The sequence below is a fragment of the Phymastichus coffea genome, unplaced genomic scaffold (assembly GCF_024137745.1).
Source record: "Phymastichus coffea isolate CEN01 unplaced genomic scaffold, Cenicafe_Pcof_1.1 PCOF00026, whole genome shotgun sequence".
NCBI classification, from domain to species: Eukaryota; Metazoa; Arthropoda; class Insecta; order Hymenoptera; family Eulophidae; genus Phymastichus; species Phymastichus coffea.
Window position 1 is genome coordinate 3,280,778 of NW_026706837.1, and position 1,007,765 is coordinate 4,288,542.

The following is a 1,007,765-nucleotide window of genomic DNA, read 5'->3' on the forward strand; positions in this document are numbered from 1 at the left end:
GTGAGAACGGGAACTGTACTCGTACGCGGATATTTTTTACATTAACTTGTGCGATTTGACAGTTATAATTTCCTTTTAGTTAGGTCTTGCAGTGGTGAAACGATGATTGTTCTTTACTGATTGGGTCGCCTCAAAATGTAGGTATTGATATAGTCATGGTGTTAAATAAAAAAACTATACAAAGATTTGAAAGTAAGCTCTTCATAAATTACATACGTAACATTTATTGTATTTATGATAGTTTGCCAATAACACAGGCCGACAAAATTTGACGAAAGTCCAGACCCAGAGACCAGACCTAGTATATTCGAAGGAATTTTATGCGCTGAATTCGAATCTAGCCTCAGAATCGATCCATCACCCCTAGTTTCTGAGATATCCTAACCTAAAAGTGCAAAAAAATCTTTTCGCTGTTTTTAAACTCTTTTCACATCGCTAATTTCCATTTTATTCAAAAACTGAAAAGAGCATTCGAAAGGGCAAGTTGTTTACTTTAAAAAGCACTATCTAATTTTTTCAATTAGAATTTTTAAAGTGGCGATATCGTTTTTTGAAATAGAAAAAAAAGTGTAGCGAAAAAAGAAATTACCGACGTGAAAAGAGTTCAAAAACAGCGAAAAATAGTCGCTTTTGCACTTTTAGGTTAGAATATCTCAGAAACTGAGGATAATGGATCAATTCTGAAGCTAGATTCGGATTCAACGCGTCACATTCTTTCGGGTGCACTATGTCTGGTCTCTGGATCTAAAAACTGTCGGCCTCTGTAATTAGTGATCTCATTGGATCTTCAGTGACAAACATATATTAAATTTTTCAAATAAATATGATTATTTTAATTGAATTGTAGCTATATATTTTTATTTAAATTACAAGTTTAAATTAGACATGAGGTTAAGAAAATACAATAGTCTACTCACAAACAAGTCATACTAATCAGTGAATCTTCTCGCCATAGTACTTGGCATTATACTGCAGCAAACATCAACATGTGAACTGTCATTACCTTTCTATCGAAATTACAAACATTCTTACCGTTACATCCAATCATGTCGTATAATATGAAAACAATTACTTAAAACCTCTAAACGGAAACATTGAACACCACAAAAAGTATGCACTATGTGAATAAAAATTACAAGTTCCGTTATATATTATTGTGTCAAAAGTCTATTGACTCTCATATATTAGTCACTTAAAAATCGAATGTCCTTCTGTCTGTATAGTGTTACTAATATTTTTAATAAATAACATTTCGGCAATCATTCTCTTGTGATCACGATATCTCTATGTCCAATATTTCTACATTAGCGAAATTAAAATTATAGGATTATTTTGTAAATTAGTTGGAATAAGTAGACTTATCAAGTAGTGTCTTTTTATGTTTCTTAATACGTTTTCAAAGTATCTTTTCGTTTTTTTCTTTGTTTGCTCTATGTATATCGATGAATATTTAACACATTGAAATATGTAAACCATGCCTGTTTCTTCCCATATAAATGTTTGATAAGTGCTTGATCTGTGCAAAACGAGATTTATTCAAAAGTAGTAGTGTCTTGTCTACTAAATTGTAACATTAGATCAGAGTTGTATAATACGATTATAATACTATTTATACTATTTGATACTATTTATGATACATCCTCTGTGTTGCGATAATGACAGATAAACTTAATATTGTAAGATTAGACAAGATCTTATTAAACAAATGGGAAGAAACCGATTTCATTTCAAAATTTAAATGTTAGAATTGTAATTATCAGCGATATACATAGAACAAATGAAAAAATGCCTTAAGAAACTTATTAAGGAGCATGAAAAGACATTAGTTGATAAGTCTTTGCCTATATCAATTCATTTAAAAATAAACTTGCACATAGATTTGATTACGCTAATGTAGAAATTTTGGACAGAGAGAATCATGATCATAAGGGAATAATTGCCGAAATATTATTTATTAAAAATATAAGTAACACTATAAACAGACATGAGGACACTCAGTTTCTGAGTTCAATATACGAAAATCAATAGATTTTTGACATAATAATACGAGGATCGTTTGAAAAGTCCGTGCAAAGTCAGAGAAATGGCGATATTGGTGCGTATCGAGGTTATTTTCAGTTTTTAGTATACGAGGGTGGTCCGATAAGTACTTAGCCTTACCGCCCGATGGCGCCACTCTCGCAAAAGAAATATTTTATCACAAAGTACAACCTTCTCGATGGTTACTGTCAAGATTTCAGCTGGATCGGAGTTGTAGTTTATCTTTGAGAGCGTGTGAAAGCAAGTGTGTCCGTTGATTTTTGAAAAATGGAAAAAGAGCAGTATCGGTCGGTGATTCGATTCTTGTTTTTGGAAGGGAAATCGCTCAGCGAAATCAAAAAGCGCTTGGATGCTGTGTACGGTAACTCCTCCTTCAATGGCGACCGTCAAAAATTGGTTTAACGAGTTTCAACGTGGTCGCACGTCGATTTTTGAAGAGCCACGTCCAGGTGCTCCGAAAACGGCTACCACGGAGGATAACGTGACAAAAATTCACGATCTCGTATTGGCAGATCGACGATTGAAGGTGCGCGAGATAGCTAAGATCGTAGGCATCTCAAAAGACCGCGTGGGTCATGTCCTGCATGAAATTTTGGGCATGAGAAAGCTGTCGGCGCGATGGGTGCCGCGTTTGCTCAATCCAGACAACAAGCGCAACCGTGAGACAACTTCAGAGCAATGTCTGACGCTGTTTAAGCGCAATCCGAAGGAGTTTCTGCATCGTTTCGTGACAGTCGACGAAACATGGATCCACTGGTATGCACCAGAGACCAAGGAACAGTCGAAACAGTGGACTTTACCCGGCGAAAGTGCTCCAAAGAAGGCGAAGACTGCCCCATCGGCCGGAAAGGTAATGGCAACCGTTTTCTGGGATTCACAAGGCGTGATCTACATCGACTACCTCGAGAGAGGCAAAACGGTCACAGGGCTGTACTACGCCGAAATATTGGGCCGATTCGATGTCGAATTGCAGAAAACATGGCCCCATTCGGCGAAGAAAAAAGTGCTCTTCCACCATAACAACGCACCGGCTCACACCTCCGCCGTCGCCATGGCCAAATTGGTCGAATTAGGCTACGAACTGCTGCCCCACCCACCGTATTCTCCAGATTTAGCCCCGTGCGACTTCTTTTTGTTTCGAAACTTGAAAAAGTCACTCGCCAGGCAGAAATTTGAGTCGAATGAGGAGGTAATCGCTGCCACGGAAGCCTACTTTTCAGACCTCGAGGAAACGTATTTTTCAGACGGGTTAAGGAAATTAGAGCATCGCTGGGCCAAGTGTATCGAACTAAAAGAAGACTATGTTGGAAAATAAAACGCCACTTTTCCAAAATTTTCGTTTTTTTTTGTAGGCTAAGTACTTATCGGTCCACCCTCGTATTTTGTAAGAGCACACATCAAAAATCAGCGAGATCGGTTCATTACTTTGTATTTAACATTCGCTTAAATCAAAGAAATCGAGTGGTTATAAAAAAATGAACGAAAAAGAATTTCATATGTTGTCTAAACATTCGCTGTTTCAGCGAAATCTGTAGGACTTTAAGCATCGCTTGGCTTCTGCACATTAAACATCGATACACAACTATACTCCTGAAACTAAAGAACAATCTAAACAATAGGTTGCCAAGAGGGTATCTGCACCGAAAAAGGTAAAGATCATTTCTGCGGCTAGAAGGTTATGGTGACTGTATTTTGGGATTCGGAAGGAATAATCTTTATTGACTATCTAAAAAATCGTAAAACTATTACAGGTGAATATTATTCATCATTATTGGATCGTTTGACAACCGAGTTGCAAGAAAAATGTCCACACAAAAGTCCTTTACCATCGCGATAATACACCAGCTCACACCGCAGTTATGGCCGCAAAAACAGATGAAAATAGGGTTCCAACTCATTTCATATCCCCCCTATTTTACAGACATGGCTTCGTCATATTATTATTTGTTCCCTAATATGAACAAATGGTTGGCGGGAAAAGATTTTACTCGAGCGAGGAGGTGATTACAAAAACGAAAACCTATTTTACAGAGTTAAATAAATCTTGTTATTTGGAAGGCATCAATAAACTATAGAACAGCATTGAATAAAGTATATAAGCCTAAAAAGTGACTATGTTGAAAATTAAAAAAGACAACGAAACTTGATTCGCATATTACATAATTATCATGTTGTTCGATATTTCTGTTTAGAGGTCTTTAAGTAATTGTTTTAATATTATATGGCATTGTTTGATGCGACAATGAAATTGTGTAATAAGAGCTGACAGTAAGCATGCTCCTCATTCACCTTTCTTCCTGTCCCCTTGATCTCGGCAAGGCATACTGGTCAGCGTTGGGGGTATAATCAGAATACGCCTAACTATTGACCTTTTTGTTTCAGCGCCAATGATTGCCGAGGAACGGCTGAGTCGGCCTGAAAACGAGTGCAACGAAAAGAGAGAGAGAGAGAGAGAGAGAGAGAGAGAGAGAGAGAGAGAGAGAGAGAGAGAGAGAGAGAGAGAGAGAGAGAGAGAGAGAGAGAGAGAGAGAGAGAGAGAGAGAGAGAGAGAGAGAGAGAGAGAGAGAGAGAGAGTTACAGAGAAAGAGAGAGAGAGCGTGGCACGTACTATGCAGGTTCGGGTGACCGATAAGCGTTGTATCGCACACCGCTTCAAATTTAGGTCAAGTGAGGGGAAATGAAAGCGCGACCCGACGACTGCAAGCAGGTCATGGCTGGCAGATTAGTACTAAGGACGCTTCCTATTGACTAAGTCACAAGTTCGTTCTCGCCCGTCCTTTTGACGAGATTCATTTATTGCGAGAGAAAGAAAGAGCGACAGAGAGAGAGAGAGAAAGAGAGAGAGAGCAATTTTCTGGGCAACTTTAAAATCTATTTCCACGGTCACCGCGTATTTACCAACCTGGTGCGAGCATTCAGTACTGAATAATGTGATGAGGTCGGCTAGCTGGTTTGTCCGAGCTGTCAACGTCCCGGGACAAAATAGAGAGATGGTCAAAATGATGTAATTGTCCGCTATAGTTTTGTTAAAATATTTGTAAACTAAGGTCAAAGGATCGTGCTCATAATTTCGCGAAGTAACTTTATTTTTCGTGTTTTCTTTATTGTCTGCCAGTGAACTTTTCTGAGTGGATAAATCAGATAACTGCACGTGCCGCGGTGAGTCGCCTTGATACCAGATGTGAACATAGTACCGCTCAAATTTATTTATTTCGGTAGTAAGAAATTTTACTTTTACGATTTATTTCTTAGTTGCATGGTAAATGAGTGAATTTCTGATATACAACGGTTTCTTTCTTTAGGCTTAAGCGAGGTGATCTTTCGCTGGCTCAAAGCCTAGAAAAAAAAATATTTACCGTGTTTCGTGAAATGTCAGATTACGTAGTTCGTAGTTGTGGCATGATTTGCCTTCTAGCTCACGTTACAGTCTGCATGAAAAAATTTTTTTCCAGCTTAAGATATCTTATTTTACGTGATATTATCATTAGCTTGTAGAGACATAATAATTATGCGAAGACTGTTATGCGGTACAGATGCAAAAAGTTTCAAAATCGACTCAACAGAACCGGCCGTTCTGTTGGAATTGATACACTATCGCGGACTTAGCTTGCGCGGCGATTTAGAAAAGTGCGGGTCCTATATTTGCAATATATGCTCTTAAAAGAGCGGCCGAATTTATGGCCACCACTACTTTCCGACGATTATGCGTCGGGTCGACTACTAGATTTACTATATAACGAGTAGCAAGAAGCAGTAGTATGCAGCGCGCAAAGCATAACTCACGATTATGAATTTGCGATGGCTTCTGTGCAATCGGCGGCTGGATTGCAGCATGAGCGAGAGCAGGCAACGTCGATGAGAACAAATTTTGACACTCCGCATGATCAAGCCCAATAGCCGGGCGTAGAAGAATCTGTGGCCAGTAATGATAAGGCATTGTCGATAGCATGCTCGTCTGCTGTTGGATAGTCTGGCCAGGCGTGCTCACGAGTTAGATGCGGGTGATCAGGGTGAGATAGCACCAACACGCTAGAAAAGGTGGCTCTTAAGTAAGAATGTGGTAATGAAAATGTAGAGATCGAACAAATAGAGCAACTCTCCGCGAGTAAAGTATATTAATGGTATACCTGCAGGTGGATTGTGTGTACTCAATACCTAGTCCTTTCATATTACAGACAAAAACGATATAAACGTGTTGAGTTTTTTGTCGGGTTTGAGCAATTGCCGACGTTATTATTGCATGTCTGATGGAGATATGCTAATAGCAATAGGCACCGCATTCCGCAACAAGGAGCGTTCGAAAAATGAGGTTAATCACGATAATTGGAAAAAGCTTAAAGCTTTTAGAAAGAGTTTTACTAGCGAATTCTGCCAGCGATTTCACCAGAAGTAGCTTTACGGCAAATTGCGTCAGAGAACGCAAGGCGAAGGCGAAAAAATCGCAGATTATGTCCGGTATGTCAGACGATTTTGCGTCGATTTTATCTGCCAGTTTCAGTGAAGCAACAACTAATGATACTCGTTTAAAACCTATATCTGAGATATAAGTGGTATCACAACACTAAAACTTTTAATGACTTCTATGGCTTTACAGAGGTGGTAATGACGTTAGAAGATCTAATAGCCGATTGGAATAGGTGACAGTGACCACCAACAGTGGATGCGATGTTGATACCGGAATCTGCATACATTAGGACCAAAAAGTCTTAGGGTAAGCAGAAATTGGTAGAGACTATTGAGGATCTTAGCGATTTGATAGAAAAGGTTTTGGCGATCGAGCCATTAAAAAAAATCACAGAAGCATAAAAAAAGCAGGTAAAAAAGGTGAAAAGTAGGAAAATGAAGTTGCCTTGGCTGCGGCTTAGAAGCAACAGCTGTCGGCGATAAATCAACCTGCGAAAGAAGTCGCGCCTACTCAGCACGGCGCACAGGCTTCGTTAGCCCCGATTGCAAGCGTAGTCCCGAGTTTGATTTCGTAGTAGTACGATTTAAGAGTTGACGCGTTTAGAGGTAATTTAGATAGGTCGTTTACAAGAGTTTGTTTTAACTGGAACACGGTAAAACGTGGGAGGACACAATGTCCAGTAGCTCCGTCGACCGCTTGACGACTTATGCCTAAAATGGATCAAGCAGACAGTAGAGGTAGAAAAAATGCTTTACGCGAAAATTAAAGGTACTGCAGGTTAGTGCGAAATACGGCAAAACCTCCCGGTTGTACGCCTCCTATTTTAGATAGGGTAGTAGAAGGATATTTAAATGAGATGACTAAAGTTAAGTATATTTGAGGGTGAGTTTCTTATTTCGACAATAGAAAAATTTCAGGCGCAGTCTAGCGTAAGCGTAGATTTCTATAGTAAGGCCAGTAATGGATCCGAACAAGTAAATAAACGCCACTCAGTACAAAGAGGCGTAAAGGTTTGTTCGAAACGTGAGATGCCAAAACGCGTAATTTTTTACCAACCGAGGACGTATGGAATGCGATTGTTTTAAGTAATTTGTACGCGGCGATTAGCTCACCCGAAAAATGTGAAGCATGGCAAAGTGAATAGTTACCGTTACAGTGCACGAACGCGAGAAACTCATGTTTAGGTATTCCGTTCGCGAAAAGGCAGGCTTCAAAACAGGCCGTCGTCTTATGGAATAAAGATAAACTTGCGACGAGTGAGAAAACGAGCTAAAGTGCTACGCTTCCGTCGGAGCAAGCTTTGATAAAGGTTGCAGCTACACGCAATCGAGATGAGTTTGCTGATGACGTGTTGAGTGGACGTGGTTGTATTGAGTGGTCGTTCGGTTGTTGGTACCGACGCATCATTCATGTCAGTGTGGAGAGAGCCTGAGTGGAACTTAGGGCTACCAAGCCAACGGAAAACGAGTCTGACACAGCGCACTAGTCACGGTAGTGAAGAACAGGTTCTTCATTAAAGTTTACATAGGCGATGAGGTCTATACAGCATTATTAGACTTAGATGCGTAGGTATCGGTAGTAGGGCCGAAATTAGGATTACGATTTCAGGATCGCTTGAAGCCGCTTACCAAATTCGTGCAAAGTATCACAGGTGAAAAATTGCGAACGTTAGGCGACTTAAAGTTAAGTATGGAAATTAGTGGTAAGACTGATTGGTTAATTACGATGGTAATGTGTATGCTTAGGTATGACTTGATTTTATCTGAATGGGATATCAACATTAATTACGGGAATCGTGTTTGGCGGTCCAAAGAAATTGGTATTAGTTGGCAAAAAAGGATAGCAAGGCGGTATGTGGAGATTCAACGTGAAACAATCATGTCGATGGTTCGCCGGATTGTCCCGGAACCTGGTGAGTCATTGATGGTTACAAAGGTTACCGAGCACATTATTGATGTAGATGACGCGCGCTCGATAAAGACACCGATGAGTCAGATATCGCCTCCTATATTTGCGTTTACGCAGAAAGAAACCGTGCCACTATGGTAAGCGAAAATAATCAAGTCGTCAGTCAATGGCGCGACGCGCCAGTGATAGTGCGTAAACAATACGGCGATTATAGGTTTATCTCAATTTTATACCGATTAACGAGGTGATGAAAATAGACGCGTATCCGAAGCCTTGTATAGACACAATTTTAGATAAGTTGCGCGAAGCAGTATATGAGTAGACTTGAGAGTAGCACTTTGGCAGATTTACAATATACGGACCTTGCGGTTCCGGGTTTAGGCTTGTGGGAATTCGAGCAAATTCCGTTCGGTTTAGTCAGTGCTTCGGCTACATTTACATGCCTTATAGATAAGCTTTTTGGTCTAGAATACGAGCCGGGAATTTTCTGGTATTTAAATGATCTCCTGGTAATTATCGTAGATTTCAATAGCCATAGAATTAGGTTAGACAAGATTTTTAAACGTTTAGTAATCGTAGAGTTAAAAATCAATTGAAAAAATTCTGATTTCTTGAACAGTGAGGTGACGTATCTAGGTTATAGGTTAGATAGTGAGGGCTTGCGTCCGGACAATGGTAAGGTGAAGCCTATAGATTATCCTGCGTTAAGTAATATAACTCAATGGCGCCGTTTCCTAGGTATGGCAGAATGATAGGCGCGCTTAATGGAATATGAGTGTTAGATTAAATGAGTTTAGTCCCGTTGACTAAACTTATTCGAAAGGACCGACTGTGGAAGTGGAAAGAGGAACAATGGGTAACTTTAGAGAGATTGAAGCGGGCATTAACAAAGGCGCAGATACTTGTGCATTCTGATTTTCCATGTCCCTTTTATCTGCACTACGATGGCTTTACCTTAGCCGTTGACGCATATTTGGTACAGATATTCAACGACGACGAACATCCACAATTTAATGCTAAACGCGCACGAGCGTAATTACACGGTAAACGAAATCAAATGCTTGATGGTACTTTATGCATTGAGAAAGTATCTAGCTGGTCAAATATGCCCCCAACGATTTTGAAATAGTAACTAGGGCATTCTGTTTATCACATACAAAATTTCCTATATTTTCAAATCCCTAAATCCATGTGGGGCCTTATACAGCCCAATTTTGTGATTTTAGATTTTTTTACTATATCTTAGTCAATTTTTGAGCTAAAAAGAAACAAAAAAACCAAATTGTTGGGTTTTTTAAATCCTACAAAGTTAATGATTGTTAAAAATTCCTGCGAATTTTTTCAGATTTTTAAAAGTGGTGCAGTGATCTCAATAAAAACCCTGAAAATCCCAGTTTTTTGCTTCTAGTCCTTCTAAGATTAATATTACGGTAAAAACAATAGCACCATTGTATTCTACATAAAAAAATATATCAAAAATGTGTCACGATTCATCATTCGCACCATCAAATATCATATCATTGGACGATTGAACTTCTTACCTTCGCTTATTCATATGTAATGCTAAGAAAATCGAAGGTTGGGAATTCATTTCAAGATTCATTTTCTTATTTCTCTACATTTTATTATATTGACAACCACATTTTAACAAATATTTGCATATCAAAAAATAACAATATATTGGAATTTATACTTTTACCATTTCAAAATAAATAGAAACTCTGATACCGCTTGTAAGATTTGTATTACAGAATGTTAAATAATTCATTTTACTTCTGAATGATGAATAAAACTCAATATATCAGCAAAGAAAAGAGTAAATAATGTTTTGTTTCAAATTTTAAAAATTTATGGTAATTTATTAAAATACAACAATAAAAAAATATATTTAAGTTTAATAATCTGTGATCATGGAGCTTATATCAGTCTTCGTTATTGTCTTTCTCAATAACTGGAACGGCATGCTCTCGTTTATAAACCGTGACAAAAACTAGATAACAGCAGCCACATGAGAGCAACAGTCGATCGTTCTCATGCCGTTAGCACATTCGCAGTAATAAGGTGCAATCCCAACATATCCAATCTTATCAGGTTTATAATGAACATAGCAATTATAAGTTGTACTTTCCATATGTCTAGATCTCACTTGTAATTTAAGAATGTCAAGTACTTCAGAGGACTTCAGTTTTTGAAATAAACTCTTTTTTCAGCTCCATGTTCGAGATTGGACTTCTGTGGCCAAGGTATTTTTTTGCTATTTTTTAAAATAATCGAATAAAGTACTTCATCTGTAGAAGCTTTTGAGACGAGTCGTTTTTCATGTTTTTATTGAAAAACACACTATTTTACAGTAAAGTCCAGTTTCAACCAGGTACCGATTATCCAATTGATGGTGAAAAAACTTATATTTTTGAGCTATAACGCCATGCACATCATCTACAATCCAATGAATTATTGTGATACGGCGTGACTTATTTGCTTCTTCTGCTGATAGTTGATTTTGTCTTTTTTGCTTTAATAAGAGACAAGATATTTTTTTTCTAGTAATTACAATTGCATATCACGAAATCCTCTATCAAGCACAAAAACATCATTCTCTTTACATATTAGTTTCTTCAAGTCACTGTCCTTTTTCATTCACTATACTTTGCAAAATTTTATCGTCATTTCCTTTGTCATCAAATGATCCTAATACATCAATGACAAAACCATCATTGCTATAAATTATAAAAGGCTTATATGAAGAAACTTTCTTATGACCTGAATAAGATTTTTTTGATATTCGTTGTTGCAACTCTTTTGGTATCTCAAGTAAGTTCCGTTTGTAACAGCTTTTTCAGGGGAATCTTTGAATGATTTCTATTCAAGTCATCTCGATATGCTGCTTTCATACTGAAATGAGAAGGCAACACGTCCTTATCTAATGAATTCAAAATAGACCTTGAAAATTCAGATACTTGCTGATGGCGCTCGAGCCCAAGAACCGAGCAGATTATCTCATTCTAATTTCTTATGCGTAATCTAAATAAAAAAAGACAAGAGCTTATATTAATATTCAATTGTTCGAATTCTTTAAAGAAATTGTCATTTCACGTAACCGAATCAACTGTTCCCCCATTCAAACCAGTAAATGTGCAAATTCTTTCTTCAGAGATAGAAAAGTCACGAATTCTGTTGTGCAGCTCTTTATTTGAAGTAACAGTTAAAGCTTTAAATAATTTCGTTATATCAACACCCGCTACAGAGCTTTCACGAGAAACTATTCTGAATCTTCCCATGTCATTTACATAGAATCGTTTCTTTATCAAATGTTTTGAGTAGCATCGGATATTCTTTGGAATAAATATTTATTTTTCAACAAAAACTTATTGACATGCTTCAAAATGAATTATAACTAGTGCAGACGTATTTTTACAGATAAAATAATATTTGTGTGTACAAACGACTCTTTTTACAGACAATTCAATAGTTTCATCTTTAACCGTTTTTGCTTATTCTGGTTGATAAATTGGATCATTTGTAATAAGCTGTGATACTGCTTCTGAAGATGAAGTCGAATCTTGACTTCCTGGTTGAGGAGTTTTTTCGTTTAAACTTTGCTAAACAAGTGATGCTATTGCAAGTGCTAGATAGAATATTACCAACTACAACTGTTGTAGCAAATTGCTTCACCATCCGTATCGACAGTTTCTTTCTATCTGACCATTTTTTTCTTTAAAATACCACAGGCCACACATTTTTCACTAAAATAAGAAGACATGGTAACTAAAGACTGAACAAAACAATTCATTATTAATTTCAGATGTTAATTAGTGATCGCGGAAATGTAATGTTACAATAAAAAAAATTGTCAATTCTTGATGAATCATACTCGTAACATGTTTGAATAATTTTTATGAATAATTGCAAACAAAAAAATACGGGTATAGCCTTAATGAGTTAATTTTGTTTTTATATATCCTCATTTATATCATTTTTAAATTCCTATTTACATTATTTTTAACACTCTTGGCTATAATTAATAAAATATTACTCGACACTCGATATTCGATAAATTTTCTTTTTCTACATTTTCAGACAAAATAAATTTTTTTTAATTCATTTCTTCTTTAATTTCTTTTAATAATTATCTTATTTTATTAAAAATACACCATGTAATTTTTATAAAAAATATGGTAATATCAGAGCAATTTCAAATAACTGCAGTTCTAAAAAATAAACGAATATATCCCGAAAGAATGAAAGGTAAGGTGAGCTAACTAAGGGGCATAATAATATAAGACTAGTATGAGTTTTCCGTAAGATTAAAAAAATCCTTAAATTGCAATGCAGATTCATTACGGCACGCACAGATTAATTAGTTTTATGACATTATTTAGGTTACTTTTATTCATTCTATTATCAATAACACAGGAAAATTCACCTTGTCTTATATTATTGCAGATTATTCAATAGATTTTCAATAGATTTAAAAAATATATAGCCTCGAAGAAGAAAAAATTAGATCGTTTTTATTAACTCTGATTCTTTCATGAGCATTAAATCATGAAGTTATTTAATTCAATTCAATTTTATTTACTTATTATTTTGAACGATATCACATACGCATTTGTTTATATGGGAAAGCGAATAGTACGTCAGACTTGAATCGAACACGACTAGTAGTACTTTGAAAAAAGTCCAGGGAAAATGTGACCAATGCATCTACTATATAATAAAAAGTGGATCGCACTCGATTTTTCAAGTGTCACGTATGGACGGAACCAAGGATAGGGAGTTCACTCGTATAACATACAACGGTGCTAATGATAAAAATGTGACACATTTTTTATATATTTTTTACATAGAATACGACGGTTTTATTGTTTTTATCGTAATATTAATATAAGAAGGACTAGAAGCGAAAAACTTGAGTTTTCAGTGGTTTTTATTTGTTTGAAATCATTCACTTTCAAAAATCTAAGAAAATTCACAGGAATTTTTGAGCTAAAGATACGTGAGATATATTTTTTCCGGCATTGAGTATGTCTTAGTTTTCTTTTTAAATCGAATTTGAAAGTTTTAGATCGCTCTAAAAATTTGAATTTCACGCCAACAATTTTTTGACCTTATTAACATTGTGTAGCTTGAAAGATCCTATAATGTGATTATTTTATTTTTTTTTCTAGCTCAAAAATAGACTGAGATATCTTTAAAATAGCTAAAATCACAAAATTGGGCCGTATAAGGTATAACCTATATAGGTTAAGGGGTTTAAAAATATACGAGAAGTGGTTTTTGTTTATAACAAACACAATTCACTAGTTCCTATTTCAAAATCGTTGGGGATCAATTTGACTATCTTAGCCAGCTAGATCCAGTAGATCTTACACAGAAAGTTCGCATGTTATAATTGTTACGAACCATAACGCAGTCACTAGAACATTGAATAAATAGGGATTAACAGGTTGTTTAACCGGAAATTAAGCGTTACATGCCACCACGTAATATAAATACGTAGTTTACCATCTAAGACCGGTACAATAACGTGTGTATATATATATATATATATATATATATATATATATACAGGGTGGCCCATTTTAAGTGATCCACTCAGATATCTAGATTGGAGTGAGTTTTATCGAAAAAAGTTTCAGACAAAAGTTACTCAACTTTGAGAGGGCCATGTTTCTATGACCTTGGATTTGACCTTGGAGGTCATGTTCAAGGTCATTTCAAGGTCAACTTTGTTTTTTTAAATAGGAACCCCCCATTTTTGACCCCGGATTCGGAAAGAGCGGGAAATTTTACGTCCAAAACGGTATTTTAAAATTTTTTTTCATGGCCTAGAGGAGGTCGATTTAAGGTCAAATGCTTGAAAAACTGCCTAAAAGCGTTTTTTTAATTTTTAAGATATCGAAAAATGACCTCTACAAAATTTGTTCAGAATAGAGTGGGCCACCCAATGCACCAAAAACCTTTGACCTTTAACCTCATTTTGAAGGTCATTTCAAGGTCGAAGTGTTTTTTGTAATGGAAACCCCTCTTTTTGACCCCGGATTCGCACATAGCGCGAAACTCAACACAAAACCTTATCCAAACGTCGGATTTCGCGCTATGTGCGTATCCGGGGTTAAAAAGAGGGATTTCCATTATAAAAAACACTTCGACCTTGAAATGACCTTCAAAATGAGGTTAAAGGTCAAAGGTTTTTGGTGCATTGGGTGGCCCACTCTGTTCTGAACAAATTTTGTAGAGGTCATTTTTCGATATCTTAAAAATTAAAAAAACGCTTTTAGGCAGTTTTTCAAGCATTTGACCTTAAATCGACCTTCTCAAGGCCATGAAAAAAAATTTAAAAATACCGTTTTGGACGTAAAATTTCCCGCTCTTTCCGAATCCGGGGTCAAAAATGGGGGTTCCTATTTAAAAAAACAAAGTTGACCTTGAAATGACCTTGAACATGACCTCCAAGGTCAAATCCAAGGTCATAGAAACATGGCCCCCTCAAAGTTGAGTAACTTTTGTCTGAAACTTTTTTCGATAAAACTCACTCCAATCTAGATATCTAAGTGGATCACTTAAAATGGGCCACCCTGTATATATATATATATATATATATATATATATATATATATATATATATATATATATATAGGTAATAATAAAATCCTTTTGTTTTCTTTATTTTTCTTTGAATGGTCATGATTAATGTGCTAGGTTATCGATTTCTCTACAAGGAAAGACTATTTTGGTTTTTCTGTTTTACATAATTTTATTAGAGATTTGAATGTTCAAAGTAAATTCCGACTTAGAAGTTGAAAAGTTTGCCCTTAGTTCTGACCTGATTGCTACTAAACTAGATCTAAGCTATTAATTTAAGATAGGTTAAGATTCTAATATTGAGCATTATTGTAAGAAATCTGTTACTATCGAAAGAGGAGGAGAGTTAGAGAAAGAGAGTCAGACCGTTCACAGGTGCGAAACTTATCCTTAGGAAGGGATGTGACAAAAACAGGCAGTAAGCCTGGTTCTCGTTAACCTTTCTCCCTCTCCCCCCTGTTCTTGGCAAGGTATACTGTCCAGCGTTAGTTGCCAAATTTTGGCCTTTTTGTTCCAGCGCCAATGATTGTCATGACTAAGTCGGCCCAAAAATGACTGCAGCAAAGAAAGAGAGAGAGAGAGAGTGAGCACGTAGCAGACACTATGCAGGTTCAGACAAGCGTATGGCGTGTGACCGATAAGCGTTGCCGTCTAAAATTTAGGTCACGTGAGAAGAAATGAGAGCACGACCCGACGACCCTGAGCAGGTCACGGCAAATAAGTTCTGAGAACGCTTCCTATTGACTAAATCGCAAGTCCGTTCTTGCCCTTTGACGAGATTCATTTATTGCGAGAGAGAGAGAGAGAGAGAGAGCAATTTTCTGGGCAACTTTAAAATCTATTGCCACGGTCACCGCGTATTTACCAACCTGGTGCGCGCATTCAGTACTGAAGGAGGTGATAAGGCCAGTTAGCTGGTGATAAGGCCGAGCTGTAAACGTCCCGGTGAATTTTTAAGGTCAATGGATAAGAGCGAAGACTCTGCTCATAGCCATGTGCATTTTCCAGGCAGTGTCAACAGAAAGGTCAAGTTTTTCTTCTCGCTCTCTCTCTCTCTCTCTCTCTCTCTCAAATACTTCTCTTGCTCTCTTTTCATGGCAGCTTCTTCATTGGTAAATTGTTAGGTAAATCAAGTAACAAGGGGTTCTTTTGCCAGGTACTTGACTTTCTTTGTTCAAGCAGCGGTTCTTGGTTAGGCAGCCAATTGTCAGAGCGCTCGCTTGCCGGACAATTCACTCTATCTTCGCCATAGATTTAGTTTGCGGTATTTTTATTGTAAATAGTAGCATCATGTTCATTCATTAAGATTTAAGTTTTCTTTTGTGTGTGCTCTTTAGTAAATAAGATTGAAAGTTTCGGATTTAAAAACGTAGTGTGTAATTATTTTTTAACCTGTCCTTTTACACATGAGTATTTTTTTTTACTTGGACGTGTAGGCCTGCGTGAGTGCTACTGGAATTATTTATAAACTTATTTTAACTGAGAAAAATTGGCTCTAAAAGTTCTTTCAGACTGTATTGCTAGTTTTAAGAAAAATTTATACTAGTCTTGCAAATATCACGATAATTTACCTCTAATAATTCTAGTCTCATATCTAGTCAACTTAATCATAAATTATTTGTGTTTTTCATATATATTGATTTTAGGTTTTGACAGAGGAAATCTCTATACACAGAATTATTTATTTATATTTATTTATATTCATACATTTTAATATTACATCTCCATGTGATTATATATATAGTGTGATATGTGATACGTGATATTATAATTAATAAGATACCTTGACAAAAATTTTGAGAAATGAAGAAAATACAATATTTACAAATGGTATTGTATATTTGTATTTTATATTTTATTAAACCGTAAATAAAGAGGCATCTATCTCTTTCTTCCTTCCATCGCTAAGGGAAAAAGATCCTCTCTTATCCCCCTTTATTAAGTAATTGATGGCGACATTGCGCATTCATTACAAGTGTTTCCAACCTCGATAGAAAAGTAATGACGATTGGCATGTTGATGTGTGCTGCAGTGTAATGCTAAGTGCCGTGGCGGGATGACTCACTGACGATAGTAGCATGACTTGTTTGTAACTAGAGAATTGTATCCTCTTAATTTTATATCTACTTATAATTTCAATAAAAACATATATTTAAGTTTCAATTGGACCATATTTACTTGTAAAAATTAATTTTATGTACATGCTCTTGTATATTTTTCGATTACCAATAAAGATCTAAACTACTTACTTACTTTATAAACGACTAAATCGATTTAAAATCATTGTATATTTTTTTTATTTAAAACCATGGAGAGTGCAAGAAGAATGTATTCGATGGTGATTTATTATGAATAGGAACATTTTTTAAACATATAAAGATACAATAGAGAGACTTGACTCTTATGGGTCAGCACCAAATCATCTCTGGTATGCCAGGCTATCGTTGCTGTCCGCTCGGCGACCTCTTTCCTTCCAGTTAAGGCGTGCTGCCACTATCGCTGTATGCATATGGAAGCGGGATCATGAGTGGATCGTATTATCCCCGGATAGTATAAAATATTGTAGTCCTCTCATTGGTCTCTCAACAGCTTGCTCGTAGAATCTCTCTCTCTCTCTCTCTCTCTCTCTCTCTCTCTCTCTCTCTCTCTCTCTCTCTCGCTCTTTCTCTCTCTCTCTCTCGCTCTTTCTCTCTCTCTCTCTCTCTCGTTTTTTCTCTCTCTCTCTCTCTCTCTCTCTCGTTTTTTCTCTCTCTCTCTCTCTCGTTTTTTCTCTGAGTGATTTATAGATCATTTCGTCGAATGGTGATCAACCAGATAGAAGCTCAACTTATCTTTCATCACCATGCTGATGTTTATCGGTATAATATATGTGCTGTCCATAGTCGGATTCACGTTCACGACCATGTTCATATCAACGGAAGCATATTGTTTAGCGGTCAGAGTAAAGCATATAGTCGCGATGGTCGTACATCGTTGCAACAATCTAGGGCTTAGAGTCGGTACCTGCTCACCATGGTTATAGTGTGCACATAGCTATGTCGGTGCTCTATCGTCTTTGGAAATTTCCCTATGGCCTCTAGCCCGCACACAGTAAACTGCTTTCTGTAGCTGAGTTAGAATACCCGTGTTTGCCTTCACTTTAGCAACCTTCGCTCAACAATGGCTCATCATTCGCGCATTGTCGATATCAGGAAATAGGCAAAGGTATGAATTTTGCAGATAAAAGTCCAGCTAAAGTCATGAAGATTTTATTAATCAAGTAAAATACGCTCATTGTAACCCTCGGTTAATTAAAAGGTTGAGATACCGGCTGTAGTAATCTTGTTCAAGTCTGTTTCCAAGTACCTCTTATGCTCTTCTAGCGTATTTTCAAGGATACTACGATTACGTTGTAATTATTATATACCATTTCCGCAAACAGCCGCCAGGTAGCCACACGTTTCCGTACGCAGAACCCTTACTTGTGAAAGATATACCCGCCCGGCGATAACTGAATACGGCAAGGTCTAGAGCATCCTAACCTCCGCACTATAGGGAAACAATACTCCAAACCGAGGTGTTCGGGTGGTTTCGCCCCTACGCCGATTTTTTCCCAGTCTTAGGGAGTTGACCCTCTGATTCTCCCTTGAGTGTGACCACTCACATAGCCAACTTATCGGCAGGCTGAGACTTAGCTTACGATACCAACTTATCCCCTCACATTAATGGTAATAGGAGCCAACACCGGTCAGCTGCCACAAATCTTTACCGACAGTCGCTGTCAATACCTGATCCTCGATGTGGTCGCACTCTAGTAACTAGGCGCACTTTACAGACATTCAATTGTGTGATAGCCGGGGTTCTTTTTCGTTTAGAGAATCGCTTTCTTTCAGGAGACGACTATAATGCGAAACAACTATGGTGAAGATCAAGATCAATAATCCAAAAGAAGCAACTCTATATACAGTAATGAAATCTGAAAACTTAACACTAATATCAACAGGCAAATCTATCTACTGGACTTAAGACATGAATAAACTACGAGACCTAATAATTTTCTCCATTATTAAAGGCTTAAATACTAAACATTTAAAAGCTAAATTGTTTTTTGACTTAACATCAGATTATTTTCCGACTATTATTGAATTTGTCTATGTAATTAAATTAAATTAAAAAAATTTACCTCTCTATAATAAAAAACAAATTAGAATTCCTACAAAATAATAAAATAATAATTAAATAAAAAACTTCCATGTTCTTTCTTCGGCATCAAGTCTAGCAAACTGTTGCTGTACACTTCCTCCAAAAACAAACTCCAGGAGCGACGGAGATTGTTTTGGCTTAATTTCAACGAAATCAACAGCACTTGGTTCTTCTTGAATTCTTTTGTTTGTAGTATTCGACCTTGTATTAAAATGGCAAAGTCTACCAGTATTTAGAATGACCTTTAATTATTCATCATGCTTATTACAGTATCGTTTTCGATTGAGAATATATTTCCCTGCGAATTAAGTCTACTACATTGTATTCTTCTATTCAATTCATTTTATACTCTTGTAATATTTTGAGTGTCTGCACCTACCATTAACTGTTACAGAGGGTACTTTTTCTTCATTGGCTGTGTTTTTGGAGGAGATTGAAGTTATGAATTGCGATCTCAGTACTGGTTTTCTTATTGAACTATGTCTCCTGTGATTTGTTCAAAATCCATAACTAAATGCTCTCCTAACAGCTCTAATATTTGCATTCGGCCTACTCTTGAAAACTTGTTACCGTTTGTCTGTTGTTCCAGTTTTTATAATTACTCCTGTAGTCGTTCTGCTGCTGACTGTGTACAATTTTCTATTGCTATTTACATCTGTCATTTTACTACTATCGTTATTAATTAATTTTATTTTTCATAAATACAATTAAGGTATTAACTCAGTACAATTTTGCCCTACTCGCGTGCACTCAAATTTCAAAACCTTATTTACATGCAACTACGTGCTTATATATTTGTTATTATTATTTAAACTAATTATGTTAATTATGACAATAACACTTGTGTGATTAATCTATTAATTAAATATTAGTATATTATATTAGTATATATTAGTAATAGTATAATTAACAGATTAATCAATCAATTTTGTGACTCATTTATACGCTAAAATTGTCTTACCAATTGTTATCGTTTATTGTTCGCTAACATAACGACATTAATGGAGCAACTGCATTAATAAAACGAGTTTTTTCTCACATACGTGAGTCAGACATTTGCTTGTTTTCAAAATAAAATAATTAAATTACTCTTTTAATTACCAAATAGATCTGCTAGTAAAAAAATGTAGACACATTCATATGTCTTCAAACCATTACAATTAATTTACAATTGATTTATTATTTTATACAACAATTTTGTCCAATCTTTGGATTTTATTTTCTAAAAAAATCAAACTATCAAAATGTAACGATTGATATTTCACATTTTTAAACAAAAATAATATTTATTTAATTGACTGTTGCACTATTTAGTATATTCCATTAAATTAATTATTGTATCATTTTATACTGCAGTATACTATTTCTCATGCACGTAAATACTCAAGTGAATACTAGGTACTACGGCGACGTTCGACTATGTTCGCCACTGATCGGCTTCTTGTTTGCTGATATTGACCGTCGTAGCTTACTAGTAAATGCGCGCTTCTATTGAATTTATATAGAATATATTCAGTCACACAATTGGTCTCAACATAGAATTTATTATTATCGACAAAACTTACTGCGTTTTAATTAACACGTGCATTAATTTCCAAAATTCACTGACCAAAATCGTACACGTATTCGTATATAATAAATATCTACTCTCACTGTCTCTCTCTCTCTCTCTCTGTCTCTGTCTCTGTCTCTCTCTGTCTCTGTCTGTCTGTCTGTCTCTCTCTCTCTCTCTCTCTATTTATCTATCTATATCTGTCTCCCTTTCTCTCTCTCTCTCTCAAGTCGCACACTTTGATTCGTATTGTCGGCTATGATTACGTAGACTGAAAATCATAATTTCACTAAAAGACCATAAACTTTTTCACTCGTTTTAAAATCAAGTTAATTATACAAAAGGGCCAACTAGAAGCATTCATACTATTTGCTATTGTCGCTCCCTAATCACAATCGAGCCAGGTTAGAAAGAGAGAGAAAGAAGGAGAGAAAGAAAGTTGCAGCACATTGTGATACTGCGCTCGTATTATTTCGCAAATGGAAGAAATTTGATTAGAAAAAAGCAATTGACTTCGATTTTGCTTCATTAAAAAATATTAATTGAAACCAAAAATAACACTAGAAAAAAACTATGAGGGGTAATTTTCGAGGGTGGCTTTCACCATTTAGAAAACTTTTTTCGAAGATTAAAAGAAACATTTATCTTTCATTTTTTATCAATTCAACAAGCTATAACATATCCAATTTGTAGTAAAATCGAAGACAGAGGGTCGAGAATGTTCCCTTGTCAGACATAGGTGTTCCCTATTTGATATATCCTTATAAATAGAGACATAGAAACATTAGAACAGCATTAGTTATTGTACTTCTATATTTATGCTACTGAGATTTGAAATTAATAATAATTTATAATTGAGTCTTACGTTAGTAAATCTGTAATCGTTGTGCAGGATTCATGCGAAAGAAATTCAGAACTATTATAAAGAAAATTCTGTAAGAGAAAGAAATGTCTGCATTATCCTGACACCAAAGACAAAAATAGGAAGTTTCATTTATTATACGAGGTGTGCTCAAAAAATACCCGGAATTTTTAAATTTAGCGGGTCTGGAGAGTCCGATTGTCAAAATTTTTTTTTATTGTGTTGGTATACATGCCCCTGAAGTATGATAAAATTTTCAGCTATATTCACTGTTTACTTTGTCTGCGGTAGTCGCTAAGGTTTGACGTGTTTTTATGAGCTCGGCGATTTTCGTTTTTTATAAGAAATAGATCAAAGAATTTGTATTAAATTTTGCGTAAAAAATGAAATAAAGTTTAACAAAGTGTGTGAAATGTTACAAAAAGCCTATGGTGAGTCTGCTATGAAAAAATCAAGTGTTTACGAGTGGTATAAGCATTTCCAAGATGGCCACGAAGATGTTGAAGATGACGAACGCTCCGGTCGACCCAGCACGTCAACAATCGATGAAAATGTGAAAAAAGTGGAAAAAATGGTTCTGAATGATCGCCGAATCACAATTAGAGAAGTTGCTGATGAAGTTGGCATATCAATTGGCTCATGTCATAACATTTTTTCAAATGTTTTGGGCATGAAACAGGTGGCAGCAAAATTCATTTCAAAACTGCTGAACTTTGACCAAAAAAACAATCGCATGAACATCGTTCAACAGCTGTTAAACGACATCAACGACGATCCAATTGCTTGAAAGGGTCAAAACTGGTGATGAAACATGGGTGTACGGTTATGATGTCGAAACCAAAGCACAATCGTCCACCTGGAAACATTCAACGTCACCAAGAGCGAAAAAAAGCACGTCAAGTTCGATCAAATGTGAAGGTTTTGCTTACAGTTTTCTTTGACTGCAGGGCCGTGGTGTGTTCCGTCGTCTCATATGTGTGTATATGTGTGAGCGTGAGAGCCGAGCTTGAGTGAGAACTGCAGGAGATGGCGCCACCAACTGCGCATGCTTTCGCGGTTTTTTGATGAGTTCGCGCCAATTTAACCGCGAGCACGTAGTCAGTATAGCTCGAGCGGCCATTGCGTGCAGGGCTATCGCGAATTTTTACCTTCGTTTGCATCCGTGAAATTCAACGTAATCCGGTTCCATTTGTGATCGTGATAACTAAAATCGTCAACGATTAACAATATCAAAGACGCAAAACAATGTATTGCGCAAATCTAGTGTTTACTATCTATAACAACAACAAATAAGTGGCCCTTGCCACGCGGTGATTACAGGTAGTAATCTACGAACCCTTTCCTCTATCTACTATTGCCTTTGTATGATATCACCGATATCAAGCTGATTTCATCAGTCTTGTCAATCTTATTTTCATTTTGTATGATATCACCGATATCAAGCTAAATTCATCTCTCTCTATAATTATCTTTGTGTGGTACAATCGATATTACCAGCAACATTTATCTAGTGTGTGAATGTGTGTGCGAAAAACATCCGCGCCCGCACGCGTAGAATTTATGTGAACACGTGGTAGTATCTTGCGAAAATAATTGCGACATTTGTGCGTGTCACTATGTGCGGCCTCACTCTATTATCCTTACATTCAAATTCATCCGAATTTATCCAATCTGTATTATTTTAATAAATTGGGTTTTTTTATGCCGAAAGGCTTTTTTCCCACAAAAAAATAGTGTTGTTTATTTTTTACCAGTGCTACATTAACAAACCATAGGGACCAGTTTTGAATCAAAACCTTAAAGGTTGATTCATTTGTAAACTTAAGGGTTAGATCACGTGAAATTAAGTTGTTTCATTAAAATCATTTCCTTTTCAATTTCTTTCGATAAAAAATTGCTGGAATGTCACCTACGGCATTTCAGAGGTGAACCTTTCAAGACAAAACATGGTGCCTCCTGTAAGGTTGAACATAACCTCATCCTTTGTTAGGAAGTGACGTCATCCACACATAAGTTGACACGCGCATGCGTACCGAACATTGCATAACTGTGCAGTTCGTGCTGTGTTTTATTGGACTAAAAGACTGGCGAATACGCCACCTCTGAGCACTTTGTCAACTGGTCGCCGATTACGTTGAACAAGGACGTAGTCATCTTATCAACGTCCAGCTGTCACTCCCATCCAAGGAAGCCTCGCCGCCCAGTGGTCTCTGCATCGAGGGACAGGATCCCAATTATGATAAGACTCTTGTTCTCTCCCTTTTTTTTTATCTTCTATGTATTTGAATCATTCCATTCCTTTAACTTAATCATAGTTTCTAAGAATCAGCGCGCCTTTTGAAATTCATTTATTCGTTAATTACTTAAATCTCGTGTTCGCTTGTCGATAACTTATTGTTTTTCGAGACGGTAATTTATTTCTTTCGGCCATTAAAATAAATTAAAAATCTCTCGTCATGGCTCCAGCCGCAGCTCAAATCGTTAGAGCGAAATTCATCGCAGCGAAATACCAAACCTTTGAAAGGGGAGTGAATGCTCTAGCGACTTACGTTACTGTTGACCCAGACGCTATTACTGCCAATCTACGACTCACTAACTTGATGACATAAAGAACCGAACTGGTGAATCTCATCGACGAACTGATTAACATTGACCCAGAAAATGAACTCATAATCTCATTTGACAATCTGACCACTCGATACTATGACACTGCTACTATTGTAACCAAACTGTACAATGACGCTCACCAACCACGACCATTACCCAACCCGTTAGCTAATTCTACTATGACTGCCACAAATATCACTGTAAGCGAACAACAATTACGAGCGAGTTTGACGGTTCTCGTACGGAAAGTTTGACGGTTCTCGCGCGAAGTGGGCTTCTTTCAAGAGCCAATTTACCGCTCTTGTTCACAATCAAAATGCACTCTCCAATGATGCTAAGGCTCATTACCTATTCACGAGCGTGATAGGCAGCGCCCGCGCTAAGATCGATGAGTATGAGATGAATGCGGAAGATTATCTCAATGCGTGGCGAGCTCTCCTCGATTTTTACGATTTTTACAAGCGTATCGTAGCCATTCGGCATCTGAATGCCGTACTTGATCTTCCAAAGGTCGGAAAGCACAAGGACCAAAAGGAGGTCACTCTTTCTGAATTGTACGATTCGGCTCGGCAACATATTAACGTCCTCAAACGCCTCGATGTAAATTATGGCGAGGACCTGGTGGTTCGTTGTATTGAAAGACGCCTCCCTCCTTATCTTTATGGTCGTTGGAACGACAAGTTAGATGTCAATGAGTTACTATCGTTGGACTTTTTGTTCAAATTCATCCAGAGAGCCATTTTCAAGCAAGAAGCTTTTGATGAATCCAATGCTTATCAATTTAACTCGAAAAAGCGACCCGCTGCTTCTAATCCTCAACGAGCTTCAAAAAGCTCCAAAACCACTGCCACCTCTTCCGCCACCACGCTCTCTCAGCCGTCGACTTCGTCAACACCAACGGCTCGGACTCCTCTGGTGTGTCCCAAATGTAAAGGTTCGCACCAACTTTTCAAATGCGAAGCTTTCAAATCTCTTGACGTTCAATTACGCTGGGATTTCGCGAAGAATAACAAGCTTTGTTTCAATTGTCTCTGGGCCCATAAATTCCCGTGTGGTAGCACGAAAACTTGTAAAGAGTGCGGCAAAAGACACCACACTCTTCTCCATAATACTAGTATGTCCAAACCAAGTGGAAATAAATCCTCCACTCCCACCGATACTTCGAGTTGACTAGTTCAACGCACACTTACTTCAGTGGCTTTTCCTTCAGAGTCACAATTGATGACTACAGCTGTGGTCAAGGTCAAAAACAATCGGGGTAATCTTGTTGTGGCACGCGCTTTATTAGATTCTTGTTCAACTGTAAATTTAATTACCGAAAATTTTGCAAAATCTTTGCGTTTGTCTGAGTTTCCCTGTTCAGTCAGCATTGGAGCAGTTGATGGTTTAGGCACTGTTTCACAAAGGTACATTCAAGCTAGTATCCACTCTAAATATAACGACCATATTCAACAAATTCAACTTTTAATAGTTCCAAAGATTGCCGAAGCCGTGCCTAACGACGTTTTTCCACGTGAGTTCTTCGACATCCCCAAAAACATAAAACTAGCAGATCCTCAGTTTCATTTGCCCAAGTCCATTGATGTTTTGCTATCATCCGGTGTCACCTTATCAGTTCTAGCCGTTGGTCAGATTAAACTCCAACGGGAAAATTCCGAGATCATTTTGCAAAAGACGAGTTTAGGATGAATTGTAGCTGGTGGGAGCATTGACCAGTCATCTTATAGTTCTACGTCTTGTCACATGGTTAAGTTAGATAAGCTCTTCGAACGTTTCTGGCTGATCGAAGACCTTGATCATGAGCCCAATAAATCTCGTGACGAGGTTGCATGTGAACAACATTACATTACTCACACCCAACGTGATTCTTCTGGTCGTTACATCGTTCGTCTTCCATTCAGAGACTCCAAATTTGATTTGGGTAATTCTAAGTCTCAAGGTCTCAAACGTTTCGATTCCCTCCAAGCAAAATTTGCTAAGAATCCGTCGCTGAAGATTGAGTATTCCAAGGTGATGGATGAGTATATTTCTCTGGGTCACATGACTCTTTGTGAGGATAACCAAGATGGTTATTTTCTACCCCATCATGCAGTCGTAAAAGAATCTAGTGAGACTACTAAGGTTAGAGTTGTTTTCGACGCTTCTTCTAAAACTTCTACGGGCATTTCTCTCAATGATACGCTCATTGTAGGCCCAACTATACAAAACACTATTTTTGAACAAGTTCTTCGTTTTCGTACTCACTCTTTTGTGATCACTACCGATATCGAAAAGATGTATCGTCAGATTTTAATTCATCCCGATGATCGAAAATACCAAAGGATTCTCTGGTATCATAAAGGAGAGGTCAAGACCTTCCAACTCAATACAGTTACCTTTGGAGTAGCTGCAGCTCCATTCCTTGCAATTCGCACCATTCAACAACTTGCTCGTGACGAGGCCAGAGATTTTCCAAGAGCTAGTAAATTACTCTTTCGTGACTTTTATGTCGACGACTTTATTTCTGGTTTAAATACTCTTGAAGAACTTTTGGCAATTCGTGATGAAATGATAACTTTGTTGCGTCGAGGTGGTTTCATCATTCGAAAATGGGCTTCAAATCATCTATCTGCTTTGAATACCATTGACAAGAAGGTGTTCGATCTTGACTGTGTTGTCAGAGAAGATCCCATTCAGAAAACTTTGGGTGTCGTGTGGGATTCTCAAAGGGACATCCTGCAATATTCTGTGAGTTGTATCGATCTTCAAGCTACTTCAACCAAAAGACAGCTTTTATCTGAAATCTCAAAGATATTTGACCCTTTAGGTTTATTAGGACCGGTCGTATTGTTTGCCAAAACCTTGATTCAGGATTGCTGGAAGGCCAAGGTTGGCTGGGACGAATCACTTCCTCAAGATATCCATACCAAATGGAAATCCTTTGTTCTTCAATCACCATTTCTGAAACAGGTCTCGTTTCCTCGTCAATTTTTAATTCCAAATCCAACTAGGATTGAACTTCATGGCTTCTGTGATGCCTGCAACTACGGTTATGGTGCCTGCTTGTTCTTGAAATCTGTAGACTCCTCAAACAACGTGATAATTCGCTTAGTTTGTAGTAAATCTCGAGTCGCTCCCGTGAGCGGCGTGACAATCCCTCGATTGGAATTGTGCGCTGCTTCCGTTCTCAAAAAACTTTACGTCGATACTAAGTCTCAATTCGATTTCCCAATTGATCAAACAATTTTTTGGTCTGATTCCACTATTGTTCTCGCGTGGTTGAAAAATGCTCCTTATCTCCTCAGAGTTTTCGAATCCAATAAGGTTGCTGATATTCAAACGTTAGGTGAACAAGTTTCCTGAAGACACGTCCGTTCAGAGGACAACCCTGCAGACGCCCTTTCTAGAGGACAACTACCAGCCGACTTTCTAGACAACTCATTTTGGACTTCAGGACCATCTTGGCTTTCCCTGCCTTCACAAGAATGGCCCAAATCCGTTGAAACTTCTCCTAAAGAGCTTCCTGATCTTTAGAAAGGAGTGTGTCTGTTGATAACGCCAAGTTCATCATTCAGCGAAATCTATTCACGTTTCTCCGTCTACGGTCGATTGACTAGAGTAATAGCATATGTTCTTCGATGGAGACAAAGGTCTCGTGATCAAGGTAAGACAACTCAATTGTTTCCCGACGTCGAAGAATCTTCAATCAGGATGAAGAAAATTCTTCAGTTAGTTCATCCCCTTCTTCCGTCGGAAGTCATGGCTTCCGAAATTAGCATCGTTAAGTCGATGCAACAAGAAAGGTTTCCCAATGAGCTTCGTAAATTGTCTCAAACTTCTAATTCCTTCAAACGGGGAACTAGTTTCGATAACTTGGCTCCCTTCATAGGAGACGATAAGGTTATCCGTGTGGGTGGACGTTTAAACAAGTCTCAGCTTCCATACAATCAAAGGCATCCGATTCTTTTGCCTCAGAACCATCATATTACAGACTTGATTATTCGTCCGACTCACCTTTCCAACCTTCACGCTGGTATTTCAACCACTCTCTATGCTGTTCGCAATAAATTTTTCATCTTGAATGGAAAAAATCAAGTTAGGAGAGTCATTCGACGTTGCGTAGATTGCATTCGTCAAAAACCACCGATAGCTCATGCGCAAATGGGAAATTTGCCGGAGCCTCGAGTTTCAGAATCCCCTGCCTTTGATCGTACAGGGGTCGATTTCTTTGGTCCACTTCTCATCAAGGAGAAAGCTCATCGTAATAAGTCCTTCCTCAAGGTGTATGGCTGTGTTTTCGTATGCTTAGCATCAAAGGCCGTTCACATCGAACTAGCTCTCGATTTATCCGCTCAAGGTTTCTTAGATGCCTTTGATCGTTTTATATGTCGTCGAGGTCTCCCTAGTCACATGTATTCTGACAACGGTACCAATTTTGTGGGAGCAAATCGTGAGCTTCAGGAACTCTACGATTTGTTAGAAAGCCCGGAATTCCGCAAACAAGTGGGAGAAAATAGGATTGCGAAACGTGTGGAGTGGCACTTCAACCCTCCTTTATCACCACATTATGGGGGTCTTTGGGAAGCGGCCGTTAAGAGCTTCAAACATCATTTGAAGCGCGTCCTAAATCAACAGCTCACTTATGAGCAACTAGAAACCTTTCTGATAAAAATTGAAGCGATCTTAAACTCGTGACCTCTTTGTGTTCTCTCCGCCGATCCGAATGATCCTTTAGCAGTTACTCCAGCTCACCTTTTAATCGGTAGACCTATAAATGTCTTACCCGAAAAATCTCTTTTATCAGTTCCAGATAATCGTCTTTCCACCTCCAAGTTCTTGATCAAGGCCCGTCAGAACTTTTGGAACAAATGGCATAAGGAGTATTTACACGAACTTCAGATTCGGCAAAAATGGCAAACCTCCAACTCGACACTCCAACCTGGAATGATCGTCCTTCTCATGGACGATCTCACACATTGCGCAGAATGGCCACTGGGAGTGGTCCTCGAGGTCTTTCCTGGGAGTGACAGCATCGCTCGGGTTGCGTCTGTGAAGACTTCCTCAGGCGTATATAAACGCAATATCACTCGACTCTGCGTGTTGCCGGTGGTTCAAGATGATCCGCCTCTTTTAAAGTCTCAACAACTTCAGGGGGTATGATCGATGAAAGGAACGCCCCAGATGTGCGCGCTTTGGCTTGCCATAATCGAGTCGAGCTACGGCGTATTCTGGAAGAGCGATGAAGCCTGGTCCGAGAATGGTAGAACTCAGAGAGTTCTACAGCCAGAAGGCCAGAAGGGTAACTTCTGGTTCGTGATATCTAATCCGGTACATTGGATCCTGGGGAAGTTGAGACTTCGAATCCTATCGTGCAATTGTTGTATTTAGAGTAGTTGTACGTTTTGTTATAAAGACATTATCTTTGTTCAATCTAGCTTAATCCCGATATGTGATCAACCTAATCAATCAAACATTCCCTCCAACGGAAAATGTTTGTCGCTACTTGTCTAGTCCGTTCACAAGTAACCAAAGATTCTAGTTGCTAACTAGCTTAAGTTGTAAATATGTTATCGTTCTGTGATTGCGTTAGTCATTTTTGAATTAAGAATCCTCTGTATTTATCTATAACTTCATTGTATTATTAGCGTAATCTGCTTCATAGGTTAAGTCTAACTTCTATTTCGCAGCGTCCGCCGGGAGTATGTTCCATCGTCTCATATGTGTGTATATGTGTGAGCGTGAGACCCGAGCTTGAGTGAGAACTGCGGGAGATGGCGCCACCAACTGCGCATGTTTTCGCGGTTTTTTGATGAGTTCGCGCCAATTTAACCGCGAGCACGTAGTCAGTATAGCTCGAGCGGCCATTGCGTGCAGGGCTATCGCGAATTTTTACATTCGTTTGCATCCGTGAAATTCAACGTAATCCGGTTCCATTTGTGATCGTGATAACTAAAATCGTCAACGACTAACAATATCAAAGACGCAAAACAACGTATTGCGCAAATCTAGTGTTTACTATCTATAACAACAACAAATTAGTGGCCCTTGCCACGCGGTGATTACAGGTAGTAATCTACGAACCCTTTCCTCTATCTACTATTGCCTTTGTATGATATCACCGATATCATGCTGATTTCATCAGTCTTGTCAATCTTATTTTCATTTTGTATGATATCACCGATATCAAGCTAAATTCATCTCTCTCTATAATTATCTTTGTGTGGTACAATCGATATTACCAGCAACATTTATCTAGTGTGTGAATGTGTGTGCGAAAAACATCCGCGCCCGCACGCGTAGAATTTATATGAACACGTGGTAGTATCTTGCGAAAATAATTGCGACATTTGTGCGTGTCACTATGTGCGGCGTCACTCTATTATCCTTACATTCAAATTCATCCGAATTTATCCAATCTGTATTATTTTAATAAATTGGGTTTTTTTATGCCGAAAGGCTTTTTTCCCACAAAAAAATAGTGTTGTTTATTTTTTACCAGTGCTACATTAACAAACCATAGGGACCAGTTTTGAATCAAAACCTTAAAGGTTGATTCATTTGTAAACTTAAGGGTCAGATCACGCGAAATTAAGTTGTTTCATTAAAATCATTTCCTTTTCAATTCCTTTCGATAAAAAATTGCTGGAATGTCACCTACGGCATTTCAGAGGTGAACCTTTCAAGATAAAACATGGTGCATCATGAGTTCTTATCACAAGGTCGTACGGTTAATAAGGAGTATTACCTTGAAGTTATGCGACGTTTGCGTGAAGCAATCCGAAAAAAACGCCCCGATTTATGAAAAAACAATTCATGGCTTTTGCATCACGATAACGCACCTGCTCACTCGTCGTTGCTTGTTCATAATTTTTTGGCCAAAAATAATACCGTAGTCGTGTCCCAACCTCCATATTCACCAGATATGGCTCCGTGTGACTTTTTCCTGTTCCCAAAGTTGAAGAGACCCATGAAAGGGCGGCGTTTTTCCTCGATTGAAGAAATAAAGGCCGAATCGCTGAGAGTGCTCAAGGACATACCAAAAAGTGAATATCAAGAGTGCTTCGAAGATTGGAAAAAACGCTGGTATAAGTGTATTATATCTGGGGGGATTACTTTGAAGGGGACGACATTGATGTAAACGAATAAATAAATATTTTTTTGGAAATACGATAATTCCGGGTACTTTTTGAACACACCTCGTACTTCCTGAACATTAATGCAGATATTGCATTTTCATCGATTTTAATGGATTATCGAAAGGGAAATTGTCAGGGTGACACAGCGTTAATTTATAGAATTCTATCTATAATTATGAAATAGTTACTTTAACATAGATCCTTATTTCGTTAGAGCGTATTGAAATATTTACGTTACGTACAGAATGGTTCAGGGTGAACAATATAAGTCAACTTCAGGTACTGTCTTGATCGATTAAATGTTATTTGATTTTATTCATTAAATAGCTATCTTCTTGAGGCTAGCTCTCGGTAGGAATATATGTACTTTATGAGTACTCACCTTTAGCTCGAGATGTTTCCATACAGCCTCTATTTTATTCTTATCATAAACTTACAGGAAGGTACTCATTTAATACTACCATATTTTTTGTCATATTAGAAAAGTTTATCAAGGATTATGTTATATGTTTTTACCACTTAATTTGAAACTATGACAGTGTATTTCGTGCATTCTTGCATAACTAAATATTTGTTCGTTCCAGGAACCAAGCATGAAGGAATTGAGATACTACTATAAAGGAATTTCTGTAAGGAAAGGGAATGTCCACATTATCCGGTTATGGAACACAGTGGTAGAAAATGTCATTTTTATTATACTTCATAACAACCAATACTGGTATGGTAATTTAATTGACTGCGACCGATAATCGGAAGAGAAATTTCTGGATCCATAGAGCCATCACGGCTACTAACGCGATCCTGCGATGATGCAGAAGGTTACTTTGTAAGTAGATTCTTATTAAACGAGTGCGTACTAGAATATTTAGGGTATATACGCAATGGCTTAGCGTGAACGATATAAGTTAAGCTCTGTCTTGGTCGACTGGATAGTTATTCGACCGGACATTTAGTTTCATTAACGAAATAACTATATTCAGTATTAGAATTAGATTCACTCACGATAAAAGGAAGTTAGTCATTTGATAATGCCATATTAATGGAGATATTGGGACAACATATCAAACTTTGTATTTTATTATTTATATTACGGCTAAGATTTGAAAGTATGACTGTGTTTACCATGCATTCTAACTAAATATTTGTTCGTAATTAACTATCTGTTTGTTCAAGGATTCATGTGTGAAGTATTTTAGAGACTACTATTAAGAAATTTCTCTATGGGAAGGAAATATCTGCATTATCTGGTTATGTAAAAGGAGGTAGAAGTATTATTTACTTTACTTTGTGAACATCAATACAAATATAGCAGTTTAATTCATTGCGACCGAAGATCAACAGGAAAATTGCAGATGCTATACACGGCTTCATGTATTCATGTTCCTGTAATATTGAAGAATATTACTCGAATAGTGGATCCTCATTGCATAAGAGTGTATTGCAATATTTTCGTTACGTATGGAATGGCTTAGGGAAAACAACATATGTTAATTTCAAGTTCTGTCTGAATCGACCGGATAGTACCGACAATTAGTTTCCCTTGAACTTTTATTCGGTTCTCATCTCAAGCTTAGAAGTTACTCATTTATTATTACCATATCAAATGAGTCATTAGGAGAGATAATTGCAATTATCAAAAATTGCATTTCTATATTTTTATCTACTAAGATTTCAATATATGATAATTTTTTTCATCGATTCTTGCGTTATCAAATATATGTTCGTTCCAAAAGTTAAGCGTAAGAAAATTCAGACACTACTATAAGAAAGTTTCGTCATTGGTAGAGTCTTATTACATAAGTATGAATTAAAACATTGGCGGTGCCTACAGAAATGTTGAGAGATGGATATATATATTATAACGAGTTGAGTTTCGTTATGTCTCTCTCTTCCCTTAAGTCAATTGTAATTTATCAATAACTGTTTTATGTATCCTTCCCTACCTAGCCGCAGCTCCTGACGCTGTACGTGGTAAGTGAGAGAGCGCCGAGCAGAGAGAGAGAGAAAACCGCGTGTATGCCAGAGTGCGTGGACGCATGAGTGTCCCGCGCGTTGCCTAATTGGCTGAGGCGCGCCGCTGCCGAATAACCAAGGAGAGAGAGGGGGACCTCTTCCGCGTGCAAAGAACAATTAACTGCCCGCTGCCACGAGGAACGCAAGCCTAGCCGTCAACGCGCAATCGGTAGATGCCTTTGTGCTACGTAGCCTGCGTTTTTGTCGTTAGGTACCGAGAGTGCAGAGTGTGCGCGACCGCGTGAAAGACCGTGGCACCGAAATGCATCCTGCGGACTGTGTGCTGTGTGCGTGCGTGCTGACAAGCTGTTGATCGTGTCAAGAAGGCTGCCCCGAGGCCGAATATTCGTGCGTTTCGGAAGCGAGCTCTAGGCTACTGCGAAGCCGACGTGTAAGTACTTGCTCGATTATCTATCTCTCTCTCGCTCGCTTCCTGCTTGTCTCTCTCACGGCGCAAATCATTTGTACGCCTCCTTATTTCCTTCATTTTTAGTAAATGCTATTTCTCTTAACCACTGTGTCTTTCCTTTCGACGCCCTCCCCTCCTGCGCTATGCTCACGTGCTAACTCGCACCGCCAGCAACTACCTGACCTGCGACGCTCTCCGCGGGCCGAAAGCAAGGACGCCTTCAAGTGGCATAGCTGAGTCACTGGGCTGGGTTCCGCGTAACCCCATACCAAGTCTGCAACGAGCCGAGTAGCTATTTAGCTTCACCCTTCACGGGGAAGTCTGAACCCCCGTTACATTATGGCGCCCAACCGGTATAGGGTCTGTAGTTAGCTGGAAAATTCGCGAGTCAAAAAGATTCAAGCGCAAACGCGCGTGCTAGAGAGCGAAAGTGTACAAGAACAGGCACACGAGCCGCCGCGATTACATTCCGAGTGTGAGCGCGCGATGTAAATAAAACGGTGACTACAAAGCAAGCGTACACACAAAAGAGCAACATAAGCAGCGTCGCAACTTACGAAAAAGACCGTATTGCGAGTAAAGATAACAGTAGCAGCTAATTTAGGCGTCCGTTTACAAATATAACGCGCAACATTACAGATTGTATATTCGCCACGCAAAACTTGTAAGCGTCGACGAAACGTACGTTACGCGGCTCACTAGTTAGAGTATTTACAATTTGTGTTTATAGTTAGACAGCGTCATTGCCCAGCGTCGGTTGAGAATTTTCGACAAGTTACGGAGCTCTACTAATCGCCAAATTCACTTATTTATTTATTTTTCTTTCTCTTCCCTCTTGCTCGTGGTCCGTATAAAATTTTCTTTTCTTTCGGTTATTTTGCTGTTTTTTACAAACCCCACGATGGTTCGATATACGAAAGGGGAAACAGATTGTACCGACGACTGAACGGCCACTACACTGAGAGAGACTTTATACAAACGCGTTTCGATAATCCTACGTTAGCGGAAGAAAGGCAAAACGATTTAGCGTGCACCTTCTTCCGGTCGGAACTCTTGCTGGACGATATACACTTCCGCCCAATAATCTTTGCCCATCTGAGAACAAAACGACTATAACTTTGAAACTCCATATCTCGGCTGGAAATACACCTACAGAGCTCTGCAGGGGCTCATTTGAAAGAGTTTTTTGAGCACTTTTCAAAGGTGTATATTAAAATCATGCTTAGATATTTCCCTTGCAGATAGGACGGCGAATATCAAAACAAAAATTACGAAATTTTTGCTTTTTCTTTAACCGCTTGTCATTTCGAGAAAAAAAATCGTAGAATAATTCTAAACATAGCATTTTTTAGCTCTTTTTCTGCACTATCCAAAACACTCATTCAAAAATAATTTTCGTCTAAATTCAGCGATTATATGAGCATTTCATTCAAAAACAGCATCTATATTCATTGCTCTGTATCTCGGAAAATTCGAATTGTAGAAAAAAATGCTCTATTTTGTAAGTAGAATACGTGAACGAAATTTCATAATCATATGAAAACATTTTTTTTTCAGTCGTAATATTAAGTAGTCTAATTTCTTCAATATTTCACTTTGGAATAATAAAACAGATCATTCATATTCGAAGCTATTCTATTAATTGTAGACAAATTTTAATTGTATGCAAATCTCGATCAACGAAAAATCTAAGTAGAAAAATTAATCTAATCTACCAAAACTGACATAACTAATGATTAGTGAAAAAAATTTTTTTTTAATGTTGTTCTAATCTTCTAAAAAATTGTTTACCATAGTAACATATTATTGAAGTATGGCACCGAGAGATTTTAGTAAACGTTATCAAGTTATTGGATTTCACATAAATGGTAAAAGCAATCGTCAGATTGCTAGTATTCTCAATATTCCTCGTCGAACCGTAGGCTACAATGTAAATAAATTTAAAAGTAGCGGCAGTGTTGAAGACAAGAAGCGCTCTGGTAGACCGCGGAAATGATTGCTTTTACCATTTATGTGAAATCCAATAACTTGATAACGTTTACTAAAATCTCTCGGTGCCATACTTCAATAATATGTTACTATGGTAAACAATTTTTTAGAAGATTAGAACAACATAAAAAAAAAATTTTTTTCACTAGTTATGTCAGTTTTGGTAGATTAGATTAATTTTTCTACTTAGATTTTTCATTGATCGAGATTTGCATACAATTAAAATTTGTCTACAATTAATAGAATAGCTTGGAGTATAAATGATCTGTTTTATTATTCCAAAGTGAAATATTGAAAAAATTAGACTACTTGATATTACGACTGAAAAAAAAATGTTTTCATATGATTATGAAATTTCGTTCACGTATTCTACTTACAAAATAGAGCATTTTCTTCCAAGAAAATTTTTTTCTACAATTCGAATTTTCCGAGATACAGAGCAATGAATATAGATGCTGTTTTTGAATAAAATGCTCATATAATCGCTGAATTTAGAAGAAAATTATTTTTGAATGAGTGTTTTGGATAGTGCAGAAAAAGAGCTAAAAAATGCTATGTTTAGAATTTTTCTACGATTTTTTTTCTCGAAATGGCAAGCGGTTAAAGAAAAAACAAAAATTTCGTAATTCTTTTTTTATATTCGCCGTCCTATCTGCAAGGGAAATATCTTAGCATGATTTTAATATACACTATTGAAAAGTGCTCAAAAAACCCTTTCAAATGAGCCCCCGCAGAGCTCTGTAGGTGTATTTCCAGCCGAGATATGAAGTTTCAAATTTATAGTCGTTTTGTTCTCAGGTGGGCAAAGATTATTGGGCGGGAGTGTACTTAACGATATTTGTACGGTGTTAGACGCGGAAATGACGCTAGGTACCAAGGGCGAAAATGAAGACGACGAAGAGCAATTAGGCTTCGCGGCAAGCTCGCCGCAAGAAGCCGCAGGGCCGATCGACATGTCGCTCACGTTAGATGCGAACCCCTGTTACAATATTAATATGGTTCTGGGACATTCACAAGTTTATGTGATATCCCTATATTTAAATATAATAAATTCTCAGACGGATTTTTGTTCTAGGGTTCAAGCGGATTTTAGGCAAGGGTAGTTTATTATAGTTAGAATTAATTGCAGGATTTGTAAGAGCAAGTTTTTCAATAATATAAGTGCAGACCCTGTTAATTTTTGAATATCGATTATTACTTTGTGTTACTATGTTTTTCAATAATTTGATAATATTCATGATTAATTTCTTTTGTAGGTATTGTAACTTTGTTTAATTATGGACAAATAACTCGAAGAAATTAAAAGTAGAAAATTTTGAATATGTAATATTTTGATATTTTATTTACCATTGATTACACGTTGTACCAGCCTACACCTACACTCCCGGTTACTTACTTTTACACCCCCCCCCCGGATAAAATTATTAAAACTTTGAAATTCTCTATTTTTGGTGCAAATTAACGTATAGAGTCGGGCGGGGGCGCATTTGAAAGCTCTTGAAAAGCGTGTAAATCATCAAGCTGGTGTAAATCATGGATATAATAAAATTTTTTTTTTTTTTCAATCGATAATTAAAGACTGAAAATTATAAAAATTCTTGTTCATCTTTGATCTCCCGCCAAATTTCGAAAATAAATAACATAAAAATTTAGAGCACGATATGTTGTGGGTCTTTCCAAACCCTATCTAAATCACTCGTTCAAAAATTATTTTCATCGTATATGATGCAAGTGTCAGCTGTTTTCCCAAAATTTTAGGATGATTTAGTTGACAAAACATAACTAGTCATCATAAATATACATAAGAAATTCATTTTAAAATAATTGCCTACTTAGTATATAACACGCTCAAGAATACTGAAGGTGTTTACAATTACAGTATTTACCAAACCCCTACTCTGATCAAATCAGGTATACCTTTTCAAATATTTCTATACTTCTGGCTATAAGCGTATCATTCTGTACTTAAAATTTTGAGCATGAATAACGAATTTTATACTGTGTAGCGATCATGGGGAAATCGAGAAATTTAAGTATCCATGAGCGTAATAAGATTATTGCCCTTTATGAACTCCAAATGAGTTATCATGCCATTGCAAAAAAATTGAAAATGGATAGGCGCACGATCGTTTATGATGTTTGAAAATACAGGGCAACAGGTAGTGTAGAAAATAGGCGCCGAAAGCTAAGAAGAAAAACTACAGCCAAAGAAGACAAATACATTTACCAAATGAGTTTGCGAAATCGAAAAATGACCGCCTCAGAACTTGCCGCCGATTTTAATGAACGTGCACGAGGAAAATCGGTAAGTGTGAGTATAGTGAAAAGGCTTTTTCGTGAGAAGGGACTTCTTGGTCAAATTGCTGTTAAAAAGTCACTACTACGAAGAATTAATGAAAAGAAACGTCTACAGTAGGCAAAAAAACATAGAAACTGGGAAATTGATGATTGGAAGAAAGTGCTTTGGTCCGATGAATCAAAGTTTGAAATTTTTGGAAATAGAAGAAAATATGTAAGAAAAAGAGTTGATGGAAAATATATCGATGATTGTTTCGTTCCCAGTGTGAAGCATGGTGGTGGTTTAGTCATGGTATGGGGTTGTTTAGCTGGGTCAAAAGTTGTCGATCTGGTTAAAATTGATGAAATTTTGAAAAAAGAAAGTTACAAAAACATTTTACAAAAGCATGCAGTGACGTCATACTTACGATTAGTTGGACGACAGTTTCAATTTCAACATGACAATGATCCCAAACACACTTCCATATTATGTAAAAATTATTTGTTGAATTTAGAATGACAGAAAAAGCTGAAAGTCATGCAGTGGCCACTACAATCGCCTGATTTAAACCCTATCAAGTTACTTTGGGAAGAACTTGATCGATCTGTGAGAAAGTGTTGTCCAAAATCTGCATCTGTTTTATGGGAAATTTTACAAAAAGAGTGGAAAATTCTTTCCCACTCAACATTGGATAAACTGATTGCAAGAATGCCAAAGATATGTCAAGCTGTAATCAAACACACTAAGGAGGACATTTCGATGAGAAAAAAGTTTAATTTTTTTATACAAGTATAGTTTTGTTGTGCAAAATGTGTATATTTTTCAGTAACTTTCGTTACTTATTATTGATACATCATTTGGTGCATATACTTATTTTTAAACTGTTTAGTTTGAAGAATATTTTGTGAAAAAGTTATTTAGTTTATGCTTTTATTTTAATGTTGATGAACAGTCTACCAAAGGTATTTCATATGAATATCTTATTTGAATTATGATACCTACTTACTTATTCGTGCAAATTAAACGAGTTACCCAATTAAACAAGTGTTTTTATTTAAATCCTTTATAACGAGTTGAGTCTCGTTATGTCTCTCTCTTCCCTTAAGTCAATTGTAATTTATTAATAACTCTTTTTTGTATCCTTCCCTACCTAGCCGCAGCTGCTGACGCTGCACAAGGTAAGTGAGAGAGCGCCGAGCAGAGACAGAGAGAACAGCGTGTATGCGAGAGTGCGTGGACGCATGAGTGTCCCGCGCGTTGCCTAATTGGCTGAGGCGCGCTGCTGCTGAATAGCCAAGGAGAGAGAAGAGGGACCTCTTCCGCGTGCGAAGGACAATCAGCTGCCCGGCTTCGCGAGGAACGCAAGCCTAGCCGTTATCGCGCGACCAGTAGGTGCCCTGTGCTACGTAGCCTGTGTTTTCGTCGGTAGGAACCGAGAGTGCAGAGTGTGTGTAATCGTGTGGAAAACCATGGCACCAAGTGCATCCTGTGGACTGTGCGTGTGTGCTAACTAACGGTTGATTAGGCCGAGGGAGTTGCCCCGCGGCTGAATAATTGCGTGTATCGGAAGCAAGACCGAGGCTACTGCGAAGCCAACATGTAAGTACTCGCTCGATCATTAGTCTCCCTCTCGCTCGCTTCCTGCTTGTCTCTCTCACGGCGCATGTCATTTGTATGCTTTATTTATTACCATCGCTTTAGTAAACGCTATTTCTGTTAACCATTGTGTCTTTCCTTTCGGCACTCTCCTCTCCCGCGCTATACACGCGCTAACTCGCACCACCGGCTGCTACCTGACCAGTGACGCTCTCAGCGGGCCGAAGGCGAGGAAGCCTTCAAGTGGCATAGCTGAGCCACTGGGCTGAGTCCCGCGTGACCCCATATCGAGCTACCAACAAACTGAGTAGCTATCTAGCAACACCCACCTCGGGGAATTCTGCATCCCCGTTACACCTTATACTATAATTTTGTGACCGAAAATTATTCTAACAATATTATTATTTTATTAACCAATTAATTTTTGTCACTGAAAGAAGACAAACATTTTTTTGCACATATTGAAATTTTTTTACGCAAATTGCTTTAAGAGTGAAAAAGAACATTTTTATGACTCGGAATATTTTTTACATTTTATCTGATTTATGGGAAATTTAAAAAAAAGAGTGAAAAATCTTTCCCAAAGCCAAAAAAGTCGAAAAATTGTTTTTCAAAAAAAAAAAAAAAAAAACAAAATTTTCCGTTATTCTATGTAAAAAACGAAACATTTTTTTTATATAAGTTTTTTTCTATCAGTTAAATGTACGGAGATATGAAAAGTTGAAGAAAAGTTTAACATTTTGGGAAAACAGCTGACACCTGCATCATAAGAGGGTGGTCCGATAAGTACTTAGCCTACAAAAGAAAAACGAAAATTTTTGAAAAGTTGCGTTTTATTTTTCAACATAGTCTCCTTTTAGTTCGATACACTTGGCCCAGCGATGCTCCAACTTCTTTAACCCGTCTGAAAAATACGTTTCCTCGAGGTCTGAAAAGTAGGTTTCCGTGGCTGCGATTATCTCCTCATTCGACTTAAATTTCTGCCCGGCGAGTGACTTTTTCAAGTTTGGAACAAAAAAAAGTCGCACGGGGCTAAATCTGGAGAATACGGTGGATGGGGCAGCAGTTCGTAGCCTAATTCGACCAATTTGGCCATGGTGACGGCGGAGGTGTGAGCCGGTGCGTTGTCATGGTGGAAGAGCACTTTTTTCTTCGCCAAATGGGGCCATTTTTTCTGCAATTCGACGTCGAATCGGCCCAATAATTCGGCATAGTGCAGCCCTGTGACCGTTTTGCCCCTCTCCAAGTAGTCGATGTAGATCACGCCTTGTGAATCCCAAAAAACGGTGGCCATCACCTTTCCGGCCGATGGGACAGTCTTCCCCTTCTTTGGAGTACTTTCGCTGGGTTAAGTCCACTGTTTCGACTGTTCCTTGGTCTCTGATGTATACCAGTGGATTCATGTTTCGTCGACTGTCACGAAACGACGCAGAAACTCCTTCGGATTGCTTAAACAGCGTCAGACATTGCTCTGAAGTTGTCTCACGGTTGCGCTTGTTGTCCGGAGTGAGCAAACGCGGCACCCATCGCGCCGACAGCTTTCTCATGCCCAAAATTTCGTGCAGGACATGACCCACGCGGTCTTTTGGGATGCCTACGATCTTAGCTATCTCGCCACTATCGAGCCACTGGCTGAGTCCCGCGTGACCCCATATCGAGTTACCAACAAGCTGAGTAGCTACCTAGCAACACCCACCTCGAGGAATTCTGCATCCCCGTTACACCTTATACTATAATTTTGTGACCGAAAATTATTCTAACAATATTATTATTTTATTAACCAATTAATTTTTGTCACTGAAAGAAGACAAACATTTTTTTGCACATATTGAAATTTTTTTACGCAAATTGCTTTAAGAGTGAAAAAGAACATTTTTATGACTCGGAATATTTTTTACATTTTATCTGATTTATGGGAAATTTAAAAAAAAAGAGTGAAAAATCTTGCCCAAAGCCAAAAAAGTCGAAAAATTTTTGTTCAAAAAAAGATCAAAAACAAAATTTTCCGTTATTCTATGTAAAAAACGAAACATTTTTTTATATAAGTTTTTTTCTATCAGTTGAATGTACGGAGATATGAAAAGTTGAAGAAAAGTGTAAAATTTTGGGAAAACAGCTGACACTTCCATCATTTACGATGAAAATAATTTTTGAACGAGTGATTTAGATAGGGTTTGGAAAGACCCACAACATATCGTGCTCTAAATTTTTATGTTATTTATTTTCGAAATTTGGCGGGAGATCAAAGATGAACAAGAATTTTTATAATTTTCAGTCTTTAATTATCGATTGAAAAAAAAAAAATTTTATTATATCCATGATTTACACCATTTGAATGCGCTTTTCAAGAGCTTTCAAATGCGCCCCCGCCCGACTCTATACGTTAATTTGCACCAAAAATTGAGAATTTCAAAGTTTTAATAATTTTGTCCGGGGGGGGGGGGGGGTAAAAGTAAGTGACCGGGAGTGTACTTGCTAAAGTATACAACTGTATGCAAGCTGATATAATAAATAAAATTATAAACTGAAATCGATTTTTTAAAACTACTTTTTCTAGTCTATTTCTTTGTGAGACAATTCATTTCCTTGTTAAATATTTTCGGAATATTTTAGTTGTAACATACTGATGATTACTTATTGCGATTGATCCTTAATGTAATTAATTTATGCGACTTCCCCGTTTGAGTCCAAAATATATCACTATTTTAACATATTTATAAGATAGTACTCTTTCAAGGGGCTTGAGCTTTATATAAATTTTCAATATATCAGAAACACTATTATGATAGGAACTAATAGGCATATATACTATGGCAATATTTTACGGATACTTGGTGGTAAATTCAAAGTGCTTTTACGATCACGATCAATATTTCCAGTTTGCTTGAGATCTACTCGTACTTCACCAAAAAATTTTTAAAAGCATTGACAATTTTATTCAGAGTATTATGATACATAATGTCGTATTCAATTGTTGGTATTTTATTTCCTTTTTTCTGTTTTCTGTTTAATTTATTATTGATATATCTCCATATACTTTTCCTTACTAAGGCAGTTGAATCGTGACAAATCCTCTTTGTGTTGCAATGGTAGTCGATTCAATTAGTCGATCCGTTCGCGATTATTTTACTCGCGTGTTAGTTCGAATGATTAAGAGAGAGAGAGAGGGCGCGCGAGAGTTTGAAAATAGGCAGTTAAGCCTTAGCTGCTTTCGCGAGAATACCGCCAACTTGTTTTGAACTGTGTTTCGCCGTTTCTATTAAAGTTTTCTGGGACTATTGTATACGTGCGTGTGTGCAACAGCATTATAGCGGCAGCAAGCAGCATTATAGCAGCAGCAAATAGCAACATTATAGCAGCAGCAACTAGCAACAGATTGGAGAGCGAGGCAGCGCAGCTGATCAATTTGAGGAGCATCGACTGTTGATTTTCTTCAACAACAGTTACGCCTGATCACCGTAATTGCACCGCCGGGTAGGTGCACCTCCCTTTATTGTTGCGCGACAAAATACTTTCGAAAGTATTTTGTCAATCGCGATCTTAAATTTTTGTATTCGCACCGAGCGTTAGTTTTCGCGGCAATTTTCGAATTCTCTCTCTCTCTCTCTGTCTCTGTCTCTCACTCTCTCACCGAATATTAATAATTAATTGTGAATTGTGAATCATAAGACCCATTTTTTCCGGTTATTTTTTTATTTTTTCTCGATTATTTTCTTGTTGCGGCATTCAAATCAATATTCTATCAACAGAAATCGCGGTCCCGATATTTGAGCTTTCAGAAATCGCCCGGGGAAATTTTTTTTTCTTCCAGCATTTTTACAAAATGGCGGTTTTTTATGGCAGTGCTCTATGAAAGTTTATTTTTTTTCTCCAAAAGTATCAACTTTACAAAAAAAGTTAGTACTATACGAAATACTTCAAATTATTCAAAGAATACATGTGAATTTTTTCACAGCCGATTAAAAAAATTTTTGCTTTTTTTATTTTGACCATATTTTGAAAAATAAAAAATTTACGTAAAAATTCTGAAAAAATTCCAGCGAATTAACTTATGAGAAAGAACTGAAAAAAATAATGTTTTCTCGTTCTTTCATAATCCTAATAAAAGTTTTTATCACTAAAACTGTAATTTTAAATATTTTTTATTATCATTTTTTAAAATATTTTTTAATTTTTTTAAAATTTTATATTTCAATTTTCTTTTCTTTTCTTTTTTTTTGTAATTGTAGATATTTTTGCAATAATACTATATGTATTACTTTTTGATATGAACAGATTCAAAACAATTTTTGCAAAAATATAATTTGCACTCTTTGCAAATCTTTCTAGTCCTTAAAGAGCAACTTTAATTAGAGCAATTCTTTTGATGGGGACTTTGTTCTGCAACGTGAAGATTTTTTTTTGAAGATTTTTCTTTCAGATAACTCTTAGCAACAGCTAAAATAAGATCCTTTGTTCCAATTTTTTTACTTTTATTTTCAATTGCAGTATTCAATAAAACAGTAGTATTTGTAGTTGCCATTTGGATGCATCTAAGAAAAATTACCCTAGTCCACTTTTTTGATTTTTTACTTTTTTTGGATAGCTGGGATGGAAAAAAAATAAAAATTTATATGAAAAATTTGTTGACGAGCACGGTAATCAAAGTTGTACAGTTAAAATTATTCCTCCTAGCTGCACAGCTTATGCTCAACCTTTGGATATTTATTTTTACAGACAAGCAATAATTTTAATTAAAGAAATTTACAATTCAACATACCTTAAACAAAGAGAAGATCAATTAACGTCAAGATATGATGTAAAAATACAATCACTTGTACACAATCAATTATCAGCTCCAATTATTAAAGCAATTATAACATATGCCTGGTACGCTTCAAGAATGTTGGATAATTGTGACGTCTTTATGAATGTTAGACAAGTTTATTTCCCATTTGAACAAGGTAAAGGTAAATGTAAATGCATGATGTCAATTTTCGTCAATTGCTCATGGTGTAGAAAACCGCTTTGTTTTGATTGTTATTACATTAAATATCATCTTAACGATTGTGAAAAATTTTTAGAATTCGGATACAACCATAATGCAAAATCAATTTTGTAATTCATTCTATATGCTAATTTCTGTACTGTTTAAACACCATCTAATTAAAAAATGGTTGTCACAAGTTTGCTTAATTTTAATATCTATCAATGAAAAAAATTTCCAATCTTCAGTTATTGGATTATCAAGTCTGAAATGTTGGTGGTCCTATATTATATATGTATATATAATTGTTAATATCAAAATTATAATTATCTTAATAATGTTGGATTTATCTAACCTAAACAGCTAAACGATCAATTAACCATTCAATTTTCAAAGATTCTGATTGCAGTTGGTCTGACGATCAACTACTCATTTCGATAGTAGAAACTACTGCAAATTTTGTACATAATCCATTTACAGAATAGAAATATACATAAATTGTAAATAATTGAATTGAAACAGTGTTTTATTTCTTAGTTTATCTAACGTGAAAAAACCCTCATTTTTAATGAATTGGAATAATTTACATTGTGAAGCGTAAACAACTTATTTTAATGATAATTTTAACGGTTTTGAAAATTTTTTTCATCGCTAAAGCTTCCATACTATTTTCCTATTCTTACTTAAGTTATATAGAGACGAACATTGAAAACACGTATTACACGTTTTGAACAAAATTATGAGTTGTCGTGAGAGATTGGCGTAAAATCAATGTCTTCGATGTTCGTCGATAACGGACAAGGGACGTCGAGTATTATTTTAAGGTCTACAAAAAGTAATTTACAAAAGTATAATATATAATGTCGATGTAATTTTTTATGTCGAATACGATGGTGCTATTATATTTATCATCAAACCTATTCTGTCAAACGCTAGAAGAAAAAAACTACAAAAAAAACCACTAAAAACCACTAAGAAATTCAGTTTGTGGCTTTTAGCACTTGACAGGGTAAATTTTATGATAAATCTAATAGAACCATTGTATTCTACGTAAAAAAATATATCGAAAATATGTATCACACATTTGGAAATAACTTTTTGTAGTCCTTAAAAATAACATAGTATTCGCTACGTCGGCCAAAGAGAGAAAAATGAATATATATGGGTAATTGATAAGGAAAGCCTATTCAGAAAAACTAAGAGACACGTGTCCAATATTTTCGACTAAAAAAGGTGTGTGCAAAGTTTCATAAAAATCCGTGACGCACAAGGTTAGCACTCTCCTTGTAAGTTGATTCGTCCGGCCAAGTCCAAATAAAAACAGGAGAGTCCGAGCCCTACATGACGTCACAGGAGGACCCATTGTTACGACCACAACTTGCCAAAGCCTGACATGCACCGCGCCCACGAGAGTCACAGCCAACAACTTAAGCATAAGGGAGCCGATCAACGTTTGAGCCGTTCGGACAGCAGCTGTAAGCGGGACAGCTCAGTACGCCGCCACAGACCAGCTAAAGCTCATTCACGCCACCGACGCAGATACGATTGCAACTATTGCCGAGAATCTGAGCGCTGCACGTCCGAGACAAGTGAATCCAAGTACTCGAACAACCTTCGGAGCAGCCCCGACCGACAGTGTTCGCACCGGCATAGACATACAGGTGAATACGACCTAGCTAAGCGTGACCTAAGGAACATCAGAATATTAGGAAGTAGGAAGATCAAGTATAAGGGAACAGATGGCCCGGAGGAGTTCATTGGTCAAATAGAGGAGGTTTAGGCCCGAACTAGTATGATTGGCAATGATTTGCTGCACATGATATCGTCTGCATTCACCAAGAAAATCGTATCCTGGTACCGTAGTCTGGCCAGAAAGATACACTGCTGGAAAGACTTAAAGCAAGCCCTGCGGTACCATTATGGACGCCGATTGACCGACGATGATGTAGAAGAGGAGCTGCGACGTAGATCACAAGCTCAAGGAGAGACTATCACTGACTACCTCGGTGCCCCCCCCCAGGGGACATGTGCGTTATCGCATATGTTCGGGTCTGGCGCACACGGGGTCCCCTAGCTGGGAGCAGATGATCGCCATCTGCTTCCTAATTCTGCAATCCCTTCGGTCGCTTCAAAGACCTCAGTAAGGCGTAGCTGGGAGATGTTGCGGCTGAAAGGGACTGGAGACTTGGCTTCACCACCCGGTCACGCGGACAAGGGGACCGCTATAAAAACCCCCCGAATCCCAAGTTTTGGTGTGTGGCGAAGAGATGTATGGCTCGACGGTATTCGGGTCTCTAGCACACCATCCCCGGTACTTGTGGCGAATTCTGGGGTGTAAATTGCTTTACCGGGTACGACGCACTGCCCGGCGGACCTTTTAAGTCGTTCAGAAAGAAGATCCTCCTCCTAAGGGAGTATGGGTCCTTGACTCGTTCAATTGATAAAGAGGGGGGAAGAACCAGATGATAACACACACCAACAAAAAAGATAAAAACAAAAATAAGAAAAATAAAAATGAAACAATAAGTCTCCCGCTTGGGGTGAGGATAATACTGGGACTACCACCTCCCACACTACTTCCCACTCTAACTAGAATGGAAGTTCGGACGAGAGGTCGAGATCTCGATCTCCCGTTGGTCGTAAAAATAAAGGAGGCAGTCATCCGACTGCTACTCTTATGATTGCTTCGGGAAAGAAGCAAAAGGAAAACAGAGAAAAAAGAAAAGAGAAGATAGTGATGGACAGGATGAAACAAAGGAATGAGAATGTGGTAGAAACGGAAGGTGAGATGGATGACGATATGGAGATTGAAATGGTTGCGAGTGAGATACGGAAGCGGAATGCGGAGCGGATGGAAGGTGAAAGGAAAGATCTGTCTGTGGTCTGCGAAAAGATAGGTGATGGTCCAAAGAAAGTAAAAGTAGAACCAACCGGGAATGAAGTTGGCGATAAGACGAATGAAGTGAGTGAAGGGGTTGGTGGACGGGAAAACGTGAAGAAAGTGTGGAAGAGTGCACATCTGCAGGAAGCAGAACGGAGAAGGATGACTGAGGCGACTACTGTCGCCCCAAGAAGCAAGCTGGATGAGATGCGGTCTGTCGCCCACGACCTTAGACGCGTCGTCCTTAGCGACGCAAATAAGGTCACCAATTGGGTTGCTGACTCCGTCTTTCAGCAAGCTGCCCGTTACGAAGATATAATCCAGCGACTCGTTGTTGAGAATGCACGTTTGACGGGTAAAATGGAAGCTTGCGAAGTCATGGAAGAATGTATAGAACGTATGTGTGGTGGTGTGACGAATGTTGTGAAAGTTATGGATGAGAAAATGGATGCGAGTATCAGACGTATGAATGAAGTTTGTACGAATGTATCGAACGTAATTGAAGGTGCGAATGCTGACGGAGTGAACGATCGAGGAAATATACGTGGCAAGCCAGTAATTAAAAGCTATGCTGTTGTTTTGAAGGGAGCAAATGAGGATCTGACGAGTAAGGAAGTGCAGCAGCGAGTGAATGAGGCAATAAGGCCTGATGTATATGTGCGGGTGAATACGGTGCGTCTTGCGAAGAGCGGGGGTCTAGTGGTCCAAACCGCTAGTAAGGAAGACAGAGATAAACTTGTTCGATTTTCCGGTTTGGTTGATGCTGGTCTCACAGCTAGTGAACCTAAGACGCTGCATCCCCGTCTGATGCTCTACGACGTACCGTGTGGAATGAGTGAGGGTGTGATTATGAAAGGTATGTATGAGAAAAACTGTATGGACCTTATGAATGTAGATGAATTTAGAACGAATGTGAGAATCGTTAGGAGAATGGAAAAGACAAGTGCGCATGTAGGAAATGTAGTGGTGGAATGCACGGCGAATTGTTGGGACAGAATGGTGAGTCATGGACGGGTGTATGTGAAATGGTCCAGTTTTAAGTGTGTGAAGCATGTAAGTGTGCTCAGGTGTTTTAAATGTATGCAGTATGATCATAAGGCGAGTGAATGTAAAAATGAAAGGGTGTGCTTAAAGAGTGGAAAGACGGGGCACTTGGCCCGAAACAGGGTTCCATCGCAGGACCGTTCCTGTGGAACTTATGTATGAATGTGCTGCTGAATGACTTGTGCCGAGCGAATCAGGAAAGAATAGGAAATGAGTTAGAAGAAATCAATATGGAGAATAAAGAGAGACGCACGAAAGGTGAGAGTGAACTGGTGCCGCGCTACTTCGTGGAGGAGGACTTGACTTATGCCAACGATCTCCTCCAGATCGTGGAGGGCGATACTAGGAGAGAAGTGGAAAGTGTGGCTGCGAGGAGAATGAAAATTGTATACGAATGGGGTAGAATGGTCGGAGTGGATGTATCCGATAAAAAACAGTGGGAATGGTTTTGAAAGGAGGACTCGAAATGATGAATAGAAGAGTGCATGTTGAGTTGAATGAAAATGATGTGAGAAAAATTAAGTTTGCAGAAGAAGTACGATATTTGGGGATGAAAGTAGGTACGAACATGAACTTTAGTGTGCATGTCGACGGAATGAATGAGAGAGTAACTGGGATAGTGTGAAAACTAAAAAGAGTGCTTAGGAAAGACTGGGGCTTAAATAAACGGACATTGAGTGTGCTCGTGAAAGGCTTGGTAATACCTGCTGTGATGTATGGTGCGAGTGTGTGGCATGAATGCTTGAGCTTAGTCAAGAAGCGTGAATTGTTGGTTAGATGCCAGAGGAAAGTCTTGTATGCGTGCACGAGAGTATGTAAAACGGTATCTACGGATGCGATGCAGATAATCTTTGGATCGCTTCCATGGGACCTAGAATGTATGAAACACGTGTGCATGTATAGAGCAAGGAAAGGCTTGAGTATGGGTCTGAATGGACTGGTTACGGATGAGGATGTGAAAGATATGTGTGTATCTGATATGAAAAAGCTAGTGAATGACAGAGCGAATGAAGTGTGGCAGAGAAGATGGGATGTGAGCAGTAATGGACGTGTCACGTATGAATGGATAAAAAATGTCACCTTTGCAGGCGGGGCGGAGAAATTCGACCCTGGCCTGCAGGTGGCGTATATTTTGACGGGGCACGGGAGTCTTAATTCGTTCCTCTACTCGAAGGGCCTAACAGACTCTCCGGAGTGCATGTGTGGATGGGGTAATGAAGACTGGGTACATGTTCTGTGTGATTGTGAGATGTATGAAAGATTCAGAGATTTAGATGGCATGAAGCTATTTAGAGCCTATAAGATGAGAGCGAGTGTAATTGAAAGAGTGATGCGTGATGAGGAATAAATGGGAAACCTACCGCAGGAGGGTCCTAGCTCCCTGGTCTCTCGGGAGAGAGACTATGGAGAGTTATGACCTTCGGGCACAGCGAACCCGCGGATCCGAGCTGGCCGACCGGTGCCCGGGGTGGTAGGACCCCCAACCGGAACTCATACCAGAGTATAAACGATACCACGGGTGACCGGGGGCCTGCGGGGGACTGATGTCTCCCGTCCCGGTCGCTACGTTGGACTCGTGGTGGCAGTGGTTGAAACTTTATATCGCGGGGTAGTAGTCGGGGGGAGTGGAAAGCTGCTTAGGGTGTTAGGCACCATCGGCAGCTGGAAACTCTCTCTGACTACGACGTGTGAGTTGCGGTCTCAACTCGGGGAGCGGCCTGGATAGCCGTTAGTGATTTAGATAGGTCCCGATCCCCACCGTGGGTCCTCCGGAGACTTACTCTCTCCGGAGGTAACGGTAGACTCTGAGGCCTACTGGCCTTGGGGTCGCGATGGCCGGGCGTATCCCGGTCTCGTTACGCACGTAGACGTGTGGTGTGGTTAAAGCCTTCGAGGCAGGTACCGCACCTAAAACAATAAGGGAGCTGACTACCTTGGTGCCTTCCGACATATCACAAGCTTTTTCAAGCACCCGCTGCCCACATCGACACAGATAAAGATCGCCCAACATTATGTGTTGCTGGCTTACCACAAATACATAGTCGATCAGCACATACGGCATTTCAGCGACCTGATTCACTTCGGGCGTAAATGGGAGAACCTCGAGGAAATAAACGACCAGTACCACCCTCCGTCAGGCAAAACACGATTTCCGGCAGCTGCGCCGAAAACCAGTAAGAAAGAAGCCAAAGTCTCCTCAGTCCTATCTGATAAGCTTAAGTTGAATAAGGACCGTAAGACTCGGCCTGACCCGACGTCAGAACAGGACCAGAAGCCAAAAGCCAGGAGCCCGTAAAAGCCAGAATGACCAGGACGCTCATCGAGTCTCCTGACACACCGATGCTAGCCCAAGTAATGTCGTCAGTGTACCCGAACCAATATTTAGGGTTGCTACTGGTACCTCCGACCGTCTCAGTTCCTACCTCGAACAGCATGACGAACTCAAATGCAACCCAGCTGAACCAAGGGTATAAATCTAGATGGTTGTAGCCATCGTTCTATCCCTACGATCTTCCGGCAATTCCCAGCCGCCCCAGCCAGACCACCCACCTCTTAGGCCAGAAATATGCAGAGCATATTCTGATGAACACGATTATAGACAATGCCCGAAGCGAAGATGTTATTTCTGCTATGAGCCAGGACACATGGGGAACAATGTCTAAAAAGAACCGCTCTTTTCCGAGAGACCGATCGCGAGAGCAAAGAGGAATATTTTTCCATGTATGCAAGCTACCAGACGCGCTGTTTGATTTCTGCAAGATCTGCAGCGGCCGTCGTACCAGGCTTCTGGGAAACGAGGTTTCGGGTTGGCAGGGGCGGGGTAGTTGGGGGGGGGGCAACCCCCCTACTTCCCCGAGCCAACAATGACATACAATAAAGCGCTTCTAAAAGGATGTAGAACGGCAGGACGAGACAAACCGATAACGGACGCGGAATCAATGGAACGGACCGTAACCAAGACATCTCAAGTGATCCTACAGACGAGATCTAAGGAGTCAGATATGCCCATCGACCAACCTGCTGCACTCCCGATAAACGCCCGAGTATCTAGGCGATGCCGCGAAGGTCAGGCGACACTCCCGATAAACGCCCGAGTATCTAGGCGATGCCGCGAAGGTCAGGCGACACTCCCGTTGATACGCGAGTATCTAAACGATCGCGCGAAGGTCATGCGGCACTCCCGACAATTCCTGGTTCGGTTATCGATCGCGAATAGTCAAGCGGCACTAAGGTCAGTCAACAGCGGACTCGATTACGGGTGGGCGCGAATCAGCAAGAAAAGAGAGAAGGAGGTGTACTCACTCACAAAGTTATCCCTTTGATTGTTAACTCGGCTTTTATTACAATTAATGCTGCTGCTGCTGTCAATTAATGCTGCTACTGCTGCCAATTAATGCTGCTGCTGGTGTCAATTAATGCTGTTGCTGCTGTCAATTGATGTTGCTGCTGCTGACTAATAATGCTGCTGTTGCTATCTCTTTGTTCATTTTGTTCACTGTCACTAAGCTCTCTGGGCCTCCACGCGCAACCAGAGCTCTACTAACACTGCCGCGGCTTTTCGCGGCCTCGCGTCGCGTCTGCTCGATTTATCTTCCCTTTTCATCGTGGGTATTTATCTGATTGGTTGATTTTGTTGCTAACCCGGTCATCAGCGCCGTCTATATTAATGTTCTAGCTCGCGCAATTTTACTACTGGCCGGTTTTCGGCGCCTAATTTCCCTATTTGTTGGTCAGATAGCGTCGGATTTCCTCTATTTGTCGATCTACCCCTATCTTATTACCGATTGGTTGGTCAAGTCTCGCGCGTCGGTTGGCTTCGCGTCGTTATCAACTATCTCTTTCTCGCATGCGCTCGTTAGCCCTACCGATTTCCCCTTGCTCGCGTCCGATGGCTCTCCCATCGGTTGTCTCGCCCACTCTCACGCGCTCGGTTGCCCCTCTCTCGGTCTAGCTCAAGCTTGCTATCGGTTGTCTTGGATCAGCTGATCTTGGCTGCGATTTTTTTCGTTGTCTGGCTTCCTGGGGGAGTGTCGGTCCGGGTTATGAGTGTGCAAGTGGTTGTACGCGGGCGTAACGGTCGTGCGCGTCGATTTGATAGACTCTGAGAAGTGTTTTTCGCGAGGTCTCTGATATGCGTGCGTGTGGGCTAGACGGTATCAGCTGATTGGTTCGCATGCTCTTGTCGGGAGAGGATTTCGCGCGAGCTGAGTAGGTCCATTTTACTGTAATGACGCATCCCGCGTTTTAAAGTGAGGTCTCTTTGAACGGCAGACCTCACAAGTGCCAACTGCTCCGCCTCAACGGGGTGACGCGGTGAACACCCAGAAGGGTGGCCAAAAGGCGGCTCTGGCTAAATTTGAACGCGATCAACCCTGTTTTGACCCAACGACAGAGTTTTGAAAGATCTGACTTTGGGACGGAACGGGGCAAAAACAACCTTTCGAATGACGGATACCCACCAGCGTGAGCGGGTTGGACCGAAACGCAATGGGGAGACATACCTCGGTATGTCGAAGCGATGGACCTGTGAGTCGTGGGAGAAATCCCTTAATACAGGTACGCAGGGTGGGATGTATTTTGAACGCGAGCCCAGGAGGGGGGACTTAGTTGGTTGATCGTCCTAGGAATCTTCCTCTGGCTGTCCTGGCTGAGTCTCCCTTCTGACATCCCAATTTGGGTTGGCCTCTGCGGGGTAGTGGTACCAGGTCAAGCAAATCTCGTAAGATTTGTATGCTGCGTGCTTCCGACGTAGTAGACGTTGGGGCAACTAGAGTCCCGTCGCGCCCAAACCGAGGGTCAAACCTTTAGTTCCGCTCTCCTTGAGCGTTGAACCGTGAAAAGATCGGTACTCCTTCCGAGGAGGTCGCCGCCTTAGATTAAAAAGGTTCCGACTCGCTGAGTCGCGCCAGGGATGTCGTAGCAAACTTGACTTCCGGATCCCCAATATATTTGAAAGCGAAGGGGTGAAAGACAGTGGGCTATGCCAACTTATTGGCGCCCAGAGAGAAGGGTGGTCATGTCTTGGAAGACGCCATATCACCCTCAAATCGGAAAAGTGTGAAACAACGCAAACACTAGCTGTAATGACGCATCATCACAATATGTTTAATCCGATTGCTATCTCTTTCTTCGTTGACGCGAACGGCCCGCGCCTGAATTTTCTTTATAGTGAATACTTTTAATTTTTATAACTTAGGATGAACACTATTAGAAATTTTCTAATAATAAATAATTAATATTAATAATATACATTTTCAAAAAATCAAGTCTAGTAATAGCAATTGTTAAATTTGATAGACTACAGCGTTCGCTATGAATGAAATGGAGTTGCGTGTTTTTGTTTACTTTTTAAAATTAATTTGTGGTATTATTTTTGTGATCACGTTTCCTTGAATCCTATAAATTTTATTAACGGTAAGTATTTCATTTTATTTATGAAGCAAAAATAATTATTTTGAACTGAAGCGTTCGAATTTGAAATTTATGAGATCGATATTTTCGTCAACATGTGGACTATTCAATTGTTTGGCGAAGCAGTACGTCTTTCATCAGTAGCCACGTTTGTCACCTTTGTGTGGTTTTTCGTTACATTATGGCTCGTCGAAATCAAGGTGCATCTTATACTACTGCCGAGTATATCGATAGGTTAATATTATACGTTCAGGCAGAAAATAACGCCAATGCAGCGTCCAGGCTATATGCCGAGATGTTTCCCGATCGAAGGCTGCCTGGTCCTTGTATAATTCTAGCCACTGTATAACGAGCCCGTGAAAATGGCAATGTTACGCCTGTTCAACATCGAGGAGGCAAGAAGCATTTGTGAGGGCTCTTCGCAGGATGAGGAATGTCGCAGACGAAGGTGTTGTGTTGGACTGTCTCGATGAAGATCCCAGAAGAAGCATACGAACAATAGCTGCTGTGCTTAAAATATCATATTCGACAGTAAGCAAACTACCGATTACTATCTACTACGATAATTTTCCTCTTTTTCTATATTGTTATGGTTGAGGTAGGCTGGCATAATAAACAAATTTATTTCCCTTTTTTAGTATTTTTTTCTTTTGTTCATTGAAAAAAATAAATTACATAAACTGAGAGGCATAAAAAACCTTGTAGATAAGGAAAAAGTTGCGTTTATACTAAAAAGTTTATGTTGCGTAGGACTAGATGAAAGCAAGTGACCTGTTTATTCGCTAGCTGTCCAAAAAGTAGACTGACTTTTTCTATTTCTGATGAGCGCCTCCGCCTTCTGCTCTTCCACTTCTGTAAAATTATCCGCACGGTCTTAGTATTACTACGGACCTCGGGATCCATGTTTATAAATTTTGCTGTCTTGGCGCGTGCATACGCAGTCAACGTTATAGTTTTTACGGTCGCTAAAATGAATCTACCATATAAAAAATTTTATGTACTTCCTTTACTCAAATTTAATACAATGCAACAAGAATGCGAGTATTTAGATCCTTCTAGATCTAATTTATTTAAACGGCTAGCTTATAATCGGTAGAGACTGTGACAGACTTAGGAAATAAAACTACAGCACGGCGAAGACAAAACACACGGTCCGCATTTTAAAGTTCTCGGCGATCTTATTTTCCATGAAATAAATATTTGAATTCTCATCATCATACATTCACGCATATAGGCGCATGCTTATTTAGATAATAAGTTCGATTAGCTCTGTGAAACGCTATATATGAGAGGCCCACCCGAGAGCGGTGGGATTTTTTTGGTTGTTCCCAGTCCGGTGCCGGGGCCCCCTGCCAGGCCATACAGGATCAAGTGTTGATTTGGTGGTTTTTCCCGTCAGCGCACTGGAGTGTCGAATATCTTCTACTTGTTCCTTTCATGCTCAACCAATTTATATGCCCGCGGCTCTCGGCTATCCGCACGCGCATTCCGTAAATCCGTTGCGTGGCCCGCGCGTCCCGCTAATGGCTCTCAAATACAGATTTATCCGTTTCAACCATTAGATTTTCACTAGGACAGTTGACAGTGCTGATTGTACAAATATTTTTTTCTTACTTAGGTACAAAGAATTATTAAAGATAACCGACTTCATCATTATCACTTCACCAAAGTACAGTAGCTCAATGAATAAGATCATTACTTGCTTGTCGATTTTTACCAAAGAATGCTACAGAAGCTGGAAAATGATTTTTGTTATCGTATTCGGCAGAGATGGAAATTTCAACATGCGTAACAATCATTACTACGCCGAAGAAAAGCTAAGACTAGTTATTGTTAACCGGCACCAGAACAGATTCTCAAGAAACAAGTGGTGCGGTATCATTGGTAATCAAGTGATAAATTAATAATGATTTATAATTAGAGGATGTATGTGAAATGAGTTTCAATTGGTACTTTTTTTAAAAATAATTTGTGATCGCCGTATCATTAACCAATTTTTAACTAGCTCAGCACTATAATTTTATCAACTCCGCGATAAAATTATTTTTCTTTTTACTTTAATATTTAGCGGGAAATAGATTAGGAGAATTAATTATCCGCGCGTACAAAAAATTCGTGCAGGATAGGTTTTCGTGATAACAATAATGCAAAAATTCTTGAAAATTTGTTTAGTTTTCTTTAGATCAAAGTATTTATACAATCTTTGATAAACATTAATATTATTTTATATCGGTCCAGTACAAATGCCCAACAATATGAACGGTGCAAACTATCTTGATTTAATAGAAAATCAATTACCACATCTGTTGAGTGGCTTGCCTGATAAACTACGGCAAAATATGTTGTTTTTTATAATGACGTTTTAATAATAAAATAATGCATAAAAATAAATTAAAAAGCATAAGCTAATGAATGAAATTAAATTAAATGCATGCGTTTCAATTACGAAGTTTACGAGCTTGCTTTCTCAAGCGTGCGTAAATCAAGTCTTTGCGCACGGAACATCGAATAAATACAAGGCAGTACTGCTAACGAATATCATATTTAGTTAACAATATGAAAATAGTACAAGTATAGCATACTGTACTTTATTCATGCGTACGATTTACGCGTATGTATAAATTCTATGGTGTGAATTGTGAATGACTAACTAAAATTACAACTCGCTTTATTCTTGATACGTTTGTGTTATTAAGCATAATTACAGGATTAAAGGTAAGTAAAACATTTTTTTAAGTAAAGAATACTATGGAAAAGATAGCTTAGTTAGTTTTTACATAAACTATGTTATTTATCTTAACTTTTTTTATTCTTATCTAACGTAGTATCAATACTAATCAATATTAATGTCAATACCAATGTGCTAAAGTGAGTGTATTAATAAATACAATTACAGAATTACAGTATATCGATGTTTCCAAGATTTTTTAACCCTTAGAATTGAGCCCTGAAACTCTGCGACCGTTCGTTTTCTTTCTTTTTCCGAGCTCTATTCCGAGCTCTATTCCGAGCTCTATTAAATGGTCCTACTAGTTTATTTTTTGCGAATGTTTAAACCACCCTTTCGGCGATTTTTATTCCTCAAAGGAGCCTCTCACCTCTGGATTTTCAATTTTCCGAATTTTCGATAGTATTTTCTTAATCTCGACCAATATTCAGAGGGCTGTAAAGAAACTCTTTTTTTTGAACTTTGCACTCTTTTTCCGAGATAATCGCCTCTATAAGGTTGATTCAAGAGTTTGGTAGCATTGAATTCGTCTTAAAACATTGAATAAGATGGCAATTAATTTTTTCTTTATAATTAGATAGATAATCGGTATTCAATGTTAGCCAATCAGCGGTTGATTACGGCCGACGACGGCGGTTTATGACGAAGTAGGCAAATTGACGCGCGCATACTAATCAACACGTTATTGCGTTGCTCAACTCGATTACCACTGCGTATTACATTACTGACTGCGTATTATAACAATTTCTTGATAATATTATACTCATCGCAAATGACAAAAATAAATTGGTTTAATTTTTACATAACAAAAATTATGTTTAATTTTACTATTATTAGAATGAATTCGAATTCATGGAAAAAAACCGAGTGTAATAAATATGAATGTAAATACGAAATTAATAGAAACATTAATGAAATTCGAAATCGGTGTAAATGACTAACAAATTGCCAGCAACGGTAACTTTACATTATTTATCCAACTTAAAATTGACAAAACGGGGTTAGTGTATTGTATTCACTGACAACGAAATGTTCTCCTGGGCATTGTGGAAGTCGTGTATCCCGGCGGAATTTAGTCTTGTGGCGTCAAATAATGTAAGACGCTTCAACGGAAAACATGGAGTCAAATTCGGGCGAAAATGGTTCAACGTAGATTTGGTGACAACGAACGGTAAGTAAATATAAACATACACGCGCACAACATGTAGGATGTACGTGCTTGTGAGTTCACATACCACGCACCCGTCTACACTCGCACGTGCGCGAACCATACACTTACGAGGGTGGTCCGATAAGTACTTAGCCTCACCGCCCGATGGCGCCACTCTCGGAAAAGAAATATTCTATCACGTAGTACAACCTTCTCGATGGTTACTGTCAAGATTTTAGCCGGATCGGAGTTGAAGTTTATTTTTGAGAGCGTGTGAAAGCAAGTGTGTCCGTCGATTTTTGAAAAATGGAAAAAGAGCAGTATCGGTCGGTGATTCGATTCTTGTTTTTGGAAGGGAAATCGCGCAGCAAAATCAAAAAGCGCTTGTACGGTGACTCTTCTCCTTCGATGGCGAACGTCAAAAATTGGTTTAATGAGTTTCAACGTGGTCGAACGTCGATTTTTGAAGAGTCACGTCCAGGTGCTCCGAAAACGGCTACCACGGAGGATAACGTGACAAAAATTCACGATGTCGTATTGGCAGATCGACGATTGAAGGTGCGCGAGATAGCTAAGATCGTAGGCATCTCAAAAGACCGCGTGGGTCATGTCCTGCATGAAATTTTGGACATGAGAAAGCTGTCGGCGCGATGGCTGCCGCGTTTGCTCACTCCGGACAACAAGCGCAACCGTGAGACAACTTCAGAGCAATGTCTGACGCTGTTTAAGCGCAATCCGAAGGAGTTTCTGTGTCGTTTCGTGACAGTCGACGAAACATGGATCCACTGGTATACATCAGAGACCAAGGAACAGTCGAAACAGTGGACTTTACCCGGCAAAAGTGCTCCGAAGAAGGCGAAGACTGCCCCATCGGCCGGAAAGGTGATGGCCACCGTTTTCTGGGATTCATAAGGTGTAATCTACATCAACTACCTGGAGAGGGGCAAAACGGTCACAGGGCTGTACTACGCCGAATTATTGGGCCGATGCGACGTCGAATTGCAGACAAAACGGCCCCATTTGGCGAAGAAAAAAGTGTTCTTCCACCATGACAACGCACTGGCTCACACCTCCGCCATCGCCATGGCCAAATTGGTCGAATTAGACTACGAGCTGCTGCCCCATCCACCGTATTCTCCAGATTTAGCCCCGTGGGACTTCTTTTTATTTCCAAACTTGAAAAAGTCACTCGCCAGGCAGAAGTTTGAGTCGAATGAGGACCATTTTTTACCCATAATAACCTCATATTCCTCTGCCTTTTCTTTCCTCCTTATACGTCTTTCTCTAGCCTCTCTTTCCCTTTCCTCCTCTTTTCTTTCACTTTTCCCCAACTCGAAAATTACTGGTAAGTGGTCAGATTCTATCCGGATTACTATTTCTGTCTCCGTCACTATTTTTGTCAGCCCAATTCCTCCTTCTATTACCAAATTGAGGACCGATGAGCCCGCATCCCCAATAAAAGTAATTCTCCCCCTTTCATCTCCATTGATACATCTGTTTTTTATTTCCGCGTTACAGTACTTCAGGCTTTCTATCAATTTTATTCCCTTCCGCGTCGTTTTTTTATCCTCCTAATTTCTCTTTCTACCCTTACTTATCTGTTCGCTTCCCACACTTACATTGAAATCTCCTGCTATGAGAAATTTCTTCCCTTCAACTAAACTCACCTCTATTACCCCTTTCAATTTGCTGATCATTTTGCTCGATTTCGCGTTGTTATAATTCGTTATAACATTAATTTTTTCTTTCTCCATTTTTCCAATTTCCTCGTTCAATCTCTCTTTTTGTCTCTCTCCTTTTCTCCCATTTGTTTTATCAATTCTGACATTTTTCTATCCAACCTCTTCACCGCTAGTCTTACCGTTTCTTTCGCCATTTCTACTGCTTGAGCATCAATTCTTCTTTGCTCTTCCCTCTCCCCCATTCTATCCGGTATTTTCTTCAATTTCTATCCTACTCTGCTTCTCTCATCCTCGCTTCTCTCCGTGCTCTTGTCTGTATTTACATCCGTCCCTCGATCTTCTATTCTCCTTGCTTCATTTTCTTCCTTATCGGCCTCATCTCTTTACCATTCAGCTTCTGTGCGTCTTTTACCTCCAGCTTCTTCCGTATTTCCTCACTTTTGTCTTTCGCCGAATTTTCTTCTTACCTTTCCTCAACATCCTTCTCCTTCCTCACCTCATCTTGTTCGTTTTCCTCATCATCGTCGGCCTCTATTTTCTCTGCCTGCTCAATTATTTCACTGTGATTTTTTCCTACGCTACCGTATGACCTTTCATCTGGCTTCCTCGGTGGTATATGTACTAATTTGACACTTTTTGCAAAACCTATTTCCTTACTATCTTTCTCCCTTTGCATGAACTTTCTTATATCCTTTTTCCCACTGTTTTCCTTCTTCTCGTTTCCTACTTTCTTTGGTCTGCCCCGGCCCCGCTTTGTCCTCTCTTGCTCTCTACTACTCGTTTCCTCCTTCCTGCTCGCTGCCGCCATAACAACACTTTTGCTGATCTTCGTACTTTCACTTATTTTCTTCTTACTCGACTTTATCTTCCACTTCTTTATCACTCCTTTGCAATCTACCCTCTCACTCCTCCTGTTAGTCTACTTTTCAATTGTTTTTTCTCTCCTTTATCTCATTATCACCACCTGAATTGCTATCGTACACCACATACGTCTTTCCCGTCCGAGATCTCGACCGGAATTCATTTGTACATATATTTTAACATCTCAAAAATATTTACTAGATTAAAATTTTTGCTAAAATTGAAATCCACAAATGCGTTCATCTGATAATCTGTCGATAATGTTTTGATTTACGTCAATGAAGCTGGCACATCTCAACATCTCCTGCAAACATTAATAGAAGCAAATGTTTTCATAGAAAAATAATGTTCAATTACCTCAAAATTAGAGGTTGAACTCATAATTCACCAAATTATATGATGCAATGGCTTAATTTTTTTTCAGCTATTTTCATGAAAAGTACGTTTATAGTTGAAAAGCTATAATTGCTAGATGAAAACAAATTTTTCCAATAGAAAAAAATGTTATTTAATATAATTTCCAATAATTATTTTAATTTTAACTTTATCATAAAGAGTAGTAGATAGTTAAGGCCGGTTTATAATAATAACTATTATATCATATTATAATGGTTACTCTGTATACTACGATCAAGGGAATTTTCTAAAGTCCAGTTAAGATTGTGGAGTTTATAGGAAAAAAATATAATCACATACTCAACATATGAAGTTGAAAAGAGTTTTATAACCAAATTTTTATTAGAACGATTTTTGTATGATAACGAATACAATTTATAATTTTTCCTATTTAACACTGAAAGGTACATAATTTTGAAGTTTAAGACTTGTTCTTTCCAATGGTAAATACAATTAATTGAAAAAAATTATTAATTATAAAAAAATTCAGTTAAAAAGAGCATGATTTTTCGATCATTTTTTTTGCATGCGAGTTTTGAAAGGATTTCCGTTAGTCAACGACCTAGAACATTTTCAACTTGTTAATAAATTTCTAAACTTCAAGAATATATAATTCAGAAAATAATTTCTCATTTTTGTATTTACAAATGGGTGCTCATATTACAACATTTTCAAGAGTACATTCGTGAATTTTTGGTCAGAAAATATGAACAAACCAAAGAAATCACTAAGAATAAAAAGTTTTTATTTCAGAATTATATTTCAGAAGAATACATACAATTTTTTAACCAATCTTATTTAGAGAAAATTAGTAATATTATTTGCTATCTTGTAAAAATCGTCTTAATAAACTTATCTATAGGAAAATCTTTCTATCTTAAAATATTCAGTAGAATCTTTCATTTTCTTTGTTGCATTTCTAAAAATCTGTGCTCCATAACATCACTATTTGCATAACATCTTATTTAATTTAAAAAATATAATTTACCACAAGTTTTAGAAGATCAGAGTAAAAGGAGGTAGATTTAGAAGGGTCATGTTCGAAAAAATTGTTTTTTTATGTTTAAAAGAATTTCTTTGCATATTAGAGGAAAAAAAATTTTATTTCGAAAAAAGTGGTTTTAAAACATGAGAAAGTCCTCTTAATGCATGAATAAATGAAAGATTCTACAGATGCTTGAATGAATAATTTGACATATCGATGTAATTTATTAGAACAATGTTTACAAGATATTAAATACTATAGTAATATTTTACGATCATACTAAGGCTCGTCCATTTGAAACTAAATGTTTGCTAAAACAATCGCATCTGTTCAATAATTATTCTAATAAAATATTTGTATTATAAAGTGAAAATTTTCAATTCGTAATACGAAGGATTAATTCCTCGTTATTCTCGTGTATATCGAATTTAATATTGAATTTTCTTATGCTTACAAAAACAGCAGTGGCAAATTAAGTAAGAGTAATAGAGCGAACGAAAGAGCTCTAAAAAATGTATTTTTTTCATTCTAGCGTTCAAACGCGCGCACCAAGCTATTGTTTAATAAATAATTAAATATTAAAATAATTAAAGATTAAAAATAAGCAAATTGAGAGTTTTCGCGTTAAGGTGTTCTGTAACCATTGCTGCAGTATGTACCGCTGCATCATCTTGCATAAATTATAAAATGATTCTGTTCTCGAAGCGTTATATGATTATCGGAATTATGAATGTCGTGAACAAAATATTATAAAAGTGAAATTAAGACAAATGGTGTGACAGCTATATCTGCTGATCTGCCACCGTTGCCACGATCGTTTCGAGCGTAAACTGCTTTCGTTGCCATAGCTAAATGGAGAGAAGAGCGGCAATCGAGGGGAAAGCGGTGATGGAGAGGAGAGCATCATCGTTTCTCGGAGAATATCTCTGATTAGCCGAAATAATTAATTTTCAAAATTAATTATTTCAGTAACTATTAAAGATAGACACTTTTTGAAATCGCCATTCGATTCAAAAAATTTTTTTTTACAAGGGGTTTTCGGGAACTACAATATTTTTGAATCACCCTATATATATATATATATATATACATATAAAGTGGGGTTTCGATTCGTGGAGGGATGTGGACGTGTCTTGGTTGTGAATTCGAGTTTCTGTGAGAAAGTTAGAGAGGAAAAGTATTTGAGGGAAGAGGTAGAGGTGGTAAGAAGCTGGAGGCGGAAGAGAAGTAGAGGAAAGAGAGAGAGGTTTGGAGAAGAGTAAGAAAAAGCAGAGAGATAGGAAAAAAGAAAAGAGAAAAGTTGAGGTTACGAGAGAAAATCAGGAAGCGGGAAAGGCTGGTAGAGAGGAAGGGCAGTAAGAAGTAAATAAGAGTAAAACTAGTGTTGAGTGATAGAAGATTTAAATTGCGAGAATTAATTGAGGCCACAGGGGTATCAAAGAATACAACAATTTCACTTTTGCATGAAACATTGGGGATGAAAAAAATATTAGCAAGACGGGTACCGTCTTTGCTCACTGCTGAAAACAAATGAACCCGCGTGGCGACCTCTAAGGCTCTTTTAGCACGCACACGTCGTAATTCGGAAGATTTTTTACGTCGACTCGTAACTGTAGACGAAACATGGGTACACCACTATACTTCTGAAACCAAAGAACAGTCCAAACAATAGATTACTGCAGGAGAACCAGCCCCAAAGAAGGCAAAGACAGTAAAGTCAGCTGGCAAGATTATGGCCACAGTTTTCTAGGATGCGTATGGAATCATCTACATCGACTACTTGGAAAAGGGCCAGACGTTCACTGGAAAATATTATGCGTCATTATTAGGTCAGCTGAATGAGAAAATCAGAAAAAACGTTCTCACTTGAACAAAAAAAATGCCTCTTTCTTCAAGACAATGCTCGAGTTTAAACGTGTGCAGTTTCAATGGCAAAAATTAACAATTGAAAGTTCGAGTTAATTGACCATCCACCATATTGGCCTGATTTGGCTCCGAGTGACTTTTTCTTATTTTTTAACCTCAAAAAATGGCTTGCCGGACAACGATTCACGTCGAATGAAGAAGTCATCGCCGAAACAAATGCCTATTTTGAGGGTTTTCAGAAATCATATTTTTCTGATGGCTTAAAAAAACTGGAAGGCCGTTTCATAAAATGCATCGACCTTCAAGGAGATTACGTTGAAAAATAAAAAAAATTACATACGGAAAACTTTTTCTTCCTTCTTTTTGTATAGACTTATTGCCCCCCCCCCCCTCGTAGTACCAATATACGAGGTCTGTCCGGAAAGTATCGGGCCTACGTTTAAATCTTCGCGCCATAGTGTTCGAGCGACCTCTACCGGACAGAAACGTCAACAGTAAAGTCTCATGAATCTACTGGTTACTTACTAACACCTGCCGGACGTATAGTTCATGTGCAGCGTGTCTTTGTTTATAGTGCCTTTTTCGCGTTCGTCGGATTTTGATATTGTAAAAAATGACTGAAAAACAAGATCAACGAATTTGCATCAAATTTTTCTTTCAACTCGGAAAAACGAGTTCGGAAACTATTGAAATGATGCAAAAGGCCTTCGGAAGCGAGTGTATAAACAAAACACGAACAAAAGAGTGGTATAAACGCTTCAAGGATGGTCGCACTTCTGTCGATAGTGATTCTCGTTCCGGCCGATCTTCGCGACAAAAACCGCAGATAATATTGAGCGGGTGCGACTTGTAATTGAACAAGATCGTCGTATGACTGTGCGAGAACTAGAAGAAGACCTTGGGATACCAAAAACTATCATTTCAGAAATTTTAACCGAAAATTTAGGAATGAAACGCGTGTGTGCGAAATTCATCCCAAAATTGCTCACAGCAGAGCAGAAAAACATTCGCTTAGAAATCGCTCTGGACAATCTAGAAATGGTCAATAATGATGATAATGTACTTAGAAAAGTTATTACAGGTGATGAATCATGGGTTTATAGTTATGATCCTGAAACAAAGCAACAGTCTTCACAGTGGAAGCATTCTGAATCGCCAAGACCAAAAAAAGCACGTCAAAGTCGGAGCAATGTTAAGGCAATGTTGATTGTTTTTTTCGATTGTGAAGGTGTTGTACATTACGAATATGCACCAGCAGGACAGACAATCAATAAAGAATACTACGTTCAAATTTTGAAACGTTTGCGTGATGCAGTAAGAAGAAAACCGCTGCACTTTTGGGAAAGTGGTGACTGGCTTCTCCATCACGATAATGCGCCAGCGCATTCATCCAATCTTGTGCAGCAGTTTTTGAGCAAACACAATATCACATTGCTTCGACAACCTCCATACAGTCCCGACATAGCCCTTTGTGACTATTGGCTGTTTCCGAAACTAAAAAAACCACTCAAAGAACACCGATTCGATGACAAAACAACGGTTGAAAACAATGCGACGAGTGTACTTAAGGCTATCCCTAAAAGTGAGTTCCAGGACTGTTTTGAAAAGTAGAAACATCGATGGAACCTTGTTATTCAATCAAGTGGGGATTACTTTGAAGGATGCCATCTACTAGAGATAAAGAATAACGCTAACACGAAAATATAAAGGTAGGCCCGATACTTTCCGGACAGACCTCCTATAAGAAAGGGAGGAAAGAAGAAGTAAAAACCTACAGAGGAATAACACTGATGGACACGGAATATGAAATATACGCGGAAATATTGAGGAAAAAGTTGGTAAGAGAATTAAAAGCGAAAGAGACGCTAAGCGATACGCAGATGGTATTGAGGAAGAAAAGAGGAACAATGGACGCAATATATATATTAAAAACAATAATAGGGAAAGAAATAAGGGAAAAAGGTGAAAAATTGTACGTATTCTTTGCCAACATGAAGGCCGCTTTTGACAAGATAAAGAGGAAGAAAATATGGGAAATCGTGAAAGAGAAAGGGATAAATGGGAAAATCAGGAAAAGAATAGAAGAAATTTATAAGAAAACAGGGAGTAAGGTAAAAGTTGGAGAAGGAATAATTGGGGAGTTTAAGACTTACAAAGGCGTAACGCAAGTGTGCCCTTTGAGCACCACGCTATTTAATCTTGTCTTCGCCGACCTAGGAGTCAAGATCAAACGGGTGCAAGAAGGAGGAGTAGTGATAGGAAGGAAGAAAATATGGACATTGGGATATGCAGATGATATAGCGATGATGGCAAAGAGTGAAATTGGAATGAAAGCGATGCTGAAAAAATTAAAAAGATACCTGGAAGAAAGGGGATTAGAGCTAAATGTAGGAAAATCATAGATGATCAAATACAGGAGAGGAAGACGAAGGGAGAAGGGAGAAGAATTCGAGTGGAAAGGTGAGAAGATAGAGATCGTTAAAGAGTACAATTACTTCGGATATGTGATAAGCAGAAATAACGGAAATAAAAAGCAGATAAAGAAGGTATAAGGGAAAATAAATATGGGACTCCGAAGACTATGGGGGCTAGGAGAAAAGCTATTTAGAGAAAATTGGGAGCTAAGGATGAACCTGTTCAACGCACTGGCGAAAAGCGTGATTATGTATGGAGCAGAAATCTGGGGATGGAGGAGATATGAAGAAATAGAGAGATTACAACTAAAATACATAAAGTGGATATTGAAATTAGATAGAAACACGCCAAGTTACTTAATACGATGGGAAACAGGAAGACAAGAAATGAAAGAAACAGCATTAGAAATAGCAATGAGGTATGAAAGCAAAATAAGAGAAGAAAGAGATGACACAATAAAAAAAGAAGCATGGAGAGAACTAAAGAAAAGGGAAAAAAATGAAAAAGATAAATAGGGTAAAACGAGGAAAGAGAGGAAAGGCTAGAAAAAAGTAAAATATATAGAGAGAGGGAAGAGGGAGACGAAATGAGAGAAGAGTTTTGGGATGAAATAAGAGAAGAGCTAAAGAAAAACGAAGAAAAAGAACTAGAAGAAAAGCTAGAAAAGCCAAGATGCATAAATAAGTGGAAAGAGCTGAAAGAAGAAATGAAAAGGTATAGGTTAAAGGAAATTCAAGGAGAGGGAAGAATAAAAGCCTGCAAATAAGGGAAAGGTTTAGGTTAGGTAATGAAACGAGAGGAAGCAGGTATTGGGAAAAAGAAGAAAATAAGAGATGCAGAATGTGTATGAAAGAGGAAGAAAATTGGAAGCACATAGTAGAAAAATGTGAAAAAAGCAAAAAGGAAAGGGAAGAATGGGAAAAAATAATAATAGGAAGCAAAGAAAAGATAGCGTGTATAATGGAGATATAATGGAAAAGAAGAAGAAACGAAGAGAAGAAAGAAAAAGAAAAGCAAGAAGACGAAGCTGCAAGACCCTAAGGAGAGACGAAAACAGAAGACAAAGAAGCAAGACTCGCAGACACATCTACACACACATACATACATACACATACACACAAAACACGAACACACGCGCAAACATAAACATACACATGCACACACACACACAAGACACAAGTAATAGTGTTACGTCTCGTGCATCAACTACGAATAGCTAATGAATGAGACGTTCCAATATGTTGACTAGTGGTCGGATATGTCTCACTTATAATAAATATATGTGGAAATGTATGTCTGATGATTGTACTACCTTGATAATCGTAGCCTTTAATTGTTGATAAAATGTAGCAGGCTCTAACTGCTTGTTGGATTGTATGAGTGTAGCAGGCTCTAACTGCTTGTTAAATTGAATAAATGTAGCAGGCTCTAACTGCTTGTTGAATTGAATAAATGTAGCAGGCTCTAACTGCTTGTTGAATTGAATAAATGTAGCAGGCTCTAACTGCTTGTTGAATTGAATAGGATAGGTTTGAATAATACTTGCACGATATTACTTGTAACAGTCGCGAGTTTATTAAGAAAAATGATCACCAATTGTCGGACCGGTGTGTACGGAGTAAAGATAATTTCTGCTCACCTTTCGGGTGGTTCGTCTTATATACATAAATTTGTGCTTAATAAATCGCTGATGTTTCTTGTGTAGTTGAGTAATTTTCTTTTTGAGTTCATTGTGTGTTGTGTAATGCTGAGTATGGTCTTTGTGTTTTGCTGCTGTATCGTTTTCTGGTGGACGTGTATATAGTTTTGATTTTACGAAATTCGGGATTGCACTTTTAAAGAATGTAAATGAGTAAAGATACGTCTTGAGACGTAACACCTCGGGGCATAAGATATTGCAATTAATATGTATTGATTGCAATGGTTGGTTTTCGGTGAAAAGATTATTTCGTTATGTGCATTTCCAAGTTTCGGAAGTGTTGGAATTTGATGTGTAGATCATCGATACAATTGTAATTGTATATAAGTGTAAATGTAAACATAATTGTAATTTTGTAAAAATATATTTTTCTTTTGTTTTTTTAGATAAGGAATTTGTTTTTAATTTAGATTCCTAAAGCGAATATCTCGCTTCCCTCCCCGCTTAAAATGTGGCCATGACGTAAAGCATTTGGGGTACTGAACGACATGACAATTAGATTTTTGTTGAAAATAGGTCATGTTTGTATTTGATTATTGTTGATTCGAGAGGTAAGTTTTGTTGAGGAATAGGACAGTGGGTATCAGGGTAGATTTGTATCTTGACGTCTGTGTCGTTCAGGTTTGTGTGTATTGTGTCTAGTTCAATTTCTGCATTTTGTTTATTACTTTTTGTCATACTGTTGTGGTTTTGTCGTCCTAGTATCATTAGCAGGTGGGTTATTGAGCTGAAGAAGGCCCATAGTAGGTTCATAGACCAACCATAAACCATGTGCAGCATATATCCTTTGATGATGGTGTCAATCGTCAGTTTTATTATTTGCAGTAATATTAATATCATTATGATTACTGATGAGATTGATCTGCACGTGATTAGTTTATTGAATATGTGATTCCACGTGCTTTCAGCCAATTTTGTAAGTGTATTTTCTGTAAAGATGTCCTTTGTTGTTCCTTCTCCTGATATTTCTTTAGCTATAATATTTAACAGAGATGCTTTTTCCATGGGGAACATTATTTGTTGTTGTAATTGGTCTAATTCTTGTTGTGAGTATATGCCGCTAGTTGCTAATGAATCTATGGATTCAAATTTCCATTTTATGTTTGTGTTAGGTTTGAGAGCTTGTGGTGGTATTGTTTCCATTGGTTTGGGTGTTAGTTTTATCCATTTGCTGTTTACTTTGTAGTATGTAGGTATTATGGAGTTGCAGTTCATTGGAGTACCTCTTCTTTTGAGGATATGAGTTTTTAGAGTAAGAAACCAGGTTTCGTTGCCTGAAATTACTGGTAATTCATTGTTGCATTCGTTAAGGTGCTGTGCCTTCACTACAGTAGGGGTGCATTTTATGACATGAACTGCTTCTCCTGCGATCCTGGCAATGTATCCAGGTTTCTTATGATGTTGTATGCGAATTCGTCAGGGGAGAAGGTTGCAAGAAATAGGGAGTTTTGTATTGTTTTCCTCTCTACTTCACACCTATCTGTAATGATTTTTCTGTAAAGATCGTTCAGTTGTCTGCCCAAATGCTTTTCGACATATACAAATTTAGAATTTACATATGTGAATAAATCTATGTTGACCTTGTTTTTGCTAGTAACAGTGTCTTTATTGAATTTGTATTTGTTGAAGTTATTGTTTTCTTCCGCGATAAAGAGTTTTGGGTGTTCTGTTCTTATGAACTGTCTGTAGCATTTCAATATTTTATCTTTGGCTGTTAAAGCAAAGGTCGTGTCGCTAGTATTTACCATGTATATTATGTCGTCATTGTGTGTGTTAAAGTATTTTGTTACTGGACCTTTATATAAAATATCGTAAGTGTTAGTAAAACATTCTTCCTGAGGTAAAATGTCCCAAAATGTATAACCCCCGTCAGAGTCTACGCAAGTTGTGTCTGAAAATTTACATATCGTTCCTGAGCTTAAATGTAATTTATCATTACTCAGACAAATTTTCGCATAGGCTTGTATTAATGTGATTTTAATTGTGCCTTGAACAAGTACCTTACTCCATGATCCGAACCTGTCTGCGTAGGCTACGCCGCTGCAGCTTCCTGCATCGCCAGCGAAGTCTATGCCTTTGGTTGTTGTGGCGTTTATTTTTAAATCAGCAATCGTATGAAAATTGTCATACTTAAAAATTCTCGTTTCGTGGATAGTTTGGCATTGTTCATGGCTCAATTCATACAAGTATTCCTGTTCTCCGTTTTGTTTAGGTTCGAGGCGTCCGAATAGTCCGCATTGGTATACTGTCCGATGGATTTCAATTTTGCATTGATGTACTGGAATATTTCTAAATTCGGCTGCTTGGATAAGTTCTATATTTGCTATTGTTGAGTTTATGGTTTCGGTTTTAAAGTCGCATTCGTCAGCGTCCAGTAGAGAGAATTTTTGTGTTTGTGGTGCCGCAGTGATATCCAATGTATGCATAAGTAATTTGAAAAAATGTAATGAATAACGTTATTTTTGAATACATGATTTGTATGTCCTAAAACAGAGAAAGGTTTATCATTTTATATACTTTTGTGTAATATTAATTTATTTGCATGAACTGTATTCCGTTTTCCACCCTTATTTATTGTTACATTATATTTATCTGTGATGTTTAATATTTCAAAAGGACCCAGGTTTTGATTCTTTTCTAATTTTCCTGGTTTAGGTTCTTTAATGAACCACACTTGATCTCCTATTTTGAAATTGCAAGGGTTTATGTGGCGATCATAATATTTTTTTGATTTTTCTTTTGCTATTATGAGGTTTTCCCGCGCTAAGCATGCAATATCCTGCATGTTTTGTATAAGTGTGGATAGATAATTATTAAATGTTGGCAATTGTTCTGAAGTTTTTAACGGTTCACTAGATGGTAACCGTGGTGGATAAGCGAAGACCAGTTCATGCGGAGTAAATTTATGTGCGCTGTGAACGCTTGTATTGTAATGAAATTGGGCTAATTCTAATAAATTGTCCCATTCAATTTTTTTACTAGAAAAATTTTTTAAATATTCACAAAGGGGGTGATGTGCTCTTTCTAGGGAGCCGTTTGATTGTGGTGAAAATGCGGTGGTTTCTATTTTTGCAAATTTAAATCTACGAGCAATGGCTTTTAAAATTTTACTTGTAAAGTTTGCTCCTCTGACGGTGAGGACTACTTTTGGTGAACTGAAAATACATATAAATTTTTTAATTAGGGCATCTGCAATTGTTTCTGCCATTTGATCACTGAGTGGAACAACTATTATGAATTTTGAGAGGAGGTCTTGTATAGAAAGAATGTATTTGTTCTGATAATTAGTAACGTTTAGAGGTCCTACTATGTCCATTGCGATTTTGTCGAATGTTTTCATGGGAGTATCCGTTATTATCATTGGTTGTCTAGTTTTTATTCTTTTTAGTTTGTTTCTTTGACAAATTTCACAATTTTTAATACGGTTCTCTATATCAGTTTTCAGATTTTCCCAATAGTATTTGTTCTTTATTCTGTTCCATGTTCTGTTGATTCCCGAATGTCCTCCTAGTGCGCTTGAGTGATATTGGTCGAATATATTGTCTCGGTCTGTGAGTTTTACGTAGTCGATGTAATTTAGGCAAATGATAATTTTAGTTTTAGAATTTTTGAATGTTGTTGCTAGAATGTTTTCTATTTCGATCCAGTGTATGTTTTTTAATATTAGGTCTTTTGAGATGCTGAATGTTTTTATTCTCTTGCGAATTATTAATGTTCTTAATAATTTGAAGAGACTTTTGAGATTTTTCTTTATCCTTATAGCGGACTGTCTTGTGTCAAGACAGGCTATGAAGATGTTTTTTGTTCTTGACTGTATTATTTCAATTTCTTGGGGCTGTAGATTTTTGTCTGCTTGTATATGTTTGATTTTCATTAGACTTTCTGTTGTGTTATCTAATGATTGATGTTTGTAATCGATAAAATGTATAATGTTGTCTTTTCTTGATTCGATGGGTTTTTTCGTAAATCTTATGTTATGTTGTTTCTGTGTTGTATTTTCGTCATTTTCCATATGTACTTGTGTTTGTGTAATATTTTTATTTCTATTTCTTTTTTCTTTGTCTTGTTTTCTTATTATTTTGATTTGTTCCTCTTGTTTTTCTTGTTCATTTGTTACTATTTCTTTTGATTCTTGTTTTGCTTTTTGTGCTCTGGTAACTGCGTTTATTTTTATATTTTCTATCGGATTTCGTGAGAGTGCATCGGCATTTGTATTTATTTTGCCAGGTTTGTAGATAATGTGATAATCATAATCTGCCAGTTTTAGTCTCCATTTTTGTACTCTTGAATTGTTGTCTGCTGATTTAAAGGATAACAATGGTTTGTGATCACTAACGACGGTAAATTTGTTTCCATATATGTAATTCTTAAATGTTTTTATTGCGAATACTATGCCAAGTGCTTCTTTTTCGTATGTATGGTATTTTTTCTCTGCTGATTTTAAGATTCTTGATGCGAATGCTATTGGTTTGTCGTCACCGATCTCTCCTTGAGAGAGTACACAACCCAGCGCGTAGTTTGAAGCGTCTGTTGTAATGATGAATGGTTTTTCCATATCTGGGTATTGAAGAACTGGAGTTGTGCATAGGGCGTTTTTTAATTTTTCAAAAGCTTCTTGTCTTTCTTCAGTCCAAATAAATGGTTGTTCTTTTTGTAGTAAATCTATGATAGGTTTTGCTATTTGTGAAAAGTGTCCAATAAAGCGTTTATAATAGCTTGTTAGGCCTAAAAATTCTCTGATATTTTTGATAGTTTTCGGGATAGGAAATTTCTTTATTGCTTCTATTTTCTTTGGGTCTGTTTTAATACCTTCTTCACTTATAATGTGGCCTAAGAATTCTACTTCCTTTTGGAAAAATTTGCATTTACTCGTTTCAATTTTTAATCCTGCTATTCTTAATTTTTCTGCTATGAATTTGAATCTTTCATTATGTTCTTCAACTGTATTTGCAACGATAATTATATCATTGATGTACAAGTAGCAGAACCCTTTTTCCAATAGGTCTCCGAGTACTTTTGTTAGTGCTCTTTGGAAGACTCTAGGTAAGTTTATTAGTCCGAAAGGTAATACTTTGAATTCAAAACGTCCCATGCCAGGGATACTAAATGCCGTTTTATGTATATCTGACTCTTTCATTTTTAGTTGATGAAATCCGGAAACCATATCGATGGTGGTAAAAACTTTGTTTTTTCCTATGCAGTCGAAAATTTCCAATATATTGGGTATAAGATATGGATCTGGAATAGTTTTTGCATTCAATTTTCGATAATCTATCACCATTCTCCATTTTTTCTTTCCGTCTTTTGTTAATCCCTTTTTTGGCACAATCCATACTGACGCGTTATATGCACTTGTTGAGGGTCTAATTAAGTTATTTGTAATTAGCTTTTTTGTCTCATCACATGCGATTTGCTTGAGTGTATATGGCAGAGGAAATTGTTTAACATATACTGGTTTATCATCAGTTAAATTGATTTCGTCTTCTTCTATGTTGCATTGGCCAAGTTTATCTCCTTCTAACCAGCATATATCTTCAAATGACAGTATTAAATTTTTTATGTTTTCTTTTTTCCGTTGAGTCAGGTGTTCTAAATTTATTGTATCTATCAGTTGCTTTCGTCGTATTGTTATTTCGTGTTCTTGTGTCTCTTTTTGTGTAATTTCGTTGTGCGTTGTTGTAAATATATTTGTCGATTTTAAATTAGTGAATTTTTCATTGATATTTTTGAAGTTATTTTCTATATCATTTATAATGTGAAGGTTCGTCATTTTGTCATATTTTCTGTCGATCTCTCCTGCAACGTTATCTCTCAATGTGTCGAAAAAGTTTGAATAATCGTTAATAGTATAGTGCTCCTTGGTTTCATTAGATTCGTCTTCCAGGGCTTTATTAATGTTTCCAATAAATTGTGTCAAGCTTGAGTTATAGTTAGGTTGAGATATTTTTGTTTCTGGATTCTCATATATTTGATCATTCGTACTATTTTTCGTTTCTTCTTGTATGTCGCTTATTATATTTAAGATTTGAATTACATCTTTATGTATTGATACTTCTTTGCTGTGTGTAATCGTATTTGTTTCAATATCATTTTTGTTTACTATGTGTCTTTTATCAAATGCTATGGGTTTCCATGTGTCATGATGTTCATTAATTTCTTTTGAGGTTTGTATTGTAAATGTGTTTGTTTGATTTCTGCTAGTGATTTCTTTTAATGGCACTTTTTGATTATTTATTTCCAAGTATCCTCTGTCTAATCTTAATTTGTGTTTGGATAAGGCGTTTATTCCTATTATTCCATCGTAAGGAATAGAGAAGTTATCTGGTGCTACATGGAAATCAAATGGTTCATCTGCAATATACATTTGTGTTGAACCTATTGTTCTTATTGCGTCTTCTGTGATTCCTGATATAGATATTTGTTCATTTCTATTTAACTGCTTTTGTGGAATGCTACTATTTTTGATAATATTTAGTTGTGCTCCACTGTCTACTAGTAGTTGCAGTTTATTATTCGAATTTGGTTCGACTATTTCTATGTACTTGAGCAGGTTTTTCAATTTGATAATGTATATTTTGGTATAATCATTTGTAATTTGTTGGTTAATATCAGTACTATTTTTAGCTATATCTGTCTGTAGCATGGTACTCTCTATTTCCTTTATATTTTCTTTGAATTTGCTGTATGTATCTATGTGATGTTTTGTTTGTGTTGGGAGAGTGAGTGTTTTGTCGTGGAACGTTTTTGTCTGCTCTTTCTTTAGGCGTTCCTTCCCAAAGGAGCTCCAGAGTTTTCCGAGTTTGTCCCATGTTTGCGACATTGTTCTGTTGTATGACCGACACCTTTACAGATTCTGCAAAATATTCTTTCTTCTTGTAATCTTTTAATTTTTTCACAGTTATCTATGTTATGTCCAGTTTCGTTGCAACCTTCGCATGTGATTGAAATAATTTGAGGTGGATAATTTTTTAGTGCTTGTAGTTTCCTACATTCACTTGCTGTGTGACCTATATTTTTGCAATAAGCGCAGAATTTTTTCCTTTGATCATTGTTAAAATTGTTTCTATATCCGTTGTTGTGGTTTCTATTGTAAGTGTTATAGTTTTGCTGATTTTGCTGAGGGTTTGCAGATTGTTGTGTATTCGCGATTTTTCTGCAGAATTTTGCTGTGTGACCTAATTGATCACATAATTGGCATTTGTAACTTGATTTATTTCTTTGTTCTGTGAAATATATTCGTGCTTCTTCACAATCTTGTTCTTCGTGTCCCTGTTCTTGGCATAGGGTGCATATTCTATAAGGTGATCTATTTTTACCTGTTGTGCAAAATTTGATAGGGTGACCTTTTTTATTGCATTTTTTACAAAAGACCTCAGGGCATTCTTGCGTTGAATGACTTCCTTCGTCACAAATATCGCATTTGTTTACCTTTTGTGTGATCTTATTTTTACACTTAATGGCTTCATGTCCTGTTTCTCCGCATTTCCAGCATTTTATGTAGTCAGCAATGTAGGGGCATTGACCTACCTCATGTCCTAATTCTTGACAGTATTGGCAATGGATATTTCTTCGTTTATTTAGTGGGCAAGCGCTTATTGAGTGTCCTTTTTGGCTACAGTATTTGCATATCAAATTGATTTTGTCTACTGAGTTTTTACAATTATTAGAAAAGTGATCTGATCCTTTACAATAGACGCATGCTGCAGAATGGCAAAATAGTGCTTCGTGTTGAGGGTCATGGCAAATTTGACATATCATGATTTTTTTTGGTAATTCAGGTCTATAATAATCATTGTATTCTGCATATGTGTTATTAATTGTTATACTATCTGTTGTTTTTCTAATATTTTTGTCATTTTCAATTTCTATGGCTTTTTTGGACATTTCTTGTAATGTTGTCTCATTGCCCAGTTCGTATTTTATTTCCGTTCGCATTCCTTTTTTAAAACATTTTGCTGCGTCTGCATCTAATTCTTCGTAGAAATTCTTCCTGGCTATTTCATTTGTTTCTTGTATTCTATATATTTCTTTTATTTCTAATACCAATTGACATAATCTATTTGTGTATTGGATAACTGATTCTGTAGTTCCTTGTGTTATTTTGCGTATCCTAGCACGCAGTTCGTGTATGTCTTCTTGAATTGGGTACAGACTTCGTATTGCTGTAATTAATTCGTCTATTGTTTCTACACAGCTGTTTCCTAAAGCTTCTTCTGCCTCTCCCTTCATTCTCACTTTCAATAATTCTACTACATTATGTTCATCTTGGTCATCTACTAAATTTTTTACTCGTCGTAGTCTTCTGATGTACTTTGCGGGTGGCATATTTTTGCCATCGAAGTCCGAAACATAATTTACCAATTCTTTGAGTGATAATTTGATTGGGTGTGAATTTGCCATGTTTATTGGGTTTGTTGCTGGACTTGTGATACGTTGGTTTTCTTGAATTTGTCTTTGAATTTGCTGAGTGTTTCTTTCACTGTCCTTTTCGTTTATGTATTGTGTTTTGTTTATTTTTCTAATGTCTTTTTTTGAATCTTCGATGTTCTGTTGTTGGTTAATAGGTTCGTCAGAGTTTTTTGGTAATGCGTATTTTGTGTAGACAGATTCTTCGTCTGTGTTTATGCTAAATAATATATCTTTTGGTGTCCCTAATATTAGGCTTTGTTCACCTAAAAATCCTCCAATGTCTGAATATTTATCGTGTTTTTCTGAGTCAAATGTGTCAAACGTCTGGTCTAATAGTGAATATTTGTCTGAATCAGTGCAGTCGGTTTTATTTGTTTGTTTTTCTGTTAAATCAACTAATTGGTCAACTGTTGGTATGATTTTCTTTATTGCTCCTGTGTTTTTTTCTTTTCTTACGATTTCTTCTTAAGTCTTGGTCTTAATCGGCGATCTTTGTAGCTTGTTACTCTTTTTGAAAGCTATCTCATCCAGTCCTTTTTCTAAAAGGTCTTCTAATTTTGGATTCTTGTCGATTTGTGATCGCGTAAGTTTCCTAATTATGGAGGATGTGTCCTTCGTTGTATTGGACTTCTTGCTCATTTATCGCACTTTCGTAATAAACGGAATAAACAAAGGTAATTCGACAAAATCAAAATAGAGTGAAGCAGGGAAAATATATAAAATAAGAAAAATTATTGTTAGCAAAAAAAAATTATGGTAGAAGTATATGGAAACACAATTGCTTATTGAGATGGCAAAAATAAAAGGGGAAAAAGAAAAGAAAAAAAAGGAAATTCTATCTACATATGGTATTTGACCTACTGGCTGAAAATTATCTCTCGGTCACTTATTTCTGCTGTTGTCTTAGTTTCATAATTTTGCAAGATTGCAATTTTTGAAATTCGGTCACTATGAAAGAAAGTGACGTGTGCTGTTTACTTCTGTAATACAACACCTACTCGTATATCCGCGGTTTTCGAACTCTCTTTTTCCCGTTTGATGCGTTAATTCATTAATAAGTTTTAATATGTATAAAAATAATTTTCTTTATCTCAATCGAATGTATTTTTCGTACCGGAACCAATTGTTACGTCTCGTGCATCAACTACGAATAGCTAATGAATGAGACGTTCCAATATGTTGACTAGTGGTCGGATATGTCTCACTTATAATAAATATATGTGGAAATGTATGTCTGATGATTGTACTACCTTGATAATCGTAGCCTTTAATTGTTGATAAAATGTAGCAGGCTCTAACTGCTTGTTGGATTGTATGAGTGTAGCAGGCTCTAACTGCTTGTTGAATTGAATAAATGTAGCAGGCTCTAACTGCTTGTTGAATTGAATAAATGTAGCAGGCTCTAACTGCTTGTTGAATTGAATAGGATAGGTTTGAATAATACTTGCACGATATTACTTGTAACAGTCGCGAGTTTATTAAGAAAAATGATCACCAATTGTCGGACCGGTGTGTACGGAGTAAAGATAATTTCTGCTCACCTTTCGGGTGGTTCGTCTTATATACATAAATTTATGCTTAATAAATCGCTGATGTTTCTTGTGTAGTTGAGTAATTTTCTTTTTGAGTTCATTGTGTGTTGTGTAATGCTGAGTATGGTCTTTGTGTTTTGCTGCTGTATCGTTTTCTGGTGGACGTGTATATAGTTTTGATTTTACGAAATTCGGGATTGCACTTTTAAAGAATGTAAATGAGTAAAGATACGTCTTGAGACGTAACAATAGCAACTACACAAGCGAGAGGAAGCAGGTGTTGGAGGATGGAGCAAAATGGAAAAGAAAAAGAATCGAAGAAGAGAAAGAAAAAGGTAAACTAGAAGACAAATCATAAGATACTAAGGAAAAATATGTGAGGTTGAAGAAAGGAAAGGCAGAGGGAGCAATAGGAAATAAGAAAAAGGTGTCAAAGCCCTAATAAGGAGAAAGATAGATGAAATGATTAGCAAGAAGGAGAGTAAAAGCAAAGGAAAGGCAAAGGTGAAAAGGCAAAAGAAAGTAATAAAGGAAAATCTGAAAAGAAAATATGCAAGAAAGAGAAAAAAACAGAAGAGCGGAAAAGGCAGATCTTGGAGAGAGAGAGAGGAAGAGAAGTTAATCAGAAGAAAAATGAGAAGAAAAGAGAAACAGACAGGCGCAGAAGACAGGGACACAAGAGTTGCAGACACACCTACAAATGCACATATTTACACAACAAACACACACACACACGTACGCGCGCACCCACACACACATACACACACACACACAGAAAACACATACATAATCAACTACACAAACTGGATACGAGACACAAATAGTAATATAAGAAATGAAAACCAAATGTAACATATAAGTTGTAAATAAATAAACTAACTAAACTAACTATATAATATATGTATGTATGTATATATACACACCTGAATATTTCGGAAAATGAGGGTAATAGAAAGACTTTAAGCATGATAACGGCAATCGAAAGAGCAGGAAATTTTACGCCTAGGTAATCTTCTACCCCCATCTCCACCCCTTTCCCTGATATCCCACTTATTAACCTAGAAAATTTCCATGTTATTTTTGAAAAAGGGTAAGGTCATTTTTTTTTAATTTTTTGGGCATTATCTTGTGATGTTCGTATATTTGTATACAATCGCGTAAACAGTGAGGTAGCGCCGCTTGATGTATTGATTTGAATAAACAGATAGATGCGTTAGACTAGTTGCAGTAATTCAGTGATTTAATAAATAGCTCATAAATAGGACCATTACATAGCCCCCTCATGAGACTGAATGATTTCTGATAAAGAAGTCTCATGAATGAGTTCCTTATGAGCTTTTTATTAATATTTTTGTTTGTTTGTTTGTTTTTTTTGTTTCCAGGAGTTGGAGGTCGTTCTGGATGCGCTGGTGAAATCGATTCTTTTATTTCCTTAATTTTCTCCTCCGTCTTGGTAATTTTTTCAGCCAGCTTCTTGATTATTTTCTGGATCCTGCGCTTCCGCTTTCTCGAAGTTGTTGGTAAAGATGTAGAAGGCACAGGAGCAGCAGGACGTGGCACGTTGGAAGGCAGGAACGTAATTGTAGATTGGTTCCTGGATTGACTTTTATTTTTCGCCTTTGCCACCCAAGCAGGCTTGGATGGTGTCTGTGTGTTTTTGCACAGAGACCAAGGCACCATATTCTGGGATGGTACAAAAGGTCTGGCTGATGGTGCTGGAATGTAGTGCTTTAAGTCAGACGTATTGGTCTGAGTGCTTTCACTCTTTCCTACCATCTTTCCAAATCGTTAGTCTACTCTCTCCAGTGTTTACATATATCAGATCAATATGCAAATTTGCTTGGAGAAAGAATGTATCCCCTAGTGTCTAAATTTGGTACGGCTTTAGTAGAGAAGTATGAAATACACCTCTATCTTTACCTTTTTTGTATTTTAATAAGTATGTATCTAAGCCGATTATGGATTTAATTATGTACGGGCCTTCATATAAGTTTAAGAATTTCTTAATAATTTCTTCTTCTTTATTACTTATATTTTGACTCCGCAATAATACATAGTCATTAACTTTATATTGATAATGACGTATATTTTTATTAATATTATTTGCACGTTTTATAAGTTTATAGTGCATTTTTTTCTTGATATCTTCTATTTGATTGTAATTTGTTGGCAACTTTGTTTTGATATCAGGTATCCATCGATGTCAAAATCTATCTGGTTTTATATGGAGGTGTGCTTCTATAGGAGTTATTTCAATCGTTTTGTGATACACACAATTCATTATTTGTTGTATTTTGGGAATTAATGGAGCCCAACCTTTATGATTATTATTTGCATATGCTCTTAAAAATCTTCCCAGTTCTCTATGAATTCTCTCCACGTATTGCTGTGTGGATGACGAATACTAGAAAATATTAATTTTATATTGTTAGCTAAAAGCTTTTCTTTCCATGCTTTAGCTGTGAACTGTGTTCCATGATCACATATGATTTCTACTGGCTTTCCTTAATTTGGTATGTAATGTTCAAATATCTTTTTTATAGTAGGATATGTAGTTGATTTTTTTATAGGATACATTACTACAAATTTACTAAAACAATCTATTGTTGTTAAAATATATTTGACTCCTCCTTGTGAGGTTGGCAATGGTCCATAAAAATCTATAGATAATAGATCGTTTGGTTTTTCAACCAATATAGGCTGCATTATTGATGATATCTTTTTTGTATAATATTTCGTACGTTGACAAAGATCACAACGATTTATAGTTTTTGCTACTTTCTTACGAAGCTTGTAGATGTAAAAATTTTCTTGTAACATTTTCGTAATTTTTCTAGATCCAATATGACCATAAACTTCATGTATTTCTTGGATCAATTCTTGAACAATTATTTCAGGCAATAATAATTTATTGTTAATTTTATCTTTTTTATATACTAAATTGTTATAAACTATATATCTATGATCAAAATTTTCCTTATTTCTTAAGTTTTGTATAAAACTATCATTTTGTTGTAATAACTCCATATTCTTGAAATATTTAATTAAATCTCGTGAAGGTTTTTTCATCAACATAGCAATCTGAATTTCATCCGTATAGTTATTACTGCAGTCTGTGATATGTCTAGATAGAAAATCAGCGGCTTTATTCTTATTCCCTGGTAGATACTTGTAACAAAACTCTTTCCTTTGTTACCAAATTCTTTTGCGGGGTAAGTGAGGCACTTTCGCTCATGACAATTGAGGGAAAAGAACGAGGGAAGGTTGATAAATAAATTATAGAAAGACAGAATCAAATCTCACTTACAACCTATTATTATTAATAATTATTCGCACAGAACATACGCGCGCAAAACACAATCTAAATTACCGACCAACAAACTGCAAATAGAACAATAAACTACTTAAGATAATCACAAATGAACATTTCGCATTTCTCTAATACCTAATCGCGTACTTAACCTATTACAAACTTACTTAAAACTACGCGAACTAATACCGGGTAAATTGCCCGGCACGTGGGCGCCTGGACAATTCACCGGTCGCAGCTTACGTCACTATGAATTAAATCTAGCGCGAACCTTCAGATAGCCGGCACGTGAGTACCAGGCTATCTCTTTCCACGCGCACCGGTCGTCGCATCAACAGAGAGAGAGTGTAGAGAGAAAGAAGAAAAGGAAGGCTTGACCTTTTATCTCCTGTTCCTCGCAACGTCGAGAATCCTGAGCGATACGCTGCCGCAGGAAGTACCGGGTGTCGTCGCTGGTCAGATCGTCGCTAACCACTGTCGCTGACCAGGTATCCGTAGGCGACGTTGACTCTCCTAGCAGGTGGGATGGCTGCAGTTGCTGGCAAAGCCGTTGCCGGTAGGGTTGATCTTCCTTCCTTCCGGCTATCCCAAACTGCTCTCTCTGCTGAGCTCGGACTTCCGCACTCTAGTAGGACTAGGCTTCGACTCCCTCACTCTAGTAAGACTCGGCTGCGACTCCCTCACTCTAGTAGGACTCGGCTGCGACTCTCTCACTCTAGTAGGACTCGGCTGCGACTCCCTCACTCTAGTAGGACTCGGCTGCGACTCTCCTCACGCACTAATTCTTGCACGCATCTTGCAGCCGCTCAGCGGCGCTCGCTCCTCTCCCTACCTTGACCTATTAGTTAGGCGGCACGCGACGCGTCGCTTATCGGTCACGCGTTGCGCGCCTGCCAATCCCTGCATGGGCCTAATACTCTCTCTCTCTCTCTCTCTTTCTCACTCTCTCTCTCTCCGCGCTCTTCAACTTTTCTTGCGCTCAACTGCGCTGGCTCGTCCTTGGCGCTGAAACAAAAGGCCAAGTGTTAGACGCATACTTAAATGCGCCCAACGTTGGCCAACACGCCTTGCCGAGTGGGGGAGGGAGAACGCAGACGAGAGACCGGCACGCGGCCTGCTCTCGTCACATACTCATACGTAATATTGTAGTCTTGAAGAAACAAGCACCACCTCACTAATCTCGCATTTGTAAATTTACAAGTTGTTAAGAATTTCAACGCTTCGTGATCTGTACGAATAATTATTTCTTTCGCACCTCTTAGATACGTTTCTAATTTTAAACATGATCAAGCTACAGCTAATAGTTCTTTTTCAGTTGTAAAGTAATTTAATTCTGCTCCTTTTAGAGTTCTAGATATAAATGTTATAACTTCTTCATCACCTTCATTATTTAATTGTGACAAAGTAGCGGCTATAGTATGATAACTGGCATCAGTAGTTAATATGTAAGGTTTATTGGGATCAGGAAATTTTAAAGTAATTGTATCAATAAATATTTTTTTCACATTATTAAAAGCTGTTTCATGCTCAGGTAACCATTGATAGCCTCTACTCTGTTGCAATAAATTCATTAAAGGTCTACATATTTCAGCATAATTTTTTGCAAATTTTGTATAGAAATTAACAAATCCAAGAAAGCTTTGCAAGCTTTTTAAATTTTTTGGAGCTTTATAATTTTGAATTATTTCTAATTTACTTTTTTGAGCTTCTATACCTTGTAGAGTAATAGTATGTCCTAAAAATTCAATTTCTTCTTGAACTAATTTAGACTTTGAAAATTTCAATGTATAATTATCTCTCTGACAACATGTAAATAATGTTCGTAAATGATGAATATGTTCATTGAAGGTTTTAGAAATACATAGTATATCATCCACAAATGGTATAATGAATTGTTTTAAATCGTTAATTGACAGATTTAAAGCTCTTACTAAAGCCGCTGTACTAGTACATGAACCGAAAGGAACTACATTAAATTCGTAGGTATTACCTTCGATAATAAATATTTTTTACTTTCTTCTGTATATTTTTTACTTTCTTCATCGAGAGGAATTTGCCAAAAACTACTTGTCAAATCAAAACTAGAAATAAATTTTACTCAGAAACAATGTTGAAAAATATCATCCATATGTAATGGGGCTTCATAATCTTTAACTAATTTTTTATTTAATTTTCGAGCATCTAAACAAAATCGCACTGATCCGTCTTTTTTAATGCTTATAACAATTGGATTAATATAATTACTAATTGATCGACGAATAACGCCATCTCTTAGCATTTCTTTGATTGCAATTCGAACATTTTCTCGATAATTTAACGGTATAGGATACTGTTTTGAAAAATATGGCTCTTTATTTTTTAAAATCAATTTATGAGTATATACTTTCAATAAACCTAATTTTTTACGCAATACATCTCTAAATTCGTACACAAGCGAAGCTATCTTATTTTTTTGAGCATCGGTAAGGTTAGAGCTTTCATCTACTTTCTCATCAATTTCCCCTCGAGTTAGATTCACAGAATCATAATTTATGATGCCTGCATCTATTTCATTACGAGTTAGATCAATGAGTGATGGTATGTCATCCCCAAAATCCAAGACAGTATCATACTGAATAGTTAAGCTTTGACATGTACTTTCATCTATAAATGTATCGTTATATTTCATGTTTTCTAGAGTATTATTAATTTCAAAATAAATTTGCACATTATATGTGTCAAGTTTAAGCTTTATATTTTTCATAGTATCATAACCAATAATACAATCTTTGATTAATCTAGGAATAATTATGCAGATAATATCAATATATTTACTACCCCATTTTACATTCAAATAAATTTGTTTCTTCAATCTCACCGATTTTTGGCCTGTAGCTACCTTAATAACGTGTCCACTAATCGGAAGAGTAGGTTTATCTTTAAAATTACTTAAGTTTTGATTGTAAAATTCCTCTGAAATAGCAGAAACTTCACTACCCGAATCAAGTAGAGCTTTTACTGGAATGTTTTCTAATAAAAGAAATATTTTAGGACAAATTCTGCCCCCATTGTTATTATCATTATTTGATAATTCACCATTAATTTCTTGTCTAGGATCTTCAAAAATAGTCAATAATTCTTTCGACACTTAATTGTTACTTAATTTTATTGTTGCAACTCGTTGCAAGCTTTTGCGTTTATCCGATTTCCGAGAAGCAACATTTACTTGTTTCCCGAGGAAGTACTTGGTACATCTTGTAAAATCGGTTTTGAAATATTTTTATTTTTATTTACTTTATTATTCTTATTATTCGACTTACTATTTTCAATTGTTATGCTATTAATTTGTTATTCTCCGCCGCTATCTTTTTAAGTATGACGTGAACTAATATAATCATCATTATCTAAAGAAGATAAAACCTTAATAAATTCTGATATCTCTTTTATATGTCTATCTTGAACTAATAAACGTTCATCTCTATCAAAATGTCGAGACAATTTATCTATTAATTCTTCTTCGTCTAGATTTTTATTTATGGCCGATTCTATCTCAAATCATACGGAGCTCCATGGGCACCCATGAGCAAACCACACCAAACTATTTTTTTGAGATTCTATGATGAAAATAAAGCGACACGTATTTTTTTTTTTTGCCTTAGACGCATATTTGATTTAATATTGAATTTTGAAAATTCACTTCTAAAATTCAAAGTTAAAAAAAAATTTTGAGAGTTGGATTTCGACTTTCTACTGCTCGGTCATTATTAGTCCAAATTGGATGAAACTTTTTTCATATTGTAGCAAAATTGAAGACCTTCAAATGTACGTGATCAAAAATGTGCATAAATGCATTTTTCAGATGATTATGCACTTTTGCATAAAAATTGCATCCTGTAAAAATACCGATTTATCTCAAAAAGGCCATCTTTTTTTTGGCCCATTTTTTTTTTGTAGATTCGTTGTACCATCGTGTTCAAACGTATACCAGTCCGGTTTCCGGTTTTTGCTTTTTTATGGAGAAAAAAAATTAAAAAAAAATTTTTTCTTCCGTGTCGAAAATTTGAATAATCTATGTAAATGTATATTACTTTTATAAAAAAAAAGGTTCAAAAGTAAATAAAATAATGGTTCACATTTATTTTTTAATATATCTTGAATCTATTCTTTATTTATTTTTCTTTTTTTTGTTTTATCGCCTGTTATTCACTTTCTTAACTTTTCCTGATAAAACTTTATTTTTCTTTTGACGTACTTGACCATATTTTCCTCTTTTAGCCGAAGTTTTCTTCACCTTGACTTTCCTTTTAGTCATTTTTACTTTTTTTTCCATCTCAATCCATTCATGTACTACAATATTGTCTTCACTAAGTGTGCTTTCAATTATATCAATAATTTTTTTCATCGCTAATAAAGCATGACAAAAATCATGTTTTTGGTCATCGCTGACAACAATCATCTGAAAAATGCATTTATGCACATTTTTGATCACGTACATTTGAAGGTCTTCAATTTTGCTACAATATGAAAAAAGTTTCATCCGATTTGGACTAATAATGACCGAGCAGTAGAAAGTCGAAATCCAACTCTCAAAATTTTTTTTTAACTTTGAATTTTAGAAGTGAATTTTCAAAATTCAATATTAAATCAAATATGTGTCTAAGGCAAAAAAAAACATACGTGTCGCTTTATTTTCATCATAGAATCTCAAAAAAATAGTTTGGTGTGATTTGCTCATGGGTGCCCATGGAGCTCCGTATGATTTGAGATGGAATCGGCCTTATATCAAAAGTTAAATTAATTTTACGTATAGCATAATTATAACGTGATAATTTTCCACCAAAATATTTTCCAAATTCTATTTCACGAGTAATATTTCTACGTATTTCAGCGTTCTAAAATTTTTCTTAAAATAATATTTCAAAATCTTCAAAATTTCTAATTTCACGCTGTACTAAGTCGTACCAAGAAGAATTTACTCCTGTCATAGATTGAGATAACAAACATAACAATTGAGCAGTGTTATAATTACTTGCTTGCAAATAACGTTTGAGATCATTTAAATATTTTACTGGTCGATATTTATAACTATCGTCAAAAACTGGACACGTTAAAGCAGGTTGCTTAATTGTTTCAATAATAGTTTCATTAACAATAGATCTATTTTGATCATTTTTCTTAATTTTATCAATATTCTCATGAAGTACTGAAAAAGTTTCATTCATTTCCATGGTAACATTATTTTTCGCTCGTATAATATCATTGAAGTTATCTTCACATATATCTTTTAAAATAGAAATAATTTCAGTTGACTTTTCTAAATTTGATTCTAAATCCCTAATTATTTGATCTTGTTCAACTATTTTATTCGTCAATCTATCAACTTTATTACTTAAATTGTTAATAGTTTCACAAATTGTTTTAAAATCATTTTGCAACTTAAACTGATCAGTATGAAATGTCTTTAATTCATCCACTACAGCTCTTTCCCATTCGTGCGTTCTTTTTTGCTGCACGGTCAATTCCTCACCAATTAGTGATTCACTAAGTTCGTTTAGAATTTTTTCGGGAGCACATTCAGTAGAGTTATACATTGGACGTTTTTCGTTTGACATTGTAATATCAACTAAAAAAAAATCGAAGGTATATAATTAATTCCAAAATAATATATGGATGATATCGATTAATCAATTTCAATAATATATAGGATTTGACAAATAATCAAACAAATTCAAATTGTATATTCTAATTATAAAATTTATTATATAAGTAATGATACAAATTATGCGCCTGGAGCTGGCCTAGATGCCAATATACGTATGCTCCACTGTATCGGCTAAATGATTCAAATCAGAACTTATATTCCTTAAACTAGTATCAAATAATCTTATATTTTTTTTATAATTATTACCTAAATTAACAAACGAATTTGCAAGTTCCATATACAAAGTACGCAGTTCACTCAATTCTTTTTTTAGTGACGCATTTTTACATAGTATTGCACGCACCTGTTTGTTTCTTTTTGGCATAATCAATAAAAACTTATAATAAATTAATAACAAATACTTAACACTAACTAACGTAACAAGAGTCCTGTCACGGTTGCCAAATGTGATGTTCGTATCACTTATAAATAATAATAATTCGAACTCTCGTATCTAGCTAATGAGTAAGAATTTGTTTCCAATAATTTTACTCTACTTGTCAATAAAATAAATAGATAAATCAAATGTATTCTAACAATAATAAATAAATCAAATATATATAAATAAGTACAATGTTTCAAGGAAAGTCAGACAATGCCTTAGTTTTTTATGGTGCGAATTGTCCCATAAGCAGAGCTAAAGTCTTTCTTGGATAGGATATAATTCGGCCCAAGTTTCTTATAGCGCGAGATGTTCTATAAGTCGAGCTCGAATTATAAGGAAGGAACAGTCTTGCTCAGTTAATTACAATGAGAGAAAGAACTTAGATATTAGCCAAGTTTATTCAGACTCATGCGCTCACCTTGCAAGGCTAGAAGTGAATATAGCCTGTGCAAAGGTGGGCCTATTTATACACAGATTTTCCCGCTTATTTTTGCAGGAGAGATGTCATCGAACATTCGAGAGACATTCGCGAATTTTGAGAAATGAGTTTTCTTAATTTACAAGTAAATAACCATTAATACTAAGCTTTTTACATATGTAAGCTTTACAAAATTTGTTATTCGTTGATTTTATATAATATATAATTATCGCAAATAATGTCGTCAAAAGTTATTAACTAATAAAGTTAATTAACGTGATATTACAATATTTACAATAGAAAATTAATAAATTTTTATATAACTTTATAGTTGATTTAATTTAGAGGTATTTTCCAAAAATGAATCTTTATATTAGTTAATAACATTTGAATTATACCTAATTTTTCATATTTGTAACGGTTTCTCCTAATCTTATAATGCAATTATTAGATTATTTATCTAAGATTCCTAAATTATAAAGCTATCATTTTCAAGTATAAAATTAATACTTTCGTTCTATATACAGCTTATTGTTTAAATAAATTATTTATTGTTTATTTACTAATAACAGTTATTATTCAGCTGTTATTAATGAAACCAATTCTTACTCATGTTCTATACTTATTCACTTTGCATATTTACATTTTTCTAATAATTCATATTGTTAGCGTAATAAATAAATCAATTTTGCATATTAAAATTCATTATTATTTCATAATTAAATGCAATTTGTGTTATTATATTCTGAATCTACGTACTTAAATTTATATAATAAATACTTTGTTATATTAAAATTATCTCTAATTAACATATTTTTCTTAATATCCAAAATCATTGTATCTATATCTATTACTTTGTGACGTCACGCTGTTTATTTTGATTCGACTCTTATTTGTATACAATCGCGTAAACAGTGAGGTAGCGCCGCTTGATGTATTGATTTGAATAAACAGATAGATACGTTAGACTAGTTGCAGTAATTCAGTGATTTAATAAATAGCTCATAAATAGGACCGTTACAATCTTCAACGTTATTTCAGGGTCAACTGCAAATATGCGTAAAAGTTTATAAAATTGTAAAAATTGGAAATATGCCAAAATCTGGATAAAAGCAAGTTTTCAAACATTTTTAAAAGTTTTCATAATTTACAAAGCTCTGCAAAAATTTCAATTATTCAAATTACAAAAATTTTGAAAATTGCAAAAATGTGCAATATAAAAGAATGTAAGGGTTACTTCATCGGTGATACTCTATTGAAATCATGATCTCTGATTCATGTGTAACAACCCAAAAAATCCATTGGTTAATGTTTTTATTGTTTTTTCATCACATTCACATTTTTCATCTTTATTATATGGGGTTCTTTATAATACTGTGAATTAGTGGATCACTGAATTCACTTTCACAGCATCCCGAAAATTCTGTCGTACAAGGTTTAAGCCACAATCACAATTTTAAGAAGAAAAAGCTTAATAATTCATACAACCTGTCTTTCCATCTGAAACTAATTATTTGTAGTTGAATGTGTATCCTTACTCATTGGCATGTGAAAAAGATTTATCAAAATTTGAATACTCCTATTGTATAAATTTTGGTTTGAATGTTTTCCATATTTTTTTATTCTGAATTTGGTCTATTAAAACATTGTTTCTTCTTTCTATTATTCATTTAATTCTTAGTTTCTTAGCTTATTTTTAGTTTCTTCTTTTATCACTGAAAATGAATTGCCTTACAGAACATAAACGAATAATCAATCTGATGATAAAAGGATGGGGTAATATGGTCAAGTCATATCGTTGAGTTCCAGCTCTGTATCATGCAGTATATCGTACACCATTGCAACTAGGACTTTCACAAAAAATAGTAGGAAAAACTGTTTCTTGTTTTGAGTAAACTGGTAATATCAAAGATCTCCCTAAAAGTGTAGAGCAACTGATAAAGAATCCTCATTGAATGTAGCATTATCTTTCGTCGAGAATCCTGTATCTTATGGAACTAATGTTAGTAGAGGTTCTGTTCACTAAACAATGAAATTGCTGAATTTTTATCAATATAAAACCAAATTGTTACAAAAATTGAATGAGGATGATTTCAATCGAAGACTGGAATTTTCACAATTAATGATCAACCGTATAGATGCGTGACAAAATTTTTTAAACGAAATAGTTTTTTTCCGATGAATGTATCTTTTAATTTGATGGCAACTTTAATCGTCATAATTGTAGATTCTAGGCACCGAAAAATTGACTGGTTTTTGAAATCACATACACAACATCCTCAGAAACTAAATATTTTGGAAGTTATAATAAATAATAGAATCGTAGGGCCATTATTCATAGAAGGGAATTATACTGGAGAAAAGTATGCAGCAATGTTGGAGAATCAAATCGTACCTGCAATAAATGTAATTATCGGCGATAACTTTAACATCACTTCCAAGAAGATAAGGCTTCCCCTCATTGTAGAAGAAGTGTACGAAATTATTTGAATAAAATATTTCCAGAACGAGTGATTGGAGGCAGAGAAACTATTGAGTGTCCACTACGTTCTTTTGACAATTCGCAACTAGATTACTTTTTGTGAGGCTAAGTCAAAAACGAAGTTCATGCTACAAAACCTGCTAACTTAAAGGAATTGCGACAACGCATTGTTGACACGATTCAGGCGATCCCAAATGATATGATTCAAAGCGCATTTTCAGCATTTTATGATCGCATCGGACATTGTCAACTGAAAAATGGAGTACATTTCAAACAAGAACTTTAATTATAACCGAAAATTTCTAAAAGATTTTTTATATTACCTCCACCGGCCGAACATCAGCATTTCTCGCCTTCACCGGCCGGACATCACTCCATTTGTAATAGACAAAGGGACTCACGTTAATCAGGCACCCTAAAGAAAACACAGTTTACTACGTCCACATCATTGTTTCTGGATAGCGCCAAAAGTAATGATAATAAATTTGAATACTTTTACTTACTGAGTACTTTTGTAATATTTAACCTTGATTTGAATTCCTTAAAGTTAAAACAACAAACTTTAAAATATCATTTCTAACTTTAGATTTTTCGCTCTTTCGATCGCCATTGTTAAAAATATGAATTCTCATTAAATAAAACAAGATTGGCCTTGAAATAACTTTGGACGCTGTGCTCAAGGTCAAACCTAAGGTCATTACCAGATGGCCCATTTGATTTCGTAAAACTTGCATATTTAAAGTTTTCTTCTAACACCCTTATTTTCCGAGATATTCAGATGTATCCCTACTTTTGGAAAACCCGGTATATACGAGGGGTGTTTAAAAAGTAAGGTGACTTTACAATTTTCGCGCTCTACGTGCATTCAAGTTTTGAATTTTTGTTGTTATTGTGTTGGTATACTCACTACGATAATATATTCATAGTTTTGACTGTATAGCACGTTTGGTTTTTCTTGCAGAGGCGTTAGCGGTTAGAAGTGTTTGGTCTGCTCAGCGATTTTCTTCTATCGAAATGAGTGGGACAAAGAGTTTGCATTAAATTTTGTGTGAAAAATGGCATTCAGTACTCTAAAGCTCTTGAAATGTTAACAATTGCATACGGCAAGTCTACTCTGAGTAAAAAAAATGTGTATAAGTGGTATATGCTGTTCCTTGAAGGGCGAGAGAATGTCGATGACGAACCTCGCCCTGGACGTCCCAGCACATCAAGAACAGATAAAGGTGTTGAAGCAGTGAAAGAAATTGTGTTCAAAAATTGTCGAATCATCATCAGAGAACTTGCAGAAGATGCTGACATATCGGTTGGTTAATGCCAAGATACGAGGGGGGGTCAATAAGTCTTTACAAATGTAACGGTGTAGGCTGGTCATGGCCTACACCGTGCGTCCCTTCTCTCTCTCCGACATTAGCAAGAGCTCATGGCAGGCATCTGGCGCACGTATATTTTTTGTGCCTGATGCCAGCCTTTTGTTTCAGCATCGGTTTCTCTTTTCCATAAGAAAGAAAGAGTAGCAGCAGTACTAGTAGGCAGGAGCGCGCAACAACTTATGCTCTCGTCAGTCACCGAAAGTGAGAGAGAGAGAGAGAGAGAGTGCAGTTATAGTGCGGCTAGGCGCGCGCGGCACTTGCCACGCTTGGCGGTGCCGCGTGCCGCCGATTAAGTAAGTGTATGGTGGGGAGGGCGTGAGAAGCAGTCGCTCACGCACTATTGAGTCGTCTCTCGTGAGCATTAAGGAAGTGACCTCGCGAATGAGAGTATACCAGTCTAACGCACCGACACAGTATTTTCGAAGGCGGCCTTTGTCCATCAGTCACGCCATATCTCATGGAGTCACCAGCCGGCAGAAAAAGAAGATCAACGTGCCAGACCAGCGGACTTCACCAATTACACAGATCATCCTCTCTCCTGTCGTTTCTCTTTCTTAATCGGTTTAACCCTTTTTGGCTATTGGCGACTTGTGCGCTGTGCCAGGCTCTCCCGGGTCGGCACGGCTGAATTAGTGGTTAAGTTTTCATTTTATTATTGTGTATCGAGTCGGTAATGAGATGGCAAGGCGCTCACGTGCCGGCCATCTCATTTAGTTGATAAGAAGTTCTTGTGTATTAGGTTAAGGTTTGATAAATTGTTTTGATCGTCATCGCTCGAGGTAGCGATTTTATAATAAATATATTCCGTTGGTAAAAAGGAAGAGTAGTTATTGCGATCGCCTTTCCTCTACTGCCTTGCAGGGAGCGATATGCTGTCTCCCTTACCTCCTCCTTGAATAAGTAAGTAATAGCGGGAAAGAATTGCCGGCCAAGGACGGCCGACGCTATTACACGAAAAGAAAGAAAAAAAAGTTTTGCGTATGTAATTTTTTTTATTTTTCAACATAATCTCCTTGTAGGTCGATACATTTTATTAAACGGCCTTTCAGTTTTTTTAAGCCATCAAAAAAATATAATTTCTGAAAACCCTCAAAATACTCGAACTTTAAATCGTTAATTTTTGCCATCGAAACTGCACACTGTGAACTCGAGCATTGTCTTGAAGAAAGAGGCATTTTTTTTTTGTTCAAGTGAGGACGTTTTTCTCTGATTTTTTCTTTCAGCTAACCTAATAATAACGCATAATATTGTCCAGTGATCGTCTGGCCCTTTTCTAAGTAGTCGATGTAGATGATTCCATACGTATCCCAAAAAACCGTGACCATAATCTTGCCAGCTGACTTTATTGTCTTTGCCTTCTTTGCGGCTGGTTCTCCTGCAGTAATCCATTGTTTGGACTGTTCTTTGGTTTCAAGAGTGTAGTGGTGTACCCATGTTTCGTCTACAGTTACGAGTCGGCGTCAAAAGTCTTCCGGATTACGACGTATGCGTGCCGAAAGAGCCTCAGAGGTGATCACGCGGATTCGTTTGTTTTCAACAGTGAGCAAACGCGGCACCCATCTATCACTCAACACCATATCGTTGATTTTGTTGACCATTTGGGGCATACTCACTTCCACAGAGCGTTCTGAACAAGCTTCATCTTTTGTTGTTGTACGGCCGTGTTTAAATTCATTTACCCAGTTATAAACAGTCTTAAACACAGGGACAGACTTACCATGAACGGCGTTCAACTCAACTGTGATTTCTTTTGGTGTAAGTCCTTTCAAATAAAAATGTTTTATCACCGCTCGAAACTGTTTTTTCCATTTTTCAAATAAACCAATAACTTTTTGTTCAACCAACGCTCACAAAAAATCGACTTAATGAATCGAGCTGAAAATTTGTACGATATCTAGTTAGTAGTATTGCTTGCCAAAAACATCATAATTTAAACGTAACGAGCGCCAACTCTTGGATTTTGTAAAGACTTATTGACCCTTCCTCGTATTCTTTTGGATGTTTTGGGCATGAGACGCGTGTCAGCAAAATTCGTTTCAAAATTGCTTAATTTTGATCAAAAGAACCGTCGAATGATCACCGCTCAGGAGATGATGAATGAAGTCAATGAAGATCCTGATTTTCACAAAAGGATTATAATAGGTGATGTATTGTGGGTTTATGGTTATGACGTCGGAACTAAAGCCCAATCGTCCCAATGGAAGACTCCAGAAGAGCCAAGACCGAAATAAGCACGTCAAGTTCGATCAAATGTCAAGAATTTGCTCACTGTCTTCTTTGATTACCATGGTGTAGTACATTAAGAGTTTTTATCACAAGGACGTACGGTCAATAAAAGGAGTATTACCTTGAAGTTATACGTCGTTTGCGAGAGGCAATACGTAAAAAACGTCAGGAATTTTGGAAAAAGAATTCGTGGATTTTGCATTACGATAATGCACCTGCTTATTCATCCTTGTTTGTAAGAGATTTTTTGGTCAAAACCAACACTACAGCCATGCCTCATCCTCCATATTCACCGGATTTGGCTCCCAGTGACTTTTTTCTTTTCCTAAAACTTAAGAAACCCATGAAAGGACATCGATTTTCAACGATTGAGGAGATAAAAACTGCATCGCTAAAAAAACTCAAGGCTATACCTCAAAATGATTATCAAAAGTGCTTCAATGATTGGAAAAAGCGCTGGCACAAGTATTATATCTAACGGGGTCTACTTTGAAGGAGATAACATAAATTTTGACCAATAAATAAATATATTTTGAGAAAATCATAAAGTCACCTTACTTTTTGAACACCCCTTATATATATATACATACATACATACATATATACATATATATATATTGCCTTGTAGTTATTTTCATTCTCATTAACAAAAAGACCTCTCAAAATGTTGCATGTGAACTACAACCACACATAATCGGATAACAACATCAATAGAAACACCAAATTGGGTAATGATGCTGTTGAAGTCACTATATTCAACGATTTAGAAGTGAATGCCTTCCTCGACCTCGATTATACGCGGGACGCATTCTCTACCAGTGCGGTGGCTTTAGACTACCTAACCGTCGATTCCCTATCGCTTGTTCTTATAAAGGTGAATTACGCGATGGACCGTCTCGATCCACGACATAATACGATAATGGCTCATTTCCTCGAAATTATCTATAAGCACACTCAGCGTACATTGGATTTCGTTAAGGGACTGTGTGCCGGCGATCCAACAGCGCCACCCCGATTAATATTTACTGAAGGATTAGCTGCTAAAAGCTCTACAAACACCACGTCTACGAACTAGACGGCCTCGGTTATCGAAAATCCACGCAAGGAGTAAAACGGTATAGTTGCAGAAAATACTCTTTACAATAGCATTAAATCGATGTTGCACCGAGTCAACAAAGTCCTCCAAAAGAGTCAATCATCAGGTGAATACGGCGGTCGCAGAAAACTAGCTGAACATGCAACGCCAAAACCATTTCGAGAGCCAACAATAAATCTAAAAATGCCGCCTTGGTCGAATCGGAGTATCGCCGCTTCATTTTATCATTGAACAGATATTCCGCCCGCTAATAAAATATCAAAATTAAAATTTTGATATTTTTACACCAACAACCAGCGTAAGTAAATCCACAGGGAATAGGGCTTAACACTGCATCGAGTCTTTAACATAACACCGTCATGTAACGGCAACCCTAACATACTACAAAATGGTTCGCGATATATTTCCAACCTACGGATTCCAGAGCGAGCAGTGGGTAATCAATAGTTTCGCTAGAAAGCTCCGCGGCAAGGCGTACCATGGCTATGCAACAGAACTATCGTAATATCGTTCTGTGGCTAGACTTCTCAACAACATGACCATACTTTACAGCAGCCCGGGGGGCGCCGACGGAAGATTAGCTGAATTAAAGGTAGTGCGTCAACTCCCTAGTAAAAGCGGCGCTGATTACGGAGCGCGCGTTCAAGTTTTTCACAAGCGACTTTTAAATATCTACGACCACGACATCAATATATCTAATTGGGGAAGGGATCCAAGTACATGTAGGGCCGACCAAAACATTCTAGACTAGTTTCTTTTCGGATTAGAAGGCTTATCAGAATATCAGATGCATTTGAAGAACCCTATAACGCTTCGCAATACGATCGTTGCAACCGTAGCATTCGAAACTAAAATAGGGGCCCGCCTATTTATAGAAAAATTAAACAAAAGTCAGTCTGCCAATAGCAATGCCCTGCCGGAATGGACATTGGAAATTCTGTTCCATCTCAGGCAGCGCACTTTAACATTGGCAACAGATCCTAACGGAAGACCCCGCGACTTATAATGCAGTCACCAGAGCCACACAATAGTCCAATGTATGCAGGTACTGTGGCTCAGATGGACACCAAGATGCTAGTTGCAAGAGAAGGATAAGACCACACGCTAGTCACGTTCACAACGAATACAACTCACTCGATAATGCCGTCATCGATGGCCTAATCTCGAAGAAAAAGGTTGGGTTGCCCGAACCTGCCGCCCACAGTCAACGATACTAACCTGCCATGTATACTCCAATTCCGGAGCCCACAGTTATGCAAATGCCCTGAGCCACAATGCCCACTGCGTCTCCTTCATTTGTACCAATACATATCGATCCTCAGGTGGTAAAAAACTATCAACAAAATAACAATAACTATAATGGACACGGTAAAGGCAATAATAACTACCGGGGTAACGGCTGAGACAATTATCGCAACAACCGAAGCTGTGCACAACAACAGAGACCAGATTTATAATGATTGTGAGGCAAATAACTACAACACACCACGCGATAATTGATCTAGAAACTACAACGATAATAATTAAGATAAGGGTGATCGAAATAATTATTGCGACGAATACAACTCTCAACGAGAGAACTGGTATATAACCAAGGCAATTATAATCAGAATGATTAATACAGCATGGATGGGAGAGGCCTCTAGCAAAAGGAGCCTTGTAACAATCAACTCAACCAAATTAATACCACGAAGGAAATCGCGCGGACCAACCTAACAACGAGCCTTTAAACTTTCAAGATGTAGAGGATGTCGAGCATGGCGAGAATCAAGAAGTACAAAATAACGCATGATCAGTAATTTTAAGTAAGGAAAGTGTAAGCTGGTCGGGAACGCCAAAGCCAAAACAACAGGTATCTAAAGTAAAATTGATAGAAGTCGCACAATACATGCGAGAAATTCTACTAGTCATTATAAGAAAGCAAAATGAAACAAAGCATCAACAAAATATGCAAGAGATATTCAGCAAATACGATGATGAAACTAAAAGAATTAATTTAGTAAGTAGATATTTAATTGAAGAGGAACGTATAGAGTTCCTTAATGAAGATGACCATGCCCCTAAGGAGCAATCTCATTCGTAAAAATTTATGTCAAAATATGATTTAATTATACCAAACCACGATCTGTTAATTCCAAACCCAGTTGCGTCGCAGATAGGACCTTCGGATATCAGAATTGTAAAATATATCAAAGATATTGGAGTACACAGCGAAGAAACTCAGTCGTCAGATAAGAATGAGGCGACACATATAAAACCGATTTGACCGGCACTGCAAATTCAGCAAGAATGAAGAGACGATCTTCAGCATATAGAAAAGGAATCGAAGGAGTCGTTACCTGCGGTGAAAGAGTACACTATAAATTATTCGGTAAATTACAGGGATAACTCCTAAGATCAGAAATTTAATAAAATAAAATCATCAAATATCAGGAGTGAAAACATAAGAATTTTTTATAGTACACTATAAAGCTGATGGGAATTAGAGGGTGATCTATAATAGATGTACAATGTCAACATTTGAGAAGAGGTCTTGGTCGATTTTACATCGATACAGAAGCCGGAATATCAATTATAAAATTAAATTGTACAGAAAATAATGCTCCCATCGATCACCGCTAAGTGGTCACGATTTCGGGCGTAATCCGCAGAGCCCGTATACAGGGTGTCCAAAAAGTAACGATACACCTGAGAAATTTTCTAAGCCGGTTATTTTTTTAACCGGGTGAAGGTTGTTCTTGAAGTAACTTTTTACGAGGAATCCGATGGTAACCTTGGATTTGACCTTGAATCTCATTTTCAAGGTTATTTTGAGGTCAACCTCATTTTTTTAAATGGAAACCCCTATTTTTTATGGCGGAATCGGAAAGAGCGGAAAATTTTACGTCCAGATATGTATTGAGGTATGAGGTTGAGGTAACCCCTAGAGGTCAACTGGAGGTCAAAGTATGAATTCTTAAAAATCTCGCGAATTCAGAGGTTAAACAAAACAAACAAAAGGATAACCCCAAGTAACTTTCAACGGTGCTCTTTAATTTGTCCTTGAACCTCATTTTCAAGGTTATTTTGAGGTCAACCTCATTTTTTTTAATGGGTACCCCTATTTTTTATGGCGGAATCGAAAAAAGTGAAGACTCTCACGTATGGATGAGTTGAGGTTTGAGGTTAATGTGACCTCTAGGGGTCAGATGAAGGTCAAACTGTGGCTTTGTAATAGTACCGGGATTTTAGTGGTACAAGGAAGCAAATAAAGATCATGGAAACCCCCATTTTCGACAGCGGCAATCGAAAGAGCGGAAAATTTCACATCCAAATATCTACTTAGATCATAAGTCAAGGGCGAACTTAAAGTTTAAGGTCAGTCGAAGGTCATCCAAACTTAAAGACGTCCTAAAATTTTTTAAAGTTTTTTTCATAATGGAGAAGGGTATTTATTTAGTAATTGCCCATCGGAGATCCGTGACCTTGAATTTAACCTTCAACCTCATTATCAAGGTTTTTTCAAGATCAATTTTTTTTACTTTTAGCCTTACCCAGGAACAACGACGTGGACGTAGTAAAATCTGTCCCCTTGGGGTGCTTTATTTTCGTGAGTTCCCCTCGCCTCTCACGATCGGGGTGCTTGATTTTCGTGAGTTCCCCTCGCCTCTCACGATCGGGGTGCTTGATTTTCGTGAGTTCCCCTTGTCTTTCACGATCGGGGTGCTTGATTTTCGTGAGTTCCCCTGGCCTCTCACGTATGATTTATCTTACATCAGCATATCTTATTTAAATGCTCAAATTGTTCACCGTTCACTTCTTGACAGTAAGCTAATCGGTGGTAAAAAGCATCAACAGCATTTTGGATCATTTCAGTGGGAATGAGAGCTGATTCGTCTATGATCCTTTGACGTAATTCGTCCAAGTTTTGGGGTTTAGTTTTGTATACCCGATCCTTTAGATAACCCCAATAGAAATAATCTAAAGGCGTCAAATCGGGGGACCTAGCTGGCCATTCAATTGTGCCTCTCCTTCCTATCCACCGATTATCAAACACCTCATCTAAGTAAATTCGAACGTCTCGTCCATAGTGAGCTGCAGCACCATCCTGCTGATACCATGTATTTTCGAAGTTGTCTCCGACTATTTCTCTAATTGCTGGAACTATTTGATTACGAAGCATCTCTTCATAATTTTTAGCGTTTAAGTTACCATCAATAAAGAATGGCCCTATGATTCGATTATTTACTATTCCAGCCCAAACATTCAACTTCTGCGGATATTGCGATTTATCTTCTCGCATCCAGTGTGGATTTTCCGCAGCCCAGTACCTGCAATTATGTCGATTTAATGTTCCGTCAAGTTGAAAAGTTGCTTCATCAGAGAAAACTATGTTTGATGGAAGATTTGGATTTTCAATTATGCGTGCCATCATATCTTCACAAAACTCAACACGACGATCGAAATTGTCTTCATTCAACTTGTGAACCAGGTGTACTTTAAACGGATGGAATTTTGCTGTTTTTAAAATGATATGTACGGACGATGTACTTATGTCATGCTCTTGAGCAACTCTGCGGATGGAATTATGTGGATTTTCAGTGAATGATAATAGAACATTTAATAAATTCTCTTTATTTGTTGCTGAGCGTGGTCTGCCTGACTTAGGTAGATTTCTGACATGGCCAAAATTTACAAACCTTGAAATAGTATTCTGAACAGTAGACACAGCAATTGGAGTTCTATTAACCCGAAATGTCTCATTAAAAAGATTTCTCACTGCCCTGTAAGATCTTTCTACTCCACCCCAGCCTCTCATCATAAGAAGTGATATTCTTTCTCGTTCAGTGAGGCGTTCCATTTTAAGTCAGCGAATCGAAATTTACTCAAAAATCAATCAGAATTAAAAACAAAAAGTTTGCAACCCAAATAAATGTTTTCAAAAAATGAAAATTATAATTTGAGTACTTTTACAAAAAAGTTCTACTACAGTCCGACTAATGCACTAATGCTTTATGGAGATTTTCGAATATTAATTTTTGAAAATGCAATTGTCCCGAAGAATAAGCTCAAAACGATAAAGTTAGGCATAGTACATTTCCTAAGGATAGAACCAAGTGAAATTGTTAGTGGATTTTCAATGAATAGGTATGGGATAGTAACCTTAAAAAGTTTAACCGGCTAATCAAGTTATTAAGAAAATAAGCGTAAAAAATCATTGTTGATAGGCGAGGGGAACTCACGAAAATAAAGCACCCCAAAGGGACAGATTTTACTACGTCCACGTCGTTGTTCCTGGGTAACGCTAAAAGTAAAAAAAATTAATCTTGAAAAAACCTTGATAATGAGGTTGAAGGTTAAATTCAAGGTCACGGATCTCCGATGGGCAATTACTAAATAAATACCCTTCTCCATTATGAAAAAAACTTTAAAAAATTTTAGGACGTCTTTAAGTTTGGATGACCTTCGACTGACCTTAAACTTTAAGTTCGCCCTTGACTTATGATCTAAGTAGATATTTGGATGTGAAATTTTCCGCTCTTTCGATTGCCGCTGTCGAAAATGGGGGTTTCCATGATCTTTATTTGCTTCCTTGTACCACTAAAATCTCGGTACTATTACAAAGCCACAGTTCGACCTTCATCTGACCCCTAGAGGTCACATTAACCTCAAACCTCAACTCATCCATACGTGAGAGTCTTCACTTTTTTCGATTCCGCCATAAAAAATAGGGGTACCCATTAAAAAAAATGAGGTTGACCTCAAAATAACCTTGAAAATGAGGTTCAAGGACAAATTAAAGAGCACCGTTGAAAGTTACTTGGGGTTATCCTTTTGTTTGTTTTGTTTAACCTCTGAATTCGCGAGATTTTTAAGAATTCATACTTTGACCTCCAGTTGACCTCTAGGGGTTACCTCAACCTCATACCTCAATACATATCTGGACGTAAAATTTTCCGCTCTTTCCGATTCCGCCATAAAAAATAGGGGTTTCCATTTAAAAAAATGAGGTTGACCTCAAAATAACCTTGAAAATGAGATTCAAGGTCAAATCCAAGGTTACCATCGGATTCCTCGTAAAAAGTTACTTCAAGAACAACCTTCACCCGGTTAAAAAAATAACCGGCTTAGAAAATTTCTCAGGTGTATCGTTACTTTTTGGACACCCTGTATATACATTGGGTACTGTTTATCTCAATTTACAAGGAATGCTATAGTATACTTCACGACTTTACGATCGAAACGGAAGGATTATTAGGACGGGATACTCTGACACGATTCACCGGACAAGTTAATGCTGATGAGGGATGTATCGAATTCGGTCGTATGAAAATCCCTTTATGCATAATAAAAAAATTCGTAATACCGGTATGCACGAGACAGGTTATCTATGCTCGTGTTACAAATTCAGAAGCTATAGGTTACATGCTCTTTCAGGATGTAAAGGAAGGGTTACTATTCGGTAGCTTCGTTGGCACTAATAGAGATGAAAAGATCTGTGCCATGTACGTTAATACGATGAATGAAAAAATAGCAATCAATCCTCCAACAATGAGCTTGAAGCCATGCGAAACTATTATTAGTAAGGATGAAATTTTTAATTTGGTCAAGGATGATGACGGCGCTAATGAAATTGCTTACATTTTTAAAGTCCTAGTAGATGATAGTATAGAGCATATGGATATGTCGTGTGAAAATCAGAGCGAAGCGCTGCAAGAAAAAAGAGTAAAAAGAATTTTCTAAGAATTCCACCCTAAAATATTAGAGGAAAAAACGAAAGCAGAAATATTGCACATGGTAAGATACCGTCTGTATGTATTCAGATTACCACTGAATCCACTCAAAACTACTCATGTAATTCCGCATGCAATTGTATCGCTCCATGACTATCCGATTCGGGTAAAGCGTTATCGCCACCCACCTGTGCTAAGTGCCGTGTTGGATGATAAAATCAACAAACTAATCGAAGATAACACAGTTAGACCCCTCGAAGTTGCTATAAGATTTCCCGATGTGGATCGTGCCAAACAAAACCCGGGCCTAATGGCGAAAAGAAATGACAAACGGTTAGAGATTTTCGCTCGCTTAACGGTATAACAGTCGGAGACAGTTACCCGCTTAATTACCTTAACATAGTCGAAAATGTAGCCTCGGCACAATTTATCTCACTAATAGATCTAAAAAGTGGATTTTTTCAAATCTCCATAGATTCGGCGGACGCATATAAAACAACATTCCCTGAGCCCTGCAACGATTTTCAGTACAATGTATAGGGATGGGGTTGAAAAATATCCCCTAGAACGTCCAACGCTTAATGGATTTCGTCTTGGTGGGATTTTGAGGCAACAAACTCTACGTTTATTTCGACGACATAGTAGTGTTCTTCCAGACGCTGCAAGAACACGAAATGCGGTTTAAACGCCTCTTGAAAAGGCTAGATCAAGCCAATTTAATGATCGAGCCAATGATCGAGTCGCGAAGTATTAATTACTAAAACGCTAAGTGACGGTCCTCGACCACATTGCCAAAAACGGCCTTATCAAACAAAACCCAAACAAAACCGAGGCCGTCGCCAAGTTTTCTATGCCGAAAAATTCCAAGAAGACGACGTTATGGCTTGGCATAACTGGATCTTACCGCAAAGTTATAAAAGGTTACACAAAAATTGCGAAGCTCTTCTACATAGTGACGTCTTCAAGTATTGAATTTAAATGGGAGACAGAGCAGCAAAAGGCGTGTGAATAGTTAAGAAAAATCGTATACAGCGAACCGCTGTTGATAGCATTTGACTTACTGAAAGATTTTAATGTCACTACCGCCGCGTCCGATTACGCCTTGGATGCTATTCTGAGTCAAGGACAGCTTGGTTACAACAAAACATGCATTTACGCTTTAAGATGCTTAAGAGAAGCTGAATTACGATATTCAACGTACGACGGGGAGCTTTGCGCCACAGTTTTCGCTACGGAGCAATTCAGGCATTTTTTGTGCGAGCGCAAATTCGCTGTTGTTACTAGTAGATAAGTAATGTAGGTCTTATTAAGATCTGTCCCTAGATTCTAGGGACCTTAAGAAAAAATGAGAACTCCTGGTTTTTATTTCAGAGATGGAAAGAGCGAATAATTTTAAGTTCAAATATGAACTTGACCTTGGGTCAAAGTAACCCCTGAGGGTCATTTCAAGGTCATATTTGATTTTAATGACGAATTAAATAAATGGAAGAACGTGTGACGAGAGCAAGCGTTGCGCTTGTTACCTGCCTTAAGTACGATCGGCAGTAAATTTGTTAAGGTAGCGTACCGTCCAGGCGATCCTTTCGCCGGGCGGCTTTCTTTTTTAGTTTAACCCATTAACGACCAAAATGCTCAATTTTTTTGTCGATTTTCAACGCGTTTTTTTCGGTAGTCATAGGTCTAAGAAATTTTTGCAAACACGTATTTGGATGGAAAATTTAACGCTCTTTCAGAATCTTTTTTCAAAATTGCGATTGATTGCGTTATAAAAAGTTATAGCCAATTAAACAATAAATATCTGAAAAATTTTGCGAAAAATCAAGTTTGCGATTTTTTCAGCCACTTTTTTGAACCACTTCTTCCAACAAAATGGTGGCAAAATAAAAAAAAATCCATAAAAAACATTTCTCATGGTTTATCTCGGAAACCATTAAGTTTAGATGAAAAGTTCATTGAACAAAAAAGTCTTAGAATTGATCAAGGAATATGCCTGAATTTTTTCAGAATTTTTGGAGATGATTTTCGAAAAATGAATTTTCCGTATTCTTCGAAAATTCAAAAATCGCCTCGGAAAATTCTGAAAAACTTCAGGCGTATTTCTCGTTTAATTCTAAGACTTTTTTATTCAATGAACTTTTCATCGAAACTTAATGGTTTCCGAGATAAAAAATGAGAAATGTTTTTTATGGATTTTTTTATTTTGCCACGATTTTGTTGGAAGAAGTGGTTCAAAAATTCCACCAAAATTCCTGGAGATACTTTGATAGTCGTTATCACCTTTGATCATATTTGTTTGATGATTTTTTAGCGGTAACATTGCTAAAAAAATCGCAAACTTGATTTTTCGCAAAATTTTACAGGTTTTTATTGTTTAATTGGCTATAACTTTTTTATAACGCAATCAATCGCAATTTTGAAAAAAGATTGTGAAAAAGCGTTAAATTTCCCATCGAAATACGTGTTTGCAAAAATTTCTTAGGCCTATGACTACCGAAAAAAACGCATTGAAAATCGACAAGAAAATTGAGCATTTTGGTCGTTAATGGGTTAAGTAAGCTAACAAGTAACCCTACCCAAGTGTCACTCACCGATTTTAACCAAACTTGGCACATCGTTAGAGCACTAAAAAATATTGAACCCGTGTTTTTTTATTTTGGCCGAATCCACTGTTAAGGGGTAGAAACCACCCCTAATAGCCCCTAACCAGGCTAACCCACCTAACTCCGGGTAGAGCAAGTTTGATTAATTATTTTTTCACAAGAAAGTTAACTTCTCAACCCGGATAGGCTAACCCATTTATAACCTGATATAACCGATCCCCACAGATCACTATATCCCTTATACACCATCCCTATCAACCCCTAAGCAGGCTAACTCACCTAGCCCTGAGTAGAGCGAGTTTCATCAGCTGCTTTTCTATAGGAAAATAAAGATCATAACCAGAGAAAGGTCAACAAAATTTTACTTTGTAATAAAACTTTTGTATAAAAAATGAGTTAAAACCTGTAAATTTCATAGAAATAAATAAAACCGCAGCCAACTCGTTGAAAGTAAGCTTCTTCAAATAAAATGTTCATTCGCAAGCTTTTTTTTGTAACAACGACTATACTTTTCTTGTATTATCTTTGTATTTTTTTTAAGGTTTAAAAAGTTGAAAAAAATCTTTTGACCTCAAATATTTTGAGAATAACAGTAACTGTGATTTGAAATTACTATTTGAAGAACCGTCGTCATTAGCGTGACCCAATGTGCACCGCGTGGAGGTTATCGATCGGATTTTGCACATCATTTGGCCATGAAAAGGGCCGTTTGAAATTTTAAAAGATTTTTTATAGTAAGTGGAGTTCGTTTAAATATCATAAAATTAGTGAAGACAAATGTAACACGAAACAATAAAAAATGTACTATTATTTAAAATATAAAATATTCATAATGAAATTACTATTATTATTTTAATATTTATGTGGAATTAACGTATTGCTTACAATAGTGTGGTTTATCGACATTGTCAAGAGCAAAAAAGTGGTTTATACAAAGACATTTGGTGCACCATGCACATGTGACAATCCCAAATAGCATACAAAAGTGGCATTTAACATCAGTATGTTGAAAACAATACTGAACAGGGGTTTGCCAACTATTTGGTTTTTCAAGTACGTAACCACTTTTGTACCATCCATATTTGAACGTGTTTGTAAATCGTGGTGCAGAAAACTGGTTATGCGTAAGAGATTGTAATTTTAAAATGTTATTACGTAAATGTAAGTTAATGCTAAAATTGTACAACATAACTATATCTGAAAAGTTTTTTACAAAATTTTTCCAAGGTCTAAATCCATAGACATCTAAAGGCTGTATCATTCCCGTCGTTCCAGCAGGTATAGTTTTAATTTGAATATTTTTCATACCTGTATCCAATTTTTCAAACACTTTTTCATTTTGTCCAGTCCAAGAATCTAAAATTAACAAACTATCCGTATCAGCTGCAAGTAAAAAAACGTTTTTAAACCATTCAGTTACAATATCAGATGTTAGTTTTCCTGATTTTGAAGGTATAACATAAATATTATCTGCTTTATAAATAGTAGATTGTACCAATGGTCCAAATTTACCATCAGGTTCTTTTAAAACTATTAACAAAGGTGAGTGTAGTTTTCCATCTGCTGAAACGATTGGTTGAATTGTATAACTATGTGTTAAAGAATTTATTGACTGTGCTAGACATTCTACTTTTTGGGTGCCTATGATTGATAAAGTACGGCCAGCGTGAACCTCTAGATTAAACCCTGATTGGTCAGAATTATAAATATTTTTTTTACCTCTTGCTTCCACTTCTGACCATACCTCGTCTACAAATTCAGAAGCTGCTTGTTTCAATTCGTATTGATTTGTCAACTGTGCAGTAGTAACAAACTTATTAATTTTTCTTGAAACTATTCCATGTTTCACTTTAAAATTATGCACCCATTTTGGCGACGCTTTAAAATATTTTGAAGCTAATTGTACACTTTCTTTTGCCAATAACCCCCATCTTTTTAAATCGATATCATGAACAGGTAAACGATTTTCAGTAGCATTATTGAATTGCTGTAAAACGTATTTTGAAATATTGCGTAACTTTTCTAATCTGGATCCTCCTTCTTCTATTTCTTTTTCCCATCTGTACAGCATTCTCTCATGTTTTACCATCTTAAAATTTTTCTTTACTGAATCCAAACTTCTCCTTTTTTAGTACTACTTTTACGCCAAAAAGTAACTGCTCGTTGTTTATAATCCAAATCGACATCCTCTGATTGGTCAGAAATTTCTTTTTCTTCATAGTCATCGAAATCTTCTTCTACTTTATCTTCCACGCTTATAGCATTAGCTTCTACGCTATCATCATAGTAACATAAAGTTTCGTAATTTTCAACAAAAATTTTAGTATTCGATGAAACTTTTATTAGGTCTGTTAAATACGAAGCAAAAGATCGTTCTTCATCTGTTATTTGACTTTGGATATTATATGCTGGGTCATTAAATGCAGAATACAATAAATACAAAATATTTTTTGGGTTCATCAGCATGGTGGGCTATTTGAATTATTATTGAATAAAAAGAAAGAAAAAGATACTCGTAAGTTATCAAATTATTTACTCCACACGGTTCTTCTGTTTCTCTTTGAATTTATTTCTTGTAAGTTGATATAAAAAATGATAGTAGATAAATTTAAATTATGTTCTGTTTTTAGTTGGTATAGGTATTTTAAATGATGCTTAAGGTTGACGTTTCGATATTATTCCTTAGAATCAATTAATATCATCTGATTGCGCGTAAACTTAACCCTGAAGGTACATACAGGACTTAAATACCCGGATGTAAAATTGAAAAATGTGTGAAAAATTCACTTTTGATCTTGTAAATCTCTAAATATAATATTTATACTTTAATAAAAAAATGTTTGTCATATTTCCAGAAAAATTTACTTTTGTTAAAAAATATTATATTTAATAAAATATAAAATATATTTAAATTTAATAAAATAGAAAATTAATTCAAGATACGAATTGTAAAAGAGACCGTAAATACATCCACAGTGTACCAAACTGAAGCTTTAGGATAGTACACCTTAAAGGTTAATTTAAATTAAGTTTTTTATATTTTTTATGTATTGTGCGGATTGTGCGGATTTGTGCGGATGAGGTACATCAAGGTTCAGGTTGTGTTGGCCTATCAGTGGTTATGATCTTAATTTTTTTACAGAAAAGCAGCTGATGAAACTCGCTCTACCCAGGGCTAGGTAGGTTAGCCTGCTTAGAGGTTGATAGGGGTGATTTATGAGGATTTAACGGGTTTTTTAGGATAAGATATATCAAGGTTAAGGTTGTGTTGGCCTATCAGTAGTTATGATCTTAATATTCTTACAGAAAAGCAGCTGATGAAACTTGCTCTACCCAGGGCTAGGTGAGTTAGCCTGCTTAGGGGTTGATAGGGATGGTTTATAAGGGATATAGTGATTTGTGGGGATCGGTTGTATCAGGTTATAAATGGGTTAGCCTATCCGGGTGGAGAAGTTAACTTTCTTGTGAAAAAATAAATAATCAAACTCGCTCTACCCAGAGTTAGGTGGGTTAGCCTGGTTAGGGGTTATTAGGGGTGGTTTATACCCCTTAACAGTGGATTCGGCCAAAATAAAAAAACACGGGTTCAATATTTTTTAGTGCTCTAACGATGTGCCAAGTTTGGTTAAAATCGGTGAGTGACACTTGGGTAGGGTTACTTGTAAGTAGGTTCGTCATCATGGCGATCACCTGCCGGGCGACACGTTCTGTACGTCGGTTAAATTTGTAAGCTTGTTAAATTAGATAATTTGTTTTTTGTTCTTCTATTGTAGTAGGCGTTAAGAAAACCATTGTGTTTTGTAGAGTTAAGACGTGTTTGTAACACCGTTGTGTTCATTAGAGGTTAAGAGTTTGTAAAGATGGTTATAAGTATAATTATACGGTTTGTTATTTACGGTATTTAAAGTGATTTGTTGTGATTTTTGGATTAATTTCATTTCTTTACCTTTCCCCCCTTTGCTCCCTCCTTGATTGCTATGAGCAAGTGCGCCTCACTTGCCCACCCTAAAAATTGATAACGAACGGAGCTTTCGTTACAAACGATATTAAATATTAAAAAAAAGAATATTCTTCGTTTAAACAACAAGTTGTGAGAAACATTAAATATTTTAATGCACGTAATTTAAATGAAAAAAATAATGTCTTATGCTAAAACTAAGGATGAAATAAATAAAAATGTAACATCATTATTTTCACAATTTTATTCTTTAAAAACATTAGTAGATATAATAGAATAGTAGTAGATACTATAAATAAGTAGATACAATAGATGAGTACAAATAGATAAATAGCGAAATATTTGATTATTTCAATAATAATAATTCATCATTATTTAATGACATATCCTTTTGCCTCTCATATTAAAATAATGATGTCTCATAAGAGCATATGTTCGAAAACATTATTTTCAGCTGCTTGGCAGAAAGCTATCCTATCATAAAAATGATCCACCGCCTTCCGTATTATTTCAGCATCAATAAGTGCTGCTTCTTGAATAATTCTCTGCCTCAATTCTTCTAAGTTTCTTGGTTGAATTCTGTAAACTCTTTCTTTCAAATATTCCCAAAAGAAGTAATCAAGCGGAGCTAAGTCTGGTGAACGCGGTGGCCACTCAATTTCTCCTCGTCTACCAGTCCATCTATTAGGAAATGTTTCATTCAAGAATGTTATAACGTCTCTTCCAAAATAGGCCGGAGCGCCATCTTGTTGAAACCAAATGTTCTCAAAATTTTCACCTGATATTCGTCTAATTTCCGGTAATATTTCATTTCGTAACATTGTCTCATAACTTGCAGCATTTAGATTGCCATCAATAAAAAAAGGACCAATTAATCTATTATTTAAAATACCAGCTCAAACATTTAGTTTCTGAGGATATTGCGTATGTGCTCCCATCATCCAATGAAGGTTAACGTCGAAATAGTAACGAAAATTATGTTTGTTTACATGTCCATTTAACTCAAAAGTAGCTTCATCTAAAAAAACAATATTATAAAGAAAACCATTATTATTATCAATATTCATCATCATTTCTTCGCAAAATTCCATGCGCCGATCAGGATCGTCTTCATTTAGTTGTTGCACTAAGTGCATTTTATAAGGATGAATAGGTATTAATTTTAAAGTTCTTTGCACAGACATATGACTTACGCCGTGCTGCAATCCTGCTCGACGTGTAGAAAGATAGGCATCTTCCACAAAAAAAAGTGCAATATCTAGTTGCGTTTGTTCGTTGGTAGCCGATCGCGGCCTACCTGTTCTAGGTAGATCTTTAACATTCCCTGTGTTAGTGAATTTTCTTATTAAACTTGATAGTCATCTTAGAAATGGGTGTAGCATTTATGCGGAAAGTTTCATTGAAAAGCTGTCGTACTTGATTTAGAGATCTTTCCCTATCACCCCATCTGCGCATCAACAGAATAGATGACCGCTCTTGTTCACTTAAACAAACATAAGCCATTTTTTATTGGAAATTAAGGGTAAGTACAAAAACTAAGTACAATAAGAAACTTAAAAATTTTATTTTACTGAAAATTTGAGGTTGTAGAAAATGAATCTATTATCAGAATTTAGATACTCAAAATGGCGAATACTAAATTGCGGCCGTGAACATCTGATTTCATCAAACAATGCTGAAATCAAGTTAGAAAGTTATACTCGAGAGTTTTTAAATTTACTGAAAATGAACAATTATCAGAATTTTGATATTCAAAAAGACAGATAATATTCAACTGCGGGTAGATAGGGTTTGGAAGGTTTAGGAGCTTGTGATTAGGGAATTCTTCATTTATTGAAAATAAAATCTAAATCTAAGCTTTTAAATGCTATCATGATTTACTAATCAACTTATTTTTCGCACACAAGCAGTACTAAATTTAGGGTGGACAGGGTTTTTTAATTTTATTTAAATTTTTTGGTAAAATCTATGGTATATAGTCGCTATTTTGAATCCGCTTTCTGATATTATTCCATTCATTTCCAAAGTCCAATAGTTTATTCAATTTCAGCGACCTCAAAAATTCTCGATAATGAATTTTCAAAATGATTTGAGCATTTTTTTATGATATCGCCTGTTCACGGTTGTCATTTTTAATATCGAAATTCTGATAGCACGTTAATTTTAAATGACTCCGAAACCCCCGAGAATAGTTTTCCAAGTTCCGCTCTTTCCATTTCTGAAATAAAAACTAGGGGTTCCCATTTAAAAACTTAAAGTTGATCTAGAAATGACCTTCAAAAATGACCTCAGGGACAAGGTCAAGATCATTAGTTAATTTCTTGGACCAAACCCTATAACTTCCGTCTGCAAGATCATTCGTAATGCGACTTACTTCGAGATTCACCATTAAAATCAAATATGACTTTGAAATGACCCTCAGGGGTTACTTTGACCCAAGGTCAAGTTCATATCTGAACGTAAAATTATTCGCTCTTTACATTTCTGAAATAAAAACTAGGAGTTCCCATTTGAAAAAAAGTTGACTTTGAATGATCTTGAAGGTCAGCTCAAGGTCAAATCCAAAGTCACCATTGGATTCCTCGTTGAATTTTACTACAAGAGTGACCTTAAGTATTTATAAAAATATTGTAAGCTGGAAAATTTTTTGGGTGTATCGTTACTTTTGTTACACCCTGTATACATGACGTTTTTAATGGCAAAGATAATTATTCTCTTAGTGGTGGACATCTCATGTCACTTTGAAAATCCCAAATTTTTCTGTAAAAGGAAAACAAGTTTTTAATCAATAATGATTTTAATTTCTGACTATGTGATAAAAAAAAAGTTTTTTTTTCATACTTTTTTTCAGGTAGTATTTTTAAAGCCATAGTTTCTTTTACTATCCTTTTATATAAATATTTCTAGAAATGTGTAAATGATTGCTTATAACACATGAAGTATATAACACTTCAAAGAAAAGTACAGTTAGAAAAGTATCAAATTCTAACGGTAAATAGGCAAGTTCTTTACATACAGAAGATTCGTTTAAGCTCTGAAAGCCTTGAATATTTAATACGTAATACATTTGAAAAGATGAAGATGTTAATGTGAACTCTACGAGATACCAAAGCCGTTATGAGAGTACATGCATGTATTTGTTCTATATAAAGCCCATACCTCACCATTCGGAAGTAGAGGACGTCATAATCATCATACCCCCCCCCCTGAGTTATATGGTATGATTAAAAGTAGTCTATATTAAATTCCAATAATGTATATATTTTATTTTTTTTTATCGAAAAGCATTGTATACATTGATTACAAAAGGTCTTGTTAATTTTAAACTAATTTTTTGATATCACCACTAATGCTATTATATAGTACAATACGATCGTGTAATATTAAGCAGTAGGCCGCAATATCTTTAGGAAAATCGGTCCGAGTTTCAAATTCTAGGCGAACATCAACTGGTGCGCTTTTTAATGTTTCATTTTGTTTGGAGCAGTTCATAATTATTAGTGGTACTTTATTAATGAAATCTTTTTTATTGAGTAACAGCTCGTTTTCTTTACCATAGTAGGTGTTTTAAAAATTATTATACATATCGTAGAGAACAGCATACTGATTTTGATTGATATTCAAATTGAGATTCAAATTGAGATACCAAAGCCGTTATGAGACTACATGTATGAGTTCGTTTTATATAAAGCCCTTATCTTACTACCATTTACAGTCGCCATAGCCCCCTAACTTTTCCATTTTGTTACCTCCTCCATAGGCTACTGTCCCGAAACCGCTGTTTACAGCATCATCATCTTGCTTAAAAAAGTCATCCTTGTTCGATAGAAGGTGCATTCTGTTTCTAAGAGAGCCAGCGAATATAGCTCAGTTAACCTCATCCTTCCTCAGAAGTACTACTACTAGTAGTGATCGTAGTAGCAGTAGTAATAGCAGTAGTAGCAACTCTAAAATAGATATCAAATTCGATTGCAAGAAGATACAGACATTTGATATATCAAACTAAATATTCGACTAAAATACGCGGGTGGTCGGATAAGTACTTAGCCTCACCGCCCGATAGCGCAACTCTCGCAAAAGAAATATTCTATCATGTAGTACAACCTTCTCGATGGTTACTGTCAATATTTCAGCCGGATCGGAGTTGTAGTTTATTTTTGAGAGCGTGTGAAAGCAAGTGTGTCCGTTGATTTTTGAAAAATGGAAAAAGAGCAGTATCGGTCGATGATTCGATTCTTGTTTTTGGAAGGGAAATCGCGCAGCGAAATCAAAAAGCGCTTGGATGCTGTGTACAGTGGCTCTTCTTCGATGGCGACCGTCAAAAATTGGTTTAACGAGTTTCAACGTGGTTGCACGTCGATTTTTGAAGAGCCACGTCCAGGTGCTCCGAAAACGGTTACCACGGAGGATAACGTGACAAAAATTCACGATGTCGTATTGGCAGATCGACGATTGAAGGTGCGCGAGATAGCTAAGATCGTAGGCATCTCAAAAGACCGCGTGGGTCATGTCCTGCATGAAATTTTGGACATGAGAAAGCTGTCGGCGCGATGGCTGCCGCGTTTGCTCACTCCGGACAACAAGCGCAACCGTGAGACAACTTCAGAGCAATGTCTGACGCTGTTTAAGCGCAATCCGAAGGAGTTTCTGTGTCGTTTCGTGACAGTCGACGAAACATGGATCCACTGGTATGCACCAGAGACCAAGGAACAGTCGAAACAGTGGACTTTACCCGGCAAAAGTGCTCCGAAGAAGGCGAAGACTGCCCCATCGGCCGGAAAGGTGATGGCCACCGTTTTCTGGGATTCATAAGGTGTAATCTACATCAACTACCTGGAGAGGGGCAAAACGGTCACAGGGCTGTACTACGCCGAATTTTTGGGCCGATTCGACGTCGAATTGCAGAAAAAACAGCTCCATTTGGCGAAGAAAAAAGTGCTCTTCCACCATGACAACGCACGGGCTCACACCTCCGCCGTCGCCATGACCAAATTGGTCAAATTAGGCTACGAACTGCTGCCCCATCCACCGTATTCTCCAGATTTAGCCCCGTGCGACTTCTTTTTGTTTCCAAACTTGAAAAAGTCACTGGTCGGGCAGAAATTTGAGTCGAATGAGGAGGTAATCGCTGCCACGGAAGCCTACTTTTCAGACCTCGAGGAAACGTATTTTTCAGACGGGTTAAAGAAGTTGGAGCATCGCTGGGCCAAGTGTATCGAACTAAGAGGAGACTATTTTGAGAAATCAAACGCCACTTTTCCAAAATTTTCGTTTTTCTTTTGTAGGCTAAGTACTTATCGGATCACCCTCGTAACATACAGTTATCCTATACGAGGTCTGTCTGGAAAGTATCAGGCCTACCTTTATATTTTCGTGCTAGCGTTATTCTTTATCATCTGGTGGGTGGCATCCTTCAAAGTAATCCCCACTTGATTGAATAACATGGTTCCATCGATGTTTCCACTTTTCAAAACAGTCCTGGAACTCACTTATAGGGATAACCTTAAGTACACTCGTCGCATTGTTTTCAACCGTTGTTTTGTCATCAAATCTGTATCCTTTGTGATGATTCGGAAACCCGACGGCGTATACCGATTTTGTGTGGATTACCGGAAGGTGAATAGCGTTACTCGCGTGAACGCATATCCGCTGCCCTTTATGGACGCGATATTGCGAAAGCTCCAGCACGCCAGATTTGTGAGCGCAATTGACCTCGCGAGCGGATTTTGGCAGGTCCCTCTTTCGGAGAGGGCCATCCCGATAACTGCTTTCACCGTCCCAGGACTCGGGCTATTTGAATTTGTTCGGATGCCCTTCGGATTGGCTGGTGCCCCGGCAACATTTCAGATGTTGGCCGACAGGCTCATCTCGCCCGAGATGGAGCCTTATGCCTTCGCGTATCTTGACGACGTGATCATCGCTACTGAAACGTTCTCAGAGCATGTCCGCTGGCTCACGCATATTCTAAAAAGAATACGTGATGCTGGCCTTACGATCAATCGCAAGAAGTCCAGGATTTGCATGACCGAGATGCGTTATCTCGGCGTGCTGGTAAATCGCGATGGTACACGCCCCGATCCTGAACGAGTCGCACCGATACTCGAGTACCCAGCCCCGAAAAATCTTCGTGCTTTGCGCAGATTCTTGGGCATGGCCTCGTGGTATCGAAAATTTCTAAGCGATTACGCCACGATTTGTGAGCCGCTTAACGCGCTCACCCGCAAGGACGCCAAATTTGAATGGCAGGAGGCGCAACGACAAGCTTTCGAGTAAGTCAAAGCCCTTTTGGCAACGGCCCCTGTCCTAGCCAGGCCCAATTTCACTGCGCCGTTCATCATCGAATGTGACGCGAGCGATACTGGCCTTGGAAGCGTTCTGCTGCAGCGTATAGACGGCGAAGATCGAGTTCTGTGCTTCGCGAGCCGCGCCTTGACGACTTGCGAACGCCTCTTGTCGGTTACTGAGCGTGAGTGCCTCGCTGTCGTCTGGTCGACCGAAAAGTTCCGACCCTACGTGGAGGGGTATCACTTTACAGTTGTAACCGACCACCAGAGCCTTAAATGGCTCACTAATCTGAAACACCCAAACGGTAAGCTTGGTCGCTGGTCCCTCGCGTTGCAATCGTATGATTTCGATATTATACATCGCAGGGGTAAGGACAACGTCGTGCCTGACGCGCTTTCACGCATGTTTGAGGCCGACGAAGACGAGCTCGCGGCTACCGCTTCGTTGACACTCGACGAGAGCACTAACGACCCGTGGTATCGCAAGAGGATGCAGGAGGTCCTCGAGCGGCCCACGGATAACCCCTATTGGAAGGTTTTAGGCAGCCGGTTATATATTTATAAGCCTGACCCCATCGTCGACGACCTCTTCGGAACCGATGACGACGCTTGGAAGCTCGTTATCCCAAAGGAAGACCGAGCACGAGTCTTATCCGAATGCCACGAGGAGCCGACGGCAGGACATCTTGGCCGCTACAAAACCCACAAGCGCGCGAGTCTCCGCTCTTATTGGCCGATAATCCATCACGACGTAGGATACTATGTCAAGAATTGCCAAATCTGCCAGCAGGTCAAAGCCTTACAAGTCACACCAGCAGGATTGATGGGACGACACCTCGTCACGCGACCATGGGAAATTGTGTCCGGCGATACCATGGGCCCTTTCCCGCGATCCGCGCAGGGCTACGAGCACTTGCTCGTCTTTCTCGATCTCTTCACTCGTTGGATCGAATGTGTCCCCCTCCGTAAGATTACTGGGAAAATCATCCGATGCCAACTGAAAGAACGTGTGTTTCTGCGTTTCGGGATCCCTAAAAAGTTCTTGTCTGACAACGGTACTCCGTTCAAGAATAAAGTTGTCGACGACTTTTTGGACTCGTTCGGCGTGATACACGCGACATGCGCCCCGTACTCGCCTAAGAGCAACCCGACCGAACGCGTAAATCGCACGCTCAAAACGATGATTCGAGCGTTTATCGAGGAAAAGCACTCGACGTGGGATGCGCACATAGCAGAGTTCGCGTTTGCCTACAACACGGCAATACACGAAGCGGTGCGCACGAGCCCCGCTTTTCTAAATTACGGACGCCATCCCGAGCTGCCAAACTCGAAGAAACGAGAGGAAGAACGCGCCGTGGCTCGGAACCTCGAGACGGCCGCGGTCGCCGACTGGCACGCTCGAATTAACAAGCTTGACGACTTCCGAGCCGTTGCACTGCAACACTCGCGAGAAGCCCAAGATAGACAGGAGATGTACTACAACGCTAAGCATCGCGACGTCAAGTATAACGTCGGTGATAGAGTCTGGGCGAAGAATCGTATGCTGTCCTCCGCCGCTAACCAGACGACCGCGAAACTCAGCCCGAAATACGTGGGCCCGTTCATCGTTACCGCACGCCTCGGTCCCAACTCATACCAACTCCAGAACGAAGAAGGTTGTGACGTTGGTAAAATCGCCGTTTGCGACTTGCGCCCGTGTTTCGACGGAGCCCAGTGCCCCGATGATGCAGCTGACAGTCCTCTCCTTGAAGGAAACGAAAACGACGAAACGATGTCGTTGAAAGGAATTTTCTCACCCGATCGCACGCAAGAAAGCGACGAGCGCGATACCTCGAACAACGACGTTTCGGTCACGAAGGTTATAGGGCCAGAGGCCTCAGCAAGCCCACGACAGGACCTTGCGCAAGGCGAAATACCGACCGCCCCAAGGAGAAGAGGTCGTCCTCGCAAGCAGAAAATGCATGCTCCCGTCGACGTATCTCCTTGGCGCTTGCGTTCCAGGAACTAACACCCTACGACTTTGCTTGTTTCCTCATTTTCTTTCTGCTTATCTCACCTTCTATGCTAATAAAACTCTGTTACTGCTTCAAAGCTTCCTGCTTCCCTAGCAGACGCTATCGCTTGATGCAGCTAATCGAGCTCGTTTTCTTGCTTAACATTACGTATGCTTCGCCCTGTAGAGGATGCTGACCAACGCCGAAATAGCTCCCCTCGCCGTATGGATAGAAGAAGTGCTGCATGATGCATTCACGGCGGCCGTAGCTATTGCATCGCGCCGAAACGCTGCGCCGTCGACGCACAGGGACGCCACTCCGGCTCCAGCCCTGGCCTACTCCAACGTGGTAGAGGATATCCCAGCCAACAAGTCGCGGGCCTCGTCAGATGATGACAGCGACGCCAGTTCCGCGGAGACTACCGTAGACCTCCCCCAGAGGATGCTACGCAGGCCGAGACGGCCGGAAGACGGTGCGGCCCGTAAGGGCGAGGATTCGCCGGACCGCAGCCTGAAGCATGCCAACGAGTCTCCTTGTTCCGCCATGGCGGCCGCCGAACGCTTGGAGGCCATCCTGCGGCAGCGCGGCTACGGCCCCGAGGAACGCAACGTCGCTACGAGCCTCAAGGCCAAGGTAGACCCAGCCCCTGCGACGAAAGAGCCACCTACCCTCGAGGAGGAGTGGAAGGTCCTCCAGGCTCATTTCACCGCCTGCAGAAAGGCGCGGTGAGCCGCGGAAAAGGAGGAGGAGAAGGCCTACCGAGACGGACTCGCCTTCATCGACCGTCATGGGCCCCGCGGTCTCGCTATCGCGGGAACCTACGCGACCAGACTGCAGGAGTCCATAGAGCTCAAGGCCTACCTCCAGGAGGCGATCCCCGAATGGCGGAAGGAACGCGAGGCTCGCAAACAGCGCGAGGAGACGCGGCAACGCTTACGAGAGGAGCAACGTCGAGCCCAGGAGCACCTCGAGACGGTGAAACGGCAGCTCGCAGCCTTGGGCGACCCACCGACGTCCCACTCCCGTCGAGCTTCCAACCAGGCCATCCCGAACGACCGGACACGCCAGGCTATTTTGCCCTGCAAGGAGCCGCGGGAGACGAGCCGTGCAACCGCTGGGCCGGTCCCCGTCCCGACCTCTTCGGCAAGCGGGCTTGCTCCACTTGCGGCCTCACAGGAGTACCTCGAACCTCCGACTGCCCGAATTGGTCGAGGCACGAGCTTTGGAGGAGCGGCGGACAGCAACCGTACTCGTACAGCACGGTCGAAACGCGTCAACGCAGGGAAGCCTTCCTTCGAGATCGAGAGGAGTCGTCGGTCACCCACGCGGACGACGGCGACAGACGAGTTGCATCCGGACACTAGATCTAAACCTAAGTGCTACGACCATCCTCGCGACCTCGCCCTCGAAGTTTTCCCCCAAGAATCAGGCATTGACGCCCATGTTTTTTTTTTTCTCTTCTTGTTTTCCTTTTCTTTTGTCACGCGTTATTAGATTTGCGATCCGCGCGAGTAGAGAGAGTCGCGGTAAGCTACATTCCACCTAGAGTTTCTAGTGTATAAATAAATAAAACATATTTTTTTACCACTACGATGTCTTGATTTTTTTTTATCAATTAATTTTCCTTGCTTGGTGGAGAGAGACAGGTTTTTCGACCTGGTACGCCCTGCTACCCAGTCTGGGGAAGGGGCATATAACGAGCGGCCAGACCCTCGTTATGTCTCTCTCTCCCCATAAATAATTATAATTATTCTTATGTATATAATTGTCTTATATTTATCCCACATGTATGGCAGCCAAAGGTAAGTCAGAGAGAGCGCTAATAGAGGGCGAGCTAGAGAGAGAATTCGGGAGGCCGGCGCGACGCGTGCGAAGAGAAGAGTTCGGAGAGGCGCGCGATAAGGATTCGCTCTTGTACCGGCGACTGCGAAGCACGTGGACGTGTGACGAGCGGCTATACTCGTGCTTGCGATCTCTTTGTTATCCGACTTTACGCGACTGACTTTTGTGACTGATATTTCGGTTGCCTGCGAATACGCGAGTGTCCACTCGGTGTGAGATATCGGTGCCGAGATTGCCCCTAGTGCCTTTGGCGGGCTAGTTCCTGCGACCGCGCGTGCGAGCCTTTAAGGCCGCCCGCCTTTCGACTGCACCCGAGCTGTACACTGCGCGTCATCGCGAGCCACGTGCGAGGCTGAGGATAGCGCCTGCAGGGCTAACGCCGAGATATTATTGTAAGTACCTTCTCGAATACATGTTTCTCTCGCTAGCTTTTCGCCGCTCTCTCTCCCGCTTACGCTGCGTATTAATTTTGTATTACTCTCCGTAGTAAACTCGACGTTATTTGTATATATGTTTTCTTCTTTTGCGCATCCCTTCACCTATCGTAATCAATCCCGTTCCGTCCGGCTTTCGCACCTAAATTTCGTGATTATTCCAAAGCGCCCATAGGACTACACGACGCTCTCCGCGGGCCAAGGTAACAGACGCTGCACCACGACGTTCCTGTTGCCGCTGGGCTAGGCTTTGCGCAGCCTATTACGAGGCCCACACCGAGCTGTTTATTCCCCTCGTAATTTATATAACGAGTGACCCGCGCTGGGTCAAAACCCCGTTATAATGCTTAAGCATAGGAAAACGACAGACCCTATATCACAGAGTCCCTAGTTCCTATAAAAAAGAAATCAATCTCTTTATAAATTAATTACAACTATAAAAAATCTAGGGACAAATCTGTCCTGAAACATACATTACCATGAACCACTTTATCTTTTTCACACTACTCAAAAGTTGAACTTGCTAATGCACTGTCGCGTAACTCGGCAATAACTGAGGATAAAGTAAATTTGGAAAAGCCTAAAGTAGAGCTATACAAACTGGCTAAGATATAATGACTATAGGAAAACTTGCTCGTTCTGAATACCCATGCATATATCACCAAGCGTGCAGTGATCAATGCAGCCTGCGAAAACCGTAATGAGAATGAGCGAGACAAAAAAAAAACAAAGTGGTCACGAATATATTAATTGGGAATTTTCCTATCATCGCGAGTAATATTCCATGGCAAATAACTCATCCTCGAATGACTAAGTCTCTTGACTGGAGTAATCGCAGAAACGGTCTCGAGGAAACTCGAACGAGGAAATTTACTACTACAAGGGTAAGTTTCTAACAATGTAAAACACCAACAACGATTTATATCTATGTCGAATACTGCAAAACGTTTTGAAAACCGAAACCGGTATTAAAATTGAATGGCTCACGAAAAGCGCCACCAAATTAAACATTTACAGGAACGACTACCATGGCCAAATTGACTTCACTTGTATCCTGACTAACGTGAAGCGGAGAAGTTTGTTTTTCTTTTTATTTCCAATATTATTTACAATCTGTCTATTGAACAATTAGTAAATGGTATTATAATAATCAGCGATTAATTACAATATTTATTGTACAATAATAATAATTACAATAATACTTCATGTAAGTATTTCACCAATGTCCTGTACTACTGCGTTGAATATTGTATGCTATATTAGCTTTTTATAAATGGAAATTTATAATTTTTTAAACTTGAAGTTATTGGTGTTGTGTGCATTAGTTCCTTGGCTCGGCGATTTGAATGCTCTTTTATCCTGCTGGTATATTTTCTGTGAGCTTCTGTTATTTCTTCTTTTACTGTTTATATTGACATCTTTTTTTATATATTCGTTTGTGACAAATCATGATGCATTTGTGATGGAATGTAATGTTTTATTTTTAAACCTTTCTATTATATTAATATTGAATTTTATTGCTGTACTCCAAAGTTTTATGTCATATGTCCATATTGGCTTAATTATAGATTTATATATGAGTAGTACATTTTTAATTGAGAGTTTGTACTTTCTTTCATGAAATCAATAATATTTTCTTATCTGATTAAGCTGTTTCCATTTGGTCCATGTATAGTCTCTTCTGTCAGTTAACGATCTAGATGCATTCCAAGATATTTTGCTTTGTCTTCTTATGGGATTGGCTAATTATTCATATGTACTGGTGAACAAGTTTCTTTTTTTAGGTATATGTTACTTATTTGACTTGATTTCATTTATCATCATTCTCCATTTGTTAAACCAGTTTATTGTTGCAGCCAAGTATTTCTGCATATTATAGGAGGCTATTGCTTCATTAGCATGTTATGTTAGTATAGCTGTATTGCCTGCGTACGTGGAGATGTTGACGTTTTCCAAGAATGAAAGATTATGATTATATATTAAGTACGTATAATATAGGACCGCGAACGCTTCCTCGAGGGACTCCCGGTTTATTGGATATAGTTCAGTTGTTTCATTGTTTATTCTTACTTTAAAAGTTCTAGAGCTTGTAACAGCTGTTTAATATTGCCAATTGTTTGATTACACAGGCCTGCAAAATAGAGAGTCGTCACTGTTCTTTTACAACTTACGGTCATTACCGAAGTAATTTTTGGCGTAGAATTAGAATCCGTCGTCAGAATTGCTTCATCACGTCAGGTTTTTGAGTAATCGTCCCCTAACGGTCGAAAAAACACGTTTTTTGGCCATATTCAAGGCTTGATTACATCGTGAGTTTATATTCTTTTCAAAAACGGTTGACGGCATCTTAAAGAAGCACTCTTACCCTTCAAAACCCATTTTTCAAATTTAAGATATCATTTTTTTTCATCAAGATATCATCAATTGAAGTTTGCCATTTTTGAGGTTTCACCATGAGCTTAAAAGTTCGGCCAATTTTCCTGGAAGAATACGATATATTTCTTAGTTTTTTTTTTATAATGATTCTAGAATCAAATAATTTAATAAATAAATTTAATAATTAACACATTAATGTGCATCAGAAGCATTGACTTTGATCGTGTTTTCGAAGTATTTAATGATTATAATTCACATTTGAAATTTACTTATGAGACAGAGGTTAATGGTTCTATTAATTTTCTAGACATATCAATTACTAGAAAAAATAATGGGATTATTACTAACTGGTACCAAAAACTAACTATGTTGGGACGTATTTTAAATTACAACTCAAATCACACATTAAAACAAAAAAAGAATATTGTTAATAACTTGATAGATAGATCGATATTGTTATCTGATGAAAGTCACCATGACAATAATATATCTATTGTAAGAAACATGTTATATAACAATGACTATCCAGAGGAATTTGTTGATGTGTGCATCAGAGACCGCATTAGAAAATATACTATAACGAGTGAGATTGCCAACCCGTTATATATCTCTCTCCCTAGTAATGATATGTAAATATAACATATTTCTCCGAACTTATCCTATATATTTATGAATTTATTATGTTTATATTCATTTATTATTAATATCTGTATATGTAATTACCCTTCGGTTCGAATATAAGGTAAGAGAGAGAGAGAGATGCGAGTACGCAGGGATACTTCCGTGCGCGACCGCGAGGCGCGGAGAGAGAGAGAGAGACATAGTCGCGCCTTAGCGAGTGACCGCGGGCACTAATCGACTATAGACACAGAGCAGAAAGAAATCGAGAGCCGAGCAGGCAACACGCTAGAGAGTTGCTATCGTGCGGATTTGTCAGCGGGCAGGTAGATTCCTTTGTCTCAACGACTTTCCCTGCTCGCATCTTCGTGGTGACCTGGTGCTTCCCTCTTCTTCGATCTCGGAGCTGGGGCCTTTATCCAGAGAAGAATTGCGACGTCGCCCGGCCCAGTAGAGGATCTACGCTCGCGTGTTGTAACTGGTAGAGCAGGATTTCGTCAGGAGGAAACGAGCCGCGGAGTGCACGTGGTGCCCGATAATTTGTGCGTGTGCGTTGACGCAAACTGTGCGACTCGTTTGCGTATCTAGAGGACGAGCACCGTCATTGTAAATACCGGCTAGTTGGTTTACTCTCTCTCTATCCGTTCTCTCAGCGTACTCTCTCCCTCCTTCCGACCACTTTTGTTAACTTCTACTGATTAAAAATACTGTTTACCGTGAGTCTCTTTTATTTAATCGTATCCCGACGCCTTATTCAAACGCTCCGCCCTTTCGCGCCTACACCCGCTTTCGAATCTTCGGCTTTTGCCTTCTTCAGCCAACACTACGAATCTGCGCGGATCCGGCTGTCCTGTCACCGGCGTGACGAACACCGGACCTGAGAAGACGGACAGTCCAGGAGGCTCCAGACTTCGCTCGGATATTCCTCATTTAACATTAGTTATTTCCTTTTTTTTATATTTACGGGGCTAACTGGGCTAAATCCCCGTTATATAATACATATAGTCATAACAATACACAGAATAAAAACAATAACGAAAAACCGACAATTTACTTTCCAATTCCATTTAAAGAAGAATTTTTCTATAAATGCAAATCATCATTAAAGAAGAGTAACATTGTATGCATACCAAAAATGACAAGCAAGCTATCTAATATTATTGTTCTAGGCAAAGATAAATTAAAGAAATGGGAGAAAACAGGCACAATTTATAATATTCAGTGTAAACAATGTCCATCGAATTACATCGGTGAAAGCAAAAGGGCTCTCAAAAATAGAATTAGTGAACATAAATATTCCGTGAAAAAAACTATTGAAGATCCAGTCAACTCTAGATTAAACTTTTATCTATACCGGCCCATATCGTGAATAATCCGGAACATGAATTTGATTAGGAGAATGCAAAAATCATGCATTTAGAAGCTAATTACAGAAAGAGATGCATCGCAGAGTCAGTGTATATTAAAATTACGGATAATACCATCAATTCACAGGAAGATACAAAATATTTAAACAATCAATACTCAAGAATACTCAACATCATAAAATCTATTTAGTTTCAGTACGAAAAATAAACATAGATATTACACTACATCACTAATTCCCTTTCCTTCCAGTGTTTCCCCCACTCATCAAGTACACTCTTTCTCTTGTTGTGTCTCTCTCTGTCTTTCTCTTTTATTTCATATACAGTACGATATGTTATTATATACATAACAGTTACTTACCTTTAATTTGCGGATCATGATGTGTTTTTACCTAATTGACAAACTATGTTTTTACCTAACTGACAAAAGATTGTTATTTTATTTATATTTATTATTAGACAGAAAAATTAATATTTATTTAATTAAAGTGTAATGTTTATAACAGACTATATATGTGCGGAAGAACTTTTAATTTATTTAATTTTATCTACATTACAAAACGTATGTTTATATTATAATACAATACTAATATTGAAAGAATTCATTTATTTATAATAATATATATATTCAACAGATGTACTGAGGTGGCAATAAATAAAATTGCGAAACGATTATAATAAAATAAGTGTGTAGTTTATTTATAGGGATGACTCCTAAGATCAAGATTATTAATATAATTATCAAACATCAGGAGTGGAAAAAATTAAGAATAATTTATAAATATATGGTTATCACCGTAGTTAGCATATTTGACATTTTTTGTCTTTGTTTTTATTGGGCAAGCTGACGTGTAGTGATTATTTGCACATTTCACGCAGACATTCTATGACAGTAATTTTTCGTGTGTCCATATTCCTGGCAATTTGTGTCTTTTTTTATGTGGTTCTTCGAAAAATATTATTTGATTTATTAATTGTTAATTTTATATATTTCATTACTGTTGTTGATTTTTATTTTTACAAAAAAATTGGTACTGGTTATTTTGTTGTTTTATGTTTAATGATAAAAATTTTTATCACATTGTAGTTGCAAGATTCTATTTCATTTTTTAGATCATTTACGTTAACTGACGGGTGCACGTGTTTAAGTGCGGCTTTGAAAGATTTTTACTTTATTTTGAAAGGTGTAAAAGTCCGCTTTTTTTCAGCGAATACTTCCAGGTTATTTATTTGAATTTTAATTTCATTATTGTTCAAAACTTTAATCGTGTACTGATTTTTCGCGACTTTATTAAGGTCATTTAAAGAGGTAATATTTTGAATACCATTTATGAATATTGGCGGAGATTTTGACTGTTTTAAGGACGACGGTGTTACTGGTACTACGTTTTTGAAGCTTGTCTCATTTATCTCCTTTACTTCCAGTGCTTTAAATTTGTTGCTTACTTCTACAGGTATATTGTTCGAAGTTCCTAGCCAGAAGTCTTTAATGTTTGTTTGTCTTTTTTTGTTTACTATTGTGACAAAATTCTCTCCTTGTCACCAATTCTTTTGCGGGGTAAGTGAGGCACTTTCGCTCACGGCAATTGAGGGAGAAAAGAGAGGGGAGGTCAATAAATAAATTATGTAAAGACAGAAATCAAATCGCACTTACAATCTATTATTATTAATACCTATTTACATAAACATACGCGCGCATACATAATCTAAATTATTCACCAACTAACTACAAAATAGAACAGTAAACTACTTAAGATAATCACAAATGAATATTTCGCATTGCATCCTAAGTAATACCTAATCGCGCACTTAACCTATTACAAATTTACTTAAAAATTACGCGAACCTATACTGGATGAATTGCCCGGCACGTGGGTGCCTGGACCATTTGCCGGTCGCAATTTACACTACTACGAATTAAACTTAAGTGCGAACCTATAGATAGCCGGCACGTGAATGCCTGGCTATCTTATTTAACGCGCATCGGTCGTCGCATCACCAGAGAGAGAGAGAGAGAGAGAGAGTAGAGAGGAAGATGAAAAGAAGATTTGACCTTTTTTTTGTTAATGTTCCTCGCAACGTAGAGAACCTCCAACAAAGCACTGCTGCAGGGAGTGTCGGTCGTCGCTACTGGTCAGACTACCGCCGAACGATGCTGGCTGTAGTTGCTGGCCAAGATCTGCAGGACACGTCGGTCGAGGTTGTAGACCCAAAATCTGCAGGCGACGTCGGTTCTCCTTGCAAGCGGGACTGGCCGTAATCGAGGATAAAGCTGTTGCTGGTAGAGCTGGCCTTCCTTCCAATGATCCCAAAACCTGCACTCTCTGCACTCTAACTAGACTGGACTCGCGCACGCACTTTTTTTCTCTCGCTCGTCTCTCGGCCGCTCAGCGGCGCTCGCTCTTATCCCTTCCTGACCTATTAGTTAGGCGGCACGCGACGCGCCGCTTATCGGCCACGCGTCGCGCGCCTGCGTATCCCTGCATAGGCCTAATGCTCGCTCTCTCTCTCTCTCTCTTTCTCACTCTCTCCGCGCTCTTCAACTTTTCTGCGCTCAATTGCGCTGGCCCATCCTTGGCGCTGAAACAAAAAGGCCAAGTGTTAGGCGCATACTTTAATGCGCCCAACGTTGGCCACCACGCCTTGCTGAGTGGAGAAGGAGGGAGAAATGCAGACGAGAAACCGGCACACGGCCTGCTCTCGTCACACTATGTTTAATTCTGGACTATCTTATGTTCTATTGTTCCACCTATGGAGGAAAGATATTACCTTATCAAGGTGTGACGGGCGAATCGATCATTAGATTCGATCGCCCTGTTCGCCTCTCTCTCTCTTCCGCGTGCCTTCCCCTGAGCCGCTGCCACATCGGTCTTGGTTGAGTAAAACCGAGTATCGACGCACGATGTGGCTTTGTTACAGGTCTGATTCCTGATCGGCGGAGATGCCTGGCGCTGGAGGGATAGGCATAGGCGGAGAGCAGAGGAGGAGAGAGAGAAATAGTGTCGCCGGCATGAGCCGCACATGTGTGCGTAGCCGGCGGCGCTCGGCCGTTGAGTACCTATAGGGAGGGGCGCGTAAGAAAGCGCGGAAGCCGCGAGACCGCGGGCAGTATAGTTCTGACCGGCAATTAATTGCCAGCTATTAGAACTTCGCGACGATAACGGGTTTTTGTGCGATTAAGTGCTGTTTGGAGACCATCAGCAAGAGGGAAGATCGGCTACATTGAGAATCCTACCTTGCGAAGACTACATCGCTCGCCCAGAGGACGTGGACTTCCACAACAGCGCTCCCTCTCAAGGTCAGGTACCCTTTTTAGTTTATCGGTGCACGCCTCGATTTCTCTCTCTCCGAGCATCATATAGGCCGGACGCGGACGAGTGGTTAGATGCGTAAATTCGCATCGCCCTCGCGGAATTCGCGGGATGAATTGTAAGGTGACGTTCTGTTTCCTGTGCGTTCACTCGCACGGAGCGAACGTAACCCGGGCTCGGCCGACGCACACGTCAAGGCCGAATGTATAAAATTGTTGTAATAAAGAGAAAAATATTAGAATTGATGAGTTCATTCTGTTAAACCTGTCTCTCTGTAATTGATTAAATTGCGATTATCGATATTGCCGGACGATATAGCCCTCGTTAAATTTTCGCGACGAAGCGAATGTGCCTTCCGAGCCTTTCCCCCTTAAATAATTTGTGACGCAACGTTGTTCGGGCTTAAAACATTAACGTACGTGTTACAAAGGAATATCATGAATCGACTATGGCTATTATATCATAAGGGTACTACGAAAACGTATTTACGAATAGCTAATGATTTTTATTCTAGAAATAGGTAGGCCAATATACATCAGTTCATACGCGCTTGTAGTGACTTCCAAATCATTAAATTAGCACGTCGAAAAACGAAGGAATCAATGATAATTACAAACGCGATGCCGAAATCATTCATGCAGTTAAGTATGGATTTTTTCAGGCCTCTACGCGAAACTGAGCATAGAAATAATATTCTATGTATTATAAGTAATATTCTAAGTATTATATTCTAGCGGCCGTATAGGAGGCTAGTGCCCGAAAAGTAACTCGCGTAATGACCAAAAAATTAATATGCTATTTTGGGCCACCTGTCACCATCTCTATCGACCTAGGTACTCAGTTTCTCAACAATTTATTGAAGAAATTCGCCATGATTTTCTGTATTAGAAAGTATAATAGTACCGTGATGCATCCGTAAAATCAAGGGGGAGTAGAGAAACTAAATGCGACCCTAAAAAAATACATTAAGCTTTATTTACAGGATAATCCGCAGTAGAATGAGCTGGTCCCCCTAGGACAACACGCCTATAATATAGCGATTCCTGAATCGATTGAATATACCCTGCATGAAATATTATTCGTCAAGGTTTCGACCAAAGGAGGACTTAGGAACATGACGATTACTTAGCCGAAGCAGCAGCGAATTTATGTCAGCTTCGCGCTATAGCAGCCGTAAACTTGGTTCACTCAAAATTCCAGTCTAAATGCTACTATGACAGTCTCAACATACAGCACTTCTGTGTAGGCAAGCAGATTTATTTTATAAAGCATCCGAAGAAAGACAAAATAGATAAAGAATACATATGCCCCTATGAATTATTAGATATATATCAGGATAGGCACAACGTTAAAATCAAAAAAGGGAAAAGTCCCGCATAGTTCGTATGGACTGTATAAAGAGGGTCATAATCATGACATGTCCGCGGGATTTATTGAATTGGAAAGCGTTTCAGAAGAATCCAAAAAGAAGGCCGTGCAAAAAACCAATAGTGAAGAAAATTCCACGTAAGATAGCTTCATCTCGATCAATTCTCCGTGGCCTCCAGTCGCGTAAGCCACGTGAGGAGAAAAAAAAAGACAGAAATTCAGATGCAGCACCACTGCAAAATAAAATTACTTATGTATTTTTCTAACGAGTATTACCGAATTACGGCATATTACAAAAAAAAGGGGTTTTTAAAATAAGAAAAATTTGTTCTTAAAATAACAATGCAACAAATGTAATAATTTTTTTTTATAGTGCAATGAAATCAATTTACGAAGCGTAAATCGAAGCCATGAGAATCTATTCTGGGTTACTCATGGAGCACTTGAACATCATTAGAATATCTTCGATGTCATAGGCAATAATAGAAAAGATAAATCTATTGGTGAAAAATACAACGAGACGTAAGCTCAGCGTCTACAGACTATACTTTGGTTCTTCTTCAGTAGAGTGCAGTTTATTCCTATACCTGGATTTTATTACATCCCGTCTACGAACCCCAGGGGAGAGGGCTATAAGGCCTAGACGTTAGTCCGGCAAAGATCACCGACCAAAGCAGTTCGCTACCCACGCTTTCGCTTCGCAAATTTGCTTCTTTGTTATTTTACTCTTTTGTTCACATTAATTAATTATTCAGCTCTTCATAATATAAGTGATTTACATTGTTTGGCTCAATTACTTTTACCTTTCTCACTAGTATACTGTAAACTCTGTATTTGTGTATTGTGTGTTTCATTTAAATAAAGTACATTAGATAAATATACAATATTGTATATATACAGGGTGTCTAAAAAGTTCCGGGACACACCAGTAAGTCCTGAGATATAACTATTTCCGAGGAGATTAAGGTAATTCCTGTAGTAACTTTGAACGAGGAATCCAGTGGTGACCTTGGTTTTAACCTTGAGCTTGACCTTCAAGGTCATTTCAAGGTCAACTTTTTTTTTCAAATGGGAACCCCTATTTTTGACAACGGCAATCGAAAGAGCGGGAAATTTTACGTCCAAAACGGTATATTAAAATTTTTTTTCATGGCCTTTAGAAGGTCAATTTAAGGTCAAATGCTTGAAAAACTGCCTAAAAGCGTTTTTTTTAATTTTTAAGATATCGAAAAATAACCTCTACAAAATTTGTTCAAAATAGAGTGGGCCACCCAATGCACCAAAAATCTTTGACCTTTAATCTCATTTTAAAGGTCATTTCAAGGTCGAAGTGTTTTTTGTAATGGAAACCCCTATTTTTGACCCCAGATTCGCACATAAAGTGTGTAAACGACAGTGAAAAAACATCGACCATAAAAGTGCACGATGTGCTGTACGTTCCTGGCTTATGAGTAAATCTGCTATCCGTAAGAAAGCTAATTCAGGAAGGGTATCACTTTGTTTTCGGGAAAAACGCTTGAACGATCATAAATGAAAAGAACGGAATAAAGGCGGCGAAGGCGACCTTGGTTTTAAATTTTTATGACTTGCAAATAGCAAGAGACCTCGTAGTTCAAGAAGCATCAAGCAAATGCTGCACCGAGCATTGCCATCACGTGTGGTACAGACGTTTTGGACATCGCTATATGACAGCAATTAGGAAATTGGCTGACAAGCAGCTGGCTATCGGCATCAGGACTGTGGCAGGAAAACAGTATGCGAGGACTGCATCAAGGGAAAGCTGGCTCGCATACCGTTCCCGAAAGAGTCGCAAACTCAGACGTACGCACCTCTTGATTTAGTGGACACAGATATCGGCGGACCGATGCAGAAGCAAACTCCGGGCAATAAACGATACTATTTAACGATCATTGATGTCCTAGGTATACTTTTGTATATTTATTGACCCATAAAGGAGAGGCCACCTTTTTCCTCAAGCAGTTCGTGAAAATGACAAAAATACAGTTCAAAGAAGTGCCAAAGATTATCAGATAAGATCTAGGAAGGAAATACGTTAATAACGATCTTCAAGATTTTTTGAGGAATGAAGGCATTCGCATGCAGTATACTGCACCTTCTTCCCCACCGCAAAATAAAGTCGCCGAACGAAAAAATAGATCATTACTCGACTGTCGCGGTCTATGCTTTTTGACGCCAATCTAGACATAAAATACTGGGGCGAGGCTATCCATACAGCAAATTATCTACAAAATAGATTACCAAGCAAAGCCACGTCTAGAACCCCTTTCGAACTGTGGCATTCAGAGAAGCCCAATTTGAGTCATTTACAAATTTTCGGTACGACTGCATACAAGAAAATTCACGAGGAATATCGCAAAAAGTTAAACGTAAAAGCGATAAAGTTGATTTTTGTAGGATACTCTGAGGAGTCTAAGGCTTATTGGCTTCTAGACACACAAACCAACAAGATCAGCATAAGCAGAGATGTGATATTTCTCGACAAGCGAGACATAAAGTAAGACTCTCCGCTTCATGGAAAATGCGAAGTAATTTGGAATAAACAAGAAGCTCTCAATAAACAGCGAGATATTTTCAGTGAACAAAAGGCTCTTGATAACCAGCAAGATGATAACGGCTCGATTGCACCATCAAATGAAAGGGACAACAATCATGAAGACAGCAGTTCATAGGATTCGGAAAGCAACAGCAACGAAAATTAAAATATACCTGAAGTGAACAAAGAAGTGGCGCCCAGGCGCTCTGAAAGGTTCAACAGGGGTGTGCCGCCCAGCAGGTATATGGCTGCGCTAAAGCTGGCAAGAGAAGAATCCGAACCAGTAAACATAAAGGTTGTGTTATCAAGGTCCGACAAAAATAGCTGGCAAAAAGCTATGGACAAGGAAATCAACTCACTCAACAACAATAGCACATGGGAAATCGTGCTACGACATCATGACCTGCAAATGGATCTTCAAGACGAAAACAAATGCTGAGGGGCACGTAGAAAGACATAAAGCCAGGCTTGTCGCACGCGGTTTCTCGCAAAAATATGGAACCGACTACGATGAAGTGTTTGCGCCTGTCGTAAAACAAACGACCTTCCGCACACTTCTAACAGTAGCAGGAAATACAGGTATGCACGTGAAACATTTTAATGCGAAGACTGCTTTTCTCAACGGAAAATTAAAGGAAGTCATCTACATGCAACAACCCGACGGCTACATTCAAGGAGGAAAAGAAATGGTCTGCAAGCTGAAAAAGGGAATTTTCGGTCTAAAGCAAGCGGCAAAAGTTTGGTATGACCATTTAAGTAAGTATTTAGCAGAATGCGGATTCGTGCAGAGCAAATCAGATTTATGCCTGGAAGACGGCGGCGAGAAAACATATCTCATCGTATACGTCGACGATTTTCTTATAGCTTGCAAAGAATGAGCAAAATCGATGAAATTGCAAAGCGCTTATCTCTCAAGTTTCATCTCAAGGATCTCGCCTGTTTAAGGTACTATCTAGGCATCGAAATAAGAAGAAATGAAGGTAGTTTTTTCGTTTTGAAGCAGTCCTATTACATCAATAAGATTGTAAATAAATTTGGATTACAGGGCGCAAAAGTTTCAAACGTGCCACTTGACCTAGTATATATGAAGCACAGAGATCACAATCAACTGATAATGCCCGAGAGCGAGAGATATCAACAGCTAATAGGAGCATTGCTATATCTCGCCACAAATACAAGGCCCGACATTACGACCAGTGTCACTATTCTCAGTCAGTACAATGAAGCCCCCACCACAGCTGATTGGCATGAGACAAAAAGGTTCGTTCGCTACCTAAACGGCACAAAAGATGCTGAGCTCACATTAGGAAAGCAGAGTGGAGTTTCCACGCTTACCGGCTATGCAGATGCAGACTGGGCCGAAAATCGCATTGACCGTAAATCAAACAGCGGCTACTTATTCCAGTATTACGGCTCACCAATTAGTTCGGCTTGCCGCAAGCAACCGTGTGTCTCATTTTCTTCAACAGAAGCGGAGTTTATTACCCTCGCCGAAGTAACTCAAGAAGGTATATGGATTCGACGCTTACTCGAAGATATTACCGGAGAAACACAAGGAAAAACAGTAATGTATGAGCAAAATCAAAGCTGTTTAAAATTACTAGACAACAAGAAGTTTAATCATCGTACGAAGCACATTGATAAAAAGTATCACTTCATCAAGGATATAAAATGTCAAAAGCTTATGGAATATAGATACTGTCCAACAACAGAAATAATTGCCGACGTTGTAACGGTCCTATCTATGAACTAGTTTATTATGTCACTGAATCACCGCAACACGTCAAACGCATCTATCTGTTTACACAAATTAGCACCTTAAACGGCGCCACTTCACCGATTATTCGATTGTCTTAGTACAAGAGTCTAATTTCATAACCAAAATAAGGAGTGTGACGTCACAAAGTAATAGATATAGATATAATGATTTTTGTTATTTGAGAAAAATATATTAATTAGATATAATTTTAATATAACAAAGTATTTCTTATATAGATTTTAGTACGTAGATTTAGAATATAGTAATACGAATTGCGAATTTTAATATGCAAAGTTAATTTATTTATTACACTAAAAATATGAATTATTAGAAAAATGTAAATAGTCCATATTCAAAATGAATAACTAAAGAACATGAGTAAGAATTGGTTTCATTAATTACAGCTTAATAATAACTGTTATTAATAAATAAACAATTAATAATTTATTTAAACAATAAGTTGTACATAAAACGAAAGCGTTAATTTTATACTTAAATGTTATTAACTAATTTGGATATTTCTTTTTAGAAATTACTTCTAAAATTAATAAACTATAAAGTTATGTAAAAATTTAATAATTTTCTATTGTAAATATTGTAATATTGCATTAATTAACTTTATTAGTTAATAACTTTTGACGATACAATTAGTGATAATTGTAAATTAGACTAAATCGACAAATAACTAATTCTGTAATGTTCACATGTATTGAAAGTTCAGTATTGATGTTTACTTACTTGTAAATTAAGAAAATTCGTTTCTCAAAATTCGTGAATGTTTCCCGAATATTCGAAAACTTCTCGAAGGGAACTCTCCTGCGAAAATAGGCGGAAAAATCTGTTTATAAATACGCCCACTATTGCACAGGCTGGTATTCACTTCTAGCCTTGCAAGGTGAGCGCATGAGATGGAATAAACTTGGCTAATACCTAAGTTCTTTCTCTCATTGTAATTAACTGAGCAAGACTTCTCCTTTCCTATAATTCGAGCTCAACTTATAGAACATCTCGCGCAATGAGAAACTTGGGCCGAATTATATCCTATCCAAGGAAGACTTTAGCTCTGCTTATGGGACAATTCGCACCATAAGAAACTAGGGCATAGTCTGAATTTCCTTGAAACCTTATTCATATTCGCATATATTTGATTTTCCAATTTATTATTATTAGCTTATATTTGATTTATCAATTTATTTTATTGACAATTAGAGTAATTTTACTAGAAACGAATTTTTACTCATTAGCGTAACTAGATACGAGAGTACGAATTATTATTTATAAGTGATACGAACATCACAACGTGTTAACAAAACCATTGGCAAGGATCAAATTAAGGACTCTTTCGGAAATGTGCGGCTTGAACCTCAGTTAATTCATCATTGGCATCGCATCATCAAGGAAGGGTGTTGAAAAATACAACGAGATGCAAGCTCAGCGTCCACAGACTATACTTTGGTTCTCCTTCAGTAGAGTGTACTTTATTCCTATACCTGGATTTTATTGCACCCCGTCTACGATCCCCAGCGCAGAGGGCTATAAGGCCCAAACGTTAGTCCGGCAAAGATCACCGATCAGAGCAGCTCGTTACCCACGATCTCTCTTCGCATATTTGCTTCTTTATTATTTTACTCTTTTGTTCACATTAATTAATTATTCAGCTCTTCATTATATAAGTGATTTACATTGTTTGGCTCAATTACTTTTACCTTTCTCACTAGTGTACTGTAAGCTCTGTATTTGTGTATTGTGTGTTTCATTTAACTAAAGTACATTAGATAAATATATAATATATTCACTATAATAAATCTAACACCTATGATAATATTTTTACAGAGATTTTAGACTATTAGATGTATGGCAGGTAATATCCAATCTTGTTTCGCGTCAGAATCGACTTGCATGTATAAGCAATATTTAAGAACATTGGGCCATCGCATATCGGATACAATCCATGATACCGACGGCATCGCAAAAATGTAAAAAGACACGACTTCAAAAAACAACTGCCCACACGAGCATGATTCTCAGGTATAGGCAAAGTCAGCAGATTTCCATTTGGAACACTCGACAAAGAAGTTGGTGAGGAATTAAAAACAATAATAGAGATTTCAGTCAATGACATTAAAAGCCTCTCTATCTTCTAGTTAATCACATCTGAGTAATAGCGGAAGAATTCGGATCGGTACAAGACAAACTAACAAAATTATAATAAAGAAGATGTATTATGAGATATACAGACAAAAACGGAAAAAACTGAATTATTTGCAGCAGCAATTGAACTATTTATAGAGAATGTATTACAGTGTGAGTTGGATACAGAGATATTGACGGATGCTATCCTCTTTGCTGCCGTACAAGGCGTTATTCATCCGGAACTCGTAACGCCGGAGCAGATTAAAAAATCGGCTGAATTAATTGCAAGATTAGCAAACTCTCTGCAGTTCCCCATTATACAGAATCCGTATTCATTAACAGAACTAACCACGATTTCAAGGGTAACAATAATGTTCACAAATTCCAGCTTAGTATATCACATAGCTATACCATTATTAGATCGCAGCGACTGCGAACTATGCAGAGCAGTACCATTATCGATACTGCAAAGACCATTTAATACGACACCGACTTACATTATATGAAATAATCTTATGCTGTTTGGTTATTTAAATGAACATTCACTACGAGTAAAAACGACACTGAGATAATTATGATGTTTCATAATACTGAAAATACAATATAAAGGGAATAATATGCTTTGATACTTTGATACTTTGATAGGAAAATTTATAAACAAGCAGCCACTTAGAAATAATTGTGCTGCACAGAGTTACTAAAATGAAACTGTCAGTGAAATTGAATTGATTTGTATCAAATCGAGAAAAAATAAAAAAATTAAAATGAGAAAAAATGAAAATAGATTAGATATAATTAATTATGGGTATGAAAAGTCAGTTTTAGCTTTACATATACAAAATAGTTACCATAATGTTGATTTTGATAGCTTTAAAATTTTAGATAAAATAATAACAAGAAAAAACTACAGTTTAGTAAGATGTTATACACACACACGCGCGCGCGCGCGCGCACACACACACACACATATATATATATATAATAACACTCTAAATAGAATTAATGACACAGATTATTTAATGAATAATTATAAAGTATCTATCAATTTATTATAAAATCATAATTTGTAATTATAATCTTAACAGCAATAACAAGTAGTTATAATAACAGTGAAATTCATTTTTTATATACATATACATATATTAACATTTTTCATTTTTCAGAAAATGGACATGATTAAAATACTTGGTTTTTGCATATTAACCTATTAACCGAGCGGGACGTATAAATACGTCAAAAGTAAACAATATCTGGTACGGGTAGGACACTTGAATACGTCCTCGATATTTATATTGCGCCCTGGAACGGGCGGGACGTATATTTTACTACTACTATGGTAATACGTCATTCATACGTGTCTTAGTGGAAAAGGACGCGCCCGTTATATATTGCGTAATTAGAAAGGGATTTCCCCGGTTAACAGGTTAATTCTATCCACCACTCTACCAGGTGACCCATTTTAAAGGAACCACCCCGAAATTTTCTACGGTTGGCAATCTACAAAAAAATTGTTCAGGTAAAAGTTTTTTGAGACAATGAGGGACACCTTTCCCAGGAATCGGATTTGACCTTGAGATTTATTTTTAGGATCATTTGAAGGTCAAAGTCATTTTTTGAATAGGAACGTATAATTTATATCCCGGATTTGAAAAGAGCAAGAAATTCTACGTTCAGATAAGGTATGTGTGGGGTGCGGTCAACCCCCCTCCGTTCCCACCGGGGCAAGGGTGAGGTTAATAATAATACTAATAATAAAAATAATAATAACAATAATAATAATAACAATAATAAACAGCACGGAAGACGCTGACGAAAGCAATACGGGACAGCAAGACGCGATGCTGGAGGAAGCTTTGCGAGGAGGTGAACGAGGATCCCTGCGAAACCGGCTACATGATCGTGACCGGGAAACTAGGGGCCCAAGTCTCACCCGAACTTAAAGATGCCGAAACAGCAGGACGGATTGTTGACGGATTGTTTCCGACGCACCCGATTAGGACAAACGTGATGGATGACGTGAACGCACAAATGCCCCCCGCCTTTGCTGCTGGGGAGCTCATCAGAGCAACGAATGCGATGAAGACGGGTAAGGCACCGAGACCGGACGGAATACTATCCGAGATCTTCCGGCTTGTGGCTCGTCTACGGCCGGTGATACTCCTCGACCTGTACAACACGTGCTTGACGACAGGAACGTTCAGCGATCGGTGGAAGGTGGCAAGGCTTGTTCTTATCCCAAAAGGTAGGAGCGATCCTGGCAAGCCTTCGGCTTACCGACTGTTGAGCTTACTTGACACGACTGGTAAACTCTTTGAACAACTGATCCATCAGTCTGAGAACGAGACTGATGGATGCGATACAGACCGGAGGGGGTTTATCAGATTTGCAGTTCGGTTTCAGGAGGGGTCGATCGACGATTAGACCGATCCAAAAGGTGGACGACTCTTTCCTGGAACTAGACAGACACTGCCACGCAGCGCGACCTATAGTGTTGCTGGCGACGCTCGTCATTAGGAATGCTTTTAATTCGGCCAGGTGGAAGGATATCTTGGAGGCGCTGAAAAGCAACTTCGGGATCCAGCCATACCTACTTCGAGTTGTGGAGGATTACCTAAAACACAGACGGATAATGTACGAGACGATCGAAGGACAAGTAACGAGACAGGTCACCGCTGGGGTGGCACAGGGGTCGATACTAAGACCTGACTTCTGGAATGGCTTATACGATAGCTTGCTTCGGCTTGGGATGCCGCTCGGAGTGACCCTCGTCGCCTATGCTGATGACGTGACGGCGGTGATTACGGAGAGTTCCCCCGAGCTGTCGCAGTTGGCGTTGAATCAGACCATGAGACGAGTCGGACGATGGATGACAGACCACGGACTACAACTCGCAACGGAAAAAACGGAACTGATGTTTCTCACGAGAAGACGCATACAGACGATACAGCATATGAGGGTGGGGACATGCGAGATGGAGACCAAGAGGGAAGTCAAGTATCTTGGGGTAATCCTCGATATACGAAGATGATCTTCTGGCCTCATATACCGAAAACAACCCGGAAAGCGGCAGAGAGGATAGCATCCTTGAGTCGCCTGATGGCAAATACGACGGGACTGAGATTGGGAAAACGACGACTGTTAATGGCGACATCTCCCTCGATCCTTCTATACGGCGCGGAAATATGGGCAGACTCCCTGAAGACAAAGAAATACTGTAAGTCAATGATGATGGTACAGAGACAGGGCGCACTGCGAATCGCTTGCTCCTACGGAACAGTCTCTGCACAGGCTGTTTTGGTGGTGGCTGGCGTAATATCCGTGAATCTTCTGGCCTTTGAACGCAAAAGGATCCACGGGAGCAGAGCGGAAATAGGACGAAAGAACGCGACAATCGCTGAGCGCGACAGAACAATTGACATTTGGCAAGGCCGATGGACAGAGGAACGAAGTGGTAACTGGACGAGACGATTGATACCCGACTTGAGGCTGTGGTTCGGAAGGAAATTTGGTGATGTAAATTTCTACGTCACCCAGCTCTTGACGGGCCACGGGTACTTCCGATGGTACCTTTACAATATGAACAGACTATGAAAACCCGATTGTAAGTACTGTGGACACGAACGAGACGACGCGGAACACACGTTTTTCGCGTGTGACCGCTGGACAAGACTTAGACAAGAACTGGAAGAAACGGTCGGCAGCATCACTCCCGATAACATCGTGGCTCTGATGCTGCGTGAACCCGAATGGTGGCGCTTAGTCGCTACCTATACGGAAACTATACTGAGACGTAAGAACGCGAACGGCTGCCGGACAGATGACTGAGCAGACGAAGTGACGCGACGTAACGAAATACGGAGGAACGACACGAACGGACGAACACAGACAGAACCTTCAGTCAGAAGTAATATCAACATAGTCCCTGGCTGGGGAAAGGACACCAAGGAGATGGCAGTTTAGTGGGTAGGCCTATTTTTTCTTCGGGGAGTCCTACATAACCCCTCAGTCAGAAAAACTAAGGGGAATCCGCAAAAAGGATTCCGCAACTCCTTGTAAAAAAAAAAAAAAAAATAATAATCATCATTATAATAATAACCCGATACCTAAGATAAATAAAAGTTCGATTATCAAGGTCGTTTTTTATTTAATTTTCACGTGTTCGTGCCACATTTAGTAACGTGAACCAATCTAACCAATGTATGCAAAGAGGAAGTGTCCAGTCTATCTAGGCAAGGTGAGAATGCTGAGCCGATCAAGACAAGACGTTGGCTACCCAGCCCATGAAGGCAAGGTATTAATTGCCCAGCAAATTAAGGCAAGGTGGGAATGCCCAGCTAATGAAGGTGAGGTATTAATTACCCAGCCAATTAAGGCAAGGTGGGAATGCCCAGCCAATGAAGACAAGACGATGGGTACAGATACGAGTAGAGTTATCGTCAAGGTTGTAGCACAAACATATACCTCATAAAATGTTCAAAAATACCGCCGTTCAAATTTATGCAGTGTTGAATTCTACGTTCGAAGTTTTCAACTGTGGACAACAAAACGTGACTGCGGAATAGCTCTACAAGCTTGTATGATGCGTTGCATCATATCTTGCCGTGTTGTTGGTTACTGTATATAAACAAAACTTTTCAAATAGCCCCATAAAAAGAAATCTGGACTTGTTAGATCTGGTGATCTTGAACATCACTCAGTAATGTCACTATCAATGACTATCCATCGTCTTCGGTATCGTTGGTTCAAAAAGTGACGAACTATTAGTGAGCGATGACACGGTGCACCGTCCTGTTGAAGCCATTATCATCGTCTTGTTTCCAAGTCCACATCTTCCAATAATTCCGGTAATTCATTCTGCAGGAAATTAAGATATGATGCGCTATTGACATTCCTATAAAAAAAAATAAGGTCCTATCAGATAACCATTTATTATACCACACCAAACTACGAAGCTCCATCTAAGCTGATTATCAATCAGGGTCTCTCAATGAGGGTTCTGGATAGACCAATAATGACTATTATGGCGATTGAGTTGCCTATTACTATAAAATGTAGCTTCGTCCGGAAACATTACGTATCTGAAAAATTCAGGATCTTCACGAATCCTTGCTTGTGCCCAATTACAGAATTCGAGTTCGCGGCGGAGATCGTCTGGCATCAAAGCATGAGTCAAAGTTATGTGATAGGGATGAAATCTATGGAGTCGTAAAATTCTACCGGCTGTTGTTCTTGGGATTCCAGTTCCAAAGAGATATGATGATCCAAATCAACCATTGCCAAAACAACGAGAATTCGTGGATCATCGTTGTTCTGTCTCATAATGCGACGACAATTTCAGCGTATTCGTGGTCGACGTCTCTCTCTTCGATCGATGATTCGGATTCTCACGTGGTTTGGGTACCGAAGCCTCTCTGGGTAATTTTGACGGTAATATCTTGCTGCAGAACGATATTGCCTTGCCATGCCCCAAGAGATAACAGAATGTCAGCAATTTCTTTTCTCGAATAATCTGGCATATTTGGCCATTTCGAGTCGCTAGACACTATGAAATTTCCACGTGAACTATCCTAAGAAGGACTGTACACGAGTCACCTCTTTCATAAATAATACTAAAGAAGTGTTATTTTCCGACTTAGTTGAAACTCTGTAATCTTATCCGGAATCACACCAGAAAAGAGAATAAAATTAATTTATTTTCCTACAAAATTATTTTCAAAAATTGATTCTACGGGAAAAAATATGAAAGAAACGTATGTAACGCTTTTTTGTCAGACTTCAAATGATTACCTTTTGATAATTTGTTTAAATAACTTTTGATAAATAATTGTAAATGGCAAAAGAAAAAACACGGGTATTTTTTTTCGATTTATCTACGATTGGCATAGTTAGTTTGGCGCTATCTTGCCCAGGTTTGGCAAGGGCCTTAATGGATTAAGACAATGTGGGAGTGACCAGTTTAACTTTCTTTCCAAATTCGAAATAAAAAAATGAGGTGTTTTGAGTAACCGACTTGGTAGCCAGCCAATTTAGGCAAACTTGTTAATAATAACGGAAGCTTATTTTCCATTTTTTATCCATTTTTCAAGGCTTTATTCAAGGATTTATTTAAGATTTATTGAAGATTACGTACAATTTTATTTCACTTAATTACGAAAGCTTATTATCCTTTTTTTAGCTTAGACTCCGTGTAAACTTCCTAATTCTTGACATTCTGTTATCTCTTGAAGCGTACTCGTGGTTGACGTCTCTCTCTTCGTTCAATGATTCGGATTCTCACGTGGTTTGGATACCGAAGCCTCTCTGGGTAATTTTGACAGTCACGGCCGATATCGTCCTGCAGCAAAATATCATCGTCCAGTTATTGGGTTGGTGGAGCAAGATATTACCAGCAAGTTATTGGGTTATTACAATTAATCTTACCCTTGCCCGATCATCCCTGTGCATAGATGAAGAAAATAATAAATTTGACGCCTACATGACCTTATATGGGGGGGGGGGGTAAACCGCACCCCACACATAATACCTTATCTAAACGTAGTACCTTATCTGAGCGAGAATTTCTCGCTCTTTCCGAATCCGGGAACAAAATTATAGGTTCCTATTCAAAAAATGACTTTGACCTTCAAATGACCTTGAAAATAAATCTCAAGGTCAAATCCGATTGCTGGAAAAGGCGTCCCTCATTGTTCCAAGCAACTTTTGTCTGAACTATTTTTTTGTAGAGCGCCAACCGTAGAAAATTTCGGGGTGGTTCCTTTAACCCTTTGAAGCACAGTGTCCATCCTGATGGACACATTGATTTATTGCTTCTCTTGCCATTTTAGAACAACATTATGGATTTCAACAGGGGCTTTTACATTCTTTCAGTTCATTAATAGTTCAAAAACATAATTTTGCAGTTGAAATCAATATATTGGGTTATTTTTTAATATTTTTAAATGAACAAAGAAGAAAAAAATTGAATTTTTGGGGAGAAATTCATTATTGACGCGAATAATGAAAGTATCCCTTTCAAATTTGGTATACAAAGGTTTTTGGGGTCGCTGAATAATAATTTGACATCAGATTTCAAAAATTGTGTATCCAAGATGGCGGATCTAAAATGGCGGGCAAGAAGATTTCCTATATTGATACCAATACTCTAAAATTCATATCTAAAGGGTTTTAAGGGTTGCAGATAACGATTCTGATATCAGGTTTCCGAAATAATGCTTTCAAAATGGCGGATATGTATATTTTTATATTGGCTTGAATACTCTCAAACTCATATCTAAAGTGCCTCAATCTCAGTGATAATCAATATCATACTAGTTTTCTGAAATTCTGCAGCCAAGATGGCCAAAGGATATGATTGATGTACATGCTTATTTGCATGACTTGAAAGTATAATATCTCAGAATAGTGGATACTTCTTTCACTCATTCTCGGCATGACCCGGAGCTTACGACAAGGACGTGATGAGTTCAAACTCCATTTACATTTTTTTTTTGTATTTTTCATATTTTATATTTTTTTTTGTATTTTTTATATTTTATATATTTTTTTTATTTTTTATATTTTATATTATTTTTTATTTTTTATATATTATTTTCTACATTTTTTATGTTTTATTTTAGTCAATGAGTGTCAACAAATATATGGATGACTCCAGAAGCAAAGAGCCGATCTTTATTTATTTTTCGTAGGTCGGGGGTTGAGGGCCTTTTGGCGATTTGTATGAGCACCAAACACTTTGTATTGAATGTACTCTCCATGAGTCTGAGGGCCATATATATATATATATTTTTGTTTTTTTGAGAGATTCATTCACCTAATCAGAAAACAAAATACTAGAATATTTGAAACAGAATACTAAATTATATTATTAGATTTGTTATCAGCACGACCGAAAACCCTTAGAAATTACGTTTCATGAAAATGAAGTCCCTAAAAATGAAATTTGATATCCGAATTTTTGGATCCGCCATTTTGGATATATTATTTCGGAAATCTGATATCAGATTCGTTATCAGTGACCCCTAAAACTCGTTAGTTATGAATTTTAAAGTTTTCAAGCGAATATAGAAAAAAATCTATGTCCGCCATTCTGAATCCGCCATCTTAGATGCAAAATTCGAACAATCTAATGTCAGATTCATGATCAGCGACCTCAAAAACCCCTATATATAAATTTTCATCTAAATATCCTGGAGAGAAAAATGTATGCTTCAAAGGGTTAAAATGGGGGACACCCTGTATATCAAGGGCAAGTCATCATAGGCTATGATTACGGAGCACGGTCATTGAACATCACCACCGTTTCACTGCTTAATGTAGAAGAATGCAACATACCCTCCGGAAGAATCAATAGTACCCAGATCCATTTACAATTATTGCAGTCAAACCAATTTTAGGAACTACACGTTATTCAATGCAAAATTTAACTACAACGTCACAACTACCATTGCGGCATGCACTCTCATAGTTCAGCTGTTAAAGACGGAATGCATGAGTATATATGCTCAAGGTTACCCAAAAACGTTGTTAGGACTTATATAGTAGCGGTACGATATATTTCGATCATATATTTCGATGACATTCGTGTACGTACATGGGCTATTCTATATGAATTAAACCGACAAAAAAATTGTTCGGTTCGATTTTTTTGAAATTTCATTATATCATGTGTTAAATTTTATGAGACACGTGTTTCTTTTTTTCTTAAAAACGTTTTTGAGGTCATTGGGGGCGGGGTCAAAATTACCACCTTAAAATCGATATACGAGGTGTGATCAAAAAGTAAGGTGAATTTTTATTTTTCTCAAAAAATATTTATTTATTCATCAATTTTTATTTTATCTCCTTCAAAGTAATCCCCCTCGGATATAATGCACTTGTGCTAACGCTTTTTCCAATCCTCAAAGCATTTCAAAAAATCATTTTTTGTGATCTTGTTTAGTTCATCCTTCGATGCCGTCTTTATCTCCTCAATGGTGGCAAAACGCCGTCCTTTCATGGGCCTCTTCAGTATTGGGAACAAGAAGAAATCACAGGGGGCCAGATCTGGGGAATACGGTGCCTGTGGCATCGTTACTGTGTTGGTTTTAGCCAAAAATTCACGCACAAGCAACGATGTGTGAGCAGGGGCGTTATCATGGTGCAAAAGCCAATTTTTATTTTTCCACAAATTCGGACGTTTCTGGCGGATTGCTTCGCACAAATTGCGCAAACTTGCAGGTAATATTTCTTATTTACTGTTCTACCCTGTGGCAAGAACTCATGATGCACCACGCCCCTGCAGTCAAAGAAAACTGTAAGCAAAACCTTTACATTTGATCGAACTTGGCGTGCTTTTTTTGGTCTTGGTGATCCAGAATGCCTCCACTGGGACGATTGAGTCTTAGTCTCGACGTCATAACCGTATACCCATGTTTCGTCACCTGTTATAACCCTGTTGAGTAAATCTGGATCATCGTTGACGTCATTCAGTAGCTCTTGGGCGATGCTCATGCGACGTTTCTTTTGGTCGAAATTGAGCAATTTCGGAACAAACTTCGCTGACACACGTCTCATGTCTGAAACACTCGTCAAAATTGATTGGCACGAACCAAATGAGATGCCAATATCATCAGCAATTTCTCTAATGGTAATTGGACGATTTCCCAACACTATTTTCTTCACTTCTTCAACATTCTCATCAGTTGTTGATGTGCTGGGGCGTCCAGAATGAGGTTCGTCGTCGGTGTCTTCTTAGCCTTCTTGGAAGAGTTTATACCACTTGTAAACATTTTTTTGGCTTAAAGTAGATTCACCGTATGCCACTTTCAGCATTTCAAGTGTTTTGGAACATTTGATTCCATTTTTCACACAAAATTTAATGCAAACTCTTTGATCCATGTTTTTAGACAGCAGCAAATCGTGGAGCACGCAAAACACTTCTAACCTTGATGCCTCTCACAAACAAACCAAACATACTACAAAGCTGAAATTTGGAACGTATGTTCTAGACGAGTGTACCGACATAATCAAATAAAAAAGTCGAAGATCAAACGGACGTAGCCCGCTAAATTTCAAAATTCACCTTACTTTTTGATCACACCTCGTACGAGAAATGAAAATGTGCTATAAAAAATTTTTTTTTCTTCAAAATGTGGGGAATATAATCATCTTTCAAGTGATTTTTTCAAATTCTAAATATTTTTAAAAACAACTACGTAAAATGGATAAATCTCAAAAGTCATTTTTTTTCAAAATCGATTTTATCAAAAAGTACATCTTCAATTTGCGCAAATTTTTTAGATTTTTCAGGATTATGTAAGTTACCTTCTGGCCAAATCGCAATATACCTTCTTGCTCCGTTTACGAAATATAGCTTGACAAATATAACTTTACCGTTCACATTTACGAATTTATAAATTTTCAGTTATTGGTTTCAATGATTCAAAAAGTTGCGGATAGTTAACTGTTTTTTTATTATGACCATGTGTGACTAATAACTTAAATTGGTTTTTAAAAAAAAATTTGTTTTCAAAACATTTTTAACTTAGTTGACAATTTTTATCGGTGATTATTAACGATAGACTTGGTGTATTAATGTTAATGACCAAATAACTAATTAGATTATACATGAGTACTAAATCGTCCAACTTGAGTTAAGTAATCTTATGTCACTTGTGAAAAATGTAACTGCAGGGTAAACTCACATTAATTATATTTTTATCAATACGACTTAATCATTGTTAATCTTGTAACGGTCCTATCTATGAGCTAGTTTATTATGTCACTGAATCACCGCAACACGTCAAACGCATCTATCTGTTTACACAAATTAGCACCTTAAACGGCGCCACTTCACCGATTATTCGATTGTCTTAGTACAAGAGTATAATTTCATAACCAAATAAGGAGCGTGAGGTCACAAAGTAATAGATATGGATATAATGATTTTTGTTATTTGAGAAACATATATTAATTAGATGTAATTTTGATGTAACAAAGTATTTCTTATATAGATTTTAGTACGTAGATTTAGAATATAGTAATACGAATTGCGTTTAAATATTAAATAATAAGGAATTTTAATATGCAAAATTAATTTATTTATTACACTATAAATATGAATTATTAGAAAAATGTAAATAGTCCATATTCAAAATGAATATCTAAAGAACATGAGTAAGAATTGGTTTCATTAATTACAGCTTAATAATAACTGTTATTAATAAATAAATAATTAATAATTTATTTAAACAATAAGTTGTATATTGAACGAAAGCATTAATTTTATACTTAATAATGATAGCTTTATGATTTAGGAATCTTAGATAATTAATCTAATAATTGCATTATAAGATTAGGAAAAACCGTTACAAATATGAAAAATTAGTTATAATTCAAATGTTATTAACTAATTTAAATATTCATTTATAGAAATTACTTCTAAAATTAATAAACTATAAAGTTATGTAAAAATTTAATAATTTTCTATTGTAAATAATGTAATATTGCATTAATTAACTTTATTAGTTAATAACTTTTGACGATACAATTTGTGATAATTGTAAATGACACTAAATCGACAAATAACTAATTCTGTAAAGTTCACAAGTGTTGAAAGTTCAGAATTGATGTTTACTTACTTGTAAATTAAGAAAATTCGTTTTTCAAAATTTGTGAATGTTTCTCGAATATTCGAAAACTTCTCGAAGGGAACTCTCCTGCGAAAATAAGCGGGAAAATCTGTGTATAAATACGCCCACTATTGCACAGGCTGGTATTCACTTCTAGTCTTGCAAGGTGAGCGTATGAGATGGAATAAACTTGGCTAATACCTAAGTTCTTTTTCTCATTGTAATTAACTGAGCAAGACTTCTCCTTTCCTATAATTCGAGCTCAACTTATAGAACATCTCGCGCTATAAGAAACTTGAGCCGAATTATATCCTCTCCAAGGAAGATATTAGCTCTGCTTATGGGACAATTCGCACCATAAGAAACTAGGGCATAGTCTGACTTTCCTTGAAACCTTATTCATATTCGCATATATTTGATTTATCAATTTATTTTATTGACAATTAGAGTAGATTTACTAGAAACGAATTCTTACTCATTAACGTAACTAGATACCAGAGTACGAATTATTACACAAGCCGACAAGGAAAAAAACCCAGAAACCAGACAGTACGTTCCCAAAGGTTTTTGGTGCGCTGAAACCGAATCTGACCTCAGAATTGCTCCATCACCCTAGGTTTTCGAGAAATCCTAACCTAAAAGTTCAAAAAACACGATTTTTCACTATATTTCGCGTAGTATTACGTCGTAAGCCAATTTTATTTTAAAAAACGAGTAATGCTATCTCAAAGTACTACTCTTACCCTTCAAAAGCCTTTTTTCAGATTTAAAAAATCTCTTTTTTCCATCGAGATATCGTAGATTGAATTTGAGTGATTTAGCGATTTCGTTACAGCACGAAATAGTGGCGAATTTCCGAATAAGGAGTTATAGTGTAATTATATGTTTTTTGGGTCACTGAATCCAAATTTAACGTCAGAATGACTCTATAATCTCAATTCCCTTAACCCTAGAGCCCCATAACCTGCGACGCTCTAACCCCTGACCGACATACTCCAAAGTTCTTAACTCTCGAGCCCTTTAACCTGCTGCGGTATAACCCCCGACCCTCACACCCCAATTTCCTTAACCCTCGAGCCTTTAACCTGCGAAGGTATAACCCCCGGCCCTATCGAGGGTTAAAGAAATTCGAGTTTGGTGGACGGGGAATACCGCTGGGTCAATGGAACAACGATAGACGTCATTTCTGCGGTAAAAGAAGGTAGAAAAATTTGTGTCTGTGATAGGAAAATTCATATTCAACTTACGTATACAAGTACAATTTACGTTTACATACATGTGTCTATAACTTGCGAAATCGATCAGCTAGGATTTTTAATCTTACATTTTTCTGGTCTACTAACGATGAAGAAAGTATCTACGTTAGCAGATATCGGATTCACTTAGGGCCTACATTTCTGATTTCATTAAAGATCAGTTTGAAGAATGTTACGAGACACCTATGAAGAATTTAGACAAACCATGGGTTCCTAAATATATTTGTGAAGACTGCCGCCGAAGTTTGAAAAACTGGAATAAAACTAAAACCGAAGTTGTTCTCCAACCAACAATATGGCGTGAACCTAAAAATCACCATGATGACTGTTACTTTTGTAAATGTGATACTTTAGGTTTTAATCATAATAACAAAGCTTGTCTCCTTTATCCGAACGTTTCTAGTGTAACAGCAGCTCAGTATGAAAAAATAGAAAGAACAAAAAATTCTGATTCTGAGCCAAAAAAACTTCAACCAATAGAAGTTCCGGTAACAGATAAAAGCAGCAGTAGTGATGAAAAAGATTTTTCTGACTCAGAAAAGCCCAAACTTTTCGACCAAAATTCTTTGGATGATCTGATCCGTGATTTGAATCTTCCGAAAGATTCTTCAGAACTCTTAGCTTCAATACTAAAAGAAAGAAATCTTTTATTATCTGAGACAAAAGTTTCTATTTACAGGAAGAGAGATATTAAATTTCGGCCATATTTTACTTGCGTGGATAACCTTGTTTACTGCAAAACTATTGTGTCGACAATGCTACAGAATATTCAAAAATTAGGGTGTTTGATGAGCCTGAAAATACACTTTTTTTTTCACATTTGGAATACTTTCCGGACAATGTTGGGGCGTTCAGTGAAGAAATGGGTGAAAGATTTCATCAAGATTTCAGAAACAAATAGGAACATTATCAAGGTAGATGGAATGAGAGCATGATGGCTGACTATTGCTGGGCTCTACACCGACACGATACATTGACAGATCATCATAGACGCAAATCTCTTAAACGTTCATTTCAAGATAAACGACAGCGTTTTCATAAAAAAAAGAAGTGAAAAACTGTAGGGTTGCAGATATTCAGATGCAACACTCACAAACTAAATAAATAAGATTTAAAACGCGTAATTGAAAGCTGCGTAGAATACAAGGCTTGGATATTGAAGGGATTGAATTGTAGAGACATACGGTTATACGATAGCAACTTGAAGTGCTGATTGAGGAAATTCTGGCAAAGGAGTCTGAGGTTGCAGCTTGCAGGGCTCGGGGGTTGAATATAATTTGGAGGCTTGAGCTGTGTAGCGAATTTCGGTATGAGGGTTGGGGGTTATAGCGTCGCGGTAATAGGGCTCGAGGGTTGAGGAAATTGGGGTGTGAGGGTCGGGGGTTATAGCTTCGCAGGTTAAAGGCTCGAGGGTTGAGGAAATTGGGGTATGAGGGTCGGGGGTTATACCGCAGCAGGTTAAAGGAAATTGGGATATGTCGGTCAGGGGTTAGAGCATCGCAGGTTATGGGGCTCTAGGGTTAAGAGAATTGAGATTATAGAGTCATTCTGACGTTAAATTTGGATTCAGTGACCCAAAAAACATATAATTACACTATAACTCCTTATTCGGAAATTCGCCACTATTTCGTGCTGTAACGAAATCGCTAAATCACTCAAATTCAATCTACGATATCTCGATGGAAAAAAGAGATTTTTTAAATCTGAAAAAAGGGTTTTGAAGGGTAAGAGTAGTACTTTGAGATAGCATTACTCGTTTTTTAAAATAAAATGGGCTTACGACGTAATACTACGCGAAATATAGTGAAAAATCGTGTTTTTTAAACTTTTAGGTTAGGATTTCTCGAAAGCCTAGGGTGATGGAGCAATTCTGAGGTCAGATTCGGTTTCAGCGCACCAAAAACCTTTGGGAACGTACTGTCTGGTTTCTGGGTTTTTCCATTTTTTAAATTTTGTCGGCCTTTGTATTAATAAGTAATACGAACATCACAATCCTCGAATAATATTATATTTATTATAAACTTAGATATAAGAATCTTGTAGAGAGAGAGAGAAAGAGAGACAATTTTTGACAACCTAACAAGACCAAAGTCAACAAAATGTAAAAGAAGCAACAAGAACTACTTATTACGTCTTTGATAGGCATTGTCAACATCCGATTACGAACGATGAGGGAATAGCTCCCAAATTATCTACTAACCGCTCAGTAATACAACTATTTTGATCCTCGCTTGTTTTAGCGCCGGTCGTTCTGTTCGTTGCATCTTCGTTGCAGACGACGGATCATGGCCTCGAAGGTGTCACAGGTTATATGTTCCCATCTAACCGCTTTCTTCAATTCGCTACCGAATAAATTGCAGATTACAGCACACTACGTACATCTAGCACTTCGAGTGTTGACTCGAGAATGCCACCTGGCAACAGCGTTCGCACCTCATTCATTTTTTTTTGCCGCGAATCCAAAACGTAACCCGGCAACAGCGATTCCGACAAACGCATTCGCGACCACCACGTTTGTAACTGCCACTTGAAACGCTGCTTCGCATAGCGTTTTTCGTTACATCAGGCTTCCTCGTCATCGTCTCGGTCTCAATCATTCAAAGTGCAATATCAGCACAACTCTTCCACGAGCGCAAAGGCGACGAAGCCAACGCTTCTTCAGCCGCATTAATGTTGAATTGCAAGCCACGTGTTGACGACCCGACGAGCAAGGGTACATAAACGCGCAGCGATCAGACACTCAAAAGCCATCAAGCAACTTATACAGATTTGGCACGCACGATATCGCGAGATCTTATTGTTTCGCCTTTTACCGCTAGCATTAGCCAAAGACTTTTGTGCCACCAACGCGAGATCTCTCTCATAAGTTATTGGAAATATACACGTCTTTTAATAATTACGTTTCTATCTTTATTCCACCTTTATAATAACCTCGATCTTTCTCGGAAGATCGAGCCTATTCAGCAACAGAAATCCTCCACACGCGACAACGCTTAATAATTATATTCAGTAGTGCTCTACACCAGATCGCCAGATCTCATATAATTTGTTTTACACGAAACAGCTATGCCTTTGATAATCCACATACTAACAAATATTTTGTTTATGAGTTATTTACTAGAATGGTGGTTAATTGTGCTATCATTTTTGATAATATTTAACAATGTGTTACAAGCAGTTTCACATTTAACTTGACTCTATTGGCAAGACTTTTTAATTTTTTGTAATCGATTCCTTTGAAAACAATGTCTTTCGTTCCTTTATCATAATTCATGTTTAAGAATGTAATAAGTGAGTAGTGTTCCGTAAAAGATTTAGTTATTTCAAATGAATCATTCGCGATATCAGATTTGACGAATAGATTGTTAATGTATGTCTCTTTATGGACCTTATTTGGATTGGGCATAGTAGTTTTATCATAATTAGGTATAAATCGAGAGATAAATAAAATTGATTTCAATTTTTTATTGCGAATGTGGATTATTAAATATTAAGCGGGTGAACATAAAACGCGAAACAAATTTATTTAAAAAGTGCAGTCTTTATTTCACCTTTCGACGATGTCAATAGAAAATGAAATACTGTTCAGGAAGTTTAGATACACGCAATAACACAAATATCAACAAACGATTGCATTTGTTAATCGCAACGACAAGTGAGATAAAGTACAAAACCAAAGTTAGACACGAGTTATAACGGTCGCGACAATTGCAACAATGAAAGCATTCACGAAATACTCCATTTTCACCTACCAAGTAATCGTGATTGTTATACAGATAATAATGTTATATTGTTCTGGTAGATGAACGGGAGTTGCCGGTGCCGAAAGGTAGGCAAGAGTTTTTGGTGGTGGCGGTGATGTCAAAGTATTCGGGTAATGAAGACCCTGACGGCTAGTTTTCTATCGTTCTCGACGTCGAATGTCAAGTTTCTGACGGACATATTTTCCTATCTAATTTTCTCACACAACTTAACACCTGCGAATTGCACTGCTCTATAAGTTCAAAGATACCAGAGAAGCATTTTTCTCTCTATCTTTTCAGCTTCTTTCTTGTCAGTCGAAGTGATACTAATTCTGCTTCGTCCCCCCTCCATCGTGCATACGTATACTTCCCTTCGGTGTGCTCACAAATTTTCGGCGTCTCTCTCACGTTGACGCTCGCTATTGCTCATCACGGTTACTCTTTAATACCTGAATATATGAGCGCGTCTTAACGAATATTTATTCATAACAGTACGTATGTAAAGTATACAATAAAATTCCCTTATCCTTGAATTTATTTATATTTACATCCTCTTTAAGTTCTACTGTAGGTAGTACATTATCTAATTAGATAATTATTAGTATTAGGTTTAGTGATAATTTTAGTAACTTTCTGTATCATATCGAAATTGTTACCAATTTTGTTACATACTTGATTTTCGTTTTTGTAACCTTCTTCACATAGTTTATAACAACAGACCTATATTTAATTTTTTTAAGTTTTTTCACTGAACAATAATTTTATTGAATACTTAACAACCATTTTATGTATCACATTTTCTGTACATTTCAGTCTTTACCTTAATTAGTAAAGACGAATTATGTTCAACAGCAATAATCCTTAATTTTGTGACATCGCATATGTAAGCAATTTCTTTAGAAATTCCATTTTTTTTACCTTAAGTTCATCTTTTGTTTTATCAAGGATTTCCCTTAGTATACTATTCATAATTAAGTTGATACATTAGATAAATTTCAGCTTTTAACACTGATGAATCATTCTCGGTACGTGTCTTACCTACTAAAAAGTACATAAAGGAGTCGGCCTCAAAACTGACAGAGATAACCTTAAAATATCCCATTGAAAGATCGACTAATATTGACTTGAAACACATATTCAAACAAAAGTATTGCCGATGTCAATATGCCAATTTTTATTGTTCAATTGCAATGCGTCATTAAGAGCAATTCCATGAAATCAAAGTATTTTTTATTTAGATTTTAGGGCATAGATTAAGATTATCATATTTTCAAGTACTTTTAACTATTGAATATTATTGAATCTTAATATACAAACGTAATTTATTTATAAGTTTATAAATATTAATTATTGTAATAAAGCGAATACTCTAAGCTCGAGATAACAATCCTAGGGACATGAATATGAATTCGTTTTATTGATAGCAACTTAGTTACAACTGTTATCAATAAATAAAAAATTAATAATTTATTTAAGCAAATAAAAGTATATTAATCGGAAGCTTTGATTTTGTACTTATTGACAAAATTGTTAGAATTGATAATTTTTAATTAACCGATTTTATATTTATATTAGAAGATTTGACCAAAAACATAAATTAATTATTATTCAAATATTATTAAATAATTGAAGTATTTCTTATTAGTAATGATGCTTATAAGCGATAAATTATTTTTCTATGTAAAAAAATTTAATTATTTTATTATAAAATTTGCGCATTGAATTAACTAACTTTGTTAGTTAATAACTTTTTACTACGATTTTTGCGATAAATGCAAATTATGCTTAAATTATCTATTGCAACGGTAGTCGATTTAATTAATCGACTCGTTCGCGATTCTACTTCTCGCGCGTTAGTTCGAACTATTGAAAGAGAGAGGGGGCGCGCGATCTTTTGAATAAGCAGTTACGCCTCAGCTGTTTACGCGAGTTTACCGCCGATTTGTGTTTTGCACTTTGATTCGCAAAAATAATTAGTTTTCTGAACAAATACGTGCGTGGGTGCAACAATAATGTTTCAGCAGCAAGCAGCGATGCAGAAGCAGCAGATTTGCAGCATATAAAGGCGAATTGAGGCAGTGCAGCTGATTAATCGAGGTGCAGCGGCAGTTGATAATTTTGCAACAACAATTACAGCTGATCACCGTAATTGCACCGCATGGTAGGTGCACCTTCCGTCATATTAAGTGAAACAAAATACATTCGGTATTTTGTCTATTCGTGATAGCGTTATATTTTTTGTATTCGCGTCGTGCGTTAGTTCGCGGTAGAATTCAAATCTACTCTCTCTCTCCCTTTCTCACCGAGCATAATTAAATTGTAAAATCCTATTTTCGTGCGTCAGTCTTTCGGCCCGACAAAGACTGTAGTGATTTTTTATTAATTAAAGTCTGTTAAATTTATTCGCCGTTTTCGTCGTTTGATTTTCCTAGTAGCTTAAGTATTTGAAACAGGCTTAGGTTTTAATCCAATTACATCTAGGGGATTAAGAAGATTAGGAGTAAAGTCGCTCACACTTAAAACTCATCAAGTGTAACAAGACACATGACTTAAGGTGAGTTCAACTCCGATCGATAGAAGACAACTAGGATAAATCATCTGACGTTAAGGCGAATACACGTATTATCATACGTGTTTAACGGAGCGGCGGTTTGCTCTGCATCGTGGGAGTTTGTTCTTAAATAAATTTCCCATTTTCAGATTTATCTCCCCCGTTACACTATATTACATTCTGTATTTTTTACACTTTTTAAATTTTCTTTAGTGCTGTCCATTTTATTGTAAACAAGAGAAAATGATGTTGCACATTTGCAGAAACAGCGTGAATAGGATTATCCTACGTAAATGGGGCTCTAAAATTTGCGTAAAATAGGCTCAATTTTGCACGGGTAAAAGGTATTCTGTCCTAGCCTTGTAAAGTGAGCGTTTGAGATTAAATAAACTTGGCTTATATCTAAGTTGTTTCTCTCTTATGGTTAGCTAAGCAAGCCTTCCCTCTCCTATTACGATGTATGCTCGACTCATAGAACATTTCGCGCTATGAGAAACTTGGGCTAAATCACATCCTTTTTCCAAGAGAGACTTAGGCTCTGCTTATGGGACACTTCGCACCATAAGAAACTAGGCCAAAGTCTATCTTTCCTTAATTCAATACCAAATAATTATATATATTTTATTGCATAAGTTTGATTTTCAAATTCAATATTAATATCATTACTTCGATTTCAAACGAATTCTTACTGAATAACGCGACAGACCACGAGAGTAAGAACTAAATACAAATAATAGGTGATAAGTAACATCACATATTATTACATTTATAACATCATATTTATATACAAACGGTCCAACCGGGTAACATAGTTGATTTTCCCACCAGGCAATTTGGTATAAGTAGGTATATTATCTTATTCCATATAAAAAATGGTACTGCCCTACCAATTTTTAACCTTAAAGACCCACGCTCATGCCCAGAATCTTAATTTTTCGTGATTTTGATTTTTTTTTGATCATATATCTGTCAATGTTTTTTTTCGAAACATGTTTTTTTCGAAACTTTTTTAAATTGTAGAGATTTCTAAGACCTACAAAATTGTTAGACTCAACAAATTTTTAAGCGCACAATTTAAATTTGTTATCGGTTTGAAAATTAAAAAATTAAATATCTCGAAAACGAAGACAGATGTATCTTTGAAAAAAATAACTTATTTATTTTTCCTCTATGAGTATGTGCAAATTTTTTCAGATTTTTAGAATTGGAGTAAAGCGTCCAAAAAATTTAAAAACCGCATTTTTACTTATTTTTGCCTATACTTCGGTTTTATTTGATCTGTACTTCTTGTAAATAAGGCATTAAAACTTATTTTCACTTACTTAACCTTTTTTCTCTATTGTAAGTACGATATAAGCTATATGCAAAAGGTAAGCCAATATTCTGAAGCTTTGGTTGGTAAAAGTAGCCTGTGATTCAAACTGCTTACGAAGGTAGTCTGCGTACAGAAATATTTACAACAAAAACTAATTTTTGTTCAATCTTTTTTAAAATAAGATCTTATGTGAATTTTTGTAACAAAGTAGTAATCAAAATTTCAAATATATATCACTTGTATGTATGAAATTGTTAGACAGTTAATCTTCTTCGCTATCTTCTTCAATAATTGGCATCATGTAATCTTGCGTAAATGTTAATATTTTTGTTCATGCCAGTGGGTAGATAGTGCAAGATCCCATCCATTCGCGCCGCAGAATGAAAATCTAATCGCACCGCCGGAAGTAAAATGGCAAGCCCACGTGTTTCAATTTAACGAGCTATGGCTTTGTAAATTTTTGCCTCCCTAGGTATGAATATACTCTTTTTACAAGTCCTATAATTGTGGAAAGATATTTTGTAATCGTTGCTAGCGCCACTACACGGATTAATAAACTTGTGTCGAGAGATTTACGGAACCGACTACATAACATGTGGTCCGTGGGCCCGTGTCCCTTGTCATTACGAATATATATTCTTTAAAGCAAATATTTTTTTTACATAATGTAATCATAAGTAAATACCCTGTCGTTTTCTTTGAAGTGGAATAGCTCAATTATTACTGCGTAATATTTCAATCCTAAATAATCAACGATAGATTAAACATTACTTATAAACTTATAAAAAAAGAACACTAGATAATAGAAAGTGCCGGGAAAAAATGACCAATACAAGTATATATTATTTGTGAAAATTAATAGTTTTGATATTTACAATTTTAGTAAACAATAAAAAAAGATTACAAAAATGTAAACATTGAAAAAAAGTATAATCTTATTTTAGGTTATGTACAAAAAGATGTTATGTGATCTTAATATATAGAAAATCTTTAATAAACTCTAAAATTTGATGAGTTTGTAGCTTTTAAAATGAAATCCGTATATTTTTTAATGAATACTACATAAAATGTGTAACGAAAGCTCGTTCGTAACTATTATTTAAGGTGGGCAAGTGAGACGCACTCGCTCATGGTAATTGAGGCGGGAAGGGGAAAGAGGCAAAGAAATGAAATGGTTAATAAATTTATACACACAAACACATTCGCATTTAAACAAATATAATTTCCATCAATTCAAGGTTACACTTAAATTTCGCAATTACCACACATTAACAAACCGCGTAATGATACACCGCATTAGACATACTCTTAACCTAATAAACATAATGACGTTCTTAACACCTATTACAAAAAGAAAAAACTAACTTATCGCTCCTACAAATCTATAGAAAACACAACGCGAGTCACCCGGCAGATGATCGCCTTGACGACCAACCGACTTAAGCTATTTAGCTAAAAGAGAAAGTCGCCCAGCGAGGAATCGCCTGGACGATTTCTCTTTGCGCGATTTATTGCCCGACCTTCATAGGGCAGGTAGCCGGCGTGTGCACGCCTTGCTACTCTCCTAATATTAAAATTACGCGCAGTGCCGTCGATGAAGAGAGAGAGAGAGAGAGAGAGAGAGAGAGATAGAGAGAGAGATTAAATTGTAAACTAGACCTTGGATGTTGGAGCGGGAGTCCTGGCTGCACCCTGCGCACGGTGTTGCAGGTTGTCGCTGGGCAACTCCTGCCGGCTTCCCAGTAGCGTCTTGAGTAGAACTTGCTGGAGCAAGTCGTCCTCCGTCCTCTCGGTCCTCCTCTACCTTGTCGGTGTGTGCGTTCGGTTGGCCTCTTTTGTCCTCAGCTGCACTTTGCACCGCTGACCGTCTGCTCAACTAGAAACCTCCTTACTGACTCTGCCCTCGACTTACTACTCTCTGGTTTTCCTCGCGATCTATAGCTTCTTCCGTCGTTCTTTTCTCTCACCACTTGAACTATTTATTAGGCGGCGCGCGACCAATGCGCTAATTGGTTCTAAACGCGCGCCTGCCTAATCTTGCCTAGGGCACGCACGTCCCCGACTATTTCTCTCTCTCTCTCTAACATCTCTATACTCTCTCTGTCGCTAGCGTAGCCGCTTCGGGCCTGCTCGGCCCCGCTCGACAATCTCCGTCAGCTGAAACAGAGACCATGCATTAGACGCATTCTTAAATGCGTCTAACGCTGGTCACCATGCCTTGCCGAGAGAAAGGGGACTTCGGAAAATTCCGACGAGAACAAGCGCAACGCTTGCTCAAGATACAGTGTAAGATAAAGACAATTAGATAGCTGGCGTAGCAAAGAAATGGGTTGTAGGCAGTTAAATTTTTTACTATGGTTAAACTTTTTAAAATGGTTGTTGGTTGCTACTTCCTGGAAAATACACTAAGTGTTATATCATACTGTCCTTCGGTACCTGTGTCTTGGTGTGTAGTCACTGTGTGACCTTAGGGAACCTTGATGTCACCTTGACTGAGTTAACTTAAATGTTTAATAGTAGATACAAATTTAAATCAGATTAGCATTCACTTTGAATTATTAACCTACTGTTCATAAATATAATAAACAATCTGATTCAGAAACATTGAATGAAAATTAGATCACTGGATTCGCCTCGAAAAGTTATATAAGAAAGTTAAATAGGTAATAAAATAATTGGTATTAAAGATCAGCCAATGAATAAATGCCATTACTTGGTAGAATGCATCATCGCAAGGAGCTACCACACACTCGCTCTGACTTACTGAAAGTAGTTCTCAATTGCATTGATGAAAGGCATGAATATTATTTCATGTTTTACAACTGGATTATTAATTTCTCATTAAGATTAAGATTCGAGAATATCAATCGATAAAATGAAGATCTTTTAAAAGAGTTGTTATTTTTTGGATAGCTACATTAATTCTTAGATTTAAACGTAATTTTCCAGTACATACAAACAGCCTTAAATTTTTGTTGAATGATGTAAAAATCGATTTCAATATTTTGAAAAATTGTTACACGTAGATAAACATAGTATGCTTGGCAACGTCTTATTATTTATAACCAAGTTATAATTAGCCAGTTTGAAATTTACCTATCTTTTTCTTTGAACATTATCAAATCAATCTAACTAAGTTGTAACGGAGAATCTCGGCTAGGCCGATCTCGTCCGTTTGGCTCTCGCAAATGTCCGTGCGCCGCGCCAGGCTGAGAGTGTGTGCGTTTGGTACACACACTCATGCTTGGAACTTTTGTTTACGAAGTGCTGAACACGGGCTAAGCTGACGACTGGAGTGATGCAGATGGCGCAGAAGAAGAGAGAGAGAGAGAGCGCTCGAATTGGAGATCGCCGCGGAAAAGTTCGGAGAGTTTCTGCTAAGCGATGAGCAGAGGAAGTCGCGCGTGCGGATAAAACTGAAAGGTCACGGTTTTTCCAAGTTAGCCTCGTGACCTTGTCGACAATCATTCGTTTCGGAGACACGCCCGGTGCGCAGACGAGTATTGGAGCGTGAGGGTGGGTCGCACCCAGCCGTGTCCCGAAGTATACCCGGCACCGGTGCGTGTGGGTAACTGGTGAAGTGCGCGGGTGCGCGCGCGGGCAGTCCGGACGTGCTGAAGTACCGAGCGACAAAGAGGCGGCAGAGACAACAGCAACAACAATCAACGAACGAGAGGACGAGAAGGAGGAAGATAGCGACGACAAAAAAGGAAAATACCAGCGAGACGGTCAGCGAGGAGCACACCAGTGACGTCACGGTGCAGACCGCTCTAGCCGTCGGAGAGGCTGAAGGTCAAGGTCGGTGCCGTGTTTTTCTCTTGTCTCTTTCTCTTACATGTTTGGGCGCCAGTTTATGGCTGGTAGCACGGCAGACCTGCTGGCTACCTGTTGGTAGTCTATCGGCGAAAAGTGTTTGTCGGGCATTTGTTATAATATTTAGTTTTCACAAGGGAGTCGGTCGGCTGATCAGCCACCGATTCACCTTCGCGTTGGCGTTTGTTATTATGCCGCCTGTAGTGTATAAGACCGAGGTCGCCGTATTGTAATCGATTGTTGACAATTAAATAACTAGTGTGTTAATCCGCTGTTTTGTTTATTCCCCGCTGTATCACTCCTCATTCCGACTTCGAATCTGTGCGTTTAACGTGTTTATGCTCGACGCGTTACTTAGTCGTGGGAACGTCTTTTGCTTCCCGAATCCCCGAATAAATAATTTATGCGGACGGTCGCGAGTAACCCAGACGGGTACGGCTGGAATTCTCCGTTACAAAGTACTAAAAACACTCAAAAATTCTTTTTTTTTTTATCATCATCTTTCTATGCTTGTTTGCTTTGGTGCCAATATCGTAATGTACAATTTTATAGTAAACAATTTTATTGTTTGTTTTTTATTATACCCACTGTTATATGCACTTACGAGCGCATGCATACACGATTACACACAATAAAAGTGATAAAATTTATTTTAATAGTTTATGCTTCCTTATTAGATTTTGAATATTTGAAAAATTTGGAAGTATTCGCAGATCGAACTATAAAACCGAAATATACGGGTTTGTTCATTTTAGCTTTTGTTATTGAATAATTAATTACAACCTAATCATAATTATTACTACAGAACATGATGAAGTCGAGACTGAATTATTTAAAGAGTAATCTCATCAAAATTGTTTAAAAAACGAATTTGCATCATGTATACTACGGAAAGACAAGGTACATTTTTCAAAATTAGGACTTACAAGTACACACATACACATACCCAAACATACATACAGTTCTAAAATTGAATAATAATTTGTAGTTGCTTTTAGTAGACCGAATTGAGTGGTATGTCCAAGATATCGAGTTAGAGGAGTTAAAAAAAATTCAAACATCAAAATTGTAAATTGGTCTATACTCTAATGAATATTACCATTAAAATGGAAATTGAAAAATATGACGCCAACGGGCAAGAAGACACCAAAGATTCCTACAGAAATTTACGAAGATGTATTCCTTACGTATAAAATATAATCTCCTTTAAGGTATTATCTAGATTGAATTATGGGGAATATAAAATATTTTTTGAAAGAAAAAAGCCTTTTCAAATTTTCCATGATTAATACTAGGTTTTGTCCTTAAAATAATTACCAATTATAAATTGTATTATAGTAGCTCTAAATCATGCAGGTTTTGTAAACGAAAATGTGGACGAGGCTTATCAAATTGTTCGAGCAGATTATAAAAGACCAATAACGAAAATGTATAAGAATCTACAATATATAAAAAATAAAGTAGAATACAAATGATAGGGCTGTCAAATTAATATGGAATGATTTATCGAAGAAATTTTAGAGTAGAGTGGAAGGATTGTTAGAGGACAATTGTAGGAGTTTTGAAGGACTTTAGTAGGACTTTTGCAGGACTTTTGAAGGACTTTTGCAGGTTCTGTAAAAATGTTACTAAAGTCCTTCAAAAGTTATGCAAATGTCCTACAAAGACTTCTGAATTTACAGGACTTTTACATCACTTTTCTAGAACTTTTACCGATCTTGTCAAAATCCTACAAAAGTACTTCAAAATTCCTACAAAAGTCCTACAAATGTCCTACAAAGACTTGAATTTACAGGATTTTGGCAGCACTTTTTGCACTTTTGCAGGACTGTTGAAGGAATTTCGAAGGACTTTCGCAGTTCTTGTAAAAGTTCTACTAAAGTCGTTCAAATGTCCATCAAAAGATCTGCGAACGCCCTTCAACTGTCCTTTATAAGTCTTGCAGAAGTCCTATAAAGGCTTTTGGACTTGTCAATACTTCTAAAAATGTTTGAAAAGTACTTTATAAATTCTCTCAAATATTTGCAAAAGTCCTATAAAGGCTTTTGGACTTATCAATACCTTTTAAGGACTTTTCTAGGACTTGTATTTTTTATTGATTTTGAAGTTCCTTAAGAAGGTTATTAAATAAAATGCATTCTATATATCTTTTATTTGTTTTTATAAATCCTAAACCAATTTAAAACTAATAAACAAAATATATACATAATAATATTTACATCTATTTTCATTTACTTATTTTCATTTTTAAATATTTACATACTAAAGCTCGGCACGTACTTTTGCCCACCCTGAGGCGAAATTTGTTAAACTTTAAAGTTTTATATCTGAGCGAAAAAGAGTCGTAGAATAAAAAACTTGACGCCATTTTAAAGATAATAGCAGAAGCTTTAAGTAACATAAAGATAATATTGTTTGTACCAGAATTAAGTTTTTTATGCTCAAAAAATGAACATAAAAAATTTCTTTTTTTTTGCCCATGTACAAATTTATTTATTTGCTACGCAACTCAGCAGATCATTAAAAATCCAAGCAAAATTAAAAGGCGAAATGTTTCTCTTTAAAATAAGTGCGATAAAACTCGTTTCTGATTTTTTTATACAAAGATATAGCTTTTTTTATAAAAAAAAATCTTTTTTCTTCATCAGCTCATATTTTGATTGCTATGTATTAAAACTTTAAAGACAAAAGTTGTTTCTTTTTTGGTAAAAAATACAAAAATAATGTGAAAACTAATATTTGGAACAAATTTTTTTTTCATTTTTTCACGCTAGCCATATTTTTATTTTTCACATTCTTTATTTTTTTTATATTGAATTATGATGAAGAGTCTCCAACAAATTTTCAATAATAAATTTTTAGTTAAGTTTACCAATAAATAAATAAATAAATAGAAATAAATAATTTCTAGACACTTTTATAAAGTAATATATACTTATTATTTATTATTATATTATTATTATTATGTAAATATAATTGGCATCTGAACCTTCAATTATAAACGTAGTATTGTTAATTTGCACTAATTTTTATATTAGATAGTGTTCATAACAATTAGTAAAGGTAATAGGTATATAACAAATAAGTTTGTAGGTACTTTGAAATAAAGTTTTTGAATTTCTTTATATTTGACACATGAATTGTTGGGGACCGCCACTACCGAAACGTTTGGTGCTGCTGAGGGACAATTCAGGACGTCGGTGATCCATCAGGATGAAATTCATACGCTGCGTCATCTTTGATCGCTATCAACTTGAGCTCTAATCAAGATGAACATCTTTTAATTTTACTTTCTTGTGTAAATTTATTAACGGAATCGATTAGTGATAAAATTTTTGATAATAAATTGCCCTTTTCGATGATAAACGCGATATTTTATTTTGTTATTAATGATGAATTTTTTATAATTGAGTAAATCATTATGATGTATTTTTTTAATTACAATACAATTTTGTACATTTATTTTGAAAAATTTCATTTCGATGCGACTGATGGTTTCCAAGATATAGTGTTTAAAAAAACAACTTTTTTTTTAATTATCCGAAACTTGTTGAAAATTATTATTGAAAATTATATTTTGATATCTTATTTAGATCAAAATATTGTCTTAACATAAACAATCAATATGCCAAATATAAACAAAATTCAAAACTTTATTCCAAAGCACTGACAAACTAATTTGTTTCATGCCACACTTATCGAGCTCCTGGACGCGCCGATAGTGATATAGATGTTGGCCATCATCTTTCATGATCCCCTACTTAGTGGTGTACATGCATCTCATATTGAGAATAACTCATATATCACACGCGACTTTACGCAAACCGTTGGTTGAATCATCGACAAATATTTGCACAATAGGATTATGAAGGGTGTCGCGCAGATCTCTGGCGCGACCACCGTCCAGATTTCGCACAGTTATGCTGTTGGTCTCTCGTAGTCTGCGCTTTGTCACCTCGAAGGTGTTGGCAGTAGTCATATTCTTGCGCAGAACTTCGAAACGTCGACGGTACTCCCGTGCTGCTCATTCCCGGTTACCTTCCCCCCACCCGAAGCACAATACCATATCGGTATACTCGGTTAACGTATACGTTAGACGCCCCATTATAACATTTAATGAATGAAAAACGACCAACTCAAGCTACACTAATAATGTTGATTAAAATTATAAACAATTGAATAACGAGAGCGCTGAAATCCATATGCTTTTGAATTCGGACAAACTTTATGCAATTTTTTTTTTACATTTACAAGATAAAATTTAGTAGACAATTTATTATTTACCTCTAATAAGCATTAATATATTTGTAGTGTAACATTTTACATATTTGATGATAATTCATAACAATAAAACGATGATCAGTTTTTCATATGAAAAGATTTAAAAAAAAATTAAAAAAAAGTAATTTAAGTTATTCTGTGCTTTATCAATTTACAAGCAAACTAATGGTTTTAGAATAGTGCTGATTTTTTGATAGACAATTTAATATGCTATAATCTTTATTTTAAGCTTTTCCCGCTTAAATTATTTTTAAAATCGCAGACGTGAATATAGCAGACGCAGAGAGGCAAAGGTATTACAACAAATTTTAGATATTTGATCGTTTCTCTTTCTCTCTCATTTCTTTCTCTTATTTGTCCGAAGAATAATACCAAAATTAAGTCTAGACCTCGAAATTTATTTATTCTTCCTCTGCGAGATCAAACACCCTTAATCCCCCCTTAAAACAATCAGTTATAGTAATATTTTAATAAGATTTCCAAAAGATTTTTCTAAAATTATAATCAGATGGTTTTTATGGCTGTTTCCGTAAAATTCAGTCAAACTAAAATAAAGTTCCAATACAATTGTGACGGCGGACGCCTTTTCATTTTTTTATAAGTTTTATGTATCTCTAAATTTTAAGATTTTATTTATAAAATAGGGCAAGTAGACGATAAGTTGAGAGCCTCTCATAAAGAAAATATCAAACGAGATGAGAACCGTGTAACCAAAAATTTCCAGAATCCGAGATGGAAAAAGCAATCGAAGGCCACTAGGAAACCCTATATAAAAAAAACTTGGGCCGATGCGCTCGCATGCATGTTTGCCCTATATGCAAGTCGTAAAATCGCGAGCTGCATCCTGTTGCCGCATTTTTCCCTCGAAAACTCGCTTTATAAATCTTGTAAATTTTAGCATTGAAATAAAAATAGGAATGAATATTACAGTACTCCGAATATTTTTATGTCATTTTATCAGCCGCGACTATGCCGATTGATTACCTCTTTTCGATTTTTTTATTCTAAGTATAGTTAAGTCAGAAAAATAGAAAAATACGAGCGTAATTCCTTTGATTTATATTCGATTTACGCAGTATTAATATAATTATTCAACTTTTACGTAATTCAAGTTATCTTCAAGTTCGAGTGTATGAAATTAGTGAAGATATTGTTCAATTTTCCCTAAACTTTTGCGCTAATTATTTTATAATGATTTATATGTTCGTATAAAGTAAATATTTTACAATTAAGTATATTCACATTTCTTTCTGTAAAATTCCTATTGTAAAAATTAAGTTTCTACGTTAGTGACAGTAAACACTGCAAAATTAATGTTAATCATCTTAAACGAAGAATATGGTAGAAATTTCATGTTAATTAAGAATCCTTCTTTCCTTAGACGGAAGCTCGCGAAAGCATTGAGTTTTTTATGATTTGAAATTAATTAAACCATAATAACCTGTTAAATAATGAATAAACGCGTGAACTTCGGACCATATTTATTTTTTTTATTCTGACGAGAGCAAGCGTTGCGCTTGTTCTCGTCGATATTTTTCCCCAATTTCCCCTCTCTCGGCAAGGCACGGTGACCAGCGTTGGGTGCATTTAAGAATGCGCCTAATGCATGGTCTTTGTTACAGCTGACGGAGATTGCCGAGCGGGGCCGAGCAGGCCCGAAGCGGCTACGCTGGCGACAGAGAGAGTATAGAGATGTTAGAGAGAGAGAGTGAGGGGCGTGCGTGCCCCACGCAGGATTAGGCAGGCGCGCCACGCGTAACCAATTAGCGCATTGGTCGCGCGCCGCCTAATAAGTAGGTCGAGTGGGGAAAGAAAGAGCGAGCGAAGAAGCTGTCGATTGCAGAAGCAAACGAGCGGTCAGACGGTTTTTAGTGGGTCAGCGGTGCAGTTAGTTAAAGAGCAGAGTGCAGAGGTCAACTGAACGCAGACGCCGCCAAAGACCTGAAACGAGAAGCCAAGAGGAACAAAGGATAAGTGCCTTATTACCAGCATCTTTCCAGGGACAATACCAGGAAGGAGCCGGCGAAGAGTTGCCCAGCGATGACCAGCAACACCTTCCGCAGGGCACTGCCAGGCCTTCCCGTTCCGGCATCGATAAGGTTAAAGCTCGTTCTCTTATTTCTTTCTTTCTCTCTCTTTCTTTAGTGGTATGACACAGCGAGTAGTTGTAAGGGTCAGGTAGGTAGCAAGGCGTGTACACGCCGGCTACCTGCTTTAATTACGCTCAGCATTAATTTTGTTAAGGTAGCGTATCGCCAAAGCGATCCCTCGTCGGGCGGCCTTTTTCTCTTAGTTTAAGTAGGCTAAGTCGGTTCGTCGTCAAGGCGGTCACCTGCCGGGTGACGCATTATGTGCGTCGGTTAGATTTAGTAAACGCGGTTGATATTAAATAATTTGTTCATCGTTCTTTAATTTCGTAGCATTTGTTAAAAACACCGTTGTGTTTAGTAGAGTTAAGGGGTATTTGATTAATTATATTCATTAGCGAGTAAGGTTTTGTAAAGTTTTTAGTTCGGTATTAATAATATGGTAAATTTGTTCTAACGGTATTTGAAGTGTAATTTTTGGTTAATTATATTTCTTTACCTTCCTCTCCTCCCCCTCCTCGATTGCTATAAGCGAGTGCGCCTCACTTGCCCATCTTTAAAAATTGATAACGATAAAGCTTCGTTACTTTATAATACAATACCATCATAAATTCCTATGTTTAGTTTTAAGTAGATTAACTAAACGTAGTTTTGTGCGCAACTAGGACATCACAGCGCGCTTCGCGCGCGCAGTTAATGTCAATGTTAATAATTTAAATGTAAATGAATAATTCAATAAAAATCAATATAAATTGTTTATCGCTCATACAGTATTGCAAATTATAATGTTCTAATGTACCAAAATAATTAATTAATATCATATAACTCTGTGTAAACATAATTTTTAACAACTGAAGTTTGTCTTTGATTTCCTAAATATATTTTTAATGAATTCCACGATCTTACTCGAGATAGTGCTACATAAAGTTGACCATGATTAAAAACGTCTCTTCGAAAATCTATACCAATTTTGTCTGAAGTTTGTCCTTGTGATTTATTTATCGTCATAGCAAAAGCTAATCGGATTGGAAATTGTCGCCTTTTAAAAGTGAAGGGATATATATTTTCACAATACAACGTAATGCGATTAATAAAAACTATGTTGTTTCGTTTATCTCCAGTTAATATTTTACATTTTAATAAATGATTTGAAAAATCCATTATTTGTAATCGTGTTCCATTACACAATCCTTCACTGAGATTAATATTTCTGATTAACATAACAATGCAAAATTTTCTTAAACGTAATTTATGAGGTGGAAAGTTAGGTGGGTTTAATGAATTAAGATGTTCAGGTAAAAGAACTTCTCCCATGTTTCCATTGTCACAATTGTCGATGCTGTCTATGCCGGTGTATATATATGTGTTCAGTATTTTTATCTAATTACAATATCTAGTAGACGATCTTTTTTCAAATCAAAAACTCTTGCTACTATATCAGGCCTGTCAGCGGTCTGTTGACCTGGCAACAAATTTTCTGTTATTTCTGGCCAATTTGGGTTGCATGTCATTGTTAGGAAAATATCCGGTTTTCCTGTTTCATTTACAATAGCCATAGCATCTTGATAACATTGTTGCATGTGCCGTGGAGAGCCAGTAAACGATGAAGGAAGAATTACAGTCTTGCCTACTTGACCAGTTACATCATTTGCACAAATCCTCATGTGATCATGTAAACCTTTATACGTATCAGCTCGTATTTCTTTTTGATGACTCTTGCAATATTCAATTCTATCTCTTTCAATTTTTACGTAACTATCCACAACCCATTGTTGAAATAACCTGCGTCCTCTTATAATCGGATTGAATTCATCTTCTCTAATAGCTAATCTATGTCTAGTGTAATCTAAACGTGTAATTTTACGATTATTATTTACGCGAAACATGTTACGATGCCAACAGTGCGGATCGTATGGGTAGAATAGAGGATAAATCCATGCTTCTACATTAGGATCTAAATAATTGTGACGGTAAACGTCAAATTAGCGCTGATTATTTAACTTAATTGCTGTCTGTGAGGGCAGCACCTCCCGGGGGGACGAAATAGGTAACGAAGGAATTCGGCACGCGAGCAGACGGAACGCGCGCGATAGAATTCGAACTAGTGAAGCATAGACCATTGTCGTGTCCGCCCGCTTTCGCTACCGCATCTGCCGATTCACGTGCCCTTGTCAACTATACGCCAGCTCAGCAATAACCGAGAGTGCCAGATAGCCGTGACAGCTGCCTCCAAGGAGCCATCCAGCCGCCAGCTTAAGGCCAAGCAGTGTGTGTGTGTGTGAGGTTTCGCCATCGAGGGCGAAACCACTCCGTGCGCGCATCCGCGACCCGCGGCAAAACAAAACAATATAAAAACTGTTCCGTGCTGTGTGAGTTGTCGCCGTTTTTCTCTGATCGCCTGCAAATATAAGGTAAGCTGGCCAGCTTAATTTCGCGATCGCGATCATATGAATAATAATTTGATTCTAACATTCGATGCGTGCATGTAACGGCTCTAATAACAAAGAGCAGCGAGCATACCGGCAAAGCGTGTTGTCGACGAGCGAGCGTTCATGTAAACAAACGCGCGGGCCGACCTTTTGTAAATTTTGAGGAATAATAAAGGATACCATTCATATTACTAACAAGTGCTTTTCGATCCGCTTTTACCTCATAGCTTCTACTCACTCCCTATTGAATATAGGTTATTTACACTTTCCTTTGGTAAGAGAACATACTGGTTGACTGGCGACTATCTTTACATGCTCTCCGATTTGTGTACTGAGCATAATTAACCGCGCGCGTCCTTTTAGAGTATTTACGCGCATAAAATAATTAAACGGTTTTACCCCGTTACAGAACTTACTGTTTCTAATTTTTTTGTACTTTTATTCCTTATAGTAATGTACGATTCAGGAATTTCTCCATCAGCAGTTGTTGAAAATATTGCAGCAACTTCATTTACTCGTTGAAAATTGTATCTACGAATGTCTTGTCCTGGTTTTAATGAAAATAATAAATGCAGTTCTGAAAAATTTGATTCATGCCTCATATTTGTTATTATTTCTTGTATGCGTATTTCATCTTTCATCATTTCATAGGATTTTGCATAAATGTTATTAGCGCGTATGATGCTATCTAAAATTGTCATTAATTCATAATCTATTAAAGGATTTTGTTGAATTCGATAATCCAAAGCTTCGTTTTGATCGATAAAAAAAAGTTGACCATATGAAGGATTTTCGTCATGGGTAGGGTATAAAGCTGTATTCATTTGATAATATATTTGTCCTTGAATTTTGAAACAGTATGGACTTGATCTTCGCGTTTGAAAATTAACTAAATTAGCATTGAATGATGCGAAAGATAAAGAGCTATTGTAATTACGTATACGTTCGAAAAAAATTGAGGATTTATTATGTTCTCCATTGAATAAACTTGAAAGATCAGGAGGAAATTCTGGAAATGCATCTAATTGAATAGATCCATGGCCACAGCAGTCATTGAAAGATAATTTTTTGTTAGACACTTTTTCATCTTCAAAATGTTTAGCTTGGCAATGTTCACATACAATATTCATTACTCCCAAGTAATCTTTTTCAACTACGTCAACATGCTCTTGTAAAAGGCGATTACGATCAGTAATGAGTCCTGAATTTTGTCGTCTACGTCGTTGATTTTCCGTGTCTCTGCGTCGCTTGTTTTGTCGAGCAATCTCAGCTTCAGCATCTGTATTTTTTCGTCGACCCATAATGTATATTTGATAGCAGTACTAAAATCCGTTAATCGCTCAATTAATGTTATGAATGAATTTTTTGCAATTCTACTGTAATCATAGAACAAATGATTAGTATTGTTTTCAAATTTTGTTTGCAGTAAATATAATTGGTTTTTTTGGTATTCGGTATTTTGGTTTTGGCTGGGTTAGGTTTATTTGGCTTGGTTGGGTTTGGTCTGTTTAGTGTAGAAAATATATGTACGTTAATAATTATATTTTATTTTTTGTAATACGATGAGTATGAATTTCAAAATTTCGGATATATACGACGATTGATTGTTGAAAAATCTCATAACGTATATCGTGTGCGCCTATGAAGCCTGCAAGGTGACGTTTTTTCGTGCTTGCTCAAAACTTGCAGTGTGAATAAATAGAGAACCTGAAAAAATAAATTTGTAATGAGGAATCCGTTGCATGAACAAATTTTACAATAGTAAAATGTAAATCAACTCACCAAAATGCAAACTGCAGAATGAATAAAATGGATTTCAGTATCTATGGTGATAATCTATGACACCGCCACGTTGTATAGCCAAAGGAATTTTAAACTGTGGACGTTATAAAATACTATTAATTATCATTGTTTATTGATTTCCATATGATGTTAAAGATATAAATTCTATGCAATCAGTTAGCATGACGTAGAAAGTCCTATTTTTTTTATTTAAACAATCATGATTTCTAAGTAGTTAAACAATTGTATACATCTAATTGATTTAATTTGACCATTTTTAGTAAAAACACTTAGATACAGCCTTCACCGTCCATTTTGATTTTTTTTATTATCATTCTCATATCAAAAAAAAAAATAAGAGGTAATAGTAAATTCAATTTCAAAACTTTTTCACATCTTATGTTTTTCCTGTAGAATGAATAGTTTCAGAGAAAAAAATTCATTTCAGTTTTGGTCGGTTCATTCATTTCGAAGAACCCATTGAAGGGAAAATGAATTTTTTTCTCTCTAACTATCCATTGTACAGGAAAAACATAAGACATAAAAAAATGTTTAAATTGAATTTACTATTACTCCTTATTTTTTTTTTGACATGACAATGATAATAAAAAAAATGAAAATGGACGGTAAAAGACTCATGTCACTTTTTAGATATATTATCAGTACGAATAAATTTACCTGGAAGTTACAGATGATATAAGTTGACCTTGCACTTTAATGTTAATAAAATATGTAAAATCTCCACTTATGACAAAGGGACAAAGTCCGGTCAATTCCAGAGAAAGCACTAAATAATTGATAATCAAAATTGACTATGAACTTTCGAGCACTGACAAATAATGTTATCTGGAAGTATAATTCACAAAGTCATTTATATCATGTTTATTTTATTTGGAAGTACATTCATATAAAAAATACACTTACAACCAATGTTGCTGTTGAAATTGCAAAGCATATGCATGCAATGTGAAAAACTGAAGTAAAGTTGCATAAACTGCAAGTTATGACGTACTACAAATCTTAATTGTAAAGATTGCTGAGAAGTGAGAAACTGAATTGGAAAATGTAGGTGTGATCAACTGATCTCTGATTCTCATGTACGTTTTTAATATAGGTTAATTAAATAGCACGTGTTGATGAAAAAAAAATTTGTTATACGTTTCATAAGATAATCGTTGGAGGACGTTGTACATTAGATGCAGCAGCAGACAGCACTTATAGTATATCTGTCATTTAAATTATATACATACATAGGGGAGGGCGCTTTAAAATTGATGTAGCAGTAGTCAGCTTTTATATATATAAAAATACATTTTATTTCACTTGAAATTTTAGAACTCATTATACTTATTACACGTAACATCTCGCGAATATGTTTACATGATAAGCTTTAAGAAATATTAGAATGTTAAAAAATGTACAAACTTAACGTATTTTAGTACTAATATTTTAATACATTACATGAATTTTCAGTCTGGCTTTTACTTTTCTTAAAACAAAATTATACTTAATATTTGCTTATAAGTTATCAGTCTGATCCTTAAGTAAAATTATCTATCAAGTAGGTGATTTTAACAATATAATAATTTAATGTGAAAGGATGTTGAGATGTCAAGTGATCGAATAATAATTTTTCATCATTTCTTAGAATCAAAATTTCTAAATAATTTAAAAAACAAACTTCAAATATAAAAAAATGAACATATTTGAATATGCATGAAATATCGTTTGACAGAAGTTAAAAATGTAGTAGTATGAAAAAAAGAAAGTGTCATTAGACAGAACAATTGTTTTCAAAATTTCTTAGAATGAGAAATTTTAGAAAAGACGAATGTCAATATGAAGTATCAATAAGAAAATTGAATGTCATTAAACCGAAGTTAAAAAGGTAGTAGAAAGTAGAAAAAAAAAGTGTCATCAGATAGAAGTTATTGCTCGTGTCCTCGTTTCGGAGTCTTTACACCACGAGCAATTTGTGCAGCTGTCATTGATGCACCATTATCAACTGGAACGACAGCGCTGTCATCTCTGCATACAATTGTAACCGGTCCTGCATCTAAAAATCATAAAAATGAATTTATAATCAACTTTTTTTATAGCACGAAAAGAAATGAATAGCAGTATGAATTTTTTTTTTTCTTACCGGATATATCCACTTCACCAACCACTTTTACTCTAACTCCTTTTTCCAAGTTCAGATTTGTAAAATTGACGATGTGAATGTTAATCTTGTATATTCCGTCAGTGATAGCTCCACACCCATAAACTTCATTTTTGAATTTGTTGTCAGCTTTGAAGAATTTTACCTTGACATACCCTTCCAAACCTAGAAAAATAAAAATTTTAAGTGTGTATATACATATAGTTTTCTGTGCCAAATCAAATTCATGTGGCCTTTATCGTCCATTTTCATTTTTTTTATTATCATTCTCATGTGAAAATAAAAAAATAAGAGGTAATAGTAAATTCGATTTCAAAACTTTTTTATATCTAATGTTTATCCCATAGAATAAATGGTTAGAGAGAAAAAAATTCATTTCCCTTTCAATGGGTTCTTCGAAATGAATGAACTGACCAAAACTGAAATGAATTTTTTTCTCTCTAACTATTTGTTCTACAGGAAAAACATAAGATATGAAAAAGTTTTGAAATTGAATTTACAATTACCTCTTATTTTTTTTTTGACATGAGAATGATAATAAAAAAAATCAAAATGGACGGTAAAGGCCGCATCAAAGAATTTTCTCAAAAAATGTTCAATGTTTTTATTAACATTCTCATGTAAAAAAAAAAGAGGTAATAGTAAATAAACTATAGTACTTATACACTAATCCTTTTGCTTTTCCTACATCTTCAAAGGAAGTTTCAACAGGCTCAGCATTTGTCTTGCCGTCGATCTGGTCATGAGTCCCAATACACTGAATTGTAGTTCCATCTTTTATCAATAACTCGAAAGGCACCAAATTTTGTTCTGCTTTATAAAAATTCATAAGGACAGCTTTCGTTACTGCACCTTCAACATGCAAAATCTGGAAATATAAATAATATATTCAACATTAGTATGTTATAATGCATTATAGTAATAACAAATTAATAAATTTGTAAACTTACCTTGCCAACAGCGATCTGTTCAACATATTTTTGGATCAGCGTCTGTCCCCAGATTAAACAAACAATCCGTTTGGAACTGCCATTGTTCAACACAAATTTGAACAAATGATATTTGACCTTACTTCCAACAACAGACGGAGCATGAACTTCGTCGACATACCCTACGACTTCTTTGCAAAAAAAAAAAAAAGATTATAAAAAAAACATGAAAAACATCATAATTTTAAAACAAAATTAAAAGGCAATCCATTTCCTTACGTTGTTTCATCTTTGTCACGAAACTCAGCTAAGTCCTCGTCTGTCGTGAACATCGGTTGATTGCATTCGCTGGCCATAATAACTGTATAAAAATCAATGTATATGCATTTTATGAATAAAAAAATATTTTTAGTTCTCAAAATTCAACACGCGGTTTGCAACTTCATATTATAACCTAAATAAGCGAATACGTATTATTCATCATCATATTATAACAATGCATGCAAATTATTACGATAAAAATAAATAACACCGCAATAAAATGCATATAAATTTATCGACGTTTAAAAAAAAATTAACATAAAAAATTCAACTCCAAATGTTAACACGTGAGTTAACCTCATTACCCGAACATATCAAAAAGATAGCGAATAATATAAGACATAACTTAAAAATAATTTATATACTTTTGACTTTCGTAATAACACTTACCTTACATTGAATTATCGGACTGACAAAGACTAAAAATCAGCAGATGGAAGTAGGTGATTAACCGAATAAATTTTTCCACAGCACCGAGGATGTCAATGGCAAGACAATACATTGACCGGATTTGTACATTGACCGGATATGACCTCTACCCTTTCTTTTCCCACTTCACTCTTACACGCATGTGCTGCCAATGTACAAACATACACACACACACTACTACTTACCACAGCATATAACGTCACGTTCTCAGCCAATCAGCTTACGAATAAGACGCGCTCACTCATGAGTCTCAGCCAATCAGATCACGAATAAAACGCGTTCACTCATCACTCATCTCCTTTTAGAAGTAGGATTGTTATTAATAATAGTAACTAAAATTTTGACCAAAATGGTATGAGTGGATCCATCTCTTACGAAAGGCCCAAACCTGAATTTTCACTCCGCCCCGCTCATCTCGGAAAACGCACGCCTCCAGGCCATTTAATGCCGCCAAAATTGGACAAGAAAATTCTCCTGCCAATGAGGAAAATGGGTCCAACTTTATAACGAAGTTTTTTTGAGAGGGGATGAGGAAGTGAAGATTACCTACCATTTCCCCGAATACTTTTCCCCGAATCGCCAATCCCCTGAAAAACTCCCCGAATGACGAATGCCCCGAAAACGGAACCCCCGACGACGTTTCCCCCGAATAGAAAAAAAAACGAATTTCATATGTTTTGTTATTTGCCGATAACCTAATCATATAAAATTAGCAGTATAGGCGGCGACAAATTATCAGTGACAAGAACTCAAAATTTTTAAGTAAAATGAATAGTGAACCGGAAATCATTGTTTTTGGTCGTTCTCATCGTTTATTTTTGGACGGTTTCGTGTACGTGAAATCGAAAGATACCGGTGTACATACGCATTGGGATTGTAAAAGAGTAAGGAGTAAGGAGTGTACAGCCCGAGCCGTGACATTAACTCGGAGTGCAGGAGGGCAAATTGTAGTAATACAAAGCCCGGATACATCACCGTATGAGCATCCCCCCAACCGCGAAGAAGCTGAAGGGGAAAAACGAAAATTTAGTTTAAAACGCAGGGCTGAGACTCATCCAGACCCCCCAGCTGCAATGTTGCGAGAAGAACTGGCAGGAGTTGCATCTGGAGTACTCAGTCAGCTTCCCGAGAGAGAACATTTGAAAAGAATGATTCGCAGAGTCAAGAAAAAGAATGTGCCGCCTAGTCCAACTTCACTCGCGGATTTGGATGAAATTCCTGAAAATTATAGAAAAACGGCAACTGGTGATCAATTTTTAATTTATGATTCAAGAGACGATAATGAGCCAGCAGAAAGTCGAGTCCTTGTTTTTGCAACACAAAAAAATCTCGAGCTATTGTCGTCAAGCCAAATGTGGTTCGTCGACGGAACATTTAAAGTACGTAAACAAGGTTATTAAAATGAAACTATTCCTACAATAAACTTTTATTTTATAGGTTGCTCCTCATATATTCACCCTATTTTCACAGTACTGGGAACGGTGTCGAGAGCTTCTGATGGAGGCGAACGAGAGGTTGTTGCATTGCCATTTGTGTATGCACTGCTCTCATCAAAAGAAGGTGAACAGTATGCATCGGTCCTACGTGCCATCGTGTCAGCAGCTGAAAAGTACGGTATCCGAAATTGTGCAACCGAAGCAATCATGTGCGATTTTGAGCTTGCGATAATAAACGCCTGCAAAGAAGTATTTCCTTATGCGGCGCTATGTGCGTGCTTTTTTCACTTGGGCCAGAGCTTGTATCGACAAATTCAAACAAAAGGTCTACAGGCAGCCTACAATGATAAAGAAGATAGATCCATAAAAGAGTTCACGCACATGCTTGCCGCTTTGGCATTTGTGCCAATCGGTGATGTAGAGTGTTACTTTGCAAGCTTGAAAGGCAGCGCTCCTCCGGACATGAAAGAGTATGTCGAGTACTTCGATGCAACTTACGTTACCGGCATCCCACGCAGAGGCAGACGAAGAGCAGTGCCACCAAGATATCCTATACACATATGGAATCAACATGACGCCGTGATAGAAGGTCAGGCTAAAACGAATAACGTGTCGGAAGGGTGGCATAACAGATTCCATCTGCTAATGAGAAAGAACCATCCCGACATATATTCGTTTATAAAAGAGGTTGTGAAAGAGCAAGGTGACACCGACATCGCAGTTGTTGAATTGTCTCTCGGACGAAGAATTAAAGCAGCACCAAAAAAGAAATGGGTCGAAGTGCAGGCAAAATTGCGCAGAATTGTATTGAACTATGAAACGTACGAGATACGCGACTATTTGAACGCCATTGGACAAACAATTGTTCTGTAATAAATAAAATCAGACTCCTATATACGTTTATCATATTTATTCGGGGAAAAAGGATTCGGGGAAAAAAGGATTCGGGGATTGGGTTTTCGGGAAATAATAAATTCGGGAAAAGTGCAATTCGGGGAGCGGGATTCGGGGAAATGGTCGGTAACGGGAAGTGAAAAACCACCCAACCGCCCCCAGGTACAAAAAGGCTCTGCACGGTCCTGGAGGAATTGATTCTACCGTCTGCTCTTCAGCTCAGAAGCAAGCCCTAGACCAAGCTTGCAACCATTCCCTTACGTTAAGCAACAACAGAAGATTTGGAAGACAAATTAAAACTTATTATAAGCGCGCAAAGCTACGATAAGTGAAGTGTATAAAATAAAAGAAAATAATAAAAGTCAAAATAAAATCATATCATCTTTCTCTTTTTCTATTTAGCATTAGCGAAGATATTTCCCCTCTTTAAACGTCGTTGTGGCAAGAGTCTTACTTCGTTTGCCCTTCTGCATCCGTGGTACTGTTGCGTTTAATTCGCACTTTACCAAAATTAAAATCACGCGCGCCAAAACTTTCTTCGAACCTACTTCCTCCTTCGCTAATCTACTTTTCCAATCTGTACAATTGCTGAACACGTTTCACTAATTTAAATGTATGTTGCACCCTATCAAAATTTACAGGTCTGTTTTTATTACTATGCCAAAAATTAACTGCATTTGTTTTGTATTCTAGATTTATGCATATTTTTCATATTTTTGTGAATAAATGAACCTACTCTATCGCGGCTAATATCGATTGTCCGTAATAGATTGAATATATGTACATATATGTAAATAATTTATAAAAATATATTTAGTTATAAATAAGTTTTTTTTCGTCGAGAATATGATGAACTACCAAATTATTGTACTACTTATATAAAAGATAAAGCTAAAAATAGTTTAAAGTATCTTATATACATGTGATAAAAGTAATCTGAAAGTTACAGGATGAATGGCGATTCACACTTGAGTAGTGTTACTTGTAAACTTACTTTTAACTTTTATAATGTTGGCTGCGGTGAAGGCAGCTGCTTTCTCACCAAAACTACTATCTTTAGCTAGCACTCTTTCCCAAGATTTTTTACCTAGAATTTCGTTAGCTTTATTTCTTTTCACAATATCCCCTCCATTTTACGAATAAGTGATATCGTGTTCTTTACAAGAGATGCCTAGTGGATTTTTACCAGCATCTCAACGTGCCAATCGTTTATTCAATTTAGTATCAGATCCACAATACTGATATCTAGATAAGAGAGCTTCGACAGGTAAGTTATTGATAATCTTGTTCACTAGACCACCACCAGACTTTCTTTTACAGTACGTGATCATACTTCTTCGAAAGACAACATGTTAATGAAATAAAAGATATATAAGTAGTCTCTTTATACCAAACAAACTCATTCATCGATGTATCAGTAACGTGTAAATAAAATGGATATCAAAGAAGAGCTTCTTAAGCTTCAAGTCGTAAATTTCGATGGAGTGGTAGAGACGGAAAAATAAGAAAAAATACATGGTGAACTATTACCGCACAGTATACGCGCCGTTTTCTAAGGACCTAGTAACTACGGAAATACTGATTGTTTATTAACATTTATCACTCATCCTCATGGTCTTAGATTTAAAAACATGTCTACTCAAAATCTCTTAACCAACCCAAGTATAAATTTTTAAAAGATTTCTTAGAGCCTATTAATAGAATAGAGTATTATGCTTTCAACAAGCATGAGACAGTTATTTCACCAGATAAAACACGACCAAATTCTATAATGATTTTTGACGATAAATTCACTGATAAGCAAGATGACGTAAAAGCATTCTTCTGTATGGGAAGACATAAAAAAGTAGATAGTTTCTATCTCCATCAATCATACGCTCGCATTCCAAAGCATCTAATTAAGATAATGTGAATTGACTAGTTTTAATTCGACAAGATGACGTGAATATTAAACACATTTACAATGATCACGTTAACTCAGATACGAGGTGTGTTCAAAAAGTAAGGTGACTTTATATTTTTAAGAAAAAATATTTATTTATTTATCAATATTTATGTTGTCCCCTTCAAAGTAATCCCCCTCAGATACAATACACTTATGCCAACGGTTTTTCCAATCCTCAAAGCACTTCTCATAAGCACTTTTCGGTATAGCCTTGAGCTCTTCCAGCGATGCAGTCTTCATCTCTTCAATCGTTGCAAATCTCCGTCCTTTCATAGGTCTCTTTAGTTTTGGGAACAAGAAAAAGTCACATGGGGCCAAATCCGGTGAATATGGTGGCTGAGGCATGATTGTGGTGTTGTTTTTAGCCAAAAAATCTCTCACAAGCAAAGATGAGTGAGCAGGGGCATTATCGTGATGCAAAAGCCATGAATTGTTTTTCCACAATTCTGGGCGTTTTCTTCGTATTGCTTTTCGCAAACGGTGCATAACTTCAAGATAATACTGTTTATTGACCGTACGTCCATATGGTAAGATCTCCTGATGCACCAAGCCATATTAATCGAAGAAAACCGTGAGCAAAACTTTGACATTTGATCGAACTTGGCGTGCTTTTTTCGGTCTTGGCTCATCTGGGCTCTTCCATTGAGACGATTGGACTTTGGTTTCGATATCATAACCATATACCCATGATTCGTCACCAGTTATGACCCTTTTGAGTAAATCTGGATCGTCGTTGACGTCATTCAACAGTTCTTGAGCGATGCTTATGCGACGGTTCTTTTGGTCAAAATTTAGCAATTTCGGAACAAACTTTGCTGACACACGTCTCGTGCCCAAAACGTTAAAAAAAATTTCATGGCACGAGCCAAGCGATATACCAACATCCTCAGCAACTTCTCTGATAGTGATTCGACGATTTTCCAGAACAATTTTCTTCACTGCTTGAACGTTTTCATCAGTTGTTGACGTGCTTGGGCGTCCAGAGCGAGGCTCGTCATTGGCATCTTCCCGGCCATCTTGGAAGAGTTTGTACCACTTGTAAACATTTTTTTTACTCAGAACAGTTTCATCGTATGCCACCGTCAACATTTCAAATGTTTCAGAGCACTTTATTTTATTTTTTACACAAAATTTGATGCAAATCCTTTGATCCATATTTTTCGATAGCAAGAAATCGCCGAGCATGCAAAATACTTATAACTTTTACACCTCTCACAACCAAAAAAAAATGCTATACACTTGAAACTTGGTACAGATGTTCGGGAAGAGTGTACCAACATAACAAAACAAAAAAATCGATAATCGAAAGTACGTTGCCCGTGAAATTTGAAAAGTCACCTTACTTTTTGAACACACCTCGTATGACTTTTGAGAAGTTTAAAGCAATTTGTTCAAACTGTTGAAGAGACAATAATTATGGATTTTTGGTTATCGATAGACACAGACCAATAAATCATGGACGATATAGAAAGGGATTTGATTCATTGCTATAAATATAGCGGAGTGAGCGGATTAAGATTATTTAACTTTATAAATTACGAGCGTCAACATGGCTGATTTGGAAAGAGAAAAGAAGGTGCTCCAGTAATTATCGGAGGCTCGTGATGCCATAAGACACAAGTATCAACTAATAAAACGTGGCAAAGCTGATTTAAAAAATATATTGCATGAAACTTTTAAATCTATGGTTCATCCATTGAAGAAATTTGTAGAAGTAACTAGTGATAAAAGTAACGCTACTAATACTACTACAACTGAACAGGCAACGAACTTCAATGAAATTGTCAAGTCAAAAGTAACAGCTGACACTCCTTATAAATCTCGATATTTCAATAGTACTTCTAATGAATTAAATCCTAGATTACAACCGCTTGATACTACATTTGAATCCGCTATTTCTATTGATGATAATGATGATGAATATGATAAGACTACTGAATAATTACTTGATACAACTGCTATAAATTTGAACAAAATTATTTTAAATGTAACTACAGAATAAATAACAAAGCTATTGGATGATTTGATTGTAGGAATGTTCGACTATTGCATGAACCTCAGCAGAAAAGTAATTTAGACGAGACATTTGGTGTCTGCCTGCAAGAAAATACAAATTTCATAGGCAATTCTTCAATTTACTTCGAAAACGATTATGTATCTGTGAATGATAAAGCATACAGCAAGACGCCTGGTTTAATGGAACTTCTCTTTCGTAAAGAACTCGATTCTAAATTAATTAGCTCATCGGATATTGAAAATTATATAAATATTCTTGAAATCACTAACGCTTATCGTAAGAGATATGAAGCCAATGGAGAATATCGCAATAAGCACATAAACAAATTCATAAAGTACATTGTTCCAAATTTAATTTTGAGCGATAGCGTTAAGAAACGTCAATCGACTAATGATGGAAGAGGTCTTTTTTGAGGGAAGTACGAGTAGGCCAATCCTTTTTAACATAGTGCTACTCCCTTTTTCTGCCATCCCATAAACATATGAAATACGGGTGCTTTATAAACCTTGACTGTTGTCCAAGAAGCATACCAGCGATTTTCAAATCTCCACATACATCTCATTTGTGATTTTCATATTCAATAGCTTGGAGAATAATATCTACATTTTCATATGACTCTTTCAAGTGAGTGGAATGAGCAATAGGGAAAGGAGCATATTTATTAGAGTTATGTAACAAAACTCCTTTCAAACTCCTTTTGCAGGAGTCGATAAATAGCCTCCTATCAGCAGGATCATATGTCAGTTCACATTTTTGCAATAAACCATGAACATTATTGGAATAAACATAGCTCTCACCTTCGGAAAAAAACGGAGTAAATGACTTTTCTCAATGTCTCTACCAAGAAAATGTAGTTTCAGGGGAAAGAACATTTCTCTCTTATAACCGTGAACCCAGTAGTTCAGATTTGTCTTTGGGCAAGCCTAAGTCACTAAATGACATACATTTACTGCAGCTTGATTAAAAAGAATCGGTAGAGATTTAGAATCTTGATACTCTTAAGAATCACTATCTGCAAACTCTTGGAGATCTCTTTTTTCACCACCCATATTAGTATCAGCATTTTTCTTCCAACTTGGAAGTTTAGGAGGGATATCGTCAGGTCTCATTTTACAGGTTTCGCAATACTTGACACATTTGGATACACTATTTTATGAGAATTTTTAGAATTGAAGCCAGTAGTTCTAGTTAAACAAACATATCAGTTATCGTGACGAAAAGGCTACCGCCATAACATTGGTGTTTTGAAAGGCATGGGTGTAACTGTGTCTGTGGCATTATTCCAGCGTCTTAACCCATTAACGTCCAAAATGTCAAAATTTCTTGCACGTTTTCAAAGTGATTTTTTCCTATGTAATTGGCGTTGAAAAAATTCTTGAACCACATATTCTGATGTAAAATTGCATGCTCTTTCAGAATCCGTTACTAGAATCATGATAAAACTCACAGGAAAAGAGATATGCTCGATTGAAACATAAAAAACACCTAAATTTTCGAAAAAAAAAATTTTTAGGATTTTTTTTCGAAGTGTTACGGTGAAGATATCACCTTGCGACCGTGATCAAAGGTGATCATGGGATTTGAAGTTTAACAGAGAATTTTTTTGTTTACCTTGAACCATCGCTTCTTTACAAAATGGCGGAAAAAACGAATTTTTTTTTTTTCAATCTTCATCAACTTTTTTCTCAAAATCTATGGTCTTTAGAAAAAAATTCATAAAAACAAAAATGCCTTAGAATCGCTCGAGGAACATTCTCAAATTTTTTCAGAATTTTTTGAGACAATTTTTGATTTTCCGGGAAACTTGGGAAATGGAATTTTCAAAAATGTCTCCAAAAATTCTGAACAAATTTTAGGATGTTTCTCGAGTGATTCTAAGACATTTTTGTTCTTATGAATTTTTTTCTAAAGTCCATAGATTTCGAGAAAAAAATTGATAAAGTGAACATAGCGGCCGAAACGAATTTTTATTTTTTCAACGCCAATTACATAGGAAAAAATCACTTTGAAAACGTACAAGAAATTTTGACATTTTGGACGTTAATGGGTTAAAGTTTCAACACAGAATTTACAAGCTTTGTGTGGAACCCAAGGTTTCATTGATGTTAATTTTTTACTTCCAAAACATAAAACGACCGCAGATGTAACAAAAATTGTCTGGGTCATTTGAACACCTACGAACATCCATTATAAAGAAAATGAAAATGTGAAAATGGTTTATAGAATATACTATAAACAATTCAAGGTAGCTATGAGAACGTCTGATAAAGACTTTAAAGAAGAACTCACAAAGAGCAGAGTCGTGAAAAAGACTGATGAAAACTGTTCGTCGATAATTACTCCTTGGAAAGCTAGCCGTGAAAATGGTGTTTTTAAACTGTTTAGAAAAACTCTCTGTGGATGACGTCACAAAAATAAAAGCAGCTTACCAGGTAATTTTATTGCATGTACAAGGTTATGAAACTAACCCAATAAGCATCGCAGGTTACAGGGCTCGAGGATTAAGAAAATTAGAGTTTAAGGGTGTGGGGTTATGCGTCATAGGTTATAGGGATCGAGGGTTAAAGCGATTAAGGTATAAGGATTTGAAGTTATAGCATTGAAGGTTACAGGGCTCAAAGCTTAAGGAAGTAAGTATTTAAGGGTCTAGGGTTATAGCATTGCAGGTTACAGGTCTCGAAGGTTAAAGAAATTAGGGTATAAGAGTCTGAGGTTATAGCGTCACAGGTTACAGGGTTCGAGGGTTAAGTAAATAGGGGTTTAAGGGTTTGGGGCTATGGCGTCGTAGTTTACAGTGCTTGGAGGTTATGGAAGTTAGAGTATAAAGGCATGATGGAAATACATATACCATATGTGCGCATCCGGGAAAATAGCAGTATCGGGACTGTTAAAAAATTTGATTTAAATTAACAATATCTCGATGAAAAAAACAATATCTCAAATCTTGAATGTGGATTTTAAAGGGTAATGGTATACTTTTTAGATAGTTTACCCCGTTTTCAGAATAAAAATTTTTCCGCGTTGTTATGGGACCTCAAATATACCAAAAAACTGCCTTTTTTGCCCTTTTAGGTTCGGATATCTAAAAAACTTGACATGGTGGACAAATTCTGACTCCAGATTCGAATTCTATGCAAAAAATTACTTCAGAAATGATCTTCCGTTGGCCAACAACAATCACATACCCTTATTTTACAGATCTGTGCTATCTTTCTAAAATTCTCGCTATACAATATCTAGCCGAGGTAAGTAATATGGTAATTTATCTAGAGATGAGAGCATAAATCGAAAGGAATCGATGAAACGAAAGGTAATTCGACTGTTTGCAACTTCTTTTGAGAAGGATCTGTACCATTCCTAGTTTTCAGCGAGAACAAAGATTTTTCATTCAAATTCTGAGCTAGTAACAATTTCTGTTATAATAAAATGAGAGTTATAGCCTGTAAAGTTATGAAATACGACTGGTATAAAAGCGACGTTTTTATAATATAAATTGCAATGGTTGTGAGCTGCACCTCTAAATTTTCTTGTTAAATGAAAATGATCTTGAACTCGTTTTTCTTTCTCTACGAAATATAATTAAAGATATGACATTTTCTTGCCGTTATTAATGCCTATTCATTCATAAATGATAAACCCATTTCTTTAGCATTGTTTTTTTTTGTAATTCAATTACTAAAGACTTAAATTGCTTTATAAACCACGATGCTGGTGATTCGTATTCATTTAACTTTTTTCTATATGATTTATACGTAGACTTACTTTCATCATAACAGCATTTTACATATAATCCAACACTAAATGCTTCATGTTCTTCGAAACGATATTTCTTAACATAAAGCTTTCTATTCGGATCTTCTACGTTTTAATAAACATTCAAAATCAGCGTATATAACAAATGGAACCTTCTCTTTATGTTTATAATTTTTAAATTCTAGAATGGGGTCGTCAGTTAAATTAATGCGATACTTATTTATTTTAGAACAGTCGACTTCATGAGATATCAAATTTTCCTCGTTAGTAAAATAGTGAAATCAACGTTCAGAAAGATAAATTTTTCCAGTATGTCGAGTAATTTGATTACGAAGAAGAGCAGATAAATATGTAATCTATACGTAATGAGTTCTTAATTTGTATTTTTCATCATCTATTGGTATATAAGGTCTATTCGTATTATTTTCATTAATATATTCGTTCTGTAATAAGAGTAAGTTGACATTTTTTGGTTTTTTTTTATTTTGTTATATAGCATGGTGAAACTCCATATTTTGAGCCATATTTTTTAAGTATATGTTAATTTATAGTTATATTACAGGCATCCCTCGTTATACGCGGTAGTTACGTTCCGAAAAAGTACCGCGTATAACGAAACCACGTATAACGAGACCTTACGCTTATGGGAAATTAGGGGTTACGTTCCAAAGAAATCAAAATATATGATTCAGTACTATTTATTTTGAAAATAATCAGTCAATTTTGCTTGCTTAGCTCTTCTCAAAATGTCTCTATATAATTCATCGTAAATCAATATAGCTAAATCGCATTGTCGTTTGAAATTTAAACTTCTAACCATTATCGGATCTTTTTGCACAGCTTGTTCAGATGCCTTTAGCATCGAAAATGGTTTCGGACGTCGTTCGTGTAAGGCCTTCTTCAGTTTCTTCTTCAGGCGGATTATTCGAAAGTACTTCGATTTCTTCAGGTGTCAAGTCAGTTCTTTCTTCCACAAGATCTAGAACCTCCGATTCCTCAAGGTCTTGGAACCCTTCACCTTCGACTTCTCGAGCCAAGGCTATGACCTCTCGCACTGTGTCTTGATAATTTGATTGCTGCTCGGCGTCACTTGCTGCAACTACTTCCGGTAACAGCTTTTTCCAGCTTTGGTTTACAGTGGTCAATTTAACTTCAGTCCAGGCCTCTTCAACGAAGTTGATTGCATCCATGATTGAAAACATTTTCCAGTATTGTCTGACAACATTGTCGGGAACAAAATTGTCGCAAGTCCGGTGAAGATTTACTTTTTGGACTAATGATTTTATAACACGTCTTAAATAATAAGACTTGAAAGTTGCTATGACAGTCTGATCTAGCGGTTGAATCAATGACGTTGTGTTGGGAGGAAGGAACATCACTTCGACATCAGGATGAGCTGTTTGCAAACATCCATCATGGCTCTTGCAATTATCAAGCAGTAACAAAACTTTGAAAGCGAGATTTTTTTTGGCTAAGAATTCTTTCACTTCTGGAATAAATGAATGCAAAAACCAAATCTCAAAATTATTTCTTGTTACCCATGCAGTTTTGTTCGAAGTCCAATGGACGGGTAGCTGTTCTTTATTTTTTCCTTTTAATGCTCTAGGATTTTCTGAACGATACACGAGCATAGGTTTGCATTTTAAATTTCCAGTGACGTTAACACAGAATAAGAGAGTAAACCTATCTTTCGCTACTTTGAAACCTGGCGCTCTCAATTCTTCTTTCGTTAACCATGTTCGAGATGGCATTCTTTTCCAAAAAAGTCCAGTCTCATCACAATTAAAAATTTGATCGGGAACAAAATATTTTTCAGCAATAACTTCTCGAACTTGTGCTGGGAATACACGAGCAGCTTCATGATCCGCACTAGAACTTTCACCTAAATATTTTGATTTTCATTCTTATTTTCAAGTTAAGTTTTTATTTTTTATTTATATTTTATTTTTACATTCTATACCTGAGAATTTGACATTATGCAGCATGAATCTGGCTTTAAACCTTTCAAACCATCCTTTACTCGCGTTGAACTTCTCAGTTTTATTGTATTTTTCACACAGGTGAGTGTGAAAAACGATAGCTTGATCTCTAATTGCCGCTGTACTAAGAGGAATTTTTTTGTGTATAAGATCTTGAATCCAAATCATAAGCATCTCTTCTGCTTTTTCAATGAAATTATGACGAACAACTTTTGCTGCCTGAGCATGCTGGCCCAAAATTTGTGCACTTTCACGAATTTTCGCTTCGCTATCCCGAATCGTGCGAATGGTTGATTCATTTACTTCGAAACGTCTAGCAATTGCAGCAACTTTATCTCCGTCTCGAAGTGAATTTAAAATTTTTAATTTATCTGCCAAACTCATTACTATTCGATTTTTCTTTAAAGACGTTTTTCTTGGAGTTTTCATTGGAGTGCGTGGTGGTGCCATGATTTAAATTTGGAAATACTATTGACGTTATAAGAAAGTAGTGTGAACCAAATAGAAATGTACAATGTTAAAGGTTATGAAAATTTATAAACAAAAACAAAAAAATTGAACTGAACATTGCGTCGAGTAAACCGCGTATAAGGCTGACTGTTACCGCGTAAAACGCGGGACGGTCACAAATCGCAATCCGCGTATAAGGGTAATCCGCGTATAACGAAACCGCGTATAACGAGGGATGCCTGTATTTAAATTTTCAAATTTAGGAATACTTTTTGTTTTTATAGGGAAGCTTATACCGTCAAAATTCAATTCTTTCGCATAGGGCTTGGAATTACTCTATAAGAATGTTGTTCAACTGGATGAAGGCATGAAACTATAGCCCATTTAAATATTCATTATTTTCGTTTTCCACGTTAACACATGCTTTTTTTATTATTTAAGCTTGACGGTAATGGAATATATGAGCATGGTCAAAGAGGATTATACTTATCTATATTAATAGTGAGCCCAACCACAGTTTTCAACGACCAGTTTGTGTCTCTTGTTTGAAATTCCTCTATTTGCTTAAGTATACGAATGTAATGTCTTTTTGAAAAGCTATTTTGAAACTATCTATCTAGATCAGTCGTTTTATAAATGCAAATATTGTTTGTATTGAAATACTTGATTTGAATATCTTCTTCTTGATTTTTCTTTACGATAAATTGTGTTGTCATTTCTGTATTTATCTTTAAAGTATTATGAATAGCAAGAAATTGTGGTATTTGAATTTATAAGAGTTGATTTGCAGCAACTAGAAACGTTTTTATATCTAAGTGATGTTGATTAACTATACATGCTGAACTAATTCGATTTTTAAATGCTGATTGAATTAGTCTCCAAACAACTCCAGCCATTAATAGCTTTGTACTTCCTGCAACTCTTATAGAATTACTTAAATTAACTTCAATAAAATTCAAATAAAAAGCACAAGTTTGTCATCTTTTTCGAATTGCCCTAATTATATCAGGCCGTTTCATAAATTCATTATATGAAATTATAGCAATAATTGCTAGATTTCTCCATCTAATATAATCATCTACATACTATATAAATCTTCCGAATGTTAATAAGTTTCCACAAAATACTTTGTTAGTTATCTCGTTTATTGTCTTGTAGAGTCATTTGTTAGTAGTTGTATAAAGGACTATTATTATTATTAGAGGATGGAAAGGTAGCGAACAGCTCTGAAATGAACTCATTCTCAGTAGGTAATTAATATGAATTTGTTTAATGAATCAATAAAGACTCAATCAACTACTAAGGAACTACTTGCAAATGCAGTAAGGTAAGGCAAGCTTAGCTCGCAGCCTATCTTGAGAGACTGGACTCTTTTGCTAGGTCGAAGCGGCTTATAAAGGGTGCTACCAGCAAAGTAAGGGTGCTACCAGCAAAGTGAGGGCGCTACTAACAAAGTGAAGACGCTGCCAGCAAAGTGATGGCGCTGCAAGCAATTAGTTCTGTAGGTAGAATATGGAAGAGATAGCTAAAGCGAAAGACTGGGGGTGAACCTACTGTAGCACCCTCTAACTTATTAATTTCGTATTAAGGGTTTATGTAGATCTGTAAAATAAAAATATAGTTATTATTGCTTTGAGATACGATTCAGCTCACATATCTCAGAGAATAATTGGATTTATACTCCAAAATGGACTATATTTTAGATATTCAAGGCTTTCAGAGTCCTAAAATTATTTTTATTTCTAAAGAGTTTGCTTATTTCCTAGTATATTCTAATACTTTACCTACAGTACTACTTTTTATACCCCCGCATCATAGGCTCAAACTTCCTATCGAATATCAAAGTGTTAATAAATGGCTAGAATTACATCATCATGGTATTTTTATTTTATTATCGTTAATTAACATTGATTTTATTTGAAAAAATTGATATATTCAATTTTATACATATATTATGGAGAAATGGTACGAAGGTCGCTCAATAAGTCCTTAGAAAAACCATGAGATAGCACTCTAAGCATCTCAACTTATGTTGCACCAGCAAGCGTCACTATTAAATAGAGTGCTGTCGAAGTTTCAACCAGATCCATCGAGTAGTTCCGTTTTTATCGTCGATCAAAGTGAACAACGTAACGACTTTTGTTTCTTGTTAACAATGGGAAAAAGTGACTTCTAAGCGGTGATAAAATATTTCTATTTAAAGGGCTTTAAGACCGAAAGAAATCAAAGCTAAGTTAGATGCAGTTCATGATGTATCTGCCCCTGTGTTTGCAACTGTTTACAATTGGATAAATAAATTTAAATGTGGCCGTACATTGACTGCAGATGAATATCGTTCAGGCCGTCCTGTAGACGTGAGCACTCCGCAAATAATCAATAAAATCCACGACATGGTGTGGAATGACCGAACAATAAAATTGCGTGAAATAGTTAAGGCCACAGGGGTTTCAAAAGGTACAGTCATTTCGATTTTGCAGGAGAAAATAGACATTAGAAAAATTTCTGCAAGATGGGTGCCGCGTCGAGAACTGAAGCAGTCGAGTGGTGACCGCTGAGGCCCTCTTGTCACGCATCAATCGTAATCCGGACGACTTTCTGCATTGATTCATAACAGTAGATGAAACGTGGATACACCACTATACTTCTGAGACGAAGGAATAGTTAAAATTGTGGATTGTGGAAGGTCAACTAGCTCCGAAGGAGACGAAGATAGTGAAATCAGCTGGCAAGGTATTGGTCACTGTTTTTTGGGATGCACGTGGAACTAACTTCGTCAACTATTCAGAAAAAGGACAAATAATCACCGGAGAGTATTATGCGTCGTTTTTGGACCGGTTAAGAGAGAAAATAAATAAAAAACGTTTGAACATTTGAAAAAAAATAAAAGTTTCATCAAAACAATGTACGAGTGCATACTTGCTAAAATTAAGTAATTGAAGTTCGAATAGTAGATCATTTACCGTATTCATCATTATTTCGCCCATAGTGACTTTTTATTCCCAAACCTAAAAAAATGGCTTGCCAGTCCATGATTCATCTCAAACGAGGAGGTCATAACATAAACAAATGGCTATTTTAAGGGACTTCCAAAATTATTTTTGTCTGATGGCTTAAAAAAACTTTAAGGACGCCTGAAAAAGTTTATCGAACCAAAAGGAGATTACGTTGAAAAATAAAAAAAAATCTACTAAAAAAATTGTTTTTCTTTGTTTTTCTAAGGTTTATTGACCCACCCTCGTGCATTACCATACAATATTTTAAATTGTACTAGACGTAGTTATTTACATGATTGTAGAAGTATTTATGTGAAAGGATTACAAAAGAAGCAATGGCTCTAAAAAATTATTCCTGCAAAGTACGCTAAATAATTTACAGTAGAATGTTATTATAAATTAGAATTTAATTATTCTTTTTAATTACAGAAAAATTCTAGATATTGAAACTGAAATGAGATGCTCGCCATTGAAAGATTCAAGTCTTAAATTTAAATCATCATGCTATAACGTGTGCGGCTGCTACTCGTTATGTCTTTCTCTCCCATGTCCTAATATACTCTTGTAAATTAAGTCTATATTAATATGTATCACTTAAGTTTCAGCGGGCTGAAGTAGGGTAGGTAAGAGAGAGAGAGAGAGAGAGAGAGAGAGAGTGAGTTGGACAGAGAGAGACGGGTTCGATTATCGAACGCACGGACCGCGAGGAAGGCGCTCAGTTTCTTGGTGCGAGAGATTCTACTGTTAGATTTCGACGCGGGCCGCACGTGCTCAACTAGCGATCCGATCCCCTTGGTCTAATTCACCGAAACCTTCGTCGACGAGAGTAACGACGAGAATCAAGGGAGAAGAGCTTGGAGAGACGACGCATAGAGGAAGAGAGCGAGAGTGTTATGTGTGTGTTGTGTGACGGCCTTCTGCCACTAGCGCCTGCCTCGTCGGGGCCTTTTCCTTTGTTGATCGAGCGCCTGCTGCGAACCGACTTCTACGGGGCAGCGATCTGTAAGTACCGTCGCGTAACTTATCTCTCGAATTGGCTTCTTGCTCTCTCTCTCTCTCTCTCTCTCTCTGCTTAGCCGCACTTGTATATATTTCCTTATTATTTAATGTAACGTCCGTGTTATCGCCAATAAATACTGCGTCTATTGTTCACGCGCGTTTGTCTTAATTCGATATTCCGCCTATCCCGTCGATCCCTCGAATTTCGCGTTTAGGCGTGCGGGTCTAGCGCCCCAATTTGGCATTGGAGCCATGACGCCCCGACAACACCTGGTAGACGGTAGTCCCAGGTAAGAGACGAGCCGAGTCATTCAGTCTAACCGAGCCCAGATTCATTTCGTTTACATTTACTATTATTAATTCTTTATGTGAATGGGATAAATCCCCGTTACAAAGCATATCATAGTCAAGATTGAGAGAATGTATGTGCTGCAAAAAATATACAAAAGATATTCGATTGGAAGATGGAAAGACAAAAACAAGCAAAATCAAAAAGGGTTGATACAGTCGAAAGATTTACAGACGACTATAATTTGTATAGAAATTCAACTGAATATTTTAAAATAGCTATGTCGGATACTGAACATAAAGATTATAGGCACAATGTACTCTACTCAATGTATAATTAAAAATAATAAATATTAAGTAAACAATAAAAATATGAACTTATTTAACTAATATTTAACTAATTACAATAATAAAATAATCATGTGTGAGAAGGATAGGATTATCTCTTAGTAGAGACATTACATTTCAGGGAGTGAACAACCAAGCGATTGCAAGAAAGAGTGAACGGATGGGAATAATGTTCTCTCCTAGAAGAGATGTTTAGAAGAAATATCTCAAAGAGTTGACAGTCAAGTGATATAATAATTAGAGGCTATACATTGCACTCAATATATGGATTCTCGACATATTTGCTAGAAGCACTGTTTAGCTCCATGACACACCTACCCGTAGCACTGAACAAGCCACTCGCTAAGCAAAAGTGCAACAACGCAGCAGAAAACAACGATTATGAATTGAATCAAATAATAGTTGACCACCTAGAAGTCACCATACTAAAACCATCCCTATACTTCCAAACCACATCCAAACTCATACCTTAAACACCGATTCCAAACAAAATTTCCCATATAAATAAACAAGATAATCCAATCTTTACATTAGACTTGCATTAATTATAACTACAAAGATAATATTAATAAAGATCTAAAATGAAACTCTACTACACTATAATTTTATGTAATCTATATTTTATTTATGTAACGTTATTATTATTAGTTGTAACGGTCCAGTCTGATTTGTCTCCTATTTTCCTCTGCAAAACGGCAACCCGTCACACACGAGACTATTAAAGAAAAGCGGTAATTGAGCGTAGGCGCTTTTCACACGTATATGCAAATGTGTTAGGGCAACTCTGCGAAAACATTACCATATAAGGAGCGTGACGTCACGACCGTGAGAAAATTTATTGTTTACAACAGAAAATCGTCAATTATAAAGTTTTTTAAACGAACAAAAGTATTTCTTAGTTAAATTTGATGCGCTGATCCTGAATTTCATGTTGTTATAACTCTCAAATCGATATTTGTTAGTCAAATCTAATCCACAAGTTAATGTTGTTAGTTATTTTGCAATAAACAACGATATTGTTATTTCGAGCATGCGATTACAACCTCGACGTATTGAAACAGAAAAGCAAGAATTTGACACTTTGATAACTAATTATTCACTAAGTTATCAATAAATAAACAATTTATAATTTTTTTTAACAATTAAAATAACACTGTTAGATAGCAAATCGATCATACGTATCTGTAAAATTCATAATTATGATTGTCACTAATTTGCTGATTTTTAAACCGCTAAAAAAGAAATTTGCAAATCTGTTTTTTAATTATTATTCAAAATTAGAGAGCAACATTAATCATCTTTTATTTAAATAACATTCTTCTAACCACAAGCGATTTTTTCATGTAAAAATTTTCCATAATTTTATTGTAAAAGTGGCGTAATTTGATTGTTAAATTGTATAACTTATAACTTTGAAAGGCGATTTTTCCTCGAGATGTAATTTATGTTAAAAAATTCATCATTTCAAGTTTAATTTTTTAAATTGTATAATTGCAATTTCGATCGAGCCATTTGGCGATAAAACATGTACAAAATTTGCGTCAATAACAAAAATAGCGTTGTAGGGGCTACCAAGCGTAGAAAGGAGCCCATTTCGCATGTATAAATTCGCTCGTCGCTGCGGCAAGAGGACTCATTTTCCTACCTTGCTTAGCAGCGCGAGCACTGTTGTAGAAATAAAGCCTCAGCTATTTCCTGAGACGAATTTCTTGTTCAGTGGTTAGCCTGTTAAACTCCCATCCTACAGATCTCTAAGCGCTCAACTCATGAGACTATTTTTCTCATGAGAAAAAAGCAGCCTTAGATATCTTCCCACCTGAAACATACGAGTATTTGCTGTTGAGAAATTAAATTGAGCAGTGATCGCGGTGCTGTCGGACCTCTCCCCGATAGATGCGATTGCTCTCAATTGCATTTCGAAACAATTCATCGAGTTGGTAAGCCTCGTGGTTTGCTACTCGAAAGATTTTCTTTTATTACTTAGATTACGCGCGTGTCAACTTCTTGCTTTTCTCGGAGACGTAATTGCGAATTCAATGTAAAGAGTCCGAACTATTATTTTCATAACGCGAGATAGATTCAAACGTTACATAGTCTTAAGACAAAATTTGTATAAAATTGAGCATAATTGCCGAATATCTCAAAATTCATATAAAATTAACTATATCCTCTTTTTTTTTCTATGTTAATATCGTACCGATATGCAACTATCTAACCAAGGAGATGTTACGTCCTGATACGTAAACTCTATTTATTTTGAGGTCAGCGGCAATGAAGCGAGCTCAAAGTAGCAAAGTAACCCAATCCCATATTTTTTCTCTAAAATGTATTATACCTGTATGAAACACAAAATTGTCAAACTAACCGAACTCAGCAGAATTCCAACACTGACATATTAATTAATGATTACTCGATAAATCAATGTCGGCTAATGAGTCAATATATAAAAGAGCATACCGATTTCTTTAGGAGTTGATTCGCGACGCGCGACAATTTCATTGTATTAATTTAATTATCTCTCACGGAGTGAATTCAATTAATCAAATTAAGTGAAATTTTACTAGTGTTCTTAAATATTGTGTTTAAAATTCATTGCTACCACTTTCATTGAGATTAATAGGAAGATATCCATCAACGAAAATAAGAGTTGAAAATATTTCAATATTTGAAAATAATATTCCTTTCCTTTGATAACCAACAACTCAGGTAAGTCCTGACATCATCTATATATATATATATATACTTATTACATCACAATCATACCGTCTTAAATTGAAATTTATTGATTTGAATAAATACATGATACGACTACGGAGTCGCGACATAACAATTACATGTGTTATGCAATTTTGAAAATCAACATAAAAATATTGCGTTTATCGAAACTCCGGGAAACAAATTACATTAATATCGATTTTTCCCTCAACTTTCGATCTATTTTATTCGTTCTCATGGCATTTTATAGCGTTTTAAATAAGTTATCCATTTCTGTAGTCAAAATGTAAAAAAAGTAAAAAACGAAGGAGATATAGCTCTTTTTCGAAAAAACACATTTTTGCATTGTTCTCAAAAACCCCATCTTTATTCTCTAAAAAAATTAGAGATGATAGCCCTTTATATGTACTTTAAAATGGTATAACTCTTAATATGGTTTTTTTTTGTTATTTACCAGTCAAGCACGAAATCCTTTGGCTCGTGGCTCGTTTACGGCCAGAGATACTTCTCGACCTGTACAACGCGTGCTTGATGACAAAAACGTTCAGCGATCGGTGGAAGGTAGCAAGGCTCGTCCTTATCCTAAAATGTAGGAGCGATCCTGGCACGCCTTCGGCTGACCGACCGCTAAGTTTCTTGATACGACTGGTCAACTCTGAATAATTACTGAGACCGGAACTAACAGACGCGATACAGGCCGGAGGGAGTCTCTCGGACTTGTAGTTCGGTTTCAGGAGGGATCGATCGACGTTTGGAGCGATCCAAATGATGGTTGACTCTTTCCTAGAACTGAACAGAAACTGCCACGCCGCGCGACCTATCGTGTTGCTGACGACACACGAAATTAGGAATGCTTTCAATTCAGCCAGGTGGGGGGATATCTTGAAGGCGCTGAAAAGCAACTTCGAAAGCCCACTATATCTAGTCCGGATTGTGAAGGACTACCTAAAAAACAGACGGATAACGTACTAGACGATCGAAGGACAGTTAATGAGACAGAACACTGCTGGAATAGCTTAGGGGTCGATACTGGGACCTGACTTCTGGAATGTTTTATACGATAGCCTGCTTCGGCTTGGGTTGCCACTCATAGTGACCCTTGTCGCCTACGCTGATGACGTACCAGATCACGAAGAGGTCTCCCAAGCTGACGCAGCTGACGTAGAACCAGACCATGAGACGAGTTAGACGATGGATGCAAAAACAAACATTTTTTCTCCTATACATTTTTTTGGATTTATAGAATTTTCGGAGATCAAAAATGTTTAAAAAAATCGTCACTTCCTGGAAAAACTTCCCGTTTGCGCGTCGGTTTTGATAAAAATAATTTTTTAACCAATAATTCAGATAGAGCTTGATAAAAGTTAAAAAAATGTTCTAACTCAAATTTTTGTAAGATTTTTTCCAGATTTGGGAAATTTTCAAAATTAGTAAAAAGTTTTCTGAATTTTCAATGTTAAATTATTCCTTGCAACAAATTAAAAAAACAATCGATAGCATTCATGAGTCAAACCATTTTAAAGCTCTTAAAAAGACCTTTCAATCGTGCCCTCGGGGGATTCTGTACGTTAGTTTTTACCAGCAACACTGATCTTTAAAGTTTTGACTAATTTTGTGGTTAGGGGCCCAAAGTAGGTGAACGGCAGTGTAGGTGTTGTATACAGAGATTGTGTAATGTCTACTCGCTGGCTAGTTTTTAACTTTCATGAAAAGTGTGTGAGGGTGTGTGAGGGGAAAATAATTCATTAAAGGTACTAAGGTTTCAACCAATAATTACGCTGTAAGATAAAAAACTATGTATATAAAAATAATATGACTATGAATGCTTAAAATTTATTAAATAAAATAAATATATATTAAATAAATATTCAATAAAGAAATAAAATTACTTAAATTAAAAAAATTATTAACATAACGTTAACATTATAATAAAACAATATTACAATAACAGAAAACAATATATTATATGATATTTACTTTGATATAAAATTAATAAATTATATAATCAAAAGTTAAATTAAAAATATATTAATTTAAATTAATATAATAACAAAATAACGTAATTTTTTAAACTTAGTATGAATAAAATTAATAGAGTTATGGTAACAGTGCTGTTTTCTTTCATTTCATTTCAGAGTTTGACGTAAGTAACCAAAAATGTAACGTAATTTTTTTTTAATTTATTTCCAAAACATGTTTACAGTCTGACAACATTAGATAAAAAAACAATAAGTAAATTATTTTACTAAACAGAATTTTCTCATGTTATCAGCAGAGTACTCCAATAAGTATTCTATCTTGATGTAATTAAGAAGTGCAACTATTTGTCTTGAGTTAGATTATGTTTTCATTATTTTATGTTTCTTGAGTCTAGTGTTGGTAATCGATTCCGAGAGAAGTTTACCAATAAGTTTCTTTGTGTGGTTTTGTAGTTTTGTGTAGTACTTTGCGAAGAAAATTTGAATTTCTTTCTACACTATTGCAATCTGTAAATCATTTCTAATAATTTCGTTTGGAACGAATCACGACGCGTGTATTATGCTACAAAGAATTTTCGATTGAAATCTTTCTAGAATTTCGATGTTCGAGTTCGAAGCGGCTCTCCATAGTTAGATGCCGTAGGTCCAGACTGGCTTAAGTACTGCTTTGTTTAGTAGAAGTTTATTTTCAATTGTTAGCTCCGATTTTCTCCCAATAAGCCAGTATATTTTCCTACGTTTAAATCCTAGTTTTTTCCTCTTGATCAATATATGTTCTTTCCATATAAGCCTTCTATTTAAATGTACTCGTATGTCTAAGTATTTGACATGGTCTTTCTGCGGTATGTATTTATCGTTCAACGAAATACGAGGGTGGTCCGATAAGTACTTAGCCTACAAAAGAAAAACGAAAATTTTGGTAAAGTGGCGTTTTATTTTTCAACATAGTCTCCTTTTAGTTCGATACACTTGGCCCAGCGATGCTCCAACTTCTTTAACCCGTCTGAAAAATACGTTTCCTCGAGGTCTGAAAAGTAGGCTTCCGTGGCAGCGATTACCTCCTCATTCGACTCAAATTTCTGCCCGGGGAGTGACTTTTTCAAGTTTGGAAACAAAAAGAAGTCGCACGGGGCTAAATCTAGAGAATACGGTGGATGGGGCAGCAGTTCGTAGCCTAATTCGACCAATTTGGCCATGGCGACGGCGGAGGTGTGAGCCAGTGCGTTGTCATGGTGGAAGAGCACTTTTTTCTTCGCCAAATGGGGCCGTTTTTTCTACAATTTGACGTCGAATCGGCCCAATAATTCGGCATAGTACAGCCCTGTGACCGTTTTGCCCCTCTCCAGGTAATCGATGTAGATCACACCTTGTGAATCCCAGAAAACGGTGGCCATCACCTTTCCGGCCGATGGGGCAGTCTTCGCCTTCTTCGGAGCACTTTCGCCGGGTAAAGTCCACTGTTTCGACTGTTCCTTGGTCTCTGGTGTATACCAGTGGATCCATGTTTCGTCGACTGTCACGAAACGACGCAGAAACTCCTTCGAATTGCGTTTAAACAGCGTCAGACATTGCTCTGAAGTTGTCTCACGGTTGCGCTTGTTGTCCGAAGTGAGCAAACGCGGCAGCCATCGCGCCGACAGCTTTCTCATGTCCAAAATTTCATGCAGGACATGACCCACGCGGTCTTTTGACATGCCTACGATCTTAGCTATCTCGCGCACCTTCAATCGTCGATCTGCCAATACGAGATCGTGAATTTTTGTCACGTTATCCTCCGTGGTAGCCATTTTCGGAGCACCTGGACGTGGCTCTTCAAAAATCGACGTGCGATCACGTTGAAACTTGTTAAACCAATTTTTGACGGTCGCCATTGAAGGAGAAGAGTCACCGTACACAGCATCCAAGCGCTTTTTGATTTCGCTGTGCGATTTCCTTCCAAAAACAAGAATCGAATCACCGACCGATACTGCTCTTTTTCCATTTTTCAAAAATCAACGAACACACTTGCTTTCACACGCTCTCAAAAATAAACTACAACTCCGATCCGGCTAAAATCTTGACAGTAACCATCGAGAAGATTGTACTGCGTGATAGAATATTTCTTTTGCAAGAGTGGCGCCATCGGGTAGTGAGGCTAAGTACTTATCGGACCACCCTCGTAGGTGGACAAGTATCTTTACGGAGAGTAAATGTGGTGTGAATTGATTTACTCTCGTTTACTATTATTCTCCATGAATTTAACCAATTTTGGAGATGGTTATTTAGATAATTTTGTAGTGTTTCCGATGCTATATTTGTTTCTTGATATGTTGTTAATATTGCTGTATCGTCTGCATATGTTGCTGTCAAAATATTTCGAGATTCTGGTAAGTCCAATGTGTACGAGTATAACAGATATAGCGTTGAGTCTAAAACACTGCTCTGTGGTACTCCTGCTTTTATTACTTGCCGTGTTGATACTTTATTATTAATTTTTACATGAAATGTTCTATCTTGAAGGTAAGATTGTAGCAAATCACTGTAACATTTAGAAAAAAATCCTTTCAGTTTGTGTAGAAGCCCCTTGTGCCAGACTTTATCAAAGCTTGCGCGACGTCGAGAAGTATGCCTGTACAGTATTGTTTATTTTCTATGGATTTTCTCGCTACTGATACTATTCTATTTACTTGTTCAATCGTGGAATCCTTGACTCTTGAGTCCAAATTGGTGGTTCGGGATAAGTTTTCTATCTATTATAATTGGATTTATTCTTGCTAATATGAATTTTTCATAGATTTTTAAGAGTACAAGCCGTCGAATAATTGGTCTGTATGAGGTGACAAGTTCATTTTCATTACCGGGTTTTGGTATTAAGATAATCTCTGCTACTTTCCATTGAGAAGGAAAGTAGGGAAGACGGAAGCATGCATTAATATTGTTGTGATATATCGAATTGTTATTCTGGGAAGCTTTTTAATAATTTTTCCTGTAACGATATCATAACCGCGGGCTTTTCTTTATTTATGTTATTAATGATTTTGAGTTCTTTCTTTTGTTTAACTAGTTTGGATAAAGTGCTGTCCTGTGCGTTATAATCTTCCAGTAGGATTTCTTCTTCTTATTTAGTGACTTTCCGTTGATGTGGTTTTAACATTCCGCTTGGATGATTTGCAAAAATTGCCATTTTTTCTTCGTCCGATGTAGCTCATGTTCCACCGTTTTTACTTATGGGTGGTATAAATGAGGTTGGTCTGTTTAACCTTTTTGTCGCTTTCCACAGTAAGATGTCAGTTGCTTCAGTTGGGCTAAGTACTCTAAGTTTCTTATGTATTTCTGCATTTTTCTCTACGAGCAATACTTTCTTCAGTTCTTTAACTGCTCTATTTAGATTTGTTTTATCCTGGCTCGATCTTGTAATCCGATAACTTTTTCTCAATAGTCTTTTCTCTTTGATTTTTTGTTCTACCGTAAGAGGTATAATTCGTTGAGATTCTCTCTTCGTTACAGTAGTAGAGCATTGGTTAATGGCTTTAGTTAGGAGTGAATTGAATGTCTGTATACTGTTTTCTATGCCAGTAGTTGATTTGAGAGGTACATTACATTTAATACATTCCTCTATGAACGTGTATATTTTTTCCAGTCTGTTATTGTGAGGTTATTAACATTTTTGTGCACAGTAGAGTTCAGAGTGACTACACAGGCCTGCAAGGTTTTGTTCTTTTGCAACTGAGGGTCATTTCCGAAGTAATTTTTGGCGTAGAATTCGAATCCGTCATCAGAATTTCTCCATCACGTCAGGTTTTTGAGTAATCGTCCCCTAAAGGTCGAACAAAAACACGTTTTTTGGCCATATTCAAGGCTTGATTACATCGTGAGTTTATATTCTTTTCAAAAACGGTTGACGGCATCTTAAAGAAGCACTCTTACCCTTCAAAACCCATTTTTCAAATTTAAGATATCATTTTTTTTCATCAAGATATCATCAATGGAAATATATTTCTTAGTATTTTTTGGATAATGATTCTAGAATCATTATCCAAAAAATACTAAGAAATATATCGTATTCTTCCAGGACAATTTGCCGAATTTTTAAGCTCATGGTGAAACCTCAAAAATGGCAAATTTCCATTGATGATATCTTGATGAAAAAAAATGATATCTTAAATTTGAAAAATGGGTTTTGAAGGGTAAGAGTGCTTCTTTAAGATGCCGTCAACCGTTTTTGAAAAGACTATAAACTCACGATGTAATCAAGCCTTGAATATGGCCAAAAAACGTGTTTTTTCGACCTTTAGGGGACGATTACTCAAAAACCTGACGTGATGGAGAAATTCTGATGACGGATTCGAATTCTACGCCAAAAATTACTTCGGAAATGACCCTCAGTTGTAAAAGAACAGTGACGACTCTCTATTTTGCAGGCCTGTGCTATTATCGGCGAATGATCTGATATAAAGTCTAAGCACGAGGAAGCTTCGACGTGTGTTTTATTTATACCTTTAACTATTGCGAAGTCAATCAGATGTGAATTCTTAAACATATGTGTTGGCCAATATGTTGTTTCACCATTGGAAATTGGAATGTATTTGTTTATTTGTAATATTTCGTATAGTACTTTGCCTCTGTATGTTGGAGTTGATGATCTTGAACCCCACCACGGGTGTTTAGCGTTATAGTCGCCTCCTGTTATAAAGCGATTTCCTAGTGAATAAAAGAAATCTGTCCAATTTTATTTCGAATACAGTAAACAACTGATATTTTTATCGGGCCATCTTTATCCTTGATGATTACATTGGTTGCTTGTAGGTAATTACGCTCGTGTGTGTGTGTGTGAACGTAGTGGATTATTTTTGTTTTAATTATTATTGCACTTCTTCCGTGTGCTTTATCGAGTGGGTAATTCGTTTATGTACGGTGTAGTTTGGTATACCGAGATAGTTCTTGCTTGTAAAGTGTGTTTCTGATATCAACGTGATGTCTATATTTTCATAGATTAAGAATGATTTCAAATTCAAGTACCTTTGCATTAGACCATTTTCATTCCAGATAGCGAATTTTAAGCTGCTCATTTTGCTAGTTTGTTTACTAATACAGTCAAGAGATTGAGCATAGTGTCCATTCTTTGCATCAGCTTCTCCATTATGTGTTCTAGTTTATTTGTGTTATTGTTGTTATTGCTGTCGTTGGAGTGTTTACTTAGATCGACTTGTGTACTCATTTAATTTAATTTTGCCGTTACGTTTTTATTGTCTTGTTTTGATAACACTTTAGCATTTGTTATGTTTGTTTTGATTCTTTTGGAATTGAAATTTGAATTAGTATCAATATTATTTTGAACTTGTTTACTGTTTGGAACACAAATTTTTTCTCTTCGTCTGGGAAACAGTTTTTGCTGCATTTGTTTGCGGGTTGGACAACCTTTATAGCTTGCAGTATGGTTACCTTGGCAATTTGCATAACTTACTTCTTTGATTTTTTCCTTTATAGAACAGTTTTCTGTTGCATGTTTTTTTGCACATTTCACACAGATTGCACTTTTGTATGCCTGTATTCTTAGCATTTATAGCACTGTGGAATCTTTATTACAGTGTTTAATAGTTTATTCACCTTATAGATGCCTTGGCTCTTCTATTCGTGTTCGATTTCCACTGTAAATAGTGGTAGTGGAATTTTTGTCATCCGATGCCTAATGTTCCGGGTGCTCATCACCTCATCACCTTATGTCCGTATTCCTCAATGGCAGTTTTTAATTCTTCAGTGTCAACGAAAGAATGCATACTTCTCAAGATTATTTTTAGTCCTTTATCTTCTTTTCTCTGGTATGTGTAGACTTGGGTGTTTTCTCCTTTAATGCGTTTATGAGGGGCAGGTATTTTGCAGCTGTTGATGGTTGTATTTTTATTTTGTTTTACCCTAAGACATTCAACGTATAGCCATCTTTGGCTATGTCGTTAAGAAGTTTTTCCAGCGGTCTAATATTTTCTACAATGTAAATACGTTATATAATTCCTTCGCCGTTATAATCGAGAGGATTATTTGGTTGACTGTTCGTCAAAAAATTATCAGTTAAACGTCACAAGGCAAGTGCAATGTCATGTGTATGGCCAAGCCTCGTAACTCGCACTTACAATATATTCGCCTTGTAGCCTGCGTAGAGTGTCGTGGATTGGCGTAGCTGAAAGCGCGAAATATACGAGGTGTGTTCAAAAAGTAACGAGAATTTTTAAATTTCGCGGGTTTGGAGAGTCCGCTTGTATAAATTTTTTTTTTATTATGTTGGTACACATGCCCCTGAAGTACGATAAAATTTTCAGCAATATTCATTGCTTACTTTTTAAGTGGCAGCCGCTAACGTTAGACGTGTTTTTCGAGCTCGGCGATTTTCGTTTGTGAAAAAAAATGGATCAAAGAATTTGTATTAAATTTTGCGTAAAAAATGAAATAAAGTGTAGTAAAGTTTGTCAAATGTTAACAAAGGCATATAGTGAGTCTGCTATGAGTAAAGCAAGGATTTATGAGTGGTATAAGCGTTTCCAAGATGGCCACGAAAACGTTGAAGATGACGAACGACCCGGACGCCCAAGCACATCAACAACCGATGAAAACGTGAAAAAAGTGAAAGAAATGGTTATGAACGATCGCCGAATCACAATCAGAGAAGTCGCTGATGATGTTGGCATATCAGTTGGCTCATGCCATCAAATTTTTTCGAATGTTTTGGGTATGAAACGTGTGGCAGCAAAATTCGTTCCAAAATTGTTGAATTTCGAACAAAAACAGCGGCGAATGGAAGTTGCTCAGGAGTCGCTAAATGAAGTCAATAACGATGCAGAACTACTAAAACGTGTAATAACAGGTGACGAAACATGGGTTTACGGATATGATGTCGAAACTAAGGCTCAATCGTCCCAGTGGAGGCATTCTGGATCGCCAAGACCGAAAAAGGCTCGACAAGTGCGGTCGAATGTGAAGGTTATGCTCACTGTGTTCTTCGATTTTAATGGCATAGTGCATTATGAATTCTTGCCACAAGGTCAAACAATCAATAAGCAGTACTACCTACAAGTTCAACGTCGTTTACGTGAAGCAATCCGAAAAAAACGCCCGGATTTGTGGCAAAACAATTCATGGCTTTTGCACCACGATAATGCGCCTGCTCACACTTCATTGCTTGTTCGTGAATTTTTGGCCAAAAACGAATCTGTAACGATGCCTCAGCCTCCATATTCGCCAGATATGGCTCCATGTGATTTTTTTCTATTTCCAAAAATAAAGAGAACATTAAAAGGCCGTCGTTTTACAAGCATAGATGACATTAAAAGCGAATCGCTGAAAGAGCTAAAAGCTATTACAAAGATCGAGTTTCAAAAGTGTTTCGAGGATTGGAAAAAGCGTTGGCATAAGTGTATTGTATCCGAAGGGGACTACTTTGAAGGCGACAACATTAATGTAGATGAATAAATAAATATTTTTTTCATAAAACGAAAATTCTCGTTATTTTTTGAACACACCTCGTACATACACGAGCGCAGAAAAACCGCAGGGAAATGGGAAAAGATTCAGACAATTAAGAAAGACGCAACAAATGCAAATAACATCGGCTTTATATAAAAGAAAATATTTAGAGCGTATAAGGCGTCATGCGTAAACAACGCAGTAAAGAGAGAGAGAAAGTGGATAAGCGGAGAGAGAGAGAGCCTAATTACGAAATGGTACTTACATGCTCGTCGGCTATGCCCTTTGTAAATAGCGATGCCCTAGTATCTACACTAAATCGCCTCGCGGGTTGAAGAACTGGCTACAGAGGTGGCGGAGTGTATGGCTCTGGAATTAGTTCAGACGCTCCAGCACCGTCTTGACAAAGGGACCATTCACCACTGCACTGGTGAGAAAAAGGCACTACCACAAAGTAATCTATTTACTGGTTTCTTAGCTAAGTCCATGTAAGGCACTGCCGTACAATAAAGAAAAAGACTAAAGTTATCCGCGCGAGCAGAGACACGTGTTGTTGGCCTCAAGTCCACCAGCTAATTACCGCTCGCGGTGTCCTTTCTTTCCCTCAGTCATAGTCACGCGCGTCCTGACCTGTCGAAACGCTCTCCGCGCGATGTATATGTTAGGGAATATCGCTCTCTACCTCTTTTTCTTTAACGCGAATCTCTTTTGCTCTCTCTCTCTCACCTTTTGGCTGTGTCGACTGCTGCTATATATATTAAGTATAATATAATAGTATAATATTTATATTAATACATAAGGGAGGAGAGAGAGACATAACGAATAAAACTTAAATTCGTTATAATTGTAGACAAAGATAGGAGGCGATTTATTTTTCGATGTTTTGATATCATTTTCTATTTTCATTTCTATATGTTCACTGTCCTTAAGAACTTCAAATGTATTGACGGATTGACTCAGCCAGAAGTCTGCTAGCTTGGTTTGCCGTTTATTTTGAGGTCTATTTATATCTGGGTTATTACTTTCTTCTTCTCTCTATCCTCTTTTTTGCTGTTTTTCAGTTGCCATTTTTCTGTGTTGTTTTGTACCGGTGTAGACATCGTGTCTCTTTCTTGTGTGGCCATTTAGCCGTTATTTTGCTGATTATTATTACTTGAGTAATTAATTTAAGTAAAAATGTTTCTTCCCTTGATTGGTTTAAACTCTTGATTTCCGAGTAGAGCGCAGCACAAAACAGGTCCGCTTCACTCGAGGACCAAACACTGGTAACGTAATATAAACGGTATTTTGATAAACATCTGGGAAAAATTATTATAAATATTAATTATTATAATTTGACAAAAAATTAAGAGAATTTATTCTTGAATAACTTTTAAAAAACACCAATAATCAGAATGACATTTTTTTTGAGGCATAGATGTTATCATCAACTTTTGATTTGACTAATAGAAAATCAGAAGGTTTACAGGGAAATAGAAAAAAAATAAAAAGATTTCAGTTGGCTCGAGAACAGTTATTTTACTGTATAAGTAGTTTCCGTCAGATGGAGCTTCGGCCAAATTTATGCCTACTCTCCTACGCCTGTCGACTGAGACCCTTGATCGCAAGAAACAATAGGTAATTAACTTCGAGTCACAAACGTAAACAAACTATTTTCTACTCATCTTTACCATGTACCATGAGGAACCATAAAGAACCATGAATACGTCGACATCCACAAAACAACATAAAACACGATGAAACACCATTAAAACCCTTCAAATACCATGAAAACCTATGGAGTCCATGAATTCTATATCCGTAAAATGCCATAAAACACCCATGGTGTACAATAAGGAATAATCGAGAACCATAAAATCTATCGAGATCTGTGGAACATCTTAAAAGACTATGAAACCCGAACCAATAGAGTGCCAGAAGGAACAACGGAGAACCATGGCTCCATCAACAACGTAACAACGTAAAATACCATACATCTCATGAGCAACTATGGAACATAAGAAATTCATCGAAAACCGTGATATACTATAAAACACCAGAAAACACCATGAAACACCATGGAAACCCATGGAGTACGATGAGGAAACATGGAAAAGCATAAATTCATCAATATATGTAAAACACCATGAAATACTATATAAACACTATGGAGTCCCATAAGAAACAATACAGGACCATGAATCCATCAATATCCGTGAAACAGCATAAATTCCATGGAATACCATAAGGAACAATGGAGGACTATGAATCCATCAAAATGCGTCGAACATCTTAAACCATTTTGCAAAATCATGGAGAACCAAGGAGAACGATAAATCCATCGAAATTCTTGCAACAACATTAAATACCATAAAATACCATAGAATCTCATGGGGATCGTAGAGAATCAGAAATTCATCGAGTTCCGTGATTAACCATAAAAGACCATGCTAATTCATGCGCAACCCTGGAGAATCAGAAATTCTTCGAGATCCATGGAATATCTTGGAAAACCATCTAATCCACCCCATAGAGTACTATAAGGAACAATGGTGAACCATGAATTCATCGAGATACATGGAAAACCATAAAACACCATGGAATACCATAAGGAACAATAGAAGTCAATGAATCCATCAAGATGCGCCGAACATCATAAAACAGCATAATACCCAAACCCATCGGAGCTCATGAAGAGATCCACGAATCCATCAAAATTCGTGAAACATCGTAAAACTCCTTAAAACACCATAAAACCTTGGAATCGCATAGAGTACCATGTAGAACCATGAAGAATGATGAATCCGTCGAGATGTACGAAACACTAAAAAACACCATAAAACATATTACAAATTCATGGAGAACCATGGAGAATCAAAAATCCATTAAGATACATGGAACTCCATTGAACACCAGAAAACAACATAAAATACCATGGAAACTCATGGAAAACCATGGAGAACCACAAATCCATTGAGATTCGTGGAACACCATAGAATATTATTAAACACCATGGAGTACTATAAGGAATAATGGAGAATTTAAATCTATCATGATTTGTGGAACACATTTAAATGCCATAAAATACCAAATAATCTCATGGGGAACCATGAAGAACCCTGAATCCATTGAGATCCGTGAAACACCACAAAACATTATAAAACACTATAAAATAGTATAAAATACTATATAACATCATGGAAGCCCAAGAAGTACCATAAAGAACAATAGAGGACATATAACACTATGGAAACCCATAGAGCCATAAAGTACTATGTATATCAGTCGTTCGTCTGTCTTCTTGATCATAAATTGATTTTTCCACAACGGTTTCTACATATTACGAGGTTCAAACGGTGAATTTTTAAATTGGGCAGGCTACGTAGATTCGATCATCGATATTTTTTTTTATTATGTTGGTATATATGACCCTCACATATGCTCACAGTTTCAGCCAGTTTGTATGTTTACTTTTTTTTGCGATACAGAAACGTAAGACGTGTTCTTTGTGTTTGGCGATTTTCTGCTGTCGAAAACAATGGATCAAAGAGTTTGCATAAAATTTTGTGTAAAAAATGGAATTCAGTGCTCCAAAACACTTGAAATGTTGATAGTGCCATTCGGTGAGTCTACTTTAAGTCAAAAAAATGTTTACAAGTGGTATAAGCTCTTTCAAGATGGCCGAATAGACACTGATGACAAACCTCGCTCTGGACGCGCCAGCACTTATTTTCTTTGATTATCGTGGCGTAGCACATCAAGAGTTCTTACTACAAGGTCGTACGGCAAATAAAGAGTATAACCTTAAAGTTATGCGCTGTTTGCGAGAAGCAATACGAAAAAACCTCCAGAATTGTGGGAAAACAATTCATTGATTTTGCTTCACGATAATGCACCCGCTCACTCATCTCTGCTTGTCTCGAACTTTTTAGCCAAAAACAAAACCACAATTATGCCTCAGGCACCATATTCTTCAGATATAGCCCTATGACGTTTTCCTGTTCTTAAAACTCAAGAAACCCATAAAAGAACAGGGGTTTAGAACGATTGAAGAGATAAAAAAAATCGCTGAAAGAACTCAAGGCTATACAAGAAAGTGCTTACCAGAAGTTCGTTGAGGATTGGAAAAAAAGTTGGTAAAAGTGTATTATATCTGAGGGGGATTACTTTGAAGGTGACAACATAAATATTGATGAATAAATAAATATTTTTTCATAAAAATAAAAATTCACCTTACTTTTTGAACACATCTCGTACGTATTTTTTCATCACAGATACATTAAAAAACAGTTAATTTAGTTTTAGAAAAAAATGCTGACGTAAATGACGTACGAAATAATGTAATATATACGGAATTATTATTCAACTACAAAGAATTATTATATCTATAAGTGGTTGTTGTGTAATTATGCCTTGTCATTTATTGGCAACATCATCAATTATTATTTTTGTACGTGAGTAGTACACATAGTATACGTAAAAGACGTAGAGACGTATAAAAATAAAACAAAGCGTAAGAAGAATCTTAAAATGGCAGAAAAGCAACATTACTCAAAACTTCAAACTCAAATAACATTCTCATATCAAATACTATTGAAGTAAATCTTTTTTCGGATAATAGAAGAGAAACTAGATTTTCTAAACTATATACCACATTAGAAAATCAATACGTAGAAGCATGAAAAATTACGTATATTCTGTTCGTTAAATCTGACTTTTCTTCATTTTACTATATAGAGTATTGCGGCCGGCCAGCAATCGTCGTGGCCACTTTGTACCTACTCGCCTACGGCTCTCGACCGCGACCCTTGACTTTAGGAACAAATGTCGAATTGCATATTGCTTGGATCCTGTTCACTATTATATAACACCCGGATTAAGTTGGGATGCTATGTTAAAATATGTAGGCGTAAAATTGGAGCTTCTGACGGATATCGATAAACTTATGTTTATCGAACGCCATATTTGTGGAGGGATCAGCCAGTGCTGCAACAGGTATGTCGTCGCTAATGATCCGTACATGGACACTGATTATAATTCACAAAAAGATGACAAATACGTTATGTATTACAACATAAATAATCTCTACGGGTGGAGTGAACCTCTTCCATAAGACTGTTTTAAATGGTGCAAAATTAACTCAAAATTTTCTTTCGATGTTTCGGATGATTTACCCTTTGTATATGTACTCGAAGTTGATTTAGAGTATCCGATGGAAATTCACGACACACATAAAGACCTTCCATTCTGTCCGAAACATAAATCTGCTCCAGAATCTAAACAGAAAAAACTCATGACAACTCTGGATGATAAAGATTGTTACGTGATTCAATATAGAGCATTGAAGCAAGTAATAAAGCATGGTTTATATTTCAAGAAAATCCATCGAACTTTGAAATTTGATCAGAGTGCGTGGTTGAAGAAATATATTGATTTGAACAGCGACATGCGTAAACAGGCGAAAAATGAGTTTGAAAAAATGCTATTTAAACTATTCAACAATCCCGTGTACTGGCAGACTATGAAAAATGAAAAGAAACGCATCGATGTGAAATTAGTAAGGAAATAGGAGGGGCGATATGATGCTGAAGCTCTTACAGCCAAATTTCCATAGTCGAGATATTTTTGACGATGAGCTAGCGGTCATTCAACTCTTGCGAATGTAACTAACAGTGAGAAAATGCATATACATCATTCTTGTTGTCCTAGACCGTCGAAAACTATCTTGTATCGATTCCACTATGAATATATGGCTAGTGCTGCGGGTGAGCATTGCAAATTGTTATACGCTGACACGAAAAGTCTGGTATATGAGATCAGTAATACTCATATATATGACGTCATGCATCGAGATATTCATGAATTTGATACCTGAGACATTGACGAACAAAATCAGTTCAATATTCCAGAGCCAATAAAAAAGTGGTTGGACTGATGAAAGATGAGAACAACGGTAATACTTGAGCTTGATTCACTGTTGTAACTTGAATAGTTTTCATACCAATTGTTCTGTGTTTACAATTCCTGTAAGCAGCAGTGAGCTTTGGTAGTATATCCACCCATTTGTGATTGCCGTGTCACTAAATTTTATCAACATAGCATTTTTCAACGTACGATTGAATCGTTCACATATTGAAGCTTTGAATGAACTATAAGTCGAGTAGAGATTGATGTTATATTTTTTCACGAAAGCTTCCAAAGTTGCATTGTAAAATTCCTTACCTTTATTTGTGTGAAGATTATTTGGTACTCGAACTTTCACCAAAACAGATTTCAGTTCCGCTGCTACATCATTACCGGTTTTCTTTTTCACTGGCACGGTGTGATGTTACTTATCACCTATTATTTTATATAGTTTGTACTCTCGTGGTTGTTACGTTAATGTATAAGAATTCCTGAGAATTTTAAAGTATTTAATTTGAAAAATTATACAATTTTATATATATAGTTAGTTAGTTAGTTTATTTATTTACAACTTATATGTTACATTTGGTTTATATTTCTTAAATTACTATTTGTGTCTCGTATCCAGTTTGTGTAGTTGATTATGTATGTGTTTTGTGTGTGTGTGAGTGCGCGCGTGCGCGTGTGTGTGTGTATGTGTTGTGTAAATATGTGCCTTTGTAGGTGTGTCTGCAACTCTTGTGTCCCGGTCTTCTGCGCTCTTCTGTTCCTCTTTTCTTCTCATTTTTCTTCTGATTAATCTTCTCTTCCTCTTTCTCTCTCCAAGATCTGCCTTTACCGCTCTTCTGTTTTCTTTTCAGCTTTACCTTTATTAATTTCTTTTGCCTTTTCACCTTTGCCTTTCCTTTGCTTTTGCTCTCCTTCTTGCAAATCATTTCATCTATCTTTCTCCTTATTAAGGCTTTGACACCTTTTTCTTGTTTCCTATTGCTTCCTCTGCCTTTCCTTTCCTCAACCTCACTTATTTTTCCTTAGTATCTTATGATTTGCCTTCTAGTTTGCCTTTTTCTTTCTCTTCTTCGATTTTTCTTCTTTTCCATTCTGCTCCATCCTCCAATACCTGCTTCCTCTCGCTTGTGTAGTTGCTTTTACTTGTGTCTTGTGTGTGTTTGCATGTGTATGTTTATGTTTGCGCGTATGTTTGTGTTTTGTGTGTATGTGTGTGTATGTATGTGTGTGTAGATGTGTCTGCGAGTCTTGCTTCTCTGTCTTCTGTTTCCGTCTCTCCTTAGGGTCTTGTAGTTTCTTCTTCTTGCTTTTCTTTTTCTTTCTTCTCTTCATTTCTTCTTCTTTTCCATTTTATCTCCATCATCCACGCTATCTTTTCTTTGCTTCCTATTATTATTTTTTCCCATTCTTCCCCTTCCTTTTTGCTTTTTTCACATTTTTCTACCATGTGTTTCCAATTTTCTTCCTCTTTCATACACATTCTGCATCTCTTATTTTCTTCTTTTTCCCAATACCTGCTTCATCTCGTTTCATTACCTAACCTAAACCTTTCCCTTATTTGCAGGCCTTTTATTCTTCCCTCTCCTTGAATTTCCTATAACCTATACCTTTTCATTTCTTCTTTCAGCTCTTTCCACTCGTTTATGTATCTTGATTTTTCTAGCTTTTCTTCTAGTTCTTTTTCATCTTTTTTCTTCAGCTCATCTCTTATTTCTTCCCAAAACTCTTCCCTCATTTCATCTCCCTCTTTTTCTCTCTGTATATTTTACTTTTTTCCAGCCTTTCCTCTCTCTCCTCCTTCTTACCCTTTTTACCTTTTTAATTTCTTTCCCTTTTCTTTAATTCTCTTCATGCTTCTTTTCTTATTGAGCCATCTCTTTCTTCTCTTATTTTGTTTTCATACGTCACTGCTCTTTCTAATGCTGTTTCTTTCATTTCTTGTCTTCTTGTTTCCCATCGTATTAGGTAACTTGGCGTGTTTCTATCTAATCCTAATACCCACTTTATGTATTTTAGTTGTAGTCTCTCTATTTCCTCATATCTCTTCCATTCCCAGATTTCTGCTCCATACATAATCACGCTTTTCGCCAGAGCATCGAACAGGTTCATCCTTAGCTCCCAGTTTTCTCTAAATAGCTTTTCTCCTAGCCCCCATAACTTTCAAAGTCCCATATTTATTTTCCCTTCTACCTTCTTTATCTGCTTTTTATTTCCGGTATTTCTGCTTATCACATATCCTAAGTAGTTGTACTCTTTCACCATCTCTATCTTCTCATCTTCCCATTCTACTTCTTCTTCCTTCCCCCTTCCTCCTCCTCTCCTGCATTTCATCGTCTTTGATGTTCCTACATTTAACTCTAATCCCCTTTCTTCCAAGTATCTTATTAATTTTTTCAACATTGCTTTCATTCCACTTTCACTCTTTACCATCATCTACGCATCCTAATGTCCATATTTTCTTCCTTCCTATCACTACCCCTCCTTCCTGCACCTGCTTGATCTTCACGTCCAGGTCGGCGAAGACAAGATTAAATAGCGTGGTGCTCAAAGGGCACCCTTGCCTTACGCCTTTGTAAGTCTCAAACTCCCCAATTATTTCTCCTCCAACTTTTACCTTACTCCCTGTTTTCTTGTATATTTCTTCTATTCTTTTCCTAATTTTTCTATTTATCCCTTTCTCTTTCATTGTTTCCCATATTTTCTTCCTCTTTATTTTATCAAAAGCGGCCTTCATATCTGCAAAGAATACGAACAGTTTTCCTCCTTTTTCCCTTATTTCCTTCCCTATTATTGTTTTTAATATAAATATCGCGTCCATTGTTCCTCTTTTCTTCCCAAATCCCATCTGCGTATCACTTAGCGTTTCTTTAGCTTCTAGTTCTCTTTCCAGCTTTTTTCTCAGTATTTCCGTATATATTTTATATCCCGTATCCATCAGCGTTATTCCTCTATAGTTTCCTACTTCTTCTTTCCTCCTTTTCTTATATATTGGTACTATTATTCCCTTCCTCCATTCTTCCGGATATCCTTCTCCGTTCCATATTCCATTTAAGCATTTTGTCATATCTTTTATCAAGCCTTCCGTGCCTTCCACCCACGCATTATTTGCTATACCATCTTCTCCTGTCACCTTTTTCTTTTTCATTTTTCTTATTACCTCTTTTACTTCTCTTTCTTTGATTTCTTCACCTTCTTCTCCTTCGCTATCTTCGGTTTCTTTCCCTTTACTTTCTTCCTGTTCTTTCTCTCCCAATTGTTCCTTGAAGTGCTTTATCCATTCTTCTTTTCCTATATTTTCGTTTAATCCAATTCTTTTCTTCCTATTGCCATTCACTATCTCCCAGAATTTTCTTCTCGTCTTATCTGTTCTTATTTCTTCTGCCACTCTTTTCCCTTCATCTTCTTTTGCTTTTCTTATTTCCTCTCTGTATTCTCTCTTTGCTTCTAAGTATTTGCCTCTGTCTCCTTCCCCTTTTCTTATCTTATTTAACTCTGCCATCACCCTATCCCTTTTTGCCTTACATTCTTTTCTCCACCAGCTTCTTTTTGATCCTTTTTTTCCTTATCTTCTTTTTTACAACTGCGTTCTTCACTCTATTTTTTACATCTTTCCATTTATCTGTTCCCTCTATTGCGTCTATCCATCTCTGATACTCCCTTATACCTTCTTCACTCCAGTCGTCTATCATTCTTTCTTCCTCTTCTTTTCTTTCTTCCGCTATTTTGTCTCCCAGTTCCACCTCTATTGGTAAGTGGTCCGACTTTATCCTCTCCTTTATTTGAACCTTTTTTATCGCCTCATCACCTTCCTCGTTACCTACTACATAGTCTATCGTTGACATTCCTCTCGCTCCTATATATGTTATTTCTCCCTCTTCATCTCCTTCTTTTCTCCCATTCGTTATCACTAAGCCCATTTCTCCTAGCCATTTTATCATTTCTTCTCCCTCTGCGTTTAACACTTTATCCTTGGCCTTAATTTCTTCTAGGTTTTCTTCTGCCTCCCATTCCCTTCCTTCGTTTCCTGTTCTTGCGTTGAAGTCTCCTCCTATAACTATTGTTTTTCCTCTGTTCTCCTCTATCTCTTCACTTAGGTATTCATAGTTATCCTTCTTCTCATGTTGCATATACACCGATGCTATCATGTATTCCCTCCCTCCGATCTTTATTTCTCCTACTATTACCTCACTTGTCCTTTCTTTCTTCCATTCAACCTTATTCATCCCTTTCTTCTCTCTTACCGCCATTATTCCTCCCCTTATTTCTCTCCCCCTTCTTCCTTCTCTTCTTGAATCCCTCCAGTCTATGCCCTTTCAGTTGTTTCTCCACACCAGTTCTTGCCCCTTGCCTCTTCACCCAGGTTTCCGTTAGCCCTATTATGTCGAATTCCCTAACATATTCCCAGTCATCTTCCTCCATGCTCCTCACCCCCGCTACGTTCCAGAATAGTATTTTTACTGCCTTTCTTCCCTCTCTCTCCCTTCTCTTCTCTCTCTCTCTTTTATCCCTATTGTTTTCTAATCCCTTCCACCCCCTTTCCTACCATTTTTCCCTTTCTCTCGCTCCACCACCATTCTTCTTCCTCTGATTTCACCCCGTTATGCCACATCATTACCTCTTTACCTTTACTTCTTATTTCTTTCGCTTTCCTTCTTACTTCCTCTCTTATCCTTCTCTGCTTCCACGTCCAGTCCTGATCTATGTATATCTTTTTCTGTGCCAGATTCTTTTTCTTCTTCATATTTTCTTATTTTTGTTCCCATGACGCGCATCTAATTTGCCACATGTTTTTTCTTCTTTCTCTCCGACCATCTCTCTCCGCTGTTCCTCCTATTCTTCTCAGATTCACTATCTCTCCTTTCATTTTTAGTACATCCCTTAACCAGACCTCTGCCTCTCCCTTCTTTTCCCATCTTAACTCACCCTCTAAATCTGTTACTACTATATTGTTTATCCTACTTTCTCTATCCATTTTTTCTCTCATATGCTCTAATTCTTCCTTATTGCCTACTTCTGTTCCTCTTTGCTTCTTGTTTCCTCCTTCTATGATTTCTTTTAGTTTCACGCATTCCTCTTCCAACTGGTCCATCCTCTCTCCCCATTTTTCCTGCAGTTTCTTTTCTCTACGTTCTGCTTTTTCCCTTTCTTCTTTCGTCTCTTTCTTTCTTTCTTCTCTCTCTCTCTCTCTCTCTCTCTCTCTCTCTCTCTCTTGTTCTTTCCTAACTTTTCCTATTTCCTTCTCCCACCTTTCTTCTCTTCTTTTCCCCTCTGCCTCCATTCTTTCCATTTTTCCCATTATTTCTTTAAACATTTCTGTCCATTCTTTCCTTTCCTCCTCCCATACCTCTCTTAATTCCCTTATGTCTGTCCGTATCTTTTCCATTATTTCTTCTGCACCACTACTTTTTCCCACTTCTCTTATCGTGTTGTCCAATCCTTCTCCCCCTCCCCATCCATCTCACTTCCCTCACTCTCACTCTTGCATCTCCTTGCCTCTCTCATTTCTCCTCTATTATTCTCCCTCTGCCCCTCCCCGCTCTCTATCCCGCTCACCACCTTTACTCTTTTCTTTTTTTCCTCCTCTGGGCCTTTCTTATCCAACCTTCCACCTTTATCTCTTAATTTTTCTGTTGTCACAAATCTTTCCATCCTATCCCGTACGCCTTAATTCGACTCTCTATAACTACCCGTGATCCCACCTTTATTCCCTGTCTTACCTTTTCTGTCTCTGCCTTTACTTCTTACCGCCCCTCCTCTCTGCCTGCCTTTCCCGCTTTCTGATTTTCTCTCTTAACCTCAACTTTTATTTTTTTTCTTTATTCCTTTCTCTCTGCTTTTTCCTGCTCTTCTCCAGGCCTCTCTCTCTCTTCTTCACTCCTCCTCCACCTCCACGCTCTTTTCACCTCTATTTCTCTCCTCAAGCACTTTTCCTCTTTGACTTTCTCACCAAAACTCGCGCTCACATACAAGACACGTCCACACTCCCCTCGAGTGAAATCTAACCTCACAATTTTATATATATATATTTGAAATAGAATCAAGAATGAACTTTACTCTAGTTTCTTATATCGCGAAATGTTCCATAAGTAGAGTCTAAGTTTTTTTTTGTGAGGATGTGATTTAGCCCAAGTTTCTCATAGCGCGAAATGTTCTATGAGTCGAGCGTAAATCACAATACGAAAGGAAAGGCTTGCTCAGCTAATCACTCGAGAGAGTCAAATTAGGTATAAGCCAAGTTTATTTAATCTCAAGCGCTCACTTTGCAAGGCTAGGAGAGATTACTTCTCACCTGTACAAAATTGAGCCTATTTATACTCAAATTTTAGAGCCCCATTTACGCAGGATAACCCTTTTCACGCTGTTTCTGCAAATGTGCAACATTATTTTTTCTTGTTTACAATAAAATGAACAGCGCTAAAGAAAATTTAAATAGTGTAAAAATTACAGAAGATAATATAGATAATTTAAGCATAATATACACTTATTACAAAAATCGTAGTTAAAAGTTATTAACTAATAAAGTTAGTAAATACAATAACGCAAAATTTACAATAAAATAATAAGAACTTTTAAATATAAAAATAGTTTATCGTTTGTTGGTATAATTCCAAAAAAGAACTACTTTAATTGGTTAATAATATTTGAATTAAAATTAATAAATTATGAAAATTTTATCATTTGTAACGGGTTGTGAATCCGTTTTATCTCTTTGTTTCGCTCGACGCGCAATCGTACCGGAATGCGCGCGGCGAAATCGAAATATTCACGTTTGCTAACCGGAGAGCAGGAGGGAACAGACATCAGTCAACCAACTTACTACTAATGATAACAGTATATTTTCATTACAATTAAACCAGGACGAGTTTATTGTTAATAAACTCTATAGTACGTTTGGCCCGCGTGTTTATGTTTATACGGCGCGTGCGTCAATATCATGTATCGCTAGTTCGTTTACAATTCTTTATTCGCAACGTTTGTTTGCATGCACGCTACCGATTTTCTTATGATCGACAAAACGAGGGGAGAGTAATTAAGCGCGGTCGTTTGTCAGAAATCGCGATGTAAAGCTGGCCAGCTTACTTTAAATGTACGGTCGCACTATGAGGGGAGGAAAACAGGCTATTGTCGTGTCCGTATCTCAGGTTGCCGCCTTTCTTGTGATCGAACGTTTACTTTAGCGGGCGGGGTGGTTCCACGGCCTCGTGGTTGGCCTACGATGGCGCTGACACCACTCACTTGACACGACAATAACGGCAATTATCTACACACTCGCTTTCACACACTTACTTGTTCGTATCTGCGTCCGAATTGATCTGACTCTTCGCTGCTTATGCTCGGATGGCTAATCCTCGACTGGTTCTTTCACCTTCTCGCGTGTTCCGTCCCGTATCGTACCGAGTTCCCGTTTTCCGTTTTCCCCGGCCGGTAGGTGCTGCGCTCATAGGCAGCCGCGTGATTGAGACGATAACGCAAACAAGACGTTTACTGTCACACATTATTTACAGGATTAATGCTTTCGATTCATACACTTTTATTTGTATAAATAAATTATTTATTCTTTATTTATTGATAACAATAATAATTAAGTTGTTATCAATGAAACGAATTCTTACTCATATTTCTAAGAAAGTCATCTTGAGTTCAGAGTATTCGCTTTATTACAATAATTAACATTTAAAAAGTTATAAACAAATTAAGTTCTATATCTATAAACCATCATATTTTATAATACAAATTTTCAGAATCTAATGATTATATACAGGGTGTCCCATTTTAAAGGAACCACCCCGAAATTTTCGACGATTGGCGTTGTACAAAAAAATTGTTCAGACAATAGTTGTTTGGGACAATGGGGGCAACCTTTCTGTGAAATCCGATTGACTTTGAGATTTATTTTTCAAGGTCATTTGAAGGTCAAAGTCATTTTTTTAATAGGATCCCATATTTTTGATCCCGGATTCGAAAAGAGCGGGAAATTCTACGTTCAAATAAAGTATTATGTGTGGGGTGCGGTTAACCTCCCCCCCATCCCACCGGGGCAAGGGTGAGGTTAATAAGGTATTGATTACACAGCCAGTGAAGGCAAGGTATTGATTATCCAGCCAATGAAGGTAAGGTATCGATTACCCAGCTAATGAAGGCAAGGTATTGATTACCCAATTGAGTGCTGCGGGTAATACCTTGCCGCAGCACGATATCGGCCTTGACATGCCCCGAGAGACAACAGAATATCAACAATTTCGTTTCTCGAATAATCCGGCATGGTCCCTCCTTTTAAGTCGACTAAGAAAATTACACTTGAAATATCCTGAGTAGGACTGTTCGCGAATCACTATTGTCATAAACAATACTAAAAAAGTGTTATTAAACAATTTAGTTGAAACTTTGTAGGCTTGTCCGGAATCACACCAGAAAAAAGAATGGAAATAACATGTTATCCCACAAAGTGGAAAATGATACTTCTCATGAAGGCTTTGAATACATGAAGTCGACTTTGAAAATCAACCTGAAGTTTAAGCTCAAGGTCACTGTTGTTTGACCATATAATTTTTTGGGATATTGGGGTTATTGAATTATTGGGGTTATCGGGTTATTGGATTATTGGGTTATTTGGGTTATCGAGTTATTGGGTTATTACAATTAACCTTACTCTTGTCCGATTATCCCTGTGCATAGATGAAGAAAATCATAAATTTGACCTCTACATGACCTGAGGCGAGGGGGGGGGGGGGGGGTTAACCGCACCCCACACATAATACGTTATTTAAACGTAAAATTTTCCGCTCTTTCCGAATCCGGGATCAAAAATATGGGTTCCTATTAAAAAAATGACTTTGACCTTCGAAAGACCTTGAAAATGAATCTCAAGGTCAAATCGGTCTTCACAGAAAGGTTGCCCCCATTGTCCCAAACAACTGTTGTCTGAACAATTTTTTTGTACAACCCCAACCGTCGGAAATTTCGGGGTTGTTTCTTTAAAATGGGACACCCTGTATAAAATAAATCTGTACTTTATCTACAGTGCCGGTCAGCCACTTTTACCCCCCCACGGGCAAAATCAGTCTAACTTCAAAGTTTTATATCTCTGGTAGAAATTAACGTACAGAGACGCGCGTGGGTGCGTTTGAAAGGTCTTTCGGAGAGTTTTTAAATGATATGACTCACGGTTGCCATCGATTGTTTTTTTAAATTTTGCAACAATTATGCAAAATTGAAAATTCTGAAATTTTTTAATTATTTTTGACAATTAGCCAATTTTGGAAAAAAAATCGTACGAAAATTTGAAGTACACCATTTTTTAGCTATTACCAAGCCCTATCTGAATCACTCATCAAAAATTTATTTTCGTCAAATATGACGCGCGCACGGGCATTTTTTCCTGGAAGTGACAGTTTTTTTCAACATTTTTTATCTCCGTCAAATTGTAACAATCGAAAAAAATTTATAGGAGAAAAAATGTTTGTTTTTTCACGTAGAATACTGCAATAATTTTTTTTTCGGTTTTTCGAAAAATTTTTTTTTTCGGTTTAAATTATTTTTCAAGGTCGAAAAAAAAAAAGATTTTTTTTTGATGTAATTTACGATACTTGTTATGTAGTATTATTGAATGGGTGGAAAAAAATTTTTTTTTGTGGTTTCTCATCATTTTAGCGTACCGACTGTGAGAAAAAAAAATTGAAAAAAACCGAAAAAAAAAATTTTTCGAAAAACCGAAAAAAAAATTATTGCAGTATTATACGTAAAAAAACAAACATTTTTTCTCCTATAAATTTTTTTCGATTGTTACAATTTGACGGAGATAAAAAATGTTGAAAAAAACTGTCACTTCCAGGAAAAAATGCCCGTGCGCGCGTCATATTTGACGAAAATAAATTTTTGATGAGTGATTCAGATAGGGCTTGGTAATAGCTAAAAAATGGTGTACTTCAAATTTTCGTACGATTTTTTTTCCAAAATTGGTTAATTGTCAAAAATAATTAAAAAATTTCAGAATTTTCAATTTTGCATAATTGTTGCAAAATTTAAAAAAACAATCGATGGCAACCGTGAGTCATATCATTTGAAAACTCTCCGAAAGACCTTTCAAACGCACCGACGCGCGTCTCTATACGTTAATTTCTACCAGAGATATAAAATTTTGAAGTTAGACTGATTTTGCCCGTGGGGGGGTAAAAGTGGCTGACCGGCACTGTATAGCGATCTCAAAATATGTACTTGTGAACGTTGAAATCAGTCATAAATATATTACGTGGAAAAAATTCAGTCCGTGAGGAAATTATAAGTAAATTAATATTCTACCTACTTACTTGAATTATACAATAATTTCAAACATTTCACGATAAATATGAAACGAAGAACTAACGAAGAAAAACACAATACTAGTTTTGAAAAAACTCTGTTATGACATCCGAATGTTCGAGAAACCAAAATTCTTAGTAATTGATAAGGTATGAGTCAGCGGGTCTAAACATATTTTCAAAAAAGCACATGCCTAACTGGTCTATGGAAATTGTTACTATTCATCGCATTGCAAAGACAAAGTCTGTTATATATCATCTTTTAAATTATAAGGATAATCGCATTACTGGAAGTTTTTAACTGGACTTTCTGCGTGGTCAGCCGATCGTGACGACAATTTTTTCGAGGGTTCTACATGCAAAAAAATGCTTTTCCTTATCTCAGATTTCATTTCAAACACACACACACACAAATTTAAAGGCCCAGAAAAGGGCCTTTTTTAAGTAATCTGAAAAATCGTAGCTTCGGAACTTTTTAAGATATTTGGACGGGCGACATTGCATTCGCTTTATTTTTTCATATACTTTTAGAAAAAAAAATTGTCCAAAACCTGATGAAGTGTTCTGTTAGTACTCTTAGGGAATAAGTGCTCTCAAATAATTGATCTTTTAGCAATTTTTTCGCCATTTTCGAGGAGTCGTAGCGTCGTCAGTTTTGATGTTTCGAAAAAACGACGAATAGGTTTTTGGTTTGTATTGAAAAGAGTTTTAATTTGCGTCCCCACTCGTTTCTGTAGCTTTATTTGAACTAGAGATATGTGAGTTCAAAAATCGGTTTTGCGGCTAGTATAGCGAAAATTTCAATTTTCAAAGTTGATTTGAAAAATACCTTATCAATTTTTTTCAATTTTAAGAAAGCCGTTCGATAGCTCTCGAGTAAAGGAAGGTTTATTTTCTTTTTTTTTGCGTTCCCTTTGATAGATAGAAATCTGAAAATCGCAAAATTTCTAAGTCCGAAGAAACCGTGATCCTTCAAGTCTCACGTTTTAGGTCCTAATTCATCAAATGTGACTGGCAGGGAATGTAATTACAGGTCTAAATAAGATACATAAAACAAAGAAAAATGTAAACTACGCTCAACAAGTTTCAAATGTCACAGACATTCAACATTTTTTCTTGAATTATGCAAGAGTTTTTGCGTATATAGTGCCACTCATGAGTGTCATTGTGATTTGTTTATAAACGGATAAGTTCTATTATTTCCAGTGGCTGCAGTGATGAGAATCAGGTGACCCATAATTTGCTTGTGTTAAATTCGGCGAATTCCTATGTTCATTCATCTATCTATGTCCGCCATTCCGATACTTTTATTAGCTTGAGGAACGACGGCCATGAATATGTAAATGATATAGAAATGTTACGACTTAAGCAAATACAAGTCAAATCTTGAGTAACCTCATTCTCATTGTTGAGCAGCTGCTCATTTACCCTCTCGATTGCAGGGCCGTGGAGATTTATGGAAACTTTTTTGTAGACCATTAAGAGCTTTACCTCCCCCCCCGGGAGATTCAAGATCTGTATCTATCACTGTGATAGGACTCCAATCGCAACCCATATATTACTATATAGAATGTTCAAATGATCTGTGTATACGGTTGTGAATACGTCTACACACTAACTAATGAGAATACTTTTAATTAGTAAATTCTTAACGCACATACATGTTGAGGTGATTATTGAAGTTTATCTTCATACACACAATGTAACGGGACGGTAAGTTTGATTATTGTTGTAAGTCTGATTTTTGCACAATACTCTTTCAGAACGGCATATAAACTATTTGCTTGTATACAGTATGATTCTGTTTTGAATGCTTTGTACAATTTTGGGAAGCTCAATGCTGATGCAATAACTGTGAATTATATATATAATAAAGCTTTATACCATTTAAAAAGCTATTAGTCATTTAACGGAAGTATCAGTTGGATATATTAGTGAAAACATTTAGTAATAACAACTGGTAATACAATATAGCCTAATTACTGCAGTTGTAAAATTTGAAGTTTGAATAGTAATAAGTTAACTTGGAATAGATTGTATTGTAACGGTCCTATTTATGAGCTATTTATTAAATCACTGAATTACTGCAACTAGTATGACGTATCTATCTGTTTATTCAAATCAATACATTAAGCGGCGCTACCTCACTGTTTACTTAATTGTATACATATAAGAGTCAAATCAAAATAAATAGCGTTACGTCACAAAGTAATAGATATAGATATAATGATTTTGGATATTAAGAAAAATATGTTAATTAGAGATAATTTTAATATAACAAAGTATTTATTATATAAATTTAAGTACGTAGATTCAGAATATCATAACACAAATTGCATTTAATTATGAAATAATAATGAATTTTAATATGCAAAATTGATTTATTTATTACGCGAACATTATGAAATATTAAAAAAATGTAAATAATCTATATGCAAAATGAATAAGTATTGAAGATGAGTAAGAATTGGTCTCATTAATAACAGCTGAATAATAACAGTTATTAGTAAATAAACAATTAATAATTTATTTAAACAATAAGCTGTATATAAAACGAAAGTATTAATTTTATACTTGATAATGATAGCTTTATGATTTAGGAATCTTAGATAATTAATCTAATAATTGCATTATAAGATTAGGAAAAACCGTTACAAATATGAAAAATTAGTTATAATTCAAATGTTATTAACTAATATAACGGCCGGGGCCGTTTTCGCGGAAGATTGTCCGCGCGCGAGGCCGAGCATGGCCAAGCGGGCGAGCGAGCGAGGAGTGAAGATAGAGAGACAGAAGGAGACTCGATCAGGCGTGTGCCGTAGCGAGAGAGTGGGGAGAGAAAACAGTTTTCGTGGACTTGGACTTAGACCGGCGAGCTCGAAGGATCGTCACGTACGCGCACGAACGAAAGAAAAAGGAGAGCGACCGGCAAGAGACAAAAGTGAAAGTGCGCAAGGAAGTAGAGACCATCCCCGAGGATCGCCGGAACCTGTAGATCGTCACCTCGAGTGGGCGATCATCAGGGGCAGAACTTGCCCGCCCGAGCAAGGGCGACATCGCGGGCGACTAGCGAGGGGTAGTCTGTCTGCAGCAGCTACTTCACGGTGAGTTTCGTTGCGTTTGCAAGCGATTATTTAGCGTGCGATAGTTGCGCGAGCGAGCGTCTCTCTCTCTAAAATAACATTGATAGCGAAATCTCGGCACGCGATATTGTGTATAAGATTTGCCTAAAAGAATAAAGCCCGATTTGACCTGCACTAGTGTTGTCGTTGTGTTGGGCGTACCTAGGAAGGCACCTCTGTCCCTTCCCACGCCCGTGATTAGATCCCACGCACGCTCTCGTGCTTAGCCGTGCTTTCGCGATCCCTTTTCAGGGCAGCGCGTGCCCGCCCGTATTCGGCGGAACGCCAGGAAGCGGCTAGCTGATCGGGGCGACGGTGAGCCCCGCACCGAACAGCGAAAACAAAATTCTTAACGGACCGCGAAAATAATTTGATTATTTCACTGGCCGTTACACTAATTTAAATATTCATTTTTAGAAAATACTTCTAAATTGAATTAACTATAAAGTTATATAAAAATTTATTAATTTTCTATTGTAAATATTGTAATATTACGTTAATTAACTACAGTGCCGGTCAGCCACTTTTACACCCCACGGGCAAAATCAGTCCAACTTCAAAGTTTTATATCTCTGGTAGAAATTAACGTACAGAGACGCGCGTGGGTGCGTTTGAAAGGTCTTTCGGAGAGTTTTTAAATGATATGACTCACGGTTGCCATCGATTGTTTTTTTAAATTTTGCAACAATTACGCAAGATTGAAAATTCTGAAATTTTTTTATTATTTTTGACAATTAGCCAATTTTGGAAAAAAAATCGTACGAAAATTTGAAGTACACCATTTTTTAGCTATTACCAAGCCCTATCTGAATCACTCATCAAAAATTTATTTTCGTCAAATATGACGCGCGCACGGACATTTTTTCCTGGAAGTGACAGTTTTTTTTCAACATTTTTTATCTCCGTCAAATTGTAACAATCGAAAAAAATTTATAGGAGAAAAAATATTTGTTTTTTCACGTAGAATACTGCAATAATTTTTTTTTCGGTTTTTCGAAAAATTTTTTTTTTCGGTTTAAATTATTTTTCAAGGTCGAAAAAAAAAGATTTTTTTTTTATGTAATTTACGATACTTGTTATGTAGTATTATTGAATGGGTGGAAAAAAATTTTTTTTTGTGGTTTCTCATCTTTTTAGCGTACCGACTATGAGAAAAAAAAATTGAAAAAAACCGAAAGAAAAAATTTTTCGAAAAACCGAAAAAAAAATTATTGCAGTATTCTACGTGAAAAAACAAATATTTTTTCTCCTATAAATTTTTTTCGATTGTTACAATTTGACGGAGATAAAAAATGTTGAAAAAAACTGTCACTTCAAGGAAAAAATGCCCGTGCGCGCGTCATATTTGACGAAAATAAATTTTTGATGAGTGATTCAGATATGGCTTGGTAATAGCTAAAAAATGGTGTACTTCAAATTTTCGTACGATTTTTTTTCCAAAATTGGCTAATTGTCAAAAATAATAAAAAAATTTCAGAATTTTCAATTTTGCATAATTGTTGCAAAATTTAAAAAAACAATCGATGGCAACCGTGAGTCATATCATTTAAAAACTCTCCGAAAGACCTTTCAAACGCACCCACGCGCGTCTCTGTACGTTAATTTCTACCAGAGATATAAAACTTTGAAGTTAGACTGATTTTGCCCGTGGGGGGGTAAAAGTGGCTGACCGGCACTGTATATTAGTTAATAACTTTTGACGAAACTATTTGCGATAATTGTATATCGTATAAAATCAACAAATAACAAATTTCGTAAAGTTTACATGTATTAAAAGCTTAATATTAATGATTATTTACTTGTAAATTAAGAAAATTCATTACTGAAAATTCGCGAATGTCTCTCGAATGTTCGATGACATCTCTCCTGCAAAAATAAGCGGGAAAACTTGTGTATAAATAAAAATCTTTGCACAGGCTAGCATTCACTTCTAGCCTTACAAGGTGAGCGCATGAGTCTGAATAAACTTGGCTAATACCTAAGTTCTTTCTCACATTGTAATTAACTGAGCAAGACTGTTCCTTCCTTATAATTCGAGCTCGACTTATAGAACATGTCGCGCTATAAGAAATTTCGGCCGAATTATATCCTATCCAAGAAAGATTTTAGCTCTGCTTATGGGACAATTCGCACCATAAGAAACTAGGGCATTGTCTGACTTTCCTTGAAACATTGTATTTATTTATATATATTTGATTTATTTATTATTGTTAGAATACATTTGATTTATCTATTTATTTTATGAACAAGTAGAGTAAAATTATTGGAAACAAATTCTTACTCATTAGCTAGATACGAGAGTTCGAATTATTATTATTTATAAGTGATACGAACATCACAGTATAAAGTGATGACAAATAAGGATATTACGTAAACCTTTCGCTTTCCGATGACGATTGATGACGAGTTCACCGTGTTGACGTTTTCTATTTCGGTCAACGACTGATGGTGAGTTTGCATTTTTCAGTGCTTATATAGCCCCTACCACTCTTTGAATCGTAAACAATTCCCATCATACGCTTTTGAGGTGTAATCTGATGGTTATGACTTCACCACGAAAATTAATTAAATTTCCGTCTTGATCGATGATGCGTAATTGTAAATAATCTACAGACGTTTTCATAACTGGAAGATAAATCACGTGAGAGGGAATTTCAATAATTTTATATACAGGCAGTACTGCTGGAAAAAATTAGTGAATATTGTGAACAGTGTTTCCGTTCAAGTAAGCGTCAGCGGTTATGTTACACTGGATTCTTACAGCGTTCACCTTGAGAATACTGATGGGCAGATCAGAGTTGTGAGAAACGTTTGCCTCTAATGTACGTTGTGAAAAACCCAACAATCGTCCAATAGAAATCTGCGGATGAAAATCGATAGGTTCAGAACACTTGATTGTACAATGCAAGGTGTTGTTGTTTGGTTTCAAACTTAATGTTATATTATTATTATTATCAGTGCGGAGACGCTGCACAGCTCTGCGAAGAAATTTATCAATGTCGTCGATTTCGTAGGTCCCGACAGGTATGTCGATAATTAGATTTGCGACGTAAAATTTATTATTATGTACGTCAATATTAGGTATCGAGTTTAACGTTAGGAACTCGCCTAAGTCCAGCATTTAATGTTTATGCTGTGATAGTTTAATTGGTGGGAAATAGTGCGCTTCCAATAGTGAAGAATTGCCTGAGAGACTCAGAGTTAACGAATCCTCCATGACTGTCCAAACATGACTACCAATATTTTCACGTTGTCTTTACTTTTATACCCTCGCACAAAAACTGTAAACAAAGATGACCGCATACGTGAGAATTGAAATCTTGATATATTTTCGTATTATATTTGATCTCGATATCACCATCATACATTATTAAATGAATAGTAAACAAAATATTAATTTTGGAGCTCAAGAGCATCAAAGCTATCAAAATATGTGACGTTTTTTCCGATTTTCCGATAAGCCACCCAGTGCGTTCCTGTTCTTTCGACGTCATCAAGATTGACTATAGCTAATTCAAGATAATATAGTCCAGAACTCGGTAAGTCATTTCTCATGCAGACTCCGCGAAAATTTGGTATATTCAAAATTTTTTCATACTTCATCAAATCAGTGTTTGTGAGGGCTCTATCCGGTAGATTTATTTCGAACTTTTTTTTTCATACCTGATACCAGATAAGGTTTAAGATAAAGTCCATAGCCTTTATTATGAGGTTTGAGATAGAAGCCTTTTTCCAGAGTAATGGTCTCCATCATTTTGTTGTGTCTCTTATTCACTTCCAATTGCTGTTTTGCAGACTTTGCATTGTTCACAGCCTTTGCGATTCCCGCGTCGCCACTAACTAGAGCATCAGTTGCACTCAAGCCTGCAAAAAGTGTTAGTTGATATTGGCAGAATTCATGGAAGGTCGATGTTTGCTTTTTTAACCAGCTTTTTTAACGGTTGTACGAGCTTTTTTCAAAGCAGAACCGGTGATTTTGCACGCTAATTTACCATTGGACCATTTGAACGAGGCCGCTTTGATCACGTTTTTCAAATTAACTAACTTTTTAGTTTTCGTGCGTCCTTTTGGCTTGATCCTTTTTTTTCTCCTCTTGAGACCCATACCAAACTTTGATTTTAATTTCATGGCGTTCGATACAGCGTAAGCAGCTACTTTCTCATCAAAACTAGAATCCTTAGTGAAGACTCTATTGAACGCTTTTTCAGCTAAAATTTTGTTTGCCATATTTTTAGCCTGTGTATTTTCTCCATTTCTCGAGTACGCTATATCATGTTGCTTTCAAGCTGCATCGAGAGGACTGATTCCTGGATCGCCGCGAGCTGAACGTGTCTGTAACTCAGTTTCTGGTACGCAATATTGATAGCCTGGAATATGAAGCTCAAACGGAAGTTTGTTGATGATATCATTGACCAATCCTCGTCCTTTCTTTGTTCTTTGATGTTTGCATGTGATCATCACTCGATCAAATCCAATACACAAATAACGTTTGAAACTATAAAAACAGGTATATATATAGCCATGTGGCCAGTTATCGTTCGAATTTTGTCTCGTGCGTATGAATTTCAATGAAAAAGCTGTAAAACTTCCCGTAGAAAATTTTGACGTCATCGTGCGGGAGGATAAGCAACCAAAGCGTCACGGAAATTTACTGTTAAATAGCATCAGAGTTATTTTTTGTGGTCCGTCTGACTGTGGTAAGACCAACAGTCTTTAGGCTCTAATCGCTCATCCCAACGGTGTTAGATTCGAAAATGTTTACGTGTACTCGAAATCTCTCAATCAGTCGAAGTATAAATTATTGGAAGAGATGTTAAAGTCGATAGATGAAGTAAAGTATTTTCCGTTCAAGGAGCACGAATCCGTGATCGATCCCAAGTATGCACTGCCTAACTTAATTATGATATTCGACGACATCTCCTGTGAGAAACCGGACAACGTGCGTGCTTTCTTTTGTCTGGGCAGACATAGAAGCGTCGACTGTTTCTATCTCTCGCAAACGTATGCACGTATTTCTAACCATCTCGTGAGAGATAACGTCAACTTATTGACAATTTTTCGACAAGACGAAGCAAATATGAAACATATATATGATGATCATGTGAATTCTGATATGACTTACAATCAATTTAAAGAACTTTGTGCAAAATACTGGTTGGATGATAAATATGGGTATTTCGTGATCGACAAAGATAGAGCTATACGACGAAAAGTCTTATAGAGACGAAGTCTCGAATAAGACATTCAAACCAATAGTCAAACCTCTTAAAGCCGTAATAAGTGAAGTGAATCCAATAAAAAATTTAATAAGTAAGAAGAAAAATCCTCTCGAAGCTCTTGTTACAGTTAAAAAGCCGAAATTTCTAAACAAAAAAAATCAAAATACGAAATCAATTATTCTGCTGATAACATCGATAAGTATGACACCGCTCAGTCTAGTGGTGAAGATAGCGATGCTACTGTCACGCACAATACTACACAGATTTATAATAGTTTATCCGAGCCGAGCGAGGATAAGCATTTAGCTGGCGACAAGTGCACGAATGCATTGGATAAAAGTGATTCGAATTTTGTGGACTTGATTTATCGAGTACGTTAAGAACGAAATGGATTATGCACGCTTGGTAAATCTATAATGATTTTTGACAAAAATAACGTAGACGTCAATGGTTCCAAGTATCCAAAAACACTGGGTTTAATGGAGTTACTAAAGCAACTTAATCAAAGTTTAATTTTTTAATACGTTCTCTTAGTTCGAATGATCTTAAGAGCTACAAAGAAATCATGGAGATATCTAGTATTCATAGGAAGAAATATAATCTAAACGTGGCTATACGAGCACACAATAGTAACAAATTCAATAACATAATTTTTCCGTTGTTCAGTCTGACTGAAAAGACAAAAGGAGGCGAGGGGCTACAGACTGGTACGTCTTTGCCTATCTACTCGTACAAGGTTGCGCGAAACAATACTTATATGGATCACGTATACTGGGATGATCCGAATGAGCTCGTTAATCGTCTTCGATTTTTAGTGGTTGAACAATCAGCTGGTAACAATAATCATATCAATGAAATTCATTCGATAATCGAAGAATTACGCGAGAGTGGATATATATATATATATATATATATATGTGTGTGTGTGTGTATGTGTGAAATATAAATAAATCATATTTCTAAAATTTTTAATTAACTTGTACAGATTTTTTTTTATCAAAATAAAATTTAACATTCAAATACAAAATAGTAGATTAAAAGTACACAAAAAAAGTACACAAACATTTTTTTACAATAATAGGTACTTTATTAAAAAAAAGAACAAATTTACGCAAAATAAGCGTGAACACGCTTGGTAATACTTTGACGATATATTGGACAATCATGAATTCTTGATGTACATTCCATGCATACAGCGATATGTCCACAAGGTAAAACGAGTACAGCAATCCTAGCATCCAAACATATCTTACATCTAATAGTTTCAAGTTAACGCAAAATATTGACTATATCTCGTTGCGACTGTTCAACCCTTTCACTAATTTTATTCATTTTTGCATTCTGTTTGTCAATACTATTCTTAATAAGTTCTTCATAAACAGATATCATCCTCATGACTGCATTCGATTCGCTTTCCAATGCATATTTCTCCGTCAAATGTAAGTCAGAAAAAAGTTTTGTAATAAGACTCTTCATCGATGATAACGCAGACTTGTCTCTAGACGCATGCGAGTTAGCAGAAGGTACGCTAGCCGTTGCGCGCGTTGGCTCTTCCCACGTTGTTGCTGCCAGATATTCGAGCTTATACCGTCCACAATCATCTCTTCTTCTTCGAGGACGTACTGGTACGGGGCTCAATCGGATCGGCACATTACCGCACCTTCTGTTGCGAATGAAAAGGTAGCGGCCAGTCCAGCGCTGATGTTCCGTCATAGGGTCGTCATTTTCTTCCCAACGACAGACTTCCAGATCATATTCAAAACAGCATACTCGATCAATCTCCTCCGTATAGTAAAAGCCGGCCGCAGCAAGATCTGCTGGTGTACGTATGCGCATGTCCATTGAGACGTGAAACTATTCAGCGTCGCTTGCTCAACAATTACAAAAATATATTAAAAATATATATATAAAATGTAAAATATTCTCTATAAACCATAAAAACAAATAATTACCTATAGTCAATCTTGCTGGCGCTCATTGTAGAATCCTCGTATTACCTTTTTCTTTCTTTCACACTTTACACGCTACGTAGTACACGCTCGATGCGAATACAACTGCAAATGAGATGCAAATTACTTTTATAGTGGACGGCTGAGATTTTCCTCTCTATTAAAAAAAAAATTCCATACATTCCATTGAAAAATTACAAACTTTGCATACATTACAGAAAAAAAGTCGATATTTTTTAATATTTTTTAAAATAAATTTTCAAAATTTACATAAAACCTATCGTTGGGATTCAATTAAGTAATTAAAATAATTTTTATTTAATTTTGATACTACGGAAAATCGAAACTGCGCTCCGAGCATCCGCACGTCAACGCTGTACCGCTTGACCTATGACAACTCTTATAGACGTAGAGTACGTGCTGACTATATTACTTTTTAATTCAGCAAATAAGAAAAGAATCATTATCAATTGTCTTTAATACAATGAATATAACTTAAATGAACCTTATACTTAACTGCTGCCTCAGCTGAAAACAAACATAATATGGATAAATAAATAACGGAAGATTACAGTTTACCAATAATTATCTTTTTTTGTTTTGTTCATACGTGTAGCACTGAAAAGTGCTGTTCTTTTTAATTATAAATTTATTATAAAATTTATTATAAATATATAAATAATAATCGATGATAGTAATTAAATGAACCGATGCAGCTTGCCACTGTGAATGGCTTGCTATCGTCTGCGGCTCGTCCGTTGCCATTGACCAATTTAAATGCCTTGCGTGTTGAATGAAAAAAAACGCAAGTACGATCGCGATCGTGTATCAATACACTGTCGCGTCTCTGCTCCGCACTAATCACTATGATTTCCCTAGTTACTCCCACCACTATATTTTAAATACTCCCACCGCTGATTATGATCGTCTTATTTGCGCAACAAAAATCAGAGCAATTGCGTGTTCTCCCACCTCTAATTTTCAGTCCAATGACCGATGCCCGATCAGTATTTGCGGAAAGAATAAAAAGTGAATTGATTCGTCAATAATTGGCTATTCGCGACTTGTGCGCTGTGCCAAGCTCCCGCGGGCCGGCACAGCTGAACTAGTGGTTAAGTTTCTTTCTTTATTGTGTATCGAGTCGGTAATGAGATGGCAAAGCGCTAACGTGCCGGTCATCTCATTTAGTTGATAAGAAGTTATTGTGTATTAGGTTAAGGTTTGATAGGTTGTTCTGTTCTTCATCGCTCAAGGTAGCGATTTTATAATAAATATATTCCGTTGGTAAAAAGGGAGAGTAGTTATTGCGATAGCCTTTCCTCTTCTACCTTGCTGGGAGCGATACACCGCCTCCCTTACCTCCCCCCTTAAAGAATTTGGTGATAGCGGGAAAGGATTATCGGCAAAGGACGGCCGACGCTATTACATGCCATCCCTTGTGGGGAAAGGCGAGGCAGTAAGAGCGGACGATCATTAGTACGCGAATTATTTAAATAGAGCAAATTAGCGAACGCGAGTGATTTCTTCTTTTTTTGTGTGCAAAAAGATGTGTGTTGGAAAACAACGTGCCACCTTGTAAGTATAAGTCTCAGATATTGGCTCGTGGCGTGGCGGGGTTGTTCGCGTCGTGACGTGTTCGTGTTGAGGAATTCGGCTAGTGGAGATGTTCGCTTACTACCGGGTGATGCATTCCTTTGTCGTCTAATGCTAGGCGATAACTTGTTAGTATATGACGCGGGGAAGGCGCGGTTAGCTTAGTTTTTGTTTCGTTTTCTCTCATTTCTTTTTTTTGTGTGTTGTGTTGTTCAATTCCTAGCGTATTGGTTATCGCGTTTCATGCGCTTGTTTGACTGTCCGTCACCACTATAACAGAGCCGATAAAAGAAATTTTTTTTTTTTTTGTAATATGCCGCTCGCATGCAAAAATCGGCTTACGATGCGTAGGTTGCTTCGCGACGCCCGCGTTAAGGAAGTCAAGCGCCGCATCGATTCTATAGAGCCGAACGCTCTGCTTGAACTAATGCGTTACCGTAGATCAGCGTTGCACGGCGAGATGGATGAACTTAAGGAAAGGTACTTGCGTTTCATGATCGCGTTGGAGAGGCCAGAGCTTGGGTCACCCTTACAGCCGAGCGATTTTACGTCGGGTTGCGTGCCTGATCTATCGCGCGATGAATCGACGCATACGGCAATTAGCAGCGACGAAAGCGAGAATAGGACAGTTGAACCGGTTAGGATCGCATCGCCAAGAGCGACAGAGTGGCGATCATCAGGACAGACGAAGCGATCAACAGAAAGCGTTGCCGTCCTGCCTGAGCTAATTCGGTTACCGGGCGATAGGGTTATCACTCCCATTACTGAGGAGGAAATTTTACCAGCAATCGTCATCGCTGATGCAGTAACACTAGAGGTAGGTGTACGTACGCCGGCTGCGCCTGAACTAGAAAGGCGTAGCAATGGTACATTTAGCAAGGTTTGGGGTACGATAGCAGCGGTCCCGTGATGGATTTACCGACGGAAAGTGCAACAGGGTATCACTGATGGTACCAATGCGGTCTATAGGGTAGAAAGAGAAGCAATGCAGGGCGGAACGAATCAGGCTGCGTAACAGGCTCAACAGCCGCTGCAAGCCGATCCGTCGGCTGGCCGCGGGGCGCTCAATGTGCCAGCGTTTGCCAGTTCTGCCCATCAGGTTCGCTCAAGCGTTCTCCAGCGCGAAGAAATACCAGTAAGACAGGTACCCTTTCCGAATAGTTCTCTGGAGACTATTTATAGATCGCCCCCGTTACCTGAAACAGAAACATGGATTCGTGAATGGGAAAGGGCTGTGGGTGCACCTTGTATTGAACGCGCACACGCTTCAAAATCATATAGAGGAGACTCGGGCTTGGAGTCTAGAACTTCGACGAGAGCGTCGGAGAGTAGGCCGGTCAAGGCGAAAACGAAAGTTATGTCGGACCATGGCAGCACTGTTGACCTCTCGAGCTCCTCCGAGTCTGAGGTAGAGGATCGGAAGAAGAACATGTCGCATAACGGCGACAAGCCGGTAAAAATTGATAAGAAAAAGAAAAGCCTGAAACGCGTTAAGTACATAAATGGCGTGCCGGCCGATGGCGTTAGTACGTTAACTGCTTGGTCACTTCGTTTCTCTGGCGATGATGACATGAGCGCGATGAGTTATTTGTCAGGATTAGAGGACTTTCAGCTCTACTATAGGATTTCGGATAAAGAAATGCTAAATGTTATTGGCACTAATTTTCGTGGCAAGGCGCGTTCGTAGTACGAACTTAATCATAAGCAGTGGGCGACTCTTACAGAATTCAAAAAGAATTTTTCGGCAAATTTTTGTCATCGGCTTAATCGCGAGCAGCTGTATAGAGAGCTAAGACAGAGATCACAAGGAGAGCGTGAGCGTATCTCTGATTATGTAGCAGCTTTTCAATCGATTTGAGACGCTTCGATCCTCTGGTATCTGATAAAAGACAAGTAGCTATCATATTGGAAGGGCTACACCCGCAGTACAAGCGTTATTTAGAGACAAAAACTTTCAAAAATTTAAGACAATTCAAGGAAGCAGGCTTAGCTCTAGAAGACTGTATGGCGGGTTGGAAAATCCACCGAGTGCGGACGTTACGCTTGTGCCGGAGTCTGCTTATACCGAACCTAGGAAACTGATCGGGAAGAAAGCAGTCGCGGCGGTAGAACAGGTAGCAAATGAAATAGATGAGATTTTGACGTTAGAGCCAGCTAAAAATACGCGCGCGAGCAAAAAGAAAGTAAAGGCTAAGGGCAATGGGCCGAAGGGTGAAGTTGCCGCGGTTGCTGCTCAAGGCGCCAAGCCGCAGGCGACGAATTGCTCTTCACTGTAGGCAATTTAGCCGAATGTTGCAGTGCAGCCGTCGGCCGCCCAGGTGCCAATATTTTCTGGGCCGAGCTTAATTCCTCAACAACGAGGGCGAGCGATCGGCAGCTCAAACAGACAACGCGAGAGGATAACGTCCTTTCGCTGGCGCGTGTTTCGCGTGTGGTCTGGTTGGCCATCAGAGGTCAAGGATGCGCGGCCGATCGTTTGTTATAAGTGCAAATAACCCGGGCACAATGCAAACAGTTGAGGCCGACGGAGGTTAAGCCAGTATGTCAGGTATGCAATACCGTCGGGTTTGTCTTCCGAAACTGCCCAGTTTGCAATCAAGTAAGACAGGGAAACTCGGGTGCGGGAGCCGTCGACCGCTCAGCGACTGCTGCTTAAGGCAAATTAAACAGGCGGTATGGATAGAGGCGCGATTAAAAAGGAAAAGTAATTGGATTGACGCGTCGAAAATAAGGAATTTCGATCGCGCTGTTAGTAGTGTGTTAGGTGAGAAGTCGGGTGCAAACGAAAGAAAATAAGTCGTTTGTAGGCCGGGTAGTGAAGTCACTTACTATGTAGCTGACGAGAAGCTGGAGAGATCAGATCTCGTAGTTAGTGGAGAGTTTATTTCCTCGACGTTGGACGCGCTTATACAGCCAGAGAACCAAAAATCAAGTAATTCGCAAGGCTAAAAACACTTGGTTCGCCGTGTTAGTTCTAGGGTCAATAATAAACAACGGGACGAGGCGACAAGCGGAACATTGCTCAAGTACGATGCGTGGGATGCGGCTGGAAAGAACAAAGTTCAGCTGAACGTGGACTCTTTCACATCTAATGACGTAGAGGGCTCAATAAATTCGCGTATATAAAATACATAAATATTTAACGAACCCGCTAACACTACAGTTTTGGGTAAGTTTCTGGTCTGTACAGACGCACCGTCCATTTGGGTGAGGAGAGAGACTGAGCATGGCTCAGATGTACCTTTGCTAACGATGGAAGAGTCAAATCAAGCGCTAGTACCCGTGGTCGAGAATAGGTTTTTCTTGAAGGTGAAAATAGGCAATGAAGTCTATACCGCGCTGTTAGACTCGGGCGCTCAAGAATCAGTTGTAGGACCCAGGCTTGCACAAAGGTATGAGAAACGTTTAAGGCCGCCTACGATATTTATTCAAGGTATTTCAGGTGAAAAGCCGCGAATATTGGACGATCTTAGACTGTGCTTTGAGATTGGTGGTAGATTCGCTTGGCTTATCGCGACAGCCGTGTCAACTTTAAAACACGACCTTATATTAGGCGCAGATTTTTGTAATAAATGAGATATTAACATTAATTTCGGGAATCGTGCTTGGTGGTCAGGCGATCAAAGCGATTGGTGTCAACTGACCGACACGAATAGCGAGGCAGTTGATGTGTACGCAGAATGCGCAGGTCTGAATAGATATGAGGAAACTCAACGCGAGACGATCATGGCGCTCGTTCACCGGATCGTCCCTGAGCCCGGAGACTCGCTGGCCGTCACAAGCGTTATCGAGCATATCATCGATGTCGCTGATGCGCGCCCGATTAAAACAACAATGCGTCGAATGTCGTCGAAAATCTTGGCTTTCACACAGGAGGAAACAATGCGCCTGTGGAAAGCAAACATAATCAGGCCGTCCAACAGTTAGTGGAGTAGTGCGCCGGTAGTTATACGGAAACAAGACGGAGGTTATAGGTTATATCTAGATTTTAGGACGGTAAATAAAGTGACGAAGATTGATGCGTATCCAATGCCGAGCATGGACTCAATCTAGGATAGGTTGCGTGGCGTAGTTCATCTTTCAAAAATCGATTTAAAGTCAGCGTTCTGGCAAATTCTACTCTCGGAATCGAGCAAGTAGTACACAGCTTTTATAGTACCGGGATTAGGTCTATGGGAGTTTGAAAGAGTACCGTTCGGTTTGGTGAACGCGCCGGCAACGTTTATGAGAGTCATGGATGCACTTTTCGGACCTGAATATGAACCGCATGTTTTCTTGTATCTTGACAATTTATTGGTAGTTAGTGCTGATTTCGATAGTCATGTCGTTTGGTTAGAAAAAGTCTTAAATAGGTTAGTAAATTGTGACGAGAGCAGGCCGTGTGCCGGTCTCTCGTCTGCGTTCTCCCTCCTCCACTCGGCAAGGCGTGTTGGCCAACGTTAGGCGCATTAAAGTATGCGCCTAACACTTGGTCTTTTTGTTTCAGCGCTAAGGACGGGCCAGCGCAGTTGAGCGCAAGTAAAAAATTGAGGAGCGCGGAGAGAGAGTGAGAAAAAGAGAGAGAGAGAGAGAGAGAGAGAGAGAGAAAGTATTAGGCCCATGCAGGGATTGGCAGGCTCGCAACGCGTGACCAATAAGCGGCGCGTCGCGTGCCGCCTAACTAATAGGTCAAGGTAGGGAGAGGAGCGAGCGCCGCTGAGCGGCTGCAAGACGAGCGCAAGATTAAGTGCGTGTGAGAGTCGAAGCCCAGTCCTACTAGAGTGCAGTAGTCCTGCTAGAGAGTGCAGTTTGGGATAGCTGGAAGGAAGGTCAACTCTACCGGCAACAGCTTTGTCTGCGACCGCAGCCAGCCCACCCCTGCAAGGAGACTCAACGTCGCCAGTGGATACCTGGTCAGCGATAGCAGCCAGCAGCTAGCAACGATCTGACCAGCGACGACGACCGGTACTTCCTGCGGCAGCACATCGCCCGGGATTCACGACGTTGCTAGGAGCGGTGAACAAAGGTCAAGCCTTCTTTTCTTCTTTCTCTCTATACTCTCTCTCTCTGGTGATACGACGACCGGTGCGCGTTGAATAGGATAGCCAGGCATCCACGTGCCTGCTATCTAAAGGTTCGCGCTTAAGTTTAATTTGTAGTAACGTAAGTTGCGACCGGCGAATTGTCCAGGCGCCCACGTGCCGGGCAGTTCATCCAGTATAGGTTCGCGTAATTTAAGTAAGTTTGTAATAGGTTAAGTGCGCGATTGGATATTAAGACGAAATGCGAAATATTCATTTGTGAATACTATGAGTAGTTTATTATTCTATTGTGTAGTTGGTTAGTTAGTAATTAGATTATGTTATGCGCGCGTATGTTTAGTGTGAACAATGATTAATAATAATAGGTTGTAAGTGAGATTTGATTTCTGTCTTTATATAATTCATTTATCAACCTCTCCTCGTTCTTCTCCCTCAATTGCCTTAAGCGAAAGTGCCTCACTTACCCCGCAAAGAATTGGTAACAAAGGATCGAGTTTTGTTACTAAATGTAGGCTTAGAGATTAATCTCGAGAAATCGGACTTCTTCTGTACCGAAATAACGTACTTAGGCTATCGCTTGGACAACGAAGGTTTGCGACCGGATGACAATAAAGTGCAACCGATTGTAGATTATCCGGCTCCAAACAACGTAGTTCAGTTGCGCCGCTTTCTCGGGATAGAAGGTAGCACGCTCTATAAGTTTATGCAGAATCGCTTGCTCGATCCGATCATAAACAGAGAAGAGTGTTGGCGCATTGTAGTACCGGTTGAGCATAGGGAACGTGTGTTGCGCGACGCTCATTGCGAGCCTTCTTCTAGACATTTGGGTCGAGAAAAGACTTATGATAGCGTAGCACGTGAATACTACTGGCCGGGCGTTTGGTACGAAGTTAGTACCTTCATTTTCGAGTGTAAAAAGTGCCAGGAGTACAAAACTGTACAACAGGCGCCGCATAGTTTAATGGGAAAACGTGCAGTAGAGCGCCCATGGGCCGTAGTAGCCACGGACGTAGTCGAACTACCGCTTAGCAAGAATAGATTTCGGTATATGGTTGTGTTTCAAGATCTATTCACCAAGTGGGTAGATTTGAAACCGCTTAGATCGGCAGACGGGCCTGCTGTGGCCACTGCCTTGGAAGAATTAATTTTATATAGATGGAAAACGCCAAAGTATTTAATTAGTGACAATGCGAAAGCATATAAGAGTGTGGTCTTCCAGGGTATGTTGCGGGAGCATGGCATCGAGCACGTGCTGTGCCCTGCCTAACACCAGCAGAACGATCCAGTTGAGCGTGTCAATAAGATACTAAAAAATATGAACAGTGGTTACTGCGGCACTTCTCTCGCAGGATACCTCACTGGGATTATCCCCCAGCGTCGGAGGAAGCGAATCCACGGGCTGAGCTCCGCTCACCTCCCCTCCGAGCTTGAGCGTGTCCACATGACTACCCGAAGCCAAACCGATAGAACTTGCGTCCTCGGTCACGACCTCGGGCGTCGGGGACATCGACTCTCTCGTTCGCTGTTTCATCTGTAAAGAAAAAACCAACACCGTTACTAACAAATACGCTACATACGCATTAAAGAAAGAGCAAAAACCAATACAGCATACATTAATACATAACACGACTCTACATCTCACTCTAAACGACACGATAATCACGGGATCCGGCCCACGACTCGCGGCGGAATGTATCTTTTTAAATCTTTTACGTGCGCCATCGGGACCTGTCGCTTGTCCTTTACTTTCAACTCATACATGACGTCCGAAATCTTTTTGACTATTTTATACGGACCTCCTAATTCAGGCTCTAGGCTGGCGTTTCGGCCCACCGCCGCACTCGACAATGGACGAAGCTTGCGCCAAACCAAATCCCCTTCACCAAACGTAGCATACCGGCGCTTCCTATCGTACGTACACTTCTGTCGTTCTTGAGCGCTCTCAATATGCTTACTCACTAAATCGCGTAGCGCGTTTACCCGCTGCAAGCAATCTTGCCAAATTTCGGGACTCAATCTGATCACGGGTACTTTCCTCTCTACCTCATGCCTTAGGCTTTTCGCGGGCCGCGGATTACATCGGAAGTTCAGAAATGCCGAGAAAACCTTTGTAGAGGACTGAATCGCGGTATTTATCGCGTGCCTAAACTCATGAAGATATATATCCCAATCTCTGTGATCGTTATCGACAAAAATAGCGATCATAGTCTTCAGGACTCGGTTTACTCGCTCTACCGGATCACGCTGCTGGTGATAGGGAGGATAAAACATGTGTTCCACGCCGTACTCGCTTAAGGTAACCTGAAAAACTTCACTCTGGTATGCTTTCGCGTTATCGCTAACGAGGTAATTCGGTGTTTCCCATCGCAGCAATATTAATTCCTCAAATTAATATTTGCGCGTGCAAGCGACTTTCCGTCCGCCAAACTCAACGGTTTAAGCTCTACCCACTTCGTGAACAAATCCTGAAAAACTACAATATACCGGTAACGATTCTTACTCCTCGGCAACTCCACCACGTCCGTCGCGACCACCGCCCAAAAACGTTTAATCAAGCGCCTTTCCATTAACCCTTGGGGCGCTCGTTGCTCGACCTTGTACAGCTAACACTCTTGGCACTGGTCGACAATGGTCTTCACGTCGTACCAAACGGCTCGCCAGTTATACCACGCAATCATAAGCCTTTTTCTGTCCGAAATGCCATGAGGACGGCGCACAGTGCGCATCTCGCAACACCCTTTCTCTATACTCCAGCAGAACTACGAGTCGCCAATACTCTTTGCGATTGGTAACTGGGTTGAGCAGACGGTTTGTCATGTAACTGTACAGAAAATTATCCTCCACTTTCGAATTTCTGTACTTCTCAGTCCGTTCGAGAACCTCCTTGCGCCTTTGCAGTTACCAAGTATTCTCGATAGCCGAGTACTCGCAAACCTCTGCTGCGTCCTCGAACTCGCGCGAGAGTGCATCTGGGACACGGTGCAAAGCACCTTTCCTGTGCACAATCTCGCAATCGAGCTGTTGGAACTTCAGCACCCATCGCTCGAGTCGCCCCACGAGGTCTCGCTTACTCAACAATCTAGTCAATGCGCTATGGTCCGTTACCACCACGAAATGAAACCCCTCGATATATGGCCTAAGCTTCTTGATTACAAAGCGAACCGCTAATAACTCGATCTCGATAACTGTATACCGACGCTCATGCGGGTTTAGCATGCGACTCGAATAACAAATCGGGTGTTCATCGTCCTCAAATATCTGCACTAAGCACGCCCCCACCGCGTACGAAGAACCATCGCAGTTCAGATAAAATGTTCGTTTAAAATCTGGCCGTTCAAGCACAGGAACCTCCGTGAGCGCTCGCTTTAACCGCTCGAACGCCTCCTGCTGCTCTTCACCCCACACTCACGGTTGATTCTTCCAGATAAATTTCGTGAGCGGCACTTTGGTATCACTTTCATTCTCGATGAATCGCGCATACCACCCAACCATACCCAAAAATCGACGCAATTGCTCTATGTTCCTTGGTGCTAGGTAATCCAGGATCGGCTGAATCCTTTCCGGGTCGGGGCGTAGGCCCTCGCAGTCTAATCGGTAGCCGAGATATGTAACTTCGGTGCAAAAGAAGTCCGACCTTTCAAAGTTTATCTCTAGGCCTACCACCAATAACCTACGCAACACTCAACCTACCCAAGCTATGTGATCCTCGAAACTCGTACTCGCTACTAATAAATCGTCCATATACCAGAATACATTCGACGAGTACTCCGGGTCAAACAAAGCGTCCATAAATCGCATAAATGTTGCGGGGGCATTTGACACCTGTGCAACCCCAGCGGTGACCTGTCTCGTTACTTGTCCTTCGATCATCTCGTATGTTATCCGTCTTTTTTTTAGGTAATCCTCCACAACAGTAAGCCTGTCTTAAAAAGAGCCAGACTCAGTCCGTGGTCCGTGATCCACCCATCCAAATACCTTATCACCTGGCTCAGTTTGAGCTGAGCCAGATATGTGTCGCGGGCCGTTATTACAGCTGCTATGTCGTCAGCGTAGGCGACCAGATGCGTGTCCGGGGGCATGTCGAACATTATTAGTCCGTCGTACAGTACGTTCCAGAGGTCGAGACCCAGTATGGATCCTTGTGCCACCCCCGCTGTAATTTTCCGGTACTTCCGTCCTTCCGTCGTTTCATGCGTCAGTCTTCGAGTCCTTTAAGTAATCCTTTAAGACTCTTAGAAGGTAGGCGGGCATCTGAAAGACGTCTAGTGCTCTCAGAATATCCACCCACCTAGTAGAGTTGAAGGCGTTCTTTACGTCTAATGTTACTAGGAGCGTTATTGGTCTGGCTCCGTAGCAAATCTCGTTCATTCTGTCAACTACCTGTCTCACGTCTGTGATTGCTCCTATTGTTGAGCGTCCTTTCCGGAAGCCGTGTTGTCGGTCCGATAGGTCGCCAGCGGCTTGCACCACCGCGTTCAGTCTTGATCTCAGTAGCAGTTCGTATAATTTGCCGGTCGTGTTGAGGAGGCTCAAGGGCCTATACGAATTCGGCTTATCGGGGTCTCCCTTGTCTTTGCCAATGAGTACCAACCTCGCGTTCTTCCAAAGTTTACTGAAAACACCCGCTGTCAGGCACCGACTATACAACTGGAAGAGTATGTCGGGCCGTCGAGTCGCTACATACCGTAGCAGTTCACTCCGTATACCGTCTGGTCCAGGAGCCTTGTTCATCTTCAGCAAGGTTGTCGCTCGTATGAGCCCATCCCTTGTGAAGCAAGGACATTCCATTTCTTCGTCCGTGTTCGTGTCATCGATTCTGTCAGGATGTCTTGGAAAAAGACCCTCAACTATCTTTTCCATTGTTCTAGCGTCTTTTGTCACCGGTGGAGCTCGGAGGCCTAGTTTCCGGGTCACAATTTTGTAACTCATCCCTCACGGGTCCGAGTCCACCTCGTCTGTCAGTCGTGTCCAGTATTGTCGTTTGCTGTCCGTTATAGCTTGTCTCAGCCTTTTTGTGGCAAGTTTGTATGCCTCTGAGGCTTCTTCGTCATGTCTGTTTCTTTGTCTTTGTGCCTGTCTATGTCGCCGGTGACATTCGCGTCTGATGTCTGCAATTTCTTGCGTCCACCAGTACATTTGTCGCCGGTCGCGTCCGTCTCGTTTTTTCGGCATCGTAGCTTCGTATAGGTGACAGAGGTATTTTTCCGCCTCCTCAGTTAAGTTCTCCGCCGAGTCTCGGTCCGTACCACTTCGAGTGGTTTCCGTAAAAGGCTCTGCGTTTTGGAGTAGTCTGTCCAGTTCTTTTCTGTCCAGGTGTTTCGTGTCCCATCGTAGAGGGAGTAATACGTTACCTCTTCGTCTAGTCATATTTTCGTCTGTCACATCAAAGATGATGTATTGGTGATAACTGGCAGTCTATTCCTCGATCACTTTCCATCCTCTTATTCGCGTCAGTAGTCTGTCTGTGGCCAAGGTCACGTCTGGTATAGATTGACCCCAGCCCGGTCGTCTGAATGTCGCCGTCTTTCCCTCGTTCACCACTACTAGTTCCAGCCTCGCGGCCATCTCTAGTAACAGTCGTCCGCGTCTGTTTGTCGTGGGCATACCCTATTCAATCGCCCGCGCGTTAAAATCGCCCGCCATCGACAGTGCCCACCCTCACCTAAACATAGTCCGCCCCGGACCCGCTTGCCGATACTCACATTGCTTCGTTTCCGCGTATCCACACCGCCGTCGTGTTCGATTTGCTAGCGAACCACGATGGTTCAGGTCTGTTCTTGTATTGTTCGCTTATAACAAGCACGTCTGCGTTCTTCTTCGTCGTAATTTGAGGGAGGAGTATGTGTGCTACGCTACTCCTGTTCACATTGCATTGTAGTATCGTCAGGGTCATTTTTTTTTATTCGTCTTCAGTTCCATCAGTGTTGCTCTGTATACGGCGCATCCGCCTGATCCAGGCACGTGGGCCAGGTTCTGTCCTTCTATCCCCTTACAGAGAATTCCTTCTACCCTTCATGCTCCCAGAGAATTTTCGGATAGATTGAGGCGGGAAGGGGAAGAGGCAAAGAAATGAAATGGTTAATAAATTATACACATAAATAAATTCGCATTTTAATATATCTAATTAAATAAAATAAAAGTTACATTACACTCAAACTTCGCAATACCGTACACTAATAAGCCGTATAAGAATAAACCGCATTACACACACTCTTAATCGAATAAACACAACGACGTTCTTAACACCTATTATAAAGAGAACAAATTAACTAACTAATCGCGCTTACTAATCTATACAAAACATGATACGAGTAACCCGGCAGATGACCGCCTTGACGACAAACCGACTTAGGCTATTTAGCTAAAAGAGAAAGTCGCCCGGCGAGGGATCGCCTGGACGATTTCTCTTTGCGATATTTATTACCCGACCGTCATTATGGCAGGTAGCCGGCGTGTGTACGCCTTGCTATCCACCTAATATTAAAAATTACGAACACTGCCGTCGATGAAGAGAGAGAAAAAGAAGAGAGATTAATTTGCAAACTTGACCTTTGATGCTGGAGCGGGAGTCCTGGCTGCGCCCTGCGCACGGTGTTGCAGGTCGTCGCTGGGCAACTCCTGCTGACTTCCTAGGTAGCGTCCCGAGTAGTTGCAGGATCAAGTCGTCTTCTCCTCTCGGTTTCTTCTCGGCCCTTTGTCCTCGGCTGAACTTCTGACTTTTTCACCGTTGGCCGTCCACCGTCTTGCTACGATCGACTCGGCAAACCTTCTGAGTCTGCCCTCGACTTACTACCGTCTGTGTCGCTCGTTTTTCCTCGCGATCTACAGCTTCTTCGTCGATCTTTTCTCTCCCTACTTGACCTACTTATTAGGAGGCGCGCAACCAGTACGCTAAATGGTTCGAAACGCGCCCCTGCCTAATATTGTGTAGGGCACGCATGCCCCCGACTATTTCTCTCTCTCTCTAACATCTCTATACTCTTTGTCGCCAGCGTAGCCGCTTCGGGCCTGCCCGACCCCGTTTGGCAATCTCCGTCAGCTGAAACAGAGACCATACATTAGACGTATTCTTAAATGAGCCCAACGCTGGTCACCGTGCCTTGTCGAGAGAGAGGGGAACTTGGGTTATTGGGAAAATTCCGACGAGAACAAGCGCAACGCTTGCTCTCGTCATATACGTATTATAAAACACAGTAAATCCCAACCCATTAATGTTCATCAATATTCGTGAAACATCATAAATTACCATGGAATACCATAAGAAAAAATGGAGGACTATGAATTCATCAAAATGCGTCTAAAACCTTAAAACACCTTGCAAAATCATGGGGAACCAATTCATGGAGAACGATAAATCCACCGAGATTCGTGCAACACCGTAAATACCTTAAAATACCATAGAATTTCATAGGAACCCTAGAGAATCAGAAATTTATCGAGATCCATAGAACACCTTGGAAAACCATGAAACCCACCTCATAGAGTACTATAAGGAACAATGGTGAACCATGAATTCATTGAGATACATGGTAAACCATAAAAGACCATCAAATACCATAAGGAACAATAGAGGACAATGAATCCATCAAGATGCGTCGAACACCATAAAACACTATGGAAACCCGTGGAGCCATAAAGTACTATGTATATCAGTCGTTCGTCCGTTTCCTTGATCATAATTTGATTTTTCCACAACGGTTTCCAATTATAATATATTTTTTCATCATAGCTATATTAAAAAATAGTTCATTTAATTTTAGAGAAAAATGCTGACGAAATGATGTACGAAATAACATAATATACACGGAATCATTACACAACTAGTAAGAATTATTATATCATCAACTGTAAGTGGTTGTTGTGTCATTATGCGTTGTTATTTATTAACCACATCAATTAATTTTGTATGTGAGTAGTAGACGTAAAATACGTAAAAGACGTAGTGACGTATAAAAATAAAATAAGGCGTTAGAAGAATCTTAAAGTGGCGGAAAAGCAACATTACTCAAAACTTCAAACTTAAATAAGTTTTTTGAATCAAATGCTGTCAAAGTAAATCTTTTTTCGGATAATAGAAGAGAATCTAGATTTTATAAACTATATACCACATTAGTAGATCGATACGTTGAAGCATGAAAAAATAGATATATTATGTTCGACAAATCTGACTTTTCTCCATTTTACTGTATAGAATAGAATAGTATATATATATATATATATATATATATATATATATATATATATTGTAACAGGCTGCCGTGTAGTCGGTAATCCTGTAAACGTACCTTTATTTACGACTAGACGACGCCTTGTTATCTCTGTGCTCAAAGCACAGCAACCTACCTTGTCTCGGAGTGCGCCTGCGCAGAGTCTCCTTACTATTCCGAGTTGGGTTCCCCCAACTCGCCGCTTGGCGGCGCTGTCGCCCTTGCTAGTAGCGCTCGTGCGGCCGCCGCTGGAACCTAGGTTGACGATTCCCGCCTATCGTTATTTTCTTGATTCGTGCTACGCTACCGGCGAATTCGAATCAAACGTAAACAAATACTGACGCGACCTCCGGACAAAGGAATAACACAATAACGTTTACTCGATTTAATAAAGGCTAACGTTCACTTTATTAATGCAATTTAATTACACGAGGGTTTTGCCAAGAGATTTACGCACGCTTGCGCGAATGACAACACACGCAGATTGAGAGAGAGAGAAAACCGCGACTACCGCGAACTAACCGCTCGCGCGCAACAATTAATTACCTCGCGCACGCTGCGCGGGATCGCACGCTAAATACAACGGTAAAAAAGGGGAAGGTGCACCTACCGCGAGAACGATGAGGATACGGTGGCCAACCGTATCCGAACAACAAATTGCTGAACGCCGCTTCGCTGCTCGCTGTGCCGCCTCGTATACTGTTGCTGCTGTTGTTGTTGCTGCTACTGCTGTTGCTGCTATTGTTGCTGCTGCTGTTGCTGCTACTGCTGCTGCTGCTGTTAGCACACCGCACGCAAGTTCGCAAAGTCACCAGGAAAAACGCACGAAAAACTCGGAAACGGAGGTTAGCTCGACGCTGACAGACTGAATGGCACAGTCATACTGCAGGTCGGAGCCTCCCTTCCCGGTCATTGCCCCTACGCGCTCTCTCTCTCTCGCGAACCGAACGCGGCTCCTCTCGTTTAGCCGCTCATTAACCTCGCGCGAGTCTGACGATTTTCGGTAATCGTTGCAATATATATATATATATATATATTGCGGCTGGCCAGCAGTCGTCGTGGCCACTTTGTGCCTACTGGCCTAAGGCTCTCGACCGCGATCCTTGACCTTGGGTATTACGGTTACTTGAGGAGACATATATCATTAGCAGCTATAAACTCTTTATCTTTTCAGAAATATAACATCAATTATCAATTATTCAAAGTTGAAAAAATAAGGTTTGAAAAATATAAAAAAAAAAGTGTTGACTTTTTACATTTATCATTGTGTTAAATTTAAAAATTCAAAGAAAAAAAGTAAAATCTTAAAAATTACAAAAGTAACATAAAAAAAATTTTTTTACAATTATTTGCTATTTTTTTTTTTTTTTTTTTGAGGAGAGTCTGAATCCATTAACGGACAACTGACAAAAGCCCGCCAAGTGTGGGACTCAGTAGTAGCTTAGGCCACCAATATTCACCAAACATATCTCTCCTTGTTCGTACCGCAATCAGCCCGGAACTGTTTATCACATTACTTCAGACTGGGCGGCTGTCATTGCGTGTCCAAGCACACATTCATCCCTTTAATACTCATACACTCCTAAATAGGCTCTGAAGATTTATCATTCATCCAATTTTCCAATCATCCATCCATCTTTTAGTTTCGTAACACATTCGTAGCGTACAGCGCAATCTTACACCAGGTGGCGGCTGTTGTTAACATTACGTTCGTCACGTTTTCTGGCGTAATCGGCCCTAATTCTGTCTCCAGTCTCAATCTTTGCTCGGCCCAACGGTCGCACACCAAAAACGTGTGCTCCGCGTCATCCCAAGACCCCCTACAGTACACAGAGTCTGGGGAAATTACCTTACCCATTCTGTGCAGGTACTTTCGGAAGTATCCGTGTCCGGACAGAAACTGAGCGAGATAAAAATCCACCTCCCCGTGTTTTCTGTCTTTCCATGGACCAACGTCTGGTATAAGTCTATGGGTCCATCGTACTTGACAATTAATTGCTATACTATCATCAAGTATCATCATAATAAATTGACTTTTTTAAATACACATAATTATCTAGCATTTATATTGAATTTATTTAAGAATTAGTAATACATTATTCTGTTTGTTTACTTAATTAGAAACAAACAATATCGAATCACATTGCTTTAGTATTTTCGCAGCGACAAAAATTACTCAAGGACGTTTAACACTAGAATAACTTACAGCGAGACATTGGTTTTTTTAGCAATCGCAGTGAAGATTTCCACAAAACCTCATATAAAATCAATAAATAATCAGTTGAATAGAGCATTTGTATCCAAGTCGTGTGTTTGTCGATATAACCGCGCGACATCGTACTCCACAAAGCAGTCATTTAATAATCGATGCGCTATTATGGCGAGCGCGCAATTTTAATGAAAACCCTGTATTTAGTGAATATCTATTAGATTAATCCAAGATTTTGTTAAAATCTTTTTTGATAATAGATGTTATTCTGATATCAAACTTTCCTACGTACTTTTAGTCGCTAAACATAACAATGTAATTTGACTCGACATTGATTACCGATAATTAAATAAATTAATACAATTATTCCACTTTCACTTATGCATATGTTCAACGTGAGCACTAGATAATTTTATAAATTAAAAAAAATCGGATCGGATGATTTAGAAAGAATATTGATTAATTTGAAAAGAAAGTATTGTAAATCATTTTCGAAATTTCGAAATTTTATTTTTTTCTCTGACTCTTGACATAGTACAACCTGGTGAAAAGAAGTTTGATATGTACATAACATATTGCATTACAATTGTTCATCACACACTATAATAAAAACATGTAGCGGCAAAATTTTTGATGACTATCAGCCTAAGCTTAGCGGAATTTATTTTTCTTATTGGACTTACCGCTGTTGTTATTTTCGGCTATTTTTAAGAATTATTTGATTTAAAAAAACTGTTGGACCTGCTAATTAGTGACAACAAATCCGGATTCATTAACCAAAATACATAAGTAATAAATAATTTATTTGATAGGATCGACCAGTTAAGCACCGTTTTCAGCCGCGGCGCCTCATAGGCGGCGTTCGTATACTTTCTCGCCTCACCTCTCCGCTCGCGTCACCGAGTATTCGTTTTATTGACCGATCTTTGAAGGCAATGAACTAATTACCTAGTTACGGAAAAAAAAATAAAAATAGTTCCTTGAATAATTTTTTAAGACGAATCCAACAATAACCGTCGTTACATATGTTTTTGAATCACCCTGTATTTTACAAATATCAATTGTAAGAAAAAGTTCTAATAGTTTTCTTGTCTCCTCTCCTTAATTTGTTGGTTTTGAAGTAATTGTGTATGCTGTATAAAGAGTGTATCTATATATTGTATACAAGCGAGTATGAGTATGAGGATGTTATCTCTTATATATATATATATATATATATATATACATTACGTAATGAAACGTAACATAACTAAAATATATAAAACTTTGTAGTTATATAATAAATTCTAAATTGTTTATTACTTAAAGTATGAAACATTAAATTAAAGAAGATTTATTTATCGATCCTGCAAAACAATATTTAAAATGGTAGCAACACATGGTTACCATAAAAGTGCTGTTAAGATAACACGTGGTTATGAACTAAGTGAAAAGAAATAAAATAGTAACAAATAAAAAAAAAGACTATAAACAAAAGTGTGATTTAAAATAAAAGGCAAATGGTCTATATATACTTGAGAGTCAAATAGAAATTCAAAATTAATTTTCTTATAATACAAACAAAATGACTGAAAAAGAAAAATTTCATAGAATGCTTGGCCATATAAATTTTAATTATTTAAATAAAATGTGTAAAGACAATTTAGTTGATGGATTACCGAAAAATTTAGAAAATATTCACCTAAAATGTGGAACATGTTTACAGAATAAAATGCATAATTTGCCATTTAACAATAATCGTAGTAGAGCAGGTAGAATTCTAGAGATAGTACATACAGATTTAAATGGGCCACATAGAACTACTGGTTATGATGGCTCAAGTTATTTTTTGACATTTCTCGATGATTACAGCAAATTTTCTATTGTCTATACGATAAAAACAAAGAATAAAGTTTATACCTGTTTTCTAGATTACATAAATAAAGTTGAAAATCATAGAGGTAATAAAATAAAATATCTAAGATGTGATAATGGAAAAGAGTATTTAAATAAAGATATTTTTAACTTGATTAGAGAAAAAGGAATCATAATGGACAATTGTCCACCTTATGTACATGAGTTAAACGGTACGGCGGAACGTTTTAATAGAACGATTATGGATTCGGCTCGTTGTTTAATGTCAGAAGCAAATTTAAATAAACGATATTGGCCTGAAGTAGTTTTAACAGCTAGCTATCTTAAAAATAGAACAATTGCGAACACTATTGAGAATAAAAGTCCTTACGAAATATTTTGTGGTAAAAGGCCAAATATTGAAAATTTTAAATTGTATGGAAGTAAAGTTTTTGTAAGAACGCCTGAAATTAAAAGAGATTCAAAATGGGATCGGAAATCAGATTTTGATATACTTGTTGGTTACGAGAAAGTTGGTTATAGAGTATTAATAGGTAATAGAATAACAATTGAAAGACATGTAGATTTTGTAAAAGACGATGAAGTTTAGTTGGTTTTAAAGGAGATAAAGAGAGCGAAAATGAAACAGATAACGATGAAGTATTCAAAAGTCCAAGTAAAAATAAAAATTTGAAAAAAGTCTAAGTCCAAAAGTTGAAAAAGATAAAAGTATTGATAATGAATCCGATGAGTATGTTGAGTGTGATGAGCAAATTACACCTCGTAGGTCAACAAGAGTAAAACAAAAACCCGACAGATACGGCGAAAGCCAAACATACTATATTTACGTAAATTATGTTAATGCTAATAGTCCAAAAACATATGAAGAAGCTTTAAGCAGTAATGAATCGGAATTGTGGAAAAATGCTATGCAAAAAAAAAATAAATTGTATTAATAAAAATAAAACTTGGAAACTAGTCGAGAAACCTAAAGATAAAAAAGTAATTGATGTAAAACGGGTATTTACAAACAGAGCAAATAATATTAAAAAAGCGAGATTGGTTGTAAGAGGTTTTCAACAAAAAGAAATTGTTAATGATATTTATTCACCTGTTGCGAGAATTCAAACCTTAAAATTATTGTTAGCCTTTTGTGTTCAAAATAAATATCAAATCGAGCAAATGGACGTTGAGACAGCATTCCTAAATGGAAACATTAAATCTGAAATTTACGTTAAACAACCAAATGGTTATGATGATAAATCCGGTCGAGTTTATAGGTTAATAAAAGCTTTGTATGGTTTGAGAGAGAGTCCACGAGCGTGGTATGAATGTTTTGATAAATATATAAGAAGTCTAGGTTTTGTAAGAAGTATCAGCGATTACTGTTTATATATTTTCCATGGAAAAGATGGAGAAAAGATTTATTCAATATTGTTTGTTGATGATTTGCTAATATGTGGCAAGAAAATTGAAAAAATAAACGAAATTAAAATTAAATTACAGAATAGATTTGCAATGAAAGACTTAGGTAAACTGAAAACTTATCTTGGCATAAATATTGAATACAATTTTGAAGAAAATAGAATGACATTAGACCGATGTGAATATATTGATTCCTTAACAGAAAATTACAAGATAAAAGATAGTAAATTGTATAACACTCCTATGGAACAAAATTTGAATTTAGAAATACCACAATCAGCGTCAAATGATATAAAGTATCGTAATTTAATTGGAGCATTATTATATATCAGTACGTGTACAAGATTGGATATTAGTTATAGTGTGAATTATCTGAGTAGATTTCAAAACTGCTACAATGAAACTCATTACAAATATGCTCTGAGAGTATTAAAATATTTATATTTAACAAAAAATTTAAAATTAACATACATGAGGAATTTGAAAGCAGATACTTTAGAGTGCTATGTTGATGCTGATTGGGCTGGCGATTCGATAAATCGTCGTTCTACATCTGGTTATGTAATAAGTTTTTTTGGAAATATAATATACTGGAAAACAAAGAAACAAAGTAGCGTCACAAAGTCGTCGACTTCTGCAGAATATGTAGCTGTCAGAAGCTGTAAGCGAAATTAAATTTATAAAACTCTTATTAAATGATTTCGAAATTGAAATAAATATACCCATTAAAATTTATGAAGATAATTCAAGTACAATAGAAATTGCAAAATTTGGAAATTTAACTAAAAAATCAATATACATAGAAATACATTATCACTTCGTCAATGAATGTTATGAGCGCAAAGAAATTGATATTGTAAAAATAGACTCTAAAAATAATTTAGAAGATATATTCACAAAAGCTCTTGGTAGATTCAAATTTGAAAAGCTGAGATCACTTTTAAATTTGAAAGTCTAAAGTTTATGATTTATTGAAATTATTTATTTAAGATTGATTATGAAAGTGTTTGAGTTATTAATGTTGTTTGAAAAACAATTTATTATTATTAAGAGAAAAATATTATTACTATTATTATAAAAATCAAATATTATTATTGCAATTCATATAGTCAGAAAAATAACTGTACTAAGTTTATTACAGCATACAAAATTAAGGAGGTGTGTTGGTTTTGAAGTAATTGTGTATGCTGTATAAAGAGTGTATCTATATATTGTATACAAGCGAGTATGAGTATGTGGATGCGCACGCAGCGACGTATGTATGTGTAAATAGAGCGCGAGCAGTTTAGTTAGTCTGCCACGTTGCCCTAGAGCGAGTGCATCTCGTAATGGCTCTTATATATATATATATACATTACGTAATGAAACGTAACATAACTAAAATATATAAAACTTTGTAGTTATATAATAAATTCTAAATTGTTTATTACTTAAAGTATGAAACATTAAATTGTGACGGGCGAATCGATCATTAGATTCGATCGCCCTGTTCGCCTCTCTCTCTCTTCCGCGTGCCTTCCCCTGAGCCGCTGCCACATCGGTCTTGGTTGAGTAAAACCGAGTATCGACGCACGATGTGGCTTTGTTACAGGTCTGATTCCTGATCGGCGGAGATGCCTGGCGCTGGAGGGATAGGCATAGGCGAAGAGCAGAGGAGGAGAGAGAGAAATAGTGTCGCCGGCATGAGCCGCACATGTGTGCGTAGCCGGCGGCGCTCGGCCGTTTTGAGTACCTATAGGGAGGGGCGCGTAAGAAAGCGCGGAAGGCGCGAGATCGCGGGCAGTAGGGTTTCGACCAGTGACTAATTGCTAGCTATTCGAGCCTTGTGACTAGCCTCAGTGAGTGTTCGAAGAGTCGATTGCCATTGAATGACCATCAGTGAGTGTTCGAGTGGTTGATTGCCATTGAACGACCATCAATAAGAAGGAAGACCGGCTGCATCCAGAATCCCGCCTTTCGAAGATAACATCGTTTGCTCGGAGGACGCGGACTTCCGCAGCAGCGCTCCCTCTCAAGGTCAGGTACCCTTTTTAGTTTATCGGTGTGCGCCTCGATTTCTCTCTCTCCTGGCATCGTATAGGCCGGACGCGGACGAGCGGTTGTATGCGTGAACTCGCATCGCCCTCGCGGAATTCGTGAGATACGTTGTAAGGTGACGTTCTGTTTCCTGTGCGTTAATTCGCACGGAACGAACTTAACCCGGACTCGGCCGACGCACACGTCAACGCCAAATGTATATTATTGTAGCAATAAAGAGTAAAGTAGTTGAATTGATGAGTTTATTTTGTTAAAACCTGTCTCTCTGTAATTGATTAAATTGCGTTTATCGATATTACCGGACGACATAGCCCTCGTTCAATTTTCGCGACGAAGCGAATGCGCCTTCCGAGCCTTTCCCCTTAAATAATTTGTGACGCAACGTTGTTCGGGCTTAAATTATTAACGTACGTGTTACATGGCATCCCTTGTGGGGAAATCGCGGAAATCGGGTTTGAGATGATCGCGAGAAAGAGAGACAGGACGCGAAATTCTAAAACAGAAAAGTAATTCGCGTAGACAAAAGAATTTGAAAAGGTCGGTTGACGCCGAGAGGGGAGGTGATCGAACGATCGGCCGAGCTGCGTTGAGCCGCGGCTCGAGCGGTGTTTGTTTACATTCCTCATCTCGGGTTCACAGAGAGCGCCGATCGAGAGAGAGATACGAGGCCGAAAATTGTAGCATAGTTGTGTTGCCGTTGCTATACTCAGGCACGGGCGAGTGAGTCATCGACCTAACGTGTCGAAGGCCACTACTCATCATACCCACGGTATACGGCCAGTAAAAGGACGAATAGACAAGTCCATTTAAGAAGCGGGTGTTGTTAGCGTAGTTAGATACGTATGCGAGATGGCCATTGGGTACTAATCTGTTTAGATCAGCGGATTAGAAAGGTGCGCCCTTGCCTGGGAGCCGCGACGAGAGTGAGAGTAGTTAGTATTTGTGTTTTGATTTTGAGTTTTATTTTGAAATTAAGGACGCAGAGCAGTGCGTATAATTCGCACTGCCTGAAAGTTGATTTTATATTGTTGATTGAATAACGGCCGAACGAAAGAAAGCGAATGCGTAGAAGTCGCATCCGCCGTTGATGAAATTGGCCGGACGATAATTAAGGGCAAGTTAGTGTTGGTCGCTGGTGTTTTTTTTTAATTTCATTTTATTATTTGGACAGTTGCGCGACGCGGTCGTCGGTTGTGCCCACATCGCGAGCGTGATATTGGATCGAGCGTTCGGGCGGTGTGAGAAGCAGAGGGGCTTGTAAGGATGCCGCCAAGCGGGACGGCAGGCACGATTATGCGCGAAATATTAAAAGATAGGTCGGTACGGGCTCTTAAGCGGCGAATCAACGAAACGCCGCCCGCGGAGTTGCTGAGTCTTCTTAAGAGCTATGGCCTTAGCGTGACGGGTAGCTTCGGGGTACTTCAGGAGCGCATGCTGCGCTACATGATTTCGCGTGAAAGGCCGGAGCTTAATCCGCCCCTGAGTCCGGGTGACTTTGAGTCGGGCGTTGTGCCGGGCCCGCCGGAGGCTATTCTGCGGGAGGAGTCGCGCGAGGTCAACATGGACCTGCAGCCTGATAGAGGCGAGGTGAGCCGCGGACGTCTGGAGGGCCAGATCGAGCCTGCGTTAATTCGCAGGCGAGAAAGCTTGGCATCCTCAGACGAGCGGCCGCCGCCGGTAGCAGCGCAGAGAAGCGGGCCAGAGCATAGGAGCGAGGACGGGCAGGATAACGCCCGGGTTGCATCACATGAGGGGGCGACGGCGCTCGCCGATGCCAGGAGAGAGTTGGCGTCTCGCGGAGAAGTGGCGTTCCAGGATGCCGCGGGAGGGCCGAACGTTTTTGGACAGGCATGGAACATCGTCGCAAGCCTGCCTGGCTTGGTTATGCGGAGGGAAGTACGTGCAGCATTATCGGAAAGCGCGAATAACTTATATCGCGTAGAAGAGGCCGCGTTGGAGATGCAGGCGGGTAGGCGGGATGCGCCGCGCGCCGAGGACGTAACGACGACTCGGACACCACATAGACGGGCGCGAGAGGAGCGACGATCTCGCTCGGCGTCGCGCCGGCGGAGGGAAAGTAGCTCGCGGGAGCCGGTTTCGGAAGACGAATTTTTCTCCGAAGTGGAAAGCGACGCCACCGAGGAGAGAGTATTGGGGTCGTTCGACCGGAGAACGAGTACCCCGGCACTGCCACGCGAGGTTGGAGAGGCCATGAAGAATTGGGAGGATTTAGTTAGGAAACTGTTGAAGGACGGCGCGCGAGAAAATTACGCTGTGAAAACCGAGGGAACGTCGCCGCGGGCCAGGCCACGGTTTGCCAACCCAGGGGAATTTAGGGAGAGGTATAGGCCGAGGTGCCCATCGGCAAGCGAATGGGAAGATAGTTGGAGCGAGTCCCCGAGTTCGGATGCGGACGGGCCGGATGGGGCGGGGTTGGTCAGTCGCAGACCGAAGCGCCGGAGTACTTGCAGGCGCTCAGGTCTGCGTCAGCCCCGACGTTATAAACCGGTGGACGCGGTGAAGGCCTTTCGTTCTTGGTCGCTGAAGTTTTCGGGTGACGGGGGAGCGGATGTGGACGGTTTCGTAAGTGATATTAGGAAATGCCAGGATTTTTACAGGTTAAGAAATGAGGAAGTACTCCGGGCGGTAGGCATAATATTAACAGGGAAGGCGGCGCTCTGGTACCGTAACAATGAAAATACTTGGCGAACCCTCGAGGAATTTCTTACCGATTTAAAGGAGGAATTCGGAAGGCATTATAAGCGGGAGGATTTATATCAGGAGTTACGATTAAGGACGCAGGCAGAGGGAGAGACGCTGGGTGACTACCTAACCGCCTTCCAATGTATCGTTCGCCGTTTTGATAGGCCTCCTTCGGAGAGAAGGCAGGTGGCGATTTGCAAAGAAGGTTTGCATCCCACCTTCGCGAGGTACTTGTACGGGAAGTCGTTTGCTACGCTCAAGGAACTGAAGAGGGTAGGCTGCGAATTCGAGCGTCAGCGGGCAAGGGAGAAGAGGTGGCGGCCACCTCCGGCGGCCGACAGCATGCTGGTTCAGGACGCGGCGTATCGGAGCTCGGCGGGACCAGCGAGAAAGGTGGCAAGGACCGCGGTGTTAGAGGCGGAAAAGGGCGCCGAGGTGACACCAGAGGACGGATCGGGTACGCGACGTTCTAAGAGGCGGTCAAAGGGAAAGAGTGGCGACGCGTCCAAGAGCGAGGTACTCACGGCTGCCGCGCAGCCCGGCGGGGGCGGGGGGCCGACCTCGGGTTCCGGAACCGGCGGGGGAATCAGTGCGAATAATTCCGCAACCTCGGCCGTTCCGGCGGATCCAGGTGCGGCGCGGACACAGACCCCGGTTCCGCCGAGTTTAGTTCCCCAGCAGAGGGGCGCGCAGCGAGGAGGTGATGGCGCTGGCGCGAGTTCGCGCGCGTTCGGAGGTAATTGTTTTACGTGTGGAGGTAAGGGACATAGGAGTTCGCAGTGTCCGAATCGCGTTAATCGCGACGGAGGTAGGCCGCCCCCCACTTGTTATCGGTGTAGGCAGGCCGGACACTTTGCTAATGCGTGTCCGGGGGCCGTGGTTAGTTGCCAGGTTTGCGGGACCGCGGGGGCGGTCTTCCAGAACTGCCCCACGTGCGCGGCTGGTCTGGCGCAACAGGGAAACTCGCAGGCGGGGGCCGAAACTCGCTCGTCGACCCCTGCTTGAGTCTGCTCGGGCGAGCGCGGTTGGCGCTTGAGCTGCACCGGAACAGGGTGGCTCGCGCAACGAGAACCGGTAACGGGGAAATCAATGGGGGCGAGAAGGTCGGGCCTGGGGAGGCTGCGTTGTTATTCGCGGCCGAGGCGCCGGACCAGAATAAGAGTGCCGCGATTGAGGGAACGGCGCGCGGAGTTGGAGGCGCATATCCGAAAATGGCTAAGAGTAGCTCAGAGAAATTTTGGGATAGTCTGTCGCGCCGTTATGAGCGGTTGAACGTGTCGGATCTCGAAGATGTCCAATTCGGGAAAGCGATAGGAAGCGAAAGAAAGGAAGATTGCACCGTCGGGAAAGGGAAGTTAGGAGTAGTGAGAGAGCGATCCGATCGAGCGCAGGATGAGCGCGTGGCTGAAGAGTCACCACGACGCTCCCCGCTGCTCTCGGACGCGCGCAAAATGAGTGAGCGATCCGAACGAGCGCAGGTTGAGCCCGTGGCTGAGGAGTCACCACGACGCTCCCCGCTGCTCTCGGATGCGCTAAAGTGGAGTGAGCGATCCGAGCGAGCGCAGGTTGAGCGCGTGGCCGACGAGCCGCCGCGACGCTCCCTGGAGCCCTCGGGTGCGCCTCAGGTAGGAGAGGGGTCCGATGGAGCGCGAGGGGGGCGCGGAGAAGCGGAACCACCGCGAGCCTCGCCAAGGCTCTCGGACACCGGTGAGCGGTACAGTAGAGTGATGCGACAGGGATCGGTGGGCGAGGATCCGGCGAGCCGTGCGAGGGTGGCGGAGACGCCTTCCGTAGTAACGGAGGGAAGAGCCGAGCCAGGCTCGGATGATCGGTTAGCGAGCCCGCGCGAGGATGATGACGTGGCCCAGGTGGCCGTAGTAGAGAACAGATTTTTTCTAGCTATCAAAATAAATGGGAAAAATTATCTCGCGTTGTTGGATTCAGGTGCGCAGGTTACGGTGGTGGGCCCAGGATTGGCAAATAGGTTTAGGTCACGGTTGGGGCCGCCAACGATATTTGTAAGAGGAGTGTCGGGTGAGGAACCGGACCCGTTGGGCGATCTGAAATTGTACCTCGAGATAGGGGGAAAGAGCGGGACGCTGATCGCGTGTGCCGTGGCGCAGTGCGCGCACGACCTAATCTTGGGCGCGGATTTTTGGAATGCGTGGATGCAGGATATCAGCATCGAGAGACGGGAATGGCGACCGAGGGGCTCGCGAGAATGGATTCCTTTCGTGAATAATGAGGACGGGACGGCGCACGTATTCGCTGAGTGTGCGGGACTCGTGAGTTACGTGAGCGCGCAACGTGAGCGAGTGTTGGCGTTGGTGCACCGCATCGTACCGGAACCCGGAATTGCTCCGGCTGTGACGAATTTGATTAGGCACGTAATAGATGTGGGGGATGCGAGACCGATCAAAACGCCTATACGCCGGATGTCGCCGCCGATCTTAAAGTTTACCCAGGAGGAGACGACAAGAATGTGGCATGCAGGGGTAATCCGGCCGTCGGATAGTCAGTGGAGTAGCGCGCCGGTCGTGGTGAAAAAGGCAGACGGGACGTATCGATTTTGTCTGGACTTCCGTCCGGTAAACAAAGTGACAAAGATCGATGCGTACCCGATGCCCAGTCTCGACTCGATTCTGGATCGATTGCGTGGCGCCGTATTTTTGTCAAAGGTTGATCTTAGGTCGGCGTTTTGGCAGATCCCTTTGGACGAAAACAGTAAACAATTTACGGCATTTGCGGTTCCCGGGTTGGGGCTGTGGGAGTTCGAAAGAATGCCCTTCGGCCTGGTAAACGCGCCCGCGACGTTCATGCGCTTCATGGACGCTCTATTCGGACCGGAGTTCGCGCATAACGTTTTCTGGTATATGGATGACTTATTGGTGGTGAGCGCGAATTTCGAGGACCACATGCAGTGGTTAGAAAGAGTACTGCGGCGTTTAGTTGAGGTAGGGTTGGAGATCAACCTCGAAAAGTCGGACTTCTTTTGTACGCAGGTGACCTATCTTGGCTATAGGTTAGACGGCGAGGGCCTGCGCCCGGACCCGGATCGGATTCAGCCGATTATGGACTACCCGGCGCCTCGTTCGATAGAGCAGCTTCGTAGATTCCTGGGTATGGTGGGTTGGTACGCGCGATTTATCGAAAACGAGAGCGATATAAAGGTACCGCTCACGAAGTTATTGAGGAAAGATCAGTCGTGGGTTTGGGGCGAGGAGCAACAGGAAGCCTTTGAGCGACTGAAAAGGGCGCTCACTGAGGCTCCTGTGCTGGCGAGGCCGGACTTCGAGCGGACGTTATCTGCATTGCGATGGTTCGTCATACGCGGTGGGAGCGTGTTTAGTGCAGATTTTTGAGGATGGGGAACACCCGATTTGCTATGCGAGTCGTATGTTAAACGCGCATGAGAAACGATATACGGTGAGTGAGATTGAATTTTTGGCGGTTCGATTCGCAGTTCAGAAGTTTAGGCCGTATATCGAGGGATTTCACTTCGTAGTAGTGACGGATCATAGCGCGTTGACGAGGCTTTTAAGCAAGCGAGATTTGACCGGCCGACTCGAGCGGTGGGTGCTGGATTTTCAACAGCTCGATTGCGAGATAGTGCATAGGAAGGGTGCCTTGCATCATGTCCCGGATGCACTCTCGCGCGAGTTTGAGGACGAGGCAGAGGTCGGCGAATTTACGGCAATCAAGGACTCTTGGTACCAGCGAAGGCGCCAAGAAGTCCAGGAGCGGCCGGAGAAATATAAAAACTGGAAGGTAGAGGACGGCCTGTTGTATCGCTACATGACAGACTATCTGCTTGATCCAGTTACCAATCGTGAGGAGTGCTGGCGAATGGTTGTTCCGCTCGAGTATCGGGAAAGGGTTTTGCAGGACGCCCATTGTGCGCCTTCGGCCGGACATTTTGGACAGGACAAGACGTGCGATCGGGTCATAAGGGAATATTATTGGCCAGGGGTGCGATATGACGTACGGACGTTCGTAAATCAGTGTCAGGTTTGCCAAAAATATAAAGTCGAGCAGAAAGTACCGAAAGGGTTGATGGGAAGGCGGATGATAGAGCGCCCGTGGGTGGTGGTTGCGACGGACGTGATAGAGTTGCCGCGAAGCAAAAATCGATTTCGGTACATGGTAGTATTCCAGGATCTCTTTACTAAATGGGTCGAGCTCAAACCGTTGAGCTCCGCGGACGGAAAGTCGCTCTCGCACGCGTTTGAGGAAATGATCCTGTTCCGATGGGAAACACCCGAGTATTTGGTTAGTGACAACGCGAAAGCTTATCAGAGCAAGGCGTTTCAGGATACGCTCCGAGAATACGGCGTTGAGCATGTGTTCTGTCCCCCGTACCATCAGCAGGGTGACCCAGTAGAGAGAGTTAACCGGACGCTGAAGACGATGATAGCAATGTTCGTGGACAACGATCATCGGACTTGGGACCGCTACCTGCACGAATTCAGGCACGCGATTAACACCGCGACTCAGTCTTCTACGAGGGTTACGCCGGCGTTCCTGAACTTCGGTCGGAATCCTCGGCCGGTGAAAAGTTTAAGGAGGGAAATGGAGCGGCGTTCTCCCGTGATCAGGATCAAACCCGAAATTTGGCAGGACCGATTAGAAAGACTTAATGCTTTGCGAGACTTGGTGGGACGTCATATCGAGAAGGCGCAGGAGAGACAGAAGAGAGAGTATGACAAGAGGCGAAGGGACGTAGTCTTTAGCGTAGGCGATTTAGTTTGGCGGAGGAACTACTCGTTGTCGTGTGCCGCGATGGGCAGGAACGCGAAACTGGACCCCGAATACACCGGACCGTATAAAATAGTGAAGAAAGTCTCGAACCTAATATACGAGTTGGAGACTGACAATAACTATCGGATCCCGATGGTCCACGTGAAGGACTTGAAGCGTTACGTTCCGCCGCGCGGTGTGGGCAACGGACGGCGACCGACCGCCGTCGGGTAACGAAGTAGACGGGTTGGATCGTGTTTTCGTTTTTTTTTTTTTTTTTCTTCTTTTAATTGTTTTTTTTTTACTGATTTTGACCGAAGAAAGACCAAATGACTAATACGCCTTAAATTTATAGATGGAAGATGAGATTACGACGTTGGCCGCTCTGACAGCCGAAATAGGCGTCAGGAGCGAGCCTTCCCCAGGACGAGACCGGACGGTGGACCCAGAACCCGAGAAAACGGAGGCAAGCGTGGCCGAGCCCTCGTCATCTTTGGCTCGGCCCGAGCAGTCGCTTGCCGGCTCCACGGAGGGTGATGGAGAAGAAGAGCTCCCGGATCCGTGCGGCCTGGAAGGTACGACCGAAGAGGCGGCTCCCGGGACTCTTGAAACCCGGGGTACGCGAGTGCTGAGGCGAGCCGTGGCTATGGTCGCGGAGCTTTCGGCCTATCGCGTCCTGAGCGTCGGCCCGGGGTTTCCTGAAGAGAAACCGGGCGCCGAGGGAGGAGAAGCGGCTGGCCTGATAGTGGACAGCAACGCCGCAGAAATGGAGCTGGAGGAGCTCTTGCTAAGGAGTCCTCCGGCGCAGCCGCAGGAGCTAAGGGGCGAGACGCCTGTGCGTGAATTCGCACGTCCGTCGAACCCTGAGGGCTCTGCGGACCTGCCCGGCCTACCATCATCAGCGGCAGCGGACCGACCCCAGGAGTTGGGCTTTACCAACGGGAGGCTGCAGTTAGAGGGGGAGCCGGTTCCGGGAATTGCGGCGGGCTCGGCGGCGACGACGGCGGTGGTGCGGCCGGAGAGGCACATCCACGAGCCAATGGAGTGGGTGCCTATGCACCAGCAGCAACTGGACCCAAGATACAGTTTCCGCCGACAGGGACCGCCGTCGAGCATCCCGCCTGCCGGGTACCTAGAGGACGAGCGGAGGAGGACCGCGGAGGAGCAGCGGGGCGGCGGCAAGAAGAAGAAGAAGAAGAACAAGGGCCCGGATTTCTCGGCGAGCAACTGGGTCTCGCCCCTGACCGAGGCCAGAGCGGAGGAACCGGAGCAGCCGTCCAGGAGCCACCGCCGCACCGAGGACGCTGGGCCGGGAAATGAGTGCGTAAATTCGCACCGTTTCCATGGCGAGGCGTCCACGGAGGCAATAGCATTGGGGAGGCGTCCGCGGAGGCTAGAGATAGGACGAGCCCGTGGGCTGCACTGCCCCCGTCGCTCCAGGGAGCCGCGTGTTTCGCCTCCGCGTTCCGGTGAGACGCCGATGGCGGGTGGCCCTGATGACCGTGATGGGGGAGTCTCCGCGAGGCCTGCCCTGAAGCCTCGCGACTCGGCCGGTCAGGTGTCGGAGGCCGAGCCGCCGCGTCTGGTGCTCCGGGCTGGGCGGTGGATCCGGGAGACGGACGGGGCCCGGCCGGTTTTGGGCTTCTTTCCCCATCACCGCCAACTGGAGTGGGAGATTCCTGACGAGAGGCCGCCTCCGCCGGAGACCCCGCGCTTGTCGGCTGTGGTCCGACCCGAGCCGCGACGAGGCGAAGAGGACGGGCCGATTGCCTCAAGTGAGGGCTCGCGGCCCCCGTTGCAGGACGCCATTCCCGCCGAGACTCCAGTAGTAGGAGCCAGGGAGGAGGGCGTCATGATGGGCCGATTGACGGGCACCTTTCTGGCCGGCCTGAACTCGGTGCCGTTCGACCGGGAGTTGGACGTGCGGCCGTTTATCTGTTTTAATTGCCGGACTGGAGAACATCGCCGCTCGAGATGCCCGGAGCCGCCGAACCCGCGGGAATGCTGCAGGAATTGTGGGCGCCTGGACGCGACGGTTGCTCATTGCGTGCGATGTGCGGCCGCTTACGCAAAGTATTTGCGGACTCGAGCGGGGGCCGACGCTGTAGCCAGGACGCCTGAGGAGCAACAGCACAAGGAGGTGGACGGACCTCAACCACCGAGTGAAAGGAGTGGGGGGGCTCGTAGCGAGGAGGCCGGGGAAGAAATAGCAGCCGAGCCGCGTAAGAAGAAGCAGCGGCGTGGTGGCCGTCTCCGAAGAGAAAGAATGGAGAGGAGACGAGCTCTCGAAGCTGAGCGGGCCGGTCCAGACGAGGCAGTTTTAAGGCTGCGAGAGGACGCACGGCTGGAACACCAGGCTGCAAGTTCTCTTCAGCGAGACGCCGAGGTTGCCTTGCGGCGCACTCCGCCAGGATCCGGCGACGACGCAGAGAGGGCTGATCCTGCCCCTGGTCCCTCTGGGGAGCCTCTTCAGCCCCGAGCGGAGATGGTGGGGTCGACGCCTGAAGAGCCATGGACGGACGAACAGGCCCAGGAGTTAGGTAGATTGGCTGGGGCGGTTAATCCTAGCCACCCCACCACGGCCGAATACATCAGGATGGTGCGGCTGCGACGCTTCGCGTTGCAAGCCAGCACACCTGATGCCCGGAGTGCCGATTAAGGCAAATGGGTGAGTAATGGTGAAGGTTATTTAATTGGAATGAATGTTGAGTATGATTGTTGGCGTGTGCGAGTGTTGCCCTTATATTATTTCCGTTTTTGTCCCTCTGAGTTTCCGAGGCCGGTGGCGGCGGTGCTAGGGAGGTCGAGGTGGTCGTCCACCGATGATCGGGGGTATCGTTGGACTTGGGAGGGGGTGTGACGGGCGAATCGATCATTAGATTCGATCGCCCTGTTCGCCTCTCTCTCTCTTCCGCGTGCCTTCCCCTGAGCCGCTGCCACATCGGTCTTGGTTGAGTAAAACCGAGTATCGACGCACGATGTGGCTTTGTTACAGGTCTGATTCCTGATCGGCGGAGATGCCTGGCGCTGGAGGGATAGGCATAGGCGAAGAGCAGAGGAGGAGAGAGAGAAATAGTGTCGCCGGCATGAGCCGCACATGTGTGCGTAGCCGGCGGCGCTCGGCCGTTTTGAGTACCTATAGGGAGGGGCGCGTAAGAAAGCGCGGAAGGCGCGAGATCGCGGGCAGTAGGGTTTCGACCAGTGACTAATTGCTAGCTATTCGAGCCTTGTGACTAGCCTCAGTGAGTGTTCGAAGAGTCGATTGCCATTAAATGACCATCAGTGAGTGTTCGAGTGGTTGATTGCCATTGAACGACCATCAATAAGAAGGAAGACCGGCTGCATCCAGAATCCCGCCTTTCGAAGATAACATCGTTTGCTCGGAGGACGCGGACTTCCGCAGCAGCGCTCCCTCTCAAGGTCAGGTACCCTTTTTAGTTTATCGGTGTGCGCCTCGATTTCTCTCTCTCCTGGCATCGTATAGGCCGGACGCGGACGAGCGGTTGTATGCGTGAACTCGCATCGCCCTCGCGGAATTCGTGAGATACGTTGTAAGGTGACGTTCTGTTTCCTGTGCGTTAATTCGCACGGAACGAACTTAACCCGGACTCGGCCGACGCACACGTCAACGCCAAATGTATATTATTGTAGCAATAAAGAGTAAAGTAGTTGAATTGATGAGTTTATTTTGTTAAAACCTGTCTCTCTGTAATTGATTAAATTGCGTTTATCGATATTACCGGACGACATAGCCCTCGTTCAATTTTCGCGACGAAGCGAATGCGCCTTCCGAGCCTTTCCCCTTAAATAATTTGTGACGCAACGTTGTTCGGGCTTAAATTATTAACGTACGTGTTACAAAATTAAAGAAGATTTATTTATCGATCCTGCATAACAATATTTAACAATCTTAAAAAGAATCCACAAAGTATCATATTCTTTATACAATATTGAATGGAATAAAATAAATACTACTAATAAATACTACTAATAAAACAATCCAGTAGTGAAGTTGATGATTTTCATTGAACCTTCATTTTTTCCTTCGATATTCAACATCTCTAATATACACATATATTTACTTTTAACTAATTATATTATTATATTATTCATTTGATATAATTGCTGTGCTACTACTTAAAACTAGGTTATATTTTCAAATTCACCTCATAACAGAAGTTACATGAAAATCCAGATCTGCGCACTGACACTTGAAATTTTGAAATAAGTGGACAGAATCAATGTCCGGCAACTTTGACCAATGCAGCCAATATTACGACCAAATTTTAAGTGGCCCTCTATTGGGAACACACATTTAATAGCAGTAATAGCCAGCGATGAGCATTCGGTCACCCATCCTAAACTTCTTTTTTTCCTATTCGTAACGCATCTAGGTCTGTTGTACACTTGTGGCTGTTCTATCATCATACCGTGTCCGAATTCCGCGTTTCAAGTTCGTTTTGTTTAAAAGAGGGAAAATAAGAAAATTCTCAATTGTACAATACGTAGCTATTGTTTGATATAAATTGATGTCAGCCTCGGGAAGTACTGATTATTTATTTTCAAGTACAATTCGATATATGGGTAATTCTTGGCTATTTCGATTGACTTGTAACCCTTAGGTTACGGATTTTTTTTTCATTTGGCACAATTGTTGTACACATAAAACTGAGATTTTTCCCAAATTTTGGAGACGATACATTAATTATATCAAAAGTTATTAACAATTAAAGAAAAATGATAAAAAATTTTCAAACGGCTATATTTTAAAAACTAATAAAGATATCGAAGTCGGATTTTTTTCAAAATACTTATAATGCCTTAAAATTTCGAAATAATTACAACTATAAACAATAAAAATTTTTTTTCGAAAGTTATTAACTTTTTGTTTAAACAATTGTTAATATCTCAAATAGTATATTTTTTTTTTGAAAAATTCTTGCTCCTACGTATTTCTGAGAATTTTTGCTATCGAAATCAATCATAAAATTCAAGGGCCTGACATATCGGAAAGCGTAGCCCTAATCAAAAGAAGACGCCTCGGCGTAAGGCTGCGGTAGCGCTCCAGCGGACTCACAGTCGAAAGCGACCGGACACCGAGGCATCTTCTTTTGATTAGGGCTACGCTTTCCGATATGTCGGGCCCTTGAATTTTATGATTGAGTTCGATAGCAAAAATCCTCAGGAATACGTAGGAGCAAGAATTTTTCAAAAAAAAATATACTTTTTGAGATATTAGCAATTGTTTAAAAAAAAAGTTAATAACTTTCGAAAAAAATTTTTTATTGTTTATTGTTGTAATTATTTTGAAAGTTCAAGGTATTATAAGTAATTTGGGAAAAATCCGATTCGGTATCTTTATTAGTTTTTTAGATTAAAGCTAAAGTACCTTTCGACCGTGAGTCCGCTGGAGCGCTACCGCAGCCTTACGCCGAGGCGTCTTCTTTTGATTAGGGCTACGCTTTCCGATATGTCGGGCCCTTGAATTTTATGATTGATTTCGATAGCAAAAATCCTCAGGAATACGTAGGAGCAAGAATTTTTCAAAAAAAAAAATATACTATTTGAGATATTAGCAATTGTTTAAACAAAAAGTTAATAACTTTCGAAAAAAATTTTTTATTGTTTATTGTTGTAATTATTTCGAAATTTTAAGGCATTATAAGTATTTTGAAAAAAATCCGACTTCGATATCTTTATTAGTTTTTAAAATATAGCCGTTTGAAAATTTTTTATCATTTTTCTTTAATTGTTAATAACTTTTGATATAATTAATGTATCGTCTCCAAAATTTGGGAAAAATCTCAGTTTTATGTGTACAACAATTGTGCCAAATGAAAAAAAAATCCGTAACCTAAGGGTTACAAGTCAATCGAAATAGCCAAGAATTACCCATATAGCCTAGTAGTAAGAGCAAAAGTCTAAAGAAAGAGGTATTTTAACAAATATAGTTTATATTCTCATACTATTTTTTTTAAGAATTAACAAAAATGTAGATATGTCATAAATTGTCAAATCCTAATTAGTTTATCCTTATTTGAGCTCTGTAAGTCCATAGGTTATATGGTAAATTTAGTAAATTATAATTCTTGTTTGAAACATTTTAAATTCTTTATTATAACTAGACAATGTCTAAAGCATAATACTGAATTAAAATTTCTAGAGCAAACTGAACAGAGTATTAAGAGTTGACTTTATGTTACTGTTATCGTCAGCAGTATGTTTTAACACTTCAGCATTTGGTTCAGACCTGTAATACCTAAATTAAAAAAGAATTGAAAACAATAAATATCAATCTATAAATTTTTAATAATTAAACATACTTTGACACTGTTTCACAATCACTTTCAACATTTTCAGTGTTAGACTCTGTTTGGACCCAAGTCAACTCTTTCCATTCTATTCAATTTGCTCTGGAAATGTCAATTCGGTAATGTGCTCTAGATATAATTATCTTATATTTATTGACTCATTTATTGTCAGCTGTTCTAGTTATAATAAAGAAAATGTTTCAAACAAGAATTATAATTTACTAAATTTACCATTTGACCTATATATGAATTTACAGAGCTCAAATAAGAATAAACTAATTAGGATTTAACAATTTAACATTTTTCTTAATTCTTCAAAAAATAGAATGAGAATATAAATTATATTTGTTACAATACCTCTTTCTTTGGACTTTTATTCTTACTACTAGGCTACATATGGAATTGTACTTGAAAATATATAATCAGTACTTTCCGAGACTAACATCAATTTAATATGCTGATGACCAAACAATATATCTATATATTGTTCAATTGAAAATTTTCTTATTTTCCCTCTTTATAACAAAACTAAGTTAAAACGCGGATTTCGGATACGGTATAATGATAGAACAGTCACAAGTGTACAACACCTAGATGCGTTTAGAATAGGAGAAAAAAAAGTTTGGGATGGGTGACCGAATGCTCATCGCTGGTAATAGCCAGGGAGTAAGAGAGAAGGAGATCCAATTCCATATACGAGAAGTGGCATGTTTCTATCGGCGAAGATCGCCAGACTCACTCATCGGAATAGCTGACACTAGCTAGCGTCAGACCCCTCTAGCGAGCGCCATTCGTACTGCGTAGCAGGTTGATTTTATCTACCGTTCTCTCTCAACTAACATGCAACAACGTATATGAAATTATGCTTCAAAACTATGCTTAATTATGATGACGATATGATTTGAGTTGAGTTGACATAAATGATGAGCTAGCTATCAAGAGACTCAAACTGCAAATCGTATAACCATAAAATTAATCACAAGCCCCTCTCGGCAACTTAAATATAACTTTTGACATTTATACAGTGATGTAAGCACGTTAGCCGAGTGGCTAAGGTTTCTGCTTTGGATTGTTAGGATCGCCCGTTCGAATCCTAAAGATGAATTTTTTTTTCCTATTATGGAGAATATTGGAAGCACATAGTTACGTAAAACTAAATTGAAAATGCAAATAACATATATTTATTGATTCTGGGTTTAAATGATGAAGCACATAGAAAGGAAATTTTTTGAAGATGATATTTAAAAAAATTAGCATAGACTTCCACCATTTTTTCCTGTACCTATTCAAAGTATAAAATGATGGAAAACTTCCGTGAACATTTAAAGAGTTTACTGGGGCATTTTTATTAACAATTTGATATACTTATCTTTAACTAAAACGCGTGCCACAAAAACTAGACTTTAGCGCTTTTAACATGAATGCTGAAAAAAAATAATACTATGGTATTACACGAAAAAATGAAAAATATCGCCGGTTAGAAACATATGTCACATTCTTCAAAATATAAGTTCTTTGCGCTTGAAATTCAAATAAGTAAAACTAACGCATAAACAGGTTGTGCTGTCAGTCCGTTCGGTCGATACAAAAAATCACTTTATTTTCTATATTTTTCAAGAGCTACTGAAAATTATTTTCAATAATGCGACGTTTGAGATCTACTTTTTTGTTATACGATATGATGATATTTTTCGTATATGTATAGATAAACGAATGTTGCAGTGATGTTGTATAAGAAAAATATATTTAAAACAATGGAAATGTTATATGAACATGTGTGTGTGTGTAAAGAAGAACATCTGAAAGCTTGTATGAGCAAAAAACTTTCGCCTATTTGAAATGGTAAAAATTATAATCCAAAATAATGTCGAATGAAAGGGTTGAAAAAGATATTAACCTGCTAACCGAGCGGGACGTATAAATACGTCAAAAGTAAACAATATCGGATACGGGTAGGACATATGAATACGTCCTCGATATTTATATTGCGCCCTGGAACGGGCGGGACGTATGTTTTACTACTACTATGGTAATACGTCATTCATACACGTCTTAGTGGAAAAGGACGCGCCCGTTATATGTTGCGTAATTAGAAAGGGATTTCCCCGGTTAATAGGTTGATGCTAATTTGTCAAATATTCTTTATCATTTTCTACGACTATATACACCTCAAACAACAATCGAAAGAAGTCAATTCCAACTCTCATTTAAATGACAGTTCAAATTAGTTTAATATAATTAACATTAATATATAATGATCATGCACCGATATATACTGAATAAATCGATTGAAAAAAAATCTGTTAACATCTCAAATAAACGTTGCATTATTAACGCGCTAAAAATAAATTTCACTGCGTCTTCGGACGTTTTTTCAATTGTTATTTGAGGTATATAAAGTTATTTGTGGTAGAAAATGATAAAGAATATTTGACAAATTAGTATTAATATCTTTTTCAACCCTTTCACTCTTTACACACACACACATGTCCATATAACATTTTCATTGTTTTAAATATATTTTTCTTATACAACATCACTGCAACATTCGTTTATCTATTGTGACGGTAAACGTCTTGTTTGCGCTATCGTTTCGATCACGCGGCTGCTTACGAGGGCAGCACCTACCGGCCGGGAAAGCGGAAAACGAGAACTCGGTCCGATATGGGACGGAACGGGCGCGAAGGTAAAAAGAACCAGTCGCGGATTAGCCATCCAAAAGTTAAGAAGTGCAGAGGAGCCAAACACGAACATTTAAAGAGTGAGGAAGCGAGGTTACCGATAATTTACATTGTTATTGTCGTTTGAAGTGAGTGGTGACAGCGCCATCGTAGGCCAACCACGAGGTTGTAGAACCCCTCCACCCGCTAAAATAAACACTTGATCGTGATAGAGACGGCAACCTCAGATATCAGAGGCGATAATAACCTGCTCTCCCTGGCAGTGCGACCATTCAAATAAGGTAAGCTGGCCAGCTTTGCGTCGCAATTTTTGTTAAACGACCGCGCTTAATTGCTCTTGCCTCGTACCGGCGATTATGAGAAAATCGGTAGCGTGCATGCAAACGAATGTCGCGAACGAAAGATTGTGAACGAACTAGCGATGCATGATATTGTCGCGCGCGCCGTACAAGCGTAAATGCGCGGGCCAAACGTGTTGTAAATTACTTGATGAATAAACCAGTCGGTGTATGATTTAAACGTTAACGTATTATTGTCATTAGTAGTAAGTTGGTTGACCGACTCCTGTCCCCTCCTGTTAGCAAAACTTGAATATTTCGATCTCGCCGCGCGCATTCCGGCACGACTGTCCATCGCGTGAGACAAAGGAATAAAACGGAATTCGTACCCCGTTACACTATACATACGAGGTGTGATCAAAAAGTAAGGTGAATTTTTATTTTTCTCAAAAAATATTTATTTATTCATCAATTTTTATTTTATCTCCTTCAAAGTAATCCCCCTCGGATATAATGCACTTGTGCCAACGCTTTTTCCAATCCTCAAAGAATTTCAAAAAATCATTTTTTGTGATCTTGTTTAGTTCATCCTTCGATGTCGTCTTTATCTCCTCAATCGTGGCAAAACGCCGTCCTTTCATGGGCCTCTTCAGTTTTGGGAACAAGAAGAAGTCACAGGGGACCAGATCTGGGGAATACGGTGCCTGTGGCATCGTTACTGTGTTGGTTTTAGCCAAAAATTCGCGCACAAGCAACGATGTATGAGCAGGGGCGTTATCATGGTGCAAAAGCCAATTTTTATTTTTCCACAAATTCGGACGTTTCTGGCGGATTGCTTCGCGCAAATTGCGCATAACTTGCAGGTAATATTCCTTATTTACTGTTCTACCCTGTGGCAAGAACTCATGATGCACCACGCCCCTGCAGTCAAAGAAAACTGTAAGCAAAACCTTTACATTTGATCGAACTTGGCGTGCTTTTTTTGGTCTTGGTGATCCAGAATGCCTCCACTGGGACGATTGAGTCTTAGTCTCGACGTCATAACCGTATACCCATGTTTCGCCACCTGTTATAACCCTGTTGAGTAAATCTGGATCATCGTTGACGTCAGTAGCTCTTCGGCGATGCTCATGCGACGTTTCTTTTGGTCGAAATTGAGCAATTTCGGAACAAACTTCGCTGACACACGTCTCATGTCTAAAACACTCGTCAAAATTGATTGGCACGAACCAAATGAAATGCCAATATCATCAGCAATTTCTCTAATGGTAATTCGACGATTTCCCAACACTATTTTCTTCACTTCTTCAACATTCTCATCAGTTGTTGATGTGCTGGGGCGTCCAGAACGAGGTTCGTCGTCGGTGTCTTCTCGGCCTTCTTGGAAGAGTTTATACCACTTGTAAACATTTTTTTGGCTTAAAGTAGACTCACCGTATGCCACTTTCAGCATTTCAAGTGTTTTGGAACATTTGATTCCATTTTTCACACAAAATTTAATGCAAACTCTTTGGTCCATGTTTTTAGATAGCAGCAAATCGTGGAGCACGCAAAACACTTCTAACCTTGATGCCTCTCACAAACAAACCAAACATACTACAAAGCTGAAATTTGGAACGTATGTTCTAGACGAGTGTACCGACATAACCAAATAAAAAAGTCGAAGATCGAACGGACGTAGCCCGCTAAATTTCAAAATTCACCTTACTTTTTGATCACACCTCGTATACGAAAAATATCATCATATCGTATAACAAAAAAGTAGATCTCAAATAAACGTTGCATTATTGAAAATAATTTTCAGTAGTTCTTGAAAAATATAGAAAATGAAGTTATTTTTTGTATCGATCGGACGAACTGACAGCACAGCCTGTTGATGCGTTAGTATTAATTATTTGAATTTCAAGCGCAATGAACTTATATTTGGAAGAATGTGATATCTGTTTCTAACCGGCGATATTTTTCATTTTTTCGTACGAGGGGGGTCAATAAGTCTTTACAAAATCCAAGAGATGGCGCTCGTCACGCTTAAATTATGATGTTTTTGGCAAGCAATACTACTAAATAGATATCGTACAAAGTTTCAGCTCGATTCATTAAGTCGTTTTTTTGTGTGCGTTGGTTGAACAAATAGTTATTGGTTTATTTGAAAAATGGAAAAACAGAGTTTCGAGCGATGATAAAACATTTTCATTTAAAAGGCCTTACACTAAAATAAATCACAGTTGAGTTGAACGCCGTTCATGGCCAGTCCGCCCCTGTGTTTAAGACTGTTTCTAACTGGGTAAATGAATTTAAACGCGGCAGTACAATAACAAAAGATGAACCTCGTCCAGGACGCCCCGTAGAAGTGAGTACGCCCAAAATGGTCAACAAAATCCACGATATGGTGTTGAGTGATAGAAGATTAAAATTGCGAGAATTAGTTGAGGCCCCAGGAGTATCAAAGGGTACAATCATTTCAATTTTGCATGAAAAATTGGGGATGAAAAAAATATCAGCAAGCTGGGTGCCGCGTTTGCTCACTGTTAAAAACAAACGAACCCGCGTGGTCACCTCTGAAGCTCTTTTGGCACGCATACGTCGTAATCTGGAAGACTTTTGGCGTCGACTTGTAACTGTAGACGAAACATGGGTACACTACTACACTTCTGCAACCAAGGAACAGTCCAAACAATGGATTACCGCAGGAGAACCAGCCCCAAAGAAGGCGAAGACAGTAAAGTCAGCTGGCAAAATTATGGCCACGGTTTTCTGGGATGCGTATGAAATCATCTACATCGACTACTTGGAAAAGGGCCAGACGATCACTGGACAATATTATGCGTCATTATTGGTTTAGCTGAAAGAAAAAATCAGAGAAAAACGTCTTCACTTGAACAAAAAAATGCCACTTTCTTCAAGACAATGCTCGAGTTCACACGTGTGCAGTTTCGATGGCAAAAATTAACGATTTAAAGTTGGAATTAATTGACCATCCACCATATTCGCCTGATTTGACTCCCAGTGACTTTTTCTTATTTCCTAACCTCAAAAAATGGCTTGTCGGACAACGATTCACGTCGAATGAAGTCATCGCCGAAACAAATGGCTATTTTGAGGGTTTTCAGAAATCATATTTTTCTGATGGCTTAAAAAAACTGAAAGGCCGTTTAGTAAAATGTATCGACCTTCAAGGAGATTATGTTGAAAAATAAAAAAAAATTACGTACGCAAAACTTTTCTTTCCTTCTTTTTGTAAAGATTTATTGACCACCCCTCGTATAATACCATAGTATTATTTTTTTTTCAGCATTCATGTTAAAAGCGCTAAAGTTTAGTTTTTGTGGAACACATTTTAGTTAAAGATAAGTGTATCAAATTGTTAATAAAAATGCCCCAGTAAACTCTTCAAATGTTCACGGAAGTTTTCCATCATTTTATACTTTGAATAGGTACAGGAAAAAATGGTGGAAGTCTATGCTAATTTTTTTAAATATCATCTTCAAAAAATTTCCTTTGTATGTGCTTCATCATTTAAACCCAGAATCAATAAATATATGTTATTTGTATTTTCAATTTAGTTTGAAAATGCAAATAACATATATTTATCAATAGGTTATATGGATCAAGAAATCCATATAATCTATGGACTTATAGAGCTCTAATAAGAATAAACTAATTAGGATTTGACAATTTATGACATATCTACATTTTTGTTAATTCTTAAAAAAAATAGTATGAGAATATAAACTATATTTGTTAAAATATCTCTTTCTTTGGACTTTTGCCCTTACTATTAGGCTACATATCGAATTGTACTCCAAAATAAATAATCAGTACTTCCTGAGGCTGACATCAATTTATATCAAACAATAGCTACATATTGTACAATTGAGAATTTTCTTATTTTCCCTCTTTTAAACAAAACGAGCTTGAAACGCGGAATTCGGACACGGTATGATGATAGAATAGCCACAAATGTACAACAGACCTAGATGCGTTACGAATAGGAAAAAAAGAAGTTTAGGATGGGTAACCAAATGCTTATCGCTGCCGATGAGCGAGTCTGGCGATCTTCGCCGGTGGAAACATCCCAGATTTCTGTTGGCCGGCCATATCAGTTGGGTCTCCTTCTCTCTTACTCCCTGGTAATAGCACTCACGAAAGGGTGTTCACAGAACATGGAGACTATGTACAGGAGTTGAAGCACAATGTATAGGCCGTCGGCGTTAGAAAGTGCCCAAAATACTCATCGTGTAACTATTGAAACGGGTGCCATCTTCCGGTGGAGCCGCAAATAATGTTAGCGACGGTAGTCGATATGCACGATCGATAATATCGATCAGAATACATATATACCTACATAACATATTATGACTTATTTTTATGTTTACGATGTAACGAGTGTTACAACGAATATCGTACTTTAAAATTAACTTAAACATGAGCTCTGGATAGATCTATGAAAATGTGATTTTTATTTAAGTTATGAAATGAATTCATGATTGTTATTTTAGCGTCATGGGCTAAGGAAAAGTTCGCTTTTTTAATATTTATATAATTGCATTTTATACTACAGAAAAAATAATTTCATATAAATATGATTGAAGTAATAAATAGATTAAGAATATATATAATAAGTAAATTTATTTACGTAAAATCATACATAAACATGTGTAAAATAATTAATTAAGTAAAATACAATGTATAATAGTATAATATATTCAATCGTACATATTCAACATATATACAGTTTAATTCACATAATAATTTAATATATATTCTTACAATTATACGTATCTATTTACAAGTTTTAATTATTACTTACAAGGCACCAGCTTTGCTTGCTTTCTTAAAGCTTTACTTTTTTTTTACGCTCGCTGTGAATGACATTGTGCTGTTTGCACGCCATCTTTGCCCGCCTTTCTAAATAATAAATAATAAACTTAAAGGTTAAATTTTTTACGTGTGATTCGCAGCCTACAAGAATTAACAAGTTTACTGCCTGTATATGCTGCACAATCAGAGACATTACATTTTTACGCATCCCGTTGTTTTGAATGAGTATAAAAGTAATAGCGTTTTCCAACATTTTTATCAATTCAAATACATTGTCGCTTGCCCGAACCAAACCGCCAAAAATTTCTCGAGCGTTAGTGAGTTGATGACGTGGCGATGTACTCGAAAATGCCTCTAATTGCAAATTGCAGCTCTCACAAGGATTTTTTTTAATAATTTCTCGGGTAACCCACTCCGACACATCGGAAATTACCCTTTCGTCGGTATCAACAACCCCGTAAATATGGTCTAAATCCTTGGTTATTGACCTACCTGATGAGTCGTAGTCGTAAACCCACGCTGAGATTGAGTTAAGCAACTGCATTTTATTGCTTAATTGAAAAGCTGTGGATGTTTTGGTCTTGACTAACACTTTTAAGACGTCTCCTTTGACGACGTTGCTACCTTTCGGAGATTTGATTAACCCATAGGTGCAAAATATCTTGAACAGGCAAGCGAATAAAACAGGATCTGGATTATCGTTAGAACCAGCTGCTATTCTTAGGATGCCAAAAAATCTCTGTAAAAATGATATAGTTGTTGTTAGCCTTGATTCCATGTTTTCTCAAAAATTATCATTTTTGGCCGTAAGTTTTTTAGAACGTTTAGAAAAAAATATTAATTTAATTTGCTTTGTATTTTTTTTGTAATTATAAGCACTTTTACTCGTTTTTTCATGCTGTCCGGTTTTTACTATTCTGGCGCCAGGTTTATTTTTTTTTTGAGTATTATATATAAAAAAAACTGACTCTATTATAGGACCCTATTATATACTATAGGAGAAATCTTCAAGGAAGCATTCGGCCAATCTCGTTGGCTACGTATTTTCTTAGTAATTTTCCTTACCTCGATTGGATCAGAGCATAAACAATTGGTCATCAAATACTCATATCCTTCTTCTTGGTTCAAGTAGTCAAGTAATTCCAAGGTTGTTTTGAGAGTGACAATGAATCCTGTATATGTGTTGTTAGTCAAAGGAAATTTGAAATTATTTTCGTGAGCTTTTGACTTCCACTCCTGTAGATATGTAATCAAGCTCACAATTGCCTAAAAATAAACATAAATAAGTGTCGAATTAATGTAAAATAAATAAAAAGTGAATATTAAATCATTAGCTATAATTTTCTTTATTATATTTGTATTATATATTTTTACCTGCCGTCTGGGGCAATTTTCATTTATGCGCAAAGCATCACCTGATGTACGGGATCTCATTGCATCTATGACAGCTTTTACTTTTTTAATAAAAGCAATGGTCGGTCCTGCATCTTTCAATTTCTCATCATCTTTGTACATTTCCATAGCCACAGAAACTCTTTCGGAAAAGATCTGTCACATTTATCGTTTATTATTGGGAGTACAAATAGAAAATCGCCGTTTTTTCTAATAATTTGAGGTTTTATTGTAAAAAACTCGTTACAATCTTATTCTTCAAAATAATTTCCATCCTTAGTCACAACTTTTTTCCATCTTTCTGGCAGCTTCTGAATTCCTCTTCGAAAAAACTGTTCGTCTTTTGACGCGATCCACGAATCGATCCAATTTTTGGTTTCTTCGTAAGAACGAAAGTGCTGTTCGGCCAGGTCATGCGTCATCAATCGGAACAAGTAGAAATCAGAAGGGGCGATGTCAGGAGAGTACGGCGGGTGCGATAGGATGTGCCATTTCAAAGTTTCCAGGTATGTTTTCACGACCTTGGAAACATGTGGCCGAGCGTTGTCATGCAGAAATATGACCTTGTCGTGCCTTTCCGCGTACTTTGGGCGTTTTTCCTTTAACGCTCGACTCAAACGAATCAATTGCGTCCGATAGAGGGCTCCTGTGATGGTTTTGCGTGGTTGCAGGAGTTCATAGTAAATTACGCCAAGCTGGTCCCACCAAATACACAGCATCAGCTTCGAGCCATGAATGTTTGGTTTCGCTGTCGAAGTTGATGCATGGCCGGGAAGACCCCACGATTTTCTCCGCTTTGGGTTGTTATAGTGTATCCACTTTTCATCGCCGGTCACAATGCGATGCAAAAAACCCTTCCTTTTTTGCCGTTGGAGGAGTTGTTCGCACGTGACAAGATGCCGTTCGATGTCCCTCGGCTTCAGCTCGTACGGCACCCAACATCCCATTTTCTGGATCATTCCTAAGCATTTCAAGCGATGGGAAACGGCTTGCTGAGTTACGCCCAATAAATCCGCAAGTTCCTGTTGCGTTCTGCAAGAATCTTCATCCAGCAAAGCCTCCAATTTCGCATCCTCGAACTTTTGTACGGGTCCGGGACGATCCTTGTCATCTACGTCATACTCGCCATTTCTAAACTTTTGGAACCATTCCCGACACGTTCTTTCACTAATACAGTTGTTACCATAAGTTTCTACAATCATTCGACGCGCCTCAGCTGCATTTTTTCCCGAATGAAATGCCAAAAGCAACACTTCCCGCAAATGTCTCCTGTTCGGCTCGAATTTTGCCATTTTTGCGCACGAACAAAACAAAGCACAGTAAAAATAGACAAGCGAGGTGATGAAGAGTTGTTGACAAATGCCTCAGCTGGCTATGTAACGTTCCTGTTAACAATTTTTTACCGACGTGCAATACTGACGCCACCTATGGGAAAACGGCGGTTTTCTATTTGTACTCCCAATATTATTTTTATTTAAAAAAGAACTATAACAAAATTAATTTAGCGTAAATAATTATAATTAGTTTTTACCTGCATAGCCATGAGAACGTTCATCGACATATAACCTTGAGGATTAAGATGATCTGGCGTCAAAAAGTAGGCAATTTTCAAGTTATACTGAAGAAATGATTCATGGTCTAAAACAGCTTGCCAATGAGCTTTTTTTACCCAGCCATCAGGAGTCTAAAAAAATACATACGCTTTCATTATAATTAGTTCAGATATTAAAAGAAAAATAAATATAACATTGTTATAAACATTATGATAAAAATAAAAGAAATTTAAAAATATTTACCCAAAACTCAAGCAGCTTCATAATAAGATTGCGTAAGTTTTTCCATAGATGCGATGGATCTGAAATAAACCATAGTCTTCGTATGTGATTTATCGGATGTCTGCAGCTTACAATATTTTCGTCAATACCCTTACTAGTCCATACTTTTCGATTGACGTTTGCAGCATCCATTCCAATCGCATCTACTTTCAAACCTGTTTTCTCGACACGTGCTATAGCCTCTACTAGTAAATTATCTAATATGTCACTAGTAGTGTTGCTTGCGGCAAAAGCTCCTATTGGCTGTAACATAATATTTCATTTATTTGAATTGCAGACGAAACAGATAAAACGTTTATGAAAATTCCAATTTCTCTTACCTGCATCCACGATCCAATAAAGGGCTTGAACACTAAACAAAGGGCTTTGTTAGCTTGCGTGTTCTGTAAGCTATGAGGTGTCCAGAGTCCGTAGTCGGTATATCCTTGTACTAGCCAATTTTTATCAAGGGCAATAATCTCACTAAGAGCCATTTCGTCTGCCAATATAATCCCTAAAAACAAAATAAATATGTTAATATAATATAAAAAGGTATATATAAAAAGGTATATATAAAAAGGTAAATATAAAAAGGTATATATAAAAAGGTATATAGGATTTATATAGGTATATACATTGATATGGTACATCAAACACGTTTCACAAAAATTATACATTACCTCTTTTTTCATGGTTTTGTAAAACATCTGCCTGCCTTTTTAAACTCTCAAAAACTACATCGTGAAAACCATAATTTGTATTAATGGCACCTGTTTGAGTTTTGAGAGTATTTGGACTAGGAAGAGGGAGAATGCCTCGTTCTCTCATAAATTCGTACAAAGCACTACTTTTCGTATGCATGATAAAACAATCACACATCTATTCGCGAGAATAACGGATTCGATTTTTTTCCAAGCTTGCAAATTTTACAAACATGCCAACAATTTCTTGTTGGATATCGGGCAATTGGTACAAAATGTTGTTCTCCCAGTTTTTTTGCAAGTTGATGATTTCTTCTTCCAGCTGGATGATTCGATTTCTCGCCTCGTCAAGCTAAAAACCAAAATAAAATATATAAATTAAAATAGACATATTTAAATACTTGCAAAAATTAATTAAGTAAAGCATTACCTTTTTACTGCAATAATCGTACTTTTTCTGCAAAGATTTGTTGCTTTTCAATAAATCACTATATTTCTTCTCAATAGATAATTTACTGTTTTCTAATTTAATTTTTTCTCTCAAACAAATTGTACACCTTCCTCCGATGTTATCATTAATGGAACAAGTGTCAGCTCGGCTGGGAAAAAGAAAAAGAAATATTCTTTATTGTCCAAATAGTTTTTACATTTACCGAGAGTTGATAGTTTATTTTTTCATAACAATACCTTTTTTGCGAAATACCAGTGCCCAGACATAAATATTGATCTTCTAAATATTGTAAAATCTGAATTATATCTTCAAATGATGTAATTACGGTTACTCTTGAAAAATTAGCCACCTTTTATTTGTCAGACAGCAAAATCTGGAAAAGTAAGATAACAAATTAATAATTTTATATAATATAATATTTTAAAATTTTGAAAATGTTAAAAAAACTCAACTGTTACATTCATATTTGAATGTACTTGTAAACAACACCTTACTGCGAGTAGGTTGAAATCAGTAAGTGTAAAAAAAATGTTGTTATCTTTTTCCCCCCAAGTCCAATTTTGTCTCAGATGAGTCTTTTTCAGAATTCGCACTATATCCAGTACGCTAAAATTGACGTCAGAATTATTCAACTGCGTGCTAGTTGTAAAATGGTTGCTGGTGATACCCTACAAATTTTTCATCGATAAATTAATGTATTGTTTTGTAAATATATAAAATATAAAATAACAATTATAAATTCATGTACTTACTTTATCGACAGCGTATTCAACATCCATCTGAAAATCCTCTTGATTAATAGTGCTGGTTCGAAAAGCCGTGACTTCTTCCATTTGTACATCTTGCGACACAATATTAACACTGCTGACATGAGGTACTTTCAATTTTTCATTTGTTACCTGCTGGTAAGGCGCTTGGAATGTTTTTATCCTGTTTACGCGATACTCAAGTTCTTGTGCGTTTCTTGCTTCATACTAAAAGAAATATTTGTTGGAATAAACTTATTAATTTTAATATTCAAAAGAGACAGCGGAACAATAACAGGTAGACAAAATTATTTACTCACCACTGAGCTTACATCTCTTAGAGGTACGGCATTATCCTTCATTTGCATAGTCGAGATCATTATTTGAAAGAAAGATTATTGATGAAAATTTATGTGTAACAATTCGCTTGAGATCGAATGCATGACATTATAAGTAATTATAATTACTAAAACTTAAGCCCCTTTTCCCTTGATGAACTTGTACGATATTCATGTCAACGTCGCTGTCTTGTCATGGTAGCTGCGGTAGCTAAGGAGTCCGTATAATTTTGCGATCGCAGGTTCAAATCACATTTTGTTTATTTTTTTTTAATTTTTTTTTTATTTCTGTGGATTTTTGTTGATCAGTTGACACAATAAATAACGATCAAGTTTATTTATATTACTTACTATAATTAATTAAATTATTCACTATGCATAAATGAATAAGTACATATTTTATGGAAATTCAATGACTACTTATCATAATATAACATAAATGTTAAAAAGAATGGTATATTTTACGTATCCTTCATATCAATAAACAATTACAAATACTATTTATAATTATAAAAATGAATTAACATAATATAACATAAATGTTAAAAAGAATGGTGTATTTTACGTATCTTTCATATCAATAAATAATTACAAATACTACTTTTAATTACAAAAAATGAATTATACTATTCACTACGTCATACACTACTGTTATGTTCATTGCTTCGATTTCTTTTTACATAACATAACAATACAATGCTTTACAGTGTCAAACACTGAGGCTTCTTACCTGTGTCGCCTGCTCATTTATATTACTTGATGAGTATGCCGTAAAATTGTTGTCTTTGGAAGAAATACCACTGGCATTTAGACAATAATTTCGGGAAAATGGTTATTTACATATTTATTTTTTTACATATTTATTTATATCGTATGGAAATGAATTATGTTTAGTAGAAATAGATCCAAGCAATAAATAAGTATAGATAAAAATAGTGTTTTGCTTAGGGAATAATACAATTAATTATAGTAAGTAAAATAAATAAACTTCATTTTTATTTATTGCACCAACTGATCAACAAAAATCCATAGAAATAAAAAAAATAAAAAAAACGTGATTTGAACCTGCGATCGCAAAATCATACGGACGCCTTAGCTACCGCAGCTACCGTGACAAGACAGCGACGTTGACATGAATATCGTACAAGTTCATCAAGGGAAAAGGGGCTTAAGTTTTAGTAATTATAATTACTTATAATGTCATGCATTCGATCTCAAGCGAATTGTTACACATAAATTTTCATCAATAATCTTTCTTTCAAATAATGATCTCGACTATGCAATTCTCTTTGGGACAGGTCGCGTCGGTAACGCGGTATCTCGCGTGGTCTGGTCACCGAGAGAGGCGCTGGGGGTAGAGGGTCAGTGCTTGGCTGAGGCTCGGGACTAGCCGGAAATTCTTATACATGGCGCTACCTCTCCTTTATACAGTCTTCATGGTGCTTCCACTCCTGTATATATAGTCTCCATGTCACAGAAGGAATCTGACACTCATGAAATGACACGAATTCTGACATGACAAATATCCATAAAAGGATATTTTAGCTTGAAAAACTCTCGGAATGTTTAAATAATCATCTCAGTAGCATTCTTAAGTATCAATTATGATAATAAAATATCTTAATAATTTTTGTGTGAGCGCAGATTTCAAATTACACAGAATGACATGGATAACCGCTTTCTTCGTGTCATATATATGATTTAAAGACTAACATTTTGCGGAAAGTTGTTATATGTATTCTATTGCTATTATTGTGTTTATAAGATGCTAATTTAAACATCTCGAATATTTTTTAGCTGAATAACAACGTATTACGTACATTCCATATGTCAGAATTCGTGTCATTTCGTGAGTGTTAGATTCCTTCTGTGAACACCCAAATGCATGAATTCTGAATTGACATACGTCATATATGTATAAAACGCCATGTTTTTAAGCGTATCAGAGCTTGAGCTGTTTGAAGCGGTTTAATTTATGAAGTTTAATAAATTATTAATGTTTTATTATCTCAATATAAATATTAACATATATCCAAGAACTTTTCACAATATGTATATTTTTAATTTTTAAATTATATAAATGACAACCCCAGTGGTTATACGTCATTTTGAGTTTTTTGTGTGTGAAGCCTACGTTTAAACAAAAATCATTAAAATATTCTATTATTATAATTTTTTTATAATAATGTTGCTGAAATCGTTATTTAAATATTCTGAGTATTTTTCAATCTACAAATATTGTTTGATATCATAATTCGTGTCATTTATAAGAGTCAGAATCGTTTTGTAAATACTTACAGAGTACTTTTTTATATCAATATATAATAATAAATATATAAATTAAATTTATTATAATTGATTGATAAGTTCACTTTTTGGCTCAGTAATTTAAAAAAACAGTCATTTTGATACTTTTCTACAGCAAGTTAATGGAGTTTTATATTGCACTTATGAAATGATAAATTGAATATTGTATTCAACATGAAATAACTACTGTAAATTTCCTTGTATATATATGTATGTAATGATTTGAATCACAGAATATGTTCAAACTAAGGAATTAAATCAATCAAATTTTTATCATGGAATTTTTTAAAAGTGGTCTAAAGTCAGTTCTGGGTACTTCTAATCTGGAGAATCAACCAACTGGTGCAGAAACTGTGAGAAAGTTGAATTATTATAATATAATAAAATCATTTTCTTTTCTTGTTATGCATCTACACAGTTTAGTTTTATTTGCAAATAATTAGGTAGAACGACTTATAGACAGAGTAGCTTCTTCAACATTATTAAATGATAGAAGAGATGCTTGTCGAGCATTAAAAGCACTTTCTCGAACGTATAGAGTTGAAGTAGGTGCTCATGGTATGGAGGCATTGAAACAAATTTTGGACATGGATAAAACTAACTATGAAATTGTTGGATTAGCATTGGAGATATTATACAATATAACAAGTCCTGATACTTTTGGTCAAGAAGGTAATTTTACAGTAAAAATTAAATTCTATCTATTTAAAAAAATACCTGAAACCACATTTTAAATTTTGCCAAAATGCCGAAATGAAATTAAGATAACAATTTTGTGGTTTGAAAATAAACTTTGTATAAATTGATTAGGAAATAAAAATTCTAACAGAGCTTGGTTTTCAGTTTTGATACGTATTTAAACTGTGTCTGTATTTTATAAGTGACCCAGGTAATATTCATTGCTTACATATCCAACTCAAAATTAAAATCCAACCATTAATCTGATTCTTTTGATTATGTGGAAGTACATATTTTGTACCCAATTATTTAAAAAAAAAACTGTTACTCTCAATTTATTGTATTTTTAGTTTTGTTTGAAAGGTTATCAACACATTATAGAAAAAATAAACTGGATATTTTGTCCAATGATATGTATGCAGTATTTAATCAAAACATGTTGACTAATATTATTCTCTAATAATATAGTTAAAATATTAAACTAATTTTTTTGCCTTTATAAAAATGATTTATTAATAAATAATTTAGTTAGCTTTGAAATTATAACATACTTTATTAGTTCTTAGAATTCTAGGGTTTTTATTTACATAGCTATACATGACTGATTTGATGAAGTAAGCCATCTAGCTTTCCTCTGAGCAGTTCTCTTAGCCTTTTGACTTTCTTATTTATAAATCTAGAAAGTAAAATTCAACTTTTGTAGTTAGTTGTCATACCGTCTTTATAGATCTAACACAGAGATTTGTTTAGTTTTCTTAGTATCTACATATGAATATTTATGAATTTCAGTAACTCTTATGAATCTTAACTCTTTTCTGATTTTCTCAGTTTTGTCCATTTTATAGAAAAATACATATAAATAAAATAAATTACGTTTTTTATACCTTATATTTCAAATGTAATTACAATTTCTTAACTCAATATTGTGTAAATTTTTTGTTTTGTAAAGTTCTATAAATTTACTTTCTCAAGTAATTCATATCCTCTGGTAAATATGGCATCAATTAGATTTACATGCACTTATTTACAAAAATTTTTTATTACTCATGTAAATGCTTTTACTTTGTTTTCCTAAAAAAAGAATGAGTTGTCGATAACCCATCATTGTAATTGATTGATGTAAAACAAAGTGTGAAATCAGTTTGATTGTTGACAGTTACTCAAAAGGTTATTAGTAATTTTTGGAAAGCATAATATTATTTTCATATGAGTTAATAGTTTGCTTTGTTGATTTTTTCAATACTTGATAGTTTGATAAATGTCATGGAACTTTTAATTTGTTAGGTTCTCTTCTAAAAATATTTCATTAATATTTTTTGAAATTTATTAAATTTTATTAATATTCAATCAATTTTTGATAAAATGAATAATTTTCAGTAAATGAGTATCAAAATTCAATTATTTTTAATTAAATTAATTCGTAATCTAATATAAATGAAAATGTGCGATTTCTTTCATTACTATTGAATTACTTTTAACATTATTCTCTGAAATGTATCGTATTATTCTTATACTATGTCATACTCTTTCTCCAATTTTTCTTTCCTCTAATTGACCTCCCTTACCCTAGCCTGCAAAGTGTAATGGACAGTAAAAATAAAAAATACCATTTGAAATATCTAATTAAACCCTCCAAAAATGCTCATTATTTTAATTGAACCCCTTCAGTTATCCCAAAAAAAAATTTTAACTATGATAATTTTTTCGTTTTTTGCAACTGCGATATCCTTAGTAATACTTAATATTTTTGTAAAAGAAACAAGGCAATTTATTAATATATAATAATAAGCAAAATTATTAATATATATGTCAAAAACAACAATCTAACTTTATTGTATGTTCTTTTCAAATAGATTATTAGGTTATTGGGTTATTTGGAAAGAACATACAATAAAGTTAGATTGTTATTTTTGACATATATATTAATAATTTTGAAAAAGTGAGAGGGGTGCAATTAAAACGACCAAAGGTTCAATTTTTTGCCTTGTTTCTTTTGCAAAAATATTAAGTATTACTAAAGATATCGCAGTTGCAAAAAACGAAAAAATCATCATAGTTTTTAATTTTTTTTGGGACAACTGAAGGGGTTCAATTAAAATATTGAGCATTTTTGGAGGGTTCAATTAGAGATGTTTCAAATGGTATTTTTTTTTTCACTGTCCATTACACTTTGCAGGCTAGGGTAAGGGGGGTCTCTAATTGCTTCGTATAGTTGCTACCTTGGAGAGGGCTGTAGTAGTATAGCTAACTATATTCATGCTGGCGGCTAACGTCACTGATATGATGAGAGCTGGCGCGAAATTGATAGCAGTATCAATTGCAATAATTAACTATGTATATGTTCGTCAGTGGTAGTATTATTGATTAGTCTCATTATTAATGAAAGCTTGATATCCGTGTGGCGAGATCAATGTCTATAGTGTAACGTCTACAGCGATGAGAGTTACCAGATAACATTAAATTGTAATGACGATCACTTATCTATAGATTGATTCTTCACACTATGTATATAGATTGATCAGTATAATCAGCTAGGTAATAATGTGATGTCAGAGCGTAGCATAAGTTTACAGTATGCGGGGCCTTGTAGAGTTAGCGTATAGCATATAGCTTGGAGAGCGAAGGAGGACGACCCCCCTTATCCTAGCCTGCAAAGTGTAATGGACAGTGAAAATAAAAAATACCATTCGAAATATCTCTAATTGAACCCAACCCTCCAAAAACGCTGATTATTTTAATTGAACCCCTTCAGTTGTCCCAAAAAAAATTAAAAACTATGATAATATTTTCGCTTTTTGCAACTGCGATATCTTTAGTAAGAGTTAATATTTTTGCAAAGAAACAAGGCGAAAAAATTGAACCCTTGTTCTTTTTAATTGCACCCCTCTTACTTTTTCAAAATTATTAATTTATAAGTCAAAATCAAACAAGGGGTACAATTAAAACGGGCGAGGGTTACATTTTTTCGCCTTGTTTCCTTGCAAAAATATTAACTATTACTAAAAATATCGCAGTTGCAAAAAACGAAACAATTATCATAGTTTTTAATTTTTTTTGGGACAACTGAAGGGGTTCAATTAAAATAATGAGCATTTTTGGACGGTTTAATTAGATATTTCAAATGGTATTTTTTTTGCACTGTCCATTACACATTGCAGGCTAGGGTAAGGGGGGTAGGAGGACGCTAGTATATCGCTACAGAGTTGAAGAGTTAGCATAAGTCTATAGTGTGCAGAAACCGGTGGAGCAGTAGCATGGAGACTACATAGTTTCCATGAGCAGCAGTGATGAGAATCCGTTGGCGCAACAAAAAATTTCATTTTCATGAAGTCGTATCGTATCTATAAGGGGGGGGGGGGTCAATAAGTCTTTACAAAATCCAAGAGATGGCGCTCGTCACGCTTGAATTATGATGTTTTTGGCAAGCAATACTACTAATTAGATATCGTACAAAGTTTCAGCTCGATTCATTAAGTCGTTTTTTTGTGTGCGTTGGTTGAACAAATAGTTATTGGTTTATTTGAAAAATGGAAAAACAGAGTTTCGAGCGATGATAAAACATTTTCATTTAAAAGGCCTTACACTAAAATAAATCACAGTTGAGTTGAACGCCGTTCATGGCCAGTCCGCCCCTGTGTTTAAGACTGTTTCTAACTGGGTAAATGAATTTAAACGCGGCAGTACAACAACAAAAGATGAACCTCGTCCAGGACGCCCCGTAGAAGTGAGTACGCCCAAAATGGTCAACAAAATCCACAATATGGCGTTGAGTGATAGAAGATTAAAATTGCGAGAATTAGTTGAGGCCACAGGAGTATCAAAGGGTACAATCATTTCAATTTTGCATGAAAAATTGGGGATGAAAAAAATATCAGCAAGCTGGGTGTCGCGTTTGCTCACTGTTAAAAACTAACGAACCTGCGTGGTCACCTCTGAGGCTCTTTTGGCACGTATACGTCGTAATCTGGAAGACTTTTGGCGTCGACTCGTAACTGTAGACGAAACATGGATACACTACTACACTTCTGCAACCAAGGAACAGTCCAAACAATGGATTACCGCAGGAGAACCAGCGCCAAAGAAGGTGAAGACAGTAAAGTCAGCTGGCAAGATTATGGCCACGGTTTTCTGGGATGCGTATGAAATCATCTACATCGACTACTTGGAAAAGGGCCAGACGATCACTGGACAATATTATGCGTCATTATTAGGTTAGCTGAAAGAAAAAATCAGAGAAAAACGTCTTCACTTGAACAAAAAAATGCCACTTTCTTCAAGACAATGCTCGAGTTCACACGTGTGCAGTTTCGATGGCAAAAATTAACGATTTAAAGTTGGAATTAATTGACCATCCACCATATTCGCCTGATTTGACTCCCAGTGACTTTTTCTTATTTCCTAACCTCAAAAAATGGCTTGTCGGACAACGATTCACGTCGAATGAAGAAGTCATCGCCGAAACAAATGGCTATTTTGAGGGTTTTCAGAAATCATATTTTTCTGATGGCTTAAAAAAACTGAAAGGCCGTTTAGTAAAATGTATCGACCTTCAAGGAGATTATGTTGAAAAAAAAAAAAAAAAAATACGTACGCAAAACTTTTCTTTCCTTCTTTTTGTAAAGACTCATTGACACACCTCGTATATCGTTTATACAACTATGTCAAGGATTTACAGTCGGCAGTGCCGAGCATCTTAGGCATAGCTGTATAAACGATATAGATAAGGTATAACTTCATGAAAATGAAATGTTTTGCGGCGTCATTAGATTCTCATTATTGCGGTAAAGGTGCTATAGAGTTAATGTATGAGTTCACATAATTTTTCTAACACATTCAAAGAGACATCAATTCTGACACTATCAGATATAACAAGACCAGTGTGCACTGCGCAGCCGTAATTGTTCTACGATCTATAGGAACTTTTACGCATTTTGAAATAAAGAAAATAAAAAATAATAAAACTCAATAACACGATTGCTATATGAAACTAGCCGTATTAATTTTATTAACATTAAAATTAATTACTATATGAGTTTCTCTTCTATAAAAATCATGACTGGATACCAAGCTAAACGCTGTCTAATTGGCAAATGTAGTACGCATGTTTTTCTTTGAATCGAACCTAATCTATTTTAAAAATGTTTCATCAAAATTATGCTAATGTATATTTTCGTTTATATAATTAAATTTATTTTAATATTTTTAATTAAAATTGTTTATATGTATTGTGATGGTAAACGTCTTATTAGCGCTAACGGCCCAACCATGCGGCTGCCTGCGAGGGCAGCACCTACCGGTTGGGAAAAATGTGACGAGGGAATTCGGCACGCGATGGGACGGAACGCGCGCGTATGAAAATGAACTAATCGAGGATTAGCTATCGATATCACCTGACCAGTCGAGGATTAGCTACCGATACGTCCAGTCGCAATCAACCAATAAGGAACGTTTTTCCTGAGTTTTTCCGGAGTGCGGAGACAATTAGATAAGGAGCGACAGGAGCCGTGTCTTTGATAATCGAGACGAGTGTGTGCAAGTGAGCGTGAGTGCGGGGTTTCGCACTCGAGGGTGAAACTAAAAGCGTGAACCGCTCGATCACAGACGCAGATTTCCACGAGACGCTATCACGAACTTTTTCTTTCGTTCTCCGTGCGACTGCTATTAAGGTAAGTTAGCCAGCTTAATTTCGCGATCGCTACGTAATTGACGAGAACTAATCTCTCGTACACCATAAGAAGCATGCATGTAATAACTCGGCGAACAAAGAGCGGCGAGCGACCCGACACCGCATGTTGTTGTCGCGCGCGCGTCTTGTAAACATAAATATGCGGGCCGAACACGGTGTAGAATTAAGAGGCAATAAACGATCTCGCTTGTGATATTGATTGTAATTCTGATGTAGTTATTTCTCACTGGTATATAGTTGGTTGACTGACACCCGTTCCCTCCTGCTCTCCGATTTTCGAATTTGAACGTGTAGATAATCCCGCGCGATCTTCGATACGATCGCGCGCATAAATTAAATAAACGGGTAGCTACTCCGTTACAGTATATAAGTTATATCTTATTTTATAAATTAATTTTTTCATTAATACGTTTTCAAAAAAATGCTATCTCCACCACTCTACTTATTTTTAGAAAGCAGAAAATTAAGAAACTTATTTAAGTAGCAAAAAATTAACAAAAAATGAATTTTAGCACTGGTTAACAATATTTCTTTACAAACTACATTTCAGATATATTTTTTAATGGTAAATTAATTCAGGAAAGCTTCATGCTGTTCATCATAACAAAGATATAATTGTAATAATTTAAGTTCAATCGAGAATATCGTTTTCTGAATATTTTCTCTCAACGTCAAAATATTCCAATGTATCTATAAGCATACCTTGACGGCTTCAAATTCTCAGTATATAAATATTCATCAGTAGGCCTAGCATACGTATTCTTTTCGTAGCAAGTTCATATTAATAAACTGACGTAAAATGTTTCCTAAATATAATAAAAAACTATGCACGCATGAATCAAAATTAATGTATAAAATAAAAGGTGCTATCTTAAAAAGAATAGATAAGTTTTGTTCTGATTACAATTCAAGTGATGAGAGATTACCTGCACTTTGTAGAAGTTATAAATTATAATTGTATCGTTTACATTATTGTACTTAACATTTTCAACTTGTATTTATTTTTCGACACTCCGTGCGGAAAGTGCGTTTTTCCCGCACGCTCGACAAAAAACATGTGTTGAAAGTCGCACTTTGCACACGTCGTATCAAAAAATACGGTGCACATGTTAGGAAAAGAGTTTCTCGTCTTGTGTACCTTTCCACCCTCGCTTCGCTCGGGCGTAAATGCCACGAGAGACAAGAATCTATTTTCCCGCACTTGTATCGTAATGTATTATTTTTGGTCTTTTTGATGCTATTCAAATTTTTGTTTCCACTCAATTGATTTAGATTTGGTACCCTCACTAGTTTACATAATTTAAAATCATATTTCAGATTTGTTGACCTTCTTTGCGATGTTCTTATAATATTATGAAATTCCCTATAACCTGGAAGCGTAGTTTTATTAGATTCCTCAGAACGCAAACGATGCAATGATAATTTACAACTTGTACAAATAACTGCTAGTAATCTCTCATCACTTGAATTGTAGTCAGAACAAAATTTATTTGTTCTTTCTAAGATAGCACCTTTTATTTCATACATTAATTTTGATTTCTTCAAATACAATTAACATATTTTATATCGATTATCTTTATCCGTGTGTAAGTTTTTATCATATTTAGGAAATATTTTCATCAGTTTATTCATATGAACTTGCTATATAAAGAATACATGTTATCTCTACGAACGTGCTAGGCCTACTGATGAATGTCTATGTACTGAGAATGTGAAACCGTCAAGGTGTGTTTATAGATGCATTGGAGTATTTCGACGTTGAGAGAAATATTTAGATTATAGTGCATTACGATACAAGTGCGGAAAAGTAGATTCTTGTCTCGTGTAGCGTTTACGCCCGAGTAAAGCGAGGGTGGTAAGGTACACGAGATGAGAAACTCTATCCCGAACATGTGCCGTACCGTATTTTTTTTATATGACGTGTTGAAAGTGCGATTTTCAACGCACGTTTTCTGCCGAGCGTGCGGGAAAGACGCACTTTGCGCACAAAGTATCGAAAAGTTATTTTCGATTGAACTGAAATTATTTGCTACTTGAATAAATTTTCATTAAAAAACATTTTTTTTTTCACTGAAAAATTTTTTTCTTCAAAAGCACTTTATAAAATATTTTTATGAAAAGCTTAAATGACTGAAAATATGATATAGAATGTGAAAAACAATTAACCCCGAGGGGGTTATTGCGACTCTATATCAAGTACTAATGAATTCCAATGTCTTATTTAAATTTAGTCTGTATTCGCAACCCATTTGATCAATGTTGAAAATAGCTTTTATCCATACCTTCTATTGTATTGGAACGCTCGTCTTGGAATTTTTCAGCTACTGAAAATTTTTTTGTAATTGATTTATTTTCTAGGTTTTACATATCTCGTGACTTTTCTTTGCTTTATTCAGTCATATTTTTTAATTCTGTTTACCCATGATGAAGAAATGCGAAATTAGCAATATTTTTGATTAAATTACATAGCACTTTATAATGTCCATTCATTTAAGTTCTTACAGGAAGTTTTTTTCCTCTTGTATCTAAAAATCTTTAATATTCTATCATATATACTAATCTAGTCAAAAAATAAGATCCTCTTTGTTGCAGAGTGATAAGCGACCAACCAGATTTTCTTTAGCTAATTTTACACATTTTATTTTAATTTTAATGAAACAGCTGAATAATCTTTAACTATTTTTTTTTTCAGGTTGTAATATTGTGCATTACAAGGCTTCACTTGAGAGTATTATACTATTTGTAATATCTCATGAAAGCTATTTCCATTCCTTGCCACCCCGTAACTAACCGAATAATTATTCCCAACTCACGTTCAAACAGAAACATCATTTTAGTTTATAATTCGTCTACCCACGCCTAAGACAACACAGCAATTCGAAGAGCGCGATCTGACGGCTGACAAGAAAAAAAGTCGAGCGTACGCTGAGGAAAAATGGAACGTACGCGTACACACACTCCCGACCACGTGTTGCCGGCTCAAGAAAATGGACGCCAAAAACAAACTGAAAAATGTAACGAAAATGTACGCGAATAAAACCATGGACGCGAGAATATAATTTATTTTATGCTTTTGAACATTTTTATTTTGAAATTTTTTGCTTCAATCGACTTGAAGATTTTTTGAAATACAACCTTTTGTCAATATAAACTTCATAGTATTAGCGACATTTACAGTAGTTTTTTGTTTTATTACCACTACCCAAATGAATAAAATAAATAAGAATATAAAAGATTATAAATTAAGCCAGGTATTTTTAATTAAAAAAAAACAAATTTTTATTTAAAGAAATGTATTTTATTTCCTTATTTTTTCAAAACTAATTAAAGAATTTAACTTCATAAATAATCACTTATGCTGTGCTGAGAGGGAACAAAGGGAACAACTAAAGATCAATCAAACGGTTTAACAATCATACAATTGATCGAACATTCGTAGAATCAATCAATTATTTAATTTAATATTGTATATTTAACATACATTTGAATCTTGCAACTTTATGTGATCTTCATAATAAAAATACGCATAATTTTGTATGAATAATGAAAAATGTATATAAATTGAATAAATGGTTAAATAACGAACTATATCCAAAGTAATTTATACAGTCGATCGAATGATGCCGAAAGTTTATATAATGATACGCCCTGACACGTAAACTTTTTCATTGAGATCAGCAGCAATCGACCGAGCTTAAAGTAGCAAATTAAGTAGCAAAGGTGCCTAACACTTTTATTTCTTGATTGCTCGACAAATTTAATGTATGCCGGAAAGATAATGTGTAAAACAACGTTTCGACTTGTCGGCAGTTGATTCGTGACGCACGAAAATTCCACTGTAACAAATTGCTTGTCACTCACGGAGTTAAATTCATTTCTTAATAAAGTGAGATATTCCATTAGTGTCTTTAAATACTTTGAAGTTTATTTCTACGACGCTCATGCAAAATATCCAATTAACACAATGATTAACCAAAGAAACTACATGAAGATATAAAGGAATAAAAATAAAATTTGGCAATGTATATCTACGATAAATATAAAGATTTATATTTATCGTAGTTTATTTAGTTTATTTTATTTATAAACGAGAGGTGTTCAAAAAGAAAGGTGACTTCAATTTTCGTGGACTACGTACATTCAAGTTTTGAATTTTTGTTGTTGTGTTGGTACACTCATCACGATCATATATTCATAACTTTGATTATATAGCACGTGTTGTTTTTCTGGCAGAGGTGTTAGAGGTTAGAAGTGTTTGGTGTGCTCGGCAATTTTTTTCTATCAAAAAGAATGGAGCAAAGAGTTTGCATTAAATTAGTGTGAAAAATGGAATCCAGTGCTCTAAAGCTCTTGAAATGTTGACAATTGCATACGGTGAGTCTATTTTAAGAAAAACGTGTATAAATGGTATAAGCTGTTCCAAGAAGGCCGAGAAAATGTTGAAGATGTACTTCGCCCTGGACATCCGAGCACATCAACAACAGATGAAAACGTTGAACCAGTGAAAGAAATTGTGTTAAAAATCGTCGAATTGCCGTCAGAGAAGTTGTAAAAAATGTTAGAATATCGGTTGGCTCATGCCGTGATATTCTTTCGGATATTTTGGGCATGAGACGTGTGTTAGCGAAATTCGTTCCAAAATTGCTTATTTTTGAACCGTCGCATGACCATCGCTCAGGAGATGTTGAATGAAGTCAATGAAGATCCTGATTTTCTCAAAAGGGTTACAACTGACAATAAATCGTAGGTATATGGTTATGATGTCGAAACTAAAGTCCAATCGTCCCAATGAAAGACCCCAGAAGAACCAAGACCCAAAAAAGCACGCCAAGTTCGATCAAATGTCAAGATTTTGCTAACTGTCTTCTTTGATTATCGTGGCGTAGTTCATCAGAAATTCTTACCACAAGGTCGTATGATCAATAAGAAGTTGTGATGATGCGTCATCACAGGAAAACTTACGCTACTTTATGCTAGCCCTGCTCCAGCTAGAAATGCGGCCGAACAGCTATTGCCGCATACACCCGCCCACGCATGTCCAGATCTCGCGACCTATGGTCCCCCGAAGTCTTCCCGACCGATACGCACGACCCTTACGCCTGCGTACAACCCCTCGCACACTCACGACCTGGTCCGACACTCCCCCAGGAAGCTGGAAGCCCTTAAAGATTCCAGCTGGGATCGGCTGATCGCAAGCCCCCATTAACTAAGGCAGACCAGGCTAGACTAAAGTAGGGGCAACCGAGCGCGTGAGAGTGAGCGAGACAACCGATATGAGACCGATTGGAAGCGAGTGAGGGGAATCGGTAAGACCAACGAGCGGTAGATAGACAAGGATAGGCATGCGACGCTAACGGATTAGCCAATCGTTATCAGCTTAAGGGTAGCTAGACAAATAGAGTGAAACCGACGCTATCTTCGCAACCAGTAGGGAAATTAGCCGCCAAGACGCGACCAATGATAAAATTACGCGGGCTAGAAATACCGATATAGACGGCACTGACATCCGGCTTAGCAACAAGCCGACCAATCACCTAATCGTTAAGGGGAGATGAACTAAGAGAAGCGGCGCGTCGCCGAAAAACGCCGCCAGTACCCGTTGAACTCTGGTGCCGACCAGAAACTCACTGAGCCCTGGTGCCGACCAGAGGACCTTTACCCAAGTATCCGCTGAGTACTGGGGCCGACCATCCACATAAGTTCGTGAGTGAGTAAAGTGAGCAGCGTAGCCGAGTAAACAGCGAAGCAGAGTAAGCAGCGAAGCAGACAAAGTAAGCAGCGAAGCAGACAGAGTAAGTAGCGAAGCAGAGTGAACAGCGAGTAGCAGTAGCAGCAAACAGCAGCCCAGCAAGCAGCGGCAGCAACAGTAGCGGTAGCTACGGCGGCATTAGCGGCGGTGGCCGCAGTCGCGTTTGTGTCACAAGGGCGCCCGAGTAAGTACGCTTATTTTTTTGTTAGATCGCGTGATTGCTGAACGTCCACGTTTACGGGACTGCCGTATGACCTTCGCGCGTCCGACCGATTCACTTGTGCGCGCATTCTCGTCGCTGACCTTCCGGGCCAATTTCTTTGTTGTGCCGTTGTTCCGTTTAGTGCCCGAAGGCGGAGTCTTCTCGCGCGCGTTTATGTGACGTAAAATTTTCGTCTAACCTTACCGATTTGCTGATTGATAATGAGCTTTTCCCCCGTTTTGCGAGAAACGTAAGATTGTCCGTGTCCGCGTAGTTATTGCCGATTTCTTGGAACGATTTTTCCGTAGGTTGCGATTAGACAAAGCCTGACCTTCGCGTGACTGGCCGATTCACCCGTGTACGCTAGTTGTTGTAGATTCGTTGCGTAATTGTCCATTGATTGCCGAACGACCTTCGCGCGGGCGACGAGTCGCATATGCGACTTATTTATGAAGCCGGTCGGATATATTACGCGAGTCGCATCTGACCTTCGTTCGCCAGACAAGTTTTCCATGTGTGCATCATTAGCCCCTGTTTTCCGTTATATGATTATTGCTTGAGATGCTAGTAACGTCGATAGAGTAGCAACTGACCTTCACGCGACCGACCGATTCTGCGCGTGTGTGTTTACTTGAATAAATTCCTGAGCTTTAGTGCGCGAAGTAGATAATTTGGATGTTGCATAACCGTGCGTTCGCAATCCATCGAGATCGTTCGCATCAACTATCGTCCGCCCAAGTCGACGTCGCATCGCGGTGCGCCACTCTTACCTCTACTGGATTGGATCAGGTAGACCATCGCGAGCGATTGACCTTGGGTTGACCCGGGAATTTCTTGAATTGGTTTAATAAACTCGAGTCCATATTAATTGATTGTTCTTATTGACTTTGCCCGCTTAACCATCTCATCCCCCGTAGCTTTCACGGTCGGTCCTGAGATTATCGAGCGTGCGCGCGCGCACGTATGATTTGATTGCCATTCCGATGATAATCGTTGTCGTACGAACCACGCCACCAGTCGAGGATAAACCGGTAGGGACCTCTCCTATCTACTATCCTGTCAACAAGGCGTCCAGGAGATGCCACCCGATGTACCCGCTCCCGAGGCGAGAGCCTCGTGCCCCGAGTAACACCGATTAGCCGACGAACCGCAGCCGTGGGTGGCTAAAAACCACCCGTTGTCCCCTCTTGTTCCGTTCGGTATTCTCTCGAACAACCCCGTATAGGATTTCGCGCTCCCTCTTTCATCTCCCATAGGTGCTTGCGCGCGAGATCAGCGCACGACGACACGACGACTACGAGGAAGGAGACAACGGGGAAACCATCCGACAAACCCCAGCGACCAGGAAGGGAACGCTGATCGACCATCACCGCATCGACAATCCGTTCCCCCACGACAGCCGATGTTGCAGCGCTACCTGCTCTCCTAACTCGGGAGCACGGTAGCTGGCGCCCAACTCAAACAAATAAAAGCTGCACACATTATCGGCTGACTGCGCCGCTGGCGACCGGTCGAGGCCGGAGAAAGAATTGTCTTGTCTTTAGCACACATTTATTTTTCCCCTCCCTTTGTCCCGTCGCAAAGTATTACCTTGAAGTTATGCGTCGTTTGTAAGAGGCAATGCGCCAAAAACGTCCGGAACTTTGGAAAAACAATTCGTTAATTTTGCATCACTTTAATGCACCTGCTCATTTAGCGTTGCTTGTGAGAGATTTTTTGGTAAAACCAATTCCACAGCCATGCCTCAGCCTCCATATTCATCGGATGATATATTCATCCCAGTGACTTGTTTCATTTTCTAAAACTTGAGAAACCCATGAAAGGACATCGATTTTCAACGATTAAGGAGATAAAAACTGCATCGTTGAAAGAACTCAAGGCTATATCTCAAAATAATTATCAAAAGTGCTTGGATAATTGGAAAAAGCGCTGGCACAAGTGTATTATTTCTAAAACGGGATTAATTTAAAGGGGACAACATAAATATTAACCAATAAATAAATATTTTTTGAGAAAACCATAAAGTCACCTTACTTTTTGAACATCCCATGTATATGTAGAGCAAAAGCAAAGTGCAAATAAGATAGCAAACAATCAGTCTCATTGAAAATAAATTGCCTAGATAAGATCTGCCATTATAATAATCTACATCAACATAAATAAATATATATGCGACGTTCCACGTTAACCGGATCACGTGTATACCTAAAATTTGTGTTTATAAATCTTGACATTTGAGGTATCAAAATGATTGTTTAGACACGATCTTTCAAGTTGCCGGCAAAATTAAAAATTCAAGATGCCTCGGTGTACGTCGCAACGGCAGTGGGACATCTACGTGGTCTTACGCTAACTCATCTTCTTTTGATTAGGGCTATGCCTTCCGATATGTCGGGCCCTTGAATTTTATGATTGATTTCGATAGCAAAAATCCTCAGGAACACGCCGGAGCAAGAATTTAAAAAAAATATATATACTTTTTGAGATATTAGTAATTGTTTAAACAAAAAGTTAATAACTTTAGAAAAAAATTTTTTATTGTTTATTGTTGTAATTATTTCGAAATTTTAAGGCATTATAAGTATTTTGAAAATAATCTGACTTCAATATCTTAATTAGTTTTTAAAATATAGTCGTTCGAATATTTTTTATCATTTTTCTTTAATTGTTAATAACTTTTGATATAATTAATGTATCGACATCAAAATTTGGGAAAAATCTCACTTTCATGTGTACAACAATTGTGCCAAATTAAAAAAAAATCCGTAACCTAAGGGTTATAAGTCAATCGAAATAGCCAACAATAACCAATATACAGGGTGGGCCATTTTAAATGACCCAGTCGATTTTCTCGGAAACTATGGGGGTTAGCGAAAAATAGTTTAGATGAAAGTTGCCCAACTTTGAAGGGGACATATCCCTGTGACCTTGCCTTTGACCTCTAAGGTCATGTTCAAGGTCATTTGAAGGTCAACTTTGTTTTTTTAAATAGGAACCCCTATTTTTGACCCCGGATTCGAAAAGAGCGGAAAATTCTACGTTCAGATCAGGTAATATGAGTGGGGTCACGGTTCGAAATTAGAACAAAGCAAAATTGTAATGTTTATTTTATTGTACCGGAGGATTACAAGGTCAAATACAACTTATGTCTGCTATTTACGAAGTCATTTATTAAGCATATTCTAGATGTCATTCATTAACCTCGAAGCAAATGTTTGAAGTTACCTTCATTTGCTTGGAGGCATAAATCGAACCGCCTCTGAAAATGGCGCACAGTGCCAAGCAAAGTTTCTTTTGGTATTGCAGCGCATGCTCGGCGAATGCGATCCTGCATGTCTTCTCTAGTTGTCGGCTGCTGTTCAAAAACAACATTTTTCAAATAGCCCTATAAATAAAAGTCTGGGGATGTGAGGTCAGGTGAACTTGCAGGCCAGTTAACTGGACCTCCTCGTCCGATCCATCTACCATTATAGTTTTCATCCAAAAAAGCCCGTACAATTCGAGCGAAATGTGGTGCTGCACCGTCCTGCTGAAGCCACATTCTTTGTCGCGTGTGTAAATCAACATCTTCTATCATTGCAGGTAACTGATCTCTTATTAGCTGTAAATAACTATTCCCGTTAATGTTTTCTTCAAAAAAATAAGGACCGATCAAATAACTATTGATGATTCCACACCAAACCATCAGGCTCCAACGCCTCTGGTGATTCACAGTTCTGTGCCAATGAGGATTTTCATTCGACCAATAGTGGCAATTATGTCTATTAAGTTCTCCGTCACTTTGGAATTTAGCCTCATCAGAAAAAAGGACATAGTTGAAAAAAATTGGATCATTCTGTATCATCTGTAAGGCCCATTGGCAAAACGCAATTCGCTGTTGGAAATGTGCAGGTTGTAACTCCTGGACCAAAGTAATATGATAAGCATGATATTTTAGCACTCTGAGAATTCTTAAAACTGTTCTTCTTGCTATACCATGCCCTCTTTCAATTCGGCGACTGCTGGTATGAGGATCAAGCTGAATGATTGCAAGAACAACCAGAACACGTATATCATTCGCGTCATATACGTGACGCTGCGTTGCCTAACCAAACGTCCACGACGAGCTCTCTGAGTTATGCGACTTATTTATCTATGATCTGGGTGTTGTCGGTGAGGAAAGAATTCAGCGTAAAGTCTAGCTGCACACGATAATTATTATGACCAGTCCCTAAAACCAATAACATATTCATAATCTTATTCGGCTGATAGTCAGGCATTTTTAGAGGTTTCAATCACTCAAACAATCATTATCACGTAATTTCAATCGGAACTTCCAAGACTGATGGAAATAGAAAATTTGAAAAATTACTGAAATTTCATGATTAATTTCTTTTTGATGATTTTCCAAAATTTCGAATGTAAAGGAATTGAATGTTTTTGTTAAGTTGAAGAATTTCTTATACATTTGTAGTATGATGTTGCATTAGTAATTTTTTGCAATGAATATTTAATTTACATGTAACATAATTCTGATTTTATGTAAGTACAAAATACAAATAATAACTTTAAGATTATCATCTGAATTTTAGAATGGTGATGTCAGAACATGACAATAAATATCTACATAATTCTTTAATGAGAAAAACATAAAAACGAAAGCTTAGTCTGTAACCGAAGATGAAGGCGGAAGACCTTGAACATAACCTGAAAGTTCAAAGGCAAGGTCATATAGATATGTACCCTTGAAAGTTGAAGAAACTTGTTTGAAGAGTTTACGCTTAACCTTAGGCGTCCCAGATTATTCGGGCCGGAAAAATGACCTGTACATGGCCTTGGGATTCATGCGGATCCCACACATATTATCTTATCTGAACGAAGAATTTCCCGCTCTTTCCGAATCCGGGGTCAAAAAAGGGGGTTCCTATTTAAAAAAACAAAGTTGACCTTCAAATGACCTTGAACATGACCTTAGAGGTCAAAGGCAAGGTCACAAGGATATGTCCCCCTCAAAGTTGGGTAACTTTCATCTGAACTATTTTTCGCTAACCCCCATAGTTTTCGAGAAAATCGACTGGGTCATTTAAAATGGCCCACCCTGTATATATATTGTGACGGTAAACGTCGAATTAGCGCTAATAGTCTAACCTAGTGGCTGCCTGCGGGGGCAGCACTTACCGGTAGACGAAAAATGTAATGAGGGAATTCGGCACGCGACGAGGCGGAACGCGCGTGATTGAAAACGAACCAGTGAAGGATTAGCCATCGACACGCTTAGCCGAAAGTGCAGAATCAGCTACCAATACGTGAGCCAAAAGTCGAGGATTAGAACCCGATCGCAGAACTGCGCTACCAAGACTCTTGACGTTTCCCGAGTTTTTTCCGAGTGCCGATACGAGCCGAGTCGGAGCTGCGACAACGGTGCCTCCGCCTGCCTGAAAAGCGTGTGTGTGAGAGTACGCGTGTGAGGAGTTTCGCCAGCGAGGGCGAAACCGAAAACGCGAGCTTCCTTGTAATAAAGACAGACTTTCCCGCACCGAGAGTGTGAACCGTTTCTTTCGTTCTTCGTACGACTGCAAAAAAAAAAGGTAAGCTGGCCAGCTCAATTTCGCGATCACGATATAATTGCCAAATAACTAATTCCTCGACTAGAGAAAAAGCGTGCATGTAACATCTCGGCAAACAAAGAGCGGCGAGCGATCCGACACTGCATGTTGTTGTCGTGCGCGCGGTATGTAAACATAAATACGCGGGCCGAATACGATGTAATGTTAAGAGGTAATAAAAGTTCTCGTATGTGATATTAACAGTACTTTCGAAGTGTTCATTTCGTATTTGTAGATAGTTGGTTGACTGACACCCGTTCCCTCCTACTCTCCGATTTTCGTATTTAACATAGGTAATTACGTGCGCTTTTCGATACGATTACGCGGATAAACTAATTAAACGGTATTCACCCCGGTTACATGGCGCCCAACGTAAAAGAATCTATGGTGTTTATGATTGTTCAAAACACCAGTTCTTAACATTGACCTTGCGCTCAGTCAAGCAGCGACTTATGTGGCAATCAAGTGTTGTTGTGCACACTTGGTATTGAAGGCCACAATAGTAAACATAGCCTGTTAGTTAGCTTGCAAAGGCCCGCCGCGGCGAAAAATTGTAAACAGTAGTTGTAAGCGCGTGCGAGTGCGACCGTACGACTCTTAGATAAGCGTAAACACCAATAAGTTTTGAAAGTTGCCGCAAATCAATTATATTGTACCCGTTGGCCCGGGGAAAACTAACACCGGCAACTTTCAAACATAAGAAACTCAAATTGATAATTTTATTTAATATCGTGTTGCCTCAACGTAAATGTGTTTTTTTTTAAATATTATTAGCAGCGGTTATTGGTGATTACGCGCAACGCTCGTTATAATATTTTAGATACTAACCAACACAGCCACGCTAACAAACAGTTAGTGCTCCTGATAGGCAGGATCATTATATTGCGCAATAACGAGCGAAGAGTCTTTCGGCAAATACACGATTAAACGCCCTTGATCGAGCCTAGTGTCGGATAATAAAATCTAAATTTTTACTTACGTACGGATTTTTAGTGCAGCACTCGCACTCGCACCACGCGTGGCAAACGTGTAAATTTTTCGTGAAATTAGCCGCAAGACAACTAACAGAAGAAAATGGACTACACTCAAAAAGAGGTAGAAAACTGGGTGTTGACGCTCCAGGAGGCGGAAATCAACGAGTACCTCGAACACCTGGAGCTTAAAACAAGCGGGAACAAGCTCTCGAGAGCTGGCCGACTACAAAACTGGTTGCTAGGCGACTACTCCGCGGCAGATTTCGCAGAAGTCGACAACCAGCACAGCAATCCGGCAAAAAGGGCAGCCCTACCCCGCAAACATTCGCTGTGATGATTCAAGATCTCATTTTCCGATCCAGAGAAAATGAGAAGAAATTAGAGCTGCTAGATTCATTGAGAGTGAATGTGTCCAGTCTAACGAAGGTATTAGACCAGATATATAACAACAGTAGCAATGTCAAGAGCCAACTGGACGACCTATCGGCCAGGATGAACGCATTGGAAAATGCCGAAAACAGAAATGTACAGCAAGACAATGCGAATAATTCCAGCGAAATGCGTCACCAAGAGAACACGCGTAGGAGCTCAACAACCCCGCCGGACGATCCCTTTCGGAGAGGGTGGACAGCATCAACCCAGTGGAGTTAATGCTGAAGTAAATAACCACTCACCGAGCACGTGGTCATCTCAGCCGACACCAAACCCCTGGTCCGCTACAAGGGATGTCGGTCGCATTGTCCGAGGATGGGAACTTAAGTTTTCAGGAGAGGGCTATGCAAGCATCGACACCTTCCTGTCTAGACTAGACAACTTAAGGAGTGGCGCAGGACTCATGGAAGACGAGATGCTCCTAGCCGTATCCGAGCTTCTCGTCGGTCCTGCCCTCGCCTGGTACGAGGCGATGAGGGAGAAATGGCTCTCCTACGCTGAGTTTGAGATGGACGCGAGAGAGTGGTTCAGGACCAGCGTGCAGCAGCAACAGCGCTTAATGAAGGAGATTCAGAGCCGATATCAGGGTCCAGACGAACCAGTGAACGTCTACGTCGCTAACATGATGGGCCTGATGAAGCGGCTGTACCCAAAGATGACGCCTGATAGCCAATTGGACCTGCTACACGCCAACCTTCTCCCGAACATTCAAGGTCAAGTACGGAGATCCGAAGTAAACTCTATACGGACCTTGAACGCGCTGGCCACGGCGGTCCAGAACAGCTTATATCAGCGAAGGGTAGAACGTTTGGTACCAGACCCTCAGTCAACCCTGTACCAGGAGTTAGCGTACCACCCTCGCACCGATGCAAGCAAGGGTCGTAAGGGCAAGATGGCAGCCATGTCCAGTGACAAACCGGAGGTCAGCGACAGGTTGGACCGTATGGAGAAAGTGCTCGAGAAGGTAACGCACCAGGTTGTCTACACGCCGACGCCGTCAGGAGCGACAACTAGTCCGAGCCTGGAGGCGGTCGATGGCGAGAAGAAGGCTCCACCCACCGATATATTGAGCAAAATGCTGCTATCTCTCAAGGAGATATCGGAAGGGATGAAGAATAACTTCGCCGGCAAAAACCTGACCTCCGAGGACCGAGCTAAGAAGCCGGAAGCTCCTCGCAGACGAGAGAGGGATTTCTCTAAGCCACTCAAATGCATCGAGTGTGGTTTACTGAGGTACAGCAGGAAGTACTGTCCCCAATGCAATAAGGGAAACGAGGAAAGGAGTGGTTAGGTGGAGTTGACCCCACTTCTTCATCCCCTTACCCAAACCCTGTGAACGAGATCTCGCGGCCTTCGTCAACACAGTCCGCACCGTTAGTAGCGAGCGTGTTGAGCGATGAGAGCGAGAACTCCCGTGGTGACGCCAATGACGAACGTGGCGGTAGAGTGAACGTGGAGAGAAAGGGTAATGACGTTAGTAAAGCCCAAGACCCTAGTGCTAATCCGGCCGAGGTGGGGGCGAATGGATCGCACACGCCCTCGGGGGCGCGGGTAACGGCAGATAAACCGTCAAAGGGTAACCCTATGGAAACTCTGATCGTCCGAATCGAGGTGGTTCGAACGACAAGTGACGTCACTTTACCACACGAGACATAGTGGCTAGAGCTATGGTATGCAAGAGCAGAGCTGTGGAGCCGCTGAAACTGTTTTCCAATATTCCCCGGAACAGAAAACGCGCTGGTGGCTACCGGTGAAAATAGGAGATTTTCACTTACGGACTCTCTATGATCCCGGAGCTTCCACCACAGCAATGGGTAGTAATGCTCTGCAGATAGCGTCTGTGTTAGGCCTCAGGTTAGATACCACCCACGCGGATACGGCAGGGCTACCCGATGGTCGTAAATTGACGATCGTTGGCCATGCCTGGTTACCGTTCACCGTAGGGGAGATGACAATGCCGATGAGGGTAGCTATCCTCCCACCCTTCGTCGAGGAATGTATCCCAGGAGATTAGCTACGATCGGACTAACCGAGGTGACGGCCTCTCAACAGGCGACATTGCAGAGGACCATCGACGAGGCCTTATCGCAAGTCCCTTTGTGCTTGGGATGTGCGGCAGGCATTGAACACGAGATTCGGGTCCGTGATACGAAACCAATCAAACAGCGCTACTATCCGGTATCACACAAGGTCGAGCAAGAAATGCATAGACTGGTGAGGGAGATGTTAGACCAAGGGGTGATCGAACCAGCGGATAGCGGCTGGTCGAGCCCGGTGGTTATGATACGCAAGAAAGATGGCTCGTACCGATTCTGTATAGACTTTAGGAAGGTCAACAAGATCACCGAGCCAAACGTGTATCCCCTACCGTTTATGCAAGATATACTGAGGCGCTTACGAAACGCGCGCTATATCTCCACGCACGACCTCAGTAGCGCGTATCACCAAATTCCACTCAAGCCCGAATCTCGACCTACCACTGCCTTTACCATACCCGGACTGGGACATTTCCAGTTCGTGCGAATGCTGTTCGGTCTCTCGTACGCCGGCGCCACCTTCCAACGGTTGATAGATAGCGTGATCGGACCCGAGCTTGGCGATTTCGCCTTCGCCTATTTGGACGATATCATCGTAGTATCGTCCAAATTTGAAGATCACGTACAACATCTCAAGACTGGGCTTATTGATTAACCGCGAGGGAATCAGGCCAGACCCTGAAAAGGTACGCTCTATCGTGGAGTACCCACGACCAGGAAACGTGCGACAGCTGCGCACCTTCCTGGGGGTTGCTTCATGGTACCGCCGATTCTTGAGTGATTTCGCCACACACGCTCAACCGTTATCGAAGTTGACAGGGAAAAAGAGCGAATATGTGTGGGGACCGGACCAGGAACAAGCCTTCGCTAAACTTAAGGCACTTATGCTATCCGCTCCATGCCTCGGGTTACCAGAACCCGACGGACAGTACGTGTTGGAAACAGATGCTAGCGCTACGGGAATCGGGGCCGTCCTGATTCAAAGAGTAGGAGACGGAGACCGGATCATCGAGTACGCTAGCAGAGTCCTTAACCCAGCGGAGCAAATTACTCTGCTACGGAGCGCGAGTGCTTGGCGGTCGTATGGGCCATACAGAAGTTCCGCCCATACATAGAAGCGTACCGATTCAGGGTGGTAACGGACCATAACAGTCTGAAATGACTATATAACCTGAAGAGCCCCATTGGACGTCTAACCTGATGGGCCTTGCAACTCGAAGGCCATACTTTCGAGATCGAATATCGAAAGGGGGCAGACAACGTGTTGCCCGACGCGTTATCACGCGCTTTTGAGCCCACGAAGGCTGAGGTTGGAGCAATGAACCAACCGAAGTCAGGGGACGACGCCTGGTACACGGAAGGCGCGTCCACCGGGAAGACTACCCGGACTGGAAAGTAGTCGGCAAGGCGATGTATCACCATAAATCGAGCTGGGACTGCCAAGACGAAGATGGGTACGAGGACGTATGGAAACTAGCGATGTTCGATTATTCGAAAAGGTATTCGATTCCTAATAATCGAATTACCAAAATAATCGATTCTTGATAATCGATTTTATGAGAAAATAATCGATTAATCAAATGAATAATCGATGGTTGTTTTAATTAAAAAAAAGAATAAAGTGCTTATAAATATATGGCAACAATATTATAAAAAAAATAAGTAGGAAATAAGAACTACTGATAAATTGAACAATGCAAATTACGTTCTGATGGTATTTAATAAAAGATCATTGCTTATTTCAATCATTTACAATTTAACAGGCAAATATTCAACATCGTCCAATGATTTCAATAAACTTAGAATTGGTTCTCTTGTCAAAACCTTTTCACAATATTGAACAGCATATTCGTCATTATGTTTTAGTAGAAGATACTGCTGCAGTCGTACGTTGGAAATATGAATAGTTAAATTATAATACACAAAGCGCAGATCGATTCGATTATTGGCCAAAAAAAAATCGAAGCTGTAATAATCGAGTTTCAAAATAATCGAAAAAAATCGAATAATTTGTTAAATAATCGAATGCTTATCGATTAATCGAATATAATCGAACATCACTAATGGAAACTTCTCGTGCCACTGGAGGAACGCAAGGCGGTATTGTTTGAGAGCCACGACCTTGAGACTGCAGGACATTTGGGACGCGAGAAGACCTTCGCCCGCGTCGCCCAGTCCTACTATTGGCCAGGGATATACGCGGACGTCAAGGGTTACGTCCAAAAGTGTCAGGTTTGTCAGCAGTGTAAGGTTGAACAGCGACTGCCGCGCGGGCTCATGCAGAATCGGATGTTGTCCACGCCTTGGCAAGTGGTAGCGGGCGACATTGCAGGACCCTTTCCGAGGAGCCCTCGTAGGCACGAATACGTGTTGGTATTCATCGATTTGTTCACACGATGGGTCGAGTGCATACCCATACGTAGTGCCAACGGCAAGACGATCGCGAAGGAACTCCGGGAACGGGTAATCCTGCGCTTCGGTGCGCCGAAGATCTTTCTGTCCGATAATGGCACCGAGTTCCGCAACCAGCTGGTAGACGGGTACCTGAGAGACCAAGGGATAAAACGGACCTTTATCCCAACCTATACCCCGCAGGCTAACCCTACGGCAAGGATTAACCGAACGTTAAAGACGATGATAACCTCGTACCTGCGAGGGAATCACAAGGAATGGGACCGAGCGTTACCCGAACTCACGTTCGCGTTGAATACTGCCGTCCATAGTTCCACGGTGACCAGCCCTGCCATGCTCAACTACGACAGGCAACCGGAAGCCCCAAACACTCTTCGGAGACGAATGGACGAGCTTGTAGCTCGAGAGGAAAGTTTGCTCCGAATCGGGTAATGGAACGAACATATGCAGAATAACCGTTTCGTTATTCAGCAAGCTCACGAGAGCGCTTCGGATAAGTCCCTGAGGCAGGCGAGATACTATAACGCCAAGCACAGGGCCCCCAAGTTTAAGGAAGGGGGCTGGGTATGGAAGAAGAATCGTATATTGTCCTGTGCGGCGCAGGGTATTTCCACGAAACTACCGCCCAAGTTCATAGGTCCCTTTATCGTCACGAAAGTTCTCGGTGCCAACTCGTATCGCCTTGCCAACCAACAGGAAAAGGTCACGGAATTGATACACGCCAACGACCTCAAGCCCTACTATGGACAAGAGGGCGACTTACCGTAAGATGGGACCCGACGACGAGATGACGACGAGATCTCTACCACCGAGGGAACTAAGACGACGAGCGTCCCGCCTAATGCGAGCGATGCGACGATATGCGGAAATGGGCGCGCCGACATTACGGATTACACACTCCGGAATATTGACGCGACAATTCCAAGCTCACCTCGTCACGCCCGGCCCGATCCCTCCGACAAGATCCCAATAACCACCTCTTCAACTAACGCGGTGAAGCGCCCACGAGGGAGACCGCGCAAGTACGCACTAACCACACACACTACACCACATTGACAGAATCCACGTGTTCCCCCTCCCATCGTCGGGAAAAGTAAGAGAGGTAGACCGCCGAGAACACCGACCGTGGATGCATGAGGTCCAGCGAACGAAGGACCTGGGAGACCGACGCCAAGGACCCCACCTTCAACCCCGGCGACGAAGGCTCTGGGCAGCCGAACAGGCGCCCACCTTCAATATCCGAGCCAAGATTATGAATACTGATGAGTGGGATTGTTACAGGATGCAGTTCACGCTCCAGCAATTCGAGCAGACGGCGGCCGCCCTCATCGGGCTAGATTTGGCCCCCGCCGTAGAAGGGGTGTTCCACGCCGCTCTACACCTCCTCAACATCAGAAAGGAGGAGGAGGAGCAAGCGCGGGTGCGAGCTCACGTGAGCTCGTCATCCGTGCTTATAGAGGAGCTCTCCACAGAAGAGACCACCACGCGCGCGTCGATGACGCCCGGCATCACGCGCGTTGAGACCGTGCCGCTACCTGGACCCCCAGCGGAAGCCATCCCGCTGAAGGCCCCACCAACCTCCGTTGGCACACAAACGGAGGGGGGGCTTCGTCGACGCGACCTGGCGCCCCAGGTTTACCAGCCAGGCATCCTCGCCTGGCAAACGAACCTGGGAGGAGATAGTGGAGGGGTTGAGGGAGGTCGAGCAAGGCTGGACGACCCTCAACACCTTCCAACGAGCCGTATATGTGGAGTACGACGCGTACACGGCTGCGGGACACCGCCCCGATGATATGGATCATTGGAGTAAAGTGGTGTTCCACCGGCGTTAGTTCGCGCAGGCACTAAATGGGGTCCAGCGCTGTCACCGCCAGGCCCTCGAGGGCCTGGCGGGTGACCCAACTATTGGCCTCTCCCAGCCTCCAACCGTCGGAGCCAAACCAGCGGCTCCGGAGACCGAATCAAGGGCCCCGACACACTAGGGTTCGCGGACGTGCGGGGTAAACCTGGTGGTCAATGTGGACGGCAACAATGGGGGCCAAGCAACGGGACCCATCCACATAAATCTTGTGGTGGGGTCCGCGGGTGAGGACCCGACGGTCGAAAGGCCGTTGTGGTCCGCCCCGAACCGGCGGGTCGGGTTGCCACTGACCTCCAGAGAGCGAGGCCTCCCACGCGGCACTCTCTCCCGCGCTCATTGGGAAGGGTGCAACGTGTGCTATTACCCCGGGGTGAGCCGCACAGACCGTTGTCCTCGTGTACGGTAACACGTCGACCTGGTCCAGAAGAGGCTGGGATGGGAGGCACACGGGCGCCCCCCATTAGACGAAGAAGGTCGAGAACAGCCGACAAGACCAGCCAGGTGAGCGATCCCTGCCCCCGTGGGCAGGGCCGCACACACACTTTCACCAAATAAAAGTTGCTCGAAATATCACATGGACTATGACCTTTTATTATCCTTTCTCCTCTCCACCTCAGAAGGGACAGCGTTAATATTGTTATCGTCGAGGACCCCGTAGGTCCAGACTGGAAGGGGGCTATGACGGTAAACGTCGAATTAGCGCTAATAGCCTCACCTAGTGGCTGCCTACGGGGGCAGCACTTACCGGTAGACGAAAAATGTAATGAGGCAATTCGGCACGCGACGAGGTGGAACGCGCGCGATTGAAAACGAACCAGTGAAGGATTAGCCATCGACACGCTTAGCCGAAAGTACAGAATCAGCTACCGATACGTGAGCCAAAAGTCGAGGATTAGAACCCGATCGCAGAACTGCGCTACCAAGACTCTTGACGTTTCCCGAGTTTTTCCCGAGTGTCTATACGAGCCGAGTTAGAGCTGCGACAACGGTGCCTCCGCCTGCCTGAAAAGCGTGTGTGTGAGAATGCGCGTGTGAGGAGTTTCGCCAGCGAGCGAAACCGAAAACGCGAACTACCTCGTACAAAAAGGACAGACTTTCCCGCAACGAGAGTGCGAACCGTTTCTTTCGTTCTTCGTACGACTGCAAAAAAAAAAAAGGTAAGCTGGCCAGCTTAATTTCGCCTTCGCGATATAATTGCCAAATAACTAATTCCTCGACTCGAGAAAGAGTGTGCATGTAACATCTCGGCAAACAAAGAGCGGCGAGCGATCCGACACTGCATGTTGTTGTGCGCGCGGCATGTAAACATAAACAAGCGGGCCGAATTTGATGTAATATTGAGAGATAATAAAAGTCCTCATATGTGATATTAACAGTACTTTCAAAGTGTTCTTTTCTTATTTGTAGATAGTTGGTTGACTGACACCCGTTCCCTCTTGCTCTCCGATTTTCGTGTCTGACGTAGGTATTTACGCGCGCCTTTCAGTACGGTCGCGCGAATAAATTAATTAAACGATATTCACCCCGTTACAATATATACGAGCATCTTTGACTATATAGTTGTAAATAAAAGTTATCTATCTGAATAAATACATGTCACGGCTACGGAGTCACGACATAACAATAAACATTCATCTGGATACTTGGAGGTAGCTATGCCGACAATGAAACATAAAAATTATCGGTAGACTGTTTTATACTCAATATTTAATTAATTTATATAAAAATAAATGAAATTTTATCAAATAAGCCTAGTATTGTATTATTTCATTTATCATTTTAGATATCTCCTAGTATACGCAGCAGTGACCCTACTATACTCCAACTATATATACACTTCTTTCAAATTATACAGTCTTACTATAGTTAACATGGTATATACTATTAATTTTCTTTACATAATATACTAAATACTATAGTGCATAATAAATTTATATAAAAATCTTCAATTATATAATTATATCAATTAATTAATCAATGTTATTTAATTTCAAACATAAAATCCAAATAAAACATAGAATACATGTAAATCAAGAAGGAGAAGGGATGAGAGTAATCCTACTGAAACTAGTTACAGCAGCAGTCGTTGAGCGACTGCGCTTCGCTCAATAAGTATCTCGATATCTTCAATTCCGTGCCACTGGCATTCTCCTTCCCTCTCCAAGCTATCTGCTATACGCTAACTCCCTGCTTACAATAGACTTATGATATGCTATGCCATCACATTATTACCGAGATAATTAGAGAGATCAATCTATACACAATTGATCGTCGCTATCAATTTATCGTCATTCGCTAACTCCCATCGCTCTATCCGCTACACACTATAGACACTGATCACGCTACATATATACCGAGATCTCATCAATAGGGGGTCTGACCAATGGTAGTACCACTGATTAATTTATAAATATTTAATCATAATATTAATACCGCTACTAATTTCTCGCCAGTTCCCATCACATCAATGACGTCATCAAAGGAACGTAGCTATACTACTGTCGTATTCACACATAATGAAACGCAAGCAAAGAGGAGTGTTGGGAAATAAATAGTGGCGCGCGGCAGAGATGAATTGAGTGCACCCACATTTACGGTAGGATTGGAACCTTACTCGTACGAGGTACGAGTCCCGTGAGGTTGTATGCACGTGCTTTCATTTTATTTAACTAATTTTTAAATTAATACATGTCTATGCGGCAACTGATTCACACCTCTTAACACATGAAAACAGTTTCATATCGAATTTTATTTTTATCATTTTTCCATTAAGATTATATTCAGTTATTACTTATAACATTTATAAACAAAATATTCCTACAGCGAATACTCACACTACTTTCTGTACCCTCCATGTCCAACCGAACCTAGACCTACTACATTCGAGGTGTGTTCAAAAAGTAAGGTGACTTTGTATTTTTAAGAAAAAATATTTATTTATTTATCAATATTTATGTTGTCCCCTTCAAAGTAATCCCTCTCAGATACAATACACTTATGCCAACGGTTTTTCCAATCCTCAAAGCACTTCTCATAAGCACTTTTCGGTATAGCCTTGAGCTCTTCCAGCGATGCAGTCTTTATCTCTTCAATCGTTGCAAATCTCCGTCCTTTCATAGGTCCCTTTAGTTTTGGGAACAAGAAAAAGTCACATGGGGCCAAATCCGGTGAATATGGTGGCTGAGGCATGATTATGGTGTTGTTTTTGGCCAAAAAATCTCTCACAAGCAAAGATGAGTGAGCAGGGGCATTATCGTGATGCAAAAGCCATGAATTGTTTTTCCACACTTCTGGGCGTTTTCTTCGTATTGCTTCTCGCAAACGGCGCATAACTTCAAGATAATACTGTTTATTGACCGTACGTCCATATGGTAAGAACTCCTGATGCACCACGCCATGGTAATCGAAGAAAACAGTGAGCAAAACTTTGACATTCGATCGAACTTGGCGTGCTTTTTTCGGTCTTGGCTCATCTGGGCTCTTCCATTGAGACGATTGGACTTTGGTTTCGATATCATAACCATATACCCATGATTCGTCACCAGTTATGACCCTTTTGAGTAAATCTGGGTCGTCGTTGACGTCATTCAACAGTTCTTGAGCGATGCTCATGCGACGGTTCTTTTGGTCAAAATTTAGCAATTTCGGAACAAACTTCGCTGACACACGTCTCATGCCCAAAACGTTAGAAAAAATTTCATGGCACGAGCCAAGCGATATACCAACATCCTCAGAAACTTCTCTGATAGTGATTCGACGATTTTCTAGAACAATTTTCTACACTGCTTGAACGTTTTCATCAGTTGTTGACGTGCTTGGGAGTCCAGAGCGAGGCTCGTCATTGGCATCTTCCCGGCCATCTTGGAAGAGTTTGTACCACTTGTAAACATTTTTTTTACTCAGAACAGCTTCACCGTATGCCACCGTCAATATTTCAAGTGTTTCGGAGCACTTTATTTTATTTTTTACACAAAATTTGATGCAAATCCTTTGATCCATATTTTTCGATAGCAAGAAATCGCCGAGCATTCAAAACACTTATAACCTTTACGCCTCTCACAACCAAACAAAAAATGCTATACACTTGAAACTTGGTACAGATGTTCGGGAAGAGTGTACCAACATAACAAAACAAAAAAAGCGATAATCGAAAGTACGTTGCCCGTGAAATTTGAAAAGTCACCTTACTTTTTGAACACACCTCGTATTATTGTTGTACATGCTTCAAGATGACTCATCCTTAAATGGAAGAAAAATAGATAACTAAAAATTATAAAACCTACAAAAATACAAAAAGAAATACATAAAAATATATAAAAAATACAAAAGTATTAAAAAAATACAAAAAAATATGATTCTCAAAAACGTTTCTTTGCTTGGCCCACCTACGATTGTACAACGCCATCGAAGCGTACTGAAGCGCCAGTCAGTTTTCTTTTTAACTGAGCATAAGCAAGCCGCAAGGTTATACCGTTGAATCTAGTTTCGAATGTAAGTTATTGAGTTAGTAAAATTATTTAAAGTGACAACACATAATGTCACTGCAAAAAATCTCTGGTATTCTATCCATAATAAAAAAAGTTTGCTGTGTGATAGTCATAAAAGAAAATGTAACATTTATCCTGCGTAAAAATTTCTAACAAAAGCAATGGATAATTGCAAGCCGAATATATATTCTAAAATATCTGAAATGGAAGTATTAATTCTATTGCTGTGATGTTACTAATCACCTATTATTTTATTTTGTTCGTACTTTCGTGGTCTGTCGCGTTAATGAGTAAGAATTCGTTTGACTTTGAAAAATATATATGAATATTTATTTTGAAAGAAAATCATATAATGAAATATCTATAATTGTTAGGATTGGACTTAAGGAAAGATAATCTTTACCCTAGTTTCTTATGGTGCGAAGTGTCTCATAAGCAGAGCATAAGTCTCTCTTAAGTCGGCTTGTAGACGCCGAAGAGTGCGGACGTGTTTATGCTGTGCTCGCGAGTGTTTACGCGGTCTGTACAACTTTGTATTGAAGTGCTGTGAAATGACTAGTGTTCCAGGTGAAAAGCGTTCCCTTGACACCTGACTCTTTTCTTTTTTTTCTCTTTCTCTTTTGTCATTCGCGGTAGCTTTTGCCTTCAGGGGCACTTGCATTAATCCGCTCATAAACCATCATGTTATCTCAACAGAAAACCCAACCCAAGGTGTCCTACTCTCACGCCGCTCAACATGTTCAGGTGCCCACCAAAGAACAAGCAATAGTTTTGGACTCCATCGACGGAATAGCAGTACATGAGTACACGAAAGCCATTGGCAAACTTATCGACCCAGCATTCATTAGATTTGTTTCTCGCATTTCTCATTCAAGAGTATGCCTATATCTAAATAGTAAAGACACTGCAGACAGGCTGACTGAAAACAGAGCAAAAATTACTGTCGGACCTCATATTCTAGAAATCAGACCTTTAATTTCCAAAGCAAAGCGAATCATCATCTCAAATGCTTGCCCCATCATTCCGAATGAAATCATTCTCAACGAACTGAAAAAGCTCGATATCTCGCCTTGTTCACAAATAACATACATACGCGCAGGCTATAACGAACCCGGCTTTTCACACGTATTAAGTTTCCGACGACAAATGTATGTAAATCCAGACGACATTGCTAAAATTCCCCCATCGATCTGCATAAACTTCGAAGGAACGAATTACTTCATTTACCTATCAGCCGAAAAACTAACATGCTTTCTCTGCAAAGAAGAAGGACATCTCGCAAAGCACTGTAACAATACTGAATCAGCAACTCAAATTTCTCCAGAAATAAACACTCAAGACATACCAGAAAATAATACGCTAGCCTCATCAGACATTCTTTCGCAGACACACGAAGCAAACACGTTTATACCTGAGCAATCCGCACAACAACAACAGTCAATTACTCCGAACTCTCATCAAGAAAATATTCTGGATATTGAAATGAATGAAATGAAACCTCCGCCTTCAATTCTTAAACGTCCGCTTCACTCGAATTCCATCACTTCGATAAGCACTGATAGCAACTTAAATAACACAACCCAGGGTGTAAAAACAAGTAGAAAAATAGTAAAAAAAATCAGAACCAGCGAAAAAGTAAGAGCCGATCCGCAAGAGGTTGAAAGTCAAGTAAACCCGGCTAAAGAATTCATCAACAGTAAACAAACGGAATTTCCCATCAACTATGAAGAGCTCAAACAATTTTTAGTCGAATTTTTTGGAAAATCGAATATTCCTGAAATTGCGTCGAAATATACCGATAACATGATCGCTTTCACACAAATGCTTTTGGAAGTCAAAGAGAAAATTACTGATACCAACTTAAATAGCCGAATCGACAGAATTATGAAGCGTATAAATTCAAGTCACAGTGATACCGACAGCGAGTAAAACAACACAGCCGATAACTAAATTTTTCTCAATTTTCTTTTTGAAATGAATTCACAAAAAAAGTCTGAAAGTCGGAATTTACGAATCGTCTATTGGAACATGCGAAGTTTCCAGAAACAGCGTCAAGAAATTGAATCTATACTCACAGACTTGGACATATTTATTGGTGTTGAAACCTGGTTATCTCCCAACATCCGTGTACAATTTCCTGGCTTCGTCACCTTCAGGCAAGACAGAACTCACTCAAGGGGAGGCGGGATTATATTCCTTATACGTAAAAATTTAGCATTTATAGAACTAGAAAACCTTATTTCTCCGTGTCAATCTGTTGAGTTATGCGGCGTACATATTAACAATATAAATCCTTCTCTCGATATAATTGCATGCTATCGAACTCCCGGTTTCATACTAAGCCAAGATCAATGGAATTCTATTACCACCAATATCCGACCAAATAGCCATTGTTTATTCTTGGGTGACTTCAATGTTCACAATAAAAATTGGAATTGCCGAAAGACTGACACAAATGGTATTAGATTCGAGAACGCCGTATTATACAATTCCAATCTCTTTTTACATAATGCCGACTCTAATAGTCATTGGGACTCCCACAGGAACCTTTATTCAAATATTGATCTCATCTTCTCTACTGTCAATCTGAGTGACAAAACAAGTGTCTTGGCTCACGATGAAAACTGGGGGTCAGACCATTATCCCTTCTTTTTAACTATTAATATAGATAAAAACACCTATGTTAAAAAGTCATTTAAAATCAAAAGTGTCCGCGCAGACTGGAATTGTGTTTATAAAAATCTTGAAAGCAAATACGAGCAATTTTTACTCGATCACTACGAATCACTTTCACCCCCTGGTAAATACGACTTTTTTACACACATTGTTATGGAATCCGTAAAGCTTGCTACGCCCACATTGAATAGTTCTGCAAAAAATGTAAAGATAACTAACCCTGTTCCTTGGTGGGACGATGAATGCGATAAAGTCAAAAGATTGCGCCGTGCATCATACAAAAAGTGGAGGATGTATCCGGAACTAGACAATCTCATTTTGTATAGAAAACACGCGGCTCTCGCTAGACGTACGTTTAAAAAGAAAAAAAAGGAATGTTTCAGGAATTTTGCCGAGACTATAAATTTCCACACTAGCCAAAATTATGTTTGGAATAAAAGCAAAGTTTTAAAAAATAAGTGGGTGAAAATTTCCAATAATAGTTCAAACTAAAACCTTCAATTCACTGGATGCATCCAAAAAACCTTGGACAAAATATGTTCTCCATATCGCCCAATCAACCCAAGCTTCATTCCAAAATGTAATGATAACGAATTTTTAGATGCTTACTTTGATTTTATGGAGCTAAATATTGCACTCGATGACAAAAATACGAAATCCTCTTGTGGCATGGATGGGCTAGATTATGAAATTCTCCAGAAACTTCCAGTCAAATTTAAACTCCTTCTTGTCGACATCTTCAATCAAATGTATCAGTTTAATGACTTCCCCGCCTCATGGAAAGACTCCTTTATTCATTTCATACCCAAGAGCAATGACAAAAACGTCCGCCCTATATCGTTAACTTCTTGCGTATGCAAGCTTTTCGAAACAATGGTAAAAAATAGACTCCAATGGTGGGCTGTGCAATATAATCTTCTTCCTGCTAGTCAACACGGCTTTCGTAAAGGACATTCGTGCTCGGACAACCTGTCAAATCTAATCCTCAAAGTCGAAGAAGCTTTCGTAGAGAAAAAAGAAGTTTTAGCCGCCTTCTTAGATGTACGCGGTGCTTTCGATAATGTCAAAATTGATATTTTACTTAATAAATTAGCATCAATCGGCTGCCCAGAGAAACTCCTAATATTTATTAAATTTATCACTTACGAAAGGCTAATATATTCAGATTCATGCCCCAACAACCCCAGACTTGCCACTAAAGGTGTTCCTCAAGGCGGAGTCTTAAGTCCGCTACTTTACATTCTTTATGTTAGTAGTATAACAGAAAACTTGCAAAAAAGCGTTGAAGTGTAACAATTCGCAGACGACATCGCGATCTACATCAAATTCACCTCGCTAAAAAGAGCCAAGAGCATAATTCAAAAAGCAATCCAAATTATTGAAAACAATCTCAAAAAGCTAGGATTAGAGCTTGTGCCAGAAAAAACTGATCTTATTCATTTCAACAACAACAACATTCTTCCTGGCGAAACAGTAATTAAAGTTGGTCCTAACACCATAAAATCAAGCGAATCAGTTTGCTTCTTAGGAATTATTTTCGATTACAAGCTTTCATTTTTCCGACAAATTGATTCAGTTCACAAACGATGTTCCAAAGCACTCAACATTATTAAGTTCCTCTGTGGAACTTGGTGGGGAGCCGATCCCACCACGCTCCTCACCTTCTATAAAAGTTTTGCACGGTCTATAATCGACTTCGGATCCTTCATTTATTTTCCTTCTCGTAAAAGCGCTGTTGATAAACTCGAAAAACTTCAGTTTAGTGCATTGAGAAAAGCTCTCGGTCTTCGCGTGAGTACTCCAAAAAATATACTAATAGCTGAGTCTAAGATATCTCTCCTTGAACACCGAGCATTTTACCTTTCCAACTGCTTCTTGGCTAAAACATTCTCTTGTCATGATTCACAGACCTTTAAATCAGTGAAACGCTTTTACTATATAAATAAAAAACACTCCAAAAAACCCAAAAAAATCATCAGTCAAAGTATTATCAACTCAATGGAACTAATTGGCAAAATAATTAATAAAGGAAAGACGCACTTGTACTGTCACAACTTTCGTGATCAAATTATTAACATCTCTGTGAATATTGAATTTGGCGAAAAACTGAAACATTCCTCCGACCCAAATAAACAAGTAGCTGATTTTATACAAGAAAATAGCGCCCTAGCGCTGTACACAGATGGCAGTAAAACCTCTCACGGCGTAGAAACCGCATGCGTTGCACTGGAAAATCATTTCGAAGTGAAAAGAAGAATTAACTCTCTATCATCGGTGTATACTGCCGAGTGTATAGCGTTGAGCGATGCGCTTGATGTAACCGCAAATAGCGAGCATAGTAACATTTTCATTTTTTCTGATTCGCTCAGTGCTCTCACTTCTCTCGCGTCAAAAAAACTCAGTGTAAAAACTAATCCGTACATTCTCGAAATAAAAACTAAGCTAACGAATCTCTATCTAACTCAACCTCACAAGTCTACAAACTTTTTCTGGATTCCGTCACACCGAGGCATTGAAGGTAATGAAATTGCCGACAGCGTAGCAAAAGCGGCCACTGAATGCGAACTTACTGATACAGGAGAAGTTCCTTTTACAGACTGTTTCGAAAGCTTCAAATTAACTTGCAAAAATCAAACTAAAGAAGTAATAATAAACCAAGCAAGCTCGACTGGCAAAAATTTTTTTAAAAACTTCTACAAGGAAGCGAAATCCCCTTGGTTCAGTAAATTCAAGCTAAAAAGGGAACTCATCGTCACAGTCAATCGCATCAGAAGTGACCACTACAGGTTGTAGATAGCCCATTATGTAAATGTAATCAAAATCCGGAAGACATCAATCACATTCTCTGGCAATGTAATTTATACAACTCCCAAAGATTGTCCCTTCTGGCTAATCTCAAAAAGTTGCAGTATCAACTACCCTTAAATATAGAGTCCATTGTCGCGAACCCTGATGTCAATGCGTGCGAACATATACTTTCCTTTTTAAAAAAATGTAATATTAACATTTAAAACCAGCAAAATGTAAAATCCCGCGAGATTTATGTATAAATCATAACAAAGTTTGTATACATCATAACGAACCCTGTACATACTAAGCGAAAATAATGTAAAATGTTCTGTATATAACACTTATAGTATAGCTGTAATAAACTGCATTGCAGTTGATAAAGCTCAATAAAAAAAAAAAAAAAAAAAAGTCTCTCTTAAAAAAGGATGTGGTTCAGCCCAAGTTTCTCATAGCGTGAAATGTTCTATGAGTCGAGCGTAAATCACAATAGGAAAGGAAAGAACTGATTAGTTAATCACTAAAGAGAAATAACTTAGATATAAGCCAAGTTTACGAGTATTCAATCTCGAGCGCTACCTTCGCAAGGCTAGGAAATAATACCAGCCTGTGCAAAATTCAGCGTATTTATACACAAATTTTCCCGCCTATTTTCGTACGACAGCCCTCTTCATGCTGTTTACACAAGTGTGCAAAATTACTTTCCCTTGTTTACAATAGAATAGGCAACACTAATGAAAATCTGAATCATGTATAATATACAGAAGTTGATATAGATAATTTAAGTATAATTTACTTTTATCGCAAAAAGTTGAGTTAAAAGTTATTAACTAATGAAGTTAGATAATAGAATAGCGCAATATTTACAATAAAATAATAAGAAAATTTTATATATAAAAATAGTTTATCGCTTGTAGAAGTAATTCCAAAAAAGAACTACTTAAATTAATTAATAACATTCAAATAATAATCAATTTTCGTATTTTTTCAAAATATTATAACGTAAATATAAAATCGGTTAATTAAGATTACTAAATTATAACAATGTAAATTATAACAACAATTGCTCTAGCACTAATATAATCATATAATATGTGAGGTAGCGCCATTTAATATACTAATTGATATATGTAGATTCATGAGTTTAGCGGGTTACAGTAATCCAGTGAAAATAAGAGAAGAGCTTATAGATAGGACAGTTACATTGCAAAGTATGTTGAATAAATGTGTGTAAAGATTATGTGAAGGAGTAGTTAATGACTGGAATGAATATGACTTAGTTAATCTGGAATTTATAGTAACTTTGGTTACGATAATTCACCAGACCACATGAAGTCACAGTAGAAGTGTGAGAAAAATGATAATTCAAGTTCTACTGCAGATTATTCACTTTTTGTTATCAACATGACATTAATAAAACTACGGAGTACAGTTTCTGATCAATGTGTTTGAGAAAATCTAATATTTCAAAGTATTCGATTTCGTTGTCTTTTGAAGATAGTAATTTAAAAAGAAGATACTCATGCAAGTAAGTTGGAATATGATCATTTGCGTGACAGCATTCAATTTCTTAGAACACACACGTTTCATTTGAAAAATGGAAAAAAGATTATGGTTAAATACAATGTTTTTGAAACATCATTTGATAGAAAATGCATCAATGCTATTATAGGTAATAACGCTACAAGCCAATGTCCAATGTATTTGCAAACTACTAATCAATTCAGAAATAAGACTAATATACCGGGAACAAAGTGAGTTCCCCTGTGCTCGGCCAGTCTGTCCTCGATCAGAACCAGAGCACTCCGAAATCCTATGGCCCTCTCCATTACAGCCATAGCATCGACCCTGAAGAACAGCTCTATCTTGCTTGTTTCTTGGGTTATTCTGACGTTGAGCAATCTACATATTTCCGCCAGATCTTCCCTGGTCTCGGTGGATCCTAGGACTGGGTAATTGTACTGGTACGGGCTGCATAAAACTGCTCGCCGCGGACTGATACACTCCCGAGTCGCTGCCCGACGAATGTCCAGACGTGGCAGTGTTAGAAGCATTCCTCTTCCCTTGCTTCTTCTTCTTAGCCTTCGACTTCCCCGCCGGAGACACATCTCCTTGGGCAATCACAGCACTGACTGCCTTGTAGCTCTTCTTGCCCTTTCCTCGATCAGCAGCGTCCTCAACCGGCAAGTTGTCCTTAGCAGAAGGAGGATGCCACCTCCTCTCACACTTACGATGATTCTCCAGCTTCTCTCCGAATATTCTATATCGCGCAGAGTGCATACCGTCTTCTCGCGAATATACCCCCGGTACTCCGGGTTCAGTCCCGCCTTTGCCAATTGGACCTGTTTTCTCTCTGACGGAGGAGGCCTCATTCGCCTTACGACGTTCTCGAACGCAGTCAGGTAATCCCCTATCGATTCATCCTCACCCTGCGTTCAACGAGCCAACACGTCGTAAATTCCTCCCTCGATAATGTCCGGCAATAGTGATGATGAAAACTGGAAGCAAACTCTCGGAATGTACGCCACGTTCCAAATTTGTTGGACAGCCACACCTCTGCGCGATCGGAGAAGATGTCATACAGAGCTGGAAGCACTTCGCGATCTGGAAGCTTGTACATTTGTATACAGCGCTCCAACCTTTCCAAGAAACGCTCAGCTGACGATCCTGAAGCTCCGGTGAATCTCAGGTTCCATGTACGGAACGCAGTCACCGCATCAGCCCGTCTCCCATTCAAGCGCCTTCTCTCGCCTCGAGGGGGCCACTCAATGGAGCTCAATCTCGCTCGATTGTCACGGTGTGACGTTGGCAACAAGCACATGACCTCTCGTCTTCGCTGGTGGAACTGATGTTACTCGCCTCGCTCGACTCTGAAGAGCTCACGTGCCTATTTCGCTGCCTCCTTCCTGGCCTCCGCCTGTGACGTGGTCGCCTCTGAATCGTCTCACTAGACGAAATCAGCGAAGACCCAAATTTCTGGCTGGTCTCGCTCGACGCTCCCTATCACTCGTCGCTGAAGCCACTGATCCCCATCCCAGCTTCTGCGAAGGTCTGTCAGGACCTGAAAGCTGGGGTAGCCTTGGCAGACTCACTCTCTACTGCGACGCGATTCCCGCACGCGCCGACGACACTCGAGAAACGATTGAGTCGGTGGGAGCCTGCGCCGCCGGAGCCATATTCCCTGCCACAGGTCGACCATCTACACCGAACCCGAACGCCTGCAAGACCAGCACTACCTGATCAAGCATTGCTGGGTCCAACTGCGCGATGGCCGGCAGCAAAATAGAGCTCGGCAGTCCCAACACCAGGATCCGCCGCACCACCCCGCGGCACGACCGAGGCAAACACGGACGTCTCGTTTCTCCTCTCGACCTCCGATGCGTTCGACTCGCGTTCAGCACCCTTTTTAACGAAGGTTCGCTGTGCGATGTCGGATGGGTCAGCCGACCCTGAAATCGGAATCGAGTTCTCCATTCCCTTACACCCGGAAGGACGAACCAAGGAGAGTTCATCACTTCTCAAGGGATTCGAGTGAGTCTCACGCGTCAACGCCTGCTTTAGTACGTTAGGCAAACTCAGATCCGTCTTCGTATCCTCATCGTCAACGTGGATGGGCTCCGGCAACCGAGTAGACAAGAAGTCCTCGGAGTACAGGGGAGCGCCGGTCTCCGGTCGCGATTTCATCACGAACGTGCGGAAGAAGCGATCCTGAAGAACGACTAGCTTCCCTTTCGTACTCAAGCCCTCCTGGAGCATCACCTCGGTCAACTGTTGTGGCGACATTTTCAAAATACGTGCCCGCAAATGCTGAAGCTCCGGCTGCCTCAACAGGTGCCGTATAAAAAGCTCCGGCTTTCTTGAAGTTTGCGGCATCTTGATTTGTCTTCTAAGGGACCCAACGCGTCAACCAACTCACAAACCTCAGAAAAACAACCTAAAAATCCTAAAAAACTACTACCCCGCAGGACGGGCCTTCCCCTAGCTCCAGCAGTACCCGCTCGGCCCTGTGCAGCAGTGCCCCAGTCACCACGCACCGCAATGACACGTCTCAGTCGACATTTAGGCTAAAACTCCACTGCGTACGCGCTTGAGCCGCTTGCGCACACCCTAGCTCCAGCTGTCACCTACTCAGCCCCCTGCGCACTCACGGCGTACGCGCCCCGTCCAACCGTCGTCAACTGGGATACTGCACACCGCAACGGCTGCACCATACAACTATGCGAGCTCAAAGTGCCCCTGCACTCAGGCAACCACGATACACTTCGGTTACCTAGTGAAGCTTACCACCACCCTAGGAGAAAACCCCGGCCTCACGACGATACCACGCCCATGCATACGAGTCGCGATCGTACAATCCCCCGATCATCCGACTCAATCGCGTGTCCGAGCAACTGCCACTCCTCAATCGAACTTCATCCACGAAATCTTATGCGCGTCGTGATATCCCCACAAGGGATGCCATGTTACGGAGAATTAGAGACCGTTCCCGTTTGGGTTACTCGCGGCCGTCCGCATAAATTATTTATTCGAGGATTCAGGAAGCAAAAGGCGTTCCCACGACTGAATAACGCGTCGAGCATAAACACGTTAAACGCACAGATTCGAAATCGGGATGAGAAGTGATACAGCGGCGAATAAACAGAACAGTGGATTAACATACTAATATTTTAATCGTCAACAATAGGTTACAAGACGGCGATCTCGCGCTTATACATTACGAGCGGCACAATAACAAATGCGAACGCGAAGGTGACTCGGTGGCTGGTCAGCCTGCCGATTCCCTTGCTAGAACTAAATATTACAATAAATGCCCAACAAATGCTTTCCGCCGATAAACTGTCAACGGGTAGCCAGCAGGTCTGCTGTGTTACCATCCATAAGCTGGCGCCCAAACATGCAAGAGAGAGAAATAAGAGAAAAACACGGCACCGACCTTGAACTTCAACCTCTGACGGCTAGAGCGCTCCGCAGTGTGACGTCACTTGTGTCTTCCCCGCTGACCGTCTCGCTGATGTTTGTTGTCCTCCTTCTCGTCCTCTCGCTCGCCCCACAATACTGCCTCAATCCGTAACTCGCTCGTTGATTGTTGTTGCTCTTGTCTCCGCCGCCTCTCTGTTGTTCGGTACTGCAGCACGTTCAGACTGCTCGCGCGCGCACTCACGCACCTCGCCGGTTACCCACACGCACCAGTGCCGGGTACCGTTCGGGACACGGCTGGGCGCGATCCAGCCTCACGTTCTAATACTCGTCCGCGCACCGGGCGTGTCTTCGAAAACGAATAATCGTCGACAAGGTCGTGGGGCCATCTTTGGAAAACCGTGACCTTTCGGTTAATCTGCGCGCGCGATTTCCACTGCTCACAACCTAGCAGAGACTCTCTCGAATTTTCCGCGGCGATCCGCAATTCGAGCGCGCTCTCTCTCTCTCTCTCGTTCTCTCCTTTATTCTGCGCCATCTGCATCGTTCCAGTCGTCAGCTCAGCCCGTATTCAGCACCTTGTAAACAAAACCAAGCATGAGTGTGCGTACCACACATACACACTCTCAGTTTGGCACGGTGCACGGACATTTGCGAGAGCCAAACGGACGAAATCGGCCTAGCCGAGATTCTCCGTTACAACTGGGTAAATGAATTAAAAACATGGCTGTACAACTACAAAAGATGAACCTCGTTCAAGACGCCCCATAGAACTGAGTACGCTCGAAATGATCAACAACATCCACGATATGGTGTTGAGTGATAGAAGATTAAAATTGCGAGAATTAGCAGCAAGATGGGTGCCGCGTTTTCTCACTGTTAAAAACAAACGAACCCGCGTGGTCATCTCTGAGGCTCTTTTGGCACGCATACGTCGTAATCTGGAAGACTTTTGGCGTCGACTCGTAACTGTAGACGAAACATGGGTACACTACTACACTTCTGCAACCAAGGAACAGTCCAAACAATGGATTACCGCAGGAGAACCAGCCCCAAAGAAGGCGAAGACAGTAAAGTCAGCTGGCAAAATTATGGACACGGTTTTCTGGGATGCGTATGGAATCATCTACATCGACTACTTGGAAAAGGGTCAGACGATCACTGGACAATATTATGCGTCATTATTAGGTTAGCTGAAAGAAAAAATCAGAGAAAAACGTACTCACCTGAACAAAAAAAATGCCTCTTTCTTCAAGACAATGCTCATGTTCACACGTGTGCAGTATCGATGGCAAAAATTAACGATTTAAAGTTCGAATTAATTGACCATCCACCATATTCGCCTGATTTGGCTCCTAGTGACTTTTTCTTATTTCCTAACCTCAAAAAATTGCTTTCCGGACAACGATCCACGTAGAATGAAGAAGTCATCGCCGAAACAAATGCCTATTTTGAGGGTTTTCAGAAATCATATTTTTCTGATGGCTTAAAAAAACTGAAAGGCCGTTTAGTAGAATGTATCGACCTTCAAGGAGATTATGTTAAAAAATAAAAAAAAATTACATACGCAAAACTTTTTTTTCCTTCTTTTTGTAAAGACTTATCGACCCCTCCTCGTATATATATATATATATATATATATATATATATACACACACACACAATAAAGTGACTACTAAACGACAAAATGAATGACGGAGAAATATAATTGCAGCCTGACTATTCGTGCGCTCATTGTTGACTGACTCTCCTGGTTCTCGCTATTACTTCGCCCACTTTGTTTCTCTCTCTTTTTGCTTCACACTTTCTCTCTCTGATTCACGCAATTTTTATTGGTTCTTTAGTCCTAAGTAAATACGCTGACTGCAACATGCTATAACAGCGCGCTCGGTCTTTCCTACTCGTTCTCGCCAAGGGGCACACACATGTGCTGCTGACCATAGCATCACTATGCGCTTGCCCTTGGCGCGACGCAAGTGAAGCTCTTGCAAGCGAACTCTACATAAATACATACGAGCATAGAAAATGGTCCGTCATATAATATCCCTCCTTCCTTAGAATCGTTGCCGTCCTTAGTAACGTTAGTTAGAGGTCCATGACATAATAATTTAAGAAGAGGGGAAAAAAATTAAATACAATCACGAGTAATGTTCATGGTCCGCTTTATTGGTATACAAAAGAAAAGAATAATAGAAAAATGGTGAAAAAACTATAAAAGATAGTGAAAGCCGAATTATGGTCACGGTGATGTCCTTGGTCTTCGTAGTGCAAGCTGGCAGGTCCTTTGTCTGACAGTCATGTCGATTTCTTCTAAATCTTGCGAATAAGAGGTTTAGTCCTTTAATAGATCCTGGTCCTGAGAGTGATTGATAGAAGGGTTTTTGAGAAACAGGGTGAGCCTTTCAATATCACTATAAGGGGCCCATTATAATTGTAAGTACTTAGATTACAGGTCTTCAGATGATGGTGCCAATCAATGAGGTAAATGCCTTTTCCACAACACCAATGGGTCGGTAGCATCTTACAGGGACCTATTTCGAAGGTCCGCTGCAATATGGCGAGGTCGGCAATGTTTCGCTTTGTAACACTTGTTGGAATTTATCAGCGCTGAGTTGGCATGTGTCAAAAGATATACTTAATGACCCCCATAGGTCCGCAAGAATCCTGCCATATCTTGACATAGTCAATTGGGTCAAACTTCTTAAAATCGCCTTTCACCTGCTGTTTCGGACACGGTCTTCCTTGTTCATCGCGATGCGGAACTAGAAAGTGCAGACACCTGTCAACGTCATCTTCTTTTAAATTGACCGTTTTGCTTGCGTGCGGTGTCCGTATCAAGAAGTCCTTTTCGTCATGGCAGTTATCCTCGTCCATAACTAGTTCGGTGTCGTTGTCCTTAGAGCAGGTCCCCACGGTGTATGAAAAGAATTTCATTACCGTGGTGAGGTACTCGACTTCGGTGAAGTAGTCAATGATTACTTCCCCTTGCTTTGAAGAATACCATGGTAATGATACCGTTTCAGCCGATCGGATAATTTTCACAGTACTAAATAATCGGATGTCTGTAGCTTCCTGTTGAGGATCATCATACGACGTGTGTTCAAAAAGTAACGAGAATTTTTAAATTTCGCGGATTTGGAGAGTCCGCTTGTATAAAATTTTTTTTTATTATGTTGGTACATATGCCCCTGAAGTACGATAAAATTTTCAGCAATATTCATTGCTTACTTTTTAAGTGGCAGCCGCTAACGTTAGACGTGTTTTTCGAGCTCGGCGATTTTCGTTTGTGAAAAAAAATGGATCAAAGAATTTGTATTAAATTTTGCGTAAAAAATGAAATAAAGTGTAGTAAAGTTTGTCAAATGTTAACAAAGGCATATAGTGAGTCTGCTATGAGTAAAGCAAGGATTTATGAGTGGTATAAGCGTTTCCAAGATGGCCACGAAAACGTTGAAGATGACGAACGACCCGGACGCCCAAGCACATCAACAACCGATGAAAACGTGAAAAAAGTGAAAGAAATGGTTATGAACGATCGCCGAATTACAATCAGAGAAGTCGCTGATGATGTTGGCATATCAGTTGGCTCATGCCATCAAATTTTTTCGAATGTTTTGGGTATGAAACGTGTGGCAGCAAAATTCGTTCCAAAATTGTTGAATTTCGAACAAAAACAGCGGCGAATGGAAGTTGCTCAGGAGTCGCTAAATGAAGTCAATAACGATGCAGAACTACTAAAACGTGTTATAACAGGTAACGAAACATGGGTTTACGGATATGATGTCGAAACTAAGGCTCAATCGTCCCAGTGGAGGCATTCTGGATCGCCAAGACCGAAAAAGGCTCGACAAGTGCGGTCGAATGTGAAGGTTATGCTCACTGTGTTCTTCGATTTTAATGGCATAGTGCATTATGAATTCTTGCCACAAGGTCAAACAATCAATAAGCAGTACTACCTACAAGTTCAACGTCGTTTGCGTGAAGCAATCCGAAAAAAACGCCCGGATTTGTGGCAAAACAATTCATGGCTTTTGCACCACGATAATGCGCCTGCTCACACTTCATTGCTTGTTCGTGAATTTTTGGCCAAAAACGAAACTGTAACGATGCCTCAGCCTCCATATTCGCCAGATATGGCTCCATGTGACTTTTTTCTATTTCCAAAAATAAAGAGAACATTAAAAGGCCGTCGTTTTACAAGCATAGATGACATTAAAAGCGAATCGCTGAAAGAGCTAAAAGCTATTACAAAGATCGAGTTTCAAAAGTGTTTCGAGGATTGGAAAAAGCGTTGGCATAAGTGTATTGTATCCGAAGGGGACTACTTTGAAGGCGACAATATTAATGTAGATGAATAAATAAATATTTTTTTCATAAAACGAAAATTCTCGTTATTTTTTGAACACACCTCGTACCTTACACGTAGAGCAATAGGGTAACCTTCAATAGGTCCGACGGCTCTGAGGCGTATTTCACCGATTTCTTCCATCCTAAAGTGAAATATGGTCCAGTTAGTGGAATGGTAGAGAGAGAGAGAGAGAGAGAGAGAGAGAGAGAGAGAGAGAGAGAGAGAGATATATAAGAATTTATTCACCGTGATGGCAAAACATAAAATACAATAATATATAAATATATACAGTAATTGTCACAGCTTTCAGTCAGTTTACATTATACCGTACAGGCATCACATTTCATCACAGTTCGATTACAATTGTAGTTCCTCAGTCAATAAATAAAATTATGATTGTAGTCATTACATTAAAATAAATAGACTAGGATTTGACTAGTTCACAGTTCGATATTCCAGAGGAAACAATAATTCTTATCGCTACAGTCTAGCTTGCTTATCTTAAAACTAGTAATGCAGTCAAAAGTTTAGACTAGTTTTCGTCATACAGACACGAAACAGCACAATAAATAAATAAATAAATATAATTCACTACAAACACGTAAATAAATAACTGTACAAACATTTATACAGTAAGCTAATAGAAATAAAAATACTCCAGTGGTACCACCCTACGCACTCAATGACGCAAAGTATCCGCGTGCCCCCCTCTTAAAGCTGCTAAGCGACGGCGCATGCCGCAGGTCAGATGGAAGAGTGTTCCAGAGATGGGCACCCATCACCTGGAAAGACCTGCGAGCCGTCTCCGTTCTAACCTTAGCAACTCTAAGCTCAGCCTGCCCCGCCCTACCCGGATACCTTGACTTGTGCCCTATGAAGAGCTCAGCCGGGTAGCCAGGCTCACGCATGGTCAAGCACCTGTACATTAGCAGAGACATAAAATATTCCCTGCGCACATCCACGCGAAGCCAACCCAAACGCGACCTATATGGAGAGACCGAGACATCACGCGGGATACCATAGATGTATCTTACGCACGCGTTGCTCAGTCTCTGCAGCCGAGAGAGAGAGAGAGAGAGAGAGAGAGAGAGAGAGAGAGAGAAGTTTATAAGACCAAGGTTAGATAGAGAAGACAGTGGAGAAATAAATCAACGTTTAGTAAGTCTCGGGTCCACTATAATTAATTACAAAAAAAAATCTCCGACAGCAGAGTATTTTAACTACAAATATAGCTTTTAGGTTGGGTAACTAACCTAAGTAGCAAAAATAAAAAGAAATCATATATGTTTACTTTAACTAATGAAAATATAACCCCAAAAAAATTTCAACATAAATAATTTCTCTCGTATACTATTGATTATAAATTATACGGTGAATCCATCTTCAGGATTGATTGCCGTTATAATAACATCATCTTCCGTGAGGTCAAACCGTCGTACTTTTCGTAACGTTGGCCGTGGGGCAAGGATAGGATCCAATGGCTTAATTATTTTCAGCGTAACGAGGTCCGTGGATGTATCTGTGTTGATTCCCGTACCGGACCGGTTCATTTTGGCAGATTCTGTATTGTTTACCTTCTTTACTTCTGACTTAAGATATCGTCTCTTGACATTTTCTTCTCTAAGTTTCCTATGATGTTACATACGAGTACAAGTAGTATCGTGGTCTTTGTAGATTGATACGTCTATCCATTCATCACATAATTAGTGGTGTCTAGTTTCATTACTTTGGTTCCATCTTCTTTTCCGTATCTCGGCATATCTAGCGCAATAGATAGGGTCACATTCTTTTAATGCTTTTACCGCGTCGACAGCTTTATAATATTGGGCGTATGCAAAAGCGACAGCTTCTTTATCATCTCCTACCACTTTATGATATAGTAAAGGTGCAAATTGCATGAAATGTTGAAAAAAAGAAACTTCCCTATAGTTTTTTTCTATTGTCCAAAGTAGTCGACAAAAGAGTCTAGATTTTTCAGTGGATCTCGTAGCGTTCATTCTTGATGTTCTGGGTTTTTCGGTATGGGATCGGTCTTTAATTGTGTTCAGGTTCCAGTTTTTTACTGTCCTTGCTTTGATTGCGTGTTCAACCCGAGCACATTTACATAAAATAGTTAATCTGCTGCTATTGGTAAGATATGGCAACAAATAAAATTCGTGTATTGGTCCTATATTTTCTAAGCGTGTTAGAAGCACTCAGCGACTTATGACTTAAATATTGTATTTTGATACATTTTGGTATATTTGATATATTTTGGTATATATTTGAAATATTTTATATATTTTGGTATATATTTGATGTATTTGATATATTTTAGTATTAAGTACTGAAATAAACAATCAAAAGATTATTGGTTAATTTCATACGGACTCCGCCGTTTGAGTCTGTAAGCTCGCTTCATTCTCAGGTTCTATCAATAAGTTAGGTTTAGTCGTGGAGGATTTCAATTTTTTCAATGTTCGATCAAGTGAAACTTCAATTTGAACTTGTTTGACGAACTGTTCTCTGGAGAGATCGATCAGTGCAATTTTGTAATAATGAGCGAAGATCAGCTATATTAGTGGTCCTTGTCAAGAATAAGTTTGTATCAATAGATATGTATATTTTACAATCTGCTCTCTTTATTCTTATAGAATTCATTCTTTCATAATATAGTCCTGTATTACAGTCTAGATGTTCTATGGTGTAAGCTCGGGGGTCCGTAATAGACGGGCAAATACGGAGAGAAAGGAAAATAAAGGCAGATACATATTAAATGAAAGAAGGAATAGTACTTCTTTATTTAAAGTTCTTTTTTTCATAAAATGAAAGAAAAAATAGTACCTGAAAGTTTGGAATAAAGTAAATAATATATATAAAAAAAGGTGTAAAAATAGATAAAATATATATAAATATTTGAATTCATATAATTATGTCCGAAGCTTAAGTTTATCTACATGTTTGCGTATTCATTTTCCGTTAGGTCGTTCTAACAAAACGTTTTTATGATCTAGGGTTTAAATAATCTTTAAGGGTTTCTTGTAATAATTGTCGGGTTTTCCGAACCTGGGCTCATTTAATACCCAAGCATAATCACCAACTTTTCTTTTAAAGAGTCTAGTGTGCTTATCGTATCGGTCGTTAGATTTTTCCTTTTCGCGAATTCGTTTTTCACCCGCACCTATTTTTAGTTCCGACAGACGTAAAATGAAGTCGGGCAGGTATTGGTTATAAATGCCTAGCTTTTCCTCCCGTGAGATCTTTATCGAAAAACGAACAATTCGTCCATAAACTAACTCAAAGGGGGTATAACCGGTTCCGTTATGTATGCTTGTATTATAGGTGAAAGCGGCAAAGGACATTAACCGATCCCAGTCATCAAATCGTTCCGAGTATATTCGTAGAAAATCATTATATATATATATATATATATCGAGAGAGAGAGAGCCATTTGTCTGAGGCTTATATCCGGAAGTCATGACATGGTGAACTTTAAACAAGTGTAGTAATGTCTCCACAATCTCTGAAAGAAAACTTGTCCTGACAATATTACCCTCGGGGGCCCGAATTGGCATATTATGTATTTAACTAGCGCATAAGCAATAGTAGTTGCCCTAAGGTCTTTTATTGGTACAACAATTAGGTATTTGATCAAATTACATTGTATAGTCAGCAGATGACAATTTACACTCGGCGTGGTCCGTAATTTTTCTACAGTGTGTATTAATACTTTGTCGAACGCCTCGATCGGCATATCTGTGATCAGTGTTGGTTCCTTAGTCTTTTGTCGGTCAATTTTCTTCTCAAGACAATGCGGCCATCTCCAGACATGATTTATTACATCTTTTCTCAAACTCGGCCAATAATACCGGGCTCTGATCTTTTGGTATGTCTGATTAACACCCTTGTTTTGGTGGCGGGAAATTTGTCTTCCTATAGCATACAATTACTTTTATAGAGCTATTTTCAAAGGCTCTTATCAGTATTTCTGTCAATAGTCCAGATTCTAGATTATTAGTATAATCTCCCCGTCTAGCAATTCGGAAACTCGTTACAATTTTTCTCAAGCAATACCTTCCACAGGTTCATTAGTTTTACTTTCATAGTTTCTACACTAATAGAGTCATGATACTTATTTTTAATAACAATAGAGAAAATAATATAATTCTTGTATTTAGTCTTTAGAATTTGTCCAATTGTACGGTTTCAAGGTTTTCATGTTTCGCAGATCTATAGTTACAATTTCGCTTAGTAATTTCGGAATAGAGGTTTGATTGCTGCCATCTCGAGACACGAAATGCACAATATTATCCTGTTTATATGTCAAGCACTGTTGATTCGTGCTTACATTATTTTCCAAGCTATACCTCGTACGTCCCAATGATAAATTACCACTGGTGGTATCACTGCTCGAACTTGGACTTTTGTAATTTTCTGGTCTTCTGTATTGGTTGATCGGTCCAGGTGGTGGCAACATGAAAAATATTTCATCGTCCACTGGCGTCTTCGAAAAATGTAACTCTACAGGACTCTCGTTCTTGGAGTTTGATTCCTCGAATATCCCCTCAAGACCTATGAACCTCACCGCAGGTCGAGTACCTTTAACTATAGGGGTGCTTCCGGTCACCAGTGTTTCTGTTTTAATCATCGGGGTTACCGATACCTCACAATATCGTGGCTGCTTTAAGATTTCTTCGGTCTCCTTATCTTTCTCACGACTTATTTCTTTAATAATGTCCCGGTGACGTTCACTTTCGCGTTTCAAGTAGTCTATGTCCGGATTGCTGCTGTGCTGTAGCTGGATCCCTACTAATTTTTGCGATTATTCCACTAGTTTTGTAATTTGGTCGCCATTACTTCATCGGAGTCATTTACTTCATCGCATGGATCAAGGTCCCATAGTGTTTCCTGAAGTTTTTGTGGGGAATCATCGCCATCTGAGAAGTGAGAGGGCATTTCTATAGTTTGGTTGTCTTGAGTGAGCCCCATATTATCCCAATAATATGACATATTGTCCAAGCTCTTATGCCTCCGTAGACTAGCTTCAAGCCTTTCTGCCGATTTCCAAACTTCATTTGGTGGATTCCTCTTCCACAGCTCGTTCCTCGCATCTTTTGGTCGCACTTTCGTTTCCTTCAAACATACCATCATCGGATTCTCCTGAACTCTCAATAGTTTGAGGCCTACTAACTACTAGTTCTATAGGTTCGGTATCAGTTTCACTCGCTATTTGTTCCATACTAGGATCCTCTAGTACACTGTCAGAGTCCGATTGATTACTCTGAATTTTTTCACCTAATTTCTCTCTCGATTCCTCTTCAACTCCTTTCTTTAGTAAAAATTATGTTATAAGCTCATGATTAATTCAGTAAGTTTCAATCCCTCCAAAGAGACTACCAATCTATTCAACCTTAAAATTAAAATGACACATCTTACAGAAACAATCACATAGATATGGTTGTATGTCTAGCACAATTCTCAAACCTCATCAGGAAAACTTCCACCACCACCGCTAGCTGACGTGAACTTTTGCAATACAAGTTTAAGTCCTGTGCACAATGCTTTAGCATTACTTCCTGTAGGAAATTCATTATCGCACTGCTCATTTGAAATGGTACGATTCCATCGAGCTCTAACACGAGCAGATAGTATTCTGGATCAGTATTAATGGCTGTTGGAATACCTTTCTTCTTCTAGCAACACTCCTTCGCACTCAGACGTCGGGAGGATGTTTGCCTGCGCGAAGCGCAGTGCATTTTTCTAGACGCACTCCTTCGTAGTAATTTTATTGCTTCAACGGTCCACCTTCACTGCAATGTTCAACATAGCGAGATCGTTCTCCAACGTGGAGCATAGTACACGGTTTACGGCAGTGTAAGCAACTATCAGCAGTGATACCCTCTAAGATTTCTTCCATAGCGACAACGAGAGAACATCATAAACTTTTTATTTATCTGTGAAAAGAAGTTGAATTTATAACCAAGGTTTTATTCTGGTCAGTCTTGATAACATTGAGAAGCGCTGGTCTGACATATTGCACTATTAGACAGTTTTTTATAAATTTGCCTTCGTACATACCAACTGTGGATGCACCGAACAAAAATCTGTATCATAATTATAATATTATGAAGGAGTCGCATATATAGACTGCAGAGGGAGTGACCACAATGGATCAAATTGGGGTGGTACTGGATAATCGTATTGTCAGCCAGGGAATCTGGATCTACTATCAGAGGTTTGGTTGAAAAAACGTGATACTAACTCAAAATCTTGCTTTGCTGGCAAGATGAATAAGACTGAAGAAAGACAGGATAGTTGCCGTACGTTTTAATTCTTATTGGTCAAGCCAGGATCTGGCTTGAACAATAATACAGATACCTGTCATTCTACGTAGCTTCTATCGAGGTATGGTGTTTACGAAGTTCTAAACTATGCATTTTTTCCCTCGATCTCGAAAAAAGTCCACTTCATAGAAGGTGTATATATACTTTATATCTAAGAATTTAAAATGCAATGATATTAAATTACACAAATTATGATCTAATAAACTCTATCCCAATAAAATCTAGTTCTTACAGGTTTCACTAAGATAATACTGTTCTCAGCTAAACTCAGCCGAGTCATGAAATGAGAACGTAGACTCCATTTTTTGAAAATTTCTTTGTTATTCATTTATTGTATGATTTTATAATAAAACACTTATCAATATACATTAATTTCTTTTTAAAAAATCATTAAATCAAATGTTCGTTTTTAAGCCTGTCGTCTATGGTCAGTTGAAATATTATTTTTCTTTATAGATCAACAGTAGTTTGCAATCATATTTATACTCCACTTATCTTGATGATGATGTTCGCTGTTTTTGCAATCCTGATGAAATTGCTCACCCATTTTTTCACTATATTCACTTCGTTTCCTGTCAAATCATTGGTCAAATTTTTCATACATGTTTTATAAAATTCTGAATATTTTTCTTTAACTGAATCATGAATGCTTCTATCATTGGATTCTGTTTCGAGAAAACCACAAACGTAAAAAAATTTATCGTTTTTGTCTTTGCAAGAAGTTTTGTAAACATAATTTTTAATAATTTTTAAAAAGTAAGAAAATATTTTTCTATAAACGTCGATAATATATTTTTATACTAGCAATTTAATGTAAATAAAAAATACTTATATACACTAAATTTTAATTAAATTTGTAAATTAAACAAAAAAATGTTTAAGTTCAAATCACTAAAAAGTAAAACAATTTGAAATTTATAAATTACTTGAACTTATATTTTTCAATTGAAAGTTATTTTGGATACTGATCCGTTAGTCCGACGATAAAGTATAATCTCTAACACGTATAGTAATAATTGTAAAGCTAGAATTTAGATGTACAACAACCAATATTGCAACACTTTCATGAAACCGTCGCCAATCGAACACTCATCAATCTTAGACGCAAAGATAATTCGGGGTCAGACGGTCTATGCAGTGCAGATTTTCGGGTAACAAGTATAATGGCTCTTCGAGAAAAAAAATGTAAACAAATTTTTCAAAAAATTTGTTTACATTTTCTTTACTCCTATGACATCTTAACCTTGCGTTTAGCCATCGAACTTTTGCGCAGATCAGCTAGATAAAACTGTAGCGCGCACCACTGGCGCTAACGATACCACGAGAAATGTAACCTTTTCTGATTTAAGATCTTGTGGGTAGTAAGTCATGAATCTGAGAACTTAACTCGCTTTTGGTCTCCAAGCATTGTTGGCGCGTTTCGCACAAATAAGCAAGTAAAAATAGCCGTAAAGATGCATGTCTAGAATCGAACATCGTGACGTGTAACCCATTTGGCTAGTTTTTCATCTGCATGCACTATACGGGAGTCTCGAACGGCTAAGCAAGTATGAAGTAAGAGAAAAAGTAGTTAGAAAGTGTAATATATCGGAACTTCGCATTCAGGTATCGAGGTAGAACAGGTAGAGGTGAATAGGTCAATAAAATTGCAACATGCAACCCATTCAGTTCATTCTCGTCCTTCAAGCGCTATTTGCGTGCAAGAAAAATCCAATAGAGAGTGAAATTTACTGGTGTCTGAACTTCAAGATCCGTTAAATTTTAGTTGAGAGTATGTAGGTTTGGTAGTCGTGGGTTTGGAGTTTCTGGATTTGGAGTTTGCGGGCTTAGGCTTTGAAGGTTTAGAATTTGAGGTTTAGAGTTTGGGGTTTTTTATATTATAAATTTCATAACTTTGTTATGTCCTACGACGTCTCTTAACTTTGAAAATAAAGTTCCGAAACTCAAATTCTTTACACGTCAGTAAGAAATCATTGCACTCTCATGAATTATCACCACAAACAGATATGTGGCAAACTAATGTCTTACTCTGTAAATTGCAATGTAGCAAGTAAAATCTACTTAAAACTACAAATATCAAAGAGTATAGAAATTCAGAAGTTATTAGAAAATTTCGCAAGCGTGGTCAAGAGCAGTTCTTAAGAATTCAAGTCAAGGACTACGTCTCAGATCTCCGTACGATACCCGTACGTAAATTCGATGTGTTTATATATTGGGTAACTATAGTTGTAAACGTACCTAAAACATTTTCTTAAATCTTCATTAAACATTACTTGGTTAGCAAAACACTAGACTAGTCTATCCCCGTATTTCCTGATCTGATTTACAGACATCTCAACGATAAGATCCCAGGTATTGTAACACTTATCAATTATTTCTTTGCTTCCTTTTTTGCCTGTATTTCTACATCATAGCTAAATAAATATACTTTTCGAAACATAAGTAAGCCTTTCCATTAGCTTCATATTGGTATCCCTTGTTTATTATTAAATCTAATAACCAACTCGTAACAATTAGTTCCGATACTTAACTATCTGAATGAATTTTTTAACAAATATTATTTAAAATACAGAATGCTGGTAGAAAAATGTTGAACAAATCCTTTTATTACAGATCTTTTTAAAATTTGGTTGAAGAACATTTTTTATATAAATGTTGGGCCTGCCAGTATATTGCTGCTAGATTCTTGGAGTAGTCACTGCGAAAAAGTAATTGAAGAAACTAAATCAGAAAATAAGATCGTTAATATTATGAAAATTCCAACTGGAATTATAGGAAAAATCCAACCATTAAATGTATATGGATTTCGAGTGTGGAAAAACTTTGTTCGACGTTTTTCATATAACATTATTTTAATGGATTACGATATGAATTTATACTCGAGAAATAATATTATTAGGTGTCAGTCATTGATTCATAACCAATTTTCATCACCAAGATATTTAAATTTCTTTAAATATTCTTGGTTTAAAAGTGGATATCTCGAAGAAAAACCGGAAAAATTTGATAATCCGGTTGATTTCAGTTTCGGGGATTCTTGTAATTCAAAATGCGAAATCGAAAGCTCCCAAAATGCTGCTATTATACGTTGTGGCTGGTGAAAAACGTCCCTATGTTTCAAACATTTTTTTGATGATTATCATTACTGTTCAGACTTTAGCAAATAAAAAATGTTAAAAAACTGTTCCTTCTAAATTGTATTAGATTTTATAACAGTTTATATTAGTAAATGTGCAGCACTCTATCAAAAAATTGGTAGAAAGACAAATGAGTTAAAAGTAGCGTCATGGAAGATAATATAGATTAAATATAATTTTCTCTTTATATCGATTCTGTATAAAAATAAGATTTTTTACCAGAAAGGGTTAGAATAGGAATTCGTATAAATTTTTCCAGTTTATTTTCATTAGAAACGGGAGTTGCAATATCTATAATTTAATTAAAAACAAAGAAACTCTTTACCTCTATTTTCTTTCAAAACATAAAGATTTTTTGTATATTCAAATAGGGGTTGTAACCCCCAAAAGTCAAACACACCAGAATTTGTTTTACTTTTTATAAAGAGTACTACCCACATACATTAAGGATTATTACACACTTACTATTACAATTATTTAAAAGCGAATTATTTAATTTTTACTGCTTTATAGATATTATTATAATAAAAATATTCCAAAAACAAATTTAAAGGGTGATATTTACCCTCAAAGTTTACCTCCAAAAACATTTTTTTTCAAATAACTTTTCTTCTAGTCAATAATTTTTAGTAAAAAAAGTGGGTAATGATCCTTATAAAAAGTAAAACAAACTCTGATGTGTTTGACTTTTGAGGGTTGCAACCCCTATTTTTAATACACGAAAAACTAAAGAATTGACATGAATTTTTGCAGTGGAAAATAGTTTAGTTATGAGCAGATGTTTATGTTTTGAAAGAAAATAGAGGTAGAGAGTTTCTTTATTTTTACTTAAATTATAGGTATTGCAACTCCCGTTTCTAATGAAAATAAACTGGAAAAATGTATACGAATTCCTATTCTAACCCTTTCTGGTAAAAAATCTTATTTTTATACAGAATCGATATAAAGAGAAAATTATATTTAATCTATATTATCTTCCATGACGCTACTTTAAACTCATTTGTCTTTCTACCAATTTTTTGATAGAATGCTGCACATTTACTAATATAAACTTTTATAAAATCTAATACAATTTAGAAGGAACAGTTTTTTAACATTTTTTATTTGTTAAAGTCTGAACAGTAATGATAATCATCAAAAAAATGTTTGAAACATAGGGACTTTTTACACCAGCCGCAACGTATATAAGATGACATAATTATAGTTTCCAACATAGTTGAAGAACATAACGAAAGACTCAAACTGCTTGCTGAAAACCTTAAAAAAGTCGGATTAAAACCGGAAACAAGTAAATATAAATTCTTTCAAAGAGAAGTCGAATTCCAAGGTCACATTATAAATAAAGAAGGCATTAAAACAGACTCTAAAAAAAAAGAAGCAATTGAAAGGTTTTCTACTCCTCAGAATATAAAAAATATCAGAGTATGTTTAGGACTAACGAGCTACTATAGACGTTTTATAGTTAAATTCTCTTAGAAAGCTAGACCTTTAATAGAACTTTAATAATAAATCATTTATAATAACCACAGACGCCTCAAATTTTGCATTAGAATGCATACTCTCTCAAGGTGAAATAGAAGAAGACAAACCAATAGAGTTTACTTCAAAAATGCCAAAGCAAGAAAATGATACCATACCTATGAGAGAGAAGCATTAAGAATCGTATTTGCAGTTAAAACTTTTAGAAATTATATTTACGGAAATAAATTTACATATGATAGCGACCATGAACCATTACTGTTGTTCAGATCAGCTGATAACAACACAAGAGTACAAAAGTGGAGACTAAAATTGTGAGATATGATTATGACATGATATACGAGTACAAATCAGAAAATGTTAACACTAATGCAGACGCACTATTAAGAAATACAATAGCTAAAGGCGAAATAAATGTTTTAACTAGGGCTCAGAAAGAAAAAAGAATCAAAAAACAAATAAATACAGAAAAATCAAATGTTAACACGAAAGTTAAAAAAATTGTACAACGAACAATTAAAAAAGCAACATCCATCAAAGCAAATAAAACAGAAGAAAACAATAACGGCAAACGTACTACAGGAAAACACAACAAAATTATTTTTACAAAAATGCCTATAGAATCCAGAAAAGACTACATCATCATTTTATAATAATTTATAATAAAACAATAATAGGTAATAATAGTTTAAGATCAAACGAAATAGAAGTCACGCAACTGGACTCAAAAAAATTATTATTCACACTATGCATTAACACAAAACAATCAATATTTTCAGTAATAGACGATATTAAACAAAGAATCATAACTCTTAAAGAACTTATGATCAAGAAAAAAATCAAGATACAATATTTAAAAAAATATACTAATACGTAATCTTGAAGGGAACACATTAGAAAAAAAATCTTAAAGATATCTTCAAAAGTACAGACATTAATATTATTATATTTCTAAACTATATAGAATATGTAGAAAAAACCAATTGAGATGACACATACAAATTACATTATACATTTATGCTGGGCGGACATTCAGGAATAAATAAAACAATGAACCGGATTAAGTGTTGCAACGATTACCGAAAATCGTTAGACTCGCGCGAGGTTAATGAGCGGCTAAACGAGAGGAGCCGCGTTCGGTTCGCGAGAGAGAGAGAGAGCGCGTAGGGGCAATGACCGGGAGGGGAGGGTCCGACCGGCAGTATGACTGTGTCACTCAGTCGGTCTGCATTGTCGCTAACCTTTTTCTCCGTGCCTTTAACGCGTTTTCGTTTGGTGGTGCTCAAGCGAACGGCGTGACTTGTGTGCGTGGGTGTGCTAGCAGCAGCAACAGCAGCAGCAGTAGCTATAGCAGCAGCAGCAACAACAGCAACAACAGCAGTAGCAGCGACAGCAGCAACAACAACAACAGCAATAGTAATCGCGGCGGTGCGGCGAGCAGAGAAGCAGCGCTTCAACAGTTGGTTGTTCGGATACGGTTGGCCACCGTATCCTCATCGTTCTCGCGGTAGGTGCACCTTCCCCCTTTTTATTATTGTTATAGCGAGCGATCCCGCGCAGCGTGCGCGAGGTAATTAGTTGTTGCGTGCGGGCGGTTAGTTCGCGGTAATCGCGGTTTTCTCTCTCTCTCTCATTTAGCGTGTGTTGTCATTCGCGCAAGCGTGCGCAAGTCTCTCGGCAAAACCCCCATGTAATTGAAACGGTTAAATAAAGTGAATATTAATCTTTATTAAGTCAAGCAGTCGTTATTGTGTCATTCCTTTGTCCGGAGGTCGCGTCGAGATTTGTTTACAGTTGATTCGAATTCGCCGGTAGCGTAGCACGAATCACGCGAATATCGGTAGACGGGTATCGTCAACTTAGGTTCCAGCGGCGGCCGCACGAGCGCTACTAAGCAAGGGCGACAGCGCCGTCAAGCGGTGAGTTGGGGGAACCCAACTCGGAATAGTGAAGAGACTCTGCGCAGGCGCACTTCGAGACAAGGTAGGTTGATGTGCTTCGAGCACATAGATAACTAGGCGTCGTCTAGTCTTAATAAAGGTACATTCAAGAGATTATAGACTAAACGGCAGCCTGTTACAGTGTAAATAATTCTGGGAAAATATGAAAACAGATATAGAAAGTCGTATCAAAAGTTGTAAATGCTATCAAAGAAAAAAACTAAAAAGAATAAGAACCAGACAACTTATGATTATCACAGATATATCATTCAAAACATTTGATAAAATAGCAATGGACATAGTAGGATCGTTAAATATAACAAAACAAAAAAACAAATACATTTTAATAATACAAGATCAACTTTCAAAATTTCTTGTCATGAGCCCGTTTTCCGATCAAACAGTTGAGTCAGTAACTGACGCATTCATCAAAAAATTTATATGCTCAGTTAGCTCTCTAAAAATTTTTTTAATAGACCGCGGTGCAAACTTCACAAGTAAATTATTGAAAGTAATTGCAAAAAGCTTCAAATTCTCAAAAATTGAAACAACAGTATTCTCACCCCAATCGAATGGCTCACTAGAAAAAGCCTATCATTCACTGTGCGAATACCTAAAATATTTTGCTTCAAAGAAAATAGATTAGGATAACCTACTGGAATTAGCACAATTTCATTACAATACAAGTACACACAGCGCACACCAATTCACTCCACACGAACTAGTCTTCGCCTAGCCACTCCGACTACCATTAAATAAACCATTTAAAGCATATGAACAACTCCTAATATTTAATAATTACGTATCACAATTAATCAAAAATATGAAAAATGTTGCTAAGGCTGAACGAGGATATCTGATTCGTAGAATATCCTGGACTTCACGTATAATGAGTCATCTAGAATTTCGAGTTCTACCCAAATTCAGGGTTAAAAACAGTGGTTTCTTTTTATCAAAGTAAAATTGATCTTGGAATAATCTGAAAAATCAAATTCAAGGTCAAGTTTGAGGTTATTATGATTTAACCCCCTCTGAACCATACAACTTTTATTTGAAACATTTTTGGAACACTTTTCAAAGTTTGAAGTTATTTTTCTATCCAATTTAAAGTAGAACATCCTGTATATTAAACATTTTTCTTGACTTTTTGTAATGTAACAAATGAAAGTTATATGTAAATACAATATATTTACTCTTAAATATTTTATTGCTCCTTGACAATCGCAAAAACATGTAATTTAAGATTCCACTTGTTTGCAATTTAATGGTTCTAAGCTAAACTAACTATATTATTTTTTTTACTATTGTTATTATCTACAAAGCTATTCGCTTATTATTCTGTTACTCACTCAATTATTGGTGGAATTATTAAATGAATAAAAAGAACCAAAGAGTCTATCAATCTAGACATCTGTATCCGCTGTTAATATGCGTATGCGTTCCTTCTGCTTCATTAATCTTTCAGTTGTTCATTCACACTTTCTACATGGATTTGCATTTTAGGTTCGAAATTTTCTTAGCATACCATTCTTAACAATAGTCTATTCAGGAAAATTTCAAACTAAAGTTTTTGAATGATTGATTTATTGAGAATTTAGTTATTAATAATGAAACTTATTTAATGTAATACTTCTATAAAATTAATAATAAACTCAAGTAAAAGTTCGAATTCTGCAGATTTAACTTTATGTACCAAATAAGATATAATCTCAATATGAACCTATTCAGGCCTATGCAAAATCTGGATAAGATAACAATAAAGTAACTAGGCCATCCTTTGCATAATCGAAAAATAAAATATACGTATTTTTTCTTTTGCCATTGCATTTTTGTAATTGTTTATAAAAAATTATTTAAACGAATTACTGGAAAATTCCTATTTTTAGAAAACTGAATGCAGCAATAACGGGAAAAATCATGACAAAAACCTATGTAACATTATTTTGTCTGAGTCTAATTTGTTAGTGTAAAATGATGATAAACTTCCCACGTTTCAAAGTATTTATTGTTCTGTATGAAATGTATACTTGTGTGTGGGTTTCTTGGTTTTATAATAAAGTTGGATAAATATTTTTTATTTTCCGAATACTTTCGCATTAGAGATCACGTTTGAGTGGCGGGTTAGTAGTTGGATGCAAAAATTACAGAAACAATTTTTGAACCGAAAATTTTGGATAAGCTGTTCTGTTTAGAATTTTATGATACGTAGTATATATTTTTTGTAAATTTTTTACAAAAAAATTTAATTAGTAGCAAACGTAAGTCTTACTATTATTGTAACGCAACTAACAATGGCGAGACAAAGACTTACTGATCTCTCTGATTAAGTTGACGATTCTGACATTGATAGAAATAAAGATATCGATATAGCATTTATTCCTGATGAATATGAAAGTTTAGATGGAGAATCGGATGGTGACCTAGATGAAAATACATTGTCTCATCACCTTCCTACAACCAGTTATCAACATGTGGAAAGTACCTACACAAGTACTCAAAAAATGGTTGGAGCCCAATCATTTTTACAATTGGATAAATAATGTTTTGAATAATATTTTTCCTAATGACGAGTATAATTTCGATATTTGACCTATTTTACCATTATTTCCTAAAAATTCTTTTGAATTATTCTAAATAAATTTGCAATGTCTTATGTAAATCATTTATGTATGAATGCAACATCAGTTTCATATTATTTGCCTCGCATCTCTTTCATTCCCGTGATAAGATTGTTTATTCTCATTATGAACTGACAAAATTGGACTCAAACAAAAAATGTTACATAAATTTTTGTTATGATTTTTCGCGTAGAATTGATTGCTGCATTCAGTTTTTCAAAATTAGAAATTTTTTAGTAATTTGTTTAAGTAATTTTATATAAACAATTGCAAATGCAAAAGCAAAAACACATATATTTTATTTTTTGATTATGCAAAGGATTGCTTAGTTACTTTGTTGCTGTCTTATCCAGATTTTGCATCCGCCTTAATTAACAGTTTTATTTTAATATTTAATAACTAAAATCTATTTAAGACTTAGAAATTGACAGAACTTCTTTTCAGGTAAAGAACCAGAATTAAAACATAATATTGGAGAACAGTTTACTGAAATTTTGATTAAAAAAGAGGGTTATGTTGCACTAATCCTAAAGTTTCTTGAAGAATTTGATTTTAGAGTCAGATGGCCGGCTTTAAGATTATTGAGAAATTTATTAACTAACAAACTTAAAAAAATGCAAGAAATTATTTTAATCAGTCCAATGGGAGTTTCTAAATTGATGGATATGCTTAGCGATAGTAGGGAAGTTATTCGAAATGATGTAAGTAACGATTTTTATAATTTTTCTTCCTTTTTAAAATTATAACAATATATTTTCGATATATAGGCTCTCTTGGTTCTTATTCAGCTAACAAAAGGAAATACTAATATCCAGAAAATTGTTGCATTTGAAAATGCATTTGATAGAATTTACGAGGTTGTTTTAGAAGAAGGAGGTATGGAAGGTGGAATAGTAGTTGAGGATTGCTTATTACTGATGATTAATCTTCTGAAAAATAATTACAGTAATCAGAATTTTTTCAAAGAAGGTAATTATTTCATTAAAACTATAATTTTCTATGAATGTCCTTAATAAACAACATAAAATTATTATGATAGTAAATAGTGATGAATTGATTATAATTTTTCTATTCCAATAGGAAATTATATACAAAAACTAACATCAATGTTTAAATTTTCATTTAATAATAATGATGATAGTTTTTTTGAATGGAGTCCACAGAAGTTATCTAACGTTCATTGCATAATTCAAGTAGTTCGAGTACTTGTGGCGCCAAATGGACCGGTTTTGGTAAGTTTTATTTAAATGTTATTAATATAACTTAAGACTAAAAGATAAATAACTGATAAATTGTTAGTTAGTAAATACTTGTCAAAATATAATGAAAAAATGTGGATTATTGCAAGCATTGTGCAACATTTTGATGATAAGTGGAGTACCTGCTGATTTATTAACTGAAACTATCAATGCGGTTGCAGAAGTCATTCGAAGTAACGCATCTAATCAAGATTTATTGGATCACGTCATGGCTCCTAGTAATCCGCCCAGGTAAATTTCAAAAAACCTTCATATAAAAAAATTCATTATTTTAAAATATATAATTGTTACAAATAGATCCTCTTAGTGGAGTGATTACTCAACTTAGAGTTTCAATATGTCCACAATCATTATTGTAAAAAATAGCACTCTTAATGTTACTGCTTCTAGGTATTAATTAAAATAATTAAATAAGAAGAATTTCAATCTGAATTTATTGAACGTTCTATTCAGTTGAAGTTATTTTGAATTTAATTATTTAATTATATCACAGTCGTCGATGGTATTAAGCTCTATCGAGTATATTAATTATTTCTAAATGGAAAAATAGAAAAATATTAGATTGATGTTTACTATCCACATAGCCAACTTTTAGGCACTATAATTTCTAAGACGCATTATATTTGCTAAACAAAAGGTATTGCTTATATTCATTTCAAGAAATCCATTATAGGTGTGCTTTAGACTTATGATTGATTATTAATTTTATAAGTTTCTTCATTAAGTATAAAAAGTCACATAAATTACACGGGTCAATATGAAATTTTTCAAAAAATACCAGTAATATATCCTGAAGAATTTCGATGCGCTGAACACGAATCTGTCCCTAAAATTGTTCTATTGCTTCACACTTTTAAGATATTCTAACCTAAAAGTGCAAAAAACACGTTATTTTGGCTATACATGGCGAGCCTAAACTAACTTATACAAATTCAAAATAACCAAGATTTTCTTATTGGAATGTTTTCTAGCATGAAAAACTAGTATTTTAAGATCGTGATTAAAATCATCCATACATTCCTTTTTGAACACATTTAGCTGGTACAAAATGGGTTTATTAAAGAACAAACTCCTACGATGCAGAGCTAACCGCCGCTCCATTAATTACGTATGAGTATACATGTACAAGGGTCATTTGAAAAGTCCGTGCAAAAATAAAAACTGCTTGATTTTTTTAATAAATCTTTTTTATTTTTCAACATAGTCTCCATTTAGGCTTATACACTTCATCCAACGCTGCTCTAGTTTGTTAATCCCTTCCAAATAATAGGATTTGTCCAATTCTGTAAAATAGGCATTCGTTTCTGCAATCACCTCTTCGTTTGAATAAAATCTTTTCCCCGCCAGCCATTTTTTCATATTAGGGAACAAATAGTAGTCCGACGGCGCCAAGTCTGGAGAATAGGGGGGATGTGAAACGAGTTCGAACCCTATCTCCATCAGTTTTGCGGCCACAACTGTTGAGGCGTGAGCTGGCGCATTGTCGTGGTGGAAGAGGAATTTTTTGTGGACCAATCGTGGACGTTTCTCTAGCAACTCGGTTTTCAAACGATCCAATAACGATGAATAATATTCGCCTGTAATGGTTTAACCCTTTTCCAGATAGCCGATGAAGATTATTCCTTCCGAATCCCAAAAGACAGTCGCCATAACCTTCCCGGCCGAAGGAATTGTCTTCGATTTTTTCGGAGCAGATTCCCCCTTGGTAACCCATTGTTTAGACTGTTCTTTGGTCTTAGGAGTGTAGTGATGTATCCATGTTTCATCTACAGTAATGAAACGACTCTTAAAGTCTTGCGGATTTTGCTGGAACAGCTGCAAACCATTCTTGCAATACTTCACACGATCTCGTTTTTGGTCAATCGTGAGCAATCATGACACCCATCTAGCGGATAGCTTTTTCATGTCCAAATGTTGGTACAAAATATTATGTACCCGATCGCTCGAGATGCCTATAGTACTAGCAATCTCACGCATCTTCACTCTTCTGTCAGCCATCACCATATCATGGATTTTATTAATGATTTCTGATGTGGTAACCTCAACAGGGCGTCCAGAACGTTCAGCGTCTTTTGTGCTCATATGGCCACTCCGAAAATTTTGAAACCACTTATAAACCATTTTAATCGAAAGTGCACAATCACCATAATGTCTATTAAGCTTCTGTTTAATCTCCTGAGGCGTTTTGCCTTTGCAAAAGTAATGTTTAATCAATACACGAAATTCTTTTTTGTCCATTTTTTTACAACCACTCGATTTCTTTGATTGAAACGAATGTAAAACGCAAAGTAATTGGCCGATCTGGCTGAAACTTGGCGTGTGCTCTTCCAAGATATGCCACTAACTGAAAATAACCTTGATACGCACTAGTAGTGACATCTGACTTTGCACGGACTTTTCAAACGACCCTCGTATTTTCCTTTACGTTTGATACTTTCGTTCCAATGTCTCCTTTTCCAACAGAGTTAAACTCACCTGAAGTCACTTGACTTGTAACACTTAATCTATCTTAGGTGTGAATAACTTAAAGTTTACTCCAACTATCCCCTAGATGAATTCAGTTTAAAAAATAACCGGCGACGTGTCCATTAAACTAAAAGGGAACGAAATAACGTAATGTGATGAATAAAATTAAGATCGTTTATGATTAAAAACTACAGTCTTTTACGGGCCGAAAGACTAACGCACGCGAATAGGATTTTACAATTATTAACAATAATACGAGAGAGAGAGAGAGAGAGAGAGAGAGAGAGAGAGAGAGAGAGAGAGAGAGAGAGAGAGAGAGAGACAGAGACAGAGAGAGAGAATTCAAAATTTTACCGTGAAAACTAACACTCGGCGTGAATACAAAAACGGTCGTGATTGACAAAATACTTTCGCAAGTATTTTGTCGTGCAGAAAAAGGAAGGTGCACCTACCCTGCGGTGCAATTACGGTGATCATCCGTAATTGTTGAAGAAAAACGAATTCTTTCCCTGGAAAGATTGTGTTGGTTCTTCTCGCTACAAATTGGCTGTTGCTGCGCTTAATGCTGCTGTTCACTTGATGCTGCTGTCATTACTGCTGCCCTTATTGTCTACTTGCGATCACTTGAAAATTTTTCATTCCTCGGAATTTATTATTTTGCAATGCATAACTATAAGATATTTACATCTACACTTTTTTGCATTGAAATTAAAATTAAATAAATTTAATAAGATCTTTAGTTCTTCAAGATAAAACCAATAATTTTCAATTTATTCATTTTTCAAATCGAATACGGTTAAACAGCTACATATGACTAATCGCATGAATTGAGAGGGAGGGAAAAAGAGGAGCGAGATAATACGAGAGGTTGGGTAGGGAAAGGGATAAGTAATGGAGGGAATGGAAAGATGAGGGTGGGAAAAGGAAAGGGGAAGGGACAGGTCGATATTTTCTTATTTAAGTTACTTTCGAGGTCAACAGTATCACACTTAAGTTAACATATTTCAAATAGATACTTTCACAGCGACTGCTTCGTTAGAGAACTTAAAAAAACTACTATCCAACTTTTTAAAATTTTGCTCTTGAATTAACCCTCCGAAAGTCACAAAAATAAACCTTTGAATATTATACCAAATCCGGTGTGAGGAATAGGAGTTTCCATTAAAAAAGGAAGGCTAACCTTGAAATGAATTTGGGAGTGAGGTAGGGGTCATGCGGACTCCATTAATATACCATCATCTGAACGTATAATTTCACGTAGACTTCAAACCTACGACGAAAAATGAGGGATCCCTTTTAAAAAGTAAGGTTGACCTCGAAACGACTCGGGATGGACGGACTTAAATGGTTTCAAAGAGGCGGACATGGCGTTAGAGGATCGTATTGCAGGTTGGAAAAGGTGGCAACGGACATCAGCCACAGACGCGACGTTGGTACTGGAATCTGCATATACTGGAATACATACCAGTATATACCACGGTATATGCATATACCGTGTCTTAGCGGAAAAAGTTTTACTGTTTGATCCACCTAAAAAGAAAGCGCAACAGCCGAAGAAAAAACAAGGTAAAAAAGGCGAAAACCAAAGTGGTGAAGTTGCCGTGGCTGCGGCTGGTAAACAGCAGCCGCGAGCGGGAAAACAACCTGGGAAAGAAACCGCGCCTGCTCCGCAGAACACGCAGATTTTATCAGCCCCGGCTACAGGTGTTGGTCTCTAGCCTGATTCCGGAGCAGCACGATCAAAGAGATGGTGCGTTGAGAAGTAATTTATATAGGCCGTTTACGGGGTCTGTTTTAATTGTAACGCATTAGGAAATAGGAGGGCTCAATGTCCAGTAGTTCAGGTATATTCACGGTAGTTTGCTACAAATACCTGAAAACAGGGCTTTATGCTAATCATTGCTCAGTGCAAATTACCGAATCTACACCGATGTGTCAAGTTTGCGGGACCGTTAGATTCAGTTTTAGGGATTGCCCTACGTGTAATCAAGTAAGGCAGGGAAACATTGTTGCGGGAGTAGTCGACCGATCGATGATTACTGTCTAAAATGGATCGCGCAGGTCATTCAGATAGAGAAGGTGCTTTGCGCAAGAAGCACAGTAGATAAGAAAATCGAGGTTTACGTAAGAAAAAAATGTGAGAATAAGCCAGATATTGACGGTCCTACATCTTCTTTCTTAAATAGGGTGATTAATAAGTATGTGACTGAAGGTGCTAAAATCAAGCGTGTATATTTCGTAGAATTTAAGGATTCGGAGGAAGATAGTACGAAAGTCGTAGAATCAAAGATCGTGTTTGAGGGAGAGCTTCTTAGTTCGACTTTAGATAGAAACCAAGCGCAAAGTAGCGTAGCCGTAAATTTCCTCAGTAGAAACAGTAATGGTTCCAAACTGGTAAATATACGTGATTTGGTACAGAAAGGCCTAGAGGATTTTTGTAGCTGTCGAAATAAGCAGAAAATTTTATGATAGAGATGCGCAGGATGCGATCTATTTCGATGGGATTTTTGTGTCGGGAAGCTCGCCCGAGAAATGCCTAACGGAGCAAAGTGAGTTGCCGTCGTAGCGCATGAACGCGAATGAGGCAGGTTTCAGTATTTCGCCCACGGTAGGGCAGGCTTCAGAAAAGGCCGTCGCTTTTAAAAATAAGGATGAACCTGCGGTAGATTTTTCATATGAGAAAACGAGCTCAAGCGCTGTGCTCCCGTCGGAGCGAGCTTCGACAAAGGTCGCGGCTATGTGCGGTTTAACTGAGTTTGTTGATGATGTGATTTTGTTGAGCGAACGTTCAGTTGTAGGTACCGACGTACCATCCATTTCGGTGAGGGGAGGGTCTGAGTCTAACTCAGGACTTCCTAAGCAAACGGCAAATGAATCGGATACAACGTTAGTTACAGTAGTAGAAAATAGGTTCTTTATTAAGGTCGATACAGGCGGGCAAGTCTATACAGCGCTGCTAGATTTAGATGCGAAGGTATCAGTATTAGGGTCGAATCTTACGGTTTAGAGATCGGCTAAGGCCGCCCACGATTTTCGTACAGGGTATCTCAGGTGAGAAACCGTGAACGTGGGGCGATTTAAAGCTTATGGAAATCGGCGGTACGATTGATTGGTTTATTGGGACGGTCTACTATGAGGCACGATTTGATTTTAGGTGCGGACTTCTGGAATAAGTGGAACATAAACATTAGTTATAGTAATCATTAGTTATGGTATCAGTTAGCAAAGAAGGATATTAAAGCGGTAGATGTTTACGTACAGTGTGCAGGTTTGAGTAACGATGAGGAGGCTCAGCGAAAGACAATCATGGCGCTCGTCCGCCGGATTGTTTCGGAGCCTGGTTACGAAAGTTATCGAGCACATCATAGATGTAGGTGATGAGCGCCTAATAAAGACAACGATGCGTCGAATGTCATCCCCGGTATTAGCGTTTGTAAAAGAAGAAACTATGAGGCTATGAAAGGCGAAAATAATTAAGCTATCGAATAGCCAATGGTGTAACGTGTCGGTGATCGTGTGTAAATAGGACGGTGATTTAGGTTTTCTCTCGACTTCAGACCAGTAAATAAGGTAACGAAAGTAAACGTGTATCTAATGTCTAGCATAGGCGCTATTTTAAATAGGTTAAGAGGAACGATTTAGCTGTCAAAAATAGATCTACGAGCAGCGTTTTGGCAGTTTTCGTTATCGGAAAACAGCAAACAGTATACGGCGTTTAAGGTTTCAGGTCTTGGTTTATGGGATTTTGAGTGAATGCCGTTCGGTTTAGTAAATGCGCTGACTACTTTTATGCGCCTTTAAATGTACTTTTCGGTCCAGAGTATGAGTTTCTGATATCTTGACGATTTGCTGGTCGTACTTTGGCTAGAAAAGATTTTGAAGCGTTTGGTCGGAGTTTGGTTAGAAATCAATTTTTTAGATCAGATCTAGAAGTATGCGTGTTTGATAAGATATAGGATGCTTGTTATCTACAACACGTGAGAGATGTAATCCAAAAGTCGAAAAAATTCGAAAATTGGAGGGTAGAAAATAACGTTCTGTATCGGTTCATGCGCGATCACCTACTCTACCCGGTAACTAATCGCGAGGAGTGCTGATGCATAGTGGTGCCGCTCGAGTTTAGAGAAAGGGTTTTGAAGGATGCACATTGCGAACCGTTTTCTGAATACTTCAGCCGGAAAAAGACTTACGATTGAATAGTGAATTTAGAAAAGTATTACTGGCCGGGACTGTGGTATGACGTGAAGACGTTCGTAGATGAGTGCCCTCAATACTAAAAATATAAGGCAGTTCACCAAGCGCCACAAGGTTTAATGGGTAAACGAATAGTAGAGAGGCCATGGGTAGAGGTAGCGATTGATGTGGTGGAGCTGCCCCGTAGCAAAAACAGATTAAAATCTATGGTAGTAATTTAGGATCTATTTAATGAGTAGGTTGAATTGAAACCGCTACGGTCGGTGCTGAATCGCACTCAAGGAGCTAATTCTCTTCAGGTGGAAAACTCCGGAATATATTGTTAGTGATAACGTGAAGGCGTATAACAGCAAAGTGTTTCAGGACAGGTTGCAAGCATACGGTATTGAACACTTGCTTTGCATTGCGTATCACTAGCAAAGCGATCCGGTAGAGCGTGATAATCTTACTTTTAAAATGATGATAGCAATGTGTGTAGTTGCCGATCACAGGAGCTGGGACAGGTATTAGCATTTATTTTGTCATGCTATAAACACTAAGACTCAGACATCTACAAATGTATCGACAGCGTTTTTAAATTTTGGTGGGAATCCATGTCCAGTAAGAGTTTGAGACGCGAGATTGAAGTAAAAGCTCCAATTGTTAAGCTAGATACCAAAGTATGTGAAGATAGATTACTGCGTTTGAATGCATTACACGACTTAGTAGGTAGACATATCAACGAGGTACTGGAAAAGCAAAAGTAATACTACGACAAAGGTAGGCATCAAGCGCTTTTCCAGGTAGGCGATTTGGTTTCGCGCAGGGTGCATATGATTTTGAACGCAGCCGCTGGTAAAAATGCGAAACTCGATCCGAAATACGACGGACCATACAAAAATATTGCAGCGATTTTATCCGAGATTTACGAAATAGCCACAAATAGCAAGCATCGTAACAAGGATTCATGTTTCCGACATTAAGCGGTACGAATCGCCGCGGAAGGTAAATACGTAATCCACTAAGTAGTATAGGTGTCAAATAAATGTGTTTTGTTTTTCTATTAAAGATTCTAAAGGTACAACGACGCCAGGTGATGATGGCTGAGCAGACCAGAGAGTCGAGCCGTATTACCGAGATTGCTTCGGTGGAAGACCCTTTGGGTGTTTTTACAGAATTGTTGCATTCCCAGAAGACTGCTGAGGTTATGGTGGTTGACCAGGTGATGAGCCTCGCCGCTTCAATGTTAAACGCTGGGCGGGCGGCTTCGGAAGCTTATGGTCACCTCTTGCACCTCGCAGTTGATCCAAGTATTCGTCCTTGATTCCGTGTGCAAGCACGCGAAGGATCGTCCTTTGCCACCATCTCTGCCTTCGCAGGCGATACCCTTTTTGGTTGACAGGCGAGGAGTATGGCCGTTGACGAGAAATAGGAGCGTGAGATCCACTATACGTTTAGTAGCATCTACACATACGTGAGACGAGGCTATGTGCCGATGCGCAAATTTCCATCTCACGTCACTGTGTATCCGCGAGGCGATGGATAGATCGCGGATTATAACAGCAGCAAGAGGGATTATCTTCCCACTGAAGGAAGTGAGTGGCTCTAGTGATACATTTCCGAGCCCTGAATTCGCCGTGGCAGAATCTCCTTCCAGGAGGGTGGCAAATCAGGGTCGCAAGCTTCGACCGATGATAGGGCGGGGAGGCGTCCGTTATTCGCTACAGCTTGCTATCAACGATATTCTGCAGGTGACCTTGAGCTTGAGCTACTCGGAGGATGAGCCCGCGCGATATCCTCCGGTAAACTACGTGGAGGATGAAAAGAAGAAGGAGGTCGAGGCCTGTCAAAAAGTAAATAGAAGGAAACACACTATGCGTTTCAATCTATTCACGTGTAACTTCGAGAGGCCATTCTCAGGGCAGGCTCTGTTGTTGTCTTGGGTGACGGAATTGGCTGTTGAGAGGGTGGTGGTGGAGGACTGGAGGAAGATGGCGAGGGTAAGACTGACTGCACAGAATTTGGAACCAATATCGTCTACAATGCCAGCCCTTTTACAAGTCCAAGCTACTCTGTCCTCTCAGTCGGCGAGCTCAGCCTCTTCTTCTAGGAAGCGTACCTGGACGAATAGATGAAGTGAGTAGGAATTGCCCCTTTTTCGCTGAGAGGGTGTTGTTTGTAGCACGTTGAGATCGCATCACAGGTGGAAAACGCGCCCGTATCCACAGGGCCGTCAAACGCTGATCCCTCCGAGGTTGCCGGATCTGGGGTGATGGAGGTTGCTGACCATCGACTCTCTTGGATTAATACGTGATCACCGATGGTAGAAAAATTTCGGGCGTTAAAGCACCGATACTTGGATTCGTTACCGAAACAAAACAGGTCCTAAAGGTAACTCGTAATTTTATTTGCTTTGGTGGGAGTAGCGATCGACATCATTTGGGTTAATGTTTCCTTAGTGAAGAAGAGGAAAAGAGTTCTGTTTTCTTCTAATATATTTTGACGATTTAAGTTACAGTAGATAAACCGCGAGCGTTTTACCTTTGGGTTACTTTCGGTTGCTATCCAATTAAAAGATAAGATTTTAGATAATATAGATAAAGGAATAATACTTAGATTTAGTTAAGTTATTTCATATACGTTCCGTGCTAGCTGATGGTTGTCTGTCAAAAGACTGAGAGAAAACAGAGTAAGGCCGTTCGCTTCAGATCGAGACAAGCATGTGACACGCGACCAATTAACGATATCGTCGTACATCACTTAATAAGTAGACTAAGTAGGGATAGCCAGAGAAAAGTGTCACTGGCCGCGTGCTGGGTACTGTGATTTTTTTTTCGAAAGTCTTCGAAAAGAAAATAAAGGAATGGACAGAACACGAGTGCCTCTTTATTAAGATGAGCACAAGTACAACTCTGTATGTATAGGAGACGTCTCACTAATATAGGAACAGATCATACCGACCATGCGATATCATGCATGGACTATATACCTGAAGTAGAAAAAAATACACGAGCAAGAGTGCGATCTCAGCGCTCACACGACGTATATTCAAGCGTTAGTGAGAAACTATCTCTAACAATCGTATGCAGCACTCCACTCTTCACTCTCCACCCTCTCTACTCCTGCAGCAACAGCGATTGCGAGAAGTCCAGCGGCAGACTCATCTCGCCGCTGTAACCTCCGTCTTTCGGGGATCGTCAAGAAAAAACGGTCAGGTCATCTCTCTCTCCCTCCCCGTCGTTCTTTCTCTGTCGTAGTAATCTGTAGCCGCGCGAACTTATAGGTAGCTCGGCGATCACTTGCCAGCTACCTTTGTTCAACTCTTCGCCGTTATTATGTGTATTGCGTAATTTGTTGTTCGCAGGCGTTCACTCGCAGGCTACTTCGTGAGGCTTTCCATGTTAGATTAAATCGCGTTTGTTGTTCGATTAGCGTGCGTAATTTTATATTTGTGTTCAATCTAATAATAAGGTGTGTCAATTTGAATAATCGAATGGTAGTTTATTTTCTCGCCTTCTTGATCCAATTGCTATTAGAGCTAAAGTGCTTCTCTTGCCCTTCCCTTTTTAAAAATAGGTAGCGGCGTGTCAATTCTGTTACAAGTATCTACTGAGTAATGATTTACACTATATGAAACAAGTCACTGAAACAAATTTGAACATTGTAACAGAAACTAAAAATATAGATAAATTATGGGTTTACACGAATACTAGTGTTGGCATTAAATTTAATTTTTAATTTAATAAATAATTTAATCAGTTCCTAATATATATTAGAAATAATAATTTAAAAATTTAAATGATTTTAATGATTTATAATGAGGGTTTGGCTCGATAATGACTTGCAATTTTTTTACCAAATAAACATGTACTTATTGTAACGGGGTATCACCGTTTAATTATATTTTTATTCGCGCGACTTTGTTGAAAGGGCGAACGTAATAATCTATGCTCAAAATGTAGTCCGGAGAGCATGCGGAGACAAGCGTCAGCCAACCAGTAATTCTAATTAACCTATAATAAAATGAGTGGAAGCTATAAGGAGTAAGTGAGTCGAAAAACACTTGTTAGTAACACGAACTGAACCTTTTATTATTACTCAAATACTACATAAGGTCGGCCCGCGCGTTTGTTTATATCGACGCTCGCTCATCGACAACACGTATTGTCGGGACGCTCGCTGCTCTTTGTTATTAGAGCCGCTACATGCACGCTTCGAATGTCGGAAATTAATTATTAAACATGCAATCGCGATCGCGAGATTAAGCTGGCCAGCTTACCTTATTATTGCAGGCGTACGGAGCGGACAAAAAGTAGTCGCACTGCGCGGAACTGTTTTGTCTATTTTCGCCGGTCGCGAATTCGCGCGCACACGGTTTCGCCCTCGATGGCGAAACCTCACACACTCTTCTTCGTCGGCTCGGGTCTCTCCCTTCTGCAGACGTGTGGCGCCTTGGCAACGGCGGTCACAGCTAGCTGGCACTGATCTGTATGTTCTTCGCTTATCGCGTTGGCGTTGACGGCACGAAGATCGGCGATTGCGGAAAGAAAAAACGGGCGAACACAATGATGGTCAGTGCTTCACTCGTTCGATTTCAAGCGCGCGCGTTCCGTCTGCTCGCGTGCCGAATTCCATCGTTACCTTTTTCGTCCCTCGGTAGGTGCTGCCCTCCCAGGCAGCAATTAAGTTAGATTATCAGCGCTAATTTGACGTTTACCGTCACAATATTCATATTAGAATTTGCTTCATTAAAATACATTGTAAGTTGTATATAAATAAAACATGTAATTTGATTCAAAAACCAAATTGATTATCCATAAAATATTTTTTCATTGAAGGAAATATTGAATAAAGTTGAAATAAACTTGGATTCGCCGAGAAATCTACCTGAATTTTTCACAAAATTTATTTGAAATTGTCAAGAAAATCCACGTGCATTTTTAGGAAAATCCAGGTGAATTTTGCATAGAATCTACTTGCATTTGCCGAGAAATCCACCAGGAAATATAAAAAAATTCACCTGGGTTCGCCAAAAAATCCACCTTGAAATATCAAAAAATCCACTAGGAATACATATAGAATTTATCTATATTAAAGAAAAACCTACATTTACATAGAATCGACCTGGATATCCCGACCTATAAAATCTATCTATATCTGCCGATGAATTCATCTGGATCCAGTTGAATATCCATCCTGGAAATCCATATAGAATCTACATCAATCCACATGGATGTCCACAAGCTGAATGTCTATGTGGAAATTCAGTCTAAATTTCTAGCTGGAATTTTTCAACAGATAGAACCTACCTGGATTTTACATAGAATCCACCTGGATTTCAACAGGTTTACAGGTTATTTTCAAAAACTTTAGATTTATCATAAAACCATACCCTGTCAAACGCTAGTAGCAAAAAACTACAAAAAAACACTAAAATATAGTATGAAACATTCAGTTATTCGCTGTTAGCGATTGACATGGTCGTATTCAGAGTACCTGAGAGAAATATGTTCAATATTTTTGACTAAATAAGGTGTATACAAAGTTTGTTCAAAATCCGTGACACACAAGGTTAACACTAAGTGCTATCCTTCCTATACCTGATCTCAAAATGCCACTGCTGTATTTCGACCAATCAATATTCCAAGTGATCTGTTGGCTCTGTTTTTGATATCAAACACGACAAGGTTGTAGAATCAGTGACGACTATAAAATGCGTGTTCTTTACATATGGACGAAATTCCTGTACTGCGAAAATCATTCCCGCGCACTCTAGCTCTAACATTAAATTTCCCCTCGTGTTTATTTAGCATTGATCTCGCATAATAATCAAATTGCTCATGCCCTTCATCTACATGTACCAGACAAGCACCGTACGCATGCATCAACGTATTCCAGTGTATGTAAAGTGGTCTTATAAAGTCTGGGCTTCCAAACACTTGTGCGGTTGTCAATGCCTAGTTTAATCGAGCAAAAGCTTCTTGTTGCTCGCTGTCCTACTCACATCGTTGATTTTTGCGCGTTAACTTCGTAAGTAGTCATTATGATCACTCTCGTGTTCGATGAATCTAGCCTGCCAACCACATATACCAACAAACCTCCACAACTGTTTTACCATTCGAAGATAAGCAAGCATTGGCTGCAATCAAGTCACAATGATTTAGTTTATATCTCGTCACTCTTGTTCATAGAGTGAAGATACAAATACAGTTACTGCCGTCACTTTTGTTTAAGACATCCGGTGCATAACTTCATTCATTATTTGATTGATGAGTCAGTTCTTCATCTACACAATCTTGCGCTTCGTTTCCTTCAAATTTTCGAATTACGGGAGATATAACGAAGAAATGGTGTTTTTACCCGTTGTACTCCTTGTACGTCAATATTATGTGTTATCAAAGTCATGCACTTGGAAAACCAACTTTTTTGTTCTTAATTTTAGAAAATGGATGTTTGAACTTTTACCCGTATCTACATTTCGTTACCATGGTACGCTATCATTTTTAAGGCATCTATCACATCTTTTTCGTTTAATCATATTGCATCAGAAATTGTGTGAAAAACCTGATCAATCGTAAATCCAAAACGAAATTTAATGACTATTATTGAATATTTATCTGAAAAACCAAAATCTATTGAGCGACAAGGCTCAACTTACCTCTCAAAGTTTTTAAAAATTAATTTGCCTACCATGCCGTTTTCTGCGTCCTCATATTATTCATTTCACTGTACAACTTTCCGGCGATTCGGATGAAAAACAAAGAATGATTCTTAACAAAGTTTATTGCTCGTAACCTGAAACTAGAGATTCCTTAAAAAAAACTCACAATTTGCATCAATCCCATACCACGCATTTCCGTCGAAATATTACATGGTTTTGCAAGTATTACGTCATTACCTTATACCGCCAACGCGACAAAATAGTATTCACGTAAAATCGATTTCCCTAGACCGTCACTATGCGTGTACAGGCTAAAAAATTGTCTTTTTTCAAAATTATTTTTTTTATAACAATAAATTTTTAGATTGAAAAAATTCACACATATGCTATATAATGAGACAAACTTACCTGAATATTTTTGAGTTACAATACTGGTTGGATTTACTTTAAAAAATTTTTTTAAATAATCAAATAGCAGTTATTCAGCGTCTTTAACTGAATATGGTACATTTTTTAAATTACGTTTTTTTTACGATAAATTTCATGGCGTAATAGCTAGATGTATTTCTTCTATTTTTTTTATTCCTATTCCTTTCTTGAAACCTAACTAACCGTTAAAACTAAAATAAACTCGTGAACCAATAGAATCTTCGGGAATTGTTTTATTGGTGAAAGAAGGGCGATCATGCGCAATACAAAATACTGGATCATCATAAATAATGAAAGATGCGGATTAGCATTATTTACATACAAATATCTCTGTAGGAAATCACAAAACTACTATTTATTTGTAATCTCATATATAAACAATGGTTAAGGAAAATCCCTCATGTAATTAAAACAACACTCTTGAAAATTTCAACGTTTCGCCATAAATTCATGGCCTCTTCAGGAAAACTTTATTAAAAAAAATTATGAACAATTAAAAACTTTTTTATAAACAAATCGACATGATCATAACACTACAGTACACATCTAACAATAATAATAAAATCATTCGTACTCACAACTATAGAAAACCTAAGTCATAGTAATGTTAATTAATAAAATATTTTTACTATTCAGAAACAAACCGAAAAGTCAGAGATATAAAATGAACTGTGAATTTCAAAGTGGTAAAACTGTCTATATACTAGAAATGTCAATATAGTAAGCAATTAAACAACCAATCAGAGTCAAGCACGAAACGGAGATGCCCGAACAATTCGAATCACACAAATAAAATTCAATGACAAGAGCGCATCTCTTTTACAACATTTACAATCCGACAGTATTGTTTATTGAGAAGCTTCACATCTTCTTTCCTGTTAATCGTGTTATCACTAATATTAATATTAATCATCTCAGATGTAATTCTTTTTTTGTAATTTGATTCTCTATCCAAAATAACTGTGTTTTCCCAATCAAATTCATGGTTAGGAAAATTCTCTATGTGAGAAGATACTGGTAACTTATTTTTTCCTATTGAATCTTTGTATTCTTTAATTCTCTTTTTTAAACTACGTTTTGTTTCCCCTACATAATTCGCAGGGCATGATTTACAATTGAATTTGTAAACGACTCCAGTTTCATCCCACTTTGACAATTTGTCCTTGCCTAGTTTAATTATGTTATTGAGTTTTTTGCTTAAAATAGGAACACATGTGATTTTAAATTTCTTAAAGATAGAATTACAATTATAATAAAAATTCTCACATAACGGCAGTGGTAGTATAGTGTCTTGATTATATTGTTTATTATTGTGAACTGATTCAATAATACCTTTGATTTGTTTGTATCTATGTTGTCTTAGTCTACGATTGATATTTGAGTTTATGAATTTAATCGGATAATTATTTTGTAATAATGTTTTTTTTATTTGTTCAATATTAGCATCATGAAAGGTCGGATCTGATAAACGTACTGCTCTATCAACTAAATTAGAAATAATATTTTTCTTCTGTTGAATAGTGTGATTAGAATTGTAATTCAATAGTCTGCCTGCCGAAAGTGGTTTCTGATACCAATTAGTATAAATAGAATTGTGATTTCGGTAGATAGTCACATCAAGAAAATTTATACTGTTGTTTTGTTCTATTTCATATGTGAATTTCAAATGTCTGTTATAGCTGTTAAAAATGTCTAATACTGATTGTACGTGTTCTTTTTTTATACACAAAATTGTATCGTCAACATAACGGTAATAAAAAATTGGAACACAGTCAAAATCCTTTTTAAGTTGATCCAAACAATAATTTTCTAAGTCATCCATGACTAAATCTGCAAATAATGGCGATATTGGGGATCCCATTGGAGAACCAAACATCTGTTTATATATTTTATTATTAAAACAAAAATAAGTATTATTAAATATGAATTTGGTAATATCAATTATTGTATTGAATGGAATTTTTGAGTGTGATTTTATTCTATTGTAACGTTTGTCTAAACTTTTGATAACCAAATCACAGGGAATGTTCGTAAAAAGAGAACTTACATCGAGCGAAAGTAAATTATAATCATCCGGAATATATATTTTTTTAAACTTATCTATCAATGAAAAACTATTTTTAATATATGATTTGGGTGGTTCAATACATTTTCTCAGATTTTTATCTAATACTTTTGAAAGAAAATAAGTAGGGCTATTTATTAGTGAAATAACTGGTCTAAGTGGGCAACCACTTTTATGCATTTTAGGTAATCCATACGCTCTCGCTAAAGATGTATTAGTTTGTGTGAGATTGATTCTATTATATCTCTGATCCAAGAATTCTTCCTCATTTAATTGTGATAATATCTGATAAACCTTTGATTGAAGATTTTTTAACGGATTTTTTTCAACTATTTTATATGTATCTTTATCAGCCGACAATAATTCCATATTTCTCATGTAATCATCCTTATTCAAACATACCGAAACATTACCCTTATCTGATCGTGTGAAAAATAAATTCTTATTATTTTTTAAAAATTCTTGAGTTAATTTGTAATCTTTAGTAATTTTTTTCTCGTATGTACTAATATGATTTGTTTGTCTACAAGCGAATTCAATGTTTTTAATTAAAATGTTTCTCATTTTTGGAATGTTTTTTGGTTCTATGTCTACGTTTTCATCTATTTTCAAATCAGAATTATTATTTCTTTTACTGAATTTACTAACTGCATATTCGAAATTTTTTATACTGTTTATAATGTCTTTTTCCGATAATCTATTTTTCAAATAATGTTTCTCATCTAAAGAAACAATATTTGTGACTTCTTGTGGAAGGCTAACTTCTGACAAATTGATTACCCATTTTTCATTGTTTTGAGGATATACAACTAAATTTTGTTTATTAATTCATTAATTTAATTTATTATCTAACCTCTTTTTTGTATTATTAAATATTTTTGTACTTTTGCTTTCTATGTATTTTCGAAATTTAATTAGCATGTATGAATACCTGTGAAATTCTTTGAAAAGAGAAGCCAATGCATTGAGACGTTTTCTAAGAAAATTAATATGTATGAACAAGTCTGTGATTTCTAGCCTAAGTACACTATTCGAGTGTGAACGAATGAAATTTTCATGATGTTTAAAACCGGAATTACTGTGATATGTGTAACACGTACGTTAATAATTTAAGCCCGAACAACGTTGCGTCACAAATTATTTAAGGGGAAAGGCTCGGAAGGCGCATTCGCTTCGTCGCGAAAATTTAACGAGGGCTATGTCGTCCGGTAATATCGATAATCGCAATTTAATCAATTACAAGAGAGACAGGTTTACACAGAATAAACTCATCAAGTCAACTACTTTACTCTTTATTGCTACAATAATATACATTCGGCGTTGACGTGTGCGTCGGCCGAGTCCGGGCTAAGTTCGTTCCGTGCGAATTAACGCACAGGAAACAGAACGTCACCTTACAACGTATCTCACAAATTCCGCGAGGGCGATGCGAATTCACGCATGCAACCGCTCGTCCGCGTCCGGCCTATACGATGCTAGGAGAGAGAGAAATCGAGGTGCGCACCGAGAAAGGAAAAGGGTACCTGACCTTGAGAGGGAGCGCTGCTGCGGAAGTCCGCGTCCCCTGAGCAAACGATGTTATCTTCGAAAGGCGGGACTCTGGATGCAGCCGGTCTTCCTTCTTACTGATGGTCGTTCAATGGCAATCAACCACTCGAACACTCACTGAGGCTCGTTCGATGGCAATCAGCTACTCGAATACTCACTGAGGCTAGTCACAAGGCTCGAATAGCTAGCAATTAGTCACTGGTCGAAACCCTACTGCCCGCGATCTCGCGGCTTCCGCGCTTTCTTACGCGCCCCTCCCTATAGGTACTTAAAACGGCCGAGCGCCGCCGGCTACGCACACATGTGCGGCTCATGCCGGCGACACTATTTCTCTCTCTCCTCCTCTGCTCCCCGCTCACGCCTATCCCTCCAACGCCAGGCATCTCCGCCGATCAGGAATCAGACCTGTAACAAAGCCACATCGTGCGTCGATACTCGGTTTTACTCAACCAAGACCGATGTGGCAGCGGCTCAGGGGAAGGCACGCGGAAGAGAGAGAGAGGCGAACAGGGCGATCGAATCCAACGATCGATTCGCTCGTCACATATGAATGCATCCTTCTAAACATGTTACTTATGTGTGAAGGCGTTACGTCATTCTGAGGGCAACTAATAAGAAACTGTAATCTTGCGTTAGAATTGGCCAGATCATATCGAAACTTCGTCCACCTTTTTACAATATTAGCCTGTTAATAACCATATCTAATGTTAACATATTTGAAAAAATTATTTATTTGCAATCAGAGAAATTTACGTTACTGGTTTGACTGAACGTTTTGCATATAAACAAATAAAATTGTAATCGCGTCTCTTTTTCCCTTCTACTCAAATATTACGTTACTCAGCTTCTACTTTTAATATAAATAAAAACTTAATATTACAATTCCCATACTTTGCAACGGTAGTCAATTCAATTAATCGAACCGTTCGCGATTCTGATTTTCGCGCGTTAGTTCTAAGTATTGAGAGAGAGAGGGGGGCGCGATCTTTTGAATTAGCAGTTAAGCCTCAGCTGTTACTTGAGTAGTACCACCAAAATAGTTTAGCACAGTGTTTCACCTATTTGCCAATAAAAAGTTTAGCTGGATTTTGGATACGTGTGAAAGGGTGAGCGAGGAAGTAACGACAGTAGCAGCATCACAGAAACAGCACCTAAAACAACAGCTATTAAACAGCAGATTCGCGATCGAGGCAGCATAGCTGATTCTGATCTGAGGAGCACCTTTAATTTGCTTCAACAATTACGGCTGATCACCGTAATTGCACCGCAGGGTAGGTGCACCTCCCTTAATTATCAAGTGACAAAATACATTTGGTATTTTGTCCAACCGTGTTAGCGTTAATATTTTTGTATTCGCGCCGAGCGTTAGATCGCGCCAATATTCGAATCTTCTCTCTCTCTCTTTTTCACCGAAAATTATTTAATTGTAAATCCTATTCGCGTGCGTCAGTCTTTCGGCCCGACAAAGACTGTAGAGATTTTTTATTAATAAAATCTGTTAAACTTATTCGCCGATTTCGTCATATAATTTTCCTAGTAGTTTAAGCAATTGAAAAAGGCTTAGGTTTTAATCCGATTACAGCTAGGGGATTAAGTGGATTAGGAGTAAAGTCGCTTACACTTAAAACTCATCGAGTGTCACAAGGCACGTGACTTAAGGTGAGTTCAACTTCACTTGATCGAAGACAACTAAGTTAAGTCAGCTGACGTTAAGGCTAATACACGTATTAACATACGTGTTAACGGAGCGGCGGTTTGCTCTGCATCGTGGGAGTTTTCTTTTAAATAAATTTCTCATTTTGTAGATTATCCCCCCGTTACAACTTGTAAATTAATAAGCAATGAATAGAAATCTATTTAACAACTCTTCCTAAATATTCTCATATGTTTTGCAATTAAACCTACAGTTTTAGTAGAAAAATAAACCTCTTTATATAAATGCGTTATAATTTTATGTTCGTAAATTTGATCCATGTTTTTATGCAAGTAATCAAAAAATATGTAAAAATCTTCAGAATTTTTAAGTTTTATCAAAGTAAATAATTGTAATCTCTAGTTTTAAACAAGTTTGTAAATAGCTTTGCTCCTAATAGTTATAAATAATAGTATCATTATTGCTCTTGGAAACGATACTTTAAGAAACATTTGTGGAGGAAAATCTCAAGATCAATAGGTTACGCCCACGTTTTCTTAGAAAATTTACGCCGTCCGGCCAATCACAAGTACGATGTAAAATAAGAAAACTTGCCTGGAACGCAAACATTGAGCCGTTTTCAAACCTTAAGCTTGAAAAAATGATTTTCACCAACCACTTCTCTCGGGTATAAAAGACCCTATTCAGCCCTTCAGAGCAGCAGTCGAAAAAGAACCCACAAGTAGGCTAAGCCAAGCAACGACAACATTGTGTTCAAAGGCAGGAATACGTAGTATTAAACAAAAGGTTAGTTTTCAGTAATATCATAACCTATAAAAAAACATTAAAATCTATCATAAATCTTAGTCTATTTTCTCTGTACTTTATTTAGAAGGTTTACTTTAACTCCAATCCCTGAATTACTAGAGACTGTCATTGATTTGCTTCACGCATGTTTCCCTTTAAAGAATCAATAAAAAAATAAGGTTAAATGCGAGCTAATTCGAATCACAGCACATGCAAAAACAAAAGAGATCTCGCAAAACAATTATTGTCTATCTAGTGCTCGACATTGTTGCAGCAGACAACAATGTTATGAAGGTCTGGCAGGCATGCGAAGGCCTGTAGGTTTCACCGAATTTAACCAAACATAATTATAAGGTGAGTGGGTTTCGACTCGTGGAAGAGAGGGGACGTATCTTGACTGTGAGTGGGAGTTTTGGTGAGAAAGTTTGAGAGGAAAAGTGTTTAAGGAGAGAGATAGAGGTGAAAAGAGCGTGGAGGAGGAAGAGAAGTGGAGTAGAGAGAGAGAGAGAGAGAGAGGCCTGGAGAAGAGCAGGAAAGAGCAGAGAGAGAGGAATAAAGAAAAAAAGAAAAGTTGAGGTTAAGAGAGAAAATTAAGAAGCGGCAAAGGCATGCAGAGAGGAGAGGCGGTAAGAAGTAAAGGCGGAGACAGAAAAGGTAAGACAGGGAATAAAGATGAGATCACGAGTAGAAGTAGAGAGATGAATTAAGGCGTACGGAATAGTGATGGAAAGATTTGTGACAACAGAAAAATTAAGAGATAAAGGTGGAAGGATGGATAGAAAGGTACAGCGGAGGGAAAGAAGAAAAGAGTAAAGGTGGTGAGGGGGAGAGAGAGCGGAGAGGGGCTAAGGAATATTAGAGGAGAAATGAGAGAGGCAAAAAGATGTAAGAGTGAAAGTGAGAGGAGCGAAATGAAAGAGGAGGGAGGAGAAGGATTGGACAACACGATAAGAGAAGTGGGAAAAAGTAGTGGTGCAGAGGATATAATGGAAAACATACGGGCAGATATAAGGGATTTAAAAGATGTACGAGAGGAAGAAAGGAGAGAATGGACAGAAATGTTTAAAGAAATGATGGAAAAAATGGAAAGAATGGAAACAGAAGGGAAAAGAAGAGAGGAAAGATGTGAGAAAGAAATAGAAAAAGTTAGGAGAGAACCAGAGAGAGAGAGAGAAGAAAGAAGAAAGGGAAAAAGCAAAAATTAGAGAAAAGAAACAATTCAGGAAAAATGGGGAGAGAGGATGAACCAGTTGGAAGAAACGTGTGTGAAATTAAAAGAAAGTATAGACGGAGGAAATGAGAAGTAAAGAGGAACAGAAGTAAGCAATAAGCAATACTATATGAAAGAAAAAATGGATAGAGAAAGCAGGATAAACAATATAATTGTGACAGACTTAGAGGGTGGGTTAAGATGGGAAAGGAAGGAAGAGGCAGAGAATTGGATAAGGGAGGAACTAGAAATGAAAGGGAGATAGTGAATCTGAGAAGAATAGGAGGAACAGTGGGGAGGGATGATCGGAGAGAAAGAGGAAAAAAGATGTGACAAATTAGATCCGCTTCATGGGAACAAAAAGAAGGAATCATGAAGAAGAAAAATAAGCTGGGGCAGAAAAAGATCTTTATAGATCAGGACTGGACGTGGAAACAGAGGAAGATAAGAGAGGAAGTAAGAAGGAAAGCGAGAGAAAGAAAAGGTAAAGGTAAAGAGGTAAAGATGTGGCATAACGGGTTGAAGTCAGAAGAAGAAGAATTGTGGTGGAGCGAGAAAGAGGGAAAAATGGTAGGAAAAAGGGCAGATGGGTTTCGAAAACAATAGGGAAAAAAGAGAGAGAGAGAAAGGAAGAGAGAGTGGGAAGAGAGGCAGTAAAAATACTATTCTGGAACGTGGCGGGGATTAGGAGCATGGAGGAAGACGACTGGGAATATGTTAGAGAATTCGATATAATAGGGCTAACGAAAACTTGGGTGAAGAGGCAAGGGGCGAAAACTGAGTTGGAGAAGTAGCTGAAAGGGTATAACATAGAGTGGAGAGACTCAAGAAGAGAAGGAACAAGAGGAAGAGAAATAGGGGAGGAATAATGGCGGTAAGAGAGAGGAAAGGGATGAGTAAAGTTAAATGGAAGAAAGAAAGGACAAGTGAGGTGATAGCAGGAGCAATAAAGATCGGAGGGAGGAAATACATGATAGCAACGGTGTATATGTAACATGAGAAAAAGGAAAACTATGAATACCAAAGCGAAGAGATTAAGAAAAACAAAGGAAAAACAATAAGTATAGGAGGAGACTTTAACGCAAGAACAGAAAATGAAGGGAGAGAATGGGAGACAGAATAAAACCCAGAAGAAATAAAGGCCAAAGTTAAAGTGTTAAACGCAGAGGGAGAAGAAATGATAAAATGGCTAGGGGAAATAGGCTTAGTGATAACGAATGGAAGAAAAAAAGGAGATGAAGAGGGAGAAATAATATATATAGGAGCGAGAGGAATGTCAACGATAGACTATGTAGTAGGTGACGAGGATGGTGATGAGGCAATAAAAAGGGTTTAAATAAAAGATAGGGTAAAGTCGGACCACTTACCTGTAGAAGTGGAATTGGGAGGCAAAATAGCAGAAGAAAGAAAAGAAGAGGAAGAAAGGATGATACACGACTGGAGCGAAGAAGGTATAAGAGAGTATTAGAGATGGATAGACGCAATAGCGGGAACAGAAAAATGGAAAGAGATAAAAAATAGAGTTAGGAACGCAGTCGTAAAAAAGAAGATAAGGGAAAAAAAAGGATCGAAAAAAAGCTGGTGGATAGAAGAATGTAGGATAAAAAGGGCTAGGGTGATAGCAGAGTTAAATAAGGTAAGAAAAGGGGAAGGAGACAGAGGCAAATACCTAAAAGCAAAGAGAGAATACAGGGAGGAAATAAGAAAAGCGAAAAGAGCTGATGGGAAAAGAGTGGCAGAAGAAATAAGAAAAGATAAAATGAGAAGAAAATTCTGGGATAAAGTGAATAGCAATAGGAAGAAATGAATTGAAATAGATGAAAATATAGGAAAAGAAGAGTGTTTAAAAGTACTTCAACGGACATCTGGGAGAGAAAGAAAAGGAGGAAAGCAAAGGGGAAGAAACCGAAGACAGCGAAAGAGAAAAAGGTGAAGAAGGGATGATCGGGCAAGACTAAGGTTAATTGTAATAACCCAATAACTCGATAACACAAATAACCCAATAATCCAATAACCCGATAACCCCAATTATTCAATAACCCCAATATCCCAAAACAATTGTAGGGTCGAACAACAGTGACCTTGAGCTTAAACTTCAGGTTGATTTTCAAAGTCGACTTCATGTATTCAAAGTCTTCATGTGAAGTGTTATTTTCCATTTTATGGGATAAAATGTTATTTCCATTCTTTTTTCTGGTGTGATTCCGGACAAGCCTACAAAGTTTCAACTAAATTGTTTAATAACACTTTTTTAGTATTGTTTATGACAATAGTGATTCGCGATCAGTCCTTCTCAGGATAGTTCAAGTGTAATTTTCTTAGTCGACTTAAAAGAAGGGAATATGCCGGAATATTCGAGAAACGAAATTGTTGATATTCTGTTCTCTCTCGGGGCATGTCAAGGCCGATATCGTGCTGCGGCAAGGTATTACCCGCAGCACCCGGCTAGGTAATCAATACCTTGCCGTCATTGGCTGAGTAATCGATACCTTACCTTCATTGGCTGGGTAATCGATACCTTGCCTTCACTAGCTGGGTAATCAATACCTTATTAACCTCACCCTTGCCCCGGTGGGATAGGAGGTGAACCGCTACCCCAACATAATACTTTATCTAAACGTAGAATTTCCCGCTCTTTTCGAATCCGGGATAAAAAATGGAGGTCCTTATTCAAAATATCTCTTGGTTATTGGATTATTGGGGTTATTGGGGTTATCGAGTTATTGGGTATTGGAGTTATTGGGTTATTACAATTAACCCTACCCTTGCCCGATCATCCCTGTGCATAGATGAAGAAAATCATAAATTTGACCCCTACATGACCTTAGGCGAGGGGAGGGGGGGTTAACCGCACCCCACACATAATACGTTATCTAAACGTAGAATTTTCCGTTCTTTCCGAATCCGGGATCAAAAATATAGGTTCCTATTCAAAAAATGACTTTGACCTTCAAATTACCTTGAAAATAAATCTCAAGGTCAAATCGGATTTCACAGAAAGGTTGCCCCCATTGTCCCAAACAACTGTTGTCTGAACAATTTTTTTGTACAACGCCAACCATCGAAAATTTCGGGGTGTGTTCCTTTAAAATGGGACACCTAGTATAAGAAAACAGGGAGTAAGGTAAAGGTTGGAGGAGAAATAATTGGGGAGTTTGAGACTTGCAAAGGTGTAAGGCAAAGGTGCCCTTTGAGCACCACGCTATTTAATCTTGCCTTCGCCGACCTGGAAGTCAAGATAAATTTGGTGCAAAAAGGAGGGGTAGTGATAGGAAGGAAGAAAATATGGACATTAGGATATGCAGATGATATAGTGATGATGGCAAAGAGTGAAAGTGAAATGAAAGCAATGCTGAAATAATTAAAAAAATACCTGGAAGAAAGCGGATTAGACCGAAATGTAGGAAAGTCAAAGATGATGAAATGTAGGAGGAGGAGGAAGGGAAGAGGAAAAAGAATTCGAATGGGAAGGTGAGAAAATAGAGATGGTTAAAAAGTACAATTACTTGGGATATGTGATATGCAGAAATAACGGAAATAAAAAGCAGATAAAGGAGGTAGAAGGGAAAATAAATATGGGACTCGGAAGACTATGGAGGGCTAGGAGAAAAATTATTTAAAGAAAATTGGATGCATAGGATGAACGTGTTTGATGCACTGGCGAAAAGCGTGATTATGTATGGAGCAGAAATCTGGAGATGGAAGAGATATGAAGAAATAGAAAGATTACAACTAAAATACATAAGGTGGATATTGGGATTAGATAGAAACACGCCAAGTTACTTAATACGATGGGAAACAGGAAGACAAGAAATGATAGAAACAGCATTAGAAAGAGGAATGAGATATGAAAACAAAATAAGAGAAGAAAGAGATGGCTCAGTAAAAAAAGAAGCATGGAGAGAATTAAAGAAAACGGAAAGAAATGAAAAGGATAAAAAGGGTAAGAAGGAGGAGAGAGAGGAAAGGCTAGATCAAAGTAAAATATATAGAGAGAGGGAGGAGGGAGACGAAAGGAGAGCAGAGTTTTGGAAAGAAATAAGAGAAGAGCTAAAGAAACAGGAAGAAAAAGAAACTAGAAGAAAAGCTAGAAAAGTCAAGATATATAAACGTGTGGAAAGAACTGAAAGAAGAAATGAAAAAGTACAGATTAAAGGAAATTCAAGGAGAGGGAAGAATAAAAGGCCTACAAATAAGGGAAAGGTTTAGGTTAGGTAATGAAACGAGGGGAAGCAGGTACTGGGAAAAAGAAGAAAATAAGAGATGCAGAATATGTATGAAAGAGAAAGAAAACTGGAAGCACATATTAGAAAAATGTGAAAAAAGCAAAAAGGATGGGGAAGAATGGGAAAAAAAAATAATAGAAAACAAAGAAAAGAGAGCGTGGATGATGTAGCTAAAATGGAAAAGAAAATGAAACGAAGAGGAGAAAGAAAAAGAAAAATAAGAAGATGAAATTTCAAGATCCTAAGGACAGACGACAGAGACGCAAGACTCGCAGACACATCTACATACGCAAATATACACACAAACACACACACATGCAAACATACACACACACACACACATAACACAAGTACTAGCAACTACACAAGCGAGAGGAAGCAGGTATTGGATTCAGGAGCAAAAATGGAAAAGAAGAAGAATCGAAGAAGAGAAAGAAAAAGGAAAACAAGAAGACAAATTATAAGATACCAAAGAAAATAAGTGAGGTTGAGGAAAGGAAAGGCAGAGGGAGCAATAGGAAATGAGAAAAAGGTGTCAAAGCCCTAACAAGGAGAAAGACAGATTAAATGATTAGCAAGAAAGAGAGCAAAAGCAAAGTAAAGGCAAAGGTGAAAAGATACAAGAAAGTAACAAAGGAAGAAGTTGGAAAAAATAAGCAAGAAAGAGAAAAACAAAAGCGGAAAAGGCAGATCTCGGAGCGAGAGAGAGGAAGAGAAGATTAATCAACAGAAAAATGGGAAAAAAAGCTGAACAGATAGAAGCAGAAGACAGGGACGCAAGAGTTGCAGGCATACCTACATACATACACATATACACAAAACACACACACACATACACACACAAAACACATACATTATCAATTATACAAACTGGACACGAGACACAATTGTAATATAAGAAACGAAAACCAAATCATGAAAATGAGGTGCACTTGCAGAATACTGAAAGCGATTGTAATCAACCTCCTACGAAACAAAAATGTCTGCCAAAAAGATCAACTAGAAGAATTATTAAATGGATTAAAAAGTAAATTTGTTTCTTTAGAAAAAAATGACCCTTTGAAGCTTTCTATTCCTACGATCGCTCCTGAGTGTTTGACAATTCGTTAGCTAGCTTTAGAATGTAATGTTCCAAAGCAATAGCCAAATCAACGAAGTTGTTAAGAAAATTAGAGGGTGTATTAGATTTGCCACTTGTAAGAGCTGGAAAAAAGTTATCAGAAGATATTGTGATAAAAGTAAAAAGCTTTTACAAAGATTATATTAATAGTAGAGTGGTACCTCAGAAAAATATTTTATTATTCTATGTAAAAAAATGAATGTAATGAAAAATAGAAATAAACAAAAAGTGCAAAAGTGGCTATTTTTATGTAATATTAAGTCATTACATGAAGAATTTAAGTAATTACATCTAAAACATCCTATTAGATTCACCAAGTTCTCACAACTTCATCCGCAATGGTGTGTCCTGTCAGGTTTAAAAGATACTCACATCTTCATTTGTATAATACATGAAAATTTTAAGAACATGTTTTAAGAACATGCTGCTAATTTGAAAAAGTTTACCATTGGTTCAAATCAACTGCTTATTGATTATTTTTCATTAGTCGTGTGTAGAAAAGTGATGGAATAGTGTTATCTTAGGCATCGACAATCTTGCCCTGACATAGTAAACTTTATAAATTATGTAATTAAAACATTAAAAAAGTGGAACATTTCTGAAAATATGTTTGGTTTATGAGTATCTACAGATAGATGTACTCTTATTAAGTAATCCCTTTCGATCGATCACTTTATATCTGAATTTACAAGACGATTGCAGATATTGATCCCACATCATTAAATCTCTTAAAACTAATCGAAATATATAACAGATCAAACGAATAAATTAAATGAAAATGAAGTTTTGGTTCACACTCATTTTTCAGAAAATATTTCTTATGTTTTCCAAATGGTGCACAACAATTTCATTATAATAACAATCAAGCATAAATTCACCCAGTTGTTATTTACTACAGAAAGAACGAAGAAATAGTTGTAGCAGTGATGTTTTAATTTCAGATTACACAATTCATAACACAATACGAGGGTGGCTCAATAAATCCTTAAAAAAAGATAGAAAAACAATTTTTTTCTAGTAGATTTTTTTTTTATTTTTCAACATAATCTCCTTTTAGCTCGATACACTTTTCTAGGCGTCCTTCAAGTTTTTTAAGTCATAAAAATAATTTTGGAAGTTCCTCAAAATAGTCATTTGTTTGTGTTATGATCTCCTCATTCGAGATGAGTCGTTGTCCGGCAAGCCACTTCTTTAGGTTTGTGAATTAAAAAAAGTCACTAGGGGCCAAATCTGGTAAAGACGGTAGATGGTCTACTAATTCGAACTTCAATTCTTTAATTTTAGTCATTGAAAATAAACAAGTGTACACTCGTGTATAGTCTTGATGAAACAGAATTTTTTTTTGTTCAAATGAGGACGTTTTTCACTGACTTCGCCTTCTTTGGAGCTGGTTGATCTTTCACAATCCACTGTTTTGACTGTCCCTTCGTCTCGGAAGTGTAGTGATATATCTATGTTTCGTCTACAGTTATGAATCGACGTGGAAAGTCGTTCGGATTACCATGGATGCGCGCCAATAAGGCCGAAGTGGTCACCACTCGACTGCGTCTGTTCTGAGAGCAAACACGGCACCCATCTTGCCAAAATTTTTTTCATGTCCAATTTCTCATGAAAAATCGAAATGACTATACCTTTTGAAACCCCTGTGGCCTCAACTATTTCGTGCAATTTTATTCTTCGGTCACTCAACATCATGTCGTGGATTTTATTGATTATTTCCGGAGTGCTCACGTCTACAAGACGGCCTGAACAATGTTCATCTGCAGTCGATGTACGGCCACATTTTAATTTTTTTACCAATTGCAAACAGTTGCAAGCACAGGGGCAGATATACCATGAACTGAATCTAACTCAGCTCTGATTTCTTTCGGTGTAAGGCTTTTTAAATAAAAATGTTTTATCACCGCTTGAAACTCACTTTTTTCCATTCTTACCAAGAAACAAAATTGTTAACTTTGATCGACAATAAAAACGGAACTACTCTATGGATCTGGCTGAAACGTTGGCAACACTCTATTTAATAGTGACACTTGCTGATGCAACATAAGTTGGAATGCTTTGAGCGCCAACTATTGAATTTTCTAAAGAGTTATTGACCCACCCTACGTACTACTACGTACTACAGCAATGTATGTTACAACATGATGACAGTCTCAACCCTGTGAAACGCAGAGAGAGGCAAGATCAGATATTAAAAATATAAACGTAAGATGATTTGAATCTAATCCAGATTTGGATTTAGTGACCTCGACAACATATAGTCGGAGTATTTTTACATGTAAAAAATTTTTTTTCATAATAATTTTACATCAATAAATTCTTTTCATTACAATTTTTCATGCTTTCAGGCGCCATATTGGTATCGTTATCTTGATTACGAAAATTTTGAGCCCTATACAACTTTTAAATCGGCGCGTAACAATTCTGTACAGTTCGATGGCATGTTTGACGAGAAATATCCGATATACACAAACACACACACACACACATAAACACGCGCGCGCACACACTGCTATAGAGGCTCATAAATTATAGAAAAATATTACCTTTGATATGATTTTAAAAACACTTCCGAGTTTAATTCCAAATAGTTCTATGTTTTTATGAAGTTTAAGATACAAGCACATGGGTAATACTACTGAAAACAATTGAAAAATATACTATACCAGAGTGATAGTTTATCTTGAATTTTCATCGAACTTGAAACAAACCAAATTTTTGAAGGTGATATTTAGATTCCTTGTTTCAAGAACATAAATATTAAGTACTTTATTTTTCATTAAAAATCCAGTATCCTAAGTAAAAATGGTAAAAGAGAAAATGACGACTCTAACCTTAAATTTTAAGGTTATAAATTGAAGTTTTTCTTAGCGTGTTATTTTTCCTCAATTCCACATTACTTCAGCTTCAAAGTTTATTCAGAATCATTTTTCTGAATCATTTTTATCTTGAGACATTTGTTTTGGAGACTGATTTTTTTATTTTTTTCAATAGTGCTGTAATTAATGATATGCATATTTCCCCTCTTAATTAAATATGTTTTAAAGCCTTTGTCGCTAAGCACTTGCGTCAATTGATAATTCGTAAATCCGTGTTCCCGCAGTATCCACCGTTCAATCTTTGGTATTAGGGTGTACGTCCATCTTCCGCCGTCCGATGTATCTCAAACTATTTGCCACATTTTGAAAAGAGTCTTCCTTACTCCTTGTGCTTCCTTGCTCCTTCTCATCTTCGGTCAGTTAACCTTGTTTCTATACTTTTCTTACTTCGTTCATATTTCTTTTCAGTTTAGAGCTATTAGTTTTATAGGACCTACATATACAAGCACATTAGCCATATCTCTTGACAGCTATAGCCATGCATTAATTATGTGTAAATTGATTTTCCGCTAAACTGTTCCCATAATTATCCACCAAATAATTTGCGCTATGTTCCGCCTAAATCAAATAGTTCAAAAATCGTCGAAAAATTAGAAAAATTTAAATATTTTGCACTGAACAAAGTATATTAAATTACACTTCAATACTCATTTTTAGAAGAAATGCCGAAAGTTTGAATTCATCGCAATAGTTCTATCTAAGAGCTCCTAGACTATTTTCTCATTTTCACTGTATTACGGCAATCCGCTAAACTCCCAAATCTACAGCTATCAATTCGTATATTAAACGGTGCCACCGCACGTGAATCATATTATATGATTGTATTAGAGCAAGAGTCAAATTTCATAACCATATAAGGAGCGTGACGTCACTCCACTTATAGATATAGATATGCCAATTTTTATTGTTAAATTAAAATGCGTTATTAAGAGTAATTTCAATGAACCAAAGTATTTTTTATATAGATTTTAGGGCCTAGATTAAGATTATTATATTTTTAAGTATTTCTAACTATTGAATATTATTGAATTTTGATATACAAACTTAATTTATTTATAACTTTGCAAATGTTAATTATTGTAATAAAGCGAATACTTTGAGCTCGAGATGACAATCCTAGGACATGAGTAAAAATCCATTTTGTTAATAGCAATTTAGTTACTATTGTTATCAATAAATTGTAACGGGGTAGATAGCTAGTAAATTAGGAATTTATTATCGCATAAACTCCCACGATGCAGAGCTAACCGCCGCTCCGATAAACACGTATAGTTATACGTGTATTACTCAGGTCAGCTACGCTGCCTCGCTCGCTTCCAAATCTGCTGCTTTGCTTCTGTTTTATTTACTGCTACTGTGGTTGCTTTCTCGCTCCCCTTTGCACACATATTCAAAATCCAGGTAAACTTTTTATTAGCAAAAACGGTGAAACACAGTGCAAAACTAATTTGGCGGTACTCTACTAAGTAACAGCTGAGGCTTAACTGAACTTTTAAATTCTTGCGTGCCCTCTCTCTCTCTCTCTCTCTTAGTCTTTCGCTCTAGTATCGCGAGTGTATCGAATCGCGAACGGATCGATTAATCGAATCGACTACCGTTGCAATTTTGGTTACAAAGATTTGATTTTCACATATAAGATTAAAATTATATATCACAAATATTATTAGATATATTTACTTTGAAACGAATTCTTATTCATTAACGCGAGAGATCACAAGAGTACGAACAAATATAAATAATAAGTGATTAGTGACATCACATTTTGAAGAAAATCGTAGGTGTATTGGTTTATTATGTTTGAGAAAAACAGCAACAATAACTTCTATTAAAGGAGCAATAGCTGACATAATAAATTTTTGCCACTGGTAGTATATTCTTCTTGCAAACGTGATTTATATCGGTCAAAAATAACAATATCAGTAAAGTGACTTTGCCTTATGTCAGTTAATTTAAACCGATAAAAAGACCAATAAGAGTAAATACAAATGATATTTGTGATTGTGATTTAGCTCGAAAGCCAACAGTAAAATTTTCAAATTTTGCAAAAGAAAATGTCTCGCCTTGAGCAGGCATACTTGTAAATAATGTAAAGAATACAAAACTTCCTGGTAAATGGTAAATTTTGTACAAAGTTAGTTTTAAAATTCTGAACAGTGTCCGACTACGTAATCTGAATAAGATTTATTTCAGAAAAATAGATCATTGAAAAGTAAGTAGTAAGTATTTTTCAATTATTAAAAAAGGAATTTCATATAAATGTAACTTAACAACGTGTTTGAATGATTTATCATAATTAATCGAGAATTCAGATCCAAAAGTAGTTTCAAAATTATTAAAAAAGTGAAAACTTGAAAACAATACAATGTCTATATCACTTTCACAATCTCATGTTAGACTTTGATAATAATAATTGACGATCAAAACATACCATAATCATCGAAACAGTAGTTACTATCAGTAGGTGATGTGTTAAATATTAAAGTAAGCACGCATCTAATATAGAATCAGATGTATTTGCTTGCTAGGTCGATTTGAATTCCTAAAAATCATTCGAAAATTTTTGAATCATATTTGGAAAAGAAATTTTAAGCAAAAAGCCATTTCCTAAATAAATTTTTCACTTCTACAATATTTTATTCCGTCTCAACTAAAACGAATAAAAATGCTGAAGCTATTAAAACGACAATACATATACAAATACTAAAGATTTAGTTGAATATATGACTAACAAGCGAGAGATAACGGATTTTCGGAACGGAAAAATGGTTTTTTCAAAGTTTGTTTTGTCAGTTCAGTTATATATCAATAATATTAATATTAGCGGCATATCTCACCAAAAGTATAAAGATAGAGTAAATGCCAAAAATATAAAGATAGTGGTGTAAATAAATTATATTGATACTGGCGTTAGCTTAGAACACTTAAGAAAATTACGAAAACACGCAGCAGTTATGGTCTGAATTTAATATAAAACTATTCAAAGAAAGTACTATATAGAGATTTAAAGCTAGTGAATATTTTAGCATGAATATCTCACAGTAGTTATTGTCCATGCACTTGGTGTTTTGCGTCATAAAATGAAACGCATACCTGTGGTGACTGTTGAACTATTTAAAATATTAATGATAACTATGAGGAATGGTTCGATGCAGAAGTTTTTGAGCTAATGCAAATAACTGCAGAATGGCATCTATCCTCCTTTATTGACAGTTGAAAAAGAAGATTGAATCTTTCTAGAAATTATTAGTCCAGCAGAATTACACTTTATAACAGATGTAGTAAATACATTATATTCTAAACCTAACGAAAAGTATAGAAAATACGCTCTTATGTGGGTTTAAGCATGCTCAATAATTCTAAATGTTGAGACCTGCAATGGCTCGTTCGGTAGGACGACGGACTCGCACCCAGAGGCCCAGCTTCGATTCCCAATCCTTGCTGATTGATACAAGCATCACTGAAAAACGTTTCATGTGCTTTGTTCTCAAACACAATGCAAGCCTCCGTCGTTGATTAGCACTCATGGAGTATAAATATAGTGACATTAAATAAAAAAAAATAAAAATTCTAAATGTTCGTCATGACATTTCCAATTTTAATGAGAATACATACAAGATATTGTTGGATCAAGTCGATACATTAAGTTCACAATCTCTTTTCCTAGGTATCTTGGCTTACGTAGACACATTCATAGAGTTTAAGGCAGTTGTACGAACATGATTCAGTCATGACTTCAATCTAGAATAAAAATATAAAATAGCCGAGTTCAAGAGGAGTTATTTACAGTTAAGTATCCCAGGAACCCTAAAAGTACACACAGTATTTTTCCATGTACCAGATTTTTAAAAGAATGAAAAAAGATCTTGGATCCTTAAGTGAGCAGATAACACAGGCCTGCAAAAAAAAGTTTTTGAGTTATCGCAAGAACGCTATTCATGTATTCCAAAGGTTTTTGATGCGCTGAGCACGAATCAGGCATCAGAAATGCTCTATCACGTTACGTTTTCAAGATATTCTAACCTAAAAGTGCAAAAAACACGTATTTTCGCTGTTTTAGAAGCTATATTACACCGCAAAACATTTTTTTTGCTAAAAACGAATTTAACCATCTCAAAATATCGCTTCTACGCTTTCCAATGCACTGTTAAAATTTAACAAATCTTTTTTTTTCGCGGAGATATCATCGAATGAAGTTCACCACTTTAACGATTTCATAATAACAGTACCAACAATACAAATATGACAACCCCACGAAAAAAAGTCATATGTGAACAAAAGTGCAAAAGGTAATACCATTATATTTATGTTTTTGGGGTCGCTGAATCCGAATCCACGATTCATTTGACCCGATTAGCTCAGGTAAAAGTTAAATCAAGGTAAAATCAAGATCATCCCATTAATCTTGGTCCAGGTACTGTTTCTATAAGTTTTTGAGGTCGCTGAATTCGAATGTGGGGTGCGTTTGATCTGGTCGGCTCAGAGTTAAGGTTAGGTCAAGGTAAAATCCAAAAAATTGCATTGAATGAACCCGAATTTAAGGTTTATCTGACGAATAACCCCCTAATATTTCTATGGCAATGTTAGCAACCCCTTAATAACCCTCTAATAACCCCCCTAATATAAACTATTCTGTAAACATCCTAATAACCCAATGGCAATCCTATCAACCTCAAATAATGCAATGGCAGTGCCATCAACCCCTAATAACCTCCTAATACCCGCATTAATAAGACCTATGCTATGAACCCCCTAATAGCTCGATAGCAATCCCATCAACCCCTTAATAGTGCAAAAGCAAACGTTACTCCTTTCGATCAAGCGGGATTTTCACAACAGAATAGTTGTGAGTCCGGTTTCTGTTGATCATACGCATTTCTTTTCAACAGTCCTTTTCAGGATAGTTGAGAATTCTGCTTTGATCCACCTTACGCGCATCTTTTCAACCGTCCTTTTCAGGATAGTTGAAAGATTCGGCGTACTTCTTGCGATCGAGCGGCATTTTCTCGACAGTCCCTTTCAGGATAGTTGAGAATCCTAGTTGAAGTTTCCAGTAATCTTCATCGTCTATTTTATAATGTCTCCCGGAGTTGCGTGAACGATCCTAACAAGTTCTGCAACGTATGTGGACTTTATGCTACTAAAAACGAAAGGAGAAACATTACGCCTTCAATCGAAACTGCTTACAAAAACTATTTTGGCTATTTTATCGTGAATGTAGACAAATCTTGGGTGCCAAACACAATTTGTGTAAGTTGCCATACAATATTATGTCGTTGGAATAAAGACAACTCTTCGCAAAAATTGCCTTTCAGTTCTCCGATGATCTGGCGTGAGCCACGTGATCATAATGACTGTTACTTTTGTTCTATTGACCTAAAAGGTTTCAACAGTAAGAATAAATCTGCAATTTTCTATCCTAATGTCTCATCTGTTACTGAACTAGTTTTACGAGGGACTCTTGTCTGTGAGAAATCATCACCCCTAAAGAAAGCAGAATGTTTACCTACTACTTCCAGGAGCCCAGACGAAATAAATGATATCGAGGTGGATGACGAAGATCCGCAGTCAGATGATAGTGCACATTTCAATACAACCGAAAGTTCTCAATTGTTTACACAAGCTCTTCTAAATAATTTGGTTAAAGATTTGGACCTGTCAAAAAATAAATCAGAATTGTTAGGTTCTAGGTTGAAAGAAATGAGTCTGTTGGCTCCAAAACAACTTTTTCTTGGTACAGAAACAGAGAGCAAGAATATATCAGATATATCGCAGAGAAAGATGGATTGACTTACTGTCATGACGTGACTGGCTTAATAACAAAATTAGGCTTGATATACGTCGCTACTGAATGGCGTCTCTTCATCAATTCTTCTAAAAGAAGTTTGAAGGCTGTCCTCCTTCACAATGGAAATAAATATGCTTCGATTCCACTCACCCATTCAGTGTATCTAAAAAAATTTTACGAGAAAATGCAGATAGTTCTTGAGAAAATTAAATATGAATATTATAAATGGCTCATATGTGGTGATTTGAAAGTAATAAGTATACTTCTTGGACAGCAGTCGGGGTATACCAAATACCTATGTTACTTTTTTTTGTGGGATAGTAGAGCTACACGTCATTGGGAAGAATCTAAGTGGCCACTTCGCACGTCTCTGAAGCCAGGATCACACAATGTTCTCAAAAAACCCTTGTGTGATCCAAAAAAAATACTTTTACCTCCCCTCCACATAAAATTAGAATTGATTAAGCAATTCGTCAAAGCCCTTAATAAAAATGGGAAATGCTTCCACTACTTATTGGATAAATTCCCAGGATTATCTGATGCAAAAATAAAGGAAGGTATTTTCACAGGTCCGGATATAAGAAAGATGATGAAATCGGCTGATTTTCAACAAACGGTGACAAGAAAAGAGAAGGCTGCATGGGTGAATTTTGCAGCGGTTGTAGAAGGATTTTTGGGAAATAGAAAAGTAGAAAATTATCACGTAGCCGTTCAAAATATGCTTACCAGTTTCAAAGAGTTGGGTTATAACATGAGTTTAAAAGTACACTTCCTGAATTCTTATTTAGATTCTTTTCCTGAGAATCTTGGAGCCCTAAGTGAGGAGCAAGGAGAAAGATTCCACCAAGACATCCAAGAGATGCAAAGAAGGTATCAAGGTAGATGGAATGTTAATATGTTAGCTGACTACTGCTGAGCTCTTAAACCTGAAGATGATGGTCTACAGCATAAGAGAAAGTCAGGAACCAGAAGCCTAGACGAAAAAAGGAAAGGATTCCACAAATCAGAAAATTGATAACATTGAAGCATCTGACATAATGTGGTTAATAGCATTGCTATTGGGTAATTAGGGGGTTGCTAGCATTCTCATTGCATTATTAGGGGCTTATTAGCTTAGTTCATATTCGAGGGTTATTAAGGGAGAAGTATATAAGGGAGGGGGGGCTATTAGGGGGTTGATAGGATTGCCATTGAGTCATTAAGGGCATTTTAGCATTGCCATTACGCTATTAAGGGGTTCATAGAACCGTTCATATTAGAGGGGTTATTAGGGGGTTACTAGGGGGTTGATAGCACTGTCATTGCGTCATCAGGGGGTTATTAGCATAGTTCTTATTAGGGGGTTATTAGGGGAGTGAGTTATTAAGGAGTTGATGTTATTACTATTGGGTTTTTAGGGGGTTTATAGCATAGTTCTATTAAGGGGTTATTATAGGTTTATTAGGGGGTTGATGGCACTGTTATTACGTTATTGGGGGTTTATAGCATCGTAATTGTGTTATTAGGGGATTCATAGCATAGTTCATATTAGGGAGGTTATTAGGGGGTTGCTAACATTGCTATAGAAATATTACGGGTTATTAGTCAGATAAACCTTAAATTCGGGATCATTGAATGCATTTTTTGGATTTTACCTTGACCTAACTTTGGCTTTGAGCCGACCAGGTCAAACGCACCCCAGATTCGAATTCAGCGACCTCCAAAACCTATAGAAACAGTACCTGGACCAAGATTAATGGGATAATCTTGATTTGACCTTCATCTGAATTTGACCCCTGAGCTAATTGGATCAAATGAATCGTGGATTCGGATTTAGCGACCCCAAAAACATAAATATAATGGTATTACCTTTTGCACTTTTGTTCACATATGACTTTTTCGTGGGGCTGTCAAATTTGTATTGTTGGTACTGTTGTTATTAAATCGTTAAAGTGGTGAACTTCATTCGATAATATCTCCGCGAAAAAAAAAGATTTGTTAAATTTGAAAAATGCGTTGGAAAGGGCAGAAGCGGTACTTTGAGATGGTTAGATTCGTTTTTGGAAAAAAAATGTTTTGCGGTGTAATATAGTTTCTAAAACACACGTGTTTTTCGCACTTTTAGGTTAGAATATCTTGAAAATGTGACGTGATAGAGCATTTTTGATGCCAGGTTCGTGTTCAGCGTATCAAAAACCTTCGGAATATGTTGCTCATGTTCGTGCGATATAAATCATGTTGACCTGTGTAATGGAATCAGTTCATAGTGATTTTAAGAACACGTGAAAAAATGATACCTTTTCAAGCAACCATCCTAGTTATCCAAAAAATTTCAAACTTACTGTACGCGAATATAACAGTCTCCATTCTTTAAAAAAGATGTAAAAATATACTAAAATGTTTATGTTCTTTGTTTCGTTTTAAAATAAGTAATCAAGATAACTATTCACACTCTTTCTGTCTTTGTTTAAACGCTCTCCAATTAATCGCGTTTGATAGGATCCTTTGGTGCGCTTAATTTTTATGAAGTTTCTGTATTAGGTAGAAAAGAAATAGTTATAGTGTTCTCTAAAGATCTGCTTTTAATGAAAATTCAACAACGCATCATAGTTTATGGGATTTAAATGCTAGACTGTGTATAATTCCATGTTAGAGTGACTTGCGACGTCACAGTATGACGAATGTTTAATTTGTAACAACTTATAATATACTATTGAAACTTGATTACTAATAAATCCTGCAAAATATAAAAAGTGTATAAAAATCAAGGGCCGATTCTATCTCAAATCATACGGAGCTCCATGGGCAACCATGAGCAAACCACACCAAACTATTTTTTTGAGATTCTATGATGAAAATAAAGCGACACGTATTTTTTTTTTGCCTTAGACGCATATTTGATTGAATATTGAATTTTGAAAATTCACTTCTAAAATTCAAAGTTAAAAAAAAATTTTAAGAGTTGGATTTCGACTTTCTACTGCTCGGTCATTATTAGTCCAAATCGGATGAAACTTTTTTCATATTGTAGCAAAATTGAAGACCTTCAAATGTACGTGATCAAAAATGTGCAATGATGCATTTTTCAGAAGATTATGCACTTTTGCATAAAAATTGCATCCTGTAAAAATACCGATTTATCTCAAAAAGGCCATCTTTTTTTTGGCCCATTTTTTTTTGTAGATTCGTTGTACCATCGTGTTCAAACGTATACCAGCCCGGTTTCCGGTTTTTGCTTTTTTATGGAGAAAAAAAATAAAAAAAAAATTTTTTCTTCCGTGTCGAAAATTTGAATAATCTACGTAAATGTATGTTACTTCTATAAAAACAAACTGTAAATCATTGAACACTCATGTTTACAAACACTGCCGCATTCTTTGAGTACGCGAGTACTATCCACATACGCATATCTGGAATTTGACGACAGTAGAAGCTTGGCTTTCTTGTAGTTATCATATCTACTCTCGAAAATTATTCTGCAAAGAGACTGAAATGCCCCGATTATTTTCAAGTTCACAAAAAGTGCGTGTATCAAAGTAGAACATTGAACTTTCAAGTTGTGGGTGATTACGCAGGATTTTTGCAAACAAAGTTTGCAGATGAAAGTATAACTGCTAACAGTAGTGTATGTAGTAATTGCTACAAGCGTATTTACAGAGCTCATAATGATAGTGTAGATCATAATGATACGGTTGAGATCCCCGATTCGGTGGAAGTGAATGTGATTAACGTTGGTGGTGATAGTGAGTTTGAACTGGATTCTTCTGTACATGTTGATGAATTCAATAATGCAGTTATTTCAAAATTGGAAAATCCAGTATCGCCTTTGCGAAAAAAAGGAAATCTTTCCCACATGAACATCGAAACATATGTTCTTAAAAAAAAAAGACAACTCGTGTCATCGTTTACTAAAGCTATGAGCCGGAAGTTAAGAAAAATATATGATACACCACTTGAGGAAGATCAAAGCTATTTGGGTCATATGTCCAAAGAATTAAAGGATAACGTAGCTAAAGCCTTTGATAGTTGTCGGAATATTTCAGACAAGATCAAGCTCTTGACCATTATAGCTCCTATATTATCTAAATGCCAAATCTTATCTTTGTTTCCACAAGTTACGGCTTACATGGTTGATAAAGCAAGAAAAATTTCTTCAAATGAAGGTAACTTTATTTTTAAAATATTCAAAATTAGATATATTTGTTGATAGTTTATTTTAAAAGCAGAAGTTTTATTGTGTAATTTTCGATTATAGGAATTTACAGTGAACCAGATCGCTATAATGGACATCCATTAGAAAAAGAAACAAGTGAAATAGTCATGTAATATTTTTTGAACGATGATTTTAACTGCTCAAGACAAAGTCCTAACAAATGTGACGTTATTACTGTGATTGAACATGGGCAAAGGGTGAAAAAAGTTAAACGTTTTTTAACGAGGAGTATGAAGGAAGTATACAAAGTTTTCAAAGAAGACAATCCTAGTATAAAAATTAGCAAATCAAAATTCTACTCAATGCGCCCAAAATATGTACTAATAGATCCAGTGAACGATGTATGCTTATGTATTTATTGTGCAAATTTTGATCTACTTCTCATTGCTTTGAAAAATTTTATTGGGCAAACAAGTACTAGTCTTTCGAGTATGCGCTCTGAAATGTTATCAAATGTTGTTTGTTCAGCCCCTACAGAGTCTTGTAATTTTCAAGAATGCACTTCATGCCCTGGCGCTAATGGCATCACATTCGACAAATTAAAAATTGACGTATCTGAGGTAGATAGTGAAATATCATTTGCATTTTGGAATAAAGGTACTCTAGAAATGAGAACGGTATCTATTGCTACGTTCAAGGAAGAGATTGCAGAGCATACCATCAAAATTATTTCTCACTTAAGGATTAAGGAAATACAAAGGTTAGAAATAAAATCTGAAAAAGAAGCAGTATCAAAAAACTGTCGATGGTTATTGATGCGTATTGATTTTGCTGAGAATTGGACAGTAATTTTGAAAAATCCCGTTCAAGGAAACCACTGGGCAAACAAACAGATTTCAATTTTTACTGCAGTTATTTATGTAGGAAATATGGTGAAGAGTTTTGTTGTTGTCACCGATGACCAAAAACATGATTTTTGTCATGCTTTATTAGCGATGAAAAAAATTATTGATATAATTGAAAGCACACTTAGTGAAGACAATATTGTACTGGAGTCGATCACCATATTATCGGACGGTGCTGCAAGTCATTTTAAAAATCGTTTTCAGTTGCATGAGTTTCGAAAAGGAACCATTAATAAAAAATGGATATTTTCTACAACCTGTCATGGGAAAGGTGCTGTTGATGGTTTAGGAGGTTTAGTAAAACATTATGCAACGGTACATAATTTACGTTCTTCCGAGATCGACGCTATTCAATGTGTGAAAAATTTGTTGAATATGTTCAAAGCTATACTACTTCAATACAGTTAATACACCTAGAATCTGAAGAACTTTAAAATTTTCGTAACGAGAAAATTGAAGATAGGAATAGTTCCATGAAATTCGATGGTATCCAAAGATGCCACATGTGGAAGTCTGAACCATCCAATGGGAAGAGCAAGTGTTTTATCGCTAGAACTGCAGTACATGAATGGATTGAGATGGAGAAAAAAGTAAAAATGACTAAAAGGAAAGTCAAGGTGAAGAAAACTTCGGCTAAAAGAGGAAAATATAGTCAAGTACGTCAAAAGAAAAATAAAGTTTTATCAGGAAAAGTTAAGAAAGTGAATAACAGGCGAAAAAACAAAAAAAAGAAAAATAAATAAAGAATAGATTCAAGATATATTAAAAAATAAATGTGAAACATTATTTTATTTACTTTTGAACCTTTTTTTTTATAAAAGTAATATACATTTACATAGATTATTCAAATTTTCGACACGGAAGAAAAAAATTTTTTTTTAATTTTTTTTCTCCATAAAAAAGCAAAAACCGTAAACCGGGCTGGTATACGTTTGAACACGATGGTACAACGAATCTACAAAAAAAAAAATGGGCCAAAAAAAAGATGGCCTTTTTGAGATAAATCGATATTTTTACAGGATGCAATTTTTATGCAAAAGTGCATAATCTTCTGAAAAATGCATCATTGCACATTTTTGATCACGTATATTTGAAGGTCTTCAATTTTGCTACAATATGAAAAAAGTTTCATCCGATTTGGACTAATAATGACCGAGCAGTAGAAAGTCGAAATCCAACTCTCAAAATTTTTTTTTAACTTTGAATTTTAGAAGTGAATTTTCAAAATTCAATATTAAATCAAATATGCGTCTAAGGCAAAAAAAAAATACAAGTCGCTTTATTTTCATCATAGAATCTCAAAAAAATAGTTTGGTGTGGTTTGCTCATGGGTGCCCATGGAGCTCCGTATGATTTGAGATGGAATCGGCCCAAGTTTAATTGACAAACCTTCAACTGAATATTTTTTTAAGGTCTTAAATTGTTTTCAATTCATTATAAAAATTATATCTTTTGAGACCCACGATGGGCACTTTTGGATTAAGTTTGGACTAACGCCACCGTGTATTTTCTGGAAAAGTACGATATATTAGATGATCCATAAAATTGTCAGTATCGAGATTTGTGATACTCCTTCACTGACTTTGAATTCCTTGGGTCCATCGTCTGTGTCAACTGTGACATTTTGTCAGTGAAGTAGCTAGCTGGTTACTTTTGCAGGCACTAAGATGAACAGATTAAATCAAGTGCTTCAATGGTTCAGTCCTTCCTTACAAAGTTGAACGCATTCTCTATGTCCAATGTTACTACTGTGCAGTATTACTTCTCACAGTTTTCCCATCTCTCTTCTGAGATTACCATAAAACCCGTACTATCTGTTTGATAAATATTTTTCCGCTATCATGGTATTAATTCTGTATACGATCCATTTATGATCTTGCATGCTGTATCGCACATATAAAAAGGATGGTATGCTGATAGTTTATTCTGTGGCTTGTTCCCTTTTAAGAGGAACTAGCTTTCATTTGCTTGAAAAGTAACTATTTCCTAAGCATCGGTCGTATACGTAGAGCAACATAGCCGATGTTAGCTTTATTGCCGTTTTAGAGCTATGTTTGTGATATTAGTAGGTTCAGGGGCTTTCTTATTTTCAGTTTTTTTACACACTCTCTTAAGCTCCTTCAGTCTTATCGGTTATGTTGGCTCTCTGGTTATCAGAAACTTTGTGGTACAAAACTGAAAAAAAATGAAATATAGATTAGAATACAATCAACTTTATTTAGTGTGGCACTTTTTTACATAATTTATAAAATTCATAGCAATGAGTGCTGGCAAAAAAGAACTACAATAAAATCCTTAACAGGAGAGATATAAACCCTACCCTATGTGCCAATATACTTAATATAAGATTTGGAATGAACTTATTTTCTTTTTTGATAAGTTCTCATTATATTAGCAAATATAAATTATATCTTTAAAAATTTTCTTTAATAAATTGTATAAATTATTAAGTAGCATTGTACAATATCATGTAATTTTCGACAAACTCGTTCATGAAAACAAAAATTTTTGAGCTGATTTATTAATACTTCTCTCTAAAATATTTTAATATGGTAGGTCAGCCATAATTATTCTGTTGATGTCGATGGTAAATGAAAAACAACCTTTTCCTTTGAGATGTGCTGTTTTGTATTGCTTCCAGTGTTTCTTATACAAAAATAATAGCCAACAAGTACAACTTCTACAGACTCTTCTTCCACAAGGAAATGAAACTTTACTAACAACAGGTGAGATTGTAATAATTATTAAGAATCTATTATAAAGTAACTATATAGTACTATTGAAATAATAATTTGTTTTCTATTCATGAAAAAAATTGAAAAAAATTTATTGTAAAAAAGCATTATTATAACATGTACGTTCGATTTTTAATGAGTTAATATAGGCATATAATTGAATCTGCTTATATTGAAAACAATCATAATAGAAACACTCAGAACAAAAACTCTGTTATAGTGCATACAAAAAAATTTTTGAACTACAAGAGGATAGTATATGAAAGGGACTAGTTAGTGTTATACAGTAAAATGTGGACGTCAAAAAGGACCAGTTTCTAAGATGTATAACGGGTTGTTTGTGATCGAGCTGAGGACTTTCAACGACGCTTCAAAATATAAAGATAATTATGTTGGTTCACATAAGAATTTAAATGCCATTTCAGTTATGGCCCTAGCGGGTATTAAGATGCGGAAGAGAATTATCGTTCCTTTAAATAACGGAGTAAACAGTTTGATCATCATCTTGACTATAAGATTAAGTTGCTCATTCACTGCTTTACAAAATAGGTCAATAAAAGACTTTAAAGACACTTCGCCGAAGGTTGGTCGAATTTTTTATTTAGGCACATCTGAACTGTTGCTGTATGGTGTGCCTGAATACTTCCTAGCAACACGTGAAATTTTAAAGACTGAAAAATCCATGTGGGAAGTGGCAACGGTGAAGACGCTTTTTTTTTGTTTTATATTAACGGACTGACTGTTGTCCAATTATTTATTTGTCGTGAACTAGGAAAGTATGTATGCACTCAGACTGTGACGATTCTACTTGGCCGCGGAATTACGTGCAAAAGTGTGGAAGGTAGAGGGAGCGAATGAAATAACACTCACTTTGATCAATGGAACACGAATCACCCGACTTTTTTTTTAACTGCTACAAGCTCGATGCGCGCGAATATAAATTGGTTATTCAATGAACCACGATCTATTATGCTTGCGGTGTGAATAATGAGCAATACTGCACCCTTGCATCGCACCACTGTCATAACAATCGCTCGCGTTACTACAGGTTGGTCGAAAACTGCATGTCAGCCTGTATTGGCGATGATCGTCGAAAATGCGCACGAGAGAGTAAAGAGCCTCATTGCTTCAATTTACCACTGCTGAAATTATACTGCTGGTCGACCGGTAAACTCTCTGATCGCAGGTGATGCTGTTGCTGAACACTATTGTTCGTTCTCATAACCGAGGTAACTTCGACCGTGGTGATCACCGCGCAACGCTGCGCACTACGGTTGTAGTTGCCGCGTATTTGATGTAGAAGATGGTCGCTGTGCCGATTACGATCTGCCGGTGGAGATTGCTACCGCCACGGTTTGCTGAGAACCATGACGCTTCCCAATTCGCGCGACTCTCCCCACGGATGTCTCTGCAAGCTGGAGATCTTAATCAGTCTTACTCAGCTCTCACTGAATAATACATTGGGAACCGCGATTATATCCGCAGTGTATCGGTCTTTACCGACAAGTGTTGGCTAATTGAATTGTCGATATATGCTGCCGATCTTCTTCTCGCAGCGTCATTTCTATGTTGTCGCAATCTCCGTTTTTTCTCTTCTATCTTTCTCTCCCACGCTTAGAGAATAAGTAAAGAAAGCGCGCGCTCACTTTTCGCAAATATTCCGTCCTCTTCTTTCCAGCTGCTATAATGACCGCCACACTTTGACAACGAAAAATCAAAATGTGAGTATGCATATACACGGTGGTCCTCGACGAACTTTAACTCTAAGCGACTTACACCTCCAATTTTCTTTTTCAATATGGTCGGGGATCACTTCCCCAACATATTCCCGTTGCGCAGAAAATTGCAAAGTTAAAACTTTTTTTTTAATCGTCATTTAAAAAAAAAGCATTTTTCCCCGTTAATTTATAATAAGTTATAAATAAAATAACTAAAATAAATAAATTTATTTGTCTATTTACGTTTGTAAATAGACAATCTCGATATTGACTGTGTATATACCGTAATATAAGGCTCACTTTATCCAGTTCTATTATATTTCACTTAAACTCTCGACATACCAACGTTCGCATATTGTAAACAAAAATTAGGAGGTGCAGAAGGTGAAATACCTGAGAATACAAGAAAATAGATATTGAAATATAATTAACTAGTTCAGCTTCGACTGGTAGTAGAGCAACATGCCACCAAAGATTATTAAGAATCACATACTTACACATGAAGAGAATCGGAGTGTAATTTTTTTATTATGCTGGAGCAAGCATAAATCGATGGTTAATATGGAACTGTCCTTCAAATCAAAAACAATTAATCTATTTCACAGTTACGATAACCAAAACGATCGTCTTCTTAAAGTAGCTTGTCCATCGTGCAAGAGGAATTTATACCGTTTAACACTGGACAATAAAAAAGTGACAAAAATAGATTTCTCGAAATTTCACTTGAAGAAAGAAACAAGACTAAATAAAAATGTGAAATGTAATTTTTACTTTTGTGAAATAGCAAGAAAGCATGGAATGAATAGAATTATCTCGAAAAACGTTTTCTCTACTGAACATAAGTCGTATTTGAGTGAGAAAAAACCAAAAAAAAACTACAGTGATAAAAATCTGTTCAAAATGTAAAAGTGCAATAGAGAAAAGGGAAAAGTCATGTTTGTAGAGAGTCGCTGACAGTAAATCATGTGAAAGAAAATATAGCAAATGTTGCGCTGAAAAAAAAGAACAGTTAACATCTTCTCTGTTAAAGATGTTATTGCTGTCAAAAGTAATAGTAATTCAGTGCAATTATTGCAAATTAAAGGTGGAAAACCCTTGAGAGTTACAGTCGGATCAGTTAAAAAGCCAAAAGAAACGTTGTTTACGATGGAAAATTTTCAAAATATTCGTACAACCTTCAATTTAAGTTACAAAGTTACGAGTAGAATTGCGACAGCAATTCGTACAGCAATCAAAAAATGCAAGAATTATTGAACTACATTTGAAAAGGAAACTATGGATAAAAATCACATATTAGATGATTTATTTAAATGCAGAGTTTTTGATTTTAAACGTAACGTTGGCGATATTATTTCTGCTGTTAGTAAGACATTGATATATTGCATTAATTTAGAGAAACTAATTGAACACATTACTGAATCACGCAATATTACATCAAAACACTTGAAATTTGGTATTAACGGTGGAAGTGGCTTTTTGAATGTTTGTTTGAGTGGTCAGTGTACTGTTGAAAATGATGTAAGTGTTTCTGAAAAAAAATGTATTCGTCAATCGTACAAAGATGGAATAGCGGCTAAAAAGTTACAAGACTCAAGTGTAAAAAACTATTTATTATAGGTTTAGCTAAATGTGTTCAAGAAAATTACGAAAACGTAATACAATTATGGTCAGAGTTAAGTATAAATAATTTTGAGGGAACTATCGCAACCAATTTAAAGCTCGCAAACATTCTTGTCGGCGTGATGTCATGCTCAAGCTCACATCCATGTTGTTGGTGCTATGCAAATAAAAATAATCTCCAGCAAGTTGATGAATATATAACTATCAGTAATATATTAAAAAATTATATGGAATGGCATGGTGCAAATGGTAATAGAAAGAAAGCTAGGAATTATAAAAATTGTATATACCCTCCAATCATTCAAACTACTAAGAATAGATTGATTTTGGATATAATTCCTCCTTCAGAATTAGATTTATGGCTAGGGGTTGTCAATACGCTATTCTCGTATATGTTCAAAGCATTTGGAAAAGAATCTAATGAATGGGCTGAGCGTTGTTATGTACAACAAGAAATGAATCATGGAAGTCCTTCTTTTAAAGGAAACAGTTGTAAAATTCTACTTTATAATATTGATTTGTTGAGATCAATCTGTACCATTGGTTGCTTAAAGTTTGTTGATGCTTTTACAAAATTTCATGCGATAATCAAAGCTTGTTTTACTGTAGATTTAAACCCGAAATTCCCAAAATATATTAATGAATTCAAGGAAGCGTACTTAGCCTTAAATATTCCACTAACGCCAACAGCCCATGACATTTTTTTCATGTAAAAGAATTCTGCAGGGTCTAGGCTTTTATAGTGAGCAGGTCATGGAAGTCGTTCATTACGACTTTTCTGCGACTTGGGCTAAATATAAGGTATCATATAATAATCCAGATAATGCCAAAAAATTACTGAAAGCAATTTGCGAATATTGTTAATCACACGTGTAATTTCAATACACACTCCTCATCACATGCTTTTGCCAACCTTAGGAAAAAATCTAGATAGCACAAGTTTTATATCTTGGCAAAAAATTATTGCAGCTTTCCAATTATGCCAATTAATTATCGCATAATTCCAACATGATCATCTTCTGTTAGTCCAAAAATTCAAAAAAATTATTGTGAACTGGAAAAAACTAAAAAAGTTATATTTTATTAACAACAAAATCGAAATATTGCACCCTCATGAAACTATATTTTGGAACCGGTTATCGCATCTTAAAAATGTCAAGGACATTTAAAGCTTATGGCTCTTAGCTTGAAAACGCGTGGTCAAGGAAGTTTATACGTTAATTTTTACCTCTCTTAAAAGTATATTAGTAAAAAAATTGATTATTTTATCAAGTTCAAATATCTGAAAAATCAATACAAATATAAAAAAGTTGTATATACTAAAAACATGACTTTTTACATGAAAAATAAAAATTTTTAGTAAAATAAGGAATTTGGAAATAAATTTTTTCTTAATATTTTCATGGATTTCATGAAAATCAAAATTTACTCTTCTGTTGAAAAAATATTTTAATAGTATTAAATAATCTGTAACGGGGTAATCACCGTTTAATTATTTTTATTCGCGCGATTTTCTTGAAAGGGCGAATGTAATCGTTTATGTTCAAAACGCAATCCGGAGAGCATGGGAAGACAGGTGTCAGTCAACCAGTAATTCTAATTAACCTATAATAAAATGAGTGGAAGCTATAAGGAGTAAGTGAGTCGAAAAACACTTGTTAGTAACACGAACTGAACCTTTTATTATTACTCAAATACTACATAAGGTCGGCCCGCGCGTTTGTTTACATCGATGCTCGCTCATCGACAACATGTATTGTCGGGACGCTCGCTGCTCTTTGTTATTAGAGCCGCTACATGCACGTTTCGAATGTCGGAAATTAATTATTAAACATGCAACCGCGATCGCGAGATTATGCTGGCCAGCTTACCTTGATATAGCAGGCGTACGAAGGTGACACTGACGAGTTGCACAGCAAGAAAATTGTCCTATTGTTTATGTCACGGATCGCGAGTTCGCGCACACGTGGTTTCGCCCTCGATGGCGAAACCTCACACACACTCTCTCGATTGATCGAGTCGGGGACGACGCTTCTCCGTCGGCTCAGGTTTCTCCCTTTGACTGCTGTACGACGCCTTGCTGATAGCGATCACTCTGGCTGGCGCTGATACTCGCGTTCTTTTAACTTTCGATCCTAGCGGCTCACAAATCGGTGTTAGCAAAACAACAAAAGCGAACGAGCGGGACGGTGGTCAAGGCTTCACGGTTCGGTTTCAATCGCGCGCGTTCCACCTGATCGCGCGCCGAATTCCTTCGTTACGTTTTTCGTCCCCCCAGTAGGTTCTGCCCTCCCAGGCAGCAATTAGGTTAGGTTATCAGCGCTAATTTGACGTTTACCGTCACAAATCATAATAATCATAATATACAAACTATTTATTTACAACTAACAATAAAATAAACAAATAAAAAGCAGTAGATAATACAGTAAACAAATAAGTTTTTACAATAGAACAAAAATATATAGAAAGAATCATTTTTCATCAAAGTAACTGCTTTTGCTTTCAAAAATGGGTTTGCAAATTCTTGGCATCTTTCAATAAGTTTATTAAGAGTGGTTCACGATATTTTTTTTGTTTCGCTTTGTAGAGCAATCCACATTGTAAAAGTAGAATAACAAACTTTTGAATTAAAGTATGAATAAAAGAGATAATTTTTCTTTGTATGTATTATATTTGACGAATGGCATAACAGACATATGATCTTACAATATTTATAAATCCTTGTCACGGTCGCAATCCAGACATAGGAATAAACATACAAGCTATCGATATTCTCGTGAATAATGGCGAGAACCGGCACGATACTACTTTGACATTGAAAACTCGGACTCATCTTTAGAAACAGAATATGAGAGAAGACACCGTTCACACAGGTTAAGAGAATGTGACTATGATACTGCTCGATGAGATTTCCGCAACATTAAATTATTAGAAAGCCGCAAAATAAGATTTAATGGCACGGACGGACCTGAGGAGTTCATTAGCCAGATCGAAGACCAGAAGAGACTAGTTAGAATGTCAAGTAATGACTTATTACAAGCAATAATGGCTGTATTCTCCAAGGAAGTTAATTCATGGTACCGAGAAATTTCAAAGGAAATTTATTCATGGCGAGACCTTAAGAGAGCCTTACGAGACCATTACGGCAGACGAATGACCAATGATGACATTGAGGAAGAACTTAGACGCCGAACACAAAACGAAGGCGAAACAATCACAGACTATCTAAACGCCCTTCGATACACATTTAGCCATTTTAAGCATCCTATTTCTCTGCGGCCACAAATTAAAATAGCTATGCGAGGACTTCTTCCAGCACATCGTAAATATATGGCAGACAAACGGATAAAGAGATTCAGTGATCTGACATATAATGGCCGAAAATCAGAAGATTTGAAAGAAATGTATGAACAATACCATCCACCCTCGACCAAGACACGTTTTCCAGCGGTAGCACTAAAAACCAATAAAAAAGCAGCAAAAGCCTCAGCTGTACAAAAAATTTGGTTAACACCTGAAACGACACGTAAAACACTCAAAACAGTAACGGAAAAGACAATACATGTAAAATAAAACAAAATAGTATATAACAGACCAACCAATATGTATACTACACTCATGATGGCACAGATTGCAGCTTACCAAGGACCACATCAATACTTGGGTTTCCCCCCAGTAATACAAGAACGAACCTGGACAAATTAGGACAAAATACCGACGGTGAATAGCAATCAGACCAACGGCAGAAATCATAACCAGGACCAACAAACTCAAGGTTACAGACAAGGTCAACGGCTACTAATATTGAATGGAGTAGAAACAAGATGGAATTTACCTTCACTGATACCGTTTTAGAACACTCAGACAGAACCTAATAATACAGCAAATAATAATCAGACCGACAGACAAAGTAGAGAGCCATGCAGATGCTGCCAAGGTGACCATAACTACCGACAATACCCAAAGAATCCTTGTTTCTTCTGCTATCAGCCAGATCATTACGCGGCAACTTTCCCGAAAAGGAAAGCTTTGTTTCCAAGAACAGAACCGAAAATAAAACAAACTCACTGCTAAGTATGAAAAAATATAGGAACACCGTTCGACTTTTGTAAAATTTGCTAGCATATCCACTCAGAGTTGTTGGGAAACGCGTTAGGTGGGGAGCAGACGAGCCCGTTGCTTCCTTCCGATTACCGATAATGGATCAAAATGACCAAGAAGGGCATTTTTCAGACGAAGATAAAGACAAAATCGAAGAAAGTACCGCTAAAATAAATGGTCAGGAACTGTCTTGGATTGATGGAGAACCACTTAACAAATTGTTAAAACGTCTTAAGAATCATGAAACGTTATTATTTGACATTAATGGGGAGGTATAAAACAGTGAACAGATAGTGGAAAACCTAGCAATTCCACTAGTCGAACGAATGATAATAACTGATAAAACTGACCAAACCCCAGCAATGGCAGAAGAAATAGTAAAAATACCGGACAGCAAAGTAATCACTGACATACCTAAGGTAAAACCTGAAGGTACGCTTATAGAAACACCAAAAGGGATATTAAAAACCATCAAATTTACATACAATGAAGAAATGAAACAAATGAGAGATGAAGTACCGATGATAACTCCAGAATCAGATCTACAAACAACTGACGTATCTGATAAGGAATTAAATGAAACCGTCGATGAAAGTAAAGTCAAAAATGCGACAAATTTATTGACCTCACCTCCACAGTCGATAGAAGGATTGAGCTCAGACAGTAGATGTTTCATACGGATTATTATTGGTAATGTAGCGTATGACGCCCTGGTTGACTCAGGGACGGAACTTTCACTGGTAGGACAGCAAATAATGAATGGATTTAAGAAGAGTATAATCCCGAATTATACAACAATTCAAGGAATTGCGGGTAAAACAGAGAAAACTATAGGTGAGCTCCCATTACAAATTAACTTTGACGGGTACACGCAGAAATTCAGGTTCAAGGCAATGAAAAATTTGCGTGGGCCGCCGATTATTTTAAGCCTAGATTTTCTGATACAATGGAATATGCTCATACTCTTCCGAGAAAGAAAATGGAGAGTACATAATGGCAAATAGCATCACCTACAGCCAAGACAGATATCGCAACGAGAGGCTTTCTTTGCGGAATACGCTGGTCTCACGGAGATAACACCTGACCAAACAAAATGCATTAAGAATATAACAGATCGCTTAATACCACCCATGACTGACAAACTAGGAAGAACACCAATCGTGAAACATATAATAGACGTAGGTGATAGCCAGCCAGTAAGACAAGGATTACGACGAATATCACCAGCAATACAGAAAATAGTACGAGCCGAAATCCGAAAAATGGACGAAATGGGCATTATCCGACCATCCAAAAGTGCATGGCGTAGTGATTCAGTAATGATAAGAAAACCTGACGGTTCCTAGAGATTCTGCATTGACTTTCACGACTTAAACAAAGTCACAAGAAAAGATGCATACCCGTTAACTAATATAGACTCGATATTAGACAAATTGCGACATGCCAAATACATTACTAAGATTGACCTTAAACAGGCCTTAGACGAAAATAGCTGCAAATATACGGCTTTCGTAAACCCAGGAGAAGGATTATGGAAGTTCGTAGTTATGCCATTTGGACTACTCAATTCCCCAGCGATCTGTCAACGTTTAGCTGACGCCCTCTTTGGTGCTGACTGAGAACCTTAGGTATTTCCCTACCTTGATGACATAATTATTGTTACCGAGTCCTTTGAAGAACATACTAAATACTTAGAATTAGTATTACGATGAATTAATGAAGCTGGACTGCAGATAAATGCTGAAAAATGTGAATTCAGCTGCCCTCGCCTAAACTATTTAAGCTTTCTACTAGATCAAGAAGGATTGCGATCTCACCCAGACCGAACCAAAACAGTACTCGAATTTCTAATACGTAAAACAGTGAGGCAACTAGTATTAGCGAGCCCCAGTATTAGCAAGACCAGACTTTGCCCGGCCATTTACGGTTCAGACAGATGCAAACGATTTTGCAATTGGGGCCGTATGGACTCAAAACTTTGACGATGGCAAACATACGATAGTATATATAAACGGAAAGCTGACTGGACCAGAGAGAAACTACTGCGTAACAGAGAAAGAATTACTGTTCATTGTATACGCCATCAAGAAGCTAAGACCTTTCCTTGAAGGATATGATTATACAGTCATTACTGGCCACTCAGCCTTAGTATACCTGTTCAACATAAAAGAACCGAAAGGTAGATTAGGAAGATGGATATGTGACCTAATGCAAGAGCATGTGACCTATAAACACCGTAAAGGCACAATGCATAAAGTACCAGACTCCTTATCACGAATTGATAAAGAGACCAATAAAATCTCAGCCTTCAGAACAGTGTAAGAAAATTGGTACTTGAAAAGGAATAAAGAAGTAAAAGAAAAACCTGACAAATACCCTGCCTGGAAGATGGAAGATAACATGCTGTATTATACAAGACCAGACCCACTAATGGATCCAGTAACAAACGGAGAAACAGAATGGAAACTAGTGGTACCTCATGAATACCAGATGGAAATCATGAAAAATGCACACTGCCCACCTTCAGCAGGACACCTGGGAGTAGAAAAAACGTACATGAGAATTGCCACCAAATATTACTATGAATTTCTCTTCTTCTAATAAACTAACGTCATCTCAAAATCCTCGATCAACTATAATATTATCACCCTCTTTCATCAAACGAAATACACTGTTCGAATCCGCTAAGACTTTTTTCATATCTCTGCATTATTTTTCGTGCTCTCGTAGAGGCCACAAGTATTAACGATGAAGTCATCTGTTACACTGACAGTAAATGGTTTAACCAATAGCATATTTTTTCTATCCTGAATATGCACGACGTTGAAATTCATTGCTAAAACTTTTTTGGTGTTTGAGATATATTCCACCGAATATAAAAACCAACTGATCTTCCTTTAACTTTAATAATTTTTGAGCATCTAATGACGTATGTTTTTCAATTAAATTCTTCCTAGCCTGAGCGCATTTAGCATTGATCATGTTTTTCTTCACTTCAAAATGTGTTGACAGAATATCTTTTTCTAAAGAAGCGATAACATTGCAAAAAATGTCAGAAACTAATTGATCACGATCAAACTTGAACATAGTGCTGATGTTATAATGTGATTCTTCAGTATGTAGTTTAAATAAAAATGTTATTAAAATTTCCATGGCAGTCCTATTACAAGAATTTTTTAATGGTTTCAAACACCAACTCAACTTTTTCAAGTTTTCCGAAGTCAAACCTGTAAGTGCTTTTAATCGATCTTCAGTAAATTGAAATTCTCCAGCTTCATTCAGCAAAGATTTGTTGCTTACTGTCGTTAAATCTTGCATCAGCTTTGTTATTTTATCAATAGGAACTTCTGAATATATGGAATATAATTTAGGCTTACCTAAATCATCATGACAGAATCGATAATTAAAAAAGTGTTTCGGACAAGTTCGAACATTGCTGGTTATGTAAATCTGTATTCTGTGGTAATAATGTAACCTAACTCCGAAAGGCATAAAACATCTACTATGAATATTGCCACATATTACTAGGGGGGGGGGGGCAATAAGTCTTTACAAAAAGAAGGAAAAAAAGTTTTACGTATGTAATTTTTTTTATTTTTCATCATAATCTCCATAAAGGTCGATACATTTTATTAAACGGCCTTCCAGTTTTTTAAGCCATCAGATAAATATGATTTCTGAAAACCCTCAAAATACGCATTTGTTTTGGCGATGACTTCTTCATTCGACGTGAATCGTTGTCCGGTAAGCCATTTTTTAAGGTTAGGAAATAAGAAAAAGTCACTAGGAGCCAAATCAGGCGAATATGGTGGATGGTCAATTAATTCGAACTTTAAATTGTTAAGGGAGTATGGTACGTACGTAGCTAGTTAGTTGAGAGAACTGATCGACTTTCGTTTGACTCGCGTAGAAGCAATCATAAGTTTGGCAACATTGTATACATGCTCCGCTCTCCCCTATTACCGCGTGTTGTTTACGGTGTACGCTCTAATCTAAATTATAGCTCGATCACGGTCGGATCTGAGTGACAATAATAACGAGAAAAAAGTTGAAAAATGGTTCTGGGGAAAGAAGAGAGTGACCAAAAAAGTTTACGACGTCAGATGCAAACAACGGCAATCGGGTAAAAATATCCAAAAAGTGTATAAAGCAAAGGAAAACTCTGAAGAGTGCATAGCATCAATAACATCGGCAAAACAGTGCGATATCGAAGGCCGTCGAATTATTCATCCAAGTACTATGGCACGTGGATTGTTCTGCATAAAATGTGTTTCAATTTTGACATTGGTAGACTGTGTTCAGGAAAAACATCTTGGATTAGCATCTATTTTTTAAGTCAAATGTCGATGGTGCGAAACAATCACTGCAGTGTATTCTGACAAGACTCATAAAAGAAGACATCACGATGTAAATACCAAAACTGTCGTAGGTTCGTATAGTGCGCATAGCGTGCATTTTTTTTTTTTTTTTTCATAAAAACGTTAAAAGTAATTTGACGTCGTTTTAATAAAAATATATTATTTTTTAATAGGTTGTTTGAATGCTGGAATGGGCCACTCACACATCAATAAATTGCTCAGAGGAATGAATATTCCAGAATATAACTGGAAAACCTATAAAAATCATGAAATAGAAGTGGAATTAGGCGCTGAAGAATTGGCTCGTGAGAGTTGTATCCGAGCAGTGTGTTTGGAAAGACAGTTGACGATTGAAAATGCAGACATTATTGAAAAAATCCTGTAGGTTCATCATTGAATATTGAATTCATGTAAATAATACAAATTGGCTTCGAATGAATTGATTTTTTTAAACGTTTATAATTATCATGCATATTAATAAATTTTTTAATTGTATATAATGGTGCCAACGGATTTTCTGTATAAAAAATTTGTATTCATTCTGTGAATCATCGAATTTATATATTGTTATTCGATTTTTTTTATCATCATTGGAATGGATTTGAATGATACGTACATATACAATAAATCTACCTCTATCGCATAAATAAAGTCAATATCAATATTATTTCTTTTTTCAGACCACATCACTTGAATAAATCATTCATTTTCTCTGATACTGGAACCCCATGCTGCATTGAAACTTACCGAAGATAATGATATTTTAGCTACAAATAATATTGAAGTAGGCGTTATCATTACCGATAATGATAGTAGATATCTGCAATGTGCAACTCTCTTAATTATGAAATAATAAGCAGATATCAATCATACCAGCAAAGGAGTTACTAGTGCATTGTATAAGATAGAGAAAAAATTCAAAGAGCTCACATCTGATAGCATTAAATATATTAAAAAATGCTTCAATTATTGCATTTCCCAAAATATTAACGAGCCTGAACGTATGGCTGATGCCATAAGAAACATACCATCCCACGCTTTCAATTTTCATCGGAATTGCGGTTCTTGGTGTCAATTCAAAGAAAATCCAGACACGTATAGGCATAAGACAATTGGCAAAGGTTTCAAAGATCCTCATCTTTTTGAATCGTTGGAAGAAATTTTTAACAATTAAGCAGATAAAGCACCACAGTATTCGGCAGGTGCATCTACTAACTCCAGTGAGAGTATAAATGCCTCAATAGTTAATAAAGCTTCAAAAAATAGGCTTTATAGCACAACTGCATCTGCTCACGTAAGAGGGTCATGTGCGACTTGCAGATATTCCTTTTGATGCCGATTCAATCATAATTCTTTTTGATTTGGAAACGGGTGGTTTTGCTAAAACTGCTGATATCCTACAAATAGCGGCGAGATTCGGTGAATTCGAATTTTCGGCATACATTCAACCGACTCAAGCCATCGATGATAAGGCAAGCCAAGTACATGGATTACGTTTAAATAATGATAATTTGGAGTGTAATGGTAAAATCGTTGAAACAGTCTCACTGACAGAAGGCATTATCGGTTTTTATGAGTTCCTCTGTAGATTCCATAAAAAATGTATTTTAACTAAGCTCATAACTGTAAATTCGATTATCCAAGACTGATTATCGCAATAAAAAAAGTGTTCATGTTAGATCGATTTCAGTCTGTTGTCGAAGGATTCTCGGATAGTTTACCGGTGATTTCAAAATTAAACAAACAAAAGGGCAAAGGTGCGAATACACTGAGAAACATCGCAGCTATGTGTAAACTGACTATAACAAATACACATAACGCAGTGGCGGATGTTGTTATGCTGCAAGGTATTCTATTACATTTTAAAATCCACGATGGAAGATTGCAAAAATCAATAATTACTTGGAGTCAAATTGCGAAAAAAGAAGATTCAAATTTGAAGAAAAAAGCTAATATAGAAAATATTCTACAAAAATTGAAAACCTTCGAAAAACTTGTCAATGCTTTGACAATCAGAATGAAAAAAAAACCATTAGTGCCAATGTTACTATTCAAGTGATCGAAGCAGCTTATAAAGAAAATAAATTTGATGGTCTGTATCAGCTGTTTTTGAAGGAAAATGTTACTAAAAATAAAAAAGTGATTCGTAAGCTAAGTGATTTTCTAGATAATATTCAAAACGATTTATGACTGTTGAAATAATATATTTAAATTATTATTGCTTTTTATATTTTTCCATATGAATGATAACAAATAAATGTTGTATTTATGAATTGCAATTGTTTTTAATCATTCATTTGTTAAAATTATTTTTACCACATTACCTGTCTTATGCGATTTTTTATATCAAAATTACCACAGAAATGTAAAGTACAAGTGCGCACGTCGTTTGAAAATTCGCGCGTAGCTGAGAGCACGCGAGAGACATGCGACGTTGCCGTGTTGTCATTGCGCTCGCGCTAATCACCAATTTACGATTAAAATTGCTCTGGTTAGAGCTTCCTGAAGATGAGTTTGAATGTACTAATCGATTCAAGAATTTTTTTCATATGTTCCAGAATTTTTTCAGATTTTTCTCATTTTTTGATGCTTATAAACGCAGAAAAGTGCTTTTTCCCATAAGAGCCTGTGTTAAATTCAATAATAAATTACTCCCGTTTGAAGTTCCTGAGGATCGCGAAATTTGAACAGGGCATTCAGTGCACTTAAACAAACATTTCCTGAAAGTTTCAAACGATTCTCATTTTTTGATCTCTTAGGTACCATACTCCCTTAATTTTTGCCATCGAAACTGCACACGTGTGAACTCGAGCATTGTCTTGAAGAAAGAGACATTTTTTTTTGTTCAAGTAAGGACATTTATCTCTGATTTTTTCTTTTAACTGTCCTAATAATGACGCATAATATTGTCCAGTGATCGTTTGGCCCTTTTCCAAGTAGTCGATGTAGATGATTTCATACGCATCCCAGAAAACCGTGGCTATAATCTTACCAGCTGACTTTAGTGTCTTTGCCTTCTTTGAGGCTGGTTCTCCTGCGGTAATCCATTGTTAAAATTCCGAGATATGTAATAAAGATATGATGTCAATCTATCTTGAATGAGCCGGAGTGAATAGAAAATATTAATTATTTAGATCGACGGAATAAACGGCACTGATTCAATGCGACCATAGCACGTTTTCTTAGTCCAAATAGTAACATTTTAAATCAAATGGATGGTTTGTTTCTTCATTCTTTATTTCCAAAAAATATATTTTTTGTTTAGTCTATTTCATTTATGGACCTGCTTCATCTTTAAATTAAATATATCAAAAGAGATATATTTCTGAAGCCAATAAAAAAAGACCTTGAAAATAAATATAATAATTATTAACTATTATAAGGAGAACGGCATGGAGATGAGAGGGAAAAAGTCTATATGGTACTAGTGATTAAAAAGTTATAAGAGAAATAAATGATTTATTTTGATTTTTTTTAAATACTGCAACGGTAGTCGATTTAATTAACCAACTCGTTCGCGATTCTGCTTCTCGCACGTTAGTTCGAACTATTGAGAGAGAGAGAGAGAGGGGGCGCGCGATCTTTTGAATAAGCAGTTACGCCTCAGCTGTGAACGCGAATTTACCGCCGATTTGTGTCGCACTTCGTTTTCGTCGAATAATTAGTTGTCTGGGACAATTTCGTGCGTGAGTGCAACGGTATTCTCGAGGTAAAAAGCAGCAACAAGCAGCGATACAGAAGCAGCAGATGGCAGCTGATAGAGGCAGTACAAGGCAGCGCAGCTGATAATCGAGGAGCAGCGGCAGTAGATATTTTTGCAACAACAATTACGGCTAATCACCTTAATTGCATCGCATGGTAGCTGCACCTTCCGTTAGTCTTTCGGCCCTACAAAGACTGTAGTGATTTTTATTAATTAAAGTCTGTTAAATTTATTCGCCGTTTTCTTCATCGAATTTTCCTAGTAGCTTAAGTAATTGAAAAAGGCTTAGGTTTTAATCCGATTACATCTAGGGGATTAAGAAGATTAGGAGTAAAGTCGCTCACACTTAAAACTCATCGAGTGTCACAAGACACGTGACTTAAGGTGAGTTCAACTCCGTTTGATAGAAGGCAACTAGGATAAATTATCTGACGTTAAGGCGAATTCACGTACTATCATACATGTTTAAGGGAGCGGCGGTTTGCTCTGCATCGTGGAAGTTTGTTCTTAAATAAATTTCCCATTTTTCAGATAACCTCCCCCGTTACATGGCGTCCAACTTGTATTAAGACCCGTTTAGTGGGAATAGGATTGTGCGTCGAAGGTAATCGACGCACGAGAGAGAGAGACGATTGCGCGAGCGCTTAGGAAGGTTTGAGCGGGTGGTAGCGCGAGATCGTGAGCGGTACGCTCTTTGCTGGGGAAAAAACGAAACCACTTCGAACCTTTCAATTAAAAATTGTTAAGTTGATTGTACAAAGGGCCGAAAGCAATAATTACAAGTAGGTCGAAGTGATTTCAGATCGTTTGGAGTAATCAGGTATTAACCCATTTTAGACATAGTTTGGTGGATAAAGGGTTGGAAGCACCTAAACGACGATAAAGGCAGATAGCGCGACCCAAGCGTGCAGTCCAGAAAATATTAGCCAGGTGGAGCAAGCAAACAGCAGGCTCCGACCTTAGGTAGGATATTTTTATAATATTAATAGATAGTTTGCGGAGACTGCACGCGCTCATAATCTCGCGAGTTTGTGCCTTATAAAAAGGAGTCATTAAGGGTAGTTACACTAAATAGTGCATACCCCGCTCATACCTTGGGTGATAGGAAGCGGTAGTGGTCGATTAGGTCGATAATTTCAAACCTCGACCGCATCCTACACCCGTGCGGAGGCAAGATGGCTCAGTTGTCAGCTCAGATCGACAATTAGGCATTAGAGCTGACCTCCGCACAGCGCGAATGCTACTTGGCGGATTTAGAGCTGCGCAAGGATGGAAGTGTCATCCAGCAGGCGGCTAGGCTTGGGATATGGTTGCTAGGAGAGTACACCGTCACAGATTTCGAAGAGACCACGCGCAGTAAAAAGGTGGCGGGGCGCAGGAGGCGCACCCGACAAGCGTGGCTCGACACAGTATATGACGGGTAGGAAAACTACAGCGCAGATGAGAACAGCGACCATCCCCTCAGAATCATCAGTAGGGGGGGAATATCCTTGACATATCTGTCAAGGACATTCGCCAGCCCAGATGAGAACTCTGAAGGTCAAGCCAGCCGCCAGGAAGAGGATGAACTCATCCACAAGGCCCTCCACACTTGGGAGCAGGAGGAGAGGGGAGAGGAGACCAAACAATCCGGGTCTCAGGTAGCAGGAATCCTGCATCCGGAAGAAACCTCAGGAAGAATTATCCTTGAATGAAGCCTTCCGGGAAATAGAGTATCTGAAGGAGGGAGTCGACCGCAACCGAAAGCTGCTAGGTCGAATCCTAGAAATCCTTCAGACTCTGCAGGGAATACAGGTGTGTGCAGAGCGCGTGGCACAGTACATGCGCCTACAAATACGAGAGCTGGAAGACACAATGCATGAGATGGCCAATGCTAGCCGTTCTTCTCAGCGCGACTCGGTTCAATCGCGCTCCAGACGTAATGTGGACTTTCAGGACACATTCAGCTGTCACTATGATTCTGGAATTCCGGGAAGCACACCGGCTCCTCCAACACCACTACCCAGGAGAAGGGACGTCACTCCACCGGAAGCCCTCCAAAGAAGAGAAGGTGAAGAGGATCCGGAAGAGTATACTAACTGATGACGAAGTGCTTTGTTCCGTATCAGAGATCCTCGAAGGTAACGCGAGGACCTGGTACGATAACAAGTGCCCCAGTTATGCAGAGTTCATCGCTGACGCCCGGGATTGGTTCGGCACTAGTACGCAACAGCAACAAAGGCTGTTGCAGGAATCCCAGAACCGGTTCCAGGGTGAGAACGAACTAGTGCGAGACTACGTGTCCAACCTGGTGGCTCTCGTCAATAGACTGGAACCACCAATGCCCTTGTAGAGGTTATTAGACCTACTCCATGCAAACCTCCTTCTAAACATCCAAATTCAGCTGCGTCGGATCGAGATGAAGTCGATACGCGAATTCAACAGGAGGAAGACCGAGGTACAGAACACCTTATCTTACGGTCGTCGTCCATGTGTATTCGCCGACCCTAACTCGACGATCTTCCCTCAGCACGCCTACTGGCCGAGCAAAAGAACGGATGGTAATAAATCTCAAACCGCTGCAATGGCCAGCGAAGGGAAGGCGCGTGCGAAAAAGACGGGAGATCCGCAGCGCGGATAGGGCGTGGAGAACCGGCAGGAGGCCTACCGAACAAACATCGGTATCGGCTACGCAAACTTCCACTTCTGATAAGAAGATGGAAGAGCGTCTGGAGGGCATCGAGCGGATGTTGCGCAAGTTGGCCAATGAGAAGCAAGGCAGCCCTCCAGAACAGCGTAAGAGTTGATGGCGTGGGGGAAGGAAAAATTCTCCTTCTCCGATGTCTCCTGGCGAGCGGCGAGAAGGACAGAGGCGAAAGATCTACTTCACCAAGCCTCTTCAGTGTTCCGTTTGTGGCAAATTGGGATTTAGTCGTAAATTCTGCCCAGATTGCAACAAGGGAAACGGCAAGGAGAGCGAAGAGAAGAGGTTATCTTCGCGCCTCCAGTAGATTCGACTTCTCGCTGCGGGTCGCCGATGGGAAACAGCAAGTTGTCGGCGACCCAGGGATCCAAACAGGTCCTGGAAGAGCATCAAAAGATCCCGTGGCCTAGTGGTATTTTGGAGCAGAAGGCGATCGAACCTGATGCCAGCCCTTGGCAGAATAGAGGAGTGGTCATTCTGGAAGGACCAGATGGCCACATACAAATTGTGGAGGAGGGAGAAGACTCCAGGGAGAGCCTCTCCACACAAAAAGCTCCTTTGCCGATGGGATCCACGAGTAGAAGCAAGCCCACCGTCGTTGCAGCAGCGGAAGGCAAAAAGCCGCTGAAAAGCACGACGAAGGGAGGCAAAGGTACGACTCGTGGATATGACAGGTACGGACGTGAGGATGAAACCAGGTGGTGGTTGCGGGTAGACATAGGGGATTTTAAAATTAGAGCACTATATGATACCGGCGTCTCATCCACGGTCACGGGTCAAATAGGGTTAAGATTGGCATCGGAGATGGGACTCGGATTGAATGTGACCAGAGCGGGCGATGTAAGGCTCGCTGATGGGCGCCCATGCCCTATAATTGGTCAGGTGATGTTCCCCTTTAAAGTAGGAGGAGTCACGAAGGAAATCAGAGTCGCCATTACGCCACTGCTCACGGACGACTGCTACGTAGGCGCGAACTTTATAAGAGAGTTTCGCGCAGTTTTGGATCCCGACGAGGATGAATTATGGCTTAAAAACGCCCAGGTGAAAGTACCAATGGAAGTGGTTGTAATTGATGGTACGGCATTTCTCGCATCGGTAGGACTGTGGGAGGCCACGGAGACACAGCTGGAGGAAATTCAAGACCTCGTTAATGGATTGATTCCTGACGGAGGTCAGGCTTTAGGCTGTGCCGTGGGGGTTGAGCACGAAATAGATGTTGGAAATGCTCGACTCATCAAATAGAAATACTACCTAGTCTCTGATAGAGTGCGAGAGGAAATGCACGCGCTAATCAAAGATATGCTGGAAAAAGATGTATTCGAACCAGCGACCAGCGGATGGTCAAGTCCAATAGTAATAGTAAAGAAGGCTGATGGAAAATATAGGTTTTGCGTGAATTACCAAAAGGTAAATGCGATTACCAAACCTGATGCTTACCCTTTAACATATATGAACGTCATCCTAAGACGGATAAGGGTTGCAAAGTTCATATCTACTCTGGACTTGAGCAGTGCGTACCATCAAATTCCCCTAAAGGAAGAATCGCGTCCGATATCAGCGTTTACAGCACCTGGATTAGGGCACTTTTAATTCAAGAGAATGCCCTTCGGACTGTCACACGCAGGAGCGAAATTCCAGAGGTTGATGGACAAGGTGATAAGCCCGGATATGGATCCATTCGCTTTTGCTTACCTTGACGACGTAATTGTGGTTTCGTCGTCCTTTGAGGAGCATAAGCGGCACCTAGAAATGGTATTAAAGAGAATTCCAGGTGCAGGCCTAACCATCAACAAAGCTAAAAGTCATTTAAGGGCATTACTTCAGGGTCAGCACTGATCATAGTTGCCTGAAATGGCTCCACAATATGAGAAATCCCACGGGAAGATTAGCGTGATGGGCTCTAGCATTGCAAGGCAATGTCTTCGATATTGAATATCGAAAGGTGGATCTCAATGTGGTGCCTGGCGCATTGTCTAGGGCCTATGAGGAGGAGGGGATTGAAGTGAGTGCCATAAATAGTCGGCCGGAGACCACTGACGCCTGGTATTTGCAACAATACCAGGAAGTATGCCAAGACCCACACTCTCACCCTACTTGGAAGGTAGTGGGAGGGAGGCTGTATCATTATCAGCCTGATGAGGATGGTGAAGGGTCCATCGACAACGATGAAGCGTGTAAGCTTGCGGTGCCTAGGGAGAAAAGGCACCAGGTGCTCCACGAGGTCCATGATGCTCCTACAGCAGGACATCAAGGACGAGAGCGTACGTTCTCCAGGGCTAGGCGCTTGTACTACTGGCCTAAGATGTATGATCAGGTCAGGGAGTACGTAAAGAGTTGCCAGGTATGTCAGCAATGCAAGGTGGAACAAAGAGCACCTTGCGGGCTGACGGGTCGTAGACAAGTGTCACGACCCTGGCAGGTCGTGGCCGGTGATATCACTAGTTCATTTCCCAAAAGCTCTCGAGGTTTTGAGTACATCTTAGTCTTTGTAGACTTGTTTACTCGCTGGGTAGAGTATGTTGCAATACACAAAGCCAATAGAAAGACAATCGCAAGGGAATTACACGAGAGGATTGTCACTAGGTTTGGCGCGTCAGAGTTATTCTTGTCGGATAATGGAACGGAATTCGAGAATCAGGAAGTCGATTCATACCTCCAGACGAACAGCATCCAGCGCGCCTTGACTCCCGTGTATCATCCCCAAGCGAATCCCATAGAGCGAGTAAACAGGACACTCAAAACCATGATCACATCTTACGTAAGCCGTGATTATAAGAGCTGGGATAAACATCTGTCAAAGTTTAACTTAGCGTTGAACTCGGCAACTCATAGCGCCACGGGATATAGTCCTGCGATGCTCATGTTTGGGCGTTCAGAAGAACACAAGATCAGCAGGCCCTTGAATGTTCGGAGGGTCAAGCTGTGGTGGATTGGGCTGAACATATGGAGAAGCTCCATAATTTATGGGACATGGCCAACTCCAAGTCAAAGGAGGAAGCTGCGCGTCAGGCGGCTTATTATGACCGAAAGAGACGACAACCCGCGTTTAAGGTCGGAGATTGGGTTTGGAAGAGGAATAGGATTCTCTCTTCGGCTGCCCAAGGCATTTCAGCCAAATTGGCGCCGAAATATGCCGGTCCGTACGAGATTGAAGAGGTTTGTGGTTCCAACACGTATAGACTAGGCAATCAGCTGGAGATCCTACCCGAACTCTTCCATACCAAAGAACTTAAACCGTAATACGATCCGGGTAAGGATGAGGAAAGCGAGGAAGTCATCGATCCTCGCGGGCCGCAAAATAACCAGCCGTCGGAGGAGGCGAGCGGATCGAATTAGCAGCCCCCACGGTCGTAGATAATAATCCCACCGAGACGTCGGATTTACCGGTATATGCCCCAACCAAAAGAGGTCGAGGACGACCTCGAAAGGTCCCAGAGACGGTCATCGGTCCAGTAAGAGGCAACAACTCTCCCATGAAGGAAACAAGAGGGAGAGGTAGGCCTCGAAAAGCCGTGCCCGTCGTGCAAAGGACGGTTGGGCCGGTAAACCCGAACGGTAACCGACGAGGGCCAGGACCTTCCCGCAAAGAATCGCGAGGGAACGTATAACTTGGTGGGCTGCGGCGTATATTAGGGTTTTTCTTCGCGCAGAGAGATTCATCCGAGATTTTTTGTTTTGGATGTTTCAGATGGACCGAAGAATCGTCGTCGAAGAGGAGACCTTCGAGGTGGTCCCGCAGATGCTATTAGATCTGCAACTGGGCCCTGATGCGATGCAGTTAATTGAAGATCTGCGGAGCTTCGCCAGGGTCCAGTTGGAGGGACCATCCGAAGGGAGCGCCACAATGCTTCGGTGGCAGACGTTCTGCGGGACTCATCGTTGGTCGCATCGATGAAGTATTCCCGGGACGCTTCGACACATACGGAGGACCAGGACAGTGTCGAGCGTCCCAAGTCCACAGTGGACCAGGGGGTGCAGACCCTCAAGTCCGGCGTATCGCAGACGTCGGACAGTGCGAGCCAGTGCCCAGGACCCAGGGAAACCTGTGGGTCATCGCACTGGGTCTGCAACCACCCCCGTATTCCGGAGCAGCCTACTATCCTCCTCGACTTCAGACACGTACGTCTGGGGATCAACGAGGTGGAAGTGCCTGGCGGTTCGCTCAAGAGCTCCAGATACCACAATTGTGGTCAGGTCGCAAGATGGTCGTGCGACTGCCACGGTGGGAGGCGTCACTATTACCGCCTCCCAGGGAGTCATCACCCAACAATCCCCTCTGACTGCTGAGTAGCCTACACAAGATCGGCAGGCTGCTTAATCTCGATCGCAGCTGAGGGGCTGCTACATCTGTGCGGAGCCTGGGGTGACCAACTCCCAGCGGTGCCCGAAGAAGGCTACACACTGGTGCTACCCGAAACATCGAGCGCCAGGTGTAGCCAAACGGTGATGTATGCCCTGGTGGGCTAATAATAAAATGAGCCGAAATAATGAAGGGAGTTGATTATTTGGTTCCTTTCCTTCTTTACTTTTCAGGTTCATGATGGCAGCGAATCGCGGGTATTCGTCCTGCTCGGGTAGTCAGGACTTGGAGGGGGCTGCAACGGTAGTCGATTTAATTAATTAACTCGTTCGCGGTTCTGCTTCTTGCGCGTTAGTTCGAACTATTGAGAGAGAGAGGGGCGCGCGATCTTTTGAATAAGCAGTTACGCCTCAGCTGTGAACGCGAATTTACCGCAGATTTGTGTCGCACTTCATTTTCGCCGAATAATTAGTTTTCTGAGACAATTTCATGCCTGAGTGCAACGGTATTCTCGAGGTAAAAAGCAGCAGGAAGCAGCGATACAGAAGCAGCAGATTGCAGCTGATAGAGTCAGTACAAGGCAGCGGAGCTGATAATCGAGGGGCAGCGGCAGTTGATATTTTTGCAACAACAATTACGGCTGATCACCGTAATTGCACCGCATGGTAGGTACACCTTCCGTCATTATATGCGATACAAAATACATTCGGTATTTTGTTTAATCGTGTTAGCGTTAATTTTTGTATTCGCGTCGAGCGCTAATTCGCGGTATAATTAGAATCTTCTCTCTCTCTCTCTCTCACTGAAAATAGTTAATTGTATAATCCTATTCGCGAGCGTTAGTCTTTCGGCCCTACAAAGACTGTAGTGATTTTTATTAATTAAAGTCTGTAAAATTTATTCGCCTTTTTCTTCATTGAATTTTCCTAGTAGCTTAAGTAATTGAAAAAGGCTTAGGTTTTAATCAGATTATATCTAGGGGATTAAGAAGATTAGGAGTAAAGTCGCTCACACTTAAAACTCAACGAGTGTCACAAGACACGTGACTTAAGGTGAGTTCAACTCCGTTTAACAGAAGACAACTAGGATAAATAATCTGACGTTAAGGCGAATACACGTACTATCATACGTGTTTAACGGAGCGGCGGTTTGCTCTGCATCGTGGGAGTTTGTTCTTAAATAATTTTCCCATTTTTCAGATAACCTCCCCCGTTACAATACTATTAATTTATACTATACTTATCTTAATAATTGTTGTCTCATCTTAAAGGAATAGCAAATAGAATCTTTTAGCAAACTTTGATAATTTATTAGTTCTTATGTTTTATTCATAATGTGTTATGAGTCGTTTTGTTATGATATTACTCAAAAAGTTTACACAATTTAAATAAAAATGTCCTGCTTTCATTAACTCTAACGTTGTTTTTTATGATATGTATGACTCAAATCGTTTTACTTATATATATTGTTCTTTATCTGGAATTACTCAAATGAATTTATGTAAAAAAAGTTTTTACTCTCGACTTTTAAAGTTGCATGAAAATTACAATTTTAAAATATAGTAAAATTGTCATTTTTTGAAGTTTGCTTGGTGACTTTATGCATATGTATGCACAATATCAAATAGAAATTTTTAAAAATCCGTTGAAATTGAAATTATTACTGATTAAACCGAAAAATAAAAGAAATTACGTTTTACTATGCGCATTTAGCTATGTCATTTGTGTAATGGAGGCTGTAGATGTATATCGCGTATCCGTATGGTCTTGAATCGAGTTTCATAGAACATTTTATTTTATTTTATTTTCATTAAATTTTTGATGAATAATTGAGTGAGAGTGTTTATAATTGTGGCCATACTACGGTTGAGACGATGACTAGTAATATTATGTGGAAAAACATCGATAATGGTGATTTTCCGTTACATTGCTGATAACTGCTCAGAGTGCGATCAGATTTTGCAATTTTTTAATACAATTTCTTTCGTATTTTTTTCGAGAAATCGATTGGTATAAGTCTCCAGATAGCGTCGGATCGACTTCTTGCCAAAAAATGAGGAAAAAGTTAAAAAGATCGGAAAGAATTACTTATTTTCGTTAAATAAACCGTTTTTCAGAGCTCCGTAGTATTGGAAAAAATTCGTAATTATATGTACGAGGGCGGTCCGATAAGTACTTAGCCTACAAAAGAAAAACGAAAATTTTGGAAAAGTGGCGTTTTATTTTCCAACATAGTTTCCTTTTAGTTCGATACACTTGGCCCAGCGATGCTCCAACTTCTTTAACCCGTCTGAAAAATACGTTTCCTCGAGGTCTGAAAAGTAGGCTTTCGTGGCAATGATTACCTCCTAATTCGACTCAAATTTCTACCCGGCGAGTGACTTTTCCAAGTTTGGAAACAAAAAGAAGTCGCACGGGGCTAAATCTGGAGAATACGGTGGATGGGGTTGGGCAGCAGTTCGTAGCTTAATTAGACCAATTTGGCCATGGCGACGGCAGAGGTGTGAGCTGGTGCGTTGTCATGGTGGAAGAGCACTTTTTTCTTCGCCAAATGGGGCCGTTTTTTCTGCAATTCGACGTTGAATCGGCCCAATAATTCGACATAGTACAGCCCTATGACCGTTTTGCCCCTCTCCAGGTAGTCGATGTAGATCACACCTTGTGAATCCCAGAAAACCGTGGCCATCACCTTTCCGGCCGATGGGGCAGTCTTCGCCTTCTTCGGAGCACTTTCGCCGGGTAAAGTCCACTGTTTCGACTGTTCCTTGGTCTCTGGTGTATACCAGTGGATCCATGTTTCGTCGACTGTCACGAAACGACGCAGAAACTCCTTCGGATTGCGTTTAAACAGCGACAGACATTGCTCTGAAGTTGTCTCACGGTTGCGCTTGTTGTCCGGAGTGAGCAAACGCGGTAGCCATCGCGCCGACAGCTTTCTCATGTCCAAAATTTCATGCAGGACATGACCCACGCGGTCTTTTGAGATGCCTACGATCTTAGCTATCTCGCGTACCTTCAATCGTCGATCTGCCAATACGAGATCGTGAATTTTTGTCACGTTATCCTCCGTGGTAGTCGTTTGCGAAGCACCTGGACGTGGCTCTTCAAAAATCGACGTGCGACCACGTTAAAACTCGTTAAACCAATTTTTGGCGGTCGCCATCGAAGGAGAAGAGCCACCGTACACAGCATCCAAGCGCTTTTTGATTTCGCTGCGCGATTTCCCTTCCAAAAACAAGAATCGAATCATCGACCGATACTGCTCTTTTTCCATTTTTCAAAAATCAACGGACACACTTGCTTTCACACGCTCTCAAAAATAAACTACAACTCCGATCCGGCTAAAATCTTGACAGTAACCATCGAGAAGGTTGTACTACGTGATAGAATATTTCTTTTGCAAGAGTGGCGCCATCGGGCGGTGAGGCTAAGTACTTATCGGACCACCCTCGTATTAGTTAGAAAAAGTCCTTTCAAGTAAAATTAGACCAAGTACGTTGAAAAATTTTGCTTTGCGGCTGAACTAGTGATCAAAACATGAAGAAAGTGCAGAAAATCGGCTTTTTTGAATTTTCCCCTGTTCTAATGCATATTAAGAGTTGAAAATTGGTATTTTTCTCAAAGGATGTAAAACAAGACACCATAGTTAGCTTTCCAAAGCGGCAAGTATTGGAAGAACTTAGAATTTTGCGAGGTATGGCATCGGCAATTGGTGCTGAGATCGCGATGTTTTAGTGTTTGTACTCGTTAGCCTCCTTAGCTACTTGCAAGTTCGAATTTTCATTTATAACTCTAAATAATTATGGTTTATATTAAGTAAGTTAGCTGTAACATTGTGTTTGTTTGCCTTCTACACTTAAGCACAATTTGTTAGTTTATTGCATTCTGCATGACCCTTTGAATACTAGTTATCGCTTTCAGTAATATTTATTAAAGTTTTGGCATATGCCTTCTACACATAACTGGTTTTAAATTGCCTTCAGCAATTGAACTTATAAAATTCATTTCATCTAAGTAAATTTCATTATTGATTCAAAGCCTTCAGCTGTAACGAATTATACTTATATTTTTTTCAAATTTGCTTATTAAAATCTTGTTTTTACTTATCTTGAAATTTTATACTTAATTTTTTCAATCACTTAAATAATTTAACTTTGATCTCCTTAACTCAAGAGAAGTAGGATAATATGAACAGAACGAATCTTTGCTTCCGTGATATAAATTTAACTCATCAATATACAGGGTCCGAACTTTTCAAAATAATATACGTAGTTACACTTAAACCTATTTCAAATACCAAAAATCCTTGACTTGTGGAGATGCTTTAAGCAATACTGGATTGGCGGCAGTAGCCTCGTTGTTCTCTCATAATCACGATAAAACGTCTGGGACTACGTTAGGTTTCACTTTCCGATGTATGATACCAAATCTCTAGCAAAAAAAATCAGTGACCAATGCCCAAGCTTACCTTTCAGTAAAATTTTTAAGATTCCGTAACCATTTGAAGCTGTCATGATCGGTTATCACTATAAAGTGAGTCTTCAATATAAGGCCTGCATTTTTCGATTGAGTGATTCTCAACCAAAGCGTTCATCCCAGTAACAAAATATATACTAAAAATGACGTACTGAATATTGCAGTAAACCTTAATCAAAAAAATAATGCAAGTGAAGCTAATTCCTCAAATCAAAAAGAAATATGCTCATCAAATAGTGTAAAACATACAGCAGAATCGGCTCTGATATTTTATTTATAACATGATTTTACAAGAAAGTCTTATAAAGCCAAATATCAAACTATATAACCAAATATCAAACTATATAACACAAGAAAATGTTTCATTTATCCTTCATTTCCAATAATTAGCAAAGTTATGAAAGAATGTAGGTCTGATAAAAATTAGTATGTGATATCCGAAATAGACATTTCTATATCTCTTCAATCCATACTTGATAAAACTGCTGAGCCACTATGCAACCCTACTACACCCGTTTGGAGTAAGAAAGAACTATGGAATATGTAGCTATTTGTAAGTTTAGGATTTGATAATTCTTCTGGTTACAAAAATGTTCATAAATAATGTGGAAATGCAGGTAATGAAAGTAAAAATGCTGAATATTTTTTATTTGTGACAAGTTGTCTGATTATAAAAATTAACAGTAATTCAGATGAGAAATCATGGGTAAATCAAAATAGTAGACTTTGTCAATCAATAAGAATTGCACTTGAAAAAGAAACAGATATTACATCGACTTTAAAATATAAACGAATAAATAATAAAATAGGCAATCTTTTACCTTTCAAATTTCATTTATCAAATATCAAGAGTTCTTGTGTATTGTGTGAAGTCTTGAAAACACTTTCTGATGGTAAATGTGTAAATACTCTAGTTCGTAATACAGCTACCAGTAGATGCACAATTTGTCGATTAACGTATACTTCTGAAAATGTAAGTAATGAGTTCATTCCGATTGAAGAAACGTTAAATTTAGGATTAGGATTATTAGACGTGAAATTTGAAACTTTTGAACACTGTCTTGGTTGATAAGTTATAGAAAAAACCTTCAAATTTGGGACATTTGACAACCTCTGAAATGTACATATATCATATTACTACCACACTTTTACGTGTGTGTGTGCGCGCGCGTATGCGTGTGTGAGTGTGTGTAAACAAAAATATTGGTTAATCGATAGCATAATTATACTTCAATAATAAATTAAAAATTTCACAGACAACTATTAAAAAAGAAAACTGTTTATGCGAAAGAATATTTTTGATAACTGAAGTGAGTTGATCAGAATCTACAAGGTCACGAAACTACACATACCGGAAATATGTCTTGTAAATATTTGGTAAATCCAGAAAAATTTTATAAATATTTCGAAGTAGATTCGAAACTGATCTGCAGAATTACTGATATTATAATTTTATTCAAACGCAAAAAGAAACTGAGATTAAATGAATTAGAAAAGTACTGTTTGGAGACGTATAAGATTTATTATGACTAATTTTCGTGAGCTAGAATATGTCCTACTTTGCACAAGCTTTCGATACATCGTTACAAAATTTCAAGACAATTTTCAATGCCAATCAATCTTGTCACAAGTTGCACAGTAAAAGTTTCATACTACATGCATGGCAGACTAGTAAAGAACATCGCTTTTTGGATGTATTTAATAGAGCAATTTATCTGAGTGATCTAAAGATTTCTTTATTTTTTATTCAAGATCGGCTAAAGAAAGCCAAGAAACATATATTTACCCTAGAGATAATGAAGTTCATAAAAAGAATGTATGTATCCATAGCCTTATTATATTTATTTTATTGGAATTAGTTGCTGCTTAATAACTATTTTTTTTCAGCAGAAAAAAGACTATTATTGAAGAAAGAAGCACAAACAAAAATTATGAAGATTTGATTTTTTATGAGAGTTTCAAGAGTAGAATGAAGTAAAATTACCATAGAAACTAGCATAAGTTCAAAAATAAATATATAATTGTTTAATTATTAGTGCAATGAATAAAATTATAATATATTGTAACGGGGGAGGTTATCTGAAAAATGGAAAATTTATATAAGAACAAATTCCCACGATGCAGAGCAAACCGCCGTTCCGTTAAACACGTATGATAGTACGTGTATTCGCCTTAACGTCAGATGATTTATCCTAGTTGTCTTCTGTTAAACGGAGTTGAACTCACCTTAAGTCACGTGTCTTGTGACACTCGTTGAGGTTTAAGTGTGAGCGACTTTACTCCTAATCTTCTTAATCCCCTAGATGTAATTGGATTAAAACCTAAGCCTTTTTCAATTACTTAAGCTACTAGGAAAATTAAATTACGAAAATGGCGAATAAATTTTACAGACTTTAATTAATAAAAATTACTACAGTCTTTGTAGGGCCCAAAGACTAACGCTCGCGAATAGGATTTTACAATTAACTATTTTCAGTGAGAAAGAGAGAGAGAGAAGATTCGAATTATACCGCAAACTAACGCTCGACGCGAATACAAAAATTAACGCTAACACGATTAAACAAAATACCGAATGTATTTTGTATCGCATATAATGACGGAAGGTGCACCTACCATGCGGTGCAATTACGGTGATCAGCCGTAATTGTTGTTGCAAAAAATCTCAACTGCCGCTGCCCCTCGATTATCAGCTGCGCTGCCTCGATCTGCCTCAATATAACTTTGTTGCTGCTTCTGTACTGCTGCTATTATCTGTCACGGAAATGCCGTTGCACTCACGCACGTAATTGACCCAAAGAAAACTTTACTTTTTGCGAAACAAAGTGCAAAACACAAATCGGCGGTAAACTCTCTTGAACAGCTGAGGCGAAACTGCCTATTCAAAAGATCGCGCGCCCCTTCTCTGTCTTAGATATTAGAACTAACGCGCGAGAAGCAGAATCGCGAACGGTTCGATTAATTAAATCGACTACCGTTGCAATATATATGATGGACCTAAATATCTTAAAAAAGTGACGTTGTGCGAAATAATTGTTCACACGAAAGTTATTCACAACAGTCATCTATGTGTCATGTCAGTGTTGACCTAGAACTTTAATTTCAAGGTCATTAGAAGTGATTTTTTTAAATGGGTACCACTATATTTAACACTGCATGTGAAAAAATGAGCAATTTTACGATTGAAACGATATTAAGAAGATCAGATATCGATGTCAAATGAAGATCGAAATATGAAAAAACATTTAACAATCAACTTAAGTGATTTGTAGTTATTTAATTTCTAATTTTACACTTGCGTTATATCTAGTTGATTTAATTTTACATTTGAAATTTTTTTTTTTTTCATCTAAATTCCAAGATTCCGGGCATAATTTAAAAAATATATCATAGCGGCGATATGCTAGTCGCAACCAACAGTTTTGTTACCGCTCGCACAAGAGCAACAGTATTATGCGATACCATTAACACCATCAATGTGTGAAGAATAGTCTATGTAAGCTTTATAGATTTTCTTTTGATGTGTCTGGATCGCACTTTAAACTTTATAATGTTAAAATGTTACTTTAAATAATGTAACTCGAATGTACTGTCGTCTTGAAGCAATTCAGCTAGGTACGAAGCTGATTATGACAGTCGTTATGTTTCTGTAAATAGCACTTTCAAGTCATTTACTTTTATTTAGAAAAATCTGACAAATCATTTGATCACAATTGTTGGAATGGTACTCTTTTTAACATTCCAATTCTGTTTCTCAACTTCGTCGGCTAGAATGTTTCTTTCAAAATCCTTCGTGAATTTGATTCTGTCAATAATTTGATCTAACATCCCGATATCGGAATTTGATCTTTTGCCAAACATATATTGTAAGAAACAAGCTATTTTATAATATAATCCAGTTTTCGATAACATAACGTTATTATATAAGTGGTTATGGGGATGCTTGCTTTTTTTCCCTATAATTCTATGGATTGCTTCGACGACCTATCTAAGTTTGCTCACCAATCAAGATGAATTTGATGCCACGGTGGTAAGTTGTATTTATTTATCTTTCAAAGCTAGCTTCAAAACAATGAATCCTTTCTCTTCTAATGCATTTATAACATCTCTGAAACATCTATCTAATTTTTCAACATTCTACTTAATCCTTCAAGCTGTTCTAACAATTTCATCAAATTTGGGCATCGTTGAGATTTGCCGTAACAGGTCTAGGTTCATCCACTACATAACCATTTATAGTACAAACGGTAAATGGTTTGCAAAGTGGGTTATTTTGGCCCGAATATGACTTACGTTAATAAAAGTTGTTACTACTTTTTTATCGACGCAGATAAGTTCCATCACATATTAAAGCTTATATAAAATCACATATAAAAACTAAGTATTTCGTCTCTCATATTCTGTAACTATGAGATTACTTTTGATGGAAACAATCTCTTATTTTTATATTTCATTTTTATAGAATTCTTTATTTATAAGATAATTACGATAACATGTATTCCTTTGTGAGATGAAAATGTTTCTTACGAGAAATGCATATATTCAAGCTTCCAACGGCATATTTTGAATTTATCTTTACACTTGTATATGTAACAAAGTTTATAAGTTACAACTACTTTAGTAAAGGGCATAAATAGAATTCAATTGCATTAGATGACGATTCAGCTTTTTCGACTGACAAGAGCTTGCTTGGTTGGTTCTGAAACCTGGTTTCTTGGAATGTGGTAAATAATCAAGATTTTTCATTTTATTTACTACACTTTCAAAGAGAAATTACTGATATTAATCAAAAATATATTTAATACTATTTAAAAAAATCAAATATAATCAATTAACGAACAATGATAAAGGTTAAGTATAATTTTTGGAAAACGTTTTTATATCTACTATAGATCAATGATAAAGCCTAAAAAATACAATAATTATTGTATTACTTCCATAATATATTTATTGTTTTCAATTAAATATCTTCCAGAAAAATGAACAACCAATAAAAAATGATCATTTTGCTTAAAGTTAATTTTGAAAACTTAGATGTTTGGGAAAAATATAAAAATTATTTATCTTTAAAATAAAATTTTATAATGATTAATTTTCTTGAACAATATTATTCCAACCTTTTTTGTTGAATATAATGCTCTAATTATGAGAACAATCAAATTAAATTCATAGCTACTTTTTTATGTTTTTTATTAAAAATAAATTTCATACTTGAATAAAACAATATTTTTTAAAAATTTTTTTTCAGGGACTATGTTGATATTACTTATCACTGGAGGTTCTGTCTGTGTTCGTCCGTTTGTGTCATTCCTCTGTATCTCGTTATGTCGCATCACTCCGTATGCTCAGTCATCTGTCAAGCAGTCGCCCACGTTGTTAGGTTGCAGTAATGTTTCCATATAGGTAGCGACTAAGCGCTACCATTCTGGTTCATGCAGCATCACCTCCACAATGTTATCGGGATGATGCTGCCGACTGTTGTCTCTAGTTCTCGTCTGAGTCTTGTCTAGCGATCACGCGAAAAACATGTATTCCGCGTCGTCTCGTTCGTATCCACAGTACTTGCAGTCGGGTGTTCGTACTCTGTTCATATTGTGAAGGTACCGTCGACAGTACCCGTAACCCGTCAAAAACTGGGTGACGTAAAAATTTACATCGCCAAATTTCCTTCCGAGTCACAAGTCCCGTATTAGTCGTCTCGTCCAGTTACCACTTCGTTCGTCTGTTCATCGGTCTTGCCAAATGTCAACGCTCAGCGATTGCCGCGTTCTTTCGTCCTATATTCGCGCTACTTCCTTAGATCTTTTGGCGTTCAAATGCCTGGAGATCCACAGGTATTACGACAGCTACCATCAAATCAGCCTGCATAGAAACTGTTCGGTAGGAGCAAGCGATTCGCAGTGAGCCCTGTCTCTATACCATCATCATTGTCTTACAGTATTTCTTTGTCTTCAGGGAGTCTGTCCATATTTCCACGCCATATAGGAGGATCGAGTGAGCTATCGCTATTAACAGTCGCTGTTTCCCCGATATCAGTTCCGTCGTGTTTGCCATCAGGCCACTCAAGGATGCTATTCTCTTTGCCGCTTCCCAGGTTATCTTCTGTATATTAGGCCAGAAGGTCGTCTTTGTATATCGGGGATTACCCCAAGGTACTTGACTTCCGTCTTGTTCTCCATCTCGTATGTCTCCACTCTCATGTGCAGTGTCGTCTGTATGCATCTTCTCGTGAGAAAAATTAGTTCCGTCTTTCCTGTTGCGAGTTGTAGTCCGCGGTTTGTCATCCATCGTCCAACTCGTCTCATGGTCTAGTTCAACGTCAGCTGCGCCAGCTCGGGGTACCTCTCCGTAATTACCGCCGTCACATCATCAGCGTAGGCTACGAGGGTCACTCTGAGCGGCATCCCAACCCGAAGCAAGCTATCGTATAAACCATTTCAGAAGTCAGGTCCCAGTATAGATCCCTGTGCCACCCCAGCGGTGACCTGCCTCGTTACTTGTCCTTCGATTGTGTCGTACGTTATCCGTCTGTTTTTTAGGTAATCCTCCACAAACTGAAGCAGGTCTGAGAAACCTCCTTCGGCCTGTATCGTGTCTGTTGGTCTTGGTCTTAGTAATTGTTCAGAGTGTACCAGTCGTGTCAAGTAAACTCAGCGGTTGGTAAGCCAAAGGTGTGTCAGGATCTTTCCTACCTTTTGGGATAAGGACGAATTTTATGGATTCCTTGAACAATTTTATTCCAGTCATTTTGTAGAATATAATGCTGTAATCATAAGAACGATCGAATCCATAGCTACTTGTTTACGTTTTTTAGCAAAAATATATGTTATACTTGTATAACACTGATTATTATAGCTACAACGTCAAATAGGTATGTTGACAAAATATATATGTTAGTTTGTACCTGCAATAAACTAGAGAACGATGTGAAATCACTCATGTATATCAGACGAGTAAATTTATACGATTAATAAGTAACTGTTATATATACTGTAAATTGCCTATTGTAGTGGTTCCTATATTTCCACTATCAATGTTGTTGCTTTTGAATAGTAGAAAAAATTGTAAGATACATAAATATTTTTATGCGTGTTGTATCATCGCTTATGTCGCTTATTTCTAAGAGATTATACTTTCGTTCAATTTCGTTTTTTAACATTAACAATATCATGCGTTGACATGTTTTCAATGGTAGAAACAAAGTTCAAATAAACTTTATAAGAGTACTCGTCTGGACCATCGTTATCAAAATCAATAATGAAACAAAATCGTACATAGCTATGACTATTTTGGTTTGATTCTGTGCCTGATACAAGTATAATATCCAGTCTTTGCATATCTCAATTTATACAGCTAAACGCAATATTTTTTGTACAAGATATTATTGTGCCTTTTCATGTTATTCTGTATTTATAGAAGGAATGAAATATTTTTATTTGTAATATTATGACAATCATACGTACCGTTTTAATCATCTTGATTTTCACACGAGACGAATAACTCTTTCCCGAACATGTGTTCTACTATATTTTTCGATACTACGTGTGAAAAGTATCGTAGAATGTGGCTAATCGAACAGTTTTTAAAAGTTTTTTTTAAATAAAAAAGTAACTTAAACTCAACTAAATAGACCACCTCTCTAAATATGTATAGTCTAGAGTACTTAATCGCTAATCTGATTGGATATAAATCATTTATTAAAAACATAAAACTATTTAACAAGATCTTAAAGTACTGCTCGATTTGCCTTAAAAGGTAGGGCTAAGCGAGCGGAGATATGTAAATTTGATAATGGTTTGTTTAAATGAAACAAATAAACAAGTAAATCATGTATTATTGCTTATTAAACTTTTATACAGTAAAAAACATAAATTACTTACAAGTAGCAATCAAATTTTTATATAATTTTTTATAATTATAAAAAATTATTAATAAATGAAAATTAGTACAACTATAACTGGTAAATCAATTTTTGCAATTTTTTTAAACACATGATATTTAACATGAGGTAGGTATTTGTTTGTATTAGAGAATACGTATATTTTATTTCTGCTACTCTTTATATTTAATTTAATAATATTATCAATACAAACATTTTTAATTTCAAGGGGTACGGGAAAAGTCGAATAAATTTCTTTTCTTCCTTTATTTTTAGACATAAACTCAACTTCAAATGATTCGTGGTCGACATCACTAACTATTTGTCCTACTCTAAAAGACTTTACTTCTTTTTCTACTGCTTCTATTAAAATATAATCTTTGTCCGTTAACTGAAGTAAAGTCTTTTTTAAGCCTTTTATACGACAAAAATAATATTTCAATATTATTGAATATTATGCGGCTCGACTCTCTGGTCTTCTCAGCCATCATCACCTGGAGTTGTTGTACTTCTAGAATCTTAAAAAAAAAAAAAAAACATTTATTTTACACCTGTACTTCCTGGTGGATTACGTATTTACTTTCCATAGCGATACGTTGCACTTAATGTCGGAAACATGCATCCTTGTCGTTCGATGCTTGTTATCCGTGGCAATTAGTAAATTTCGGTCGAAATCGCCGAAATAATTCTGTATGTTTCCGTCGTATTTCGGATCGAATTTACCGTTTTTACCAGCGATCGCGTTCGAAAGCGCCTACCTGGAAAAGCGGTTGACGCTTACCTTTGTAGTAATATTTCTTTTACTTTTCCTGCGCTTCATTGATATGTCTAGTTACTAAGTTGTGTAACGCATTCAAACATAGTAAGCTATCTTCCCATGCTTTGGTATCTAACTTAACAATTGGACCTTTTACTTCAATCTCACGCCTAAAACTCTTTACCGAACACGAATACCTACCACAATTCAAAAATGCTAGATAGATGAATCAACCAAACACCAGACTTTGAACCCTCGTTTTATTGGCTTCATTGGCACATACACACACACACATATACTTACACACACACAGACATGTACTGAATAAAAAAGAACCGTCCCGAGAAGGGGATCATTGACTCATCTACAGAAACGGTCTTTGAGGTGTTATAACTCTTATTACTTGTTTGCTTGATATGGTCGATTAACGGTCTGATTTTGTGGACCTTATCGTAGTTTGGATCAGTTCTTGGGAGCATAGAATCATTATCATTACAATGTATCATTTCCGTCAGCTTAGAAAATCGAGTATAAGGCATAATATTTGCAACACAATCAACTTTGAGAAATGGATCTGAACTCCAATAATTTCTTACTTTTGGCAATTTGTGAATACCCATCAGAATCCACAGTCCTAAGAGAGATAAAACTTCTTCGCTATTTGTATCATGCCAGTTCTTACTTTTTTTTTTGTAATGCATATTTATTAGTCTCAGTTACTACACTGTCTAACAGCGAAGTCGTAAAAATTTGAGAAAATAAAAACGATTCAACATTTTTCTTCGGTATTGAAAGTATATTGATAGTTGAAGGTGAGTCGAAAAAGTCACAATCTTCACCAAAATTGCCTACATTACGAATCCATTCTGAATTTAAAGAATCACTGCCATCATTTTCTGAGTCATCCAATTCTGATAAATCACATTCATCTGCATCGTCAATGGATTCATCTGAACTAAAATCCGACTCTTCTGGATTAACTGAAAGATTGTTTTTTTTGCTATGAGCTCTCTTGGCCATGTTTATGAAAATATATATTATACACTGACACTCGTCATTTGTTACAAAAATATTGAAACGTTATGAAAATTCCGAGGATTCCACTTGACATTAAATACTGAAAATGCGGGAGAGAATAATTTTCTTCTGAGAAATATCTTAGGCACCAGGAGTACCGTCACACTTACGAGTGACAATGTAGTTTACGGATAACGAGCGACTGATTGTTGCTAAATAAATTTTGTGAATTTGTTATTCAATAACCGTAAAACGAATTGGAGAAAACGAAGAAAAATGTTATACAATAATCTGAGCAAAATGCGTATTTTAGTTATTCAGTTGAGTTGACGAGAAGCGTAACTATACAATCAGTTTCCTACTCATGTGGCTGCAACGTTTATGTGCACGAACAGAATAGACGGCAAATAGATCTGCGTTATTTTCAAAGTTTATGAATTTTTTACTAAAGAACTAAGAGAGATATCGAAAAAATACCATGAAAAGTTTCTATTCGTGTTTTCACGTAGAATACAAAAAAATTTTTGTTTTTCAAAATCTCGATTTTTTGACATTCCCGTCCGCCATATTAAATATTCAAAATCGGACCTCGGATTCAGATTTAGCACGGCTCAGGACCCTATGAAATATAAACAGTTTCCCCGCACCATAGCTGTAACTCTTATATGCACGAATGGGTTAAGCATAACGAAATTCATGCAAATACCTGTCCCGTTATCGGCAACTGCAAATATCGCTGTCATCGTTTTCAAAGTACGATTAACATGCTCTATCGGGTCACTTTGCTGGCGATACGCAGGGCAAAGCAAGTGTTCAATACCGTACTGTCGCAATCCTCTAATACTATGTCCTTATACGCCTTCGCGTTATCACTAACAATATATTTGGAAGTTTTCTACCTGAAGAGATTTAACTCTTCGGCAATGAAAGCGGGTCCGTCTGCCAACTGTAGCGATTTCAGTTCGACCTATTTCATAAATAGGTTCTAAAACACTATCATATATTTATATCAGTTTTTGCTACAGGGCAGCTCCATCACGTCAGTTGCTACCACTGCCCAAGGCCTTTCTACTACCCGTTTACCCATTAAACCTTGCGGCGCTTGTAGAACTACCTTATACTTTTGACATTGAGGGCACTCATCTACGAACGTGTTTACGTCATACCTCACTCTTGGCCAGTAATACTCACGAGCTATGCGATCGTAAGTCTTTTCCCGGCCAAGGTATCCAGAAAACAGTTCGCAACATGCATCCCTCAAAATCCTTTTTCTAAAATCTAGCGGTACCATCATGCGCCAGTGTTCCTCGTGATTAGTTACCTGGTCGAGTAGGTGATCGCGCATGAACCGATACAGGATGTTACCCTGGACTCTCTAATTCTCGAATTTCTTCGGCCTTTGGAGAACGTCTTTCACACGTTGTAGATACTAAGCATCCTATATCTTATCAAACGCGCATACCTCTAGTTCGTCCTCAAATTCTCGTGAAAGCGCGTCCAGTACATAATATAGCGCTCCTTTCCGATTCAACTTCTAAAACTCGAATATCCATCTTGCCAAATTAACTGTCAGTTCTCGCTTATTTAAGATCTTAGAGCGCTATGGTACATGACGATAACGAAGTGTGAACCTTATATATAAGTTCTTAACTTCTTTACCGTAAAAAATACCGCCGAGAATTCGATTTCGACTGGTGTAACATGTCGAATGCCCGCCATCATTGAATACCTGAACCAAACATGCATCAACCGCGGAGAAAGAGCCGTCGCAGTGCAGATAAAAGGGGCGCGCAAATACCGGCGCCTTTATTAATGCGCATTTCAACTTTTCAAATGCAACCTGATGTTTCTCTTTCCACTCCCAAGATTGGTCCTTACGAATGAGTTTAGTTAACGGGACTTCTATCTCACTCTCGTGTTCAATAAAATGCACGTACCATCCTATCATACCTAGGAAACGGCGTAATTAGGCTACATTACTCGGCGCAGTGTAATACCGTTATTGCTTTTTGTATCCGAAAAATTGCCAGAATAATTGTATCACTAATTCTTTAAAGAGTTCATAAGGCACAATCGCTTCTAAAATTAAGTGGGCAAAACTTACACGAATAGGATTCGAGTTAAAGAAAAGGTTGGGCATAGTCAATGAATACATCGAAGTTCGATATTCTGGCTATATTCTTAGAAATATCACACACTGTCGTTCATTAGTGACGTTTTGCTATCACAATTTAGATACCTTAACCCGTTAACGTCCACAGGACACATTTTTTAAGTTTGAGTTTGAATTGTTACCTCGCAATGAATTCGAACTCAAATAACTTAAAACTAACCGTACCCTATGTTTTCGAGGGTGCTCTTTCGAATGGTGATGATCAGAAGTCGAAAAAAAGATTTCTAACCTCTAAAAAATCAAAATTATAAAAAAAAACGTGATTTTGAAAAAAAAATTTTTTTTTTAAACTGATTTTCTGGAGCCTATACATTTTTGTATCGGTCTAAAACCGGTTAGAAAGGTGTCCTCGATATCTGAACTAAATGTTAGGATGATGACATTTATTTAAATAATTTTTCATCTCAGCAAAATGGCGGCCGAAATAAAAAAATTTTATTCTAAACTTGATAAATTTTTTTCTCAAAAAGTATAGGTGTTAGCAAAAAATTTATAAGAATAAAAATATCTTAAAATCGGCTAAGAAATACTCTTAAATTTTTTCAAAACGTTTTGAAACAATTTTTGATTTTTGAAAAATTCAAAAAAATGAAATTTCAAAAAAGTTGAAAAAAACATTTTGAAAAAATTCAAGAGCATTCCCTGATTAATTCTAAGATATTTTTGTTCTAATAAATTTTTAGTTAAACTGCATAGTTTTGAAGAAAAAATGTGTGAAATTGTAAAAAAACTTATTTGTATATTCAAAATAATGAGCAACAAATAAATAAAAAGGCCGAACCAACGGGATTTTCGGTTCTCTAATTGTTATGCCTGTTAGCCGGCGATGGTACATCACCGTTGTCCATCTCTTACCACGGGGAGGTCTGCAATAGAAAGAGACATTTTCTTTTTTTTTGTTTTTTGCCTTGTTTTTTTACTTTTTTTTTTATTTTTTTTTTGTTTCTCGCCTTATTCAAATTTTTTTATACTTAAATGTTTTGGATAAAATCTGATAACTAGATTTAATTGAAACTTATAAAATTATTTATGAAAATCAAGGAAACATGTAGAACAAAAATATTTTTGGCAATCAACGCAAAATTGTTGTGTTCTTTTAGAACATTTTGTGAAGTTGAAACATTTCTTTTTTGCTATGACTTTTTCGTGTGTGTGAGATTGTCGATTATTGGTTTCATTCAAGTATTTTGATGCTACAGCTAGTGCAATGTCTTTTATGGTTACAACTTTTTTACCACACACCAAATTCTTGAGTACGGCGGCATTTGTAATTGATCCTTGAATAATTCTCATTAAAACTACCCAAGTCCACTTTTTCGACCTAATACACGGCAACAGACTGCTACAGTAATAATCATGTTGGTCTACTCCACCCATAAAATTGTTGTACAAATTGAAAGCATAAGGACAAGGTATTTCAACTTTACCATGTTTATCTTTAGAATATCGTTTTGCTGAAGACAATGGAGTAATGCCAGCAGCCGTCGAGAGCAATGAGACAATTTTAGAGTCCATGACTGATATGTAGTTGATACCACTATTTTTGTCATGTTTCACAAAATATGTTCCTCTCTTTGATTTATTATTAAGATCAATAGTGACTCCGCTTACTCTATTTGCTCTCACAGTACCTGTAGCTCGAAGACCAATTTTTCGTAGATGAACGAAAAGATCTGGTGAACTGAAAAAGTTATCGAAATAAATGTGATAACGACTGATCTTCCTTGGTGACACAGTTGTTAGGAGCCTCTGGAGCATTTGTAGAACAACGCGGCTACCCAAAGCACAATTTCTTAAATTCTCTAACTGCTTCGAAGGGAGATGGTTTGATCCTTTCCCATAATATATATCAAAATCAAAAATAAATCCTTCTTTATTGCAAATAGCCCACAGTTTCAAACCAAAACGTACAGGTTTACCTTTCATAAACTGTTTCAAGACTGTCCTACCATAAAATTTGATCATACATTCATCAATTGATAAAGCTGTGGAAAAAATCGCAAATTGTTGGCAGTTTTTTCGAAAAATATCTAAAGGAACACGTATACGCCAAGCTCTATCATTTGCATTTTTGTCTTCATTTTTTGATAGCTTTATTTCTGATTTTATTTTTTCAAATTTTTGACGACTCATGGCTAATCACATTCGCAGACTAGAAAAGGATTATTTGACCAGTAATCTCTCTGACTTTTTCTTGAATTAAAGATCGATAAAATAATAATTCCTAAAAATGTGTTCAAGTCTTGTAGAGTAAGATCACCACCATTGCATACTGTTGCTTCTACTATAAATGCCTTTAATTCATCAGAAAAAAATAATTCAAACAAATCAGTCAGAGAATAATCGAGGATCTTTTTACGATCAGATTCTGAAAGAAAAACTTCACTTGTTAACTTTTCCCCATAAACTTTTTCGCCATCCAACCACTCATAAACATGGTTTAGTTCTAACTTCTTTTGATTTTCCGAGTAGCTATCAAGAACTTGATTGTATAAAGTAGTAGGTATAAGATTTTCAAGGAATGAGCATACATCAATGTGATCATTTTCATTTTCTGAATTTGAATCAGACTCAGAATCTTGAGAATCGTCTAAACTGGGAATCATAATGACATCAAAATTCTCGTCATTTTCTTCGGTTTCAATATCATATTGTTGATTAGAATTTTTTGATCGTTTTTTGGGTGGCATTTTTCCGACTTCACAATAAAATAATTTTACTATGTTCTTATAAGAATATGTAATAATGCAATAAAAAATTATTATTTAAGTTATCTAAACAACTAAAAATTGTTTCCGAACTCAATGAAGAAATAAAAAACATTTTTAGAGCTTTAGTAATCATCAAACTACTTAGTGTAAAGATAACATATTTTTACATTTTATACAAAGATTCTTTTATATATTTTCTGAAAGTAGTATAATATTATGTGAAGCTGACAATACGTTGACAGTTAATTATCAAAATAATAATTTAAAAAACTGATTTGAAATGCATGAAGATTAAATTGTATTCAACTATACAAATAAGAAGTGCTTTTTTACAATTTCACACATTTTTTCTTCAAAACTATGCAGTTTAACTAAAAATTTAGAACAAAAATATTAGAACAAAAATATCTTAGAATTAATCAGGGAATGCTCTTGAATTTTTTCAAAATGTTTTTTCAACTTTTTTGAAATTTCATTTTTTTGAATTTTTCAAAAATCAAAAATTGTTTCAAAACGTTTTGAAAAAATTTAAGAGTATTTCTTAGCCGATTTTAAGATATTTTTATTCTTATAAATTTTTTGCTAACACCTATACTTTCTGAGAAAAAAATTTATCAAGTTTAGAACAAAATTTTTTTATTCTGGCCGCCATTTTGCTTAGATGAAAAATTATTCAAATAAATGTCATCATCCTAACATTTAGTTCAGATATCGAGGACACCTTTCTAACCGGTTTTAGACCGATACAAAAATGTATAGGCTCCAGAAAATCAGTTTAAAAAAAAAATTTTTCTTTCAAAATCACGTTTTTTTTTTTAATTTTGATTTTTTAGAGGTTAGAAATCTTTTTTTCGACTTCTGATCATCACCATTCGAAAGAGCACCCTCGAAAACATAGGGTACGGTTAGTTTTAAGTTATTTGAGTTCGAATTCATTGCGAGGTAACAATTCAAACTCAAACTTAAAAAATGTGTCCTGTGGACGTTAACGGGTTAATTGCGTAATTTCGTATAAGATTTCGGCAGTAGATTGCCAGAAACCTCTGCTAATAATTTATGACACGAAATAATCTGTGAGAGAAAGCTCTTTCTTTGTCTACTCGGACTAGATAATTACTAACCTTGTTTAATTCAGACAGCAGATAAATAGAGGTATGACACAGCCTCTTAATATTCGTCTCTTAATAGCTGTAGTCCACTGCAATCGCAGAAACAGCTGAAGGGCTTCATGCACAAACGAAAGACAGCGAACGCAACAAGAGTATCTCAATCGATGCGCGGTCTATCGCTTAGACGCCCGAACCCTTACTGACTCTCTCTCTCTCTTTCTCGTCGTGAATAGCCGCACGCAACTAATTAGACGGGTTTACACTTGCACGATTTTCTATCTCTTTCTCTCTTTCCACAATCTATTGCTGCCGCTACTGTAAACACGGTCGAGCGTAGCTAGGTATCGAATTACCTATGCTCACTCTCGACTCTCGACAAAGGCGTCGAACTTAAAGGGGCAGGTATTATAACATTATGAGGCCGGCTAATTGAAGCCATGGCTATCATCACAGCAGGATAATCTACTATCGGCTTAACCTTGTGATCATCCGGACGTAAGCTCTCACTATTTAACCTATACCCTAAGTACGTTACCTCTGTATGAAAGAAATCAGACTTTTCCAAATTAATTTTTAACCCCACACTGACCAAGCGTTTCAGCACTTTTTCTAACCATAGCACATGCTGTCGAAATTTGCGCTAATTACTAACAAGTCGTTAAGATACCAGAAAATATGTAAGTAGCCGGCGCATTTACCATATCGAATGGCATGCGTTTAAATTCTCACAATCCAAGACCTGGGACCGTAAATGCCGTATACTGTTAGCGTCCATATAACAGAATTTACCAAAACGTCGCTCGCAGATCTATTTTCGACAGGTAAAATGCTCTGCGCAAACTATCTAAAATAGCGTCTGTGCTAGGTATCGGATAAGCTACTTTTGTTACTTTATATACCAGTCTAAAATCAAGACAAAACCTGTAACCACCGTGTTGTTTGCGCACGATCATCGACGCGTTACACCATTACCTATTTGATGGCCTAATTATTTTCGCCTTTTATAGCCACATGGTTTCTTCTTCCGTAAACACTAATATCGGGGATGATATTTGGCGCATCGGCGTCTTTTTCGTACGCGCATCACCTACATCTATGCTGTGCTCGATAACTTTGGGAACCGCTGGTGATTCACCAGGCTTCGGGACAATCCGGCGGACGAGCGCCATGATTGTCTCTCGCTGAGCTTCTTCATAGCTAGTCAAACCTGTGCATTCCGCAAAAACATCTACCGCTTTACTATCCTTTTCTGCTAGTTGATACCAATCGCTTTGGTCACCTTCCCGCCAAGCATGATTACTATAACTAATATTTATGTTCGACTTATTCTAAAAGTCCACACCTAAAATTAAATCATGCCTCAAAGTAAATACCACTACTTTCACCGAAACGGACGGTGCGTCGGTACACCAACGATTGAACGTTTAAACAACACAACATCATCGGTAAGTTCACCTTTATCGCGCGTGACCGTGACTTTTATCGTAGCCCACTTCGACGCGAGCGCAATGCTTGAACTTGCTTTCTAACCCAAAAAATCTACTGCAGGTTCATTTTTATTTTTAAAGGCAATGGATTTTTCCGAAGCCTACCCTTACCTTGGGCAAAATACCTGAACTTGCCTTTCTCGCGTTCATGCACAATGACGGAAACTTACTTTGCCTCGCTAGGCACTTCTACTTTCACGGGTTAGCTAACTGCCACACGCGAATTACCCGGACCGATCGCTTCCTACGCCTTGTCGTTTGGTAAATAATCGTGCGATTTGGAGTTTTACCGTTTCGAGTTAAATTTTGCGCTTTCCTGTACCGCATCGGGGTTATTTACCTGTTCGGACCTATTACTAGCCTTACTGGGGAAATCTACATTTACGTCACTCTAATCCTAATCCTTTCTACTTTCGAAGCTGGAAGCTTACCCTTCAACACGCTTTGAACAGCTTCATGCTGCTCATTACTCAGTCCTACGTACTTTACACTATTTTCTTCCGAATCCTCGTACTCTACAATAATCAAACAACTTTAGCATTTTCACTCCTATTTAAGAGAGGAGGCACTAAACCGATAATTCTTGTCTTGCTCTTGCCTTGCTTTCTGTTGAAATAGATAAATTTATATCTGCCGCCAAGTTATGTTGAAAAGTGCGCATGCACAAAGATGGGATGCGCGCGCTGCGTCGATATAGTGTGTGTGAGAATAGTTGTGTGATAAGTGTGGGAGTTGAGAGAGAGCGGCTGCACGAGGCAGACCGTGTCTCTGTGGTATCCACTCATATTATTTATACTAAAATATTTTAAGAATATATATTAAATAAAATAAATTACATTCCTATTTTTTCCATTATCTTAACATGGTAGCAGAGCCTGGTTGATTTTTCAAAAAGTTTATTGAATAAATGGTTGTCAAAAAATGAAAAGTGAAATAAGAGTTGAAGGGTTGTCAATGTACAGTACTGAATAAATTGTTTGTCAAGACAAAAGATATTATTAAGGATCAGTCGAGATACTATTCAAGAGTATACCAAATAATAAGTTATAGAGGATCATTAAAATTTTGAGGAAGACTGAAGTGGATACGATTTTGAGGTTTGAAACCGCTATGCCTTGAAGGCCCAAACACATGGCAATTTTGAGGTTATCTATGAATAAATGAGCTCTGAAGATGATTATTAAATGCTCAGAGAAATAAAAAAAAAACCAAGGATATTGATAAGTATTTGAAGAAATATAAAGGTAACAAATCTTTTTCTTCTTTTTTTGTGAAAAAAAGTTAAACAGATACAGACAAAACTTTTGATGTCAAAGTTGATATCGAACAAGCCTAAAATTCGAAAAATATACTTGAAGGCTTAAAGTTTAGTGATAAATGAGTAAGGATTATTGAATATTTTTGTTAAATTTCGCAATAAAGTAACTGATGTTAATAGATTGAAATTGAGTAACGAATCATACGCTACACGTGCTAGAACGTGAACTTAGAGTAAAGTTTGTGAATCTAAACTGAGAAATTGAAGAATTTCAAAATGACTGACGACACTGATATGAAATTACCGATTTTCGATGGTAAAGACTACAATTTATGGGAAAAAAGATTATTACTTTGTTTAAAATTTCGTAATTGTGATGAAATAGTTACTGGGGAACGTGATGAAACAAAAGATAAAGACTGGAATAAACATGATTGCAAAGCAATGAATATAATTTATTCTAGCGTGAATAATGAACAATTACAGTTTGTAACTGAAGCAAAAACAACAATCGATATTTTAGAAATATTTGATGGGATTTATCTAAAAAAATCAACTTCTATACAAATAATTTTACGTAATAGATTGGATAAATTAAAATTAAAAGACTTCGATAATGTTGATAGCTTTTTTATTGAATTTGAAAAGTTGATTAATGAATTAAAAAGTGCTGGTGCTAATATCCAAGAACAAGAAAAGTTGGATTATATATTAAAAACATTACCTGATTCACTTGCACATATTGGAGACTTAGTTGACATCTTAAAAGATTCAGAAAGAAATTGCAGTTATGTAAAGAATAAAATTAAAATGTATGAAATACAGCACAGTCAAGATAATAATAAAATATCAAATCTATTTGCAGTAGAAAAAAAGGACATAGAATGTTTCAATTGTCACAAAAAAGGACATATTAAAAAAAACTGTAAATCTAAATCTAAAGCCTTTTCAAATTTCCGAGGAAGTGCTTCAATCAGAGGAAATTGTCGAGGTCAATACAACTCTCGAGAAAACTGGCACAGAGGCGCTCACAGTCAAGGAGAAGACTTCCATTCCTACAGCAACAACAGAGGTTACAGCAACAATAGAGGCTACAGTAACAACAGAGATTACAGTAATTAAAACCGAGGATATAGTCAACGAGGAAGCCATTTTCATCAACAGCGAAGTTTTCATCAATAAGAGAGTCAACAACAACACGACGCACGTTATAGTTACAACAATAGGTATAGTGAAAATATTCCACACACCTTTTATGTAAATAGATATAGAGTAAACAAAAATTATGAAAGTAGAGTAAATTCAATGAATAAAAATCAAAACTATAAATATAATAACATAAATCAAAGTACTCAAATTGATTGGATTTTGGATAGTGGCTGCACAGACCACATAATAAATAATGATGCATATTTTTCATATTATAAAAAGTTAGATAGACCAATTGACGTAACTATTGCGGATGGCAGAAAGTTAAAATGCATAAAAGTAGGAAATATTGTAACATCTTTTTTTAACAAAAATTTCAGAACGGAAATAATTATATCTAAAGTTTTTTATGTAATAGAATTAGATAGAAATTTATTAAGCACATCCAGAATCACTAATAATGAAAATTTTAAAATTTTATCTCAAGGAAATAAATCTGAAATTTTTGATAAAAATGATTATAAAATTTGTACTGCATACAAAGAAAATGGTCTATATAAAGTTTCATCATATGTTGATAGAATGAATATTAGTGTAAATAATTCTGGAATAATAAGCAAAAAAGAAAAACTACATAGAATTCTTGGCCATGTAAATTTAGATTATTTGGATAAACTTTGTAAATATGAACTAATTGAAGGACTTCCTAAAAATTTAGAAAAAGAATATATGAAGTGTGCAATCTGCATTAGAAATAAAATGCATAATATACGTTTTGAAAATAATAGAACAAGAGCAACTGAAATCCTTCAATTGATTCATACAGATTTAAATGGTCCACATAGAAATATAGGCTATGAAGGCTCTAAATATTTTTTAACATTTATTCATGATTATAGTAAATGCACATTGATTTTTCCTTAATAGCAATAAATAAAAAAAAAAAAAAAAACATTGATTTTTCCTATTAAAAGTAAAGATGAAGTTTATAATTGTTTTCTTGAATACATAAATTTGGTAGAAAATTTAACTGGTAAGAAAATAAAAAAACTTAGATGTGATAATGGTAAAGAATATATAAACAATAACGTTTCTGATTTGATAAGACAAAAATGAATATATCTAGAACCTTGCCCACCTTATGTACATCAACTAAATGGTACAGCAGAAAGATATAATAGAACCATAATGGATACCGCACGATGCTTATTTTCCGAAGCGAAATTGAATATAAGATACTGGCCAGAAGCAGTAAAAACTGCAGCGTACTTAAAAAATCGAACGATTGCAAATACTATTCTTAATAAGACACCTTACGAGATATTTTTTTATAAGAAACCGAGTATGAAATATTTAAAGATTTTTGGTAGTAAAATTTTTGTAAGAACTCCCGAAGAAAAAAGACTTTCTAAGTAGGATAGAAAAGCGGACATGGGAATCATGGTTGGCTATGATAATGTAGGATATAGAGTTCTAATGAATGATAGAATTGTAATTGCGAGACATGTAGAAGTAGTTGAAGATGATGTAAAATGGGTAGGAATTGATAGTGAAAATGAGAGCGATAATGAATCTGAAATAAGTAATGAAAGTACAAATGATGATGAAGTATTTTATGAAACTGAGAATAAAAAAATGATTGATAAAGTAAGAAAAAGAAAAAATCTAGTACGAATTCTGATAATACTGATAATGAGAAAGAAAATTTAAATTCTGAGAGGAGAAAGTCAACGCGAAATAGAAAACAACCTGATTGGTATGGTCAACCAGTAACAAGTTTTATATATGTTAATACTGCAAGTGCAAATTCACCTATAACCTATAATGAGGCTTTAAATTGTAATGATTCAGATTTATGGCATGAAGCTATGAAAAAAGAAATTCAAAGTATTGAGAAAAATAAAACTTGGAAAATAGTTGATAGACCAAAAGATAAAAGGATTTTAGATTTAAGATAGACATATACGAATAAAAGTGATGGTAGAAAAAAAGCGAGACTTGTTGTGCGAGGTTACCAACAAGATGAAATAATTGAAGATATCTATTCTCCTGTTGCTAGACTTCAAACTTTGAAATTACTTTTAGCCCACTGTAATCAAAATAAATTACATATTGATCAAATGGATGTTGAGACGGCCTTTTTGAATGGCAAAGTTAAATCAGAAATATATGTAAAAATACCACAAGCTACGAAAATAATATTGAAAATTCAGACAAAGTTTTAAAGTTAGAAAAGGCTTTATATAGTTTGAGAGAAAGTCCTAGAGCTTGGTACGAATGTTTCGATAATTTTATTAAAAGTATGAATTTTGAAAGAAGTGAAAGCGACTACTGTTTATATTATAAAATTGAAAATGGAGAAAAAGCTTATATACTTTTATTCGTTGATGATTTACTAATTTGCTCAAAAAATAAAAAAGTAATAGACCAAATCAAAAAGAAATGAATGAAAAGATTTGCGATGAAAAATCTAGGTAAAATAAATAAGTATTTAGGAATCAATGTTGAATATGATGTGGAAAAAGGAAATTTATGTCTTGATCAAACTGATTATATTAATTCGTTAGGAAATCTTTATAATCGAAAGTATAGTAAATTGTATAAAACTCCTATGGAAGAAAGATTACACATAATACCAGCGCAAACAGCATCTACAGAGATAAAGTACAGAAATTTAATTGGAGCACTACTGTACATCAGTACTTGTACTCGACTAGATATTAGCTATAGCGTAAATTATTTGAATAGATTCCAAAATTGTTATAATAAAACACATTATAAATATGCTCTAAGAGTGCTTAAATATTTGTATTTAACTAAAAGTAAAAAATTGAATTTTGTCAGGAAATTAAGTAATGATAATATTTTATACTGTTATGTTGATGCTGATTGGCCAGGTGATAAGAACAATAGACATTCTACGACAGGTTTTGTTATTAGATACTTTGGACATATAATTTATTGGAAAGCTAAGAAACAAACTAGTGTAGTTAAATCTTCCACAGCGGCAGAATATGTAGCCTTATCTAATGCAGTTGGTGAGATTAAAGTAATTAAAAATATTTTGAAAGATCTTGTAGCAAACACAAGTGGATTGTCTCGAGCTACCTGCGCTCTCCTATGTCTTACCGTGTTACAATTAAAACAGACCCCCGTAAACAGTCTTTTTAAATTTCTTATTAACGCACCACCTCTTTTCCCGCGCTGCTGCAGAATTAAGATAGGAGCCACACCTATAGCCGGGCTAGGAAAGCCTACGCGTTCTGCTTAACAAGCGCGGCTTCTTTCGCAGGTTGGTTCGTCACCGACGGCTGCTGCCTGTCGGCTACAGCCACGGCAATTTTGCCATTCTGTTTTTCGCCCTTTTTACCTTGCTTCTTCTTCGGCTGCTGCACTTTCTTCTTAGGTGATTCGATCACTAAAACCTCATCAATCGCGTCACTCAGGCCGTCAATAACTTCTACCGATTTCTGCTTACTCTGGAACTTCCTCATCCTAGTGTAACAGATTCTAGTATTAACGTCGCGTCCGCAGGCGGTGGTCGTTGCCATCTTTTCCAACCCGCCATTCGATCTTCTAACGCCATTCCTGCCTCTTTAAAACTGTTCAACTTTCCCGAAAATGGCAAGTTGCCATTTATCTGAAACCGGTGCATGGAAACGACGTAGCATGGTCTGACACGCCGTGACGTAATGAAATATTTTCTCGTCCTCACCCTGCGTTCTCTGTCGTAACTCACCGTACAACTGTTCTCTATTTAGTCGACAGTAAAATTCGCTTGAAGATCTCTTCTTAAAGTCCTTTAGCGTTCTCGAAAGCCCGCAATTTACCCCATACCATGAACGCGCTTTGTTGCGGAACGCGGATAGCTTATCACTATCAGCATTTCTTCATCAGAGATACCATAATAACGCTGGTAATCGCTTAAATCCGACAGAAAACTCAACGAGTTCATACCATATTTGCCTGAAAATCGGAGAGACCAGGCATTGAGTACGCTTACTCCATCTGCAGGTATACCATTGATATACTCTACTCGCAGAGGGCTGCTCTCTCTCTGCTCGGCCTCTCTATCTTTTTCGCCCAATCTCTTCTGAATGATCTCTCTTTCCGCGTATTGTAACTATCGGTATTAGACGGACACGTATTCGTATCGCTTACTGTAAGAGTCTCTGTTTTTTCCGCTTGCTTTCGTCTAGGTCCCGTTTCATCTTTAGTAGCTGCCTGTATATTGCGTTCCCAATCTTCAACCCAAGAGTTGACCCTTGGCGCTCGATATCTACTGCTCGCTGACTTACTTAAATCAGCGTATATACGCGAACTACCTGCTTCAGTTATCGGTGCGCTGGCATATGCTGGTTGTTCAGTGGAAGTCACGGGCACGTCTCTCACGAACTCTAAGCGGTACTGTGTCCGCATCTGGCTTCAAGGTGATTTATCGACGCATATGCTGTTCCTCGATTCATTCGATAAGAAGAGGTCACAAAGAAACCCGAACTTTCCAGAAACAACTAAATTTATTCACGAACAAGCGCAACAAGCACGAATTTTTGCCGTTGGTTTACAATTAATATACCATAAATTATTAATGTAACCGGCATTCGCCTTCTCTACCGATTTGCATCCGTCCCCACAAGGGATACTATGTAACAGTTTTGACGCACTGCTACCTATTTTTAAAAAGGAAGGCAAGAGAGGCGCTTTCGCTCTAAATGCAATCGGAAGAGTAGGCGAGTAAATAAACCACTTTATTAGTATCAAATGACAAAACCTTATTATTACCTAATAATTCAAAATAAACGCGCGCTTAAACTAATCAAAAATTCAACGCGCGTCGCCCGCCTGCCTAAAACCGCATAGTGCCTGCTTACGTGCACTCTCTCTCTCTTTTTCTAGTTCTCTCTCTCTCACTCTCTCACTTACTGCAGCGTCTCCTCTCGTTTTCCGACTGCAGCGTTCTCTTCGATCTCCTTAGGCTATCTTAGCCGAGTCTGGTAGTTTATGGTGACTGAAATAGAGGTACAGTATTAGGCGCATGGAGAAAAAGCACCCAATACTAACTTCTGAGCCTGACTGAGGGTAAAGGAGAGAAGCAGAGGGACCGACGAGAAATAGACTACATCGTAATACGATGGTGATCCAATAAGTACTTGGCCTATAAAAGGTAAACGGAAATTTTTGAAAAATTGTGATTTATTTTTCAACACAGTCTTCTTTTAGTTCGATAGACTTGGCCCAGTGATACTCCAACTTCTTTAATCCGTCTAAACAATGTTTTCTCAAGGTTTGCAAAATATGTCTCCGTGGCGGCGATTGCCTCCTCATTTACAGAATTTGTGTCCGGCGAGTGATATTTTCAAGATTGAAAAGAAAAAGAATTCGCACGTGGCCAAATCTGGAGAATACGGTGGATAGGGCAACAGGTTATAGCCTAATTTAATCAATTCGGTCATGGAGACGGCGAAGGTATGAGCCGGTGCGTCATCATATTGGAAGAGCACTTTTTTCTTTGCCAAATGAGCTGTTTTTTCTGCAATTTGACGTCAAATTGGCCCAATAATTTAACATATTTTTCTTTGTGATCGTTTTACCCTTCTTCAGTTAGTCGATGTAGAACACACCTTTTTTCCAATACGCATATGTAGCAATGCGAATTTATATCCTATACTTTAATTTTCGTAACCACTGAGCCCTTTAACCAGTTCAAAAAAACGGTGGCAATTACCTTTTTGGCCGATGGGACAGTCTCCAACTTCTTCTGAGCACTTTAGCGAGATGAAATCCACTGTTTAGATTATTTCTTAGTTTGATGTATACTAGTGGATCCATGTTACATCAGTGGTTACGAAACAACCTAGAAACTCTTTCAAATTGCGCTTAAACAGCGTCAAACACTGCTGTGAAGTTGTCTCACTTTAGTGCTTGTTGCCCGAAGTGAGCAAACACGGCACCCATCGCGTCAACAGCTTTCTTATGCCTAAAATTTTATTCAGGATATGACCCACACGGTCATTTAAAACGTTTACTGTCTCAGCTATCTTGTACATCTTCAATCGACGGTCTATCAATACTAGATCGTGAATTTTTGTCACGTTATCCTCCGTAGTAGCCATTGTCGGAGCACCTGGGTGTGGCTCAACAAAAACTAACGTTCTACCACGTTGACTCTCGTTAAATCAATTTTTGACGATCGCCATGGAAGGAGAAGAGTCATCGTACACAGCATTCAAGTGCTGTTTGATTTCATTGTGCGATTTTTCTTCCAAAAACAAGAATCGAATCACCGACCGATGAGGCTAAGTACTTATCGGACCGGCCTCGTAGCATTAAAATACAGGCTATTTTTCCAATACGCATATGTAGCAATGCGAATTTAAATCCTATACTTTAATTTTCGTAACCATTGAGCCCTTTAACCAGTGGTTTAATAAAAAACCTGCCCTTTAACGTGACGTTTAACCTATATCACCAAATTCCTTAACCTCTGAACCCTGTAACCTGCGACTATACAAACCCAAAACCACATACTCTAATGTTCTCAATTAACGAGACCTGTAACTTGCAATGTTATAAATACAGGTCTCTATGGTTTTTTTGTCTCCATCGTAACCTTCTTTTCTTTCTACATATTATTAAGTTTTTCTATATTTTTCCTAAATTACTCTGTAACGAATGTATGATTTTGCTTCTTCAATGAAAACATTTTTTTTCCCGTCGAACCTATTTTTATGAAATACTTTTGTGAGGAATGAATGTGCCAATTCTTTGAAGGCTCGAACAATAGTCGGCCATCATTCTCTCATTTCATCTACCTTGGTAACGACGCTCTGTGTTCTTCAAATGCTGATGAAAACATTCACCCATTTCTTCACTGAATGCTTAAACATTTTCAGAAAAGTAATCCAGATGTGAATGTATGAAATACATCTTCAAACTCATGGAACAATCTAATTCATAGAAATTTTGCAGCTTGTATTTTGTATCTCGATGGTTTTTAGAAACTTCAATACAACATTTCTGAAATTTGCCCAAGCATTTTTTTTCCAGATCTATCATTGTTGATTCATAACGTTCATCGTTCACTAGTGTTTGAATATCTGGCTGTAGAAATATACCTTCAGAAGTTTAGCATCGTTTATATGTGAGAATTTTGACAATCACCTTCTTTATTCAAAATTTTTACAGATTGATTCATAAAACCAAGCTTGATTATATAACTTGATAACAGAACTTTGCTAGTATCAACGAGATTGTCCTAAATAACGTTGTAAGAGCCAATTGTTATTTCATTTCTTTCCGATCATTGTTTTTATTTATCCAATGTTGCTCTCTATTACGGCTATCCAAAAGGCTGAGAAAGCAACAGTATTTCGTATATCCTCATTGTATACCTACTAAAATAATGATTATATTTAAATCGCCACAAACAACAGTTGTGGACACTTTGAATATTTAATTCATCAACTTAAGCAGCCAGGGCCAGGGATTTCAAGCTATGTGAGTTACTCGTTACTAAGATAAACAGCCAATTGTGAATCAGGCCCCTTGATTGCTTAGATTAGAGCGGACCAGTAAACAGCTCAACATACTCTTGGAGGATGTAGAGGAAAATGGCATATAACAGCATGCAAGCTCAGCCAAAAGTGGACCTGGAAATGATCTTATATAGTTTTTCAGATTCCACATCTGACATATCATCTAAACGTAGCATTTTCAATTCTATTCGACTTGGAGACAAAATAGAGCTTCCCATTACAAAAGCAAAATAGACTGTGAAATGATCTTGAGGGTTCTCCCAGACTCCATGTACGAGGTGTGATCAAAAAGTAAGGTGAATTTTTATTTTTCTCAAAAAATATTTATTTATTCATCAATTTTTATTTTATCTCCTTCAAAGTAATCCCCCTCCGATATAATGCACTTGTGCCAACGCTTTTTCCAATCCTCAAAGCATTTCAAAAAATCATTTTTTGTGATCTTGTTTAGTTCATCCTTCGATGCCGTCTTTATCTCCTCAATCGTGGCAAAACGCCGTCCTTTCATGGGCCTCTTTAGTTTTGGGAATAAGAAGAAGTCACAGGGGACCAGATCTGGGGAATACGGTGCCTGTGGCATCGTTACTGTGTTGGTTTTAGCCAAAAATTCGCGCACAAGCAACGATGTGTGAGCAGGGGCGTTATCATGGTGCAAAAGCCAATTTTTATTTTTCCACAAATTCGGACGTTTCTGGCGGATTGCTTCGCGCAAATTGCGCATAACTTGCAGGTAATATTCCTTATTTACTGTTCTACCCTGTGGCAAGAACTCATGATGCACCACGCCCCTGCAGTCAAAGAAAACTGTAAGCAAAACCTTTACATTTGATCGAACTTGGCGTGCTTTTTTTGGTCTTGGTGATCCAGAATACCTCCACAGGAACGATTGAGTCTTAGTCTCGACGTCATAACCGTATACCCATGTTTCGTCACCTGTTATAACCCTGTTGAGTAAATCTGGATCATCGTTAACGTCATTCAGTAGCTCTTGGGCGATGCTCATGCGACGTTTCTTTTGGTCGAAATTGAGCAATTTCGGAACAAACTTCGCTGACACACGTCTCATGTCTAAAACACTCGTCAAAATTGATTGGCACGAACCAAATGAGATGCCAATATCATCAGCAATTTCTCTAATGGTAATTCGACGATTTCCCAACACTATTTTCTTCACTTCTTCAACATTCTCATCAGTTGTTGATGTGCTGGGGCGTCCAGAACGAGGTTCGTCGTCGGTGTCTTCTCGGCCTTCTTGGAAGAGTTTATACCACTTGTAAACATTTTTTTGGCTTAAAGTAGACTCACCGTATGCCACTTTCAGCATTTCAAGTGTTTTGGAACATTTGATTCCATTTTTCACACAAAATTTAATGCAAACTCTTTGATCCATGTTTTTAGACAGCAGCAAATCGTGGAGCACGCAAAACACTTCTAACCTTGATGCCTCTCACAAACAAACCAAACATACTACAAAGCTGAAATTTGGAACGTATGTTCTAGACGAGTGTACCGACATAACCAAATAAAAAAGTCGAAGATCGAACGGACGTAGCCCGCTAAATTTCAAAATTCACCTTACTTTTTTATCACACCTCGTACAGTGGGTTATCTGGAGACAGAATTTTCCGCTCTATCCGAATCCATAATTGTTAAATGGGTAATATCTTCTATCTTGTATTTGTTTAGAAATATACTTTATGATCTTCTTTGATTTATTATCATGAAAAATTATAGCTTTGTTTGTTATAATTTATTAATATTAAATTTTTTTAATTTATTTAGCGATATATTAGCGCATTTTAAAATATTTACATACGAGGTCTGTCCGGAAAGTATCGGGCCTACCTTTATATTTTTGTGCTAGCGTTATTCTTTTAGGGATAGCCTTAAGTACCCTCGTCGCATTGTTTTCAACCATTGTTTTGTCATCGAATCGATGTCTTTTGAGTGGTTTTTTTAGTTTTGGAAACAGCCAAAAGTCACAAGGGGCTATGTCGGGACTGTATGGAGGTTGTTGAAGCAATGCGATATTGTGTTTGTTCAAAAACTGCTGCACAAGATTGGATGAATGCGCTGGCGCATTATCGTGATGGAGAAGCCAGTCACCACTTTCCCAAAAGTACGACCGTTTTCTTCTTACTGCATTACGCAAACGTTTCAAAATTTGAACGTAGTATTCTTTATTGATTGTCTGACCTGTTGGTGCATATTCGTGATGTACAATACCTTTACAATCGAAAAAAACAATCAACAATGACTTAACATTGCTCCGACTTTGCCGTGCTTTTTTTGGTCTTGGCGATTCAGAATGCTTCCACTGTGAAGATTGTTGGTTTGTTTCAGGATCATAACCATAAACCCACGATTCATACCTGTAATAACTTTTCTAAGCACATTATCATCATTATTGACCATTTCCAGATCGTCCAGAGCGATTTCTAAGCGAATGTTCTTCTGCTCTGCTGTGAGTAATTTTGAGATGAATTTCGCACACACGCGTTTCATTCCTAAATTTTCGGTTAAAATTTCTGAAATGATAGTTTTTGGTATCCCAAGGTCTTCTTCCAGTTCTCGCACAGTCATACGACGATCTTGTTCGATTGCAAGTCGCACCTGCTCAATATTATCTGCGATTTTTGTCGTCGAAGGTCGGCCGGAACGAGAATCACTATCTACAGAAGTGCGACCATACTTGAACCGTTTATACCACTCTTTTATTCGTGTTTTGCTCATAGACTCGCTTCCGAAGGCCTTTTGCATCATTTCAATAGTTTCCGAACTCGTTTTTCCGAGTTAAAAGCAAAATTTGATGCAAATTCGTTGATCTTGTTTTTCAGTCAGTTTTGACAATATCAAAATCCGACGAACGCGAAAAAGGCACTGTAAACAAAGACACGCTGCGCATGAACTATATGTTCGGCAGGTGTCAGTAAGTAACCAATAGTTTCGTGAGGCTTTACTGTTGACGTTTCTGTCCAGTAGAGGTCGCTCGAACACTATGGCACGAAGATATAAACGTAGGCCCGATACTTTCCCGACAGACCTCGTATTTGGGTATTTGGGGATGATAGTATAAAAACATGTGAAACATTATTTATATCTTCGATTTTTTTATTAAAACAGAATAATAAAAAGCTGAAATATGAAAAAAGCGATTTTCGGGTGTAATGGATACCTCGAACCGCCATTTGTGCCCGTTTCTTCTGTCTGCGCGTTATCACCAAACTATGAAAGTGTGTTTGTTTTTCACACAGTAACGCTTGACTTTCTATTTTGTTTAAATTGAAACTATCATTTTGGCCCTTCTTAGTGACCTGGTGGAGAGGAGAGAAGAAGAACGAAGATTCGGAGCGAACGTGTGTTAGCTTTGCTTACACCAGAGCGCGTGAGAGATTACGAAACAGAGAGAGGGAGAGAGAGAGAAAGAGAGAGAGAGAGAGCGACAGAGAAAATCATAGCGTTTCGAAGCCGGCCGATATATTATGAGTCGATCGGCAATACAAACAATTGGTCATCTTAGCGAGAACATACTGTCACTCACCAAGAAGTTTTTCGAAAGTTCTGCGCGACAATATGCACCAGCAGCAGGACGTTGGAAGCAACAATAGACAGCATCATTCACTGTAGATGACGTTGGCAGTATGCAACGATATCCATAATATTAGCTGTCTAAATCAAGGGAGTATGCGAAGTCGAAGGTTATCGATGCATGAGTGTTACTAATCCCTGGAGGCAACAGCGGAGTGGTTAGACGTTTAATGTGCAACTTTTCTTTCTTGTTTGTCTATCTGTCTCTTGCGTTCGCACGCGCGAGCGTTCGGACGTGCAACCTGCGTTAGCACGAATCTGTATTAGCACGGTGAGCTGTGTAATTTTCGAGGGAATAAGTACGCTTTGGCATGGCGCTGGGGCTTTGCTTTTTCAAGCCAGACGCTTGCATTACGGGCCTTCGTATGGTACGTTAGATTACTATTACCATCGATTCTTGTAAATTGTATATATAATTTTTCTTGTAAGTGACGCGGGGGGCTATATCCGGTGAATATGTTGGCTGAGGCATGATTATGGTGTTGTTTTTGGCCAAAAAGTTCGACACAAGCAACGATAAGTGAGCAGGTGCATTATCGTAATGCAAAATCTATGACAAAATTCTCTCGCTGTCACCAATTCTTTTTGCGGGGTAAGTGAGGCACTTTCGCTCACGGCAATTGAGGGAGAAAAGAGAGGAAAGGTCATAAATTAAATTACACTGTGTCAAATTTAGATTAAACTTACGGCTTATAATGACCAACAAATATTGAAATTAAAACATACGCGCGCATAATATTATATATAATATAAAATTATTCACCAACTTACTAAGAAATAGAACCAAAGAGCAACTTAGAATAATCACAAATAAGTATTTCACGGTCTATCCTAACTAATAACTAATCGCACGTTTATCCTATTATAAATTTCCTTAAATTTTACTTGAAACCTGTATCGGATGAATTGCCCGGCACGTGAGCGCCTTGACAATTCGCCGATCGCAACTAACACTAATACAAAATAAAATTAAGCGCCAACCTCTAGATAGCCGGCACGTGAATGCCTGGCTACCTTACTTAATGCGCACCGGTCGTCGCATCGCCAGAGAGAGAGAGTGTAGAGAGAAAGAGAGATTCAGAAAAGAACAAAGAACCTTGACCTTGTTGCGTTGCTGCCTATTCAGTCAAGAGCTGCAATCAGTGAGGTTTCAATCTCGGAAGAGCTGCTATAGTTGGCGGGGTCGCTTTCGAAGGAGAGCTGCTACCGCGGCGAGATCGTTGTCCCGGGAAGCAGTAGAAGCTGTGGAGGCTGCTGTCCCGAAAAGCTGTGATGGCTGACAAGGCTGCTGCCCTCCTCCCTTCTTATTCAGCAGGACGTCGCTATTAGTGAGGCTGAGTCGCCTATCGGGAATTACGATGAGCTGGTTACTGATGCTCTGCCAATCAAGGGTGATGACTCCTAGTTCATTTTGGGCTCTCTTCCTTTCTCACTGCTCGAAACTGGACTGAACTCACGCACGCATTTTTTTTCTCTCGCGCTGACCGTCTCGCGGCCACTCAGCGGCGCTCACTCCCATCCCTTCCTAACCTATTAGTTAGACGGCACGCGACGCGTCGCTTATCGGTCACGCATCGTGCGCCTGCCTAACCCTGCATAGGCCTAATGCTCTCTCTCTCTCTCTCTCTCTCTCTCTCTCTCTCTCTCTCTCTCTCTCTCTCTCTCTCTCTCTCTCTCTCTCTCTCTCTTTAACTCTTTCTCACTCTTCCGCGCTCCTCAACTTTTTCTTGCGCTCAGTTCCGCTGGCCCGTCCTTGGCGCTAAAACAAAAAGGCCGAGTGTTAGGCACATACTTCAATGCGCCCAACGTTGACCACCACGCCTTGCCGAGTAGAGAAGGAGGGAGAAACGCAGACGAGAGGCCAGCGCACCGCCTGCTCCCGTCACAAATCCATAAATTGTTTTCCCACAATCCCGGATGTTTTTTTTGTATTGGTTCTCGCAAACGGTGTATAATTTTAAGGTAATACTCTTTATTGACCTTACGTCCTTGTGATAAGAACTCTTGATGTTCTACGCGACGATAATCAAAGAAAACAGTGTGCAAAACCTTGACATTTGATCGAACTTGACATGCTTTTTTCGGTCTTGGCTCTTCTGGAGTCTTCCATTGGGTCGATTGGGCTTTAATTTCGACGTCATAACCATATACCCATGATTCGTCACCAATTATGACTCTTTTATCATTGACGTCGTTTAATAGCTCTTGAGCGATGCTCCTTCGATGGTCCTTTTGTTTAAAATTAAGCAGTTTCGGAACAAATTTTGCTGCTACACGTTTCATGCTCAAAACTTCGAAAAAAATTGCATGGCACGAGCCAACAGAGATGCCAACGTCTTCAGCTACTTCTCTAATAGTGATTCGACGCTTTTTTAACACCAATTGTTTCACTTCTTCAACATTTTCATCGGTTATTAAAGTGCTGGGGCGTCCAGAGCAAGATTCGTCGTTGGTATCTTCTCGGCAATCTTGTAGGAGTTTATACAGTTTGTTAACATTTTTTTGACTTGAAGTAGACTAACAGTGTGCTACTGTCAAAATTTCAAGTATTTTGGAGCACTTAATTCAATTTTTTTCACAAAATTTTACGCAAACTCTTTGATCTATTGTTTTTGACAGCAGATAATCGCCGAGCACAAAAAACACGTCTAACGTATCTGTCTCGCAAAGAAAAAGATAAACATACTGTCTGAAACTGTGAGCATTTGTGAGGGACATGTATACCAACGTAATAACAAAATTATTGATGATTTAATCTACGTAGCCCGCTCAATTTAAAAATTCACCTTACTTTTTGAACACACCTCGTATAGAAAAGTTATACTCGTATAATGGTTATTTCATTGAAATCAATATATCGGAGATCGATATGCATACACGGTTAACTGTTTTATAAGTTTCACTTATGCATAGCTTGTATATATGCAAATACTTATATACATAAATATAGAGAATGTTGAAAATATCTCTGTAAATATGCTTTTCCGACAGATTATGTCTGTGTGACATAAGTACTTGGTATTAATCGGCATGAATGTTTGTGTCATAAGCGACTAAGATGTTTTGCTTGCTCGATTTATCGGATTTACACTCACTCGCTTCATGCGTATTTTGAATCAAAATATACAATAAGGTAAGGCATTCGATAATTCAAAGCATGTTAGGTGCGAAAATGTAACGGGGTTTTAGCTCGAGGTTATTCAAGGAAAGCCGATACATACATAAGAGGGTCATTGAATTAGTCCCTAACTTTAAATAAAAAAATGCTATTTATTTAAATAATTCCAATTTATTTTTCAACATTGTCTCCTTTTAACTCTATAGATTAATTATAGCGGTGCTTAAACTTTTTTATACCCTCTGAAAAGTAATTTTTATCAAACTTCTCGAAATGGTTATTTGTCGCTGCATTTGTTGGATAAAAATGTCTTACCCGCAAACCAAATTTTCATGTAAGGAAACAAAAAATAATCGGAAAAGGTTAAATTTGGATAATAAGATGGATGAGGATGTATTTCATAGTAAATCAAATAATTCGACTGTTGCAATGGAACTCATGTGAGCTGGTACATTGTCGTGGTGGAAAAGAACTTTTTTTTCACCAGATGAGGCCACTTTTCCTTTAGTATAGCATGGAATCAGTCTAATAATGAGACGTAATATTTTTCGGTAATAGTTCTTCCACTCTCTAGGTAATTGATTAATATTGTACTATTTAAGTCCTAAAAAATTGTAGCCATGATAGTTCCGGCTGATTGTACTGTCTTCGATTTTTTTCGAGTATATTCACCTGGTCCAGTCCTTATTTTCGACTGATTTTTCGTTTTATGGTATTTAATAATTAATCCATGTTTCATCAACAGTAACGTAGCATTGCAAAAACTCCTTTGGATTGCTTTGGATTACAATGAAACATGCTCAAACATTGTTCAAACGCAACCACACGAGCTCGCTTGTTATCAACTGTGAGAAAGCATGGTTTCCATCTTGCTGACAACTTTTTCATATCTAAACATTCATGTAAAATGTTATATGTGCATCCTGTTAAAATATTAAGAGCACCACTAATCTGACGCATTTTTAATCGATGATCGGGAAGTACAATATTACGAACTCTATCGATCAGGTCTTACGTAGTCGCCTTTTTCGGACGGTCAGAACGCTCAGCATCAGTTGTGCTCTTAAAGCCACAATGAAATTCAGTAAACCACTTTAGAACCATGTCACGCGATGAAACAGAATCTCCATAATATTTTCTAAGCTTTTCTACACTTTCTTTGATCGATTTTCCCCGTAGGAAATAATGTTCAATAAGCACACGAAACATATTTTTTTCCATGATTTCGTTTGCACAATGAAAAACTAAATTGAAATGACTATAGAAAATTTCTAAACTAACGTACTGACTTCAAACTTTGTACACGCACTTATACTATATGGGACTCTAACAGTGTAAAATACGTTAGCATAACACCATCATTTATCGAAAAGTTACGAACTTATCGAACGACCCTTGTATTTGATAAATTCGTAGATGAACAACAAAATTAACGATAATTGTTGCTGAATGCGTTTTCCAAGACAACTCTATACGTCTGCGCAGAAGGTGCTTGGATTCAGTTGCGTCAGATTACTTCGTTCTTCCTGGTGAGAACTCGGCTCATGGAAAGTGTCGTGAGCAATGAATGAGCTAATACAACAAAATTGAAATAGACTTATGAGCGACTAATAACGGTATCGTGGAAATGGGAAAAAGGTTTATGACAGATCATTCACAAAAATGTATTACAAATAGATTTATATAATAAAATTAAAAACGGCAAACTCAACTATCAAATTACTGGCTAAGGCAATTCATCAACATACGCAAGGTTTTGCAAGATGATACAAACAAGGAAATCCATACAGTGAACAACAAAATGATCATAGTAAAAAATAAATATCTTCCAATTTTGTGAATATTACATAGAAAACATACGTCCGTCAGAAAATCTGCTGTACAGGGTGTCTCATTTTAAAGGAACCACCCTGAAATTTTCGACGGTTGGCGTTGTAAAAAAAAATTGTTCAGACAACAGTTATTTGAGACAATGGGGGCAACCTTTCTGTGAAATCCGATTTGACCTTGAGATTTATTTTCAAGGTCATTTGAAGGTCAAAGTCATTTTTTGAATAGGATCTATATTTTTGATCCCGGATTCGGAAAGAGCAGAAAATTCTACGTTTAGATAACGTATTATGTGTTGGGTGCGGTTAACCCCTCCTCCCCTCGCCTAAGGTCATGTAGGGGTCAAATTTATGATTTTCTTCATCTATGCACAGGAATGATCGGGCAAGGGTAAGGTTAATTGTAATAACCCAATAACTCCAATACCCAATAACTCGATAACCCCAATAACCCCAATAACCCAATAACCAAGAGATATTTTGAATAAGGACCCCAATTTTTTATCCCGGATTCGAAAAGAGCAGGAAATTCTACGTTTAGATAAAGTATTATATTGGGGGAGCGGTTCACCCCCCCCCCCATCCCACCGGGGCAAGGGTGAGGTTAATACAGGCTTAATATTAGGCTTTGAATATGTGAAGTCGACTTTGAAAATCAACCTGAAGTTTAAGCTCAAGGTCACTGTTGTTTGACCCTACAATTTTTTTGTGATATTGGGGTTATTGAATTATTGGGGTTATCGGGTTCTTGGATTATTGGGTTATTTGGGTTATCGAGTTATTGGGTTGTTACAATTAACCTTACTCTTGCCCGATCATCCCTGTGCATAGATGAAGAAAATCATAAATTTGACCCCTACATGACCTTAGGCGAAGGGGGGGGGGGGGGTTAACCGCACCCACACATAATACGTTATCTGAAGGTAGAATTTTCCGCTTTTTCCGAATCCGGGATCAAAAATATGGGTTGGGTTCCTATTCAAAAAATGACTTTGACCTCCAAATGACCTTGAAAATAATCTCAAGGTCAAATCGGATTTCACAGAAAGGTTGCCCCTATCGTCCCAAACAACTGTTGTCCGAACAATTTTTTTGTACAACGCCAACCGTCGAAAATTTCGGGGTGGTTCCTTTAAAATGGGAAACCCTGTATAAAATAGCGATAGACGGTTATACAGGGTGTACCATTTTAACTTGCCCAGTAGGATACTCAAAACTTGGCAAGGAAAAATGTTTCAAGCAAAAATTGTATGGTTCGGAGGGGGTCAACTTATAATAACCTCAAATTTGACCTTGAATTTGATTTTCAAGGTCATTTCAAGATCAATTTTGTTTTTAAAGGAAATCCCTATTATTTATCCCGGATTCAGATAGAGCGGGAATTATTACGTTTAAATCATGTAATATGTGTGGGGTTCAAATGATCCCCACCCAACCCCCAAAGTCATTTGGAGGTCAATCTTACTTTTTAAATGGGAACCCTCATTTTTTTGTCGCAGGTTTGAATTCATGACTTTGGGGGTGGGGTGGGGGTCATTTGGACCCCACACATATTACATGATTTGATCGTAAAATTTCTCGTTCTATCCGAATCCGGGATAAAAAATAGGCGTTTCCCTTTAAAAAAAACATAGTTGACTTTGAAATTACCTTGAAAATCAAGTTCAAGGTCAAGTTTGAAATTATCATAAGTTGACCCGCTCATAACCATAGAACTTTTGTTTGAAATATTTTTCGATTACCTTGCCGAGTTTTGAGATATCCTACTGGATAAGTTAAAATCGGAGACTCTGTATATTCAAAATGATAGGAAAAAATAAAATAAAAATGCAACTGGCAATGTCACCAAAATATCCATCGATAGTAAACGAATTAAAAGAAATAAATACCCAATGTTATGCGTATCACGGTTAAGAACGGATTTTAAGTAATATCGAAAAGTATGCACCTCAATTAATATTAAAGAGTTAAAAGCCGTCATAGAGGAACACGGACATAAAGTAATCATTATCTTTAATAATCGGAATCAAGTAACCAAAACACCAATATTTTGGGGGCTCGTCCGAAGATTTTCTTGAAGACTACTATGTCCGGAAAAACGCCACGAACACCGCCTCGAGTACCATTTCAAATAAAAACGAGATCTCGAACTGCTGCTGACGCTACTCCTGCTAATGTCGAGGGAGCTGCTGCTGTTACTGCTACCAATGCCACGGACACCGATTTTGCCGCTGCTAATAACCAACAACATCAAGCAGGTACTCTTGACCGTGCACATGCTCATCCAGTGCTCATCGATTTAAACAGTCCACGTGACGAGCTGCACTCGGCGGCTGATGATTCGTGCTCCGATGATTTGCTCGATGGTGCGCACTCGACGGATGGCGCAGCGCCGCCGGCAGTTAGTGCCTCGTTGGCAGCCGCTGACGGCGTGTCGATGGTGCCCAACATATTATCGACGGCGGCCGATGCCTCTCCGCTCGTGCGTGACGTCCCACCACCGCTACCTGTACCCCAACCACCTCTCCTTCGCGAGGCGCTCTTAGAGCTCAACTGACGATGAGGTCATCGAGGGTTGACGCGTTATCAAAGGACTGCAGTCGGAACAACTATCCCTCAAACAACAGTTTGTCCAGCTTCAACAGCGATTGAACCAGATGAGTCGAAACATGATTTCTCTGTCACACACAGAACCAAATACTACAATGACACCAAACAATACCAACAACATTACGTTACAAGTGAACGATACAAGAAATGGTTATGACCCGAGCACTCAATTACACATACCAAATTCAGTTACGACTGTCGATTTAGGGTTAGGTTACAGTCTAAAGCCCGACACTTATGATGGTTCAACCCCTTTGTCTGAATATCTCAATCAATTCAACTTGGTTGCTAGAGCTAATAATTGGAGTGATGAAAAACAGGTAGTCGCTTTAGCCGCTTCTCTGCGCAAACCGGCAACGAGCGTGCTGAATAACTTTAAGAATACAGAGACTTTAAATTTAAAATTACTTCTTGAAAAATTAGAGGCACGTTTTGGTGAAAATTTGGGAGCGAATAGCTATTCATTATTTCAAAATAGACGTCAAAAACACGGTGAAGATCTACCTACTTTGGCATCCGATATAGAAAAATTAGCTGCATTAGCTTACCCAGAATGTTCGGTAGAAGTTCAGGATAAAATTGCTTGTTTTCAATTCATCAATGGAATTTATCACACGGGGGTCAGAGAAACTCTACAATTAGAACGTATTACTTCTCTCAAAGTAGCTCTTGCACGGGCCTTGGAAGTGAAAGTTATTAAAGAACAAAATAAGAATTTGGCTTCTTAACGTTTGAAAGGTTCTACAAATAATAATCAAAATTCTTTACAAAAGAGGTTTGACGATGACGCAAAAACTTCTGACAAACAAGCCCAATCTTTCGATCATCAAGAATGGTTGAAAAATCTTGAATGTGGAGGTTGTCATAAAAAAGGACACACGCGTTCTCGTTGTCCTGAACAGGGAAACTAGCTCGTGTCAAATTTTCAGGGGCAAGTTTGACACCCGATAAAGAGGCTCCTACTGATTTTACTGGTGAATCAGATTATAAGAGTTTGCATGTTTGTAGGGTTCTTCAGAATTTAAAAACTTTTGAATTTGAAGGTAGCATAAATAAAAAATCGTGTATTTTGAAAATTGATTCAGGTTCAGACGTTACTATTCTGAATTCTAAATTTATTACGCCGAATTGCCATCAAATCTCTCTCAATAAAAAAAATTTGAAGTATCCCACTGGTGAAAATGTTCCTCTTAAGTTTAAAACACTTGCTAGAATTGATTTAGGTCAGTATTCAGTTTAGATGATTGTTTTTGTTGCAAATATTACTGACGATTGCATACTTGGGTGTGATTTTTTGAATAAGACTGGAATTACAGAGTCGATGTTTAAAATTTTTAAATGTATCCCAAGTAGAATCGACAGTGATACCGATGAGCAAAAGTGTTACAGAATTATGGAGTGGGCTGGGGAATTACCAGATCTTTTGAAAGATGTTTTTGAAGATAATTCCCGAAATTTGGATTCTTCACAGAAAGAAAAATTCTCTCAGCTTTTAATAGATTTTCAAGATATTTTTCAAGATGATGATGTTGCCGGAAAATGTAATTTGGTTGAGCATAAAATTGAATTGAATGATTCCAATCCTGTGAAACAGCCGGTTCGTCCTCTTCCTTTTCATGTACGAGTAGAAACTGATAAAATGATTAATGATATGCACAAACAAGGGATTATCGAGGAATCATCAAGTTCTTGATGTTCTCCAGTAGTGTTAAAACGAAAGAAAGATGACACTTGGAGATTTTGTATTGATTTCAGAAAGTTGAACGATAAGACAATCAAAGATTCATATCCTTTACCTAGAATCGATCAAACTTTAGATAAGTTAGCTGGTAACTCTTGGTTTTCGACTTTGGATCTTAAGAGCGGATATTGGCAAGTTAAGATTCGTCCAGAGGACAGAGAAGAGACAGCTTTTTCGATAGGTAATGGTTTATGGCACTTTATCGTTATGGCTTTTGGACTATGTAATGCTCCAGCTACATTCGAACGTTTAATGGAAAAATTACTCCGTGATTTTTTAAATAAAATTTGCTTGATCTACTTAGATGATGTCATGGTAATGGCAAAATCGTTCGATGATATGCTTGTTAACTTACGTACAATCTTTACAAGGATTCGAGATGCTAATTTGAAGCTGAATAGGAAAAAATGTGTTTTCTTTCAGCGTGTAATCGAGTATTTAGGGCATATTGTTTCGGAAAAAGGAAAGAGGACCGATCCTAAAAAGATAGAAGCTATGGTTTCTTGGCCAGAACCCGTCTGTAAAAAACAGCTTACAGATCTTCGATACATGCAACAACAGGAGTTACTCCAGCCGAGATGGTTACTGGATTTGACTTACGACTGTGACGAGAGCAAGCAGTACGCTTGCTCCTCGTCTGCCCTCCTTCTCTCTCTCCCTCTTATCGCTCGGCATGGCGACGTGGTCAGCGTTCGGCGCATATATTTATTGCGTCTAACCACTGGCCTTTATGTTTTTCCAGCCGCCGAAGATTGCCGAGCAAAATTGAGAGCGCCCGAAGAAGCAAGAGCGCAGCGACTATGAGGTAGAGAGAGACAGAGAGAGAGAGAGAGAGAGAGTTAGCGAGCATGCTAGAGTGCGCGTCTATGCACGCACTATGCAGGTTTGGACCGGCGTGTGACGCGCGACCAATTAGCGCTTTTGTTGCACACCGCCTAATGAGTGGGCATGGTGGGAGAGCCCGGCGAGAGCGCGAACGCTGACCATGCGTCAAGTCGCGTGAGCCAGTTCCCGGAAGAAAGTTAAGGAGAGAAGTTGGAAGTAGCAGCGCAATGAGAGAAGAAGAAGTACACGTGCAGCAGTGACCAGACCAGGGTGAGCCGAGGCAACGTGTGGCGGCAACACCTGTAGCAAGGCATTCAGTGTCGCCCTCGCCGCCATGCACGGCATGACTTCCAGGGGGTTCACCACGGGCTACGCCGAGTAAGACGTCCAGCCAGCGGCAAGGTCAACTCCCCGTTGCCGGCTCATCGCCAAGGACAAAGGTCAGGTTATCTCTCTCTCCCGGTATTTCTCTCTCTCATGGTGATGCGCGGCCGCGTAGGAACGATAGGTAGCCAGGCGATCACTTGCCGGCTACGCTCATCGTAATGCGGTAGAGAGATTTCGACGTATTCTTTCCTTTGTAAGGAGGCAAATGGTCAAGGCGATTTAGTCGCCGGGCCATTCATTCTCCCGCGTTGGTTTAAGTTGTTCTGTACATGTGCGCGTCATGCAAACTTTATTATAACCGATTTTGTATTTGTTTGTCTGAATAGATTTAAGTTGTATGTTCCAAGTAAGGAAAATTATTTATTCGTTCAACCTATCCTCTCGTTCCCCGATTGTTAAAGAGCGAAAGTGCCTCTCTTACTCTCCCCTTAATAAATTGGTGACGTCAGTGCCGAATAAGGCGCTGCCCCCGTTACACGACTTCCATTGGACCTGATGCGCGGATCTCCACCCACTGATGATCTATTCACCCCCGGAACCTACATACACAAACTCAAGGCCACAGTCAACAAAATCCACCATTTTGCAAGACTCAACATTGGAATTTCTTCTCAAAAAACAAAGAAAGCCTACAACAGAACAGCTCGAAAAGTTTGGTTTTATAATCCTCGTCGTATCAAGGGTAAAACACCAAAACTCCAAAGTAACTGGGAGGGACCATTCAAGATCATAAAGAAAATCAACGACGTAGTGTTTTGCATCCAAAAGACTCCAAAACACAAAACAAAGATAGTCCACATTGACCGATTGGCAATTTATCACGATAGGTAATTCATCTGCTCTGCTTACGGTTATTTTGAGCTGTGGTTTTTTCCCATGAGCCACAGGGCAAATGCCAGAGCAGGAACAGAGTTGTGGTACCACAGCACATCAATATTCCCACTCTCGTTCATAACTTATCAAGTAATACATCTGCTTATAATCACAAGATCAGGAAAGTCTCAGGAAAAGCTACTCGAAACTATCTCGCTTTGATAGCAGGTCCTGTTAGTGACAAGCGATTTCCCCGGAAAATCCTCAGAAAAAGCCTCTGGACAATCCATCGGAATGTCCTCTGAAAAGTCCTCTGGTAAGGTCACTAGAAATGCCTCTGAAAATTCTCTTAATTTGGCAGGTACTGGTAGTTGTACTTCTATTCCTGATAGAAGGCTGGAAGGCTTCAGTGAGATCCGAAGCTTATTGATCCGGTCGAAATAATGGCTTGAATGAGCCAGTGCACTGATCTTTGTACCCTTGTTCAAAGCGCTTAGAGCGCTCTCTCCTATTATGTCATTTGATGGAAGAAGGGACAAAATAGTCCATAAAGAGTCGTCCTCTGGTGAGTTATGAGATTAATTCTGGATGAATTTGTGACGTCAGAGATTTTATTCCAATTGCTACTTGTAATTCCAAATATAAATAATTCTCATCAACAATCGCGTTGTGAGTTAACAAGAAGCAAGATTCGACCTATCTTAATTATACGTAGGTGAGATAGGAAACGAGACAAAACATTTACTTTCAATGTTTGTAAAGCTATGACGTTACAACTGTTTACCATGAATTCCTTGATTTAATCGAAAAAGAAGCCAGTCACACAAAAACCATATGTTGAGGGGAAAATTGAAAAATACAGGCTGAGGCCTGAACAACTGTTAAGAACTCGAGCATACAAAAAATTATTGCAATAAAAGTAAAGTTGGATTGGAATTATACTTGCTGCAATGATGACTGTATTTATACTTACGAATAGGATCCATTTTTACGTTGGGTTGCCCCTGCAACGTTGTTTTTGAAAATTTTCATAAACTTCAAACAAAGTTTGCCGCGAAATCGCGCACGCGAAGTGAAAAGTTTGTCATTTAAAAAATTAAGTTGAAAATGTTGAATTTTATAATAGAATTCACTTCTGGAGAAAAAATCGTCTTCCGAAGTTATAAGTATTTCAAGTTATAAATATATAAACATGTAAAATTAATTAAATGAATAGTATAAAATTTACAATAAAATTATAGGAATTTTTTATATTTGAATATTATTTATGACACACTGAACATTATCCAAATCAAGATTTTCAATTTAACGAACAGAATTCGACTAATAATAAATAACGAAATCGGAAATTATTTCTTTTGTGAACATAAAATCGATAATTTAATAAAAATCGATTTCACTAATTTAACAAGTATGCAATTTGATCGCTATCTTGCTATGTAATTTTAAATGTTCAAATAAATTATTAATTTTTTATGTATTGATAAGTTTGTTAACAAATTACGTTAAATGTGTCGAATTCTTACTTCTCTTTCTTAAGATACTAGTTTCGCTGCATAATATTCAAATTCGCATTATATTGTTTATTGAAAAATTGTTCGTGCTTTCTACTTGTAAATTAAATTTCATTAAGTCTTATATAATTAATACTCATAATAAGTTCAAATTCGAGATCAGTGAAAGAAATTTAACTGAAAAAAGTGCTTTTGTTCATTAAAAATGCTTGCATTTACCAATTTTACATAGTAAATAACAGATTTTCGCATAGGCGTGACGTCACGCTACTTACATGGTAATGATTTGGATGAAGTGCCCTAACATATCTAAACGTGAATGTCTCGTGAGATAGCGCTTAAGTTTTGATAGTAATTTACCTCATTTTCAGATGTGTAGCGAATATAATTAAAATTAAGTGAATTTCCATCTCTCACTATTTCTCTTCTTCCCATAATGACAAAATTTATTATTTATCATGAAACTAGTTGAAAAAGAATTGATAAGTTATTCTCATAAACTTTTTGTTAAACCATCATATTAAAAAATGTAAACAATGGGCTCATATTGATATTAAACTATGGACGAAACTTGATATTGTTCGTATTCTCATATTTTATTACTCATTGCCAGTTCATATTTAGATTTGCCGAATGAATGATCGTTGATTCAACAGGATCAAGTATACAAAATTTTTTAATTTTCTTCCTGTTGTGATTTATTTTGAATTATAAAAATCTATCTTTATCTTTTCTATTATCAAAGTAAGATATTAATATTTTTTAAAGATTTTCAATATATTATTTCCTTCAAGAGAAAATTTTATTTTGGTGAACATTTTCATGAATTGTTTTTCATTTGTTAAGTCTTAAACTTGGTAGTCCAGACTTATTATTATAATGTATATTTCTTACGTAAATAATATAACGACTTAGTTATAATCTATTTCAAGTGACAGGAACTTATCTTGTTTATTTATTGCGGATCGATTGGCTGCTTGGCTATATCTCGATGAGGTTGATAAAAAAGGATGTGCGAACACTCGATATTCGATACTCAAATAATTATTTATGTATTCAAAATATTAATAATCAATTACAAAAGGATAAATTGCGAATTGTTCAAATAACTATTCAGCTGTCGTGCGTCGTGAATTAACTGCTGAAGATCGCGCTGTAGATAGCTTGTAACGCATCAAATGATATTATTATTCAAACGCGTACAAATTTTTTAATATATTTGTTCTTAACCTGTATTTAGAGAGAATTCGAACTCAGTCATATATCATCAATAAATTATTACTTGAAATAAAAAAAATTAATCATTATATAAACATGAGAATGTAATGATGATAGTTGTGTAAATAATGAAAAGCAACTAGCAGTAGCTCCAAAATAATATTTCGGAGCAATAACTAGTTACAGTGAGCCATATAACCAATTATTTCTACCCTCACCGTAGCAAAATAGACTACACAGCATCGGGACATTAATAAAAGGTCACTTTCCCCATTATTAATAATGTGAATATAATTGTTTAATGACAATCTTAGAAGGATACTGTTTCTTGGATAGGAATAAGTATCCGGAGATGATCCAAACTAAGATGAAGGGCAAGGTTCTGCTGAACTGACAAACGGAGAAACAGAATTATTAAATAAAGACTGTTGCCAATCATTTATTCAACATCAGTCCAACTGCCTACGTGATGCTCAGATCAATGCTGATCCTGTAACGGTGTAGGTTGGTCATTGCCTACACCGTGCGTCCCTTCTCTCTCTCTGATATCGGCAAGGGCTCATGGCGGGCATCTGGCACACGTATATTTCGTGCCTGATACCAGTCTTTTCTTTCAGCATCGGTTTCTCTTTTCATCAAGAAAGAAAGAGAGAGCAGTAGCAGTAGTAGTGGGTAAGAGCGCGCAACAACATGCGCTCTTGTCAGTCACCGAAAGAGAGAGAGAGAGAGAGAGAAAGAGTGCAGCTATAGTGCGGCTAGGCGCGTGACACTGACCACGCTTGGCGGTACCGCGTGCCGCCGATTAGGCAAGTGAGTGGGGAGGGTGTGAGAAGCAGTCTCTCACATACTATTGCATCGCTTCTCGCTAGCATTAAAGAAGTGACCCCGCGAGCGAGAGCATACCAGCTAACGCCTCAGCAGAGTATCCTTGAAAGCGGCCTTTGTCCACCAGTCACGTCATATTTGAGCCGGCAGAAAGACGATCAACGTACCAGCCCAGCGAACTTCGCCAATTAACAGGTCATACTTTCTTTCTTTCGTTTCTCTTCCTTAATCGGTTTTACCCTTTTTGGCTATTCGCGACTTATGCGCTGTGCGAGGCTCTCGCGAGCCGGCACAGCTGAACTAGTGGTTCAGTTTCTTTCTTTATTGTGTATGGAGTCAGTGATGAGATGGCAAGGCGCTCACGTACCAGTCATCTCATTTAGTTGATAAGAAGTTATTGTGTATTAGGTTAAAGTTTGTAGATTGTTCTGTTCGTCATCTCTTAAGGTAGCGATTTTATAATAAATATATTTGGTTGGTAAAGGGTGAGAATATTTATTGAGATCGCCTTTCCTCTTCTGCCTTGCTGGAAGCGATACACCGCCTCCTTTACCTCCCCCTTAAAGAATTAGGTGATAGCCAGAAAGGATTATCGGCCTAGGACGGCCGACACTATTACAATTCAAACGACGTACACCGGCCTATTTATACATTGCACAATTCGAGCACGGTCTTTTAAATCGGCCACTCCGCTGCAAGGACACATCTGCGCACGCATGTAGATACATGAACGGGGCGCAAAGAAATAGCCAAAGAGAATTGGTGATATAGGAATCGACGATAAAGGTGGTAGGCGAATGATATAGTCTTATTCGCTGTATTAGAAAATATACCTAGTTACGTGGCACCCAATGTATCAAAATCAAGACAAACAGGGGGCATAGTATAGGAAATAGAGCGTATACAAACACGTAAAATAAAACATAGTTTAGGTGCGACAAAGAGACTAAAGAAATGTGTTCGCGCGCCACTAAGTGCTAAGCTGTGATCTTTCTTTGGTTGAAAATCGTTTACGCTTCAGCCAAATATAAAAATACCACTGAAACTTTTATTCTCAACCGGGAGCAAATATTAAACACACCAGCGCATGTATACAGAATTCGAAACGTAGCACACGATAAATACGCTCGACAATTTTCAAAACCCGCTAGAGCAGAATTGCGAAGGAATACCGCGCGATATTCAAAACGCAAATTTTGTAAACACATTTATGTTAAATATAATAAGCTAATAAAAATTATTATCATAGTTGAGAAATATTCATTCATTCAACTATTAGTCAAAGTTATTTTAATAATAAAAAGCTAAGTAAACAAATTTTAATCATATTAGATAAACTTGGCTGAAACTTACACGCTTCTATCCAAGATATTTTCTTATATCAACTAACACGGCCATGTTAACAAACTGTTAGGCAGGATTTATGTAGCGACTAGGACGAAAACACAAGGTCGCAGTGATTCTGTGAATTTCAATAGTAAATATTATCATATAATTTAATATGTTAATATTATATTAACTTAATTTTATATGTTAATAATTTTAGCTAAATAAAAATTTAGTATTCAGGGATACAGATAAGCACTTACATGTACACAAAATCGCAGATTGCACGTCATCCAATTAGGTTAAAAATCACGTTAAGTTGCACTCCACATATTAGTGCTTATTATATTTATAAAAGAGAATACGACTAAATTAAAAGTTAAGAAGCACCAAGTAAAAAGACCTATATAATGGACAACATAAACATGAATGTGGACATCGAAAAATATGTGCTGTTGCAAACCGAAGAAGAATTGAACGAGCAGTTACTTCAACTGCTCATTGGTCGTCCCAAGCTTACGAAATCCACTAAATATCAGAGTTGGCTGATAGGAAACTACTCTGCAAGAGACTTTGAGAAATCAGCAAATACGGCAAAGGAGATTGTCAGAAGAACGTAGTTGAAGTCGCAGCTAATGACATTATGCAAAAATAGCACAATAAATGAAACATCGGAGGAGCACCCATTACAGGTGCTGCAACAAGACGCAAAAGTATTCACATGTTTGCAAGGAACTGCATTAAATCTGCTAGAATTAATTGACCACATTATAAAAGAAGACCCGAATAAAGTAATAAAAATTACTTCAGGAAATGTTCAAAATTTCGGAATACCAGCAGAATTCGCAACATTGATCTAAGACTTAATATTCCGAACAATAAACTTCGAAAAAGCCCATGATCTACTAACAGTCAGGGAAATAATACAACTGTTGACTATACTGTGCAAAATCAAAGAAGCAATGAAATCACAACTAGACTGTATAAAGGAGCGATTGTCAACAGAGGTACAATAAATTGAAGAACTGAAGCTACTACACGACACAAGCATTGTGGATCCAATGGAATCGGCTAGATCAGAGCGGTGTGGCGTTACATTACTAGACACTTTTACGTGCCACTATGATCAGCAATTGCAGCAAAGTACTCCTACAGCCGTTTGCCCATAGCCTACGTGGGCTGCCTGCATTGGCATCCCTGCGTCGTTTCTCGTTGAGAGGACGGACAGCAACATCGTATAATGTCTGTTGCTAAAGTATCTCAAAGATGATATGACAGCTCCTGGAACCAAAGATCGACGAATCCGTGAGCGGTTGAATGAAACTAGTCTCTTTAAATAGGGACTAAAGTGCATTCGGAACCATGGAATTGACAAAGTTGACAGGAAAGAACGAGGGGTTATTCACTGTTGAAGTAGGTGTCACATGATTTCAATGATTTCATTGATTTCATTGAACTTTAACAATGATTTCGTAAAAGTTGAGATTAAAGATAAATTTGAAATAGGTTAAGGTCTTCAATGATTTCATATGATTTCAAGCAATCATTATCTGATTTCAAAGTATGTTGTGCATGATTTCGCAATCATTTGAAATCATTTGTCATCAATAAAAATAATATATTAACAAGTTAATTATGTAATTATACTCTATAAATAGGTTAATTAAAGTCGTTTAAAGCTGTAGAAAATAAGAATAAGACAGTTTACTTAAAAAAATTTTTTTATTTTTTGAAATAAGGTTGTATTTAACATAATTCCTTCTTTGACAATTGTAGGATTTGATATAGTGCATATATAATTTTTTATGTTAATATATCCATGTTTCTCCATTGGTACTGATACGAAAATATTCTTACTTTTATTATCAACAGGTTCGTACCAGTAACATAAAACTCCAATATCTTTTGTGTTATTTTCGATGCATGCATAAGAACTTGAATATTCTAAACTTTTATTTGTTGGTCCAGCCATGTATCCAAAATTGACAATATGGCCAAGATAGCAATTTTCATTATCTAACCTTTTAAAAATACACCATTCACCTATGTGAATTTCAGAACACTTTTTGCTGTACATTACTTCTTCATTATTTTTTCTTTTACACATTTTACTATATTTATTTAATTCAGAATCTCTTACCCGTTGTAACCTATCACTGCTAAGATCAGTTTTATTTTTGCTTAAAAGCCAGCAAATTGATTGTTTTCTAACAATATGTTCATGACCCATTTTATTTTTGATCAACACAAATTCACTCTTTGGGTTTATTTTATTAATATATTTGTCATACTTTTTAAGCTCTATTTCCCCAGTTATACAAGAAAGTACATTCAAATCGTGAACTAATTCACCATCATCTTCGCTACTTTCATCGATAGCTTTTACTTTTGCATCTTTAGGTACATTCTCAATCGAATCATTTTCAAGATTTTCGCTAGCAGTTAAAAATTCTTCATCATCCTCACAGTAATAGTTATCACAATTTTTAATTAAAATATTTTCACATTTGGTAATATCCATTTCCATTCCTAACAAACTAATTTCAGAGTGAGCTGCTATTTTTGCTTTGTCGATAATTGCAACTATTTCTTCAAAAGTAGGCAACGTAAAAGTTTTAGTAGGTTTAACAGGATTTTGAAATCGTGGAAAATTAAAATCTTTTGTAGAGTTCTCACAAGAGCTACTAGATATATCATTTTGCAATTGTATCCGTTGCATTCTATGCATAGCTTCTAAAACATTTGAATTGACTATCGTTGACAATGTGGAAGACATTGATCTTAATCGACGAAAAAAACTTTCACAAGGCTGACTGCAGAAAAGCCATGGTAAAAATAATTCTGATGAATCATCCGCTTTGAATTTTATAGCAGCATTTACAAGCTCGTGAGCATTTATTTCTATACAAATATATGTATTCAAAGTAATAAAATTATCTATGATTGAGTATTTTTGACCTTGTAACCATGCTCTCCAAAATCGTAAAACAAAAATACAAAACCATGCATTGTGAATTCGCGTTGAAGGATCTAACTGATGGTTCATAAAAGCATTAGTGAATAAATTGATAATTTTTAAATAAAGCATCGTGGCATTACTACCAAAGATGTGTTTTGAAAGTAAATCAAGCACTTTGCAGTCGCTGATTTTTTCAACTGATGCATAATTCATTTTATCTTTTAAAGATAAATCTGTTAAATTTAGACAATGCTCATCTTTTGAAACTGTATCTATTAATATTGACAAGTGGTTCGACGAAATCAAGTAGTTACCCATTGGCAAAATAGTTGACGGTTTTAGCAAACGCGTTCGCAACCTCGCGCCAATATGAATGGTATCTTACATTACAAGTAAATTTGTATCTAATTCTGCACAAAATCCTACGATAGGACAACGATTTTCTTCTGAAGTGAAATTTTGAGGTTCTAATTTACAATGTTCGCGCATAGTTTTATGTAAACGTGGATCTCCATCTGATGAAATGCCCATTACTGTGATATTTTCTTTCTTTAAACAGTCAATAGTATACTTCCATCGTTTTTTCACTATTGTATGATCAAATTTATTGTCAGTACCAAACACACACAAACAAAAAGATGGTCCTTTATCAACTACCGACTGTGCAATAATAACGTATAGCAAAGTGGCGACAGTACCTGTCTGAAAATATTCTTGAATATCATGGACTGATGTAGCATTGAAGGAATCTGTAATGGGCATTCCATTAGCGTCGAATGGCAGTACGAACCCAATCAATTGGTTCGTTTGTTTGTCATATTGTATACGACCTGTGATGCGCGTTGCATCTTCGCTTAGCCATACTTTTAAGGGTAATTTTCTTGAAATCAGAAATTCTTTGAGTTCTTTCGCTCTGCATTGGCCTTCGACAATATAACAACTATATTTACTTGAAGTTCGACTAACCGTACTCGGTGACGGGAGAAATAAATTTGCGTATAGAGTTTCGTACAACAGTCTCCCTCCTATTGTATATAAATAAGTTGCGAAAAGTTTTAAAGACTCATCATGTCGGTATCCTTGTTGTTTTTTGTTGCAATTAAAAACAGCATTGTTGTATAATTTTTTCAAAAAAGGCGTGATAAGATTGTTGCCAGTGTCTATTTGATCTAACGATTTATTGATTTGTGAAGTAGGTTCAGTAGTTGCATCTATAAAATATTGTATTTTTTCACGTAACTCATTATTTTCCTTGATCAACTTTTCTACTTCATTCAAAATAGGAAAGAAAGCAGTAATACGTGGTTGATTTTTAGATGTGGAATCATACATTTGCTTTTTTCTTCGTTTGGACCGCACAAAATCTTCTGAAATATTTCGAACTTTTTTCAAAGAAAAGTCAAAATGATTCGTTCGTTCATCATTTTGACTTGATTTTCCCCCTGCTTTGAAGGACTACTCTGATCTGTTTTAGATGAACATTTTTCTGGTTCTGTTACTGCATTTCCTGTACAACCTTGTGAATTTTCACCAACTACATCGCTATCTATTGAAGTTGAATCAGAACTACTTTCTTTATTTTTATTAGCAAACTCATCTAAATTTTATTTTGTTTTAAGAGAAATTTTTTGGCACGGTCTTTTCAAGACAAAGTCTCTGTGCTGTTCTTTTAAATGTCTTTCATAATTTGAAATAACCTATCGCGAACTTTTTCCTACAGAACTACATTTTGTTAAATTAGTTACGCGCGGGCATAAAGGACATTTAATTTTCGATTTATACGTGTATGACTTTGGTAAATTACTGGAATCGTAAATTTCAGAAATTGACACTGTAACTTCAGCTTTTTCTAAAAGTGACTTTTTATCTTTACTACTTGCCATTAGATTTTTTTCATCAAAAACTATTTTGGAAATACACTTTGCAACTTGCTTTGATAATTGTTTTTGTTCTTCGTTTACATCCAAGTTTGATAGATTCGGTGACTGCTGTATTTTCTTTGATTGTGACATTTGAGAAACAAGACTTGTAATCTCAACACCTTGCAAACTTTTGAAATAACTATCTGGTTTATCATTAACAAATTTAACTAAATCTAAAATCAAAAATCTATCACCGATTGCAAATCTAAAATTTTCTGGTTTTTCATGATGAGGACCAAAATAGGATTCAAAATTTTGATTTGGTGGTATTTGACTCTTAGCAACTTCTTGAGCAAATTTTTCAACTTCTACTAAAACTTCACTAGTTATATTTTTGAAAGCTACATAGTTACCCAAGTTACACAGATCCAACAAATTTTTTATGTATTTGCGAATTTCTAAACCTTTTTCTTTTTCTAGTATTGTCCAAAATATTGATGCACTCTCGGATGCACTATTAGATTCTGATTGTGTCTTGGCCTTTTCACCTGGTTGAGTTGAATTTGTTTCGTCGATTTTCTCCATAATTAATTTCTTGTCTGCATAAACGTTTCCTATAAAATAAGAAAATTATTTTTGTTATCGAAAATTATTTCTGGTAATTTTTTTCTTGTTATTCCAAATCTACATTTCAAAAGTAACAATTCTTATACTCTTATGACGTGATACTTTCGTATTTTTTCTTAACACAAATCAGAAAAAAGAAATACCACATATATGATCAATACTCTTTAAATTATTTCATTTCATTGCAAAGATATAAAAATATTATATTAAAAAATATTGACTTTCATTTTTGAGAAGACACTTTTGATATTAATTTTTTACACAGTTCATAATTCAGATATTTGAAAATAAGGTTATAATCATAGCAACGAAAAGAATTGATAAATAAATCCATTGTAATATGTACGTAACCGAATTGTTATTTATATCCAATAATTTATTATTTACGCCTCAATTCGCGCACGTTACTGTCAATAGTAAATTCAATATGAGCGCGCGCTTGACGGCTCGCATTCCGAATGTAATTTCGATTCTCTTTTAAGTACAAATAAATCGACACTTTTTCCCGAGGTTCTTTCTTAATTGAATAGCACTATAATTTTATTGAATTTTCGTGTATCATTTTCGTAGTAACGGCATAGAACAATTGAGCTTATCTAATTTTCACAATTAAATCTAAAAATTTCAGAGGTTAAGAGATCACGAAGAGATCGTATACGATCGTATATATAGATAGAATGAATAAAAAGCACTCGGAAAAATAGGTACAGTAATTTATGAAAAACAGATTGATTATTTTTAATCAAAGTTGAAAAAAGTACTTACTTGTTTGATTTATAGCCACTTATGAAAGAATAAAATACTCGTTTTGAGAGTATTCGAAAGAATACTGTAATTTTTTCGGTTCTACAGTTGTTACTAATAACTTGAATAATACGCTTAAACTTTAGACATTATAAACAATAACACGCACAAAACACGTGCAGAAAACAGTGCACTTGCCACAAGTTCCACGAAACTAACTGGGTATTAAGCCCAAGTTCTATGACTAAAGACTGCAACGAAATAATGAGTACTGCTTCGGCGAGCTGCGTCTAGTCAAGTGCGGCGCAAGAATAAGAACCTCGATCGATCGCGATCTCGTCAAGTCGAAACACGTCATCTGTGTCCAGGCGCCAAGAAGTTCTTATCCAGCCAAAACATCCGCGTGGCGAGGAGGCGAAAACGACACCACCGGCGCGGCGTTTTGTTGTTCACAAACAAAAAGAGGCTTGATGAGTAATCGTTTGAAAATTGAAAAAAAAATGAAATGATTGCAATGATTTCATGATTTCACATGATTTCAAATAAGGTTAAATCAATTCATTTGATTTCATTATTGATTTCAATTTGAAATTGATTTCAATTGATTGCACGATTTCAAAACAATTCTTCATGATTTCGTAAGATTTCATTTGGAGGTGTCCCATGATTTCACCGGCTGAATAACCCCTCGGGAAAGAACCAAGCATTCAAATGGGAGATTGAACAACAAGATGCCTTCGAAAAGATCAAGGCTCTTATGGTCTCCGCACCCTTCTACGTTCTCCGAAACCAGAAGGCCCCTTCATTATTGAGACGAATGCCAACGCATACGGGCGTCGGAGCAGTATTACTGTTCCAAGTCAACGGTGAAACCAAAGTTATCGAATACGCCAGTCGCGTGCTTGATTCTCCAGAAAGGAATTATTCAGCCACTAAGCGAGAGTGTTTGGCGGTTGCCTGGGAAATCCAAATGTTCAGGCCGTACGTTAAGGTCGTATTTAAGGTAGTGACTGATCACTATAGTGTTAAGTGGTTATGGAACCCTCAGATCCGACTTGATGACTAGTGCGTTAAGCTTTACAACTGCAAAAGCGACATCATTTGACATCGAGTAACTGAAAAAATCCAACAACTTCGTACCGGAGGCGTTATCACGAGCACACGAAATGCCCGAAATTAGCGCAATCGACCATACCAATACAAGAGATAGCTAGTATACGAAGAAATATAAATAAGTGACCACTAGTACGGAAGATTTCCTAACTTGGAATTTGACAGGCGGCCATTTATATCATTACAGGCGAAAGAAAACCTCGGTGGATTGATCGAGGACAATGACTCGTGGAAGCTAGTAGTCCCACATTTCGACTGGAAGCGCATCCTATACGAATGTTAAGATGAGCAGATAGCAGGACATTTAGGAATTAAAAAGACTTTCTTCAGAGTAAGCCATACTTACTGTTGATTCGGATACTATGAAGATATCAGGAATTACGTGCGGAGTTGCTAGGTTTGACAACAAATTAAAGTCAATCAACAAGCGCCCTACAGATTGATAGGAGGTCACGTGACTCATGAACCTTGGAAAATCGTGGCAGGGGATATAACTAATCCTTTTCCCAGGAGCCCGGAAAGGCAAGAGTATATATTGATATCCACCGATCTATTCACTAAATGGATCGAGTGCGTTGCCATTCAAAATGCGAACGATAAGAAGATCGCCGAAAAATTTCAGGAGCGGATAGTATCGCGCACCCAAAGCCTTACTTACGAATAACGGCACAACATTTCGGAACCAGTTAACAGAACACTACCAGCGTAAGAAGGTCATACAGCAAATGTTCGTACACTCCGTAGGCAAATACAACGGAGCGAGTTAATCAAATCACGACGTACACTACCGATCACATATGTTATGATGTAGTAGATCACAAATTCACCGAGAGTGCAGACGCGTTCTGCTATCTATGTAGAGAATTTGAAATTTATAAATATAGGAGAAAGATCAATGGTCATTCGGAATCTCTCTACGGAGATTGTTTTGGTTTAGAGATTGAACATCAGGATACAGCGTGGGTACCGCATATAATTTGCAGTTCGTGTCGTACAATGTTATTACGATATAGAACAATTAAAGAAAAAAATAAGCTTAAATTCACAAAGCCCATGATATAGACAAAACCGATTTGTAAAGATGGTTGCTATTTATGAATGACAAACATCGCAGGCTTCTGTGTTAACAACAAATCGAAGATCAAGTACACTACGGTTTCTTCAGTACAATAGCCGATTAAAACAGTAACAGAGAAAGGAACAGTACATGAACCTATGGATATAGACAATTTAGAAGAGGAAGGTGATGATCGGAATGAGACAAGCTCCGAGGAGGATAGTGACGAAGACGATGGAGATGTGACGAATATATCATATCGAAAATGGCAACCCCTCAGACTTTCACTCAACAGGAATCGAACCATCTCATTCGTGAACTAGGACTGTCTAAGGATGGAGCTGAAAATTTGGCGGTAGCACTGAAGAAGAAAAACTTACTATCGAAAGGAACAAGCGCTTATACTTACCGAAACCGAGAATACATTTTCAGGAAATTTTTCATGAAAGATGATGGAAAGTCATTGGTATATTGTTCGGATGTGAAAGGTTTGGTAGATGAAATTAAACCAAATGTTTATAGAGACGACGAATGAAGGCTGTTTCGACTTCGAAACAAAGCTTCAAAGCTGTTCTTCTTCACAATGGAAATACCTTCGCAGCTCTTCCAATAGCACATTCCACCAAGCTTAAAGAGACGTATGAGAATTTGGAAATAGTTCTAGAGAATATCAAATATGCAGAGCACTAATGGAAAATATGCGGCAATCTGAAGATCGCAACACTTATTCTTGGTCAACAGTCAGGATTCACTAAATATCCCTGCTTCATCTGTTTGTGTGATAGTAGAGATCGAATCAACCATTATCAATAAAAGAAATAGACTAGGACAAGAGAAATGGAACCAGGCTCTAAAAATATTATTCGCGAATCTTTGGTCGAGCCCACAAATATCCTCTTGCCTCCACTTCACATAAAACTTGGTCTTATGAAACAGTTTGTCAAAGCTCTAAACAAAGATGTTAATTATTTCGCATACTTGGGAACGAAATTTCCGGGAATGAACAATGCGAAGTTAAAAGACGGAATCTTCGACGGACCACAAATTCGAACCTTATTTGCAGATCAGTACTTTGTTACGAGAATGAACGATACCGAGAAGAAAGCATGGATTAGCTTTAAAACAGTAGCACAAAACTTCCTGGGAAATCAAAAAAGTGATCAGTATCAGATTCTAGTTAATGAACTGATGAAGAATTACCAGACATTGGGTTGTTTGAATAATTTGAAATTACATTTCCTGCATTCTCATCTAGACTATTTTCCTGCAAACATCGGGGACTGCAGTGAAGAACAAGGTGAACGACTTCATCAGGATATACAGGAAATAGAATGTAGATACTAAGGAAGATGGGACATAAACATGATGGCAGATTTCTGTTGGATGTTAAAGAGGGATACTGAAACCAAAGGAAAAAAGAGAAAAAGAAATCCACTACACAGATCGTTTGAAGAGACGAGGGTTCGGTAAAAAAGAAAAAAATGACGAATTTCTGAAATAAGTTTACGGCTATTTTGATACAGAATCAGTTAATGCAGGCAGAGTAATTTTTTGACTATCAAAATTTTTCTTACCGTTAATTTATAAAGGAAAATCTTTTTCTTTCGAATTGGAATTCCTATATTGTGTTCCGGATGAAGGGACAGTTTTTTTTAGACTTTGGAATCTGCGAGTTTCGAAAATTTCTAAATTCTGTTCTGCCTCTGAGAGTACGTACAATTTTACTCTTTTAATTCAGCATTTGATACTCTGATACCATTACCGCAGTTTTTCGTTTTGACGGGGAATTTTCTATATTAGGGGTGGTTTTCTGCAGACTTAGGGGGTTGCGAATTTTGAAAACCATAAAAGATGTTCTGCACCTGAGTGTACGTGCAACTGTATTTTCTAAGCTTGGCACCGGATGCTCACATTTCGTCAATCCCCGCAATTTTCTACCGTGACAAGAATTTTTCCGTATTAGGGGTAGTTTTATGCAGACCGCTGCATAAAACTACTGGGGGTTGCATATCTCTGACGCCCCAAAATTCAACTTCAGCTCATTAAAATATAGAACTGTGGTTGTAAATATTACACCGGGGTCTAACTTATCTATGAAAATATATTATAAACGGAAGAATTCAAGTTTAGAAGGTATTTTCTGAGTTTTAGAGGTAGTTTACCCCGATTACATATAACTAAAGGGTGTAGGTATAATTCTGATGGTGACAATTCGGATTCAGCGCAAGAAGACGCTCCACTTCGTCAACCAGCAACGTTGAAAGAAAGAGGAAGATATAATTAGAGCTCACAATTTCTGGGTGAGTTTACCAAATGGGAAAACGATGAGTTCCCATCCCTATCGGCCACCCCTGGGATATCCAGGAACTAACGAACTGGTGGATTCCCAGCACCCATCAGGACCGTCAGCATCCCGATCGAGGACGGACTATCTCCACTTACGGCGTCCAGCTCGATCTTTCGCCCGGAAGAGCAGCTCAGCACACATATCTGGAAAAGATGGGCAAAATTGAACAATGCTTCGAGCTGATCTAGAAGGCGTGAACTATGATACTCTAGAATGGAGTATTTGCAACTTATAAATCCTTCCGCCGGAACACAGGTGGAAGGTTTGAAATGGGCGAATGGCCGTTGTTCGTCTCCCTTCACCGGGAGTACGCCCAGGCCATCGCTGAGGTCAAGGCTCTACGCATCCGGGCCTACAAAGGTTCAAGAAATGACGCAGCTGTAGGCCTCGACAGAAATATTAAACCAGCTCCGAAGGAGGTTGTGGTGACAGTGTTAAGAGCTGGCGGCACCTTGGAGCGCCGATCGAGGCACACAGATAGGTTCTACGGGCAGAATCTGTTGCCACGACCATCATTCAAAATCAGACGGACGGAGTGAACGTGACCGTCAACGTAGCGTGGAACAATGCAACACTCAATTCGTGAACGTTCACATCACGCTCTAGATGACCGAGATATCTTAACCATCCATGAGGTCAGCTGCCAACCGTCGGGACTGAATTCCACTCACGCCGAGGGAACGACGATTTACGAAGGGCAACATGTCGCGAGCTCAGTGGGAGAGCTACAACATGTGCCACTACCCTGGGACTACGCGATCGGACCGATGCCAAAAGCCAAGCATTATGAGGCCTTCGGCGGCGAGAGATCAGTCTGGGAGGCAGCTGGCCGTCCGACTAGAATTGACCTTTACTTCCCGGCTCTGTCATTTACGGGTCAACTGGCGCCGCCCAGAGACCGGATCACGCGGAAGACGACGACTTCCGGCTAAGAGGGAGTTGTAACGAGAGTCACTCATTATTGTCCTCTGCCACAGGCCCGAGCATCAGTCAGTATGTATTGCTTACTGTGCGAGACTACGCGTTGCGCGTGCATCGGCGAAAGAGAGACAGAATGCGGAAACTGATATTCGTTGTTATTCGACTAATAAGAGTAGACGACACGAGTTTGTTTTTCCCACGACGTACTGAGTTACGAGAACGGGGTCAATAAGTCTTTACAAAAAGAAGGAAAAAAAAGATTTGCGTGTGTAATTTTTTTTTATTTTTCAACATAATCTCCTTAAGGGTCGATACATTTTATTAAATAACCTTCCAGTTTTTTTAAGCCATCAGAAAAATATGATTTCTGAAAACCCTCAAAATAGGCATTTGTTTCGGCGATGACTTTTTCATTCGACGTGAAGCGTTGTTCGGCAAGCCATTTTTTGAGGTTAGGAAATAAGAAAAAGTCACTGAGAGCCAAATCAGGCAAATATGGTGGATGGTCAATTAATTCAAACTTTAAATCGTTAATTTTTGCCATCGAAACTGCACACGTATGAACTCGAGCATTGTCTTGAAGAAAGAGGCATTTTTTTTTCCAGTGAGGACGTTTTTCTCTGATTTTTTCTTTTAGCTGACCTAATAATGACGCATAATATTGTCCAGTGATCATCTGGCCCTTTTCCAAGTAGTCGATGTAGATGTTCCATACGTATCCCAGAAAACCGCGGCCATAATCTTGCCAGCTGACTTTACTATCTTTGCCTTCTTTGGGACTGGTTCTCTTGCGGTAATCCATTGTTTGGACTGTTCTTTGGTTTCAGGAGTGTAGTGGTGTACCCATGTTTCGTCTACAGTTACGAGTCGACGCCAAAATTCTTCCGGATTACGAGGTATGCGTAGGTATGCGTAAGACACATCTGCGCTTGCACACATATACATTAACGGGGCGCAAAGAAGAAGCCAAGGTAAATCGGCGGTGTAGGAATCGACAACGAAGGTGATAGGCAAATGATATAGTCTTGTAATAGTTAGCACACCCCGTTACAGGCGTTTCTCCGATAGTGTGATATTACTAAATGAAGATTTTTATTTACATTTAAGGAACAAATTATAAAATTAGAAGTGCTTACTCACAATTAACCTATTAACACTCAGGTGATCAGAATTTTTACTTACTTTTCAACGTGTTTATTTATTATGTTATCAGACCAAAAAAATAATGCAATACCACTATTCCTACATGAAATTTGATGTTCTTTCAGAATCTAAGCTCAAAATTTTGATTAGTTACCAAGAACAAATTATATGGCTGATCGAAACGTGAACATTTTCGCGAAAAATTTTTTTCGCTTTTTTTTTTACAATGATACCACAAAAATATTAACTTTTTACTATGATCAGAGGTGATCATGGCACTGAAAAATTAAGAGGAATTTATTTTTTAGAAAAATTTATTGACGTGTTTTTTTTAAATGACGACGAGAATGAAAAGATTTTATAAAAATCTTAATCTATCATTTTTTTAAAAACTATAAACTTTAAAAAAAAATTTCTAAGAACAAAAATATCTTAAAATTAGTCAAAAAACACTGCGAAATTTTTTCAGAATTTTTGGAAACAGTTCTTTGACTTTCAAAAATTTCAAAAAATCCAATTTTTTAAAAATACCTAAAAAATTTTTGAAAAAATTTAAGAATGGTTCTTGACTAATTTTACGATTTTTTGGTTCTCAAAAATTTGTTCGTAGTCTATAGGTTTAAAGAAAAAATTTTTTCTTGAATTATACATAAAATTTTGCTTCTATCTACCACTGCAAAATTCACAACAAACTCGTACATCGTTTCACTTGTGCATCTAGATACATATGTTCTATACAATTTTTACATGGATGATAAGTAAAGCATATAATAAAAATATTGGTTTTCCCTTTTTCAATACACTTGTTATGTCACGAAAATGTTCAAACTCTTCTGCTTCATCGCATGCAGAGTATGAATCAGATTATTCGGATAATGATTCCAACGAAAACATACGAGTATTGATTCCGAATGCAGACAATTCAGACTCCGATAATTTTGATTCCGATCGTGATTCGATATCTTATTCAGATTCTGAATATGAATTCACAATACCGAATATTACTTATAAAAAAGCTTGTGCTACTTATTTTGAAAACTTAGATAAACTTGAAAAAAATCACGAATTCATTTTAATCGATGGCGAGGAGTCATATTCCAAATACATGTGAAGAAACAATATTATTATCTAAAGCTGCAAAAAAGAATATATAAAAATAAATAGGTAAAAATTCCCAAACCGGAAACAAATTAGCAAAATGTGCTTTAGGTACTCCTGTAGTATTGCATTTATTAGAACCTTTTCTTCGGCTAATAAATTATAATAAAATCCCCGCATTTCATTTGTACTTTAATAATTTTTTTACAAATACGGATTTGATTTTACACTTGCAAAAATTACATTTGACATGTACTGACGCTATAAGAGACAATCGAGTCAAAGAAAAGAATATACTTGGAAAGAAAGCTCCACTAGGAGCTTATATTCTGAAACATGATCGAATAGTGGCATAAATTTCATCACTATACACTTCTGCACTGCTACAGGTATAAGTCCACTATTAAATTCGAGAAGATATAGTTCAGAGGCTCGCTCTAAAATTGATATACTTTTTCCGCAAGTTTTTCATTTGTACAACAAATTTATGGGCGGTGGTGGCGTACATGATGGACACTGCAATAATGTACTTCCGAGTATACGTTCCAAAAAATGGACATGGATCGTTTTTATAAGATTTATACAGGCATCCATTACAAATGCTCACATAATTTTCAGTATTACACGTGATGGAAAGAAAAAAGTTGGAATAAAAGAGTTAACTATTTCGATTACTAAATATTATATTCAAAAAGGTCAAACAAGTAAAACAGTTCATACACGGTTTAATAGGGACAAATTAGAAAATTGTTTAAATGAAAAATGTCTAATAAGAACAAGGCTCTATTATGAAAAATGTTATCTATATGTATGCAATAATTGTTCGACAAAAATGCACTTATAAAAGAAATGTTAAAGTAAGAGGCAAGGGGACTCACGAAAAAAATCACCCCGAAATGTGAAAGGCAAGGGAACTCATGAAAAAAAGCACCCCAAAGGAGACAAAGTTTTACCACGTTCACGCCGTTATCTCTGGATAATGCTAAGAGTAGAAGAAAAAAATTTATATGCACAGAATCAGCAAAGAAGTAATTAAAGAATACTTACAAATTTTGTCCAAAATTTTTTAAGTATTTTTAAAAAATTGGATCTTGAAATTTTCGATAATCAAAAATTATCTCTAAAAATTCTGAAAAAATTTAACAGTGTTTTTCGACTAATTTTAAGATATACTTATTCTTAGAAATTTTTTTCTAAAGTTTATAAGTTTTAAGAAAACGATAGATTAAGATTTTTATAACATTTTTTCATTCTCGCCGCTATTTTGAAAAAACACGTCGAAGAATTTTTCTGAAAAAAATTCCTCTTAATGTTGAAGTGCCATGACCACCTTTGATCATAGTAAAAAGTTGATATCTTTGCGGCATCAGTGTGAAAAAAATGTGAAAAATTTTTTTTTCGAAAATATTCACGTTTTTCCCGTTTCAATGGGTCATATTTTTTTTTATCGGTGTCTAATCAAAATTTCGTGCACAGATTCTGATAGAACATCAAATTTTATGTAGGAATAGAGGTATTGCATTATTTTTTTAGTCCGATAACATAATAAATAAACACGTTGAAAAGTTAGTAAAAATTCTGATTACCTGGGCGTTAATGGGTTTACTATCTTCATCTAACTGTGTCAATATTTTTAAGTAAAGTTGATTTTAAATTAGATATATAGATAAAAAACTCATCCATTTTAAAAATCCTGTTAAATTTGTATTTGCATGAATAGATCAAGTTTTATGTAAGGCATCTGTATGTATAAATGTTATTAACTGCTATTAAATGTTTATAGCGTCGAAAATCTTTATGTCTTAAACATTATTTCGAAGAATGTCATTATTGTACAATCTATGTACTATATCTAATAATATTACATAACATGCTTAATTGTTTTACAAGGAATATAATAAAATTTTTTTTATATTTTTTGCTTCCTTGGAAAGGAAGCTTTGTTTCCGGTTTTTTCAATAATTTTTCCTTTTTCGCTGTAATTTTTTTAATTTTATCGTTCGCGGTTCCATTCTTGTTTTTTTTTTTTTTTGATAGATCTACACGTTCTGAAACTGTGTAAATTGATATTTTACCATAGAATTATTGTCAGAAGCTCAGAATCATCGTCAAAGTCATATTTTGATGACGTCTATCCGTGGGGATGTATGAGTGTATGTGTGTGTGTGTGTTCTGTCAATCGCCATGACTATTCCAGTCGATAGATTTTGATGAGACTTTTTTCATATGTTTTGTTATGATGGAAGGTAGGTGGGAAAATATTTTTTAAGGCCAATAACCGACTTAAAAAATAATTTATACCTATTTTTAGGAAAAAGTTGTCAATTTTTAAAAAGTGATTTTTCTGTAAAATTGCTATAACTTTTGATTGAGAACGTATTTTTCGTCATATGACAGCTTGTTTTAAAGCTTTTACAAGTAGCTTTTAAATGAATCATTGATGAATAATCGATGTATATAAAAAGATATAGTACTTAGAAGAAACCTATTTTCAAAAATTTTATAAAAAACATATTTTTTTACATATGTGTAACTTTTCATCGGGATAGGTGGAGAATTTTATCTTGAAGCATATTTTTTTTTCAAATGGTTGATGGCCTGGTTTTTAATATTTAAGAAATACGATAATTTTAAACTTATGAAATTCAATCGATGATAACATTTCGTATGTGTGAGATAACGTAAACACAAACGTAAATAACAAAAATTCCAAGGAAGCACACCGCCAGAGCAGCTGGCAGCGTTTTTTAATCGATAATTGAAGACTGAAAATTCTAAAAATTCTTGTTCATATTTGATCTTCCGCCAAATTTCGAAAAAAATAACATAAAACTTTGGAGCACGGCATTTTGTGGCTCTTTCCAAACCCTATCTAAATCACACGTTAAAAAATAATTTTCATTGTATATGATGTCGGAGTCAGCTGTTTTCCCATAATTTTACACTTTACTTCAACTTTTCATATCTCCGTACATTCAACTGATAGAAAAAAAGTTATACAAAAAAAATGTTCCGTTTTTTACGTAGAATAACGTAAAATATTGTTTTTGTTTTTTTTTTTTGATTTTTCGACTTTTTTGGCTCTGGGAAAGATTTTTCCATTCTTTTTTTTTAAATTTCCCATAATCAGTTAAACTGTAAAAAACATTCCCTGAGTCATAAAAATGTTCTTTTTCATTCTTAAAGCAATTTGGGTAAAAAAAATTCAATGTGTGCAAAAAAATTTTTGTCTTTTTTCGGTGACAAAAATTAATTGGTTAATAAAATAATAATATTGTTAGAATAATTTTCGGTGCCAAACTTATAGTATCAGGATTTAAATAAAAAGACTTGTTTAATTTGCACGAATAAGTAAGTAGGTATCATAATTCAAATAAGATATTCATATGAAATACTCCAATTACTCCCTTAGGTAGACTGTTCATCAACATTAAAATAAAGCATAAACTAAATAACCTTTTCACAAAATATTCTTCAAACTAAACAGTTTTAAAATAAGTAGATGCACCAAGTGATGTATCAATAATAAGTAACGAAAGTTAATGAAAAATATACATATGTTGCATAACAAAACTATACTTGTATGAAAGAATTAAACTTTTTTCTCATCAAAATATTCTCCTTTGTGTTTGATTACAGCTTGACATATCCTTGGCATTCTTGCAATCAGTTTATGCAATGTTGAGTGGGAAAGATTTTTCCACTCTTTTTGTAAAATTTCCCTAAAACAGATGCAGATTTTGGACAATACTTTCTTCCAGATTAATCAAGTTCTTTCCAAAGTAACTCCATAGGGTTTTTCTGCTTCTCGCGCGTTAGTTCGAACTATTGAGAGAGAGAGAGGGGGCGCGCGATCTTTTGAATAAGCAGTTACACCTCAGCTGTGAACGCGAGTTACCGCCGATTTGTTTTCGCACTTTGTTTTCGCCGAATAAGGTTTTCTCTGAGAAAAATACGTGCGGGTGTGCAACGACGATATTGCAGCAGCAAGCAGCGGTATAGAAGCAGCAGATAACAGCTGATAGAGGAAGTACAAGGCGGAGCAGCTGATAATTGAGGGGCACCGGCAGTTGAAATTTTACAACAACTATTACAGCTGATCACCGTAATTGCACCGCATGGCAGGTGCACCTCCCGTCATATTAAGCGATACAAAATACTTTCTGTATTTTGTATATTCGAGATAGCGTTATTTTTTATATTCGCGCCGAGCGTTAGTTCGTGGTAATATTCGAATCCTCTCTCTCTCTTTCTCAAGGAAAATAGTTAATTGTAAAATCCTATTCGCGAGCGTTAGTCTTTCGGCCCTACAAAGACTGTAGTGATTTTTTTTATTAATTAAAGTCTGTTAAATTTATTCGCCGTTTTCATCATTTAATTTTCCTAGTAGCTTAAGTAATTGAAAAAGGCTTAGGTTTTAATCCAATTACGTCTAGGGGATTAAGAAGATTAGGAGTAAAGTCGCTCACACTTAAAATTCATCAAGTGTAACAAGACACGTGAGTTAAGGTGAGTTCAACTCCGTTTGATAGAAGACAACTAGGATAAATCATCTGACGTTAAGGCGAATACACGTATTATCATACGTGTTTAACGGAGCGACGGTTTGCTCTGCATCGTGGGAGTTTGTTCTTAAATAAATTTCCCATTTTCAGATTTATCTCCCCCGTTACATGGCGCCCAACTGGTATTAAGACCCGTTTCGTGCGAATAGGATTGTGCGTCGAAGGTAATCGACGCACGAGAGAGAGAGAGACGATTGCGCGAGGGCTTAGGAAGGTTTGAGCGGGTGGTTGCGCGAGATCGTGAGCGGTACGCCCTCTGCTGGGGACAAAATGAAGTCACTTCGAACTTTTTACTTAAAAATTGTTGAGTTGATTGTAAAAAGGGCCGAAAGCGATAATTATAAGTAGGTCGAAGTGATTTCAGATCGTTCGGAGTAATCAGGTGTTAACCCATTTTAGACATAGTTTGGTGGATAAAGGGAGGTTGGAAGCACCTAATCGAAGATAAAAGCAGAGAGCGCGACCCAAGCGCGCAGTCCAAAAATATTAGTCAGGTGGAGCAAGCAAACAGCAGGCTCCGACCTTAGGTAGGATATATTTATAATATTTATAGATAGTTTGCGGAGACTGCGCGCGCACATAATCTCGCGAGTTTGTGCCTTATAAAAAGAAGGCATTAAGGGTAGGTACACTAAATACTGTGTAGCCCGCTCATACCTTGGGTGATAGGAAGCGGTAGTGGTCGATTAGGCCGATAATTTCAAACCTCGACCGCATCCTACACCCGTGCGGAGGCAAGATGGCTCTGTTGTCAGCTCAGATCGACAATTGGGCATTAGAGCTGACCTCCGCACAGCGCGAACGCTACGTGGCGGATTTAGAGCTGCGCAAGGATGGAAGTGTCATCCAGGCTAGGCTTGGGAGATGGTTGCTAGGAGAGTACACCGTCACAGATTTCGAGGAGACCACGCACATAAAGAGGTGGCGGGGCGCAGGAGGCGCACCCGACAAGCGTGGCTCGACACGGTCTGTGACGAGTTGGAAACCCTCAGCGCAGACGAGAACAGCGACCATCCCCTGAGGATCATCAATAGGGGGGGGGGGGGAATATCCTTGACAGATATGTCAAGGACATTCGCCTGCCCGGATGAAGACTCTGAGGATGAAGCCAGCCGCCAAGAAGAGGATAAGCTCATCCAGAAGGCCCTGCGTACCCAGGAGCAGGAGGAGGGGGAGAGGAGACGGAGTAATCCGAATCTCAGGTCGCAGGGATCCTGCACCCGGAAGGAACCTCAGGAAGAATTATCCTTGAGTGAAGCCTTCCGGGAAATAGAGTACCTGAAGGAAGGAGTCGACCGTAACCGCAAGCTGGTAGGTCGAATCCTAGAAACCCTTCAGACTCTGCAGGGAATACAGGTGTGTGCGGAGCGCGAGGCACAGGACATGCGCCTACAAATACGAGAGCTGGAAGACGCAATGCATGAGATGGCCAATGCTAGCCGTTCTTCTCAGCGTGACTCGGTTCAACCGCGCTCCGGACGTAATATGGACTTTCAGGACACATTCACCTGTCACTACGATTCTGGGATTCCGGGAAGCACACCGGCTACTCCAAGACCACTACCCAGAAGAAGGGACATCACCCCACCGTAAGCCCTCCGTAGAAGAGGAGGTGAAGAGGATCCGGAAGAATATGGGAGATCCGCACCTGTTCGACAGAGGAGTCTAAGCGGATCATCTGGCACCGGTCCTCAACTATCCTCAGGGCTCTCCACAACCTAACATGTTGGAAAAATTGTCCGCGGATGCAAATTGAGGTTTGCGGGCAGTAGGGCACAGAGAGTAGATACGTTTCTGTCATGGTTGGAAGATCTGCGCGTGGGCGCAGGGGTAACTGATGACGAAGTGCTTTGTTCCGTATCAGAGATCCTCGAAGGTAACGTGAGGACCTGGTATGATACAACAGCAACAAAGGCTGTTGCAGGAAGCCCAGAAACGGTTCCAGGGTGAGGATGAACTAGTGCGAGACTACGTGTCCAACCTGGTGGCTCTCGTCAATAGACTGGAACCACCAATGCCATTGGAGAAGTTATTAGACCTACTCCATGCAAATCTCCTTCCAAACATCCAAATTCAACTGCGTTGGAGCGAGATGAAGTCGATACGTGAATTCAACAGGAGGGCGACCGAGGTACAGAACACCTTATCTTACGGTCGTCATCCACGTGTGTTCGTGTGACCCCAACTCGACGGTTTTTCCTCAGCACGCCTACCAGCCGAGCAAGAGAACGGCTGGTAATAAATCCCAAACCGCTGCAATGGCCAGCGAAGGGAAGGCGCGTGCGAAAAAGGAGAGAGATCAGCAGCGATGATAGGGCGTGGAGAACCCTGCCAGGAGGCCTACCGAACAAGCATCGGTATCGGCTACGCAAGCTTCCACTTCTGATAAGAAGATGGAAGGGCGTCTGGAGAGAATCGAGCGGATGTTGCGCAAGTTGGCCATTGAGAAGCAAGGTAGCCCTCCAGAACAGCGTAAGAGCCGATGGCGTGGGGGAAGGAAAAATTCGCCATCTCCCAGATCTCCTGGCGAGCGGCGAGAAGGACAGAGGCGGAAGATCGACTTCACCAAGCCTCTCCAGTGTTCCGCTTGTGGCAAACTGGGATTTAGTCGTAAATTCTGCTCAGATTACAACAACGGAAACGGCAAGGAGAGCAACGAGAAGAGGTCATCTTCGCGCCTCCAGTAGATTCGAACTCTCGCTGCGGGTCGTCGCTGGGAAACAGCAAGTTGTCGGCGACCCAAGGATCCAAACAGGTCCCGGTAGGGCATCAAGGGAGCTCAGAACCTAGTGGTACGTTGGAGCAGAAGGCGATCGAGCCCGATGCCAGCCCTCGGCAGAATAGGGGAGTGGTCATCCTGGATGGACCAGGTGGTCACATACAAGTTGTGGAGGAGGGAGAAGGTTCGACGTATGTAAGGATCGAGCAACCCGAAGACCACACAAAAAGCTCCCCTGCTGAAGGAATCCACGAGTGAAAACAAGCCCATCGTAGTCGCAGCAGCGGAGGGAAAAAAGCCGCTGAAAAGCACGACGAAAGGAAGAAAAGATACGACTCGAGGATATGACCCAAAGGATGAGACCAGGTGGTGGTTGCGGATTGACATAGGTGACTCTAAAATTAGAGCACTCTATGACACCGGCGCCTCATCCACGGTCATGGGTCAATTAGGGTTGAGATTGGTATCGGAGATGGGACTCGGATTGAATGTGACCAGAGCGTGTGATATAAGGCTCGCTGATGGGCGCCCATGCCCTATAATTGGTCACGTGATGTTCCCCTTTAAAGTACTAGGAATCACGAAGGAAATCAGAGTCACCATTACGCCACTGCTCACGGACGACTGCTCCGTAGGCGCGAACTTTATAAGAGAGTTCCGCGCAGTTTTGGATCCCGTCGAGGATGAGTTATGGCTCAAGTGAAAGTACCAATGGAAGTGACTGGAATTGATGGTACGGCATTTATCGCACCGGTAGAACTGTGGGAGGCCACGGAAACACAGCTGGAGGAAATAGAAGACCTCGTTAATGGATTGATTCCTGGTGGAGGTCAGGCTTTAGGCTGTGCCATGGGGTTTGAGCACGAAATAGATGTTGGAAATGCTCGACCCATCAAACAGAAATACTACCCAGTCTCTGGTAGAGTGCGAGAGGCAATGTACGCGCTGGTCAAAGATATGCTGGAAAAAGATGTAATTGAACCAGCGACCAGCGGATGGTCAAGTCCAATAGTAATGGTAAAGAATGCTGATGGAAAATATAGGTTTTGCGTGAATTACCAAAAGGTAAATGCGATTACCAAACCTGATGCCTACCCTTTACCATATATGAACGACATCCTAAGACAGATAAGGGATGCACAGTTCATATCTACTCTGGACTTGAGCAGTGCATACCATCAAATTCCCCTAAAGGAAGAATCGCGTCCGATATCAGCGTTTACAGTACCTGGATTAGGGCACTTTCAATTCAAGAGAATGACCTTCGGACTGTCATATTCGGGAGTGACCTACCAGATGTTGATGGATAAGGTGATAGGATCCCGGATATGGATCCTTTCGCTTTTGCTTACCTCGACGACGTAATTGTGGTTTCGTCGTCCTTTCAGGAGCATAAGCGGCACCTAGAAATGGTATTAAAGAGACTTCTAGGTGCGGGCTTAACCATCAACAAAGCCAAAAGTCACTTCTGCAATACGGAAGTCAGGTACTTGGGAGTTCTTGTAAACCAGGACGGAGTAAGACCAAATCCAGAGAAGATACGACCGATATTGAAATATCCAACACCCCGGACTGTCAAACAGGTGAAGCGATTCATGGGAATGACCTCGTGGTATAGACGTTTTATACCTGACTTTGCCATGATCGCTGAACCTATAAACCGCCTGACAAAGAAGAATGTACGTTTCTCTTGGGAGGAGGAGCAAGAGCAAGCTTTCACGAGGTTGCAGGAGGCGATGACTTTCGCCCCAATACTGCAATCTTCCGATCCTAACGGTCAGTTTATACAACAACCTGATGCTAGTGACAGTGGGATCGGGGCAGTCCTCACGCAAGACGTCGATGGAGAAGAGCGTGTGATAGAATACGCTAGTCGGTCACTCAACAGCGCTGAGAGAAATTATACGGTCTCAGAAAAAAAGTGCTTGGCAGTGGTATGGGCTATTGCAAAGTTCCGACCGTATATTGAAGGGCATCACTTCAAGGTCATCACTGATCATAGCTGCCTGAAATGGCTCCACAATATAAGAAATCCCACGGGAAGACTAGCGCGATGGGCGCTAGCATTGCAAGGCAATGTCTTCGATATTGAATATCGAAAAGGGGATCTCAATGTGGTGCCTGACGCATTGTCTAGGGCCTATGAGGAGGAGGGGATTGAAGTGAGTGCTATAAATAGTCGGCCGGAGACCACTGACGCCTGGTATTTGCAACAATACCAGGAAGTATGCCAAGACCCACACTCTCACCCTACTTGGAAGGTAGTGGGAGGGAGGCTGTATCATTATCAGCCTGATGAGGACAGTGAAGGGTCCATTGAAAACGATGAAGCGTGGAAGCTTGTGGTGCCTAGGGAGAAAAGGCACCAGGTGCTCCAGGAGGTCCATGATGCTCCTCCAGCAGGGCTTCAGGGACGAGAGCGTGCGTTCTCCAGGGCTAGGCGCTTGCTACTGGCCTAAGATGTATGACCAGGCCAGGGAGTACGTAAAGAGTTGCCCGGTGTGTCAGCAATGCAAGGTGGAACAAAGAGCACCTTGCGAGCTGATGGGTCGTAGACAAGTGTCACTTATAGGTGGTGGTTGTTATTATTTATCGTTTATCAGGTGGTGGCCGGTGATATCACTGGTCCATTTCCCAAAAGCTCTCGAGGTTTTGAGTACATCTTAGTCTTTGTAGACTTGTTTACTCGCTGGGTAGAGTGTGTTGAAATACGCAAAGCCAATGGGAAGATAATGGCAAGGGAATTACACGAGACAATTGTCATTAGGTTTGGCGCGCCCGAGGTATTCTTGTCGGAAAATGGAACCAAATTCAAGAATCAGGAAGTCGATTCATACCTCCAGACGAACGGCATCCAGTACGCCTTGACTCCCGTGTATCATCCCCAAGCGAATCCCACAGAGCAGGTAAACAGAACACTCAAAACCATGATCACGTCTTACGTAAGACGTGATCATAAGAGCTGGGATGAACACCTGTCAGAGTTCAACTTTGCGTTGAACTCGGCAACTCATAGCGCCACGGGATATAGTCCTGCGATGCTCATGTTTGGACGTCAGCCGGTACCTCCTTTGACATTCAGAAGAGCCCAAGATCAGCAGACCTTTGAATGTTCGGAGGGTCAAGCTGTGGTGGATTGGGCTGAACATATGGAGAAGCTCCCTAATTTATGGGAGAGGGCCAACTCCAAGTCAAAGGAGGAAGCTGCGCGTCAGGCAGCTTATTATGACCGGAAGAGACGGCAACCCGAGTTTAACGTCGGAGATTGGGTTTGGAAAAGGAACAGGATTCTTTCTTCGGCTGCCCAAGCCATTTCAGCCAAATTGGCACCGAAATATGCCGGTCCGTATGTGATTGAAGAGGTTTGTGGTTCCAACACGTACAGACTAGGCAATCAGCTGGAGATCCTGTCCGAGCTCTTCCATGCCAAAGACCTTAAACCGTACTACGGTCCGTGTAAGGATGAGGAAAGCGAGGAAGTCATCGATCCTCGCGGGCCACAAAATAACCAGCCGTCGGAGGAGGCGAACGATTCCGCGAATGCGTCCGAAGATCCGGGGAGAGATTTATCGGATAGCGAGCGGATCGAATTAGCAGCCCCCACGGACGTAGATAAGGATCCCACCGAGACGTCGGATTTACCGGTATCTGCCCCAACCAAGAGAGGTCGAGGTCGACCTCGAAAGGTCCCAGAGACGGTCACCGGTCCAGTAAGAGGCATCAACTCTCCCATGAAGGAAACAAGAGGGAGAGGTAGGCCTCGAAAGACCGTGCCCGTCGTGCAAAGGACGGTTGGGCCGATAAACCCGAATGGTAACCGACGAGGGCCAGGACGTTCCCGCAAAGAATCGCGAGGGAACGTATAACTCGGTGGGATGCGGCGTATATTAGGGTTTTTCTTCGCGCAGGGAGATTCATCCGAGATTTTTTGTTTTGGATGTTTCAGATGGACCGGAGAATTGTCGTCGAAGAGGAGACCTTCGAGGTGGTTACGCAGATGCTATTGGATCTGCAACTGGGCCCTGATGCTACGCAGTTAATTGAAGATCTGCGGAGCTTCGCCAGGGTCCAGTTGGAGGGGACCACTCGAAGGGAGCGACATAATGCTTCGGTGGCAGACGTTCTCCGGGACTCATCGTGGGTCGCCCCGAAGAAGGCTTCCCGGGACGCTTCGACACAGACGGAGGACAAGGACAGTGTCGAGCGTCCCAAGTCCACAGTGGACCAGGGGATGCAGACCCTCAAGTCCGGCGTATCCCAGACGTCGGACAGTGTAAGCCAGTGCCCAGGACCCAGGGAAACCTGTGGGGCATCGCACTGGGTCTGCAACTATCCCCGGATCCTGGAGCAGCCTACTCTCCTCCTCGACTTCAGACACGTACGTCTGGGGATCAACGAGGTGGAGAGTGCCTGGGGGTTCGCTCAAGAACTCCAGTCTCAGGTGCAGGAGCAATATTTTACGTTATTCTACGTAAAAAACGAAACATTTTTTTTATATAAGTTTTTTTCTATCAGTTGAATGTACGGAGATATGAAAAGTTGAAGTAAAGTATAAAATTTTGAGAAAACAGCTGACTCCGGCATCATATACAATGAAAATAATTTTTTAACGAGTGATTTAGATAGGGTTTGGAAAGAGCCACAAAATGCCGTGCTCAAAATTTTTATGTTATTTTTTTCGAAATTTGGCGGGAGATCAAATATGAACAAGAATTTTTAGAATATTCAGTCTTCAATTATCGATTGAAAAAAATAGAAAAACTTTTCACTTTTCAAGAGCACTTTTCAAGAGCTTTCAAATGCGCCTCCGCCCGACTCTGTACGTTAATTTGCACCAAAAATGGAGAATTCCAAAGTTTTAATAATTTTGTCCGAGGGGGTGGTAATAGTAGGCGACCGGGAGTGTACATGAGCAGATGATCATTTTATAAATTACTGTATAATTATTTTAGTTTATTATTTTGGATTATTATTAATTTTATGAATTACTAAGGAATGAAATAAATTACGCTTTTCGTTTCTGAAAATATTACTACTTTTTATAACTTGTTGCATCAATTTTGTTTTATTTGGAGTTAAATAAATAAATTAATACCGTTACTTTATTTTAAATAATTTATTCTCAATATTATTAATTTCTTTTAAATTGAGGGAAGCGCATTTGCTTGCAGATCTCTTAAAAAAATGCGATATTTATCTATTGCAAATAACATTCAAGTAATCAACAAGGACTATTTTGATTAATAGTTTTTGTTTATTGCTCGGATAGTCTTAATTTTATACATAAATATAAATATAGAAATGGTTCATTATATTTCCGTATTCATTAAGATTTTTACTGCGAATTTTATATGTTTAATCATTGAATGCGCTCAACTTTGCGTTAGAAAATTTAAGAACGGCTTGAACGAAAGTTAATGACTATATTCTGTAACGGGGTAAAACCGTTTAATTATTATATTCGCGCGATTATATTAAAAGGACACGCGTAATTGTCAATGCTCACTACTTATCCGGGAGAGCACGAGAAAGTATGCGTCAGTCAACCAATAATTGTTAATAACCTATATTCAATCGGGAGTGAGTAGAAGCTATGAGGTAAAAGCGGATCGAAAAAACACTTGTTAGTAATATGAATGGTGTCCTTTATTATTCCTCAAAATTCACAAAAGGTCGGCCCGCGCGTTTGTTTACATAAACGCTCGCTCGTCGGCAACACGCTTTGCCGGTACGCTCGCTGTTCTTTGTTAATAGAGACGCTGTTACATGCACGCAGTTAGATTATTCATTAATTAGATAACCGCGATCGCGAGATTAAGCTGGCCAGCTTACCTTCTACTTGCAGGCGATCGGAGAACAACAGCGACAACTCGCACAGCACGGAACAGTTTTTATAGTGTTTTGTTTTGCTCGCTGGTCACGAATGCGCGCACGGAGTGGTTTCGCCCTCGATGGCGAAACCTCACACACACACGCACACTGCTTGGCCTTAAGCTGGTGGCTGGATGGCTCCTTGGAGGCAGCTGTCACGGCTATCTGGCACTCAGGTTATTGCTGATCTGGCGTACGGTTGACAAGGGCACGTGAATCGGCAAATGCGGTAGCGTAAGCGGACGGACACTATGGTGGTCTAGGCTTCACTGGTTTAAATTCTGTCGCGCGCGTTCCGTCTGCTCGCGTGCCGAATTCCTTCGTTACCTATTTCGTCCCCCCGGGAGGTGCTGCCCTCACAGACAGCAATTAAGTTAAATAATCAGCGCTAATTTGACGTTTACCGTCATAATTCATTATAATTAACTCTGATTTTTCAGTATTTCTTAAGGCTTTTTGGTAATTAATTAATAGTTAAGACTATTAATATCTTGTTTGTTTTCAGATAAATATAGTCCTTAACTTTAGTTCTGTACTTTAGCTTTATTATAGATTAAGTAATATTTTTGTAAAATTAGAGTACCATACACACAATTAAATTTAAATAAAATTAGTTTATATAATTAAAAATTTAAATAGTACATAGAGGGCCATCTGTGTGAAGAGGGCCCAAAGCACTTGAATGAGACCACTCCCGCACACTCCGCCCCCGGCCAATAGGGTTCGAATTTCGCTTACGTTTAAGACAGTCCCCAAATTTTCCAACCAATTAAGTCAAGAAAATTTGAGTTCTTCCTGCCCAAAAATGATTTTTTTTTGAAAACTATGAAATTATGGAAAAAATACCAAGAAAAGTAAAATACTTAAAATCAATGTAAGAATATACCTGAGTTCGTTCGACTAGTTTTGAGAAAATTTTTTGTATTTTTAAATGCAACTCTGTAAAATAAAAAATTGCTCAAAATTCTTCCAAATATTCTCATGTATTCTTTGGTTAACTCTAAAAACATTTTATTCTTGACAATTTTCTTCTCAAGTTCATTGTTTACAACAACAAAATTTTCAAGTTTTAATTAGTATCACGAAAATGCATCTATCGTCTGTCTGCCGTAATCAAAGTTTACGTTACCCAACTTTTACCATCGTGAAGGTCGACGAACATAGATAGTCTCTTTTTTATTATGATTTTATACTTTTTTTAATTTTTTTTTACTTTTTTTTTCATTATTTTTCAATCGATCAAGTTTGTGATTCAAGTATTGGACTATTGTGTTTGTGCTCCTTCAGAATGTAACTTGGGAAAACAGTGTCAGCAATAATATTTAGCACAATTGACGCAAAATCCGCTTGTCCTTTGACGACATACTTCGTAGTTACACAGTGCTCTCTTTTTTGATTCGTATTTGTGAGATTTGAAATCACCTAATTTAGCTTTTGATAAATATTTTCTGCTTATCTCCTTACATAAATATTTTGTAATCATGTGAAAATTGTTGTCCTTGTTGCAAATATTCCAAATTATTATGACATTTGTGATTGATGCTTCTATAATTTGTAAAAAAATCTTGAATGGACATTTTTTGGAATGGAGATAGAGAAGCTTTCTTGCAACGAAGATCATGCAAATCCACACCACCCATGTATTTATTATACACAGAAAAAGCGAAGGGAAAACCTAATTCTGTTTTATTACGAACACTCGGTGAATATCTTTGTATTGGTTTGATAAGAGTAACATCAACAGCTGTAGATAGAATAGAACCTTATTCGAATCAATGACACTGATGAAATTTATGTTACTATGTGTATCATGGCTTGCTTTGAACGACCCTTTTGAAGCTTTTTTTTCAAACAAATGCTTTTCTTGTACTCTGTCTTTACAAAGAGTTCCTGTCGATCGTAAGCCACATTTATGTAAGTGAATGACTAAATTTGGACTGGTGAAAAAATTATCCAAGTAAATATAGTAGTCAGATAGTTTTCTTTTTGAAAGGCCCAGTAAATTTATTCCAATGCTTGTATTTAAATTAAATGGATATCCATTTACTTCACATAAGCCCTAGAGTTTTATACCATATCTATCAGGTTGCAAGAAATATATTGTTTTAAGTATGTGCGTCCGAAAAATCGAACCATCATTTCATCCACGGAAAGAGCAATCGAGAAGAAACCAAACTGTTTAATATTTTTTTGAATAAATTCGAAATCTCGCGGACTTTCCAAGCCTTATCAGCATCATTTTTATCACACGGTTTTGAGTATTTTATTTTTGATTTGATTTCGCTAAACCTATCACGAGATATCATTGAGAAAACAGTCGACCACTTGACGAGCGGATTAGATTCCTAATATTCTCTTTGATCATTCGCTACATTGTATCATGATAGCAATAATATCTCTAAAAAAATATCAAATTCGTCCACCGATAAATGCAACCCGTTTTTCTCACTATTTTCAATTATATAATTTTTCATTTCTACAGAGAAAAAAAAGTGCAAATAATTTTACAGGTGAAAGTGAGAATATTCTTTTTTGCACTGCATCATTCAAAAGTAATTTGTCATCTAAATTTTCAGATAAAACCTTTTCTCCATCCTTCCAAGAATACTCATGATTTGGTTTCAACTTTTTCTGAGTTTTTGTATAATTATCAAAAATAAATTGATATGATACACTTGGAATTGAAATTTCTGGCTCAAAGATTTCATCATCTGACTCAGAATCTTCATTAGCGTCTGAATTGTCTTGATCAGGTATTATTACATAATCTTCATCAGAATCTAAATCCTCACACTAAGTTAATGCTGAATCATTTTTATTTGAAATTTCTAGTGCCTTACACTTGGGTATTTTTAAGTTTATCTGAGAATCTAAAATCTTTATTATGAAAGTAAATAATCTGTTACTCTATCCACAGAGAGAATAACACTTGAGGGATTATTTATTGGAGTGCGCCAATGACTTACTCGGCTAAATAACTGTCCTCAGACACGACGTCCTACAAGCAAATTAGGTTCAAGGACCAATCACTAGAACGTAAACTGCTATCGACTCCTAAGTTCAAAACATACAAAGAATTACAAATATGAGGTGTGATCAAAAAGTAAGGTGAATTTTTATTTTTCTCAAAAAATATTTATTTATTCATCAATTTTTATTTTATCTCCTTCAAAGTAATCCCCCTCCGATATAATGCACTTGTGCCAACGCTTTTTCCAATCCTCAAAGCATTTCAAAAAATCATTTTTTGTGATCTTGTTTAGTTCATCCTTCGATGCCGTGTTTATCTCCTCAATCGTGGCAAAACGCCGTCCTTTCATGGGCCTCTTCAGTTTTGGGAACAAGAAGAAGTCACAGGGGGCCAGATCTGGGGAATACGGTGCCTGTGGCATCGTTACTGTGTTGGTTTTAGCCAAAAATTCGCGCACAAGCAACGATGTGTGAGCAGGGGGGTTTTTTTCCACAAATTCGGACGTTTCTGGCGGATTGCTTCGTGCAAATTGCGCATAACTTGCAGATAATATTCCTTATTTACTGTTCTACCCTGTGGCGAGAACTCATGATGCACCACGCCCCTGCAGTCAAAGAAAACTGTAAGCAAAACCTTTACATTTGATCGAACTTGGCGTGCTTTTTTTGGTCTTGGTGATCCAGAATGCCTCCACTGGGACGATTGAGTCTTAGTCTCGACGTCATAACCGTATACCCATGTTTCGTCACCTGTTATAACCCTGTTGAGTAAATCTGGATCATCGTTGACGTCATTCAGTAGCTCTTGGGCGATGCTCATGCGACGTTTCTTTTGGTCGAAATTGAGCAATTTCGGAACAAACTTCGCTGACACACGTCTCATGTCTAAAACACTCGTCAAAATTGATTGGCACGAACCAAATGAGATGCCAATATCATCAGCAATTTCTCTAATGGTAATTCGACGATTTCCCAACACTATTTTCTTCACTTCTTCAACATTCTCATCAGTTGTTGATGTGCTGGGGCGTCCAGAACGAGGTTCGTCGTCGGTGTCTTCTCGGCCTTCTTGGAAGAGTTTATACCACTTGTAAACATTTTTTTGGCTTAAAGTAGACTCACCGTATGCCACTTTCAGCATTTCAAGTATTTTGGAACATTTGATTCCATTTTTCACACAAAATTTAATGCAAACTCTTTGATCCATGTTTTTAGACAGTAGCAAATCGTGGAGCACGCAAAACACTTCTAACCTTGATGCCTCTCACAAACAAACCAAACATACTACAAAGCTGAAATTTGGAACGTATGTTCTAGACGAGTGTACCGACATAACCAAAAATAAAAAAGTCGAAGATCGAACGGACGTAGCCCGCTAAATTTCAAAATTCACCTTACTTTTTGATCACACCTCGTAGAACAGTGTTACTAATCGGTATTGCGAAAACAAGAAAGAAGGTAAAAGACGTTATTTGCGGTTACAGAATTTTTTTATTGAAAAGCAGTGTGTTTAAGAAAAATTGACAAGAATAAAATGTTTCTAAAATTCTCTAAAGAATACATGACAATTTTTTGGACGTATTTTGAACAATTTTTGTATTTTGCAAAAAGTTGTCATTTGAAAAAATAAAAAATTTTCTCAAAACTCGTCGAAAAAATTCAGGTGTGTTTTTGAATTGATTTTAAGTATTTTTCTTTACTTAGCACTTTTTCCATAAGTTCATAGATTTCGAGAAAAAAAATCATGAATTATTTGAAAAAATTTTGCGGTTTGGATGCCATTTTAAAAATTTTAAGGTGAAAAATCGATCTTTAAACCATGGATTCTTAAAGTTCAACCATTTGTTACGCCGGTTAAAAAAGTCAACTCTGAACGTGAAAGTTTTTGAAAACTAGATTTAAAAATAAAATAGAGAAGAAAATTCATACTTTTTTTTTGTTCAAACGCCATTTTTTCATAAATATTAATAATATTGATCAATTTGAAGTTCACTATCAGAAAGGGCTTATTTCAAGCTTTTCAAATATGCCCCTCTCAAGTTTTTTTGACATCTTCAAAATAAGTTACGAGATGTCAAAGACTGGTATATCATGAGTGGCGTTTTTGGCCGAAACGGATTAACAGGAGTTTTACTGTTTATCAACCAAACTCGCTTCCGAAAGTTTGATTTGACCTAGTTGTCTTATTTTAGATAACGAGAACGTATATGTTCTTTCTAACATTCAAGATTTTTCAACCATTTATAGTGATTGAATGGTTAATCCTATTTTTCTTCCTTAATATGAGTTTTGTCTGAGAAATTGAAAATATTTCAAGTACCGTTATTAAGTTTTTGCGAAAAGAAATTTTTATTTTGGTCTTTAGTAGCTTTCATTTCTAGAGCTCGTGCAAGAGCTACTTTAAGTGAAGTAACTCTTTCTAATTGAAGAGTTTCCCTAACTCCTGTATGAAAAGTTCTATTAATAAACTAAAAGTAAGCAATTTTATCCTGAACTTCTACAGGACATTCTGAATATGCTAATACTGCTAATTTTTCTATATCAACCAAAGTTGGACGATCTTCGCCAGGTTTGTGTCTTCGTTTTTAAAATAATAAGTAACAATTTGGTTCTAAGTTCTTACTGAATCGCGCTTCTCATCTTTTTAATAATGACTTAAAATTTAAAGTTTCACTACTCTTAAAACTCGTTAATATGCTTTTTGCCTTATTACGTAAAGAAGCTGCTACAGCAATGATCTTTTTATCACTAGTCCAACCATTAGTCATTGTAATTAAGTGAAACTGATTTAGATATTCAGATAAAAGAGTTGTGCCATTATAAGTGTTAGTTTAAAGATTATAACCTGAACCTAAATCAACAGAATTATTCGTACATATAACTTTCAACGGTGTATTAATATTGGAATTCTCAGTTAACTTATTCGATAGTGTATTTGTATTGTCATATGTAAGTACTATTTGTGTAGAAATAATTCCATCGCCACTTATCTGGTTTAATTGTTGTTTCAATTGAGTAAGTTGTTGTTGTAGAGACTGTTACTCCGTCTATAGTTTCTGAATAGTTCGTCGACTTTCGATGACGTCTGAATCACGCATACAAAACTCAGCCACAAGATAAAAATCTTGTGGCTGAGTTTTGTATGTCGACGTTCACTTTTTCGATCAGCTCGGAAAATTTTCAATTGGTAATGAAAGTCATCCAATGGACTCCTCCTCTCGTTCAATTTGAGGAGCGCGTCACGAAGGGCAGATGGCAGAAAAGTCATCGATGTCGAATTAGCGTTCGTAGACAAATGTTGTTCTCCATTACCAATCTCACATCACTTATAGTTACATTGCATGAACCATGAGAATGTACATCAGTAACCACCGAACGCGAATCATCGGAGTCGCTACCTAAATTAGCAAGACCCGGCTCAGAAACTGTAAGGAAAACATATATATTTGTGACGAGAGCAAGCAGTACGCTTGCTCCTCGTCTGCCCTCCTTCTCTCTCTCCCTCGTATCGCTCGGCATGGCGACGTGGTCAGCGTTCGGCGCATATATTTATTGCGCCGAACCACTGGCCTTTATGTTTTTCCAGCCGCCGAAGATTGCCGAGCAAGGTTGAGAGCGCAGCGACTATGAGGTAGAGAGAGACAGAGAGACAGAGAGAGAGAGAGAGAGAGTTAGCGAGCATGCTAGAGTGCGCGTCTATGCACGCACTATGCAGGTTTGAGCCGGCGTGTGACGCGCGACCAATTAGCGCTTTTGTCGCACGCCGCCTAATGAGTGGGCATGGTGGGAGAGCCCGGCGAGAGCGCGAACGCTGACCATGCGTCAAGTCGCGTGATCCAGTTCCCGGAAGAAAGTTGAGGAGAGAAGTTGGACGTAGCAGCGCAATGAGAGAAGAAGAAGTACACGTGCAGCAGTGCCCAGACCAGGGCGAGCCGAGGCAACGTGTGGCGGCAACACCTGCAGCAGGGCATTCAGTGTCGCCCTCGCCGCCATGCACGGCATGACTTCCAGGGGGTTCACCACGGGCTACGCCGAGTAAGACGTCCAGCCAGCGGCCAGGTCAACTCCCCGTTGCCGGCTCATCTCCAAGGACAAAGGTCAGGTTATCTCTCTCTCCCGGTATTTCTCTCTCTCATGGTGATGCGCGGCCGCGTAGGAACGATAGGTAGCCAGGCGATCACTTGCCGGCTACGCTCATCGTAATGCGGTAGAGAGGTTTCGACGTATTTTTTCTTTTGTAAGGAGGCAAATGGTCAAGGCGATTTAGTCGCCGGGCCATTCATCCTCCCGCGTTGGTTTAAGTTGTTCTGTACATGTGCGCGTCATGCAAACTTTATTATAACCGATTTTGTATTTGTTTGTCTGAATAGATTTAAGTTGTATGTTCCAAGTAAGGAAAATTATTTATTCGTTCGACCTATCCTCTCGTTCCGCGATTGTTAAAGAGCGAAAGTGCCTCTCTTACTCTCCCCTTAATAAATTGGTGACGTCAGTGCCGAATAAGGCGCTGCCCCCGTTACATATTTATTGTTGTTAATTGCGATTTTCTGCATGCATAGGAACGGAATTAATAACATAATGTTCGTTGTAGCAACAAAAGCTTCAACAATAACAGCAGCGGCAGCAGTTTCAGCAGTAACTTATGATATTCTCTTCGTTTAAAACGATACCCGTGATGGTGTACCTGATGCTTTTTTCGACTTATCAAAACCATCTAAATTCATCTTCAACAAAATATCCCGGACAAACCTCCAAAATTGTTCTATCCGTAATAAATAAGAACGCATAATATAATAAACGTTAGTTTATTTTATTAGGTTAACATCATATTCATCAATGAGAAAAAATCATCTCACAAACAATAACAAAACCAAGCAGTTTTCAAACGAATACTCTGAACGTAGTAATAACAACAAGTCGGATAAATCGATATACTACAATATTACCCTTTCTCGCGTCCATTAGTATTTAATTCCTTTAAGTACCAAATTTGTCGTTTTTTTAAGTCTTACACTGACGATTTTAGCGAAGAACATGAATTTTGTTATAATTTCCGGGTTTTCATTGAGTTTTAAACTGTATAGTTAACATTACAATACAGAAATTACAAGTACAAGAAGTATTGTAGTATTTTATACAATACTGTATTATAAATGTAAACACTATAATTGATTATATCAATATATGTTCAATTTGTATAAATGGATGAAAAAATTAATTTATTTCGTGAAAAAAATGGTAATTGGGGTGAAAAACGTGTATACTTTCTTCGTTGATTTTCATTCAAGTAAATTTTCATACTTTTTGTATTAACAAATGTAATCCCCTCGTTACTTTTTGTCGTCATTTTTGTTAAGTTATTTAGTCGTTGAAGCCCTATGAGTACTATCTAAGTCAAAGTGGAATACTCTGAGTTGTCAAACATGAATATCTTAAGTTATTGTTATTGTTATTGTTATTACTTCAAGAACTACGTCCACGTGGAACGCTGCAGAGGTAAACTAAGTACCTGTACGCATTAGGCTTGGTTCCCTATAGTCATTTTATAAAAATAAAATTTATTTTATTTTTATAAAGTATTTTATAAAAATAAACATTAAAGCATCTTCTACGTGTTAGGGGAAATAAATCAATATTACAGACCTCAAATATGTCAAATGTTAATATACTTAACTATTTCAAATTGATAATTACTGATTCAAAAAATACTTTTATACACTAACTCTAACTAAATAATTATTCAGTCTATTTTGAAAATAAAAATCTATACTTACTGAATGAATAGGAAACAATGAATAAAACGTTTTTTATTCGCTGTCTCTTTTTTGAAATTTTCATTTTGATTTTAGGACAACTTTTATGTGGAGGGTTGTTTTCACCAGATCCATTATCTAACTGGCTTTCTGCGATAGCATTGTCATATACTGTAATGGACAGTTCAAATAATAAAGAACAGCTGCTTCGCGTTTTGCTAGCAACGAATATAGGCACACCACCCATAACGCTAATGGAACAATGTGTTATTCTTTTACATCAAAATAGTAATATTCAATCCAAATTAGGCCTTTTGACATTATTATGTACATGGACTAGTTACTGTTCTCTTGCTGTGAAATTCTTTTTAAGTATTAATTCATCCGTGCCCTACTTGATTGGGCTTCTATCTTCTAATGAAAACAATGAAGATATGCAAGAAATGATGCTACGAAGTTTATGTTCTTTCCTCATTGGAATATGTGTCAAGTACAACGATGATACTGTGATTCATTATTCGAAGGTAAGAATTTTCTCAAGAGTTTTATATTATGGTCAAATTAACGCACCTTCTAATTTTCTCTATTTCGGTTATATATTAAAATCTTGAAGTTATTTACACATGTTAAAAGTGGAACCTTAAGGTAGAAGCGTGCTCGTTCACTTATGTACTTTTCATTTACTTAAACCATATTGACTGGCGTTTGCCAATTTATCCCCTTCCCTGACGCCTTTTCAAGTCACCTTTTGTTTTCTTCTCTGCGATTCTCTTTATTTCTCTTCTCACTATTTCGCTCGTTTTTCTGCTCCAAAAAAGCCATTAACTAGTTAAAATTTATATGTATATTTTATATATACATAACGTATTTTATGAGTACTTGACAGATAAGAATAACATTTTACTAGATATTTACAAAACAATTTAAAGAGTTGAGTATTGAAGCTGTAACACAGAAACGAGTAGTGGTGATACGAATCGGTGTCATAAATAGTGAATCCATGTTATATGTAAAAGTATTTCAATTTCATTTCTAATCCTAGAATAACTTATCGATCAATCTATTAGTGGTAAAAAAGGTGTATTTTCGAATGAAGAATATAATTATAATGATTTCATAAAAAAAAATTTTTTTTCATTTTTATTAATTTTGAGTAAAAATGAACAGGGATTTTAACCAATGTTGTGATATCATCCGTTGATATAAATAGAAGTTCCCGCTAATAACACATTATTGTATACCATACTACGATGTGTCTTGTAATTTCTGAATTGTAATGTTAACTGAACATTTCAAAACTTAATAGAATTACTCATTATCCGATAAATATTTTTCGATACATATTAGTATTTACATTTATATATCAGTTTACCCAAAATCAGCGTTAAGACTTTACTTTACAACGTGGCTAGTTTATTAGATACTAGATATTGTTTCAATGTATTTTGTTATCTACAGTACGACAGAGAAAGACATGAAATTAACTATATATATATATTGCAACGGTAGTCGATTGGATCAATCGATACACATACATATATACAGTGCCCGCCACGTACTTTTGCTCACCCTGAGGCGAAAATTTTGTACCAGCTAATACACTCTGTTACATGGCACCCAAGCAGCATTAAGACCCATTTTATGTGAATAGGATTGTGCGTCGAAGGTAATCGACGCACGGGAGAGAGAGAGAGAGAGACGATTGCGCGAGCGCTTAGGAAGGTTTGAACGGATGTTAGCGTGAGATTTTGAGCGGTGCGTACTCTGCAGGGAGAAAAGGGAATCACTTCGACCCTTTTTTGTATAAATTTTAATATTTATTGTAAATAAGGGCCGAAAGCGGTAATAATTAATAAGTCGAAGCGATCCCAAATCATTGTTTATTAACAGATGCTAGCCCGTTTGAGCCACGGTTTAGTGGATAAAGGGGGGCCGGAAGCATCTGAGCGACGATAAGAGCAGAGAACGCAAACCAAGCGTGCAGCCTAGAAATATTAGCCAGGTGGAGCAAGCAAACGGTGGGCTCCGACCTATAGGTTGGGTATTTTATCTTATAATTAGATAGTTTGCGGGAACTGCACGTGCTCATAACCTCGCGATTTTGCGCCTTGAAAAGAAGGCAGTAAAGGTAGTAACACTAATTAGTGTAATATCCCGCTCATACCTTGGGTGATAGGAAGCGGTAGTGGTCGAATAGGCCGATATTTTAAACCTCGATCGCATCCTATACCCGTACGGAAGCAAGATGGCTCTGTTGTCAGCCCAGATCAACACGTGGGCATTAGAGCTGACTTCCGCACAGTGCGGACGCTACCTGGCAGAATTAGAGCTGCTCAGGGACGGAAGCGTCATCCAGCAGGTGGCTAAACTAGGGAGATGGTTGCTGGGTGAGTACAGCGTTGCAGATTTTGAGGAGACCACGTATAGTAAACAGGTGGCGCGGCGCAGGAGGCGCACTCAACAAGCGTGGCTCGATACAAATTGCGACGAGTTGGAAAATCTCAGCGCAGAGGAGCACAGCGATCATCCATTGAGACTTATCAATAGGGAGGGAATAACCTTGACAAATACATCAAAGACATTCGCCTGCCTGAATGAGGACTCGGAGGTTGAAGCCAGCTGCCAAGAAGAGGATGCCGTCATCCAGAGAGTCCTCCACACCCAGGAACAGGAGGAGAGGGAGAGGAGATGGAGAAACCCGGATCTGAGGTCGCAAGAACCCTGGACCCGGAAGGAACCCCAAGGAGAACTCTCCTTGGGCGAAGCCTTCCGGGAAATAGAGTATTTAAAGGAGGGAGTCGACTGCAACCGCAAACTGGTCTACCGGATTCTAGAGACCCTTCAAACTCTCCAGGGCATACAGATGTGTGCGGAGCGGGAGGCGCAGAATATGCGCCAGAGAATACGAGAGCTGGAGGATGGAATGCATGAAATGACCGATGCAGTCCGTTTGTCGCAGCGTGACTCGTTTCAACTGCGCCCCAGACGTAATGTGGACTTCTAGGACACATTCACCTGCCACTACCACTCAGAGATTCCAGGAAGCACATCGGCTTCTCAGAGACCCATCCCCAGGAGAAGAAACGTCACCACACCGGAAGCCCTCCAAAGAAGAGGAGGTGAAAAGGATCAAGAGAATTACGGAAGATCCGCACGAGTTCAGCAAAGAAGTCGAAGCGTATCGTCTGACACCGTTCCCCGTTTATCCTCAGGGCTCTCCATAATCCGAGATGTGGGAAAAATTGTCCGCGGATGGAAATTGAGGTTTGCGGGCAGGAGGGCACAGAGCGTGGACAGGTTTCTGTCACGGTTAGAAGACCTGCGTGTGGGCGCAGGACTAACCGATGTCGAGGTGCTTTGATTCCGTATCGGAGATCCCCGAAGGTAACGCGAGGACCTAGTACGATAACAACAAGCACCAGTGGCTGAGTTACGTCGAATTTGTCGCCGACGCCCGAGAATGGTTCGGCACCAGTACACAACAGCAACAAAGGCTGTTGCAGGAAGTTCAGAACCGGTTCCAGAGCGAAGACGAATTAGTGAGAGATTATATGTCCAACCTGGTAGATCTTTTTAATCGATTTGAACCACCAATGACTTTGGAAAGGTTATTGGACCTGTTGCATGCAAACCTCTTTCCGAACATCCAGATACAGCTGCGTCAAAGTAAGTTAACGTCAATACGCGAATTTAATAGGAGAACGACCGAAGTATAAAATACTTTGTCTGATAAGAAGATAGAGGAACGACTGAAGGAAATAGAAAGGCGCCAGCGCCAAATGGCCACTAAAAGCAGGATACCCCTATAGAATAGCGCAAAAGCCGATGACGTGGGAGAAGGAAGAATTCACCTCCTTCCAGGTCTCCTGGCGAGTGGCGAGAAGGACGGAGGCGAAAGATCGACTTCACGAAATCTCTTCAGTGTTCCGCTTGTGGCAAGATGAGATTCAGCCGTAAATTCTGCCTAGATTGTAACAAGGGAAACGGCAAGGAGAGCGAAGAGAAGAGGTCATCTTCGCGCTTCCAGTAGATTCGACCTCTCGCTGCAGGTCGTCGCTGGGAAACAGCAAGTTGTCGGCGACCCAAGGATCCAAACAGGTCCCGGTAGGGCATCAAGGAAGCTCAGGACCTAGCAGTACGTTGGAGCAGAAGGCGATCGAGCCCGATGCCAGCCCTCGGCAGAATAGGGGAGTGGTCATCCTGGATGGACCAGGTGGTCACATACAAGTTGTGGAGGAGGGAGAAGGTTCGACGTATGTAAGGATTGAGCAACCCGAAGACCACACAAAAAGTTCCCCTGCTGAAGGAATCCACGAGTGAAAACAAGCCCATCATAGACGCAGCAGCGGAAGGAAAAAAGCCGCTGAAAAGCACGACGAAGAGAAGAAAAGATATGACTCAAGGATATGACCCAGAGGATGAGACCAGGTGGTGGTTGCGGATAGACATAGGTGACTCTAAAATTAGAGAACTCTATGATACCGGCGCCTCATCCACGGTCATGTGTTAATTAGGGTTGAGATTGGCATCGGAGATGGGACTCGAATTGAATGTGACCAGAGCGGGCGATGCAAGGCACGCTGATGGGCGCCCATGCCCTATAATTGGTCACGTGATGTTCCCCTTTAAAGTACTAGGAATCACGAAGGAAATCAGAGTCGCCATTACGCCACTGCTCACGGACGACTGCTACGTAGGCGCGAACTTTATAAGAGAGTTCCGCGCAGTTTTGGATCCCGACGAGGATGAGTTATGGCTCAAGGACGCCCAAGTGAAAGTACCAATGGAAGTGACTGGAATTGATGGTACGGCATTTCTCGCACCGGTAGGACTGTGGGAGGCCACGGAAACACAGCTGGAGGTAATAGAAGACCTCGTTAATGGATTGATTCCTGGTGGAGGTCAGGCTTTAGGCTGTGCCGTGGGGGTTGAGTACGAAATAGATGTTGGAAACGCTCGACCCATCAAACAGAAATACTACCCAGTCTCTGATAGAGTGCGAGGGGAAATGTACGCGCTGGTCAAAGATATGCTGGAAAAAGATGTAATTGAACCAGCGACCAGCGGATAGTCAAGTCCAATAGTAATGGTAAAGAAGGCTGATGAAAAATATAGGTTTTGCGTGAATTACCAAAAGGTAAATGCGATTACCAAACCTGATGCCTACCCTTTACCATATATGAACGACATCCTAAGACGGATAAGGGATGCACAGTTCATATCTACTCTGGACTTGAGCAGTGCATACCATCAAATTCCCCTAAAGGAAGAATCGCGTCCGATATCAGCGTTTACAGTACCTGGATTAGGGCACTTTCAATTCAAGAGAATGACCTTCGGACTGTCATATTCGGGAGTGACCTACCAGATGTTGATGGATAAGGTGATAGGATCCCGGATATGGATCCTTTCGCTTTTGCTTACCTCGACGACGTAATTGTGGTTTCGTCGTCATTTGTGAATCATAAGTGTCACTTGGAAAACATATTAAAGGGAATTTTGGTTGCGGGCCTAACCATTAATAAAACCAAAAGACACTTCTGTAAGACGGAAGTAAGGTACTTGGGAGTTCTCGTGAACCAGGACGGAGTAAGACCAGATCCTGAGAAGATACGACTGATACTGGAGTATCCAACACCAAGGACAGTCAAACAGGTAAAGCGATTCATGGGCATGAGGTGGTATAGACGTATTCTACCCGACTTCACCATGATATCTGAACCTATGAACCGCCTGACGAATGATGCAGTAAGAAGAAAACGGCCGTACTTTTGGGAAAGTGGTGACTGGCTTCTCCATCACGATTATGCGCCACCGCATTCATCCGATCTTCTGCAGCAGTTTTTGAGCAAACACAATATCGCATTGCTTCGACAACCTCCATACAGTCCCGACATAACCCTTTGTGACTTTTGGCTGTTTCCAAAACTAAAAAAACCACTTAAAAGACACCGATTCGATGACAAAACAACGGTTGAAAACAATGCGACGAGTGTTCTTAAGGCTATCCCCAAAAGTGAGTTCCAGGACTGTTTTAAAAAGTGGAAACATCGATGGAACCGTGTTATTCAATCAAGTGAGGATTAGTTTGAAGGATGCCACCCACCAGATGATAAAGAATAACGCTAGCACGAAAATATAAAGGTAGGTCCGATACTTTCCGGACAGACCTCGTATAAAGCTTTAAACGAGAAGGGGACAACATGTAAGTTCAGCCACCAACGAAGGTACTATTCGACGAGAGCGCTTCATGCGGTACCTCCATCGTTATGACTAAGCGCGGCGTTCGAGTGGCTTGTAGCTAGCATCAAGTCAACTGTCACGCTCGGCGCTGCATGCGCAACTTCCACAGTGCTAATCGTCTCCAAGGTCCCGTAGTCTAAAGGCTGCGCATATTTTGAAGATGTCACTGAAACAGTTGACCGAGGTGATGTTCCAGGAGAGCTTGAGTACGGAAGGGAAGCTAGTCGTGCTACAGGATCGCTTTTTCCGCACATTCATGATGAAATCGCGATCTGAGACCGGCGCTCCCCTGTACCCCGAGGACTTCTTATCTGATCTGTTTCCAGAGCCCATCCACGGTGACGATGAAGATATAGGGGCGGATCAGAGCTTGCCCAATATGCTGGAGCAGGCGTTAACGCGTGAGACTCACTCGAATCCCTTAGGAGGTGATGAACTCTTTTTGTTCTGTCCTTCTGGGATGGAGCACACGATTTTGATTTCAGGGTCGGCTGACCAATCCGACGTCGCGCAGCGAACCTTTGTTGAAAGGTACGCTGGACGCGAACCGAACGGAGGTCGAGAGAGGAAACGAGACGTCCGTGTTTGCCTCGGTCGTGCCTCGGGGTAGTGCGGCGTATCCTGGTGTTGGGGCTGAAGTTTCAGGATTGCCGGGTCCTACTTTGCAGCCGACCATCGCGCAGATAGACCCAGCAATGCTTGATCAGCTAGTGCTGGTCTTGCAGGCGTTCGTGTTTGGTACAGGTGGTCAAGCTGTGGCAGGGATGTGGTTCCGGCGGCGCACCACCGCCACAGACGTTTCTCGAGTGTCGTCGACGCGTGCGGGAATCGCGCCACAGCAGGGAGTGAGTCAGCCCAGGCTTCCCAGCTTTCAGGTCCTGACGGACTTTCGAAGAAGCTGGGATGGGGATCAGTGGCTTCAGCGACGAGTGATAGGGAGCGAGACCAGCCAGAAATTTGGGTCTGCCGACGTCTTCGCTGAAATCGTCTAGTGAGACGAACTAAAGGCGACCACGTCACAGGCGGAGGCCAGGCAGGAGGCAACGAGATAGGCGCGTGAGTTCTTCGCAGTCGAGCGAGGCGAGTGACATCAGTTCCACCAGCGAGGAAGACAGATCATGTACTCGTTGCCAATGTCGGTCACACCGTGACAATCGAGCACGGTTGAGCTCCAGTAAGTGGCCCCCTTGAGACAAGAGAAGGCGCTTGAATGGGAGTCGGGCTAATGCGGTGACTGCGCAGCGTAGAACCTGAAATTCACCGGAGCTTCAGAATTGTCAGCTGAGCGTTTCTTGGAGAGGTTGGAGCTCTGCATATAAATATACAGGCTTTCGGATCACGAGATTCTTCCAGCTTTGTAAACCATCTTCTCCGATCACGCAGAGGTCTGGCTGTCCAACAGGGGGGAATATGTAGGTCACTCAACGTCAGAATAGCCGAAGGAACGGGCGAGATAGAGATGTTTCTCAGAGACTGGCCAAGCGCAGAGAAGCTCAATTTGTTTCCGGTATCGTCAACCGGGACATTATGCTCTGGGTTGTCCTCTGGGTCGGTCGACAGAGTCATGCCAGAACTACCAGGCGCCGAACTGTACGTTCCGCACCTGTGCGAACTGCGAGCCGATCCGTAGATTAGTGGAAAACCGGTCCACAAGGAGTGGAAGTCCAACGCTCTCAGCGATAGCGGGTGCGTGCATGAGCGGACTTTATCGCTACTGCAGTACTGAGCAACGGCAGCGGAAACAACAACGACAACAATCAACGAGCGGAGCAGTGGATTGAGGCAGCAGTATTGTAGAGCGAACGAGAGGACGAGCAAGAGGAAAATAGCGACGACAACAAACACCAGCGAGACGATCAGCGAGAATGAGCGCACTAGTGAGGTCACACTGCACAGCGTTCTAGCCATCAGAGAGGCTGAAGGTCGAGGTCGGTGCCGTGTTTTCTCTTGTTTTTCTCTCTCTCTTGCGTGTTTGGGCGCCATCTTATTGGTGCTAGTACGACAGACCTTCTAGCTACCCCGTTGATGAATTAACGTCGGAAAGTGTTTGTCGGGCATTATTGTAATAATTTTTCTTAAAAAAGGGAATCGGCAGGCTGACCAGCCACCGATTCACCTCCGCGTTCGGATTTATTATTGTACCGCTCGCAGTGTATAAGCGCGAGATCGCCGTATTGTAACCTATTGTTGACGATTAAAGGATTAGTGTGTTAATCCGCTGTTGTGTTTATTCGCCGCTGTATCACTCCTCATCCCGACTTCGAATCTGTGCGTTTAACGTAGCTGTGCTCGACCCATTATTCAGTCGTGGGAATGTATTTTGCTGTCCGAATCCCCAAATAAATAATTTTATACAGCTACACAGACGGGAACTGTGGCAGATTCTCCGTTACAATTCATAAATATATGATATATTATACACATCATTGTATATATACCTTCTTTTACGATTAACAGAAGTCCATCTTCGAAGTTTTAGACGTTCTGTGAAACAGAAATTGATAAAGAATTAATTAAAACTATTCGAGTACAAAAATTATCACGATTTAATCTATTAAACAAATATTTTCATATCAAGTATTAATATCAAAATATGTTGCAGGAAAATTTGTGCCGCTTAATTGAAAATAGAATAGGATTGGAAAATTTTCAAGAGTCTATTACAAATATAACAAAACACGAACTTTATTCTCGCTCCCTGAAATTACCTCAACCCTCTGCCAAGAATAATTCTGAATTACTATTGGATCATGAATTTTGCAAGTTATTAAAAACTTTAGAAGGTAATAAAGATTATATTTATATTTTCATTATAGTTGAGATATAAAGATCTGAATTCCTAGATGTTATGTTCATTTAAGATATAATTAAGACATAACTTAAATAGTCATTCGTTTTTGAGTTTAGTATAAATCTTGTTTTCAACAACTTTTCCTAGTCATCCCTTTGTAAAATCGGATTGATTTAATAATATAAATAATACTAACAGGAAGCTTGATAACTCAAAATTGATAGGATCAAGCCGAAACTCGACACTAATGAACTATAAATATTATTATAATATGTATATAATCCTATATTATCAACAGTTATACGGAGTATCCTAAAATTTTTGGGACCATTCAAAAACTCAAATGAAATGCATTATCGGGAAAAAAGTTTCAGATAAAGTTTGTAGTTCTGTTATTGACGAACCAGGTAATGATCATGATTTGGATATGAAAGTTATTTTAAAGTCAACTTTCGTATTATAAATATGTTATAGATAAATAAAAATTCTTACTTTTAATGCCAGAGTCGGAGTCAGCGAAAAATATTACGTTTAGATGATCTATCATGTATTGAGTCCAGAAGACCCCAAGATAATTGATAAAATCATGCAGATGTTATTTTTTTTAATATGTGTATTTAAACTATTCTACAATAATATAATTTATCGAAAAATGTTTCAAATCAAAATTACCGGATTTTGAAGGGAAAATCCTGGGGCTTGCATGTAGTTTGTGGAAAATGTTTCTTTGATAATAGTAAGATAGTAAGATAATTTTCAAACTTTTTGTGGAAAAATCAATATGTAGACGCCATTCCTCTGATTTATATAAATTGTCTTCGTAGGAATTAAAAAGTCTTTGATTGACATTACAATATACTAATGCATTTTCCTTCAATAAGAAATCACTATACTTATCACTTCGTGTTCTATAGACTATTGCTTTAAAGTTTTCAGATAAAAAACTCAACTTTATCTTTCGTAAAGTTGAGATCTCGTATCAAATCGTCTAAACTAGCTTAATCATGCAATGTAGGTTTTTCATCACCAGCGCTATCGTCGAAAAAAATTTCTTTCTCTTCATTAATATCTATTGATTTTCTTATTGATTCATCAATATCCTCTATAGATGGACTTATGATCCCCACTTCCACTAGTGTTAATAATAAGATCTTTTTTCTCGTAATTAACAGTTTATGATTATTACCCTAATTTCGGGTGTCATATAAGTTGTAGTACGAAAATAGGATAGGAAAAGGTATTTCTGCATCGAAAGAAGAGAAAGACCCGTAATTCAAGAACCAAATAGATGGCCTGCAATACGGGACGCTCTTCTTTTTGTCACGCATATGCCGACTTTACGAAGAATGATTGTAAAGTTTTTTTTTAACTAGATTTAGATGTAGCGTAAGGAGTCTGCGCAATTTCATCTACATCCTGTATCACGATTTTTCTAACGGATTTCTTCTTATTAGAAATCTAAAAAAATTAACATGGAAAAGAAATTGAGTACAAAATTTGATGTTATCTAGAAAATGGTTAAATCAGTAAATAAAAATAATATTCTTGCTTTAGTAAATAGTCCTGTGTGCACTGTGCGATACCGAATTGAAGTTGAATATTCGATAACTTAATGTGATTTTTATTGAACAAATTAGCTAAAATTAAATAAATTAGCTAAAAATAAATCAAATTAATATGATAATAACTTATTATACGGGAGTTTTAGAATTTATTGCGCGAAACTTGCCCTGAAGGAAAAATTCGAAACACGATTATTAATAACAATTTAATTAAACGCTGTATCACGCTAAATATTAACTTAAAATTGGATAAATATCAACATCTATGTGAATAATTTTGATATAAACTATAATATTAATGCACACAATTAATTCGCAACATTAATAACAAATAATAATGTTGTTTAAAACTGTAATTATGAAATAAAAAACCAAAAACGTAGATTCTGAAATTTTCTCATAGGTATTAATTCAAAATAATTAAAAAAATAATTTTGTTACTTAAAACATAAAAATTTTACATAATTAAGAAAGTTAATATTAATTTAGAAAATAGAGAAAAAATGATACCTGTAGAGCCATTCTCGAGATTGCGCCCATACCTTTAAGCTCACGCCCCGAATTTTCCCACGCATCCGCATCAATTAACACCTAAAAAATAAAAGAGAAAAGTGGAAAGATTGCAGTTAGCCAATTAGAAAACTGCTGTTATATCCACTATCAAAAGAGTGTGCGCGAGCGGAAAGTCAGCTACCGTAACCTACAGATAAAGAAATTAATTTAGTGTCTAAGTTGTAAAGAGGAAAAAAACTCGGCAACAATGAAAAGTTGGATACAAATAATAAAGAAAAATAAGTCGAATCATACTAATTTATTTAACTTCCTTTTTCTCTCCTCTCACTACTTATTATTAGCTTATCGATACAATTTTATTTTGTCTTAGTAGAATAGTGCGGCGTGGTTGAAATATTCTGCCATAAGACAATCGCACCGTTTTAAAGAAAATCTTACTTTGATGAGAGTATATCAGCGAGGTCTGAGATACGCACATACAAAACCCAACTCCATTCTGTCAAGTGTTCGCTGGAAGTCTTGTAGTAGATAAATTAATATTTTCGAGATTCGCGAAATTAGCAGCTCTTCCCTCTCTAATTGCTCATCCTCGTTAAGGCGTCGAAGCGCAAACTGATTCGAGCACCTGAGACAATGTCTGCTTCAGACGTTCCTGAGAAAGTGACTCAGACGTCATGATGCAATCATTTTTTTTTCGATAATTGAGTAATTAGATAATTAGCTTCAAAAATCAGCGCGTAACTTTAGAAGTATATACATTCGATGCCGAGCGAACAGCGGTGTGAAGGGTTTATATGCAGCCTCCACAGCTGAACAGAATCGGTGCTCAATCTTAAGGCGTGTCATGAGATTTCCATGACAAAGCAGTAAAATGCGTTTTTATATTATCAGAAGCAAGATCAATTAATGAAATTAATAAAGCCATATAGACTTTGTAACGAGATAGTACGGCTCGTCACCAATTGTTTAGGACGCGGAAGAGAGGCAATGACTCTTTGTAGACTCGTTAATTCCAAATCTTATCCTATATTCTACAAAATAACTCAACCTACTGTACAAAGAAGCCCGACAATCAGTCAGCCTGGCACGATATTGCCGCGGCAACGGCGTAAATACCGGCACAAAGGACCGTCGCAATAGTTGGCAGATGAACGATTAACTATCGCGGCACCCGTAACGGGCGAGGACGAACGCCACGTCTGAGAGAGATTAGATTAATTCGTTTATTGCGCCAATGAGGTGGAACCCCGTCTGGCAAAAGAGAGAGAGAGAGAGAGAGAGAGAGAGAGAGAGAGAGAGAGAGAGACAGAGAGAGAGTGAAAACTCTGGAAGAGCACTTGACCTTGAATTTACTGCGGCTCCTCGATGAACGGGAAGCTGTAAGTCACCTTTCCTCAAAAGCGCTTCTTTCCGTTGAGCAGCTTCCTCCTTCTGTACTTCTGTACTTCCTACTTCTGCTGTTATCGCTCCTCGCACTATCACTTTGCCGTTGACGTCCTCCACTGACTGATCCGCTACTCGATCGTTTGCATCTTATCTAACTCCCTGACCATTCCTACTTGACTCCCTGACTATTTCCTTAACTATCTGATTATCTATGCTTAACTCCCACTCAACTCTGTTTTTTCTCTTCACGCTTGACGCATCCCCACTTGAGCTACATCTAGAAGGATGTAAGAAATTGCAATAATACGCTGTGGTTAGTGTAAAAAGTCATTATGTTTCAAGCACTTCTTTGAAGATTATTACTATTGTGATACTGTAAAAACTATGGCAATAATACATTTTAATTTACATGTGAGTCAAAAATATAGTCTTTTATAAGAATATTTTTTTAATAAAGTTCATTTGAAAGTAATAAGACAATGTATGATATTAGATACTTATTTTTAGGCGTGACTTTTTTTATCCTAGGTTTCGGTTTGACAATTATTTCAACCAAAAATCAGCGATAAATGGGTTGAGGACAGTAGCCTGCTTGTAGGTTGGTACTAGTATTCTTTAGGGATTCATTAGGTTAAGGGTACAATGGTCTGGTGTTATGAATTGTTTATTATGTAGGAAGATTATAGGGTTAAGGGACCATTACCCTAGCTTGCCGTTTGGAGGCTTTAGATTCCGCAACCATTTAAAGCTATAGTGGTCGGTTATCACTTATCCTTCTATATAAGGTCGGAACTTTTCAATCGCCCATATCACCCCGAGACACTCTCTTTCAGTTATCGAGAGCCTCTACTCGGTAATACTGAGTGCTTGGCTGGCATTAAAAGAGTATTCTTCCTTCTTCGTCTATGTGCTACAAGAGTACGCTGCCCAGTCCCGAATCACTGGTGTCGCATTCCACGAAGTACGGAGCCGCGAAGTCGGATCTAGCTAAGATGGGAGTGGTGGCAGTCAATCCTTTTATATGCTCGAAAGCGTCTTGCTGTGCTTCAGTCCACACATAATTAATGTCATTCTTGATTAACCTGGTAAGCGGATCCGCTATACTCGCGAAATCGAGTAAACATTTCCGATATCATGACGCCATGCCTAGGAACCTATGCAACTGCTTATGGTTTTTAGGCGGCCGATAGTTTATAATGGGCCAAACCCTTCCAGGATCGGGACGAGTCCCATCCCTATTGACTAGGACACCTAAGTAGCGTACTTTAATCATACATATGCGTGATTTCTTACGATTGATGGTTAACCCTGCCTCTTTGATCCTTTTGAGAATAGAAATTAGCTATTTGCGATGATCTTCATAGGTTTCCGTCGCTATGATTAAGTGATCGATATAGACAAAGGCATGAGGCTCCATCTCGAACGGAATTAGCGTATTAGTCAACATTTGGAAAGTCGCAGGTCCACCGCTTACTCCATAGGGCATTCATACAAACTCAAATAATCCTAGCCCCGGGACGGTAAAGGCGTAAAGGCGGAGATTGGGATCGATCGCTCCGTAAGAGGGATCTGATGGAAGGCTCCTGAACAGTCAAGGGCGCTAATGTACTTGGTATGTTTAAATTTTCTCAGATTCACGATGCGCGTTTCACATTGCACGGACGCGTGAGGATTGCGAGTGCCTGCGCTGCACTGACTTGCACGATGCATGCGCGTCATTCTCCGCCTTGTATGCAACTCAGTTTGTTTTGCATAAATATATCGCTCTTTATTTCCAGGTAAATAAGTCATTATATTTCGACTACCATTTCCGCCTTTTCTATAATCATTTGTTGTCAGCACTTAAACCTTCTAGGCGATCGCCCCGAATGGTCGCGTAGTTCACGGCACTCACAGCACTCTCTGCAAGCTGACTTTCTGTGTGGTGAAGAAGGCATTCTGCAGCGGCTGGACCTAGATAGCCCTCATGCGGGAGCACAAACCGCTCTGGAGAACATTATTGCTTACCACCAACCTTGCTAGTGAAATAGTTTTAATATTCCGGATTTTGCCCGCACTTTCACAAGGAACAATCCCGTTATAATATTAAATTCTTCTATTCAATGTTAGAATAAATTCTTGTTTGTCAGTTCGATTTATTTATAAACCAGTTACTTTCTATAAAATATATACACATAGATGTGCAAACAAAACACGCAAAAAAATTATGTGAACACAGAAAACATGAGAACGCAAAATTTTCTAAATACGTCCATATACGCCTGTTTTAGATTTAAAAGTAACGGTCATTGGTTCGGTCGCAACGAGAATACCGAGTAGTTGTATAATGTATATTTTTATATATCATTTCTTTAAACACTGTGCTACAATCATATTCTAATGCATTTAAGATATTTTATTGGATCATAATATTTACCTGATCCGAGCAAACTACAATCATTAACATTGCTAATAAATTTCAAATGATTTCTATGTATATTGGTAATAAACTCTCTATTATCTAGGCCTATTGAAAATGTATTAGCAAATTTCTCTACCGATTTGCGGACTAGAAATTTTTTTGCAATTTAAGTGTGTAACGGTGAAATCCAGTCGTCCTTCAATGGATGGCTCGTGACTGTCCATACAAATTATTTTCGGGGATTCGGGAAGCAAAGATCGTTCCCGCGGCTAAATAACGCGCCGAGCACACGTGTTAATCGTACGCGAACCGTTATATTCAGGATGGGAGTGACGATATAGGTGAAGAAAAAGGGGGGGCGGGAGTAGGTGTAACAACAAGCTTTAATAATAACTGTATTAATGATAAGAACAAAAGAGTAAATAAAGCCAACGCAAAATTAAACAACTAAATCAAATCAAATAATTGGCTAACAAAATATGAAATAAGGAAAATGCGAAAGAAAAAGAAATTACAAAATAATCAAGGTGAATAAATAAAGAAATACAAATAAGGAGAAAATCATAAAATAAAACGAAACTACAAATCAAAGAAAATCGAAATACAAAAAGAAAAGGTTACAATAAAAATAAAACGACCCGAGATACAATAATGAACGACCTCGCAATCGGCAGAGCTGCCGAACTGCGAGGTGTTTATTCGACGCCTCGGACAGAGAGAGAGAGAGAGAGAGAAAGAGAAAACACCACACCGACCTTGCCTCGCGTCAACTCCGTTGTCCGCCTCGGTACTCCTATACTCGTCGACCTCCAAAATACTCTGCAAAATAAAGGCGGGATGTCTAGGTGATCACTCTCTTTCGTATCCTCGTTTCTCTCTTGTCCCTTGCTGCGGTGTTGTTGTCGGTTGTTATGTTGGTGTTGTTGTGAATGTTGCGATTAATTACTGTTGTTGTTATTACTGTTATTACTGCTACTGTTATTTCTGTTGTTGTGGTTGTTGTTAATATGTTTCGGGTGTATTCGTCTGCTGTTGTTACGAGGAGTGTGTGTGTGTGTATATATGTATCGTGCCGTGCCTCGTTCCGCCCAGGGAAGCAGATCGGTACGAAACTCGCACTCACCGGCTCACCAAGATGGCCGCACGCGCGCACACGCCCGCGTCACCTCGCCGGTCGCCCACGTGCACCGGTGCCGGCTTCGCAATTTATACCAAACTTTAAACGAACACTCCGTGCACCGGGCACGTATCACATGTAACTCAAGTCTTCGGCGAGAGCGCGGAAACTCACGAACAAAACAAGATAATTGGGAAAAATTGTGTGCGCGCGGCGGACCGTGCGACTCTCTAGCAGATACTGCCGATCTTCTCTCTTCAAGCCGGCGAGATGCGCGCGCAGGTCTGCCAGCGACTCGCCGGCTTTCCCCTATCTTCTGTCTCTCTCTCTCTCTCGCTACGCTCTCCACGTTGGCTCCCTCCAATCACCGCCGTTGCCGTCGCACCTCGAAAGAAAAGAGCAAGACGGAGTAATTAGAGTGTGCTCAACTGGCGCACTCTCCCAGCTCGGCGAGGCACACGGGGAATCGGTGAGAGCCCGACGGAGAGCAACGGTCGAGCCATGATTCTCCGTCACAGCCCCCCCGAAGCAACCGATCCTTCTACCAGGATCGGGGGCTGTTTCCCCCGCTCTCACCGCCCGGGCGCCGTACTCGAGCTGGGAGGGTACCCAATTAGATCAAATCAAATAAAATAATATTAAAGGATTATGATGATGAAAGAAGAGGGTCAGCTTGAAATAGACCAGAGGAGAAACAAATCGAATGCAAACAAACCAAAAAGAAAGAATAAACAGAGTCAAACATAACTTACCTCGTCGCTTCCCCGTCTTACTGATCTTCCTGACGGGGCGGAGGCTGCGAGAGCTCGCTCGCCTCAGCGACGAACCGCAGCCTGTCCCCAATCGACAGCCCGGCAAGGTATGCCAGGGCAATCGATCGAGGGGAGGGCGGCGACGGCGTCGATGGTTCCGGTGGCGCCAAAGATGGTAAAGTTACCGATGCCACTGCCGGCATGGCTGCCGAGGGCACCGGCGACTGTGCCACCGACGTCGCCGATGGCGGTGGCGACGTCCCCATCGACGCCGGTGACGATGACGTGGAGGGGGTGGTTTCCGCCATCCCGTCGGCGTAACGCTCCAGCGCTTGCCAGCGTGGTGGAGCCCGGCACGGCACTCGGCCTGGTCCGGTGCCGGCCTGTCGGCCTGGTGCCGGTTCGGCCTTTGCCGCTGCCGTGGCTTCCGGCTGGAGCTCCGGCCGTTGGATGGCGGATTCTTGCGTCGACACGGGGAGGGGTGTTCCCGACGCACCCGAGTTGGCGGTGAGAAGGGCCCTTTTCTTGGCCGGACCGCGCTTGGCTCCAGCCCGTGTCTTTCGGCGACGACGGCCGTCCGGATACACCTTCCAGAAGACGCCGTCGTCGTCGATGAACGGGCGCCACAAACGCGTCTGGCCCGACGCCTCCCCTCCAACCGCAGGTCCGTCACCAGCCAGCCCCGGTCCCGGGGGTGAGCTCGACCCGGGGTCCTCCACCTCCATGGGGCCAGGTTTGTCCAGGTTCACCCCTTCGGGGAGAACCGGCTCCGCTCCCGAGGTCTGGGTTTGCCCAACCCCTCCGGACGCGTCTCGGTCCGCCTCACGCCGGCTTGTCGCCTCTACTCTCGCAGTCGGGATTTTCTGCGAGGGCGGGCTGTCGCCGACGTAGCGGAACTCTACGTCCGTGGAGAAGTTGGGAAGCCGCCCAGCTTTCTTCTTCCTCGAGGGTTCGGGGACGTCCTCATCCTGGTACCCCTCGGGGGGGAAGAGACCCCGTCCGCCGGGCCGCATCGGCGGGAGCGCCCTGCGTGGCCTTTCCTCTGGCTCACCCGACGCCGGGAGGAACTGCACCCCGAGGGGGATTTCTACTTCCCGCCTCGGGGCGTGTGTTGGAACCTTTGGTTCCTCCCGGACCGTCGGTGGGGGGCCATGGTCCCCCTCCCTGGCCGCTCCGAATCGCAAACCCGGGGTGCCCGGTTCTATGCGGGTTTGTAGACCCCGGGTGCGGGCGGTTTGGAGGCCCATGGCCACCCCCGCGTAGGCGCGCCCAATCCGAGCGCGGGCCCGCGGTGCCCGGGAAACCAAGTTGGCCAGCGCCTGCTGGAGCGGAAGCGCCTGACGAGCTGGGCCGGTGTTGAGGTGGTTGTCCCACTCGGCCCGACCCGGGTGGGGAACCGACTCCAGCGGGACGAAGTTGGCTTTGAGAGCCTCCTTCTCCCGCTGCTCCCGAGCCTGCCGTTTCAGATGCGGCGGGAGAGGAGCAGCGGCCGGCGGCGCCGAAGGCGCGCCACCACTGGCCTCGCCCATCGCATCCGCGGCCGGCCCAAGAGTAGGGTCGGGCTCCCCCTCAGGGTTTTGCCCATCAGGCCCGGGGCGAGGGGCGAGCTCCCGCACCTCAGGGGGGTCCGCGGGTGGTAGGTCCGCAGCGGCATGGCTGCCAGCTGCAGTTACCCCCGACCCTCTCAGAGACTCTGCGGGGGCCATCGCCTCCCGCCCCTGAGTCGGGCCCACCAGCGCTTGAAGGTGGCCAATCTCCTCCTCCAGGCTCATGTCGAGAACCTCCTGTAAACAGACAAAGACAGAGTAAAGCTCCCACACCGTGCCCCTTTCGCGACTGGATTAGTAGAACTGGAGTTACCCTCCACCAGATTAGTACAGAAGTTAGCATGCAACACTGAGCGGATCGACGACTCAAACCACTTGGCCGTCAACGACCTATCATGGCGATAAAAGGTACATTTCGGGAAAGGGGGAAGGGAGTGGAGCGCGCGCCGTGATCTGCAAGGGTTCCCTAACTAGTGTCCTTCCTCCCTCTTATGTTCTAGGGTTCTCTTCGCGGCGGGACATACCGTTTTAGCTCCTTTACGTGTACGCGATCTACCTGTTTCTTGCTGTCCGTTGTCAGGATATATAATTCTGGGGACAGTACCTCTAGCACTTTGTACGGCCCGATGTACGAGGGGTCTAACTTCGCGTTTCTACCCTTCGCCGCGTTAGAGAGGGTGTGCGACCTTCGCCACACCATGTCGCCCTCCTGGAATTGGGCAAACCGACGATTGCGGTCATAATGCCTCTTTTGTTTGTTCTGCGCCTGGTCAATGTGCCTAAGCACGAGGCTCCGCAATGCGTTCAGGCGCTTCATCCGGTCGGCCCATTCCTCAGGAGCAAGACGCACGAACGGTCCTCTTTTTTCCACTTCCCTTCGTAAGCTTTTGGCTGGGCGTGGCTCTCTTCCGAAGTTCAGGAACGCGGGCGATACCCTCGTAGTCGATTGTACGGCCGTGTTAATCGCGTGTCGAAACTCTTCCAGGTGTTTATCCCAATCGCGGTGGTCATGGTCTACGAAGATCGAGATCATGGTCTTTAGCGTCTTGATCGCCCGCTCGCAAAAATCGGCCTGTTGGTGGTAGGGTGGGCAGGGTACATGCTCAATCCCGTATTCCTTGAGGGTGCCCCTGAATTCGGCCCCGCAATAGTTCTTAGCACTGTCGCTCACTAAATAATCGGGAATCTCCCATCTGAAAAGGATTAGTTCCTCGAGGGCATTCCCCAAGGTCTTTCCCGTAGCGACAGTGAGTGGCTTGAACTCTACCCATTTGGTGAACAGGTCTTGAAATACCGCCAGGTATTTATACCGGTTCTTACTACGGGGTAGTTCGATTACGTCCGTGGCAATGACTGCCCACGGACGTTCGACCACTCGCTTGCTCATTAAGCCCTTCGGTACGTCCTGTTCACCTTTGTAACGCTGGCATAGTTGGCATGCCTGCACAAACTTCTGCACATCGTACCACATACCCGGCCAGAAGTACTCGCGAGCGATGCGGTCGTACGTTTTCTCGCGACCAAGATGTCCCACCGACGGTTCGCAATGAGCGTCTTGCATGACGCGTGATCGACGCTCCTCCGGTACGACGAGTCGCCAACACTGCTCCTTATGGGTTACTGGGTCCAGGAGTTCGTTGGTACCATATCTGTACAGCATTCCGTCGTCGATTTTCCAATGCTGGAACTTCTGTGGTTTTGACTCCACGTCCTTCAACCGTTGGAGGTACCACGAGTCGACAATATTGTCGAATGCTGCTATGTCCTCCTGGACCCCTGTCCCACGAGATAACGCATCCGGGACATGGTGGAATGCCCCTTTTCGATACACCAGCTCGAAGTCCCATTGCTGTAGCTCAAGGATCCAGCGGGCCAACCGCCCCGAAGGATCTTTCTTATTTTTCAACCAAGTCAGAGCCGTATGATCGGTGACTGCAGTAAAATGCGCGCCCTCGATGTACGGTCTGAACTTGTGAATGCCGAACAGCAAGGCGAGGCATTCGAGCTCTGAGACGGTGTAGTTCCTCTCGTGTTCATTCAGTGTGCGGCTCGCGTAACATACCGGGTGGTCGTACCCCTCGTCGTCCTTCTGCATCAGACATGCTCCGAGTGCATAGGACGACGCGTCGCAGTGCACATAGAACATCCGGGTAAAATCCGGACGCACTAGCACTGGGGCCTCGGTCAACGCTTGTTTTAGCGAATCAAACGCTTGTTGCTGTTCGAAGTCCCAGCGCCAGGCCTGGTTCTTGCGCAATAGCTTCGTTAGGGGTACTTTGAGATGTGACTCGTGCTTGACGAACCTGGAGTACCACCCGCACATTCCCAGGAACCGGCGCAACTGTTTGATGTTCCGCGGGGCTGGAAAGTCCAAAACGGGTTTCACGCGGTCGGGGTCTGGCCGCAGCCCGCTCTCGTCGAGAAGATACCCCAAAAACGTCACACTCGAGCAACCAAACTCACTCTTCTCGACGTTGATCTCCAGTCCCGCCTGAACCATGCGCTTCAGCGCCTTCTCGAGCCACACCAAGTGGTCCTCGAACGTTTCCGTGACTATAATCACGTCGTCGAGGTACTTGAACACGTGCGGCTCGAAGTCTGGTCCGAACAGTGCGTCCATCAAGCGCATGAAGGTTGCAGGGGCATTGACCAATCCGAAGATCATCCGGTTACATTCCCAAAGACCGCAACCCGGCGCTCCAAAGGCTGTGTACTTCTTGCTGTCTTCTTGCAACGGTACTTGGAGGTAAGCGCTCTTAAGCTCGATTTTGGAAATGTACCGGGCCCATCGCAACCGATCGAGTATCACATTTACCCCCGGCATCGGATAAGCGTCGATGCGAGTGGTTTTGTTCACCGGTCGCAGGTCGATGCACAGGCGGTAGCTTCCGTCGTGCTTTTTAACGACCACCGGTGCGCTACACCACTCGCTCTGGGACGGACGGATTAACCCCTTTTTGTGCCAGTCCGCAATCTCCTGGCGGATGAATTCGGTGACCTGCGGGGAGTACCTGCGCATCGGTATCTTGATCGGCCTCGAACCCTGTACGTCGATGGCGTGTTCGATCAAGTCCGTCTGCGCCGGTGATTCCTTCGGCACCACTCGCCGCACCAGCGCCTCGATCTGTAGTCGCTGGGGTTCCTGCAGTGTCGAAAGCCCTCCAACTTCCGCGGCCAAGCTCAGGTTCCTCGGTCGGTCGGGAAAGTATATGCGGTTTCCTACTCTCTGCGCAAAGTGATACCACATGTCCCGACCCTCGACACTCCATGTGTCCTCCTTGGCATCTAACCGAAATCCGAACGCACGGATGAAATCCTGTCCCAGAAACATATCGTACTGTAAATCCTGCTCGCACGCATATGCCTCAATCGACCGGACCACCGTGTCGATCTCGATCGTCAGTCGCAGCTTCCCCAGCATACTGACTGATGTGCCCGAGAAACCATTCACCGCGCCAGGGATTCTTTGCACTCGAGCTCGAAAGTCTTGTGTAAGCCGGCGACCCACAACTGATACTTGTGCCCCTGTATCGAACAGGGCACTGTACGCTTTGCCGCCAATGAGCAGTATGAGCAATGGACGGTTTTCCACGATTGCGTCTAGCACGGGGTTCTCACCATCAGATGCAGCAGAACAGTCAGTCGTGACCTCCACGACCACCGCCCCCACCGGAACCGACGAAGCTTCCAGTTCCTTCGTCGCGTTCCTATCAACTGGAGCACACACTGCATCCGATGGTGACCCAGAGGATCCCGGTTGTTCATCAGTGTCCACCGACGTCTCAGACGAGGGGGCAACCCGTGGCGATGGCTCGCCGGCGGGCACTGCCACCCTCGGCCGACGCCTCTCGTTCTCCGGTGCCTCACGCGAGTCCTGGCATTCCTCATTGTCCGTCACTCGCCAACGGCTCTCAAGACGCTCTTCGAGCTCTACCCAATAATCCCCGTCCGTCCCTGTCTCCTCTCGACCTTGAACTCGTACCTTTAGGTCGAATTCATCGTGCCCGAGTTCTGCAGCCCACTGCGGGTTATTGCCGAGAGCGTTGGGCCACCACTCCCCGCAGGCCGGTTTTCCGCCAGCCTCCGTATTGGCTCGCAATTTGCGCAGGTGCGGAATGTGCAGTTGGGGGCCTGACAGTTCTGGCACGATTCTTTCGACCTACTTAGAGGGCAACCCGGGGCGTAGTGTCCTGGCTGATGACATCGGAAGCAGATGGGGCTTCCCTGCACTGGGTTAGTCTGGTTTCGGCCAGGACTTGGGCATTCCGAGATTCGATGGCCTTCTCCATTGCAGGCATAACACCTCCCCTGGAAGTTGGCCCGATCCTGCCCGGTCCTTGAGTTTTGCTGGCGCCTCGCAGCCTGCGTTGGCGCCTCGCAGCCTGCGTTGGCGCCTCGCAGCCTGCGTTGGCGCCTGCAACGATGGGGCAGTTCGCGGGTCATCACCCGCACCCCCGGTGTTCCCCTGAGCCTGGTTGTTGGGGCCTTTCCGCAGTGTGGGCTGCACTGGGCTGCTCGCCGCACACCGCCCCCCCGATTCGCTACCGGATGACCGTCCGGTTGTGGCGGTGCCGGAGGTTTTCCCCTTTCTCTTCTTCTTCTTGGCTTTGGCCTTATCTGCCACAGGCACCTTCGTCGGGGTGGCCACGACATTGGCTGCTACGTGCGCCCTCTTTCCTTTCCCCCGATAGGCGGCGTCTTCCACTGGCAGGTTGTCCTTGACAGACGGAGGGTGCCATCTCTTCTCGCATTCACGATGCTTCTCTAATTTCTCGCCGTAATACTCCAGGTCGCGCAGGGTATGCACGGACTTTTCCCTGATATACCTTCCGTATTCAGGGTTGAGACCCGCTTAGGCCAATCGGACTTGTTTTCTTTCCGAGGGAGGGGGTCTCATCCTTCTGATGACGCTCTCAAATGCGGTCAGGTAGTCGCCAATGGACTCGTCTTGGGCTTGCGTTCGGCGAGCCAATACGTCATATAGCTCCTCCCTTGACAAAGCTCGGCAGTAGTGCCGGCGGAAACTGTCTGCGAAATCTCGGAACGTCCGCCACGTTCCGAGTTTGTTGGCCAGCCATACCTCCGCGCGGTCCAAGAAAATCACATCCAGGGCCGGCAACACCTCGCAGTCCGGGAGTTTGTACATCCGCACGCAACGCTCAAGCTTCTCCAGGAAACGTTCCGCAGCCGAACCCAGTGCCCCGTTGAATTTTAGATTCCAAGTGCGGAACGCTGTCACGGCATCGGCTCGCTTCCCGTTCAAACGTCCCCTGGATGTGCCCCGTCTGGAGTCGCAAGAGCTCGACCTGGCCCGACCGCCCCGACGAGACCGGCATCGGCGACGAGAACGCGATTCCTCAGGGCTGCTCATGGAGCTCCGAGTGCTCTCCTCACTCGACTCCGAAAAGCTCACCCGCGCTTCCCGTCGCCTTCTGCCGAGCCGCCTTCCTCGGCGTAATCGCCCTCGATCCGACTCGCTAGACGACTTTGGCGACGACGCCGGAAAGTCGTGGGTTGGTGTCGGCCTGGGTCGGCGTTTCCCCCCACTTGCGCCGGAAGTGGCTATCATTCGTTCAAGTCGGTCAGCAAGGCCGCCGGAGCTCGAACGTCCGGGGGACTGTCCCCGGGTCTCCTCCTGCCCCATACCAGTCGCTGTGCGCATTGGCAGTGTCCGAGTAACCGGCATGTCAAGGGGGACCCGAAGCGGTAGGGCCTCACGCGTTATTGGGGCCTGACCCCCTGCGCCAAACCCGAACGCTTGAAGCACCAAAACTAGTTGATTCAAGACCGCTGGGTCGATCATGGCGAGACTGGGGGGCAAAACGGGATTCGGCTGTTCGGAGACTGGTTGTGCAGGACCCAAGGGTACCACACGCGGTAGTGTCGCTGCTCCCAGCCCGTCCTTCCTATTCGCGTGCGTCGCATCCACCCGCGAATCTAGCGGACCTAACACGGAGACTTCATGTCTTCCCCTCTTTCGGTGCCCGAAGAACTACTCGCGTCCCCCGCGTCGATCAGGGTACGATTAGCCAAGTCAAACGGCTCCGCTACCCCTGCCGCGGGGGGGGAGTGCTGGACTTTCTTTCGTTCAGAGGGATGAAGGAGGGAGGTGTCCCCTCCTCCCGACGGGTTAACATTCGCCTCCCGTGTCAAAGCCTGCTCCAACAGCGTAGCCAGGCTCTGATCGACCCCTGAGTCCCGGTCTCCTGCCTGACCGGCCTGACCTGATTCCGGTAGACGTCCCGATAGGAAATCCTCGGGAAAAAGGGGAGCATCCGTCTCTGGCCGTGCGGCCATAATGAAAGCCCGGAAAAATCGGTCCTGAAGGACGGTCGTCTCCCCCTCGGCACTCAAGCCCTCCTGGAGCATCAATTCAGTGAGTTGCTGTGGGGGCATACGCAGAATGCGCGCACGCAGCTGCTGCAGTTCAGGGTGCCTCTTAAGGCGACGGATAAACAATTCTTGTTTACCTGGGATGGGTGGCATCGTTATCAGGCTTTGATCTCGAGGCAAAAATGCAGGTAGGCCCCGTTGGCAGTACTGCCACCACGCGACTTGAGCACCTCAACCGATGCGTTTTTCCCCTAGCCACTGGTCTTTCGCGTTCGTAAAAGTCCAAGAATTCTCAGGCGTTTTTTTCGAATTTCCCAACCACAAAGCAACTCACGCCTATCCACTGGGAAACACGGCGCACACACAATAGAAACAATTGGTAACAACAATATCAGATCGCCGCTAGTTACTCCTGAACAAACGTCCGAAAAGGCACACAAGAATACCCAATCACGCGTACGCACCGCTGTTCCCCACAAGGGATGCCATGTAACGGTGAAATCCAGTCGTCCTTCAATGGATGGCTCGTGACTGTCCGTACAAATTATTTTCGGGGATTCGGGAAGCAAAGATCGTTCCCGCGGCTAAATAACGCGCCGAGCACACGTGTTAATCGTACGAGAACCGTTATATTCAGGATGGGAGTGACGATATAGGTGAAGAAAAAGGGGGGGCGGGAGTAGGTGTAACAACAAGCTTTAATAATAACTGTATTAATGATAAGAACAAAAGAGTAAATAAAGCCAACGCAAAATTAAACAACTAAATCAAATCAAATAATTGGCTAACAAAATATGAAATAAGGAAAATGCGAAAGAAAAAGAAATTACAAAATAATCAAGGTGAATAAATAAAGAAATACAAATAAGGAGAAAATCATAAAATAAAACGAAACTACAAATCAAAGAAAATCGAAATACAAAAAGAAAAGGTTACAATAAAAATAAAACGACCCGAGATACAATAATGAACGACCTCGCAATCGGCAGAGCTGCCGAACTGCGAGGTGTTTATTCGACGCCTCGGACAGAGAGAGAGAGAGAGAGAGAAAGAGAAAACACCACACCGACCTTGCCTCGCGTCAACTCCGTTGTCCGCCTCGGTACTCCTATACTCGTCGACCTCCAAAATACTCTGCAAAATAAAGGCGGGATGTCTAGGTGATCACTCTCTTTCGTATCCTCGTTTCTCTCTTGTCCCTTGCTGCGGTGTTGTTGTCGGTTGTTATGTTGGTGTTGTTGTGAATGTTGCGATTAATTACTGTTGTTGTTATTACTGTTATTACTGCTACTGTTATTTCTGTTGTTGTGGTTGTTGTTAATATGTTTCGGGTGTATTCGTCTGCTGTTGTTACGAGGAGTGTGTGTGTGTGTATATATGTATCGTGCCGTGCCTCGTTCCGCCCAGGGAAGCAGATCGGTACGAAACTCGCACTCACCGGCTCACCAAGATGGCCGCACGCGCGCACACGCCCGCGTCACCTCGCCGGTCGCCCACGTGCACCGGTGCCGGCTTCGCAATTTATACCAAACTTTAAACGAACACTCCGTGCACCGGGCACGTATCACATGTAACTCAAGTCTTCGGCGAGGGCGCGGGAACTCACGAACAAAACAAGATAATTGGGAAAAATTGTGTGCGCGAGGCGGACCGTGCGACTCTCTAGCAGATACTGCCGATCTCCTCTCTTCAAGCCGGCGAGATGCGCGCGCAGGTCTGCCAGCGACTCGCCGGCTTTCCCCTATCTTCTGTCTCTCTCTCTCTCGCTACGCTCTCCACGTTGGCTCCCTCCAATCACCGCCGTTGCCGTCGCACCTCGAAAGAAAAGAGCAAGACGGAGTAATTAGAGTGTGCTCAACTGGCGCACTCTTCCAGCTCGGCGAGGCACACGGGGAATCGGTGAGAGCCCGGCGGAGAGCAACGGTCGAGCCGTGATTCTCCGTCACAAGTGCTATGTCTTTTCGACCATTTTTACCTTTGAACTCGATCGATTTTCGTTTTCAAATTTAAATGTGTTGTTTATCCAAAATTGTCCCAAGTTTTTTACATCATCAGCTACATGCCACAATACATTTACATTTTATGTCATACAATTATGACTATACTCATTTTGTATTTTGACCATGAACCTAACTTACGACATATGTGCGTCGTTAACTTCTGATGTTGAAACAGACTGTTGTAAAAATATATAAGTTTCTTTGACATACAAAGCAAAGTGTTTCAGTTATTTTCAAGGTAAAATACCTTTTAAGTACACTAAACTGCACAGCTAAACCCATGATCACCACTCTGATCCGTGCCACAAGTTAGCCTGTTCTATGCTGCGTGGTGTACGTGTAATACATGTCGGCGCTCTGATGTTTAGCAAGCGTTTATTAATCATAGCTATTTGTGCTGGACAACCAACTTACCAAAGTTTGTTAGAATCACCTAAAAGAATAAAAGTATATTACGTAGTGATGCCTCAAAAGTCTCGATGCAATTAATCTAGAATAGTACCCTTAATTAAATTTTTTTTATATTTTTTTTTTTAACGTCGCTCTATTTATGGTCCATCAGTGCTAATCAGCGACGGAAGCTTGCAATGTGTTTGAGAACAAAGCACATGAAACTTTTTTCAGTGGTGCTTGTATCAATCAGCAGGGACTGGGCGAACCCAGGCCTACGGGGTGCGAGTCCGTCGCCCTACCGACCGAGCCATTGCAGGCCTCCTTAATTAATTTAATAAACTTTAAAGTCAATAATATCGATGGACCTGTAATGTCAATTATCGCTTTTGTTCTGTACGCTTTTGTCATCTGTTTTATTGTTTCTTTTTCAGTTCTTAATTCCGGTACATTACCTGTCTCCATTACATAGTTTATCTGTTTATCGTCAGCTGCTCGTATGTCCTTAATTTTTTCATACGCAACAACCAAAATATCCATTAAGCTATTTGATAGATAGGATTTTCGATCTACAGACTGCATTTACGCACAATATGATTGGTAGTATTTTACTATTAACAATGTTGTATTGAAAGTGCCAATTAACGCCAACTGTCGACAAAATATTAGCCTTTTCTACAAAAAGCTTAAGAAACATATTCATTTCCGAAACTTCAAAATCTGCCCATAGTCTAAACAAAACTATAGCTCTGTCTGACGGACTTAGTTTCAATTCGTGTACATTAGCAAAAAGCGGCCATATTGTTGATTTACTAAATTTTGCGGCTGAACACCAATCCGCATTGAGCGTATATTACCGATTGAACTTTTTACTCAATAGTTGGCCTGGTCTCATAAATTTTTTGTGATTGTCATATACATTTTCAATGCCTTCTTGTTGTATTTTTTCTCTATCGAACCTATAATTTAGTTTTGCTTTAATATTTTTGGGTGATTATAACAAATCACGAAATTGTCTTCGGCATTTAATGATATAAAAAATTTGGTTGGTTCTTTATTTACAAATCCACAAGAACAATGAATATTCCGTCTATGCGTTTCGTATACACGTAGGCTTCTTTTCACACTTGACCAATACACATGAAATTTCATGGATTTCTTGCCAATAAGAAAGTATTTATGAATTTTATACTTAGTATCAGGAAGTTTTTTAGGCTTATCATGAGAAAAGCTTGCGACTTTCATAATGTCTTCTAGCTTGCCATATTAAATCATGTTCAAAACGATTTTTCATTATAATTAACAAAAGTTCACTTTTCAATAGATTTGAGCAAGAACATAGTGGTTTTTGAAGTTTTAAAAGTTCTATGTACTGTTTTAATGCCTTAAAAACAAATTAATTTAAAATGATACACTCCTCGCAAAAATTAAGGGAACAAAAAAATTTGTCAAATTTTTGGCTGATTTTCAACAGGCGGTATTTCAGTGAGAAATGATCGTACAGGAAATAAAAAAATAAAGCTGTTAAAGCTTGAAGACTCTAGTTTTTAGTTTTTTCGGTTAAAAATTTTTTGGAGATCCGTATTTCATGCAATCCTTATACAAAGCGCAAAAAAAATTTTATCCAAATTTTTTACATTTAGTTTCTTACTCTACGGGCAAGGAAAAATTTGTTCGAGCTACGTCAATACATAGGTCTTCTAGCCTGTTTATTCAGCTTCACGCTGCTTTTCGCGGAGCTCAATTGCGATCATTTGTCTCCAAGATATCGAACTTTGAATGCAAAAGGATCCTTTTCGATATCTCTGGAACTACTGGTCGCACAGCGAGCGGACACCGAATTTCATCATCTGCATAAAATTTTCGATGAAATACAGTCAAACTTTAGTAAAGAGAAAAATTTTTTTCCATCTCTAACATTGAATTGAAAAAAGTGAAAAAAAGTGACATTTTCCCCTTTTTTGGTTACTTGACTGTATCTTCAGTAATATGGGCGGAAAAGGTACGGTTAAAGAGTAATTTTACAGTCTAATGTCCTCCAAAGAACCCCCTAAATTTTTGGAGCGATCGGTTCAGCGGTTTTTCCGGACCAATTGATCAAAATTTATAAAAAATTAAAGGAACAAGGTTTTTGTTCCTTAACTCGAAGCAAACTTTTTAAAAATAAAAAAATTCCATTTTTTTTCGTCTGATTACACAATCTTTTGTCTGTTTACGATTAATTTTGAAAAAAATGGAAAATAAAAACATTTTTTTTCAAAAATCTAAAAAAAAATTTTGTTCACTGACTATAAAATATTGTTCTCTAGCGATTGATGACCGATTTACCGCCGGCATTAGCGTTATCCAAAGCATACCACGTGGAGGTTGCTCGGTCGGATTTATGCTTCTTTTGTGCTTACGCACGTGTGCGAATGATTTTTGGAAAGAAGAGACCCCGTGTCTCGTCAGCTCCACAGTATTTTACGACTCTAAACTCACTTTCCAAAGTGTATGTGTGTGTGTTTAAAATCGAGTATTTCCGCCTCTACTCTAAATCACAGCTTGCAATCCCTGCCGCATATTGGAAATGCAATGGCGGATCATCCGCTGAGGAATCTGATGCCAAACTCTTATCAAAGCAATCTCTAATTCAGATAAATTTCGAAGGTTTGGGTAACTCTGACGCAATCGTCGGCCCAAAATGTCCCAGACATGCTCAATTGGATTGAGATCAGGACTCACGCAATTTGGGTGTGTGCGGGGTTAGTTTTACTAACTCGGTGGAACTAGCAAACAGTTAGTCCTCATCTATAGGTAGGTAGTTGCGAGGGGAAGTTCTTACTTCCTTAGGGTACGCGGCACCTGCACACACCCACGAGCCTCGTGGATTGTTGCCTTGTGAGTGAAGGCGTATTAGTGTAGTTGCCGGTAGAAATTGCAACACCCCGCTCACGCCTTGGGCGATAGGAGGCGGTAGTGGTCGAATAGGTAAAATAACCTCAACCGTCACCTACGCCCGAGTGTAGACGGTATGGAAGATACCGCCGACGCGATAACCCGATGGGCATCGAACTGCCTTCGATACAGCTTGACAGGTACCTGACGCAGCTGGAGTTGCGTACAGATGGTCCCAAGCTGATGCAAGCGGTTCGGCTGGCGTATTGGCTATTAGGCGAGTATATCGACCTGGATTTCTAAGTAGCAGCGTTGGATAGAGATGCGGCACAACGCAGACGAAGAAGCCGAGAGAGGTGGCTCGAGACCAGGCGACAAGAGCTAGAGGCAGCTGATGCCGAGGATCTTGTCGCCCACCCGCTCATGCTGTTATGCAGCGATGAGGCAGTGGAGGCGAACCTGACGCGGACTCTCGCGGTCTTCGACAACCTTGAGGAGGATAGTCGGAGCGAGATGGGGGAGTGAAAGCCCGTTGAGGAAGCGGAGACCGGCGTGGCCAGTGGGCCCCCGGAAGGGGTCAGTAGTGAACGTAAGGATTCCACCGGATCGCCAGATAGGCGAAGAGCTCGTCGCTTCGAGAACGAGGAGCTACACCCTCAAGAAGACGAGGAGGAACGGTGCGTGACCGAGCGGTTGAAAGAGGAAATCGAGCGCAACCGTGTCGCGATCAATCGCATACTGGAGATGCTAGAGAGGCACGAACAAGTATGCGCGCGGCGGAGCGACCAGGTGACCGCCCTACAGGTAGAGGTCTAGCAGCTGAGGAGCACGGACCCCATGAATCGACGAAGTGTCGCACCGGAGCGGCCCAGGAGAACAGTGGACTTCCAGTCCACATATACGTGTCACTACGATCCGAGGATACCAGGAAGTACCCCGGAACCCACGAGACCGGCCCCTGGTGAGCCTCGAGAGGCCCCTCAAAGGCAAGCGCCTCTGCGGACGGAGCAGCCGCCGCGGAGAGGACAAATAGACGCCAACATTGGTGAAGGGCAGGCGATCCCGGACAGATCAGCCTGGTACGATACCAATGCGGCGTCAGGATGTTACACGACTCGGGACGCGGGTAGAATAGTCCGAGGATGGAAGCTGCGATATTCGGGTACGGCTTCAGAGTGCGTGGACACCTTCCTGTCAAGACTAGAGGATCTACGAGCGGGCTCTGGGCTAACCGACGGCGAAGTTTTGTGCTCTGTATCAGAACTCCTCAAAGGCATTGCGAGGACATGGTACGAGCTCAATAAGCTTAAGTGGAGGAGTTATGCCGACTTCGTAGCTGGCGCTCGCCGTTGGTTTGGGTCAAGCGAATTGCAGCAACAGAGATTGCTGCAAGAGGCCCAAGCTCGGTACCAGGAAAAGGGAGATATGGTAAGAGAGTACGCCTGCCACCTCCTCTTCATGCTGGCCCAACTACGCCCGCCGTTACCAGAGCAGCGACAACTAGATTTGCTGTATGCAAATCTCCTACCCGCCATCCGTATGCAGCTGCGGAGAAATGCGTTCTCCAATGTGGACGAATTTCATGCCCGGGCAACGGAGATCGAGACCGCTATGCGGGACGACGAGCGCCCGAGGACCAGGCTGGAGCCGACGTCCACATTATACCCCGAGCACATGGGTGTGTCAACGAAGGCACCACCGCTCAGGGCAGGAGCCCGAACCGCGGCCATGTCGAATCGGGGTATGGAGCAGCTGCAACCCGAGTCACCGGTGAAGAGCCAAGCCAGGAAACCCGAGGACCGGTCTTCAATCTCCGCAACGCAGGCAACAGACCGTTTCGAAGACTTGTCGTCTCAAGTAGCGACCCTGCGACGCGAAATAGATCGGTACTTCAGGGAGAGGAAGGCTAACTCCCCCAAGCGGCCAAGGGGTCGGCCGCAGGATAAGCAACCCATTAAGTGCTCGGCCTGTGGCAAGCTGGGCTTTACTAGGAGGTACTGCCCGGATTGCAATAAGGGAAACGGGCAGGGAAGCGGAGGACGGAGGTCCCCTCCGCGTCCCCAATAGAGGTGACCTCTCGCCGCGGGTCGCTCAAACGTGGCGGTAGCCTGTCGGCGACCCCAGGGTTCAGGCAGGTCTCGGAAGGGCCATTGAGTCCTACGAGACCCAGCAGTGCAGGGGCAGACGAGGCGACAACAACCGTGCCGGGGCCTCACCTGGGCAATAGGGCGTTCTGTATCCTCGAAGGGTATGGAGGTCGGATTCATGTGGTGGAGTACGGGTACGAATGGGTCGGAGAGGATACCGTCGGCCCCAAAAGCTCCCGGAAACCACCAGACGCTCCCGAGGATGCGCCTGGGACCCAGGAATTAGCGGGTGAGAGTACAGCGACGCGAGTAGCGGCTGCCCAAGGCAGGAAGAGTCGCGAAAGCCTCCGGACCACAGAGAAGAAGGAGACGGAGGAAACTCCCCGTAGTTATAAGCCCGAGGATAAGACTAGATGGTGGCTCCAGGTGGACATAGGTGCCTATAGGTTGAGGGCACTTTACGATACAGGAGCCTCATCGACGGTAATGGGTCAGCTCGGGCTAAGGTTGGCATCGGACATGGGACTAAGCCTTGATGTGACGCGTGCGGGCGACGCCATCTCGCCGACAATCGTCCATGCCCCATATTGGGTCATGTGATTTTCCCCTTCACGGTAGGGGGAATCACCAAGAATGTTAGAGTTGCCATAACGCCACTGCTATCGGATGACTGCTATGTAGGTGCGAATTTCGTAAGGGAATTCAGAGCCAACCTGAACCCTGACAGGGACCATCTGTACTTGGCGAAAGCCAAAGTGGCGGTACCGTTGGAGGTGGCAAGTGTCACAGGTACGTCGTGCCTCGCACCCGTTGGCCTGATAGAAGCCACGGAAGCACAGCGCCAAGAAGTGGCTAGCCTCGTCGATGGATTGATTCCAGACGCAGGTGAGAGTTTAGGCTGTGCTATAGGGGTCGAGCATGAGATAGACATCGGAGACGCTCGACCCTGTAAACAAAAGTACTATCCGGTCTCAGACAGGGTGCGAGACGAGATGCACGCGCTGGTCAAGGCCATGCTGGACAACGACGTCATTGAACCAGCAACCAGCAGATGGTCAAGCCCAGTGGTGATGGTGAAGAAGGCAGATGGCAAGTATCAGTTCTGCGTAAATTACCAGAAGGTAAACGCAGTAACCAAGCCTGACGCCTATCCATTACCCTTCATGAACGACATCCGGCGAAGGATCAGGGATGCCAAGTTCATCTCTACACTGGACTTGAGTAGCGCGTACCACCAGATTCCTCTTAAAAAGGAGTCGCGCCCCATTACGGCGTTCACAGTCCCCGGCCTGGGGCATTTTCAGTTTAAAAGAATGCCTTTCGGATTGTCATACGCAGGCGCGATCTTCCAGAGGTTGATGGACAAAGTGATTGGCCCGGACTTAGATCCTTTCGCTTTTGCTTACCTCGACGACATGATCATTATTTCGCCGTCCTTTGAGGAGCATAAGCGACTTCTGGAGTTGGTTTTACAACGAATTCTGGGTGCGGGCCTCACTGTAAACAAGACCAAGGGCCACTTCTGTAAATCGGAAGTCAAGTATCTAGGGGTCCTTGTGAACCGTGAAGGAGTAAGGCCAGATCCGGAGAAGATCAAGCCTATTATGGAGTACCCAACACCACGGACCATCATGCAGGTGAAGCGATTTATGGGGATGATGTCGTGGTATCGTCGCTTTATACCCGACTTCGCGACAATCGCTGAGCCGATAAACCGCTTGACGAAAAAGAGCATTCCGTTTGCGTGGCAGCGGGAGCAAGAGCAAGCTTTCGAAAGGCTACGAGACGCAATGGTCTCTGCACCAATCTTGCAGTGGCCGGATCCCAGCGGACAGTTTGTATTACAAACGTACGCGAGTTATAGCGAGATCGGCGCCGTACTGACGCAGGAAATCGATGGACAGGAGCGCGTCATAGAGTACGCCAGTCACTCCTTAAATAGTGCGGAAAGGAATTACACAGTCTCCGAGCGAGAGTGCCTGGCTGTGGTATGGGCTATCGGGAAGTTCCGGCCTTATGTCGAGGGGCACCACTTCAAAGTCATTACCGATCATAGTTGCCTTAAGTGGCTTCACAGTATGAGGAATCCTACAGGAAGGCTAGCGCGTTGGGCGCTAGCACTGCAGGGACATGTTTTCGATATAGAGTATCGAAAGGGAGACCTTAACGTGGTGCCAGTCGCTTTGTCTAGGGCCTATGAGGAGGGGGTGGTAGAAGTGCGTGCCATGACTCATCAGCCGGAGACTGCCGATGCCTGGTATCTGCAGAAGTACCGAGAAGTATGCCAGGATCCCCACTCTCAGCCTACCTGGAAGGTAGTAGGGGGGAGACTGTACCACTACAATCCGACTGAGGAGAGCGAAGGGTCCATCGACAACGAGGAAGCCTGGAAGCTAGTAGTTCCTGCTGAGAAAAGGCACCAAGTGCTGGAAGAGGTACATGATGCACCAGCCGCGGGCCATCAGGGTAGAGAACGGACGTTCTCTAGGGCTAGGCACCTGTATTTCTGGCCAAAAATGTATGAACAGGTCAGGGAATACGTTAGGAGTTGTCCGGTTTGCCAACAGTGCAAGGCGGAACAGAGGCCGCCTTGCGGACTGATGGGTCGACGAGAGGTCTCACGACCCTGGCAGGTGGTGGCCAGTGATATTACTGGCCCATTCCCAAAGAGCTCGAGAGGGTTTGAATACATCTTGGTTTTCTTAGACCTGTTTACTCAGTAGGTTGAGTGTGTACCCGTACGCAAGGCCAATGGAAGGACCATCGTGCGGGAATTGCATGAGAAGGTGGTAACCAAGTTTGGCGCGCCCGAGATATTTCTTTCGGATAATGGAACCGAGTATAAGAATCAGGATGTCGATGCCTACTTGCTCAGGAACGGTATCCGGCGCGCCCTCACTCCAATTAACCATCCACAAGCCAACCCTACGGAGCGAGTAAACAAAACCCTCAAGACCATGCTCATGTCATACGTGTAGCGTGATCATAAGAGCTGGGACGAGCACCTGCCAGAGTTCAACTTCGCGTTGAATTCGGCAACTCATAGCGCGACAGGCTATAGCCCGGCCATGCTCGTTTTCGGACGACAACTGACTCCTCCCTCGACATTTAGAAGGGCCCAGGATCAGCTAGCCCGAGAAGCTTCTGAGGGCCAGGAACTAACCGAGTGGGGTGAGCACATGCGCCTATTGCCCAACTTATGGGATCGCGCTGGCTCCAAGTCCAGGGAGGAGGCGGATCGTCAGGCGGTCTACTATAACAAGAGGAGACGTCAGGCCGACTTTAGGGTTGGGGACTGGGTGTGGAAACGGAACCGTATCCTATCTTCCGCAGCTCAGGGCGTGTCGGCGAAGTCGGCGCTGAAGTATGCTGGTCCATATGTCATCGAGGAGGTGTGTGGAACCAATACCTACCTCCTCGGTAACCAGCAGGAGGTGTTGCCCGAGCTGGTCCACGCCAAGGACCTCAAGCCCTATTTCGGTCCATTCTCGGATTAAGACGATGAGGAGCCGGGACGAGGGGATTCGATGCCGCAAGACGAAGAGGAGGGCGCAGGCGACCCGCCCACGAAGGTCGAGAGTCCCAGCGGGGATCCTATGTGTGAGAGCACCGCAGTAGCAGCCCCGGCGAGTGCGTGCGATGAGTCCATAGCGGCTCCAAAGACGCTGACCGAGGCGCCGGCCAACCGAGACCGCGGTAGACCGCGCAAAAACCCCGTAAGTGTGCCTCAGGCGTCGGGTCGCAGTGACCCGAATGGCGAGAAACCAAAGGGAAGAGGCAGGCCCCGTAAAACCGCCAAGCACCTGCGGAAAGTTGTCCTGCCAATTCTCCTCACCGATAAGTCACACGCGCGAGTGAAGCACGGGGGACCGGGACGTCCTCGTAAAATGTAGCGTCAAGCGTGACGCAACGATGGTTAGGTTAAGGGCCAAACCTGAGATATCCCTTGACCACACTCTTCTCTTTTACAGATGGAGACGAAGCTGGTAATCGGCGAGGAGGCCTTCGAAGTAGCCACCAGGATGCTACTCGACCTAAATCTGGGCCCGGACGCCGATCGGCTGATCGGCGAGGTCCGGAGTTTCGTCCGGGCCCAGGTGGCGGTGGCTGCCCGGGAGGATCGCCCACGCCAGCGGGTGGACGACTTCCTCCTGGAAGGGTTGAGGCCGCCGCCTAGGAAGGCGCCAACCCGGGAGGCGTCCACCCAGACCGACGGTCCATTTGAAGAGGGCCGTCGGTCTACGTCCACGAGGGACCAGGTGGTGCAGACCCCGGAGTCGGACAAGCCAGCCGTGGCCGACGGCTCGACTCAGTGCCCCAGGCCAAAGGAGGCCTGTGGCCAGGGGCAGTGGGTCTGCAACCACCCCCGCATTCCCGAGCAACAGGGGCTCGAGAACTCCTGGAGGCACGTGAGGTTGGGCCTCCAGGAGCTAGAGAATGCCTGGGAATTCGTTGGGGACCTTCAACGCCAGATGCATTCGCACCTGGACGAGTTCCTCGACTACCAGGGAGCCCGGGAGTTGCTCGGGGAGTGGACTCCGGTAGTCCGGCGGCAGAAGGCCTATGGAGAGGCCCTGCTGCGGGTGGACCGGGGGCAGGAGTCCTCAGAAGCCGTGGGCCCGCCGGCGGCTGTACAGCCTACGGTTCCAGGGGGTAAGCCCGCGGCCAAGACTCCTGCCAAGCCCCCGGCGCAGGCTCAACTTTTCGAGTTCACGGTCCACGTGGACGGGTCGAAGGTTTCCGACCCTACCGTGGTGGTGCGCACGCATGGCGGACGCACCTCCGCCACGGTGAGCGGCGTGACATTTACCGCCGCCCCGGGAACCTCGACCCCACAGCCCCCTCCGCCGGCGGGGAGCCACGGGCAAGGATCGGCGCCAGGCTCCTCCAGGTCACAGCGGAGGGGCTGTTATATTTGCAGACACCCCGGCATCACCACCACCTCCAAGTGTCCGAACGAGGCAGAACACTGGCGCTACTCCCGGCACAAGGCACCAGGAGGCGCCGATAAATGAGGTGGGAGGGTGATGGCCCGGGTGAGGGCAATAAAGGCGTTTTTTTGTAAGAATGATGTGTGATTATTTCTCCTTTTCCCTCTCCTGTCCTTAGGGTCGCGCGTCAACGAAATAGTTCGGCCCGGTAGTCCAAAGCTAGGAGGGGGCTGCAACGATTGCCGAAAATCGTTTAGACTCGCGTGGGTTACTAAGCGGCTGAGCGTAACATCCGTGATCGGTTTGAGAGAGAGAGAGAGGGCGCGTTAGGGGCAATGTCCGGGAGGGGAGAGTTAGCTAACCAGTATGACTGTGTCCTTCAGTCCGGCTACATCGTGATCGACGAGTCAGAGGCAACAACGAGTCCTTTTGTTTACGAGTGAGATCCAGGGAGCTGTGCATATTGTTAGCGAGTTGTGAGGTAGGAGTGCACACTGCGCAACGTGTGCATCAGCGACCGACAACAGCGATCGGTACGGTAGGACGAGTGCACACACTGCACACCGTCGCCGATAATAACAACTGTGAGTGGAGTGCCGAGTGCGCGCATTGCTGAACGTGTGCGACCTCGGCTTCAGCGAGCTCAACCTCTGCAACTCCTGCAGCCTCGCAACAACAACAGCGGAGCAGCAGCCGCAGAGGCAGTTCATCAGCAACGGGTTTAATCGGATACGGTTGGCCACCGTATCCCCGTCAACTTAGCGGTAGGTGCACAGCACTTTTGCTGATTTGTATTTAGCGTACGGTCCCGCGCAGCGTGCGCGGCGAATTTGTGAAAAGCGTGCGAGCGAATAGTCCGCGACATTTACTCTTTCTCTCCCCGTTCGATTTGCTATATCGAAACAGCGTGTGAAGGTCTGTCGGCAAATCCCTCCCTTGTATACATTTTGAGTTAATAAATCGGTTAGAGATCAATACGAGATTCTCTCTTTATTTTGTCTTCCCTTTGTTCGATATCGGTGTTGTTGTTTACGTTTGATTCGAACGCGCCGGTAGTACAGCACGGATCACGTAAGCAACGAGAGAAGCTGCCCGCCAACCGAGTTGTCAGCAGTGGCCGACGGAGCGCTGTAAAGCTGGCGTACCAGCGCCCCTGGCGGAGAGATCGTGAACCCAGGTTAGATCGGTAAGGGAAGTCGGCGCAGGCGCACACCGGGACAAGGTGAGCAAGTGTGCTAGGAGCACACAGTTAACAGAGCACCGTCTGGCTGTATTTAGGATTGTTATTACCCGAGGGTTGCGGCTAGGCGGCAGCCTGTTACACAACATAAAATAAGATGAGATGATTCTTACTTGTACATTGTTTAGTTTTTTATTTTTCCGTCTTCCTGCGTTACCTGACTCTTCTGTTCAACCCAGGAAGTGATTTACATGTCCGGAATTATTTGAATAAAGTGTAGAAGTTTCTTCATATGATATACGAGGTCTGTCCGGAAAGTATCGGACCTACGTTATTATCTTCGCGCCATAGTGTTGGAGCGACCTTTACCGGACAGAAACGTCAACAGTAAAGCCTCACGAATCTATTGGTTACTTACTGGCACCTGTCGGACATATAGTTCATGCGCAGCGTGTCTTTGTTTACAGTGCCTTTTTCGCGTTCGTCGTATTTTGATACTGTCAAAAATGACTGAAAAACAAGATCAACGAATTTGCATCAAATTTTGCTTTCAACTCGGAAAAACGAGTTCGGAAACTATTGAAATGATGCAAAAGGCCTTCGGAAGCGAGTGAATGAGCAAAACACGAATAAAAGAGTGGTATTGTTATGTGTGGCTCATCTGTAGAGCAAAAGAACGTTTACGTTGCTAAGCAACCTCTCTCTCGTCGGTGTTATGGTTTTTTCAGTTAGTTGTATTAATAGCTCGATTCTAATAATACCTGTTGTTAACCTATTTCTGAGTTTCGAAAATAAAACTCGTTATCATTCTTTCATAATAAAGTTATTATTATCTTTTGTGAGTGTGTGAGTTTAACATTTTGGGGACTCGTCCGAAGATTTTCTTGAAGACTACTATGTCCGGAAAAACGCCACGAACACCCCCTCGAGTACCATTTCAAATAAAAACGAGATCTCGAACTGCTGCTGACGCTACTCCTGCTAATGTCGTGGGAGCTGCTGCTGTTACTGCTACCAATACCACGGACACCGATTTTGCCGCTGTTAATAACCAACAACATCAAGCAGGTACTCTTGACCGTGCACATGCTCATCCAGTGCTCATAGATTTAAACAGTCCACGTGACGAGCTGCACTCGCCAGCTGATGACTCGTACTCCGATGATTTGCGCGATGGTACGCGCTTGACGGGTGGCGCAGCGCCGCCGGCAGTTGGTGCCTCGTTGACAATCGCTGACGGCGCGGCGATGGTGCCCAACATCTTATCGTCGGCGGCCGATGCCTCTCCGCTCGTGCGTGACGTCTCATCACCGCTGCCTGTACCCCCAACCACCTCTCTTTCGCGAGGCGTTCTTAGAGCTCAACGAAGCTAGGACGCAATTGGATGCATACCGACGACGGCTTGAAACGTTGGAGTATATTCGGGAGACCGAACGTCAACATCGTCAGCAACTTGAGGTGACGTTAAAACAACGCATTGAGAAAGAGCAGAGTCCTGCGGCAGAGCTACGCGTGCGTGACGATGAGGTCATCGAGGGTCGACGCGTTATCAAAGGACTGCAGTCGGAACAACTATCCCTCAAACAACAGTTTGTCCAGCTTCAACAACGATTGAACTAGATGAGTCGAAACATGATTTCTCTGTCACACACAGAACCAAATACTACAATGACACCAAACAATACCAACAAACACTACGTTACAAGTAAACGATACAAGAGATGGTTATGACCCGAGCACACCATTACACACACCAAATCCAGTTACGACTGTCGATTTAGGGTTAGGTTATAGACTGAAGTCCGACACTTATGATGGCTTAACCCCTTTGTCTGAATACCTCAATCAATTCAACTTAGTTGCTAGAGCTAATAATTGGAGTGATGAAAAACAGGTAGTCGCTTCAGCTGCTTCTCTGCGAAAACCGGCAACGAGCGTGCTGAATACCTTTAAGAATACAGAGACTTTAAATTTAAAATTACTTCTTGAAAAATTAGAGATACGTTTTGGTGAAAATTTGGGAGCGAATAGCTATTCATTATTTCAAAATAGACGTCAAAAACGGTTCAAGGATGGTCGCGCTTCTGTCGATAGTGATTCTCGTTTCGGCTGACCTTCGACGACAAAAACTGCAGATAATATTGAGCGGGTGCGACTTGCAATCGAACAAGATCGTCGTATGACTGTGCGAGAACTCGAAGAAGATCTTGGGATACTAAAAACTATCATTTCAGAAATTTTAACCGAAAATTTAGGAATGAAATGCGTGTGTGCGAAATTCATCCCAAAATTGCTCACAGCAGAGCAGAAGAACATTCGCTTAGAAATCGCTCTGGACAATCTGGAAATGGTCAATAATGATGATAATGTGCTTACAAAAGTTATTACAGGTGATGAATCATGGGTTTATGGTTATGATCCTGAAACAAAACAACAATCTTCACAGTGGAATCATTCTGAATCGCCAAGACCAAAAAAAGTTGGAGCAATGTTAAGTCAATGTTGATTGTTTTTGTCGAATGTGAAGGTGTTGTACATCACGAATATGCACCAACAGGTCAGACAATCAATAATGAATACTACGTTCAAATTTTAAAACGTTTGCGTGATGCAGTAAGAAGAAAACGGTCGCACTTTTGGGAAAGTGGTGACTGGCTTCTCCATCACGATAATGCGCCAGCGCATTCATCCAATCTTCTGCAGCAGTTTTTGAGCAAACACAATATCGCATTGCTTCGACAACCTCCATACAGTCGCGACATAGCCCCTTGTGACTTTTGGCTGTTTCCAAAACTAAAAAAAACTACTCAAAAGACACTGATATAAAACAACGGTTGAAAACAATGCGACGACTGTACTTAAGGCTATTCCTAAAAGTGAGTTTCAGGACTGTTTTGAAAAGTGGAAACATCGATGGAACCGTGTTATTCAATCAAGTGGGGATTACTTTGAAGGATGCCACCCACCAGATGATAAAGAAGAACGCTAGCACGAAAATATAAAGGTTGGCCCGATACTTTCCGGACAGACCTCGTATTCCACTATACCATAGCGCCTAAACTAAGCAACTCTTTCATCTAAATGGCGGTCGTTTAATGAAATGTAGTAAAAGTATTCAATCATTACTACAATAGAATCAATCATTTCATACATGAAATTTAATTAATGTACATTAATTAATGTACATTATTTAAAAATTATCTCTCTTTGAAAACGTGAAGAAAAAATACTGTATTTTGACAAATTTTAATAAATACATACCAATTTATCAATCCGTTTTTTTTTTTCTTTTTTTGATTAGAAGCTGCAGTTATTGGGACCTTCTGTTTATTTCCAGAATTTATATAACCTTTATACGATCCTCTCTTCACAATTGCCTTTTTATGGAGCTATTTTGGGCCTACGTCACAACCAAAACTGTATGATATAATGTCTATATATTAGCCTGCGCATTATTGGACAATATATTTTTACGCATTAAAAGTAAGTAAAATAATTTTATTCAAGTAAATAAAATACTTTCATTCAAGTAAGAACAGGGCATTATTTATGCGATTATTTGACCCCCAATCAGCTCAGCGTTAAAAATACGGTTTACTGTTTTATCTCATGCGAATAATAATTTCTATTCAATTTTCTGCCAAGAAGCGCATCTAAAAATATTTGCCAATGGACACAGAAAATATAATTTACCTTATTAAATTCACAAATCTCTTTTGCCATTGAGTTTAAACAGTTTTTTTTTTCAAATTATGATTTGACTTTAATTTATTTTGTAAATGTTATAACGACAAATTTTTAATTATAAAAACATAGTTTTTTTACTTTCTGCCCTTTGTAAAACGAATTTAAAAAACAATTATTCTGTTTGAAAATACTTTTTAAATTTAATATATTTATTCACAAAATTTCAATCACCGTTTGCAGTCTTGTTAGAATTCCAAAAAGAGTTTTGTTTAAAGGGCTCGGCATTTAGAAGCAATTTTTTTATATAACGCCAAACTAGAGAAAACTGCCTAGTTTCAAAATAAACAAATGATAATGAAATTTCGATCTGTGACGAGAGCAAGCGTTGTGCTTGTTCTCGTCGGAATTTTCTCAAATTCCCCTCTCTCTCGGCAAGGCACGGTGACCAGCGTTAGGCGCATTTAAGAATGCGTCTAATGCATGGTCTCCGTTTTAGCTGACATAGATTGCCGAGCGGAGCCGAGCAGGCCCGAAGCTGCTACGCTGGTGACAGAGAGTATAGAGGTGTTAGAGAGAGAGAAATATTCGGGGGCGTGCGTGCCCTACGCAAGATTAGGCAGGCAAGCGTTTCGAACCAATTAGCGGATTGGTCGCGCGCCGCCTAATAAATAGGTAAAGTGGGGAGAGAAAAAGAACGACGAAGAAGTTGTAGTTCGCGAGGAAAAACGAGCGACACAGACGGTAGTAAGTCGAGAGCAGAGTCAGAAGGTTTTCCGAATCGATCGGAGCAAGACGGTGGACGGCAAGCGGTGAAAAAGTCAGAAGTGCAGCCGAGGTCAAAGGTCCGAGAAGAAAACCGAGAGGAGAAGACGACTTGGTCCTGCATCTACTCCGGACGCTACCAGCAAAGCCGGCAGGAGTTGCCCAGCGACGACCTGCAACATCGCGCGCAGGGCGCAGCCAGAACTCCCGCTCCAGCATTAAAGGTCAAGTTAGCAATTCAATTTCTCTCTTTCTCTCTCTATTCAACGGCGGCACTGTGCGTAAATTTAAATATTAGGTGGGTAACAAGGCGTTCACACGCCGGCTACCTGACCTAATTACGGTCGAGTAATAAATCGCTCAAAGAGAAATCGTCCAGGCGATCCCTCGCCGGGCGACTTTCTCTTTTTGCTAAATAGCCTAAGTCGGTTTGTCGTCAAGGCGGTCATCTGCCGGACAACTCGCTTTGTGTTTTCCATAGATTTGTAGGCGCGATTAGTTAGTTAAGTTGTTCTCGTTGTAATAGGTGTAAAGAACGTCGTTGTGTTTATTAGATTAAGAGTTTGTGTAATGCGGCTTATTCTTATGCGAGTTGTTAATGTGCGGTATTGCGAAGTTTGAGTGTAATGTAACTTTTATTTGGTTTAATTAGATTTGTTAAAATGCGAATTTGTGCTATGTGTGTATAATTTATTAACCACTTTCATTTCTTTACCTCTTCCCCCTTCCCGCCTCAATTACTATGAGCGGGTGCGCCTCACTTGTCCACCTTTAAATAATCGTTAACGAACGAGCTTTCGTTACATGGCATCCCTTGTGGGCCTAGCAATTGAGGTAACGGGATCGGGAATGATAAATTAATAGATGTTTAATCGGGAATTTTCCGTTGTATACTAAGGGCAAAACGCGCGCACAAAGAAAAGAACCTCTGGTTCTGTGTTTACTTTTCTAGGAGTGTTTTGTCTCGGATTACCAATGACCTTTTCTTAGTAGGGGAGTCAAGTGGTCGCGATTGCGTCATTTGGTTGTTTTGACATCGGACCCAAACTTAAACAGTGGAATTGTGCATATAGCGAGTTTTCTTTGTGAGGTTTACGCAAAGCGATCGCTCGCCGGCTGAAAGCCTGAAAGAGAATTCGAAAATAAATTCGAAAATAAGTCGAACTGCATAACACGCGATAAACACACGTTGCCTCGATATTTTGAAATTTGGTTTCCCACGAAAAATCCCGCGCTGGATTTATAACCGCGAAGTGAGACGGGGTATCACGGATGGCGCGAATGCAGTTTTTAGAGTAGAGAGTGAGGTGGTGCACAGTGGAGCGACTCTGGCCGACCAGCAGGCTCCCTTGCCGCCTCAGACCAAGCCGCTCAGCGATCGCGCTGTGCGAAACGTGCCAGCGTTTGCAACTCAGCTACCGGCTCACGCGAGTGCGCGACATAATTTAGTAGGTAGTGCGTCCATCTACGCCGATTCAGATATATCGGCGAGTACGAAGTACCATGCACCTAGAGTAAGTTCTTGGATAGAAGACTGGGAGTACAGACAACTACGGCAAATGAAACGCGAGTGCCAACCTCGTTAGGCAATGGTAGCGTAGCTAGCGTGAAGCGATCTAAGAGTAGACAAGCTAAAAAGATTCGGGGATAGCAATACGAGCACGTGCCCGTTGGATAAGGATAGTTGTGATACGCGGACAGAAAGATCGCTTAGAAAAAAGGTAGAGAAGCCAAACAGAGGGAACGGCCCTCCGCGAATAAAGTATATCAATGGTATACCTGCAGACGGGGTAAGCGCACTCAACGCATGGTATCTCCGTTTTTCGGGTAAAGACGGTATGAACGCGTTAAGTTTTCTATCGGGCTTAAGCGATTGTCAGCGCTATTACGGGATTCCTGACAAAGAGTTGCTTATCACGGTAGGCACTACGTTTGGCGATAAAGCGCGCTCGTGGCATGAGGTTAATCGCGGTATGTGGAAGACGCTGAAAGACTTTAAAAAAAGTTTTTCTAGCGAATTCTGCCGGCGATTAAATAGAGAGCAACTTTACAGCGAGTTGCTTCAACGGACACAGTGTGAAAACGAAAAGATATCGGATTACGTTGCGGCTTTCCAGACGATTTTGCGTCGTTTTGACTCACCGGTATCGGTAAAACGCCAGCTAGCGATGATCATAGAGGGTCTACACCCAAGATATATAAGCGATATCTTGAAACCAAGACCTTCTCTGATCTAAATAGTTTTAAAGAGGCAGGTTTAGTGCTCGAAGATCGTATGGCTGGTTGGAAAAGGTCACAAAAGTCGCCAACGACCGACGTGACGTTAATTCCCGAATCGGTGTATACAGACACGAAGAAGTCTACCAGTAAACAGAAATCGGTCGAAACCGTAGACAGTTTAAACCAAGCGATTGATGAGGTCCTAACAATTGAACCTTCTAAAAAGAAAGCTCAGCAGCAGAGCAAGAAGCTAGGAAAGAAGGGCAAGAAGCAAAATGGTGAAATTGCCGTAGCTACAGCTAATAAAAAACAGCCACAGGCGACGAACCAGCTTGCGAAAGGTGCCGCGCTCGCTCGTCAGAGCGCGCAGGCTTCGTGGGCCCCGGCTGCAGGGGTAGCCCCTAGCTTGGTTCCGCAGCAGCGCAATCAAGGAGGTATCAATTCAAATATGCCATTTACGGGGGCCTGTTTCAATTGCAATGCGTTAGGGCATACGAAAGCTCAATGCCCTGACGCTTTACTATCAGGTTTGTGGGACAATCGGCTACGTGTACAGAGATTGCCCTACTTGCAACCAGGTGAAGCAGGGAAACCTCAGTGCGGGAGCCGTCGACCGCTCAACGACTCCTGCCTAAGATGGATCGAGCGGGCCATTGAGGTAGAGAAGGTACTTCGCGCAAGGAGCGAAGGCACCGAGGAAGAAGGGAATAGAGTTGAAACAGAAAGGGAAGGCGATAACAAGACAGAAATTGCCAGTTCTGCGCCTCCTCTCTTGAATTTGGTAAAAGAGGAATGCGAGAACAAGGCAAGATCTACCAGTTCTGCGCCTCCTTTCTTAGACGAGGTAATAGGGGAATATTTGAAAGTCAAGGCTAAAGTCAAGAGTGCAGTATTTGTAGAATATGAGGATCCGGAAAAAGGTAGTAGGGAAATGTAGAGTTTCAAAACGTGTTTAAAGGCCAGTTCAGTCGTTCGACATTGAAAGAGTTTCGGGCGTAAGTGACGAGGGTGTGAGTTTCCCTAGTAGGATCAACAATAAATCCGAAAAGGTAAATAAACGCGATTCGTTACAGCAGGACGCGGAAAGTCTTCAAAAAGGTCGATACGCTAATACGCAAGAAATTTTGCCCAATAAGGATGCGCATGATGCGATCGGGTTTAACAAATTTTGCGCGATAGTTAGCTCGCCTGAGAAGTGCCCAGCGAGGCAAAATGAGTTGCCATCATTGCGCACGAACACGAGTGAGACAGGTTCGAGTATTTCGCCCATGGTTGGGCAGGCTTCGGAAAAGGCCGTTGCTTTAGAAAATCAGGGCGAACCTGTGGTAAGATTTGTTGGTGAGAAAGCGAGCTCAGGCGCTGTGCTCCCGTCGGAGCGGGCTGCGACAAAGGTCATGGTCACGCGCGATAGAAGTGAGCTTGTTGATAATAGCGTTTTGTTGTTTGGACGTTCGGTCGTCGGTGCCGACGCACCTTCCATTTTGGTGAGGGAACGGTCTGAGTGGAACTCAGAAATCCCGAAGAAAACGGCAGATAAATCAGACGCAGCGTTAGTCGCAGTTGTAGAGAACAGGTTCTTTATCAAGGTCGACATAAGCGGGCAAGTCTATACAGCGCTGCTAGATTTAGGTGCTCAGGTATTGGTAGTGGGACCGAACCTCGGCTTACGGTTTAGGGATCGTTTAAAGCCGCCTACGATATTCGTACAGGGCATCTCGGGTGAGAAGCCGCGAACGTGGGACGACTTAAAGCTGAGTTTTGAAATTGGTGGCAGGACGAATTGGTTAATTGCGACGGTAGTATCTAAGCTTAAACACGACTTGATTTTAGGAGCCGACTTTTGGATAACGTGGAATATAAATATTAGCTACGGTAATTGCGCTTGGCGAGCAGGTGACCAAGGCGATTGGTACCCGTTAGCAGAGCAGAGTAGTAGCGAGGTAGTCGTTTTTGCGGAATGCGCAGGTTTAAGTAAGTACGAGGAGGCTCAGCGAGAGACAATTCTGACGTTAGTTCGCCGGATTGTCCCTGAGCCTGGTGAATCTCCGGCGGTTACAAGAGTTATCAAGCACGTCATCGATGTAGGTAATGCGCGCCAGATAAAGACTCCGATGCGTCGAATGTCGCCTCCGATATTAGCGTTCACGCAAGAAGAAACTATGCGGCTTTGGAAAGCGAAAATAATTAGGCCATTGAATAGTCAATGGAGTAGCGCGCCGGTAATCGTACGTAAACAGGACGGTGGTTATAGATTTTGCCTCGACTTTAGACCGGTAAATAAAGTCACAAATGTAGATGCGTATCCGATGCCTAGCATTGATGCTATCTTGGACAGGTTGCGCGGAGCAGTCTACCTGTTGAAGACAGATCTGCGAGCGGCGTTTTGGCAAATTCCGCTATCAGAAAATAGCAAACAATATACGGCGTTCGCGGTCCCTGGTCTCGGTTTCTGGGAGTTCGAGCGAATGCCATTTGGTTTGATAAACGCGCCGGCTACTTTCACGCGACTTATGGATGCAATTTTCGGACCAGAATACGAGCCGCATGATTTTTGGTATCTCAACGATTTGCTGGTAGTTAGAGCGGATTTCGATAGCCACGTGACTTGGTTAGAGAAGGTCATGAAGCATTTAGTAAGTGTCGGTCTAGAAATCAACTTAGAAAAGTCTGATTTCTTCTGTACCGAGGTAACTTATTTAGGATACAGGTTAGATAGCGAGGGTTTGCGTCCGGATGAGGACAAAGTAAAACCAAAAGTAGATTATCCTGCACCGAATAACATAGCTCAATTACGCCGTTTCCTAGGTATGGTAGAATGGTATACGCGTTTTATCAAATACGAGAGTGAGATAAAGGTCCCGTTGACCAAGCTTATTCGAAAGGACCAGCCATGGAAATGGAAGGAAGAACAGCAAGATGCATTTGAAAGGTTAAAGCACGCATTAACAGAGGCGATGGTACTCGCGCGCCCTGATTTACCTGCTTTTACCTGCACTTTTACCTGCACTGCGATGGCTCTTCCTTCGCGGTTGGCGCGTGTTTGGTCCAGATATTCGATGACGGTGAGCATCCCATATGCTACGCCAGTCGGATGCTAAACGCGCACGATCGAAATTACACGGTGAGCGAAATGGAGTTTTTGGTAGTACGTTTTGCGGTAAAAAAGTTTAGGCCTTATATAGAAGGCTCACACTTTGTCATCGTTACGGATCATAGTGCGCTCACTAGAATCCTAAATAAACGAGAGCTTACCGGTCGATTGGAAAGATGGGTACTAGAATTTCAGCAGTTAGATTGCGAAATAGTACATAGAAAGGGAGCACTGCACCATGTGCCGGTCGCACTTTCGCGAGAATTTGAGGACGAATTCGAGGTTTGCGCATTTGATAAGATACAGGACGCTTGGTATCTACAACGCGTGAAAGATGTTCTTCAAAGACCGAAGAAATTCGAGAATTGGAGAGTAGAGAATAACATTCTGTATCGGTTCATGCGTGATCACTTGCTCGATCCGATATCTAATCGCGAGGAATGCTGACGCATGGTGGTGCCGCTGGAATATTAGGAAAGGGTGTTGAGAGACGCTCATTGCGAACCATTCTCCGGACACTTCGGCCGTGAAAAGACTTACGATCGAATCGCTCGCGAGTATTACTGGCCAGGAGTGTGGTATGATGTGAGGACGTTCGTAGATGAGTGCTCTCAATGTCAGAAGTACAAGGTAGTCCAACAGGCGTCTCAAGGCCTAATAGGTAAACGCGTAGTAGAAAGACCATGGGCCGTGGTAGCGACTGGCGTGGTAGAGCTGCCCCGCAGCAAAAAAAGGTTTAAATACCTGGTGGTTTTTCAAGACTTATTTACCAAGTGGGTCGAGTTAAAACCGCTACGTTCGGTGGATGGTCTTGCTCTTGTTGACGCGCTTGAGGAGTTACTCCTGTTTAGGTGGGAAACTCCGGAATATATCGTTAGTGATAATGCGAAGGCATATAAGAGCAACGTATTTCAAGATGGTTGCGAGAATACGGTATCGAACATGTATTTTGCCCTGCGTATCATCAGCAAAGTGACTCGGTTGAGCGTGTAAATCGAACGCTAAAAACGATGATAGCGATGTTTGTAGACGCCGATCACAGGAGCTGGGATAGGTACTTGTATGAATTTCGTCATGCTATCAATGCGGCGACTCAGGCGTCTACAAAGGTATCGCCGGCATTTCTAAAGTTTGGTAGGGATCCGCGTCCAGTAAAGAGTTCAAGGCGGGAGATCGAGGTAAAAGCTTCTATTGTTAAGATAGATACGAAGGCGTGGGAAGACAGACTATCACGTTTAAAAGCGTTACGCGACCTGGTAGCTAAGCATATTGATGAAGCTCAGGAAAAACAAAAGAAACACTACGATAAGGGTAGGCGTCAGGTGCTTTTCCAGGTAGGTGATTTGGTTTTGCGCAAGGTGCATACGCTTTCGAGCGCAGCGAATGGTAAAAACGCGAAACTCGATCCGAAATTCGACGGACCGTTTGAAGTTATTTCAGTGATTTCCTCCGAGATCTATGAGTTAGCGACAGACAGTAAACATCGTACTACTTGAGTGCATGTCTCTGAAATTAAGCGTTATGTGCCTCCGCGAAATGTAAAGAAATAGGTTCATGGGATGATTCAGGTGTGATAATTTTTGTTTGTGTGTTTCTTTCCTTTTTTTTAAGGTTTAACGAGTGCAGTGTCGAAAGTGATGATGGCTGAGTCCGGAGACTCAAGCCACATCTCTCACATCGCCGAGGGCCAAATATCTTCAGGCGTCACGACCGCACTAGTAGATTCATCGGAAGCTACTGAGGTGATGGAGGTCGACCAGGGGTCGAGGTCCGCCGCCCCCTTTCGGGCTTAGGACAGGCGGCCTCTTACGACGCCGACATTGTCTCTTGCAGTTCGTAGTTGGCCAGAACGTCGGTCGGTGGAGGCGAGGACGGAAAGGCGAAGGAAATTCCTTTGCCGCCGACTTTGCCCTCACCTCCGACGCCGTTCTTAAGCGATAGATGAGGAGTACGATTGCTAACGGGTAATCGAAAGGCAGCCTCAATAATCCGGCTCGCAGCGCCAACGCGTACCTGGGATGAAGCGGTACATCGGAGCGCGATGTTTAGGCTTACGACGCTTTGCATCCGCGAGGCGTCAGAAAAGTCGAGGGTTATTGCGGCAAAAGGAGGAATTGTCTTTCCGCACGCGGAATCGAGCAGCCGAGACGAGAGATCGCCGGGCTCTCGAGCCGCCGCGGCTGGCCACCTCGTCGGTAGAACGCCGAACAGGGGCAGAAGCATAAGGGCTTCGATTGGTAGAGGGAGTAGGAGTCCCTCATTGCAAGGTGCCATCAATGGTATATTGGAGGTGGTGCTGTGCTCGAGCGACTCGAGAGATGATACCGGCTCGCCAGCTACCTCGAGTAGCTCCGACGCCGCACGTCCATGCTCCTCTCCCATACAAGCCTCTCGCGCATCAGAGGTCGGATCCCGGGTCCGGCCCCGGTCCCCTGTGCCCGGAGTTGGACGTGCCCTCGTTCCGCTGCTTTAATTGCAGAACGAAGTCATATCCCAGATCGGCCTGCAGGGAACCGCATAATCCGCGTCCGGTATGCCGGAATTGCTGGCGACTCGGCGTCCTCGTCCATGACTGTCCGCGCTGCCGCGATGCCTTTAGGGCGGACCAGGCGCGCAGGATGCTCGTAGAGGAGGAAAGAGCTCGGGAAAGTTCCAGTGATCCTGGGGTGAAGTCAAGGGTCTCTGAGGCGAGGCCAGAGATAGCCAGCCCCGGGTCTTCGTCGGGGAGCCAAAGGCGAAGATGCTCCGATACAGATGCGGTAAGAAGCACAGGGAGAGGCTCACACGTAAAACGCTTGCTGCGGAGGGAAACTAAGCTGGAGCCAGTGTGACCAGCACCGCGCGAGTAGAGGCCGCGGCGCGGACGGAACAGGCGCTGGTATCCGCGAGTCTGCCGGTGGATCGTGACACCAGGGTAACTGTACCCGAGGGGACTGAGGTTGCCAGCTGTAGGTTATCCCGATTGAGCTCACCTCCACTCACAGTGAAAGGGCTCCGAGCGCTCAGGCTCCGGTATTTGGAGTCGCTTGAGCGACAACAATAGTGGTAAATTCCTTTTGTCCAGTTTGAGTTTTGGTTAAGTCGCGATCTTTGGGGCATCGTGGATTGGTCGATTCTCCGCGATGACAGGCTTGGTATTTCGATTTGACGTTCAAGGTAAAACGATGAATTTTTGCCCTTGGTCTAATTTGGTTGTTATCAACCTAGACTTAAGTTAAATTAAGCTATGTTTAAGTTGTTTATTTAGGTATAAGCGTTTAACGTTGGTTGCCAGTTGCTAGTCGAGAGAAAGAGATTGAGAGGGTGGAGATTAGGCCGTTCGCAGGTGCGAACTTTGGCCTGGAAGGGGGTGTGACGGGAGCAAGCATTGTGCTTGTTCTCGTCGGAATTTTCCCAAATTCCCCTCTCTTTCGGCAAGGCACGGTGACCAGCGTTAGGCGCATTTAAGAATGCGTCTAATGCTTGGTCTCTGTTTCAGCTGCCGGAGATTTCCGAGCGGGGCCGAGCAGGTCCGAAGCTGCTACGCTGGTGATAGAGAGTATAGAGGTGTTAAAGAGAGAGAGAAATAGTAGGGGGCGTGCGTGCCCTACGCAAGATTAGGCAGGCGCGCGTTTCGAACCAATTAGCGCATTGGTCGCGCGCCGCCTAATAAGTAGGTCAAGTGGGGAGAGAAAAAGAACGACGAAGAAGCTGTAGATCGCGAGGAAAAACGAGCGACACAGACGATAGTAAGTCGAGAGCAGACTCAGAAGGTTTTCTGAGTCGACCGGAGCAAGACGGTGGACGGCCAGCGGTGAAAAAGTCAGTAGTGCAGCCGAGGACAAAGGTCCGAGAAGAAAACCGAGAGGAGAAGACGACTTGGTCCTGCATCTACTCCGGACGCTACCAGCAAAGCCGGCAGGAGTTGCCCAGCGACGACCTGCAACATCGCGCGCAGGGCGCAGCCAGAACTCCCGCTCCAGCATTAAAGGTCAAGTTAGCAATTCAATTTCTCTCTTTCTCTCTCTATTCAACGGCGGCACTGTGCGTAAATTTAAATATTAGGTGGGTAACAAGGCGTTCACACGCCGGCTACCTGACCTAATTACGGTCGAGTAATAAATCGCTCAAAGAGAAATCGTCCTGCACTTAGTCCTGCATCGGGACGCTACCTGAAAAGCTGGCGGGAGTTGCCCAGCGACAATTTCAACACAGAAGAAGATTTTTCAAAAATGTTGTAATTATTTGGAATAGCTACTGTAGGTAGTTTTTGATTTATTGTTTTTTTAGAACCATTCTTTCCTTTTTTATATTTGTTATTCCGTTTGTGTATGTAATTTTTGATAAATTCAGATGGATAATTATTCTTTTGCAGGATATTAGTAACTATTTTTAAATTGCGTGAACGAAATTTCTTGTCAGCAAGTAAAAACACCCGGTCAACAAAATTTGAAACTATTGTTAAAATATGAGTAAATATATCAATCTTGAGCGTATATGTGTGATGATGTAATACAGTGTATATGCATGTACTCGTATAGCATGAGATAGTGAGAGAGATAGAAATACATATGTTCTTTTGCGCTGAAAGTATGCGCACTTGTACAATTATACATGCACACGTATATACTACAGTTGGTTCGCTCCGATCCGTTTTTACGGCAACGTACTCTCTTAGAACAATGTAGTCAATAACTATAATTCAATAAATCTATTATTATTGTTAATTCGATCCATTTATTTACCTCTGAATTTAACATGGTAGTAGAGCGTGGTTTTCAAGAGAGTCAACAGATTTAAAAAAGTTAAAAGTTAAAAATTTGAAAATATTTAAAGGAGCAGTTATAGAGAATAAAGTTGAAAAATTGCGATATATAGATGAAGACTATTAGGAAAAGTGTTTGAGTTTGATTATTTCGCAAAATTGTTGCTGTAAATTAACTAAAAAGGTATAATTAAAGTGGATTAGAAATATATCAAGAACACGTGCTCGTGAACATAGATTTACACGAGGTGTACTTTTACTTGTGTTGGTCAATAAGTTAAAAATTATTGAAAATATATACTTAGAAATATTGTCTTATTGATAGACTATTTGAATTAGTTGACATTTTTGAAAAATTATTTTGGATGTTCAAGATAATATTAGATTTTTTTTGAAAAATCATTGTATAAAGTGTATGTATATATAAACTAGTCGCTTGACCACGCGTCCGTCTGTATTCAAGATGACAAAAATCGATGATGATATTAAAGTTCATATTTTTGATGGACGAAATTACACTTTATGGAAAAAGCGAATGTTATTATTTTTGAAATGGAAAAAGTATGATAATGCTGCCACATGTAACAAATTGGATAGTGAAAAACAAGAAGAATGGAATGAAAAGAACATTAAAGCAATGAATTTTATTTATACCATTTTATCAGATGAGCAATTAGAATTTGTTATTGATGAGAAAACAGCATTTGCAATAATAAGTAAGTTCGACAAAATATATTCAAGAACGTCTACAGCAACTCAAATTTGTATCAGGAATAGACTTGATCGTTTAAAACTCAAAGACTTTGAAAATTCTAGCACCTTTTTTTGTGAGTTCGAGAAGTTGATTAATGATTTGAAAGGTGCAGGTGCTACAGTAACTGAAGGTGAGAAACTTGATTATATGCTCAAAACTTTACCTGATTCCTTGAACTATCTGGGAGATGTAATAGACTCTTTAAAAGATGAAGATAAGAACTGCAATTTTATAAAAAACAAAATAGACATGTTTGAGATGAAAAATCAAGCAAATAATAATAAAAGAAATTCAAGTGTATTTAAGGTCAAAGTGAATGATATTGAATGTTATAATTGCCATAAGAAAGGACATTTCCAAAAGGATTGTACGTCACCGAGGAGAGGAGGTGCAAATGGTAGATTAACTTGGAGAGGAAGTGCTTATCAAAATCAAGGTAGAGGCAGTTACCAATCAAGAGGTAATGGATACAACACACGAGGCAACTGCTTCAACCGTGGAAGAGGAAGAGGCTATATTCAGAGAGGCAGAGGAGGACAGCAAAACTACTATGGTTCGGACCAGCATGATGTAAGGTATAGCAACAGCAATGACAACGAGTATGGAGAAAGGAGAAATGAAACATTCCTTTTACAGGTAGAATCTCAACGCGATTTATATAATAATAACGAATTAAGAAAATTTTACAATAATATCCAAAGTGTAAATAATATTTCCTATTGTAACATGCGAAAAATTGATGGATATTTGATAGCGGTTGTTCAAATCATATTATTAATGATGATTCATATTTTTGCGAGTATAAAATTTTGCAAATTCCTGTAAGAGTAACAGTAGTTGATGGAAGAAATTTAGAGTGCACTAAAATTGGAAATATAGTAATTTATTTTGAAGTATATGATGAAATGATAGAGGTTAAAATATCAAATGTATTTTATATTAAAAATATTGATAAGAATTTGATTAGCTATGCAAAAGTAACTGATAATTATAAATTAACGTCTATAGGAAATTTTTCAAAGATATATAATAAAAATGGAACTTTGATAGCAACAGCATTTAAAAAAAATGGAATGTACAAATTAATTAGTTATATGAAAAGAAATAATTTAGAAGTAAATAGTATTGGAAAAATAACAGAGAAGGAAAAATGGCACAAATTGTTAGGACATATTAATTTTGATTATTTAAATAAAATGTATAAAGATAATTTGATTGATGGTTTACCGAACAATCTGGAAGATATTTTTTTGAAATGTGGAACATGCGTTAGAAATAAAATGCATAATTTGTCTTTTGATAATAATAGAAGTAAAGCAAGTGAAATCTTAGAATTAGTACATACTGATCTGAATGGTCCTCAAAGAAACATTGGATATGACAAATCAATTTATTTTTTGACCTTTTTGGATGATTATAGCAAATGTGCTTTAGTTTATACCATTGAATCGAAGAGTGAAGTCTATAATTGTTTTGTTGAGTACGTAAATTTAGTAGAAAATCTAACTGGTAAAAAATTGAAAAGATTGAGATGCGATAATGGCAAAGAGTACATGAATAATAATATATTTAATTTTGTGAGAGAAAAGGGGATTTTTTTTGAGCCTTGTCCACCATATGTTCATCAGCTAAATGGTACTGCTGAACGTTATAACAGAACAATTATGGATTCAGCTCGATGTCTGATGTATGATGCAAAATTAAATATAAGGATGTGACCCGAAGTTATAAAAGCTGCCGCTTATCTTAAAAATAGAACCATAACAAACACAATAGAGTATAAAACTCCATTTGAAATATTTTTCAAAAAGAAACCAGATGTTAAAAATTTAAAATTGTATGGATCAAAGGTATATGTTAGAGTTGATGAATCAAAAAGAGATTCGAAATGGGACAGAAAATCTGATGTAGGTATTTTAGTGGGCTATGATAACGTTGATTATGTAGTATTAATTAATAATAGAGTAACGATTTCTAGACATGTCAATATTATAGAGAATGAAGAAAATTTAGTGGGTTTTAATGGAAATGATGATGATGATTCTAATTTTGATGAACGTTCTTTATCTGATGATAATGTTTTTGAGAAAATTGAAAATGAAACACAAAAAAATGATATTGTAAAAGATGCAACGATTACCGAAAATCGTTTCGACTCGCGTAGGTTACGGAGCGGCTGAGCGTAGCAGCCGCGATCGGTTTGAGAGAGAGAGAGAGCGCGTAGGGGCAATGACCGGGAGGGGAGAGTTCGTTAGCCAGTATGACTGTGTCACTCAGTCCGGCTAGGTCGTAGCTACTGTTTTTGTGCCGTCAACGAATTGGATAATTTTTGAGTGAGATCCAGGAAGCCAGGGTTCATCGTTAGAGAGTGCTGCAGTGGGTGTGCGCATAGCGAGGCGTGTGCAGTGACGACAAGTGACGATAAACAGTGCGGTGGAACGAGTTCGCGCACTGTTCAACGTGCGTGGCTCCGACACCTGCAATACCAGGACCGAGTTCGAGTGCGGAGCGTGAGTGCGTGCACAGATTCAGGTGCGTGACCTCGACGACAACTTTGGCAGGATCAGCAATCCTGGCAGCAACGCAACAACGAGCAGCAGAGCACAACAGCGGCAGAGTAGCGAGCATAGAAGCGGCCAATCCGCAGCTAGTGCGTCGGATACGGTTGGCCACCGTATCCCCAACAACTCCGTGGTAGGTGCACAATATTGCTTATTGTCATTGGCGTGCGATCCCGCGCAGCGTGCGCGGCGAAATTATTTAAAGCGTGCGAGCGTTTAGTCCGCGACGATCGCGAATTTCTCTCTCTCTCTCCCTTCGTTTGAATTGTCAGTCGAATTCGCGTGCGTGAGTCTCTCAGCAAATCCCTCCCGTGTATTTGATTCAGTTAAATAAAGTGAACAGCAGTTATTCTTAACTGAGGTATTGTTTTGTCTTTCCTTTGTCCGGGGTGCATGTTATTGTTTACGTCCGATTCGAATAAGCCGGTGAAATAGCACGGATCGTGTAGGCATCGAGAGAAGCGACTTGCAAGCTGAGTTACCAGCAGCGGCCGACGGAGCGCTGCTAAGCAAGCGCGACAGCGCCACCAAGCGGAGAGTTCAAGAATCCAACTCTGATTGCTAAGGGAACTCTGCGCAGGCGCACTCCCGGACAAGGTAGGTTAGCGTGCTCACGGCACGTAGCTAACAAGGCGTCGTTTGACCGAACTCATAGGTGTGTTTAATAGGTCGAAGGTTAAACGGCAGCCTGTTACATGGCGCCCAACAAGTTTTAGGACTCACACAGGGGGAGTCGATTTGCAAGAAAAGAGAGAGCGACGCGCGGGAGAGAGAGACGTTTGCGCGCATGCGTATTAAGGTGCGAGCAGGTAAAAGAACACGTGGCTCGTTCGGCACGTGCTCTGCAGTGGGGAAAAGACGCCTCTCCGACCCAATAACACCTGCTTTTGTAAGCCGAGAGCACACTAACCCCAGGGGTCGAAGAGACGTCCGGAGTCGCTCCAACGTAAATAAAAGAGGTGACAAATTGTTTTTTATCGAGTGGTGATCCACACCTTAGAGCTTAGGTGGGGTTTAGTCACTGAGCGACAATATCTGCAGAGCACGCAATTCGGGTGTGTGTAGGGTTAGTTTTACTAACCCGGTGGAGCTAACAAACAGTTAGTCTCCACCTATAGGCAGGTAGTCGCGAGTGGAAGTTCTTACTTCTTTAGGGTACGCGACACCCGCACACACCCACGTGCCTCGTGGTTTGTGGCCTTGAAAGTTAAGGCGTAATAGGATAGTTGCCTGCAAAAGTCGCAACACCCCGCTCGCGCCTTGGGCGATAGAAGGCGGTAGTGGTCGAGTAGGCAAATTAACCTCAACCGTCACCTACGCCCCAGCGATATGGAGGATACCGCCGATGCGATAACTCGATGGGCATCGGAACTGCCTTCGACACAGCTTGATAGATACCTGACGCAACTGGAGTTGCGTACAGACGGCCCCAAGCTGATGCAGGCAGTTCGGCTGGCGTATTGGCTATTAGGCGAGTATATCGACCTGGATTTCTAAGGAGCAGCGTTGGATAGAGAGGCGGCGCAACGGAGACGAAGAAGCCGAGAGAGGTAGCTCGAGATCAGGCGACAAGAACTAGAGGCAGCTGATGCCGAAGATCTCGTCGCCCACCCGCTCATGCTGCTAGATAGAGACGAAGCAGTAGAGGCGAACCTGACGCGGACTCTCGCGGTCTTCGACAACCTTGAGGAGGATAGTCGGAGCGAGATGGGGGAGCGAGAGCCCGTAGAGGAAGGGGGGTCCGGCGAGGTCAATGGGCCCTCGGAGGGGGTCAGTAGTGAACATAAGGGTTCCACCGGATCGCCAGATCGGCGAAGAGCTCGTCGAACGGTGCACCCCGAGCACATGGGTGTGTCAGCGAAGGCACCACCGCCCCGGGCAGGGCCCCGAACGGCGGCCATGTCCAACAAACCTCGGGGTACAGAGCAGCTGCAACCCGAGTCACCGGTAAAGAGCCAGGCCAGGAAACCCGAGAACCGGTCTTCAATCTCTGCGACGCAGGCAACTGACCGTTTCGAAGACTTGTCGTCACAGGTAGCGACCCTGCGTCGCGAGATAGACCGATACTTCAAGGAGAGGAAGGCTAACTCCCCCAAGCGGCCAAGGGGTCGGCCGCAAGACAGGGGGAGGACTAAACCCCCCTGGGTCTCCTGGTCAGCGACGAGAGGTTCAGAGGAGAAAAGTAGATTTCTCCCAACCGATCAAATGCTCGTCTTGCGGCAAGCTATGCTTCACTAGGAGGTATTGCCCGGATTGCAACAAGGGAAACGGGCAGGGAAACGGAGGACGGAGGTCCCCTCCGCGTCCCCAATAGAGGTGACCTCTCGTCGCGGGTCGCTAGAACGTGGCAGAGGCCCGTCAGCGACCCCAGGGTTCAGGCAGGTCTCGGAAGGGACATTGGATCCTACGAGACCCGGCAGTACGGTGGCGTTAGAAGCGACAGTGACCGAGCAGATGCCTGATCTGGGTAACCGGGCATTTTGTATCCTCGAAGGGTATGGAGGTCGAATTCAAGTGGTGGAGTACGGATACGAATGGGTCGGAGAGGTGACCGTCGGACCCAAAAGCTCCAGGAGACCACCCGACGCTCCTGAGGATACGCCTGTGACCCAGAAGCCCACGGGTGAGAGCACGTCGATGCGAGTAGCGGCTGCCCTTGGCAAGAAGAGCCGTGAAAGCCTCCGGTCCACAGAGGAGACAGGGACGGAGAAAGCTCCCCGTAGGTATAATCCCGAGGATGAGACCAGATGGTGGCTCCAGGTGGACATAGGTGCCTACAAGTTAAGGGCACTATATGATACCGGGGCCTCATCGACGGTAATGGGTCAACTCGGGCTGAGGTTGGCATCGGACATGGGGCTGGGCCTAGATGTGACACGTGCGGGAGAAGCAAAGCTCGCCGACGGTCGCCCATGCCCTATCTTGGGTCATGTGATTTTCCCCTTCACGGTAGGGGGAATCACGAAGGATGTAAGAGTCGCCATAACGCCACTGCTGTCTGATGACTGCTATGTGGGCGCGAATTTCGTGAGGGAATTCAGCGCCAACCTGAACCCTGACACGGACCAGCTGTACTTGGCGAAAGCCAAAGTGGCGGTGCCGTTGGAAGTGGCAAGCGTCACTGGTACGTCGTGCCTCGCACCCGTAGGCCTGGTAGAATCCACGGAAGCACAGCGCCAAGAAGTGGCTAGCCTCGTCGACGGATTAATTCCCAACGCAGGTGAGAGTTTAGGCTGTGCTGTGGGGGTCGAGCATGAGATAGACATCGGAGACGCTCGACCCTGTAAACAAAAGTACTAACCGGTCTCCGACAGGGTGCGAGACGAAATGCACGCGCTGGTCAAGGCCATGCTGGACAACGACGTCATTGAACCAGCAACCAGCGGGTGGTCAAGTTCAGTGGTGATGGTGAAGAAGGCAGATGGCAAATATCGGTTCTGCGTAAATTACCAGAGGGTAAACGCGGTAACCAAGCCTGACGCCTATCCATTGCCTTTCATGAGCGACATCCTGCGAAGGATCAGGGATGCCAAGTTCATCTCTACACTGGACTTGAGTAGCGCGTACCACCAGATTCCTCTTAAAAAGGAGTCGCGCCCCATTACGGCGTTCACAGTCCCCGGCCTAGGGCATTTTCAGTTCAAGAGAATGCCTTTCGGATTGTCCTACGCAGGCGCGACCTTCCAGAGGTTGATGGATAAAGTGATTGGCCCGGACTTACAAGGAAACCCCCCCAACCCGACCTCACCGATTTCAATAATCTTTTGATATGTTATAGTTCATCAAAAAATAAGACATACGTTTTTTTTTTTATCGGCGGAAAAACACTTTGAGGGGGTGAAAACAACCCTCAAAGTTCACCCCCAAAAATAGATTTTCCAATGTATCTCAGCATCTAATTGATATTTTACGACCAAACAAATTTCATATCACTTCTCATGTGAAAAGCAAACTAGCACATGCAATTCCGACCACAAGGGATGCAACCCTTATTTTTTTTATTTAAAATACTATCTATTTCATGGCTATTTTTATGAAAAAAATTAAAATAACCCGAAAAAAATTGGAAAAAATATTACCCTACATAAAATACAAAAATAAAGTTAATCTATTCAAGCTTTTTTTCAAACTGCCCCCTTAAAGTTGAAAAACCACCCCTAAAAAATTGTTTTCAATACATTACAGGTGGTATTGATAATTTAGTGTAAAATACGTTAAGCATCATTTATACTGTACAAACACAACTATCTCGTGCAGTTTCGACCACGAGGGTTGCAACCCCTAATTTCTGTCATCGAAATTTTTACCTTCTTTGTACCTATTTTTTAAGAAAAGTTCATAATGAGCTTAAAAAAATTAGAAAAAATATTACCATGGATAGAATAAGAAAAAAAAATTTACTTCTCATTTTTAAAACCACCCCTAATTTCGAAAAACCACCCCCAAAAAATTGTTTCCAATACATTACAGGTCCTGTTGATAATTTACTGTAAAATACGTTGCTCATCACTTATAATGTACAAACACATTTATCTCGTGCAGTTTCGACCACGAGGGTTGCAACCCCTAATTTATGTCATCAAAATTTTTACCTTCTCCATTCCTATTTTTGAAAAAAAGTTCATAATGAGCTTAAAAAAATTGGAAAAAATATTACCGTGGATAGAATAAGAATAAAAAATTTACCTGTTCAAACTTATTTTCAAAACCACCCTCAATGTTGAAAAATCATCCTAAAAAAAGTTTCTGACATATCGTTGCAATCTCTTCTAAATCAAATAAGCTATGATTCCATAGCTATTTTGTTGCTCTCTTTTAAATTTTTTACGTTCTATCGTTTATTAATTCTATCAAAAAATAAATAACTTTTATTATATAAAAAAACAAGTCAAGAATAATATAATATTATAAGTATACCTAGAAGATAAGTATAGTTTCTCGGATGCGCAAAAATTTTGGTATATGAATGATAGTATTATCAGAATTTTATTTACGTCCTACTATCAGCGTCTCTGACGATTGTCTGTTATTTTCATGATTGATAAATATGAGTAAGTAATTCTTCATCAGTAGCCAACACAACTTTCTTGTTGTTGGACGTATTGTATCGACTATTGAACTAACAGCATAATAAATAGTAATAAGAATATAAGATTATAAGTACAAATAATAATAAGATACTATTCCGTTAATTCTTATTTCGTAGTACCTGCTACGTAAGTATAACTATAAAATTAATTTTTATATGCAAATAATTTTACGGCTTTTTAATATTTGTTATTAAAAAATTGAAATTACACTGATTATGAGGATTTATTAATTAATGATGTTTATAATTATTGTTTACTTATTGATTTGTTTATTATTATTGTTTATTAATTAATATGTTTACTTTTTAATTTATTAATTAATTTTTTTCATGAATGTTTTCTATAAGTTTGTTTATCATTATTGTTTACTTATCAATTTGTTTATTTATTTGTTTTTATCCTAATTTGTTTATTTGTTATTCAGTTTATTTCTTATTCCCCAGCGATATCAGGAGAGACCTATACAGAGGAAAAATAAGGAAAAAAAGGGGACGGATGGATGGACGGACGCACGGAGAATTTCGCGTCTTCTGTTTAATATAATAGAAGATATATAAGATATATATATATATATATTTTTTTTTATTTCAGATTAAAAAATGAAAATTAACGCTCTGAATGTTTTAAATTTATTATTAGCTTACTTTCAAACTCTACAAATACCTGAAAGTGAGACAAATTATAAAGAGATTCAATTGTCGGAAAGAATTAAAAGCATTTTAATAGATTCCGTGAATGATTTCAATGAAGTAGATATGATCGTTGAAGATACATTAGATTTTCGAGAAGATTACAAAGATCATGCTGCAAAAATAGTAGAAGATGAAGTTCAACACCATTTTCCTGACGATTTCGAAGCACCCACCGACCATTGTACCAAAGACAATGAAGATGTCAGTTTTGAATATAAGCAAAGAGCCGTAGAATACTGGAGAAGTGGCAAAAAAAAAATTTAAGTGTTGAAAGTGTACGTCAAAAATTTAAGAAAGTTTCATCTGTGAGTCAGTTGAAACGTTGGGCTCATACAGTCAACAAAGGTGGTACTTATAGAGAAAAAATTGCAACAATTTGTCAGTACACTTTTGATAATTTTAAAGCAGCAGTAGACGCTGGTTACATCATTCATGATCGTGACATACGTCGATGGGCATTGCAAGCTCAAAAGATTATAGGATCAGAAGATATAAGATTCAAAGATTCGGATAACTGGCTTTGTAAATTCAAGAAAGCTCATAGAATAGTATCCCGGAAAATAAATAAGTTTATAACCAAGAAAACACTAGAAAGTAATTCAGAACTAACGATTAAAGCAAATACTTTTATTGCTGATGTTAAAGCAGGCATAAGAATAATTGGAATTCATAATGTGTTTAATTCTGATCAGAGCGGATTCCAACTGGAAATGCATTCCGGAAGAACACTAGCGGTTGAAGGAGAAAAGCAGGTACAGTGTTTAGTACAGTCAGTTTCTTCGACAACCCACAGTTATACTATACAGCCACTCATATCAGCCGCAGGAGAATTACTGTCACCACTCTTTTTAGTTTTGAAGGAATCTAGCGGTGAGTTTGGACCCATTGTTGAAACCACTTTATTTAGACCCGAAAATGTTTACGTAGAAGCATCTAAATCTGGAAAGTTGACTACAGGCATACATAATCCCATCTAGTTACAATTAATGTCATTATAAATGATTTTACAAATAAGATTTTTGATTTTAGATCTCTTTAAAATATGGCTGCAAAAAGTATATTTCCCTAATGTAGGTTCCAAGACGATGTTGTTGCTTGACTCCTGGAGCGGTCATTGTGACAGTGCCATAGAAACTGTAACTCCACGTGATAAAATTATAAATTTTAAAAAAATACCGACTGGCACAACGGGAAAAATTCAGCCACTTGATGTTTTTGGATTTCGCATATGGAAGAACTTTGTCCGCCAATTTTCAGATACCGTAATTTTGATGAATTATGATTTGGATTTACATAAAAGAAACAACATCATTAAACTTCAGTCGTTAGTCCACAATCAATTATCTTCACCAAGATATACTAATCTTTTTAAATATTCCTGGTTCAAGAGTGGTTACCTCACTAAAAAACCAGAAAATTTTGACAATCCTGTTGCTTACAGTTTTGGAGATTCCTGCAATACACATTGTGACATAGAAGGATGCAAAAATGTGGCTATTATACGTTGCGGTTGGTGCAAAAAATCATTATGTTTCGAGCACTTCTATGAAGAATATCATTATTGTAAGAAGTATGAACAATAAATCCGTCCTAATTTTTTTGATTGTTTTTAATTGGTAACTGAATGAATTATAGTAACGCATATGAAAATCAATTAAATATATATTACTTGGCAGTTTACAATTTTAGTCACAAGAAAGGAGAAAAACTCAACCAACAAAAACAATGGCAATGCTATCAACCCTCCTAATCACCGAATGGCGATGGTAATAAACCTCCCCCTAATAACCCTCCTAATATCCCCCAATGGCATTGCTTACAACCCCCCATTAATCTCCTAATAACTCCCCCCCCCAATAAGACCCTCCCCCTAATAACCCCCTAATAACCCCAGTAGTTAGCAGGGTTGATAACGTTGCCATTATGTTATTCGGTGGGTTGCAAGCATTGCCATAAGGTTGCAAGGGGGCTCAGCTATGTCTTCGGGCTATTAGTGGGGGGCTAACGGCATTTTCATTGGAGGTTTTTAGGGGGTTATTAGCGGGGGTTGTAAGCATTCTGACAGTGCGGGTTAGTGCGGGAAATTGCCATTGGGATATAAGGGGAGTTTTAGAAATTGCTACTGGGTGATGGATCATTTTTCCGGACAGATTCGGAATCGGCGCAACAAAATACTTTGGAAAAACGTTGTCCCAGTTCTGGGTCTTGTTGGGTGATATAATCTTGAATTGGTACATATTTTTCGTATTCTATCCACGATAATAATTTTTCCAATTTTTTAAGCTCATTATGAACTTTTTTTCAAAAATAGGAATGGAGAAGGTAAAAATTTCGATGACATAAAATAGGGATTGCAACCCTCGTGGTCGAAACTGCACGAGATAAATGTGTTTGTGCATTATAAGTGATGAGCAACGTATTTTACAGTAAATTATCAACAGGACCTGTAATGTATTGGAAACAATTTTTTGGGGGTGGTTTTTCGAAATTAGGGGTGGTTTTAAAAATGAGAAGTAAATTTTTTTTTCTTATTCTATCCATGGTAATATTTTTTCTAATTTTTTTAAGCTCATTATGAACTTTTCTTAAAAAATAGGTACAAAGAAGGTAAAAATTTCGATGACAGAAATTAGGGGTTGCAACCCTCGTGGTCGAAACTGCACGAGATAGTTGTGTTTGTACAGTATAAATGATGCTTAACGTATTTTACACTAAATTATCAATACCACCTGTAATGTATTGAAAACAATTTTTTAGGGGTGGTTTTTCAACTTTAAGGGGGCAGTTTGAAAAAAAGCTTGAATAGATTAACTTTATTTTTGTATTTTATGTAGGGTAATATTTTTTCCAATTTTTTTCGGGTTATTTTAATTTTTTTCATAAAAATAGCCATGAAATAGATAGTATTTTAAATAAAAAAAATAAGGGTTGCATCCCTTGTGGTCGGAATTGCATGTGCTAGTTTGCTTTTCACATGAGAAGTGATATGAAATTTGTTTGGTCGTAAAATATCAATTAGATGCTGAGATACATTGGAAAATCTATTTTTGGGGGTGAACTTTGAGGGTTGTTTTCACCCCCTCAAAGTGTTTTTCCGCCGATAAAAAAAAATACGTATGTCTTATTTTTTGATGAACTATAACATATCAAAAGATTATTGAAATCGGTGAGGTCGGGTTGGGGGGGTTTCCTTGTTAGATCCTTTCGCTTTTGCTTACCTCGACGACGTGATCATTATCTCGCCGTCCTTTGAGGAGCATAAGCGACACCTGGAATTGGTTTTACAACGAATTCTGGGTGCGGGCCTCACTGTAAATAAGACCAAGAGCCACTTCTGTAAATCGGAAGTCAAGTATCTAGGGGTCCTTGTGAACCGTGAAGGGGTAAGGCCAGATCCGGAGAAGATCAAGCCTATTATGGAGTACCCAGCACCACGGACCATCAAGCAGGTGAAGCTATTTATGGGTATGATGTTGTGGTATCGTCGCTTTATACCCGACTTCGCGACAATCGCTGAGCCGATAAACCGCCTGACGAAGAAGAGCATTCCGTTCGCTTGGCAGCAGGGACAGGAGCAGGCGTTTGAAAGGGTACGAGACGCAATGGTCTCTGCACCAATCTTGCAGTCGCCAGATCCCAGCGCACAGTTTGTATTATAAACGGACGCGAGCGATAGCGGGATAGGCGCGGTATTGACGCAAGAAATCGATGGACAGGAGCGCGTTATTGAGTACGCTAGTCGCTCCCTAAACAGTGCGGAAAGGAACTACATAGTCTCCGAACGAGAGTGCCTGGCTGTAGTGTGAGCTATCGGCAAGTTCCGGCCTTATGTTGAGGGGCACCACTTCAAAGTCATCATCGATCATAGTTGCCTTAGGTGGCTCCACAGTATGAGGAATCCTACAGGAAGGCTAGCGCGTTGGGCGCTAGCACTGCAGGGACATGTTTTCGATATAGAGTATCGAAAGGGAGACCTTAACGTGGTGCCAGTCGCTTTGTCTAGGGCCTATGAGGAGGGGGTGGTAGAAGTGCGTGCCATGACTCATCAGCCGGAGACTGCCGATGCCTGGTATCTACAAAAATACCGAGAAGTATGCCAGGACCCGCATTCTCAACCTACCTGGAAGGTAGTAGGGGGGAGACTGTACCACTACAATCCGACTGAGGAGAGCGAAGGGTCCATCGACAACGAGGAAGCCTGGAAGTTAGTAGTTCCTGCTGAGAAAAGGCATCAAGTGCTCGAGGAGGTATATGATGCGCCAGCAGCAGGACATCAGGGGAGAGAACGGACGTTCTCCCGGGCTAGGCACCTGTATTTCTGGCCAAAAATGTATGAATAGGTCAGGGAATACGTTAGGAGTTGCCCGGTTTGCCAACAGTGCAAGGCGGAACAGAGGCCGCCTTGCGGACTGATGGGTCGACGAGAGGTCTCGCGACCCTGGCAGGTGGTGGCCAGTGATATTACTGGCCCATTCCCAAAGAGCTCGAGAGGGTTTGAATACATCTTGGTTTTCTTAGACCTGTTTACTCAGTAGGTTGAGTGTGTACCCGTACGCAAGGCCAATGGAAGGACCATCGTGCGGGAATTGCATGAGAGGGTGGTAACCAGGTTTGGCGCGCCCGAGATATTTCTTTCGGACAATGGGACCGAATATAAAAATCAGGAGGTCAATCCCTACTTGCTGAGGAACGGCATCCGGCGCGCTCTTACCCCAGTTTTCCACCCACAAGCAAACCCTACAGAGCAAGTGAACAAAACCCTCAAGGCCATGCTCATGCGTACGTGGAGCGGGACCATAAGAGCTGGGATGAACACCTGCCAGAGTTCAACTTCGCGTTGAACTCGGCAACTCATAGCGCGACAGGCTATAGCCCGGCTATGCTCGTTTTCGGTCGACAGCCCACTCCCCCCTCGACCTTTAGGAGAGCCCAGGATCAGTTGGCCCGAGAAGCGTCTGAGGGCCAAGAATTGACCGAATGGGGTGAACACATGCGCCAGTTGCCTAACTTATGGGAACGCGCTGGCTCTAAGTCCAGGGAGGAGGCGGACCGTCAGGCGGTATATTATAACAGGAGGAGACGTCTGTCCGACTTTAGGGTTGGGGACTGGGTGTGGAAGCGGAACCGTATCTTGTCTTCCGCAGCTCAGGGCGTATCGGCGAAGTTGGCGCCGAAGTATGCTGGCCCGTATGTTATCGAGGAGGTATGTGGGACTAATACCTACCGCCTCGGTAACCAGCAGGAAGAATTGCCCGAGCTGGTCCACGCCAAGGATCTCAAGCCCTATTTCGGCCCATTCTCGGACCAGGACGACGAGGAACCGGAAGGCGGGGACTCAACACCTTTGGAGGCAGTGGAGGGCGCAGGCGACCCGCCCGCGAAGGTTGAGGATCCCAGCGGGGATCCGATATGCGAGCGCACCGCGATTGCAGCCCTCGCGAACGAGTGTGATGAGTCAGTAGCGACTTCAAAGACGCCGATTGAGGCGCCGGCTAAGCGAGGCCGTGGTAAACCGCGCAAGAACCCTGCGAGCGAACCCCTGGCATCAGGTGGCGATGACCTGAATGGCAATGCGGCAAGGGGAAGAGGCAGGCCCCGCAGAACCACCCAGCACGTGCGGAAGGTAGTCCTGCCAGTCACCCCCGCAAATGGGCCATATTCGCGAGGGAAGCGCAGGGGACCGGGACGTCCTCGTAAAGTGTAGCGTCAAGCGTGACGCAACGACGGTTAGGTTAAGGGCTGAACCTGAGATATCCCTTGACCACCCTCTTCTCTTTTGCAGATGGAAAGGAAGCTGGTGATCAGCGAAGAGGCGTTCGAGGTGGCCACCCGGATGCTTCTGGATCTGAGGCTGGGCCCGGACGCCGATCGTCCGATCGGCGAGGCCCGAAGTTTTGTCCGGGCCCAGGTCGAGGTGGCTGCCAGGGAGGAACGCTCTCGCCAGCGGGTGGACGACTTCCTCCGGGAGGGGATGAGGCCGCCACCAAGGAAGGTGGCAACTCGGGAAGTGTCCACCCAGACCGACGGTCCGTCCGAAGAGGGCCTTCGGTCTACGTCCACGACGTGGTAGGTGCACAATATTGCTTATTGTCATTGGCGTGCGATCCCGCGCAGCGTGCGCGGCGAAATTATTTAAAGCGTGCGAGCGTTTAGTCCGCGACGATCGCGAATTTCTCTCTCTCTCTCCCCTCGTTTGAATTGTCAATCGAATTCGCGTGCGTGAGTCTCTCAGCAAATCCCTCCCGTGTATTTGATTCAGTTAAATAAAGTGAACAGCAGTTATTCTTAACTGAGGTATTGTTTTGTCTTTCCTTTGTCCGGGGTGCATGTTATTGTTTACGTCCGATTCGAATAAGCCGGTAAAATAGCACGGATCGTGTAGGCATCGAGAGAAGCGACTTGCAAGCTGAGTTACCAGCAGCGGCCGACGGAGCGCTGCTAAGCAAGCGCGACAGCGTCACCAAGCGGAGAGTTCAAGAACCCAACTCTGATTGCTAAGGGAACTCTGGGAATATAGATCATGAACAATTTTATTAATCATTAGTTACTAAATAGAATGATTATTTCTGAAAATAATAATATCCACGGAAATTTAGATAAAACGCGAGATCGTTGATACGTCAGTCGATATTACAGGTCAAACGAGATTTTTACTATAACTATTGTAATTTTATCAAATTTTTATCTTAAAGTTTAATGAGTGTAGAGGTAAGTATCCATAAAACCAAATCATACAATTTTGTAATAGGTGTTTTCAGCTTTCGAAAAAAAAATTTAATGATTTTAATATCAAAAGTTGAAAATATTACTTTCAGGAAGAAAAGGCTATCCTGTTCCTCATGGATATTATTGAAATTTCATTTTATTAAAGTTAAGTACTGTGACGTAAACGTCAAATTAGCGCTGACAACCTAACTTAATTGCTGTCTGGGAGGGCAGCACCTACCGGGGGGGACGAAATACATAACGAAGGAATTCGGCACGCGAGCAGACGGAACGCGCGCGATTGAAACCGAACTAGTGAAGCATTGACTATCATTGAGTCCGCTCGCTTTCTTTTCGCTACCGACGATCTACGTGCCGTTAACGCCAACGTATCAAGAGAAGGACGTGCAGATAAGTGCCGGTTAGCTGTGACCGCCGTCGTCAAGGTGCCCTTCAGCAGCCTAGGGGAGAGACCCGAGCCAGCGAGGAAGCGCAGACCTCCAGGAGATCGGCAGAGTGTGTGTGGTTTCGCCATCGAGGGCGAAACCGTGTGTGCGCGCATTCGCGACCGGCAAAGACAAGCAAAAACAGTTCCGCGCGGTGCGACGCTTTATCGTGTCACCTCCGTACGCCTGCAATAATAAGGTAAGCTGGCCAGCTTAATCTCGCGATCGCGGTTGCATGGTTAACAAATAAATTATCATATCCGAAGCGTGCATGTAGCGGCTCTAATAACAAAGAGCAGCGAGCGTCCCGACAATACGTGTTGTCGATGAGCGAGCGTCGATGTAAATAAACGCGCGGGCCGAACTTATGTAGTATTTGAGGAATAATAAAAGGTTTAGTTCGTATTACTAAAAAGTGTTTTTCGACTCGCTTACACCTCACAGCTTCCACTCAATTTATTATAGGTTAATTAGGATTACTGATTGACTGACGCCTGTCTTCACATGCTCTCCGGACTGCATTTTGAGAATTGATAATTACATTCGCCCTTTCTATAAAGTCGCGCGAATAAAAATATAATTAAACGGTTTTACCCCGTTACAGTACATGAATTAATATACATTAACCATGTTTTCGAACTTAAACAATTTGACTCGCATACGTCTGAACGAAGTTATGACTGACAAACCGTTAATTACCTAGCTTTGCTTGGGTCTCCACTAACTGCCAGATACGGTAGCAGCAATAGATGAATTTTTCAAATAAAAAATGTTTCATAAAATCATCATCGAAAATAATTAGTTGCAAAAAAGAAGGCTTTTTAATAATAAATTTTTTAATAATGGAAAAAAGGCAAATAATGAGAGATGGAAAATTCACTTAATTTTAATTATATTCAGCAACATTTCGTCAGCACATTTGCTGACCTCTTCAGGCTTTATTGACAATTCATCAAAAAGTTAATATAGTTGTTAAATTCAGAGGTAAATAAATGGATCGAATTAACAATAATAATAGATTTATTGAATTATAGTTATTAACTACATTGTTCTAAGAGAGCACGTTGCCGTAAAAACGGATCGAAGCGAACTAACTGTAGTATATACGTGTGCATGTATAATTGTACAAGTGCGCATACTTTCGGCGCAAAAGAACATATGGGACGATCCATGTCAACCGGATCACTGCTGTGTCCAAAATTTGATGTGACCAAAAAAATCGTGTAACGACTCATTTTAAAGCTTAGGATATCTATTTTCTGATGCTGTGTGCGCCTTTGCAAAATCCAACATGGTGGCTCCAATATGACGGCTACAAGAGACAAACTCGTAAACAAAAAATTTTATTTTTCAAATTTTTAGTAATAAATGTTAAAAAAATTAATATTTCATATTTTTTATGAAAATCTGGCTCATTTCCTACAAAAAGTAACAGAGACCATTTTCGCTAAAATGAAAAATAAAAAAGTTATAATTTTTTGAAAATTTTCAAAAATAAAAAACTTTGCGATTTTTTTACTCAGAAGGAAATGACTTTGGAAAAAAAATTTAAGGAACAAAATTGCTTGAAATTCATCAAAACACAAGTGTGAATTTTTTCGAATTCCTTTGAGCGATTTTTTGCTTTTTGGATTTATCGGATTGTTTGAAAAATTAAAAAACTTCCCAAGATCTTTTACAAAAATTTATACGTAGTCTACGATTAATTCTAAGAGCTTTTTATTTTATAAGATTGTTTAGTAAAGGCGATCCTTTTTGAGTAAATCGAAAAAGTAACTTGGACCATGAGACGTTGCATAACAGTGCCATTCCGCATCAATTTGAAAATCAGTCTTGTGATGGGCAAGGTGCATCATTTGAGTTCTAATCTTAAAATGTTGCTTGGCACCATCAGATATATGATATGCACTCATTTTTACATGTACACGATTATAAGAACTAACGGACACGGCCTATTTTTGGCAATCGGCTTTTGTGCGTGCTCTTGCACATATCTACACACCACGTTTATTATCTCACATGAATGTTATGTGCAAGATAGCAAATACATTTGGTATTATGTAGGAAAAAAATTTGAAAAAACATCGATATACTAACATATCAAATAGTCACTTCATAGTGGATAATGTAACAAAAAAAAGAAAGAATACATCCTATCGATTGTATCAGAACACGTTATATAGTAATTATTGCCAATAATCAAAAGGAAAATTAATTTCAAACCTCAACGTCTTTCAGCCACCATCAATATTTTTACTTTTAAAAATGTGGAGTTATATTTTCAATAATATAGACAAGAAGTATTTGAAAGTAAAAATTAATATGATCAAAAACTTTAATTATAAAGCATACAAAAAAATAAAACTAAACGGAAAGTAGTATCGTACAATTTTGTGACAGCTGAAGGAACAACTGAGAGATGCCAAGGATTGGAAAGTGATGGTAAGTAGTATTTTGTTCACTTAATAATACAATAATAGTTCAATCAAATTTGGACATTAGTTTTTAAAAGAAAAGCTTTCGAACATTTTGATTTTTAAGATAGATTGTCTTATGGATCTTTCTTCGTGCTCGAAAAAAATGTTTACTTGCCCTTTAGATAAGATCATTGTACTAAAAAATTACTTTTATGTGTTTGTTCACAATAAATTTATTTCTGTTACTTCCTAGCCTTAAAAATAGATTAACTAAAAAAACATTTGTTTTAGCAATGAAAAAAGAGCTCGATAAGAATCTAGAAGCAGCGAGAAAAGGCATAGAGTAAAATAAAATTTATCTTATGATTTATCTTATGAGTATGACCAGAAAGAGATGACCATTGCATCGGCCTCCACAAAGTCAAAACAAAAAGGTAGAGTTAAATTATCGGTGATGATTGGTAAAATGGCTACCGTTAAGAATAGTAATAGCATCAAGAAAAGAAATCTATCAATTCTTCAAAAAATCAAAAATACCAAAAAAAATAGAAAGGTATTCTGTTCGCGTAATAATTTTTATAAAATTATTTAGTGGAGGGAATCCATTTACGGAGGCTATTCTACCATTACCGGTGTATAAGACTTATCAGGCGTGTAGTGCGAGGTCTGGAATCCCCACGAAGCCTCTCCTTCTCGCCCTGGTTTGGATCCCACACTGAAACCTTCGTTACACATTACTTCAGGGTAGGACCAGTTCATCAACGGTTCAGGCTCCCTCAATCTTTGCACCTTATGCCTCAACTCTTTAAATCCTCATCCATCTTCTTCTGCCGTGAAACGGATTCAGCGAACCAAGCAACCTTAATTCATGTCTCTTCTCCTTAAAATATCAGACCTATTATATTCTCAGGTCTAATATACCCGACCTCTTCCTGAAGGTTCCTCTTCTTCACTTCCCACTTTTCGCATACGAAAAATGTAGAGGGTATCGTCGCGTGGGCACCTACAATAGGCACAGTCGGCCTCCATCACCTTTTTCATTTTATGGAGATACGCACGGAAAAGGTCTTGCCCTGATAGGTGAGCTATTAATTTACCTCATCGTAGGAGCGATGGATCCATGGCTTGAGTTGATTTATTGGCCGAGATATCCAATGCCTATGACTGTCCTTTAACCAGCGGTTCTGCCTCTCTTGTACACTGGCAGCTCTGGTGAGCTCTCCTGTAATCTTTTTGTCATGAGCACTTTTTTTGTGGTAGATGAACCTTCGTTCCTTGACCTGGAGGTCAATGGGTACTACACTTGCTATGACTAGCGCCGTCGGTTCGGAGACTGTGCGGTAAGAGCACGCAATGCAGAGAGCCCCTCTCCGTTACACTACGGATATCCTTTTTCGATGAATCTATAACCGCAGCGTATCAGCCCAGATTTTTGCTTCGTAGATTATTATGGACTCGGCAACGCGTAAGAGCAAACGTCTCTTACAGGGTCGTAGGCTACCGACGTTGGCCATTACCCTGCTCAAGTTTGTCGACACGCATGTCGCCTTGTCCTCCGCCTTTCTAATCTAGCACCCGAAAGTGAGCCTATTGTCAAGCATCATCCCCAGGTACCTAACTACTGTGCTCGTCTGGACTGTCGCATCTCCTACATTCATCCCCCATTGCCAAATATGGGCAAATTCTCTGAAGAAAAAACAATACTGTAAGACGATGATGATGTTATAGAGACAGGGTGCACTACGAATCACTTGCTCCTACTAAACAGTTTCTGCGCAGGCTGTTTTGGTGGTGGCTGGCGTAATACCTGTGGATCTCCTGGTCTTTGAGCGCAAAAGGATCTATGGGAGCAGCGCGGACATAGGACGAAAGAACGCTGCAATCGCGGAGCGTGACAGGACAATTGACATGTGGCAAGGCCGGTGGATAGAAGAACGAAGTGGTAACTGGACAAGATGACTGATATGGGACTTGAAGTTGTGATTTGGAAAGAAATTTGTCGATGTAAATTTTTGCGCTGAGCAGTATATATGGCGGTCGGCGAATTAGAATCGCGGGAAGCCGATGCGTTGCTTCGGTGTGGTTGGATCGGAATTGGCTGGGTGCATTGCCGCGTTCAAAAACAACTGACGGTAACAAAATGTTACTGATGCTTGGACTTAGGCTATGTGAAAGCTGAATGCACAGGAAAGGATAGGACGAAATGCTGCCGCAAGTGTGGCACATCCGGACACTACGCGACGGAATGTAAAAACAAGCCGGTCTGCCTACTGTGCTCCGAGGCCGGGCACAGAGACGTCGCCCACCTTACCGGAAGCGGCAGATATGCCGTATTCCGGGCCCCGCTGGATGAGTGTAGGGAACGGGCCGGAGGAAGGACAGAATCATTCAGAGAAACCTGAATCGAAGTAGGACTGGAGACACGCTCCTACCTCAAATAGCCGACGAATATGACGCGGACATCCTGATCCTGAGTGAACTGTACAGGAGAAGGACGACCTAGACATACAGCACAAACGAGACAGAGACCACTGCTATCTGGGTAAGGGGTGGCACCTAATCTAGAGTCTCCAATCGCGGTGTCGGAGACGACTACGTCTGGGTCACAGTTGGCACTGTCACTTACCTTAGCGTCTACTTGACACCCAACTGCACCGCGATGGAGTTCGAAAGAAAGGCGGCACTCCTAGAAGACGGGATCAGAGACCTGCCCGGAGATGTCATCGTTACGAGGATTTTATCCCGAGGGCGACCGAGTGGAGAATGAACGAAACGAATCAACGCGGACGACTACTGCTGGAAATAGCCGCAAGGCTCGATCTAGCAGTGGCAGATGGCGGAGACTCTATCCCCGACGTCACGATGACATCGGACAGAATCTTGCCACGGCTGAGGGGGTGGCGGGTGATCGAAGACTACATAGCCAGCGATCACCAGTACATCGTCTTCGAAGTGGTGGAACGGACGAGAACGAGACGAACGAGAACCCACCAACCCCCGCTATGGAATCTACGTAAACTCAACGGACGAAAATTTTCGAAAGAGCTAATAGCAGCACCGGCTCCAGGGTAGAGAATTCCCCTGAACTAACGGGCCGGCAAAGAGCGGAAAGACTGACAGACGAGACGGCTAAATTAATAGCCATCTTGTGCAGAAGCACAATGCCGAAACGTCGACAGATACAACAAAGACAACCACAATACTGGTGGACAAACGAGATAGCCGAGCTACGCAAGATATGCCTGACAAATCGGCGATGAGTGACAAGGACCGGGAGCGGACCCGAAAGGGAAAACCTTCAAGCCATATACAAAACAGCACGGAAGACGCTGATGAAAGCAATACGGGACAGCAAGACGCAATACTGGAGGAAGCTCTGTGAGGAGGTTAACAAGGATCCCTGGGGAACCGGCTACAAGATCGTCACCGGGAAACTAGGGGCCCGAATCTCACCGGAACTTAAAGATGCCGAAACAGCAGGACGGATTGTTGACGGATTGTTTCCGACGTACCAGATTAGGACAAAGGTGATGGATGACATAGATGCACAAATGCCCCCCACCTTTGCCACTGAGGAGCTCATCAGAGCAACGAATGCGATGAAGACGGGTAAGGCACCGGGACTGGACGGAGTATCGTCCAAGATCCTCCGGCTTGTGGCTCATCTACGGCCGGAGATACTGCCTGCACAACACGTGCTTGACGACTGGAACGTTTAGTGACCGGTGGAAGGTGGCACGGCTCGTTGTTATCCCAAAAGATAGGAGCGATTTTGGTAAGCCTTCGGCTTACCGACCGTTGAGTTTATTTAACACGACTGGTAAACTCTTTGAACAATTACTGAGACCAAGACTGATGAACGCGATATAGAGCGGAGGGAGTTTATCAGATTTGCAGTTTCAGGAGGGGTCGATCGACTTTTTAACTCGGCCAGGTGGAAGGATATCTTGGAGGCGCTGAAAAGCAACTTCGGGATCCCACCATACCTACTTCGCGTCGTGGAGGATTACCTAAAAAACAGATGGATAACGTACGAGACGATCGAAGGACAAGTAACGAGACAGGTCACCGCTGGGGTGGCACAGGGGTCGATACTGGGACCTGACTTCTGGAATGGCTTATACGATAATGAAGATAATTCAAAGAAGATAATGAGAAGTGGGCTGAAGATTGTAATGTTACAAGAGAAATAACATATGACGAATCTCCTTTTACAAGAAATTCTTGTAAGAGGTTGTTAAATAATATAGAAGTTATTCGTAAAAATTGTAATATTAATTGTTTAAAATACGTTGAATGTTTTGTTGATTTTCGATCAGTCATTGATTCGTGTTTTTCTGAAAAGTTTCATCCAAATTCTGTTTATACAATAAATGAATTTCGTTAAAGTTATTCAGATCTAAATATTAATATTACTTCTAAGTCTCATGCAGTATTTCATCATTTATCGTATTTCTGTGCGAAAATAACAAAGGGCTTGGGTTTTTCAGTGAAAAAGCAATGACATCTATTTATTGTGATAAAGAAAAGACTTGGATGAAACGTAAAGTAGCTAGCACACTGCCTGAGTTTGCAAATCATTTACTAAAACCTTTATGTGACTACAATGGTAGTCATTTGTAAGCTATGACAAGCTATTAATTATATTTCGTTATTATTTTGCTTTAAAAAATGTAAAATTCATTATATATATATTATATAATAAATGATAAATGATTAATTATAAACTAGATAATTACTGATTAATGATAAACTAACTAAGAATAATTTATTTATACTTTTCAACAATTGTAACGGAGGAGATAAATCTGAAAAATGAGAAATTTATTTAAGAACAAATTTCCACGATGCAGAGCAAACCGCCGCTCCGTTAAGCACGTCTGATACTACGTGTATTCGCCTTAACGTCAAATGATTTATCCTAGTTGTCTTCTATCAAACGGAGTTGAACTCACCTTAAGTCACGTGTCATGTGACACTCGACGAGTTTTAAGTGTGAGCGACTTTACTCCTAATCTTCTCAATCCCCTAGAGTTAATCAGATTAAAACCTAAGCCTTTTCCAATTACTTAAGCTACTAGGAAAATCAAATGAAGTAAACGGCGAATAAATTTAATAAACTTTAATTAACAAAAATCACTACAGTCTTTGTAGGGCTGAAAGACTAACGCTCGCGAATAGGATTTTACAATTAACTATTTTCCGTGAGAAAGAGAGAGAGAGAAGATTCGAATATTACCGCGAACTAACGCTCGGCGCGAATACAAAAAATAAAAATATCACGAATATACAAAATATTGAAAGTATTTTCTATCGCTTAATATGACGGGAGGTGCACCTACCATGCGGTGCAATTACGGTGATTAGCCGTAATTGTTGTAAAAATTTCAGCTGCCGCTGCCCCTCTATTATCAACTGCGCTGCCTTGATCTGCCTCAATATATCTTTGTTGCTGCTTCTGTACTGCTTCTATTATCTGTCACGAAAATGTCGTTGCACTCACGCATGTAATTGACCCAAAGAAAACTTTACTTTTTGCGAAACAAAGTGCAAAACACAAAACGGCGGTAAACTCTCGTGAACAGCTGAGGCGAAACTGCCTATTCGAAAGATCGCGCGCCCCCTCTCTCTCTCTCAATAGTTCGAACTAACGCGTGAGAAGCAGAATCGCGAACGGTTCGATTAATTAAATCGACTACCGGTGCACTATATATATTTACATTTATTTATAAAATAATAACCAATCGTTACTCGAACATTAAAACGTCGTAATACGGGTAAATTCGATAAAATGTTGATAAAAAAGTTCAAATTAGCAAAAAACCACCTGAATTCTAAATTTTAATTTCACTTAGGAATAGTTTTTTAAAAGGTCTTACAATCATATTCAGGAATAGAATCCATGCGTGTTTTCCATTTGATAAAATTGTTTTTCAACACTCCAATTATTATTTGTTATTAATTATTCAGAAATTGAAGGATTCTATTTTTCTATTTTCTTTCCAACCGTAAGCATCTACTCAAAACTAAACTATTTTTACAACTGCAAGAATTCATGTTAATTTTTCAATTTTTCACCTATCAAAAATAGAAGTTATAACCCCCAAAAGTCAATGTCACCAGAATTTGTTATACAAGGTGTGTTCAAAAAGTAAGGTAACTTTCTATTTTTAAGAAAAAATATTTATTTATTTATCAATATTTATGTTGTCCCCTTCAAAGTAATCCGCCTCAGATACAATACACTTATGCCAACGGTTTTTCCAATCCTCAAAGGACTTCTCATAAGTACTTTTCGGTATAGCCTTGAGCTCTTCCAGCGATGCAGTCTTTATCACTTCAATCGTTGCAAATCTCCGTCCTTTCATGGGTTTCTTTAGTTTCGGGAACAAGAAAAAGTCACATGGGGCCAAATCCGGTGAATATGGTGGCTGAGGCATGATTGTGGTGTTGTTTTTGGCCAAAAAATCTCTCACAAGCAAATATGAGTGAGCAGGGGCATTATCGTGATGCAAAAGCCATGAATTGTTTTTCCACAATTCTGGGCCTTTTCTTCGTATTGCTTCTCGCAAACGGCGCATAACTTCAAGATAATACTGTTTATTGACCGTTCGTCCATATGGTAAGAACTCCTGATGCACCACGCCATGGTAATCGAAGAAAACAGCGAGCAAAACTTTGACATTTGATGGAACTTGGCGTGCTTTTTTCGGTCTTCGCTCATCTGGGCTCTTCCATTGGGACGATTGGACTTTGGTTTCGATATCATAACCATATACCCATGATTCGTCACGAATATACAGTTATGACCCTTTTGAGTAAATCTGGGTCGTCGTTGACGTCATTCAACAGTTCTTGAGCGATGCTCATGCGACGGTTCTTTTGGTCAAAATTTAGCAATTTCGGAACAAACTTCGCTGACACACGTCTCATGCCTAAAACGTTAGAAAAAATTTCATGGCACGAGCCAAGAGATATACCGACATCCTGAGCAACTTCTCTGATAGTGATTCGACGATTTTCCAGAACAATTTTCTTCACTGCTTGAACGTTTTCATCAGTTGTTGACGTGCTTGGGCGTCCAGAGCGAGGCTCGTCATTGGCATCTTCCCGGCCATCTTGGAAGAGTTTGTACCACTTGTAAACATTTTTTTACTCAGTACAATTTCACCGTATGCCACTGTCAACTTTTCAAGTGTTTCGGAGCACTTTATTTTATTTTTTACACAAAATTTGATGCAAATCCTTTGATCTATATTTTTCGATAGCAAGAAATCGCCGAGCACGCAAAACACTTATAATCTTTACGCCTCTCACAACCAAACAAAAAATGCTATACACTTGAAACTTGGTAGAGATGTTCGGAAAGAGTGTACCAACATAACAAAATAAAAAAATCGGTAATCGAAAGTACGTTGCCCGTGAAATTTGAAAAGTCACCTTACTTTTTGAACACACCTCGTACTTTCAATAAGGAATATTATCCACGTGATTTTACTAAACAATATTCATCAAGAAAAAAGCTATTTAAAAAAATCTGTTTTTGGAAATGAACTTTGAGGGTAGATTTCACCCTTTAAATGTGTTTTCAGAATATTTTTATTATAATAATATCTATAAAGTAGTAAAAATTAAAAAATTCGCTTATGAATAATTTTAATATCGAAAGTTCTAATTTCCATTAATAGGGGTGGCTTTAACCCCTAAAAATATTTTTTAATATAAATGCTGGAAACCATCAACTTATTTTTTCTATTTTCTTTATAAATATAAAAATTTGGTTTTATTTACACTATTTTAAAAGTTTTTGCTGCAGAAAAAGATGTCAATTTTTCAATATTTCGTGTATTCAAAATAGGAGTTGCAACCCCTAAAAGTCAAACACACCAGAGTTTGTTTTACTTTTTATAAGGATTATTCTGCATTTTGTTTTTCTAAAAAATATTGACTAGAAAAAAAGTTATTTGAAAAAAATTTTTTTGAGGGTGGATTTTACCCCTTAAATATATTTTCCCGACGATAACAAAAATACCAATCTCTTGATTTTTTAATGTACTACAACATATACAGGGTGTCCAAAAAGTAACGATACACCTGAGAAATTTTCTAAGCCGGTTATTTTTTTAACCGGGTGAAGGTTGTTCTTGAAGTAACTTTTTACGAGGGATCCGATGGTAACCTTGGATTTGACCTTGAACCTCATTTTCAAGGTTATTTTGAGGTCAACCTCATTTTTTTAAATGGAAACCCCTATTTTTTATGGCGGAATCGGAAAGAGCGGAAAATTTTACGTCCAGATATGTATTGAGGTATGAGGTTGAGGTAACCCCTAGAGGTCAACTGGAGGTCAAAGTATGAATTCTTAAAAATCTCGCGAATTCAGTGGTTAAACAAAACAAACAAAAGGATAACCCCAGGTAACTTTCAACGGTGCTCTTTAATTTGTCCTTGAACCTCATTTTCAAGGTTATTTTGAGGTCAACCTCATTTTTTTTAATGGGTACCCCTATTTTTTATGGCGGAATCGAAAAAAGTGAAGACTCTCACGTATGGATGAGTTGAGGTTTGAGGTTAAGGTGACCTCTAGGGGTCAGATGAAGGTCAAACTGTGGCTTTGTAATAGTACCGGGATTTTAGTGGTACAAGGAAGCAAATAAAGGTCATGGAAACCCCCATTTTCGACAGCGGCAATCGAAAGAGCGGAAAATTTCACATCCAAATATCTACTTAGATCATAAGTCAAGGGCGAACTTAAAGTTTAAGGTCAGTCGAAGGTCATCCAAACTTAAAGACGCCCTAAAATTTTTTAAAGTTTTTTTCATAATGGAGAAGGGTGTTTATTTAGTAATTGCCCATCGGAGATCCGTGACCTTGAATTTAACCTTCAACCTCATTATCAAGGTTTTTTCAAGATCAATTTTTTTTACTTTTAGCGTTACCCAGGAACAACGACGTGGACGTAGTATAATCTGTCCCTTTGGGGTGCTTTATTTTCGTGAGTTCCCCTCGCCTCTCACGATTAGGGTGCTTGATTTTCGTGAGTTTCCCTCGCCTATCAACAATGATTTTTTACGCTTATTTTCTTAATAACATGATTAGCCGGTTAAACTTTTTAAGGTTACTATCCCATACCTATTCATTGAAAATCCACTAACAATTTCACTTGGTTCTATCCTTAGGAAATGTACTATGCCTAACTTTATCGTTTTGAGCTTATTCTTCGGGAGAATTGCATTTTAAAAATTAATATTTAAAAAAGCAACATATTTGAAAAGATTTTACCATTCGAAAATCTCAATAAAGCATTAGTGCATTAGTCGGACTGTAGTAGAACTTTTTTGTAAAAGTACTCAAAATATAATTTTCATTTTTTGAAAACATTTATTTGGGTTGCAAACTTTTTGTTTTTAATTCTGATTGATTTTTGAGTAAATTTCGATTCGCTGACTTAAAATGGAACGCATCACTGAACGAGAAAGAATGTCACTTCTTATGATGAGAGGCTGGGGTGGAGTAGAAAGATCTTACAGGGCAGTGAGAAATCTTTTTAATGAGACATTTCGGGTTAATAGAACTCCAATTGCTGTGTCGACTGTTCAGAATACTATTTCAAGGTTTGTAAATTTTGACCATGTCAGAAATCTACCTAAGTCAGGCAGACCACGCTCAGCAACAAATGAAGAGAATTTATTAAATGTTCTATTATCATTCACTGAAAATCCACATAATTCCATCCGCAGAGTTGCTCAAGAGCATGACATAAGTACATTGTCCGTACATATCATTTTAAAAACAGCAAAATTCCATCCGTTTAAAGTACATCTGGTTCACAAGTTGAATGAAGACGATTTCGATCGTCGTGTTGAGTTTTGTGAAGATATGATAGCACGCATAATTGAAAATCCAAATCTTCCATCAAACATAGTTTTCTCTGATGAAGCAACTTTTCAACTTGACGGAACATTAAATCGACATAATTGCAGGTACTGGGCTGCGGAAAATCCACACTGGATGCAAGAAGATAAATCGCAATATCCGCAGAAGTTGAATGTTTGGGCTGGAATAGTGAATAATCGAATCATAGGGCCATTCTTTATTGATGGTAACTTAAACGCTCAAAATTATGAAGAGATGCTTCGTAATCAAATAGTTCCAGCAATTAGAGAAATAGTCGGAGACACACGTGTATCGTTACTTTTTGGACACCCTGTACAAGAATTATCAAAATCGGTGAGTTCGGGTTGGAGTACCTTCCTTGTTATCTACATTTAAATTTGTTTGAAGTATTTGCAATCTATTATTAAAAGGGAGACAGCGATAATACCTCGAATTGAAGAATTAGAAGCCAACTTCATGTCTAACTCACTGTGAATTTTATTCATCACGCTATTGGTGGATTCTTTTTAGATTATTTTCGACTGGATGCTTTTGCGCTACTGGTCGATAATTTTAGAGTGAAAGCTATAATATAATAGTTCCTCACTATTGACCGATTGTTTTCAAGTGAAAATCGGATATCATTAGCAATTATCTGCAGTGCTTGTATAATTAAACAAGAGAAACATATTTAGTTAGTTGGAAAATTCCTGTTTTTGCACTTTCTTTGAGGTAAGATTTGTAATACTATTATTAAATTTAAACTAATAAATGAAAGACAGACGAATGAACAAAATGTTATTTACTTCGAGTATATGGAGTATATTGAATGTAATGATTCTTTTTTTGGGAGTACAAATAGAAAACTGCCGTTTTCCCATAGGTGGCGTCAGCATTGCACGTCGGTAAAAAATTGTTAACAGAAACATTACATAGCCAGCTGAGGCATTTGTCAACAACTCTTCATCACCTCGCTTGTCTATTTTTACTGTGCTTTGTATTGTTCGTGCGCAAAAATGGCAAAATTCGAGCCGAACAGGAGACATTTGCGGGAAGTGTTGCTTTTTGCATTTCTTTCGGGAAAAAATGCAGCTGAGGCGCGTCAAATGATTGTAGAAACTTAGGGTTACAGCTGTATTAGTGAAAGAACGTGTCGGGAATGGTTCCAAAAGTTTAGAAATGGCGAGTATGACGTAGATGACAAGGATCGTCCCGGACCCGTAAAAAAGTTCGAGGATGCGAAATTGGAGGCTTTGCTGGATGAAGATTCTTGCAGAACGCAACAAGAACTTGCGGATTTATTGGACGTAACTCAGCAAGCCATTTCCCATCGCTTGAAATGCTTAGGAATGATCAAGAAAGTGGGATGTTGGGTGCCGTACGAGCTGAAGCCGAGGGACATCGAACGGCGTCTTGTCACGTGCGAACAACTCCTCCAACGGCAAAAAAGAAAGGGTTTTTTGCATCGCATGTGACCGGCGATGAAAAGTGGATACACTATGACAACCTAAAGCGGAGAAAATCGTGGGGTCTTCCCGGCCATGCATCAACTTCGACAGCGAAACCAAACATTCATGGCTCGAAGCTGACGCTGTGTATTTGGTGGGACCAGCTTGGCGTAATTTACTATGAACTCCTGCAACCACGCGAAACCATCACAGGAGCCCTCTATCGGACGCAATTGATTCGTTTGAGTCGAGCGTTAAAGGAAAAACGCCCAAAGTACGCGGAAAGGCACGACAAGGTCATATTTCTGCATGACAACGCTCGGCCACATGTTTCCTAGGTCGTGAAAACATACCTGGAAACTTTGAAATGGGACATCCTATCGCACCCGCCGTACTCTCCTGACATCGCCCCTTCTGATTTCTACTTGTTCCGATTAATGATGCATAATCTGGCCTAACAGCACTTTCGTTCTTACGAAGAAACAAAAAATTGGATCGATTCGTGGATCGCGTCAAAAGACGAACAGTTTTTTCGAAGAGGAATTCAGAAGCTGCCAGAAAGATGGGAAAAAGTTGTGAATAAGGATGGAAATTATTTTGAAGAATGAGATTGTAACGAGTTTTTTACAATAAAACTTCAAATTATTAGAAAAAACGGCGATTTTCTATTTGTACTCCCAATAGTTTAAAAATGATGAGAGGTTATAATTTGTTAATAGAAAAATTGTATAGGCCATATTTATTTTCATTTAAAAAATCTGTTGAATGTACGGTTTACGTTACAAATATAGTATTTGTAACAGGCTGCCGGCTAGCCGCAAATCCCGGGTAATAGTAGTCCTCAATACGGCCAGACGGTGCACTGTTAGCTGTATGGTTCTAGCACACTTTCTAACCTTGATCCGGTGTACGCATGCGCCGTGTCCACTCAGCGATCTAACTTGGGTGCGCGATCTCTCCGCAAAGTGGCGCTGGTGCGCTCGCTTACTAGCGCTCCGTCCGACACCGCGAGCACCTCGGTCGATGAACAGCTCCTACTATGCTTTCGCGCGATCAGTGCTAGATTACCGGCGCATTCGAATCGAATGTAAACAATAATACTGATGCCGGACAAAGGGAAATCGAAATAATAAGATCGTTTCTGGTTGATCTCTAACCACTTTATTTAATCAACACTAAACCAGTATAAGGGACGATTTGCCGAGAGTCTTACGCACGCTACTTCGACACAATACTTCGAATGGGGAGAGAGAGGGTAGATCTCGCGGACGTCGCGGACTATTCGCACCCACGCTGCATATAAATTCACCGCGCACTCTGCGCGGGATCGCACGCTAAACGCAATTGAAAAGTGCTGTACACCTACCGCTAAATCGGCGAGGATACGGTGGCCAACCGTATCCGACTACTTTCAAAGACGAAGAACTGCCTCCGCGACTGCTTCTCCGTTGAGGCTGCTGCGCTGCTGCTGAAGCTGCTGAGGTTGAGCTCGCTGCTGCCGAGGCTGCACACGTTGAGCAGTGTGCGTACTCGACATTCCACTCCGAACTTCGTCACCACTGTTGGTGCACACGTTTCGCAGTGTGCACACACGCCTCTCCACTCACTAATTATCTATGCCAACTCCCTGGATCTCACTCGGAACGAAAAATTACGTCGATGCTTCCCACACGTTAAACTGCGATATAGGCGGACCGAAGGACACGGTCATACTGGCTCGCTAGCTCTCCCCTTCCGGTCATTGCCCCTAACGCGCCCTCTCTCTCTCTCTCTCTAACCCAAACCGATCACGGCTGTTACGCTCAGCCACGCTTAGTAGTCCAAACGATTTTCGGCAATCGTTGCAGCCCCCTCCTAGATTCGGACTACCGGGCCGAACTATGTCGCTGACTCGCGACTCTAAGGACAGGAGAAGGATGGGGAGAAATCACCACACGTCACACTTACAAAAACCATTTTTATTGCCCTCACCCGGGCCATCACACTCCCACCTCATCGATCAGCGTCTCCTGGTGCCTTGTGGCGGGGGTAGCGCCAATGTTCCCCCTTATTTGGATACTTGGAGGTGGTGGTGATGCCGGGATGTCCGCAGATATAACAGCCCCTCCGCTGTGACCTGGAGGAGCCGGGCGCTGATCCTTGCCCGTGGCTCCCTGCCGGCGTAGGGGGCGGTGGGGTCGAGGTTCCCGGGGCGGCGGTAAACGTCACGCCGCCCACCGTGGCGGAGGTGCGTTCACCATGTGTGCGTACCACGTTGGTAGGGTCGGAAACCTTCGACCCGTCCACGTGGACCGTGAACTCTTGCCCAGCGCCGGGGGCCCCCGTGGCTCTCTTCTGTTGAGCCTGAACCGGGGGCTTGGCAGGAGTCTTGGCCGCGGCCCTACCTCCTGGCACCGTCGGCTGTACAGCCGCCGGCGGGCCCGCGACCTCTGGGGACTCCTGCCCCCAGTCCACCCGCAGCAGGGCCTCTCCATAGGCCCTCTGTCGCCGGACCACCGGAGCCCACTCCCCGAGCAACTCCCGGGCTCCCCGGAAGTCGAGGAACTGGTCCAGGTGCGTACGCACCTGGCGTTGAAGTTCCCCGACGAACTCCCAGGCGTTTTCTAGCTCCTGGAGGCCTAACCTCACGTGCCTCCAGGAGTTCTCGAGCCCCTGTTGCTCGGGAACGCGGGGGTGGTTGCAGACCCACTGCCCCTGGCCATAGGCCTTCTTTGGCCTGGGGCACTGAGTCGAGCTGTCGGCCACCTCTGGTTTGCTCGACTCCGGGGTCTGCACCCCCTGGTCCATCGTGGACGAAGACCGACGGCCCTCTTCAAACCGACCGTCGGTCTGGGTGGACGCCTCCCCGGTTGACGCCCTCCTTGGCGGCGGCCTTAACCCTTTCCGGAGGAAGTCGTCCACCCGCTGGCGTGGGCGATCTTCTCGGGCAGCCACCTCCACCTGGGCCCGGACGAAACTCCTGACCTCACCGATCAGCCGATCGGCATCCGGGCCCAGCTTTAGATCGAGGAGCATCCGGGTGGCTACCTCGAAGGCCTCTTTGCCAATCACCAGGTTCCTCTCCATCTGTAAAAGAGAAGAGTGCGGTCTAGGGATTTCTCAGGTTTGGCCCTTAACCTAACCGTCGTTGTGTCACGCTTGACGCTACGCTTTACGAGGACGTCCCGGTCCCCTGTGCTTCGCTCGCGCGTGTGGCTTATTGGCGAGGGGAATTAGCAGGACAACCTTCCGCACGTGCTTGGCGGTTTTATGGGGCCTGCCCCTTCCCTTTGGTTTCTCGCCATCCGGGTCACTGCCACCCGTTGCCTGGGGCACACTCACGGGGTTCTTGCGCGGCCTACCGCGGCCTCGCTTGGCCGGCTCCTCGGTCAGCGTCTTTGGAGCCGCTACGGACTCATCGCACGCATTCGCGGGGGCTGCTGCTGTGGTACTCTCACATAGAGGATCCCCACTAAGACCCTCGACCTTCGTGGGCGGGTCGCCTGCGCCCTCCTCTTCATCCAGCGGCGTTGAGTCCCCTCGTTCCGGCTCCTCGTCGTCTTGGTCCGAGAATGGGCCGAAATAGGGCTTGAGGTCCTTGGCGTGGACCAGCTGGGGCAATACCTCCTGCTGGTTACCGAGGAGGTAGGTATTGGTCCCACACACCTCCTCGATGACATATGGACCAGCATACTTCGGCGCTAACTTCGCCGACACGCCCTGAGCTGCGGAAGATAGGATACGGTTCCGTTTCCACACCCAGTCCTCAACCCTAAAGTCGGCCTGCCGTCTCCTCTTGTTATAATAGACCGCCTGACGATCCGCCTCCTCCCTGGACTTGGAGCCAGCGCGATCCCATAAGTTGGGCAATAGGCGCATGTGCTCACCCCACTCGGTTAGTTCCTGGCCCTCAGAAGCTTCTCGGGCTAGCTGATCCTGGGCCCTTCTAAAGGTCGAGGGAGGAGTGGGTTGTCTTCCGAAAACGAGCATAGCCAGGCTATAGCCTGTCGCGCTATGAGTTGCCGAGTTCAACGCGAAGTTGAACTCTGGCAGGTGCTCGTCCCAGCTCTTATGATCACGCTCTACGTATGACTTGAGCATGGTCTTGAGGGTTTTGTTCACTCGCTCCGTAGGGTTGGCTTGTGGGTGATAAACCGGAGTGAGGGCGCGCCGGATGCCGTTCCTCAGCAAGTAGGCATCGACATCTTGATTCTTATACTTGGTTCCATTGTCCGAAAGGAATATCTCGGGCGCGCCGAACCTGGTTACCACTCTCTCGTGCAACTCCCGCACAATAGTCCTTCCATTGACCTTGCGTATGGGTACGCACGCAACCCACCGAGTGAACAGGTCTAAAAAGACCAAGATATACTCGAACCCTCTTGAGCTCTTTGGGAATGGGCCCGTAATATCGCTGGCCACCACCTGCCAGGGTCGCGAGAGCTCTCGACGACCCATTACCCCGCAAGGCGGTCTTTGTTCCGCCTTGCATTGTTGACAGACCGGGCAACTCCTCACGTACTCTCTGACCTGCTCATACATCTTAGGCCAGAAGTACAGGCGCCTAGCCCTGGAGAACGTCCGTTCCCTCCCCTGATGGCCCGCTGCTGGTGCATCATGTACTTCTTCAAGCACTTGGTGCCTTTTCTCAGCGGGAACCGCAAGCTTCCAGGCTTCCTCATTAACGATGGACCCTTCGCTCTCTTCTGTCGGATTGTAATGGTACAGCCTCCCTCCAACTACCTTCCAGGTAGGCTGAGAATGGGATCCTGGCATACTTCTCGGTACTTTTGCAGATACCAGGCATCGGCAGTTTCCGGCTGATGAGTCATGGCACCCACTTCTACCACTCCCTCCTCATAGGCCCTAGACAAAGCGTCTGGCACAACGTTGATGTCTCCCTTTCGATACTCTATATCGAAAACATGTCCCCGCAGTGCTAGCGCCCAACGCGCTAGCCTTCCTGTAGGATTCCTCATACTGTGGAGCCACCTAAGGCAACTATGATCGGTAATGACTTTGAAGTGGTGCCCCTCAACATAAGGCCGGAACTTCTCGATAGCCCATACCACAGCCAGGCACTCTCGCTCGGAGACTGTGTAATTCCTTTCCGCACTATTTAAGGAGCGACTGGCGTACTCTATGACGCGCTCCTGTCCATCGATTTCCTGCGTCAGAACGGCGCCGATCCCGCTATCACTCGCGTACGTTTGTAATACAAACTGTCCGCTGGGATCCGGCGACTGCAAGATTGGTGCAGAGACCATTGCGTCTCGTAGCCTTTCGAAAGCTACGAGACGCAATGGTCGATCTCTAACCACTTTATTGAATCAACACTAAACCAGTATAAGGGATGATTTGCCGAGAGTCTTACGCACGCTACTTCGACACAATACTTCAAATGGGGAGAGAGAGGGTAGATCTCGCGGACGTCGCGGACTATTCGCACGCACGCTGCATATAAATTCACCGCGCACTCTGCGCGGGATCGCACGCTAAACGCAATTGAATAGTGCTGTACACCTACCGCTAAATCGGCGAGGATACGGTGGCCAACGGTATCCGACTACTTTCAAAGACGAAGAACTGCCTCCGCGACTGCTTCTCCGTTGAGGCTGCTGCGCTGCTGCTGAAGCTGCTGAGGTTGAGCTCGCTGCTGCCGAGGCCGCACACGTTGAGCAGTGTGCGCACTCGACACTACACTGCGAACTTCGTCACCACTGTTGGTGCACACGTTCCGCTGTGTGCAAACACGCCTCTCCACTCACTAATTATCTATGCCAACTCCCTGGATCTCACTCGGAAGGAAAAATCACGTCGATGCTTCCCACGCGATAAGCTGCGATGTAGGCGGACCGAAGGACACGGTCATACTGGCTCGCTAGCTCTCCCCTCCCGGTCATTGCCCCTAACGCGCCCTCTCTCTCTCTCTAACCCAAACCGATCACGGCTGTTACGCTCAGCCACGCTTAGTAGTTCACGCGAGTCCAAACGATTTTCGGCAATCGTTGCATATTATATTTGTTCTATAGTTATGTTCCAAGTTAAATCGAGATGTACGAGGTGTGATCAAAAAGTAAGGTGAATTTTGAAATTTAGCGGGCTACGCCCGTTCGATCTTCGACTTTTTTATTTGGTTATGTCGGTACACTCGTCTAGAACATACGTTCCAAATTTGTAGTATGTTTGTGAGAGGCATCAAGGTTAGAAGTGTTTTGCGTGCTCCACGATTTGCTGCTGTCTAAAAACATGGATCAAAGAGTTTGCATTAAATTTTGTGTGAAAAATGGAATCAAATGTTCCAAAACACTTGAAATGCTGAAAGTGGCATACGGTGAGTCTACTTTAAGCCAAAAAAATGTTTACAAGTGGTATAAACTCTTCCAAGAAGGCCGAGAAGACACCGACGACGAACCTCGTTCTGGACGCCCCAGCACATCAACAACTGATGAGAATGTTGAAGAAGTGAAGAAAATAGTGTTGGGAAATCGTCCAATTACCATTAGAGAAATTGCTGATGATATTGGCATCTCATTTGGTTCGTGCCAATCAATTTTGACGAGTGTTTTAGACATGAGACGTGTGTCAGCGAAGTTTGTTCCGAAATTGCTCAATTTCGACCAAAAGAAACGTCGCATGAGCATCGCACAAGAGCTACTGAATGACGTCAACGATGATCCAGATTTACTCAACAGGGTTAGAACAGGTGACGTAACATGGGTATACGGTTATGACGTCGAGACTAAGACTCAATCGTCCCAGTGGAGGCATTCTGGATCACCAAGACCAAAAAAAGCACGCCAAGTTCGATCAAATGTAAAGGTTTTGCTTACAGTTTTCTTTGACTGCAGGGGCGTGGTGCATCATGAGTTCTTGCCATAGGGTAGAACAGTAAATAAGGAATATTACCTGCAAGTTATGCGCAATTTACGCGAAGCGATCCGCCAGAAACGTCCGAATTTGTGGAAAAATAAAAATTGGCTTTTGCACCATGATAACGCCCCTGCTCATACATCGTTGCTTGTGCGCGAATTTTTGGCTAAAACCAAAACAGTAACGATGCCACAGGCACCGTATTCCCCAGATCTGGCCCCCTGTGACTTCTTCTTGTTCCCAAAACTGAAGAGGCCCATGAAAGGACGGCGTTTTGCCACGATTGAGGAGATAAAGACGGCATCGAAGGATGAACTAAACAAGATCACAAAAAATGAATTTTGAAATGCTTTGAGGATTGGAAAAAGCGTTGGCACAAATGCATTATATCCGAGGGAGATTACTTTGAAGAAGATAAAATAAAAATTGATGAATAAATAAATATTTTTTGAGAAAAATAAAAATTCACCTTACTTTTTTATCACACCTCGTATATAGTAATATAGTACATGTATAGTATGTACAGAAATACAGCTTTTCATACATTACATGTATAGTATGTACAGAAATACAGCTTTTCATACATATACTCGTATATGCTAAATATATGCAATTGGAGATTTTTGTTGAAATACTTGAAGGTAGGGGTTACATTACATTTATCAAAAAATTGTAACTGAATTATATTTATTTAACAAATGGTAAAATATGTTATTTAATTTTTATCTTGCAGGTTATATCTATAATACCCAAATTCTGTAAGAAGTTGGCCCTCAAGGAGATTTTATGAAGAAAATTCTATTATTAAATTTACAACTATTCCCAATACATCATTATCATTTAAAACATAACTTTTACATATTTATATGAATTCAACATTGTCAACTTTATTAAATTTTTTTAGTAATTCTTCTTTTTCAACGCTATTTATTCAACACTATATATTAATCATAAAACTGAATCAATTTACATACATTTTTAATTTATTTTTATGTTAATTAGTTTTTCAGATAATAAAATTTATTGCAATATAAATATTTCTCAAATAATTTCTCGTTTCCATGCTTTAAAATAATAAATGCCAATATACGTATCATAATTTAAATTTTTGTTAATATGGGGCGTAAGAGTAAAAATTGTAATACGTTATTAAATAGATTAAATACAAATAATGATTTATCGTTGCTTGATTACAGTAAATCTTGATCATAATTACACAAAGAAAAGAAAAATAAAGCAATCAACAGATACAATAATAAAAATAAAGAAAATTAAACAAATCAAATGTTTGTATAATTGTTACTAATGATAATCCATCTTCAGTGAATGCTGATCAAAATGACCATTACAATGCTTCTAATTCAAATTCAAATACTATAAATAATGAAAATTCATTAAATCTAGTTAATGCAGTTCATCATGATGGAATACTCTTTGCTGATGACATTGGCTCACATGAAAATAACAATAATAGGAATAATCATATATTGCCTGAAGTTAGTGATATAATAGATGGGCAATTAATTGATCATTATCATAATTACATTATAAATAATAATATAGAAGTTATTCCTCATGATATTATCCAAGAAAATTATCTTGGTGAAATGAATGTTTCATGTATTCATTTCGGTGCAAAACATTTTGTAGGTGAATAAGTCACTCATAAAAAAAAATTCTTTTAATGACTGTTGTAGCCATGGTAATGTTATTTTTAACAAATTTCCAGAATTTCCAGCAGATTTGAAATCTTTGTTCAATTATGAACAACCAAAAGCTACACATTTTTTCCAATTTATTAGACCGATTAATAACTTATTTTCATTTGCATCTTTTTCAGCAAAATTAGTCAATTTTGAATATAACACAGGCCGACAAAAAATTTTACCAAGAACCCGAGTATAGTTTTCCGAAGGTTTTTTGCGCGCTGAATCCGAATCCGAGGTCAGACTTACTCTGGTGGCTCCGGTTTTCGAGATATCCTAACCTTAAAGTGCAAAAAACGCGATTTTTGCCTATATTTGAGGTTATGTAGCAAAGAAAATAAATTTTTTTTCAAAAAACTGTATACATCAAATTAAAGTATGAGTTTTCTTCTTTCAAATGCCGTTGAATATGCTCGGATATCTTTTTTTTTCACGAAGTTACACAAATTTGAAAATTTCAAATTTTATGAATTTAAAAAGCACCACATCATTCAACCCAAGCTATCTAACAAGTAACCATATTAAAGAGCCACTGACAATTACTAAATCAGATTCTAACAAATACTACAAAATCATCGTTAATAATGCTCAAGGTACTCAAATTTAAGTTGTGGCGTGGAATAACCTCATAGAAAATCGTATTAAGCACATCAAAGAGACTGGATACGTAAGTTAATATTATATGTGAGATACTTTTCATAATACTGATTCTATTTTACTATGGCTTACTTTTAAAATTATTACAAATTGTTTTTGTGCAGTCAGCCACATGTTCAAAAATAAAAAATAAAAATTTCAACTTAGGAACTGTTGATATTGAATTGATCGTAAAAGATAATTCAAAAATAGAAATCTATGATAAGTTTGAAGAGGCAGTGAATAACGATATAGAATATGTTACTATTGAACAAATCAAAGAAAATTTTAATGAGTACATTAATAAGAAAATTAGTAAGTTATATTAATTTTGATAGTTAAAAACATCAAATCATTTAAAAACTAAAATTGCATATTTATTTTTAAAAATTGAAGGATCAATTTATACTGCAATAGAATTATATTCCAATCAAGATATCAATTATGATATTGGTGTAATTACTAACTGCGAGGAAAAGTTGGAATAGAATGTGTTACTTCTAAAAACTTAAAAATAAGAGAATGTGTGGAAGTAATGGAAACTGTGGAAAATAAAAAATCTGGACTCATTCAAATAAAAATATCATCACTAGATGATATTGAGAAAACAAATGCACAAAAAATTCCATTAAATGACATTTCAAAAAGGTCAAACACATTACACATCTAATTATTTAACAAATTAGGTTTTAAATATGTAATTTAATAGTTTAACTGAATATCAATATATTCATCCTTTTCATTCATTTTCCATTTCCTGCATTTAATATTCTATCAATAATCTTCATTTTTATAATAAATTTGAACAATCAGTTCATTTTTTCTTTTAATTATAATTATTTTAATCCACCACTACTATTCATGTCTACGCGGGCGTAAGCGCAGAATAAAGATGGCTTCTAGTTCACTAAAATACCCATAATAATTTAAGCGTATGATACTTTTTAATGATACGAGGCGGGCTCAATAAGTCTTTACAAAAAAAAGGAAAAAAAAGTTTTGCGTCTGTAATTTTTTTTTATTTTTCAGCATAATCTCCTTAAAGGTCGATACATTTTATTAAACAGCCTTCCAGTTTTTTTAAGCCATTAGAAAAATATGATTTCTGAAAACCCTCAAACCAGGCATTTGTTTCGGCGATGACTTCTTCATTCGACGTGAAGCGTTGTCCGGCAAGCCATTTTTTGAGGTTAGGAAATAAGAAAAAGTCACTGGGAGCCAAATCAGGCGAATATGGTGGATGATCAATTAATTCAAACTTTAAATCGTCAATTTTTGCCATTGAAACTGCACACGTGTGAACTCGAGCATTGTCTTGAAGAAACAGGCATTTTTTTTTGTTCAAGTGAGGACGTTTTTCTCTGATTTTTTCTTTCAGCACACCTAATAATGAAGCATAATATTGTCCAGTGATCGTCTGGCCCTTTTCCAAGTAGTCGATGTAGATGATTCCATACGCATCCCAGAAAACCGTGGCCATAATCTTGCCAGCTGACTTTACTGTCTTTGCCTTCTTTGAGGCTGGTTCTCCTGCGGTAATCCATTATTTGGACTGATGTGCAGTGGTGTACCCGTGTTTCATCTACAGTTACGAGTCGACGCCAAAAGTCTTCCGGATTACGACGTATGCGTGCCAAAAGAGCCTCAGAGGTGACCACGCGGCCTCGTTTGTTTTCAACAGTGAGCAAACGCAGCACCCATCTTGATGATATTTTTTTCATCCCCAATTTTTCATGCCAAATTGAAATGATTGTACCCTTTGATACCCCTGTGGCCTCAACTAATTTTCGCAATTTTAATCTTCTATCACTCAACACCATATCGTGGATTTTGTTGACCATTTCGGGCGTACTCACTTCTACGAGGCATCCTGAACGAGGTTAATTTTTTGTTGTTGTATGGCCACGTTTAAATTCATTTACCCAGTTATAAACAGTCTGAAACACAGGGGCAGACTTGCCATGAACGGCGTTCAACTCAACTGTGGTTTCTTTTGGTGTAAGACCTTTTAAATGAAAATGTTTTATCACCGCTCGAAACTCTGTTTTTTTCCATTTTTCAAATAAACCAATAACTTTTTGTTCAACCAACACTCACAAAAAAACTACTTAATGAATTGAGCTGAAACTTTCTACGATATCTAGTTAGCAGTATTGCTTGCCAAAAACATCATAATTTAAGTGTGACGAGCGCCATCTCTTGGATTTTGTAAAGACTTATTGACCCCCCTCGTAACGAACTATTTTATTGACAAATGTTCTACGATGTGGATTACCCTTTCGATTTTTCGATGTTAATCGTAGATCTATTTTCAACGATCAATAGTAATCTGTTAACATACTAATATCTCATCTTCCTTGGTACCTGCGCTCTATTTCCTTGATAGCTTAGTAAAATCTCTCTCCATGTTTTGCACTCTAATCACCTAAATTACTTGGAAACTCATTTATATTGCAATATATAAAATGTAATTTTCGATTTATTAATAAGCCTTGATTTTTATAACTATTTACTGATTTTAATAATATTTGTTGGTAATTTTGGCTCTTATGATTTCCAAGGACATTTTCAATAACGTCCTTGAAAAATAACCTTGCTCCTTAATATGTATGATTCACTTTTCTAACAAAAATTTCATAATTTATCATCTTACGATAAGGGTAATCGAAAATTCCTTCATTTACTTTAGTATCAATTTGTAAAATTGATTTTGCAGATACTTAAAGCACCTACTATTTTGTCCAAAGATTTTACCTATTGTTTCATTAGTCCTAATTTAACGCGCAGTGGTGGTATTAGAATTCTTGATGGACCAACCAGTAGCTCTTCTTTTATATTCTTAAAACCCGGCTCAAAGTTTTCTTTAGGGGCAGACACTTTTTGTGTAATGATTTTTTTCTATCCCTGCTATCTTATTTACATAAATAGCAAGGATATTTTGTAAATTCCGATTATTGTCCTAGAAGTATTACTGGATGTTTAGATCCCCACATATTTACGATTTACGATCACCGTATTTTATTCGATATAATATTTCTTCTAGGTTACAGTACTCTTCATACAATATTATCGAATATCCGAATCCGATAGGAACAGCTGCATAAATATTTGTATTGTATAAAACAATCGCTTGTAAAGTTCTCTTCGATGAATCATTGAACAATCTCCATTCGCCGAAGTTTTAACATTCTTGTTTAAAGCGGTCGATCAAGCCAACTATATCTTTGCAGTACGAGGTCTGTCCGGAAAGTATCGGGCCTACGTTTATATCTTCACGCCATAGTGTTCGAGCGAACTCTACCGGACAGAAACGTCAACAGTACAGCCTCACGAACCTATTGGTTACTTATTGACATCTGCCGGACGTATAGTTCATGCGCAGCGTGTCTTTGTTTGCAGTGCCTTTTTCGCGTTCGTCGGATTTTGATATTGTCAAAAATGACTGAAAAACAAGATCAACGAATTTGCATCAAATTTTGCTTTGAACTCGGAAAAAGGAGTTCGGAAACTATTGAAATAATGCAAAAGGCCTTCGGAAGCAAGTGTACGAGCAAAACACGAATAAAAGAGTGGTATAAACGGTTCAAGGATGGTCGCACTTCTGTCGATAGTGATTCTCGTTCCGGCCGACCTTCGACGACAAAAACCGCAGATAATATTGAGCGGGTGCGACTTACAATCGAACAAGATCGTCGTGTAACTGTGCGAGAACTAGAACAAGACCTTGGAATACCAAAAACTATCATTTCAGAAAATTTAACCGAAAATTTAGGAATGAAACGCGTTTGTGCGAAATTCATCTCAAAATTACTCACAGCAGAGCAGAAGAACATTCGCTTAGAAATCGCTCTGGACGATCTGGAAATGGTCTATAATGATGATAATGTACTTAGAAAAGTTATTACAGGTGATGCATCATGGGTTTATGGTTATGATCCTGAAACAAAACAACAATCTTCACAGTGGAAGCATTCTGAATCGCCAAGACCAAAAAAAGCACGTGAAAATCGAAGCAATGTTAAGTTAATGTTGATTGTTTTTTTCGATTGTGAAGGTGTTGTACATCACGAATATGCACCAACAGATCAGACATTCAATAAAGAATACTACGTTCAAATTTTAAAACGTTTGCGTGAGGCAATGAGAAGAAAACGGCCGCACTTTTTGGAAAGTGGTGACTGGCTTCTCCTTCACGATAATGCGCTAGCGCATTCATCCAATCTTGTGCAGCAGTTTTTGAGCAAACGCAATATCGCATTGCTTCGACAACCTCCATACAGTCCCGACATAGCCCCTTGTGACTTTTGGCTGTTTCCAAAACTAAAAAAACCACTCAAAGGACACCGATTCGATGACAAAACAACGGTTGAAAACAATGCGACGAGTGTACTTAAGGCTATCCCTAAAAGTGATGTTCAGGATTGTTTTGAAAAGTGGAAACATAGATGGAACCGTGTTATTCAATCAAGTGGGGATTACTTTGAAGGATGCCACCGACCAGATGATAAAGAATAACGCTAGCACGAAAATATAAAGGTAGGCCCGATACTTTCCGGACAGACCTCGCATACTAAGGATAATTCTTCATCATTATTGAAATAATCACAATATTCCCTGTCTCTGTCTCAGTAATAAGACTTCAGGAATTTTTATTTTTTCAGCTTAATTAGTATTTCGTTTTAGCCATGAATCTAAGTACTCTACCCCATCCTTTGGTAGACCCAAATCATGTATGAGATCATTTACTTTTTCTCGTGTAAGTGAACCTTTCTCGTTCTTAACATTGTAAGAGTGTATTCCTCGGCATTTGTATCACTTGTACTAGCAACGTCACTGTCTTCATAAGGCGATTTTTCTATGTCCGCAATAACATCTTCAGGTATTATCCATTCTTTCTTCTAAAATTTCATCATGCCTTTCTAAATTTTTCTCGACATCGATACTTTCACTGACGTAGGTTCCCAGTGAATCTTCTGTTTCATCAATGAGCGATTCTGCAACGGTAGTCGATTCGATCAATCGATACATTCGCGATTTGGTAGCACTCGCAATGCTAGAGCGAACGTCTAATAGAGAGAGAGGGGGCGCACGAGAGTTCAATTTTTCAGTTAAGCCTCAGCTGTTGCTTGTGAGAGTACCGCCAAATTACTTTCTACTGTATTTTGCCTTTTTGCTGATCTAAAGTAGTTTCCCTAGATTTTTGTGGATAGATGCGAGTGATCGCAGACCATAGAAGTAGCAGCAAAACGCAGTAACAGCGAACAACAGTATTAATTGCAGCAGTCACCAGTCTTCGTGACCGAGGCAGCGTAACTGATTCCAGAGGAGCACTACCCGTTATTTTTCTTCAACAATCACGGTTGATCACCGTAATTGCACCGTAGGCTAGGTGCACCTCCCTTTTTCTGCGCGACAAAATACTAACGAGAGTATTTTGTCTATCGCAACCGTTTGTGTGTTCGCGCGTTAGTTTTCGCGGTTGAATTTTGAATTCTCTCTCTCTCTCTCTCTCTCTCTCTCCCCGTATTATTGTAAAAATTTGTTAATCCTATTCGCGTGCGTAAGTCTTTCGGTCCATCAAAGACAGTAGTTTATTAGTCATAAACCATTTTGATTTTATTCGCCGCATTACGTTATTTCATTCCCTTTTAGTTTAACGGATCCGTCACCGATTAAATTTTAAACCGATTTCATCTAGAGGATAGTTTGAGTAAATATTAGATCACTCACACCTAAGTTAGATCGAGTGTCCCAAGTCAAATCGTAACGAAAATATCAAACGTAAAGGCGAATACACGTACAGTGCCGCTCACGCACTTTTACCCCCCCACGGGCAAAATCAGTCTAACTTCAAAGTTTTATATCTCTGGTAGAAATTAACGTACAGAGACGCGCGTCGGTGCGTTTGAAAGGTCTTTCGGAGAGCTTTCAAATGATATGACTCACGGTTGCCATCGATTGTTTTTTTAAATTTTGCAACAATTATGCAAAATTGAAAATTCTGAAATTTTTTTATTATTTTTGACAATTAGCCAATTTTGGAAAAAAAATAGTACGAAAATTTGAAGTACATCATTTTTTAGCTATTACCAAGCCCTATCTGAATCACTCATCAAAAATTTATTTTCGTCAAATATGACGCGCGCACGGGCATTTTTTCCTGGAAGTGACAGTTTTTTTCAACATTTTTTATCTCCGTCAAATTGTAACAATCGAAAAAAATTTATAGGAGAAAAAATGTTTGTTTTTTCACGTAGAATACTGCAATAATTTTTTTTTGGTTTTTCGAAAAATTTTTTTTTTCGGTTTTTTTCAATTTTTTTTTTCACAGTCGGTACGCTAAAAAGATGAGAAACCACAAAAAAAAATTTTTTTCCATCCATTCAATAATACTACATAACAAGTATCGTAAATTACATAAAAAAAAAATCTTTTTTTTTTCGACCTTGAAAAATAATTTAAACCGAAAAAAAAAATTTTTCGAAAAACCAAAAAAAAAATTATTGCAGTATTCTACGTGAAACAACAAACATTTTTTCTCCTATAAATTTTTTTCGATTGTTACAATTTGACGGAGATAAAAAATGTTGAAAAAAACTGTCACTTCCAGGAAAAAATGCCCGTGCGTGCGTCATATTTGACGAAAATAAATTTTTGATGAGTAATTCAGATAGGGCTTGGTAATAGCTAAAAAATGATGTACTTCAAATTTTCGTACGATTTTTTTTCCAAAATTGGCTAATTGTCAAAAATAATAAAAAAATTTCAGAATTTTCAATTTTGCATAATTGTTGCAAAATTTAAAAAAACAATCGATGGCAACCGTGAGTCATATCATTTGAAAGCTCTCCGAAAGACCTTTCAAACGCACCCACGCGCGTCTCTGTACGTTAATTTCTACCAGAGATATAAAACTTTGAAGTTAGACTGATTTTGCCCGTGGGGGGGTAAAAGTGCGTGAGCGGCACTGTATACTCATACGTATTTAACGGAGCGGCGGTTAGCTCTGCCTCATGAAAGTTTGTTCTTTAATAAACCCATTTTGTACCAGCTGATCCACCCCGTTACAATTGATATACAGGGCGGGCCATTTTAAGTTGACCAGTAGGTTTTCTCGGAAACTATGAGAGATAGCGAAATATTTTTCAGACAAAAGTTGCTCAATTTCGAGGGGGCAAATTCTCATGACCTTACCTTTGACCTTGGATGTCATGTTTAAGGTCATTTGAAGGTCAACTTTGTCTTCTTGAATGGGAACCCCTATTTTTGACCACGGATTCAGAAAGAGCGGGAAATTCTACGTTCAGATGATGTAACATATGTGGGGTCCGATTCACCACCCAAGGTTATGTGAAGGTCAATTTATTTTTTTTCTTAATTTTTCCACCCGAATGACCGGGTATGGGTAATGTTAAGCGAAAAATATTTTAGACAAAAGTTGCTCAACTACGACGGGGCCACATTGTCATGACCTTACCTTTGACCTTGGAGTTCATGTACTACTGAGGACAGTAGATAATTTTCATCGGAGAATTGAATTATGCATTCAAGGAGATGGAAATATTTTTGAACACTTACTGTAAAAATTGACTAATTTGGTAAATAAATGTAATCAATGTTATTTTGGTAAATAAATAATAAAGCTAAATAAATAATAAAGCTAAAATACTTTAATCGCTTATCTTCTTCATTTATGACCTTGAATAAATAGGGTAAAATAGACCACACACATGACGCCTAAACAAAAAATTAGGTAGAATTTCCGTCTCTTTCCGAATCCGGGGTCAAAAATATAATTTAATTTAACTCGGGGGGTTTCCATGTAAGAAAACAAAGGTGACTTTCAAATGACCTTGAACATGACCTCGAAGGTCAAAGGCAAGGTCATGAGAATGTTGCCCCGTCGAAGTTGAGCAACTTTTGTCTGAAAAATATTTCGCTATCTCTCATAGTTTCCGAGAAAACCTATTGGTCAACTTAAAATGGCCCACCCTCTATAGGTTTCGTGACGCTTTTAACGTTAGCATAATTAATTTTCGGTTTATTCCTATTATAAACTCCGTGCAAATTTGTATTACAAAAATAAAAATTTTCTTTATCATAAGGTTCCTCCCATATCGTAGACATTTTAATTTTTACTCAATTTTATCATTTTTGTCCGTTGTACAAAGGCGTTCTACAAGAGACGCATATAATTTTAGGAATCCAATAATATTCATCAATTTTCATGTCTATGTCAAATATTTTCTCTTAATGTACTTTAATATTTCCATAATTTTTCTTCTATTTTTTGGAATCTCATACTTTCTACAAATACAACTAAAACTGTCCCTTTTAGATATGCTACATTCTAGGCATCGGACCTTAAATGATAAATTCTTGTGGCATTATACTCTTCGAAAGCTAAGTTTCCCACTAGCGAAGAGCTACGGTCACTGGATAATGATGCCTGCGGGCACGCTTTCTCATCCTGACCATCTGCCGATACTGGGATTTTTAGAGTCCCTGCATCGTAAGATGTTGCCGTTTTTGCTATGACGGCATTTCAGCCTTGAACCAGAAACTTAGCCATTCAAATAAAAAAAAGAAAAAGGAATGATCGCTTCCCACCGTCACTATGTCGAAGTACCTTGGGAAACAGCAAACCCATGTCCATTCGTAACAAGTGTGAGATTCCTCGATATATTAAAAAATTAATGAAAATATTAAAATAATTCTTTGGCATATGAAAATTGACGGATTTTTAGAATTATAAATTTATAAAAAAGACAAAATTGAAGTAAAAATAAATGTTCTTACGATATGCAAGAACCTCATGAAACAGAAGATTGTTATTTTTATAATACTAATCTGCGTAGTTTAAATAATACAAAAAAAAAGATTAACTGCATATCTATGCAAGTGAAAGTATACATATTGAGCAAAATTTAAAAAGACTTGATGAAGGTGAAATCTTAGAATGAGAAATGAAGAAAGTATCTTAAGAAGACGTTTATTGCAGAAAAAGAAAAATTGCCTAATGACAGTGACTTTGCTTGCACAAGTGGTACAAGTGTCGAGGAATATATTCTTACAATGCTAAGAACGAGAAAGGTTCACTTACATGAGAAAAAGTAAATGATCTCATACATGATTTGGGTCTACCAAAGGATAGGGTAGAGTACTTAGCTTCATGGCTGAAACGAAATACTAATCAAACTGGAAAAATAAAAATGCTTGAAGTCTTACTACTGAGACAGAGATAGGAAATATCGTGATTATTTCAATAATGATGAAGAATTTTCCTTAGTATACTGCACAGATATAATTGGATTGATCAACCGCTTTAAACAAGGATGTTAAAACTCCAATGAATCAAGATTGTTCAGCGATTCATCGAAGAGAACTTTAAAAGCTATTCTTTTATACAATACAAATATTTATGCATCTGTTCCTATCGGATATTTGATAATATTGGATGAAGAGTACTGTAACATAGAAATAATATTATATCGAATAAAATACGGTGATCGTAAATCGTAAATATGTGGGGATCTTAAAGGTCCAATAATACTTCTAGGACAACAATCCGAATTCACAAAATATCCTTGCTATTTATGTAAATAAGATAGTAGGGATAGAAAACAATCATTACGCAAAAAGTGTCTGCCCCTAAAGAAAACTTTTGAGCCGGGTTTTAAGAATATAAAAGAAGAGCTACTGGTTGGTCCATCAAGAATTCTAATACCACCACTGCACGTTAAATTAGGACTAATGAAACAATAGGTAAAATCTTTGGACAAAGATAGTAGGTGCTTTAAGTATCTGCAAAATCAATTTTACAAATTGAGTGATACTAAAGTAAATGAAGGAATTTTCGATTGCCCTTATCGTAAGATGATAAATTATGAAATTTTTGTTAGGAGAGTGAATCATACATATTAAGGAACAAAGATATTTTTCAAGGACGTTATTGAAAATGTCGTTGGAAATCATAAGAGCCAAAATTACCAACAAATAGTATTAAATTTAGTAAATAGTTACAAAAATCCAGGCTGCTTAATAAATTTAAAATTATATTTTTTATATTTCCGTATCTAGATAAGATCCCAGAAAATCTAAGTGATTACAGCGAAGAACAGGGAGAAAGATTTCATCAAGTTATTAAGGAAATAGAGCGCAGGTACCAAGAAAGATGGGACCTTAATATGTTAACAAATTACTGTTGATCGTTGAAAAGAGATCTATGATCAACATCGAAAAAGCGAAACCATAATCCACTTTATAGATCATTTGACAATAAAATAGTTCGTTATCATAAAATAGAGTCAATAAAATAGTTCTTTATCATAAAAAAGAGTATACGCTTAAATTATTATGGATATTTTAGTGAATTGCACATATCTCAAACAAATTTAAATGTAGCTAATATGATATAGTTTTACGTCTATGAATTCAGACTGACATTGAACTGGCTTTAAGTATAACCTAATGGGATAATAGTGACGGTTAATTTGGAATCGGATACCGAAAAAACCAAAGGTACCATACTTTCAGTCTAGTTTTTATAAATTTTAATGATTTGGCTTCAATTGGTCTTGATCATGATCTGTTAGAGTTGTAATAACCTCAGATTTGGAATCAACGATCGACAAACCCAAGATACCATACTTTTAGATAACTTTTTATAATTTTTGATGATTTGATCCTCAACTGACCCTGGGATAGATCTGATGGGACAAAACTGACCTCGGATAATCGGATCAAATGAATCGTGGATTCGGATTCAGCGACCCCAAAAACATAAATGTAATGGTATTACCTTTTGCACTTTTGTTCACATATGCCTTTTTTCGTGGGGCTGTTGTTATGAAATCGTTAAAGTGGTGAACTTCATTCGATGATATCTCCGCGAAAAAAAAAGATTTGTTAAATTTGAAAAATGCTTTGGAAAGGGCAGAAGCGGTACTTTGATATAGTCTGATTAGTTTTTAGTAAAAAAAATTTTTTTGCGGTGTAATATAGCTTCTAAAACAGCATAAATACGTGTTTTTCGCACTTTTAGGTTAGAATATCTCGAAAATGTGACGGCATTTTTGATGCCAGGTTCGTGTTCAGCGCATCAAAAACCTTTGGAATATGTTGCTCCTGTTCGTGCGATATAAATCATGTTGACCTGTGTTATTATTTGATGTTCCTATCACATAATTAATTGAATTAGATGTATTAAGGTAATTTTATATGATTTATCATCAATAAGAAATGGATAATAAATTAATTATTTTGATCAAATCGCGTTGAATTCAAAATAATTATTGATTGTTATCTTGCTTTAGTACTGCGCAATATTTTCGTTGTAATTTAATTATCTCTTTTGTGGTTAAAGACAAACTCATAACTTTTAAAGAAAGTGAATCCATAGAATATATATTTTTCATTTAAAATATTTTCATTATTTATTAATATATTTGTCGACATTCATCATTTAAAGTCCGATGTCTATTTATGCAGAAAGTTAGTAGTTATCGATAATAGATTCAAACTTAATCACAATGAAAAAAATGTATTCAGTTGATAATTATTAAAATATTAATTCAGGTCTTGTATAGAATTATAAAGTAATTATTAATTTGGTCCTTTGATATGAAATGACAAAATTAGATTGTATTAATATTTCATTTGAATAACATGAACTTTAATGTACTATTAATACATAACTAGTGCGGCATAGTAGTATTTTATCTCGTGCGACCCTTAAGCGAGGGTGGACAAGCACACGAGATGACAATCTCTTTCCCGAATATGTTCGCTTTAGTATTTTTCAAAACAACGTGTGGAAAGCGCGAATTTTTCGAAAGAGCTTCCGGTAAGAGAATATTAGCATTAATTCTGTTATCGTAAAGAGCTTTAGAGAGTTATACCATTGTTACTACAGGAATTGCTATGTAAACGTTGCATTGTCTAATTATTAGAATGATAATTTCAGTATTTAACATTAATGATCGATTGCAGAGCATGTCAGACCATTACGGATTTAACTTTACTTACTAAGCTGCCCATTAAAGTGTAGATATACTCGAGTATAATCTTACGTAAGCATAGTAATAATAGTACTTTAGAACGTATTTGGTTAGACATGTATGTACTTATTAAGGAACTCGTGAGCTTTAAAATTTTTAAGTTTACCATTTTTTAATTCATAGCGACTTATGGAACATGTGGATTCTCTGATACCTCCTCAAAACTTGACTGTGAATTAGATGACCGTTCAATATAACATTTCTGCGAAATAACTGAATTTTTTAGTGACGTCACTAGTATTCGTAAAATGTACTTGTGCTCTGGCAGTGATTCTCCTTCTACCAGCATAAGATCGGTGTGCTAAAAATCAAATACGTCGTAAAGGTGTAGGTTGGTCATGGCCTACACCGTGCGTCCCTTCTCTCTCTCCGACATCGACAAGGCTCATGGTGGGCACCTGGCGCACATATGTTTCATGCCTGATGCCAGTCTTTTGTTTCAGCATCGGTTTCTCTCTTCATCAAGAAAGAAAGAGAGAGCAACAGCGGTATTAGTGGGCAGGAGTGCGCAACAACATGCGCTCTCGTCAGTCACCGAGAGAGAGAGAGAGAGAGAGAGAGTGCAGCTATAGTGCGGCTAGGCGCGCGACACTGGCCACGCTTGGCGTGCCACGTGCTGCCGATTAGGCAAGTGAATGGGGAGGGCGTGAGAAGCAGTCTCTCACGCACTATTGCGTCGTTTCTCGCGAGCATTAAGGACATGACCCCGCGAGCGAGAGCAAACCAGCCTAACGTACCGGCACAGTATTCTCGAGAGCGGCCTTTGTCCACCAGTCACGCCATATCAGAGGAAGTCACCAGCCGGCAGAAAGAAGATCAACGTGCCAACTCAGTGGACTTCGCCAATTACACAGGTCATACTCTCTCCTCTCGTTCCACTTCTATAATCGGTTTAACCCTTTTTGGCTATTCGCGATTTGTGCGCAGTGTCAGGCTTTCGCGGGTCGGCACAGCTCAACTAGTGGTTAAGTTTCTTTCTTTATTGTGTATCGAGTCAGTCATGAGATGGCAAGGCGCTCACATGCCGATCATCTCTTTTAGTTGATAAGAAGTTATTGTGTATTAGGTTAAGGTTTGATAGATTGTTTACCCTTTCCGAATAGTTCTCTGGAGACTATTTATAGATCGCCCCCGTTACCTGAAACAGAGACATGGATTCGTGAATGGGAAAGGGCAGTGCGCGCACCTTGTAGTGAACGCGCGCGCGCTTCAAAATCATATAGAGTAGACTCGGGTTCGGAGTCTAGAGCTTCGACGAGAGTGTCGAAGAGTAGGCCGGTCAAGGCGAAAACAAAAATTTTGACGGATCATGGCAGCACTGTTCGAGCTCCTCCGAGTCTGAGGTAGAGGATCGAAAGAAAAGCGTGACGCATAACGGCGACAAGCCGGTAAAAATTGAAAAGAAAAAGAAAAGCTCGAAACGCTTTAAGTACATAAATGGCGTACCGGCCTATGGCATTATTACGTTGACTGCTTGGTCGCTTCGTTTCTCTGGCGATGATTACATGAACGCGATGAGTTATTTGTCAGGATTAGAGAACTGTCAGCGCTACTATGGGATTTCGGATAAAGAAATGCTAAATATTATTCGCACTACTTTTCGTGGTAAGGCGCGTTCGTGGTACGAACTTAATCGTAAGCTGTGGGTGACTCTTACAGAATTCAAAAATAATTTTCCGGCTAATTTTTGTCGTCGGCTTAATCGCGAACAGCTGTATAGAGAGCTAAGACAGAGATCACAAGAAGAGCGCGAGCGTATCTCCAATTATGTAGCAGCTTTTCAATCGATTTTGAGACGCTTCGATCCTCTGGTACCTGATAAAAGATAAGTAGCTATCATATTGGAAGGGCTACACCCGCAGAACAAGCGATATTTAGACAAAAACCTTAAAAAATTTGAGACAATTCAAGAAAGCAGGGTTAGCTCTAGAAGACCGTATGGCGGGTTGGAAAAGGTGGCAGCGTCCTCCGAGTACGGACGTTACGCTCGTGCCAGAGTCTGCTTGTAACGAACCTAAAAAGCTGGTCGGGAAGAAAGCAGTCGCGGCGGTAGAACAGGTAGCAAGCGAAATAGATGAGGTTTTGACGTTAGAGCCAGTTAACAGTACGTGCGCGAGCAAGAAGAAAGTAAAGGCTAAGGGTAATGGGCTGAAGCGTGAAGTTGCCGCGGCTACTGCTTAAAGCACCAAGCCGCAGGCGACAAATCTCTCTTCACAGCAGGTAGCGCAGCCGAATGTTGCAGCGCAACCACCGGCCGCCCAGGTGCCGATGTTTTCTGCGCCGAGCTTAATTCCTCAGCAACGGGGGCGAGCGAACGGCGCTCAAGCAAATAACGCGAGAGGAAGACGTCTTTTCGTTGGCGCGTGTTTCGCGTGCAGTCTGGTTGGTCATCAGAGGTTTCAGTGCCCGACCGGGCAGAATGCGCGGCCAATCGTTTGTTATAAGTGCAGACAACCTGGGCACTATGCAAACAGTTGTCCACTGAGGCAGACGGAGGTTAAGCCAGTATGTCAGATATGCGATACCGTCGGGCTTGTCTTCCGAAACTGCCCAGTTTGCAATCAAATAAGACAGGGATACTCGGGTGCGGGAGCCGTCGATCGCTCAGCGACTCCTGCTTAAGGCAAATTGAACGGGCGATATGGATAGAGGAGCGACCAAAAAGAGAAGATAATTGGGTTGACGCGTCGAAAATAAGGAATTTCGATCGCTCTATTAGTAGTGTGTTAGATAAGAAGTCGGATGCAAATCAAAGAAAACAAGTCGTTTGTAGGCCGGGTAGTGAAGTCACTTGCGATGTAGCTGTAGAGAAGCTGGAGAGATCAGATCTCGTAGTTAGTGGAAAGTTTATTTCCTCGACGTTGGACGAGCCTATAAAGCCAGTGAACCAAAAATCAAGTAATTCGCAAGGCCAAAAACACTTGGTTCACCGCGTTAGTTTTAGGGTCGGTAATAAGCAACGGGACGAGGTGACAAGCAGAACATTGCTTAAGTACGATGCGTGGGATGCGGTCGGAAAGAACAAAGTTCAGCTGAACGTGGACTCTTCCACATCTAACGACGTACCGGGCTCAATAAACTCGCGTATAGAAAATACACAAGTATTTAATGAACCCACTAACACTAAGTTTTGGGCAAGCGCCCGGTTGTCTATACAGACGCGCCGTCCGTTTCGGTAAGGGGAGAGACTGAGCATGGCTCAGACGTACCTTTGCTAACGACGGGAGAGTCAGATCAAGCGCTAGTAGCCGTGGTCGAGAATAGGTTTTTCTTGAAGGTGAAAATAGGCAATGAAGTTTATACTGCATTGTTAGACTCGGGTGCTCAAGTATTAGTTGTAGGGCCGAGGCTTGCACAAAGGTATGAGGAACGTTTAAGCCCGCCTACGATATTTATTCAAGGTATTTCATATGAAAACCCACGAATATTGGGCCATCTTAGACTGTGCTTTGAGATCGGTGGTAGATTCGCTTGGCTTACCGCGACGGCTGTGTCAACTTTAAAACACGACCTTATATTAGGCGCGGATTTTTGGAATAAATGGGACATTAACATTAATTTCCGAAATCGTGCTTGGCGGTCAGACGATCAAAGCGACTGGTGTCAACTGGCCAACATGAATAGCCAGACAGTTGATGTGTATGCAGAATGCGCAGGTCTAAATAGATACGAGGAAACTCAGCGCGAGATGGTCATGGCACTCGTTCGCCGGATCGTCCCTGAGCCCGGAGACTCGCCGGCTGTCACAAGTGTTATCGAGCATATCATTGATGTCGGTGATGCGCGCCCGATCAAAACACCAATGCGTCGAATGTTGCCGAAAATCTTGGCTTTCACACAGGAGAAAACGATGCGCCTGTGGAAAGCAAAGATAATCAGGCCGTCGAACAGCCAGTGGAGTAATGCGCCGGTAGTTCTACGGAAACAAGACGGAGATTATAGGCTCTGTTTAGATTTTAGGCCGGTAAATAAAATAACGAAGATTGATGCGTATTCAATGCCGAGCATGGACTTAATATTGGATAGGTTGCGTGGCGCGGTTCATTTTTCAAAAATCGATTTAAAGTCAGCGTTCTGGCAAATTCCACTCTCGGAATCGAGCAAGCAGTACATGGCTTTTGCAGTACCGGGATTAGGTCTATGGGAATTTGAAAGAATGCCGTTCGGTTTGGTGATCGCGCTGACAACGTTCATGAGCGTCATGGATGCACTTTTCGGACCTGAATACGAACCGCATATTTTCTGGTATTTTGACGATTTATTGGTAGTTAGTGCTGATTTCGATAGTCATTTTGTTTGGTTAGAAAAAGTCTTAAATAGGTTAGTAAGTGTAGGCTTAGATATTAACCTCGAGAAATCGGACTTCTTCTGTACCGAAATAATGTACTTGGGCTATCGCTTGGACAGCGAATGTTTGCGACCGGATGACAATAAAGTGCAACCAATTGTAGATTATCCGGCTCCAAGCAACGTAGCTCAGTTGAGTCGCTTTCTCGAAATGGTAGGTTGGTATGCGAGGTTTATTGAACACGAAAGTGATATCAAAGCCCCCCTGACAAAATTAATTCGTAAAGATCATCCGTGGGAATGGGGTAAGGTATAGCAAGTAGCATTTGAAACGTTGAAGCGCGCATTGACTGAGGCGCTAGCTCTTGCGCGCCTGGACTTCGCGCTCCCTTTCTACTTGTATTGCGACGGATCATCTTTTGCGGTTGGTGCGTGCTTAGTGCAAATATTCGAAGACGGCGAGCATCCAATATGCTACGCCAGTCGAATGCTTAACACTCATGAGCGTAATTACACAGTTAATGAGATCGAGTTTCTAGCCGTTCTATTCGCTGTAAAGAAGTTTAAACTGTACATAGAAGGATAACACTTTATTGTAGTTACTGATCATAGCGCGCTTACAAAAATTTTGAATAAAAGAGAACTTATATAGTAGATCGGTTAGAAAGATGGGTACTTGAGTTTCAGCAACATGATTGTGAGATAATACACAGGAAAGGGGCATTACATCATGTGCCAGACGCGCTATCTAGAGAATTTGAGCGTGAGTGCGAGATATGCGCGTTCGAGGATACGAGCAATAAGTGTTATTCACAACGGATTCAGGACGTATTGTCTAGGCCGAAAAAGTATAGAACTTGGGGAGCAGAAGGTAGCACGCTCTATAAGTTTATGCAGAATCACTTGCTCGATCCGATCACAAACAGAGAAGAATGTTGGCGCATGGTAGTACCGGTTGAGCATAGGGAACGTGTGTTGCGCGACGCTCATTGCGAACCTTCTTCTGGACATTTGGGTCGGAAAAAGACTTATCATAGAGTAGCACGTGAATACTACTGACTGGGCGTTTGGTACGACGTTAGTACCTTCATTTCCGAGTGCAAAAAGTGCCAGGAGTATAAAACTGTACAACAGGCGCCGCTCGGTTTAATGGGAAAACGTGCAGTAGAGCGCCCATGGTCCGTAGTAGCCACGGATGTAGTCGAGCTACCACGTAGCAAGAATAGGTTTCGGTATATGGTCGTGTTTCGAGACCTATTCACCAAGTGGGTAGAATTGAAACCGCTTAGGTCGGCAGATGGGCTAACTCTGGCCACTGCCTTGGAAAAGTTAATTTTATATAGATCGGAGACGCTAAAGTATTTAATTAGTGACAATGCGAAAGCATATAAGAGTGTGGTCTTCCAGGGCGTGTTGCGGGAGCATGGCATTGAGCACGTGCTGTGCCCTGCCTATCACCAGCAGAGTGGTTGAACGTGTTCAAAAGACACTGAAAACTATGATCGCAATATTTGTCGACAAAGACATTAGAAGCTGGGACCGTTACTTGCACGAGTTTAGGCACGCATTAAATACCGCGACGCAGTCGTCTGCGAAAGTGTCGGCGGCGTTCTTAAACTTTGGTAGGGATCCTCGGCCGGTTAAAAGTCTTAGGAGAGAGTTAAAAAAGAAAATGCCTATTACGAAAATTGATACGCAAGCGTGGACGGACCATTTAATTCGACTCAATACGCTTAGAGATCTAGTAGCGAAGCATATTGAGGAAGCTCAGGAAAAACAGAAGCGGCAATATGACCGAGGCAGGAAGCAAGTGCTTTTCCAAATAGGAGACTTAGTCTGGCGGAAAATTCAGTCGCTCTCTAACGCTGCCGCGGGTAAGAACGTTAAATTAGACCCTAAATATGACGGTCTGTTCAAAATCATTAGAGTATTATCACCGGAAGTATACGATTTGCAGACGAACAGCAAACATCGTAGTGCGCGAGTGCATGTATCGGAATTAAAGCGATACCTTGCACTTCGAAAGGTTAAGGGATATTAGTTAAAAGCAAACTGGATATTAGTTGAAAGGTTGAGGCTGGCACGCAAAAGCGCTCGTCAACACACGAACGACGCGAAGTTGCGGTCGCGAGACGAATCCAGTTCGCCATCGTCGGAGGTCGCTCCGATGGATATATCGGAGGCTGCCCCGATGGGTACATCGGAGGCTGCCCTGATGGATACGTTGGAGGCGCCCCAGGCGTTCGTGACTGCTGCGGTTGGTCATCGGCTCAACGGTGCTGACGCCCTTACACCTGTAGCCGAGGAGCTTAGGGCCCTCAGGCTCAATCTGGAGGATAATCGTTAGTCGTCGAGCCTTAAGGTATGGTATTCTTATTAGTAACCTAGCTGATTTTAAGGGTAAATACACGCGCAGGGCGTCTTAACGCGTTATCGACCCGATGGTTGAGTTTATTTTCTTTTAGAGTGCATGGACCACGCGTTTGCTCTTGTAATTAACCCTTGTAAAATTTAGTCGTCGTTATTAAGCTAAACTTCATTTTTTTCTTATACTAACTTAGAATTAAGTTAATCATAAGCCTATTAAGTTATTGAATAAGTTATCTATTGTTGCGTCAGGTCAAGTCGTGAGTCTATGTCGAAAGGGTGAGAGAGACTTGAGGTTGGAGTAATGCCTTGTTGTCCTGGGAAGAACTTCGGCTTTCGGAGAGGATGTAACGGTGCAGGTTGGTCATTTGGCGTGCCGCGTGCCGCCGATTAGGCAAGTGAGTGGGGAGGGCGTGAGAAGCAGTCTCTCACGAACTATTGCGTCGTTTCTCGTGAGCATTGAGGACGTGACCCCGCGAGCGAGAGCATACCAGCCTAACGCACCGGCACAGTATTCTCGAGAGTGGCCTTTGTCCACCAGTCACGCCATATAAGAGGAAGTCACCAACCGGTAGAAAGGAGATCAACGTGCCAGCCCAGTGGACTTCACCAATTACACAGGTCATACTCTCTCCTCTCGTTCCTCTTCCTTAATCGGTTTAACTTATAATATATATTTTTCATGGCACTTGATCTGTCGCATCTAACCTAAAAAAATCAAAAAATTTTCAATTGCTCTTAAATCAACCCATTGTGAGGTTCAAGCTCAAAAATTTGAAGAAAATTCAGTTTTTACATATTCTCCCTCCCTGAATTTTTTCAGATTTTTTTCAAGTAGTGCCATTCTTTTTCTTGAGAAAATTCTCCATCGTATTCTACAAAAAAATACATAAAAAACAATTATAACTCTTCCTCATATCTTTTTCCAACTATTTGTTCGACCAAACAAAAGAAAATTCGATTGTGAAAACACCAAAAAGCTTCGTTTTTAATCTCTTATTTTCTCAGTACTATAAATAATATCCTCAACACGAATTATAGATACTTTTTATTTATTTTTTTACGTAGAATGCGATGGTTTTATCTATTCTTACGTCACTAGTTATGGCAATACAATAATGGGAATAAATATCTGATGAGATAAATTTTTGACATTTTTGTCTTATTAAGGGGGTATCCCTATATAGATCGATCAAAAAATCGATTTTTTTTTTATTACATAAATCGAAAGTAGAACATTTCAAAAGTATGCTGTTAAAATTTTAGCGCAAAATTTGAATCCGTTTAGCCGCTATAGGCATATTCGCTAACGTCCTTTAGCGGGTGGTGCGCGCGGCGCAGGTAGGCAGGTAGGCGCTCGGACACAATAGCTCCCCGCTGAGCTGGGATACTTCGATAATGAAAAGAGCAGATGTTCTGTGATTTGTGAGTGTGTTTGTGTGTACCCTAACAAGACTTTACGAGCCAATAGTATAGTAGGATAGACAGTGTACAGTACAGCTATAAACTCGTTTTGGAGCATCGGTTCGCTACAGTTGGTTCAGTTTTACTGTAACTGTTGTGCAGTTTGCATCGCTCTCTCTCTCAACATTCATCATGACATCGTATCCGAAAGGCGAACATGGAAGCAACTATCGTGCAAGCCGTAGAAAGAGATCTTACCATGGTAATCAGCACATGAGTGAAGACGGCGAAGTGAAAGGGGCCAGTGCTAGTGCACGAAAATTAGCAGCAGCAACTGCTGATGACGTGCCAGTCAATCTATCTCACCGATATCGAATAATTGAATTTGTGACTATTTTCTCGGTACTTTCCGAGATGCTGTGCTGTAAAACTTGTAAAGGAGCAGTGAAGTTTGAAGAGACTGGCTTCCGTGGTTTCGGATGGAAACTTTCCGTTTCTTGTAAATGTGGCACGAGTACTATACCTTCTGGCCCCCACATAAACAATGGCTTCGAAGTAAATCGGCGTATAGTGTTTGTGATGAGACTTTTAGGTATTGGTTTGCAAGGAATAAATTTGTTTTCTAATTTGATGGATTTTGGTGAAGGACTCAGTAATACAGCATATAACAGTATATTGGAGCACATTCATCAAGCGACAAAACTTTATTTCAAAATAACAAGTCAAAAAGCTGTCGAAGAAGAGAAGAAACTGAACGAGCAATCAGAAAAGCCATTACTTGAAATGAAAGTATCCGGCGATGGATCATGGAAGAAACGAGGCTTCTCTTCAAAAATCGGCGTGACTACGCTGATATTATATGAATGTGGAAAAATTGTCGACTTAGTTGTGAAAAGTACGTTTTGCAAATCGTGTCTAGGATGCCCTTACAAGGAAAACACTCAAGAATATGTCAACTGGTACGAAAATCATGCTGACGAATGTGCTGCAAATCATGAAGGCTCTGCAGGAAAGATGGAGGTCGACGCCGTTTTAGAAATGTTTAAGCATTCGGTTGATGAATACGGCATACGATACACCGTCTACATCGGCGATGGCGACTCGAAAACTTTTACTGCAATTTTGAAAAAGAATCCTTACGGAGATGAATTTCCGCTGGTGAAGTGTGAGTGCATTGGCCACGTTCAGAAGCGAATGGGAACGCGTCTTCGGAATTTGAAAAAAAAAGAGAAATTGGGAGGTAGAGGCAAACTTACTGATGCTCTTATAAAAAAGTTAAGTACTTATTACGGACTCGCCATCAGAAGAAACGTCAACTCAATACAACATATGAAAGAAGCAATATTAGCTACATACTACCATATGTGCTCGACTGACGAAAAACCACAGCATCAGTACTGCCCTCCGGGAATCGATAGCTGGTGTGAGTGGCAACAATCGCAGGTAGTCGCAGCCGGCGTTTTTGAGCATCCACCGGCTCTCCATGAAGATTTACAAAAGCATTTATTGCCCATTTATGAAGATTTATCGAGAGAAGATCTACTGCAAAGGTGCTTGGGCGGACATACCCAAAATGCGAATGAAAGTTTTAATGCTCTTGTATGGCGCTTGGCTCCTAAGCATCTGCACTGTGGTTCAAAAACCGTTGAAATTGCAGCTTGGATTGCTGCTGGATTATTTAATGACGGTTATAAATCAATCCTGCAAACAATGAACATCCTCGAGTTCACTATTGGAGCGCCTACTTACAACTACGCCCAAAAGATGGATGAAAACCGAATAAAGCGTCAAGAGCTGAAGAGTTCGAGTGCCACAAAGGAAGGTAGATTGGCTAAAAAAGCAAGAGCTGCTCCTGAAAAAGATGAAGAAGATGACCTCCTTTATGGCCCAGGCATTGCTGATTAAGAAAAAAATAAAAAAGTAATGGTGAGTCAATCAAAAATGCGATTTTCGGCTACCGCGAACTTTAAACGCGTTTTACTTGAAAAGGAAATTTCTTGACTGTCCGTGTTTGGGGGCATAATTTCTCGGCAAGTTTTTAACTTATTAAAAAAAAAAAAATAGCATTTTGAAGATAATTTAAAAATCTAGTCGATGAACCTACTTGTTTTTGAAATAAAAATTTATTTAACCACTATTTTGCAATAATAATAAAAAAAATGTTACAATTTTTTTTCAAAAGTCCACCATTTTGCTATGGAATTTTTTTATACTTTAAATTTAGGTTAGTCGACGAGATTTAGACCTTATAATAACAAAAAAATTCTTCTTTTATGTTTCAGAGAGATACGACGACGACAAGTGTGCACACAAAATTGGGGGAAAAAAAAAAGTTGTATTGTTCAACATTTTTTTTTACAACTTTTATAAAGAAAATAATGTAAAAAAAAATATTTAATGCATCTTCAATGTTTAAGCAATAAACTATAAAATTTTCAACTAAAAATCTTGTATAGTTTAAGAAAAAAAAAATCGCAAAGTTTTGGTTCATTTTTGCCCATCTATATAGGGATACCCCCTTAATTTACACACAAATTTTTATACAGTTGGTACCAGTCATTACATCACATCTATATAGAATTCTACCTAATTTTATTAATTCTTTACATTATTTGGATAATATTATTTAATATCGAAATGGAAAAATATGTTGTGATGAGCTTGAAAATTCCATCATTTTATTTACATAAATATAATATATACATACATTTTCAATATTTATAAGATTTTTCTACAAGTAAAGATATTTAATATTCATCGTCACTGTTTTCATCAATTACTGCTTGTACTTCTTCAAAATCAAAAAGTTTAGTTAATGTTGTAGCTGGGTTAATTATTTTTGATAAATATCTGATAATTTGTCTATGAATTTATGAAGCTCCGTAACTGCTATATTACATTCATTTGAGAAAAAAAAATTTATTACACATAAAATCTTTTGTGTAATAAAAGAATTCGGCTGCATTTTCTTTGACTCTAAATTTTTTCAGACTCCAAAAATAAGTCGATTTCGTTAAAAAAAATAATACGTAAAAAATCAGGTTTCTTGACCCTGGAGAGAATGGGAGGAGGGCAGCGGGGATAAAATCACTGGAAATGGTTTTCATTTTACACGCCTAACTTAGTAAAAAACCAATCCCGTAAATCCAGGAAAGGTGTCTTTTCGACTATCTTATCGGGGGCTACACTTTAGCGTGGAAAAATGATTTTTTATATATTAATTACTTATGCTTGTATTCTACTTTTACTGTTATTTTTTCATATCATTTGTTTCATAGATATAATTGTAAGAAATATGTCTCCACGACTTTAAGGTAAATAATATACGTGTGTTGTTGCACAATCAAGAGCTTTCAAATAAATTTGAATAATGTTTCCTTATGCCTAATAAATTTGTGTTTGATACAATATAGTCATTCACACTTCTAACTGATTAAGTTATTGACAAAAGCAAGCCAATGATGGAAGCGCAAATTTAAACGCATATTTTTTACCGCATTTGCGAGAAAGTCGTATCTTTAGTACGGCATATTGAAAAATGGTTATAATCATTTTGTCTAATGTCAAACATAGTTTTTAAAAATTGTTGGTTTTAAGATATTTTAATTTTCCCCTCTAATCTAAGAGTAAACATACCCATCAGGTATCACAAATAAAGCTGCAATCATCTTCATAATTTGGAGGAAATTAATGCACCAGTTGACAATCAATATGTCCCCTATCTTAATCTAGAAGAATTTACAAATGAAGTTGGCACAATAAAAGTATTACTTTGTACCTGGTTCTGCAGTGAGGGTGTCAGCTATAAAAAGATTGTCACACTTTTAGCTCTCATTAAGGGGATTGCGCGTTATCTTGGTGTATTGCCGGAAGTCTAATTAAATAGGAAAGAAGTATCGAGTATAATTAGTAATATTATAGCTCTGATTTTTAAACAGGAATTAGCAGAAAAACTCTCGCATACGAAATTTGCAACGTTATTCGACAAGTCCACTGGCATAAGCAAAGATTGACAAGGCTGTTTACTCATAAGGTTTCCTAATTATTCTTCGTATAAAATCGAAACTGTACTTTGGGAGTTGATCCCGATTTATTGTGAAGATAATGAGCATGATGATGCAACAACCAGATCATTGTATAATTTGATAGAAAATTCAGTTTTCAATGAAGAGCTAGCAGAAGTCGAAAACAGAGCAATTCTTCAACCAGTTGATTACGTAGCAGCAGATTCTGACGGGTCTAATACCATGATGGAGTACATAACTCTGTAGCCAGTAGATTGCCTCATATGTTTCTGGGGATTATAATCATTGTTTGACCATGCCTTAGTGCTCATTTATGTGCTAGGAATTCAATGATGACTTCATTCGATGTAATTATAGGCATGCTAACACAAGTATACAATTGGTTTTGTTTACAAAAAAGAATGCATGCACTCCAACAACACCAAATTAGATTGAAAAAGAATATAGCGGAGATATTGCATTTTGTAGAAGTACGTTGGCTTTTTGCATTACCCGCTCTTATTGGACTTGACGGTCAAAATTTGGCCGTTCGGGTAGTTTTAGCGGAATGAGCAGTAACTGAAGATAATCCGCAAGTCCTTCAGTTATTCAATTTGCTCAACAATGCAATCATACGCAGTTACGTTCCTTTTTTTAATTTTTATCTTGCAAGTGCCTGAAGATTTTAATGGATGGATGCAAAATGAAGAAGTAATTTTACCTGAAATATTCGGCCGTATTAGATCGGACTTCAAAGATATTTTGTTGTGCTTCATGAACGAAAACTACGTCGAAAACTCAGATTTATTAAACATAGATGTTGAGGGTGAAAATAATTTTAGAATACTTTGTAGAAAAATAAAAATTGGTGTTTAAGTTGAGTTGGGATTCGAAAACCTAGCGAAGTGATCAAAATTTGAAAATTTCAATCGATATTATCACAGAATCTAAGAGACTTTGAATTTGTTTATCTCAGCTTGTAAAAGTCGCGTCTAAATAAATTGTTTTTCAAAATACTCGTCTTTCGAAGACAAACAAATTTATATCGTGAAAAGATATTTTAAACAAATTTTTCAAGGCCAAAATGAGAAAAAACTAGATGGAAAAATTTTTATTTTCCGTAAATGTTTTAAAAAATTTTGTAAAAAAAATTTTTTTAATTTTGTTTGTTATTTATAAAAATATATAATAACTTTCACTCTGCCTTAAGCTCAAAGAATACGAAGTCGGCACCCGGAATGGACGGAATCGACTACGAAATTATTACAAACCTTCCTATAAAATACCACTTACTACTGTTAGATATTCTTAATGATATGTACAAGTCAAACACTTACCCTGAACAGTGGAAAAATTCTTTTGTTCATTTTATTGAAAAATCTGATGGCGAAAACATAAGACCTATCGCGCTAACCTCATGTATGTCGAAACTCCTAGAAACTTTAATAAAAAATAGACTTCAGTGGTGGTGTGAGTTCACGAATATCCTTCCTGAGTCACAAAATGGCTTTAGACAAGACAAATCGTGCATTGACAACTTAACAAATTTATCCGTTAACATAAATGAAGCCTTAATAAACCACGAGAGTTTACTAGCTGCATTCTTAGACGTTAGCGGGGCCTTTGATAACGTAATTTGTGAAATATTGTTACAAAAACTTGCCGATATAGGTTGTTCGCTAAAACTAATACAATTCGTTAAATTCATAATATTCCAACGCCGTATTTACACTGATAGCCTGGGAGAAGATTTTCGCGCGACAGACAAAGGAGTAGCTCAGGGCGGCGTGCTATCACCACTATTATATATTTTATATGTAAGAAATATATCAAAAGAACTGCCCAAAAGTATAACAGTCTCACAATTTGCGGATGATATAGCGCTTTACGCTAAAGCATCAAACATTGAGGAATGTAAAAGCTTGTTAGAAGATTCTATAACCACCATAAAAAGTAATTTATACCAATTAGGTCTTGATCTAGCTCCCACAAAAACTGTCCTTATTCACTTTAACAGCGAAAAAATTAAACCAGGCAACGTAGAAATTACTATTGATGATTATACCATTAAATCTAGCGAAACAGTTAAATTCCTAGGAATTACATTTGACTATCAATTCTCCTTCAATCAACATATAGCACTAATTAAAAAGAAATGTTTAAAAGCAATAAATATCATCAAATTTCTACGAGGTACCTGGTGGGGAGCCGATCCAGAAACGCTCTTAGTACTGTACAAAAGCTTCGTACGCCCTATTATTGACTACGGTAGTTTTATATATTTTCCTACACAAGTCAGAGCAAAAGAAGAGCTAGAAAAGATACAATACGCAGCTATAAGGGCTGCATTAGGATATCGTATAAGCACGCCCACCAACATTGTTATTGCCGAATCAAAAATTACATCAATAGAAGAACGTACTAAATCCTTATGCAAAATCTTCGTACAAAAATCCATGTCAAAAAGTCACTCGCAAACATCTAAAACCATAAATGAATATTTTCAATTATTAGAAAATCAAAACAAGCAAGGAAGAATCAAACTGTTAAACTCATGCATAAGAGAAATCTATCCTGTTAACTCTTATTACGAGCGATTATATGATAATTACTCACACAACTACAAAACTATCTACACAATGCTTGATATAAATACTAATATCGGGAAAAATATTCCCAAATCAACAAACCCAAATGCTATTATTGAGAGAATCGTAACTGAAAATAATGCTTACGCCATATTTACAGATGGTAGCAAAGTACTTGACTCTCCCTCCGTAGGGGTTGCCTGCTTATGCCCTGAACTTGGTATAACAATCCAAAAATCAATTGATTCTAATGCCTCAATCTTTACTGCTGAAAGTTTTGCTCTCCTCCAATCAATTAAATTAGCTATTGAACACCCACAAAAAAACTTCTGTGTGTTTACTGATTCATTAAGTGCCTTAGAAAACTTACAATCAACTAAATTCACTGCCAAAACAAACCCTCACATCCTAGAAATAAAAAAAATGTATAACGTTTTCCGTGAAACCAACCCAAGACTAAACTTTAAACTATATTGGATCCCTTCACACAAGGGCTTAGTAGGCAATGAGACAGCTGATGAAACAGCAAAACGAGCTACTGAACTAAACTGTACCGATAAAATATTATTACCATTCACTGACCTGTGTGAAAAACATAAAAAAACAGCGAAAGTAGAGACCATCACACGCGTCAGAGATACAGGTAAAGTTAAAGGAGTCAAGTACTTTGAAAATTATTTCAGTGACAACGACAAACCATGGTTCATTAAAAAAAGTCTAACTCGGCGACAAATTGTAACAATTAATCGATGTAGAGCTAATCACTACAATCTAGCTGCCTCCCTAGCGCGCATGGGAATAACCAAAAAAGCAAACTGCTCATGTGCTGTACCTGAAGATCTCGACCATGTTGTATGGCATTGTCCAAAATATCCGAAACAAAGAGATAAACTCACAAAGAGCTTAAAAAAACACAATTTACCAATGACAATTGACAACCTTCTGAAAGCACCAAATGTATTAGCCTGCAAGTTCTTATGTACCTTCTTCGATGATTGTAATTTATCAATATAATTTAGCATAAGGAAAAATGTAAATACTTAATGTAAAAGATTATATAAATCAATGTAAGGCCAATAAGCCTACCTAAAAGGCTTAAGAATCCTCAATAAAAAAAAAAAAAAAAAAAAAAAAACTTTCACTCTGCCGATTGCAATAAACCGATTCTCAATATCGTTAATGTTCATAAATTTAGACGCGATTGAAAAAAAAAATATTTGTTTCCAATTTGCGCAACCGCCATTTTGAATTTTCCAAATCTGAAAAAATTTAAATTTTTAGAAGTTTGCCCTCTATGTTTATCTATGTTTTGACCTCGATATCGATATTTTATTTATATTTACCAGCCAAAAATATAATTTTCGAAAATTTTTTCAATTTTTGGAAAATTTAAGATCGGAAAATTTTTTTTTTTTAAAACTATTTACGTCACCTTCAAGAGCATAAGATTTGCTTCAATTTTCATCTCTACGATTTTTTGTAAGAACATATCCAGAAATGACACGAGCATAAATCTCTTGAATTTTAGGTGGTCTGAGCTGTGCTTGCAAGCTGCGTCGCAAGCTCCAGCGGAAATTATTAGACAATCTAGGAGAGTAATACTGGGTCAATATATTTTCATTTAAAAATGAAATATCAATTATGGGAAACTTTTAACTTTTATTTCCTTACTTTCCCGGACTATAATAAGAAAAAAGAAGTTTAGGATGGATAACCGAATGATCATCGCTGAAAACCTTTGACCTTACATATTATTACATGTTATTGTGTAGAAATTCGACTTTTGTCAGTGACCACTTATGTTCACACAAGATTGCGTCATATTAATTTAAATTCAAATCTATTACGACAGTATTGAACCACTTTACTTTTAACTGTAAGAATATTTTTCTACAAAATTAGAACAACTAATGTAATTACAAAGTCATCTAATACGAGAATTGTAATATGATAAAATTAAATATACATTTTTTCTTCAAAACTGTTTAATTACGTTGATTTCTCATGAAAGAAACCTTTTTCTGATATTATATATGTCTGCAATCAAAAAATTGATTTTTTTTTGTTAAAATTAGGTAACAAATTACTATAATAAGACATTAAAATCTTATTTGTGAAAAAAATTTCTAGTGGATATTCTGAAATCAGTCATTAATTCAAAAAGCCAAACAGAAGGACGAAAAGATGAACCACCATCAGATTCAATCTTGGTGATTCAATACAAAGAATTAATACGAAAACAAGACTTTGAAATCGAAAAACTCAATAAATCAATTTGCGATATCATAGAAGAGAAGAGAGAACTAGAGGTATGTATACATAATTCATCCTTTTTAATTATTTTTAAATGTAATAATTTCAAATGTTCACCAATTTTGTTAAAAACATTTACATATCTCGTTTTGAACTTTAGTTATTTATTAAGATACTCGTCGACCAACCGGTCTGAACTCATTTTTGATAAAACTCCAACTTTCCTAGATATTTTGTTGGATCGATTAAAATCACTCACCCTGAATATAAGTCATGTATGTTAATTTATTACACATAGTCGATTTCCAACAGCAATTTCAACTTTGATCCAAATCGCAATGTTTTTCTATATTTTTATCCTAGTTCTATCTCGCTTGCTCTTGTTTAGACGACTCAAAATGACCGATACCACTTTCGTATGTACACATCATGCCTTGGTACCGGTATTCTTCGCTTTTTCCAGAGTTTTCATTGTTGTCGGTTGCGTTTGTATAAGTACGAGGTGTGTTCAAACAGTAAGGTGACTTTGTATTTTTAAGAAAAAATATTTATTTATTTATCAATATTTATGTTGTCCCCTTCAAAGTAATCCCCCTCAGATACAATACACTTATGCCAACGGTCTTTCCAATCCTCAAAGCACTTCTCATAAGCACTTTTCGATATAGCCTTGAGCTCTTCCAGCGATGCAGTCTTTATCTCTTCAATCATTGCAAATCTCCGTACTTTCATAGGTCTCTTTAGTTTTGGTAACAAGAAAAAGTTACATGGGGCCAAATCCGGTGAATATGGTGTCTGAGGCATGATTTGGCCAAAAAATCTCTCACAAGCAAAATGAGTGAGCAGGGTCATTTCGTGATGTAAAAGCCATGAATTGTATTACCACAATTCTGGGCGTTTGTGCTTCGTATTGCTTCTCGCAAACGGCACATAACTTCAAGATAATACTGTTTATTGACCGTTCGTCCATATGGTAAGAACTCCTGATGCACCACGCCATGGTAATCGAAGAAAACAGTGAGCAAAACTTTGACATTTGATCGAACTTGGCGTGCTTGTTTCGGTCTTGGCTCATCTGGGCTCTTCCATTGGGACGATTGGACTTTGGTTTCGATATCATAACCATATACCCATGATTCATCACCAGTTATGACCCTTTTGAGTAAATCTGGGTCGTCGTTGACGTCATTCAACAGTTCTTGAGCGATGCTCATGCGACGGTTCTTTTGGTCAAAATTTAGCAATTTCGGAACAAACTTCGCTGACACACGTCTCATGCCCAAAACGTTCGAAAAAACTTCATGGCACGAGCCAAGCGATATACCAACATCCTCAGCAACTTCTCTGATAGTGATTCGACGATTTTCCAGAACAATTTTCTTCACTAATCTCATATACAAACAATGGTTAAGGAAAATCCCTCATGTAATTAAAACAACACTCTTGAAATTTCAACGTTTCGCTATAAATTCATGGCCTCTTCAGGAAAACTTTATTAAAAAAAATTATGAACTATTAAAAACTTTTTTTAAACAATTCGACATGATCATAACACTACAGTACACATCTAACAATAATAATAAAATCATTCGTACTCACAACTATAGAAAACCTAAGTCATAGTAATGTTAATTAATAAAATATTTTTACTATTCAGAAACAAACCGAAAAGTCAGAGATATAAAATGAACTGTGAATTTCAAAGTGGTACAACTGTCTATATACTAGAAATGTCAATATAGTAAGCAATTAAACAACCAATCAGAGTCAAGCACGAAACGGAGATGCCCGAACAATTCGAATCACACAAATAAAATTCAATGACAAGAGTGCATCTCTTTTACAACATTTACAATGTTTTAATTACATGAGGGATTTTCCTTAACCATTGTTTGTATATGAGATTAGTAATATTTCGAAGGAAAATAAAATAGATTATAATTTTCTTCACTGCTTGAACGTTTTCATCAGTTGTTGACGTGCTTGGGCGTCCAGAGCGAGGCTCGTCATTGGCATCTTTCCGACCGTCTTGGAAGAGTTTGTACCACTTGTAAACATTTTTTTTACTCAGAACAGTTTCACCGTATGCCACCGTCAACATTTCAAGTGTTTCGGAGCACTTTATTTTATTTCTTACACAAAATTTGATGCAAATCCTTTGATCCATATTTTTCGATAGCAAGTAATCGCCGAGCACGCAAAACACTTATAACCTTTACGCCTCTCACAACCAAACAAACAATGCTATACACTTGAAACTTGGTACAGTTGTTCGGGAAGAGTGTACCAACATAACAAAATAAAAAAATCGATAATCGAAAGTACGTTGCCCGTGAAATTTGAAAAGTCACCTTACTTTTTGAACACACCTCGTATGTGTGCGTAGCCCGGCATTACGTTCCCCAAAGCAATAATAATTAGTTTAAAAATAAAAAATAAACAAAATCTTTACGGATCATCAGACTAACAAAAAAATTTAATTTAATAAATTAATAGAATATAAGCACATTTTTGCAAAAGATAAATATAATGTTAGAGATGCAAATAATTACTAAGCTCACATTTATCTAATAATAATTAATAAAAAATAACAAGAGAAAAAAAATGGCAATACAAAAATTGTGCTGTGGCCATGTTTGCCTGTCCCGTGTTACTTATTTTTACCGAGACGTGATTATGCGATTATTATTATTCTGCGTTACTCTTGACTTTATAAGCATTGTAATGCTACAAGAAAAAATTAATTTTACTGTCATGTTTAATTCAGCGAATTTATATAAGAAGCCACTATCGTACAGCTTCAATCTAGTGCGTTCTCTCTCTATGTCGCGGCTTAAGCTTGCAAGCCTTGAACACAAAGGCTTGCTCCTATTCACCCACAGCAACTATTAGTTTGGCTCTACTGTAACGGTCAGTTAAGTAAATAAATTATTTAGCACCAATAAAGAAGTTTCATTCCTCGATGAGAGACTAACTGCCACTCTAATCCGCTTCATGTATATCTGGTGCTGGTGCGTACTGGTACTAGTGCGTACCTGAAAACAAACATGAAAGCACTTGTAAATCGAGAAATGAACAAATTCGATTTTGGTTCTCTACTGTGAGAATATATTAGTAGAACCTTAAATAAGTGAAAATAAAGTGAGCTATAGGATTATAAAACTAAGATACAACTAAGAAACAACTATGCTTTATTATATTTTGATAGAGGCTATCAAGAAAAACAGATCTACATGAACGCAGTGTATTCACTTAAATTAAATCCAAACAAAAATCTTTAATAGTTGTTGATGACATTGTCATTACATCATCTTACGTATTTAATTCAGAAACAGAACACTAAACTACGTTTACGCATTACGAAGTTTAGTTGTCCAGTTAACGGAAGCCGGAGGCTCAAGAGTGGTAACAGGTCATCCGTCGCCTTTGGATGCGATTATTGTGACCGTACCGTATTAAACGACTTATTATTACTTAATTTAGCTAATTATTACTTATATTGGTTTTTTTGCATGCTATTAAATACATTTTGTTCTTGTTCTTTTGTTACTTTATGTTATGATGGACTGAATATGTTTTGTAAATGATTAATAAATGTATTAGCTTTATCAATATTTGTTTTAGCCTAAGTTATATCATTTTCTAAGATAGAAGTAGAGAACTTTTGTGTGAAACAGCAAATTTTGGCAGGCGGGACAAGAAGAGATAATTTGTTTAAAGTTTCAGAATATACTCTACAATAACTTAAAAATGCTTCAGATCGGAAGTTAACAGTGTATGATTTGAATCTTCAAATGTGGGCTTTACAAAAAGAGTATGAATTAAATATGTCTTGATTAAAGTCTTTACCCAAGTTGATATACTATTTAAATGAAAGCATAAAATTGTATCGCGTAAAATATATGACGAACTTATCTGTTGAAAATGAGCCTAATTTACAGTTATATTGTCAAAATGTTATTAACCTTATAAAAATTGAATTATTAACCAAAAGTGCAAGTACCCTTTCTACTATATTTGGGGAAGGGTGATAAACGGAGTTAGTCGAATGTTTAATTCCGTATTGTTTTAATAAATCCCATTTACCGTACCTATCTTGGAATATTATCATACAACGATGTCCAGCCTTGGACCGTGTTAAAGGGCCTACACTACACTATCGACACCTACAACAGTCCATGGTTGTTCTACAATCCTATGCCCCATTAGGCCGACGGGGGACTTTTGCTCGACTTTACACGCCTGGTAAGTTTGGCATTTCCTTACAAAGCGAACAGTATCCTTTTATAGTACCCGGGCCAATTATAATTGGTTGCGATGCGACGGAAACTTTTCTCGGTACCTAGGTGTCCAGCAGACGGAGTATTATGAGCGTCCTCTAGTGCTCTATGTTATAAGATGTGCGGCAGTACTAGTTTCCATGCCTGCAGGTTGTTGATTACGTCTGAATAATTAGGGTCAGGAATATGTTTATAAAGTTTGCCATCTTCTATTTTCCAGTTTGGAAATTTTTCGGCACAGACAAGTATATCCGAAAGACGTTTGGTATACCAGGGATCGGGATCATCTGTAAGAGCGGCAATCGATGACTCTCCAAACATCCTTGATAGTTCATCAGACACATGGTGGAGTGCACCTTTTCGGTGTACTATCTCCATGTCGTGTTGAGCTAGTTCCATGGCCCATATAGCGAGGCGACCTTTCGGATCTTTTAGGCTTTGCAGCCACTTTAAAGAGCTGTGGTCTGTAATGACCATAAATTTCGTACCTTCTATGTAGTGTCTAAATTTGTTGACGCTTCATAGAATAGCGAAGCACTCACGTTCTGTAACCGAGTAGTTACGCTCGGGCGCGGTAAGAGTTCTAGAAGCGAAAGCTATTACTTTTTCGACACCTTCAAAAGTTTATGACAGTACTTCTCCAAGACCCGTGTTCGAGGCGCCACATTGAATGCAGAACGGCAATTCTAAATTTGGTAAAGCTAGTATCGGAGGTGATGTTAGAGCTTCTCGTATTAAAGCAAGAGCCGCGTCCTGTTCCGGACCCCAAGTGAACCGTACTGTGCTCTTTGTAAGTCGCAGTAGTGGTTCTACTCGTATCTTATCCGAGAACTTGTCGATAAATCTCCGGTACCATGAGGTCTGCTGATTAATCTCCGTAATTTCTTAATATTTCTTGGAACTGGGTAGTTATGTATCGGCAGAACTTTATTCTCGTCCGGCGTTAAGCCTTCTTGGGTTAGACGGTATCCGAGGTATCGGAAAGATGGACGGCAAACCACGCATTTTTCTAAATTTATTTCCAAGTTTGCATCAGAGATTTTTATTAATAATTTTTCTAATATCTTTAGATGCTTATCGATGGAAGGAGTAACGATTATAATATCGTCAAGGTAGGGAAAAACGAATGGGTCTAAGTCTTCGGCAATTAAAGTGTCCATTAGACGTTGGAAGACGGCAGGCGCGTTCTTAAGACCATACGGCATGACCACGTATTGATGTAAGCCTCGGCCGGGTTCAGTGAAGGCTGTAATTTCCTGACTTTCTTTGGTAAGAGGAACTTGCTGGTATGCATTGCGTAAGTCTATTGTACTTATGTAGTGCGCTGCCTGTAGCTTTCGTAGGATGTCTTCCATAAAGGGGAGAGGATAGGCATGTTTCTTAGTAATGGCGTTGATTTTCTGAAAATCAATACAAAAATGCTATTTATTATTTGGTTTGCGTACCATTACTACAGGACTAGACCAGGGACTTGTGATTTCGACTACGTATCCTTGCGCGATAAGGTCATCTAGTTGCTCGTTCATACACTCTGCCACTAGAGTTTGAGACTAGGTGATGCCGTTGCTTAATGGGCGCGTGACCTTGCACATTTATTGTGTGTCCCACCAAATTCGTGACGGCAGGTCGATCTATGGGGGTTTTATATGTTTTTCCACCAATAGTCGTATATGTTCCTTTTGAATTGGCGAAGCTTCCGATAGCGCGGCAAGGGAATCATCTTGGGTTTCGGCATGTGACTTTACAAAACCGAATATACCAGATGTACCATCCGGTAGGGATCAAGATGTGGTAGCGAAATCTATCCTAAGTTCGAAGTCTCTGAGAAAGCCTTTTTCGAGAATACAGTCGTATGTTAAGCACGGAAGAAGGCGGGCTTTCGTGGGACGAATACGATTGCCTACTGTGAGGTCCAGTACAATCTCGCCTTGTGTAGTGGCTTCTGATCCATCAGCCATTCTAATTACCGTCGCTAATTGAGACTGTTGGTTCGGTGGCAAGGCCGTGAAAGTTTTCTCACCTAGATAGGTGTGCATCGAACCGTTATCGATTAGTGCTGCATACGAGTTTTTAAATATTTTTATGTTTAAATAGAATCTATTGTCTGTAGGCCTATTACTTATTGAGGCACAGTAGGTGCATAGGCACGCGACTTCAGGCATAGTTATTGGGTCTGTGATGAGGGGGATGACTTCGACACGGAGGAAGGTCCCCGTTTCTCGTTTTTTTTCTGAAGACGCTCAATGCACGCCTGGTTTTTACAGGTTCTAACCGTGACATTTGCAGCCTGCCACCAGTAGCAGTGTTTTGGTTTGGGAGGTGTCTCCGTTCTTGGTGTTGCAGTTGTGTCTGCAACTGTTTGTGTTCGTGCTACTACCTTTTCTTGAGGCATAGTTACCGGGGGCACGGTTTGAACGGGTGCAGTCTCCTCTATCTTCTAGGACTTATTATTACGTCCTCGCTTTGGTGCTGAACTCAACTGGTTGTGGTTTGAGCTGGTTTCTTCAGCGGCTGCCAGGGCAGACTTACCTGTACTACACGTAAATGCATGGGTATAGGCATATTCTGGGAATAGGCACGCTGATTTAGACGGAGGAGGTTGGTATGCCTTATTTAGAAGAGCTGAGAGCTCGAATTCTTCTCCCGCTATTTCTAAGTCAATTAACGAGTGTACCTGTCTTTTGTCAATGCGTTTACGATAATCTGGATGCAAATTCGCATAAGCAAAATCGAGTTGCTCTTCTGTCGAGTAAGCAGGCACCGCGTAACGCATAATATGCGTTAGACTGACTAGGTAGTCCACGATAGGTTCTCCGGGTGCTTGTGTTCGGCGGTGAACTTCATCCTTGACCCGTAATTGGAAGTTCCGACCACTGAAGCGTCGTTTGAAGGAAAGTTAGAATTCCTCCCAAGAGTCCCATTCGGTCCTGTGTATTCGAAACCATTGTAGTGCTACCCCGCTAAGCATTATTGGTATTGCGTGTAGGATATTTAATCGTGATAGCTGCGTGCCGATACGGCATTCCTCCACGCGGCATAAGAATTCCTCCACGCTATGGTTGCGTTATCCGGCGAAGGATAAGTTCCATTTGCGGACTATCTCTCCAGGATTATTGGAGAACCTGTTCGGATAGCTTATCTCTTTCGCAGGCGTTTGTGGTGCTGACTTGTATTGAGTTCTAGGCGAGTTCGCAAGTCGATTAAAATTGTTTCCTGTTAGCGCATTATCTAGCACTGTAAAAAGCGGAGCATTGATGTTCGCTAATGTAGAAGAAAGAGTTGCAGCATGGGGAGGGATAGCTACAAAAGTTACTGACGCGTCTGTCGCTACAGTATTTCCGCCACGATGTTTAGTAACGATTGACCCGCGATCATATATTCACGGTGTGTTAGTCTCTCAGCTGATGGAGGGCTTCTCAGTATATTTCCATGTAATATTGAGCGGTCCAGCAACTATGAATCCTGGAAGTTTTGTATATTTTCGGGGGCTGATCGTGGTTGTATTATAGGGTTTTCCGCTGCTTGTGCTTGCGCGAAACCTCTTGAATAGGTAACGCTGGTAGTATTGGTTGTTCTAGGGTGTCTGATCACCGATGGTACATAGCTCGGTGATGAGACTTGTCGGCACTCCTGCGTTTTTCCTGTTACTGTTTCAGTACTGTAGGTGGTATTCTGCGGTTGAGGAGGTAATTCGATCACGGTAGCCCGCAGCAATCTATATCGTTGCGCCTCTATTGATCCGCAGATATCCAATCGCAACGATGTTAATGCAGTGGTAAGTTCTGGTGTGCTTAATTCTTCCACCTAATTCATTGAACCCTGTGGATCTGAGTTACCTGCCAACATTTTGATTACTTGATTTGTAATATGTACAAAGGAAAAGTATTATGCCGGCCAAAATGAGGGTGGGTATTCACCAGAAGCCACGGTTAGTAATTTAGAATTAAGAATGTCAACTTATTAAATTTTATAAAAATCGGCCATTCATATAATATAAATATTAAAGAAAGAACAAAAATATAATAAGAGTTAATAATATTTAGGTATGTATATGTGTAGATATTGTGACGATTTTTAAGATTAGCGTTTAGGAGAATTAAAATAGGATTTCTATAATTTTTCCTAGGCACTAATTATATATATGCTTAAAATAGCAATTTAAATTGTATTTTAATGCAAGCATAGGAACAGTTCTTACCACTATGCTCTTACTGCATTCACAAATTAAATTTATGTATGGGTATGAGTTGAGACAAGAAAGAGAAAAAAAAAAAATTTTCTATAGATTTCATTAAAATCTTATTTTGAATTGAAGATACTATTACTAAATTAAAAAAAAAAATTCTTCTGAATTGGAGGGAAATATATTACTATCTTTGTCTAATGGTTATTTAGTTAAATCGTATAATTTAAATATTTTGGACGGTAATGTTTGATATTAGAGTTTTGTAAGGCAACGTTTTATTTTCAATTAATTAATTACGCTTTTAAGTTTCTATACGGCATTATTATATTAATAAGTATTTATTAACAGAATATCAGTTGGAACAAAAGATAGTTATTTAATTTATTAGTTACTCCTTCCTCTGGTCTTTATTGATGTAATGTTTTATATGTTGTAACGGGGGAGGTTATCTGAAAAATAGGAAATTTATTTAAAAACAAACTCCCACGACGCAGAGCAAACCGCCGCTCCATTAAACACGTATGATAGTACGTGTATTCGCCTTAACGTCAGATAATTTATCCTAGTTGTCTTCTATCAAACGGAGTTGAACTCACCTTAAGTCACGTGTCTTGTGACACTCGATGAGTTTTAAGTGTGAGTGACTTTACTCCTAATCTTCTTAATCCCCTAGATGTAATCGGATTAAAACCTAAGCCTTTTTCAATTTGTTAAGCTACTAGGAAAATTAAATGACGAAAACGGCGAATAAATTTAACAAATTTTAATTAATAAAAATCACTACAGTCTTTGTAGAGCCGAAAGACTAACGCACTCGAATAGGATTTTACAATTAGTTATATTCGGTGAGAAAGAGAGAGAGAGAAAATTCGAATTTTACCGCGAACTAATGCTCGTCGCGAATACAAAAAATAACGCTAACACGAATATACAAAATACCGAATGTATTTTGTATCGCTTATTATGACGGAAGGTGCACCTACCATGCGGTGCAATTACGGTGATCAGCCGTAATTGTTGATGCAAAATTATCAACTGCCGCTGCCCCTTGATTAATCAGCTGCGCTGCCTCGATCTGCCTTTATCTGCTGTAATCTGCTGCTTCTGCACCGCTGCTTTTTACCTCGGGAATACCGTTGCACTCACGCACGAAATTGTCCCAGAAAACTAATTATCCGGCGAAAACAAAGTGCGACACAAATCGGCGGTAAATTCGCGTTCACAGCTGAGGCATAACTGCTTATTCAAAAGATCGCGCGCCTCCGCTCTCTCTCTTAACTATTTAAACTAACGCGCGAGAAGCAGAATCGCGAACGGTTCGATTAATTAAATCGACTACCGTTGCAATGTTGAAATATAGGACTTATAAAAAAAAATTTAAAAGAGAGATTGAAAAAAGATAATCTGTTAATTTTTTATGCCCATGCAGTAATAAGCCAGGCAATTTAATTTTTCCTAGGCAAAAAAAATGTTTTTATAACTAAATAAGCCAAATAAACTAGAAATTTATTTGGATTATTCTGAATGTTAATTTGGAATTTATATATAATAATAGAGTTTGTATAAGTTACTCAGGCACTATTTATTCGCAACTCATATTTATATTTATTATAGCCGGCATAGGGCCTCTGGCCAACATATGAGCTCTTGTTATTCCACGTTTCTTCATCCTCTAGTTGTTTATAAAATTAATTCATTAATTTTAAATTAATTAAAGTTAAACTTAAGGTTACCGGTACTTACTGCTAGGCACGTTTAAATTGAAATACTACTCGTGACTAGTCGGCCGCCGTCGGAAACGTTCGGTTTAGCTCGGCTACTATAGCCGTGCCTTTTAGATGTATATCAGAGAATAATTTTATTTGCCGAATTAATTATGAGGCGAATTCCCTAATTTTATAAGACATTATTTTTAGGGTATTGCAGATTGCCTTTTGTATGCTGAATATTGAGATTAGGCAATATTAAATCCCAAATATCAAATTTAATTATTTTTATCTATGCACAGAAATTGTATTAATTCAATTTATTTTTTATACTGTTTTACGCTAAGAATGAGGATAATTATTTAGTTGTGCGTTGACATTTTATATAATAATTTTTGGACACACAAAAAAAATTTTTATATTTATTTTATCTAGACCAGAGAGGACAAGAAAAAAAAATTTTTATAGTTTTAAGATTAATAGTATGACGTTTGTCATACCAGAGGCATCATTTTGCAATTTTATATACATGTAAACTATAGTTATTATGCTTATTTAATATAATTTTTATTAATTATTAGTAATGCTGGTACTCATCGTGGTGCAGCATATGAAAAAAAAATAAAAATAAAATTATTTTAGTATTGTTAATAATTTTCTAATTTTGGACGCTTATGCAATGCGTAGTACGAAGAGTACTCGTTGGCTTTCTGAGTAGTTTAAATTAATTTAATTTATTAATTTATTAGTCAATAACTTTTTAAATAATCATAACAGCCCGTTACAATACATATATCTAGTTTACATTTTTTTAAGAAATGTTCAGACTTTTTTGTCGAAAGCTATGCATCAATTACGAAGATTTCACTATAAAATAGTGTTGAGAGTAAATTTCGGGGTAACTTTCACCCTCTAAATAGTTCGTTCTGCAAAAAAAAAGTATGTACATAAATATGTCTTTCGCTTGCTAGAATGTTATAGTACGTGAAATAACTAGCATAATTTACGACAATAGTCGATACTGTAATAATAATATTTAGGTGTAATTCATCCTCGAAATAACAGATAATAGGAAATCATCGAAACACGTAAATTTTGTTCTGTCATTTTCTACCAGAAAACTAGTTTTTGAATTTTTTTAACTTAATTTTTTGATTTTATAGGTTAATACACTTAAAAATATCATTGTTTCTCTATACAATGTAAGGGTTGCAACTCCTGGGGACGAAATTTATGTGGTTCTATTACTTTTTTTTATAAGAAGTTTGCTTCTTTTAGTTTCATTGAAAAATATTTCTTACGACTAAAGTTATTGCTATAACACTGCTATGAAGGCTGAATTTTGGGGATGGGTATCATTCCCTAAATAGATTTTTCACCGATAAAAAAAATACGGGTCTTATATTTTTGTATACCAGTATCACACCGCTCGCTTCGCGCGCTTTAGACTTCGTTACAATTGGAATTAACATTATTTGGAATATTTTTGTTAAAAATTCATTAATTATAAAGACTAATATACGAGGTGTGATCAAAAAGTAAGGTGAATTTTGAAATGTAGCGGGGTACGTCCGTTCGATCTTCGACTTTTTTATTTGGTTATGTCGGTACACTCGTCTAGAACATACGTTCCAAATTTCAGCTTTGTAGTATGTTTGGTTTGTTTGTGAGAGGCATCAAGGTTAGAAGTGTTTTGCGTGCTCCACGATTTGCTGCTGTCTAAAAACATGGATCAAAGAGTTTGCATTAAATTTTGTGTGAAAAATGGAATCAAATGTTCCAAAACACTTGAAATGCTGAAAGTGGCATACGGTGAGTCTACTTTAAGCCAAAAAAATGTTTACAAGTGGTATAAACTCTTCCAAGATGGTCGAGAAGACACCGACGACGAACCTCGTTCTGGACGCCCCAGCACATCAACAACTGATGAGAATGTTGAAGAAGTGAAGAAAATAGTGTTGGGAAATCGTCGAATTACCATTAGAGAAGTTGCTGAGGATGTTGGTATATCGCTTGGCTCGTGCCATGAAATTTTTTTTAACGTTTTGGGCATGAGACGTGTGTCAGCAAAGTTTGTTCCGAAATTGCTAAATTTTGACCAAAAGAAACGTCGCATGAGCATCGCCCAAGAGCTACCGAATGACGTCAACAGTGGAGGCATTCTGGATCACCAAGACCAAAAAAAGCACGTCAAGTTCGATCAAATGTAAAGGTTTTGCTTACAGTTTTCTTTGACTGCAGGGGCGTGGTGCATCATGAGTTCTTGCCACAGGGTAGAACAGTAAATAAGGAATATTACCTGCAAGTTATGCGCAATTTGCGCGAAGCAATCCGCCAGAAACGTCCGAATTGGTGGAAAAATAAAAATTGACTTTTGCACCATGATAACGCCCCTGCTCACACATCGTTGCTTGTGCGCGAATTTTTGGCTAAAACCAACACAGTAACGATGCCACAGGCACCGTATTCACCGGATTTGGCCCCCTGTGACTTCTTCTTGTTCCCAAAATTGAAGAGGCCCATGAAAGGACGGCGTTTTGCCACGATTGAGGAGATAAAGACGGCATCGAAGGATGAACTAAACAAGATCACAAAAAATGATTTTTTGAAATGCTTTGAGGATTGGAAAAAGCGTTGGCACAAGTGCATTATATCCGAGGGGGATTACTTTGAAGGAGATAAAATAAAAATTGATGAATAAATAAATATTTTTTGAGAAAAATAAAAATTCACCTTACTTTTTGATCACACCTCGTATACATATTTAATGACAATTAAATCAGTTTTTTTTATAAATAAAGTTCTTTGAAAACATAATTTTTTAATGTGAAATAGCTCCTTTGCTGATTTCCAAGGTAAATTTTGAGGGTACCCCACGAATGCTCTCTAGATATAGTTACATACAATTGTCCATGATTGAAAACATCTTTACGATGATCAATACCAATAATATCAAATGTTTGACCTTGAGCTTTATTGATTGTCATTGCAAACGCTATTTTGACTGGAAATTAGCGTCTCTTGAACGAAAATGGATACTCATTTGTACAAAATAATGAAATACAATTTGAAAATACAATATTATTTGATTTATCGCCCGTTAAGACTTCGCGTTTTAATAAATGATTAGAAAAATCTAATACCCGTAAACGTATACCATTGCATTAACCTTCATATATACTTATATTTCTAATTAACATTACAATACAGTTTTTTCTTAATCGCAATTCATGTGGTGGTAGGCTAGTAGGATTTAATGAATTTAAATATTCCGGTAAATGTACTTCATCAAATTCACCATTATCATAATTCTCGCTGCTATCAATGCTAGTATACATATGTTCTGTAGTTATATCTAGTAAATCAATAACTAATTTATTTAATTCATCGACATCCGAATTTCGCGCGGACAAAATAGCACATTAACTCATTAAATCGAATTTTTTTTCTGTGATTAATTTTTGAAATACACTACGAACAATATCATCATTCTTGTTAAGTATGCAATGATTGAGTAATGTTAAATTGTCTTGCTGGTCATTTAAAGTTCCGTCACCAACTAATAATAAAAACTTAGCGAAATCGATTTCATTAGGTAAAACTCTCATATTTGTTGTAAGATTGTATGTCTTGAAATGTCGCCGTAATTCGCTGTATTTAATAGAGAGATTCAACGTTTCAGTACGTGTTCCATTAATTTTAATTGGTAGAAGTTGCCTAAAATCACCGTCCAAAACCATAACTTTATCACGAAAAGATAAGTTATTATTCATGATATTTTGCAGCGTTCTGTTTACTATTTCTAAAGCATATCTTGGAGCCATAGGCGCTTCGTCCCAAATAAAAACTTTCGTTTCCTTAAGTAAAAGGCCTTCTTTAGATTGAGTTGTGATATTTGACGATGAATCGTTAAACATAGGAACAGGAAGGCCAAATGTTTTGTGTACTGTTTTTCCTTTAGGAAGTAATACTGCCGCAATCCCAGTGAAAGCCATTGAAGATACTTTAATATATTTTGAGCAAAATAAGTTGTAAATAGTTGTATAAATAAACGTTTGTCCAGATCCGCCCGGTCCATTAATATATAAACAATGATTGTTGTGATTATCAGTATTAATAACTCTATCCGAAATAACATCAACAATTTCTTTTTGTTGCTCATTCAATAGCTTACACTGTTTTTCGCCAATTTCTGCAAATTTTGTTTGTAATAATTCATTATCATTTTCTGATAATATATGAGTAATTACTGTCTGATCCATGAACGAAAAATCAGAAAAACTTTTAGTTTCATAATTTAATAAATAATTTATCTCAGCATATGCCATTTGGTAGTTTATAGCAGTATTATATGTCCGTGAAAAATATTCAAATAATGCATCTTTGAATTTATTCCATAATTCTTCCGGATGTATTGGCTGACAGTGTATTAGGATTCGAATAAATAATTGTCGAAGTCTGCGTGGCATCATCCATATTGTTGCTTCTTCCATTGCTTTGGCCCATTCTTGATCGTCTTCTATCAGTCCAAGTTCTAAGCAAGCTGCTGTAAACGTAGGTTGTATTATGCCATTAACAGTTTTTAACGCATCAAAACTTGTAACTCCTCTTACATGCAACAATAGCAATCTTAAGTGGAATAATTCTACTTGTGTAGGACTGACAGAAAACATTTGACCAATACAGTTAAAATGTTTTTTACGTGTTGTCCATTTCGATACCATAATTTCGTTGATTTTTTATTTTTTATAAGCAAAAAACGATGAAATATCATTGTATAAATACTTACGTGCATTTTCATTTTCAATGTTTAATTTATAATAATCAAGTAACTTACTACTTGCGTGATTAAAATTTTGTACAATATCATTTGTATCACTGGAAATTATTACGCACTGTTGATTTGGTAAATGAACTGGTAATCACTCTATAAAGTGACTTTTGTCTTGTAATGGTTTGCTGAAAATTCGATAACATGCTTCAATCGGACCGACATATCAAGTTTCTATAAATCAATTATCTCATCATAATTGATATAAGTTTTAGATGTATTCTCATGATTACCAATAGTTACAGTTGCTGCGTCATGTCCTTTATAAATATATTTATATAAATATTTAACAGCTCATACACTTGAAACAATTTCTACATTTATATGACAGTTAAATATTTTCAACAATTGTCGACAGTGCGGTACAACCTATCAATTATGAATGACATGACCATTAAGTAATTGGCCCATTCTCGCTTACGGCGAATGCCTCCAGACCTATATGTCATCGATTTTCATGAAACTTGGTAGGATGATTGTTTATATGAAGAACAATATCCGTACAAATTTTTAGGTCAATATATTAATTATTTAAAAAGTTATTAACAATTAAAAAATTTCAACGAATTTTTTTTTCTATTCATATCTCGCTAACCGCAAAAGCTATCGACACGAATGTTTTTTTAAAATACGCATAAAACTACATACTTTTAAGATAATAATATAGAAAACCATTTTTTTTATTTTTTCAAATGTTATTAACTTTTGAATATAAAAAGTAAATTTTTTTCGATTACGGTAGTCTTGGATTTCAAAAATTCTTTCTCCATTGTATTCCTTGGCCCTTTTTCTATGAAAAACTGTTTTAACATTTTTGTAATCGGCACTTCCAGCCTCGTAAGAAACAATAAACTAGTGACGGCGCCGACGCGCCGTTCGGACGGCCGCAGATGCTCGAGCGGCACACTAACCGATTGTAGCTTTCTTGTTGTATTTGTATTTTTTTTTTACGTTCTAGCGTTATTTTTTATCATCTGGTGGGTGGCATCCTTCAAAGTAATCCCCAGTTGATTGAATAACACGGTTCCATCGATGTTTCCACTTTTCAAAACAGTTCTGGAACTCACTTTTAGGGATAGCCTTAAGTACACTCGTCGCATTGTTTTCAACCGTTGTTTTGTCATTGAATCGGTGTCCTTAGAGTGGTTTTTTAGTTTTGAAAACAACCAAAAGTCACCAGGGGCTATGTCGGGACTGTATGGAGGTTGTCGAAGCAATGCGATATTGCGTTTGTTCAAAAACTGCTGCACAAGATTGGATGAATGCGCTGGCGCATTATCGTGATGGAGAAGCCAGTTACCACTTCCCAAAAGTGCGGTCGTTTTCTTCTTACTGCATCACGCAAACGTTTCAAAATTTGAACGTAGTATTCTTTATTGATTGTCTGACCTGTTGGTGCATATTCGTGATGTACAACACCTTCACAATCGAAAAAAAACAATCAATATTGACTTAACGTTGCTCCGACTTTGACGCGCTTTTGAAATCACCTGTCGTATTAGTTATTACATCACCTGTAATAACTTTTCTAAGCACATTATCATCATTATTGACCATTTCCAGATTGTCCAGAGCGATTTCTAAGTCAATGTTTTTCTGCTCTGCTGTGAGCAATTTTGGGATGAATTTCGCACACACGCATTTCATTTCTAAATTTTCGGTTAAAATTTCTGAAATGATAGTTTTTGGTATCCCAAGGTCTTCTTCTAGTTCTCGCACGGTCATACGACGATCTTGTTCGATTGCAAGTCGCACCCGCTCAATATTATCTGCGGTTTTTGTCGTCGAAGGTCGGCCGGAACGAGAATCACTATCGCCAGAAGTGCTACCATCTTTGAACCGTTTATACCATTCTTTTATTCGTGTTTTGCTCATACACTCGCTTCCGAAGGCCTTTTGCATCATTTCAATAGTTTCCGAACTCCTTTTTCCGAGTTAAAAGCAAAATTTGATGCAAATTCGTTGATCTTGTTTTTCAGTCATTTTTGACAATATCAAAATCCGACGAACGTGAAAATGCAGTGTAAACAAAGACACGCTGCGTATGAACTATACATCCGGCAGGTGTCAGTAAGTAACCAATAGATTCGTGAGGCTTTACTGTTGACGTTTCTGTCCGGTAGAGGTCGCTCGAACACTATGGCGCGAAGATATAAACGTAGGCCCGATACTTTCCGGACAGACCTCGTATATAAAATTTTAAAAGTGGGTTATATTGAGACTTGGATGAGTGTGGACGTGTCTTGTGTGAGTGCTGAGTATAACTCAATTTTAGAGAGAAGGAGAGCGGGAAGTGAAGATAAAAGTGGAGAAAAGGTACAGGAGGAGTGGAAAGAGGTTTGGAGAAGAGAAAAAGTGAGGGAAACAAAGGGCGAAGGAAGTAAGGTGAGAAAAAAATAAAGGGAGAAAGGATAGGTTAGGTTAGATAAGACAGAGGGCGGGAAAAGAGGAGCGTAGGAGAGGGATATAAAGGCGAAGACAAAGGGAATAAGAGAGAGAGAGTTAAGGCGGGAGCAAGGTGAGGAATTGGAATAGGAAACAGGAACGAAATGTTCATAGCGCCAGGAACAGCGAAAGAGAGGGATGGTAAAGGGGATAAGAGGAAGGCAAAGGGAGTGAGAGGTAGAGAGAGCGAAGAGGGCCTGAGGGGAGGAAACAAGGAAGAAGTGAGGCAGACGAAAAGGTACAAAAGTGAAAGCGAGGGGAGTGGAACAGATGGGGATGAAGGAAATGAAATGGACAGAACATTGATAGGTGTGGGTGAGAGTAAAGGAGAAGGTAATGCAATCGAAAGAGTACTAGCAGAAATGAGAGAACTGAGAAGAGAGGGGAAGAGAGAAAAAGAGGAACTGCTAAATGAAATGATGAGGCGAATGGAAGAGGCGGAGAAAAAAAGGGAGGCAAAATGGGAGAGAGGGTTAGAAAAACTTAGAGAAGAATTAGAGAAAGATAGAGAGGAAAGGAAAAAAAGAGAAAGAGAAGAAAAAAGAAGACAAGAGAAGTGGGAAGAAAGAATGAATGAATTGGAAGAAGAGATGAATAAGATGAAAAAATGCATGGAAGGAAAAGAGATAAGGGCAGAAGAAAAAGGAGTAGATAAAAGGAATGAAATGGATCACATGAAGGAGAGGATGGATAGAGAAAGTAGGGTAAATAATATAATTGTAACGGATCTGGAGAGAGAACTGAAATGGGAAAAAAAAGGAGATGCAGAAGAATGGTTAAAGGACAGAATGGGAATTAAGGGGGAAATAATAAGCCTAAGGAGTATAGGAGGACCAGAAATAAAGCAGAGATAGGAAGGGATAGAGTATAGAAGGAAGAGGATGTGGCAAATAAAGTGTGCCTCATGGGAACAAAAGGAGGGAATAATGAAGAAAAAAAGTAAACTAGGGGAGAAAAAAATATATATAGATCACGACTGGACATGGAAACAGAAGAAAATAAGAGAGGAGGTAAGAAGAAAAGCAAGAGAATTGAAAAATAAGGGCAAGGAAGTTAAAATATGGCACAACGGGTTAAGAGCAGAGGAGGAAGAGTGGAGGTGGAATGAGAGAGAAGAAAGAATGACAAAGAAAGGAATGGAAGGGTTTCGGAAATAAAAGTGGGAGAGGAGAGAAGAGAGAAGAGGTGAAGGGAAGAAAAAAAAGTAAAAATGTTATATTGGAATGTGGCGGGAATAAAGAGCTTGGAAGAAGAGGACTGGAAATACATTAGAAATTTTGATATAGTAGGACTTACGGAGACATGGGTGAAAAGAGACGAAGCAGGAATAGGAATAGGAAGAAATTTAAATGAGTATAACATTGAATGGAGGGACTCGAGAAGGGAAGGAAAAAGGGGTAGGGAGATAGGGGGTGGACTGATGGCAGTTAGAGAAAGACAAGGGAGATTAAAGGTAAAATGGAAGAAAGAAAGGACAGAAGAAGTCATAGTAGGGGAAATAGAGATAGAGAGAGAGAAATGCACGGTTGCATCAGTCTACATGCAGCACAAGAAAAAAGAAAATTATGAGTACCTAACCGAAGAAATAGAGGAAAATAGAGGTAAAATATTAATAATAGGAGGAGACTTTAACGCTAGAACAGGAGGCGAAGGAAGAGAATGGGATAGCGAAGGACAGACAGAAGAAATAAAAACAAAGGATGGTACGATAAACGCAGAAGGGGAAGAGATGGTTAAATGGCTAGGAGAGACGGGATTAGTGATTATGAATGGGAAAAAAGAGGGAGATGAAGAGGGAGAAATTACTTATATAGGAGCGAGAGGGATGTCGACGATTGACTACATAATTGGAAATATAGGAGGGGAAGATAGAGTGAAGAAAATGCAAATGGGAGAGAGAATCAAATCGGATCACCTACCAGTAGAAGTGGAGCTAGAAAACAGGGTGGAAGAAGAAGAAAACAGAGAGGAAGAAAGGTTAAGAGAAGACTGGAGCGAAGAAGGAATAAAAGAGTATCACAGATGGATAGGAGCAGTAGAAGGAACGGAAAAATGGGAAGAGATAAAAATTAGAGTGCAGAACGCCATAACAAAAAAGAAAATAAGAAGTAAAAAAGGAACAAGAAAAAGCTGGTGGAGAGAAGAATGTAAGGTAAAAAGAGACAAGGTAATGAATGCTCTGAAAGAACTAAGAAGAGGAATTGGGGATAGAAGCAGATACCTGGAAGCAAAGAGGGAATACAGAGAGGAAATAAGAAAGGCAAAAGAAGAGGAAGGAAGGAAAGTGGCGGAGGAAATAAGCAAAGATAGAACGAGAAAGAAATTTTGGGAAAAAGTGGGCGGAGGAAAGAAAAAAAGAGCAAAAATAGACGAAAAAATAAGCAATGAGGAATGGCTAAAACACTTCAAGAAGCAGCTGGGAGAAAAAGAAAAGGACTACAATAAAAAAGAAGAAAGAGAAGAATGGGAAAGAGGGGAAAAAGAAGAAAGAGGGGAAATAAAAGTTAAAGAGGTAGTAGAGGTGATTAAGAGAATGAAAAAGAAAAAAGCAACAGGAGAAGATGGGATTGCAAATGAAGCGTGGATGGCTGGGACTGAAAGCCTGATAAATGATCTGACAAAATGTCTAAATAGAGTATGGAACGGAGAAGGATACCCGAAGGAATGGAGAAAGGGAATAATAATACCAGTATACAAGAAAGGAAAAAAAGAAGAAGTAAGCAATTATAGGGGTATAACGCTGATGGACACAGGATATAAGATATATGCAGAAATAGTAAGGAAAAGAATAGATAGAGAGATAGAAGAAAAAGGAATACTAAGCGATACGCAAATGGGATTCAGACTAAAAAGAGGAACAACAGATGCAATATACGTGCTAAAAACGGCAATAGGAAAAGAAATCAGGGAAAAAGGTGGGAAATTGTTTTTCTTCTTCGCTGATATGAAAGCAGCGTTTGACAGGATAAGAAGAAAGAAGATATGGGAAATAATGAAGGAAAAAGAAATAGATAAAAGGATCAGAAGAAGCATAGAAGAAATATACAAGGAAACAGGATGCAGAATAAAAATTAGAGGAGAGATAATAGGGGAATTCGACACAGAAAAGGGAGTAAGGCAAGGGTGCCCACTGAGCACCACGCTATTTAATCTTGCCTTTGCGGAGTTAGAAGAGAAAATGAGTAAAATTCAGGAAGGAGGAGTGGTAATAGGAAGAAAGAAAATTTGGACGATAGGATACGCGGATGATATAGTAATGATGGCAAAAAATGAAAATGGGATGAAAGAGATGCTGAAAAAACTAAGGATATTCTTAGAGGAAAGAGGGTTGGAATTAAACGTAGAAAAGTCAAAAATGATGAAATGTAAGAAAGGAGGAGGAAGAGGAAAGAAAGAAAGTTTTGAGTGGATAGGAAAGAAAATTGAAATGGTAAAAGAATATAACTATCTGGGATACATAATAAACAAAAATAATGGGAATAAGAGACATATAAAGAAAACAGAAGGTAAAATAAATATGGGACTAGGAAAGGTATGGGGGTTGGGAGAAAGATTATTTAAAGAAAATTGGAAGCTAAGGATGATGCTATTTGACGCGTTAGTGAAAAGCGTGATAATGTACGGAGCAGAAATATGGGGGTGGAAAAGATACGAGGAAATAGAAAGACTACAAATGAAATATATAAAATGGGTACTGGGTTTGGACAGAAACACACCGAGTTATCTGATAAAATGGGAAACAGGAAGAAAAGAAATAAAAGAAAAAGCAATGGAGAGAGCGATGAGATATGAAAATAAAATTAAAAAAGAGGGGGATGGAACAATAAAGAAAGAAGCATGGAGAGAAATGAAGAGAAATGAAAGGAAAAGAGAAGAAAGAAATGAAAAAAAAGGAGAGAGAGAAGAAAGACTAGGGGAAAGTAAAAAATACAGAGAGAGAGAAGGAGAAGATGAAAGAGAAGAGTTCTGGGAAGAAGTAAGAGAAGAATTGAGGAAAAAAGAAGAAAAAGAAATGGAAGATAAGCTGGAAGAATCAAGATATGTAAGAGAGTGGAAGGGGATAAAGGAAGAAATGAAGAAGTGTAGACTAAAAGAAATACAAAATGAAGGGAAAATAAGAGGCCTACAAATAAGAGAGAGGTTTAGGTTAGGGAACGAGACAAGAGGGAGTAGATACTGGGAAAAAGAAGAAAATAAGAAATGTAGAATGTGCCAAAAAGAAGAGGAAGATTGGAAACACATAGTAGAAAAATGCGAAATGACAAGAAAAGAAGGAGAAAAGTGGGAAGAAATAATAGTTGGGAGCAAAGAAAAAATAGCATGGATGAAGGAAATAAAGTGGAAAAGAAGAAGAAAAGAAGAAGAAAAAGAGAAAGAAAAAGAAAAGTGAAAAGAGAGAAGAAAGAAATTGGTAAGAGAGAACTGTAGTAAGCATAAGTGAAAGCAGAGGGAGCGGAGGAGATCGCAGAAAAGGTGTAAAAGCCTTAATACGGACAGGTGAGAAGACCGGCTAGATAAGAAAGGAATAAAAGAAAATTCATAGAGTAAAGAAGGCAAAAGAAAAGAATAACGAAAATGGATGAAATTGAAAGGAAAATAACGAAGATAGAAAGAGACAGAAGAGTAGAAAAAGATGACCTGGAAGAATGGATGGAAACAGAAAGAAAAAAAAAGAAGTGATTTGGAAAATAAGGTAAAAGAGTTGGAAAGAGAGGCTAGGAACCAGGAAATAAGACTAAGAACAATTGAGGAAAACCAAAAAGAAAGCAGAAAAGAAAGAGATGAGAAAGGAGCAGAGGAGGAAGTAGAGAGTAAAAAAGAGAAAAACAAAAGAAAAAAAAAGGAAAATGGAAAGTGAGAGTGACGAATCACCAGGAGAAGAATGGGACGAGTGGAAAAAAAGAATTCTGGTAGTGAAAAAGGGACCAAAATGGGAAGAAGGTGTAAAAATAGAAGAATGGTTTGAAAATGTTCATAAAGTGAAAGTGAAACACGTAAAGGAAATGGGAGAAAGGCTGAAAGTTGAGTTTAATAGCAGAGAAGACAGAGACAAGATATGGGATCTGGAAAGAGAAATATATAGAGAAGGAAAAATGAGCTTAGACGAGTGGCTGTCCTTTGAAGAAAGAAAAGAGAGGGACGAAATGGTAAGGGCAGCAAAGAAGGTCCTCAGTGCCTGCCAGAAAGCAGGAGTAGTAATGGACATCGTGGTAGAAAACAGAAGGATGATTATAAATGGGAGGACATACAGAAAGAGGGGAGGTAAGTATAGGAGAGAGAGAGAAAGAGAGAGGATGGGATAGAAGATGGAATGAAAGAGTGAGAAGAAGACGAAAAAGGGAAGGCAAATGGAAAAGAAGATTAGAAGGAAATACAAAATACACTAACACAAACAAAAACACAATCACACACATATACAACATAATCACACAAAACACAAGCAAAAAGAAACAAGGCACGTCACACAAAAAAAAAATGAAATATACTTTGTAAAAAACTAAAATTGTAACATTTAAGTTGAATAAATTCTATATATAAAATTTTAAAAGTGATTTGAAGACTGTAGTTATTAATGTTTTTACTTTCCAAACATGCAATTGGAAAAATATTTTACATTATCATTATATTCATTGTAAGAAGTTCATTATCAAATAAAAAAGTAAATGCAAAATATACCTTTGAGAAAGTAACATTTTATAGAGCGCTTGTGCAATAAACTGCTTAACCAGATGCGAATGAGTTCATTGTTGTTCACTACATTTATATCTAGCCATTCAAATGTAAATCCAGTTTGAGTTCTGCAAAAAATTATCATTCAGTAATAATTATTTCTAAGATTAATGCATGTCTCTACCAAATAATGTTTGTATGTTTCATATAACCACAATCATGAAAACATATGAGCTTATAACAATAAGTGTTTGAGCTACAGTTGCAATTTGATAGCATTTTATCCAAACAATTAATTATCATTTAACAACATAGATCCTGAAAGATATGGAATTATGTAAATAAATATCCGTCATTATCTACGATATATAAACAAAAATGAAATACTCAGCGTATTTCATTTTGAAGCGAAGTTAATATTTCAATTTCATCATGTTGAAAAATAAGATTAATTTATTATGGATTTGTAATAATGAACAAATAATTACTAAATCATGTCTGTTATTTTTTTTTAAATTAGTTAATATTCACGTCTCCTATCAAATAAGGTTATAATTTTGTTTTAGATTTTAATTTATGTTACTAATTTGATAGTTTGATGTTAATTGTCACATATACATATACTTACAGTTTTTAGTTATGTAAATATGTCATTAATTGAATCCAAAGAAGTGATATATTTTTTCGTCGTGTAGATATTATAGATTAATAATACACAATATTGAGACTAACTTTTCAACGAAAAATACGTGGTGGACAATCGACATGAAAATACGCGGCCAACTGTCATGTGATTTTGCTCATACGTTCTGGGATTGAGATATTTAATGAAATTAATGATTAATGATTTATAGATAGACGATTAATATTATATCTGCTACCGTATTAATTTTCTACCGTATTAATTACATCAATAATTTAATAGATTTTTTGAATATTTTATATTTATACAAACTTTTTTCGCGTATAAATCATATGTCAATTTATTTTATATTTAAGGAATATTGTAATTATAATTAAAATGATTAAACAGTGTTATTTATGTAAATTTTTTTATTGGAATCTTTTGGAAAGGGTTCTTTTTTTATTAAAAAAAAATATAAAATTGACACACATAATTTGTTTTAATTAAAAATATCAACTAAAGAAATATTCATTAATAATAGTAACATAAAACTATTAATACTTGTCTAATTTCTATGTTATTAATTAGCAACTACATTAATTAGTCAAATCTAATTATTAATGGAAATATTTTTTGTAATTGATTACAAATTTTATATAATTTTATTTATTACACGGCTCAATAAATAACTTATATAATATGAGAACATTATCAACTACATATAAATATTTTATTATAAATATTATTTTCTTATATTGAATTATCAACGATTATTATAAAAATACACGAACATTTTTATAACTTGCAATAACCGAAGATCATGCTAAACTACAATAAATAATTAATTTAAATTCACATTGTAACTCTTGAAAAGATTTAAGTTTAAAAAATGAAAAATACATAATAAAATACGTAAATTAAAAGAACATAGTTTTCTGAATAAATTCTGAAGTTTTTGATTAAATTCTAATAGAAAAACTTTTTTGAATGTGAAGAAAAGTATTTACTATACTTTTATGACAGAGTTTTTCTTTTAGGAAATTTGATGCCCTTCATTAGCCCGGAATGAGGCATCGCAGTAGCTTCGTCATCCAGAATGATAGATGACATCTCTTTACATTGAATTGTCGCCAACCCATCTAAAACATTTAAAAATATATACTTTAATTTAGGAAATTATAATTCTTTTTCTTAAAATAATTATTGGTAATAATTTATAATTGAATATTTATATATATTCCATATACCTGTATTAGTGAAAACTCCAGTTACAGTTATTTTTGATCCTAGTCCGTAATTCAACGGGGTATAATTTGTAATGTCGATGTTGATTTTTAGACTACCATTTGTAATTGCCGCACTCCCATAACTCATATTTCCAAATCTACTCTCATTAATTCGAAAAGTCTGTTTCAAGTAGCCTGTTATAGCTGTAAAAAATTATAATTTAAATTTAAGTATTACGTAAGGGATGGTTTAAAATAAAAAAATATAGCTTACTTATAATTTGACCGTGATAATTACTGATATTTTCAAAGTCTACGATTATAGCTTCATCAACACAATTTTCATCTTCTTGTAAATGATGATAACCCAAGTAATCCACTGTAGTGCTTCGCATTATGGTGATTTCAAAGGGTACGAATCCTTCCTCTTTCTTTACATAAACTTGGCTATTTTTAAACATGCCTCCAGTAAGATGTAGAATCTGTAAAAGAATTACATATATAATTAAATTATTTACAGACTATTGAGGAGGACAATCACATTGATCATTTATCAGTGATAATAATACGGTAGTGGCAGTATTTTCAAAGATACTTGAAAATATTATTTATCTTTAATTATCTTTAATTAAATCAATAAAAAAACTTACACGATTGATTTTGATTTCAGCTTCATATTTAGAAACGACATCATTCCACACAACACAAGATACTTTTTTATTTCCATTACTCAGCACAAACTTCAATAATTTAAATTCCAATTTGCGACCTACATCTCTTGGAGCAAAAATTTGATGAACGTATCCAATCAGTTCACTGTAGAACATAAAATAATAATTATAATTAATAATATAAATATTTTTTATGAAAAAAAAAATCTATAAATACACTGTTTTATCTTTGTCTATGAAGTTCGTAAATACTTTATCAGGAGAATATTCAACATTTTCTAAATCATTTTTGTTGTTGTTTAGATCCATCACTTTTTGTTCTTCTAAAAGTAGATGTTGGTATGAGAGATGCTTGCACAAGAATCTATAATAAATGTGATTAGATGAGTATAATTGGATCAACAAGTAGAAGTGTCACAAAAAATATGCACGTGTTCATAATCTTTTAATTGTAAAAAAGTGAAATTATACTAAAATAACCTTGACTTTAACACGTGACACTTTTTTATGAGAGGATTAACACATTTTATAAACTTAAAAAATACATATTATTACAAAATTTAATTAGAATTGAAATGGATATTACTTACGAAAAAGTAGCTTCAGCTCTTCTAGGCTTCACAACTCGCTTGCAGTGCACTATACTAATCTCTGACACTTATGACATTTATGAACAATAAACCGCGTTCAAACACCATTATCACAATTTTCGAATCTCCTGCCACCTATTAAACGAAAACTGTGTAATGTATACATAATATTAATTGCTATATAACTTAACCAACAATAATAAATTAATATATTATCAATGCAAAATAAAATACTGAAATTTACGACTTTAATATTTCAAATTATATAACTAATTAAAATTAAATAACAATAAAATTAGTAATTTCAACTAAACTTATTTTGATTCTCCCTCCTGTTTCCGTCTTGACCAATCAAATCACGAATAAAATGCTTCAATGTGGCTTCCATCACTTTTTTATAAGGGGTGTAACGGGGTTGCAACCGTTTAATTATTTTATTCGGACGATCGCGTAGATGGGTGCGCGTAATCACCTATATCAAATACAAAAGTTGGAGAGCAAGAGGGAACAGGTGTCAGTCAACCAACAAATCTACAGGAGTGGAATCAATACGGAATAAACACGTCGAAAGTACTGGTTAATATCACGAACGAAAACTCTTTATTGGCTTCTCTAAATGTTACACTAAAATTGGCCCGCGTGTTTATGTTTACAGTGGCGCTTGCACGACGACGACATACAGAGTCGGATCGCTCGCCGCTCTTTGTTAGCAGAACTATTACATGCACGCTTCGCTTCGAGTACGGAAACTAAATTATCATGCGTGCAATCGCAGTCGCGAGATTAAGCTGGCCAGCTTACCTTTTAGCAGTCTTGCGGTGAACGGATGAGCAACTCGCACTCTCGTAGCGGTAAAGTTTGACTGTTCGTTTCACGGATCACGAATTCGCACGCACGTGGTTTCGCCCTCGATGGCGAAATCTCACACACCCACACACTAGATTCCGCAGGGAACGACGCTGCTTCGGCTGGCTCAGGTCTGCGCTTCGTATAGCTCGGTAATAACTATTCGTTGATCTCTGGGACACGTACGGGCAATTAGGTCGCGAACCTCGACTTTTGTGGCCTCCGTATCGGTAGCTGATTCTCCACTGGTTCGTTTTCAATCGCGCGCGTTCCGTCTGCTCGCGTGCCGAATTCCATCGTTACATTTTTCATCTACCGGTAAGTGCTGCCCCCCGCAGGCAGCCACTAGGTTAGGCAATTAGCGCTAATTTGACGTTTACCGTCACAGGGGATAATATAACATATCTCAATTACAGAAAAATTAGACGAGGAGGATTGGGAACGTTCCTTTCTAAGTCTAATTAATTTATTAAGGCAAATTCTGCTCTAATTATTGCTAGTCTCGATACAGGTGCATATGTTTTTCTAAGGTCATACTCGTTTGTATCTTTGTATTCTTTAATAACTAATCTACCCTTAAACGTAGCATCACCTTCGATATTATTTTTCCTCTTTGATACCATTTACTATCTATATTTGCTCTATGACCTTTAAAATTTACTGTAGGTCTATATACTATGTTACGTACTCTATTTTTTTTCATTGATTTTAATTTTATTGTTTTGCTCCAATGAAGTTTATGCACAGAATTCATTGCTTCTTTGAAATTGCCTGGGTCTAAAAGGTATAGCCGGGTGTCTATATTTATGTGAGCCCCAGATTATTTTGTAAAACTAATTACAAGATTATATTTGACATGGAAAAAGAAGCCTCTGCACAACTTTTCAGCTCATAAGATGTATTGAAAGCGGCACAATCGTGAAAAAACCATTTGTCGGCACTTTTTTCACATTTTGACCTCTAGTTCCGCCGCGAATTAATATTTTTTGACGATCATTTTTTAGTTTTACTCGTAAGAAAATTTGCTAACAAATTTATGTTACTAAAATTTTTCGACACTCTGTACCAGGCTAGAACTCCAGAAATAAATTACCAAAAGGTAAACGCAATAACCAAACCAGATGCCTATCCTTTGCCATATATGAGCGACATCCTAAGACGGATAAGGGATGCCCATTTCATATTCACGCTGGATTTAAGTAGCGCATACCATCAGATTGCCCTAAAGGAAGAGTCGCGCCCGATATCGGCGTCAACAGTACTAGGGTTCGGGCATTTTCAATTCAAGAGAATGCCCTTCGGACTGTCATACGCAGCGGCGACCATCCAGAGGTTGATGGATAAGGTGATAGCCTGGATATGGATCCATTCGCTTTTGTCAACCTCGACGACGTCATTATGGTTTCGTTGTCATTCTTGGAACATATGCGGCACCTAGAAATGGTATTGAAGAGAATTCCAAGTGCGGGCCTAGCCATCAACAAAGCCAAAAGCCACTTCTGTAAGACGGAAGTTAAGTACTTGGGAGTCCTTGTAAACGAGGACGAAGTAAGACTAGATCCTAAGAAGATACGACCAATATTAGAGTATCTAACACCCCGGACTGCCATATAGGTTAAGCAATTCATGGGTATGACATAGTGGTATAGAAGTTTTATACCCGATTTTGCTATGATCGCTGAACCTATAAACCGCCTGACGAAAAAGAATGTACGTTTCTCTTGGGAGGAGGAGCAAGAGCGAGCTTTCGCGAGGTTAAGGGAGGCGATGACTTCCGCCCCAATCTGCAACCACCCGATCTGGAACCTTGTGGTCAGTTTATACTACAAATTTTGACGCCAGTGACAGTGAGATTGGAGCGATCCACGCGCAAGATGTCGATGGAAAGGAGCGTATAATCGAATATACTAGCCGATCACTCAACATCGCTGAGAGAAATTATACAGTCTCCGAGAGAGAGTGCTTGGCAGTGAATATCGAAGGGGAGATCTTAATGTGATGCCGGACGCCTTGTCTAGGGCCTTTGAGGAGGAAGGGACTGACGTGAGTGTCATAAATAGTCGACCGGAGACCACTGATGCCTGGTATTTACATCAATACTAGGAGGTATGCCAGGACACACACTCACACCGTAAATGGAAGGTAGTTGGGGGGAGATTGTATCACTATCAGCCTGATGAGGACGGTGAAGGATCCATCGACAAAGAGGAAGCGCGGAAGCTTGCGGTGCCTAGAAAGAAAAGGCACCAAGTGCTCTAGGAGGTCCATGATGCTCCTACAGTATGGCATCAAGGACGAGAACGTACGTTCTCCAGGGCTAGGCGCTTGTACTTGTAATTGGTCTAAAATGTAGGACCAGGTCTGGGAGTACGTGAAGAGTTGCCCGGTATGTCAGCAATGCAAGGTGGAACAAAGGGCACCTTGCGCGCTGATGGGTCATAGACAGGTATCACGACCCTGGCAGGTAGTGGCCGGTGATATCACTGGACCATTCCCCAGAAGCTTTAGAGGTTTGAAGTATGTCCTGGTTTTAATAAACCTTTTTACTTGCTCGGTAGAGTGCGTTGCGATATACAAAGACGATCGCAAAAGAATTACACGAGCGGATTGTCACTAGGTTTGGCGCGCCATAGATAATCTTATCGGGTAACGGGACCGAGTTTAAGAATCAGAAAGTCGATTCATACCTCCAGATGAACGGCATCCAGCGTGTCTTGACTCCCGTGTACCATCCTCAAACGAATTCCACAGAGCGAATAAACAGGACGCTTAAAACCATGATCACGTCGTATGTGAGTCGTGATCATAAGATCTAGGACGATCACCAGTCAGAGTTTAACTTCGCGTTGAACTCGGCAACTCATAGCGCCACCGGATATAGTCCGGCGATACTCATCTTTGGGCGTCAGCTGCTACCTCCTTTGACGTTCCGAAGATCCCAGGATCAGCAAACCCTTAAGTGTTCGGAGGGTTAAGCTGTAAGAGATTGGGCTGAACATATGGAGAAGCTCCCTAATCTATGTGAGCCTGACAACTTCAAGTCAAAGGAGAAATATTATTACGGGTTATTATGACCAGAAGAGACGGTAACCCGAGTTTAAAATCGGAGATTGGGTATGGAAGAAAAACAGGGTACTCTCCTCGACTACCTAAGGCATATCTGTCAAATTGACGCCGAAATATACCGGTCCGTATGTGATTGAAGAGATATCTGGTTCCAACACATACAGACTTGGGTAGTCAGTTAGAGATGCTGCCCGAGCTCTTCCATGCCAAGGACCTTAAACCCTACTATGGTCCGGGCGGAGAAGTGGATAAAGAAGCGACCGACAGCCACGTGAAGAAGGACCTGAGGAAGCGAGCGATTCCGCGAGTGCGTACGAACATCCGGTCGGGGATTTATCGAACGAGCGGATCGAAATAGCAGCCCCCACGGCCGTAAGTAATAATCCCACCGAAGCGTCGGATTTACCGATATCCGCACCAACCAAGAGAGGTCGAGGTCGACCTCGGAAGGTTCCAGAGACATTGAAGTTTTGCGCAGCTTCGACACGATCCAGTTGAAGGGAGCCACTCGAAGGGAGCGCCACCAGGGATCGGCGGCAGAAGTTCTCCGGGATTCTACGTGGGTCGCTTCGAAGAAGGCTTCCGGACACTTCGACCCTAACGGAGGATGTATGGTCGAGTGTCCTAAGTCCACTGTGAACCAGGGGGTGTAGACTCTTAAGTCGGGCGTACCCCAGACATCGGACAGTGTGAGCCAGTGCTCTGGACCCAGGGAGACCTGTGGGGCTCAGCACTGGATCTGCAACCACCCCCGTATCCCTGAGCAGCAGATTCTCCTCCTCAATTTCAGACATGTACGACTGGTACATGTACGAGGTGGAGAGAGTCTGTCGGTTCGCCGGAGAACTCCAGTCTCAGGTGTTCATGCACTTGAAGCGCTTTCTGAACCGCCAGGGCACAGAAGAGCTGCTCGGGACGTAAGCAGAGGTGGCTTAGCGCCAGAGGGCCTATGGAGAGGCCCTGCTGCAGGTGGAAAATGAACAGAAATCCCCCGCAGCGCTCCCGGCGAAGGCTCAAGCGAAGAGAGCCCCGGGAGCTACTGGTACTGGGCCGATGTTCACGGTCAACGTGGACGGGCGCGTGGCTCCCGACACTACGATCGTGGTCAGGTCGCAAAAAGGACGTGCAATCGCCACGGTGGGAGGCGTGACTATCACCCAGGGAGTCAGCGCCCAGCAGTCTCCTCGGTCTGCGGAACGGACCAAACAGGATCGGGAGGCTAGCCAGTCCCGATCGCAGCTGAGAGGCTGCTACATCTGTGGGGAGTCCGGGGTGACGAACTCCCAGCGGTGCCCGAAGAAGGCTACACACTGGCGCTACCCGAAGCATAGAGCGCCAGGTGTAACCAAGAGATAATGTAGGCCCTGAAGAGCCATAAATAAAGCAGTCTTAAATCGTAGAACGAATTCTAATCATTTGGTTCCTTTCCTTTCTTCTTTTTCAGGTTTCTGATGACGACGAATCGCGGGTATTCGTCCTGTCCGGGTAGTCAGGACTTGGAGAAGGCTGCAACAGTGGTCGATTCGATTAATCGATACGTTCCTGATTCGGTAGCACTCGCGATACTAAAGCGAACGTATAAGAGAGAGAGAGAGAGAGAGAGAGGGGGCGCGCGAGAGTTCGATTTTTTAGTTAAGCCTCAGCTGTTGTTCAGAGTACCCCTGAATAAATTTCATCTCATGTTTTGCCGTTTGCTGAAAATTAGTTTTTCTCTGGGTTTGTACGTGCGTGAGTGGCAACGAGGTGCAGTAGAGAAGCCGCAGTGAATCACAGCAGCAGCGAGCAATAGCATTAAGTGCAGCAGTCACCGATCTTCGTGACCAAGGCAGTGCAGCAAGCTCTCCAGGGGCATCAGTTATTTTGCAACAACAACTATGGCTGATCCCCGTTATTGCACCGCAGGGTAGGTGTACCTCTCTTTTTCTGCGAGACAAAATACTTACGATAGTATTTTGTCAATCGCGACCGTTTGGGCTTTCGCGCCAAGCGTTAGTTTTCGCGGTAGAATTTTGAATTCTCTCTCTCTCTCTCCTCGTATTATTGTATTCTAATTATAAATTCTATTCACGTGCGCAAGTCTTTCGGCCTAACAAAGACTATAGTTTTTGTGATAAACGATCTTGATTTTTATTGCCGCATTACGTTATTTTGCTTTTTTATAGTTTAACGGATCCGTCACCGGTTATTTTTTTAAACCGATTTCATCTAGGGAATAGTTGGATTAAACATTAGGTCACTTGCACCTAAGATAAATCAAGTGTCACAATTCAGGTGACTTAAGGTGAGTTCAACTCTGTTGGAAAAGAAGACATTGGAATAAAAGTATCAAACGTAAAGGCGAAAACACGTGTACTTATACGTGATTAACAGAGCGGCGGTTAACTCTGCATCGTGGGAGTTTTTTCTTTAATAAATTCAATTAGTGCCAGCTAATCCACCCCATTACAGTGCTTCATAATCGATTATTGTGTTGCTAGTTATTATAGTATCTAATACTAGACGCGAGTAAAAACTAGTGAACTTTCAACAAAAATATATACCAATTATATGCGATCTCACTTAAAAGATATTTAAGTGATATATCAGTTCAATTGATATTAACTTCATTAATTTATTGTTTTTTAAGTAAAATATGTTTTGTAAAGTCATTATTATTCAGTTCTTAATTATATATGATGTTATATATTAAATTTTTATCCAAGAGTTTAGGTATAACAAACAGTCTGGTATTAGGTACACGTACTTTTATGGTTTCTAATTACAATACTTCTTTGAAAACGATATTTTTTGAATAAATTTTATTATTATACTTTTTTTCTTTCATTTTTATCAAAGCATCGTTCAATAATAAAACCTACAAATATCTTTATTTTTCACTACTAAGACAACATACAGTTATCCATGATTAAACCTAGGAGATGGTAAATAAACTCCTACTCTGTTGTATGATTGTCCTTGTGATTTATTGATTGTCGTTGCAAAACCTAATCTAACTGAAAATTGCCTTCGACGCATATTGAATGGTATATTTTCTCAAGTAGATGATAGCGATATTCTGGAAATGAGAACTAGAAAGTCCTTCATTGAAATTCAAACTTCTCAACAGTATTATAGCAGCACCAATTTTCAATATAACCTATGCTGTTGAAATCCATTTGGAGTTAATGAATTGAGAAATTCAGTTGGATCATGATATCTAAATTTTTTCCATAGCCATCTTTGGCTGTATCTAAATTCAAATAATCATAGCATTTACCTTCCATTATATCTAAAATGTCATTTTTTATATTGATCGCATCACTATTTTTCAGTACCAAGATTATTTTGTCATCCAAGTTTAAGTTATCAATTGTAATCTTATTCCCGAATATTATTTTTATTATATTTTTACATCTGCAATAATATAATTGGGAATTCCTAATAACACAAGCTGTCAAGGAAAAAAACCCAGAAACCACACAGTACGTTCCCAAAGGATTTTGGTGCGCTGAAACCGAATCTGACCTCAGAATTGCTCCATCACCCTAGGTTTTCGAGAAATCCTAACATAAAAGTTCAAAAAACACGATTTTTCACTATATTTCGCGTAGTATTACGTCGTAAGCCAATTTTATTTTACAAAACGAGTCACGCTATCTCAAAGTACTACTCTTACCCTTCAAAACTCTTTTTTCAGATTTAAAAAATCTTTTTTTTCCATCGAGATATCGTAGATTGAATTTGAGTGATCTAGCGATTTCGTTAAGCACGAAACAGTGGCGAATTTCCGAATAAGGAGTTATAGTGTAATTATATGTTTTTTGGGTCACTGAATCCAAATTTAATGTCAGAATGACTCTATAATCTCAATTCCCTTAACCCTAGAGCCCCATAACCTGCGACGCTGTAACCCCTGACCGACATACCCCAATTTCCTTAACCTCGAGCCCTTTAACCTGCTGCGGTATAACCCCCGACCCTCACACCTAAATTTCCTTAACCCTCGAGCCCTTTAACCTGCTGCGGTATAACCCCCGACCCCCATACCCCAATTTCCTCAACCCTCGAGCCTTTAACCTGCGAAGCTATAACCCACGACCCTCACACCCCAATTTCCTCAACCCTCGAGCCCTATTACCGCGACGCTATAACCCCCAACCCTCATACCGAAATTCGCTACGCAGAATACCTCAAGCCGCCAAATTATATTCAACCCCCGAGCCCTGCAAGTCTGCAACCTCAGACTCCTTTGCTAGAATTTCCTCAATCAGCACTTCAAGCTGATATCGTATAACCGTATGTCTCTACATTTCAATCCCTTCATTATCCAAGCCTTGTATTCTACGCAGCTTTCAATTACGCGTTTTAAATCTCATTTATTCAGTTTGTGAGTTTTGCATCTGAATATCTGCAACCCTACAGTTTTTTCACTTCTTTTTTTTATGAAAACGCTGTCGTTTATCTTGAAATGAACGTTTAAAAGATTTGCGTCTATGATGATCTGTCAATGTATCGTGTCGGTGTAGAGCCCAGCAATAGTCAGCCATCATGCTCTCATTCCATCTACCTTGATAATGTTCCTCTTTGTTTCTGAAATCTTGATGAAATCTTTCACCCATTTCTTCACTGAACGCCCCAACATTGTCCGGAAAGTATTCCAAATGTGAAAACAAAAAGTGTATTTTCAGGCTCATCAAACACCCTAATTTTTGAAAATTCTGTAGCATTGTCGACATAATAGTTTGGTATTTAGGGTCCCGGTGGTTTCCGAGAAAATTCTCGGTGACACTTTTGAGACTTATCCAAGCATTTCTCTCATTAGTCGTCATTGTCAAGAGAAATTCATCATCTTTCATAAGTGCTTGAATGTCTGGCCCTACAAATATGCCTTCCTTAATTTTCGCTTCAAACAATTTAGGAAATTTGCCTTGAAGATACTTATAACATTCGCCTTCCTTATCTAGTGTTTTGACGAATCGCTTCATCAAGCCCAGTTTTATATGAAGTGGAGGTAACAAGATATGTTTAGTATCAACAGGGTTCTCATGGACGACATTGTGTGATCCAACAACCATTCCGATTCTTTTCGTCCATTCTTTCCGAACCCAATGTTCTTCTCGTGTACGACTGTCCCAGAGACACAAAAAACAGGAATTCTTCGTTTTTCCAGATTGCAAGCCAACTAATATATTGATCATCTTGAAATCGCCACAAACGAGCCATTTGTGTTCATTGTAATTGATTTTTTCAAGAAGGATTCGAAAGTTATCGTGAGACTCTTTCATCACAGTGGAATGAGCAATGGGAACAGCTGCATACTCATTCCCATTGTGCAGAAGTACTGCCTTGAGATTTTGTACAGATGCATCCATGAAGAGTCGCTAGTTCTCTGGATTATAACCTCCTTGCACTCCATATAAACTGATGAGATGCTTTATATCGTTGCAGTAAACAAGGTTATCCACGCAAGTAAAATATGGCCGAAATTTAATATCTCTCTTCCTGTAAATAGAAACTTTTGTCTCAGGTAATAAAAGATTTCTTTCTTTTAGTCTTGAAGCTAAGAGTTCTGCAGAATCTTTCGGAAGATTCAAATTACGGATCAGATCATCCAAAGAATTTTGGTCGAAAAGTTTGAGCTTTTCTGAGTCAGAAAAATCTTCTTCATCACTACTGCTGCTTTTGTCTGTTACCGGAACTTCTATTGGTTGAAGTTTTTTGGCTCAGAATCAGAATTTTTTTTTCTTTCTATTTTTCGATACTGAGCTGCTGTTACACTAGAAACGTTCGGATAAAGGAGAGAAGCTTTGTTATTATGATTAAAACCTAAGTATCACATTTACAAAAGTAACAGTCATCATGGTGATTTTTAGGTTCACGCCATATTGTTGGTTGGAGAACAACTTCGGTTTTAGTTTTATTCCAGTTTTTCAAACTTCGGCGACAGTCTTCACAAATATATTTAGGAACCCTTTGTTTGTCTAAATTCTTCATAGGTGTCTCGTAACATTCTTCAAACTGTTCTTTAATGATATCAGTGATTGATCGACGAAGTCGAGCTACCTCAAATTTACCGCAGATATTACAAAAGAAATCGATTTTTCCTTTGCATGGAATTCTACATGCCGACATCTTCAATAACTTATAAGTTAATTGGAAATCACGAGTAATATTATAAACTTATTCTAATAACGAAATGGGTAAATATAATTAAATTTCTAGAAGTCAAAGTAATAATAAAGATCAGTAAAATTACTGCACGCAGTGTTATATGAGAAATAATAGAAAGTATTTAATTCCAGTGACTTCTCCGTTAGCCTGCCGCTCAAACACGATCTCTAACACGGATGAAGAGTAGAACACATAAACTTGGAGTTTTCGAGCAGTGTTAAAACACGAATAATATTATAAACTTATTCTAATACCGGAATGGGGTAATGATAAAATTTCTGAAAAGTGAAGTTATAATAAAAATCAATGAAAGTACTGCACGCAGTGTTGTACGAGAAATAATACCAAAAATTCAATTCCAGTGACTTATCCGTTAGCCTGCCGCTCAAACACGATCCCTAACACGGATGAAGAATGAAGCACAAAAATTTGTAGTTTTTGAGCAATGTCATACACGGTTATCCTCAAGTAAGGAAATGTAGGCCCTAAGTGAATCCGATATCTGCTAACATAGATACTTTCTTCATCGTTAGTAGACCAGAAAAATGTAAGATTAAAAATCCTAGCTGATCGATTTCGCAAGTTATAGACACTTGTATTCAAACGTAAATTGTACTTGTATACGTAAGTTGGATATGAATTTTCCTATCACAGACACAAATTCTTCTACCTTCTTTTACCGCAGAAATGATGTCTATCGTTGTTCCATTGACCCAGCGGTATTCCCCGTCCACCAAACCCGAATTTCTTTAACCCTCGATAGGACCGAGTGTTATAGCTTCGCAGGTTAAAGGCTCGAGGGTTAAGGAAATTGGGGTGTGTGGGTCGGGGGTTATACCGCAGCAGGTTAAAGGGCTCGAGAGTTAAAGACTTTGGAGTATGTCGGTCAGGGGTTATAGCGTCGCAGGTTGTGGGGCTCTAGGGTTAAGGGAATTGAGATTATAGAGTCATTCTGACATTAAATTTGGATTCAGTGACCCAAAAAATATATAATTACACTATAACTCCTTATTCGGAAATTCGCCACTGTTTCGTGCTTAACGAAATCGCTAGATCACTCAAATTCAATCTACGATATCTCGATGGAAAAAAAAGATTTTTTAAATCTGAAAAAAGAGTTTTGAAGGGTAAGAGTAGTACTTTGAGATAGCATGACTCGTTTTGTAAAATAAAATTGGCTTACGACGTAATACTACGCGAGATATAGTGAAAAATCGTGTTTTTTGAACTTTTATGTTAGGATTTCTCGAAAACCTAGGCTGATGGAGCAATTCTGAGGTCACATTCGGTTTCAGCGCACCAAAAACCTTTGGGAACGTACTGTCTGGTTTCTGGGTTTTTCCATTTTTTAAATTTTGTCGGCCTGTGTAATTCATTCTCTTAGTATAAATCTCGATTTTTGCTTCACCAACATGCAAAGGCCATTCTTTGAAATTATTATCATTTTCGGTAACTCTTAAATTTTCTGAAAGTGTCATACTTCATAAAATGTTCGTTTATTTATTTACAACTTATATGTTACATTTGGTTTTCATTTCTTACATTACAATTGTCTCTCGTGTCCAGTCTGTGTAGTTGCTAATGTATGTGTTTTGTGTGCGTATGTGCGTATGTGTGTGTGCTTTGTATTTATGTGTACATGTGTAGGTGTGTCTGCAAATCTTGTGTTTCTGTCTTCTGCGCCTGTCAGTTCAGCCTTTCTTCCCATTTTTCAGTTGCTCAATCTTCTCTTCCTCTCTCTCCGAGATCTGTCTTTTCCACTCTTATGTTTTTTCTCTTTCTTGCTTATTTTCTTTTCAATTTCTCCCTTTGCTACTTTCTTTTGCTTTTCACCTTTGCCTTTGTTTTGCTCGTCTCACCTGTCTTTCTCCTTATTAGGGCTTTAATACCTTTTTCTCATTTCTTATTGCTCCCTCTGCCTTTTATTTCCTCATCCTCACTTATATTCCTTAGTGTCTTATAATTTTGTTTTCTTGTTTTCCTTTTTCTTTCTCTTCTTCGTTTCTTCTTTTTTTCTATTTTGCTCCACCATCCAATACCTGCTTCCAGGTTGTGTAGTTTCTAGTACGTGTGTTTTGTGTGTGTGTGTGTATGTGTATGTTTGTGTGTGTGTGTTTTGTGTGTATGTTTGCGTATGTAGATGTATCTGCGAGTTTTGCGTCTCTGTCTTCTGTTTCCTTCTGTCCTTATGGTCTTGTAATTTCGTCTTCTTATTTTTCTTTATCTTTCTCCTCTTCATTTCTTCTTCTTTTCCATTTTAGCTCCATCAGCCACGCTATCTTTTATTTGCTTCCTATTATTATTTTTTCCCATTCTTCCCCTTCCTTTTTGCTTTTTTCACATTTTTCTACTATGTGCTTCCAATTTTCTTCCTCTTTCATACACACTCTGCATCTCTTATTTTCTTCTTTTTCCCAATACCTGCTTCCTCTCGTTTCGTTACCTAACCTAAACCTTTCCCTTATTTATAGGCCTTTTATTGTTCCCTCTTCTTGAATTTCTTTTAATCTATACTTTTTCATTTCTTCTTTCAGGTCTTTCCACTCGTTTATGTATCTTGACTTTTCTAGTTTTTCCTCTAGTTCTTTTTCTTCTTTTTTCTTTAGCTCTTCTCTTATTTCTTCCCAAAACTCTTCTCTCATTTCGTTTCCCTCTTCCCTCTCTCTGTATATTTTATTTTTTTCTAGCCTTTCCTCTCTCTCCTCCTTCTAATCCTTTTTCATTTCTTTCCCTTTTCTTTAGTTCTTTCCTTGCTTCTTTTTTATTGAGCCATCTCTTTCTTCTCTTATTTTGTTTTCATACCTCATTGCTCTTCCTAATGCTGTTTCTTTCATTTCTTGTCTTCCTGTTTCCCATCGTATTAAGTAACTTGGCGCGTTTCTATCTAATCCCAATACCCACCTTATGTATTTTAGTTGTAATCTCTCTATTTCTTCATATCTCTTACATCCCCAGATTTCTGCTCCATACATAATCACGCTTTTCGCCAGTGCGTCGAACAGGTTCATCCTTAACTCCCAATTTTCTCTAAATAGCTTTTCTCCTAGCCCATATTTATTTTCCCTTCGACCTTCTTTATCTGCTTTTTATTTCCGTTATTTCTGCTTATCACATATCCCAAGTAGTTGTACTCTTTAACCATCTCTATCTTCTCACCTTCCCATTCGAATTCTTCTTCCTTCTCCCTTCCTCCTCCTCTCCTGCATTTCATCATCTTTGATTTTCTTACATTTAGCTTTAATCCCCTTTCTTCCAGGTATCTTTTTAAGTTTTTCAGCATCGCTTTCATTCCACTTTCACTCTTTGCCATCATCACTATATCATCTGCATATCCTCCTGTCCATATTTTCTTCCTTCCTATTACTACCCCTCCTTCTTGCACCTGTTTGATCTTGACTTCCAGGTCGTCGAAGGCAAGATTACTTCATAAAATGTTTTTACAAATAACTAAATTTGACAGTTTTCTATAATATCTACGACGTGTGTTCAAAAAGTAACGAGAATTTTTAAATTTCGCGGGTTTGGAGAGTCCGCTTGTATAAAATTTTTTTTTATTATGTTGGTACACATGCCCCTGAAGTACGATAAAATTTTCAGCAATATTCATTGCTTACTTTTTAAGTGGCAGCCGCTAACGTTAGACGTGTTTTTCAAGCTCGGCGATTTTCGTTTGTGAAAAAAAATGGATCAAAGAATTTGTATTAAATTTTGCGTACAAAATGAAATAAAGTGTAGTAAAGTTTGTCAAATGTTAACAAAGGCATATAGTGAGTCTGCTATGAGTAAAGCAAGGATTTATGAGTGGTATAAGCGTTTCCAAGATGGCCACGAAAACGTTGAAGATGACGAACGACCCGGACGCCCAAGCACATCAACAACCGATGAAAACGTGAAAAAAGTGAAAGAAATGGTTATGAACGATCGCCGAATCACAATCAGAGAAGTCGCTGATGATGTTGGCATATCAGTTGGTTTATGCCATCAAATTTTTTCGAATGTTTTGGGTATGAAACGTGTGGCAGCAAAATTCGTTCCAAAATTGTTGAATTTCGAACAAAAACAGCGGCGAATGCAAGTTGCTCAGGAGTCGCTAAATGAAGTCAAAAACGATGCAGAACTACTAAAACGTGTTATAACAGGTGACGAAACATGGGTTTACGGAGATGATGTCGAAACTAAGGCTCAATCGTCCCAGTGGAGGCATTCTGGATCGCCAAGACCGAAAAAGGCTCGACAACTGCGGTCGAATGTGAAGGTTATGCTCACTGTGTTCTTCGATTTTAATGGCATAGTGCATTATGAATTCTTGCCACACGGTCAAACAATCAATAAGCAGTACTACCTACAAGTTCAACGTCGTTTGCGTGAAGCAATCCGAAAAAAACGCCTGGATTTGTGGCAAAACAATTCATGGCTTTTGCACCACGATAATGCGCCTGCTCACACTTCATTGCTTGTTCGTGAATTTTTGGCCAAAAATGAAACTGTAACGATGCCTCAGCCTCCATATTCGCCAGATATGGCTCCATGTGACTTTTTTCTATTTCCAAAAATAAAGAGAACATTAAAAGGCCGTCGTTTTACAAGCATAGATGACATTAAAAGCGAATCGCTGAAAGAGCTAAAAGCTATTACAAAGATCGAGTTTCAAAAGTGTTTCGAGGATTGGAAAAATCGTTGGCATAAGTGTATTGTATCCGAAGGGGACTACTTTGAAGGCGACAACATTAATGTAGATGAATAAATAAATATTTTTTTCATAAAACGAAAATTCTCGTTATTTTTTGAACACACCTCGTATAATGTGACAAACAACTGGAAATATTTGCCGAAAATCCTCCGAAACAATTATTGTTTTACCACCGAACGGTTTTTATTTTTCTTTCATATCTTAAAGTAGACAATGTACTGCTTTGAATGTGTATCTAGAAATCATTGATATTTCATCCTAGAATATCACTTGCAGTTCCTTCATTAATTTACCATTCATGAAATTTTGTATAATGTTTCATGTTTTACATTCGGTAATATTCAAAGGTAATGTTGTATGTATGACAAATTTTTTTTAAACGAAAACATCTATTTTTGATATCGACAATAAAAATTTCACGCTATGGTAATTTGTAGATTATAAAGGTCACATCCTCATGGTATCAGTATCGTTGGAAATACAGCTTGTAAAAAATTTATCATTTATGACCTTTACTAATCCTGCGATATTTCCGGATGTTTCATGTCTTGTATTATATGTGTATTATATGTATTATTTAATATCTTGTAAAAAGTTACAAAAGACCTGACCCTAACCTTTTTCAAAAATACCTTACCTGAAAAAATACAGGACCGTTTCGGTACTTTTGTTACGCCCTGTATATCTCGTGTTTATATATTGTCTAATTTCATCATAATCATATTCCTTCATATCTTTATCCTCTTTTCCAAGCCTATCTTCATCATTCTTTCCAAAATCTACATCTGCATCGTGTATTTTAAGAAATGCACAGTCATCGCTTTTATAACAATATTTGAATACATATTAGATATATTTTGCATTCGAGTATACTTCATAATTAATATGTGCATGGAATTTCAATAACAAATATGGATTATATAGAACAACCAATCGATTATCATCATCAGCTACCCTTTTAGAGAATTTACTTTTTATAATCTATGGTAACACCATCATTACTCCTTTTATACAGCGAGCGAAATACCCTCGGCTAACCATAATTAATTAAAGTTATAAATGAAAATTCGAATTTACAAGTAGCTAAAGAGGCTGACGATTGCCAACACTGAAACCTCGCGGTTTGAGCGCTAGCTACCGAAATACCTGGCAAAATTTTAAGTTTTTTTAGCATTAATGCTGGGATCAGTCAGCATAATACTACCAAAGTACTGACAAGGATTAGTGAAGGACATAGTCTTAGATCGCTTTTAGCACTGAGGATATCACGCCCAAGATAAAGAAAAGAAAGAGTGCGTATACTCCTTTAAATAATTGTAACGGAGAATCACGGCCCGGCTGTTGCTCTTCGTCGAGTTCTCGCCAATGTCCTCGCGCCACGCCAAGTTGAGATTGTGCGCAGATTGAGCACACTCTCATTACTTGCCTTATGTGTGTTTGAGGTGTGACGGCGGCGACGGCGAGCAGGAAGGAGCATACCGAACAGAAGACGACAGAGAGAGAGAAAGAGAGAGAGAGAGAGAAGAAAGAGAGAGAGAGAGAGAAGAAAGAGAGAGAGAGAGACAGAAGAAAGAAGTAAGAGAGAGAGAGATAGAGAGACAGAAGAAAGAAGTAAGAGAGAGAAAGATAGAAGAAAGAAGAGAGAGAGAGAGAGTCGCGCGCGCATTCCCGCGCCGATTTTCGGTCGTACGTACTACGATTTTGTACCGGCCGTCACGCGCATGCTTTTCCAAGTTTGTTCCTGTGAGTTTCTCTCACCCTCATCGATAGATTACAGTTCTTGGATACGCGCTCGGTGCGAGGTGAAAGAGTGTGCTAAAATGACGTCGGCTGAGTCGCACCGAGACGGGATTATCTACAGTTTCCGCACCGGTACGCGTGTGTTTTCGGTGAAATGTCGCGGGCACGAGCACGCGCGTGAGCGACCATTGCCGATAATCTCTTTGAAGCGAGTTCGAAACCGGAGAAAGCAAGAAGAAAAGGAGGAGGCAGTCAGTAACACCAGCATCACCAGCATCAACAGTAGCAACATCTACATCAACATCGACAACAACAGCAGCCACACCAACCGGAGATATATACACACATACGCACACATAACTACGCATGCACACAGAGGAGGGGAAAGAGTCCAGGAGAACGGAGGTCATCCAGCGAGATCGGCACTGTGAGCTCTTTTTTCCTTTCTTACCCTCTGTATCCGTCGGCGCCAGCGAATCGACTCGTAGCTGCGTAGCGAATCGGCCAGCTATGCAGCGGCTACGAGTGATATTGTCGCCCCAGGTTTGATTTTGTTTTTGTTTTGATATAATTGAGATAGGTGGCAGATCTGGTGTCTTGTGTGCGCGTGTATCTGTTATCGTTGCGTAGTGATTAATGGCGGGGATCGCCGCATGTATTCTATTTGTTTTTTTTTCTTTATGTATTCCGATTTTATGTTAAAACCAGTGTCAGAATTATTATCGCTCGAGTCACTCCTGATCCCGAATCTTGTTTCGTATGTTTGACGCGTTTGCTTGGCGCGTCATTACGTCATGGGAACATTCGCGCTTCCCGATTCACCCTCCCTTTTAAATAATTTGTGAGGTTAATCGCGAGCTGCTCTAATGCGTGACGATTCACATCGATACATAACAAGAATGAATTTCGGATTATCTAAAAGCTTATTTGTTACTATCCAGGGCATTCTACGTGTGGAAAGGCAGGAGTAGATCTCATGCCTCTGATCACGCGAGCATTATACTCAAAATTTGCATACATTTCATGCTAAAATGCCCATTTAAAGCTATTTTTTATTTTTGTGTAAACTTTATTCACTTATTCGTTCAAAACAACCATGTCAGATATTTCATATTATTTTGAAACATCTATATGACAATGCCGAAAATTATGGCATAAATACAAAATCTAAGTAAAATCACTATGAATAGTTATTTACAAATAAAATTTATTCAGTTAATATAGCAAAATTGACAATAAAATTATGGTTTCATATATTTTTTTTTGCAAGATTTTTAATTATTAACCCTTAGCTGCCACACTTCTGGCCCCAATCATAGCTGCCACACTGGGGCGTTTTTGACCCCAGCCACACAATCGTTTATTCCACGATATACATCGTGGAAAAATTCGCAGTTGTACATTGACTATCCCTTTTTAAGGCACTATATGTGCCATGCAAAAATTGGTAAATTTAATTTGTTAAAAAAAATATAATTTGTAAAAAAATTCGAAAAATGACTAATTTTACTCCAAAATTCATAACTTTTTCAATTTTGCGAATTGGACGCTCGAATTTCAACAGCATTTTGTCGAAACATATTGCTTTAGATAAAAAAATAGTGTGATAAAGCTCACTGAAAAAAAAGGTATTTATTTTGAAGAATGAATGTTAGAATTTTAGTGATTTTTCAAAACCGCATTTTTCCATTAAAATCGTCATTTAATACTGAAAATTCATAAAAAAAATCAAGAAATGAAGAAAAATAGTCAAGTTAATCGAAAAACATGCTTTATCATAACTCAGCCGAAAAAAAAATTATTTATTACATTCCAGCACAGTTTCTACAGAACATTAAACGGTGATCATCACAAATCGGTCGCTCACAACTTGCGCAACCTTCATTTGTTTTCTTGTCGCTTTTTCGCGAGCATTCAGTACACCTCAGCCTTTTTGGAAATTTAACCCGTTCGTATTCTTTTTCTTTGTGAACATCGAGGCCCAGAATCCCAGCAATGCCGATTTTTATGGCACGACGCAAAGTGGCCGTCTCATTGTATTTCTTCACCAGATACGGTCTGATCAGGTGCAGTGGAAGTTTTTCAAGGCACTCGATCGCAGAATACTCCTCCTTTAGTTGCAGACATAAACCAATTATCACATGTAACTGTACGATCTGAACCATGAATAGGAGTAGTCACTATACGGAAAAAATACTCGTGGATCTTCTCATCTCGAACGATAGCAGATCCCTTGCCTAAATACGGTACTCCATAAATCTGAAATAAATTAAATTGATAAAAATTACTAAATTTAAGTCACAAAACGAAGACGAATTATGAAAGCATATTTACCAAGTGTGAGGTCTCAGCATCGTTTAGCGTGACGATTTTCAATCCGTATTTATCTGGTTTTTCTTTCATCCTAAAAATACATCTGCCTCTATAACTCAATAATTGTTCGTCAACAGTGCACTTCTTACTAGGTGTATAATACTGGCGACAGTTATTCATGAAAATATCCCAGATTTGACGAATTGCTGAAAATCTATCGTTCTCATCTCTCAAGTTCTTGTCGTCAAAGCGCAAGCAAGATGCTAGAAATGTAAATCTCTGTCTCGAGAAAACACATCTGTAGAGCGTAATTCCGTTTTTCTTATCCCAAAGTCTATTATTATCAACATCTGCCGATTTCCATAGTCCTTGGTAATATAAAACACCAATATAAGCTCTAATCTCGTCACTATCAGTCGTATGCTGATAGCTTTCAACTTTATCCTCGGCAATCAACGGTAGGCAAACTTCTTCTATCTTATTATTTGTATGTTCAACAATGAGATTGATGATACGTTGAAAAGTATTTCCCAAAACTTTTCAATTGTGTCTAGATATTTAGCGGCTCCAGTTGGTCCAGGCACATACGCAGTTGACACATCATTTACTCGATCTGCAAAAAAAAATTAAATTTTCAAACTGCGCTCCAGTTCCCCTCTTTCTCACTCTTACTTTCTTTCGCCCCTTTCGTGATCCCTTTCGCCCTCTGCTCTCACTAGCCCGCTTTCTCTTTTATTATCTCTCGCTCGCTCTTTCTTTCAGGCGCTTGTATACCCCCGCTACCTGTGTCGTCCTTCTCTCCGTCCATACTATGCATATCTATAGTACGCACTGTATATAGTATCTATAGTACTAACTTGATCGACGCTGAGGAGCATTCTTCGTCCATTTGAAGCCATCTTTTCCCTTCAAAACAGAGCATGGCCGTCCTCGGGCACGTGACTCCAAAAGTCGCTGCTGCAAACTGGCGTCTTCCATGTTCACATCCATTTTTGAGGCATCCGTAGCGTCAGGATAGTTAGATCCATTCTCAGAAACTCTCTCACTCTCAGTTCCTTCGCTCTCTTGAGTCTCTTCGTCCTCGGAAAGATCTTGCTGCATCTCTTCGACGAGCTCTTGCCGAATCGTGCGACGTCGAAGATTGTAAGCCATCTTATACGATTGAAAATACTATTAGTTTATAAATAAAAAAATTTACAGTTTCAAAATATAGTGTACTCACCTTCTTTGACGATTTGAAGCACAGACACAACATAAACAAAAATTCGAAAAAAAAAAATCAGATAAAACTTTAACTGCCACTCTGAGGTCTTTGACGACCCCACTCCGATTCACTTGAATGTCACAGACAGACTGACGCACTTGACTCACCAGAAACTATACTAAGGGAAAGAGCAACTCTCCCTCCAACTATAACTAGATGGCACTATCTACCCGATTTTCTAACATTAGGAGGGGGGAAATTTGAAAAGTATAAGGCCCAGTCACGAACGACCCCAGTGTGGCAGCTAAGGGTTAATATAAAATTCTTTAACATTTTGCGTGCGCTACTGACAATTTTCCCTGAATTTACAGGTGGAACTCTATCTCTCAAAATATTTTAATTTGTTACAAAAAATTACTAATTATTTATTTATTTATAACTTTTATTGGTAGTTGGCTATCTATAGAACAAATTTAGCTATGGTTCAGTTAACTGTCTTTTACAAATACGCAAATCTAAATATCCTAATTAATTAATCTTAACAAAGGGCCTAGCCGGATAAGATGGTCTAAAGAGCCCCCAACGATTTTAGAAAACAACAAATAGACCCACATGGGGCCTATGAGACGGTATAAGGGGTCAAAAGGTTTTTAGATGATATCTTCGTCAATTTTTGAACTAGAAAATTCTTTTTTTTATTTTGTAAGATTTTTTAATTTCTACAAGATTGTTGAACCAAAAAAATATTTGGCACGAAATTCAAATTTTAAGATCGAGCTTAATTTTAAAAAATTTCTTTAAAAAAAACTAATAATAATGCCGAACTGGAAAAAATTTATTATTGTATTGGACGCTTTGTATTAGAGTAAAGGCAATCACCTATCGGATGTTTCGCACTTAAAAAACAGCAAATCTCGCTATGACATCACGCGCAAAACGTCAAATTAAATAAACACAATAGATGAAAGATCACTCAAGATTCCGTCACTTCCAAATTAATATACATACTAAGGAGAAATCATACCTTACATATATAGAAACAAATTTTAATCTACCAAACGAATAATGTACTTAATGCTAATTTACGCTCATGCCTAAATTAAATTTGAACGTTGATAACAGCTTAATACTACAGTTATCAACAAAACTAGTTATTAAGTCGATATACGTATTATATGAACTAAAAAGCCATGAACTTTAAGAAATGTAATTAAATAAATTCATGAAGTTATCATGAACAACTGTAAATAATACAAATAACTTGAAAAACAGCTAAGATTAACTTTAATCAATTTTGATTGATAATATTCACTGCATTATTCGCATACGTATAAGTCATTGAAAATGAGTAGATATCTATAAAATAATTATAAGTCAACAACTACTCAGTTTAATAAATAATTGGCTGTATCAAAAGTGATAAAATTCTATCGATTTATAAAAACCAGAAGTAAATAGTAAAGCAAAGTACATGGAAAATTGCGAGAGTTCATAGGCAAAAAAACGCTCTAGAATTTTCGATGTGCGAAAACAAAGACACTTCTAACTAAAGTAGTGGGGTAAGATTTGTACTCCTCTATAACTATGTATAAATAGGCCGGCGTGCATCTCTTGGATCAGCATTAGATAAGTGCTACTTATTTATCTTTTATAATTTAATTAAAGCCGCAATTATGTTATATAGTTAGAAATAATCATTTGTTTATTGTACACACCTTTTCCCATTCCTTTTCTTTACACACCTTATGTATTTTTGATAATATAAAGTAAAAAGTTGAACAGATTTGTTCAAATATTTTGCACTTGTGACTTGGGACTATTTTTCTACTTCCTCTGACACTACTAGTACTTTCTGAAATTTTTAAGTTTTATGTAATATTTTGTTCATTCGACTTTTGTATAACAGTTATTAACAAGCGATGAGATTGAATGAAATTAACCAATACAAGCTTTGGAAATAATTTCTTCATAAAGTTCTAGTGATTTTGGAAACTTATATTCCTTAAAAATATAAACTTTCAAATTATTTTATAAAAGCTACATGACTGAAATTTATCATTTACTTTAAATAATTTCATTTCATATTAAGATTTTAAGGAAAATACTTAAAAATCTTGGATTATAGTACTGTTTATAAAAAAATGGATATTAAAGTAATGTTTTACTTTTATAAATAGACTTGCATTATGTCATAAACTTTATAGCCTAACAGTTGTATGTAACTGGAAGATGACTAACCATCAAATCAGAGATTTGACAAAAATAAGTTGTTATGCATTGTGAATACGTATACACATGTATCTATAGACATTCACTCTCATAAGTTTTATATTTGATACGCATTGATACTATGATCAATTAAATAGATCTTGAAATAATGTAATATAACAATAGTACTTTTCGTGATAAATTGTACTAATAAGTAAAAATATTACTCTGTTAAAATTTATTGTTCTTACAAGTTCATCGTAGCAAGATTACTTACTGATAGTACAATCTAGTTTAATATTGAATATAGAGAATCTAGATAATCTTATTGTAGTCAATGAAAAACAAACTTTCTGAGTTCATGGCTTCTGCAAAATACAGAATGTTATTCAGTAAAAATGTTTAAGAAAATAACATTCACTATAGCAATTTAAAGAAAAAAAAAACAATTTTTTATATATTACAATAGTAATATATTACAATAATAATATATTTGAATAGTAATATTTTTAATATATTTCAATAATTATACTACAATCCTGAATAGAAAATAGGTATCATTAGATTGCTGCATCGTGTTAGTTGTTAGATAATGTGAAATACGCATATTTAATTGCAAATTATGACACGAAAGACTTCATTGCCAATTTCATTTCAGAAACTGACAACTCATAATTGCAAAAAAATCAAGTTCTAAAAAATATACTATCACAAGATTTAGATTAAAATAACCATCGCTGATATATTTAATTTGCAAAATTTATAACTATTTTGATTGTTTCGTGGTGTTTTTGCTTTGAGTTTACGATAACAAATTCTTTTATCTACTAATATCATAACTCAAACTAAATAATTAACGATTATAAAAAGTTAATTTTGCAACGATTGCCGAAAATCGTTATGACTCGCGCGGACCGTCAAGCGGGGCTATGCGAAATAGCCGTGATCGGCTTAGGTTAGAGAGAGAGAGAGGGCGCATTAGGGGCAACGACAGAGAGATTTAAGTTAATAAATAATAATAAGATTTAGTTAGTCTAATAAAGTGGTTCGTGAACAATACGAGACGACCTTGTTATTTCGTCTCACCTTGCACCGGTGTCTGTGTTTATATTTATGTTTTGATTTAAACGCGCCGAGAACTCATCATAGATCGCGAGAGCGACTGATAGAGTCGTTCGTCAATCGAGTTATCTGCTGCGGCCGACGCAGCGCTGGTAAGCGAGCGCACCAGCGCCTCTAGCGGTTAGTACGAACATCGAAGTTGGATCGCTACGAGGACTCGGCGCATGCGCACACCGGCATAAGGTGAGTTAGCGTGCTCCAAGCACGCAGTTAGCAGAGCACCGATTGGCCGTTGCGGCAATAATAATTGCTTGGGTTTAGCGACAAATCGGCAGCCTGTTACAATTTAAACAATCAGCATTGAATTTTTCTACTTTGAGATCAACTAATTTTACATTTAAATTTTGGATCTATTATAAAATTATTATTTATTTCTTTCAGATTTATTATGTCTTCAAAAAACGAAAAAAAAACGTTAGTTTTTGAACTATGTAATAAGAATGAATGAAAAGCTACTGAATAAAAGAGATGTGTTAGATCATAAGCGATGATTAATGATGATTCAAAGAAATTTTTTAACTTAGGTGCTAAAATTGAAGATTGCACATGTCACACTTATTATATGGTTTATTCATTAAAAAAAGTAGCAAGAAAAAATTAGCTGCATCAAAAGTCTCATGCTCAGCTCTTAGTCAAATATCTATTTCTTTTTCTGCTAGTTCATCTCAAAATACCGATCTAAGAGACCCTCCTGTAATATTTCCTAAAAAAGAGACTGTAGAAGAAGAGACTTTTGGTATGTCTATACTAAGGTGTGTTGCGCTACTGATAAATATTATTGTTTATGCAAAAAAACTGCCAATATCATAAAGATATCATTTGAAGCAAGAATTCAAGTATTTACAAAGAAAAACTTTTTCCTTCCTTTAGGTAATAAATTCTGCAAAACGCATACGATTAAGAAACGCTTTTATGACGATGATATTAAGGGGGTATCCCTCAATAGATCGCAGAAAATCGACGAAAACTTTGGGAATTTTTTAAAAGAAAACTATTCAATATTTTTTCATGAAATTTAGACTGTGTTTTATTGAAATTTTTTTTAGAGAAATATTGTAATAAACAAATGTGCAGTACTCGTTCAAAGTTATAAACTTTTTTTTTTTTCCTTTTTGGCGGTTCAAATCCTGGCTTTCCAATCACTCTGAAACATACAGAAAACATTTTTTTAGTTTCATTAGACATATTTCTCGTCGATGAACCTAAATTTATTGCTCGGAAAAATTATTTAACAAAATGGCGGACTTTTAAAAAAAAATATATATATTTTTTTTTATTGTTCATGCAAAAAAGCGGTTAACAAACAATATTTGACAGAATTTTATAGGTACATCGACGAGATTATTTAATTTCCGTTCAAATGGTATTTTTTTTTTTTTAAGTTGAAAATTCGCTGAGTAAGAGCGCCCGCCAAATCGACAAATCGAAAAAAAATGATTCGGAGATAAACGCGTTTAAAGTTTGCGGCAGGCGAAAACGGCATTTTTTTTCATACTCACATCGAATAAAATTGGTTTTCACTCAATCAGTAATACCAGCACTATAAAGGATACCTTCTTCTTCATCATACTGTTGATTTGACTTCGCAGCTTTTAGTTTTTTAGCAGTCCTAGCTGCTTTTGTGGATTCTTGGCTGCGGATTTCTTGACGCTTCACGCGCTCATCGTCAGCGCTCTTCGCGTAGTTGGCTGCGGATAGCCCGATCTTGAACTGCAGCGATTTCATAATTCTTAGTACACCATAGAATCCGTCATTGAAGAGTACAGCAGCTGTATGAGCGGCAATTTCAACAGTTTTTGGCCCACAGTGTAAATGCTTCAGAGCTAATCGCCAAATGACTGAGTTGAAACTTTCGTTTGCATTTTGCGTGTAGCCACCTAAGCATCTTTTCAATAAATCATCTTTCGATAAATCTTGATAAATCGGGAGTAAATGTTTTTGTACATCTGAGTGTAGTGGAGCTGGATGCTCATAAACATTTGCTCCAACAATCTGTGCTGGTTGCCAGTCACACCAGCTATCTACACCGTCGGGGCAATGTTCGTGCATCGGATTTTCGTCAGTCGAGCATAGATGATAATAAGTCGCCATAATAGCATTCTTCATATCTTCAACAGAGTTAACATTTCTCCTGATCGCCAAACCGTAGTACTGAGACAATTTGTTTATAAGACTACCCGTTAATTTGCCTTTTCCGCCTAACTTTTGGGTTTTTTGCACATTTCGTAATCTTGTACCCATGCGTTTTTGCACGTGGCCAATACACTCACGTTTTTCAACTAAAAAGTCGTCCCCATACGGATTTTCCTTCAAGATAGCTAGAAAGGTTTTCGAATCACCGTCGCCGATATATACAGTATAGTACACGCCGTATACTTCTAAAGATCTTCCAAACATCTCTATAACAGCATCCACTTCCATCTTTCCCGAAGATCCATCGTGGTTCGCAGTGCACTCATCGGCGTGGTCCTGGAGCCATATTTCGTATACTTGAGTATCTTCTTTATACGGGCACGTAGAACAACCTTGACAGACCGTACTTTTGACGATTAAATCAACTACTTTCCCTGTTTCATATTCAATCAAAGTTGTAACGCCGATTTTCGACGTAAAGCCTCGCTTTTTCCACGAACCATCACCCGAAACTTTTAATTGTAACAAAGGCCGTGAATTTTCTTCGTTGTTTTTTTTTCGCTTCATCAATAGCATTTTTGCAGCTCAGGAGAAAACAAATTCTGGAAGCATCATGTATATGTTCGAGAATGCGATCGTAGCCGCCTTTACTCAGACCGATTCCAAACTCCATCAACCCAGCAAATAAATTTATCCCCTTCATACCTATGCCTAGCAGTCTCATAACAAAGACTATTCGTCGATTCACTTCGTAACCGTTATTTATATACGGGCTTGTATCAATAGCCGTTGTGCCACACCTGCACGTGAGTACTAATTTCCATCCAAAGCCTGTTTGCCGCATTTTTTCTTCAAACTCCACATGCCCCTTACACTTTTGGCAGCAGAGAGTTTGTGAAAGTGTAAGAAACAGCGTCATAAACTCTATTATGCGATATCTATGACTAGCGTTTACCGGAACATCTTCAAGAGACGCCGATGCCAATTTTCTTGCACTTGCACTGATGCCTACTTGCTCGCCTTCTTCAGTTGAGAATTGATTACCACGGAAAGATCTTCGTCTCTTTGCGGCACGATAGCCTTCTTCTTTTTCGCCCTTAGGATAACTAGTACTTATTTTCAAATTGTGAAAACTAGAAACACGATGCTCACTACCCAAAAGCCGAAATAAAACTGAGCAAACTGTAGTAACGGTCTCCCAAACGAATCCCTACCTTTCCCCAGAAATCTTTGTACCTACTATGCTACACCTAGCCTGACCCTGTAAACGAACGTACAGTTTATACAAATGAAGATCGAGAAACATCTAATCCATTGTATATTATAAGTAGGAAGCGAACTGCAGCGCACCGCCCAGCGGGGCGCCTTGCCGCTCGAGCGCGCAGCTGCCTACCTGCTCTGCGCGCCAGAGTTTCTATACGAAAATAGCTATAGCGGCTGAACCGCTCTGAATTTCGGTCCAATATTTTAACAGCACATTCTTGAAATGATGTACTTTCGATCTATGCAAAAAAAAAAAGACTTTTTTCATCGATCTATTGAGGGATACCCCCTTAATAGCATTGTAATAACATCTAATTATAGCAGCACGAATGTTTCAGAAGTCACTAAATTGTTACAAGGAATCAGATTAGATGTTGATAAAGAGCTCACTGATAAAATTAGAGATTATTCTTTACCTGAAAAACGTCGTATCATGTTCACAAGTTTGACGTGGAAAAATCTTTTTGTATTACGTGAAATGATGACATCTTTGCGTAATTCTAATTCGCGAAATATGACGCAAACTATATATATATATTTTTATTCAGAATGCATTCAGGCAATTCTAATAACCTGATTGCTCCTATACTCAGCTTATAACGTCCCCAACAAGTATCAGATTATTAAAAATCCGTAATAAATTCATTCAAGAAAGATGTGCTACCATCACGCTTTGGAATAAAAGCATTGAAACGAAGATAATTAATTGAAAGTTATACAGCATCAGTTGTAGAGTTATTGCATCATGTTATTGAGGAGCAATTGGTATTAGTGTGTGATGACACATGTCGTAAGCATGAAAAAAGTACGAATAATGAATACCAACGCAAGTTTTACTGAGGTCAGAAAAAAGTACCGCTGTGCAAACCACTTACAATTTGCACAACTGATGGATATATAGTAGACATGTTAGGACCTTTCTACGCAAATGAGAATGATGCCAAAATCGTTAAAGATCTTTTTACTGATCTTTATCAAACTTTTGCACAATCAGTTCGATAATAACATTTTACATTCCCTATGCCGGAACATTCTGTCGAATAACTTACTTCCTTATTAATATATTTAGCAAAAGATTCATTTATAGTATTCCAAGTACTAAAGTAATTGATTTATAAAAAAAAGTCATAGTAATATGGGTAATAGTTTAGCAGAAGAAGTCAAATCTGGAAAGTAAAATCGGTGAACGACCAAGTTCACTCAACTGACATCAAATGATTGAATTCATGAAAACAGTAAAATGAATATTAATCATTTAACGTTTTCTAATAATACAATTCGAGTTACAGTGCAGTCTCGCCATATATCAGGCAAATGGTATAATTTACATGTAGAATACAATCCGAATTCTATACGATTTAGTGGAATTAAGAGGTATTACTGCGAGTGTGTAAACGTAATGAGAACTATTGGCTGCTGCGTACATGTAGTTTATTATTTACCTTTTGCTTGATATCAGTCAAGAGTTATATAGCCCAGTAAGAAGTTGACAAAAATCTTTGGAAATAAAGATATAGTTCCTGTGATCAACGATGGTAGTGATAAAGATTGATTTAAACGATGTAAATAATAGATATTTCTTGATACCATGTAGATTCGAGTATTTTAATTTTGTATTCATAAACCTGAAATTAGTATTTTAAATGTTTTTATATTTCTTTTAAATAGACAATTATTATATCAATGTGATTGATTTCATTTCACTTCAATTTCCTAATTACATTTCATAGAGTTGTATCGATGAGGAAACGTTTATTTGCCGATTTCTTGTGACATAAATTTACTCGTAATAAAGTCGAAATAGATGTTTCCAATGTATTTTTTTCACATAGAATACGATTGTGCTATTGTTTTTATTGTGAAAGTAGATCAAAGGGTGTTAAAAGCAGAAAAGCGTGTTATTAGTGTTTTTTTATTTTTTTAGGTACATGCCACCATTTTTTAAGGTCTAGAAAAAATATAGAAATATTTTTTCAGTAAAATATACATAATACATTTTTTCCATTTCGGCATTATACTTCTTTTTCTTTTAAATAACACAGGCACCCAAAAAAAAAGTAGCTGTTCCAAAGATTGCACCTATGTACTCTTATGTTTTTTAGTATGCTGAATCCGAATTCATCATCAGAATTTGCCCTATACCCTTCAGTTACTTGTAATCAGGATAAACTATCCCTAAAATTCGGAAAATCCCTTCTAAACTTGGATTCTTCCGTTTATAATACATTGTCATAGATAAATTGGACTCCCGTGTAATATTTACAACTATAGTTCTGTATTTTGATGGGTTGAGGTTGAATTTTGGGGTGGTAGGGCCACGCAACTACCTAAGTCTGGATAAAACCATCCCTAATACGGAATAATTCTTGTCACGGCAGGAAATTGCGGGAATTGTTGGAATCGGAGTATCTGGTGCCAAGCTTAAAGAATAAAGTTGCACGTACATTTAGATGCAGAGCATCTTTTATAGGTTTTCAAAATTCACAATCCCCTAAGTCTGCAGAAAACCACCCCTAAACTAGGAAATTCCCTGTCTAAACGAAAAACTGCGGTAATGGTATCAGAGTGTCAAATGTTGAATTAAAAGAGTAAAATTGTACGTACTCTCAGAGGCAGAACAGGATTTAGAAATTTTCAAAACTCGCAGCTCCCTGAGTCTGAAAAAATTATCCCTTCATCCGGAACACAATATATAAATTTCAATTCGAAAGAAAAAGAATTTTCTTTCTAAAGTAACGGTAAGAAAAATGTTGATAGTCAAAAAATTACTCTGCGTCTGCATGAATTGATTCTATATCAAAATAGTCGTAAACTTATTTCAGAAATTCGTCATTTACTTCGCTTGTATCGAACCCTCGTCACTTCAAACGATTTGTGTAGTGGATTTTTTTTTTCTTCTTTCCTTTGGTTTCAGTATCCCTCTTTAACATCCAACATAAATCTGCCATCATGTTTATGCCCCATCTTCCTTGGTATCTACGTTAAATTTTCTGTATATCCTGATGAAATCGTTCACCTTGTTTTTCACTATAGTCCCCGAGATTTGCGGGAAAATAGTCCAGATGAGAATGCAGGAAATGTTATTTCAAATTCATCAAACAACCCAGTTTCTGGTAATTCTTCAGCAGTTCATTAACCAGAATCTGATACTGATCACTTTTTTGATTTCCCAGGAAGTTTTGTGCTACTACTTTGAAGCTGATCCATGCTTTCTTCTCGGTATCGTTCATTCTCGTAACAAAGTACGTACTTATCTGCAAGTAAGGTTTGAATTTGTAGTCCGTCAAAGATTTCTTCTTTTAACTTCGCATCGCTCATTCCCAAAAATTTCGTTCCCAAGTATGCGAAACAATCACCATCTTTGTTCAGAGCTTTGACAAATTGTTTCAAAAGATCAAGTTTTATGTGAAGTGGAGGCAAGAGGATATTTGTGGGCTCAAACAGAGATTTGCGAATAATATGTTTTTTTAGTATTTTTCTGCAGACTTAGGAAGTTGCAAATTTCAAAAACCTATAAAAGATGCTCTACACCTGAGTGTACGTGCAACTTTATTCTCTAAGCTTGGCACCGTATACTCCGATTCCGTCAATCCCCGCAATTTTCTGCCACGACAAAATTTTTTCCGTATTAGGGATGGTTTTATGCAGACTTAGGTAGTTGCGTGGCTCTACCACCCCAAAATTCAACCTCAACTCATAAAAATACAGAACTATAGTTGTAAATATTACAGGGGGGTCCAATTTATCTATGACAATGTATTATAAACGGAAGAATCCAAGTTTAGAAGGAATTTTCCGAATTTTAGGGGTAGTTTACCATGATTACGAGTAACTGAAGGGCATAGGGCCAATTCTGACAGTGGATTCGGATTCAGCCTACTTTTTTTTGTGTGTCTATGTAATTTTTACGAAATTAAAATCGCTCTTAAAATTTGAATTTCACGTAACAAATTTTTTCTATTCAACAGTTTTATAGGAATTAAAAAATCCTTAAAAAAAAAGAAAAAACCAATTTTCTAGCTTGAAAATTGACGGAGATATTTAAAACTGTTTAATCTCTTATACCGTCTCATATGGCCCCATGTGGATCTAGGGGTCTAACAATGTGAGAAAAAGAGTTTTTTTATATACCAAATATAATGGTAATTCTCATTTTTCAAAATAGATTGATGCACTTTACTTATCTTATCCGGTTCTAAGCCCATTATTAACATTGGACATTCACAATTAATTTACGCTAATTTTTCACTATTGAGTTTCCTTAAAACTTGCATATTCGATTTCTACATATCTATAAGTATACGAAAAGTGTTTTTGTTCATTACAAAAGCACTTAGTGAATGTTTTTGCAATATTTCGTGCAAATCATCGAGAAAATTCGAAATATAGTGACCACGCTCCTTGTAGGGTCAATATTCTAAGAACACGTTCTCTCACATTTACATATAGATGAGGAGACACTGCTAGATTGATATCATATCAATCGAAATTTTAGTTATTTGCTAGATTGCAGTCGCCCAGGAAAGAAAAAACCAGACTGGACCGCTACAATATCAAAAATTTCATTTATGAAATAGTTTACCATTTTTAGAAATTTATTTTAACAAGAAATGAATTCGTTCAAAAATTTTCAATGAAACTAACAACATTGTTACGTGACGTTTCATTGTGTTATAATTGTATTTTGTCAAATAATATTTCGCTCTCGCAATTTTCGTCCGGACATAGTATAGCTAGCAATATTCGTGTGCGCTACTCGGTGGGAATGAGCGGCAGAGGCTGATTCACGCTGCGGCAGCATGCTGCGACAGCATGCTGCAGTCAGCGTGCTTAGCTAGGTGAGACGAGCCGATACGAGAAGCGTAAATGTCTAAAGCATATGTGCGAGAGAGAGACGGAATGCGAAAGACAAAGGATATATAATGAACCGGCGAAAACAACGACTAGAGATTAGCCAGTTAGGAGTGAGCGCTCAACTAAGAAGGCTGCATTTTTCCTACTGAAGTTAAATCCATAATAAGAGTTTGAGAATATAATTGTTCGAGTTATAATTAAGTATTAGAAGTGTCGAGTACATTCGTTTTAATAATTTCGTGTAAACGAAAATCATAGGAATTATCATTTTTTTATGTGTTGCCACACTATTGGATAAAAAATATATTGGACCAGTTAATCTGACCAGATTCAAAAAAAGTGATTGGCCACATCACGAAGCAAATAATATTTTGGACCGATTTATATTTACAATATTAATACAAAGTGAGTAACACTTTTTATGTAACCAAAAAATAATAGACATCGCGAGGCGAAAATTACGCATCTGAGAATTTATATATATATCTCTCTATTCTGCTTAACTTATTTATGTTGTAAAAGAGACTAGAATAAATATTATAAATATAAACGCCTATAAGTGTATCCATATGCTTCCCCATTATATTAAAGAAAATCGCTATTACATTTTTCTTTTTAATAAACAAGCGAAAATCGTTATAAACGTTCAATTAATTATTTTACAATTGCGATATCGAGTGTCGGATTATAATTAACAGGGATTTCATTATTGACACGCGATCGGGCCGGAGTGCCCGAAAGCCTGACTGCCGCCCGAGTCTAAGCTCGGCTGTTAAAAAGGCCTTTGTACGGGACAAACTCGCCTCGCGCGAGTTGTCACCTATCAAACATACAGAAAAAATTTAGAAATTTTGATATTTTAATTCAGATTTCCTACAATTTATAACTACAATTATTACATTTATCTCTGTAAGTTATATATACTTTAAAATTATCTGAAATTTAAGTATTAACAGAAATGAAAATGTTTATGTACTTCATTGTATTCTCTTACAAACTAAACTTGTAAATTTGTAATTTTTCATTTTTATTATTTTTCGTACGTTGCAATTCAAGTTTTAGATATTTTGTCGTTTGTTCTAAGTCTGATTGGGGATATTTGTACGAATTAATCTGTCTTTGAAATAACCTTTTAAATATAGCAGACTACTCTGCAATTGATATTATTGATATGATTAATTAGGCTTTGGAGTGTGTCATAACTATCTGCATCGAGACGTTATGCTTAACGTTTTCCAAATAGGTGACATGCTAACAACACAACAATTTAAAACGTAAAGAGCTCGTGAAGGACATCTTGTTCGCCAACGTCAACGTGATGAATACAAAAAAGATTATGTACAAGCTGTAATTGTTCTAGTAATGCTTTACCTTGATCAAATTATCATATTTATCACATTACTTTTACGCAAAATTTAATACCACACATTATAAACAATCCGGTTTATTTTTGCCAATGGGCTTTGCAAATACGTAAAAATGATCCTCACTTTGTAACAATGTGTTTTTTTCTAACGAGGCTGTGACAAAATCTCTCGTTGACACTATTTTCTAATACGAGTATTGCTTGGGCCAGTGAGGCGCTCTTGCTCATGGCAATCGAGGAGGCAGGAGGGAAAAGATCATAGAGTAATTAACGCAATAACTACGAGGGTGTACCGATAGGTACTTCGCCTACAAAAGAAAAACGAAAATTTTGGAAAAGTGGCGTTTTATTTTTCAACATAGTCTCATTTTAGTTCGATACACTTGGCCCAGCGATGCTCCAACTTTTTTAACCCGTCGGAAAAATACGTTTCCTCGAGGTCTGAAAAGTAGGCTTCCGTGGCAGCGATTATCTCCTCATTCGACTCAAATTTCTGCCCGGCGAGTGACTTTTTCAAGTTTGGAAACAAAAAGAAGTCGCACGGGGCTAAATCTGGAGAATATGGTGGATGGGGCAGCAGTTCGTAGCCTAATTCGACCAATTTGGCCATGGCGACGGCGGAGGTGTGAGCCGGTGTGTTGTCATGGTGGAAGAGCACTTTTTTCTTCGCCAAATGGGGCCGTTTTTTCTGCAATTCGACGTCGAATCGGCCCAATTATTCGGCATAGTACAGCCCTGTGACCGTTTTGCCCCTCTCCAGGTAGTCGATGTAGATCACACCTTGTGAATCCCAGAAAACGGTGGCCATCACCTTTCCGGCCGATGGGGCAGTTTTCGCCTTCTTCGGAGCACTTTCGCCGGGTAAAGTCCACTGTTTCGACTGTTCCTTGGTCTCTGGTATATACCAGTGGATCCATGTTTCATCGACTGTCACGAAACGACGCAGAAACTCCTTCGGATTGCGCTTAAATAGCGTCAGACATCGCTCTGAAGTTGTCTCACGGTTGCGCTTGTTGTCCGGAGTGAGCAAACACGGCACCCATCGCACCGACAGCTTTCTCATGCCCAAAATTTCATGCAGGACATGACCCACGCGGTCTTTTGAGATGCCTACGATCTTAGCTATCTTGCGCACATTCAATCGTCGATCTGGCAATACGAGATCGTGAATTTTTGTCACGTTATCCTCCGTGGTAGCCGTTTTCGGATCACCTGGACGTGGCTTTGCAAAAATCGACGTGCGACCACGTTGAAACTCGTTAAACCAATTTTTGACGGTCGCCATCGAAGGAGAAGAGTCATCGTACACAGCACCCAAGCGCTTGTTGATTTCACTGCGCGATTTCCCTCCAAAAACAAGAATCGAATCACCGACCGATACTGCTCCTTTTCCATTTTTCAATAATCAACGGATACATTTGCTTTCACACGCTCTCAAAAATAAACTACAACTCCGATCCGGCTGAAATCTTGACAGTAACCATCGAGAAGGTTGTACTACGTGATAGAATATTTCTTTTGCGAGAGTGGCGCCATCGGGCGGTGAGGCTAAGTACTTATCGGACCACCCTCGTATATAGGATTAGTTACTAGAAGATGCTAAGAGATCATTTACTAGCATTAATACTGGTGATTAGCATTATACTTGGCAAAAAAAACAACTAATGTGGCTTCAACAAAATGGTATTGCGCCATACTTTGTTCTTATTCTACGCCGGTTTTTGAATAACCATTACAATGGCCGATAGATTTAACGAAGTAGTTCATATCCAAGCATTAAATGGCCTCCATTTTTGCCAGATATGAAGTGACTGTATTTTTTCTTTATATGAGAAAATCTAAAGAATATAGTATTTCTGAAAATATTATATATTTTGCTGTACCTCAATACTTATATTTCTTCAACCCAATGGTCGAAGAAATATTATGGGAAAATCTAAAGAATATATCATTTGTCCAATGATTCTCAACAAGGGAGAACATGACGGAGAAAATAAGTGCAGCCTGTGCAGCCATGTACAAAAAAATTCTTTTTGGAATAGTTGAAAGATTTGAAAGGCATTTAAACTTGTGCCTTCAAGCCAACGGAGAAGATTTTTAACAGCTATTTCGATGTTAATTGATGATGCAGTATTAGTGAGAAACAAGGGGATTGACATAATTAAGCACTCTAGCGAAAGGCAAGGGGATTCACGTTTAATAAGCACTCGAAAAAAAACAGATTTTACTGCGTAAATAAATATTTAAAATTGTTCAGATTTTAAAGATGATCTTGATTGGATCTTACGGCTTTTGTTACAGAGAACTTTTGAAATATCGATTGTTCCGTCGTTACTCTAGACGTGATTACTTACCGACTGGGCTTGGCGAATTTCCATGAAAGGGGTTGGCAATACTGACGTACGCCATTGTTCCGGCTCTCTCGTCTATTCCTGTTGTTCAGATGGTTTACGCATTCCATTTGCAGAAGCATCGTAGTATTGAAAATTACACGTATTTTCCACGCCTTTTAGTTTACAGCAAAGACCTGAAGGACAACAAGCAAAGGTCAAGCGGGGTAGCGGCTGTAAAGTTTAGATCCCTAGTTCTTATATGTTCGTCCTATGGACGAAGGTGGGCGGAATATTCGCGGCATGTGCGCCTCACGTGTGCATCAGTCCCTGGGCTGAAAGTGCTCGGGGCATGTCCGCCTTACGTGTGCATCAGTCCCTGGGCTGAAAGACTACACGTAGTTGAGAATAATTATCTCTCAACTCTCATTCTTCGACACGCACGGGGTAACTCAAAATTTCCCCTCTGCCCAGATGCACGTAATACCAGAGAGAGGGACGATGCGCTAATTAGACTGTGTTTAGGTAGCCAGCTGTCTTTCAAGGGCCGCATCCCTCTCTAGCCGCTCTTATTGGCTTCCCTCTCTCGGGGCCTAATTAACTGAGGGTGTTTCCTTCGTCTTTTCTGACTGAAAAGTTCTGATCCAGTTAGTCTTTAGCTACTACTCACATCCGGGAGTTGAGCTGTTACGTTTGCGCTGCGACATCCGAGTTTTTGTGTTTCTTGGATTCTATTATTTTGACACGCCTGTGAAAATTTTGTAACGCGGATTCACCGTGATAAGTGATATAATTGCGTAAAGATCAAATGTTTACTCGTGAGTGTGCGTGAGTGTTTGGCTGTGTGATCACCACTTGGACACCATTTCAACGACTCGAGGGCTATTCGGCGATACGGGCATAGCAGAGGATAGTGCGATATCCTCTGAGGTATCTCTGCTCCTTGAACAACGTTGTCACCTTGGACAGAACGGTACCTCGTCTATAAGGGTGACGGAGTAGGGACTGTGCCCTCGACCAAGACGTTGGTGTTACATGGCCCTGAAAGACATCTTACTTCTTTTGTACAATGAGTGCAAGCGGCGTCGTCGTGGAGAGCAAGACACGTATAAGTAAAATTAATTCCAATTTTGAGAGCCAACCCGTTGTAAAAATAAATCAAACACTCATATTAGGTTTACACACGTATGTTTCGACATATTTATTTTTACAACGGGTTGGCTCTCAAAATTGGAATTAATTTTACTTAATGAATGGAGAGTGCTACATATAATACAAGCCACGTATAGTTAACGATCATATAGTACGTAAGTAATCTGTTTGTATGCACTTGAGTGGTTTTTTCCCTCACATGTGACTGAAATTTTTTTATGCCGGCCAGGTATCACGCTTCTGTAATTGAACAACTTAAATTCTAAAAACGTTCTTTGATTGTGAACCACACATCCCCCTATTTAGTTAAATTAGATTTTTCTCTTCTTTTTTCTTCTTTAATTATAAATGACGAACATAATAAAAACATATATTGCATCTAAAGCTGAAAAATATAATCAAATATTTTGCCAGTGACCCAGCCCTTGCTATAAATGAAATGAAAGATTTCATTACATTTACGCCAGAAATAAACTCATATCTATCCGCTGCAAGACATACACTTCTATCATATATTTGCTTATTATAAAACGTTTCTTAAGTTTGTACTGGAGAAATACGGTCTTGAAACGAAAACTGGTTATACCAGTGGCTGTCCGCATAATTTTTACAAAAGAATTAATTCGGAAAGCACGAATACTCTAACGATTAAATATACCGGGCATGTATATTAATCGCGCGCGAAATAATGAAATAATGAAGATCGAGGATACAATGAAACAGGGTGATACTTATGTATCAACCGTTCGGATCCAAAGAGTGTTACGTGTTTATCGTTTACCATCTTTATCGTTTACCATCTTTATCGTTTATCGTTCTGTCCAATATCTCCTGTGTACTGTATACGGTTCGCTACTTCCGGTTATTGTCTACTGTTCGCGGTCTTCCATGTACCATCTCTCATTTGCTGTTTTCTGTAAGCCGTATACAGTTTTCCGCCTTCCGTGTACAGTCTACCGTTCGCCATCTTCTGTCTACCGGGCGACGTAGGCAGTCCATTTACGATCATCATCAATTATAAGCCACTTTCGTTTGCAGCTTATCAGCCTCTAAAGAAGACTTGACTATGTTCACATCACTAGACTTGACGCTCTAGTGTGACAGCAAGTGTAAGATCCAGACCAACCGTACCTGCTTGCTGTACAAGCCATATCCTCTCGACAGGTTGTCAACTTTGACGGCAGAACCTCTACTACTTAACTAATAGTAACACTATCATACCATAGGTACGATGACAGCTTCATGCGTGAACTTCCAACGCCAACCACTATTTGTCTTATCCCAGTGTCTGAGCCATCCAGCGCCTCGTCTCAAAAACATGTCTGGGCTTCAATGCGCAAAATATCGCACGCTGGGCTTAAAGATGTGATCCTTCTCAACATTTCAAGATACACTGTCACAATCACATTGCTCTTGGAGAATCTGCCGCACCGTAAACAAGCGTCTGGATCTCATCAAGCTACCGCTCCACGTTGGTATGCAGTATTGCCTCATCATTGCGGACCTCTTCTCCAGATGGCCTGCGGTCATTTTGTTGCCAGATGAGAATTGAAGGCGGTAATAATTGCACGTGCGTTCTTCAACCATTTGGTTTCACTCTTTGGAATGCTACTCACGATCATAAGTGACCAGGGTCTTAAGTTCGAGATATTTCTTTTTGTAGCCATCTCAGATTTCATAGATGCCAGTCGCTGTATATTTAGACTTTAGCCCGCAAACGCATGGATAACAATTTTAATTAAATAAGACAGTTTTGACAATAAAATATCATATAAAATTTGAACAATTGAGTATTATTGAAATATTAAAAGAAAAAACTAATGTGAATACAAATATAATGAACCTGAACTACTACTGTTTTCTAGTCTGTGTTCGATTAAGAACACTTACACGTAAAGTTATTTACAAAAATATAACATAAAAATAATTCATCAATATGAGTTTCTTTCCAATAATAATTACACAAACTTTTAAACCACTTACAGCATTTTGTTCATTGTAGTACTACACCTTTCTCTAAACAACGAATCTGAGGAGGTTTGGAATACGTCTTTTTCAAGTACTTTTATGTACATTCTAATTGCTCAGCTGAAAATAATTAAATCAAACAATGTGTCATACAAAGTTTCCACGTCAAATACGCAAAGACTCTCAGGCACAATATTACCATTTGAAAATTTTTGGAAAATTTACAGACCGTAGAATACCAGACCGAAAAATAAATAATCTTACATGTCATTAAGAAAAGTCCAATATCATTCTTTTGAATATCGACATAATTTTTTGGTTCTATAAAAATCTCTTTGATCGGATATATTATAGTCACGTAATTAAAATTTTTCATTTTGCGTGGATAAGAACTCGAATAAAATTTTGTCGACAATATTCTTAAAGTTTTTCTCTATAGTTAAACAGTGTATTTGCGTAGAAATGATAAGACATTTTTTCAGAATTGAAAGTAATATAATTGTAACTGTAGTTTTCAGCGACGTTGTGATTTGATTTAAATGATATACCTAAACTTTTAAGTGCCAGATAAAAAACAATCAAAATTTCAATTGCACACAATTTAAAGAATCCATTAATATGTCTTTGAATCATCTGTCATTTCAATAATTATAATAAAAAAAGGAATTAAGAATTTTATGTGTTTAAAATGAAACAATTTGGAATAAAATATTTAGTTAGAGATTTATGTAATTTGGAAAAAGTACACCTTTTCAATCGAAGTATAGAACTACACTTATAGAAATTAGTTGCCGATTCAGTTTTCTTTCAAGAGTGCAAAATCGTAATTATATTTAGCTGATTATAGAATATATGGAAGTACTTAAAAAAAGAATATTTCCATTTTATCCATTAAAATCATTGACCTTAAAATATAACGGTAACTAATAGAAAAATAATAATAACAAACAAAAGTAACAAATATTGTAAGTGTGCACGGCTGATTTGAATGCAAGTTTATCAAGTTCACGGCAATCATCTCGAGTTTCCTTGTATAGTAGTACTTGGTCCGATTAAATCTTCAATGAATTGCATTATAGCTTTATGATCCTATATGCGAGTCTCAATAATTGCTTGATTAATTCAATGTGCGTATTCAAAATATATTTCATAAATTGTATTTCGTTATATCTGAACTATTTTTGATTGCTGCAAATTATTGGTATTTTAACTAAGATACTTCAACTTCATGAACAATGAATTTTGCTGTTATATATATATATATGTGTATATATATATTTAGCTGCAGTGATAGTATTCAATGTCCAGGTTATCGATGCCATGTCTTTTGCAAGCACCCGATGGTGACACAATTTTCATATAGCATAACATCAGCATCCTAAAATCACCGAAGAGAAAGGCCATAGCAAGGTTTCTATACTGGACTATCACTTCTATACTTTGGACTTACTTGAAACGTCTTCTCACATATTTTCTGGCCTAAATATGTATTAGGGGCGACATAGTCACGAATAAACCGATTTTCGGCACTTTCTTACTTTTTCGCCTCTAGCTCAGCCGCTAATCAATATTTTTTGGCGTTCATTTATTAGTTTTATTCATGTAATTACAAATAAATACATAAATACAGATAAATAATAATATGAGTAAATTACGTGATGAAAAAATATCCTAATAAATACATGTATTTTAAAAATTTTTTTAACTAGCTGTACGAGAGGGGGGTCAATAAATCTTTATAAAATCCAAGAGATGGCGCTTGTCACTCTTAAATTATGATGTTTTTGGCAAGCAATACTACTAACTAGATATCGTACAAAGTTTCAGCTTGATTCATTAAGTCGTTTTTTGGTGAGCGTTGGTTGAACAAAAAGTTATTGGTTTGTGACGGGCGAATCCACCGTTGAGTTCGCTCGCCCTGTTCGTCTCTCTCTTTCTTCCGCGTGCTTTCCCCTGAGCCGCTGCCACATCGGTCTCGGTTGATTAAAACCGAGTATCGACGCACGACGTGGCTTTGTTGCAGGTTTGATTCCTGATGGGCGGAGATGCCTGGCGATGGAGGGATGGAGCGAGAGCGGGGAGCAGAGAAGGAGAGAGAGAAATAGTGTCGCCGGCATGAGTCGCACATGTGTGCGTAGCCGGCGGCGCTCGGCCGATTGAGTACCTATAGGGAGGGGCGCGTAAGACGTCGCGAAAAGCGCGAGATCGCGGCGTTAGTATGGCGTTGACCAGCAACTAATTTCGAGCTAGTTAAGCCTCGCGACTAAGAAGTGCGTGAATAGTGAATTAATACCGAGTGAACAGCATCACAGAGGAAGACCAGCAGAATCTACAAAGAGGGCTACGTAGTTAGCCCAGCGGATGTGGATTTCCACAGCAGCGCTTCCTCCTAAGGTCAGGTACCCTTTTTCGTTTCTCGGTGCGCGCCTCGATTTATTTCTCTAAGCATCGTATCGGCCAGACGTTGACGAGTGGCTGCATGCGTGAATTCGCATCGCACTCGCGGGAACTCACGGGACAGTTGTAAGGCGATGTTCTGTCTTCTGTGCGTTAATTCGCACGGAACGGACTAGCCCGGACTTGGCCGACGCACACGTCAAACGCCGCATGTAAATTGCTGTTTCAATAAAGTGTAAATAAATATCCGCAATGATGAGTTTTTTTGTGCAACCTGTCTCTCTCGTAACTAGGTAAATCGCGATTATCGACACTACCGGACGACATAAGCCCTTGTTAATTTTCCGCAACGAAGCGAATACGCCCTCCGAGCCTTCCCCCTTAAAATACTTTGTGACGCGACGTTGTTCGGACTTATTTCCCATGCGGAATTCAAAATTATTAACGTACGTGTTACAGGTTTATTGAAAAAATGGAAAAAACAGAGTTTCGAACGGTGATAAAACATTTTCATTCAAAAGGCCTTACACCAACAGAAATCACAGTTGAGTTGAACGCCGTTCATGGTAAGTCTGCCCCTGTATTTAAGACTGTTTATAACTGGATAAATGAATTTAAACGCGGTCGTACAACAACAAAAGATGAACCTCGTTTAGGACGCCCCGTAGAAGTGAATACGCCCGGAATGGTCAACAAAATCCACGATATGGTGTTGAGTGATAGAAGATTAAAATTGCGAGAATAAGTTGAAGCCACAGGGGTATCAAAGGGTACAATCATTTTAATTTTCATGAAAAATTGGGGATGAAAAAAATATCAGCAAGATGGGTGCCGCCTTTGTTCATTGTTGAAAACAAACGAACCCGAGTGGTCACCTCTGAGGCTCTTCTGGCACGCATACGTCGTAATCCAGAAGACTTTTGGCGTACGTCAACTCGTAACTGTAGACGAAATATAGGTACACCACTACACTCCTGAAACCAAAAAACAGTCCAAACAATGGATTACCGCAGGAGAACCAGCCCCAAAGAAGGCAAAGACAGTAAAGTCAGCTGGCAAGATTATGGCCACGGTTTTCTGAGATGCGCATGGAATCATCTACATCGACTACTTGGAAAAGAGCCAGACGATCATTGGACAATATTATGCGTCATTATTAGATCAGCTGAAAGAAAAAATCAGAGAAAAACGTCCTCACTTGAACAAAAAAAATGCCTCTTTCTTCAAGACAATGCTCGAGTTCACACGTGCAGTTTCGATGGCAAAAATTAACGATTTAAAGTTCGAATTAATTTACCATCCACCATATTCGCCTGATTTGGCTCCCAATGACTTTTTCTTATTTCCTAACCTTAAAAAATGGCTTGCCGGACAACGAGTAACGTCGAATAAAGAAGTGATCGCCGAAACAAATGCCTATTTTGAGGATTTTCAGAAATCATATTTTTCTGATGATTTAAAAAAACTTGAAGGCCGTTGAATCAAATGTATCGACCTGCAAGGAGATTATGTTGAAAAATAAAAAAAAATTACATACGCAAAACTTTTTTTTCCTTCTTTTTCTAAAGACTTATTAACCCCCCCTCGTATGAAAAAAATTTTTTTTTTGAATTTTTAAAACAAAATGGAAGGGTCAGAGTCATTTTCCAGGAACGTTTTTTTATGCCTTCGAGGGTGAAAATGTAACTCCCAAAATAGGAGAGCTAGAACAAAAATATACGTATAAAAAAAACAATTTTTACAAAACTGGTACAAGTTTTGAAAAAAGTACATTTTTGGTCCAATTTTTTAGTATTAAATTTTTTATAAAAAAATTGTTATTCAATCAATAAACAACTGCGTACTTCATTAGATAATATAATTATTCAACTACAGTAGAAATTTCAAATTGATCCATCGAGCGGTTTTTGAGCAGAATTTTAACCCGATTTGAAAAAAAGTAATTTTGAATAGAATGCGTTTAAAGTTTTAGAAGCACTTTAATCTTAAAAAATTTCGATTTACCTCCAACCTGCAATGTCTACACCGTACATTTGATTAACTAAATTGACACTTTGCTCTTCGTCCTCTTTTCTGACTGATTTTAAACCTAGTTAAGCCTTTCTTACAGCATCCGTGAGCGATTGCTCGGAATATTTGCTGCAACGCTCAAATACTCCGCAAAGAATTTCCACACAAAAGTTGTAATAGTTTGTACTGATTTTCATTACAAAATTGAAAAATTGAAGCTTTTATTTTTTTAACATATGACCAATTGAATATTGTTTTTATAACTCTAAAGCATCATTTAAGCTATAAAAAAATCAATTTTCTTAAAGTCCTAGTGTGGTGTTATCTCTTAAGAATTAAATTCATTTTAAACACTGCAGAGATACATTATTTACCTGTATACATCAAACTTGATTCCCTATAGTCATGAGAAGCATGCAACCAACCTTTTCACTATTTTAGGAAGGGTTGAATAAAGTTTTACATGCGTCATGACTATCTACAATGTTTAGCATTTATTAATAAATTATAATTTCACATTTATAGACATATCACAGGAAAAACGAGAATTAATAAAAAGAAATACACACAAACTGGACCATTATATATATTTTTTATTTAAAAAAAGATTTTTATGGTCCATATATTATGAACAATTAATTTTTATTTCAAATAAAAGATTATTTATTATTTTAGTGCCATATTCAAAATTTACGATATGAAATTACTTCCTTGTTGGATCAGAATAAAATATTACGAACTGCAAATGTGAACTCAAACGATAAGTTAACTATAGGTGATTCCATCATTACCGAAGAATCAATAAATGATTTTAAAAGTAAAATAAACAATTTAGAAGACAGCTTATCACAGTCTTACATTTTAATAAGTAATTTGCAAAGTCAATCTACCAAAGACGAACTTGAAAAGCAAAAAAAAAGTTATGATGAAAAATGTGAAGAATTAATACAATTACAGAACGACCAAGAAGATTTATTAGAATTATTGGCATATCAAGATAAAAAATTGAAAAAGTACGAAAAAAAGCTATTAGATCTTGGTGAAAAGGTAAGTTTCTGTGTGTGTATATGTATATATATATATATATATATATATATATATATAACTTTCTGATTGTTAAATTAAAAGTTTAGCTTGAGTCAAGTAACTCCTATAGGGGCATATATTTACTATTGCACCAGACTGATATATTATGTTTGCGTAATGTGAGGACTGAGTATTTTCATCATAATCTTTCTCCGGCTAGATAATCATATATGAAAAAGAATCACATACATTTTTATCAATGGAAATCGATCTACAGGTCAAATAAATTAAGCTTCTAGTTGTTAAAGCGAGAGAGACACGTAATGCGTAGTATATATTCTGGGAACGGAAGGGAGCCGACTCTCTAATAATAGCTATAAGGTGATTCGGAGACTCCAAACGTATCAATCGATAGCTGATTTTCAATATGTATTTATAAATAGCCCGATGTGCGCCGTTATTTATGCTCTTTAAGTGTGTGTATACCACAAGCGATTACTTTGCTGTAAAGTATAAGAATTCGTCATTGCAATATAGACACTGTAGATATTTTAACAAATACTAATTAACATATGAATTTTTTGTTGTTCAGTTTTCATGCTACGATAAAATCTATGTTATTGTTTCGAACAATTATACCGAAAAGTTGAATTAGTTAGTTTTTAATCAAAACTATTAAAATCAATAATATCGCACTAACAAGGAAACTACCCTAACCCAAGTGTACCTCACCAATTTTCTTCATATTAGTATTTTGTAGTACATCGAAAAATATTTGACCCGTGTCTTTTCGTTCGTGCTAATTCAGCAATTTAAGGGGTGAAAATCACCACTAAAGTTCACCCCTGAAAACGGTTTTATCTACATTTCTCGAGAACTATTTCGAATTTCTCGGTGAAATAAAGTAAATATTATTTGTTATTCATAAGCAAGTATTTTTGTACTATTCTCATAAATAAGGGTTGCATTCCCTTGTTTTTATAAGTTTTGGGAGTGAAATTTAGACGTACGTTTCATCCCTTAAATCATCGAATTAGCACGAACGAAAAGACACCGGTTAAATATTTTTCGACGTACTATAACATATCATAAAATGAAGAAAATCGGTAAGGTATACCTGGGGTAGTTTTTTTTATAAGTTACTCTGCACATAAGAAAATATAAATCAACATTGAAATCTAAATCAACATTGAATAGTGTAATATGTTTTGCTTTTTTTCATAGTAAATATACTAAAATTTCACTCATAATTAAACTTACCGAGATGTCCCTTCCAAATCGCACCAAACTTTTCATGATGATACAACATCAAAATATATTCCATATGTATTTTTTTATAACGATGCAATTCCATATGTAGAGGGTTGAAACTATTTTTATTATCTATTGTATCGGCGGATGTAGCGAGGCCAGGGCATGCTGGACAAACCTCCACTGTAAGCAAGTGTTTCGGATGTGATCAGATAAATCTTGGTCACATATCTGATACTTGCTCACTGGTCCCTTATAATCTTTAGTTTTGCTACATATGTAAAAACATTGTGCACACTGGGAAAAACTATCTCAGGGGTGGTGGCAACAGAGGGTATGTCAACAATAATATAAATAATGATTCAAATACTACAGTACGAAAGGAAAACATATTAACAATACTAGAGGTATTAGAGGTAATATTAACTCTAGAGGAATAAATACAGATACGAGTAAAGAAAAAATAGAGGTTTAACTAGAGACCAAATTAGTAAGAGAGGTGATGGTCATCCCTATGTTCCTAACGACAGCAAAAGGCAACAGAAACTGGGGTATGCAGTAGCTGCTCATCTAGAAGGTAAAACTCATAATATGTACAGCAATAAAATAATATTTTTATTAGATTTTGGAGCTACCGAACACATAATAAATTTAGCCTTTTAATGAAAAAATTTCAAAATTAATTCAAACGTATTAAATTTTTAAATAGAAATAAATCAGTCGATATAAGATAGGAAAGGTGAGCTATAATTATAAATAAACAAGATAAAAACGATCACAATATTGAATTAACTGATGTAATAGCTGCATCAGATATTACAAATAACTTAATGTCACTTACAAGGAAGGTAAGGGAATCGAACCGATTCCAATGAAACTGTGATATGTTGTAGAGGACTAAATAATAAGCGACAAGTATTTTTTTATGTGCTAATAAACGATTTAAAGGGGCGAAAATTACTCCCAACGTTCGACCCCCAAAACCGTTTTTACAGTATACGAGGTGTGTTCAAAAAATAACGAGAATTTTCGTTTTATGAAAAAAATATTTATTTATTCATCTACATTAATGTTGTCGCCTTCAAAGTAGTCCCCTTCGGATACAATACACTTATGCCAACGCTTTTTCCAATCCTCGAAACACTTTTGAAACTCGATCTTTGTAATAGCTTTTAGCTCTTTCAGCGATTCGCTTTTAACCCATTAACGTCCAAAATGTCAAAATTTCTTGCACGTTTTCAAAGTGATTTTTTCCTATGTAATTGGCGTTGAAAAAATTCTTGAACCACATACTCTGATGTAAAATTGCATGCTCTTTCAGAATCCGTTGCCAGAATCATGATAAAACTCACAGGAAAAGAGATATGCTCGATTGAAACATAAAAAACACCTAAATTTTCGAAAAAAAAAATTTTTAGGATTTTTTTTCGAAGTGTTACGGTGAAGATATCACCTTGCGACCGTGATCAAAGGTGATCATGGGATTTGAAGTTTAACAGGGAATTTTTTTGTTTACCTTGAACCATCGCTTCTTTACAAAATGACGGAAAAAACGAATTTTTTTTTTTTTCAATCTTCATCAACTTTTTTCTCAAAATCTATGGTCTTTAGAAAAAAATTCATAAAAACAAAAATGCCTTAGAATCGCTCGAGAAACATTCTCAAATTTTTTCAGAATTTTTTGAGACAATTTTTGATTTTCCGGGAAACTTGGGAAATGGAATTTTCAAAAATGTCTCCAACAATTCTGAAAAAATTTTAGGATGTTTCTCGAGTGATTCTAAGACATTTCTGTTCTTATGAATTTTTTTCTAAAGTCCATAGATTTCGAGAAAAAAATTGATAAAGTGAACATAGCGGCCGAAACGAATTTTTATTTTTTCAACTTTATCAATTTTTTTCTCGAAATCTATGGACTTTAGAAAAAAATTCATAAGAACAGAAATGTCTTAGAATCACTCGAGAAACATTCTAAAATTTTTTCAGAATTTTTGGAGACATTTTTGAAAATTCCATTTCCCAAGTTTCCCGGAAAATCAAAGATTGTCTCAAAAAATTCTGAAAAAATTTGAGAATGTTCCTCGAGTGATTCTAAGGCATTTTTGTTTTTATGAATTTTTTTCTAAAGACCATAGATTTTGAGAAAAAAGTTGATGAAGATTGAAAAAAAAAAATTCGTTTTTTCCGCCATTTTGTAAAGAAGCGATGGTTCAAGGTAAACAAAAAAATTCCCTGTTAAACTTCAAATCCCATGATCACCTTTGATCACGGTCGCAAGGTGATATCTTCAACGTAACACTTCGAAAAAAAATCCTAAAAATTTTTTTTTCGAAAATTTAGGTGTTTTTTATGTTTCAATCGAGCATATCTCTTTTCCTGTGAGTTTTATCATGATTCTGGCAACGGATTCTGAAAAAGCATGCAATTTTACATCAGAATATGTGGTTCAAGAATTTTTTCAATGCCAATTACATAGGAAAAAATCACTTTGAAAACGTGCAAGAAATTTTGACATTTTGGGCGTTAATGGGTTAATGTCATCTATGCTTGTAAAACGACGGCCTTTTAATTTTCTCTTTATTTTTGGAAATAGAAAAAAGTCACATGGAGCCATATCTGGCGAATATGGAGGCTGAGGCATCGTTACAGTTTCGTTTTTGGCCAAAAATTCACGAACAAACAATGAAGTGTGAGCAGGCGCATTATCGTGGTGCAAAAGCCATGAATTGTTTTGCCACAAATCCGGGCGTTTTTTTCGGATTGCTTCACGCAAACGACGTTGAACTTGTAGGTAGTACTGCTTATTGATTGTTTGACCTTGTGGCAAGAATTCATAATGCACTATGCCATTAAAATCGAAGAACACAGTGAGCATAACCTTCACATTCGACCGCACTTGTCGAGCCTTTTTCGGTCTTGGCGATCCAGAATGCCTCCACTGGGACGATTGAGCCTTAGTTTCGACATCATATCCATAAACCCATGTTTCGTCACCTGTTATAACACGTTCTAGTAGTTCTGCATCGTTATTGACTTCATTTAGCGACTCCTGAGCAACTTCCATTCGCCGCTGTTTTTGTTCGAAATTCAACAATTTTGGAACGAATTTTGCTGCCACACGTTTCATACCCAAAACATTCGAAAAAATTTGATGGCATGAGCCAACTGATATGCCAACATCATCAGCGACTTCTCTGATTGTGATTCGGCGATCGTTCATAACCATTTCTTTCACTTTTTTCACGTTTTTATCGGTTGTTGATGTGCTTGGGCGTCCGGGTCGTTCGTCATCTTCAACGTTTTCGTGGCCACATTGGAAACGCTTATACCACTCATAAATCCTTGCTTTACTCATAGCAGACTCACTATATGCCTTTGTTAACATTTGATAAACTTTACTACACTTTATTTCATTTTTTACGCAAAATTTAATACAAATTCTTTGATCCATTTTTTTTCACAAACGAAAATCGCCGAGCTCGAAAAACACGTCTAACGTTAGCGGCTGCCACTTAAAAAGTAGGCAATGAATATTGCTGAAAATTTTATCGTACTTCAGGGGCATGTGTACCAACATAATAAAAAAAAATTTTATACAAGCGGACTCTCCAAACCCACGAAATTTAAAAATTCTCGTTACTTTTTGAACACACCTCGTATCTCCTTTTCTATACAACATTTCTTTCTGAAAATAACTGGTAAATGTTTTTTACTGAATAACAATATCATACAGCACACCAAGGTCCGCAGGGATGGCATCCCTTATTTTTCAAGAGGGCGAAAATTATTTCTTTCTTGAATTTTTGTCTCGGAAAAATACAAATGTAATCCAAGGTCAACGAAACTTATATTGTCCTAAAGAACATTGAAAACTAAAGTTGACGCGTTTCGGCTTTTTTTGTTTTTATACGGTATAGGGACGTAAGCTACCCTTAGATAATTTTCATTCGTATTCGGTCGATTATAAATTTTCAGAAAAACAAGAGATGAACATTATTTTATATAGTGATAAATGTTTTAAAGGAGTGAAAACAATCCCTGAAATTTCTCTTTAAAGTATATTTTTCAGAGTATCTATACCTCTACGTAACAAATTTCCAAATTCAACTGGAAATTGATTGTTATTAGTCAACAAAATTATTCGGAGTACCAATCTTCAAGGGGTTGCATCCTCAAACTATGGTAGGGGTGATTGTGATTAAAAATAATTTTTTCTGAAAAAACTGAAAACGAAATTCAAGAACACTGATACTGTTTTATTAGAAGTTACGTTTAATGCTAAAGTAGACTGGTATATTTAAGCTACCTCACTGATCACTGATTTATGTGATCTATTGATATATTATATTCTTGAATTTAAATTTTTCAACCCGAAATCTTTTAATGTGAAATTCCTGAAAAGTCACAAGTTCTTTTGTTAATTGTAAATACCATTTTAGAGCTATCAAGTTATACTTTTATGTTGTATAAAAAATAAACATGTACAAGATAAAACAGGTATACTATCAAAAAATATTGTATATTAATAATTATCTTGATAAACATTCGATTTATTTCAGTGCTGTACCATAATTAGAAGCATATCTGTGGTTGCATAAGAGAATCGAATAAGTGATTTATTTGTGGTTTTATGATTTTTTTTCTATCTTTAAAGTTAGAAAAATATATTATATAGAATACTGACTTATTTGGTATTTATCGTGATTGTGGCAGGACTAGATTGGTTTTCGGTTTTTTACGTAAATTATCGATCTTGATAATAGTAACACTCAAATATGAAGAATCCGATGTTAACTTAATTTCCATACAATTGTCGCATATCCGGTTCTTCCGAGCAGCCATAGTTTATACATACATGTATTTATAGAATATTTTTTTGCTGCGTATATTTAGATATTTACAAACAATGCCTATTTTCATTCGTCGCAGTCAGTGCCACGATTTCTCGCGGGCGAGTTGCACATTTCGTTGTAAGTCAGTTGCCCATTTTTTTTCAAAACATTATTTTGACTATTATTCTGAATACTGCTTAAATAGTTATTTTAGTATTCGAACAGTTTATTTCTTGTGAAAATTTGTTGAGAAGAAAGAAAGGTTGAGTAGAGAAATTGATTTGCATGAAAGTTTTGGAACAAATAAGTTAGTTTTGTGTAGAATTTTGTATCTATATTTATACAAAATATAAATTTTCGCGCATTATATTATGGTTCTATATGAATATTTCTTTGTGTGCTTACAAAAACGTTTTGCCTAAAAGTATAGAAATAGAGATAACTTTTGACTATTTAAAATTCTCAAAGAGCAGAATACATGCATCTAAAAATTTTCACAAATCAGTTATGATCATTTATTTGTTAAGTCTCAAAGATTCTATCAATATGTATCTACACTTTCATGAACACCTTATGAATTTTTAGCATTGAAAATGAAAGTTAATCTGTTAAATGTGACAAATATGATTTTGGCTTATTTCCAAACTCTCTCTATCCAAGAAAGTCCTTACAATTTCAAGGAAATTGAAATCAAAGATCATTTTCAGATGATACTATTAGATTTGCCAGAAGCAGATGATAACATAGATATGATTATGGAAGAATCTTTAGATTTTCAAGAGGAGTTCAAAGACTCTAACGAATGTATTATCGAGGAATAAAATTTGCATACACTACCTGAGGATCCTGAGTTTTCTACAGATAAATGCACTAGCCAGAATGAGTCACTGAGTTTTGCATATAAGAAAAGAGCTGTCGACTTTTGGAGAAACGGAAAAAGAAAAAATCTTTCTCTTCAAACGGTACAAAATCTATTCCGCAAGGTCACATCTGAAACACAACTACGTCGCTGGGTACACCAAATTAATCAAGTAGGTATTGAGAATACCATTAATTTAGATCAGAGCGGTTTTCAATTAGAAATGCACTCTGGCCGCACCTTAGCAGTTAAAGGGGAGAAACAAGTACAATGTCTTGTACAATTTGTATGATCCACTACCCATAGCTACACTATGCAACCAACGATATCAGCAGACGGAGAACTATTATCACTTTTATTTTTGATATTGCAAGAACATACTGGGGATTTTGGACCAACCATATCACAAAAAATATTCACGCCTACAAACGTGCACGTTTCTGCTTCAAAATCTGAAAAACTGAATTCAGGTAAAATAATTTTTTATGTATTGTAAATATGAAATATTAAAAGAAAATTTACAGGTCTCTTCAAAACATGGTCGAAAGAAGTATAATTTCTTAAAAAATTTTTTAATCCAATTTTAGAGCCAACCGGTTGTAAAAAAATAATCAAACAATCATCTCAGGTGGTTACACACGTGTGTTTCGTTGGCAAATATCCAACCTCATCAGATCTTTATTAAGAAACAAAACGAGAAAATAGTTACAGATATAAACCAAAACAAATAAAAATCACGCTAACAAAACATTTACCTCAATTTGCAAGTCACAATCAAATCAAATATCACAATAAAGTCAAAAATACATTGTTAAACTCATCTTATAACTTAACATTCGTTCAAATACTCAAAATTCAAATCAGACAACGACTATGAAATAATGCAAATCAAACAGTGTCTGCTACCTTTTATACCAAAACAAATTACAGGTAGACACACAATCAAATGTATCCCCTCTCCTATGCCAAGAAAACCGGTACATTAAGCATCAAAACAAAATTTTAAAAAATATTATAAATAAATGTGAGATCAGTCAGCTAAAACATCAAATAAACCTTTATATTGTTTACTCAATAAACCAGTGTCCTCTTGTCTATTTATAGTGTTATAAGACAAATTAATATATATAATTTCCGAAATTAATCTCTTACAATAATTAGACTCTCTATCTAAAATTATTGTGTCGTCCCAGTCAAACGAATGTATAGGATAATTTTTCAAATTCATAGGAACAGGAAGAGATTTATCTAAAGGTGTCTTACTATGCTCATCTATGCGTTTTTTTAAACTTCTCTTAGTTTGACCAATATATACAGACGGGCAACTATCACAACAAAATTTGTATACTATATTTGTCTCATTCCACCTATCTGTAACATCTTTACCCAGTTTTATTATATTGTCCAGCTTATGATTAATTAATGGTATACAATGAATATTAAATTTTCTTAAATTATGGTTACATGAGTTGAAAAATCTTTTATGAAAAGGCAACGTTAAAACCATCGATTTAATATTCGTATTTTTTTTTATCATCCTGAGCAGCAATACTATTGCAAAATCTATGTTTATGAATGCGATCCAATATACATGTATTAACAAATTTTTCCGGGTAATCATTATTTTTTAAAATACTCTTAACAATTTCTATATTATCTTCATTAAAGGTTGCATCAGATAGTAATAACGATCTATCAATCAGATTATATACAATGTTTCTTTTTTGCTGAGTTGTATGGTTGGAATAAAAATTCAAAATTCTGCCTGAACAAGTCGGTTTTTGGTACCAATTAGTAACAATTTTACTCTTCTTAATTATTAACGAAATATCTAAAAAAGTTACACTATTATTAAATTGGATTTCATGTGTGAAATTTAAATGACTATTATAATTATTAAAAATATCCAAAACCAATTGTAAATTATCCCTTTTTATACATAAAATAGCGTCATCTACATATCTAAAATAAAAAAGTGGTGAACCATTATATTTTTCTCGCAAAACATTTAAACAATCTGTCTCCAAATCATCCATAACTAAATCAGCAAACAACGGCGATATTGGAGAACCCATCGGTGTACCAAAAATCTGTTTGTAAACTATTCCATCAAACTATAAAAAAGTATTATCAAACAAAAACTTTACCGTATCAACTAAATCACACGGAACGTTTGTAAACAAAGAGCTTACATCCAATGAAATTAGAATATAATCTGACGGAACTGTTATGTTCTGAAGTTTTTTTATAAGTTGAAAACTATTATCAATATATGAAAGTGGACGTAAGTTACATTTTTTATTTCTTTGTCTAAAACTATAGATAAAAAATGAACCGGGCTATTAACAGTTGAAATAATAAGTCTGAGTGGATATCCATCATTGTGAATTTTAGGAAGGCTATAAGCTTTTGAAAGTACCGTGTTAGTTTGCGTGAGAGCGTATTTATTATACTTAAAATGTAAATAACCCTTTTTATTAAAATCGCGAAGAATTTTATAAACCCTCAACTGCAACGATCTCAAAACATTTTTAGTAGATACAATTTTATATGTATTCACATCATTCAATAATTCAATCATTTTTGATTTATAATCACAAACTTCCAAACAAACCGTTAAATTACCCTTATCAGCTCTTGTAAAAAATATATTGTCATTATCCCTAAGAAATTGCTTAGTGTGATCTATCTTTTGTTTCAATTCCCTCTCAAACTTTGATACATGCAAAGTATTGCTAGCAACTCTCTTAAAATTCTTTATTATAGTATCTCTAATTGTATAGCTATTTGTTATTCCTTTTTTCAGCGAAGCAGTATTATCCACAATTTTAACATCACCAACCTCATTAACATGTCATTTATTTCTATATATTTATTAAAATGATTGAATTATTGAATGATGTGAATGCATATAAAATTGTAACTACTAAAAATGTTTTGAGATCGTTGCAGTTGAGGGTTTATAAAATTCTTCGCGATTTTAATGAAAAGGGTTATTTACATTTTAAGTATAATAAATACGCTCTCACGCAAACTAACACGGTACTTTCAAAAGCTTATGGCCTTCCTAAAATTCACAAAGATGGATATCCACTCAGACCTATTATTTCAACTGTTAATAGCCCGGTTCATTTTTTATCTATAGTTTTAGACAAAGAAATAAAAAAATGTAACTTACGTCCACTTTCATATATTGATAATAGTTTTCAACTTATAAAAAAACTTCAGAACATAACAGTTCCGTCAGATTATATTCTAATTTCATTGGATATAAGCTCTTTGTTTACAAAAGTTCCGTGTGATTTAGTCATTGAGAGTCTCGATAGGCGATTTAATAAGATTCACTCTGTTTCCGTGATACCTTTTACTGAAATAGTTAATACAGTAAAGTTTTTGTTTGATAATACTTTTTTCTAGTTTGATGGAATAGTTTACAAACAGATTTTTGGTACACCGATGGGTTCTCCAATATCGCCGTTGTTTGCTGATTTAGTTATGGATGATTTGGAGACAGATTGTTTAAATGTTTTGCGAGAAAAATATAATTGTTCACCACTTTTTTATTTTAGATATGTAGATGACACTATTTTATGTATAAAAAGGGATAATTTACAATTGGTTTTGGATATTTTTAATAATTATAATAGTCATTTAAATTTGACACATGAAATCCAATTTAATAATAGTATAACTTTTTTAGATATTTCGTTAATAATTAAGAAGAGTAAAATTGTTACTAATTGGTACCAAAAACCGACTTGTTCAGGCAGAATTTTGAATTTTTATTCCAACCATACAACTCAGCAAAAAAGAAACATTGTATATAATCTGATTGATAGATCGTTATTACTATCTGATGCAACCTTTCATGAAGATAATATAGAAATTGTTAAGAGTATTTTAAAAAATAATGATTACCCGGAAAAATTTGTTAATACATGTATATTGGATCGCATTCGTAAATATAGATTTTGCAATAGTATTGCTGCTCAGGATGATAGAAAAAATACGAATATTAAATCGATGGTTTTAACGTTGCCTTTTCATAAAGGATTTTTCAACTCATGTAACCATAGTTTAAGAAAATTTAATATTCATTGTATACCATTAATTAACCCATTAACGCCTGAACGGACGCTCGACGGACGCTTTTTTGAGCGACAGGTTTTATCTGTTTATAGGTATGAAAAAAATTTGGGAAAAACATTTTCTTATGTTAAATTTCATCAGCTTTCCGATCCTGTCATTTGTTTTTCGATTAAACGAAATCCCTAATCGTTATAAACAATTTATTGAAAAAAAACATGCAATTTCGAGTCAAATTTTTTTTTGTGTCGCCTGAAAAACATGGAAATCGTTCGCAACGAACCCCGGAAAGTGAATTTCCAGCGTCCATGATGTTTGAACTAAAAGTTGACATGGTTGTATTTGTTTAAATAATTTTTGGAATATCCAAAATGGCGGCTGGAAGAAAAAATTCTGACTTCAAACTTGACGAATTTTTTTCTCGAAATCTATCGATTAAATCAGAAAATTCTTAAGAACAAAAAAGTCTTAAAATCGCTCAAAGAACACGACTAAATTTTTTCAGAATTTTTTTGGAAATTTTTCGAAATTTTATTTTTTTAAATTTAAAAAAGATACAAAAATGATTTAAAAATTCTCAAAAAATTTGAGCGTGTTCTTTGAGCAATTTCAACTTTTTTTTTTCTTGCGAATTTTTTGATTTAATCAATAGTTTTCGAGTAAAAAATTATTTTTCATAAATTTTGAATTACTTTATTTGGTGTCAACTGTGAAATAGCGAAATCCTTCGAATAAACCCCGGAAAGTAATTTTCTAGATTTCAAGAGTCCTAAAATATGTTATCCGTTAGGTAATATAAAAACATGAATACGTTATGAAATAATTATTGATTCACTGGTTCTAACAGTATAATTGAAATGATTTTCATATGAGTGAAAAAATTTTTATTTCCGATAATAAATGTGTGACACCCGCATTATGTCAGATCCCTACATATTATAAGGTAAATTTTTTCATTTATTTCTAAAATAATTTGCAAAAAAATAACATTGTAAATGCATAGGTCATAAATCTGCAATCATAATTATTGCGATACGTAATTGTTGTAGAACACTTTTGTTTATCTTCTATTCAATTTTTTTTTTCTGAAACGGTAAGTATATTAATTTTTTATCATCATTATCAAGTGCAAAAGTATGTCACCTTCATCAAGATCAAAAAGACCAAAACAAAATTGTGATGACGTGTTTGAAATAGAAGAACTGGAAGATGGAACATCCCGATCTATTTTTCTACCTTCTAATGATTCGGGAAGTTCAGATAGCGAATCGGATTCAGAGCTGGATTTTTTTGTAGATAGTGCTGGGCAAGTTCCAAAACAGAGTTATAGTCAGATTCTCAATGAGTATGGTGATAACCAAAAGAAACTCGAGCCAAATCATGACTATGAATGGATAATAGGTGAAAAACGGTATGATGCGCCTTGTAATAAGTGTCTTCTTTCAGATGCTACGCGAACAAAATTGCAAAAACTGTCTGCTCTTCAATTATTTGAATTATTTTTCTCTCTTGAATTGCAAACTTATATTGTGGATAGTACACGCACTAACGGACTTGACATAACTTTGAATGTGTTACAAGTATTTTTGGGGATAGTCATCATTTCTATCGTCAACGGTCGAAAATCAGAGAGAGATTATTGGAGCACTAATCAACTTCTTCGTTGTGAACCAATTGCATCAACGATAAGTAGAGATGACTTTATAAAAATAAAACGTTATATAAAACTGAATAAACTTGAAGATGCTAATAATGAAGACAAAGTTTGGAGAGTAAGAAACGTTTTGGAGATTTTTCGAAAAAACATAGCTCAGTTTGGTTTTTTTTGCACAGCATTGAGTATTGATGAGATGATGGTGAAATTCCATGGGAGGGCACCTGCTCTACAATTCATGCCCAACAAACCCGAAAGGTTTGGGATAAAAATGTGGGGTATCTGTAGCGTTGAAGGTTTCTTATTTGACTGTGACATATATTGTGGACAGGGCTCCAACATTTTTTCTGCGGATGGCAAAATGAAATTGGGTAAGTGTTCAATAGGTAGTCGTGTAGTAATGCTTATGATTAAAAAACTTCTTACTTCGGTCGGCCTAAAAAAAATAGTTGATTATCATCTTTACTTCGATAATTATTTTAGTAATCCCGATCTCCTGGTTCATCTGAAGAAATTGGGCTTGATGGCGACGGGCACCGTAAGAGCGGACAGAATCAAAGAAAAAAATAATTTAGAGAAAAAAGCTGAACGTGGTACTTACATTGTCAAACACGAAAAAAATTCTGGTATGAACTTTATAACTATTATGGACTCTAAGCCCGTTTCCATTATTTCGACAGCTGCAGGTGTTACTCCCTTACAATCAATCAGTCGTTACTCACAAAAAAATCACAATAAAACTAACATATCGTTTCCAATGGCATTTTCTTTGTATAATCGAAACATGGGTGGAGTTGATCTTCACGATGCACACTGCAGCAATTTGCTTCCAGGTATTAGAGCTAAAAAGTGGACATGGGTAATGCTATGCCGTTTTATACAATCATCGATAACAAACGCAACAATATTATATAATTTATTACATAACACTAAGAAAGGAACTAAAGAGATTTCCTTGGAACTTGCAGCAAACTACCTTGCCAAAGCAAAAATTCATGAAAGTATTGTTGCTGATAGTAAGAGAAACTGTGAAAACATAAAAAATTGCGGTACAAGAACTCAAAAAATGTGTGTAACGTGTAATGTATACTCCTGTTCTAAGTGTTTTCCTATTTTTCATAAGTAAATGTTTAATGTAGTTTTTATAACTAAAAATGTTATTTAAAAAAAAATTTTTTTTAATTAAAAATAACAAACAAACAAAGTACAAAAAAACGAAACAAAAAAACAAAAGAACGAAAAAAAAACAAAAAAAACGAAAAAAAAACAAAATGACTCTGATTAACGTTCACCTCCTCGGGGTAGAGTCGGACAACGGCCATACTTTTGCCGGCTAAGAAACGTACAAAAAAAGATTTTGTAAAATAATTTTTTTTTTCTCGAAAACTATTGATTAAATAAAAAAATTCGCAGGAACAAAAAAGTTTTGAAATCGCTCAAAGAACACGCTCAAATTTTTTCAGAATTTTTAAATCAATTTTTGTTTTTTTTTTAAATTTAAAAAAATAAAATTTCGAAAAATTTCCAAAAAAATTCTGAAAAAATTTAGTCGTGTTCTTTGAGCGATTTTAAGACTTTTTTGTTCCTAAGAATTTTCTGATTTAATCGATAGATTTTGAGAAAAAAATTCGTCAAGTTTGAAGTCAGAATTTTTTCTTCCAGCCGCCATTTTGGATATTCCAAAAATTATTTAAACAAATACAACCATGTCAACTTTTAGTTCAAACATCATGGACGCTGGAAATTCACTTTCCGGGGTTCGTTGCGAACGATTTCCATGTTTTTCAGGCGACACAAAAAAAAATTTGACTCGAAATTTCATGTTTGTTTTCAATAAATTGTTTATAACGATTAGGGATTTCGTTTAATCGAAAAACAAATGACAAGATCGGAAAGCTGATGAAATTTAAATCAATTTTAGTTGATACGGTAAAGTTTTTGTTTGATAATACTTTTTTATAGTTTGATGGAATAGTTTACAAACAGATTTTTGGTACACCGATGGGTTCTCCAATATCGCCGTTGTTTGCTGATTTAGTTATGGATGATTTGGAGACAGATTGTTTAAATGTTTTGCGAGAAAAATATAATGGTTCACCACTTTTTTATTTTAGATATGTAGATGACACTATTTTATGTATAAAAAGGGATAATTTACAATTGGTTTTGGATATTTTTAATAATTATAATAGTCATTTAAATTTCACACATGAAATCCAATTTAATAATAGTGTAACTTTTTTAGATATTTCGTTAATAATTAAGAAGAGTAAAATTGTTACTAATTGGTACCAAAAACCGACTTGTTCAGGCAGAATTTTGAATTTTTATTCCAACCATACAACTCAGCAAAAAAGAAACATTGTATATAATCTGATTGATAGATCGTTATTACTATCTGATGCAACCTTTAATGAAGATAATATAGAAATTGTTAAGAGTATTTTAAAAAATAATGATTACCCGGAAAAATTTGTTAATACATGTATATTGGATCGCATTCATAAACATAGATTTTGCAATAGTATTGCTGCTCAGGATGATAAAAAAAATACGAATATTAAATCGATGGTTTTAACGTTGCCTTTTCATAAAAGATTTTTCAACTCATGTAACCATAATTTAAGAAAATTTAATATTCATTGTATACCATTAATTAATCATAAGCTGGACAATATAATAAAACTGGGTAAAGATGTTACAGATAGGTGGAATGAGACAAATATAGTATACAAATTTTGTTGTGATAGTTGCCCGTCTGTATATATTGGTCAAACTAAGAGAAGTTTAAAAAAACGCATAGATGAGCATAGTAAGACACCTTTAGATAAATCTCTTCCTGTTCCTATGAATTTGAAAAATTATCCTATACATTCGTTTGACTGGGACAACACAATAATTTTAGATAGAGAGTCTAATTATTGTAAGAGATTAATTTCGGAAATTATATATATTAATTTGTCTTATAACACTATAAATAGACAAGAGGACACTGGTTTATTGAGTAAACAATATAAAGGTTTATTTGATGTTTTAGCTGACTGATCTCACATTTATTTATAATATTTTTTAAAATTTTGTTTTGATGCTTAATGTACCGGTTTTCTTGGCATAGGAGAGGGGATACATTTGATTGTGTGTCTACCTGTGATTTGTTTTGGTATAAAAGGTAGCAGACACTGTTTGATTTGTATTATTTCATAGTCGTTGTCTGATTTGAATTTTGAGTATTTGAACAAATGTTAAGTTATAAGATGAGTTTAACAATGTATTTTTGACTTTATTGTGATATTTGATTTGATTGTGACTTGCAAATTGAGGTAAATGTTTTGTTAGCGTGATTTTTATTTGTTTTGGTTTATATCTGTAACTATTTTCTCGTTTTGTTTCTTAATAAAGATCTGATGAGGTTGGATATTTACCAACGAAACACACGTGTGTAACCACCTGAGATGATTGTTTGATTATTTTTTTACAACCGGTTGGCTCTAAAATTGGATTAAAAATTTTTTTGCTGTACAAAATGGAGAGTGCTAAGAATAACATAACTATAATTTCTTAATGTGAGTCCTACAACAATGCTATTAATTGATTCGTGGAGCGGTCACTGTCCAGTAGCTGTAGAGGAAGCTACACCGCATGATAAAACGGTAAATCTTAAACAAATACCCACCGGAACTACTGGAAATATTAAGCCATTAGATATTTTTGGATTCTGTACTTGGAAAAATTTTGTTAAGCAATTTTCAGATAGTATCATCTATATGGACAATGAATTAGAGTTGCATAAGAGGAATAATATAATAAAATTACAATCATTAGTCCATAATCAGTTTTCATCCTTACGTTATAAAAATCTATTCAGATATGCAATGTACAAAAGTGGATATATTGTAAATAAACCGAAGGAATTTGATAACCTCGTAGATTTTAATTTTGGAGATTCATGTACAACGAATTGTGAAATTCATGGTTGCAATAACGTTGCTATTATTCGATGCGGTTAGTGTAAAAAATCTTTGTGCTCGAAGCATTTTTTTGAAGAATACCATTACTGTTCTATTTATAATCCATAAAATTCTGACGAATTTTGAAAATTCATTATTTATGAGAAAATTATAATATGTTGTATCGGGGATTTAGTCCGCTACAATATTTAATAACCGAGAGATGCGTAATAGATGACGAAGCGGGCTCGTGCAATGGCCTTGCACGACCAACCCGGTAGCATAGACTGCCGATGGATTTGCCGGGTGGCAACGGCCCGCGGAGAGCGTCGTAGGTCGCGTAGCTGAAATCGCGAAGGTGTAGGAATCGAAAGGAATGATAGAAGGCGCAGAGTGAAAGAGGCGATAGGTGTAATAGAAAAATATATATATTCTACGTGTATTTGTACAGGGCAGAGCAGAGAGAGAAGCAAAGCGGATAATGCGAGAGAGACGCAAAGAACGAGTAATACTTACATCGGCTGCCGTTGTCAGTGAGATTAGCCACGAGGCTCGACAATAAAAGTTCGGTCTACCGAACGCCAATGCACGCCGCAACCGGTAGCACTCAATCTAGGACTCAATCTATCGTTCAATCTATCGTTCAATCTTGCCACGAGGCGACGCAAATCACAAAACGAATGTCGTCGTCAATGGCACAGCCAAGCTACGAATCCCTCACGCCGTCGCACGTGTGTCACCAGTTGGAGAGGTGTCAGCTAATTGCCTCCCCTTTGTCAAGCAGCACATGTCTTTCGTGGCACCCGGCTCGCCAGTCCTACCAACCTACGCGGTCTCTCTCTCTGCTAGCGTTCTCTCTCTTACCTTGGTTCAGCTGCTGTTGTCCGCTGCGGCTGCTAGTAATATAATATAAAAGTAGATACATGAATATGTACATATATTATTGTTATATTATTAATGTGGAGAGAGACATAACGAGTTGATGACAAACTCGTTATAATGTTATGATAATAAAATTATAATGTAATATCAACATATAAAACTTCTAATAAATAGAAACACTGTAAACAAATAAACATACATTTGAATAATCAAGGAAAAAAAGATATTTTTAATTTATCAAAATAATAATAATTCTCTACAGGCATCATTTTTTACTATGGCTCAAATTCAACTGGACCATGTACCGAATTTTGTTGAATTTTGAGATCGATAGAATACTATTTAGTTGTCATAACAAAAGGAGAGTAAAAATTCAAATAATATCACGCAAGGATATAAAAAATCAGATTCCATGAAGGTACTACTATAACTATGTACAAACATCAACATTAGGGTAGTTTTAGTCCAATAAACGGTTTATTCATATAAAAACAAATAAGTATTAGTCAAAAGTTTTCACCTCATATAATATATTATTATATCTCAGAAATCAGATATCTGCGGCATTTCGTTTCAATGAAAATTAAGGTTAGTTTATGCATACCAGTCTACTTTAGTATGCAACGTCATTCTAAATAAAACAGTAATGTGGAATTTCATTTTTAGTTATTTTAGAAAAAAAAATTTTTTCTTAAACATAACCACCCCTACCATAGTTCGGGGATGCGAACCCTTAAAGATTGGTACGGCGCATAATTTTGTTGACTAATAACAATCAATTTCCAGTTGAATTTGGAAATTTGTTACGTATAGGTAGAGATACTCTGAAAAATGTACTTTAAAGACAAACTTTAAATACGAATGAAAATTATCTAAGAGTAATTTAACCCCTATACCGTATAAAAACAAAAAAAGCCGAAACACATCAACTTTAGTTTTCAATGTTCTTTAGAACAATATAAATTTCGTTGACCTTGGATTACATTTATATTTTTCCGAGACAAAAATTCAAGAAAGAAATAACTTTTGCCCTCTTGAAAAATAAGAGATGCCACCCCTGCGGATCTTGGTCTGCTGTATGATATTGTTATTCAGTAATAAACATTTACCAGGTGTTTTCAGAAAGAAATCTTGTATAGGAAAGGAGATATACTGTAAAAACGGTTTTTGGGGTCGAACGTTGGGGTAGTTTTCGCCCCTTTAAACCGTTTATTAGCACATAAAAAAATACGTGACGCTTATTTTTTAGTCCTCTACAACATATCACAGTTTCATTAGAATCGGTTCCACTCATTTCCCTTACCTTCCTTGTTAGAAAATTAGCCGATGCAGGATACGGCATATACTTAGACGACACTACCCTTAGAATAATTGATAAAAACAGGTTACGAATTGTTAACAGGACATTATAAAAAATCAAACTAGTTAATCGCATTAGAAATAATGAATTCCGTTGAAATCTCGGAAATATTTAGTTTGCAACGGTAGTCGATTCGAACAATCGATACTTTTGCGATTCGACATACTCGAAGTGCGAGAGCGAACATTTAGGAGAGAGAGAGGGCGAGCGCGAGTTTAATTTTCAGTATAGCCCCAGCTGTTGATTAAGTAAACCGCCAATTTTCACCTTGTTTTTCTTTGCCATTCGCCGAGATAAAGTTTTAGGTTTTGTTTGATACGTGTGTGAGTGGGAGCGAGGAAACAAAGAAAAACATAACTGAGCCAAGAGCAGAGAGGAGTTGGACGAGCAACAACCGATCCGATAACTAGGAAGCATCGTTGTAGCCGACATCAATTATGGCTGATCACCGTAATTGTACCGCAGGGTACGTGCATCTCCCCTTTTCCGCACGACGAAATACTTCCGAAAGTATTTTGATACACGACCGTTATCGCATTCACGCCAAGCGTTGTAGTTCACGGTAAAATTTCGAATTATCTCTCTCTTTCTCTCTCTCCCTGGATAAATGTAAATCTTAAACTAGGTAATCATAAGTGTGTGTGTCGCGTAAGTGTTCGGCGCGTCAGTCGTTCCAATCGTTTTCTCCATTTTTCGCGAGTGCCAATGTGTTTTCCTTGTGTGTGTGAATTATCGTCGTTCTTATTTTATGGCGGTATTAGCGTGCAGTAGTGTGTGGGCGCTCTGTGGTTTTCTTTCTCATGTTGGCTGCTGTTGTCGTTGATCGACTTCCGTTGGATTGCGTCACCGGTTTACAACGTCGATTTCTCGGACGTGGGTGGGTTACTTTTCGTGCAATAAAGTATTCCAGATTCATTAACGCACGGCATCACAAACTTACAAGGTAGGTACCTAACTGGACTCACCGATTTTGATAATTTTTGTACATGTTGTAGTACATTAAAAAAAACAAGTGATTCGTATTTTTTTATAGGTTGAAAAATACATTTAAAAGATAAAATCTATCCTCAAAATTCACGTCCAAAAATAGTTTTGTTCAAACAACTTTTCTCCTACTTAATTTTTTTTTATGAAAACCAAGTGGGTAATAATCCTAATAAAAAGTCTAACAGTCTTTTAATTTATGAGGGTTACAACACCTATTTTTAATAGGTGGAAAATTGATAAATTGACATGAATTTTCGTGTGAAAAATTGTTTAGTTTTAAACAGATATTTAGAGAAAAATAGAAAAATAGAATCCTTCAATTTCTGAGTTATCTAAAAACTAATTTTAGAGGTTAATACTACTCTTATTAATAAAAATAAGTATGTCATAAGTAGATAATGCGATGCTTTAAATAAATTTTCTAACTTTCACTACTTGCTGGCCATTGCAATACTAAAAATATTAGAAAGAAGTGAAAAATTTAATTATTATTATAATATTATTTTAACTTTTTCGAACGCAAGTAGTCAAATATTAAATTTTAAATAATTATAATAATAATGGATGCACCATGATAATCTACTTGTAATTATTAAATAAAATAATTTTATTTCTGTTGCATAGTTTTTTTGATTAGTTTGAAATCGTTTATATAAAAGTAAATAGAAAATGAACAATTCAAATAGATTTAAAAACCATACAAAGGAAATAACATTAGTTTGTTTAGTAGATGTATGTAGAATATTATAGTGCGATAAAATGTTTGTGTACAAAAGAGTCAAAGTTGTCTTTCAATTATCAAATTTAACATTAACAAATTATAACATACGGAAAATAAATTTCCAAACTGAACCAAATTACATGATGTTATTAAATTCTTTAATTTTATGCATACGTTGAGACTGAGAGTTGAGAACACTTAAGAAGACAAGATAAAAATACTATCAAATGAAGTGTTTTATTTTTTCGATAAATATTGTACAAATTCTTGTGAAGATAAGATATCTGTTTCATTTCCATGTCATTACTGGACGGACGTGATTTGGAGTGTTGAATGATTTCTTCAATATTTTCAATTTTTAATTCATAAAATAATTTATTCTTAATTTTTATTTCATCAAAAAGGTACGAAATTTCTAATGTTTATTGTTCATTTTATTAACACAGTCTATTCAGGAAAGTAATTAATGCAATTGCAGTATTTACGATGAGTCACATTGGAACTACAACTGGAACTACAAAAACATTGGAATTACAGATTAATAGCCCAACCACTATTCAAAAAAATGAGTAAGCGGAAAATTAAAAAAATTTTTATTAGAATGAACGAATTTTACGATTTAGAAATAATTTCAGAAGAAACGTCAGATTTTCAGGAGGAATACAAAGATCCTGATGCACAAATTACACAGGCCAACAAAATTTTACAAAAGTCAAGATTCTGAAACTAGACATAATGCACTTAATAGATTTTCATGCGCAGATTCCGAATCTGGGCGTAGAATTGCTCTATTACTTTTAGTTTTCTAGATATCTTATCCCAAAAGCGTCAAAAACACGCTTTTTTACTATATTTGACCACCTGTAACATGACGAAGGATTTTTTTTGCGCAAATCTGACAATAGTTCCTATAAAAGCAACTTTTGGGTTAAAAAAAGCATTATTCAAAATTAATTTTATAATTTTTTCAACGGAGATATGGTCGTTTGAAAAATGTTGGATCTGAATATTCTACTATACGAGGGTCGTTTGAAAAGTCCGTGCAAAAATAAAAACTGCTTGATTTTTTTTAATAAATCTTTTTTATTTTTCAACATAGTCTCCTGTTAGGCTTATACACTTCATTCAACGCTGCTCTCGTTTGTTAATCCCTTCCAAATAATAGGATTTGTCCAAGTCTGTAAAATAGGCATTCGTTTCTGCAATCACCTCCTCGTTCAAATAAAATCATTTCCCTGCCAGCCATTTTTTCATATTAGGAAATAAATAGTAGTTCGACAGAGCCAGGTCTAGAGAATAGGGGGGATGTGAAACGAGTTGGAACCCTATCTCCATCAGTTTTGCGGCCACAACTGCTGAGGCGTAAGCTGGCGCATTGTCGTGGTGGAAGCCCACACAGCATGTAATATTGCTGCAATATTGCTGCAATGTTTCATGAAAGGTTTGGAACATTTCTGCAAGCTTTCATTAAAATATTTCTAAAATATTGCTATGTCCGTGCAATTGAAGCTGCAGCAATGTTGCAAAAAAGGTTGCAGCAACTTTTCTCGCAATATTTCTGCAAAGCATCCATCCAATCTTTCTAAAATATTTCTAGAAACATTACAGCAACAATTCTTGCAAGGTTTCTAAAAGGTTTCCTGCAATCTTGCTAAAACATTTCTAGAAACATTGCAGCAACTTTTCTTGCAATATTTCTGCAAGGTTTCCATGCAATCTTCCTAAAATATTTCTAGCAACATTGCAGCAACATTTTTTGTAATGTTTCTAAAAGGTTTCCTGCAATCTTGCTAAAACATTTCTAGAAACGATGCAGCAATTTTTCTTGCAATATTTCTGCAAGGTTTCTATGCAATTTCCCTATAATATTTCTAGAAACATTGCAGCAACTTTTCTCGAAATATTTCTGCGGCTTTATTGGCACGGACATAGCACCAAAATATTTCTAGAAACATTGCAGCAACTTTTATTACAATATTTCTGCAAGAATTCCTGTAATCCTACCAAAAGATTTCTAGAAACATTACAGCAATTTTTCTTGCAATATTTCGAAAAGGTTTCCTACAATCCTACCAAAAGATTTATAGAAACATTGCAGCAATTTTTTTTCGTAATTAATTTGAAAGGCTTTTATGTAATCTTTCTAAAATATTTCTAGAAACATTGCAGCAATTTTTCTGAAAGGCGTCCACGCAATATCACTGGAAAATTTTTAGAAATATTGCAAATATTTACCTTACAATATTTCTTTGAATTTGCTTGCACGGATATTGAAATATTCCGAAATAATATAAGAATGTTTTCTAAAAGATTTTGTACATATTTCAAGAAATATTGCAGGAATATCACATTTATAAAAAGTTTCAAATATTATAGACATTTTTCATGCACATTATAGAATTGATTGTCAGAAAAATTTATACTATACCTTGCAATGTCTTAGTGACTTCTAGTTATAAATAGTTACACATATATATATATAAAACAATCAAAGAATTATTGGAATTATTACAATGAAAAATTAAAATATATTACAATTATAAGATAGTGGTTATATCTGCTTTATTAATAAAATAGTCATGACATATAAAATATTCATAATACTGGAATGAGTTGCTGTCTATGCTGAATCAGGATCATCGTCCGTATCATCGGTTAATTGTAGAGGCGTAAATGGTTTCGATTTGTGCATGGACCGCTGCCTACAATAATTATGTGAAATTATAATTATAGTTGATACAGAATTACTTCAATTATTTCCCTTCGTAATACTTACTGACTACGTTTGAATCTGGTACTTGCTTGATCCAAAAATCCTGAAATTGATTTTTTTATGTCATCGTCAGTAGTTTTAGAAAATGAAGCCTTTACAGCCACTAAAAAATCATAATAACACAGGCCGACAAAAAATTTTACCAAGAACCCGAGTATAGTTTTCCGAAGGTTTTTTGCGCGCTGAATCCGAATCCGAGGTCAGAATTACTCTGGTGGCTCCGGTTTTCGAGATATCCTAACCTTAAAGTGCAAAAAACGCGATTTTTGCCTATATTTGAGGTTATGTAGCAAAGAAAAGAAATTTTTTTTCAAAAAACTGTATACATCAAATTAAAGTATGAGTTTTCTTCTTTCAAATGCCGTTGAGTATGCTCGGATATCTTTTTTTTTCACGAAGTTACACAAATTTGAAATAAAAAGCACTTGGCTAACTTGCTCTACCTAGCGTCATGTGGGTGTGCCTGCTTAGGGGTTGGGAGGGCTGGTTTTAAAGGGTTGAGGAGGTATTTGGGGATGAGGCCTATCTAGATCATATTAGTACACATACCTGTGATTAGAAAATGAGTTTTTTTATCAAAAAGCAGTTAATTAAACTTGCTCTACCCAGGGTTATGTGGGTGAGCCTATTTAGGGGTTGGCAGGGGTGGTTTCTACCCGTAAGAGAGCATTTTGTAAATAGAAGCACGATGCTCACAATATTTTTTAGTGTTTTGTCATATTTCCAAGTTTGGTTTAAATTGGTGAGTGGCTCTTTAATATGGTTACTTGTTAGATAGCTTGGGTTGAATGATGTGGTGCTTTTTAAATTCATAAAATTTGAAATTTTCAAATTTGTGTAACTTCGTGAAAAAAAAAGATATCCGAGCATACTCAACGGCATTTGAAAGAAGAAAACTCATTCTTTAATTTGATGTATACAGTTTTTTGAAAAAAAATTTCTTTTCTTTGCTACATAACCTCAAATATAGGCAAAAATCGCGTTTTTTTGCCCTTTAAGGTTAGGATATCTCGAAAACCGGAGCCACCAGAGTAATTCTGACCTCGGATTCGGATTCAGCGCGCAAAAAACCTTCGGAAAACTATACTCGGGTTCTTGGTAAAATATTTTTGTCAAATTCTGTCGGCCTGTGTAATTTATGTATTTTCATTACCATCCATATATATATATTGTATACATATGGGCAGTTTCACGTCAATTCGGCCGAACAAAATTTTTTTTGCAATTATTTTTTATAAATGTGTTTTATTGCATCTCCTGAGCATGTCCATAAAATTGTGACGAGAGCAGGCCATGTGCCGGTCTCTCGTCTGCGTTCTCCCTCCCCCACTCGGCAAGACGTGTTGGCCAACGTTAGGCGCATTTAAGTATGCGCCTAACACTTGGCCTTTTTGTTTCAGCGCCAAGGACGAGCCAGCGCAGTTGAGCGTAAAGAAAAGTTGAAGAGCGCGGAGAGAGAGTGAGAAAGAGAGAGAGAGAGAGAGAGAGAGAGAGAGAGAGAGAGAGAGAGAGAGAGAGAGAGAGAGTATTAGGCCCATGCAGGGATTGGCAGGCGCGCAACGCGTGACCGATAAGCGACGCGTCGCGTGCCGCCTAACTAATAGGTCAAGGTAGGGAGAAGAGCGAGCGCCGCTGAGCGGTTGCAAGACGAGCGCAAGAATTAGTGCGTGAGAGAGTCGAAGCCCAGTCCTGCTAGAGTGCAGTAGTCCTACAGAGAGTGCAGTTTGGGATAGCCGGAAGGAAGATCAACCCTACCGGCAACGGTTTTGTCAGCAACTGCAGCCAACCCACCTACTAGGAGAGTCAACGTCGCCTGCGGATACCTGGTCAGCGATAGCAGCCAGCAGCTACCAGCGATCTGACCAGCGACGACACCCGGTACTTCCTGCGGCAGCGCATCGCTCAGGATTCTCGACGTTGCGAGGAACAGGAGATAAAAGGTCAAGCCTTCCTTTTCTTCTTTCTCTCTACACTCTCTCTCTCTCTCTCTCTCTCTCTCTCTCTCTCTCTCTCTCTCTCTTTCTCTCTCTCTCTCTCTCTCTCTCTCTCTCTCTCTCTCTCTCTCTCTCTCTCTCTCTCTCTCTCTCTCTCTCTCCTCTCTCTCTCTCTCTCTCTCTCTCTCTCTCTCTGGTGATGCGACGGCCGGTGCGCGTTGAAAGAGATAGCCTGGCACTCACGTGCCGGCTATCTGAAGATTCGCGCTAAGTTTAATTTATAGTGATGTAAGTTGCGACTGGTGAATTGTCCAGGCGCCCACGTGCCGGGCAATTTACCCGGTATTAGTTCGCGTAGTTTTTAAGTAAGTTTGTAATAGGTTAAGTACGCGATTAGGTATTAAGATGAAATGCGAAATGTTCATTTGTGATTATCTTAGGCAGTTTATTGTTCTATTTGTCGTTTGTTGGTCGGTAATTTAGATTATGTTATGCGCACGTATGTTCAGTGTGAATAATTATTAATAATAATAAGTTGTAAGTGAGATTTGATTTCTATCTTTCTATAATTCATTTATCAGCCTCTCCTCGTTCTTCTCCCTCAATTGCCTTGAGAGAAAGTGCCTCACTTACCCCGCAAAGTATTGGTAACAAAGGAACGAGTTTTGTTACAAAATTTTAGATCTTAAAACTCAAAATTGGATGTTTGGCAGAATTTTGAAAATGGCAACTTTTTCAATTTTCGGAAAATTTCCAATTTTTGAGCTTATTTTTACTTATGAAGGACTTATTTTAGGTATAGACATATACATATGGAATAACATCTACTTTCGCTCTAGTTTACGAATATATAATTAGTTTTCAAAAATACAGAACGTGGGATGAATATATATGTATGTACATATACTCGTATACTTGCTGAAAACTTGAAGAGCGACAAGGTTTAGGTCGAATTTTATTCCATCAATCGATGGCTTTTTTAAAGAACTTTCCAAAGATATATCACAAAAAGTAGGCATCCCCCGTCTTCTATATATATAACTGATATATAACTTAAAATCATCTTACTATTCTATAAAAGTCGATATCTTGGGATAACATTAACTTAAAAATAATAAAGAGATACATGTTTTCGATGTATTTTTTTCCGCAGAACACGATAGTGCTATCAGTTTTAATAGAGGAACTCCTTTCCTCTTTCTTGGCATTTCACCTAAGAAAAACAAATACGCTAACTAAGAAATTAGAGAAGCATGGGTAACATTAAAAGAGAAAAAAGCTGCAGGCCCGGATGGAATACCGAGTGAGGTGTGAATACACGAAGGGTCTGATAAACAAAATGATATGCATACTGGGAAAAGTGTGAGAAAGGCAGGGAATTCCGGAAGATATGAGGTCAGCCATGGTTGTACAGCTGTATAAAAAGGGCGACCCCAATAATACTCAAAATTATAGAGGTATATCACTTTTGTCGTCGGCTTATAAATTATACACAGAAATCATAAGAAAACGTTTAGAAAAAGAAGTGGAAGATCTGGGGATTTTACCGGAGGGACAAACAGGTTTTAGAAAAGGGAGGGCCACAACGGATAACATATACATACTGAATCATATTATTGGCACGACATGGAATAGGAAAGAAAAGATATACGCGTTATTCGTTGACTTGAAAGCGGCGTTTAATACGGTGGACCGAAAAATTCTTGGGATGATTTTCGAAAAGTTTGGTATAAGTCGGAACATAATAAGAAAATTAAAAGAACTACTACTGTGGGCAAAAAGTAAGGTGAATTTGTTTGTAAAATGAAAAATCTTTATTTATTCTTCTACATCAATGTCACCCCCTTCGAAGTAATCCCCTCCCGATAAAATACACTTATACCAACGTTTTTTCCAATCCTCGAAACATGCCAAGTAGTCCCTTTCCGGTATAGCCATCAGCGCCTTCTTCGATTCAGCTCTTATCTCCTCAATCGACTCGAAACGCGTTCCCCGGAGTGGTCTCTTGAGTTTTGGGTATAGCCAGAAGTCACACGGAGCCAAATCAGGCGAATACGGTGGTTGCGGAACGATATGCGTCGAATTTTTGGCGAAATGGTCACGAAGAACGAGTGCAGTGTGAGATGGTGCATTATCGTGATGCAAAAACCAAGAGTTGTTGGCCCATAATTCTGGTCTTTTTAGACGAATTGCTTCACGCAAACGACGCATAACGCTCAAATAATATTCCTTATTAACAGTTTGGCCGGGTGGAAGGAATTCATAGTGCACCACACCACGAAAATCGAAGAAAACTGTCATCATGACCTTGATTTTTGAACGACTTTGACGTGCTCTTTTCGGTCTGGCCTCGCCTTTAGCACGATATTCGCTTGATTGGTCGGTTGTTTCAGGGTCGTAAGCATAAATCCAAGTCTCATCTCCCGTAATCATGCATTTGAGCTTGTCCTGATAGTCAGAAAGCATTGTTTCATACACATCAACGCGGCGACTTTTTTTGCAAGAAATTGAGCGTTTTCGGTACCAAACGAGATTTGACTTTTCGTAGGCCCAAATGGTCTTTCAAAATTGTTTTCACAGATCCTTCTGATATTCCGATCATATCAGTAAGGTCTCTAACAGTCAACCGACGATTTTCGAGCACTAATTCCTTCACTTTATTGACGTGTTGGTCATCTGTTGACGTCGATGGTCGTCCGGAGCGCTCCAAGTCATCAACACGTTCTCGACCCTCTTTGAAGTCTTTGTACCACTTATAAACATTTTTCTGCGACATGGTAGAATCACCAAAGGCCTTCCGCAACATCCTCAACGTTTCCGCAGCCGAAATTTCATTCCGCAAACAAAATTTGATGGCACTTCTTTGCTCAATTAAATCAGACATTGTAAAAATCGAAACATGCACTCTTGGTCGTTTGGTAAACACAAGCGTAAATATATTACTGATGATGACATTGACATGAAATTTGTCCCAGATGTCATTCGCAGTCCTACCAACTCAAGAAAAAAAGAACTAGCCCGAAATGTTAAGCCCGCGAAGTTTAAATTGAAAATTCACCTTACTTTTTGCCCACAGTAGTATATGCGGAAACGAAAATAAAAGTGAGAGCGGGAGAGGTTTTATCGGAAGATTTTGGACCTTAAAGGGCTGAGGCAAGGCTGCGTACTTAGTCCGCTTTTATTCTGCCTGTATGAGGTATGATCAAAAAGTAAGGTGAATTTTTATTTTTCTCAAAAAATATTTATTTATTCATCAATTTTTATTTTATCTCCTTCAAAGTAATCCCCCTTCATCTCCTTCAAAGTAATAAAAAAATCATTTTTTGTGATCTTGTTTAGTTCATCCTTCGATGCCGTCTTTATCTCCTCAATCGTGGCAAAACGCCGTCCTTTCATGGGCCTCTTCAGTTTTGGGAACAAGAAGAAGTCACAGGGGGCCAGATCTGGGGAATACGGTGCCTGTGGCATCGTTACTGTGTTGGTTTTAGCCAAAAATTCGCGCACAAGCAACGATGTGTGAGCAGGGGCGTTATCATGGTGCAAAAGCCAATTTTTATTTTTCCACAAATTCGGACGTTTCTGGCGGATTGCTTCGCGCAAATTGCGCATAACTTGCAGGTAATATTCCTTATTTACTGTTCTACCCTGTGGCAAGAACTCATGATGCACCACGCCCCTGCAGTCAAAGAAAACTGTAAGCCAAACCTTTACATTTGATCGAACTTGGCGTGCTTTTTTTGGTCTTGGTGATCCAGAATGCCTCCACAGGGACGATTGAGTCTTAGTCTCGACGTCATAACCGTATACCCATGTTTCGTCACCTGTTATAACCCTGTTGAGTAAATCTGGATCATCGTTGACGTCATTCAGTAGCGCTGATGAAGTGATATCTTATTGAACAAATTAGCATCTATTGGATGCTCTGAATCTTTTATTAAATTCATAACATATAAAAGATACATTCATACAGATTTGTTAAAACATGAATATAGAAATAGTTACAAAGGAGTCCCTCAAGGCGGAGTACTCAGCCCAATTTTATACCTCATATATGTCAAAGATATCACTGTGAACATTCCCAAAAGTGTAACTGTATCGCAATTTGCAGACGACATTGGTGTATACTGTATCTATGGTGATGTTGAAAAATCAAAATCTTTAGTAAAAAACGCAATTAATATAATGAGCAATGACTTAAACGAAATTGGCCTTTTTTTCAAACCAGAAAAATCTATTCTTCTTCACATCAATAATAAAAATATACGACCAGGTCAAACCGAAATAGAAATATTAAACTGTAAAATAAAATCAAGCGATAAAGCGAAATTTCTTGGTGTCATATACGACTACAAATTTTCATTTACGCCACATATAAATTCACTTATTCAAAAATGTACACTCAGAGCAAACATCATTAAATTCCTTTGCGGTGTAAAATGGGGTTCTAACCCAAATACTTTAATAACAATTTATAAAAGTTATGTAAGATCAATCATGGATTACAGCTCCTTTATATACTATCCAAAAGATAAGAATTATATTGATGCCCTAGAAAAAATTCAATACGCCTGTCTTAGAACAGGAATGGGATACCGTAAAACGTCTCCAACAAATGTAATCTTGGCTGAAGCTAAACTGCAATCCATGCATGAACGTACAAAATTTTTGTTCAAATGCTACCTAACTAAAGCTCTCTCCAATGCAAACTTATATGTACATAACACAATAAAAATAATAACACCAAAAATTATCAAAAAATCAAAAGAAAAAGAAAAAACTCTCCGCTTGTTTGTTGAATGCATTGAAGAAATATTAAAAATAAATATCAAAGCTCATAAAAAATTTCTCATATATATGTTTGATTATAAAGTAATCACGACAAGCATTAATGTAATTACAGAAGTAGGTCGAAAATTAAAATTAAGCAACGATCTCAACTACTTGCTAAAGAAATTTTTATCCGAAAACAATTCTCACGCACTATATACCGATGGCAGTAAAAATCTGAATAGCGCAGTTGGTTTACCTTGTCACTACCCTCACATCAATAAAAACATTGGTTTAGCAATTCCAAAAAATGCTTCAATATTCACAGCGGAATGTTTAGCAATACTTAAAGCCTTACAACTTATTCAAAAAAGTAACCACACCGATTTCACAATAGTCTCTGATTCTTTGAGTGTTTTACAAAGCCTACAGTCAACCAAAATGAATATTAAAGTAAATTACTACATCCTAAAAATAAAAAACTTATACAATGTAATAGTAAATGAATACCCAACAAAAACTATCAGATTTTTATGGACCCCGGCACATATTGGAGTTTTAGGTAATGAAACTGTAGATTCATTAGCAAAATCGTACACAACAAAAAAAGCAACCCCGACTTTTACTTTACCGTTCACAGACTTATACCAGGATTTTAAAAGAAACTCGTTTCTAAATACAAATAAAGTTTGCTTAGACAACAGTTCTAAAGGAAAAAAATATTTTGATTTATACTACAAAAATACTCCCAAACCATGGTTTTATAAAAGTAATCGATCTCGAAATTTTATAGTAACAATTAATAGATGTAGGTCTAATCATTATAATTTGGCTGCTTCTCTTGCAAAAGTTAACATCGTAGATTCTCCAATATGTGCCCAGTGTGGTGAGTATGAAGAGGATCTAAACCACGTTCTGTGGCAATGTCCTCTCCATAATGATCAAAGAAAAAAACTGGTGGATCAAATATGTAAATTTAAAATCGTATTACCGCAAAACATTGATAACATCTTGTTTTATCCTAACTCTCAGTTATGTAATTATATTGTAAATTTCCTCGACTCTATACACAAACCAGTTTAAATATTGTTATAAAATATAAACACAGATGTATATATGTAAAAATTATACAATGTAAAAATGTAAACAAATTCCTTTGTATTAAGTTCTTTCTATGATAAATAAAGTTAGATGCTGATATAAGGCTCAACAAGAGCCTTCAAAAGCATTCATTTAAAAAAAAAAATATGTTCTTTCGCAGGTCAGACCTTCTCCTACTCAGCTATTTTAATACCATAATCTCTGTAGATCTAGCTATAATTAGGAATGTCAATTCTCACGTAACTTTCAGTTTTGATAATAAAAATTTTGATTTATATATCCATCTTACTGTTAAATTACGTAAATCTCCCTTCCCCCCAATACAATCGAAATTAATTTCTATGCACTTGTGCTTGTCGTTGACTCTGTTCTAAAAATTGATTTCTAAACAGCCTCTAAAGCCTACTCGTATGGCAGTTTTACCTGAAAAGTATATTAGGAAGTGCACCTTTTTTGGAGCAGATTCCCCCTTGGTAACTCATTGTTTAGACTGTTCTTTGGTCTCAGGAGTGTAGTGATGTATTCATGTTTCATCTACAGTGATGAAACGACGCTTAAAGTCTTGCTGATTTTGCTGGAACAACTGCAAACCATTCTTGCAACACTTCACACGATCTCGTTTCTGTTCAATCGTGAGCAATCGCGGCACTCATCTAGCGGATAGCTTTTTCATGTCCAATTGTAGGTGCAAAATATTATATACCCGTTCGCTCGAGATACCTACAGTACTAGCAATCTCACGCACCTTCACTCTTCTGTTAGCCATCACCATATCATGGATTTTATCAATGATTTCTGAAGTGGTAACCTCAACAGTGCGTCTTCTGTGCTCATATGGCCACTCCGAAAATTTTGAAATCACTTATAAACCATTCTAATCGAAGGTGCACAATCACCATAATGTTTATCAAACTTCTGTTTAATCTCCTGAGGCGTTTTGCCTTTGAAAAAGAAATGTTTAATCAATACACGAAATTCTTTTTCGTCCATTTTTTTACAACCACTCGATTTCTTTGATTGAAACGAATGTAAAACGCAAAGTAATTGGCCGATCTGGATGAAACTTGGTGTGTACTCTTCCAAGATATGCCACTAACTGAAAATAACGTTGATACGCACTAGTAGCGCCATTTCTCTGACTTTGCACGGACTTTTCAAACGACCCTCGTATGCTTATAATAACACGTAACTCAATATTACGGTGCTCTTGAAACTCGAGCAGTGCCCGCCTAGGCGTCGGCTTGATGTGATTCCGTCAAATATTCTGGTTTGAGGATTACTCAAGAAATGACATGTAAATTCCTACTGGCTTAAAAAATATCGAGTTTAAGGTTATGGAGTTTCAACAAACTGAACATTGTGCTACGAATGCGGACTTTCGTACTTCTGATGCTATTATACGTGTGCATTTATAGGCATGAGAAGTAAATATTCTTTCAGGTTCTTAAAATTGTTGGCCTATGTTATCAAAGACGATATAATGCATCATTATCCTCCTCCTGTAGAATTTCCAACTAATTAGTCTAAGGAAGGTAGAGATGATTTATCTTTTGATTATAAAGGAAAAGCAGTGAATTATTGGCAGAGTGGGAAAAGAAAAAAACTAGAGCCTTGAGAATGTGAAAAGTAAACACAAAAAGATATATTCTATCAGTCAGCTTCGGCGTTGGACTCATACACTCAACCAATACAGAGAAAACATTACTCGAAAAAAATTACACTTGATTATCTATTACAAAATTGGTGGTCTTACTGTGCATGATCAAAATTTGCGTCGTTCGGCATTACACGCAAAAAAGGATCTAGAGTTTGAAGATTTTAGTTTCAAAGCTTCAAAACACTGGTTACTAAGATTTAAAATTGCTCACAGAATTGTATCAGAAAAAGTAACAAATTCGTTATCTGATAAACTTTCGAAAGTAGTGCAGAACTAAAAAAAGAAGTTCTTACATTTGTTATCAATATGAAGAAAACTATTCAAGAAATTGGAATTCATAATACATATAATACAGATTAAAGTGGATTCCAATTGGAAATCCACTCCGGAAGAATACTTGCGGTGGAAGGCGAAAGTCAAATTCAATGTCTAGTAGAATCGGTATCATCAACTACTCACAGCTATATTATACAGCACTGATATCAGGTGACGCAAAACGTTTGTCACCTCTCTTTTTAGTTTTAAAGGAAACTTCTGACCAGATTAGACCGATGCTAGAATTTACATTGTTCAAACCTCAAAATGTATATGTAGAAGCATTTAAATGGAAGATTTGAACTTTTAAAAGTGTTTGAATGAATATAAACGTATTGACCAAAGTGTATCTGACAACGCTGTAAAAAAATTTAGTGATCACTTATGGTACTTAACCCCGAAGTTGACTGTATTGGCATTCTTTGATCGTAATATTTCACACGACAACAAATTAAAGATGTGTGAAGCTCTGTAATTAAATTGTAGTGCTTTTATTTATGAAAAACGTATCTTAACTAATGACCAAAATGTGACTAATTTGGTCAATGCAAGTATTTACGATTTCATTTGCAAAGATAAGTTTTCTGATCGTTTCAGAATAAACATCAGAATAAACATTTCAGAATAACACAGGTTTTTTGGCAAAAGATTCATCAAAATGAAATGAAGATAAAAACTATATTCGTGGCTTAGAAGTCATAAAAATCTCCAAATCGTCAATGATGTAGGTGAAAGAAGAGTCAAGTTAATGACTGAATGCGAGCTAAGTTTTTAACTAAGGATGCTAATCAAGTTCAATACTTATTACCTGTGATAAACGATTATCGTAGTTGATTCCCAAACAGTAACAAAAATATGTTAATGAAGCCATGTGTGTAAATATTTCAAATCAATATGTGGCTTGTAAATAGTGTTATTTCATAATTCATAAAAATGATTGGACTTTCGCTTTGAATGTGATATATCTTTGAAAATTAAAAAACAAAGCTATTGATGAGATGTAAATATATTACAATTTTTATTTTTTTTCATGAGATACTTATTTACAAAGTACCGATGCTCTATGTGGCTTTGTTACAACGTCGTTCCTGATCGGTATTGGTGAGCGGGGCAACATAGCTGAGACCAAGATAGAGTTATTGCTGGCGCAGGGTAGACAGAGTGTGAGACACGGACAGTGTCGCCAGATATGATCCGCATATGTGTGCGTAGCCAGCGACGCTTGGACGTGTGAGACTAAGAGAGTGAGGAATGAGAAAGTGTGCCGCGAGAGAAGCGAGCAAGCGCAGAAAGAGTTGGTAATTGATCAGCAACTGAGACAATAACCAAAAAAATAGAAAGCAGTAAAGATGAGATAAAAGAAATATCAACGACAAACGCCTTCAAGCCAGCAGAATTGAGGACGGCCGTATCTGAGGAAGCAGCAGCCATCACTTTATTGCAGTTACAAGCGGTGACAGCGGGAGAGACTACATCTAGAGGATGTGACTACGGCTAGCCCGGTTTGTCGATAGAGATTTTGCAGCTGGACCGTTGGACCACCGTCAGCCCCACTGTCAGGTCAGGTACCTCTCTCTTTCTTCGGTGTGCCAGTATTTCCTCTCTCCCCCCTCTCTACAGATAATAGGACACTGACGACCGGCTTTGGTGCGTTTGATTTGCACCAAACTCATACGATTCCCTTTAAGGTGCGAAGTCTGCTGTGCATGCATTCACACGAAGACAAGCGCGCTCGACCTTCGCTTGAGGCCTATAGACATATTAAGAATATTATAATAAATTAGTCGTTATAATAAAAAAAAGTTAACGAGAATAACCGTCATAATAGTTGACTCTTGTCCTCTTTCTCCTTTTGATGTTTAGTCGCGGCTATCATATTGAATAGGACACGAAAGCCCCTCGAGGTCGTACCCAGTGGAGCAAATATGCCTCCCTTATCTTCTCCTTTTAAATAATTAGTAACGCAGAGTTGTCCTGCCTAGTCTTGATACGTGAATTACGAAATCAATCGACAAATAAAAACAACGAACGTGCTACAGTCATAAAAGTTTGTATAATTAAAAAATGTTGCCGGATAATTTTTTGTGAATTTTTACTTACAGAATTTTTTCATCTGTATGTAGACAAAAACTAATAGTACCAATAGATTCAATGGTTCAAAATAGAGAAGAAGAAAGAGCAGAAGAAAAGAGAGAGAGAGAGAGAGAGAGAGAGAGAGGTATAAGTAAAATTGCTAAAACAGTTACAGAATGATCGCAGATAATCCAAAAACGGTATGTTATACGCTATGCATGTACAAGCAACTGAGACAGTAACCAAAAAATCTCGTATTACTATATATACGCGTATCTCCTCTGGCGCTGTTACCCCCACCACTCAACTATTTCGGTGCGCTCACAAGGAAAGGTACCCAACCCGAACTCACCGATTTTGATGATTTTGATACATATTGTAGAACATAAAAAAATAAGAGACACGTATTTTGTTTTATCGGCTAATTTTCACATTTAAGGGGTAAAAGCCTCCTCTAAAGTTTACCCCCAAAAAGCGTTTTTTTAATATCTCGGCTTAAAATTAATATTTTTCAGTAAAACAAATTGGAGGTTATTTCTTACAAAAGGAGCAAGTATTTCATGGTGATTTGAAGAGTAAGGATAGCATCCCCTATTTTTTAGGGGTTGAAAACATATATTTTTTGGCATAATTTTATAATAAAAAAGTTTAAACCGACTAAAAAAAATTGGAAAAAATGTTTAAACATCCATAATAACAAAATTTAGTTGACGTCTGTCGGTGTTTTAATAAATATTACCCCTAAGGGGGGTAAACCACCCCTAACACAAAATAACTATAAGTATACTTCAATCCATAATATTTTGTAGAAGGTTTGTATATAGGGGTTTTCGAGATCGCTCTTTACAAATCTGATATCAGATTTTGAAAATTTAAAATGGCGGAACCAATGTGGTGGACGAAAATGTCGAAAAAAAATTTTAACTTTCATAGAAACTTGTTTACAAATGTGTGATCTTTGTAGCCTGTACATGTGAACTAAAGAGCCTTAAACCCTAAACCCCTAAACAATAAATAGTCTAGATGCCTGTGCTTTTTAACCAAACCACTTCAAATTTCTAAATTTGTAAACAAGAAAATTCTGTGTGTGAAGCAGTTTTATAACTTCCGTAGAAGTTGTGATCAGAATGTTATTTAAATTCCTTTATTGTATATTTAACTTATAATGTATTTTTGTTTATAATATTAGAGTATAATAATAATAATTTACAATCTTTTATCTTTTGCCATAGTGCATTTTTTGTATTGAGTATAAAATATATTATTTTACGAAGTTTCTACAATAATGGTAGTCCTCATAAAAGTGCTTAAAGCACAATGCTTTTTTGCACCAACCACATCGTACAATTGCGATGTTTGTGCACCCTTCTATTTCACAATGTGTTGCACAAGACTATCCAAAACTGAAATCTATAGGATTATCAAATTTATCTGGTTTTTCATTGACGTAACCGTTTTTATACCAGGAATATTTAAACAAATCTATATATCTCGGTGAAGACAGTTGGTTCTGAATCAATGATTGAAGTTTAATTATATTATTTCTCACATGTAAATTCATATCATGATCCATTAACATTACATTATCAGAAAATGTTCGGACAAAGTTTTTCCAAATACAGAATCCATAGACATCAAGTGGTTGTATTTTTCCTGTGGTTTCAGTTGGAATTTTTTTCATGTTAATACTTTTATTTTGTGGCATCTTTTCTTCTATAACTTTGTCACAATGACCACTCCAAGAATCAAGTAATAATATTGAGTGATAGCCTACATGGGGATAAAATATTTTTTCCAACCAGATTTTGAAGTGATCTGCAATTAAACGACTTACTAATTTATCTGATCAACGATATTATAATGTAAAAATTGTTATTAGTTCCCTTATTTAAATGTTAATTTTCCAGATTTGGATGCTTCCACGTACACGTTTTCTGGTCTAAATATGTTTTGTTCTACAATAGGGCCAAACTTGCCACTTGGTTCGTTTAAAACTAGAAATAGCGGTGACAACAGTTGTCTAGTAGCTGATATTAGTGGCTGTATAGTATAACTATTCGTTGTTCCTGATATTGACTGTACCAGACATTGCACTTGCTTTTCTCCTTCTACTGCTAATGTTCTTCCAGAATGCATTTCTAGCTAAAATTTGCTCTGATCTGAATTATACAAATTTTCGAGTCCAATCTTTGGTATACACGATTTAATGACATCGATAAATGCTTCAGCTTTAGCTGTAAGTTCTGCACTACTTTCTAGAATTTTTCTTGTTATGAACTTATTTATTTTCCTAGAAACTATTCTGTGTGCTTGCTTAAATTTGAGTAACCAATGTTTAGAAGCTTTGAATCTTATATCATCAAAACCAATTTCTTTTTTAGCTTGTAAGGCCCATCGAATTAAATCATCATCATGGATAATTGAACCCCTGTCGAGAGCTGCTTTAAAATAATCCAGGGTATACTGACAAATTTTTTTCTACTTTTTCTCTATACGTGCCACCTTTATTAATTGAATGAGCCCAACGACGTAGCTGACTAATGGATGATACTTTTTTGAATCTGTTTTGCACTGTTTTGAGACTTAAATTTTGCTTCGTTTTGCTACTTCTTCAAAAATCTACAGCTCTTTTTTTGTATTCAAAATTATAAATGTTATAAATATATAATAAGGGTTATAAATGAGGGGGCTCTGTAAACGGACATCTCCCGAATGGATATGAAACCAGAGGAATGATGGATTAGTCGATCAGATACAAAGCAGAACTTTACCAGAGGGTGGCGAGAGCAATCATGAAAGAGTTTACCCTAGATTGTGTGTGTGCCGATTCTGAAGGGTATATCGTAAAACCAGTCTCGCACTCCTGGGCCGCCGGTAGGTGGAGGGAGTCGGACCCAGCTTAGCCAGTATGGAAAGCTCGCCCTACACAATAGTAAAGCGCCTAATAAACGCCAAATCTCGCTCTCTGTAGTAATGCCGATTGGTGATCGGAAGGGCCCTTGCTGCAGGGAGGGGGGGGGGAGGAACGGTCGAGGCCACCGGACTCTAGGTACGCTCGATCAGGGAGTCTACTCAGGAAAGATTGCAGGATCCACTATACCTGATAATTAGTTCTTACCACTAACACGTAAAATACATAGTAGAATGAAGGAGATAAAAAGGAGATGAAACTTAAAGAAAATTTTGTAGGTACTACAGTGCCGCCTGCGCCCATCGACTCAGGAGAGTCACTGGAGCTGCCCGGCTCCCCCGTTACACCAGTAGGAAACCTAGCTGGTGGACGGGTACCGTATTTTCCGGTGTATAAGACGCACCTTTTTACCGTCAAACCTGACTCCAAAACCAGCCTGCGTCTTATACACCGAATGTAAGACACCCCAAATCCACTAACCTAACTAAAACGTGCGCCTGAATAGTAGCAATTAGACAACCCTCACTAACTATGAATATCTTTCAAAACTAGCCAATGACAGAGTGATTACTTATTTAATAGGTAAGTTCTTTATTATTTCAATAATATATAGTAAACGTACTTTATGTCTGAGGATGATAAAAAATACCTATTACCTATATGCCACTTGGGATCAAAAAACGTCGCATAATATACTAGATAATTAATACGAGATTTTTTATAAAAACGGTATTTTTATTGCATCGTTTTTTTCAATATAATTTTGAAAGTGTTTTTTGAAGTAAGAGACTGACTTAAATTCCAATATGAGCGAAACTAACAAACGAAAATCGTACACAGCGGGCTTCAAATTGAATGTGATCAAATTTGCTGAAGAACATGGCAATAGAACTGCCGAAGATCATTTCGGCCCACCACCGAAGGGAAAAAACTAAGGAAAAAAGGCTTTGGCGTTCGCAGAAGAGTAATTTGATTAAAATGCATAAATCAAAGCATGCGCAATGTGGTAAAAAAGTAAGTGGCTTATATTAGAGGATGAAGTTAAACAATGGATTGAAGATAATCGTTCCAAAGGCTTAGCTGTTTCAACGAAAATGATACGCATACATACACAAAAAGTAGCTTTAAAAAGTCAAATAAATGATTTTAAAGGAAGTCCTTCATGATGTCACCGCTACATGAAACGCAATGGTTTAGCTATACGAGTGAAAACAAAAATTTGTCAAAAAATCCCAAAATAGTACGAAGACAAAATTCTCTCTTTTCACCGGAATATAATTTACCGTAGACAAGCAATGAGTTTTGAAATCGGACAGAAAGCAAATATGGATGAAACACCTATGAACTTCGATGTTCCGTCAACTAAAAGTGTTTCGAAAAAAGGACAAAAAACGATTACGATAAAGACAAGTGGTCATGAACAATTCCACTACACCGTGGTTCTTGCTTGCTGTGCTGATGATGTAAAGCTACTTCCAATGATCATTTTTAAACGTAAAACTATGCCTAAGGATAAAATACCGACAGGTGTAATAGTGCATGTATACCTAAAAGGATGGATGGATGAAGGTGGTAAGAAAATTTGGATACATAAAGTCTGGTGTAGAAGACAAGGCGGCTTCTTGAAGAAAAAAGCACTTCTGGTTCTTGATCAATTTCGGTCTCATTTGTTAGATTCTGTAAGATAAAAATTTCATCAAAAAAACAACAAAAATAAAAAAAAAACACAACAAAATCAAAAATAAATACAAAAAAACAACAAAAAATATTTAAAGAATCCAAAAAATCTTTAAAAAACAACAAAAATCGAAAAAAAAAATTAAAAAAACAATAAAAAACAAAAAAAATAGAAAATGTCTCTTTTGATTGTCGACCTCCCCGTGGTAAGAGATATGCAACGGCAATGTATCTAATCATCGTCGGCTAACAGATATCAATATTTTTTTATCATCCCGTAATTAACTTTAATTCACAAAAAAGACGTGCTTTATTACAATTAAACGAATTTTTTTCCTCAAAACTAAATTTTTATCAAAATTTTCATTTTTTCTCAAAATGTGCCTACAAATTTTGGGGTGCGTCTTATACACCGGAAAATACGGTAATTGCGACAGGAAAAAGGACAGGGTCGACGTCGCCAGAATCGTGGGATGCTGTAGAGAGTAAGATGCGAGAACAACTGCTCACCATACCCAGCATCCTAGGATAAATGACGGAGAAGACGAACGTCCAAAGAAACGTGAGTCGCGTGATTACGAACGATATGGCTGAGATATATGAGGCTGTAGAAGTTTGTACGTATGAACTGAAGCGAATGCGACAGATTAAACAAAAGACAAACGTAACGGAAAGACGAGCGAATGTAATGAAGGAAACTTCAGGACATAAAAGGCGATGGATAAAACAGACCCCAAGCCCAGACCAGGTAGATGTCGAAAGATGGAGAACGCTCCTAGACATAGCTGCTTCACAGCAAACGCCGGGGGTCAATGCCGGAAACCGACAGACACTTGACGAAGGAGACACCTCGCATACCACTCAACAGACTCCGTCGGAGGATGTTGAGATGAGAGCGGAGGTGTCAGAGGACCGGGCCACCGTCGTAAAAAAGAAAAAGAAAAGGAACAAGAAAAAGACCGACAACGAGACGGTACAAAAGGTGACAGACTGACATAGAAGCCGAGGATTGGAGTGTCCCAACCTGAAAACTAGGCGCGGAACCATTCTGATCAAGCCGGCGGAGGGACAACTATACACCGATGTCTTGCGGACTATCAGACAGAGGGTAGACCCCAAGACAGAGAAGGTAGACGTTCGGACGATTAGAAAAACCAAGGACGGTGCTGTATTGATTCGGCTGGAAAAGTCGCAAGGACAGGACTTCCAAAGGACACTTTAGAACGTATTAGGACAGACTGCGACAGTAAAAGACTTAACTTCCAGGGTGACGCTGGAGTTTGCTGACTTGGACTGCGTCACGACGGTACAGGACATCGCGAACGCGATAAATCGTGAACTAAATATGGACTCGGAACGGAAAGTGCATCTCTTTGCGCCAAACGCATATGGGAATGCGCGAGCCGTTTGCGAGTTCGACACGACGGAAGCAACGAGACTGATAGGCATAGAACGCATCAAAATAGGATGGATGAATTGTCGAGTTTGATTTCGCATTCATCCTCGAAGAGGCATCAACTGCCTCGGGTACGGACATACGCGGAGGGAATGTAAAGGACCGGACAGAAAGAACTGCTGTATGAAATGCGGACAAACGGGTCACGTGAGCAAGGAGTGTTAAAACACCACTGATTGTTTCCTCTGTAAGAGGATAGAAGGACAGAACCTGGCCCACGTGCCTGGATCAGGCGGGTGCGACGTATACAGAGCAGCACTCATGGAACTGAAGACGAAACAGAAAAAATGACCCTGACGATACTACAAAGCAATGTGAATAGGAATAGCGTAGCCCACATGTTCCTCCCTCAAATTGCGACGGAGACGAACGCAGACGTGCTTGTTATAAGCGAACAATACAGGAACAGACTTGAGCCATCGTGGTTCGCTAGCAAATCGAACACGACGGCGGTGTGGGTACGCGGAAACGAAGTAATGCGAGTATCGGCAAGCGGGTCCGGGGCAGACTATGTTTGGGTGAAGGTGGACACTGTCGTTATCGTCAGTGTATACCTGTCACCGAACCTGTTCCGCGTTGGAGTATGCCAACAGACTCGCAGATATCGAAGACGCCGTAAGAGATATACCCAGAAATGCGATCGTGGAGGACGATTTTAATGCGCGGGCGATTGAATGGGGTATGCCCACGACAAACAGACGCGGACGACTGCTACTAGAGATGGCCGCGAGACTGGAACTAGTAGTGGTGAACGAGGGAAAGACGGCGACATTCAGACGACCGGGGTGGGGTCAATCTATACCAGACGTGACCTTGGCCACAGTTAGACTACTGACGCGAATAAAAGGATGGAAAGTGATCGAGGAATATAAAGCCAGTGATTACCAATACATCGTCTTTGAAGTGACAGACGAAAATATGACTAGACGAAGAGGTAACGTGTTACCCCCTCTACGATGGGACACGAAACACCTGGACAGAAAAGAACTCGACAAACTACTGCAAAACGCAGAGCCTTTTACGGAAACCACTCGAAGTGGTACGGACCGTGACTCGGCGGAGAACTTAGCTGAGGAGGCGGAAAAGTACCTCCGTCATCTATGCGAAATTACGATGCCGAGAAAACGATACGGACGCGACCGGCGATAGATGTACTGGTGGACGCAAGAAATTGCAGACTTTAGAAAAAAGCGTTATCCCAATCGACCTCTTGGCAGGCAAGATTATGACATTTATGACCATTTATGACCGAATGCGACTGTAGGGAGTGCTGACGCTGCAACAGAGGAACGAACGAAAACGACAGAACAATGGCAGACAAGATGGACGACAGACGTTCAAGGACGATGGACTTATGCCATAGACTTATGCCAGACGTTGGTCCATGGAAAGACAGAAAACACGAGGAGGTGGATTTTTATCTCGCTCAGTTTCTGTCCGGACACGGATACTTCCGAAAGTACCTGCACAGAATGGGTAAGGTAACTTCCCCAGACTGTGTGTACTGTAGGGGGTCTTGGAACGACGCGGAGCACACGTTTTTCGTGTGCGACCGTTGGGCCAAGCAAAGATTGAGACTGGAGACAGAATTAGGTCCGATTACGCCAGAATACATGACGAACGTAATGTTGACAACAGCTAACGCATAGCGTTAGATCGCGCTGTACGTTACGAATGTATTACGAAACAAAAAGACGGATGGATGCTTGGAAAATTGAATGAATGAGAAAACTTCAGAGCCTGTTTGGGAAAGAATGAGTATTAAAGGGATGAATGTGTGCTTGGACACGCAATGACAGCCGCCCAGTCTGAAGTGATGTGATAAACAGTTCCGGGCTGGTTGCGGTGCGAACAAGGAGAGATATGTTTGGTGGTTATTGGTGGCCTAAGCTACTGAGTCCCACACTTGGTGGGTTTCTGTCAGTTGTCCGTAAATGGATTCAGACTCTCCTCAAAACAAAAAAAAATAATAAGCATAATTGCAATAGCAATAATAACAGTAATACTGATAATAGCAATGATAATGAAAAATAATAATAATGAGAATAATATTTATTATTGAATTTAGATTTTTTGATAAATTCATTAAATCATATCAAATAGTATTATTATGGAATTCCAGACTGTAAATATTTTTCTATAGATAGAATAATCATTACTTCGAGAATTCATCTAAAAAACTTTTGGCTTACGAAATAATTGTAACAATGAACAACTCCTAAGTTTGACAACATTAAAATTTATTACAAAACGTAAAAGAGGTTGATAAACTAATTTTATTAACCTATGTTTTTTCATTTGCAAAAAAGTGTGAACTTTTTGAATTTATAAAATTATAGAATTATGAAATTTATGAAATTACTTTTGAAATTATGCTAATTTATAAAAGCAGAAAAATAAATAATCTTTGATTGAAACATAAAACGAGACGTTATTTGTTACATACAAAATGAATGAATAAAATATCGGTAATATGTCTATACTCGTGTCTGCGGTAAAATATAGGCCTTCGGCCTGTCTGGAGGTTATGAGTTTGGAGTCGTTTGGTTAAAAAGCACAACCATTTAGCCTATTTGTTGTTTAGGGGTTTAGAGTTTAAGGCTCTTTAGTTCACATGTACAGGCTACAAAGATCACACATTTGTAAACAAGTTTCTATGAAAGTTAAAATTTTTTTTCGACATTTTCGTCCACCACATTGGTTCCGCCATTTTAAATTTTCAAAATCTGATATCAGATTTGTAAAGAGCGATCTCGAAAACCCCTATATACAAACCTTCTACAAAATATTATGGATTGAAGTATACTTATAGTTATTTTGTGTTAGGGGGGGTTTACCCCCCTTAGGGGTAATATTTATTAAAACACCGACAGACGTCAACTAAATTTTGTTATTATGGATGTTTAAACATTTTTTCCAATTTTTTTTAGTCGGTTTAAACTTTTTTATTATAAAATTATGCCAAAAAATATATGTTTTCAACCCCTAAAAAATAGGGGATGCTATCCTTACTCTTCAAATCACCATGAAATACTTGCTCCTTTTGTAAGAAATAACCTCCAATTTGTTTTACTGAAAAATATTAATTTTAAGCCGAGATATTAAAAAAACGCTTTTTGGGGGTAAACTTTAGAGGAGGCTTTTACCCCTTAAATGTGAAAATTAGCCGATAAAACAAAATACGTGTCTCTTATTTTTTTATGTTCTACAATATGTATCAAAATCATCAAAATCGGTGAGTTCGGGTTGGGTACCTTTCCTTGTGAGCGCACCGAAATAGTTGAGTGGTGGGGGTAACAGCGCCAGAGGAGATACGCGTATATATAGTAATACGAGATTTTTTGGTTACTGTCTCAGTTGCTTGTACATGCATAGCGTATAACATACCGTTTTTGGATTATCTGCGATCATTCTGTAACTGTTTTAGCAATTTTACTTATACCTCTCTCTCTCTCTCTCTCTCTCTCTTTTCTTCTGCTCTTTCTTCTTCTCTATTTTGAACCATTGAATCTATTGGTACTATTAGTTTTTGTCTACATACAGATGAAAAAATTCTGTAAGTAAAAATTCACAAAAAATTATCCGGCAACATTTTTTAATTATACAAACTTTTATGACTGTAGCACGTTCGTTGTTTTTATTTGTCGATTGATTTCGTAATTCACGTATCAAGACTAGGCAGGACAACTCTGCGTTACTAATTATTTAAAAGGAGAAGATAAGGGAGGCATATTTGCTCCACTGGGTACGACCTCGAGGGGCTTTCGTGTCCTATTCAATATGATAGCCGCGACTAAACATCAAAAGGAGAAAGAGGACAAGAGTCAACTATTATGACGGTTATTCTCGTTAACTTTTTTTTATTATAACGACTAATTTATTATAATATTCTTAATATGTCTATAGGCCTCAAGCGAAGGTCGAGCGCGCTTGTCTTCGTGTGAATGCATGCACAGCAGACTACGCACCTTAAAGGGAATCGTATGAGTTTGGTGCAAATCAAACGCACCAAAGCCGGTCGTCAGTGTCCTATTATCTGTAGAGAGGGGGGAGAGAGGAAATACTGGCACACCGAAGAAAGAGAGAGGTACCTGACCTGACAGTGGGGCTGACGGTGGTCCAACGGTCCAGCTGCAAAATCTCTATCGACAAACCGGGCTAGCCGTAGTCACATCCTCTAGATGTAGTCTCTCCCGCTGTCACCGCTTGTAACTGCAATAAAGCGATGGCTGCTGCTTCCTCAGATACGGCCGTCCTCAATTCTGCTGGCTTGAAGGCATTTGTCGTTGATATTTCTTTTATCTCATCTTTACTGCTTTCTATTTTTTTGGTTATTGTCTCAGTTGCTGATCAATTACCAACTCTTTCTGCGCTTGCTCGCTTCTCTCGCGGCACACTTTCTCATTCCTCACTCTCTTAGTCTCACACGTCCAAGCGTCGCTGGCTACGCACACATATGCGGATCATATCTGGCGACACTGTCCGTGTCTCACACTCTGTCTACCCTGCGCCAGCAATAACTCTATCTTGGTCTCAGCTATGTTGCCCCGCTCACCAATACCGATCAGGAACGACGTTGTAACAAAGCCACATAGAGCATCGGTACTTTGTAAATAAGTATCTCATGAAAAAAAATAAAAATTGTAATATATTTACATCTCATCAATAGCTTTGTTTTTTAATTTTCAAAGATATATCACATTCAAAGCGAAAGTCCAATCATTTTTATGAATTATGAAATAACACTATTTACAAGCCACATATTGATTTGAAATATTTACACACATGGCTTCATTAACATATTTTTGTTACTGTTTGGGAATCAACTACGATAATCGTTTATCACAGGTAATAAGTATTGAACTTGATTAGCATCCTTAGTTAAAAACTTAGCTCGCATTCAGTCATTAACTTGACTCTTCTTTCACCTACATCATTGACGATTTGGAGATTTTTATGACTTCTAAGCCACGAATATAGTTTTTATCTTCATTTCATTTTGATGAATCTTTTGCCAAAAAACCTGTGTTATTCTGAAATGTTTATTCTGATGTTTATTCTGAAACGATCAGAAAACTTATCTTTGCAAATGAAATCGTAAATACTTGCATTGACCAAATTAGTCACATTTTGGTCATTAGTTAAGATAGGTTTTTCATAAATAAAAGCACTACAATTTAATTGCAGAGCTTCACACATCTTTAATTTGTTGTCGTGTGAAATATTACGATCAAAGAATGCCAATACAGTCAACTTCGGGGTTAAGTACCATAAGTGATCACTAAATTTTTTTACAGCGTTGTCAGATACACTTTGGTCAATACGTTTATATTCATTCAAACACTTTTAAAAGTTCAAATCTTCCATTCGCGCTTGAGCAGCAAACGGAGCAAGAATTAAGCTTGTGTGTATATCTTTATAATAAAAATACACACATCTCGACATTCTTCTTCGACATTCGTCTTATTTTGCAAAAATTGTTTTCCCAAAATAAACATTTTTAAACAATCAATTGCTTTCGCCATCCACCTAGTATGATGAATAACTCCAGGTTGGTGGAATTTTACATCATTAGTTACTTTTCCTCCAAGAAAAATGATCACTAAATTAAAAAATTCTTCATAATCACATCTGATAAAATTTGTTTTTAAATTCTCGGAAAAAAATGTAGTATCTTTTTCCTTATAACTTGAAGAGATTCATTTACGAAACCATTACTGATGCCTGGCTCGTATTTTATTTTATCCATAGAATTCCAAGAATTAACAGTGAATGGTGCTCGGTTGATCAGAGAAGAGATTTGAAACTTTTAATTACTTTTGAGTTTTTTAATAACCTCATATTGTTCTTTGCGCATTATTACTAAATTGTGCGTATCAATACTAAACACATCAGCTACTGCGATTAACAAATGCATCGTGTCCTTTTTATTCGTTTTACATTTGTCTAATGCAGCTACCAGTTTTGTAGTGATAACTGATTCAGTAGCTCGCTCTTTGAAAGGCGGTGTACTTTGAGAAGTTGACGATTCAGATTCAGGTCCAAGCATCTCATCTACCTTTTACTGAAAAGAAAGTTCATTTAAAATAAGAAGAGAGTTAATTGAATAAAATATTTTTGTCCCTTCATTACTTGAAAATCAATCAATTAACTATAGCGAATAGCATACCTTTTGGGGCTAGTCGTAACATTATTGAAGCATCCACGACCTTACCATTTTTAACGTCAGCTAATGTTTTATACTTTTCAACATTGGAGCCTTCATTCTCTACTTCCATTGGTAATATTCCACTCGCGTGTACATTTATTACAGTAGAACTAGGATTTCAAAATATCGGCAATGCTGAAAATTGATCTTTTTTAAATAATTGGAAATAAAAGTAGTAACTAGCGAGATGCAATAATTATCAAGCACAATAACCTCGTTGATCAATAAAAAATTTCTTATCATCTTCTCTTCCATCATGTCCTGGACACTCCCTTGAGCAATACCAAACAATATATCTATACTTTCTTCATAGTCTTTTTCTTTCTTTTTTCGAGTATCAGACGTACGTAAAGGATTTCTTTGAATTTTTCTTAGTCTATCATATTTACTTTCTAATTTAGTGATATATCTATCTAATTTTTGTACAAGTATTCGAGCTTTTTTCCAAAAAATGAAACATTCTTCAATGGTAAATTTGGCACTTTAGCGTAATGACTTTGAAACTCTTCGAAGGTTTTAAATTAAAACAGCTACTACTTGTCTAGTGATTGGTAAGTTACTTATTGCGCCGATTTTATTAGTACAATATCCAATAAATTTGACTTTTTCACGTAAACTATATAACATGATTGCAAATATGAGTAAAATTATTACAAGTCAAATCTTGACAATAAACAGTTATTGACAACTAACACCGAAAATTTTATAGTCATAATGCATATCATGACAATTTAATTAATCATTTCTTTCTAATATTTTGTTTACTTTACTAAAATAGACTTGGAAAAATTACTCGTATCAGATTACAACCTTGTTTCATGACTAAACTCGATGAGATTCTTATATTTTTCAGTTGATATTAAAAGAATATATTAACTTAGGCTATTAGCCTTTCTATTATTACAGTCTCTCTACCTATTATTTTGTAACATTTTCCTTCTATGTTTCTCTACTAATTATGAATCACCTGTGAAAATTAAAGATTACAAAGTAGAACAAAGCTCATGTAAAGTTGTTCTCTTAGTCATAATTTTATTCTAAGCCGAATTTGTACTTTTCACATCACTAAATTATCATTTTTATCTTTATCGCAAGAAAGCTAACTAAGGTTACAGATCAAAAAGATTCGTTTTTTCTAAAACTAGCTTTTTAAAGAGAACGTGATACAAAATAACATACCATTGCTTGATTGAAAAATATAATCTATTCCAAAGTAAATAATGTTTTGTTATAATTCAAATTCGTCACTATACTTTTTATAAATTCAAATTGGGTAAACAAGTAAATATCTCTTGCAAACCACTTCACTGATTTTTTATGGAACAGTTTGGACTCTCAAAATTTAAACTCGACATAATTAAATTATTCTACATTACATAAACTAAACGTAAAAAAAATTGGAGTAATTAAGAAGTATTCAAGATTAATTTAATAAAAAGTATATGAAGAATAATTTACTAAATAGTAGATGTTATGCACAAATATTCATTGTTCATTTTTCCCTCATATTCTAATCTCCCCATAAAAAATATCGGACTAAATAATATTTGTATTATTTATTTTAGATCATTTCTGTATATAAAAATATTGGTAAACATATTCGGGATGAACAATAAAATTATATTTTCAAGCCCGATAGTTTATTATAGAGAGTTTAACACTTTATAAAATAAAAATGGTGAATATTTTTACATCGTTTCTATTACTTACAAGGAAGCTACCCCAACCCGAACTCACCGATTTTAATAATTTTTGTATATGTTATAGTACATTAAAAAACCAAGAGATTGGTATATTTTTATCAGCGGAAAAACATATTTAAGGGGTGAATACCACCCTCAAATTTCACCCTCATCAACATTTTTTTCAAAACTTTTCTTCTAGTGAATATTTTTTAGTAAAACAAAATGGGTAATAATCCTTATAAAAAGTAAAAAAACTCTAGTGTGTTTGACTTTTGGGGGTTGCAATCCCTATTTTTAATACACGAAAAATTGAAAAATTGATATCATTTTCTACAGTAACTACTATAACGAGTGAGATTGCCAACCCGTTATATCTCTCTCTCCCTAGTAATGATATGTAAATATAACATATTTCTCCGAACTTATCCTATATATATTTATGAATTTATTATGTTTATATTCATTTATTATTAATATTTGTATATGTAATTACTTTTCGGCTCGAATATAAGGTAAGAGAGAGAGAGAGATGCGAGTACGCAGGGATACTTCCGCGCGCGACCGCGAGGCGCGGAGAGAGAGAGAGAGAGAGACATAGTCGCGCTTTAGCGAGTGACCGCGGGCACTAATCAACGAGACGCAGAGCAGAAAGAAATCGAGAGCCGAGCAGGCAACACGCTAGGGAGTTGCTATCGTGCAGATTTGTCAGCGGGCAGGTAGATTCCTTCGTCTCAACGACTTCCCCTGCTCGCATCTTCGTGGTGACCTGGTGCTTCCCTCTTCTTCGATCTCGGAGTCGTGGCCTTTATCCGGAGAAGAGTTGCGACGTTGCCCGGTCCAGTAGAGGATCTACGCTCGCGTGCTGTAGCTGATAGAGCAGGAGTTCGTCAGGAGGAAACGAGCCGCGGAGTGCACGTGGTGCCCGATAATTTGTGCGTGCGCGTTGACGCAAACTGTGCGACTCGTTTGCGTATCTAGAGGACGAGCACCGTCATTGTAAGTACCTGCTGGTTGGTTTACTCTCTCTCTATCCGTTCTCTCAGCGTACTCTCTCCCTCCTTCCGACCGCTTTTGTTAACTTCTACTGATTAAAAATACTGTTTACCGTTAGTCTCTTTTATTTAATCGTACCCCGACGCCTTATTCAAACGCTCCGCCCTTTCGCGCCTACACCCGCTTTCGAATCTTCGGCTTTTGCGTTCTTCAGCCAACACTACGAATCTGCGCGGATCCGGCTGTCCTGTCACCGGCGTGACGAACACCGGACCTGAGAAGACGGACAGTCCAGGAGGCTCCAGACTTCGCTCGGACATTCCTCATTTAACTTTAGTTATTTCCTTTTTTTTATATTTACGGGGCTAACCGGGCTAAATCCCCGTTATACTACTTTTAAAGTAGTGTAATTATGACCAAATTTTTATATTTATAAAGAAAATAGAAAAAATAAGCTAATGTTTTCCAGCATTTTTAATAAAAAATATTTTAAGAGGGTGAAACCTATTAAGGAAAATTAGAACTTTCAATATTAAAATGATTTAAAAGCGAATTTTTTAATTTTTACTACTTTATAGATATTATAATAAAAATATTCTAAAAACACATTTAAAGAGTGAAATCTACCCTCAAAGTTCACCCACAAAAACAGGGTTTTTTAAATAGCTTTTTTCCTAATCAATATTTTTTAGTAAAACCAAGTAGGTAATATTCCTTATCAAAAGTATAATAAATTCTAGTGACATTAACTTTTGGGAGTTGCAACCCCTATTTTTGATAGATGAAAAATTAAAAAATTAACATGAATTTTCGCAGTGGCAAAGTAGTTTAGTTTTGAGCAGATGTTTATGTTTTGAAAGAAAATTGAGGTAAACAGTTTCTTTGTTTTTATTTAAATTATAGACTTTGCAACTCCCGTTTCTAATGAAAATAAACTGAAAAATTTATATGATTTTACCCCTTAAATATGTTTTTCCGTTGATAAAAAAAAATACCAATCTCCTGCTTTTTTAATGTATTACAACATATACAAGAATTATTATCAAAATCGGTGAGTTCGGTGTTACGTTTCACGTAACGGCCGCGAATTGACAAGAATTATTCAAACGCGACTGTCTCTTTTCGGTCAACGCGTAAGCGCTTTACCACGGGTGCGAGACTCAAACGAAAGCAGGGCGGCAACGTATCTAAAGTACCGAGTGAATAAGTATTAATTAAATAATTTACCTGCAGTTTAACTGGTTCAGAAACTCGTACCTTAGAACCCAGAAATGAAAGTGGATTAGTTATAACTCTCAAATAAGTTATTATAGAAATTGATTTATAATATTTATTGATTAAATTACAGAAGATGCGTAGTGTCACAGAGTAGAATACAGAGTATTTGTTATAATTGTTTTGCGTTCTCTTTTATAACACAAAATACATAAAAACTAATCGATAAAGGGTTAATCCCAGAAGGGGTAAGTGCGTCAATGAGATTAAAGTCAGCTATTAAATGACTATTGCTTTTAATTACGGGAACTCCCCTTCCATAAAAAATTCAAATTTTACCGCCATAAAATAGTCTGACTCGTCTCGACGTAACACGCCCACCCCTGAAGACCAGCGACCCAGGGCGCTCGCAAGTTGCACCTGCCTATTTGAAATTGCGTACATCAAGATAATATACTTATACTTTGCACATAATGAGTTACAATAAGCACTACGAACTAAACACCCAGTAATTTTACAGATATATATGTTTGAATGAGGAAAACGTCAAAGCACTATAAAGTCTTTAATTTTCAAAAGGCAAGAAACCACCACTCCACACTACATTTAATCTTCTTATAAATATTTCTTCTCCTTTGTAGCCAGGTTTACATATATGGCATTTTTTTCCGGATTGAAGGGCATTCTGATAGGCGGTTGACCAGCACTCCCAACAGATGAGGAAGATGATCTTCGGTCTATGAGTTAAATATTTTAAAATACACAACTTACAAAAACGCCACACAGGTAGAGGTCGAGAGCACTGTACACAGTTAGCAAAAGTTAATAAGTCCGCAAAACCCACACCTCCATAAGGCAGATGTACAAATTCGGCGTATGTTCTTCCGCGTTCGATCCTTTCTCCATGAAAATATGCTACAAGATAATCTATCCATACCTGCATATCTTCTCTCGTACATTCATCCGGTGATCGAAGAACATACTCTACATACTGCAACTGGTCGTTTTCGTATCTTAACTGCCACCTTTTCGTGATGATTTGAAGTTGCTTATTTGTGATATCCGGTCCAGGTACTAGCGGTAGGATTAAGTCGTAGCCCATCATACGAGCGCAATCCTCCGATGCCTTTCGGTAGTCTTCGCAGCTGTCATAGCAAATCTGCCCCAAGACTTGAGCCTGATTAGTTGGGTTACCCGCTCTGGATAGTCGTCCCATTTTCATTGCTTCGCCGTTTAACCACAAGATGATTCCTCGTCGATACATTTCCGGTAAAACCACGTTGTCGTATGGTTCCGGACTGTTGAACAAGTTTAACCCATTAACGTCAAATGTGCACGTTTGCTCATGCCCACTTTCAACGCTGTATAGAAGAATCAAATCGAGCAAAAATGATCATGTAAACCATGATTTCTGATAGATTTTTCAATGAGCTTTCAGAATATGGGGTGAAAATTCTGAAAAAAGCTTTTTTCAGCCTCATTTTTGCAATTGTAGGAAAAAAAATGAAAAAATTTTCAGATTTTTTTTGAAAAACCAAAATTTTGACAGAGAATCCTTTGAGCTAGATGTCTAAAATCTCCAGAAATTGTGCACAAACTATTTTTTCTTTAAAATGGTATCTCTAAGAACATCAAAAATCAATTTCGCAAATCCAAAATGGCGTCCGAAAGTCAGAAAATATAATAAATTATTAACTAACTTTTTACTCAAAAAGAAATCGCTTTATGAAAAAGTTTCACTGAAGAAAAAATGTTTAGAATCATTTAAAGAATACGTGTAAATTTTTCCAGGACATTCTGGAAAATTTTCTAGTTTTTCCGGAAAATGGCCAGAATCGAAAGTGGCCCAAAACATCTTGGGAAAATTCACACGTATTCTTCGAATGATTTTAAGTACTTTTTATTGTATGAAACTTTTTCGTAAAGCCAATCATTTTCGAATAAAAAAATAGCATAGTTTCACTCTTGTTGAAACAACTAAAAATGTAGGCTATAAGCAAGATACCTATGTTATCAGTCTTTTTAGACAAATATATTTTTGCATACCTACAAAGGCCATATAAAAAGTGACATAGCATGCCTATTACATAAATATGGTGAAATATAAATCTGCTTCTATCATAAACCAACGGGTGCGGACCCAAGAGCTCGTCACTTCTCCTGTAGTTTATGACTTCAAACCGCCCGACAGTTTGTCCTTACTCCTGCACCAACTCATATTCCGGATATAGTGAATTCTCTCACTTTTTCTTTCTTTTACACGGGATTCCCGAACAATTTTTGCACACGTGTAAATTGCATTTTTTACATAATTGTCGTGTTCTCGTTGCGCAATTTTCGATTTAACAAGAATGTTGAGTATCTGCGGATTGAATTTCATGTTTTCCAATAACAGTGTAAGAACCTTTACTCAAATAATTTTCACTGATGCTCAAAACAAATTCTTTCGTTCCTTTTTTCTTTTCTGTGTTTGGAAGTGCTTCATTATATATAACAGTGGCATTTGTAACCGCAGCTTGAACCAATCTTATCATGATTATCCATGTCCATTTCTTCGAATGTATGCTTGGCCGCACTTGATTTGCATGTTGATCATACAAATCAACACCTCCCATGAACTTATAAACGCAAAAAGCATTTGGAAATGGTATTGCTATTTTACTTCTCGATTCATTGTCATAGCGGCTCACATTAGACATTGGAGTGACTCCTGAAACCGTTAAAAGGATAGATACAAGCTTGGAATCCATTACAGTAATGAAATTTATCTCACTCAAGTTATCGTGTTTTGCTAACTAGGTGCCTCGTTTTGCTTTCCTATTGATATCATTTGTCGCTTTTATTCTATTACTTCTTACTGTACCAGTGGCTCGAAGACCAATTTGTTTCAAATGAAGTAATAGATCTGGACAGCAAAATAAATTGTCAAAATAACAATGGTATTCATTTAGTTTCTTTGAAGTACAGTGGTGTAATAGGTGCTGTAATATTTGTAAAACGACACGTGAACCAAGAGCAATATTTGGTAGTAGATTATCTTTTGCATTCTTTCCACAATAAATCTCGAAGTGAAATAAAAAAACCACTGTAGGAACATAAAGCCCATAATTTGATACCAAATCTTATCGGTTTCCCTTTGATGAACTGTTTGAGAACGCATCTACCGTAGTATTTAGCCATCATTTCATCTATGGACAGTGCAGTCAAGAAAAAATTGAATCTCTTGATGTTTTTATTGAAAATATCAACTATTTACCGAATTTTCCAGATCCTATCCTCCTTATCTTCCTCTTCTGGCTTAGAATACTTCAAGTTAGATTTTATTTCCTTAAACTCAGTTCTTCCCATTACAAATACAACCGGATCAGCGCGTAAGAGAGGATTAGAAGACTAATAGTCTCTTTGAGAATGCCTCGTATTATAAGAAAAAAATAACAAAATGCCTAGAAACACATCAAATCGATCGCGAGTAAGTTGATAACCATTAGATTCGGTACATTCTATGACTTTCTTCAAATCATCAGAAAATAAATACTCAAATAGTTCAATTGGCGTGCTAGATAAAATAATTTTTTTATCCTTCTCAGATAATGAGTTTTTATTAGTTACATCGTCGGGATACTGCTTTTCTCCATCAACCCAATTGTAATGGTGATTGTCTTCCAATTGTTTTTGGGATAAATCGTATTGATCAAAAATTTTTGCATATGATATTTTGGGAGACGAAAAATTGCAATCGATGTCGCCATTGTTAGAACTCTCATCATCCGATGATGCTACATCACTATCACCATCCTCATCGTCATCATCATAGGTATCGGACTCGCCCGAATCTTCGGGATTAGGAGGATAAATAGCTTCATTGAACTGATTATTTTCAGTAGTTTCAACGAGTCCACCGTAACTTTCCTTCGACTTTCTAGAACGATTACTTATTCTAGGCATATTTATTCTATATCAAGACTGGAATGAAAACATTGAAGTAACAGAGAGAAACTACCACCCTCAATTTGTCATTCGAAAACAAAAAAAATTGACAAGTGAAAATAATGAGAATGAAATGTGAGGAATTTCAATTATGGATTTATCAATAAGTATGGAATTGTAGTGCAATTAAAAATATATAATGTTTAATGGTAAGATATTGTATATTTATGCGTGTTATGCAAACGTTTGTCAATGCGTAACAGGGCACGGTATTAGTTCGATATTTTTTTATGAAAAAATGATTGGCTTGACGAAAAAGTTTCATACTTCCATATTATGATTATTATAGCCGCATCTCTTAGCGTCCCTATCTATTTCTATTTTGCAATAGCGCACTCGAACCGACGAATATTCATTGAGTTGCAATAGTGATACTTCGATCCGCGTAGAATTGACGATTGGTGGCAATTCGCAGTCTGCAATATCTACTAAAAAAAAAGATGTAATATTTACGAACTTCTACGCACAATCATAAGCAATGAAGGCCGTCGCCTTGGTGACAAGTTCCAAGAGCAGTAGGCAAATTAGAAGATTCATCATCTGCAAACAATAAATTTAAGTTATTCCTTAATAGATCTTAATCAGAACATGCAATCTGTGCGATTGTTTATTAAATTTTGCGAAACGATTATTCGGCTGGCCTTATATGCGATATGCGTAAACGGTTCGTATGTACAATTTTGCTGCGGTTTTTGCCGATCTCAATTCGTATATTTCCGTTGGGCCATACTTCCGATACTAGATATGGACCAGAATATTGGTCATCGAATTTTTTTGGTTCGGGGCCACTTGAAAGTCAAACATAATCGTTTACCTTAATTTCTCTGGGATTGATTTTCTTGTCGTAATAATGTTTTGACTTAATTTTTGCAAGTGTAATTTTTTCACGAGCAATTTGGTGCAAAGCATTCAAACGGTTAATTAGTTGTGACATATAATCGGCATAAGTAGGCACAATATCTTTCGGTTCTGGCGGAGTTGCTGATGGTACTCGTGCAACTCTTGTAAACATGAGTTCATATGGAATATAATGCCTAGCCTCATGTCTGCTAGTGTTATAATTGAACATTGGCATTTCTACAAATTCATCCCAATCTTCAAACTTATTTGTAAAAACTTTTAAATATTCGTTTAATGAAGAGTGTTGTCTTTCTTTTAATCCGTTTAATTCAGGATGAAAAGCACTTGTGCGAAATTGTTTAATACGAAATCTTTTTACAACTCTTTTCATTAATTTTGACAAAAAATTTTGCCCACAATCGGTAAGCAAGCCGTTTGGTGCTCCGAAAACACAGACTACGCGTTTAATAAAAGCATCTGCTATAGTAATAGCTGTTTGATCAGGTATTGGAGTACCTATAACGAAACGTGTAAACATGCACTGAAATGTTAAACAATAACGATTATTTAGTTTGGTTGTTGGCATCGGTCCCACAATGTCCATTGCAGTTTTGAAAAATGGTACTGGCGGAGAATCAGTGACGACCGTCTTCTGTTTAGTTTTTTCACGTACTATTTTTTTTGTTTGGCAATCAACACGCTGTTGTACAAAACTAAGTACGTCCTCTTTAAGATGTTCCCAGTTCGATTTGTGTCGAATACGATTAAATGTTTTATTAACTCCCGCGTGTCCTCCGACTGCTGAATAATGTGTTTCTTGTATAATTTCTGCTCTCTCATTAGATAGGGGATGTTTTACCTGTTCGGTGCATATTATGACCTTCACATCTAGTTTTCCAAGCTTATCTCGTATACAGTTAATAATTTTACTGAATAACACGTTCTCTATGCTTTCACTTTTGGCTAAGCTAAAGGTGACTATCTTGTTTTCATCAATAATGTTTCTTAAATTCATGAGTAATGCTTTTAGTATAATAATTATATCCTCGGTGCTTTCTCGTTGTTCGCACCTTAGCGGCATTACTAAATGATATCTTTTCTCAACTTTAATTAGTTTAGGATATCCTACCTTTAAATTTTATAATCTTGGTAATTTATTTACTATACTTCTTTTAAAATACGAGCTCCTTCATCGAGAGGTTCTCCTTTATCATTGATAAAATAGAAATAATTATCTTTTCTCATAAACAATTTTTTGCGACAATAAATGATATTGCTTTGAGGTAATTTATTTTCTATTTCATTCTCATTATTTACGATCTCCTCTGTTGCGTCTATCTTAGTTTCGTTTGATTCGTATTCGTCTTTTTCTTTGATGGTTTCGAAACTAGTTTTTAATAGTACACCTGTCCCCTTGCTTTGTACATCTGTTGCTTGGTTCTCAACTTGTTGCGTACATGGTGTGTTGCTATTGGTATTTTCAGGGGTTTCTGACCTCTTGTCTTTTCCTTTTTGTTCTGTTGTTACCTCAGTGGCACTTTGGTCTCGTCTCTTTTTCTGTTTACTAGGTTTCAGTGCGCTTATAGCTTCTTCGTATTTAGCGCTAGGCTTTCGTCCAGTGCACGATCGTGTGATCATCCTTTCCGGTTCCGGTACTTTATCATCATTTGCTTCTGATCCTTTTACTATATTTATAGATTCTTGAATTAATTGCGGATCTAATGTATGTAATTCTATTGGGTTACGTGGTAAAACATCTGCATTTATATTTGTTGCTCCGGCTTTATATTTAATTTCATATTGAAAATTTGCTACCTTCAATCTTATTCTAGTTACTCGTGAGTTGGGATCTTTGTGCGATCTTAATCCAACTAGAGGTTTATGATCAGTAAAGACGGTAAATTTTTTTGCATATAAGTACGGTCGAAATTTAAGAATTCCGAAAACAATTGCTAACATTTCTTTCTCGAAAGTGGTGTAACGTCTTTCTGCATCATTTAACGCTCATGATGCATAAGCTACTGGCTTATCAAAGTCGTCCTCATCTTGTTTTTGAGATAAAACGCATTTTACACAGTATCCACTAGCATCTGTTGTTAACCCATTAACGCGTAAAATCGCATTTTTATGCACACAATTTCAAGCGCCTGACTCATACAGAAAAACACGGTTTCTCTTTCCCAGAATACCACCTAGGAGGTTTTCGAGGGTGCTCTTTCAGATCTGATACCAGTTTTATGTTAAATTGTCAACAACCCTATTTATTTTGCGTTTTAATAAAAAAAAGACCCATTTTTTCCGGTTTTTTTTTTTATTTTTTCTCGATTATTTTCCTGTTGCGGCATTCAAATCAATATTCTATCAACAGAAATCGTGGTCCCGATGTTTGAGCTTTCAGAAACCGCCCGAGGAAATTTTTTTTTCTTCCAGCATTTTTACAGAATGGCGGTTTTTTATGGCAGTGCTCTATGAAAGTTTATAATTTTTTTACTACAAAAGTATCAACTTTACAAAAAAAGTTAGTACTATAAAAAATACTTTTAATTATTCAAAGAATACGTGTGAATTTTTTCAGAGTTGATTAAAAAAATTTTGGATTTTTTTATTTTGACCATATTTTGAAAAATAAAAAATTTACGTAATAATTCTGGAAAAAATCCTATGAGTTTTCTGACTAATTTAAGCATATTTTATAGAATAAATTTTTTCTGCTTGGTTCATTTTTTTCAATAAAAAAAATTCTGAAATTTTTTCCATACTTTCATACGCGTTAATCGAAATCACTTTTTTCCAAAATATCTGATGGTTTCATTATATCAGCTTGAAAAATAGCAACTGACTTTTGTTAAAATACATAAATGATGCTTGTAATATAAAGAAAAATCTCAGTAAGTCATTCATATTATTAAGCCTTTTTTGGAGTAGATTGCGGAGAGGTAAATACATTGATGAATTATAACTAATATTATCGGACTGAAAAGAATTGTCCAATATTTTACTTTTTAGTTTTTGATTAATTTGAAAGGTATAGCTGAAGAAAATTACAATGTATAAAAGGAAAAGTGGTAATGTAAAAAAAAGACGTCGCCAACCTGAAATACAGGTTACAGAATGTGATGAATATTATGATGTCTCTGTAATACCAGACACCGAAGAATCTGGAGATTCTGACGATTCTGCTGAGTCGCATAGCGATTCTGGAGGTAATGATGATTGCGATTCTGCGGAAACAATAGAGCTTGGCTCTTTGGAAACTTTCAGAACAGTTATAGAATCCTACACTAATTCTCAAACAAAGTTAGAGAAAAATCACATCTATGACTGGGTTGAAGGCGAAATTGAGTACAATGAAAGTTTATAAAATGAAATATTATTAAAAGAGTGTGATCGCAAAAAAATTTTGAACAATTCATTGACAGAAATTTTTGAGTTTTTTTTTCACTTGAAATTAAAAAACATCGTTGGTTGTACAAAAGCAAATGGCTATGAACTTTCTTTGGAAGACTTGGATAAATTTATTGGAATCATAATTTTCAGTTGCTTCGATAAGAAATTATCTGAAAGAGATTATTGGTCAAAAGATGAGTTTTTGAGATCAGATATAGTGGCATCATGTATGGGCATCAAACAGTTTGAAATGATCAAATCTAAATTAAAACTCCATCATCTCGATGATGAAAATAAAGAAGACAAAGTTTGGCGGGTCAGAGATTATATAAATATTATGAGGGAAAATATTATGCATTTTGGGGTTTTCTCTACAGCGTTATCAATAGATGAAATGATGATCAAATATTATGGGCGATGTTTTTTGAAACAATTCATCAAATTAAAACCAATTACATTTGGAATAAAAATGTGGGGTCTTGCTAGCGCTAACGGATTTTTATTCAATTTTGATATATACTGTACAAAAAATGGCAAAAGCAATATTCTACCTAAAATTTCTCTTGGTAGTCGTGTCGTAATTCAAACATTGGAACAGATTTTGTCTCGAACTACACCACGTAATATGCAAAAATACCATTTATATTTTGACAACTTATTTTGTTCTGCAAATCTTTTGGTTCATTTAAGAAAACTAGAATTGCGATGTACTTGAACAGTTAGACAGGACAGAGTACCTGTAAAGCACAACGTAGATAAAAAGAAAGATGAACGTGGAAATTATGAAGTACAGCAAGATAAGAACAGCGGTATCAATTATATCACAGTAATGGATTCTAAACCAGTCTCAGTATTATCTACTGTAGCTGGTGTAAATCCCACTGGTTCTATGGAAAGGTACAATAAAACTGAGAAAATAAAAAAATAACTTGATTCACCAAGAGTGTTTTGTGCATACAATAGTTATATGGGTGGAATAGATATTCACGATCAACATTGTAATAAAGTTCTATCTCTTTTCATATCAAAAAAGCGCACTTAGGTAATTTTTCTTAGATGCATCCAAATGGCAATTACAAATGCTACAGTTTTATTGAATACTGCAATTGAAAAAAAAAGTAAAAAAATTGGAACAAAATATCTTATTTTAGCTGTTGCTAAGAGTTATCTTATAACGGGGTTTTAGCTAACTCGTCGTTATAATTGAGAGGATAAAATGATTGACAGCTCGGCTTTACCAGTTACGAATGCCACGAGGCTAGTACGCTGGTGCACGTGTGGCCAAGCCCTTCAATTAGCCACAATATCAGGCGGCCTCGTGGCCCGCGTAGAGCGTCGCAGGTAGCAGTGGCTGAAAAGCGCGAAAAGTAGCGACGAGCGCAGAGAATTCGCTAAGGATAGGGAGCGAGAGTCGGGTGCAAAGTCAGAGAAGCACAGAGGATAAAAAGGGTAAAAATATAATTTATACAAAGCGTCCAAGGGAAAGTACACAGAGCAGTAAGTCGGCAAAGAGAGAGAGAGAAGCGGCAAGCCAGCAAGAGAGAGCCAAACGAGTAGGTACTTACAATACGATGGCAATGGCCAGGCCCTCCGTACAAAGAGTATCCGCTCGCCGAACGGCGTTCCCGGACGCCGGGTGCAGTGCCAGTGGAGAAGCGCAGGACCGCCTAGCGCTAGGTCCCAGCACGCGCACACCACTCTATCAAGTCGCCGCACTACAGTACGCACTCGCAAAACACTTCTAGGCAATCCAGGCCGAAGGTCCAAACTCTCCAGTAAAGAGGACGAAGTTGACGAACGCTAAATCGCGGCGATTGCCCAAGCAAAAGAGGACGGAAAAGCCCTTGCCTCGATGCGCGTCCAGACACGTGTCGCCCGCGTTACGTCTGCCAGTCAATTGCCGCGAGAGGCGTCCCCACTCTTTTATCGCACTTTTCGGCAGCGCGACCACACGCATACACGCATACATGCGAGCGCGACTCTCTCTGCTTGTACGCACATGAGTAGACATGCCGGGCTCTCTCTCTTACCTTACACTTCGGCGTCGTCGGCTGCTGCAGGCTGCTGTACATTATAAAGTGAATTCAAGTATAGTACAAGTATATAAATTGTGTACATGCATGCGTGGGAAGAGAGAGACATAACGAATGAATTAAATTCGTTATAATCTGAAGGAAAAATCTTCAAAAAAAAATCTTCACATTGCAGAACAAAATCCCCATCAAAAGAATTGCTCTAATCAAAGTTGCTCTCTAAGGACCAGAAAGATTTGCAAAGAGTGCAAATTATATTTCTGCAAAAATTGTTTTGAATCTGTTCATATCAAAAAGTAATACATATAGTATTATTCCGAAAATATCTACAATTACAAAAAAAAAGAAAAAAAAAAGAAAACTGAAATATAAAATTTAAAAAAAATTTTACAAAATTTAAAAAAATGATAATAAAAAATATTTAAAATTACAGTTTTAATGATAAAAACTTTTATTAGGATTATGAAAGAACGAGAAAATATTATTTTTCTCAGTTCATTGTCATAAGTTAATTCGCTGGAATTTTTTCAGAATATTTACGTAAATTTTTTATTTTTCAAAATATGGTCAAAATAAAAAAATCCAAAATTTTTTTAATCAGCTCTGAAAAAATTCACATGTATTCTTTGAATAATTTGAAGTATTTTTTATAGCACTAACTTTTTTTGTAAAGTTGATACTTTTGGAGTAAAAAAAATATAAACTTTCATAGAGCACTGCCATAAAAATCCGCCATTCTGTAAAAATGCTGGAAGAAAAAAAAATTTCCTCGGGCGGTTTCTGAAAGCTCAAACATCGGGACCGCGATTTCTGTTGATAGAATATTGATTTGAATGCCGCAACAGGAAAATAATCGAGAAAAAATAAAAAAAAAAACCGGAAAAAATGGGTCTTTTTTTTATTAAAACGCAAAATAAATAGGGTTGTTGACAATTTAACATAAAACTGGTATCAGAGTCTGAAAGAGCACCCTCGAAAACCCCCTAGGTGGTATTTTGGGAAAAAGAAACCGTCTTTTTCTGTATGAGTCGGACGTTTGAAATTGTGTGCACAAAAATGCGATTTTGCGCGTTAATAGGTTAAAATAAATGGTTTTTTAAAGTTTGGGTGAACCAATATAGATGGCTCACATAATTTGCGTTTTAACAGTTCGAAGGCTTTCGGTTGCTCTTTTTCCCATATAAACTGCTAATCTTTTCTTAACAGTTTATTTAATGGTTGCGCGATGTCGGAAAATTTGTCAATGAATCGTCTACAGTTATTACACAGGCCGATAAATTGTTTAATATTCCTTGGATTTTTCGGCGTGGGAAACTTTTGGACGGGTAAAATTTTATCGTTGTGTGGTAGTAAACCGTCTTTCGAGATTACATAACCTAGGTATACTACCTCTGATTTAAAATACTCGCATTTTTTCCGGATTTAATACTAAATTCGCTTTTCTTAGACGTTCTATTAATTCAATGATGCTTTCACAGTGTTCCTCAATAGTTTTACTATGTACGCAAATATCATCGAAGAAGGTTACTACTCCTTTCATTCCTGTCGTTAAAAGGTGAATTAATGATAGAAAGACCGGCGCGTTTGTTTTCAATCCGAAAGGCAACCTTAGAACGTAAGGCAACCTTAGCAACGTAAACTAGAAAAGGCTTTGGTCGCATTGAATTGCTGTCACCTGCCTGACCTCCTTTTTAACTAGGCATTGATATCCTGAATAAAGGTCAAAGACCGAGTATATTGTGGATCCTCCTAACGCATCTAACTAATCGTCTACATTCGGCACTGGAAAATTTTAATCCGGAATCAGTGTATTTACTGCGCGGAAGTCTATTACTTGGCTTTTCTTGATTATGCCTTCAGCATTCCTTTTCTTATCAACGCAAAATATGGGAGACGAGTAACGACTAAAAGACCTTTTAATTATACCCTGGTCGAGCATAATTAAAACTTGAGCATCAATTTCTTTTCTTAACTCCGGGGGTTGTCTAAAAGGTTTTTTGCGGATAGGTACCTTTGACTTTAATGGAATTTCGTGTTGGAGTAGATTAGTATATCCTAATTTGTCTCCATATAAGTGATATCTGTCGTTGAATTTATTTATTATATCAACTATATGTTCCTTTTCATTTAAATTCAAATGATCTAGTTGTAACTTGCTGATTATTCTTAATGCCCTATCTTCCGTATTCTGATTCATACTTATTTTGGCTATCCGCACGTGTTCGTTGATAGTAGGAGGTATTCGTGTCTTCCCCTTCAATAAAAACTTTACGGCGACCAAAAGTTGTAAAACTATTCGTTGTTTATTGGATCTTTGAAGGTGGCTTATAGTTTTATATTTTTTGGCTATTTGTGCCACTTCTTCTAATAATTCTTTAATGTATTCTTTATCTCTGATTTTGTCCAGTGTTTCGAGGAGGATGGTTGAAGAATTAATTACTGATAAAAAGTTACTCATCGAATATGGTTTATTACTTGTGTAAGAATTCGTATTCTTTAATACATTAATACCTTTATTAACCCTTTCTCTAATTTTCGACTTATAGTATGGCTGTATACTCAATTTATTTTCTGTCATTGAGAATTTCGTGGGGTGAATTTTATCACCTACGAAATATTTATGGTGAGTGATTTCATTATGGCTTTGCTCAGCCCTACTTGTTATATTATTCTGAATAAATAACGAATTAGCTTTCACAGAACTTGGGCATGCACTCCCATATTCTTTGTTAGCTAATGCTAAATTACAAACTGAGTACGTACTTTGGTTTTTTCTAATTTCTGATTTTTTACAATTTTCAATATTCGAATTTCTAATTTCAGATGTACAGATTTGAAGTTCACTAATTTTAACTTCGCTAGCTTTTTTCATTCCAATTTCGGAATTACAAATCTCAGATTTTTTGTGTGGCAATTTACAAATTTCGAATTTTCGCAATTTTACTCCAATTTTATTTGAACGATAGTAGATAAGCAATGTATGTTCTGGGACACAAAGGAGCCGACAAAGGATGCCGCCAATGTATAAGGATACGTGTATGTTCTGGGACAGAAAGGAGCCGCCCGATGAAGGTGTGAAGGTAGTGACACCTTTTAATCGCGATAAGGTGAGACCCCATGCCGAGTGTTGCATTTGATGTTCGTTCGACACCTCCCGCGTGCCAGTGGGCCCTTCGAGGGGGCCAGTCTCCCCCCCCCCCCATAGTAGGACGCTTCACCCACCCACCCACCAACCCACCCACAGAGGTTGTTAAGGTAGGATGTTGTAGAAGTCGGTAGGGTGTTTGGTAAACTATATGCTTATGCTGGCTGAGTGAAGGACCCTCGGAGAGGGGGTAGCGTCTCTAGCTTGCTAGGCGCGTACGCCGTATAGTGAGGATGCTGTTTTCACTCTCTCTCTCTCTCTCTCTCTCTCTCTCTCTCTCTCTCTCTCTCTCTCTCGCTCTCCTTCGATAGTAGGGCGCTTCACCCACCCACAGAGGTTGTTAAGGTAGGATGCTGTAGAAGTCGGTAATAGTGCGGATGCTGTTTTCTCTCTCTCTCTCTCTCTCGCTCTCCTTCGATAGTAGGGTGCTTATACTAGCTGAGTGTGGACCCTTGGAGAGGGGGTAGCGTCTCTAGCTTGCTAGGCGCGTTCGCCGTATAGTGAGGATGCTGTTCTCTCTCTCTCTCTCTCTCTCTCTCTCTCTCTCTATCCCTGTCTCTCCTTCGATAGTAGGGCGCTTATGCTGGCTGAGTGTGGGCCCTCGGAGAGGGGGTAGCGTCTCTAGCTTGCTAGACGCGTACGTCGTATAGTGTGGATGCCGTTCTCTCTCTCTCTCTCTCGCTCTCCTTCGATAGTAGGGCGCTTAGTAAGCTTATGCTAGCTGAGTGTGGGCCCTCGGAGAGGGGGTAGCGTCTCTAGCTTGCTAGGCGCAGCCACCACCCACCCACCCACCTCCTACCTTTTGTCTGACTACTCCCTCTTCAACCTACAGCGCCGAAACCGCTGCTTTCAGCGCCACCATAGTGCTTAAAAGCCGTGCTCGATGGGAAAAGAGCGCAGTCTTTCGAGACAGCCCGCTTCACTAGCTTTCTTAGCAGTGACAAGCAGTAGTAGTAGTAGTAGTAGTAGTAGTAGTAGTAGTAGTACTAGTAGTAGTAGTAGTATTACTAGTTGACCTACGTGCATTTTCATTACAATGGCTTCTATTGCTTATTTTGAAAATACAGTACGCGATTTATGGAAAGCCTATTACAACTCAGACGCTAATAAGGATGATTTTATTAGATGGAAAAATATAATAATTACCGCTTTGCATTCTCTTGAAGAATATATGTTACAGCCTAACTTAAGTAGAGCAATACGACAGAGATGTCAAACATGCGCTACTCATTTAAATTCAATCGAAATTAATTTAAATAATTCCATAAAAGTCGGAGGAAATGTTAATTCATTACGAGTCATTCCAAACCAAATTGAAGGGGATGGAGTTATTTGGCGTGAAATAAATTCAGCATTTGAAAAACGTATCATTACTGCATTCATAGCCAATCAAGAACATAGAGATATAAAGTCATTCTTAAAAGCAGCAAATAAATTATTACAACTACAAATACCAAAATATCTTTCAATTCATAATGCTCTAAAAATAAATATAGAAATGTCAGCTCAATTTACCGTAATAAAAGATAATGTAGAGGACATTCAAGTAAAGTATTTCAACACCGAAAATGTTTCTATTTATAAAACGACAGATCTTAAATTATGGTTTACAGAAAATATTGAAGATGTTATACTTAAAAATTTAGAAGAATTTCAAGAAAAAGATTCCGGTTGGACATTAAAAACTATCATCGGTATTACTGTTAATATAAATAAATTTAATCCTTTCAAACCTGGCTCATATATTCAACTACCAAAACAAATAGCAGATAAAAAAGCAATTATCAACGTTCAAAATACAGATAATGAATGTTTTAAATGGGCTGTGCTTGCCTGTCTTCATCCAGCTAGATTTCATAGCGAAAGAGTTCAAAATTATATGCCCTTTGCGAATGAATTGAAATTCGATGATATAAACTTTCCTGTTGAGGTAAAGAATATTCCTAAATTTGAAAAATTAAATAGTATTTCAATAAATCTATACATACTAAAAAAATACGGTTTGAAATTCGAAGTCTCACCATATTATATATCAACTTTAAAACAAGATAAGCATGTAAATCTTTTGTTACTACAAAGCGATTATATTGATGAGAATGAAACAGAAAAATCTAATAGATCAAATAACAGTGATAATTTCAAATTAAAATTCCACTATGTATGGATTAAAAACTTATCTGCTCTTGTTAGAAGTCAAGTAACGAAACATACTGCACAAATTTATCTCTGTGAACGCTGTCTCCACTATTTTAATAATAAAGAAAAATTGAATATTCATGAGACTGATTGTTCAAAATTAAATAAATATAGAGTTAATCTACCTAATTTTCCTCTTCTGAAATTTAATCATTATGATCGAAAAGAAATGGTTCCGTTTATTATCTATGCTGATTTAGAGTGCTTATTGAAACCAGTAGATAACGGACGATCCTTCCAAGACCATGAAGCCTTTAGTGTGGGGCTTTATATAAAATGTAGTTATGATGATTCCAAATCAGTCTTTAAGATGTATAGAAAAAAACTGAATGAAGAACAATCACCCGCACAATGGATTATCAAACAATTTCAGATTTTGTTAGATGAAATGAATCAAATATATAAGAATGCAATAGAAATGAATCTTTCATGGCGTAATCAAATGGATTTCAAGATGAGCAAAATGTGTCATATTTGTAGAAAATATTTTCAACCTGATGAAACAAGAGTCAGAGATCATTGTCATTTGACGGGTCGATTTAGAGGTGCTGCTCACGCATCCTGTAATTTAAATTATAAGAATCCTTATTTTATACCAGTTGTCTTCCATAACCTTACTGGATATGATTCTCATTTTATAATTAAAGAAATAGCTACTAGCTCTGATCTTGAGGGAAATGTGACTGTTTTAGCTGAAAACAAGGAAAGATATATAGCTTTCACAAAACATGTGGATGGTAGTACTATAAATTTTCGATTTATTGATTCGTTTCGTTTTATGCCATCATCTCTCGAAAAACTGTCTTCATACTTAACCAAACTAAATATCGTAGAGCATGAATTCAAGATAGATAAATATACAAAAACACAAATAGAATTATTGAAGAGAAAAGGCGTTTTTCCATATGAGTATGTTAACAGTTTTGAAAGATTAAAACAGACTCAATTACCACCTATCGAAGATTTTCATAGTCAATTGATAGATAGCAACATCTCTGAAGCTGACTATGAGCATGCTCAAAAAGTGTGGAATGCATTTGACATCATTGATTTAGGACAGTATTCTGATTTATATTTAAAAACTGACGTATTACTCTTGGCCGATATTTTTGAAAATTTTCGTAAAACGTGTATGGACGCATATCAACTCGACCCGGCACACTATTATACTACTCCTGGATTAACATGGGATGCTATGTTAAAGTGTACAAAAATTGAGCTAGAACTTTTAACCGATATAGACATGGTTTTATTCATCCAAAAAGGCATTCGAGGAGGTATTAGTCAATGCTGTAATAGATACTCAAAAGCTAATAATCGATATATGGGCTCAGAATATAATGAAAAAGAACCTAGCAAGACTTTGATGTACTTTGACGTTAACAATTTATATGGATGGGCAATGACGCAATCATTACCATATAAAAATTTTAAGTGGGTCTCTAACATCGATGAGCCTCATTTTTTCAATGTTTCCGATAACAATGAGGTTGGATATATTTTAGAAGTTGATCTAGAGTATCCAAAAGAACTACACGACGAACATAAGGACCTTCCACTTTGTCCTGAACACAACACACCACCTGGGTCAAGACAAAAAAAACTTTTAACAACACTGTATGATAAAGAACGATATGTCATTCATTATAGAGCGCTAAAGCAGGCTATTAAATACGGACTCAAAATAAAACAAATACACAGAGCACTTCAGTTTAATCAAAAGCCTTGGCTTAAAACTTATGTAGATTTGAATACAGAAAAAAGAAAACAAGCTAGAAATGAATTTGAAAAGTTATTCTATAAACTCATGATTAATGCAGTATACGGAAAGACTATGGAGGATGAAAGGAAACGAAAAGACGTTAAATTAATTAGTACATGGAGTGGTAGATATGGAGCAGAAGCACGGATCGCGCAACCCAACTTTCATAGTAGTTCAATCTTTGATGAAAATTTAGTAGCAATACAGTTATCATGGACGTCTATTAGTATTAAAAAACCAATATATATTGGACTTTGTGTGCTAGATCTCTCAAAAACATTAGTATATGACTTCCACTATGGCTACATAAAAGAAAGACTACCTCATAAAGCAAAATTACTTTATACTGATACAGATAGCCTCGTATATGAATTTAAAGATGTTGATATATATGAAATAATGAAAGAAGATATCAATAAATTTGATACATCAGATTACTCAGAAAATAATCAGTTTAATATGCCGTTAGTTAATAAAAAGGTTCTCGGTATTATGAAAGATGAATGCAATGGTAATATTATGAGAGAATTCATTGGACTTCGAAGTAAAATGTATAGTATACTAATAGAAAACCATCAAGCAATAAAGAAAGCAAAAGGCGTAAAAACACATACTGTCATAAAAACAATAGATCATGAAGATTTTCGAAACTGTTTATTGGATTTAGAAATTATTAGGCGTGAGCAATGTAATATACGAAGTGTATTACATCAAGTAAGAACAGAAAGAGTGGAGAAAGTAGCACTAAGTCCATATGATGATAAACGATGTATATTCGATAAAAATCCTGATACACTTCCATGGGGTCATTACAAAACTATTGAAACGTCAAAGCTTAAAATCAAGAGTGCGGAAGAACGCAGGAAAAGAAAGATCATAGAAATGGAAGAAAATCCTCAAGAAAGTTGTAAGCTTCCTCTAACCTCCGACAGAAGTCTCTCAGAACAGAGTAGTATGAAAGAAAGTTGTAAGCTTCTTCCAACCTCCGACAGAAGTCGCTCAGAACAGAGTAGTAATAGTGGGGAGGAAGAAGGCTCAGTTAGGAAAAGACTAAGGATAGAATAGTGAGAGAGTGGGGACAACGGTAAAGTTGGGGACAACGGCAAACATGGCGACTGAAGTCTGAGGAGTATGGGCAATGGAATCATATGAGAAATTACTCAAGTGGGGATAAGGCGAAAAGAGAGGGAAATTACGGCGGCTCGAGTTCTCCGAGAGGGGACGCATGGTACAAAACGGAGAACACACCTCAGTCCGTCGCAGTTATTCAGCAGTAGATTGAAGCAACAGCAGTAGTCTCTCTTCCTAGTTCTCCTATTAGACTTCTAGATTTTCTCTTAAAAGTAAGTTTCTTGTATACTAGTAGCTCTCTAACTATATATCCTAGTAGTATTAATTATTGATTGATTTTTTGTTATTGTAGAATGGACTTTTCATCAATTAATAGAATAGCCAAATCAGCATTTTTACCAAGAAAAACAATGACACAATTAGAGAATAACTGTACCTACATGATAACGAGATTAAGATGGCTTAATACTCGTTATGGATTTAGTGTAGTGATAACAGTAGACGATGAATTTGAAGTATTTTTACCTAAGCGAGTAAGCTTAGCATTAGAAAAAGATGAAGATATGCTGAAAAAATTATTCGAGACCGTGGAAAGAAAGGAGTTGTTTATTTACCATCGAGAAGGCTCGAATTTTGAATTTAAAAATTAATCTAGCATAATATGTAAATGTATAAATAGTAAATAAATTTATATTTAAAATTTTAATTATCTCTTTAATCCAAATTTAATTATTCCTTCAAATCCTTTTTTTGGAGAGGTTGAAGTAATTCCTTATGCGTTCTTTCTGCTGAGTTTCGACTTAGTGTAAAGGTCTCATAAGCAATGTTAGTAGTGGAAGCACCTCACAGGTGAGAGCGATGGTTGGGGCTCTCACCATTCCCTAATAAAAAATAAGAAAGAGAGGGGTAGGGGGGGGGGGATTTCGGCGGCTTGAAAAGCGAAGTAGTGGGGTTATATTCTAAAATATCGATAAGATGTTAATAGGAATACCATTCTGTTCGAAGCATTGGTAAGAAGAAGAAGTAGTAGTAATAGTAGAAGCTTAGCCATGCCAGCTATAAGAGACAACAGGAGATCTCACTCCTCTTCTAAGCATGTATGGTTTGCGAAGAATGTTAAAATACATCATCTTCCATACGAAGAAAAAGACTCTAGAAAAGGTATTTGGGAGCAAATAGCACGAGATCACGAACGTTTCCAAAGACGTATTGCTGAATTGAATAAAGTTATATCACGAGTATTACTAAAGAAACGTATATTGATGATGAATAGAATGCTTGGTCCTATATTAGAAAATCATCACACTATATATATGTTAAATAAAATGGAAATCTAATTTAAAGTAGAGGGAGGCGGTTGTGGCGGCTCGAAAACCAAAGTAGTGGGGAAAGGTTTTAAAAGAGCTGTGAGCCTCGAAGAGCTTCATTCTGCCTCAAGAATCGAGTAGTAGCAGTAGTAGCAGTAGTAGCAGTAGTAGCAGCAGTAGTAGTAGTAGCAGCAGCAGCAGCAGCAGCAGCAGCAGCAGCAGTAGCAGCAGCAGCAGCAGCAGCAGCAGCAGCAGTAACAGTACAAACAGCAGTGAGAGCAGTAGTAGTAGAAGTAGTAGTAGAAGAATACGTAACATTCTAGATTTCTTTACCTACAGCAAGATGAATTTTGAAATGTTGAATAACATTGGAATGAAGCTTTTCGATATACTTCCTGAAAAAAGTCATTATGAATTGCATGAAGATGAGAATTATCTAATAACATTCATGAGACAAGATGAATCTCGAATTATTCTTGAACTCGATTGTGAGTTCGAAATTGTTCTACCGGACCGAATGTCAAGAGCGATAATTCATCATTTGGATCTTTTTATTTATCTTTCTGATAGAGTACAAAAATATGCATTATTTATTCAATATTATGGATGTGATCGATTTCAATTTAATATTAAGTAAATGTATTTGTATATCTTATTAGTTCTCAATAAAGATTGTATTATATAAATTTATTTTCTGGAGAGGTAAATGAGTCATTAGTGTTTCTATTAAAGCAGGTTTCGACTTGTCTTAATGGACTCACTAGTGTCGAATATAAAAAATTGAAGTACCTCACAGGTAAGAGCGAAGGTTGGGGCACTTATCCTTAAAATAAAAAAAAACAATGTAATATTTATAAATGAAAACAATTATTTATTTAAATACAAGCTAGATACATATAAATTTATATTTGTAATTCATTGTTGTATAGTCTCCTTATTTATCCAAGAATTATGAGTATTATCAAAGTCAAGCCATTTTACATAGACTTCATTACCCTGTCTTCTGAGAATTTTTTCTACAAGATAAATATCAGGATACATAGCTTTCTGTAGTTCTTGCTCATAAAAACCTCCAACAATGGGATTTTCTTGATAATCTAGTAGGTGATATGTTACAGGTTTAGTTCTCGAAATACGATGAATAGTAAAAATTTCTGTAGACCAATTAGGCGTATATCCTTTTTCAAAAACGTGTTTAGACTTGCTTACTCGCACTTTATCTCCTACCTGGAATTTCGGTTTTTTGAAAAGACGTTGATCGTAAGAGAATCGTGTCAAGACCTGCATTTCATTTTCTTTAGTCACGTCTTTAGGCTTCATATTTATTGTACGGTGTTTTTGATTATTATAAGATTCTATTAAACTGGGGAGAAAGTCAATCCACTTATAATTTCCTATTAAACTGAATTTTTTCCACATAATATTTTTTAGTGTTCGATTGAAACGTTCACAAATTGATGCTTTAAGATTGCTATAAGTAGAATAAAGGTTTATTTTATATTTTTTCATTAAACTTTGAAAATTTGTATTGTAGAACTCTTTGCCTCTATCCACTTGGAGATTTTTAGGAATGCGTCCCTTTTTTAATACAGACTCCATTGCGTTAGTGACATCTGTAGCAGTTTTCTGTTGTACTGGAACTCCCCAAGCATATTTAGAGAACGTATCTATAATAGTTAACAGATAGCGAAAATCTTTATTCTCTCTAGAATAATTTTGCATCTCAACAAGATCAGCTTGCCACGTCTCATCTATTCCGCGTATATCGACTTTTCGACGAGGATAGTTTGGTGTTGGTGTTGAGGATAGTTTGGTGGTGGTGAGCACAACGTGCTGGTTTGTGTAACTCATTCACCACTCTTTGATGTTTCATTTTAAAGTTTTTTTTTTTAAATTTCAAACGGTCCAATATTTGTAAAAATGTCTAACGGTCCAATAGTTTTTTCTATCACTTTCTCTTTCTGTTTCTCTTTATGATTACTAATATTATCTTTTTCTAACTTAGCAATAATTACTTGATGCTTTACTAATTCTAATCTTATTGTATCCAATGATTTTGAGAGATCATTTATCATACTCGTAAGCGTAGTAACGTTAGCTATAATAGTTTTTTGTAACGTTCGTAAGTTTACAGCATCGTTACTCTCCTGAGGATCGGCTATATAACAAATTCTTTTGTCATTCGCGTCGTATTGTCCGTCTTTAGTGATATTATACCCTATACCAGGAGGACCTTGATTACCCTCCTTTTTTTTCAATGTACGTCCAAACACATCAACACTCATTTTATTACTGAGGAATATTTAGAATTGTTTTAATATATATAGCCAGCTTCACGTAATTCTTCAATGATTGAATGAATTTCATTAATATGACTAGTATTACCAGCGGTTTGTTTGGCGATAAGCAATCTCAATCGATCAACGAGCTCGTTTGGATCATCCCAATATACATTATCAAATAATGTTCCTTTTCTTGCTATTTTATAGTTAGGAAAAAGACCTCTTCCATCAATAGTCAATTTTCGCTTCTTAGCACTACCACTTAAAGATAAATTTGGACCAATATACTTTTTGAATTTATTTACATGCTTATTGCGATATTCTCCATTTGTTTCATATCTCTTACGATGAGCGTTAGTGATTTCAAGAATTTTTATATAATTTTCAATATCTGATGAACTGATTAATTTAGAATTAGGTTCTTTACGAAAGAGAAGTTCCATTAATCCAGACGTCTTGCTGAATGCTTTATCATTCACAGTCACATTATCGTTTTGGAAAGAAATTGGAGAATTGCCTATGACATATGTATTTTCATGCAAGCGAACGCCAAATGTCTTGTCTAAATTACTTTTCTGTTGCGGTTCATGCAATAGTCGAATATAGTTTCCTACAATCGAGTCATCCAATAGCTGTTTTTGTTGTTTTGAACTAACATTGTCTAAATTTATTGCGGTTCTATCAAGTGTTGATTCACTAGTCTTACTAAATTCATCTTCATCACCATCATCAGTAATAGACATAGCGGATTCAAATGTAGAATCAAGCGGATGTAATGTTGAATTTAAGTCATTAACAGTACTATTGAAATATCGAGATTTATAGGGAGTGTCAGCTGTTGTTTTTGACTTGAAAACTTTATCGAACGTAATTTTCTTCTTCTTGTTCGTTTCCTGTTCAGTATTATCGTTAGTTTTATCAATAGCTACCTCCACAAGTTTCTTCAATGGATTAACCATAGGTTTAAAAGTTTCATTCAATGTATTTTCTAAATCAGCTTTGTCACGTTTTATTAGTTGATACTTACGTCTGATGGCATCACGAGCCTCAGATAATTGCTCGAGCATCTTCTTTTCTTTTTCAAAATTAGCCATGTTGACGCTTGCAGTTTCTAAAGTTAAATAATCTTCATTCGTTCACTCCGTTATATTTATAGCAAAAGAATCGAATCCTTTTCTATACCGTCCATGATTGATTGGTCTATCTCTATCAATAACTATAAATCCATGATTATCGTCTCTCCAACATTTTGAACAAATTGCTTTAAACTTCTCAAAAGTCATATCTGAGTTAACATGATCGTTATAAATATGTTTAATATTCACGTCATCTTGTCGAAACAAAACTAGTAAATTCACATTATCTCGAATGAGATGCTTCGGTATGCGAGCGTATGATTGACAGAGATAGAAACTATCTACCTTTTTATGTCTTCCCATACAGAAGAATGCTCTCACGTTGTCCTGCTTTTCAGTGGCTATATCGTCAAAAATCATGATGGAATTTGGATTAGCTTTATCCGGTGAAACAACTGCCTCATGCTCGCTGAATGCATAATACTGTATACCATCAATCGATTCCAATAAATCTTTTAAAAACTTATACTTTGGTTGATTGAGAGACTTTGAATAAACATAAATGTTTTCAAATCTAAGTCCATTAGGATGTGTGATTAGTGTTAGCAAACAGTTAGTTTTCCCACAGTTACTAGGACCACAGAAAACTGCTCGTATACTGTCAGGCAGTAGTTCACCATGTCTTTTTTCTCGTTTTTCCGTCTCAACCACATTATCAAAATTTATGACTTGCAACTTAAGTGGTTGCTCTTTGAAGTCCATATTGTTTTCTAATCACCGATCGAAGGACGAATGAGACTACTAACTATAAAAAGACTGTTTATATATTTTTAGTTTCATTAAGACTTTGTCTTCTGATGAGGTATGATCATTTGTTACAAAAGAAAGACTGGTGGTGCTGGCTTAGTGAATAAGATCATAAATAACTTACCATTCGAAGCTCATTTGCCTGGTTATCAGTATTGCGGACCGGGAACTAAATTGAAAAAACGACTTGCTCGTGGTGATCCTGGAAAAAATCCGCTAGACGCTGCTTGTAAAGATCACGATATTGCTTATTCTCAAAATCGAGAGAACATTGAGGCGAGAAACGAAGCCGACAAAATTCTAGCTAAACAAGCCTGGGATAGAGTGCAAGCGAAAGATAGTAGTTTTGGTGAGAAAGTTGCTGCATTTGCTGTAGCCAACATAATGAAAGTTAAAAGTAAACTTGGTATGGGTGTTAAAATTTTAAAACGAGGAAAGAAACGAGGTAAGGGATTAAAAAATCGCCAACAACGACGACAGCGACGAAAGACACATGTAAAAAGGAAAAATCTATCAATTGCATTGAAAAAAATTATTAACGCTGCCTCGAGAAGTGTTGTTCCTAGTAATAAATCACTTTTTGTCATTCGTTCGGCTATAAAAAAGCGCTAAAGAAGCTGTGAAGAAGGCTGAAGGAAGAAGAAAAATAAATGTTCCTCGTATTCTACCAATTCCTAGTAAAGTGGGTGGAGCTCTTCCTTTTTTAATTCCATTATTTGCAGCTTTGAGCGCCACTGGAGCTTTAGCTGGAGGAGCAGCTTCAATAGCAAAAGCCGTTAACAGTGCTAAGGCCGCTCAAAATGAATTGAAAGAGGCTCATAGACACAATAAAACTATGGAAGCTATTGCTATTGGTAAAGGACTTTATTTGAAACCACATCGTAAAGGTTATGGTCTTCATCTGAAACCATATTCAAGTGGAAAAGGTTTAAAAAAAAAAGCTCGAAATAACTTTACCTAATCGAGCACTGACAGATCATGATATAAGAAAATATGCTAAAATACTAAAAATTGCAAATTTTCGAGGTGTTTTTATGCGTAATGCTCTACCGACCGATGGGCCTCGATATCAAGAGACAGCTATTGTAAATTTGGATAATAAACGGGGGCCAGGTATTCATTAGGTAGCATATAAAAAGAAAGGCGATGAGGTTATGTATTTTGATAGTTTTGGTAATCTACAGCCGCCTATAGATCTATTGCTTTATCTCAAAGTTAATAGAATCATGTATAATTATATTAGATATCAAGATTTTAATACATATAATTGCGGCCATCTTTGTCTCAAATTTCTTTTAAACAAACTATAGAAAAGACGACTAGTATATAAAATACTCATGCAAAGAATGACTGTCATTTGATTTGAATCTGTCATGGAGAATACACTAACATTGAGTCTCTCGGGAACATCATCCGTACTGGAATCATATTATTTTCCACCGATCGAATTGATAGCAAACAAAAAATACGTTCTTGGTCTAGTCGAGCTATTGACATTTAATTCAATACCAAACATTGACGTTGGTTGTAATAAATTTTACATTGAAGGTCAAGAAGCTATCACTTTACCGACTGGTAGCTACGAAATAGAAGATATTGAAAACTTTCTCATAGACGAATTAGCACCTAAAGGTATATCGTTTAGCCTAAAACCAAATAATAATACTTTACGTAGTGTCATTCGGTGCAGTCAAAAAATACATTTTGAACCAGAAGATTCTATTGGATCAATTTTAGGCTTCACTAAACGCACGCTCGTTGAAAACGAAACACATAGTTCTGACTTACCCGTCACTATACTCAAAGTCAATGCTTTACGTGTAGAGTGTAATATTACTACAGGCTCTTACATAAACGATCGCAAAGTACATACTATACATGAATTTTTCCCAGCAGTCCCACCTGGATATAAGGTTATAGAAGTTCCCTCTCACGTCATTTACCTTCCAGTCGCTGTGAGGAGCATTGATCATTTTCAAATTCGTATAGTTGATCAAGACGGAAACCTAGTTAACTTTCGAGGAGAAGTCATCACAGTGCGAGTGCATATAAAGACCATATCTTAGTAATGGGTATCATTTACAATATAAAGAGCGGCCGAGGCTATGTTAAAAGACAAAAATGTCGAACAGCAATCAGTCAACAGCGAGCTATCAGACCGCTCACACCTCAGAACATTCAATTCCTGAAAAGCTTGAGACTAGAAGTCGTCGAAAATCGTGGAAGAAAATATTGTGCATATTAGTGTGTTGTATAAAACAACAACAACAACAACAATATGGAGGGAATTCTAGACATTCATTCAGCTGTCACTTTCGATGAGTCTATAGCTCATTATGAAGTTCATGCGCATCAGCCTTATTCATTATCATATTTCAATAATAGCGATGAAATTCATATAGCAATTCAACATCAAGATTTATCTCTGCTTCCATCGCGCAGTATGATTCATATTTGTGGTAGGTTAACCAAGCCGGACGGTACTACGCCAGTGGAGAACACTTTATTAGTCAACAACGCCCTCTGTCATTTGTTCGAGGAAATACGATATGAAATAAATGCTATTGAAATTGATAAAGTGAAAAATGTAGGCTTAACAACTCTCATGAAAAATTGGCTTTCACTCAATCCATGTCAGAGCTCTATCGCTGAAAATGCCGGATGGAATGGTGATAACAATGAAGTTTTAATATGTAACGCTCAAGGTTTTTTTGATGTGACTATACCTCTCAGTATGTTGATGGGCTTTGCTGAAGATTATCGGAAAATTGTAGTCAATGTCAAGCATGAACTTATTCTCACAAGATCAAGAGATGATTTGAATGCTATTTTGTCTGCTCCAATTGGGAATCCTGCTGCTTCAGAAAAAACAAAAATTACTTTAACTAAGGTTGAATGGCTGATGCCATATGTGATGGTTGCAGACAAAGAAAAAATCAAATTACTCAATCAGATCGGACGAGATCGTGCAATTACAATGAGTTATCGTACTTGGGAAATGTATGAGTATCCAAAATTACCACGTACATCAAAGCATGTTTGTAGTGTTAAGACTTCCAATCAATTGGAAAAGCCTCGCTTTGTTATTTTAGCTTTTCAAACTAAACGTAAAAGTTCGGCGAGTGTTAATTCTAGTAATTTTGATCATTGTAATATTAGTAATGTGAAGCTATTCCTCAATTCACAATGCTATCCGTATGGAAATCTCAATTTGAATATCAATCAAAATCAGTATGCTGTTCTCTACGATATGTATACTAATTTTCAAAACTCTTATTATGGTAAAGAAAACGAGCCGTTACTCAATAAAAAAGATTTCATTAACCCATTAAAGCCCACGCTAAGACTGGTTGAGATAGCGACAAACAAACTGTGCTATCTTTTGCATAAGTGAAAAATAAAATATACGTATTTTTTTTTATGTTATTTTCAATTGTTTATAACAAATTATTTAAACAAATTACAAAAAAATTCATAATTATCAAAATCTAAATGCGGGAATCGATTCTGGAGGTGAAATCAAGACGAAAACCTATATAACACTTTTTTGTCAGAATTCAATTTGTTAGTGTAACGTAGGAATAAACAATTGCATGTTGGGGAGAAAAAGTGACCATGTCAAGTCCCAAGCAAAATCTATCTGGAATAGCAAAAAATAAACTGTGCTATCCTTTGCATAAGTGAAAAATAAAATATATATATTTTTTCTTATGTCATTTGCAATTGTTTATAACAAATTATTTAAACAAATTACAAAAAAATTCATAATTTTCAAAATCTGAATGCGGAAATCGATTCGGGGGATAAAATTGAGATGAAAACCTATATAACACTTTTTTGTCAGAGTTCAATTTGATATCTTTATGTAGAAATAAACTATTGACAAATAAGTGTTTTCATTCTCACACATGGTATCTGGAATCATATCAGTATTTTTTACTGATAAATTTTGAGATCTTATACTGTAATTGGATAAGTTTATTTCATTTCGTAAATCCTTCCGTGTTAGAGATCACGTTTGAGTGGCGGGCTAACGGTTGAAAACATTTATACATTGGATCTATTCTTTGAAATAATAATTTCGGAAAACTTTTAGTTTTTATTTTGTTCTAAATTGGTAACGTTACTGATAATGCCGAGACGGAGAATTAGCGATCTACCAAATTTAGTTGAAGATTCTGATAGTGATGAAGGTCAACATATTGATATAGCATTCATTCCTAATGAATATGAAAGTTCAGATGGAGATTCGGACGGTGATCCAAATGAAGATACATTATCAAATGAATTACCATCAGGTTCTTACGAACATGTTAAAAGTACATACACAAGTACTCAGAAATTGTTGGAACCGAATCATAAGTACAGTTGGAAAAATGATGCTTTGAATGATATTTCTCCGCATGTCGAGAGCAACTTCAATATTTCACCTATTTCATCATTGCAATCCAAAAATGCTTTTGAGTTGTTTGAGGTTTTCTTTTCGAAATCAATGAAAAACCATATCATTGAAGCCACTTCTGAAAATCATTTTGATTTATGTATGGATGATCTAGAAAAATTTATTACAATCATAATGATTACTATCTTCAATTCTAGAAAAAGTATTCGTGATAACTGGTCAAAAAAGCGAATACTTCAGTGTCCAGTAATTGCGGAACTTATGTCTAGAAATAATTTCGTTGCCATAAAAAAGAACATACGATTCTATAAACTTCAAGAAACTGATCAAAATGATAAAGTCTGGAAGGTTAGAACTCTGTATGATATGTTTCGTGAGAATTGTATGCAATTTGGTTTCTTTGACTATAATTTATCAATAGATGAGATAATGGTAAAATACTTTGGTAGGTTTGGTATCAAGCAATGTATAAGGAATAAACCCATTAGATTTGGAATAAAAGAATGGGCAGTCTGTTCTTCTGATGGGTATATATATGATCTTGATATTTACACTGGTAAATCAGGAATCGATGAACGAAATCCTTTAGTTGCCGTTGGTTTAGGGTCTAGAGTGGTGATAAAGTTACTTTCGAATTTATTAGAAAAAACACAGAGAGAAGAACTGAAAAAGTATCATATTTATTTTGACAACTTTTTCACAAACCCAGATCTTATGATTCATTTGAAAAAAAATGGTTTATCGGCGACAGGAACTGTTCGGCATAATCGTGTGAAAGTGAAAGTCGAAATGCCAAAAAAAGCTAAAAGAGGATACACTATTTCAATGCATGAAGTGAATTCAAAATTGAATTATATTACAGTTATGGACTCAAAGCCAGTATCGATTCTCTCTTCGAAATATGGAAATGAACCAAAAGTTGAAATGCAGAGATGGCAGGAATCATCGAAAAAATCTATTCTTTTTCCTCATTGTTTCTCTATGTATAATGAACACATGGGTGGCGTCGATCTACATGATCAACACTGTAATGCTTTGATGCCTACAATTCGAAGTAAGAAATGGACATGGTGCCTTGTATTACGGCTCATCCAAGCATCCTTAGCAAACGCTACAGTGATTTACAATAAGTTACATCCAGACGAAAGAAAAGGTTCCAAAGATATTGTTCAAGAAGTTTGTGAATATTATATTGACAAGTTATCTTCCAAACGTCCCCCCAAACGACAGAAACAGAGTGAAACTTCATCCCAAGAACACGTGATGAAACATGGGAGTCTTAGGAAATGTGGAATTTCAACATGTCGGACAAGAACGGAATGGTATTGTGAGAAATGTTCTATGCCTGTTTGCAAAAGTCATAAAGAAGGACATGGCAATGAACAATAATTCAATCCCACCGATTATATTTACAATAATTCATGCCAATATTGATGGATAAATACAATAATTAGCTTCATTTTATACGATTTTTTGAAACACTCTCAGGAGGCCGAATGTTTCTTCCTTCATTACAATAACTAATTGGCCTCTGACAGAAAAGTGTTATATAGGTTTTCGTCTAAACTTTACCCCCAGAATCGATTTCCGCATTCAGATTTTGAAAATTATAAATTTTTTTATAATTTGTTTAAATAGTTTGTTATAAACAATTGCAAATGACATAAGAAAAAATATATATATTTTATTTTTCACTTATGCAAAGGATAGCACAGTTTATTTTTTGCTATTCCAGATAGATTTTGCTTGGGACTTGACATGGTCACTTTTTCTCCCCAACATGCAATTGTTTATTCCTACGTTACACTAACAAATTGAATTCTGACAAAAAAGTGTTATATAGGTTTTCGTCTTGATTTCACCTCCAGAATCGATTCCCGCATTTAGATTTTGATAATTATGAATTTTTTTGTAATTTGTTTAAATAATTTGTTATAAACAATTGAAAATAACATAAAAAAAAATACGTATATTTTATTTTTCACTTATGCAAAAGATAGCACAGTTTGTTTGTCGCTATCTCAACCAGTCTTAGCGTGGGCTTTAATGGGTTAATAAAGTACCGCTAATAGTTATAGACTGCTCCAAACAAAATGAAACATTAAAAAGCGCGCCAGTCGATGTTCGCCTAGAATTTGAAACTCGGACTGATTTTCCTGAAGATACTGCAGCCTACTGCTTAATATTACACGATCGTATTGTACAATATAACCCGATTAGTGGTGATGTTAAAAAATTAGTTTGAAATTAACAAGACATTATGTAATCAATGTATACGATGCTTTTCAATAAAAAAGAAAATAAATTATATATATTGTTGGAATTTAATAAAAACTACCTATAACCATACTATATAGTGTCTATGACGCCCTATACTTTCGATTGGTGAGGTATGCTGACTATGGCGCCCTCTACTTTCGAATAGTGAGGTATAGGCTTTATATAGAACAAACACGTGCCTCTACTCTCATAACGGTTTTGGGAACTAGTAGAGTTCACATTAACTTCAGCATCTTTTCAAATGGATTTCGTAATAGATTTTCAAGGTTTTCAAAGTTTTAACGAGACTTTTGTTTGTAAAGAACTAGCATATCTACCATTAGATATAGATACTGTTCCAACTGTGTTTTTCTTCGAACCACCATATCATTGGTTTCAACTTCCTATCAAGTATCGAAAAGTGAATCATTTCTTAGAAACGTGTCATCATTTATTTATTATGGAGATCCGGTCTTATTCCATATAAAAATTTAGCACGTGTACTAAACAATCATTTAAATAATTCTAGAAATATTTATGTAAAAGGATTAACAAAGAAACAATGGTTACAAAAAATTTTACCTGAAAAGTAAGTATTTTTATTTATTTATTTTTTTGTTAGAAATTAAAATCATTATTAATTAAAAATTTTTTCCTTTTTTAGAAAAATTTTAGAACTTGAAAGCGAGATGAGATATCCACCAATGAGCGCATTCTTACCCATTAGAAACAATATGTACATATCATTATAATAAACCAACTACTTTGTATGTGCCGTTACAAATGCACAAAGATTGTTTTCATGGATAAAAGCTAGACTGAAGCAATCTGAAATGGAAGGTATTGATGAAGTGGACAATATTACCTATAAAAATTCAATTCAATATTTCAATATAGCGATGTCAACTACTGAAAATAAAGATTATAGACAGACTGTATTATATTCAATGTATAGTTGAATGAACAATAAATTAATAATTAAACGAAAATTCTATAAGTTTTATTAATTAATATTCGAATAAAATAATAATCGAGGTTGAAAGGTTCCCGAAATCTAATGAAAATACTATAGCGCTTGCTTAGAGAAAGAGAAAGAGAGCAGCATATAGCTTACCAAGCTATATGCTACCCTCTCTCCAAGGGCCCAAATACCCTACTATTAAAGGAGAGCGAGAGAGAGAGAGAGAGCAGCATCTACACTATACAGCGTATGCGTCTAGCAAGCTAGAGACGCTATCCCCCTCTTCAAGGGCTATACGAAGCACGCTCCTAGCAAGCAGCTAGAGACGCTACCCCCTCTCCAAGGGCTATACGGGGTACGCTGCTAGCAAGCAGCTAGAGATGCTACCCCCTCTCCTAGGACATGCATCTAGTCAGCATGTTTACTGTTGAAGGAGAGTGAGAGAGGCAGGGAGAGAGAGAGAGAGAGAGAGAGATATTTTTTTTAAATTTAAATCAATTTATTTAATTTTATTACATTACATTAAATTTAATTAGATTACAAAAAATTTTTTAATTTTCAATTATTTTTCCTACCACATGGTTTGGTAGGTCGTGTTGGTTTCCTGCTAAAACAGGAAAATACACTAGGGTCCTCGATTATTTTGATACATTTTACCTTAGGTACCACTTTCTGCTTGCTCGTGGTAGGTAAAATTATACTGTTGCTGCTGCTGCTGCTGCTGCTACTGCTGGTAGCGATGACTGCCGGTGGAAGGGCATTTTCAATGCTACTCATGGGACATCTCGATGGTTCATTTCGATCCACAGCATCAGTAGCAACATTCATCTAAAAAATATTTATTTTAAAAAAAAATTTAGTTATTAAATAAAAAAATGTATTTATCTATAATAAATAATCTTACCTTAAGAAATTTCTTCTTTGGCGGAAGAGATGTAAACGCTGCTAACGGAACAGCGTTTAGACATCTTTTCTTGGCTGCTTTTACGGCTGTCGTTTCGTTCGCAGCCCTCGCAGCCTTTTCGGCTGCAGACTGTGCAGCCCTCGCCGTCTTCTCAGCCGCAGCTTTAGCAGCCCTTTCAGCCCTTTCAGCTGCATATTTTGCAGCCTTTGCTGTTCTTTCAGCCGCGGCCCTTTCGAGCTCAGCGGCCCTCTCGCTTGCGGCCCTTTCAGTTGCAGCTTTTTCGGCTGCAGCTTTTTCGGCTGCAGCTCTTTCGGCTGCAGCTCTTTCGGCCGCAGCTCTTTCAGCCACAGCTCTCTCGACTGCAGCCCTTTCTATTCTCTGAACATCGCTCTGTAACTAAGAAAACAATATATATATATATATATACTTATTTAAAAATACTTATTTAAATATAATTATTTATATAGATACCTTTATGACTACTGTTAATATCTGTTGAATATGTCGCCTATGCGACGGCTCCGTCACGATTATATTTAGCTGAAAAGCAAAAATAAAAAGATTAAAAATAAATATATTTAATATTATATAAAAAATACTTACCACTCTTAAAATGGCAATAATTAAGCAATAAAATATGCTAGTTGGTAAACTAGCTAGCAGCATCGGAGGAGTCTGAAAAAATAAAAAATTTATTATAAAAACTGTCTTAAATAATTATTAGAATATATAGATAAAAATACTTACATTAACCATGAAAATAATCATGGCATTTATTAAACTTATTATTTGTACACTATCCATTTTAATTTTTTATAAAAAGCAAAGAATAGTTACTAAAAATATTAAATGCTTCGTCGATGTATACTTCTTGAGCACTACCGAACGATTGACTCCGGAAAAGATTTTCGGAAAAATCAGGATGATTCCTACTCTCCAAAAGAAACTCTAGTCAAATTGATAAAAATCTTTAAAGGAAGAAGAACATTGATTTCGCATTAGACGCTCAGCATGCTGGAGGATGTTAACGCAACTAAACAAGGCTAACTCAAAAACCTTATCTCTAAGGCAAAAAAGCAGTAAAATGACTAACAGACAATTCATCATTAAGATTACTCTATCTCCAATCACCTGCTGCTTACATACTTTCGAACGCATCTTCATTGAAAAAGGAACATCGAATGCGTTTTAACCCTCAGCATGAGGTAAAGCGTTATTGGAGAAAGTGCAAGCTGGTGTGGGTGGTCGAAAGTTTCCTAAATTATATGTGTGGCCCTGAAAAAGGATAGTGCACGCTGCTAGAACGCATCTTCATTTAAAAAAGGAACATCGGTTATGCTTTAGACTCTTAACAACGACTTCTACAGCAACCTACCTTAACAACCTCTGTAGGTGGGTGGGAGAGTGGGTGAAGTCAAAGATACATCAAATGCCTTTTAGACACTCAGCATGGGGTCTCACTCTGTCGAAGGGGCCCCATAGCGCCCTACTATCGAAGGAGAGCGAGAGAGAGAGAGAGAGAGAGAGAGAGAGAGAGTGAAAACAGCATCCTCACTATACGGCGTACGCGCCTAGCAAGCTAGAGACGCTACCCCCTCTCCGAGGGTCCTTCACTCAGCCAGCATAAGCATATAGTTTACCAAACACCCTACCGACTTCTACAGCATCCTACCTTAACAACCTCTGTGGGTGGGTTGGTGGGTGAGTGGGTGAAGCGTCCTACTATGGGGGGGGGGGGGGAGACTGGCCCCCTCGAAGGGCCCACTGGCACGCGGGAGGTGTCGAACGAACATCAAATGCAACACTCGGCATGGGGTCTCACCTTATCGCGATTAAAAGGTGTCACTACCTTCACACCTTCATCGGGCGGCTCCTTTCTGTCCCAGAACATACACGTATCCTTATACATTGGCGGCGCGCGCGAGGTGTCAAACCAACATCAAATGCCCCTTAACACTCAGCATGGGGCCCACTGGCACGCGGAAGGTGTCAAAGGTACATCAAATCCCTTTTAGGCACTCACCATGGGGTCTGACCATTAATTAAAAGGTGTCACTACCTTCACACCTTCATCGGGCGGCTCCTTTGTGTCCCAGAACATACACGTATCCTTATACATTGGCGGCATCCTTTGTCGGCTCCTTTGTGTCCCAGAACATATATTGCTTATCTACTAACGATTGCCGTCGTAACCGCTCTGTCTAATTTTCCTGACATAGTTTTATTTGGCTCAAAATCTATCTTTGATTCTTCATCGCTTTCCTTATTATTGGGAACGCTTCTCACAAATCTGTCTAAATTGTTACAAATTTTTACTTGATTTATAACTACTCCAGCATAAGTTTTGCAGTTTGCTACTGATTTTGAATAACTATTATCATCTTGCGATGTTGTGTATTGATTATCAATGTGGATAAAGAGAATACTTTATCAGCGATTTTTAAAATATTGTTTTTATAATCTATTTTAGCGTTAAATTTACTTAAACATTCACTGCCGATTAGTCCGTCTTCTTCAATAGGTAAATCATCGAGTACCATATGAAATTCGAATTCTAAATCTTTTATTGTAATATTTATTTTTCCTAATGTTACTACACTGTTATGTGTAATACCTCGTAACTCTAAAATATTCAATTTATTCAAATATGCTTCGTTTGGTTTCTTAGACCATTTCAGTAGAGATTGTCCAGCACCAGTATATAGCATGATAGAAAGACTGATATTTTGATTTTTATCTTCTAAAATGAAAGTTGGTGACTTACTATTCAAATTTAGCAATACCAGTCTATTCGTTACTTTTAATTTCTTTGTATTCTTATTTAAGCTCGGCGCTCCGTTTGGCTGGTCGTTTCCCCGGTCGCGCCTTTCACCTGGAAACAACCGGCGTTTCCCTGTTGTTGTTTCTTTTGTTCGTTAAAAATTCTTTTGTTACATCTTATTTTCCAGTGACCTTTAATACCACAATAATTACAAATAGTCGGATCTCGGTTTGGATTTCTTGGTTCGCGATTATTAGAATTAAAATTTCCCTGGTATTGATTTTTTGATACAGAGTTCTGATTTGCTTGGAGTGGAGCTACTTGCTGGTTCATTCTTTCTCTATTGGCTGAATTTTGACTATTCATTTTCTTTTGGCCTTCGTTACTATTGAATCTTTCTTTCTAAATTTTGTACTGCCATTGTTACGGTAAAAACACGTATCTGCTAAATGATTTGACAGCTTACAAATTTGACATACTTTCGAGTTATCAGTTTTTACTACTTTTACACTTTTAATGTTTGCTAATTCTTTTTTTGCTTCTACAAGTACTTTTACTGTCTGGTTGAGATCATTGGGTTCCTGTGTGGCGAAGTCGCGTTCAATCTCTACCGCTTTTGCTGTTGCTTCTTCAAGATTTTTTGCCTGTCCCATTCGCGCTTTAATCACCCAGTGTAAGCCGCGGATGAAAAACTTGACTTCATCCTTTTCTAATTGATTTAAGAATCCGACATTATATCTTTTTACACGCACTTCTGCGCTTACTAATTCTCGCGCTACTGTTTTAACTCTGTTTGAGAATTTTACTACATTTTCTGAGGCTTTTTACTTGAGCATAGCTAGCTCACCAGATAATTGGTTGAAAGTTTTGTCTGATCCGAAAAGGTGATCTAAATACATTTCAATCTCGCTAATTGTCTCAAAATGTTTTCCACGCATACTTTTTAATGCATCCCCGTATAATCTCATTTTAACTAATCTTGCTAGATCCGCTTCGTTTCCGGATGGAATAACATTATAAGCTTCCCAACAACCGTCTAGAAAGTCATGTAGTGGAATGCAGTATCCATCGTATTTAGGAATGAAATCTACGATATCTTTCAAACCTACATTTCTCAAAGGGCTAATTGTGGAATTTTGTGCTCTACGGATTACTTCTTGTGGAGTTGAATGATAAATCAGTTAGCGGAAAACATAGACAAATTTTAATAGATTCGATGAACGAATTTCACGATGTAGAAATAATTTCAGACGAAATTTAGATTTCCAGGAAGAATACAACGATCCTGATGCACAAATTATCGAGGACGATATAATGTATCATTTTTCTCCTTCTGTAGAATTTCCAACAAACCAGTGTAAACGAGATAGAGAAGATTTATCTTTTGATTATAAGGCGTTAGGCTCACACAGTCAACCAAGGTGGTACATACAGAGAAAAAATTGCCCGAATTTGTGATTATGCATTATAAAATTTTAAATCTGCTATTAACGCTGGTTTTATTGTGCATGATCAAGATTTGCGTCGTTGGGCATTACACGCAAAAAAGGATGTATAATTTGAAGATTTTAGGTTCAAAGCTTCAAAACACTGGTTATCAAGATTTAAAATTGCTCACAGAATTATATCAAGAAAAATTAACAAATTTGTTACCTGAACAACTTTCGAAAGTAGTGCAGAACTAGAGAAACAAGCTCTTACATATGTTACTAATGTGAAAAAAGCTATTCAAAAAATTGGAATTTATAATACATATAATACAGAACAAAGTTGATTCCAATTGGAAATCCACTCCGGAAGGACACTTGCGGTGAAAGGCGAAAGTCATATTCAATGTTTAGTACAATCGGTATCATCAACGACACACAGCTATACTATACGAGTATAACCCCTAATATCAATTGAAGGGAAACTTTTGTCACCTCTCTTTTTAGTTTTGTAACGGAGAAACTCGGCTAGGCCGATTTTGTCCGTTTAGCTCTCGCAAATGTCCGTGCGCCGCGCCAAGCTGAGAGTGTGTGCGTGTGGTACACACACTCATGCTTGGATTTTTGTTTACGAGATGCTGAACACGGACTGAGCTGACGACTGGAGCGATGGAGATGGCACAGAAGAAAAGAGAGAGAGAGAGCGCTCGAATCGCGTATAATCGCGGAAAATTCGAGAGTCTCTGCTAGGCTACAAGCAGAGGAAGTCGCGCGCACGGATTAAAACCGAAGTCAACGGTTTTCCGAAGTTGGCCCCGCTACCTCGTCAACATTTTTCGTTTTTCGGAGACACGCCCGGTGCGCGGACGAGAATTAGAGTGTGTGGTTGGGTCACGCCCAGCCGTGTCTCGAAGGATACCCGGCACTGATGCGTGTGAGTAACCGGCGAGGTGCGCAGGTGCGCGCGCGAACAGTTTAGACGTTGCTGCAGTATCGAACAACAGAGAGGCGGCGGAGACAACGACAACAGCAGTCATCGAGCGGAACAACGGATTGAGGCAGCAGTATTGTGGAGCGAGGGTGAGGACGAGCAAAAAGATAAACAGCTACGACAACAAACACTAGCGAAATGGTTAGCGAGAAGGAGCGCACCAGTGACGTCTCACTGCAGAACGTTCTAGCCGTCGGAGAGGCTGAGGGTTGAGGTCGGTGCCGTGTTTTTCTCTTGTTTCTCTCTCTCTCTCGTATGTTTGAGCGCAAGCTTATGAGTGGTAGCACGGCATACCTGCTGGCTACCCCGTTGATAGTTTAACTGCGGAAAGTATTTTGTCGGGCATTTGTTGTATTGGAATCGGCAGGCTGATCAGCCACCGACTCACCTTCGCGTTCGGATTTATTATTATGTCGCTCGTCGTATATAAGCGCGAGATCGCCGTCTTATAGCCTATTGTTGACAATTAAAGGCTTAGTGTCTTAATCCGCTGTTGTGTTTATTCGCCGCTGTATTCCTCCTCATCCCGACTTCGAATTTGTACGTTTAACGTGTTTATGTTCGACGCGTTATTCAGTCGTGTGAACGTTTTTTGCTTCCCGAATCCCCGAATAAATAATTTGTGTGGACAGCCGCGAGTTATCCAGACGGGAACGGTCGCTAATTCTCCGTTACAGTTTTAAAGGAACAATCTGGTCAGTTTGGACCAATTGTAGAATCCAAATTGTTCAAACTTCAAAATGTATACATAGAAGCATCTATATCTGGAAAATTAACTTCAGATAAGTAATAATTAAATATAATTTAAAAATAACATAATGCTGGTAGATAAATGTTGAACAAATTCTTTTATTGCAGATCTTTTTAAAATTTCGTTGAAGAACATTTTTCATCCAAATGTTGGTCCTACCAGTTTATTGCTGCTAGATTCTTGGAGTTGTCACTGCGAAAAAGTAATTGAAGAAACTAGATCAGAAAATAAGATCGTTAATGTTATGAAAATTCCAACTGGAAACACAGGAAAAATCCAACCATTAGATGTATATGGATTTCAAGTGTGGAAAAATTTTGCTCGACGTTTTTAAGATAACGTTATTTTAATGGATTACAATATGAATTTACATTCGAGAAATAATATTATTAAGCTTTAGTTATTAGTTCACAACCAATTTTCGTTACCAAGATATTTAAATTTTTTAAATATTCTTCGTTTAAAAGTGGGTATCTCGAAAAAAAAATCCGAAAAATTTTATAATCCGATTGATTTCAGTTTCGGGGATTCTTGGAGTTCAAAATGCGAAATTGATGGCTGCCAAAATGCTGCAGTTATATGTTGTGGCTGGTGTAAAAAGTCCCTATGTTTCAAACATTTTTTTGATGGTTATTATTACTGTTCAGACTTTAACAAATAAAAAATGTTAAAAAACCGTTCCTCCTAAATTGTATTAAATTTTATAAAAGTTTATATTAGTAAATGTGTAGCACTCTATCAAATAATTGGTAGATAAAGGGTTATAATAGGAATTTATATAAATTTTTCTAGTTTATTTTCATTAGTAACGGGAGTTGCAATGCCTATAAATTAATTAAAAACAAAGATACTGTTTATCTCTATTTTCTTTCAAAACATAAACATCTGCTCAAAACTAAACTATTTTGCCACTGCAATAATTCATGTCAATTTTTCATCTATCAAAAATAGGGGTTGCAACTCCCAAAAGTTAATGTCACTAGAATTTATTATACTTTTGATAAGGAATATTACCTACTTGGTGTTACTAAAAAATATTGATTAGGAAAAAAGCTATTTAAAAAACCCTGTTTTTGTGGGTGAACTTTGAGGGTAGATTTCACTCTTAGAATATATTTTTAGAATATTTTTATTATAATAATATCTGTAAAGCAGTAAAAATTGAAAAATTCGCTTTTAAATAATTTTAATATCGAAAGTTCTAATTTTCCTTAATAGGCCCTCCAAAAATATTTTTTATTAAAAATGTTGGAAAACATAAGCTTATTTTTTCTATTTTCTTTATAAATATAAAAATTTGGTTTGTAACGGGGTGGATACCGTTTAATCACACACGTAATTACCTATGTTAAATACGAAAGTCGTAGAGCAAGAGGGGACGGGTGTCAGTCAACCAACTAACTACAAATACGAAAAGAACACTTCGAAAATACTATAAATATCACAGACGAGAACTTTTATTATCTCTTAGTATTACATCTCATTCGGCCCGCGTGTTTATGTTTACATGCCGTGCGTACGACAACAACATGCAGTGTCCGATCGCTCTACGCTCTTTGTTTGCCGAGATGTTACATGCACGCTTTTTGTCGAATCGAGGTATTAGTCGCGTAGCAATTATATCGCGACCGCGAAATTAAGCTGGCCAGCTTACCTTTATTTTGCAGACGTACGAAGAACGAAAGAAACGTTTCGCACTCTCACTGCGGGAAAGTCTGTCTTTAATGTGCGGATGCTCGCGTTTTCGGTTTCGCCCTCGCTGGCGAAACTCCTCACACGCGCACTCTCACGCACGCTTTCCAGGCAGGCGAAGGCATCGTTGTCGTATCTCCAACTCGGCTCGAATCGGCACTCCGGTAAAACTCGGGGAAACGTAGCACAGCTCTGCGATCGGGTTCTAACTCTCGACTTTTGGCTTGTGTATCGGTAGCTGATTGTGCACTTTTGGCTAGGCGTGTTTGTTTTACTTTTTATAAGGAATATTAACTATTTTGTTTTGCTAAAAAATATTCACTAGAAGAAAAGTTATTTAAAAAAAATATTTTTGGGGTGAACTTTGAGGGTGGATTTCACCCCTTATATATGTTTTTCCACCGATAAAAAAATACCAATCTCTTGCTTTTTTATTTTACTACAACATATACAAGAATTATCAAAATCGGTGAGTTCGGGTTGGAGTACCTTCTTTGTTAGTAAATTATTCGTTATGTACCATTTATATTAAATTCAGCCTCCGAAGGGTTTGAACCCTCGAAGAGTTCGGATCTTTCCTTTTTTAATTATATAAAAAATTTAATTTTTCGTTCGACTGATTCTACATGTTATCTTTGAAAAAAACTACATTTATCTATACAAATTGTTGTTAGTTTTGTAACATATATTATTTTGATAGTTATATCTTATGAAATATTTTATAAACTTATATTCAATTACTTACAATTGAGAAAATAACAGTATTTAGTGGCAAATTAGATTTGCATTTTAAGAGGAGCCCCAAGTGGAATTCCAGCCTGGTAATAATTTATCGATGCGGGAGTGATTGATATAGTTTTATATGTAAAATTTCACGAGGAATTCAATGTTGCAGTCCAAAAAAATCTTAAAATTTTTTTCCATGTTTTTCTGAAAGAAATGTTGGTTGTATTTTTTTAATGTTTGATCTATACCAGCTACAGGTTAATTCACATGCAATTTTTTTCAGAATCATTTAAAGAACCTGTAAAAAAATTTTCAGCCCGAAATATTAAAAACTGCGGGATTAGTTCCACTTATTACTGCTACCTTAATTATCACTCGGCCGCGTTATCGTATGTGAACGCCGCGAACGATTGAAGAATGTATGTGTTAGGTGTTTCCAATAAATTTGAATTCTTCTTTGAACATTCAAATTTATTGAAAATACCTAGCACATAGATTCTTCGGTGCGCCGCGCGATTGCTCGCGGCGTCTACATACAAGAACGCGGCCGAGTGATAATTAAGACAGCAATTAAAATGGAACTAATCCCGCAGTTTTTTATATTTCGGGCTGAAAATTTTTTAGATATTTTAAATGGATTTGAACAACATTACGTATAGATTAAGATATAGCTGATATAGGTCAATCATTAAAAATTCAAAACCAACATTTTTTTCTGAAAAACATGGAAAAAAATTTTTATATTTTTTTGGACTACAATATTAAATTCCTCGTGAAATTTTACATATAAAACCATATTAATAGCCACCGCATCGCTAAATTATCACCAGGCTGGAATTTCATTTATGGCTCCCCTTAAGAAGAGTCAATAAAAATACAACAACGGTATTAGGAACATGGCTTTTTCATTGATACAGTTAAAACTGAACACATTTTATTTCAACATGTTACGTCCGGAATTTACCAATATTTAATTAAATTTACTTGAAAAATCCGCCTAGAGTAAGCGAAATTATCGAAAGAAAAAAAGAAATAAAAGGAGAACCTGTTGTAGCGGGTACCCTTCGCTACCTTTCGAATTGTTGTTTCCTTGTGATTTGTTGATCTGTAGTCCGTCGCTTGCCAAGGAAATGATAGTGCCTAAAGCACTGCTCACAGCGAAGTCACTTCACAAGACGAGAGGGAATATCGGAAGTTTCGGTTAAGTTGAATTTACGAATTTTCAGAAATATCGACAGCTTTATTGGATTTATACTTATACTTTGACGTTTACAAGAAGATTAAATATTTCGGTTTAAAATGTACTTTTCTAATTGAAGAGATTCGACACCCTTTTACTTAGACGTTACGCGCACGTTCTTACTGTTTCACTGCCGGTTACCGAATATCGCGAGTCCTCCTCCAATCGAGGAAAAAGCTTTGCGATGACCCACTCATTGACGTATTAACCAATGTCACCGGCCAATGGGCTAATTGCTTAATCAGCTTCGCGAGTCGTTGCATATTCAATTCAGCAATTCTCGCGAAAGCGTGAAAGAAGAGAACTGTCTCTCCCGCCTTCGCGACGTGCTTTTGTCAAAGCGAATATTAGACGGAAAGCTATACGCGATTTCCGTTCTCCGCGGGAAACGGCATCGGCTTCCATGTACATTCCATTTAGAGGTCGATTCGTACCGAAGTTGCTGATCGCGCGGAACGGCGCAGTTAGCCGTCTGCGCGAGAAAGACTAAAGGTCACTCGCAAATTGCTACTTCGGCAACATATCAGTGTCTGATGTCTGGCTTGCTTGGGACGTAACACCTCCCCTGCTATTTGAAAAAATGTGGAGCTTGTTAAAGAAGCTTCCACTTTTGATGTAATGAACAATGCAAGGTGCAACCTTAAATAAGATAGGATAACATAACATATCTAATAGTCTCGTGACTTCATTAATAATCCGAGTCAGGTATCATCCGAAGTCGCTGGCTTTTATTCAGCTAATGACAGTAATGCTCTGACTTTCTCGATGATATTAGACTAATTGTAAGTAGTACATTGTTGAATATAATTTTAATTTTAATTAGCGATATGTGGACGCCTTGTTTTTTGCGGCTTCTATTTTGGCATGTAACTCTCGTAGTTGTTGTTCGATTGGTTTCTTCTCTTCTTCGTTTTTGAAAGTAATCTTAGTCGGTGTGCTTTTGTAATGGACGGTTTGCCTATCACACGCCACCCGCTTTCTTCGTGGCGGGGTTGGTGGTGTCTCTACGTCAGTTGTAGGTTTCGTCAGATACATGAACAAGTGAGCCACTGATGACCATACAGCGGCCAATAGGTGTGCGCTCCATCCATAAATCCTGTATAGAGCGTAGCCGTTGATGCAGGCGTCTAAAATGCCTTTGAGAAATTGTACAACTAATATTATCATAAGGATTCCTTCTGAAATAGTGCCGAACTTCGTAAAATTACCCCAGGTTTTCTGTATTACCGATTCGGTAAAGTCTTCTATTACATTTTTGTTTAGTAGATTTTGAAGGTTTGATTCATCTGCAGATGTTGTCATGCCATTAAGCCTTCTTGCAATATTTTCTAACAATGCTGGTCGTTCGATGGGGAAATTCGCATGATGGTGTAGGTGATCGAGATCTTCCAGGGAGTAGATTTCATCATTAATAAGATTGTTTATATCAGTGTAATGCCAAGTCAGTTTTTTCATTGGTTGAATTATAGTTGGATTGGTAAGCAGTGACTGACTTTTTAACGGAGAGTACCACATGTTGTTGAATTTGAATGCTGCGGGTAATATTGAAATACAATCTCTCGCGGTTCCGTGTGATTGTAATATGTGTGTTTTTGGTTTTACGAAGAGTTCGTTTTTGTTACAAATTTGTTACTGGTAATTCGTGGTAACAGTTTTCAGTCTTCCGGAGACGGCATTGCACGGGTTGGCATTGTATAATGTGTGCGATTTCGCCTACTGCGACTGATGTGTGTCCTGGCTGTCGCATGATAATCGTAGCAAATTCATCAGGTGCAGTGTATGCCAGTGAAAGAGAATTTTGAATTACTTGCTGTTCAAGTTCACATCTGTGTTTTACTATACTAGAAGTTTATCGCGCGCTACGCGCACTGTAAATCGATATTTCAATTATACATTGTTAAATAAAAATTTCATAATATTTCATTAATTAAGTATTCATGTAAATATTAAACAAATTGTAAGTAAGTAAGGCCATATAATATAATTAACAGTTTGTATTTTCAAAATTTAATTAATCTTGAAATAATTCCTTGTAAACGTAATTTTTTACTTTATTCGAATGTATTTGGCTTCCAAAATAGATTTTTATAGAATTCCACGATCCAACACAAGAGAATGCTACATACAATTGCCCATGACTAAAAACATCTTTTCGTAAATCAACGACAACTTTTCGGAAGGTTTGCCCTTGAGCTTTGTTAATAGTCATAGCAAATGCTAATTTAACTGGGAACTGTCTCCTTTTAAAGGCAAACGGATATTCGTTTTCGCAATATAAAATAATGCGATTCAAGAAAACTACTTGTCCTGTTTTATCACCCGTTAAAATTTTACATTTTATTAAATGATTTGATAGATCTATTACTTGCAACCTGTACCATTGCATAGACCTTCATTAATGCTGATATTTCTTATTAACATTACGATACATTTTTTTTTTAAATGTAATTTGTAAGGTGGCAAGCATGGTGGGTTTAAAGCATTCAAATGTTCCGGTATAATAACATCATCGAATTCACCATTATTATTATTTATGATAGTATCAATAGCAGTATAAAAGCGTTGATCTATGTCATTTAATAAATCCGTTATTTGTCTATTGATCTTATCAACGTCTTCATTCCTAGCAGACAAAATTGCACAACTACTCATTTCATCAAATTTTTTGTCTTTAATTAGTTGACCAAAAATATCATCTATTATGCTAACTGTTTTGGGAAGTATACAATGATGAGGAATATCTATGTAATCATCTGTATCATTTAGTGAACCATTTCCAACATTTAACAAAAAATTAGAAAATTCAATTTCATTTAGCAGAACCCTTATATTAGACGTTAGTATATATTTTGTGAAATTTTTCCACGATGCGCTGTATTTTATAGAGAGATTCAGTATTTCATTTCGTGTTCCTCTCACTTTTATTGGTAATAACTGTTTGAAATCTCCACCCAGAATCATGATTTTTCCACCAAATGGTAATTTATTTCCCATAATATCTTTCAAAACTTTGTTTGCAATATCTAATGCATATCTTGGAGCCATTGGAGCTTTATCCCAAATAAAAACCGTAGTTTTTTTAAGTTTTTCAGCTTCTTTAGATTGAACTTTGATATTAGAAGTTGAATCATTAAACATGGGAACTGGTAAACCAAAAATTTTATGCACTGTTTTACCGTTAGGAAGTAGAATGGCAGCAATACCAGTATAAGCCATTGTACATACTTCTATATTTTTTGATGTTAGTAAATCGTACATTGTTTCATATACATATGTTTTTCCTGATCCTCCTGGTCCCTCCATAAAAATACAAGTAGGTCCACTATAATTTTCATTGTCTACAGCATTGATAACTAAATTAACTATCTCTTTTTTCGAAGGATTTAAATTATTATATTTCTGATTGCCTCTATCAGCCATTTCTTGTAATGAGATATTCTCTTGAACGTGAAGAATATTAATTGGCAATAGTGGTGGCATTGAAGGAAAATCGTTTAAACTTTTACCTTCATTGTTTAATATACTATTAATATCTTGATATGCCATTTGATAAGCGATATCTTTTTCCCATGTTCTAGAAAAATCTTCTGATAATGCATCTTGAAAATTTGTCCATAATTCTTCTGGTTTAACAGGCTGACAATGTATTAAAATTCGAACGAATAAGAAACGAAGTCTTTGCGGCATCATCCATTGCACTCCTTCATTCATAGCTGTATTCCATTCATCATCGTTTTCAATTAAACCGAAAGTTAAGCAAGCTGCAATGAAAGTTGGATGTATGACGTTATCAACTGTTCTTAAATGCTCAAAATTTACAGCACCTTTTACATGTAATAGCAATAATCTTAAATGAAATAGTTCTAACTGGGCTGGACTTACAGAATACATCCTACCAATTGTATTAAAATGTCTTATTCTAGGCTGCCACTTTGTAACAGTGATATCTATTAACTTTATTTTTTTATGTGTGAAGTGAGATGGAATTTGATAATAATAATACTGTCTTGCTGATTCATCATCTCTATTTAATTTAAAGTAGTCTAATAGCAAACTGCTTTTATTTTGCAAAAATTCTAAATTTATCTCATTGACTGATTCAGAAAATATTATATTTTGTTTATTCGGTAAATGTATCGGTAATCTAATAATAGAATGACTTTTGTCTTGTAAAGGTTTGCTAGGTATGCGCCAACACGCTTTAACAGGTCCAACGTAACGTGCATCAAGATATTGATAGATTTCATTATGTATAACCATATTACCATTTTCAGAATCTTGGATTATAATTGTTGCTGCATCATTACCTTTATAAATGTACTTGTACAAATATTTTACGGCACAAATACTTGATACCGCTTCGACATTAATATGACAATCAAATAATTTCAATAATATTGGATAGTACGGTACTACCCAACGATTATCTACTACGTGACCGTTTGTTTTATCAACAGTAATGCCATCGTTTCGTCTTTGATAGTGCGGATAGCCATTTTCATCCATGGTTGTTTCGTTTTGAAATTGTTTTGGAAAATGTTTTGAGCATTCTCTATCTTTCATGCACCAGTTACCACAGGGTCCGTGTGTCATGTGATTTATTACAAGATCGTGCAGATGCGAATTGTCTGTTTTATTAGGAATTTCTGCAGAAATAAATTTGTCTATAATTTCAGCAGTAGTCCATTTATATCCTCCTGATAACGTTATTAGTAAATGCATGTGCGGTAAACCTCGTTTTTGAAATTCAATGTCATATACATAAGCTGTTTAGTGTATGTGTGTCGTTCACACTTTTCCGCTTTGAGGGTGGCGCAGCGTAATCAAACATTACCACCCTTCTCTCTGGGCGCCAATAGGTTGGCACAGCCCACTGTCTATCACTCCTTCGCTTTCAAACACATTGGAGATCCGGAAGTCAAGTTTGCTACGACATCCCTGACGCACACAGCGAGTCGGAACCTTTTTGATCTAAGGCGGCGACCTCCTCGAAAGTACCGATCTTTTAACGGTTCGACGCTCAAGGAGAGCGGAGCTAAAGACTTGACCCTCGGTTTGGGCGCGACGGGACTCTAGTTGCCCCAACGTCTACCTCGTCGGAAGCACGCGGCATACAAATCTTACGAGATTTGCGTGACCTAGTACCAGTACCCCGCAGAGGCCAACTCAAATTTGGATGTCAGAAGAGAGACTCAGCCAGGACAGCCAGAGGAAATTCCTAAGACGATCAACCAGCTAAGCCTCCCCTCCTGGGCTCGCGTTCGAAGATCATCCCACCCTGCGTACCTGTATTAAGGGATTTTTCCCACGACTCACAGGTCCATCGCTTCGACGTACCGAGGCACGTCTTCCCATTGCGTTTCGGTCATCCCCGCTCACGCTGGTGGGTGTCTGTTATTCAAAAAGGTTGTGTTCTGATTTTTGCCCGAGTCTCGGATTTCGCTTTCCATGGAAAGCTTTTATGACTCGCTGATATTGATCTCTGCTCTTTCGATTAATTTTCTGACTTGGGTCAGGGGCGGGGTCTCGCCTAGCCGACAAGGCGACTCCCCAGGCAGTTTTCAATATTCGTGCCAGTCATGCCACTCGTTCGAATCAATTTCCGAGATCCAGGCTCAAATCAGGTGTTTTAGCGTTTGAAATTAGCGTTCAAATTGTGTTTTCTCACACAAAGGTGTCGGGCCTTACTCCGGAGCTCGAGGCAAAGAACTTTGGGTGGCTGCTATGACCACGGCCACGACTCTTTGCCCACAATAGTGGCACCTACTGATTGCCAGTCGATAGGGAGTAATTTCTTATCTACCCGAATTAAATTCGAATTGCCGGGACCATTGGTTCTCTGCACGCGGTACCACAATCCCGAGAGATTTCCCCTCAAGTGAATCCCGGATTTTGGCTTTTCTAGGCTCGAGTTAAGCTTTTGGGGTGCGGTAGACTCCGCGATGAATATTTGGGCGTTTACAGGCCGCACCTCACCACGTGTTGTCATGGTCCGTGTTGTTTCTTTTGTTTGGCCGATTTGCCTTTTGCTCTAGGGGCAAGCGTTGTGTGTTTTGCCTACTGTTTCTTTACTGAAACAGCGTTTTCAGCCCCACCACGTGAAGGTACACACATCCGCACTTGTGATTGCAAGTCTTCGTTCAAATACACATTGCATTCACTTCGGGTCGACTAGCATTAGTTGCTTGTCGAGGGCAATCGGTGATGCATTTTGTGCTTCAGCATTTGCATTTGCTTATACCCGTACAGGTAAGAGAAGTATACGACATCCTCTCCCAAAACAAAAGGTTGTTTGTTTGAGAAGTCTCCACTCTCTGTTGAGGAAGACAATTACTGTCCGCCGCTTTGATAAAAGATTTTTGCACAAAGTGACCTGGCCAGCCTCGCGGCTGGCCATATGGTGCACTATGTGCATCATCTATGTTTTTGCTAAGTGGATTATAATCGAGCTTCCTGAGAGCGTCGTGATCGCAACCGCCCATATACATAAGCTGTCACTTCACCAAATAATTTTTTCTTTCTAACTAAATCAAGTAAACGTTTTTTTTTCAAATGAAATACTCGTGCAACAATATCAGGCCGGTCACATGCTTGTTGACCAGGTAAAAGGTTTTCTTGTATTTCAACCCAATTAGGATTACACGTCATAGTCAGGTTTTCCTTTTTCATTTACCAAAGCCATTGAGTCTTGCTAACATTGTTGCATATAACGTGGTAAACCTATAAAAGTAGATGGAAGAATGACAGATTTACCAATTCGACCATTGACGTTATTAGCAGAGTTTTGCATATAATCACTCAAACCTTTATATGTATCTGATCGTAATTCTTGTTGGTGATCTTTACAGTATTGAATATGGTCTTTTTCAATTTTCACGTAACTATCAACAACCCATTGTTGGAACAATCTTCGACCTAAAATGAATGGATTAAATTCATTGAGCCTTATTGCCATTCGAAATTTATAATAAGCCATACGAGTTACACGTTTGTTGACATCATCTTTTCGTTGTAAATGTCTATGCGACCCGGGTGAACCATACGGATAAAATAATGGATATATCCACGGCTCAACATTTGGATCCATTATACTAACACATTGTAATGATTTCGTATTTTTATTTCTAATAGTTACATACGATTCTGGAATCTCTCCATCAGCTGTCGTAGCAAATATAGCAGCTACTTCATTAATTCTTTGAAAGTTATATCTTCTCCTGTCTTGCCCTGGTTTCAAAGAAAAAAGTAATTGCAATTCCGGTTGAGGCTGATCAGTTTCATTAAACAATTCTTGCTGATATACAATTTCTTGTCTTATCATATGATACGATTGTGCGAAAGCATTATTTTCCCGAATTATTGTATCTAAGATTATGTTAAGATCTTGATTTAAATTTGAAAATGTGTTCATTCGATAATTTATTGCTTCCTCTTGATCAATAATAAAAAGCTGACCATAGGATAGATTTTCATCATTACACGGATATAATGATGTATTGATTTGATAATATACTTGTCCTTGAATTTTAAAAGAATATGGACCTGGTGATTGAAAATTAACCAAGTTTGCTTTGAAGGACGCAAAAGATAATGAATTATTGTACGCTCTTATGCGTTCAAAAAATAGAACAGATTGACGGTGTTCTCCTTTTAGTAATAACTTAAGTTCTTCAGGAAATTCCAATAATGGATCTAAAAAAACTGATCCATGGCCACAACAGTCATTAAATGACAATCCTTTACCACTTACCATCTAATCTTTAAAATGTAATGCATGACAATGCTGACATGAATTTTCCAATTTTCCTAAATAATCTGGTCTAGTATTATTCTGTATATTTATTGATGTCGAATCCCGTGTAGTCCTATTGTTTTCATGAATCAAATGTCGACTTTGTTGTCGTCTAAACCGTTGACGTTCTGCTCTTTCTTGTCGTCGATTTTGCTGAAAAGCCTCCTCTTCTTCTTGTGACCAAATAGTTTTTCTAGGCATAATGTTTAAATTACAAATTTGCAATATATAACTATCACGAAAAAGTAAATAATTTTAAAAGTAATTGTTAAAAAAGACGTATAATAAATCACCTTACTTAAAAATTAATGTATTATTTTTTAAATATATGAAAAATTGATTACTTTAATTATTAATGTCGAATCACCACATGTAAACCCAACCCTACTAAAAGAGTAATTTCAAAAAATAAATATTGCTATTTACAACATTGTGAGCATGTTAAATATTCATACAAAAATTTAATTTCATGTAATGTAATAATGTAGGTTTAATTCGGTATAATAGTTTAGATTTCATATATTAATTTAAATTTCATATATGAGTTCCAATTTCGTATAATAGTTTAATTTCGTATAATATAATTTCAATTTCATATAATATTTTTTATTTCTTTTGTATGTATTTTGTATATACTATATGATTGGTTATAAATATGTGAAAAAAAAATAAAAATAATTTCAGATTGTGTGTAATCAATTTTATTATAATTTATTCAATGATTTGTGATACATACTGCATAATATTATTATTATCAATTAAGAAATATACTATTGGATATGTGTGAGCATAACAATAATGAAAACACCAAAAATAGACACTAATGATAACCTACAAATGGAATCCTGAAACAGAAAAAACAGTTATATATGTATATCCTATTGGTTTGATTAAATACTTTATTATAAAATTTAAATTTTGTATACTTTACCTTCTTTTCACAATCACTTATACTTTACTGGAGCTCTTCGAGAGTAAACTTAGCAACTGTTAAGAATAATTATCAGAGCATTAATCAAACAATCATCTGAGAAATTTGAATAGAAACTTAATTCAATTGAAAATAAATTATTGAAATTTTCATAGTTCAAGTGTATAACAAATAATTATAACCTAAAAATGTTGCACGGTATTATACCATTAAAAAAGCTAATGTAATCGTACGTTAGTTATGTTAATTTTTGTGTATGTACCTATATTAAATTTATGTATATATATATTTAAAGTCATGGTATAAATATACTTCTTGAATAGTGATTGTCGGAATAATTTTATAGATAAATAATTACCACGTGCGTTGTCACTGTTTAGCCGTAAGAAATGTTTTCAAATTCAAGAACAGCAAACTCACTATTAATACCTCTTTTTACATGAATAATCATATACATGTATATTATAAACTTAGTCGCGCAAATCGACCAAATAGAACGGTAATCATCGGCAAATGTAGGTTCCTTTATTTACACTCATGTAAGGTCCTGAACTACTTTTAATCGAAGAGATTATATATAATGTAGATGGCCTTACGTAAACTATGTAAATGTTGTGATCTGGGAGCCAATTTTCAAAAATTTTTTTTGCAAAAACTAATGAATTTGAGATGAGATTAGGGTGTTCAGGGATGATAAATAATATTTATTTCAATTTTTTTACATTATTTTGAACAAAATTACAAAATGCTTGATCAATACATATTATGAGAATTATTAAAAATAAATTTGAGATGGGAATAGGGTGATCAGGAATGATATATAATATTTATTTCAATTTATTTATATTATTTTGAAATCCAGAGTGAAAACATACATAACTTTCGACAAAATTCTTGATCGATACATATTAATTATGAAAAATGCACAAAAAACGAGTTAATGAAATGTTTTAAACTTACACTGTGAATGCTGTATTGCATACATATACATTCATGCAGTTTTAAAAACTATTCTAAGCAGTCTCAATATTAAATGCATACATCCACATATAAAATTCCCTTTCGGGATATCACAACGTCATTAATACTTGTAAAAATCTTAAATGTTTACTACTTAAACAGAAAAAATATGTGAATGCTGCAAAATTATATTAAGTTATACGAAAAGTTTCTCTGATCAGTCATCATTCTTTTTAGAATTCTAGAATTATACATTTTGAAAAAATATAAATATTGATTGAAATTGACCAGCATGTTTCAATATATAATATCAAACGTTAAACAATTAAGTACTTATGAATAATGTTTGGTTAATTTTTTTTCTCTAAAGAAAATATTCAAAGCTATTCAGAAAATATTTACGTCTACAATAAATTATTAAATTTATATAAATATAAACTATAAAAACTAACACTTATTTTAAATAAATAATGTAGGCTTTCATTAAGCCAGTTGAAAAACGACATGCACTAAAAAAAGTCCTTTGAAATATAGCAGTTCAAATTTGAATAAAATAGCATAAAAATGTTAAAGTGTGTAATATTTACACAGCTGTTTCGACATTTGAAATAGATTCAGATCCATTTTCCACCTCGTTAGACACGTTCTCATCACATTTCTTTTTTTTCTGATCATCATTGCCTTTCTCTATGGAAGCAGAGCGTTTCAATGGCTTGTTAGCTTTCTTAACAATTTTCTCTGGTAATGGATCATTTTTCTCCAAAACTGTCATACAAGAGATATTATTACATGATAATGTGATTTTAGGACCTGAAAAATACAAAAGACCATTAATTGATGATATTGATGATGTTATTAAATTAAATATTTAATTAGCAAGTAGTAATTAGAATAAATACGATATAAATAATGATACACAAAATATATATATATTTATGTGCACATTGATACATACCAGAGTTGTTGATATGGCCTCTGATCAGTACACAATCATCCTTTGTCAATATATTAGCATCGGCCTCAACAAAATTACTAATATGCAAATCCACTTTGTGCATTCCTTCGGTTATTGTACCAGATGCAAATGACATAGGTGCATTCTTACCTAAGGCAGCAGAAGGCACGGTTTTGTTGTATGCTTGAACAACTGCAAAAAGAAGAGAATAAAGTTATTATTTTATCAACAAAATAAAAAGAATGAAATAAAGAATTATAGATACCACTCACTTATTTCTCCTTCAGCATTAGCGAGGTCAAGAAACGGAATAGTTGTTACTGGAGGCTCTGGTTTTTTATCAGCTTTACGTATACCGTAAAATTCACTTTAGTCTTCTTCTGAATTATCAGCTCGTAGTTTAAGCATTTCATTTCTCTATGAAATTTTCTTTCTTGAACTACTTGCCCTTGTGCTCCATCTATAGACATAATCTGAAAAAATACATATATGTTTAATTATATATTTAATCTAAAAACTATATAAATTTTTTTACTCCATACCATGCCTGAAATACTATAAGACTGTCGCAATATTTATCAACTAAAGTTTGGTCCCAAATTAACAAATTAAATCTCTGAGTGCCATTACTTATTATTGCTTTGAACAAATTTTTATTATTATTTCCTACCTGTTAAATGCTCAAAACCTCACATAGAAATCCAATGTATTCCCTTTAAAAATATATATATATATTCAAACTTATTAATTAACTGTTTATAAAATTCAAATTTACCTACAAATAAATACTAACACACAATAATCAACGCCTTGTGCTTCCATCAAATATTGAACTTCCTCGTCAGAAGTAAATTCAACATAATTTTCTTCATTAGCCATTATTACCGTCAATAAAGATCGAACCTGTAATGAATTTTTTCAATCAAAAATATTATAAACGCTCGATAAAAGTAACAAATGATTCTAAAAGTGAAAAACGAAACGGGGGTTTCAACAGTAACATCATGGACTACCCACGTGTCGCATTGTAAAAAGTGTTTCTAAAACGTTTAATAAAAACTAACAAATGATTCTAAATACTCGCAACTAATAAAAAAAACTTCTTTTTTGGTTACAAATGTTCAAATAAGAAAAAAAAATGTTCAAATAAGAAAAATTATTGTTGCACGAAATGTACGAAATGAGGGTTAGGACAAATTACTACTGACTATCATTATATTATCTTTTTGACTACTCACTACTGATTGAAAATACTTACCAAAAATATTCAAATGATGTACGTACAACACAATTAGAAGCACCTACACTATATAATTAATCAATGTGAAATGCCGGAAGTCGAATGTCTGAATGACCGAATTGTCAGACCCTCTGGCAAATGACACACGTGGCACCACAAGCGTACTTTATTCTGACTTTTTTTGTCTAAAACAGGGATTCTCATTTCAATTTCAAATCAAAAATCACTATCAAAAATCAAAAATCACCATCAAAATACAAAAATCAACATCAAAAATCAAAAATCAAAAATTTATTAAAATTTTAATAAATATAAAATAAATTATTATAAATTTATAGCTATAAGCATATTACAATTTAAAATCAGCGCAAGAGCTAAACTGACCAATCAAAATCAATACGTCAGAACTCAAACTAACCAATCAAAATCAATAGAGTCTTCACTCTTCATCATTCTCTCTTTTAACAGGGATCCTTGTATACTTGGGAAAATTGAAGTCTACCGTGCCGTGCGAAGTAAGTCATTTTTGTGTTAAAATACGCCCTCAGAAGTATATATTCGACATCAATTCTCTGTTTTGTTGGAAAGGAACGGCCTGGTTGTGTTTCTACTATGAAAAGTCTGGTTTGTTTAGTTGAGATAAGGCGATATCCGCATAGATCAAATTAATTTCCAGTGGCTAATCCGAATTGTATGTTTCCAGTTGAGTTGGTAAAATACATATCTGGAGCATGTGTGATGTTATCGGATACTTTAGTTCCATAACTTTGATACAGTGCTTCATACATATTATAATTGCACTGAGGTTCCGGGTTTATTTGCCAAAATGCATAGAAATCTTCATTGGTAAAACAGTGATCATCTATATAAGTACATTGCGTACCAAGAGGAAGATATATTTCGTTTTTCTCTCTTTTTGCACTCACGTAAAATTTCTGAACTGTGATTGTAAGTTCTGAACTCGCATGCATTTTCGTACTCGGTCGTTATGTTAGGTTTTCCGTCCCCATACCTGTAGACGGTGAGTGTGGCAGTGGTGCTGATAAGTGTGAGGAAGATGAATGCTGAAAGGGTTTCTATTTCGTATCGTTTTTTGTATTCTGTTTTAACTCTAGATGGAAAAATGGTAAAGAAAAAGAAAATATTATAAAAATATATATTTCTTATATTATGTAGCGTATTAAGTTCCCACTTTGAGTTTTCTTTTCGATTCATCTCGCTTTTGCTTCATATTATTGTAATAGTAATTTGAAATACTAACTTTATAATTTATTTCTAGTGGTTACTAATAATGCTCAGATTTACAAGTCGCTCTCTGTTTCTCCGCTTATTATAGTGCTGTTATTTGTATTATTCTTGCTATTATAATTTTCGGTGGACTGTATGTTTGAGTTTTCCTCATGACTGGGCAATGTACAAGAACTACTTGGTACTGCAGTGCTGATCTCGCTACATCTTAAGCGAGTTAAGCGCAATTTATTTGGGTGAACCAAACGGGTGCTATTTTTATACGCGATTTTGACATTACCTGTTTCATTTTCTATTTCTAAAACTCTAAAAGGGCCTCGATATTAGGGTACGTGTTTTCCAGATCTTGGTTCTAATAGTAACATAATATAATCTCCTACTTTAAAAATGCAGGGGATACATCTTCTATCGTAAAATTTTTGTGAGCGTATTTTAGTATTTATTAAATTTTTCCGAGCCAGTTCTTGTACATCGGCCAATCGCTTCTTAAGTCTACCTACGTAATCACAGTACGTATCGACAGTGTCTTCTTCGAGCGAAGTTTTTGGACCGGACACGCGGGCTAGTTTACCGTATACGCATTCGTATGGTGTTAGTTTCGTGCCCTCATGAACGCTTGTATTATAAGAAATAGTAGCGCATTCGCACAACGTATCCCATTCCCTTATACTATTAGTGTAGTTCATTAACCATACAGTCATTGAATGGTGCATGCGTTCGATACTACCGTTGGATTGTGGTCGGTATGTTGTTGTGTTACAGGTTTTAATGCGACAAAGCTTAGCCATGTTCCTTATTAACGAGCTAGTAAAATTTGTTCCCTGATCTGTTAGGATTATTTTTGGACAACCGTGAATAAAAATGAATTTTTTTTTAAATTCATTTGCTATTGCTTTTGAGTTTTTTTTCGAAAACGGTGCTAACGTAATGTGTTTTGTTAATAAGCATTGAATTGTTAAGATATATCTGGTGTTTTTTCTAGTTTTTTCTAACGGTCCGACCATATCCAACGCTACCTTTTCGAACCAAGTACCGGGCGTATCCGTCAAAATCATTGGTTGTTTTATTTTTTGTCTCCGGAGCTTATTGATCTCACAAGTTTTACAGAGACCAATGAGCTCCTGTATTTGTTTTTTCATATTCGGCCAGTAATAATCCTGCCGAATACGCTTATAAGTTTTTGTGACACCCTTGTGTCCATTTATTGGGGACTCATGAATGTCAGTGATTATTTTTTCTCTAATCGCACTGTCTATAGATGTATTAAATTTTTACAAATCAAGATTTTATTTTGACTTCCCCTGAAATAAATTTTGAGAAGATCGACGATCTCGTTCCACTCGGTATCGCCAATCCTGCTCGTTTTTGATATTCTAACCGAAGTCTAACTAACAATAAGTGAGAGGCATACATCTAAGAGAGATTCTATTGTGCTTTTCAAAATTTCTGGGTCTATTGTGATTCTCATGTTTTCTTTTATCGGCAGTTCTATTAGATATTTGTTTTTATTCTGATGGACTTTTGCCTTACCAAGTGTTAATTCATGGTGAGACGGAAGTTCATCTGCATTTTGGAGGGCTGTAGCTCCAGAATCTATTGGTTGGTTTTTGAGTGTTACAAAGTAGATGAGGTTATCCTTCGCAAGTAAGAAATTATCTCTGATTTCTATGATATTCGGCGCTGGCCTCGGTCTGGTTACTTCACTACGACCAAATTCATATTCTATTTCGAATAGATTTTCATCATCCGACTCGTCTTCAGAGACATTTTCTAATTTATCTTGCCTTTTACTGCTTTCTTTTTTGGAGCTTGTATTACTCGTTCAGGGTTCATCTTGATTCTGAAGCTCATTTCCCATCATAGAGTCGTCTTCTAAATTTGCTAAATCGTGAGAGCTAACTAATGTTTCTCTGTTTACGGGAAAATTCATTAAGTCATTCATATGTGTGTCGTCTCTATTTGCTTCTAGATCGGTGAGAGAGTCTATAGGGGTATTTACTATGTCCGATGCTGTTCTGTTTCTTGTGGGTATTTCTGCCGATTGAGTATTTGTCGGGTTTTGTGGAGAATTAATATCGTTAGTTTTCTTGCGTAATTCCATGTTAATCGAGTCCTTCAGGATTTGTTCTATTTTCTTTCTTTCTTGATTTGAAAGACGGTATGTCGTTCCTGGAACCTTTTGAAGATACATGTCTGTCAAAATGCAGTTAAAATCGATCTTGTCATCATAGTCCGTATTGAAGAGCGTCTTGTCGTTTTTATCCTGAGTCAGCCATCGGATCTTGATTCTGTGTGAGTGTTTATATATATCCTGCATAGCCTTGCATAAGTAAAACGAATCATCAACCGTCCTTACGGCAATGAATTCGCCTTTTTCGTATATCAATTCGTGTTTTTGTTTATCATATTTTGGACGCTTTACTGGTAACTTTGCACTCGCCGTTTTAGATTCCATTTCTTCTCGTTTGCTGATCACAAGTACATCTTGAGGTAACGGTGGATATCTAGATAATGGATCAGCGACGCGATTGTCCTTACCAGGGCTATAGATAATAGTAAAGTCGTATTCTGATAACTTATACTCCCACCTTTTTCAGTGGCTGAAGGTCCGTGATTACAGTGAATTCTCGAGCGAATATGTAGTATCTGAATTGCTCTATACAATATACTATTGTGAGTAACTCCTTTTCTATTGTACTGTAATTTACTTCAGCTTTGGTGAGTATTCTAGAAGTAAAGCAAACTGTTAATTGTAGATGTTCCCGTCTCTGGCTCAGAAATCCTCCTATAGCATATATTGAGGCGTCAGTGGTTACCAAAAATCGTTCTTCAAAATTTGGATGAATTAAGATTGGTGCAGACGTCAAACAATGTTTTAGGTAATCGAAGGAATTTTGTTGGAGCTCTTCCCAGGTAAATAGGACGTCTTTCTTAAGTAAATCTGTTAAAGGTTTTGCTATTTTGAAAAAGTTTGGAATAAATCATCGGTAGTATCCGGTTAATCCGTGAAATGATTTTACAGCAGTTGGATTTTCTGGTAATGAAACTTCTTTATTAACTCTGTTTTTTTAGGATCCGGTTTTATTCCTTCGGGAGTCAGCACATGCCCAAGATAGTTTGCTTCCTCGCGATAGGGCCTGCACTTTTTGGAGTTGAATTTTAAGTTTGCCTTTATAAATATTTCTGCTGTCAAAAGAAATTTCTGATCATGCTCATCGATGTTTCTTACAAGATGTTAAGATCATCGATATATGCGAATACAATTTTTCTTTGAATATCTCTTAGTACATTATCTATCATGCGTTGGAATGTACTGGGCGCATTTTTCAATCCAAAGGGCATTCTGACAAATTGAGATCGGCCAAAGGGAGTGGAAAATGCAGTTTTATGGCGGTCACGGGGGTCTAATTCAATTTGATGAACTCCACTTTGCATATCAAGGATCGAGAATATGTTAGAACCATTTAATTGCGTTAGATTGTTGATTAAATTCGGGATAGGGTAAGGATCGGATTTAGTTTTTTTGATTAACTCTCGGAAGTCGACTACAACTCTCCATTCGTTTTCTTGTTTGGATACGACAATAAGAGGGCGTTATAATCGCTTTCCGATGGTTCTATAATTCCTGCTGCTAAGAGTTTAACAACTTCATTTTCAACTATTTCTTGCATCTTTTGTGGAATTGGATATTGGCGCATATGTACATAGCGCATCTGTCGTTATTATTCTGTGTCTTCCCACGTTGGTGGACGTTAAGTTTTCAGTAGGTAAATGAAGAGCTTTTTCCGTTTTTAAACTCACTGTAAACGAAACACATAGTTCTCACTTACCTATGACTACTCTTAAAGTTAACGCTTTATATGTATAGTGTAATATTACAATAGGTTCTTATATAAACATTCGCAAAGTACACACTATACACGAAATTTTTCCAGCAGATCCACCTGGATATAGAATGCTTGCTTACGTTATTCACCTTCGAATCAGCGTCAGGAGTATTGACTATTTACAAATTTGTTTTGATGATCAAGATGGAAAGCTAGTTAACTTTCGAGGAGAAGTCAGCACAGTGCATATACGAAGTGTGTTCAAAGTAAAGTGACTTTTCAAATTTCACGGGCAACGTACTTTCGATTATCGATTTTTTTGTTTTGTTATGTTGGTACACTCTTCCCGAACATCTGTACCAAGTTTCAAGTGTATAGCATTTTTTGTTTGGTTGTGAGAGGCGTAAAGGTTATAAGTGTTTTGTGTGCACGGCGATTTCTTGCTATCGAAAAATATGGATCAAAGGATTTGCATCAAATTTTGTGTAAAAAATAAAAGAAAGTGCTCCGAAACACTTGAAATGTTGACGGTGGCATACGGTGAAACTGTTCTGAGTAAAAAAAAATATTTACAAGTGGTACAAACTCTTCCAAGATGGCCGGGAAGATGCCAATGACGAGCCTCGCTCTGGACGCCAAAGCACGTCAACAACTAATGAAAACGTTCAAGCAGTGAAGAAAATTGTTCTGGAAAATCGTCGAATCACTATCAGAGAAGTTGCTGAGAATGTTGGTATATCGCTTGGCTCGTGCCATGAAATTTTTTCTAACGTTTTGGGCATGAGACGTGTGTCAGCGAAGTTTGTTCCGAAATTGCTAAATTTTGACCAAAAGAACCGTCTCATGAGCATCGCTCAAGAACTGTTGAATGACGTCAACGACGACCCAGATTTACTCAAAAGGGTCATAACTGGTGACGAATCATGGGTATATGGTTATGATATCGAAACCAAAGTCCAATCATCTCAATGGAAGAGCCCAGATGACCCAAGACCGAAAAAAGCACGCCAAATTCGATCAAATGTCAAAGTTTTGCTCACTTTTTTCTTCGATTACCATGGCGTGGTGCATCAGGAGTTCTTACCATATGGACGTACGGTCAATAAACAGTATTATCTTGAAGTTATGCGCCGTTTGCGAGAAGCAATACGAAGAAAACGCCCAGAATTGGGGAAAAACAATTCATGGCTTTTGCATCACGATAATGCCCCTGCTCACTCATCTTTGCTTGTGAGAGATTTTTTGGCCAAAAACAACACCACGATCATGCATCAGCCACCATATTCACCGGATTTGGCCCCATGTGACTTTTTCTTGTTCCCAAAACTAAAGAGACCTATGAAAGGACGGAGATTTGCAACGATTGAAGAGATAAAGACTGCATCGCTGGAAGAGCTCAAGGCTATACCGAAAAGTGCTTATGAGAAGTGCTTTGAGGATTGGAAAAACCGTTGGCATAAGTGTATTGTATCTGAGGGGGATTACTTTGAAGGGGACAACATAAATATTGATTAATAAATAAATAATTTTTCTTAAAAATACAAAGTCACCTTACTTTTTGAACACACCTCGTACATTCAAAAAACATATAGTAATAGGTTTAATTTGCAACAGAAATATTGATCGAGAGTATATTAAGATTTCAAAATATCAACCAATGATCAGATGACAGCAAGTTACTGTAACGCTCATACGTCAGAACAATCAGTTCCTTATAGTCTAATACTCAAAATAATCGAAAATCGCTCTCGTAGAAAAAATATCCTGTATATTAGTGTGTTATCGACAACAAGAAAAAAGTCAAATTTTAAAATATTCATTCAGATGTCGCCTTTGATTAGTCCGTTGCTCACTATGAAATCCGCGCATATTAACCTTATTATTTAGCACATTTCAATAATAGTGATGGAATCCATTTTTCAATTCAATATCAAGTTTTATTTCTTCTTCCATCTCATAGTATAATTCATATATATGAACAATTAATTAAAAATGAAGCAAGCATTGCTGTAGTCAAAAATACTAAGTTGGTCAATAATGCCCGTCATTTGTTTAATGAAATATGTTATGAGATAAATGCCATTGAAATAGATAGAGTTAGAAATCAAAGCTCTATTATCAAAAATGCTGATTCACTGAAGATGAAGAGGATGTATCGATAACAACTTAAGAAGAACACTTAAATGTAACTATCCCTCTCAGTATGCTCTTAATATTTACCGACAGTTATAAAAAAAATGTTATCAACGTGAAACATGAACTCATTCTTGTGAAAGCAAGAAATAATTTGTATAGTGGTATCGTTACACCGTTAGGAAGTTCTGTAATTGTCGAAAATTTTAAAATTAATTTGATTAAAAATTTGTAAGACAGAATGGTTAGTGCCTTACGTAGTGATGTTCGGCAGAGAAAAAATTGAATTACTAAATCATATCGGACATGATAGAACAATACTCGTAATAATGAGTCATTGCACATGGAACTGTATGAATATGTAAAACTATCGCTGACATCGAAGCATGTTTGGAGTGTTAAAACATCTAATCAGCTAGAAAAGTATCGCTTTCTCATTCTAGTTTTTCAAACGAAACGAAAAAATGTAGTGAATGCTAATACTAGTAATTTTAATGACTGCAACATTAATAATGTAAAGTTATTTCTTAATTCAAAATGCTATCCATATGGAAACTTCAATTGAAACATTAGATAAAATCAGCATGTTATGCTACATGATATGTATGCTAATTGTCAAAACTTTTATTATGGGAAAGAAAACGAGCCAATGTTCAATAAATTTTATTTATTAATTTCATTAATAAGTGATCTAATAGTTATTGATTGTTGAAAACAGAATCAATCAATCAAGATGGCTGCAGTAAATGGTTATCTCAAATTTGACACAAGAACCCATTTCCTCAAAAATACTGCTGTCTACTGCTTATTTCTCTATGATCAAATTGTACAGTATAATTCGACCAGTGATGACGTGATAAAATTAATGTAGTATACAGGGTGTTCCTTTTTAAAGGAACCACCCCGAAATTTTCTACGGTTGGCGTTCTACAAAAAAATTGTTCAGACAATAGTTGTTTGGGACAATGAGGGACACGTTTTCCAGAAATCGGATTTAACCTTGAGATTTATTTTCAAGGTCATTAGAAGGTGAAAGTCATTTTTTGATAGAAACCTATAATTTTAATCTCGGATTTGGAAAGAGCGAGAAATTCTAAATTTAGATAAGGTATTATGTGTGGGGTGCGGTTAACCCCCCCCCCCCCCGCATAAGATCATGTAGGGGTAAAATTTATTATTTTCTTCATCTATGCACAGGGATGATCGAGCAAAGGTAAGATTAATTGTAATAACCGAATAACTTGCTGGTAATATTTTGCCCCGGTGGGATAGGAGGGGGGGTTAACCGCACCCCACACATCATACCTTACCTGAACGTAGAATTTCCCGCTCTTTCGAATTAAAATTATAGGTTCCTATTAAAAAAATGACTTTCACCTCTAATGAACTTGAAAATAAATCTAAAAGTTAAATCCGATTTCTGTGAAAGGTGTCCCTCATTGTCCCAAACAACTTTTGTCTGAACAATTTTTTTGTAGAACGCCAACCGTAGAAAATGTCGGGGTGGCTTCTTTAAAATGGGACACCCTGTATAACTAGTGAGAAAAAAGAATTACGTTACACAAAATATATACTGCATTATTATATAAAATATCAATAAATACAAATCAAATTTCCAAATGTGATTATCTCTTTTTCTATACCGCCTTGTATATTTTTTTTATTACCACATGCAACGGTAGTCGATTTAATTAATTGAACCGTTCGCGATTCTGCTTCTCGCGCGTTAGTTCTAATAGTTAAGAGAGAAAGGGGGCGCGCGATTTTTTGAATCGGCAGTCACGCCTCAGCTGTGAATGCGAGTTACCGCCGATTTGTTTTTCGCACTTTGTTTTCGCCGAATAAAGTTTTCTTTGGTCAATTACGTGCGTGTGTGCAACGACAGTATTGCAGCAACAAGCAGCGGTGTAGAAGCAGCAGATTGCAGCAGATAAAAGCGAATTGAGGCAGCGTAGCTGATAATAGAGGGGCAGCGGCAGTTGAGATTTTTTGCAACAACAATTACGGCTGATCACCGTAATTGCACCGCATGGTAGGTGCACCTTCCGTCATATTAAGCGATACAAAATACATTCGGTATTTTGTTTAATCGTGTTAACGTTAATTTTTTGTATTCGCGTTGAGCGTTAGTTCGCAGTAGAATTCGAATCTATTCTCTCTCTCTCTCTCTTTCTCACGGAAAATAGTTAATTGTAAAATCCTATTCGCGAGTGTTAGTCTTTCGGCCCTACAAAGACTGTAGTGATTTTTTATTAATTAAAGTCTGTTAAATTTATTCGCCGTTTTCGTCATTTAATTTTCCTAGTAGCTTAAGTAATTGAAAAAGTCTTAGGTCTTAATCCAAGTACATCTAGGTGTTAAGAAGATTAGGAGTAAAGACGCTCACATTTAAAACTCATCAAGTGTAACAAGACACGTGACTTAAGGTGAGTTCAACTCTGTTCGATAGAAGACAACTAGGATAAATCATCTGACGCTAAGGCGAATACACGTATTATCATACGTGTTTAACGGAGCGGCGGTTTGCTCTGCATCGTGGGAGTTTGTTCTTAAATAAATTTTTCATTTTTAACGTAATCTCCCCCGTTATACGCATTACATTATCTTGTATATTTTTATTATTACCACTCTAATTAACCTCAAGCATGTTGAATAGTGACTAAATTGTTGACAAAACGGTATCGTGTGTTCCATTTGACATATTTTTAAGAGTGAAACTCCTTTAAAATTAATATCCTATATGCTTCCTTACTCTTTCAATTAGGAAAATAAGATTACTAAAAAATTATTTTTATACGAGGATAAAAAATCGATTATTATATTGAATTGAATTTGAATTGAATTTATTGATACAAAAATACAAAATTCATAGATTATTCGACATACATTTCTAATTGCCTAAAGAGGTAAACAAGTTATCTGTACACAGACTGGATACATAAACATAACTTACATACTACGGACATCAAACTATATTAGAATTATAGAATATATATATATCTCAATTTTTAACAGTTTTATAATATTCTTATTCACTAATCAGGTATTATTTCGCTTACTTATATTCAGCAGTATTGTACCGTTGTTATAAGCAAACTTACATTCTTATATTTGGGCATTTTGTCTTTACATGTTCACCAGAATTTGATGTGCATTTTTTGATGGTACAAAAGTTTCCTGTTTCAATAATTGGTATTGAATATATTTTAGTAATCCAATCGTAAAAATGTATGCGGTTCTTAGCTTTTACCTCAAAACCAACGTCGGGGATGTGGTGTTACCTATGACTCCTTATTTTTTGTAATTTATAAGTCAGTAAAATAACACTTCCAAGATCATGAAAACAATTTTTTTAGGCGAAATTTTTATATGAGGAACTTTGTCTAGAAATAAATTTTATTTCATTTTATTTATTTATTTTTATTTATTATACGGGATATAATCCCTTATAAATATGAATAATAATACATCATAATATAATAGAAAAAATACAAACTAGAAACAAAAAAAATAGTAACAACTTAACTAGAAGTACAAAATTAACGGATTAATAACATAGTGATAAAATTTAATTAAACATAAAAGTACAAAAATACAAAAATAACATTAAACTAGTAGAATAATTACGATGGGGAAGAAAACAGTAGTCAATTAAACGGGGATTAGCTATCGGAATTGAAAGATGTCTTACTTAACAGCTCTTTTAAATAATCCAAAACTAATACAGTGGATATCGATTGGAGTCGACAGATTATTAACACTAATACAGGACCGATCAATAACAGAAACATGATTAAGATTGCCTTTACGAGGACGGACGTAGAAAATATGTTGACGAGCTCGAAGGATACGGGGTGCAACAGCATACGAGGTCTGTTCAAAAAGTATCGCGAAATTTGAATTTCCGCGAGATACGTAAATTTGATTTTTGATTTTTTTGTAGCGTCATGTTGCTACTCATATCCTTTACTTATGCTGACAAGGTCGGCCATTTTGAATGTTTAGTTAATTTTTGACAGCTGTTTTGCTTGTATGTGTTTCGGCTCGTCTTCCATTTTTGCCTATTCTAAAAAATGGATCAAAGAATCTATATCAATTTTGTGTGAAAAGCAAAGTAAAGTGCGCGGACGCATTCCGAATGTTGACTGTGGTATATCGTGAATCTACCTTGGTCCAAAGCAAGGTTTATTGGTGGTACAAAATGTTCTCAGAGGGCCGAGAAGATGTGACCGACGAACAACATGCCGGACGCCCGAGTACGTCAACAACAGACGAAAACATTGATAAAGTGAAGAAAATAGTATTGACTAATCGTCAAATCATCGTTAGAGAAGTTTCTGAGGATCTAGACATATCGATTAGCTTATGACGTTTGATTTTAACCAATGATTTGGGCATGAGTCGCGTCGCCGCGAAATTCATACCAAAATAGCTCAATTTCGACCAAAAACTGCAACGCGTTAACATTACTCAGGACATGTTGCACTCGGTCCATGATGACCTAAATGTACTCCAGAGAATTATAACTGGTGATGAATCACGGGTTTATGGTTATGATGTGGAAACCAAAGCTCAATCATCCCAATAAAAGCTGCTGTATGAGCCAAAACCAAAAAAAGTGATCCACGTTCGGTCGAACGAGAAAGTTTTGCTCACAGTTTTCTTGAATTTCAGGAGCGTGGTGTATCATGAGTTCTTGTCACGAGGTAGTATGGTCAATAAGGAATATTACCTGTAAGTTATACGCAATTTGCGCGAAGCAATCCGCTAGAAATATCCGGATTTGTGGAAGAACAAAAACTGGCTTTTGCACCATGATAACGCCCTTGCTCACACATCGTTGCTTGTGCGTGAATATTTTGCGGAAAACAACACAGTAATGGTGTCGTAGCCACCGTATTCCCTAGATCTGGTTCCCTGTGATTTTTTCCATTTCCCAAAAGTGAAAAGGCCCATGAAAGGACGGCGTTTTGCCACGATTGAGGAGATAAAGACGGCATCGAAGGATGAACTAAACAAGATCACAAAAAATGATTTTTTTAAGTGCTTCAACGATTGGAAAAAACATTGGTACAAGAGCATTATATCCGAGGGGGACTACTTTAAAGGAGATAAAATAGATATTGTAACGGGTACGACAAATCTGAAAATGAGAAATTTATTTAAGAACAAATTCCTACGATGCAGAGCAAACCGCCGCTCCGTTAAACACGTATGTTAGTACGTGTATTCGCCTTAATGTCAGATGATTTATCCTAGTTGTCTTCTAGTAAACGGAGTTGAACTCACCTTAAATCACGTCTCTTGTGACACTCATTGAGTTCTAAGTGTGAGCGACTTTACTCCTAATCTTCTTAATCCCCTAGATGTAATTGGATTAAAACCTAAGCCTTTTCCAATTACTTAATCTACTAGGAAAATTAAATGACGAAACCGGTCAATAAATTTAACAGACTTTAATTAATAAAAAATCACTATAGTCTTTGTAGGGCCGAAAGACTAAGATGTACTTAAATCCTCGAGAGTTTTTGGGAAATAGACCAGTGATATCACCGGCCACCACCTGCCAGGGTCGTGACACTTGTCTACGACCCATCAGCCCGCAAGGTGCTCTTTGTTCCACCTTGCATTGCTGACATACCGGGCAACTCTTTACGTACTCCCTGACCTGATCATATATCTTAGGCCAGTAGTACAAGCGCCTAGCCCTGGAGAACGTACGCTCTCGTCCTTGATGCCCTGCTGTAGGAGCATCATGGACCTCCTGGAGCACCTGGTGTCTTTTCTCCCTAGGCACCGCAAGCTTCCACGCTTCATCGTTGTCGATGGACCCTTCACCGTCCTCATCAGGCTGATAATGATACAGCCTTCCTCCCATTACCTTCCAAGTAGGGTGAGAGTGTGGGTCTTGGCATACTTCCTGGTATTGTTGCAAATACCAGGCGTCAGTGGTCTCCGGCCGACTATTTATGGCACTCACTTCAACCCCCTCCTCCTCATAGGCCCTAGACAATGCGTCAGGCACCACATTGAGATCCCCCTTTCGATATTCAATATCGAAGACATTGCCTTGCAATGCTAGAGCCCATCGCGCTAATCTTCCCGTGGGATTTCTCATATTGTGGAGCCATTTCAGGCAACTATGATCAGTGATGACCCTAAAGTAATGCCCTTCAATGTACGGCCGGAACATTCCAATAGCCCATACCACTGTCAAGCACTCTTTTTCGGAGACTGTATAATTTCTCTCAGCGCTGTTGAGTGATTAGCTAGCGTATTCTATCACACGCTCTTCTCCATCGACATCTTGCGTGAGGACTGCCCCGATCCCACTGTCACTGGCATCAGTTTGTAGTATAAACTGACCGTTAGGATCGGGAGATTGTAGGTCGGAAGTCATCGCCTCCTGCAACCTCGTGAAAGCTCGCTCTTGCTCCTCCTCCCAAGAGAAACGTACATTCTTCTTTGTCAGGTAGTTTATAGGTTCAGCGATCATGGCAAAGTCGGGTATAAAAAGTCTATACCACGAGGTCATTCCCATGAATCGCTTCACCTGTTTGACAGTCCGGGGTGTTAGATATTCCAATATCGGTCGTATTTTCTCTGGATCTGGTCTTACTCCGTCCTGGTTTACAAGAACTTCCAAGTACCTGACTTCCGTCTTGCAGAAGTGACTTTTGGCTTTGTTGATGGTTAGGCCCGCACCTAGAATTCTCTTTAATACCATTTCTAGGTGCCGCTTATGCTCCTCAAAGGACGACGAAACCACATTTACGTCGTCAAGGTAAGCAAAAGCGAATGGATCCATATCCGGGCTTATCACCTTGTCCATCAACCTCTGGAATGTCGCTCCTACGTATGACAGTCCGAAGGGCATTCTCTTGAATTGAAGGTGCCCTAATCCAGGTACTGTAAACGCTGATATCGGACGCGATTCTTCCTTTAGGGGAATTTGATGGTACGCACTGCTCAAGTCCAGAGTAGATATGAACTTTGCATCCCTTACCCGTCTTAGGATGTCGTTCATATATGGTAAAGGGTAGGCATCAAGTTTGGTAATCGCATTTACCTTTTGGTAATTCACGCAAAACCTATATTTTCCATCAGCCTTCTTTACCATTACTATTGGACTTGACCATCCGCTGGTCACTGGTTCGATTACATCTTTTTCCAGCATATCTTTGACCAGCGCGTGCATTTCCTCTCGCACTCTATCAGAGACTGAGTTGTATTTCTGTTTGATGGGTCGAGCATTTCCAACATCTATTTCGTGCTCAACCTCCACGGCACAGCCTAAATCCTGACCTCCGTCAGGAATCAATCCATTAACGAGGTCTTCTATTTCCTCCAGCTGTGTCTCCGTGGCCTCCCACAGTCCTACCAGTGCGAGAAATGCCGTATCATCAATTCCAGCCACTTCCATTGGTACTTTCACTTGGGCGTCCTTAAGCCATAACTCATCCTCGTTGGGATCCAAAACTGCGCGGAACTCTCTTATAAAGTTCGCGCCTACGTAGCACTCGTCTGTGAGCAGTGGCGTAATGGTGACTCTGATTTCCTTCGTGATTCCTCCTACTTTAAAGGGGAACATCACGTGACCAATTATAGGGCATGGGCGTCCATCAGCGAGCCTTGCATCGCCCGCTCTGGTCACATTCAATCCGAGTTCAATCTCCGATGCCAATCTCAGCCCTAATTGACCCATGACCGTGGATGAAGCGCCGGTATCATAGCGTGCTCTAATTTTAAAGTCACCTATGTCTACCCGCAACCACCACCTGGTGTCATCCTCAGGGTCATATCCACGAGTCGCATCTTTGCCTCCCATCGCCGTGCTTTTCAGCGGCTTTTTCCCTTCCGCTGCTGCGACGACGGTGGGCTTGCTTCTACTCGTGGATCCCATCGGCAGAGAAGTTTTTTGTGTGGAGAGGCTCTCCCTGGAGTCTTCCCCCTCCTCCACAATTTATATGTGGCCATCTGCTCCCTCCAGAATGACCACTCCTCTATTCTGCCGAGGGCTGGCATCAGGTTCGATCGCCTTCTGCTCCAACATACCGCTAGGCCCCGGGCTCTCTTGATGCCCTTCCAGGACCTGTTTGGATCCTGCCACGCTTGTCGGGTGCACCTCCTGCGCCCCGCCACCTCTTTACTGTGCGTGGTCTCCTCGAAATCTATGACGGTGTACTCTCCTAGCAACCATCTCCCAAGCCTAGCCGCCTGCTGGATGACACTTCCATCCTTGCGCTGCTCTAAATCCGCCAAATAGATTTCGCGCTGTGCGGAGCTGACAACAGAGCCATCTTGCCTCCGCACGGGTGTAGGATGCGGTCGAGGTTTGAAATTATCGGCCTAATCGACCACTACCGCTTCCTATCACCCAAGGTATGAGCAGGGTATACATTATTTAGTGTAACTACCCTTAATGCCTCCTTTTTATAAGGCACAAACTCGCGAGATTATGAGTGCGTGCAGTCTCCGCAAACTATCTATAAATATTATAAAAATATCCTACCTAAGGTCGGAACCTGCTGTTTGCTTGCTCCGCCTGGCTAATATTTTTTGGACTGCACGCTTGGGTCGCGTTCTCTGCTTTTATCGTCGTTCAGGTGCTTCCAACCCCCCTTTATCCACCAAACTATGTCTAAAATAGGTTAACACCTGATTACTTCAAACGACCTGAAATCACTTCGACCAACTTATAATTATCGCTTTCGGCCTTTTTTACAATCAACTTAACAATTTTTTAAGTAAAAAGTTCGAAGTGATTTCGTTTTTTCCCCAGCAGAGGGCGTACCGCTCACGATCTCGCGCTACCACCCGTTCAAACCTTCCTAAGCGCTCGCGCAATCGTCTTACTCTCTCTCGTGCGTTCCTTATTACCTTCGACGCACAATCCTATTCACACTAAACGGGTCTTAATACCAGTTGGGTGCCATGTAGCGGGGACGACAAATCTGAAAATGAGAAATTTATTTAAGAACGAATTCCTACGATGCAGAGCAAACCGCCGCTCCGTTAAACACGTATGTTAGTACGTGTATTCGCCTTAATGTCAGATGATTTATCCTAGTTGTCTTCTAGTAAACGGAGTTGAACTCACCTTAAGTCACGTGTCTTGTGACACTCATTGAGTTTTAAGTGAGCGACTTTACTCCTAATCTTAATCCCCTAGACGTAAATGGATTAAAACCTAAGCCTTTTCCAATTACTTAATCTACTAGGAAAATTGAATAACGAAAACGGCGAATAAATTTAACAGACTTTAATTAATAAAAAATCACTACAGTCTTTGTAGGGCCGAAAAACTAACGCTCGCGAATAGGATTTTAACTATTTTCAGTGAGAAAGAGAGAGAGAGAGAAAATTCGAATCATACCGCGAACTAACGCTCGGCGCGAATACAAAAAATAACGTTATCACAAATATACAAAATATCGAATGTATTTTGTATCACTTAATATGACGGAAGGTGCACCTACCATGCGGTGCAATTACTGTGATTAGCCGTAATTGTTGTTGCAAAAAATCTCAACTGCCGCTACCCCTCGATTATCAGCTGCGCTGCCTCGATCTGCCTCGATATAACTTTGTTGCTGTTCTGTACTGCTGCTATTATCTGTCACGAAAATACCGTTGCACTCAAGCACGTAATTGACCCAAAGAAAACTTTACTTTTTGCGAAACAAAGTGCAAAACACAAATCGGCGGTAAACTCTCGTGAACAGCTGAGGCGAAACTTCCTATTCAAAAGATCGCACGCCCCCTTTCAATCTTAACTGTTAGAACTAACGCGAGAGAAGCGGAATCGCGAACGGTTCGATTAATTAAATCGACTACCGTTGCAATATTCATGAATAACTAAATAATTTTTATAAACATACAAAATTTGCGATACTTTTTGAACAGACTTCTTACAAGATTCGATCGTGAAGAAAGCATGAATCAATGAGATTATGACACAGTTTATATATAAACAATACCAACTAATATTTAATAAAAGATGTAACAGAGCAAATATTGAATTTTGTAGCTACCTCCGAATAGTCATGAGAATACACGTCCATACGTTGACCCAATTTGTTAGCGAGAAAACGCAAAAAACGATGCTGCACAATCTCTAGTGCGTTGGAAGAGTAATCATATAATTTTAATTAAATATGAATAGACGAAAATTTATAACAGCTGATTTGAGCCTTTTTCCGTATCTCGTGTCATCAAAAGAATTTATTTTATATTTTTTTCATACTTTCAAAAACTCTTGATCCACACATTCGCCTGCTTGTTCTGATCATAATCCTTATTCTTCATCTTCATTCAAAAAACTTAAGTCTTCTTTGAGATAATCTAGTAGAATATGAAGTTTTTAAATGTTATTAACATCAGCCTTAGCACTACTTTATATTTTACATAACCAAATTGAGTTTTTAACGTAACAAGATCTACTGCCTTAGTAGAAAAAGAATTTTCAATAACTTGATTCATTCGTTGACTTCAAAGATATTTACATAAGGTACGAACGAGAATTTCGTCAGTTAAATTTCTGAATTTCGTGTATCAGCAAATAATTTCATGTCTTCATAATTAGCATGACACGTAATTTTCTTATAGTTTTCTGATTTTTGTATTTCTCACTTTTATTCTATTCTGTTGAAGATTGATTTCGAGTTTGAGCTAATCGACAACTATCACAAATACTTGTAGGAAATATTGAATTAGGGATAAATATATTGAATTATTTTAAGCAAATTTGAATTTATACAAAGATTATGCAGTTTCTTTTTACCACAGATGATTTTTTTCCACAAGGAACACATTCTTTCTTCTTACTTTCTCACCTTCTTTTGATTTTGTATATGATCGCACTTATAAGTATTATACTACAAAAATAAATCTGAACTTGAATAAGTAACAGTTTCCTCAAACTAATTGGTTCACACTACGTTAAGCAGGTATTGCGAAAGTTTATGTTACCGCTTACTATTACAATGAAAACCCTGTCAATACGCTAATAAATTAGAGAATGCAATAAGGTTTAAATACTGTAATGCAATAAAGTTTGTTTAACCATTAATTTGCGTCATAGTGGAAGCCTAACCTAAGTCACAAGCTGAAATGCAAAAACTAATGCATCGAAGTAACATGATTATTTATTAAAAATAATATCATATTCATTATATGCATAACAATACTTCACTTAATGAGTAACTTTATCAGACTCGCTCACTGAGGCGAACTAGTACAATGTCTGGACTCATCGCTGTATGTCTTAATAATGTGATGTTCCTTTCAAAAAACTGTCTAGTCATGATTGTAGTGTGAGGTCACGCATTATCTTGCATTAATATGAAATCTCGATAATTTTTATGCCAATATAACACGATTGGTCTTAAGGATTGTGATCAATGTATCACCTAGCATTGAAAGTGTGATGGACAATGACCAAACAGGTTCGCGATATTCTGGACCCAGCCTACACTACTATCGACTCACCAATGTAGGCAGTTATTGTGTAAATGAAATTTCGTTGAAACCGCTCTTCCTGACGACAGCAAACTAAGGGCCTTCTATCTTTGTTGTATAAGTAAAAATGTCAGTAAATAAAACATTACCTCATTATCTCATACTCTATTAAATGTTTCAATGGACATAAAGTAGACGAGCTCGATGATATTTTCTGTTAGCATTGGTTCACGAACCAGATACCTGGCTCGTAAACTAGATTTTCGAAGACAGTTAATAGCTGTTGGGTAAGAAATACGTCTTTATCCTTATTGTTGTGGTTGTTGTCCTTGTCGTTAGTGTCTTTATCTCTGTTGTCAGTACTGTTAAGGGGTAAAATCTACCATCATAGTTCACTCCTAAAAATAATTTTTTTCAAGTAACTTTTCTTTTAATCAATATTTGTTAGTAAAAGCAAATGGGTAAGAATCCTTATGAAAAGTAAAATAAATTCTAGTATGTTTGGCTTTTCGGTGATGCCACTTCTATTTTTAATAGGCGAAAAATTGAAAAATATTGTAATTATAACTGAATTTTTATGTTTGTAAACAAAGTAGAAAAATAAAGTTTATGTTTTCCTGCATTTTTAATAAAAAATATTTTTAAAGAGTAAAGCCATCTCTATTAATAAAAATTAACACTTTGGATATTTAAATTTTTCAATTTTTGTTATTCTTGACACTCTCCATTTTGTTAAGCAAAATTCTTTTAAACCAATTTTAGAGCCAACCCGTTGTGAAAAAAATAATAATCAAACAATCATCTCAGGTTACAACACGTGTGTTTCGTTGGTAAATATCCAACCTCATCAGATCTTTATTAAAAAAACAAAACGAGAAAATGGTTACAATAACAGATATAAACCAAAAACAAATAAAAATCACGCTAACAAAACATTTACCTCAATTCGCAAGTCACAATCAAATTAAATATCACAATAAAGTCAAAAATACACTGTCAAACATAATATTCGCTCAACTACACAAAATTCAAATCGGACAACGACTATGAAATAATGCAAATCAAAACAGTGTCTGTTGCTTTTTATACCAAAACAAACCATCGGTAGACACAATCAGATGTATCCCCTCTCCTATGCATGAAAACGGTACATTAAGCATCATTGTACATCAAAACAAAATAATAAAAAATATATTGTAAATAAATATGAGATCAGTCAGCTAAGATATCAAATAAACCTTTATATTGTTTACTCAGTAAACTAGTGTCTTCTTGTCTATTTATAGTGTTATAAGACAAATTAATATAAATCATTTCCGAAATTAATCTCTTACAATAGTTAGACTCTCTATCTAAAATTATTGTGTTGTCCCAGTCAAACGAATGTGTAGGATAATTTTTCAAATGCATCGGAACCGGAAGAGATTTATCTAAAGGTGTCTTCCTATGCTCCTCTATGCGTTTTTTTAAACATCTCTTAGTTTGACCAATATATACAGACGGGCAACTATCACAACAAAATTTGTATACTACATTTGTCTCATTCCATTTTTCTGTAACATCTTTACCCAGTTTTATTATGTTGTCCAGCTAATGATTAATTAAAGGTATACAATGAATATTAAACTTTCTTAAACTATGGTTACATAAGTTAAAAAATTTTTTATGAAAAGGCAACGTTAAAACCATCGATTTGATATTCGTATTTTTTCTATCATCCTGAGTAGCACTACTATTCCAAAATCTATGTTTACGAATGCGATCCAATATACATGTTTTAACAAATTTATCCGGGTAATCATTATTTTTTTAAATGCTCTTAATAATTTTTATATTGTCTTCATGAAAAGTTGCATCAGATAGTAATAAAGATCTATCAATCAGATTATATAAATAAATCACTTTTCAAGGACCAACAGTAATCTGCTGACATATTAATATCCCATCTTTCTTGCTATTTACGCTCCATTTTCTTAATATCATGATAGAATTTTTCTCTTTGTTGATCGCTGTAATTATCCAAATTTGCAGGAAAATTCTCCACGTATGAGTGTAAAACGTGTAGCTTAAGGCTCATTAAGCAACATTAATTTTTATAGCTTTTTAATAAATTCGAAACTATTTCTTTATAGTTTGGACTCAATATGAAGAAACATTAAACTTGGTAATAAAAATGACTAAGTAAAAGTGTTCGAATTTGAAATAAAATATGAGCGACGTAATAAGGTACTAACAAGGGAACCACCCCAACCCGACCTCACCGATTTGAATGATTTTGGGATATGTTGTAGTACTTGAAAAAAAATTAGATACGTGTTTTTTTTTATCGGCCCCTACCCTTATAAGGAGTATAAGGAGCCCATACCCATACTTTTAAGGAGTGAAATCCACCCTGAAAATCAACCCCTAAAATCAGTTTTTTTAATATTTCTCAGCACCAAATGAAAATTTTTCAGTAAACTCAACGTTAAAAAATTTCTTATAAAAAGGCGCTTTTAAGGACATAACATTTATATCGAAGGGTTGCAACCCTCTTTTTAATAGGGGTAAATACACTATTTTTTGTACTGTTTTACGACATGTAATATAGTAAATCAGCTCGAGTGATTTAAAAATCGCACTGATAATGAGAAAATACAAAAATTAAATTGACGTGTTTCCGGAAATTATAAAAAATAATTGATTATATTAATAGTTATAAATAGTTATTATAGTCTTAATTCCTATAGTTATAAACTGTTTATTTTTTTCAATTTTCACTTGTGGTTTAGTTTATTTTTTGTTGGTACTTTACTTTGCTGTACTGTTTTAGCTGGTTTTTCAGCAATGTAGCCGCTTTTATACCAAGCGTATTTAAAAATATTTGTACATCTTGGTGACGAAAGCTGGTTATGGATAAGAGACTGCATTTTTATGATGTTATTCTTAAATGTAGATTCATTTCATAGTCCATCAAAATTACTTGATCTGATAAACGTTGAACGAAGTTTTTCCAGATACGAAATCCATAAACATCGAGTGGTTTGATGTTCCCTGTCGTTCCTGTGGGAATTTTTTTTATATTAACAATTTTGTTTGTCGGCTCGTTTTCCTTACAACTTTATCGCAATGTCCACTCCAAGAGTCGAGTAAAAGTACAGATTGAGGTCTAACATTTGGGTAAAAAACTTCTTTTAACCAAATTTTAAATCTAAAATAAAAAAATGTCAAAATTTTTTAAGTCATTACATTATAATAAACAAAAATATACTAACTTGTCGTTAATTTTCCAGATTTAGATGCTTCCACATGCACATTTTCTGGTCTAAATAATGAAGATTCATTGTGGGATTGAATTGACCACTTTATTCTTTTAATACTATAAAAAGTGGTGATAAAAGTTTCCCGGTTGCTGATATAGTTGGCTGAATTGTATAACTGTGCGTTGTCAATGAAACCGACTATACCAGACATTGCACCTACTCTTCTCCTTCAACTGCTAATGTTCTTCCCGAGTGCATTTCTAATTGGAAACCACTCTGATCTGAATTATAAAAGTTTGCAATGCCGATTTCTGGAATACATGATTTAACATCAGCTACAAAAGCATCAGCATTAGTTTGTAGTTCTTCTTTACTTTCTAATGTTTTTTTGGTGATAAATTTATTTATTTTTCTAGATACTATTCTATGAGCTTTTTTAAATTTTAGTAACCAATTTTGAGAAGCCTTAAATCTTATATCTTCATGGCCAACAATTTTTTGAGCTTGCAATGTCCATTTCCGTATATCTCGATCATGCGCTATCGTTCCAGCTGCAATAACGGCTTTTAAATTATCAAACGTGTATTGGCAAATTTGCGCAATTTTTTCTCGGTAAGTTCCATTTTTATTAATTGTTTTCGCCCAACGCTTAAGTTGAGTTATAGATGAAACTTTTTTGAATCTAAGTTGTACAGTATCCAGTTTTAAGTTTTTGTTTTTTCCGCTCCTCCTAAATTCTACGGCTCTTTGTCTATAATCAAATGTGATTTCTTCATCATTATTTGTGCACTGATTTGTTGGTGCAAAATCAGGATCAGGAAAGTGACGTTGAACTTCATCTTCGATTATTTTATCATCAGTATCTTTATAATCTTCATGAAAATCTAACGTCTCTTCTATAATCATATCAATATCATTAACTTTTCTTTCAACTTTTCTGACAATTTAATTTCTTTGAAATTAATCTCGCTATCTGGTATTTGTAAACTTTGAAAATATGCTAATAATAAATTGACTACGTTCAAAGGATTGATCTTCATGTTATAGTCTAAAACAAAATCAAGATATAAATACTCTTTTTTGCAGTTAAATAATTTTATAAAAGACAAAAGAAAGCCTAGTCTATAGATAGAATTCGATCATACGTTTTTAACAGTTATATTTCACAGTTTACAAATCAAAATATTTGAATAAAATTATATATGATAAGTGACATAAATACTTACGTAGTAGACAAATACTTTTCTTCTTGTTATGTACTATATTTTCGTGTTCGGGAAATTTGTATGTAAATATAGAAATAAGTTTATTTATAAATCCAGCACTATAAAAAAACTTTAACTTTTTAAATACTTGACTTTTCTTCAACTACTATGAATACTAAAATATGTATCGGATGTCTCTAATATCGTAAGGGGCGTAGATTTGATATAACTTATCCTCTTCGAGCCACTGATAAGACAAAATTGTAAATAAGATAAAGTGTACAGCAAAGTAAAGTACCAACAAAAAGTAAACTAAACCACAAGTGAAAATTGAAAAAAGTAAACAGTTTATAAGTATAGGAATTGAGACTATAATAACTATTTATAACTATTAATATAATGAACTATTTGTTATAATTTCTTTTCTCATTGACAAATTATAAATGATTAAAAAAGAAATAATAACTATATTAAACTTCCACTTTTGAAATTAATAATTTTTAACTGTTATTACTTGTTATTTTTGTTTATTACGAATTAACTTTACGTTTAAAAAATAATAACTATTATTATTACTCTTTTATACACAGCTATATGTAGTACAATGCAAATAATATTTAAAAAAAAAACTGATACTATAACTGTTATTATTAATTTCGAAAAAACAAAATAGTTAATAATTATTTATAATTTATTTTATACTCAAATCTTATATTTATAAGCCGTTATTAAGTATTTTTATCTTTTTTGTATTTATAATGAAAAGAAAATAATAATTATTACATAAAATTTGTAATACTTGGGACATATTGTTATGCAACATGAATGTTATTCAAGAAATACATTATTTTTCGCTATTTATATAAGGTTAGCCTGCATGTGGTTCGGTAAGGGTGGTTTATAAGGGTGGGGGTTAGATAAGTTAGGGCTAAGTGGATAAGAGGTATGTGATTTAGTTGGGATAACTCGCTTATGGTATAAAATTCAATTATTTCAAGAAATAACAAACGACTAAAGTTGCTTTTCTCAGGATTAGGTGGGTTAGCCTGTATGTGGTTCGGTAAGGGTGGTTTATGGGGGTTTGATGGGTTAGAGACAGGTTGGTTAGTTGAGGTAGCTCGCTCATGCATAGGATTAAATTATTTCAAGAAATAACAAACGACTAAATTTGTTTATCCCAGGGTTAGGTGGATTAACCTGCTGATAGTTTGACGGGGGTGGTTTCTAGGGGGTGAAACACCCCTTAAACATATTTTTTTTTTAAATCCGGAAACACGTCAATTTAATTTTTGTATTTTCTCATTATCAGTGTGATTTTTGGATCACGCGAGCTGATTTACTATATTACATGTCGTAAAACAGTACAAAAAACAGTGTAGTACCCCTATTAAAAAGGGGTTGTAACCCTTCTGTATAAATGTTATGTCCTTAAAAGCGCCTTTTTATAAGAAATTTTTTAACGTTGAATTTACTGAAAAATATTCATTTGATGCTGAGAAATATTAAAAAAACTGATTTTTAGGATTGATTTTCAAGGATTTCACTCCTTAAAAGCCCTTATGGGCCGATAGAAAAAAACACGTATCTAATTTTTTTTCAAGTACTTGAATATATTCCAAAATCATTCAAATCGGTGAGGTCGGATAGGGGTGGTTCCCTTGTAAGTATTATACGTACTTCCTGTTGTGACGGGGCCCTGGTCAAGATAACCAGTCCTGTCTGGCTTGCTCTCTCTCTGCCGCGACTCGCTCCTTCGCTATGAACATGGCGAACGTGATGGAAGCCAAGAACCATTACCGATGCTCGCAACGCTTTATTTCAGGACCAATACCTGTGGCCGGCATCGTTAGTGGAAGCCAATTGGGAGCGAGAGCGGCAGCGGTGAGAAGAGAGAGGAGAAGATGCGTCGCGTAAGTCGAGGGAACGAGCGCAAGCGACCCGCGGCGAAGAGTTGCGAGAGCGAAGCTGCCGGCGTTGCACGAGCCGGCACGCGCGCGGTAAGGAGAGAGAGTTCGAGCATTCGATCAGAAAGTATCGATCGTGACGGCCAAGAGCGCACGCGCTAGAATAGAGAGCGAGAAATTTCTTGAATCGCCCGTTGTAGAACAGCCAGGTCCAGGAACAGAGACGATGCTAGGCATAGAGTGTCGAGGAGAGATTGTCATTCAGGGCACAGAGACTTCAGTCCAGCTTCCCGTCGACCTACGAGGCGCCTCAGCATCAGTTTAACCAGCAGCCTTTCTCAGATCAGGTTGTCTCTCTCTCTCTCTCGCTCTCAGTGAGTCAGCACGTATATTTCATTTGTCCGCTATTTATTGCGTGTTACTGATATCTCGCTTTGCGAGTGGAGCAATTTATTGATTGCAGGTGGTGTGTTTGTTACTGGCCTACGCTTTTGTTCATAATTTGTGCCGCCAGGTCTTGATATAGAAGCCAGTAAAGTCTTAAACACCACCGATGATTTTGTGTCTTTTCGCTAAGCCCTGGAGCCATCTTTTTGCGTGAATTGACTGTCATTGGCTTTGTCATCACCTGCCTGCGCCTGTGATTACGTTCTTCTGATGACCATCGACTTATTTGCTCTATTTAAGAAGAGATGAGAAATTCAGTGGTCCAGTGAAACTTACTTTTATATACAAATTTGTGACTTCTGATAGTGTTTGTTTAGTGTATGTATGTAATTTGCGGTTTAAAAGTGCTTGTTTATATCATAAATTTAGGTTAAATCTATGTGTAAGTCACTCGTCTGTGACTGATTGCATTGATTATTATCTTGAGTCCATTTAGATCGGACTATCACGAGACAAAAATATTTAGCGCTGCTCAATACTACCAACTGGGTTAGTTTGTCTGCTGCGGCCCGTTCTTCTACCTTTGATAGCGTGCGTAATATTATGGAGTCCAGTATGAATCTGTCATCTGATAGCTCATCCAACATGCACGCAGATAACAACGATCTCGTACAAAATTGGGGCACACTTTCTTAATCCGATCAATTGGCTGATATTTTTCGGAACCGAATGCCATTGTTGCGCAAACAAGTGCGAAGCTGGACGTGTTTGCTGAACGATTTGAAACGCAGGATAGAATAATAAACAATATGGTGAATGAAAATGTGATTCTGCATGGTGAGATCGACCAGCTGAAGGATCTCTACGCTCGAGCTGTGCCTAGTACCCAAATAAGGATGACTGCCATCGTCGTGCGCCGTGCCTCTTGATGATCTTGCTAGACGTATTTTAGGAGTTCTTGGTATTAACCATTTATCTGTGGATATCATCGAAACAAGGCCCTTCGCGCGTTATGTGGTGCCACAAGAAACTACAAGCCAGCGGGGTTCAGATGGTGGGGCGACTAACCGGCAGCGAAACCCGCCCTCGCAAGTGGAGTCGTTCTCCTTCGTGATTAGGCTGAAGTCCCCCGAGGTGCACAGATTCATCCTTGAGGCCAAGCGTAAATTCGGCAGCATTAAGCTCTCTGCTTTTCTTGGTGGCTCGCTCCACAGCGAAATTGGGCTTTACGAGTTGGCTCCGCAGCTGGTGCATGAGTTGCGCATGTTGACGAAATCACGTGCAGAGGCATTAAATTACAAATATGTCTGGCTGCGCGATCTCAACCGTTTGGAATGACGCCAATTACCCACAAGCCCCACCTGCCCACTTAGCATTTTCTCGAAAGGGTTGCGTATAGCCCACGTTAATGCAAGCTCGCTGCATCGACGTCATGCTGAAGTTAGGGAACTTTTGATTGATGAAAATATTGATATCCTTACTGTTACGGAAACATGGTTGACATCAAATCATGGTGAGTTTCCGTATTCCATTAATGTATACAGCTTTGTTCGTAATTATTGGGGCCTTCTATCAGAGACGGGCAAGCACGCTTATGTTCAGGGCGGTGGTGTGGCTTGTTACATGCGTAAAAGCATGAGTTTCAGTATCATTGAATTCTCATTTATCAAGGTTCGAAATGAGACCGAGTACATGATTTTAGATATTAGTGTAGCTAATAAGAAGATATTATTTTGCGTTGCTTACCGTAGACCTGAAGGTCGTGTCTTATCTGGCCTATTCAAGCGGATTCAAGAGCTTTCACATCGGTATACAAATGTGTTCATCGTTGGGGATTTTAATTCAGATGTTAGTGATTAGAACGATAGCTATGGAGTCCATTTAAATAAACTTATTTCGGACTATTCTCTGTTCTTGGTTCTTTTTAATGCAACTCATCATACGGCCGGCTCAGATAAATGGATTGATATCATCCTATTTGATTCGCTTAATTGTGTAACATTTACTAAGAAATCACATGCTCCATACATTAACGGGCATGACTATTTCATTTGCGATATCGACCTTAGCATTTGCGTTGATAAACCGAAGAGCTGAATTCCTTCCGAACAGATAATGTCGACCAATATTTGAGTTCCATTGAGGAAATACTCTCCTCTGGTTTTGACGAACATGCGCCCTTCGTGACACGAAAAATCAGGACAAATTCTGCTCTGTGGATGTCGACGGATCTTAAGGATCTGCGCAAGTTTAGAGATCGATTATATAGGCGTGCCAAGCGTTCCCGAAGTCGACTCCATTGGTTGGAGTATAAGGAGGTCCGTAGACGGCTTCGCAAAAGCATTGACTCTGCTCGCAATGAATATATCAGAAAGTCTCTTGTTGGTGCGTGTAGTAAGTCGGAACTGTGATGTCTTTTAAATAGGTTTGGCATTACCAATGATGTAGCTGGCTGGCCGCTCCGACTATTCTCGGCGCGAGATTTGAACTGTCACTTCAGTTCAATGGCTATGAGGCATCCGCTTTGATCGAGTGACCAATTACAAGATATCCTAGCTTTGTCATTAGTGCCGAGCCGTGAAATTTTCTTATTTGCTCCGATACCAAGACTGAAGTTTTAAATTCTGTCAAATCCTTTCTTCCGAGAGCGAAGGGCCGTAGTTTTGATGGTTTGTCTTTTACCTACTTCAAGCAAGTTTTTCTTTCACTAGTCCCCTCGCTAACAAATCTGTTTATCATGTCGCTGGAGACAAAGCAGTATCCCACCAGATGGAAGAAGGCTGCAATCATTCCCCTTAGCAAGGGCCCAAACCCTAAAACTCCGTCAGACACACTTCCGATTGTAAATCTTCCTCATTTTGCTAAGACTTTCGATAAAATTATTGCCCAGCGGATCACTGATTTTTTGGAGGGAAACAATCTGATTTCTAATTTTCAATCGGGTTTTCGTAAGCATTACAGCACGCAGACTGCTCTTTTAAAGATCACGGAGGATATTCGCCTTGGCTTTGATGAGGGTCTTGTAACCATCTTGCTCTTGTTTGATTTCAAGGAGGCGTTTGACTCTCTCGATCATACTGTGCTTCTTGTGATTCTTAGGGAGTTAAATTTCTCGGATGATGCTGTCACGTTTATCTACTCTTATATAACGGACCGCTTCCAGGGAGTGCTTAATCTTGACGGTACCATCTATAGGGTTCAGCACCTGGTCCTATCATATTTCTGTTATTTATTAATTCTCTGTTACTTGTCCTATTCCATTCTGTTTGTATGTTTTTCGCCGACGACCTCCAAATTTACATTCAGTGTAAACCTAATGAGGTAAACGATGGAATCTTGAAGTTAAACCAGGATGGAAATCGCATAGTAAATTGGTCAATCATGCGTGGAATTGATATCTATTTTGCTAAGACGACGGCTATGCTATTGGGATCAGTCCAACAATTACGATTTTTGGACTTGAATGCACTATATCCAATCGTTATTGGAGATAACGTCATTCCGCTTGTGCCTACTGTGAGGGACTTAGGGCTCATCATGTCTAATAGTCTTCAGTGGAACTCTTAGGTGGCCCAAGTTTTATCGCGTGTGCACGATGCACTGCATAAGTTGCGGAGAAGAGGCTCGATTCTGCCGTTAGCCCTTCGCAAGGAGTTGGTCACTGCTTTTGTGTTGCCACACTTCGACTATGCGTATCTGGTCTATTGTGATATGCCTGATTATCTTAACATTAAGCTCCAACGCCTGTTAAATGTTTGCGTTCGATTTGTTTTTAGACTCAAGAAAGATGCCTGTCTTAAGCCTTTTTACGATTAGTTAAGTTGGCTATCGATCCGAGCGAGAGGAAGGTACTTTATGGCCTCGGTACTATACCAAACTTTTAATACTCAAAAGCCGGAGTACTTGTATGCCTTATTCCCGCCGCCGAGAGGCGAAATTCAGCGCTCTGGGCGTCTTCAACAATCTAGCTTTGATATCCCTCTAGCTTGTACTGCCGCTTATGAAAGTTCATTTACAGTACAAGCTATGATTTTTTGGGACTCATTGCCCTTTTCTCAACGCCTCAGGGAGAACAGTGCAAATTTTAGGCTGAGATTGTTGGAGTACCTCAAATCACGTGATATTTGTTTCACGGAATAGATTGCTAAACTAATTGCTGGTTGCAGTTGGCGCACAAGTTTTTCTTGGTCTGGCTTTAAATGTCTAGCGTTAACACAAAGTGTATACTGTGCTAATTTGTTATTTGCTGCTGAATTCTCAAACTGCCATGTCTATCCCGTATCGCTTACGTTTTGCTTCACGTTGTTATTAATGTTACGTCTACTACCATTGTTGTAATTTTTGTTGGCGGCTCTTATTGTTATTATTGTTGTAAATAGTAGTCTGATTCTACTACCGACTGATCGATGTTGTTATGCACTATTTATATTGTATTTCTATTTGTATGTACTAAATTATGCAAATTGCCATAAGGCCAAAATGTGGCTATGGCATAAATAAATCCTTTATCAATCAATCAATCTCCTTTCGTTTGCGACTGTGCTACACGTTGACAAAGTGCTCATGATCATCTACGAACACAGCTATAATGGCGAAGTCCTCCCTTCGGTGCCTCTCGAAACCTGTTATTATACCGTACCCCCGTGCGTTCTTCCGCATGAGCGAAGGCATGCGACCGCAGAGAGTGACGTGTGAATCCACGTCCTCTCTTTATCTCTGTAGATATTAACGGTTAATAAAGATAATTGAAGATTATTGAGAATCAATTCTATGTGCGCCCGTTATTCCCTTTCTCTCAAGTTATTACCCAGCCCGCCAACTTCGTGACAAGGCCCATCGTCACCATTGTAGTGGAGCGAACGAGCCTCTCACACCTTCCCCTTAAAAATAATTAGTGACACGGCGTTTGGACACAGGCCCGTGATATGGCTCGTGTGAGTAATCAAATACGATTATTTCCCTACGTACTTAATTAGTGTCACACTGTAGGAAAATGCTTAGAATATTCAAAATTGGTAACATTGCAACAAAAAGTAAAATTTTTACTATATGAAAGAAACTAATCGAAAAAGAAGATTGTTATTTTTGTAATACAAATTTGCATGGAGTTGATAGAAAAAGCAAGTAGTAAATCAATTACACCAATGATGAGAATGTAGTAAAATCAATATATATTTCACTAAATAATAAGAAGAAACATCGTATACAGACTGAACTAATGCTATGGACATTCAGCCTAGTTTTGACAATGATGAAAATATGGAGACCTTACAAAAAGAAATTAATGACATTCCTCATGGAAACAATAGAGAAGATGAAGAGGAAGACAGTCTAGTAAATACAAGTGACGAGGAATACATTCTACATTATACTGAAAAAGAAAAAGGTTTATAACGAATGTTGTTGCTAGTCCTTATCTCTCTTTCTCCCATCTCAACCTTATATTTTATTATTATAGTATATTATAGTTAGAGTTATAATATTATTATAACATATATTTTGTTATTTCCGATAGCTGGTGCAAGATAAGTGAGAGAAGAATTGTCAGGGTAGAAGGAGAAGGGACACAACGATTCGGTTTACGTTCGCTAACACATGTGCTTTCCCATTTTCGTCACTCGTTTAGCCTCAATCCTGACGTGGAACCTTTTTTGTCGCTCCGCGAAATTATGCAGATGTTGTTTTTGGCGCGTATTCGTGCTGTGCATACTTGCCTGTTGTCGTTCGCATTCCTTGTCTACTGCAAGTTCAGGAGGTTGTGTATTGTGCGCCTGCAGAGAGACCGACTGTGACGCAGGGCTGCTATTGTAAATACTAGCTCGAAGTCTATCTCTCTCTCCGCTTACACAACTATTTGTCAATCTCTCCATCTCCCTCTCTCTCTCTCTCTCTCTCTCTCTCTCTCTCTCTCTCTCTCTCTCTCTCTCTCCTTATCCATCTCGCTACTGCTACTTTAATTTTGCTGATTTAATGTAAATATTGTTTGCTGCGCTATTTCTCTACGACTTCGCTTCTTTTATTCGCATTGCTCCCAGAGATCTTTTCTTCACGTGATAACGCGGTCTATTTCCTGCGCCTTTCAACCTTAGCATTAACACTGTAATACTCTAGCCGACCACGAGGACAGGAGCCCGGAAGAGAACTGGATCTGGCCTACTCCTCGTCAACTCAGCAGATTAAACCTTAATCTTTTTTTATGTCAACGGGAAAAGTCACTGAGCCAAAATCCCGTTACCAATACCCTGTTACCAATCACAAGGTATTGTAAATAATCGCATTCGGGATTTGGATATGTCAGATGATGGAGCAGAATACCTAACATCATGGCTAAAGCAAAATACTAAGGAAGCTGGAAAAATAAAATGTTCGCACTACCGCGACAGAGATAAAGAATTCTGAATAATATTTTGTTGAAGATGAACAATTCGTGTTAGTGTACTGCAATGATATATTTGAATTGATGAATAAGCTCAAATTAGAATATTACACGCTAAATGAGTGGAGGATTTTCATTGATTCGTCGAAAAAAATTATAAAAGCCGTTCTTTTATATAAAATAAATGATTATGCTTCTGTTTCCATACCACACTTATAGTTAGTTATATTGGACGAAGATTTATATAACATGGCAATAATTTTAGACAGAATCAAGTATGATGAACATTAATAACAAATTTATGGGGATCATAAAATTCTCATTATACTATTAGGTCAATAATTGGGATTGATGAAATATCCTTGCTTTTTATGTGAATAGGATAGTAGAGATCGAGAAAATCATTATCTGAAGAGTGTTTGGTCTCCGAGAAAAATATTCGAACCTGGTTGTAAATTTTAATAGTGGAACCACTTATTAATCCATCCAAAAGTCTTACACGACCTCTGTACATTAAATTAGATCTTATGAAATAATGTGTAAAATCTTTAAACGCAGATGGAAAATGCTAGAAATATCTCCGAAATCATTTTCTCAAATTAAGTGATGCTGATATAAATGAAGCGATTTTTAACGGACCTCAGATTTGTAAGATAATAAATGATGATGAATGAATGATGAACTCATTCGCCTCGATATAGTATATGATCAATACATACATTACTAACCTGCACACTTTTCGGATGGTCAATTTGCAGCGCGAATTTCGAATTTGATTCGACTGTTAATGCTTCACCTGTACGATAGCTCGCTATCTCGTTATCTCGCTCTCACTTACCTTGTTCTACTACGCTCGCTCTAACTTTTAATTCCTCTTTTTTATTTTTTTATAATATCTCTTTAAATAAACATTATGTTAATTTCATGTCATCATTCACCTTGCACCCACTCTATTTTGAATTCGATCATAAAAATATAAACTCTGCTGACTGATGTTCCTACTTTTATTCTCAGTACAGTTTCAATCCGTGAGGTTGAGCAAACTCTCATTATAGATATATCGACTGATCTTAATCAGTTCTGATGGTACTTTATCAAAAATATTAATTTCCCTTTATGTAGCACCTTATCTTGCTAATTTATTTAATCTATCCATTCGCTTTTTTGGAAGAACACATTTTTTCCTCTTCTAAAAGTTCATAATCCTTCGCCATCTAATACTCGCCTAATAGTCAAGCTCTGCATAGCATGAATAACATTAGAACATCTAATACATATGCAATTAACCAAATTTCCTGAGGCCAATGATATTTTAAATCTACGCCAGACCAGTTTCCGTCGTAGCCATAACGTAAACAGTTCTTGTAAGATTTACTGATGATATCAAGTGTGTTATCGAAAATAGAAATTCAACGATTTTTATTTTACTACATTTTTCTAAAGCGTTCAATTCTATTCCGCATAATATCCTAATACGTAAACTTCACTCATTACATTTCTCAGACACTACTCTGAACTGGTTTTATTCCTATATGGTGCTCGTCACGCTTAAATTATGATGTTTTTGGCAAGCAACACCATTAACTAGATATCGTACAAAGTTTCAGCTCGATTCATTAAGTCGTTTTTTTGCGAGCGTTGGTTGAACAAAAAGCTATTGGTTTATTTGAAAAATGGAAAAAACAGAGTTTCGAGCGGTGATAAAACATTTTCATTTAAAAGGCCTTACACCAAAAGAAATCACAGTTGAGTTGAACGCCGTTCATGGCAAGTCTGCTCCTGTGTTTAAGACTGTTTTTAACTGGGTAAATGAATTTAAACGCGGCCGTACAACAACAAAAGATGAACCTCGTTCAGGACGCCCCGTAGAAGTGAGTACGCCCGAAATGGTCAACAAAATCCACGATATGGTGTTGAGTGATAGAAGATTCAAATTGCGAGAATTAGTTCTGGCCACAGGAGTATCAAAGGATACAATCATTTCAATTTTGCATGAAAAATTGGGGATGAAAAAAATATCAGCAAGATGGGTGCCACGTTTGCTCACTGTTGAAAATAAACGAACCCGCGTGGTCACCTCTGAGGCTTTGTTGGCACGCATACGTCGTAATCCGGAAGACTTTTGGTATCGACTCGTAAGTGTAAACGAAACATGGGTACACCACTACACTTCTGAAACCAAAGAACAGTCCAAACAATGGATTACCGCTGGAGAACCAGCCCGAAAGAAGGCTAAGACAGTAAAGTCAGCTGACAAGATTATGGCCACGGTTTTCTGGGATGCGTATGGAATCATCTACATCGACTACTTGGAAAAGGGCCAGACGATCACTGGACAATATTATGCGTCATTATTAGGTTAGCTGAAAGAAAAAATCAGAGAAAAACGTCCTCACTTGAACAAAAAAAATGCCTCTTTCTTCAAGACAATGTTCGAGTTCACACGTGCAGTTTCGATGGCAAAAATTAACGATTTAAAGTTCGAATTACTTTACCATCCACCATATTCGCCTGATTTGGCTCCCAATGACTTTTTCTTATTTCCTAACCTTAAAAAATGGCTTGCCGGACAACGAGTAACGTCGAATGAAGAAGTCATCGCCGAAACAAATGCCTATTTTGAGGGTTTTCAGAAATCATATTTTTCTGATGGCTTAAAAAAACTGGAAGGCCGTTTAATAAAATGTATCGACCTTCAAGGAGATAATGTTGACAAATAAAAAAAAATTACATACGCAAAACTTTTTTTTCCTTCTTTTTGTAAAGACTTATTGACCCCCCCCCCCTCCTCTCGTATGTTGCATTTTGCTAACTGTCTTATTTATGCGGATGATATCTAGATTTATCTACACTATTCTTATAATGACTTATGTGATACTATTCGGCAGTTCTCAATTGAAGCCAATGCAAATGCTCAGTGGGCCTTTGAAAAGGGCTTGGATCTTAATGCATCAAAAAATTAAGGTGATTATTATTTGCAGTGAAATATTTGTCTTTAGATTAAATCTCTCATTGCTTTCGCTCATTCTCTTGAATGGGATTAATATTGCTTATTCCATATCTGTTCTCAATCCTGGTGTTACAATTTTTAATACACCTGATTGGAAATAACATGTCCACTCGATTGTTAAAAAGGTTTTTGTTTTTATAGAATGCAACAACTTTCTGTAAAATTTTACAACAAATCATTACACTTTGCACTGAGAAAGCAATTAATGGAGACATTAGTTTCCCGGTATTTTGAATGCTCTATAGTATACCAGAAGCTTGACAAAACATAAGTATCGGATTTACAGGTGGCACAGAACGCTCTTATCTGATATTGCCTCGCATGTTAGCTATCATAGATTTCGTTGGTACCATAGGTTGGCTTGCTCTTTCCACTAAGCATATGCATTCTCTTGGCTGATTTTGTTACAAAATTTTATCCACTTTAATGACTCTGAATTAATGATTTAATTGATCACATTAATGATTTTTGAATGAGATTTCAAACAAAACACTTTTCGCTTTCTCTTATATTCTGCTCCACGCACTAATGGCTGGAATAAATCATTTACTATAACGGATGTAAAATTGATGAAACTGCTTTCAGTAACTGATTTTATCCCAGATTAAGTTGAAATGGCCGCTACTACTTTCGCGTGTGTACATTGCACCCTGCTATCGGTGCTCATCGAAATTCCCGGAACACTTATCATATAGTCGTAGGTATGCGTTTGGAAATATATTTTGGGAAAAATATCTTCAGAACGTGTGTGTATGCGTTCTGCTTTTCGCGGTGTGTGATCCTTTTTTTCGCCGGTTCACGTCCGTCTTCTCTTTATCATTCTGACAAGGAAGGTATCCCAATCCGATTTCTTCGATTTTAATGTTACAGTACTGAAAAAAATAAAAGACACGTTATTTTATTTAGGTGCCTATATTTACTTTAAAGGGCATAAAACCACCCCTAAATTTTATCTTCGAAAGTTATTTTTTATCATATTTCGTTTTCTAACTAAGATTATAACGGTAGTCGATTCGATCAATCGATACGTTCGCGAGTCGGAAGCACACGCGATGCTAGAGCGAACGTCTAAGAGAGAGAGAGAGTTCAATTTTTAGTTAAGCCTCAGCTGTTGTCGATAGAACCAACAAAAGTTTTTCACTTTTTGCCATTTGATAATCAAAAGTTTTCTGGATTTTGATTTGCGCGAGTGATAGCTAGGGTGGTAGAAATAAAGCAGCAGTAATCCTACTAGCGGCAAGCGAAACAACAGCATTTATCGGAGCTACAACCGATCTTCGTGAATGAGACAGCGCAGCTGGTTCCAGAGGAGCACCTGTAGTTTTGCAGATAAAATATTCACGAGAATATTTTATCTATCGCGACTGTTATTTTTGTATTCCCGCCGAGCGTTAGATTTCGTGGTAGAATTTTGAAATCTCTCTCTCTCTACCCCCGTATTATTGTTAAACATTGTAAGTCATATTTGTGTGCGTTAGTCTTTCGGCCCAACAAAGACTGTAATTTTCTAGTCATAAACGATATTAATTTTTTTCGCCGTTTTACGTTATTTCATTCCCTTTTAGTTTAGCGGACCCGTCAACGGTTTATTTTTTAAACCGATTTCATCTAGGGGATAGTTGAAGTCAATATTAGATCACTCACACCTAAGATAATCTGAGTTAGACAAGTCAGGTGACTTAAGGTGAGTTTAACTCTGTTGAAAAAGGAGACATTGGAACGAAAGTATCAAACGTAAGGGCGAATACACGTATACTCATACGTGTTTAACGGAGCGGTGGTTAGCTCTGTATCGTGGCATTTTTTTCTTTAATAAACGTAATTTATACCAGCTAATCCACCCCGTTACAAGATTTTTTTAGCAAAACCAAGTAAAAAATGTTTCTCGTAAAAATTTAAAGATGTGAGGACTTTTTATAACCTAAGGATTTGAAACTCTTATTTTTTATTAAAAAAACTATTTTTAATGCATTTTTTCTTTATTATATCCAAGGTATAAGCTCGAAAAAATTAATAAAATTGTTTCCATTTACTTTATTGAATATATGAGTTGACGTATTTCAGGATTGTGTTAATATGACGTAAACCACCGCTAAATTTTATTCGCGTTAACCAGATTTGCGATTTATGCGATTTTCGATCACTTGAAAAAAACTGTTAACAATATTTTAGTAAGGTGGGAATGGCGGGGGGGGGGGGGGGTGTTCGCAGTGTGCGAACCCATTCCTCCAAAAATCCGGAGCGGCTACCCGATCACACAAAAATGCTGACTGAGTTAGGTTGAGATAAAGGTGCATTAAATAATTCAGACGTGCACTTCAGTAAACTACACTTTATTCCGCGTCACTTACAAGAAAAATTATATATACAATTTACAAGAATCGATGGCAATAGTAATCCAACGTACCATACGAAGGCCCGTAATGCAGGCGTCTTGCTTGAAAAGGCAAAGCCGCAGCGCCATGCCAAAGCGTACTTATTCCCTCGAAAATTACACAGCTCACCGTGCTAATATAGATTCGTGCTAACGCAGGTTGCACATCCGAACGCTTGCGCGTGCGAAAGAGAGAGATAGATAGACAGACAAGAAAGAAAAGTTACACATTAAACGTCTAACCACTCCGCCGTTGCCTCCAGGGATTAGTAACACTCATTCATCGACAACCTTCGACTTAGCATACTCTCTTGACTTAGACAGCTAATATAGTATTATTGATATCGTCGCATACTGCCAACGTCATCTACAGTGAATGATGCTGTCTATTGTTGCTGCCAACGTCCTGCTGCTGGTGCATATTGTCGCCCAGAACTTTCGAAAAACTTCTTGGTGAGTGACAGTATGTTCTCGCTAAGATAACCAGTTGTTTTCTATTGCCGATCGACTCATAATATATCGGCCGGCTTCGAAACGCTACGATTCTCTCTGTCGTTCTCTCTCTCTCTCTCTCTTTCTCTCTTTCTCTCTCTCTGTTTCGTAATCTCTCACGCGCTCTGGTGTAAGCAAAGCTAACACACGTTCGCTCCGAATCTTCGTTCTTCTTCTCTCCTCTTCACCAGGTCACTGAGAAGGGCCAAAATGGTAGTTTCAATTTAACCAAAATAGAAAATCAAGCGTTACTGTGTGAAAAACAAACACACTATCAGAGTTTGGTGATAACGCGCAGACGGAAGAAACAGGCACAAATGGCGGTTCGAGGTATCCATTACACCCGAAAACCGCTTTTTTCATATTTCAGCTTTTAATTATTCTTTTTTAATAAAACAAAATAAAAAATATTTCTCATAAGAATCGAAGATATAAATAATGTTTCACATGTTTTTATACTACCATCCTCAAATACCCAAATACGAGGTCTGTCCGGAAAGTATCGGCCCTACGTTTATATCTTCGTGCCATAGTGTTCGAGCGACCTCTACCGGACAGAAACGTCAACAGTAAAGCCTCACGAAACTATTGGTTACTTACTGACACCTGCCGGACGTATAGTTCATGCGCAGCGTGTCTTTGTTTACAGTGCCTTTTTCACGTTCGTCGGATTTTGATATTGTCAAAACTGACTGAAAAACAAGATCAACGAATTTGCATCAAATTTTGCTTTTAACTCGGAAAAACGAGTTCGGAAACTATTGAAATGATGCAAAAGGTCTTCGGAAGCGAGTGTATGAGCAAAACACGAATAAAACAGTGGTATAAACGGTTCAAGGATGGTTGCACTTTTGTCGATAGTGATTCTCGTTCCGGCCGACCTTCGACGACAAAAACCGCAGATAATATTGAGCGGGTGCAACTTGCAATCGAACAAGATCGTCGTATGACTGTGCGAGAACTGGAAGAAGACCGTGGGATACCAAAAACTATCATTTCAGAAATTTTCACCGAAAATTTAGGAATGAAACGCGTGTGTGCGAAATTCATCTCAAAATTACTCACAGCAGAGCAGAAGAACATTCACTTAGAAACCGTTCTGGACAATCTGGAAATGGTCAATAATGATGATAATGTGCTTAGAAAAGTTATTACAGGTGATGGTGGGTTTATGGTTATGATCCTGAAACAAAACAACAATCTTCACAGTGGAAGCATTCTGAATCGCCAAGACCAAAAAAAGCACGTCAAAGTCGGAGCAATGTTAAGTCAATGTTGATTGTTTTTTTCTATTGTGAAGGTGTTGTACATAACGAATATGCACCAATAGGTCAGACAATCAATAAACAATATTACGTTTAAATTTTGAAACGTTTGCGTGATGCAGTAAGAAAAAAACGGCCGCACTTTTAGGAAAGTGGTGACTGGCTTCTCCATCACCATAATGCGCCAGCGCATTCATCCAATCTTGTACAGCAGTTTTTGAGCACACACAATATCACATTGCTTATTGAGTCTTGAGCTGGATTGCCAATAGCCGGTGAACTGGTAGTAGTAGTAGTAGTAGTAGTCGTGGTAGTAGTCGTGGTAGTAGTAGTAGTAGTAGTCGTGGTAGTAGTAGTAGTAGTAATGTACCAACAGCCTACTCTTGTATTCGATTAGCAGATGTAAAACGCTTCTAATCATGCACATAGCTGCCTGCAGCTTCTGTCTGCCAGACAATATCAATCTAGGCGATCGAGAAAGCTCATCGGCTTTGCGCAAAGCCAATGAATACAGTGTCAACCATCTTTCGATGTCTTCGACACTAGTACAACCTGCATTCACCAGACGACGTGCGCGCAAAACGGCCGCACTTTTGGGAAAGTGGTGACTGGCTTCTCCATCACGATAATGCGCCAGCGCATTCATCCAATCTTGTGCAGCAATTTTTGAGCAAACACAATATCGCATTGCTTCGACAACTTCCATACAGTCCTAATGTACATCACGAATATGCCAAAAAAGCCACTCAAAGGACACCGATTCGATGACAAAACAACGGTTGAAAACAATGCGACGAGTGTACTTAAGGCTATCCCTAAAAGTGAGTTCCAGAACTGTTTTGAAAAGTGCAAACATCGATGGAACCGTGTTAATCAATCAAGTGGGGATTACTTTGAAGGATGGCATCCACCAGATGATAAAGAATAACGCTAGCACGAAAATATAAAGGTAGACTCGATACTTCCCGGACAGACCTCGTACCATAAACCAGGCCGTAAAGTAATAAACCAAATATAAATGATGAAAAAGCTATTTTTTTATCCTGAGATTTATTACATATGTTAAAATAATACAATTAGTATCAAAAGAAATCACGTTCAAATTTGTTTAAAATATGTGAGTTGTAACGGGGGGATAAATCTGCAAAAATGAGAAATTTATTCAAGAACAAACTCCCACGATGCAGAGCAAACCGCCGCTCCGTTAACACGTATGTTAATACGTGTATTCGCCTTAACGTCAGCTGACTTAACTTAGTTGTCTTCGATCAAGCAGAGTTGAACTCACCTTAAGTCACGTGCCTTGTGACACACGATAAGTTTCAAGTGTAAGCGACTTTACTCCAAATCCACTTAATCCCCTAGCTATAATAGGATTAAAACCTAAGCTTTTTCTAATTGTTTAAACTACTAGGAAAAATCATATGACGAAATCGGCGAATAATTTTAATAGATTTTATTAATAAAAATCTCTACAGTCTTTGTTGGGCCGAAAGACTGACGCACGCGAATAGGATTTACAATTAAATAACTTTCGGTGAGAAAGAGAGAGAGAGAAGATACGAAAATTGGCGCGATCTAACGCTCGGCGCAAATACAAAAAATATCAACGCTAACACGGTTGAACAAAATACTAAATGTATTTTGTCACGCGATAATTAAGGGACGTGCACCTACCCTGCGGTGCAATTACGGTGATCAGCCGTAACTGTTGATGTCAGCGAAATATCAACTGCCCCTGTCCTTTGAACAATTGGCTGCGCTGCCTCACTCTGCTTATCAGCTGCAAACTGCTTCCGAATCCTCGTACTTGCTATAATATCGCTATTACACCCACGCACGAAATTGTCCCAGGAAAACTATCACTCGGCGAGAAAAACTGTGCAAATAACAATCGGCGATGCTCGTTCGAATACAGCTGAAGCGTAACTGCTAATTTAAAAGATCGCGCGCCCCCTCTCTCTCTCAATACTTAGAACTAACGCGCGAAAATCAGAATCGCGAACGGTTCGATTAATTAAATCGACTACCGCTGCAGAGTATAAAAATAGTAATAAAAGTCACCCGTAAAAGTTAATTTTTCAATATAACTGAATATTTAATAGTATTTTTTAATGGAACTGTTTAAAAATTATTTGTTATAAGAGGATTTATTCTTTTCCTTTATCACTTTGTAATTAAATTATAGTATGTTATTTTGGAAAGTGTTAATAATAATGATTTTCTTGTAAAAAGTACTTAAAATATAAAGACTTTTTATACCAATCATATCGTATAATAATAATATTGTTACAGTCTTCTATTTCACACTGCTAAGTATAAGAATATTTAAGAATAAACTCAATAGAATTTTCAAATTTATCTCGTTTTTTAACTAAAGAATGAAAGTGTCCAAATTAGGTAGGTGATACGTATATTGCAGCAATCACTGACAGTAATAGCAAAAGCCCTGAGACAAACTGTACTTCGCTCATTTCTCGATGCCAATGCAGTAATATGAGAATATGGACGGCACACGTTCAAGAGTACAAACTAAGCTCGCGAGTACAATCTTTAAATGCATCACATAGTCCAATTTCAACTTGAAAGATACTATTCTTAAAAAATGTAAAATGTATAAACTTGATTGAACAAGAAGCATCAGTAATATATACACGTGATTCGAGAAAAGCCTGGATACAGTACATGTTACGGTAGTCGAACTTTGGATAATTGAAGCATCAGAACCTCTTTTTCTATTCGCTTGTGCGTGCAACCATTTTAACAAATATAAATGCAAATTATGTTAGTTGCGTGCTATAGCTTTATTACTTACCTTTCTGCTTTATTACACTGCTCTAGAATTGGACATATAGAGTATAGATAAAAGTATTTAATTTATAATGTATCATGTTGTATTTCATATATTAGATGGAAGGTACAGAAAAGAATAATGCGTGAGGTTAGTCCTTATAACGTATCTGCAGATAGCTATTTAAATTTCATAATAATATAATAATCATTTATTGAAATAATTATGAAGAAAAATTTCTTCAATAGATCGTGATAATTAAATGAATTTTTTGTACAAAAAACCTCGATTATGAAACACTCCAATTACATTCTTTATTTTACTTAATATACTTAAATATATTTTTCTCATTCCAGGTAGATTTAGATGGAAGCAGCGATGAAACTCCTTAACAAAAATGAGAAACTAAATAAATATATTAAATAAAACTTTATTCAATATAACAATGGTGATAATTATTTCGGCTATTCTTTACCTTAATAATTTTATTAAAAAGTTATATGTATATACCCTGATTCAGTAAAATACAATTCAATAAGCTACAATTTAATATTATTTCTCAAATGAATTTTCGTTTGCGGTATATTTTCCTATTAACGTAGGAATTTATTAAAGTTTGTGGTAGCGGACCTGCGGCATGAATACCAAAAAATCAGCCTATGTGGCACTATACACAGTAGATCCACAATGCACAGTAAGTTTATATAATTATTTTTTAGGTAAACAAAATTTAACAAATTGTACTTCATAATTACAATATGTTGTATTTAATCAAAACTAACAAAATATTGTGTGCTACATTGTAGATTTACATTGTTCTTTTCTGACCCTTATTACAAGACAGTGTTTACTGAGCTGTATCAGTTCAGGCTATATAGTATATTTTAATGCATTCATGTGCTTCGATTTAACTTGTGATTTCTTACTGATTTATGTTCTCCAATACAATGTATATAATAGTTTAAGTAAATTATTTAAAAGTAGTACATTTGATTTCATTTTATATGTTACGTCTAGTCAATTTTTTTCTATTCTCACTGCGCTCTAACGGCGGCTCAAAAAAAAAAGAAAAAAAAATATATAAAAAAATATTAGACAAAAAAATACCGACCACACACTTAGCTCGTAAATCAAGATGAAAAACTGCGTACAGCTGAATAAAGACAATTTTTCCTATGAACAGCAGTTTTCGGCTCGCGCATCTGGCAATTTTCGGATGCTGGAGAAAATCAAAGCGATTTTACGATCGCGTCATCCGGAGTAGCCAGATTGCGCGCATGTTTAGAAAGTAGAGATCTACAGCGCACATGTGCATCCTGCCATCAGTACTATTATTTTATTTATTCTTATTATTGCTAATTTTTTTTAAATTAAAGGAAGCACATTTGCTTGCAAGTCTCTTGAAAAATTGCGAAATTTATCTTCCTGTATTTATTGGTTTATTTTCTTTGCGAGTCTTGTATGTATAATTGTTGAATGCGCTCAACTTTGCGTTAGACAATTTAAGAATGGCTTGAACGAAAGTTATTAATTATATTTCTTGTAATTAACTCTGATTTTTTCAGTATTTCTCAAAGCTTTTTTTTTAATAATTAATTAATAGTTAAAACCATTATTATCCTAATTGTTTTTAGATAAATGTTATAACGAATTTAATTCATTCGTTATGTCTCTCTCTTCCCACGCATGCATGTACACAATTTATATACCTATACTATATTTGAATTCACATTATATTATACAGCAGCCTGCAGCAGCCGACAACGTCGAAGTGTAAGGTAAGAGAGAGAGCCCGTTTCTAAAAGCAACTTGTTGTCATTTTCTTTTTTTTCCTCTCCTTCGTTCTCTACTGTTGTCGTTGTTACGAGTGCGTTTAAGTATAAAATTTCCTGCGCGTTAATTTTTTTTGTTATACTGACTGTACCGTGTAGTCTAGTTGACTTATAAAATCCACGTCATTTTGGCATTGCCTTTTTCGTCCTTTTTTTTGTCATCTTCTGCTTTGTTTATTTGTTCCAAATAGCATAACTATATTTTATAATAATGGCCTCCAATTGGTCGCTGAGCGAATTAACAATATTTAAAGAACAAATTGACGAAAAAATTTGCAAGTGGATAAAAGACCTTTCTAGCACGGACGTGGATTGTATGCTAACTCAACTGGAACTACACACAAACGGTACACTATTTGAGCGCGCAAACCGCTTGTATCGTAGATTGAACGGCGATTATACCGCAGAAGATTTTGTAACGATCGAAAACCAGGATGAAAATATGGCATACGAAAGACGCGAAGACTTCACCCGTATATTCTTCGAGTCAGAGGCCCTGCCAAAAGAAGTTCGCGCGGATTTGCGCGCGGCCATAAAGGCGAATGAACTCCTCGAGCCTTTTGAAAGTTCAAAGCTCGAGACGGGCAATAGCGCCCGAGAGAATATCCGGACGAGTTCGCCGACAGGCATACAAGACGATATGTCACTTACGTTAGGCGCGGATGCGACGCGCAACGTAACAGATATGATCCAGCAACAAGAATCAATGATAAGACAGACTATCGGCTTGTACGAGCACAATGCTTCGGCCGACCCGGCAATCGCAGCATCACACAGCGCGCAAAAAGTGATCTTTAGGACAGGCGCGCCGGGTTCGACATATGTACCGACTTACACGCATGCGATGACGACATCTTTAACAGAACACAGCAAGACAGTCCGAATAGGGTTGCCAAACGGTGCAGTAGAATATGCCTCCCCGGCCATCGCGCGCGAGTTGAACAGAACTTGGCGGAAAGAGGCTGAGGCCCAGAGGCATATAGAAGCTCAAGATATCGAAAGAGAGAATTTAAAGGCATTGACCACTTACTACAAAAACCTAGCTGCTGGGTTACAAGCTAACCTAGCCAGGCTACAAAAAGAAAAAGAGAGTGAAGCCGCACTCAATAAAGAGCTGCAGAAGCAGTTAAAACAAGTAGTGGCCACAACCCGACAACAAGCTGCAGAGCAAGCTAGATTAGATGCCTACCAAAATAAAAATGTTCAATTCGCGGATACATTCGAATTAAACTATTACGATGTATCAAACCAGCTCAACGGCTCGGAGAGATATAACATGCCGTTGTCTCTCGATCCTTAAGCGCCGATCTTTCATTCGACGACTAAACCTTCATCGGCGACTAGATCACAGCCGTCGCCAAACTTTTCGTCGGCCCCTTCTAGCGTCCCTGGGCCCTCTTACGCAAGCTCGCTCACTCCCGTAAGCTCGTGCTGGGGGAGGGGGGACTTGCCCAGCGCTACACCAGTGCCGCCGACACAGCAAGGGCTAAGAGGCACGCCTGCTAATGGCATAGAGGCCACGACATTCAACTCTTCGTCTCGCTTTCTTCCTAGCAAACATCTAGGAAAAACAGTTAGAGAATGGAAAATCAAATTCTCCGGAGGCGAAGGCCTTAGTATAGAGGAGTTCCTAGAGAGGATTGAGGACAACAAGCGATTAGATAAAGTAGCGGACGAGGAGCTACTCGATTCTATGACCCCCTTATTCGAGAAGTCAGCTCTCTTTTGGTATCGTGCCATGAGGCCTGCGTGGTCCACATTCGCCGATTTTAAAGAAGCGGCTCTCACCGCTTACAGCAAGTCCAAGAAAAATAGAAGGACCATGACAGTGGAGGCCCACTTGCGCACCCAGGGCGCCGATGAGCCTGTACTGGAATACGCAGTCTCGCTACTCACCATACTAAGAAGAATGGATCCGCCTTGGGACATTCGGGACCAAATCAACCTCATCATCGAGAATATGCTCCCTCCACTCAAGAAGAAGTTAAAATGCTTCAGGGACAATCTCACTGACGTGCAGCTGCTACTGACCCGTGCCCAAGAGGCCGAAGACGATGAACAGGGACAGTGGAAGCCACCGCCTGCGGCAGACCAAAGCATGTGGCCCGAAGCAGCTTATAAGCCACGGACCAAATCCGCTAAGGCCAGGCCAGTGAACCTGTCGTCTTTGAATGACAAGGCCTCCCCAGCCCACGAAGCCGATCTGGAAAAGCTAATGTCGAAATTTTTTGAGAAGAAAACCAAGGAGTTTGGCCTCAACAGGCCTCCGACTCCCCCGGCAAAAGGCAAGAGCTCTGGCGAAAAATTAGAGGCAACGACAGAGAAATCGCGGAACGGCTCCAATGGTGACACTCCTCGAGGCAATTACCGTGGCCGCGGCCGAGCCGGCTGGAGGGGTGGGGGACGGCCATCGGGCAGTCGTGCTCTGAAGGTCGCTCCCAAATCGGATAAAAGCAAAGATAAGGAATCTGGTCCGGATGCCGACAAAGTTTTCTGCTGGGAGTGCAGTTGGCCAGGCTACACTAAGTTTACCTGTCCAGAATGCTCGCCCAAGCAGACAAATCATGAAGGACCAAAAAACGCCAGCGGGAGCCAGTAAGTGAGGTCCAGATGGCTCCCCCTATCACCCGGACCTTTGAAGTCAGTGGCGTGACAGGAGTAGCGCAGGCGCTGTGCAACACGGTGGGCGACCCAATGCTAGCCCCGGTTAGCCCTTCCGACGTGCAGCCAGCCGGCGATGGAGGTACTGTCTCAAGCGCCCTGATCGATAAGTCACCTAGGTGGTGGCTGACAGTAAATGTTGGCGACTATAAGTTTAGAAGTCTCTGGGATACCGGAGCTTCCCGTACCGTCCTCGGCCCGAGCGCCATTTCAATGGCTGCAGCCTTAAATAGGCGTGTACTTCGGTACGTGGGCCTGGGGCAAGAGCGGTAGATGGTCATTACGTGCCCATTGTCGGTAGCGTAAAGTTACCCTTCACGATCGGAGGGGTGACTCATGTTATCAATGCTCTCATTCTAAAAGAAGTCGACACAGAGTGCACCCTTGGTGCCGACTTCAAACGCGCCTTTTCGGCTTATCTGTGTCCAAAAACAAATAAGCTGATATTTGATGGCTGCGAAGAAGGCGTGCCCGCAGTTCTCTCGTCAGAGAAGTCTGAGGAGGCAACGGCCTTGGCCTCGCTGGGGATCGAAGATCCCACAGACGAGCAAAGAGCAGAGATAGAAAATGTCATGCACGAGTTGCTCCCGGAGCCCTCCGGTGAACAGTTAGGCTGCACAGGATAGATCGCGCATGACATAGACCTCACCAGCACGCGCCCCATAAAACAAAAGTACTACCCAGTATCTAAGAAGATAGAGGACGAGATGCACGCTCAAGTGCACAAAATGCTAAAGATGGGAGTCATCCGGAGATCCATGAGCGAGTGGTCAAGTCCAGTCGTTATGACTCTAAAGCCCGATGGCTCGTATCGATTCTGCGTTGACTACAGAAAAGTCAATGCAGTGTCGAAAATTTCGGCATACCCCTTGCCCTTTATGGATGTTATTTTGCGCAAAATTCAACACGCAAAGTACATCAGTGCTCTAGATTGCTCTGGAGCCTTTTGACAAATACCTCTCACGGAGAGGTCGGTACCGATTACGGCCTTCACGGTTCCTGGTATGGGCCTGTTCGAATTCGTGCGAATGCCATATGGCTTGGCCGGAGGCCCTGCTACTTTTCAAATGCTGGCGGATAAAATTATCACGCCAGAAATGGAACCTTTTGCTTTTGCGTATTTAGATGACTTGATCATCGCCACCGAGACATTTGCCGACCATGTGAAGTGGCTCACGTTGATTTTAAAAAGACTCAACGAGGCAGGCCTTACGATAAATCGTAAGAAGTCAAAGATTTGCATGTCCGAGATTCGCTATCTCGGCGTGCTAGTTAATCGTGACGGCTGTCGCCCTGATCCTGAAAGGGTACAGCCCATTTTAGACTACCCTGCGCCGAGGAATTTGCAGCAATTACGTCGTTTTCTCGGCATGGCCTCTTGGTATCGCAAATTCCTAGGAGATTTTGCGACCTTAGCCGAGCCTCTTACTTCACTTACCCGAAAAGATTCTACCTATGTGTGGACTGACGAGCATTGGGCGGCTGTCGAACAAGTAAAAGCCTTAATTGCGTCGGCACCCGTTCTGGCCAGGCCTGACTTCGACGCGCCATTCATCGTGGAGTGTGACGCCAGTGATACCGGCCTTGGCAGTGTCCTTCTCCAGAAAATTAGCGGAGAAGAACGCCCCCTTTGCTTTGCTAGTCGTGTCCTCACAGCCACTGAACGAAGGCTGTCGGTGACGGAACGTGAATGCCTTGCAGTTATTTGGGCGATAGAAAAATTTCGACCATATATTGAAGGCTACCACTTCACCGTCGTGACCGACCATAGCCTTGTCTGGCTGCAAAATTTGAGGAGCCCAAACGGTAAGCTAGGCCGATGGTCGTTGCGCCTGCAGGCCTACGACTTTGACATCGTGCACCGAAAGGGCAAAGACAATGTCGTCCCTGATGCCCTGTCTCGTATGTACGAGACCGTCGAGGACATTGAAACTTCCCTCGCCTCCCTCAGTGCCGACGAGCCCACTAAGGATAAGTGGTATTTGCGCAAGTTCAGGCAAGTATCTGACGAGCCGCGGGCTCATCCCTATTGGAAAATTGTCGGCAGCCGCTTGTTTGTTTATCGGCCGGACCCGATCGTCGACGACTTGCTGGGTCACGACGAGGAAGCGTGGAAGTTAGTGCTCCCGCGGGAACGGCGCGAACAGGTTCTCGCGGAATGCCATGATGAGCCTACGGCCGGTCATCTCGGCCGCTATAAGACTCATCAAAGGGCAGTGCTCCGCTATTATTGGCCTGCCCTTTACAAAGACGTTGCACATTTCGTACGCAACTGTCTAGTTTGCCAGCAAATGAAAGTTGAGCAAAAGCCGCCCGCAGGACTTATGGGCAAACATATTGTTACCCGTCCATGGGAGGTTGTCTGCGGCGATCTGATGGGCCCTTTCCCTCGTTCGCCTCAAGGCCATGAACATCTATTGATTTTCATGGATGTTTTCACTAGGTGGATAGAATGCATCCCAGTGCGTAAGGCCAATGCCAAGACAATTAAAAAGGAAATTAACCATCGTATTTTCTTACGTTTCGGGATTCCGGAACGATTCCTGTCTGATAATGGCACACCTTTTAAAAACACGATGGTTGATTCGTTTTTGGAGGCTCATGGAGTCGTCCATGGGACCTGCGCTCCGTATTCACCGAAATCAAACCCGACGGAGCGGGTCAATCGCACGGTCAAGACCATGATTGCCGCATTCATCGAGAATCACACTCGATGGGATGAGCTGATCGACGAGCACGCGTTTGCTTATAACACGGCCATCCACGAAGCTACTCGCTCTAGCCCGGCTTTTCTTAACTACGGGCGACACCCGGAGCCGCCAAGTAACGCTCGACGCACGGAGGAGAGCGCGGCTGTCGAACAGCTCGAGGCTGTCGCTCGAGCCGACTGGCACTCCCGCATGAGCAAACTCGACGATTTCCGAGCAAACGCGCTCGAAAACTCCAAGACTGCTCAAGCCAGGCAGGAGAAGTACTATAACCAGAAACACCGCGACATCGATTATGGTGTGGGCGATAAAGTATGGGCGAGAAATCGCGTACTCTCCTCCGCTGCCAAGGCCATAGCCGCTAAGCTTTGTCCTAAATACGCAGGCCCTTTTGTTGTAACGACTCGCCTCGGCATGAACTCGTATCAACTCCAAACGGAAAATGGGGTTGATATCGGAAAAGTGGCCGTATGCGACTTAAAACCTTGCTTCGATGACGAGCAGTTTCCTATAGATGAGACATTTGACGGAGGAGACGCCTCTGAGAGTGAAACTGAAAAGCTCTTGGATGACCAGGCTGCTGAGCAGTCGAAGGCCAATGAATCAGCAGTGGCCCCTTCATCTTCTCCATCGGCGGACGCCTCAACTCAGCTTAATAAGAGCCAGGCCTTGCCAGTCCCGATAGTAGCCGTTCCGCGCAAGCGAGGACGGCCACTTGGCTCGAAAAAGGTGGCTCCGCCACCTGTCGCGGCTTCGCCCCGACGCTTACGTGCGAGAAACAAGCGCGACGCTTAAGTTTTGTTTTTCCCCGCGCCGTTGCGCGTATAGACTGTATCTCAGTTCAAAATCCCTCTTGTAAAAAGACAGAGAGAGAACAACATATTCACGTACTAATCCTTTTTTATTTTTTTTTAATAGACTTTAAGAAATAAAATGCTATTTTGCTTCATAACTGGAGTTTCCTCTTTCTTTTCCTTCCTCACGAGAGAGATTACTTTTCGAGTTGGTACCGCTCCCGTTACCAACGTCTGGGGGAGGGGCATATAACGAATTTAATTCATTCGTTATGTCTCTCTCTTCCCACGCATGCATGTACACAATTTATATACCTATGCTATATTTGAATTCACATTGTATTATACAGCAGCCTGCAGCAGCCGACAACGTCGAAGTGTAAGGTAAGAGAGAGAGCCCGGCATGTCTATTAACGAGCCTATAAGCAGGGAGAGTCGCGTTCGCGTGTATGCGTGTATGCGTGTGGTCGCGCTGCCGAAAAGCGCGATGAAAGAGTGGGGACGCCTCCCACGGCAATTGACTGGCGGACGTAACACGGGCGACACGTGCTTGACCGCGCGCTAAAGGATTTGCCTTTCGCGGATTCGGACTTCCGACCCGGCATTGCCTTAGAGTATTCGCGAGTGCGTGCAGTGGTGCGACACCTTGACACGACAGTGTGTTCGTGCAAGGACGTAGTGCGAGGTAGCCCTCATTTCGTCACCACTGCAACCGGCGTCCGGGAACGCTGTTCAGCGAGCGAGCGTTTACTGCGCGGAGGGCCTGGCCATTGCGCCTCATTGTAAGTACCGACTCGATTAGCTCTCTCTCGCTTGCCTGCTCGCTTCTCTCTCTCTCTCTTTACCGATTTACTACTGTACGCTTTCTCCTAAATAATTTATATAAATTATCTTTATCCTTCGTATTCTCTGCGTTTCTTTGACTTTGCGCCCGACTCCCTTTCCCAATCCTTGGCGAATTCTCCGCGCTCGTCACTACTTTTCGCGCTTTCCAGCCACCGCTACCTGCGACGCTCTACGCGGGCCACGAGGCTGCTTGACATTGTGGCTAGTTGAAGGGCTTGGCCACACGTGCACCAGCGTACTAGCCTCGTGGCATTCGTAACTGGTAAAGCCGAGCTGTCAATCATTTTATCCTCTCGATTATAACGACGAGTTAGCTAAAACCCCGTTATAATGTAATTCTTAACTTTTGTTCTGTCTTTTAGTTTTATTATAGATTAAGAAACATTTTTGTAAAATTAGAGTACCACAGACACAATTAATTTTAAATAGAATTAGTTTAAATAAATAAAGGCCAAAATAGTACATAGAGGGCCATCTATGCGAAGAGGGCCCAAAGCACTAAAATGAGGCCACACCCGCACACTCCGCCCCGGCCAATTAGGGTTCGAATTTTGCTTACGCTTGAGACACTCCCCAAATTTTCCAACCAATTAAGTTGAGAAAATTTGAGTTCTTCTTGCCCAAAAAAATGACAAAGATTTTCGAGTGGGAGTCTCCTGCGAAAAGTATAAAAGAGAGCTTTTCAAGAAAATTAGGCAGTGTGTGTTATTTTCCAAATTCAGTTCGTACAACTATTTCGAATTCGTTAGCTATTCTTCAAGTTCGTCCAGACCCAGTTAATTTTTCAGTGTGTGTGGGAAAACTATTATAAAAAGTGAGTAAGAAAAATTAAATAAAAAATTTTACACTCTAACTACTCTCCTTTAACTTTTCTCTCCTTACTCTTCCTAGTTTCGCGTACGGGTTTTTCTTTCTTAGATAGTTACACTCGATTGCCAAGCGTGTGGTCGAGTGCATATTAGACAGGCTCCCCTTTTACGTTATTTTATTACCAAGAGTGTGGTAAAATAACGCGAAGCATTACTATATTGCCAAGTGTGTGGTGTAGTAAAGCTTCGATCCTCCGTCGCCGAAAAAAGGAATTTCCCGCGATAGTGGTAACGCACGTCCCGGTTATTGTCCGCAAGGATAGACCAAAAAGTGCGCCTGAGAATCGTTTCATCAACCGAAGTTACAGCGCTGCAACAACTCGTGGTACACACGAAAATGAGAAAATGTACTGTGATATGAGAGAAGGATTAAAAGTACACAGTTGCTCATAAGTACGAAATAATTTTTAGCTCCGAGTGGCCTCAATCTCGGGTGGCTAATGCTATCTTTCAACCAGCTCCCCGTCCAAATGCGCGATATTTAATGTGTCGTTTTAATCACGGTAGGCCATGTGTATATATATGTTGTAACGGGTGGTTCGACCACTCGAAAATTGGTCGTTAACCACTACTGGTTGTTCTCTTAGTGCAGAGCTCTGCTCAAGGTTGCGTGCCGGTACTTGCGAGACTTTATATTCCGTTATGCTAATTCTGTTTGTTTTTCGGCAACCTTGAAACTTGGGAGTAAGCGACATAAGCAAATCTATACTTGCTACCAGCCACTTGACGACAACATTAATCAAAGCTACTGCTAGCCCTATACCAACCAGATACACACACACCATCATCGTCTACCTAAACTTAAGCAAATGAGGGAGAAGAGGGACAAGACTAGTCGGAAAATCAGCTACGAATCGAGGAGAGAGTTTCTAGTCGTGACCTCAAGTAGATGTCTTCATCCGCGAAACGTATCTAAGTCACAATTAGCGTTGACTCTCTGCTACTATATTACGCTTGTCCAGTTAGTTCTCAGCTAGATGCTGCCTTCTTGTCTGTTGCCACCTAATTAATTTCATTGATCCTGGACTTTGAGCAAATTTTGAATTGTTGAGTGCCAATATTTTTATGTAAATTTATTTTTACAAAGCCAATCACTGCAACGAGTATTACAAGGTGTTGTTAAATTGAACTTCTAAGGGCTCTAATAATTTATAATAATATTAGAAGCACTATTTAGTACTAAAGGTGCTCATATTAACGCACCATAAAATATTATGGCAGCAAGGTGGGATTTTAATCAAAACTCTAATCAGTATCAATTAGTATCACGTCAAGCTTTCACAAGGTATGTGTTACATTAAATTTAGCCTGTAAGAGTTTATCGCTGATCGAAAACAATGTTTTTATTCATGTAGAGTTCGCAATATCTATTCTGCATACTGTGCACTGTTGCTACCTCGGCGTAATCGCATAACACCTGTTCAAAATGCGATTCGAAATGAAGTCAAACGAATACTTTATGAGAATCCACAGCATAATTTTCACTTTAGCGAGACATATTGGTATTTTTTTGAGATATTTTACAATGCGCTTCATTGATTCATGATTAACTTCAAAAAATATTTTTGTCTGCGTGGAAATTTTTATTTTTGTTTTTGTTTGTGTCTTAACCCTATTTCAAATATAATAATGTTAACATCTGATTTTTCATATATCACAACTGACATATGAAGTATCTTTAAAAATCTAGTTTTCAATTACCAATCATTATTACATTTTAATTTACAACCACTGAATTAAATTTTGTTAAAGATTGTAGTGCTTCGAAATTGAAATCTTTTACTCTGTTGGAAGTGAAAAAGTCTTACGATTTTTCCTTACGTCTATACGAGTATATACAAATTATATTACAAAGACAGACAGAGAAGTAATTAGAATAGTATCAAAGACAACAAAATAAGAGGGTCGTTTGAAAAGTCCGTGCAAAGTCAGAGAGATGGCGCTACTAGTGCGTATCAAGGTTATTTTAAGTTAGTGGCATATCTTGGAAGAGCACACACCAAGTTTCAGCCAGATCGGCCAATTGCTTTGCGTTTTACATTCGTTTCAATCAAAGAAATCGAGTGGTTGTAAAAAAATGGACGAAAAAGAATTTTGTGTATTGATTAAACATTACTTTTTCAAGCAAAACGCCTTAGGAGATTAAACAGAAGCTTGATAAACATTATGGTGCTTGTGCACCTTCGATTAGAATGGTTTATAAGTGGTTTCAAAATTTTCGGAGTGGCCATATGTACACAAAAGACGCTGAACGTTCTGGACGCCCTGTTGAGGTTACCACTTCAGAAATCATTGATAAAATCCATGATATGGTGATGGCTGACAGAAGAGTGAAGGTGCATGAGATTGCTAGGCATCTCAAGCGAACGGGTACATAATATTTTGCACCAACATTTGGACATGAAAAAGCTATCCGCTAGATGGGTGCCGCAATTGCTCACGATTGACCAAAAACGAGATCGTGTGAAGTGTTGCAAGAATGGTTTGCAGCTGTTCCAGCAAAATCCGCAAGACTTTAACCCTTTTCCTCCCAAATAACATAAATTTTTTCTTAACTTTCATCCTCATATCTTTTAATAAAAAAATCGTATGAAAAATTTATCAAGCATTATATCTTGTAGATTTTGACCTCCTCTTTCGAATACCGTTGACAAAATTTACCTAAATTGTAAGCCGGAAACGTTATAGGCCGGTTTTCCGGAAAATTCACAAATTTGTCGCGTTTTTTTTCTAAAAAAAGTATATTTTGAATTGGAAAAACTTTGCACACACCATTGGAAACACTGTTATCGGTGTTATAGATGCCTTTTCTTTCAAATGCCGTTGGATTTTTTCCGAAATTCAAAATGGCGAACACAAAATGGCGTTCGAAAGAAAAAATTTTTTTTTAAACTTGACGAATTTTTTCCTACAAAACTGTCATGTTTAGTGAAAAATTTCTAAGAACAAAAATGTCTTAAAATTAGTCAAGAAATACTCTTAAATTTTTTCAGATTTTTTTACAGCGAATTTGGAAATTTCGATTTTCCGATTTTCCACGAATTCGAAAATTAACTCTCTCGTCTAAAGTCCTATCGCGTCGCGATCAGGAAAATCGACTTTTAGCGAGGGTAGCAAAAAAAAATAATTGTTAGACTTGAAATTTTTCAAAATTTTGTGAAACCAATTTGAAAAAAATGTATACTAGGAATAAAATTGATTAATTTTTTACTCAAAAACTATTGACTCAATAAAAAAATTCATAATAACAAAAGAGTCTGAAAATTTACCAAGGAGTATTCTAAATTTTTTTCAGAATTTTCCGAGTTAATTTTCGAATTTGTGGAAAATCAGAAAATCGAAATTTCCAAATTCGCTGTAAAAAAATCTAAAAAAATTTGAGAGTATTTATTGACTAATTTTAAGACATTTTTGTTCTTAGAAATTTTTCACTAAATTTGATAGTTTTGGAGGAAAAAATTTCGGAAAAAATCCAACGGCATTTGAAAGAAAAGACATCTATAACACCGATAACAGTGTTTCCAATGGTGTGTGCAAAGTTTTTCCATTTCAAAATATACTTTTTTTAGAAAAAAAACGCAACAAATTTGTGAATTTTCCGGAAAACCGGCCTATAACGTTTTCGGCTTACAATTTAGGTAAATTTTGTCAACGGTATTCGAAAGAGGAGGTCAAAATCTACAAGATATGATGCTTGATAAATTTTTCATACGATTTTTTCATTAAAAGATATGAGGATGAAAGTTGAGAAAAAATTTGTGTTATTTGGGAGGAAAAGGGTTAAGCGTCGTTTCATCACTGTAGATGAAACATGGATACATCACTACACTCCTGAGACCAAAGAACAGTCTAAACAATGGGTTACCAAGGGGGAATCTGCTCCGAAAAAGGTGAAGACAATTCCTTCGGCCGGCAAGGTTATGGCGACTGTCTTTTGGTATTGGCAAGAAATAATCTTCATCGACTATCTGGAAAAGGGTAAAACCATTACAGGCGAATATTATTCATCGTTATTGGATCGTTTGAAAACCGAGTTGCTAGAGAAACGTCCACGATTGGCCCACAAAGGATTCCACCACGACAATACGCCAGCTCACGCCTCAGCAGTTATGGCCGCAAAACTGATGGAGATAGAGTTCCAACTCGTTTCACATCCCCCCTACTTTCCAGACTTGGCTCCGTCGGACTACTATTTGTTCCATAATATGAAAAAATGGCTGGCGGGGAAAAGATTTTATTCAAACGAGGAGGTGATTGCAGAAACGAATGCCTATTTTACAGACTTGGACAAATCCTATTATTTGGAAGGGATTAACAAACTAGAGCAGCGTTGGATAAAGTGTATAAGCCTAAAAGGAGACTATGTTGAAAAATAAAAAAGATTTATTAAAATAAATCAAGCAGTTTTTATTTTTGCACGGACTTTTCAAACAACCCTCGTACACACACACAAACTTAAAAAAGTGCATCTACTAAAACTAAGTGATACTGAAAGAAGACTCTTATTCGGCCGATTTATGTTGAGAAATATAGCAAAGGATACTCACTTCTTACGTCGTGTATGTTTTGTTGATAATCCTGCATTCACAAAAAAGGAACAATCAACAGACTGAATAATAGGACTTGGAATTTGAAAAGTCAAAATGAACTCAACTTGCGAGAAATTGATAACAAAGAGTAGATAAGCAATGTACTCGTATGTTTCAGGACAGATTTGTCCCTAGATTTTTGATAGTTGTAATTAATTTATAGAGAGCTTGATTTCTGTTTGATAGGAATTAGAGACCTTTTTTTATAAGGACTGTCACCTCCCTATGCTTAAGCATATATGTATGTTTCAGGCCAGGATATTCCCTAGCGACTGGAAACCCTAGTATTTTGATCAGTAGAATTGGTAGATCGATTAATTTTTTTTGATAGAAACTAAAGACCCTGTAGTATAGGGTCTGTCGCTTCCCTATGCTTAACCGATTAACGAAGAAGAATTTTAATTTTTACATAGATCTTTGTGCTCCAAATTTTATAAGAAAAACCAAGTAAATATTTATCAGAACAGCATATCTAACTATTTTTTGGCATGCTCTTTCGATTTCCGCGGTCAAATTTGCATTTCGAAAGCCCTGAAAAAAATGAAAGGTTATTAGGATTAAATTCTAAATCTGATAAATCGAAATCATGGTAGTTAAAGTTGGCAAGAACATTTTTTAACATACCTCAAATCACCATAACCTTTAAAAAATGGCCGAAATAACAAAAAATTTTCCGGAGTTTTCGAATATATCTTATAACAAATCGAACATTCATACGGTTTTCGCCTTAAAAATATTATTTGACGTTACACTCAACATTAATGTATACACCTGGTCTATTTTTACATGTTTGGTTCAAAATGGCAGCCAACATGGAGGTCAATATGGACAAATTATGACTTTTTTCGCTATTTTCGTTTTGAAGGGTGCTGAATATGTTCGTTACCAATATTTCTGAAGAAGGTGACAGCTTTGAAAAATTCAAGATGACGAATCCAATATGGCAGATGTAAAACAAATACTTCGCGACTTTTAAATGTAACAATTTTTTTGTTTTCTTCGTAAAATTTTTAAAAATATTTTTGGTATTTTTATATCGGTATTTTTTCTTTTAAAAAATGATTTGTGAAAACTCAGGATCAAGTGGAGTTCATTAAGTATTTAAGTACTATATGGGTACTATATTGGCCATGTGTTTGAATGTACGTGGATGCAGAACCTATTTTTTAATGGATATAATTTTATTGTTATCTATATGATATTTATAATAAAAGTACTTTTGATAAGTTTTTTGCTACATTTTCTATGATCAGCAGTATGCTGATGCAGCAATCTTTTTTTCTAGTAATTGACAACAGTATTGCCATTGCTTGTTCATTGGACTATAGATCAGTTCCCATTCTTTATATTTTGCAATGTGTTTTTCTTACTAAATCTTTACTGGAATTACAAGAATTATTGTCTACTATTTTGTTATAACCGTTTCTGCTGCAAGTTACTTCTCAATCGAACTAATCCTTTCTCGAAGAGATGTCACGGAAACGATCCAGATCTTCTAATTCATCTCAACGTAGAACATGAAGTACATTCATCAAAAAGAATTTTGATGAAAATTTCATAATACCAAATTCTGATGAATCTGGATCTGATAGTTCAAATTCTGACGAAGATTCCGATCAAAATGTGAATATTTCCACCGTTCCTTATAAAAAAGCTTCAAAGAGTTATTTTGAAAATTAAGACAAATTTGAGAAAAATCATGTATTTATTTGAAATGAGGATGAGAAAGTGAATGAAAATATGGTTGAATCCAAAGTTTTGTTGAAGAAATCTGAGAAAAAGTCTATACAAGAGAGTGAGCCTGTAAAATTATTCAAAACATTTTTCTCTGCCGAAATGCAACAATATATCATTGATGCATGTCATGAAAATAATTATAATTTAGAGTTGCAGGATCTGGATACTTTTTAGTATTGCTATTCTTAGTTCATTTAATAATAACGAAGATTATTGGTCAAGATATCCATTTTTATCATGTGAAGTAGGGTCGTTGCAATGTCTAGAGATAAGTTCGAAGAAATCAAGTCAAACGTAAAATATTCAAGATCTCAAGATCAAGACGCTAATGATAAGAGACGGCGTGTTCGCTTATTGCTAAAATTATTTCAAGGTAACATTCTAAAATATAATTTCTGAAGAACTGCTCTTTCAGTAGATGGAATGATGGCGAAGTCATTCGCAAAAACAACTTTGAAACAGTTTATTCGAGAAAAACCAATATGGTTTGGTTTAAAATTTTAGCATTTATGTAATTCTGATGGTTACGTGCTGAATTTAGATTTATATTGTGGAAAAAATAAAAAAATTAGAGATAAATTAGGATAATGCGCTTTGGGCTCATAGTATTGAATTTATTGAAACCATTTATTGTAATCGGTTTGTTTTAAAAAAATGAATTTCACCTTTACTTTGAGACATCATGAAAATAAAGAACTCCAAAAGGTGAGAGACAAAGGGCCTCGCAAAATAAAGCACCCCAATGGAGACAAGCATATTTCTACCACGTCTACGCCTTGGTCTCTGGGTAATGCTAAGAGTAGAATAGGAGAAAGCAACATACATATATGTAAATCAAACTATATCTAAATTTTCCGAATACTAATTACTAATATTCATTACGTAGATATTACTATATATCATATAAAAATCAAAAATTCAATAGATACCAAGTTAACCTGAAATTATTTCTCGACAAGACGGCACCTAGAATGAAAATTACTATTATAGTAATTTCAATTATAAATTTTATATATAATATGTAATTTTTTTGCATTTGAAAGTCGTGAAGATTTTGCTTTACATCCGTTATATTGGATTCGCCATCTTAAATTTTTCAAAGCTATCACCATCTTCAAAAATATTGGTGACTAACATATTGAACACCCTTCAAAAAGAAAATAGCGAAAAAAGTCATAATTTGTCCATATTGGCTGCCATTTTGAACCAGATATGTAAAAATAAATCAGGTGTATACATTAATGTTGAATGTAACGTCAAATAATATTTTTATGGGGAAAACCGCATGAATATTCGATTTGTTATAAGATATACGAGGGGTGTTCAAGAAGTAAGGTGACTTTTGAATTTTCGTGGACCACGTACATTCAAGTTTTGAATTTTTGTTGTTGTGTTGGTACACTTGCCACGATCATATATTCATAATTTTAACTAAAATGCACGTATTGTTTTTTGGCAGAGACGTCAGAAGTGAGAAGTATTTGGCGTGCTTGACGATTTTCTTCTAACGAAAAGAATGGAGCAAAGAGTTTGCATTAAATTTTGTGTGAAAAATGGTATCCAGTGCTCCTAAGTTCTTGAAATATTAACAGTTACATTAGGTGAGTCTACTCTGAAGAAGAAAAATGTGTATAAGTGGTATAAGCCGTTCCAAGAGGGCCAAGAGAATATCAAAGATGAACTTCGTCCTGGACGTCCCAGCATATCAACAATAGATGAAAACGTTGAAGCAGTGAAAAAAATTGTGTTAAAAATCATCGAGTCACCATCAGAGAAGTTGCAGAAGATGTTGGCATATCGGTTGGCTCATGCCATGATATTCTTTCGGATGTTTTGGGCATGAAACGTGTGTCAGTGAAATTCGTTCCAAAATTGCTTAATTTTGATCAAAAGAACCGTCGCATAATCATCGATCAAGAGATGTTCAATGAAGTCAATGAAGATTCTGATTTTCTCAAAAAGGTTATAACTGGTGATGAATCGTGGGTTATGATGTCGAAACTAAAGTCCAATCATCCCCAGAAGAGCGAACACCTGAAAACGCACGCCAAGTTCAATCAAATGTTAAGGTTTTGATTACCGTCTCCTTTGATTTCGTGGCATCGTTCATCAGAAATTCTTACTACAAATTCGTACGGTAAATAAGGAGTATTACCTTGAAGTAGCAAGAAGCAATACGCAAAAAATGTCTGAAATTTTGAAAAACAATTCGTGAATTTTGCATCACGATATTGCACCCGCTCATTCATTGTTGGTTGAAGAGATTTTTTGGCCAAAACCAACTCCACAGTCATGCATCAGTCACCATATTTACCGGATTAGGCTCCCAGTGACTTTTTTCTTTTCCTAAAATTTAAGAAACTCATGAAAGGACATCGGTTTTAAACGATTGAGGAGATACAAACTGCATCGCTGAAAGAACTCAAGGCTATACCTCAAAATGATTATCAAAAGTGCTTCAATGATTGGAAGAAGCACTGGCACAAGTGTATTACGTATATCTAACGGGGATTACTTTGAAGGAGACAACATAAATATTGACTAAAAATAAATATTTTTTTAGGCCTTTTTAAGCAAGATAATGGCGCTGTAGGTAGCGGTTTCGGCCTGTAGCCTATGAATGAAGTTATAAAATGGAAAAATTAGGGTGGAGGGGAGCTATGGCGACTGAAACGCTCTCTACTTTCAAATAGTAAGATATAGGCTTTATATACGTTACATACAATTTATACATATACTTTCATTACGGTTCGGTATCTCATAGAGTTCGCATTAATTTCTTTATCTTTTCGAATGGATTACGTATTAGATATTAAAGGCTCAAACAAGTCTTTTGTATGTAAAGAACTCGCCTATTAACCATTAGATATTGATACTTTTCCAACTGTGCTTTTCTTTAAACCGCCACATCATTGGCTAAAACTTACTATCATATGTCGTAAAGTGAATAAATGGTTAGAAATGTTTCAACATGGTATATTATGAAGATCTGGCATTATACCAGAAAAGTAAGTATAAAAAAAAATATTTTTTTTGTCATATAGTCAGAAATTGAAATCATTATTAATTAGAAAATTCTTTTTCCTTTTACAGAAAAATTTTGGATCTTGAAAGCGACATGAGATGTCTAATATTGTGAGATTTACCTTTGCCATTAAAAACGTCATGTATATATCATTACAGTAATCGAGCTAACTTTGTATGTACCGTTACAAATGTACAAAAATTGTTTGCTTTGATTAAAGATAAACAGACGCAATCTGAACTCGAAGAAATCGATAAAATTGATAATAATACATATAAAAATTCATCTAAGTAGCTATATCGACTACTGAAAATAAAGATTATAGACAAAACGTTCTGTATTCAATGTACCATACAATTGAACAATAAATTAATATTTAAATAAAAATTTTATGAGTTCTACCAATTAATATTCAAATAAAATAAACTACGAGGTTGAAAGGTTTCCGAAATTGAATAAGGCTACTATAGTGGTTGCTTAGATATATAGCGCTGTAGTCTGTCTAACTACGAGATTTGAGATGAGGAAGCATCCAACGTCTCAAGACGGGAGCAGTCCAGAGACTAAGTTACCATTTTCCAGTTCTCAGCTAGAGCTAGCATGCGCTCTCCACCACTGCGCTATCAGGCCACGCTAAATCAAAACGAGAAAGAGAGAGAGAGAGAGCTTGTACGCGCTCCCCACCAATGCGCGCTACCAAGTCACGCTGAATCAAAACGAGAGAGTGAGAGTGAGAGCACATGCTCGGGCCTTATGCCAAATACGTAGCTAGCATATATACACACTGAGAACTGTACAAGGTACGCCTCGCAGTGGCTCGAAGGATAGAGCGCTGGCCTGTGGACCTAGAGAACGCGGGTTGGATACCTCGACGCGTCCGTTCTTTTTTTGAAAATTACAAAGCAAAGCATTCTTTCTATTTTCATTATTTAATTGCGCAATAAAAATAATAATTAAAATTAAATCAATCTGCCTATAAATTAATTCTACTCATTAAAAACCACCAGAACGAGAGTACTAGAGTCTTCTCTAGTCCCTAGGGACAAACCTGTCCTGAAACATACATATATGCTTAAGAATAGGTAATTTATTCCTAGGGTCCCTAGAATCAAGGGACAAATCTATTCTGAAACATATATTGCTTATCTACTACGAAGATAGATGGTGAGTGATGGTTTTTGCGCGCATTGTTGGAAAAATTTATACGGAATATTTCAAAATATACCTGTTGCGAAAGGAAGAATCTGGTAGCTTTAAGATGACGCACATTCTCATAACACTATTGGAGTGATAAATTGTCTTGATCAATTCTTCAATGACAGATGGTTTGGTAGATGAGGTCCGCATAGATGGCCAGTAAGATCGTTAGATTGTAATATTCTAGATACATATTTATGGAATGATATTAAAAATATTGTATATCGTGAATCAGCGACGATCAACAAAATATGATGCTTACAATTAGAATTACAAGGGCGTTCCAAACGGTATCGATACGAATGTACGTAAATGCGAGGAGGAATCTTCAAAGACGTTATAAATCTTTATTTGAGCAAAATGGTGGTATTTTCGAGGTATTTTTTATGTGTTGTAATGAACTATTCTATTATTGATTCTTACATATTTATGTAAATATGTTATTGATTGTATATATTGCATCAACAAATGATTAGCTTTGGGTTGAAAATTCACAGTATTTGTAGGTTGAAACATAACCTTTTTCATTTATTCTCTCAGTCAACATAAAAACGCAACGCGATACAGATGACTACTTAAACAACAAAAAAAAGAAGGAAACGAAGCCAATCAGGAAATAATATTTCTAAGCTTACAGTCACAAAAATGTTTTTTAACATTTATCAAAGACATTTACTCAGATTTTGTTCCCTGTGGATTAATCCATTAATATGCTCACTTCTAAAGGATTTCCAATGTGATTTATGATAATTACATATTTTTTTATCTTGCACTGTCTTATCTACGTTACAAAAAAGAGTTTCTAAAAGAAAAAAAAATATTTTTGTTTTTTCTTACAATTTAATTAACAATTATAATGAAATAGTGTCGCTTACTTCTTAGAGCAGCTTTTACTTCTACAGTAAATTCAGATCGATCTATTTCCACCATTCTTCAAGATTTGTATAAATTTAGTAAAAATACTTTTCCAAGTAACTGATGCTTTTTGAATATCGCCTGAATCAAAATCCGCTTATACTCTTTCATGTCAACAGTTCTTTTCAAATTGTCCCAATGTATATATTTTATAGAAATACCATGCCTCAGACGGAACATGTGTCTCTATTGAAACAGAAATAGATATTAATATAATTATTGATACAAATTTGTTTAATAAATAATATTATAAGTCCGGTAATTTTTCCTTCAGTCTCAGTCCAGACTTTGTAGTGTTTTAGACTCTTAGAATTGAACAAATCATCTCAAGTATTCGTCATCGCTTCTTGTAGATATTTTTTTTTCTTTTTCATCTTTGCTTTTATTTCCTGAATCAGTTTTAGAAGAACTATGCATACCTTTATATTTTTTTGTAGTTTTGTATCCTCAATATTTTGATTTTCTGTTGGTCCTATATAACTACATTTATATTTATATTTTAGAAATGTCTTATATACAATTGTGTTATATGACAGACCATTTTCTTTTTTTATATATGCCTAAATATATATACTGTGACAGGAGAGGACAGGGGAAAAATAATAAATTTTATAATGATGGAAAGAAGGGAAATAGTGATAGATGGAAAATCACTATTTCCCTTCTTTCCATCATTACAAAATTTATCATTTAAAAATTTATCATTTAAGGGAATCAAGACAGTATGTTACATTCAGGGGAAAAATAATTTATTTAGGTTTTTCACGGCCTCAACTACCACCAGCGACGCAGTCAGCCAATAGTTGCAGTTTTATTATTTGTTGGGCGCCAGCTACCGTCCTTGCGTTAGGAGGGCGGGTAGCGCTGCAGATCGGCTGGTTCTGGTCGCTGAGATACGGGCGGTTTCGTTGTTTCCTCCACAAGCTGGTCTCGCTGACACCTAGAGATGAAAAAGGGGAGTGCAAAGTCCTATTCACCTTACGAAGAAAATTACGGATAACGGCTAGTTAATATGTCGGGGGCAAGGGCTCTTCTCTCAGCAGCGGGTAGTTGGAGCGGCGTCTCAGGGCGCCAAGTCAGCAATCCAGGGGTCGTGAGAACTTCGGATGAATTAATCGCGTGAACAAAATGTCGTCGAAGCGTCGGCGCGTTACTCGGCTTCGCGCACCCGACCGTGATAGTTACGGAGGATAGGGAAAATTGATTAAGGTGGAGCCAATGATAAAAGCATTTCGGCGGGAATTCTCATTTATTATTAAATACTTAATTGCTTTATATATATATATATTGTAACAGGCTGCCGTTTAGTCTATAATCTCTTAAACGTACCTTTATAATTACTAAACGACGCCTTGTTATCTCTGTGCTCAAAGCACAGCAACCTACCTTGCCTCGGAGTGCGCCTGCGCAGAGTCTCTTCACTATTCCGAGTTGGGTTCCCCCAACTCACCGCTTGGCGGCGCTGTCGCCCCTTACTAGTAGCGCTCGTGCGGCCGCTGCTGGAACCTAAGTTGTCGATTCCCGTCTACCGGTATTTGTGTGATTCGTGCTATGCTACCGGCGAATTCGAATCGACTGTAAACAAATACTGACGCGACCTCCGGACAAAGGAAAGACTAAATAACGATTGCTAGATCAAATAAAGGCTAATGTTCACTTTATTAATGTAACTTAATTACACGAGGGTTTTGCCGAGAGACTTGCGCACGCTTGCGCGGATGACAACACACGCTAAATGAGAGAGAGAGAGAAAACCGCGATTACCGCGAACTAACCGCTCGCGCGCAACAATTATTTTCCTCGCGCACGCTGCGCGGGATCGCACGCTAATTACAACAATAAAAAGGGGGAAGGTGCACCTACCGCGAGAACGATGAGGATACGGTGGCCAACCGTATCCGAACAATCAACTGTTGAAGCGCTGCTTCTCCGCTCGCCGCACCGCCGCGATTACTGTTGCTGCTGTTGTTGTTGCTGCTGTCGCTGCTACTACTGTTGTTGCTGTTGCTGCTGCTGCAATTACTGCTGCTACTATCGCTGCTGCTGCTGCACTCAGCACACCTCACCAAAGTTCGCACTATCGCCAGGAAAACGCACGAAAACTTCGAACGGCTCGGAAACGAAGGTTAGTCGACACAGACGGACTGAGTGACACAGTCATACTGCCGGTCGGACCCTCCCCTCCCGGTCATTGCCCCTACGCGCTCTCTCTCTCTCGCGAACCAAACGCGGCTCCTCTCGTTCAGCCGCTCATTAACCTCGCGCGAGTCTAACGATTTTCGGTAATCGTTGCAATATATATATATATATATATATATATATATATATATATATATATATATATACCCGGGTATATATATAAGGTCGGTTATATCGTAGGTCGAAGTAAAAAGGGGGGAAAGGGGGGGAAGTGCTAATGGCATCCGGTCATCGCATCCTCAACGTAATTTGGCTTCCTCTTTTCGGCGCAAGAAATCTATCCGCGTCGGTCTACTTCGTCCGAATCCCCCTAAAAGGCTCGCGGATAATGCACCGCGATGCGATCACGCGAAGGTCAGGGGGCGTAGGTTAATGCGCGGACGATTTTGGGGATCACACAAATATCTGGTGGCACTAATTAATGCCCGGGTAATTTCGTGATTGCGCGACGTTTATGCGGTATTCCGTCGATGTGCGAGTATCTACGATCACGTGAAGGCCATGCGGCATTCCAATAAACACGCGAATATCTAGGCGATCGCGCAAAGGTCAAGCGACACTCTAATAAACGCGCGAGTAATTCGGCGATCGCGCGAAGGTTAGGCGACACTCTCGTTGATGCGCGAGAAGTTCGGCGGTCGCGCGAAAGTCAAGCGGCACTCCCGAAAATTCATGGTTCAGTTAGCGATCGCGAATAGTCAAGCGGTACTAGGGTCGGTCATATGCGGTCTCGATTACGGGTGGGCGTGAAGAGAGAAGGAGTCACTCTTATCCCTTTGAATGGTAATCCGGCTACTGCTAGTTATACTACTGCTGCTGCCAGTTAATACTGTTGCTGCTGCCGGCTAATGCTGTTGCTGCTGATTAATACTGCTGCTGCTGCTCTTTGTACACCTTTTCACTCTCACTATCACTAAACTCTCCGTCCTCCGCCAGAGCTCTGCTATCACTGCCGCGGCTTTTCGCAGCATCGCGTCGCTACTCCTCGTTTACTTCCCTTTTTTCTCGGGGTTTTTTTATCTGATTGGTTGATTTTGTTGCTAAGTCGATAATGAGCGCCGTCTATATTACTATTCTAGCTCGCGCAATTTTACTACTGGCCGGTTTTTGGCACCTAATTTCCCTATTTGTTGGTTAGATAGCGTCGATTTTATTCTACGAGGTGTGTTCAAAAAGTACCCGGAATTATCGTTTTTTCAAAAAAATATTTATTTATTCGTTTACACCAATGTGGCCCCCTTCAAAGTAATCCCTCCCAGATATAATACGCTTATGCCAGCGTTTTTTCCAATCTTCGAAGCACTCTTGATATTCACTTTTTGGTATGTCCTTGAGCACTCTCAACGATTCGGCCTTTATTTCTTCAATCGAGGAAAAACGCCGTCCTTTCATGGGTCTCTTCAACTTTGAGAACAGGAAAAAGTCACACGGAGCCATATCTGGTGCATATGGAGGTTGGGGCACGACTACGGTATTGTTTTTGACCAAAAAATTACGAACAAGCAATGACGAGTGAGCAGGTGCGTTATCGTGATGCAAAAGCCATGAATTGTTTTTCCATAAATCGGGGCGTTTTTTCGGATTGCTTCACGCAAACGTCGCATAACTTCAAGGTAATACTCCTTATTAACCGTACGATCTTGTGATAAGGACTCATGATGCACCACGCAGCTGCAGTCAAAGAAAACTGTAAGCAAAACCTTCACATTTGATCGAACTTGACGTGCTTTTTTCACTCTTGGTGACGTTGAATGTTTCCAGGTGGATGATTGTGCTTTGATTTCGACATCATAACCGTACACCCATGTTTCATCACCAGTTATGACCCTTTCAAGCAAACTTGGATCGTCGTTGACGTCGTTTAACAGCTCCTGAGCGATATTCATGCGACTGTTTTTTGGTCGAAGTTCAGCATTTTGGAATGAATTTTGCTGCCACCCGTTTCATGCCCAAAACATTTGACAAATGTTATGACATGAGCCAATTGATATGCCAACTTCATCAGCAACTTCTCTAATTGTGATTCGGCGATCATTCAGAACCATTTTTTCCACTTTTTTCACATTTTCATCGATTGTTGACGTGCTGGGTCGACCGGAGCGTTTGTCATCTTCAACGTCTTCGCGGCCATCTTGGAAACGCTTATACCACTCGTAAACACTTGTTTTTTTCATAGCAGACTCACCATCGGCTTTTTGTAACATTTCACACCTTTGTTACACTTTATTTCATTTTTTACGCAAAATTTAATACTTATTCTTTCATCCATTTCTTTTAAAAAACGAAAATCGCCGAGCTCATAAAAACACGACAAACCTTAGCGACTAGCGCAGACAAAGTAAACAGTGAATATAGCTGAAAATTTTATCATACTTCAGGGGCATGTATACCAACACAATAAAAAAAAATTTTGACAATCGGACTCTCCAGACCCGCGAAATTGAAAAATCCGGGTATTTTTTGAACACACCTCGTATTTGTTAGTCCATCTCTATCTTATTACCGATAGGTTGGTCAGATAGCATCGGTTTTACTCTATTTGGCCATCTACTCCTATCTTATTACCGATTAGCTGGTCAAGTCGCGCGCATCGGCCAGTTTCGTGTCGTTATCAGCTATCTCTTTCCCACACGCCCTCGTTAACCCTACCGATTTCCCCTCGCTCGCGTCCGCTTGCTCTCCCATCAGTTGTCTCGCTCTCATTCACGCGCTCGGTTGCTCCTCTCTCTAGCTAGTCAGGTCTAGCTCAAGCTTACTATCGGTTGCCTCGGATCAGCTGATCTCGGCTGTGATCTTTTTCGTCGTCTGGCTTTCTGGGAGAGCCTTAAGAGTGGTGCGCGTCAATTTGGTAGACCCTGAGAAGTGTTTTTTCGCGAGGTCTCGGATATGCGCGCGTGTGGGCTAGATGGCATCAGCTGATCGGTCCACATCCTCTTGTCGGGAGAGAATTGCGCGCGAGCTTAGGAAGTTAATTTTACTGTGATGACGCATCATCGCAATACATAAAAAGAGTTTGCCTGCAAAAACTTCCCTTGCGTCACGTCAAAGCCAAGTGCTTAGCGATAAGCTACAGCAATACACTCGGTCTTTTCCACTCATTCTTGCCAAGACACGCGCACGTGTGCTGCTGACCATAGCATCTTATCGCAATGCCCTTGGCGCGACGCACTATAGGAATTTTCGCCCAACTTTGAACGAAATCAAATAACTCAAGATCTAAAAGGGTTAGAGAAAATCGGGGAACGGCATTTTGAAGTTTTTGTTAAGTAGATTAAGGGAAAAATAGTCCAATTCGAGAAAAAAAAAATTTTGAGCTCCAAATCGAAGGTCAAAACACGAGTTTTTAGGAAAATAAAGCTTTTTTATTTTTTCTAACATACTTACACCATGAAATTTGAAACAGCAATGCAACAGAAGTGTAGCTCTTGAAAAAACAAGGCAGATAGCATTTTTTGTTTTTTTTTTTTACTTCAAGGTCAACGAAGTAATATTCGTCAAATCATCCACTTACCTATCGTGAGTGATTTAATTGACTTAACACAGTTTTTAGTTCTAGTACGGGTTACGAAGCTCTTGATGTGTGGCAAAAGTTCAAGAAACCATTAATAATAATTTGAAAGTCATTAATACGTTGAAGTACACACACAATTTGAGATAGCTACATTTTTTTACATGAAATAATTTGTTACAAATTCTCGAAACTCGTTGCTCATAAGACTGCGCGCCTGTAATGAACTTATAACCCTATTCATCTTCAGTGTCAGAGTATTCGTCGGAATCTACAATTTCAATTGATGACTTGAGAAGACTGGAAATCATATTTATTCATTCATTTATTGTTTCCATAAAAGTATTGTATCTCTGATTCAATGTTTGATACTCACTTCTCTTGAATATACTTTCGAATATTTGCTGGGATTCCATGTTTTCTGAGAATGGCCTTTCTTCTGATTATTCTCTTCTTTATGCCCATCAGAGATATTGCAGGATCACTCATTTCAATTGCTCTATTGTATAAATCTTGGTTACGATTTTCACGAGAACTTTGACGACAATGATGAGTTGTGTTTGATCTGAAGTATTTATGCCATGATTCCAAACCATCTTCAGCAAAATATGCGATTGGAAGAGGAAAATTTTCTGCTATTTGACATCCATGAATCAATAACTTGTGCGTAGTTGGATTCATTTTTGCCCAGGGGTACAGCGAATAGTATAATTTGTAAGTATCGAAAGTAAAATTTTTCATTTTATCTAAATCGAGTACTTTTTTACTTTTGAATGCGGCAAGAACAGTTGCTATATTTTCGACTAATTTTTCGTCGAGTTCTAAGGCTTCTGCGAACGCTGCTGGATTTCCAAAGCATATCCTAGCTAAATTTCCAGTATTTGTCGTTCCAGTACCTTGGAGCAATTGATCCGCTCGAATCGTTAACTTTTTGTACAAGTTTTCTTTGACAACATTTTCTCTGTCCTTGTATTTATCTGTAAAATAATAGTATTTCATTGCTAGCAATCTGCTTTACAAAACTATTAATCTGTATGTAATCTGGAGAGTGCTAAATGACTCGTGACTTTTTCCATCAATTATAAAGTTTAAGTCATGTTAAACAGTTGAAACGCTGCCCCAAAATATTGAAAACTTATTTATGATAAAAAATACACGTACCTTTGTCTTTGTCGATTCTTTCCCACTGTTGAAAAGGCTTGCGGTAACTCAGATTCATCAAATGCTCAAATGCTTTTATTTGACAGTGTAAAATACCTAATCCGAAATTTAGTGTATCTCCTTTTGATGTAAATTTATTCTTCAAATTACTAAATGTAGATGTTGTGAGCTGACAGCAAGGGCATCTTGACGCAGATGGATTGTTAGTAATAATATTCAAACACTTTCCATCGAACAAAGTAGGGTACACTTCAAACTTGACAAGAACTTGTTTTTCATTTGATAAAATGAATTTATGAGCAGTGAGAAATTGTATCTCTTTGATCAACCGATCATACTCGACTTTCACGCTATCAGTAGTTTCTTGTTGATAACAAATTCTCACTGGTCTAAAAAATCTCACACTCATGGGAGTTGGATTTATCCAACTGTGCTCGCCATTTTTCGAGTCAAAAAGCTGAATTACTCCGATGCACGTTACGAATAGTGACAGTTGAGCATTTTTGTTTTCTAATTCTCCATTTTCAAATTTTTGTTGAGGATTTTTATGACCCGAAGAGCTGTCAAAGCCTATCGATACACGCATGTGTAAGTTGCGATATGTATTATTAGGCCATCCGAGCGCTACAGCTTCACATAATCGCTCAGCAGTTATATTGAGTAGCTCTTGCAAACGTACACAAACCTCAATGTCACTCTCAACTTGATAAGCTCGCGGATGACACTTTTTTTTCTCTTGCAGTAGTGCTTGATAGCTGGGATAAATATCGTATCCTAAGCTTTTTGTATCAGATATTAATGCTTCGTATTGATTTTTACTGTAGTCATTTTCTAAAAAAAAACCCAAAGCCGAACTAAGTGTATGTTTTCTTGCCAGTACTTCTTTTTCTCCTTCTTCTTCTGTCTGATCTTCTATGATCTTTTTTGCATTCATCTTTTCTGCCATCGATATCACTTCATCATTGTACTTGGGATCATTCAACAAATCTTTAGCTCGATTTCTTAAAGTAGTTCTTGAAACACGCATCTCACGCACATTGATTTTTTTCCGACCACTGTTAATGACATCTCGTCGGACTTTTTTTGGTCTGCCTCTTCCTTTCGGTTGTTTATTTTTATTCTTTCGGCCCATGGTGAGTTACTACTTATTTGAAAAAAGTCGTGTCTTGAAATACCTGGTGATGTAAGTTTCGTATCGTACAATATTCAGAATACTCATCACGAATTTTCCATTCGTTTACCGTATTACGAGCAGATTTCTTACACGAGATTGGCGAATAAAAATCATAGAAACGCTAATTTAAACTTACCATCAGTTTATGAAACGTCAAATTAGACCATACAATTTTACGGAATTATTACACTCTATTGAACACTGGAAATTATTGATAATCGCAGTTCAATCGTAATGAATATACGTGCTGTAAAACTATTCTCGTACAAGTTACTCACTTGAATGAATGTAAAATGTCTTATATCAGTTTCATCAGGACAGAGGTGAATGATAAAGTCAAGCATGTAAACATTGTATACATTACGATTTCATTCTACTGACCTACTGTTGTACAGTGAAAGAGTTTCTAAGAGAAACTATATAGATATACATTTTTTCAGTAATTTATTTTTCTATTATAAATCTTTCAATTATAAATATCAGTCTATATTTTATGAATCAGGTTTTCAACTATTATTTCAATACTCATTTCGATAGCATCATATAATTTTGTGTATTTTGTAAATCTAAAATTATAGTTTATGCAAGATTTGAAAATGATAGGAGTTTGTGAGTTTGAGATATTTTTTTGATCAAATTAAAAAAAAATTAAAAGTGGTTCAATAAAGGTTCGAATTTCGAGAATTTGTAACAAATTATTTCATGTAAAAAAATGTAGCTATCTCAAATTGTGTGTGTACTTCAACGTATTAATGACTTTCAAATTATTATTAATGGTTTCTTGAACTTTTGCCACACATCAAGAGCTTCGTAACCCGTACTAGAACTAAAAACTGTGTTAAGTCAATTAAATCACTCACGATAGGTAAGTGGATGATTTGACGAATATTACTTCGTTGACCTTGAAGTAAAAAAAAAAAACAAAAAATGCTATCTGCCTTGTTTTTTCAAGAGCTACACTTCTGTTGCATTGCTTTTTCAAATTTCATGGTGTAAGTATGTTAGAAAAAATAAAAAAGCTTTATTTTCCTAAAAACTCGTGTTTTGACCTTCGATTTGGAGCTCAAAATTTTTTTTTTCTCGAATTGGACTATTTTTCCCTTAATCTACTTAACAAAAGCTTCAAAATGCCGTTCCCCGATTTTCTCTAACCCTTTTAGATCTTGAGTTATTTGATTTCGTTCAAAGTTGGGCGAAAATTCCTATAGTGCGACGCAAGTGAAGCTCTGACAGGCGAACTCTCCCTCTCTCTATATTTAGGCATATGTAAAAAAAAATAGTCCGTCACATAATAGAAAGTTTCACTGAATATTAATGGGCCTCCACTTGTTGGTAAATCAACCAAAAAAGGTTTGTGGATTATAGCAATGAAAGACTTTGAACTAGAAACTGTACTTTTATATATCGAGTTGGTATTTATTGTGGTACTGCAAAGCCATTAGTGTTATTAATTATTAATTATTATTAATTATTAATTATTATAATTTAATTTAAACTAGACTGTAGATGAATTAACAGATTTAATAAATAATGAATCTTTATTCAATTATACAGCATAAAATTGGACAGACTTATTTTAGATACTCCTGCAAAATCGTTTGTATTATATACAAAGGGACATTTAGGTTATTATAGTTGCCATAAATGTACAATTGAAAGTTTACATATAGCATCAGCTTGTTCTTCAACAGATATATCGAAGAATGAAATAGATACTGCGGAAAGGGTCTAGCCTATTAAGATGGTCAAAAGTGCCCCCAACGATTTTGAAAAAGTGGATCGACTATCTTGTTCAGCATGAAAAACAACTAAGATTCCCTAATTTTCAGACCCCTAAGTTCAAATGGGGCTTTATAAGGCCCTATTTTGTGATTTTCAGTTTTACGACGATATCTCAGTCAATTTTTGAGCTAGAAAATTCTTTTTTTTTAAATTGTAGTTTTTAAGCCCTACAAAACGGGGTAACTCGAAAAAATTTTGGCGGGAAATTCAAATTTTTAGAGCCGTTCGAATATTTCAAAATGCGATATTTCAAAAACAAAGACAGACTCATCTCAGAGTCTGTTTTTTCTCTGAGGCTCTACAGTTTTTTTACTCTAGAGCCGCGTAGGTTAAACCTACGATAAAATAAATACCACCATTATGTTTTACGGAAAAAAATACATCGAAAACATGTATTATACGTTTAAAAATAGTTTAAACTCATTATTAAATCAACAAAAATGATATTCTGCTAAGACTGTCGGCCTTATCCACACTGTAGACAGCTATGCCTTTTGTATTCAGAGGTAATTTAATATCATTTTCGAACATATGTTACATGTTTTCGATATATTTTTTCCCGCAGAACACGATGGTGCTATTGATTTTGGCATATCATCCACATAAGATGGGTCAGAAGCGAAAAACCAACAAAAATCCTGATTTGTATGGTCTTTATATTATTCATAAAATCTCAAACAATCATTGTACATATTTTACATAATTTTTCATTCTCAGAATTAAATAATTATTGAACGTATTTTAATTGTACTTTTTACCTTCGAAACTTGAATGATTATGGTATAATTATGGTATACAAAATACTATTCTTATTTTATGAAAATTTAATTTACAAAACATATAGAGTATTTATTACGTATAAGCATTAAAAAAAATCGATCTCTTGTAGGGATAAAAATTTCTCGCATGCGCATACTGCTGAAGCCGTACTGCTCCGTACGCTCGGTTCCTATATGGTGTTTAAGTTACAAGGTGTGCTAAAATTCAGTTTGTTTATCATAAGTACACTAAGTGAAGAATTATGTTTTTATCGTTAAATATGAGAGAGTTTTTATCATTGAATATTATTTTGATTATTAAATCCAGAAATAATACTAATTATTTGCGAAAATCAGAGGCAACAGTATAGTTTGGTAGCTTTAAGAGGATGGGAGAGCAAATTTTCCTAACATTCAGGGATCATCCTTATCATTATTATCGAGAATGGTATTTTCATTGATTACTGAAAAAATAACTAGTCTTCGATGAAAATAATAATCATCCTCCCTTCGTTACAAATAGAGAAACAATATGAATCTAAATAACTAGCATTTTATACTTCAATCAATTCATATAATGAAATATGCGATTCGAGGTGGATTGACGCATGGTGTTAGTAACTTTTATTATGGCTGCCACTGGCGCTGCGACTAGTGACTCTAGCGGACGGTTCTGCCGGCACGAGTATACAGTGATCAGATGAGCCGGTGTTTCTCAGTATTTCTACATGGCACATGCTATAATTTAAGTTTGTAATATTAAACAATTTTTATGTGTGAGAATTTATCTAGCGTAGCCATGTATTGTACGGAAGCGAACCATCTATAATTGGAGTAATTACTGTAATGTAGCTGCCTGTAATGCATTTTGTTATTGAGGCATTTATTGGAGGTTAGGGCTGTCAAAATATTTTTCTTGGCTGTAGATTATAATAATGGTAAACATTATAAAATAATTTTGATTCCAAGTGCATAAAACTTAAGCTTATTTTATGTATTATTCTTCTTTTATTTAGCTTTTCATTTGGTCTGGGGTATTGTCTTGCTTTTGAAATACTATAGTATATATTGTCAACAATCAATGCAGTGATCTGGGTCGTCTACCAAAATATAAACCAGGTTGTCATATTGTACTCAAATAGTTTATTTTAACAGCTGTGGTTTTAATACGGTACATATTGCAATTATTTAAGTATTTTTAAAGATGCTTGAACCAGTAAATTATAGCATTTTTGTTTATTTAGGTTTATATTGCCAATATCACAGTGCTCAATAATTGAGTATGCATCGGTGCTTGGGCTTTCTTGCTAGGTTATCATTAATTACACCTGGATATTTATGTAGAGCGGAACAAACTTGTTGTTTATTTGAAAACTTATGCCAAAATTAGCAGCAACTAAAAAATATATCGAAAACATATAACATATGTTCGAAAATGATATTAAATTACCTCTGAATACAAAAGGCATAGCTGTTTACAGTGTGGATAAGGCCGACAGTCTTAGCAGAATATCATTTTTGCTGATTTAATAATGAGTTTAAACTATTTTTAAACGTATAATACATGTTTGCGATGTATTTTTTTCCGTAAAACACAATGGTGGTATTTATTTTATCGTAGGTTTAACCTACGCGGCTCTAGAGTAAAAAAACTGTATTTTTTATCTGTTTTTATTTTTTTTAAGGGGGTTCCACCACTTTTAAAAATCTGAAAAAATTCTGGACTATAAATACATAATATATGTTTTTTTCAGAGATGAGTCTGTCTTTGTTTTTGAAATATCGCATTTTGAAATATTCGAACGGCTCTAAAAATTTGAATTTCCCGCCAAAATTTTTTCGAGTTACCCCGTTTTGTAGGGCTTAAAAATTACAATTTAAAAAAAAGAATTTTCTAGCTCAAAAATTGACTGAGATATCGTCGAAAAACTGAAAATCACAAAATAGGGCCTTATAAGGCCCCATTTGAACTTAGGGGTCTGAAAATTGGGGAATCTTAGTTGTTTTTCTTGCTGAACAAGATAGTCGATCCACTTTTCAAAATCATTGGGGGCACTTTTGACCATCTTAATAGGCTAGACCCTTTATTGAGAAGTGATAATGAATTCAAAAGTATAGATTATATTGACAATCATCAACATGGAGAAACAAGTTTAAATTTGTTGCCTTATTTTGGTCCGATTTCTAATAGACCTTTAGATCGTATGCACTTATTGTTAGTGTATTCAGGTATAATGAAACAGTTAATTAGACTTTGGATAGATGTTAATTAAAGGAAAAGAAATGTCTACAGACTTTCGTCTCAAGGTATCAACAGAATTTCAACAAGATTCAAAAGTTTGAAACATAATTTATCATTTCAGTAGACGTTCAAGATCTTTGAAGTATTGGAAAAAATATAAGGCGACTGAATTCAGACATTTACTTCATATATTTCAGATCTTTTATACTCAAAGATGTTTTTCAGCCGCAAATCTACAATAACTTTTTAAAACTTTATATATTAATAGTAATAGTTAAAATGAAATAGAAACTAATAATATAAAATATTGCCAATCTTTAGCAATGAAGTTTATTTACGAATTTCAACAATTATGTGGTAAAAAAAATATTACCTTTAATATGCATAATTCAGGATACTTATGCAAAGACATCGAAAAGTTCGATCTTATTGAAAGTTTCAGTGCATTTCTTTTTGAAAATTATATTTGTTCACTTAAGAAATTGATAAGAAAAAGCGATAAGCCGTTGCATCAAATTTCACGAAGACTGTCCGAATATAAGTCTGTACAAAATTTGAAAAGTCGATATGCTATCAATACCAGTAAATTTTATGTTGAAAAATTAACTAATGCAGCTATAGATGTTAGTAATTATCCAAATACATATTATAAAATTTTAAAAGCTGAAATATTTAAAATTAATATTACAGATGATAGAAATGATTTTTTATAAAAATTTAAAAAATTATACTAGTAAGAGGCTGTCCTTGTTTTTACGTAGATTTCTGATGCTGCTTATTAACAAATGTCAATTTTCATATGGACAAAAATGCATTTGTTTTACCTTCAATATAGTTGCAAATATTTCTGTGAATTTAATAATTGAGAGGTAGAAGTAAATAAGCGTCTTCCAGTCATATAGATGGGGGTTCGTAGAAATTGAATAATTAATTTATCTTCATTTCATATTAACATTAGAACATATAAGCAGTATGCTACATTTTATATATTAATTTTTAGTTGCAAAGAAACATCCATACAATGGATAAATTAGATAGCTTATACCAGTCAGTGAAAATTTATAGAAAAAAATTGCCAGAAACAAAATTGAAGGAACATTCTTATTGTATAAACGCAGAGATATTATTGAATGAATATAAAAGATATATTACAGAACAATATAACGATCGCTGCAAAAATATGAATAGAAAAATCAGACGTCATGTTAATAGTACTAATGCCTTCAGAGCGCCAAAATTAACTCCATATCCAGTACTTTTTGTTGAAGGGAGTGTTGCAAAATTTTTTTATTATAACATAAATGTCATGAAGAAGTGTGATTTGATTAAAATGATGTTGGATCATTCAATAGACAATATTACTGTATCGCTATTTCGTTACTGGTCCAGATAACGTTGTACAGCTCCGATTGGCTGCAAAAATCCTGAGACTTTCTGTTATTTACAGGTAAAAGTTTTGACGATGAATTTGGAGTGGAGTTTTCATAGCCCGAAACAGTAGAAAAAATGTGATTGGTTATGTTCAACTTCATCTGGAACCGCATCAGACTTATATAAATACATACGAATAAATTATATATTGTAACGATGAACGTTACATCCACGCACTCGTCTCGTCAGGGTGACTGCTAGCGGGGGCAGCACCTACCCGACATGTAGGGAGGGGGCGAATTGTGCACGAGGAGAGAGAGGTAATAGAGAGAAGTCAGTTCACAAGAGACTCTTCCGCCACACATACGTTTTCTTTCGCGGATAAGATAAGGAGTGTCGTAACCTTCTACCAGGACACCAGCTAAGAAAAGAGGATATCCTGAGAGAGAACTTCGACGGATGCTCAACTTCGTACAACCAACTTCTCCAGTAAACCAGAAGATAAAGAAAAATAGCCTAAGCGATGGAACATCTAGGAGCGACTCTCACGAGGTAAGCTGGCCAACTCCGTGTTATACTTGAGCGTCACAAAAGTGAATGACCGATCGATTTTACGTGAGATTATAAAGTGAGTAGAAGTAATCGTGCGCGTATCGCGAATGTTTGGTAAGCGAGTGATCGTGACGTGCAGACAAGATGGTGGTGCCCGCATCTACCACGCGTTAGTAATTGTTATCACGGCGCAGGCCTCAATTTATAAATGAACCGCACGATAATAAATAGCACCTTCATGATGATGAAAATCAATTTATCTTGATCATTGACTGGTCCTTTAGAAGTGTCTATTCCTGCATCGGTACGTTCGTTTCTGCTATACGACTTCGTGCTTTCGTGTCTATTTTCAGCTAACGGAAGTCAGCAATATTACCGAGCGAGGCTAAAGCTGCCTAATAAAAGTAACGGCAGCAACCAACAGGAACTTCGCCCGGAGGCAGAGGCATACTCCCAAGGTTAGGTCGCGGTACAAGGATCGATGCAAAGAAAGTGTTTGTGATTGCTCGTGAGGGCAATCCTCAAAAAGCGTACAGCGCGCCGCTAAAGTGTACGCCATAGTATGACGACACGGCAACAGTTGCGCAATTCGTGTGTTACGTCTTGCGATGCCTCTCAAATTCTTTTATAAAATTCCGAAACTCAAGCTCTTAAAGAAACTCAATATCTGTATAAGTCAGCAAAAGTCACTGCACTCTCATGAATTCTCAGACAGGTGGCAAAACTAAAAAATCTTACTCTGCAAATTACGATGAAGCAAACAAAACCTACTTAAAATTACACATATCGATAATTTAACAAATTCTGCAACTATAAAATCCCGCGAAGCCCCGCAGTAAGCAGTTCATAAATCCTTAAGAGTCCAAGTGAAAACTACAACTTAGACCTCCATTTTTACTGCCACGTAAAATCAGTGTATTTGATAGTTGCCAGCGTGTCTCACGCACTTGTTAAGAACTGTGAATAAATTCAACTTGATCGGAAAATATCAAAACCCATTTATTTTTCCATCTCTCTTTAAAAATCTGATCTACAAAGCGTCTCAATGATAAGAGTCCAGGTATCGCAACACGCATTTATTAATCTCTCTGTTTTCTCTTTACTGATATTTTCACATGGAAAATAACAAGTGAGCCTTAGTCACTAGATTTTATATTGGTAAGTCTTAAATGTTAGGTTTTACGGGTAGCTAACGCCCAAGACGTAACAATTAGTTTGTTATGTCTGGTACTGAATTATCTAAAATGAACTTTTACATTCAAATCAAAATTAAATAACGTACGCAGCATCAAATAAGAAACAAAATAAGCATAAGCTGTGCATCGTAGCTTTTGAAATAAATAAGTATAAACCGTAAAACGTAGTTTATAAAAACAAAATAAGCATAAACCGTGAATCGTAGCTTAAAAAAACAAAATAAGCATAAACCAAAAATCATAGCTTCCAAAATAACATAAGATAAGCATAACTTAAAATATCATGATCCGCAATTAATGCAGCAAATTCAATAAATTAAAAGATTACTGGATCACCTACACGATATATAAGTAACAAACTTAACAAGAGCGATAATATTTCCAAGCAACAGCTGTAAGGTAAATGACCCACATGAAACAACAACGTTAGCAGAAAAGGATACAATGCTGCACTACAGTGAGATATAATTACTAGGTCACCATAATTATAAGCTCAGTATTTAAAGAGCAACTTTCATATAAGAAATGTTCAAATGAGCAGTAACACTAGTGAAAGGTACTCGGATATCGCAGGATATTTAGGATTACAAAGCCTAATTCTAAGGACTACTAAAGATATTTGTATTAACTCAAATCACAACTGAATAGATACGATTTCAAACGGAAAAAAGTTATTACCTCTGAATATAATTATCGGAAAAAATCCAAGAAACGATAATTTTATGAACATGAAGGAGGGACAACAATCATCAAGAGCGATGAAATTACATCTGAAAGACATTGTTAATTGTATCCCTGAATATTATGGAAAAAATATGACAACGACAATATATATAAGAAAAATTGAATCAAGTAAGAAATCTGATCGACGATATAGATGCAACAAATCTTACAAATTTGTTAAAAATCAGAATGAAAAGAGAGATAGATGACGCATTCAATTGCACAAATATAAATACGAGGTATGCCCGGAAAGTATGGGGCCTACGTTTATATTTTTGCGCCATAGTGTTCGAACGAACTCTACCGGACAGAAACGTCAACAGTAAATCCTCACGAATCTATTGGTTACTTACTGACACCTGCCGGACATATAGTTCATGTGCAGCGTGTCTTTGTTTACAGTGCCTTTTTCGCGTTCGTCGGATTTTGATACTGTCAAAAATGACTGAAAAACCAGATCAACGAATTTGCATCAAATTTTGCTTTCAACTCTGAAAAACGAGTTCGGAAACTATTGAAATGATGCAAAAGGCCTTCGAAAGCGAGTGTATGAGTAAAACACGAATAAAAGAGTGGTATAAACGGTTCAAGGATGGTCGCACTTCTGTCGATAGTGATTCTCGTTCCGGCCGACCTTCGATGACAAAAACCGCAGATAATATTGAGCGGGTGCGACTTGCAATCGAACAAGATCGTCGTATGACTGTGCGAGAACTAGAAGAAGACCTTGGGATACCAAAAACTATCATTTCAGAAATTTCAACCGAAAATTTAGGAATGAAATGCGTGTGTGCGAAATTCATCCCAAAATTGCTCACAGCAGAGCAGAAGAACATTCGCGTAGAAATCGCTCTCGACAATCTGGAAATGGTCAATAATAATGATAATGTGCTTAGAAAAATTATTACAGGTGATGAATCATGGGTTTATGGTTATGATCCTGAAACAAAACAACAATCTTCACAGTGGAAGCATTCTGAATCGCCAAGACCAAAAAAAGCACGTCAAAGTCGGAGCAATGTTAAGTCAATGTTGATTGTTTTTTTTTATTGTGAAGGTGTTGTACATTACCAATATGCACCAACAGGTCAGACAATCGATAAAGAATACTACGTTCAAATTTTGAAACGTTTGCGTTATACAGTAAGAAGAAAACGGCCTCACTTTTGGGAAAGTGGTGACTGGCTTCTCCATCACGATAATGCGCCAGCGCATTCATCCAATCTTGTGCAGCAGTTTTTGAGCAAAAACAATATCGCATTGCTTCAACAACCTCCATACAGTCCCGACATACCACCTTGTGACTTTTGGCTGTTTCCAAAACTAAAAAAAGCACTCAAAGGACACCGATTCGATTACAAAACAACGGTTGAAAACAATGCGACGAGTGTACTTAAGGCTATCCCTAAAAGTGAGTTCTAGAACTGTTTTGAAAAGTGCAAACATCGATGGAACCGTGTTATTCAATCAAGTGGGGATGACTTTGAAGGATGGCACCCACCAGATGATAAAGAATAACGCTAGCACGAAAATATAAAGGTAGGCCCGATACTTTCCGGACAGACCTCGTAATAGATGATTTAATAAACGGAATAAGGTCCCTGTACCCAATTGAAGATGACATCCACGAATTACTAAAAACTTCGAAGAATTATTCAAAGAGAAAACGAAACAGTCGTTCAATATACCAACAGACTAAGAGAATTAGTAATGAATACACTCGTAAAGGAACAAAAAAAAAGCAGAATGTAGACCAACAGAAAATTTTAAAAAGTTTTTTGAGAATTTAAATGAGGACGCTACTATAAGTTTCAAAAAAGGACTTATACCAGAAATAAAATATGAATTAGGTCAGGAAAAATCAGTCAATGATACGAGGTGTGATCAAAAAGTAAGGTGAATTTTTATTTTTCTCAAAAAATATTTATTTATTCATCAATTTTTATTTTATCTCCTTCAAAGTAATCCCCCTTGGATATAATGCACTTGTGCCAACGCTTTTTCCAATCCTCAAAGCATTTCAAAAAATCATTTTTTGTGATCTTGTTTAGTTCATCCTTCGATGCCGTCTTTATCTCCTCAAAACGCCGTCCTTTCATGGGCCTCTTCAGTTTTGGGAACAAGAAGAAGTCACAGGGGGCCAGATCTGGGGAATACGGTGCCTGTGGCATCGTTACTGTGTTGGTTTTAGCCAAAAATTCGCGCACAAGCAACGATGTGTGAGCAGGGGCGTTATCATGGTGCAAAAGCCAATTTTTATTTTTCCACAAATTCGGACGTTTCTGGCGGATTGCTTCGCGAAAATTGCGCATAACTTGCAGGTAATATTCCTTATTTACTGTTCTACCCTGTGGCAAGAACTCATGATGCACCACGCCCCTGCAGTCAAAGAAAACTGTAAGCAAAACCTTTACATTTGATCGAACTTGGCGTGCTTTTTTTGGTCTTGGTGATCCAGAATGCCTCCACTGGGACGATTGAGTCTTAGTCTCGACGTCATAACCGTATACCCATGTTTCGTCACTCGTTATAACCCTGTTGAGTAAATCTGGATCATCGTTGACGTCATTCAGTAGCTCTTGGGCGATGCTCATGCGACGTTTCTTTTGGTCGAAATTGAGCAATTTCGGAACAAACTTCGCTGACACACGTCTCATGTCTAAAACACTCGTCAAAATTGATTGGCACGAACCAAATGAGATGCCAATATCATCAGCAATTTCTCTAATGGTAATTCGACGATTTCCCAACACTATTTTCTTTACTTCTTCAACATTCTCATCAGTTGTTGATGTGCTGGGGCGTCCAAAACGAGGTTCGTCGTCGGTGTCTTCTCGGCCTTCTTGGAAGAGTTTATACCACTTGTAAACATTTTTTTGGCTTAAAGTAGACTCAGCGTATGCCACTTTCAGCATTTCAAGTGTTTTGGAACATTTGATTCCATTTTTCACACAAAATTTAATGCAAACTCTTTGATCCATGTTTTTAGACAGCAGCAAATCGTGGAGCACGCAAAACACTTCTAACCTTGATGCCTCTCACAAACAAACCAATCATACTACAAAGCTGAAATTTGGAACGTATGTTCTAGACGAGTGTACCGACATAACCAAATAAAAAAGTCGAAGATCGAACGGACGTAGCCCGCTAAATTTCAAAATTCACCTTACTTTTTGATCACACCTCGTATATCACTTAGAGTCATTGAAATATAAAACGACATTAAAAGAAGGAAGGCATTGGACAAAGTCGTCATTAATAATACTTATGTATACAGCTGAGAGAGACATGAAGAACCAACTAGAATATTGATCTGTCAAATTTGTTGGGATTTCCAACATGAAGCACTTTTTTGTAAAAAATCCGGTTGTGTATACTATAAAAAACAAGATCATCTTTCTAATAACTATAAAAATGAAAAAAATTAAATTAAATTAATTTGCAAATTTTGCAGTCAACCTAGTCATTCAATCAGTGCATGTATACTAAATAAAAGACAAAACACGTACTGTCAGTTATAACGAGCGGCCAGACCCTCGTTATGTCTCTCTCTCCCCACACATAATTATAATTATTTTTATATAAATATATTTGTCATATAATTATCTCACTTGTATGGCAGCCAAAGGTAAGTCAGAAAGAGCGCTAATAGAGGGCGAGCTAGAGAGAGAGAATTCGGGAGGCCGGCGCGACGCGCGCGAGTAGGAGAGTGGGGCAGGAAAAAGCCCCGCGATAAGAACTCTCTCTTGTACCGGCGACTTCGAAGCGCGTGGAAGTGTGACGAGCGGATATATGTGCTTGCGACCTTTTGTGATCTGCGACTATTTCCGTGGTGTTTCTGGCGAGTACGCGAGTGCCCACTCGGTGCGAGGTTTGGTGCCGAGAGTGCCCCAGTGTTTTTGGCGAGCTAATTCCAGCGACTACGCGTGCGAGCCTTCAAAGCCGCCCGCCTTTTGACCGCATTCCAGTTGCGTACTGCGCGTCCTCGCAGACCACGTGCGAGGCCGAGAACACCGTTTCCAGGGCTGACTCCGAGACGTTATTGTAAGTACCACCTCGAATACGTGTCTCTCTCGCTAGCTTTTCGCCGCTCTCTCTCCCGCTTACGCTGCGTATTAACTTTGTACTATTCTCTGTAGTAAACTCAATGCTGCTCGTATATCTGTTTTCTTCCTCTGCGCTTCCTTTTTACCTATCGTAAACAATCCCGTTCCGTCCGGCTTTCGCACCTGAATTTCGTGATCGCTCCAAAGCGCCCATAGGACTACACGACGCTCTCCGCAGGCCAAGGTAACAGACGCTGCACCATAACGTTCCTGTTGCTGCTGGGTTAGGCTTTGCGCAGCCTGTTACGAGGCCCACACCGAGCTGTTTCTAATTCCCTCGTACTTTATATAACGAGTGACCGGCGTCGGGTCCAAACCCCGTTATACAGTACTGTTATGATCTAGGACATGAAATTGATCAATGTCCATACATCAAAGATTATGAAGCATGCTGGAAATGCGACGGAGTAGGCCACGATCTAAAGGTTTTCATAAAGAAACCAGAGGTAAAAGAAACCAAATGCGAATGTTGCGATAACTTTAGCCATGCGAATCTAAATTTCCCATATGCGATCTGCAGTAAATGCAATAATAGAAGACATACAATAAAAAATTGTAAAGTAAATGAGCGACAAGCAACATTTAAGGTCTGTAAAATCTGTGAAAATAGAACACACATGGAAAAAAATGTCGAACTAGCTAAAATATTAATAGCAGAATATAATACCAGACAGCAATATAAATGTCAATGATGCGAAGAATCCGGCCATACAGCAAAATTCTGCCCAACTTTAACATAAATGCCGACAATAATACAAATTTAAATAGGTTTCAGAAAAAACTTTGTGAATATTGTAAAAATCTCGGACATACAGTAGATAATAGCAGAAAATTAGAAGCATTAATCAATTATAATTCAAAAAATACAAAGAAATTTTGCAAGTTCTGCGACATCCAAGGGCATTCAATTACCACCTGCAGTAAATTACTAGAAAAACAACGAGAAATAGAAAACTTTCTGGAGGGAACGTCTAGAACGAGAAAAAAATAAATCGTTCTCACAACAAACTATATTAACAGCTGATAATAACAGAAATCGCATTAACAAAAACATTCCAAACATATTACAAGGAAACGAAACTACGTCAACTACAAATAAGAATAAATCATAAACATATGTACTGAAAATAGAAAATCTACTAGAATACATAGAAGTTTATGATAAGTCTTCGGGTAAGAAACTTACACTCTTAATAGATAGTGGCGCTCAGTTAAATGTAATATAACAACATAGCATTTTAACGATTAACTTTAGTAGTAATAAACAATTACTCATTTCAGGTGAATCACAGATAATTCTATAAAAACCCTCGGGCGTACATAGATACCTATTCATGATATTTATTTTGACTTCTACTTAGCCCCGAAAAATTTTTCTATACTTTTCGACGGAATTTTAGATATAGAAGCATTACTAGATCATTCACTCAGATTAGACGAAGGATATTTAGAGATAAACAGAAAATAGTCACTATTAAAATCAACTGACACCAAATTCCGTGCAAACTCTTTAATAAATACGAAAAAAACTATTGGATCGTATAATGAGTCCAGGAAAATACAAAAGAAAACAAACAATATTCCAGAAACACAGAAGAAAGGAGAAACTATAACATTCCATAATGACATACAAACACCACTATCTACAATAAATATAATAGATTATGAAACTATAGACTATCATACAATAGAATCCATGAAAATTCGCAATAATGCCGAAGAAACTATAACACCAATATACTAGTTTCACATAGGGCACTTCTTAGATAATTTAAAAAATGCACAACATAGTAAATATAGCATCATAAATGATGAACATAACATAGAAAATTATTCTACATTTTGTAAAACATCATGGAACAATTATAAAATTATGAAGCAAGATAAACACACGAATAGAGGTAAAAATATAAATTACCTCGCATTCGACATCGAAGATATGCCAAAAAAACTTAAAAGTATTATAATAGAACTCGTACTTGAAGAATCATAAACCATGAATTGTGGTTCTATATATTTAACAAAAGAAGAACCACAAATAAATCTAAATAATGAAGATATTTCAAAGCATGAAAATAGATCCACATTACTAAATACAATAAATTCAAATCATTTAGGGAAGAAAACACGAAAACTCATAGAAAACTTAATACTTGTGTTTGAAGACATATGGAGGTTAGAAGAAAAAAAAGGTAGGCATTTGTAAGATAGAAGAATATGAAATTAACCTGACAGATGATAAATCGATTCCTGTTAAACAATTTCCACTATCCTAGACATTGAAACAAGTTGCTATTTCAGAAACAAAAAAATTAATAAATAATAACTTAATAATACCATCAACAAGCGCATTTAACGCACGTGCTTGGATCGTACCGTAAAAGAGTGTATCAAAAGATGGAAAAAAATGGAAATTAGTTATTGATTACAGGAAATGAAATGCTAAAACAATACCAGATCCCTGTTTATCACCAAATACATATAACAGAAATTTTCGATTGTATCGGAAAAAAATAGATCCTTTACAACAATTGATCTCGTATCAGGATTTCACCAAATTTAAATGAAAGAATCAGACATACACAAAACTGCATTCAGTATATCGGATTTAGGACGATTCGAATTTAAAGTATTACATATTGAAAGTATTATATATTAGCTACTATAGACGTTTTATAAGTAATTTTTCACAGAAGGCTAATAGAATAATAATAATAATAATAATAATAATAATAATAATATTGTTTAATAGAACTACTTCAAAAGGATACCAAATTCATCTGGAATAATGAAAGACAAATAGCATTTGACAATTTGAAAAAAGCCATTGTTTTACAATTTCTAGATATGCAAAACCATTTATAATAACTACAGACGCATCAAATTTTGCATTAGGATGCATACTCTTGCAAGGTGAAATAGGAGAAGACAAACTAATCGCGTTTGCTTCAAGAGTGCTGAAACCAGCAGAAAAGCGATATCATATCTACGAAAGAGAAGCATTAGGAATTGTATTTGCAGTAAAAACTTTTAGAAATTATATTTATGATAATAGGTTTACAATTGTTAGCGACCATAAACCACTCTTATCATTTAGATTAGCCGATAACAACACAAGGATACAAAAGTGGAGACTAAAATTGCTAGATTATGATTACGATATAATATACAAATCAGGAAATACTAATACTAAACTAAACTTGACGCTCTATCAAGAAATCAAATGCGAAATGCAAAGTGAATATCCTAACTAGAGCTCAGAAAGCAAAACAGATCAGAAAACAGATACAGAAAGACTAAATGACAACACAAAAGTTAGAAAAATTATTAAAGCAAATAAAACAGAAGGAAACAATAACAACAAATGTACTACAGGAAAACGAAACAACATTGTTTTTACAAAAATGCCTGTTGAATCCAGAGAAGACAATATCGTCACTTTAATCTACAATCTACTCAAACCACTTAACGAAAAAACTAACTACTGGGTATCTAATGAAACAACAACAGTTAACAATAATTTAAAACCGATTGAAAAAGAAGTCACCTAACTAGACTCAAAAAAATTACTATTCACATTATGCATCAATACAAAACAATAATAAACGATATAACACAAATAATCACAACTATTAAAAAACTTATGATCAAGAAAAAAATTAAACGATACAGTATTTCAAAAAAACACATTAGAAACAATTCTTCAAGATACTTTTATAAATATTAACATTATTAAATGGCTAAAGTATATAAAATACGTAAATATGGCTAATCGAGATAACATATCCAACTTCCATCATACATCTAAGCTTGGCGGATATTCAGGAATAAGTAGGACAATAAACCGCATTGAATGCAAATACTTCCAGGAAAATATGAAAAAAGATATAGAAAACTGTATCAAAAACTGTGAAAGCTGCCAAAGAAATAAGCTTAAAAGAATAAAAACCAGGCAAGCTATGATTATCACAGATACACCATTTAAAACATTTGACAAAATAGCAATGCACATAGTAGGTCCATTAATTATAACAAAAAACAATAATAAATATATTTTAACAATACAAAATCAACTATCAAAATATCTCGTCGTAAGTCTGCTATGTGATCAAATCACCGAGTCAGTAGCTGACGCATTCATAAAAAAATTCATATGCACTTTCAGCTCTACGAAAATAGTTTTAACAGATTGCGGTACTAATTTCACAAGTAAATTATTAAAAACAATTGCTAAAAGATCCCAATTCCAAACCCACTGTGCGAATATCTAAAAAACTTCGCTTTAAAGAAAATAGAATGAGATAACCTACTGGAATTAGCACAATTTCATTACAATACAAGCATACGCAATGCATACAAATTCACCCCACATGAACTAGCTTTCGCATATCCTCCACGACTATCATTAAACGAACCGCTTAAAACATATGAACAACTGTTAACATTTAATAATTATATTTCGCAATTATTAAAAAATATGAAAGATGTTGCTGAAGCTACACGAGAAAATCTGATTTTATCAAAAGAAAAGTCAAAAAAATATTACGACCGCTTCATTAATCCAACCGATTTTAAAAAAGGCGACTATGTCTGGCTTATGAAAGAATCAAAAACTGGAAAACTAGAAAAAAATTAAAATTTAGGACGGTTCGAGATCATTAATAAAACTGATAATAACAACATCACTTTAATTAAAGGTGAAAAACCATGTACGGTGCATGCAAGCAAATTAATTATGCATATCAAAAATATTAATTCCTTACTATGTTTTAGGTAATTTTCATCATGATGATGACATTATTGCTATTAACTACAATTTTTAAAGTAAACTACGCACTCATCGGATATCACTGCGGACTAAAAACACCAAACATTACCAGCTTCTCTGGACTCTGGAGAATGCGACTTCCACAACACACACTTCAACTCAACAATATTAAATATCGAACTAATTCAAATAGCCGAACTCCGATTAGTACACTTAACTCAATGTAAAATAGAAATTTACCGAACAGTATACTCGTATTTATGCGGATGGGATAGACACCTTATACCCGAGCCTAATCGCGTACAAAAGTATATTTACGAATTAAATTACGAGCAATGCAGAAAATCAATGCAGAAACGGTACGACCCATCGGATTTTCGGATCATCACAACCGGGCTCGACCACTCGCGTGGACCTGCGAATCACTCACATATGGAGCATCTTACAGCTGTTCGTGCATTTCCACCTCCACTTTATTTGAGACTAGGTAGTATTGTTCCTTCATCGGGCGCGCATTGCCGACATCGATGTCGTGTTGGATCCAGTTCGTGCAGTCTCACTCATAACAAACCGGGTCCGGGAGAAGTTTGCACATAAACAGTTCTAATTCCTGACGCTCGAAGTCCAAGACCTCTACGATTCCGATTGAAGCGAATGGCACCACATCACCCATTCACAGTGAGAAGAGGATTACAGGGATACTGTCCTCGCTGCCTTCTATCCTTAGCATGTTTTTTTTTCACGTCAAGATTCGCGAAGAAGGTACAGATAAAGTCGCCGCCCAAGGTGTATTTGGTGTCGGCGTCCTTGAGAATGAGCGCATCAATAACGTGTTTGACTCCTCGTACTCCAAATTGCAACTTCACGTTACCTAGAATGGGCACGTAGTGACAATGTACTGCTTTTGCCTCTGGTCCCGAGTAAGGTCACCCAAAGACCGCAAGCTGCTGCTCTTTGGACTCCTATAGGTCCGAGAACTGTGCGTGATACACCTGTATCGTACAAGGCTCCGAATGAAAAGAAGCCGACCTGAACGTTCAGCCACTATAACGGGTGTTTTTTGACGAGAGGGCTTGATGCGTTACCTTTAACGACAAGTTATGGAGTTGCGTTCCACCGGCTCGTGTTTACTGTCACGCTCGACGCCCCGTGCACAACTCTCACAGCGCTGATCATCTCACAGGTTCCATGGTTTAAGGGCTGCTTTGAAAGGACCTCCTCTACGCGCTGCTCGTTCCATTTTCCGACTTGCTGACTATCGAGAATTCCGGGAAGTTAGCCTTAGTATAGCCGGATCAACTACAGTCCCAACACAGAACCTTACCCACATCCTGGCCGGCTCCTTGTCTTTGTTCTTGTCAGATTAAGAAGTGATCACCCGGGCACTATTCTATACTCGGCCTCCTTTTTATCAACTTCTGCAATCCCGGCCACCACTGGACCTATGTTGAGATTGCGAGGACTTACTTGAATTGCTACTGTTGAGAACATTCTGCGCCAAGGAATTAGCTCCTTTTTTTTGCCTATAGCGGCGGATAAGCTCTTGGCTTTGGCTGCCGCGAGATCCTTTCACTTCTTGTCAAAGAAGTCTTGCAAAGCCTTTTCAAGAGTAGCTTTGTTGGCTGCCGCGGGTCTCTCAGCTACTGAAGTGATTACCGCTTTACTCGACAGTCTTAATCTTAGGCCTATATGCTGCCTCGGATAACATACTGTGTTTGAGAGAAGGCGAGGGCTTCCACTACCCGTCGGATTCGTAAGCTTCGGATCTCTCGTGAAACTACTACAGTTTAACGAAAGTATCTTGGTCCTTTTTTAATTTCTTTTTGAACTTCGGAAGCATGTTGTCTATGGCCAACGATACCTGATCGCGCAGGCTTCACGGCATCTCGAATCGGCTGAATATGGTGTTGAGGCTTAATAATTAGTCTCGCACGGACTCATCCGTTCCTTGTGTGGAGAGGAATTCTTCGACGGCCAAGTTCCTCTTGAACTTAAGTGACTTGCTATAAGCTCCCAAAGCAGCCTCCTTAAATTCTGCGTAAGTCTTCTAGGTAGAGCTAACCATTCTATATCACAGTAATACAGGCTTCTTAAATGGCGACGAAAGCGAATCCGTAAGTTTATCCTCCGCGATACGATCAGCCGACAATTTTCCTCTAACTGCTCACAAAACTCCTTGATGCTCATAGTAGACTCGTCCGAGAATTGAATTTTCCATTCTCTTATAGTCTTGCCCAAGTGTTTACTTATGGAGCTGAGGTGAGAGACCTCGAACGGTTTACGCATCTTCACCGGTACGTTTGCTCCGTCGTGAACGGAGGATGCGCCATTACATGCCATAGGTTTCAGCACCACGCCCTTTGGCCGCGAAGACGAAGCAAATGCTGGGCTCGCGGGACCCCTCCTACCTCAGGTTGAGCTTACTGTTAGGTCAGGGGCTGGTGCGAACACAGGCACATCAGGAGTACGTTGAAGTATTGAGGCTGATATCCCCCTTCCCCAGCCTGAGCTTAGGGGGCATTTTGTGCACGAAGCAAGGGCGCGGTCGAAGTTAATTGTGTGTTCGATAGTAGCATTGGCTTGGATGTCGAATGGAAGAGTCGCGCATGAGGATTTAGACTGTTTCGGGAGTGCGCATATGAAGAATCAAATTCATTAGCGTCGTTTTTGATGAAATCATATATATCTAGAAATTGTACTGTTCTGGCCATGTGCGTCGTGTGGAGTTTAGTTCGAACCACTGCTGTTTGTTTACGAGCATTGGTTACTAACAAGGGAACTACTCCAACCCTCCGCCTCCGATTTTTCTGCAATTGAGATATGTTATAGTTCGTAAAAAAATAAAAGACCCGTATTTTTTTTATCGGTGGAAAAAGCAATCTAAGGGATGAAACCCACCCCCAAAAAACAGCCCCACAAGCAGTTCTATAGCAATATCTTTAGTTGTAATGAATATTATTTTACGAAACAAAAAAACACAAGATACTTATAAAAAAAATAACAGACACACATCAATTTGGTCCCCGGGGGTTGCAACCCCTACGTTGTATAGAGGAAAAACTGTATTTTTAAGTGTATTACACCTCACCTGTATTCCCTTACAAAATCAAAAAATTTTATTAAAAAAATTTAAAAAATGATATTTTAGTAGAAAATGATAAAACGAAATTGACGTGTTTTGGGGTTTTTCTATTATCTATTATTTCGAGGGTGAATTACCCCTTAACGTTATTAATACAATATAAGCAGTTGTTAATCGCAGATTATGCTGGTTATTTCATGTTCTATGACGCTCAAAAAAGCCAAATACATGTATACTTTTGTTCTGCCGAATAAGTTATTTAGAGTGTGGAAGCTACCCCCGAAAGTTACCCCTCAACACCATTTTACAGCGAAATTTTCGTATTTAATGCACAACTTTCGACGAAACAAACTCTAAAAAATTCTTTTAAAAAATTTCAGCTAAATATATGGATTTCGTCGACAGGGGTTGCAACCCCCTAAGTCGCTTGAAAGAAAAGCTATGTTTTCAAATATATTCTGGCAAAATTTTTTCAGAAAAAATGAAGTTTATGAAACTCCGTTTAAAATATAACACAAAAGTATACAGTATCCGTCACCAGGGGCTGCTACCCCTTCATTCGAAAGTGAACAGAGCATTCAATTTTTATCCTGATCCCCTACCACCCCTAATCCAATTTCCTTAAACCTCAAACTGATTACCCTGACACACTGTAACCCGTAACTCCTACACCCCAATTTCATCAACCTTCGACCTGGTTACCCTGCCACGCTGTAACCCCAAACTCTTAACCCCAATTTCCTTAACCCTCGAGCTGGTTACACTGCCCTTTCCAATTTTCTAGTCCGAAATCCGGTTCTCTGTTATTCATAATCCCAATTTCGAAATATTTGTAATATCTCTGATGAAAAGGATATAGGCGAAACGATTGTAGAAGATAACGTTAAATTTATTTTATTTTTATGTTATATTTACGTTATATTAATTCGTTTATTTCATCTGATATTGAGATTACATTTTTTGAATATAAAAATCAACCCTCAAGCTGATTACCCTGCTACACTGTAACCCTTAACTCCTACACCCCAATTTCATCAACCCTCGAGCGGCTTACCCAGCCGCGCTGTAACCCGTAACTTCTATGTTCCAGTTTCATCAACTGTCGAGTTGGTTATCCTGCCTCGCTGTAACCGCAAACTCTTAACGAAAATTTCCTTAACCCTCGAGCTGGTTATCCTGTTACGCTCTAACCCCGAAATCCTGCACCCAAATTTCATTAATCCTCGTGCTCGTTACCCTGCCAGGTTCTAACCCCGAACTCCTACACCCGAATTTCATCAATCCTCGAGCTTCTTACACAGCCCTTTCCAATTTTCTAGTCCGAAACCCGGTTCTCTGTTATTCATAATCCCAATTTCGACATATTTATAATATCTCTGATGAAAAGGAGATAGGCGAAATGATTGTAGAAGATAATGTTAAATTTATTTTATTTTTATGTTATATTTACGTTATATTAATTTGTTCATTTCATCTGATATTGAGATTACATTTTTTGAATATAAAAATCAACCCTCAAGCTGATTACCCTGCTACACTGTAACCCTTAACTCCTACACCCCAATTTCATCAACCCTCGTGCGGCTTACCCAGCCGCGCTGTAACCCGTAACTTCTATGTTTCAGTTTCATCAACTGTCGAGTTGGTTATCCCGCCTCGCTGTAACCGCAAACTCTTAACGAAAATTTCCTTAACCCTCGAGCTGGTTATCTTGTTACGCTCTAACCCCGAAATCCTGCACCCGAATTTCATTAATCCTCGTGCTGGTTACCCTGCCAGGTTCTAACCCCGAACTCCTACACCCGAATTTCATCAATCCTCGAGCTTCTTACACAGCCCTTTCCAATTTTCTAGTCCGAAACCCGGTTCTCTGTTATTCATAATCCCAATTTCGACATATTTATAATATCTCTGATGAAAAGGAGATAGGCGAAATGATTGTAGAAGATAATGTTAAATTTATTTTATTTTTATGTTATATTTACGTTATATTAATTTGTTCATTTCATCTGATATTGAGATTACATTTTTTGAATATAAAAATCAACCCTCAAGCTGATTACCCTGCTACCTTGTAACCCTTAACTCCTACACCCCAATTTCATCAACCCTCGTGCGGCTTACCCAGCCGCGCTGTAACCCGTAACTTCTATGTTCCAGTTTCATCAACTCTCGAGCTGGTTATCCTGCCTCGCTGTAACCGCAAACTCTTAAGGGAACGTTCATAAACCACGTAGCCTGACCAGCGAGGGGGGGGGGGGGGGGTCCGCAGAAATACTACGATGTGCTACGCGGGGGGAGGGGTGGTCTTGATCTGAAGTACGTGGTTTTATATTGCTACTTCCTACGCTTGTTTTGCTTTCTAAAAGTCCGCGAAAAATCTGAACCTGCAAGTCCGAGAATGAGCAAGAGAGAGAGAGAGAGAGAGAGAGAGAAGAGGGGAGAGAGACAGAGACAGATAGAGACCATACATGCGCAAGCAGGTTGAGATATGCGCCAACACCCCCTCCCTTAGACTCTCTGATTTGCTTGTATCCACTTGTTTGGCATTTCTAACGTGATTCCGAAAAGCATGCGATGGTCGTTGCGTCTGTTTCAATCGCGTGAGTATCGAGCAGCATTTCACTCGTTCAGTAGCACTCGTTCTTTTATACAGTGAGTTTAAGTGTAGTTTGTTAATATTATGTCATTGTACATGAAGCTATTCGAAGCGTATCGAAAATGTCACTGTAGTAAGCTTTCGAAGGAAAAAATACAAAGTAACGTGAATGAACTATGGAAGTCGTTGAAAGAAGACAAAGATGCATACCCTGCAAACGTTGAAAAAGAAATCAAAGAGTTATTGCAACTGAAAACAAAAAGGGATGCTGTGTTCCTGAATTTCTTCACTCGAAAGGTACGAAAGTTTATATAATATTGCCATATGATTTGTATGGTAAAATCTTAATGATTTCAATGTACGTCTTCGCGTTTATTACTAAGGGAACGTTCATAAACCACGTAGCCTAATTTCAACCAGTTTTTAACCCCTCGCCCCCCTTGGCTTATCGTAGCTTTTTTATCGACCCCCCCCCCTCCCTATCAACGAGGTACGTAGTTTTTTTAGGGTAAAAAATTTGTATTTTCCAAGAAATTGAATATAAATTAAATAAATAAACTTTTTATTATAATTAAATTACAAGCGTTCGTCTTTATTCTAAGCCTATTGAGTGAATGGCGAGACTAGCCATGCGTGCAGGTCATCGATCACCGGTAAACTTGTTTCACCAAATATTCCACAAGTGAGTTGATACGTGTCTTTGTCTATTTCGATATCGTCTTCCTCGAACCATTCTACAATTGGTTCAGGAATATTATCGATTTCACACATCACCTCATTGCATCGACGTTTGAGGACTTTCTTAGCAACATATTTTTTATTATTCAAGGATCGACTGTGTACGACTTTTGAGTGCAAAGTAAGTTGCTTTTTAGAAGCATAGTAGATTCCACAAGTTTCGCAGGTTCTTCGTAGTGTAAATATAGAAATAATTTTTTAAACTAGACATGAACAGATAAAGAAGCATGAAATGAAAAATATTATTCAGAACGTACCAATATCATCTTCACGTAGAGAGGGACAGTGATAATCATAGGCTACGGGTAAACCAGTAGCAGTCGTTGGTTTTAAACCGATAGCTTGTCTGATAAAAAGGTCGCAAAAACTATCTTTGTCTTGAATTTCATCCGGGTTAGGGATCAAAAGTTTACCATCATCCGACTTACGTAGTTGTGGTAGAAACCCTTTACTGATTGGAAAAATATCTTTCAGGTTGCTTCTTCATTCCCCACAGCAATCTCTATCATCGCATTTGACAATCTGAATAAGTTACAAAGTATATAGCATGGGAATTTTATATCATAAATATTACATCGATAGGAAAAGTCATTACGAACCTGCAAGAAATATTGACTTTCTTGCACGTGTGAATCGTACCAGTCGAATGGAGTAGGATTTGGCTCTTCAGCTGTTCCTTGTGCATCGATGAAATTTGCTGTAACTTTGTAGCCATCAATGTTGACTTCATTCCATACGTCAGCTAATACTTCTCCAGCAAATTTAATATTATCTCATTCGAGATTCTCGTCAATCGTACAAGCAGAATTATTCAAATGAGAACCGAAGTAGTAATGCGGTATAACTAATCCAGCTAACTCGCGACTTAAGGGAGCCGTGCGTCTTTCCACGCGATTATAAGCACTTCGTCCCGGTGCATTCGTAATTAGAAATAAGGCGTCTAAATTTAACGTTTTGAAATGATCAATGGCATGATCGATAACCTTCCTGTAGCGTGGATTTTCATCAGGGCCACCGTCAGTCGTAATCACTAGAACTAGCTTTACCTGCTCTTCATTGTTTTCTAAAAATAAAAAATTTATGAAATTCAATTTATTACCAATTTTTTTTTATTGATATATATTAAAATTTTCGATCGTATACCATATAGTATTTCTTTGAATGATTCTAATTTTAAGATTGTTCGAAAATCGAAAGCATGCGTTGAAGCTGAGCTTGAGGAATGCTTGGCACTTCTAATACGAGTAGCTACATAAGTTGGTCCAGAATAACTAACTGTTTTGGCATCTCCAATTTTTCCATCAGTAATTTTAATACCTGCATATACGCTAGGAATGAGTTTATGACTTGGTACCACAGCCCAGTCATGATCTTGCAATCTTACTTTGTATTCAAGATGCATCAACATGGGTGCTTGTTTATTAGCAGCTGTGATACCAATCGGTACTCTACTTTTATCGTCTTGCGATATTACAGCTACTTGACTAGCACCCAGAGTTGAAATTACCTGTTCCAAAGATCTACGAGAAAAATACTCTTAATATTTATACGTTCTTATGAAAATATATAAAATTACCGTTGTGATATGATTGAATGTTGGATAAAAATGAAGTTCTATTTTTATAAGTACCGTGCGACGGGGGAGAGGGAGGGGAAAAATCAATGACACCAGATTTTTCCGGTCTCGCACTGTCGCCAGCGGCGCAGGGAGTCGAGTAACGCGTGCAGCTTTATTTAGTTTGTTGGGCGCCAGCTACCGTGCTCTCGCGTTAGGAGAGCAGGTAGCGCTGCAACGTTAGCTGGTTCGGCGTGGCCCTGCTGGTCGCTGTGATGGTCGGGTGGTTTCCCCGCTGCCTCCCTCCTCGTCGCCGTCGGTCCTCTGCGCGTGGCTATCACCTGTGAAGGATGAAGTGGGAGCGCGAAGTCCTAGGCTAAGAATTCGTTCGAGTCTGAAGCGGGGAGACACGTCGAGCGAGAGGGGAAAGGGGGCAACGGGTGGTTTACAAGGCCACCCACGGCTGCGGCTCGTTCGGCTAGCTAGGTGTAATTCGGGGCATGGCGGCTCTTAATCCAGAAGCGGGTATACCGAGGGGGCGTCACAGGGGCGCCCCGACTGACGGACTAGTAGTCTAGGGGATAGCTCCTCCCGTGGACTGGTAGCGTGGTTCCCGCGACGGCGGCTATCGGCTAGGTGACAATCAGGTTATTCGCGCACGCGCCTAACGATCTCAAACCGATCGCGAAAGCTACGGGGGATAAGGCGATCAAGTAGGTGTAGTCAATAACAAACCAAATTTAAAGGTAACTCAGATTTATTAGGCCAAAACTTCCCAGGTCAACCCCAGTGATCTATCCCTCGCGATGGTCAGCCTGGTCTAGGTTACTGGGGGACACGAGAGGCGTACTACGACGCGAAATCAATCTAGGCAGACAATAGCTCGGATGAATACTTCGGGTTTCGGATACGGTTAAGCAATGTCGATTTGTCTAGTCGCGGCAATAATTCCAGCTCGTTCGAGGTAAATACGCGTAAGAATTCGGTCGGTCGCGCGAAGGTTAGTCATTGCTCGCGGTGTTGTTGGCACTTTGTAGCGATGATCGCGAACGAAACAAAGACGACAATATATATCCGAAACTTTGCCGATCAAGCGAAGGTCTAGTACGACTCGCGTAATGTTTTCGATCGGCTCGGAAAAGGAATTCGTAGACGCGCACACTTAGGAGACTCGTTTCTCGGATGACAACAGTATAACGACGCACAAGACGATGCTCGGGAGGTCGGTGGCGAAAACACGGGCAGCAACGACGACGGGCGCGCGAAGGTCATACGACATACCCGCGCGCGGACATTCGGCAATCACGCGGCGATTTCGTCTTTCAGACGCGAGACAATAGGACGACATAACAAAGGAAAATGTTTGGAAAATCAATGGCAAATATATGATCGTGAAGCGTAAGGCGCGCGAAGGTCGTACGACACTCCCGTGCCGCGAACGTTCGGCAATCACACGGCAACTTGTCTTCCGGACAATAGGCAACACCGCGGTTCGACAAAGAGATTTTCAAAGGTCGGCAATAAGTAGGCACGAATGTCGCATCATCGAACGCGCGAAGGTCGTGCGGCATTCCCGAAACGCGGCGGTCAACAATTACGCGGTAATCTCGCGTTTGTTGGTCGTATAAGAATTAAGGGAGGAAAGCGTACTTACTCCGATAGGATTTGAGGACGATTGCGGTTGCGGCCACCGCCGCCAAGGCCGCTGTAGCGGTCGCTAAAATTGTCGTTGGCGTTGCCGTCGTTGCTACTGTTGCGGGTGCTGTCGCCGCTGCCCTGTTACTCCGCTCCTCTATCACTATCTCCTTATCTCTATCTTTATCGCTGCTGCTATCACTGTTTCTATCACTGCTCTTGCTACTACTTTTCACTATTTTTCACTACCTCTCACTACTTCTCACTACTTTCACTACTTTCACTGCTTTTCTGCTTCACTATGCTTTTTTTCTGCTTCTATTTTCTACTTCTATTTTCTGCTTCTTTCTGCTTCCATCTGCTTCTATATCCTGCTTCTTTCTGCTTCTATCTGCTTCTATCCTGCTTCTCTCTGCTTCTATCTGCTTCTATCTGCTTCTATATCCTGCTTCTTTCTCGGGTACCGCTCGTCAGCAAGGCTCAACGGGTACTGGCGCGCCGTTTTGCGGCGACGCGCTGCTTCTCCTAGCTTACCTCTCCTTAACTATTTGTTGATTGGTCGGCTTGTTGCTAAGCCGGGCCTCAGCACCGTCTATACCGATCTTCCTAGCCCGCGTAATTTATTCATTGCTCGGTTCTTCGCGCCTAATTTGCCTACTGGTTGCGGAGATAGCGTCGGTTTCGTCTCATTAGTCTAACCACCCCTAAGCCGATAACGATTGGCTGGTCAACTAGCGTCGCTTGTCTATCTTTTTCTATCCATTGCTCGCTGGTCTAACCGATTCCCCTCACTCGCGTCCAATCGGTCTAGTATCGGCGGTCTCGCTCGCTCTCACGCGCTCGGTCGCCCCTACCTTAGTCTAACTAGGTCTGCCTTAGTTAACGGGGGCTTGCGATCAGCTGATAGCGGCTGGAAACTTTAAAGGCTTCCAGCTTCCCGGGGGAGTGTCGGATCGGGTCGTGAGTGCGCGAGGGGTTGTACGCGAGCGTAAGGGTCGTGCGAATCGGTCAGGGAGACTTCTGGATGCCATATTTCGCGAGATCCGGACGTGCGTGGGCGGGTGTATGCGGTCGTGGCTGTTCTGCCGCATAGTGCCGGGAGTGAATATTTTCGTGTGATGACGCATCATCACAACCGTATTGATGCAGTACAAAATTTTCCGTCAATGTCGGTCTTTCGCAAGTCAGCTTGAGCACGGCAAAGTTTCACAGGCACTGTAGTGACATGCCTTTTGCCTTCCGACGTACGCGAATCTCGAGGGAGCAACCGAAGATACGTAGCACTCCGCGATATTTCGAAACCTTGAGCTTGAAGCTGAACATGTAATTCGTCTAATGTTTTGCAGCTCCAAACAAGCTCCGAACGCCGTCGATCGTCAGCAGCTCCCCCAAACATGGCAATATTCGCCATTACTTTTAAAATTTCTGGTTGATCATTTTCTAGTCTTGGGCGGCCAATATTTTCTTGGATCTAACGTAAATTAAATATTTAAATATAACTTAGTTGTTCAACTTATATTCATGTAAAAATCAACTCGTATATATTTGCTTACGTGCAAGTTTTTTGCTAGGTCTGGTCTTTTATTTTTTTCATAGCATCTCTTCTCTCTTCTCTGTAACGTTTTGAGCGCTTTGCTTTATTTTCTTTTTCTGTCAAAGACTGTTTGTGCGTATTCAAATCTTTCTTAATTGTTTCGATTCTTCGTTGAATATCACGAGAACTGAGACCAGAATCACACTCTTCAACAGCTGCTATGAGCTGTTTTTCTAAAAGGCTTATTTTAGCTTTTAGTAGATCTTGTGCTGGGGTGGCGCGCTTGTAAGTTTCTGTCGAACTTTTTTCAACTAAAAACAGACGTTGCAGTATTTTATCACTCTATTTGAATTTTTCCATCTTAATATCAGTCGAAAATTACGAAGGACTGCATCAAAAATATGAAAAACAAATAGTTGCGACACCGTGCGTACAATCGCTCGATTATAAACCGACTGCATCTATGTCAGTTTGCGTGAAATACCCCCTCTCCATTCGCTGAAAATTCAATCAAGTCGCGCCTTTTAATCTATCAGCCAGTTTCGACATTTGATAATATTTTTTTTTCAAACGCGTTGTACATAATATTACGTAGTATGACTATAATGTATTTTATTCTTAATTTTTTTATATATTTATGTATTTATTTATAAATTATCCAATGCGAGAAAATAAAACTACTTACTATAATTATATGTAACAAACTAGAAAAAAATAACAAGAATTTACTCCGAACTTGCAGAATACTTGTACGTCACAAACGTGAAGCATATGGAACGACAAGAACAGCTTTTTCGCAGTTTCGATCGTAAACAATATAGATGTTATAATTACTAATAAATAGCCAGTCATGCCATTCATCACTATAAGCAGACTATATACGGAAAATAATTGTATCTTTTTACCTTCACTCGAGTTTGTCACAAGGGGCCATTGGCAGTCAGAATCGATTGTTATTGGAGTGGTATTCGACGTTGATCGTACTGCGAGCACATTTGATTCACTGGGTGCAGATGTTTTGCTAGCTTCTAACTGTTTTTGTGACTTCTCATTATTTTGTGGATGCTAAGAAAAATATTCAATTTGTGAGATATTGAGATATATCGATAATACAGCTTAGTAATAAACGCGAAGACGTACATTGAAATCATTAAGATTTTATCATACAAATCATATGGCAATATTATATAAACTTTCGTACCTTTCGAGTGAAGAAATTCAGGAACACAGCATCCCTTTTTGTTTTCAGTTGCAATAACTCTTTGATTTCTTTTTCAACGTTTGCAGGGTATGCATCTTTGTCTTCTTTCAACGACTTCCATAGTTCGTTCACGTTACTTTATATTTTTTCCTTCGAAAGCTTACTACAGTGACATTTTCGATACGCTTCGAATAGCTTCATGTACAATGACATAATATTAACAAACTACACTTAAACTCACTGTATAAAAGAACGAGTGCTACTGAACGAGTGAAATGCTGCTCGATACTCACGCGATTGAAACAGACGCAACGACCATCGCATGCTTTTCGGAATCACGTTAAAAATGCCAAACAAGTGGATACAAGCAAAACAGAGAGTCTAAGGGAGGGGGTGTTGGCGCATATCTCAACCTGCTTGCGTATGTATGGTCTCTATCTGTCTGTGTCTCTCTCCCCTCTTCTCTCTCTCTCTCTCTCTCTCTCTCTCTCGGTGAGTAGCGACACACTGGTCTTTGAGGCTCTCTTCCTTAATAATCATTTTCTCAATTTTGCCACTTCCTCGAGCGGCATATTTTTGCAGGCGAGTTCGTCCAGCTGGCCACTGCGTTTCCTGCTAAAAATTCTTGGCTCTCAGTCAATTTTTTGGCCAGTGGATGAATAAACCGCCTGCCTGGTTACAACATAACCTTCATGAATTCTCTAATTTTGACGAGTTTTAATCTATACACTTCTGCATACAACACAAACAACAACACAGCCTCCACTCCAGGACCGCTACACTCTACACACTACACACTACACATCTCACCGAATGCAACACTTCCAACATTTTTGCTGCTAAGTACCAGTGTCAACTATTTTTACCGTTATCCACATATTTGAATCTTCTCGGAGAGACTCCTCATAGCCGGTGCTATTTCTTCGCCGCATCACTTCTCTTCACTTAATTTGTTCTTGCGCTCAGTCATCGCGATGGCTGTTTTAATTTTAAGCTTATTTTAATTTATATTTATTTTACAACATCTTGTTTTGTTTTATTTAGTTTAATACTGTTGTATTTTCATCTAGCGCTATCCACACGCTAGACAATTTTATTTTTAATCTTAATTTTAATTTTATTCTATCGACTGTGTCAAATCGCGTTTACTTTCTTGCTTTTTCACGTAATTTGCAATGTAATTTTTCTGCGTTCGCGTCATCAATCATTTTCTCTCATTTCATTCTTGCGTCTAAGTTACTCATTTATTTTTGCGTTTCAATCATCTCTAGGTTAATTTGCGAATTCCCTTACCGTCTCTTGTAAATGGCATCATTTTACTCCCGTGTCTCCCGCCAATTTTGATCCTTAACTAACTGAGTTGATGCCACTGAGGCGCCAATTTTCAAATTTTTTAAATCCAGACTTTTCACAACTACCGTTTATGACTGGTCAGTGACTCAAATTTCCGCGCGAAATTCAAACTGCTTAATTTGTCGTGTCGATCGGTTCTTTAAACTATCTCACTTGTTACAGTTTCTTGCGTAGTTTTGAGCTCAGGAGAGGAGATATGGGAAACTTTTTGACAAAATCTATGAATTTTTATTTTTTGTTTTAACTAGTTTTAAATTTTCAAACCTTTCACTTTTATCAAATGGTCTTGTCTTCATGCGCCGAGTATGGTGAAGCGCTGAGTGATCTGGGTGCTAATATCTTGCGGTGCGAGTCCTGTGTCAGATCTTTCCATCGTCACTGTTTCCATTTAACCTCAAATCCTGATCTTGCGACCTTTACTTATCGTGCCTGCTCTTTTCAGTCCGCGGTTTTAGCCAACTCTCGTCAGTCCGGTGGCGTTTTTTTTGGAATCCCCTTCTTCTACCCAATTTGACTCTGCTTCTGCTGGTACTTTGCCTTTTATCGAAACCTCAGGCCGTAAGAGACAGGCATCTCCTTACGAGCTTTTCCCATCGAAGACGTCGAGAGTGGAATCCCGGAGTGACTTCCGTAGTGCTGACCGATCGGCCGTCCTTCCCACTGTTTCTCCCTCCAGTGAGGACCAAACCCACTTGCTGGATAGTATGGCATCTACCACGGCACAAACCACCAGCATGGTTTACTGGCTTCGTGAATAATTAATTCACTGAATTTCGGAACGAGATCAGAGCTACCCAGACCTCCATTCTGACTAAAGTCAATCGTGTTGCCGACGAGGTGAAGAGCCTCAAGTCCGTGGTGGGTCTTAAGGATCGTTCCGAGCTCCTTATTATGGGCCTACCGCAGGGGTTCCAGGGTTCGCTGGAGGATGCCGCCGAAATGCTTTTTGAGGCGATTGGCTGTCCAAACGCTGTTGGTCGCATAGTGGCCACCAGAAGATGGACTGCCACTCGCTCTCGTCCAAATCCGACCGATACTACGTCCACTTTCGTCGTGCGTATCGACTCAACGGTGGTGCGTGATGTCATACTGGAGCGCTCGGGCAAGCTCGCTGGGAAGACGGCGAGGGACATTTTTAAGGACGGTCACGGAAATCCCGTCTTCAACCGTCAGCTGTTACCGCAGCCCATCCACAATCTCTTTGTAAAGGCACTCGCGCGCAGTCGTGAGCTGGGTTTCGCGCACCCTTTCGTCTTGGGCATGGTCGTCCATATGCGGGAGAACACACGTTCCACCCCTATTCCAATCATGTCGGAGAGTGACCTTGACACCTGCGCGCCTGTGCCTCCTGGTCAGCCTCCTGCCCAGGCCGCTCCGCGCTCTGGTGCCATGTCAGTGGCTGCCACTCCGATCGGCACTCGCAGACATGCTCCACTCAACCTTAACTTCGCGCCCCAGGTTGTCAAATCGCGACCTACTGCCTCCATCCCAAAAAATCCGGCTCCGCAACTTAGCAAAACAGACGGTTGTTTCAGCCCGACAGTGTCTGTCTTTCCGGCCCAGCTATCTCAAGCCATCTCAACTTCATCTCCTCCAGTTTCTGGTCCATGATGCCAACTAATCCGGAACCATACCCCGCCCTCTGCTTCCTTCGTTGTCGGCCACATCAATATAAACAGACTTAATTCCCCCCGTCACTTTGCTCTTCTCGAAGCACAAGCCATTTCTACACATTTTGATGTCATAGCCATTACCGAAACTTTCCTCTCACCTGATATCTCTGACTCACACCTCTCTCTGCCCGATTTCAATTTTTTCAGGCTTGACCGAATTGGAAAGCAGGGTGGCGGTGTTGGACGTCAGATCTAACTTTAAATTCAGTTTCCTAGCTACTTCAGATCCAGTTTTCGATAACACGTCTGAATTCATCCTGGGTGAAATAAAGTCCGACAACACCAAGCTTTTGATGGCGGTGGTTTACAGACGTCCCTCTGCTTGCTCTCCTACATACTTTTTCAACTGCTTGGCCACTTACCTCCCTCTGTACGGAAATGTCATCATTACCGGTGATTTTAACGCAGACCTAGGTTCCAGCTCTCTGCCAGATGCTCGAGCTTTGAGATCTCTCGTTGACCTGCACAACCTCCACTTCGTATCCACTGCTCCCACTCATCACTGTCTTGATACAAATCCCCCTTCCCACACTACTCTTGACCTCTTCATAGTGAAAGACCTAAATGCTATCCAGACATTTGGAAAGTCTGATACTCCTTTTATTGCTGGTCATGATTTCATCTCGCTCACCTATCGTTTCGCTACTAACAATCATATCACCAGAGTCATTAGGTCCCGCAGTTTGAATCGGGTAGACGAAGCGGCCTTAAATGGGACCCTTAGGGGCCTTCTCTCGAATCTGGTCGAAATTTTTTCAACACGACTGCAGCACTCTTTCGACCCGTCGATCGAAGCCGACGTGCATCCCCTTGACAACTTGGTGCACTCTCTCACTGAAGTCCTCATAAAATCCTTTGACGAGGTAGCCCCTTTTAGGTGCATCAAGTTGTCTTCTAGGCGTAAACCCTGGGTGACTCCGAGCATTCTTGCGCTTATGAAAAAGCGTGACGCTGCCTATAAACTGGCATTCTCCACCCGCTCGGGCAGTGACGTCGCTGGGTATCGAAGACTACGCAACGATGTTTCAAATGCCCTCGACTCTGCAAAAAATTCCTGCATTTCAGGCAGACTGTCTTCCGCAGCCACCAGCAAGGCCAGATGAAGAGAGTTACGAAACTTGGGAGTCACAAGGCGCGCTCTTCCATCCCTGTTTCAATTTTTTTCTCCAGCCGTACTAAACACCCACTTTGTCAACATAGTCAACTCGTCCCCTCCATTGACACGTGACTTTTTGGACGCCCTTTTAGCGAGTCCCCCAAACGCTCCTCACGTCCACTCCCCATTCAAGATTCGTGAGGTCACTTGCCAGGAGGTCATGGATGCACTAAACTCGTCCACATCCAGAACATTCGGTCCTGATGGTTTGTCTGTCAAGATGCTTAAACTCGTCTCCTCTTCTTGTCTCTCATCTCTCACGCATCTTGTCAACAAATCATTACTGTGCGGCGTCTTCCCTACCTCCTGGAAATGGTCTCTCATCACCCCTCTTGGCAAAGTACCTTCGCCCGCTCTTTTATCGGACATCAGACCGATAGCAAGGTTATCTGAGGTATCAAAGGTGCTTGAGAGGCTCGTTCATTTACAACTCTCGTCTTACCTGGACCGCCACAAGCTGCGTGATCCACGGCAGGCGGGTTTCGTGCGGTTTCACAGCACCCAGACAGCTCTCCTGGGTGTCCTGGATGACGTCCGCAGGGCTATTGAGGAGCGTAAAATTACAATCCTCGTCCTGCTGGATTTCTCCAGGGCTTTCGACGTTATCCCCCATGGTCGTCTGATGGTCAAGCTCAGGGACCTATGCCTGTCTGACACTGTCCTGGGATGGTTTTTCAGCTATCTGACTGACAGGTTTCAGGCTGTTATGGGGGAGGATGGCAGGGTGTCGGATTGGCTCAGGGTCGCTACTGGAGTACCGCAGGGTAGTATTCTGGGACCATTGCTATTTGCAATCTTTATCTCGGACCTGCCCTCTGTTCTCTCCATCATGAACTATATGCTATATGCCGACGACACGCAGGTCTATCTTCACTGTCATCCCAGCAGCCTTGCGGAGGCTTTGGGGAGGGTGCAGCTTGATGTACAGGCTATAGCGGATTGGGCACTAGGAAACGGTATCTCCCTGAACCTCACCAAGACCAAGGTCATGATACTGGGCAGCGAACAGTACGTTAGGGCTATTAACTTGAATGACATCGTGAAGATCACCATCAACGAGGTTCCACTCGACTATGTTACCAGTGCTCGTAATCTGGGCGTGACACTTACTCCCACGTTAAACTGGTCCGAACATGTGAGAAGCGTGACGAGGAGGGCATACAGCTGTCTGGCTTCACTTCGTTTCCACAGGAAATTTCTCTCGACTACCCTCAGAAAAGTTCTTGTCGAGCAACTCGTTTTCCCACATTTTGATTACCTCTTAGTGGTTTGTATTCAGCTTGATGGAGAGCGCTCGTCTAAGCTTCAAGTTGCACAAAACACCTGCGTACGCTTCGTAATAGGATGGATCCCTTTTATACCTTCTCTATCCTTAAACAGCCACATCACGCACCATAGACTAGCCCTGGGCTGGCTATCCCTCACCCCAAATAGGTATAGAGCCCTTGCCGTTCTGGCCTACTCTGTTGTGTCCAGAAAATCGCCGCATTACCTGGCTAAAAACCTGTCTGTCCTGCTCGATGGTGTCATTATCCGGCGCTCGGGTCGCACCCGCCGTCGGCGTTTGAATACAAGGCCCCTCGAACTGAGGCATGGAACCATTCCTTTGCTATCCTTGCTCAGAGAATACTCAACTCACTGAGCGTGACCCTGTTCTCCACCGATCGGATCCCTAACTTCAGGGATTGGACCCGTGATCTATTCTTAAACTACGAGGCTAGAGCATGGATTGAGAGGGCGACTCGCGAGAAGTTAATGCCGGTACCGGCACTGTCCGATTATACTCGCATACCAAACAGGGTCAATCCAGCCGCGTTCTCCCAAAATTATCCATCGTCCCACACTTACCCATCTATCGACCTATGGTTCATGAAATAGCTAATTGAATGGTTATTTTCTAGCCGAACGCACGTCGATCCACCTTTATACCTTTCCTCTTTTCAGACCTTCCTTCTGTAAAACAGGTGCCATTCACGTCTTTACTACTCTTGCTATTTTTATTATTTTTTACTACTTTTAGTATTTTGTTGTCGTTACTATTTTTATTGTTTTCTATTACCTTTATTGTCTTTATTATCTTAGTATTATTTTTCATCTTTTATTATTGTTAACTTTGTCGTTTTATCTGATAACTCATTTATATTGTTCTTTATATATTTTATTTTACTATATTTTCATTTTTAAATCTATTTTTATTTTTACATATATACTCTTAGTGTTTACTGTTAATGCCATTGGAAACTCGCTGCTCACCGTATATACTACTCACACAGTTTCACGTAATTCATCTCCTTCAAATAGTCAAATGCGTCACTTTTCATCCTTGCATCTCCTCTTTTGTCATGTTTAAATTTTGTTATTATTTTGTTATGTACATTTTCCAAACTGCCAGACGGGGTTCCACCTCATTGGCGCAATAAACGAACTAATCTAATCTAATCTAATCTCTCTCTCTTGCTCATTCTCGGACTTGTAGGTTCAGATTTTTCGCGAACTTTTAGAAAGCAAAACAAGCGTAGGAAGGAGCAATATAAAACCACGTACTTCAGATCAAGACCACCCCTCCCCCCCCGCGTAGCACATCGTAGTATTTCTGCGGACCCCCCCCCCGCTGGTCAGGCTACGTGGTTAATGAACGTTCCCATAGCATGTTTTTATTCAACGAAAATGAGCACAAGTGTGCACAACAATTTCAAACTTTCGAAATATGGCTTATAAAAATTAAAAATTCTAAATTGTACTTCTCAAAATGGCGGCGAAGAAGAAATTACTTTTTTAACTTCAGAAGCTTTTTTCTCGAAAACTAAAGACTTTCGTGAAAAATTTCCAGGAATAAAAAAGTCTTATAATTGGTCAAGAAATACTCTTTTTGAGACAATTTTTGACTTTGGAAAATCTGGAAAATCCAATTTTCCAAAAATGTCTCTAAAAATTTTGAAAAAATTTGATAGTGTTCCTTGACTGATTTTAAGACTTTTTTTTTTGTTCTTAGAAATTTTTTGTTAAAGTCTTTCGTTTTTGAGAACACAATTATTGAAACGTTTAACGAATTAATTCCGGATTTTCCAAATGAAGCACTCAGTAAAAGAGCGATTAACATAGATCGCTACTGAACTTGAGTACTAGAGATCGAAACGAAATTTTGAGAGGTTGTTTTGAATGTTTAAATGAATCACCTCTCCAACCCCTGTCAACGGCCTAATTTGTTAAACGAATCTCTTGAAAGTAGCTGGCATAACACGGATTCTTATGAGATATTCAACAGAATTGAGGTGATTTTATTTAATATCTTCTGTAAATTACTGGAAATATAATCGAAAGACGCTGACATATAACAGATTCAATTAGAATTTTTAAATTACCGTCTCCTCTCTCGGATGCTAGTCGGCAGCACCTACTACGTCGCCCAAGGAACCAGGCGCTCGAACCACGCAACTGCGCTTCCGCCTCCCTCTCGCGGGGAGAGGCATTACCGCCGCGTGGTGCACGTATGGACGTTTGCTCTCGCCAGCTCGCATCCTCTTAGTCATATGTACTAGGAGGGTGGTCCGATAAGTACTTAGCCTACAAAAGAAAAACGAAAATTTTGGAAAAGTGGCGTTTTATTTTTCAACATAGTCTCCTTTTAGTTCGATACACTTGGCCCAGCGATGCTCCAACTTCTTTAACCTGTCTGAAAAATACGTTTCCTCAAGGTCTGAAAAGTAGGCTTCCGTGGCAGCGATTACCTCTTGATTCGACTCAAATTTCTGCCCGGCGAGTGACTTTTTCAAGTTTGGAAACAAAAAGAAGTCGCAAGGGGCTAAATCTGGAGAATACGGTGGATGGAGCAGCAGTTCGTAGCCTAATTCGACCAATTTGGCCATGGCGACGGCGGAGGTGTGAGCCGGTGCGTTGTCATGGTGGGAGAGTACTTTTTTCTTCATCAAATGGTGCCGTTTTTTCTGCAATTCGACGTCGAATCGGCCTAATAATTCGGCATAGTACAGCCCTGTGATCGTTTTGCCCCTCTCCAGGTAGTCGATATAGATCACACCTTGTGAATCCCAGAAAACGGTGGCCATCACCTTTCCGGCCGATGGGGCAGTCTTCGCCTTCTTCGGAGCACTTTCGCCGGGTAAACTTCACTGTTTCGACTGTTCCTTGGTCTCTGGTGTATACCAGTGGATCCATGTTTCGTCGACTATCACGAAACGACGCAGAAACTCCTTCGGATTGCGCTTAAACAGCGTCAGACATTGCTCTGAAGTTGTCTCACGGTTGCGTTTGTTGTCCGGAATGAGTAAACACGGCACCCATCGCGCCGACAGCTTAGTCATGCCCAAAATTTCATGCAGGACATGACCCTGGCGATCTTTTGAGATGCCTACGATCTTAGCTATCTCGCGCTCCTTCAATCGTCGATCTGCTAATACGAGATCGTGAATTTTTGTCACGTTATCCTCCGTGATAGCCGTTTTCGGAGTACCTGGACGTGGCTCTTCAAAAATCGACGTGCGACCACGTTGAAACTCGTTAAACCAATTTTTGACGATCTCCATCGAAGGAGAAGAGTCACCGTACACAGTATCCAAGCGCTTTTTGATTTCGCTGCGCGATTTCCCTTCCATAAACAAGAATCGAATCACCGACCGATACTGCTCTTTTTCCATTTTTCAAAAATCAACTGACACACTTGCTTTCACACGCTCTCAAAAATAAACTACAACTGCGATCCGGCTGAAATATTGACAGTAACCATCGAAAAGGTTGTACTACGTGATAGAATATTTCTTTTGCGAGAGTGGCGCCATCGGGCGGTGAGGCTAAGTACTTGTCGGACCACCCTTGTAGCTCAATAAAACGTTTATTGTTCCGTATCCGCCGAGATATCTTATTTCAACCCGCTCACGCAATAAATCTCCAAAGTGGTGACCCCGACGTGATCTCGACGAATATTTCTGCTCGACATCGTGGCCGGCCCAAAACGCACACCGACGCCATCTTCATCCGCGCCTATTGTGCCCTCTCGCATTCCGACTCCAGTGTCTCTACCCAGTCTGGCAACTCGCAACAGGTTGCAGATAACAAAAAGGACGAACTCTTCGGCAATTGAAAATTCCTCGCGACCTGTAACGCGTTCGGTTGCGAAAACTCTCGGTTGTCAATTTTCGCCCGACCCGGAACCGGTTGCTAAGGATAGTGCTCGCGAAGGTGGGGCAGAGGTGATCGTTTCTGCGGAAAGTGACAGTGCGGAGATGGAGATAAACGGAGCTAACTCCGGTACTGCCGTCGGCAATCCGAACGGCATCACCTCGACTTTGGCCGGCAATGGCAGCATCGACGGCACCGGGGTTCCGCCTGGCCCCCAGCAGCTACCATCAGCAACGCCGCCGATGGATCTCGAGGCTGTCTGGCGCAGCAGCGCGCCGAGCTCGACCGGTTTCAGCAGCAGTTAAATACCCTGCAACAAGGCGCTGGTGGAGGAGTCCCGAACGTCGAAAATGGCGGGCAGTCAGCGGCACCTTCAGCCGATCGCTTTCGCCGCCCAATTGGCACAGCTGCAGCAGCAAGTGGCTGCCACGCAGTGTCAGGCCGCCGCGCATCAGTCTGCCACCGCCGGTGTGACAACACCGCATCACTGCAAGCTGCCTCTTATCTGAACGACTCGTCGGAGGGATGGTTCGTGCATGCCAAGTCTAGCTGACCTGTAACGGCATTCTCACCGATGAGCTGCGCTACAACCACGTTGTGAGCGCCCTGGATGCGGGGTCGACGAAGGAGCTCATGGACGTGCTCCAAAGCCCTCCGCCCTCAAGAAAGTTTGAGAACCTTAAGGCGCAAATAATCGCGCGTTTTGAGCAGACGGCCGAGCAGCGCCTTCGCAAGCTATTCAGTGGAGTGCAAGTGGATAACCGCAAGCCGTCGCTCATCCTCAATGAGATAAGGCGACGCGCCGGTAATAGCCTCGACGAAGCGGGGCTCAGGGTGCGCTTTCTCTACATGCTGCCAGCCGCATTTCAGAGGGTTCTATCCCATCATGCGCAATAGCCCGCTCAAGGAGTTAGACGAGGCGGCAGACGAGATGCACCTGCTGCCGGCCGCAACAGTGTTAGCTGTTGGACAGGGATCACGCGGCACATCACCGAGTAGATCCAGCACCTCCAGCCCTTAGCTCACCAAGGAGATGGCTGACCTGCGCGCTGGCATAGCGCAGCTGCTCACTGCCACTCAGCTGGTGCTTGCAGCAGTCTCCGCTCCGTCGCGTCCTGGCTCGCAGCAGTCAGGCAGAGGCCGCAGCCGCAGCCGCGGTCCGAACAGCCGCTCAACTTCGCCAGCCACCAACGGGCTTTGCTTTTACCACCACCGCTTCGGCAAGAAAGCGCAAAACTATCGCAAGCCCTGCAGCTGGACGGAAAACTAGCCTCACTGCCATCTATCCAGGCGTGTCACGGCAGCGTCAGTTTCACCGAAAACCGCCTGCACGTGAAGGACAGGAATTCGGGCTTGATGTTCCTCGTCGACTCCGGTTCCATCGTCTCCCTACTGCCTCGTTCGGCAGTACGCGAGTCGTCATCGGATCTTCTCGCTAAGCAGGGGAGCTTAGCCTCACTGCGGCAAACATGTCGCTCATCGCTACTTACGGCCGTCTCGTGCTCGCACTCAACTTGGGGCTGCGCCAAGAATACATCTGGCCGTTCATCATCGTCGACATTTCTGGCGCCATCATCGGCGCCGACCTGCTGGCTCACGCAGGCCTCATGCCGGACCTGCAGAACATGCGCCTCGTCGACTCAGCTACAACTCTCAGCGCCCAAGGCCACCCCCGGACAGCAGCGGGAGACTCCGTGGCCATTCTCCACGACCCTAGCGGTAACCTGAACATCCGCCGGCAGTACGACGAGCTTCTGGTCGAGTTCGCTCGCCTGATAGAGCCCAACTCCCGACACGCTAACATCAATGGCACAGCCATCCGCCACCACATCATCACCAAAGGGCCACCGGTATTCGACCGCCCACGGCCACTACACGGCGATCGGCTCAAGGGAGCCAAGAGCGCTTTCAGAGAGCTGGCAAACCGCGGCATCGTCAGGCCATCGTCGACCCAGTGGGCCAGTCCTCTTCACCTGGTGGAGAAGAGCCCTGGCATGTACCGCGTCACCGGCGATTATCGAGCCCTCAACGCTATCACCGAGCTTCAGACCGGTACCCTCTGCCCATCATCGAAGACCTGCTCCACGTCTGCCACAGCGGCATCGTGTTCTCGGTGATTGACCTGGAGAAGGCCTTATACCAGGTCCCCATGGCAGAGCAGGACATCGCCAAAACGGCCACCACGACACCCTTCGGCCTTATCGAGTTTGTTATGATGTCGCTTGGCCTTCGAAACGCTCCGCAAACGCTGCAGCGTTTCCTCGACTCGCTCTTTCAGGACCTGTCTTTCATTTGCTGGTACCTAGACGATGCCATCGTGTTTTCTAAGGACCATGAGGAGCACCTGCAGCACTTGCGCATCATTTTTAACAGGCTGCTCGAGTCAGGTCTCACGGTCAACCTGAGAAAATGCCAGCTCGGACAAGTTGAGGTTTCTTTCCTAGGTCATTAGGTCTCGCGACTCGGCTACAGGTCTTCTCCCCCGAAAGTCGACGCCATCGACAGGATTCCAAGGCCTAAGAACTATCAAGAGCTACACAGCTTCCTAGGGATGATCGATTACTATCGTCGGTGCACTCCCAGAGCGGCGCATATCCAAGTGCCTCTGAACGACCTATTCCGTGGCGCTCCGAAGCGCAAGAAGGCCAAGTTACCAACGTGGACCGATGAGCACGAAGCCGCCTTTCGGGTATGTAAAGAAGCGCTGCACAAGGCAACAACCAATTCGTTTCTGGCCTCGAACTCTCAGCTCATTCTCTACACCGACGCATCGGACACCGCTATCGGCGCCGCCCTGGAGCAGATCATCGATGGATGCCAATGTCCAGTGGGTTTCTTCTCCAGAAAGCTCACGGACACCGAGCGTCGGTATAGTACGTACGATCGTGAGCTGCTTGCGGCCTACGCTGTCGTCAAATTCTTCCTATGCTACTTGGATGGCCGTCCTTTTGAGCTTCGCACGGATCACAAGCCGTTCACGTTCATCGGAAAGCAGGCCGCAGCCAAGGCCTCTCCTCGTCAAAGGAGACACATCGACTTCCTGCTGTAGCACAACATAACCATCAGCCACGTCAAGGGCTCGGATAACGTTGTCGCTGACGAATTCTCTCGAGCTTGCACCATCGGCATGCCTTCCGGCTTGTTGGCGCACGACATTGCCGTAGCACAACAGGCAGACGTAGAGCTGTAACATCTCCTCGACAAAGGCCTCCTCGACCTGCAGTACTTGATCATGGCGTCGTCAGACCATACCTTCCGGGCGCGCTACGCCGAAAGGCCTTTTCCGTCCGGCACTGTCTGGCTCACCCGTGCCCCAGAGCAACAACAAAGCTGATGACGGATAAATTCACCTAGCCGCATGCGAGGAAGGATGTCTCCCGCTGGGCCCGCTCCGGCACCGCCTGTCAACGAGCCAACCGGCACAACCGTGCAGTGCTCAAATCCTTCGCTGTCCCGGACAACAGATTGAAGCACATATACATCGACATCATCACGCTACCACAAGTGGGAGACCTGCGCTACTGCCTGACTATCATCGACCGCTTCAGCAGGTGGCCAGTCGCGGTACCGTTCGCCGACATCACGGCCGAGACAGTCGCAGCCGCGCTCATGAGAGAGTGGATCGCTCTTTTCGGTTGTCCTCTAACGTTTACATCGGACCAAGGCACTCAATTTGAGTCTGCGTTTTTCAACGCCATGACCCAGATGACGGGGACCAAGAGGATCCATACGACTCCTTACCACCCGCAGAGCAATGGCTTAGTCGAGCGCCTACACCGGACTCTAAAGGCTGCGCTCATGTGCGACGGTTCTGCCCCATGGCCTGATCGTCTGCCCCTGATCCTGCTCGGCCTCCGCACCTGCTACAAGGAGGACCTTGAAGCCTCGCCAGCAGAGCTTCTCTTTGGCACCACGCTTCGCATTCCAGGAGAGTTTTTCGTAGAGCAGAGCATTTCGGCAAATCTGCCAGCATTCGTCGCTAGGCTCAGAGCCGTCATGAGTCAGCTCCGAGCGGTTCCAGCCTAGAGGCACTCGATCTACCGCCCTTTTATACACAAAGACCTCAAGGCTTGCTCTCACGTCTTCCAAAGGATTGACTCGGTGCGCAAACCTCTGCAGCCGCCGTACTTTGGCCCCCACGAAGTCGTCCGTCGCTTAGATGACAAAGTCTACGTCATAAAGGTAAACGGCCAAGAGAAGACGGTATCCACTGACGCGCTGAAACCAGCCTATCTCGACGAAGAGAACTTGGAGCCGCAACAACTATTGCCGCTGTCTCACCCGCTACCGCCTCAACGTTTATCGTCGCAAGCTCCGACTCAACTGCTACCTCCGCAAGCTCTCTCGCATCAACGGCCTTTCGAACCCGAGCATTAAGAAGACGCTTCGCCGTCGCAGCAGCAAGGGGAGCCCCCTCGTTCGCTGCCCCAGGTTTCTCCGCCGACACAGGACTCTTCACCTCCAAGGTCTACGCCGAACATCCTGCGCAAAAGGGTATCGTTCCTTCCATGCCCTACGGAAGTCTCTAGAGGGGGAGTACCTGTGGGGACTCAACCGTCTCTTCTCTCGGACGTTAGTCGGGAGCACCTACTACGTCGCCCAAGGAAGCAGGCGCTCGAACCACGCAACTGCGCTTCCGCTTCCCTCTCGCGGGGAAACGCATTACCGCCGCGTTGTGCACGCATGCACGTTTGCTCTCGCCAGCTCGCATCCTCTTAGTCATATGTACTAGCTCAATAAAACGTTTATTGTTCCGTATCCGCTGAGATATCTTATTTCAACCCGCTCACGCAATAAATCTCCAAAATAGTCGAAAGATATTGACAATAGAATATTATTGTCTAGACCGCGCGAAATTTAAAAATTCAAAAAAATTAAATTACTGAATTTATAGAAGGCTTTTATAAACATTTGTCCACGATGAAAATTATAAATATTTCAATTATATTATAAGTTGTATATCGGCATATACGTGATTACAAGGTATATTTTGTTAATATTGAAAATTAATTATTTTAGAATATTTATTTAATTATTAATATAGTCAACTGAAAATAGTTATTTTTCTCTGAATATCTTATAAGATTATATAACGTGCATAACATTAAAACGTTGACTATATTTATAAAGCTAGTAATATTTTTCGCCTGACTAGTATTAATAAAAATGTTGAATCTAGATTATAGAGGATTGATAATAAAATATATTAAATGTAAAATAACACAAAACGGTACTTATCCTCTATTCATACACTGATGAGTTTTTGAGAAATAAACTATAAATCTCATTTAATAATTTTTCATTTTTCGTGACTCTAGGTTTGCCATTCACATTTTTAGCAAACAGTACCCGTAGCCCGGCCGTTTTATTTTTTTCAAAAGCTTGTGTGTTGTATAACTTGAAGAGTGATTCCTGCTTTTGCCATCTTACTAATAGTTGTCTTTCTGATTAATCCCTTATACTGTTGCAAAGTAGCTTTGGTTGACGCTTTTATTGCTTTTAGTTTTTTTTCTTCGTTAATTTTAGAAAGGATTTTAACATACGTATGTTTGAATATTGCTACAATAGTATGTGATATAATAGCGTTTAAAGCTTTTATAATTTTTGGAGCATCCCGTTTGTTTTTTTTTATTGCGATCGAAAAACTTTTACCGAAGTATTCAATTAGACTTTGTGATAATTTCAATTTATAAAATCCATTTGTAAATTTTTTTTTTAACATGATTAAAATCAGACGTTTTTCTATTTCATAAGAAGCCGCTTTTCTCACTGACGCAATAGTGCAACTATCTTCATCTTCTATTATCGTTCTAATTTCAACATTCGTTTGTTAAAAAATTGAATTGTTCACATATATTTCAAGAGCCATGTCAGCTTCCATAGATTTTGCTGATTTTTCTAATTTTTTCTACAATTATGAACAGTAGGATCGTGTCCAAGTTTACATTTGCGACAAACCTTATTTTTAAAAGTGCGTGAAATAATTTTCCCTGAATATTTGCCAGCCGCTATCACATGTCTTACAATAATTATTACATACGTGCAATAAATACTACGATACGATCGTAGGGCCTATGAGCGTCGACTATTATCGCTCACTGTATCACACCTAATAATCACTCGATGAATTTGAAAACGGATTCTTAAAGAAAAAATGTCAAAGAATTCAATAAAAAAACAATTTTTGAAATAAAAATAACATTTTTTGAGATATGGCCAATTGTTAAAAAAAATGTTAATAATTTTTGGAAAATTTGATATTAAAGTATTGTTTACTTAATATTTTCAAAGTGCGCCCTTTTACGTGTAATCTAAAAAAAATTCGTTTCGATAACTTAAATGGTTGCGGAGATATACATTTTTGAAAATTTGTCGTCAAAAATGTTTAAATGTTTATAACTTTTGATATAATTATTATAATGTTCTCATAATCTATACAAAAGTAAACTACCATAAAGGCAATATTTAGACTAAGTTTCAAGAAAGTCCGAAATCTACCTCTGATGAGCTCATCGTCATAATCTGGAATGTGCCTAATAAGCGCGTATGCGAGCGTACATAGGTATACGAGTATTATATACAGGGTGAGGAAAAAGTATGGAAACCCCTGAAAATTCGGAAAACCTCACGAGGTTGGTCATGAAACAAAGGTCATATCCTATGTAACTTTCAACGATGAACCCAACGGTCACCTCAGATTTAACCTTGAACCTCATTTTCAAGGTTATTTCTAGGTCAACCTTATTTTTTTCATATGAGAATCCCTATTTTTTATACTGGAATTAAAAAGAACGATAAATTTTACGGATGGGAACGATTCAAAGATAGCGTGACCCCTAATCCTCCTTGAAACCAAGTATTTTCAAAATCATCACATCTTAACGCCTGGATAGCTGAAACAATCTGATTTCACGATTTCGCGTTCAAATTTCCTGTGATAAAAAAAGGACCTATTATTGTATCGCCTACCATTTATGCCCACACGTTTAATTTTTGAGGATATTGAGTGTGACTTTCTCTTATCCAATGAGGATTTTGTCGTTCCAATATCTAAGGTTATGGCGATTGACTTCGCCATTTAATTGACATGTAGCTTAAAAATACAAAAACAGGGTTGATTTTTGCTAGAAAACGAATAAACAGCAATTTGAAGATCTGTCTTTCTCGTATTTTTTTAGAATTATGAAAAAAGAAGACAACTTTTTTTTCACACTGCACATTCATCTGGATCTCTTTTTTATCGCAGTCTTCATCTTTCATTTTGGAAAATAGAAAACCACTAATTTGAGCATAAAATATAATTAAAATTGTCAAAAACTGGAAAGTCACCTTTTTTTTCGCCAAAAGTTACATTTTCTCCTCTTTCATGGGCTGTAAAACTAATTGTTTATTAGAAATTTAAAATTATTTTGAAGGTATTTGAAAGAAGTGAAAATTTTTAAATTAAATAGAAGTGCTTTTACAAATAATAATTAAAAAATTGTTATCATTTAGATTATAAGATCTTATTTGTTCTTGACTTCTACTAATTGGAAGTTGAAACCATATTTTGTTGTTTTCATAGTAAATAGGCTCTAGAAAAAAAATACTTGACCAATAAAAAAAAAACAAATTCGACAAATTCGTCAAATATTTCATAGTTTTTTTTTAGTTACAAGAACAATATTAAATTTTTGTTTTTTTCAAACTTTTAAAATGTTTCGTTTGTCCGAAAGAGGATGAATATCTCTTTTAATGATGAGGGGTCGGGGTGATCAGCAAAGGTCGTATACTAATGTTGTTAATCTCTTCAATATGAGTAGAACGTTTCGAAACGGCGATGGCAAAACTCCTTTGTCTAAATCCACAGTTTTAAAAACTTTAAGACGTTTTCAAGAAACGGGGTATATATAAAAATCGTTCTGTTACTGGAAGACCACGAACAGCAACAAATGAAGAAAAATCTTTAGATGTTTTACTGTCGTTTGTGGAAAATCCACATGAATCATCTCGATCAATAGCTTTACAACAGGAGATCGATAAAAAATCTGTTCTTAAAATTTTAAATGTAAACAAGTTTCATCCTTATAAAATGTAACTTGTGCAGAAATTAAATAAGGATGATCCTGATCGTTGAGTAGAATTTTGTGAGACAATGATGAAAATATTACTGAAAATCTAATATTTTTACAAAATATTGTTTTTTCAGGCGAAACGACATTTTAATTAAATGGCGAAGTCAATTGGTCCAACATAAATCCTCATTGGATGAGAGAAAATCACACTCAATATCTTAAAAAATTACTCGTGTGGGCAAGAATAGTAGGCGATACAATAATAGGTCCTTTTTTGATCGAAGGAAATTTGAACGCTGTAAGTTATGAACAACTTTTGCGAAATCAAATTGCTCCAGCTATCCAGGCCTTAAGAGGTGATGATTTTGAAAATAATTGGTTTTAACAAGATGGTTCTCCAGCTCATTATGGTGTAAATGTCAGATAATATCTCAATGAAACATTTTTTGATAGATGGATAGGTAGAAGAGGTATAGTAGAGTGGGCTCCAAGATCTCCAGATTTAAGCCCTTCAGACTATTTTTCGTGGGGTATTTAAAAGATCGGATATATAGAAGTAATCCACAAAATCTTGAAGAATTAAGACGTAGAATAGTTCAAGAAATTAATGCCATTCCACGGCAGATGATCCAAAATGGAACTCAATCATTCTACAATAGGATTGGTTACTGTCAAGGAGCGAATGGAGAACAATTTGAACATCTGTTTTAAATTCATTTACGTGAAAGGCAAGGGGAACTCACTATTAAAAAGTACCCCGAAGTGAGAGGCAAGGAGAACTCACTATTAAAAAGCACCCCGAAGTGAGAGGCAAGGGGAACTCACTATTAAAAAGCACCCCGAAGTGAGAGGCAAGGAGAACTCTCTATAAAATAGCACCCTGAAGGAAACAGATTCCTTCTACGTCCACGTCGTTATTCCTGTACAGCGCTAAAAGGAGAATTAGGAGTTACGATATCTTCGGACTTCAATCGTTTCCACCCGTAAAATTTATCGCTCTTTTTGATTCCAGTATATAAAATAAGGGTTTCCGTATGAAAAAATGAGGTTGACCATGAAATAACCTTGAAAATGAGGTTCAAGGTTAAATCTGAGGTGACCGTTGGGTTCATCGTTGAAAGTTACATAGGATATGACCTTTGTTTCATGACCAACCTCATGCGGTTTTCCGAATTTTCCGGGGTTTCCATACTTTTTTCTCACTCTGTATATGCGTTGCGTGCGGAAAAATTATTAGAAAATGTAGTGTAGCCAACTGCCGCATTTGGATGAAAAAAATAGAGCAAATGATTGCACCACACATAATTATAACCTCAACTTAAGTGTGATTACAACCTCCGACTTACAAGGAAACATTCCCAAACCAACCGTCCGTCTTCAATTTTGTTGCAATTGAGATATGTTATACTTTATAAAAAAATAAGAGACTTGTATTATTTTTATCGGCGGAAAAAGCTCTCTAGGGGGTGAAAGCCACCCTCAAAAGTTACCCCTAAAAACAGTTAAACAGCAGTAACTTTGGTTGTAATGAATCTTTTTTGATGAAACAAAATGGAAAAAAGTTCTTATTTAAAAAACAACAAAATCGTATAGTTTTGAAATGGGGATGGGGGTTGCAACCCTTACGATATACAGGGGTAAAACTACATTTTTGAGTGGATTTTTCGTGTATACAATCACAAAATTATCATAAAAAAATTGAAAAATAAATTTTTATTTAGGAAATGATAAAATAAAATTTACGTGTTTCGAAGTTTCTTATTTTTATGTATCTCGAGAGTGAACTACTCCTGAACCCGATTAATACTATAAGAATAGTTGCCGATCACCAATTTTGCTGATTTTCCATATGCTATGACGTTTAAAAGTGGGCTAGACAATGACACTGTTAATCTGTAGAAAAATAAATGTAAGGGCTGAAGACCACCCTCAAAAACTACCCCTAAAACACTATTACAGCAATATCTTCGGTTTATATCAATATTTTTCGACAACAAAAAATTTAAAAAATTCATCATAAAAAAGTGAATATAACTATATAAGTTTAGTCTCTGGAAGTTGCAACCCTTACGATGTAAAGGGAAAGAACAACCTTTTTGATTGGTTTTTCACGTAAAAAATTACGAAATTACCATAAAAATTAAAAAATACATTTTCATCTAGAAAATGATAAAATAATATTGACCAGCTTCGGAGTTTTTTCGTTATTCAATATTTTGAGGGTTAATCACCCCTAAACCCTACTATTGCTATATAAATAGTTGACAATCACCAATTTCGCTAATTTTTCGTTTGCTATGATGCTTAAAAATTGATGAGAGAATCATACTGTTGTTGTGCTAGAAAAGAAATTTGGGGAAACAACCCTCAAAAGCCACCCTCAAAATCCTGTTACAGCAATATCTTCGGTATTTATGACTATTTTTCTTTTTTAAAATCTAAATAAAAGAGAAACGTAACTATACAGATTTATATAATGATAATAGTGAAAGCTTGCGTTTGTTTACATAGACATTTACACTACATTGCATCTAGAATACAGCTGACAGTCGAATTAAGACATCCAATTAAGAGTGATTCGATCACTCTTAATTGGAGCTCCCTTACTCCAGCCCACAAAGTGTAGTGGAGAGTGAAAAAAAAATACCATTCGAAATATCTCTAATTGATCCCTCCAAAAATCATTATTTTAATTGAACCCTTTTAGTTGTCCCAAAAAAAATTAAAAACTATTTACATATTTAGTTTTTTGCAACTGTGATATGTTTAGCAATACTTAATATTTTTACCGAGAAACAAGACACAAAATTCAACCCTTGCTCATTTTAATTGAGTCCCTCTTACTTTTTAAAATTATTAATATATACGTCAAAAACAATCTAATTTTATTGTATGTTCTTACTAAAACGCATGCGCGTTAACCGATCTTTTTCGTAAGAACATAAAATAAAGTTAGATTGTTGTTTTTAACGTATATGTTAATAATTTTAAAAAGTAAGAGGGATTCAATTAAAATAAGCAAGGGTTTAATGTTTTTGTTTTGTTTCTTTGCAAAAATATTAAGTATTGCTAAACATATCGCAGTTGTAAAAAACTAAAAATGTACATAGTTTTTAATTTTTTTTGAAACAACTAAAAGGGTTCAATTAAAATAAAGATCATTTTTAGAGGGTTCAAGTAATATAGATATTAGGAATATTTTGACAAGGAAATATTTCGAATGGTATTTTTTTTTTACTCTTCACTACCCTTTGTGGGCTGGAGTAAGTGGGGTCTTTGCATGTGGAATCAGCGGGGCGAAATCAGAAAGAGCTCTTCAACTGTACGGAATGAAGTCAACTGCATACTTGACGCTCAAAGTTCTTTTTATCTCAAAGTGAACAATCGAAACCTCATCCTCACCCTAACATGTGCTAATATGCTATATAATGGCAAATGAAGATCTTATGCCAAAAATTAATATTGAGAAAGATAGTTATAAATTAAGTAATATTCAAAAAGAGTATATGCAACGAATTCATGAACAAAATAGAAATAGAGTGCAAAATTGGACAAGAATTCGTCGTAATAATCGTTTTCTAGGAGTTACTTTGAGCATTGGAGTGATTTCAATTTATTCCTATACAATGTGGGCAATTAAACAGGAAAGTTTTCTAGATGACTTCAATGAACCTGAAAAAGTCAGTAATTAAATGAGTTAAAGTTTCATTTGCAAATTTGTGAAACTAAAAATGTCTATTGCAAGATTACCTCCATTTCCTACAATACGTGATATAATCAAACTTTATCGCTTATCCGCAATAAAACAGTTATCACAAAATTTTTTAATGAATGAACAGCTTTCTGATAAAATAGTCAGATGCACTGGTATTTTTTGTGATTCTCAAGTTTTAGAAATAGGTCCAGGTCCAGGAGCTATTACTAGATCTATTATTAAAAAAAGGCCTCGTCAAATAGTACTTATAGAAAAAGATGAAAGATTCAAGCCTGCCCTGGAAATGATGAAAGTTGCTTGTTCTGGTGTTACAGATGTCGTTGATTTAATTTTTGATGATATAATGACTGTGAATCTGACAAATATGTTCAGTATAGAAAGCAAGAAAGAATGGACTGAAATGTCTCCAAACATTTTCTTTATTGGTAATTTACCTTTTAGTATATCAACTGCTTTACTTATAAAATGGTTAAAAAATATATCTGAACAAAATGGAGCATGGTCATTTGGCCGAGTTCAGATGACTTTGACTTTTCAAAAAGAGGTAGCAGAAAGATTGGTTGCAGAAGCTGGCCAAAGTCAGAGATGTCGTTTATCAGTTATAACACAAGCCTGGACCATTCCTAAATTGAAATTCATTATACCTGGTATGCATGCAAATAAATATATATATGCATATAATACATATACATACATATCCAAGTACATTTATATCTGAAAAAAAACAATCTTAAAAAATAAAACTCAGCAAGTATTTTTTTAATCTTATATTATGTTGATGAAAATAAATAATTTTAATAATTTTCATCGTTTGCTTGTTTGTTCAATCATTACCTGATTACTTTTAAGCCTAAATCATTTACTTGTTTGAAAATGTCGATATGCTTCTTGAAATACTTTCATGTTTATGTATGTGTGTATATATATTTATATTTATAAATGTGTATAATACATATAAATCAATTATTTCCATCTAAAAGATAAAAATGAATTACATTATTTTACTTTATATTTTATTATATTGGTTATTTTAATTATTATTGGCATAACAAATTTTTCTACTTCTAATATTTGTTATTATAACTGGTTTAAAATGTATATTTTCTTAGAGGAAAATTTGCAAAAAAATTCGATAACATTTTTATAAATATCTGATGTAAATTTTCCACATAAATAATTGTAATAGTTATTTACTAATAATACTTAAAAAGTATAAGTAATTATAAAAATTCATAAAAAAATCTTTGAATAAGTTATACAAAAGTGTTCGATTTAGAACATTTATAAACTAGTTTGTAGTTAATATCTTAATGAATGGGGAATATGTATAACAATATCTTAGGTCTATGCATTCAGTCCAAATCTATTTGAATACTAAAATAATAATCAAAAATAGAAATTAGAAAACTTTTTTAAGTAATTTAATAGTAACCCCATTGAAAATAAATATACAAACTTTGTATAGAATATGTATGAAATTTGTAGAAAAAAATATACAAAATTTGTACAAATCTTGTGCAATATTAATTCGTAGACATTGTTTCCAAGAAAAATGTGTCTGAAATTTATACAAGTTTGCTACAAGTATTGTATGAATTTTTTATAAATTTTATACAAAATTTCCAAGACATTTGTACAAATTTTGTTCTCAATAATTGACTTTTTCCTACAAATTAAATAAATAACACACGTATATTATGGATCAAATAACACGAACAGTTTCAATAGATGATTATATATGGAAAATGAAAATAATAAAAACAATAAGCAACAAGACCGAAACATGGATCTGAGATCTACTTGTTACCAATCTTTTACTTTATCACATTGCTACTGATGGCTATAACGATCCATATGATTTTTTATTCTATGTATATTACATGCAATTTGAAAATTGTTTATAAATTATTTAATTGTATTCCATGAACTGTATGTTTGCTGTTAATGTTGAATTAAGATTAAGCGATAAAATATAAATAAACAAAAAAAGTTTTATATATGGATAATTCTTAGTTATTTCAATCAGCTTAAGAACATTGTTGTTTTGATTTTTTCAAACTTTGCACAATTGTTCTATACAGGGTAATTCAAAAATATTGAAGGAAATCGGTATTGCCGGATTTACGTGGGTCGTTTGAAAAGTCTGTGCAAAAATAAAAACTGCTTGATTTTTTTAATAAATATTTTTTATTTTTCAATATAGTCTCCTTTTAGGCTTATACACTTCATCCAACGCTGCTCTAGTTTGTTAATCCCTGCCAAATAATAGGATTTCTCCAAGTCTGTAAAATAGGCATTCGTTTCTGCAATCACCTCCTCGTTTGAATAAAATCTTTTCCCCGCCAGCCATTTTTTCATACTAGGGAACAAATAGTAGTCCGACGGAGCCAAGTTTGGAGAATAGGGTGATGTGAAACGAGTTGGAACTCTATCTCCATCAGTTTTGCGGCTACAACTGCTGAGGCGTGAGCTGGCGCATTGTCGTGGTGGAAAAGGACTTTTTTGTGGGCCAATCGTGGACGTTGCTCTAGCAACTCGGTTTTCAAACGATCCAATATCGATGAATAATATTCGCCTGTAATGAATTTACCCTTTTCCATATAGTTGATGAAGATTATTCCTTGCGAATCCCAAAAGACAGTCGCCATAACCTTCCCGGCCGAAGGAGTTGTCTTCGCCTTTTTTGGAGCAGATTCCCCCTTGGTAACCCATTGTTTAGACTGTTCTTTGGTCTCAGGATTGTAGTGATGTATCCATGTTTCATCTACAGTGATGAAACGACGCTTAAAGTCTTGCGGATTTTGCTGTAACAGCTGCAAACCATTCTTGCAACACTTCACACGATCTCGTTTTTGGTCAATCGTGAGCAATCGCGGCACCCATCTAGCGGATAGCTTTTTCATGTCCAAATGTTGGTGCAAATATTATGTACCCGTTCGCTCGAGATGCCTACAGTACTAGCAATCTCATGCACCTTCACTCTTCTATCAACCATCACCATATCATGGATTTTATCAATGATTTCTGAAGTGGTAACTTCAACAGGGAGTCCAGATCGTTCATGTCTTTTGTGCTCATATGGCCACTCCGAAAATTATGAAACCACTTATAAACCATTCTAATCGAAGGTGCACAATCACCATTATGTTTATCAAGCTTCGGTTTAATCTCCTGAGGCATTTTGCCTTTGAAAAAGTAATGTTTAATCAATACACGAAATTCTTTTTCGACCATTTTTTTACAACCACTCGATTTCTTTCATTGAAACGAATGTAAAACGCAAAGTAATTGACCGATCTGGCTGAAACTTGGTGTGTGCTCTTCCAAGATATGCCACTAACTGAAAATAACCTTGATACGCACTAGTAGCGCCATCTCTGTGACTTTGCACGGACTTTTTAGACGACCCTCGTATCTTGAAAAATTATTTAAGATACAATTATTAGTTTTTTCCGATAATTGAGGAATGAGATAATTAACTTCAACGATCGACCAATCAGTGCGTGAATGGAAGTATGTGCGTTCGGTGGCGAGTGGGAAGTGGTAAGAAGGGTGTTGAATTAGTATATAATTCTATAGTATAATATAGGTACACTCATACATAGTCACACACATACATAGAGAGGCACACATACACTATATATATAATAAAGAAAATGGCTGCTTCAGTTGGGTATGCTCTCTTATGCTAACCACATGTATGTCATTTAATAATCCCACTGCATCTAATAACTAACAGGTTATGGGCCTACAATTATTGTAAAATAATAGTAATTAAGCATTCTATTATCAGTTAGTTACAATATTTTTGTGATATACATAAAGTGATACATAAAAAAAAAAAAAAAATCACTCCGAAAATAAGAAGAGCGAAACATAACCACGTTGTCACAGTTACATGACACAGTTCAATTTTTCTCTTTCTTTTTACATAAATCTCATCATCAAGTTAAATAAAAATGAGTAATCTATTAGCTTCAGTTGAAAAATTAAGAGGTAGTGAAAATTACAATGATTGGAAATTTGCCATCCAAAGATATATGGAACATGAAAAATTATGGAGTTATATTGAAGGAGAAAATGAAAATAGCACAGATACGACAGACGAAAATTTAATTAAAGCTAGATCAAAATTGTGTATGGCAGTAGATAAAATGGTTTACTCCTATATAAGAGATGCAAAGACTCCAAAAGAAATTTGGACAAATTTAGAAAATGCATTCCAAGCTGAAGGCCTGATAAGTAAAGTAAGTCTCTTACGTATTCTTATTACAACAAAGCTAGACGACTGCAAGTCTACAGATGAGTATATAGATAAAATATATACAACTGCAAATAAATTATCGAACTTAAAATTTGAAATTACACCAGAGTGGTTAGGAGTTTTATTATTAGCTGGACTGCCAGACAAATACAAACCAATGATAATGGGATTAGAAAGTTCAGGGATAAAACTAACAGGTGATGCAGTTAAAATCAAAATTTTACAAGAAGTTAAAGTTGAAAATAATCTTATTGTTGATTCAGAAACTGCACTCTACTTGCATAAAAATAAACAAAAATTCCATAAGAAAAATAAACCAAGATGCTTCAATTGTAATATTTATGGCCATAAAGCAAATCAATGTAGGAATACAAATAAAAGAAATAACTACAACAACTATCATGAAAAGTCCAAAGCAAATTATGTTTGTTACGATGATGATAATGAGAAAGGACCTGTGTTATTTATGGCATATAATTCAAATATAAAAGTAAATAATGATGATTGATTTATTGACTCGGGAGCATCAGAACATATGACTCCGAATAGAATTTCATTTTCTAGTTTTAAGCCAGTAAGTGGCAGAACAGTCAAAGTTGCAAATAATCAAACACTTGAAGTTAAAGGAGAAGGTCAAATCCACATAAAAAGTAAAATAGGAAATAAGACAGTTAATATTATGCTAAATAATTGCCTATATGTTCCAGAGATAAATGTTAATTTAATATCTGTTAGTAAATTAACAATTTTAGGCTTTCAAGTTCAATTTACAGATAAGTCATGTAAAATAAGTAAAGCAAATGGTGATTTAGTTGCAATAGCAACAAAGACTGATAAATTATATAAACTTCAATGGTCAAATAAAGAAAGTAATTTACAAGCCTATTCCACAAGCACATATCAAGACAAGACGCCACCGCATATATGGCATCAAAGGTTGGGACATCTCAACTCGAAGTACATGAGGAAGATGAATTCAATGGTGGAAGGGTATTACGTCAATAAATATAATCCCAAGCCTTGTGAAACATGTGTAGAAGGAAAAATGGCAACAATACCATTCGAAGAAAGCACAACCAAATCCAAAGCAATACTTGACCTGGTACATACGGATCTATGTGAGGTAAAACAAGTATCGTATGGGAATAGTAGGTATTTCCTTACATTTATAGATGATTATTCTAAGTATTTAACAGTCTATATTATTAAATCAAAATCTGAAGTTAAAAATTATATTAAAAAGTATGTCGAACTAACCGAAAATCAATTAGGTAAAAGAATAAAAACAATAAGAAGTGATAATGGACGAGAGTACATCAACAAAGATGTTCAAAGCTACCTAGAGGACAGAGGAATAGTTAACGAAACGAGCTGTCCAAATACACCTCCTCAAAATGGAGTTGCAGAACGATACAACAGAACTATTTTGGATAAAGCAAGATGCCTAATAGCCAATGCAAAAGCTACTAAACAATTATGGCCAGAAGCAGTGATGACTGCAACATACATAATTAATCGAACTCCGACAGCTTCGATTAAAGATTGCACACCTTATGAAAAATGGACAGGTAACAAGCCTAATATTAAACACATGCGCATATTTGGTTCATTGGTAAAAGCTAGGTACAGCAACAATGAAAAACGAGAGAAGATGGATACAGCGGCGGAATCCTGGATGTTCATAGGATATCCACCAAACCAAAAAGGGTATAAACTATATGATCCAAAAACAAGAAAGGTAAAGATAAGTAGAAATGTAACCTTCTTTGAAAATATAATGTATTATAATCAAGTAGCAGAAGAGAAAATAACTAAAGAACCAAATGAACAAGAAAAGGGATTATTTTATTTATGGTCTGATGAAGAGAACGAATCTCATGAACAAAAAGAAGTAAAATCCATTGTTGAACAAAATATATCTAATCATGAAGAAGAGCCTATGGAATTATCAACTACAATGAATGAAGCCATGATAGAAGAAGGAAATCAAAGCAATTCGACGAGTGAAGATACCGACGAAGAAGAAGAAATAGAAGAACAAATAGATAATCCAAGTAAGAGGCCTCAGAGATCAAAAAGATTGCCAAATCGTCTAAAAGACTATATATTATATACAAGAAGTACGTCAAATGAAGATGAACCCAAAACTTATGAAGAGGCGATGGAATCGCCCAACAGACAAGAATGGATAGCAGCAATGCAACGAGAAATGACCTCTATACGAACTTCAAATGCATTTTTACTAACAGATATTCCAGAGAATAAAAAGTTAATTGATCTAAAATGGGTGTACACTATTAAGAGAAACGAAGATGATTCAATAAAATTGTATAAAGCAAGATTAGTTGCAAAAGGTTTCATGCAAGAATACGGTAAAGACTATACAGATACCTATGCTCCTGTAGTTAAATATACAACAATTAGAATGTTACTAGCAGAAGCAGTTAAGAATAGAGATTTATCAATCAGATGTAGAAACAGCATTCCTCAACGGAGAGATCGAAGAGGACATACATGCAAACTTACCACCACCATACAATGCACAACATGAAAATAAAGTCTTAAAGATCATTAGAGGATTATATGGACTAAAACAGAGTTCAAAATGTTGGCATAAGAGGTTAATAGAAATCTTACTGAAAATTGGATGCACTCAATTTAAAAGTGATCCATGCGTCTTTATATACAATGATAAAAATAAATATGTCATCCTAGCATTTTATGTTGACGATATGATAATAATTACCAATAGTACAACCCACAAAGATTGGATTCTTGCCCAAATGAATATGTTTATTTGTGTAAAAGACATGGGTAAACTATCTTATATACTAAATATTAAAATCCACTATGATCAGATTAGAGGTATTATGACTTTAACACAAACAAATTACATTAATAAAATACTTAAAAGATTCAATATGCAAAACTGCAAAGAAGTAAAAACTCCATTGGATATTAATGTAAACTTAACAGAATTTGAAAATAATGATCAAGCATTAAGTCCAGAAAGTACTAAATTCCCTTATCAAGAAGCAGTAGGATCAATCTTATATCTCTCACAAACAACTAGACCCGACATTTGTTACGCAACAAGTATATTGAGTAGATTTAATAGCAATACTAAACAAATACATGTTAATGCAATAAAGCGAGTTTTAAGATATTTACAGATGACTAAGGATCTAGGAATAAAATACATCAAAGACAATATAAATGATTTGAAAGGTTTTTGCGACTCTGATTGGGCTAATGATGTCCAAGATAGCAAATCAATATCTGGACATACCTTCATTTATCAACAAGGTCCAATCTCATGGTTTTCTAAGAAGCAGGATCGAGTAGCTTTATCATCTGCTCATGCTGAATACTTCTCATTAACGCAAGCCTGCTGTGAAGCCATATGGTTGAAATCTTTGTTAAACGAGCTTGACTCATCAAGAAAGAATGAGCCTATTACAATATCGATGGACAATCAAAGTGCTATGAAAATAGCACAACATCCAAAATTCAATAAAACGATGAAACATGTTAGAATCAAATATCACTTCTGTAAGGAATGTATCAAAGAAAGAGATATACAATTAACATATTTGAAAACTGAAGAGATGCCAGCCGATTTCCTGACCAAAGCTGTTAGTACAAATAAACATATATTTTGTGTAAACAAAATTGGACTTTCCAGCAACTGAATAAGAAGACTGAGTGTAACTTATGAACTTTTTCAACATATGAAACTTGTGATATATATATATATATAAACCAGTAAATCTATAAAATGAAACTAATTAGAGTAAATAAAAACTATTGTTTGACTTTTGAAAAAGAAATGTATTATAAACTCTACACTATATATACACTATATAATTAAGGAGGGTATGTTGAATTAGTATATAATTCTATAGTATAATATAGGTACACTCATACATAGTCACACACATACATAGAGAGGCACACATACACTATATATATAATAAAGAAAATGGCTGCCTCAGTTGGGTATGCTCTCTTATGCTAACCACATGTATATCATTTAATAATCCCACTGCATCTAATAACTAACAAAGGGCATGCGCCACAGTTGAACAAAATCGGTACTTAATCTTCATGTGTGTCATGAGATTCCCATTCCAAAGAATTGAAATGTGTTTTTATATAATTATAAGCAAGATCGATTAACGAAATTAATAAATCGATATTTATTTTGTATGCATCATTCAAGAGCTCGATTTTTTCAAAACAACTCGTCGATAATATATTTTCCAATGTTAAAATTCCAAAATAATAAAATTTGCCATCATGCTCTGAATAATAACGTTATCTTTTTTATAGTTTTCATTTTGTAGAAATATGTCAAGTTTATTTTCTCACTGACTTTCTCAGTTACTATTTCGATTAGTTTTTCGATTACTTGTTTGGTTACTTTTTCAGTTATTTTTTTGGTTATATTCCATTACTCTTTTAATTACTATTTTACCTACTTTTCCGGCTACTTTTTCGGTAACATTTTTGGGTTTTTTTGGATACTTTTTTAGTTAAAGATTGATTTAAAAAAATCATTGAAAAAGACGTTTATACAACATGAGTCTGAAGTTTGGATGGTTCACGATGAACAAAAATTTCAAAATTTCAAGTTTCAATTTTGAATTGGACATATTGCTCCTCAGCAATGTTATATTGATATGAACAATGATTGTACATGCTTAATTTAATTATAACCCATATAAACTACCCTTAGAGTAACTGGCGTAATGAATGTTAGTATATTACGTTGACACTTGTTATTACCAATAAATAAGAGGCAGCATAAACATAGCTTTAAAATATAATTGTAATGAGAATGCGAAAAAAAATTTTATAGTCGGTGCCGTCGAGAACTACTCCTACAGCCCGTCAAACAACCACTAAACACAGAATTCTATCATTTTTTTGTTCAGCCATCGAACCACCAAGACATATAATGTTGAGCAATGGTTTTTTATATAATTATTGCTCCAAGGAATGGGCTCGGAAAATATCTCCGGTCGGCGCCCTCGCGAACCAACCCTCAAGCCAATCAAACGACTGCTCAACGCTGATTTTCATTATTTTTACGTTTTAATTTATATTTATTAGGAAAAAAAATGCTGAGTGACTCATTATGTAAGATTTTCAATAAGAAGGAAACTGAAAGTTTCCTTCTCGTCGTCTTGGCAAACTATCCCTACACCCCTAAATTATACGTGTAAATTCGTGTCCTCAATCTCTTTTCCTAGCCTTAATTCATATAGAATATAAATATCAATTGATTATTATCATCTTATAATATTATTTATTTAATGTACACGGTACACGGTTTGTAAAGCGCAAGATATAAAGCGCCATATTGACCATTTTGTGAGTTGGTCAATGTGCTGCTTCCATGGACATGGTATAAAATAAATATAAAAGTTATAAATATTTTATATTTTTATTTTTATTTATTTTTATATCATTTTCGATATGGAATTATTATCTGTAAAACAAAAGAAATGAAATATATTATTTACACTATCGGGTATGAACTTATACACATAAACAATTAATACTCACACTTGAATTTGTCTGGTTAGCTATGTCCCAGTACTGGCCTTCCCAATAGTGTGCTTGTTTTTTCCAATATCTGGAGGTCCTTCTTTCTGCAGAAAGTTTCTAAAAAATGATAATATTTAAAAAAATTATTATATCTTGTTATTGTAAAAATGTTATATATATATATATATGTATGTATTGTAACGGGGTAAAACCGCTTAATTATTATATATCGCGCAATTACATTAAGGGACGCGCGTAAATCGTCAATGCTCACTACTTATCCGGGAGAGCATGAGAAAGTATTCGTCAGTCAACCGATAATCATTGATAACCTATACTAAATTGAGTGGAAGCTATGTGAAATGAGAGAATCAATGAAAACACTTGTTAGTAATGTAGATCGGATCTTTTATTGTCCCTCCAAAATTCACAAAAGGTCGGCCCGCGCGTTTGTTTACGTATACGCTCGCTCGTCGACAACACGCTTTGCCGGTACGCTCGCTGCTCTTTGTTATTAGAGCCGTTACATGCACGCATCGAGAGTTAGTATCAAGTTATTATTTTATGCTCGCGATCGCGAAATTAAGCTGGCCAGCTTACCTTATAATTGCGGGCGATCGGAGAAAATCACAGCAAATCGCACAGCACGGAACAGTCGCTTATTGTTTTGTTCGCGGGACGCGAAAGCGCGCACACACTGGTTTCGCCCTCGATGGCGAAACCTCACACACTCTCTCTCTCTCTCGATCTGGCCTCTGGCTCGTAGCTGGGTAGCTCCTTGGCGGCTGCAATCCGGGATCACCAATTACTGCTGTTTTGAAGCGTGTGGATGTCAAGGGCACGTGAATTGTCGATAGCGGTAACGAAAGCGGGCGGACGCTAGGATGATCTAGGCTTCACTGGTTCAAATTCGTTCGCGCGCGTTCCGTCTGCTCGCGTGCTGAATTCCTTCGTTACCTATTTTGTCCCCCCGGCAGGTGCTGCCCTCAAAGGCAGCAATTATGCTAAATGGTCAGCGCTAATTTGACGTTTACCGTCACAGCCCCCTTCCAGTCTGAACCTATAGGGTTCTCGACGATAATTCCATTAGCGCTACCTTTTCCGAGGAGGAGAAGAGGAAGGATAATAAAGGGTTGTAGTCCAAGTGATGTTAGCTTATGATTTATTGGGCGGCAGGGTGACATGTCGGCGGCCCTGCCCACGGGGGCAGGGCATCATCACCTAGTTGGTCACGGTGGTAGCTCCTGGCCCTGGTCGTTCAACGGGGGTCGGCCGCGTGCCTCCCACCCCAGCCTCTCTTGGACCAGGTCGGCGTGTTGTCGCACGCGTGGGCAGCGGTCCGTGCGGGTCACCCCGGGGTAGTGGCATACGTTGCACCCTTCCCACTGAGCGCGGGAAAGGGTGCCCCGTGGGAGCCCTCGCTCTCTGGGGGTCAGAGGCAATCCGTTTCTACGGTTCGGGGCGGACCACAATGGTCTTTCGACCGTGTAGTCCGCACCCGCGGGGCCTAGAACTACATTAATGTGGATGGGCCCCGTTGCTTGACCTCCCTGGCTCCCGTCCACATTTACCACCAGGTTTACCCCGCACTTTTGCGGGCCCTGGTGCGAATTACTCCCCGACCTGGTTCCCGGAGCCGTTGTCCTGGCTCCGATGATCGGAGACTGGGGGAGGTTGGTGGTATTGCCACTCGCCGGGCCCTCGATGGCCTGGCGGAGGCGCTGCTGTACCTCCCTTAGGGCCGACGCGAACTGGCGACGGCGGGACACCACTTTTTCCCAATGTTCAAGGTCATCCGGGTGGTGTCCCGCGGCTGTATACGCATCGTATTCGGCGTACACAGCCCGCTGGAGGGCGTTGAGGGTCGTCCAGCCTCGCTCGACCTCCCTCAACCCCTCGACTATTTCCTCCCAGGTCCTTTTGCCTTGGGTGGTTCCTGGCTCGGGAACCTGGGGGGCCAGGTCGCGTCGGGGGCACCCTCTTCCGTTTGGGTGCCCACTGATGCTGTCGGGACCCTCATGGGGATGGGTCCCTTTGGGGGTCCAGATGGTGGCGCAGCGTCGTCGCGCGTGATGCCGGGTGTCGTTGTCGGCGTCGTGGAGGTTTCCTCGATCGGGAGCTCTTCTATGAGCACGGATGACGAGCTCTCGTGAGCTCGCACCCGTGCTCGCTCCTCCTCCTCCTTCTTCTCGGCGAGCAGGTGGAGTGCGGCATGAACCACCCCCTCGACGGCGGGACCTAAGTCCAAGCCGATGAGGGTGGCTGCCGCTTGCTCGAACTGTTCGAGTGTAATCTGCATCCTGTAAATGTCCAGCGAGTTAGTATCCTGAAATAACTTTGGATATCGAAGGTGGGCGCCTGTTTGGCTGCCCAGGGCCTTCGTCGCCGGAATTGAAGGTGGGGTCCTTGGCGTCGGTCTCCCAGGTCCTTCGTTCGCCGTGTATCATGCATCCACGGTTGTCGCTTTCGGTGGTCTGCCCCTCTTCCTCTTCACGATGATGGGAGGAGGGGCTCGTGTCGTTTGTCGATGTTGTGTAATGTGTGTAGTTAGCGCGCACTCGCGAGGTTTCCCTCGTGGGCGCTTCATCGTGTTAGTAGAAGTATTTATTGGGACTCGGTTGGTGGGGTTACGACGAGTACGGCGAGGTGAGCTCGGAGTTGTCGCGTCGTCATTTTGGAGTGTGTTACCCGCAGTGTCGGCGCTCCCGTTCCCGTGTATCGTTGTATCGCTCGCATTATGCGGGACGCTCGTCGCCTTGGTTCCCTCGGTGGTAGGGATCTCGTCGTCATCTCGTGGGCGGGTCCTATCTTCCGGTAAATCGTCTTCTCGTCCGGTTCTGTTGTGGGTAATCGACAAACCGAGGTATGTGGCCCCAGACTTACAGAAGACACTCTTCTCTCGATCAATCGAGAGGCCAGCCCTATACAACCTATCCAACTCTGTTTCAAGACTTTGTGCGTGATCTTCGAATTTGGACGATACTACTATGATATCGTCCAAACAGGCGAAAGAGAAACCGCCAAGCTCGGGTCCGATCACGCTGTCTATTAACCGTTGGAAGGTGGCGCCGACGTACGAGGGATCGAATGATACTCTTACGAATCGGAGGTATCCCAGTCTGGGTACGGTGTAGGCAGTGACATGTCGGCGTTCGGTCTTGAACGATTTTGTCTCGTTGACTCGAATCTCGCGTTCAATGCTTGTTGCTCGTCCCAGTCCCACGGGGGCCTGCGATAAGGCCTCGTCGATGGTCCTCTGCAATATCGCCTGTTGAGAGGCGGTTACCTCAGCTAGACCGATAGTAGCTAATCTCGGACCAGCCTCCAAACTAGCTACTTCTAGTTTCATCTTGGTTTGTGATTTCTTGAGCAGTAATGTATCATCATCCGGATCCAGTACTGCTCTAAACAACCTAATAAAGTTCACTCCTAAGACACATTCATCGACGAGGGTTGGGAGGATAGCCACCCTCGTCGGCATCGTCATCTCCCCTACGGTGAATGGCAACGTGACATGGCCAACGATCGTCAACTTACGACCGTCGGGTAGCCTTGCCGCACCTGCGTGGGAGGTATCTAACCTGACGCCTAGCACGGACGCTATTTGCAGAGCAACATTACCCATGGCTGTGGTGGAAGCTCCCGGATCATAGAGAGCCCGTAACTGGAAGGCTCCTATTTTCACCGGTAGCCACCAGCGCGTTTCTTGTTCCGGGGAATATCGGGAAACGGTTTCGGCGACTCCACAGCTCTGCTCCTTGCCCATCATAGCGCTAACCACCGTGCTCTCGTGTGGTAAAGTAACGTTACTTCTCGTTCGAACCACCTCGGTCCGGACGATCGGAGTTCCCATAGGGCTACCTTTCGACGATTTATCTGCCGTTACCCTGACCCCCGAGGGCGTGTGCGGTCCATTCGCCACCACCTCGGCTGGCCCAGGGTCCTGGGCTTTACTAACGTCAATGCCTTTTGACGGTTTATCTGCCGTTACCCTGACCCCCGAGGACGTGTGCGATCCATTCGCCACCACCTCGGCTGGTCCAGGGTCCTGGGCTTTACTAACGTCATTACCCTTCCTCTCCACGTTCACTCTACCACTACGCTCATCATTGGCGTCACCAAGGGAGTTCTCGTTCTCGTCGCTCAGCACGCTCGCTACTAACGGTGCGGGCTGTGCTGACGAATGCCGCGAGATCTCCTTAACGGGGTTTGGGTTACAGGATGAAGGAGTGGGGTCAACCCCAACTAACCACTCCTTTCCTCGTTTCCCTTATTGCATTGGGGACAGTACCTCCTACTGTACCCCAATCGGCCACATTCGGCGCATTTGAGCGGACCGGAGAAATCCCTTCCTCGTCCGCGAGGAGTCTCCGGTCTCTTGGCTCGGTCCTCGGAAGTCAGACTTTTGTCGGCGCGATTATTCTTCATTTCCGCCGTCAGTTCTTTGATAGACAACAGCATTTGGTTGAAAACGTCAATGGGTGGAACCTTCTTCTCACCGTCGACGGATTCCAGACTCGGGTTAGGTGTTGCCCCCGGGGGCGTCGGTGTGTAGACGACCTGGTGCGTCACCTTTTCGAGTACCTTTTCCATGCGTTCCAATCTATCGCTGACTTCCGGTTTATCACCGGACATGGAAGCCACTTTCCCTTTACGACCCTTGCTCGCGTCGGTGCGGGGATGATACGCCATCTCAGGATACAAAGTCGACTGAGGGTCTGGCATCGTCCGCTCCATCCTCCGCTGATGCAGGTTGTGCTGGGCCGTCATGGCCAGGACGTTTAGGGTTCGTACGGAATCGACTTCTGATCTCCGTATTTGGCTTTGGATTTCCGGCAGGAGGTTGGTATGTAACAGGTCCAGCTGGCTCTCGTGCGTCATTCTGGGGTTTAGCCGGCTCATTAGGCCCATCAGGTTCGCGATATATACGTTCGCGGGTTCGTCTGGGCCCTGATAACGGCCTTGGACCTCTTTGGTTAGACGCTGCTGCTGTTGCCTGCTAGTTCCAAACCATGCTCTGGCGTCTGCCTCGAAATCCGCGTAGGAGAACCATTCATTCCGCATCGCCTCAAACCAGACGAGAGCAGGACCGGCGAGTAGCTCAGAGACAGCTGTGAGCATCTCGTCTTCCGTAAGTCCAGCGCTGAGCTTCCATCCCCTGACGATGCGGCCGACGTCCCTTGTTGTCGATAACGGGCTTGACGTCTGTTGGGATGACCACATGCTCGGCGGGTGGTTGTTCACTTCAGCATTAACTCCGCCGAGTTGATGCTGTCCACCCTCTCCGAAAGGGGGCGTTCGGCGGGGGGTCCTGCCGGGGGCCCCCGTGGGCCTCAGTCCGGATCCGGCTGGAGTGCTCTGGGGTAGCCTTGCGTCGTAGTGGCATGTGAACGTGTCCTGGAATGCGACGCTCCTCCGCGTGTTTTCGGGTTGCGGTTCCTCATTGGAATTGTTCGACTCGTCTTGCCGCATAATTTTGTTTACGGCATTCTCCAGTTCCGTAATCCTGGTTGCTAGGTTGTCCATGTGTTCCTGCACCCTGATGTTGGTCTGGACGATTTCTTGCATTACTTGGGTTAGGTCAGACGCATTTCTATTTCGTGAGTCTTGTACCTCCCATTTCCTCTCATGTTCCCTGCACCGGAAAATGAGGTCTTGAATCATCACTGCGAATGCCGGCGGGAGTTTAAACTGGTATCCTTCGTCAGTTGTTATAGTAATTTCCTTCTTACTATTTGATTTTTCTCCGCTGTCCAGGGCATTCGCGATGTTTATCGCGGTTTTTTGAACTCGCGATATTACGTCCGCACTCTGTAGTAGTTGGGCTAGCGGGTGTTCTCCTTCCTGCTCGGATGCTGTGTGTTCCTGGCATAGGGACGCAATTAGCTCCGAGCGTAGGGCGGCTCTTTTGGCTGGACTGCTGTTTTGGTGTTCGACTTCCGCGAAATCTGCTGCGGAATAGTCGCCGAGTAGCCAGTTGTGCAGTCGTGCAGCTCTCGAGAGCTTGCTCCCGCTAGTCTTGAGCTCCAGCTGGTCGAGGTATTCTTCTATTTCCTCTTCCTGGAGCGTCCATACCCAATTTTCTACTTCGGTCTGAGTGCGGTCCATGATTTGCTGTTAGGTTACTTGCGGTTGACTTTTATGTAAATTTACAGGTATGTTACGCGCGTGCGAGTGTTATATTAAAATTCGTGCGCCGAATTGAAAAATAAAAAAAATTTTATTTGTCAGCACTGGGCTTGATCAAGGGCGCACGAATTAATTGCCGAAAGATTCTTTGCTCGTCAATACGCAATATAATAATCCTACCTATCAGGCGTACTAACTGTTTGTTAGCACGGCTGTGTGAGTTAGTATCTAAAATATTGTAATGAGCGTTGTGCGTAAACACCAATAACCGCAGTTAATAATATTAAAAAAAATTTTTACGTTACGACAATATGATATCAAATAAGATTATTCAATTAAATTAATCCCGTTTGAAAATTGCCGGTGTTAGTTTTCCCCGGGCCAACGGGTATAATATTATTTACGGCAACTATCAAAATTCGTTGGTGTTTACGCTCGAGAATCTTTCGGTCGCACTCGCACGCGTTCACAGTCAATGTTTACAATTTTTCGCCGCGGCGGGCCTTCGCAAGCTAGCTAACGGGCTTTGTTTACTATTGTGGCTTTCGGTGTCGAGTGCGCACAACAACACTTGACTGCCACCTGAGCTACTGGTTGACCGAGCGCAAGGTTAATATTAAGAACCGGTGTTTTGCACTATCAAAAACACCGTAGGTTCTTTAACGTTGGGCGCCATGTAACGGGGTAAAACCGCTTAATTATTATATATCGCGCAATTACATTAAGGGACGCGCGTAAATCGTCAATGCTCACTACTTATCCGGGAGAGCATGAGAAAGTATGCGTCAGTCAACCGATAATCATTGATAACCTATACTAAATTGAGTGGAAGCTATGTGAAATGAGAGAATCAATGAAAACACTTGTTAGTAATGTAGATCGGATCTTTTATTGTCCCTCCAAAATTCACAAAAGGTCGGCCCGCGCGTTTGTTTACGTATACGCTCGCTCGTCGACAACACGCTTTGTCGGTACGCTCGCTGCTCTTTGTTATTAGAGCCGTTACATGCACGCATCGAGAGTTAGTATCAAGTTATTATTTTATGCTCGCGATCGCGAAATTAAGCTGGCCAGCTTACCTTATAATTGCGGGCGATCGGAGAAAATTACAGCAAATCGCACAGCACGGAACAGTCGCTTATTGTTTTGTTCGCGGGACGCGAAAGCGCGCACACACTGGTTTCGCCCTCGATGGCGAAACCTCACACACTCTCTCTCTCTCTCGATCTGGCCTCTGGCTCGTAGCTGGGTAGCTCCTTGGCGGCTGCAATCCGGGATCACCAATTACTGCTGTTTTGAAGCGTGTGGATGTCAAGGGCACGTGAATTGTCGATAGCGGTAACGAAAGCGGGCGGACGCTAGGATGATCTAGGCTTCACTGGTTCAAATTCGTTCGCGCGCGTTCCGTCTGCTCGCGTGCCGAATTCCTTCGTTACCTATTCTGTCCCCCCGGCAGGTGCTGCCCTCACAGGCAGCAATTATGCTAAATGGTCAGCGCTAATTTGACGTTTACCGTCACAGTATGTATATAACTCACAAACTGCAATCTCGCGTTGATGTTCTGCTCGCTATTCTCGCTGTTTAAACTGTAATAAAAAATAGACAATATTATATAAAATAGATATATATATATAAATAAATAATCAAAACTTTTTAGGAATTAAGCGTGTCCGTGTGAATTTTCATATTTTTATTTTTTAACTTAAGTGCCGAATGCAATAAAGGGCTAAGCGCTTGACCTTTTCGAATCAAGACTCATCGATTATCGATTATCCACATTTTAAAAATAAAATAATAAATTTTACCATTAGGTTCACAATAGTAAATCCTACCTTTTTAAAATTTACTATTTCATTGTAAAATGTCAAGTTTCCGATAAAAAATATTAATAACTTGTATATAAAAAATGTAATAACGGGGTTAATACCGTCTTTTTATTTTAAGCGCGCGATCGCATAGAAAAGCGCGCGTGATTATCTGAATGTTCAAACACGAAAATCGGAGAACAGGAGGGAACGGGTGTCAGTCAACCAACTATCTACTAACGTGAAATAAATACGTCGAAAATACTGTTAATATCACATACGGGATTGTTTATTTCTTCTAAATTCTACACTGTGTTCGGCCCCCGTGTTTATGTTTACATGACGTGCGCGCGACAACAACGTGCTGTGTCGGATCGTTCGCCGCTCTTTGTTCGCCGAGTTATTGCATGCATGTTTCTTATTATGTGCGAGAGATTAGTTATCGTCAATTACGTAGCGATCGCGAAATTAAGCTGGCCAGCTTACCTTGTTAGCAGTTGTACGGTAGCACGAAAGTAAAAACGCTCGCACCCGAGTTGCGGAAAAGTCAGTCTTTGCTGCGAGGTATCTCGCGTTTTCAGTTTCGCCCTCGATGGCGAAACTGCTCACTCACGCACACTAGCACGCACTCAGCTCCGTCAGGCTACGGCACAGCTCCTCTCTTTTTGTCTCTGTACTCCGGAAAAACTCGGGAAAAATTCTGGTCCTTCTTAGTAGCAGCTGAGTGTGCGGGTTCTCATCTTCCACTAGTTCGTTTTCATTCGCGCGCGTTCCGTTGCGTCTCGTACCGAATTCCCTCAATACATTTCGCCGCAACCGACAGGTGCTGCCCTCGCTGGCAGCTGCATGGTTGGGTTGTTAGAGCTAATACGACGTTTACCGTCACAGCCCCCTTCCAGTCTGGACCTATAGGGTCCTCGACGATAACATTATTAGCGCTGTTCCTTTTGAGGTGAGGAGGGAAAAAGATAATAAAAGATCATATTCTCTGTGATATTTTGAGCAACTTTATTGCATGTTGGTGTGGGTGTAGCCCTGCCCACGGGGGCAGGGATCTTCAATCTGGCTGGTCACTGGTTATCTCCCGTCCTTGTGCGTCCAGCGGGGGGCGCCCGCGTGCCTCCCATCTCAGCCTTTCCTGGACCAAGTCGATGTGCTGCCTGACGCGGGGACACCGGTCTGTGCGGGTCACCCCTGGGTAGGGTGCCACGCGGGAGGCCTCGCTCTCTAGGGGTCAGTGACAACCCGTCCCGCCAGTTCGGGGCGTACCGAAATCGGATATGGACCGGGTATCGAAGGTGGGCGCCTATTCGGCTGCCCAGGGCCTTCGTCGCCGGGGTTGAAGGTGAGGTCCTTGGCGTCGGTCTCCCAGGTCCTTCGTTTGCAGGACCTCATGTATCCACGGTCGGTGTTCTCGGCGGTCTACCCCTCTTCTTTTTCCCGACGATGGGAGGGGAGATACGTGGATTCTGTCGATGCGGGGTAGTGTGTGTGGTTAGTGCATTCTTGCGAGGTCTCCCTCGTGGGCGCTTTACCGCATTAGTTTAGGGGGGTGGTTATTGGGAATATCCCAATAATCCCTCTTGTTGGAGGAATCGGAAGAGGCGTGACGAGGTGGGCTCGAAGTTGTCGTGTTATCATTCCGGAGTGTGTTATCCGTAGTGTCGGCGCGCCCGTTTCCGCATATAGTCGCATCGCTCGTAGTAGGCGGAACGTTCGTCGCCTCGGTTCCCTCGGTGGTCGGTGTATTGTCGTCATCTCGCTGTCGGGTTTCTCCTTCCGGCAAAGTATTCTCCTGTCCATAGTAGGGTTTGAGATCTTTGGCGTGAACCAATTCTGTGACCTCTTCCTGCTGGTTGGCAAGGTGGTACGAGTTGACTCCGAGTACTTTCGTGACAATAAAGGGACCTATGAACTTTGGCGCTAACTTCAAGGAAATACCCTGCTTCGCACTGGACAGTATGCGATTCTTCTTCCATACCCAGTCCCTTTCCTTGGGTCCTGTGCTTGGCGTTATAATATCTCGCCTGCCTCAGGGACTCGTCCGAAGCGCTTTCGCGAGCTTGTTGAATAACGAAGCGGTTATTCTGCATATGCTCGTTCCATTGTCCGATTCGGAGCAAACTTTCCTCTCGAGCTACAAGCTCGTCCATTCGTCTCCGAAGGGTGTTCGGGGCTTCCGGTTGCCTGCCGTAGTTGAGCATGGCAGGGCTGGTTCCCGTGGAACTGTGGACAGCAGTGTTCAACGCCAACGCGCGTTCATGTAACGCTCGGTCCCATTCCTTGTGATTCCCTCGCAGGTACGAGGTTATCATCGTCTTCAAAGTTCTGTTCACTTTTTCCGTAGGGTTAGCCTGTGGGGTATAGGTCGGCGTAAAGGTCCGGTTTACCCCTTGGTCTCTCAGGTACCCGTCTACCAGCTGGTTGCGGAATTCGGTCCCATTATCGGACAGGAAGATCGTAGACGTACCGAAGCACAGGATTACACGTTCCCGGAGTTCCTTCGCGATCGTCTTGGCACTACGTATAGGTATGCACTCGACCCATCGTGCGAATAAGTCGATGAATACCAACACGTATTCGTGCCCTCGAGGGCTCCTCGGAAAGGGTCCAGCGATGTCACCCGCTATCACTTGCCAAGGCGTGGACAACATCCGATCCTGCATGAGCCCGCGCGGCAGTCGTTGTTCGACCTTACACTGCTGAGAAACCTGACACTTTTGGATATAACCCTTGACGTCTGCGTACATCCCTAGCCAATAGTAGGACTGAACGACGCGGGCGAAGGTCTTCTCGCGTCCCAAATGTCTCGCAGTCTCAAGGTCGTGGCTCTCGAACAGAACAGCCTTGCGGTCTTCCGGTGGCACGACGAGCTTCCATACGTCCTCGTACCCATCTTCGCCTTGGTAGTCGCAGCTCAGCTTTTGGCGATACATCACTTTGCCAACTACTTTCCAATCCGGGTAGTCTGCTGGATTGTCCTCGACACGTCTGAACTGTTCCGCGTACCATGCTTTGTCACCTGGCTTCGGCTGGTCCAATGCACTAACCTCAGCCTTCGTGGGCTCAAAAGCGCGTGCTAACGCGTCGGGCAACACGTTGTCTGCCCCCTTTTGATACTCGATCTCGAAAGTATGGCCTTGGATTTGCAACGCCAATCCAATTAGACGTCCAATCGGGTTCTTCAGGTTGTACAGCCACTTCAGATTGTTATGGTCCGTTACCACCTTGTATCGGTACGCCTCTATGTATGGGCGGAACTTCTGTATGGCCCATACGACCGCCAAGCACTCGCGCTCCCTGGCAGAGTAATTTTGCTCCTCTGGGTTAAGGACTCTGCTAGCATACTCGATGATCCGGTCTCCGTCTCCTACTCTTTGAATCAGGACGGCACCGATTCCCGTAGCGCTAGCATCTGTCTCCAGCACGTACTACCCGTCGGGTTCCGGTAACCCGAGGCATGGTGCGGATATCATGAGTGCCTTAAGTTTAGCGAAGGCTTGTTCTTGGTCCGATCCCCACACATTCGCTCTTTTTCCCCGTCAATTTCGTTAACGGTTGAGCGTGTGTGGCGAAGTCACTCAAGAATCGGCGGTACCATGAAACAACCCCCAGGAAGGTGCGCAGCTGTCGCACGTTTCCTGGTCGTGGGTACTCCACGATAGAGCGTACCTTTTCAAGGTCGGGCCTAATACCCTCGCAGTTAATTAACAAACCCAGGTATTTGGCTTCAAGCTTGCAGAAGACGGTCTTCTCTCGATTAATCGAGAGACCAGCTCTACACAACCTATCCGATACGGTTTTAAGATGTTGTAGGTGATCTTCGAATTTGGACGATACTACGATGATATCGTCCAAATAGGCGAAGGCGAAATTGCCAAGCTCGGGTCCGATCACTCTATCTATCAACCGTTGGAAGGTGGCGCCAGCGTACGAGAGACCGAATGGCATTCGTAGGAACTGGAAATGTCCCAGTCCGGGCACCGTAAAGGCAGTGATAGGTCGAGATGCGGTCTTGAGTGGTATTTGGTGATACGCGCAACTGAGAGGTCGAGTGTGGAGATATAGCGCGCATTTCGTAAGTGCCTCAATATATCTTGCATAAACGGTAGGGGGTACGCATTTGGCTCGGTGACCTTGTTGACCTTCCTGAAGTCTATACAAAATCGATACGAGCCATCCTTCTTGCGTATCATAACCACTGGGCTCGACCAACCACTGTCCGCTAGCTCGATCACCCCTTTGTCTAACATCTCCCTTACCATTCTATGCATTTCTTGCTCGACCTTGTGTGATACCGGATAGTAGCGCTGTTTGATCGGTTTCGTATCACCGACCCGAATCTCGTGTTCAATGCCTGCCGCGCATCCCAAGCTCACGGGGGCCTGCGATAAGGCCTCTCCGATGGTCCTTTGCAATATCGCCTGTTGAGAGGCTGTCACCTCGGCTAGTCCGATCGTAGCTAATCTCGGACCAGCCTCTAAGCTAGCTACCTCTAGCTTCATCCTGGTTTGTGGTTTCTTGAACAACAACGTATTATCGTCGGGGTCAAGTACCGCTCTAAACAGTCTAACAAAATTCACTCCTAGGATACATTTATCGACGAGGGTTGGGAGGATAGCTACCATCGTCGGCATCGTCACGTCCCTCACGGTAAACGGCAACATGGCGTGACCAACGATCGTTAACTTACGACCATCTGGTAGTCCTGCCGTACCCGTGTGGGTGGTATCTAACCTGATGCTTAGCACAGACACTATCTGCAGAGCATTACTGCCCATTGCTCTGGTGAAAGCTCCCGGATCATAGAGAGCCCGTATCTGGAAGTCTCCTATTTTCACCGGTAGCCACCAGCGCGCCTCCTGTTCCGGGGAATATTGGGAAACAGAATTGGCGGCTCCACAGCCCTGCTCTTTGCACATCATAGCGCTAGCCACTGTGCTTTCGCGTGGTAGAGTGACGTCACTTGTCGCTCGAACCACCTTGGTTCGGACGATCGGAGTTTCCATGGGGTTACTCTTCGACGGTTTATTTGCCGTTACCCGCGCCCCCGAGGGCGTGTGCGATCCATTCGGCACCACCTCGGCCGGTCCAGGGTCTTGAGCATTACTAACATCGATACCCTCTCTCTCCGCGTTCACTTTACCGCCACGTTCATCATTGGCGTTACCAGGGGAGTTCTCGCTCTCGTCGCTCAACACGCTCGCTACTATCGGTGCTGACTGTGTTGGCGAAGGCCGCGAGATCTCGTTTACGGGGTTTAATTTAGGGGTTGAAGGAGTGGGGTTAACCCCACCTAACCATTCCTTTCCTCATTTCCCTTATTGCATTGGGGACAGTATTTTCTGCTGTACCCCAGTAATCCACACTCGATGCATTTGAGTGGTTTTGAGAAAGTTTTTCCCGTCTTCGAGAAGCTTTCAGCTTCTAGTTCGATCCTCTGAGGTCAGGTTTTTCCCGGCGAAGTTATTCTTCATCCCTTCCGATATCTCCTTGAGAGATAGCAGCACTTGGCTCAGTATATCGTTAGGTGGAGCCTTTTTCTCTCCATCGACCGCCTCTAGGCTCGGACTAGGTGTCGCCTCCGAGGGCGTCGGCGTGTAGACGACCTGGTGCGTCACCTTCTCGAGCACTTTCTCCATACGGTCCAACCTGTCGCTGACGTACGGTTTATCACTGGACATCGCAGCCACTTTGCCCTTACGGTCCTTGATTCCATCGGTGCGAGGGTGGTACGCTAACTCTGGGTACAGAGTTGACTAAGGGTCCGGTACCACCCGTTCTGCTTTTCTCTGGTGCAAGCTGTTCTGTGCCGCCGTGGCCAAGGCGTTCAGGGTTCGTATGGAGCTCACTTCGGATCTCCGCACCTGGCTCTGAATGTCCGGGAGAAGGTTGGCGTGCAGCAGGTCCAATTGACAATCAGGCGTCATCTGGGGGTTTAGCCGCTTCATCAGGCCCATCATGTTGACGACATAAACATTCACGGGTTCGTCGGGGCCCTGATATCGGCTCTGAACTTCCCTCATCAGACGCTGTTGCTGCTGCACGCTGGTCCCAAACCACTCTCTTGCATCCATCTCGAACTCAGCGTAGGAGAGCCATTCCTTCTTCATCGCCTCGTACCAGGTGAGGGCGGGACCGACGAGCAGCTCCGATACCGTTAGGAGCATCTCGTCTTCTGTGAGTCCTGCGCCATTCCTCAAGTTGTCCAGCCTGGACAGGAAGGTGTCAATACTCGCATTGCCCTCTCCTGAAAACTTCAGTTTCCAACCTCGGACAATTCGACCAACATCCACTGAGTTGATGCTGTCCACCCTCTCCGAAAGGGAGCGTCCTGCCGGTGGCCCCCGTGGGCCTCTGTCCGGGTCCAGCTGGAGTTCTTTGAGGTAACCTGGTGTCGTAATGGTAGGTGAAGGTATCTTGAAATGCTACGCTCCTACGCGTGTTCTCTTGTTGTCGCATTTCGCTGGAATTATTCGCATTGTCTTGCTGTACATTTCTGTTTTCGGCATTTTCATCCTGGCAGATAGGTCGTCCAGTTGGCTTTTCACATTGCTGCAGTTATTATATATTTAGTCTAATACTTTCGTTAGACTCGACACATTCACTCTAAATGAGTCTAGCAGCTCGAGCTTCTTCTCATTCTCTCTGGACCGGAAAATGAGATCTTGAATCATCACAGCGAATGCCGGTGGGAGTTGGAATTGGCTACCATCATTAGCCGTTATCGTGATGTTTTTGTTACTGCTCGTACTCTCGTGAGAAATATGCAATATACAAATATGCATATATCCAATGCAATCAAAACTTGCAAAATTTATAACTTCATTTAACGAAAGTGTGTTATGAAATTTAAAATATTTAAATGTTATCAATTACACATTATTTATTTCGACTTAAAGAATCCATCTATCTATTCCCAAGTCTTGATATTGGTTAGAAAAAATAGAACGTTAATTTAGTACGTAGGCGTTGCGCCGCAACAAAGATTTTTATTAATATTTTTTTAATAACTTTTGATGCAGGTACTGACTTATTCTTCTTAATGAAAGAATTCTGTGTTTAGCGGTTATTTGATGGGCTGCAGGGGTGGTTCGCGAGGGCGCCGACCGGAGATAGTTACCGAGCCCTTTCCTTGGAGCAATACTTACGTAAAGAACCAATGCTCAACTATATATGTCTTGGTAGTTCGATGTTTGAACAAGAAAATGAAAGAATTCTGTGTTTAGCGGTTATTTGATGGGCTGTAGGGGTAGTTCGCGAGGGCGCCGACCGGAGATATTTTCCGAGCCCTTTTCTTGGAGCAATACTTACGTAAAGAAACATTTCTCAGCATTATATGTCTTGGTGGTTCGATGTTTGAACAAAAGAATGATAGAATTCTGTGTTTAGCGGTTATTTGACGGACTGTAGGGGTAGTTCGCGATGGCGCCGACCGGAAAAATTTTTTTCGCATTCTCTTTACAGTTATACTTTAACGGAAAAGCATTATGCTGCCTCTCATTTATTGGTAATAACAGGTGTCAACGTAATACATTAACATTCATTACGCCAGTTATTGTAAGGGTAATTTATAGGGGTTGTAATTAAATTAATGATGTAAAATCGTTGTTCATATCAATATAGCATTGCTGAGAATCATCATGTCATGTTGAAAATTGAAACTTGAAATTTTGAAATTTTCGTTCACTGTGAACGATCCAAACTTCAAACTCATTATACAACTGCATTTGTATGGCGCATACAAATCAAGATGGATTTATTAATTTCGTTAATCGATCTTGCTTCTAATTATATAAAAACACATTTCAATTTTTTGGCATGGAAATCTCATGACACATATGATGATTGAGCATAGGATTTTATTCAGCTGTAGCGCACGCATATCAGCCCTTCTCACCGCTTCTTGCACGCCGTGAAATGCACATACACCCACAGCCATGCACTAATTGGTCGATCTCTGAAGCTATTATCTAATACTTCATTATCCAAAAAAATAATAATTGCATGGTAAATAACTTTTCAAGATGAAGGCGGCAATACCGATTTCCTTTCATGTTTTTGAATCGCTATTTATATAAGAAATCTTTATTTTCCTAAATGTTCAGAGCAAAATATTAATTAAATAAAAAAATATTAACTTTAATGAAAAATGATAAGTATTTTTCAAAAGGCTATTATAATGGGGTTAATTATTCTTCGGGCAGGGTACTGTGTACTGGCCGCATGTAAACACGCGCTGTCTTTTACGTGATGGACGTAAATCTGGTAATTCTGCTCTATCGTACATGGTTTAGCGAACTGTGCGCACTTGCCCGCGCGAGCAGCAGCGATCACCGGCATGGCGTAAGTTTCGCCGCTGTGCACTTACGTTAACCCATTAACAACCAAAACCGTCAATTTTACATCATGATTTCGATGCGAAATTTCATGGATGTAATCGAGTCATAAATGAGTCTTATACATGATTTCTTATGTATTTTTTCTGCAGAATCCGAATATGTGGTCAAAATTGAAAAATTTTGCCTTTAAAAAAATATACCCGTTTTTTTTGCAAAAAAATAGCAAAAAATCGGTTATTCTAAAAGTTTACGATTTTTTTTTCAAAATGGCAGCTACATGGCCAAAACCACATAAACGTCACCGTAAATATTTATTATTTTTTTTTCTCGAAAACTATTGACTTAACCCATTAACGACCAAAGAGGTCAGTTTTTGAACATAATTTTGATCGCAAAAGTCATTTGTAAAACGAAACAATAAATTGATCCAGGGTACCATACCTTATGTTTTTGGATGTGCTGAATCTAAATCCGGGCTCAAGATTCAAAAATTTTGCTTAGAGAATTAAATATGGCCGATTTTTTATAAAAAAATAGGGAAATTTTGAAAAAAAAAAATTTTTTGGAATTTTTTTTCTACCATAACACATGTCAATCTCGAAATCTTTCTTCGACCATGAGTGCACAAAATTGTTGAACTTTAACAGTAAATTTTTATATTCAAAGTTTTTTTTCCAAAATGGCGGAAAAAATGCCAAAATCTGGAAAAAAAATACGTTTTAGGTTACTATTTTTTTTCTCAAAAACTATGAGGTTCGGGAAAAAACTTTATATTACAAAAATGACTTATAATTTGTCAAGAAAAACTCTGAAATTTTTTGAAATTTTTTTTTTAATTTTTCAAAAAATACAGAATTGAAAATTTCACAAAAATTTCGAAAAATTCTGTAAAAACTAAAGAGTATTCTTTGACTAATGCTAAGACATATTTGATCTTATAAATTTTTCCTGAAAGCCTATAGTTTTCGAGAAAAAAATTCTCAAACAATTGTGGAAATTCTATTCAACCGTTTCAACTTTGGGAATTTCATAAGATAAGTTGGGGTGCAAATGTACAGGATTTCCATTCTCCATGAGGTTGGAGGATAAAATCGTATTACCTGAGTATTACCTGAGTGCTCATAACATTTATATTTAGATTTTACTCTCAGCGTAGCCCATCTCTTCTCTTAGAAAAGTTTTACCAAAACCTATTTGGGCAGATCGATTGAAGTTGATAAACATAACGTGGTTTTTAAACTCAAAAGTTATTCAAATTTATCCTTTGAAATTAGGAGATTTTCTTAACACTTTCGTGTTTATACTAGCATGCCTCGAAAAAGATCGAGAAGTGCTGTTTCTTCTGAATCTGGAAGTGAATCTGAATCATGCACCACAGACGATGATGAAAATTGCATGATACCAAATGCAGAATATTCTGGTTCGTCAGATTCTGAAAATGATTCAGATAGTGATTCAGATAATTACCGTGATGAAAAAATACCGAAAGCTACTTACAAGAGAGTTTCAAAAAGTTATCAAGCTGATCAAGCTAAGCTTGAAAAAGATCATAAATTCGATTGGGTAGATGGTGAAAAGATATATTCTGATATAATTGAAGATAAAATATTATTTCCTAGATCTACGAAAGAAAAAATTAGAAAATGTGATCCAAGAGAACTGTTTGAACATTTTTTTTCTATTGAAATGAAAAATTATATTATCGATGCATGTAAGGAAAATCATTTTGACTTATCATTAGTCGATCTAAATACATTCATTGGAATCATTATAACAAGTTCATTCAATAAACGAAAATCTCAAAGAGATTATTGGTCAACTGACCCTTTTTTATCTTGTGAACAAATTGGCTTTTGGAAATCAGCTTTATCAGTGGATGAAATGATGGCTAAATCGTATGCTAGAACGAGTTTGAAACAGTTTATACGAGGTAAACCTACACGATTCGGTTTTAAATTTTGGGGTTTGTGCGCTGCTAATGGATACTTATTCAATATAGATTTATACCGTGGAAAGAACTCTGTAATAGGAGATAAGTTATCTAAATGCACTTTAGGATCTCGCGTGGTTTTACATTTATTGAAGCCTTTTTTTGAATTGACTTCTGATGCAAAAATTCCTCTTTATCATCTTTATTTTGACAGTTACTTTACAAATTTAGATCTTGTTGTGCATTTAAACCGATTAAAATTGAAATGTACTGGTACTGTTAGAGACAATCGTGTCCCAGTAAAAAATGTCATTCATAAAAAGGCTCCACGTGGAACATATGCAGTAAAGCATGAAAAAAACTCTGCAATAAATTACATCACGGTTATGGATTCAAAGCCAGTATCAATACTATCTACAGCTGCAGGGGTCACTCCATTATCATCAGCCAAGAGATACAGTTCGATCGAAAAAGAAAAAGTCGATATACCAGTTGCGCAAGCTTTTCACCTTTCTAATTAGTCCATGGGTGGAGTTGATATACACGACGGTCACTGTAACAATTTGTTGCCAAGTATTCGTTTAAAGAAGTGGACGTGGGTGATTTTCATCAGACTTATCCAAGCAGCAATTACAAATGCAGTTGTAATATTCAATGCTGCTGATGATAGTAAAAAAAAAGTTGGAACTAAAGAATTTGCAATGTCAATAGCGAAAAGTTACATTCATGATGCTGAAAAAAATAAGGAAAAGCATACAACAATTCGAAAAAAGAAACAGAAAAAGTGTTCCATTTGTCCAATAAGATCATATGTGTACTGTGAGAAGTGCAATTTGTTTTTTTTCAGTGCACGCATGAAAGCAAAGCATGTCTGATTACAGTGAAAGGCCAGGGAACTCACTATAAAAAAGCACCTCGTAGAGTGAGAGGCAAGGGGACTCACTATAAACAAGCACCTCAAAGAAGACATGATTTTGCTACGTCCACGCTGTTATCTCTGGGTTACGCTAAGAGTAAAATATAAATATAAACTGAAAGTAGTCACACTTTAGAGGTACTTACGCAATACTTTATTTAGAACCTCTTGATAAATTAAACTTCGGTACGTTTATACCCAACTTATCTTATGAAATTCCAAAAGTTGAAACGGTTGAATAGAATTTCCACAATTGTTTGAGAATTTTTTTCTCGAAAACTATATACTTTCGGGAAAAATTTATAAGATCAAAAATGTCTTAGAATTAGTCAAAGAATACTCTCTAATTTTTCCAGAATTTTTCGAAATTTTTTTGAAATTTTCAATTCTGTAATTTTTTGAAAAATTAAAAAAAATTTTCAAAAAATTTTAAAAAATTTTAGAGTGTTCCTTGACAAATTATAAGACATTTTTGTTATATAAAACTTTTTCCTTAACCTCATAGTTTTTGAGAGAAAAATAGTAACCTAAAAAGCATTTTTTTTCCAGATTTTGGCATTTTTTCCACCATTTTGGAAAAAAAATTTTGAATATAAAAATTTTCTGTTAAAGTTCAACAATTTTGTGCACTCATGGTTGAAGAAAGATTTCGATATTGACATGTGTTATGGTAGAAAAAAAATTCCAAAAAATTTGTTTCAAAATTTCCCTATTTTATATAAAAAATCGGCCATATTTAATTCTCTAAGCAAAATTTTTCAATTTTGACCCCGGATTTAGATTCAGCACATCCAAAAACATAAGGTATGGTACCCTGGATCAATTTATTGTTTTGTTTTACAAATGAATTTTGCGATCAAAAATATGTCGAAAAACTGACCTCTTTGGTCGTTAATGGGTTAAGTAAAAATTTTCAAAAAGTTAAAATGTCTTAGAATTGATGAAAGAATACTAAAAAACTTTTCCAAAGTGATTTAAGAAAAATTTTTTTATATTTCGATTTTTCCAATTTTTGAAAAAAAAAATTTTTTTTCCAAAAATTCTTAAAAAATTTTCTGGTATTTTTGAATCGATTCTAATACATTTTTATTCTTTACAAATTTTTATAAAAATTCATGGTTTTCAAAAAAAAACATTTTAAGCATTGACTTTTAGCACTACTTAGAGTTAACGACGTGGATGTAGTAAAAATATATCTCCTTTGGGGTGCTTTTTTATAGTGGGTCTCCTTGCCTCTCACTAATCGGGGTGTTTTTTTTCAGTGAGTCCCCTTGCCTCTCACTTACTCAGATGTTTTCGTGATATGTTTTCATACATAGACGGCAAAAAATCAATTCGCAATCATCGCAGAAAATATATGTTCTTATTGGACAATTAGAACATTTTTGTTGTTGTTTTTCTCGTCTCTTTAAATGTTTTTTTTTGGTTTTGACTAGTGTCGTAAATGTAGCTTTGTGCTATTGACATTGCAAATTCGCAAATTCTTTGGTTCCAACTTTTGTTGATTATTTCCAGCAGCATTGAATATTACAACAGTATTTGTAATAGCAGTCTGGATTAGTCATATGAAAACTACCCAGGTCCATTTTTGCAATTGAATACTTGGCAATAAATTGTTACAGTGCGCATCATGTACATCGACACCACCCATGAACTAACTATTAAGGTGAAATGCTTGTGGAATTGGTGTCTCAATTCATGCTTTTTGAATTGAACTATATCTTTTTAGTGGCTGTAATGGCGTTACTCCTGCAGTTGTAGATAATATAGACACTAATTTTGAATCCATTACGGTAATGTAATTGATACCACTGTTTTGTTCATGCTTCACTGCATACGAGTATGTTCCACGTAGAGCCTTTTTGTCAATAGCATTTTTCTCCTTCACACGATTCTCTCGAACAGTGCCAGTAGATCTCAATATTAGTCTCTTCAAGGGTACAATAAGATCTAAATTTGTAAAATAATTGTCAAAATAAATTTGATACTGAGAAATTTTCCCAGGAGCTGTCATTTCAAAAAAAGGTTTTAATAAATGTAATACGACACGAAAACCTAATGCGCATGAAGCTAATTTATCTCCTACAGAGGAATTTTTTCTACAATATAAGTCAAAATTTAATAAATATCCATCTGAAGTGCAAAGACCCCAAAACTTAAGTCCAAATCGCGTAGGTTTTTCATGTATGAGCTGTTTCAACGACGTTTTAGCACAGGATTTAGACATAATTTCATCTACTGACAGAGCAGTTCGCCAAAAGCCAAACTTCAGGATATTTTTTTGAAACGAATTCATCAATTAACGAACATGCCACCCTTTGTCACTCGGAACATTATCTTTAGTTTTTGAGTACTTCAGTTTAGACTTAAAAAGTTCAAACTTATTGAAGAAATTATATCGCAAGATCAAAAGGATCAGTCGACCAATAATCTCTTTGAGACTCTTTTATTGAACGAAGTTACTATAATGATCCCAATAAACGTATTCAAATGAGCCATTAATAACTCTAAGCCATTTTCCTTACATGCATCTATAATGTATTATTTAATTTCAATTAAAAAAAGTATCAAAAAGTTTTACTGGCTTACTTTTTTGTATTTCATCTATCACAGATTTAGACAGTAAAATTTCGTCTGAAATTTCATTAGAATATTTCTTTTCACCATCTTTCCAAACATACGAGGTCTGTCTGGAAAGTATCGGGCCTACATTTATATCTTCGCGCCATAGTGTTCGAGTAACCTCTACCGGACAGAAACGTCAACAGTAAAGCCTCACGAATCTATTGGTTACTTACTGACACCTTCCGGATGTATAGTTCATGCGCAGCGTGTCTCTGTTTACAGTGCCTTTTTCGCGTTCGTCGAATTTTGATATTGTCAAAAATGACTGAAAAACAAGATCAACGAATTTGCATCAAATTTTGCTTTCAACTCGAAAAAACACGAATAAAAGAGTGGTATAAACGGTTCAAGGATGGTCGCACTTCTGTCGATAGTGATTCTCGTTCCGGCCGACCTTCGACGACAAAAACCGCAGATAATATTGAGCGGGTGCGACTTGCAATCGAACAAGATCGTTGTATGACTGTGCGAGAACTAGAAGAAGACCTTGGGATACCAAAAACTATCATTTCACAAATTTTAACCGAAAATTTAGGAATGAAACGCGTGTGTGCGAAATTCATCTCAAAATTACTCACAGCAGAGCAGAAGAACATTCGCTTAGAAATCGCTCTGGACGATCTGGAAATGGTCAATAATGATGATAATGTGCTTAGAAAAGTTATTACAGGTATGAATCGTGGGTTTATGGTTATGATCCTGAAACAAACCAACAATATTCACAGTGGAAGTATTCTAAATCGCCAAGACCAAAAAAAGCACGTCAAAGTTGGAGCAATGTTAAGTCAATGTTGATTGTTTGTTTCGATTGTGAAGGTGTTGTACATCACGAATATGCACCAACAGGTCAAACAATCAATTAAGAATATTACGTTTAAATTATGAAACGTTTGCGTGATGCAGTAAGAAGAAAACGGCCGCACTTTTGGGAAAGTGGTGACTGGCTTCTCCATCACGATAATGCGCCAGCGCATTCATCCAATCTTGTGGAGCAGTTTTTGAGCAAACACAATATCGCATTGCTTCGACAACCTCCATACAGTCCTGACATAGCCCCTTGTGACTTTTGGCTGTTTCCAAAACTAAAAAAACTACGCAAAAGTCACCGATTCGATGAGAAAACAACGGTTCAAAACAATGCGACGAGTGTACTTAAGGCTATCCCTAAAAGTGAGTTCCAGGACTGTTTTGAAAAGTTGAAACATCGATGGAACCGTGTTATTCAATCAAGTAGGGATTACTTTGAAGAATGCCACCCACCAGATGATAAAGAATAACGCTAGCACGAAAATATAAAGGTAGGCCCGATACTTTCCGGACAGACCTCGTATTCGTGATCATTTTCAAAAGCTTAGTTTGATTTGCTTGATAATTTTTTGAAACTTTTTTGTAAATGATCTACGGTAAATTTATGTCACAGTATGTATCAGAATCAGAATCACCTGAAGATCCAGAATTATCTGCATTTGGTATCAAAACGTTTTCGTCCTTTGAAGAGTCTTATGCAAAATCGGAAGGAAACGCCCGTTTAGTTCGTTTTCGTGATATTTAAAGATTTAAATATAATAAATAATAGATAATAATGATTCAACTTAATTTCTACACATAAAAACATAGTATGAGAATTTATTTCTAAAATAGCAAAGCTGAAACTACAAGTCAAATTTTACGAAAGCTAACAAGTTTACAACGATATACTTAGAAAAGTATTTAATTGCTTAAAAATAATTTATTCGAAGATTATGTAAAAATTATGTGGAAAGATTATTTATACACATTATATATAGATCTCATGTAAGCAATTTGTGAAATTTCAATTCTTACTAGTGCTAAAAGTGAATGCTTAAAATGAGTTTTTTTTTGAAAACCATGAATTTTTATAAAAATTTGTAAAGAATAAAAATGTATTAGAATCAATTAAAAAATACCAGACAATTTTTTAAGAATTTTTGGAAAGAAAATTTTTTTTTTCAAAAATTGGAAAAATCGAAATATAAAAAACTTTTCTCAAATCACTATGGAAAAATTTTCTAGTATTCTTTCATCAATTATAAGACATTTTAACTTATTGAAAATTTTTACTTAAGTCAATAGTTTTCGAGAAAAAAAATGATAAAGATTTACGGTGACGTTCATATATAGTATCGTCGCGTTTTATGTCCGGAAAATGTCGTAAACTTTTAGAATGACAGATTTTTTGATATTTTTTTTTCAAAAAAAAACGGATTTATTTTTTGTGAAGGCAAAAATTTTCATATTTGACGGTATATTCGGATTCTGCAGACAAAAATACATAAGAAATCATGTATGAGATCCATTTATGACTCGATTACATGCATGAAATTTCGCATTGAAATCATGACGTAAAATTGACGGTTTTTGTCGTTAATGGGTTAATGATCACGGTGTGGTCGACTACATACAGCTTCTCCATTGATTGTTTTCCATGTATCTGTTCCGTACGAGGGGAGGTGTGTCTCGTTCGCTCACTAGAATGACACTGCAAAATAGCGAAAGCGCGACGCTGGACAATACACTCAATTGTGCGATGGATGGATTTGGGGACGGAATAGCCAGTGAGATTACGTAGACTTTAATATTGCAGTAGTTGCTTCGAGAGAGGTTTATTTCGCTTTCTGATCATCATACTTTTAAAGTTATAAAAATAGTAATAATAAGAATATTATTATAAAGTGGTATAGGTTTAGGCAATAATGGATATGTTTAGCAAATTTAAAGTTAAACATTAATTTAATGAATATTAAATATGTTATAGAAAGTAAAGTGTTCAACTGAACTACATATTTTTAAATATCGCAGCACACTGCCTAAATTAAAAATTCTTACGTCGCCTTGTGACCTTCTCATTCAAGCACCAAAACTCAACTCTCTCTTTTTCTTAAACAGAGCTACCACCGAACTTATAATTAACGCCATCTAGTTTTCTTTTCAAATATTAATCTTGATTAAACATAACATTCGGTCATTCTGAATATTCTTTGGTCTCCAAAGATTTTGTTTTAAATAAAAGAAATTTTTACTAATAGTTTTTATAAAATTGTGGCAGGGAATTTCGGGGGGTTTGACCGCGCTCCGAGTTCTTCCGCCACAAGGCCTGTTTGGTTCTACCCCCGATTATTTAGGGCGCCAGACCGTCGGCTGATTACGGCGATCGTCGGGGGTAAGGCCAGTAGGGTTACGCGTATCCCAGTCTGCCTAACGGCGACTGCGCAGAGTAAGCAGATGGGGGGATACGCGTTGTATCCGAAGTTCAGGCCTTTGGTGTCCAACTTTCGATGCTAATTTCCTCCTTGATTAGTGTATGCCGGCAGCTCAGGTGATGACTCCTTAAGTCAGGTCGTGAGGACGTTCGAAATCGTGCGTATTTTACCTAACGAACAATCCGAAAATATAGCGAATTAATAAACCCGTATGTAACCGACCGCGGCTGAAAATCACTAACATGCAACAGGGGCAGGTTATCAAATAAGATATATATGTATATACAGACAATTAATTGTTTATTGATGTATTGATAGTTTCTCACATACGAAGTTGGAATAAACGTGGTCGGTAAAATTCTGAATTTTCATTAATCCCTAAGATACAATTTAAATGGTTCCTAAAATGGCGGAAAGGTCAGCGCGAGTAACAAATCGCAATTTTCCTTTATAAGACCTAACGCTCAAATTCGGTTTGCGAGAATGGCGGAAAGGTCAGCACCACTAATTAGTCAATACAATTTACTTCAATGGAACCTACGTTGGTACTAAGTAACTAACGGAAGGTCAGCGCGAATACTAACTTGCAATTTTCTTTTGTAAGACGAACTTACTAAACGTGACGAAAGGTCAGCGCGAATACTAACTGGCAATTTTCTTTTGTAAGACGAACTTAATAAACGTGACGAAAGGTCAGCGCGAATACCAAGTAGCGAATTTCTTTCACAAAACGAACACTTAATAAAGTCGACGAAAAGTCAGCGCGAATACTAAGTCGCAAATTTCTTTCGTAAACTTTACACTCAATAACTGGTAAACGAAGGTCAGCGCGAATCCTAAATCGCGAATCTCTTTCGTAAACCGAACACTCAATTTAAATTCGCGGAATGGCGGACAGGTCAGCACGATCCTATAGGCACCGACGTCGACGGATCCACGCGTCGTGACGACCTACGGCACTGAACTATCGATTCCCGCACTTCGCGATTAATTAAAATTGAGCGGCATTTTGCCTACTTACAAATTTTCCTTGCGGTACTGGCAAACAAAATTGGCAACAGGGAGTATAAGAGGCGTCTAGCGCTAAAGGTTCGACTGCGAAAATCAGCTAATAGAGACTCCTGCTCTCTAGATCTCCAATAGCGAAATATCTGAGGCGTCTAGCGAGATTAACAATAGAGAGAGGCTCCTTCCTTGCGGATATCCAGTGGCAAAATGGACGAGAATCGGCTTCTCGCGGTCAAAGATCGTTTCTCTTCTCCTCTTTCCGAGAAGAAATATTATTATTGGTCGGTATGCTAATTCGGATATTGGTAGCGCCCTCCGGATTTTTATCATTGGTCCGTATGTAAATTAGAATAATACAGCGCCCTCCTTAACTCTCCTACTTTCGTCGTTATTTACTCTCTCTCACCCCCCACTAAGGTATCTATCATTAATTGTCGGAAAAGATCTACCCCTACTCTTATCTATTCGTCTACGCGGACGGAAATCAAATTTTATTCTAATTTGCCTATTGGTCGTGACGTCACTAGCGAATTTTGTCAGATGTTCGAATTCGGTCAGTTAAATTATTATTAAATCTAAAGGGGGTAGTTGTCGCTCGCTATCATAATAGGGGTGTCGGCCGCGTGCGAATTTTACAATTCGATATCTGTTTCGTTTTCATTCTTTTCCAATTTAACATTTATTTTATTATCAGAGATACGTATATAATGTGCCGTTTCATTTGTAGCGCCCTCATCTTCGCATTTGCATATTATTCTATTATTTTATATCGTCTATCTCGCTCGCTCTTGTTTCGTCTATTTCGCTCGCTCTGTCTCGCTCGCTCTGTCTCAGTCTGTCTCGCTCGCTCTGTCTCAGTCTGTCTCGCTCGCTCGCTCTCAGTCTATATCGGCGCATCAAGATGGCCGCTCAGTTCCTAGTGCGTACGCCTCGTGTCCTCGTGCCGGTTGTTGGAGCGCCTCCTGGGGCGCTCCCGTGTCGGTTCTGTGGTGCTTTTCCGGGTGTTAGTGTGTGGTCGCTGATTTTCGTGTGTGTGTGGCGCTCAGGATGTCGCCGATGGTGTTCGGCAGCCCGACACAGCTGATTGCCGGCTGCCACTTTGTAATAGCGTCGGCCAATAATGCCGATATCTTCACTACTATTACCAATTATTTAAAGGGGAAGGTAAGGGAGGCGGTGTGTCGCTCCAGACAAAGCAGGAAGGAGAACAGCGGGCAAAAGAATTTCACACACACAATCCGTTAACACACGTTTATTATAAACGCACTACCACGAGTGCCGACGAGAACACAAATCACTTATTACTATTAACAACACGCGCACTTATTCTAAACGAGATGACCGGCACGTTAGCGCCATGCCACCTCGTTAACCGGCTCAAACAATTACTTAAATTTACACACTGCCGAAAACTACGCCGGCTCGGAAAAGCCTGGCGTAGCGACGCGAACCGTGAGAATCGCCGAGGAAAATTAGAGAGAGAAACGAGAGGAGAGAAAACTAAACCTGACCAAATTCTGTTTGCTGCTTGGCAGGTGGGCTGCAGGTGAGGCGACTAGCGCAAAACGTGGCCCAGTCTTCTTTGTCGTCACGGCTCTCGCACTTTCTCTCTGGTCTGAGGCAGAGAGACAATGGTAATCCTTCCCGTGCGGCCGATCTCCTCCTTGTATGTCGATCTAGTGACGAGTGCGTGCGAGTCGGCTTCTCACGCCTTCCCCACCACTGTCCTCCTAATCGGCGGCACGCGGCACTCTCGTCGCGACAAGTGCCGCGCGCCAAGCCCAATACTCAAACTATTGCTTTTCTCTCTCTCTCTCACTCTCGCACTCTCAATACTCGAGCGCGTCGTCGCGTCCACGGCTTCTCCTTCCACTCTCGTGCGTTGCTGAAAAATAAAAGGGCAGGCATCAGGCACGTGGTAAAAACGTGCGCTTGATGCCGGCCGTGCGCCTTTGCCTATGAAGGAGAGGGGAATAAGCGCACGGTGCAGGCCATGACTGGCCTACACCGTCACAACTTCATCGGCGATTTTCTGCTCGCCCCAGGAGTGTCAGTGCCTCGTGAGTGTTCGTGTCGGTGTCTGGGAGTGTAACGGATCTGCATGTGTCATCAACATGCATCTCCGTTGCATTTCCCAGTCAGGTTTTGCGTTTTTCTTTTGCCGGCCGGCAACACGTGGTCGGGAGTGTCTGTGAGTGAGTGTGTGCGTGCGCTCTCTTTTTTCCTGTGGTGTGCTCCTTTTTTTGTCTGCTCTTTGAGCGTCCGTCGGATCGCGTTGGGCAAGTTTGTTTCGCCCATATCTCAGGCGTGGTCGTTCGGACATGAAAAATAATAATAAACCGGTTACGGGGCGGCAAGGGACGGGGATGGCCTTTCTGAGGTGTTGCAAACAATGCAGCACTCAGGAAAGGCCTTGTAATGTGCCACATTACACAATATAATCCTTCAGATATTTTGGTTTTTGTCTTATTCTTTTAGTTTGTAAACTTTGATTATCCAATCTTTCTTCTTGATTATTAACATCTAATTCGCACGTATCAGACATTAAATATTTATCAAATGAATCAGATTCACGGTTACATTTTAAATTATCATTTTGTACAATACAATTATGTTCATTCTCTGAACTATTATCACTATCTATTTCAGAATCATAATTAGTGAAGCCTTTCCAAATTTTTAGTTGAGAAACATGAGCTGTAGTCTCATAATTACGATTTCTTGTTTCATTCAATAACTTTACTCTGTAAATATCACTAGGGCAAACTTCAACTATAACCATAGGTTTTCCAAATACATTTTGCAATTTTGTAGATTCTCCAGTCGCAGTAGGATTTGTTTTCATGAAAACTATATCTCCTATCTTATATGTTATATTAGTACGACGATTTTTATCGCAACGATTTTTGTATTTATTCTGAGCTTTGACAATATTGCTTCGAACCTTATCATGAAGGCTTAATTGAACAACATAAGTTTCACAATTTTCAGTTAATTGACGAATTTGACCATTATTAAATCTAGGTAAATATCCTAACGAGGCTTTAAATGGTTCTAAACCAGTTGATGCACTAATAGTACAATTAATTCTTTGCTCTATGGACTTTACATTTTTATCCTAGCTATTACATTGATCATTTCGTTCACTTATTCTTAAAGCCGGTATTAATGTTTGATTCGTTCTTTCAATTAATCCGTTAGCTTGAGGATGTCTACTGGAATTAAGAGTATGTTTTATTCCATGTTTCAAACAAAATTCTTGAAACAAATGAGAAGTGAAACTAGTGCCACGATCTGATACAATACGAACGGGTGCACCAAATTTGTTTACAAAATCTTCCATTTGTTTTACTGTAATTTGCGCAGATACACTTTTCACAGGATAGAAATTTATATACTTAGTTAAGTTGTCAATTATACCAAGAATATATTTGTTTCCTCTTGGAGTCGTAGGAAGAGGACCTACATGGTCAACGTGTACTATTTGGAAAGGCCTTTTACCCGGAGGAATTGGATGTAATTCACCTTCAAGTGGACCCGATTTTCTTTTCGCTAAAATCCATTCTAAACAATTATTTATATGGTACCTAACATAACGTTTTAACCTAGGAAAATAATAATATTCTTCAATACGTTTAGCTGTCTTTTCGATTCCAAAATGATTATTAAAGTCATGGTACTTTATAACTAATGATTTTTGCATTGCTTTGGGAACGACTAGTAATTCAACTAACTTATTATTTTAAAAAACTCTTTTTCGCAATAGTCCCTCTCTTAAAATAAAATCCTTTACTTTATCAACTTCTATTTTGTCACGCTTTTTCTCGTTTTTCAATAAAATTGAAATTAAATCTAAAATTGAATCATCTGAGTGTGAAACAATAGAATTTCATCTTCGTTATTAGCTTAAATATTCATAATACATCGAGTTAAACAATTATTAGAGACTTTAATAATCGGAGCTCTAGATAAGGCATCTACATGTTGCATTAACTCACCGCGTCTATGCTTAATGTTTAAATCAAATTCAGATAATTGACTCATCTATCTAGAAATTTGAGTATTCTTAGTTTTCCAAGCATTTAAATGTACAAGACTTTTAAATTTTTTAAATGACAATCGGTAACTACAGTAAACGAGAGTGCAATGAGAAAGTTTCGTAAACGTTCCAAAGTCCATGCAATAGCCATAAGTTCAAGTCGACTAGAATGATATTTAGATTCTACTTCGGTTGTACATATACTAACAGCGTAAACTACTTTAGAGGTTCTCCCTCATTATCTGTCTGCAACAACATACCAGCAATTCCGATTGCAGATGCATCAGTATGTAACTCAGTTTTACATGCATTTGGATTATATAGTTTTATTACAGGTTTTGACACAAGAATCGATTTAATTTCTATAAAAGCCTTTTCTTGTTCGCAGTCCCAATTAAATTCTACGTCCTTTTGCAATAATTGCAATATAGGTTTTACAATATTTGAAAATTTTGGTACGAACTTTCTAAAAAAACTAGCTAAGCCTATAAACCTTCGTATATCATGTTTATCACAAGGTCGAGGAAATTGTTCAATAGCTACAATTTTTCGATCTCCTGGTCTAAGTTGACCTTTACCTAATACATATCCTAAATATTCAACCTCACGCACACCAAATTTACATTTTCGCAAATTTAAAGTTAAGCCAGCCTTAAAGAAAATTTCCAAAACAATGATTAAATTATTCATCAATGACTCCCAATCTTCGGCGTAAATAAATACATCATCAAAGAAATGAAAAGCAATTCCAGCTCTACGCGCATCACCAAGTATTTTTTCCATCAACTTTGAAAAATACATAGGTGCATTTGTCAAACCAAGCATTGCTCTTTCAAATTGTCCCGTAGTCGTTTCGGTAATAAATGCAGTTAATGGTTTTGCCCTTTCAGTCAAAGGCATTTGTAAATACCCCCTATAAAGATCAATAGTTATAAATAAATGTGCTTTACTAAGTTTTTCTAACAAATCATCAAAATTCGGAATAGGAAAATGAACACGTTTAGTTATCTTATTTAATTCACGATAATCCATAATCATACTAGCAGAACCATCCTTTTTCCGAATAACAAATGCAGGACTCGTATGTTCTGAACTAGTTTCAGTTATCAAACCTGCCTCTTTATAATTATTAACCAAACTTTCCAAATCACATTTATCAGTAGTATTTAATCTATAAGGTTTTGAACTAATAGTCTTATTATTATCAATTTCTATATCCATACACATTAAATCTGTCTTTCCTATTTCATTTAATTCTTTCGCAATACATTTTCTATATTTATTTAAAATAATTAATAACTGATTTTGTTGTTCAGAAATTACTTGACTGTCTGCTATAATTTCTTCAAGTTTAACAGGTTCATAACATGGTTCTATTGTCTTCACTGGATTGATAGACATTATAGATTCACCTATTATTTTGTTTACAGTTATTTTATTAATAGTATTAGAATTATTTATTGTTGGAGCAACTAATTCATGATCACTAATTTTAACTTTTACAAACTTCACTACACCTGGCTCTAAATCAACCTTTTCTAAAGAACAAACTTTCATTAAATTTCTATCATTATCCGTCTCTTTATGAATATCAGAAAATATCAGCTCATTACCAATACGTGTATAAGTTATATTATTAGATTCAGTGAATGATTGTCCAGGCAGGATTAGGTACAATTCTTAAAGTAATTTCACGAGGTTTTAAATTATCAAGTTGAATTGTTTCGATTATTACACCGGGAGACTCTACTTGCTGGCCTCCAAAGCCTATCAAAACAGAATAAGCGTAATTAATTTTAAATCCCAAACATAACACAGTAGTCGACTTTATAGTACACACTGTCGCACCAATATCAATAAGAGCAGTAACGTATTTATAACCTATCTTTACATTATGTACAAATTTATTTCCGTAACTACATTTTTCCATCTCGTTACATATAACATTTATGGACTTTCTTTCATTATCAATTAATTTGTCTGGGCAGCGAGTAGCAATGTGTCCTACCTTTTTACATAAGAAATATGTGATTTCGCGTTTAGGATTATTACAATTTCGTGAAATGTGTCCAAGTTGATTGCAATTATAACATTTTAAATCGCTCTTAGTGCTGCGCACATTGAATGATGAACTCGGGTACAAATTCTTCTGTTCAGCTGCGCCATCTCTAGTTGCCGAAGAAGTACTCTTATCCGCTGTTGTAGAAGTGATTCCAACAGTCGTCACCGACTTCGAAGAATTCTCCCCTTTTCCACTGCAGTTCCTAAAATCCTCGGCGATCACGTTGTTCCGAAATTCTCAATATACGACTTCGTTGTATATTTTCTATGCGAACTAAATCTTGCATTATTGCATCTGTAGTTATATAATTTTGTCCTAAAATATGTTGCGTCAATTCCTTTGACCATAAACCGGCAGCTATTTCATCACGAATGTCATTTACATTAAAATCCAGTCCTCGACACATCCATACTTTTTCCAGAAAATAATCTTGAATAGTTTCATTGCGGTTTTGTACTCGCGCCATCATGACTTTTAACTTTTCACTGCGAGAATGTTTATAAGTAAAAGTCGACTGAAAAGCTTCCAAAAATGCATCAAACGTCTTTACTGTTTCAGCTTTAGTCATAATCCATTTCCATGCTCCACCTTTCAAGCACGATTTAGCAATACTCATAACAATAACATCACTCCAATTGTACATAATTTTAGAATTTTGGAGTTCATTCAACCATGCTTTTGCTTTTTCAGGTCCTTCATTTCCAAAAAATTCTCGTATAAAATTTTTAGCATCTGTTGGATGCATAACTACATTTCTATCTGGTTGATTTAAATTAACTAGAACTTCTTGAAAAGCATCAGATTGGTTTTTCATAATACCACAGAGAGAATTTATTGCAGTATTCAAAGAATCTGAAGTGTTTTGACTATAATTCTGAGAACACCGGTCAAGTTCTTGTTGCAGCTGGTTTATTCTTGATTCCGTTTGAGAGCGTTCTTCAAGTCTCCTTGTCTTTTGTCTCTCTATTTCAACCAAAGCATCCATTAGTTGTTTTTCCGCCATATTTCCTGATAATACTGGGAGCAAATTTTTTTCTTGAAAAAACTTTGCAAAATTATCAAGTGATTCAGTCATCAATTCTCAACTCAAAGAATTCACACTATAAGTATATAAAAATCTCGTATATTAAACTAAAATTTTATATTTTAGGATCACTATACTCCTTCACAACACCACTAAATAATCCTTATTAATTCACTAAAACTTCTATTGTCAAAAGATTTTTTTTTTTATATCAATCCCACTTCTGAATTTTTAAAGTTATAAAAATAGTAATAATAAGAATATTATTATAAAGTGATATAGGTTTAGGCAATAATGGATATGTTTAGCAAATTTAAAGTTAAACATTAATTTAATGAATATTAAATAAGTTATAGAAAGTAGTGTTCAACTGAACTACATATTTTTAAATATCGCAGAACTCTGCCTAAATTAAAAATTTTTACGTCGCCTTATGACCTTCTCATTCAAGTACCAAAACTCAACTCTCTCTTTTTCTTGAACAGAGCTACCACCTAACTTATAATTAACGCCATCTAGTTTTCTTTTCAAATATCCATCTTGATTAAACATAACAATACTTTCAACAAACGTCGCCGGCCTGCTATCGAAAAGTGTTAACCGCTTACCACGTGGCCGGTACGGATACCACTATCTACTGGCGTAATCGCCATCTGGAGCATGAATTGTCCTTCATGTTCCGGAACCCTGAGGTAAGGTGCGGAAATCATTAGTGTATTAATTTTAGCGAAAGCTTGATCTTGTTCTGGACTCCATTGAGAGAGAAAGAGGGAGAGGGAGAGGGAGAGAAGATTAATTAAGTGAAAATGCGTGAGTTGTATGTACGCTAAGCAGCGAATTTACAATAATATTAACAATAAGAAAACTAAGAATATGTATGTAAGGTGAAAATAGAATAAAATATGTAAAATATAGTAAAATAAAAATATATAAAGAACAATATAATTGAAATAACAGATAAAACAACAAAAATAACAATAATAAAAGATGAAAAATAATATAAGTAATAAAGACGATAAAAATAATAAAAATAATAAAAATAATAAGAACAATAAAAATAATAAAAGTAGTGAAGAATAATAAAAATAGTAAAAGTAATGAAAGCGCGATTGTACCTATTTTACAGAAAAACGGTCTGAAAGGAGGAAAGGTATAAAAGTGGAGTGACGTGCATTTGGCTAAAAAACAACCATATTTAATTAGCTATTTCATGAACCAAAGGTTGATAGGGTATTTGTGGGGGGATGGATAATTTTGGGAGAATGCGACTGGATTGACTTTGTTTGGTATGCGAGTGTAATCCTGGCATAAATTTTTCGCGAGTCGCCCTCTCAATCCATGCTTTAGCCTCATAATTTAAAAATAGATCACGTGTCCAAACCTTGAAGTCAGAGATCCGATCGGTGGAGAACAGGGTCACGCCCAAAGAGTTGAGTATTCTCTGAGCAAGGATTGCAAAAGAATGGTTCCAGGCCTCAGTTCGAGGGGCCCTGTATTCAAACGCCGACAGTGGATGGCGACCCGAGCGCTGGATAATGACACTATCAAGCAGGACAGATAGGTTTTTAGCTGGATAGTGTGTCGATTTTCTGGATACAACAGAGTAGGCCAGAACGGCGAGGGTTCTATACCTATTTGGGGTAAGGGATAGCCAGCCCAAGACTAATCTATGGTGGGTGATGTGGCTGTTTAGGGATAGAGTAGGTATATAAGGGATCCATTCTATTACGAAGCGTACGCAGGTGTTTTGGACAACTTGAAGCTTAGACGAGCGGTCTCCATCAAGCTGAATACAGACCACTGAGAGGTAATCGAAATGTGGGAAAATGAGCTGCTCGACAAGAACTTTTCTAAGGGTAGTTAAGGGAGATTTCCTATGGAAGCGGAGTTAAGCCAGAGAGCTGTATGCCCTCCTCGTCACCCTTCTGATATGTTCGGACCAATTTAGCGTGGGAGTAAGTGTCACGCCCAGGTTGCAAGCACTGGTAACATAGTCGAGTGGAACCCCGTTAATGGTGATCTTCACGATGTCGTTCAAGTTGATAGCCCTAACGTACTGTTCGCTGCCTAGTATCATGACCTTGGTCTTGGTGAGGTTAAGAGAGATACCGCTTCTTAGGACCCAGTCCACTATAGCCTGCACATCAAGCTGCACCCTCTCCAAAGTCTCCGCAAGGCTGCCGGGATGACAGTGAAGGTAGACCTGCGTGTCGTCGGCATAAAGCATGTAATTCATGAAGGAGAGAACAGAGGGCAGGTCCGAGATATAGATTGCAAATAGCAATGGTTCCCGAATACCACCCTGCGGCACTCCAGCAGTAACCCTGAGCCAGTCCGATACCCTACCGTCCTCCCTCGAAACAGCCTGAAACCTGTTAATCAGATAGCTAAAGAACTATTTCAAGACAGTATCAGACAAGCATAGGTCCCTGAGCTTGACCATCAGACGACCATTGGGGATAACATCAAAAGCCTTGGAAAAATCCAGCAGGACGAGGATTGTAATTTTATGCTCCTCAATGGCCCTGCGGATGTCATCCAGGACACCCAGGAGTGCAGTCTGAGTGCTGTGAAACCTCACGAATCCGGCCTGCCGTGGATGACGCAGTTTGCGGCGGTCTAGATAGGATGAGAGTTGTGAATGGACGAGCCTCTCAAGCACCTTACATACCTCAGATAACCTTGCTATCGGTCTGATGTCCGATAAAAGAGCGGGCGATGGTACTTTCGCAAGAGGGGTGATGAGAGACCGTTTCCGGGAAGTCGGAAAAACGCCGCACAATAATGATTTGTTGACAAGATGCGTGAAAGACGATAGACAAGTAGAAGAGACGAGTTTAAGCATCTTGACAGACAAACCATCGGGACCGAATGTTCTGGATGAGGACGAGTTTAGTGCATCCATAACCTCCTAGCTAGTGACCTTACGAAATTCGAATGGAGAGTGGGCGTGAGGAACATTTGGGTCTCGCTAGAAGGGCGTCAAAAAAGTCACATGTCATGGGAGGAGACGAGTTTACTATATTGGCAAAGTGGGTGTTTAGTACGGCTGGAGGAAAAAATAGAAACGGAGATGGAAGAGCGCGCTTAGTGACCCCCAGTTTCGTAACTCACTCCATCTGGCTTTACTGGTGTTTACGAAGGACAGTCTGCTTGAGATGCAAGAATTCTTTGCTGAGTCGAGGGCATTTGAGACGTCATTACGCAGTCTTCGATACCCAGCGACGTCACTGACCGAGCGGGAGGAGGATGCCAGTTTATAGGCAGCGTCACGCCTTTTCATGAGAGCGAGAATGCTCGGAGTCACCCAGGGTGTACGCCTAAAAAACAACTTGATGCACCTGAGAGGGGCTACCGCGTCTAAAGACTTTATAGGAACTTCAGTAAAAGAGTGAACCGAGTTGTCAAGGGAATCAGGTCAGCATCGATCGGCGGATTGGAAGAGCGCTTCAGTCGTGCTGGAGATTTGTCGACCAGACACTAGAGAAGACTGCTGAGGGTCTTATTTAAGGCGGCTTCGTCTACCCGATTTAAGCCGCGGGACCTAATGACTCTGGTGATGTGCTTGTTAATAGTGAAACGCCAGGTGAGCGAGATGAAATCATGGCCAGCAATAAAAGGAGTATCAGATCTGGATGGCATTTGGGTCTTTCACTATGAAGAGGTCAAGAGTAGTGTGGGAAGGGGGATTTATATCAAGACAGTGACGTGTGGGATCAGTGGATACGAAGTGGAGGTTGTGTAGGTCAACAAGAGATCTCAAAGCTCGAGCATCAGACATAGAGCTAGAACTTAGGTCTGCGTTAAAATCACCGGTAATGATGACATTTCCGTACAGGGGGAGGTAAGTGGCCAGGTAGTTGAAAAAATGTATGGAAGAGCATGCAGAGGGACGTCTGTATACCACCGCCATCAAAAGCTTGGTCTTGTCGGACTTTATTTCGCCAAGAATGAATTTAGGCGTGTTATCAAAAACTGTATCTGAAGTAGCTAGGAAACTAAAATTAAGATAAGTTCTGACGTACAGGCCAACCCCGCCACCCTGCTTTCCAATTCGGTCAAACCTGAAAAAATTGAAATCGGGGAGGGAGAGGAGTTAGTCAGAGATATCAGGTGAGAGGAAGGTTTCAGTAATGGCTATGACATTAAAATGTATAGAAAGGACTTTTTCTTCGAGAAGAGCAAAATGACTGAGGGAATTTAGTCTATTTATATTGATGTGGCCGACAACGAAGGAAGCAGAGGGCGGGGTATGGTTCTGGATTAGTTGGCATCATGGACCAGAAACTGGAAGAGATGAATTTGGGATAGCTTCAGATAGCTGAGCTGGAAAGACAGACACTGTCGGGCTAAAACAACTCTCGGTTGTGTTAAGTTGCGGAGCAAAGTTTTTTGGGATGACGGCAGTGGGTCGCTGTTTGACAACCTGGAGTCCGAAGTTGAGGTTGAGTGGCGCGTATCTTCGGGTGCCGATCGGAGTGGCAGCCACTGACATGGCACTAGAGCACGGAGCGACCGGAACAGGAGGTTGGCCGGGAGGCAAAGGCGTAAGGCTGTCAAGGTCGCTCTCCGACATTATGGGGATAGAGGTGAAACGCGTGTTTTCCCGCATATAGACGACCATACTCGAGACCAAAGGACGCGCGAAACCCAGCTCACGACTACGCGCAAGCGTCTTAATAAAAAGATTGTGGATCGGCTGAGGTAATAGCTGGCGGATGAAAACGGGATTTCCGAGATCGCACTTAAAAGTGTCCCTCGCTGTCTTTCCAGCGAACTTCCCAGAGCGCTGCAATATGACATCACGCACCACCGTTGAGTCGATATGCACAACGAAAGTGGACGTAGTATCGGTCGGGTTGGGACGAGAACGAGTGGCAGTCCATTTTCTGGTGGCCGCTATGCATCCCCTAGCGTTTGGGTAGCCAATCGCCTCGAAGAGCATACCGGCAGCATCCTCCACCGAACCCTGAAACTCCTGCGGAAGGCCCAGAATATGGAGCTCGGAGCGATCCTTGAGACCCACTACGTACTTGAGGCTCTTCGCTTCGTTGGCGACACTATTGACTTTGGTCAAGATGGAAATCTGGGTGGCTCTAATCTCGTTTCGAAACTCGGTGAATTCAGTATTCACGAAATCAGAAAACCATTCTAGCGGTTTGTCGCCCGTGGTAGGAACCATGCTATCGAGCAAGTGAATTTGGTCCGCACTGGGGGAAGAAACAGTGAAAAGGGCAACCGATCGGTTAGTATTAGAGAAATCACTCCGGGATTCACCTTCAACGTCTTCGACGGGAAAAGCACGTAAGGTGATGCCTGTTTCTTTCGACCTGAGGTTTCGACGAAAGAGGAAGTGCCAGCTGAAGCAGAGTCGATTTGAGTGGAAGGAGGGGATTGTAAAAACACGCCACCGGATTGACGAGAGTTGGCCAAGACCGCAGACTCAATAGAACAGGTACGGCAAATAAAGGTCGTAAGGTCAGGGTTTAAGGTTATATCGGAACAGTGCTGATAGAAAGATTTATCACAGGCCTCGCACTGCAAGATATTGACACCCCAATAACTCAGTGCTTCACCACTCGGCGCATAAAGACAAGACTATTTAATAAAAGTGAGAGGTTTGGAATTTAAAAAGAAATTAAGACAAAAAAAAGAAATTCATAGATTGTGTTGAAAAGTTTCCCATTTCTCCTCCCCTGGGTTCTAAATTTCACAAGAAACTGTAATAAACGAGGTAATTTGAAAGGACAAATTGATACGACAAATTGAAAAGTTTGAATTTCGCGCGAAAATTTGAGTCACTGACCAGTCATAAACGGGAGCTGTGAAAAGGATTCAAAAGATTTGAAAATTGGCGCCTTAGTGGCACCAACTCAGTTAGTTAAGGTGTGACGAGAGCAAGCAGTACGCTTGCTCCTCGTCTGCCCTCCTTCTCTCTCTCCCTCTTATCGCTCGGCATGGCGACGTGGTCAGCGTTGGGCGCATATATTTATTGCGCCTAACCGCTGGCCTTTATGTTTTTCCAGCCGCCGAAGATTGCCGAGCAAGATTGAGAGCGCCCGAAGAAGCAAGAGCGCAGCGACTATGAGATAGAGAGAGACAGAGACAGAGACAGAGAGAGACAGAGAGAGACAGAGAGAGAGAGTTAGCGAGCATGCTAGAGTGCGCGCCTATGCACGCGCTATGCAGGTTTGGGCCGGCGTGTGACGCGCGACCAATTAGCGCTTTTGTCGCACGCCGCCTAATGAGTGGGCTTGGTGGGGAGAGCCTGGCAAGAGTGCGAACGCTGACCATGCGTCAAGGCGCGTGCAACAGTTTCCGGAAAATAGTTAAGGAGAGATGTCAGACTTAGATAACGGCCGGAAGAAAGTATCAGGGAGAAGATAGAAGTAGCGAAGAGAAAGAAGCAGCGCAAAGAGAGAAAGAAGTACACGTGCAGCAGTGACCAGACCAGGGCAAGACAAGGCTACGTGTGGCGACAACACCTGCAGCAGGGCATTCAGTGCCGCCCTCGCCACCGTGCACGGCACGACTTCCAGTGGGTTCACCACGGGCTACGCCGAAGAAGACGTCCAGCCAGCGGCCAGGTCAACTCCCCGTTGCCGGCTCATCGCCAAGGACGAAGGTCAGGTTATCTCTCTCTCCCAGTATTTCTCTCTCTCATGGTGATGCGCGGCCGCGTAGGAACGATAGGCAGCCAGGCAATCACTTGCCGGCTATGCTCATCGTAATGCGGTAGTGAGGTTTCGATATATTCTTTTACTTGTAAGGAGGTAAATGGTCAAGGCGATTTAGTCGCCGGGCAGTTCATCCTCCCGCGTTAGTTTAAGTCGTTCTGTTCATGTGCGCGTGATGTAAACTTTTATTATAACCGATCTTGTATTTGTTTGTCTGAATAGATTTAAGGTTGTGTGTTCTAATTAAGGAAAATTATTTATTCGTTCGACCTATCCTCTCGTTCCCCGATTGTCAAAGAGCGAAAGTGCCTCTTTTACTCTCCCCTTAATAAATTGGTGACGTCAGTGCCGAATAAGGCGCTGCCCTCGTTACAAAGGATCAAAAAATTGGCAGGAGATTCGGGAGTGAAATGATGCCATTTACAAGAGGCGGTAAAGGGATTCTCAAGTTAACCTAGAAATAACTAAAACACAAAAATAAACAAGTAGCTTATACGCAAAAATGAAATGAGAAAAATGATTGGTGAAGCGAACGCAGAAAATTACATTACAAATTAAGTGAATGGTAGAAAAGGAAACGCGATTTGACACTGTCGATCGAATAAAATTAAAATTAAAATTAAAAATAAAATTGTCTAGCGTGTAGATAGCGCTAGATGAAAATACAACAAAATAAAATTAAATAAAACCAAACTAGATGAATTAAAATAAAAATAAAATTAAAATAACAGTAAAACAGCCATCGCGATGACTAAGCGCAAGAACAGATTAAGTTAAAAGATGTGATGCGGCGAAGAAATAACATCGGCAGTGAGGCGTCTCTCCGAGTAGATTGAAATATGTGGATTAACGGTAAAAATTGTTGATACGGGTACTTAGCAGCAAAAATTTTTGGAAATGTTGCAATCGGTAAGGTGTGTAGTGTGTAGTGTGTAGAGTGTAGTGGTCCTGGTGTGGAGGCTGTGTTGTGGTTTGCGTTGTTTGCAGAGATGTGTAGATCAAAGCTCGTTAAAGTTGGAGATTTGATGAAGGTTATGTTGTAACCAGGCAAGCGGTTTATTCATCCATTGGCCAAAAAATTGACTAAAAGCCAAGAATTTTTAGTAGGATGCGCAGTGACCAGCTAGACGAACTCGCCTGCAAAAATATGCCGCTCGAGGAATTGGCGAGAGAGAGAGAGAGAGAGAGAGAGAGAACACGGCACCAACCTTCTCCGTGCTCCTCGATGTTGTTATGCTGTCTTTCTCCCTTTGCTCTCCTGTCTTCCTCTGTGCACCCTGATCTTGTTGTTGTTGTTCATACTACTGTTATTATTGCTGATACTGCTGTTGCTATTATTACTATTGTTAAAGTTGCTGTGGCTATTGCTATTGTTTGTAGTTGTTGTTGTGGCTATTGCTATTGTTAGTTATTGTTGAGTGTGGCTATTGCTATTATTATTTGTTGTTGAGTGTGTGTATGTGTGTGTGTTGTGGTGGCTATTGTTATTTTTTTGTTATTTGTTGTTGTTATAACTGTCTGTTATTGTTGCTGCTCTCCTCTGCTCCGCACCAAAAATGGCCGCACGCGCGCACAAACCGCAACCCCTCGCCGGTTTACCCACGTGTACCGGTGCCGACCCCGCTGCACTCGTGGTTGGACTCGTACCAGGTAACAATTTTTACTCTCTCAGTTCCGCGCACCAGGCACGTATCCTTCACAATAATTATTGGCGAGGGCGCGGGAAAACTCACAACAACTGTTTCTATGAACTCGCTCGGCAATCGGTCAAAAGGCTCAAACTCAACTGCTGATTCTTCTCCTTCCATCGTAGGATGCGTGCGTAGTTCTGCCAACGTCTATTGCTCTCTCTCCTTTTCTCTCTTCTGTCTTTCTCTCTCCCTGTCACCTCACTCGCTGCCCGACGCTTGGATTCGGGCTCTCCCTCCAGCCCACCGTTGCCGCCGTTACACTTCAAATCAGAAAAATTAAAACAATAAGAGTGTGCTCAACCGGCGCACACTGTCAGCTTGGCAAGGTGCGCGGGCATTGGCGAGAGCTCGACGGAGAGAAACGGTTACAGGGTATTGTGACGTCGTGGCAACGACAGAGCTCAGGTGCGCCTGAGGCTTAGCGCACTCTCAGGTTTCGTTGCCGCCAGAACTGCGATTTCTCGCCTAAACTGGCGTGGATCACTCGTCAAGAAATTTTCTTAACCGAGGGGGATAGTGCCACAGAGCCTACACTTCTGCTCTCAGATTCCGATCGAAAGTCGTAATCTTTGGGCGAGAAGCACCACGGGTCCTATCAATAGTAGTACCCGGGTTTTCCTAACAATATACGAGGTGTGTTCAAAAAGTAAGGTGACTTTTCAAATTTCACGGGCAACCTACTTTCGATTATCGATTTTTTTTGTTTTGTTATGTTGGTACATTCTTCCCGAACATCTGTACCAAGTTTCAAGTGTATAGCATTTTTTGTTTGGTTGTGAGAGGCGTAAAGGTTATAAGTGTTTTGCGTTCTCGGCGATTTCTTGCTATCGAAAAATATGGATCAAAGGATTTGCATCAAATTTTGTATAAACAATAAAATAAAGTGCTCCGAAACACTTGAAATGTTGACGGTGGCATATGGTGAAACTGTTCTGAGTAAAAAAAATATTTACAAGTGGTACAAACTCTTCCAAGATGGCCGGGAAGATGCCAATGACGAGCCTCGCTCTGGACGCCCAAGCACGTCAACAACTGATGAAAACGTTCAAGCAGTGAAGAAAATTGTTCTGGAAAATCGTCGAATCACTATCAGAGAAGTTGCTGAGGATGTTGGTATATCACTTGGCTCGTGCCATGAAATTTTTTCTAACGTTTTGGGCATGAGACGTGTGTCAGCGAAGTTTGTTCCGAAATTGCTAAATTTTGACCAAAAGAACCGTCGCATGAGCTTCGCTCAAGAACTGTTGAATGACGTCAACGACGACTCAGATTTACTCAAAAGGGTCATAACTGGTGACGAATCATGGGTATATGGTTATGATATCGAAACCAAAGTCCAATCGTCCCAATGGAAGAGCCCAGATGAGCCAAGACCGAAAAAGCACGCCAAGTTCGATCAAATGTCAAAGTTTTTCTCACTGTTTTCTTCGATTACCATGGCGTGGTGCATCAGGAGTTCTTACCATATGGACGTACGATCAATAAACAGTATTATCTTGAAGTTATGCGCCGTTTGCGAGAAGCGATACGAAGAAAACGCCCAGAATTGTGGAAAAACAATTCATGGCTTTTGCATCACGATAATGCCCCTGCTCACTCATCTTTGCTTGTGAGAGATTTTTTGGCCAAAAACAACACCACAATCATGCCTCAGCCACCATATTCACCGGATTTGGCCCCATGTGACTTTTTCTTGTTCCCAAAACTAAAGAGACCTATGAAAGGACGGAGATTTGCAACGATTGAAGAGATAAAGACATTTTATGCATTGCTGGAAGAGCTCAAGGCTATACCGAAAAGTGCTTATGAGAAGTGCTTTGAGGATTGGAAAAACCGTTGGCAAAAGTGTATTGTATCTGAGGGGGATTACTTTGAAGGAGACAACATAAATATTGATAAATAAATAAATATTTTTTCTTAAAAATACAAAGTCACCTTACTTTTGAATACACCTCGTAAATGCCTAGAACCCATCAAAAGTAGTCTTCAGATATGAAATAAAAGGAAAGGAAAGTACGAGCTATTTCTTCACTAGAGGAAAGAGAGATAAAAGAAAAGAAAAAAAAAAGATTTTTCTTTATTCTTTATATAGGATCCTTCCTACCTTTTGGAATAAGAACGAGCCTTGCCACCTTCCACCGGTCGCTGAACGTTCCCGTCGTCAATCACGTGTTGTACAGGTCGAGAAGTTTCTCCGGCCGTAGACGAACCACAAGCCGGAGGATCTCGGATGGTACTCTGTCCGGTCCCGGTGCCTTACCCGTCTTCATCGCATTCGTTGCTCTGATGAGCTCTTCAGCAGCAAAGGTGAGGGGCATATGTGCTTCCACGTCATCCATCACGTTTGTCCTAATCGGGTGCGTCGGAAACAATCCGTCAAGAATCCGTTCTGCTGTTTCGGCATCTTTATATTCTGGTGAGACTCGGGCCCCTAGTTTCCCGGTCACGATCTTATAGCCGGTTCCCCTGGGATCCTCGTTCACCACCTCGCAGAGCTTCCTCCAGCATCGCGTCATGCTGCCCCGTATTGCTTTCGTCAGCGTCTTCCGTGCTGTTTTGTATATGGCTTGGAGGTTTTCCCTTTCGGGTCCGCCCCCTGCCCTTGTTACTCGTCGCCGATTTGTCAGGCATATCCTGCGTAACTCGGCTATTTCGTTCGTTCACCAATATTGTGGTTGTCTTTGTTGTATCTGTCGACGTTTCGGCATTGTACTTCTGAACAAGATGTCTATCAATTTGGCCGTCTCGTCAGTCAGTCTTTCCGCTCTTTACCGGCCCGTTAGTTCGAAGGAAGTCTCTCCCCTAGAGTCGGTGCTGCCATTAGCTCTTCCGAAAATTTTCGTCCGTCGAGTGTACGTAGATTCCACCACGGGAGTTGATGGGTTTTTGTTCGTCTCGTTCCCGTCCGTCCCACCACTTCAAAGACGACGTACTGGTGATCGCTGGCTGTGTAGTCTTCGATCACCCGCCATCCCCTCAGCCATAGTAGAATTCTGTCCGATGTCATCGTGACGTCGGGGATAGAGTCTTCGACACCTGGCCGTCTATACGTCGGCGTATGTCCCGTATTTACCACTGCTAGATCGAGCCTTGCGGCCATTTCCAGCAGTAGTCGTCCGCGTCGATTCGTTACGTTCATTCCCCACTCGGCCGCCCTCGCGTTAAAATCCCCCGTAACGATGACATCCCCGGACAGGTACCTGATCCCATCTTCTAGGAGTGCCACCATCCTTTCGAACTCCATCGCGGTGCAGTTGGGTATCAGGTAGACGCTGAGGTACGTGAGAGCGCCAACTGTGACCCAGACGTAGTCGTCCCCGACACCACGATTGGAGACTCTAGATTGGGTGCCACCCCTTACCCAGATAGCAGTGGTCTCTGTCTTGTTTGTGATGTATGTCTGGGTCATCCTTCTCCTGTATGGTTCACTCAGGATCAGGATGTCCGCGTCATATTCGTCGGCTATCTAAGGTAGGAGCATGTGTGCAGTCCTACTACGATTTAGGTTTCTCTGAATTATACTGTCCGTCCTCCGGCCCGTCCCCTGCACTCCTCCAGCACGACCCGGAACGCGGCACACCTGCCGCGTCCGTCAAGGTGGGCGACGTCCCTTTGCCCGGTCTCGGAGCACAGTGGGCAGACCAGCTTGTTTTTACATTCCGTCGCGTAGTGTCTGGATGTGCCGCACTTGCGGCAGCATTTCGTCCTGTCCTTTCGTGTGCATTCAGCTTTCATATGGCCGAAGCCCAAGCATCTGTAACATTTTGTCACCGTCAGTCGTTTCTGAACGCGGCATTGCACCCAGCCAATTCCGATCCGACCACGCCGAAGCAATGCATCGGCATCCCACAATTCCAATTAGCAGACCGCCATATACTGCTCAGCGCGGTTTGGACCGAAAATGTGGACTCGACAGTCCGTGTCTCGTCCCGTCTCTCGTCTGAGCGCGTCCGTCACGTCTTTCGGAGTCGCAACGCAGTCCAGATCCATGATCTCCAATTGGACCTTGAAGGTCATGGCTCTGACACTGCCCACTTCCCCGATCGTGTCTTGGATCTGTCGTCCAAACATCTCACGTCCGTCCAGCTTGTCTGCGTCTACCTGTAGCTTCAGAAACAATAAGCCGCTCTTCGTCTTTCTCAGGGTTGTCACCTGCAGGTGTCACCTTCGGGTCGATCGTCGTCCGTATTTTCCGTACTATGTCAGAGTACGTCGTGTCCGTGCCCGGTCTGATCAGGACCGATTCTTTGCGTCCGTTTTCTTTTTTGTCTTGTCTATTACCGTCTGCCAGTCCTTGGCCGGTTCCGTCGTCGGTGGCCTCTTTTGTGAAGGCTCAGGCGTGGTTCCGGCCGGCAAACGTTTCCGTTTCGTCCGTGGCGTTTCTTCGTTATTTTCCGATATCGTGCCTGTATTGTTGTTATCTTGGGGACGTCCTCCCGAAACTGTGTCCGATCGCTTGTGCAGCGCAATGTCCACAGTCTCGATAATTGTCTTAATTCCCATCTTCACTGTCAAGTTCATGTTCTTTTGTACGTTTGCTGATTCGACCATTTTCGTCGCCGTCTCTTGTATGAGCCACAGGAGTTCCATCACGTCTTGTGTGTCGTTTGTCATTGTGGATGTTCGTCCTGTCGTCGGTTCTTGGCTGTCAGCGGCAGAGGCGTAGCTCACCTCGCTGCCGCCGCTCGACACGCTATCCGTCCTCTGTCGTCTTGGTAGGTTCAGTAGGCTTTGTTTCGTGTCGTGGTTTCGTGTTGTCCTCCTCTGCACAAAGTGCGGTCCTCAAAATCCGTCCCGCTGCCCATGGCCACCGGGGCTTTCATCCGATCGGAACCCCGGGTGAATTCCCCCTGAGAAAGGGTTACCACTTGAGGTAAACCTATGTTTTTTTTGTGTATGTTCATATTTTTGTTTCGTCCCATTGTGCTAAAGGTCCCTCATGGTCGCGACTCCACGAACCGCGCTAGAACACCGTACGTTCCCTGAGGTCCCCCCTCCTCTACCCTGTGTGTTCAGTGTTCCCCCTGTAGAGTGTGCGTGATTATGAGTGCCCATAGTGGAAAAACCGGGCTTCGTTCACGGGGAGAGCCCGATTAGAGGAATCCCCTTCATTAGCTTTCGGGCGGCTCCGTTTATAGGGGTCCCCGGCATTCGCTCTTTCGGTAAGCCCCGTTTATAGGGTCGCCGAGCATTCATTCATCCCGATTTTTCAAGAAGCGTATGTGTGTAAGTGTTTGTGTAATGTGTGAGTGTAGGTGTGTGTAAGTGATTAATGGTTGGGCACATCGGCAGAATACCATTATCTTTTCCGTCATTTGTGAGCAATTGACGCGACGGACGATGTTTCCACCGGGTACGCTCATGAACGTTGGAAGCTAGCATTTGCCCAGTGAGGTGTAACCACTCACTGGACCAGCCCGGCGCCTGCACGTGGCTCTCCTTCGGGTCGATCGCCGTCCGTATTTTCCGTACTATATCCGTAGTATAATAATAATAATAATAATAATAATAATAATAATAATAATAATAATAATAATAATAATAATAATGCCGGGCTGGTCCAGTGAGTGGTAACACCTCACTGGGCAAATGCTAGCTTCCAACGTCCGCGACGTGCCCGGTGGAAACGATGTCCGTCGCGTCATTGCTCTGAGCAGCAACGCCATAACGGACACGGCCAAGAAGAAGATATGGCTCACAAATGACGCAAAAGATAATGGTATTCTGCCGATGTGTCCAACCATTAATCACTTATACACATACACACACGCACACTACGCAAACACTCACACACACACGCCTTCTGGCAAACCGGGAAAGTGAATGCACGGCGACCCTATAAACGGGCCTTACCGAAAAGCGAATGGTAGGGTACTCCTATAAACAGAGCCGCCCGAAAGCGAGTGAAGGGGATCTCTCTAAACGGGCTCTCCCTGTGAACGAAGCCCGGTTTTGCCCATGGGCACTTACATACACGCACACATCACAGGGGGGAACACTGAACACACAGGGGGGAGGGGGACCTCAGGGGCCGTGCGTTGTCCCAGCGCGGTTCGTGGAGTCGCGACCACGAGGGACCTCTAGCATAACGGGACAGAAAACTATGGAAAATGCACAAAGAAAACATTGATTTACCTCAAGTGGTAACCCTTTCTCAGGGGGAATTCACCCCAGGTTCCGATCGGGTAAAAGCGCCGGTGGCCACGGGCAGCGGCAAGGATTTTGAGGGCCGCACCTTGTGCATGGCTGAGGCTCGTTATATCTCTCTCCTCCCTTAAGTTAATTATAATTCGTTGATAACCCATGTATCCTTTTCCTTATGTATTTTTGTCTTGCCATAGCTGCGGACGCGGCACGAGGTAAATCAGGGAGCACCGAGGAGAGAGAGAGAGAGAGAGAGAGAGAGAGACCCGCGTGTACGCGTGTAAGCGTGGACGCCGGAGTGTCGCGCACATAGTTAATTGGCTGAGACGCGCCGCTGCCGGTTAGCTAGCGCGAGGGAGGGGATCACGTCCGCGTGCCAGTAAGGAGCGACAGCCCGCCTTGGCAAGAGGAAGCAAGTTTGGCGATTGACGCGAGAAAAAGTAGTGCTTGGTGCTACACAGCCTGGGTTCTGCCACCAAAAAAAAAAAGGACGAAGCGTTCGTGCGATCCTGGGTGCGTGCATGAGTGTGTGTTTGCCGATCTCACCCGTTCAGCACGAGAGATCTGCCTCGAGGCCGGACACCTGCGCGTGTCGAGTTTAAAGCCGACGCCACATCGAGCTTGCCATGTAAGTGCCCGTTCGATTTCAAGACTCTCTCTCTCGCTTGCTTCCCACTTGCCTCTCTCGCTGCGACTGCTATTTGTATGCTTTCTTTGTTATCTTAATATTAATAAATAACCATTCTGTTAATTACTGCGTCTTTCCTCACGGCACTTCCTCCCTCCCGCGTTACGCGCACGCCGGCTTATACCGTCCGCTGCTACCTGATCTACGACGCTCTCCGCGGGCCGAAGGCCAGGACGCCTTCGAGGGGCATGTCTGAGCCGCTGGGCTGAATCCCGCGCGTTCCCCGCACGAGTTACCCGCAAGTCGAGCAGTTACACAGCATCACCCTTAACGGGGTAGCCTAAATCCCCGTTACAATGCTTCAGTATCACTTTCAGGATCAGGAGAAACAGCACGCCTCGATCTTTTTTGTAGCATTGCAAGTATAGATAAAGAAATAAATTGTTCAGGAAACCTCGCGATTCCAGGATGCTGTATTTGAATAATTTAACGATTGGAAAACCAAGATATATTTTATCGACTTCAACCGCGATGTCATTAAATAGTTTTTGGGAAAAATTTGGAAAAATTGGGAAAAAAAATTAGGAATATACCCGATTAAATTCAGCACACCCAAATACATAAAAAACATTATCTCAGATCAATTTTTTTGTTCTGTTTTACGAATGAATTTTGCGATCAAAAAGATGCTCACAAATGACGTTTTTTATCGTTAAAGGGTTAAAGTTGCACTAATATCACAAGGTTGTCATAGATGATAAAATATCTGTATAAACAGCATTCAATTTTATGTTCATTTCTCCACATACTTTACCGTTTAAAAATAAAGAGAGAGTTATGGATTAATATTAATATCAAAAAATATCAAACACGTTTAGTCAATTGTCAAATCGTAACTAACTTATAAATCACTTTAAAATTTGGTATAACGTTTTTTGAAAGTTGACAATGTATGATCGGAATGTTTACTTCTCTTAGCAACGTTACTTATCTTCGAATAAGCGGGCTTATTATTAATCCATCCTCGCAATTTTATGACCGAATTTATGAACTTAATTCTCATAAGGCACTGACAAAATTGGTTTTTCTTTGTACAGGCATTTCTGGTGGTTGATACAAACGTGAACGGGAGTAAATTTGTCCTACTCATACTATGTTACTCAGAGATGCTTGGTTTCCTTGTTTTTGCATTTATAAAAACGCAAGATATTCAATTTTTAATTTATTTCGAGATTTTTGAGATATCCTAAACTAAAAGTGAAAACAAAACATTGTTTTTCATTATGTTTGAGTTTATATGTAATCATGAAATCACTTTTTTTTTGTTGAAAACAGGTTCTGTCATTTGAAAGTATTATTCTTACTCTTCAAAATTCTGTTAATTTTTCGAAAATCTTTTATTTCTTCAAAGATATCGTAAATTGAAGTTTAGTATTTTTTAAATTTCGTTGCCGTCTTGTAATACATGAGATTTTTTCCGTAAAGTAGATAATGTAAACTCTTCCGTATTTGGGGGGCTTAATGCGGATTCCACAACAGAATTCTACCATATCCTTAAACTTTTTCCCTTTATTCATAATGCAGCACCCGCAGCTGCAGCGTAGTTAGATTAATCTATCGTGGGCTTAACCCTCGCAAGTTACAGCGAGCCTACGTTAACTTGTCTGGAATTTAATTTTTGTGGTTTACAGCGCATTTAGGTTAATCTGTCTCTGGTTTAACGTTTATTCGTTAGAGCGAGTTTAGGTGAACCTGTCGTGGACTTAGCTCTCGGTAGTAACAGTGCATATATTTGTACTTATGTTGGAATCTATAATGTATAACTCATAACCAATCAAAAGATCATCAAAAGTGTTTTCCGCAATTCTAGGTTTAGAAATCATAAAAAGTTTAAGGATATGGTAGAATTCTGTCGTGGAATTCGCATTAAGCCACCCAAATAAGGAAGAGTTAACATTATCTACTTTCTGGGAAAATCTCATGCATTACAAGACGGCAACGAAATTGAAAAAATATTAAACTTCAATTTACGATATCTTAGAAGAAATAAAAGATTTTTCAAAAATTAACAAAGGGTTTTGAAGCGTAAGAACGATACTTTCAAAATGCAGAACCCGTTTTCAAGAAAAAAAATTAATTCGTGATGTAATATAAATTTAAATATGAAGAAAAGCAGTTTTTTTTACTTTAAGGTTAGGATATTTCGAAAACCTTCAGGATCTATTCCTATTATTTTTGTGATAAATCCTTATTGATCAGTGTTATTTAACTTAATCTGATGTCATGCAGTCGATTTTGTTTACTAAAATTTTGATCAATAAGCTTAAAGATTTTATAATTAATATGAATTGAAATGATTTTTAATTCAAAAAGAATAATTGAAATCATAAAAATATTCATCTCGATCTACATTTTAAATGAATTTTTCTACGAATGAACTGTATTCTCAAAGAAAATTTGAACTTTACACTGTTGAACCCCCTTTGTGTACTCTTTTTAAATCTTAATACATTTATCAATTTTAAGAAGGATGATTTTTAATTACATGTATACATAATTTTTATTTTTTTTTTTTCAGTCATTAATCTATATAATTTTTGCAGCTAGTGCATTTGTTCCTAAACCGGATGTTGACGTCGGTGTTGTTTCTTTGATTCCTTTAAAAAAACCTCGTACACATCATAAATTTGAATTTTTTGAAAAAATAAATCGCCATATATTCAGTTTTCGTCAAAAGTATTCGGCTACATGTGCTGGGTAAGTCGTTAAATCATTCAAATTTATTTGTTCATTGAATTATTATTCATGTTTAATTGTAATCAGTGACCTTAGCCATTTGAATATACGAGGGGGGGTCAATAAGTCTTTATAAAAAGAAGGAAAAAAAAAGTTTTGCATATGTAATTTTTCTTTATTTTTCAACATAATCTCCTTGAAGGTCGATACATTTTATTAAACGGCCTTCCAGTTTTTTTAAGCCATCAGAAAAATATGATTTCTGAAAACCCTCAAAATAGGCATTTATTTCGGCGATGACTTCTTTATTCGACGTGAATTGTTGTCCGGCAAGCCATTTTTTCAGGTTAGGAAATAAGAAAAAGTCACTGGGAGCCAAATCAGGCGAATATGGTGGATGGTCAATTAATTCGAACTTTAAATCGCTAATTTTTGCCATCGATACTGCATACGTGTGAACTCGAGCATTGTCTTGAAGAAAGAGGCATTGTTTTTGTTCAAGTGAGGACGTTTTTCTCTGATTATTTCTTTCAGCTAACCTAATAATGACGCATAATATTGTCCAGTGATCGTCTGGCCCTTTTCTAAGTAGTCGATGTAGATGATTCCATACGCATTCCAGAAAACCGTGGCCATAATATTGCCAGCTGACTTAACTGTCTTTGCCTTCTTTAGGACAAGTTCTCCTGCGGTAATCCATTCTTTGGACTATTCTTTGGTTTCAGAAGTGTAGTGGTGTACCCATGTTTCGTCTACAGTTACGAGTTGACGCCAAAAGTCTTTCGGATTACGACGTATGCGTGCCAAAAGAGCCTCAGAGGTGATCACGCGGGTTCGTTTGTTTTCAACAGTGAGCAAACGCGACACCCATCTTGCTGATATATTTTTCATCCCTAATTTTTCATGTAAAATTGAAATGATTGTACCCTTTTATACCCCTGTGGCCTCAACTAATTCTCGCAATTTGAATCTTCTATCACTCAACACCATATCGTGGATTTTGTTGACCATTTCGGGCGTACTCACTTCTACGGGGCGTCCTGAACGAGGTTCATCTTTTGTTGTTGTAGGTCCGCGTTTAAATTCACTTACCCAGTTATAAACAGTCTTAAACACAGGGGCAGACTTGCCATGAACGGCGTTCAACTCAACTGTGATTTCTTTTGGTGTAAGGCCTTTCAAAAGAAAATGTGTTATCACCGCTCGAAACTCTGTTTTTTTCCATTTTTCAAATAAACCAATAACTTTGTTCAACCAACGCTCACAAAAAAACGACTTAATGAATCGAGCTGAAACTTTGTACGATATCTAGTTAGTAGTATTGTTTGCCAAAAACATCATAATTTAAGCGTGACGAGCGCCATCTCTTGGATTTTGTAAAGGCTTATTGACCCCCCCCCCCCTCGTAAAAATGTTTTATTACCGCTTGGAACCCACTTTTTTTCATTATTAATAAAAAACGAAAATTGTTCACTTTGATCGACGTTAAAAACCAAACTACTCGATGGATCTGTTTGAAACTTTGGCAGCATTCTATTTAATAGTGATGCTTACGAGGGTCGTTTGAAAAGTCCGTGCAAAAATAAAAACTTCTTGTTTTTTTTTAATAAATCTTTTTTATTTTTCAACATAGTCTTCTTTTAGACTTATACACTTCATCCAACGCTGCTCTAGTTTGTTAATCCCTTTCAAATAATAGGATTTGTCCAAGTCTGTAAAATAGGCATTCATTTCTGCATCACCTCCTCGTTTAAATAAAATCTTTTCCCCGCCAGCCATTTTTTCATATTAGGGAACAAATAGTAGTCCGACGGAGCCAAGTCTAGAGAATAGGGGGGATGTGAAACTAGTTGGAACCCTATCTCCATCAGTTTTTCGGCCACAACTGCTGAGGCGTGAGCTGGCGCATTGTCGTGGTGGAAGAGGACTTTTTTGTGGGCCAATCGTGGACGTTTCTCTAGCAACTCGGTTTTCAAACGATTCAATAACGATGAATAATATTCGCCTGTAATGGTTTTACCCTTTTCTAGATAGTCTATGAAGATTATTCCTTGTGAATCCCAAAAGACAGTCGCCATAACCTTCCCGGCCGAAGGAATTGTCTTCGCCTTTTTCGGAGCAGATTCCCCCTTGGTAAACCATTGTTTAGACTGTTCTTTGGTCTCAGGAGTGTAGTGATGTATCCATGTTTTATCTACAGTAATGAAACGACGCTTAAAGTCTTGCGGATTTTGCTGGAACAGCTGCAAACCATTATTACAACACTTCACACGATCTCGTTTTTGGTCAATCGTGAGCAATCGCGGCACCCATTTATCGGATAGCTTTTTCATGTCCAAATGTTGGTGCAAAATATTATATACCCGTTCGCTCGAGATGCCTACAGTACTAGCAATCTCACGCACCTTCACTCTTCTGTCAGCCATCATGATATCATGGATTTTATCAATGATTTCTGAAGTGGTAACCTCAACAGGGTGTCCAGAACGTTCAGCGTTTTTTGTGCTCATATGACCACTCCGAAAATTTTGAAACCACTTATAAACCATTCTAATCGAAGGTGCACAATCACCATAATGTTTATCAATCTTCTGTTTAATCTCCTGAGGCGTTTTGCTTTTGAAAAAGTAATGTTTAATCAATACACGAAATTCTTTTTCGTCCATTTTTTTACAATCATTCGATTTCTTTGATTGAAACGAATGTAAAACGCAAAGTAATTGACCGATCTGGCTGAAACTTGGTGTGTACTCTTCCAAGATATGCCAGTAACTAAAAATAACCTTGATACGCACTAGTAGCGCCATCTCTCTTACTTTTCACGGACTTTTCAAACGACCCTCGTACTGGTGCAATATAAGTTGGGATTCTTTGAGCACCATCTCTTGGATTTTTTAAGGACTTATTGATCCACTCTCGTATTTTATACTATTACTGATTGCATTACTTCTTTCTCTGTAGATTAAAATAAATGTTACTAGTCTTGATGAACAGTGAGAGAGTTAAATACTTTAGATTAGACTTAAATTTCTCTATTTTTGCGTTTGACTTATCTTCATGACTTTTAATTACGAGGGTCGATTGAAAAGTCGTATTTGTTACCGATTGAGAGAATCTCTATCCAATATTTTGTAATAATATTATAGTCGGTTCTTGACCAAATTATGTGCTATATATTATTAAAGAATTTATTTGTACTTTTACTAGAAGGCCACTAAAAGATATATCTATTTATCTATTTCCGTCATGCGCTTGGAATGAGCGGAGCTAGCACGTGTTTGCACTTGGCTTTTCCTTCCTCTCCTTCTGCCACCATAAGAGGAAAACCAAACGTAAGTGCTCATGTACGCAAATACTTATAAATTAGGTAACAGCAGAACTGACAAGAAGAGGTACCCAACCCGAACTCACCAAATTTAATGATTTCGATACATATTGTAGAACATAAAAAAATAAGAGACACGTATTTTTTTTATCAGCTAATTTTCACTTTTATGGGATAAAAACCTCCCTTAAAGTTAACCCCCAAAAAGCGTTTTTTTTAATATCTCGGCTTAAAATTAATATTTTTCAGTGAAACAATTTGGAGGTTATTTCTTACAAAAGCAGCAAGTATTTCATGGTGAATTGAAGAGTAAGGGTAGCATCCTCTATTTTTAGGGGTTGAAAACATATATTTTTTGGCATAATTTTATAATAAAAAAGTTTAAACCGACTAAAAAAATTGAAAAAAATGTTTAAACATCCACAATTACAAAATTTAGTTGACGACTTTCCGTGTTTTAATAAATATTACCCCTAAGGGGGGTAAACCACCCCTAACACAAAATAATCGTAAATATGTAATTCAATGCATAATATTTCATTATATAATAAAAAAATTTTAAATGACTAAGAAAATTGGAAGAAATTTGTAAACATCTATAATAAACAAATTAAGTTTTTCGGTTTTTTCATAGATACTACCCCTAAAGGGGGGTAAACCACCCCTAACACAAAATAAGTATACTTCAATCCATAAAATTTTGTAGCAGGTTTGTATATAGGGGTTTTCGAGATCGCTCTTTACAAATCTGATATCAGATTTTGAAAATTCAAAATGGCGAATCCAATGTGGTGGATGAAAATGTCGAAAAAAAATGTTAACTTTCATAAAAACTTGTTTACAAAGGTGTGATCTTTGTAGCCTGTACATGTGAACTGAAGAGCCTTAAACTCTAAACCCCTAAACAACAAACATGCTAGATGCCTGTGCTTTTTAACCAAACCACCTCAAATTCCTAAATTTGTAAACAAGTAAATTCTGTGTATGAAGCAGTTTTATAATTTCCGTAGAAATTGTTATCAGAATGTTATTGAAATTCCTTTATTATAAATTTAACTTATGATGTATTTTTGTTTATAATATTAGAGTATAATAATAATAATCTACAATCTTGTATTTTTTGTCATAGTACATTTTTTATATTGAGCATAAAATATATTATTTTACGAAGTTTTTACAATAATGGTAGTTCTCATAAAGGTGTTTAAAGCACAATACTTTTTTGCACCAACCACATCGTACAATTGCAATGTTTGTGCACCCTTCTATTTCACAATGTGTTGCACAAGACTTTCCAAAACTGAAATTTATAGGATTATCAAATTTATCTGGTTTTTCATTGATGTAACTAGATTTGTTTGAATATTCTTGGTATAAAAGCGGTTTATACCAAGAATATTTAAAGAAATCTATATATCTCGGTGAAGACAGTTGGTTGTGAACCAATGATTGAAGTTTAATTATATTATTTCTCACATGTAAATTCATATCATGATCCATTAACATTACATTATCAGAAAATGTTCGGACAAAGTTTTTCCAAATACGGAATCCATTGACCTCAAGTGGTTGTATTTTTCCTGTGGTTCCAGTTGGAATTTTTTATATGTTAATAATTTTATTTTGTGGCATCGTTTCTTCTATAACTTTGTCACAATGACGACTCCAAGAATCAAGTAATAATATTAAGTGATGGCCTACATGGGGATAAAATATTTTTTCCAACCAGATTTGGAAGTGATCTGCAATTAAACGACTTACTAATTAACTGATCAACGATATTACAATATAAAAATTGTTATTAGTTCCCTTACTTGTTGTTAATTTTCCAGATTTGGATGCTTCCACGTACACGTTTTCTGGTCTAAATATGTTTTGTTCTACAATAGGGCCAAACTTACCACTTGGTTCGTTTAAAACTAGAAATAGCGGTGACAACAGTTGTCCAGTAGCTGATATTCGTGGCTGTACAGTATAACTATGCGTTGCTGCTGAAATTAACTGTACCAGACATTGCACTAGCTTTTCTACTTCTACTGCTAATGTTCTTCCAGAATGCATTTCTAGCTAAAATTTGCTCTGATCTGAATTATACAAATTTTCGAGTCCAATCTTTGGTATACACGATTTAATGACATCGATAAATGCTTCAGCTTTAGCTGTAAGTTCTGCACTACTTTCTAGAATTTTTCTTGTTATGAACTTATTTATTTTCCTAGAAACTATTCTGTGTACTTGCTTAAATTTGTGTAACCAATGTTTAGAAGCTTTGATTCTAATATCATCGAAACCAATTTCTTTTTTAGCTTTTAAGGCCCATCGAATTATATCTTCATCATGGATAATTGAACCACTGTCGAGAGCTGCTATAATATGATTCAGGGTATGTACTGACAAATTGGTGCTACTTTTTCTCTATACGTGCCACCTTTATTAATTGAATGAGCCCAACGAGGTAGCTGACTAATAGATGATACTTTTTTGAATCTGTTTTGCATTGTTTTGAGACTTAAATTTTGCTTCGTTTTGCTACTTCTCCAAAATTCTGCAGCTCTTTCTTTGTATTCAAAATATAGTTCTTCATTATCTGCTGAACATTGATTTATTGGTGCTATATCCTAATCAGGAAAATGATATTGCACTTCATCTTCAATTATTTCCGCATTATGGTCTTGATACTCTTCTTGAAAATCCAAAGAGTCATCAGTAATCATTTCTACATCGTTGAAATCACGTGTTGCATCTATTAAAATTTCTTTTATTTTTTCGGCCAACTCTGTTTCATGATCATTTGTGACACTATCTGGTATGTTTAACGCTTGAAAGTATGTTAATAATAAGTTTAGAAGGTTTAACGGATTAATTTTCATTTTTTAATCTCAAATAAAAGCAAGCGGTAAAATTGATACAAGCTATGTTTTGAATAAAATATTGGTAATATGTCTATACTCGTATCTACAGTAAAGTATAGGCCTTCGGCCTGTCTGGAGATTAGAGGTTTGAAGTCGTTTGGTTAAAAAGCACAACCATTTAGCCTATTTGTTGTTTAGGGCTTTAGGGTTTAAGGCTCTTCAGTTCACATGTACAGGCTACAAAGATCACACATTTGTAAACAAGTTTTTATGAAAGTTAACATTTTTTTTCGACATTTTCATCCACCACATTGGTTTCGCCATTTTGAATTTTCAAAATCTGATATCAGATTTGTAAAGAGCGATCTCGAAAACCCCTATATACAAACCTGCTACAAAATTTTATGGATTGAAGTATACTTATTTTGTGTTAGGGGTGGTTTACCCCCCTTTAGGGGTAGTATCTATGAAAAAACCGAAAGACGTCAACTAAATTTTGTTATTATGGATGTTTAAACATTTTTTTCAATTTTTTTTAGTCGGTTTAAACTTTTTTATTATAAAATTATGCCAAAAAATATATGTTTTCAATCCCTAAAAAATAGGGGATGCTACCCTTACCCTTCAAATTACCATGAAATACTTGCTCCTTTTGTAAGAAATAACGTTCAATTTGTTTCACTGAAAAATATTTATTTTAAGTCGAGATATTAAAAAAAAAAACGCTTTTCGGGGGTTAACTTTAGGGGAGGTTGTTACCCCTTAAAAGTGAAAATTAGCCGATCAAAAAAATACGTGTCTCTTATTTTTTATGTTCTACAATATATATCAAAATCATCAAAATCGTTGAGTTCGGGTTGGGTATCTTTCCTTGTCAGTCGAAAACAGACGCAGTCGAGTGGTGGCCGCTGAGGCCCTCTTGGTGTGTATCCACCGTGATCCGGACGACTTTCTGCGTCGTTTCATAACTGTAGATAAAACGTGGATATACCACTATACTCCTCAGACGAAGGAACAGTCAAAATAGTAGATTGTGAAAAATCAATCAATCCAAAGAAGGCAAAGACAGTGAAGTCGGCCGGCAAGGTTATGGCCACTGTTTTTTGGGATGCACGTTGAATTATCTTCGTCTACTATTTAGAAAAAGGACAAACAATCATCGGAGCATATTATGCGTCGGTGTTGGACCTGTTAAGCGAGAAAATAAAGGAGAAACGTTCTCATTTGAACAAAATAAATTCCGTTTCATCAAGACAATGCACACTTGCTTAGTTTCAATGGCTAAAATTAAGGAATTGAAGTTCGAATTAGTAGACCATCCATCGCATTCACCAGAATTGGCCCTTAGTGACTTTTTTTATTCCTAAACCTAAAAAAATGGCTTGCCAGACAACGATTCATCTCGAACGAGGAGATCATAACACAAACAAATGGCTATTTTGAGGAACTTTCAAAATTATTTTTTTCTGATGGCTTAAAAAAATTTAAAGGACGGTTGGGAAAGTTTATCGAGCTAAAAGGAGATTATGTTAAAAAATAAAAAAAATCTATCGAAAATAATTGTTTTTCTATCTTTTTCTAAGGACTTATTGACCCACCCTTGTACAAAAAAAATAAACACGCATTCGATATCCAACAAAAAAAGAAAATCAAAGTAAACAATTTAGTCTTACAAGACAGACTTAAGCGTCGAAGGCAAGAAAATATTTATGTACACCATTGCTGATGGCAACAAGCGATAACGAATTTCGTAGAGAGGGGGAGAGGGAAATCTATAGGCAAGCACCAGAGATCTGTGAGGATCTAAATCCTGTTTTTTTTCTTATGCATCTCTCTTCTCTTCGGTTTCGACGTAGGTGTACAAGTTAGCGAGCAGCATTTTACATAACTTGCAATTACGGCAGACGGGCAATGCGGTTGCCTAGGAGTGAGCCGGCCGATACACCGGTGCAGTACGCGTAAATGGCGATATTAATTTTTTCCATGGTTGGAAGATCTTGGGTGTACATTAAATATAATATAGGGCAAAAAACTTTTATTTAGTAAAGTTTTGTAATATCATTATTTATTTATACTTTAAAAGTTATTTGATTAAGTATTATTTTTAAGAGTAGATAAAGATTTTTTGGTACAATTTTATCAAGTTTATACAATAAGCTTTCATGCTAGACTTTATTAAAAGTTTGAGCTACATCAAGAAATACAGCATTATAATATTCGTTTTTTTCGAAAGTATTTTTGATTTTAGTGGTGATTCTGTTCATTTGTGGCGTAGTTATTACGAAAACTGAATTGTTGGTCAAGTATTATATTTTATTCTGATAATACTTTATTTAATCTTTTGATTATTATTTTTTCACATACTTTGGAAAGTGTAAGAAGTAGGCTGATAGGTCTAATGTAATGAAATAAGCTCGGATGGTTAACCTGGTTTAGGAAGAAGTATGCTCGCTGCGACCTTCTATGTAACAAGAAAATACGATAGTTGAAATATTGCATTTATTACTATAGTGATATATCTTTTTGCTTATATAAGTTCTTTAAGTAATTTTCTATTAATGTTGTCAAGTCATGGATTTTTTTTTATTTTTGAATTGACTATAATGTTTATTATTTCATTTATTTTTAAGTTGTTGAATAAGTGCGTCTGCTATTTAACATTGTGAGTTCTTGTTTTGTTACGATATGTTGTAGCGAGGTAAATACGCTTTCGAGATGTTTAGTAAATATATTATTAATCAAAACATTACGAAGCCTAAGTACTAATGATGGTATAGAAATGTATTAGAGAGCAATTGAGCTCAAAACGATCGCGGTATGGATAAAAATCAGAAAAAATTTAGGTGTATCATATATGATACGCTGCCCCCGAAAAGGTTAAGCAATTTATCCTACGTTGCCCATTAGTTAACGTAAACTTGAAGAGTACATATTTTGTAATATGTACCCTTCTATAAACTCTACATAGCCAAGAATTTCACTAAATTCACCGAAACAAAAACAAGTATACATTATATATTATAATAATATACAAACATTTCATAGCAATATCACTATAAAATCTTATATATAGGGTGACCAAAAAGTAACGAATCAAGGAAATAACTTTCCAGGTAGCAAAGCCTTTGCGAAGGTCAGGGTTGTTTTAGGACTAACTTTCGACGAGGAAATCGATGGTGACCTTGGATTTGACCTTCAACCTTAATGTCAAGGTCATTTGGAGGTCAACTTTGTTTTTTAAATGGGAACCCCTATTTTCGACACTGCCAATCGAAAGAGCGGAAAATTTTACGTCCAAACATGCACTCAGGTCATGAGTGAGGTATGACCTTGAGCTTAACCTCAAGGTCATTTAGCCTCATCAAGGTATGGGTCGATGCCACGCTCTACCACTCAGGCTTGGGTTTTTGCGACGAAGCTCAAGGTCGCTCTAGGACTATCTTTCGACGAGGAATTCGATGGTGACCTTGGATTTGATCTTCAACCTCAATGTCAAGGTCATTTGGAGGTCAACTTTTTTTTTAAATAAAAACCCCTGCTTTTAACACTAATTTTATTATTACATTTAGCGTTATTATTTTAAATATTATTTTAAAGTTTAAGATAATAGAATTTATGTTAGTGAGAACAGGAATTATACGGTAAATAATTTGAACAGTTAACAACTTAGAACTTTCGTAAAACAAGCACCCCAAAGGGAACAGATATTACTACGTCCACGCCGTTGTTCCTGGGTGACGCTAAATGTAATAATAAAATTGGTGTCAAAAGTAGGGGTTTCCATTTAAAAAAAAAGTTGACCTCCAAATGACCTTGACATTAAGGTTGAAGGTCAAATCCAAGGTCACCATTGAATTCCTCGTCGAAATTTAGTCCTAAAACAACCTTAAGCTTCGCAAAAGCTTTGCTACCTGGAAAATTATTTCCTTGATTCGTTACTTTTTGGACACCCTGTATATTTAGATAAAACATTGATCTAAATTATCTTAAAACATTTACACAGCAGCATCTCTATCCACCGTCTTGTCAAAGACTTAATTATCCAAATACTTTGGAACTTTTACGTTGTTCATTGTTTTCATTGTTTGCAAAAATTTTCGGACATCTAATTGTTGTACGTTCCAAATCTGGCGATCTTGAATTCTGTTTTTATGAATTGATACTTTTTATCAATCATATTATTATGATATTAATTGTATAAAACGCGAAAAAATGAATATTCTTCATTTTGATGATTTTTTTCGAATGAAAAAATATTCAGATGGCATTCTTACCATGATCAACGGTGATTATGTTAGTTGAAATATAAGACAAAAATTTTTTTCATATGTCTCTAATCCTGGTAACCTTTTCAAAATGACGGTAAAGACAAAAAATTCAATAAAACCCGGATTTTTCCTAAATATTTTATAAAAACTCATGTTATTATGTTTTTCATCAATAAAACATCATTTTATATTAAATGTAGCTTTATTGCATATGTATACTCTATTTTTACCCATTTCATTTGAAACGGTAACTAGTATGACGATCAAAATCGAGTAATTTTACTTTTTTCAGATATATACTGTCACGGTAAACGTCGAATTAGCCTAATAATCTAACCTAATTGTTGCCTGCGGGGGCAGCACCTACCGGGGAGACGAAAAACGTAACGAAGGAATTCGGCACGCGAGCAGACGGAACGCGCGCGATTGAAATCGAACCAGTGAGAGACTAACCATCATCACGCTCGCCCGTATATACGAAACTAGTTATCGATACGTGAGCCAGAGATCGAACTATACCATCGGAGTGTCCGAATTAGAGCCGAACACCAGCGACCGCTGCTATCGAGTGCTGACCTGAGCCAGCTGAAGGCCATTGTACCTGCGACATCGAAGAGTGTGTGTGTGAGGTTTCGCCATCGAGGGCGAAACCACGTGCGCGCGAATTCGCGATCCGCGACACAAAAGAACAGACAGGCTTTCCTGCAGTGTAAATCGTTCAGTTTTGTCTCCGTGCGTCTGCAAAATAAAGGTAAGCTGGACAGCTTAATCTTGTGATCGCGATGCATGCGTCACAATTAATTTTCCGTGCTCGAAGCGTGCATGTAGTAGCTCTACGGACAAAGAGCAGCGAGCGTCCCGACACTGCATGTTGTTGTCGAGCGAGCGCCGATGTAAACATAAACACGCGGGCCGATCTAATGTAGCGTTTTAAGAGATAATAAAGAGTTTTCGTACACGATATTAGCGAGTACTTTCAGAGCGTTCTCTTCACTCCCGTAGATAGTTGGTTGACTGACACCCGTTTCCTCTTGCTCTCCGACTTTCTTATTTGACATAGGTGATTGCGAGTACGTTTACGCGGTCGTCTTAATAAAAATAATTAAACGGTAAGCAACCCCGTTACAATACATACAAGCACATAGCTATTATACAAGCACATGACTCTACTCTTAGCATTACCAAGAGACAACGGCACTGTGTATGCGTGTCTTCTTTGGGGTGCTTTTTTTATCGTGAGTCCCCTTGCCACTCATATTTTGGGGTGCTTTTTTTATCATGAATCCTCTTTCCTCTCATGTTAATCCATTTTTTTGAACGTATACCCGATAGTACTTATTGCAGTGCATATCATGAAGATCCACACCGCCCATGTATTGTACATATGGAAAGCTTGTAGAAAAGGTATTTCAATTTTAGTTTGAGCTACTGACATACGAGGTGTGATCAAAAAGTAAGGTGAATTTTGAAATTTAGCGGGCTACGTCCGTTCGATCTTCGACTTTTTTATTTGGTTATGTCGGTACACTCGTCTAGAACATACGTTCCAAATTTCAGCTTTGTAGTATGTTTGGTTTGTTTGTGAGAGGCATCAAGGTTAGAAGTGTTTTACGTGCTCCACGATTTGCTGCTGTCTAAAAACATGGATCAAAGAGTTTGCATTAAATTTTGTGTGAAAAATGGAATCAAATGTTCCAAAACACTTGAAATGCTGAAAGTGGCATACGGTGAGTCTACTTTAAGCCAAAAAAATGTTTACAAGTGGTATAAACTCTTCCAAGAAGGCCGAGAAGACACCGACGACGAACCTCGTTCTGGACGCCCCAGCACATCAACAACTGATGAGAATGTTGAAGAAGTGAAGAAAATAGTGTTGGGAAATCGTCGAATTACCATTAGAGAAATTGCTGATGATATTGGCATCTCATTTGGTTCATGCCAATCAATTTTGACGAGTGTTTTAGACATGAGACGTGTGTCAGCGAAGTTTGTTCCGAAATTGCTCAATTTCGACCAAAAGAAACGTCGCATGAGCATCGCCCAAGAGCTACTGAATGACGTCAACGATGATCCAGATTTACTCAACAGGGTTATAACGGGTGACGAAACATGGGTATACATCCTATATTATGGGTATATTATGACGTCGAGACTAAGACTCAATCGTCCCAGTGGAGGCATTCTGGATCACCAAGATCAAAAAAAGCACGCCAAGTTCGATCAAATGTAAAGGTTTTGCTTACAGTTTTCTTTGACTGCAGGGGCGTGGTGCATCATGAGTTCTTGCCACAGGGTAGAACAGTAAATAAGGAATATTACCTGCAAGTTATGCGCAATTTGCGCGAAGCAATCCGCCAGAAACGTCCGAATTTGTGGAAAAATAAAAATTGGCTTTTGCACCATGATAACGCCCCTGCTCACACATCGTTGCTTGTGCGCGAATTTTTGGCTAAAACCAACACAGTAACGATGCCACAGGCACCGTATTCCCCAGATCTGGCCCCCTGTGACTTCTTCTTGTTCCCAAAACTGAAGAGGCCCATGAAAGGACGGCGTTTTGCCACGATTGAGGAGATAAAGACGGCATCGAAGGATGAACTAAACAAGATCACAAAAAATGATTTTTTGAAATGCTTGGAGAATTGGAAAAAGCGTTGGCATAAGTGCATTATATCCGAGGGGGATTACTTTGAAGGAGATAAAATAAAAATTGATGAATAAATAAATATTTTTTGAGAAAAATAAAAATTCACCTTACTTTTTGATCACACCTCGTATATCTCTTAGAAGGTAAGAAAGGAGTTACACTTGCAGCAGTCGAAGCTAATGAAACCGGATTTGAATCCTTAATAGTCATATAATTGATGCCACTATTATTGTCATGCTTTACGACAAACGTACCTCTTGAAGATTTTTTATTAGGCACATTCTTTTTTTTGATTCGATTCTCTCTGACAGTATCAGTACATCATAAACTTAATTTTTTTGCAAATACACAGCTAAGTCTAAATTCGTAAAATAATTGTCAAAGTAAAAATGAAACTAAGGTATCTTTCGAGAAAGAATGATTTTGAAAAATGGTTGTAATAAATTTAATACTACGCGGGAGCCCAGGGCACACTTTATTAATTTATTATCAATCTTTGAATTTTTTCCGCAATATAAATCAGTACTTCGAAAAAACCTTGAAAACCGTCTGACGTCCATAAGTCTCAAAATTTCAAATCAAATTGTATTACTTTTCCTCGGATGAATTGTTTCAAATATGATTTTGCGTAAGATTTGGCCATCATTTCATCTACTGAAAGAGCGGTTTTCCAAATGCCAAATTTAAAAATGTTATTTTGGGATAAATTTAGCATTGTACGTAAACGCCATCCCTTATCATTGGGGGTTCGGGTTGGATTTTGGTCTTTAGATTTCGAACATTTTAGTTTCAAATTTTTTTCGAGATATTGCAGAAGACACTACTTCACAAAATAAAAATTGATCTGTTGACCGATAATCTCGTTGCGACTTTCTTTTATTGAATAACATAAAAATTATGATATCTATGAAAATATCTAAATCGAATAAATCCAAATCATACCTATTTTCTTGGCTAGTGTGACGTCGGGGTCACTCTCAGGTACGCTTGGAGTAAGCGTAAACTCAGGGTTGCTCTGATTTGGCTATCGTGTAACACATAAGTCGGGACGAGCAATATTGTTGCGTTGAGAAAACTGTATGCTAACGCGGAATGTAATAACCAAATGTTATTACGAACACACCAGACTCACGCTTAATGTGTTCTTAAAGGACTTTAATGAAAATTCACCAGACTCACGCTTAATGAATTTCCAAAAAAAAGAAGGGCGGATTGCTTAAAGAAAGAAAAGGATAGCCAGATTTAATATTTTACTTACTTTTATTTTATCAAATCACTTATTATTAAAGTTGCGTTCTCTCTGCTCTTTGGCCTCTTTCTCTCTCTATATGCTCTGAATATACTTGGGTGACTTTTCTTCTTTGATGCTTCCTCCGGGACTCACTCACTGGTAAACACTTCTTATTAGGGACTTCCTGGTGCTCACTCCGCACTTACTCTTCTTTCCAGCCTTGTACAGAGCTTTCTATAAGCCGTGGGTGGTTGGGTGGAAATCCCTTTCCTCAGGCCCATGAAGCGATAACGGCCAAATTTTGTATTGGTGGGAAATTTTCTAATCATATCCAGAATTTCTTTATTGGTCTGTGGGCGTGAATTTTCAGAGAGAGAAAGGGCGGTCCCTTTTTAACTTGGGCCCTTTTCTCCAGAGATGGCTCTCGGAGTGCCACTTTTAAGAGCAAGAGTAACGCTATAGCTTATAATTACTTATACATAATTGTACTAAACTTAATTAATTATGACGATACATAGTGATTATTATAAACATTCAGAAAAATCCAAACCTTTTACGATTTATTATAAAATACATTACTGTTCTATTTATTGTTTATTCGGTGACAAAAAGATGCGCATTATAATAGCTTACAAAATTGATGAAAATCTATTTAATATTACGGATATTTTCTTAAAAATCGGTGGGAAAAAAAGATAGATTGCATTCTTATGGTCCCCTTCCATTATCAGCATGATAACACTTCACGATGTATACGCGATGATCGTAGGCCCCTGTCAACACATGCGTGTGGGACAAAGCAGGATAGAGCGTTGATTGTAAGCTTGAGTACGCAGGCTCGGGCCACTATCAAAGTTTATATTTCGAATGCGTTTTCATCGTGGGAAATTAGGAAGGTTCCCACTCCGTTCGTCATATTTAATAATTAAATTAATAGAGGAAAAAAAAACTAAGTTACGGCTGGCTGTCACACTAGCATCAATGATATATTGTTTTATTTCTGTAGAAAAAAACTTCAAATAATTGTAAGGTTGACTTTGCTGTATTCTGTTTTTCATACTCGTAGATTGGGTCAAAATATCTTCAAAATTATTTATGTTTACTGTCTCACATCAATTCAATCAAACACATGGTCTTTTTCAAGTTTTTCTTGATTTTCAGAATAATATCGCGAAGCTTTTTGAAATGTAATGTGGAGAATTTCAACTCTGATCATAATTTATACCAGAATCAGAATCTTCAGAGCCGGAATTATCATCGTTTGGTATGAGACAATCATCATCAGAATCATCTTCTGATGAAGATGTTTCGTCTTATATTCGATGATCTCGATTGTTTTCGGGACATCTCATAAAAAATGAAGAACTTCATTCAGAAAAAGTATAATAGCAGTAGGTACAAAAGATCACAAATTATAATTTCTGATAAAATAATCCGAAGCCAATTAAATAATGGTAAATCTGAGGTAAACAAAATTTTTATTTATTTGAGGTCTAAATGATATAAAATGATAACTACTTGTAAAATAAAATTTAGAATATTATGTAAAAAAGGAAGCATGTGCTTTTTATAAAGTACAGTGTTTTCCGAATTTGGTACATACGGCAAGTGATTATAATTAATTTCAAAAGATCATGTATATGTAGTAAAAATATTAAGATTTACCAGAAAAAATCAAACCTTCACTAATTTAGATTATTAGGATGTATTTATTTAAATATTTTTTTATTCATTTATTTATTTTTCATAAGTCATATCAGTCACAAGTTTTATCGAGAAGATAAATAGAAATTTTTTAACTTTGATACTGGAATACTATTCTCATATTACCTATATCAGATTCTATATTTTAAATTTCGGAGAAATTGTTATTTTTGTGATACGCAAATATCGAAAAACTTTATAAACTAACAATTACAAATCACGTGTTACTTATTATCACCAAGAAAACAAAAGACTCTCCATTCGGACTGCCATACTAGTCGCCATTTTAAGTAAAATGTGTAAGGATAAAGTATACGTATGCAGTACAGGTACATTTCGTATAAAATGATGTTTTATTGATGAATATCACAATAACATGAGTTTTTATAAAATATTCAGGAAAAATCCGGATTTTATTGAATTTTTCGTCTTTACCGCCATTTTGACAAGGTTACCTGGATTCGAGACATGTGAAAAAAATTTTTTCTTATATTTCACCTAAATTTTAACGAATACGGTTCATTACACTCGATGACATTTTTGAGCTTCGCGTGCTTCTAAGGAGTCACCGCTTAGGTCCAAATTTTATTTTCATGCTAGATAATGTACCACCCCATTCCACAAGAATTACTTATGCTTACATCCGGGAACATCACTTATAGATACTGCCATATCCATTGAATATTCTGGATCTTAATCCAATGAACATGTATGGGACATGATGGGTATACGATTGCACAGTAGGCAGAGATAGCCAAAGAATCTTTAGGACCTAGGAATAGGTCTAAATGAGATATGTTAAGAGATACCTCAAAACATGATAAGAACTTGTATTAATATGCCTGCAAGATTAGCTGAGGTTATTTGACGCTAAGGTGGTAACACAAGATATTAAGGGCTTTTTGTACAATTATTTATTAGTAATCGGACCTTTTAAGGGTCCCCACACATGCAGACGCACACATATACACACATGCACACATTCACATACACGGATACACCCACACATACACGTACATACACACACACATACACACACATATGATAAGCTAAACCCGATCGACTACTTTCTCGTGGTGCTTATTGAGTAATGATAAAGTCGACGGTAATATTCATTTCGCTCGAATACAAATTTTCCATTTCGATTTAATCGAAATCAACAAAGAAATAGCATTCGATCCTGTGTATATGGCATTTTTAACCTGAGATATCGATCTACGAAGTTGAGTCATTTACACCGCTGATTCAATCGTAAGGTGCATCGAAATCATCAAATATTTTACAAAAAAACAATTTTCAAAATGCTGCTAAATCTTAAAAAAAATCTTAGTGGGTCAAATTTTTTTTAAATTAAAGTAAAAGAGCTTTACTTTAAGATGCAATGATCAGAATTATCGAAACAAAATCATCTACGCACGGGAACATTACGAAAGCTTACGATTTTCGAGCGTTAAAACATGACCTTGAATTTCAAGGTCACGTAAATAAAAGTTAGGTCAAATGAAAAATCTAGTTCTACCATTTTTAAGTAGTCTTTAACTTTGAATTTAAAAAAATTGACCCCATTGCGATATTTTTTACCTGAGATATCGATCTTCAAAGTTGCGCTCTTTTTCAATCAGAATTAGGTGTTGCATTAATTTTGCTGCGAAGTGTATATTGATTACTCTTAATGATAATATTTCAATTTTATTTTGTATGAAAAAATTATATTTGATGGAAACATTTCTAAAATATTTTTAAGTATTTCGAAAATTTTTCAGAAATATTTTACAAAAGCTTTCAATCAGGTTTCTAAAATTATTTCATGAAATATTCCCTCGATCTTTCAGATATATTTTATAAAATATTTTTATAACCATTCAAGGAAAATATTTTGCAATATATTTTAAATATCTTTCAGAAATATTTTTTTGAAATATTACGTAGAAAAATTTTGAAATGTTACTGAAATATTTTAGAAATCTTACAGAAATATTTCAAGGAATTATTTCAATAGATAGTTGGAATTGACTTGTTCTTTACTTTATTTAACCTTGAAATAACCTTGAAATGATCTTCAGTTGATTTGATACAGCCAAGATCACCACGTATTCGGACTCAGTGATCCTAAAATCGTATAAATATGTTTCAGTTAAGCCGAGCAACCAAATACTTTCTCATGGCTTGACATTGAATTGATCTTCATTATTACTAGGAGATAGAGGAGAAAAGTTCTGTTTGTTATGGAATTGATTAATTATTAAATATAAATGATAATAATAAAAAAAAAATTTTTTTTCTATGGTTAAAAATGTAGAGGACTGAAAACTGGCCTCCTCTTTTGCAAGGATGAGAGGGCGCATCCGACATCCGAATCAGAATTTAGACCAATGACCAAAATTTTGCGCGTCAATAAGGAATTAGTGAATATAACTTACGGTATCATTTGTCGTTTTTGTGCACTTCAATTTCATGATGTTTGGTGGTATTTTTAATTGATATAGCCGTTCCATGTGCTTTTCTGTCAGGATGATGTGTATTATATAGTGTATTATGGCATTTGAAAAATATTTTTTTGTACGAAGTGTGTTTCAAATATTACTCGTAATATTATATCAATATTGTTCCTATGAGAAAAGATTTTAATTCTATACTTCTTTGCGATAACCATTAGAGTTACAAATTGATATTTTCATTTTTATATTCATTTAATCTTGTTTATGAGTGTAGTAAGTAGATTTAGCATCGTGTCCATTTTGTTCATCAGTTCAGTCATCATATTTACAAGTTGGCTGTCTTCGTTGTATGTTTTCGATATAAGCTATTTGTTTCGGCCTTATCGTTGGGAAAAGTTTTTGTTGCAGAAATTTTCTTGCACCGCAACCTTTGCATCTAACTACATAATTTCCGCCATAGTTTGCATATTTAATGTCTTTTATTTTGTTTTGTATCGAACAGTTATTAGTAAAATGATTATTCTCGTATTTTATGCAAACTGATTTTCCGTTACAATAGAAACTTCCGAAATTTTGATCAATAAGAAAAAATCCATATTTGGTTGATGATGATATTAATGATAAACATTTTTATGAAAAAATATCAGCTGGACATAAAAAAATGAAAGTAAGCATAGATTTTAAGTACAAAAAAAGTAGTTGAGTATTGATAATTAGGTGTCAGAGGCAAACGCAAATTTATATGAATCAAAAATATATACAAGAATATTCTTCATTTAACGACTTTGTGTAGATAGAAAGATCAAATATGTGAATATGATACGAAAAATAAAAAGTTCTGAAAAAGCAATAATGCTGTTGATAAATGCTTACCTATCGATAATTTGGATTTTAAAAGATGGGATCTTATAGCAAGAACAAATTTATTTATATAGTTTTTTAAATCTTCACTTAGATGGATTTATAATTTCAAATTTAAACATAATATTATATTCAGGAAAGAAATTTACAAAACGCATTAATATTGTGAATAAATAAGAATTGAAAGAAGCTGAAGATTTTGTGTTAAAAGTTCAATCTGATATATCGGCAATAGAAGCTATCAATATTTACAATTAAGATCAATCCATTGAAAAGAATTTCTAAAATTCAATGTATAGCACAATCTCTTGACTAATTGACGCACAGTTATTAGTTAATTGAACAAAATATCTACAAAGTAGATAACATTGTAACATTTGGTTTAACCTCAAGTGATTTTACTTCACTTTAGAAGTGACTACTGTAAGGGGGATCTGTCCTAGTTTACCCCGTTTATATAGAAATATACCTTGTATTTTGTAACTCCATCTTTGTTCCTTTTTTTATGGAGCACGACTACGTCTAATCTAAATTGAAGTTTATTTGTACAAAACGAGCAACAATGCTAGAAAGCTATTACACCTTCGACACACGTTGATAATAAAGGTTTATTTATTTTTGCTATTTGGAGTTTCCATTATTTTAGTGAGAGAGAGATCGAGGTTCACATACTACCCTCGTTACTAATGTCTGGGGATAACCACCATCGTTACCAATGAGCTTACTATCAACTCATAATATATTTCTCTCCTATATCATTTATTTATAATAAATTATTATTTGATCATATTGTTACGTTTTCGTATAGTCAATAAAAATACGCAAATTACTCAAACTAAACTTTATTAAAACACAAACGTGATGCTTTCAATTTGACGCTCAGGCATCAACTAACTAAATAACAACAAAAATATTTATTTTGACGTTGTCGTGGATACAAATGTACGAATTCGATATTATAAACCGCATTCGTAACAATATTATATATTATTCAAGCAGCAGCAGACGCAGTTATATACCAAAATATACATCCTGAAAGGTAAGAGTGAGGGAGAGAGAGAGAGAGAGATAGAGAGAGCGAGAGAGATAGAGAGAAAGTCCGCGTCATTAATAAACCCTAAGGCAAAGAAAGTCGCAAGTATGTTTGAGTGTATGTATATGTATGTGTGTGATTCGCATTTTTCCTCCTGTAGAACAACACATAATATAAATATATGAATATGAATTCAACGATCTGCCGTCAGTAGTTTACTGTAATGCATTGAATACTACGCGTAATTTTTTTTTTGTATCATCCTATTTGAATACAGGATGACGAGGTGAGTATGATGGATTTCACTACTTGCTGCCTTTGGAGAGACGAGTTTTATGTGTCTCATATCCGCATACTTTTTCATAAAGTATTTGTATTTCTCAGCAAGCTCTTGATTATTGTAAAACTGTATCTCCAAAGCTTGAAACAAGCCTCAGCTCTTCGTCTAGTCTTCAACAATTCAGACTGTTTGATGAGTGGCAAACGAATAATGAAATGCTCCGTTTCGTATCATGTGTGTTGTTTAAAAATGTTGCACACATGCCTTCTTTTCAGGTGAAAGTAATGGTACTGACGGTACCTCCTGTAGTTTCCACAGTCGATTTACAACCTCAGTCAACTGATGATTAAACACCGACTACAAAGCAGTCGGAGAACAGAAAGATCTTTTTTAATTCCTACAGTCAACTTTAGTAGGTTTTCTAAAATGCGGATCCGCAAGCTGAAGTTCCACCAGGTAAGACCTACTGCACTGTATCACTTTGTGTTGTGGGATAATGGCAGACAACCTCCGGCCAGCAAATCTCTGGTCTCGTACTCAGCAGACGGCAAACCAATCAATAAAGACATTTATAAGGGAAACCGTAAGAACGGATTGTTATATCTTCTACATAATGTGTCTCACGCAGTCTGAAAACTTACTCCTGCCGATCCAATGCCACGCAGACTTTATGCGGGTCCCGTATCAAACCGTCTGTAAGTCAAGCAAGCCTAATGTCTAGATCTGATACTTCCTTGATCACCAACGTCTCAAACTTCTCTTTGAATTCTTCCCATTGATGTTGATTTCCATCAAATATTGGCAGTTTATTCCTTTCTAGCTCTGCTTGTATCGAAATTCCTTGTAAACATGTTTGTCCTTGAGTTATATCTGCAGGTAGAAAAACAGCACGTCGTGTCAGCTCTGAGCCGCCTCAAAAAATTCGCTTTACATATGAAATATATTACTTACACAGACGTGAATTTATTTTTTTTTAAATACGTTCACTATTCTACTCGATTTGACACTCGCTGCAACATTGTGTTTCATTCATTGAACCCATTACAGCATCCCTCCAATAATTGCAAACAATTTGACAATCTTCAAGTGTATAGTTGATAATATTTGCTGTAAATGTCATTATTGACACATTCTTGATTGATTTTTCCGCAGTTTTTTGATCGAGCAACCCAATCCTATATCAGCATCCATCACATAGTCATTAAAACTTTTGTAGCCTTCGACATCAGCGCTCCTTTGTAAAAACACAACACTACAGTAAACGGTTATCGAGTTTGTGAATATGTGGTCTGTCCGAAACATATCAGGCTTACCTTAATATCTCCACGCTATAGTGTTAGAACGACCTCTGCGGGGCATAAACGACAACAGTAAAGTCTCATAAACCTATCGGTTGCTTGCTGATATCTGCCGGATATATAGTTCATGTGCAGCGTATCTTTGTTTACAAAGCTAATTTTTAGTTCGGCGAATTGGTAATTGTTTAAAATGACTGAAAAGTAAGATCAACGAATTGTCATCAAATTTTGCTTTTAACCTGGAAAAACGAATTCGGAAACTATTCTGATGATACAGAAGGCCTTTGTGAAATGAGTGTATAAATAAAAGACGAATAAAAGAGTGATATAATCGTTTTAAAGAAGGCCGCATTCCTGTTCTTGTTCTAGCTGACTTTCGACGACAAAAACTATTGAATAATATTGAACGGATGCGACCTACGATCGAACAATATTGCCATAGACTGTGCCTGAACTGGAAGAAGATCGTGAAATACCAAAAACTATAATTTAGACAATTTTAACCGCAAATTTACAAATGACATGCATGTGTGTGAAGTTCTTTCTAAAATTGCTTAGTGCAAGGTATCGAATTATAAAATATAAAAACTTCTATATTATAAAAATAAGCTTAATATACTAAAATAAATCAAATATATACAAATATTTACAGTTTATTCAGGATTTATCATAAATGAAAGTAATTAATCTTCATCATCACTGTTTTCTTCAATCACTGGCTGTACTTCTTCAAAATCAAACAGTTTACTCAATACTGCAGCTGGGTTGATTATCCGAGATAAATATCGGCCATGGCTCAAATAATATATTATAGCTGCTACGTGAGAGCAACAACCAACTGTACGGTTGCCGTTCGCACAATTGCAGCAATAACGTTTGACACTATTGATACCAACTGTTTTAGAACAGTACTGTACGTAAGATTTATACGTTTTACTATTAATGTGTCTAGAACGTACCTCGAATCTTATAATATTTGGTTGCTCTTTCGAGTAATTTAGCGTCAGCGAATTATTGTCTTGAAGTAATTCAGCTAAATAGGAAACAGACTGTGATAACTGGTAGGATCCTGTGAAAAATATTTTCAAATCCTTAAGTGTCATTTCCGGAAAATCGGGCAAGTCATTTGATGATATTTTCTGAAATGGAACTTTTTTTTGGTTCCAGTTTTTATCCTTGACTTCAATAGCTAAAGTGTTTTTCAGATTTTTGGTGAGATTAATTCTAGAAATGATTTCGTTTAACATTCCATTATCCGAATTGAGTCTTTTTCCAAATAAATTTTGCAAGAAGCAGGAGATTCTGCAATATAATCCAGCTTTAGGCAATGAAGCGTTGTAGAACTGGTTGTGCAAAATCTTGAATTTTTGGCCTATGATGCCATGTATTGCTTCAACCACCCACCTAAGTTTAGTTACTAATCTAGACCAATTTGATTGTTCATCGGAAAGCTGAGATTGTTTACCTTTTAAAGCTGGCATTAAAACTGTAAAGCCTTTCTCAGTTAAATAGTCGACTATATCTCTAAAACCTCTATCCTGAACGAAAATATCCCCCTTTTTCAGAATACTATTCAACCCTTTAGATTCATTAAGCAAATGTTTCAAGATTTGAGCATCATTCAAATTAGCCGTAAAAGATCCAGGTTCATCCATTACATAACCATTTGTAGTGCAAAGTGTGAATGGCTTGCATAAAGGAGTTTTCTTTTGCCTAGAATATGCTATACGCTGGTAAACGTTATTGCTACTTTTCTGGTGACGTAGATAAGTGCCATCACCGATTATGACTAACTGTCCATCTTTTAAATTATATAACTTTTTTGCAGCTTCAGCTGTTTGGGTCAGAAAAAATTCTCTAGTGTGAGCATCTAATCTAAAATGTTTCGGTAACACATCGTCTTTAAAACATTTTAGAATAGAACCTACAAACTTTGTAACTTGCTTTTCTTTAATACCAAAGATAGCAGAAATACAACTGTCTGAATTACCAGTTCTCATCTTGAATAAAAAAATTACTAATGATTGTGATATTTTTCGGTTTTCGGACGTTCTCATTTATGTCATCATATCTTGAAGTTCAAGAATATTTTGCCATGTATAGCCGGTAAGAGCTCTGATACGTTCTTCTGTAATAATGCAAGTTCCGATTTGATCATGCAGTGGCGAATCTGCTTTATCAGCCAATTTATCTATGAATTTTGAAAGCTCTGTGTTTGCTATGCTACATTCATTTGAAAAAATTTCTATTTTTGATATTTCATCTTCGTAAAATCTATTATTCAATAAATGGATACTGCAGCATCTGTTTCTTTGAGGTATGAAAATTTTTCTTGCAAGAAATACATGCATTCTAGCTTCAAAAGGTACATCTTTAAGATCATCTTCGCACTTGCATAGAAAACAAAATCTATGACTTACGCTTACTCGCGGAAAAGGCATGCAGACATATTCTACTTCAACTTTAGTAGGTGGAGCATACACTGAAACATCGCTAGAATTTTGACTGCTTGGTGTACTATATGTACTATTCAGAAACTGAAAGACTTTGACTACCTGTTGACATGACATTATTTTGAAGAGCTTGACTTTGACTATTTGCTGGTGATCCGCTAGAGGTTGAAGAAGATTGTCTATTATCAGTTGCTTCATTCATTGCATGTAGAACTTCCTCGGGTTGATGAAATAATGCATCATCGACGCGATTTCTTTTACTAGCGAGAACTCTAAGCCGACTACAACATTTGGAGCATAGATAGTCACCTTCTTGCACATAAAAATTGTACGCATCATAAAATGTACGAGCCTTTTCTCGATCATCAAAATATTTCGGACCAACAGTTTTACGAATGTATTGTTCGCACTTGACGCATTTCGCTTTGTTGGTTTTAGCTAGTATCTTTGGCGGCTCATAATCATCGCCTGCACATTTCATGTTCTCTGGGCTTCACGTTTTTTCTGACCCTTCTATCTGCTCTGAAACTTCCATCTTTTCTGAATTTTTCATCTTTTCTAAATTTTCCGTCTTCTCGAAATCGTGTGTCTCCTCTAAATCTTTCATTTTCTCTGATACTTCTATCCTGCTTTATTTGTTCTCTGAAAAATAAATACATTAGTAATATTAGCTAAATCTACTTTTGATGACAAACTGAAATTTTAAATCTTAACTAATTATTTGTATCTATATAAATTTTCTGGTTGACATTGTAACGGGGGGGAATCTTGCAAAAAATGAGAAATTTATATAAGAGCAAACTCCCACGATGCAGAGCAAACCGCCGCTCCGTTAACACGTATGTTAATACGTGTATTCGCCTTAACGTCAGCCGACTTAACTTGGTTGTCTTCGATCAAGCAGAGTTGAACTCACCTTAAGTCACGTACCTTGTGACACACGATGAGTTTCAAGTGTAATCGACTTTGCTCCTAATACACTTAATCCCCTAGCTATGATCGGATTAAAACTTAAACCTATTTCAATTGTTTAATCTACCAGGAGAAATCATATGACGAAATCGGCGAATAATTTTAGTAGATTTTATTAATAAAAATTACTACAGTCTTTGTCGGGCCGAAAGACTGACGCACGCGAATAGGATTTACAATTAAATAATTTTCCGTGGGAAAGAGAGAGAGAGAGAGAAGATACGAAATTTGGCGCGATCTAACGCTCGGCGCGAATACAAAATTATTAACGCTAACGCGGCTAAACAAAATAATAACTATATTTTGACACGCGATAATAATGGGAGGTGCACCTACCCTGTGGTGCAATTACGGTGATCAGCCGTAATTGTTGATGCCAATAAAATGTATCAACTGCCTCCGGAACTGTTATCTCAGCTGCGCTGTCTCGTGCCGCCTATCAGCTGCAAATGCTGCAAATACTGCTCCCGTGATGCTGTAATCTGCCGATCACGTTGATGCACTCGCGCTTGTAATTACTCCTGGTAAAAATATCACTCGGCGAGAAAACAGTGCAAACAAAATTCGGCGGTATCCACACGTATCAACAGCTGAGACGTAACTGCCAATTTTAAAGATCGCGCGCCCCCTCTCTCTCTCAATTCTTAGAACTAACGCGCGAAATTCAGAATCGCGAACGGTTCGATTAATTGAATCGACTACCGTTGCAACATTTATAAAACAACTTTGCTGCTAATATAGAACAAACTCGTACTTTTATGGGGCGGAAAAATATTAGAAATACATTTCTTTATTAAATAAATAATGGGTCATTGTAAATGCTCAGGACATGAATTATAAAAATCAAACCATGTCATATACCGTACTGTCATGGATTTAGCTAACCATGACAGACTTATTCCATTCTTAAATCGAAAAAATTAATTTTTTACATATTAACAATTTCATAAAATTTTCAAGAGATAAAGTTTGGTCCAAATATTTATAATTTATTCAAAAAATCTTTAAAAAATAGAATTTATAGCACTGTGTACAAATTAAATTCAAGAATATAACGACATTTTTTAATATCTTTCTGAAAAGTTTTAATTTGATTTACTTGTAACACAAATAAATATTATTGGAAAGTACTGTAAAAACATCATATTAATGCCTAGCAACCTTTTTTATTACAACAACTTTTTTTTTTATATCAGATAATATAGCAAAATACAAGCATATTATTTTATTTCTTGAATAATAATTGCACTTAATGATTGAGTGTATTGGTTGAATAATTTAAAAGTATAAATAATTGATAAAAATAGAGTTAGTTAACACGTAACATGGTATAGAGTTTTCATATGTAATTCCTTTGAACTAGAAATTATCATTTTGAAGTTAGATATGATTACCATAAAAAAATCTTTGTCATTGTCATTTATTACAACTATTTTGTATATTGAAATAATAATTTTTTAAATAGTTTGAAATAAATAATCAGGTATATCTTAGGTTAAAAACTTTTCTTGAAGGGTATAAAAAAAATTTTGTCTGGTTCGATAAGAAAAGGTTTTTTTAATTAATAAACAAAAATGATCATCATGAGGGATTTTTATGACTGAACATCTAAATTTGATTCATCAAATCACCTAAACTGTCAATAATTTCATCTTAAACTTCATTTAGAAAAGTCCAATTAGATTCATCAGCCATTTTATTATGTACAGAAAAAGTACCCTAAAATATTTTGAAAAATGACGAAATCAATTACAATTGTTTTTTGCTATGATGCACACTATAGCCAAGATGTTCAAAACCACCCACATGTCTTAATTTTCAACAAAATTTAACATTTTTCGAACGAGCATATTTGTGATGAAATTTAGAACAAACGTACGGAGCCCGATTAAAAAAATACCGATTAGTAGATTATTTATTCACAATAAACTAACAAAAAACCCAGTTTCAGGTAGAACGCATGTATTGATAAATTAGTTAAGTGAATTTATATATATGTATATATGTAAATATATGCATACATATGTGTATATATATATATATATATATATATTTATATTTATTAATTTATTTATTTATTTACTGTTAGTTTAATGTAAATAAATAATTTGTTATTCAACATTTTTTAAATCGGGCTCTGTACGTTTCTTCTAAATTTTATCACGAACATGCTTGTTCAAGAAATTTCAAATTTCGTTGAAAATTGAGAACCGTGGATGGTTTTGAACAAAACAATTCCTATAGCCATAGTGTACAACGGGGGACTTTAGTCAAAAAACACTTTTTTTTCAAAAATAAAATTGAAGTGTGGACGATAGAATTTCGAATAAGAAAAATAGTCTATAGCTCCTACAAATGCTGAACTCGAAAAATCCGTCATTAGCAATTCATTTTCCGCGTAGAAATATTATGAAAAAAATTTTTAAAATAAGACTCATTGACCCTGTTTTTCCCTATGTTTTACTTTGAACTTTTGGTAAAAACAGTTGTTGTAATAAAAAAGGTTGCTAGGCATTAATATGATGTTTTTACAGTACTTTCCAATAATATTTATTTGTGTTACAAGTAAACCAAGTTAAAACTTTTGAGAAAGATATTAAAAAATGTCGTTATATTCTTGAATTTAATTTGTACACAGTGCTGTAAATTCTATTTTTTAAAGATTTTTTGAATAAATTAAAAATATTTGGACCATACTTTATCTCTTGAAAATTTTATGTCCTAACATTTATGTCCTAACAATAAAGTAAATATTTTTGTTTTTAATTTATCATTAATGAATTAGTTGTCGATGTAAATTATATGTTTTTGAAATCAAAAGTTACATTTAACCCATTAACGCCTGAACAGACGCTCGACGGACGCTTTTTTGAGCGACAGGTTTTATCTGTTCATATGTATGAAAAAAATTTGGGAAAAACATTTTCTTATGTTAAATTTCATCAGCTTTCCGATCTTGTCATTTGTTTTTCGATTAAACGAAATCCCTAATCGTTATAAACAATTTATTGAAAAAAAACATGAAATTTCGAGTCAAATTTTTTTTTGGTCGCCTGAAAAACATGGAAATCGTTCGCAACGAACCCCGGAAAGTGAATTTCCAGCGTCCATGATGTTTGAACTAAAAGTTGACATGGTTGTATTTGTTTAAATAATTTTTGGAATATCCAAAATGGCGGCTGGAAGAAAAAATTCTGACTTCAAACTTGACCAATTTTTTTCTCAAAATCTATCGATTAAATCAGAAAATTCTTAGGAACAAAAAAGTCTTAAAATCGCTCAAAGAACACGACTAAATTTTTTCAGAATTTTTTTGGAAATTTTTCGAAATTTTATTTTTTTAAATTTAAAAAAAAACAAAAATTGATTTAAAAATTCTGAAAAAATTTGAGCGTGTTCTTTGAGCGATTTCAAAACTTTTTTGTTCCTGCGAATTTTTTTATTTAATCAATAGTTTTCGAGAAAAAAAAAATTATTTTACAAAATCTTTTTTTGTACGTTTCTTAGCCGGCAAAAGTATAGCCATTGTCCGACTCTACCCCGAGGAGGTGAACGTTAATCAGAGTCATTTTGTTTTTTTTTCGTTTTTTTTTTTTTTTCGTTCTTTTGTTTTTTTGTTTCGTTTTTTTGTACTTTGTTTGTTTGTTGTTTTTAATTAAAAAAAAATTTTTTTTTAAATAACATTTTTAGTTATAAAAACTACATTAAACATTTACTTATGAAAAATAGGAAAACACTTAGAACAGGAGTATACATTACACGTTACACACATTTTTTGAGTTCTTGTACCGCAATTTTTTATGTTTTCACAGTTTCTCTTACTATCAGCAACAATACTTTCATGAATTTTTGCTTTGGCAAGGTAGTTTGCTGCAAGTTCCAAGGAAATCTCTTTAGTTCCTTTCTTAGTGTTATGTAATAAATTATATAATATTGTTGCGTTTGTTATCGATGATTGTATAAAACGGCATAGCATTACCCATGTCCACTTTTTAGCTCTAATACCTGGAAGCAAATTGCTGCAGTGTGCATCGTGAAGATCAACTCCACCCATGTTTCGATTATACAAAGAAAATGCCATTGGAAACGATATGTTAGTTTTATTGTGATTTTTTTTTGAGTAACGACTGATTGATTGTAAGGGAGTAACACCTGCAGCTGTCGAAATAATGGAAACGGGCTTAGAGTCCATAATAGTTATAAAGTTCATACCAGAATTTTTTTCGTGTTTGACAATGTAAGTACCACGTTCAGCTTTTTTCTCTAAATTATTTTTTTCTTTGATTCTGTCCGCTCTTACGGTGCCCGTCGCCATCAAGCCCAATTTCTTCAGATGAACCAGGAGATCGGGATTACTAAAATAATTATCGAAGTAAAGATGATAATCAACTATTTTTTTTAGGCCGACCGAAGTAAGAAGTTTTTTAATCATAAGCATTACTATACGACTACCTATTGAACACTTACCCAATTTCATTTTGCCATCCGCAGAAAAAATGTTGGAGCCCTGTCCACAATATATGTCACAGTCAAATAAGAAACCTTCAACGCTACAGATACCCCACATTTTTATCCCAAACCTTTCGGGTTTGTTGGGCATGAATTGTAGAGCAGGTGCCCTCCCATGGAATTTCACCATCATCTCATCAATACTCAATGCTGTGCAAAAAAAAACCAAACTGAGCTATGTTTTTTCGAAAAATCTCCAAAACGTTTCTTACTTTCCAAACTTTGTCTTCATTATTAGCATCTTCAAGTTTATTCAGTTTTATATAACGTTTTATTTTTATAAAGTCATCTCTACTTATCGTTGATGCAATTGGTTCACAACGAAGAAGTTGATTAGTGCTCCAATAATCTCTCTCTGATTTTCGACCGTTGACGATAGAAATGATGACTATCCCCAAAAATACTTGTAACACATTCAAAGTTATGTCAAGTCCGTTAGTGCGTGTACTATCCACAATATAAGTTTGCAATTCAAGAGAGAAAAATAATTCAAATAATTGAAGAGCAGACAGTTTTGCAATTTTGTTCGCGTAGCATCTGAAAGAAGACACTTATTACAAGGCGCATCATACCGTTTTTCACCTATTATCCATTCATAGTCATGATTTGGCTCGAGTTTCTTTTGGTTATCACCATATTCATTGAGAATCTGACTATAACTCTGTTTTGGAACTTGCCCAGCACTATCTACAAAAAAATCCAGCTCTGAATCCGATTCGCTATCTGAACTTCCCGAATCATTAGAAGGTAGAAAAATAGATCGGGATGTTCCATCTTCCAGTTCTTCTATTTCAAACACGTCATCACAATTTTGTTTTGGTCTTTTTGATCTTGATGAAGGTGACATACTTTTGCACTTGATAATGATGATAAAAAATTAATATACTTACCGTTTCAGAAAAAAAAAATTGAATAGAAGATAAACAAAAGTGTTCTACAACAATTACGTATCGCAATAATTATGATTGCAGATTTATGACCTATGCATTTACAATGTTATTTTTTTGCAAATTATTTTAGAAATAAATGAAAAAATTTACCTTATAATATGTAGGGATCTGACATAATGCGGGTGTCACACATTTATTATCGGAAATAAAAATTTTTTCACTCATATGAAAATCATTTCAATTATACTGTTAGAACCAGTGAATCAATAATTATTTCATAACGTATTCATGTTTTTATATTACATAACGGATAACATATTTTAGGACTCTTGAAATCTAGAAAATTACTTTCCGGGGTTTATTCGAAAGATTTCGCTATTTCACAGTTGACACCAAATAAAGTAATTCAAAATTTATGAAAAATAATTTTTTACTCGAAAACTATTGATTAAATCAAAAAATTCGCAAGAAAAAAAAAAGTTGAAATTGCTCAAAGAACACGCTCAAATTTTTTCAGAATTTTTAAATCAATTTTTGTATCTTTTTTAAATTTTTAAAAATAAAATTTCGAAAAATTTTCAAAAAAATTCTGAAAAAATTTAGTCGTATTCTTTGAGCGATTTTAAGACTTTTTTATTCTTAAGAATTTTCTGATTTAATCGATAGATTTTGAGAAAAAAATTGGTCAAGTTTGAAGTCAGAATTTTTTCTTCCAGCCGCCATTTTGGATATTCCAAAAATTATTTAAACAAATACAACCATGTCAACTTTTAGTTCAAACATCATGGACGCTGGAAATTCACTTTCCGGGGTTCGTTGCGAACGATTTCCATGTTTTTCAGGCGACACAAAAAAAAATTTGACTCGAAATTTCATGTTTTTTTTCAATAAATTGTTTATAACGATTAGGGATTTCGTTTAATCGAAAAACAAATGACAGGATCGGAAAGCTGATGAAATTTAACATTAGAAAATGTTTTTCCCAAATTTTTTTCATACCTATAAACAGATAAAACCTGTCGCTCAAAAAAGCGTCCGTCGAGCGTCCGTTCAGGCGTTAATGGGTTAAAATGATAAATTAGCTTTGTTTTATATTAAGATTAGACATTTTGGATTATGCTTGCAAAAAAATTTTGTTATAGTTACGGCTCATGAGAAACAGAAAAATATCAAGATTCTATGAATATTAAACTTTATGTCAAGCTTTCTGTTCTCAAGTGTGATTAAATAAATTTTTACGACATGAAGTTGTTTGATAAAGTCATCGCACGATGAGAAACTCAAACCGCACTCCTTTCTTCAATTATCAATCGGTATATTTTAAAACAATTTCATTCTAACAATATTTATTTTTCATGCAAAACAAACAAATAATATAATCTCACAATTAATAAAATTGAAAACAAATACTTAGTATTATCACTCCACTTATAAAATATTGCACAACAATTAAATAAATAAGCAAATATTTTGTTTTATTTCTTACCTTTTCATCAATATGAATCTGCAATCAATTTTTTTTAAAGACTTGTAGACGGAGACCAAAATTGTCTAATTACATCACTATTATTATTTATTGTTTAATGTGATCATCTACATCCATTATACTCATAACAATCCAGATATAAATACTTTTCAACTTTGTACATGGATTTTATTTGTACACTTTGTAAATCTGGAAAAAATAGGATATACGTACATTACTTTCAACTCAATTATAAAAATCATTATTTAATGTCTTACCTTTTATTGGAAATTCACTCAAGTTAGAATTAGCAAATCTAAAATTTATGACATTTCCATGCTGTGATTTTGTAATTCTTGGGTATTAACAGAAATTACTGAGATTATATTTTATAAAACTATCCACCTACTGTTACCTGATTTTACACTTGGTGCTTAAACAATATTATACAACAAATTACAAGTGTACTTTCAAGTTTGCTCCTGGAAATATTATTCTCAAACACAATAGTATGCAAAGAAAGAGAGGAAGAGAGAGAGAGAGAGAGAGAGAGAGATTTTCACGTATTAAGGTACGTACACGTCTACAAGCGTGAGGAATTAGTCGCGATCACGGTCGTGTATACGTCATAGTAGGACGATCCTTCGTTTGGTGGCGCTAATGAAAGTGGGAGAATGTATCTACAGTCGAACCTACGGCACTGCACCCTTCGGCACTGCATTGCCCGAGTCACTGCGCGCCTCTATACCCTAGAAACTACACGTTGCGCAGTACCGTCATTAGTAGCCCACTCATCGGGGGGGCCCTCTTTACCGAGCAGGTAATGTCTCTGATCAGGCGCAGATAATAAAACGATTTAAAGTTTATGACTTCGCTCTCTTCTTCTCTCTACTTCTCTTGCTTCTAGCTTCTATTAGTAAGATTTCTGTGTTCAGTCTATGTTTAATCTCGCAGTGGCAAGTTACACATTTTCGTTTGCGCTCTACGTAAACATTATATTTCGTATAATATTCAATGGAGTTTTAGTATATGTACATGTAAATCGTACATAAATATATACATATAGTTATATACACACATACATATATTTGTGTATAAATATAAATATGTACGAAATTTGAGTGTTTTAAAGTGAATATTCATTTTGAAGATGTAAGTAGCATACATATATTTTTTATTTATTCAATTTTGAAATTTCAAATACTAAATTTTTTCCTTTATTCATTATTGAGTTTATGAATACTTATTGAACTTCTTTTTTTTCTATTCTTCAGATTATTATGGCGAAGAGTTTGACTTCATCTCAAATTTCTGATGTACAACGGAAGGTGCTACTTGAAAAGAAGAAGATGGCTAACGTTGCCAAAGAGTACAATGTGTCGCCGAAAACGATCAAGCGATTTAGTTTTGATGAAAACACACCGTTGAACCAGCAATCCACAGGAGTTAGGAAGCAGCAGATTAACTTGACAGTGCAGCAGAAGAGAGATATTCTGACAAAAATTGACAAAGGAGAAAAAACGCAGGATTTAGCCGTGGAGTACAGTGTTGATCCCTCGACTATCCGGAGAATCAAGACGAGCAGATCGGCGATACTGAAGAGAGCCCAAGAATTGGATGATAGCCAGCAAGTTTTGAGCAGCAAAAGAATTCGTGTCGAAGAAAATTTGCGAGAAAAGGTTTTGTTCGAGTGGTTCAAGCAGCTGCGCGCCGCAGGAGTTCCAGTAACGGGTGATCTTCTCAAACTCAAGGCTTTGGAGGTCAATAAAATCATCGGAGGACCAAGTGACTTCAAGGCAAGCAACGGTTAGTTGGATCACTTCAAGAAAACGTACGGCATCCGTCAATTATCGATGCAAGGTGAAAAACTGTCGTCTGACACCACTGCGGCAGACGAATTCAAGATATGGCTCCAAAATTATCTTCGAGAAAATAGCTACGAAGAAGATCAAGTTTACAATGCCGATGAAACTGGTGCGCATTACAAATCATTGCCAAAGAAGACATTAGCAGCTGGCACTGAAAAACAGGTACCGGGATTTAAGGAGCTGAAAGAGCGTGTGACAGTGATGTGTTGCGCCAATGCATCGGGCACACACAAAATCACTCCTTTGGTTATCGGCAAATCAAAAAATCCGAGATGTTTTGCGAAGTTCGAGAAAGAGAAGTTGCCGGTAACATACATGAACTCCCTGTCAGCTTGGATGGATAGGAAACTATTCATGGATTGGTTCAAGGACGTTTTCATCAAGGAGGTACACGAGAAACATCCAGAAGGCCGAAAGGTTTTATTACTGCTTGACAACGCTCCGTCGCATCCGCCTGCTGCTGAGTTGAACGCAATCAATGATACAGTACAGGTGTTATTCTTGACTGCAAACGTGACAGCCCTGATTCAACCTATGGATCAGGGGGTTATTGAAAAGATGAAGAGAATGTTAAGAAAGAAGCTGCTACGAGAGCTGATTCTGCAGCAGGAAGGAGAAAGTATCATCGAGTTGGCTAAAAAGCAGACAGTTAAAGATTGCTGCTACCGCATTGCGAGCTCTTGGAACTTGGTGACTGAGCAGGACCTTCGCAATTCGTGGAATAGCATTTTCGGCCGGGCTACTTCTGAACAAAACAATCAAGTATCGAGTGAAGACGTCAATCAATTGGTTCAATTACTCCAAAGTGTTCCTGAATATGCTGACTGCACTTTTGAAGTTGCGAAAAATTGGATCGTCGAGGACTATCAAGTGAATGGATGGAAAATTTTAGATGTCTAAGAAATTTACGAAAGGTATAAATTAAAAAACCTGTGAATCTATACTTGACATTTTGTAATTATTTAATAAAATTAAATTTTTTTGTTTCAGAATTACATCGTCAAATCAAGTTGAAGCCGAAGATTTAAGCGAAGAAAATTCTATTCATGAAGATGAAGAATCAAGTGAGTCTCTTCCAAAGGAAATTTCTACTGAAGAAGCTTTTAATGGTCTGATGAAATTCAGAGCGTGGTTTGAAAGGAGATTTGAATCAACTTCGACCCATCT

The 1,007,765-nt window shown here is 38.3% G+C and overlaps 9 protein-coding genes across 17 annotated transcripts; 8 read left to right on the plus strand and 1 right to left on the minus strand.

Moving 5' to 3' along the window:
* The first annotated feature begins 24,540 nt into the window (after positions 1-24,540).
* On the plus strand, positions 24,541-25,311 carry LOC131675590 (uncharacterized). The gene has a single exon (XM_058954623.1). The coding sequence runs from the start codon at positions 24,541-24,543 to the stop codon at positions 25,309-25,311; it is 771 nt and encodes a 256-aa protein (XP_058810606.1).
* Positions 25,312-25,884: 573 nt separating this feature from the next.
* On the plus strand, positions 25,885-27,483 carry LOC131675591 (uncharacterized). The gene has a single exon (XM_058954624.1). It carries the CDS (start codon positions 25,885-25,887, stop codon positions 27,481-27,483), a length of 1,599 nt encoding a protein of 532 aa, XP_058810607.1.
* Positions 27,484-27,831: 348 nt separating this feature from the next.
* LOC131675592 (uncharacterized) lies at positions 27,832-28,815 on the plus strand. The gene has a single exon (XM_058954625.1). It carries the CDS (start codon positions 27,832-27,834, stop codon positions 28,813-28,815), a length of 984 nt encoding a protein of 327 aa, XP_058810608.1.
* Positions 28,816-183,441: 154,626 nt separating this feature from the next.
* On the minus strand, positions 183,442-185,025 carry LOC131675593 (tigger transposable element-derived protein 1-like). Its single transcript, XM_058954626.1, has 2 exons — positions 184,557-185,025; positions 183,442-184,478 (listed from the first exon to the last, which is right to left on the minus strand). The coding sequence occupies exons 1-2, from the start codon at positions 185,023-185,025 to the stop codon at positions 183,442-183,444; spliced, it is 1,506 nt and encodes a 501-aa protein (XP_058810609.1).
* Positions 185,026-279,208: 94,183 nt separating this feature from the next.
* LOC131675571 (general vesicular transport factor p115) lies at positions 279,209-832,433 on the plus strand. Of its 9 annotated transcripts, none has more exons than XM_058954591.1 (13): positions 279,209-279,408; positions 280,100-280,219; positions 280,310-280,538; positions 340,638-340,894; positions 340,961-341,162; positions 341,274-341,425; positions 341,493-341,683; positions 384,048-384,217; positions 493,896-494,323; positions 502,645-502,825; positions 614,436-614,614; positions 684,276-684,647; positions 831,926-832,386. In XM_058954591.1, exons 2-13 carry the CDS (start codon positions 280,142-280,144, stop codon positions 831,959-831,961), a joined length of 2,475 nt encoding a protein of 824 aa, XP_058810574.1. In that variant the 5' UTR covers positions 279,209-279,408; positions 280,100-280,141; the 3' UTR covers positions 831,962-832,386. The 9 variants fall into 9 exon arrangements, with proteins under 9 accessions (XP_058810574.1, XP_058810576.1, XP_058810572.1 ...); XM_058954593.1 differs by lacking the exon at positions 279,209-279,408 and adding an exon at positions 279,453-279,611; XM_058954589.1 differs by lacking the exon at positions 279,209-279,408 and adding an exon at positions 279,453-279,611 and having other exon boundaries at positions 280,159-280,219.
* Positions 832,434-901,410: 68,977 nt separating this feature from the next.
* LOC131675594 (uncharacterized) lies at positions 901,411-902,058 on the plus strand. The gene has a single exon (XM_058954627.1). The coding sequence runs from the start codon at positions 901,411-901,413 to the stop codon at positions 902,056-902,058; it is 648 nt and encodes a 215-aa protein (XP_058810610.1).
* A 1,588-nt stretch (positions 902,059-903,646) lies between these two features.
* LOC131675596 (uncharacterized) lies at positions 903,647-904,318 on the plus strand. The gene is made up of 2 exons (XM_058954628.1): positions 903,647-903,941; positions 904,002-904,318. The coding sequence occupies exons 1-2, from the start codon at positions 903,647-903,649 to the stop codon at positions 904,316-904,318; spliced, it is 612 nt and encodes a 203-aa protein (XP_058810611.1).
* A 7,267-nt stretch (positions 904,319-911,585) lies between these two features.
* Positions 911,586-972,529, plus strand: LOC131675597 (dimethyladenosine transferase 1, mitochondrial). The gene is made up of 2 exons (XM_058954629.1): positions 911,586-912,357; positions 972,372-972,529. The coding sequence occupies exons 1-2, from the start codon at positions 911,727-911,729 to the stop codon at positions 972,527-972,529; spliced, it is 789 nt and encodes a 262-aa protein (XP_058810612.1). The 5' UTR covers positions 911,586-911,726.
* A 34,054-nt stretch (positions 972,530-1,006,583) lies between these two features.
* On the plus strand, positions 1,006,584-1,007,498 carry LOC131675598 (jerky protein homolog-like). Its single transcript, XM_058954631.1, has one exon. The coding sequence runs from the start codon at positions 1,006,584-1,006,586 to the stop codon at positions 1,007,496-1,007,498; it is 915 nt and encodes a 304-aa protein (XP_058810614.1).
* The last annotated feature ends 267 nt before the right edge of the window (positions 1,007,499-1,007,765 follow it).

Excerpts from the sequence above, each read along its gene's own strand:
- LOC131675590 (XM_058954623.1), top strand. The coding sequence starts at position 24,541 with ATGAATGCGGAAGATTATCTCAATGCGTGGCGAGCTCTCCTCGATTTT.
- LOC131675591 (XM_058954624.1), top strand. The coding sequence starts at position 25,885 with ATGGTTAAGTTAGATAAGCTCTTCGAACGTTTCTGGCTGATCGAAGAC.
- LOC131675592 (XM_058954625.1), top strand. The coding sequence starts at position 27,832 with ATGAAGAAAATTCTTCAGTTAGTTCATCCCCTTCTTCCGTCGGAAGTC.
- LOC131675593 (XM_058954626.1), bottom strand. The coding sequence starts at position 185,025 with ATGGCACCACCACGCACTCCAATGAAAACTCCAAGAAAAACGTCTTTA. Across the intron at positions 184,479-184,556 it reads GCATAATGTCAAATTCTCAG|GTGAAAGTTCTAGTGCGGAT; the intron begins GTATAGAATGTA and ends CAAAATATTTAG.
- LOC131675571 (XM_058954589.1), top strand. The coding sequence starts at position 279,535 with ATGAAGTTTAATAAATTATTAATGTTTTATTATCTCAATATAAATATT. Across the intron at positions 280,539-340,637 it reads TGATACTTTTGGTCAAGAAG|GTAAAGAACCAGAATTAAAA; the intron begins GTAATTTTACAG and ends ACTTCTTTTCAG. Across the intron at positions 341,684-384,047 it reads GCTCCTAGTAATCCGCCCAG|GTCAGCCATAATTATTCTGT; the intron begins GTAAATTTCAAA and ends TTAATATGGTAG.
- LOC131675594 (XM_058954627.1), top strand. The coding sequence starts at position 901,411 with ATGTCGCTCATCGCTACTTACGGCCGTCTCGTGCTCGCACTCAACTTG.
- LOC131675596 (XM_058954628.1), top strand. The coding sequence starts at position 903,647 with ATGACGGGGACCAAGAGGATCCATACGACTCCTTACCACCCGCAGAGC. Across the intron at positions 903,942-904,001 it reads TAGGCTCAGAGCCGTCATGA|ACCTCAAGGCTTGCTCTCAC; the intron begins GTCAGCTCCGAG and ends TTATACACAAAG.
- LOC131675597 (XM_058954629.1), top strand. The coding sequence starts at position 911,727 with ATGTCTATTGCAAGATTACCTCCATTTCCTACAATACGTGATATAATC. Across the intron at positions 912,358-972,371 it reads ATTGAAATTCATTATACCTG|CTAGTGCATTTGTTCCTAAA; the intron begins GTATGCATGCAA and ends TAATTTTTGCAG.
- LOC131675598 (XM_058954631.1), top strand. The coding sequence starts at position 1,006,584 with ATGCAAGGTGAAAAACTGTCGTCTGACACCACTGCGGCAGACGAATTC.